The following is a 1,096,858-nucleotide window of genomic DNA, read 5'->3' as shown; positions in this document are numbered from 1 at the left end:
CTGACGACCTCGGCCAACGGTTGACTGTTGTGTGTGCAGTTTTTGTTTGATTGGACTTTTTCAAACAAACTTAAGTTCCGGGTTGCTACTAATGGACTTTCCATATTTAAACTGCAGCAACGCGGAAACGTACGGAAGTCAGGTGTGTTGGAGTGGAGCCGTGGTTGGAGTCATACGTGTGGAAGTCTAGTCGTGGGGAAGTCAAACGCGTTGGAGTCGGGTCGGGTCGGAAGTTCTGTTGGAATCGAGTTGGAGTTCTCTTGGAGTGGAGATTTTTCGGTTATTTAAGTTTGGAATAATAGCTAGATAGGTAGAAAGTTAGTGATAAATTAAATAAAGTATTCAAGAAACCCGAAAAGAGTGTTTGTGTCTTTGTTTCGCTGGAACTTCAGAAACAATTTGGTAAGACCCTAATTTAGTTCTTTCCACAGCCTCACTTGACAGCGAGGGATAAAAGAAGCAGGACTCCATCGCGCCCAAGGGATAAGCGCGCCAAGTTGGATACTTGGCTGGACTTAGGTGCGAACCACACTCTATTAGGAGACTTCTCGAACAATTGGTCCGTCGAGCCGGATAGGATACCAAATTAGGATCCTTCAAGTAAGTATCTGTAAATTAAAATTTATAAAATAGTGAATTTTTATAAAGTTTCTTGTGCAAATTGTTGTTAATGAGTGCGTAGTTTACAAACGTGTTAGTGTTCCGCCGCGACAATACTGAACGGTTCATATAGTACATCGGTAAAGTTATCGGTGCTTTGTTTGTGCTGGAACAACATAGGAACGTTCAGACCAAAGGAAAGATCCTTGTAGTGTTGCGTCTCCTACGTTTTCAGTGCACTATTTTGTTGTTACGTGGGCGCGTTCAGACCAAAGGATAGATCCTTACAGTGTTGCGCTTCCCACGTATTCAGTGCCCCGTTCAGAGTATTGCCATTGCGGAGTGGAAATCACTAATTATTGTTGTTGCGACGCCTAAATTTTAGGGCGCAAAGTTGTTGTTGTTGCGGCGCCTAAATTAAGGGCGCAAAATTATTGTTGTTGCGGCGCCTAAATTTTAGGGCGCAAAGTTGTTGTTGTTGCGGCGCCTAAATTAAGGGCGCAAAGTTGTTGTTGCGGCGCTCAAATTTAGAGCGCAAAATTATTGTTGTTGCGGCGCCTAAATTAAGGGCGCAAAATTATTGTTGTTGCGGCGCCTAAATTTTAGGGCGCAAAATTATTGTTGTTGCGACGCCTAAACTAAGGGCGCAAAAATTATTGTTGTTGCGGCGCTCAAATTAAGAGCGCAAAATTATTGTTGCTGCGGCGCTCAAATTAGGAGCGCAAAATTATTGTTGTTGCGGCGCCTAAATTTTAGGGCGCAAAGTTGTTGTTGTTGCGGCGCCTAAATTAAGGGCGCAAAGTTGTTGTTGCGGCGCTCAAATTTAGAGCGCAAAATTATTGTTGTTGCGGCGCCTAAATTAAGGGCGCAAAATTATTGTTGTTGCGGCGCTCAAATTAAGAGTGCAAAATTATTATCGTTGCGGCGCTCAAATTTAAGAGCGCAAAATTATTGATTCGGTGCTTAAATTAGGAGCGCAAAATTATTGTTGTTGCGGCGCCTAAATCTTAGGGCGCAAAATTATTATCGTTGAGGCGCTCAAATTTAGAGCGCAAAATTATTATTGTTGCGGCGCCTAAATCTTAGGGCGCAAAATTATTGTCGTTGCGGCGCCCAGATTAAAGGCGCAAAGTTACTATCGCCGCGGAGCTTGGTATTATCGCGATATTTAAATTTAGCCAGAATGGAGATTCAGGCAATTATTGATGCCCAGCAAGAAAGGGTCGCAAAACTTGAAAGTGTGCGGGAGTCCCTAGTCAAACTCCGGCAAGAAAAAAGGACGCGAGAGCGTTTTGCTGCGGCATGGGAAGAAGTGCAACAGCTTTATTGGGATTTCCTCGCCGGCCACAGCCAACTTCTTCGCCAAAACGCTTCTAAGGACATAGTCTATTTCCGAGAAAATAAACTATCCGTTATGATCGGTATTTACAATGCTACTAAGGAGCTGATTGGGCGTGTTCATCGCGATCTCATTCCCGAAAGCTCTCCCGTCGATATAGAAATCACAGGTGGAAGGGTAACATCAAGTCCACGCCCCGGACCTTCAGTCGAGCTTAATGAAGCTCAAGGGGAGTCGGAGGACGCGACAAAACAACCGGAAAACTTGTTCTCTAGAGAATGGTTTCCCAGGGTTCGCGATGACTTGAACATACCTTTTGGTGACATACCGTTGCCGTCAAGAGGCTTCGGGCTAAGAAGCTCCGAGACCGAAGGCATTCCTTATTGGAATCGCGGTCATAGACCTCGTCCTTGTCCACCAGTCCCTGATATTCCTTCGTTTGATGGGGATCTTCGTCACTTTGAGTCTTTCCGTAGTATTTTTCAATCAGTCTATGAAGGATCTGATATTGGGCGAGCTGAAAGGCTAATGATGCTGCAGAGCAAATTAAAAGGTGATGCGAGGAGAGTCGTAGAGCACTTAGGAGTGCATGGGGAAAACTACGATAAGGCCTGGGAACTTCTGGAACGACGCTACAGTAATCCTCGGGCGCTGGTTGAAAAGGAGATCCAGGCCCTCATAGATCTTCCCCAGATAGTATTACAAGACCCCAGTACCATTGGAAGGGCACTTGATACAATGCGCTCAGTGGTTCAAAACCTGAGGAAGGCTGGGTTCAATTGTGATCAAGGTGTACCTTTCATACCTTTTATCCTTACCCGTAAAATGGATATCTCCACCCGACGGGAATTTGACTCATTGCTTAAACAGCCAAAACTTCCCGTAACAATTGATGATATTGATCTATTCCTGGAAAATAGATACATAGTTATGTCTCCCAATTGGGAGGGGTTAGGCGGACTCGCGAAGGTTCAAGCAGAAGAACATTCCGTTGCTAAGAAGGCAGAGATCTTAGGTGGTCGAAAAAAAACCGCATAGGGAAATTTCCCTTGCCGCAAAAGCACAAGGGGGAAAAATTAAGCGGTTTCCATGCTACATTTGTATGGAAGATCATCTGGTATTAAAATGTCCACGGTTAATAAACAGCAAGGACAAAGGGGATCTTCTCCGGCATTATGGTATCTGTGTCTTCTGTGCCTCCCATAAGTACAAAAATGGTACGGAATGTCAAAGGCGTAAGTTTTTGAAATGTGAGCTTTGTCATGGGCAGCATGAAACAGTATTGCATCCCGGCAAAGATCGATCGAGCGGGTCATACATGCAAGGGAGTATTTCTCATCACGCAGAAAACTCTACAAAACTTGCCCATTCCGAAACTATATTGCCCACAGCTGTAATAAAGATAAAGGCAAAGGATGGAAGTGTAATTTCAGTTCGGTGCTTGGTCGACCAGGGTAGCCAGAGCAGTTATATCACTGAGGAGTTAGTTCAAAGGCTGCGACTAACTAAGAAGAGAACCAATGTGGAAGTATCCGGAGTGGGAGGAGTATCCGCAGGAAGAGTGTCTTCAATTGTCGGGTTGACTCTTAGTTTAGAGGATGGCTCAAACGTGGAAACGAAGGCGCTGGTAGTCAAGCGAGTTACCAAAGGGGGTCTTCCTCGTCCACCTAGGGGAATAAATTCATTGTTCCCAGGCAAGAGGCTGGCAGATCCAGTTACAGATCACGCTTCGCATGTTCCGGTTCTTCTAGGTTCCAATGTCCTTCCTCAATTATTTTTGGAAGGAGTGGAAGTTGTGGAAGGATTTTTAGCTCAAAATACTCGATTTGGGTGGGTAGTATCTGGTTCTGCAGCATTGCCTGCTTCTAAAGTTACGGCCTCATATGTTTCCTTGGAGGAACTTGAGCAAAACCTAAGGTCTTTTTGGGACATGCCCATTGACAAAAATGAGAGGGTTGAATTGGATGAAGAGCGATGTGAACATCTATTCCAATCGCAGCACTATCGAACTGAAGACGGTCGGTATGTTGTACCAACCCCGTGGCGTCAGGAGGATATTCAGTTGGGAAACTATTTAACAAGGCAGTTCAGTATTTTCTCGGCCAGGAGAAACGGTGGTTAAAGAATGCCGAACTCAAAACGAAATCGGACGAGTTCATGTCAGAATATCGGGACTTGGGTCATATGGTAGAGGTCCCTACTGAACTCCGAGGTGATACTAGTGGAGACGTTTATTACATACCATACCTGAGTGTGATTCGCAAGGATGCTACCACATCGAAGCTCAGGAATGTTTTTAACGCCTCCAGTCCAACGTCGAATGGCGTTAGTCTTAATCAAGCAATTCTTCCTGGGCCAAAGTTACAAACCCACATCTTTGATATTGTTACCCGTAGTCGGAAATTTGAGTTTGTCTTCTCCAGTGATATTACTAAAATGTATCGCCAGATTTTGCTGAAACCAGAGGACCAGTTAAGACTGAGAATCTTATGGAGATCTAACCCGAAGGAACCTATTCAGGAGTATTTTCTGAAAACAGTGACCTATGGGATTGATTGCGCTCCTTGGCAGGCGATTAGGACACTTCATCAGGTAGCCGAGGACAACGCACCCGATGAGGAGACAAAATGGGTAGTAAAAAACGCCTTCTACATGGATGACTTGTTGTATGGGGCAACAAGCATTGGTGCTGCCAAGGAAATTATTAAAAAAATTTCGGTAACATTGGAGAAGGGGAAGATGTCTCTAACGAAGTGGGCCAGTAACCATAGCGAAGTTTTGGAAAACATAGATAGATCGCGACAAATTGATTCTTTTGTAGAATTGCAAAAGGCCGAGAGTGACTTAAAGATCCTGGGGTTGCACTACAATCCTCAAAAGGATTGCTTTCAGTATAGTATCAAGATAAGAAAAATTACTATGTTCACTAAAAGAAACATCCTGAGTGTGAGTGCATCTCTGTTTGATCCCATTGGCTGGCTATTGCCCGTTATTATGAAGCTACGAATCGAAATTCAGAAGTTGTGGCAAGAAGGTTATGGCTGGGATGAAGAGATTTCAGGAGTTGCCCAAGAACAAATAGAAAAAGTGTTTGCTTCATTAGGAGATTTGAATCAGGTCCAAATCCCTAGATGGATTGGGTACGGTAATGAGAGCCACGTAACTGAGTTAGTTGGTTTCAGTGATGCTTCGGGGGATGGATACGCTGCCGTTATTTATAGCAGAGTCAAGACACATCGGGGTTACGTCGTCCGTCTTATTGCATCAAGAGGGCGAGTTACCCCTCTGAAGGCCCGGGTTGGTCAAGCCGAAGGGCTTTGTACCATTCCCAAGCTCGAACTGGAAAGCGTGGTATTATTAGTCGAATTATTAAGGGATGTCAAAAAAAGCTTAGGGGCAATTCCACTAAAGTGCTTAGCCTACACTGATTCTGAGGTAGCCCTCGCTTGGATCCGAAGTCAGAAGGAAATTGAAAATAAGGCTGTAAAGCGTAGGGTCGCATCAATTAGAAAGGTTCTCGCTCCTTCTGAAATTCATTATGTACAGTCAAAGTTAAACCCGGCTGATTGTGCATCAAGAGGAATGCTCCCCCGGAAATTTGTAAACCATAAGCTATGGTTTGAGGGTCCTCCTTTTTTGCAAGAGGATCTACCTGTCACTCCCATTGGGATAAAAAATTCAATAATAAGTTGCGTCTCTTTAGATTATGAGGAATCGAAGGGCTTTACCAATTTTAGTACCCGGTTCTCGTCGTTGACTAGACTGATCAACACCGTTGCATGGTGCTTGAGGTGGAGAGACAGGAAGTCGGGCTTCCTTTAGGCCAGGGAGTTGGCGAGAGTCAGGGGAACAAACCAGGGGTGAAGGAATCACCACTTCAATTATATAAGAAAATTTATCAAGAAGGTGCACTGTATATATGTATTGGATTTGTAAATATAGTAGTTGAAGTGAGTATCTAGTTTTTTTTCACGGCAATGTAAATATATTCCATGTTACGAATTAAGGTTCATGAATTAGCTTTCACGGCAATGTAAATAAAACCCATGCCGCGTCCTAAGATTCATGATTCTTACTGTGTTTAATTTAATGCATGCATGATTTTAGTATTGTTGTTGGGTGATTAACAAAAAATACAGTAGTAATAGTTTACTAAACTAACATTGTCAAGTATGAAAGTCTCTTTTCAATACAAACGTATAACTTCTTTTTATATGTAGATGTTTACATCAAGAAAAATTACGAAAAAATGTAAAGTAACTTCCATTTAAAAAAAAAAAAAAATTTGTAAGGAAGTTACTAGTAAGTTCAATTAAATTAATATTTTGTAAAGTTACTTCCATCTAAATCTTGTAAGGAAGTTACTAATCAACAGAAAGTTAAATAGAAACTGTTGTTACGCTGTAAAGTAGCTTCCATTAAAAAAAAAAAAACTGTAAAGAAGCTATTAATGAACAAAAAATTTTTAAAGCAATCATTACCGTAACTAATAAGCATCATGTAAAGATTTTTTGTAAACTAGATAAAACTATATTCCGTAAGAAATAACTTTGTAACATTAGAAAATAAGTGCAAAATGTACACATCTTGTAATTCGTTATGTAATTCGTAAGAAGAAAATCTTTTGTAATAATAGGTAATAAGTTCAACGACCACAGATTACTCATCTGGCACAAGCAGATCATCAGGACCAACCGAAGTTATTATGACCGTCAACAAAATGCTCCGCCTCAGCAGGAAGTTTTCTCGGGTGGGAGAATGTTTAAGCGATTTCCCACAATCAATCGATCTTGTAAGTTCACATCAACAGCGTCAGCAATCATCGGTAGTGATTGCTGCAAGGTCAGCGTACGTTGCTGACTGATCCCATATCATAATAAACAACAGCAACCTTGCCCATGTGCTAACATACAACATGCACATGTGCTAATGTGCAAAATGCAAGCGATTCCGTGTTCCGGCTTGCTACTGGGCGATGTCGTCACCAGCACCATAACATATGGGAATATTCTGACGACCTCGGCCAACGGTTGACTGTTGTGTGTGCAGTTTTTGTTTGATTGGACTTTTTCAAACAAACTTAAGTTCCGGGTTGCTACTAATGGACTTTCCATATTTAAACTGCAGCAACGCGGAAACGTACGGAAGTCAGGTGTGTTGGAGTGGAGCCGTGGTTGGAGTCATACGTGTGGAAGTCTAGTCGTGGGGAAGTCAAACGCGTTGGAGTCGGGTCGGGTCGGAAGTTCTGTTGGAATCGAGTTGGAGTTCTCTTGGAGTGGAGATTTTTCGGTTATTTAAGTTTGGAATAATAGCTAGATAGGTAGAAAGTTAGTGATAAATTAAATAAAGTATTCAAGAAACCCGAAAAGAGTGTTTGTGTCTTTGTTTCGCTGGAACTTCAGAAACAATTTGGTAAGACCCTAATTTAGTTCTTTCCACAGCCTCACTTGACAGCGAGGGATAAAAGAAGCAGGACTCCATCGCGCCCAAGGGATAAGCGCGCCAAGTTGGATACTTGGCTGGACTTAGGTGCGAACCACACTCTATTAGGAGACTTCTCGAACAAATATGAAAAGGTATTTATATTACTTAATTAATAAAATATAGTTTAAAACTTAATTTAAACCAGCTTACTTTTCATTTGTTATCTAAGTTACTTTTCCCCGAAAAATTCTGTGAAAAAATTCGTTTTTTGGCTTGTGTGTTGTTGACGGGAATGAGGGGCGAGTCACGGGTGGCGGGCTGGACCGGCCCCCACCATAAGGCCTAACGGCACTCGGATCGGCCGTGGAGTTCGTAACAAGGAGGATCCAGACCTTTAAACAGCCAAAGTAAGGATAGCCAACCTTGAAAGAAGAAATGGCGGGCTGGCGAAAACGCTCGAAAATCTTAAAAATCAAATGTTCCTATTGATAAAGAAAAATGGAAAGCTTACCGAGCAGCTAATGGCTGGGAAGGCGGCCCGCCGTCTCCAAAGGTAGCCACGAAAAGAGTGAATCTTTCTTCGATTACTTCTGCAGCCATGGAGGAGCCGGGCGCCTTCTGCCGATGGACGGTGGCTGAACTTTAAACAAACAGATTGGAAGAAATTCCAAGAGAGGTTTATTCGGGGATATCGAGAGGAATGCCCACCTTTTGATGGGGAAAACGATAGTACAATTGCGCCAAGTGACTGGAACTTGAGCAACGAGGAAATACTTCAGTATCTTCTCAAGCTGGGGAACTTGCGGCTGGATACAATTGAACAAGTCGTTCCTAAGATTAAACCTCGCAATAATATGGAAGGATATGAAACTGCAGCCATAAAATCGCTGAAAAAAGTGAAAAGCCTTTTGCTCACTCGCGTCAATAAAATCCATCATCACCCCATATTGGTTGAGCTCAAATCACTTCTTAAGATCGCGCGGGATGTTATCCGCCAATATTACATAAATGAAGTGAACTCTTATTCACGGGAGTCTAATTAATTAATTTGTAAGGCTTTCGTAAGCCATAAATGCGGCGTGGTACATAAATTACGATTCATTTTTCGTGCATGAACTAATAAAATTTGATCAATGACACATGCTCATAGTATCTAGTCATCAAAATACTCACGGTTACGATGTCTGCTCAAATAAAGTTAATAACTGTAAATTATTATATATAAGTTCGTCAAATTTGCAATAGGATAAACTAATAGAAGGCATCATTCTGAAATCTTGCTACTATTAACAAAGTTACACCTTCGGCTATTCACCGCATACTGGCTAAAAGCTATATATAAGTGTAACTGTCGTGTAGCCAAAAATTCTAGTATGAAAAATCAACAAAACCTTTTATACCTGAAGTGTCAAACCTCCCGTTTTCAACTTGTTGTTCGTCCGCCAGAATGTTTCCTCTTCTAAAAATATCCGCAATAGGGGCTATAAGATTTTTTTATATAGTTGGAAGTCTTGTGATAGACCACTAACTAGAAGAATTTCCGTTGGAAACTTTTCAAAGTTCTTAAAATCGATTTACTGTCTGTCTGTCTGCTGCCTGTTCGTCTGTCTGTCTGTCAGTCACATACATTTCCTCAGAATTGGTTAACGCTGTCTATACCAAATATGGTGAAAAGGTGGGAATATGTAACCCCCTTGCACGCGATGATTAACATCCCCCTACACTGAGTTTTGGGGTGGGGCATCCACTGCAAAAAGGAAATGTAATTTTTTTTTCCCAAATGCAGTCATGTGGGGTATCAAATGAAAGGTATCGGTTAGTATTTTCTAAAGCCCATATTCGTTCTGACGTCGGTTGCAAACGGGAGAAGTAAAGGGGCCGGAAAGGGTTCATTATATTCCAAGGACCCGTTTTCAGAAACTACCCAACCGAAAAATCTCAACAAAAAAATCATGGAAGTCCGTATATGTATTGTACCTAGGTCTCGAGTTACTCCCTGTAATGATATCTGCTGTTAAAAAAAGTATATTATTATATTTTGAAAATTTACTGCGAACTGCCCTTAAGTTCATCCTCAATCCGTAAACTTTTGCAGTAAAATAAACTTTAATAAAAGTCACCACATCGGAAAGTTTTTTGGAAATGGTTGGGCTTGCTTCTCAGCCTTTACCCAAGTTGAATCAATTTTCTAGTAGTTCGACTGCGCCAATATTGATGTCCAATATTATTAGATTCTCTCCTAAGAAAGTTCCGGGTTTCGTGTGCCAAATTCTACACTGCTTGTTTGTTTTGTCCAGAACACCTTCAAAGAAATTATTATTAGTATTTCCGAGTTGTCACAATCTCGGCAGATGTTGCGTGTTGCTTAACACAAGCACTAAGTGCCAAGCATTTAGCTTCGGATGATCCTACCCGATCCCCACGAGAGTAGCCGGTGGAGGGCTAATGGGTGGATCCGTCGAGAACTCCCCGCAACATCGCGCGTTTATGCAATAGTGCATGCTTTGAACCAGTCCGCACAAAAGCACGACACATCAACGAAAGTCACACGGGATTTAAGTACAATACCTGTAGCTCACAATATTATGGAAAATACGAGCATCCCCTCGAGCCGCCAAATTTAGACTGCCAGAGCCAGTGGCTCATAGTTGACGTTCTTCTCCACGTATTTCCGTTTAATGTTACTATTATGAGAGTATATAAACTTCAAAGGAGTGGAGCGACCTCGTTTTCTCAACTAACAGGACATCAGGTTTGTTGTGTGGTATGTGGCGATTAGTAAGAACTTGCCGGACCTAATGCATGCTGTAAACAGAACTATCGGGTCCTGCCTGCAGCTCATGTCGACACTTATTTCTGTGATTAACGCATGCTTGTATGTAAGGTTTTTGCATTTATACCGCCATGAAGGCTTTTCTCCACCGCCTGATGTCTCCTTCCGAGATACGCACTGTGATTTAGTTCACTACTAGGACACAAATATTGTCAAAATACCTTTTCCAAAGTATAACCCAGTTCAATACTAGGATGTTAGTGTTGGTATATTGCTAGTACAATACTAGAATATAGATTTTTAGTTGTCCTTAAAGTTCAATGTCTCTGGCAGCCTCACCAGAGGAATGGAAATGAAGGCTTGATCACTGGAAAACAACTCATTTATTTTGCATTAAATTATTCTTTATGTACAATTTTTCTTAGCTACCGTTGCTTAGGCAGACCTAGATTGCGAGATTGCACCCACATCAGGCATTCGATAGAGCCAAATGGCGAAGCCGATCACGACGAGCCGACCCCGCTTGTGAGGTTGAGGGCTGTATGCACCTGTTGGCCCCGAAATTAGATTTTGGATACTGCATGGGAAGTGTACTTCAAGCAAATGATTTGTCGTTTCTTCATCGCTTTCTTTGTACTTCCCATTCTGTAAACGTGAATAGCCCAGTTTCTGGTTACGTTCTTTGAGCAGAATCCGCTTCAGCTTTGAGGTTGCCTCAAGAGAGTTAGTCTCTTCGCAAAAGCCTCCCCAAGATGATCGTTTAGCCGATTTTATGCTCTTCTTTAGAGCCTTCTGTGCCTCTTTATAGCGATTCCAGCTAGTGCTTCATTCACCCTTCAGAGCACGATTAAGGACCATCCTTGTCGTTCTCCTCTAATTTACCAAATCCAAGTTCCACCATGGTGTTTTACCCTTCTTTGGCATCTTGAGTGGACAGCTTTCTTCGAAAGCTTCTCTCATGCTAGTTTTGACCATCTGGGTTGTCTTCTGAATTCCAGCAATGGATTTGATGCGCTTCCCAGCGATCGTGATTCGGGCGCTCAATTCTATTTGATACATCATCCAATCTCCCCGGATTCCGAAATGGAGTGGGTGGAGGTGGATCCATGCCCATAACGAAATCAATGCGTTTGTGATCCGAGAGTGTGATATCGTTAGATACTCTCCACTTCCCGATCAGAGCGCGATGTCAGGAGATGCCTCCGTGATGTCGATGACATCTCGCCTGACTGCCCCAACAAGCCACGGTTCTTGTATGAGGTATATGACATTTAGGACGTATATACGAACGTATATACGAAATATTGCCCTCTATGCCGGTACAAAATTTGGAAGTCCTAGGATGAAAAGTTAGTAATTTACTGTTAGTAAGTTTATTTAAGCAGATATCGGAATGGGACCTATTTTGAGGCGTAGATTTCAGCCAAGGGCACCACCCTGATTTTTTTTGGATTTTTAGGTTGGGTAGTTTCCGAAAATGAGTACTGTCTCACTTTAAGTGGGAAAGTACAAATCGAGACCTTTCATTTGTAATCCTGCACGACTATATCCGGTGAAAAAAATGTTTTTATTCTGCTGCAGAGATAATGCAAGTTTTCGAGCCCTTTATTTACGGTTGCTAGTTCTTTTCAGTAGTTGGTTATATTATAATAAATGACGAGGCCAAATTCGTTGGATGACACATGGGTGAAACGCATTCGTTCGAAATACAACCCTGGCGTTGATTTGAATGGCGTTATTGTTGCCTGATCGTTTCCTACGACTGGCAGGATAAGACAAGTGAATAATAACAGGCTGATGGAATGCCGCCTCGGCGAAATTTCTTGGAGGCAGATGGACCTTCGATCTGTTGTGAGTTTGGCTTCGTGTTGGTTGTTGATTGTGTCGTAGCGAGCTGGTCGGTTATTGGTTTTGTCGTATCGAGAGGAGAGACTGTTCGGGTTATGTTTTCTTCGTTCGTTCCGGTGATCGCTTTTTCGTCGGTATTTACTGGGAGCGGAGCCAGGTTATGGATTGGTCGTTTTACGACACCTGTGGCCGTTTTTATGATTGCCACTCGGACTAGATCGTCATTTCACTTAATGGTCTCCAGTATGCGACCGAGAGGCCATTGAATGGCAGGGAGGTTGTTGCCTTTTATTATTACCATCATACCAGGTTGGGCGTTATTACACTGTTGCTTCCACTTGCCTCGATACTGTAGTTCAGTTAAATATTCTTTGAGCCATCGCTGCCCGAATTATAAGCAGGGTCGTAGCTGATTCCATTTCTTTAACAGTTAGGAACGATGAGCGTCTGAACTCGTTACTGGTTCGAGTGTTGTTCACGAATCGAAGAACATAAGCGAGGATCCGTAGTAAGTATTGAAATGAATTCCGGTGGTCGATAGTTGTGTGGCGCGGCAGGATTAACAACATTCGAAATTTCTTTCGAATTTTGTTGATACGGTAGGGTGGAAGACGCCGTCGCCGCTCTCCGCGGCTTTTCTAGAACTCGCCACGAGAGTGGAGAGCCAGCGGTGAAGGAGTCTGCATCTCTCTTCTGCTCCAACAGCCGGCGTAGTCACACGCACGCTCACGTAGTGAAGCTGAAAACATGTGATATGATATGAATTTGCAAATGCATATCATATCTCCTTTATTTGCAACTGAGAGCAACTTTGCCTGCTTGGTTTCTAAATTCGTTTCGAAGTTTGGGTTGGTTGGCCACAAGCTTTCTCCACCATGTAGAAACCTCGGCCCGTAAAACCAATTGATATTTTAATTTAGTGGGTGAGATTCCACGTGAAACCAAATCCGCTGGATTCTCCTTGGAGGGTACATGTCGCCATTGCTCAATGGAGGTGAGCTCTTGTATTGCTGCTACCCGATTCGCAACGAAAGTAATATACGATGATGAGGGGTTTCACAGCCTTGCAAGAACTACCTCCGAATCTGACCATAAAGGTGCATGGTACGTCATTCCACCGTAGTTCCCGTTTAACTCGAGTGGCGAATTTGGTAGTTAGTGCCGCGGCTTGAAGTTTCAACCGATGTAGCTTTTAGTGGCGTTATCTTGGATTTAGTGCACAGAAGTGTGACAACTACGGTTCCGTCCTTGTGCTGTGATCGTACGTATAAGACCGCGCTGTAAGCCTTTTCTGATGCATCGTTGAAGGCATGTAATTCGATGATCCGTGGTGTGTTTCCGAAGAATACATTTCTGGGAAAATTGATATCTTTCAAACATTGCAGCTCCTCACGAAACCTGATCTAAAATGAATGCATCTCCATCGGCACTGCTCCGTTCCAGTTTATTTTTAGATTCCAGAGTGCCTGAAGGAATATTTTTGCTATTGTTACCACTGGTCATATTATTCCTAATGGGTCGAAGAGGTGCGCTATGTTCTCTTTGTTACTTGACTGTCGCTTCCCTGGAGAGTTTTCACGCAGAAGTTGTCATCTCACCTAAAGTCTTCACATGTTAGCGATCTTTGTTGTTTAGATCGAATTGGACCGCTTGGTCCTCTTTGGGAATACCCTAAAGCAGTTGATTGCGATTTGCGCACCATTTTGTCAATTTGAGCCCTCCTGAACGAAGCAATTCTGTTAGTTGCCTTCGTACTGCTAGAGCTTCTGTTAAACTGTTGGCTCCGGCCATTTTTTTCCTGCGATCCCAATGGTTCTGACGTTTCAGCTTGCGTTGCTATCTCTCTAAAGGCATTTTATAGCTAACTAAGGAGCTATTGTGATACCGTACGTCACGGTAGTAAGCTGATAACATTTAACGGGTTGATTTACATTATCCCTCCACACGAACTGGAATTTTCTATCTTCCTCCTTTACCTTTATTTAGCGGTACATTTTCTCGATGTTCGCTGTGAACACAAGCTTAGGAAGCCGAAAGCGCAAAAGAACGGTAAAGACGTCGTTTTGAAGAAACGGTCCAGTGTGTAGAACTTCGTTTAACGAGATATTCGTGGACGTCTTAGCCGATGCGTCAAAGACCACTCGTAATTTGGTTGTAGTACTGTCTGGTCTCAAGATGCAGTGATGCGGCAAGAAATAATGGGGCGTAGGAATCTGCTGGCAATCCGCCGCAGCTATATGTGGCGGCATTAGCCTTCGCTACACGACCAGAGAGGATCCATCCAAACACAGTATTCTGTAGAATTGGCAATTTCTTTCTTAATTGTATTTGACCCACAGAAAGTAGCGGCATATTGTTTTCAGCTCCAAGGCGAATATCAATCTGATTAGGATGATTGAATCTATTATCAGCAAGCGAAACATTTTGTGGAATGCGCCATGATACGATGTCTATGAATTCTGACGGTTGATGGGTGGTAATCTGGGGTAGAACAATAGCTTCGATCCTGGTTGAGAACCCAGTTGTCCTGGACTGGATTGAAAAATTCACTCTGGATTGAGTTCTTCGAGTCCCTTGACCGATTCCTTGTATACACAATGCATCGGGAATTTCCTTCAAGTCGAGTCGTTTGACGAGCTGTTCGGTGATCAAATTCAATTGAGGCCCGGAATCAAGGATAGTCCGACACTCAAGTTCATGACCATCCATCGTCAACACCTTGATGACTATTGTGCTAAGTAAGATATTGTCCCTTTTAAGGTTTTGTGTAAAACAACACCTTATTCAAATCGATTCAATGTCTGTCTGTCTGTCTGTCACACGCACTTCTCTCCAAACCGGCTAAACCGATCCGAATGAAATTCGGTGGACAGATGGGAACTATAAAATCCCACGCATACAGCCAGTGGCATAAATTTACGTGGAGTTTAAAGGGGGGCTCCCCATACATGCAAAGGGGGGATTAAAACATTTTTTTCACCGGATATAGTCGTGCAGGATTACAAATGAAAGGTCTCGATTTGTACTTTCCCACTTAAAGTGAGACAGTACTCATTTTCGGAAACTACCCAACCTAAAAATCCAAAAAAAATCAGGGTGGTGCCCTTGGCTGAAATCTACGCCTCAAAATAGGTCCCATTCCGATATCTGCTTAAATAAACTTACTAACAGTAAATTACTAACTTTTCATCCTAGGACTTCCAAATTTTGTACCGGCATAGAGGGCAATATTTCGTATATACGTTCGTATATACGTCCTAAATGTCATATACCTCATACAAGAACCGTGGCTTGTTGGGGCAGTCAGGCGAGATGTCATCGACATCACGGAGGCATCTCCTGACATCGCGCTCTGATCGGGAAGTGGAGAGTATCTAACGATATCACACTCTCGGATCACAGACGCATTGATTTCGTTATGGGCATGGATCCACCTCCACCCACTCCATTTCGGAATCCGGGGAGATTGGATGATGTATCAAATAGAATTGAGCGCCCGAATCACGATCGCTGGGAAGCGCATCAAATCCATTGCTGGAATTCAGAAGACAACCCAGATGGTCACAACTAGCATGAGAGAAGCTTTCGAAGAAAGCTGTCCACTCAAGATGCCAAAGAAGGGTAGAACACCATGGTGGAACTTGGATTTGGTAAATTAGAGGAGAACGACAAGGATGGTCCTTAATCGTGCTCTGAAGGGTGAATGAAGCACTAGCTGGAATCGCTATAAAGAGGCACAGAAGGCTCTAAAGAAGAGCATAAAATCGGCTAAACGATCATCTTGGGGAGGCTTTTGCGAAGAGACTAACTCTCTTGAGGCAACCTCAAAGCTGAAGCGGATTCTGCTCAAAGAACGTAACCAGAAACTGGGCTATTCACGTTTACAGAATGGGAAGTACAAAGAAAGCGATGAAGAAACGACAAATCATTTGCTTGAAGTACACTTCCCATGCAGTATTCAAAATCTAATTTCGGGGCCAACATGTGCGTACAGCCCTCAACCGAGAGACTGGAATCTGGCATGCAAAGTAGTATCACTGGAGCGAGTGAAATGGGCATTTAACTCGTTCGATAGATACAAGTCTGCAGGTCCGGATGGCATCATCCCTGCGCTAGTAATAGAAGGAATGGATGCCCTGGGTCTACAAATTCGGAATATATATCGTGCATGCCTAGCACACGCTTATATTCCAATTAAATGGCGGCATATGAAGGTGTTGTGCATTCCCAAACCAGGAAAACCCACCTACACAGACGCAAAAAGCTTTCGACCGATCAGCTTAACGTCCTTTCTGCTAAAAGTACTAGAAAGACTAGTAGATCGGTTCATAAGGGATACACACACTCCTAAGTGGCCACTTCACCATAGGCAACACGCCTACCAGCAAGGCAAATCCACGAAGACAGCACTCTATGAACTTACGGCAAAAATTGAAAAGGCGATGTCTGAAAAAGAATGCGCCTTAGGGGCATTCATGGACATCGAAGGTGCCTTCAATTCTGCCTCATTCGCGGCAATTTGTGATGTGGCAAGACAGCATGGAATCGAACCGCTGCTAATCAGTTGGATCCTTCACATGCTAGAGTGGAGAAAAATCCACATATCGGTCGGCCAGAAGTCTATTGAAGCAGGGTGTCTCAGGGGCTGTTCACAGAGAGGGGTTCTCTCTCCACTGTGTTGTGGCTCCTGGACGACAAAAAAGTCTTCGCGCAAGCATTTGCGGACGACCTAGTCGTAATAATTACCGGAAAGTTTGCGGACACAGTATGTGACCGCTTGAATGCAACTCTGCATGTATCCACAGCTGGTGCCTCCGCTATGGACTCACGGTGAACGCTAGAAAGACTGAAGTTATGTTCACTAGGAACGTCAGGTGGGGCAGCTATACGCTACCCACCTTAGCAGGGGCGGAAATCCAGCTGGCACAAACAGTGAAGTACTTAGGAGTAGGAGGAACAATATCAGAAACTCTGCAGATTGCTCTGGTGCTGTAGGAATGTGTAGGTAAGACCTGGGGACTTTCACCTAAACGGATATACTGGATCTATACATCCATAATAAAACCCATTTTGATGTATGCATGTATCGTCTGGTGGCCAAGACTGAACTTTGCTAACAGCAGGAAGCTGCTTACGCTGATTCAAAGACTTGGTTGCCTAAGTATTACTGGAGTAATGAGTACTACGCCGACTGCGGCACTTAAAGCTATCTTAAATTTACCCTCCCATTCACTTGGAGGTGAAACGGAAAGCGGCAACGACGCATATAGGCTCGATACTATTGGGGGGTGGAAAGGCAGCCAATCAAACGGTCATGCGTCTATCTGGAAATTCCTTGAAAAACATCCGGTACCTCTGATGCCGACCGATCATATGGTTTCCAGATTCGTCTTTGAAAAGACATACACTGTCGCAATCACCGAAAGAGAAGAATGGTTGACAATGAGTCTTTTTAGATTACAGATCTAATAATCTCCACCGACGGGTCAGTCATGGAGGATGGATCGGGCGCAGGGGTGTTCTCGGAGAATCCGATTATAGAACTGGCCCGACCGCTCGGAAAAATGACAACCATATTCCAGGCGGAAATATATGCCATTTCATTGGCAGCAGAAGAATGTCTGCGACAGAAATGGAGGGGTCGCACCATTCGAATCTGTTCCGACAGTCGGACGGCATTATCGGCACTAAATGGCAACAAGGTGCTGCTGAAACTTGGCCGACTGAACGAAACATTCCTGATGTGGGTGCCGGGGCACTCTAACATCGCCGGTAATGAGGAGGCTGACAGACTGGCTCAGCGAGGGTCTGGATCCACAATGGTGGGGCCAGAACCCGCTCTTGGAATGCGACCATCTGCTGTCAAGTCTACTCTGAAGGGTGAGATTGCAAGGATTCACGCAACCGAGTGGAGAAATTTGGACTCTTGTCGGCAAGCGAAAATCCTTGCGAAGGAGCCTAGGGCCACTAGAGCGGCATTTTTGTTGTCCCTTAAGAAGTGGGACATGAAAACCCTTGTAGGGCTATTAACGGGACACTGTCTCTTAAACTACCATATGGAAAAGGTTGGGGCTGTGTGCAGCCAATGTGATCCGGAGCAGGACACGGCCCCGCACTTTTTATGCAGCTGCCCGGCATCCTGAGATCTCAGACGTAGACACCTTGGCAAGGTTTTCATCAATGAAGAATCTGCACACTCTCTGCCTCTGGAGAATGTTCTAAGATTCGTTACAGCCTGCGAACACCGTAGGCGGCAAGCCATTGAATAGGCAACTTACGGGGATAGTACAATGGGTCTAACAATAGCCTGAGTGCTCGGAGTTGCGTCTCCCCCCAGTTAACTAAACTAAATTAAATTAAACTAAATGTCACGGAAATCTGGCCATTGACGAAAAAGTTATAGCAGTTCAAACTTAGCAATTTGGCGCGAAATAACTGCTTCCAAAGCCATGCAAATAGGACGCTGACGTCATAATTAACGGGAATAATTGACATTCGCGTGAAATATTAAAGTCGCATTTATGAAGAATCTACTTTTCTGCAACCCTTTTTAAGGTTTTGTGTAAAACACTTGTGTGAAATCGAAGCCTCGAGAGATGTCCCATTCCGATATCTGCTCAAATAAACTTACTAATAGTATATTACTAACTTTTAGAAATTTACTGGAAAACCCCCCTCAAGTTCATCCTAGGACTTCCAAATTTTGTACCAGCATAGAGGACAATAGGCATAAATTTACATGGAGTTCAAAGGGGGGCTCAAACATTTTTTCACGGGATATAGTCGTGTAGGATATCAAATGAAAGGCCTCGATTTGCACTTTCCGAAACTAACATTAGTTTTGGCATAAATTGCAAAGTGCGTGAGCAAGGAATCAAAATGTTCGCACTTAAAGTGAGATAGGACTGATTTTCGGAAACTACCAAACCTAAAAACCCGAGAAAAATCAGGGTGATGCACCTAGCTGATATCTAGGCCTCAAAATAGGTCCCATTCCGATATCTGCTCAAATAAACTTATTAATAGTATATTACTGACTTCGTAAAATTTACTGAAAACCCCCCCTTAAATTCATCCTAGGACTTCCAAGTTTTGTACCAGTATAGAGGACCGTATTCCCTATACACGTTCCAAATTTCATGGAAATCTGGTCATTAACGCCAAAATTCTAGCAATTTAGCGCGAATTAACTGCTTCCAAAGCCATGCAAATAGGATGCTGACGTCATAATTAACGGGAATAATTGACATTCGTGTGAAATATTAAAGTGGCATTTATGAAGAATGTACTTATCTGCAGCCCTTTTTAAGGTTTCGTGTAAAATCTAAGCCTCGATAAATGTCCCATTCCGATATCTGCTCAAATAAACTTACAGCTGGTATATTACCGACTTTTAGAAATTGACTAAAAACCCCCCTTAAGTTCATCGTAGGTGTAATAAGAAAATCTACGCGCCAGCGTAGAGGGTAGTATTGTGGATACGCATGCCAAATTTCATGAACATCCAACCATTAGTGCCAAAGTTATAGCCGTTCAAACTTCTCAATTTCGTGCGAATTATCAGCATCCTAAGCCATTCAAATGATATGATGACGTCAGAATTACCGAGAATAATTGAGATTCGAGTGAAATATTAAAATTCCATTTATGAAGAATCTATTTCTCCCCAGCCCTTTTTAAGGTTTTGCGTAAAACAAAACCTTATTAAAATCGATTCAATGTCTGTCTGTCTGTCCAAAACGGCTAAACCGATCCGAATGAAATTTGGAGGGACAGATAGGAACTATGAAATCCCATGCATACAGCGAGTGGCATACATTTAGGTGGAGTTTAAAGGGGGGCTCCCCATACATGCAAATGAGGGATTCAAACATTTTTTTCACCTAACGTAGCCGCGTAGGATATCAAATGATAGGTCTCGATTTGTACTTTTCGAAACTGACATTAGTTTTGGTATAAATTGCAAAGTGCGTGAGCAAGCAATTAAAATGTACGCTCTTAAAGTGTGTAATGAATTTATCTGGGTAGGATGATCAGAGCGATCATCCTAAGTGGCCGACAACGACCTAGTGGGCAGAGCTATCCCAGAAATCTAAAAAAATTGGCTAACTTGACCGTGAAGGTCCGCCCGCAAAGATTGAAGCTCCATCAAAGTGCTTACTCGACACGTTCTTGCACGCCTCTGTGCTAGCCAGGCTCGGGAATATATGGGGGTCCTTTGGTCCGCTTTGATCCCTCACGCTTCATTACCACCAAATCAACGTGTCTATTCCGATGCGTGGGTCCGCACCGGATTCCAAAATAGACAAGACTGGGGAATTCGCGAAGGCCTATCAAATAGCAACCAGAACGTGAACTAAAATTGGAAAATAAAAAAAGGATCGACCGCGCGCGTGGAGTCGTAAGTCTTCGGACCCGAGTGCCGCGATCAAGGAGGGGAAGATCCGTGACGGATCACAACCCCGATTATTGCCTCTTCCGCCTCAGATCTTGAATGAGGCGCGGCCACTGAGGCTCCCACCCTTCCTTGACATCCTCAGGCCAGTTTGTCATTTTTGGGGATGTCCCTTTGATACAGGTTCTGCGGGAGCAAGGAGGAAAAGAGAGGGAGGAAGTCCTCAAATTACGCCAGACTTATTAACAATTCATAGTGTACTAAGTATAAAACAAGTCGGAATACCGGAAGCTCGCGCTTCGGGTATAAAGGTTTTGTGTTCATCTTATGTAAGAGACGCACATTTTTCTGTCCGTATATAGCTACAAATCCAACATAATCCTTCATATTTTTCCAAATTACGAGACATACGTACATATTACAGCCATAGATATCACGTTCACCCTAAACAAACAAACTGCCTATTACCTACTGTACACATATATGCACGTATCTAAATTTATCGTACCCATATTTCCGATTTACGTCTTATATCTATCTGAATTACGCACTACCCGCAAAGTTCATTAGCACGCATATATTATACACCTACATACACACATGTCTGGTTGACAAATAACTAAAAAACTAAAACAAAATAATTGTCTGCGACCCAATTCATAAGAATTCATTTCGTTGTGGTATTGACGAATTGATATGTGATGATGACGTCATGCGGGTTGTAGAGTGCACGAAATTCACAAAAAAATTGTAAAGTTTTACCCCCTATAACTTTGTTAATAATAGTTGGACTTTCTTCAAACTTGACCAAACTGTGCATTATGCTCTTCATTACACGCACGCCAAATTTTGTACTTCTGGGATGAACATAAGGGGGGGGTGCCGGGTAAATTTCTAAAATGTGGAAATATGCTATTATTAACTTTATTTGTGCAGATATCGGAACCGGATATATTTTGAGGCCTAGATTTCGTAGAGATGCACCACTGTGATTTTTTTCAGATTTTTCGGTTGGATAGGTTCGGAGAACGAGACCTGTTACACTTTTTGTGGGTCATATTTTGAACCTTCACTCCCCTATGTTTCATCTAATATCAAATATTGAACCAGATTCGAAAAGTACTAATTGAGACCTTTCATTTGATACCCTACATGGCTACATTCTGTGAAAAAAAAAATTGCACCCTCCATTCACATGTATGGGGAGCCCCCCTTAAATTTAACACAAGATGGCGCCACTTACTGCATGTAAAGGGATCACCAGATTACATACCCTCACCAATTTTCGTGACAATCGCTCCAGTCGTTTCCGAATAAATCGGGTGTGACAGACAGACAGACAGACAGACAGACAGACAGACGGACAGACGGACAGACAGACACCGTCTCGATTCTAATAAGGTTTTGTTTCACACAAAACCTTAAAAACAAATATATAAATATATAATAATAAAAAAAAAATAAAAGAAAAATTAAATTAAATTAAAGAAATGAAAAGAATGAAAAACAAAACTAAAAGGAAAAAATTTACTGCAAAACAAAGAAAATTTAAAAAAACTTACTCAGGCCGTCACTTCGGTCGAAGGATGCTTCTGTGTTACTATGAATTTCATGACAGTATAATATGATCTTCTTTTTCTTCAGCCTTTGTCCCGTTCACAAGCGGGGTCGGCTCGTCGTGATCGGCTTCGCCATTTGGCTCTATCGAATGCTTGATCTGGGTGCAATCTCCATCCAGCGTATCAACCCACCGTTGCTTAGGTCTGCCTTTTGGTCGTTTACCATCGACTTCGATGTTCAGACCAATCTTCACAAGTGAATTCTCGTTTGCACGAATTGCGTGACCATACCATCGAAGACGCCTCTCTCGCAACGTTTCCACGATCGGTGCAACCCCATAACGATCGCGGATATCATCATTTCGGATGTGATCTAAACGTGTGACGCCACTAGTCCAACATAGCATCTTCGTCTCCATCACCGATAGACGCCGTTCATTGTTTTTTATGGTCGGCCAACACTCAGAACCATAGACAGCGACTGGATGGAAGACATTGCCGTAAATTTGAGACGTTCGTTGATACGTCGATCACAAAGGACACCAGTTGTGGAATGCCACTTCATCCAGGTTGTGTTAATGCGTGAAGCAATTTCATAACGCAGTTCTCCATTGGCTCAGTTCTGGGCAGATCACTGCCGATGACAGTGATTGTGCCTGTTTCATGGGGATCGGTCGTCAAAAATTCAGTTTTGTTTAAATTCAATCTGAGACCGTGTTGCATGAGGCGATCATTCTATTTTTGAACAAGTTGCTCGAGATCATTTTGTGCTATCAGATGCTAGGAAAACATCATCTGCATAAAGCAGAGTGTAGGGCGCTGGATGTTGGATATCCCGTGTGACGATGTCCATCATCATAATCATCATCATCATCAACGGCGCAACAACCGGTATCCGGTCTAGGCCTGCCTTAATAAGGAACTCCAGACATCCCGGTTTTGCGCCGAGGTCCACCAATTCGATATCCCTAAAAGCTGTCTGGCGTCCTGGCCCACGCCATCGCTCCATCTTAGGCAGGGTCTGCCTCGTCTTCTTTTCCTACCATAGATATTGCCCTTATAGACTTTTCGGGCGGGATCATCTTCATCCATACGGATTAAGTGACCCGCCCACCGTAACCTATTGAGCCGGATTTTATCCACAACCGGACGGTCATGGTATCGCTCATAGATTTCGTCATTGTGTAGGCTACGGAATCGTCCATCCTCATGTAGGGGGCCAAAAATTCTTCGGAGGATTCTTCTCTCGAACGCGGCCAAGAGTTCGCAATTTTTCTTGCTAAGAACCCAAGTTTCCGAGGAATACATGAGGACTGGCAAGATCATAGTCTTGTACAGTAAGAGCTTTGACCCTATGGTGAGACGTTTCGAGCGGAACAGTCTTTGTAAGCTGAAATAGGCTCTGTTGGCTGACAACAACCGTGCGCGGATTTCATCATCGTAGTTGTTATCGGTTGTGATTTTCGACCCTAGATAGGAGAAATTGTCAACGGTCTCCAAGTTGTATTCCCCTATCCTTATTCTTGTTCGTGCTTGTGTTTGACCACTGCGGTTTGATGTTGTTGGTTGATTCGTCTTCGGTGCTGACGTTGCCACCATGTATTTTGTCTTGCCTTCATTCATGTGCAGCCCAAGATCTCGCGCCGCCTGCTCGATCTGGATGAAGACAGTTTGAACGTCTCGGGTGGTTCTTCCCATGATGTCGATATCGTCAGCATAGGCCAGTAGTTGGGTGGACTTGAAGAGGATCGTACCTCTTGCATTCACCTCAGCATCACGGATCACCTTCTCGAGGGCCAGGTTAAAGAGGACGCATGATAGCGCATCCCCTTGTCGTAGACCGTTGTTGATGTCGAATGGTCTTGAGAGTGATCCTGCTGCTTTTATCTGGCCTCGCACATTGGTCAGGGTCAGCCTAGTCAGTCTTATTAATTTCGTCGGGATACCGAATTCCCTCATGGCCGTGTACAGTTTTACCCTGGCTATGCTATCATAGGCGGCTTTAAAGTCGATGAACAGATGGTGCAACTGTTGTCCATATTCCAACAGTTTTTCCATCGCCTGCCGCAGAGAGAAAATCTGATCTGTTGCTGATTTGCCTGGAGTGAAGCCTCTTTGGTATGGGCCAATGATGTTCTGGGCGTATGGGGCTATCCGGCCTAGCAAGATAGTGGAGAATATCTTATAGATGGTACTCAGCAACGTGATACCTCTATAATTGCTGTGACGATGTCCATAACAAGGACAAAGAGGAGTGGTGAGAGGGCGCTTCCTTGATGAACACCAACAGAGACACGAAACGGTTTTGATACACCCGCCATACTTCGAACTTTAATTTTAGGATCGTGGTAGAGCAATTGAACCCAGCGCACGAGTTCTTCTGGCACGAAGTGTTGTCGTAAAGCATACCAGATGAGTTCGTGTGGTACACGGTCAAACGCGTTCTTTAGATCCAGAAAGGCAATGTAAAGAGGGCGATGCTTCCCACGGTGTTTCTCCATGAGTAACCACGCAGCGTGTATTGCGTCAGTAGTTCCGCAGTTCTTGACAAATCCGGCTTGATCCACGGTTATTTCAACGATTTCGCGAATACGGTTGTCAAGAATGCGTTCAAAAATCTTCATGGTATGGGAAAGTAACCGGATCGGACGGTAATGTGAACATTCTGGTGGGCTACCTTTCTTTTTCCATATTGGAACAGTGGTATTTTCTTGCCAGTCAGATGGTGTTCTTCCTTCCTGAATAACCCGGTTAAAGAATTCATTGAGCCACAGTGTTGGGTCCCAGCTCTTCGCTTTCCAGAGCTCAGATGCAATGTCGTCAGGTCCTGTTGCTTTCCCCGATTTCATTTGTTTTATTGCCTCTTCGATTTCAGTTGCGCTGACTGGTGGAACTGCTCCAAATGTCGGCAATGATTGTGGAATTGGAGGATGAGCAAATTCTTCAGTGGAAATCTGCTCGAAGTATTCTCGCCATCTATCCGTTGCGGCTCGGCGGTTGGTAAGCAAAGTACCGTTCTTGTCATTAACACAACAGAAGTGTTCGATATCCTGTGTGCATTCATCACGGCTTTTAGCAAGTCGATACAGATCTCTCTCGCCATCCCGAGTGTCCAGTTTATCGTAAAGATTTTTGAAATGGTTCGCTCTGGTGACAGCGACCGCTTTCTTTGCTTCCCGGTTGGCATTCTTATAAATTTGCCAATTAGCAGGCGTTTTATCGTCGAGAAATTTGTGGTAGAAGCGTTTCTTTTCACGGACCTTCATTTCAACATCATCATTCCAAAGCCAAGTATCTCGGTTGATGTACCGCTTACCCGGCTTGGTGACCCCGAGGGTTGCAGAGGCCGCTTTGTGGATCGTGTCTTTCATTTGGTTCCATGATTCTTCCATATTCGTAATGGTTGGCAATCGTATGAGTGAGACCGTTTCTTCTTTCTTCTCACCAAATCGCCACCATTTAATGTGCGGCGGGCCAGTGCGTTCCTCACGCTGTTTTATCGGTGACTTAATTCGCAGGACGGCAATCAACGGCCGATGTTGAGGTGCGATGGTCTCATAGGGAACGACTTTGCGATCAGTGACAGTGGTAAAATGTTGGCGTCTTATGAGAATATAGTCGATTTGAGTTTTACGGTTCCCACTATAAAATGTAGGAAGATGAGACAATCGTTTGATGAACCATGTAGTCATAAGTACAAGGTCATGGGTGTCCGCAAAATCGATTATACGTTCGCCACCATCATTGCGTGCTCCGAACCCCCATGGCACCTGTTACCGTCTGCCTTTTCACCCACATGACCATTGAGGTCGCCACCAATGATTATATAATCGTCAGCAGGCACGTGACAAGTCTTTTCATCGAGAAGTTGCCAGAAGGCATCTTTCTCGGCATCAGATCGACCTGTCTGTGGTGCATAAGTTACATATACACCTCCTCATATTACAACAAACTTCTCCAACGACATATAAAGTAAACAATTTATAATCATTGGAAACACTTTACCAAACACACTCACATAAATTAAAATCATTGGAAACACTTTCCCAAACCCATTCACATAAATTAGAATCATTAGAAACACTTGACCATTAATCAATACCTCTATTATCAACATTCAGTCAAGTTAATACCAGAGTACTGTATAAACAATAAATATGAACCACTCATCAATAGTTCTTAAACACTTATCCGATCTAAACATTCAGACGATAAGAATAATATACCAAATGCATATCTAGCATATTCCTTATCTTTCAAAATATCAAATTACAAAAGATGCAATTCGGCATTTTACATCCTTTGTTCCATATGAATATAAATACGAGCATTTTGTATCGAACAGTTAGTCTAGTGAAATCGCGTAAGAATAAGATCACGTACTTGGATCTTAATATTATAAGTGAACAATCAGAGTTTTTCTAATAAATAAAGTATTAAGCAAAAATAATTCTTTTTTTTTCGTTTATGGTTTCCGTAACCAAAACTGGCGCAGTCGTCGGTCTTAAGGAGGGAGAAACCTCTTAAGTCACCGAACCAACAAAATAAAAGTTTCGCGACACCGCTAAGTGTATAAAGAACACAAGGTGTAACCAACCGACGAAAACGGTACGGTAAAAACCGCGTAACAATTCGGTCAACTTAGAAAAAAAACCTATAACAGAGCTAGCATTGCTCAAGGCAGAATTATTCAGAAAATTCGCCTTTGGCCATCTAAGAAATAGTTGAGTCAGTTAAACCATTTGTTATCCTTTAACTGGTCTTGGGAAACAAGCAGTTAGTTGGACTAACAGAAAAGAGAAAAAAAAAAACACTTACGACCCTTGGGGAACAAGCGTCATTATCCAAAAAGTTCTGAACACCTTCCGAAAAAGAAGAGTGTTATAATAAAAAAAAAAACAGATAAAACAGTAAATTCGGAACGGTACGAAAAGTACTCAGTACAGACTTCTGATTATCTTAAAAATTCAAGTATATAATAAACGTGAATTAAACTAAACTCAACACAATGGTCGAACAACAAGTTCCAATACCACTCGAATTATCATTCGAGGACCTCATAAAAGAGGCACGTCGACTACCTACCTACACGGGAAATAACAATGAGTTTGCACTCACATCATGGATCAGCGAAGCCGATACCAGTCTAACTCTAACACCACCTGGCAACCATTCAGCCTATATCTTCCGGCTCATACTCAACAAAATACAGGGACCAGAAAGGTGCACCATCCAAAAAATATTGGACCCCAACTGGCAGAACATCCGACACACCCTCATCACAACGTATGGCATCACCGAAACTTACTCTAGTATCGTCAATCAAATACATGAGGTAAGTGGTGGAAATTTTGATGACATATGCCACAAATTGAATAGTTTACTTAATAAATTAAATGTTAAATACCTGCAAGACCCTAATCAAAATTTACATTCGGAGTTCAGTCCAGTTAGAAACGAAAGTTTAGTATTAAACAAATACAAAAGTTTAATTCCCGAATATAAAATGTTTTTACTCGAAAGTCGTAATTGTCAAACACTTGGCCAATCGTTCAATCTTTTGAATGAATTATACCAAAATACAAATAATTCCGAACGGAAATCGGATTATAAACATCCACATAAATCAAATCGGTTCTCCTCAGATAATAATAACTCATATCGTAATAATAAACACAAAAATGTTTCAAATAACAATCAGAATCAAAACCGTGAGGACAATCATTACAAAAATAATAATTACCGCAAAAGTAATAATAATAACTACAACAAAAATCAAAATTGTAAAAACTATAATAAAAACCAAAATAATACTAGTAACAATTATTACAACAAAAACCGTTCTAACTACAGAAATGTTGCAAAACAGGGTGAATCAACCCAAATGCAAATTGATCCATCAGGAAGGTTCAACCAAAAGATAGAACCAATGGATACAAATTTTGCTAGCACCAGCCTCGGAAATCTTCTTCCCATAATCAATTTAACCATTGATAATCAAATAATTCCAACCCTAATTGACACTGGCGCTTCAACTTCTGGAATCGATAAAAACTTCCTTCCACACTTAACTCGTATAAAACTTCCAACACCTATCCCTATTATAGGCCTAGGGGGTGAAATATTAGTCAAAAACAAACTAAAAACGGGAATGCCAACTGAGTTCCAACTCCCGGAATCTCATAAAATCCTCTGGAATGAGATGGATTTTAAAAATAAATCATTCAAAGCTGTACCTATTACATCCTCTGAATGTTACTGTTAATCTTGGTAAGGGCAGTCTAGAAATAAATAACAAAAAACTATTGTTTAACTACGCTGCACCAGAAGAAATTAATCTTCAAACCGAAATCAGGACAGACCCTGAACAAAAATTGTTTGAGAACCTCAACATTGAGGAATCCGACGCATTACGGCGGATCCTTAACGGAAATAAGGATCTTTTCTATAAAGAAGGTACCAACCTAACGTGTACCACTCAAACAAAACACCAGATTATAACCAAATCAAACAAGCCATTATATTCAAAGGCATACAGTTTCCCACAAATACATGACAACGAAGTTAAATTACAAATGGAAGAAATGTTAAAACAAGGAATAATTAGTCATTCCACTTCCCCTTATAATGCTCCTATTTGGATTGTACCCAAAAAAAATGAACAATTCTGGAAAAACAAAATGGAGAATCGTTATCGATTACCGTAAATTGAATGAGGAAACAATTGAAGATAAGTTTCCTATTCCAAACATCGAATCAATATTCGATAAACTAGGGAAATCTCAATACTTCACTACCCTAGATCTTGCTAAAGGTTTCCATCAAATTGAAGTTGCAGAATCCGACCGTCAAAAAACTGCTTTTTCAACACCTCAAGGACGAATTTATCCGAATGCCTTTTGGATTGAAAAATGCCCCCGCAACGTTCCAACGAATGCTGAACGAAGTTCTAAAGGACCACATTAATAAAATATGTGTCGTATACCTCGACGATATTTTAATTTTTGCTACATCTCTCCAGGAAATGGAGGATAATACAAAAAAAAATCTAGCAACTCTTCGCAAATATCACCTCAAAATACAAATCGACAAATGTAAATTCTTCTCAAAAGAAACAGATTACCTAGGCCACATACTGGCTACGGATGGAATCAAACCAAATCCTGATAAAATAAATGTCATAAGAAACTTAAAAATCCCTAATACTACAAAAGAGATAAAATCATTTCTGGGAATAACAGGATATTATCGAAAATTTATTAACAATTATGCAGAAATTGCATCACCATTAACCGATGCACTCAAAAAATCTAATAAAATAAACATAGATGACCCAAAATACTGTGCAGTTTTCGAAAAATTAAAAGACCTTATCACCAATTATCCTATTCTGAGATACCCGGATTTCAAAAAGAAATTCACACTAACCACTGACGCTAGCGATAAAGCTATCGGAGTAGTATTATCTCAACAAGGACACCCTATTTCATTCGCGAGTAGAACCCTCAACGAACATGAGAGAAATTACTCGACGATAGAAAAGGAATTACTATCAATAATCTGGTCAACACAATATTTCAGACCATATCTTTATGGTGTACAATTCGACATTCGTACAGACCATAGACCTTTAATCTAAAGGAACCAAATAGTAAACTCCAGCGATGGAAAATAAAATTAAATGAGTATAATTACAACATTGAGTATATAAAAGGCAAGGAAAACAAAGTAGCAGATTTTCACAGCCGAATAGACACAGATATCCACCAAATAAATGTAATTCAGGAAGCACCTGATAATGAAACAGTACTTTCTGAAAGTATGGAAAGTAATCGTGTTACCATTCATTCGGTGATTGAAGATCAAAACGACTTCATATCCTTTAAAGAAGGAATCGTTAACATATACAAAACACAAATAATAATAACAAAACATAAACACAGAGAAAGTAAGTTTGTAAATAAAAAACTGAAAATATATATCGACGAAAACGATATCAAATGTAAAAATTCAGTAATAGATATACTGAAACGTTATATTCCAGAAAAAGGTAAAATTTGAATATACTGTGAACTAAATGATCGCATGTGGAATAAAATACAATTAGTAATTATCAGCTTATACTCAAACAACATAAAATTAAAATTCTTGAAGTGTACAAAATATGCAATTGATCTACTAAATGAAGATCAATGCTATCAGAAAATCAAACAAATACACGAAAATGGGAATCATCGCGGAATAAATGAAAATTTCGAAGAAATTAAAAACCTATACCACGGTATATATAAATTACTCACCAAATATATAAACAATTGCGAAATATGCAATCTCGTAAAATATGATCGACATCCTGCCAAACCAAAATTTAAATTAACCGAAACACCTTCGGATATAAACCAAACATTACATATCGACATCTTTTTCATTGGAAAAAAACAATTCTTTATAAGTATCGATAAATTCTCAAACACCTTTACACAGAGGAAACCTTAGACAAAAATACAATCACCTTTATAAACCTAATTCGAGAAAGGAATGCTAATCTAGGCAAACCACAAAAAATTATAGCTGAAAATGAATTTAATCTAATAAATGTCAGACTATTTACGTAGCGAAAACATAGAAGTTCATTTTACCTCCCCAAATACACATACTGGAAACTCAGACATGAATAGCTGTCATAAAACTTTAATTGATCAAATTAGAGTACTAAGTCTAACAAATCCAGAAATGAACATCACCGAAAAAATACTAAAAGCTACTGAACATTATAATAACACAATCCATTCAACTACCGGCTATAAACCTATCGAAATACAATAAGGATTGCACAATAAAAACAAAATCTCCCAACAAATAAAAAGAAAGAAACTAAAATGGATAGAATATCAAAACAAAAACCGTGAATTAGAACAGGACATCCGTCACAACAGAGTCTTCATTAAAAACTATGCTAATGAAAGACACAAGGAGGAACCAAAATTCCGAAAAGTCGATATAATCAAAAATGAAAATAATGAGATCATATTAACAAAAAATAACAAACCTAGAAATAAAATACATCCAGTCAGAATAAAACGCATCAAAAAATTTATGAAAAATCCTGAACCAAATCATAAATTAAAATCGGAATTAAAAACAGAAAAAGCATCTGAATACATTATTACAGACGAACAAAAATTAATAATTAAACATGCTTTAAATCAAAGTTCAGAAACCGAAATAATAAATAATAAATTTAAATTAAATATATCTAGAAAAGATATCCACACCCTAAAAGAAAACCAATGGCTCAACGATCAAATTATAAATTTCTATTTCAACCTTATTGCTGAACGCAGTAAACAAAATAATAATTTACCAAGAATATACAGTATGAATACATTCTTCATACCTTGTCTCCAACAAAACGGATACCAATCAATTAGTAATTGGACACGTAAAATCAACATATTCTCATTTGATATAATCATAATCCCAGTACATGTAAATAACGTACATTGGACTTTAGCTGTCATTGATCTTAAAAACAAAAGAATCAAATACTATGATTCATTGGGCAGTACAAACAACAAACTATTAGAAATGTTAGAAAATTATCTAAAACTAGAATCCTTGGAAAAACTAAAACAACCCCTTGATACAACAGAATTCGTGAAAGAAAACGTAGAAAATTCACCCGCACAGCAAAACGAAAATGACTGCTGAGTATTCAGTTGTGTAACAGCAGAATATATCGCTAAAAATAAAAACTTAACATTTTCACAAAAACAAATACCATATTTTAGATAGAAAATGATACTAGAGATCATAAATGGGGAATTACTCACATAAGATTATATTTTTTCCAGACCTTCGTAACAACACCAAAATCCAAAACCCGTATGTTGTTAAAAATAATAATAATTATAATGCTCTAACACACTTCAAGGCCCTGATCCAACATGGATTGTTGCGCCAACGATTATTATTATTATAATACCAACTATAAAAATGGAAATGACAATTGAACAAATAAAATCCGAATCAGGAATCGTTCTAATAAAAAAGGACCCAGTCAAACTAATAACAAACTACAGGAGAATATATCACAAAGTTGATCTTACCCAATACGAAATTGCACTTAATAAAATAACAAAAGACATTAATCTCAATCCATATACCGTTGAAACCATCAAAACCATTAAAGGAGAACTAAAACTTCTACATTTCGACAAACCCATAAATAACGTTGAAACTATAACGTAACCTAACATTAATATTAATAGCCAAACAACCGAAACCATTAATCCAATTACAATAAGTGGAATTACCGAACTCTGTAAATCAAAACTAGGCCAAATGCCAGGCTACATAGAATTATGTAAAACAGAAAAGGAATCCGAAACACTAAATCGAGAAAAACGCGGATTAATAAACCCAGTAGGTAAAATTTATAAATTACTCTTCCGAATCATGGACAACGATGACCATGAAGAAATAATGGAACATCTAATGGTAATAGATACAAATAATCACAACCTAATAAAATTATTGAATAACCAACTACAAATTAAAAATGTATTTCAAAACAACCTAAATAAAATAGTGGAAAATATAAATCATACAAATAGTTCATTCAAAACATTGGCGTCTGACATAAATAACACAACTTACCATATAAACAAAATCCTTGTAGAAATTCAATTAAATCACAGTTTAGATTTAATAAAGGACGAACTCGAAAAACTAATCGACAACGTAAACTCAGCTAGAACAGGTATAGTGTCTAGATCTATCTTAACATATGACGAAATTGATACATATAACCTTTCCATTGACGAACTCAAAGACATAACAACAAATGTCCTAATTAAAAGTAATATTCTAATATTTGTCATCAATATTCCAATACTTACACAACCAATATTGTCATACTATGTTAGCCAAGTACCAAACAAATACCACCAAACTTTAAACATTGACATTAAAAATGTAGTATTATATAACAACAAATATTTTAAGTTTGAAAAACATGTAAAATCCTTGAAAAATACATTACCATGTAAAAATAAAAACTGTATCATAGAATATAAGAATAATAATCAGGTAAGTGAAATTGAAAAAGGATTATTACTAGTAATAGATGTCAATGAAAAACTAAAACAAAACTGTAACGAAAAATTGTATGAACTAAACGGAATATTTGTAATTAGATTCAGTAATTGCAATATTGAAATAAACGAAAAAGTATACACAAACAATGTAAAACAATTTCAACAGATACTAATGCTCGAACCAATTAAAAATATTTCAAATTATAACATTAAAATAAATATGGAACAACTAAAGATTGAAAACATAAACAATTTGGAAAAAATTGAGGAAATCAAATTTGTTCATAAACAAAACATTATTGCAACAAGTACAATAATAATAATAATAATAATCATACTTACCGTACTATTTATTGCGTATCTGTACTTTAAAAATAATAAATCGATCAAAATTAATATAAATGAAAGCCGTAGAGAAGATATTGAAAAGGAGGGAGGAGTTACATATACACCTACTCATATTACAACAAACTTCTCCAACGACATATAAAGTAAACGATTTATAATCATTGGAAACACTTTACCAAACACACTCACATAAATTAAAATCATTGGAAACACTTTCCCAAACCCATTCACATAAATTAGAATCATTAGAAACACTTGACCATTAATCAATACCTTTATTATCAACATTCAGTCAAGTTAATACCAGAGTACTTTGTATAAACAATAAATATGAACCACTCATCAATAATTCTTAAACACTTATCCGATCTAAACATTCAGAAGATAAGAATAATATACCAAATGCATATCTAGCATATTCCTTATCTTTCAAAATATCAAATTACAAAAGATGCAATTCGGCATTTAACATCTTTTGTTCCATTTGAATATAAATACGAGCATTTTGTATCGAACAGTTAGTCTAGTGAAATCGCGTAAGAATAAGATCACGTACTTGGATCTTAATATTATAAGTGAACAATCAGAGTTTTTCTAATAAAGAAAGTATTAAGCAAAAATAATTCTTTTTTTTCGTTTATGGTTTCCGTAACCAAAACTCATACGCGGTGAAGAAGTGAATAGTGCGATCAGCTGATATAATGGTGAGCTTCATCAGCCGATCATCAAATCGTTCGACTTCTTTAATGGCATCACGGAAACCCTCTGAGATGGCAATGCCAACACCATATTGAGTGTGTGGGTTACCAAAATAGAGAAGTTTGTAGCCATTTTTACCGCGTTCGCGTTCAATGTCATAGCTTTTGGCACCAGACCATCTTTCCAGTTAGGGTACCAACATTTAGCGTGCAGACACGTATTTGTTTTGTTCGTTGTATGCGGACTAACTTGCTTACGTCCTGACGCCGTCCATGCGTCAAGAACCCTTGCCCATTTCTCGACAGGACTGGGGCCCGTCCTGCCGCGTCGACTGAGGTGGACGCCCTAGCATTTCTCCGAGGCCTGTGACTCAACCCGATCATCATGTTTGTAACGACATTGTATGCATTTTCTTGGTCGACCTGTCGCGGGGCCTGTCACCAAGAGAGATCAGGTAGGATTTAGCATAGTAGAATAACTCCAACGATACTCTATTTATCGTACGTTGCCTCAAACCCTCCGCCTTTACCTGGGCTTGGGACCAGCATGACAGTATGATATGATATGAATATGAAAATCCTCAAATATAATATGTATTATAATTTCAATTGTGTAGTTTGTTTATTGCTTTACTTTTGTTCTCATCGTTTTTTAAGGTTTTGTGTAAACACAAAACCTTATTAAAATCGGTTTACCGTCTGTCTGTCTGTCTGTCTGTCTGTCTGTCCGTCTGTCTGTCTGTCTGTCTGTCTGTCTGTCCGTCACACGCATTTTTCTCGGAAACGGTTATAGCGATTGACACCAAATTTGGTAGAAAGGTGGGAACTGTGAACGCTCACGCATACAGTGAGTTACATCATTTTACGTTGAATTTAAGGGGGGGTCCCCATACATGCAAAAGGGGGGTGTAAATTTTTTTTTCATCAAATATAGTCATGTGGGGTATCAAATTAAAGATCTCGATTAGTACTTTTCGAACCCGGTCTTAGTTTTGACATTTGTTAGAAAAGTGGGGAGTGCGGAGGGTTGAAAGTGACCATTCCTTTAAGGGGGCCATTCTCAGAAACGACTGAACCGAAAAATCTGAAAAAAATCAGGAGGCTGCCACTATATGGTGCCTGGGCTCCAAAATACCTTCCATACTGATATCTGTACAAATAAAGTTAATAATAGTATATTACCATAATTTTTAGTAATTGGCTGCAAAACCCCCCTTAAGTTCATGTTAGCAACATGAAATTTCGCAATAATATAGGGTATAATATAGAGCATGATCTCACCAAGTTTGGTCGAGATACCACTATTACTAACAAAGTTATAATACGTCAAAGTTGTCACTTCCTTGTAAATTCAAGACTATGAATGTCAATGTCATCCGAAAGTGGATATTCTCACATAATATATGCATATATTACGTGCTACGTACAAAGAAATACACAAAACCTTTCGTACCTGAAGCGTCCAGCTTCCGGTTTCCCGACTTGTTTTTAATTAAAAACGAAAACCTTATGATGTTCGCTGTCTTCTGGATAGGCTTGGAGAAGCTACTCTAAAAAATCCGCTAGGTGAAGGCGTTGTTGCGGCAACGCCTCCCCGAAAGTTTCACATCCACTGGAGCCGCATCTTCTCCTTTCTTCTGCTGTTTTCTGATGTAAAACTTTATTTCCACGAATGTTGTAATTTTTTATGGTTAATATTAATTTAAACCGCGTCACAGTTAGTCTTCGAAGCAGTCTCCTTTGCCCGGAACAGAGACGACAAAGGGTTCGTGCCGTTCACGTCCCTTCAAAAATTCCCTTTAATTCCTCCGCAGTTCCAAACACTCTTAATTACTCGTCAACAGTTCACCAAAAACTTCTTTTTCCCGTCAATAGTTCACCCAAAAACTCCTTTCACCCGCCAACAGTTCACAAACCAAAAAACTCCTTTCACCCGCCAACAGTTCACAAAAACTTCTTTCACCCGTCAACAGTTCACACACCAGAAACTTCCCGGCCTTCGGCCTCCCGTTTTTTTTCCACTTCTCAACCCAGCACCGTTTCACTTGCCGCTACATTGCCTTGAACTCTGTCTAGTCAATGTTGCGGCAACATGCGCATGCGCCTGCGGATGCGACAAGTCATTCACCTCTGTCAAGATTAATTTGCCCGAATTCAATAATGTGCAATCTGCGGCGAACATTAGGGTAATTGGATATTATTAAATGCATTATTTAAGCAAATTAATTAAGAAAGAGCCGCACGAGATTCCGCTCCCGTCGCGCAGCCGCGGTCATTACAGGGCAGCTGGGTTTTCGAGACCCGCTCGAGGAAAGACAGCTGAAGACCAGTGAGGCCATCACTGCTGATAGCGGCTGAGTGTTGGCGTGCTTACGAGGAAAGGCAGCCAAAGATCCAGACCTAAGTTAGGCCTTAAGGTCCTTCGCGAACATCTGATCCAATTTGGCATTGTACCGCTTTGCTGTACTGCTTAAGGGGGTCATCCCGTGTGTCGGGTTGGAGAAATCGATTTTTTTTTGCATGAATTGTATCTATATATAGTGGAGAATATGTGGGCAAAGGGATTTTCCGATATTCCGAGTCCTTCAGAAATTACAGGGTTAAACAGGTAAGGAGTTTGCAGCCGCGGCTAGAGTACTCGATGAGAAAGAACATCGAATCTTTTTTTACCTGTTAGTTTTTTACCTGAGCCTTATAAATTGGAACACAGGTATAAATATAAAAAGATGGAAAACCAATCAATTGTCTAAACTTATTTGCTCTTTGGAATAAAAAGGATAATCCAGTCTAGAGTGAGCACTGAAAGGCTTTCAAGCTATACTCAGTTATATTTTGTTGTAAGTATTGTGCTGTTTGTGTGTTCAGTGATTTTAAAAATTTTAAAAATGGATCGTACGAAGGGAGATCGCTTTATCGTTCAACGTCATGCTCGCACTAAAAAACGAGTATTTCATGGGAATCGATAGTTATCAGAGAAGAAAAAGGACTTCGCATCAACATCAGCAAAGAAACTTTTAGCAAGCATGAACATGGATGTTCCGATTGCGACAAGTTTTGTATATTGTATATTGGATTTTGCTGGAGTTTTCTCCGGTATTTCTGCAAATTTCTGCAAATAATAAAATATACGTGGTAGTAAAAAAGGAATACGTAGGACATGTCGAGAAAAGAATGGGAACGCGGCTTAGAAATGCAACGCAGAATCACAAAGCCATTGGTGGAAAAGGGGCTGGAAAACTTGCTGATAAGGACCTCACTACATTTCCTGGGCTGGCTATTCGTCGACACGCAAATTCGATAGAAGGAATGAAGCAAGAAATTTGGGAAACTTTCTTTCATAAATGTTTTACAGACGAAAATCCTCAGCATCAAAATTGTCCAGCAGGCGAGGACAGTTGGTGCAAATGGCGCAAAGCGGAAGCTAAAGGAGAACTGGATAGTTTTCACCACGAGAAGGCACCTTTGACTGAAGAAGTTCAAACAGTCATCAAACCAATCTACGAAGATTTGTCACGAGATGATATCTTGAACAGATGTTTACGAGCAGAGACCCAGAATAACAATGAGTCGTTAAATGCATTGATCTGAACTTTCGCTCATAAACACCTTCATTCTGGGGCCAAGGTCGTAGAATTAGCCACTTTTCTGGCTATAATTATTTTCAATGAAGGATTCAATGGCATTCTCAAAATCCTAGTGACAATGGGATGTCAAGTTGGTCACATATGTCAGGTTTGTGCCGACCGCCGTAATGAAGCGCGAATTTTGCGGTCCGAACGACGAACGCCTGACCTCGCTAAAAGAGCCACAATTGACACCAGAGAGCAACAATCGCCCTTACAAGACTTTTTTGAAGAAACGAAGGGTGCTCTCTATGGACCAAGTATAGCAGATTAATGGTGAGCTAAAATTTTACTGTTGATAATCACATTTAAATTTTTAAATGCGTTTTTCTCGAAACTGCATCTTGAAAATCGGCTGCCACCATAGCTCAAAATCTATCCAACCAAATTCTTTGAAATTTTCACGGCTTCTTTAGTACATATTTCTACGGTCCGCGAACTAGGATAATTGCAATCGGACTGGTCGTTTTTTTTTATTCATAAAAAAAGCCGTAAAAAAACACCAAAATCCAAAAAATTAAGTTTAAAAGCCCACCAAAAATTTACCTTTTAATATTTTCTAATTATCCTAGTTTGCGGACCGTGGAATATTGTCCACATTAAAATGCCGTTTAGTTTTTTTCCCTCAGATGAACGCAGCTCCCTCCAGCGTGGCAGCAGAAAAACACCTTTTTTTGGAGATGGGTACATAAATTAACACCTATTTCGAAAATTAGCTACGGAATCAAGCTGAAAAATTTATCACATATACCAGAGGTATCAATAAACATATGGTGACGTTTCTATCTTTATCCAGTCCTTCAAAATAATTTTTCAAAGAAAGGCAAAAAAACAGCCTTCACACGGGATGACCCCCTTAAGTTGAAGAGCCGCTTATACACGACATCTCCGACCTGAAATTCACGAGCTTGGCATCGCAAGTTGTAACGACTTTCCTGTGTCTCTCTTGCTTGGAGGATGCGCCTCTGAACCTCCGCTCTCAGAATAGCAAGTTTATCCTGAGAACAGACCTCCAAGGTCGCATCAGGCAAGGCCTTCAGGCGTCGTAAAAAGGCGTAGGTATTCCCATGGGTGACCAAGCTTTGCCCAAAAACGACGTGATAGGTCAAATCGATATGCAAACGTTGAAATACCCGATCAGAGATGAGCGCTTTTCCCATTAGAGGGCGCAGCGTTTGGTTGGGAGCTTTTGACGTCTTGCACGTTTCATAATTGCGAATATAGTCCTTGACCTGGGAAACCATTTTAGGCCAATAAAACCACAACCGCAGTCTACCAGGTTTTACCTCTAACTACTCAGCTATCCAGATACCTTGTGAATACATTCGAGATAAAGAATCCGGAACCAGATGTTGTGGTCCCTTCCTGTGGTTGATAATGAACGAGAATCCTTGAAGCTTGAATGTCCATCTGGCCAGTCTGCCGTAAAGACAAAGTGAGAGAGACAAAGTGTTCGTGCCGTTCACGTCCCTTCAAAAATTCCCTTTAATTCCTCCACAGTTCCAAACACTCTTAATTACCCGTCAACAGTTCACCAAAAACTTCTTTTTCCCGCCAACAGTTCACCCAAAAAACTCCTTTCACCCGCCAACAGTTCACAAAAACTTTTTTCACCCGCCAACAGTTCACAAACCTGAAACTTCCCGGCATTCAATAATGTGCAATCTGCGACGAACATTAGGGTAATTGGATATTATTAAGTGCATTATTTAAGCAAATTAATTAAGAAAGAGCCGAATGAGATTCCGCTCCCGTCGCGCAGCTGCGCTCACTACAAGTGAGATAGGACTCATTTTCGGAAACTACCAAACCTAAAAATCCGAGAAAAATCAGGGTGCTGCAGTTAGCTGAAATTTAGGCCTCAAAATAGGTCCCATTCCGATATCTGCTCAAATAAACTTACTAATAGTATATTACTAACTTTTAGGAATTTACAAACCCCCCTTAGATTCATCCTAGGAATTTTCTACCAGCATAGAGGATAATATTTTGTATATAAGTTCAAAATTTCATGGAAATGTGGTCATTAGCGCCAAAGTTATAGCAGTTCAAACTCAGCAATTTCGCGCGAATTAACTGCTGCATGGCTTTGGCAAATAAGACGCTGATGTCATAATTAACGGGAGTAATTGACATTCGCGTGAAATATTAAAGTGGCATTTATGAAGAATGTACTTATCTCCAGTCCTTTTTTAGGTTTTGCGTAAAACACTTGTGTAAATCTAAGCCTCGAGAGATGTCCCATTCCGATATCTGCTCAAATAAAGTTACTAATAGTATATTACCGACTTTTAGAAATTGACTAAAAAACGCCCCTTAAGTTCATCGTAGGAATACTAAATTTTGCACCGGCATAGAGGATACGCGTGCCAAGTTTCATGAAAATCCACCTATTAGTGCCAAAGTTATAGCAGTTCAAACTTCAATTCAATTCAATTTCATGCGATTTAACAGCATCCTAACCCATGCAAATGATATGATGACGTCCTAATTAACGAAAATAATTGACATTCGAGCGAAATACTAAAATTCCATTCATGAAGAATCTATTTCTCCCCAGCCCTTTTTAAGGTTTTGTGTAAAGCAAAACCTTATTAAAATCGATTCAATGTCTGTCTGTGTGCCGGTCACACGCACTTTTCTCCAAAACGCCTAAACCGATCCGAATGAAATTTGGTGAACAGATGCGAACTATGAAATCCCACACATACAGCGAGTGGCATAAATTTAGATGAAGGTTAAAGGGGGGCTCCGCATTCTTACAAAAGAGGGAATCAAACATGGATGCAGTCGTGTAGGATATCAAATGAAAGGTCTCGATTTGCACTTTCTGAAACTGACATTAGTTTTGGTATAGATTGCAAAGTGTGTGAGCAACGAATCAAAACGTGCGGACTTAAAGTGAGACAGGACTCATTTTCGTAAACTACCCAACCTAAAAATCCGGAAAAAATCAGGGTGGTGCACTTAGGTGAAATCTAGGCCTGAAAATAGGTCCCATTCCGATATCTCGTCAAATAAACTTACTAATAGTATTTTAGTCACAGTTGTATAACTAAAAAATCAAATCACGCAACTTCTATTTGTGTTGTAAATATATTATTTCCGCTTTGTTTTGAACAAATCTTTGGATGGCAATTTTGTTAGAGTTGTTTCTTATAAAATTTGTGGAAAATATTAGTAACAAATATTAAACCGCTAAAATACTAAACTACTCAAAAACCCTCGTCAATTTTAAACGAGATAAAACTTTCTAACGAGAAATTTACCAAGTTGCAATGGAATACAATATTTTAAATTAAAGGAGAAAACGCGAGTGTTCACTGCCGCGGTTGGAAACAGAAGAGACCGACTTATTTCCATGCGGTCCTTACTGTCCCAACCAACGGCATTTTTTTACCGCTGGTTCTCCACTCCCCTGGTGCGTTCAGAAAACGCGTGAGTGGAGAGTTTCGGAGTTCAGCGCCATCTACCCGTCCGCATCCGCAACATCCGAAATAAATTTCGAATGCTGCAGATCCTGCCGCGCCACATCACTCCGCCCCCAGACGAAACCTAGGCGGTTTCGGCGACGGATCCCCGAACTTCGTTCGCCGTTAATCCACGAAGCGGACACGACGTTGCCTCGGGGCGCACACGGGTTTCAGCCTGGACAAAGAGACCGCCTTTTTGTGACCACCGATCTCGAGCTGGAAGAAATGGTCTCCCCGCTCGAGAACGCGGTACGGGCCCTCATATGGAGGCTGCAGCGGCTTCCGGACGGCATCCGTCCTGATCAGTACGTGCGTGCACGTGTCCAGTTCCTTGGGCGAACAAGCAGGTATGGACGAGTGTCGAGTGGGTGGTGGCGCTTTGATGCGTCGGAGATTGTCCCTCAGCAGACGCACCAACCCCGATTCGGTGAGACCCGATCTCTTGTCGAAGACCGGATCGCTTGGGAGTCTTGGGTTCTCCCCGTAAACCAGCTCCGCGGGGCTGGCAGCAAATTCCTCTCGGCGGGTTGTACGAAGGCCGAGTAGGACGAGAGGCAAGACTTGAGTCCAGGACGGGTCGTCGCGTGCCATAACGGCGGCTTTCAGCGTCCGGTGCCAACGTTCTAGCATCCCATTGGACTGCGGGTGGTATGCAGTAGTCCGCTGGCGTTTAAAACCCAGGAGTTTGCCTAACTCGGAGAAAAGGGTGGACTCAAATTGCATTCCCTGGTCAGTGATGATCACTGCAGGGACGCCAAAGCGAGGTATCCACTCTCGACAGAGGGCTTCGGCACAAGATTGCGCCGTAATGTCCTTCAGAGGTATTGCCTCAGGCCACCGCGTGAACCTGTCGATGATTGTGAGGCAATACTTGTAACCGTGCGAGTCTCGCAAAGGCCCTATTATGTCGAGGTGTATGGTGTGGAAACGCTTGGTAGTGCGGGGGAATGAGCCCACTTCTTTCCTTACATGCCTGGAGACTTTACACTTCTGGCATGCGATGCACTCTCTGGCCCAGGAATTGATATCCTTGTTCATGGAGGGCCAGAAGTATTTTCCGGTGACTAACCGGTTTGTTGTCCTGATGCCGGGGTGCGCCAAGTCGTGAACTGCGTGGAACACTTCCTTGCGAAATGTGGCCGGAATGTAAGGCCGAGGTTCCTTTTCCGAGTCTTCGCAGCAGAGCGAGAGGTTTGAGCCGAAGATGGGCAACTCCCGAAATTTGTATTTGGGGTTGTACTTGAGGCTCTGAAGTGCTGCGTCATCCACTTGCGCCTTGGCAATAGCCGAGAAATCGAGTGAGGCGGGGATGTTAACTTCGGAGACACGAGACAAAGCGTCAGCAACAATGTTGTCCTTCCCGGACACGTGCTGGATGTCTGACGTGAACTGGCTTATGAAGCTCAGGTGTCGAAGCTGACGAGGGGACGCTTTGTCGGGCTTCTGTTTCAAAGCGAACGTGAGAGGCTTATGGTCCGTGAACACTGTGAACGGCCTGCCTTCTAGGGAGAAACGGAAGTATTTGATGGACAGGTATGCGGCGAGCAGTTCGCGATCGTAGGTGCTGTAGTTCCGTTGAGCGGGATTCAACTGCTTCGAGAAGAAGCTCAACGGCTGCCAAACTTGGTCCACCTTTTGGTGAAGGGCAGCACCTACTGCGATGTCAGAGGCATCAACAAAAACGGCTAGGGGTGCATCTTGTAGAGGAAATGCCAAGAGTGTAGCATCAGCCAGTTGCTGTCTGGATTTATTGAACGCGCAGACAGCCTCTTCAGACCACACAATCTCTCGTGTGTCTTTTGTTTTGGGGCCAGACAAGTACGCGTTCAAAACGGACTGGTGATGGGCGGCCTTGGGCAGGAAACGACGGTAAAAGTTTAGCATGCCCAAGAACCTCCTCAACTCCCTCACTGTTTTTGGACGCGGGAAGCTTGTGATTGCTTGCACCTTGTCTGGGTCGGGCTGTATTCCTTCAGAGGAAATGGAGTGGCCGAGGAATCTCACCTGTTTTTGAAGGAATTTGCACTTCTCAACGTTTAGGACTAAACCGGCCTCAAGGAGACGTTGAAAAATGCACTCGAGATGGGCTAAGTGCTCAGACTCAGTAGAAGAAGCGACCAAAACATCATCCAAATATACGAAACAGAAATCGAGGTTTCGCAGGACTGAGTGAATGAACCTTTGAAAGGTTTGCGCCGCATTGCACAATCCGAAAGTCATTCGGGTGAACTCGAAGAGTCCAAAGGGTGTGCATATTGCCGTCTTTGGAATGTCTTCAGGAGCTACTGGGATTTGGTGGTATGCCTTGGCTAAGTCCAAGCTCGAAAAGATGCGGCAATTCGCGAGGTGATGCGCAAAGTCGTGGATGAGTGGAATCGGATATCGGTCAGGAACAGTCTGTGCGTTTAGCCTTCTGTAATCCCCACAGGGACGCCATTCGCCATTTGGCTTAGGGACCATATGTAAAGGGGAAGACCAACAGCTGTTTGAGGGCCTGCAGATACCCTGTTGAACAAGTTGTTCAAATTCTCTCCGCGCGATAGCCAGTTTCTGGGGTGGTAGAGGACGCACCTTTGAGAAAATCGGGGAACCAGTAGTATTTATGTGGTGCTGCACATTGTGCTTTACTGGTTTCGAGAGACTACACTCGGTAGTTATCTGGCTGAACTTTTGGAGGAGTGTCCGAACACGAGAGTCGGAGATGTCTTCCAAAAGAACGGAAAGGTTATTGTCAGCGTGAGATACCATTTGGCCCGACGAATTTAGTTTGGTTGTGGGGTCTATAAGGGACTTATGTTGCAAGTCCACCAGCAACCCATAGTGACACAAGAAGTCTGCGCCTAATATGGGGAAGCTGACATCCGCCAGGATGAAACGCCACGGAAACGTCCTACGCAAGCCAAGACTCACGTCCACTTGCCTGTACCCGTATGTATTGATGCGGGAGGAATTTGCTGCCGCCAGTTTGAGGGGTTGTGGAAATAGTCGATGATGCTGGGGTACGGGAAGAACCGAAACCTGCGCACCCGTGTCGACGAGGTAGTTGCGCCTGCTGGGGGGTCGAAAATAGTTAGGCGACGTGGCGCTGCGCTCTGGGTGGCCGTCGCCAAGACCCCTCGCGGACCTAGTTTTTTGCGGTAGGCGCGAATTTGCAAGGTAGCGTACATCTTGTCGCTTTATCTCCGAATCTCAGATGATACCAGCAAATACCTTTGTCCGCAGGCTGCCTTGACGACCTGCTACCCGAACGCCCTTTTCGTGTGGCAGACCGTGAGCGAGCTCGCGACCTGGCACTCGAACGCTGAGCGTCCAACGTCGCCCGCATCTCGGCCACGCTGGCAGTTAAGGCCGCGATCTCGCGCCGTAAGTCGCTGACCTCATCCGACGGTGGTTGAACGGCCGCTATGGTTGGGCGAACGTACACCTCCTGTACCTGGTCGGCCGTCGCTGCTAGTTCCTCCAAGGAACCGGAGACGCAGGCTAGGATCGCCTGGGTGCCCTCCGGGAGCCGACGCAGCCAGAGCGACCTGATCAGATCGTCGCCGATCTTGCTCCCACCCAATTGCCTCATTTCCCGAAGCAATTGGCTGGGAGTTCGATCACCCAACGTTAAACCCGCCAGCAAGTGGTCTAATTTTGCCGACTCGCTTGCCGACAGGCGCCTGATCAACTCGCTCTTGAGCTGCGAGTACGATGCCGACTTCACCACGTCGGACACCAGAAGTATGGACTCTTCGTCCAGGCCGACCACCGCGTAGTTGAAACGGGTCGCGTCCGATGTGATGACGGACATTTGGAACTGTGCTTCCAAATGCACGAACCACAGCTCGGGGTTCCGCCGCCAAAACGGAGGAACGCGTACGGCGAGGGCGGTCACTTGTGGGTCCGATGGGCCTGCCGCGTCTTTATTGTCAAACGACATTTTTCTTACCGAAAAGTACGAGATTGAGATGCAGACGCGGTGAGTTTATAATGAAACGCGGTGAACTTTACACCGACACGGCAGGCCGCACCCACAAATGCACGCACGAAACGAGAAAAACAACAACCGAAGCGGACGCTCTCCAGCGCAGACCAAAAACACCAAGGAAATGTAGAACCCGCGATGCGAAACACTTCAACGCCGTCTCTTGCAGCGATTTTTGATTATTATTGTCACTTGTTAAATTTTAATAATATAAATAACAATTAGTGCAAATTTTATACGAAAGTTTATTCGAGGTGCCTGCCTGTGCCCGCTGTAGGGTCCTGATGGGTTGCGATGCGGCGTTGTTTACGTCGTCAGCTTGTAGCGCTGATGGGTTGTGATGCGGCGCTGTTTACGTCGTCAGCTCGTAGCGCTGATGGGTTGCGATGAGGCGTTGTTTATGTCGTCAGCTCGTAGCGCTGATGGGTTGCGATGCGGCGTTGTTTATGTCGTCAGCTCGTAGCGCTGATGGGTTGCGATGCGGCGTTGTTTATGTCGTCAGCTCGTAGCGCTGATGGGTTGCGATGCGGCGTTGTTTATGTCGTCAGCTCGTAGTGCTGATAGGTTGCGTTTCTCACATTATTTAGGCGCTTCGTCGGCTGTAGCTGCGGCGTCTGTTGCTGTGGCGATGGTTGTGGCCGGGGCTGCGTGTTTTCTCTTCTTCGGGGTCACCAATTTAGTCACAGTTGTATAACTAAAAAATCAAATCACGCAACTTCTATTTGTGTTGTAAATATATTATTTCCGCTTTGTTTTGAACAAATCTTTGGATGGCAATTTTGTTAGAGTTGTTTCTTATAAAATTTGTGGAAAATATTAGTAACAAATATTAAACCGCTAAAATACTAAACTACTCAAAAACCCTCGTTAATTTTAAACGAGATAAAACTTTCTAACGAGAAATTTACCAAGTTGCAATGGAATACAATATTTTAAATTAAAGGAGAAAACGCGAGTGTTCACTGCCGCGGTTGGAAACAGAAGAGACCGACTTATTTCCATGCGGTCCTTACTGTCCCAACCAACGGCATTTTTTTACCGCTGGTTCTCCACTCCCCTGGTGCGTTCAGAAAACGCGTGAGTGGACAGTTTCGGAGTTCAGCGCCATCTACCCGTCCGCATCCGCAACATCCGAAATAAATTTCGAATGCTGCAGATCCTGCCGCGCCACAGTATCTTCCTTTTCTTCAGCCTTTGTCCCATTCATAAGGGGAGTCGGCTCGTCGTGATCGGCTTCGCCATATGGCTGTATGCCTGATCTGGGTGCAATCTCGAGGTTTTTAAATCCTCATCCAGCGTATCAAGCCACTGTTGTTTCGGACTGCCTTTTGATCGTTTACCATCGACTTTGATGTTCAAACCAATCTTGGCAAGTCTATTCTCGTTGGCACGAATTGCGTGACCATACCATCGAAGACGCCTCTCTCGCAACTTTTCCACGATCGGTGCAACCCCATAACGATCGAGGATATCCTCATTTCGGATGTGATCTAAACGTGTGACGCCACTAGTCCAACGAAGCATCTACGTCTCCATTACCGCAAGACGCCGTTCATTGTCTTTTATAGTCGGCCAACACTCAGAACATAGAGAGCGACTGAATGGACGACATTGCGATGCTAGGAAAACATCATCTGCATAAAGCAGTGTGTAGAGCGCTGGACATTCGATATCCCATGTGACGGTGTCCATAACAAGAACAAAGAAGAGTGGTGATAGGGCGCTTGATGAACACCAACAGAGACAGGAAGCGGTTTTGATACACCGATCGTGGTATAGCAATTGAACCCAGCGCACGAGTTCTTCTGGCATGAAGTGATGTCGGTCAAACGCTTTCTCTAGATCCAGAAAGACAATATAAAGAGGGCGATGCTTCTCACGGTGTTTCTCCATGAGTAACCGCGCAGTCTGTATTGCGTCAGTAGTACCGCAGTTCTTGACAAATCCGGCGTGATTCACGGTTATTTCAACGATTTCGCGGATACGGTTGTCAAAAATGCGTTCAAAAATCTTCATGGTATGGAAAGTAACCGAATCGGACGGTAATTTGAACATTCTGCTGGACTAACTTTCTTTTTAACGTTTTGTGTCAAACAAAACCTTATTAGAATCGAGTCGATGTCTGTCTGTCCGTCTCTCTGTCTGTCTGTCTCTCTGTTCGTCTGTCTGTCTGTCACAGCCGATTTATTCGGCAATGGCTGGACCGATGGTCACGAAAATTGGTAGGAGCATGTGGTCTGTTGTTCCCTTTACATGCAGCAACTGGCGCCATTTTCTGTTAAGTTTAAGGGGGGGCTCCCCATACATGTGAAAGGAGGCTGCACAATTTTTTTCCACAGAATGTGGCCATATGGGATATTAAACGAAAGGGCTCAATTAGTACTTTTCGAAACTGGTTCCATATTTGATATCGGGTAAAACATAGTGGGGGCTCAAAATATGACCAACAAAAAGCGTAACAGGTCTCGTTCTCAGAATCTATCCAACCGATAAATCTGAAAAAAAATCACATTGGTGCACCTCTACGAAATCTAGGCCTTAAGATACATCCGGGTCCGATATCTGCACAAATAAAATTAATAATAGTATATTTTCACATTTTTGAAATTTACCCGCCAACCCCCTTAAGGTCATCCTAGAAGTATAAAAATTTGGCCTAGGTGTAACGAAGAATATAGTCCACAAGTTGGTCAAGTTGGAAGAAAATCCAAGTTATAGGGGGTGAAACTTTACCATTTTTTTAAAATTTCTTACATTCTAAAACCTGTATGATGTCATCATCACATTTCAATTCATCAATAGCATAACGAAATGAGTTCTTATGAATGGGGACGGAAAGAATTATTTTCTTTCAGTTTTTTAGTTATTTGTATATGAATATCAATTACTCCAAACAGACGTATGTGTATGTAGGTATATAGTATATGCGTGCTAATGAAGTTTACGGGTAGTGTCTAATTCAGATAGATATATTTGTACATTAAACCAGCCGTATTTAATATACGTATTATATATGCACATATGTGTGCTTTTGTGCACGAAGTAAATCGGAAATATGGGTACGATCAATTTATATACGTGCATATCTGTGTACAGTATTCGGAAATAGCCAGTTTGTTTGTTTAGGGTGAGCGTAATATCTATGGCTGCAATATGTACGTATGTTTTGTAGTTTGGGAAAATATAAAGGAATATGTTGGATTTGTAGCTATATACGGATAAAAAAATATGCGTTGAAGCTTGTTAGAGAAGTTTGTAGCCATTTTTACCGCATTCGCGTTCAATGTCACAGTATTTGGCACCAGACCATCGGGTTTCTTGCAGAGCGCAGATATCAATGCGCCTTTTCCGAAGGGCTCTTGCGAGTTCCTCCGTCTTTCCAGTTAGGGTACCAACATTTAGCGTGCAGACACGGATTTGTTTTGTTCGTTGTGTGTGGACTAACTTGCTTACGTTCTGACGCCGTCCATGCGTCAAGAACCTTTGCCCATTTCTCGACAGGACCGGGGCCCGTCCTGCGGCGTCGACTGAGGTGGACGCCCTAGCATTTCTCCGAGGCTTGTGACTCAATCCGATCATCATGTTTGTAACGACATTGTATGCATTTTCTTGGTCGACCTGTCGCGGGGGTAGGATTTAGCATAGTAGAATAACTCCAACTATACTCTATTTATCTCTTTCCCTGATCTCAGCATTTTAATTTTGTTTTACTGAGGATAGTACAGAGTACGTTGCCTCAAACTCTCCTCTTTTACCTAGGCTTGGGAGCAGCATACTATGTTAATGGCATATATTACTCACTTTTAGAAATTTACTGTAAAACCCCCCTTAAATTCATTGCACAGTTCTCCATTGGCTGATAGGATTCACTCGAGATATTTAAATGACTGACTTCTGGCAATGGCAGTAACCTGCCCTTCGAGATATTTAAATCGCTCAGTTTTGGCAATGGCAGTAACCTGCCCATATTCTCTGCCAGTTCGTCGATGTACTTTTGAAGGAGGTTGATTTTTAGTTCGTAGTATACCTTAGAATGTTCGTCGCTAGCATTCCTTTCAATGTCCTGAATGAAGTGCGTCATGGTCTCATTAGCGCTATTCATTCTCCGGAAAACATCCCTTTATTCAGATACTTCTCCAGAATCACCTGTGAGTTTGAACTCTCCATGACTTTCAGAGCACTTTGGGCTTGGTGTATTTTCAGGCGTGCCTCTAGATGTTGTCGCCATTGTGTCAACATCGGAAGTCGTTTCCTTCAATTTGCCGTTTCCGTCCTTCAATACGAGAATCAGCTTCTCGTAAACTTCGCGGACTTCTTCGTAATAGCGGTTTGCAAAGTAGGGATGTTCAGCTGCAGTTTCTTCGAATGGACTTAACTGGTCGTGAGTTCTGCCAAACTCAGACCAATACACCTTCGCTAATCCCAACCTTTTTTCCAAATACTCTCTTGTCTTTCGGGACACTAGATACTTTTTAAAGTTGATCAGCAGCTGTTCCAATTTGCTACCCAACTCGGACACAAGTATCGTCGAAATGCCTTTTCCAAAGTATAGCCCAGTTCAATAGAAGATATTAGTGTTGCTATATTGCTAGTATAGTACTAGAATATAGACTTTGAGTTGTCCTTAAAGTCCAGTACCTCTGGCAGCCTCATCAGAGGAATGAAAATGAAGGCTTGATCACTGGAAAACAAATCATTTATTTTGCGTTAAATTATTCTTTAACCTTATTAAAATCGGTTCAATGTCTGTCTGTCTGTCACAGGCACTTTTCTCAGAAACGACTATACCGATTGACACGAAATTTGGTGAGAAGGTGGGACCTGTAGACCCCCAAACATTACGTTGAGATTTAGGGGGGGTCCCCATACATGTAAAAGGGGGGTGTAAATTTTTTTTCACCAAATATAGTCATGTGGGGTATCTAATGAAAGGTCTCGATTAGTACTTTTCGAAGCCGATCTTAGTTTTAGGAATTGTTAAAAGGGCGGGGAGTGGTAGGGGTGGAAAGTGGTGATTTCTTTAACGGAGCCATTCTTAGAAACTACCCAACCGAAAAATCTGGTAAAAATCATGAAGCTGCTTCTATACGGTGCCCAGGCCTCAAAATACTCTCCATATCGATACCTGTTCAAATTAAGTTAATAATAGTATATTACCATATTTGTGGGAAAATTTAGTAAAACCCCCTTTAAGTTTATCTCAGAGTTATATATAGTATAGTATAAAATGTAATATGAAGCATATTATTTCCAAGTTTGATTAAAATCATACTATTAGTAACAAAGTTACAGTAGCTCAAAGTTGTCTTTATCGTGTAAATTTACAACCCGAAGTACTAAATCTGATATGGTAAACGCATATTCTTAACGGGCTACGTACAAATGGGATAGTTCTACACCCAAATATACTCACAGGAGAAGCAAACAAAACCTTTTATATCTGAAGCGCCCAGCTTCCGGTTTCTCGACTTGTTCTTAGCTTAGAATTACTTACTCCAACAAATATTTACATGTGCTGATTTAATTCTGCTGCGCTGTACTTAAATTTCAACAGGTGTACTATGTCAGAATTTATTCCATTTAGCAGAATTGTAACATAAGTCTGACAAATTAAATTACGAAAGGAGCAATTTTACAGTTGCCAGATGAACTTTGTTTTGTCTCTCTTTTTTAAGGTTTTGTGTAAAATCGGTTTACTATCTGTCTGTCTGTCCGTCTGTCCGCCTGTCCGTCTGTCTATCTGTCCGTCACACGCATTTTTCTCGGAGACGGTTGTAGCGATTGGCACCAAATTTGGTAGAACGGTGGGAACTGTGAACGCTCACGCATATAGTGAGTTGCATCCTTTTACGTTCAATTTAAGGGGGGGGGGGTCCCCATACATGCAAAAGGGGGGTGTAAATTTTTTTTTCATCAAATATAGTCATGTGGGGTATCAAATCAGAGGTCTCGGTTAGTGCTTTTCGAAACCGGTCTTAGCTCTGCCATTTGTTGAAAAGGTGGGGAGTGCGGGGGGTTGAAAGTGATCATATTTTCAAAGAACCCATTCTCAGAAACTACCCAACCGAAAAATCTGAAAAAAATCAGGGGGCTGCCACTATATGGTTGCCTAGGCTCCGAAATACCCTTCATACCGATACCTGTTCAAATAATGTTAATAATAGTACATTACTATAATTTTTAGTAATTGACAGGAAAACGCCACTTAAGTTCACCCTAGAATCACAGAATTGCAATAATGTAGGCTACAGCATAGAGCATGATTCTGCCAACCTTGGTGAAAATCACACTATTACTAACAAAGTTCAAAACTATGAATGTCAATATCACTTAAAAGTGTAAATTTTCACATAATATATGAATATACATGCTGATGGGACAAATGCGCACTCAAATCTCTTTATAAAAGAAATACACAAAACTTTTAATACCTGAAGCGTCTAGCTTCCGGTTTCCCGACTTGTTTTTTCGTAAGCATAGTATTGTATACGAGGAGTTTTAATGGATCACCTGACATACAGGATTATGCCTGTTTGTACGAGCATATTGCACCGGTGCCATAATTTTGCAGAGAGTATGGTGGTGGTGTGAAATGGTCCAACGTCTCAAATGTCGAACAGCAGATTCTACATAGGTCGTCCCCCACGCGCCCTTTCATTTTTAAGGTTTTGTGTAAAACAGAACCTTATTCAAATCGGTTTACTGTCTGTCTGTCTGCCCGCCATACGCATTTTTCTTGGAGATGTTTGTAGCGATCAACACCAAATTTGGTGGAAAGGTGGGAACTGTGAGCGCTCACGCATAGAATGTAACAGTTCTACGTCGAATTTAAGGGGGAGTCCCTATACATGCAAAAGGAGGGTGTCAATTTTTTTCCATGAAATAAATGTGCGATATTAAATGAAAGATCTCGGTTATTACTTTCCGAAGCTAGTTTTGACATTTGTTCTAAAAAAGTGGGCAGTGCTGCCGCTATATGGCGCCTAGTCTCCGAAATAACCTCAATATCGATATCTGTTCAAATCAAGTTAATAATAGTATATTACTTTAATGTTTAATAATTGACTGTAAAACCCCCTTAAGTTCATTGTAGCACCAAAAAGTTTTGTAACAATGTTGGGTATAATATAGTTTGACAAACTGGTCTAAAAATTTGAAAACCATAACCCGGAATAACTTTCAGATACAACCGTATTGATAATAAAAATGAATAATTTTCTAATTTTGGATAAAATAGAATCAGATAAAAAGCATCTGATGAAAATGAAAGGAAAACCGTTTTTTAGGAAACGTGGTATTCCACGCCAAGTTAACTGAAAATACTCTCCCTTTGCTTCCAGTGGCCGAGGCCGCGGAACAAATGGCGAACGCGAAAACTGAAAGTGTCAGCTATTTGCACCGTTAGAAGGCTCCACCGTTGTTGCTCACTCGCAGCAGCAAACCTGCAATGACCATGTATTCAGCGCACTCCGCCCCTGGAAATCCAACGAACGCGACCACCTATCAACATTGGCAGCAGAATATGTCAAAGGACAATGAACAGCAGGAGCAAGTGAGAAATCGACTCACCTTCACTAGCCAGTCGCTCCCGAACGGAAAACCACATCGCAACTTTCGAGCAGCAGCTAATAAATTTTTTCCCCTTCCTTTATTTTTTTTATATTATTGCATACCTTAAATTATTATCCTTTTAGCAAATTCGGGAGAATGCCGCAAGAGACAGTGCAGGACCGTTTTCTCCCCTTTGCTCTTTCGCTTCTTCGGCTCTCGAAATCCGCTCATTCCACTTGCGGGTTTTCTCTCTTGGTTTGTTCAAGCTCAATTCACTTTGGCCGGTGTCACAGCGTATGTCGTTCGTTTTAATTACGCGCTGGACGGGCTGACGAGGAGGTAGTGAAGCTTGTTTCCGACATCTTCAAGGACTACTTTTATCATCATCATCAACGGTGCAACAACCGGTATCCGGTCTAGGCCTGCCCTAATAAGGAACTCCAGACATCCCGGTTTTGCGCCGAGGTCCACCAATTCAATATCCCTAAAAGCTGTCTGGCGTCCTGACCCACGCCATCGCTCCATCTTAGGCAGGGTCGGTCTTCTTTTTCTACCATAGATATTGCCCTTATAGACTTTCCGGGTGGGATCATCCTCATCCATACGGATTAAGTGACCCGCCCACCGTAACTTATTGAGCCGGATTTTATCCACAACCGGAGGTCATGGTATCGCTCATAGATTTCGTCATTGTGTAGGCTACGGAATCTTCCATCCTCATGTGGAGGGCCAAACATTCTTGGGGGGATTCTTCTCTCGAACGCGGCTCTTGCTAAGAACCCAAGTTTCCGAGGAATACATGAGGACTGGCAAGATCATAGTCTTGTACAGTAAGAGCTTTGACCCTATGGTGAGACGTTTCGAGCGGAACAGTCTTTGTAAGCTGAAATAGGCTCTGTTGGCTGACAACAACCGTGCGCGGATTTCATCATCGTAGTTGTTATCGGTTGTGATTTTCGACCCTAGATAGGAGAAATTGTCAACGGTCTCAAAGTTGTATTCTCCTATCCTTATTCTTGTTCGTGTTTGTGTTTGACCAGTGCGGTTTGATGTTGTTGGTTGATTCGTCTTCGGTGCTGACGTTGCCACCATATATTTTGTCTTGCCTTCATTGATATGCAGCCCAAGATCTCGCGCCATTCGCCGCCTGCTCGATCTGGATGAAGGCAGTTTGTACGTCTCGGGTGGTTCTTCCCATGATGTCGATATCGTCAGCATAGGCCAGTAGTTGGGTGGACTTGAAGAGGATCGTACCTCTTGCATTCACCTCAGCATCACGGATCACTTTCTCGAGGGCCAGGTTAAAGAGGACGCATGATAACGCATCCCCTTGTCGTAGACCGTTGTTGATGTCGAATGGTCTTGAGAGTGATCTTGCTGCTTTTGTCTTTCCTCGCACATTGGGCAGGGTCAGCCTAGTCGGTTTTATTAATTTCGTCGGGATACCGAATTCTCTCATGGCCGTGTACAGTTTTACCCTGGCTATGCTATCATAGGCGGCTTTAAAGTCGATGAACAGATGGTGTAACTGTTGTCCATATTCCAACAGTTTTTCCATCGCTTGCCGCAGAGAGAAAATCTGACCTGTTGCTGATTTGCCTGGAGTGAAGCCTCTTTGGTATGGACCAATGATGTTGTGGGTGTATGGGGCTATCCGGCCTAGCAAGATAGTGGAGAATATCTTATGGATCTTACGTGATACCTCTATAATTGCTGCACTGTGTGATATCTCCCTTTTTATGTATGAGACAGATAATGCCTCGTTGCCAATCGTCAGGCATTGATTCGCTGTCCCATACCTTGAGCACAAGTTGATGAACCACTTGGTGTAGCTGGTCGCCTCCATATTTAACCAATTCGGCTGTAATTCCATCGGCTCCTGGCGACTTATGATTTTTTAGCCGATGAATTGCACGGACTGTTTCTCCTAAACTTGGTTGTGGTAGTATTTGTCCGTTGTCTTCAGTTGGTGGGACCTCCAACTCGCCGATGTTCTGATTGTTCAGGAGCTCATCAAAGTACTCAACCCATCGCTCTAATATGCCCATTCTGTCGCAAATCAGATTTCCCTCTTTGCCTCGGCAGGATGAGCATCGAGGTGTATAGGGCTTCATCCTGCTGACTTGTTGGTAAAACTTCCGCGCCTGGTGCGGTTGCTCCCTGTACTTTTCTAGTTCATAGACTTGTTGGTTCTCCCAGGCTTCCTTTTTCCGTCTGTGAAGTCGCTTCTCCGCTCGACGGAGTTCGTGATAAGTCTCCGCGCGTGCCCGCGTTCTTTGAGAATGCAACATTACTCGGTATGCGGCATTCTTCTGTTCCGTTGCTAGCTTACATTCATCGTCAAACCAGTCGTTGCGACTCCTTTTGCGGCTGGGGCTAAGTATGTTTCTGGTCATATCAATGATAGCGTTCTTCAGGTGGTTGTGAAGATCATTTGTTGATGCTTCATCTCCAAGTCCCCTGTTGACTGCGGTTATTGCGGCATCCGTTTCCCTCTTATATGTGTCGCGGAAGGCTGTGTTGTGGATGGCTTCAGTGTTCACTCTCACCTGATTGTCAGAGGGGATTCTAGGTGGTATTGTTACTCGCGCTCCGAGCACCATGCCAACGAGATAGTGATCCGAGTCTATATTGGTCCCCCTATATGTTCTGACATTCATCAAGGCTGAGAGGTGGCGGCGTTCGATCAACACGTGGTCAATTTGGTTGAAAGTGGTTTCGTCTGGAGAGGCCTACGTATGTTTGTGGACCGGTTTCCGCGCAAACCAGGTGCTTCCAACAACCATTTCGTGTGACCCTGCTAATTGAATAGTCCGCAGTCGGTTATCATTTGTTTTTTCGTGTAAGCTATGGGAGCCAACGTATCGCCTGAATACTGGCTCCTTCCCTACTTGGCTGTTAAAATCCCCAAGTATGATTTTGATATCATATCTGGGACAGGCTTCGAGGGTTCGTTCTACTGCCTCGTAGAAGGTATCCTTCTCCGACTCTGCAGTCTCCTTTGTAGGGGCATGAACGTTTATGAGGCTTATATTTCTAAACTTGCCTCGCAAGCGCAGAGTGCATAGCCGTTCGCTTATGTTTTCAAAGCCGATAACAGCAGGTTTCATTTTTTTTGCTGACTAAGAAACCTACTCCGAGCACATGGTTTACTGGATGACCGCTATAATATATACTTTTATAGCAAATTATAATATAAGAGCAGCTCATAAATCGCTTGTCAGTAAGTAAGATATCTATACCTAACCCCTTATTTACGGAGCTAACGCTAGGTGACCGTGCGCCAAGCCAACTGCTGCGTGCAGTTGGATGCTGAAAAAGTTGGAACCAAGTTGATACAATCTTCCTGGTTGCAGAGGTTTCCGGAGACACACAGGCCATCCAGGCACGTGCGGATTCGGAGTTTCTGGATACGTTAGTGGTCATCGTGGACAAAGCTCATGAGGTCCTTGTGCGTCCTATAGTTGGTAGGGTGCCTCGCGGCAACTCATACCAGATTGTTCAGCTGCAGTAGATGGTAGCAGCGTTAAAAGCCGCCGCGTTTCGGTCTAGATCCGCCTCCCGAAATCGGCGATCGGTTAGTAAGTTGCCGGTTCTTCGGGAAGTGCCGGTACATGCTGGTACTATCGTAGGTTCGCTGCAAAGACTAAACAAGTCGGGAAATCGGAAGCTTGATGCTTCAGGAGTAGAACGTTTTTTGTTTCCCTATGTTCGGAGCATAACGAAATTGCTTCACGCATTAACGCAACCTGGATGAAGTGGAATTCCACAACTGGTGTTCTTTGTGATCGACGTATCAGTGAACGTCTCAAATCTAAAATATACTGAAATGTCGTCTGTCTTCGGCTCTCTATAGTCCTGGGCTTTGGCGGCTGTAAAAGACAATGAACGGCGTCTCGCAGTAATGGAGGTGAAGATGATGCATTGGACTAGTGGCGTGACACGCTTTGATCACACCCGAAATGAGGATATAGGCGATCGATATGGGGTTGCACCGATCGTGATTCTCGCTAACGAGAATTCATTTACCAATATTGGTGTGAACATCGAAGTCAACAGTTGGCGACAAAAAGGCCGGCCGAAAAATTTAAAATCCTCGCGATTACATCCTGATCAGACATTTTATAAAATAAAATTTCAAAACCGTTCACGACGAACCGACCTCGTCGATGTGAGGAGCGACAAGTGTACGACAGCTACGTGTCACATAGCTAAAAATTTCATTGTCCTCTATTTTTTAGAAAGCGATAGAAACAAATCATTTGATGGCAAGCCCTATATTGATAATAGTCAACCTCATACGCTTCACACTCTGAGTTTGATATCATTACCAAATGCGAAGACGAAATGGACGCTTCACGTATGAAAAGTTTTGTGTGTTTCTTCTATAAAGACATTTGTGTGCGCATTTACCCTTTTAGTACGTAGCTGGTAATATTTGCATATATTATGTGAGAGTATCCACTGTCGGGTGATATTAGCATTCATAGTCTTGAATTTGCGAAGAAGCGATAACTTTGACTCATTATAACTTTGTTAGTAATAGTGCGATTTCCCCCAAACTTGGTGGGAATTAACTCCATGTTGTACCCTACATTACTGCACACAACATTTCAATTTCGTGGAGCTAAAATGAACATAAGAGGAATTTTGCAACCAATTATTAAAAATTATAGTAATATACTATTATTAACTTTATTTTAAGGAACATCGGTATGGAAGGTATTTCGGAGCCTAGCACCATATAGTGACAGCCTCTGGATTTTCTTTTTAGATTTTTCGGTTAAGTAGTTTCTGAGAATGGGTCCGTTAAAGAATTCATCACTTTCGACCCCTACCGCTCCGCGCCTCTCCAACAAATGTCAAAACTAAGACCGGCATCGAGACGTTATAAATTTGATGCCCCACACGACTATATTTGGCGAAAAGAAATTACACCCCCTTAAATTTGACGTGGAAGGATGTAACTCACTATATGCGTGAGCGTTCATAGTTTCCATCTTTCCACCAAATTTAGTGTAAATCGCTGTAACCGCAGCATCTTATTTTTATGGCTTAGGATGCTGTTAATTCGCACGAAATTGATAAGTGTGAACTGCTATAACTTTGACACTAATGGTTGGATTTTCATGAAATTTGACATGCGGATACATGATACTGTCCTCAATGTCAGTGCACTAGGATGAACTTAAGGGGAATTTTTCAGTTAATTTCTAAAAGTTGGTAATGCACTATTAGTAAGTTTATTTGAGCAGATATCAGAATGGGACATCTCTCGAGGCTTAGTTTTCACATTAGTGTTTTACACAAAGCCTTAAAAAGGGCTAGGGAAAAGTAGATTCTTAATAAACGCGACTTTAATATTTCACGCTAATATCAATTATTCTCGTTAATTTTGACGTGAGTATCTTATTTGCATGGCTTTGGAAGCAGTAAATTCACTCGAAATTGCTAAGTTGGAACTGCTATAACTTTGGCGTTAATGGCCTGATTTCCATGAAATTTGGCACGTGTATACGAAATATTGTCCTCTATGCTGGCGTGAAAGCCTAAGGGGGGATTTAGGTAATATTCTATTAGTAAGTTTATTTGAGCAGACATCGGAATGGGACATATTTTGAGACCTAGATTTCATCAAAGCACACCACCCTGATTTTGTTCAGGTTTTCAGGTTGAGTAGTTTCCGAAAATGAGACCTGTCTCACTGTAAGTGTGCATTTTGACTCTTTACTTGCGCACTTTTAAATTCACGTCAAAACTAATATCAGATTCGGAAAGTACTAATTGAGGCCTTTCATTCGACACCCCACGTGATTATATTTATTATCGCGGACATCAACATACCCATCTTAGGCGCAGACTTCCTGGCCTCTATGAATTGCTAGGATATATACATAACAATTCCCTAATTGACCCCACAACTTGGCTTAGGTCATCAGGAAAAATCTCATCTGGCTCACCCAGCATTCTTTCTATCTTCAAAAATAGCGCAACATCGCTACCGAGCATAGTCCCACTAAGCCCATTAAGCTTAATGTTCAGCACCACATCAACAGTATTACCCCATTTTTGTGGATTTAGTGAAGGCATACCATCAAATCCCTGTAGCTCCCGAAGACATTCCGAAAGCGGCAATATGCGCAGCTTGGGGACTCTTCGTTTTAAATTTTCCACCTCTCTGTCCTGTGAAACCTTAACTTCTGTTTCGTATATTTGGATGATGTTCTGATCGCGCCTTCCTCTGAGTCCGAGCCTTTAGAGAACCTCCAGTGCTTTATTTAACTTCTCCTCAAGGCCCGTCTAGTACTCAACATTGGCGGATGCGCTTCTGGTGTTCCCTCAGAAAATTGCACCCCTAGCCATATTCATCAACGCCTCAGTCATTGCCATAGGTACTGCTCTTCACCAAAAAGTGAATCAAATCTGGCAGCAGTTGAACTTCCAAACAGCTGAATCCCGCTCAATGGAACTACAGCACTTATGATCTTGAGTTACTAGCCGCGTACCTCGCAATTAAATACGTCCAGTATTCCCTTGAAGGCAGGCCGTTCACATTGTTCAAGGGCCATGAGCCACTCACTTTTGCTTTAAAACAAAAGACCGACAGAGCCCCTCGTCAAATTTTTCACTTGAAATTTATTAGCCAGTTCACTTCCAATATTCAACACCTGTCTGGAAAAGATAACGTGGTTGCTGACGCTGTGTCCCACAATCGCCGAGGCGCAGAAGCACGACGTAGTTGTTCAGAGTTTGAGGACCAATTTCAAATACACATTCAGGGAGTTTCCTGTCTTCGGCCCAACACAGCGAAACTACAGACGTGGGAGCAAGGCCATATATTCTAGCCGATTTTCGAAAGGTAGTATATCACGTAGTTTACAATCTGACGCATCCAGGTATTCGGACAAAGAATCGATTAATCATCGCAAATTATTTCTGTCCGTCTATGAAGAAGGACATTAATTCTTGGGTCAGAGAGTGCGTCGCTTGCCAGAAGTGCTAAACTACAAAGCATATGAGGACAAAGGTAGGAGTGTTCCTTCGATCCACCAAGCGTTACCACAAAATTCACCTTGACATCATCGGTCCTTTGCAAGACTTGCACGGTCCGTGCGGTGGCTTGAGGTAACCTCTGAAAGACATTACTTCACAATCTTGTGCAAATTCCCTCTGTCGAGAATGGCAGGTCCTGCCACTCGTTATTTTTGGCCTCCAAACAGCCAATCGCGAGGAATTTGCTTGAAGTCCCACAGAGCTGGTATACGGGGAGAACCTGAAACTCCCCAGTGAGCCTGTTCTCCACATCAAGCCGGGACTCAACACTACGTGTCAAGGGACCTAGAATCATTGACGCACGTCCTATTTCGAGTAGACGCTCCTCAGAAGCTGCCACACCCACCGACATCATTATAGCCTCAATATCGGGAGCGCGGTTTAACGGGTCGGCTTAGCTCAGCCAAAGCCCTTCGTACAGTAAGAAAACGCGACCGGGGCAAGTGAAGCGCGACACGGCCGGGTTGAGGGAGCTGTGCGTCTAGTTCCTCAGTAGCCACTTTCAACTATGTCCATCTCATTCTCATCGAGATACCATCCGACAAACTCCAAATGGGTTTCGGCGGTATTCTTGCCATAATTTAGCAAATTTTCAATATACGCTCTGTATTGGTAATTGTGGTCAGTTTGCGCTACTGGCCTACCATTTAACTGTATTATACATTGTCTGAACAGCGAATGCAGAACATTATTGACAACGCCAATTGGTGGAGCAGCTTTATCGTACAATTCCCCTTTCCCATCTTTTGCTTTAATAAGTTGTACTTTTAGTCGAAGATATATGCTAGACAGATCGCGGTATGTATCGCCATGACCTAACGATACAAATTCTAAAACGGTAGAAGTATCTAATGAAGCTATGGGCTTGTAGGCTACTTCCTCTGTTTTTAAAATATTACTTTGAATTGGCGAACTTGAGAAAAGATCTAGTTCAGACTTCATGCACTCTTTGCTCGACATTTCTACTTATCAAAAACGTCTATCACACGTTTACGTATCTGATTTTTCCGTGGTTTGCCTTGCTTTGAAGACGGAGATTTTTTAACAGCTTTTCTTCCTTTAGAATACCTCCTGCGTTTAAACTTCGAAATCAATCTTGATTTTTTCGTCTCAAAGGGATTGGGTCTTTTTCGAGATGAATGATTATTGATAACAACATTATGTAAACCTCTAAAGAGTTTATTTATACCTTTCTGGGTTAGCTCCCGGGCAGCAGTTTTAGCCTGCCTCTTTAGAATGGTCGTAATCGGCTTACTTCCTACTTCTGATAGTATTGCCTTACCAGTTTTTACTGCTTGTTGTTTTAAGGTTGTAGCTCCTGCCGAGACCAGCGGGCTTGCGTGTCGCACTAAACCTCTAAAGAAACTCCCAACACTTCCACCGTGCTGACTAATATCTGACGATATAAATTCTGAATTGAGGAATTCCCGCCGCTCTGGATTAGGTAATAACTTGTGAAATAGGAATCCATGTCCGTGACAATTCAAACTCCTTTTTTTTTTTTTTTTTTTTTTTTTTTTGGGAGTAGGGTAGGTGAATGCGTTTACGCACAGAGTGTTGGACTCCCGCAACAGCACGCTGGCGGACTACCAACTAAACACCTCCCTGTCATCAGAGAACTAGCCTGGAACCGTTTGACACATTACTTCGGGCTAGCCCTCCCGCTCTCCCGGCTTTGGGAGCCTTCAAGTCAGGGAATTCCTTTCACCAACGGGAGGGGAAGGGAGGAAGGGAGTTGTTAGTTCAGGGAACCCCTTACCGTCCGATCCCTCTGCCGGTCGAGTTCAATCTTCTTCGTAGTAAGAAGAGCCCGAACATAATGCGCAATACGATTCCAGCTGCCAGCGCTCTTCAGCATCTCTCTGACAATGTTGTCTGGAGAGAGCTCCCCTGTGTCTGCATAAAGCTGCTGGCGGAGGCCGTCCCACCTCTCGCAAAAGAAAAAGGTGTGTTCAGCGTCATCCGCCACTCTATTGCAGAACACACAATCAGGAGATCGCGCCTTTCCAACCCTGTGCAGGTAAGACTGAAAACCTCCATGCCCACTTAGAAGTTGGGTAAGGAAGTAATCAATCTCACCGTGCTTTCTGTTCAACCACGGGTCTAATTTGTCGATGAGCCGCGCAGTCCACTTGCCCCTTGGCTCATTTTGCCAAGAAAGTTGCCACTCGTTAAGGGTGCGTTGACGTTCTTCACGGGCAACCACTTCTCTTAAATTTTCGCCCTTACGGCGATAGATAGCTTTGCGCTCCTTGGCAAGGAGGGCAACGGGGATCACTCCCGCAATCACCATCACAGCCGGTTCGGAGACAGTGCGATAAGCAGACGCCACTTGCAAAGCTCCCCGCCTCTGCACTTGAGCGAGGCGTTTACGATGCACCTCCTTGTCAAGGGCATCAGCCCATACCTCCGCACCATAGAGACGGACGGACAGCGTTGCTCCCATGAGGAGACGTCTCCTAGTTGATATAGGGCCGCCGACATCCGCCATTAGCCGACTCAAGGCCGCGACTCCTGCTGCAGCCCTGTCCGCGGCTGCTTTGATTTGCTCGAAGAAGCTCATATTCGAGTCGAGCATTAAACCAAGGTATTTAACCGTTGCTTTTGACTCTATAGTCAACTCGCCGATCGATATGAGACGCAAAGTCGGGTTTCTCCTTCTGGTCAGGATGACTACTTCGGTTTTTTCCAGCGCAAGGTTGAAACCGTGAGCAGTCATCCATCCGCTTACCCGTCGCATCAATATGCCAAGTCTGCTTTGCGCCTGTTCAATAGTGCGTCCGGCAACAAGTGCCGCAACGTCGTCTTCATAACCGACCAGGCGCGACACTTCAGGCATATCGAGTCTCAGCAGACTATCGTAGGAAGCGTTCCAGAGGTCCGGCCCTAGGATGGATCCCTGCGCTACTCCCGACGTGATTTCCATCCTCCTCTGGCCCTCTAGCGTCTCATAGAACAAGGAGCGGTCTTTCAGATAATCCCTCAATATCCGCAAGAGATAGCTTGGCACGTGAAAGGAGTTCTCTAGTGTGCCCAGCATATCTGTCCATCTTACGGAATTGAAGGCATTTCTGACATCAAGCGTTATGAGGAGCACTATCCGTCGAGATCGGCGGCTGTGTGCCCCGGCTCGATTAAACGCATCTACGACCTCCACGACCGCCACTTTCCAGCGAGAAGGAAAAATGCCCTCCTTCAAGCACGCGTTGAACGCTTCGAGCAGCAATTCTGGCAGTTGGCGGAACACCAGTTTGTAAACTTCCGCCGGGATGCCATCAGGACCTGGCGCCTTCCTGTTTTTCATAGTGAGAACCGCTTCTTCGAGTTCTCCCATTGTGAAAAGGGGGCAATCCACGACGCTTTCCGCGCTATTTACATCAACCCGTACAGGGTGTCTGGGGAACAATGCCCGCACAATGCGGTCCATCTGGTCGGTGCTTAGTATGCAGGGCTTCCGCAGAGCCCCGATTTTCCGAGTGACAAGCTTATAGCCAAGTCTCCACGGGTCATCATTTACCTCATTAATAAGATTTTGCCAGCCGCGAGCTTTGCTTTTATTTATAGCGCTGCGGAGTCTCCTTTTTGCTGATCTATATTGTGCACACACTCCTTCCGTAGGTCGGCAATTTCCGCCGTCCACCAGTACATAGAAGGCTTGTCGCGCCTGGGGCCTCTCCGGGGCATGGAAGCCTCACACGCCGTCGTTATCAGATTCATCACTGAATTTACGACGGTGTCAGCTGCGACACCACCACCCCCCGGAGTGCCCCCCCGCGCGGCCCTACCTGCTCCAAGAGCTTCGACGAACCTTCCGATGTTCAGCTTCGCGACATTCCACACGCAGGGGGAACGTCGTGTTGGTGCTCGCCGGCAAGTAGCGTCAAACACTTCGAACGCAATGTACTGATGATCACTTGCCGAGAAGTCTTCGAGGACTCGCCACCTTTCCACCGATGATGCCAGAGATTCCGACGCAAAAGTGATGTCGGGAATGCTTCCTTCACAACCTGAGCGCCGAAACGTTGGCGTGGATCTGGTGTTTAAAATTACGAGCCCGGTTCTCGCCGCCATTTCCAGAATCCGTTTCCCTCTGGAGTCTGATTGAGGCATGCCCCATTCAAGAGCCCTGGCATTAAAATCACCGCCAACCAGGATTCGTCCCTCCGTGCTCGAAACGGCGTCCTCCAGAGCATCAAGTCGGCGTTGAAAGTCCGGAATCGACTCATTCGGCGTCAGGTAAACGCTAAAAAACGTTATCCCTAAACACCGGATCCAGGCAAATCCGTCCCCCCGGCCTTCGGCAAGAACACGAAGTCGAACGTCGTCCCGAACCCAGATGGCAGCGGTGCCCGATAAGTCGAGATACCATGAGGACGGGTCCTTGTTTCGGTATTGCTCGCTAATCAGCACTAGATCAGCATTTACTTCCGCAGCGAACTGCGCTAGCAACTGGTGAGCGGTTGCACTCCGGTGCATGTTAATTTGGAAAATGCGGATCATGGCATTCGCACCCTAGCCCTCTCCAATTCCGCCCTGAAGATCGGACACCGTCCCGAGCCCGCAGTGTGTGCGACGCTTTCGCCAGATGCGCCACGATCCCTGCAGAGAACACAACTCTCGCTTTCCTTGCAAGTCTTCGCTTGATGACCCGCTTGGCCGCATCTCCGGCATGTTGTCCTCCTGTCCGGACCCTTGCAAGCTGCTGATGTGTGTCCATAGTCCAGACACCTGTAGCACTTGGTGGGGACTATCCGCATTCGTACCCTGCATACTACCCATCCGATTTTGATTCTCCCGCTGTTAAGGAGTTTCCTCGCATATTGCTCGGGGACATCCACCACGGCAAGTTTTTGGCCTCGAGCATTTACAGAGGTAATAGCTACCCGGGCATTGGTTACCTCTGGATATTCACGCTTTAGCGCCTCCTCTACTTCAACCTTTTCTGTGAGGCAGTCAAGATCCTGTATTTCCAGAGAGCACATGGGTTCTAGGCTGGAAACAAGGGCCTTCTCCCCCAATAGCCCCTTGACCGCTTTGCAGAACGTGCTCTTGTTGGTCGTCTTTGGGCCCAGTTCGACGAGAACTCCACCACTCCTCGTTTTCCGTATCGAAGACACCTCTGCTCCGTTCTCCTCGGGTTTCATCCTGTAGCGGATTTCACTAAGGACTTCCGCAAATGTCTTGCCTTCCGTCGGCTTAATGAGCAGAGCAGACGATCTAGTCCTTCTTCGTTTCCTCGTTTTTTCCGCTACTGGCTTTGGGTTGGCAGCCTCCTTGTTTTTGGACAGACGTGTCTCTGGCGCCGGAGTCCATTGTTTCTTTTTATCCTTTTTCGCCTTCTTTTTTCGGGCCTTGGAGACTACTTCGATAAAGTCTCCTTCAGGCACGTCGTCCTCTTTCCGCTTTTTCCCCTGTTCACTTTGCAGAGGGCTATCTGCGGTCCGTTTGACGCAAGCAGCATTCTCAGCGGGGAGTGCGACTGTTTCTGCTCTACAATCGTCTTCCGCTGCTCTCCACGTGCGTCTATAAAAGGAAATGCGGTCCAGTAGTTCCTCCAGTTCCATCAGCCCGTTTTTAACGCTTTTGCTGACGTTTCTCTGAAGGAACGTTGCCGACCGCATACGTTTCACCACTGCTGCGCACTTTCGGATGAGCCATTCCTCTTCGGCTCTAGCGAGGACGGTCGAATGCATTTCCACTCGATTTGTGTCCAAATCCATCTGCTCAGGACTAGCGTTTCTCACTGAGCTTACTTCCAGGACAGGGGCACTGCAAGATAATGGAGTTGCCATCCCCGCACGGTCAGTCGCACCACTTGATGAGGCTTCCTCTTTATTTGGGCGCCCCGGTGTCTCATCGGGTATATCAGCCCTCGTTGCCTCTTTCACTGGTCGCTGCGGTGAACGACGCATCTTTGTGCTCCGCCCAAACGCACCCAGCTCTTCCTCCTTGTCTGTTATTTCGTCGTTTTTTTTTATAATTTTCATAATATTCTCCATGAAAAAGGTACCAGCGCATCGTGTGCAAGGGAGCGGGCCGCAATAGTCAAGAACGGGTATACCCTCGGGGACACAGCCCCTACCCCAGTTCCCTGAGGCCTGACCTACGCTTAGCTGATCCCGGAATTCACGGACGGATCAGCGCTCGCTCGGGGCAACGCGGTCTACTAACACCGGTTCAATGCACACTTCCCGACCAGGGTCCCGAAGGGGCTGGCTCCTGATACACGTCGCAACTACCACCTTGGCAGAGCTACGCTCACATCACCCCGTCGACGCCGACAGAGAGTTGTCGACGGCTCCGGAGACTCCCAGTGTGTCCCGACGTGTACCGGTCATTCGCGGTTCGCTCTTCACCGAGAAGCTTTCTCGAGGCTACTACCTAGGACGCAGGTATGCTGCCAGCTAGGGGGCAGAACTACTTACTCGGGCACCTCGGGGACGTCACACCCCGTATCGTAAGCGACCCGTTTAAAAGTCGCTAACGACCCCTGAGGGATTCAATTCAATTCAAACTCCTTAAGTCTTCCAATCAGAGCATAGCTGATTGACATCCGGACAGTATATTTATACTTTATCGACGTTTGAAATGCAGCATACGTCCATCATACGTCAGATGGAGCCTCGCTTGAACGTAATTCAATCAATTCGCCTTGCTGTTTAGTTGCTTACACAGAAATACTTTCAATAAAAGTTTTTTCGATTGGATGATATTCTATATGTTCAAATCTTAACAATTTCCTACACTCTTCCAGTGGTATTACACGTAGGCATCGTACGAATCTATCACCCACCATTGTTGGTCTTGCAATGTCACTGGAGATAAAAGCCATTCCTCCATTGCCATATTTGCTGGATACTGTAGGCGACTTTTATGAAGTACTCTTCGATATTCCCCCAACTTTTTTATCCAAATATCGAATTTCATCTAGTATCATTGAAAGTTCTTTGCTAAAACCTCTAGCAGAATCAGACGTTTTCTTATCAAGCTTTCCACTAACTTCACCAATTAATTCAGTAAGACTGCTAATTTTATTGATTATTGAGGTGTATTCTTAATGATGATGCGGTTTTTTCATCCGGGAGCCTTTCCATTATACGATGAATATCGCTTTCCATTGTTTTAACTTTCTCTAATAATATTGCACTGTCAGTAGTTGGAATCTTGCTAAGAGATTCAGCGAATGGTGGCGGCAAAGTTGCACCTAAAACAATAATGGATTCTAAACTGTCATACATTCTTCGTTTCCTTGGGATTTGACCTATAATCACATCAATGAAGTGTTCAATAGAGGGATATGTATAACTTTTCAAAATAACTTTCTCTACAGCAGTGTCGGATTGCTTTATGTTTAGTGTAAATTCAGTCGGAAGAGCCTCGTAAGAAGCTTCAGCTATGACTTTATCTGTTAAATCGGCCTCTACACGTTTCCACATTTTCTCTTTTACTCTGGTGACCCCCCGATTACTTGGATCAGGAGGATCTATTCTGGTTAGAAAAGAATAAAGCAACGCTGTAAAATCAATTGACCCATCTTTATTGCTTATCTCTTTGAGCTGCTTTTGCATCCAGTTAAGTGAACCATGAAAGTCATCAAAGTCCAGTACAGTTCGCAAAGCTATGGGATCAGCTTTAGTTATTTCTGGTAAATCACGTTTTGTTCTCTTCTTACCACTTTCCTCAATTGACTCGCCGGGAAATCTTTTTGCGCTCACCACTGGCAATGCTACTTCTGTGATTCCCACACACCAGATATCGTTTAGTTTACACAATCTTGGTAATATATTTCGAAAACGTGCGTGTGTGTTATCAGGGTAAAAGAGCAACGAACTATTACTTAGGAGGGAAATATAAAAGTCATCGCTTTCTATATCGACGGGCATCTTTATTACTTTATATCCGTTCCCAATCAAAATCCGGTACACTAGCGGCTCGCTCCTTTCTATCTTTCAAACGTTCACTTTGCCTTGCAGTTTTTTTTCACTGGAAAAGATATTTCATATTGACCAGGATCTAGACGTGAAGGTTTTAATGTAGTCTTTTTGACAGCACCTTTTTGCTTCCTTTTATACCCTTCCTCTTCTCTCTCCTCTAACTTCTCCATAGCTCTGGCAACTTCACCGGGACTCATGTCTATAGGAACTGTATATTGAGTTATACCATCATCACCTGTTATTATCCTATAATCATCCGTGCCTGATCTACTTGTACTAGTTTTCGGCATTTTCGGTTGCTGAAGATTTTTTGCAATACTACTTGCTGATAAACGTCGTTTAACTGCAGGTGAAAGGGATTTTCTGGGTGGCGTTATTTCTTCAGCCTCTGCCTCAAAGTATTTCTCTCCCGTCAAGAACGGTTCCCTTTCTGGTGATGTCTGGGTTGATAAATCTTCTTTAAAAATCAATCTTGTCTGCGTCTGATTGTCTCGAAGATTTTCCTTTTTGCTCAAACCTCTACTAGCTGCTGGAAAATCGCCTTTTAGCTCTGGAACATGTCTACCTCGTCGTTTGGTGTTTAAAAATTTTATTATTATTTCTATGGCTATACCACTTATTCATATCAGGAAGGTTTTTATTCTTCAGTATTTTACTCATCGCCTTATCAAACAAAGTCTGATTGTTTGATTCTTCAATAACGTCTTTGAGGTTTTCGTATACCTCGGGTGATAATAGAAGCATTTTGTTAAGAACATTGTTTCTCTGCGTATTTGCTTTTAAATAACTGCTCCTATAGGACTTGAAAGTAGACTTTCTATCATAATAATATGGGAACAAAGCCACCCCGCTGTATAAGCAATTTCCGTTGTTTTCGAACAGAGCGTTTTGCTTCAGCCAACTTTCGCATATTCTTTTTATACTTGCAGAGTTGGTTAAATACTTTTCTGCTTGGAAGGTGGTTACCATTGAGGGTCTTTAGTGTTATTTCACATATCGCTTTTATCACTTCCGGATCAGCCATCTTGATTATTGCATTTCGTAAACAGGATTTAGCATTCTTGAGAACGCACAATTTATGCTTGTTGTCCTTTAATCGTCTCACTTTCGACACCATGATTATTCCTTATACCGTCTGGTGAACAAGATCATGTAAGGAAACTTTTTTTAAAAATATCGGTCCGAAATCTAAGCATTTTGTTTATACCTTGGGTTAAATCCACCAGTAAATAACTATGCGGCCTCTGTGTGATATCTTTATATATTTTCACTAGCTCTCTACTATTCTCTGGATAAATCTGTTTCGCAAGATGGAGAAACTAACTTTTGTCCCGCGGGTTTTTAAAAACTACTAGGTATTTGCAATTAAGCGATATGTCGCGACAGAATTTGCCTTGGTGAAACACATTTTGTGGGTCTAAAACTACTGAAAAGTTACGATGATGGGATCCTTTTGTGAAAAGCTCACACACCTGCTTTGAAAAAGCATTCAACATCATGTCGTCTAATGCAATTAGTGTCGGCTCATTTTGGATGTTGGTAAATTCATGTGGAATAGTATCCAAGTATTCAACGTTTGCAAATGATAAGTTTGATGGTAGGGCATGTTTCTCCGCATTACACCAAATAATTTTCTTAATTTGAAGTTGTATTAGAAATGTGTTGTTTAGAAGATTTTCTATAAATGTTGTCTGCCCGCATCCTGAAGGACCGGCAAGCATCATTGTAAACGGATGAAAAAAGTTTAACATAGTTGTCATCTCGTGTACAAAGCCACTGATACGTACAATCAATATAAAAATAAAATCCGAGCCGATATTTATACGCATTTATTATGAAAATGAGTAGGAGACAGGTTATCAACGAGTTACATAAACCGGCTCGCAGAAATTTTAGACGTCGAGGTGTCGTTATCAAAGGTATAGATGACTTGTGGCAAGCAGATTTGGTTGATATGAGTGCATTTTTGAGTGACAACCAAGAATTCAAATTTCTCCTTACAGTCATCGACACATTTTCGAAATTTGCCTGGGCAGCACCAATCAAAAATAAAAGCGGGGGCGAAGTGGCAAGAGCGATGGAGACAATTCTAAACCAAAAACGTGTACCAAGAAATTTGCAGACAGATGTTGGCAAAGAATTTTTTAATAAAACGTTTAAACAATTGATGAAGAAATTCGAGATCAATCACTACTCTACCTACAGTGCCTTGAAAGCGTCAATTGTAGAAAGATCTAACCGTACGCTAAAACATTTTATGTGGAAAGAATTCAGTATGAACGGGAACTACCATTGGATCAATTTGCTCGGCAGATTAATAAAGAAATACAATATGACCAAACATCGTACCATTAAAATGAAGGCGGTAGATGTTGGCCCATTAAAGGAAATCAAGTTATTATGAACCGTGTATAGAAAGGTTAACGTAACCTCGAAACCGAAATTAAAAAAAGGCGATTATGTAAGAATTAGCAAGCACAAACATGTTTTTGAAAAGGGCTACACTCCAAATTGGTCCACAAAAATATTCAGGTTAGATCAGATAAAAAATACAGAACCGCGTACTTATACTCTTAAAGATTACCGAGGAAATTTAATAAAAGGAGGGTTCTATGAACTGGAATTACTACAAACAAAGCAACCAGATGTATATCTCGTAGAAAAGATCTTAAAAAGGAGGGGGGATCGTGTTCTTGTCAAGTGGCTTGGTTTCACAACCGACCACAACTCCTGGATTAATATAAAAGATGTCATTTAAAGTGGAAACTCGCAGTCGAAATGTTAAACTTAAAACGTGAATACGATCGTCTGAAAACTTTCAGCAATTTGAACATTGAGGATAGAAAGGCGCAAAAATTTGCAAAAAGTGGATTTTTTTACACAAATTTAAAAGATTATGTTAAGTGCTATTTCTGTGCGTTAGAAGCCAACGCATTCAACACTCCCTCAGATATTGAAGCTGAACATCTGGGTCTTTCACCAACATGTGTTTATGTTAACGGAGAAGATATGTGCGGACCATTTAATCGACCGAGTGTTAAATCATCATATTCGAAGAGTTACAACCATATTTTCAACTTAATGAAGCCTATAGCGGCAGTAGTTATAGCTCGAGGTTTTGCCTATTATATACACCAAAATTGAAATGGCTTCATCAAACATTGCGAATTGAATACATTTTAGATGCACAATAGAAAATATATATAAATAAGTGTACACATATTGTTAATTCTAAAGAATATTGAATGATGTATGTGTAAATAAGTATAATCAAATAAATATTTGAAGTTTATCAACGAACTTTTTCGTTTAAACTTAATTCCATTACCTAAGCAATGACAACATACACACCAAACCAGCTTAATAACCCACAAAAAGCACACCAAAAAGATCGATACCCCATAAAGGCACCAAATAAAACTTGACACTCTCTAAAATGCACTCGGAAAACATCGCTCTCTCAGAAACACACCAAAACATATCCAAAACACACAGCAAAAACAAGAGAAACAGCAATAGAGCTTAATATACCCAAGACGCAAACCACCCACCCCCCAATATACGACCCCCGACAAAGCACAGGCCCCCACACATACAGCAACACCCCGTACCCAAGTCGCAACCCCAAAGGCTCCAAAGACAGGCCCCCGACAAAAGCACAGGCCCCCCACGCAAAGCAACACCCCGTACCCAAGTCGCAAACCCAAAGGATCCAAAGGCACGCCCTCACCCAAGGCACACACCCAGAGCCCCACCAAAAGCACACAGCTCAAAGCCCCAGCGAAGGCACACACGCAAAGCTCCCAACAAAAGCACACCCCCTACCCAAGGCGCACAGCCCTTACCCAAGGCACGCACCCAAAAGCTCATAGTGCGAAAGAGACGGAGCAAGCGAGGTAGCATGAATAAAAAGCTCTATCATGCTATCTCCCTCTAACACACAGAGCCTATTGGGAGGGTACATCCCTTACTACTTTCCTCGCTGAAACCTCTCTTCAGTTGGGTTTCAGTTGGGGGTTGAGTGTTGTGGCGGAAGGAACAACTTGCATGCCGCGGACGCACAAGTGGCAACAGGGTTGGTCACGACATCGAAAAACAATTTTTGTCAGCGAAAACCGTTTTTGATATCAGTTGGAATTCGAGAAGTCAAGCAGGAGGAGAGAAGTCATTCCTCTCAATTCACGGTTTCCCTTCATATCCTGGGACTATCACGCAGTCTGGTTCAAACCATGCAGAAGGACACCATTCTGCATACGTGTTCGATGTTGCGGGGAGTTCTGGACGGATTCTACCGCTAACCTACCACTTGCCACTACCACAAGCGCGCCTATATCTTTTAAGTAGGTAGGATCATCCAAGCCTAAATGCTTGGCATTTAGTGCTAGTATAAGGTAAAATCCGGCATCTGCCGGGATTGTGACAACTCGAAAAAATAATTAGTATTTAAAAGTAATATTCCAATCGAAAAATCTGAAAAAAATCATTATATCCGAGTCGTCCAGCTTCCGGTATTGCGACTTGTTAATTTGCGAGGTTAGTGTACGTTGATTTGCTTTCGTTTAATTTTATTTCTAATTTCTTGGTACATTCTGTAATGTTGTCAATAGCTGTTTGCAGCTTTATTGTTGCTTCTTTCGTATTTTTACCCGCGGTAAAGGTGTCGTCCGCGCATTGTGCTATTTTGATACACAAAAGGAACAGTGTTAGGCCCAAAACATTGCTCTGCTTTACACCAGCTGTAATTTTTTTCAGTTCATTGTAGGTTCCTTCGTATTTCGCTCTAAAAAGGCGCTCTAACATATAATTTTAATATATCGCAAAATGCTTCTGGGAACTCTTCGTGCCACACCTTATCAAACGCCTGGACTACTTCGAGGAAAATGGTTGAGCACACCTGCTTTTTTTCGATTGCTTTTTCTATTTGATTCGTGTTTCTATGCGCCTGTTTAATTGTGGATTCCTTTTCGCAATACCGAGTTGGTGAGGTCGTATTAGGTTTCGATCCACAATTATTCGCTTCAGTCATTTAAGGAGGAGCCTTTCAAATAGCTTGGCTATAGTAGGGAGTAGCGATTTGGTCGATATGATTCAACTCGATGGCTCCTTCCCTGATTTGGCGAACAACTTCGGCCACTCTCCATTGTCGAGGGATGTATTTTAGTCTGGAAGTTGCATTAATTATTTGTAATAATTTGACTAGGTCCTTTTCTGGCAATTCTTTCAGTATTCTCCCTAGGGCGTTAGCTCGCTTGTCAGAAAGATTAGGTCTTTTGCCTTTTCCTATTGCATTTTTTTTCCATAGTTACACGTTTCTCCGCAATTAGTTCCGTAACCTCTGCAGGGCAGTCAGTATATTTTTTAATCAGACCACGATGAGCAAGACTGCTTTTCCAAGCGGCTCCTTATATCTCCACCGTCAGCAGATCGATCTCCTCCTAGAGTTCACAAGCAATGTTCATTTGGTCATTTATACAAACCTTTCCCTGAATGTACTTTTCAAATACTTATTTATCTATTAGTCAGCCTTGGAGGATAGAGTTTTCTGTTCACGTTTTCGCTGACCAGCATCATAACAGGCCGGCGACCGGTCATTATATTTTCATTATTGACAACATGGTTGTATTCGTCTGAGATCCTCTTAGTTACGGAAAAATCAATTACATCGGGTGTTTTTGTTACGGCAGTCGGCAAGTATGTAGGCTTGCTACTGAAGTGGAAGTTGCACTTTTGTTGTCTTCCCGGTTCTAATAATGCTCTGCCTTTGAACGTTGTTACCCTAGATCACCAATATCCATTTTTAAGGTTTTGTTTCACACAAAATTTTTTTTGTACAGAATGTGGCCATGTGGGGTATCAAATGAAAGGGCTCAATTAGGACGCTTCGGCACTGGTCCCATATTTGATATCGGGTGAAACGGTGGGAGCGATCGCTCAAAATATGATCCCCAAAAAGTGTAACAGGTCTCGTTCTCAGAACCTATCCAGCTGAAAATTTGAAAAAAATCTCATTGGTGTATATAAACGAAATCGAGGCCTAAAAATATACCCCGTTTAGATATCTGCAGAAATAAAATCAATAATAATATATTAGCACATTTTGGAAATTTAGCCGGAAACCCCCCTTCAGTTCATGGTAGAAGTACAGTGGCACTTGCATAAGGGATAACAAAAGGCATAAGTTTGGGAAGTCTGCAGGAAATTCAACTAATACTACCAAAGTTAAAGAAGGTGAAACTTTTACATTTTGTGTTAATTTAATGCATTCTGAAACGTGTATGATGTCATCATTACATATCAATTCGTCAATACCACAACACATTGAGCACACGTGAATGGGAGGTCGCGGGGAAACATTTCGTTTTAATTTTTTAATCATTTATATATCAATATCAGTTGCTCCAGACAGATATATGTATGTATTTACATGATATGTACATGGAAAAGCAGCTTTGGGGTAGTGCTTAATTCAGATAGATATATTTGTACTTTGATGAGGCGGTATTCAACACACGCACTTAATATATACATATGTTTACTTTTATGCAAGAAGTAATAATAATATGTCCGGATAGCTGAGTGGTTAGAGCGCAAGGCTGTCGTGCGGAAGGTCGCGGTTCAAATCTCACTGATTGCAGTGGAATTTGTATCATGATTTGATGTCGGATACCAGTCGACTTAGTTGTGAATGAGTACCTGAGTCAAATCAGGGTAATAATCTCGGGCGAACGCAATGCTGACCACATTGCCTCCTATAGTCTGCTGTCGTGTACCGTTACGGTCTTGACTGAAGTGCTCTAACACACTTCAAGGCCTTTATCCAACATGGATTGTTGCGCCAACGATTATTATTATTATAATAATAATATCATAATCGCTGGCGCAACAACCCATTATATAATAATCGCATCTCTCGGGGAAGAATAAAATAAGCGCGTTGAATGTATTCGCCATCCCTTCACTGGCTTATGCATTCGGAATATTGCCGTGGACGAAGACCGATCTGGAAAACGTCCAGCGGCGGAAACGGACAACTATGTCCAAATTCCGAATGCATCACCCAAAGTCTGCCGTGGAGCGGATGAACCTGCATCGTGACATCGGAGGTAGAGGCGTGGTTGACGTGGCGGCACAACATCATCGCCAAGTCGACTCGTTGCGCGCTTATTTTTACAGCAAAGAGCAGGCGAGTCCCTTGCATGCGGCTGTCTTTAAGGCAGACTGTGGACTGACTCCACTTAAGTTGAGGATCGATCTTTCAATCCTCTGAGTGGGGTGAAGTCGGACCAAGAGCGGATCGATGAATGGAAGTCGAAGGCAATGCACAGTAAACACGTGAATTGTCTTTGGCAACCATTTGTCGATTTGCATTTGTCGAACAGATGGCTGTGTGCTGGGGAGCTCTTTGCTGAGACGGAGAGGTTCATGTGTGCCATTCAGGATGGCGTGGTCGCCACCCGAGCTTATAAAAAGCTCATCATGAAAGAACGGGTGGAGAACGACCAGTGCAGAATGTGTGGTTCGGCGTTAGAGACGTTGGACCATCTCATTTCTGGCTGTACTGTTATGGCACCGGTGCAATACATCACCAGGCATAATGCTGTATATAAGGTTATCCATCAAAACCTTGCATACAAGCATGGGCTAATCACGGGGACATGTCCGGTTTACCGATATGAGCCGCAAGCAGTACTTGATAGTTCTGCTTGCAGCATGTATTAGGACCGGCAAGTTCTGACTGATCGCCATACCGGACACAACAAGCCTGACGTACTATTAGTTGACAAGACGGGGCGCTCCGCGTATATTATTGATGTTGCTATCCCCCATAATAGCAACATTGAACGGAAATACGTGGAGATGAAGGTGAACTATGAGCCATTGGCTCGGGAAATCAAAGAAATTTGGCGTCTCGAGCGGGTGGTTGTAGTTCCCATAATATTGTCAGCTACAGGTATTGTACCTAAATCACTCACGGCTTCCCTTGATGTCCTGTGACTTTCGCACAGTCTGGTTCAAACCATGCAGAAGTACACTATTCTGCATACGTGCTCGATGTTGCGGGGAGTACTCGACGCATTCTCCCACTGACCTACCACCGGCCACCACCACCAGCGCCCCTTTAGTTTTTAAGTAGGTAGGATCGTCCGAGCCTAAATCCTTGACACTTAGTGCTTGTATTAGGTAAAATCCGGCATCTGCCGAGATTGTGATAACCCGGAAATATAATAATCGCTGGCGCAACAATCCATATTGGATCAGGGCCTTGAAGTGTGCGCGAGCGCAATGCTGACCACATTGCCTCCTATAGTGTTACTGTCGTGTACCGTTACGGTCTTGAATGAAGTGCTCTAACACACTTCAAGGCCCCGATCCAATATGGATTGTTGCGCCAACGATTATTATTATATAATACCACTAGCATAGAGAACAATATTTCGTGTACACGTACCAAATTTCATAGAAATCTGGCTATTATCGCCAAAGTTATAGCAGTTCAAACCTTGCAATTTCCCGGAAATTTACTGTTTTCAAAGCCATGCAAAAAAGATGCTGATGTCATAATTAACAAGAATAATTGACATTGGAGTGAAATATTAAAACTCCATCCCTATAGAATTTACTTCTCCCCAGGTTTTGTAGTAAACAAAACCTTATTAAAATCAGTTTACTGTCTGTCTGTCCGTCACACGCATTTTTCTTGGAGGCGGTTATAGTGATTGACCGAAGCCACTGGCTGGAAGAGGGATACCAAATTAAAGCTTTCCATTAGTACTTTTCGATGCCCGTCTTAGTTTTGACATTTGTTGGAAAGGTGGTGAGTTTTTCTTCTTTTTTTTTTGGGAGTAGGGTAGGTGAATGCGTTTACGCACAGAGTGTTGGACTCCCGCAACAGCACGCTGGCGGACTACCAACTAAACACCTCCCTGTCATCAGTGAACTAATCTGGAACCGTTTGACACATTACTTCGGACTAGCCCTCCCGCTCTCCCCGCTTGGGGAGCCTTCAAGTCAGGGAATTCCTTTCACCAACGGGGGGGAAGGGAAGGAAGAGGGTTGTTGTTAATTCAGGGAATCCCTTACAGTCCGATCCTTCTGCCGGTCGAGTTCAATCTTCTTCATAATAAGAAGAGCCCGAACATAATGTGCAATACGATTCCAGCTGCCAGCGCTCTTCAGCATCTCCCTGACAATGTTGTCTGGAGAGAGCTCGCCTGCGTCTGCATAAAGCTGCTGGCGGAGGCCGTCCCACCTCTCGCAATAGAAAGAGGTGTGTTCAGCGTCATCCGCCACTCTATTGCAGAACACACAATCAAGAGATCGCGCCTTCCCAATCCTGTGCAGGTAACACTGAAAACCTCCATGCCCACTTAGAAGTTGGGTATGGAAGTAATCAATCTCACCATGCTTTCTGTTCAACCATGGGTCTAATTTGTCGATGAGCCGCGCAGTCCACTTGCCCCTTGGCTCATTTTGCCAAGAAACTTGCCACTCGCTAAGGGTGCGCTAACGTTCTTCAAGGGCAACCACTTCTCTTAAGTTTTCGCCCTACGGCGATAGATAGCTTTGCGCTCCTTGGGAAGGAGGGCAACGGGGATCACTTCCGCAATCACCATCACAGCCGGTTCGGAGACGGTGCTTGCTCTGTACTTGAACGAGACGCTTACGATGCACCTCCTTGTCAAGGGCATCACCCCATACCTCCGCACTATAGAGAAGAACGGACTGCGTTGCTCCCATGAGGAGACGTCTCCTAGTTGATATAGGGCCGCCGACATTCGCCATTAGCCGAATCCGGAGTCGAGCATTAATCCAAGGTATTTAATCGCTGGTTTTGACTCTAAAGTCAACTCGCCGATCGATATGGGACGCAAGGTCGGGATTCTCCTTCTGGTCAGGATGATTACTTCGGTTTCTTCCAGCGCAAGGTTGAAACCGAAAGCAGTTATCCGCTTACCTGTTGCATCAATATGCAAAGTCTGCTTTGTGCCTGTTCAACAGTGCGTCCGGCAACAAGTGCCGCAACGTCATCTGCATAACCGTCCAGGTGCGACTCTTCGGGCATATCGAGTCTCAGCAGACTATCGTAGGAAGCGTTCCAGAGGTACGCCCTAGGATGGATCTCTGTGCTACTCGCGACATGATTTCCATCCTCCTCTGGCCCTCTAGTGTCTCATAGAGCAGGGAGCGGTCTTTCAGATAATCCCTCAATATCTGCAAGAGATAGCTTGGCACGTGAAAGGAGTTCCCTAGTGTGCCTAGCATATCTGTACATCTTACGGCGGCTGTGTGCCCCAGCTCGATTAAATGCATCTACGACCTCCATAACAACATCCACTGTAGATTTCCCTGTTCTAAACCCGAACTGCGGATAAGTCCCCGGCAGCACGGATCGCTTCAGCGAGTCTACTCCTGATGAGCTTCCCGAGCACTTTTCCGGTCGGTATGCAGACGGGAGCTTCTGGTGTCCTTTACCCTTACTGATCAACGCAAGTCTGGCCACTTTCCAGCGACAAGGAAAAATGCCCACCTTCAAGCACGCGTTGAACACTTCCAGCAGCAATTCTGGCAGTTGGCGGAACACCAGTTTGTAAACTTCCACCGGGATTCCATCAGGCCCTGGCGCCTTCCTGTTTTTCATAGTGAGAACAGCTTCTTCGAGATCTCCCATTGTGAAAAGGGGGAAATCCACGACGCTTTCCGCGCTATTTACATCAACCCGTACAGGGTGTCTGGGGAACAATGCCCTTACAATGCGGTCCATCTGGTCGGTACTTAGAATGCAAGGCTTCCGCAGAGCCCCGATTTTCCGAGTGACAAGCTTATAGCCAAGTCTCCACGGGTCCTCATTCACCTCATTAGTAAGATTCTGCCAGCCGCGAGCTTTGCTTTTATTTATAGTGCAGCGGAGTCTCCTTTTTGCGGATTCATATTGTGCCTTTATGGCACATGCCTCCTCGTTGGCGTATAAACGTTGTGCCAAACGGCGAAGCTTATGACACTCCTTCCGTAGGTCAGCAATTTCTGCCGTCCACCAGTACATAGAAAGCTTGTCGCGCCTGGGGCCTCTCCAGGGGATGGAAGCCTCACACGCCGTCGTTATCAATTCATCATTGAATTTACGACGGTGTCAGCTGCGACACCACCACCCCCCGGAGTGCCCCCCCGCGCGGCCCTACCTGCTCCAAGAGCTTCGACGAACCTTCCGATGTTCAGCTTCGCGACATTCCACACGCAGGGGGAACGTCGTGTTGGTGCTCGCCGGCAAGTAGCGTCAAACACTTCGAACGCAATGTACTGATGATCACTTGCCGAGAAGTCTTCGAGGACTCGCCACCTTTCCACCGATGATGCCAGAGATTCCGACGCAAAAGTGATGTCGGGAATGCTTCCTTCACAACCTGAGCGCCGAAACGTTGGCGTGGATCTGGTGTTTAAAATTACGAGCCCGGTTCTCGCCGCCATTTCCAGAATCCGTTTCCCTCTGGAGTCTGATTGAGGCATGCCCCATTCAAGAGCCCTGGCATTAAAATCACCGCCAACCAGGATTCGTCCCTCCGTGCTCGAAACGGCGTCCTCCAGAGCATCAAGCCGGCGTTGAAAGTCCGGAATCGACTCATTCGGCGTCAGGTAAACGCTAAAAAACGTTATCCCTAAACACCGGATCCAGGCAAATCCGTCCCCCCGGCCTTCGGCAAGAACACGAAGTCGAACGATGTCTCGAACTCAGATAGCAGCGGTGCCCGATAAGTCGAAACACCATGAGGACAGGTCCTTGTTTCGGTATTGCTCGCTAATCAGCACTAGATCAGCATTTACTTCCGCAGCAAACTGTGCTAGCAACTGGTGAGCAGTTGCACTCCGGTGCATGTTAATTTGCAAAATGCGGATCATGGCGTTCGCACCTTAGCCCTCTCCAATTCCGCCCTGAAGATCGGATACCGTCCCTGCAGTCTGTGCGACGCTTTCACCAGACGCGCCACGATCCCTACAGAGAACACAACTCTCGCTTTCCTTGCCAGTCTTCGCTAGATGACCCACTTGGCCGCATCTCCGGTATGCTGTCCTCCTGTCCGGACCCTTGCAAGCTGCTGACGTGTGTCCATAGTCCAGACACCTTTAGCACTTGGTGGGGACTATCCGCACTCGTACCCTGCATACCACCCATCCGTTTTTTATTCTCCCGCTGTTAAGTAGTTTTCTCGCATATTGCTCGGGGACTTCCACCACGGCGAGTTTTTGGCCTCGAGCATTTACAGGGGTAATACCTGCCCGGGCATTGGTTACCTCTGGACTTTCACGCTTTAGCGCCTCCTCTACTTCGATCTTTTCTGTGAGGCAGTCAAGATCCCGTATTTCTAGAGAAAACATGGGTTCTAGGCTGGAAACAAGAGCCTTCTCCCCCAATAGCCCCTTGACCGCTTCGCAGAACGTGCTCTTGTTGGTCGTCTTTGGGCCCAGTTCGACGAGAACTCCACCACTCCTCGTTTTCCATATCGAAGGCACCTCTCCTCCGTTCTGCTCGGGTTTCATCCTGTAGCGGATTTCACTAAGGACTTCCGCAAATGTCTTGCCTTCTGTCGGCAATGAGCAGAGCCGACGGTCTAGTCCTTCTTGATTTCCTCGTTTTTTCCGCTACTGGCTTGGTTGGTTGGCAGCTTCCTTGTTTTTGGACAGACGTGTCTCTGGCGACGGAGTCCGTTATTTCGTTTTTTTCCTTTTTCGCCTTCCTTTCTTTGCCTTGGAGACTACTTCGATAAAGTCTCCCTCCAGCACGTCGTCCTCTTTCCCCTTTTTCCCCAGTTCACTTTGCAGAGGGCTATCTGGGGTCCGTTTGACGCAAGCAGCATTCTCAGCGGGGAGTGCGACTGTTTCTGCTCTACAATCATCTTCCGCTGCTCTCCACGTTCGTCTATAAAAGGAAATGTGGTCCAGTGCTTCCTCCAGTTCCATCAGGCCGTTTTTGACGCCTTTGCTGACGTTCAGAAAGAACGTTGCTGACCGCATACGTTTCGCCACTGCTGCGCACTTTCTGAGCCTTTCCTCTCGGCTCTAACGAGGACCGTGGAATGTACTTCTACTCGATTTGTGTCCAAATCCATCTGCTCAGGCCTAGCAATTCTGACTGAGCTTACTTCCACAACAGGGGCACTGCAAGGTATTGGAGTTGCCATCTCCGCACGGTCAGTCGCGCCACTTGATGAGGCTTCCTCTTTATTTGGGCACCCCGGTGTCACATCGGGTATATCAGCCCTCTTTGCCTCCTTCACTGATCGCTGCGGTGAACGACGCATTTTTGTGTTCCGCCCAAACGCACTCAGCTCTTCCTCCTTGTCTGTTATTTCGTCGTTTTCTTTTATAAGTTTATGAATATTCTCCATGAGAAAGTAACCAGCGCATCGTGTGCAAGGGAGCGGGCCGCAATAGTCAGGCACGGGTATACCCTGGGGCACAGCCCCTACCCCAGTTCCCTGAGGCCTGACATACGCTTAGCTGATCCCGGAATTCATGGACGAATCATCGTTCGCTCGGGGCAACGCGGTCTACTACCACCGGTTCAATGCACACTTCCCGGGTTCCGAAGGGGCTGGCTTCTGATACACGTCGCAACTACCATCTTGGAAGAGCTACGCTCACATCACCCCGTCGACGCCGACAAAGAGTTGTCGACGGCTCCGGAGACTCCCAGACGTGTACCGTTCATTCGCGGTTCGCTCTTCACCGAGAAGCGTTCTCGAGGCTACTACCTAGGACGCAAGTATGCTGCCAGCTAGGGGGCAGAACTACTTACTCAGGTACCTCGGGGACGTCACACCCCGTATCGTAAGGGGCCCGTTAAAAGTCGCTAACGACCCCTGACGGGCTTTCAAAGCCATGCAAACAAGATGCTGACGTCATAATGAACGAGAATAATTGACATTCGCGTGAAATGTTTAAGTCCCATTTATGGAGAATCTGCACCACCCCTTTTGTAAGATTTTGTGTAAAACACTAATTTCACACTAAGCGTCGAAAGATGTCCCATTCCGATATTTACTTAAATAAACTTACTAATAGTATTTTACCAACTTTTAAAAATTGTCTGATTCATCCTAGGAGTGCTCCGGCATGGAGGATAGTATTGTACGTACCCATGTCAAGTTTCATGAAAATTTTGCTATTAGTGTCAAAGCTATAGCGGTTTACTTATCAATTTTGTGTCAATTAACTGGATTCTAAGCCATGCAAATAAGATGCTGATGTCATAATTAAGAAGAATAATTTACATTGGAATGAAATATTAAAATTCCATCCCTGTAGAATCTACTTCTCCCCAGGTTTTGTGTTAAACAAAACCTTATTAAAATCAATTTACTGTCTGTCTGTCCGGCACACGCATTTTTCTTGGAGACGGTTATAGTGATTGACCAAAACCACTGGCTAAAAGAAGGGATATCAAATTAAAGGTTTCCATTAGTACTTTCCGATGCCCGTCTTAGTTTTGACATTTGTTGGAAAGGTGATGAGTGCGGGCGCCGAAAGTGGTCATCTCTTTAACGTACCCATTCTCAGAAACTACCTAACCGAAAAATCTGAAAAAAGTCAAGAGGCTGGCACTATATAATGCCTAGGCTCCGAAATACCCTGTATATCGATATACTTTCAAATATAGTTAACAATAGTATATTATTATAATTTTTAGTTACCGCAAAGGGAGTTAAGTTCATTCTAGCACCACGAAATTATTGTAAGCTATAACATTGAGTATGATCTTTCCAAATTTGGTGAAAGTTGCACTATTACTGACAAAATTATAATAGGTCAAAATTGTCCCTTCTTTGCAAATTCAACACTTCGAATGTCAATATCACTTGAAAGGGGATATTTGCAATAATATATGCGTATATAATGTGCTGCGTACTAATGGGATAAATGCACACGCAATGTATTTATAAAAGGAATACACAAAACCTTTCATATCTGTCGCGTCCAGTTTCCGGTTTCCCGACTTGTTGTAGGTTAAATTCTTCACATTTGCTAATAATATTAAACTAGGAGTGTTAAGCGTAGTCAACTATTATCAATACAGTGCTTTCTATCAAATTATCTATTTAAATGGCTTTCTAAAAAATAAAGGGCAATGGTATTTTTAATTATTTGCTGGCCGAACTGTCATGCACTCATCGCTTCTCACATAGGGAAACACAAAACCTCTTATACCTGAAGCGTCCGGCTTCCGGTTTCCCGACTTGTTTCAATGTGTTCATAGCTTTTAGGATCTTAAAACCCTTTTCTTTTAGGTCTTCTATAATGTCGTCTTTTAGGCACGTTAGCTGGAATCTCCTTCCTATAACCTTAAGACGCCTGTTGTTTTTGCTTTCATACGTGCGCTATTGGATTTTTTCCATGCTCAGATTTTTCATTGGCGCTAACAGTGTGTACTTTCCAAACATTGTTGAGTATCAATTCTGCCGATAATAAGCTTTGACCTTTCTGGTGCTTATCGATTCAGAGGAAGCTTCACTTTAAATCTCGTTGCATTTTTCGATTTATTGCGGATGGTGGGACTTTGTCTAGTGATTTTCGGTGAGGAGGTTGCATTTCGTTTCTTAGGAGCTCTTCTTGTATGCGAGATCCAGTTAGTATCTCTAGCTAATTCTTCTTCATCAGTGTGATATCCTTTAGTTCATTTGCAGTAGGGCTGCAGCACTTCGCTGGGAGTGAACTGACCTGAGTTGTTTTTTTTCGAGAATTTCGGTTTCCGACTGTAGTTCTTTAATTTGTCAGCTAAATTGTATTGTAAGTTTTTATAGCTTGTTGAGATTTTTGCGCAGTTCCCCATTGTCTATTTCCTGAGATGTTTTCGTTACATTACTAGCTGGTTTTATAGTTTTAAATTTACCTTCCTTTGGTGTAAGTGGTATTTTTTCTTTGTGCTTTGGGTTATATCTGTGATCGATGGCGGTGATCTTTTAACTCTCGAACTCCTACTAAAAGGGCCTATCAAATGCAATAAAAGGTCCTCTCTCAAATCCATAGTGCCGACTTCCTAAGAGGGTGCATTTTCCAGTACAATTGGTCTGCCACTTAGGGTATATATTCCATTGTTTTGTTCTATTCCATATGAGTGGGCACAATTTACACCTCTTTTCAGGTGTACGCTGGAGTGTCGCTCAAGTTTGTTCACCACACGATGGTTGTCTAGTGGTTATCCAGGGCTGCCACTGGTGTGTGTGAGTCGATCGATCAAGGATCGTAAATGGTCTTTACCGAGTTAAAGGCGATTAGGAACTTTATCTGATGTATCTGAAGCCATTCAACCACAAAACCCCGTTTGATTATTCCTTCAAAATTCTATTTAGTGCCATATTGTTAATAAGGACTTGATACAGTTGATCCTGTGACTTTAGATTAGTATTAATGCTACTCGATATAAATTGTGTTATTCGAATGCTGTTTTCATATTAAACAGGATCATTGCCATTTTCTCCACTGACTTCGGGACAGGCTTTCCCGACTCTAATTGCCTTAATCGTCCTAACAGCGTTTTATTTTGTGTTTTGAATAGATTTTGTATTGTTTCTAGTTGAGAAATTCACATTCCGCCCAAGTCTGCTAATTTTCATTTTATCGCTGTTCTTATTTATATTTCGATTTTGAATATTATTACTTATTTCCTCTGATATTGGAAACTTATTCTTCTTCTATATAATTCTTATTTTGATTCTTTGGATCTTCTTATCAATAAATGAGTAAGGGTTTTTGACACATGGTCGGTGCCGGAACCCAAGCCAAATAATTCGTCCAACACAAATCCGTGACTACACGTTAAATATTGCCAAGGCTAAAACACTGCTTGTTTGGCAAAGAACCACGACAGTTCTAATATGGAAAGGGAAAAAGAAATCCAACAGAATGTTTTTATTACCGTCCGATCCAGTTGCTGTCCCATACTATGAAGCTTTTGAATCAGCGACGTGGCATCATCGGAAGCAAGGGACGCATTGCTTCCTGTTACCAAGAGTTCAATTGTGTCACAGTGGAGTATTTAAACGAAATCTAGGCCTCAAAATACATCCTGTTCCGATATCTGCACAAGTAAAGTTAATAATAGCATATTTCCATATTTTAGAAATTTATCGGGAAACCCCCTTAAGTTCATGCTAGAAGTAATATGTGTGCTAGTGCATAAGGGATAACATAAGGCATAACTGTGGGAAGTTTGAAGGAAATCCAAATATTATTGACAAAGTTGTGGAAGGTGGAGCTTTTATATTTTATGTGAATTTCACCCATTCTAAAACGTGCATGACGTCATCATAACATATCTATTCGTCAATGCCACAACAAGATGAACTAACATGAATGGTAGATCGCAGGCAAACATTTCGTTCTAGTTTTTTAATCATTCATATATCAATATCAATTACTCGAGCCAGAAATATGTATGAATTTATATGTATATATAAATGAATCTTTGGGGTAGTGCGTAGTTAGATAGATATATTTGTACATTGAACAAGCGGTATTCAATGTACGTACTTTAGTGGGCATAATATCTTCTTCTTCAGCCTTTGTCCCGTTCATGAGCGGGATCGGCTCATCGTGATCGGTTACGCAATTTTATTTTATCAATTGCCTGATCTGAATGCAATTTCGAGGCTTTGAAGTTCCCATCCAGCGTATCAAGCCACCGTTATTTCTGCCGGCCTTATGGTCGTTTACCATTGACTTAGATGTTCAGACCAATCTCGGCAAGTGAACTCTCGTTAGCGCGAATTATGTGGCTATACCCATCGAAGAAGCCTCCCTCGTAGTTTTTCCACGATCGATCCAACCCGATATCGATCACGGATATCGTCATTTCGGATGCGATAAAAACGTATCATAGCACTAATCCAACGCAACATTTTCGTCTCCATTACCGCAAGATGCCGTTCATTGTCTTTTATAGTCGGCCAACATTCAGAGCCATAGAGAGCGACAGGAGTGAGAGTGAGCATAATATCTACATCTGTAATATGTACGTATATCCTGTAGTTTGAAGGAATATTTCGGTTTTTAGCTCTTTATAATGGAAAAATTTGAATGTGTAAGATGAATGCAAAACCTTTATACCCAAAGCGGCAGCTTCCGGTATTCCGAGATGATTCTATAATCTAGTTTTTCTAAAATGATCTTTCTTAACTTCAAATCGATAAATTTAAAGATGATTGCAATCAGATTTCTGAGAAATTTTAAATTGTTTCGACGATTATTCTTAACTATAATGGTAGTGGTTCTAGTCACTGTAGTGACTAATCTCTCTTCACTATATTGCTCTAATTCAAAATGTAGGAGCACTGATTAAAATTTGACAATTTGGGAAGTTCGGTCCTTGAAACCAGAATTCATTATCTGACTCGGATAGTCTTCGTATTAAATCGTCTGGATCTCCCATTGTTTTAACATACGTCCAAGCCTCAATATCACTACCTCTTTGAATATCTGCTACCATATTGCCTTCATTTAATTTTTAATTTGTCTGAATCTAACTTAATCCAAACTAACCTGGTTAATACTAAACTTTCCTGAACTTTTTTCATTAATTCTGTCACATAATTCCAACCATTGTTTTCAATGGATTCATTTTAGATTTTGCACTTAAAAAGGTAATTTTCACTTCATCTGTACCATTTTTGAACGCATTCTTGACAAACGTATTCACGAAATCGTTGAAGTAACCGTGAATCAAACCGGATTTGTCAAGAACTACGGAACTACTGACGCAATACATGCTGGGCGGTTAATCATGGAGAAACACCGTGAGAAGCATCGCCCTGTTTAGATTGTATTTCTGGATCTAGAGATAGCATTTGACCGGGTGCCACATGAACTTACCTGGCATGCTCTACGACAACACCTAGTGCCAGAAGAACTTGTGAGCTGGGTTCAATTGTTCTACCACGATCCTAAAAGTAAAGTTCGAAGTTTGGCGAGTGTATCAAAATCACTGCGTGTCTCTGTTGGTGTTCATCAAGAAAGTGCCCTCTCATCACTTCTTTTTATTCTTGTTATGGACACCGTCACACAGCGCTCTATACACTGCTTTATGCAGATGATGTTTGATTGATTGATTGAATCTGAATAAAATTGAATTGAATCACTATTAGCGGGTCCAGAACTGAGTGATTTAAATACCTCGAGTTATTGCTATCGCCAATGGAGAACTACGCTATGAAATTGCTTCATGCATTAATGCAACCTGGATGAAGTGGCGTTCCACCGCTAGTGCCGTTTGTGATCAACGTATCAACGAGCGTCTCAAATCTAAAATTTACCGCAATGTCCTCCGACCTATCGTTCTCTATGGTTCTGAGTGTTAGCCGACTATCAAAAACAGTGAACGGCGTTTTGCAGCTAGCTTGTTGCACTGTCGAACAGACGCAAAGCAGAATCGGCATATTGATGCGACGGGTAAGCATATGGATCACTACCCACGGTTTCAACCTTGCACTGGAAAAAACCGAAGTAGTCATCCTGAATAAAAAGATAATTCCAACCCTGTATCCCATATCGTTCCGTGAGTCGATAAATAAGTAAAAATCAGTGGTAAAGAACCTCGGACAGACGAACAAGGCTGCAGCTGGAGTTTCGGCGTTAAGTAGGCTAATGGCAAACGTTGGGGGTTTTACGTCTAGCAGACGACGTCTCCTGATGAATTCAACGCAGTCTGTCCTGCTATACGGTGCAGAGGTATGTCCTGACACTCTTGACAAGTAGAAGTCTCGCGCAAGTACAAAAACGGAGAGCTTTGCGGATGGTGTATGCGACCCGTACTACCTTTGAACCGGCCGTGATGGTGATCGCGGGAATGATCCCCGTTACCATTCTTGCTAAGAAGCATTAAGCCATATAGAAACGCACGGGAGAAGAGCTAAGGAACAAAGGGAAGGAATGGCAACGCACCTTAAATGAGTGGCAACTCCCTTGGCAAAATGAAACTAGGGGCAGACGGACTGCGCGGCTCATCGGCAATTTAGGTTCGTGGCTGAATCGGAAACATCGAGAGACTGACTATTTCCTTACCCAGTTCTTCATTGGGCATGGAGGTTTTCAGTTTTTCCTGCACAAGATTGGAAAGACACGGTCTCGGGATTGTGTTTTTGCAATGGGGTTGTGTACGATGCCCATCACACCTTTTTTTCTTATGGAAGTTGGAATAGGATTCGTCAACAGGTTTACTTAAACACAGAAGATCTCTGTCCAGACTACATTTTCAAGAAGATGCTGCGGAGTGCTGTCGGGCGGAGCCATGTTTCTCATTACGTTTGGGTCCTTCATCATATGACTCACCGACATGTATTCGAACTTATTGGTCCCTTATTGTAATATCATCAACAAGTGCCGAATAATTCAGAACCCATTTCTTAAGGACGAAACCCATGTCTAGAGAGCAATTCAATAATTTCATTCTCAATTTCTTTAAGTTTGTCCGAATTATTACCTCTAGTTATCAAATCATTCATGTAAAAAAAATTTCTTGTTTTAACAGGACCTGGAAATTCACTTTCATAGAATCTAGCTGTTTGCAGAAGGCGTTTTACTGCTAAATATGGAGCGAGAGAAGTCCCACAAGCGACTATTTTTAATTTGAATATTCTTACTTCTTCATCAGAATTTCATCCCCAGGTGATAAGCTGTAAAAATTGATCCTCTACAAAAAAATTTACCCCCGATTTGCTCCAAAACCGCTGAGCCGATTGCTACGAAATTTGGTGGGAACATGTGGTCTGTGTGTCCCTTTACATGCAGCCAGCGGCGCCTTTTTATGTTGAGTTTGAAGGAGGCCTCCCCTTACATGCGAAATGGGGAGTAACATTTTTTTCACAGAATATTACGATGTGGGATATCAAATGAAATTTAGCACTTTTAGAAAATTATCTTATTTCTGACATTAGGTGAAATATACGGGAGTTAGGAGTTAAAATGTCTGCCCCAAAAAGTGAAACAGGTCTCTTTCTCAGAACCTACCCAACCCAAAAAATCTGAAAAAAAAATCACAGTGATACATCTATACAAAGTCTAGGCTTGAATATGCATCCCGTCCTGATATTTGCACAAATACAGTTAATGATAGTATATTAGTTTGTGTTAGAAATTTACCCGAAAACCCCTTTAAGTTTATTCTAGAAATACACAATTTGGCAACGTTGTAGCTGATAAAGTTTGAACGCAATCTGACCATTATTGACAAACTTATTGGAAGTCAAAGTATTGCATTTCATGTAAATTTATTGCAGTCTAGGACGTGTATGGTGCCATAATCATATGAGCAAAGTGAACTTATATGAACGGCGCTTTTCTTTTTTAAGGTTTTTTTGTAAAACAAAACCTTATTAAAATCGGTTTACTGTCTGTCGGTCTGTCCGTCTGTCTATCTGTCTGCCTGTCCGTCACACGCATTTTTCTCGTTGCTGTGATTGACACTAAATTTGGTGGAAAGGTGGGAGCTATGAACGCTCACGTATACAGTGAGTTACAGCCTTTTACCTTGAATTTTAGCGAAGGTGCACAAAGTAGCATGCAAAAGAGGGCTGTAAATTTCTTTTTCACCAAATATTGTTATGTGGGGTATCAAATGAAAGGTCTCCAGTACTTTTCAATGCCGGTCTTAGTTTTGACATCTGTTGAAAAGGTGGAGAGTGCGGGGGTCGAACGCGACCGTTTCTTTAACGGATCCATTCTCAGAATACCCAACCGAAAAATGTGAGAAAAATCAGGAGGATGCCACTATATGGGGCCTGGGCTACGGAATAACCTTCATGTCTGTTGAAATGAAGTTAATAATTGTATATTATTATAGTTTTTAGTGATTGGGTATAAAAAGCCCCTCAAGTTCATCTTAGCACCACGAAATGCAGTTATGTGGGCTATAACACTGAGCATAATCCTACCAAGTTTGGTGGAAATCACACTATTACCAACAAAGTTATAATATGTCAAAGTTATCGCTTTTGTGCAAATCCAAACTATGAATGTCAATATCACCCGAAAGTGGATACTTTCACATAATATATGCACATATTACGTGCCATGTACTAATGGCACAAATGCACACTCTTTATTTAAGAAATACACAAAACTTTTCGTAACTGAAGCGTACAGCTTCCGATTTCCTAACTTGTTAGTTATTTGAATATCAGTATCAATTACTGGAGACAGGCGTTTGTATACGTACATTTATGCTAATGGAATTTGCGGACAGTGTTCAATAAGATGGACGTGTATGTATATATGCTTTCGAGGGCAGAGTAAATTGGAAATGCGTGAAGATGCGTGAACAATATTGTTGACTTTTATATGTATGTGCATATGCATATTTTGTTTCGCAATATATGACGGAATATTTTGCACTCTTAACTACGTATGAATGGGAAAACGTTAATAGAGTGTTGCTCACATAACATCAACACAAAACCTTTATACCTGAAGCGCCGCGCTTCCTATTCCGGCTTGTTTCAGTATGTATCCGCTGTGAAGACACAAAACCTTAACAGGTAGACTTGCATTGAATGATATTAGTCTTACCGGTGCAAATCTTCAAGATGATTTATTGAATATTATAATTCGATTCAGAAAACACGAATATGTCTTCACAGTGGATACATACTGAAACAAGTCGGAATACCGGAAGCTCGGCGTTTCAAGTATAAAGGTTTTGCGTTTATCTTATGTGAGCAACTCTCTATTCATATTATCCCATTCATACATAGTTAAGAGTGCAGAATATTCCGTCATATTCAAATCGGTTCATTGTCTGTCTGCCTTTTTTTAAGGTTTTGTGTAAACACAAACCCTTATTAGAATCGAGTCGATGTCTCTCTTTTGTTTTTTTTTAAGGAGGTGGAAATCTTCAAAAGACTCTGGCCTAGGCACGCCGGAGTGTGGGATTTTTACTCACTAAAACCACCCCCGACTCCCCCCCTATTTCGTGGGACCACCTTTAGGTATTACATCACGGGGCGGAGTTAGCTTACTTTAGCTAGGTCTCCTTCCGTCTACCCGCGGGGTTCGTAACCGTGTCTTCCTCACTTCTTCTGCTTTTTGTAGTTTCTCCTGGATTACTGCGATCATGGAATTGATCGCATGCCAGTCTTTCTGGCAAGCTACCATTCTCCGGACAAAATTTTACGGTGAAAGCACTTCACCTAGAGCTTCCTCTAGGTTACTCCTTTCTTCCATGAACCTAGGACATTGGAAGAATACGTGCGCTGGGTCCTCTGAGACCCCATCGCAGTTTGGTCAATTAGGTCCGGTATCCAATTTAAACCTGTGCAGGTATTGACGGTATCCTCCATGGCCGGTGAAAAACTGGGTGAGATTATAATTGATCTCCCCATGCGGGTCACTTAATCCGTATGGATGAGGATGATCCCACCCGGAAAGTCTATAAGGGCGATATCTATGGTAGAAAAAGAAGACGAGGCAGACCCTGCCTAAGATGGAGCGATGGCGTAGGTCAGGACGCCAGACAACTTTTAGGTATATCAAATTGGTGAACCTCGGCGCAAAAACGGGATGTCTAGAGTTCCCTATTAAGGCAGGCCAAAACCGAATACCGGTTGTTGCGCCATTGATGATGATGACGATCTGCTTTGACCTTTTTGAGTATCTCCGCGTAGGACAGATTGCCCTTAATAATAATAATCGTTGGCGCTACAATCCATGTTGGATCAGGGCCTTGAAGTGTGTTAGAGCACTTCATTCAAGACCGTTACGGTACACTAGGAGGCAATGTGGTCAGCATTGCGCTCGCCCGAGATTATTACCCTGATTTCACTCAGGTACTCATTCACAGCTGAGTCGACTGGTATCCGACGTCAAATCACGATACAAATTCCACTGCCACCAGTGAGATTTGAACCGCGACCTCCCGTACGACAGCCTTGCGCTCTAACCACTCAGCTATCCGGACACAGATTGCCCTTACTGGAGATAACACTCGCATCAGGACGAGTTCGCACTTTTGCTCTCTTTTTCTTTTTAAGGAGGTGGAAATCTTCAAAAGACTCTGGCCTGGGCACGCCAGAGTGTAGGATTTTTACCCACTAAAACGCAGTTTGGTCAATTAAGTCCCGTATCCAATTTAAACCTGTATAGGTATTGACGGTATCCTCCATGGCCGGTGAAAAACTGGGTGAGATTATAATTGATCTCCCCATGCTTTCTCTCCAGGCACTCCCTGATGGAAGGGATCAACCTGTAAGTCCAACGACCCTTTTCTGACTGATCCCATCGTTGTTGCCATCTGCTTATGGATCTCCCTCTTTCGGCTTTTTTCATCTGCGATAAGGGAGAGATGGATCTGGTGTTATAAATGTTCATCATTTCGGCTCCCAGGAGGTCAATTGATAGAACTCACCACCCTGGCTATGAGTGGCCTGCAAGTATGCCGCGATCCTCCTTCGTTCGGCACCATCCTTACCAGAGCCTTACTCGTGGTGGATGCTTTTTTACAAGTATTCTCTATATGCTGCTTAAAAATGAGTACTCTTTGGGTCCATCATCGGTATTATACCACAATGTTCGCTCATGCAAATAGCTATCTATAATAGCGGTGAGGTAGGTGGGAACACCAATCGTCGCCAGAGACTTTCGTATAATGTTCCAATTGGCCGAGTTGAATGCATTTCTCACATCCAGGGTGACCACCACACAATATTTGCTGGTACAACCCCTTCCGTGAATTGCATTTTCGGCCAAGTCAGTAACCATTTTGCTGACATCAATGGTTGATCTGGCTTTACGAAACCCATACTGCCTATCTGAAAGGCCCCCTAGGCTCGACTACTGGGAGTAGTCTATTATAAATAACCCGCTCCAACATTTTCCCCATAGTGTCTTGAAGACATATGGGTCTATAGGAGGACCTGTCTGTCTGTCCGTTTGTCTGTCGATCACACCCGATTTATTTGGAAACGGCTGGACTAATTGTCATGAAAATTAGTAAGGGCATGTAATCTGTTCTTCCCTTTATATGGAGCAAGTGGCGCCATTTTCTGTTAAGTTTATTGGGGGCTCCCCACATATTGAAATGGAGGGTGCAACATTTTTTTTCATAAAATGTGGTCATGTGGGATGTCAAATGAAAGGGCTCAAATAGTAAAACTGGTTCCATATTAGATGTCGGGTGAAACATAGGGGAGTGAGGGCTCGAAATATGACCCTCAAAAAGTGTAACAGGTCTTGTTCTCAGAACCTATTCAACCGAAAATCTGAAAAAAATCACAGCGGTGCATCTTTACGAAATCTGGGCCTCAAAACACAAGTTGAAAAAAGTCAGAATACCGGAAGCTCGCGCTTCGGGTGTAAAGGTTTTGTGTTCATCTTATGTAAGAAACTCTAACGCATGTTTTTCTATTCCTATATAGCTACAAATCCAACATATTCCTTCATCATTCGTTCGTTCATTCTCTTCCAAACTACAAGATGTACGTACATATTACAGCCATAGATATTATCCTCACCCTAAACAAATAAACTGCCTATTTCCGAATACTATACACCTATATGCACGTATATAAATTGATCGTACCCATATTTCCGATTTACTTCTTACATCTATCAGAATTAGGCACTACCCGCAAAGTTCATTAGCACGCAACTACCTACATATACCTACATACACACATGTCTGGTTGGAGTAATTGATATTCATATACAAATGAATAAAAAATTAAAACAAAATAATTCTTCCCGACCCCATTCACAAGAACTCATTTCGTTGTGGTATTGACGAATTGATATGTGATGATGTCGTCATGCAGATTGTAGAGTGCACGAAATTCACAAAAAATGGTAAAGTTTTACCCTCTATAACTTTGTTAATAATAATTGGATTTTCTTCACACTTTACCAAATTGTGTATTATGTTCATTGCACCCATGTACCCATGAACATAAGGGGGGTGCCGGGTAAAATTCTAAAAAGTGGAAATAAACTATTATTAACTTTATTTGTGCAGATATCGGAACCGGATATATTTTGAGGCCTAGATTTCGTAGGAATGCACCACTGTCATTTTTTTCGGATTTTTCGGTTGGATAGGTTCTGAGAACGAGACCAGTTACACTTTTGGTGAGTCATATTTTGAGCCCTCACTCCTTATGTTTCACCCAATATCAAATATAGAACCAGTTTCGAAAATTAAGCCCTTTCATTTGATATCCCATATGGCCATATTCTGTGAAAAAAAAATTTGCAGCTTCCTTTCACATGTATGGGGAGCCCCCCTTAGACTTAACACAAAATGGCGCCAGTTGCTGCATGTAAAGGGAACAACAGATCACATACTCTTACCAATTTTCATGACAATCGGTCCAGCCTTTTCCGAATGAATCGGCTGTGACAGACAGACAGACAGAGAGACAGACAGACATCGTCTCGATTCTAATAAGGTTTTGTTTCACGCAAAACCTTAAAAAGAACTAGGTTTTTTTCCTTATCCAGTAAATATATTTATTTTTTCCCCGCATTCAACTATTTCCGAGATTACGTGCCTCCTTCCCGTCTCCGAAACAATTGCATGCGGGGGAAGAAATACAAATATTTACAGGATAAGAAAAAAAACTAGTTCTTTTTTCAACTTATATACTAACTGTAAAAAAAACATGGATATTAATTTCAACTCAAAATACATCTCATTCCGATATCTGCATAAATAAAGTTAATGAGCATATTGGCATATTTTAGCAATTTGGCCGCAAACCCACTTAAATTCATACTTGAACTGCATTTCTGTAAAGGGTGATATAAGGCACAATTTGGTCAAGTTTGAAGAAAATCCAACTATTATTAACAAAGTTATTGAGGGTCAAACTTTGCCATTTGCGGTGAATTCTGTGCATTCTACAACGTGCATGACGCCATCATCCCATATTCGTCAATACCATAACAAAGTCAGCTGATATGAATGAGGGTAGTCACAAAGAAATATTTTATTTTAAGTTTTTGGGTCATTTGTACATCAATCTCAATTACTCGAGACAGACATGTGCGTATGTAGGTATATATACGTGCTAATGAGTTTTGCGGATAGTTTATCCAGACAAATATATTTGTACATTAAACCAGCGGTATTCAATACACATACTATATATGTACATATGGATACTTTTGTGCATGAAGTAAACCGGAAACATAGGTATGATCAATTTATAAACGTGCATGGATATGTACAGTATTCGGTAATAGGCAGTTTTTTTGTTTACGGTGAGAATAATATCTATGTGTGCAATATGTCTGTAATTTTGAAAAATATGAAGGAATTTGTTGGATTTGTAGCCATATACGGATCCAAAAATGTGCATAGAAGTTTCTCACAAATTTTAACATGAACGCAAAACCTTTATATCCGAAGCGCGAGCTTCCGGCATTCCGACCAGTTTTCGGTCAATGTCTGTCTGTCTTTTTTTTTCAAGAGGTGGAAATGTTAAAAAAACTCTGGCTAGGGCACGCCAGAGTGTGGGATTTTTACCCACTAAAACCACCTCCGACTCCCTTCCTACCCCGTGGAAACACCTTTAGGTATTACATCACGGGGTGGAGTTAGTTTACTTTAGCTAGGTCTCCTTTCGTCTACCCGTGGTGTTCGTAACCGCGTCTTCCTCACTTTTTCTGCTTTTTGCAGTTTATCTTGGATTATAGCGATCATGGAATTGATCGCATCCCAGTCTTCCTGACAGGCTACCATTCTCCGGACAAAATTTTCCGGTGATAGCACTTCACCTAGAGTTTCCTCTGGGTTCCTCGTTTCTTCTACGAGCCTAGGACACTGGAAGAAAACGTGCGCTGGGTCCTCTAGGACCCCGCAGTTTGGACAATTAGGCGAGCTGTCCAATTTAAACCTGTACAGGTATTGACGGTATCCTCCATGGCCGGTGGGAAACTGGTGAGATTATAATTGATCTCCCCATGCTTTCTCTCCAGCCACTCCCCGATGGAAGGGATCAACCTATAAGTCCAAAGACCCTTTTCTGAGTGGACCCATCGCTGTTGCCATCTGCTTATGGATCTCTCCCTTTCGACTTTTTTCACCTGAGATAAGGGAGAGATGGATCTGGTGTTATAAATTTTCATCATTTCGGTTGGTAGGGTGTCAATCGGCATCTTTCCCGAGATGACGAACGCGGCATCGTCTGAGACGGTTCTGAAGGCAGAACATACCCTTAGGGATGCTCTTCTGTAAACCGTACTCGATTTATGTGTATTGCCTAAAACCTGCAGTGCTTTTCCCCAAACTGGGACTGCATACAGCATGATAGAACTCACCACCCTGGCTATGAGTAGCCTGCAAGTATGCCCCGCGCCTCCTATGTTCGGCACCATCCTTGCCAGAGCAATACTCGTGGTGGATGCTCTTTTACAAATATGCTCTATGTGCTGCTTAAAATTAAGTCCTCCGTCTATCATCACCCCCAAGTATTTGATGGCCGACTTGGAAGTGATGATACGATTCCCGATTCTAATGCAGACGTAATTTCTTTTGCGGCGATTAGTGATGAGGACCGCTTCCGTCTTTTCCTCAGCGAGTGCCAGTCCAGCACTCCCTAACCAAGCCTTAACAACATCGATTGCGTCACTTGAGTACAACTCAGCATCCTCGAGATGCTTTGCGACCACAACCAGTGCTATGTCATCGGCGTAACCCACCACCGTGCCTCCTCCGGAGCTGGAAGGTTAAGCACATCATTGTACATGATGTTCCACAGTAGTAGCCCTGTGGGACACCCGCGGGGACAACGTACTCTTTGGGTCCATCATCGGTATTATGCCACAATGTTCACTCATGCAAATAGCTATCTACAATAGCGGCCAGGTAGGTGGGAACACCAATCATCGCCAGGGACTTTCGTATAAGGTTCCAATTGGCTGAGTTGAACGCATTCCTCACATTCAGGGTGACCACTACACAATGTTTGCTGGTACAACCCCTTCCGTGAATTGCATTTTCGGCCAAGCTAGTAACCATTTTAATGGCATCAATGGTTGATATGGCTTTACGGAACCCATACTACCTATCTGAAAGGCCCCCTAGGCTCTCGACTACTGGGAGTAGTCTATTATATTATAAATAACCCACTCCAACATTTTCCCCATAGTGTCTAGAAAACATATGTGTCTATAGGAGGACGGTTCCCCTCGCGGTTTGCCAGCCTTAGGCAGTAGCACCAGCTTCTGCCGCTTCCGCGGTGCTGGAAAGATACCCTCTGATATGCACGTTTCGAGCAGCTACGCAAACATATCCGGTCTACATTTGACGGCAAGTTTGAGGACCTTATTCGGTATACCGTCAAGACCCGGGGCTTTACTCTCGCCTATTCGGCTGCAGACCACCATCAGTTCGTCCCTGGGGACTGGTGGGATCGGTGTCACATTTAGGGGGCGCTGCAAGGTGCCACAACCCCCCTCTTGCTGAAGAAATAACCCCTGGATTATTTTCAACAAAAGTATAGGGCACGTGATCTGCGGAAACGATCTCCCTCTGAATCATCCTGTCACGATTTTATAGGCGCTACCCGACGGATTTATGTCCGCTTCCGAACAGAGCTCCTTAAAACATTTCCTCTGACTCCGCTAGATGGCGAGCTTGAGGTTCTTGCGAGCTTCCCTATAGGCATGCTCCTTTTGTCCCTGATCGATCCCCTACCTATTGCCCTCTGAGCCGTTCGTCTGGCTCTGTGGTAAATTGATCGAAGGCTGGCAAGTTCACTATTCCACCAATAATTGGGTCTTTTAGCGGGGAATACGCATCTTCTAGGCATCGACGTGTCACATGCTTCAGAGATGCTCTGTGTGGCATGGAAAGCTCTATCCGTGAAGGTGTCTGCTTTGCTAGGCAATTCTAGCCACACCTCCACGAATGTCTGCCCATCCATCGCTTTGGCAGACCATCCTGGTCTTCTTCTGGATTTCGACTTGCGGGGTGCGGGTCTCCTGCCTTATGGCTCTGTCCTTAGTTTGAAGGTGGTTGCCAGGTGGTCGCTGTACGTGAAGTCCTCGCTAACTTGCCAGGACATTTCACGTGCTAACGCAGGGCTGACAAAAGTCAGATCTACAACTGAACCAGTTCCCCTTTCCGATAAGTGTTTATATCGACTTCGTTGACCAGAACCACGTCTAACTGGGCGAATGTTTCTAATAAGCACCGCCCCCTTGTGTTAGTCTCTTTGCTGCCCCACTCGATAGCCCACGCATTAAAGTCACCGGCTATCACCTTTGGACTTCGTGCCCTTGCGTCGTGAACTAGATCGTCTAGGAGGTCTTCAAACTCAGGCAGCGTAAGGCTCGATGGGGTGTAACCGCTATATACAAATATACCGCTTATTTTTGCCCACACAAAGCCTCTAGCCACCTGACGCATGCTATATTGTATGTCTTGACGACCGCACGCCCATATTGGCGCTCCACCAGTCGAATCTGTGAACCATACACTGCCGTCAAGATTTTTGTACCGTTCACTAAATAGCAATCTCCATCGCAGATTCGTAAGTGGTCTGCGTAAGCAAATCTTGCGCGACCCTGCAATGATTAAGGTTTATTTGTATTAACCTCATTTTTTCACTGCAGTTAATGCCTTCCTAAGTTCTGGGCGTTTACCACTTCCGGCAATATGCCGGTTATCCCTTCCCTCCTTTTCTTCGCACAAAATGCGTTTGGGGTTTCTATTGCACTCCTTGGCAATATGTCCTTTTTTCCCCACATCTTCGACATCGATCGGGCCGATCGATGCCGCTAGTGCATGCCTTGGCGAAGTGTCCAAACATTAGGCATTTGAAGCACCTTTTTAAAGACATCTATTCCCTCAGTCGGCAAACAACCCATCCAATCCGAACCTTCCCCACGACCAACAACTTCTGCGCTGACTCCACTGACAGTCGCATTGTGGCCGTTTGAGTACCGCCATAAGCTTTTCTTAGACTCACGTGAATCGTTCCTTCACGACAGTGCAGGTTTCTTCTCTGGATGTTACCTCATCGAGATCCTTGCACTGTATATAGACCTCATGTTTTTGAGAACGAACCACGACATTCTCCCCAAGTGAGTTTATAACTTGGTTACGAAAGGCGTCGGTTTTTCCCACGCTGGATTTTCTCAGCTCAAACATGAGATCCCCCTTCTGGGTCCTCCGGATTTTGCTGACACTTCCGGTCGGGGTCGGGGTACTCAATTCCCTAAAAATATTGTAATATACTATAATTAACTTAATTTGAGCAGATATCGATATCGACCGTATTTTGAGGCCTGGACACCATATAGAGGCGGTTTCATGATTGTTTTCAGATTTTTCGGTTGGGTAGTTTCTGGAAATGGGTCCGTTAAAGAAATGATCACTTTCCACCACTCCCCGCCTTTTTAATAAATCTTAAAACCGGTTTCGAAAAGCACTAATCAAGACCTTTCATTTGATACCCAACATGACTATATTCGGTAAAAAAAATTTGTCCACCTCCCTTTTGCATGTATGGGGGCCTCCCCTAAATCTTAACGTAAGAAGATATCAGTCCCTACATGTCTGGGGGTCCATAGTTCCCACCTTCTTACCGAATTTCGCGCCAATCGGTGTAGCCGCTTCTGAGAAAAGTGCTTGTGACATACAGACAGACCGACAGACAGACAGACAAACAGCGACTCCAGTTTGGGGAAAGGCATTGCAGGTTACATTTACTGAGTTCAGTCTACAGAAGAACAGCCCTAAGGGTGTGCTCAGCATTCAGGACTGTCTCAGATGATGCAACATTCGTCATTTCTGGAATGATGCCCATTGACATCTTGGCAGATGAGATGACGAATATATATAATGCGAAGTCTATTTCTCCTTTATCGCTGACGAAGAACGCCGAAAGGGGGAGCTTGCTAAATAAATGGCAGGAGCGTTGGGAACGCTCGGGAAAGGGTCGGTGAACACACAGGCCCATCCCTGTCTTCAAGGAGTGGTTGGAGAGACGGCACGATAAGATTAATTATAATCTTACTCAGTTTCTCACAGGGCATGGAGGATATTGCCAGTACCTGTTCAGGATTAAACTAGATACCTCATCCGATTGTCCAAACTGCCATGGAGTCCCAGAGGACCCAGAGCATGTATTCTTCCACTGTTCAAGGTTTGTGGAGGAAAGGAAGAACCTAGAGGATACTCAAGGAGAGGTGCTCGTACCAGAGAATCTGGTGCGACGAATGCTAGCATGTCATGAAGACTGGGATGCGGTCAACTCCATGGTCGTATCTATCCAGAGCAAACTGCGAAAGGCAGAGGAGACCAGACAAACGCGGTTACGTACGCTGCGTAGAATCGAAAGGGGACCAAGCTAAAATGAGCTGACTTCGCCGCGTGATGTGATACCGTGCGGTGGTTCCACGCGACTTGGCGGGAGTCGGGGGTGGTTTTAGTGGGTAAGAATCCCACACGCTGCCGTGTCCAGGCCAGTGTCTTTTGAAGATTTCCACCTCCTCAACAATAAAACAAGTCGGAATACCGGAACCTCGCGCTTCGGATATAAAGGTTTTGTGTTTATATTTAAAAAATTTCAACCCACATTTTTCTATCCGTATATAGCTACAAATCCTACATAATCCTTCATATTTTTCCAAACTACGAGACATACGTACATATTACAGCCATAGATATTACGCTCACCCTAAACAAACAAACTACCTATTTCCGAATATTGCACATTTATATGCACGTATATAAATTGATCGTTCCCATATTTCCGATTTACTTCTGATATCTATTTGAATTAGGCACTACCCGCAAAGTCCATTAGCACGCATATATTATATACCTACATGCACACATGTCTGGCTGGCAAATAACTAAAAAAATTAAAACAAAATAATTCTCTGGGACTCAATTCATAAGAACTCATTTCGTTGTGGTATTGACGAATTGCAGGTTGTAGAGTGCACGAAATTCACAAAAAATTGTAAAGTTTCACCTCCTATAACTTTGTTAATAATAATTGGATTTTCTTCAAACTTGACCAAATTGTGCATTACGTTCTTTACTACACGCATGAAAAATTTTGTACTTCTGGGATGAACATAAAGGGGGTGCCGGTTAAATTTCTAAAATGTGGAAATATACTATTATTAACTTTATTTGTGCAGTGGTCGGAACCGGATATATTTTGAGGCCTAGATTTCGTAGAGATGCGCCACTGTGATTTTTTTTGCAGATTTTTCGGTTGGATAGGTTCTGAGAACGAGACCTGTTACACTTTTTGGGGGTCATATTTTGAGCGCTCACTTCTCCATGTTTCACCCAATATCAAATATTGCACCAATTTCGAAAAGTACTAATTGAGACCTTTCATTTGATACCCCTCATGGCCACATTTTATGAAAAAAAATTTTGCACCCTCCTTTTACATGTACAAGGAGCCGCCCCTTAAACTTAACACAAGATGGCGCCACTTACTGCATGTAAAGGTAACACCAGATTACATACTCTCACCAATTTACGTGACAATCGATCCAGCCGTTTCCGAATAAATCGGGTGTGACAGACAGACAGACAGACAGACAGACGGACGGACAGACGGACAGAGAGACACCGTCTCGATTCTAATAAGGTTTCGTTTCACACAAAACCTTAAAAAGACATACAGACAGACGGACAGACAGACAGATTGAACCGATTTTAATAAGGTTTTGTTGTGCACAAACAAAACCTAAAAAATAAAGAATTTATTCAACAATGGCCTGTTACATGTCGCTACCATCAATTTTGAAGCAATGCATAAATTACGGAACTGATGAAGCCTATGTTATAGGAGTTTTTATGCTTACTCGCTAAGACTTAAAACTAGAACACTGCCGGGTATGTTATTACAATTTATTGATGACCGCTGATCGTGTCAAAATGATTCGATTCCATGATTTGGCAGTATTACATTTTAATGGGTGCATCGTCCGCAGGTAGCGTGAGGTAATGTCGTTAACTCTTCCCCTCTTAGATCCAATTTTCCTCGATCGGTGTCAGAATTACGGAAGGTTATTGAATCTCATCGCAGTGCTCATATCTTCTCGATAACTCCGTAAACTAATGGCCGAAATCTGGAGGTTTCTCATTTCGATCGTCTTGGATTCTGGAATAGATGAATGCTTAACAACTATTTCATTTTTGGTTTGCAAACAAAACCTTATTAAATTATTAATTGTTTGCAAAACAAAACCTTATTAAAATCGGATTAATGTCTGTCTGTCTGTCCGTCTGTCCGTCTGTCCGTCTGTCCGTCTGTCCGTCTGTCTGTCTGTCTGTCCGTCACACGTACTTTCCTCAGAAACGGCTATATCGTTTAGCACGAAATTTGGTGAGAAGGTGGGAACTGTGGACCCCCAGACATGCAGTGAGTGATATCCTTCTACGTTGAGATTTAGAGGGGGTCCCCATATATGTAAAAGGGGGGTGTAAATAATTTGTTCACCGAATATAGTCATGTGGGGTATCAAATGAAAGATAGTACTTTTCGAAGCCGATGTTAGTTTGGAGATTTGTTAAAAAGGCGGGGAGTGGAGGTGTGGAAATTGATGATTTTTTAACGGACCCATTCTCAGAAACTACCCAACCGAAAAATCTAAAAAAAATTCATGAAGCTGCCTCTATATGGTACCCAGGCCTCAAAATACTCTTCATATCAATAGCTGATCAAATTTAGTTAATAATAGTATTTTACCATATTTTTGGGGAAATTGAGCAGAACCTCCCTTAAATTTATTCCAGATCTATAAAAGTTGGTAGTAGTATAAAATATAATATGGAGCACATTATCCCCAAGTTTAATCAAAATCATACTATTACTAACAAAGTTATAGAAGCTCAAAGTTGACTTTACCCTGTAAATTTACTGCAACTAAATATCAATATCACACTATAGTGGGTAGTCAGACATGAAATGCGTATACATAACGGGCTACATACAAATGGGATAGTTCTACATTCAAATATACTCACAGAAGAAGCAAACAAAACGTTTCATACCTGAAGCGCCCAGCTTCCGGTTTTCCGACTTGTTACCTTTACTGGTGCATTGTTTCCAGGCTGTGGGTATTATAATTATAATATGATAGAATCATGATGATTAATATGTGCCCGTATGTGGTGAATAAATGAATATCCTCTTCTGATAGTGGCCATTGGATCTCGTCGGTGTTATTGATTTTCAGGTCTTCAATTTTATTTAAGGATATGATTTCGTTTCATTTTTTGTTTTTTCTTCTAAGGTTAGCTGAAGGAGTGCGGGTAATGGTTGTAAACTGGATGATTGCTGTGAGATCAAGAGCTTCCCATTAGGTAGTGGTATTTTCGGATTTCACAAATAAGTCCTATTAAGCTTTGTGATGCATTTTCTAGTACCCCAGAGAATTGATTTAGTAGAAGTATCCCAGAAGTGATTTCGTTTATTGTTGGTGCGTGCTGGTTGTTTATTTTGTGACAGGTTGCGTTCATACTTTTTAGTAAATTCGGAATGCAACAGGTGTTGCTTATATCTAAAATATGAGCTAATTTACAAATTGATAAATTCTCTACAATTTCCATTGATAGCGTAAATTTTTTCTTTGTACTTAAGGATTTGTTTTAAAAGGATTTCGTACATATAATTCTGTTTTTAAGGTCTTGTGTAAACACTTCCAGGCGCTCCCAATAAAGTTAAGGGATGTTTTTGTTTTACGCGGCTTGAGATTGTGAAAACGGGTTTCCAACTGTTGCAATTCATGTACTGTAGTGTACCTAAGGATGATGTCAAACGATCGAAAGATTCAAGATGGGATGAATGTTTGCTATAAATGTCTCGTATACGTCCAGGTCGATTACGTGAATTAGTTTCACGTTTCCATCCTGTATTTTCGTTTGCTCCAGGTGAATAGGTACTATTTGTGAGTTCGAATAATTCAAGATTTGATTTTTTGCTTGTACAATATAAAATCCACACCTGAAAGATTAATTTCGTATTTTATCCTTGTGCCTTGCCTGATTCAGTGGAAACAGTAGTGTGATTATTCTGTTTTACTATTTCCTGACAGTATCTAGCCGTTAATTTTGAGCCTAGGAGTTTGTTTTACTTCGCAAATATTACCTGTCCTAGCTCACAGTTTTTGATTGGCTGTCTTTTCTTGTTATGGTGTCTTACAGTGACTCAAAGTCAAAATGATCCACCCGGTATAAAGCAGTTAAAATGTGTTGTACTGATTGAAAATAAGTAAACCATGAACTACTATAAATAAAAAAATGTTGCTTAAGATGAACTCGTTTACTTTTAAGTTTGTAAAAAATAAAATATTTATTTCATTTATAAATATAATAACATAAACATAAAAATGCATAATTCCTAGTCAAAGTGAAAATGATCCATTAAAATAAAAAAGGCAAAAACAAAGTAAATTCAAAATTTTTTTTAGCTAATTAATATTTAGTATGAAGCCCTTTAGCCACCCTAACAGCTGACAGTCTTCTTGGCATGGACTCAACAAGTTTTTTTTTGTGAATTCTGATGGAATTTTTGCCCATTCCTCCAAAATAACCTGCTTTAAGTGATTTCGGCTAGATATTCTATGTTGCCTGATTCGATCGTCTAGAAAGTCCCACAAATGCTCGATAACATTCAGATCTGGTGATTGTGGTGGAGTTTCGATAACCTTAGGACAATTGTAGAGCATCCATTCGCGAATGAGAAACGATTTGTGTTTGGGGTCGTTATCTTGGTAAAACTGGAATTCTGGCACTGGCATGTAAATTGTCCTTTAGAATTTGAAGGTACATAAATTTGTCCATATTGCCGTCTATGACATAAATATTCCCGACCCCATTGGCTGCCATGCAACCCCAAACCATTACTGAACCGCCCCCATGTTTTACGCTCGCTTGTAAATTTTTCAAATTTAACTCAACATTCTTCTTTCTCCATACTCGAACTTTTCCGTCGGATCCAAAAACATTAAATTTGCTCTCATCTGCAAAGATAACGTTGTTCCAGAATTCTGGACCGTGTGAATAGTAACGATTTGCAAATTCTAGTCGGCGTTGCTTATTTTTTGGACTAATTAACGGCTTTATTCGAGGGGCTCTGTTGTTAAATCCATGATTTCTCAAAACGATTCGGATTGTTTCGTCGCAGACCTTGATACCTAAATGCTTTTCAACTTCTACACGTATTTTTGGTGCACTTATTTTAGGATTGTCTCGAACCAAATTTAAAATCCATCGTTCGTCACGCTCGGAAAAAGCCTAGCTATAGTCAACTGCACAGTTGCACAGCTACGCATTTTAACAGTACATCACAAAAGTTTAGTACCAAGTTCATTGGAATAAGTTGCCTGGATCATTTTCACTTTGACCCCATATTCGGACCAATGACAAATATTAAGAAGTAACTGCAAAGAAAATACACTAATTTCAAATATATCTTGAGTATTTATTACTAACATATCAAGAATTATTATTACATTGAAATAAATTCATTTGTATTAACTATACTTTAATCTAACTCGACTAAAGTCATTTTCAATGGGTGGATCATTTTCACTTTGAGTGACTGTATGTCTTTGTCCTGTTTCAGTTTGAGTCGTTCACCGTTTGTCTGCTGGGTTTTTTAAAAATCCTCGCGGTCAATTCTCGGGGTTCTTCCAGAAAACAATTCTACTGGTTTTTACCGGTGGTGGTACTCATTAACGGCCCGTTCTAACAACTCATGGAAAGAATGTGAGGGTCTTGTAGTGTACTATAATACAAGCTATCGCAATAATATTACCGTGGTAGAAACAATAACTACAGCTATAATAACAATAACCGCAATACTAATAATAATGGGAATAATAACCATAGAAACAGTAACAATAATAGAAGCCATAGGAACAGAAGCAACTATAATGATAGACGGAACGTACACATTACCACGAAACAGGGAAACGTAATAGGTTCCGGAGAGGATACACAGAACCTCCCGGAAATAAATATGTAAATAATATTTTCAATATTAGTGGTAACTGTACTAATTTCATTAAAAAATACAGTTACGATGCAAAGAGGTATCTATCGTTCCTAATAGACACAGGCGCAGACGTGTCTATCTGTAAATATAATGTTAGTAGGAACTTAGAATATAGAATATATAGTGAGAATAGAATTAAATTCACTGGTATAACACAAGAAGTCACTACATCTTTAGGAACTTCTTGTCTAGATCTATTAATTGGGAATCGACGAATCAGGGAATCATTCCACATTGTGGACAGTAACTTCCCGATAAATACGGATGGTATTATCGGTAGAGATTTGATGGTCAGTTTTACGTGCAAAATTGATTATGAAACGTTTACAATTACCTTTAATGTAAGCAATGAAGAAATTGTGTTACCTATGGACACAAAAAAGTACGATCATTCAGAGGTCAACATATCTGCTAGAACTGAAATGATAGTTTCAGTCAATATAAATGTGGATGAAGACAGTATAGTGCTGAACACAGAAATACAAAAAGGTGTTTTTATTGCAAATACAATCATACCTGTAAAACGTGTCCAACACATAAAATTTCTCAACACCACTAACGAAGATGTTGTTGTCAAACACTTTAATGTTAAAACCGAACCATTAGAAAACTATAACATCTTCAGAGGAGAGAAACAAACATACAATGAAACTAGATACAAAAAAATTTTAGAACAGATAAATAAAGACAGTTTAGCTCAACCCGCAATGATTAGCTTGCTAGAGATAATTAGAGAATATCAAGATGTATTCCACTTGGAAAGAGAGAAACTTTCCACAAATAATTTTTATAAACAAAGACTAAGGACTATAGACAACAACCCAGTCTACATAAAAAATTATAGACTACTTCAAGCCCAAAACACCGAAATCTTACAACAGGTAAAAGACTTGGAAACAAGTAACATTATTGAACCATCTATAAATCCATATAATTCACCACTGTCAGTTGTACCAAAAAAAAGTACAGATGGCAAGTCAAAATGGCGACTTGTAGTAGATTTTCGGAGACTGAACGACAAAATTGTCACTGACAAATTTCCCTCGGCAAGACTAGAAGCCGTTCTAGATAAGCTTGGTAGAGCAAAGTATTTCTCAACTTTGGACATGACCATCTCTTTCCGCAAAAAAAACTTCAGAAAAAGTCTAGGCCATTAACAGCATTTTCGACCAGCGACGGTCACTATCAATTTAAAAGATTACCATTCGGATTGAAGATATCATCCAACAGCTTTCAGCGTATGCTTACTATAGCTTTAAGTGGCTTAAGTCATGAAGCATTTCTATATGTAGATGACGTTATTGTCTTTGGATGCAGTATTAAACATCACAATACCAACTTCTGCAAAGTATTACAAAGACTACGACGGCATAATTTGAAATTAAACCCAAGTAAATGTCAATTTTTGAAATCGGAAGTTGTATATCTCGGTCATCTAATAACCGATGAGGGAATCAAGACCGACCCATTAAAGTACAAAACAATTAAAAACTATCCAATTCCAAAGAATGCCGATGAAGTACGTAGATTTGTAGCATTCTGCAACTACTATAGGCGATTTATTCCGAATTTTGCCGAAATCGCTAAAAGCTTAAATTTATTATTGAAAAAAAATGTTACCTTTAATTGGACAGACCAATGTCAAAAGGCATACGCAATATTAAAAAACAAATTGATTGAACCACCAATTCTCCAATACCCAGATTTTGATAAACCATTTATCTTAACTACGGATGCATTAAACTACGCTCTAGGCGGAGTACTATCTCAAGGCGAAATTGGCAACGATTTACCCATTTTATACGCAAGCAAATCACTAGCTAAACACGATATCAACAAACCTGTTATCGAAAAAGAACTTTTAGATATACACTGGGGAATAAATTATTTTAGACCGTATCTATATGGACGGAAATTCATAGTCGTGACAGATCACAGACCATTAGTTTCTTTATTCACCCATAAAAATCCTTCATCCAAACTTACTCGAATTAGAGTCGACCTATCTGACTATGATTTTACGATCGTATACAAAAAAGGCAGCATGAATACGAATGCTGATGCCTTGTCAAGAATTGAACTAGATTGTAACTCCTTAAAAGCAATGATACCTCCAGAAATAGACATTAATGCGAAACGCAAGTTATTAGCAATTACAAGGGGAATGGCAAAAAATCAAAAGGATAACAAAGCAGAAGTCTGTAATAAGGGCACCCAGACAAAAATAAAATCTGATCAACTCTATTGTTGGGATTACACCAGCTTATCCGACATCACCGGTATAACAAAATTAAAAGTTATCCTGCGCAGTGAAAACAATAAAAATCATGAAAATGATAAAATAAATATCATACGTAAAAATAAAATGGTAGTAGTACATTATAGCGATAAAGCTGATGAGAAATCCGTTTCCATCAATGATAAGCGACCAATGGAAAATAATACCAGATATGGCACAAATAATGAGAAGAGTTGTGATAATCCACATTCAAAATACGCTTTGATAAAGATGTCATATTTAAGTCTATAGACAAACAAATATGTATTTAAAAGAATATTGAATAAGTTGCAACAAAGAGGAAGTACGCGTACAAAATTGAAGATAATAATATACAAGCCACCCACAATAATAATTAATGCAAATGAACAGACAAAGCTAATAAAAGAATATCATAACTCACCCCACGGAGGGCATTTAGGGATTCTATTGAAGTTAAAACAACGATATTGTTGGAAAAATATGAACAATATGATTAAATCCCACATAAGAAATTGCACAGCATGCCAGATAAACAAACAAGTTAGGCATACTACTCCATCAGCAAGTTTCGAAACTGTACAAATAGATACAGTAGGTCCATTAAAAATCTCGAATGGACATAGATACATATTTACCCTGCAATGTGAATTAACAAAATTTGTTGTAGCATTCTCAATAGAGAATAAAGAAGCAAATACTATAGCTTTAGGTATAATTAATGAATTTATACTAAAGTATGGACATTTTAAGATACTTAAATCGGATCTAGGGACCGAATTTACCAATAAGCTGAACGAATATTTTCTACCCCGTATCATCACCAAACTTTGGGAACAGTTGAAAGAAACCACCGAGTACTAAATGAATACATGTGTTCTTTCGCAGATGATCGCCAATGGGATAAATGGGTACCATATTATACATTTGCGTATAACACCACCCCAAATATAGATACTAACTACACTCCATATGAATTAATTTTCGGAAAACGACCATACCTTCCAAATGATATATTGGAAGATAACAGCCCAGTATATAATTTAGACAATTATGCCAACGAACTAAAAGTTAGGTTGAATATGTCAATAACTAAAGCACGTAAAATTATTGAAAATGTCAAAATAAAAAGGGCAAACAAACAAAATTATATAAATCCCTTGAACATAAAAATCGGAGACCAAGTATTAGTCAAAAATAAAAGTAGGAAAAAACATCAACCCCCTTACAGAGGTCCATACACTGTAGTAGAAGTTGACAATTGCAACACTTTGATTGATATATCTGGAAATTTGAAATCCATACATAAGAATAGACTAAAATTATATAATAAAATATAATAAAAAATAAATATAAATTTGGAACATAACGTATACCTACATAAAGATAGATTAAAATTATATAACATAATGATGTTTGTTGTCATGATTCGTTTTAAATGCAACACATATAAACCGAATCAAAAAAGGGTAGAGGTGTAGTGTACTGTACTACAAGCTATCGCAATAATATTACCGTGCACTGAAAGCTATCAAACCATAAACATTCATTCCAACCCGCGTCATCATTAAAAGAATAAATTACGTAATCGAGTAAACAAAATTTTACAAGATTCCATCCCAAGGTATTTGAACTTGCCACGACCTAGAAATATATATTCTAAACAAGTTGGGAAACCGGAAGCTGGACGCTTCAGGCACGAAATGTTTTGTGTACACTTTCGGGTGATATTGACATTGATAGTCCTCAATTTTCAAAGAAGCAACAATTTCAACGTATTATAAATTTGTTAGTAATAGTGCGATTTCCATCAAACTTAGTATGATCATGCTCTATATTATAGCCTACATCACTGCAGAATTTCGTGCCGCTAGGATGAATGAAGGGGGGTTTCCAGCCAATTACAAAAAATTATAGTAATATACTATTATTAACTTTCTTTGCACAGATATCGGTATGAAAGGTATTTCGGAGCCAAGGCACCATATAGTGGCACACTCCTGATTTTTTTCAGATTTTTCGGTTTGGTAGTTTCTGAGAATGGCCCCTTTAAAGAAATGATCACTTTCAACCCCCCGCACTCCCCACGTTTCCAAGAAATGTCAAAACTAAGACCGGCTTCGAAAAGTACTAATTGAGACCTTTAATTTGACACCCCACATGACTATATTTGATGAAACAAAATGTTACACCCCCCTTTTGCATGTATGGGGCCCCTCCTTAAATTCAACGTAAGAGGATGTAACTCACTGCATGTGCGAACGTTCACAGTTCCCACCTTTCTACCAAATTTAGTGTCAATCGCTATAACCGTCTCCGAGAAAAATGCGTGTGACGAACAGACAGACAGACAGACGGACAGACAGACAGACAGACAGATGGTAAACCGATTTTAATAGGGTTTTGTGTTTACACAAAACCTTAAAAACTCTAGTGTAAAGAAATGACATTCATTGCATTTCTTGCATGCATTTCTGGCTCGAACAAAATGTGTGCATATGGATATGAGTAATGCATATGCACACGGAATGAAATGTGATATTTGAGAACACGCGCCTCATGAGAATTAATAGTAAGTGCAGTGTTCGAAGTAATTTGGTGTTGAATTACTTTCGAACCAATTAGGTCAAATATTGTTGTTGATAGATTTAGAGTTATTTTAGGTTTAAGAAATTTGTATTATATAAAACAAAATGGAAAGAAGAAATAAATGCTCTTATTGATTCTGACCTTATGCGGCTTATATCTGCATGCCGTATCCTCGCGTATAAGTAAAGAACTTAAGATCCAAATTAGCAACCACGGCAAGTGTTCAGGGATTAACATATTGCCATCTCATCTGCGGTCTCACCGCTTCGCTAGGCAAGGAATTCTAATTCCTTGTGTTCCCTATTTGATATTTGAACTCTTTCGCTAGCTCCTTGCCACCATCTGAGGATAACTCAGACGGCTCCACTTTAAATCACGATCCTGTTAGCCCGCACAAATTGTTACTCTACAATGCTGCCTCTCGTAAATTATCACCACATGGATATCCAACTTTAATATTACAGTCCCTCCTTTCTTAGACATTGCATAATTTCTACCGGTGTGGAATGTCACCTTTTGACTTGACCGTTAACCTCACTCTTGTACGGAACTGCACGGAAGATCTTGATTTTGAGGTCGTCTTCCATCATAGCCGTTAAAGAAACAGATCTGAGGGCACCTTCATTGTCGATAACAACATTTTCTGGTACACAGAAGAAAAGCAAGATATTTCTAAGGAGTTGTCGGATGTCTTCGACGGATTTTGAAGGGATTATTTTTGCTTGGTCAAACTTGGTAAACTTATTTATAGCCACTAAAACGCAGTGTGTTTCTGTGGAAAAAAGATCTATATGATTTGAATGTCCTGGATAGTTAGGGGTAGCTGTTGGAGTAAGAAGTGGTTTATTTGGATCCTTGCACATAATGCAACTATTCACTAACTTTTTTATATTCAAAGACATCCTCGGGAAATAGAAATTTTCTAAGAGCCGACGTCTATTTTCCTCATCATTAGGATGAGCTCTTCTTTGTACTGTAAGGATCCTTTCTTTTTGTTCACTCTCACTGGGAATGTCTCCGACGATTTTCTGAGTACATCTAATCCGGAAGCTACTGAAATGATGGGGAAAAATCTCTTGAATCCTTCCCATAATCCTTTTGTCGGTCAAAATTCCGTTAATAGTGTTTGGATCGAGAAATCTTTTAAATATACTGATTACGTCTATGTCTATGATAATTCTCAAAAGGAACGGTAAGCTGGTAACTGCCCGCGTCTTCAACTTTAAGTAATAATTGGTTACGGAACGCATTGATGGGTGTTTCGACAGTGGGAATTAAGTTATGAGATGAGCTGTCATCACTGTGTTCGGTTGGTGTTATGGAGTGTATTTCATCTGGAAGAGGAGGTCTTGATAAGTAGTCGGCGGCTATGTCCGCCTTACCTGGTTTGTACATTAGCTGATAATTATACTCTTCCAAAATGGATTTCCATATTTTTGGAATTCGTATTCTTATTCCTCAGAGCAAAGGTAAATAGTTGATGATCAGTGAAAATGTTCACCCTGCGGGATCCATACAAACAATTTCTCAAAGAGTTCAGTGGCCAAATTATTGCCAACATCTCCTTTTCATTGGTGGCATACTTTTCCGCTGTTTTCGTTAGAGTTCTGGAGATAAAAGTTATTGGCTTCTTCTCTTGAGAAAGGACGGCTCCAATTGCATAATTGGAAGCATCTGCCGTTAGCTCAAACTTTGCATAGCATCCTACGCTAAATGAATATTTCGATCTTTAGAATGTTTTTTGGACGCACGTCCGTCTTCCCCCTTAAAAGGGCTGTCAAGGGCTTTACAAGTTGTGCGTAGTCTTGACTGAAGCGGCGATAATATCCATTCCTAAAAAGGAACGTAATTGTTTAAGCGTTCTGGGAGGAGGAAAATCAACAACCGCTTGAACTTTCTTTGGATTAGTTTTAATGCCGTCTGTGGTGACAACATAATCCAAAAATTCGAGTTTATTTTGAAGAAACTCGCATTCATCCACTTGGATCTTCATATTGGCATCTTCCGGATTTTAAGGACTTTTTCTAGGTTTTCAAGTGTTCCACTTCGTCCTTTCCGAAGACAATAATATCGTCAATGTAGACGTAACAGCATCTTCCTCTTTCGTCTCTTAATATGTCATCTAAGATTTGAAAAATAGAATTAGCGATTTTTAGTCCGAACGGCAACCGCTTCAACTCAAACTTCTCATTATTTATTGAAAACGTGTTTTTTTCAATGTCAGATTCTCTGAGCTTGATCTGGTGAAAGCGGCTCTTTAGATTTAAAATAGAAAATAACTTGTTTTGCCGAGATTGGCGAGAACTCCATTTATCTCCAGGATGGAGTAATAGTTTTCGATAATTTATCACCAAACGGTATTTTCTCTGACCCGATGCATCCTCTTTTTTCGGAACAAACCATACGGGGGAGTTATATGGTGACTTAGACGGTCTTACAATTCCGTCCTCAAGTAACCGAATTTGCATAGAAATCTCGTCATAAGGATTGTGTATCAATTCTGGAAAAATTTTTCGTCGGGGTGTGGGTGTTGGTGTTGGGTTAGGGCGATTTACATATTCTCTTCTTGAAGTGCGTTAGAGCACTTCATTCAAAACCGTAACGGTACACTACAGAATAGTCTGTAGGAGGTAATGTGGTCAGCATTGCGGTCGCCCCAGATTATTATCCCGGTTTGACTCAGGTACTCGTTCATAGCTGAGTCGACTGGTATCCGATGTCAAATCACGATGCAAATTCCACTGCCACCAGTGAGATTTGAACCGCGACCTTCCGTATGACAGCCTAGTGCCCTAACCACTCAGCTATCCGGACAGGAGTTGCAAAGCCTGTGGTAAATCTGCTAGTTCGCGACTGCTGAGCAATCTGATAAACTCACCTCTAAGTACTCGAACAAATGTGTCTAGTGCCTTATCCCTGCAAGACTGCCTCATAATGTTCAATGATTCTTGACTCAATTGCATTGAACCCAGTTTATTGATTATTAGTGACAAGCGTTGATGTTTACATGGACATCGACATCAGTATTAATCATTATGGGATCAAGGATTCGCCTCCCTGGGTTTTCCAAAGTAGCGGTAACGATTCGAGTTATTACATGTCTCAAATCTTCGTTCGTTACTGCTTGGTTTTCTGGAATTACTAGGGGTGGAGCAACATCAACAGGTAGGGCTGTGTTTGATACCTGGGGCACAGGCGGTCGAACAAGGTTTCTTGGGATTGACATTTTTTCGAAAAATCGAGAGAAAACAGAAATGTTTAACCACACTGAGATTTCGTTACTACAAAATATCACAATTATCTTTACAAAAATATTTTGCAGCAATAACACTCTAACACGGTCAAGAATTTATAAATTAATCGAATTTCTTAGTTTTATGAACTAAGAAAAGCGAAAGAAGAGAGAGAAAAAAAATATACAACATTTAAAAAGAAATTCTTAATGGATCTTATGGAAAATTCCAGAAACTTCGTTTCACAATTAAGTAGGAATATAGGTTAAGTTTCATAAAATTAAAGTGAATTTTCTGTTTTTAGATTCATTATCAGCCACAACGGCGCAACAACCGGTATCCGGTCTAGGCCTGACTTAATAAGGAACTCCAGACATCCCGGTTTTGCGCCGAGGTCCACCACTTCGATATCCCTAAAAGCTGTCTGGCGTCCAGACCTACACCATCGCTCCATCTTGGGGAGGTTCTGCCTCGTCTTCTTTTTCTACCATAGATATTGCCCTCATAGACTTTCCGGGTGCGATCATCCTCATCCATACGGATTAAGTGACCCGCCCACCGTAACCTATTGAGCCTGATTTTATCCACAACCGGAGGTCTTGGTATCGCTCATAGATTTCGTCATTGTGTAGGCTACGGACTCGTCCATCCTCATGTAGGGGGCCAAGAACTCTTCGGAGGATTCTCCCTCGAACGCGTCCAAGAGTTGGCAATTCTTCTTGCTAAGAATTCCGAGGAATACATGAGGACTGGCAAGATCATTCTTCAGTAAGAGCTTTCATCCTATGGTGAGACGTTTCGAGCGGAACAGTTTCTGTAAACTGAAATAGGCTCTGTTGGCTGACAACCACCGTGTGCGGATTTCATTATCGTAGCTGTTTTCGGTTGTGATTTTCGACCCTAGACAGGAGAAATTATCAATGGTCTCAAAGTTGTATTCTCCTATCCTTATTCGGTTTCATGTTGTTGGTTGGTTGGTTTTCGATGCTGACGTTGCCACCAGATACTTTCTCTTGCCTTTATTGATGTGCAGCCCAAGATCTCGCGCCGCCTGCTCAATCTGGATGAAGACAGTTTGTACGTCTCGGATGGTTCTTCCCATGATGTCGATATCGTCAGCATAGGCCAGTAGTTGGGTGGACTTAAAAAGGATCGTACCTCTCGCATTTACATCAGCATCACGGATCACTTTCTCGAGGGCCAGGTTAAAGAGGACACATGATAGGCATCCTCTTGTCATTGATCGTTGTTGATGTCGAATGGTCTTGAGAGTGATCCTATTGCTTTTACGTCGCCTCGAACATTGGCCAGGGTCAGCCTAGTCAATCATATCAATTTCGTCGGGATACCGAATTCTCTCATGGCCGTGTACAGTTTTACCCTGGCTATGCTTTCATAGGCGGCTTTAAAGTCGATGAATAGATGGTGCAACTGTTGTCCATATTCCAACAGTTCTTCCATCGCTTGCCGCAGAGAGCAGATCTGATCTATTACTGATTTGTCTGGAGTAAAGCCCCTTTGGTATGTGCCAATGATTTTCTGGGCGTATGGGGCCCGGCCTAGCAAGATAGCGGAGAATACCTTATGGATGGTACTCAGCAACGTCATACCTCTATAATTGCTGCACTGTGTGATATCTCCGTTTTTATGTAGGAGACAGATAATGCCTCGTTGCCAATGGTCAGGCATCGGTTCACTGTGCCATACCTTGAGCACAAGTTGATGAAGCACTTGGTATAACTGGGTACCTCTATATTTAACTAATTCAGCTGTAATTCCATCGACTCCTGCCGACTTATGTCTTTCGTTCGGAGTTCGTGATAAGTCTCTGCGGGTGCCCGCGTTCTTTGAGAATGCAACACTACTCGGTATGCAGCATTTTTCCGTGCCATTCCTAGCTTACATTCATTATCAAACCGGCCGTTCCAACCTTTCTTGCGGCTGGGGCTAAGTATCTTTGTGGCCATATCAATGACAACTTTCTTCAGGTGGTTGTGAAGATCATTTGTTCATGCTTCATTTCCAGGACCTTTGTTGACTGCAGTTATTGCGGGATCCATTTCCCTCTGATAGGTGTTGCGGAGGGCTGTGTTGTGGAAGACTTCAGTATTCACTCTCACCTGATTGTCAGAGGGGATTGTAGATGGTGTCGTAATTCAAGCTCGGAGCACCGTGCCAACGAGATAGTGGTACGAGTCAACATTGGTCCCCCTATATTTTCTGACATTCATCAAGGCTGAGAGGTGGTGGCGTTCAATCAGCACGTGGTCAATTTGGTTGAAAGTAGTCCCGTCTGGAGAGGCCCACGTATGTTTAAGGACCGCTTTCCGCGCAAACCAGGTACTTCCAACAACCATTTCATGTGACTGCTAATTGAATAATCCGCAGTCAACGTATCGCCTGAACACCGGCTCCGTCCCTACTTGCCTGTTGAAATTTCCAAGCATGATTTTGATATAATACTTAGGACAGGCTTCGAAGGTCCACTCAACTGCCTCGTAGAAGCATTCCTTCTCCGACTCTGCAGTCTTCTCTGTAGGGGCGTGAACGTTTATAAGGCTTATATTTCTAAACTTACCTTGCAAACGCAGAGTGCATACCCTTTCGCTTATATTTTCAAAGCCGATAATAGCAGGTTTCATTTTTTGGCTGACTAAGAAACACACTCCGAGCACATGGTTTACTGGATGGCCACTATAATATATGGTGTAGCCGCTTTTCTCCAGGAAACCGGTCCCTGTCCATCGCATCTCCTGTAACGCTCTTACATCAGCCTTATATTGGGACAGGGTATCGGCTAGCTGCTCGGCAGTATTCGGTCTGTACAGAGAGCGCACGTTCCATGGAAAAATGCCCAAATCGTTAATCCGTTGTCGTTGCCGGGTTCATCGTTGTAAGATCCATCCTGTCCGAGGCTTCCTTTCGTGGTTTCGTAACATCGGTTTTCCGTGTTGGGTTGTCAGCCCTACCCAACTCCCAACCTGGAGGACCAGTTGGTACATTTTCTCCGTTTTTAGGCACGCGAGACTCGCCTTCATCCTTTTCCGTCTGCAGTTATTCATAAGGAAAGAACTCCCAGTTTTTGGATTCAATTCAACCAATTTACCGTTAAATTAACTTCAGTAATAATATTCAAAAGATAAAACTTTACTTTACTCTTAAGATAAAACTTTACAGTAGAAATGCTCAACACCACTTTAACATTAAAACTTATAATTTGGATTCCGATAAACGATTAATTTCCATTACTTTCTTAAGTGCAATCACTTTCACTTTTCTCTCCTTTCAATATAATATAGAGAATACAATTATAATGGCTTATATTAGGTTCTAGACTGCAATCTGAAATTAAGGCGGCGGCGGAAATTTTCAAAGCCCCTTTTATCCGCTTGGTTACGGGCTACCCGTGGGCCTATCCTTTTTCTGATTTTTCTTGACGAGACACGTTTGGTTTTCACGAACTACAAAAAACGATATTTTGCGGGGACACGACTTGGTTGTCGTTGTTTCGCTACTAATTAGACTAACACGACTTCTTTTCATAACGGACGAATGCAGTGCTTGCTCGGGCGCCAGTTAATAAGTGAAAGGTAACAGCTTTCAAAAAATAAAGAATTTATTCCACAAAGACCTGTTACATGTCCCAACGATCAATTTCCAAACAATACATAAATTACTGAACTGATGAACCCTGCTTTATAGCAATTTGTATGCTTACTCGCTAAGCTAGAACATTGACGGGCATGCAATTACAATTTATTGATGACCGCTGATCGTGTCAATATGGTTTGATTCGATGATTTTGCAGTATTGCATTCTAATGGGTACATCGTCCGCAGGTAGCGTGAGGTAATGTCGTTAACTTACAGCACTGTGAAAGGTTCCTAAAACCGTCATAAACATTTATTAGCCCGAAAATCATTAATCCCTTTTCTTGATGATGCTAAAATGTTCTTCTGAGTTTTTTCAAATTAAATGTTTAACACGTCTGTAATTATACATAATAATCATTCCAACATAATTTCCCGTACAAAAACTATTTTGTTTATTTATTTATTTAAGATTTTTTTTTTCCACATGTAAATATTTATTTACATAACTATTTTACGGTGTTGCTTATCCTCATTCTCAACCCACGCTACTGTTTTAAATGCATTCTTAACGACCGCATTCGCAACATCCCCAACAAACCGTGAACTCAGCAGGCAACACCTAGCGTCAGAGAAACTCGTGTGCTGGGTTAAATTGCGCTATCGCGATTCGAAGAGCAAACTTCGGAGTTTGACTGGTATATCGAAACCACTTCGTGTCTCTGTCAGTGTTTATTACAGAAGTGCCTTCTCGACATTTCTTTTTGCTCTTGTCATGGGCACTTTCACGAGACATTCAGTATCGAGGACCGTATACACTACTCAAAGCAGGTGAGGTTTCCTTAGCGTTTCGCAACAAACTGACCTTGGATAACTTGTCAAAAAATGAAATGATTGCTTCATGCAGCATGACCCCAGACTGAATCTGAATAAAACAGAATCTTTGAGGACAAATATCAATGAAACAGGCACTATTACTGTATGGATGAAACAGCTAATTGGAAAGAACCTGCTTGAATGCAATTGCCGCTCGCCTCTTCCTGAACAGGCCTCTGTTTCTCCAACAATAAGTATCCAATTAATATTGATGTATCTACTTATTCAATTATGGAAAAAATCGCTCAAATATCCTCCCCCACAGAAAAAGTAAGAATTCAAATCCCCTGGCAAGAGTGAGCTGTTTCGGGTAGCCGGTTTGTAAGAGTACTGCCTCTGCTGGCTCGTCGATTGTATTCCTTTCATCATCTCTATTGCTCATAGCATATTTTGTATGGGACTTCTCTCTTCTTGACTGGAATCTTCCCTTTACATTCATTTTTTACCGAAAATGCTCATTATACAAGTTCCTTGCTTTACAATAGGGGTTTACTATATCTTTTCACGTGTTTACAACAGACATATTTGGATATATTTTTAACTATGATCGTTTACAGACTTTATTCAATTTTAAGGGTTTTTTTTAAAGACACTTATTTTAAGCTACGATCGCTTATAATGTTTACTTATTTTTGGCTGTGAGGATTTATTAATTTCTAACTAAAACTTTAAATATTTTGAGCTTCGATTGTTTAAATTATTTATTTTGGGCAACGAGAATTTAGTTATTTCTGGGTATGATTTTTTACAAATTTTACATATTTTGAGTTACGTTTGCTTATAATATTTACATATTTTGCCCCATTGCTTTCGGGAACACCAGTTCTGTAGCTTTTGGCTCCTGCGTACCATCTCCATGATACAAAATGGCCCGGTGTGCATCATACATTTGAAGCAGGATTTCCACTGCTTCTTTCTCGAAGGAGAGTTCATCCTTTTCAGGACCCACGAATGATATTCGGATGGGAATCTTACCCCAAGATCCCAAGTCTTATTTTCTTGGTCGGGAGTTATAATGACTTCCGAACGTTTAAAGTTTTTCCGATAAGTAAGTGGAATTTTATAATCGATGCGAACCACCCCATCCTGTAAGCGTCGAAGATTTTCTCTGGTTCCTCTAATTCTGACAATATTACGTCGGAACATCATTGTTGATCTTACTTACATACTGTGCTAACTCATTTGCAGGCTGAAGCCTTCTCAATTAGCGGTGCTTAGTTATAACCTCTCCCAACACTCCTTTCATACCTGTGGAAAATTTTGTAATCTCCTGTTTAAGCTTTGATTCACCTTGCTGCTCCATTACCCTATTGATTTATCCTTCAACTTGGTGATATTCGAGGTTTATCACCTTAAGCGTTAAACCAACAATCTTTGTCTGATGACGCTTCATTGCCTCTAAGTCGTTGTGAATGGCAATGTCTCAGGTACCTTATTGTTGTTGCCAGCCCCGCGAAATATTTGGTGCCCAGCTTCAGAAGGCCCCTAGCGAACGCGCCCAGTACTAACGGAGTCCTACGAAATGTCTGAACTTGATATAGTGCTGTTAGCTCCCTGATGGTTTCAGCAGCTTGCTTATCAACTGGCATTTTTAAACTATCAAAATAATTTCGATTATCTTCTTTTTATTGGCGTATACGAATCTTTGTAAACCTTTCCAGCTGCTTCGTAATAAGGCCTAGATCTAAAGTGAAATTTACCCAAGTGGGGATGGTGTACTAGATTACTTCTTGATTACCTCTGGTTCATATATTGATTTCGCGGACCTAGAACTGACCTTGGTGGCAAGTAGTACGCCCGCATGTGCCGGCTTCTTGCCTCAATCCCGCGTCAGAGGCGGGAGCCACGAGTTGCATCTGGAACTCGGCTTTTTATGTTGGATTGCTTCTCTATCGATAGCTTCTCTCCTTCTTCCGGGAGAAGAGGAACTAGCTGATTCACAGCTCGACGAACGTCGTCCCTAGCGAATGTTCTCAACCTTACCTGTCGAACGAGGATATTGTTCTGAGGTCTGGATATACTTTAAGTATTCGCGACATTTTCCAGTCCAAAAGACTGTAACCACTTTCGTTTACAACCACCAAGTCCCCTTGAGTTACTAGCCTCCTTGGGTTTTTCCACTTGCGCCGTTTTTGCAAGTAACTTAAGTGTTCATTGTCAAACTTGGCCCAGAAGTGTCTTTGCAGATTTTGGATCCGCACCCACCTTTTGGTTGCTGGTAGATCCACACGCATGCCGTCGCACATCGGGGGCCACAAAAAACGCCTCTGAATTGAAAAATGGGTAGGAAATAATACCTGCAAGTCATGGCTATTGTCCACCAATGGATACAATGGCCTACTTTACAATAACGACTCCCAACGACAGAGAGCGGTATAAAAGCCTTCACAAGATAGATTGGACGTTGAAGCGATTCACTTGATGTATCGCTTCAGACTCCCTACAGCGTCTTCAAGTAACTCTCTATAATCACTGGCTCTTGGAGGATTATGCTTCCAACTCATCGATTCTTCACATTCTAATCCCACCTGGCGCCACGCTTCCCGAAGCACCTTCGCACTTCTTACCAAATTCGCGCCGCTGACAGACCGGATTGTTCTGGGTTGACTTCTCCAACTCACGAACCTTTGGAAGGCCGCAAGAAACGCATTCGTTGTTAGGTCCATGCATAATTATAAATGGACCGCGTTAGCAGCCATGCAGACAAAAGCGGCGACATACGCTTTCATCATCTTTGGTGTCCGCAGGTTTGATACTTTCACCTGAAATAGTTCATACAAATTAGTGCCGTCGTTTTCAAACACCGTTGCTGGCCTGATACGCTCGGAAAAAAGATCCGCCATCTTCGGAATTTCAGCCTCACCTTGTATCCTGATGGACTTCATACACTCCCTCATCCCTTTTCTTCTCTCTTTGCTGCAAAGCGGGAATGTAATAATTTTCCCGTATGACAGCCATTGTTAGCCCAATTCCACAATGCTGTTTCTTTTCGTAAACCTGTCTAATCACCAGATCTACTAAGTGTCTATTGCTAAAATGATCGGATGCTTCTGTTCAGCAGGCATGAGTGCCTTCTGAACCCTTCCCGCAACACGCAAAAGTCCTGTTGCTTTGTCTACAAAAGGATTAAGCGTTGATAGCAAGTGATCCTTCTCCACTGGAATTCCTTTCCGTATCATATCTAGTTGCTTCCCGAAGTGTTGGGCTTGCTGACACACGGATTCTGCCCGATTCAGCTCATGCACCGTTTGGAGCCCAGTATCAGCCCTCCTCCATCGGAAACACCTTCTGATGACTTTCGTTATTCGCGACAGGTTTGAAAACCGTTGAATGAAGTCTGCTGGAGCTATTGAATTTAAGATCTTCTCAGTCAAATGCGTCATTGTTTCCAGTTGGGGATCGGGATCATCATTTGACAACAAACAAACAAATACTTGTTAATATCTGTGACTCTTTTCCTTACACGCTTATTCTCGCTGGCCTTTTGAGTTCGTTGTCAGCATAAGACAATAAATGCCATGAATTTTATGAGGATGTCACCTAGACGGGTGTAGCTTTATAGAGCTCCACCAAAGACACTACACTCTCCAGCTTCAGTTTCGGAACTTTGCACTTGTGCAATCAATCGTACATCGAAACCTTTGACAGTTTTCCTACGGCTATATATGACTGCCATATATCGATCACTTGTCGCATCACTGAATCCTATTTATTCCATTGTTTCCTCATTACTGTTATACCCGGTCCAACGTCCACGTCATTCAGGTACTGCGATGACCAAATGATTGCAGCTGGTCCCTGGACAGATCTGTGATCTTCTTTTTCTTCAGCCTTTGTCCCGTTCACAAGCGGGGTCGGCTCGTCATGATCGGCTTCGCCATTTGGCTCTATCGGATGCCTGATCTGGGTGCAATCTCATCTTACTCGTAAGCCGCCTGCCATAGCCATTGAATCTCGATCCTTAACTTCATTAGGACAGGTATCAACCACCCGATCGGATCGTATATCTCAGCCGTCAAAATTAACACCCTTCGCTTTGTATAGACAATTTTTTCACACGGGCTGATGCTATAGCAAAAATACACCTCCCTAGGATTTTCCCATCGCATGCGTTATTCTCTGGTGCAGCATTCGGATAGCCTGCCATAGAGCGCAGTCAACCCCGTAAGTGACGGTTCTCAAGAAGTATTCTTTGATCGGCTCCTCGGAACTCGCCTCCACAAAATTCTGAATTTGATCTGATCCTCCGGTCTCAGCAGAATTTGCCTAAATATTTTCGTAACGTCACTCGAGAATACAAATTGAAACTTCCGTATTCGAGTCAAAATCTCGCTTCTGCAATTTTGGACCGGGGTGGACTACATTACTAAGGCTGGTCACATTCGATGACAGACTCGACCCGTTGAATACATTCCTACTTCGTTGATATAGCATTTTGTTACAAACTTAGGTACCGAATATAATACACCTCTCCGCTTGTATCCGCTTGCAACTCACTTGGAACTTCTGCCATGTGGTTCAGAGTTAAAAATTCACACATGAAATCATCCGACGATGTGCTCCAGTTCGACATTCTGCGCCCACCCTTTTCTTTGGCCGGAAACTGCCATACCGCTTTACGGTTTGGATTTCCTAATTTGATACCATTTTGACCAGGACGTCGGAATTAGATACCGACCATCCTTTGTCCGGTAATGATTACTCTTGAACAGTCCTTCGCAAAGCCTATCGTCTTCTTCTTCTTTTTCTTCAGCCTTTGTCCCGTTCACAAGCGGGATCGGCTCGTCATGATCGGCTTCGCCATTTGGTTCTATCGAATGCCTGATGTGGGTGCAATCTCGAGGCTTTCAAATCCCCATCTAGCGCATCAAGCCACTGTTGTTCAGGTCTGCCTTTTGGTCGTTTACCATCGATTTCGATGATCAGACCAATCTTGGCAAGTGAATTCTGGTTGGCACGAATTGCGTGGCCATACCATAGAAGACGCCTCTCTCGCAACTTTTCCACGATCGGTGCAACCCCATAACGATCGAGGATATCCTCATTCCGGATGTGATCTACACGTGAGTTACGAATAGCGGGCTTGCGCTATTCAAAACGATAAATTTTAAAAGTCTCTTCCGCGAGACTCATTATTTGAAACGCCACTTTTATTAATTTAAAAGCACTTTATTAAACTTCGAATAACACTAGTATTCTATTATACTTAATACTATATCCCGGAACTAAGTATTACTTGACAATAACTCCATTACAAGAACCCGACTCTACTTTGATATAATACTAATACTTTTAGAAGAACTCCAGGAGAACTTCACTCGACTTTGATATAATGAGAAACTTCACTCGACTTTGACTTTATGAGAACTGAGAACTGTCTAATGTTGGGATGAGTTCTATATTTATAGTGTTCTGGACAAAGGATGCAAAATGCTGATAATGCATTTTGCATATTCTGTAATATGATATTTTAATTACGCGCTGATCTTCATTTGATCTAGTTTGTTTATAGATCGAATGAAGTCATCTATCGTTTGAAATGATGAAATAGTGATGACTCATCGTATTGAAGATACGAATTGGATATTGGAAAAGATAAGATGATGAGTCATATGAGATTGAACGGATCGATGTTTACATTAGTTAAGGGATGTTTACATATGAACTTAGGTTAGTGTTTACATTGGTTGAGGATGTTTATATATGTTCTTATATTACTGATGATATGGACTGATGTCATCATCTGGATTATTGGTGAAGGTGACCTTGGGGTTAGGTACAAGTGTACTTGGTGTACTTATGTTAATGGGTGTAAGGTCCTGTGTAACTCCTCCCACCTTAAGTATATTGTTGTCCTCAACAATTTTTATTTTATTTAGTTCTATTTCTGATTCTATTTGTTTATTTTGTTTATTATTTATGAATTTTATTTTTATATTATTTCTTTTGTAAAAACGAATTGCAATGTATGATATAATTATTATGATAATGATTATTATAATTGATCCAAATGTTATTGTGTTTCTTTTATTGTTATATTTTATTTCATTTATTTCTTTTAAGTTTTCTATATCGTTGATTTTTAATTTTTCAAAACTTATTACTTTTGTATATCCTGTTAGATTTGTTATTGGATTTAATGTTAATATTTGTTGGAATTCTTTTATTTCATTACTGTATATTTTGTTAAGGATTTGTATTTTACATTGTTTGTATCTGATAATATAATGTCCATTTAATTGGTAAGTTTTCTCGTTACAATTGTGTATAATTTTTCCGTTAATATTTGTTACATATAATAATCCTTTTTCTATTTCTATTACATTTGGTTTAATGTTAGCTGGAATTATGCAGTTTAGTTTATTACATTTTAATTTATGTTTTAATTGTTTTACAAGTTTTTCAGTTTGATAGTATTCTCCATTATATAGTATTACATCGTTTATTCTTATGTTTAAGGTTTCATTATTTTTATTAGGTATTTGTTTTACATAGTAGGATAATATTGGTTGAGTAAGTATAGGGATATTGATTACAAATATAATTATGTTTTGTTTAGCAAATACATTAATGGTTATTTCTTTAAGTTCGTCAAAGGAAATTTTTAGATCTGAGATTTCGTCTTTTGTTAAAATAGAACGCGACATTAGTCCTGTTCGCGCTGAATTAATATTGTCAATTATTTTTTCAATTTCATCCTTTATTGAGTCGAGGTTTTGATTAAGTTGTATATTTATTAGTAATTTGTTTATTTGTTTATTTGAATTATTGACGTTTTCCGAGAGTTGTTTTAACATTTGATTTGATTGGTTAATATTGAATGTTATTTTATTTATATTATTTTGAAATACGTTATTAATTTTAATTTGTTTATTCATGTTTTCTATTATAGCGTGGTTATTAGAATCGATTATTTTAAGGTGTTTTGTTATTTCTTCATAGTCATCGTTATCCATTAGGCCAAAGAGTAATTTGTATATGTTACCTATGGGGTTAATTATTCCTCGTTTTTGTCTGAGATTAGTAAATTTTAACAGTTTTAATTCACTTTTTATTGTTTCTATTGTATTTGTTATATGGGGATTTGTTTGGATTTCTGAAGTTATTTGATCTAATGCTATTTCATATTCCGTTAGGTTAATTTTGTGATAGATACGTTTATAATTTTTGATTAATTGGACAGGGTCTTTCTTTATTAATAATATTCCAGATTGTGATTCTACTTTTTCTATGGTTATCTCGGCTTTAGTTAATGGGATGGTGAGTAACAGCATTATGAAGATTGATTTTAATGAAAGGATCTGTAATTATGGAAGAAGTTTTCCTTGGATTATTTCTAATATTATTCTTTTTCTAAGAATGGGGATGTCCTCTTGTGTGAAATTTATTGATTTATTTTTAGCCATGGTTTTTGCAAATGTGCATGCGAAAATTCCGCAATCATTACTGTTAGTTTGGTTTGGAATATTTTTCTCGTTTATTATAATAAAATCAGAAGTGTCTAAAGGTTTATTTAATTTATCCAATGATTCTTTTTCTAGGTATTCGCAGAGTAATTTTGGGGTATTATTATCTGTTTCTCCCAATGAGTCATATATTTTTATTATCCGATTATTTAGATCTATGGTAGCTAAAGTCCAATGGTTATTGTTTTTGTGTATGGGGATTAAAATGAGGTTGTAAGTGAATATATCAATTTTTCTTGTCCATCTCCTAACTGTGTTGTATCCTGAAGTTTTTAATGTTGGTAAGAAGAAGGTATTCATTACATGGATTTTAGGTAAATTAGGCTTGTTTGTGTTATCTTCCGCTATTAGGTTTAGATAGAAATTTATTATTTGGTCATTTAGCCAATTGTTGTTTGTTAGGGTATCGATGTCTTTTTTGGTTATATTTAAGTTAAATTTTGTTGTTACGATTGAATTATCTGTGTTTGTGTTTAGGGTATTTTCGATTACTTGTTCTTGTTCTGTTGTTAAATGTGTATTGTGTTTTTCTATTACTGGTATTTGTGTTTTATTAAACTTTTTCGTTCTTTTTATTCTGCTCGGATGAATTTTAGTTTGGTGTTTGTTATGTTTAGTTTTGTTCGCGAAGATATTACCATTTTTGTCAAGAGTTACTTTTACTTTTCTGAACTTGGGTTTGTCTTTATGTCTTTCACTTTCGTAGTTTTTTATATATATTTTTCCGTTTTCGATTTCTGGTTTAGGTTCTCTAGTTTTGTTATGATATTTTATCCATTTTCGTTTTTTATCGGTTATTATTTTGAGTAATTTAGATTTTTCAATATTTCCGTACTGTACATTCAAGGGTTTCGTCTCAATTGTGGAGTGTATTGTATTGTTGTAATATTCTACTGATTTTAATACTTGTTCACTAATGTTCAAGGATGGTTTTGTTTGAATTAAGGTTCTGATATGTTCCAGAAGGGTACTATGACATCTATTCATGTCGGAATTTCCTGTATGTGATTTAGGGGAAGTGAAGTGTATTTCGATGTTTTCAGATTTCAGGTATTCTTTAATGTTTACCATATTGAATTCGTTGTCTGCAATTATTTTGAGGGGTTTACCTAAATTTGCGTTTCTTTCGCGTAGGATGTTTGTTATGTTTAGTTTTGTTCGCGAAGATATTACCATTTTTGTCAAGAGTTACTTTTACTTTTCTGAACTTGGGTTTGTCTTTATGTCTTTCACTTTCGTAGTTTTTTATATATATTTCTCCGTTTTCGATTTCTGGTTTAGGTTCTCTAGTTTTGTTATAACATTGTTCTTCGTTGATTAAGTCAATTACAAGTTGGGTACATTTGATAAACTTTAGGTCGTTATTATTGGAATAAAGGTTTATTATATTTTGTTGAACTACGTTCCATTGATGGTCGTTTAATTTGCAATATATACCTATGTGTCCTTTTTCAGGTATGTAACGTCGAAGTATATCTATTATAGCATTTTCTGAATTTATATCGTTCTGATCAATGAATATTCGTCTTTTTTTATTGACGATTTGAATTTCTTTTTGTTTTCTTTCTACAATTATTATTTGAGTTTTATATATATTTACTATTCCGTCTTTTATAGGGATATGGTCATGTTGGTCTTCTGTTCCAGAGTGTATGGTAGCAATATCGGATATCTGATCTATATCCATTTTCTCGATTGGACTATTTTCTGTTAATACGTTTATTTCAAATTTGTCGGCGTTTATTCTACTCAAAAAGTCAGCTACTTTGTTTTCTTTACCTTTAACGTATTCAATGTTAAAGTTGTATTCATTTAGTTTTATTTTCCATCGTTGTAGCTTAGAATTAGATTCTTTTAGGTTACTGAGCCAAACAAGGGGTCTATGGTCTGTTTTAATATCAAATTTTACTCCGTATAGGTAAGGTCTGAAGTATTTTGTGGACCAAACGATTGCTAATAGTTCTTTTTCTATTGTACTATAGTTACGCTCATGTTCATTGAGTGTCCTACTTGCGTACGATATCGGATGTCCATTTTGTGAAAGGACGGCACCTATTGCCTTATTTGAAGCGTCTGTTGTGAGAACGAATTTTTGTTTGAAATCGGGATATTTTAGGATGGGGTGATTTATTAAAAGTTCCTTTAATTTTTCAAAGGCTGCAACGAATTTTGGGTTTTCAATATTAATTTGATTGTCTTTTTTCAGGGCGTCAGTAAGTGGTGATGCAATTTTTGCATAATTATTTATGAATTTTCTATAATAGCCAGTTATTCCCAAGAATGATTTTATTTCTTTTGTGGTTTTAGGGATTTTAAGATTTTTAATTATTTTTATTTTTGCAGGGTTTGGTTCTATTCCATCTGTTGTTAAAACGTGTCCTAGGTATTCTGTGGACTTTGCGAAGAATTTACATTTATTGATTTGTATTTTGAGTTTGTATTTTTCAAGGGTATTAAATATTTTTTTAATATTGAGTTCCATTTCCTGAAGGGAAGTGGCGAAAATTAGTATGTCATCCAAGTATACTACACATATTTTATTCACATGTTCTCTAAGAACTTCGTTGATCATTCGCTGAAAGGTTGCAGGGGCGTTTTTCAAACCAAAGGGCATACGATTGAATTCGTAGTGTCCTTGGGGAGTAGAAAAGGCAGTTTTATGACGATCATGTTCGCTGATCTCAATTTGATGAAATCCTTTTGCTAGATCAAGGGTTGTGAAATACTGGGCTTTTCCGAGTTTGTCAAATATGGATTCTATATTTGGAATTGGAAATTTGTCATCTATAGTTTCTTCGTTTAGTTTTCTATAGTCAATTACAATTCTCCATTTTTGTTTACCGGAGTTATCTAGTTTTTTTGGAACGACCCATATTGGTGCGTTATAGGGGGAATGTGATGGTTTTATAATGTTTTGTTTTAACATGTCGTTAATTTGATTTTCTACCTCTTTCTCATGGGCAGGTTGAAAACGATAGATTCTGGAATAAAGGGGTTTATTGGTTTTAGTAATGATTTCGTGTTTTGTTTGGGTTGTGCAACTAAGGTTTTGTCCTTCTCGATAGAATAGTGACTCATATTCGCTGAGTATTTTCTTGAGGATTATTGCCTCTTCGCTGTTCAATCCTTCAAACAATTGATCACGGGACTGGTTGGTTTCAATATCGATTTGATAATTTATCTCATCAGGGATCGAATAATTGAATTTTAGTTTTTCACTATTAATTAACATTACACCTTCGCCTACATTAATTTGGGCGTTTAAGGGATGTAAAATGTTTTGACCAATAACGGCTTTGAATTCCTTATTCTGGAAATCCATTACGTGCCATAATATTTTATGATATTCTGGTAAATTGAATTCCGTGGGCATGTTAGATTTAACTTTGTGTTGTACATTATAGGATCCACCTAATCCGTTTACAGAGATTGGGGTGTCTAGTGAAATTTTTGGGTTTTGTGGAAGACAATTTTTGTCAATACTGGAAATGGATGCACCTGTATCAATTAGTGTAGGTACAATTTGATTATCAATGTGGAGATTGATTATTGGTAGGTAATTTCCGAGGCGATTACCTGAAAATTTGTATCCATTGGTTCAATTGGATCTGGGTTTGGGTTATTTTGTCTGTATATATTAGAATTGTCTATTTCCATTCTGTTATTGGAGTTATAATTTCGGTTGTAATTGCGATTAGAGTTTTGATTGTAATTATTATTATTATTTCGATCACGGTAGTGGTTACTGTTATTATATTGTCTGTTACTGTTATTATTATTGGGTCTGTGATTGTTATATCTGTTCGTTTGATACTTGTTAGTATTTGAATTTGAATTGAAGTTATTACGGAAATTATTATTATGATTATTACTGTTATTTTTGTATTTATTATTATAATTACTGTTGTCAATATTTTGTTCTATTTCGCGCAATAAGTTATAAGCTTGATTAAGCGTTTCGCAATTTCTCGTCTCAATTAAGTATGATTTGAATTCTGGTAAAAGGGATTTGAATTTATTCAGGACTAAATTTTCGTTTCTGATTGGGTTAAATTCGGAATGGGATTCCCTTTGAGGATCTTGTACATATTTAGTATTTATTCTATTTAATAGTTTATTTAATTTATAATATGTATCCTCTATATTTCTAGAACTTACTTTATGTATTCGGTTTACAATTGTAGAATATGTTTCGTGGACTCCAAATGTTGATAGAAGAATATTTTTGACGGTGTTCCATGTTGGGTTAGGTAATTTTTGGACTACGTGTCTCGCTTCGCCTTGCAGTTTGTAGAGTATTAGTCTCAAGACGTACGACTGTTGATCACCAGGCTGGACAAGTTGTAGTAAGGATGTGGCTTCCTCAAGCCATGTTGTTAGAGAGTATTCTCTGTTGTTTCCGGTGTATGTGGGAAGTTTTCTCGCTTCCTTGATGAGTTCTCCAAAGTCGAGTGGTAGAGGGATTTGTTCAACCATTTTGTTGTGTTATATTTGTTATTTTGATTTGTATTATTTGATTTGTATTATGTTTGATTTGTATTATTATTCACTGTGTTCACTGTTTATTATATATATAGTGTATTGTATGCTCCCTTCGCCTGAATTTTCTCCAGACTACTTATGGAGTTTAGCACAATAGGGACTATATATTTTTGTGTTAGCCAGTCGAATTTTCTTCGAGTGGTTGATAGTAGTTCAATTTTCTTGAACTAGTTTTTATTATATTATTCGAATTTTCTCCGAATAATGTGAGTTATAGTGATAGTTCAATTTTCTTGAACTATTGTTATTAGGTTATTCGAATTTTCTTCGAATAACTGTAGGTTACGAGTCGAAAAGGGGTTTCCTCCCACCTTTTGACGGACGACTGCGCCAGTTACGAATAGCGGGCTTGCGCTATTCAAAACGATAAATTTTAAAAGTCTCTTCCGCGAGACTCATTATTTGAAACGCCACTTTTATTAATTTAAAAGCACTTTATTAAACTTCGAATAACACTAGTATTCTATTATACTTAATACTATATCCCGGAACTAAGTATTACTTGACAATAACTCCATTACAAGAACCCGACTCTACTTTGATATAATACTAATACTTTTAGAAGAACTCCAGGAGAACTTCACTCGACTTTGATATAATGAGAAACTTCACTCGACTTTGACTTTATGAGAACTGAGAACTGTCTAATGTTGGGATGAGTTCTATATTTATAGTGTTCTGGACAAAGGATGCAAAATGCTGATAATGCATTTTGCATATTCTGTAATATGATATTTTAATTACGCGCTGATCTTCATTTGATCTAGTTTGTTTATAGATCGAATGAAGTCATCTATCGTTTGAAATGATGAAATAGTGATGACTCATCGTATTGAAGATACGAATTGGATATTGGAAAAGATAAGATGATGAGTCATATGAGATTGAACGGATCGATGTTTACATTAGTTAAGGGATGTTTACATATGAACTTAGGTTAGTGTTTACATTGGTTGAGGATGTTTATATATGTTCTTATATTACTGATGATATGGACTGATGTCATCATCTGGATTATTGGTGAAGGTGACCTTGGGGTTAGGTACAAGTGTACTTGGTGTACTTATGTTAATGGGTGTAAGGTCCTGTGTAACTCGTGTGACGCCACTAGTCCAACGTAGCACCTTCATCTCCATTATCGCAGGACGCCGTTCATTGTCTTTTATAGTCGGCCAACACTCAGAACCATAGACAGCGACAGGACGGACGATATTGCGGTAAATTTGAGAGTTGAGACGTTCGTTGATACGTCGATCACAAAGGACACCAGTTGTGGAACGCCACTTCATCCAGGTTGCGTTAATGCGTGAAGCAATTTCATAACGCAGTTATCCATTGGCTGATAACGTTGATCCGAGGTATTTAAATCGCTCAGCTCTGGGCAGATCACTGCCACTGACAGTGATTGTGCCTGTTTCATGGGGATCGGTCGTCAAAAATTCAGTTTTGTTTAAATTCAATCTGAGACCGTGTTGCATGAGGCGATCATTCCATTTTTGGACAAGTTGCTCGAGATTATTTTGCTATCAGATGCTAGGAAAACATCATCTGCATAAAGCAGTGTGTAGGGTGCTGGACGTTGGATATCCCGTGTAACGGTGTCCATAACTAGAACAAAGAGGAGTGGTGAGAGGGCGCTTCCTTGATGAACACCAACAGAGACACGAAGCGGTTTTGATACACCCGTCATACTTCGAACTTTACTTTCCGGATCGTGGTAGAGCAATTGAACCCAGCGCACGAGTTCATCTGGGACGAAGTGTTGTCGTAAAGCATACCAGATGAGTTCGTGTGGTACACGGTCAAACGCTTTCTCTAGATCCAGAAAGACAATGTAAAGAGGGCGATGCTTCTCACGGTGTTTCTCCATGAGTAACCGCGCAGCGTGTATTGCGGCAGTAGTTCGGCAGTTTTTAACAAATCCGGCTTGATTCACGGTCATTTCAACGATTTCGCGGATACGGTTGTCAAGAATGCGTTCAAAAGTCTTCATGGTATGGGAAAGTAACCGGATCGGACGGTAATCTCAACATTCTGCTGGACTACCTTTCATTTTCCAGATTGGAACAGTGGTACTTTCTTGCCAGTCAGATGGTGTTCTTCCTTCCTGAATAACCCGGTTAAAGAATTCACTGAGTCACAGTGTTGGGTCCCAGCTCTTCGCTTTCCAGAGCTCAGATGCAATGTCGTCAGGTCCTGTTGCTTTCCCCGATTTCATTTGTTTTATTGCTTCCTTGACTTCAGTTGCACTGACTGGTGGAACTGCTCCAAATGTCGGCAATGATTGTGGAAGTGGAGGATGAGCAAATTCTTCAGTTGAAATCTGCTCGAAGTATTCTCGCCATCTATCCGTTGCGGCTCGATGGTTGGTAAGCAAAGTACCCTTCTTGTCATTAACGCAACAGAAGTGTTCGATATCCTGTGTGCGTTCATTACGGCTTTTAGCAAGCCGATACAGATCTTTCTCGCCATCCCGAGTGTCCAGTTTATCGTAAAGATTTTTGAAATGGTTCGCTCGGGTGACAGCGACCTCTTTCTTTGCTTCCCGGTTGGCATTCTTATAAATTTGCCAATTAGCAGGCGTTTTATCGTCGAGAAATTTGTGGTAGAGGCGTTTCTTTTCACGGACCTTCATTTCAACATCATCATTCCGGTTGATGTACCGCTTACCCGGCTTGGTGACCCCGAGGGTTGCAGAGGCCGCTTTGTGGATCGTGTCTTTCATTTGGTTCCATGATTCTTCTACATTCGTAATGGTTGGCAATCGTATGAGTGAGACCGTTTCTTCTTTCTTCTCACCAAATCGTCACCATTTAATGCGCGGCGGGCCAGTGCGTTCCTCACGCTGGTTTATCGGTGGCTTAATTCGCAGGACAGCAAACAACGGCCGATGTTGAGGTGCGATGGTCTCATGTAGGAAGATGGGCCAATCGTTTGATGAACCATGTATTCATAAGTACAAGGTCATGGGTGTCCGCAAAATCGATTATACGCTCGCCACCTTTATTGCGCGCTCCGAACCCCTTTCCCCCATGCCACCTGTTACCGTCTGCCTTTTCACCCACATGACCATTAAGGTCGCCGGCAATGATTATGTAATCGTCAGCAGGCACGAGACGAGTCTTTTCATCGAGAAGTTGCCAAAAGGCATCTTTCTCGACATCAGGTCGACCTGTCTGTGGTGCATACGCGGTGAAGAAAAGAATAGTGCGATCAGCTGATATAATGGTGAGCTTCATCAGCCGATCATCAAATCGTTCGACCTCTTTAATGGCATCACGGAAACCCTCTGAGATGGCAATGCCAACACCATATGGAGTGTGTGGGTTACCAAAATAGAGAAGTTTGTAGTCATTTTTACCGCGTTCGCGTTCAATGTCGCAGCATTTGGAACCAGACCATCGGGTTTCTTGCAGAGCGCAGATATCAATGCGCCTTTTCCGAAGAGCTCCTGCGAGTTCCTCCGTCTTTCCAGTTAAGATACCAACATTTAGCGTGCAGACACGTATTTGTTTTGTTCGTTGTGTGCGGACTAACTTGCTTAAGTCCTGACGCCGTCCACCCGTCAAGAACCCTTGCCCATGTCTTGACAGGACCGGGGCCCGTCCTGCCGCGTCGACTGAGGTGGACGTCCTGGCATTTCTCCGAGGCTTGTGACTCAATCCGATCATCATATTTGCAACGACATTGTATGCATTTGCTTGAAGGTCGACCTGTTGCGGGGCCTGTCACCAAGAGAGAGGTAGGATTTAGCATAGTAGAATAACTCCAACTATACTCTATTTATCTCTTTCCCTGATCCTAGCATTTTATTTTTGTTTTACTGAGGATAGTACAGAGTACGTTGCCTCAAACCCTCCTCCTTTACCTAGACTTGGGACCAGCATACTATGTTAATAGCGTGGCGGAGTTCGCAAACCCTATCATCTATAAGGTTAGAATCCTCTTAGTCCAAAGATATTATTATTATTCTGTTAAGGGAAAGTCGCACCGCGTCCTTGAAGAACTATTGTGCCCCTTTTACTGGTTATAGTGTATCTATTGATCATAGTATCTCAAGCAGGCCTATAGCCGTTAGGATCTTAAGTATGTTCCCTACTTCCAGATCTTTCAGCTTTGCATCTGGTATTAAGTGTTCTCCCAGATGTCTCGACCTACTTTGCACAAGTGCCGGACACTGTCCCAGGACGTGTATAGAGGTTTCGTCCTCCTCCTCACAAAACCTGCAGGCAGTGTCCGAAGATATCCCTAGCTTCCCTAGGTGATAATTCAGCCGACAATGACCAGTGAAAATTCCCACTATGATTCGGAGGTTCTTTTTGGTGAGGTTTAAGCAATCCTTTGTACGCATGAGTTCGTATCCCGCAATAAGCACCCTGCACTGCTCCATCCCTGGTGGGCCCGCCCAGTATAGTTCCCTCAACCGTTTCTCTTCATTTCTTCATTCATAGCCGTGAAACCATTTCCGATTCCACAGAAGGGTTCTGGCCCGCGTAAAGGCGTCCCTGCTCCCTTCTTGGCTAGTTCGTCCACTGCCTCGTTGCCTTCCAACCCAGCATGGCCTGGAACCCAAAGTATCCAGACCTTGTTGGACGAGCCGAGTGTATTTAGTGTCTCAAGGCATTCCCTTACCAGTTTAGAGTTCACCTGGTTGGACCTAAGTGCCTTGATCGCTGCTTGGCTATCGGTGAGAATAGCTATGTTCTGCCCCGTGTAGTTCCTTTGCAGATTAAAGGAGGCACATTTGTCTATGGCGCATATTTCCGCTTGGAATATGCTAGTGTACCTGCCGATTGGCTCAAAGTACATTTTCCTTGGAACAATGACACCGGCACCCGCTCCCTCTGCTGCGAGGGTTCCGTCAGTGTACCAAGTAATCAGTTGCTGGTTTAAGTCGTATGTCGCAGCCACGCTTTCCCAGTTTGCCTTGTTACTCCAACGTGTTTCAAACTTCTTATCGAAGTGAAACCTCGTTGTCATGTTATCCCTTGGTATCAGTAATTCGGGATACCGGCTAGAAAGAATATCAATCTTCCTTCGATCTAGGCAGCTCCCCGCCTCACTAATACTACCGGCCATCCTGAATATTGATTTCCTTGCCTGCATCTGTATGTGCAGATGAAGAGGGGTTAATCCCAGAAGGACCTCCAGGGATGCCATTGGGCATGTCCTCATTGCCCCACTGATACACACGCAAGCCAGCCTTTGGAGTTTATGTAATTCCCTGGCTTGTGTGCTGAGTTCGGTTCTTTCTGCCCATATTACCGCTCCATAGGTAATCATTGGTCTTACTATTGCAGTATATATCCAAAGTACTATCTTCGGGCTGCAACCCCATTTTTTCCTGCTATGGATCTGCAAGTCATCAGAGCCCTCGTGGCTTTCCGATAAGTGTTTCCGACATGTGTCTTCCTGAGTAATTTTTGGTCTAGCGTAATTCACAAATATTTGACCTCTGTTTCTCGTTTCACCTCCATAGCATGTAATGTTATGCCTCTCGGGTGATCCACCTTCCGCCTCCTAGTGAATGGTACTATGGTGGTTTTGGTTGGGTTGTTCCGCAGCCCTACCTTCCTGCACCAGGGGCTAGTAATCCTTAATCCAGTTTGGATTCTATCACATAGGGTATCTTCATATTTGTCCCTACAGATTAAAAGAATGTCGTCCGCGTAACCCTGAACTTGTATTCCAGTAACACGTCCAAGAGTTCATCCACTAGCATACTCCACATCAGCGGCGAGAGTACTCCACCCTGTGGACAGCCTTGAGTGGTGTTCATGATAATAGAATTTGTACCTACCGGTACCCCTATTTGCCTGCTTTCTAGCATTTTGCCCATCCAGAGTGCCAGGGCGGCTCAGGGCATCCTGTATCTCTGTGTGCCATGTATTGTCGAATGCTCCTTTGATATCCAAAAACGCGCACAGTGCAATTTCTTTTGTTTCTATGGCATCCCGTAGTACCTCTGTCAGCTGATACAGAGCAGTTTCAGTTGACCGTCCTGCCCGGTACGCGTGTTGACAGTGATGTAGGGGAATACGCTATAGAACGTTAGTTCTAGTATAGTTGTCTATGACCTTCTCCACCGTTTTGAGTACGAACGTTAGGCAAATTGGTGCGAAAGATTTAGGGTGAAAAGGATCCTTTTTACCGCTTTTGCCCGTTTCAATGCCCTTGGTGCTATGCTCCCCCTTACCACCCTCAGAAGAGACTCTAAGATAATTCCTAGGCCTCTCTGGATAAGCGCTTGGAAAATGCCTTCTTCTCCGGGAGATTTCAGTGGTTTAAAAGTTCCCACTGCCCATCTTAGCCTAGCTTCTGAGCATACCTCTCTTGCTAGTTTCCAGCTCTCCTTCCTTCCCTTTTTATTCGTTGTTGGGGTGCAGGCAGACTGTTGTCGTCTGCCACCGAGGGGTAGGACCCCGGGAAATGAGTTCTGAGAAGCAGGTGTACCCTGTCCTCCGCATTCTCGGTAAATGCCCCATCTTCTTTTTTCAAGTAGACAGAGGATATTCCCCCGTCTTTGGCTACAGCCTTGTACAGCCTGGTTGCTTCGGTGATCTGTTCAATCCCTTCACAGAATTCCCTGAAGCTGTTCCATTTCGCTTCCCTGATCGCGTTGCAATACGCAGGCAGTGGATTTTTGTACCTCTGCCAGTCCCCGGTTTGTTTTGCCGGGTTAAAGAGTTTTCGTGCCTCTGTTCTCATTCTGGCTAGGTTCTTGTTCCACCATGATACATCCCTTGATGACTTGACTGTCTTGGCCGCACAGCTGGTCTCATATGCGTCAATGACGATTGTGTTGAGGTTTTCCACCACCGTTTCTAATTCCAGTTCGCTCCTGATGTCACCGCCCCCTTGAAGGTGGGCAATGTTGTTGCTCAAGTGCATTGTGTATGATTCCGTTCTCCTCGGATTCCTTATTATTCTTTCTATTTCGAAGTTACCCTCAATGTCGAATCTGATTATCCTCTGATCAGACATTGAAGGTTCATCCGACACCCTCCAATATTCCTGACCATTCCGTTCATTAGGGTATTTCCTAGAGTTATATCTAGTACCTCCTGTCTGGTGCTGGTCACAAATGTTGGAGTGTTCCCTACGTTATATATTTCTAACTTATCGCTAAGTATAAATTCGAGAAGGTACTCACCTCTACGGTTGGTGTCGCTGCTTCCCCAGACTTCGTGGCGGGCTTTGGCATCGCAGCCGAGAAGTGGTAACGCCCTCTCCTCGCAATACTTCGTCAGTTTTGCGATTTGTTCCGGTGGAGCCCGGCTCTCGTCTCCTGGGAAGTATCCCGATGCCACAACTGCCTCTCAACTGCTCTTGCCGGCTTGCAATGGGACTTGGATAGCCACAAGGTCCCCGGTTAAGAACTCTGAAAGACATATGTATTTTAAATTACGTTTAAGAATTATGCAAGCTCTTGGTTTTTCACAAGAGGAGTCCCAAATTACCTGCATGCTTCCTCCTTGCAGACCGCGAATCTGCCCCCGGTACACCCAGGGCTCCTGAGCCAGCATTATTCCAATGTTCTCCTTGTAATTTGCCCTTGCAATCACTGCAGATGCAGCTCTCGCATGGTGGTGGTTTATCTGGGCTATCTTAGTGCTGGCCATTGACTCCGTTATTGTTTGGAGCTCTTCTCCACTGTCGGAGTGTCACCCTCCTCCTCCGACATGGCGCTTTCCTGCGCGTGGCTGCCCACCCTCAGCACTAGGATTCCTAGGTCTTGGTCCTCCAGCTTCTGCTCTTCACTGGGCAGCAGGTATATTTCCCTGGTTGATCCAGTTCTTTCGGCCTCTATGGCTTTCGAGACTTCTTCAGGGACCTCGGTAAGTTTTCCACCCGATGCCTCCTCCGAGGTCTCTTTCCTCGGCTTTTCCCTGTGCACATACACGGGTAACATACCAAATCGGTAGTTGATACGACAACTCCGACGTTTAATTGCCTCCAGGGATCGGTCATATACCCCGATCATGAGGAGTTTACCCTTGCCCTCCACCTTGCTTCTGAAGATTCTCCATAGTCGAGTATTGAGATCTTTATTCTGAGCAATTAGGAGGCTCATAAGGTCTTCCATTTCTATTGCCGCGGCTTTTGGAAGAAAAACTGTCACCATGTGGGCTCCTGGTATATCATCCCCAGCACGTGTTGACAGTTCCACACCTTTCCAGCCTGGCAATCTAGGAACTATGGTTCTAACCCATTCTGCGGTGTCTTCCGTCGCGTAGTCCACCAGTATAAGGCCTGGTCGAAAGCGTATCGTGGTGAACACCAGTTTCGACGATTGATCATCTGCTTGACGACAAGGTCCTCAATGATTTCCTGCTCCTCACGAGTGAGTATTTGCTCGGGAAACCTTTTTGGCAGTATCGCCAGTCGAATGCCCTTGACCGCACTAGCATAGCTAATGGCGGGCTTCCTGGGTCCTGCCTTCATTCCTGACCTGCCCGGGTTTTCTCCCCCCTTGGGTTCAGGTTTGGATTTTTTGGGAGCATTCCCTTCCTGCGGGCTGATCTCTGCTGCTCCCCGCTTTCTCGGCTCCGGTGGAGATGACTTAGGTCTGTCCCGAGCTTTCGCCGCAGGCTTGACGACGGCTGTTGGGAGGATAATACTGGAACATAACAGATCTGTGGAATTCTCAGCGTGATGGGTTACACTACCTGTAGATGTTTGTTTTCCCATATCAATATTTACCGGATGAAGTATGGTGACATGCTGTTCCTTGCAAATGTCGTATTTAAGGTACTTGCGCTTTTTGCAAGGCTTCCCTTTCTTATATTTATGTGAAGCACAAAAAATGCATAGGGAATGGTGCCGGAGAAACTTTTCTTCTTCGTTGCTCTCTGTTAACTTGGGACAAGAATTACAAGAATTTGTAATGGCTAATATTTTCTTGAAACAAAGAGATTTTTCGGGCCGGTGGGCCGATCGTGGTCCATAACCTGGACTCCGTGGGGTTAGGCCCTCCATTGGCGGATAACTACTAGGGTCCGCATACTTGAAAGATCTCGGCCCATCGTGCCTTGGCGGCTGGCTGCGAGCTCCCCAATCACTGTCAACTGATCTCATTCTATAGGAAGCTTCTCCCGGGCTTCCAGCCTCTCGTTTTCCACACTTGTGGTATTCTCTTTCCCTTCTCTCGTTCTCACCTTCGAAGTACTTTCACGGAATGTTTTCCTACTATGGCTGGAAGGACCTTGCTATGCTCCTGCCACAGGAGATGTGTGTACGCTTCTGAGATAATTTTCCATTTCCGGGAGAAATCTAGTGAGCTTTCGTCGGTTACTAACTCCGCAAGTACCCTGCTGACAAATGCCTTGGCTCTTGAAAAGGCACCTTGCATAAGCGGCAGCGCATCTTCCTGGAAATATACCAGATTCCAAAGTGAATTCTGCGCTAGTAGCTTTCTATATTTTCGAGAAACTCAGCAAATTTTTTTTGGATTTCGTGCCATGCGCTCTCGAATCGCTCAAAGCTACCCTTCTCATGCCTTAACTTGCAAAGTAATTCTCTGATTTCCTCTATCCTGAACACCCTTTTCTGTTGAGCGTCAACAATACTTTGGAAATCCATCAGTAAATTAAAAGAATAACATCTCTAGTAGAATGTAGGAAATATACTTTTTTAAAAAAGCTTGGGGTGGCAACTATCGTTTCACGCAAAACTGCGAGTTGCAGCCACAAACCAGTAATTGGAAGGACTGGTGCCACAAGTGAGAATTGCACAATTTTTAGCAGGTTTGGCGTGCAATTATCCTTTAACGCTGAGCTACGCGTCGCAGCCACAAAACTAGTAATCAGAGGGACCAGTGCCGCAAGCGAGAATTGCATAATTTTTATCAAGTCAGAACACTATCACACAATAACGAATGTAAGTAGCACCAGAGTAATTAGTTAGTTAATTGCATATAATTTATGAAAACGAGTTATTCTATATCTCAGATTTATTTATTTTTAGGAAATCTGAAATTAACTTATTGAATGGAAGAAAAAGAAAGACGTTATACGTTTGTATTGAAACTTTAATGCTTGACAATTTTCGAGCAATTACGGGATACCCCCGACCTAACCGTATCAGTAATAGTGACTCGCCTATGACTGCGTACCCTAGCTGACGGTGAACTTCTCTCTATTCACACCAACGAAAAAGAAACAACAAATTTTTATTATTTCAAAGAACTTCTTCTTTTGCTTTAGCCCCGGTCCCGTTCACAACCAGGGTCGGCTCGACATGGTCGGTTGCGCCACTTTGTTCTATTAAAAGCCTGGTCTGGATGTAGTCGCGAGGCCTTCAAATCACCATCCAGGGACAATCTTGGTAAGTGAATTCTCGTTAGCCCGGATTACGTGACCATACCATCGAACACGCCTCTCTCACAACGTCATTCATTGTCTTTTATAGTCGACCGAGTCTCCCAACCATAGAGGGCGACACGGCGGACAACGTTGCGGTAAACTTGAGACGCTCCTTGACATGTTCATCACAAAGAAAACCCATTGTCGAACTTGATTGTAATTTCGCGGTATTTCTAGCGATTAATTATTTGATAATAAAAATTTGTCTTTTCTTATTCGCTAGTGTTGATTTATATTTTGCCAATACCATTATTTCGGGAACCACTTGTTCGCTTCGTCAGTGCTAACAAATCTTTCTCCAATTTCATTTGTTTTATTCCTTCCTCGAATTCAGTGGCGTTGACATGTGGAATTGTTTCCAATGCTTTCGGAAATGGAGGATGACAAATTCTTCAGTTGAAATCTGCTCGAAACATGTATTGCAGGTCGCTGCGAATCGTATTTTTATTTAAAAGGTTCGTCACCGACGGGGCGATTCGATGTTTGAAAGATTCGTCACCGGCGGGTCGATGTTACCTCGGCTCGATTGTCCCAGGCCACTTGTGATTTTCTGACGGAACTTCTTTCAAAGGGTGGCTGAAAGGTTCTCAAAGGCTTGTGGGAGGAATAATAACTACGGCTTTTGATTTAATTTAAGTATAATGATTTTATATTTATATATTTTACATATTAATAAGTTCCTTAACTGCTGTGCCGCTACCAGCTTAACCTTTTACACTGGACCACCTGATACTGCTTCAACTTCTTGCTCGACGTCGTGCCTTCCCATGCTGCCTTAACTTTCAGACCGACTGCTGCTAACGTGCTCAAGACCTTTTTGTGTTGAACTTGAGTTAATTCTGCATGTGTGGCAGGACGCCCGCATGGTTTACGGAAACAACTGCTGCTGCGTTGCTCTAGTATAACGGCTTTCTTCGCAATCTCCGCATATTCCTTGAACCAATTTGTTGGATGATATTTCAAGCGGATCTTTCCAAGTTGTTCAATTTAATTATGCTTGAACATCCTCCCGCCTGAAGAAAGTCTGGAGCTGGCTGTTACCCTCGGAACTCCTTGAAGCTGGCACCGAGATGCTATGAATCGTTAACGTAATTTAATTTTTATCCTTTGCCAATTGCAATTGCATTTGTTCATTAATACTGATTATTATTATTTTTTTTCATTATAACCCTCTTTACAATTTCTTGCTAAATTTACTTTGTGTGCTTACTAGAGCATTTTACATTTCATTTTTACTGGGCAATTTCAATTTCTAAATGCAATAAATTACATTACAATTTCAATTATTTTTTTTGGACCCATTACAATTTGTATTCGAGGGTATTTTACATTTTATTTTTCCTGGGTCAATTACAATTTCTAGATAAATTACATAACAATCTCAGTTATTTTTTTAACCGATTACCATACAATCCTAATTTGTATGCTATGGTAAGTTACGTTTTATTTTTCCTGGGCCAATTACAATTTCTTAATAAATTCCTTACTTGGCTTGGACCATGGTTTGTTTTGCCTAGTCAAATTTTTTTCTCATGTAACATATTGACACCAAAGGTGTTGCCGTTTTATTCATTATTGCCTTTTTATAAATAATGCTGACACCCATTATTATATGTTAGTGCTACTGCTATTGGTTAGTTAATACCCATTCCTACTTTTAACATTTCAGTCCCATCGTAACGTTTTGATTAACTGTAGGTCTACCTTATCTCTATGTTTGAGTTAGTTAGCTCGAAAAGCTGTAATTTACATTCAAAAACTTACAAATGGGAAAAAATGTTGCTTCCCCGTCTCCGATACGGAAGAACTTACTGCTGGTGCGTCACCGCTTGTCCTGCTCCGAAAGATGGCTTTCGATGGTAGATTGATCTCCGCTCCTCCCTCTCTTTTTCCCTTTCACCCATATTATTTATCCTGCCAGTGTTACGCCGAATAACTCAGCGGCTCCGCCACAACCATGGGGCATGTAACTCTCTAGAATGCTTCCTTCATTTTAGCTTCTGCTTAAGTTCTGCTATAGCCTGTGCTTCAGAATCTAGTAGTTTGACCCCGTTCGGCGGAGAATTAAATCATGGAGTTACTGTATTATCGCAAAAAGTGTTACATGGTACTGTGACAACACGCTTATCTATGGTGCCCTAGGTACTGAGTTCGATCTCCCTACGCGTCGTTTTACACTTTTTTTCCGCTAATAACCTATACTGTTGCCGAATCTTTACAGAGTGCGCGTAATTTCAATTCAACTTCATATTACCATCGATAAACTATGGTGACTGTACAGTGAATTATTTTGCATCATTAGCTCCCGTGGCTGGGTGTCTAATCACCTTTTTCAAATTTATTATGGCAACTTCCTCGACGATTTTTGGTATCTCCAAATTTTTAGACTGCGATGGGTACTGTGGTGCGACCTTCCACGCCAAATGTTTGGCTATTCCCACTGCGTTTATAGATATTCGCGCAAAATTTTCGCCGAACGTTACCTATCGTTGTAACGAATGCTGCGGTACGACGCTGTCTGAAGTAATTCAGCTGCTGCATCAATACACGACAACGTTGTCGTCGATTCAACATGCAGTTTCAAAATCGCCGAAAATTTTGCCACCGTAAGCTGGTGCTTCACAGAACACTAGCGTAGCCTCAGCTCCTGAGATGCCGTTGACTGGCTCTGTTTACACCTTCCTTCTCGTTAGACGCCCATTTCATTAATGGAAATTGACCTTTTACTAAAGTCTCTGCGATTTTACGCAGTGGCCTGCGCTTCCTTTACACTATACGCCCCGACAACAAGTCATCCATATAAAAGGCGTTCTTGATTATCCAGCGGATTTCGTCATCCGAAGCATTATCATCACCTGGTGGAGCGTACGGATGCCAGGGGGCGCATTCCAACCCGTAGGTCACAGTTCTCAGCAAATATTCCTTAATTGGGTCCTCAGGCTCAGTTCTTCAAAGGATACTGAGTCTTAATTGATCCTGTGTTCTTAACTGAATCTGCCAATACATTTTAGTAATGTCACTAGAATATACATATTTAAATCGGCGTATTCTAGCGAGGATGCCGAAGATGTGATTTTGCATCTTTGGACCCGGATGGATTATCTGATTTAAGCTAAGCCCATTTGCAGCCGGACTTGATGCGTTGAACACGTTCCGTATTTTTGTTGAAATTGCCTCTCGTCGGAACACACGGAGTATAGTATACTTTTCCGCAGGTATTCCCGCGGAGCTCTTCTGGAACCTCTTTGATGTGTCCCACCCTCAAATATTCAGTTATAAATTCGTCCAACTTGAGCTTATGATCTTCATTTCTTAGCCACTTTTTCTCCTGAGCGAGAAAATATTGAACTGCTTTATCATAAGAACTCCCAAGCTTTACGTTATCCTGCCACCATGGAATTGATACCACGTACCGACCATCTTCCGTTCGGTGATAGCTTTTCACGTAAAGCTCTTCATAAACCTAATCATCTACTAGATTCGAGTCTGGTGTTCTGATCATAGATGAAATGAAATTTTATTTATCTAAACGATTGAAAGTTTCTTATACTCAAGATTGTTGAGGCTCGATGTCTCAATTCTGTCTTATACTCAACACCAAACTGTATTTCCAAATATTTTACACGACGGACCACTTGTTTAAAAGATTCGTCACCGACCGGGCGATTCGATGTTTGAATGATTCGTTACAGGCGGGTCGGTTCCCAGATACACCCACCGAAATGTTACCTCGGCTCGCTTGTCCCATGTCACTTGTGATGTTCTGACGGAACTTCTTTTAAAGGGTGGTTGAAAGGTTCCTAAAGGCTTGGGGGAGGAATAGCAACAACGGCTTTAGATTTAATTTAAGTATATGGATTTTATATTTATATATTTTATATATTAATAAGTTCCTCAACTTAATTAATTGCCTCACCAGAACGGACTCGGCGCACGAGCGGCCGCTGTACCGATACTAGCTTAACCTTTTACACTGGACCACCTGATACTGCTTCAACTTCTTGCTCTCTTCAACTTTCAGACCGACCGCTGCTAACGTGCTCAAGACCTTTTTATGTTGGACTTGAGCCAGTTCTTATGATCTAGATTGAGCGTGTTATTATGCCCTCAATTGCGCATGTTGCATTGTGCATGTGTGGCAGAACGCTCGCATTGTTTACGGTGATAACTTGGCAATCATGTTGACGAGCGATTTTGCGGGCATTACTGCTGCATTGCTCTAATGTAACGGCCTTTTTTCGCAATCCCCGCATATTTCTTGAACCAATTTCCTGATGTGTGTGTGTGTGTGCGTGTATGGTGGGGGAGAAGCTACAACTTCTGAGCACTCAGGCCGTGTTTGCCCATTGTACTCGCCACCCCCCGTCTAACGGAATATTCTGGATTCGTTCACGTATCGCAGGATTCTCGTTAGATGATGTGATGCTACCCGTCGCAATTGGAGAACATCGGCACTAAAGATCTGATGTCTGATGCGTCCATAGGCGGGACATTCACATAGGAAATGCTCCGTGGATTCCGCTTCCTCATTACAGAAGGGACACGTATCATCTTAGGTAATTCCTATTCTGAACATATGTCCAGCTAGTGAATTATGGCCTGTCAGAATGCCCACAATACCCCTGCAAGTCTTCCTGTTTTTCGACAAGATAAACCTCGCGGTACGTATGCTCGGTTCTGGCAGGAAAAGTTTGGTGTGTCGAGCAGCATTTAGGCTCTGCCACCTGTTATTATGGGAAGCTTGCTGCCAGTTTTTGAAAGCAGACTTAGCCAATGCTACTGATACTCCAATTGCTGGCTCCGGTCCCGGCATAGGGGAGATTGACCCCTCTTTCGCTAAAGCATCCGGGATTTGATTTCCCTCTATGCCACAGTGACCAGGTACCCAGCCTAGTTTCACCGGATTGAATCCAGACATTGAGTTCAAACGGTTTCTGCATTCCTGAACGATTTTCGAGGTAATCAAAAGACTAGTCAATGCCCTCAATGCAGCTTGGCTGTCACTGCAGATTGCGATGCGCCTGCCCTTCAACCGCTCGTCAATCACCCAGTCTGCCGCCCTTAGAATCGCATAAACTTCGGCTTGATAAACCGTTGCATATTGTCCCAAAGGAAAAGCCCACTTCTCGTTTTTATTCGAAAGGTAGACTCCGATTCCAGAACCCTCTTCTGTTTTTGAGCCATCGGTGTAGAAAACTTCCGTATATCCCGCCACACATTCCTCTGGGTCTCCCCAGTCTTCTCTAGGCTTCAGGGTAACTACATATCTTCTACCAAACAGATGTATGGGGACACGAGAATCGGAAGGCATTGTAAGAACTGGATTCAGTCCTCCCAGTAACTCTTCCAATGCTCTGTGCCCCCCACATCCGTTGTTTCCCCATAGATCTAATCGAATTAGTCTATGAGCTGCTCTCATTGCAGTGGTTTGAATAAATACATCCAATGGCTGCAAATTGAGTAGTGCGTTCAGAGCTGCGCCGGATGTCGTGCTCATGGCACCAGTGATACCCAGACACAGTCCTTTGCAGGGCGGCTAGTTTACAGTGAAAATCTTTTTTTCTCACCTTAACCCACCACACTACGGATGCATATACGAATATCGGCCTAATTATGGTAACGTATATCCACATTACCACATGAGGCCTGAGTTCCCATGTCGAGGCAATGGTCCGTCTGCACAGCCCATAAGCTGTGAGAGCTCGTTTCATCTTAACTTCTACATGTTTGTTCCAAAGAAGTTTTTTATCTTGAGTGACTCCCAGATATTTCACTTCTTCGGAGAGTTGAAGGGTAGTACCCCTCATCTCAGGGAGGCAAACTCCATCCAATTTTCTCCTTTTTGTGAATAAAACCATTGTGGTTTTATTTGGATTAACTGACAAACCATGTCTAAGGCACCAGCAGTCTATCAAATCAACGGCACGCTGTATATTCCTACACACCGTTCCAAGATCCCGATCAACAGCAAGTACAGCCACGTCATCAGCATAAGCTTGAGCGCGTATTGGCAAATTTTGCAGTTCGCATAGCAGTGAGTCGATCAGCATACTCCACAGAAGTGGCGAAAGCACACCTCCTTGGGGGCAGCCCTTCGTTGCCTCCGTAGTCAGGTAGTGATCGACCCCTACCTCAGCGCATAGCAATCTTTGCGTTAGCATAGCATGGATCCACTTAATTAAAGCATCATCAACACCATGCGCTCTGGCGGCATCACAAAGTTTTTGAAAAGGCGCACAATCAAAAGCCCCTTCAATGTCCACGAACACCCCCATCGCGTACTCACCATTCAAAGTTGCAACCTCTATCTTTGTGACCACAGAATGAAGAGCAGACTCACAGGACTTTCCACGTTGGTAAGCATGTTGATTTTCACTAAGAGGGTGTGACCTAAGTGCGTTTCCACGAATGTGACGCTCCACCAGTCTCTCCAAACCTTTCAGCAAGAATGAAGTGAAGCTGATCTGTCTGAAGTTCTCTGGATGAGAATAGTCATCTTTCCCAGGTTTCGGTATGAAAACTACCTTTACCTGTTGTCTAGAAGGAGGCACGTAGCCCAGTGCAAGACATCCTCGAAATATTTCTTAGAGGTCGCTCTAAATGCTCCATACCCTCCTTTAGCATTGCCGCACTGTATGGAAGCTCTCACCTTTTCATGGGTAACAACCACTTTCGCAGTGTTCCAGTTCGCCTTGCAACAGTTGTGTGTCGAAGGGGTTGCAAGAACCGTCAACTCCCCCCCAACCACTTCTCTCACCCGTTCTCCCGGGTGGTGTACTTCCAGGAAGGTCTGTACTGAATTCAATCTGGAGCTCGTGAAAATACCGTCGGGTTTTCTAAGAGAATCCAACTTGGCCGACTCATCTCTTTTCAGGACTCTGCACAGCTTTGAAATCTCTCTTTCGCTTTCCAGTTCCTCACAGTTCGCTCTAAAGGAGTCTCGTTTCGAGCACCTCACGAGCCTCTTATATTCACGTTGTGAGTTCCTGAAATTTAACCAGTCTTCGTTCTTGTTACTTTTGCAAGCACGGTTTAGAAGTCGCCTGGTTGATTTCTTGAGTTTTTGCAGTTCTCGGTTCCACCAAGGAACCGTTTTACCGCTTTGGCCTCGGGAAATAGGACACGTCTCTTCATAGCACTCTAAAAGTGTGCAGTTCAGAGTTTTCAATTCATCTTCCAGCGCCCAAGGAGTTCTTAGTCGCCTAGGGAACTGTACCTTATTACCAAGAATTTCATTGAACTTTGCCCATTCCTAGGGTTCCGTCTTTGTACTCCAGGCTGTTCGCCCGCAAAAGTCAGATTGAATTCTAGATTTCGGTGATCTGACAGTGAGACATCGTCTAGCACTCGCCAGTGTGTAATCAACTCTAATAATTTTGAGGTACAGATTGTTAGGTCAATAACTTCGCTTCTTCTCGGTCCCACGAACGTAGGGGCGCACCCCACGTTTGCAGTCCTAAGACCAGCTGAAGTGATTAAATCAAATAGCTTCTCCCCTCTTGGATTGCATTTGCTAATGCCCCAACAAATATGTTGAGCATTCGCATCGCAACCTATTAAGAGCTCAAGACCACTTGATTCTGCATACGCCACCAGATCCCTAAGCTCTTGCGTCGGTGGAGGATACAAAGAATCATAGGGTAAATAAGCAGAGGCAACTATTATGTTTTTCGTCTCGCCATTTATCTGGTATTGTATGATGACCGTAGCTAAGTCCTGGGAACAATATTGTCTCAGCATAGTTGCCTCTAATCGTCTTGACATCAGGACGCAAGCTCTCGGTCTTATGGATCTTTCATCGTAGAAGATCCTAGCCCCAAGCTGCAGGTTGATTTGACCAATCTTTATGTTTTTCGACATAAACGTAGTCTATTGTGTTATGGAAAACAGTTAGGGGCGTATGCGGCAGTCCGCGTGTGACGGGGTTTCCCCCATACCATGCCACCAGAAACTCGATCCCCTCGTGATTGATTTCTCTGAGAAAAGCCGTACTTGGAAGTACCGCAGTTCCCATGTTCTCATCCACGAAAGATCTCATCTCATCCCGCAGAGCATTCGTCTTTTTTCCACTTAGCACCTTAATTGGTTTCCGGTGTCCGGGTTGCATAGATTCGATCACTCGAACTGGCATCAAGTCAGTTCCGTTCAAGTCTCTGTTTTTCCTTCCTTCCGCCTGTTCCTTGGAAGATGTAGGAGAAGTTACTAGCAGGTAGAATTCACTCTGTAGTCCCTTCCCCAGTGCGAGCCCTCATACGGGGGTTCCGCCCCTGTATGCACTATCCTCCGCGCGCGGCTGCATTGTGGGAGAGCGCACCGAAGATGCTGTAATTTGCTCTATGTTGTGTGAGACCATGATTGTTCTTCGCTCTCAAAATAGAGATGATGCCCTACAGTTTGCTGATATGATTGAATTTCAGTCTATATAGGAAAAAGTTGAGCACCATATGGTGACTTCCCCTGAGCACATTCAGACTTCTTTGGTCCAGTTCGAAAACCAAGTTGAAACCCTACACTTTTGTAGATTTGTCCTTCCTGGCATACATGAACTTTACCCTCCAGTGTCCAAAGTCCATGCCCGGGTTTTTGTTACCCAGCATGCGGATGATGTCCTCTGCCTTCCTTCGAGGGCCCGGGAGCCAACATCCGACATGTTCTATCCTGCGTAGCTCAGTGTTCACAATAGTGAACTTGGGCCGATCGCCGGAACTCAAAGTTGGGATTATCTGCTGGAGCCACTTTAAGGCAGCCGTCAGTGAACTCCAAAAGGAGAAGCCCATCGCGGAAACCTTGATTGCTAAGTCGGGGCTTCGTTCCAGGTTCCAGCATTTTTTTCCACAGGCACTCCCGGAGGATGGTAAACTGTCCCTCTGACATTTTGCCATCCTTGGAGGAAGCTCCCACGGCAGCAGTCAGAACAGAGGCTGCAGCTTGCGCATACGTCCTCTTCCGTCCCGCCTTCGTGTTCGTATTCCTGTGGGAGGGACCAACTTCATTTAGATCTCTCTTGCTGATTTGATCACCTCCCGGCACAATGGTCCTAATCCCCGCGAGACGCGTGGATATAATCCCTGGTGCGGGGCACAATAAAGCGTTCGCCATAGCAGATGTGTTGGTCTTACGATTCTTGCGCGCATTACCGCTGACAGAAGAGTCTGGTGCGTCCAGTGTGGATCTTACCGGGGTTTCCGGGGTTCCCCACCTTCCGCCGTAGATTCCGCTTCCTTGCGTCCGATTTCTTTGGATGTTACCGCGCCTAGTGGCTTCTTCCTTCGTAGTTCTCTCTTTTGCCGTTGTCTTGGGGCCTTTCCAGGTACACGGCGTCCGGACCGCTTGGGTCCATTTCCACATACTGGCGTTAAACTAGTAGCGTCCACGTCACCACGTTCCCGTTCTTCCGCTCTTCCCGGTAAGGATGAAGGAGAAGGTTCTGACAGGCAGGATTCAGCCTGTAGTCCCCCCTTCTTGGTGGCCAAAGTTCCCTTCTGCCGGGCCTTCTTCTTCCGTTTGCGGGTAGATTTGGCCTGTAGTACGGCGGACGGGCCGGCCGTAGTCGGATTTCCAGTTTCTCCCAATTTGAGAATTTCCGTACTTTCCTTTCTGGCTAACTTTACCGTAGGCACTAAATGCAAGCTTTCCACTGAGTCGGAAAGCATGCCTTCTACAGATTTATCTATAGGCGAGTATCAATGTGGTGAGGCCTCCAAAATCCGCACCTCGGCCGCGACATGATTGCTCATGGTCGCGGGTGGATTCGAAGTCTGTGACTTCCGACCACTTGAAGAGTTTATATCCTTCGTTTCCATATTCATATTTTGGACACCCTTAGTGTAGTAGTAAACTACTACAGGCTCCCCCACCACAACAAGGTGGTGTCCGAGGAGGAGCAATTTGCGGATAGTTTAAGCGGGTCTTTCGAAGTTGTTCAATTTAATTATGCTTGAAGAAACTTGTTTTTACGATTCTTCTACGTCGGAAATGGTTGGTAATCGCGTACTAAGATAATTTCTTGATTTCTCTGATGAAATCGCCACCATTTAATACGCGGCGGGCCAGTGCTTCCCTCATGTTGTTTTATTGCAAGACTATGTAACTTTACATATCAGCGGAATAAAGATTAAGTGACATTCCATAACTGTGATCTCAAATTGAAAGCGCCGTCTACGTAAGTAACGAAAACGTGTGGACACGGTATTTTGCTTGGGATGTGTCCTTTTGGTGGCACTTGTCGTCGATACGATGGAGTGTCGATTTTTTGGTGAAAGTCAAACGGTGTGTGCTTGCAAGTGTGAGAAGGAGAAACGAAGAGAAACGCATTGTGTGAGCGAATATTTTTGGCGGAGTGAGCAACTTGTGTGTCGGACGCATTCAAGTGCGAATCGCGGTGGCCATGACAGAGTTTAGTAGAGGATCGAGGAGGAACAGGACAGTAGTCTGCCGCTAGACGATTAAAAACTTATGATTAAAATTTCAACTACTCGCTGGGATTTATTCAATTAAATATTATGAAAGTGGTGCTTCGGATATAAAGGTTTTATGTTCATCTTTGGGAAAACCTTCCAGGCACATGCAGCCGTATAAGGCTTACCGTATACTTTTTTTTGGTAGTACGGTAGGTGAAAGCCTTTACGCGCAAAGTGTTGGACTCCGCAACAGTACGCTCTCGAACTACCAACTAAACACCTCCCTGCCAGCGGAGAACTAGTTTCGAACCGTTTGACACATTACTTCGAGCTGACTTTGTTAGCCTTCAAGTCTGGGAATCCCTCTCACCAACAAGAGGGGAGGGGAGGAAGGGAGTTGTTAGTTCAGGGAACACCTTACCGTCCGATCACTCTGCCGGTCGAGCCGCAACATAATGCGCAATACGATTCCAGCTGTCAGCGCTCTTCAGCATCTCTCTCACAATGTTGTCTGGGGAGAGCTCCCTTGTGTTTGCATAAAGCTTCTATCGAAAGCCGTCCCACCTCTCGTAAAAAAAAGGTGTGTTCAGCGTCGTTCGCCACTCCATTGCAGAACACACAATCAGGAGATCGCGCCTTCCCAATCCTGTGCAGGTGAGACTGAAAACGTCCATGCCTTCTTAAAAGTTGGGTACGGAAGTAATCAATCTCCCCGTGCGTTTGGTTCAGCCACAAGTCTAAACTGTTGATGGGCCGCGCAGAGAGAGTTGCCACTCGGTAAGGGTGCGTTGAAGTTTTTCACAGGCAATCACCTCTCTTAAGTTCTCGTCCTTACGACGGTACATACCTTTGCGCTCCTTGGCAAGGAGGACAATCGGGATCACTCCTGCGATTACCATCGCAGTCGCTAAACATACGCCACTCGCAAAGCTCCCCGCTTCTGCACTTGAGCAAAGCGTAAGTCCTTGTCAAGCGCATCAGGCCATACCTCCGCGTTATAGAGCAGAACCGCCTGCGTTGCTCCCGTAAGGAGACGTCGTCGCACAAATATGCCAAGTCTGCTTTGCGCCTGTTCAACAGTGCGACCGGCAACAAGTGCAGCAACGTCGTCTACATAATTGATCAGGCACGAACCTTCGGGCATATCGAGTCTCATCAGACTCTCATACGAAGCGTTCCAGGGGTTCGGCCCTAGGATGGATCCTTGAGCTATTCTCGATGTGATTTACATCCCCCTCTAGCTCTCTAGTGTCTCATAGAATACACTCTTTTTCATTTGCTGATTAGCGCGAGTTTAACCACTTTCCAGGAAAAATGCTCTCCGTCAAGCAACATTGAGCGTCCCAGTCAACACACCTGGCCATTGGTGGAATACTAGTCCCTAAACTTACCGAGATACCATCAGGACCTGCGCCTTCTTGTTTTTCATAGTGAGAACCGCTTCTTCGGGCTCTCTCATTGTGAAAAGGGGGCAATCCTCGACGCTTTCCGCGCCATTTACATCAACCCATACAAAATGTCTAGGGAACAATGCCTGTACAATGCGGTCCATCTGGTCGACACTTAGCATGCAGGGCTTTTGCAAAGCCCCATTTTCCGGGTGATAAGCTTACAGCCAAGTCCCCACGGATCCTCATTCACCTCGTTAACAAAGATCTGTCAGGCGAGTTTTGCTTTTATTTATCGCGCTATGGAGCCTCCTTTTTGCTGATCTATACTGTGTCTTTATGATGTATGCCTCCTTGTTGGCATGCAAACATTGTGGCAAACGGCGGAGCATATGACACTCCCTCCGTAGGTCGGCAATTTCTACCGTCCATCAGTACTGTTTCGGTATCGCTCGTTAATTAGCAATAGATCAGCATTTACTTCCGCAGCGAATTGTGCTAGCAACTGGTGAGCGATTGCACTCCGGTGCTTGTTAATTTGCAAAATGCGGAGCATGCTATTCGCGCCCTAGCTCTTTCCAATTCCGCCTTGAAGATTGGACACCGTCCCGAGCCCGCAGTGTGTGCGATGCTCTCACCAGATGCACCACGATCGCTCCAGAGAACGCAACTGCCGCTTTCATTGCAGGTGTTCGCTTGATGACCTACATGGATGCATCTCCGGCATGCTGTCCTCCTGTCCGATCCCTTGCAAGCTTCTGCATTCGCACCCTGCATACAACACATCTGATTTTGATTCTGCCTGCTGCTAAGGATTTTCGCATATTGCTCGGGGACTTCCACCACGGTGAGTTTTTGGCATCGAACATTTACAGAGGTGCTACCTATCCGGGCAGTGGTTACCTCTGAACATTCAAGGTTTATGGCCTCCTCCACTTTGACCTTTTCTGTGAGGCGGTTAAGATCGCCGATTTCTAAAGACCACATGGGCTCTAGGCTGCAAACAAAAGCCTCTCCCCCAATAACCCTTACTCATGCTAGTCGTCTTTGGGTCCAGTTCGACGAGAATTCCGCCACTCCTCGGTTTCCGTATCGAAGACACCTCAAGACAACGGATTGTCTGCGGATTTCATTCTGTAGAGAGTTTCACTAAGGACTTCCGCAAATGTCTTGCCTTCCGCCGGCTTAATGAGCAGAGTCGGCGGTCTAGTATTTCTTCGTTTCCTCGTCTTTTGGCTGGCAGGTCTCTTTGAACAGACGTGTCTCTGGCGGCGGAGACAGTTGTTTCTTTTTTTCTCTTCCTTCGCCTTCTTTTTGGGCCCTGGAAACTACTTTAAGAAAGTCTCCTTTAGGCACGTCGTTCTCTTTCCGCCTTTTCCCCAGTTCGCTTGGCAGTGGGCTAATTGCGGTCCGTTCTCAGCGGGGAGTAGGCCTGTTTCTGCTCTCCAATCGCCTTCCGCTGCTCTTTACGTTCGACTATAGAAGGAGATGCGGTCGAATAATTCCGTTTTGACTACTGCCAGATTTAGTACTTGTAGCATGCACTGAAGGGGGTTTGGCGGCTAAATTTCTAAAATATACTATTATACTGTTGTTGACTGGATTTGGGCAGATATCGGAACCTAGATTTCGTTTAGATACACCACTACGGTTCTGAGAACGATACTTGTTACACATTCTGACGGCTATATTTTGAGCCCCCACTCCCCTACCTATCACATACAAAAGATGGGAACAGCCTCGAAAAGTACTAATTCAACTCTATATTTGATACCTCTCATGGCCATATTCTGTGAAAAAATGTGAGCCCTCTTGAACCCAAAACAAAATGGTACCACTTGCTGTACGTAAAGGATTCACAGACCACACGTTCTTAAAAAATTTCGTGGCAATCGGCCTAGCCGTTTCCGCATAAATCACGTGTGACAGGCAGACAGATAGACAGTTAATAAGACAAGCAGAACAGGCAGACATCGCCTGGATTCTACTAAGGTTTTGTTTCACACAAAACCTCAAATAGGGCTGATCTTCACAAATGGGATTTTAGTATTTCACACGAATGTCAATTCATTAGCAACGGCGCAACAACCGGTATCCGGTCTAGGCCTGACTTAATAGGGAACTCCAGACATTCCGGTTTTGTGCCGAGGTCCACCAATTCGATATCCCTAAAAGCTGTCTGGCGTCCTGACCTCTGCCTCCTCTTCTTTTTCTACCATTGATATTGCCCTTATAGACTTTCCAGGCTAGATCATCCTCATCCATACGGATTAAGTGACCCGCCAGCGTACCCTATTGAGCCAGATTTTATCCACAATCCGACGGTCATGGTATCGCTCATAGATTTCGTCATTATGTAGGTTACGGAATTGTCCATCCTCATATAGAGGGCCAAAAATTCTTCGGAGGATTCTTCTCTCGCACGCGGCCAAGAGTTCGCAATTTTTCTTGCTAAGAACCCAAGTTTCCGAGGAATACATGAGGACTGGCAAGACCATAGTCTTGTACAGCAAGAGCTTTGACCCTATGGTGAGACGTTTCGAGCGGAACAGTTTTTGTAAGCTGAAATAGACTCTGTTGGCTGACAACAACCGTGCGTGGATTTCCTCATCGTAGCTGTTATCGGTTGTGATTTTCGACCCTAGATAAGGGAAATTATCAAGGGTCTCAAAGTTGTATTCTCCTATTCTTATTCTTCCTGTTTGACCAGTGCGGTTTGATGTTGTTGGTTGGTTGGTTTTCGATGCTGACGTTGCCACCATATACTTTGTTTTGCTTTCATTGATGTGCAGCGCCCGCTCTGGATGAAGTCAGTTTGTACGTCTCGGGTAGTTTTTCCCATGATGTCGATATCGTCAGCATAGCCCAGTAGTTGGGTGGATTTAAAGAGAATCGCACCTCTTGCATTTACATCAGCATCACAGATCACTTTCTCGAGGGCCAGGTTAAAGAGGACACATGATAGGGCATCCCTTTGTCTTAGACCGTTGTTGATGTCGAATGGTCTTGAGAATGATCCTGCTACTTTTATCTGGCCTCGCACATTGGTCAGGGTCAGCCTAGTCAATCTTATCAATTTCGTCGGGATACAGAATTCTCTTAAGGCTGCGTACAGATTTAACTTGGCTATGCTATCATAGACGGCTTTAAAGTCGATGATAGATAGATGGTGCAACTGTTGTCCATATTCCAACAGTTTTTCCATCGCTTGCCGCAGAGAGCAAATCTGATCTGTTGCTGATTTGCCTGCACTGAAGCCTTTTGGGTATGGGCCAATGATGTTCTGGGCGTATGGGGCTACCCGGCCTAGCAAGAAACCCAACCCCCAACTTGGATTACCAGTTGGTACGATTTGTCACGATTTTAGGCGCCGGAGACTCGCCTTCATCCTTCTCTGTCTGCAGTTTTTAGTTAAGAAAGAGCTCCCAGCGGTCACCACGTGGCGGTGGAGACAGGGTTTGGTAGAAGAGCTGCTGGTGTTGGTTCAGCAAGCGTTTTGCAAGTTTTATGCTCCATCGTGGGTACCAATCCACGTTTCGCCCTGGAACCTATATTACCCTTTGACCACTGTCAATGTTAATTACTCTCTGACTCTGACTCTGTGACAGACAGACAGACAGACATCGACTCGATTCTAATATTGTTTTGTTTCACACGAAACCTAAAAAAGAACGCCGCAAGAGAGGGCGCAGGACCGTTTTCTTTCTCCTCCGTTCCCTCTGCTCATTTCTCGACCTATTCCAGATGCGTGTTTCTTTTTCTTGTTGGCTGTTCACTTTCGCTAACGATATCCTTCTCAAAAAAGAGACAAGTCCTTCGGCAACTACCGTGGCCGTACGGATGCCACCGTTTTGACGTAAGAGCCCGGCAGTATGGTTTCCCCACCTCGAGGCTCAATTCGCTTTCGGATACCGTTCGCTTCAATTATGCGCTCGTCATGCTGGACGAGAAGGCAGTTGAGCTTCAATCACCTCCTCGAGGACAGCTCTTATAAGCGACTAAGCGACAGCTCAGAAAATGCTACTGTATGAATAAAGCAGTTGGATGGTGACAACCTCATCATCGAGCTATTACAGTCTTTGTGGATGGAGAGGCTTCCGGATATCACACAGGTCATCCTGGCATATGCGAATTTGGGGTCTTTGGACACGATGGGCGTAAATTCATGAAGTCTAAATGCACCCACGGTTGATGAGGTGTCTAGCGAAAACTCGAACCAGGTGGCTCAGCTGTAGCAGATAGTGGCAGTATTAACCGCTACCGTGTCTCAGTTGGCGGAGAACGCCGGTGCTTTGCATTCGTATCCCGGCATAATAATTTAATACCACAATCACAGTAAATGCCACGTCGATCCGCACATGGTCTTCGTTACTTCACATGGTCGCTAAATCCAATGGCGAATGCAGATGTTGTGGCAAATGCAGATGTTGTAGCGACTACAGAAGTCTGCATGCGTAGACCGTTCCAGACCGCTACTCCATCCCACTCATCCACGACTTTGCGCACTCTATCACACACTGTTCTATTTTTCCAACCATGGACTTAGTCACGGCATACCATCAAATCCATGTATAATAGCTCCTGAAGACATCTTAAAAATGGCAATATGCACACCTATTGGACTCTTCGAGATCACTATTATGACTTCTGGACTACGCAACGTGGCGCGAAGCTTTCAAAGATTCATCCACTCTGTCCTACGAAATCTTCATTTCTGTTTCGTATATTTGGATGATGTTCTGGTCGCGTCTTCCTCTCCTTCAGGTCCGTCTAGTACTTAACATTGAAAAGCGTAAATTCCTACAACCGCAGGTCATCTGATTTTTTCAGAAGGCATCCAACCGGATACCCTTCGCTCCCCTCGCCAGGTCACTTCTGACATTCAACACGTATCTGGAAAAGATAACATGGTTACTGACGCTTTGCCACGTGTTGCAGAGGTCAAGGTCAGAGTTTATGGACCAACTCCAAATACACATTCAGGGAATTCGGTATCTTCGGCTCAACATCCACTGTATACTACGAAACCTCAGAAAAGCGACTAAGGCCATATGTATATTCTGGCCGGTTTCTTTAAGGAAGTATTTCATGTCGTTCACGAGCTGGCACACCCAGGCATTCGGACAACGAATAGTTTAGTCGCTGCAAAGTATTTTTGGCCGTCCATGAACAAAGGCACCAATTCTTGGGCAAGACAGTGCATCGCATGCCGGAAGTGCAAGACTACAAAGCATATGAGGAAAGAGGTAGGAGTGTCCCCTTGGTCCACCAAGCATTTCCACACAATTCACCTCGACATCACTGGCCCTTTGCGAGACTCGCAGGGTTCATCGGTAGGGGGGGGTTGCGGCAATTATAATCACCGTCCAAGGAATGCAGTTTGAGTCCTCCCTTTTCTCAGAGTTCTCCTCGGCCTTAAACGCTACCGGACAACTGCATATCACCCAGAGTCCAATGAGATGCTCGGAAGGTGGCACAGGACACTGAAGGTCGCTATAATAACCCAAGGCAGCCCTTCTTGGTCGCAAGTCCTGCCACTCGTTCTGCTTGACTGGAAGAATATGCTACAAGTCGGAGCTGCTCCAGGACGAAATACCAAAGATGAAGTTGCCACCGCCCGCACCACCGCGAAAAGCGTGACTGACGTGCCCAAGGATCTCGAATCCTGTACACATTTCCTAATTAGAACGGAGGCTTTTCGGAGGCCTCTCTAGCGACTTTATGAGGTTCTCGTGCGAGGCCAAAATCATTATAGCCTCAATGCCGGGGGCACGGTTAAAGGGGTCTACTTGGCTCGGCTAAAGCCATTCATGCAGCAGGTATACCTGACCGGAGCAAGAAGCACGACGCGTCCGTTATGGCTTGCAGATGCCGGGTTGAAGGGGCCGCGCATCTGGTTCTTCGCTAAAAGTCTTTTGGTTTCAGCTGGAGCCGGAGTGTTTATACGTGTCGGACGCACACAAGTGCGAATTGCGGTTATTCAATTAAATGTTATAAACGTGAAAACAGAAACAAAAAAATAACAAGTCGGAATACCGGAAGCTCGCGCTTCGGGTATAAAGGTTTTGTGTTCATCTTATCTAAGAAATTTCAATGCACATTTTTCTACCCGTATATAGTTACAAATCCAACATACTCCTTCATATTTTTCCAAACTACGAGACATACTTCCATATTACAGCCGTAGATATTACGCTCACCCTAAACAAACAAACTGTCTATTTCCGAATACTGTACACATATATGCACGTACATCAATTGATCGTACCCATCTTTCCGATTTACTTCTTATATCTATCTGAATTAGGCACCTCCTGCAAAGTTCATTAGCACGCATATACGAGTACTATATACCTACATACACACATGTCTGGTTGGAGTAATTGATATTCATATACAAATGACTAAAAACTAAAACAAAATAATTCTCTGCGACCCAATTCATAAGAACTCATTTCGTTGTGGTATTGACGAATTGATATGTGATGATGACGTCATGCAGGTTGTAGAGTGCACGAAATTCACAAAAAATTGTAAAGTTTCACCCCCTATAACTTTGTTAATAATAGTCGGATTTTCTTCAAACTTGACCAAATTGTACACCATGTTCTTCATTATACCTATGCTAAATTTTGTACCTCTGCGATGAACATAAGGGGGGTGCCGGGTAAATTTCTAAAATATGGAAATATACTATTATTAACTTTATTTGTGCAGATATCGGAACCGGATATATTTTGAGGCCTAGATTTCACACAGATGCACTACTGTGATTTTTTTCGGATTTTTCGGTTGGATAGGTTCTGAGAACGAGACCTGTTACACTTTTTGGGGGTCACATTTTGAGCCCTCGAACCCCTATGTTTCACCCAATATCTAATATTGAACCAGTTTCGAAAAGTACTAATTGAGACCTTTCATTTGATACCCCACATGGCTACATTCTGTGAAAAAAAATTTGCAGCCTCCTTTCACCTGTATGGGGAGCCCCCCTTAAACTTAACACAAAATGGCGCCAGTTGCTGCATGTAAAGGGAACGGCAGATCACATACTCTTACCAACTTTCGTGACAATCGGTCCAGCCGTTTCCGAATAAATCGGGTGTGACAGACAGACAGACAGACGGACGGACAGACAGACATCGAATCGATTCTAATAAGGTTTTGTTTCACACAAAACCTTAAAAAAGCATATGCGCGTGTACTTCCACCAAGCTGCCTATAGAGGGATTTCGAAGCATTACTCGCTGACAGATTCATCATCAAGCTCAATCGCCATTAATCCTAAATGAATTTTTAACAATGCTCTGCCTTTGGTTCCCGCTAGGTTGCGGCAAGGGACAAACATGTTGAGTCGGCTTAATACTAGCCACATACGTGCAAGCAAGTTGTCAAGTAAGTTGTTGGTTTCAGGGAAATTGAACTTCTGCAGGCAAGTTGCGGTTGCCGCGAGGTTACATGTCTGTGGACAAGTTGTGCTTGGCTGCACAAGATTGCGGCAACCGTAACTAGTCTATACACGTGCAATCTTGCACCAATCAACCACTTGCTTGACAACTTGGTTGCACGTCTGTGGCTAATATAATGCACTTGCTTACGATCATGATATTGATACACAAAATCAAAGTAAATATTGTATTTGTTAAGGGTTTGGAGACTGCGGTAAATAGCAAGTATCTGAAAGCATTATAATGTGTACCGTCATATTGCTCCCTATTGTTTTTATTGTTTTAAATACTGGCCGACAACCAAAGATGATGAACGGGATCTCCGGTTAGATAAATATGTTGAGTTGCGTGGGTGGTGTAACACCCTATGGTTACAACCGAAATGTCGCTGTTTATACAGTTTTTAAGGTTTTGTGTAAAAGAAAGGTTTTGTGTAAAACAAAATGTTACTAAAACCGATTCAATGTCTGGTTTGCACACTCGATTTACTCGAAAATGACTGAACCAACAATCACGAAATCTGGAAAGAAGATGTGGTTTTGAATCCCTTTGCATATAGCAAGCGGCATTATCGATATGAAATCTAGGCCTCAAAATATATCCCATTGGAAATGCGAGAATATGCGTTATAGTCCAGTCATTCAAGTCGAAAATCCGGTCCGACACCCGAATTCTTTCGGTCAAAGGGAAATTGTATGAACAGCGATTTCATAGAGGAAAGTCATGGTTTTGCCTGGCTTTTTGTACAAAGTGATTAACATATTAGTTCAATTTGTGGTAGTTTTGGTCGATTTATGTGTCCGGATAGCTGAGTGGTTAGAGCACAAGGCTGTCGTACGGAAGGTCGCGGTTCAAATCTCCAAATTGGTGACCAAGTTGCCGGTTGCAGTGCGGTTGCACGTCTGTGGAGAAATTTCCATACAAACTCAGGTTGTGGCAACGGTTGCAGCAACGGTTGCACGAACATCAAAATGTTTTGATATTTTGTGGGCGTGGCCTCTAAATGTGAATCGGTTCGGTGTGTGCTTGATCATTTGAAAAGCTTTCGAGCGATTTTAATGTGCTGCGAACGCTTGAGACGTTCATATCATATGATGAATGATATGATTTGATGCGTTCGATTAATTACATTCTCAATGATTCTTCCAGTTCTTATTGCTATCATTATCTAGGAAGCCATTGTTGTGGCATCGTCGTATGGGGTGTTGTTTGGGTGTTTTTTGGGTAGGATTGGAAATGGATATTAGATTGTCACCATGTAAAATTAAAGTGCAAAACTTTTAATTACCCGGTCGCTACAAGATAATTACGATAATGTCTTAGTTTTCTTCTTTTTTGTTCGCTCATATTCTTTTCTTAAAATGCATTTACCTTATTTGGAATGTAAAGACATGTTCTGTGGTATCTTATGATGTTCCTTATGCTTGAATATTTAAACAGATGTGCATTTGATACTTCATACATTTCATTATTGATTTATGATGCTTCGGATGCACTTATTTCTTATCGTTCAATTGAATGGTTCATAATTCTCGTTTGAACAGGTGTTTAGGGTAGTGAATTAGATTCTATGAGTTGAGCAACAGAAGCCGATTTATACTGAATGTACTGGATGTTAATTATTTGTATATGTTTACATCACAGTAGATCTACTATAGGCAGTACCCTTACAAAAATGACCCCACTTGCAAATGTGCTTGCAGAAGCTTATCTATACAGAGACGCTAAACAAGGAAAAGGCATAATCTTCGTCAAATCGTATTGGTAAGAGAGAGATCGGTGAGCTTTTGCAATTCTGGTACTACGGCGTGCTCACCCATATAGCAAAAAGTTGTTTCACGTATTCACTTATACATAAGCAAAAACATGCCAATCTCACCAATACATTGGCAAGTCCGGGCGGTATGTCAAACACAGCTGATCGGGTTTTCGGTACATCTCGCTCATGCTCAAGGGCAAAACAATTTGATCTCGTGTGTACTCGCACTGATTTCCCCCCTTGAGGGGCAAGGGGGAGTGAGGTAGCTGTCTAGTATCTAACTGTGGTTTACATCAACTCTTAAAGAAAGAAATTACGAAGGAATTTTACTTGAAAGAGCAATGATCCCTCTGGTCTACCTTAATCTTTTTATTAGGTTGTTTAATTGCAAGTAGGCGACGAATGGCAGTAATTAATAATTATGTTCTGTATTAACGAAAGGTAAATACCGCGTTTGGGTATTGTTCAAATAGGAATTTCGTTTTTTTCTTAAAATGGGTCTGCGATGTATCTGTACCCTGTAACTTTGCCTAGCATTTTCTGAAAATGGTAAATTATGCTGACACTTGTCTTTTGCTTTATCTTGAAATTAACTAGTTAATTAAGATGCAACACGTAATCAAAGGAAAATCATTTAAGATACAATAATCAGCAATTCACTCAATATGCCGTTAATTTCTTTGTATTTATGAACATGAAATTAAATTAAATTATGCGCACTGAAAAATAAGAAATTGATCCATCAAATTCTAATTAACCTATTGGTGAAAGATGACGCACAATGATGACGCGCATATGTTTATATTTGTACTTAATCTATAGGTAAAATGACCTTCTATAAGCGGAATAGCTACTTCTATACATATAATTTAATTGTTTGGAAGCATTTATTAATTTTTCAGGAGAAATATAAATGTATATCGCAAGAAAAACAAAGCATTAAATGCAATGTTCAAAGGTGGCACATATATTTCCTCATTTTGCTTTTGTAAATAAGCACATTATTTACCATAGTTTTCCCATTTTTTGCTGTTTAGCAATCATTTCCCTTGCAACGGATCGTCGGGTAACTTAATTAGCTTGCCTGCAATCATGGTAATTAGGTTGGAGACAAAATTTCAAACGTCTGTAGAAAAGGAGAGTAACGCAATTAGTGAATGTTCACAGGTACCATATATCCATTTTCAGGTTTACCTCTTTATCATGTTTCATTTGTGTGATGTTTTATAAAAGATTGTCGGTTGAGTGAGGTGGGAAATGCCGACAATAAAAATAATGATGGCCAATAAAAATTCAAGTCTAATAAATGTTGGGATTGGACGCATATATTTTGTTAGGAACCTTTTTTAAATATGCACGGCGCCTTTGAAAATTATGGCTTGCATTTCAAGAAGGACAACTTCAATTGAGGAATAGGTAGCTGTACGAAAGTTTCCATTGTTTTATTGTTTTGCAAGCATTTGCCTTCTGCAGGATCAGTATATTATATTATAGAATATTTATGGCTTAAGTATTTTCCGGCGGGGTGAGCTGGCTAATCCCAAATACGAGGAGGACTATGATAGGCAATAAAAAGTAAGTCTAGTTTAAAAATGAAAGGAAAATTCTTAATACATATTCAAAGGTGAAACATATTTTTAATATAATGATTAAAAAATGGCCCTTTAATAGATGGTGACGTCGCCATACCGAATACGAAACAAGATATTTTCACGCTGGGGCAATTGGGAGCCCTACGTTTGACTACAGTGAATATTGCTGAAGCTTTAGCAACTTCAAGTGAGCATAGCGGTGAATAACCTTCCTTCCTGTTATTATTTAATCATATAGTTACATATAAATACATACTTATAAGATGAAAAATCCTAATTGTTGTTTTCATTTATAAACCAAATTTGCCAAGGCACTGCTCCAACTCCATTAAAATACCTTGTATATTTCATTCTTGTTTCTTTTGCTATTGAAGCTGCATTTCTCGATGCAGTTGGTTGAAGTGCAGAAAGCTGCTGGCACCCAATTGAATACCACCATTATTTATGTGTTCACCATCAACACTTCCTCTTAAGTAGACCGAGGAGTTGGTTTTCCTTAAAAAATTGTGGAGATAACAACATGCTAGAACTATTATGCTAGCTTTTTTAGGGTTCAAATTCATGCGGTTTCATCAAATTCCTCAATCATGGAAAGGCATCATCCCCCACAAAAACAAAGGGCATACCTACTTCAGAAAATTCAGGTATAGCTTGTGAGTGTAGAATGTTAAGTAATCCTTCATTCAATGTTGCAAAAAATTTGCTATGCTGCACACCAGCATCAGAAACACGCCCATTTGCGCCGGCTTCAACCATTAAAAATTCATAGTTTGCGCTAACTAACGCTAGTAATGCAATGCTAAAAGTTTTTTTGTAATTGAAATAATACGACCCTGAGCAATTAGGTTTTTTTATTTCCACACGTTTCCCGTCTAGAGCGCCAATGCAATTTGGCAAGTTCCATCTATCCCCGAACGCGGTGGCAACGGCTTTCCATTCGTCTTCGGTTGCCGGCAGCTGTAAATAAATAAATGGTGTATTTACTTTTGCAACTTAGCACAGCTAATGAAGGTGTTAAATTTTGTAAATTAGGAGAGGACTTATTGCCGAACACATCTCCATTATCAACACCCCTGAAGATTGTGGTGAAATTGCAGTAAGGAATTTCAAATCTTCAAAAGCCTGTCCACTCGCTAAAAACCGAAGAGTTGCGGACAGACGTTCGTTAGGAGATATCGCATCACGCATTATCGTGTCCTGTTTCTTAATTAATGGACTCACTTTTCGCAATAACTCATTATACGTTTCACTGCCCATTCTTAAAAACTTTTTGAAGTCACTGGGTGCACTAATTTCCAACTCTTTCAACAAGTTCGAATGTGATAATTCAGGCCTATTTAAATACCAACTTTTCAACCAAACCTTTCTTCTCTTTATTTGGGTTGGTTCTTGTATATCATCATTACATAGTTCGTCTATTATAACACATAACAAGGCCCTTTTCAAATTCACACTCATGTTTATTTTATTAACTGCGCAATTTATAAAATTCACTGCAAATACGTCCAATTCACTCTTAAATCTCTATATATACACTTTTCCCACGCAATCCAATTCAACCCCACTTCCAGTTCACAACAATGTAACCAAAATTACTTTCACGATGCGCGAATGTGCACTCCTCGAGATCTCGCAAGGAAATGAAGTTGCAGCACCAATTACTGCCTGTGTGGCAAACAAACCGAAACCTCGTTACCAATAGTTATCGTTCCGATGCTTGTAATTCTTCTATATAAAAATAAAACTAGGTAGCTTTCTCCTACTACAATATATTTTAATAGTTAGTAAATACGTATCTCGAGAGCTACTTACTCTCTTCCTCAGTACTTAAGCTACTAAATCATTAGGAAGTTTTCCCTGATTTTTAAATAAAACAAATTAAAGGTCTGTAGGGACAGATGATAAAAAGTTGTTTAAAAGTTAAAGATCCGTATGTGGGTACACATTCTAAAAGGTAAAGAGAAAAACGTAGAAAGGTCCACATGCAGTAGGGATAATCTTATAACTTTTGGGTTGATGGCTATCAATTATCAATAGTTAGTGGATGGTGCGGTCCGTATGTTTGTCAGCGAGTTTCTGAATTAGCCTCGATGCACAATTCCCTGCATCTGTGTTCATCAATTTTGCCGCATCCTTTCGCAATATCACCAAGCTCTCCCATGCGTCCAAGGTGTGTGGCTTATTCACTTGTCGTACCAGCTTCAAATTTGGCCTCGTCACAGAATGACCCTCCTCGATGACGTGCATCGCAACCGAAGAACGCACCGTGTTGGCTCCTCGTCTTTCTCCCTTCTCTATTTCCTTTAAGTGTTCTTGGAACCTAGTGGTGATGAGGCGTTTTGTTTGGCCAATGTAGACCATCTCGCAATCATTGCAGCTGATCTTGTAAATCCCACTTTTTTCCTCTTTCGTTAATGGGTCCTTTGCGTCTCTGCTTGATCCGACCACTTTTATATTGTATTTTCCTAGGATGGATTTTATTCTATAAAAGTCTTTGGATAATGATATGCTCACCCATTTTGTATCAGCTAGAGCGCTTTCTTGCTCGAACAATGTTGAATGTTGGTTCTTCCATATCTGGTCTTGCTTTCTCTTAATCAGTTTTTCGATTATTTCGACCGTGTAACCATTCTTGATTACTGTATCAAGAATGCACATTCTTTCTTTATGGAAGCCACCCTTGTTTAGGTGGTATGTATCCCGGTTATACTACGATTGTGTGTGTGTATGGCGGGGGAAAAGCTACAGCTTCTGAGCACTCAGGCCGTGTTGGCCCATTGTACTCACCTCCCCCGTCTAACGGAATATTCTGGATTCGTTCACGTATCGCAGGATTCTCGTTAGATGATGTGATGCTACCCGTCGCAATTGGAGAACATCGGCACTAAAGATCTGATGTCTGATGCGTCCATAGGCGGGACATTCACATAGGAAATGCTCCGTGGATTCCGCTTCCTCATTACAGAAGGGACACGTATCATCTTAGGTAATTCCTATTCTGAACATATGCCCAACTAGTGAATTATGGCCTGTCAGAATGTCCACAATACACCTGCAAGTCCTCCTGCTTTTCGACAGGATAAACTTTGCGGTACGTATGTTGGGTTCTGGCAGGAAAAGATTGGTGTGTCGAGCAGAATTTAAGCTCTGCCACCTGTCATTATGGGGAACTTGTTCCCAGGTTTTGAAAACAGATTTAGCCAATGCTACTGATACCCCAATTGCTGGCTCCGGTCCCGTCATAGGGGAGATTGACCCCTCTTTCACTAAAGCGTCCGAGATTTGATTTCCCTCTATGCCACAGTGACCAGGTACCTAGAGTAGTTCCACCGTATTGAATCTAAACATAGAGCTCAAACGGTTTCTGCATTCCTGAACGATTCTCGAGGTGATCAAAGGACTGCTCAATGCCCTCGGTGCAGCTTGACTGTCACTGCAGATTGCGATGCGCCTGCCCTTCAACCGCTCGTCAATCACCCAGTTTGCCCCCCTTAGGATCGCTTGAAAAACCGTCGCATATTATCCCAAAGGAAAAGCCCACTTCTCGTTTTTATTCGAGAGGTAGACTCCGGCTCCAGAACCCTCTTTTGTTTTTGAGCCATCGGTGTAGAAAACTTCCGTATATCCCGCCACACATGCCTCTGGGTCTTTCCAGTCCTCTCTACGCTTCAGGGTAACTACATATCTTCTACCAAACCGATGTATGGGGACACGAGAATCGGAAGGCGTTGTAAGAACTGGATTCAGTCCTCCCAGTAACTCTTCCAATGCTCTGTGCCCCCCACATCCGTTGTTTTCCCATAGATCTAATCGAATTAGTCTATGAGCTGCTCTCATTGCAGTGCTTTGAATAAATATATCCAGGGGCTGCAAATTGAGTAATGCGTTCAGGGCTGCGCCGGATGTCGTGCTCATGGCACCAGTGGTACCCAGGCAAACAGTTCTTTGCAGTGCGGCTAGTTTACGGTGAAAACCTTTTTGTCTTACCTTAACCCACCACACTACGGATGCATATACGAACATCAGCCTAATGACAACAGGCAACGTATATCCATATACTAGGAGTAGATTTTATAATAATATAATACCAAAATCCCATCAAATCCATATAAAATCTAATCGTAGTATAACCGGGGAGGTCAAGAAACGCATGGAACTACAGGCCCTGAATATCACAATCTCCGGTCTCTACGCGCAACAAGCAAAACAAAACTTAAAGGCATATAGCACCCATTTAAAATTGGCCAGAGAAGCAACATCAATTGGAGCCCCGCTGGATCAAATGTTGGTAAAAATCCAGAGAGCGACACGAAAAAACATGTAACGAGCAGTTGAGTTGTTAGAGTTGAGTTTGACGATTGGAAATAAAATCATATTAATAAATAAATCGTGCGTTTTCACTTTCAAGAAAACATATACATATCTCGCCACACTAAAAGAGAGCGCGCAACATAGCGAAGCTCACGACGCAACGATGTGCACTGTTCGACATCTCGCATCGTAATGACCACAGTTAGATACTAGACAGCTACCTCACTCCCCCTTGCCCCTCAAGGGGGGAAATCAGTGCGAGTACACACGATTTCAAATTGTTTTGCCCACAGTTAGATACTAGACAGCTACGTCACTCCCCCTTGCCCCTCAAGGGGGGAAATCAGTGCGAGTACACACGATTTCAAATTGTTTTGCCCTTGAGCATGAGTGAGATGTACCGAAAACCCGATCAGCTGTGTTTGACATACCGCCCGGACTTGCCAATGGATTGGTGAGATTGGCAAGTTTTTGCTTATGTATAAGTGAATACGTGAAACAACTTTTTGCTATATGCGTGAGCACGCCGTAGTACCAGAATTGCAAAAGCTCACCGATCTCTCTCTTACCAATACGATTTGACGAAGATTATGCATTTTCCTTGTTTAGCGTCTCTGATGTGTACAGATAAGCTTCAGCAAGCACATTTGCAAGTGGGGCCATTTTTGTAAGGGTACTGCCTATAGTAGATCTCCTGTGGTTTTGCCCTTGAGCATGAGCGAGATGTACCGAAAACCCGATCAGCTGTGTTTGACATACCGCCCGGACTTGCCAATGTATTGGTGAGATTGGCAAGTTTTTGCTTATGTATAAGTGAATACGTGAAACAACTTTTTGCTATATGCGTGAGCACGCCGTAGTACCAGAATAGCAAAAGCTCACCGATCTCTCTCTTACCAATACGATTTGACGAAGATTATGCCTTTTCCTTGTTTAGCGTCTCTGATATGTACAGATAAGCTTCTGCAAGCACATTTGCAAGTGGGGTCATTTTTGTAAGGGTACTACCTATAGTAGATCTACTGTGACCGTAAGGGTACAGTACAGTATACTGTAGGAGGCAATGTGGTCAGCATTAAAGCGTTCACACACGGCAAACCAAGTTGGTGACCTAGTTTGCAGTTCGTTTGCCACACACGCAGCAACGGACCGGCAACTTCATTTCGTTGCGAGATCTCGACGAGTGCACATCATTGCGCCGTAATGGTGATTACCACAGTAGATCTACTATAGGCAGTACCCTTACAAAAATGACCCCACTTGCAAATGTGCTTGCAGAAGCTTATCTGTACATATCAGAGACGCTAAACAAGGAAAAGGCATAATCTTCGTCAAATCGTATTGGTAAGAGAGAGATCGGTGAGCTTTTGCTATTCTGGTACTACGGCGTGCTCACGCATATAGCAAAAAGTTGTTTCACGTATTCACTTATACATAAGCAAAGACTTGCCAATCTCACCAATACGTTGGCAAGTCCGGGCGGTATGTCAAACACAGCTGATCGGGTTTTCGGTACATCTCGCTCATGCTCAAGGGCAAAACAATTTGAAATCGTGTGTACTCGCACTGATTTCTCCCCTTGAGGGGCAAGGGGGAGTGAGGTAGCTGTCTAGTATCTAACTGTGCTTACGGTCTTGAATGAAATGCTCTAACACGCTTCAAGACGCTATTCCAAAATAGATTGTTGCGCGAACGATTATTATTATATTATTATTGGTTGATTTTATTTTTTTTTTTAATAGTGTCTTAAGTGTAACATATTCTAACATAGAATATAAAGATAAATTTAGCTTAACTAACTTAACTTTATTGCAATGGTTGGCTATTACAACTATTTCGTCTACCCGGCCTTCTCTGTAATTTACTTTTTTGTGCAAATGTTACTTTATACATCGATCATAAAAATTTTATTTTTAAGACCCATGGTGTTTTAGAAAATTGCGCCCACACTACAAACACTAGGAGGTTTTGTATTACTTACTTAAAACTGTTTAAAACTAAGTAAGACTAACTTATAACTTAACCTAACTTAATACTACTATGTTCATAATGACAATAGCACGTTACAACTTACAGCGTTTAACCTCTCTCAAGTGGGTTTGGATGATTCTCTGTTCTCCCGAAGAATCTTTCTATTAGATTGACAAGAAACTCTCGAAAAGGTTTCATCTTTGCTCGCCGATATGTTTCCGCGCTTTGCCCCCTCTTTACGAAATAGGGGGCTTTGTAAAGCGTGAGTTTCGTCCTAGTATATAGAACTACTCTTATGCGAAAAATAGAGTATATGCTAAAACTGCCCGCCGTGCTTTGCTAATAATCAGCTTAAGTTGAGGAGTAAATCTTAAGAATTCAAGAAATTTAGTCCCTAAGTACTCCATTGTTCGCCAAATGTTGTTCCCGATGTTAAGCTTCAGATTTTGAGCTCTTTTATGAATAGATCTAGATCGACTGTATCTATACTGCCTCCGAAAAGTACAGATTTGCGTTAAGGTTTCATTGATTTTGATACCCCAACTATGGTAGTATTTGCCAAGAACTATCAAGTAATTTTCAATCGCTTTGGCTGCCTTGTCAAAGGTTCGAAGAGAAGATAAGTGTATCGTCAGCAAATTGAATCATATCTGCGGCGCTCTCTATTTTAAAGTGTTGGTCCTGAAATGGAACCCCTGCAGTACACCCGAAGATGTCGGCAAGAAGTCAGAGTATTCATTACCCTCCCTGATATAAAAATGTCTATTTTCGAAGAAGTTTATAGCAAGTTTAATAATCGGCAAGAGAATTCATAGTTAAATAATCTATATTTGAGCCCCTTTACCCATATGGAATTGAAGGCCTTTTCTAAGTCCACTGCACATGCTACCGTTGGTTAGTCATTGACGTTAAGTTTACCGGTCGCGATATCATGAAGATAGTTCAATACGTGTGCTCCTGGTTTGTGCCAGAACCCAAATTGATGATGAAGAATAATAGTTTTGAGATCGCAATGTCAAACCACTCAGGCTTTCTCGAAAAGCTTTCCCAAGTTGGATAATACATAAATGGGCCTGAAATTTTGTGGCTCGTGGGAATTGCTTTTTTAAGGTTTTATTTGAAACAAAACCTTATTAAAATCAATTCAATGTCGATTTACTCCGAAACGGTTGAACCGATTGTTACAAAATTTGATGAGAACATACGGTCTGTCCCTTTACATGCAGCGAGTATGCAATCTTGTGTTTGGCTCCCCATACATACGAAAAGGGGTGTACATTTTTTTCCACTAACGGACAAGGCATACCATCAGATCCATGTATAATAGCTCTCGAAGACATCTTGAAAATGGCAATGTGCACACCTATTGGACTCTTCGAGATCACTATTATGATTTCTGGACTACGCAACGTGGCGCGAAGCTTTCAAAGATTCATCCACTTTGTCCTACGAAACCTCAACTTCTGTTTCTTGCGCATTCGAAGGTTTTTGTCCTTCCTTTACGGTACAGTCATCCACATCGAAATCACCGTCTTTGAAGCTACAACATCAATCATGGCACGTTATTTCACCTAGAGCAACATTTCCGTAAAGTTTTTTCAACCCATGATGCTCTTTCAACTCTCGAATTAAATAAGAAAAATACACTTTCTGTAAATGACAACTATTAGATGACGCCCCTAAAAACTCACTTGACATATTAGTGATTTTCTTGGGGCGGTTTGTTTACCATATGTCTCAGCTTGGTTCGTGATGTTTTAAATATGTCAAACTCGATCAGTACTTATCACTGGAGCCATCCATTGACAAACATCGAGACCATATTCTGTGAAAAAAGATTTCGTGTCCTCCTTTCACGTGTATAGAAGGCCCCACCTTAAACTCCATAGACTACAAGTTCCCATCAAATTAACAACAGCTTTTGCTGTTTCTGAATAAATGAAGTGTGGTAGACAGACATTGAATTGATTCTAAGAAGGTTTTGCTTGCCAGTGGTGCGCCCAATATTCCTTACATAAGAAAATCTTAAAGGCTTTCGCCCCAGAAGTGTCAAGTGCTTGCTTTTTTTATGTCAAATTTTATAATATAAATAAAATTTACTTGAATCTTATAAAAAATTTTTATTCAAGGATACATTCCGACAATATGGAAGGCATCGCATTGACTTTGGAACTCATTGGCGCCTACAATAATTTTTTAGCTACTTCAGGAAAAACAACCTTTGCAAAAATCAACACTAAGAAATTGACTTTTCTCACCAACTCAACTATTTTTATTGAAGAGATTATGAATCGAGTTTCTTACCATTATCAAATTGATCAGCAAATAAAAGGGAAACTGGTAAGTAGTGTTTGCAATTTTTACAAATATACGATAAATCATTGTTTAAGGCCAATTCTGGTTCATTCAATGCAATCTAATGAACCTTTCCATAATATAATGTATTAGACTATCGAATGATCCTCATTAGTACTTTTAAAAACTAGCTATAGTTTCGATCTGGATTGGAATAGAGAAGACGAAAAACTCTAAGAACAAGTCAGAATACCGGAAGCTGGACGGCTCGGGTATAAAGGTTTTGTGTTGATATTGTGTGAAAAATTTCCTATGTACATTTTTCCATTCCTACATAGTTAAAATTAAGTATTTATTCAGTTTTATTAAAGCTATTGCATTATTGTCACTAAATTGTCTTTTATATACAAAAATATTTAATTTAATTCAAAAGAAAAATATTTGAAAAGCGAATCGTTTGAATTGACATAATCATAGAACTTATCTTTTTTTATATTATTTACAATTATTCTTTAATTTAAGATGAAATACAAAACCAAAACGACCAGTCCGGTTGATGGTTGAGAACTGACTTCCTTCTTGCTTCTCCAACGTTAGAGGCAGAAAAGACGTCTCCCTTCATTTGTTTCTTTTCTGCCCCTAACTCATGGCACACTCGCCGGTCCTCCACTCCCGTGTCGTGATCCGCAAAGTGGATAGATCCGCGCCATCTATTCGTTGGCACTCGCAACATTCGAAATAAATTTCGAATGCCGCGAATCCTGCCGCGCCACATCACTCCGCCCCCAGTTGAAACCTAGGGGTTTCGACGACTGATCCCCGAACTTCGTTCGCCGTTAATCCACAAAGCGGACACGACGTTGCTTCGGGGCGCACACGGGTTTCAGCCTGGACAAAGAGACCGCCTTTTTGTGACCACCGATCTCGAGCTGGAAGAAATGTTCTCCCCGCTCGAGAACGCGGTACGGGCCCTCATATGGAGGCTGTAGCGGCTTCCGGACGGCATCCGTTCTGATTAGCACATGCGTGCATGTGTCCAGTTCCTTGGGCGAACAAGCAGGTATGGACGAGTGTCGAGAGGGTGGTGGCGCCTTGATACGTCGGAGATTGTCCCTCAGCAGACGCACCAACCCCGACTCCGTGAGACCCGATCTCTTGTCGAAGACCGGATCGCTTGGGAGTCTTGGGTTCTCCCCGTAAACCAGCTCCGCGGGGCTGGCAGCAAATTCCTCTCGGCGGGTTGTACGAAGGCCGAGTAGGACGAGAGGCAAGACTTGCGTCCAGGACGGATCGTCGCGTGCCATAATGGCGGCTTTCAGCGTCCGGTGCCAACGTTCCAACATCCCATTGGATTGTGGGTGGTATGCCGTAGTCCGCTGGCGTTTAAAACCAAGGAGTGTGCCTAACTCGGAGAAAAGGGTGGACTCAAATTGCATTCCCTGGTCAGTGATGATCACTGCAGGGACGCCAAAGCGAGGTATCCACTCTCGACAGAGGGCTTCAGCACATGATTGCGCCGTAATGTCTTTCAGAGGTATTGCCTCAGGCCACCGCGTGAACCTGTCGATGATTGTGAGGCAATACTTATAACCGTGCGAGTCTCGCAAAGGCCCTATTATGTCGAGGTGTATGGTGTGGAAACGCTTGGTAGTGCGGGGGAATGAGCCCACTTCTTTCCTTACATGCCTGGAGACTTTACACCTTTGGCATGCGATGCACTCTCTGGCCCAGGAATTGATATCCTTGTTCATGGAGGGCCAGAAGTATTTTCCGGTGACTAACCGGTTTGTTGTCCTGATGCCGGGGTGCGCCAAGTCGTGAACTGCGTGGAACACTTCCTTGCGAAATGTGGCCGGAATGTATGGCCGAGGTCCCTTTTCCGAGTCTTCGCAGCAGAGCGAGAGGTTTGAGCCGAAGATGGGCAACTCCCGAAATTTGTATTTGGGGTTGGACTTGAGGCTCTGAAGTGCTGCGTCATCCACTTGCGCCTTGGCAATAGCCGAGAAATCGAGTGAGGCGGGGATGTTAACTTCGGAGACACGAGACAAAGCGTCAGCAACAATGTTGTCCTTCCCGGACACGTGCTGGATGTCCGACGTAAACTGGCTTATGAAGCTCAGGTGTCGAAGCTGACGAGGGGACGCTTTGTCGGGCTTCTGTTTCAAAGCGAACGTGAGAGGCTTATGGTCCGTGAACACTGTGAACGGCCTGCCTTCTAGGGAGAAACGGAAGTATTTGATGGATAGGTATGCGGCGAGCAGTTCGCGATCGTAGGTGCTGTAGTTCCGTTGAGCGGGATTCAACTGCTTCGAGAAGAAGCTCAACGGCTGCCAAACTTGGTCCACCTTTTGGTGAAGGGCAGCACCTACTGCGATGTCAGAGGCATCAACAAAAACGGCTAGGGGTGCATCTTGCAGAGGGAATGCCAAGAGTGTAGCGTCAGCCAGTTGTTGACGAGATTTGTCAAACGCGCAGATAGCCTCTTCAGACCACACGATCTCTCGTGTGTCCTTAGTTTTGGGGCCAGACAAGTACGCGTTCAAAATGGACTGGAGATGGGCGGCCTTGGGCAGGAAACGACGGTAGAAGTTTAGCATGCCCAAGAACCTCCTCAACTCCCTCACTGTCTTTGGACGCGGGAAGCTTGTTATCGCTTGCACCTTGTCTGGGTCGGGCTGTATTCCTTCAGGGGAAATGAAATGGCCGAGGAATCTCACCTGTTGTTGAAGGAATTTGCATTTCTCAACGTTTAGGACTAAACCGGCCTCAAGGAGACGTTGAAAAATGCACTCGAGATGGGCTAAGTGCTCAGACTCAGTGGAAGAAGCGACCAAAACATCATCCAAATATACGAAACAGAATTCGAGGTTTCGCAGGACTGAGTGAATGAACCTTTGAAAGGTTTGCGCCGCATTGCACAATCCGAAAGTCATTCGGGTGAACTCGAAGAGTCCAAAGGGTGTGCATATTGCCGTCTTTGGAATGTCTTCAGGAGCTACTGGGATTTGGTGATAAGCCTTGGTTAAGTCCAAGGTCGAAAAGATGCGGCAATTCGCGAGGTGATGCGCAAAGTCGTGGATGAGTGGAATTGGATATCGGTCAGGAACAGTCTGTGCATTTAGCCTTCTGTAATCCCCACATGGGCGCCATTCGCCGTTTGGCTTAGGGACCATATGCAGTGGGGAAGACCAACAGCTGTTTGAGGGCCTGCAGATACCCTGTTGAACGAGTTGTTCAAACTCTTTCCGTGCAATTGCCAGTTTCTGAGATGGTAGAGGACGCACCTTCGAGAAGATCGGGGAACCAGTAGTGATAATGTGGTGCTGCACATTGTGCTTCACTGGTTTGGAGAGACTACAGTTGGTAGTAATCTGGCTGAACTTTTGGAGAAGTGCCCGAACACGAGAGTCGGTAATGTCTTCTAAAAGAACGGAAAGATTATTGCCTGGGTGAGATACCATATGTCCCGACGAATTAAGGTTGGTCGTGGAATCTATAAGAGACTTGTTTTGCAAGTCCACCAGCAATCCATAGTGACACAGGAAGTCTGCGCCTAGTATGGGGAAACTGACATCCGCCAGGATGAAACGCCACGAAAACGTCCTACGCAAGCCAAGACTCACGTCCACTTGCCTATACCCGTACGTGTTTATGCGGGAGGAATTTGCTGCCGCAAGTTTGAGCGGTTGAGGGAAAAGTTGATGATGCTGGGGTACGGGAAGAACCGAAACTTCCGCACCCGTGTCGACGAGGTAGTTGCGCCTGCTGAGGGGGTCGAAAATAGTTAGGCGACGTGGTGCTGCGTTCTGGGTGGCCGCCGCCAAGACCCCCCGCGGACCTAGTTTTTTGCGGTAGGAGAGAATCTACACGGTAGCGTACATCTTGTCGCTTTATCCCCGAATCTGCGGTGGTACCAGCAAATCCCTTGGTCCGTGGACTGTCTTGACGACCTGCAACCTGATCGCCCTTTTCGGGTGGCAGACCGTGAGCGTGCTCGCGATCTGGCGCCCGAACGCTGAGCGTCCAACGTCGCCCGCATCTCGGCCATACTGGCTGTTAAAGCAGCAATCTCGCGCCTCAATTCACCCACCTCATCCGACGGTGGTTGAACGGCCGCCAAGGTTGGGCGTACGTACACCTCCTGGACCTGGTCGGCCGTCGCTGCCAGTTCCTCCAAGGAACCGGAGACGCAAGCGAGGATCGCCTGGGTGCCCTCCGGGAGCCGACGCAGCCAGAGCGACTTGATCAGGTCGTCGCCGATCTTGCTCCCACCCAATTGCCTCATTTCACGAAGCAATTGGCTGGGAGTTCGATCACCCAACGTTAAACCCCCCAGCAAGTGGTCTAATTTTGCCGACTCGCTTGCCGACAGGCGCCTGATCAACTCGCTCTTGAGCTGCACGTACGATGTCGACTTCACCACGTCGGACACCAGAAGTATGGACTCTTCGTCCAGGCCGACCACCGCGTAGTTGAAACGTGTCGCGTCCGAAGTGATGCCGGACATTTGGAACTGTGCTTCCAAATGCACGAACCACAGCTCGGGGTTCCGCCGCCAAAACGGAGGAACGCGTACGGCGAGGGCGGTCACTTGCGGGTCCGATGGGCCTGCTGCGTCTTTATTGTCAAAAGACATCTTGTTTCACGAAAAGTACGAGATTGAGATGCAAACGCGGTGAGTTTATACTGAAACGCGGTGAACTTTACACCGACACGGCAGGCCGCACCCACAAATGCACGCACGAAACGAGAAAAAAAAAAAAAACGAAGCGGACGCTATCCAGCGCAGACCAAAAACACCACCAAAAATGGAGGACTCGCGATGCCAAACACCTCCACGCCGTCTCTTGCAGCGATTTCAAAATTTTTATTACTATTTTTTTAACTGGATAAATAAATAAATATTATATATAAATGAATAATAATTTCACTTAAGTATAGCTCCACGACGGTGGCGCTGGTCGAGTTTGTCGGCTGTAGCTGCGGCGTTGGCGGTGCTGGGGACGTCCGTTTGTTGCTGTTGTTGATTGTTGTGGCACTGATGTTGTTGTTGTTGATACTGCTGTGGTGGCTGTTGCTGCTGCTGTTGATTTTGTGGTGGTTGTTGTTGTGCAGGAGGGCGTTTTTCTTTCTTGCTTGTGCTCCGACTCGGGATGTGGATGGATTTCTATTACTTGACAATGGGAAATCATCTATGGCGCGAGTATAGTCCAGAGTATATTCAGCATCCGAATAATTGCATTCTTCTTCAGTTGGCTCATAGTCTCCATTTATGATCTCAAAACGTTTCTTGAAAATATCACGATGTCTTTCTTCCAAGCTGCGTTCCAATTCATAGACCTTACGATGAAATTCGGCATCAAGATGTGTTGTTCTCAGTTGTAACTTTTGAAGGGCACGAACTTTTTTTTTAAAATCGGGGTCACCAATTAAGTATTTATTCAGTTTTATTAAAGCTATTGCATTATTGTCACTAAATTGTCTTTTATATACAAAAATATTTAATTTAATTCAAAAGAAAAATATTTGAAAAGCGAATCGTTTGAATTGACATAATCATAGAACTTATCTTTTTTTATATTATTTACAATTATTCTTTAATTTAAGATGAAATACAAAACCAAAACGACCAGTCCGGTTGATGGTTGAGAACTGACTTCCTTCTTGCTTCTCCAACGTTAGAGGCAGAAAAGACGTCTCCCTTCATTTGTTTCTTTTCTGCCCCTAACTCATGGCACACTCGCCGGTCCTCCACTCCCGTGTCGTGATCCGCAAAGTGGATAGATCCGCGCCATCTATTCGTTGGCACTCGCAACATTCGAAATAAATTTCGAATGCCGCGAATCCTGCCGCGCAAGTATTTATTCAGTTTTATTAAAGCTATTGCATTATTGTCACTAAATTGTCTTTTATATACAAAAATATTTAATTTAATTCAAAAGAAAAATATTTGAAAAGCGAATCGTTTGAATTGACATAATCATAGAACTTATCTTTTTTTATATTATTTACAATTATTCTTTAATTTAAGATGAAATACAAAACCAAAACGACCAGTCCGGTTGATGGTTGAGAACTGACTTCCTTCTTGCTTCTCCAACGTTAGAGGCAGAAAAGACGTCTCCCTTCATTTGTTTCTTTCCTGCCCCTAACTCATGGCACACTCGCCGGTCCTCCACTCCCGTGTCGTGATCCGCAAAGTGGATAGATCCGCGCCATCTATTCGTTGGCACTCGCAACATTCGAAATAAATTTCGAATGCCGCGAATCCTGCCGCGCCACAAAAATTCAAAATATTCCTTCATATATCCAACTCCGCCGCTCATATGAGTTCACTTCATGTGTTATGTTGTCATACAGTCTTAGATTGCAATAAATTCACGTGAAAGTCAAAATATTGATTTTCTATAATTATGAGGGGTTTTCGGAGAAATTCCTAAACTATGGTGATAATATCATTTTACCATAGTTTATTTATTATTTGAGAAGGTATCGGAATGGGATGTATAATGGGGCCTAGATTTTGGATAGGTGTGCCATTGTGATTTTTTTCAGATTTTTTCGGCTGGGGGACATTTTAAGCCCTCTCCCTTCTATGCTACACACAATGTCGGAAACAGGAGTAGTTTCAAAAAGTACCAATGAAGCCCTTTCATTTGATACCCCACGTGACTATCTTCTATGAAAAAAATGTACACCCCCCTTTCGCATATATGAGAACTAACTCTCTCATTAAATTTCATGAAACACACAACCTCAATAAAAACCATCAAAATTAGCACCACGACCTCTGTACGAAATTTAGGCTTCAACAACAACCAATTTTCATTTGTACCTGGATTAAATTAACAAATTTAGTTAAGGTTCACTACAAACTCGTCTGTATTATGGCGTATTAAGGCGTACTTCTAATAAATGTGATATTAAAGTACAAATGAAAATTAGCAAATATTGTTAGCAACGTAATCGGCCAAGCAGAGTTGACGTAAATTTTTTTCCAAAATATACTCATATGCAAAAGGAAAAATATACTACATAAAAGGCGACGGAACTGCTTTTTCTCTTCTCTATGGTTCTGGTTACCCTTCCTTATGGTTTGTCCCGTACACTAGCAGGGTCGGCTCGATTTGATAGGATGCTCCATTTCCCTTGGTAAGCTGGAGTTAAGAGGCTGGCAAAGATCTATGACCATATGTAAATTCTTTCGTGATGCGGTATACACTTCTCAAATCATTGCGTTCTATGACATCGCCTGCTTCCCTAAGCAGCGCAATAGCAAATTCGATTTTGTCACGGCTCTCACTACGCAGAACTTCCTTGGTATCGGAGTTCGAACGCATCACACCTGCCATCACTCGCAGTGGTCTACAGAACCTTCAACTCCTTCCGTTAATTGTTCCAATCAGATCTTATGACGCCTCATCAGGACAACCTGCGTAGCTTTCGAAAAAGATCTACAGTATGCAAAATTCGTATTCGTACACCCATTTTTTTACCTATTATTTGTTATTTTTAAGTCAAATATAACATTAAGAGATAAATAAATTGTATATTATTATAGCAAATGAAGAGGTTAATTCATGTACATAATAACAAGTATAAAATATATTTTAAACTTAATAATAAAAACAGTAGTTCATATAAAACTCAAAACAAAATTCGTATTCGTACACCTACAGACTTCAAAAAATGTGCTAGAAATATAGTTTTAGTACTTCGTGGGAAATCCTTTTTGTTTTATTATTGCTCTAAGCCTATTTGGCATTGATTGAACTAATTTTTGAGTTAAGTTCGGTGAAATATTTTGCCATTCGGTCTGCAAGGCAGTTTTCAGGTCTTCTTTATTCCTAATACTGTAATTTTTTAGATTCTTCTTGAAAATAGACCATAAATTTTCTATTGGGTTAACGTCAGGACTCTGTAGAGGCGTGTTTAAACACTTTCGATAATTGTAGAGTAGCCAAAGCCGCGTGTGAAGTGCCGTATGCTACGGATCATTGTCCTGTTGAAATATATACTTCCTACGAATTCCTAAATTTTGTGCACTCTGATGTAAATTAGTTTTAAGAATTTGCACATATTGCTTCGCGTTCATTATTCCATCAATAAAATGCAAGTTTCCAACACCAGAAGCTGCAAAACATCCCCAAATCATCAACGAACCACCTCCATGCTTAAATGTAGGAAGCATGTTTTTTGGATATAGCCTCGTATTTTTTTCTCGCCATATACGAACCCGTCCGTCCGACAACTTTAGATTAATTTTGCACTCGTCTGAAAAAATTACTCGTTTCCAATAACGAAAATCCTTGTTTAGATATCTTTTTGCAAAGTTTAACCGTTTTCTTCTATTGACATTATTGATAAATGGCTTAGAAGCGGGAGTCCGGCTCTGTATACCGAATCTACGCAAATAATTCCGAACACTTTGGGGTGTAATTTTAATTTGGAACTGGTTTTGCAAAAGTCCTGCTAATTTCACTGCACTTATCGTGTTATCCTGTCGAACAACACGCCGAACAAAGGATTGGTGTCTCCTCGACAAAATTAATCTGTTTCCATTTCTTTTTTTCTTCTCGATTCTCCCAGACGAATTGTAAATCTTTACTACAGATTGAATTGTCGAGTGACTCCTATGCATAATTTTTGCAATTTGTCTCAAAGATTTACCATCCTTGTATAGCTGTATCACTATCTTACGATCACTGTTCGAAAATTCACTACCTTTTCGACTCATTTGGAAAATTTGTTAAAGAATTAACTCTTTATTTGTAATTCCCAAAACACTTTAGCTCGAACTGTCAACCACACTTTTTCAAGAATTTACCGTTAGAATTTTACATTGCAAAATGATTAATATCGTACAGGGATTGAGTTCAAGCCGCTAGTCGGGGTGTACGAATACGAATTTTGCTTCGATTGAATTTGGAAATTGTTCTCTTGAACAAACGGATGTAAATAAAATTTAAGATTAATGTTCTATAACAACTACATACATATTTATGTAAAAAATTGTTATATAAGATTGAACGAATTTTCTATCATTTCTCAGAAATAACCCAAAAACCCGCAAAATATAGGGTGTACGAATACGAATTTTGCATACTGTATATCCTCAGGTGGGTTACTTCGTGTATTCGCCGTCCGATCAGCAAGATAATCTCCTACTGTCGAGCGACAACTGGATCATACAAACGGTCGATGTTTAACAGGAAAGCTACAGCCCACTATCGCAATACACAAGCAAATTTAAAGTCACACAGAGTCAAAGCCTACCGACCAACTGCATCTACGTAATGGCCGCCAGTCAAATGCGGACTCTTCAGGCGTACGTGGATAGCGGAATTAAGCGACTATCAGATGGTGATCCCTTTCGAGGACGGTGTCAGCGTCTCTCTTGTTGCGCACATCCTGTTGCGTTCTCCAAATTCTTTTCGCCCGTAGCATCTACGGCGATTTGCGTTTTCACCCACATTATAGGTCTCTGTGTCGGGTCGACCTGTCTTTGGTGTGTATGCGATGACGCGAGCTTCATCTGACGGTCATCATCAAATCGCTCAGCTCCTTTAGTGACGTCACAGAAACCCTCATAGAAAGCAATGCCGACACCATAGTTGTTACGTGGGCTACCAAAATAGGGAAGAATTTTTATCGCATTAGCGTTCTATCTCACAAATTTTGGCACCGCACATCACAGTTTCTTGTAGAGTGCGAATATTAATGCCAATTTTCTCAAATGTTCCACGACGAGACACAAATATTTGTCTGATACAGACACAGACATTTAACTGCGGCGGACATTTACCCGACACAGGCTTGTCTAATCTCTGAAGTAGAAATGGGCATTCTTCTGACTCAAGCATAGATGCTTGTCAGATCCGGAGGATTTTCTAGAACAGACATTTAGCCGAGGTGGACATTTGCCTTATATAGACTCGCCATTTCTCTGTCTGATGTATGAGCTAGATGTAAACATTTGTTAGAAACAAGCACAGATATTTATCTGACACAGAGGTTCGTGTAGAAAAGACTTTAACCCGATGCAGATATTTACCTGATCAGAGACAAAAATTTTGGCAGTCTGATGCCTGAGACAAAAACAGCCGTTTCTGTTTGTTGTCAGAGGCCAGAGACAATTGCTTACGCCGACCGTAAGGTAGAGCTCCCCTAACAAGCTTTTGAGGGTAGCTTGAAATACATAAACAGAAAAGATTAGTTATTATTATGATCAACTCATATCTTTATACAGGGTTTCTCGTTTATGATGGTAGGAATTTCAATGGTGGATATTATCACATGTTTGAGGAAAATTGAGTCCTGGAATGCACACTCGACCTTTCACCGTCACGGAGTCGTAGCGTTCTTCGTGCATAGCGTCAAAAAGCTTGGCGTTTCTAAAACAGGTCGGGATCTCGGTAGCTGGGCGCGTCAGGTATAAAGGTTTTGTGTTCATCTTATGTCAGAAATTTTCCATGCAAGTTATGTATAAACACTCACAATCCAATATCGATAAGGAATTGCATTTCTTCAACAAACCAAAAGATAAGAAAATAACATCTTAAGAAACAAATGTGTATCTTATCTGATGGTTACGAAGAAATGTAACGTGATCATAAAACGAGAGGATAAGGATCGAACTGTGTTCTATGATGGGAAATCAACAGAGCAGAGTCGTTCTTATCCATACTATAAATATGAGAACGACTAGTATCTTATCTAATGGTTACGAAGAAATGTAACATGATCATAAAACGAGAGGATAAGGACCGAACTGTGTTCTATGATAAGAAATCAACAGAGCAAAGTCGTTCTCTTATCATTTAACATATGGTTACTTATCCATAGTATAAATATGAGAACGACTATTGAATCGTTGCTCATTACGTAACTGTCAGTGTTAGAGTTAAGATATATATTTTTTTAATAATAAATATTATTATTATCACAATTTTTTTTTTGTTTTAAATTGAACAAGTATTGTTCATTTAACTGGCGCAGTCGGTAGGATCGCCCAACGTAAAAGTGAAATTACTTAGCATAAAAACGTTGTCAAATTTTAATTTGAAATCGGCGTAGATCCTTATTACAAAGTAAAAAAAAAAAACAGAAAAATATCTTACACTGACGACTAGGCTGAATTTTCATAGAATTCGCCCCTTGCCGAGAAATTCGAGCAAGTTAACTTGAAAGCCAACATTTCCAAAAAATTTTTTTCGCTCTTTGCGGAAAATCTAAGCAACTTAACCCGAAAATAATTATTGAAACAAAAATTTCCCAGCAAAGTGACGAAAATGGCAACAATCAGTTTCAACGATGTTCTACGAGAAGCGAGAAGCATCCCAAATTTCAATGGAACCGAGGAGTATGATCTAGAGTGCTTTTTGGACGAAGGAGAAACGATCATGGCTATGGTTACCGACGCATCGCAAAAGCTGTATTTAACGAAAATTGTTAAATCAAAGATACAAGGACGAGCTCGAGAAGAACTTCGAAAATTGATAAACCCCACATGGAGTCAAGTGAAAACGGCACTTATCAGCAGATTCGGAGTACAGGAGGAATACATGGAGCTAATTAATCAGGTGAATAGTATAAGATACCATGAAAACTTTTTAAATGTGTACAACTGCCTAAGTCAAATATTAGTGAAAATGAATCGGAAATATCAGTTAGACGCAAATAAGCCGCATCAATATAGTCCTGACCGAAACGAATCGTTTGTTTTAGAAAAGTTTAAATCGTGTTTGAGTGAAAATCAAGTTATTTTATTAGAAACTAAAAACGTGATAGAATTAGAACCCGCAGTTAGATTATTGAAATCATGTAACAAAAAGCATCAAGGAAATAGTCACAATCGTGCTAGTGCTAGTTCTACTAAAGATAAATATGTAAATTTTCGTAACACCAATAATTCTTTCAATTATCGTAACATGGATAATTCGCGTAAAAATTTTGAAAAAAAATCTTTTATCAAACCTTCAACACAAGTTTCTAGAAACCGTGAAGAACCAATGGATGTAGATGTAAATTTTACAATACACGCCTCGAAGATATCTTACCGGTAGTCATACTTTCAATTAATAATAAAAAACTTCCAATATTAATAGACACGGGAAGTACTGTCAATTTACTTGATAAACGTGAAGTAAATAATTTATTAAAACTCTCTCAACCTCTAAGAGTCCAAACGGTAACTGGTTCGCAAGTTATAACTCATGAAACTTTGACCGCTTTACCATCAGAATTCAATGACGACGCTAACATGTATTGGAATGTAACTGATTTAGGGAATAAAAACTTTAGAGGAATAATCGGGAATAACACTTTAAAGAATATGAATGCGATACTTCATTTAGGAAAGGGAATTCTTGAAGTAAACGGAAAGCAAATCCCATTTACTTATTCATGTCCATTAGAATATGTTAATTACATAGAACCAATTGAACATTGCGAGTTCAATCTAAGTCACCTAAATTTAGAGGAAAAAAAATCTTTAGGTAAAATATTAAAAGAGTATAAAGGTCTCTTCTATCAGGAAGGAACGAATCTCACAAACGTAAAAGACGTTTTCCACGAGATTGTTACGACAGATGAGAAACCTATATTTTCTAAAATTTATAGATTCCCTCAAGTTCACGAAGAGGAAGTCAAATTACAAATAAACAAAATGTTGGAACAAAATATTATTCAAGAGTCAACTTCTCCATATAACAGTCCGATATGGGTAGTTCCAAAAAAAATGGACAATAGTGGCAAAGCTAAATGGAGAATAGTTATTGACTATCGTAAGCTTAATGAAAAAACGATAGATGACAAAATGCCAATTCCTAACATAGAATCCATTTTAGACAAACTTGGTAGAGCAAACTATTTTTCCACGCTGGATTTAGCAAAGGGATTTCACCAAATTCTGGTTAAACCCGAAGACAGAGCTAAAACCGCCTTTTCAACTAATACAGGTCATTATGAATTCGTGAGAATGCCTTTCGGATTGAAAAATGCACCTGCTACCTTCCAAAGAATGATTAATCATGTCCTTAAGGATTATATTAATAAAATATGTATCGTATACCTTGACGATATACTTATATTTAGTACTTCTCTACAGGAACATATAGATTCCATGGGGAAAATATTTGACAGATTAAAAGAATACAATTTGAAAATACAACCGGATAAATGTAGCTTCCTACAAAAAGATACGGAGTATTTAGGGCATATTTTAACTAAAGATGGAATCAAGCCCAACCCACAAAAAGTTGAAAAAATAAAGAATATTAAAATTCCGGAAACACAGAAACAAATTAAAAGTTTCCTAGGAATAACCGGATATTATAGGAAATTTATACCTAATTATGCGAAAATAGCAATTCCATTAACAACATGTTTAAAGAAAGATCAGAAAATTAATATCAATGACATCAAATACATAAAGAGTTTCGAAAAACTTAAAGCAGTTCTAATATCAGATCCGATATTGAAATACCCTGATTTTAAGAAACAATTCACGCTAACAACAGATGCATCTAACTTCGCAATCGGAGCCGTTTTATCTCAAAACAGCCATCCGATAGCATATGCTTCTAGAACGTTAAACAATAGTGAAACCAATTACGCGACTATTGAAAAGGAGTTACTCGCGATTGTGTGGGCTACTAAGTATTTCAGACCATATTTATTTGGAGTACAATTTAAGATAAAAACAGACCATAAACCACTAGTTTGGTTAAATAATCTAAAAGAACCAAATCAAAAATTGATTCGTTGGAAAATTAAATTAAACGAATTTGATTATGAAATCGAATATCTTCAAGGGAAAGAGAATAAAGTTGCAGATTTTCTAAGTCGTTTAAAATGCGATGAAATAAATCACATTGACGAAAACGATGACGCAACTATGGCAACAGTTCATACTTCTAGAGAAGAAAGAAATGAACATATTTTCATAAATGATACTTGTGTGAATAAATATAAAACACAAATTATTTTGCAGGATAGTCCTAGTACAGAATTAGAAATACATTTTAATAAAAAAAGAGTATTTATTTCAAGAAACATTCTTAACAATCCCGAAGATCTATCTAACATATTAAGAAGATATATATTTAAAGGGGTAATAGCCATATATAGTGAATTGGAAGATCGTGAATACAACAAACTCCAAAATAAGTTAATAGAACTTTTTTCTCATAACACTAGGTTGAAATTTTACAAAACAACAAAATTTCTGAAGGATGTATCTAATTTAGAAGATCTACATAAAATTATTGATAAAAAACATCAAGAAACAAATCACAGAGGTATAATTGAGAATTATGAGGAATTGAAAAATGAGGTATATAACCCAAGTTTATTTAAAGAAATAGAAAAAACTATTAACAATTGTGAAACATGTAATAGGTGTAAATACGATAGAAATCCAATTAAAATGGAATATCAACTTAGCGAAACTCCAAAAAATATTAATGAGGTAATTCACATTGATACATTCCATATAAAACATCATTATTTTCTAACAAGTATAGACAAAATGACAAAATATGCTCACATATCTGAACTAGAAGACAAGACAATGGTTACGGTAAAAGAAAAACTTCAAGAAAGAATGGCGAATTTAGGGAAACCAAACAAAATTATTGCCGACAATGAGTTTAACAATATTGAAATAAAAAATTTTTGCAGGGAAAATAACATCCAAATACACTTTACTAAACCAAATACACATACAGGGAATTCAGATGTAGAAAGATTTCACAGCAGTCTATTAGAACATTTTAGGATCCTTAGTGTAACTCAAAAAGAAAATGCTTTCAAAGTAAATTTGTATAAAGCTGTTGAAAAATATAACTCAACTATTCATTCAACTCTAAAAGAAAAACCGTATAACATCCAATTCAATATGAATCCAGAACAAAGGCTAGCAATTTCTGAGAAAAACTTAGAAATAAAACAAAAACGGCTAAAGTATTTTAACAAGAATAGGGAAAATATAAATTACAACCATGAAAGAGCATTCATAAAAAACTACGAAACAAATCGTCATAAACACTTACCAAAATTTAGAAGTGTTCCAATAGATCAGAAAGAAAATAAATTATTTTATAGAAATCGTGAAATAAGCAAAAACAATCTAAAAAGACCTACGAAATTCTTTTTAGGACCCCCGGAACAAGAAAAGGAATTTTCGAAAAGAAGAGGGAATACTAGGAAAGTCAATTATTCAGTTAATAATAATAATTCTAGCAGTAGTACAAGGAATACAAGGAATGTTTCAAGTACACGAAACCAATAGTAACAATGGAATAATCATTTTTGAAAAAAAGAGCAAGTCAACCTAATTTCAGAATATTTCAATGTTTTACACTTGATATGATGATAAACCAATTCAACTTAGAAAAGAAAGTATATTCATTATATTGCAAACTTTATACCCCACGATATCTAGAAGAGGACTTATAAATACAATAGGTACTGGTTTTAAATAACTTTTTGGAGTCTTAGATGAAGAGGACAGAGAGAAAATAATAAATTATTTACACACAGTAACATCCAATAATAAAAATATGATTAACACAATCAATAGTCAAATTGAAATAAACGAAGACATAAATAACAATTTAAAAACCCTTCAAAATCATATAATAAATGAAACAAAACACCTATATGATATTATCGACACCCAAAATCAAAATATTAACAGTCTCAAAATAGTCATCGAGAATATACAGTACAATAATCTATTAGATCATTTGGAGAATATAATTAAACAAATTCAAGACAATATAGCAAATGCGAAAAATCGTCAAATGGCAAGATTCATGTTAAATACATACGAAATACAAAAATATAATATAACCTTAGAAAAATCACAAGATATTAAACTAAGCGTTTTAGCAAAAATAAACAAATTGTATTTGTAGTTGCCATACCTATATATACAACAGAAATATTTGAAGTTTACGAAGCATATGGTACACCCAATGATGCAAGCTATGAAGTTACGTTAGAAACTAATCAATTCGTAAAGATTAACGATAAAATGTATCCTTTCAAAACAAATATACTAAGTAAATATAAACAACCCCACGAATGTCTAACTAGTATCATAGAAAATTCCAAAATTAAATGTAATAAACTTTTTAATAAAGATTTCACTATAGAAGAGTTGGAAAAAGGCCAATTACTTATTAAAAATGCGAACAATGTATCAATAAATCAAAACTGTAATGAACACGAATACCAAAAACATGTACTATATCTTGGAACATCATTAATATTAACAATGATTTTCATCCTAATAGGAATGAATCTCTATTTTAAATGTAAACAAATGTAAACAATCAAAATAACTGTAAACAATGATCATGAGGACATTGATCAATCTAAGGATGGAGGAGTTATGTATAAACACTCACAATCCAATATCGATAAGGAATTGCATTTCTTCAACAAACCAAAAGATAAGAAAATAACATCTTAAGAAACAAATGTGTATCTTATCTGATGGTTACGAAGAAATGTAACGTGATCATAAAACGAGAGGATAAGGATCGAACTGTGTTCTATGATGGGAAATCAACAGAGCAGAGTCGTTCTTATCCATACTATAAATATGAGAACGACTAGTATCTTATCTAATGGTTACGAAGAAATGTAACATGATCATAAAACGAGAGGATAAGGACCGAACTGTGTTCTATGATAAGAAATCAACAGAGCAAAGTCGTTCTCTTATCATTTAACATATGGTTACTTATCCATAGTATAAATATGAGAACGACTATTGAATCGTTGCTCATTACGTAACTGTCAGTGTTAGAGTTAAGATATATATTTTTTTAATAATAAATATTATTATTATCACAATTTTTTTTTTGTTTTAAATTGAACAAGTATTGTTCATTTAACTGGCGCAGTCGGTAGGATCGCCCAACGTAAAAGTGAAATTACTTAGCATAAAAACGTTGTCAAATTTTAATTTGAAATCGGCGTAGATCCTTATTACAAAGTAAAAAAAAAAAACAGAAAAATATCTTACACTGACGACTAGGCTGAATTTTCATAGAATTCGCCCCTTGCCGAGAAATTCGAGCAAGTTAACTTGAAAGCCAACATTTCCAAAAAATTTTTTTCGCTCTTTGCGGAAAATCTAAGCAACTTAACCCGAAAATAATTATTGAAACAAAAATTTCCCAGCAAAGTGACGAAAATGGCAACAATCAGTTTCAACGATGTTCTACGAGAAGCGAGAAGCATCCCAAATTTCAATGGAACCGAGGAGTATGATCTAGAGTGCTTTTTGGACGAAGGAGAAACGATCATGGCTATGGTTACCGACGCATCGCAAAAGCTGTATTTAACGAAAATTGTTAAATCAAAGATACAAGGACGAGCTCGAGAAGAACTTCGAAAATTGATAAACCCCACATGGAGTCAAGTGAAAACGGCACTTATCAGCAGATTCGGAGTACAGGAGGAATACATGGAGCTAATTAATCAGGTGAATAGTATAAGATACCATGAAAACTTTTTAAATGTGTACAACTGCCTAAGTCAAATATTAGTGAAAATGAATCGGAAATATCAGTTAGACGCAAATAAGCCGCATCAATATAGTCCTGACCGAAACGAATCGTTTGTTTTAGAAAAGTTTAAATCGTGTTTGAGTGAAAATCAAGTTATTTTATTAGAAACTAAAAACGTGATAGAATTAGAACCCGCAGTTAGATTATTGAAATCATGTAACAAAAAGCATCAAGGAAATAGTCACAATCGTGCTAGTGCTAGTTCTACTAAAGATAAATATGTAAATTTTCGTAACACCAATAATTCTTTCAATTATCGTAACATGGATAATTCGCGTAAAAATTTTGAAAAAAAATCTTTTATCAAACCTTCAACACAAGTTTCTAGAAACCGTGAAGAACCAATGGATGTAGATGTAAATTTTACAATACACGCCTCGAAGATATCTTACCGGTAGTCATACTTTCAATTAATAATAAAAAACTTCCAATATTAATAGACACGGGAAGTACTGTCAATTTACTTGATAAACGTGAAGTAAATAATTTATTAAAACTCTCTCAACCTCTAAGAGTCCAAACGGTAACTGGTTCGCAAGTTATAACTCATGAAACTTTGACCGCTTTACCATCAGAATTCAATGACGACGCTAACATGTATTGGAATGTAACTGATTTAGGGAATAAAAACTTTAGAGGAATAATCGGGAATAACACTTTAAAGAATATGAATGCGATACTTCATTTAGGAAAGGGAATTCTTGAAGTAAACGGAAAGCAAATCCCATTTACTTATTCATGTCCATTAGAATATGTTAATTACATAGAACCAATTGAACATTGCGAGTTCAATCTAAGTCACCTAAATTTAGAGGAAAAAAAATCTTTAGGTAAAATATTAAAAGAGTATAAAGGTCTCTTCTATCAGGAAGGAACGAATCTCACAAACGTAAAAGACGTTTTCCACGAGATTGTTACGACAGATGAGAAACCTATATTTTCTAAAATTTATAGATTCCCTCAAGTTCACGAAGAGGAAGTCAAATTACAAATAAACAAAATGTTGGAACAAAATATTATTCAAGAGTCAACTTCTCCATATAACAGTCCGATATGGGTAGTTCCAAAAAAAATGGACAATAGTGGCAAAGCTAAATGGAGAATAGTTATTGACTATCGTAAGCTTAATGAAAAAACGATAGATGACAAAATGCCAATTCCTAACATAGAATCCATTTTAGACAAACTTGGTAGAGCAAACTATTTTTCCACGCTGGATTTAGCAAAGGGATTTCACCAAATTCTGGTTAAACCCGAAGACAGAGCTAAAACCGCCTTTTCAACTAATACAGGTCATTATGAATTCGTGAGAATGCCTTTCGGATTGAAAAATGCACCTGCTACCTTCCAAAGAATGATTAATCATGTCCTTAAGGATTATATTAATAAAATATGTATCGTATACCTTGACGATATACTTATATTTAGTACTTCTCTACAGGAACATATAGATTCCATGGGGAAAATATTTGACAGATTAAAAGAATACAATTTGAAAATACAACCGGATAAATGTAGCTTCCTACAAAAAGATACGGAGTATTTAGGGCATATTTTAACTAAAGATGGAATCAAGCCCAACCCACAAAAAGTTGAAAAAATAAAGAATATTAAAATTCCGGAAACACAGAAACAAATTAAAAGTTTCCTAGGAATAACCGGATATTATAGGAAATTTATACCTAATTATGCGAAAATAGCAATTCCATTAACAACATGTTTAAAGAAAGATCAGAAAATTAATATCAATGACATCAAATACATAAAGAGTTTCGAAAAACTTAAAGCAGTTCTAATATCAGATCCGATATTGAAATACCCTGATTTTAAGAAACAATTCACGCTAACAACAGATGCATCTAACTTCGCAATCGGAGCCGTTTTATCTCAAAACAGCCATCCGATAGCATATGCTTCTAGAACGTTAAACAATAGTGAAACCAATTACGCGACTATTGAAAAGGAGTTACTCGCGATTGTGTGGGCTACTAAGTATTTCAGACCATATTTATTTGGAGTACAATTTAAGATAAAAACAGACCATAAACCACTAGTTTGGTTAAATAATCTAAAAGAACCAAATCAAAAATTGATTCGTTGGAAAATTAAATTAAACGAATTTGATTATGAAATCGAATATCTTCAAGGGAAAGAGAATAAAGTTGCAGATTTTCTAAGTCGTTTAAAATGCGATGAAATAAATCACATTGACGAAAACGATGACGCAACTATGGCAACAGTTCATACTTCTAGAGAAGAAAGAAATGAACATATTTTCATAAATGATACTTGTGTGAATAAATATAAAACACAAATTATTTTGCAGGATAGTCCTAGTACAGAATTAGAAATACATTTTAATAAAAAAAGAGTATTTATTTCAAGAAACATTCTTAACAATCCCGAAGATCTATCTAACATATTAAGAAGATATATATTTAAAGGGGTAATAGCCATATATAGTGAATTGGAAGATCGTGAATACAACAAACTCCAAAATAAGTTAATAGAACTTTTTTCTCATAACACTAGGTTGAAATTTTACAAAACAACAAAATTTCTGAAGGATGTATCTAATTTAGAAGATCTACATAAAATTATTGATAAAAAACATCAAGAAACAAATCACAGAGGTATAATTGAGAATTATGAGGAATTGAAAAATGAGGTATATAACCCAAGTTTATTTAAAGAAATAGAAAAAACTATTAACAATTGTGAAACATGTAATAGGTGTAAATACGATAGAAATCCAATTAAAATGGAATATCAACTTAGCGAAACTCCAAAAAATATTAATGAGGTAATTCACATTGATACATTCCATATAAAACATCATTATTTTCTAACAAGTATAGACAAAATGACAAAATATGCTCACATATCTGAACTAGAAGACAAGACAATGGTTACGGTAAAAGAAAAACTTCAAGAAAGAATGGCGAATTTAGGGAAACCAAACAAAATTATTGCCGACAATGAGTTTAACAATATTGAAATAAAAAATTTTTGCAGGGAAAATAACATCCAAATACACTTTACTAAACCAAATACACATACAGGGAATTCAGATGTAGAAAGATTTCACAGCAGTCTATTAGAACATTTTAGGATCCTTAGTGTAACTCAAAAAGAAAATGCTTTCAAAGTAAATTTGTATAAAGCTGTTGAAAAATATAACTCAACTATTCATTCAACTCTAAAAGAAAAACCGTATAACATCCAATTCAATATGAATCCAGAACAAAGGCTAGCAATTTCTGAGAAAAACTTAGAAATAAAACAAAAACGGCTAAAGTATTTTAACAAGAATAGGGAAAATATAAATTACAACCATGAAAGAGCATTCATAAAAAACTACGAAACAAATCGTCATAAACACTTACCAAAATTTAGAAGTGTTCCAATAGATCAGAAAGAAAATAAATTATTTTATAGAAATCGTGAAATAAGCAAAAACAATCTAAAAAGACCTACGAAATTCTTTTTAGGACCCCCGGAACAAGAAAAGGAATTTTCGAAAAGAAGAGGGAATACTAGGAAAGTCAATTATTCAGTTAATAATAATAATTCTAGCAGTAGTACAAGGAATACAAGGAATGTTTCAAGTACACGAAACCAATAGTAACAATGGAATAATCATTTTTGAAAAAAAGAGCAAGTCAACCTAATTTCAGAATATTTCAATGTTTTACACTTGATATGATGATAAACCAATTCAACTTAGAAAAGAAAGTATATTCATTATATTGCAAACTTTATACCCCACGATATCTAGAAGAGGACTTATAAATACAATAGGTACTGGTTTTAAATAACTTTTTGGAGTCTTAGATGAAGAGGACAGAGAGAAAATAATAAATTATTTACACACAGTAACATCCAATAATAAAAATATGATTAACACAATCAATAGTCAAATTGAAATAAACGAAGACATAAATAACAATTTAAAAACCCTTCAAAATCATATAATAAATGAAACAAAACACCTATATGATATTATCGACACCCAAAATCAAAATATTAACAGTCTCAAAATAGTCATCGAGAATATACAGTACAATAATCTATTAGATCATTTGGAGAATATAATTAAACAAATTCAAGACAATATAGCAAATGCGAAAAATCGTCAAATGGCAAGATTCATGTTAAATACATACGAAATACAAAAATATAATATAACCTTAGAAAAATCACAAGATATTAAACTAAGCGTTTTAGCAAAAATAAACAAATTGTATTTGTAGTTGCCATACCTATATATACAACAGAAATATTTGAAGTTTACGAAGCATATGGTACACCCAATGATGCAAGCTATGAAGTTACGTTAGAAACTAATCAATTCGTAAAGATTAACGATAAAATGTATCCTTTCAAAACAAATATACTAAGTAAATATAAACAACCCCACGAATGTCTAACTAGTATCATAGAAAATTCCAAAATTAAATGTAATAAACTTTTTAATAAAGATTTCACTATAGAAGAGTTGGAAAAAGGCCAATTACTTATTAAAAATGCGAACAATGTATCAATAAATCAAAACTGTAATGAACACGAATACCAAAAACATGTACTATATCTTGGAACATCATTAATATTAACAATGATTTTCATCCTAATAGGAATGAATCTCTATTTTAAATGTAAACAAATGTAAACAATCAAAATAACTGTAAACAATGATCATGAGGACATTGATCAATCTAAGGATGGAGGAGTTATGTATAAACACTCACAATCCAATATCGATAAGGAATTGCATTTCTTCAACAAACCAAAAGATAAGAAAATAACATCTTAAGAAACAAATGTGTATCTTATCTGATGGTTACGAAGAAATGTAACGTGATCATAAAACGAGAGGATAAGGATCGAACTGTGTTCTATGATGGGAAATCAACAGAGCAGAGTCGTTCTTATCCATACTATAAATATGAGAACGACTAGTATCTTATCTAATGGTTACGAAGAAATGTAACATGATCATAAAACGAGAGGATAAGGACCGAACTGTGTTCTATGATAAGAAATCAACAGAGCAAAGTCGTTCTCTTATCATTTAACATATGGTTACTTATCCATAGTATAAATATGAGAACGACTATTGAATCGTTGCTCATTACGTAACTGTCAGTGTTAGAGTTAAGATATATATTTTTTTAATAATAAATATTATTATTATCACAATTTTTTTTTTGTTTTAAATTGAACAAGTATTGTTCATTTAACTTGCACGATTTTCTATTCGTACATACCATCTCTAGTTAAGAAAACAGAATATTGGGCAATGCTGTGCCCAAAATCCAAGATACACATATGTACATATATACCAACGACATAAATACTGTGTTCATTCTAAACAAACATTCTCTATTACCGCACGACGATGCATCTTCAAGCATTTCCACTTTATATCGTGTACAAGTCGGAAATGGACATTGAAGGGGCTTTTGACTGTGCGCCTTTTCAAAAACTTTGTGATGCCTCCAGAGTGCATGGTGTTGATGATGCTTTAATTAAGTGGATCCATGCTATGCTAACGCAGAGATTGCCGTGCGCTGAGGTGGGTGTCGATCGCTACCTGACTGCAGAAGCAACGAAGGGCTGCCCCCAAGGAAGTGTGCTTTCGCAACTTCTGTGGAGTATGCTGATCGACTCACTATTATGCGAACTGCAAAATTTGCCAATACACGCTGTGGTTGCTGTTAATCGGGATCTTGGAACGGTGTGTAGGAATATACAACGTGCCGTTGATTTGATAGACAGCTGGTGCCTCAGACATAGTCTGCCAGTTAATCCGAATAAAACCACAATGGTTTTATTCACAAAAAGGAGAAAACTGGATGGACTTTGCCTCCTTGAGATGAGGGGTACTACCCTTCAACTCTCCGAAGAAGTGAAATATCTGGGAGTCACTCAAAATAAAAAACTTCTTTGGAACAAACATGTAGAGGTTAAGATGAAACGAGCTCTCACAGCTTAGCTGTGCAGACGGACCTTTGCCTCGACATAGAAACTCAGGCCTCATGTGGTAATGTGGATATATCTTGCCATCATTAGGCCGATGTTCGTATATGCATCTGTAGTGTGGTAGGTTAAGGTGAGAAAAAAAGATTTTCACTGTAAACTAGCCGCCCTGCAAAGGACTGTGTGTCTGGGTATCACTGGTGCCATGAGCACGACATTCGGCGTAGCTCTGAATGCACTACTCAATTTACAGCCCCTGGATGTATTTATTCAAAGCACTGCAATGAGAGCAGCTCATAGACTAATTCGATTAGATCTATGGGGAAACAACGGATGTGGGGGGCACAGAGCATTGGAAGAGTTACTGGGAGGACTGAATCCAGTTCTTATAATGCCTTCCGATTCTCGTGTCCCCATACATCGGTTTGGTAGAAGATATGAAGTCACCCTGAAGCGTAGAGAGGATTGGGAAGACCCAGAGTAATGCGTGGCGGGATATACGGAAGTCTTCTACACCGATGGCTCAAAAACAGGAGAGGGTTCTGGAGCCGGAGTCTACCTCTCGAATAAAAACGAGAAGTGGGCCTTTCCTTTGGGGCAATATGCGACGGTTTTTCAAGCCGAAGTTTATGCGATCCTAAGGGCGGCAAACTGGGTGATTGACGAGCGTTTGGAGGGCAGCCGCATCGCAATCTGCAGTGACAGTCAAGCTGCACTGAGGGCATTGAGCGGTCCTTTGATCACGAATGTAGAAACCGCTTGAATCTCTAGATTCAATGCGGTGGCACTACTCTGAGTACCTGGTCACTGTGGCATAGAGGGAAATGAAATCTCGGATGCTTTAGCGAAATTGGGGTCAATCTCCCCTATGCCGGGACCGGAGCCAGCAATTGGAGTATCAGTAGCATTGGCTAAGTCTGTTTTCAAAAACTAGGAACAAGCTTCCCATAATGATAGGTGGCAGAGCCTAAATGCTGCTCGACACACCAAACTTTTCCTGCCAGCACCGAACATACGTACCGCGAGGTTTATCTTGTCGAAAAACAGGAAGACTTGCAGGTCTATTGTGGGCATTCTGATAGGCCATAATTCACTAGCTGAGCATTTGTTCAGAATAGGAATTACCGAAGATGATACGTGTCCCTCCTGTAATGAGGAAGCGGAATCCACGGAGCATTTCCTATGTGAATGTCCCGCCTATGGACGCATCAGACATCAGATCTTTGGTGCCGATGGTCTTCAATTGTGACGGGTAGCATCACATCGACTAACGGAATTCCTGCGATGCGTTAACGAATCCGGAATATTCCGTTAGACGGGGGTGGCGAGTACAATGGACCAGCACGGCCTGTAACACTTTTTGTGGTCATGTTTTGAGCCCTCACCCTCCAATATTTCATCCGAGATCAAATACGATTCCAATTTCGAAAAGAACCCTTTCATTCGATACCCCGCATATTCTATGAACAAAATTTGCATATAGACAGACATCGACTCGATTCTAATCAGGTTTTGTTTCACACGAAACCTTAAACAAGTCGGAATACCGGAAGCTCGTGCTTCGGGTATAAAGGTTTTGTGTTCATCTTATCTAAGCAATTTCAACGCACATTTTTCTACCCGTATACAGCTACAAAACTACGAGACATACGTACATATTACAGCCGTAGATGTTACGCTAACCCTAAACAAACAAACTGCCTATTTTCGAATACTGTACACATATAGTCACGTATATAAATTGATCGTACCCATATTTCCGATTTACTTCTTATATCTATCTGAATTAGGCTCTACCCACAAAGTTCATTAGCACGCATATACTATATACCTACATACACACATGTCTCGTTGGAATAATTGATATTCATATACAAATGATTAAAGAACTAAAACAAAATAATTCTTTTCCACCCAATTCATACGAACTTACTCCGTGTGGTATTGACGAATTGATATGTGATGATGACGTCATCAGGTTTTAGAGTGCACGAAATTCACAAAAAATTGTAAAGTTTCACCCCCTATAACTTTGTTAATAATAGTTGGATTTTCTTCAAACTTGCCCAAATTGTGCATTATATTCCTCGTTATACCCATGCCAAATTTTGTACTTCTGGGACGAACATAAGGGGGGTGCCGGGTAAATTTCTAAAATGTGGAAATATACTATTATTAACTTTATTTGTGCAGATATCGGAACCGGATATATTTTGAGGCCTAGATTTCGTAGAGATGCACTATTGAGATTTTTTTCTGATTTTTCGGTTGGATAGGTTCTGAGAACGAGACCTGTTACACTTTTTGGGGGTCATATTTTGAGCCCTCACTCTCCTATGTTTCACCCAATATCAAATATTGAACCAGTTTCGAAAAGTACTAATAGAGACCTTTCATTTGATACCCCACATGGCTATATTTTATGAAAAAAAATTTTGCACCCTCCTTTCACATGTATGGGGAGCCCCCCCTCAAACTTAACACAAAATGGCGCCAGTCGCTGCATGTAAAGGGATCACCAGATTACATACTCTCACCAATTTTCGTGACAATCGGTTCAGCCGTTTCCGAATAAATCGGCTGTGACAGACATACAGACAGACAGACAGACAGACGGACAGACAGACAGACAGGCAGACAGACAGACAGACAGACAGACGGACAGACAGACATCGAATCGATTCTAATAAGGTTTTGTTTCACACAAAACCTTAAAAAAAGGAAAAAAGGAAAACTAAAATGTCCCCATAGACCCCGTCATTCACATAAGTTCACTTTGTTTGGTGTTGACGTCATACACGTCTTAAGGTGCAATAAATTAATCCAAAATGTGAAAACTTGACCTTCTGTCACTTTGGATTGCCTTCAAACTTTTCAGAATTATGTCCTATGTTATTGACAATGATGATCCCAAATTTTGTACTTCTACTATTAACTTAAGCTGGGTTTCCCGGGAAGTTTCTAAAACATGGCAGTATAATATTATTAACTTTATTTGTGCAGATATCGGAACGGGATGTATTTTGAGGCCTAGATTTTATATAGATGCATCATTGTGATTCTTTCGTTGAATAGGTTTTCAGAACGAGACCGGTTTTTGAAGTGCACATTTTGAGCCCTATATCCCCTATATTTCACCCAATATCAGAAATAATATAAGTCTCGAAGAACCCTTTCATACCCTACGTGACCATATTCTCTGAAAACAAATGTACACCCCTCGTTCGTATGTACGGAGAGCCCCTTCAAACTCAACGCAAAATGGTGCCACTCACTACATACAAGAAGACACACAGATAGCATGTTCTCACCAAACTTCATGAAAATCGGATTAACCGCTCCCGACTAAATCGGATGTGACAGACAGACAGACATTGATCGAAAGAAATTTCAAGATTGAGTTTTTATCTAATTTGATGATTTGATTCATTATCTTGGCTTTCAAACAAGCAGACAGACAGACATTGATCGAACATTTTTAAAGAAATTTTAAAATTCAGATTTTATCTAATTTGATTCATTATCTTAGCTTTCAAATGACATGTAAAAATGATGAGCTTAATTATGGAAAATGTTGGAATATTAGGCGTTAACTTCGAGAAAACGTGGTATTGATAAGGGGCAAATTTACTTATACTTGGTAGTTTTGTGCTCTGTGTTCAAAGCACTAGGCTGCCGTATTAAAGGCCGCGGTTCAAATCTCATTAGGGGCTGTGGAATTTCTATCGTGACTTACCGTCCGAAACTAGTCGAGAGCTGCGAATGAGCAACTGAGTCAAATCAGGGTAATAATCACGGGCTCATTGCGCCGTACAGGGTACTATAATCCCTTAATGTACCGTTACGGTCTTGAATGAAGTGTTCTAAGCAGTTGACGACCGTGGCCCAATTCGATTGTCGCGCCAACGATTATTATTCCCGTGGTAGGTTAATTGGAGAATCCGTTGAGTACTCCTCGCATCATCGAGCACGTATGCAGAATTGTGTACTTCTGAATGGTTTGAATCAGACTATGCGAAAGTCTCAGGACATCAAGGGAAGCCGCGAGAGATTTAGGTACAATACCTGTAGCTGACAATATTATGGGAACTACAACCACCCGCTCGAGATGCCAAATTTCTTTGATTTCCCGAGCCAATGGCGCATAGTTCACCTTCTCCACATATTTCCGTTCAATTTTGCTATTATGGGGGTAGAAACATCAATAATATACGCGGAGTGACCTGTCTTGTCAACTAACAGTACATCAGGCTTGTTATGTGCAGTATGGAGATCAGTCAGAACTTGCCGGTCCCTATACATGCTGCAAGTACTGCTTGCGGCTCATATTGGTGGTGCAATACAAAACCAAAGGGGACTCGACGAATCCCCCTGGAAGATGCCCCTCCGTATACGGATTGTCTTTGAGGTATTAGCACCCTCAGATGAACGCACTGATAAGGTGGTATGCCACCCTTCCATGATTGCTGCCAAAAACTTTATTAGTTTTGGATCAGTGTGACACAGATGTAGGATATCGATTAGCCAGGTATGCGGGACGCTATCAAAAGCCTTGGCATAATCGATATAGCAACTAAAGAGGTTTCTTTGGCATCTAGTTGCTTGTCCTACAGCTACCGAGTCGATAATGAGTTGCTCTTTGCAACCCCTTGACCCAACTCGGCAGCCCTTTTGCTCCTCGGACAGAATGTTGTTGGTCTCGAGATGCACATGGCGATGGACGTTATGAATTTGTAGAGGGTTGGTAAGCAAGTAATCGGTCTCGTGTCTGCGGGGTCCTGCACTGTGTCCTTCTTAGCGATAAGGTAGGTAATCCCCGCAGTGAGGAAGGGCGGAAATTCCTCCGGCCGACTCATGACTTGGTGGATTGTGCTGTGCACCAATGGACTGTGTACGCTGGAAAATTTTTTATACCAGAAATTCCGTACCCGATTCAGACCTGGGCCCCTCCAGTTCGTCGAGCTGTTTATAGCTCGTCGAACTTCCTCTTCGGTAACATCCGCAAAATTCATGCCAAGCGTATTGGCATCAGAGGTGCCTTCGGCGGTGATCCACATAGCATGCTCAGCATGCTGGGCGGGTAACCCTATACTCCACCCCAGTATTCTTTTGCTTGAAAACTGCACTGTGTGGACGCTCTGTTGGGATCCGTTGAAAGATCTGAAAAAGTTCTGATGGTTCCTCGCGTATGTTGCATTCTGGACACGCCTAGAATGACTTTTGCCATACTGTCGTAACCGACTGCAGAAAGTTTCTGTTTTAGTGTGTCCAGAATTTCAACTACGGGTGTCTCACTGGGCATAGTTCCGGTAAACCCTCTGTACTTTATTTCTCACCCGTCTGCTGGCATTGCCAGTGCCGATCTGAATTAGTCTAGCAATGTCCTGCCTTAGTGAGTCCCGCCGACGTTCCAGACGAATTTTCCATGGTGCATCTCTTCGGTCACTCAACCAATAACACGCAAGCGAATATTTTGACCTTGCAATCTGATGGCCGCAACTGCAGTTGCAGCAGCCATATATCTTTACACATTACACAGATCATTATTGTTTTGAGATAGAATTCTCGGAGTTGCTGGAGATGCATAGAGCCTGGGAAATCCTGGTCTATTCAAAGGATCCATTTCCGAAAATTCTATACACGCTCTTTGGAATTCGTTCCGGACCTCAGCGGAAACCACAGCTAGACGGTGGATCAGAGTGTTTCGGCGAGTGCTGAAACGGTTACCCGCAGTGCGGCGTGGTGTTGATGATGCCGCCGCCTCTGCCCCCATCGACTCGGTCACCAGTTTCCCCGATTACCTCACGATTAGCGATCATCAATGTCATCATGCCCGTCAATGTTCTAGCTTTAAGTCTTAGCGAGTAAGGATACAAATTGTTATAAAACAGGGTTCATCAGTTCAGTAATCTATGTACTGTTTTAAAATTGATCGTTGGGACAAGTAAGAGGTCTTTGTGGAATCAATTCTTTATCTTTTGACCTTTCCCTGTTACCTTTCCCTTATCAACTGGCGCCCGAGCAAGGACTGCATTCGTCCGTTATGAAAAGAAGTCGTGTTAGTTTAATTAGTAGCGAAAGAACGACAACGAAGTTGTGTCCCCGCAAAATATCGTTTTTTGTAGCTCGTGAAAACCAAACGTGTCTCGTCAAGAAAAATCAAAAAAAGGATAGGCCCACGGATAGCCCGTAACCAACCGGATAAAAGGGGATTTGAAAGTTTCCGCCGCCGCCTTAATTTCAGACGAACCCGGTAACGACCACGGATTAACGATTTGGGCATTTTTCCATGGAACGTGCGCTCCCTGTACAGGCCGAATACTGCCGAGCAGCTAGCCGATACCCTGTCCCAAAATAAGGCTGATGTAAGAGCGTTACAGGAGATGCGATGGACAGGGACCGGTTTCCTGGAGAAAAGCGGCTACACCATATATAATAGTGGCCATCCAGTAAACCATGTGCTCGGAGTGTGTTTCTTAGTCAGCCAAAAAATGAAACCTGCTGTTATCGGGTTTGAAAATATAAGCGAAAGGGTATGCACTCTGCGTTTGCAAGGTAAGTTTAGAAATATAAGCCTCATAAACGTTCACGCCCCTACATCAAAATCATGCTTGGAAATTTCAACAGGCAAGTAGGGACGGAGCCGGTGTTCAGGCGATACGTTGACTGCGGATTATTCAATTAGCAGTCACACGAAATGGTTGTTGGAAGTACCTGGTTTGCGCGGAAAGCGGTCCTTAAACACACGTGGGCCTCTCCAGATGGGACCACTTTCAACCAAATTGACCACGTGCTGATTGAATCCCGCCACCTCTCAGCCTTGATGAATGTCAGATAATATAAGGCGACCAGTATTGACTCGGACCACTCGCATCACTATCTCTGTTAATAGAGGACCTGGAGATGAAGCATCAACAAATGATCTTCACAATCACCTAAAGAACGTTATCATGGGTGCGGCCACAAACATACTTGGCCGTTTGACGCTGAATGTAAGCTAGCAACGGAACGGAAGAATGCCCCATACCGACTAATGTTGAATTCTTAAAGAACGCGGGCACGCGCAGAGACTTATCACGAACTCCGTCGGGCGGAGAAGCGACTTCACAGACGGAAAAAGGAAGCCTAGGAGAACCAACAAGTCTGTGAAATAGGAAAGTACAGGGAGCAACCGCACCAGGCGCGCAAGTTTTACCAACAAGTCAGCAGGATGAGCCCTTATACATCTCGATTCTCATCCTGCCGATACAAAGTGGGGAATCTGATTTCCGACAGAATGGGCATATTAGAGCGATGGGTTGAGTACTTTGATGAGCTACTGAACACCCAGAACATCGGCGAGTTGGAGGTCCCGCCAACTGAAGACGACGGACAAATACTGCTACCACCAAGTATCGACGAAGTGCAATTCAACGGCTTAAAGATCATAAGTTGCCAGGAGCCGATGGAATTACAGCCGAATTGGTTAAATATGGAGGCGACCAGTTACACAAAGTTGTTCATCAACTTGTACTCAAGGTATGGGACAGGGAATCAATGCCTGAAGATTGGCAACGAGTCACTGTTTGTCTCATACATAAAAAAGGAGATATCACACAGTGCAGCAATTATAGAAGTATCACGTTGCTGAGTACCATCTATAAGATATTATCCGCTATCTTCCTAGGCCGGATAGCCCCATGCGCGCACAACATCATTGGCCCATACCAAAGAGGCTTCGCTGCAGGCAAATCAGCAACAGATCAGATTTTCTCTCTTCGGCAAACGATGGAAAAACTGTTGGGATATGGACAACAGTTTCACCATTTATTCATCGACTTTAAAGCCTCCTATGACAGCATAGCTAGGGTAAAACTGTACACGACCATGAGAGAATTCGGTATCCCGACGAAATTGATAAGACTGACTAGGCTGACCCTGACCAATGTGCGAGGCCAGATAAAAGTAGCAGGATCACTCTCAAGACCATTCGACATCAACAAGGGTCTACGACAAGGGGATGCGCTATCATGCCTCCTCTTTAACCTGGCCCTCGAGAAAGTGATCCGTGATGCTGAGGTAAATGCAAGAGGTACGATCCTCTTCAAGTCCACCGAACTACTGGCCTATGCTGACGATATCGACATCATGGGAAGAACCACCCGAGACGTACAAACTGCCTTCATCCAGATCGAGCAGGCGGCGCGAGATCTTGGGCTGCACATCAATGAAGACAAAACAAAATATATCGTGGCAACGTCAGCACCGAAGACGAATCAACCAACAACATCAAACCGGACTGGTCAAAGAGGAAGAATAACGATAGGAGAATACAAATTTGAGACCGTTGACAATTTCTCCTATTTAGGGTCGAAAATGACTACCGATAACAGCTACGATGATGAAATCCGCGCACGGTTGTTGTTAGCCAACAGAACATATTTCAGTTTACAAAAACTGTTTCGCTCAAAACGTCTCACCATAGGGTCAAAGCTCTTACTGTAGAAAACAATGATCTTGCCAGTCCTCATGTATTCCTCGGAAACTTGGATTCGTAGCAAGAAGAATTGAGAACTCTTGACCGCGTTCGAGAGAAGAATCCTCCGAAGAATTTTTGGCCCCCTACATGAGGACGGACAATTGGATAAAATCCGACTCAATAGGTTACGGTGGGCGGGTCCATTAATCCGCATGGATGAGGATGATCCAGGTCAGAAAGTCTATAAGGGCCATATCTATGGTAAAAAAAAAAACGAGGTAGACCCTCCCCAAGATGGAGCGATGGCGTAGGTTAGGACGCCAGACAGCTTTTAGGGATATCGAAGTGGTAGACCTCGGCGCAAAACCGGGATGTCTGGAGTTCCTTATTAATTCAGGCCTAGACCGGATACCGGTTGTTGCGCCGTTGTGGCTGATGATGAATCTAAAAACAGAAAATTCACTTTAATTTTATGAAACTTAACCTATATTCCTATTTAATTGCGAAACGAAGTTTCTGGAATTTTCCATAAGATCCATTAAGAATTTCTTTTTAAATATTGTCAATTTTTTTTCTCTCTCTTCTTTCGTCTTTCTCTCTTCATAAAATTAAGAAATTTGATTAATTTATAAATTCTTGACCATGTTCGAGTGTTGTTCCTGCAAAATATTTTTGGAAAGGTATTTGTGATATTTTGTGGTAACGAAATCTCAGTGTGGTTAACAATTTCTATTTTCTCTCGATTTTTCGGAAAAATGTCAATCCACAGAAAGCTTGTTCGACCGCCTGTTCTACAGGTAACAAACACAACCCTACCTGATGATGTTGCTCCAGCCCCAGTAATTCCAGAAAAAAAAAGTAGTGACGAACGAAGATTTGAGACATGTAATAACTCGAATCGTTACCGCTACCTTGGAGAACCAAGGAAGACGAATCCTTGATTCCATAATGATTAATAATTATGTCGATGTCCATGTAAACATCGGAAATAATCAGGATTTTTCAGAAATGGGCAAAATGCCTGATGTAGTGAAGAGCCTAAGATCCTCTGGCCGCCCAGGGCAATTTAATTCTTGGAAAAAGAGCGTAGATAGAAATTTAAAGATATATGAACACACGAAAGGTACCTCTAAGAACTACGGTATCCTCTCGGTCATTCGAAATAATTGGCATCATTGGGCAAGCGGATGTTGCATTGGAGTCTTATAATAACCCACTCAATTGGGAAAAGATATCTAACTGCTTAACATTGCATTATGCCGATAAGAGCGACCTTGGTACACTTGAGCACCAAATGACTACTCTAGTACAGGGAACAGACACTATACCTGAATCCTATCAACCCATCTGTCACCACTTGTCACTTATAATCAATGAACTGGGTTCAATGCAATTAAGTCAAGAATCATTGAACATTATGACGCAGTCTTACAGGGATAAGGCACTAGACACATTTGTTCGAGCACTTAGAGGTGAACTTCCCGGATTGCTCAGCATTCGCGAACTAACAGATTTACCACAGGCTTTGCAACTCCTGTCCGGATAGCTCAGTGGTTAGAGCACAAGGCTGTCATACGGAAAGTACGCGGTTCAGATCTCGTTGTTGGCAGTGGGATTTGCATCGTGATTTGACATCGGATACCAGTCGACTCAGCTGTGAATGAGTACCTGAGTCAAATCAGGGTAATAATCCCGGGCGAGCGCAATGCTGACCACAGTGCCTCCTACACTCTACTGTAGTGTACTGTTACGGTCTTGAATGAAGTGCAATAACACACTTAAAGGCCCTGATCCAATATGGATTATTGCGCCAACGATTATTATTATTAATAGTCGCTGAATGAAGAATTTTTAATTCTTTTACAAAATATTTTCTTTTAAATAAAAAAATAGGAATTTTTTATTCTAAAGAAGTAAACATTTTGGTAAAATCGCCGATATTTAGATGCGTATGTATTTTGACAAATCTTTCGTTCAATGACTAGGTAATATGTTTTAAGGCTTTGTTTGCGAAACTGTCTGTCCGCCTGTCTGTTTTTTTTTTTTGTTGAGAAGGTGGAACTCTTCAAAAGACACTGTCCTGGCCATGCCAGCGTGTTTGATTCTTACCCTTTAAAACCACCCCCGACTCCCCTCCGTGGAACCACCATATAGTATTACATCACGGGTCGAAGTCAGCTTTCTATAGCTTTTTCACCTTTCGTCTCTACGCGGCATACGTAACCTCCTTTTCTAGTCTCCTCCGCCTTTCGCAGTTTGCTCTAGATAGATGCGACCATGGAGTTGATCGCATCCCAGTCTTCCTGACATGCTAGCATTCTTCTCACCGGAGGTTCTTCCTTTATTCCACAAATTTTGGACAGTGTAAGAATACGTGCTCTGGATCCTCCGGGGCTCCATTGCAGTTCGGACAATAGAGTGAGGCATCAAGTTTAAACCTGAACAGGTATTGAGGATATCCTCCATGTCCCATGAGAAACTGGGCAAGACTATAATTAATTTCACCGTGCCGTCTCTCCAACCACTTTTTAATGACAGGGATAAGCCTGTGTGTCCACCGAACTTTTCCCGAGCGTTCCCAACTCGCTTGCCATCTATTTAAACATCTGTTCTTTCGGCTTTCTTCGTCCGCGATAAAGGAGAAATATACTTCGCATTGTATAAATTCGTTATCTCATCTGCCAAGATATCGATGGGCATCATCCCCGAGATGACGAATGCTGCAACATCTGAGACTACCCTGAATGCCGAGCACACGCTTATAGCTGTTCTTCTGTAGATTGCACTCAGTTTGTTAGCCTCAAATGTTACCTGTAATGCCTTTTCCCAAATTCAACTGTACCCTAACTATAACCAACTTGGAAGCATGCGATGGCCCTCCTACTTTAGGCAGCAGTGTATGCTTTGTCAAAAGCATAATGCCCGTGTTGCTTATAGCTGAGCTTCCCGTCTATCATTACTGCCAAGTATTTGATGGCTGGCTTCGAAGTGATGATATTATTCCCAATTTGAATGCGAGCATAATTTCTTTTACGGTGCTTGGCGATGAGGACCGCTTCCGTTTTTTCCTCCCAAAAGTTTCAGACCAGAACTCTCTAACGTACCCTTAACATCACTGATTGCCTCGGTTGAGTATAACTCAGCATTTTCAATGTGTTTTGCGACCACAACCAGCACTATATCGTCGCGTACCCCACCACCGAGGCTTCCTCCGGAAGGGGAAGATTAAGTACATCGTTGTACATGATGTTCTACAGCAGTGGGCCCAGTACCGAGCCCTGTGGGACACCCGCGGAGACAATGTACTATTGGGGTCCGTCATCAATGTCATACCAAAGCATCCGTTCTTGTAAATAGCTTTGTCAATAGCTCCAAGATAAGTGGGAATACTAATCTCCATCAGAGATTCCCGTATTAGGTTCCAATTGGCCAAATTGAATGCATTTCTCATATCCAGGGTCACCACCACGTAATATTTGCTAGTACTCCGTAGATTGCATCTTCGGCCAAGCCAGTAACCATTTTGATGGCATCAATGGTTGATCTGGCTTTACGGAACCCATACCGTCGATCTGAGAGGATTCCCTGGCTCTCAACAACCCTCCTCCTCCTGATCTCCTATTCTAGCGCAGATGTCCAGCAGCTCGTCACTGGTGACTGCCGGTATCGCTGTCATATTTAGAGATCGCTGGAAACTATCAGTGCTCTCCTCTTGCTGGGGGAATAAACCCTGGATAATTTTTAATAAGAGTGAAGGGCACGTGATCTGCGGAGATGATCGGCCTCTGAATCGCTCCATCACGATTCTATAGTCGCTCCCCACGGGTTTACGTCGGCTCGCAGAGCAGAGCTCCTTAAAGTATTCCCTCTTGGTCCGTTGGATGGCGAGCTTGAGGGTTTTGCGGGCTTTCTTAAAGGCGCGCTCTTTTTTCCCTTGATCGATTCTGCCTACCGCTCTCTGAGCCGCTCTTCTGGCTCGGTGACAGGCTGACCGAAGGCTGGCCAGTTCAGTATTCCACCAGTAGTTTAGTCTTATGCTGAGAAATGAGCACCTCCTCGCAAAGACGCGTCACACGCTTTGGCGATGCATCGGGCCACATGGACAGCTCTTTCTGTAGAGGGGTCTGCTTTATTAGGTTGGTCTAACCACACCTCCATGAAGGTCTGCTCATCCAGAGCTTTTGCAGATTAGCATGACATCCATCTCGGTTTCGGACCTGATGTTCTTCTGCCCAGTGACTGCCATAGCGTAAAGAAGATTGCCCGGTGATCGCTATGGGTGTAGTCCTTACTGAAGCACCAGGACATACTACGTGCCAGTGCAGGGCTGACAAAATTTGGGTCAACGATTGAGACAGACCCCCTTTTCTAAAAGGTGTTTACATAACTTTCGTTGGCCAGAACTATATCCAAGTGTGTAAAAGCGTCTAATAGACTGCGGCCCCTTGCATTTGTCGCCCAAGCATTGAAGTCACCAGCAATCACCTTTGAGTTACGACCCTTTGCATCGAGAACAAGACTGTCAAGCATTTCTTCTAATTCGGACAGTGGTAAACTTGGTGTATGTCTGACTCCCAGTACATTGTATGGCTTGTCGACCCATATCGCCGCTCTACCAGTCGAATCTGTAACCCATACGCCACTGCAACAGTTTCTATATGGTTCGCTAATAAAGGCAATTTCCACTGTCACCGTCGATCCGTATGCGGTCTGCTCGAATAAATCCTGACCGGCCCTGCAATGATTGATGATTTATTCAAATAAACCTCATTTTTTCATTGAAGTCAGCACCTTCCTAAATTCCGGGCATTTACAACTTCCGGCAATATTCCAGTAATCTCGTCTCTTCCTTCCTTCCCACAATAAGCATTTGAGGTCCCTATTGTATTCTTTGGCAATATGGCCTTTCTCTCCACACCTTGTGCATCGACTGGACCGATCAATACCGCTGGTGTCTGCCTTTGCGAAATGACATGAGGCACTTGAAGCACCTCTTTAGAGAAATCTGCTCTCTCAGACGGCAAACAGCCCATCCGATTCGAACCTTCCCGGCCGCCCATAACTTTTGCGCAGCGTCCACTGGTAATCGCAATGTGGCCGGTTGAGTATTGCCATAGGCTTTCCGCAAACTCACAATGGACTCCACGGCAAGTTCCTCCAACTTGAACTGTTCCATCGAGGCTGTACAAATTTCTCCTTTCGATGTCACTTCATCAAGATCCTTAGACTGTATGCAGACCTTCTTAACTTGAGTTCAGAAGTCATCAGTTTTTCCCAAGCTGAATTTTTTCAGCTTAAACATAAGATCACTCTTCTAGGTCCTTCGAATCTTACTGACATTTCCGCCTAGATCTTATAGGTCGAGGTCAGCTTTGACCTTTTACAGTATCTCTGCGTAAGACAAATTTTCCTTGCTGGAGATCGCAATTGCCCTCTTTTGTTTGGTGGCAGGTTTTTTGCAATACGATTAGGTGTCACTTGGATCGCCTGTGACACCGTTTGGATAGAGATCTTTTGATGTCTTTGGAATTTCGTGCCTCCTGCTGCATTTAGTGTAGAGCACTCTAATAGCTCTCGCCATATTTTTTATAGTGCACGTTGTACTTGTCCTTGATGTGCTCGCACAGCTCAACTATTTGTGCAACAGGCCGTTTGAAGGGTGATTCCTCTGGATCAGAGCTCTGCCCTCCATGAGTCCTAACCGGATTACTACTTTTAAATAGTCCTTCGCATTTGGCGTTCATTGACCTTCCTTCCGTTTTATCTTTTTTTATGTTTGGCATCGGGGATATTTCAAAATTGACGAACTTCTTCTGAATAGGTCCTTTTCCTGGTCCTGGAGTACCTCCTGCTGCCGCTCCTCTTGAATAGGTGCGGTCGGTTTTGTTGCCGTTTTTGCCGTTCAGCGATCTGCTTTCAACTGACCTTTCTTCGAATTTGTTATTGGTGTTCTAGGTAGACTGGTACTTCGCTTGAACACCTCCTTCTCCAGGTCCAAATCTCTTGTAGCATTATGTACAACCGTGGCCAAGTTGTCCACCACCGAGGCACTGCCGTCGAGGTATATCGACGATCGGGAGTCCGCTTGCTCACTCCCAAAAGCCGCCGGTATTGGAGTTCCGCGCCCTTGACACGAAATTTGGTGAGAAGGTGGGGACTGTGAACGGCCACACAAGCAGTAAGTGAAATTTTTCCACATTCAGATAAGGAGGTGGGGTCCTCATACATGCTTTCGATGCCTAGTTTTGATATTTTTTTGAAAGACGGGGAGCGGAAGGGGTCGAAAGCGATGATTTCTTTAACGGACCCAATCTCAGAAACTACCCAACCGAAAAATCTGAAAAGAATCATAAAGCTCAATACGGTGTCCAGGCCTTCATAAACTCACTATATCGATATCTGCCCAAATTAAGCTAATAATAGAATACTATTATATTTTTGGGGAAGTTGAATAAAAACCCCCAGTAAGTTTATCTTAGAATTATAAAGATGAATAGCAAAAGACTACAGTATGAAGCATGTTATCCCCGAGTTTTATCACAATCATGCAATGATTAACAAAGGTACAGTAGCTGAAAGTTGACTTTACCGTGTAAATTTACTGCAACTAAATATCAATATCACATTGAAGTGGGTAGTCTGACGTTCTAAATGCATCTACATAACGCGCTACGTATAAATTGGGTAGTTATGCACTCAAATATATCCACAGAAGAAACGAACGAAATCTTGTTTAAGTTCTGAATTTTATTGAATTGTTGTCGAGTGATTGTGTCCACCGCAAATCACTCTTGTTAAACAACTGCGGATCGATGTCTGTCTGTCTGTCTTTCACACTCGATTTATTTGGAACCCGCCGGACTGATTCCCTTCCCCTCCCTCTACATATAGTAAGTAACGTCATTTTCTGTTGAGTTTAAAGAGGTGCTGGAGAGTCCAACCTTTTTTTTCACACAATGTGGCCATATGGGTTAAATGAAAGAGGGTTCAATTAGTACTTTATTAGTACTTTTTTGGTACCGGGTGAAAAGTAGGGGAGTTTTTTTTTTTTGGAGTAGGGTAGGTGAATGCGTTTTCGCACAGAGTGTTGGACTCCCGCAACAGCACGCTGGCGGACTACCAACTAAACACCTCCCTGTCAGCAGAGAAATAGCCTGGAACTGTTTGACACATTACTTCAGGACAGCCCTCCCGCTCTCCCGGCTTTGGGAGCCTTCAAGTCAGGGAATTCCTTTCACCAACGGGAGGGGAGGGGAGGAAGGGAGTCGTTGTTGGTTCTGGAAACCCCTTACCGTCCGATCCCTCTGCCGCTCGAGTTCAATCTTCTTCGTTATAAGAAGAACCCGAACATAATGTGCAATACGATTCCAGCTGCCAGCGCTCTTCAGCATCTCTCTGACAATGTTGTCTGGAGAGAGCTCGCCTGCGTCTGCATAAAGCTGCTGGCGGAGGCCGTCCCACCTCTCGCAATAGAAAGAGGTGTGTTCAGCGTCATCCGCCACTCTATTGCAGAACACACAATCAAGAGATCGCGCCTTCCCAATCCTGTGCAGGTAACACTGAAAACCTCCATGCCCACTTAGAAGTTGGGTATGGAAATAATCAATCTCACCATGCTTTCTGTTCAACCATGGGTCTAATTTGTCGATGAGCCGCGCAGTCCACTTGCCCCTTGGCTCATTTTGCCAAGAAACTTGCCACTCGCTAAGGGTGCGCTAACGTTCTTCACGGGCAACCACTTCTCTTAAGTTTTCGCCCTTACGGCGATAGATAGCTTTGCGCTCCTTGGGAAGGAGGGCAACGGGGATCACTCCGCAATCACCATCACAGCCGGTTCGGAGACGGTGCGATAAGGAGACGCCACTCACAAAGCTGCCCGCCTCTGCAGTTGAGCGAGACGTTTACGATGCACCTCCTTGTCAAGGGCATCAGCCCATACCTCCGCACCTTCGAGAAGAACGGACTGCGTTGCTCCCATGAGGAGACGTCCCCTAGTTGATATAGGACCCCCGACATTCGCCATTAGCCGGCTCAAGGCCGCGACTTTAGCTGCAGCCCTGTCCGCGGTTGCTTTGATTTGCTCGAAGAAGCTCATCTTCGAGTCGAGCATTAAACCAAGATATTTGATCGCTGGTTTTTACTCTATAGTCAACTCGCCGATCGATATGGGACGCAGGGTCGGGAATCTCCTTCTGGTCAGGATGACTACTTCAGTTTTTTCCAGCGCAAGGTTGAAACCGTGAGCAGTCACCCATCCGCTTACCCGTTGCATCAATAGGTCCGGCCCTAGGATGGATTCCTATGCTACTCCCGACGTGATTTCCATCCTCCTCTGGCCCTCTAACGTCTCATAGAGCAGGGAGCAGTCTTTCAGATAATCCCTCAATATTCGCAAGAGATAGCTTGGCACGTGAAAGGAGTTCTCTAGTGTGCCTAGTATATCTGTCCATCTTACGGAATTGATGGCATTTCTGACATCAAGCGTTATGAGGAGCACTATCCGTCGAGATCTGACGCTGTATGCCTCGGCTCGATGAACCGCATCTACGACCTCCATAACAACATCCACTGTAGATTTCCCTGTTCTAAACCCGAACTTCCTTGCGGATAAGTCCCCGGCAGCACGAATCGCTTCAGCAAGTCTACCCCTGATGAGCTTCTCGAGCACTTTTCCGGCCGTGTGAAGCATACATAGCGGTCGGTATGCAGACGGAAGCTCCGGGTCTCCTTTACCCTTACTGATCAACGCGAGTCTGACCACTTTCCGGCGATAAAGAAAAATGCCCACCTTCAAGCACGCGTTGAACACCTCAAGCAGCAATTCTGGCCGTTGGCGGAACACCAGTTTGTAAACTTCCATCGGGATGCCATCAGGACCTGGCGCCTTCCTGTTTTTTATAGTGAGAACCGCTTCTTCGAGATCTCCCATTGTGAAAAGGGTGAAATCCACGACATTTTCCCCCGCTATTTACATCAACCCGTACAGGGTGTCTGGGGAACAATACCCACACAATGCGGTCCATCTGATCGGTGCTCAGTATGTAGGGCTTCCGCAGAGCCCCGATTTTCCGAGTGACAAGCTGATAGAAAAGTCCCCACGGGTCCTCATTCACCTCGTTAACAAGCTTCTGCCAACCGCGAGCTTTGCTTTTATTTATAGTGCTACGGAGTCTCCTTTTAGCTGATCTATATTGTGCCTTTATGGCCCAAGCCTCCTCGTTGGCTTACAAACATTGTGCCAAACGGCGGAGCTTATGACACTCCTTCCGTAGGTCGGCAATTTCTGCCGTCCACCAGTACATAGAAGGCTTGTCGCGCCTGGGGCCTCTCCTTCTTCTAGGACTCGCCACCCTTCCACCGATGATGTCAGAGATTCCGACACAAAAGTGATGCCAGGAATGCTTCCTTCACAACCTGGGCGCCGAAACGTTGGCGTGGATCCGGTGTTTAAAACTACGAGCCCGGTTCTCGCCGCCATTTCCAGAATCTGTTTCTCCCTGGAGTCTGACTGAGGCATGCCCCATTCAAGAGCCCTGGCATTAAAATCATCGACAATCAGGATTCGTCCCTCCGTGCTCGAAACGGCGTCCTCCAGAGCATCAAGCCGGCGCCGAAAGTCCGGCATCAGGTAAACACTAAAAAACGTTATCCCTAAACACCGGATCCAGACAAACCTGTCCTCCCGGCCTTCGGCAAGAACACGAAGTCGAACGATGTCCCGAACTCAGATAGCAGCGGTGCCCGATAAGACGAAACACCATGAGGACGGGTCCTTGTTTCGATATTGCTCGCTAATCAGCACTAGATCAGCATTTACTTCCGCAGCAAACTGTGCTAGCAACTGGTGAGCAGTTGCACTCCGGTGCATGTTAATTCGCAAAATGCGGATCATGGCGTTCGCACCCTAGTCCCCTCCAATTCCGCCCTGAAGATCGGACACCGTCCCGAGCCCGCAGTGTGTGTGACGCTTTCACCAGACCTACGCTTAGCTGAGCCCGGAATTCACGGACGGATCATCGCTCGCTCGGGGCAACGCCGTCTACTAACACCGGTTCAATGCACACTTCCCGACCAGGGTCCTGACGGGGCTGGCTCCTGATACACGTCGCAACTACCACCTTGGCAGAGCTACGCTCACATCACCCCGTCGACGCCGACAGAGAGTTGTCCACGGCTCCGGAGACTCCCAGTGTGTCCCGACGTGTACCGGTCATTCGCGGTTCGCTCTTCACCGAGAAGCTTTCTCGAGGCTACTACCTAGGACGCAAGTATGCTGCCAGCTAGGGGGCAGAACTACTTACTCAGGCACCTCGGGGGCGTCACACCCCGTATCGTAAGCGACCCTAAAGTCGCTAACGACCCCTGAGGGGATGTCTGTCTGTCTGTCTTTCACACTCGATTTATTTCGCTGGACTGATTCCCTTCCCTTCACATATAGTAAGTAACGTCATTTTGTGTTGAGTTTAAAGAGGTGCTCCCCACACATGTGAATGGAGAGTCCAACCTTTTTCTCCACACAATGTAGCCATATGGGTTAAATGAAAGGGTTCAATTAGTACCTTTCGAAACTGGTCTCATATTTGGTACCGGGTGAAAAGTAGGGGAGTGAGGGCGCACAATATCATCATCATCAATGGCGCAACAACCGATATTCGGCCTGCCTTAATAAGGAACTTCAGACACTCCGGCTTTGCGCCGAGGTCCACCAATTCGATATCCCTAAAAGCTGTCTGGCGTCCTGACCTACACCATAGCTCCATCTAAGGCAGGGGCTGCTTCGTCTTCTTACTCTACCGTAAATATTGCCCTTATAGACTTTCCGGGCTGGATCATCCTCAACCATACGGATTAAGTGTCTCGCCCACCACAACCTGTTGAGCCGGATTTTATCCTCAACCAGTCCGCCATGCTATTGCTCATAGATTTCATTGTTGTGTAGGTTATGGAATCGTTCATCCTCATGTAAAGACCAAAAACGCGGCCAAGAGTTCGCAATTTTTTTGTTAAGAACTCAAGTCTCTGAGGGATATATAAGGACTGGTAAGATATTGTCTTGTACAGTAAGAGCTTTGACCCTATGGTGAGACGTTTCGAGCGAAACAGTTTTTGTAAGCTGAAATAGGCTCTGTTGGCTCCCAACAACCGTCGACAAATTTCATTGTCATACCTGTTATCAGTATTGATTTTCGACCCTAGATAGGAGAAATTGTCAACGGTCTCAAAGTTGTAGTCTCCTCTTTTTATCGGTTTCGTTTGACCAGTGCGTTTCGATGTTGTTCGTTTTTTGGTTTTTGGCGCTGACATTGCCAGCATGTATTTCGTCTTGTCCGCCTGCTCAATCTGGATGAAGGTAGACTGTACATCTCGAGTTGTTCTTCCCATAATGTCAATATCATCAGCATAGGCCAGTAGTTGGGTGGACTTGAAGAAGAGGGTGCCTCTCGTATTTACATCTGCATCGCGAATCAATTTCTCCAGGGCCAGGTGGAAAAGAACGCAATTGTACGGACTATTTCTTCTATGCTTGGTAGTGGCAGTATTTGCCCGCCATCTTCAGCTGACGGGACCTCCAATACGCCGATATTTTGGTTTTTGAGCAGTTCATCAAGATACTCAACGCATCCCTCCAACATGCTCATTCTGCCGGAAATCAGATTTTCCGTTTTGTCCCGGCAGGATGATTATCGAAGTGTATAAGGCTTGATCCTGCTGACTTGTTGGTAAAACTTCCGCGATTGGTGCGATTGCTCCCTGCACTTTTCAAGTTCAGAGACTTGTTGACTCTCCCAGGCTTCCTTTTTTTATCTGTGAAGTCGCTTCTCCGTTCGACGGAGTTCTTGATAGGTCTCTGCGCGTCCGCGTTCTTTGAAAATTCAATATTTCTCGGTGTGCAGAATTCTTCCGTTCCATTGCTAGCTTACATTCATTATCAGACTACATACATTCATTATCTCCGGGACATCTATTAGCTGTGGTTATTGCGGGATCAATTTCCCCCTTATAGTTGCTACGGAGGGCTGTGTTGTGAATTGCCGTAGTAGCCACTCCCACCTGATTGTCAGAGGGGATTGTAGGTGATGTTGGGATTCGAGCCTGGAGCACTATGCGAACGAGATAGTGAGACGAGTCTATATTGGTCCTTCTATATGTTCTGACATTCATCAAGGCCGAGAGATGGCGGCGTTTAATCAGCACATGGTCTGGTTGAAAGTGGTCCCATCTGGAGAGACCCATGTATGCTTGTGGACCGCTTTCCGTGCAAATCAGGTACTTCCAACAACCATTTCGTGCGATACTGTGAACTGAATAATCCAAAGTACGTTATTACTTCTGTTTTTATGTAAGCTATGCGAGCCGACGTTTCACCTGGATACGGGCTCCGCCCCTACTTGACTGTTGAAATCTCCATGTATAATTTTGATATCGTACTTGAGACAGGCTTCCAGGGTCCGCTGATAGAAGGTACCCTTCTCTGGCTCTGCAATCTCCTCTGAAGGAGCGTGAACGTTTATGAGGCTTATATTTCCAAATTTGCCTCGCATACGCACAGTGCATAGCCTTTCGCTTATGTTTTCAAAACCAATAGCAGCAGGTTTAATTTTTGGGCTGACTAAGAAACCTTCCTCGAGCACATAGTTTATTGGATGGCCGCTATAATATAATACAATTTTTCAACGCATTTCCTGCAACGCTGCTACATCAGCCTTATATTGGGACATTGTATCGCTAGCTGCTTGTCAGCTCCATCTCTAAACAGGGAGCGCATTTTCCATGTGAAAATGTGCAAACCTTTATTCCGTTATTGTTGCCGGGTTCGCCGTTGTAAAGTCCATCCTGTCCGAGGCTCCTCCCGTGGCTTCGTAACTTCAGTTTTCCGTGTAGGGTTGTCAGCCCTACCCAACCCCCAATATCGAGGACCAGTTGGTACGATTTGTCACGTTTTTAGGCGCAGGAGACTCGCCTTCGTCCCTCTCCGTTTGCAGCCTTTCGTTAAGAAAGAGCCCCCAGCGTTCACCACGTGGAGGTGGAAATAGGGTTTGGTATTAGAGCTTGGTTCAGGAGGCGTTTCCCAACTTTTATGCTCCATCGTGATTACCAATCCACGTTTCGCCCTGGGAACTTCTACACTTTGACCACCTTCATAATATATAATATATAGTATATGATTCGTCTTAAGTTTTCAATCATTTATATGTCTATCAATAGCAGTTACTCGAGCCAAACATATATTTGTATATAAGTATATGTACATATATGCTAATTGGGGTAGTGTCTAATTCAGACAGGTATATTTGTACATTAAACCAGCGGTGTTCAATATACATACTATATATGTCATATGTATGCTTTTGTGCATGAAGTAAATCGCAAATCTCCTCTCTTTTACCAGATACCGGTATTCAGACTTGTTTTTTTCTTTAACTTTTCTGCAAGGACTCCAAAATAAATGATGCTGCTAACTGATTTTTTAATAAACATTTATTAAGTTGTCCAAGAAAAGTCGAGAAAATGTAATACCCCCTGCAACTGTATACAACCACTTAAGTATTATAATGGTTTAGGCCCTCCGTACACGAGCCGACTGTTTTGCAACTCAAATTGGAAAACCGTTGCGTCTGCAATCGTTTCGTGACCTTGTATGTGTGTGGGAATGGGAAACCGCACATGGGTAGACTAAAACAGAACTGATTTGTAATCAGTTTCCAACGAGTTATGTGAAACGCGTTTGCCGGTCGCAAAGCGGTTTCTGTCGCGGGGTTGCAAAGTGATTGAAACGTTCTTCAGGGTATCGCCGAAGAAAAAATGACAGGTATATAAAAGTATACTTGTTTTAGTTCTTATTTACATTCTAGTTCCATCCATCCATTCATCCAATATTTAATAAGTAATATTAATTATTTGTACTACTACTCCTTGCTTCTGGTACAATGTATTTTCATTGCCATGGTAGAGATGTACGAGGAAAAAGAAAATAATTTGCCAAATAATTCCTCACAGTAGCTTCTGAAGAACTTTTGTGTATTACAAGTTATCTTGGCATGATTCCGGGCATTTCCGCCATCTCGTTAACTCACCTGTGTCTGTAATTTCACCTGTGTGGGTGTGTGTAGCCCTGTAGCTAATTGTTACGATACAATATCCCATCCTCCATAATAAGAATATTATTTAATTTGACTCAATTGCGAATTAAAGCAAAGTAGATTGTACTTTGCATTAATTCCAATAGTATATTGCACTTCCTGCACTTTGCATTGCACTCCGGATTTCGTAATTTAGCTCCATTCGAATTTTAATATTGCAATGCATTTTACATTGTGCAATGTAATCACAAGTGCCAGCCGGTGAACGGCCTAATTCTACAGGTACAATGATCAAACGACCTGAAAGTGATTATTGCATCTGTAAGCACTAATATGCGAAAAAAATTAGATTCATTTTCGCAAGCCAGTTCAGTTTGATCAAAGTTCAATCGCGTTACGCGTCGGGTGGTTTTTCTTAGACACTTTCAAATAAAGAATTTTAAAATTTATATTTTAGTTTTTTATGTTATCTATCCGTTGGAACTTTAACTGGCGCAGTCGGTAGGATTCGCCAAGTGTTTTTTAAAAATAAAAAGTGAAGTTATACGACTAGAAGGATAATTAAGCCAAAAAATCCTTTAAACAAGTCGGAATACCGGAAGCTCGCGCTTCGGGTATAAAGGTTTTGTGTTCATCTTCATTTTTCATCTTTCTTCATTTTTCTGTCCGTATATAACTACAAATCTAACATAATCCTTCATATTTTTCCAAACTACGAGACATACGTACATATTACAGCCATAGATATCACGCTCACCCTAAACAAACAAACTGCCTATTAGCTACTGTACACATATATGCACGTATCTAAATTTATCGTACCCATATTTCCGATTTACGTCTTATATCTAACTGAATTAGGCACTACCCGCAAAGTTCATTAGCAGGCATATATTATATACCTACATACACACATGTCTGGTTGACAATTAACTAAAAAACTAAAACAAAATAATCGTCTGCGACCCAATTCATAAGAATTCATTTCGTTGTGGTATTGACGAATTGATATGTGATGATGACGTCATGCGGGTTGCAGAGTGCAGGAAATTCACAAAAAATTGTAAAGTTTCACCCCCTATAACTTTGTTAATAATAGTTGGACTTTCTTCAAACTTGACCAAACTGTGCATTATATTCTTCATTACACGCATGCCAAATTTTGTACTTCTGGGATGAACATAAGGGGAGGTGCCGGGTAAATTTCTAAAATGTGGAAATATATTATTATTAACTTTATTTGTGCAGATATCGGAACCGGATATATTTTGAGGCCTAGATTTCGTAGAGATGCACCACTGTAATTTTTTTCAAATTTTTCGGTTGGATAGGTTCTGAGAACGAGACCTGTTACACTTTTTGTGGGTCATATTTTGAACCCTCGCTCCCCTATGTTTCATCTAATATCAAATATTGAACCAGATTCGAAAAGTACTAATTGGGACCTTTCATTTGACACCCTACATGGCTACATTCTGTGAAAAAAAAATTTGCACCCTCCATTCACATGCATGGGGAGCCCACCTTAAACTTAACACAAGATGGCGCCACTTATTGCATGTAAAGGGATCACCAGATTACATACTCTCACCAATTTTTGTGACAATCGGTCCAGCCGTTTCCGAATAAATCGGGTGTGACAGACAGACAGACAGACAGACAGACAGACGGACAGACAGACACCGTCTCGATTCTAATAAGGTTTTGTTTCACACAAAACCTTAAAAAGCTGCAGAGGCTGGCAGTGAATCTAGTTGTGACGACACTTAAACAAAAAATCACTCGATTATCTAATCCTTGTGGTGAACGAAATAATTTTCTAAGAAGAGAATCAACAATTATTTCCAAGGTGATAGCAGTGACCCACCCACAACTGAACTCCTGTTCTATGAAGGACAGTGTGTAAATAAAGTTTTCCGGATTCCAAGATTGCGTGATCGCTGTAGTAATTTCAAATTAAATTTAAAATCAAATCGGAATTGTGAAGTAAATTATGTGAATTACGAAAATTTCAAGAAATACTATTGTGAAAAGAATTGTCCCGATCGATTTTGCGAGTGCTGTGGAACCTATCTCCTTCTTTTTCTTCAGCCTTTGTCCCGTTCACAAGCGGGGTGGGCTCGTCGTGATCGGCTTCGCCATTTGGCTCTATCGAATGCCTGATGTGGGTACAATCTCGAGGCTTTCAAATCCCCATCCAGCGTATCAAGCCACCGTTGCTTAGGTCTGCCTTTTGGTCGTTTACCATCGACATCGATGTTCAGACCAATCTTTGCAAGTGAATTCTCGTTTGCACGAATTGCGTGACCATACCATCGAAGACGCCTCTCTCGCAACTATTCCACGATCGGTGCAACCCCATAACGATCGCCGATATCCTCATTTCGGATGTGATCTAAACGTGTGACGCCACTAGTCCAACGTAGCATCTTTGTCTCCATTACCGCAAAACGCCGTTCATTGTCTTTTATGGTCGGCCAACACTCAGAACCATAGAGAGCGGACTGGACGGACGATATTGCGGTAAATTTTAGATTTGAGACGTTCGTTGATACGTCGATCACAAAGGACACCAGTTGTGGAACGCCACTTCATCCAGATTGCGTTAATGCGTGAAGCAATTTCATAACGCAGTTCTCCATTGGCTGATAGCGTTGACCCGAGGTATTTAAATCGCTCAGTTCTGGGCAGATCAATGCCGCTGACAGTGATTGTGCCTGTTTCATGGGGATCGGTCGTCAAAAAATCAGTTTTGTTTAAATTCAATCTGAGACCGTGTTGCATGAGGCGATCATGCCATTCTTGAACAAGTTGCTGGAGATCATTTTTGCTATCAGATGTAAGGAAAACATCATCTGCATAAAGCAGTGTGTAGGGTGCTGGACGTTGGATATCCCGTGTGACGGTGTCCATAACAAGGACAAAGAGGAGTGGTGAGAGGGCACTTCCTTGATGAACACCAACAGAGACACGAAGCGGTGTTGATACACCCGCCATACTTCGAACTTTACTTTTCGGATCGTGGTAGAGCAATTGAACCCAGCGCACGAGTTCTTCTGGCACGAAGTGTTGTCGTAAAGCATACCAGATGAGTTCGTGTCGTGTCAAACGCTTTCTCTAGATCCAGAAAGACAATGTAAAGAGGGCGATGCTTCTCACGGTGTTTCTCCATGAGTAACCGCGCAGCGTGTATTGCGTCAGTAGTTCGGCAGTTCTTAACAAATCCGGCTTGATTCACGGTTATTTCAACGATTTCGCGAGTACGGTTGTCAAGAATGCGTTCAAAAATCTTCATGGTATGGGAAAGTAACCGGATCGGACGGTAATCTTAACATTCTGCTGGACTACCTTTCATTTTCCAGATTGGAACAGTGGTACTTTCTTGCCAGTCAGATGGTGTTCTTTCTTCCTGAATAACCCGGTTAAAGAATTCACTGAGTCACAGTGTTGGGTCCCAGCTCTTCGCTTTCCAGAGCTCAGATGCAATGTCGTCAGGTCCTGTTGCTTTCCCCGATTTCATTTCTTTTATTGCCTCCTCGACTTCAGTTGCACTGACTGGTGGAACTGCTCCAAATGTCGGCAATGATTGTGGAAGTGGAGGATGAGCAAATTCTTCAGTTGAAATCTGCTCGAAGTATTCTCGCCATCTATCCGTTGCGGCTCGATGGTTGGTAAGCAAAGTACCGTTCTTGTCATTAACACAACAGAAGTGTTCAATCTCCTGTGTGCGTTCATCACGGCTTTTAGCAAGTCGATACAGATCTCTCTCGCCATCCCGAGTGTCCAGTTTATCGTAAAGATTTTTGAAATGATTCGCTCGGGTGACAGCGACCGCTTTCTTTGCTTTCCGGTTGGCATTCTAATAAATTTGCCAATTAGCAGGTGTTTTATCGTCGACAAATTTGTGGTAGAGGCGTTTCTTTTCACGGACTTTCATTTCAACATCATCATTCCAAAGCCAAGTATCTCGGTTGATGTACCGCTTACCCGGCTTGGTGACCCCGAGGGTTGCAGAGGCCGCTTTGTGGATCGTGTCTTTCATTTGGTTCCATGATTCTTCCACATTCGTAATGGTTGGCAATCGTATGAGTGAGACCGTTTCTTCTTTCTTCTTACCAAATCGTCACCAATTAATGCGCGGCGGACCAGTGCGTTCCTCACGCCATTTTATCGGTGGCTTAATTCGCAGGACAGCAATCAACGGCCGATGTTGAGGTGCGATGGTCTCATAGGGAACGACTTTACAATCAGTGACAGTGCTAAAATGTTGGCGTCTTATGATAATATAGTCGATTTCGTTTTATTGTTCCCACTATAAAATGTGGGAAGATGAGACAATCGTTTGATGAACCATGTCTTCAAGTACAAGGTCATGGGTGTCCGCAAAATCGATTATACGCTCGCCACCTTCATTGCGCGCTCCGAACCCCTTTCCTCCATGGCACCTGTTACCGTCTGCCTTTTCACCCACGCCGGCATCATCGAGAAGTTGCCAGAAGGCATCTTTCTCGGCATCAGGTCGACCTGTCTGTGGTGCATACGCGATGAAGAAGTGAATAGTGCGATCAGCTGATATAATGGTGAGCTTCATCAGCCGATCATCAAATCGTTCGACTTCTTTAATGGCATCACGGAAATCCTCTGAGATGGCAATGCCAACACCATATTGAGTGTGTGGGTTACCAAAATAAAGAAGTTTGTTGTCATTTTTACCGCGTTCGCGTTCAATGTCACAGCTTTTGGAACCAGACCATCGGGTTTCTTGCAGAGCGCAGATGTCAATGCACCTTTTCCGAAGGACTCTTGCGAGTTCCTCGGTCTTTCCAGTTATGGTACCAACATTTAGCGTGCAGACACGTATTTGTTTTGTTCGTTGTGTGCGGACTAACTTGCTTACGTCCTGACGCCGTCCATGCGTCAAGAACCCTTGCCCATTTCTCGACAGGACCGTGGCCCGTCCTGCCGCGTCGACTGAGGTGAACGAACTAGCATTTCTCCGAGGCTTGTGACTCAATCCGATCATCATGTTTGTAACGACATTGTATGCATTTTCTTGGTCGACCTGTCGCGGGGCCTGTCACCAAGAGAGATCAGGTAGGATTTAGCATAGTAGAATAACTCAAACTATACTCTATTTATCTCTTTCCCTGATCTTAGCATTTTATTTTTGTTTTACTGAGGATAGTACAGAGTACGTTGCCTCAAACCCTCCTTCTTTACCTGGGCTTGGGACCAGCATACTATGTTAATAGCATGGCGGAGTTGGAAAAGAGATCTACCAACTGTGTTTAGTGCTGTCCAGTAGCCGTGCTGTGGAACCAATAACATCCCGAAGGAAGTCACCAACTGAATATAGTGCTGTCCAGTAGCTGTGCTGTGGATCCTGTAACATCTCGAGGAAGACCTACCAACGTGAGTCATCGTTTTATTATTTTAAGAAACTTTTAAACCTTCCATATAAAACTTGTATTGTAAAGATTTTTGTAAGACATAGTCCCAACAAACCCATAGAACAGTAAAATGGCACAAAGGTCCGTAGTTATTGACCCAATGAAATATTTGCAAAAGTTGCCTGAATTTAATGGTGACCCTAAAGAATTACAAACATTCATTGATCTGGTTGATCGTGTTCATCCGTTCCTCCAAACATTCGATGAAGCATCCCAATTACTCTTCTCAGATTTAATTAAGAGCAGACTAAGAGGACGAGCACGAGAAGCAATTGAAATAAATTGTGAAGCAATTGCCTGGATAGACATAAAAAATGTCCTGACCAATAATTTTGGAGATAGAAAAACTTGTGAGCAACTTTATGATGAGTTAAGAGCTGTGACATTCAAAACTCATAGTGCTGATTTTTATAATGAAATAAAAAGCAAATTGCGTAGGCTGAACAATAAAATCCTTTCCATCTTAGGTTTAGGTGATGATATTAGTGAAGTAGTTGCAAACAACAAAAGATCTGCTCTAAATATTTTCAAAAGTAAGATTCCTGAGCCAATGAAAATTGTTCTAACTTGTAGAAATCCATCAACATTAGAGGATGCAATGGACATATTTTTCAGCTCAGGTTACGCATATATTGATGTGAGTAGACAAATTCAGAACCGACGATCCAGACCAAAAAACGACATTGACGATGCCAGACAGAACAACCAACAGAAACAGTATCAGAACCGCAATGATTCACAAAATAATCATAACGAAAATCCTTCTTTCAAACAAGATCGCAATAATTCCTATCAACCAAATAAACAGAACAGACAATACCATAATGATGAGCAGAACCAACATCAGAATATTTCGCACAATCACTATTATCCTCGAAACCAAAATCCACGACATCATAATGCAAACTTTGGCCCATTTAACAACGATTTTAACAGACTAGCAAATAATATAGGATTCCAACCTTCCCCCCTGAACCTATGGACATAAATAAAAACGAAATCGAAAGTTTTCCTTCAGTGGCCTCAAAAGAAACCTTCCCCATATAATTGTTAAAACAAATTTAAATCCCCTCAAATTTATAATAGATACAGGTGCTACACATTCCATAATTAATCCTGGCCTATGTAATCCTAAATGGAGAATTCCTGCGGGAAAAATCATATTAAAAACCTTAAAGCATAATGTAAAGATTTCAGAAAGGGTAAAGATACCGTTATTTGTAGAATTGGGTAACCGAAGTGAAATGATAGAATTTTCGGTATGCAAGTTTCATGAACATTATGATGGTCTTATCGGCAATGATATTCTTAAGCGATTTGATGTCGTAATTGACTATAAGAATAGTCAATTAATAATTAACAGAAAGACCGTACCTCTTCTACTCGAACCTCCCAACCAATGCATGATGAAAATACCATGTCAACTTAAGGATAGATTAGGATACCTTGAGCAGCAAGAGTGATCCCAAGGATATCTCACTATCAAAGAGGGCATCATCAACGTGGAAAATTATGAAGTTGAAGCCATTGTCGAACTCAAAGAACAGTGACGCAGGATATGAGTCGTATTCCAATTGAAGAAGTGGACCTTAGAAATTTCAACGTGATTGAGGAAAGGATCCTATTCCAATACTTCAACAAATCCGTACCAATCAGAACTCAGAAGAATGTCAGGCACTTATAAAAGTAATAAAGAAATTCCCAAGCGTATTTTACTAGGAAAACTCAGATCTTACCTTCACAAATGCAATTAAATATAAAATTAGAACCACTAACGATGTACCCATTTATGTCCAATCATACCGATACCCTTACGTACATAAGTACGAAGTGGAAAGGCAGATAAAGGAGATGTGTGTGTGTGTTTGTGTGTGTGTGTGTGTGCATGGTGGGGGAGAAGCTACAGCTTCTGACCACTCAGGCCGTGTTGGCCCATTGTACTCGCCACCCCGTTTAACGGAATATTACGGATTCCTTAACGTATCGCAGGATTCCCGTTAGTGGATGTGATGCTACCTGTCGCAATTGGAGAACATCCGCACCAAAGATTTGATGCCTGATGCGTCCATAGGCGGGGCATTCACATAGGAAATGATCCGTGGATTCCGCTTCCTCATTACAGGACGGACACGTATCATCTTCGGTAATTCCTATTCTGAACATATGTCCAGCTAGTGAATTATGGCCTGTCAGAATGCCCACAATACCCCTGCAAGTCTTCCTGTTTTTCGACAAGATAAACCTCGCGGTACGTATGCTCGGTTCTGGCAGGAAAAGTTTGGTATGTCGAGCAGCATTTAGGCGCTGCCACCTGTCATTATGGGAAGGTTGTTCCCAGTTTTTGCAAACAGACTTAGCCAATGCTAGTGATACTCCAATTGCTGGCTCCGGTCCCGGCATAGGGGAGATTGACCCCTCTTTCGCTAGACGTCCGAGATTTCATTTCCCTCTACGCCACAGTGACCACGAACTCAGAGTAGTTCCACCGTATTGAATCTAGACATGCAGTTCAAACGGATTCTGCATTCCTCAACGCTTCTCGAGGTAATCAAAGGACTGCTCAACGCCCTCAATGCAGCTTGGCTGTCACTGCAGATTGCCGCCCTTAGGATCGCATAAACTTTGGCTTGGAAAACCGTCGCATATTGTCCCAAAGGAAAAGCTCACTTCTCGTTTTTATTCGAGAGGTAGATTCCGGCTCCAGAACACTCTTCTGTTTTCGAGCCATCGGTGTAGAAGACTTCCGTATATCCCGCCACACATTCCAGTCCTCTCTACGCTTCAGGGTGACCTCATATCTTCTACCAAATAAAGGTATGGGGACACGAGAATCGGAAGGCATTGTAAGAACTGGATTCAGTGTTCCAGTAACTGTTCCAATGCTCTGTGCCCCCCACATCCGTTGTTTTTCCATAGATCCAATCGAATTAGTCTATGAGCTGTTCTCATTGCAGTGCATTGAATAAATATATACAGGAGCTGCAAATTGAGTAGTGCATTCAGAGCTGCGCCGGATGTCGTGCTCATGGCACCAGTGATACCCAGACATACAGTTCTTTGCAGTGCGGCTAGTTTACGGTGAAAACCTTTTTGTCTCACCTTAACCCACCACACTACGGATGCATATACGAACATCGACATAATGATGGCAACATATATCCACATTACCACATGAGGCATGAGTTCCCATGTCGAGGCAAAGGTCCGTCTACACAGCCCATAAGCTGTGAGAGCTCGTTTCATCTTTACCTCTACATGTTTTTTCCAAAGAAGTTTTTTATCTTGAGTGAATCCCAGATATTTCACTTCTTCGGAGAGTTGAAGGGTAGTACCCCTCATCTCAAGGAGACAAAGTCCATCCTGTTTTCTCCTTTTTGTGAATAAAACCATTGTGGTTTTATTTGGATTAACTGACAAACCATGTCTGAGGCACCAGCTGTCTATCAAATCAACGGCACGTTGTATATTCCTAGACAGATCAATTTCAAGATCCCGATCAACAGCAAGCACAGCCACTTCATCAGCATAAGCTTGAGCGTGTATTGGCAAATTTTGCAGTTCGCATGGTAGTGAGTCGATCAGCATACTCCACAGAAGTGGCGAAAGCACACTTCCTTGGGGGCAGCCCTTCGTTGCTTCTGCAGTCAGGTAGCGATCGACACCCACCTCAGCGCCCATTAATCTCTGCGTTAGTATAGCATGGATCCACTTAATTAAAGCATCATCAACACCATGCGCTCTGGCGGCATTACAAAGGTTTTGAAAAGGCGCACAATCAAAAGCCCCTTCAATGTCCACGAACACCCCCATCGCGTACTCACCATTCAAAGTTGCAACCTCTATCTTTGTGACCACAGAATGAACAGCAGACTCACAGGATTTTCCACGTTGGTAAGCATGTTGATTTTCACTAAGAGGGTGTGACCTAAGTGCGTTTCCACGAATATGACGCTCCACCAGTCTCTCCAAACCTTTCAGCAAGAATGAAGTCAAGCTGATCTGTTTGAAGTTCTTTGGATTAGAATAGTCATTTTTCCCAGGTTTCGGTATGAAAACTACTTAACCTGTTGTCAAGAAGAAGGCACGTAGTTCAGAGCAAGACATCCTCGGAAAATATTTCTTAGAGGTCGCCCTAAATACTCCATACCCTCCTTTAGCACTGCCGGGTAGATGCCATCCATGGCAGGTGCTTTGAAATGTTAAAAGAACAGTATGACAGCTCTCACCTTTTCATGGGTAACAACCGCTTTCGCAGTGTTCCAGTTCCCCTTGCAACACTTGCGTATTGAAGGGGTTGCAAGAACCGTCAACTCCCCCCCAACCACTTCTCTCACCCGTTCTCCCGGGTGGTGTACTTCCAGGAAGGTCTGTACTGAATCCAATCTGGAGCTCGTGAAAATACCGTCGGGTTTTCTAAGAGAATCCAACTTGGCCGACTCATCTCTTTTCAGGACTCTGCACAGCCTTGAAGTCTCTCTTTCGCTTTCCAGTTCCTCACAGTGCGCTCTAAAGGAGTCTCATTTCGAGCACCTAACGAGCCTCTAATATTCACGCTGTGAGTTCTTGAAATTTAACCAGTCTCCGTTCTTGTTACTTTTGCAAACACGGTTTAGGAGTCGCCTGGTTGATTTCTTGAGTTTTTGCAGTTCTCGGTTCCACCAAGGAACCGTTTCACCGCTTTGGCCTCGGGAAACAGGACAAGCTTCTTCATATCTTCCAGCGGCTAAGGAGTCCTTAGTCGCCTAGGGAACTGTACTTTACTGCCAAGAAGTTCATTGAACTTTGCCCAATCCGTTTTCCTAGCGTTCCGTCTTTGTACTGCAGACTGTTCGCCCGCAAAAGTCAGATTGAATTCTAGATATCGGTGATCTGACAGTGAGACATCGTCTAGCACTCGCCAATGTGTAATCAACTCTAACAATTTTGAGTTACAGATTGTTAGGTCAATTACTTCGCTTCTTCTCGGTCCCACGAACGTAGGGGCGCACCCTACGTTTGCAGTCATAAGACCAGCTGAAGTGATGAAATCAAATAGCTTCTCCCCTATTGGATTGCATTTGCTACTGCCCCAACAATGTTGAGCGTTGAGCGTTCGCATCGCAACCTATTAAGAGCTCGAGACCACTTGATTTTGCATACGCCACCAGATCCCTAAGCTCTTGCGTCGGTGGAGGATACAAAGAATCATAGGGTAAATAAGCGGAGGCAACTATGATGTTTTTCCTCTCGCCATTTATCTGGTATTGTATGATGACCGTAGCTAAGTCCTGGGAACAATATTGTCTCAGCATAGTTGCCTCTAACCGTCTTGACATCAGGATGCAAGCTCTCGGTCTTATGGATCTTTCGTGGTACCTTATGGATATTTCGTGGTACAGCCACGTCCATGTCCTCATTCCCAAGGTGCTTCATCTTCCTTCGCAGTGCTCTCTTCTGCCGTCGGCTTGGGGCCTTTCCAGGTACATGGTGTCCGGACCGCTTGGATCCATTTCCATGTACTGGCGTTAAACCAGTAGCGTCCACGTCAACAGCTTCCCGTTCTTCCGCTCTTCCCGGTAAGGATGAAGGAGAAGGTTCTGACAGGCAGGATTCAGCCTGTAGTTCCCCTCCTTACTGGCCGAAGTTCCCTTCTGCCGGGCCTTCCTCTTCCGTTTGCGGGTAGATTTGGGCTGTAGTACCGCGGACGGGCCGGCGTAGTCGGATTTCCAGTTTCTCCCAATTTGAGAGTTTCCGTACTTTCCTTTCTGGCTAACTTCGCCGTAGGCACTAAATGCAAACTTTCCAATGAGTCGGAAAGCATGCCTTCTACAAATTGATCTATAGGCGAGTATGAATGTGGTGCGGTATCCAAAATCCGCGCCTCGGCCGCGACATGATTGCTCATGGTCGCGGGTGGATTCGAAGTCTGTGACTTCTAACCACTTGAAGAGTTTATATCCTTCGTTTCCATATTCATATTTTGGACACCCTTAGTGTAGTAGTAAACTACTACAGGCTCCCCCACCACGACAAGGTGGTGTCTGAGGGGGAGAGATAAAGGATAAAGGAGATGCTTAAAAAGCAAAATAATTCGGCCTAGTAATTCCCCTTATTAAGCTCCGATCTGGATTGTACCAAAGAAGTTAGATTCCAATGGAAAACCCAAATGGGGGATAGTTATTGACTACCGGAAACTTAATGAAGTAACGGTAGATGATAAATATCCGATCCCAAACATTGACGAAATCCTGGATAAACTAGGCAAATGCCAATATTTCACTACCCTTGATTTGGCCAAGGGATTTCATCAGATAGAGATTGATGAAGAAGATATTCATAAGACGGCTTTTTGTGTTGAGAATGGCCAATATGTTTTCTTACGAATGCCACTCGGTTTTAAAACGGCACCAGCCACGTTTCAACGACTGATGAATAACGTGCTTGAGGAATACATCAATAAGATATGTCTAGTCTACCTTGATGACATCATCATATTTTCAACTTCACTCCAGGAACACATCGATTCCCTCACTAAAATATTTCAGCGATTACAAGATGTTAATCTTTTAGTCCAATTGGATAAATCCGAATTCCTAAAAAAGGAAACAGAATTTCTAGGACATGTTGTAACCCAAATCGGCATTAAACCAAACCCAAAAAAGATGGAATGCGTAGTAAAATTCCTGATTTCCAAAACAACGAAACAAATTAAACAATTTTTAGGCCTTACAGGATATTATCGGAAATTTATTAAAGATTAATAACCAATAGCAGAATTCTTGAAAAAAGACGCTAAAATTGACATTCTAGATCCAGCCTATCAAAAACAGCTTTACGACGTTGAAAAGATTACTTACTAATGACCCAATTTTAGCCCATCTTGATTTTAACAAAACCTTTACCCTTACTACCGATGCAAGCCACTACGCATTGGGAGCAATCCTTTCACAGGATAATCATCCAATTTGCTTTGCATCTCATGCATTAGACGAACATGAAATAAACTATAGCACAATTGAAAAGGAACTTTTGGCCATCGTTTGGTCAACCAAATACTTCAGGCCCTACCTCTTTGGACGGAAGTTTATTATAGAAACTGATCAAAAACCTTTGACATGGTTATTCTCCATAAAAGAACCCAATTTTAAACTGGTTCAGTGGAAATTGAGACTGTCCGAATTTGGCTATACGATAAAATATAAAAAGGGGACATTGAACAGTAACGCAGATGCACTGTCAAGAATACCAATTCCCGAAGCAAACACATTAGAATCTGATGAAAGCGAAGGAGGTGCTGATCGCTCAATCGCTAATACAGAATCAGTAATAAATATATTTAAAACCCAGATCATAGTAAAAAAGGTAACTTCAGGATCAATGAAGATAAGAATAACAAAAACCTTCAATAATAATCGGAAAACAATATACCTAAAAGAATTAGATAATCAAGTCGCGACCATGCTATTGAAAAACCACTTTAACCCTAATGGTCTAAATGTCATAATAAATGATGACAAATTTCTTCATATTCTAACTGCAATATTTATTAATACGTTTTCCAACAATCCGAATTTCAAAATTATTATTATTATATTATAACACTTCCTTTTTTTCTAGGCATAAGACAATAATGTACCGACATTTTATATTGACGATATGCATATTCATATACACCTATATAAACGCACAAGTACTGGACATCCAGGACCTGACAAATAATAACGGCTACCTTCCTATCAAAATTGGTGAACAAAAAGTTAATACTCACTTTTCCAAAATACTTCACGTATTCACCACTAAACTTATTCAACAAAACATTAACTTACTAAAAACACCGACGACAAACGCTAAAGCGCTGCTCGACACAATCAATAAAAATTTCTTATTGCTTCTTCTTCTTCTTTTTCTTCAGCCTTTGTCCCGTTCACAAGCGGAGTCGGCATTTCAAACAAAAATGCGGTTTCGTTAATCTATTAGGTAAAGTACTAAAATATATAGCAGGTACTATGGATAGTGATAACGAAATTGAAATACACAAGATCCCAATAATGGGAAAACACTGACCAATCAGACCAACAATGTGACTTTTATGAATAACATTATTAGCAGCCAAATCCATAGTATTCCAGCTCATATCAATTCTCAACAGCTAACAATCTCTAATTATTTAAACAAATTCAAAGAAATAGTTCAAAACAAGATAGCTACCCTTGAAGACGAAATAATATCTATTCAACAAGCCTACCAAATTGACAATAGTATATCGCTTCTGCGAAACCATATCGAAGATATCGGACAAGTAATATTTTCTAGTAAATTAGGAATAATCCCTAGAGACATCCTGACAAAGACTGAACTCGACTTAATAGACGACTTCGATAGCTATAGCAATGTAAAAATAACTGTAATATTCCATGAAAATGCAATAGTTATAGTACTTTTAATACCTAAATACTCCAAACAAACGTTGTCAAAATTATTATTCGAACCAATGCCCACAATTGAAAATAAGTCCTTATTGATTATTTATTCCGAAGTGTTAGTTGATTCACATAACAAGTTATACAATCATATGTAGAAGACAATCTTCAAAAGAACTTAGTTGAAATTCTAGATGATTGCATGAAAAGTATAATTCAATTCCAAAAAGCTCAGTGTAAAATAAAAAGATTTGATAAGGAAGAAATAAAAGAATTGTTACCAGAAATTCTTGTGCTTAAAAATATTGACTCCACAATCAAACATAACAGCAATAGAAATAATGTACAAATCAAAGGAACTTTTGTAATCAAATTTGAGAACTGTGAGGTTGAAATATTGAACCAAACATATATAAATAAAAGTATTCGATAAATTTATATTACCTGATATTGTAAAAAAAATAAGTGGAGAAAAACAGCAAACTGCTACAATAGCAGATATTAAGTTTGAAGAATTATACCTTCAATTACACTACACTACACTACGAGAAAAATTTTGACGATATCTTAAAAAAACAGAAATACAAATGTTGTTAGTCTTAGTATTGATACCGTTATCATTGTTACAATTCTAATCTTGGTTGTATTTTATGCATGTGAAAAACGAAACCACCAGTCGCTTAACATTTCGTCGGAGGGTGGGTGTTACGATACAATATCCCATCCTCCGTAATAAGAATATTATTTAATTTGACTCAATTGCGAATTAAGGCAAAGTATATTGCACTTTGCATTAATTCCAATAGTATATTGCACTTCCTGCACTTTGCATTGCACTCCGCATTTCGTTATTTAACTCCATTCGAATTTTAATATTACATTGCATTTTACATTGTGCAATGTAATCACAAGTGCCAGCCGTTGAACGGCCTAATTCGACAGGTACAATGATCAAACGACCTGAAAGTGATTATTGCATCTGTAAGCACTAATATGCGAAAAAAATTAGATTCATTTTCGCAAGCCAGTTCAGTTTGATCAAAGTTCAATCGCGTTACGCGTCGGGTGGTTTTTCTTAGACACTTTGAAATAAAGAACTTTAAAATTTATGTTTTAGTTTTTTTATTTTATCTATTCGTTGGAACTTTAACTGCTAATCCCCTCTTATTTACGTACATAGTGAATGATGCATGCCACTTTTACAATGCCATTCCCTGTTTCTGTATTTCTGCAGCGTATAGGCCCAATTATTTTCTGCTGCCATTCCAAAGGCGCACTCGGTAGTTTTCCTTCCCCTGCTCAATCTGTAAAAAATCCTTTTCACATTGTCTAGGCTTCTTTTTGGATAGGGTCTCATTAAATAGCGTGTGAATGGAAAAGCTTTGTTCGTTGTCATCAACAGCACCACTGTTCTACGATAACTTTTCCGAAGTCCTCGATACAAACCAATAGTGAAGATATCCTTCTTTTATTACATTTCTAAATTTAATAACCTACGGGTATACTAATTAACTACTTCTTCTATAAACAAGTCGGAATACCGGAAGCTCGCGCTTCGGGTAAGTTAAGGACACTTGCATCAACATTCTTAATTCAAATGTCCCTAATGACCTGTAACACCGGTCACTCAACCCCATTAGCAACGTACCCACCGTAGACACCTGTGTCATCAAATTCATCCATGTGTCTATCGAAACATGATCCATTGGAATTCTCTTCTACGAAAACGTTAAATTATTTTCCCAGCGAAATGCAATTGCAGCGTCAGCACCAAGGTGACAATTAGAATTAAGAACGAAATTGTAATTAGTCTTAAATCAAACGTCGTTAAATAAAAATCATTTTTTTCGTTTAAACAAAACATAAGAATTTAATTGGCGTCCGAACAGGGACCCGGATCGTGCGGATAAAAAAAAAAAAAAAAAAAAACCGGAAAGGTTCGAAAACCATCGGCGTGGAAAAGGGGCCCCCCAGTAACTACCAAAAAAAAAAAATTTTTTTTGTAGACGAAAAGGAGTCGGCAAGTACCGACAGCCGCCCGCGATGGAAATTCTAGTGTTTATGTAAGGAAGTTAAGGAATTTCATTAGATAGCTGATCAAGGAAAGAAAGTTAAAATCTGAGAAATTGAAAAGAAGTTTAAGTTGTAAAAGGATAAAAGTTAAAAAAAAAATTGAGGAAATTTAAGTGATAGAAAGTTAAAAATTGAGAAAGGAAAAAAAGTATAAAAAATTGAAGAAATTTAAGTGATAGAAAGTTAAAAATTGAGAAGAAAAGAAGTCTAGAAATTAAGGAAGTTATCGGTGAGAAAAGTGATTCAATTAGATTGATGATTAGAAGGAAAGTAAATTAAAAAAAAAAAAAAAATTTTTAATTAAGGAATTTCAGTAGGTAGTTAATCAAGAAAAGAGAGGTAGTATTCCAAATAAAAATTGCCAAATTGAAGAAGCGAAAGTGAAAGATTAATTAATTAATTAAGAAAGGAGTATTACAAGCCAAAAATCTGTAAGTACAGTTCTCCAAGTGTTATAAATTTTTTTTTTTTTAAAAAATAATTATGGCCCGTCGGGAAAACCAGATTCAACCACCTAGGTTGAATAGCGATGAACAGCCTCCAGTTCCTCCCCCAAATATTCAACTCCGCGAAATTGAAGCACTAGTGACAGAACTTCTAACTAGGGAAGTACCCCGGTTAGTGCAGAGGGTTTTACATCCTAGCCCTGACCCAAATCTTGATATGGACCAAGGCATAAATGAAGATCAGTTAGACAACTTGTCTTCTTTGGATAAAGTCCCTGATATCGTGAAGAGCTTACGCGAATTTTCCGGACAAGCAGCAGAATATAGCTCTTGGAGGAAGAGCGTCGAAAGGGTGTTACAGATCTACGCAGCCGAGAGAGGTTCACCCAAATACTTTGGGATTCTTAGTGTCATCCGCAATAAAATCGTCGGTCAGGCAGACGCCGTTCTGGAGTCCTATAACACTCCATTGAAATGGGAACGGATCTCACGTTGCCTCACCCTGCATTACGCGGACAAGCGGGATTTACAAACGCTCGAGTATCAGATGACCTGTCTTATACAGGGCAACGATACTATTCCGCACTTTTACCAGGCGGTTTATCATCATCTCTCCCTCATCCTAAATAAAATTTCCAGCATGGAAATGGGCGTAGAAGCTAGGAATATACTGGTCAGCTCATATCGCGATAAGGCTCTCGACACGTTCGTTCGTGGTCTTAGAGGAGACTTACCTAAGCTTCTCAGTGTGAGGGAACCAACTGATCTTCCACAAGCTCTGCACCTTTGCCTTAAGTTGGATAACGTAAATTACCGCACCCAGCAAGCTAATAATACTAGTAACTTTATGAGACGTATGAATGGCAATCCGCCACCTCCCATTCCACCGAGACAAAAACCGATTCCCGCGCCTCGGCATACCTTTTATCCTGAATTATTTAATCAACAGCCAACGCGAGCAGACCACCCTTCAGTTCAACAAAATGCTTACTATTCACGACAAAGTTTCCCTTACCAACAACCGAATCAAAATTATCCTTATCGTCAACAGTACCAAGCACCTGCTCAATACAGGCAATCTCCACCAAGATTATTCCCAAAACCACCACAGAGACCTGAACCAATGGAAGTAGATAGGTCTCTTCGCTCTCGTATGGTTGATTACCAAAATAGACCCCACAACAGACCAGCTCAACTTCTACCCAAAAGACCTACGCATCCCCCCTTGCAATATCCTAATAAGCAACAACGCATGTTCCACACAATGGATCCTACTGAAACCTCTCAAGCCCAGTATGAGGACGCTTTACGCAACTGTGACGAGGGACATGAGGAAACCTTGACGGATTATATTGCAACGGAAGAAAGTGGAACTTTGGTACAGGATACTTCCCAAGAACCGGACATTTATACAACTGAAAATGTGGAGGTTAATAACGATTTTCAAGATATACATTTTTTAGAATGACAAGCTCTTCGCTACCTTACATCGAATATAGGGCGAAGAGCGGTAATATCCTAAGATTTTTGATCGACACCGGGTCTAACAAGAACTATATCCGACCCGAATGCGTAAAAACTCAAACACCTAACGAAAGACCTTTCTTTGCCAATTCAGTAGGTGGTAATATGGAAATTACACACCATGCCATGATAAACCTCTTTGGTCCCCATACTCCTGCCTTACAATTCTTTATCCTTCCGTATCTAAAATCATTCCACGGAATAATCGGTAATGATAGCTTGAAAGAGCTGACATGATAATTAAAATAAGTCTCCGAATTCCCATCAAACAACAGGAATCTCAATCTGTGAATAACATCAACATCAGAATGGGACATCTAAGTAACAGTCAGAAACGAAAACTTATCAATGTCATTAGGAAATTTCCTACCCTTTTCAGTGAACCTGATGAAAGCCTCACATATACCACCACCGTAGAGGGCGAAATACGAACGAAGGACGACAGTCCCATTTACACCAGGTCGTATCCCTATCCTATGGCGCTTAAGCCAATAGTGGATAAAGAGATCGAGAAACTTTTACGGGACGGAATTATAAAACCATCCAAATCTCCATATAATTCTCCTATATGGGTAGTCCCTAAGAAGGCAGATGCATCAGGTGAGAAAAAGTACCGTCTCGTTACACACTTCCGTAAGCTAAACTAAAACACTATTTCAGATCCCTATCCCATACCTGAGATAAATGACATCTTGGCCAACCTTAGAAACAAAAAGGTTTTTACAGTAATTGACCTTCGAAGTGGTTTCCATCAAATACGACTCAGATCATCGGATACTGAGAAAACGGCGTTTTCCGTGAACAACGGAAAGTATGAGTTTCTTAGACTACCGTTTGGGCTGAAAAACGCTCCCGCTATCTTCGAGAGAGCCCTTGATGATATCTTGCGTAAGCACATCGGTGTTATATGTTTCATATACATGGATGATATTATCATCTTCGGGGAAGATGAGGATGAATGCCTTCGAAATATGGAAACAATATTTAAAACTTTGGAGGAAGCGAATCTAAAGGTCCAGCTAGACAAGTGCGAGTTCTTGAGGGACTCCGTGGAATTCCTTGGATTCGTTGTCTCCGCTGAGGGTATCAAAACCAATCCTCAGAAGGTTGAAGCGATCGCGAGATTTCCTCCGCCGAAGACCTTAAAAGAACTACGGTCGTTTCTAGGCATGGCGGGATATTACCGACGGTTCATCATCGATTATGCTAAATTAGCCAATCCCTTTACAAAGTTCTTAAGAGGGGAAGAAGGGCGAATATCCAAGAATATTTCCAGTAAAATACATGTTCACCTAAACGATGAAGCGCTAAAAGCTTTTAACAAAATTAAAAATTCTCTCATGTCACAGGACGTGATTCAATGCTATCCTAATTTTGAGGAACCATTTGAGCTAACGACTGATGCTTCCCAATACGCTATTGGCGGCGTTCTTTCACAACACGGCAGGCCGATCACCTTCCTTTCTCGCACTCTGGACAAAACAGAGGAAAACTATGCGACCAACGAAAAGGAAATGCTGGCTATAATATGGAGTCTGAAATCTTTACGAAACTTCCTTTACGGGTCGAAAAAAGTAAGAATTTATACCGACCACCAGCCCTTAACGTACGCCCTAAGTAATAAGAACTTCAATACGAAAATGAAAAGATGGAAGTCCATCCTGGAGGAGTATGATTACGAATTATATTACAAGCCTGGAAAAGCGAATGTAGTTGCAGACGCCCTATCACGACCATCGATAGAATCCAAGGTTAACACTACGTCCGCTAGCGTTCACAGTGACGAGAGCTACTCTCATAATCTTATACCAACAGTCGAAACGCCCTTAAACGTATTCAAAACTCAGATCGTTCTTAATATTGGGCAACAAACGGCATACCGATTGGAAAAACCCTTCCCTAATTATTGAAAGCATGTATTCTTCGAGCCGCAGTATACTAGCGAAAACATTATAGGTATCTTTAAGCGATACCTCAATCCTAATGTCATCAACGGATTGAGGACAAGTGAGGAAGTAATGGGGCTTGTACAGGAGATTTATCCGCTATACTTCAGCAGCTACAAAATCAGGTATACGCAAAAAGAGGTTCAGAATGTCCAAGAGGAGTCGGCTCAGGATGAGATTATTATCAAGTATCACACTAGGGCGCACCGAAATGCTAAAGAGAACTTGTTGCAAATTATCGACAAATATTATTTCCCAAAAATGAGCGCGAAAGTAAAAAGAATAGTTAAGCAGTGTATCACCTGCAAAGCTAACAAGTACGACAGACATCCCAACAAACCAGTCCTGAAACCTACACCCATTCCCGAATTTCCAGGCCACACCGTGCACATTGACATCTATCTAGCAGAACGCCATTCGATACTAACAACCCTTGACAAATTTAGTAAACTCGCGCAAGCCAGATCCATCAAGTCCAGAGCCATTGAGGACGTACGGAAGCCATTGAGGGAATTATTACTATTTTACGGGGTACCTAAACAAGTCGTAATAAACGGGGAAAAATCTTTGAACTCTGCATCTATCCTTTTTATGATGAGAGACCAGCTGGGGATCGAGGTGTACCGAACCCCTGCTTACAAGAGTGAGGTGAATGGACAAGTCGAGAGGTTCCATTCGACTCTTTCAGAGATAATGAGATGCTTCAAAGCGGACAATGTCGAAAGGACATTCGATGAGTTGCTAGAACGATCAGTGAATGAATATAACTCAACTATCCATTCCGTCACGGGAAAGAAACCTCTTGAGCTTTTTTATGGTCGAATAGTGTCAACCAGCCCCGAACAACTAAAGAAATCATGTAGAAATTCTCAAAAAGAAACAGGAAAAAGATCTAGCATACCACAACAAATCTAGGCAAGCTCTTAAGGACTATGAGGTAGGACAGGAAATTTTCGTGAAAATCAATAAACGCTTAGGCTCTAAATTGACAGCTAACTATAGAAAGGAAATAGTAGAAGAAAATAGACCAACTACTGTGTTAACAAGAAGAGGCAGAGTAATTCACAAAAGCGATATACGTAATTAATCTTCTCTTTTAGGCTTCTCCTTACGACCATAGGTGCTGAAATACAAATAATAGATGGCAATTTTAAAAACGGGAACAGCAAGAATCCAAAATGGCAATTTAAAGCTCATACACTTTTTCCGATTGGACCAATACACGAACTTCTTCAATAATGTCTCATCTTTACTAACAGAACACATTCCAAAAACAAATCCCTACCATCCGTTGTTATCTCACGAACTTTCGCAAATTAAGAGTCTAATCGAAAACATGGAGGTAAAGCAGAAGAAAGCGAAACGATCCTTAAATTTCATTGGATCTGCTTGGAAATTTATCGCAGGTAATCCCGATCACGATGATTTTGTTTTATTGAAAGGAAAGTTAAATGATCTCTTGGAGAACAGTAACAAACAGGTAGTAATAAATAGGGAATATAACGAAAGGATTAATAAAATCACCAATGTTACAGACGAAATTTTGAATATGCTAAAAAAAGATAAAATATTTGAGAACACTTTGGCCTTAAGCACAGAATATAAAATTAGAATTGTAAAGGAAGAACTTTTAAATGTAGTAGAATCAATCAGACTAGCAAAATCAAATGTAGTAAATTCCAATATCCTTTCGAGAGAAGAAGTAGAAACAATCATAGAAAATTTTGATACCGATGATATGCCTTACCGAAATGTAGAAGATATTCTAGAATTTGCAGATGTTACCGTCTTCCATAATAGTACGCACTATTTTTATATTATCAATGTTCCCAAAACGCACAATGTAAATTATGAAGAATTCCTAAATAAACCAGTAAAAAGAAATAATGTCATAAATAGAATCGAATATGAATACATTTTGAAAAATGGAGTAGACTATTTTGGTATTGTAGAAAAATGCAAAAATTTTAATAGCTTGTCAATATGTAAGGATAATAATGTTAGAAATATTAGTCACACAACGTGTATCCCACGGTTATTCAAAAGCAGCGAAGCAAGATGCAACAAGACCAATGGCCATCATGTTCCACTCGTAGAGGAAATCGCAGCAGATACTTAGCTATTTAACGATTTTAAAGGAAAGGTTGATAGAAATGGTACCGAGCAGGATCTTCGCGGTACATACTTAATAAAATTCAAGAACATTACGATAACGGTAAACAACCAAAGCTATAGATCATTGGAAACTACCAACATACAACTCCTGCCACCCCTGTTACATGTTGGGGTAGAAAAGGATGAATTAGTCGAAATTCTCTCTATGGAATTGATCAAGGAAATGCATATCAATAATACTAGACAAATAAAGTTACTTGAAGCAAAAAAGGAAACCGACAGGTGGATAACTTATAGCTCCTTTTCGATTATCTTCATATTTCTGGTAGTAGCAAAATTATTCAGAATTTTCAAAGGATCCACAAAAACAAGAGTAGTTATTGAACCATCCTCAAAATCTCAACTTAAACCTACAAACTTACCGCAAAATACGCCGTCAAATCCTTCGTCAAATTCGTTACCGAACCTAATGATGAACTTATCATCGAAGCCGTCCGTCAATGTTCCAGCGGTGAGCATGCAGCTGAGCGAGATGAATGCAAAAAATTGTGCCGATCCAGGATTACGACAAGAACATCGAAGCCTGTATCGGACGCCATTGTATTAATATGGTATGAGGACATACGAACTAAGAGGGGAAGAGTTAAGGACACTTGCACCAACATTCTTAATTCAAATGTCCCCAATGACCTGTAACACCGGTCACTCAACCCCATTAGCAACGTACCCACCGTAGACATCTGTGTCATCAAATTCATCCATGTGTCTATCGAAACATGATCCATTGGAATTCTCTTCTACGAAAACGTTAAATTATTTTCCCAGCGAAATGCAATTGCAGCGTCAGCACCAAGGTGACAATTAGACTTAAGAACGAAATTGTAATTAGTCTTAAATCAAACGTCGTTAAATAAAAATCATTTTTAAGGTCTTGTGTAAACACAAAACCTTATTAAAATCGGTTTACTGTCTGTCTGTCTGTCTGTCCGTCTGTCTGTCTGTCTGTCTGTCTGTCTGTCTGTCCGTCACACGCATTTTTCTCGGAGACGGTTATAGCGATTGACACCAAATTTGGTGGAAAGGTGGGAACTGTGAACGCTCACGTATACAATGAATTACATCCTTTTAGGTCGAATTTAAGGGGGGGGGGGTCCCCATACATGCAAAAGGGGGGTGTTAAATTTTTTCTCATCAAATATAGTCATGTGGGGTATCAAATTAAAGGTCTCGATTAGTACTTTTCAAAATCGATCTTAGTTTTGATATTTGTTGGAAGGGTGGGGAGCGTGGGGGGTTGAAAGTGATCACTTCTTTAAGGGGGCCATTCTCAGAAACTACTAAACCGAAAAATCTGAAAAAAATCAGGAGGCTGCCACTATATGGTGCCTGGGCTCCGAAATACCTTCCATGCCGATATCTGTTTAAATAAAGTTAATAACAGTATATTACTACAATTTTTTGTAATTGGTTAGAAACCCCCCTTAAGTTCATCCTAGTACCATGAAATTTTGCAGTAATATAGGCTAGAATATAGAGCATGATCCTACCAAGTTTGGTGGAAATCCCACTATTACTAACAAAGTTATAATACCTCAAATTTGTTGCTTCTTTGAAAATTGAAGACTATGAATGTCAATATCACCCGAAAGTGGATACTCTCACATAATATATGGATATATTACGTGCTACGTACTAAGAAATACACAAAACCTTTCGTACCTGAAGCGTCCAGCTTCCGGTTTCCCGACTTGTTTTATATGTACATATGTATGTTTTTGTGTACGAAGTAAATTGGAAATATTTATACGGGTTTATATACGTGCATATATTATATATAATATGTATAGTATTCGGAAATAGGCAGTTTGTTTGTTTAGAGTGAGCATAATATCTATGTGTTGAATATGTACGTATGTTTCGTAGTTTGGAAAAATATGGAGGATTTTGTTGGATTTGTAGCTATATACGGATAGAAAAATGTGCGTTGAGATTTCTTACATAAGATGAACATAAAATCTTTATACGGAAAGCGCCAGTTTCCGGTATTTGGACTTGTTTTCACTTAAATTGGAGTAAATTCGTGGGAATTCGATGTAATGTTAACTGTCATAACTTTGATGCTAATGGGCAGATTGTCACAGAGCTTTGCAGGATTGTGCGCTCCAAACTTAGGTACAAGCAACGAAAATGAACGTACAATTTCTCTGTTGAATATTCGCTTGCACTATTGGAAATTATTAATAAAAGAAGCGACTAAAAGTTGATGTGATTTTTGTTAAAATAAATAAAATTTTTCATTTTAAGTGTTAATTGTTGGAGGTAAATGAATGTGGGGTAGAAATTGAAGAAGCTAAGGAGAACAGAGGAAAACGAAGGAATATTGCATCGAAACAAATGCATTCTCCCGTCAGATTGTCCATAGACAAGACAAAGGAAATGTTGCATATGCTGCAAAGTCGTGGACACTACAGGGCAGCTGCGTTTCAATTAACATGTTGTCTAGTTTATGAGTACCTAACAGAATCATTACCTCATAATCAACAAAATGTTCTCAATACGAGAATTATCGGGAGAGTCGTTCCCCACCGTAGAATAGGAGGATAAATTAGCAAAACATAAACAAGTCGGAATGCTGGAAGCTCGTGCTTCGGGGTTAAAGGTTTTGTGTTCATCTTATGTTAAATACTTTAACGCACACTTTTCTATCCCCATATAGCTACAATGGAGGAGTATATTGGCCTTCATATTTTTCCAAACTACAAGCCATACGTACATATTATAGCCATAGATATTATCCTCACCCTGAACAAATAAACTGCCTATATAAATACGGTACATATATATGCACGTATATATGATAAATTGATCGTACCCATATTTCCGATTTACATCATGCACAAAAGCATAGTACGAATAATAAATACAGCTGGTTTTATGTACAAATATCGTCATCATCAACGGCGCAACAACCGGTATCCGGTCTAGGCCTGCCTTAATAAGGAACTCCAGACATCCCGGTTTTGCGCCGAGGTCCACCAATTCGATATCCCTAAAAGCTGTCTGGCGTCCTGACCCACGCCATCGCTCCATCTTAGGCAGAGTCTGCCTCGTCTTCTTTTTCTACCATAGATATTGCCCTTATAAACTTTCCGCGCTGGATCATGCTCATCCATACGGATTAAGTGACGCGCCCACCGTAACCTATTCAGCCGGATTTTATCCACAACCGGACGGTCATGGTATCGCTCATAGACTTCGTCATTGTGTAGGCTACGGAATCGTCCATCCTCATGTATGGGGCCAAGAATTCTTCGGAGCATTCTTCTCTCGAACGCAATTTTTCTTGCTAAGAACCCAAGTTTCCGAAGAATACATGAGGACTGGCAAGATCATAGTCTTGTACAGTTAGAGCTTTGACCCTATGGTGAGACGTTTCGAGCGGAACAGTCTTTCTAAGCTGAAATAGGCTCTGTTGGCTGACAACAACCGTGCGCGGATTTCATCATCGTAGCTGTTATTGGTTGTGATTTTCGACCCTAGATAGGAGAAATTGTCAACGGTCTCAAAGTTGTATTCTCCTCTCTTTATTCTTCCCATTTGACCAGTGCGGTTTGATGTTGTTGGTTGATTCGTCTTCGGTGCTGACGTTGCCACCATATATTTTGTCTTGCCTTCATTGATGTGCAGCCTAAGATCACGCGCCGCCTGCTCGATCTGGATGAAGGCAGTTGTACGTCTCGGGTGGTTCTTCCCATGATGTCGATATCGTCAGCATAGGCCAGTAGTTGGGTGGACTTGAAGAGGATCGTACCTCTTGCATTCACCTCAGCATCACGGATCACCTTCTCGAGGGCCAGGTTAAAGAGGACGCATGATAGGGAATCCCCTTGTCGTAGACCGTTGTTGATGTCGAATGGTCTTGAGAGTGATCCTGCTGCTTTTATCTGGCCTCGCACATTGGTCAGGGTCAGCCTAGTCAGTCTTATTAATTTCGTCGGGATACCGAATTCTCTCATGGCCGTGTACAGTTTTACCCTGGCTATGCCACCATAGGAGGCTTTAAAGTCGATGAATAAATGGTGCAACTGTTGTCCGTATTCCATCGCTTGCTGCAGAGAACAAATCTGATCAGTTGCTGATTTGCCTGGAGTGAAGCCTGTTTGGTATGGGCCAATGATGTTGTGGCTCCAATATGCCCATTCTGTCGGAAATCAGATTTTCCTCTTTGTCTCGGCAGGATGAGCATCGAGGTGTATAAGGCTTCATCCTGCTAACTTGTTGGTAAAACTTCCGCGCCTGTTGCGGTTGCTCCCTGTATTTTTCTAGTTCAGAGATTGGTTGGTTCTCCCAGGCTTCCTTCTTCCGTCTGTGAAGTCGCTTCTCCGTTCGACGGAGTTCATGATAAGTCTCTGCGCGTGCCCGCGTTCTTTGAGAATGCAACATTACTCGGTATGCGGCATTCTTCCGTTCCGTTGCTAGCTTACATTCATCATCAAACTAGCCCTCCAGCGACTACTTTTGCAGCTGGGGCCAAGTGTGCTTGTGGCCGTATCCATGATAACGTTCTTCAGGTGATTGCGAAAATCATTTGTTGATGCTTCATCTCCAGGTCCTCTGTTGACCTGCGGTTATTGTGGCATCCATTTCCCCCTTATAGATGTCGCAGTGGGCTGTGTTGCGGATGGCTTCAGTTCTCACCTGATTGTCAGAGGGGATTCTGGGTGATGTCGTTTTTGACTGGAACTTGGAACACCATGCCAACGAGATAGTGATCCGAGTTTATGGTGGCCCTGCCTATATGTCCTGAAATTCAACAAGGCTGAGAGATGGCAGCGTTCGATCAACACGTGGTCAATTTGGTTGAAAGTGGTTCCGTCTGGAGACGCCAACGTATGTTTGCGGACTGCTTTCCGCGCAAACCAGGTACTTTCAACAACCATGTCGTTATCATTTGTATGATATGATGTAACCTATGGGAGCCAACATATTGCCTGAATAGTGGCTCCTTCCCTATTTGGCTGTTAAAATCCCCAAGTATGATTTTGATATTATATCTGGGACAGGCTTCGAAGGTTCGTTCTACTGCCTCGTAAAAGGTAGCCTTCTCCGACTCTGCAGTCTCCTCTGTAGGGGCGTGAACGTTAATGAGTCTTAAATTTCTAAACTTGCCTCGCAAGCGCAGAGTGCGTAGCCTTTCGCTTATGTTTTCAAAGCCGATAACAGCAGGTTTCATTTTTTGGCTGACTAACAAACCTACTCCGAGCACATGGTTTACTGGATAACCGCTATAATATATTGTGTAGCGGCTCTTCTCCAGGAAACCGGTCCTTGTCCATCGCATCTCTTGTAACGCTCTTATATCAGCCCTATATTGGGACAGGGTATCTGCTGCTCATCTGCATTATCTCTGTACAGGGAGCGCACATTCCATGAGAAAATGCGCAAATCGTTAATCCGTTGTCGTTGTCGGGTCTGTCGTTGCAAGATCCATCCTGTCCGAGGCTCCTTTCGTGGCTTCGTAACATCGGTTTTCCGTGTAGGGTTGTGCCCCCCTGTACAAATATATCTATCTGAATTAGACACTACCCGCAAACTTTATTAGCACGCATATACTATATACCTATATACACACATGTCTGGTTGGAGTAATTGATATTCATATGAATATTCATATCCACATTCATTCAAATGACTAAAAAAAGTAAAACAAAATAATTCTTTCCGACCCCATTCATAAGAACTTATTTCGTTGTGGTATTGATGAATTGATATGTGATGATAACGTCATACAGGTTCTAGAATGCACGAAGTTCACAAAAAAGATGGCAAAAATTTTCTTCAAACTTGACCAAATTATGCATTATGTTATCCCTTACATCCATGCCATGTACTTCTAGGATAGACATAAGGAAGGTTGCCGGGTAAATTTCTAAAATGTGAACTTAACTTTATTTGTGCAGATATTGAAACCGGATGTATTTTGAGGCCTAGATTTCGTAGAGATGCGCCACTGTAATTTTTTTCGGATTTTTTGGTTGAGTACACCTGTTACACTTTTTGTGGGTCATATTTTGAGCCTTCACTCCCCTATGTAAGTACTAATTGAGACCTTTCATTTGACACCCAACATGGCTACATTTTATGAAAAAAAATGTTGCACCCTCTATTCACATGTATGGGGAGCCCCCTTGAAGTTAGCACAAAATGGCGCATCTTGCTGTATGTAAAGGGAACAATAGATCACACACTCTTACCAATTTTCGTGACAATCGGTCAAGCTGTTTCCGAATAAATCGGGTGTGACAGACAGACAGACAGACAGACATCAAATCAATTCTAATAAAGTTTTGTTTCACACAAAACCTTAAAAAAGGAAACGCGAGAATCCACTGTTTGTTGTCTGGAATCCATGAACGAAATGGGAATGCCCCATCGCCGTTATCCCACCAAATGCTGCACGCCCATCAGCAATTCCTTCCCTACATAGAAGAATTATGAAAACGAAATGATGACGGAATCCACGCCAATCTAATCTTCCCTATTTGAAATCGGAAAATTGATTGGAAACGAAGTATTGTGGACAACTTGGCACAGCCTCACGCAACATATTACTTTCACCAACCAAAATCCTTGCCCCGATAACGAAGACAAAACATCTCTTCATTCATCATGAGTATCAAAAAGCAAACATGAATGATATCAGAAGCAAACAGGTATGAAAGGTTTTGTGTATTTCTTTTACAAAAAAAGATTTGAGTGTACATTTGTCCCATTAGCATGTAGTACGTAAAATATGCATATACAGGGTGCGGCAGCATAACTTCCTTTTTCAAAATGTGCGCCACCCAGTTAGTTGATGTCATAGCGGAGCGCTAGTGGTCTCGTTCAAGAGGGGATACTGTAAAGTTTTGTCCCGACACGGTTCAGTCGCTATCATGCGTTGGAATAGTGAGGAGCGTGCCTTTGCCGTTGAGGTTTACTTTTCAAGCGAATGTTCGGTTATTGCAACACAGCGTGCATTTCGGAATTGCTTTAATTTCGCCCCGTTGGCTTCCGTCCCAGACCGCAAATCAATTGTTACATGGGTCACTACATTCAGACAAACTGCAAGTGCGACGAAAGGAAGAACTGGAGTCCCTCAGCCCATTAGATCACCTGAGAACATTGAAGCAGTGAGAGCGTCAATGTTGCGATCGCCACGGCGTTCTGCGCGCAAACACGCATCTGCCCTTGGACTATCCGATCATTCTGTGAGAACAATTCTTCGTGATGATCTTCATTTTCATCCCTATAATATGGCGATAGTGTAGGAACTTTCAGAACGTGACTTCAATTCTCGGCTGAACGCGTGTGAGCTTCTTCTTGATGTCGTTCCTGAGGGTGCTATTGTTTTTTTAGCGATGAAGCCCATTTTCATTTGTGTGGGTTGGTTAACAAACAAAGCCTACAAGATTTGAAGACCGACATCCAAGAAGAAATTGCCAACATAACACCTGCTATGCTAACAAGAGTCATGGCAAACGCCAGAAATCGGTTTACGCAATATATGGAGAATGGGGGACGTCACCTAACAGATTTGATCTTCAAAACAATATAAATAAAAACTTTAGATATGTACCTACATTATAAAAAATAAATAAATATTTTCCGATGCATACAATAGTTTTTATTGAGTTTTGAAAAAAGGAAGTTATGCTGCCGCACCCTGTATTATGTGAAAATAGCCACTTTCAAGTGATATTGACATTCATAGTCTTGAATTTGCAGAGGAGCGACAGATTTGACCTAGTATAATTTTGTTAGTAATAGTGCGATTTTCACCAAATTTGGCATTATGCTCTATGCTATAGCCTACATTGCTGCAAAATTTTATGATTCTAGGGGGGGTTTTCTTGTCAATTACTAAAAATTATAGTAATGTGCTATTATTAACTTTATTTTAACAGGTATCGGTATGGCGGGTATTTCGGAGCCCAGACACTATATAGTGGCAGCCCCCTGATTTTTTTTCAGATTTTTCGGTTTGTTAGTTTCTGAGAATGGGCTCGTTAAAGAAATGATCACTTTCAACCTCCCGCACTCCCCACCTTTTCAACAAAAGTCAAAACTAAGACCGGCTTCGAAAAGTACTAATCGAGATCTTTAATTTAATACCCCACATGACTATAATTGATGAAAAAAAAATGTACACCCCCCTTTTGCATGTATGGGGACCCCCCTTAAATTCGTCGTAAAAGGATGTAACTCACTATATGCGTGAGCTTTCATAGTTCCTACCTTTCTATCAAATTTGGTGTCAATCGCTATAACCGTCTCCGAGAAAAATGCGTGTGACCGACAGACAGACAGACGGACAGACAGTAAACCGATTTTAATAAGGTTTTGTGTTTACACAAAACCTTAAAAAGAGCGAATATTGTGGGCAGCCAGGTATAGCCCCTCCCAACAATCCTCAATTTCCAAACCAATGTGCATTCACACCGTTAAACCCAACACAGACATAACAAGTCGGGAAACCGGAAGCTAGACGCTTCAGGTATGAAAGATTTTGTTTATTTCTTTTATAAAGAGATTTGAGTGTGCATTTGTCCCATTAGTATGTAGCAGGTAATATATGCGTATATTACGTGAGAATATCCATTTTTAGGTGATATTGACATTCAAAGTCTTAAATTTGCACAGAAGCGACAGCTTTGAAGTATTATAAGTTTGTCAGTAATAGTGCGATTTTTACCAAATTCGGTAGGATCGTTCTCTATGCTATAGCCTACGTTATGCATTCGTGATTCTAGGAGTAACTTAAGGGAGGTTATCCTGCCAATTACTAAAAATGATAGTAATGTACTATTATTAACTTTATTTGAACAGGTATCGGTATGGAGGGTATTTTGTGGCCTAGGCACCATACAGTGGCAGCCTCTTGACATTTTCTGTAGTTTCTGAGAGTGGGTCCGTTGGAGAAATAATCACTTTCTACCACCCGCACTTCCCATCCTTCCGAAAAATGTCAAAACTAACACCGGCCTCGAAAAGTACTGACCGAGGCCTTTAATTTGATACTACATGACTATATTTGATGAAAAAAATTTACACCCCTCTTTTGCATGTAGCACAGAAGTTATTGGCGACCGGGAAGGTTCGAATCGGATGGGTTGTTTGCCGTCTGAGAGCGCAGATTTTTCTAAAGAGGTGCTTCTAGTGCCTCGCCTTTGGTCATTTCGCGAAGGTATGCACCAGCGGCATTGATCGGTCCGATCGATGCAGAAGGTGCGGGGAGAAAGGCCATATTGCCAAAGCGTGCAATAGGGACCTCAAATGCTTATTATGCGAAGGAAGTGAAGGGCGGGTTTACTGGTATATTGCCGGAAGTGGTAAATACCCAGAATTTAGGAAGGCGCTGACTTCAATGAAAAAATGAGGTTTATTCAAATAAACCTCGATCATTGTAGGGTCGTTCAAGGTTTACTCGAGCAGAATCTGAGGTGGAAATTGTCATCATTAGCGAACCCTAGGTAGAAACCTTCACGGTGGCGTGTGGGTTATAGATTCGTCTGGTGAAGCGGCGATATGGGCATGCGGTCGACAGGCCATCCAATGTACTGGGAATCAGACATACAGCGGCTTTGTGTGGGCGAAGATAAACGAGGTATATATGTACAGCTGTTACGCTCCTCCAAGCCTGACACTCCCCGAATTCGAGGAAATGCTTGACAGCCTTGTTCTCGACGCAAGGGGTCGTAGTCCAAGGGTGATTGCTGGTGACTTCAATGCTTGGGCCCGTGAGTGGGGTAGCAGAGAGACAAATGCCAGGGGCCGCAGTCTATTAGACACTTTCGCACAGTTGGATGTCGTTCTGGCCAACGAAGGATATGTAAACACCTTTCAGAACGGGGGTCTGCCTCAATCGAAGACCTAATTTTTATCAGCCCTGCACTGGCATGTGGTATGTCTTAGGGCGTCAGCAAGGACTACACCCACAGAAATCACCAGGCAATCTTGTTTGGGCTGGTTTTATCATGCCTGAAACCGAGAAAAATATCAGGCTGGTCCGCTAAAGCTCTGGATGAGCAGACCTTCATGGAGGTGTGGTCAGACCAACCTAATAAAGCAGGTGCCTCTACGGAAAGAGCTGTCCACGTGGCCCAATGCATCGCCAAAGCGTGTGACGTGTTCATGTCTAGGAGGTGTTCATTCCCCAGTAGAAGAACAAACTACTGGTGGAATGCTGAACTGACCAGCCTTCGATCCAGTCTGTCACTGAGCCAGAAGAGTGGTTTAGAGAGCGGTAGGCAGAATCGACCCAGCGCAAAAAGAGTGCGCCTATAAGGAAGCCCGCAAAACCCTCACGCTCGCCATCCAATGGAGCAAGAGGGAATGCTTTAAAGAGCTCTGTCTAGAAGTGGACGTAAACCCGTGGGGGAGCGCCTACAGAATCGTGATGGAACATTCAGAGGCCGATCATCTCCGTAGATCACGTGCCCTTCACTCTTGTTAAAAATTATCCAGGGGTTATTCCCCCAGCAAGAGGAGGGCACAGACACCTTCCAGCAGCCTCTGAACGATACGGAAATACCACGGTCACCAGTTACGAGCTGCTGGAGTTCTGCGCAAGAATAGGAGATAATAAAGCTCCGGGTCCGAATGGCGTGCCGAATACGGCCCTTAAGCTTGCCATGAAATCCAGACCGGACATGTTCGCTGAGTTGTTCGAAACCTGCATGTCCGAGGGGATATTTCCTGCATCATAGAAACGACAGAAGTTGGTGATATTGCCCAAGGCTGGCAAACCTCCAAGTGAGCCAACCTCCTACAGACCTATTTGTCTTTTGGACACTGTGGGCGAAATGCTAGAGGGAGTAATCTATAATAGGTTACTCCCGGTTGTTGGATGTAAGAAATGCATTCAATTCGACCAATTGGAACCTAACACGAGAATCTTTGGCGAAGATTGGTATTCCCGTTTATCTTGCAGCTATTGTCAACAGCTATTTACAAGAACGGGGGCTTTGGTATGACGCTGATGCCGGACCCCAGGAGTACGTTATCCCCGCGGGTGTCCACAGGGCTCCGTACTGGGCCCACTGCTGTAGAACATCATGTACAACGATGTACCTAATCTTTCCCTTCCGGAGGAAGCCACGGTGGTGGGCTACCCCGAAGATATAGCACTGGTTGTGGTCGCAAAGCACCTCGAAGATGCTAAGTTATACTCATACGAAGCGATCAGTGCTGTTAAAGTTTGGCTAGAGAGTTCTGGTCTGAAACTTTTGGGAGGAAAAAGCGAAAGTGGTCCTCATCACCAAGCGCCGTAAAAGAAATTTTGCCTGTATTCAAATTGGGAATCATACCATCACTTCCAAGCCTGCCCTCAAATACTTGGGAGTGATGATAGACGTGAAGCTAAGCTATAAACAACGCGTGCAGTATATTTGTGACAAAGCATCTGCTTCAAGTGTGGCCCTGGCAAAGATGATGCCGAATGTAGGAGGACCACGGCATGCTTCCAGGTTGCTTATAGCTAGGGTAGTGAGTTCGATCCTGCTCTATGCAGATCTAGTTTGGTGAAAGGTATTGCAGGTTGCATTTAACGATAACAAACTGAGTTCAGTTTACAAAAGAACAGCCTTAAGGGCTGCTCGGCATTCAGGACTATCTAAGATGATGCAGCATTCTTCATCTCTGAAATGATGCCCATTGACATCTTGACAGATGAGATGACGAATATATATAATGCGAAGTCTATTTCTCCTTTATCGCAGACGAAGAACGCCGAAAGGGAAAGATCTCTAAATAGAGGTGGTTGGACAGACGACATGGTAAGATTAATTATAATCTTACTCAGTCTCTCATGGAGTCATGGAGGATATCGAAAGTACCTGTTCAGGTTTGAACTAGATATCTCACCCGATTGTCCAAACTGTGATGGAGTCCCAAAGGACCCAGAGCATGTATTTTTCCACTGTCCAAGGTTTGTGGTAGAAAGGAAGAACCTTCAGGAGACTCTAGGAAAGGTGCTCGTACCAGAGAATGTGGTGCGAAGAAAGTTAGCATGTCAGGAAGACTGGGATGCGATCAAATCCATGGTCGCATCTATCCTGAGCAAACTGCGAAAAGCAGAGAAGACTAGAAAAGTGCGGTTATGTACACTGCGTGGAGAGGAAAGGGGTCTAAGCTACACGGGGCCTGGGGGAGTCGGGGGTGGTTTTAGCGGGTAAGTTGGTATCTCAGACAGATAGTAAACCGATTTCAATAAAACGTTTTATTTTTGACTCTTCTTACTTGCTCGTATTCGGAAAGCTTATCGCATGCAAAGTATTGGGGACGCTGGGGCATAGCATCTAGCTACACTCCCCCGTAGACCATCAGCTTCTCTTCGCCATACGAGAGAAAGCACCACTAACCGCGAGTCGAGATCTAGAAAAAATCGTCTTCCACACTAAGGCAAGAAATTACAGTTCTCATATAGTCCGACCCGGCAACCTTTCAACCCTGTTTCAGAGACTTAAGGGACGCTCTCTTCCGAGACTTAAAACCTCAAAACGCCACACAAAACGGAGATCAGGTCAAGATACTCTCCAGGGCATCATCTCCACCGACACTTCTTTGTGAGGGCTACAGCTTACCCTCTGAAATATACCTCAAGACACTCACCAGAATGACTCAACAATGGTATGGTATAAGGAAAGGTAGGAATCTCTACTATACAAGGTGGGAAGGAAAAATGAGGGAAAGGAACGCTTGCTTCTCGGGAAAAGGGACGAAACCTAAAATTTGAAAAGTCAAGTGAAGTGGACTTGGAGCCTAGCTGAGAACAAGGTTCAGAAACTAACTAACTATTATGTCTCCATCTCACATATCAAAACGAAGTTATGAGACGGAATAGGCTACATTCCACGGGCTCTAGAAATCGGAACCTGGGAAATTTTGTGCCCCTCATTATCCGCCATTCGTAATGCCTAAATAAGTTGGGCGATGTGTGTGGCCGTATTTATGATAATGTTCTTTAGATGATAGTGAAAAGCATTTGTTGATGCTTCATAACCACTGAAATCATCCGAAGTAGATGACACCTTTCCAGCACTAATCTAGAGATGTGTTCTGTCACTGCATTATTTCAGTTTATATTTGTATTAACATTATTTGTATTTTTATCACAATCGCCTTAAAAAAGTTATTAACAAAAGTAACTAAAAATTTTCTAACTTGTAACGAATTAAATGAATCAGTCCTTCTTAGTGTCGTTACGTGTGTATCCCGCCGCGGTTTGGAACAGAAGAGACCGACTTATTTCCATGCGGTCCTTACTGTCCCAACCAACGGCATTTTTCCGCCGCTAATTCTCCACTCCCCGGGTGCGTTCCGAAAATGAGCGAGTGGAGAGTTTCGCACCATCTACCCGTCCGCATCCGCAACATTCGAAATAAATTTCGAATGCGCCCCCAGACGAAACCTAGGGGGTTTCGGCGACGGATCCCCGAACTTCGTTCGCCGTTAATCCACAAAGCGGACACGACGCTGCTTCGGGGCGCACACGGGTTTCAGCCTGGACAAAGAGACCGCCTTTTTGTGACCACCGATCTCGAGCTGGAAGAAATGCTCTCCCCGCTCGAGAACGCGGTACGGGCCCTCATATGGAGGCTGCAGCGGCTTCCGGACGGCATCCGTCCTGATCAGCACGTGGGTGCATGTGTCCAGTTCCTTGGGCGAACAAGCAGGTATGGACGAGTGTCGAGTGGGTGGTGGCGCTTTGATGCGTCGGAGATTGTCCCTCAGCAGACGCACCAACCCCGATTCGGTGAGACCCGATCTCTTGTCGAAGACCGGATCGCTTGGGAGTCTTGGGTTCTCCCCGTATACCAGCTCCGCGGGGCTGGCAGCAAATTCCTCTCGGCGGGTTGTACGAAGGCCGAGTAGGACGAGAGGCAAGACTTGAGTCCAGGACGGGTCGTCGCGTGCCATAATGGCGGCTTTCAGCGTCCGGTGCCAACGTTCTAGCATCCCATTGGATTGCGGGTGGTACGCTGTAGTCCGCTGGCGTTTAAAACCCAGGAGTTTGCCTAACTCGGAGAAAAGGGTGGACTCAAATTGCATTCCCTGGTCAGTGATGACCACTGCAGGGACGCCAAAGCGAGGTATCCACTCTCGACAGAGGGCTTCGGCACAAGATTGCGCCGTAATGTCTTTCAGAGGTATTGCCTCAGGCCACCGCGTGAACCTGTCGATGATTGTGAGGCAATACTTGTAACCGTGCGAGTCTCGCAAAGGCCCTATTATGTCGAGGTGTATGGTGTGGAAACGCTTGGTAGTGCGGGGGAATGAGCCCACTTCTTTCCTTACATGCCTGGAGACTTTACACTTCTGGCATGCGATGCACTCTCTGGCCCAGGAATTGATATCCTTGTTCATGGAGGGCCAGAAGTATTTTCCGGTGCGCCAAGTCGTGAACTGCGTGGAACACTTCCTTGCGAAATGTGGCCGGAATGTATGGCCGAGGTCCCTTTTCCGAGTCTTCGCAGCAGAGCGAGAGGTTTGAGCCGAAGATGGGCAACTCCCGAAATTTGTATTTGGGGTTGGACTTGAGGCTCTGAAGTGCTGCGTCATCCACCTGCGCCTTGGCAATAGCCGAGAAATCGAGTGAGGCGGGGATGTTAACTTCGGAGACACGAGACAAAGCGTCAGCAACAATGTTGTCCTTCCCGGACACGTGCTGGATGTCTGACGTGAACTGGCTTATGAAGCTCAGGTGTCGAAGCTGACGACGGGACGCTTTGTCGGGCTTTTGTTTTAAAGCAAAAGTGAGAGGCTTATGGTCTTCTAGGGAGAAACGGAAGTATTTGATGGACAAGTACGCGGCGAGCAGTTCGCGATCGTAGGTACTGTAGTTCCGTTGAGCGGGATTCAACTGTTTCGAGAAGAAGCTCAACGGCTGCCAAACTTGATCCACCTTTTGGTGAAGGGCAGCACCTACTGCGATGTCAGAGGCATCAACAAAAACGGCTAGGGGTGCATCTTGCTGAGGAAATGCCAAAAGTGTAGCATCGGCCAGTTGCTGTGGGGATTTGTTGAACGCACGGACAGCCTCTTCAGACCACACAATCTCTCGTGTGTCTTTTGTTTTGGGGCCAGACAAGTACGCGTTCAAAACGGACTGGTGATGGGCGGCCTTGGGCAGGAAACGACGGTAAAAGTTTAGCATGCCCAAGAACCTCCTCAACTCCCTCCCTGTTTTTGGACGCGGGAAGCTTGTGATTGCTTGCACCTTGTCTGGGTCGGGCTGTATTCCTTCAGAGGAAATGGAGTGGCCGAGGAATCTCACCTGTTGTTGAAGGAATTTGCATTTCTCAACGTTTAGGACTAAACCGGCCTCAAGGAGACGTTGAAAAATGCACTCAAGATGGGCCAAGTGCTCAGACTCAGTGGAAGAAGCGACCAAAACATCATCCAGATAGACGAAACAGAAATCGAGGTTTCGCAGGACTGAGTGAATGAACCTTGAAAGGTTTGCGCCGCATTGCACAATCCGAAATTCATTCGGGTGAACTCGAAGAGTCCAAAGGGTGTGCATATTGCCGTCTTTGGAATGTCTTCAGGAGCTACTGGGATTTGGTGGTAGGCCTCGGCTAAGTCCAAGGTCGAAAAGATGCGGCAATTCGCGAGGTGATGGGCAAAGTCTTGGATGAGTGGAATCGGATATCGGTCAGGAACAGTCTGTGCGTTTAGCCTTCTGTATTCCCCACAGGGACGCCATTCGCCATTTGGCTTAGGGACCATATGTAAAGGGGAAGACCAACAGCTGTTTGAGGGCCTGCAGATACCCTATTGAACAAGTCGTTCAAATTCTTTCCGCGCGATAGTCAGTTTCTGGGGTGGTAGAGGACGCACCTTCGAGAAAATCGGGGAACCAGTAGTATTTATGTGGTGCTGCACATTGTGCTTCACTGGTTTCGAGAGACTCCACTCGGTAGTAATCTGGCTGAACTTTTGGAGGAGTGTCCGAACACGAGAGTCGGTGATGTCTTCCAAAAGAACGGAAAGGTTATTGTCAGCGTGAGATACCATTTGGCCCGACGAATTAAGGTTGGTTGTGGGGTCTATAAGGGACTTATTTTGCAAGTCCACCAGCAACCCATAGTGACACAAGAAGTCTGCGCCTAATATGGGGAAGGTGACATCCGCCAGGATGAAACGCCACGGAAACGTCCTACGCAAGCCAAGACTCACGTCCACTTGCCTGTACCCGTATGTATTGATGCGGGAGGAATTTGCTGCCGCCAGTTTGAGCGGTTGAGGGAAAAGTTGATGATGCTGGGATACGGGAAGAACCGAAACTTCCGCACCCGTGTCGACGAGGTAGTTGCGCCTGCTGAGGGGGTCGAAAATAGTTAGGCGACGTGGCGCTGCGCTCTGGGTGGCCGTCGCCAAGACCCCCCGCGGACCTAGTTTTTTGCGGTAGACGCGAATTTGCAAGGTAGCGTACATCTTGTCGCTTTATCTCCGAAGTTACGATGGTACCAGCAAATACCTTGGTCCGCAGGCTGTCTTGACGACCTGCTACCCGAACGCCCTTTTCGTGTGGCAGACCGTGAGCGAGCTCACGATCTGGCACTCGAACGCTGAGCGTCCAACGTCGCCCGCATCTCAGCCACGCTGGCCGTTAAAGCCGCTAATTCTCCACTCCCCGGGTGCGTTCCGAAAATGAGCGAGTGGAGAGTTTCGCACCATCTACCCGTCTGCATCCGCAACATTCGAAATAAATTTCGAATGCTGCAGATCCTGCCGCGCCACCGATGCTTAGAAATCGTCTTAGAATCTCCTCTTCGCTAGATATATACCAAATGCATGGAGACGGCTAAAAGCCGTGTTTATTCCGAAAGCGGTTAAAAGGATCCTTTTCACTCTAAATCTTTCAGACTAGTTTGCCTAACATCATTCCCACTCAAAACGGGGGAGAAGTGTCAACACACTTACCGGGCAGCTGACGGATATATTACGGGATGCCATAAAAACAGAGAAAATAGCATTATGTGCGTTTTTGAATATCGAAGGAGCATTCCATAAAATATCGAATACAGAATACAAGATGCCCTGATCTATGAGGGAGTGGGAAACATCCTGGCTTTCTGGATGGGTAAAATGTTAGAGAGTAGGCAAATAGAAGTAACGACAGGTACAAATTTTACTGTCATGAATGCTACTCAATGTTATCCACTGCGCTACTATTACCGCTTATGTGGACTATGGTAGTCGATGAATTCTTGGATGCGTTAATAAATACTTGAAAAGAGATGCAGGGTTATGCTGACCACATTGTTTTATTTTGTGGGGGCAAATACGAGGATACCCTATATGATAGAATCCAAATTTGATTAAGGGACAATCCAACCACAATCACAATAGTACCATTCACTAGGAAGCGTAAGCTTGATCTCTTGAGAGCCATAAAATTACATGGCATGTAGGTGAAACGAGAAACAATTATTTGGAAATTACGCTAGACCGAAAGTTACTCTGTAAGACACATTTCGAAAGCTACCTGGACTCTGATGACCTGCAGGTACATAACAGGGAAAATGGGGTTACACCACCAAAATAATATTTTAGATATACACTGCAATAGTAACCTATGGATTGGCAATCTAGGCAAAAAGAGCTGAAATCACTCAGGATACAAATCATGGAGTTACGCGAACTCCAAAGACGGCTTGTGTGCGTGTGTGGAAGCGCCCAGCTTCCGGTTTCCTGACTTGTCGCTATTAGATGTTAGGAAACATCATCTGCATAAAGCAGTGTATAGGCCGCTGGACGTTGGATGTCCCATGTGACGGTCTCCATAACTGGAACAATAAGCCGGTAAACCGGAAGCTGGGCGCTTCAGGTATCAAAGGTTTTGTTTGCTTCTTCTGTGAATATATTTGAGGGTAGAACTATCCCAATTGTACGTAGCCCGCTATGTATATGCATTTAGCATGTCTGACTACGCAATTTAGTGTGATATTGATATTTAGTTGCAGCACGGTACACGGTAAAGTCAACTTTGACCTGCTGTAGCTTTGTTACTAATAGTATGATTTTGATCAAACTTGGGAACAACGTGCTTCATATTATATTTTATACTACTACCAACTTTTATAACTCTGAGATAAATTTAAAGGGGATTTTACCCAGTTTCCCCAAAAATATGGTAATATATTATTATTAACTTAATTTGAATAGATATGGATATGGAGAGTATTTAGAGGCCTACGCTCCATATAAAGGTAGCTTCATGATTCTTTTCAGATTTTTCGGTTGGGTAGTTTCTGAGAATGGGTCCGTTAAAGAAATCATCAGTTTCCACCCCTCCCACTCCCCGCCTTTAGCCTTTTTAACAAATCTCAAAACTAAGACCGGTTTCGAAAAGTACTGATCAATACCTTTCATTTGATACCCCACATGACTATATTCGGTGAAAACAATTTTTACACTCCGCTTTTATTTGTATGGGGAATAACCCGATTAAAGAATTCACTGAACCGCTGGGTTTAGATCCCAGCAAATTCTTCAGTTGAAATCTGCTCGAAATATTCTCACCATCTATCCGTCGCGGCTCGACGGTTGGTAAGCAAAGTGTCATTCTTATCATTAAGGCAACAGAAGTGTTCGATATCGCCATCCTAAATGTCCAGTTTATCGTAAGGATTTTTGTAATGGTCCGCTCCCGGGTTGGCATTCTTATAAATTTGACAATTGACCAGCGTATTAGTCAAGAAACTTGTGGTTTCTCGGAACTTCATTTCAACATCGTCATACCAAAGCCTGTTGATGTACCGCTTATCTGGTTTGGAGACCCGGAGGGTTGTAGGGGCCGGTTTGTGGAACGCATCTTTTATTTGGTTCACCGATTCTACTACATTCGTAATGGTTGGTAATCGCATAAGTGAGATCATTTCTTCTTTCTTCTATTGAAATCGCCACCATTTAATGCGCTGCGGGGGCAGGTCATTTAATGCGCTGCATCAGGTCGACCTATCTGTGATGCGTACGCGGTGAAGAAGTGAATAGTGCGATCAGCTGATATAGTAGTGAGTTTCATCAGCCGATTATTAAATCGTTCGACTTCTTTAATGGCTTCTGAGATGGGGATGCCAATACCGTATTGAATGTGTGGACCATGAAAATAGAGAATTTTATAGCTATTTTTATCGCTTTCCGGATAGCTGAGTGGTTAGAGCACAAGGCTGTCGTATGGAAGGTCGCGGTTCAAATCTCGCTGGCGGCAGTGGGATTTGTATCATGATTTGATGCCGGATACCAGTTGACTCAGCTGTGAATGAGTACCTGAGTCAAATCAGGGTAATAATCTCGGGCTAACGTAATGCTGACCACATTGCCTCCTACAGTATACTGTAGTGTACCGTTTCGAACTTGCATGAAGTGCTCTGACACACTTCAAGGCCCTGATCCAATATGGATTGTTGTGCCAACGATTATTATTTCCGAGTTATCATAATCTCGGCAGATGCCGCATTTTACCTATTACTAGCACTAAGTGCGAAGCATCTAGGCTCGGACGATCCTACCTACTTAAAAACTAAAGGAGCGCTGGTGGTGGTGGCCGGTGGTAGGTCAGTGGGAGAATCCGTCGAGTACTCCCCGCAACATTGAGCACGTATGCAGAATGGTGTACTTCCGCATGGTTTGAACCAGACTGTGCGAAAGTCCCAGGACATCAAGGGAAGCCGTGAGGGATTTAGATACAATACCTGTAGCTGACAATATTATGGGAACTACAACCACCCGCTCGAGACGCCAAATTTCTTTGACTTTCCGAGCCAATGGCTCATAGTTCACCTTCTCCTCCACGTATTTCCGTTCAATGTTGCTATTATGAGGGATAGCAACAACAATAATATACGCGGAGCGACCCGTCTCGTTAACTAATAGTACGTCAGGCTTGTTGTGTGGAGTATGGCGATCAGTCAGAACTTGCCGGTCCCAATACATGCTGCAAGCAGAAGTATCAAGTACTGCTTGCGGCTCATATCGATAAACCGGATATGTTCCCATTATCAGCCTATGCTTCTATGCAAGGTTTTGAATGATAACCTTACATACAGCATTATACCTGGTGATGTATTGCACCGGTGCCATAGCAGTACAGCCAGAAATGGGATGGTCCAACGTATTTAACGCCGAACCACACATTGTGCACTGATCGTTCTCCACCCGTTCTTTCATGATGAGCTTTTTGTAAGCTCGGGTGGCGACCACACCGTCCTGAATGGCACACATGAACCCCTCCGTCTCAGTAAAGAGCTCCCCAGCACACAGCCATCTGTTCACGTGTTCACGTGTTTACCGTGCATTGCCTTCGACTTCCATTCATCGATCCGCTCTTGGTCCGACTTCACCCCGCTCAGAGGATTGAAAGATCGATTCTTCAAGTTAACTGGAGTCAGTCCACAGTCTGCCTTACAGACAGCCGCATGTAAGCGACTCGCCTGCTCTTTGCTGTAAAAGTAAGCGCGCAACGAGTCGACTTGGCGATGATATTGTGCCGCCACGTCAACCTCGCCCCTACCTCCGATGTCACGAGGCAAGTTCATCCGCTCCACGGCAGACTTTGGATGATGCATTCGTAATTTGTCCGTATCCGCCGCTGGCCGTTTTCCAAGTCGGTCTTCGTCCACGGCAATATTCCGAATGCATAAGTCAGTGAAGGGATAGCGAATACATTCAACGCGCTTATTTTATTCTTCCCCGAGAGATGCGATTTCAGCACCAGCTTTACACGTCGCAGGAATTCGGACAGCAGAGCTTCCTTCAGGTCACCAACTCGAGCATGGATTCCTTGCAGAATTCCTATGTACTTATAGAAGTCTGCCTAGGTCATAGCTTCGATGTGGAGGTCACCAATGCTGTGTCCGGCATGCGGCTCGTGATGACCTTTGCAAATGGCTTGGATTCGACATTTGTCTAATCCAAACTCCATCCGAATATCACAGCTGAACATGTCTATTATTCGTAACAGACTTCTAAGATGGTTGTCAGTACCAGCATACAGATTGATGTCATCTAGGTACATCAAGTGTGTCAGTTCGCACTTAGCACGTAGGCCATATTTTATTGCAAAACCATGCCCTCTAGCATCATTCAGTAGCCATGAAAGGGGGTTCAGTGCCATACAAAACCAAAGAGGACTCAATGAATCCCCCTGGAAGATGCCCCTCCGTATACGGATGGGCTGTGAGGTATTAGCACCCTCAGATGTACGGGCTGACAAGGTGGTATGCCACCCTTCCATGACTGTCGCCAAAAACTTTATTAGTTCCGGATCAATGCGATACAGATGTAGGATGTCGATTAGCCAGGTATGCGGAACGCTATCAAATGCCTTGGCATAATCGATATAGCAACTGAAGAGGTTTCTTTGGCCTCTAGTTGCTTGTCCTACAACTACCGAGTCGATAATGAGTTGCTCTTTGCAACCCGTTGACCCAACTCGGCAGCCCTTCTGCTCCTCGGACAGAATGTTGTTGGTCTCGAGGTGCGCATTGATCCTTCCACTAATAATGGACGTGATGAATTTGTAGAGGGTTGGTAAGCAAGTGATCGGTCTTGTGTCTGCGGGGTCCTGCACCGTGTCCTTCATAGGGATAAGGTAGGTGTTCAAGCGATTTCACCGGATTTTCTCCAGCAGCCGCATCTTTGGAGCTAGCCCCATGAAACCCAGTCTGCCTGCGCATTTAACCTCTTCCGTCCTTACATCACATGCTATGCAAATGGCCTGTTTGGACATCACGAGATTCTTTTCCGCCTTTGCATCAGCATGTTACATACCAAATGGTATATTTGGCCTCGACATGACTTTCTTCCGTGTCAGCAGTTCGCAGCGCAACAGCAGGTGTCGATTTGTCGCCGACAACCAAATTTACAATAATAAACAAGTGTTATTGTGTTGTGTACAAGAACACTTTCAAAGCAATGTGTAAACACGGAAGGGTCAAACATAGGTGATTTTAAGAATAACGTTACTTTTAATTTTGAGTTGTGTACAAGCCTCTGAACAGAGCTAAAGGGTTCTATCCGAGAACACTTTACGCGCGGGAATTACTTTAAAATCGCTTTTGATATTATGATAATTAAGTAAAAATTATTAATAAGAGTGAAATAGAATATTGTGATTAGAAAATAAAGGTATGTTGAAGTGGAGTCGCGAGTGTTCTCATTTACTTAAGCCATACAAATCGAGTAAGTATTCTTTCTAACCCCTTTAGTGTTATTCTGTTTCAGTGGTGTGTGATTACCCCATCGTTCCGAAGTTAGGTTTCGGCAACCCGGAACGAAAGCAACCACGGTCCTCGAGTTAAAGATCCAGGAGCTAGTGCGCGAGCTTGGCCAACGCCAAGCAGGGTAGTTCACTGGAAGAGGCCGTCTAGGAGAATGCTGAAACAGCTGGTCCGTCGAGCCGGATTACGATCCAAAGTAAGTTTTTAAATAAAATTACTATTATAAAAATAATTTCTCTTGTGAAAAAATATATATAAAGTGCGGGAAATTATAGTGATTGTGTTTCGTTTACACAACATAAAATACTACTTGAACGTCAACGTTGGTGTGCATTGTTTTTTGTGTTGTTGATCCGTGGGCGCGTTCAAACCCAAGGCAAAGTTCCTTATAGCGTTGCGCCTCCCACGTTTCTCTAACGACATTCTATCATCGTTGGTGTGAATTTTTGTGGTGTTGTTGATCCGTGGGCGCGTTCAAACCCAAGGCAAAGTCCTTATAGTGTTGCGCCTCCCACGTTTCTCTAACGACACTCTAACAACGTTGGTGTGATTTTTTGTAGTGTTGTTGATTCGTGGGCGCGTTCAACCCAAGGCAAAGTCCTTTTAGTGTTGCGCCTCCCACGTTTCTCTAACGACACTCTATCATCGTTGCTGTGAATTTTTGTAGTGTTGTTGATTCGTGGGCGCGTTCAACCCAAGGCAAAGTCCTTATAGTGTTGCGCCTCCCACGTTTCTCGAACGACACTCTATCATCGTTGGTGTGAATTTTGTAGTGTTGTTGATTCGTGGGCGCGTTCAACCCAAGGCAAAGTCCTTATAGTGTTGCGCCTCCCACGTTTCTCTAACGACACTCTAACATCGTTAGTGTGAACTTTTGTGGTGTTGTTGATTCGTGGGCGCGTTCAACCCAAGGCAAAGTCCTTATAGTGTTGCGCCTCCCACGTTTCTCGAACGACACTCTATCATCGTTAGTGTGAATTTTTGTAGTGTTGTTGATTCGTGGGCGCGTTCAACCCAAGGCAAAGTCCTTATAGTGTTGCGCCTCCCACGTTTCTCTAACGACACTCTAACATCGTTGGTGTGAATTTTTGTGGTGTTGTTGATCCGTGGGCGCGTTCAAACCCAAGGCAAAGTCCTTTTAGTGTTGCGCCTCCCACGTTTCTCTAACGACACTCTATCATCGTTGCTGTGAATTTTTGTAGTGTTGTTGATTCGTGGGCGCGTTCAACCCAAGGCAAAGTCCTTATAGTGTTGCGCCTCCCACGTTTCTCGAACGACACTCTATCATCGTTAGTGTGAATTTTTGTGGTGTTGTTGATCCGTGGGCGCGTTCAAACCCAAAGCAAAGTCCTTATAGTGTTGCGCCTCCCACGTTTCTCTAACGACACTCTAACATCGTTGGTGTGAATTTTTGTGGTGTTGTTGATCCGTGGGCGCGTTCAGACCCAAGGCAAAGTCCTTATCGTGTTGCGCCTCCCACGTTTCTCAAACGACACTCTAACATCGTTGGTGTGTATTTTTTATTATTGTTGTTGTTACGTGGGCGCGTTCAGACCAAAGGAAAGATCCTTATAGTGTTGCGCCTCCCACGTATTTTGTGAGTCGTTCATATACACTGTCCGTACCAAACGGAAATATTTAATTCAATTAAGTGACAACCAGTTGAAATAGAACCAAAAATGGAGATCCAGGAGATCATTGAAGCTCAGCAAAAGCGGGTTTTGAAAGTTGAAGAGGTTCGCGAGACGCTATGCAAACTGCGGCAGGAAAAGCGAACTAAGGAACGCTTTGAAACCGCGTGGAGTGAGGTCCGGCAGATCTATTTAGAGTTCATTGCAGAACATAAACGGCTTCTATTATTGAATCCCTCGGCAGATTTAATATATTTTCGAGAGAATAAGCTGGGACACATGCAATCAGTTTATTTGAAAACAAAGGAGTTCGTTGAGAGAGTTCATCCCTCTCTTATCCCTGAGGAGAGACAAACAGAGGTCGACCCGTTAACTTTGGGACCAGTTAGGGAGCAAGTCCCTAAACTCCCGCCAGTGATTCAAAATTATGTAGATCCCGGTGAAGGAAGTTCGAGTAGGGGGGCCGTCCCAAGACAAGTTGAAACAGAGTTGTTAGAACGAGATTTGGGCATAAACGTCAACGACAGACTCCAAGGTGAAGCGACAGCTAGGGATCTGCCCAGGAGTTCAAGCAGATGTGAAGTTGCATTTGGAGGGGCATGGGGGGCCTGTGATAAGGATAGACAAAATTATCCAACGTGGAGAGACGAACCGCGTACATCTAATCTTGGGCCCTTCCCCACCCATCTACGACCGGACTATTTATTAGATCCTAGTCAGCCCCGCCCAGAATATTTGCGGACTCCTGGACCAAACCGCTCAGAATTCTTCTTGGATCCCAGCCAGACCCGGCCAAACCATTTTGGTCCTTCGAGCCATTTTTCCCCTTGGAACTCAGGATATCGTTTTAGACCCGCCCCACCCATCCCAGATATTCCAATATTCAGTGGGGACATCAGTCAATACGAACCATTCAAAAGCCTCTTTAACTCTGTATACGATGGTTCTGAAATCGGTTTTGCGGAGCGCTTAATGATGCTTCAGAGCAAGTTAAGAGGCGATGCAAAACGTGTAATCGACCATTTAGGGATATACGGAGAGAATTACCAACAAGCATGGGTTCTTCTTGACCGAAGGTACAGTAATCGTCGGGCCTTAATAGAAAAGGAAATTCAGGCGTTAGTTGACTTACCTCAGATAAACCAAAGGGAGGCTAGAACGCTGGGAAGAGCATTGGATACCATGCGTTCCGCAGTTCAGAACCTACGGAAAGCAGGATTCAATGCAGATGAAGGTATTCCATTCATTCCGTTCGTCCTGACGAGGAAAATGGATATGACAACTCGGAGGGAGTTCGACCTAACGTTACGAGATCCAAAAATGCCCGTTACGATAAACGACATCGACCAATTTCTAGAAAATAGATATGTGGTCATGTCCCCCGGTTGGGATGGTCTAAGTGGGATATCCAAGGCGGAGGATCTTGGGAATAAGAGGAAAACCCAGAAGGAGATAGCCTTGGTCTCCAAGTCGGATGGTGAAAAGAGAAACTGGATTAAATGCTTCTTATGTATGGGGAAGCACTTCACAGCCCAGTGTCCTCAATTCATTGAAAGTACCGACAAGGAGAAACTGCTCCGCCGTTATCATGTTTGCATTTACTGTCTCTCCCACAAATATATCAGGGGGGAAGCATGCAATAAACGCAAGAATCTCCAATGCGAAATATGCAAAGGGCAACACCTTACTGCCATGCATCCGTGCAAAGGGGATAACCCGTCTTCTGCTGTTCATCATGCCAAAAATTCGACAGCATTATCATGGTCCGGAACCGTTCTTCCAACAGCTGTCGTTAAGCTAGAGGCAAGAGAAGGACATGCCGTTCCAGTTCGGTGCTTGATCGATCAAGGCAGTCAAAGCAGCTATATAACCGAAGATCTAGTACAGAAACTTCGGTTAAAAAAGAAAAAGACCAACATCGAAATTTCAGGGGTAGGTGGTGTGTCAGCAGGGAAAGTGTCAGCGGTTGTGTGTCTCACCCTTAAATTGGACGATGGTTCCGAGGTCAGCACTAAAGCGTTAGTAGTCAGACGGGTAACTAAAGGTTCCCTTCCACAAGTACCGCCGCAAGTAAAGGCATTGTTTCAAGGGAAGAAGTTGGCGGATCCCGTAACGGAACATGCATCTCACGTTCCAGTTTTATTAGGGTCTAGTATCCTTCCACAACTTTTCGTGAATGGAGTAGAAACCGTAGATAGTTTCCTGCTCCAGAACACGAAATTGGGATGGATTGTGTCTGGTCCGGCGGAATCCTCGGTATCGAAGTTCACCTCAACACATGTCACTATCAAGGAATGGGAACAGGACTTAAGGGCTTTTTGGGATATGCCCCTAAGTAGAGATGAATGTAGTCGCATAGATGACGAAATTTGTGAGGACCTATTCGTAAAGGGTCATTACCGAGAGAACGATGGCCGATACGTGGTACCGACCCCGTGGCGACAAGATAATATTAAACTAGGAAACTCGTACCACAAGGCTGTGCAGCACTATCTCGGTCAGGAGAAAAGGTGGTTGAAAAACAAAGACCACAAGCTCAAATCGGATGAGTTTATGGAAGAATATTTTAATTTGGACCACATGGCTGAAGTTCCAAAGGATCATCAATCTGACACTAGCGGCGAAGTATATTATATCCCGTATTTAAGCGTGGTTCGCCAAGAGGCCACGTCGACGAAATTGCGGAATGTCTTCAATGCTTCCAGTCCGACATCAAATGGTGTGAGCCGTAACGAGATGATCCATCCCGGTCCAAAGTTGCAAAACCATATTTTCGACATTGTCACTAGAATACGCAGGTTTGCGTATGTATGCTCTAGTGACATTACTAAGATGTATCGGCAGATACTTTTGAGACCAGAGGATCAGATCAGGCTTAGGATTCTCTGGCGGGCGAAGCCTCAAGAACCGATAAGAGAGTTTTACTTGAAAACGGTGACCTACGGGTTAGACTGTGCACCCTGGCAAGCAATTCGAACGCTTCACCAGGTGGCAGACGACAATGCTCCTGATGAGGAGATCAACTGGATCATCAAGAACGCGTTCTATATGGATGATCTGTTATACGGGGCGTCCAGTATAAAAAAAGCATCAAATTTACGGACCACAAAATTTATGAAGATCTACATAGTGGTTTTCGCCTGTATGTCTACTAAAGCGATACATTTAGAGCTCTGTACGGATCTTACCACAAATGCATTTTTGGCTGCGTTTCAAAGGTTCGTAAGCCGGCGAGGCCAGCCGAAAATGGTTCGCTCCGACAAAGGCACAAACTTAGTAGGGGCTTCCAAAGTGCTCAGGGAAGCCTGGGGAAAGTTGACCAGTGAATGCGAGGAGAGGTTGGCTCAGCGTCAGATCGTATGGCATCATAATCCCCTAAGAGCCAGCCACTACGGAGGGCTGTTTGAGGCAGCAGTGGGGCGTCTAAAACGCTACATAAAGCGGATGCCTTCAATTTCCAACCTGACATATGAAAATTTTCAAACTGCCGTCTGCACATGGGAAGCAATATTAAACAGCCGACCATTGTATCCGCTGGCTGATAATAGTCATGACCTACAGGTACTAACTCCTGCACATTTCATCATTCAAAGAAGCCTATTGGCACCTCCGGCTGGGGAAGGTCTAAATGAAAGTCTCCCAGCAACCAAAAAATGGCTTCAGATCCAGGAACTGCAGAAGCATTCCTGGGTCAAATTCGAGACTGACTATTTGGGGTATCTACAGAAGCGGTATAAATGGAAGGCCCCCGGTAGGCAACTGAGGCCAGGTGAACTTGTTCTAATCAAAGAAAGTGGTCACAGGCCATTAGATTGGAAGACCGGGCAAGTGATAGAAGTTTTTCCAGATCTACAGGGCACCATCCGTCAAGTAAAACTAAAAACTGCTGGTAGGGACAATATACATCGTGCCGTGCATCAGCTCGTTCCCCTTCTTCCAGAAGAGGAAGCTGAGCCCTCTCAAGTGCAGGAAGCAGATGATAATGCGTTAGAACCGGACAAGGTTCCACCTAACATTCCCTCCCGAACGCGAAGCGGAAAAGGATGGAAGCCGTGGTCTCTAGCGCAAGTGGCTACTCTGCAGTGTATATGCCGAATGCCCGCCACAGTGGTGTCCTGGGCAGTGGACCCGGTCTTGGAAACCAGAATTTTGGAATTGGGATTAGTGCAGGTAAAGGCATTTGACCTAAAATATACTATTGCAACCTCAGTAAACCGCACGCGTGATCTCGACACAATGTCGCAACAGTTGGAAAAGTTCCATAGGATATGTGAGCGGCAGATGGTGGAGGAAGTCCAAGAACATTGCAACGAGCTGAAACTTACAAGCGAACTGCAAGTCGCTGATGTTAATCGACAGTTGACCGCTTCCTATAAGGTCAACCGAGTTAGGCGGGCCTTTGGTATAGTCCCCATTATATCAAGTAGTTTATTGAAAACAGGGGCTATGTATATCCCAGGTCTCTTAGCGGCGGGGACAGTAGCTTACCTTAGTTACCGAGACATAGCTATTCGCGAGGAAGTGAAAGCTCTTAGACATCAACAGACAAAAATCGCAGCGTTAACGTTAAACATCACGGATCTAGAGTACCATCAGGTGGAGAACCAGATAAATCAGCTAATGGAGCAGCAGGGGAAAGAAATGTTAAGGCAGGAGCTGTCGGAGTTCTCCCTAGGAATTAAAACATTAATTAGCGAAATCGTTGCCAAATATGAGCAATTACGAAACATTCGACCTACCAAGGAACTGGCTGCTTTTATAAGCCAGGTTAATAGGGAGGTCCCTGGGGTAGTCCTGCCGAAACAAGATGAGCCAGAAAGAGTGTTCGAGGTTAATCCAGTGTCTGCATGGCTTCAGAATGATCTCGTTACGATCGAATATACAATTCCTCTTGCGTATAAAGAGGAATTTAGACAGGTAGCAGTTATCACCCCTCCAGATTCTAAAAATAACACTTGGGACTTGGGGACAACGATACCATTCCGCATCCTATTCGTTGGGCCCAATGCGGACAAGTTTTTCTTCGAGGAAGAGTCTACAGAGATTCTCCCTCGCCTATATGAGACAAAATTGTTACGCTCTGGACCATCATGTATTAAGGAAATTATACGGGGAGGCCAACAATTAAAGGATTGGTGTTCGACCACGCGGTGGAACAATGAGACCTACATCGGTCGCATTAGCCCCCATGTTGGAGTGATATTCAAAGGGCAAGTTGATAAAATACCAATCACGTGTAATGACACTCAGTTAGAAATTCGGTTTCCTGTTTCTCTAGTAGAGCTCGACTATTGTACCATGGGCGAGGTTCCCTTTCAGATAAAAGAGATTCCACGAGCCATTACAGTAAACTGGACAAAGGTGTATGAAACAGTCACTCCTCGGTTTAATTTTCCATCAACCGAGATCAGTCTCGTCCGGGACAACAAGCACCTTATAGCCACATTAAAGAGAGAACTCGATGGAGTAATTAATGACGATAGTGTGTTCAAACAATACATTCCCCACGGTTGTACTTTGGCAGGGTTATTAGTAGGGGCCGTTATCGTAGGTATTTGGGTACGGTTAGCCAGAAAGAAGCGAAAGGGGGATGACGATCACCCTACCTTTATAAGCCATCTAGCAACAGCGGATCGGCAGCACGGGAGATGGGGTCAAGAATCGACAAACCCTATAGGTATCATGTCACCCGCAAATTCCTCAGTCTAGAATTCCTGTGTATACATTCCCATGTAAAAAAACAAACCCGTAGTTGGATCCGAAATTGTAATGTAAATAAATGAAATTAAATAATAATCACTAACCTACGTAAAATTCTTGTGTATGAATGGATTGTAAATAAGTGACTAATACAAATTAACAACAGACCGGCGGCAAAAAAGTCACGGTCAAGAACAGTAGCATGGTGTCAAGGTATCAGATTTGTTTTGATTGTTTTTGTTTTTTGTTATGTTGGGTGACGGTCGCTTGATATGTGTTGTTGTTTTGTAGCATGAGTGCAAGCAAAAATGAATGCAGACGCGTGCAAAAGAGATTCAATGTCTGGGGCAGCCGGCGCTCTGATTTCAAATGTGCAAAGTCAACGCTTGATGGATCACATTTCTTTACCGTGGTACGTCATCGTGAAACTGAGCTGATGAGGTATTCCCTAGGCATTGAATCGCTTTCGAGTAATTTTGATTACTACGCGTGTAGTTTAATTACTACCAATAGGTAGCACACTTAAGTGCACAATGAAAAAAAAAACGAAATATAAGTAATCTGAGAACAATTAACTGAGAGTAAAAATATTGCAGAAATAGTAAGCAAAAAACGAAATGTGGTGATCTTGTGAAGTATGAATATTTTCTAAATCAACACTAGAATTAACTATAAACACAAAATGCATATGAACATAATGATAACTACATCACATACAAGCAAAATAGTATCCAATTAAACGATTCAAGTTTTCCAGGCGTTTATAAAAAACGACCAAGTATTTATATTTGTGTAATTATTACATTCTTCATTTTCATCCTCTTGTAACAAAGTCCTAGGGTTAAATAGCCTTTTTTATTATAATTTTTAAAGAGCAGATTCAATTATAAAAGAATAATGAACACAATGAAGAAAATAAGAACGATACATTTAAGAACAAACAAAATTGTGGACCCTTCCGCTAAAAGAAAATTAGGCATAAGCTTTGATATGTATAATACTAACAAGACAATCGACTTCATCGGAAAAAAACAACACATCAACACCCGGAAGACAATTCTGCATCAAACGGAGATCTACCAGGGGACTGGCTATTGATGGAAGGGGTTATTAAAGCGCTACGCACTACTTAGGGGTTTCCGTTTTGGGCGCCATCATTTCGATCGTTAGAGGTAGAAGGATGGCCTTACACCCTTAGAATGCAAGCTGGCAACGAGTGACACCAATACGAGAGTTTCCATATTCAGAAATTTGGGACCGTTTGCCAATAGATAACAGTCCAGGTCCAGGCAATTGGACTTTCTTTGCGCGGGAGGATGTTCAAGCGATTTCACCGGATTTTCTCCAGCAGCCGCATCTTTGGAGCTAGCCCCATGAAACCCAGTCTGCCTGCGCATTTAACCTCTTCCGTCCTTACATCACATGCTATGCAAATGGCCTGTTTGGACATCACGAGATTCTTTTCCGCCTTTGCATCAGCATGTTACATACCAAATGGTATATTTGGCCTCGACATGACTTTCTTCCGTGTCAGCAGTTCGCAGCGCAACAGCAGGTGTCGATTTGTCGCCGACAACCAAATTTACAATAATAAACAAGTGTTATTGTGTTGTGTACAAGAACACTTTCAAAGCAATGTGTAAACACGGAAGGGTCAAACATAGGTGATTTTAAGAATAACGTTACTTTTAATTTTGAGTTGTGTACAAGCCTCTGAACAGAGCTAAAGGGTTCTATCCGAGAACACTTTACGCGCGGGAATTACTTTAAAATCGCTTTTGATATTATGATAATTAAGTAAAAATTATTAATAAGAGTGAAATAGAATATTGTGATTAGAAAATAAAGGTATGTTGAAGTGGAGTCGCGAGTGTTCTCATTTACTTAAGCCATACAAATCGAGTAAGTATTCTTTCTAACCCCTTTAGTGTTATTCTGTTTCAGTGGTGTGTGATTACCCCATCGTTCCGAAGTTAGGTTTCGGCAACCCGGAACGAAAGCAACCACGGTCCTCGAGTTAAAGATCCAGGAGCTAGTGCGCGAGCTTGGCCAACGCCAAGCAGGGTAGTTCACTGGAAGAGGCCGTCTAGGAGAATGCTGAAACAGTAGGTAATCCCCGCAGTGAGGAAGGATGGAAATTCCTCCGGCTGGCTCATGACCTCATTTATACTGCGTGCCAACCGACTGTATATGCTGGTAAATTTCTTATACCAGAAATTCTGCACCCAATCCAGACCTGGGCCCCTCCAGTTCTTCGAGATGTTTATGGTTCGTCGAACTTCCTCTTTGGTAACGTCCAGAAAATGTTTGCCAGGCATATTGGCATGGCACTCAGCATGCTGGGCAGGTAACCCCCAAAATCCACCCCAATACTCTTTCGAGAACTGTATTGTCTGGACGCGCTGTTGGGATTTGTTGAGAGATTTGAAAAAACTCCGCTGGTCGTAACCGACTGCATATGGCAGAAAGTTTCTGTTCTAGTGTGTCCAGAATTTCAACTACGGGTGTCTCACAGGGGATGGCATAGTTCCGGTAAACCCTCTACACTTTATTTCTCATCCGTCGGCTGGCATTGCCAGTGCTGATTTGAATCAGTCTAGCAATGTCCTGCCTTAGTGAGTCTCGCCGACGTTCCAGATGAATTTTCCATGGTGGATCTCTTTGGTCACTCAAACCAATAACACGAAAGCGAATCTTCTGACCGTGCAATCTGATAGCCGCAACTGCACCACAATACACAAGTGATTGTAGTTGCAGCAGCGACATATCAACACACAGGCGAGATGCAATCTCATCATTGATTTGAGATAGAATTCCCGGAGTCCCTGGAGATGCATAGAACCTGGGAATACCTGATCTATGCAAAGGATCCATATCCGAGGATTCAATACACGCTCTTTGGGATTCGTCCCGAACCTCAGCGGAAACCTCAGCTAGACGGTGGAGAAGAGTGCTTCGGCGAGTACTGAACCTGTTACCTGCAGTGCGGCGTGGTGTTGTTAATGCCGCCGCCTCTGCCCCCATCGACTCTCGATCACCAGTTTCCCCGATGACCTCATGTCGAACACGTTCCCTGATGGTGGCCGAGATTGTCTCTCTGCAAGTAATAAAGCGGTTCTTGTCTGCGACTCGCTGCACAGTGACGTGCGCGAATTGCGGGAAACGCTCGACGAATCTCTGGTGCAACAAGGGGCGGTAAAATATTGTACCCGCCCCCGCCGTTATTTCGTAGTAGGAGCGGATGATGAAGAGGTTCATTTCTTCAATCCACTTCATCCGCTGCCTACGGGAGCCTGCTGAAGTGGTCGCCACAGATTGTGGCGAAACAGCTGCAGCAAGCGGAGCTGTGCTCCTGGTCGTCGTGGCGCCTAGACGTCGAACCGCCCCACGACTAGTGGTTTCGATGCCGTGCTGTCCATTACGAGAGCCCGACCCAGTCACCAAGTCAGACGACTCCCGATGGTTATCCGTACCGGACCTTAAATTTCTTGTTCTTCTCATTTTTGGTGGTGCATTTTATCCCTAGCTACCAGGTGTTGGGATAGCTTCCTTAGTGAGTAATCTGCAAGACTGTAAAGTTCCTGCACTTTCTTCACCTACCCCGTGAGACGCTGCTGTGGCGTACAGCCATTCAGACTGAAGCTATCCATCCATCCTCCTTATTATTTCCGAGTTGTTATTATTATTTACCGCTTTCGCGTTCTGTCGCAACTTTTGGGACCAGAGCATCGAGTTTCTTACAGTCTAGGGGCATTCTGCGAAGGGCTCTTGCGAGTTCCTCGGTCTTTCTAGTTAGGGTGCCAACATTTAGCGTGCAGACACGTATTTATTTCGTTCGGACTAATTTACTTACATCCTCACGCCGTCCATGCATCAACAACCCTCCTGCCCTAGCATTTTTTCGAGGCTTGTTACCTGATCATCTTGTTTCTAACGACAGTGGATGCATTTTCTTGGTCGACCTGCTGCGGGACCTGCCACCAAGAGAAATCAAGTATGATTTACTATAGTAGAATAACTCCAACCTTCTTGCACTGGTCTCAGCATTTTATTTTTTTTTACTACTAATAGTACAAAGTGCGTTGCCTCAATCCTTCCTGCCTCACAGCATACTATGTTAGTAGGATGGCGGAGTTAATCTGAAACTTTGACCCTCCCCCTTAGATCCCGCTTAAATACTAATCGGGGTCTCCAATTTTCTACCTCCGACTATATTCCGTACAGACAGACAGGTAGACTGTAAGCCGTTTTGTTTTATACAAAATCTTGAAAATTGCTAAAAGTTTGTCTTCATTGCGATGTAATTCAGTGACTATTTATAGTGTATTCAGAATGTATTTGGCGATTAGCAATAGGCTTCTCAAGTTGAGAACAAGTGGCAATACCCGAAGCTCTACGTTTCCAGTATAATAGTTTTGTGTTCATCTTATATGAGAAACTTTTTACCCCCGTTTTTAAGGTTTTGTGTGAAACAAAACCTTATTAGAATCGAGACGGTGTCTGTCTGTCCGTCTGTCCGTCTGTCCGTCTGTCTGTCTGTCTGTCTGTCACACCCGATTTATTCGAAAACGACTGGACCGATTGTCACGAAAATTGGTGAGAGTATGTAATCTGGTGATCCCTTTACATGCAGTAAGTGGCGCCATCTTGTGTTAAGTTAAGGGGGGGCTCCCCATACATGTGAATGGAGGGTGCAAATTTTTTTTTCACAGAATGTAGCCATGTAGGGTATCAAATGAAAGGTCTCAATTAGTACTTTTTGAATCTGGTTCAATATTTGATATTAGATGAAACATAGGGGAGTGAGGGTACAAAATATGACCCACAAAAAGTGTAACAGGTCTCGTTCTCCGAACCTATCCAACCGAAAAATCTGAAAAAAATCACAGTGGTGCATCTCTACGAAATCTAGGCCTCAAAATATATCCTGTTCCGTTATCTGCACAAATAAAGTTAATAATAGTATATTTCCACATTTTAGAAATTTACCCGACAACCCCCCTTATGTTCATCCCAGCAGCACAAAATTTGGCATGCATGTAATGAAGAACATAATGCACAGTTTGGTCAAGTTTGAAGAAAATCCAACAATTATTAACTAAGTTATAGGGGGTGAAACTTTACAATTTTTTGTGAATTTCACTCTACAACCTGCATGACGTCATCATCACATATCAATTCGTCAATACCACAACGAAATGAGTTATTATGAATTGGGTGGCAGAGAATTATTTTGTTTTGGTTTTTTAGTTATTTGTCAGCCAGACATGTGTGTATGTAGGTATATAATATATGCGTGCTAATGAACTTTGCGGGTAGTGCCTAATTCAAATAGATATAAGAAGCAAATCGGAAATATCGGTACGATCAATTTATATACGTGCATATATGTGTACAGTATTCGGTAATAGGCAGTTTGTTTGTTTAGGGTGAGTGTGATATCTATGGCTGTAAGATGTACGTATGTCTCGTAGTTTGGAAAAATATGAAGGATTATGTTGAATTTGTAGCTATATACGGACGGAAAAATGTGCGTTGAAGTTTCTCACATAAGATGAACACAAAACCTTTATACCCGAAGCGCGAGCTTCCGGTATTCCGACTTGTTTCAATCTGACATAGTTAAAAATTCAAAAGAGTCCTTCATATATTTCCAAACTGCAAGATATTCACATGTACATACTAATATTATGCTCATCCTAAACAAAAAAAGACATTTATTATTACCACATACTGATACGTACATATGTATGTATATATGCTTGCAATAATATAAGTTCACTGTACGCGTTTGAATATTTTCGTTTTGCCCCGTATAACATACATGTATGTATAATTATCTATTTAAATTGGGCCCTACCAGCAATTCCATTAACATATACATATATTACACTTATGTGGGGCTGCGTCGAGTAATTGACACTGATATACGAAGAACTTAACATGTCGGGAAACCGGAACGTTCACGGTTCAGGTATAAACTGTTTTGTGTTTCCCCTATGTGAGGAACGATGAGTGTTTGGCAATGTCGTGATAACGTTTTGTGTTCGCCTTATGTGAGAAGTTTTCTAGCCACGTTTTTCTATTCGTACACAGTTAAAAATTCAAAATAATCCCTCATATATTTCTAAACTGCAAAATAAACACCTTAAAATCGGAAATAACATACACATACACAAACATATGTATATCTATGGATTCTTTACTTCCGAAACCTGGCAAGCCACCTGGAAACCCAGCGTCTTATCGTCCTATCTGCCTGTTGGATACAATGGGGAAGATGATGGAGAGAGTCATCTACAACAGACTCCTGCCCATCGTCGAAGCCAGCAATGGTTTGTCGGAACGCCAGTTTGGTTTCCGACGCGCCCACTCTACGGTGGACGCAATTGGCATGGTGGTAAACCTGGTAAAAGGTGCACTGATTTCTGGCGGCTGCTGTGCCGTGGTGGCGTTGGATGTCAAAAACGTATTCAGCTCGGCCAACTGGAATAGAATTAAAGGGGCGTTGGCTGACATAGGTGTCCCCGGATACTTAGCGAATTTGGTGGAAAACTACCTCTCAGAGGACTCTATGGTACGGGACGGATGAGGGCCCCAAAGAGTACATTGTCACAGCCGGGGTACCACAAGGATCGGTACTTGGTCCCCTGGAACAGGAGCACTGAGAGCGGTAAAGTCCTGGCTAGAAAAGGCCGGGCTGACCTTGGCGGACGCGAAAACGGAAACGGTCTTAATAACGAAACGCAGGAAAAACAACACTGTAAAAGTGGAGGACGGTGGACATACGGTCGTATCAAAATCGGCTATCAAATACCTGGGGGTAATAATTGACACCAAATTGAGTTTTAGGGAGCACCTAGAGTATGCATGCGAAAAGGCAGCCAGTGCCACCACGGCACTTGCAAAAATGTTGCCAAATATTGGTGGACCGAAACATTGCCGGAGGTTGGTGCTAGCCGGAGTGGTGCGCTCCATCCTGCTCTACTCGTCGCCTGTGTGGGCAGAGGCGCTTGCAAACTCTCAGAGACGGAAACAGGTGAACTCGGTTTACCGGCGGATGGCTTTGAGGGTTTGCAGTGCTTTTAGAACCACATCAGATGAGGCAGTATTGGTGGTGGCAGGCATGATCCCGGTTGACATTCTGGCCAAAGAAATGAGTGTCCTGTACAATGCAAGACATATGGAGGGGCATGCACAGCGTAGAAATGCGGCAAGGTCAGAGTCGCTTGTACTGTAACTTTCTTTGGATTAGTACAATTTTAATCAAACTTGGAAATATTATGCTTCATAAACCATAGTCTTAACTGCAGAGCTGTAGCTCTAGGAAAAACGTAAGGGGGGTTTCTAGTAAATTTCCCTAAAAAATAGTAAGATACTATGATTAACTTAAATTGAGTAAATATCGATATAGAGAGTGTTTTGAGGCCTAGACACCGTATAGAAGCAGCTTCGTCATTTTTTTAGATTTTTCGGTTGGGTAGTTTCTGAGAATAGACCCGTTAAAGAAATCATCACTTTTTAACCCCTGCACTCCCCAGCTTGCCAATAAATATCAAAGCTAAGACTGCCTTCGCAAAGTACTAATTGAGGTCCTTTATTTAATAACCAATATGACTATATTCGGACTTAACACCATCTTTTTCCACGTTCACAGTTCCCACTTTTTCACTAAATCTCGTGTCAATTAGTACAGCCGTTTCTGGGAAGAGCGCGTGTGATAGACAAACAGACAGACCGACATTGAACCGGGGAAACCGCCAGCTAAACGCTTCAGGTTGAAAGGTTATGTGTATTGCTTATACAGGGTGCGGCAGCATAACTTCCTTTTTTCAAAACTCAATAAAAACTATTGTATGCATCGGAAAATATTTATTTATTTTTTATAATGGAGGTACATGTCTAAAGTTTTTATTTACATTGTTTTGAAGATCAAATCTGTTAGGTGACGTCCCCCATTCTCCATACATTGCGTAAACCGATTTCTGGCGTTTGTCATGATTCTTGTTAGCATAGCAGGTGTTATGTTGGCAATTTCTTCTTGGATGTCGGTCTTCAAATCTTGTAGGGTTCTTGGACGGTTCACATAAACACAGGATTTCAAAAAACCCTATAGAAAAAAATCACAAGGGGACAGATCGGGAGAGCGTGCCGGCCATTCCAAATCGTCTCTAATTGAGATAAGGCGCTCTGGAAAGTGTTCCCTCAAAACAGCCATCGATGCTCTTGAAGTGTGTGCCATTGTACCGTCTTGTTGGAACCAAGTGTCCCCCAAATCCAAATTTTCTAACCGTGGGAAAAAAAAATTCTGTAGCATGTTTACATACCGGTCCGAATTCACTGTCACTGTAACCTCATTTTCCTCAAAAAACCAGGGACCAATAATTCTAGCTGAGGAAATTGCACACCACACTGTGACTTTGGGTGAATGTTGGTGTCAGCGCAGTAGCGCATGTTTTGTTTGTTAACCGACCCACACAAATGAAAATGGGCTTCATCGCTAAAAAAACAATAGCACCCTCGGGAACGACATCAAGAAGAAGCTCACACGCGTTCATCTGAGAATTGAAGTCACGTTCTGAAAGTTCCTGCACTATCGTCATCTTATAAGGATGAAAATGAAGATCATCACGAAGAATTCTTCTCACAAAACGATCGGATAGCCCAAGGGCAGATGCGTGTTTGCGCGCAGAACGCCGAGGCGATCGCAACATTGACGCTCTTACTGCTTCAATATTCTCAGGTGATCTAACGGGCCGAGGGACTCCAGTTCTTCCTTTTGTCGCACTTGCAGTTTGCCTGAATGTAGTGACCCATGTAACAATTGATTTGCGGTCTGGGACGGGAGCCAACGGGGCTAAATTAAAGCGAAATGCACGCTGTGTTGCAATAACCGAACATCCGATTGAAAAGTAAACCTCAACGGCAAAGGCACGCTCCTCACAATTCCAACGCATGATGGCGACTGAACCGTGTCGGGACAAAACTTTACAGTATCCCCTCTTGAACGATTTGGCGCGCATTTTAAAAAAGGAAGTTATGCTGCCGCACCCTATGTAAGCATATTTAAGTGCGCACTTGCCTCACTTGTAACCAGCTCATAACGTTTACGCATTTCGTTTGTCAAACCGTTCACTTTAGTAAGATATTGATATTCAAATGCAAGAAATATGCACAAAAGTGACAACTTTGACCTATTATAACTCTGTGAGTAATTGTGCGATTTCCACCAAACTAGTATCAGCCTACATTACTGGAAAGGGTGATGATTCGAGGATAATGTTCGCCGCAGATTGCACATTATTGAATGCATTCCGGCGAAACGATCCTGACAGAGAGGAATGTTTTGCCGTGTTGCTGCAAAATGAACTCTCGCAGTTCAACGGAGTTAAAGTAGAACGTAATGGCATGGGGACCGGTTCGTGAGTGGACAGCGGATCCCGGCTGTTGATTTTAAAAACTTGAAGGCAACACTGTGGGGAACTATCTCCCAATTTTCCTTAAGCTTAGAATGCTAAGCACCACGGCAAGATGAGTTGTTCCTTTTGAATCGTTTCCAAAAGTTCTATGAGGTGAATTATTGTGTCAACCTCGACCGCTCTTTTATTCGAGCAATCAAAATTTAGAAATCCGTAGTTCGCAGGGTTCTTGTCGTGCGGTGTGTTTGCCAAAAGCCAATTAAAGTATATCAAATAGTTTCGAAAGAAGGAACATTAATTGCGAGAATTTCGACAGAAAAATATAGTTTTTTGTGGTGAATAGATTGATTGTGAAGAATCGAAAATGGAAAAATTTTCATGAAGTGAAATGAAAATGAAAATTCTCGTTGGTACGAAAAGAAAAAAATTTCAGGCAACCTGTTGGCGTGGTTTATTGCTTACCGTACGCAACGCGACGTATCGTAAACCAGCCCCAGAAGAAACCACGAACGCTTAAAGTGATTTTGGAGGGAAAATTCGGTCGAGTCTTACTGTCTCGAGGAAAGTGGACATTCGTACTAGATCTAAATTGTTAAATTTCGAAATAATCTTCTAAAATTTCAACGGAAAACTGATTAGAAGCAACGAAAGGGAATTTAAGAATATTTGAAAATTTATTTATGCATTTGTGTCATCCAATGTTTCTCAAATTCATTTACACTTAAAAAGTTTATGTTTAATTATCAGTCGGGCTAATCAAGTAACATTACTTCCAAAATCAGAGACCAAGTGTTCAAATCGCAGTCATTTTGAATTAAAAGAGAATGGAATATATGCAATAAGTACTTTAGTGGCCTAAATATTTTTATAACAGACAGAGATAAATTTTTAAGGTTTTGTGTAAACACAAAACCTTATTAAAATCGGTTTACTGTCTGTCTATCTGTCTGTCCGTCTGTCTGTCTGTCTGTCTGTCTGTCTGTCTGTCCGTCACACGCATTTTTCTCGGAGACGGTTGTAGCGATTGACACTAAATTTGGTAGAAAGGTGGGAACTGTGAACGCTCACGGATACAGTGAATTACATCCTTTTACGTCAAATTTAAGGAGGGGTCCCCATACATGCAAAAGGGGGGTGTAAAATTTTTCTTCATCAAATATAGTCATGTGGGGTATCAAATTAAAGGTCTCGATTAGTACTTTTCAAAGCCGATCTTAGTTTTGACATTTGTTGGAAGGGTGGGGAGCGCGGGGGGTTGAAAATGATCACTTCTTCAAGGGGGCCATTCTCAGAAACTACCAAACCGAAAAATCTGAAAAAAATCAGGAGGCTGCCACTATATGGTGCCTGGGCTCCGAAATACCTTCCATGCCGATATCTGTTTAAATAAAGTCAACAATAGTATATTACTACAATTTTTTGTAATTGGTTAGAAACCCCCCTTAAGTTCATTCTAGTACCATGAAATTTTGCAGTGATATAGGTTATAATATAGAGCATGATCTTACCAAGTTTGGTGGAAATTGCACTATTACTAACAAAGTTATCATACCTCAAATTTGTCGCTTCTTTGAAAATTGAAGACTGTGAATGTCAATATCACCCAAAAGTGGATACTCTCACATAATATATGGATATATTACGTGCCACGTACTAAGAAATACACAAAACCTTTCGTACCTGAAGCGTCCAGCTTCCGGTTTCCTGACTTGTTTTATATTTTTTTAATTTCATTTTTTCATTTTTTTTTCATTTTTTTTACCACCAGTCTGTCGGACGAAGATTTCAACATCTACTATAAAGCTGTTCGTTCGCTAGCTAATAGGCAAGAGCATTCCTTAACGGAAGACAAGTTGGTAGATTTGCTACATCGTGGGCTGAGACCCGATATTCAGAGGCAACTTTTCTATTTCCCGGCTAGTACGGTTCGCGAGTTGCGTAAGGCAGTGAAGCAAAGCGACATTTTAGAGGAGCGTCAGTCAAGCAGACTCTTTAACCAATTGTGCAGCTATTCTGCTGAATCTGAAGAGGGCGTTGACATAAAAGAACATCTCAGGAAATCTCTGCTGGTCTGCTGGAATTGTAGGCAGATTGGATATTTGTTCGAAGACTGTTGGGAGGATCCACGTATGTCCAAAATGTCGAGTTCCTGAGCCCAGCCCCAGTCATCAGGGCGTTCCCGCATTAGACGCACGTGACTGCGCAGGCATTGCGACAACGTCTTCCACAGTAACTACGAAAGTTACCGTGTTGAAGCAGTCCGACAACTTAACTATGACTTGACCCCACCACCTATTATTTCAAGAAAACCGATGCTGTCGATTCTGAGGCACTTAAGAATGCAAAAATACCAGGCGATCAGAGAACAGATCTTCGGAGTAGTAGAGTTGGCGACGAAAAAGCCTAAGCGCTAGGGACTGGCCACTCAAGAGTAGGTAGAGTGTCGGCTGACATCACGTTTCGTGATCGGACGATATCGACGTCGTTCCTCCTTATCCCGTCTTTAACTCAAAAAATTTACCTCAGAGTCGATTTTGTGCGCAAGTTCAGATTCACACAGGGCCTATTTATACCTTCCATATGTTCCATGGAAAATGTCAAGAACGTCAATCAACACCAGTTGACGACACATCAGTGAACAAGACTCGAGGCTGTCGTTGGCAGTTTTCCGTCTTTTGAGTTGATGGGCTTAGGACGTACAAGTCTAGCAACACACGTCATCGACGATGGGAATAATAAACCGATTAAACAGAGACACTTCTCAGTCTCCCCGTCATCGAAAAGCTCCTCTACGAAGAGATTGATTGTATGTTTGCTGACTTTGGGAGTCATTGAAGAATCGTAAAGCCTGGTCTTCGCCAGTCACCCTTGTCGTGAAACCTGGAAAAGTGCGACTTTGCCTTGATGCCTGTAAGGTGAAGAGTGTAACCGTGAAGGACGCTTATTGTTTACCTCTCATCGAGGGGATTCTCAGTCGCCTCCCGAAGGCTTGACATATCACGACTCTCGATCTGAAGGATGCGTTCTGGCAAATTCCTCTGGATGAGGCGTTCAAGGATAAAACGGGCTTCACCGTTCCTGGGCGGTCGCTCTATCAGTTCGTGACCATGCCCTTTGGGCTCTGCAATGCACCCAAAATTATGCAACGACTGATAGCCTCTGGACTCACATACTTCAGGGGAATTCCTGTCGTATGTGCGTTCAGCGCGGTTGTTTGCGGGTGGCCCTCCTTAGTTCGGTAGAGATTCAGGTAGCTCTTGCATCCACCAGTATGAATACTGAGCCATGCACTTGGTATAGACTGGTACCTTTGTTGCTTGTCACAGCGGAGCTCTGATTGTGGTCACAAAATAAATCCGTGTCTTAAGAAGACCGTAGGATTAAATCGACGAGACAGGTACTCACGTAAAACCCCCTAGGACTCACTGCCCACTTACGTCACCAAGTCTTTGTATATTTGGATGATTTGTTGCTCATCACAGGGACCTTCGACCAGCATATGCTGTTCTTAAGTGAAATGGTTCTCTGTATAAGACGCGTTGGCTTGATGTTGAACATCCGGAAGAGCAAGTTTGTCATGAAGGAGGTTCGATACTTGGGCCTCATCACCGGTAATAGGACGATTTGTACCGATCCCTACAAGGTGAACTCCATCAAAGATTTGCGACTACCGAAAACCGTCAAACAACTACGGCGGTTTCTTGGGATGTGTGGGTGGTATCAGCGATTTGTGCTAAATTACGCATCGCTGATGGCACCGTTGAGACACATGCTTCAGAAGAAGCGTCAGTTTTCCTGGTCTGGAGAAGCCATCTCGGCCTTGGACGCTCTGAAAACGAATCTCTCTTCGACTCCAGTCCTGCATAGCCCCGACTTCTCCAAGCCGCTCGCCATACATTGTGACGCAAGTCAACATGGCATAGGAGGTGTCGATACAGAAGACATAGGAACGAGATGAAGTTCCTATAACGTGTATCAAGCTCGCTCAGCCTCAGCGGGATTACACTGTCACTGAGCAGGAATATCTGGCAGCGGTGGAGGCAGTGCGCAAATTCCGAGCGAATATTCAAGGCACAACATTCGAGGGCCACATTTCCCTCAAATGGCTGATGAACCAGTCCGACCTTCACGGTAGACTGGTCAGATCGCCATTAAAGCTTCAAGGATTCTCGTTCATCATCAAACACAGGAAGGGATCACAGCATCTGATTCCGGATTCTTTATCTTGAATGTATTCACCAGCAGAGGTGGATACTTTGAACAGAAGTGGCAACAGCGCAGACCTGGATTTCGATTCACCTCATATCCGGTTTGCGGAATATTTGCAACTGATCATTTTGTTGTTACTAATCTAATTTTATTCTAATACATACTACTACTACATACTGTATAAGAGATTAATCTAACAATATTTTTGAAGTATATTTTACAATTTTCATTACATCTATGTTTTTATTTAAGATTGTTTTTCTTAATGCAAATCTATTTTTGTGCACTTTTATAGTGTTTGTCTCAATGTCTTATCTATTGAAATAATTTTATACGATCCTTTAAAAAGTAGGTCTAACTTTTTTCTATTTTCTATGGATAGTAATACCTTATCTCCTATATTTAAATGTATAGGGTTGGCTTTTATGTCTCTTCTTGATTTAGGCTTTCTTTTGGCTATTTTCAAATATTGTTTTGCTTTCATTTCTTCATAGTTATAGATAGGTTCTGGATTGATATTTTTTAATTCAGTAGGTAAGTTTGTTTTTTTTTCGCAAATATTAATACAAATGGGGTGCACCCGTGTGTGATTCGGTGTTGTATTATAACAGAACGTGTAGTAATGTAACCATTCATCCCAATCGTCGTTACTCTCATTTGCAAAACATCTAAGATATTCATTTAGACATTTGTGGTTTCTTTCCAAAGCTCCGAATATGGTCAATTTGCAGTATTTTGCATATTTCACTAAGAACTTGGGTTTTGTATTCGGTTCCAAGGAAGGTTTTTATTTTTTTCACTGGTCCGTAAATTAAGATGAATGAGTTTACTATAGCTTTTGCGACAGTATTGGCTTCTTTGTCGTGGATTGAAATGGCAATAACGTATTTAGTGAGGTCGCACTATTCTTGTAAAAGGTCCTACTGTGTCTATTGAAAGAATGTCGAATGCTTTAGCTGGGGTTGTTATTTCCAGCAGCTCTCTGTTGTTTCTTTGATGTTTGTTTTTACCGTAGATTTTACAATTTTCCACGTAATTTTTGATGGATTTTCTCATGTTATTAGATTTGCAAAGCTCTTTTAACTTTCTATACATCCTGTTTTGACCTAAATGTCCTCCGGTAGGTGCTCAGTGAAAGCTGTTTAATACTTTTTGGATTTCAGTATATTTTTGAATGACTATCCGGGGTTTATATATATATATTTCTGTGTATTTAACTACTTTATTATCTAGCTTTTTAAATGCAGTTGGGTTCATTAATTGAAATATTTGACTTTCAAGGAATTAATAATAATAATCGTTGGCGCAACAATCCATGTTGGATCAGGGCCTTGAAGTGTGTTATAGCACTTCATTCAAGACCGTAACGGTACACTAGGAGGCAATGTGGTCAGCATTGCGCTCGCCCGAGATTATTACCCTGATTTAACTCAGGTACTCATTCACAGCTGAGTCGACTGGTATCCGACGTCAAATCACGATACAAATTCCATTGCCACCAGTGAGATTTGAACCGCGACCTTCCGTACGACAGCCTTGTGCTCTAATCAAGGAATTGGTTTTTGTATATATTAACTAACTGCGTAAATAGTATCTTGCTACTTTTTACAATACTTATTTGTATGGCCATCTTTTGTTTATTTTGGCATGCAATTCTGAATTCAAACTCTGGTAGTAATGTAACCTCGGATGGCGAGAGAACTTCCAATACGTGCAGTTGATCAGGCTGCTGTGTTGGATATTTTTCAGGTGATTTTTCAGTTTTTGCCCCAATATCCGTTTCTTTATCTGACTTTGTCGTGTTTGTGTCACTATCAAGTTGAATTCTTGATAGGGCGTTAGGTTTTACATTTTCTTTGCCTTTTATGTATTCTATGGTAAAGTCGAACTCCTCTAGGTCAAGTCTCATTCAAGTGAGTTTAGATGAGGGATTTTTCATACCGAAGAGATAGATGGTCTGTGGTCAGTTTTGACAACAAATCTTCTCCCGGACAGGTAGGGTTTGAAATGGGTAATTGCCCAATGAATAGCTGTAAGTTCTTTTTCGATAGTTGATTTGTTTTTTTCTCCTTTTGTGGGCGTTTTGCTTGCGAAAGCAATTTGTAGATCAATTCCGTTATGGTTTTGCGAGAGTACTGCCCCACATGCAGTATCAGAAGCGTCGATTGCTAAGATAAATTGTTTTGTAAAGCCGGGACATTTTAATATGATCGGTACAAGTAATAGAGATTTTAAAGTTTTGTAAGCGCTGTTGCACTCGTCTGACCATATGAAAGTTGAGTTTTTTCTAAGTAAGTGGTTTAATGGTTGGGTGATCTTAGCGAAATTTGGTATAAAACGTCGGTAATAGTTGCAAAATGCGACGAAATGTCTGACTTCGTCTGCGTTTTTTGATTGTGGATAATTTTTGATGAGAGTGTATTTTGAAGTGTCGGGCGTAATACCTTCTGCAGAGACTTGGTGGCCCAAGAAAGTTACTTCGGTTTGGAAGAATTTGCATTTTTTAGGATTCAGTTTTAGATTTCGGGGTTTTAATCAGTCAAATGTTGTTTCCAAATTTTTTAAATGGTGATTTTTAGAGCATCCTGTGACAATGATATCATCGATGTATAGGAACACTGTTTCTGGTGGTAAACCTGTCATGGCTATGGAAATTATTCGGTGAAACGAATTTGGGGTAATGTTTAAACCGAATGGTAGACGTGTAAATTGGTAATGTCCATTAGCTGTTGAGAAGGCGCTATATTTTCTAGATTCTGGTTCTATGGGTATTTGGTGAAAACCTGACATTAGATCTAGTGTAGAAAAATATTTGGCCCGACCCAATTGGTCTAGTATGTCGTCGACGCGCAGTAGTGGGAATTTGTCTGCTAAAACTTTTTTATTTAGGTTTCGAAAATCTACGACTAAACGCCATTTTTTCCCATCGGTACTCTTCTTTGGTACTAGTAAAATTGGAAAGTTGTAGTGTGATGTGGATGTTTCTATAATTCCATCATTCAACATTTTTTCTACTTGCCTGTTTATTTCGGCTTTGTGGGTTTCGGGAATGCGATAGTTTTTAGTATAGACTGGTATCTGTTCTTGCAGCTCTATATGTTGTTTGTAGAAGTTATTTTCTATTAGTGGTTCGTCACTTAAGCAAAAATGTCGTTGTATTTTTTGCAAAGTTGTTGAACAGCTTTTTGGTTTTTAATTTTTAATTATGCCTATTTCTGAAGTTGTATTCAAAATTTTAATCAACGGGTTGCTGGGTGAGCTTATTGAGCTTGCTACGAAAATGCCTGGTTGTATTTCCTCATTTTGTAAGATTATGTCGGTTGTGATTGGGATATTCAATTTACGGATCGCTTCACTTCTAAGTGGAATTAATATGGTCTTAGTATCTGGTGCGCCGAATATTGCTAGTTCGTATGGACCGTCTGAGGTGTTTATTGTCAAAGTCCAACTGTCATAATTGATTATTGCCTTAAATTTTGTGAGAAAATCAAGTCCTAATATGGCGTCCACTTCCATGGGAAAATCATTGCCAACTATTTGAAAGGCGTGTTCTATTGACACTTGTGGGTTAAAATACACTTGAGTTTGTGTTGTTCCGAGAGTCTTTGTTTTGATCCCTGTAACTCCCTGTATTACATATGCTCGTGTTGGATAATAATGTTGATCACCGTTTATCTTTTCCCTTTTAAATAGAGAGATGTCTGCTCCCGTGTTATGATAAATGTGCATATTTTATCACACATTTCGACATATGCTGTGACGAAGTTTACTGGGGCTGGGCAGTTGTTTGTGAGTTGTCCCTCAGCTGGGTTGCCCTTTCTTCCAGTTGAGGGAGCTCGGATTCCCCCAACTCATAATAGTTTATTCGTCGGTTTTGATTATTTCTATTTTGGCAATTTCTATTACCGATGTTTCTATTTTGTTTGCACGACCGATTGCTATTTGTGCGCTGTTGACTTTGTGCGTGTATATATCCATTGTTGTTATTATTTCTTATCTTATGATTCCTATTATTGTAATTATGGTTAAATGTTTGACGGTTGATATGGTTATGCAGTTTGTACGAATTAAAGCGAAGTATTTTATTTGCCGAGTTATTGTCTACAGTCAGTGCCTTCGACACTGCATCCGTTAAGGTTGTTAGGATACTTGTTCGAAGGATTAGCGCAGTTTCGGGATTGGTTAAGTTCTCAATAAATGATTGAATAGTGAACTTTTCTGCGAGTTTTTACGCAGTTTCTCCTATAGCGATTTTTTCAGTAATAAAGGCTTTTATTAACTGCCGTGATAAATCTTCTATTTTCGTAGAGTATTCCGTAATGGAAGTATTCCCCTGTTTTTGTTTCCTTAGTTGAGTTAATACTGCATCTGATGACAATTTCGATGAATATTTGAATCTTATTTTATTCGTTAATTTCGAAATTGTGTCGATCTCATCTGTTATGGCATATTTTGCTTTGCCCGTGATGCGTGTTTTGACAAATTTCAGCATAATTATTTTATGTTCGGCTAAAGTAATTTCGTCTAAAAGTAGGACTGATTCTATGAATGAATCTGTTTCATCCACGTTCCCGTCGTATGGTTTGATAAGTGACGTGGCGGTTTTAATATCGGAAGCCATGGTTATATAGGATTGTTTTGTTACAAGCTTTAAAATGTTATTTCCTAGTTGGTTTATTTCTTTATATGTCTTTAAAATAGGCGGGGTGTCTTTTACCGTTGTTGATGTATTGTTAATTATGATTTCTGTATTTTTTATTATTTCAGTTATCTGCAGTTTCTTCTCGTTGAGAGTTTTTTAAGTGTATGGGCGATGTACACTTTTATTGAAATTTAGTAAAATTGTTTCGAGTTCAGCTTTATATTGAATTAGTGATTCCATTTATGTGAGAATCGAGAGAGAAAAGCAAAACAATTTTTGTTTACACGTTTACGACTGCTAAAATATTTGTTCCTAAGACCCCTTTTTCTCTACTTGTTTTCGAATGTAAAATTTTCAGGTAGGAATATTATTCATTTATTGTACTTATATTTATTTACAATTTTTCGTTTCTTTTTATTTGTTTCTACTTTTTTTGTTCTTAACAAGAGGCTACATCCTCTTCGGTGGAGGCTAATGCCAGTAGTCGTTTGTAGCTTTCAAATTCTATTTTTAATTTTACTCTTTTACCGGCTTTTTTAGGCCTTGCCGGTTTTCGCTGCTCGAGCTGCTGATGATTACGTCGCTTGTATTCTTCTTGTGATATCGGTTTAGGTCCAGACCCAGGCTCTGTTGGTTGCTGGAATCGTTGTGGCGTGATCGGCAACTTCGAGTTTGCTGGATACAGCGTTAATTTTTCGATATTTTGTTCCAGCCGCTTCGCTTTGAGTTGGGGGGCGTCCTTCTCTGCCAGCATAAATAAGTTTTCAAATGCTTGATCAAGGATCTCCTGATCCGATGTCACGGTCGCCATATTAGGAAATCCTTGCCGCAATGGCGCCGATTTACGGGTTAGAGCAGCGTGAGGCGCTGTAGCTCTAGCCAGGTGCGGTGGTAAACACGGGATCAGGGGCGAGCAGCTAAATAACTTTAACTCAGCTTCCAGTGCAGCGTGGGCGCTGTAGCACTGGCCTGACCCGTGGGGAAGGTGGAGGAGCTAGGAAGCTATCCTCCCTATTCCAATCTTGGAGAAGCTGAAAAGCTATACTCCTTTTGAGCAGCAAGAAAACTGCTGGAGCTCAGTTAGATATGGAATGAATTTATTCGTGAATTCTCTTATATACAATTTGAAATTCTTACGGGACTAATTTCTTACCTGCCTAAATTATTATTCCTAGTTTACAAAATATTGGGTCGGTGTCATAAGTTGCAAGTGCACGGATCACTTTGCATTGCTATAGTACATTTTACTGGTACAATTGTACTGAGAATTCATATTTTGTTAATAAGTTTATGGTTTGTAAATTATTATTATTATTAAGTAAGGAAGGCAACGAGGCAGCGGATGAATTTGCCAAGAAGGGAGCAGGGATGCCTTTACACGGCCCAGAACCCTTCTGTGGAATCGGAAACGGTTTCACGGCTATGAATCTAAGAAACAAAGAGAAACGGTTGAGGAAACTATATTGGGCGGGCCTACCAGGGATGCAGCAGTGCAGGGTGCTTATTGGGGGATACGAACCCATGCGTACAAAGGATTGCTTAAACCTCACCAAAAAGAACCTCCGAATCATAGTGGGAATTCTCACTGGTCATTGTCGGCTGAACTATCACCTAGGGAAGCTAGGGATATCTACGGACACTGCCTGCAGGTTCTGTGAGGAGGAGGACGAAACCTCTATGCACGTCCTGGGACAGTGTCCGGCACGTGTGCAAAGTAGGTCGATACATCTGGGAGAACACTTAATAACAGATGCAAAGCTGAAACTTCTGGAGGTGGGGAACATACTAAAGTTCCTAACGGTTACAGGCCTGCTTGAGATACTATGATCAACAGGTACACTATACCCAGTAAAAGGGGCACAATAGTTCTTCAAGGACGCGGTGCGACTTTCCCTTAACAGAATAATAATAATAATAATAATAAACTCCGCCGAAGCCGGTCCCAAGCCCGGTTGTGAAAGGAGGAGGGATGGATAGCTTCAGTCTGAATGGCTGTACGCCATCGCAGCGTCTCAGGGGGTAGGTGAGGAAAGTGCAGGAACTTTGCAGTCTTGCAGATTACTCACTAAGGAAGCTATCTCAATACCTGGCAGCTAGGCATAAAATGCACCACCAGCAATGAGAAGAAGAAGAAATTTGAGGTCCGGTACGGATAACCGGCGGGAGTTGTCTGACTTGGTGACTGGGTCGGGCTCTCGTAATGGACAGCACGGCGTCGAAACCGCTAGTCGTGGGGCGGTTCGACGTCTAGGCGCCACGACGACCAGGAGCACAGCTCCGCCTGCTGCAGCTGTTTCGCCACAATCTGTGGCGACCACTTCAGCAGGTTCGCGTAGGAAGCGGATGAAATGGACTGAAGAAATGAACCTCTTCATCATCCGCTCCTACTACGAAATAACGGCGGGGGCGGGTACAACATCTTACCGCCCCTTGTTGCACCAGAGATTCGTCGAGCGTTTCCCGCAATTCGCGCACGTCACTGTGCAGCGAGTCGCAGACCAGTACCGCTTCATCACTCGCAGTGACAAAATCCCGGCCACCATCAGGGAACGTGTTCGACTTGAAGTCATCGGGGAAACTGGTGACCGAGAGTCAATGGGGGCAGAGGCGGCGGCATCAACAACACCACGCCGCACTGCAGGCAACAGGTTCAATACTCGCCGAAGCACTCTTCCACCATGCAAAATTCGTCTGGAACGTCGGCGGCACTCACTAAGGCAGGACATTGCTAGACTGATTCAGATCAGCACTGTCAATGCCAGCCGACGTGTGAGAAATAAAGTGCAGAGGGTTTACCGGAACTATGCCATCCCCTGTGAGACACCCGTAGTTAAAATTCTGGACACACTAAAACAGAAACTTTCTGTCATATGCAGTCGGTTACGACGGTATGGCGAAAGTTATTCCAGACGTGTCCAGAATGCAACATACGCGAGGAGCCAGCGGAGTTTTTTCAGATCTCTCAACGAATCCCAACAGCGCGCCCAGACAATACAGTTCTCGGTGACGGAAGCGAAAGATTATTGGAGTGGACTTTGGGGGTTACCTGCCCAGCATGCTGAGCATGCTGAGTGGATCACCGCCGAAGGCACCAGCCATGCCAATACACCTGGCATGAATTTCGCCGATGTTACCGAAGAGGAAGTCCGACGAGCCATAAACATCTCGAAGAACTGGAGGGGCCCAGGTCTGGATCGGGTGCAGCTTTTCTGGTATAAGAAATTTACCAGCGTACACAGTCGGTTGGCACGCAGTATAAATAAGGTCATGAGTCGGCCGGAGGAATTTCCACCTTTCCTCACTGCGGGGATTACCTACCTTATCCCTAGGAAGGACACGGTGCAGGACCCCGCAGACACAAGACCGATCACTTGCTTACCAACCCTCTACAAATTCATTACGTCCATTATTAGTGGAAGGATCAATGCGCACCTCGAGACCAACAACATTCTGTCCGAGGAGCAGAAGGGCTGCCGAGTTGGGTCAACGGGTTGCAAAGAGCAACTCATTATCGACTCGGTAGTTGTAGGACAAGCAACTAGAGGCCAAAGAAACCTCTTCAGTTGCTATATCGATTATGCCAAGGCATTTGATAGCGTTCCGCATACCTGGCTAATCGACATCCTACATCTGTATCGCATTGATCCGGAACTAATAAAGTTTTTGGCGACAGTCATGGAAGGGTGGCATACCACCTTGTCAGCCCGTACATCTGAGGGTGCTAATACCTCACAGCCCATCCGTATACGGAGGGGCATCTTCCAGGGGGATTCATTGAGTCCTCTTTGGTTTTGTATGGCACTGAACCCCCTTTCATGGCTACTGAATGATGCTAGAGGGCATGGTTTTGCAATAAAATATGGCCTACGTGCTAAGTGCGAACTGACACACTTGATGTACCTAGATGACATCAAGCTGTATACTGGTACTGACAACCATCTTAGAAGTCTGTTACGAATAATAGACATGTTCAGCTGTGATATTCGGATGGAGTTTGGATTAGACAAATGTCGAATCCAAGCCATTCGCAAAGGTCATCACGAGCCGCATGCCGGACACAGCATTGGTGACCTCCACATCGAAGCTATGACCTAGACAGACTTCTATAAGTACCTAGGAATTCTGCAAGGAATCCATGCTCGAGTTGGTGACCTGAAGGAAGCTCTGCTGTCCGAATTCCTGCGACGTGTAAAGCTGGTGCTGAAATCGCATCTCTCGGGGAAGAATAAAATAAGCGCGTTGAATGTATTCGCTATCCCTTCACTGACTTATGCATTCGGAATATTGCCGTGGACGAAGACCGACTTGGAAAACGGCCAACGGCGGATACGGACAACTATGTCCAAATTCCGAATGCATCACCCAAAGTCTGCCGTGGAGCGGATGAACCTGCCTCGTGACATCGGAGGTAGGGGCGTGGTTGACGTGGCGGCACAACATCATCGCCAAGTCGACTCGCTGTGCGCTTATTTTTACAACAAAGAGCAGGCGAGCCCTTTGCATGCGGCTGTCTGTAAAGCAGACTCTGGACTGACTCCACTTAACTTGAAGGATCGATCTTTCAATCGTCTGAGTGGGGTGAGGTCGGACCAGGAGCGGATCGAGGAATGGAAGTCGAAGGCAATGCACGGTAAACACGTGAATTGTCTTTGGCAGCCATTTGTCGATTTGCATCTGTCGAACAGGTGGCTGTGTGCTGGGGAGCTCTTTGCTGAGACGGAGGGGTTCATGTGTGCCATTCAGGATGGCGTGGTCGCCACCCGAGCTTATAAAAAGCTCATCATGAAAGAACGGGTGGAGAACGACCAGTGCAAAATGTGCGGTTCGGCGTTGGAGACGTTGGACCATCTCATTTCTGGCTGTACTGTTATGGCACCGGTGCAATACATCACCAGGCATAATGCTGTATGTAAGGTTATCCATCAAAACCTTGCATATAAGCATGGGCTGATCACGGGGACATGTCCGGTTTATCGATATAAGCCGGAAGCAGTACTTGATAGTTCTGCTTACAGCATGTATTGGGACCGGCAAGTTTTGACTGATCGCCATACCGCACACAACAAGTCTGACGTACCGCTAGTTGACAAGTTGGCTCGTGAAATAAAAGAAATTTGGCGTCTCGAGCGGGTGGTTGTAGTTCCCATAATATTGTCAGCTACAGGTATTGTACCTAAATCCCTGACGGCTTCCCTTGATGTCCTGGGACTTTCGCACAGTCTGGTTCAAACCATGCAGAAGTACACCATTCTGCATACGTGCTCGATGTTGCGGGGGGTACTCGACGGATTCTCCCACTGACCTACCACCGGCCACCACCACCAGTGCCCCTTTAGTTTTTAAGTAGGTAGGATCGTCCGAGCCTAAATGCTTGGCACGTAGTGCTAGTATTAGGTAAAATCCGGCATCTGCCGAGATTGAGATAACTCGGAAATAAGTATCATGACAAGAGCGCTCATCTCTGATCGGGTGCTTCAACGCTTGTATATCGATTTGATCGACCCATACCCGATTAAACGGTTCACCGCGAACTTGCTGACTGGATACTTGAAGAAGAGAGATCCCGAGCTCATGAATTTCAGGTCGAAGATATCGTGCATAAGCAGCATGGAGGGTCGAAATCTGGGCGTCGCTCACGCAAAGTCCTCAAAGCCCATTGTCTGGATCTTTGGCCGTATTTCCTCATAAAGCACGCAGATACTCAGCCGCTTACCAGCAGTGATTGTCTCGTTGGGGAACGATCACCCAATTTCCCTTAAGCCTAGAATGCTAAGCATCGCGGCAAGATGAATTGTTATTTTTTTAAACGTTTCCAAAGGTCCTGTGAGGTGAATTATTGTGAATTCATCAACCTCATCCGCCCTTTTATTCGGGCAATCAAAATTTAAAAATCCGGAGTTCGCAAGGTTCGTGTCGTGCTGTGTGTTTGCCAAAAGCCAATGAAAATATATCAAAAGGTTTCGAGGTTTGCGAGAATTTCGCCAGAAAAATATGGTTTTTTGTGGTGAATAGATTAATTGTGAAGAATCAAAAATAGAAAAGTAGATAAATTTTCATGAAGTGGAATCAAAAGAGAAAATTCTTGCTGGTAGGAAAAGAAAAAGTTTCCAGGCAACCTGTTGGCGCGGTTCATTGCTAACTGTACGCAATCCGACGCATCGAAAACCCGCCCCAGAAGAAGCCACGAACGCTTAAAGTGATTTTGGAGGGAAAATTCGGTCGAGTTTTGGTGTCTCGAGGAAAATCGACATTCGTACTAGACGATCTAAACGGATAAATCTCGAAATTATCTTCTAAAATTTAAACGCAAAACTGATCAGAAAGAACGAAATCGGGAATAAATAATTACTTGCTCAATAGAAAGGAAATTTAAGAACATTTGAAAATGTTGTTCGGTATTTGTATCAAAGCCACATCGCACATCAATGAAGTCAAGACAAAGTATATGGTGGCAACGTCAGCACCGAAAACCAACCAACCAACAACATCTAACCGCACTGGCCAAACGGGAAGGATAAAGATAGGAGAACACAACTTTGAGACCGTTGACAATTTCTCCTAGCTAGGGTCGAAAATCACAACCGATAACAGCTAAGATAATGAAATCCGCGCACGGTCGTTGTCAGCCAATAGAGCCTATTTCTGCTTACAAAAACTTTTCAGCTCGAAACATCTCACCATAGGGTCAAAACTCCTACTGTACAAGACTATGATCTTGTCAGTCCTCATGTATTCCCCGGAGACTTGGGTTCTTCGCAAGAAAAATTGCGAACTCTTGGCCGCGTTCGAGAGAAGAATCCTCCGAAGAATTTTTGGTCGCCTACATGAGGATGGACGATTCCGTAGTATACATAATGACGAAATCTATGAGCGATACCATGACCGTCACGTTGTGGATAAAATCCGGCTGAATAGGTTACGGTGGGCGGGTCACTTAATCCATATGGATGAGGATTATCCAGCCCGGAAAGTCCATAAGGGCAATATCTATGGTAGAAAAAGAAGACGAGGCAGAACCTGTCTAAGATGGAGCGATGGCGTAGGTCCGGACGCCATACAGCTCTTAGGAATATCGAATTGGTAGACTTCGGCGCAAAACCGGGATGTCTAGAGTTCTTTATTAAGGTAGGCCTAGACCGGATACAGGTTGCTGCGCCGTTGGTGATGAGACGGTTTGTGTCATCCAATGTTTACTCAAATTGATTTCCACCTAAAAAAAAATCATGAAATGTTGATGTTTAATTATCAGTCGGGCTAATGAAGTAATATTATAATATTTCCAAAGTCAGAGACCAAGTGTTCAAATCGCAGACAATTTGAATTTATTGATATAGTTAAAAAAGCCCATATACCCTTATTCCCGCCCAACCGGACCGAGGGGCGACCAACCTAAGGATGGGTTGAAGGCAACATCCAAAGGCCCGCATTACAGCGATGATGCGTTTTAACGCAAATTGTGTGCGAACATGCGAAAATGTATTACTACATCCCGATTGTCGCAAACACTTCAGCCAATGACGCGGAGGTTCTACACTACAGAGACATGTTTTTTTGTTGTTCACTATCACCCGGTATTGATTGACAACGTTCTGCTCCGGAACATGACTTAGTTCCGGGAAGCGGGTTATGAACGCGTCATGCAGTCGATGTCTGTACCCTGATGGGTTCCGTTCCAAATCCGTGACACGGTAGTAGGCGCGGACGATAAATTGGTTAAGTTGGTTCGTCCAAACCACACGGCGTCTAGGTCTCTCGTCCCTGATGGTTGACGGCATAACCGCCAAAACGTCCAAGGGCGAAGAGCCGCTCTGGTGTTGTTGAACGACCCTTAACGGTGTTGGGTACTGTCTTCATGTCCCTGGGGTCCCATTAAAAGAATTTGAATTTTTTTCCCCAATTCTGTTCCCACGAGTGTTGGGGAGGCAGTCAACCCTGCAACAGAGCCCCAATGTTGCAATGTCCCATGGTTACCTCCAAAGGCAGGGAAGGTATTTGGAGGGGAGCCGCTGAAATACAGTGTAACGTCACTACAATTCATCCGATAGGCGCGTCAATCCCTTCACCCCGGATTATGGATTTGTTAAGGAAGCTTACTCCCCCTGAAAGGGAAGAATCTGTAAGGGAGGACTGTTCGTCCTCGACTGTTCGTCGACTGTGTTCCAAAGGGAAACGTTCTGCTTGCCCGCGGCTACTTATTTACAAGATGAACTTGCGATATTCGTAGCTGACCCGGTGGGTCATGGCATTATCCGCAACCCATGACACGCGCCTGGTCGCATGCAGCTCTGCGTTTGCAACTCAGGTGAGGATAAACCTGGTACGCCAGGTGGTGACCCCGACGTGATATATATATATATATATTTGATATTAGTAGTGCTTTAGTGGTCAACAGAAGGCAACAAAGCAGCTAAAGATACATACCACACGCTCGAAGTGTAACCAACGTATAAGTTTTGTTTTGCTTAAATCTCATTTTGTCTTTTTTAAGATTTTGTGTGTAACAAAACCTTATTAGAATCGATTCGATGTCTGTCTGTCCGTCTGGAAAGCGTCCGTCTGGAAGATTGAAAGCTTTAAAAGCTACCGCAGGCTTCTGCCACACGGTTATGTGGGACTCTTACCCATTAAAACCACCTCCTTCTCCTTCCACTCTCCCCGCGGGATTCCCATTTGGTATTACGTTGCGGGGCTGGATCAGAATTTATTCTGCGATCATGTCAACATTCGTGTTCCTCTCGCGTTCATTCTTTCGGATGACTTCCTCCTGCCTAAGCTTCTTTTCGATGGCACACTGTGGGCAATATGGCGAATCATCACGCCCAAATCGATACAGATATGCTCGATAGCCTCCGTGTCCGCTCGAGAATTGAGTTAGATCGAAACTGACTTCGCCGTGAGGCCACTCGATCCATTTCCGGATATCCCATATGATTTTCTGAGTCCATCGGCCTTTTTCTGACTCGTCCCACTTCTCTTGTCATTCCGCGATAGTTTCAGCTCGTGCGAACTGTCGCCAACGGGCAGGAGATTCTCCGGTGAGGTACGTTCGATCGTAGAGTCGTTGTATTTCTTTCACCAGAATCTCAATCGGGATCATTCCTGCTATCACGCAAGCTGCTTCATTGGAAATTGTTCTGTATGCGCAACATGTTCGGAGTACACTTATGAGATACGCAGCTCCAACCTTTCTCTTATTTACTATAGTTTCCAGTGCATCTGCCCATACTGGGCCTGCATATAGTAGGATCGAACTGACCAACCTTGAAATAAGGAGTCGACGGCTCGGCCTTGGTCTACCTATATTTGGTAGCATTCTCGCAACCAGCGCTCCGATGTTATATGCCTTGGTTGCTGCACCCTCCACATGAAATCTGAAATTCAACCTCTGGTCAATCATTACACCTAAGTACTTAAGTGCAGGCTTGGAATGAATTGAATTGGATTGAAAGCACCACGTCCTCGGGATGCTTTGCAATTGCAACTACCGCCAAGTCGTCCGAAAACCAATCAGCGTTGTCTCCTCCGGCACGCGAAGGCCAAGCACTCCGTCGTACATTATGTTCCACAGCAGCGGTCCCAATACAGAACCTTCAGGCACACCTGCTGTCACAATGTACTCCTTCGGCCCATCGTCCGTCTCGTACCAGAGAAGTCTGTCCGAAAAGTAACTCTCGATGAGCCGAGCCAAGTAGCTAGGAACACCCAGTTTGGCCAAAACGCCCTTAATCCAGCCCCAGTTGGCTGAGTTAAAAGCATTTTTGACGTCCAGCGTCACCAGAGCACAGCATTTGCCCATGGCCATTGCATTTCGAGCCAATTCCACGACCTTTGCTACTGCATCGACCGTAGAACGGGCTCGCCGAAACCCATATTGCCGCTCTGAAAGACCACCCGCAAGCTCGATGAACGGGAGCAGCCTGTTGTATATCACCCTCTCCAACATCTTCCCCATTGTGTCTAAGAGACAAATAGGGCGATATGAAGAGGACACGCCGGGTGGTTTTCGGGGCTTCGGTAGCAACACCAGTTTCTGCCTCTTCCACTGGGCGGGAAACACTCCTTCCGCCATGCACGATTCGAATGTGCTTGCGAACCACCTTGGTCTGGCCTTGACCGCCACCTTCAGAGCCCTGTTCGGAATTCCGTCCAATCCCGGAGCCTTGCTGTCCCCAATACGTCTGCAGATTTCCCAAAGTTCCTCTTCGGTAACATCAGGGATCGAGAAGACGTCCTGCTGAGCTGCCAGTTGGGGTTCTCTTTCGTCCTGCTCCTGCTGCGGGAAAAGAGTTGTAATTATTTGCAACAAGAGCCGTGGGCATGTCACCTGAGGTGATTTTCACCCGCGGATCTTCTTCATTACAACTTGGTAGGCTGTACCCCACGGATTCGTATTAGCCTCCATGCAGAGCTTCTGGTAGCATTCCCGCTTGCTTCTCCGAATGGCCTTCTTAAGGTTGCTTCGCAGATCCCAGTATTCCCCCTCACGCTCCTGGTGCTCCGGCCTTCCCCTTGTCCTGTAGGAAAGTCTCCTCGCTCGGAGACAAGAGGATCTTAAGGCAGCGATCTCCGTGTTCCACCAGTAGTTTGGCCTCTTGCCCTGGTGCAAACGTCGTCGTGGCATCGTAGCGTCGCATGCTTCGGTTACACGCTGAGGCAGCTGTGTGACCCTTTCCACCCCTGTTCCATCCGGATCATGGGCTCCCTCCAATGCGGCCAGGAATGTCTCCTCGTCGAAAGCTCCGATAGACCAGCCAACCGCCTTAACCTTTCCACCTCCAGAGCGTCGTTGACTGCTTCCCCGGTTCCCAATGCGGAGGAAGATGGCCTGGTGGTGACTGTGGGTGTAGTGCTCACTCACTTGCCAAGCCATCTCCCTCACCAGTGAAGTGCTAACAAATGTCAGGTCAACAATCGAGCCCGATCCTCTTCCTCGAAAAGTGGGCACGCATCCAACGTTGGCCAGCACGATGTCCAGCTCCGCAAATGACTCCAACAGAATTTGACCTCTGGTGTTCGTCGATCGGCTTCCCCACTCCAGGGCCTACGCGTTGAAATCGCCCGCAATGACCCCTAAGGCTGCGGTCTCTAGCGTCCATTACCAGACTGTCTAACATTTCCTCATATTATGCTAAGGTTGCACTAGGAGGAGCGTAGCAGCTGTAAATATGGACACCGTTGACCTTCGTCCTTATAAAACCGGCTGCCGGGGGGGGGCCATGACTCCCTGAATGGCCTGTCTTCTGCACGCCCAGATTGCGGCGTTGCCAGACGCATCCACCGCCCAAGTCGCACCGCCGTAGTTTCTGTACGGCTTGCAAATAACCGCGACATCGACATTCGACTCTCGAATGGTTTGCGAGAGCAGGTTCTGAGCTGCCTCACACTGATTGAGATTGATTTGTATCAATCTCATTTGCCTGTGCGGTTCAGCTCCCTCCTATATACCGGACATCTGTTGCTTCCCGCAATATGCCGGCCGTCCACGGCCTCTTTCCCACTACATAACATACACCGTGGATCTCCGGTGCAATCTTTGATGAGGTGGCCCTTGTCCCCACACTTCCTGCAACTCCTCGACCTATCATGCTGGCTAGTGCATTATCATCATCATCAACGGCGCAACAACCGGTATCCGGTCTAGGCCTGCCTTAATAAGGAACTCCAGACATCCCGGTTTTGCGCCGAGGTCCACCAATTCGATATCCCTAAAAGCTGTCTGGCGTCCTGGCCCACGCCATCGCTCCATCTTAGGCAGGGTCTGCCTCGTCTTCTTTTCCTACCATAGATATTGCCCTTATAGACTTTCCGGGTGGGATCATCTTCATCCATACGGATTAAGTGACCCGCCCACCGTAACCTATTGAGCCGGATTTTATCCACAACCGGACGGTCATGGTATCGCTCATAGATTTCGTCATTGTGTAGGCTACGGAATCGTCCATCCTCATGTAGGGGGCCAAAAATTCTTCGGAGGATTCTTCTCTCGAACGCGGCCAAGAGTTCGCAATTTTTCTTGCTAAGAACCCAAGTTTCCGAGGAATACATGAGGACTGGCAAGATCATAGTCTTGTACAGTAAGAGCTTTGACCCTATGGTGAGACGTTTCGAGCGGAACAGTCTTTGTAAGCTGAAGTAGACTCTGTTGGCTGACAACAACCGTGCGCGGATTTCATCATCGTAGTTGTTATCGGTTGTGATTTTCGACCCTAAATAGGAGAAATTGTCAACGGTCTCAAAGTTGTATTCCCCTATCCTTATTCTTGTTCGTGCTTGTGTTTGACCAGTGCGGTTTGATGTTGTTGGTTGATTCGTCTTCGGTGCTGACGTTGCCACCATGTATTTTGTGTTGCCTTCATTGATGTGCAGCCCAAGATCTCGCGCCGCCTGCTCGATCTGGATGAAGGCAGTTTGAACGTCTCGGGTGGTTCTTCCCATGATGTCGATATCGTCAGCATAGGCCAGTAGTTGGGTGGAATTGAAGAGGATCGTACCTCTTGCATTCACCTCAGCATCACGGATCACCTTCTCGAGGGCCAGGTTAAAGAGGACGCATGATAGCGCATCCCCTTGTCGTAGACCGTTGTTGATGTCGAATGGTCTTGAGAGTGATCCTGCTGCTTTTATCTGGCCTCGCACATTGGTCAGGGTCAGCCTAGTCAGTCTTATTAATTTCGTCGGGATACCGAATTCTCTCATGGCCGTGTACAGTTTTACCCTGGCTATGCTATCATAGGCGGCTTTAAAGTCGATGAACAGATGGTGCAACTGTTGTCCATATTCCAACAGTTTTTCCATCGCCTGCCGTAGAGAGAAAATCTGATCTGTTGCTGATTTGCCTGGAGTGAAGCCTCTTTGGTATGGGCCAATGATGTTCTGGGCGTATGGGGCTATCCGGCCTAGCAAGATAGTGGAGAATATCTTATAGATGGTACTCAGCAACGTGATACCTCTATAATTGCTGCACTGTGTGATATCTCCCTTTTTATGTATGAGACAGATTATGCCTCGCTGCCAATCGTCAGGCATTGATTCGCTGTCCCATACCTTGAGTACAAGTTGATGAACCACTTGGTGTAACTGGTCGCCTTCATATTTAACCAATTCGGCTGTAATTCCATCGGCTCCTGGCGACTTATGATTTTTTAGCCGATGAATTGCACGGACTGTTTCTCCTAAACTTGGTGGTGTCAGTATTTGTCCGTCGTCTTCAGTTGGCGGGACCTCCAACTCGCCGATGTTCTGGTTGTTCAGTAGCTCATCAAAGTACTCAACCCATCGCTCTAATATGCCCATTCTGTCGGAAATCAGATTTCCCTCTTTGTCTCGGCAGGATGAGCATCGAGGTGTATAAGGCTTCATCCTGCTGACTTGTTGGTAAAACTTGCGCGCCTGGTGCGGTTGCTCCCTGTATTTTTCTAGTTCATAGACTTGTTGGTTCTCCCAGGCTTCCTTTTTCCGTCTGTGAAGTCGCTTCTCCGCTCGACGGAGTTCGTGATAAGTCTCTGCGCGTGCCCGCGTTCTTTGAGAATGCAACATTACTCGGTATGCGGCATTCTTCCGTTCCGTTGCTAGCTTACATTCATCGTCAAACCAGCCGTTCCGACTCCTTTTGCGGCTGGGGCCAAGTATATTTGTGACCGTATCCATGATAACGTTCTTCAGGTGGTTCTGAAGATCATTAGTTGATGCTTCATCTCCAGGTCCTCTATTGACTGCGGTTATTGCGGCATCCATTTCCCTCTTATAGGTGTCGCGGAGGGTTGTGTTGTGGATGGCTTCAGTGCTCACTCTCACCTGATTGTCAGAGGGGATTCTAGGTGGTATTGTTATTCGAGCTCGGAGCACCATGCCAACGAGATAGTGATCCGGGTCTATATTGGCCCCCCTATATGTTCTGACATTCATCAAGGCTGAGAGGTGATGGCGTTCGATCAACACGTGGTCAATTTGGTTGAAAGTGGTCCCGTCTGGAGAGGCTCACGTATATTTGTGGACCGCTTTCCGCGCAAACCAGGTACTTCCAACAACCATTTCGTGTGACCCTGCTAATTGAATAGTCCGCAGTCCGTTATCATTTGTTTTTTCGTGTAAGCTATGGGAGCCAACGTATCGCCTGAATACGGGCTCCTTCCCTACTTGGCTGTTAAAATCCCCAAGTATGATTTTGATATCATATCTGGGACAGGCTTCGAGGGTTCTTTCTACTGCCTCGTAGAAGGTATCCTTCTCCGACTCTGCAGTCTCCTCTGTAGGGGCGTGAACGTTTATGAGGCTTATATTTCTAAACTTGCCTCGCAAGCGCAGAGTGCATAGCCGTTCGCTTATACTTTCAAAGCCGATAACAGCAGGTTTCATTTTTTAGCTGACTAAGAAACCTACTCCGAGCACATGGTTTACTGGATGGCCGCTATAATATATGGTGTAGTGGCTCTTCTCCAGGAAACCGGTCCCTGTCCATCTCATCTCTTGTAACGCTGTTACATCAGCCCTATATTGGGACAGGGTATCGGCTAGCTGCTTATCAGCTTCATCTCTGTACAGGGAGCGCACGTTCCATGAGAAAATGCGCAAATCGTTCTTCCTTTGTCGTTGCCGGGTCCGTCGTTTTAACATCCGTCCTATCCGAGGCTCCTGTTGTGGCTTCGTAACAGGTTGTTTTCCGTGTAGGGTTGTCAGCCCTACCCAACCCCCAACCTGGAGGACCAGTTGGTACGATTTGTCCCGTTTTTAGGCGCGGGAGACTCGCCTTCATCCTTCTCCGTCTGCAGCTTTTCGTCAAGAAAGAGCTCCCAGCGGTCACCACGTGGAGGTGGAGATAGGGTTTGGTAGTAGAGCTGTTGGTGTTGGTTCAGCAGGCATTTCCCAGGTTTTATGCTCCATCGTGGGTACCAATCCACGTTTCGCCCCGGGACCTATACTACCCTTTGACCACCGCAGTGCATGCCGCCGCAAAATGGTCGAAATCGAGGCATCTGAAGCATATTTTTAGAGATATTTGCTCCCTGAGCCTGCACACGACCCAACCTACTCTTACCTTGCTCGCGGTAATTAACTTAATAGCTGATTCCACCGGCAAACTAATAATAGCGGTCTGTGTGCCACCATATGCCTTCTTCATCCTTTTTATGGCACTCCGGTCTATATCACCAAGGTTGAACTGCTGCTTTAGCGCAGCACAGATGTCCTCCCGTGAGGTGACTTCATCTAGGTCCTTGCACTCAACCACTATCTCCTGTTTCCGAGCTCTTACCTCAGCTTCCTCTCCAAGTACTCTTTCCACCTTCCCGCGGAAGTTATCGGCCGACTTGTCGGCGGATTTACTTAACTCCAGCATCAGATCCCCTCTCTGTGTTCGCCTGAAACGGCTCACACTATCCCCCAAATCCTTCAATTCTGGGTCTGACTTCACCTTTCGGAGGATGTCGGCATAGGACATATTTCCCTTCTTGGAAATAATTATTATTTCCGGGCGGAGCTTCTTTTTGTCCTTTTTTCTCTTGTTGCTCACCTTAGTCCATTGTTCGGGCCTCCGGGCGTTGGTTTCTTCCACTTTTGTAGGTGTTGTGGCTGCAATCGTGAGATTACCGACTTTCGCGGGTACCCTCGCCGGCTCCGCCTTCTTTGGTGAAGAGGCTTTTTTCTTCTTCGGGACTTGCTGTGGTCCAAGAGGCTCGCTGGTACCGTCTCTAGCCCGTTTTCCTGTCTTCCCGCCTGCTTTATCACGGGGAGGCGTCACCTGCGTTTCCCTTGTGACCTTGCCAACTGACGCTTGGGAATTCTTTTCTTCGAGGGCCTTGATATAAGACAATTTAATGCCTCTTATCAAGGCTCGAATATTTTGGTGGATATTCCGCCTCTCCTTGATGAACTCGCACAGTTCATTTATTCGTTCCCCAAGTGTAACGAACGCCATTCCGATATGTTCCCGTCTGCTTTCGCGCCTTGCGCCACAAGGAATGATCTCGATTAAGGGACTGTTCGTATTTCTTTCAGAGTCCTGCGACGAATCTCGACTACCAAAAAGAACCATTGTTCTCGGTGATGATCTCCGAAACTTCGAACTCCTCCTAAAAGGATCCGGTGTGGACCTAATTTCCACTCCACCATTATCTCTTGTAGCATTAGATGCCACAGTAGCCAAGTTTCCCACTACTGAGGCACTGCGGTCGTTGGATATCAACGGCCGGGAGCCCGCTTGCTCACTCCCAAAAACCGCCGGCACTGGGTTTCCGAAGCCCTGCACCGTAAAAAAAATACTTTTCTCCTCTTCCATATTTGGTTTAATTTCTGGGTGTCCTTCCCATAGCCAATTTTTATCCACGGGTGGGCGTTTACTTCCCACCTACCCGGCCTGCGCATAAGCATGCCCATACACGCACATCTCCGGATGCGTGCATGTGCATGCCCATGACACATTCGCCGAGCATTCCCTTATCCGCACGAAGGGACGCGCCTGATGGGAGATTTGGCAACTCCACACAGGCACAAGAGTGGGCCTAGGACAGACCCTTGTGGAACTGTGCATGTCGTTTGGTATGATTTCATTCCTTCATCTGATTCGCAGCACAGAATCCTATCGATTAGGAAGTCGGCAACAATACGCACCAGGTACTTCGCCACGCCTAAGTTGATTAGGGACTCAAGTATCTTGCTCCACCTAGCGGAATTGAAGGCATTCTTCACATCAAGTGTAATCACTGCACAATTTTTGCTTTTGTGTTAGCTACTAGGGCAAGTGCATCCGTTGTAGTCCTCCTCTTTCGAAAACTGAACTGATTTTCGGAGAGACCGCCATCCTTTTCGGCAACTCGAATTAATCTGTTAGAGATTACTCGTTCGAATAGTTTTCCAGTATTAATTAGAAGGCATATCGGCCTGTAAGACGAAGCTTCACCCAAAGGTTTGTTTGGCTTGGGTACTAGAATTAATTTTTGCGTCTTCCATTGTGTAGGAAATACTCCTTCTTTAAGGCATGTGGTGAACCCCTCGGCAAACATATTTGGAGCTATTTTGACTGCTGCCTTCAGAGCTTTATTGGAGATGCTATCCAAGCCAGGTGCTTTATTTCCAACAATTTTATCAGCAGCTTCGAGGACCTCCTTTTCGCTTACCATGGGAACTTCGGCGGTGTCTATCTCGACAGTGGGAAGGTTAGCGGTGCTCACATTCTGTGGGAAAAGATCCGTTACTATTTCATCAAGCAGAGTAGGGGAAGAGATCAGTGGGGGCGTTTGCCTTTAACTTTAGATATTATGGTTTTGTAGGCGCCACCCCAGGGGTTCGTGTCAGCTTCATTACATAGTCGCTTAAAGTGTTCGCTTTTACTTTCCATGATGGCCACATGTAATTCCTTCCGAGCGTTTTTATATTCTTCACGTAGTTGCTCGTATCCAGATCGGTTTCTATTTCGCTGACTGCGTCTTTTGGCCTTGAGGCAGGCCTTGCGGTATTCTCCGATTTCAGAATTCCACCAAAAGTTCGGAACTTGCTTCTGTAATACAACATACCTTGGCATGGATGCGTCACATGCTCGTCGCAACTTTTCGCCAATCTGTAAAGCTTTTTTTTCTGCGCTTCCTTCAAGCGCTGTATTTTGCCGCAGAACTTCTTCGAAAATTTCCTCGTCAAACTTATTAGCTCCCCACCTTTCAGCTCTCGTCCGAGACCGTTTCATTCGTTTACCATGCCCGATTTCAAAAATGATGGCCTGGTGGTCGCTATGTGTATATTCGTCACTGACATACCAGATCCTTAGCTAAAACATCGCTAACAAAGGTGAGATCTATCACAGACCCCATTTCTCTCTTACGGAAGATTCAGACGAAAAAGAACTTCGAGTAATATACGTCCTTTTGCGTTCGTTTCTCGGCTGCCCCATTCATCAGCCCATGCGTTGATATCTCCAGCCATTATCTTAGGGCTATGCTTGTGTGCATCTGTTGCTAGCCTCTCCACCAAAGAATGGAACTCCTCTGTTGTAAGGCTTGGAGCCGCATAGCAGCTGTAAATAGATATTCCACCTATTTTTGTTCTACTGAAGCCATTCTCGAGGATCTTCGTGGTTCCTTCTATGGCCCGATTTCCGCATGTCCATATTGCTGCCTTTCCGCTCTTATCCGCAACCCATACTCCACTGTCTAGATTTTTGTACTGCTCGCAGATAATAGCAACGTCGATTTTGCTTTCAAATATTGTCTGGGAGAGCATGTCTTGAACCGCTTGGCAATGGTTCAGGTTTAGCTGTAGGAACCTCATTTGCGCATAGTGTTGATCGCCTTCCTATATACCGGACATGTGTTGCTGCCTGTGATATGGGCGCTGTCAATGTCGGTTATTTGCCTGCAGAACAAGCAATTGGGTTTTTCTTCGCAGGCTTTCGCAATGTGGCCTTTATTTCCGCATTTACGACACTGGTCGGACCTATCGTGAACGCTAGTACATTTTTTCGCCACGTGCCCAAATTCCAAACACCTGAAGCATTTTTTCATAGTTATCGGCTCTCGTAGTCGGCAGACGACCCAGCCAATCCGAACTTTACTGGCAGTGATAGCCCTTTTGGCCGCTTCAAGTGTTAGACTTATGGAGGCAGTTTGTGTGCCACCATATACCTTCCTCAGCCGTCGAATATCTCGCTCCTGGACCGACTGTATTCCCAACTCGGATCGTAGGGCTTGACAAATTTCTTCCTTCGTTGTTATCTCGTCCAAGTCTTTACACTCAATAATCAGACGATTTTGACTGAGCTTCACTGCTGCTGCCTCACCCAGTGACGACTCGATTTTTTTCTGCAAGTCTTCTGACTTGTTTTCGCCTGGATTGAAGTCTAGCAATAGGTCGCCCTTCTGTGTTCGCCTTATGCGGTTCACACTTTCACCTAGCTCCATTAACGGGGTGTCTGTTTTGACCTTGCGCAGAATATCAGCGTGCGCAAGCTCACTTGTTTTTGTTATTATCAGTGCATCGGGCCGGTTTCTCTTCTGCAGCTTTTTCTTCTTTTCCACCTTAGTCCAAGTGGAACCTAGATTGCAGTTACCGTCTTTCGCCGTAGAGTCTGGTAGTCTTTCGCAAATTTGGCGAGGAGGCGTTTTCTCCATTTTGCGTTTTTGGCTGCGTCGAGGAGATTCCGATTCCCCATTAGACTCTCTCGGTCTTTTACGGAGCTCCGGAGTTTCCTTTGTGCAGAGTATATGTTGTGTTCCTGCATCCTTAATAGTGAAGGGGCTGCCCCTAGATGGGAGCACTCTTGGCGTTGACTGCAATGCTGTAGTTTCTCCCTGTTTCTTACCTTCACTACTTTGTTTTAGTTCTTCTTGTACTTCAAGATACGCAGCTCTAATTGCACGCACTTGGTCTTCAATCGCGTGATGGACATTATGCCGAGCGTTTACATACCTTATGAAAGGTTTTTTATCATCGTCCATAGCTTAGTTATCCCCTCAGGCTCACTACTCGCATCCTTAATCGAGGCACGTTGGCTAATTTTGTGAGCATTATCGGGCTTTGCTGTCGGGGATCGCATCACTTTACTGCTCCTCTTAAACGGGTCGCCTCCAATATTTACCAGTGACGCCTTCTCGCCGACGCCCTTACTAGTGGCGACCAGGCTGGATGTTGTGTTACCATCCAACGTCTAGGCGGATGTCTCTTCTCCGGGTTGATTATATTCACTTTCAAACAATCTACTAATCAAATCAAATCAAGCAAGTTACCTACCATAGCACTGCATTCCATAATGTCTGTGAAGATAATAAGCTGTAATTTTTGACAAACAGAAAATTTAAATTTATATTTCGCTTTCAGTGGGACTCGAACCCGGGGTGGAAATAGATTTTGGAGAATGCTTGTCAGCGTAAGTCGTACGCAGCACTATACGAACAAAAACCAAGATTTAAAATATTGATCAAAACACGTTCTATCTTTACTCGGGTTCGAACCTGAGTCCTCGTGATTGACGGGCAGACAAGCTCGCACCGCACCACATATACCACTGTCTTTAATTTCCTGTTTTTGTAAACCCAAAACCTTATTAAAATCGGTTTACTGTCTGTCTGTCTGTCCGTCTGTCCGTCCGTCCTTCTTTTTAAGGTTTTGTGTGAAACAAAACCTTATTAAAATCGAGAGGGTGTCTGTCTGTCCGTCTGTCCGTCTGCCCGTCTGTCCGTCTGTCTGTCCGTCTGTCTGTCTGTCTGTCTGTCACACCCGATTTATTCGGAAACTGCTAGACCGATTGTCACGAAAATTGGTGAGAGTATGTAATCTGGTGTTCCCTTTACATGCAGTAAGTGGCGTCATCTTGTGTTAAGTTTAAGGGGGGGGGCTCCCCATACAAGGGTGCAAACTTTTTTTTTACAGAATGTAGCCATGTGGGATATCAAATAAAAAGTCTCAATCAGTACTTTTCGAAACTGGTTCAATATTTGATATTGGGTGAAACATAGGGGAGGGAGGGCCCAAAATATGACCCCCAAAAAGTGTAACAGGTCTCGTTCTCAGAACCTATCCAACCAAAAAATCTGAAAAAATCACAGTGGTGCACCTCTACGAAATCTAGGCCTCAAAATATATCCGGTTCCGACATCTGCACAAATAAAGTTAATAATAGTATATTTCCACATTCTAGAAATTTACCCGGCACCCCTCTTATGTTCATTCCAGAAGTACAAAATTAGGCACGCGTATAATGAAGAGTATAATGCACAGTTTAGCACAGTTTGAAGAAAATCCAATTATTATTAACGAAGTTATAGGGGGTGAAACTTTACATTTTTTTTGTAAATTTCGTGCACTGTGTGTAGGTAGATAGTATATGCGTGCTAATGAACTTTGCGGGTAGTGCCTAATTTAAATAGATATAAGAAGTAAATCGAAAATGTGGGTGCGATCAATTTATATACGTGCATATATGTGTACAGTATTCGGAAATAGGCAGTTTGTTTGTTTAGAGTGAGCGTAATATCTATGACTGTAATATGTACGTATGTCTCGTAGTTTGGAAAAATATGAAGGATTATGTTGGATTTGTAGCTATATACGGATAGAAAAATGTGCGTTGAAATTTCTTACATAAGATGAACACAAAATCTCTATACCCGAAGCGCGAGCTCCCGGCATTCCGAATTGTTTTTTTTTTGAGGAAGTGGAAATCTTCAAAAGGCACTGGTCTGGTGCGATGTTTACCCACTAAAACCACCCCCGACTCCCTCCCTGCCCCGCGGAACCACCATAAGGTATTACATCACGGGGCGGAGTCAGCTCACTCTAGCTTAATACAATTTCTTCTATACGCGGCGCACGTGACTGCGTTTCTCTCCTTTCCTCTGCCTTTCGCAATTTATCTTGAATAGATGCGATCATGGAGTTGACCGCATCCCATCATCTTGATGTGCTAGCATTTTCGGCACCAGATTTTCTGGTACCAGCACCTCTCCTAGAGTCTCCTCTAGATTCCTCCTTTCTTCCACAAATCTCGGACAGTGGAAGAATACATGCTCTGAGTCCTCTGGGACTCCCTCACAATTTGTACAGACGGGTGAGGTCTCCAATTTAAACCTGTGAAGGTATTGGAGATATCCTCCATGTTCCGTGAGAAACTGGGTGAGATTATAATTAATATATAATTAAAGCAGGAATGAGCCTGCGAGTCCACCGACCCTTTCCCGAGCGTTCTCACCGCTCTTGCCATTTATTTATGAATCTGCCCCTCTCAGCGTCCTTCGTCTGCAATAAGGGAGAGATTAGCTTCTCATGGTATATATTCACCATCTCATCTGCCAAGATGTCAATCGGCATCATTCCTGAGATGTTAACTGACATCCGCAACGCCTCGCTCCAAACTGGGATCGCATAGAGCATGATTGAGGTCACCACCCTGGCTATAAGCAACCTAGAGGTATGCCGTGGCCCCCCCACGTTCGGCATCATCCTCGCCAGGGCCATACTAGCTTTGGATGATTTATCACAAACATACTGTACGTGTTGCTTATAGCTGAGCTTCCTGTCTATCACCATCCCCAAGTATTTGATGGTCGGCTTGGAAGTGATGATATGATTCCCGATTCTAACACAGGCGTAATTTCTCTTCCGGCGCTTCGTGATGAGGACCGCTTCCGTTTTTTCCTTCGCAAGCGTCAGACCAGACCTCTAACCAGCATTTGACAGCACTGATTGCCTCGCTTGAGTATAACTTAGCATCTTCGAGATGCTTTGCGACAACAACCAGTACTACGTCGTCAGCGTAACCCACCACTGTGGCTTCCTCCGGAAGGGGAAGATTAAGTACATCGTTGTACATGATGTTCCACAGTAGTGGACCCAATACGAAGCCCTGTGGGACACCCGCGGAAACAACGTACTCCTGCGATCCGTCATCGGTGTCATACCAGAGCCTCCTTTCAGTTAAATAACTATCGACGATAACAACGAAATAGGCAGGAATACCAACCTTCGCTAAAGATTTCCCTATTAGATTCCAATTGGCCGAATTGAATGCATTTTTCACATCCAGGGTTACTACCATGTAATATTTGCTGGTACTACCCTTTCCGTAAATTGCATCTTCGGCCAAGCCAGTAACCAATTTGATGGCATCAATGGTTGATCTGGCTTTACGGAACCCATACTGCCGATCTGAAAGGCCGCCTTGGCTCTCAACAACCGGGAGTAATCTATTATAAATTACCCGGTTTAAAATTTTCCCCACCGTGTCCAAAAGACATATGGGTCGGTATGACGATGGCTCACCTGGAGGTTTACCAGACTTAGGCAGAAGTACCAACTTCTGTCGCTTCCATGTCGCAGGAAATATTCCTTCGGACATGCACGCTTCGAACAACTCAGCGAACATGTCCGGTCTGGATTTCACGGCAAGCTTAAAGGTCTTATTCGGTACTCCGTCCAGGCCTGGCGCTTTATTGTCTCCTATTCTGCCGTAGATCTCCAGCAGCTCGTCTCTGGTGACTGGAGGGATTGCCGTCACATTCAGAGGTGATTGGAATGTGTCGGTGCTCTCCTCTTGCTGGGAGAATAACCCCTACATGATTTTTAGTAAGAGGGTGGAGCACGTGATCCGCGGAGATGAACGGCCTCTGAATCGTCCTATCACTATTCCATAAGCTCTCCCCCACGGGTTTATGTCCGCTTCTGAGCAGAGCTCCTTAAAGCATTTCCTCTTGCTAAGCTGAATAACGAGCTTGAGGATTTTGCGGGCTGCCTTATAGGCGCACTCTTTCTGCCCCTGATCGACTCTACCTACTGCCCTCTGAGCCGCTCTTCTGGCTTTATGGCAGGCTGATCGAAGACCGGTCAGTTCATCATTCCACCAGTAGTTTGGTCTTCTACGGGGGAATGAGCACCTCCTAGGCATGGACGCGTCACGTGCTTTTGCGATGCATTGAGCCAGATGGACGGCTCTTTCCGTAGAGACGCCTGCATTATCAGGTTGATCTAACCACACTTCTATGAAGGTCTGCTCATTCAAAGATTTTGCATTTTTCGGTTTCAGGCATGATAGCTCTTTGGCCTGAGGCTCGACACATGTCTCAAAGAAAACTGCCTGATGATCGCTGTGGGTGTAGCGTTTGCTGACGCACCAGGACATACCACGCGCCAGCGGAGGGCTGACAAAGGTCAGGTTTACAACTAAGCCTGATCCCCCTTTCTGGAAGGTGTTTACAGCACCTTCGTTAGCCAAAACTATGTCCATCTGCGCGAAAGCTTCTTTTAAACTGCGTCCCCTAGCATTTGATTCTCTGCTGCCCCACTCTAGGGCCCAAGCATTGAAATCACTAGTCTGTCTGTCTGCCTGTTTGTCTGTCCGTCACACGCATTTTTCTCTGAGACGGTTATAGCGATTGGCAACAAATTTGGTAGAAAGGTGGGAACTGTGAACGCTCGCACATATAGTGAGTTACATCCTTTTACGTCGAATCTAAGGGAAATCCTTATACATGCAAAAGAGGGGTGCAAATTTTTTTTTCATCAAATATAGTCATGTGGGGTATCAAATTAAAGGTCTCAGTTAGTACTTTTCGAAGCCGGTCTTAGTTTTGACATTTGTTGAGAAGGTGGGGAGTGCCGGGGGTTGAAAGTGATCATTTTTTTAACGAACCCATTCTCAGAAACTACTTAACCGAAAAATCAGAAAAAAATCAGGGAGCTGACATTATATAGTGCCTAGGCTCCGAAGTACCCTCCATGCCGATACCTGTTCAAATAAAGTAAATAATAGTACATTACTATAATTTTTAGTAATTGACAGGAAAACCCCCCTTAAGTTCATCCTAGAATCACAAAATTTTGCAGCAATATAGGCTGTAGCATAGAGCATGATGCTACAAAATTTAGTGAAAATCACACTATTACTAACAATATACTAGGTCAAAACTCTCGCTTCTCTGCAAATTCAAGACTGTGAATGTCAATATCACTTGAAAGTGGAAATTTTCCCATAATATGTGCATATTTTACGCGCTACATGCTAATGGGACAAATGGACACTCAAATCTCTTTATAAAAGAAATACACAAAACCTTTCATACCTGAAGCGTCTAGCTTCTGGTTTCCCGACTTGTTATTCACTAGTCTAGTTTGTAGCCGGTAACACATTCAGTGAACGGCAAGTTAATATCTCGCTCAATACAGAGGGCAAGCAAAGGAAATGAAATGAACAAAGGAAAAATAATTACTGAAGAGTCAATGAAGAATTTCTTGCAAAGTATTCAGATAATTATACACTTTTATTTGCCACTTTCATCTTATAAACCAATTTTCACTGTTTTTGTTGTTTGTTTTGCTCATTGCTTCCAAAATTTATTATTAAACACCAAATAGACGCGGAGCGTTTTAAAGTTCGCCTGGCTCAGTCGACTGTTGATGTCTGTCCGTCTTTCCGTCACAGCCGATTTATTCGGAAACAGCTGGATCGATTGTCACGAAACTTTGTCGGAGTATGTAATCTGTTGTTCCCTTTACATACAGCAAGTGGCGCCATTTTGTGTTAAGTTTAAAGGTGCAACATTTTTTTTCATAAAATGTGATCATATGGGGTATCAAATGAAAGGGGGGGGTACTTTCGAAACTGGTTCCATATTTTATATCGGGTGAAACGTTGGGGAGTAAGAGCTCAAAATTTGACCCCGAAAAAGTGTAACAGGTCTCGTTCTCAGAATCTACCCAACCGAAAAATCTGAAAAAAATCACAGTGTTGCTTCTCTACGAAGTCTATTCCTCAAAATATATCCGGTTCCGAAATCTGCACAAATAAAGTTAATAATAGCATATTCCGACATTTTAGAAATTTACCGAACAACTCCCCTTATGTTCATCCCAGAAGTACAAAACTCGGTATGGGGATAAGGGATAATATAATGCACAACTTAGTCAAGTTTGAAGAAAGTCTAATCATTATTAACAAAGTTATAGGGGGGGAACTTTGCCATTTTTAATGAATTTCTTGAATTCTACAACCTGCATGACGTCATCATCACATATTAATTCGTCAATACCACAACGAAATGAGTTCTTATGAATGGGGTCGGAAAGAATTATTTTGTTTTAGTTTTTACTCATCATCAATTACTCTAAACAGACATGTGTGTATGTAGGTATATAATATATGCGTTCTAATGAAGTTTGCGGGTAGTGTCTAATTCAGATAAATTTATTTGCACATTAAACCAGCAGTATTTAATATATATGCTATATATGTACATATGAATGCTTTGACACATGAAGTAAATCGGAAATATGGGTACGATCAATTTATATACGTGCATATATATGTACAGTATTCGGAAATAGGCAGTTTGTTTGTTTAGGGTGAGGTAATATCTATGGCTTTAATATGTACGTACGTTTTGTAGTTAGAAAAAATTTGAAGGAATATGTTGCATTTGTAGCTATATAGGTTTCTTACATAAGATGCCCACAAAACCTTTTTACCCGAAGCGCCAGGTTCCGCCATTCCGATTTGTTATATATTTTTTAAGGTTTTGTTTCCAAAACAAAACCTTATTGAAATCGGTTCAATGTCTGTCTTTTTTTAAGGTTTTGTGTGAAACAAAACCTTATTAGAATCGAGACGGTGTCTGTCTGTCCGTCTGTCTGTCTGCCTGTCTGTCTGTCTGTCTGTCTGTCTGTCACACCCGATTTATTCGGAAACGACTGGACCGATTGTCACGAAAATTGGTAAGAGTATGTAATCTGGTGATCCCTTTACATGCAGTAAGTGGCGCCATCTTGTGTTAAGTCTAAGGGGGGCTCCCCATACATGTGAATGGAGGGTGCAAATTTTTTTTTCGCAGAATGTAGCCGTGTAGGGTATCAAATGAAAGGTCTCAATTAGTACTTTTCGAATCTGGTTCAATATTTGATATTACATGAAACATAGGGGAGTGAGGGTACAAAATATGACCCACAAAAAGTGTAACAGGTCTCGTTCTCAGAACCTATCCAACCGAAAAATCTGAAAAAAATCACAGTGGTGCATCTCTACGAAATCTAGGCCTCAAAATATATCCGGTTCCGATATCTGCACAAATAAAGTTAATAATAGTATGTTTCCACATTTTAGAAATTTACCCGGCACCCCCCCTTATGTTCATCCCAGAAGTACAAAATTTGGCATGCGTATAATGAAGAACATGGTGCAGAACTCGGTCAAGTTTGAAGAAAATCCAACTATTATTAACAAAGTTGTAGGGGGTGAAACTTTACAGTTTGTTGTGAATTTCGTGCACTCTACAACCTGCATGACGTCATCATCACATATCAATTCTTCAATACCACAACGAAATGAGTTCTTATGAATTGGGTCGCAGAGAATTATTTTGTTTTAGTTTTTTAGTTATTTGTCAGCCAGACATGTGTGTATGTAGGTATATAATAGATGCGTGCTAATGAACTTTGCGGGTAGTGCCTAATTCAAATAGATATAAGAAGTAAATCGGAAATATGGGTACGATCAATTTATATACGTGCATATATGTGTACAGTATTCGGTAATAGGCAGTTTGTTTGTTTAGGGTGAGCGTGATATCTATGGCTCTAATATGTACGTATGTCTCGTAGTTTGGAAAAATATGAAGGATTATGTTGGATTTGTAGCTATATACGGACAGAAAAATGTGCCTTGAAGTTTCTCACATAAGATGAACACAAAACCTTTATACCCGAAGCGCGAGCTTCCGGTATTCCGACTTGTTTATCGATGGAGGTGGAAATCTTACAGAGACACTGCCGCGCTAGGTTGCAGCAGCGTGTGGGATTCTCACCCACTAAAACCAGCCCCCCCCCTTTCCACTTCTTCGTTCCCCGCGGAACCGCCGCAAAGCATTACTTCGCGGGGTGGACTGCGCTTTAAGCGACCAAGCTTTCCGTTACTCGCGTCCTCTTTGCACGCTCCGCTCTTCCAAGTTCCTCCTGTATTCTCTTGATTGCGGAGTTCACCGCACACCAGTTTCCCTCCGACTTCAACATTTCCCCGACGATGTTCTACGGGTTCAGGTTGGTTTTCAAGGAATCTTCCAGACTCCTCCGTTCTGAGAAAAATCGTGGACAGTGGAACATAACATGCTCCGGGTCCTCAGTTGTGCAACGACATTCAAGACAAAAGGGAGATTCATCCAGCCTGAAGTGGTGCAGGTACTTCCTGTAACCACCATGTCCTTATAGGAATTGCGTCAAATGGTGGTTAATCTCGCCGTGTCCTCGCTGAATCCACTCCTCAATATTCTCTGCGAGTCGTCCCACCGTTGCTGCCACTACCCCAGCGACTCTCGCCTTACCGCCTTTCGGTATTCTGCATCCTTTTCAGGAGGATTCATTTTCCTTGCCTCGTACAGGCAGCCAGAATGTCTATTGGGATCATTCCTGCAATAACACATGCTGCCTGGCCTGATACTATTCTGAAGGCGCTGCACACCCTTAGCGTCACTAAGCGGTAAGTCATATTTATCCTCCACCGATTACGCTCACACGCTAGTGCATTCTCCCAAACTGGTGCCGAGTATAATAGTGTGGAACGAACCACTCCGGCCACAAGTAATCTGCGACTGTATCTTGAGCGTCCAATGTTAGGCATCATCGCGCTAATGATACGCTGGTATTTGCCGCTTTCTCACAGGCATAGTCCAGGCGCCCCTTGAAATTGATTTTAGCGTCAATGATCACCCTTACGTATTTGATAACCGGTTTCGAAGTGATGACGTGACACCCAACACGAATATTAACCGTATTGCTCTTCCTACGATTGGTAATCAAGACCGCCTCCGTCTTTTGTTCCGCAAGGTCAAGCTGAACCATCTCAGCCACGCTTTCATGGCGCTAATGGTTTCGTTAGCGTACATTTCAACGTTTTCAGGTTGTTTCACTACGACAACCACAGCTAGATCATCTTCGAAACCGATTATCATGGCCTCCTTTGGCACGGGAAGGACAAGGACCCCATTGTACATGGCGTTCCACAGGAGAGGACCCAACACTGAGCCCTGTGGTACTTCTGCGGTAACGGTGTACTGATAGGATCCCTCATCCGTGTCAAATCAAATTGTCCTCTCCAAAAGGTAACTGTTGAGGAGTTCAGTCAAATAACTAGGGACACCCGTTTTAGCCAGTGAACTTTTTATCCACTCCCAACTTGTGGAATTGAACGTCGCTCCGATAGTCCATCCTTATATTCAATGATAGGGAGCAGTCTGTTGTAGATGAACCTATCGAACATTTTTGCTGCCGTGTCGATAAGGCAGATCGGTCGGTATAATGATGGGTGTCCTGGGTTTGTTCGCTTCGGCTTCGGGAGCAAAACTAGTTTTTGCCTATTCCACCGGTCGGGGAAAACTCCTTCTACCATGCATGTTTCTAAAACGCTGATAAACCATTCGGGTCTGATCTTAACAACGAGTTTAAGTGCTCTATTGAGAACAGCATCTAGTTCGGGTGCTTTGTTATCACCAATTCTCCGCAAATTTGCGAAAGTTCCTCCTCGGTTACCGCAGGTATGGTGTAGACGTCCAATGCCTGCTTATGTTCTTTGCGCCCCCCTGTATCCGGGACGAAGAACGCTATCACGATATCGAGCAGAAGATGCGGGCAGGTCGGTTGTGGTGTTCGCCCTCCCATCTTCTTCATAACTATCCTGTACGCTGTTCCCAAGGGGCTTTGGTCTGCCCCCGCGCAAAGCTCCTTGAAGCATTCTCGCTTGCTGGTCCGTATAGCCTTCTTAGGCCTACCTCGAAGGTTCACATATAGTTGCCGTTTCTCGTCGAAGTCCGGTTTTCCTCTAGATCGTTAGCAGATCCTTCTAGCTCGAAAACATGCATCCCGTCACACCGCGACTCTTCCAATAGTTTGAGCGCCTTTCTGCGAGGATTCATCGCCTCGGCATAGCAGCGTCGCATGCTCTCGTTATGCGTCCCATCATGTGCTCTACCTTTTCTGTAGGCGTACCACCGGGATTTTGGCCTCCCAATAGCATCTCTTTGAATGCATCCTCCTCAAACCTTTTCACGGACCAGGCCCGGTCTCCAGCTTCACGGGAACGCGCATTGACGCATGGCCCATATTCGATCTAGAGGAAAATCGCCTGGTGGTCGCTGTGAGTATAATGCTCACTGGCAAACCATGTCATTCTCCTCGCCAATGTGATACTCACATATGTCACAAATGTGCCCGACCCTGTTCCACGAAAAGTGGAAACATTTCCCGTATTGGCAAGCAGCAAGTCTAGCTCCGTGGAATCCTCGAGCAGGGTATGGTCCGTGGTGTTCGTAATGCGACTGCCCCAATCCGTTGAAATCACCCGCTATGATCTTGGGGTTTCAACTTCTTACATCCGAGACTAGCATACCTAGAATTCCTTCGAATTCTGCTATCGTCGCGCTTGGTGGAGCATAGCAACTAAATATGTAGATACTAGCTATTTTTACCCTGACGAATCCAACTTCTGGAAACTCCATCACTTCTTGAATGGCTTGATTTCCACACGCTCATATTGCCGCCTTACCAGTTACATCTGCAGTCCAGGCACCGCTTTTATTATTTCGATAAGGCTCGCTGATTATGGCAGCTTCGATTCCTTTTTGATAGATGGGCTGTAAGAGAAGGTCTTGCGCTTCCTCGCAGTGGTTGAGCTTGATTTGTATCAACCTCCTTTCTTTACTGCATTGAAGGCGCTCCTAAACACTGGGCATCTGCTGCTGCCAGCAACGTGCCGAGAGTCGGCGCCCTTTTTCTCCTTGCGAAGCATACATTCAGGCTCAGCCTTGCACTCCCTGAACATATGAGCTTCTCCCCAACATACATTTTCTGCAACTTTTTGGCCTGTCACGGTCACCGGTGCATTTCGCCGCTATGTGATCAAATTCCAAGCATTTTAAGCAGCTCTTGAGGGACACTTGCTCCCTGAGCTGGCAAACAACCCAACCTATTTTTACTTTACCAGCCGCCAGCAGTTTGAACGCTGCTTCAGCTGGTAAGCTTATGATTACCCTTTGCGTGCCTCCGTATACCTTCCTCAGCCTCCTGATTGGGGAATCTTGCAAGCCAAGTGGTCCGAACTGCTTTTCTAAGACGTCGCGGATATCCTCCTTGGTCGTGACTTCATGAATGTCCTTACATTGTATAACAATCTCCTGCTTTCTGGCCCGTGCTTGTGCTTCTTCTCCACCTCGCCGAAGAAGTTTTCAACCGTTTTGCCCGGAGACTTCTTCAGCTCCAGCATCAAATTTCCTTTTTGAGAGCGTCTGATTCGGCTGACGTTTTCTCCATAGTCCATTAGCTCAGTATCGGATTTGACCTTCCTGAGGATATCGGCGTAAGTCATTTCACCTTTTTTGGAGATGATAATTAATTCGGGATGTAATCTTCTTTTCTGTATCATATTTTTCTTTCGGCCAACCTTGGTCCATGCTTCCTTGGTTCGCTTATGGGGCTTTAGCTTCCTTGAGTCGATTGAAGCCGGCGCCGCAGTTTCCACGATTTCGGTAACTTTGTTTGCCCTACCTTTTGCCGGTGAGGCTTTTTTGCCTTTTCGCCACTCTACTTCTCTTTTCAACCGCTCTTTGGATTTTGAGGGGGTGTCACTTGTATCGCCTGGATGGCGCTTGATTTCTTCCAGGCACTTTTTCATCCTTGGCACCATTGTATAGCACACAAATGTATTTGCCCTTTATAAATTCAGACAACACTTCTATTTTACTTCCGAGTAGGGCAAACGATGATTCGTCCGGATTCTGACACAACTCCTCTGCTTGGTTTTCCCACTGGGCACTTACGCATTTATTGGCCTACCGGGAACTTTCCTGATTTCCTTCCTTCATCAACGTTGATTTCGGAGGAGATCGCAAGATCGTCGAGCTTCTCCTAAATGGATCAAACACTAAGTGCTGCGGCATGTTCCGACCAGGTGTAGTCACCCCACTATGGGCTAATGAATGACCAGTTTGTGGGGCATGTTTTCGTGTATATTGAACAGGCGTTCTCGGGAGTTTTATATTCCTTTTAAATGCCTCTTTCTCCAGGCTATTTGTCGCATTCCATGCAACGACGGCCAAATAATCCACCACCGAGGCACTGCAGTGGAGGAATTTCGAGGGCCGGGAGCCTGCTTGCCCACTCCCAAAAGCCGCTGGTACTGGGTTTCCGAAGCCCTGCACCGTAACTTTATTCTCCTTCTGTTCCTCCATGTGTGGTTTCATTTCTGGGTACCTTCGCATAGCCAATTTTTACCCACGGGTGGGCGTTTATTTATCACCTACCCGGCCTGTGCATAAGCATGCCCATACACGCACACCTCCAGATGCGTACATGTGCATATTCCAACGCATCCGCCGAGCATTTCCTTATCCGCACGAACGGATGAGAGATCTGACAACTCCGCACAGGTCTGTCTGTCTGTCTGTCCGCCTGCCACACGCACTTTTCTCAGAAACGGCTATACCGATTGACACGAAATTTGGTCAGAAGGTGGGAACTGCGAACGACCAGACAGTGAGTAATATTCTTCTATGTTGAGATTTAGGAGGGTCCCCATACATGTAAAAGGGGGGTGTAACATTTTTTTTCACCGAATATACTCATGTGGGGTATCAAATGAAAGGTCTCGATTAGTATTTTCCAAGCCGGTCTTAGTTTTGACATTTGTTAGAAAGGCGGGGGAGAAGTGGGAGGGGTGTAAAGTGATGATTTCTTTAACGTAGGTCGAAATTGACTTTACCGTGTAAATTTACTCCAACTAAATATCACTATCACACTAAAGTGGGTAGTCAGACATGCTAAATGCATATACATAGTGGGCTACGTACAAATGGGATAGTTCTACACTCAAATATACTCACAGAAGTAGCAAACAAACCCTTTCATACCTAAAGCGGTCAGTTTCTGGTTTTCCGACTTGTTTCATTTTTTCTTTTATATATTTCCGGTGTTCTGATTTCATTATACATTTCTATATATTTTTGTTTTTTGATTGCATGAATATGAGATAATAACCTTAATAGGGACATCCTCTAAATAATGGACTGAGGATGTCAAGGATGAGAGGGGACCGCGCCTCAATAACTGTCTGAAGCAGAATAAACAGCGATCGAGACTGTTATCCGTCGTGGATCTTCCTCTCGATCGCGGCACTCGGGTCCGGAGACTTACGGCTCCACGCGCGGTCGAGCTTTTTTTTTTTATTTTCCAGTTTTAGCTCGCATTCTGATTTTTATCGTTAGCGGGGTCGCGAATTTTCTTGTTTGTAGTCTATTTTTAAATCCGGTGCGAACCCACGCACCGGTATAGACACGTTAATTTTGTACTAATGACACTTGAGGGATCAAGGCGCTCAAAGAAACCCCCCCAATGTGTGGAGCATAACGCAGTTCTCCATTGGCTGATAGCATTGATCGAGATATTTGAATCGCTCAGTTCTGTCAATGCCAGTAACCTACTCTCGCTCAGTTCTGGGTAGGTTATTGCCATTGACAGAATTGAGCGATTTAAATATTTCAGGTTAACGCTATCAGTCAATCGAGAACTACGTTTTGAAATTGATTCACGCATTAACGCAACCTGGATGAAATGACATTGCCATTGAATGGCGTTCTTTGAGAGTGATGTATCAGCGAACGTCTCAAATCTAAAATTTACAGCAATGTTGTCCGTCTGCGGCTCTATATAATTCTGATTGTTGGCGGCTATAAAAGACAATGAACGGTGTCTTGCGGTAATGGAGACGAAGATGTTGCATTGGACTAGTGGCGTGACACGCTTTGATCACATCCGAAATGAGGATATCCGCAATCGTTATGGGATCGATGGTCTGGTCACGTGATTCGCGCCAACGAGAATTCACTTACCAATATTGGTATGAACATCGAAGTCAACGGTTTGCGACAAAAAGGCCGGCGGAAACATCGGTGGCTTGATACACTGAATGGGGATTTAAAAGCCTCGCAATTACATCCAGATCAGGCATTTGATTAAATAAAATGACGAAACCAATCACGACGAACCGACCGGGCTTGTGAACGGGACGAAGCTGAAGAAAAGAAGAAGATGTGAGTCGTGATGACTACATGACAGCTCCGTGTCACATAGCTAAAAATTCCATTGCCATCTATTTTTTAGAAAACGATTTAAATAAATCATTTGGTGGAAAGCCCTGTGTTGATAATAGTCAAGCTCACACTCTGAGTTTAATATTTTTAGCAAATGCGGAGAATTTAACCAACAACAGATACAAACAAGTCGGGAAACCGGAAGCTTGACGCTTCAGGTATAAAAGGTTTCGTGTTTCCCTATGTGAGGAGCATAACGTAGTTCTCCATTGGCTTATAGCGTTGACCCGAAATATTGAAATCGTTCACTTCTGGGCAGGTTACTGCCATTGCCAAAACTGAGCGATTTAAATATCTCGAAGGGCAGGTTACCGACATTGCCAAAACTCAGCGATTTAAATATCTCGAGGGGGAGGTTACTGCCATTGCCAGAACTCAGCGGTTTAAATATCTCGAGTCAATGCTATCTGCCAATGGAGAACTGCGTAATGAAATTATTTCACACATTAACGCAACCTGGATGAAGTGGCATTCCCCAGCTGGTGTTCTTTGTGATCGACGTATCAGTGCACGTCCCAAATCTAAAATTTACTGCAATGTCGTCCGTCTGCCGCTCTCTATAGTTCTGAGTATTGGCCGACTACAAAGGTCAATGAACGGCGTCTTGCGGTAATGGGGACGAAGATGTAGCATTGCACTGGTGGCGTGACACGTTTTGACTACGTCTGAAATGAGAATATCCGCGATCGAACGGGCTTGCACCGATCGTGGAAAAACTGCAAGAGAGGCGTTTTCGATGGTGTGGTCACGTAATTCACACTAACGAGAATTCAACAACCAGTATTGGTCAGAACATCGAAAGCAATGGTAAGCAACCAAAAAGCCGGCCAAAATAATGGTGGCTTGATATACTGGATGGGGATTTAAAGGTCTCAAGATTACATCCTGATCAGGTATTTGATAACATAAAATGACAAAACCGATCACCACAGGCCGACACCGCTTGTGAACTGATGGCTGAACAAAAAGAAAAAGATGTGAGGAGCGACGAGTGCACGACAGCTCCGTGTAATATAGCTAAAAATTCCATTGCCCTCTATTTTCTAGAAAGCGATTTAAATAAATCATTTGATGGAAAGCCCTGTGTTGATAATGGTCAACCTCATACGCCTCACACCCTGAGTTTAATATTATTAGCAAATGCCAACAATTTAACCAACATCAAATATAAGCAAGTCGGAATACCGGAAGCTCGCGCTTCGGGTATAAAGGTTTTGTGTTCATCTTATGTAAAAAATTTCAACGCACCTTTTTCTATCCGTATATAGCTACAAATCCAACATAATCCTTCATATTTTTCCAAACTACGAGACATACGTACATATTACAGCCATAGATATTACGCTCACCCTAAACAAACAAACTGCCTATTTCCGAATACTGTACACATATATGCACGTATATAAATTGATCGTACCCATATTTCCGATTTACTTTGTGCACAAAAGCATTCATATGTACATATATAGTACGTATATTAAATACCGCTGGTTTAATGTACAAATATCTGAATTAGATACTACCCGCAAACTTCATCAGCACGCATATAGTATATTCCTAATACGTACATCTCTGTTTCAAGTAATTGTGACTAAAAAACTAAAACAAAATAATTCTTTGCGACCCCATTCATAGGATGAATTTATATGTAATGATGACGTCATACAGGTTGTAGAGTGCACGAAATTCACAAAAAATGGCAAAGTTTCACACCCTACAACTTTGTTAATAATATTTTTATTTTCTTCAAACTTGACCAACTTGTGCATGATGGTCTTCGTTATACCCATGCCAAATTTTGTAATTCTGGGATGAAAACAAGGGGGGTTGCCGGGTTAATTTCTAAAATGTGGAAATATATTATTATTAACTTTATTTGTGCAGATATCGGAACCGGATATATTTTGAGGCCTAGATTTCGTAGAGATGCACCACTGTGATTTTTTTCAGAATTTTTGGTTGGATAGGTTCTGAGAACGAGACCTGTTTCACTTTTTGGGGGTCACATTTTGAACCCTCACTCCCCTATGTTTCACCTAATATCAAATATGGAAATATGGAGTTTCGAAAAGTACTAATTGAGCTCTTTAATTTGATTACCTACATGCCTACATTTTATGAAAAAAAATTTTGCACCCTCCATTCACATGTATGGGGAGCCCCCCCTTAAACTTAACACAAAATGGCGCCACATGCTGCATGTAAAGGGAACAACAGATCACACACACTTACTAATTTTCGTCACAATCGGTCCAGCCGTTTCTGACATCGAATCGATTCTAATAAGGTTTTGTTTCACACAAAGATGAAGATGTTTCACACAAAACCTAGGGCTAGGGAGAATTAGATTCTTCTTGAATGGAATTTTAATATTTCACTCGAATGTTAACTATTCTCGTTAACTATGACGTCAGCATCTTATTTGTATGGCTTAGGATGCTATTAATTAGCACGAAATTGATAAGTTTGAACTTCTATAACTTTGACACTAATAGTTCGATTTTCATGGAGCTTGGCATGTGTATGCACGAGACTGTTCTCTATGCCGGTGCAAAATTTGGTACACCTAGGATGAGCTTAAGGGGAGTTTTTTAGTCAATTTCTAAAAGTTGATAATATATTATTAGTAAATTTATTTGAGCAGATACCGGAATGGGACATCTCTCGAAGATTAGATTTCACATAAGTGTTTTACACAAAACCTTAAAAAGGGCTGCAGATAAATAGATTCCTTATAAATGCGACTTTAGTATTCCATGCGAATGTCAATTATTCCGGGTAATTATGACGTCAGCATTTGGATGGTTTTGGAAGCAGTAAACTCGCGCGAAATTGCTAAGTTTGAACTGCTATAACTTTGGCGTTAATTGCTTGATTTCCATGAAATTTAGCACATATATACCAAATATTGTCCCCTATGCTGGTACAAAATTCAGAAGTGCTAGGATGAATTTAAGGGGGGTTTTTCAGTAAATTTCTAAAAAGTAGTAATATACTATTAGTAAGTTTATTTGAGCAGATATCGCAATGGGACATATTTTCAGGCGTAGCTTTCATACAACCTCACCGCCTTGATGTTTTTCAAACCTTTTAGGTTGTACAGTGTCTGGAAATGAGTCCTATTTAAATTTAAATGTGCACATTTTGACTACTCACCCGCGCATTTTACAATTTAGGTTAAAACTAATAGCAGTCTCGGAAAGTACGGATCGAAACCGTTCATTTGATTCCCCACATGGCTATATTCGATGAAAAAAAATTTTACATATCCGTTTGCGTGTGTGTAGAGCCGTCACACACTATATGCGTAGGATTCATAGTTCCCAGATGCCCGGGAAATTTCGTTTTGGAAAGAAGTCGCATGTGCGGGGAACCTTCGTAAACTCAATAGAAAATGGCACCACTTGCCACACGTTCTCACAAAATTTGGCGACGATATAAAGAGGCATTGTATAGATTGTAATAACGCTTTGTTTCACACAAAACCAAATGTAAAATGTTATATCTATGCAAACTCGTATATCACTCTTCGTTTCTCGTCTTCATTTGATTAATATATATTTACTTCCATTAATTTTCCAGAAATGTATAGACGCATTGTGGGATCAGCTGAAATTTTTCCAGCGATGTCTGCAATCGAAAAATGAACAAGACTCAGTCGATGGTCTAGTCATGCTAATTGATGCTACTTATGAGGAATTGATAACTGAAGGGTCTGGTTTGGAAGAGCTTCGCAAAATCAAATACAAGTAACTTTCAGATAACCACGGCAAAACAACATATTGGAACTTTGCTCTAATTACAGTGCTGCCAGCAAACTGAATTGTCCAATAACATTGATACGGTTTCTTATAAGTCATGTAAACGCTAAAGAAAAAATGCGCTCCACCCTATTAGCTGCGTTTGCAAATCCTATTGAAGACTGGAGCAAAATGGTAAGTCCCGAGTTCATAATATGAATGTACATCTACGTTATATCTGATTATTATTGTTTATTACTCCATTATGTATTTGCCATATTTATCGTTGTGTCATTTGCTATATAAGAGTAATTAATATTTGTCATCTTTTCAAAAACAAGACTTCATTTCTTCCTGAATTCACTTAATTTGAAACAACTTAAACACGAAAGCCAAAATAATAGTGTCCAAAACGCAGACGAGCCTGTACAATTCTAGTCACTAGCACTTTTTTGGGGTTTTTGCTAAACACGAAAAATTCTATCGACACACACCTTGAATAACTCCATACATACATATGTATATTCGGCTAAGCTTAACAGACGCTTAGTAGTAAGATATGTACATTGGGAGCACAATGAAGGTTGGTTTTTTATTGTCACTGGGAGTATCGTCTTAGCCAGTGTTTTGTTGCCACTAATCCAGGACTAAGAACCCATTATAAGAATAACCCCTGTTGAAACAATCCGATTGGATTTAGGCTTGTCCCGATTGAGTTGATGTTGTGCCATTAAACCAAGGCAAATTCGTTTTCATTACCACGAAGCGCCGTTCATTGCGTTCGTTAGACGGCAAGCCGAAATCATTGAAGGAGGAGCAGCACTGTAGTCGTTTTCGAATTTGACGCGTTCGTTGATGCGTCAATCATAAAGAACAACAGATGTGAAACGCGACTTAATTCCAGGTTCCGCAGATGCTTCGACCGTCCTGCATGAGAAGATCATTTAACTTTTTGACAAGTTCGCCATTTCTCGATTGACTGTGGCGTTGAACTGGGGCGATGTTCCTGAGGTATAAGTAGTTTCAAAGTTCTTGATTTATGTGGTTGCAGTTTCCACTAAATGGGGTGCAGCTTGATAACTACCTTTCTTCTCTCGAACGCGGCCAAGAGTTCACAATTTTTCTTGCTAAGAACCCAAGTTTCCGAGGAATACATGAGGACTGGCAAGATCATAGTCTTGTACAGTAAGAGCTTTGACCCTATGGTGAGCCGTTTCGAGCGGAACAGTTTTTGTAAGCTGAAATAGGCTCTGTTGGCTGACAACAACCGTGCGCGGATTTCATCATCGTAGTTGTTATCGGTTGTGATTTTCGACCCTAGATAGGAGAAATTGTCAACGGTCTCAAAGTTGTATTCTCCTATCCTTATTCTTGTTCGTGTTTGTGTTTGACCAGTGCGGTTTGATGTTGTTGGTTGATTCGTCTTCGGTGCTGACGTTGCCACCATATATTTTGTCTTGCCTTCATTGATGTGCAGCCCAAGATCTCGCGCCGCCTGCTCGATCTGGATGAAGGCAGTTTGTACGTCTCGGGTGGTTCTTCCCATGATGTCGATATCGTCAGCATAGGCCAGTAGTTGGGTGGACTTGAAGAGGATCGTACCTCTTGCATTCACCTCAGCATCACGGATCACTTTCTCGAGGGCCAGGTTAAAGAGGACGCCTGATAACGCATCCCCTTGGTCTTGAGAGTGATCTTGCTGCTTTTGTCTTTCCTCGCACATTGGTCAGGGTCAGCCTAGTCGGTTTTATTAATTTCGTCGGGATACCGAATTCTCTCATGGCCGTGTACAGTTTTACCCTGGCTATGCTATCATAGGCGGCTTTAAAGTCGATGAACAGATGGTGCAACTGTTGTCCATATTCCAACAGTTTTTCCATCGCTTGCCGCAGAGAGAAAATCTAATCTGTTGCTGATTTGCCTGGAGTGAAGCCCCTTTCGTATGGACCAATGATGTTGTGGGCGTATGGGGCTATCCGGCCTAGCAAGATAGTGGAGAATATCTTATAGATGGTACTCAGCAACGTGATACCTCTATAATTGCTATACTGTGTGGTATCTCCCCTTTTATGTATGAGACAAAAAATGCCTCGTTGCTAATCTTCAGGCATTGATTCCCTGTCCCATACCTTGAGTACAAGTTGATGAACCACTTGGTGTAACTGGTCGCCTCCATATTTAACCAATTCGGCTGTAATTTCATCGGCTCCTGGTAACTTATGATTTTTAATCCGTTGAATTGCATTTCTTCGATACTTGGTGGTGGCAGTATTTGTCCGACGTCTTCAGTTGGCGGGACTTCCAACTCGCCGATGTTCTGGTTGTTCAGTAGCTCATCAAAAAACTCAACCCATCGATGCAATATGCCCATTTTGTCGCAAATCAGATTTCCCTCTTTGTCTCGGCAGGATAAGCATCGAGCTGTATAAGGCTTCATCCTGCTAACTTGTTGGTAAAACTTGCGCGCCTGGTGCGGTTGCTCGTTCTCCCAGGCTTCGTTTTTCCATCTATGAAGTCGCTCCTCCGCGCGGATTTCGTTATAAGCCTCTGCGTGTGCCCGCGTTCTTTGAGAATGGAACATTACTCGATATGCGGAATTCTTCCATTTCCAGTTCCAGTTCCAGTTTACATTCATCGTCAACCCAGCCGTTCCGACTCCTTTCGCGGTTGGGGCCAAGTATGTTTGTGGCCGTATCAACGACAAGTTTTTTTAGGTGGTTGTGAAGATCATTTGTTGATGCTTCATGTCCAGGTCCTCTGTTGACTGTGGTTATTGTGGCATCCATTTCCCCCTTATAGGTGTCGCGGAAGGCTGTGTTGCGGATGGCTTCAGTCCTCACCTGATTGTCAGGTGAGGATTTTGGGTGATGTCGTTTTTGGCTGGAGCTTGGAACACCATGCGAACGAGATAGTGATCCGAGTTTATGTTGGCCCTCCCTATATGTCCTGACATTCATCAAGGCTGAGAGATGGCATCGTTCGATCAACACGTGGTCAATTTGGTTGAAAGTGGTTCCATCGCATCTCTTGCAACGTTGTTATATCAGCCCTATATTGGGACAGGGTATCGGCCAGCTACTCAGCAGCTTCATCTCTGTACAGAGAGCGCACGTTCCATGAGAAAATGCGCAAATCGTTTGTCGTCACCGGGTTCGTCGTTGTGTAATCCGTCCAGCCCGAGGCTCCTGTTGTGGCTTCGTAACAAGTTGGTACAATCTGCCTCGTTTTTTCGCGCGAGAGACTCGCCTTCATCCTTCTCCGTCTGCAGCTTTTCGTTAAGAAAGAGCTCCCAGCGGTCACCACGTGGAGGTGGAGATAGGATTTGATAGTAAAGCTATTGGTATTGGTTCAGCAGGCATTTCCCAAGTTTTATGCTCCATCGTGGGTACCAATCCGCGTTTCGCCCTGGGACCTATACTACCCTTTGACGAGATTAGTTTGGTGGATACTGGGTGGTGGGTGGGTGGATTTCGTTAGATCACAATGGTGTTTTTGTTTTTTTTATTAAGGTGTTGTGTGAAAAACAAAATGTGATTTTTTTTATTTTTTTTTTTAACTTTTGTAGTTATTGCTGATATATACCTCAATTAGCCGCGGCAGGTGTGTATATGCAAACGGAGTTTCGGATAGTGCCCAAATCAAATAGATATACAGATGTATAGCACCAGCGAATTTGCTACATTTACGACTTCAATATGTACATGTGTATATTTTACAGTTTGGACATATTTGAGAGACTAAAAAATCTGCATAGAAAGTTTCTCATATAAGATGAACACAAAACCTTTATACTCGAAGCGTTGAGCTAACGGTATTCCGACTTGTTAACTATATACGCAAGAAACTATCATACACTCATTGTCCCTCACCTAGGGAAACACAAAACCTTTTATATATGAAACGTCTAGCATACGGTCTCCCGCAGTTCCCACAACAAACCGGCGAAAAACATGCATTGAATGTCGCTACATAAAATGATCATCCGATTGATTAACCTTGAAGAAATACTGCGGTGTTCGCCTCAGTCGATATGGCAGGGCAGGCCATCATCACCTCGAGAAACGAGTAAGGGCGCATAGTAAATGGTAAAACGAGGAACTAGCAAAAGCCCTTCAGAAATCGTTACATCATCGTTACTTTCGCTCTGCAAGAAACTTAAAGTTGTGGTATCAAGGGCACCGGGATAGAACGCAAATGCGGTAAAACTGGTAATAAACTCGCGTATTTTGCAAGCCCCTTAATACAGCATTGGCATTGTGAAGGTTTCTGTGACGTCATTAAAAAATTTGAACGTATTTATGACCGTCTGATGAAGCTTAATATTATCTGAGTTAACCGCACTATTGATTCCATCTGAGCCAAGCAAAACGCCTCCTGGCAACTGTTAGTGACAATGTGCCTGTCGATGAGAATATTTTCATTGCTGATGATCAAAAAGCAGAACCTATTCGATAAAAAAAATTCCCAATGATGCATCTATATGAAATCTAGGCCCCAAAATACATCCAATTCCGACATTTGCTTGAAAAAAGTTAATAATGGAATATTAAAAAAAAAGGACGGTTCCTTGCCTAGTGGCGTAACAAGGTATGATTACGTCCGAAATGAAGATAATAGTCGTCTGACTTGGTGACTGGGTCGGGCTCTCGTAATGGACAGCACGGCGTCGAAACCGCTAGTCGTGGGGCGGTTCGACGTCTAGGCGCCACGACGACCAGGAACACAGCTCCGCCTGCTGCAGCTGTTTCGCCACAATCTGTGGCGACCACTTCAGCAGGTTCGCATAGGAAGCGGATGAAATGGACTGAAGAAATGAACCTCTTCATCATCCGCTCCTACTACGAAATAACGGCGGGGGCGGGTACAACATCTTACCGCCCCTTGTTGCACCAGAGATTCGTCGAGCGTTTTCCGCAATTCGCGCACGTGACTGTGCAGCGAGTCGCAGACCAGTACCGCTTTATTACTCGCAGCGACACAATCCCTGAAACCATCAGGTAGCGTGTTCGACTTGAAGTCATCGGGGAAACTGGTGACCGAGAGTCGATGGGGGCAGAGGCGGCGGCATCAACAACACCACGCCGCACTGCAGGTAAAACTTTCAGTACTCGCCGAAGCACTCTTCTCCACCGTCCAGCTGAGGTTTCTGCTGAGGTTCGGGACGATTTCCAAAGAGTGTGTATAGAATTCTCGGATATGGATCCTTTGCATGGACCAGGTATTCCCAGGCTCTATGCATCTCCAACAACTCCGGGAATTCAATCTCAAATCAATGATGAGATTGCATCTCGACTGTGTGCTGATATGTCGCTGATGCAACTACAATCACTTATGTATTGTGGTGCAGTTGCGGCTGTCAGATTGCACGGTCAGAAGATTCGCTTTCGTGTTATTGGTTTGAGTGACAAAAGAGATCCACCATGGAAAATTCGTCTGAAACGGCGGCGGGACTCACTACGGCAGGATATTGCTAGACTGATTCAGATCAACACTGGCAATGCCAGCCGACGGGTGAGAAATAAAGTGCAGAGGGTTTACCGGAACTATGCCATCCCCTGTAAGACACCCGTAGTTGAAATACTGGACACACTAAAACAGAAACTTTCTGTCATATGCAGTCGGTTACGACGGTATGGCGAAAGTCATTCCAGACGTGTCCAGAATGCAACATACGCGAGGAACTAGCGGAGCTCTTTCAGATCTCTCAACGAATCCCAACAGAGCGCCCAGACAATACAGTTCTCGGTGACGGAAGCGAAAGAGTATTGGGGTGGACTTTGGGGGTTACCTGCCCAGCATGCTGAGCATGCTGAGTGGATCACCGCCGAAGGCACCGGCCATGCCAATACACCTGGCATGAATTTCGCCGATGTTACCGAAGAGGAAGTCCGACGAGCCATAAACATCTCGAAGAACTGGTGGGGCCCAGGTCTGGATCGGGTGCAGATTTTCTGGTATAAGAAATTTACCAGCGTACACAGTCGGTTGGCACGCAGTATAAATGAGGTCATGAGTCGGCCGGAGGAATTTCCACCTTTCCTCACTGCGGGGATTACCTACCTTATCCCTAGGAAGGACACGGTGCAGGACCCCGCAGACACAAGACCGATCACTTGCTTACCAACCCTCTACAAATTCATCACGTCCATTATTAGTGGAGGGATCAATGCGCACCTCGAGACCAACAACATTCTGTCCGAGGAGTAGAAGGGCTGCCAAGTTGGGTCAACGGGTTGCAAAGAGCAACTCATTATCGACTCGGTAGTTGTAGGACAAGCAACTAGAGGCCAAAGAAACGTCTTCAGTTCCTATATCGATTATGCCAAGGCTTTTGATAGCGTTCCGCACACCTGGCTAATCGACATCCTACATCAGTATCGCATTGATCCGAAACTAATAAAGTTTTGGGCGACAGTCATGGAAGGGTGGCATACCACCTTATCAGTCCGTACATCTGAGGGTGCTAATACCTCACAGCCCATCCGTATACGGAGGGGCATCTTCCAGTGGGATTCGTTGAGTCCCCTTTGGTTTTGTATGGCACTGAACCCCCTTTCATGGCTACTGAATGATGCTAGAGGGCATGGTTTTGCAATAAAAAATGGCCTACGTGCTAAGTGCGAACTGACACATTTGATGTACCTAGATGACATCAATCTGTATGCTGGTACTGACAACCATCTTAGAAGTCTGTTACGAATAATAGACATGTTCAGCTGTGATATTCGGATGGACTTTGGATTAGATAAGTGTCGAATACAAGCCATCCGCAAAGGTCATCACGAGCCGCATGCCGGACATAGCATTGGTGACCTCCACATCGAAGCTATGACCTAGACAGACTTCTACAAGTACCTAGGGATTCTGCAAGGAACCCATGCTCGAGTTGGTGATCAGAAGGAAGCTCCGCTGTCCGAATTCCTGCGACGTGTAAAGCTGGTGCTGAAATCGCATCTCTCGGGGAAGAATAAAATAAGCGCGTTGAATGTATTCGCTATCCCTGCACTGGCTTATGCATTCGGAATATTGCCGTGGACGAAGACCGACCTGGAAAACGTCCAGCGGCGGATACGGACAACTATGTCCAAATTCCGAATGCATCACCCACAGTCTGCCGTGGAGCGGATGAACCTGTCTCGTGACATCGGAGGTAGGGGCGTGGTTGACGTGGCGGCACAACATCATCGCCAAGTCGACTCGCTGTGCGCTTATTTTTACAGCAAAGAGCAGGCGAGTCCCTTGCATGTGGCTGTCTGTAAAGCAGACTGTGGACTGACTCCACTTAACTTGAAGGATCGATCTTTCAATACTCTGGGGTGAAGTCGGACCAAGAGCGGATCGATGAATGGAAGTCGAAGGCAATGCACGGTAAACACGTGAATTGTCTTTGGCAGCCATTTGTCGATTTGCATCTGTCGAACAGATGGCTGTGTGCTGGGGAGCTCTTTACTGAGACGGAGGGGTTCATGTTTGCCATTCAGGATGGCGTGGTCGCCACCCGAGCTTATAAAAAGCTCATCATGAAAGAACGGGTGGAGAACGACCAGTGCAAAATGTGCGGTTCGGCGTTGGAGACGTTGGACCATCTCATTTCTGGCTGTACTGTTATGGCACCGGTGCAATACATCACCAGGCATAATGCTGTATGTAAGGTTATCCATCAAAACCTTGCATATAAGCATGGGCTGATCACGGGAACATGTCCGGTTTACCGATATGAGCCGGAAGCAGTACTTGATAGTTCTGCTTACAGCATGTATTGGGACCGGCAAGTTTTGACTGATCGCCATACCGGACACAACAAGCCTGACGTACTGTTAGTTGACAAGACGGGTCGCTCCGCGAATATTATTGATGTTGCTATCCCCCATAATAGCAACATTGAACGGAAATACGTGGAGAAGAAGGTGAACTATGAGCCATTGGCTCGGAAAATCAAAGAAATTTGGCGTCTCGAGCGGGTGGTTGTAATTCCCATAATATTGTCAGCTACAGGTATTGTACCTAAATCCCTGATGGCTTCCCTTAATGTCCTGGGACTTTCGCAGAGTCTGGTTCAAACCATGCAGAAGTACACCATTCCGCATACGTGCTCGATGTTGCGGGGAGTACTCGACGGATTCTCCCACTGACCTACCACCGGCCACCACCACCAGTGCCTCTTTAGTTTTTAAGTAGGTAGGATCGTCCGAGCCTAAATGCTTGGCACTTAGTGCTAGTAATAGGTAAAATGCGGCATCTGCCGAGATTGTGATAACTCGGAAATAATCGTTGGCGCAACAATCCATATTAGATCAGGGCCTTGAAGTGTGTTAGAGCACTTCATTCAAGGCCGTAACCGGTCAGCATTGCGCTCGCCCGAGATTATTACGCTGATTTGACTCAGGTGCTCAATCACAACCGAGTCGACTGGTATCCGCGTCAAATCACGATAGAAATACCACTGCCTCCAGGTAGATTTGAACCGTGATCATCCAAACACTCCACGTCGAAATAAAGATATCCGCGAATAATATGGAGTTGCACTGACCGTGGGATTCGATTTCATGGTCACGGAATTCGTCCTAATGAGGATTCACTTTCCAAAATTGATTATAACATCGAAGTAAATGTGAAACAACTAAAAGGCTGGCTGAAAGAACGGTGGGCTGATACGTTTAATGATGATTTGAAAGCCTCGCTGCAGTATCTAGATCAGGCTTTTGATAGAGCGAAATGGTGCCACCGATCAGGACGAGCCGACCCCGCTTGTTAACGGGACAAAGTTTGAAGAAGGTGGAAATTAATAACGGTACATGAGTTAATATATTTTAAGAATTATTTTAAAAAAGACCTTAAGTCCATCATATAGGTATGAAACATAAACAACAATACAGAGCATAATTCCAGTAAGTTTGATTGAAATCCTACTCCTAGTAACAAAGTTATAACAGATCGAATTTGTCATTTTTTCCATATATGACAAAAGTATTCTGCAAAGCTGAAAATTATTTGATTTTTCATTTGTCACAATTTCGGCAGATTGTCTAATGCTAGCACGAAGTGCCAAGCATTTGGGCTCAGCCGAAGCTACTTCTTTAAAAACTGAAGGGTCGCTGATGGTAGTGGCCGGTGTGAAGTCAGTGGTAAAATCCGTCGAGAGCTCCCCGCAACATCGAGCATGTGTGCAGAATGGTATACTTCTGCATGGTTTGAACCAGCTTGTGTGAGAGTCCCAGGACCTCAAGAGAAGCCGTGAGTGATTTAGGTACAATACCTGTAGCTGACAATATTATGGGAACTACAACCACCCGCTCAAGACGCCAAATGTCTTGGATTTCCCGAGCCAGTAGCTCATAGCTCACCTTCTGCTACACGTATTTCCGATCAATGTTGCTATTATGGGGGATCACAACATCAATAATATACGCGGAGCGACCCGTCTTGTCAACTAACAGTATGTCAGGTTTATTCCCTGGAATATGACGATCAGTTAGAACTTGTAGGTACCAATACATGCTGTAAACCGGACATGTTCCCGTGATCAACCCATGTTTGTATGCAAGGTTTTTATAGATCACCTTAAACCGCCCACAAACGGCGAAGCAAGCTGGTGACCAAGTTCCCGGTTGCAGTGCGGTTGCACGTCTGTGGAGAAATTCTCTATACAAACTCAGGTTACGGCAACGGTTGCAGGAACATCGAAAGGTTTTGATATTTTTTGGGCGTGGCCTCTAAATGTGAATCGGTTCGGTGTGTGCTTGATCATTTGAAAAGCTTCCGAGCGATTTTAATGTGCTGCGGACGCTTGAGACGTTCACATCATATGATGAATGATGATGTGATTAGGCTACACTCTTATTAATTAGTGCACTTAATGCCTTTTGTTGCTTAAGGACAAATGTGCGTTCGATTATCTCTTAATTACATTGGCAATAATTCTTCCAGTTCTTATTTCTATCATTATCATTATCTAGAAAGCCATTGTTATGGCATCGTGGTATATTGTATGGGGTGTTGTTTGGGTGACTTATGGGTAGGATTGGAAATGGAAGACTGTTGGTATGATATATGATTATTAGATGTTGCCACTCTGTAAAATTAAAGTGCAAAACTTTCTGTCTTAGTTTTCTTCTTTCTTGTTCGCTAAAATTGTTTTCTTAAAATGCATTTACCTTATTTGGAATGTAAAGACATGTTTTGTGATATCTTATTATGTTCCTTATCCTTGAATATTCAAACAGATGTGCATTTGATATTTCATGCATTTTATTATTGGTTTATGACGCTTCGGATGCACTTTGAATTTCTTATCGTTCAATTGAATGGTTCATAATTTTCGTTTGAACAAGTGTTTAGGGTAGTGGCGGTATGTGACGACATAATTACATATATTTGAATTAAGATGTGAAAATTGCTAGTATCCCATTAGGATCCCCTATCGTTTATCCAAAGCTTAGAAGGACATTTCAAAGCATTTATTTTCGGTTTCGGAGAAGTATGTGACTATTTGTTTATTTGTTCCAGAATTAGATTTATACTGGATGTACTTTCTTATGAAAAAGAGGGAGTTGTTCTTTCGTACGGCTGATTTCCACCGTTAATTATTAGTATATGTTTATATTAACTCTTAAAGAAAGAATGTTTACGTGAATACACGTTTACGTTTATGCTTCCTTACTTATAAAGGAATTTTACTTGAAAGAACAATGATCCCTCTTGCAAGTAGGCGACGCATGGCTGTGTAGGTGGAATTCCCGTGCAGCACATGTCTCGTAATTACTAATTTTGTTCTGTATTACCGAAAGCTGAATGCCGCGTTTGGGTATTGCTCAAATAGGAATTTCATTTATTTACAATGTAACTGTACCCTGTAACGTTGGCTAGCATTTTCTGAAAATGAGAAATTATAGCGACATTTGTCGTTTGCTTTATCTTGAAATTAAGTAGTTCATTAAGATGCAACACGAAATCAAAGGAAAACCATTTAGGATACAATCATCAGCAATTCGATCAATATGCCGTTAATTTCTTTGTATTTATAAACATGGAATTGAATTAAATTATGCGCACTGAAAAATAAAAAGTCGATCCATCAAATTCTAATTAACCTATTGGTGAAAGATGACATAGATATATTTATATCTGCACTTCCTATATCAGCATTATTACCTTCCTAAGCCGCATGAATCCTTTCATAAAGACCGTTTTATTCCATTACAAGCATTTGGAATCAAAAAACAACGGTGCCACAACAATTGCTAATTATAGCCCGAGGTATGTTGGCAATTAGAAATAAGTTTTTATTTTACAGGAAACCTTGCAAACCGGAGGCATATTTACACTTAACCTAGAAAATGCATTAAGTGCGGTAATTTATAAAAATGTAGCTTAACGCAAGATATTGAAAAGTGAAACTAACTTCCAAATAGGAAATACGAGTATATAATATTAAGTTTATTTACATTATTGGCATTTACATGCTCACGACGCCAAAGTGTTACATCGAACTATACAAACCAACACAAACACTCAATAAGATTTAGTAAATAATATGTTGAAATGCACAAATAACGCAATATATCAGTTCCAATAAACTAATGCCGAATTCCAATAAGAATGCATGGCTTATCGGAACTAAAGAACAACAAACAAGGTTAGTTTTTGGTAAGATTGACATAATATTAGCCTGTCTACATAATATTAGACTCAGCTCACATTAGATTTGTTACTTTTTCGTTGCAATTGAAATTAACTAATCAATTAATGGCTTTTAAATTGAACATAAAGATAATCGTTTTGGTTAAAATCTGGTTATTCTCAATCATTGCTACTCCCTAAAACCCACCTGGAGGACTACGCATACACGACGCGACGATGTGCACTCGTCAACATCTCGCAACGAAATGAAGTTTCAGATTCGGTTGCTGCGTGTGTGGCAAACGAACCGGTAACTTGGTCACCAACTTGGTTCGTCGTTTGTGGGCGCTTTAACGCCGAACCACACATTCTGCGTTGGTTGTTCTCCACCCGTTCTTTCATGATGAACTTTTTATAAACTCGGGTGGCGAAATTATGATCACGAGTTTCCGACCGTGATCCGCCTTTACAAAACAAATGATTTCAACTGTGACTCTTCACTTTAATATCTTGGATAAGAGTGCACTCTTTGCTTGCAGTTACATGTCCTTTTAAAGGGTCACAATGCAAGCAATAAAATACACATCTTCTCCTTATTCTTACTTTCTAACAATTATGTATTTACTTAGGTCTAGTGCAATAAAACTAACTTACTTGCTAGCGAGTATTTATTTAGGCATCGTTCTTTGATGATGCCGACATGTGTAGGCGGATGGATGAGGATGACGTAACTGCGACCATGCCGTCCTGAATGGCACACAGGAATCCCTCCGTCGCCGCAAAAAGGTGCCCAGCACACAGCCATCTGTTCGATAAATGCAAATCGACAAATGGTTGCTAAAGACAATTCTCGTGTTACCGTGCGAGTTTCGTAGCTGAGTGGTAAAATAAAAATGAAGAAAACTCTGGGTTCCACTAAAAGACGAGTTTGAAACAGCAAAAAACAAAGTTTATTATTCGATCTATACGACTTGAAATCCTGCAAACGACTGAGAGAGCTGCTGCGTATACAAGGTCCATTTATTTAGTAATTAATGCTGAATTGCATTGGTTGCAATTCCTATGAAAAAATTTTATCTGTTATTACTAATGTTGATAATTGTAGAGAATTGTTTGCCTGATCTAAGAATATTGTCTAGACAGGTATCGTGTTACTTGATAACCTTTGCCTGATCTGAGAATATTGTCTAGACAGGCATCGTGCTACTTGATAACCTCTGCCTGATCTAAGAATATTGTCTAGACAGGCATCGTGTTACTTGATAACCTAAGACGATTGTTTACATCATCTAGGAGGCCTTCAATAACCGTGGAGGGATTTGTATACGTAACTTCTCCCCCCTTACAAAAAGAAGTTTCCTGAATTCGATCTTTTTAAGGTTTTGTGTGAAACAAAACCTTATTAAAATCGATTCGATGTCTGTCTGTCCGTCTGTCTGTCTGTCTTTTTTTTTAGGGAGGTGGAAATCTTCAAAAGACACTGGTCTGGACACACCAGCGTGTGGGATTTTTACCCACTAAAACCACCCCCGACTCCCTCCCTGCCCCGCGGAACCACCATAAGGTATTACATCACGGGGCGGAGTCAGCTCACTCTAGCTTAATCCCATTTCTTCTATACGCGGCGCACGTGACCGCGTTTTTCTCCTTTCCTCTGCCTTTCGCAATTTATCTTGAATTGATGCGATCATGGAGTTGACCGCATCCCAATTCTCTTGATGTGCCAGCATTTTCGGCACCAGATTTTCTGGTACCAGCACCTCTCCTAGAGTCTCCTCTAGGTTCCTCCTTTCTTCCACAAATCACGGACAGTGGAAGAATACATGCCTTGGGTCCTCTGGGACTCCATCGCAATTTGGACAGTCGGGTGAGGTCTCCAATTTAAACCTGTGAAGGTATTGGAGATATCCTCCATGTCCCGTGAGAAACTGGGTGAGATTATAATTAATCTCACCGTGTCGTCTCTCCAACCACTCTTTGATGGCAGGAATGAGCCTGTGAGTCCACCGACCCTTTCCCGAGCGTTCCCACCGCTCTTGCCATCTATTTATGGATCTCTCCCTCTCAGCGTTCTTCGTCTGCAATAAGGGAGAGATTGGCTTCGCATGGTATATATTCGCCATCTCATCTGCCAAGATGTCAATCGGCATCATTCCCGAGCTGACAAATGCTGCATCATCTGAGACAGTCCTGAAGGCGGAGCATTCCCTCAGAGCTGTCCTCCTGTAGACTGCATTCAGTCTGCTAGTGTTAACTGGCATCCGCAACGCCTCGCTCCAAACTGGGGTCGCATAGAGCATGATTGAGGACACCACCCTGGCTATAAGCAACCTAGAGGTATGCCGTGGCACTCCCACGTTCAGCATCATCCTCGCCAGGGCCATACTAGCTTTGGATGATTTATCACAAACATACTGTACGTGTTGATTATAGCTGAGCTTCCTGTCTATCACCACCCCTAAGTTTTTGATGGATGATTTGAAGTGATGATATGATTCCCGACTCTAACACAGGCGGAATTTCTCTTCCGGCGCTTTGTGATGAGGACCGCTTCTGTTTTTTCCTCCGGAAGCGTCAGACCAGAGCTCTCTAACCAGCATTTGACAGCACTGATTGCCTCGCTTGAGTATAACTCAGCATCTTCGAGATGCTTTGCGACAATAACCAGTGCAATGTCGTGAGCGTAACCCACCACTGTGGGGGGAAGATTAAGTACATCGTTGTACATGATGTTCCACAGTAGTGGCCCCAATACGGAGCCCTGCGGGACACCCGCGGAAACAACGTACTCCTGCGGTCCGTCATCAGTGTCATACCAGAGCCTCCTTTCAGTTAAATAACTATCGACAATTGCGGCGAGATAGGCGGGAATACCAACCTTCGCTAGGGATTTCCGGATTAGATTCCAATTGGCCGAATTGAATGCATTTTTCACGTCCAGGGTTACTACCACGCAATATTTGCTGGTACTACCCTTTCCGTGGATTGCATCTTCGGCCAAGCCAGTAACCAATTTGATGGCATCAATGGTTGATCTGGCTTTACGGAACCCATACTGCCTATCTGAAAGGCCGCCTTGGCTCTCAACTACCGGGAGTAATCTATTATAGATTACCCGGTTTAAAATTTTCCCCACCGTGTCCAAAAGACATATGGGTCGGTATGACGATGGTTCACCTGGAGGTTTACCAGGCTTAGGCAGAAGTACCCACTTCTGTCGTTTCCATGCCGCTGAAAATATTCCCTCGGACATGCACACTTCGAACAACTCAGCGAACATGTCCGGTCTGGATTTCACGGCGAGCTTAAGGGCCTTATTCGGTACTCCGTCCAGGCCCGGCGCTTTATTGTCTCCTATTCTACCGCAGATCTCCAGCAGCTCGTCTCTCGTGACTGGCGGGATTGCCGTCACATTCAGGGGTGGTTGGGATGTGTCGATACTCTCCTCTTGCTGCGGGAATAACCCCTGGATGATTTTCAACAAGAGGATGGGGCACGTGATCTGCGGAGACGAACGGCCTCTAAATCGTCCCATCACTATTCCATAAGCTCTCCCCCACGGATTTACGTTCGCTTCTGAGCAGAGCTCCCTAAAGCATTTCCTCTTGCTTCGCTGGATAGCGAGCTTGAGGGTTTTGCGGGCTGCCTTGTAGGCGCACTCTTTCTGCCCTTGATCGACTCTACCTATCGCCCTCTGAGCCGCTCTTCTGGCTCGGTGGCAGGCTGATCGAAGGCCGGTCAGTTCATCATTCCACCAGTAGTTTGGTCTTCTACGGGGGAATGCGCACCTCCTAGGCATGGACGCGTCTCATGCTTTGGCGATGCATTGAGCCAGATGGACGGCTCCTTCCGTAGTGGCGCCTGCTATATCAGGTTGATCTAACCACACCTCTAAGAAGCTCTGCTCATCCAAAGATTTTGCAGATCAGCCTGAAATCTTTTTTGGTTTCAGGCATGATAGCTCTTTGCCCTGCGGTTCGACACATGTCTCAAAGAAAACTGCCTGGTGATCGCTATGGGTGTAGTGGTCGCTGACGCACCAGGACATACCACGCGCCAGCGAAGGGCTGACAAAGGTCAGGTCTACAACTGAGCCTGACCCCCCTTTCTGGAAGGTGTTTACAGCACCTTCGTTAGCCAAAACCATGTCCATCTGCGCGAAAGCTTCTATTAAACTGCGCCCCCTAGCATTTGGTTCTCTGTCCGTCTATCTGTCTGTCTGTCTGTCCGTCTGTCTGTCTGTCCGTCTTTTTTTTTTCATCGGAAAGGTTCATTGGCTCCTGCCATACAGTTATGTGAGACTTGTACTCACTAAAACCACCTCCTTCTTCTTCCACTCTCCCCACGGGACTGCTATAAGCATTGCATCGTGGGGCTGGATCAGTTCTTAACTGCGGCGCATTATTGTTCGCACCCTTTCTTGCTTTCTTCGCAGTTCTTCATGCCTTAGCTGTTGATGAATCATTTTCAGCTCAATTACCACTTGATTCCAAGCCTCCGTTGATTCCAACATAAACTCTGCTATATTTCCAGGTGTCTGTCTGTCTGCGATCGCCTCCAGCCTAGTTCGATGTGCTGTAAACCTTCGGCACTCAAATACAACATGCTCCGCATTCTCAGCCACGTTACCACATCTTAGGCACAATGGTGACTCGTCGTGTCCAAATCGGTAAAGATAAGTCCGATAACCTCCATGTCCACTTAAAAACTGTGTTAGCTCGTAGCTTAGTTCCCCGTGATTCCTTTCCATCCATCTTCGAATGCGTGGAATGATACGGTAGCTCCAACGGCCAGTTTGTGCCTCGTTCCATCTCTTTTGCCATTTTGCGATGGATTCTTGCCGTGCTAGTTGCCGTCGAAGTACAATAGACTCACCGATTGCATACATATTGTCGTAGAGACGCCGACCTTCATCCGCCAGGATGTCTATGGGGATTGTCCCTGCCAGTACATATGCTGCCTCTCCTGATCCTAAGCACTGCATACCCGGAGTGCACTTAGTCGATACGCCATTCCTAGTTTTCCGCAAACATACCTGTTGCTGACCTGGCTGCCACTTTCAGGGCGATATTCGGGATTCCATCTGGCCCTGAGGTCTTATTTTCAGCGAACTTCCTTGCTGCATCAAAAATTTCCTCTTCTACCACTTCAGGAATTTCGTCGGGGTTTACATGAACTTTAGGCAGATTTGTGTAGTTCACATCCTCTGGGAAGAGAGTGTCCACTATGTTTTGTAGTAATTTTGGACAGGTGATCGGTGGGAAGCGCTTGCCTTTCAGTGATGACATTACAGACCTGTATCTGTCTGTCCGTCTGTCTGTCTGTCTGTCTGTCACACCCGATTTATTCGGAAACGGCTGAACCGATTATCACGACAGTTGGTAAGATTATGTAATCTGCTGTTCCCTTTACATGCAGCAACTGGCGCCATTTTGTGTTAAGTTTAAGGAGGGGGGCTCCCCATACAGGTGAAAGGAGGCTGCAAAATTTTTTTTCGCAGAATGTAGCCATGTCGGGTATCAAATAAAAGGTTTCAATTAGTACTTTTCGAAACTGGTTCAATATTTGATATTGGGTGAAATATAGGGAAGTGAGGGCTCAAAATATGACCATCAAAAAGTGTAACAGGTCTCGTTCTCAGAACCTATCCAACCGAAAAATCCGAAAAAAATCACAGTGGTGCATCTGACAGTGATATCTGCACAAATAAAGTTAATAATAGTATATTTCCACATTTTAGAAATTTACCCGGCACCACCTTATGTTCATCGCAGCAGTACAAAAATTAGCACAGGTGTAATGAAGAACATAATGCACAGTTTGATCAAGTTTGAAGAAAATCCAATTATTATTAACAAAGTTATAGGGGGTGAAACTTTATAATTTTTTGTTAATTTCGAGCACTCTACAACTTGCATGACATCATCATCACATATCAATTCGCCAATACCACAACGAAGTAAGTTCGTATGAATTGGGTGGAAAAGGATTATTTTGTTTTAGTTTTTTAGTCATTTGTATATGAATATCAATTATTCCAACGAGACGTGTGTATATGTAGGTATATAATATATGCGTGCTAATGGACTTTGCGGGTAGTGCCTAATTCAGATATAATAGATATAAAAAGTAAATCGGAAATATGGGTACGATCAATTTATATACGTGCCTATATGTGTACTGCACACATTCGGAAAAAGGCAGTTTGTTTGTTTAGGGTGAACGTAATATCTACGGCCGTAATATGGACGTATGTCTCGTAGTTTGGAAAAATAGGAAGGAGTATGTTGGATTTGTAGCTATATAGGGATTGAAAAATGTGCGTTGAAATTTCTTAGATAAGATGAATACAAAACCTTTATACCTTTATATTTTTTTCAACTCAATTGATTTTTTTCTAATTTTCTTTAATGAATGCAAGTGTTAGGGTAAATAAAATGATTACAATGAAAATTATTATGGGTGTTGATATGTAATTTACATTTTTGTGAAATTTTAATAATTTTATATGTTCCAAATTTTTGTATTTCCTAAAAGCTTTTAATTCAAATTCAAGGTTCTCGGTGAAATTATATTGCTTTTAATCAGAATAAAAGAATCTATCTGTATAGTTAATGTTATTGTTGTCGAACGTTTCATTTAAAATTTGAATGGTACAATTATTGAATACAATCAAATAAATTCCAGTTTACCGTATTTTTCTGTCATCACAATAATTAATTACTGGCTGATTGATCATATTTTTACAAATTATGGTATTTTCGTCAACTTTTCTAATCTCATCTGCTTTATTTTCTTGCAACTTACAATAATTTGTTTTGATATACAATTTTGTATTGGTTTCAATTCTCTCTCTATTGAATCTTTTCGTTAAACTGATACTTAGCTTGATTGATTTCCACAACATATTCATCGTCAAACATAATGTCCATATTTTGCTCATTTGGATTGCCGTTATTAATTTGAGATTGGCTAGCTTGTAAATATCTGGAATTTTGATAGCAATAACTACACTCTCTGTACCATGTCTTAATAGTACGGTTCTTATATTCTTAGGTTTATTAAAGTCAAGTTTTGTTGCCTTGATTTCGGTTGCACTAAGCATGCTGAGATGTACAATTCCGTGTTTTACCTATGCCATATTGTCAATAATTTGATCTAATTTCTCTTTTAACATCTCTAATTTTAGGATTTGGTCCAATTTTAATTGATTGAGGATAATTTGTTTCTCATTTTGAACTACTTGCTGATATGTTTTGTTAATTCGGTTTCTGTCTGATTCTATTAATTTTTTTAGAATGGAGAACGTTTCTTTAAATTATAAGGGTTAATTTCAATTTGTTTATTTAAATTATTGGCTTCTTTCTCCTGATTTTGCTCTATTATTCCCAAATGATTTAATATCTCCTGTCTATCATCGTCATTCATGGTACCAAATAACCATTTTTGAATTGTTCCACCCAAATTTATCAATCCTCGTTTTTCCCTATTAAATGGTTTCAGGGTCGCTAACTTTGCACAAATATTGTCTACTTCCTTTTCAATTATAGGATCAGTATCTAATTTTATAATAGTTCCTTGATGTTTCGTTTCATTCACCCAAAAAGGGTTTTTGTTTTATCCTGAATATTTATAACATGTAGTATGGTTTTGGTATCTGCTACTATCTCAGTTTGTCCTATATTAATTGTTGTGTATCCATTGTTGGTAACAATTCGTTGTAAAGTCAGCGTTGCCATTGTCGGATATATGAATAACATGACGAGTATAATGAATATGATCTGTGAAATAAGTTCCTTCAAAAGAGCGAATAACGTAAGATAAAATATAACAAGCGTCCATCTTCGTACTGAACTGTATCCGTTTTCTAATAATCTTAGAATGAAGAATATGTTTAAGGCCAATACTTTTGGTAAGTTTGTTCGATTCGTTGTGCCAAAAGATTCGTACAAAAATTAATAATTTGGTCACCAACCAACCTAATAATGTTAAAGCATCACTTTTTGTTACATCTGTCTTAAATTTCGAAATTAACACTTCTTCTTGTAATCCACTTTTTATGATCTCTTCAGCTTTTCCATACTGTCTTTCTAAGATCAAATCATCAATGTTATCGTCTTGATCTGCGAATTTGTGTTTCTGTTTGGACTCCACGTTTATGCCAACAATTTTTTTTTAACTAATAGTAATAAAATCGATTACCTTTTTTCTGCAACTCTCTTGTTCTTTTTTCACACTCATCCGTTTTAAATCACTAGCAATGTTAGGATCAGAGTCTCTGGGCAGCCTCAACCAGAGTTTAAAGACCTTTAGTACTTGTCCCGTAGGATTTGATCCTCTGATCAGTTTCGATTGTGATTTGGGCCTTCCCGGCCTTTAACCGAATTGTATATTAGATGTATTCGCGTTATTTATTTTAAACAAGTCGGAATACCGGAAGCTCGTGCTTCGGGTATAAAGGTTTTGTGTTCATCTTATGTAAGATCCAACATAATCCTTCATATTTTTCCAAACTACGAGACATACGTACATATTACAGCCATAGATATTACGCTCACTCTAAACAAACAAACTGCCTATTTCCGAATACTGTACACATATATGCACGTATATAAATTGATCGTACCCATATTTCCCATTTACTTCTTATATCTATTTCAATTAGGCACTACCCGCAAAGTTCATTAGCACGCATATATTATATACCTACATACACAGCTGTCTGGTTGATAAATAACTAAACAACTAAAACAAAATAATTCTCTGCGACCCAATTCATAAGAATTCATTTCGTTGTGGTATTGACGAATTGATGTGTGATGATGACGTCATGCAGGTTGTAGAGTGCACGAAATTCACAAAAAATTGTAAAGTTTCACCCCCAATAACTTTGTTAATAATGGTTGGCTTTTCTTCAAACTTGATCAAACTGTGCATTATGTTCTTCATTACACGCGTGCCAAATTTTATACTTCTGGGGTGAACATAAGGGGGGTGCCTGGTAAATTTGTAAAATGTGGAAATATACTATTATTAACTTTATTTGTGCAGATATCGGAACCAGATATATTTTGGGGCCTATATTTCGTAGAAATGCACCACTATGATTTGTTTCAGAATTTTCGGTTGAATAGGTTCTGAGAACGAGACCTGTTACACTTTTTCGCGGTCATATTTTGGGCCCCCACTCCCTTATGTTTCACCCAATATCAAATATTGAACCAGTTTCGAAAAGTACTAATTGAAACCTTTCATTTGATACCCCACATGGCTACATTCTGTGAAAAAAAAATTTGCACCCTCCATTCACATGTATGGGGAGCCCCCCCTTAAACTTAACACAAGGTGGCGCCACTTACTACATGTAACACCAGATTACATACTCTCACCAATTTTCGTGACAAACGGTCCAGCCATTTCCGAATAAATCGGGTGTGACAGATAGACGGACAGACGGATAGACAGACAGACACCGTCTTGATTCTAATAAGGATTTGTATCACACAAAACCTTAAAAATTGAGATGCAAAGCGTAAAAGAAAAGAAAGGAAAACTACCAACTCCTCGTCTGATTAGATTTTAGTGCGCTGCTACATAGTTGTTGTTTTATTGTTTTTATTATTATTATAAAAATAAAGTAACATAGTTTCGCATTCGTACGTTAGATCATAGAGAAGGTAAAAATAAAGAAGTGTTTAAATTGTAAATAACAGTTGGTGACCCCGAAAGTCGCGCACAGTGCTGATCGAATCATTGCAAACGTATTAAATGTGCAAGTTTTCCATCTTGGAAGGAAACTCCGAAGTGGGAGAAGCATTTCCAACTTTCTCTCATTGGATATAATTAACCAAATTTACTACGCGTCTTTCGAAAACGATCCATATTTCCGTTCTAACGTCAAAAACATGTACAGTCACTATGTAATTCAGTTCCAATCACAAAACCTGTGGTGCTATCGGAAACAGACGCCGCAGCCACCACCGCTGTCGTCACAGACGCAGCAGCCGACACCGCTGCCGCCACAGATGCCACTGCAGCCCCCGCCGTCAAGACCAGCGCAGCTGACCATCACCACCACCACCGCCGTAGCCGTCGACACCACAGTAGATCTACTATAGGCAGTACCCTTACAAAAATGACCCCACTTGCAAATGTGCTTGCAAAAGCTTATCCGTACACATCAGAGACGCTAAACAAGGAAAAGGCATAATCTTCGTCAAATCGTATTGGTAAGAGAGAGATCGGTAAGCTTTTGCTATTCTGGTACTACGGCGTGCTCACCCATATAGCAAAAAGTGGTTTCACGTATTCACTTATACATAAGCAAAAACTTGCCAATCTCACCAATACCTTGGCAAGTCCGGGTGGTATGTCAAACACAGCTGATCAGGTTTTCGGTACATCTCGCTCATGCTCAAGGGCAAAACAATTTGAAATCGTGTGTACTCGCACTGATTTCCCCCTTTGAGGGGCAAGGGGGAGTAAGGTAGCTGTCTAGTATCTAACTGTGGTCGACACCATCACCAGCGCCACCTCCGTAGCCGACGCCGTAGCCGTTGCCACCATCAACACAGCAGACACCGCCGTAGCAGCCGCCAACACTACCGCTATCACCGCAGGAGCAGGATACTTCGCCATCAGCCGCCTCCTCGACAGACGCCGCCATTTGTTTTATTTAATTTATTATTTATAATTTATTTGAAATTTTACTTTAGGTGGTAAAAATAAAATTTAAATCGCCGCAAGCGACGGACGAGGTGTTTGCATCGGTGGATCTCTTTTCGCTTGCTCTCCGCTCTTTTGGCGAGCTTTTCGCTTGCTCTCCGCTCTTTTGGCGAGCTTTTCGCTTTGGAGTACGCCGTTGGTGTTTCGCTTTCGCTCGTGCGGTCATTTAAAGGTGCGGCCTGCCGTGTCGTTTAGGTATTTGGCTGAAGTCGGTGTTACCGCGGTTTCCTTCCCACAAATTCGCGTCGTAGTTATTAGCCTTTTGGAATATCGTTTGAAGGCAAAGACGCGGCAGGTCCATCGGACCCGGAAGTGATCGCCCTCGCCGTGCGCGTCTCTCTGTTTTGGCAGCGGAACCCCGAACTGTGGTGCATGCATTTGGAAGCACAGTTCCAGATGTCCGGGATCACAGCGGACGCGACCCGTTTCAATCACGCGGTGGTCGGCCTGGACGAGGAGTCCATCGTGCTGGTGTCCGACGTAGTGAAGTCGCCTTCGTACTCACTCCTCAAAACTGAATTAATCAGGCGCCTGTCAGTAAGTGAGTCAGCAAAACTGGATCATTTGCTGGCAGGCCTAACGTTCGGAGATCGAACTCCCAGCCAATTGCTGCGCGAAATGAAGCAATTGGGTGGGAGTAAGATCGACGACGAGGTGATGAAGTCCCTTTGGCTGCGTCGGCTCCCGGAAGGCACCCAGGCGGTCCTCGCGTGCGTCTCAGGTTGCCTGGGGTGATTGGCAGCTGCGGCCGACAAAGTGCACGAGGTGCACGTACGAACAACCATAGTGGCCGTTCAGCAGCCATCGGACGAGGTGGGCGACTTAAGGCGCGAAATAGCTGCCTTAACAGCCAGTGTGGCCGAGATGCGGGCGACGCTGGACGCTCGGCGTTCGGCGCCAGATCACGAGCTCACTCGTAGTCTGCCACCTGAAAAGGGCGATCAGGTAGTAGGTCTTCAGTGCAGTCCACGGACCGGGGGAATTGCTGGTACCACCGCAGATTCGGCGATAAAACCACTAAATGTAGAATCCCTTGTAAATTTACGCCGGCCGCAAAAAACTAGGTCCGCGGGGGGTCCTGGCGGCGGCCACCCAGAACGCAGCGCCATGTCGCCTATCAATTCACGACTCTCTCGGCGGACGCAACTACCTCGTGGATACTGGTGCGGAAGTTTCGGTTCTTCCCGTATTCCACCACCATAAACTATTTCCACAATCCCTGAAACTAGCAGCGGCAAATTCCTCCCGTATCAACACCTACGGGTATAGGCAAGTGGACGGGAGTCTCGGCTTGCGTAGGACATTTTCGTGGCGTTTCATCCTGGCGGATGTCAGCATTCCCATACTAGGTGCAGACTTCCTGTGTCACTATAGATTGCTGGTAGACTTGCAAAACAAGTCTCTTATAGATTCCACGACCAACCTTAATTCGTCGGGACAAATGGTATCTCACCCAGGCAATAATCTTTCCGTTCCTTTAGAAGACATTACCGACTCTCGTGTTCGGGCACTTCTCCAAAAGTTCAGCCAGATTAGTACCGAGTGTAGTCTCTCCAAACCAGTGAAGCACAATGTGCAGCACCACATTAACACTACTGGTTCCCTAATCTTCTCGAAGGTGTGTCCTCTACCATCCCGGAAACTGGCTGTTGCGCGAAAAGAGTTTGAACAGCTCGTTCAACAGGGTATCTGCAGGCCCTGAAACAGCTATTGGTATGACTGTTCCTGACCGATATCCAATTCAACTAATACACGGCTTTGCGTATCACCTCGCGAATTGCCACATCTTTTCAACCTTGGATTTACCCAAGCTTATCATCAAATGCCTGTAGCTCCTGAAGACATTCCAAAGACTCCTTTGGACTCTTCGAGTTCAGCCGGATGACTTTCAGATTGTGCAATGCAGCGCAAACCTTTCAAAGGTTCATCCACTCGGTCCTGCAAAACCTCGACTTCTGTTTCGTATATTTGTATGATGTTTTGGTCGCTTCTTCCTCAGAGTCTGAGCACTTAGCCTATCTCGAGTACATTTTTCAATGTCTCCTTGAGGCCGGGTTAGTCTTAAACGTTGAGAAATGTAAGTTCCTTCAAACACAGGTGAGATTCGTCGGCCACTCCATTTCCCCTGAAGTAATACAGCCCGACCCAGACAAGGTGCAAGCGATTACAAGCTTTCCGCGTCCTAAAACTGTAAAGGATTTGCGGACGTTCTTGGGTATGCTAAACTTCTATCGTCGTTTCCTGCCCAAGGCCGCCCAACACCAGTCCGTTTTGAACGCGTACTTATCGGGCCCCAAAACTAAGGACACACGAGAGATCATGTGGTCTGAAAAGGCTGTCCGCGCGTTTAATAAATCCCGACAGCAACTGGCTGAAGCTACACCCTTGGCATTTCCTCTGCAAGATGCACCTCTAGCCGTTTTTGTTGATGCCTCTGACATCTCAGTAGGTGTTGCTCTTCACCAAAAGGTGAATCAAGTCTGGCGCCGTTGAGCTTTTTCTCTAAACAGTTGAACCCCGCTCAACGGAACTACAGCACCTACGATCGAGAACTCCCTTGAAGGCAAGCCGTTAACAGTGTTCACGGACCATAAGCCTCTCACATATACTTTGAAACAAAAGCCCGACAAAGCATCCCCTCGTCAGCTTCGATATCTGAGCTTTATAAGCCAGTTCACGTCAGACATCTAGCACGTATCCGGCAAGGACAACATTATTGCTGACACTTTGTCTCGTGTCTCCGAGGTTAACATCCCCGCCCCACTCGACTTCCCGGCTATTGCCAAGGCGTACTTCAGAGCCTCAAATCCAACCCCAAATACAAATTTCGGGAGTTGCCCATCTTCGGCTCGAACCTCTCTCTGTGCTGCGAAGACTCGGAAAAGGGACCTCGGCCTTACATTCCGGCCACCTTTCGCAAGGAAGTGTTCCACGCGGTTCACGACTTAGCGCATCCAGGCATCAGGTCAGCAAATCGGTTAGTCACCGATAAATACTTTTGGCGCTCCATAAACAAGGATGTCAATTTCTGGGCCAGAGAGTGCATCGCATGCCAAAAGTGTAAAGTCATCAGGCATATAAGGAAAGAAGGGGGCTCATTCCCCCGCACTACCAAGCGGTTCTACACAATACCCCTCGACATAGTAGGGCCTTTGCGAGACTCGCACGGTTATAGGCATTGTTTCCTGCTGCCAGCCCCGCGGAGCTGGTATACGGGAAAAACCCGAGACTCCCAAGTGATCCGGTCTTTGACAAGAGATTGGGTCTCACAGAGTTGGGGTTGGTGCGTCTGCTGAGAAACAATCTCCTACGCATCAAGGCCACTCCTTCCACCCAACACTCGTCCGCACCTGTCTGTGCGCCCAAGGAATTGGACACGTGTACGCACGTCCTGGTCAGGATGGATGTCGTCCGGAAGCCACTGCAGCCTCCTTATGAAGGCCCGTACCGTGTTCTCGAGCGGGGAGAACAATTCTTAAAGCTCGAGATCGGTGGACATAAAAAAGCGGTCTCCCTGTCCGGGCTGTAGCCCGTGTGCACTCCTAAACAATGGCGCGTTCGCTTCAATGACTGATGGGGAACACAGTTCCGGATTCAGTCGCTGAAATCCCTCGATTTCATCTGGGGGCAGAGTGATGTGGCGCGGCAGGATTCGCGGCATTCGAAATTTATTTCGAATGCTGCGAATACCAGCGGACAGATGACGTCACCGGCGCTCTCCACTCAGTTTAGACCTCGCTACAGGAGTGAAGAGCAGAGTAGGTGACGATAGATGTCATATAATATTTTAAAAATTGAGAAGTAAAGCGTAAAAAAAAAGAAAAGAAAACTATCAACTCTTCGTTTGATTAGATTTTAGTGCGCTGCTACATAGTTGTTGTTTTATCATTTTTATTATTATTATAAAAATAAAATAACATAGTTTTTCTTTCGTACGTTAGATCATAGAGAAGATAAAAATAAAGAAGTGTTGTAAATAATTATAAATAACAGCGGTTTTCCTTTGGGACTGTTTCGAGAAATCGATTTTTTCTTTTATATATACGTGGAAAGCAGAATATGTTGGAAGTATACTTTAGAAATTTTGAACCAAAATTCGAAATATTTACTAAGTCACACCAAACAGACATCGGCTCCTGGCGACTTATGATTTTTTAGCCGATGAATTGCACGGACTGTTTCCCCTATACTTGGTGGTGTCAGTATTTGTCCGTCGTCTTCAGTTGGCGGGACTTCCAACTCGCCGATGTTCTGGTTGTTCAGTAGCTCATTAAAGTACTCAACCCATCGCTCCAATATGCCCATTCTATCGGAAATCAGATTTCCCTCTTTGTCTCGGCAGGATGAGCATCGAGGTGTATAAGGCTTCATCCTGCTGACTTGTTGGTAAAACTTCCGCACCTAGTGCAATTGCTTCCTGTACTTTACTAGTTCACAGATTTGTTGGATCTCCCAGGCTTCCTTTTTCCGTCTATGAAGTCGCTTCTCCGCTCGACGGAGTTCGTGATAAGTCTTCGCGCGAGCCCGCGTTCTTTGGGAATGCATTCTTCCGTTCCGTACCTAGTTTACATTCATCGTCAAACCAGCCATTCCGACTCCTTTTGCGGCGTAGGCCAAGTATGTTTGTGGTCGTATCAATGAAAACGTTCTGCAGGTGGTTGTGAAGATCATTTGTTGATGCTTCATCTCTAGAATCTCTGTTGACTATGGTTATTGCGGCATCCATTTCCCTCTTAAAGGGGTCGCGGAAGGCTATGTTGTGGATGGCTTCAGTGTTCATTCTCACCTGATTGTCAGAGGGGATTCTGGGTGGTGTTGTTACTCGAGGTCGGAGCACCATGTCAATGAGATAGTGATCCGAGTCTATATTGGCCCCCTATATGTTCTGACATTCATCAAGGTTGAGAGGTGGCGGCGTTCGATCAACACTTGGTCAATTTGGTTGAAGGTGGTTCTGTATGGAGAGGCCCATGTATGTTTGTGGACCGCTTTCCGTGCAAACCAGGTACTTTCAACAATCATTTCGTGTGACATTGCTAATTAAATAATCCGCACTCCGTTATCATCTGTATCATTTATATTTAAGCTATGGGAGCCAACGTATCGCCTGTATACGGGATCCTTCCCTACTTGGCTGTTAAAATCCCCAAGTGCGATTTTAATATCATATCTGGGGCAGGCTTCGAGGGTTCGTACTACTGCCTCGTAGAAGGTATCCTTCTCCAACTCTGCAGTCTCCTCTAATGAGGCTTATATTTCTAAACTTGCTTCGCAAGTGCAGAGTGCATAGCCGTTCGCTTATGTTTTCAAAGCCGATAACAGGTTTCATTTTTTGGCTGACTAAGAAACCTACTCCGAGCACATGGTTTACTGGATGGCCACTATAATATATGATGTAGCGACTCTTTTGCAACGCATTTCCTGTAACGCTGTTACATCAGCCCTATGTTGGGACAGGGTATCGATTGGCTGCTAAGCAGCTTTATCTCTGTACAGGGAGCGCACGTTCCATGAGAAAATGCGCAAATCGTCATTGGCGGGTTCGTCGTTTTGTAATCCGTCTAGTCCGAGGCTCCTGTTGTGGCTTCGTAACAAGTTGTTTTCCGTGTAGGGTTGTCAGCCTTACCCAACCCCCATTTTTAGGCGCCAGAGACTGGCCTTCGTTCGTAGGGTTTGGTAGTAGAGCTACAGGTGTTGGTTCAGCAAGCGTTTCCCGGGTTTTATGCTCCATCGTGAGTACCAATTCACGTTTCGCCCTGGGACCTATACTACCCTTTGACCACTAGATGTTTGAATGAGGTGTATTTTGATGCCTAGATTTCGTATAGATGCACCATTGTGATTTTTTTTCAGACTCCCCGGCAGGATAGGTTCTGAGAACGAGTTCTGCTTCGCTTTTTTGGCCCAAATTTTGAGTGCTCACTCCCCTATGTTTCACCTAATATCAAAAATAAGACCGGTTTCGAAAGTACTAAATGAGGTCTTTCGTTTGATATCCAAATGTCTATATTTGGTGAAAGAAAATTTTACATCCCTCTTTCGCATGTACGCCCGTTCTTTAACTCGAAATAAAATGGCGCCCCTTGGTATATGTAACGGAATTTACTGGCTACATGTTCTCAACAAATTTCATGGAAATTTGGCTCTTTCCGAGTAAATCGGGTGTGACAGGCTAACAGACTTTGAATCGATTTCAATAAGGTTTTGTTTCACAAAGAACCTTAAAAATGGCTTGGGACGAGTAGATTCTTCATGATTGAATTTTTAATATTTCACTCGAATGTCAATTAGTGTTGTTAATTATGGCGTCAGCATCTAATCTGCATGGTTTAAGATGCAGTAAGTGCTGTACTCCTAGGATGAACTTGAGCAGGTCATCCCGTGTATCGGATCCGCGGAATCGAATTTTCTTTTTGGCATCAATTGTATCTAGATATAGTGTAGAATATACGGACATAGTGATTTTTTGATATTCGGAGTCGTTCGGAAATTATAGTGTTAAACACGTGATAAGTCGCATGCCAGATTTATGTCGATCGCCGTAATAAAGTTCGTATTTATCGATCCGAATGACCTCGCTAAAAGAGCAAGAATTGAAGCCAAGGCTGTACATGTGTTCCTTGATGCAATCTAAGGTGTATGGACTAGGTATAGAAGATTAATGGTCAATTAAGATTTTATAGCTAAAAATCGCATTGTACTTTTTACATGCCTTTTTCTCGAGACAACATATTGAAAATCGGGTGCCACCATAGCCCAAAGTCTATCCAACGAAGTTCTTTGGAATTTTCACAACTTATTCAGAACATATTTCTACGGTCCGCAAACTAGGATAATTGCGATTGATTCGGTAGTTTTTTTTTATTCATTAAAGAAGCCTTGAAAAAACACCAAAATTCACAAAAAAAGTTTAACACGGCAACACACATTTAGCTTTTAATATTTTTTAATAATCTTAGTTTGCGGACTGTATGTGTGCCGTTTACTTTTTTTCGTTAAAATGATCACAGCGCCCTCTAGCGAAAACCTTTTTTGTAGATTGGTGTATAATAATAATAAGGAACTATGCCATCGAAAAAGTAAAGAAAAATAACAATGCATGCTAAAGATATTAGTGAATATATAGTGAAAAATTCGCATTTGCATCTTTATCCAGTTCTTCAGAAAAAATTTCTAAACAAGTCGGAATACCGGAAGCTCGCGCTTCGGGTATAAAGGTTTTGTGTTCATCTTATGTAAGATCCATCATAATCCTTCATGTTTTTCCAAACTACGAGACATACGTACATATTACAGCCATAGATATTACGCTCACTCTAAACAAACAAACTGCCTATTTCCGAATACTGTACACATATATGCACGTATATAAATTGATCGTACCCATATTTCCCATTTACTTCTTATATCTATTTCAATTAGGCACTACCCGCAAAGTTCATTAGCACGCATATATTATATACCTACATACACAAATATCTGGTTGACAAATAACTAAACAACTAAAACAAAATAATTCTCTGCAACCCAATTCATAAGAATTCATTTCGTTGTGGTATTGACGAATTGATGTGTTATGATGACGTCATGCAGGTTGTAGAGCGCACGAAATTCACAAAAAATTGTAAAGTTTCACCCCCTATAACTTTGTTTATAATGGTTGACTTTTCTTCAAACTTGATCAAACTGTGCATTATGTTCTTCATTACACGCGTGCCAAATTTTATACTTTTGGGGTGAACATAAGGGGGGTGCCGGGTAAATTTGTAAAATGTGGAAATATACTATTATTAACTTTATTTGTGCAGATATCGGAACCGGATATATTTTGAGGCCTAGATTTCGTAGAAATGCACCACTATGATTTTTTTCAGATTTTTCGGTTGAATCCGTTCTGAGAACGAAACCTGTTACACTTTTTGGGGGTCATATTTTGGGCCCCCACTCCCCTATGTTTCACCCAATATCAAATATTGAACCAGTTTCAAAAAGTACTAATTGAAACCTTTCATTTGATACCCCATATGGCTACATTTTGTGAAAAAAAATTTGCACCCTCCATTCACATGTATGGGGAGCCCCCCTTAAAGTTAACAGAAGGTGGCGCCACTTACTACATGTAAAGGGAACGCCAGATTACATACTCTCACCAATTTTCGTGACAATCGGTCCAGTCGTTTCCGAATAAATCAGGTGTGACAGACAGACAGACAGACGGACCTGTGAGGAGTGGCCAGATCTCCCATCAGGCGCGACCCCAGCTGACGGATTGGGGCATACCTATTGATGTGTAAATATGTGTTCATGCACTTTTTTTTTCTGACTGTGCATGGGCTAGTGTTTGCTCATCTCTGGTGCGCGGACCAAAATGGCTATGGGAAGGACACCCAGAAAATAAAACCAAGATGGACGAATTGAGAAGGAGTAAAGTTACGGTGCAGTGGCTCGGAACCCCAGTACCAGCGGCTTTTGGGAGTGAGCAAGCGGGCTCCCGGCCGTCGATATCCCTCGACCACAGTGCCTCGGTGGTGGACAACTTGGCCACCGTGGCATCTAATGCTACAAGTGTTTTAGATTTGGAAATGGAAGTGTTCAGGCGAAGTACCACTCTACCAAGAACACCAGTAACAAAACCGAAGGAGGGTGAATTGAAAGCAGATCGTTGGACAACAAAAACAGCAACAACATCGACCGCATGTATTCAAGAGGAGTAGCAACAGGAGGTAATCCTGGACCAGAAAAAGGACCCATTCAGAAGAAGTTCGTCAACTTTGAGATCTCCGCCAATGCCAAACATCAAAAAGATAAAACGGGGGGAAGGTCAATGAAGGCCAAATGTGAAGGACTATTTAAAAGTAGTAATCTGGTTAGGAATCATCATGGAGAGCAGAGCCCTGAAGCAGAGGAATTACCCTTCACACAGCTTGGTGCAAAAATAGTGGAGCTGTCTGAGTTCATCAAGGACAACGTCCACCAAGCCATAAAAAATATGGTCAGAGCAATTAAAGTGCTCTACAACAAATCGCAGCAGGTGGAACAAAATTCCAAGGGCAAGTCGAAATCTGTTGCCACAACGGTGTCACAAGCGACCCAAGTGATACCTAATCGTGTTGCAATCGGCCTGCCACCAAACAAGAGAGTGCGGGAAGGAGATATGGATCCTCTGGGAAGTCAACAGGCGCCTAAGAGGAAAAAAGCCGTACAAATAGTTCCGAAAAACGGAACTAAAGGCACCGAAGAGAGAAAGCAGGTCCCCCAAGTGCGAGCTCCGGCAATCGGCTCGACAAAATCCAAGCGGAATGAAAAAGGTAATTGGACCAAGGTAGTTAGGAAAAAGGCGAAGAAAAAGGCAAAAGTGCGAATTCGTCCAGAAGCGATTGTAATCTCCAGCAATGGAAGTTTGTCTTACGCGGAGATACTAAAAAAAGGTGAAAGCTGACCCCGACCTAAAAGATCTAGGCGGAAATGTCAGCAAGATTCGAAGGACCCAAAAGGGTGACCTCATGTTTGAGCTGAAAAAACCAGCTTGGGGAAAACTGATGGCTTCCGAGCTCAGGTTAAGGGCTCACTTGGAGAGAATGTCACAGTACGGACCCAAAAACATGAGGTCTGTATACAGTGCAAGGATATCGTTGAAGTGACATCCAAAGGAGAAATTGCCTTGATGGAACAGTTCTTGGAGGAGGAGGAACTTGTCGAAGAGTCCATTGTGAGTTTGCGGAAAGCCTATGACAATACTCAGACGGCCACATTGCGATTGCCAGTGGACGCCGCGCAGAAGTTATTGGCGGCCGGGAAGGTTCGAAGCGGATGGGTTGTTTGCCGTCTGAGAGAGCAGTTTTCTCTAAAGAGGTGCTTCAAGTGCCTCGCGTTTGGCCATTTCGCGAAGGCATGCACCAGCGGCATTGATCGGTCCGATCGATGCAGAAGGTGCGGGGAGAAAGGCCATATTGCCAAAGCGTGCAATAGGGACCTCAAATGCTTATTATGCGAAGGAAGTGAGGGACGGGATTACCGACATATTGCCGGAAGTGCTAAATGCCCGGAATTTAGGAAGGCGCTGATTTCAATGAAAAAATGAGGTTTATTCAAATAAACCTTAATCGTTATAGGGTCGCTCAAGATTTGCTCAAGCAAACCATCTACGAATCCGAGGCGGAAATTGCCATCATTAGCGAACCCTATAGAAACCTTCACGGTGGCGTGTGGGTTATAGATTCGTCTGGTGGAGCGGATATGAGCATGCGGTCGACAGGCCATCCAATGTACTGGGAATCAGACATACAGCGGCTTTGTGTGGGCGAAGATAAACGAGGTATATGTGTACAGCTGTTACGCCCCACCAAGCCTGACACTCCCCGAATTCGAGGAAATGCTTGACAGCCTTGTTCTCGACGCAAGGGGTCGTAGTCCAAGGGTGATTGCTGGTGACTTCGATGCTTGGGCCCGTGAGTGGGGTAGCAGAGAGACAAATACAAGGGGCCGCAGTCTATTAGACACTTTCGCACAGTTGGATGTCGTTCTGGCCAATGAAGGATGTGTAAACACCTTTCAGAAAGGGGGGTCTACCTCAATCGTAGACCTAACTTTTGTCAGCCCTGCACTGGCACGTAGTATGTCTTGGTGTGTCAACAACCACTACACCCACAGCGATCACCAGGCAATCTTCTTTGGGCTAGCGGTGGAGTCACCGGGCATAAGATCTTCATGCTCGAAACCGAGAAAGATGTCAGGCTGGTCCGCTAAAGCTCTGGATGAGCAGACCTTCATGGAGGTGTGGTCAAACCAACCTAATAAAGCAGGCACCTCTACGGAAAGAGCTGCCCATGTGGTCCAATGCATCGCCGAAGCGTGTGACGCGTCCATGCCGAGGAGGTGCTCATTCCCCAGTAGAAGACCAAACCACTGGTGGTATGCTGAACTGGCCAGCCTTCTATCAGCCTGTCACCGAGCCAGAAGAGCGGCTCAAAGAGCGGTAAGCAGAATCGACCAAGGGCAAAAAGAGCGCGCCTATAAGGAAGCCCGCAAAACCTGCAAGCTCGCCATCCAACGGAGCAAGAGGGAATGCTTTAAGGAGCTCTGTTTAGAAGTGGACGTAAACCCGTGGGGGAGCGCCTATAGAATCGTGATGGGGCGATTCAGAGGCCGATCATCTCCGCAGATCACATGTCCTACACTCTTGTTAAAAATTATCCAGGGGTTATTCCCTCAGCAAGAGGAGGGCATAGACAGCTTCCAGCGACCTCTGAACGACACGGTAATACCGCCAGTTACCAGTGACGAGCTCCTGGAGATATGCACTAGGATAGGAGGTAATAAAGTTCCGGGTCTGGATGGCGTGCCGAATAAGGCCCTTAAGCTTGCCGTGAAATCCAGACCAGACATGTTCGCTGAGTTGTTCGAAGCGTGTATGTCCGAGGGGATATTTCCAGCGGCATGGAAGCGACAGCCTAAGCCTCGTAAACCTCCAGGTGAACCATCCTCATACCGACCCATATGTCTTTTGGACACGGTGGGGAAAATGTTAGAGCGGGTAATCTATAATAGATTACTCCCGGTTGTTGAGAGCCAAGGCGGCCTTTCAGATCGGCAGTATGGGTTCCGTAAAGCCAGATCAACCATTGATGCCATCAAATTGGTTACTGGCTTGGCGGAAGATGCAATCCACGGAAGGGGCAGTACTAGCAAATATTGCATAGTGGTGACCCTGGATGTGAGAAATGCATTCAATTCGGCCAATTGGAACCTAATACGGGAATCTCTGGCGAAGATTGGTGTTCCCGCTTATCTTGCAGTTATTATCAACATCTATTTACAAGAACGGAGGCTTTGGTATGACACAGATGACGGACCCTAAGAGCACGTTTTCTCCGCGGGTGTCCCACAGGGCTCCGTACTGGGTCCACTGCTGTGGAACATCATGTACAACGATGTTCTTAATCTTCCCCTTCCGGAGGAAGCCACGGTGGTGGGCTACGCCGATGATATAGCGCTCGTTGTTGTCGCAAAGCATCTCGAAGATGCTGAGTCATGCGAAGCGATCAGTGCTGTTAAGGGTTGGCTCGAGAGTTCTGGTCTGACACTTGCGGAGGAAAAAACGGAAGCGGTCCTTATCACCAAGCGCCGTAAAAGAAATTTTGCCCGTATTCAAATTGGGAATCATATCATCACTTCTAAGCCTGCGATCAAATACTTGGGAGTGATGATAGATGCGAAGCTTAGCTATAAAGCACACGTGCAGTACGTATATGACAAAGCATCCACTGCGAGTGTGGCCCTGGCAAGAATGATGCCGAACGTGGGAGGGTCACGGCATGCTTCCAGGTTGCTTATAGCTAAGGTAGTGAGTTCGATCCTGCTCTATGCAGCTCCAGTTTGGGGAAAGGCACTGCAGGTTACATTTAACGGTAACAAACTGAGTTCAGTCTACAGAAGAACAGCCCTAAGAGTGTGCTCGGCATTCAGGACTGTCTCAGATGATGCAGCATTCGTCATTTCTGGAATGATGCCCATTGACATCTTGGCAGATGAGATGACGAATATATATAATGCGAAGTCTATCTCTCCTTTATCGCAGACGAAGAACGCCGAAAGGGAGAGATCGCTAAATAGATGGCAAGAGCGTTGGGAATGCTCGGGAAAGGGTCGGTGGACACACAGGCTCATCCCTGCCATCAAGGAGTGGTTGGAGAGACGGCACGGTGAAATTAATTATAATCTCACCCAGTTTCTCCAGGGACATGGAGGATATCGCCAGTACCTGTTCAGGTTTAAACTGGATACCTCACCCGACTGTCCAAACTGCGATGGAGTCCCAGAGGACCCAGAGCATGTATTCTTCCACTGTCCAAGGTTTGTGGAGGAAAGGAAGAACCTAGAGGAGACTCTAGGAGAGGTGCTTGTACCAGAGAATCTGGTGCGAAGAATGCTAACATGTCAGGAAGACTGGGATGCGATCAACTCCATGGTCGTATCTATCCAGAGCAAACTGCGAAAGGCAGAGGAGATCAGAAAAGCGCGGCTACGTACGCCGCGTAGAAACAAAAGGGTACCAAGCTAAAATTATCTGACTCCGCCCTGTGATGTAATACCGTACGGTCGTTCCACGGGGCTTGGAGGGAGTCGGGGGTGGTTTTAGTGGGTGAGAATCCCACACGCTGGCGTGTCCAGGCCAGTGTCTTTTGAAGATTTCCACCTCCTCAAAAAAAAAAAGACAGACAGACAGACTGACGGATAGACGGACAGACAGACACCGTCTCGATTCTAATAAGGTTTTGTTTCACACAAAACCGTAAAAAGCAGAAAAAACGGGCTTCATACTAGATGACCCCCTTAAGGAGGATCTTTAAGTAAATTCCTAAAAGTTGATATCATACTATTAGTAAATTAATTTAAGCAGATATCATATAATGATATGATTATTGTATTATATTATATGATTTTATTCAGGTTTATGTGTTGGGTATTTTCCGAAAATGAGTCCTGTCTCCCTTTAAGTGTGCACATTTGGATTCCTTACTCGCACACTGTACAATCCACGCCAAAACTAACATCACTTTCGGAAAGTACTAATCGATACCTTTCGTTTCATATCCGATGCGACTATATTCGGTGAAACATTTAAATTCCTGTTAACATTATGTCACTAACCGTATAAGTTGCATTTCATAGTTTCCATATGCTCACCAAATTTCGCTCGGATCGGTAGCCGTTTTGAAAAAAGGTGTATGTGATAGACAGACCCACCCCGAACATAGCTAATGGCTTTTCAACTGCTTACAGTACAAACTGCGTTAGAAATGGAAAAATATTAAAGCACCATGCTTCCTTATTAATCCCTATCGTTTAGTAAAAATATATAAATATTTTCTTTCCATCGCGCCTCATTTTTTCCTCGTGAGCATGTACCAAATTATATTAAAATTGACTAAACTTTTCTACATTTATCAAGTTATTTTTATCATTTGGCTCTCAAAAATACAATAAAACTCAATTCATGGAACCTAAACCCAGAACATTTTCTTCTAGTTTTGCTTTACTTATCTCCCTCCTTATTCATAGCCTTGACAAAATTTTTCATCAAACCAACCGTGTATGTGTGTGTGTGTATGGTGGAGGAGAAGCTACAGCTTCTGAGCACTCAGGCCGTGTTGGCCCATTGTACTCGCCTCCCCCGTCTAACGGAATATTCCGGATTCGTTCACGTATCGCAGGATTTCCGTTACTGGATGTGATGCTACCCGTCGCAATTGGAGAACATCGGCACCAAAGATCTGATGCCTGATGCGTCCATAGGTGGGGCATTCACATAGGAAATGCTCCGTGGATTCCGCTTCCTCATTACAGGAGGGACACGTATCATCTTCGGTAATTCCTATTCTGAACATATGCCCAGCTAATGAATTATGCCTGTCAGAATGCCCACAATAAACCTGCAAGTCCTCCTGTTTTTCGACAGGATAAACTTTGCGGTACGTATGTTGGGTTCTGGCAGGAAAAGCATTTAGGCTCTGCCACCTGTCATTATGGGAAAGTTGTTCCTAATTTTTGAAAACAGATTTAGCCAATGCCACTGATACTCCAATTGCTGGCTCCGGTCCCGGCATAGGGGAGATTGACCCCTCTTTCGCTAAAGCATCCGAGATTCCATTTCCCTCTATGCACAGTGACCAGGTACCCAGAGTAGTTCCACCGTATTGAATCTAGACATAGAGTTCAAACGGTTTCTGCATTCCTGAACGATTTTCGAGGTGATCAAAGGGCTGCTCAATGCCCTCAGTGCAGCTTGACTGTCACTGCAGATTGCGATACGCCTGCCCTTCAACCGCTCGTTAATCACCCAGTCTGCCGCCCTTAGAATCGCATAAACTTCGGCTTGAAAAACCGTTGCATATTGTCCCAAAGGAAAAGCCCACTTCTGGTTTTTATTCGAGAGGTAGACTCCGGCTCCAGAACCCTCTTCTGTTTTTGAGCCATCGGTGTAGAAGACTTCCGTATATCTCGCCACGCATTCCTCTGGGTTTCCCAGTCCTCTCTACGCTTCAGGGTAACTACATATCTTCTACCAAACAGATGTATGGGGACACGAGAATCGGAAGGCATTGTAAGAACTGGATTCAGTCCTCCCAGTAACTGTTCCAATGCTCTGTGCCCCCCACATCCGTTGTTTTCCCATAGATTTAATCGAATTAGCCTATGAGCTGCTCTCATTGCAGTGCTTTGAATAAATATATCCGGGGGCTGTAGTGCATTCAGAGCTGCGCCGGATGTCGTGCTCATGGCACCAGTGATACCCAGACAAACAGTTCTTTGCAGTGCAGCTAGTTTACGGTGAAAACCTTTGTCTCACCTTAACCCACCACACTACGGATGCATACACGAACATTGGCTTAATGATGGCAACGTATATCCACATTATCACATGAGGCTTGAGTCCCCATGTCAAGGCAAAGGTCCGTCTGCACAGCCCATAAGCTGTGAGAGCTCGTTTCATCTTTACCTCTACATGTTTGTTCCAAAGAAGTTTTTTATCTAGAGTGACCCCCTGATATTTCACTTCTTCGGAGAGTTGAAGGGTAGTACCCCTCATCTCAGAGAGGCCATCCAGTTTTCTCCTTTTTGTGAATAAAACCATTGTGGTTTTATTCGGATTAACTGACGAACCATGTCTGAGGCACCAGCTGTCTATCAAATCAACGGCACGTTGTATATTCCTACACACCGTTCCAAGATCCCGATCAACAGCAAGTACAGCCACGTCATCAGCATAAGCTTGAGCGTGTATTGACAAATTTTGCAGTTCGCATATCAGTGAGTCGATCAGCATACTCCACAGAAGCGGCGAAAGCACACTTCCTTGGGGGCAGCCCTTCGTTGTTTCTGCAGTCAGGTAACGATCGACACCCACCTCAGCGCCCAGCAATCTCTGCGTTAGCATAGCATGGATCCACTTAATTAAAGCATCATCAACACCATGCGCTCTGGCGGCATCACAAAGTTTTTGAAAAGGCGCACAGTCAAAAGCCCCTTCAATGTCCACGAACACCCCCATCGCGCACTCACCATTCAAAGTTGCATCCTCTATCTTTGTGACCAAAGAATGAAGAGCAGACTCACAGGACTTTCCATGTTGGTAAGCATGTTGGTTTTCACTAAGTGGGTGTGACCTAAGTGCGTTTCCACGAATGTGACGCTCCACCAGTCTCTCCAAACCTTTCAGCAAGAATGAAGTCGAGCTGATCTGTCTTCTTTGGATTAGAATAGTCATCTTTCCCAGGTTTCGGTATGAAAACTACCTTAACCTGTTGCCAAGAAGAAGGCACATAGCCCAGAGCAAGACATCCTCGAAAAATATTTCTTAGAGGTTGCTCTAATTGCTCCATACCCTCCTTTAGCATTGCCAGATAGATGCCATCCATGCCAGTTGCTTTGAAATGTTCAAAGGACAGTATGGCAGCTCTCACCTTTTCATGGGTAACAACCACTTTCGCAGTGTTCCAGTTCCCCTTGCAACACTTGCGTATTGAAGGGGTTGCAAGAACCGTCAACCCTCCCCCTACCACTTCTCTCACCCGTTCTCCCGGGTGGTGTACTTCCAGGAGGGTCTGTACTGAGTCCAGTCTGGATCTCGTGAAAGTACCGTCGGGTTTCCTAGGAGAATCCAACTTGGCCGACTCATCCCTTTTGAGGACTCTGTACAGCCTTGAAGTCTCCCTTTCGCCTTCCAGTTCCTCACAGTACGCTCTAAAGGAGTCTCATTTCGAGCACCTCACGAGCCCCTTATATTCACGTTGTGAGTTCCTGAAATTTAACCAGTCTTCGTTCTTGTTACTTTTGCAAGCACGATTTAGAAGTCGCCTGGTTGATTTCCTGAGTTTTTGCAGTTCTCGGTTCCACCAAGGAACCGTTTTACCGCTTTGGCCTCGGGAAATAGGACAAGCCTCTCCATAGCACTCTAAAAGTGTGCAGTTCAGAGTTTTCAATTCATCTTCCAGCACCAAAGGAGTCCTTAGTCGCCTAGGGTAAATAAGCGGAGGCAACTATGATGTTTTTCCTCTCGCCATTTATCTGGTATTGTATGATGACCGTAGCTAAGTCCTGGGAACAATATTGTCTCAGTATAGTTGCCTCTAACCGTCTTGACATCAGGACACAAGCTCTCGGTCTTATGGATCTTTCGTCGTAGAAGGTCCCAGCCATCCAATGCCACAGATTCTGTTAAATCGAACCCACGGTTCTTGCACCAAAAAGATATAGGAGAAATCCTGTAGCCTTGTCATTCTCGCTGCCAACAGGTAGGAGGGGGCTTTGGCATGCTACAGGTTGATTTGACCAATCTTTATGTTTTTCGACATAAACTTAGTCCATTGTCTTATGGAAAACAGTTAGAAGCGTATGCGGCAGTCCGCGTATGACGGGGTTTCCCCCACACCGTACCGCCAGAGACTCGATCCCCTCGTGATTGATTTCTCTGAGAAAAGCCGTACTTGGAAGTACCGCAATTCCCATGTTCTCATCCACGAAATGTTTATGTTGAGCATATTTTATATAGAATAAGATGCGTAATTTCAATTTTGGAAAAAATTGTCATAAAGTAACATTTTGGGCGGAAAAAAGTGCTCATATATTTAAAATTTGGATTTTTTACCACTGCCCATCCGGGCTCAGTTTAGATCTCACTGATAGCAGTGAGATTTGTTTCATGACTTGACGTCGGATACCAGCCCACTTAATTGAGAATGAGTACCTGAGTTAAATCAGAGTAATAATCTCGGACAAGAGCTATGCTAACCGTATTGCATCCTGTAGGGTACTGTGATTCTGTAGTGTATCGTTACGGTCTTGAATGAAGTGCTCTGACACACTTCAAAAATCTAATTGAATTGTTGTGATATTTTTTTTTTTATTTTATATTTTTTATTTTTGCGTTGTGACAATCTCGGCAAATATTGAATTTTACCTAATACTAGCACTAAATGCCAAGCGACGATCCTAGCTACTCAAAACATAAACCGGCGCTGGTGGTGGTGACCGGTGGTAGGTTAATGGGAGAATTCGTCGAGAACTCCCTGCAACATCGAACACGTTTGTAGAAGGGTATACATCTGCATTGTTTGAACCAGACTGTGTGAGAATCTCTCAGTGAGGGATTTAAGTACAATACCTGTAGCTGACATTATTACGGGAACTACAACCACTTTGTCGAGACACCAAATTTCCTTGATTTCCCGAGCCAGTGAGTTAACCTTCTCCTTCACATATTTCCGTTCAATGTTGCTACAATGGGGGATAGCAACATCAATAATATACGCGGAGCGCCCGGCCTTGTGAACTAACAGCACGTCAGGCTTGTTGTGTGGAATATTATCAGTCCATGCCGTTATGCAAGGTTTTGATGAATCTCCATACATACAGCATTGTGCCCGTTTGCGTATTGAATCGGTGTCGTTACAGTACAGCTAGAAATGAGATAGTCCAGCACCTCTAACGCCGAACCACACATTCTGCACTGGTCGTTCACCCGCTCTTTCATTATTTGCTTTTTATAAGCTCGGATGGCGACCACGCCGTCTTGAATGACACACATAAATCCCTCCGGTTCAGCAAAGAGCCCCCCAGCACACAGCTATCTGTTCGACAAATGCAGATCGACAAAGGGCTGCCAAAGACAATTCACGTGTTTACCGTGCATTGCCTTCGACTTCCATTCATCCATCCGCTCTTGGTCCGACTTCACCCCACTCAACTCACCCGACTTCCATTCATTGACTCGCTCTTAGTCGTTAAAATCAGTCCTTCAAATTAGTGGGGTCAGCCCAGAACTTACAAACAGCTGCAAGGGACTCGCTTGCCCTTTGCTTTAAAAAGAAGCGCGCGGTGAGTCGACTTGGCGATGATGTTGTGCTGCCACGTTAGCCACGTCCCATTCCTCCGATGCCACGAGACAGGTTCATCAGCTCCATGGCAGAGTTAGTAGTCCGTATTCGCCGCTGGACTTTTTACAAATCGGCTTTCGGGAATACCTGGTCTGTGGAAAGGATTCATTTCCAAGAATTCTATGCACTCTGTTTGGAATTTGTCCCGAATTTTTGTAGAGCCTTCAATTTTACGGTGGAGAAGAGTGCTTCGGCGGTTATTGAAATTGTTACCTACAGTGCGGCGTGGTGTTGTTGATGCCATCGCTTCTGCCCCCATCGACTCGTGGTCACCAGTTTCCGCAATGACCTCAGGTCGAATACGTCTCAGATCGTGGCCGGAATTGTGTCGCTGCTAGTAATATAGCGATAATGGTCTGCGACTCGTTGCACAGTTATGTGCGCGAATTGCGGACAACGCTCGACGAATCTCAGGTACAACAAATGGCGGTAAGATGTTATTCCCGCCCCCGCCGTTATTTCGTAGTAGGAGTGTATGATGGAGAGGTTCATTTCCTCAGTCCACTTCATTCGCTACCTACGCGAACTTGTTGAAGTGGTCGCCCCAGTTTGTGGCGAAACAGCTGCAGCAGGCGGAGTAATGCTCCTGGTCTTCATGGCGCCTAGACGACACGACTAGTGGTTTCAACGCCATGCTGTCTATTACGGAAGCCCGACCCAGTCACCAAGTCAAACGACTCCCGCCAGGTATCCGTACCGGACTTTAAATTTCTCCTTATTCTCATAGATGGATTTGAATTTTATACCTAACTGACAGGTGTGGTGATAGTGAGTAATCTGCAGGACTGCAAAGTTCCCGTACTTTCATCACCAACCCGCTGAGACGTTATGGTTGCATAGAGCTATTCAAACTGAAGCTATCCATAACTTTTCCTTCACCGGAGTTATTTATTATTATTTTTTACCAAACGGTTTAATAAAAATTGACACACCATTAACAAGCATGCGAATTAAAAGTTGAATAATTTGTCGCATATCCTCAGAAGAACACTAGACGCTTCGGGTGTGAAAGGTTTTGTTTGTTTCTTATGTAAGTATGTTTGAATGCAGTACTATCTAATTTGTTGGTAGCCCTTAATATGTATACATATTTAACATGATAAACTACTAATTTTAGTGTGATATTGATAGTTTGTGATGCTATTAATTTACACGGAAAAGAAAATTTTTTGCTACTGTAACTTAGCTAGTAACAGTATGATTCCAATCAAACGTGAGGATCGGGTGCTTTATATCATAATCTATATTACTGCATTATTGTAACTCTAGGATAAACTTAGGAGAGTTTGGTCAGTTTCTGGGAATGGATCCGTTAAAAAATTGATCACTTTCCATCCTCCGAACTCCCCGCCTTTCCAACCAATGTCAAAATCAAGACCGGCTTCGAATAGTACTACTCGAGAGCTTTCATACCCAACATGACTATATTCGGTGAAATAAATTTCATATCCTCCTTCTGCATGTATGAGAACCCCTCCCCCCGCCCCTTAAACTCAACGGAGAGAAATATAACTTACTGCGTTTTCACCAAATTTTCGGTGTAACCATTTCTGAGAAAAATGTGTCTAACAGACAGGTTTTGTTTTATAAACAAAATCTTAAAAACATATTTCATTGTCCACGGCAAAATATTTCTAGTCGTACCTTATTTGAAATAATTAAGACTTGCTTTTCCCTATTCGCTAGTGTTATTTACCACTTGTTAGCACTGATGAAGGGACCAAGTGGTTACCGAAATATCGCTATTTGCAAGATCAATAAATAACACAAACGAATAGAAAAAATTGCCTTAATTATTTCAAATAATTTAATAGCTAGAAATACCACGAAACTACACTTAGATATCTGTCATGACTCTCTACTTTCACTAGTTGTTGACGTAATATATGACATGAGGACGCCTTTTGAACGAATCTTTCCACACAATACGGATAAGCAGACGATCGTAGGTTCCAGTTGATTTCCTCCGACGTCGGTTACCTTCACGGAATCGAAATGCTAGATGGTAAATTCGTTAGCAACTGATCTCTGACTAGGGCCTTTTTGTACGACTTTAACGATAAAGAGCTTTTCGGGCAATTGTTTCCGAGCAACACCGTAAATCAACAATAAGATAAGAAAAATACTTTGAGCACGTTTTTCCTATAAATCAACCCCAAATTGCAAAAATTACCTTGAGCACGTTCTTTTCCGTCCAAAAAATTGACGAAAACAGCAAAAATTAAAGTTGTTACTTTACGACTTTTTACAAAACTTCCACATCTGGGTACACAAAAAGACTTCTTCAGACTTTTCATTGACATAGACACAATCAGTTATCTGACACAGACAATATTAACAATGTTATTAATCAATGTTTATGTCAGTGAGATAGTAACTACCCTTTCTGGTGGATCAAGAATTCACAGTATTCCCCGCTTGCCGAGGTGAGAATTTATGGACTAGCATCCTGTAGATCTCGAAATTTTCTTATTAGTGGAACGTTATCTGTGCCTTGGATAAAGACTTGCTTATTGACTACAACCTTTGGGTGTTGGGACCAAGTGACAAGTTAAACCCTTTTGCGAATTGTGGGGTCCTAAGTCCGCATTAACTTGATGCCGCACCTGACCAAGGGGACCCTACAATTCTCAAAAAATATTTTCAGCTCTGGCCAAGCTTTGTTCAATAGAATTGGCGGATTTGTTAATGCGGACTTAGGACCCCACAATTCGCAAAAGGGTTTAACTTGTCACTTGGTTCCAACACCCAAAGGTTGTAGTCAATAAGCAAGTCTTTATCCAAGGCACAGATAACGTTCCACTAATAAGAAAATTTCGAGGTCTACAGGATGCTAGTCCACAATTCTCAAAAAATATTTTCAAATCTGGTCAAAATTTAGTCAATAGAATTGGTGGATTTGCGCTCAATATAATTCGCAGTCATGTTGTGTTCCGCTAATTATATAAAGGAGCACTTAACATCTGCGAACCGCTTCGATCACGCTGCTCCCAGGGCGGAGGTGAGGCAGCGTCTGGCGATTTGCTTCTGCCCTGGTAAGAAACTGTAAAGCCGTCATCGCCTGACATTTTTTTAAAGTTTGGGTGTTAAGCCCTAAACGAGGGGTCCGTGGACCAAGAAAAGCGGGAGTAAGTTGCTCCCCTTTTGGCCCGGTCCGGCATGAAGTTGATGCGAACTTAGGACCCCACCATTCTAAAAAAAATAGGTTTCCACACTTTATATGACAAGCTTTGTTTGGAAACAAAGTAAATTACTGTACAATTAATTTCATATTAGAGAATTCCAATTAAAATAATGAGGAAATTATAATTGCGAAGTGTATGGTGCTTATTACACGAAAGCTTTTGCCTAGAACGGAAGGGTTCTCATTAAATATTATCCTGCACTCTACTCAAATTAGGGAAGAATTATTTATATCGTAGTTACGTCAGAGTTGATTTTTGCACTGACACCGTGAATTATTTTCAAGCAACGCTCGTTATTGTCAAGTTCTACGCTTAGCGTGAAGGATTTTTTAAGTTGTGAAGAGAATCCGAACTCGTTATATTTATTTACAATCCGTGACCTTCAAAAACATCAGTATGTCTAACCCAAACAATCTCATGAACCGTTTTCGTCTATTAGTATTCCCAAAACTCAAAAATGGCAGATATAATCAAAACAATGCTACCGTTTCATTTAATGAACTGACAGTTACGTTTCCGGGAAGTCTAATTTTTAATGTTTTGAATACGGGCTCCAACAGCAATCTATCGGAAATAGATAAAACTTTGGATTTTACGAGAAGCGGGTGAATTTAGCTTATCGAAGAAATAATAAGTATTATGAAATCCTATCTATAGTAGGAAATAAGATCATCGGTCAGGGAGATATAACCTTGAAATCATATAATCATCATTTATCATTAACGGCGCAGCAACCGGTATCCGGTCTAGGCCTGCCCTAATAAGGAACTCCAGACATCCCGGTTTTGCGCCGAGGTCCACCAATTCGATATCCCTAAAAGTTGTCTGGCGTCCTGACCTACGCCATCGCTCCATCTTAGGCAGGGTCTGCCTTGTTTTCTTTTTCTATCATAGATATTGCCCTTATAGACTTTCCGGGTGGGATCATTCTCATCCATACGGATTAAGTGACCCGCCCACCGTAACCTATTGAGCCAGATTTTATCCACAACAGGACGGTCATGGTATCGCTCATAGATTTCGTCATTGTGTAGCCTACGGAATCGTCCATCCTCATGCCAATCTGATCTGTTGCTGATTTGCCTGGAGTGAAGCCTGTTTGGTATGGGCCAATGATGTTCTCGGCGTATGGGGCTATCCGGCCTAGCAAGATAGTGGAGAATATCTTATAGATGGTACTCAGCAACGTGATACCTCTGTAATTGCTGCACTGTGTGATATCTCCCTTTTTATGTATGAGACAGATAATGCCTCGTTGCCAATCGTCAAGCATTGATTCGCTGTCCCATACCTTGAGCACAAGCTGATGAACCACTTGGTGTAACTTTCATCTCCATATTTAACCAATTCGGCTGTAATTCCATCGGCTCCTGGCGACTTATAATTTTTTAGCCGATGAATTGCACGGACTGTTTCTCCTAAATTTGGTGGTGGCAGTATTTGTCCGTCGTCTTCAGTTGGTGGGACCGCCAACTCGCCGATATTCTGGTTGTTCAGTAGCTCATCAAAGTACTCAACCCATTGCTCCAATATGCCTATTCTGTCGGAAATCAGATTTCCCTCTTTGTCTTGGCAGGATGAGCATCGAGGTGTATAAGGCTTCATCCTGCTGACTTGTTGGTAAAACTTGCGCGCCTGGTGCGGTTGCTCCCTGTACTTTTCTAGTTCGCAGACTTGTTGGTTCTCCCAGGCTTCCTTTTCCGTCTGTGAAGTCGCTTCTCCGCTCGACGGAGTTTGTGATAAGTCTCTGCGCGTGCCCGCGTTCTTTGGGAATGCAACATTACTCGGTATGCGGCATTCTTCCGTTCCGTTGCTAGCTTACATTCATCGTCAAACCAGCCGTTGGGCCGTTGTATTATCATACAATACACCCCCTAATTGGGAGAAAATCTCCAAGTGCTTAACTCTGGACTACGCGGATAAACGGTATTTTGATACCCGTGAATACAAAATGACGATTCTGAGTCAAGGTAGTTACAGCGTGCAGTATTTATATCAGGCCGATTGCCATAATTAAATACTAAACAAGTCGGAATACCGGAAGCTCGCGCTTCGGGTATAAAGGTTTTGTGTTCATCTTATGTGAGAAACTTCAACGCACATTTTTCCGTCCGTATATAGCTACAAATTCAACATAATCCTTCATATTTTTCCAAACTACGAGACATACGTACATATTACAGCCATAGATATCACACTCACCCTAAACAAACAAACTGCCTATTACCGAATACTGTACACATATATGCACGTATATAAATTGATCGTACCGATATTTCCGATTTACTTCTTATATCTATTTGAATTAGGCACTACCCGCAAAGTTCATTAGCACGCATATATTATATACCTACATACACACATGTCTGGCTGACAAATAACTAAAAAACCAAAACAAAATAATTCTCTGCCACCCAATTCATAATAACTCATTTCGTTGTGGTATTGACGAATTGATATGTGATGATGACGTCATGCAGGTTGTAGAGTGCAGGAAATTCACAAAAAATTGTAAAGTTTCACCCCCTATAACTTAGTTAATAATTGTTGGATTTTCTTCAAACTTGACCAAACTGTGCATTATGTTCTTCATTACATGCATGCCAAATTTTGTGCTGCTGGGATGAACATAAGGGGGGTTGTCGGGTAAATTTCTAAAATGTGGAAATATACTATTATTAACTTTATTTGTGCAGATAGCGGAACAGGATATATTTTGAGGCCTAGATTTCGTAGAGTTGCACCACTGTGATTTTTTTCAGATTTTTCGGTTGGATAGGTTCGGAGAACGAGACCTGTTACACTTTTTGTGGGTCATATTTTGTACCCTCACTCCCCTATGTTTCATCTAATATCAAATATTGAACCAGATTCAAAAAGTACTAATTGAGACCTTTCATTTGATACCCTACATGGCTACATTCTGTGAAAAAAAAATTTGCACCCTCCATTCACATGTATGGGGAGCCCCCCCTTAACTTAACACAAGATGGCGCCACTTACTGCATGTAAAGGGATCACCAGATTACATACTCTCACCAATTTTCGTGACAATCGGTCCAGTCGTTTTCGAATAAATCGGGTGTGACAGACAGACAGACAGACAGACAGACAGACAGACGGACAGACGGACAGACAGAGTGGACCGGCGATATGGGCTTGTGGTCGACAAGCCATACAATGTACTGCAAGTCAGGCAGCCAGTGGCTTTGTGTGGGCGAAAATAAGTGGTGTATATGTATACAGCTGCTACGCCCCACCAAGTTTGACACTGCCTGAATTCGAGCAAATGCTTGATAATCTTGTTCTCGACGCAAGGTTACGAAGTCCAAAGGTGATTGCTGGTGATTTCAATGCTTGGGCCCTAGAGTGGGGTAGTAGGGAATCAAATGCTAGGGGGCGCAGTTTATTAGAAGCTTTTGCGCAGATGGACATAGTTTTGGCTAACGAAGGTGCTGTAAACACCTTCCAGAAAGGGGGGTCAGGCTCAGTTGTAGACCTGACCTTTGTCAGCCCTTCGCTGGCGCGTGGTATGTCCTGGTGTGTCAGTGAACGCTACACCCACAGCGATCACCAGGCAATCTTCTTTGAGACATGTGTCGAGCCACAGGGCAAAGAGCTATCATGCCCGAAACCGAAAAAGTTTTCAGGCTGGTCTGCAAAATCTTTGGATGAGCAGAGCTTCTTAGAGGTGTGGCTAGATCAACCTGATATAGCAGGCGCCTCTACGGAAAGATCCGTCCATCTGGCTCAATGCATCGCCAAAGCATGTGACGCGTCTATGCCTAGGAGGTGCTCATTCCCCAGTAGAAGACCAAACTACTGGTGGAATGATGAACTGGCCGGTCTTCGATCAGCCTGCCACCGAGCCAGAAGAGCGGCTCAGAGGGCGGTAGGTAGAGTCGATCAGGGGCAGAAAGAGTGCGCCTATAAGGCAGCCCGCAAAACCCTCAAGCTCGCCATCCAGCGAAGCAAGACAAAATGCTTTAAGGAGCTCTGCTCAGAAGCGGACATCAACCCGTGGGGGAGTGCTTATAGAATAGTGATGGGACGATTTAGAGGCCGCTCCTCTCCGCAGATCACGTGTCCCACCCTCTTGCTGAAAATCATCCAGGGGTTATTCCCCCAGCAAGAGGAGAGCACCGACATATTCCAACCACCTCTGAATATGACTGCAATTCCTCCAGTCACCAGAGACGAGCTGCTAGAGATCTGCAGCAGAATAGGAGACAATAAAGCGCCGGGCCTAGACGGAGTACCGAATAAGGCCCTTAAGCTTGCCGTGAAATCCAGGCCGGACATGTTCACTGAGCTGTTTGAAGCGTGCATGTCCGAAGGAATATTTCCGGCGGCTTGGAAGCGACAGAAGTTGGTACTTCTGCCTAAGCTTGGTAAACCTCCAGGTGAACCATCGTCATACCGACCCATATGTCTTTTGGACACGGTGGGGAAAATGTTAGAGCGGGTAATCTATAATAGATTACTCCCGGTTGTTGAGGGCCAAGGCGGCCTTTCAGATCGGCAGTATGGGTTCCGAAAAGCCAGATCAACCATTGATGCCATCAAATTGGTTACTGGCTTGGCCGAAGATGCAATTCACGGAAAGGGTAGTACCAGCAAATATTGCGTGGTAGTAACCCTGGACGTGAAAAATGCATTCAATTCGGCCAATTGGAATCTAATACGCAAATCCCTAGCGAAGATTGGTATTCCGGCCTATCTCGCTGCTATCGTCGATAGTTACTTAACTGAAAGGAGGCTATGGTATGACACTGATGACGGACCGCAGGAGTACGTTGTTTCCGCCGGTGTCCCACAGGGCTCCGTATTGGGCCCACTACTGTGGAACATCATGTATAACGATGTACTTAATCTTCCCCTTCCGGAAGAAGCCACAGTTGTGGGTTACGCTGACGACATAGCACTGGTTGTTGTCGCAAAGCATCTTGAAGATGCTGAGTTATACTCAAGTGAGGCAATCAGTGCTGTCAAGTGCTGGTTGGAGAGCTCTGGTTTGACGCTTGCGGAGGAAAAAACAGAAGCGGTCCTCATAACGAAGCGCCGGAAGAGAAATTACGCCTGTGTTAGAATCGGGAATCATATCATCACTTCCAAGCCGACCATCAAATACTTGGGGGTGGTGATAGACAGGAAGCTCAGCTATAAGCAACACTTACAGTATGTTTGTGATAAATCATCCACTGCTAGTATGGCCCTGGCGAGGATGATGCCGAACGTGGGAGGGCCACGGCATACCTCTAGGTTGCTTATAGCCAGGGTGGTGACCTCGATCATGCTCTATGCGACCCCAGTTTGGAGGGAGGCGTTGTGGATATCAGGGAATGCTACCAAACTGAGTTCAGTCTACAGGAGGACAGCCCTGAGGGTATGCTCTGCCTTCAGGACTGTCTCAGATGATGCAGCATTCGTCATCTCTGGAATGATGCCGATTGACATCTTGGCAGATGAGATGGCGAATATATACAATGCAAAGCCAACCTCTTCCTCATCGCGGACGAAGAACGCTGAAAGGGAGAGATCCATCAATAGATGGCAAGAGCGGTGGGAACGCTCGGGAAAGGGCCGGTGGACGCGCAGGCTCATTCCTGCCATCAAGGAGTGGTTGGAGAGACGACACGGTGAGATTAATTATAATCTCACCCAGTTTCTCACGGGACACGGAGGATATCTCCAATACCTTCACAGGTTTAAATTGGAGACCTCACCCGATTGTCCAAATTGCAATGGAGTCCCAGAGGACCCAGAGCATGTATTCTTCCACTGTCCGAGATTTGTGGAAGAAAGGAGGAATCTAGAAGAGACTCTAGGAGAGGTGCTGGTACCAGAAAATCTGGTACCGAAAATGCTAGCACATCAAGAGAATTGGGATGCGGTCAACTCCATGATCGCATCTATTCAAGATAAATTGCGAAAGGCAGAGGAACGGAGAAAAGCGCGATCACGTGCGCCGCATATAGAAGAAAGGTGACAAAGCTAGAGTGAGCTGACTCCGCCCCGTGATGTAATACCTTATGGTGGTTCCGCGGGGCAGGGAGGGAGTCGGGGGTGGTTTTAGTGGGTAAAAATCCCACACGCTGGTGTGTCCAGACCAGTGTCTTTTTGAAGATTTCCACCTCCTCAACAACAAAAAAAAAAAAAAAAGAAAGACGGACAGACAGACACCGTCTCGATTCTAATAAGGTTTTGTTTCACACAAAACCTTAAAAAAACACTCGTTTCGATTAGTATGGATCAAAAGTCATTCAATAATCTGACCCAATGCTATACAGATAAAGCACCAGATAGCCCTATAGCGGTTTTCCAGGAGATCTACTCAGTTTATTAAACATACGCGAGCCGGTAGATCTGCCACAAGCGCTCCACCTGGCTCAAACTCCAACGCAGGGATTATCGTACTCAACATACTAATAACTCCCAATACGCAAACGCTACCTACCACGACAGTAGTATAGCTATGCGGTTCGGCGCCGAAATCCCATGCATTTTTAAGAGGGGGTTCTGATTTTACATTTTCCGCCATCTTGGATTTTTCGAGTGACGTCAGAAGTTTTTCCTCACGAATTGCATAATATGCGGAGTTATTAATAATTAAATTAACAAGCTTATTCGATAATATAGCAATATATTGTGCAATAGCTGGTGAAGATCTTTGCTCAGTATGGATATTGGCAGTGATTTTTCATCCCAATAGACGGCGCTGTGGTGGTTAATGATATGTAAAAGGTTAATGTAGAGGGATTGAGTTCGAATTGGTTCTGTGCTAAAATATTGATGTTTAAGTTTCTATTATTGCCCGCAGTTAAGTTAGATTAAAAAGCTTCTTAATGATTTTTCTTGAGACCCATGTATATAAATTTTTAATTATAATATGAATAACACATCATCAATTATAAAGACATCTTCTCTTACTTCACCTTTTTATTATTTTTTTCCTGCTAGGTAGTACTACAATATACGCTAGCCAGTTCAGTCAGTTTTCAAATAAACACGTATGGGGTAAATACCTAATTCAATGCCTTCTCTTTTGATGATCACTTATCTGGTTAATGTGCCTCGGTGCTATATCCAATTGAAAATTTGAGAAAGGAAAAATTGATATTTAGCCAATATCGGTTGAAAGAAGTGAAGGGTAAATGAAGCTTCAAAGCAAAAATACCAATATGGTAAAATAATAACTTTTAATACATTTAGATTTTTTCATTTTATCTTCACCCGTCACGCGAATTGCATACATTTTTTAACGTAAACCAACGAATTCGATCATAATTTTCCCATTATTCTCATCTTTCATAAGACCTAATACTTGTTTACGACGGGTATTCCAGAAATATTATTAGAAGGATAATCGCTAGTATCATAGCGATTGCGACAATCACGTTTAATTACTTCGTAGAAATCGTAACATTCTATTTCTTTAAATTCAGGCTTTGCAATTAGCGATTCTGCTCCATACTGACCTGACCATTGCGTTACTAGTTTCACAATGCTATGTTGTTTTGCCAAACACAGCATTGTTCATCAGTTTAAACAAATGTTTTTCAAAGTCATTTTTTGATAAAGTTCGAAGTCGTGTGTTGAGTTCAATGTACGGTTTGAGCCAAGGAGACTGCCTAAAACTGAGAACTCTGTGATTTTAGTAAGGTTTAGACCATGCTCCATTGCTTGCTTCAAGTTTCGGTAATGGATGATATTTTTAACTTTATCTTTTAAAGTAGTCAACAATTTTTCTTCTTTTGATCCAGACGGTACACTGCGTTCTGGACAGAACGTGAGTTGATTGTGTAGATCATGAATTTCTTTTGGATATTCCAGATCTACTTCAAGGATATAGCCAATAGGTGACAGACACATCTCCTACTTTAAAATTTGCTGGATTTTCTAGCCACCCAAAATTATTTTGTGGTAGAAACTGGCACATTGCCCACCCATTTCGATTATTAATATCATTACAAATCAAGAATTTAGACGGCTTAGTTGTATCATAATCGCACATACATTTATTGTTTGCCTTCGAATAACGTTTTGAACATTGACTAAGTCCTCCTCTAATAACGCGTTCAAAAAACATTAAGATATCTACATCAGTCAATAATTCTAAAGTAACATCAGTGCATTTGAGCATTGCATCCCAGGTATAACCAGGAAGTGTGAAGTAGTGAGCTGGGTCAAGACCGTATGTTTTATGACAATTCGAACGAAATTCTTCAAAAACATCCGCCAGAAGAAGAACATCAACTTTTAGATACAAATCAGAGTATTCGCCAAGATTTTTTATTGAAAATTCCTCCCAAATTCTAGAGGTGTCCACATAATCTTTATGACTTACGCTTTCGTCATTTAATTGTTATAAAACTTGAAAAAATCAGGGATTGCTGTTTCTGTGAATTTATCGAAAGAGTTCAAATAGTCATATGGGTAGAAAAGTTTACGAGTTATAAGATTAAATTTATCTTCTGTAAGAACTGTGAATTGAAGTGAAGGAAGCCTGGGAGCCTGGGAGATCCAACAAGCCTGTGAACTAGAAAAGTACAGGGAGCAACCGCATCAGGCGCGCAAGTTTTACCAACAAGTCAGCAGGATGAAGCCTTATACACCTCGATGCTCATCCTGCCGAGACAAAGAGCGAAATCTGATTTCTGACAGAATGGGCATATTGGAGCGATGGGTTGAGTACTTTGATGAGCTACTGAACAACCAGAATATCGGCGAGTTGGAGGTCTCGCCAACTGAAGACGACGGACAAATACTGCCACCACCAAGTTTAGGAGAAACAGTCCGTGCAATTCATCGGCTAAAAAATCGTAAGTCGCCAGGAGCCGATGGAATTACAGCCGAATTGGTTACATATGGAGGTGAACAGTTATACCAAGTGGTTCATCAACTTGTGCTCAAGGTATGGGACAGCGAATCAATGCCTGACGATTGGCAACGAGGCGTTATCTGTCTCATACATAAAAAGGGAGATATCACACAGTGCAGCAATTATAGAGGTATCACGGTGCTGAGTACCGTCTATAAGATATTCTCCACTATCTTGCTAGGCCGGATAGCCCCATACGCCCAGAACATCATTGGCTCATACCAAACAGGCTTCACTCCAGGCAAATCAGCAACAGATCAGATTTTCTCTCTGCGGCAAGCGATGGAGAAACTGTTGGAATATGGACAACCATCTGTTCATCGACTTTAAAGCCGCCTATGATAGCATAGCCAGGGTAAAACTTTACACGGCCATGAGAGAATTCGGTATCCCGACGAAATTGATAAGACTGACTAGACTGACCCTGACCAATGTGCGAGGCCAGATAAAAACAGCAGGATCACTCTCAAGACCATTCGACATCAATAACAGTCTACGACAAGGGGATGCCTTATCATGCGTCCTCTTTAACCTGGCCCTCGAGAAAGTGATACGTGATGCTGAGGTAAATGCAAGAGGTACGATACCCTTCAAGTCCACCCAACTACTGGCCTATGCTGACGATATCGACATCATGGGAAAACCTCCGGAGACGTACAACCTGCCTTCATCCAGATCGAACAGGCGGCGCGAGATCTTGGGCTGCAGATCAATGAAGGCAAGACAAAATGTATGGTGGCAACGTCAGCACCGAAGACGAATCAACCAACAACATCAAACCGCACTGGTCAAACACAAACACGAACAAGAATAAGGATAGGAGAATACAACTTTGAGACCGTTGATAATTTCTCCTATCTAGGGTCGAAAATCACAACCGATAACAGCTACAATGATGAAATCCGCGCACGGTTGTTGTCAGCCAACAGAGCCTATTTCAGCTTACAAAGACTGTTCCGCTCGAAACGTCTCACCATAGGGTCAAAGCTCTTAATGTACAAGACTATGATCTTGCCAGTCCTCATGTATTCGTCGGAAACTTGGGTTCTTAGCAAGAAAAATTGCGAACTCTTGGCCGCGTTCGAAAGAAGAATCCTCCGAAAAATTTGTGGCCCCCTACATGAGGATGGACGATTCCGTAGCCTACACAATGACGAAATCTATGAGCGATACCATGACCGTCCGGTTGTGGATAAAATCCGGTTGAATAGGTTACGTGGGCGGGTCACTTAATCCGTATGGATGAGAATGATCCCACCCGGAAAGTCTATAAGGGCAATATCTATGGTAGCAAAAGAAGACGAGGCAGACCCTGCCTAAGATGAAGCGATGGCGTAGGTTAGGACGCCAGACAACTTTTAGGGATATCGAATTGGTGGACCTCGGCGCAAAACCGGGATGTCTGAAGTTCCTTATTAAGGCAGACCTAGACCGAATGTCGGATGATGATGAAGATCTGTGAATTGAGACTTTAAAATAGGAAACACGGTTAGGTATGCTCATGTGTCCACACTATTTGCCATGAATCTGAAAGAATCTATAAAACGGAACTTAATTAATAATCCTTCCAAATGTTTCGTGAATGAAATATATCGCTCTTTATTTGTAAGAAGTAGATCAATGCGACCTCTTAACCCAGAAGCTAAATTCGCAATGATGAAACCCATATGACTATTTTAACCCTTTCGATAAATTCACAGAAACAGCAATCCCTGATTTTTCCCAGTTTTATAACAAATTAAATGACGAAAGTGTAAGTCATAACGATTATGTGGACACCTCTAGAATTTGGGAGGAATTTTCAATGAAAAATCTGGGCGAATACTCTGATTTGTATCTGGATCTGGATGTTCCAGATCGACCAGCTTCATTATTCCCATGTGCTGAATTCTTCTGCTCATGAATTCAAATTGCCGGTAATTATTTTGGGATTGTAGCGCCTGGCATCAAAAGATAGTTTCTCAAGCAATAAAGTGAATTCCTCTAGCGTGAGGCTCGGGGCTGCGTAACAGCTATAGATATATTTACCTCCTATCTTGGCACGTGTAAATCCGTTCTCTGGATGTCTTTTCACATCTTCTATAGCACGACTTCCGAAGCTCCATATCGTGGATTTGCTGTTTTTGTCAGCTACCTATAATCCGCTATGTAGATTTTCATATTGTTCGCATACAATAACTATGTCGACATTATTTTCGAACACGCTCTGGGAGAGCAGGTCTTGGCCGCTCGACAGTGATTCAGATTTAGTTGCATAAACTTCATTTCACGAACGACTTTCTGAACACTGGGCATTTACTGCTTCCTGCAATTTGGGCGCTGTGGTTATTTTTCGTTTCGACACAGAACACGCATTTTGGCTTTGCGTCGCAATCCTTCGCACTTGCGACACAGACTAGATCTGTCTTGTGACTGACTGATGTAGCCGAACTGCCAGCATTTAAAACATTTATGCAATTGACTTTGCTCTCGCATCCGGCAAACCACCCATCTAATACGAACTTTGCCTGCTGCTATCGCCTTTTTTGCTGTTTCGACAGAAGACTTATCGACGCTATCTGTGTATCCACGTATACCTTCCTAAGTCGCACGTTGGCCTCGCTCACTGATTGTAGTTCCAACTGAGATTGCAAGGCTTCACAGATCTCGGACTTCGTGGTGACTTCATCCAAGTCTTTACATTCAATCACCACTGAATCTCCGCCCATTTTGATGGCCGCAGCCTCGCCTAGTGACACTTCGATATTTTTTTTCCGTAGGTTTTTGCCTACATCTTCACCCGCTTTAAGCTCCAGCAACAGATCACCTTACGGGGTACGTCTGATATACATAACCTTACCACTCAGTTCAGTCAGGGAGGTATCTGCTTTTACTTTACACAAAATCTCCGTGGACGTCAGCTCGCTGGTTTTTGTTATGATCAGCGCGTCCGGCCTGGCTCTCCTTTGCAACCGTTTTTAAGGTTTTGTGTAAACACAAAACCTTATTAAATTCGGTTTACTCTCTGTCTTTCTGTCCGTCTGTCCGTCTGTCTGTCTGTCCGTCTGTCCGTCTGTCCGTCTGTCCGTCTGTCCGTCTGTCCGTCTGTCCGTCTGTCCGTCTGTCCGTCTGTCCGTCTGTCCGTCTGTCCGTCTGTCCGTCTGTCCGTCTGTCCGTCTGTCCGTCTGTCCGTCTGTCCGTCTGTCCGTCTGTCCGTCTGTCCGTCTGTCCGTCTGTCCGTCTGTCCGTCTGTCCGTCTTTTTTTTTTTTTTTTTTTTCCCCGATGGAAGGTGGAAAGCTTCAAAAGCTACCGCAGGCTCCTGCCACACGGTTATGTGGGACTCTTACCCACTAAAACCACCTCCTTCTCCTTCCACTCTCCCCGCGGGACTCCCATTTGGTATTACGTCGCGGGGCTGGATCAGAATTTATTCTGCGCTCATGTCAACATTCGTGTTCCTCTCGCGTTCATTCTTTCGGATGACTTCCTCCTGCCTAAGCTTCTTTCCAATGGCTGCGATAACTTTTTCAACTTCGGTCCATATCCCCTTGGCTTTCACCATAAGCTCCATGATATTTTCGGGTGTAAAGTGCTCCCCGGTTGTAGCTTCTAATGTAGCCCTTTGGGTTTCGAATCTGGGGCAGTGAAAAAAGACATGTTCTGCGTCCTCTGGAATATTTGCACACTGTGGGCAATATGGCGAATCATCACGCCCAAATCGATACAGATATGCTCGATAGCCTCCGTGTCCGCTCAAGAATTGAGTTAGGTCGAAACCTACTTCGCCGTGAGGTCGTTCGATCCATTTCCGGATATCCCATATGATTTTGTGAGTCCAACGGCCTTTTTCTAACTCGTCCCACTTCTCTTGCCATTCCGCGACAGTTTCACCTCGTGCGAACTGTCGCCGACGGGCAGGAGATTCTCCGGTGAGGTACGTTCGATCGTAAAGTCGTTGTATTTCTTTCGCCAGAATCTCAATCGGGATCATTCCTGCTATCACGCAAGCTGCTTCATTAGAAATTGTTCTGTAAGCGCAACATGTTCGGAGTACACTTATGCGATACGCAGTTCCAATCTTTTTCTTATTTATTGTATTTCCCAGTGCATCTGCCCATACTGGGGCTGCATAAAGTAGGATCGAACTGACCACCATTGAAATAAGGAGTCGACGGCTCGGCCTTGGGCCACCTATATTTGGTAGCATTCTCGCAACTAGCGCTCCGATGTTATATGCCTTGGTTGCTGCACCCTCCACATGCAATCTGAAATTCAACCTCTGGTCAATCATTACACCTAAGTACTTAAGTGCAGGCTTGGAATAAATTGTTTGCTTTCCAACTTTGATCTTCATGGAAGTGCACTTTCTCTGCTTGGTAATAAGTACTACTTCCGTCTTATGCTCTGCGAGCTGTAGACCAGCATTCTCTAACCAGGATTTAATCTCATAGATTGCTTCATTTGCATAGAGCTCGGCTTCCTCGAGAAGGCGTGCAACAACCGTCACACCAATATCGTCCGCGAAACCAATGGAGGCCACACCAGTAGGAAGGTCTAGGGTCAGTACCCCGTTATACATAATAATCCACAAGAGTGGCCCTAGGACAGACCCTTGTGGAACTCCGCATGTCGTTTGGTAGGATTTCATTCCTTCATCTGACTCGCAGCACAGAGTCCTATCGATTAGGAAGTCGGCAACAATACGCACCAGGTACTTCGCCACGCCTAAGTTGATTAGGGACTCCAGTATCTTGCTCCATCTAGCGGAATTGAAGGCATTCTTCACATCAAGTGTAATCACTGCACAACATTTGCCCTCGTCAAGTGCGGTCTTAGCTGTGTTAGCTACTAGGACAAGTGCATCGGTTGTAGACCGCCCCTTTCGAAAACCGAACTGATTTTCGGAGAGACCGCCATCCTTTTCGGCAATTCGAATTAATCTGTTATAGATTACTCGTTCGAATAGTTTGCCAGTATTATTTAGAAGGCATATCGGCCTGTAGGACGAAGCTTCACCCAAAGGTTTGTTTGGCTTGGGGACTAGAATTAATTTCTGCTTCTTCCATTGTGTAGGAAATACTCCTTCTTTAAGGCATGTGGTGAACGCCTCGGCAAACATATTTGGAGCTATTTTGACTGCTGCCTTCAGAGCTTTATTGGGGATGCTATCCAAGCCAGGTGCTTTGTTTCCATCAATTTTATCCGCAGCTTCGAGGACCTCCTTTTCGCTTACCATTGGAACTTCGGCGGTGTCTATCTCGACAGTGGGAAGGTCAGCGGTACTCACCTTCTGTGGGAAAAGATCCGTTACTATTTCGTTAAGCAGAGTAGGGGAAGAGATGGGTGGGGAGCGTTTGCCTTTAACTTTCGATATTACGGTTTTATAGGCACCACCCCAGGGGTTCGTATCAGCTTCATTACACAGTCGCTTAAAGTGTTCGCTTTTACTTTTCATGATGGCCACATGTAGTTTCTTCCGAGCGTTTTTATATTCTTCATGTAATTGCACGTATCCAGATCGGTTTCTATTTCGCTGACTGCGCCTTCTGGCCTTGAGGCAGGCCTTGCGGCATTCTCCGATTTCAGAATTCCGCCAAAAGTTCGGAACTCGCTTCTGTGATACAACATACCTTGGCATGGATGCGTCACATGCTCGTTGCAACTTTTCGCCAATCTGCAGAGCTTTATTTTCTGCGCTTCCTTCAAGCGCTGTATTTTGCTGCAGAACCTCTTCGAAAATCTCCTCGTCAAACCTATTAGCTGCCCACCTTTCAGCTCTCGTCCGAGACCGTTTCATTCGTTTTCCATGTCTGATTTCAAAAATGATGGCCTGGTGGTCGCTATGTGTATATTCGTCACTGACATACCACTGCAGATCCTTAGCTAAAACATCGCTAACAAAAGTGACATCTATCACGGACCCCATTTCTCTCTTACGAAAAGTGTTCACGCATCCAGTGTTAGCCACTACAAGATTCAGACGAGAAAGAGCTTCGAGTAATATTCGTCCTCTTGCGTTCGTTTCTCGGCTGCCCCATTCGTCAGCCCATGCGTTGAAATCTCCAGCCACTATCTTAGGACTATGGTTTTGTGCGTCTGTTGCTAGCCTCTCCACCAAAGAATGGAACTCCTCTGTCGTAAGGCTTGGAGCCGCATAACAGCTGTAAATAGATATTCCGCCTATTTTTGCTCTAGTGAAGCCATTCTCGAGGATCTTGGTGGTCCCTTCTATGGCCCGATTTCCGCATGTCCATATCGCTGCCTTTCCGCTCTTATCCGCGACCCATACTCCACTGTCTAGGTTTTTGTACTGCTCGCAGATAATAGCAACGTCGATTTTGTTTTCGAATATCGTCTGGGAGAGCAGGTCCTGAGCCGCTTGGCAATGGTTCAGGTTTAGCTGTAGGAACCTCATTTGCGCATAGTGTTGATCGCCTTCCTATACACCGGACATGTGCTGCTGCCTGTGATATGGGCGCTGTCAATGTCGTTTATTTGCCTGCAAAACAGACAATTGGGTTTTTCTTCGCAAGCTTTTGCAATGTGGCCTTTATTTCCGCATTTACGACACAGGTCGGACCTATCGTGAACGCTAGTACATTTCTTCGCCACGTGCCCAAATTCCAAACACCTGAAGCATCTTTTCAGAGTTATCTGCTCTCGTAGTCGGCAGACGACCCAGCCAATCCGAACTTTACTGGCTGTGATAGCCCTTTTGGCCGCTTCAAGTGTTAGGCTTATGGACGCAGTTTGTGTGCCGCCATATGCCTTCCTCAGCCGTAGAATATCTCGCTCCTGGACCGACTGTATTCCCAACTGGGATCGTAGCGCTTGACAAATTTCTTCCTTCGTTGTGATCTCGTCCAAGTCTTTACACTCAATAACCACTCGATTTTGACTGAGCTTCACTTCTGCTGCCTCACCCAGTGACGACTCGATTTTTTTCTGCAAGTCTTCTGACTTGTTTTCTCCTGGTTTGAATTCCAGCAATAGGTCGCCCTTCTGTGTTCGCCTTATGCGGTTCCGTCTGTCCGTCTGTCCGTTTGTCCGTCTGTCCGTCTGTCCGTCTGTCCGTCTGTCCGTCTGTCCGTCTGTCCGTCTGTCCGTCTGTCCGTCTGTCCGTCTGTGCGTCTGTCCGTCTGTCCGTCTGTCCGTCTGTCCGTCGGTCCGTCTGTCCGTCTGTCCGTCTGTCCGTCTGTCCGTCTGTCCGTCTGTCCGTCTGTCCGTCTGTCCGTCTGTCCGTCTGTCCGTCTGTCCGTCTGTCCGTCTGTCCGTCTGTCCGTCTGTCCGTCTGTCTGTCTGTCTGTCCGTCACACGCATTTTTCTCGGAGACGGTTGCAGCAATTGGCACCAAATTTGGTAGGAAGGTGGGAGCTGTGAACGCTCACGCATATAGTGAGCTACATCCTTTTACGATGACTTTAAGGGGGGGGGGGCTTCGAAAGCTCCGAAATACCCTCCATACCGATACCTGTTAAAATAAAGTTAATAGTAGTACATTACTATAATTTTTAGTAATTGACAGGAAAACCCCCTTTAAGTTCACCCTAGAATCACAGCGATTTAGGCTGCAGTATACAGCATGATCATGCCAAATTTGGTGAAAAAGGCACTATTACTAACAAAGTTATACTAGGTCAAAACTGTCGCTCCTCTGTAAATTCAAGGCTATGAATTTCAATATCACTTGAAAGTGGAAATTTTCACATAATATATGCATATTTTACGTGCTACATGCTAATGGGACAAATGCACATTCAAATCTCTTTATAAAAGAAATACACAAAACCTTTCATACCTGAAGCGTCTAGCTTTCGGTTTCCCGACTTGTTTACTTTCTTCTTTAGTGCAGGTAGATTCTTCGTGGTTAGTGGCCTTTTCCGGGTGGGCCGATAAGCTTCCGTCTCCTGTCTTCCTAGGTTGCGCCGACATTGGTTTTTCCTTTTTGGGTTTTGCTGTCCGTTGGGGTGATTCTATCTCTTCGTTGGGATCTCTTTGTCACTTATTGCGCATTGCTGAGATGTCCCTTCCACCTTGCATACCTTCTTTGTCAAAAAGCTTCCGTCTGTCCGTCTGTCTGTCTGTCCGTCTGTCTGTCTTTTGTTCTTTTTAGGCGTTGGAAAGTGGAAAGGTTCAAATTCTACTGCTGGCTCCTGCCACGCAGTTATGTGAGACTTCTACTCACTAAAACCACCTCCTTCTCATTCCACTCTCCCCACGGAACTCCTTTAAAGTATTGCGCCTTGGGGCTGGATCATTTTTTTTTTTCATTATGCTTCTTTCCCTTAATTATTTTCGTCGTAGTCCTTCATGCCTAAACTGTTGGTGACTAGCTTGCAGTTCCTTTGCAACCACCTGGCCTGGCACCTGCCAGGCATCCATTGACTCCAGCATGAACTCCACAATGTTTTCGGGTGTTAAACGCCTGTCTGCGACCGCTTCCATTCTTGTTCGATGCGCGGTTGACCTGAGCCAATCAAATATGACATTCGCCGCAATCTCAGCCACGTTACCACATCTTGGACAGCATGGTGACTCATCGTGACTAAATCGATGTAAATAAGCACGATAACCACTTAAGGATTGTGTTAACTCGTAGCTTAATTCCCCATGGCTTTTTCTCAAACCATCTCCAAATATACGGAATGATGCGGTATGTCCAACGACCAGTTTGTGACTCGTTCCATCGCTTTTGCCACCCTTCAATAGATTCCCACCGTGCCAGCTGCCGTCGAAGTGCGCTAGACTCTGAAGCTGCATACGTTTTGTCGTAGAGTCGCCGGCCTTCATTCGGCAAGATGTCTATGAGGAGCATCCCTGCTAGTACATTAGTTGTTTCTCTTGATGTTGTCCGATACGCACTGCATATGCGGAGCGCATGTAACCGATACGCCATTCCCAATTTTCAGCAGTTTACTTTGTTATCCAAAACAGTTGCCCAAACTGGAGCTGCGTAGAGTAGTACGCAGCTGACTACCATAGAAAGCAGAAGACGTCGACTTTGTCTTGGCTCACCAATGTTCGGTAGTATCCTCGAGATCGTTGCAGCGATGAAAGACGCTTTAGATGCGGCTTACTCAATGTGCCTTTTGAAATTGAGTCTTTTGTCAACAATTACTCTCAAGTATTTGAGCGATGGTTGGGAGTAAATTGTTTTTTCGCCAACTTTGATTTTCGTAGTTGTGTCCATTCTTCTCTTGCTAATGAGAACTACTTCTGTTTTATGTTCAGCAAGTGAAAGGACAGAATTTCTTACGAACTTAACGTATTCGATCTCAACCTGGCAATGGGTCCAAGTCCTGCACTATACAAACCCGCCAGGTATGCTAATCACCACCAGACGAAAATAAAAACAGAATGCTTCAAAACCTTATTACCTTCCTCATCAGCTTTCTCAACCCAGAACGTTTTTATAATTTCTACGACCAAGAATTGCGAAGATATCGTTGAATCCTATCCACACTGCCTACATATGGTTCCCGGAGAACTGTGGCTACGATGATTTTAAAATTATTCTAGGTAAGACCAATAAGGTACTGCAAAACAATAGTAACCAGCCGATCATAGAATCTAACGAACTAGAAGTACCATCATCATCATCAACGGCGCAACAACCGGTATCCGGTCTAGGCCTGCCTTAATAAGGAACTCCAGACATCCCGGTTTTGGTCCATCAATTCGATATCCCTAAAAGCTGTCTGGCGTCCTGACCTACGCCATCCCTCCATCTTTGGCAGGGTCTGCCTCGCCTTCTTTTTCTACTATTGCTCTCATAGAATTCCCGGGCTGGATCATCCTCATCCACACGGATTAAGTGACCCGCCCACGTAACCTATTGAGCCGGATTTTATCCACAACAGGACGGTCATGGTATCGCTCATAGATTTCGTCATTGAGTAGGCTACGGAATCATCCATCCTTATGTAGGGGGCCAAAAATTCTTCGGAGGATTCTTCTCTCGAACGCGGCCAAGAGTTTGCAATTCTCCTTACTAAGAACACAAGTCTCCGAGGAAAACGTGAGGACTGGCAAGATCAAGTCTTGTACAGTAAGAGCTTTGACCCTATGGTGAGACGTTTCGAGCGGAAGAGTTCTCGTAAACTGAAATAGGCTCCGTTGGCTGCCAACAACCCTGCAGGGATTTCATCGTCGTAACTGTTGTCGGTTGTGATTTTCGAACCTAGATAGGAGAAATTATCAACGGTCTCAAAGTTGTAGTCTCCTATTTTTATTCTTCCCGTTTGACCAGTGCGGTTTGATGATGTTGGTTGGTTGGTCTTCGCTGCTAACGTTGTTACCATATACTTTGCTTGCCTTCATTGATCTGCAGCCCAAGATCTCGGGCCGCTTGCTCGATCTGGATGAAGGTAGTTTGTACGTCTCGGGTGGTTCTTCCCATGATGTCGATATCGTCAGCATAGACCAGACGTTGGGTGGACTTGAAGGGTATCGTACCTCTTGCATTTACCTCAGCATCACGTATCACTTTCTCGAGGGCCAGGTTAAAGAGGACGCATAATAGGGCATCCCCTTGTCGTAGACTGTTATTGACGTCGAATGGTCTTGAGAATGATCCTGCTGCTTTTATCTGGCCTCGCACATTGGTCAGGGTCAGCCTAGTCAGTCTTATCAATTTCATCGGGATACCGAAATCTCTCATCACCATGTACAGTTCTACCCTGGCTATGCTATCATAGCTGTATGGTTAGAGCACAAGGCTATCATATGGAAGGTTGCGGTTCAAATTTCACTGGCGACAGTGGAATTTCTATCGTGATTTGACGTCGGATACCAGTCGACTCAGCTGTAACTGAGTACCTGAATCAAATCAGGGTATTAATCTCGGGTGAGCGCACTGCTCACCACATTGCCTCATTCAGTGTACTGCAGTGTACCATTGAATGAAGTGCTCTAACATCCAATATATATATATAGTTAAAACCCACGGACCCTCTTCCCGCCCAGCCGGACGCATCACAGCGATGATGCGTTTTAACGCAACGTGTGTGCGACCATTCTCTGCTTCTCAAGTTCAAAGGAGATAATTTATTATCTGCCATGACGGTAGCCTGATGTATTTGGCTAGAGAATTGTTTCTCAAAGAAAAACTCTCGAAGAGAATGCACTTGATTGTAGTGCAACGTTTTTAAATCAAGTACCCCCCTTCCTCCCTGATGACGTGGGATAGTGATCCTCAATTTTTCGGCAGCTCTATTGTGCATGTTGTTGTTTGCAAGAACTACCCTTACCCGTCTATTGACAGATTCTAAATCAGTATTACTCCACTGTATCACACCGAAAGTGTATAGAAGGACGGGAATGGCGAAGGTGTTGATTGCCATGATTTTATTTTTCCCGTAAAGCACAGTTTTAAGGACAAGATCCAGACGCCGTTTAAATTCCCCCAGCAACTTAGATTTGATTATTGCCACAGCAGGTGTTGTTGCTTGCAATATGCCGAGGTATTTGTTGGTTATGGAAGAACAAGGTGTTGTCTGGTGGTCAAAGGGTAGTATAGGTCCCGGGGCGAAACGTGGATTGGTACCCACGATGGAGCATAAAACCTGGGAAATGCCTGCTGAACCAACACCAACAGCTCTACTACCAAACCCTATCTCCACCTCCACGTGGTGACCGCTGGGAGCTCTTTCTTGACGAAAAGCTGCAGACGGAGAAGGATGAAGGCGAGTCTCCCGCGCCTAAAAACGGGACAAATTGTACCAACTGGTCCTCCAGGTTGGGGGTTGGGTAGGGCTGACAACCCTACACGGAAAACAACCGTTACGAAGCCACAACAGGAGCCTCGGATAGGATGGATATCAAAACGACGGACCCGGCAACGACAAAGGAACAACGATTTGCGCATTTTCTCATGGAACGTGCGCTCCCTGTACAGAGATGAAGCTGATAAGCAGCTAGCCGATACCCTGTCCCAATATAGGGCTGATGTAACAGCGTTGCAAGAGATGCGATGGACAGGGACCGGTTTCCTGGAGAAGAGCCACTACACCATATATTATAGCGGCCATCCAGTAAACCATGTGCTCGGAGTAGGTTTCTTAGTCAGCCAAAAAATGAAACCTGCTGTTATCGGCTTTGAAAGTATAAGCGAACGGCTATGCACTCTGCGCTTGCGAGGCAAGTTTAGAAATATAAGCCTCATAAACGTTCACGCCCCTACAGAGGAGACTGCAGAGTCGGAGAAGGATACCTTCTACGAGGCAGTAGAAAGAACCCTCGAAGCCTGTCCCAGATATGATATCAAAATCATACTTGGGGATTTTAACAGCCAAGTAGGAAAGGAGCCCGTATTCAGGCGATACGTTGGCTCCCATAGCTTACACGAAAAAACAAATGATAACGGACTGCGGACTATTCAATTAGCAGGGTCACACGAAATGGTTGTTGGAAGTACCTGGTTTGCGCGGAAAGCGGTCCACAAACATACGTGGGCCTCTCCAGACGGGACCACTTTCAACCAAATTGACCACGTGTTGATCGAACGCCGCCACCTCTCAGCCTTGATGAATGTCAGAACATATAGGGGGGCCAATATAGACTCGGATCACTATCTCGTTGGCATGGTGCTCCGAGCTCGAATAACAATACCACCTAGAATCCCCTCTGACAATCAGGTGAGAGTGAACACTGAAGCCATCCACAACACAACCCTCCGCGACACCTATAAGAGGGAAATGGATGCCGCAATAACCGCAGTCAATAGAGGACCTGGAGATGAAGCATCAACTAATGATCTTCAGAACCACCTGAAGAACGTTATCATGGATACGGTCACAAATATACTTGGCCCCAGCCGCAAAAGGAGTCGGAACGGCTGGTTTGACGATGAATGTAAGCTAGCAACGGAACGTAAGAATGCCGCATACCGAGTAATGTTGCATTCTCAAAGAACGCGGGCACGCGCAGAGACTTATCACGAACTCCGTCGAGCGGAGAAGCGACTTCACAGACGGAAAAAGGAAGCCTGGGAGAACCAACAAGTCTGTGAACTAGAAAAGTACAGGGAGCAACCGCACCAGGCGCGGAAGTTTTACCAACAAGTCAGCAGGATGAAGCCTTATACACCTCGATGCTCATCCTGCCGAGACAAAGAGGGAAATCTGATTTCCGACAGAATGGGCATATTAGAGCGATGGGTTGAGTACTTTGATGAGCTACTGAACAACCAGAACATCGGCGAGTTGGAGGTCCCGCCAACTGAAGACGACGGACAAATACTGCCACCACCAAGTTTAGGAGAAACAGTCCGTGCAATTCATCGGCTAAAAAATCATAAGTCGCCAGGAGCCGATGGAATTACAGCCGAATTGGTTAAATATGGAGGCGACCAGTTACACCAAGTGGTTCATCAACTTGTGCTCAAGGTATGGGACAGCAAATCAATGCCTGACGATTGGCAACGAGGCATTATCTGTCTCATACATAAAAAGGGAGATATCACACAGTGCAGCAATTATAGAGGTATCACGTTGCTGAGTACCATCTATAAGATATTCTCCACTATCTTGCTAGGCCGGATAGCCCCATACGCCCAGAACATCATTGGCCCATACCAAAGAGGCTTCACTCCAGGCAAATCAGCAACAGATCAGATTTTCTCTCTGCGGCAAGCGATGGAAAAACTGTTGGAATATGGACAACAGTTGCACCATCTGTTCATCGACTTTAAAGCCGCCTATGATAGCATAGCCAGGGTAAAACTGTACACGGCCATGAGGGAATTCGGTATCCCGACGAAATTAATAAGACTGACTAGGCTGACCCTGACCAATGTGCGAGGCCAGATAAAAGCAGCAGGATCACTCTCAAGACCATTTGACATCAACAACGGTCTACGACAAGGGGATGCGCTATCATGCGTCCTCTTTAACCTGGCCCTCGAGAAGGTGATCCGTGATGCTGAGGTGAATGCAAGAGGTACGATCCTCTTCAAGTCCACCCAACTACTGGCCTATGCTGACGATATCGACATCATGGGAAGAACCACCCGAGACGTTCAAACTGCCTTCATCCAGATCGCGCAGGCGGCGCGAGATCTTGGGCTGCACATCAATGAAGGCAAGACAAAATACATGGTGGCAACGTCAGCACCGAAGACGAATCAACCAACAACATCAAACCGCACTGGTCAAACACAAGCACGAACAAGAATAAGGATAGGGGAATACAACTTTGAGACCGTTGACAATTTCTCCTATCTAGGGTCGAAAATCACAACCGATAACAACTACGATGATGAAATCCGCGCACGGTTGTTGTCAGCCAACAGAGCCTACTTCAGCTTACAAAGACTGTTCCGCTCGAAACGTCTCACCATAGGGTCAAAGCTCTTACTGTACAAGACTATGATCTTGCCAGTCCTCATGTATTCCTCGGAAACTTGGGTTCTTAGCAAGAAAAATTGGGAACTCTTGGCCGCGTTCGAGAGAAGAATCCTCCGAAGAATTTTTGGCCCCCTACATGAGGATGGACGATTCCGTAGCCTACACAATGACGAAATCTATGAGCGATACCATGACCGTCCGGTTGTGGATAAAATCCGGCTCAATAGGTTACGGTGGGCGGGTCACTTAATCCGTATGGATGAAGATGATCCCACCCGGAAAGTCTATAAGGGCAATATCTATGGTAGGAAAAGAAGACGAGGCAGACCCTGCCTAAGATGGAGCGATGGCGTGGGCCAGGACGCCAGACAGCTTTTAGGGATATCGAATTGGTGGACCTCGGCGCAAAACCGGGATGTCTGGAGTTCCTTATTAAGGCAGGCCTAGACCGGATACCGGTTGTTGCGCCGTTGATGATGATGAAGGTGTTGTCTGTCCTTCGCTGAAAGCTCTTTTGATACCTACGGATGCGATTGGAGGATACCGCAAGTTTCTGCTTCAGCACCTCGAGGATTTCTTCGATTGGCATATCATTGGACAGATGGTAGTTTCCAATGATGTTCGCAATGCATCTGTGCACTCTTGGTGATGGATTTCCAAGGAGTGCTTGCGTGACACGACCAATCTCTTTTCTCAACTTTTCGACTTTTTTGCTGAGTGGAAACACCCAGAACGGTCAAGTCCTTTTGCGCATACCTCTGTTATTCGCTCTAAGATGTTGATTATGGAGACGAATAACCGTGGCAGCTGCAACGTAGATCAGGCTGTGGACCTCTGTAGCAGTAATCTCGCAAGCCAAACGATCAGCCAAAATTCTGTCAACTTCAGTTTTGGGATCTTTGGCTTAGCGTCTGGGAGAATCTCATACTCTGTGAATGCGACCTGAAATGTGGTCAAAGCCTCATTATAAATTGGGTCGACATCCCCAATCACTAAGCTTCTCCTGATTACTGGGTCCATGGAGTGCCTTATAAGTGGAGTATTCGTGTTGCTCCTTCGTTCAGTCCGGTAAGTTGGTGACTCCAGACCGAACTCAAGTGAAACCTCTTGGAATATTTGTTGCCTAGTTGATAGTTCAACTCGATTATTTCTCACTCTCACCCGGTATTGATTGACAACGTTCTGCTCCGGAACATGACTTAGTTCCGGACAGCGGGTTATGAAATTTTAAATGTATTTTTCTAATTTACAATATTTATTATCTGATGTTTTTATAGCAATGGAGTTGGTTATATTTAGATATTCAAAATTTTGATTTACAATTTTTCTTACAAAGAATTGTGGGTACTCAATAATGTTTGGTATTGATATTACAAAGGTTAGTTTATTTTGTTTTGTAGTACAGCTAGTGTTGTTAATTTTAATTGTTTAAGATTAATGTTCTGGGTATTTTTTTCGTCTTTTGTTAATAGTGATCTTGTCATTATTCCCATTTTTGCAGACTTGATATTGTCGGTAATTTTTTCTAATTCGTCTTGAATATTACTTAAGGCCTGAGTGATTTTAATTTCAGTTAATTCTTCGTTTATTAACATTTAACTTTTTTAAAAATTCTGTGCTAGTTTGCTTTTGAATATTATTTATGTTTTTATTGATTTGGTTCATATTTTCTTGCAATATTGCATTTATTTTAATTTCATTATTTAATTTTTTTTTAATTTGATTAATGATTGTTAGAATCAATGAGTTGCATATGCTCTAGGATCTGGTTGAATTCGTTTCTTTCAACTAGTCCGAATAACCAATTATATCCTGTTCCGATGAAATTGAAAAGTCCTCCTTTGTGTATGACATGGTGGGTGTGGCAATTTTTGACTGTGTATTTTTCATGACATTGAAAAAGTTGCTATGCTCTGAGGTGTTATTAAATAGGGGTATACATTCTTCTTTTTTTTGGGATTTTCATTACAATATTGAACGTAAAGTTCCAGGGTAGTCATGTTGACTGAGTGTAAGTGTTTGTAATCTGGGAAAGAGTTTTTGACTTCCAGGCATTTACTCATTTTATCTAATGTTTCGTTATATTTCAGGAAGGTGCATTCATTCCAACGTTCGAATTCTTTCTTTTCTTGATCTATTTGAGATGTTTTTGTATTAATTTTTGGATTAATTAGTGTTAATTTTGATTTTGTTAAGTTAATTATGTGTTTAATGAAACTGTTATTGATTTTTGTATTTTCGATGTTAGTAGTATAGCTATGCGGGTTCTGCGCCAAAATCCCATGCATTTCTAAAGGGGGTTCCGATTTTACATTTTCCGCCATCTTGGATTTTTGGGTTGATGTCATAAGCTTTCTCCTAACGAATTGCATAATATGCAGAGTTGTTAATAATTAAATTATAAAGCTCATTACATAATATTGCATTATATTGTGAAATAGCTTTTAAAGATCTTTGCTCGCTACGGATGTTGGCAGTGATTTTTCATCTCACTAGATAGCGCTGTGTCGGTTAATGATGTGTAAAGCTTAATGTAAAGGGATTGAGTTCGAATTGGTTCGGTGCTAAAATATTGATATTTAAATTTCTATTATTGCCCCACTTAAGTTAGATTAATAAGTAGTACAAAGTACGCCAGCCAGTTCAGTCAGTTTTCAAATACGCACGTATGCGGTAAATGCCTAATTCAATGCCTTCTCTTTGATGATCACTTATCTGGTCAATGTGCCTCGGTGCTATATCCAATTGAAAATTTGAGAAAGGAAAAATTGATATTTACCCAATATCGTTTGAAAGAAGTGAAGGGTAAATGAAGCTTCAAAACAAGAAAACCCTGGTAAAATAAGGAATTTATTAATTGAATTAATTAAGTATATTACAATAGTGGATATAATTCATATTTTAAATTTAAAGAACATTCTAATGCATAGTATAGTTTACAATGTTTCCTTATTTGCTACGTTATCACTTATATCTACATCCATAATACTATGATGACCCCATGGAAGAGTTTCGAAAGTATCTTTTATTATGTACCTCTTATCATAATTAGCGCTCAGGGCAATTTTGAGTTGTCTTACTGAACTCACCTTATGTTTCTGAGATTGTATGAGATTTTGATTTACTTCTTTTCGAGTGTTGTTTTCTAAACAGTCTACAAAATCATCGAATGATAATCTATTTTTTACAATTTGACTTTTAATACCTTTAGATTTTTTCATTTTATCTTCACCCGCCACGCGAATTGCATACATTTTTGAGCGTAAACCAACGAATTCGGTCATAATTTCCCCATTACTCTCATCTTTCATAAGGCCTAATACTTTTTTGTTTACGAAGGATATTCCAGAAATATTATTAGAAGGATAATCACTAGTATCAAAGCGATCGCGACAATGACGTTTAATTACTTCGTAGAAATCGTAACATTCTATTTCATATATAAGGGAATCTGTATCCGTATAACACAATGAATAGTTGAAACCAAATTCAGGAATCATATAATTATAATGGAAATCATATATAGTGGTTTTTGCCAAATCCAAAATACACATGCCTACATATATCGGCTTTATAAAGTAAATTTCAGATTTATTCAGTTCAATAGCTACGAGGTTCTCATTAAAAACAGTTGACGCTTTAAATTCAGGCTTTGCAATTAGCGATTCTGCTCCATACCGACCTGACCATTGCGTTACTAGTTTCACAATGCTATGTTTACGAACGTTTTCCATTGTTTTGCCAAACACAGCATTGTTCATCAGTTTAAACAAATGTTTTTCAAAGTCATTTTTTGATAAAGTTCGAAGTCGTGTGTTGAGTTCAATGTACGGTTTGAGCCAAGGAGACTGCCTAAAACTGAGAACTCTGTGATTTTAGTAAGGTTTAGATCATGCTCCATTGCTTGCTTCAAGTTTCGGTAATGGATGATATTTTTAACTTTATCTTTTAAAGTAGTCAACAATTTTTCTTCTTTTGATCCAGACGGTACACTGCGTTCTGGACAGAACGTGAGTTGATTGTGTAGATCATGAATTTCTTTTGGATATTCCAGATCTACTTCAAGGATATAGCCAATAGGTGACAGACACATCTCCTACTTTAAAATTTGCTGGATTTTCTAGCCACCCAAAATTATTTTGTGGTAGAAACTGGCACATTGCCCACCCATTTTGATTATTAATATCATAACAAATCAAGAATTTAGACGGCTTAGTTGAATCATAATCGCACATATATTTATTGTATGCCTTCGAATAACGTTTTGGTGCTATATCCAATTGAAAATTTGAGAAAGGAAAAATTGATATTTACCCAATATCGGTTGAAAGAAGTGAAGGGTAAATGAAGCTTCAAAACAAGAAAACCAATATGGTAAAATAAGGAATTTATTTATTGAATTAATTAAGTATATTACAATAGTGGACAGTCATAGAGGACAGTCTCGTGCATACACATGCCAAGTTCCATGAAAATCGAACTATTAGTGTCAAAGTTATAGAAGTTCAAACTTATCAATTTCGTGCTAATTAACAGCATCCTAAGTCATACAAATAAGATGCTGACGTCATAATTAACGAAAATAATTGAAATTTGAGTGCAGTATTAAAATTCTATTCAAGAACAATCTAATTCTCTCTAGCCCTTTTTGAGGTTTTGTGTGAAACAAAACCTTATTAGAATTGAGACGGTGTCTGTCTGTCCGTCTGTCTGTCTGTCTGTCTGTCTGTCTGTCACACCCGATTTATTCGGAAACCGCTAGACCGATTATCACGAAAATTGGTGGGAGTATGTAATCTGGTGTTCCCTTTACATGCAGTGAGTGGCGCCATCTTGTGTTAAGTCTAAGGGGGGCTCCCCATACATGTGAATGGACGGTGCAAATTTTTTTTTCACAGAATGTAGCCATGTCGGTATCAAATGAAAGGTCTCAATTAGTACTTTTCGAAACTGGTTCAATATTTGATATTGGGGGAAACATAGAGGAGTGAGGGCTCAAAATATGACCCCCAAAAAGTGTAACAGGTCTCGTTCTCAGAACCTATCCAACCAAAAAATCTGAAAAAAATCACAGTGGTGCATCTCTACGAAATCTAGGCCTCAAAATATATCCGGTTCCGATATCTGCACAAATAAAGTTAATAATAGTATATTTCCACATTTTAGAAATTTACCCGGCACCCCCCTTATGTTCATCCCGGAAGTACAAAATTTGGCATGCATATAATGAAGAACATAGTGCACAGTTTGCTCAAGTTTGAAGAAAATCCGATTATTACTAACAAAGTTATAGGGGGTAAAACTTTACCATTTTTTGTGAATTTCGTGCACTCTACAACCCGCATGACGTCATCATCACATATCATTTCGTCAATACCACAACGAAATGAGTTGTTATGGATGGGGTCGCAAAGAATTATTTTGTTTTAGTTTTTTAATCATTTGTATGTGAATATCAATTACTCCAACCAGACATGTGTGAATGTAGGTATAAAGTATATGCGTGCTAATGAATTTTGCGGGAAGTACCTAATATAGATAGATATAAGAATTAAATCGGAAATATGGGTACGATCAATTGATATACGTGCATATATGTGTACAGTATTCGGAAATAGGCAGTTTGTTTGTTCAGGGTGAGCGTAATATGTACGTATGTCTCATAGTTTGGAAAAATATAAAGGATTATGTTGGATTTGTAGCTATATACGGATAGAGAAATGTGCGTTGAAATTTCTTACATAAGATGAATACAAAACCTTTATACCCGAAGCGCGAGCTTCCGGTATTCCGACTTGTTTATATTTGATGTTGGTTAAATTGTTGGCATTTCTTAATAATATTAAACTCAGGGTGTGAGGCGTATGAGGTTGACCATTATCAACACAGGGCTTTCCATCAAATGATTTATTTAAATCGCTTTCTAGAAAATAGAGGGCAATGGAATTTTTAGCTATATTACATGGAGCTGTCGTGCACTCGTCGCTCATCACATCTTTTTCTTTTTGTTCAGCCATCAGTTCACAAGCGAAGTCGGCCTGTGGTGATCGGTTTCGTCATTTTATTTTATCAAATGCCTGATCAAGATGTAATTTTGAGACCTTTAAATCCCCATCCAGCATATCAAGCCACCATTGTTTTGACCGGCTTTTTGGTTGCTTACCATTGCTTTCGATGTTCTGACCAATACTGGTTGTTGAATTCTCGTTAGTGTGAATTACGTGACCACACTATCGAAAACGCCTCTCTTGCAGTTTTTCCATGATCGGTGCAAACCCGTTCGTTCGCGGATATTCTCATTTCAGACGTAATCAAAACGTATCACGCCACCAGTGCAACGCAACATCTTCGCCCCCATTACCGCAAGACGCCGTTCATTGACCTTTGTAGTCGGCCAATACTCAGAACTATAGAGAGCGGCAGACGGACGACATTGCAGTAAATTTTAGATTTGAGACGTGCACTGATACGTCGATCACAAAGAACACCAGTTGGGGAATGCCACTTCATCCAGGTTGCGTTAATGTGTGAAATAATTCCATTACGCAGTTCTCCATTGGCAGATAGCATTGATTCGAGATATTTAAATCGCGCGTAATTCCGTTCATGTACGTTGAGGGTTCTCGAAGCATAAGAGATTGGATATCGTTTCTGCGATAGAATGGCTCCTATGGCTTTATTGCTAGCGCCTATGGTTAGAGTAAATTTCTCCTTGAAGTTTGGATACTTCGGTTTCTTTTGCGAAAATTTTTCATTTGTCGACTTGTATTTTCAGGTTGTGTTCCTGTAATTTCTGGAAAATTAATTTGGTATTGTTTTCATCTCCTGTATGGAGGTGCCAAAGATTGAAATGTCGTCTAGATAGACAATGCAGATTTTATTGATATGATCCGCTAATACTTAATTTACCATGCGCTGAAAAGTAGCAGGTGCATTTGTTAAACCGAAGGGCATACGATTAAATTCGAAGTGTCCCTGAGGTGTACTGAAGGCTGTTTTGAACTTGTGTTTCTTTTGTATTTCAATTTGGTGGAATCCTTTGGCAAGGTCCAATGTAGTGAAGAATAGTGCCTTTCCGAGTTTATCAAAGAGGTTTTCTATGTTTGGAATTGGAAATTTGTCTTCGATAATTATTTCGTTTAATTTACGATAATCGATTACGATTCGCCATTTTTGTTTCCCTGAATTATCAAGTTTTTTGGGGACCACCCAAATTGGACTATTGTAAGGTGATTGACTTTTTCTGATAATGCCTTGTTCTAGCATTTCGGTTATTTGTCTGTTCACTTCCTGCTCATGGACAGGTGGGAATCTGTAGATTTTTGTATAGATGAGTTTGTCTGACGTTAAGTCTAATTTGTGACGGGTTTGACAGGTTGCTGTAAGTAAATCTTCGTCTTTATACATTAAATTGTTGAATTTCTTTAAGGATTCTGGTTAGAGACTGTTGTTCCTCCAGGTTTAAATTTTTGGTTAAATTTTGGTATTTTTATTCAATAACGGGTTCTATGACTTCAGCATTATTGATCTTCTGTGGTGGAGCGTAATTGAAAGGGATTCTGGTTGGTCCTATTTGTAGGTATCCAAATCCAGAGAATATTGTTGCATTCAGTGGATATAGAAGGTTTTGTCCTATTATGCCTTTGAAAGATTTGTCTGAAAAATCCATGATGTTCCATAAGATTTTGTGATCTTCTGGCAATTTGAAATTGTTTTGGCATGTTTTGATCGATTTTTTTGATTGAAGTATATCCAGGGGGGGAGTATATCCTGAGTTACATTTAGGATTGGTAATTTGTGTTCGCATAGATGCGTCTGGAGTTTCTGACCTATTAGTTTGATTCCTATTTTGAGAATGGTTATTGGATTTATAATATTTATGAGGAATTGTAGTTCCTTTGGGCTTTATTATAACTTTGGTTAGTTTGTTTGAAAATGTAATTACTGTTGTCTCTGTTTTGGGGATGTTCAATGTTTTGATTATTATATTTGTTAAAACTTTTGTTGTATTTTAAATTATTTTTATTATGATTGGGGTTTTGCTGACATTTAGTGGGTTGAAATTCTTCTTTCATTGCCGTAGCATCCACTCTGTCAATGGTTTCTTTTAGGTAGTTGTAAGCTTCGATTAAATTAGTTGGTTTTTCCGCGTCTAGAGCCTAAAATTCTCCTCTAGGAAGAAGCGCTAAGAATTTACTTAAGACAATTTTGTCTGAATTTTTGTGATTTTAGATGATAGAGTCCAGTTGGTTAGGATCCTGCTCATATTTAAGCGAAAGCAGATTTTTGATTTCGAAGAGTTTGTGATACAGTTTATATATTGTATAATTTTTATTCAATTTATGGTTAAAATTATATATTTTATGTAGTCTTGCGATGATTGAGTCGTAAGATTCTGATACGCCAAATTCGTTTTTGAATGCTGCTGCAACGGAGTGCCAGCCTTTGTCTAGGAGATTTAAATAGGCTGTGCCTTTTATTCGTTGAATTATAATATCGTAGACGAACATTCTTTCGTCGCCAAATAGTGCTAATGCTAATATTTTGTTGACATGTGATATCCACGTAGTTAACATATGTTTTTCGCCATGTTAACTATGTGATATCCACGTAGTTAACATATGTTTTTCGCCATCGATTATCGGTATATTTTCCGCTCGTCGAAGGACTTCGTTATATGGAATTGGAAGGGTTGGACTTCTGGTCAGTTAACACTTGGTCCTTGTTGTGTAGCCATTTTGTTGGTTTCTTGATTGGTTGGTTTGAAGGTTTAAACCTAAGGCCTCTTGTTCCTTAGATACTTAATAATAATAATAATAATCGTTGGCGCAACAATCCATATTGGATCAGGGCCTTGAAGTGTGTTAGAGCACTTCATTCAAGACCGTAACGGTACACCACAGTACACTGTGGGAGGCAATGTGGTCAGCATTGCGCTCGCCCGAGATTATTACCCTGATTTGACTCAGGTACTCATTCACAGCTGAGTCGACTGGTGTCCGACATCCAATCATGATAACAAATTCCTCTGCCCCCAGTGAGATTTGAACCACGCCCTTCCGTACGACAGCCTTGCGCTCTAACCACTCAACTATCTATCTTAGATACTTACTTTGCGGTATCAGTATGAATGTCTACAAAGTTGAGACACTGTTGAATACTGCTAATGAACTATAGTTGTTCAGGATTTATAGTTGAACTGATTTTAGGGCTTCCGTAAGTGTACTCGCCCCACCGGTAGCGTTCTATTGTCAGTTATGTTTTTTGTTTCAGGATCTGGTGATGACTTTGTCAATATAACACTTTCACTATAAATGTTACCTGTTTTTTATATTAGCCAACTCAGTTTGTGCTGGTTCGAGGAGAATTCTCTCAAAATTCGTCCTATGAGGCGATGCTAGCCTTTTTAAGGTTTTGCGTAAACACAAAACCTTATTAAAATCGGTTTACTGTCTGTCTGTCTATCTGTCCGTCACACGCATTTTTCTCGGAGGCGGTTATAGCGATTGGCATCAAATTTGGTAGAAAGGTGGGAACTGTGAACGCTCACGCATATAGTAAGTTACATCCTTTGACGACGAATTTGAGGGGGGATCCCCATACATGCAAAAGGGGGTGTAAATTTTTTTTCATCAAATGTAGTCATGTGGGGTATCAAATTAAAGGTCTCGGTTAGTACTTTTCGAAGCCGGTCTTAGTTTTGACATTTGTTAAAAAGGTGGGGAGTGCGGGAGGCTGAAAGTGGTCATTTTTTTAACGAACCTTCCATACCGTAAAGGAGGAGGGTTTGAGGCAACGTACTCTGTACTATCCTCAGTAAAACAAAAATAAAATGCTGAGATCAGGGAAAGAGATAAATAGAGTATAGTTGGAGTTATTCTACTATGCTAAATCCTACCTGATCTCTCTTGGTGACAGGCCCCGCGACAGGTCGACCAAGAAAATGCATAGAATGTCGTTACAAACATGATGATCGGATTAAGTCACAGGCCTCGGAGAAATGCTAGGGCGTCCACCTCAGTCGACGCAGCAGGACGGGCCACGGTCCTGTCGAGAAATGGGCAAGGGTTCTTGACGCATGGACGGCGTCAGGACGTAAGCAAGTTAGTCCGCACACAACGAACAAAACAAATACGTGTCTGCACGCTAAATGTTGGTACCCTAACTGGAAAGACCGAGGAACTCGCAAGAGCCCTTCGGAAAAGGTGCATTGACATCTGCGCTCTGCAAGAAACCCGATGGTCTGGTTCCAAAAGCGGCGACATTGAACGCGAATGCGGTAAAAATGGCTACAAACTTCTCTATTTTGGTAACCCACACACTCAATATGGTGTTGGCATTGCCATCTCAGAGGGTTTCCGTGATGCCATTAAAGAAGTCGAACGATTTGATGATCGGCTGATGAAGCTCACCATTATATCAGCTGATCGCACTATTCACTTCTTCACCGCGTATGCACCACAGACAGGCCGACCTGATGCCGAGAAAGATGCCTTCTGGCAACTTCTCGATGAAAAGACTCGTCACGTACCTGCTGAAGATTACACAATCATTGCCGGCGACCTTAATGGTCATGTGGGTGAAAAGGCAGACGGTAACAGGTGCCATGGGGGAAAGGGGTTCGGAGCGCGCAATGAAGGTGGCGAGCGTCTAATCGATTTTGCGGACACCCATGACCTTGTACTTATGAATACATGGTTCATCAAACGATTGTCTCATCTTCCCACATTTTGTAGAGGGAACAATAAAACGCAAATCGACTATATTCTCATAAGACGCCAACATTTTACCACTGTCACTGATTGCAAAGTCGTTCCCTATAAGACCATCGCACCTCAACATCGGCCGTTGATTGCTGTCTTGCGAATTAAGCCACCGATAAAACAGCGTGAGGAACGCACTGGCCCGCCGCGCATTAAATGGTGGCAATTTGGTGAGAAGAAACGGTCTCACTCATACGATTGCCAACCATTACGAATGTGGAGGAATCATGGAACCAAATGAAAGACACGATCCACAAAGCGGCCTCTGCAACCCTCGGGGTCACCAAGCCGGGTAAGCGGTACATCAACCGAGATACTTGGCTTTGGAATGATGATGTTGAAATGAAGGTCCGTGAAAAGAAACGCCTCTACCACAAATTTCTCGACGATAAAACGCCTGCTAATTGGCAAATTTATAAGAATGCCAACCGGGAAGCAAAGAAAGCGGTCGTTGTCACCCGAGCGAACCATTTCAAAAATCTTTACGATAAACTGGACACTCGGGATGACGGGAGAGATCTGTATCGACTTGCTAAAAGCCGTGATGAACGCACACAGGATATCGAACACTTCTGTTGCGTTAATGACAAGAACGGTACTTTGCTTACTGATCGTCGAGCCGCGACGGATAGATGGCGAGAATACTTCGAGCAGATTTCAACTGAAGAATTTGCTCATCCTTCAACTGAAATCGGGGAAAGCAACAGGACCCGACGACATCGCATCAGAGCTCTGGAAAGCGAAGAGCTGGGACCCAACACTGTGGCTCAGTGAATTCTTCAACCGGGTTATTCAGGAAGGAAGAACACCATCTGACTGGGAAGAAAGTACCACTGCAAACGAGAATTCACTTGCAAAGATTGGTCTGAACATCGAAGTCGATGGTAAACGACCAAAAGGCAGACCTAAGCAACGGTGGCTTGATACGCTGGATGGGGATTTGAAAGCCTCGAGATTGCACCCAGATCAGGCTTTCGATAGAGCCAAATGGCGAAGCCGATCACGACGAGCCGACCCCGCTTGTGAACGGGACAAAGGCTGAAGAAAAAGAAGAAAGAATAGTATATTACTAGAATTTTCAGTAATTGACAGGGAAACCCCCCTTAAGTTCCATCTAGAATCACAAAATGCAGCAATGTAGGCTCCAGCATAGAGCATAATCCTGCCAAATTTGGTGAAAATCACACTATTACTAACAAAGTTATACTAGGTCAAAACTGTCGCTTCTCTGCAAATTCAATATTACTTGAAAGTGAAAGTTTTCACATAATATATGCATATTTTACGTGCTACATACTAATGAGACAAATGCACACTCAAATCTCTTTATAAAAGAAATACACAAAACCTTTCATACCTGAAGCGCTGAGCTTCCGGTTTCCCGACTTGTTTATTATGTTTTTTTAGGTTAACCGGAATCACAATTGGTGTTACGGTGACCGTCTATTTGCAGTGTCCTCTGGATCGAGTTTGGCTTAGCAGTATATTTTACAACTACTAAATAACGGCCGAAACTGACTGCGTCAGTTACGAGATAGTTCACCCGACTGTTTAAAATAAAACAAGTCAGGAAACCGGAAGCTAGACGCTTCAGGTATGAAAGGTTTTGTGTATTTCTTTTATAAAGAGATTTGGGTGTGCATTTGTCCCATTAGCATGTATCACGTAAAATATGCATATATTATGTGAAAATAGCCACTTTCAAGTGATATTGGCATTCATAGTCTTGAATTTACAGAGGAGCGACAGATTTGACCTTGTATAACTTTGTTAGTAATAGTATGATCTTCACCAAATTTGGCGGAATTTGGAATTTAAGGGGGGTTTTCCTGTAAATAACTAAAAATTATACTAATATACTATTATTAACTTTATTTGAACAGGTATCGATATGGAGGGTATTTCGGAGCCTAGGCACCATACAGTGGCAGCCCCCTGATTTTTTCCAGATTTTTCGGTTTGGTAGTTCCTGAGAATGGGTTCGTTAAAGTAATGATCACTTTCAACCCTCCGCACTCCCCACCTTTTCAACAAAAGTCAAAACTAAGACCGGCTTCGAAAAGTACTAACCGAGACCTTTAATTTGATACCCCACATGACAATATTCGATGGAAAAAAAATGTACACCCCTCTTTTGGATGTATGGGGATCCCCCCTTAAATTCATCGTAAAAGGATGTAGCTCACTATATGCGTGAGCGTTCACAGTTCCCACCTTTCTACCAAATTTGGTGTCAATCACTATAACCGTCTCCGAGAAAAATGCGTGTGTTACAAACAAAACCTTAAAAACGGGGGTTCTATTCGGAGTTATTAAGCTTTTATTAATTCAATAATTTGCCTAAGACTAAAGACTTAGATCAATTCTAACTTATTAAGGTTTTGTGTAAACACAAAACCTTATTAAAATCGGTTTACTGTCTGTCTGTCTGTCTGTCTGTCCGTCTGTCTGTCTGTCTGTCTGTCTGTCTGTCTGTCCGTCACACGCATTTTTCTCGGAGACGGTTATAGCGATTGACACCAAATTTGGTAGAAAGGTGGGAACTGTGAGCGCTCACGCATGCAGTGAATTACATCCTTTTACGTCGAATTTAAGGGGGGTCCCCGTACATGCAAAAGGGGGGTGTAAAATTTTTTTTCATCAAATATAGTCATGTGGGGTATCAAATGAAAGGTCCCGATTAGTACTTTTCAAAGCCGATCTTAGTTTTGACATTCGTTGGAAGGGTGGGGAGCGCGGGGGGTTGAAAGTGATCACTTTTTTAAGGGGGCCATTCTCAGAAACTACCAAACCGAAAAATCTGAAAAAAATCAGGAGGCTGCCACTATATGGTGCCTGGGCTCCGAAATACCTTCCATGCCGATATCTGTTTAAATAAAGTTAATAATCGTATATTACTACCATTTTTTGTAATTGGCTAGAAACCCCTTTAGGTTCATCCTAGTACCATGAAATTTTGCAGTGATATAGGCTATAATATAGAGCATGACCTTACCAAGTTTGGTGGAAATCGCACTATTACTAACAAAGTTATAATACCTCAAATTTGTTGGTTCTTTGAAAATTGCGGACTATGAATGTCAGTATCACCCGAAAGTGGATACTCTCACATAATATATGGATATATTACGTGCTACGTACAAAGAAATACACAAAACCTTTCGTACCTGAAGCGTTTAGCTTCCGGTTTCCCGACTTGTATTTATAGTCGAGTTGAGCAAAGGGCGCAAATTGCTGAGTTTGCAAAGTTGCATCTTTTGTATCTCGATATCGCTCAATGTTTGTTTTTATTTATATTGAAATGTCGCTTATCTCATGTGGATAGATTCTAGCTTTTGTTAGAATGACAATTTTTACATTATTTCGTTTGAGTTTTGTAAGATAGGTTTTATGAAGATAAGATATTGATGACTCATACGTATTATGGGTATGTGGTGTTTGTGTATAGTGGAGTGACGCATGTTACAGGGCATGTAACCATATATTTATATATATATATATATATATATATAAATACCTGGCGTACCAGGTTTATCCTCACCTGAGTTTCAAAGGCAGAGCTGCATGCAACCAGGCGCGTGTCATGCGTTACGGATAATGACATGGCCTACCGGGTCAGCTATGAATATCGCAAGTTAATCGCGTCATTGGCTGATGTGTTTGCGACAATCGGGATATAGCAATACATTTTAGTATGGTCGCACACACTTCGCGTTAAAACGCATCATCGCTGTGATGCGGGCCTTTCGATGTTGCTTTCAGCCCATGCTTAGGTTGGTTGCCCCTCGGTCCGGTTGGGCGGGAAAATGGTCCGTGGGCTTTTTTAACTATTTATATATATATATATACATAAATATATATATACATATGTGTGGAGTTGCCAAATCTCCCATCAGGCGCGTCCCTTCGTGCGGATAAGGGAATGCTCGGCGAATGTGTCATGGCCATGCACATGCACGCATCTGGAGATGTGCGTGTATGGCCATGTTTATGCGCAGGCCGGGTAGGTGGGAAGTAAACGCCCACCCGTGGATAAAAATTGGCTATGGGAAGGATACCCAGAAATAAAACCAAACATGGAGGAGCAAAAGAAGAATGAAGTTACGGTGCAGGGCTCCGGAAAACCAGTGCCGGCGGTTTTTGGGGGTCAGCAAGCGGGCTCCCGGCCGTCGATATCCAACGACCGCAGTGCCTCAGTAGTGGGAACCTTGGCTACTGTGGCATCTAATGTTACAAGCGTACGGGAGGAACTTGAACTGGCTCCAGTGAAGGATCCGTTCAGAAGGAGCTCGATTTTTCGCAGATCCCCTCCCACACGGGCACAAGCTCCCACGATCGCTACCCCCAGTGGGAAGCGTATAGCTGGAGTCTTCGATGAGGAAGAATCACTGACGCCGATTCACCCGAGCGATGTTTTGGGCAATGATCAGTCTGGAGAAGCCTTCACTGCCCTCGGTAAAAAGATCATGGAGCTGTGTGAGTTTATAAAGGAGCGCAGGACCATTCACCAAAATATAAGGGCCATGATAAGAGGCATCCGTTTGACGTACGGCAAGGCCCAGGATGAACGAGTAGGGAAGTCGCCGATTGGAAAAGTGAACCAGGCAACTCAAGTAACGCCGGTTCAAAACACAAAAGGGGAGACACCGAGGAAGAGGCTGCGCGAAAAGCTGAATTACTCAACAGGCCAGCAAACCCCGAAAAGAAAAAAAGGACTCAACTCCCAAAAAGGCGGAGTTCATGAAAAGTACGTCTGAAGCTACCAGTGAAAATACTGCAGTGGCTACCTCGAGAAAAGGGATCGAACCTTCAAAGACGGATGCGGAAGCTTGGAGGAAGGTAGAACCGCGGAAAAGAAATTATCGGAGGAAGATTAGACCGGAGGTGATTTTCATTTCCAAACGAGGCGAAAGGTCATACGCCGACATTCTCAGGAAAGTGAAGGCAGACCCCGAACTCACCAATTTGGGAGACAACGTCAGCCGTATTAGACGGGCGCAGAAGGGAGATCTTATGTTGGAACTTAAGAAATCCAAGAATGTAACCGCGGACAAATTCTTAAGCCAAATCGGGAAGACTTTAGGGCAGGAAGCCGACATAAGAGCTAGCAGGTCGGAGATCACTATAATCTGCAAACATATATAATAGATGAAATCACGACGCAGGAGGGGGTTCGCGTTGGAGAAACAGTTCGATCTTGCCGGACTACAAGAGTCAGTGGTGAAAACGCTAAGGAAAGCCTATGGGGGAACACAAACCGCCATCATCAGCCTACCAGTGGAGAACGCACTCAAACTGTTAGCAGCAGGAAGAGTGAGAATAGGCTGGGTTATGTGTCGCCTTAGGGAACAGGTGGCGTTAAAACGGTGCTTTAGATGCCTTGGCTTTGGTCACATTGCGAAGTCATGCACTAACCCAAATGACAGGTCAAAGCAATGCAGGAGATGCGGAGTGGAAGGCCATATCAGCAAGGACTGCGGAGCTGACCCAAATTGTCTACTGTGCAAAGGAAAGGAGCGTGTTGACCATCGGCACATTGCAGGCAGCAGCAGGTGCCCGGAATAGAGGACAGCACTTAGCACAAATCGCAGATGAGGTTGATACAAATCAACCTCAACCACTGCCAGGCGGCGCTGGATCTACTCGCGCAAACCATCCGCGAGAAAAACATCGATGTGGCCATACTAAGTGAACCATACCGAAACCGCGGTGGTAGCGTTTGGGTCAAAGACCAAACGGGCCAAGCAGCGCTGTGGACTTGTGGAGAACAAGCCTTCCAGGAAATAATGGAGCACCCGGAGGAGGGCTTCATCAGAGCGAAGGTGAAGGGCATCCACATCTACAGCTGCTATGCTCCACCCAGCGCTACACTCGTCGAGTATGAGCGGATGCTTGCTGCTCTTGTTTTGGATGCAAGAGGACGTTGGCCGATCATAATAGTAGGCGATTTCAATGCGTGGGCTCTTGAATGGGGCAGCCGGATAACTAATGTCAGGGGACGTGTTCTCCTCGAAGCATTCGCGGAGCTGGAAGTGGTACTGGCGAATGTTGGGTCTTCGTACACTTTCCGGGGAAGGGGCCTGGGGTCTATAGTGGACCTGACATACGTGAGTGCCACTTTAGCCAGTAGAATCGCTTGGCATGTCAGTGAGGACCATACTCACAGCGACCACCATCTGCATAGAGGTCAAGGGCGGATCGAGCTCAAAAAAGAGTTTTCGCAAAATGCCGGGTGGTATGCTTGGCTGGACAGTGAAAGCGTTCGAGGGGGACACGTTTTCCGCGGCGCTCAAATTCGACATATCCCTGAATGGTACGGCTGGAGAAAAAACCACCCAGATCACTCGATGGGTGACGGAAGCATGCGATGCTACTATGCCCAGAAGGCGATTGCTCCCCAGTAGGCAACCCAACTACTGGAGGAACAACGAAATCGCAAGTTTGCGGGCCGCATGTTTTCGGGCAAGGAGGCTTTGCCAGAGGCTCAGGGGAAAACTCGGTGGCGTCGGTCGAGAGGAGGCACACAAGCAATTGCGTGGCCGCCTAAAGGAAGCCATTCGGAGGAGCAAAAAAAACTGCTTCAAACAGCTGTGCGACCATGCCGACATAAACCCTTGGGGCGAGGCTTACAAAGTGGTGATGAAAAGGCTGCGGAAATAACCTCAGGTGACCTGTCCGCGCCTCCTGAAACAGATTGTTACCACTCGGTTCCCTCACCACGAAAATAGGGGAAGGCAAATTTTTGTCCAGCAAAATGACGGCATAATACCGCCTGTAACTGTGGAGGAGCTGCGGGAAATATGTGGTAGGTTCGGTGCCAACAAGGCCCCAGGTTTGGATGGCATCCCCAACCGAGCTTTGAAACTGGCAGTGACCTGACCCGACCTTTTCGCCAACACCTTCGAGGCGTGCGTAAAAGAAGGAATATTCCCTGCCCAGTGGAAAAAGCAGAAGTTGGTGTTGCTTCCGAAGCCTGGCAAGCCACCTGGAAACCCAGCGTCGTATCGTCCTATCTGCCTGTTGGATACAATGAGGAAGATGATGGAGAGAGTCATCTACAACAAACTCCTGCCCATAGTCGAAGCCAGCAATGGTTTGTCGGAACGCCAGTTTGGTTTCCGACGCGCCTACTCTACGGTGGACGCAATTGGTATGGTGGTAAACCTGGCAAAAGGTGCACTGATTTCTGGCGGCTGCTGTGCCGTGGTGGCGTTGGATGTCAAAAACGCATTCAACTCGGCCAACTGGAATAAAATTAAACGGGCGTTGGCTGACATAGGTGTCCCCGGATACTTAGCGAATTTGGTGGAAAACTACCTCTCAGAGAGGACTCTCTGGTACGGGACGGATGGGGGCCCCAAAGAGTACATTGTCACAGCCGGGGTACCACAAGGATCGGTACTTGGTCCACTGTTGAGGAATATCATGTATAATGGGGTGCTTGCTCTTCCCGTCCCAGAGAGGACTACGATTGTCGGCTTTGCTGATGACCTAGCTGTGGTTGTTGCAGCAAAACACCCAGAAGATGTCGAGGTTTACGCAACAGAAACAGTGAGAGCGGTAAAGTCCTGACTAGAAAAGGCCGGGCTGACCTTGGCGGACGCGAAAACGGAAGCGGTCTTGATAACGAAACGCAGGAAAAATAACACTGTAAAAGTGGAGGTCGGTGGACATACGGTCGTATCAAAGCCGGCTATCAAATACCTGGGGGTAATAATTGACACCAAATTGAGCTTTAGGGAGCACCTAGAGTATGCATGCCAAAAGGCAGCCAGTGCCACCACGACACTTGCAAAAATGTTGCCAAATATTGGCGGGCCGAAACATTGCCGGAGGTTAGTGCTAGCCGGAGTGGTGCGCTCCATCCTGCTCTACTCGTCGCCTGTGTGGGCAGAGGCGCTTGCAAACTCTCAGAGACGGAAGCAGGTGAACTCGGTTTACCGGCGGATGGCTTTGAGGGTTTGCAGTGCTTTTAGAACCACATCAGACGAGGCAGTATTGGTGGTGGCAGGCATGATCCCGGTTGACATTCTGGCCAAAGAAATGAGTGTCCGATATCTGCTCAAATAAATTTACTAATAGTATACAATCAACTTTTAGAAATTGACTAAAAAACTGCCATTAAGTTCATCCTAGGTCTACCATATTTTGCACCGGTATAGTCTCGTGCATACACATGCCAAGTTCCATGAGAATCCAACTATTAGTGTCGAAGTTATAGAAGTTCAAACTTATCAATTTCGTGCTAATTAACAGCATCCTAAGCCATACAAATAAGATACTGACGTAATAATTAACTAGAATAATTGAAATTCGAGTGAAATATTAAAATTCCGTTGAAGAAGGATTTAACTCTCCCTAGCCCCTAGCCCTTTATTAAAATCGATTCACTGTCTGTCTGTCACACGCATTTTTTATATTTGATGTTGGTTAAATTGCTAATAATATTTAACTCAGAGTGTGATGCGTGTGAGGTTGACTATCATCAATACAGGGGTTTCCATCAAATGATTTATTCGTTTTCGCTTAATCGCTTTCTAGAAAATAGGGGGCAATGGAATTTTTAGCTATGTGACGCGGAGCTGTCGTGCACTCGTCGCTCCTCACATCCTTTTCTTTTTCTTCAGCCTTCAGTTCACAGGCGGGGTCGGCTCGTGGTGATCGGTTTCGCCATTTTATTTTATCAAATGCCTAATCATTATTGATATTCGCGAGACCTTTAAATCCCCATTCAGCGTATCAAGCCACCATTGTTTTGGCCGGCTTTTTGGTTGCTTACCATTGCTTTCGATGTTCTGGCCAATACTGGTTGTTGAATTCTCGTTAGCGTGAATTACGTGACCACACCATCAAAAACGCCTCTCTTGCAGTTTTTCCACGATCGATGCAAACCCATATCGATCGCGGATATTCAAGACGCCGTTCATTGTCCTTTATAGTCGGCCAACACTCAGAACTATAAAGAGCAGCAGACGGACGACGTTGCAGTAAATTTTGGATTTGGGACGTGCGCTGATACGTCGATCACAAAGAACACCAGTTGTTGAATGCCACTTCATACAGGTTGCATTAATGCGTGAAACAATTTCTTTACGCAGTTCTCCATTGGCTGATAACATTAATTCGAGATATTTAAATCGCTGAGTTCTGGCAATGGCAGTAACCTGCCCTTTATTTAAATCGTTCAGTTCTGGCAATGGCAGAAACCTGCCCAGAACTGACCAATTTCAATATCTCGGGACGATGCTATAAGCCAATGGAGAACAACAATATTAGCGTGTGGCTTGAGCGAAAACATGGGGAGACCAACTACCACATTACCCAGTTCCTCACGGGACACGGTGGTTGCTACAGGCAGTACCTGCACCGCTTTGGGTTGGATGATTTTCCGAACTGTCCCAGATGCGATGGCATACCGGAGGATCCAGAGCATGTGATGTTTCACTGCCCACGATTTTGCGATGGAGAGAAGGAGCTTAAACCAGGTGCTGGACAGGAGTGGGACCCCGGAGAGCTTGGTTACTGAGATGCTGGAGTCCGAGGAAAAGTGGCTTGCGGTTGGCTCCGCAATCATCCAAATGCAGGAGGAGTTGCAGAAGGAACAAAGAAGAAGGAAAGCTGCAAATAGGAGAAGGATGAGTGCCTAAGAGCAAACCTACCCCGCGAAGTAATACCTCAATGGTGGTTCCGCGGGGCTGGGGCTGGAGAGACCGGGGGTGGTTTTTAGTGGGTGTGAATCCCACACGCGCCCGTTGTTGTTCCGCCGTTCGGGCGGCGGAGCTGCGGCGGACGTGTCTTTCTAAGATTTTCCACCTCCATGTACGCACAAAAAAAAATATGTGTGGAGTTGCCAAATCTCCCATCAGGCGCGTCCCTTCGTGCGGATACGGGAACGCTCGTGTATTATGGGCATGCACATGCACGCATCCGGAGATGTGCGTGTATGGGAATGGTTAAGCGCAGGTCGAGTAGGTGGGAAGTAAACGCCCACCCGTGGATAAAAATTGGCTATGGGAAGGATACTCAGAAATTAAACCAAATATGGAGGAGGAGAAAAGTAGTTTCTTTACGGTGCAGGGCTTCGGAAACCCAGTGCCGGCGGTTTTTGGGAGAGAGCAAAAGGCTCCCAGCCGTCGATATCCAACGACCGCAGTGCCTCAGTACTGGGAAACTTGGGTACTTGGCATCTAATGCTACAAGAGATAATGGTGGAGTGGAAATGAGGTCCACAGCGGATCCTTTTAGAAGGAGTTCGAAGCTTGGACGATCACCAGCGATGACAATGGTTCCCTTTGGTAGTCGAGATTCGTCGCGGCACTCTGAAAGAAACATATAGTTCCTTGATCGACATCATTCCTAGTGGTGCAAGGCGCGAACGCAAACGGGAACATACCGGAATGGCATTCGTTACACTCGGGGAACGAATAAATGAACTGTGTGAGTTCATCAAGGAGAGGCGGAATATCCACCAAAATATTCAAGCCTTGATAAGAGGCATTAAATTGTATTATATATCGGCCCTCGAAGAAAAGAATTCCCAAGCGTCAGGTGCCAAGGTCACAGGGAAACGCAGCCACAGCAAATCCCGAAGAAGAAAAAGCTTCTTCACCAAAGAAGGCGGAGCCGGCGAGAGTGCCCGCGAAGGTCGATCGTATTACAATTACAGCCCCAACACCTACAAAAGTGGAGGCCCGAACAATGGGTTAAGGTGAGCAACAAGAAGAAAAAGGAGAAAAAGAAGCTCCGCCAGGAAATAATAGTTATTTCCAAGAAAGGAAATATGTCATATGCCGACATCCTCCGAAAGGTGAAGTCAGACCCGGAACTGGTGGATTTGGCGGATAGTGCAAGCCGTATCAGGCGAACACAGAGAGGGGATGCTGATGCTGGAGTTAAGTAGATCCAACAGTTCAACCTTAGCGATATAGACCAGAGTGCCATAAGAAGGGTGAAGAAGGCACACAGACCGCTATTATTAGTTTGCCGGCGGAATCAGCTATCAAGTTAATTACCGCGGGCAAGGTAAGAGTAGGTTGGGTCGTGCGAAGGTTCAGGGAGCAAATATCTCTAAAGAGATGCTTCGGATGCTTCGATTGCGGCCATTTTGCGGCGGCATACACTAGCCAGTGAACACTGAAGCCATCCACAACACAGCCCTCCGCGACACCTATGAGAGGGAAATGGATCCCGCAATAACCGCAATGAACAGAGGACCTGGAGATGAAGCATCAACAAATGATCTTCACAATCACCTGAAGAACGTTATCATGGATACGACCACAAACATACTTGGCCCCAGCCGCAAAAGGAGTCGGAACGGCTGGTTTGACGATGAATGTAAGCTAGCAACGGAACGGAAGAATGCCGCATACCGAGTAATGATGCATTCTCAAAGAACGCGGACACGCGCGGAGACTTATCAAGAACTCCGTCGAGCGGAGAAGCAACTTCACAGACGGAAAACGGAAGCCTGGGAGAACCAACAAGTCTGTGAACTAGAAAAGTACAGGGAGCAACCGCATCAGGCGCGCAAGTTTTACCAACAAGTCAGCAGGATGAAGCCTTATACACCTCGATACTCACCCTGCCGAGACAAAGAGGGAAATCTGATTTCCGACAGAATGGGCATATTAGAGCGATGGGTTGAGTACTTTGATGAGCTACTGAACAACCAGAACATCGGCGAGTTGGAGGTCTCGCCAACTGAAGACGACGGACAAATACTGCCACCACCAAGTTTAGGAGAAACAGTCCGTGCAATTCATCGGCTAAAAAATCGTAAGTCGCCAGGAACCGATGGAATTACAGCCGAATTGGTTACATATGGAGGTGAACAGTTATACCAAGTGGTTCATCAACTTGTGCTCAAGGTATGGGACAGCGAATCAATGCCTGACGATTGGCAACGAGGCGTTATCTGTCTTATACATAAAAAGGGAGATATCACACAGTGCAGCAATTATAGAGGTATCACGGTGCTGAGTACCGTCTATAAGATATTCTCCACTATCTTGCTAGGCCGGATAGCCCCATACGCCCAGAACATCATTGGCTCATACCAAACAGGCTTCACTCCAGGCAAATCAGCAACAGATCAGATTTTCTCTCTGCGGCAAGCGATGGAGAAACTGTTGGAATATGGACAACCATCTGTTCATCGACTTTAAAGCCGCCTATGATAGCATAGCCAGGGTAAAACGTTACACGGCCATGAGAGAATTCGGTATCCCGACGAAATTGATAAGACTGACTAGACTGACCCTGACCAATGTGCGAGGCCAGATAAAAACAGCAGGATCACTCTCAAGACCATTCGACATCAATAACAGTCTACGACAAGGGGATGCCCTATCATGCGTCCTCTTTAACCTGGCCCTCGAGAAAGTGATACGTGATGCTGAGGTAAATGCAAGAGGTACGATACCCTTCAAGTCCACCCAACTACTGGCCTATGCTGACGATATCGACATCATGGGAAAACCTCCGGAGACGTACAAACTGCCTTCATCCAGATCGAACAGGCGGCGCGAGATCTTGGGCTGCAGATCAATGAAGGCAAGACAAAATATATGGTGGCAACGTCAGCACCGAAGACGAATCAACCACCAACATCAAACCGCACTGGTCAAACACAAACACGAACAAGAATAAGGATAGGAGAATACAACTTTGAGACCGTTGACAATTTCTCCTACCTAGGGTCGAAAATCACAACCGATAACAACTATGATGATGAAATCCGCGCACGGTTTGTTATCAGCCAACAGAGCCTATTTCAGCTTACAAAGACTGTTCCGCTCGAAACGTCTCACCATAGGGTCAAAGCTCTTACTGTACAAGACATCTTGCCAGTCCTCATGTATTCGTCGGAAACTTGGGTTCTTAGCAAAAAAATTGGGAACTCTTGGCCGCGTTCGAGAGAAGAATCCTCCGAAGAATTTTTGGCCCCCTACATGAGGATGGACGATTCCGTAGCCTACACAATGACGAAATATATGAGCGATACCATGGCCGTCCTGTTGTGGATAAAATCCGGCTCAATAGGTTACGGTGGGCGGGTCACTGAATCCGTATGGATGAGGATGATCCCACCCGGAAAGTCTATAAGGGGCAATATCTATGGTAGCAAAAGAAGACGAGGCAGACCCTGCCTAAGATGAAGCGATGGCGTAGGTTAGGACGCCAGACAACTTTTAGGGATATCGAATTGGTGGACCTCGGCGCAAAACCGGGATGTCTGAAGTTCCTTATTAAGGCAGACCTAGACCGAATGTCGGATGATGATGAAGATCTGTGAATTGAGACTTTAAAATAGGAAACACGGTTAGGTATGCTCATGTGTCCACACTATTTGCCATGAATCTGAAAGAATCTATAAAACGGAACTTAATTAATAATCCATAGGTAGAAAAAGAAGACGAGGCAGACCCTGCCTAAGATGGAGCGATGGCGTAGGTCAGGACGCCAGACAGCTTTTAGGGACATCGAATTGGTGGACCTCGGCGCAAAACCGGGATGTCTGGAGTTCATTATTAAGGCAGGCCTAGACCGGATACCGGTTGTTGCGCCGTTGATGATGATGATGATGATGCACTAGCCAGTATGATAAGTATGATGAGTCGAGAAGTTGCAGGAAGTGTGGGAAGAGGGCCACCTCATCAAAGATTGCACCGGGGATCCACGGTGTTTGCTGGGTAGTGGGAAAGAGGGCGTAGACGAGCGGCATGTTGCGGGAAGCAGCATATGCCCGGTATATAGGAGGAAGTTGAACCGCACAGGAAAATGAGATTGATACAAATCAATCTCAATCACCATGAGGCAGCTCAGGACCTGCTCTCGCAAACCATTCGAGAGTCGAATATGGATGTCGCGGTAATTTGTGAGCCGTACAGAAATCATGGCAGTGCGACTTGGGCGGTGCGTCTGCTAGCGCCTCAACGCAAGTTGAACCGGACCGGCAAATGAGATTGATACAAATCAATCTCAATCACTATGAGGCAGCTCAGGACCTGCTCTCGCAAACCATTCGAGAGTCGAATGTGGATGTCGCGGTAATTTGTGAGCCGTACAGAAACCATGGCAGTGCGACTTGGGCGGTGCGTTTGCCAATGCCGCAATCTGGGCAGGCGGAAGGCAGGCCATTCAGGAAGTCATGGCCCCGCGGCAACCGGTATTGTAAGGGCGAAGGTCAACGGTGTCCATATTTACAGCTGCTACGCTGCTCCTAGTGCAACCTTAGCACAATATGAGGAGATGTTAGACAGTCTGGTGTGAGACGCTAGAGAACGCAGCCCTAAAATCATTGCGGACGATTTCAATGCGTGGGCCCTGGAATGGGGAAGCCGATCGACGAATACCAGAGGTCAAATCCTCTTGGGGTCTTTTGCAGAGCTGGACATCGTGCTGGCCACCTTTCAAGGAAGAGGGTCGATGGTTGACCTGACATTTATTAGCACTTCACTGGGGAGGGAGATGGCTTGGCAAGTGAGTGAGCACTACACCCACAGTGACCACCAGGCCATCTTCCTCCGCATTGGGAACCGGGGAAGCAGTCAACGACGCCCTGGAGATGGAAAGGCTAAGGCTCTGTCGGAGCTTTCGACGAGGAGACATTCCTGACCGCATTGGAGGGAGCCCATGATCCGAATGGACAGCGGTGAAAAGGGTCACACAGTTGTCTCAGCGTGTAACCGAAGCGTGCGACGCTACGATGCCACGACGACTGACGTTTGCACCACGGCAAGAGGCCAAACTACTGGTGGAACAAGGATATCGCTGCCATGAGATCCTCTTGTCTCCGAGCGAGGCGACTTTCCCACAGGACAAGGGGAAGGCCGGAGCACCAGGCCGTGAGGAGGAATACAGGGATCTGCGAAGTAACCTTAAAAAGGCCGTATGAAGGAGCAAGTGGGAATGCTACCAGAAGCTCTGCATGGAGGCTAATACGAATCCGTGGGGTACAGCCTACCAAGTTGTAATGAACAAGATCCGCGGGCAAAAATCACCTCAAGTGACATGCCCAGTGTGCAATCGCCATGGGCAAATGCTGTGCTCTGGTGACGCTGGACGTCAAAAATGGATTAAAGGCGCTTTGGACAAACTGGGTGTTCCTAGCTACTTGGCTTGGTTAATCGAGAGATACCTTTCGGACAGACTTCTCTGGTACGAGACGGACGACGGGCCGAAGGAGTACATTGTGACAGCAGGTGTGCCTCAAGATTCTGTATTGCGACCACTGAGTGAAGCCATTCACACCATCAAGTCATGGTTACGAATGGCCCAGCTAGACCTGGCGGACGAAAAGACGGAGGTGGTCCTTATTACCAACCGTAGGAACACGGTTACCATCCGGGTTGGTAATCGTGAGGTCGTCTTAAAATCAGTTGTCGAATACCTGGGGGTGATGATCGATGCCAAGCTGAGTTTCAAGGGACGCTTGGATTAGCGCGAGAGAAGGCAGTAAATGCCAGCTCATCCTTTGCAAGGATAATGCCTAACGTGGGAGGGCCAAAGTATAGTCGCAAGCTACTCATCGCGGGAGTGGTGAGGTCGATCCTGCTATACGCGGCCCCTGTCTGGGCGGGAGCGTTGAACCACGCTGTCAACCGGAGGAAGATAAGTTCGGCATACCGGCCAATTGCGCTAAGGGTGTGCAGCGCATTTAGGGCGGCGTCGACAGAGGCAGTGTGTGTCATCGCGGGAATTATCCCTATAGATCTTCTAGCGAGGGAGGCACACTGGCTCTACGAAAAACGGAAGGCAAATCCAGCGGAGGTGATTACGAATTTCCGAAAAGCCATCAGGAGAGAGTTGTGTGGCAAGTGGCAACAACGGTGGGATAACTCCGACATGGGCCGATCGACCCATACATTGATCCCGTGTATCGAGAAATGGGTCGACCGAAAGCACGGAGAATTGAATTACCACCTGACAGAGTTCCTTACGGGACACGGTGGTTATAGGAAGTACTTGCATCGCTTCGAGTTGGACGAGTCTCCCAAATGTCCTGAATGCGGTGCTATACCCGAGGACCCGGAGCACGTTATGTTCCATTGTCCCAGATTTCTACAGCAGAAAAGGAGGTTGAACAGCGTCTTAGGGGCGGACATCGAGCCCTCCAACCTGGTGGAAGAGATGCTGAAGTCGGAGGAAAACTGGATGGCGGTAAATGGGGCAGTAGCCGTGGTGCAGACAAAACTCCTGGAGTTGGATCGAGCTCGGCAGGCGGTGCGACGGAGACGCGACATGGAGGAGCTGGTAAAGCGAACCAGAGCCTCCTCCGCGAGTAGCATTTCACGGTGGTCACGCGGGCGGGGGCGGAAGAGTGGGGGTGGTTTTAGTGGGTGCGAATCCTACACACTGCTGCAACCTGGCGCAGCAGCGTCTTTTTAAAATTTCTACCTCATCCATAAAAAAAAGAATATATATATATATTGTTAAAAATGTATATATAGTTAAAAAAGCCCACGGACCCTCTTCCCGCCCAACCGGACCGAGGGGCAACCAACCTAAGGATGGGCTGAAGGCAACATCCGTTTTAACGCAAAGTGTGTGCGACCATGCGAAAATGTATTCAGACATCCCGATTATTGCAAACACTTCAGCCGATGACGCGGTGGTTCTACATTACAGAGGCATGGATCTTGAATCGAAGACAGTGCGGATCAAGACTGAAACCCACTAGATCAGATTGTTACCGGACAGGACTCTTCGGACTATAGCACAGGTTGCAAGCATAACCACTTTTTGCATCTCCATGTATAGTCCAGCCCTAAGATCGAGCGTTTTCAGCGCTTTATGTAAGTTCTGCCGGACTAATCTCGTAATCTCGTTCTTCCTTCAGAAGCAGAACTAGATCGGGTCTGTTATGATTAACACTGTGGTCGGTGGCAATAGTGTGATCCCACAGTAGTTTGACCCGATCATTTTCCAAGATTCTCTTCGGAGTATACTTATAGTAAGGATGGTAGGTTGCCACTAAGTTATACTTCAACGCAAGGTTTTGATGAAGAATCTTGCAGACGGAGCTATGAGCATTGGTGTACTCGGTACTGCTCAACCTTCTGCACGAAGATATTATGTGCTAGATGGTCTCCTCTTCACAGTTGCATAACCTACAACTGGAGTTGGTGATTGAGGAGTCGTGAAGAATGTACCGTTTATAATTTTTTGTTGGGAGCGAAGCATGCTGAATTGAAGTTAGGAATACTTCGGTCTCATAGAAAAGTACACCATTTGTCCACCGTTTGTTGGAGGCTTCGATGTCAATGCCTGACAACAACAAATTTTTAATATGACCTTCGTGAATGGGTTTCTCTTTCCACATGCCGATCTTTGGTTGGACTGAAATAACATTCGATATGGGATCCCATTCTCTGCTTCTCAAGTTCAAAGCAGCATAGAAGGACGGGAATGGCGAAGGTGTTAATTACCATGATTTTATTTTTCCCGTACAGCTCAGTTTTAAGGACAAGATCCAGACGCCGTTCAAATTCCCCCAGAAACCTAGATTTGATTATTGCCACAGCAGGTGTTGTTGCTTGCAATACGCCGAGGTATTTGTAGACGTCGTCCGAACCCATACCCTCAATTCGGATGTTATTTTGGCTGTATCCTTCGTAGTCGGTGTGTTTTCCCCGAAAAATTGTTTTTATGCGATATTTCTCCAAACCCAGCAGGAGCGAAGTTGGTTCTCGTCTTTGGATACAATTTGATGTCGTCAATATACATTAAATGGCCTAATGTACATTTCGACAATATGCCATGTTTGACTTGGAACCCATATTTGCTCTCATGCAAAAGATGGGATAGTGGATTCAAAGCCAAACGAAACCACAGTGGGCTTAGAGAGCCGCCTTGGAAAATGCCACGCCTGATTGGTATCTCTTCTGATGTTTGTGAGGATACCGATAGTTTCGTGCTCCAATTCTTTACCACTGTTCTGAGGAGAAGAACGACATTCGGGTTGATTTTATACAAGCGTAACACTTGTAGTAACCACGAATGTGATATGGAGTCAAAGGCTGATTTATGATCGATGTAGGCTGTCGAGATATTTCGTTTCTAATGGATGGCCTGCTTTTCAGCGACCGTATCGATTATAAGCTGTTCTTTACAGCATCGGGAGCCTTTTGCGCATCCTTTTGCTCCTCAGCTATCAATTTATGAACATCAAGATGTTTTGAAATGTTCGCGCACAGAACTGAAATGAGGACCCTGTAGATGGTAGGAAGACAAGTAATTGGTCGAGATTTTGAAGGACAAAACGCACCCTGTTCCTTGGCGATCAGGAAAGCTATCCCCTTGGTGAAAAACTGTGGAACTAAATCAGAAGTTGTGAACCTTGTCAATTCCTGGCGCCTTCCAGTTACCTGCCTTGTCAAGGGCTGTTTCTACGCCGACTTCAGCTACGTCAGACATCGTCATTTCGGGGAGGGCCCCGCATGAACGCATAAGGTGTGGGAGCCACGCTACTTGTAAATTGCAATGGCTGGATGCGCTCCAAACACTTCTCCAGAATGCTTCTTTCTGATCCAGATCGAGGTTACTTTCCCTACCTGAGTTAATGAGATTTTTGTAGAATCCCCGTTGGTTCTGGAAGAACAAGGTGTTGTATGTCCTTCGCTGAAAGCTTTTCTGATACCTACGGATGCGATTGGAGCATACCGCAAGTTTCTGCTTCAGTACCTCGAGGATTTCTTCCATTGGCATATCATTGGGGAGAAGGCAGTTTCCAATGATGTTCGCAACGCGTCTGTGCACTCTTGGTGATGGATTTACAAGGAGTGCTTGCGTGACACGACCAATCTCTTTTCTCAACTTTTCGACTCTTTTGTTGAGTCGAAACACCCAGAATGGTAAAGCCTTCTGCGTATACCTCTGTTATTCGCTCAAAGATGTTGATTATGGAGACGAATAACCGTGGCAGCTGCAACGTAGATCAGGCTGTGGAACTCTGTAGCAGTAATCTCGCAAGCCAAACGACTAGCCCAAATTCTGTCAACGGCAGCAATGATGTTAATAGTTGCCGAAGAAAACTTCAGTTTTGGGATCTTTGGCCTAGCGTCTGGGAGAATCTCATACTCTGTGAATGCGACCTGGAATGTGGTCAAAGCCTCATTATAAATTGGGTCGACATCCCCAGTCACTAAGCTTCTCCTGATTACTGGGTTCACGGAGTGCCTTATAAGTGGAGTATTCCTGTTGCTCCTTTGTTGAGTCCGGTAAGTTGGTGACTCCAGACCGAGCTCAAGTGAAACCTCTTGGAATATTTGTTGCCTAGTTGGTAGGGCAACTCGATTATTTCTCACTCTCACCCGGTATTGATTGACAACGTTCTGCTCCGGAACATGACTTAGTTCCGGAAAGCGGGTTATGAACGCGTCATGGAGTCGATGTCTGTACCCTTATGGATTCCGTTCCAAATCCGTGACACGGTAATAGGAGCGGACGATAAATTCGTTAAGTTGGTTCGTCCAAACCATATGACGCCTAGGTCTCCCGTTCCTGGTGGTTGACGGCATAACCGCCAAAACATCCAAGGGCGAAGGGTCGCTCTGGTGTTGTTGACGACCCTTAACTGTGTTGGGTACTGTCTTCGTGTCCCTGGGGTCCCATCAAAAGAATTTGAAATATTTTCCCCAATTTTGTCCCCACGAGTGTTGTGGAGGCAGTCAACCCTGCATCAGCATGCGTAAACGGAGATGGAAAATCTTAGAAGGCACGTCCACCGCAGCTCCGCCGCCCGAACGGCGGAACTACAGCGGGCGCGTGTGGGATTCACATCCACTAAAACCACCCCCGGTCTCTCCAGCCCCAGCCCCGCGGGACCACCGTTGAGGCATAACTTCGCGGGGTAGGTTTGCTCTTAGCCACTCATCCTTCTTCTATTTGCGGCTTTCCTCCTTCTTTGTTCCTTCAGCAACTCCTCCTGCATTAGCATGATTGCGGAGCCAACCGCAAGCCACTTCTCCTCGGACTCCAGCATTTCCGGGGTCACGCTCCTGTGTGTAGTGAAACATCACATACTCTGGATCCTCCGGCATGCCATCGCATCTGGGACAATTCGGAGAATCATCCAACCCAAAGTGGTGCGAATACTGCCTGTAGCAACCACACGAGTCCCATGAGAAACTGGGTAAGCTGGTAGTTGGTCTCCCCATATTTTCGCTCAAGCCATACCCTAATATTGGGAATGAGCCTGTCCGTCCACCGACCTTTCGCAGACTCGTCCCATCTGCGTTGCTAGAGATAATGCGACTCTAAGCATTTCTACGCTGTGCATGCCCCTCCATACGTCTTGCATGGTACAGGACACTCATTTCTTTGGCCAGAATGTCAACCGGGATCACGCCTGCCACCACCAATACTGCCTCGTCTGATGTGGTTCTAAAAGCACTGCAAAACCTCAAAGTCATCCGCCGGTAAACCGAGTTCACCTGCTTCCGTCTCTGAGAGTTTACAACCGCCTCTGCCCACACAGGCGACGAGTAGAGCAGGATAGAGCGCACCACTCCGGCTAGCACCAACCTCCGGCAATGTTTCGGCCCGCCAATATTTGGCAACATTTTTGCAAGTGTCGTGGTGGCACTGGCTGCCTTTTGGCATGCATACTCTAGGTGATCTCTAAAACTCAATTCGGTGTCAATCATTACCCCCAGGTATTTAATAGCAGGCTTTGATACGACCGTATGTCCACCGACCTCCACTTTCAGAGTGTTATTTTTCCTGCGGTTCGTTATTAAGACCGCTTCCGTTTTCGCGTCCGCCAAAGTCAGCCCGGCCTCTTCTAGTCAGGACTTTACCGCTCTCACTGTTTCCGTTGCGTAAACCTCGACATCTGTGCGACTATGCCGACATAAACCCTTAGGGGCGAGGCTTACAGAGTAGTGATGAAAAGGCTGCGGAAATCACCTCAGGTGACCTGTCCGCACCTGCTGTAGCAGATTGTTACCACTCTGTGCCCTCACCACGAAAATGGGAAAAGGCAAATGGTTGTCCAGTTAAATGACGGCATAATACCGCCTGTAACTATGGAGGAGCTTTGAAACTGGCAGTGAAGACTAGGTCCGACCTTTTCGCGAACACCTTCGAGGCGTGCCTAAAAGAAGGAATATTCCCTGAACAGTGGAAAAAGCAGAAGTTGGTGTTGCTTCCGAAGCCTGGCAAGCCACCTGGAAACCCAGCGTCGTATCGTCCTATCTGCCTGTTGGATACAATGAGGAAGATGACGGGGAGTGTCATCTACAACAGACTCGACTCGACTCGTCCATCGTCGAAGCCAGGAATGGTTTGTCGGAACGTCAGCTTGGTTTCCGACGCGCCCACTCTAGGGTGGACGCAATTAACATGGTGGTAAACCTGGCAAAAGGTGCACTGATTTCTGGCGGCTGCTATGCCGTGGTGGCGTTGGATGTGAAAAACGCATTCAACTCCGCAAACTGGAATAAAATTAAAGGGGCGTTGGCTGACATACGTGTCCCCGGATACTTAGCGAATTTGGTGGAAGACAACCTCTCAGCGAGAACTCTCTGGTACGTACGGGACAGATGAGGGCCCCAAAGTACATTGTCACAGCCGGGGTACCACAAGGATCGGTACTTGGTCCACTGTTGTGGAATATCATGTATAATGGGGTGCTTGCTCTTCCCGTCCCAGAGGGGACTACGATTGTTGGCTTTGCTGATGATCTAGCTGTGGTTGTTGCAGCAAAACAAACAGAACATGTCGAGGTTTACGCGACGGAAACAGTGAGAGCGGTAAAGTCCTGACTAGAAAAGGCCGGACTGACCTTGGCGGACGCGAAAACCGAAGCGGTGTTAATAACGAACTGCAGGCAAAAAATAACACTTTGAAAGTGGAGGTCGGTGGACACACGGTCGTATCAAAGCCGGCTATCAAATACCTGGGGGTAATAATTGACACCAAATTGAGTTTTAGGGATCACCTAGAGTATGCATGCCAAAAGGCAGCCAGTGCCACCACGGTTTGCAAAAATGTTGCCAAATATTGGTGGACCGAAACATTATCGGAGCCGCAGTGGTGCGCTCTATCCTGCTCTACTGGTCGCCTGTGTGGGCGGAGGCGGTTGCAAACTCTCAGAGACGGAAGCAGGTGAACTCGTTCTACCGGCGGATGACTTTGAGGGTTTGCAGTGCTTTTAGAACCACATCAGACGAGGCAGCATTGGTGGTGGCAGGAGTGATCCCGGTTGACATTCTGGCCAATGAAATAAGTGTCCTGTACCATGCAAGACGTATGGAGGGGCATGCACAGCGTAGAAATGCTTAGAGTCGCATTATCTCTAGCAACGCAGATGGGATGAGTCTGCGAAAGGTCGGTGGACGGACAGGCTCATTCCCAATATTAGGGTATGGCTTGAGCGAAAACATGGGGAGACCAACTACCAGCTTACCCAGTTTCTCATGGGACTCGTGTGGTTGCTACAGGCAGTATCTGCACCACTTTGGGTTGGATGATTCTCCGAATTGTCCTAGATGCGATGGCATGCCGGAGGATCCAGAGCATGTGATGTTTCACTACACACAGGAGCGTGACCCCGGAAATGCTGGAGTCCGAGGAGAAGTGGCTTGCGGTTGGCTCCGCAATCATGCTAATGCAGGAGGAGTTGCTGAAGGAACAAAGAAGGAGGAAAGCCGCAAATAGAAGAAGGATGAGTGGCTAAGAGCAAACCTACCCCGCGAAGTAATGCCTCAAATGTGGTCCCGCGGGGCTGGGGCTGGAGAGACCGGGGGTGGTTTTTAGTGGGTGCAAATCCAACACGCGCCCGCTGTAGGGTGTATATATAGGCGTGTCCAGATAGCTGAATGGTTAGAGGACAAGGCTATCGTACGGAAGGCTGCGGTTCAAATCTCACTGGCGACAGTTTAATTTCTATCGTGATTTGTCGTCGGATACCAGTCGACTCAGCTGTGAATGAGTACCTGAATCAAATCAGGGTAATAATATATATACATATTATTGTGTTATCATAGGCGGCTTTAAAGTCGATGAAAATGTCCATATTCCAATAGTTTTTCCATCGCTTGTCGCAGAGAGAAAATCTGATCTGTTGCTGATTTGCCTCTTTGGTATATGCCAATGTGGTTCTGACCGCATGGGGCTATCCGGCCTAGCAAAATAGCGGAGAGTATCTTATAGATGGTACTCAGCAGCGTCATACCTCTATAATTGCTGCACTCTGTGATATCTCCCTTTTTATATATCAGTCAGATAATGCCTCCTTGCCAATCGTCAGGCATTGATTCGCTGTCTGATACCTTGAGCACACTTGTTGTAACTGGTCGCCTCCATATTTAACCAGTTCAGCTGTAATTCCATCGGCTCCTGGCGACTTATGAGTTTTTAGCCGATGAATTGCACGGACTGTTTCTCCTAGACTTGGTGTGGCAGTATTTGTCCGTCGTCTTCAGTTGGCGGAACCTCCAACTCGCCAATGTTCTGGTTGTTCAGTAGTTCATCAAAGTACTCAACCCATCGCTCCAATATGCCCATTCTGTCGGAAATCAGGTTTCCCTCTTTGTCTCGACAGGATGCGTTTGCCCTCTGTACTTTTCTAGTTCACAGACTTGTTGGTTCTCCCAGGCTTCCTTTTTCCGTCTGTGAAATCGCTTCTCCGCTCAACGGAGTTCGTAATAAGTCTCCGCGCGTGCTCGCGTTCTTTGGGAATGCAACATTACTCGGTATGCGGCATTCTTTCGTTCCGTTGCTAGTTTACATTCATCGTCAAACCAATCGTTCCGACTTCTTTTGCGGCGGGAGCCAAGTATGTTTGCGGCCATATCAATGATAACATTCTTCAGGTGATTTTGAAGATAATTTGTTCATGCTTCATCTCCGGGATCTTTCTTGACTGTGGTTATTGCGGGATCCATTTCCCTCTTTTGGGTGCCGCAGAGGGCTGTGTTGTGGATGGCTTCAGTGTTAACTCTCACCTGATTGTCAGAGGGGATTCTGGGCGATCTTGTTATTCGTGCTCGGAACACCATGATGACGAGATAGTGATCCGAGTATATATTGGCCCCCTATACGTTCTAACATTCATCAAGGCTGAGAGGTGACGGCGTTCAATCAACTCGTGGCCAATTTGGTTGAAAGTGTTCCTGTCTGGAGAGGCCCATGTATGTTTGTGGACCCCTTTCCGTGCAAACCAGGTACTTCCAACAATTATTTCGTGTGACATTGCTAATTGAAAAATCCGCACTCCCTTATCATCTGTAGCATTTTGATGTAAGCTATGGGAGTCAACGTATCGCCTGTATACGGGATCCTTCCCTACTTGGCTGTTAAAATCCCCAAGTGCGATTTTAATATCATACATGGAAAGCAGGTATGCTTCTCCGACTCTGAAGTTTCCTCTGTAGGGGCGTTATATTTCTAAACTTGCCTCGCAAGTACAGAGTCCATAGCCGTTCGCTTATGTTTTCAAAGCTTATAACAGCAGGTTTCATATTTTGGCTGACTAAGAAACCTACTCCGAGCACATGGTTTATTGGATGGCCGCTATAATATCATATATGGTGTAGCGGCTCTTCTCCAGGAAACCGGTCCCTGTCCAACGCATCTCCTGTAACGCTGTTACATCAGCCCTATATTGGGACAGGGTTTCGGCTAGCTGCTCATCAGCTTCATCTCTGTACAGGGAGCGCACGTTCCATGAGAAAATGCGCAAATCGTTATTCCTTTGTCGTTGTCGGGTTCGTCGTTGCGTAATCCGTCCGGCTTCGTAACAAGTTGTTTTCCGTGTAGGGTTGTCAGCCCTACCCAACCCCCAACCTGGATGACCTGTTCATACAATTTGTCCCGTGTTTAGGCGCGGGAAACTCGCCTTCATCCTTCTCCATCTGCAGCTTTTCGTTAAGAAAGAGCGGTCACCACGTGGAGGTGGAGATAGGATTTGGTAGTAGAGCTATTGATGTTGGTTCAGCAGGCGTTTCGCAGGTTTTATGCTCGATCGTGCGTACCGATCCACGTTTCGCCGTGGGGCCTATACCAGCCTTTGACCACCAACTAGAAGTATAATTTTTGTTATTGGCTCACTATATGAACTCAAGTAGTAAAAGAATAATTGACTAATGAGAATAATGCTTTAAATTTTGCCGAAATCATCATCTATCAGTACAAATTTGATATTAAAAAAAAATAACACAAGTTGCCGGCAGTGTTTGGCAAAGTGAAAGTCTGAAGTATTTCACATTCTACCGCATTCAGCAGCTGTAAATATTCCAACCACCAAAAATTCACTTCTTTGTATCGGGAAGATGATAACGACTAAACAAGTCGGAATACCGGAAGCTAGGAGCTTCGGGTATAAAGGTTTTGTGTTTATCTTGTGTGAGAAATTCTCCATTCATGTTTTCCCATTTGTGTGTATTTCCAATTCAAAATATTCCCCGATAAAGAAACAAATGTACATATTTCCAAATTCCAATTCCGCCGTTCATATGAGTTGACTTTATATGATGATGACTGGGACTACGATAAGTTAACATGAAATACGTAACTTTGACTTTCTATAACTTCGTTAATAACAGGAATTGGATGTATGTTGAGGCCTAGATTTAGTACTAATGCATTTTTTCCAAATTCTTCGGTTGGGTAAGTTCTGGGAACGAGACCTGTTTTACTTCTTGGGGCATACATTTTACCCCTCACTCCCTACATGTTTTGGTATTGAAAATATCGTTAGCTTTCGAAAACTACTAATTGTGTCCTTTTTTGATACCCCACACGATCATATTTTGCGACACATACTTTCACATGTATGGGGAGCTCCTACGCGAAAGGGATTGACAGAACACACCTTCTCACTAAATTTCGCGACAATTGTTTTAACCGTTTCCGAGTAAGTCGGCTGTGCAAGACAGACAGATAGTTGGGCGGAGAGACAGCCATCGAATCGTTTGAAAGGCTCTTTGTGATCCTTGTAAAAGGGAATATGTCGGGAAGTCGGAACCTAGAAGCTTCGGGTATAAAAGGCTTTGTGTTTCCCTATGAAAGAAACGGTGAGTGTACGACAGTTCCGTGTGTACATGGAAGTGTAGTTAAAAATTCAGTTGATCTCTATTTTTCCAAAAGCCATTTACACGAAAACTTTGGTCTGCACTGTATAGATAATATTCATCTCCATACGCTCCTCACTAGGAGTTCAATATTATTGGCAAATGTGAAGAAGCTAACCGAAGACAGATACAAACAAGTCGGGAAACCGGAAGCTAGCTAGATGATTGCAGAACTACCCCATTTGTACATAGCTCGTAATTTATACGTAGCATGTCACCCTCACTTTAGTGTGATATTGACGTTAAGTATTTTGGGTTGCAGTAAATTTGCTCGAAAACGACAACTTTGAGTTACTGTAACTTTGTTAGTTGCAATTTTGATCAAACTTGGTGATATCGTGCTTCATACCATGATCTATATTACTGCAACTCTAGGATAAACAGAGGGCTTATATATAGTTAATTTTACCGAAAACAGTAATATACTATTATTAACTTAATTAGAGTATATATCGATATGAAGTGTATTTTTAGGCCTGGACGCCGTATGAAGGACCCGTTTCATACTCAGCATGACTATATTCGGTGAACAAATTCTCATCCCCTTTTGCATGTATCTGCATCTGAGTTTCCACCAAATTTTGTGTCAACCGGTGTGGGCATTTCTGAGAAAAGTGCGTATAACAGACAGACAGGCAGACATTGAAACGATTTTAATAAGGTTTCGTTTTACAAAACACCTTCAAAAGGGCTGGCGAGAAGTAGATTTTTCATGAATGGAATTTTAATATTTCATTCTTATCTGCATGGTTTAAGATGCAGTAAATTCGCATAAAATTGATAAGTTTGAACTGCTATAACTTTGACACTCATAGCCGGATTTTCATAAAATTTCGCGGTAGTGTGCTCTACATTGGTGCAAAATTCAGTACTCCTAGGATGAAGTTAAGGGGGTCTTTCAGTAAATTTAAAATAGTTGGTAATATACTATTAACAACTTAATTGGATCAGATATCGCAATGGGACATTTTGAGGCCTAGATTTCTTATAAGCCCACCATCCTGATTTTCTTTAGGATTTTGTGTTGGGTAGCTTCGGAAGATGAGTCCAGTCTCACTTTAAGTGTGCACATTTTGATTCCTTACTTGCGCACTTTACAATTCACGCCAAAACTAATATCACTTTCGGAAAGTACTAATCGAGACTTTTCATTTGATACCCCATACGACTATATTCGGTGAAAAACTGTTTACATCCCTTCTTTGCCTGTCCTCTTTAAACTGGACATAAAACCACTTACTGTACGCGTGGGATTTCATAGGTCCCATATGCTCATCAAATTTCGTTCGGACCGGTTTCGCCGTTTTGGGGAAATGTGGGCGTGACAGGTAAACAGACAGACAGACAGTGAATCGATTTTATTAAATTTTGTTTTACACACAACCTTAAAAATGAAAAAAAGCGACAGGATAGTATTTTAATGAAGCACGATCAAATGGCATTGTAAACAATTTTAAAAGATACAATCATCTATTAACTTGCAAGCAAACTTATCTGTTAAACTTTTAGTAAATTATCATGCCCTCCGAACATTAGATTTGCGTACATGATCCCTTTATCGTGTGCCGCTGGGAACATCACAATTGCTATTGTTTGCATGTGCATTTATTTGACTGATATAACTGGATAGTCAAGTGAGTTCAAGGATGGGGTTACCTATGACTTATCGTTCGATATACAATAAAGTTGGGTAAGTTATTGATGATCTCCCAATAAATTTATGTGATTTGTTTTTGAATATGTATAAAAGAAATGGACAATTTCCAAGAAATGCTCGTGGTCTTGTTCAAATTGGCGTCATTGATTGCGTGGCAGCATGAATACCTTAGCTGTTGTCTTGAGCAAGATTTACTTTACGGGCGAGATAATAGAGCCAGGACTGGATGCGAAACATACATATATTCGTATAAGTTCCACCGTTTATAATAATAATCGTTGGCCCAACAATCCACATTGGATCAGGGCCTTGAAGTGTGTTAGAGCACTTCATTCAAGACCGTAACGGTACACCCCAGTACACTGTGGGAGGCATTGTCAGCATTACGCTCGCCCAACATTATTACCCCGATTTGTCTCAGGTACTTATTCACAACTGAGTGGACTGGTATCTGACGTCAAATCACGAAACAAGTTCCACTGCCGCCAGTGAGATTTGAACCGCGACCTTCCGTACGACAGCCTTGTGGTTAACCACTTGAGCCATCCGGACACTACCATTCCACCGTTTGGTTAAGTTTAATGGGAGGAGCCGCAGCTCCGAGTATTCAGTCCATTGTTAGGCCCATTGTATTACCCTCGTAAATTGCCTATTCAATGGTTTCCCGCCTACGGCATTCGCAGGCGTTAGCGAATCTGAGAGCATTATCCAGAGGGAAAGAGTGTGCAGATTCTTCATTGAAGAAAACCTTACCAAGGCCGTCTTTTCCTCCTCCTCACATTGGATGCACATAGCCGAAACCACCACCCCAATCTTCTCCATATGATAGTTTAAGGAGCAATGTCCCGTTAAAAGCCCTACAAGGGTTTCCATGTCCCACTTCTTAAGGGACAACAAAAATGCCGCTCTGGCGACCTCAGGTTCTTTCACATTGATTTTCGCATGCCGGCGAGTTTAGTTTAGTCTCGGCCGCCTTGGGCCTAAAAATTTTACAAGGCGGATTTGTGTTCGTTATAATTCATACACATGACATGTTTTTCAATTAATAAAAGGGAGTAAATACCACCTTCTGATTACTTCGGTCACGGTGCTTCCAGGGCAGAAGTGAGGCAGCATCTGATGAGTTGCTTTGCGCGGACGAAACCGCAAGTCATAAGAGTGCAAATTTCTCTGCTCGGCTGCGTGAATTCTTGCAATTTCACCCTTTATAGCAGACTCGACAGTAGATGGCCGGATTCCAAAAGCTAGCTTTGGCCCCACCCTTGTGAATCAAGACCCTCGGGAAGCCAGTCTGTCAGCTTCCTCATTACCAGTGATGTTTGAGTGCCCCGGCACCAACATCAGAAATGTTTCGTTCAGTCAGCCAAGTTTCAGCAGCACCTGATGACAACTCCACACCAACTGGCTTGATATGTCGTTGCTGTTTAGTGCTGATAATGCTGCCTGACTGTCGGAACAGATTCAAATGGTGCGACCCCACCATTTTTGTCGCGGACATTCTTCTGCTGCCAATGAAAAGGCATATATCTTCGCCTGAAATATGGACCCTATTTTTCCGAGGGGCCGGGCCAGATCCATAATCGGATTCCCCGAGAAAACCCCTGCGCCCGATTCGCCCTCCATAGCTGACCCGTCGGTGATGATTATTAAGTCTGTAATCTGAAAAGACTCATGGCCATTTATCGACCATTCTGTATGTTTTTCAAAGACGAATCTGGAAACCATATGATCGGCCGGCATCAGGGCTACCGGATGTTTGTCAAGGAATTTCCAGATAGATGCATGACCGTGTGATTGGCCACCTTTCCACGCACCAATTTTATCGAATCTATATGCGTCATTGGCTGCTTTCCGTTTCACCTCCAAGTGAATGTTGGGGTAAATTTAGGATAGCTTCTGTGCCGCAGTCGGCTTAGTACTCATTGCTTCAGTAATACTTAGGCAACCAAGCCTGTGAATCTGCGTTAGCAGCCTCCTGCTGTTAACAATGAGCTTTATTATGGATTACACATCCAGTGTATTCGAAAGTCCCCTGGTCTGCTAAGGTGGTAGCGTATAGCTGCCCCATCTGACGTTCTCATCTGACGTTCCTAGTGAACATAACTAGTCCACCCTTCCTAGCGTTCACTGTGAGTCCATTGCGGAGGCACCAACTATGGATTTCATGCAGAGTTGCATTCAAGCCGTCACATACTGTGTCCGGAATTGATCGCATCCCAGTCTTCCTGACGAGCTACCATTCTCCGGACAAAATTTTCCGGTAATAGCACTTCACCTAGAGTTTCCTCTAGGTTCCTCCTTTCTTCCACGAACCTAGGACACTGAAAGAATACGTGCGCTGGGTCCTCTGGAACCCCATCGCAGTTTGAACAATAAGGTGAGGTGTCCAATTTAAACCTGTACAGGTATTGACGGTATCCTTCATGGCCGGTGAGAAACTGGGTGAGATTATAATTGATCTCCCCATGCTTTCTCCCCAGCCACTTCCTGATGGAAGGGATCAACCTGTGCGTCCAACGACCCTTTTCTGAGTGGTCCCATCGCCGTTGCCATCTGCTTATGGATCTCTCTCTTTCGGCTTTTTTTACCTGCGATAAGGGAGAGATAGATCTACTGTTATGAATGTTCATTACTTCGGTTGCCAGGATGTCAATCGGCATCATTCCCGAGATGACGAACGCCGCATCGTCTGAGACGGTTCTGAAGGGAGAACACACCCTTAAGGAAGTTCTTTTGTAAACCATACTCAGTTTATATGCATTGCCTAAAACCTGCAGCGCGTTTCCCCGACTGAGGGGACTGCATCCAGCATGATAGAACTCATCACTCTGGCTATGAGCACATTCGGCATCATCTTTGCGAGAGCCATACTCGTGGTGGATGCTTTTTTGCAAGCATGCTCTATGTGCTGCTTAAAATTGAGTGTTCCGTCTATCATCACCCCCAAGTCTGTCTGTCAAAAGCACTTTTCTCAGAAACGGATATACCGATTGGTACGAAATTTGGTCAGAAGGTGGGAACTGTGTGGAACGTTGGGATTTAGCGGGGGTCCCCATACATGTAAAAGAGGGGTGTAAAAATGTTTTTCACCGAATATAGTCATGTGGGGTATCAAATAAAAGCTCTGTTAGTACCTTTCGAAGCCAGTCTTAAATTTAGGATTTATTAGAAAGGCGGAGAGTGGAAGGGGCGGAAAGTGATGATTTCTTTAACGGACCCATTCTCAGAAACTACTCAACCGAAAAATCTGAAAAAAATTATGAAGCTGCCTCTATATGGTGCCCAGGCCTCAAAATACTCTCCATATCAATATCTGTTCAAATTAAGTTAATAATAGTACATTACCATATTTTTGGAAAAATTGAGTAATACTCCCCTTAAGCATATCTCAGAGTTATATAATAAAAGTTGTTAGTAGTATAAAATATAACATGACGCATATTATCCCCAAGTTTGATCAAAATCATACTATACCGAGACAACATTTGTTGAAACTGGGGGTCGTCTGGTACCCAGAGTTCACCGTTTAGGGTCACATCTTAACCCCCGTGACCATTCAGCCCTGGGCACGGTAGTCTCACCTTGGCTTGGGGTTTTGATTACCGCTTGGCTTCAGGTGTCACCTCTCGTTTCCTGGAGGATCTTCCTTACTGAGCTCCCTCAGCACGGCAAGGTAGGTAATCGTCGAGGGAGAAGTTCCACCGTAGAAACAACGGAAAATTCTCATTATTTCAATTACAAGAGGAATAGTGCCATTATATCTGCGGCCTAGCCGATTCGGTAGTGAACTGAGACAAGATACGAAACAAAGGCTATTTCAGATGCGATTTGAGTACCACGTTCACATGCCGCAGGGATTCGGACAGCAGAGCATCTTTCAAATCACCAATTCGATCATGTGTTGTTTGCAAAATTCCTAGGTGTTTCGCTCATAACTTAGATATACATATTACCAACGCTATGTTCGGCATGTGGTTCGTGGTACTTTCGCGAATGGGTTGCATTCGCCATTGGTCTAGATTCTACAGTTACAGCATACAACTTGATGCTATCTAAATACGTCAAGTGTACCAGTTCGCACTTAGCACATAGGCCATATATAATTGCAGAACCATGCCCTCCGGCATCATTCAAAAACCACAAAAGGGGTTCAGTACCACACAAACATAGGGCATCGATTAGACAGTTATGCGGTACGTTATCAAAAACTTTGCCGTAATGGATACTGGGGAACTTTTTGTAACAGAAATTCTGTATCCGATTCCTACCAAAGGCTTCCAGTTCTTCAACCTGCTTATGGCTCGAAACACCTATTGGTCGATAGCATCCGGGAAATTCAAGTCTTTGATAGTGGCATGGCGGGTGCCTTCTGCAGTAATACTCTCAGCCTGTTGGGCGGATAACCCGCAAAGTCACTACAGTATTATTTTGCTTCAGTTACCGAAAAATGCATTGTTAAAATTTATATATTTTGTTAATATTTTTTTCAGAGTTGGGAGGAAACGTCAGCACCTTCGTTTAAGCGACTGTATAAATTAAGTCTACTTGAGCGGGGTACACCTTCTAGTCAGGAGAACATCAACGGCCCTTTTCAATATGACCTTTTTGAAAAACACATGAGATCGATTATAGAATATATTTATCATATTACGATGAATTAGTTAAAGCTTTTTTCGTAGAATTTGGATATAATTTTCACCAAAAAACTGTGCAAAACATACATTTATGACACATCGGTAAAAATCACAATTAAAATACAAAGGCGGAGGAACTACAGAGTGCTGTATAAGTATGTAATTCTGCGTTTCAATTAAGTGAGTATGTCTTCTTCTTCTTCAGCCTTTGTCCCACTCAGCAGTCGGGTCGGCTCGTCTTGATCGGCTGCGTAATTTTGTTCCGTCAGTGGCATGATCTGGAAGCAGTTGCGAGTATGTAGTAAAAGTATATAAGCTGTTTATCCTTCTGGTTGGAAATGTAAAGAAAATAATAACTGGCGGGAGTTTCACTGTAAAACAGGAATGTTTATTATTTACACATAATACTGCTTTAAATGTTTCCCTGTAAAACAGGAAATGACATTGAAATCTATAATATTATGCCACCATAACTTAGTTACGAGAGCAACAATTTACTATTATTATTATTCACAATAAACGCAAATGATAAAGAAATTGCATGCCTTTTACATCTCCCATCCTCGGAGGACATAATCATGAGATTACATTATTTCATTTACCATAGAGAATTAATTTAGTCTTACGGAACAAATTTGGCTGTTTTTAATGTTTTGTAGGAAATGCAACCTTATTCAAATTTTTCTTTTTTTGAAGGAGATGGTTATTTTAAAAAGGCTTTGGCTTGGATACGCCGTTGCCTGGAATTTTTACCCATTAAAATCATTCCCGAGAAGAGAGAGTTGTTCAGTTATTTTCTACTTTTCGTTACTAATTTACGAATAACGGTAAGTTTTGAATATATGATGCCTGTTAACGGTAATTAATAATAATAATAATCGTTAGCCCAAATTAAATCTTTACACTTATGACAAATCATTAAAAAATACTTTGGTTATTAGGGTAGATTTTTTATTTGGATCCTGTTACAATATTACTGCCTAAAATTAAAATTGTCTAGCAGAATTACGTCAGATGACAGAACTCAAGTAACAATACTCGCGTACGTTTCGTATGCAGTATATTAAACTCTCCGTTTATCTTATTCCTACGTAACTGGCATGCTTATCTTATATTGTTTTCTTATTTTTAAGGTTTTGTGTAAAACAAAACCTTATTCAAATCGGTTTACTGTCTGCCTGTTCATCACACGGATTTTTCTCTGAGACGGTTACAGAGATTAACACCAAATTTGGTAGAAATGTGGAAACTGTCAACGTTCACGCATACAGTGAATTACATCCTTTTACGTCGATTTTAAAGGGGAGGGGCGGTGTCCTCATACCTGCAAAAGGATGGTGTACATTTTTTTTAATCAAATTAAAAGTTTTCAAAGCCGGTCTTAGTTTTAACATTTTTTAGAAAGGTGCAGGTGCGGAAAATGATCATTTCTTTAAGGGGGCCATTCTCAGAAACTACCCAACTATCCAAAACTGAAAAAAATCAGGAAGCTGCTACTATATAGTGGTTTAAATAAAATTAATAATAGTATATTATTGTAATTTTTAGTAATTGGCTGCAAACCCCCCCCCCCCCGTTAGATTTATCCTAGCACGACGAAATGCAGTGATATAGGCTATAATATAGAGCATGATCTTACCAAGTTTGGTGGAAATCGCACCATTACTAACAAAGTTATAATACATCAAAGTTGTTGCTTCTGTGCAAATTCAAGACTATGAATGTCACTATCACCCGAAAGGGGATAATCTCACATAATACAGGGTGCGGCAGCATAACTTCCTTTTTTAAAATGCGCGCCACTCAGTTAGTTGATGTCATAGCGGAGCGCTAGTGGTCTCGTTCAAGAGGCGATACTGTAAAGTTTTGTCCCGACATGGTTCAGTCGCCATCATGCGTTGGAATAGCGAGGAGCGTGCCTTTTCCGTTGAGGTTTACTTTTCAAGCGGATGTTCGGTTATTGCAACACAGCTTGCATTTGGGAATCGCTTTAATTTAGCCCCGTTAGCTCCCGTCCCAGACCGCAAATCAATTGTTAGATGGGTCACTACATTCAGACAAACTGCAAGTGCGACAAAAGGAAAAACTGGAGTCCCTCGGCCGGTTAGATCACCTGAGAACATTGAAGCAGTCAGATCCTTAATGTTGCGATCGCCACGGTGTTCTGCGCGCAAACACGCATCTGCCCTTGGCCTATCCGATCGTTCTGTGAGAAGAATTCTTCGTGATGATCTTCATTTTCATTCCTATAAGATGGCGATAGTGCAGGAACTTTCAGAACGTGACTTCAATTCTCCAAAGCGCCTTATCTTAATTAGAGGCGATTTGGAATGGCCGGCACGCTCTCCCGATCTGTTCCCTTGTGATTTTTTTCTATGGGGTTTTTTGAAATCCCGTGTTTATGTGAACCGTCTAAGAAGCCTACAAGATTTGAAGACCAACATCCAAGAAGAAATTGCCAAAATAACACTTGCTATGCTAACAAGAGTCATGACAAACGCCAGAAATCGGTTTACGCAATGTATGGAGAATGGGGGACGTCACCTAACATATTTCATCTTCAAAACAATGTAAATAAAAACTTTAGACATGTACCTACATTATAAAAAATAAATAAATATTTTCCGATGCATACAATAGTTTTTATTGAGTTTTGAAAAAAGGAAGTTATGCTGCCGCACCCTGTATATGCATATATTAGGTGCTACGTACTAAGAAATACACAAAACTTTTCGTACATGAAGCTTCCGGTTTCCCGACTTGTTTTGCTTTCGGATTTTTTTTATCTCGGTTGGTCATTTATAGTCAGTATGATGTGTGCGATCTTAGGTGTGGTCCGTATGTCATATGTTGATATTTTACTTTGTGGTCCTTTATGAGTCCTTAACTGAATTTCCTGTTTATTCTTTTTATCTTGGTTAGTCATTTATGGTCAGCACGATGGATACAGTCTTGGATCTGGTCCGTATGCCACATATTGAAATTTTTATTTGTGGTTCTTTATCAGTCCTTAACTCTCACCACCGTTTAAAAGTGTCCTCAATTTTCTTAATTGAATTCGAGAATAGGAGCATTCTTTCTTGTGGAATTCTCATGTAAAGTCCGTTTCCTTCTCTGGTAAATTTATTCTGTTTGTTTTCGTTATATGGTTTGCAATTCCTTAAAATTATGAAGATTAGTAGTGAAATGGCAAGTACAGTGCCCCAAAGCTAAGTAGATTAATTACTGGATTATGTCATCTGAGAAATATAATATGAACTTGTTTAAAAATTGAATGTTTGTAAATTTTTGTTCCATTCTGGATTCTAGGATGTTTAACATTTCAACGTATTTAACTTCAAAATCGTGCAAGATTTCCTTTACTGCATTTTCATAGTTTACATACTTTCCGTTGTTGATTATCGTTTCGTTTTTAAAGGCTATTAGGTATGTTCCTACATATGTTATGTTGTCTACAAAATTTATTCCGTCGATTATATTGGTTCCTGGATTTATTCTGAAAAAGGAAAGAGTGTTTTATTGTATCAGATTGCAATGTGCTATTTATACTTATAAGTGCTATGGTACATTTATCGTTTGTCGTTATTCGTAATTTTACAAATATTTTTGTTTGGAGAGTTTCACAATTTCTCAGTAGTACATATTTGTTGTTTATCAAGGCTATGCATTCATTTATATTGTATTTTCCGTATTTATATACTACGGGTATTTTATAACAATGTTCTATTTTTTGGCGTTATAACATGATAATTGTATACAAAAATTATATTATCATTTAGCTTGATTGCAAAGATTTCCCAATATTCTAAGACGTTAATCATAGGTATTTCAATCGTTTCACATTGTATTATGTTCTTAATTTCTTCCGATCTGATTATGGCCGAAAGGAAGAATTTCGTTGAATAAGAAAAAATAGTGCATACTGAATTTTAGGAGTTTGCCTAAATGTTGGTCAAAGTCAATGGTTATCATTCTTTGTTTTTCGTTGTTACTGATTAATTTATTCAATTTCAGTTTCATTTCAACAAAGTCGTTATTATCGGGGTTTCCTGGTATGACTTTTATTATTATTCCGAGAAAATCGATTACTCTTCTGTTGCCATGGTATTCATTAGTATTTTTCTACTAATTGTATTAACGTCAATGGATTCAGGGTTATCCGTATTTTCTACTAATGTTATTATTGTCCGGATAGTTGAGTGGTTAGAGCGCAAGGCTGTCGTACGGAAGGGCGTGGTTCAAATCTCACTGGTGGCAGTGGGATTTGTATCGTGATTTGACGTCGGATACCAGTCGACTCAGCTGTGAATGAGTACCTGAGTCAAATCAGGGTAATAATCTTGGCCGAGCGCAATGCTGACCTGACCACACGGTGTAGTGTACCGTTACGGTCTTGAATGAAGTGCTAACACACTTCAAGACCCTGATCCAATATGGATTGCTGCGCCAACGATTATTATATAATGTTATTATTATTATGTCTGCACGGTTTTCCTTTACTATTTACTTTTTATATCTTTTCTATGCTTTCTTCGTTGTGTTATCCCTAGCGAAGAACTGTGAGTTTGGCTGAAAGATTTGATTTGTTCTTAGTTTGTTTTCGTAACTTTTAGTTTTTTTGAACATTTATTAATTAAAATGAATTTTTACGTATTAGCTGCGGAATGAATGACGTTATTGTATTATTACTATTTTTTTGTAGTTATACTATATTTATCAATGTGGAATGAAGTTGCTCAATGTTCAAATTAGTTACTGAATGGTTTATAGGTACAGTACGATGCGATATATTAAATCGTTTCAGATGGCTTTGCGTTATTGCTCCTATGAGTATAGTTTCATTATCCGTTCTTAGGTTTGTTGTTTTTAGGAAAAAGGTCCTGAATATTTGCTGCAGTTTGTTCGGTAAGTGATGCAGATAGCAATATTTCAAAAAACCTATGTGTTGTTGTGTTCGATTATCTGTTTTTTTTCCAATATTTCCTTTAGGTTATTATTGGGGTTACCATGCGCTCTATTATCAATTTTTTGGGTTAGGAACACCTGTTTCTCTTTGTGTGTTATATTTCTTACGAAAATAGTATTTAATAATTTGATTAATATTTATAGGGATGCTTGAATTGCTGTTCTCTTATTAAGGTTTTGTGTAAAACAAAACCTTATTAAAATCGATTCAATGTCTGTGTGTCTGTCTGTCACACGTATTTTTCTCCAAAACGGCTAAACCGATCCGAACGAAATTTGGTGGACAGATGGGAGCTATGAAATCCCACGCATACAAGTGGCATAAATTTACGTTGAGTTTAAAGGAAGGCTCCCCATACATACCCCATACCCCCCATAGTTGCGTAGTGTATCAAATGATTTGTACTTACCGAAACTGACATTAGTTTCGGCACAGATTGCAAAGTGCGTGAGTAAAGAGTCAAAATGTACGCACTTGAAGTGAGACAGGACTCATTTTCGGAAACTACCCAACCTAAAAATCCGAAAAAAATCAGGGTACTGCGCCTAGATGAAATCTATGCTTCAAAGTATGTCCCATTCCGATATCTGCTCAAATAAACTTACTAGTAGTATATTACTACTTTTTAGAAATTTACTCAAAAACCCCCCTTAAATTCATCCTAGGACTTCCAAATTTTGCACCAGCATAGAGGACAATATTCTGTATATATTTGCTAAATTTCGTGGAAATCTGGCTGTTAACGCCGAAGTTATAGCAGTTCAAACTTAGCAATTTCGCGCGAATTTACTGCTTCCAAAGCCATGCGAATCAGATGCTGACGTCATAATTACCCGGAATAATTGACATTCGCGTGAAATATTTAAGTCGTATTTATGAAGAATCTATTTATCTGCAGCCCTATGTGAAATCTAATTTTCGAGAGATGTCCCATTCCGGTATCTGCTCAAATAAATTTACTAATAGTATATTATCAACTTTTAGCAATTGACTAAAAAACTCCCCTTAAAGTTCATCCTAGGTGTACATGCCAAGTTCCATGAAAATCCAACTATTAGTGTCAAAGTTATAGAAGTTCAAACTTATCAATTTCGTGCTAATTAACAGCATCCTAAGTCATACAAATAAGATGCTGACGTCATAATTAACGAGAATAATTGAAATTCGAGTGAAATATGAAAATTCCATTCAAGAAGAATCTAATTCTCCCTAGCCCTTTTTTATTAAAATCGTTCAATGTCTGTCTGTCTGTCTGCCACAGGTACTTTTCTCAGAAACGGCTATACCGATTGACACGAAATTTGGTGAGAAGGTGGGAACTGTGGACCCCCAGACATGCAGTGAGTAATATCCTCCTACGATGAGATTTAGGGGGATCCCCATACATGTAAAAGGGGGGGATACAATTTTTTTTCACCAAATATAGTCATGTGGGGTATCAAATGAAAGGTCTCGATTAGTACTTTTCGAAGCCGGTCTTAGTTTCGAGATTTGTTAAAGAGGCGGGGAGTGGGAGGGGTGCAAAATGATGATTTCTTTAACTACTCAACCGAAAAATCTGAAAAAAATCATGAAGCCGGCCAGGCCTTAAAATACTCTCCATATAGATATCTGTTCAAATTAAGTTAATAAAGGTATATTACCATATTTTTGGGAAAATTGAGTAAAACCCCCGTTGAGTTATGTCAGAGTTACAAAAGTTGGTAGTAGTGTAAAATATAATATGAAGCATATTATCCCCAAGTTTGATCAAAATGAAACTATTAGTAACAAACTTACAGTAGCTCAAAGTTGCCTTACCGTGTTAATTTACAACCCAAAGCATTAAATCTGACATGCTTAGTGCATATTCTTAACGGGCTACGTACAAATGGGATAGTTGTACACTCAAATATACTCTCACAAGAAACAAACAAAACCTTTCATACCTGAAGCGCCCAGCTTCCGGTTTCCCGACTTGTTTATATTTGATGTTGGTTAAATTGTTGGCATTTGCTAATAATATTAAACTCAAAGTGTGGAGCGTACAAGGTTGACCATTATCAACACAGGGCTTTCCATCAAATGATTGATTTAAATCGCTTTCTAGAAAATAGAGGGCAATGGAATTTTTAGCTATGTGACACGGAGCTGTCGTGCACTCGTCGCTCATCACATCTTTTTCTTTTCGTTCAGCCATCAGTTCACAAGTGGGGTCGGCCTGTGGTGATCGGTTTCGTCATTTTATTTTATCAAATGCCTGATCAGGATGTAATCTTGAGACCTTTAAATCCCCATCCAGCATATCAAGCCACCATTGTTTTGATCGGCTTTTTGGTTGCTTACCATTGCTTTCGATGTTCTGACCAATACTGGTTGTTGAATTCTCGTTAGTGTGAATTACGTGACCACACCATCGAAAACGCCTCTCTTGCAGTTTTTCCACGATCGGTGCAAATCCGTTCGATCGCGGATATTCTCATTTCAGACGTAATCAAAACGTATGACGCCACCAGTGCAATGCAACATCTTCGTCCCCATTACCGCAAGACGCCGTTCATTGACCTTTGTAGTCGGCCAATACTCAGAACTATAGAGAGCGGCAGACGGACGACATTGCAGTACATTTTAGATTTGGGACGTGCACTGATACGTCGATCACAAAGAACACCAGTTGGGGAATGCCACTTCATCCAGGTTGCATTAATGCGTGAAGTAATTTCATTACGCAGTTCTCCATTGGCTGATAGTATTGACTCGAGATATTTAAATCGCTGAGTTCTGACAATGGCAGTAACCTGTCCTTCGAGGTATTTAAAGCGCTCAGTTCTGGCAATGGCAGTAACCTGCCCAGAACTGAGCGATTTCAATATCTCAATGCTATAAGCCAATGGAGAACTACGTTATGCTCCTCACATAGGGAAACACAAAATCTTTTATACCCGAAGCGTCAAGCTTCCGGTTTCCCGACTTGTTTGGGTTTAGAATTGCTTTCAACTGTTTTTAACGTTTTGTGTGAAACAAAACCTTATTAGAATCGAGACGGTGTCTGTCTATCTGTCGGTCTGTCTGTCTGTCACACCCGATTTATTCGAAAACGGCTTGACCGATTGTCATGAAAATTAGTAAGAGTGTTGGATCTGCTATTCCGTTTAGATGCAGTGAATGGCGCCATTTTGTGCTAAGTTCAAGGGCTCCCTGTACGTGTGAATGGGGCGCGCAACATTTTTTTTTCTTAAAATGTGGCCATGTGGGGTATCAAATTAAAGGGCGCAATTTGTACTTTTTCAAACTGTATCCATATTTAATATTGGGTGAAACATAGAAAAGTGAGGGCTCAAAATATGACCCACAAAAAGTGTAAAAGGTCTCGTTCTCAGAACCTACGCAACCGAAAAATCTGAAAAAAATCACAGTGGTGCATCTCTACGAAATCTAGGCCTCAAAATACATCCGGTTCCGTTATTCACACAAATAAAGTTAATAATAGTATATTTCCACATTTTAGAAATTGACCTGCCAAACCCTGCCAAGCCCTTATGTTCATCCCAGAAGTACAAAATTTGGGGTGAGTGTAAGAAATAACATAATGCACAGGCCAGGTTTGAAAAAAATTCAATTACTATTAACAAAGTTATAGGAGGTGAAACTTTGCCATTTTTTGTGAATTTCGTGCATTCTACAACCTGTATGACGTCATCATCACATATAAGTTCATCAATACCATAACGTATCCGTGTCCGGGTAGCTGAGTGGTTAGAGCACAAGGCTGTCGTACGGAAGGTCGCGGTTCAAATCTCACTGGTGGCAGTGGAATTTGTATCGTGATTTGCCGTCGGATACCAGTCGACTCAGCTGTGAATGAGTACCTGACTCGAATCAGGGTAATAATCTCGGGCGAGCGCAATGCTGACCACATTGCCTCCCACAGTATACTGTGGTGTACCGTTACGGTCTTGAATGAAGTGCTCTAACACACTTCAAGGCCCTGATCCAATATGGATTGTTGTGCCAATGATTATTATTATTAATACCATAACGAAATGAGTTCTTATGAATGGGGTCGAAAAGAATTATTGTCTTAATTTTTTAGTCATTTGTATATGAATATCAATTACTCCAACCAGACATGTGTGTATATAGGTATATAGTATATGCGTGCTAATGAAGTTTGCGGGTAAGATATATTTATTCAGATAGGTATATTTGTACATTAGACTAGTCGTATTTAATATGCGTACTATATATGTACATATGTATGCTTTTGTGCACGAAGTAAATCGGAACCATGGGTACGATAAATTTATATACGTGCATATATATGTACAGTATTCGGAAATGTTTGTTTAGGGTGAGGATTATATCTATGACTGCAACATGTACGTACACCTTGTAGAATGAATGAATGATGAAGGGATATTTTGGATTTGTAGCTATATACGGATAGAAAAATGTGCGTTGAAGTTTCTTACATAAGATGAACACAAAACCTTTACACCCGAAGCACGAGCTTCCGGTATTCCGGCTTGTATTATGTATGGTATGCCCACTGATTCTATTTCCCATGCGGTGTAGTCCGTAAATGGATGTTCAAAGGTTGTAGTAGTATGATTGCTTTCATTTACTATTACTTGGTTTTTAAGTTTGTTTGCAAAACAAAGCCTTATTAAAATCGGTTCAATGTCTGTCTGTCCGTCTGTCTGTGTGTCACACGCACTTTTCTCAGAAGCGGCTATACCGACGGACACGAAATTTGGTGAGAAGATGGGAACTGCAGTGAGTGATATCCTTCTACGTTGAGATTTAGGGGGGATTCCCATACATGTGAAAGGGGGGTGTAAAATTTTTTTTCACCAAATATAGTCATGTGGGGTATCAAATGAAAGGTCGTGATTAGTACTTTTTGAGGCCGGTTAGATTTGTTAGAAAGGTGGGGAGTGGGAGGGGTGGAAAGTGATGATTTCTTTAACGGACCTCATTCTCAGAAACTACCCAACCGAAAAACCTGCAAATATTCATGAAGTTGCTTCTATACCCATATCGATATCTTTTCAAATTAAGTTTATAATAGTATATTACCATATTTTTGGGAAAATTGAGTAAAATCTCCCTTAAGTTTATCCCGGAGTTGGAAGTAGTATAAAATACAATATGAAGCATATTATCCTCAAGTTTGATCAAAATCGTACTATTAGTAATAAAGTTACAATAGCTCAAAGTTGACACTGCCGTGTAAATTTACTGCAACTAAATTGCTAAATGCATATATGATACATGACGGGTTACGTACAAATGGGATAGTTCTATCATCATTATCATCATCAACGGCGCAACAACCGGTATCCGGTCCAGGCCTGCCTTAATAAGGAACTCCAGACATCCCGGTTTTGCGCCGAGGTCCACCAATTCGATATCCCTAAAAGCTGTCTGGCGTCCTGACCCACGCCATCGCTCCATCTTAGGCAGGGTCTGCCTCGTCTTCTTTTCCTACCATAGATATTGCCCTTATAAACTTTCCGGGTGGGATCATCTTCAGCCATACGGATTAAGTGACCTGCCCACCGTAACCTATTGAGCCGGATTTTATCCACAACCGGACGGTCATGGTATCGCTCATAGATTTCGTCATTGTGTAAGCTACGGAATCGTCCATCCTCATGTAGGGGGCCACAAATTCTTCGGAGGATTCTTCTCTCGAACGCGGCCAAGAGTTCGCAATTTTTCTTGCTAAGAACCCAAGTTTCCGAGGAATACATGAGGACTGGCAACATCATAGTCTTGTACAGTTAGAGCTTTGACCCTATGGTGAGACGTTTCGAGCGGAACAGTCTTTGTAAGCTAAAATAGGCTCTATTGGCTGACAACAACCGTGTGCGGATTTCATAATCGTAGCTGTTATCGGTTGTGATTTTCGACCCTAGATAGGAGAAATTGTCAACGGTCTCAAAGTTGTATTCTCCTATCCTTATTCTTGTTCGTGTTTGTGTTTGACCAGTGCGGTTTGATGTTGTTGGTTGATTCGTCTTCGGTGCTGACGTTGCCACCATATATTTTGTCTTGCCTTCATTGATGTGCAGCCCAAGATCTCGCGCCGCCTGCTCGATCTGGATGAAGGCAGTTTGCACGTCTCGGGTGGTTCTTCCCATGATGTCGATTCGTCAGCATAGGCCAGTAGTTGGGTGGACATGAAGAGGATCGTACCTCTTGCATTCACCTCAGCATCACGGATCACTTTCTCGAGGGCCAGGTTAAAGAGGACGCATGATAGGGCATCCCCTTGTCGTAGACCGTTGTTGATGTCGAATGGTCTTGAGAGTGATCCTGCTGCTTTTATCTGGCCTCGCACATTGGTCAGGGTCAGCCTAGTCAGTCTTATTAATTTTGTCGGGATACCGAATTCTCTCATGGCCGTGCACAGTCCCACCCTGGCTATGCTATCATAGGCGGCTTTAAAGTCGATGAACAGATGGTGCAATTGTTGTCCATATTCCAACAGTTTTTCCATCGCTTGCCGCAGAGAGAAAATCTGATCTGTTGCTGATTTGCCTGGAGTGAAGCCTCTTTGGTATGGGCCAGTGATGTTCTGGGCGTATGGGGCTATCCGGCCTAGCAAGATAGTGGAGAATATCTTATAGATGGTACTCAGCAACGTGATACCTCTATAATTGCTGCACTGTGTGATATCTCCCTTTTTATGTATGAGACAGATTATGCCTCGTTGCCAGTCGCCAGGCATTAATTCGCTGTCCCATACTTTGAGCACAAGTTGATGAACCACTTGGTGTAACTGGTCGCCTCCATATTTAACCAATTCGGCTGTAATTCCATCGGTTCCTGGCGACTTATGATTTTTTAGCCGATGAATTGCACGGACTGTTTCTCCTAAACTTGGTAGTGGCAGTATTTGTCCGTCGTCTTCAGTTGGCGGGACCTCCAACTCGCCGATGTTCTGGTTGTTCAGTAGCTCATCAAAGTACTCAACCCATCGCTCTAATATGCCCATTCTGTCGGAAATCAGATTTCCCTCTTTGTCTCGGCAGGATGAGAATCGAGGTGTATAAGGCTTCATCCTGCTGACTTGTTGGTAAAACTTGCGCGCCTGATGCGGTTTCTCCCTGTACTTTTCTAGTTCACAGACTTGTTGGTTCTCCCAGGCTTCCTTTTTCCGTCTGTGAAGTCGCTTCTCCGCTCGACGGAGTTCGTGATAAGTCTCTGCGCGTGCCCGCGTTCTTTGAGAATGCAACATTACTCGGTATACGGCATTCTTCCGTTCCGTTGCTAGCTTACATTCATCGTCAAACCAGCCGTTCCGACTCCTTTTGCGGCTGGGGCCAAGTATATTTGTGGCCGTATCCATGATAACGTTCTTCAGGTGGTTGTGAAGATCATTAGTTGATGCTTCATCTCCAGGTCCTCTGTTGACTGCGGTTATTGCGGCATCCATTTCCCTCTTATAGGTGTCGCGGAGGGTTGTGTTGTGGATGGCCTCAGTGTTCACTCTCACCTGATTGTCAGAGGAGATTCTGGGTGGTATTGTTATTCGAGCTCGGAGCACCATGCCAACGAGATAGTGATCCGAGTCTATATTGGCCCCCCTATATGTTCTGACATTCATCAAGGCTGAGAGGTGGCGGCGTTCGATCAACACGTGGTCAATTTGGTTGAAAGTGGTCCCGTCTGGAGAGGCCCACGTATGTTTGTGGACCACTTTCCGCGCAAACAAGGTACTTCCAACAACCATTTCGTGTGACCCTGCTAATTGAATAGTCCGCAGTCCGTTATCATTTGTTTTTTCGTGTAAGCTATGGGAGCCAACGTATCGCCTGAATACGGGCTCCTTCCCTACTTGGCTGTTAAAATCCCCAAGTATGATTTTGATATCATATCTGGGACAGGCTTCGAGGGTTCTTTCTACTGCCTCGTAGAAGGTATCCTTCTCCGACTCTGCAGTCTCCTCTGTAGGGGCGTGAACGTTTATGAGGCTTATATTTCTAAACTTGCCTCGCAAGCGCAGAGTGCATAGCCGTTCGCTTATGATTTCAAAGCCGATAACAGCAGGTTTCATTTTTTGGCTGACTAAGAAACCTACTCCGAGCACATGGTTTACTGAATGACCGCTATAATATATGGTGTAGTGGCTCCTCTCCAGGAAACCGGTCCCTGTCTATCGCATCTCTTGCAACGCTGTTACATCAGCCCTATATTGGGACAGGGTATCGGCTAGCTGCTTATCAGCTTCATCTCTGTACAGGGAGCACACCTTCCATGAGAAAATGCGCAAATCGTTGTTCCTTTTTCGTTACCGGGTCCGTCGTTTTAAAATCCGTCCTTTCCGAGGCTCCTGTTGTGGCTTCGTAACAAGTTTTCCGTGTAGGGTTGTCAGCCCTACCCAACCCCCAACCTGGAGGACCAGTTGGTACAATTTGTCCCGTTTTCAGGCGCGGGAGACTCGCCTTCATCCTTCTCCGTCTGCAGCTTTTCGTCAAGAAAGAGCTCCCAGCGGTCACCACGTGGAGGTGGAGATAGGGTTTGGTAGTAGAGCTGTTTGTGTTGGTTCAGCAGGCATTTCCCAGGTTTTATGCTCCATCGTGGGTACCAATCCACGTTTCGCCCCGGGACCTATACTACCCTTTGACCACCCTTTGTAATCGGTAGAATTATTGATTTCTTGTGGCAATAAAGCATCGAATACTATGATAGCTCGGTTTGTATACAAGTTTTGCATCATATTCTTCTATTAGAATTTTCCATCGTTTTAACTCTGCGTTGGGGTTTTTCTCTGAGGTTTTGCTATCCCATATAGTAAATTTCGGCGTATTTGTGGTGACCATACCATCGCTAATAATTCCTTCTTATTTGTAAAGTAATTTTGTCCAGTTTAATTTAGCGTTCTTAAAATGAACGTTATAAGCTTACGACTTTGGCTTAATACAGCTCCTATCCTATATTACTAGCGTTTGTCGTATTCTACCTATTCCTTAAGTTTTTTTTAAGTGTTTCTTTGCTGACGTGGGCGTTTTCACCTTGTAAGTACAGTATTAATGGTTTCGCCATTTGTACAAAATCCTTAATAAATTTCTTATGGTAGGAGGCTAATGCTAGATATCCTCTTAATGAATTGAGGTCTTGCGGAATTGGGTAATCTTCTATAGTTTTAGTTTTAATTGGATCCACAGTTATTTAATTATGACGAATCCTATGTCCTAGATATTCTATCTCTGATTCAAAGAATTCCGGCTTCTCGACAGATAACTTCATGTGTTTAATATGTTCTTCGACCGAGGAAGAGCATATTAGGAAATCATCAATATTGGTGTATACAAGCTTCTTAGTCAACGAATTTTTGAAATATTGAAGCTGCATGTTTAGTCCAAATGACATCCTTACAAATTCGTATTTCGCTCCATTTATAGAGAATGCGGTTTTTATTATGCGTCATCTCTCATTTTAGTCTGAGGGAATCCTGATTCGAGATCTCGTGTCGAGAATACTTTTGCTTTTCCCAGATTTTGTATAGTAAGATTTATAGCTGGGCGCAATGCTGACCACATTGCCTCCTAGAGTGTACTGTACTGTCCCGTTACGGTCTTGAATGAAGTGCTCTAACTATTCAAAGCCAATTGGATTGTTGCGCCAACGATAATTATTATAATTATTAAGATTTATATCTACTTTCGATATTTGAAAGTCTATAACTATTCGTCGCTTGAGTTTACCATCTTCATTGCTTCCCTTTTAGGTACGATCCATACGGATGACTTAAGTGATTTACTTGGCCTTATGCTACCGCTTTCTAGGAATTTGGTTATTTTTTGTTAACAAATTCGTTGTAGCTGATTGGATAAGGACATTGTTTGGTTCAGGTTGGTACATTATCCTTTGTATGAATTGTTGCCTCAATCGTAGTGGCATTAGAAAATTTAGTGTTGGAGATATTTTTTCTCATTATTCTATTTATTTCCTCGAGGTTTAAAAATTTGTAAAATTTACTCTTTAAGTTGCGCATTTTGGTTTAGTAAAACATGTTAGTTTTTTATTGCAAATGTCAAGGGATGTACCTAATTTCATAAATCTATCTACACCTATTATAGCTTGATCATCTTTTAGTTAGTCCTGGATATAGTGTCACGTTTTCTCCTAAAATGTTTATAGTTCTTTTGCAATGGACTTTTGAAGTACCATACATTTTTTTAAGAATTGTGGGGTCCTAAGTCCTCATCAACTTAATACCGGACCGGATCAAATGGGGGCAACTTACTCCTTCTTTTTTTGGTCCACAGACCCCTTTTTAGGGCTTAGCACCCAAACTTTACAAAAATGTTATGCGATGACGGCTTTACGGTTTCTTATCAGGGCAGAGGCAAATCGTCAGACACTGCCTCACCTCTGCCCTGGGAGCAACGTGACCGAACTACAACCACCCACTCGAGACGCCAAATTTCTTTGATTTCCAGTGCCTCATAGTTCACCTTCTTCTCCACGTGATCAGCCCGTGCTTGTATGCAAGGTTTTGATGGATAGCTTTACATGCAGCATTATGCCTGGTGATGTATTGCACTTGTGACATAACAGTGCAGCCAGAAATAAGATGGTCCAACGTCTCTAACTCCGAACTACACATTCTGCACTGGTCGTTCTCCACCCGTTCTTTCATGATGAGCTTTTTATAAGCTCGGGTGGTGACCACGCCGTTCTGAAATGCACACATAAACCACTCCGTCCCAGCAAAAAGTTCGTATTCAGGCGATACGTCGGCTGATGTAGCTTTCAAAAGGATACCAATGATAACGGACTGCGGACTATTCAGTTAGCAGTATCGCATGAAATAGTTGTTGGAAGTACGTGGTTTGCTTGGAAAGCGCTCCAAACACATAAGTGGACCTCTCCAGATGAGACTACCTTTAACCAAATTGACTATGTGTTGATCAAATGCCGCCATTTCTCAGCCATGATGAATGTCAGAAAACATAAGGGGACCAATATAAACTTGGATTACTATCTCGTTGGCATAGTGCTCGAGCTCGAATTACGACACCGCCTGCAATCCCCTCTAACAATCATACTGAAGCCATCCACCGCAAAGCCCTCCGTAACAGCTTTAAGGTGGAAATGGATGCCGCAATGGAAATGAAGCATCAATAAATTAGCTTCACATTATCATTGATATAGCCACAAAAATACTTGGCCCCAGCCGCAAGAAGAATCGGAATGGCTGGTTCGACGTTGAATGTAAGCTAGCAACGAAACGGAAGAATGCCTTATACCGAGAAATGTTGCATTCTCAAAGAACGCGGGCATGGGTGGAGACTTATCACGAACTCCGACAAGCGGAGAAATCACTTCACAGATGGAAAAACGAAACCTGGCAGAACGAACAAGTCTGTGAACTCGAAAAGTACAATCCAGCACGTATAGAGGTGTCACGTTGCTGAGTTTGGAGCGCGAAATGAGGGTGGCGAGTGTATAATCGATTTTGCGGACACCCACTACCTGGTACTAATGAATGTATGGTTCAACAAACGATTGTCTCATCTTCCTACATTTTATAGCGGGTACAGTAAAACGCAAATCAACTATATTCTCATATGACCCTGAAATGTTTCCACTGTCACTGATTTCAAAGCCGTTTCCTATGAGACTATCATGTCTTAACATCGACCGTTGATTGCCTTCCTGCGAATGAAGCCACCGATAAAACAGTGTGGGGAACGCACTGGCCCACCGCGCAATCAATGATGGCGATTTCGTGAGAAGAAAGAAGAAACGATCTCACTTACACGATTACCACCAATACGAATGTGGAACCAAATTAAAGACACTATCCACAAAGCGACCTCTGCAATCCTTGAGGTCACCAAGCCAGACAAGCGGTACATAAACCGAAATACATGTTTGTGAGAAAAAACGCCTCTGCCACAAGTTTCTCGACGATAAAACCCTCGTCAACTGACAAATTTATAAGAATGCCAATCGAGAAGCAAAGAAAGAGATGATGATTTCAACTGAAGAATTTGTTCATTCTCCACTTCTATTATACAACCATTGTCCACATTTGGACCAGTTTCACCTGTCAGTGAAACTAACGCCATCCCCACGTATTAAAGGAGGGCGATTAGACCCGAATCTGTAAAGGACTCATCTTAGGCTCTTGCCAGAAAGCCTCACCGGAAGTTACCTGGTACCATGGGAACCGGTATGGCCCACTGAAAGCATATGCTTTAGGAGAATTCCTGGGGGAACGAATGAAATCGGGAAAAGCAGCAGTACCTGACGATATCGCATCTGAGTTTAGGGAAGCAAAAAGCTGGGACGACCCCTCCCCCTCTCACAGTGACTTAGCGAATTTCTTAATCGCGTTATTCAGGAACACCTGACTGGCAAGGAAGTACCCCAATTCCAATACGGGAAAAGAATGGTAATGTAGCAGAATGTTCAAATTACCGTCTGATCCGGTTACTTTCCCATACCATCAAGATTTTTGAACGCGTTCTTGTTATGGACACCGTCACCCGGGACATCCAACGTCCAGTGCCCTATACACTGCTTTATGCAGATGATTTTTCCTTGCGTCTAATAGCAAAAATGATCTCGAGCAACTTGTACAAAAATGGAATGATCGTCTCATGTAATACGGTCTCAAATTGAATTTGAATAAAACTGAGTTTTTGAAATCTGAATAAAACTGAGTGTTTAAAGACCGATCCCCATGAAACAGGCACAATCACTGTCAGCGGCAGTGATCTGCCCAGAACTGAGCGACTTAAATATCTCGGGTCAATGCTGTCAGCCAATGGAGAACTGCGTTATGAAATTGCTTCACACATTAACGCAGGCTGGATGAAGTGGCGTTTCACAACTGGTATTCTTTGTGATCGACGCATCGACGAACTTTTCAAATATAAAATTTACCACAATGTCGTGCATTCTGTCGCTCTCTATGGTTTTAAGTGTTGGCCGACTATAAAACACAATGAACGGCGTTTTGCGGTAATGGAGAGGAAGAAGTTGCGTTGGACTAATGGGGTGACACGTTTTGATCACATTCGAAATTACGACATCCGCGATCGGCATGGAGTTTTACCGATCGTGAAAAAATTGCGAGAGAGGCATCTTCGAGAACTCACTCACCAAGATTGGTCGGAAAATCGAAGTCGGTGGTTAGCGACTCAAAGGCCGGCAGTAACAACTGTGGCTTGATATTCTGGATATGGATTTAAAAGCCTCGCAATTGAATCCAGATCAGGCATTTGATAGGGCCAAATAGGAAAACCGATCACAACGACGACCCTGCTTGTGAATGGCACAAAGGCTAGAGAAAAGACGGAAGGAACTTCTCGCCACCTCCTGCATCGATTGGACGCTGGTGGATGCCTTCCCTACACCAATTTCTGAAATCAGTTCTCTCACACGGCAGACCAACCATCCGATTCGAACTTTCCCGGCCGCCAATAACTTCTGCGTTGCTCCACTGGTAATAGCAATGTGGCCAATTGAATATGGTCATACGCTTTTCACAGACTCACAATAGACTCCTCGGCACGTTCCTTCAACTGAAACTGGTCCATCAGGGCAGTGCGAATTTCTCCTTTGGATGTCATTTCATCGAGATCCTTGTACTGTATATTGACCACATGTTTTTAGGCCTGAGTAAGTTCATAGCTTGAGTTCGAACGCCTTCAGTTTTTTCCAAGCTGAATTTTTTCAGCTCTGACATGTGGTCACCCTTCTGAGTCCTGCGAATCTTGCTGACATTTCCTCTTAGATCATTTAGGTATCTCCACGTGGGACGAATCTCCCATGGAGATCACAATTGCCACTGGGGGAATTGGCACTTTTGCTTTCTTCTTCGCCGTTTTATTAACTACCTTCTTCCGTCCACTTTTTTCATTCACTTTAGAAAAACATGGTTGTGGCCATAATTAGTGAACCATATCGAAACCACGGCGGTAGCGATTGGGTCAGCAGCGCTATGGACTTGTGGAGAACAAGCCTTCCAGGAGATAATGAAGCACCCGGAGGAGGGCTTTATTAGAGCGAAGGTGAAGGGCGTCCATATCTACAGCTTCTATGCTCCACTCAGCGCTACACTCATCAAGTATAAGAAGATGCTTCCCGCTCTTGTTTTGGATGCAAGAGGACGTTGGCCGACCATAATAGCACGCGATTTCAATGCGTGGGCTCTTGAATGGGGCAGCCGGACAACCAATGTGAGGGGACGTGTTCTCCTCGAAGCATTCGTAGAGCTCGACCTGGTACTGACTGGGTCTTCTTACACTGGGGGGCCTGGGGTCTATTGTGGACCTGATATACGTGAGTGCCACTTTAGCCAGTAGAGTCGCTTGCCATGTCAGTGAGGACTATACTCACAGCGGACACCAGGCAATCTGCATAGAAATCAAGGGTGGATCGAGATTGAAAAAGAGTTCTTGCAGAATGCCGGGTGGTATGCTCGGCTGGTCAGCGAAAGCCTTCGAGGGGGGACGCGTTTTCCGCGGTGCTCAAATCCGACATGTCCCTGTGTGGCACGGCTGGAGAGAAAGCCACCTAAATCACCCAATGGGTGATGGAAGCACGCGATCCCACTATGCCCAGAAGGCGATTTCTCCCCAGTAGGCAACCCAACTATTGTTCCCTCTGTTCTCTCACCACGAAAATAGAGGAAGGTAAATTTTTGCCCAGCTAAATGACGGTATAATACCGCCTGTAGCTGTGGAGGAGCTGGGGGAAATATGTGGTAGGTTCGGTGGCAACAAGGCCCCAGGTTTGGATGGCATCCCCAATCGAGCTTTGAAACTGGCAGTGAAGACTAGGCTCAACTTTTTCGCCAACACCTTCGAGACGTGCCTAAAAGAAGGAATATTCCCTGCCCAGTGGAAAAAGCAAAAGTTGGTGTTGCTTCCGAAGCCTGGCAAGCAATGGTTTGTCGGAACGCCAGTTTGGTTTCCGACACGCCCACTCTACGGTAGACGCAATTAACATGGTGGTAAACCTGGCAAAAGGTGCACTGATTTCTGGCGGCTGCTGTGCCGTGGTGGACTACGATTGTCGGCTTTGCTGATGATCTAGCTGTGGTTGTTGCAGCAAAACATCCAGAAGATGTCGAGGTTTACGCAACGGAAACAGTGAGAGCGGTAAAGTCCTGACTAGAAGAGGCCGGGCTGACTTTGGCGGACGCGAAAACGGAAGCGGTCTTAATAACGAACCGCAGGAAAAATAACACTCTGAAAGTGGAGGTCGGTGGACATACGGTCGTATCAAAGCCTGCTATTAAATACCTGGGGGTAATGATTGACACCGAATTGAGTTTTAGAGATCACCTAGAGTATGCATGCCAAAAGGCAGCCAGTGCCACCACGACACTTGCAAAAATGTTGCCAAATATTCGCGGGCCGAAACATTGCCGGAGATTGGTGCTAGCCGGAGTGGTGCGCTCTATCCTGCTCTACTCGTCGCCTGTGTGGGCAGAGGCGGTTGTAAACTCTCAGAGACGGAAGCAGGTGAACTCGTTCTACCGGCGGATGACTTTGAGGGTTTGCAGTGCTTTTAGAACCACATCAGACGAGGCAGCATTGGTGGTGGCAGGAGTGATCCCGGTTGACATTCTGGCCAATGAAATAAGTGTCCTGTACCATGCAAGACGTATGGAGGGGCATGCACAGCGTAGAAATGCGTAGAGTCGCATTATCTCTAACAACGCAGATGGGATGAGTCTGCGAAAGATCGGTGGACGCACAGGCTCGTTCCCAACATTAGGGTATGGCTCGAGCGCAAACATGGGGAGACCAACTACCACCTTACCCAGTTTCTCACGGGACTCGTGTGGTTGCTACAGGCAGTATCTGCACCGCTTTGGGTTGGATGATTCTCCGAACTGTGCCAGATGCGATGGCATGCCGGAGGATCCAGAGCATGTGATGTTTCACTACACACGATTTGCGATGGAGAGAAGGAGCTTACACCAGGTGCTGGACAGGAGCGTGACCCCGGAGAGCTCGGTTGCGGAGATGCTGGAGTCCGAGGAGAAGTGGCTTGCGGTTGTCTCTGCAATCATCTAAATACAGGAGGAGTTGCTAAAAGAACAAAGAAGTAGGACAGCCGCAAGTGGGAGAGGGACGAGTGCCTAAGAGCAAACCTACCCCGCGAAGTAATGCCTCAATGTTGGTCAGGCGGGCTGGGGCTGGAGAGACCGGGGGTGGTTTTTAGTGGGTGTGAATCCCACACGCGCCCGCTGTAGTGCCGGCCTTCAGGCGGCGGAGCTGCGGCGGACGTGCCTTTCTAAGATTTTCCACCTCCGTGTACGCACAAAAGAAAAAATCTCCCATCGGGCACGTCCGTTCGTGCGAATAAGGGAATGATCGGCGAATGTGTCATGGGCGTGCGCATGCACGCATCCGAAGATGTGCGTGTATGGGCATGCTTATGCGCAGGCCGGCTAGGTGGGAAGTAAACGCCCACCCGTGGATAAAAATTGGCTATGGGAAGGGCACCCAGAAATTAAACCAAGTATGGAGGATGAAGAAAGTAGTTTTTTTACCGTGCAGGGCTTCGGAGACCCAGTGCCGGTGGTTTTTGGGAGTGAGCAAGCGGGCTCCCGGCCGTCGCTTTAGTAGTGAGAAACTTGGCTACTTGGCATCTAATGCTACAGGAGATAATGGTGGAGTGGAAATGAGGTCCACATCGGATCCTTTTAGGAGGAGTTCGAAGTTTGGGAGATCACCACCGATGACAATGGTTCCCTTTGGTTGTCGAGATTTGTCGCGGGACTGTGAAAGAAACATGAATAGTCCCTTGGTCGGCATCATTCCTTGTGGTGCAAAGCGCGAAAGTAAACGGGAACATACCGGAATGGCATTCGTTACACTCGGGGAACGAATAAATGAACTATGCGAGTTCATCAAGGAGAGGCGGAGTATCCACCAAAATATTCAAGCCTGGATAAGAGGCATTAAATTGTCTCATATCACGGCACTCGAAGAAAAGAATTCCCAAGCGTTAGGTGGCAAGGTCACACGGGAAACGCAGGTGACGCCTCCCCATGATAAAGCAGGCGGGAGACAGGAAAACGGGCTAGAGACGGTACCAGCGAGCCCCTAGGACCACAGCAAGTCCCGAAGAAGAAAAAAACCTTTTCACCAAAGAAGGCGGAGCCGGCGAGAGTGCTGCACATCGTGCTGGCCAACGTTGGATGCGAGCTAGAGGGTCGGGTTCGATCGTTGACCTGACATTTGTCAACACTTCACTGGTGAGGGAGATGGCTTGGCAAGTGAGTGAGCACTACACCCACAGTGACCACTAGGCCATCTTCCTCCACATTGGGAACCGGGGAAGCAGTCAACGACGCTCTGGAGATGGAAAGGCTAAGTCGGTTGGCTGGCCTATCGGAGCTTTCGACGAGGAGACATTCCTGGCCGCATTGGAGGGAGCCCATAATCCTGATGGAACAGCGGTGTTCTAGCTCGCATCCAACGTTGGCCAGCACGATGTGCAGCTCCGCAAAAGACTCCAACAGAACTGGACCTCTGGTGTTCGTCGATCGGCTTCCCCACTCCAGCGCCCACGCATTGAAATCGCCCGCAATGATTTTAGGGCTGTATTCTCTAGCGTCCAACACCAGACTGTCTAACATCTCCTCATATTGTGCTAAGGTTGCACTAGGAGCAGCGTAGCAGCTGTAAATATTGTGATGTGTCACCTTATGTGGTTGTTGCCAGTCCACTTGGCAATCCCTTATTCTTCTTTCTTTCTAGATTAGATTATGGTTAGTCGGAGCAGCTAAATGCCAAAACTCCAGACTAACCAGCTATGGGAGCAGCAATTGCCTGAACTCCACAATGACCTAATCAAGCAGTGTAAATTATGGGAGCAGCGAATTGCTTGGACTCCACAGAATGAAACACGTTAAGCTTGAGTTTGATAGTTCCAACGAACTACGTATTTTTAATTTATATTTCCTTTTTTATACAATTTTTACCTATACTTAGTAGGCCGGTACATATCAATTTACAGTATTTTAGGAAAAATATTACATAGTAGGCAATGATAAGTTTACAGTATTTTTAGAGAAAATATTACATAGTAGGCAATGATAAAGTGAATAAGTTTACAGTATTTTACACCTTACCCCTTTTGAAAAAAATGAATTGTCTTTAGGAACGGTAGACAATTCGTTTTTTCTTTATTGTTTATATTATGTATAGTCAGAAGTTTTTTTTTTTTCTTTTTTTTTTAACAATAATGAGTAATATTTTTAAAGTCTACTTATTGTAATATATTGTATTGGTATTGATTAATTAGGTGGTATATTTATATTTATAACAGTATAGGCAATTTCAAAGCAATTTTGTTTATTTTATTTATTTATTTATTCGTCTTAACCTATTTTTGTGAATTTTAGATATTTTATTGTCCTGGTCTTTTATCAGGCAATTTACATTGTCAATTGATATTATGCTATAAGGACCTTCATACAATGGGTCTAGTTTTCGTCTGTTTTCGACGGATAACAAAACTTGATCTCCTATTTTCAATGATAATGGGTTACATTTTGGGTCATTTTGGTTCTTTGTCTTTTTCTTTGCTTTTTCTAGAAGTTGTTTGGCTTTGCTAATGGAATTTTGTAATCTGTATTTTAGTTCATTATTGTACAAATCGTAATTATATATTGGTTCTGGTTTTGTTTTAGAGAGTTCTGAGGGTATATTTACTTTTTTTCCAAACACTAACTCGAATGGTGTGTAACCATGTATGGAATTGGGTGACGTGTTGTAACAGAAAGAGTAGTATTGTACCCAATCATCCCAATCGTCTTTGTTTTCGTTAACGAAACTTCGTAGGTATTCGTTTAGACACTTATGGTTACGTTCTAGAGCTCCTATGGTTTCAGGATGAGCTGGTGTTGCAAATATTTGTTCAATTTTTAGCAATTTACATATCTCTGAGAATACTTGATTTTTGTATTCAGTACCGAGATCTGTTTTTATTTTGTTCATGGGTCCGTAGTTTAATATGAATCCATGGACAATTGCTCTTGCAACAGTGTTCGCTTCTTTGTTTGGAATAGGTATTATTATCACATATTTGCTCAGATCACACTGCATAGTTACAGCGTATTTATTACCTTGGTTGGTTTTGGTAAACGGTCCAACTGTGTCTATTGACATGGTATCGAATACTTTGGTTGGTGTTGTTGTTATCTCTAGTAATTCCCTATTTTGTTTCTGATATTTATTTTTTGTACATGAACTACAGTTTTTAATATAATTAGCGATTGTTTTTTTCATGTTTTTCCATTTGTATATTTCACGTAGTTTTTTATACATTCTACTCTGTCCAATGTGTCCTGCTGTTGGAGTAGAGTGATTATTATGCAATATTTCTATTACTTTCGATTTGTCCGTTATCGTAATTAGTGGTTTGTATATTTGGATATCCATATTTTTCAAAGTATGATTCGCTAGCGTTTTAAATGCGGTTGTATTTAATATAGTGAATAATTCACTTTCGGCCGATAGTTTCAGAGTCTTGGTCTGAAACCTATTATTTAGATATTTCTCCAACTCTGTGAGTTCCTGCACTAATGCGGGTTCAATTGATTGGTTATTATTTAGATTTATATACCGCTTTATTTGGACTTTATTTTTATGTATTACGTTTATCTCTATATCAGTATTTTTATTTTTATATTGCGCAATATTAAATTTCAGTTCCGGTAAATACATTACTTCATTAGGTGATAAAACCTCGAAAACGTGCAGTTGATCAGGCTGCATGTTTTTGTTAGTAATGTGGTTTTCTGAAGTATTGTGAATGAGTTTTGATTGATTTGTGTTTTTGGTCATTGCTCTTGTTTGTATTTGCAAGATATTTTTCAGGTTTGTCAGGTCTGTTATATCTAGTTCTATTCTAGATAATGTATCTGGGCCAATGTTCTCTTTACCTTTAATGTACTGTATGTCAAATTGATATTCTTCTAGATCAAGCCTCATCCGTGTTAGTTTCGATGATGGGTTTTTCATCCCAAATAAGTAAATAAGTGGCCTATGATCTGTTCTTACTATAAAATGTCTTCCATAAACATATGGTTTGAAATATATTATTGCCCAATGAATTGCTGTTAGTTCTTTTTCTATGGTAGATTTATTTTTTTCACCTTTAGTGAATGTTTTGCTAGCGAAAGCTATTGGCAATTCAGTTCCATCTATTGTCTGTGATAGTATTGCTCCACATGCATTTTCGGATGCATCTGTGGATATTGTAAACTGTTGTTTAAAATCAGGGTACTGAAGTATGGGTGGGGACATTAATATTGTTTTAAGGATGTCGAATGCAGTGCTACACAGTGGTGTCCATTCGAATTTCACATTTTTACGCAACAATTGATTTAAAGGTAGGGCAATTTCAGCGAAATTTGGGACAAAACGTCTGTAATAATTACAGAATGCGACGAATCGTCTTACTTCGTCTGGGTTTTTTGGTACTGGAAATTGTTTAATGACTTCGAATTTTGAAGGATCAGGTTGTATTCCTTCGGCAGAGATCTGATGTCCAAGATATGTTACTTCTGATTGAAAGAATTTACACTTATCAGGGTTTAACTTTAAATTTTTGGCTCGTAAGCACTGAAATACTGACGTTAGATTTTTTAAGTGATGGTTTTTCGAACATCCAGTGACTATTATGTCGTCAATGTATAAGAAAGCTGTGTCGGGTGATAAACCTGATAATGCTATGGTCATCATTCTCTGAAAGCTATTGGGACTAATATTTAGTCCGAAGGGTAGGCGGGTAAATTGGTAATGTCCCTGGTTTGTAGAAAAAGCTGTGTATTTTCGCGATGATTGTTTTAGAGGTATTTGATGAAATCCAGATAGTAAATCTAAAGTGGAAAAATATTTGGCTCGACCCATTTGGTCAAGAATTTCATCTATTCTGGGAAGTGGGAATTTATCTGCTACCACTTTTTTGTTAAGATTACGAAAATCAACTACCAAACGCCATTTCTTATCTCCTGTTGATGACTTTTTAGGGACTAGTAGTATAGGTGAGTTGAAATGCGATGTTGAGTGCTCAATGATATCGTCGTCCAACATTTGTTTGACTTGACTATTTATTTCTGTTTTGTGGGCTTCAGGTATACGGTAATTTTTTGTGTATACCGCTGAGTTATCACTCAACTGGATATATTGGCTATAAAAGTTGTTGGTGGTTAATGGCTCATTTCCCATATTAAAAATATCCGCGAATTCTCGGCATAGTGTTTTAAGGTCTTTTATTGCATATTCTGGTACGTGTTCTACGTTCAATGTATTTAACAATTTTTGCATTCTTTGTGTGTTATGCAGTTTATCGGTATTGTTGTATACAGAATAATCCGAAAGGTGTTCCCATTGAGGGTTGAGGTTTTTGATTTTTACTGTACTTGAAGTGGTGTTTAGGATTTTAACTAGTGGGTTTTGAGGAGAAATAATTGATCCTGCTAAGAATATTCCGGGTTGTATTTCTTGTCCGGGTATAACTATGTCGTTTAAGAATTGATTGTTTAGTTTGCGTATTACTTCGCATCTGGGCGGGATTAAGATTGTGTTCCGTGTAGGACCATCTAGAATTGGAATTTCATGAAGAATATTATTGATATTAATTGTCAATATCCAGGTGTCATAGTCGATTATTGCCCTATGTTTAGTAAGGAAGTCTAAACCTAGAATCGCATCTGCGTCTAGTGGAAAGTCATTAGCAACTATTTGGAATGTGTGCTCAATTGAAAGAGTACTATCGAATTTTATATGGGTTTTTGTTGCACCAATTGATTCTTTTTGTACCCCAGTAATGCCCTGTATTGTGCATGTGTTATTTGGATAGTATATTTGATTATTGTCAATTTTTCCCCGTTTAAATATAGAAATGTCAGCTCCTGTGTCTATTATAAAGGTACATGTTGTGTTGCACATGTCAACGAAAGCTCGTACAAAGCTTGTGAGCGATGGATTTATAGTATGGAATGTGACCTTTCTTATTGATTTCCCCCCAACCGATTTTGGTTGGTTTCTAGCACCGACTGAGGGGGTTGGGATTCCCCCGAACTCAAATGGTTTATATTTTGTCGGTTGTTACTGTTGTTCCAGAAGGGTCTTCGGTAATTGTTGTTATTATTTCTGAACCTGTTATTTTGGTTGCGGTTATAATTTTGGTTTCTATTTGGAGTATTGTTTCTGTTAAAATTTTCATATGAATTTCTATTTGCGGTATTATTAAAACTTTGATTATTACGTCGGTTTTGGTTATTGAAGTTATTATTGTGATTGTTACCTCTTCTGTTTGTTTTGTAATGATAGACATTTTTGGGAATTGGTTTATCGACTGCAATTGCCTTTGCAATTGTGTCGGATAGATTTGTAAGATTACCGGCACGCAAAATTAATGAGGTTTCGCTGTTCGAAACATTTTCCGCTATTGTTTGCATTGCAAATTTTTCGGCTAATTTCTCTGCAGTTTCGCCCTCTGCGACTTTTTCTGATATAAAGGCTCTTGTCAATTGCCTTGACAAGTCCTCTATTTTATTTGTAAAATCAGTTAATTTGGTATTTCCCTGTTTACAACTTTTAAGTTGTGCCAGAACGGCATCAGACGATATTTTTATAGAGAATTTTACTCTCAGTTTATCGGTTAGTTTAGTTATTGTGTTTAATTCCTCGGATACCATGTATTTGGCTTTGCCGGTTATCCGGGTTTTCACAAATTTAAGTAGAATACCTTTGTGTTCTACTGGTGTGAGTTCGTTCAATAGTGAAACTGACTCAATGAAGGATTCTGTTTCCTCTGGGTTTCCGTCAAAGTATTTGACTAAAGCTGTGGCTGTTTTAATGTCGAAAGCCATGTTCCCTAACTGTTGTTTGTCTAATATTGAAAGTATTTCAGCAGATAGTTGCTGTATTTCCTTGCAAACTCCCTTAATTAGAGTTGCTGTTTTAACGTCTGTTCGTATATTTTGTTCAGTCGACTTTGCGTCTATTAGTGTTTGTTCAATTAATTCGCGTTTTTCGCGTATAGTTTTTTTCACTGTAAGGACGATTTACACTTTTCCGTAGATTTATTAGTGTAATTTGAAGTTTCTCTTTTAGAGATTCTAATTTGTCCATTTAGAAAAAGCAAAGAATAACATTTTCAGACATCTACTTTTATATTGTTATATTGTCGTGCTTTCAATCATGTGATATAAATACTAACATTATTTGGAACAAACAAAAAAAATCATTTATTATTTATTACTATTACATTTATTAAACTATCATAATTCTAATTTGGAACAAACATTTTTTTTTTATATTATTTTACTGATTAACTTTATTATTTTTTTTTTGCATTTTTTTTAAATAATTTATTTCTTTTTTAACTTTGGTTATTAAATATTTATACTTGTTGGTCTCTTCTGGTGTAGCTGCGATTTCCTCTAACCGTTTATATTTTATGAACTGCCGCTGGAGTTCTCTTCTTCGTCCTCCTTTAGCGCTGACAGATTCGTTATTGGATAGTCGTTTCGTACGTTTCTTATATTCTTCTATCGTAAGGCGTCGAGGTCCCGCAAGTTTATCATCAACCGTAGTTGTCGGTGTTGATTCTGACGGCTTCCAGCGTGGTGGTTGCTCTCCAATTTTATATAGTGTTATGCCTCCATTGTTTTGCTCTGGTTTTTTGAGCAATTGCCAGATTTTCTGGTAAAGCTGGTCGAATTTTTCCCCAATGTCGTTCATTTACACGACCTTGATTTCCAAATTTTCACGATAGTAAGTAGAAACGCTAGTAAGCAGAAGTCTTTAGACTGTTACTTATGTATGAAGTCTTTAGACTGTCACGGTCGCCATGTGATGTGTCACCTTATGTGGTTGTTGCCAGTCCACTTGGCAATCCCTTATTCTTCTTTCTTTCTAGATTAGATTATGGTTAGTCGGAGCAGCTAAATGCCAAAACTCCAGACTAACCAGCTATGGGAGCAGCAATTGCCTGAACTCCACAATGACCTAATCAAGCAGTGTAAATTATGGGAGCAGCGAATTGCTTGGACTCCACAGAATGAAACACGTTAAGCTTGAGTTTGATAGTTCCAACGAACTACGTATTTTTAATTTATATTTCCTTTTTTATACAATTTTTACCTATACTTAGTAGGCCGGTACATATCAATTTACAGTATTTTAGGAAAAATATTACATAGTAGGCAATGATAAGTTTACAGTATTTTTAGAGAAAATATTACATAGTAGGCAATGATAAAGTGAATAAGTTTACAGTATTTTACAATATGGACACCGTTGACACAGTGATTGAGATTGATTTGTATCAATCTCATTTGCCTGTGCGGTTCAGCTCCCTCCGATATACCGGACATCTGCAGCTTCTCGCAGGATGTCGGTCGTCCACGCCCTCTTTCCCACTACATAGAATACACCGTGGATCTCCGCTGCAATCTTTGATGAGGTGGCCCTCTTCCCCACACTTCCTGCAACTTCTCGATCATACTAGCTAGTGCATGCCGCCGCAAAATGGCCGAAATCGAGGCATCTGAAGCATCTCTTTAGAGATATTTGCTCCCTGAAAATGCACACGACCCAACCTACTCTTACCCTGCCCACGGTAATTAACTTGATAGCTGATTCCGCCGGCAAACTAATAATAGCGGTCTGTGTGCCTTCTTCACCCTTCTTATGGCACTCTGGTCTATATCGCTAAGGTTGAACTGTTGGATCTACTTAACTGCAACATCAGGTCCCCTCTCTGCGTTCGCCTGATATGGCTTACACTATCCCCAAATCCATCAGTTCCTGATTTCACTTTTCGGAGGACGTCGGCATAGGACATATTTCCCTTCTTGAAAATAATTATTATTTCCGGGCGGAGTTTCTTTTTCTCCTTTTTCCTCTTGTTGCTCACCTTGGTCCATTGTTCGGGTCTCCGGGCGTTGGTTTCTTCCACTTTTGTAGGTGTTGTGGCTGCAATCGTGAGATTACCGACTTTCGCAGGTACTCTCGCCGGCTCCGCCTTCTTTGGTGAAAAGGCTTTTTCTTCTTCGGGACTTGCTGTGGTCCTAGGGGCTCACTGGTAACGTCTCTCGTCAGCTCGTTTTCCCTTGGGGGACACGGTGGCTATAGGAAGTACTTGCATCGCTTCAAGTTGGACGAGTCTCCCAAATGTCCTGAATGCGGTGCTACACCCAAGGACCCGGAGCACGTTATGTTCCATAGTCCCAGATTTCTACAGCAGAAAAGGAGGTTGAACAGCGTCTTAGGGGCGGACATCGAGCCCTCCAACCTGGTGGAAGAGATGCTGAAGTCGGAGGAAAACTGGATGGCGGTAAATGGGGCAGTAGCCGTGTTGCAGACAAAACTCCTGGAGTTGGATCGAGCTAGGAAAGCGGCGCGACGGAGACGCGACATGGACGAGCTGGTATAGCGAACCAGAGCCTCCCCCGTGGAGTAATACTTCACGGTAGACCCGAGGGGGTGTGCGGAAGAGTAGGGCACAGCAGCGTCTTTCTAAGATTTCGACCTCCATCCATAAAAAAGATTTATATATATAGTTCAAAAAGCCCACGGACCCTCTTCCCGCCCAACCGGACCGAGGGGCGACCAACCTAAGGATGGGCTGAAGGCAACATCCAAAGGCCCGCATCACAGCGATGATGCGTTTTAACGCAAAGTGTGTGCGACCATGCGAAAATGTATTGCTACATCCCGATTGTCGCAAACACTTCAGCCAATGACGCGGAGGTCCTACACTACAGAGACATGGATCTTATATTGAAGACAGTGCGGATCAAGACTGAAACCCATTAGGTCAGATTGTTACCGGACAGGACTCTTCGGACTATAGCACAGGTTGCAAGGATAACTGCTTTTTGCATCTCCATGTATAGTCCAGCCCTAAGATCGAGCGTTTTCAGCGCTTTATGTAAGTTCTGCGGGACTAATCCCGTCGCTGAAATTATTACTGGGACTACTTGGATCTTTTGTAGTCTCCAAGTCTGCTTCATATTAAGGGGCCGTAGTTCCGGATTTTTTCGTGCTGTTTTTCAACAGTGTTCCGGTCCAACGGTACGGCTACATCGATTATAAAGCACGCTCGTTCTTCCTTCAGAAGCAGAACTAGATCGGGTCTGTTATGATTAACACTGTGGTCGGTGGCAATAGTGTGATCCCACAGTAGTTTGACCCGATCATTTTCCAAGATTCTCTGCGGAGTATACTTATAGTAAGGATGGTAGGTTGCCACTAAGTTATACTTCAACGCAAGGTTTTGATGGAGAATCTTGCAGACGGAGTTATGACGATTGGTGTACTCGGTACCGCTCAACATCCTGCACGCAGATGTTATGTGCTGGATGGTCTCCTGTTCACAGTTGCATAACCTACAACTGGAGTTGGTGATTGAGGAGTCGTGAAGAATGTACCGTTTATAATTTTTTGTTGGGAGCGAAGCATCCTGAATTGAAGTTAGGAATGCTTCGGTCTCATAGAAAAGTACACCATTTGTCAACCATTTGTTGGAGGCTTCGATGTCAATGCCTGACAACAACAAATTTTTTATATGACCTCCGTGAATGGGTTTCTCTTTCCACATGTCGATCTTCTGTTGGACTGAAGTAACATTCGACATGGGATCCCATTCTCTGCTTCTCAAGTTCAAAGGAGATAATTTATTATCTGCCATGACGGTAGCCTGATGTATTTGGCTAGAGGATTGTTTCTCATAGAAAAACTCACGAAGAGAATGCACTTGATTGTAGTGCAACGTTTTTAAATCAAGTACCCCCCTTCCTCCCTGATGACGTGGGATAGTGATCCTCAATTTTTCGGCAGCTCTATTGTGCATGTTGTTGTTTGCAAGAACTACCCTTACCCGTCTATTGACAGATTCTAAATCAGTATTACTCCACTGTATCACACCGAAAGTGTATAGAAGGACGGGAATGGCAAAGGTGTTGATTGCCATGACTTTATTTTTCCCGTACAGCTCAGTTTTAAGGACAAGATCCAGACGCCGCTCAAATTCCCCCAGCAACTTAGATTTAATTATTGCTACAGCAGGTGTTGTTGCTTGCAATATGCCGAGGTATTTGTAGACGTCGTCCGAATCCATGCCCTCAATTCGGATGTTATTTTGGCTGTATCCTTCATTGTCGGTGTGTTTTCCCCGAACAATTGTTTTTATGCGACATTTCTCCAAACCCAACTGCATGCCGATATCCCTGCTGAACTGGATGGTGATGTCCAGCAAGGAGCGAAGTTGGTTCTCGTCTTCGGCATACAATTTGATGTCGTCAGTGTACATTAAATGGCTCAATGTACATTTCGACAATATGCCATGCTTGACTTGGAACCCGTATTTGCTTTCATGCAAAAGATGGGATAGCGGATTCAAAGCCAAACAAAACCACAGTGGGCTTAGAGAGTCGCCTTGGAAAATGCCACGCCTGATTGGTATCTCTCCTGATGTTTGCGAAGATACCGATAGCTTCGTGCTCCAATTCTTCATTACTGTTCTCAGTAGAAGAACAACATTCGGGTTGATTTTATACAAGCGTAACACTTGTAGTAACCACGAATGTGATATGGAGTCAAAGGCTGATTTATAATCGATGTAGGCTATCGAGATGTTTCGTTTTTGGTGGACAGCCTGCTTTACAGCTACCGTATCGATTATAAGCTGTTCTTTGCAGCCTCGGGAGCCTTTTGTGCATCCTTTTTGCTCCTCAGCTATCAATTTATGAACATCAAGATGTTTTGAGATGTTCGCGCACAGAACTGAAGTGAAGACCTTGTAGATGGTAGGAAGACAAGTAATTGGTCGACATTTTGAAGGGCAAGAGGCACCCTGTTCCTTGGGGATGAGGAAAGTTATCCCCTTGGTGAAAAATGGTGGAACTAAATCAGGATCGGCAATCATCTGATTAAATTGATTTGCCAATATCCTGTGAGTGCTCTTGAACCGCTTCAGCCAGAAGTTGTGAATCTTGTCAACTCCTGGCGCCTTCCAGTTACCTGCCTTGTCAAGGGCTGCTTTAACGTCGACTTCAGTTACGTCAGGCATGGTCATTTCGGGGAGGGCCTCGCATGAACGCATAAGGTGTGGGAGCCACGCTGCTTCTAAATTGCAACGGCTGGATTCGCTCCAAACACTTCTCCAGAAGTCTTCTGCCTGATCCAGATTGAGGTTACTTTCCCTATCTGAGCTGGCGAGATTTTTGTAGAATCCCCGTTGGTTCTGGAAGAACAAGGTGTTGTCTGTCCTTCGCTGAAAGCTTTTCTGATACCTACGGATGCGATTGGAGCATACCGCAAGTTTCTGCTTCAGCACCTCGAGGATTTCTTCGATTGGCATATCATTGGACAGATGGTAGTTTCCAATGATGTTCGCAACGCATCTGTGCACTCTTGGTGATGGATTTCCAAGGAGTGCTTGCGTCACACGACCAATCTCCTTTCTCAACTTTTCGACTCTTTTGTTGAGTCGAAACACCCAGAACGGTAAAGTCCCTCTGTGCATACCTCTGTTATTCGCTCTAAGGTGTTGGTTATGGAGACGAATAACCGTGGCAGCTGCAACGTAGATCAGGCTGTGAACCTCTGTAGCAGTAATCTCGCTAACCAAACGATCAGCCAAAATTCTGTCAACGGCAGCAATGATGTTAGTAGTTGCCGAAGTAAACTTCAGTTTTGGGATCTTTGGCCTAGCGTCTGGGAGAATCTCAGCATACTCTGTGAATGCGACCTGGAATGCGGTCAAAGCCTCATTATAAATTGGGTCGACATCCCCAGTTACTAAGCTTCTCCTGACTACTGGATTCATGGAGTGCCTTACAGGTGGAGTACTTGTGTCACTCCTTTGACTAGTCCGGTAATTTGATGCCTCCAGCCCGAGCTCAAGTGAAACCTCTTGAAAGATTTGTTGCCTAGTTGGTAAGGCAACTCGGTTGTTATTCACTATCACCCGGTACTGGTTGACGACGTTCTGTTCCGGAACATGACTTAGCTCCGGAAATCGGGTTATGAACGCGTCATGTAGTCGATGTCTGTACCCTGATGGATTCCGTTCCAAATCCGTGACACGGTAATAGGCGCGGACGATAAATTCGTTAAGTTGGTTCGTCCAAACCATACGACGCCTAGGTCTCCCGTCCCTGGTGGTTGACGGCATAACCGCCAAAACATCCAAGGGCGAAGAGCCGCTCTGATGTTGGTGAACGACCCTTAACCGTGTTGGGTACTGTCTTCGTGTCCCTGGGGTCCCATTTAAAGAATTTAAACCAAAGTCCCCAATTTTATTCCCACGAGTAATGGGGAACCAGTCAGCCCTGCAACAGAGCCCCAATGTTGCAATGCCCCATGGTTACCTCCAAAGGTAGGCAAGGTATTTGGAGGGGAGCCGCTGAAATACAGTGTAACGTCACTGCAATTCATCCGATAGGCGCGTCGATCCCTTCACCCCGGATTACGGATTTGTTAAGGAGGTTTACTCCCCCTGAACGGGAAGAATCGGTAAGGGAGGACGAACACAAAGGGAAACGTTCTGCTTGTCCGCGGCTACTTATTTACAAGATTAACTTGCGATATTCGTAGCTGACCCGGTGGGTCATGTCATTATCCGCAACCCATGACACGCGCCTGGTCGCATGCAGCTCTGCGTTTGCAACTCAGGTGAGGATAAACCTGGTACGCCAGGAAGAGAAAGATTTATATATATATATATATATATATATATATATAGATATCTATATATATAGTTAAAAAAGCCCACGGACCCTCTTCCCGCCCAACCGGACCGAGGGGCGACCAACCTAAGGATAGGCGATGATGCGTTTTAAAGTAAAGTGTGTGCGACCATGCGAAAATGTATTACTACATCCTGATTGTCGCAAACACTTCAGCCGATGACGAGGTGGTTCTACACTACAGAGACATGGATCTTATATCGAAGACAGTGCGGATCAAGACTGAAACCCATTAGGTCAGATTGTTACCAGACAGGACTCTTCGGACTATAGCACAGGTTGCAAGGATAACTGCTTTTTGCATCTCCATGTATAGTCCAGCCCTAAGATCGAGCGTTTTCAGCGCTTTAAGTAAGTTCTGCGGCACTAATCTCGTCGCTGAAATTACTACTGGGACTACTTCGATCTTTTGTAGTCTCCAAGTCTGCTTCATATCGTCTGCCAAGGGGCCGTAGTTCCGGATTTTTTCGTGCCGTTTTTCAACAGTGTTCCGGTCCAACGGTACGGCTACATCGATTATGAAGCACGCTCGTTCTTCCTTCAGAAGCAGAACTAGAACGGGTCTGTTATGATTAACACTGTGGTCGGTGGCAACAGTGTGATCCCACAGTAGTTTGACCCGATCATTTTCCAAGATTCCCTGCGGAGTATACTTATAGTAAGGATGGTAGGTTGCCACTAAGTTATACTTCAACGCCAGGTTTTGATGAAGAATCTTGCAGACGGAGGTATGACCATACTCGGTACTGCTCAACATCTTGCACGCAGATGTTATGTGCTGGATGGTCTCCTCTTCCCAGTTGCATAACCTACAGCTGGAGTTGGTGATTGAGGAGTCGTGAAGAATGTACCGTTTATAATTTTTTGTTGGGAGCGAAGCATCCCGAATTGAAGTTAGGAATGCTTCGGTCGGTGTGTTTTCCCCCAACAATTGTTTTTATGTGACATTTTTCCAAACCCAACTGCATGCCGATATCCCTGCTGAAATGGATGGTGATGTCCAGGAAGGAGCGACGTTGGTTCTAATCTTTGGCATGCAATTGGATGTCGTCAATGTACATTAAATGGCCTAATGTACATTTCGACAATATGCTATGCCTGACTTGGAACCCATATTTGCTTTCATGCAAAAGATGGGATAGTGGATTCAAAGCCAAACAAAACCACAGTGGGGTTAGAGAGTCCCCTTGGAAAATGCCACGCCTGATTGGTATCTCTCCTGATGTTTGTGAGGATATCGATAGCTTCGTGCTCCAATTCTTCATTACTGTTCTCAGAAGAAGAACGACATTCGGGTTGATTTTATACGAGCGTAACACTTGTAGTAACCACGAATGTGATATGGAGTCAAAGGCTGATTTATAATCGATGTAGGCTGTCGAGATATTTCGTTTCTGATGGACAGCCTGCTTTACAGCGACCGTATCGATTATAAGCTGTTCTTTGCAGCCTCGGGAGCCTTTTGCGCATCGTTTTTGCTCCTCAGCTATCAATTTATGACCATCAAGATGTTTTGAGATGTTTGCACACAGAACTGAAGTGAAGACCCTGTAGATGGTAGGAAGACAAGTAATTGGTCGAGATTTTGAAGGACAAAAGGCACCCTGTTCCTTGGGGATGAGGAAAGTTATCCCCTTGGCGAAAAATGGTGGAACTAAATCAGGATCGGCAATCATCTAATTAAATTGATTTGCCAATATCCTGTCAGTGCTCTTGAACCGCTTCAGGCAGAAGTTGTGAATCTTTTCAACTCCTGGCGTCTTCCAGTTAGCTGCCTTGTCAAGGGCTGCTTCAACGTCGACTTCAGTTACGTCAGACATCGTCATTTCGGGGAGGGCCTCGCATGAACGCATAAGGTGTGGGAGCCACGCTGCTTCTAAATTGCAACGGCTGGATTCGCTCCAAACACTTCTCCAGAAGGCTTCTTTCTGATCTAGATCGAGGTTACTTTCCCCACCTGAGTTAATGAGATTTTTGTAGAATCCCCATTGGTTCTGGAAGAACAAGGTGTTGTGTATCCTTCGCTGAAAGCTTTTCTGATACCTACGGATGCGATTGGAGCATACCGCAAGTTTCTGCTTCAGTACCTCGAGGATTTCTTCCATTGGCATATCATTGGACAGATGGTAGTTTCCAATGATGTTTGCAACGCATCTGTGCACTCTTGGTGATGGATTTCCAAGGAGTGCTTGCGTGACACGACCAATCTCTTTTCTCAACTTTTCGACTCTTTTGTTGAGTCGAAACACCCAGAATGGTAAATTCCTTCTGCGCATACCTCTGTTATTCGCTCTAAGAAGTTAATGATGAAGACGAATAACCGTAGCAGCTACAACGTAGATCAGGCTGTGGACCTCTGGAGCAGTAATCTCACTAGCCAAACGATCAGCCAAAATTCTACCAAGGCAGCAATGATGTTAGTAGTTGCCGAAGTAAACTTCAGTTTTGGGATCTTTAACCTAGCGTCTGGGAGAATCTCATACTCTGCGAATGCGACCTGGAGTGCGGTCAAAGCCTCATTATAAATTGGGTCGACATCCCCAGTCGCTAAGCTTCTCCTGATTACTGGGTTCACGGAGTGCCTTATAAGTGGAGTATTCGTGTTGCTCCTTTGTTGAGTCCGGTAAGTTGGTGACTCCAGACCGAGCTCAAGTGAAACTTCGTGGAAAATTTGTTGCCTAGTTGGTAGGGCAACTCGATTATTTTTCACAATCACCCAGTATTGACTGACGACATTCTACTCCGGAACACGTCTTAGTTCCGGGAAGCAGGTTATGAACGCGTCATGGAGTCGGTGTCTGTACCCTGATGGATTCCATTCCAAATCCGTGACACGGTAATAGGCGCGGACGATAAATTCGTTAAGTTGGTTCATCTAAACCATATGACGTCTTGGTCTCCCGTCCCTGGTGGTTGACAGTATAACCGTCAAAACATCCAAGGGCGAAGAGCCGCTCTGGTGTTGTTGAACGACCCTTAACCGTGTTGGGTATTGTCTTCGTGTCCCTATCAAAAGAATTTGACATATTTTCCCCAATTTTGTTCCCACGAGTGTTGGGGAGGCAGTCAACCCTGCAACGGAGCTCCAATGTCCATGGTTATCTCCAAAAGTAGGGAAGGTATTTGGAGACGAACCGCTGAAATGTAGTGTAACGTTACTGCAATTCATCCGATAGGCGCGTCGATTCCTTCACCCCGGATTACGGATTTGTTAAGGAGGTTTACTGCCGCTGAAAGGGAAGAATCGGTAAGGGAGGACGAACACAAAGGGGAACGTTCTGCTTGTCCGCGGCTACTTATTTACAAGATTAACTTGCGATATTCGTAGCTGACCCGGTGGGTCATGTCATTATCCTTATCCTTATTCTCTTATTATGAGTCATTGATGTTTATTGTACAGGGTAAGCGGAACATGTAACCCCTCCCTCCTTTGATTGGACTTCGTCCTCGAAGGATACAGATTCTACATCTTTATTGGATTTTATTGGCTGATTTTTACTTTTAGGTATTATGTGTCTGCTGTTGATTTGTTTTTTGTTTAATTTACAGTAGCAATAGAATGTAAATATGAGCATTATGATTATGAAAAATACAATTGAAGTTGAAATTTCTATTTTCTTTCCTGAATGTTGGATTTCTGTTATTTTTTCTAAGTTTTCTATTTGAAATTCATTAATTTGTTCCCAAGTGGGTTGATGGTAATATTTTGAGGTATCAATGATGGTTGGAATGATGATTCTAGATTTGTATTCAGGTATATGGTTATGAAAAGTTATTTTATTTATATTTATTGAACAATTATCAAAATTAAATAGGAAATCGCCCGAATTTTTTTGTTTTCCCTCGTCGCAATTACTATGCCAATCGATTTCTTCTTGTACGGTGATTATAAGTCCTGTTTCTATTTCTGTAATATATCCTCCTGTTCTTCTAATTTTGGTACATGTTTCATTTAAATGGAAGCATAATCTACAAGACTACGATCTTGCCAGTCCTCATGTATTCGTCGGAAACTTGGGTTCTTAGCAAGAAAAATTGCGAACTCATGGCCGCGTTTGAGAGAAGAATTCTCCGAAGAATTTTTGGCCCCCTACATGAGGATGGACGATTCCGTAGCCTACACAATGACGAAATCTATGAGCGATGCCATGACCGTCCCGTTGTGGATAAATTCCAGCTCAATAGGTTACGGTGGGCGAGTCACTTAATCCGTATGGATGAGGATGATCCCACCCGGAAAGTTTATAAGGGCAATATCTATGGTAGAAAAAGAAGACGAGGCAGACCCTGCACAAGATGGAACGATGGCGTAGGTCAGGACGCCCGACAGCTTTTAGGGATATCGAATTGGTGGACCTCGGCGCAAAACCGGGATGTCTGGAGTTCCTTTTTAAGGCAGGCCTAGACCAGATACTGGTTGTTGCGCCGTTGATGATGACCATAATCTACTTTGTTTTAAATCCTTTACATAATCTTCGTTTTTGTGATGGTAGGATTTGTTTTTATATTATTATAAATATTACTGGGTTCAAATTTTATTTCATATTTTGTTTTATCGGGTATCGGTATTACAATGTATTTGTAAAGAGTTACAATATTATTCGGAATTTTAATTATAAATAGTAATTCTGTTGGCTTAATTTTATTTGAAGCTAGTGCCAATTTTACATATTGAAGTTTCTTTATATCAATATTAAAATCAATAATTTCTTCTTTTGTTAACATGTTTCTGCTCATTAATCCCATTCCAGCTAACATTAAATTATCCTGCAGTATTTCTATTTAATTTTGCACTATTTGTATATTTATTAGTGTTGATAAGTAATGGGTTTCTAATTGAAAGTTCTCTGAATTTTCTTGTAATTTTTGCTCAATGAGTGCTCGATCTTCTTTTACTGTATTTATTAGTTTTTGAATTTGTGTTTTAATTCTATTAGTGATTGAAATTTGTTGAGTTACGTTATTAATTATTTGGTGGTTATTTTTGTCAATTGTGTCCATGTGTCTTTCTATATTTTGTCTGTCGTCCGCGAGTTATGATTTTGCTTTTCGCAAAATACCAAAAAATATATTTTACAGTTGGGCAACCGACCCAACTAAATGAAATACTTTGTTTAAGGATTAATACACTCTATTATTAACGAACTCTTAAACTTAATAAGTATTACTTTATAAAGACCACTTTAAAACAATTGAATCACTAAACAGTACTCAACTCAACTGAAGAACTGAATACAGCTTGTGCCTTGGAACTGTGATGAATCTAGAGCTGGTGTTCGACACCTTTGCTCCCCTTTTCTCTGTGGACATTGTTGTCCATCTTTACTCGGGTTTGTTATCGTTACTCTTTTTAAGGTTTTGTGTGAAACAAAACCTTATTAGAATCGAGACGGTGTCTGTCTGTCCGTCTGTCCGTCTGTCCGTCTGTCCGTCTGTCTGTCTGTCTGTCTGTCTGTCTGTCTGTCTGTCACACCCGATTTATTCGGAAACGGCTTGACCGATTGTCACGAAAATTGGTGAGAGTATGTAATCTGGTGATCCCTTTACATGCAGTAAGTGGCGCCATCTTGTGTTAAGTTTAAGGGGGGCTCCCCGTACATGTAAATGGACGATGCAAATTTTTTTTTCACGGAATGTAGCCATGTAGGGTATCAAATGAAAGGCCTCAATTAGTACTTTTCGAATCTGGTTCAATATTTGATATTAGATGAAACATAGGGGAGTGAGGGTTCAAAATATGGCCCACAAAAAGTGTAACAGGTCTCGTTCTCAGAACCTATCCAACCAAAAAATCTGAAAAAAATCACAGTGGTGCATCCCTACGAAATCTAGGCCTCAAAATGTATCCGGTTCCGATATCTGCACAAATAAAGTTAATAATAGTATATTTCCACATTTTAGAAGTTTACCCGGCACCCCCCCCCTTATGTTCATCCTAGAAGTACAAAATGCGTGTAATGAAGAATATAGTGCACAGTTTGGTCAAGTTTGAAGAAAATCCAACTATTATTAACAAAGTTATAGGGGGTGAAACTTTACAATTTTTTGTGAATTTCGTGCACTCTACAACCCGCATGACGTCATTATCACATATCAATTCGTCAATACCACAACGAAATGAATTCTTATGAATTGGGTCGCAGACAATTATTTTGTTTTAGTTTTTTAGTTATTTGTCAACCAAACATGTGTGTATGTAGGTATATAATATATGCGTGCTAATGAACTTTGCGGGTAGTGCCTAATTCAGTTAGATATAAGACGTAAATCGGAAATATGGGTACGATAAATTTAGATACGTGCATATATGTGTACAGTATTCGGAAATAGGCAGTTTGTTTGTTTAGGGTGATCTTAACATCTACGGCTGTAATATGTACGTATGTCTCGTAGTTTGGAAAAATATGAAGGATTATGTTGGATTTGTAACTATATACGGACAGAAAAATGTGCGTCTCTTACATAAGATGAACACAAAACCTTTATACCCGAAGCGCAAGCTTCCGGCATTCCGACTTGTTTTTTTTCCAAACGTTATAATACTTATGGTCTTATACTACTTATAAATTACTTATAATAATAATAATTTTATCTTATCCTACACTACCATATTAACTAACAATATTAACAATATTACATTATCCTATAATACTATATATTCTTACAATACTAGTGCCCTTAAGCTAGGATAGGTTTCATTTTTCTGATTTTCTGTTTTTAAAATATTTAGGGTTTTATTCTTGTGGGAATCAATTTTTTTGAATAATTTCAGGGCTTTATCTTTAATATATTATACTTATCTATGTGAATGTGCTGGACTACTCTGGCTAGTTGAAGCTCGCATGAATGATCTCGTTGGAATCCGTATTGTTCCTCTGGGATGATGTTGATCTCGTTGAGTTGATCCTGCAGTCTGCTCCGTATTACCCTTTCAGCAATTTTTCCAATTGTTGGAAGTAGGCTGATGGGTCTCCAGTTCTGTGGGAAGGTTGGGTTCTTTCCCGGCTTCGGCAGAAGGATGATGATGGACTTTTTCCATGCTTTTGGATATGTTCTGAGACGGAGTACTGCATTTATTACTGCGGTGATTGATTCGGCGATGTTATTCGGTGCGTTCTTGATGCACTCGTTTGTAAGCATATCTCATCCTGGGGCTTTTTTGCTGCTTAGTCCATGGATGATGGTTTGGACTTCCACCTGATCTGTTTGCAGTTCCCAGTCTTCTCTTTGTGTTGAGTCATCTTATGTCTCTGTTTCCGACTCGTACTCTTCTTCAGATTCATCGTCCGATGCGGTGTTCTCCCTGAACTGGAGTTCGAGTGTGTCCGCGAACGCTTCCGCTTTTCCCTCTTTATAGAATTCAAGGCCATTGGGACCATGAATTGTAGGCATTTGCCTTCTCGAGCCTCTTTTAAAATATTTGCTGAGCCGCCAGAAGCTGTTGCTTCCCGGCTCTAAGTTTTGGAGGAAGTATTCCCACTGTTCGTTCCTGAATCGGTGAATGTCATCTCTGATGACGTTAGTGAGTCGATTCGCTTCTCTTTTCAGATTGGGATCTCCTGTCATTCTTCCTCTTTTTCTGATGCGATTTCTCTCCCTTATTCTTTCTTTAGTATTTCTTGGGAGGCGGAAGTATTGTTGGTCGTTTACTTCTGTCTCCGTTGAGCTCTCCTGCTTAGTTTGTTGGGCGGTTAGGTTTTGAATCTCTGTCTCTACCTGCTCCGACGTTTCTAGTTTTGAGGTTGTGGTGTGTTGTCTTAGGATGTGGCGATATGTGCCCCAGTTGGTGCTTTTTATCATTTTCGGCGGATTTTCAATATATATGTTGTGTATTGAAAATAGCACCAGTTTGTGGTCCGACGAGAGTTCGTCCAACACGTTGATTGTGATGTGGTTGTTGTAATTCTTTGTAAGAGCCACATCGATTATGGTGCCGGTCGTGCTGCGTCCATAATGTGTTGGTTCCTCTGGTGCGTGAATAGTTGCTCCGTTTCCGTTTAGAAAAGTGGGCAGTTCTCTCCCCGCTTTGGAGTTTCGGGTTGCTCCCCAGTCTCGATGACGCGCGTTCAGATCCCCGGCGAGAAAAGTCGGTTTGTCCTCGTTGAGTAGCAGTTGAAGCTCCTCTGAAAAATTATCTGCTGATGGTGGACGGTAGGCTGATATAATTTTTATATCAGCTGGTCCTGTCCTTGCCTCGATGACTGTAACTTCCATTCCAGTGATGAGTGGTGTTTTCAGGCAGTGATGCTGGATGCTTCTCTTAATGAGGACTGCGGTTCCTCCTCCACGGCCAGTAAGTCGGTCGTTTCTATATATTTCGTAGTTGGGTACTTTAAGTGGGTCTGTTGGTTTGAGGAACGTTTCCTGGATGAGTAGTATATCTACTTCTGCCTCGTAAAGGAATTCTTTCAATTCTCCCATTTTTCCTTTTACGGAATTTGCGTTCCATGATATAATGTTAAGCTTAATGCTTACCTAGAGGGATCTGCGAGCTAAACATTTTTTGAATCATTTTAGTCATCATTGACTCCATCATGTTTTGGATCTGTGCTTGCATGCTACTCAGCACTTGATCCGTTTGTACGGGCTTCGGGTTCGCTGAGGAAGAGGGAGTTTTCGGTGCTGTTGGAGCTTTTCCTATCGGTTTGTTGATTGGTTGTTACCTGTGGAGAAGAGTTAGATTTCGCCATCTGAGCGAAGGTTTTCTTAATATTTTTAGGATTTTTTGGACATCCGCCGTAGCTGGCTGGATGATCCCCTTTGCAGTTGGTGCAGGTTGCCTTCTGCTCCTGCTTCCTCTCGCATTTTGAAAGGGATGCGATCCCTCGCATTTAACTCAACGTGCGTCGGCGAAACAGTTGTTCGCAGAGTGTCCAAACTGCTGACAGTTATGGCACTGCCATTGCGAAGTCCTCGGTTTTTGGGACTCGATTTTCACGATCAGGTGGCAAATCGATTTGACATTGTATATGCCGGTTTCGTTTTTCGGCATTAACACTTTTAATAGTCTGGAGGGCCCGTTCTTCATTTTTATGAAGAAACATTCTATAGGATGGAAGCCCTGGTCCTCAAGGTCTTCCTTCACATCTTCGGGTGCTATTCCCTCGTGCCCCCGGATTATAATGTTGATGTTCTTCTCTTCTGGGAGAAGATATGTGTGGAATTGAATTCCACTTTCTCCAAAGAATTTAGTGATCTTCTGGTGGTCGCTCGGCTGCTCTGGAGTTATTCTCACTCCCAGGTGAATCCTCCTCGCGTGAAGGATATTAATTTTCCTTTTTCGCAACTCTTTCTCAATGGCTGGCCATTTTGATGGCTGCCTTAAAGTCACGGGTACCGTACCCTTTTCGGCTTCTTTAGCCTTAGGACTTTCTTGTCCTGAAGGCTTTGGCTTTTCCGGTGACTTCACTACGGTTTTTTTAAAAAAAGGGGGCGGAAGAGTTGGCACTGGTTTCGGTGGCGGCAGAGGTGGAAAGTCTACATCTTCCTCCTCCTCGGTGGCGGTGTTGTCCGTGTTGTCGGTGGACATCTCCTCTTCCGATGACGAGTTACTTTCCGAGTTCGACACTTGTGGACTCTCGATACGCAAACGCTTGCCGTTTTCTTTTTTCTCCCTGTTTTGCAGGTCTATTGACTCCTGCAAGCTTTTAATGAGGGCTGTCAGACCCTCGTTCTGCTTCCGCTGCTCCTCTATCTCAATTTTCGCAGCGGCTAGCTGTTTATTAATTTCATCCAGACTGCGTTGCAGACTGGCGATTAGTTTTTCTTGGGATTGGTCCGATAGTAATCGGACCTCTGAGGCTTTCTGGGCCCTCGTCTCCATAACGATTTCTGCTGAAAATTCTTCAAAAAACAAAAACTATTTTCTACCCACAAAAACACTATCCACGCTTATCACTAAAGGGTACCTAAAAGATAACCACTCCTGAAAAAAGAAAATTAATTTGAAATTAGCAATTCGCAAAAACTTTTACCACTCTGCTGCTGTCCAAAGACGTCTGCTGCGTTCGGCTGATCTCTCAAGAATGAGACAGCTTGTTTTTCGAAAAGCAACAATTTTTATTAAACCTATAAACATATAATTCTGAATTAACCTAACTTATGTACTACCTTAACAGTCTAGCTTAATCTAAGGTACAAACTATAGTTTAAACTACCTTATCACTAAAGAATAAATTTGAAAATATTATACATAAAATGTTATCTGGAGGAAAAGTCGAAAAAAACCTCCATTAGTTAAATTTTTTTATAAAAGCGGGCGGGCGGGGAAGGAACTAGGATGTGGGTTGGGATGGGGAGCATGCGGGAGGGGTTTGGGAAAGGAAGCTAGGAGTGGCGCTAAGGATGGGTAGGTTTTATAAACTGGGATGAGGAGTAATTACCGTTGTAGAAGATTACTCTACCGCCGGGGTCGAAAAGGAGGTTACGGGCCTGGAGAGATATGAGGATTTGTGGGAACAGATGAGTTCGTAGAAGATTCTCTTCGACGATCTCGATCTGCATGGCCTGGGAGATGAGTGGATTTGGGTGGGAAATGGATTTTTCCAGGAATTTGAGGGCATGACGGGCAAGGACAGCGTCGATGCGGGGTGTTTGAGAGGAATCGTAGAGAATCTGGTTTGAGATGTATTTGGAGCGGTCTTCGTTCTTGTAGATGTTGGTGCAATGGCGGAGGATTCTGCGCTCTTTGAGGCGGATTCGTTCCATTTGGTAAGGGGAAGTGTCGGACCAGAAGATGAAGCCGAAAACGAGGAGGGGACGGATAAGCTGTTTATAGCAAAACAGCTTGACTTTCTGAGGAGTTGGACTGGTGTATTTTAGGATTGGGTAGAGGGATTTGAAGGCACCTGTTGCACGGTTCAGTGCCTTCGTGATATGTGGGACGTGGGATAGGCGGGAATTAATTGTCACCCCAAGGTAGGTGACTTCCTTGACGGTTGGGATGGTGTCGTTGTGGATTTTCAGGGATAGGGTTGAAATGTCGTTCCTCATTTTCGGCGTCATCTTAGCGGTACCATGGAATACGATGGTTTCGGATTTTTGTGGGTTCAGGGACAGTTTCCAGCGGGTGAAGTACCGGTAGAGCTCGTCCAAATAGGAATTCAGGCGGGCTTCACCGGCAGGGATGTTTCTGGTGGAGGTGTAGAGGATGAGATCATCCGCGTATTGAAGGATTCGGATTGGATTTGGGTGTGGAGTTGGTTTGGGAAGGTCTGCGGTAAACAGAGAAAAGAGGGTAGCGGAGAGGACTGACCCCTGAGGGATGCCAGCCGGGCTAGAATATGGGGAGGAGAGGTGTTCACGGAGTTGGACTTGGGATTTCCGCCCATCAAGAAAGCTAAGAATTAGCTTACAGAGGTGCGGATGGAACTGGAGGACTTCAGAAAGCTTGTATGCGAGTCCGTATTGCCATACGGAGTCGAAAGCCTTCTTTATGTCGAGGAGACAGGCTATGGTCGGAGCGTTCCGGTTGAGACCGAGGAGGACGTCCGATTTGAGCACGAGCAGCGCATGCTCGACTGAATGTTTGGGACGGTTTGCGAATTGGAATTGTGGGATAGAATGATTGGAGTCACAGTGCTCGTCGATAGAGACTTTGATGATACGCTCGAAAATCTTGGCGGAGGAAGAGAGGATTGAGATAGGCCTGTAGCTATCGGGATTTAGTGGATTTTGGTTTTTCTTGGGGATAGGAACAATTCGAGCACTCTTCCAATCTGTTGGGAAGTGGGCGTTGATAAGGCAGTGGTTGATGATGGAGGACATAATGGGGGCGATTCTTGGGGCGCATTTCTTAAGGACGATGGAGGGGATTTTGTCAAGCCCGACTGATTTCTTGTTTTTGGAGGCGGCGATGGCCGCCTTGACCGAGTCTGGACTGACAAAGTGGATGGGGGGGATATTCTCTCGCTGACTTGGGTCGGCGAGAGCATGGTTGAAGGGGTTTTGTGTGGGTTGGGGAATGAGGTAGGAAGGGTTGGTTAGGAGTTGCGAGATCTTTCCGTTTACCTCGTTATTAAAACTTGGTTCACGGAAGTGGAGGGTGCAGTGGTGGGCTTGCAGGAAGTGGTCGGCGAGGACTTTCACTTTTTCTGTGGGCGGGATGTTTTGGGGAAGGATTGCGTTTTGTTGGACTGTTTTGCCCAAACGCGGGCAGGTTTTTCTGAGTTCCCTGTACGTGCCAGGGTTTAGCTCAGTGTTGGAGAGGCGGTTGTGGAGATATTGGGTGTATAGGGTGAGGATTCGTTCGCGAATGGACTTGTCTAATTCGCGGATTTCGGTGAGGAGGTGAGAGGATTGCGGAGAGTATCTATTCCTAAATAATCTCCGGCTGAGTATCTTTTTATATTGTATGTCGGATAGGATATCGTCGGGAAGGGTGATTAGGTTGCGGTAATTTAAGGGACGGGAAGGGATCAGTTCATCGCACACTTGCCGAACTGCTTCGGTGTATTGACGAACTGTCAGGTCTATGGATTCGTTAGGAACTGTACAGTTGGATGGGAGTAGGAGAGGTTGAAGTTTGGACTTGAGGGCAAGGTTGATATGTTTCCAGTTTGCACGCTGGAAGTCAGGAACTGAGGGTGGGAATGAGACAGCTTGTGCCTGTCATTGCTTCTTATATACTCAAGACTCTCAAGATCTCTTATCTGTTTATTCCCACGATCGAAAGGGTTTTAACCACTTGTGCGGAGGCAGATATTAATATGCAATGGATATGATTTACTTGCAGTTTATGAATATTCTTTCAGTTTGATGACCGGTTGTTTATGAAATATGAGTTGGATGTTTATGAAATATGAATTTTAATCATGAATCTACATTGTTGCAATTTGGAGATAATTCTATTCTTGGAACAAAGGTTGTTGGTATCTTTGTGGGGGTGAAGGGTGGATAGAGTGTGTGAGTCACATGTAACTCCTCCCTCCTTTAGATTGACGTTATCCTTGACGTCTTTAATTTTGGATAGTTCTAGATCTTTTTGTATGTTTACTTTAATTGAAGTACCATGTTTTCTACAATAAAGGTACGTTATGATAACAGCAATTATTATTATTGAGATGGCAAGAGTGGAGCTTATTGTTATTATATTTTTATTGTGTTCAAACTTTACTTTGTCTATTTTCTTTTGTGTTTCTATGTTTTCTAATTGAATTTTTTCCAAGTTTATTTCATGTTCCAGGTTGGTTATATTTTTAATTGGATTTAACGTTAGTATTTGTTGAAATTCTTTAATTTAATTTGTATGTGTAATATTATCAATTTCTATTTTACAATTACTAAGCCTTATGATATAATTCCCTTTTAGGTTATACATCTTTTCACTAAAATACTGTTTTATGTTGTTATTCAAACTTACTGCTAGAAGTAATCCTTTTTCTATCTCTTCTATCGTATTTTCATAGTTGTCTGTTCTAGCGATACAATTTTTATTCTGACAAGATAATACATTTTTTAATTCCTTTACATGTTTTTGTATTTCATAATATTCGGTCTTATACAATACTACTTCGCTTATATTTATGTTTAAAAATTCTAATTTATTGGTAGGTATTTTTCTAACGTAATATGTTAATAATGGTGGAGTAAGTATAGGAATGCTGACGACAAATATTATTTTTCCTTCTTTTGTTAGAACACTAATTGTTATCTCTTTGAGTTCTTCAAAGGATAATTTTTGTGGGTCAATTTCGTCATATGTCAAGATTGACCTAGTCATTATTCCTGTTTTTGCTGAATTGACGTTGTCTATTATTTTCTCAAGTTCGTCCTTGATTAAGTCTAGATTATGATTTAGTTGTATTGTTTTCAATATTTCATTTATTTGCTTTGTAGTATTACTGATATCTTCAGCTAGTTTTTGATATTGGTCATTTGTTTGATTTATATTAGATACGATTTTATTTAAGTTATTTTGAAATATCTCGTTTACTTGTATTTGTTTATTCATGGCTTCTATTACGATGTATCAATTATTTTTAAATGTTCCATTATTTCTTCGTAATCATCGTTGTCTATTAATCCGAATACCCATTTGTATAAGCTACCTATCGGGTTAATTAATCCTCAACTAATTCTTTTTCTGTTTTTACAGATTTCTGCATATCCTGTCATTTTTCCTAATGCAGAGTTGTACGTTTGAAATAACTGATCTGGAGTTAGTATGGTTTGATTAAAAACTCTTGATTTCATGAAAGATTTCCCTTTTCTTTTTGAATTTCTTGATTTGAATGTACTATTTTCTGATTGATCGAAGCTGAGTAATTTTAATTCTCCTTTAATGGTTTTTACGGTTTCTAAAGTATAAGGGCTTGGATTGTTACTTTAATGATTTCATCTAACGCTTTTTCATACTGTTCTAAATCTATTTTGTGATATATTCTGCGGTAATCTTGTAAAGTCTTACTGAGTCCTTTTTTATGAGGATGATTCCGGATTCAGGATTTACTTTTTCGATTGTTATTTCAGCTCTAGTTGTTTGAGTGGACAAGAGTAGGGTGATTATTGTAATTATCCATACGAGGGTATGCTGTAACATTATGGAAAATTTATTATTTTTTTAGCTTACGGTAATAGTTTGCCTTGAAGTATTTCTAATATCATTTTTTGTCTAATTTGAGGAATGTCATGTTTAAAATGTAATTTTGCATTTCTGGTTACATATTCTGCTATAGTGCAACTAAAGACTCCACAGTCATTTCCATTTTCTTGTTTTGGGGTTTCTGTAACGTTTACTTTCGTGAAAGTGCTAGTATCAAAAGGTTGATTTCGTTTATTTAACGATTCCTTTTCAAGATAATCTGCTAATGTTTCTAGTAATTCAGTATTACTTTGTCCTAATGAATCATAGTATCTGATGGTTTTATTCTTTAAGTCGATTATTGCTATACACCAATGATTTTGATTGATATGAACTGGGACTAATATAGTGTCGAATAGAAATATGTCTATTTTTCGTGTCCAACGACTTACTGCTTCATATTCATTTTCTTGGAGACGTGTAGCAAAGAATGTATTCATCGCATATGTTTTTATTTGTTTTGTCGTTACTTCATTCAGAGATAAGGTTCAAGTAGAAATTAATAACTTGATCATTTAACCAATTGTTTATTTTTAATGTGTTAATATCCTTCCTTGTTATAATTATATCGAATTTTTATACTAAAGTCTCATTTAGAGGTCCTTGGTTTAATGCATTGTTGATAGTTAATTTTCGTTGATCGGTTAAAAATGTATCCGGTTGTTTAGTTTGTTCAGTATACTTTTTATTCTCTTTATTCTTTCAGGATGAATTTTATTTCTAATTTTGTTGTTCTTTACTAATAACACTTCGTTGTTCTCGTCTTTAATTATTTCGACTTTTCTGAATTTCGGTTGTTCTTTATGCCTTTCATTAGTATAGTTTTTGATAAAAATTTCCTTTTGTTTAATATCTGGTTCTTTTTCTCGTTTTCTGTTGTGATAGTCTATCCATTTGGTTTTTCTATTGGTTAGTTTTTCATATAATTTATCTCTATCTATTAGACCTTGTTGAATTTCTATGGGTTTATATTGGGTTGTACTATGTATGGTATTATTATAGTATTCTGTTGCTTTGAGAACTTTTTCCTCAGTTTTTAATTCAGGTTCTGAATCGAAAATTTAACTATTTCTGATATGCTCTGTTAGAGAATTGTGGCATCTATTCATATCGGCATTTCCGGTATGTGATTTCGGTGATGTGAAATGTACTTCTATTTTTTCTTTTCTCAAGTACTCTTTTATATTTACCATGTTGAACTCGTTGCCAGCAATTAATTTCTTTGGTTTTCCCATTATTGCGTTTCTTTCTCTAAGAAGGTTTATAAAAGTGATTGCGTTTTTATCCATAGTTTCTTTTGTATAAAGGTGTTTTGAAAATTTATCTATTGTCGTGAAAAATTGTTTTTTTCCAATTTGAAATATATCTATATGAACTATTTCGTTTATGTTTTTCGGAGTTTCTGATATCTGGAATTCGGGTTTAACGGGTTTGCGATCATATTTAGCTAAATTACATGTTTCACAGTTATTTATGTATTATTTTATTATTCCCTGATAGTAAAACTTGTTTTTAATTTCTTCATAGTTCTCTAAGATTCCTCTATGGTTGCTTTTCTTGTGAATTTTGTTGATTTTTTCAAAGCACTGTTCTTCTGTTAGGAGTTCTATTGCGCGATTTGTGCATTTGATGAATTTCAAGTTTAGATTGTTAGAGTATAGACTTACGATTGATAGTTGAACTGTATTCCATTTACTGTCATTTAAGACGCAATGTATTCCTACGGTTCCTTTTTAAGGTTTTGTGTGAAACAAAACCTTATTAGAATCGAGACGGTGTCTGTCTGTCCGTCTGTCTTTTTTTTTTTTTTGAGGAGGTGGAAATCTTCAAAAGACACTGGTCTGGACACACCAGCGTGTGGGATTTTTACCCATTAAAACCACCCCCGACTCCCTCCCTGCCCCGCGGAACCACCATAAGGTATTACATCACGGGGCGGAGTCAGCTCACTCTAGCTTTATCCCATTTCTTCTATACGCGGCGCACGTGACCGCGTTTTTCTCCTTTCCTCTGCCTTTCGCAATTTATCTTGAATTGATGCGATCATGGAGTTGACCGCATCCCAATTCTCTTGATGTGTCTGTCTGTCTGTCTGTCTGTCTGTCTGTCACACCCGATTTATTCGGAAACGGCTAGATGGATTGTCACGAAAATTGGTCAGAGTATGTAATCTGCTGTTCCCTTTACATGCAGTAAGTGGCGCCATCTTGTGTTAAATTTATGGAGGACTTCCCATACAAGTGAAAGGAGGGTCCAGATTTTTTTTCACAGAATGTAGCCATGTAGGGTATCAAACGAAAGGTCTCAATTAGTACTTTTCGAAACTGGTTTAATATTTGATATTGGATGAAACATAAGCGAGTGAGGGTTCAAAATATGACCCCCAAAAAGTGTAACAGGTCTCGTTCTCAGAACTTATCCAACCGAAAAATCTGAAAAAAATCACAGTGATGCATCTCTATAAAATCTAGGCCTCAAAATATATCCGGTTCAGATATCTGCACAAATAAAGCTAATAATAGTATATTTCCATATTTTAGAAATTTACCCGGCATCCCCCTTATGTTCATCCCAGAAGTACAAAATTTGGGGTGCATATAACCAAGAATATAGTGCACAGTTTGGTCAAGTTTGAAAAAAATCCAAATATTATTAACAAAGTTATAGGGGTGAAACTTTACAATTTTTTGTGAATTTCGTGCACTCTACAACCCGCATGACGTCATCAGGACATATCAATTCGTCAATACCACAACGAGATGAGTTCTTATGAATTGGGTCGCAGACAATTATTTTGTTTTAGTTTTTTAGTTATCTGTCAACCAGATATGTGTGAAATTAGGTATATTAGGTATATAACAAATAGATATAAGACATAAATCGGAAATATGGGTACGATAAATTTATATACGTGCATATATGTGTACAGTATTTGGAAATAGGCAGTTTGTTTGTTTAGGGTGAGCGTAATATCTATGGCTGTAATATGTACGTATGGCTCGTAGTTTGGAAAAATATGAAGGAATATGTTGGGTTTGTAGCTATATACGGATAGAAAAATGTGCGTTGAAATTTCTTACATAAGATGAACACAAAACCTTTATATCCGAAGCGCGAGCTTCCGGTATTCCGACTTGTTTCTGGTACATATGTATCGTCGTAGTATGTCTTTTATTAGGTTCATGTTATTTATATCCGCTTCGTCTATGTATATCTTTTTCCTTTTATTGACAATTTCAAATTCCTTTTTCTTTTTATTTACTATTAGTATTTGCATTTTATAAATATTTACGATTCCTTCTTTAATCGGAATAAGGTCAGTTTGATCTTCTTCGCCTGAATGTATTGTTGCAATGCCGCTTATGTCTTCATAGTATCCATCGTCTTCTAACATGTTTATCTCGTGGTTATCTGCGTCGATTCTACTAAAAAAGTCTGCTACTTTGTTGTCTTTTGCTTTTACATATTCTATGTTGAAATTGTATTCGTTCAATTTGATCTTCGAACGTTGAAGTTTACTGTTAGGTTCCTTTAAGTTACTAAGCCAGACAAGAGGTCGATAATCTGTGCGAATGTCGAATTTTACACCGTATAGGTAGGGTCTGAAATATTTAGTAGCCCATACAATAGAAAGGAGTTCCTTTTCTATTGTCGAATAGTTTCTCTCATGTTCGTTGAGTGTTCTACTCGCGAATGAAATGGGATGTCCTTGTTGTGATAGGACTGCTCCGATGGCTTTTTCTGAAGCATCAGTAGTTAAGACAAATTTTTGTTTGAAATCGGGATATCGTAAAATGGGATAAATTACTATTAAGTCTTTAAATTTCTCGAAAGCTGTAATATAACATATTGCGGGTCGTCGATATTTATTTTGTTTTTTTTTCGATGCGTCTGTTAGTGGGGCTGCAATTTTCGCATAGTTATTTATAAATTTACGATAGTAAATGATTTAATTCTTTTTGGAGTATTTGGAATTTTGAGTTTCTTTATAGTATCTATTCTATCAAGATTTGGTTTTATGCCGTCAACTGATAGAATGTGACCTAAATAATCGGTTTGTTTGACAAAGAATTTGCACTTATCGATTTGTACTTTCAATTTACACTTGCGGAGTGTTTCAAATATTTTCCTTATATTGACCTCCATTTTTTGTAATGATGTCGCAAATATGAGGATATCGTCTAGATATACAACACATATTTTATTGATATAATCGCACAAAACTTCGTTCATCATTCTTTGGAACGTAGCAGGTACGTCTTTTAAGCCAAAGGGCATTCGATTAAACTCGTAATATCCTTGGGGTGTTGAAAAGGCTGTTTTGTGTCGATCATTTTCATTGATCTCGATTTAATGGAAGCCTTTCGCCAAATCTAATGTTGTGAAGTATTGGGCTTTCCCCAATTTGTCGAAGATGCTTTCAATATTCGGAATCGGATATTTATCTTCTATGGTTTCTTCGTTTAGCTTTCTATAGTCGATGACTATTCTCCATTTATTTTTGCCGGAGTTGTCTAATTTTTTGGGTACTATCCAAATAGGTGCATTATATGATGAAGCTGAAAGACGGATGATGTTTTGCTTCAACATATCCTCTATTTGGGTTTTTACTGCTTCTTCATGGACTTGAGGAAATCGGTAGATTTTGGAGAATAAGGGTTTGTTGGTTTTGGTTAAGATTTCATGATTTGTTTGAGTTGTACAAGTTAAAGGATCGCCCTCATTGTAGAAAATATCTTCGTTTTCCTTAAATAGTTTCTTCAATGCGATCGATTCCTCACTATTCAAATCTATGAATAGATTGTCTTTAACTACGTTTTTTGATTCAAGCTCGGTTTGATGATTTATCTCATCAGGTAACGCATAGCTAAATAGTAGTTTGACATGCTTTATTTCGATATTCCCTTCTCCTATGTTTAACTTTGCGTTTAAAGGGCACAAAATATTTTGTCCAATTATCGCTTTAAAGTTTTTATTTTGAAAGTCCATTATATTCCATAATATTTTATGGGAAGTTTGAATTCTAGAGGCATTTTGGTTTTTATTTTTTTTGTAACCTAGTATTTACCTACTAGACTCAGGATAGGAATGGGTGAATCTAACTTTTTTATTTCGCCTAAATTGTAGTATTTTTCATCAATACTTTTATGTAGATGATCCCGTATCGAATAGAACAGGGATAGTTTTATTTTCTATTGTTAGATTAATTATTGGTAGCAAATTTCCGAGGCCGTTTCTAGAAAATTTACGTCCATTGGTTTTTCGGTTTGATTATTCCGACGGTAAATATTAGAGTTATCTACTTGCATAGATTCTACCCTATTATTTTAGTTATTATATTGTGGTTTATGTTGATTGTTTCGGAAATTTTGATTTTTAAAGTTATTATTACACGATTGTTTGTTATTCCTATAATTGTTGTTATAAGGTTGCCCGTTATTGTTGTAGTTATTAGGAGACTGTTGAGGATTTTGATCATTGTTAGAGGAATTATTGTATCTTTTCTGGTTATTATCGTTTGGACTATTTGATTTGTTATTTCTGCTATATCTATTGTAATTATTTTTATCGTATTTACGCGAATTACTGAATTGTGAATTACTGTTACTATTGTTGTTATTACGCGTTATCAATATTTTGACGAACTTCAGATAATATTTTATATGCTTGATCTAATATAGTACAATTTTTGATTTCTAATAAATATGCTTTGTATTCAGGAATTGGTGACTTGAATTTATTGAGTACAGGACTTTCATTTCTAATTGGGTTAAATTCTGTATGTGTTACAGGTTGTGGATCTTGTATAAATTTGGTATTTAGTTTATTTAAAAGAGAATTTAATGTACTATAAATGTCGTCAATAGACCTATTGCTATTACTCACTTTGTGGATTTTGTTAACAATGCTGCTATAACTATCATGTATGCCAATGGTGAAGAGTAGAGCTGCCTTGATGTTCTGCCAATTTTGTTCGCTAACTTTCTGTATTGTGTCTCTAGCTGCTCCTTGAATTCTGTGAAGTATCAGCCTGAAGATGTACGACTGCTCGTTTCCGGGTTGTGTCAAAGCCAATAGTGTATTTACTTCGTCGATCCAGGTGTTTAGCGAGTATTCACTGCTGTGTCCGGTATAGACTGGTAATTGTCTAGCTTCCTTGATGAGCTCTTGGAATGGTAGTTCCAATGGTGGTTGTTATGGATTTGCCATGGTTTGTACGTTCACTGTTTTTATTGTTTAATTAAGAACAGGTCTTATTACCCAGCCTCAGTAGAGGTGAATGGTTTCAAGACTCTCTGTTCGGTTTTTGATCCTTGTGAATTTTCTCCACAAGGTTTGTTAGGTGTTTTTATTAACACGGTTTGCACTGTTATTCGTTCACTGGATTAAGAGGATTTTCCCTTCTCAATCCTACCGACTGCGCCAGTTATGATTTTGCTTTCCACAAAATACCAAAAAATATATTTTATAGTTGGGCAACCGACCCAACTGAATGAAATACTTTGTTTAAGGATTAATACACCTTATTATTAACGAACTCTCAAACTTAATAATTATTACTTTATAAAGACAACTTTAAAACAATTGAATCACTAAACGGTACTCAACTCAACTGAAAAACTAACTGAAGACAGCTTGTGCCTGTCATTGCTTGTTATATACTCAAGACTCTCAAGATCTCTGATCTGTTTCTTATCTGTTTATTCCCACGATCGAAAGGGTTTTAACCACTTGTGCTGATGCAGATATTAATATGCAATGGATATGATTTACTTGCAGTTTATGAGTATTCTTTCAGTTTGATGACCGGATGTTTATGAAATATGAGTTGGATGTTTATGAAAATGAATTTTAATAATGAATCTACATTGTTGCAATTTGGAGATAATTCTGTTCTTGGAACAAAGGAGTTATGTTGGTATCTTTGTGGGGGTGAAGGGTGGATAGAGTGTGTGAGTCACATGTAACTCGTGTCCATTAGGCCAAAGATCCAATTATAAATTGTTCCAACAGGATTTAATATTTCACGTTTAGCTCGATTATACTGTTTGCATTTCCTTTTTGCTTCATAATAGGATTCAAGGGTAAAGAAATGTTGGTTGTGAATGTTGTCACTAAATGTTTTATGCTGTTTTTCTAGTCGTTCCTTTTCCCATTCCTCACTTTCTTTTAGATTCTTTTAGTTGCCTGAATGATGAATCGCAAAGGGAATCTGTTTTGTCAGTAGTTAGTGTAGGGGTAGTGGGAGTTTGAATATTGGTTATAAAATTATTTTTAGGGATTGTTTCTCCTTTTTAAGGTTTTGTGTGAAACAAAACCTTATTAGAATCGATTCGATGTCTGTCTGTCCGTCTGTCTGTTTTTTTTTTTTTGGAGGTGGAAATCTTAGAAAGACACTGCCGCGCCAGGTTGCAGCGCGACTACGCCTTCCGTTTTTCGCGTCCTCCTTGCGCGCTCCGCTCTTCCCAGTTCCTCTTGTATTCGTTTGATTGCGGTGTTCACCGAACACCAGTTTTCCTCCGATTTCAACAGTTTTCAGGGAGTCTTCCAGGCTCCTCCTTTCTGAGAGAAATCGTGGACAGTGGAACATAACATGCTCCGGGTCCTCAGGTGTGCAACCACATTCAAGACACAACGGAGAATCATTCGGTCTGAATTGGTGCAGGTACTTCCTGTAACCGCCATGTTCTGACAGGAATTGCGTCAGATGGTAGTTAATCTCACCGTGTCGTCGCTGCATCCACTCCTCAATACGGGGAATCAAAGTGTGGGTCCAGCGACCCCTCTGCGAATCATCCCACCGTTTCTCCCACTTCTCCAGCGACTCTCGCCTTGCGACCTTTCGGCATTCTGCATCTTTTTCAAGAGGATTCATTTTCCTTGTCTCGTACAGGCAGCGTGTCTCACTTGCCAGAATGTCTATCGGGATCATTCCCGCAATAACACACGCTGCCTCGCCTGATATTGTTCTGAAGGCGCTGCACACCCTTAGCGCCACTAAGGGGTAAGTCATATTCACTTTCCTACGATTACTCTCACACGCTAATGCTTCCTCCCAAACTGGTGCCGCGTATAATAGTGTGGAGCGAACCACTCCGGCCACAAGTAATCTGCGACTGTACCTTGGACCTCGAATGTTAGGCATCATGCGCGCTAATGATACGCTGGTATTTGCCGCTTTCTCACAGGCATAGTTCAGATGTCCCTTGAAATTGATTTTAGCGTCAATCATCACCCCTAGGTATTTGATAACCGGCTTCGAAGTGATGACGTGACCACCAACGCGAATATTAATCGTATTCCTCTTCCTACGATTGGTAATCAAGACCGTCTCCGTCTTTTGTTCCGCAAGGTCAAGCTCACCACGCTTTTATGGCGCTAATGGTTTCATTAGCGTACATTTCAACGTCTTCAGGTTCTTTCGCGACGACAACCACAGCTAGATCACCTGCGAAACCGATTATCGTGGCCTCCTTTGGCACGGGAAGGACAAGGACCCCATTGTACATGACATTCCACAGGAGAGGACCCAACACTGAGCCCTGTGGTACTCCTGCTGTGACGGTGTACTGCTTGGATCCCTCATCCGTGTCGTACCACAGTGTCCTCTCCGAAAGGTAACTGTTGAAGAGCTTAGTCAAGTAACTACGGACACCCGTTTTTGCCAGTGAACTTTTTATCCACTCCCAGCTTGCGGAATTGAACGCATTTTTGATGTCCAATGTCACTACGGCACAGTATTTTTTAGACAACATCGCGTTTCGAGCCAGCTTCAAAACAACGTCTACGGCGTCGACCGTTGAGTGGGCTTGACGAAATCCAAATTGTCGCTCCGATAGTCCATGCTTATATTCGATGATAGGGAGCAGTCTGTTGTAGATGACCCTTTCGAGCATCTATCCTGCGTGTCGATAAGGCAAATCGGTCGGTATGATGATGGATATTCTGGGTGTTGGCCCTCTCATCTTCTTCATAACTATCCTGTACGCTGCTCCCCAGGGGCTTTGGTCGGTCTCTGTGCAAAGCTCCTTGAAGCATTCTCGCTTGCTGATCCGTATAGCCTACTTAAGCCTACCTCGAAGGTTCACATATGCTAGCCGTTTCTCGTCGAAGTCTGGTCTTGCTCTAGATCGTTGGTAGATCCTTCTAGAACGAAAACATGCATCCCGTAACACCGCGATCTGACTGTCTGTCTGTCTGTCTTTCCGTCTGTCTGTCTTTTTTTTTTTTTCCCGATGGAAGGTGGAAAGCTTCAAAAGCTACCGCAGGCTCCTGCCACACGGTTATGTGGGACTCTTACCCACTAAAACCACCTCCTTCTCCATCCACTCTCCCCGCGGGACTCCCATTTGGTATTACGTCGCGGGGCTGGATCAGAATTTATTCTGCGCTCATGTCAACATTCGTGTTCCTCTCGCGTTCATTCTTTCGGATGACTTCCTCCTGCCTAAGCTTCTTTCCGATGGCTGCAATAACTTTTTCAACTGCGGTCCATATCCCCTTGGCTTTCACCATAAGCTCCATGATATTTTCAGGTGTAAAGTGCTCCCCGGTTGTAGCTTCTAATGTAGCCCTTTGGGTTTCGAATCTGGGGCAGTGAAAAAAGACATGTTCTGCGTCCTCTGGAATGTTTGCACACTGTGGGCAATATGGCGAATCATCACGCCCAAATCGATACAGATATGCTCGATAGCCTCCGTGTCCGCTCAAGAATTGAGTTAGGTCGAAACCTACTTCGCCGTGAGGTCGTTCGATCCATTTCCGGATATCCCATATGATTTTGTGAGTCCAACGGCCTTTTTCTGACTCGTCCCACTTCTCTTGCCATTCCGCGACAGTTTCACCTCGTGCGAACTGTCGCCGACGGGCAGGAAATTCTCCGGTGAGGTACGTTCGATCGTAAAGTCGTTGTATTTCTTTCGCCACAATCTCAATCGGGATCATTCCCGCTATCACGCAAGCTGCTTCATTAGAAATTGTTCTGTAAGCGCAACATGTTCGGAGTACACTTATGCGATACGCAGCTCCAATCTTTTTCTTATTTATTGTATTTTCCAGTGCATCTGCCCTTACTGGGGCTGCATAAAGTAGGATCGAACTGACCACCATTGAAATAAGGAGTCGACGGCTCGGCCTTGGGCCACCTATATTTGGTAGCATTCTCGCAACCAGCACTCCGATGTTATATGCCTTGGTTGCTGCACCCTCCACATGCAATCTGAAATTCAACCTCTGGTCAATCATTACACCTAAGTACTTAAGTGCAGGCTTGGAATAGATTGTTTGCGTTCCAACTTTGATCTTCATGGAAGTGCACTTTCTCCGCTTGGTAATAAGTACTACTTCCGTCTTATGCTCTGCGAGCTGTAGACCAGCATTCTCTAACCAGGATTTAGTCTCATAGACTGCTTCATTTGCATAGAGCTCGGCTTCCTCGAGAAGGCGTGCAACAACCGTCACACCAATATCGTCCGCGAAACCAATGGAGGCCACACCAGTAGGAAGGTCTAGGGTCAGTACCCCGTTATACATAATAATCCACAAGAGTGGCCCTAGGACAGACCCTTGTGGAACTCCGCATGTCGTTTGGTAGGATTTCATTCCTTCATCTGACTCGCAGCACAGAGTCCTATCGATTAGGAAGTCGGCAACAATACGCACCAGGTACTTCGCCACGCCTAAGTTGATTAGGGACTCAAGTATCTTGCTCCATCTAGCGGAATTGAAGGCATTCTTCACATCAAGTGTAATCACTGCACAACATTTGCCCTCGTCAAGTGCGGTCTTAGCTGTGTTAGCTACTAGGACTAGTGCATCGGTTGTAGACCTCCCCTTTCGAAAACCGAACTGATTTTCGGAGAGACCGCCATCCTTTTCGGCAATTCGAATTAATCTGTTATAGATTACTCGTTCGAATAGTTTGCCAGTATTATTTAGAAGGCATATCGGCCTGTAGGACGAAGCTTCACCCAAAGGTTTGTTTGGCTTGGGGACTAGAATTAATTTCTGCTTCTTCCATTGTGTAGGAAATACTCCTTTTTTAAGGCATGTGGTGAACGCCTCGGCAAACATATTTGGAGCTATTTTGACTGCTGCCTTCAGAGCTTTATTGGGGATGCTATCCAAGCCAGGTGCTTTGTTTCCATCAATTTTATCCGCAGCTTCAAGGACCTCCTTTTCGCTTACCATTGGAACTTCGGCGGTGTCTATCTCGACAATGGGAAGGTCAGCGGTACTCACATTCTGTGGGAAAAGATCCGTTACTATTTCATTAAGCAGAGTAGGGGAAGAGATCGGTGGGGAGCGTTTGCCTTTAACTTTCGATATTACGGTTTTATAGGCGCCACCCCAGGGGTTCGCATCAGCTTCATTACACAGTCGCTTAAAGTGTTCGCTTTTACTTTTCATGATGGCCACATGTAGTTTCTTCCGAGCGTTATACTCTTCATGTAATTGCTCGTATCCAGATCGGTTTCTATTTCGCTGACTGCGCCTTCTGGCCTTGAGGCAGGCCTTGCGGCATTCTCCGATTTCAGAATTCCACCAAAAGTTCGGAACTCGCTTCTGTGATACAACATACCTTGGCATGGATGCGTCACATGCTGGTTGCAACTTCTCGCCAATCTGCAAAGCTTTATTTTCTGCGCGTCCTTCAAGCGCTGTATTTTGCTGCAGAACCTCTCCGAAAATCTCCTCGTCAAACCTATTTTCTGCCCACCTTTCAGCTCTCGTCCGAGACCGTTTCATTCGTTTTCCATGTCTGATTTCAAAAATGATGGCCTGGTGGTCGCTATGTGTATATTCGTCACTGACATACCACTGCAGATCCTTAGCTAAAACATCGCTAACAAAAGTGACATCTATCACGGACCCCATTTCTCTCTTACGAAAAGTGTTCACGCATCCAGTGTTAGCCACTACAAGATTCAGACGAGAAAGAGCTTCGAGTAATATTCGTCCTCTTGCGTTCGTTTCTCGGCTGCCCCATTCGTCAGCCCATGCGTTGAAATCTCCAGCCACTATCTTAGGACTATGGTTTTGTGCGTCTGTTGCTAGCCTCTCCACCAAAGAATGGAACTCCTTTGTCGTAAGGCTTGGAGCGGCATAGCAGCTGTAAATAGATATTCCGCCTATTTTTGCTCTAGTGAAGCCATTCTCGAGGATCTTGGTGGTTCCTTCTATGGCCCGATTTCCGCATGTCCATATCGCTGCCTTTCCGCTCTTATCCGCGACCCATACTCCACTGTCTAGGTTTTTGTACTGCTCGCAGATAATAGCAACGTCGATTTTGTTTTCGAATATCGTCTGGGAGAGCAGGTCCTGAGCCGCTTGGCAATGGTTCACATTTAGCTGTAGGAACCTCATTTGCGCATAGTGTTGATCGCCTTCCTATACACCGGACATGTGCTGCTGCCTGTGACATGGGCGCTATCAATGTCGTTTATTTGCCTGCAGAACAGACAATTGGGTTTTTCTTCGCAGGCTTTTGCAATGTGGCCTTTATTTCCGCATTTACGACACAGGTCGGACCTATCGTGAACGCTAGTACATTTCTTCGCCACGTGTCCAAATTCCAAACACCTGAAGCATCTTTTCAGAGTTATCTGCTCTCGTAGTCGGCAGACGACCCAGCAAATCCGAACTTTACTGGCTGTGATAGCCCTTTTGGCCGCTTCAAGTGTTAGGCTTATGGACGCAGTTTGTGTGCCGCCATATGCCTTCCTCAGCGGTAGAATATCTCGCTCCTGGACCGACTGTATTCCCAACTGGGATCGTCGCGCTTGACAAATTTCTTCCTTCGTTGTGTACTCGTCCAAGTCTTTACACTCAATAACCACTCGATTTTGACTGAGCTTCACTTCTGCTGCCTCACCCAGTGACGACTCGATTTTTTTCTGCAAGTCTTCTGACTTGTTTTCTCCTGGTTTGAATTCCAGCAATAGGTCGCCCTTCTGTGCCTTATGCGGTTCACACTTTCACCTAGCTCCATTAACGAGGTGTCTGTTTTGACCTTGCGCAGAATATCAGCGTACGTAAGCTCACTTGTTTTTGTTATTATTAGCGCATCGGGCCTGCTTCTCTTCTGCAGCTTTTTCTTCTTTTCCACCTTAGTCCAAGTGGAACCTTGATTGGAATTACCGTCTTTCGCCGTAGGGTCTGGTAGTCTTTCGCGAATTTGCCGTGGAGGCGTTTTCTCCATTTTGCGTTTTTGGCTACGTCGAGGAGATTCCGGTTCCCCATTAGACTCTCTCGATCTTTTACGGAGCTCCGGAGTTTCCTTAATAGTGAAGGGGCTGTCCCTAGATGGAAGCAGGACTCTAGGCGTTGACTGCAGTGCTGTAGTTTCTCCCTGTTTCTTCCCTTCACTACTTTGTTTTAGTTCTTCTCGTACTTCAAGATACGCAGCTCTAATAGCACGCACTTGGTCTTTAATCGCGTGATGGACATTAAGGGGGCTTTACACGCAACCATACGTTGTAGCAATTTATCGTAACGATCAGATTGTTACAATTTATCGTTGTGTGTAAACGGGAGATTGTAGCGATTTATTGGGATTGGAGTTGGAGTGGATGGTTGATGCCGGCCGGCATCAATTTCTGGGAATCGTAACGACATGTTGGAACGTGTAAACAGTTGCACCAATTCATCGCTACGATTTCACTCAGTGTTCATTCTGTTTTTGCGCTGAGGTGTTTGTATTGTAGGGTTGTTTCGTGAGTGTTGTAGGTAATCATGGCAGAAAATGCAAGTAAACAAACACCTCGTGAGTTCTTAATTGAATTTATAGAACTTTATAGAAGTTTTACCTGTTTGTGGCTCGTTAAGAGCAAAGAATACTCCGACAGGAACAAAAAAGACTTAGCTTATATTGAGCTAGTTAAAAAGTTCAAGGAGTTTGATTCGTCGGCAGATAGGAACACTGTCGTAAAAAAAATTAACGCGTTGCGTACGGTTTACAAGAAAGAACTTTCGAAAGTTAAGAGTTCGGAGAAATCTGGGGCTGGTGCGGATGATATATACAAACCTAGTTTGTGGTATTTCGACCTTCTTCATTTCTTGAACGACCAGGACTTTGCAAGACCTAGTAGAAACACAATGAGTGATGTGGATGCAGTAACACAACAAGACGTAAGTAAAAATGCAATTTATTAATAGCATAAATAGTGTAATGATTTGGTTGAATTGTTACAATAATAAAACAAATTATTCAATCTAGTGTTTGTATAGTATGCTTTAACTTTAGAACTGTTAATTTCAAGCGTTAAGTGCAAATTTTTCTTGCCCAGGAACTGACCCCTCACCGTTAAAATACATACAGAACTTTTCTCGAACAGTTTTCGCGTGTTGTAAAACTTGACCTCCTGAACGACGTTGCAGGTTGTGTAGCAAATCGGGATGAGCCCTTGCACCTAGTTGAATAGTACCATCGATAATATTTTCATGATCAAAACTATCAGGAGGGGTGTAGGTGGCTGATTTTTTTCGCAATAAGTTGTGCAAAGCACAGCACGCAAGAACTACTGATTTAATGGTTTCCACATCTAAGTTTATTGCGGTGTGAAAAATGCGGAATCGTGAAGCTAAAATTCCAAAACTGTTCGCAACCACTCGCCGTGCCCTCGATATGCGATAGTTGCAAATTTTTCTCTCGTTGTTAAGGGAATCCCGGCTGTATGGCTTAATAAGATCAGGGCGCAATGCAAAGGCGTCGTCCCCCACAAATACATATTCCAGATCAAGATCGAAGGTAACTGGTTCAGGTTCAGGAATGTTCAGTTGCTTATTTACAAGTTTTTCATAGAAAAGAGTGTTGTTTATGACGCCTCCATCAGATATTCTACCGTTCGTTCCTACATCACAATATATAAATTCACAGTGAGCGTTTGCTATAGCCATCAACACTATACTGTGTGTCTTTTTGTAATTGAAGTAGTAGGAACCGCTATCCTTGGGTTGAACAATCCGGACATGCTTTCCATCGATCGCCCCCAAACAGTGAGGAAATTGCCACTTCTCATCAAAATCTGAAGCGATTTTTAACCACTCACTTGCTGTTTTAGGAAACTGAAACAAAAAACTATACTTAATAGTTTTATTATCAAATTATTTATCTAATACTAGATTAAGTTAGGTTAGGTTAGGTAGGGTTAGGTTAGGTTAGGTTATAGTTATATTTCCGTGTTTGTGGGCTTAATAACTAACAATACGTGGTTTTTTTTAACAGGAAGATTCAGAACCTACTGACCAAGACCACTTTCAACGATGAGAGATAAACACACCGGCTCCTCCGACATCGGGGGATGATGGATCAAGTGCATCAACAAGTGTGGCAGCTTCACCAATGTTGTCACGGCCAAAACGAAAAAAGAACATGACTCCAGCAGATGAAGTGATACACCTCGCGGGAGAGCAGTTAAAAGGTCTTCGTCCTGATGATGAATTCGAAGCCTTCGGAAAGTATATAGCGCATAAGTTACGTTCCCTTAAAGGAAACCAGTCTGTATTCGCACGAAAACTCATAAACGATGTGATTTTTGAGGGAGAGCTTGAAGCACTCACCAAAGATTTTAAAGTAATGGATAGTCAACCACACCGTTCACTCGGAAATGACTATGTACAATTCCACCCTCCATCATACCTTCAACGACCTCACCCTCCACCTTCCATTTCTCAAATTCCAAATCATCAACTCTCACAACTCTTAACAAACCAATACAGTCCTGAACAAGCCGACTCCCAACAACCCATTACTCAGCAACCAGAACCTCAACAACACACTGATTCAAACTACACGTGACACTCAGCTAGTGAGATATATTCCAAGCAATTAATGGGTAACAATGTTTCGACCTTCTTTAAGAACTTCTCTGAGTAGCAGGACCTTTTCTTCTATGCTTATTTACTTTATTGCATTGTATTACACTTGATTGAATTATATTACACTTGATTGTATTGTATTAGAATTTATTGTATTGTTTTAAGCTTGAATTTGAATATGATTACAAATAATAAACTGTTCTTAACATACCTGTATGTATTGTTTTAATACTTCGTAGATAGCCTCACATGTTTCCGGGATTATTTTGCTGAGAGCTGGTCTAGAAATGGCAGTTGAATATTCCATGTCCTTCAAACTTCTTCCAGTGGCAAGGAATCGTAAGGTAGCAGAGAGTCTTTCGTGGGGAGATACCGCTTTCCTCATAACAGTATCACATTTCGCTATAAACGGAGAAACTAAACTTAGCAGCTCAACATAGGTCTCTTCGTCCATTCTCAAATAATTTCGCCAGTCATTTGGTTCATTTTGTAATTCTTTCAACAATTTTACATGAGAGAAATCCTTCCTCTTAAGCAACCACTCCCGGCTCCACTGTGTTCTTGGTTTTCGCGACTTCTTCACCTTTCTCACCAAACAACCGATGTACAGCGACAGCAACACTACTTCCTCCATGGTTAAAGCTTTTATAAAGACTGGGGGGTCGATGTAGGGTGACATTTGACAAGAAATCGTTACAATTTAGCGTAGCGTGTAAACAGTGCTCTACTCTTTCGATTTGTTGGAGCGATAAATCGTTAAATGAATTGTTACGAGTTATCGTTGCGTGTAAAGCCCCCTTTATGTCGAGCGTTTACATACTCCATGAGGTTTTTTATCATTGTCCCTAGCTTAGTTATCGCCTCAGGCTCACTACTCGCATCCTTAATCGAGGCGCGTTGGCTAATTTTGTGAGCATTATCGGACTTTGCTGTCGGGGATGGCATTACTTTACCGCTGCTCTTAAATGGGTCGCCTCCAATATTTACCAGTGGCGTCTTTTCGCCGACGCCCTTACTAGTGGGGACCAGGCTGGATGTTGTGTTACCATCCAACGTCTGGGCGGATGTCTCTTCTCCGGGTTGATTATATTCACCTTCCATTTTTTTTTCAAATAACCTACTACTAATCAAAACAAATCAAGCAAGTTACCTACCGTAGCACTGCATTCCATAGTGTTTGTGAAGATAACAAGCTCTAATTATTGACGAATAGAAAATTTAAATTTCGCTTTCAGTGGGATTCAAACCCAGGGTGGAAATGGAATACTGGTAAATAAGTATCAATAGGTTATACGCAGCACTATACGAACAAAATTCAAGATTTAAAATGTTGATAAAAAATGCCCCGTCCTTGATCGGGTTCGAACCTGAGTCCTCGTGACCGACGGGCAGACAAGCTTGCACCGCACCACGTATATCACTACTGTCAGTTTCCTTTTTTATTCACGAGTCAAGTTTGTAGCCGCTAACACATTCAGTAAACGGCTAATTAATATCTAGCTCAATACAGAGGGCAAACAAAGGAAATGAAATGAACAAAGAGAAAAATTATCACTGAACAGTCAATGAAGAAGAATTTCTTGCAAAGTTTTCAAATAATTATACACTTTTGTTTGTCACTTTCACCTTATTCACCAACTTTCACTGTTTTTGTTTTTTGTTTTGCTCACTGCTTCCAAAATTGTTATTAAACACCAAATAGACGCGGAGCGTTTTAAAGTTCGCCTGACTCAGTCGACTGTTGATGTCAGTCTGTCTGTCCATCTTCTTAAGGTTTTGTGTGAAACAATTATTAGAATCGAGACGGTGTCTGTCTGTCCGTCTGTCTGTCTGTCTGTCTGTCTGTCTGTCTGTCACACCCGATTTATTCGGAAACGGCTGGACCGATTGTCACGAAAATTGGTGAGAGTATGTAATCTGGTGTTCCCTTTACATGCAGTGAGTGGCGCCATCTTGTGTTAAGTTTAAGGACATGAGAATGGAGGGTGCAAATTTTTTTTTCACAGAATGTAGCCATGTAGGGTATCAAATGAAAGGTCTCAATTAGTACTTTTCGAATCTGGTTCAATATTTGATATTAGATGAAACATAGGGGAGTGAGGGTTCAAAATATGATACCCAAAAAGTGTAACAGGTCTCGTTCTCAGAACCTATCCAACCGAAAAATTCTAAAAAAAATCACAGCGATGCATCTCTACGAAATCTAGGCCTCAAAATATATCCGGTTCCGATATCTGCACAAATAAAGTTAATAATAGTATATTTCCACATTTTAAAAATTTACCCGTAACACCCCTTATGTTCATCCCAGAAGTGCAAAATTTACCATGCGTGTAATGAAGAACATAATGCACAGTTTGGTCAAGTTTGAAAAAAATCCAACTAGTATTAACAAAGTTATAGGGGTTGAAACTTCACAATTTTTTGTGAATTTCGTGCACTCCATAACCTGCATGACGTCATCATGACATATCAATTCATACTAACAGTGGATGGTTTATCACAAATACACTGTACGTGTTGCTTATAGCTGAGCTTCCTGTCTATCACCACCCCAAAGTATTAGATGGTCGGCTTGGAAGTGATGATATGATTCCCGATTCCAATCCAGGCTTAATTTCTCTTCAGGTGCTTCGCGATGAGGACCGCTTCTGTTTTTTCCTCCGCAAGCGTCAGATCAGAGGTCTCTCTGTTTGATCTGGCTTTACGGAACCCGTACTGCCGATCTGAAAGCCGCCTTGGCTCTCAACAACCGGGAGTAATCTATTATAGATTACCCGCTCTAACAACAATTAACAATTAACAGCTTTGAACAACATGTCGGGCCTGGATTTCACGGCAAGCTTAAGGGCCTTATTCGGTACTCGGTCCAGGCCCGGCGCTTTATTGTCTCCTTTTCTACCGCGGGATTGCCGTCACATTCAGAGGTGGTTGGAATGTGTCGGTGCTCTCCTCTTGCTGGGGGAATAACCCCTGGATAATTTTCAGCAAGAGGGTGGAACACGTGATCTGCGGAGATGAACGGCCTCTGAATCGTCCCATCACGATTCCATAAGCTCTCCCCCACGGGTTTACGTCCGCTTCTGATCAGAGCTCCTTAAAGCATTTCCTCTTGCTTCGCTGGATGGCGAGCTTGAGGGTATCGCGAGCTGCCTTGTAGGCGCACTCTTTCTGCCCTTGATCAACTCTACCTACCGCCCTCTGAGCCGCTCTTCTGGCTCGGTGGCAGGCTGATCGAAGTACGGTCAGCTCATCATTCCACCAGTAGTTTGGTCTTCTACTGGCGAATGAGCACCTCCTAGGGAGGGACGCGTCACATGCTTTGGCGATGCATTGAGCCAGATGGACGGCTCTTTCTATAGAGGCGCCTGCCTTATCAGGTTGAGCTAACCACACCTCTATGAAGGTCTGCTCACCCAAAGATTTTGCAGACCAGCCTGCAATCTTTCTCGGTTTCAGGCATGATAGCTCTTGGTGATCGCTGTGGGTGTAGCGTTCGGTGACGCACCAGGACATACCACGTGCCTGCGAAGGGCTGACAAAGGTCAGGTCTATAACCGAGCTTGACCCCCTTTTCTGGAAGGTGTTTACAGCACCTTCGTTAGCCAAAACCATGTCCATCTGCGCAAAAGCTTCTATTAAACTGCGCCCCCTGGCATTTGATTCTCTGCTACCTCACTCTAGGGCCCCCCCACTCTTTGGACTTCGTCCCCTTGCGTCGAGAACAGGGTTATCAAGCATTTCCTCAAAGTCAAACAGTGTCAAACTTGGTGGGGCGTAGTAGCTGTATACATATACACCACTTATTTTCGCCCACACAAAGCCACTGGCTGCCTGACTTGCAGTACATTGTATGGCCTGTCGACCACAAGCCCATATCGCCGCTCCACCAGTCGAATCTGTGACCCATACGCCACCGTGACGGTTTCTGTACGGCTCACTTATGATGGCGATTTCCATCTCAGGTTTGAAAGTGATCTGATCAAGTAAATCCTGAGCGACCCTGCTATGATTGTGGTTTATTTGAATAAACCTCATTTTCTTATTGCAGTGAGCGCCTTTCTCAATTCCGGACATTTACTACTTCCGGCAATATGCCGGTTATCTTGTGCCTCTTTCACCTCGCACAATAGGCATTTGGGGTCCCTTTTGCACTCCTTGGCAATATGGCCCTTCTCCCCACACCTTCTGCATCGATCGGGTCGATCAATGCTGCTGGTGCACACCTTGGCGAAGTGCCCAAACATGAGGCATTTAAAGCACCTCTTCAGTGAACTCTTCTTCTCTTAAACGGCAGACAACCCATCCAATCCGAACTTTTCTGGCCACCAACAACTTCTGCGCTGTCTCCGCTGGTACTCGTATTGTGGGCGTTTGAGTACCGCCATAGGCTTTTCGTAAGCTTACAACAGACTCCTCTGCAAGTTCTTCCAACTTGAATTGCTCCTTCAGAGCAGTACAAATTTCTGCTTTCGAAGTTATTTATGTTATTTCATCGAGATCCTTACATTGTATGTAGATCTCATGTTTTTGGGCACGCACGGCCGCATTCTCCCCAAGTGAGTCCTTCACCCGAATGCGAAAGTCATCAGCCCTGCCCACGCTGGATCTTTTCAGCTCGAACATGAGATCCCCTTGCTGGGTTCTTCGGATTCAATTCACATTTCCGCTCATATCTTTTAGGTCGTTCCTCCTTGTGAGCTATTCCAGAGGTTTCCAGAGTTTCCTGTCCGCCTTTTTTGTCTTAGGCGCCTGCTAATTATTTAAAGGATCCCCCTCTTTTCCCATACTCGTTTATTTCGCCATGTTTCGATGGTAGTACGATTAGGTGTCACTTGGGTCGCTTATGACACTGCTGGTGCAGCGGGGCTCGACGTATCCTTAGTATTTTTTTCCTCCATTTGTTATCTATTATAGAGGACTCTAACAGCCCTCACCATATTCTTTATGGCTTGGTGCACGTTGTGCTTGTCCTTGATGAACTCGGACAGCTCAACTATTTTTGTCCCAAGCTGGATAAAGGGTAATTCCTTCGGATCGGGACTCCGCTCCCTATAAGCCCCGACAGGGTTACTCCTTTTATACGCTCTTTCACTTTTAGCAGTTCATCCTTCATCATCTTTAGCATTAGTGGAGATCTCAAAGTTGATGAGCTTCTTTTGAATAGATCCTTTTCTTGTTCATGGAGCACCTCTTGCTGTCGCGCATTTGGAACATATGCGGTGGGTGTTGTCACAGTTTTTGTCGTTCAACGATCCGTCTTCAGGTCACCCTTGGTTGTTCTTGCTACTGGTGTTCTCGGTAAGGTCGTACTTCGCTTGAACACCTCCTTCTCCAGATCCAAATCACTTGTAACATTATATGCCAAGGTGGCCAAGCTGTCCACCACCCAGGCACTGCGGTCGCGGGATATCGACGACCGGGAGCCCGCTTGCTCACTCCCAAAAGCCGCCGGTACTGGGGTTCCGAGCCCCTGCACCGTAAATTTACTCCTTCTCTCGTCTTCCATGGTGGTTTCATGTTCTGGGTATCCTTCCCATAGCCATTTTGGTCCACACACCAGAAATGAGCAAGCACTAGCCCATGCACAGTCAGAAAAGGAAAGTGCATGAACACATATTTACACATCAATAGGTATGCGCCTATCCGGCACCTGGGATCGCGCCTGATGGGAGATCTGGAAACTCCTCACAGGTCTTTTGTTTTTTTTTAAGGAGGTGTAAATATTCAAAAGACTCTGGCCTGGGCACGCCAGAGTGTGGGATTTTTACCCATTAAAACCACTCGCGACTCCAACCATACCCCCGTGGAACGACCTTTAGATATTACATCACGGGGCGGAGTTAGCGTACTTTAGCTAGGTCTCATTCCGTTTTCCCGCGTCTTCCTCACTTCTTCTACATTCCGCAGTTTCTCCTGGATTACCGCGATAATAGAATTGATCGCATCCCAATCTTCCTGGCGAGCTACCATTTTCCGCACAAAATTTTCCGATGATAGCACTTTACCTAGAGTTTCCTCTAGGTTCCTTCTTTCTTCCACGAACCTAGGGCATTGGAAGAATACGTGCGCTGGGTCCTCTGGGACCCCGTCGCAGTTTGGACAATTAGGCGAAGTGTCCTATTTAAATCTATACAGGTATTGCCGGTATCCTCCATGGCCGATGAGAAACTGGGTGAGATTATAATTGATCTCCCCATGCTTTCTCTCCAGCTACTCTCTAATGGAAGGGATCAACCTGTAAGTCCAACGACCCTTTTCTGACTGGTCGCTGTTGCTATCTGCTTATGGCTCTCTCTTTCGGCTTTTTTCACCTGCGATAAGGGAGAGATGGACCTGGTGTTATAAATGTTCATCATTTGGGTTGCCAGGATAGCATTGGCATCATTCCCGAGATGACGAACGCTGCATCGTCTGAGGCAGAACACACCCTTAACGATGTTCTTCTGTAAACCGTACTCAGTTTATATGCATTGCCTAAAACCTGCAGCGCTTTTCCCCAAAATGGGACTGCATACAGCATGATAGAACTCACCATCCTGGCTATGAGCAGCCTGGAAGTATGCCGCGGTCCTCCTACGTTCGGCATCATCCTTCGAGAGCCATACTCGTGGTGGATGCTTTTTTACAAGTATGCTCTATGTGCTGCTTAAAATTGAGTTTTCCGTCTATCATCACCCCCAAGTATTTGATAGTTGGCTTGGAAGTGATGATACGATTCCCGATTCTAATGCAGGCATATTTCCTTTTGCGACGCTTAGTGATGAAGACCGTTTCCGTCTTTTCTTCAGCGAGTGCCAGTCCAGCACTCTCTAGCCAAGCCTTAACAACATTGATTGCTTCGCTTGAGTACAACTCAGCATCATCAAGATGCTTTGCAACAAAAACCAGTGCTATGTCATCGGCGTAATCCACCACCGTGTCCTCCTCCGGAACCGGAAGGTTAAGCACATCATTATACATGATGTTCCACAGTAGTGGGCCCAGTACAGAGCCCTGTGGGACATCCGCGGAGACAACGTACTCCATGGGTCCATCATCGTTACTATACCACAATTTTCGCTCATGCAAATAGCTAACTATAATAGCGGCGAGGTAGGTGGGAACACCAATCGTCGCCAGAGACTTTCGTATAAGGTTCCAATTGGCCGAGTTGAATGCATTCCTCACATCCAGGATGACGACCACACAATATTTACTGGTACAACCCCTTCCGTGAATTGCATTTTCTGCCAAGCCAGTAACCATTTTGATGGGATCAATGGTTGATCTGGCTTTACGGACATACTACCTATCTGAAAGGCCCCCTTGGCTCTCGACGACTGGGAGTAGTCTATTATAAATAACCCGTTCCAACATTTTCCCCATAGTGTCTAGAAGACGTATGGGTCTATAGGAGGACGATTCCGCCGGAGGTTTGCCAGCCTTAGGCAGCAACACCAGCTTCTGCCGCCTCCACGGTGCTGGAAAGATACCCTCGGACATGCACGTTTCGAACAGCTCCGCGAACATATCCGGTCTACATTTGACGACAAGTTTGAGCGCCATATTCGGTATGCCGTCCAGACCCGGGGCTTTGCTGTCACCTATTCGACTGCAGATCTCCAGCAGCTCGTCCCTGGTGACTGGTGGAATTGGTGTCACATTCAGGGCACGCTGCAAAGTGTTAGCATGCCGCTCTTGCTGGGTAAATAACCCCTGTATTATTTTCAACAAGAGCATAGGGCACGTGATCTACGGAGATGATCGGCCTCTGAATCGCCCTGTCACGATTTTATAGGCGCTACCCCACAGAATTATGTCCGCTTCCAAACAGAGCTCCTTGAAACATTCCTCCTCCGCTTCCTTATAGGCATGCTCCTTGTGCCCTTGATCGATCCTACCTACCGCTCTCTGAGCCGTTCGTCTGGCTCTGCGGCAAATCGACCGAAGACTGGCTAGTTCACTATTCCACCAATAATTGGGTCTTCTAGTGGAGAATAAGCATCTCCTAGGCATCGACGCGTCACATGCCTTAGAGATGCTTCGTGTAACATGGGGCGCTCTATCCGTGGAAATGCCTGCTTTGCTAGGCAGCTCTAGCCACACTTCCATGAAGGTTTGCTCATCCATGGCTTTTGCAGACCATCCTGGTGTGCTTTGGGATTTCGTCTTCCGGCGTGCGAATATCCTGCCTTCTGGCTCCGTCCTTAGTTCGGCCTGGTGGTCGCTGTACGTGATGTCCTCGCTAACTTGCCAGAACATGCCACGTGCCAACGCACAGCCGGCAAAAGTCAGATCTACAATTGAACCAGTTCCCCCTTTCCGGTAAGTGTTCACATCGCCTCCGTTGGCCAGAACTACATCTAACTGGGCAAATGCTTCTAATAAGCACCGCCCCCTTGCGTTAGTCTCTTTGCTGCCCCACTCGATAGCCCACGCATTAAAGTCACCGGCTATCACCTTTTGACCTCGTCCTTTTGCGTCGTTCTTCAAACTCAGGAAGCGTGAGGCTCGGTGGAGCGTAGCAGCTGTATACGAATATACCGTTTATTTTCACCCACACAACGCTACTAGCCGCCTGACGCATACTATATTGTATGGTTTGACGACCGCACGCCCATATCACCGCTCCACCAGTCGAATCTGTGACCCATACACTACCGTCAAGATTCCCGTACAGTTCACTAATGATAGCAATCTCCATCGCGGATTCGTAAGTGGTCTGCCAAGCAAATCTTGTGCGACCCTGCAATGATTAAGGTTTATTTGTATTAACCTCATTTTTCCATTGCAGCTCACGCCTTACTAAATTCTGGGCATTAACCACTTCCGGCAATATGCCGGTTATCTATTCTCTCCTTTTCTTCGCACAAAATGCATTTGGGGTCTCTATTGCACTTCTTGGCAATATGTCCTTTTTCCCACATATTCGACATCGATCGGACCGATCGATGCCGCTAGTGCATGCCTTCGCGAAGTGTCCAAACATTAGCATTTGAAGCACCTTTTTAAAGAGATTTGTTTCCTTAGTCGGCAAACAACCCATCCAATCCGAACCTTCTCCACGGCCAGCAACTTCTGCGCTGACTCCACTGGCAGTCGCATTGTAGCCGTTTGAATGCCGCCATAAGCTTTTCTTAAGCTCACGATAGATTCTTCCCTGAGTTCCTCCAACTTGAATTGTTTCTTCAAGGCAGTGCAGGTCTCTTCTCTTGATGTTACCTTATCGAGATCCTTACACTGGATGTTTTTGGGAACGTACCGCGACATTTTCCCCAAGTGAGTTTAAAACTTGGTTACGAAAGCCGTCAGTTTTCCCCACGCTGGATTCTGGGTCTTCCGGATTTTGCTAACATTTCCGCCTAGGTCTTTTAGGTCGGGGACAGATTTCACTTTCTTCAGTATTCGCGCATACGTTAGATGTCCTTTGCTGGAGATTACAATTGCCTCCGGGCGAATTCCCATCTTTGGTTTGTTGTCTCTTTTCTTCTTCACGACCTTATTCCAACCACCGCTATTATTTTCTCTCGGTTTCACTTCGCTAGCCGACTTTCCTACTGTGGGCACTTTGGGCCCTTCTGAACTTTTAGTTCCGTTTGTTGAACTGGTCGAGTCTCCTTTCTTCCTTTTTGGTGCCTGTTGATTCACCGAAGCTTCGCCCTCTTTGTCTCGCACTCGCTTACTTGATCGAAGATCGGTGACCTTCTGCTTTGGTGTCACTTGGGTCGCCTGTGACACTGTTGCGGCTGGGATGTCCGGCTTTTCCTTAGGCTTTCTTATTTCTTCCTGTGACCTATTGTAAAGCACCCTGATCGCTCTCACCATGTTCTTAATGGCTTAGTGCACGTTATGCTTGTCCTTGATGAATACGGACAGCTCAACTATTTTAGTCCCAAGCTGCATAAAAGGTAGTTCTTCTGGCTCTAAGCTCTGTTCTCAGTGAGTCCTGGCCAGATTACTCCTTTTACTGATTCCTTCGCCTTTTTCAATTACTGAGTTCCCAGGGACTTTCTCTTTTGCCGGCTTTGGTATTGGAGCCGATCGTAAAATTGATGAGCTTCTCCTGAATGGAACTATTTGCTGCTGCTGGAGTACCTCTTGATCAAATCCGATGGGTGTCGAAATCGCCTTTTTTGGCCAGCTATCTCCTTTTAGCCCATCAATCTTCGCTTTGCAATTGGTGTTCTTGGCAGAGTTGTGCTTCATTTGAACACCTCCTTCTCTAAATCTAAAACACTTGTAGTATTAGATGCAACGGTGGGCAAGTTGTTCACCACCGAGGCACTGCGGTCGAGGAATATCGACGGCCGGGAGCCCGCCTGCTCACTCCCTAAAGTCGCCGGTACTGGGGTTCCGAGCCCCTGCACCGTAACTTTACTCCTTCTCAATTCGTCCATGTTAGTTTTATTTTCTGGGTATCCTTCCCATAGCCATTTTAGTCCACGCTCCAGAGATGAGCAAACACTAGCCCATGCACAGTCAGAAAAAAAAAGTGCATGAACACATATTTACACAATAGGTATGCCCCAATCCGGTACCTGGGGTCGCGCCTGATGGGAGATCTAGCCACTTCTCACAGGACTCCTCACAGGTCTGTCTGTCTGTCTTGTTTTTTTTTCATCGTTGGAAGGTGGAAAGTTTCAAAACCTACTGCTGGCTCCTGCCATACAATTATGTGAGACTTCTACTCACTAAAACCACCTCCTTCTTCTTCCACTCTCCCACTCCCACTCCCCACGGGACTGCTATAAGCATTGCATCGTGGGGCTGGATCAGTTCTTAAATGCGGTCTATTATTGTTCGCTCTTTTTCTTGCTTTCTTCGCAGTTCTTCATACCTTAGCTGTTGATGAATCCTTTTCAGCTCAATTACCACTTGATTCCAAGCCTCCGTTGATTCCAACATAAACTCTGCTATATTTCCAGGTGTCTGTCTGTCTGCGATCGCCTCCAGCCTAGTTCAGTGTGCTGTAAACCTTCGGCACTCAAATACAACATGCTCCGCATTCTCAGCCACGTTACCACATCTTGGACAGCATGGTGACTCGTCGTGTCCAAATCGATATAGATAAACCCGATAACCCCCATGTCCACTTAAAAACTGTGTTATCTCGTAGCTTAGTTCCCCGTGATTGCTTTTCATCCATCTTCGAATGTGTGGAATGATACGGTAGGTCCAACGGCCAGTTTGTGCCTCGTTCTATCTCTTTTGCCATTTTGCGATGGATTCCCGCCGTGCTAGTTGCCGTCGAAGTACAACAGAGACGCCGACCTTCATCCGCCAAAATGTCTATGTGGATTGTCCCTGCCAGTACATATGCTGCTTCTCCTGATGTCGTTCGATAAGCATTGCATACCGGGAGTGCTCTTAGTCGATACGCCATTCCTAGTTTTCCGCAGTTTGATTTGTTTTCCAGAACGGTTGCCCAAACTGGAGCTGCGTAGAGTAGCACGGAACTAACTACCCTTGAAATAAGACGACGTCGACTTTGTCTTGGTCCACCAATGTTCGGTAGTATCCTCGAGATCGTTACAGCGATGGAAGATGCTTTAGTTGCAGCGCACTCAATGTGTTTTTTAAAGTTGAGTCTTTTGTCAATCATTACTCCCAAATATTTAAGCGACTCTTGGGAGTAAATTGTTTTTTCGTCAACTTTAATTTTCACGGTCGTGTCTTTCCTTCTTTTGCTGTGATAGACCGGACTTTTTCAACCAGGAATTGATCTCTCATATCGCTTCATTTGCATAGATTTCGATCTCGTCTAAGCGTTTTACCACTATTGTTACCCCGATATCGTCCGCAAAGCCAATAGTTGTCACGTCGTTAGGAAGGCGTAGCGTCAGCACTCCATTGTACATAATTAACCACAGGAAGGGACCTAAGACAGATCCGTTTGGTACGCCGCACGTCATTGGGAATAATTTCTCTCCAACGTGCGAGTCGCAATATAATCTTCTTCAAGAAGAAATGCAACAACGATGCGTACAATGTACTTTGGAACCTTTAGTTTGGTTAGAGCCTCTACGATTTTCGTCCACTTTGCAGTGTTGAAAGCATTTTTTACACCGAGGGTCACCACCGCGCAGCATCTGTCATCCTGTATTGCAGCGCGAGCCAGGCCAGTCACCATGTTGATTGCATCGATGGTTGATCTCCCCTTACGAAACCCGAATTGCTTGTCGGATAAATTAAATGATGATTTCTTTAACGGACCCATTCTCAGAAACTACCCAACCGAAAAATCTAAAAAAGTCATGAAACTACCTCTATACGGTGCGCAAGCCTCAAAATACTCTCCATATCGATATCTATTCAAATTAAGTTAATAATAGTATATTGTCATATTTTTGGGAAAATTGAGTAAAACCTCCTTTAAATTTATCTCAGAGTTATAAAAGTTGGTAATAGTATAAAATATAATATGAAGCATATTATCCCGAAGTTTGATCAAAGTCATACCATTAGTAACAAAGTTATAGTAGCTCAAAATTGTCTTTACCGTGTAAATGTACAACCCGAAGTACTAAATCTGACATGCTAAATGCATATTCTTAACTGGGCTACGTACAAATGTGATAGTTTTACACTCAAATATCCTCACACAAGAAGCAAATAAAACGTTTCATTCCTGAAGCGCCCAGCTTCTGGTTTCCCGACTTGTTTCCTCGTTCCAATCAATCGGGTGAGTTTTTCGGGGTCACCACTTTAACTGCTTCTTGTCACATATAATTTTATGCTTCTTTATTGGAGAAATATGTTGTACTCAGAATAATCCTTTTTACAATATATAAAACACATAAACAGTCGGATTAAATTCGGTTGCAAAAAGGCTATAACTGCGGATTCGTAGATGCTCTCTGCTGTTGTCAGTTTTTAATTAATTATTCAATTATTTAATACTATGTCAAAATACTTCTCTTTTTAATCGGCCTCGTGGCGAGTTCGAATATGCCACGGAGAACACCGGTGATGACATCTATCAATCGAATTAACAATATTCGAAATAAATTTTGCTGGTGACTTTAGTTCATCCATCGTTTTCGTTCGTCTTGGGCTTCGTAACGCTGGTCGTGTTTCTCACATTCGCTGTACGCTTTCCTCCTTCTGAGCTGTTGGTGCTGGATTTCAGAATGTCCTCTCTGCGTTTTTTCCTCTTAGGCGTCTGTTGATTATTTGGAGGATTCCCCTCTTTTTCACGTACTCGTTTATTTCGCCGTTATTCGATGGTGGTACGATTAGGCGTCACTTGGGTCGCTTGCGACACTGTTGACACAGCGAGGTTCGGGGTATCCTTATTATTCTTTTCCTCCATCTGCGATATATAATAGAGCACTCTTATAGCCCTGTTTACGAGAGTTGACTAATGGCCAACGAGGTCTCGCTCTTGTGCTCCCTCCAACTTCCTTGAGGTTTCGTGAAGATGAAATCATGATGCGAATAGGATAGCGCAGCCAAGTAAAGGGTTACAAAATCCTCGATCATCATGATAATAAAAATCGATTGGTAATATATGTTAAGTCATTTTCGGGAAGCAGGCCCTTTTGTAATTTAATCGTGCCTACAAGTTAAAACAAGTCGGGAAACCAGGTTGACAGGCTTTGTTTATTTCTTCTGTAAGTATATTTAAGTGTAGAACTATTCCACTGTACGTAGCCCGTTATGTATTTGCATGTCTGACTAGCCACTTCAATGTGATATTGATATTTAGTTGCAGTAAATTTCCACAGGAGAGTCAACTTTGAGCTACTGTATCTTTGTTAGTAATAACATCATTTTGATCAAACTAGGGGATAATATGCTTCATATTATATTTTATACTAATTACCAACTTTTATAACTCTGGAATAAACTTAAGGGGGGTTTTACCCAATTTCCCCAAAATTATGGTAATATACTATTATTAACTTAGTTTGAATAGATATCGATATGGAGAGTATTTTGAGGCCTGGGCACTATATACAGGCAGTTTCATGAATTTTTTCAGATTTTTCGGTTGGGCAGTTTCTGAGAATGGGTTCTTTAAGGAAATCATCACTTTCCACCCCTCCCACTCCCCGCCTTTTTAACAAATCTCAAAAGCACTATTTGAGACCTTTCATTTCATACCTCACATGACTACATTCGATGAAATAAATTTTTACACCCCCCTTTTACATGTATGGGGACCCCCCCTAAATTCAACCTAGAAGGATATCATTGGCTGCGGGTCCACAGTCCGCACCTTCTCACAAAATTTCGTGTCAATCGGTATAGCCGTTTCTGAGAAAAGTGCCTGTGACAGACAGATAGACAGACAGGCGGACGGACCTGTGAGGAGTGACCAGATCTCCCATCAGGCGCGACCCCAGCTGGCGGATTGGGGCATACCTATTGATGTGTAAATATGTGTTCATCCACTTTTCTTTTCTGACTGTGCAAAATGGCTATGGGAAGGACACCCAGAAAATAAAACTAACATGGACGAATTGAGAAGGAGTAAAGTTACGGTGCAGGGGCTCGGAACCCCAGTACCGGCGACTTTAGGGAGTGAGCAGGCGGGCTCCCGGCCGTCGATATCTCTCGACCGCAGTGCCTCGGTGGTGGACAACTTGGCCACCGTTGCATCTAATACTACAAGTGTTTTAGATTTAGAGAAGAAGGTGTTCAAACGAAACATAACTCTGCCAAGAACACCAATTTGCCTTTGCAAAAGAATGATGGGCTAAAAGGAGTTAGCTGGCTAAAAAAGGCGATTTCGACATCCATCAGATTTGATCAAGAGGTACTCCAGCAGCAGCAAATTGATCCATTCAGGAGAAGCTCATCAATTTTACGATCTCCTCCAATATCAAAGCCGGCAAAAGAGAAAGCTCATGGGAGCTCAGCAAATGAAAAAGGTGAAGAAGTCAGTAAAAGGAGTAATCTGGCCAGGACTCACTGAGAACAGAGCGCTGACCCAGAAGCTGTCCGAATTCATCAAGGAAAAACATAACGTGCACCAAGTCATTAAGAAGATGGTGAGAGCCATCCGGGTGCTTTACAATAGGTCACAGGAAGAAATAAGAAAGCCTAAGGAAATGCCGGACATGCCAGCCTCAACAGTGTCACAGGCGACCCAAGTGACACCAAAGCAGAAGGTCACCGATCTTCGATCAAGTAAGCGAGTGCGAGACAACGAGGACGAAGCTTTGGTGAATCAACAGGCACCAAAAAGGAAGAAAGGAGTCTCGACCAGCCCAACAAACGGAACTGAAAGTTCAGAAGGGCCCAAAGTGCCCAAAGTAGGAAAGTCGGCTAGCGAAGCGAAACCGAGAGAAAATAATAGCGGTGGTTGGATTAAGGTCGTGAAAAAGAAAAGAGACAACAAACGAAAGATGGGACTTCGCCCGGAGGCAATTGTAATCTCCAGCAAAGGACATCTAACGTATGCGCGAATACTGAAGAAAGTGAAATCTGTCCCCGACCTAAAAGACATAGGCGGAAATGTCAGCAAAATCCGGAGGACCCAGAAAGGGGATCTCATGATTGAACTGAAAAAATCCAGCGTGGGGAAAACTGACGGCTTTCGTAACCAAGTTTTAAACTCACTTGGGGAAAATGTCGCGGTTCGTTGCCAAAAGCATGAGATCTATATCCAGTGCAAGGATCTCGATGAGGTAACATCAAGAGAAAAGATCTGCACTGCCTTGAAAGAACAATTCAAGTTGGAGGAATTCAGGGAAGAATCTATTGTGAGCTTAAGAAAAGCTTATGGCGGTACTCAAACGGCTACAATGCGACTGCCAGTGGAGTCAGCGCAGAAGTTGCTGGCCGTGGGGAAGGTTCGGATTGGATGGGTTGTTTGCCGACTAAGGAAACAAATCTCTTTAAAAAGGTGCTTCAAATGCCTAATGTTTGGACACTTCGCGAAGGCATGCACTAGCGGCATCGATCGGTCCGATCGATGTCGAACGTGTGGGGAAAAGGACATATTGCCAAGAGTGTAATAGACACCCCAAATGCATTTTGTGCGAAGAAAAGGAGGGAATAGATAACCGGCATATTGCCGGAAGTGGTAAATGCCCAGAATTTAGGAAAGCGTTAACTGCAGTGAAAAAATGAGGTTAATAAAAATAAGCCTTAATCATTGCAGGGTCGCACAAGATTTGCTTGGCAGACCACTTACGATTCCGCGGTGGAGATTGCTATCCTTAGTGAACCGTACAGAAATTTTGACGGTAGTGTATGGGTCACAGATTCGACTGGTGGAGCGGCGATATGGGCGTGCGGTCGTCAAGCCCTACAATATAGCATGGGTCAGGCGGCTAGATAGGCGAATATAAACACTTATCGGAAAGGGGGAACTGGTTCAATTGTAGATCTGACTTTTGTCAGCCCTGCGTTAGCACGTGGCATGTCATGGCAAGTTAACGCATATGTTCACGGAGCTGTTCGAAACGTACACGTCGAAGGGTATCTTTCCTGCACCATGGAGGCGGCAGAAGCTGGTGCTGTTACCTAAGGCTGGCAAACCTCCGGCGGAGCCGTCCTCCTATAGACCCATAAGTCTTCTAGACACTATGGGGAAAATGTTGGAGCGGGTAATTTATAATAGATTACTTCCAGTCGTCGAGAGCCAAGGAGGCCTCTCAGATAGGCAGTATGGGTTCCGTAAAGCCAGATCAACCATTGATCCCATCAAAATGGTTACTGGCTTGGCAGAAAATGCAATTCACGGAAGGGGTTGTATCAGCTAATGTTGTGTGGTCGCCACCCCGGATGTGAGGAATGCATTCAACTCGGCCAATTGGAACCTTATACGAAAGTCTCTGGCGACGATTGGTGTTCCCACCTACCTCGCCGCTATTATAGATAGCTGTTTGCGTGAGCGAACACTCTGGTATAATACCAATGATGGACCCATGGACCCAAGGAGTACGTTGTCTCCGCGGGTGTCCCACAGGGCTCTGCACTGGCCCCACTACTGTGGAATATCATGTATAATGATGTGCTTAACCTTCCGGTTCCGGAGGAGGACACGGTGGTGGATTACGCCGATGATATAGCACTGGTTGTGGTCGCAAAACATTTCGAGGATGCTGAGTTGTACTCAAGCGAAGTAATCAGTGTTATTAAGGCTTGGTTAGGGAGTGCTGGACTGGCACTCGCGGAGGAAAAGACGGAAGCTGGTCCTCATCACTAAGCGCCGCAAAAGAAATTACGTCTGCATGAGAATCGGGAATCGTATCATCACTTCCAAACCGGCCATCAAATACTTGGGGGTGATGATAGACGGAAAACTCAATTTTAAGCAGCACATAGAGCATACTTGCAAAAAAGCATCCACCACGAGTATGGCTCTCGAAGGATGATGCCGAACGTAGGAGGACCGCGGCATACTTCCAGGCTGCTCATAGCCAGGGTGGTGAGTTCTATCATGCTGTATGCAGTCCCAGTTTGGGAAAAGCACTGCAGGTTTTAGGAAATACACATAAATTGAGTACGGTTTATTCTGGTGGTGTAGTGGGTACAAATCTCTCACTCTGGCATGCCCAGGCGAGAGCCTTTTGAAGATTTCCACCTCTTTAAAAAAAAAAAAAAAAAAAAGACACAGAGATGGACAGACAGACATTGAACCGATTTTAATAAGGTTTTGTTTTGCAAACAAAACCTTAATGAAACAATATTAATGTAGGCCATGGTCGCGTAAAATGCGCATATAACACGAGGTTTGTATGCACTTTTACACACGATTACATAATCGTGTATGCAACCGAAAGTGCAACAAACCAAATTAAATAATGTTCAGACCGACCATGGTCAACAGCTGCTTATGTTCTTATTTACGAAAGGTCAGTGCAAGTTTTTGTTATGTAATTACTTGCACTGGCTTCCGGACGCAAAATTGCTGGCGGAATAGGTGAAGTGATGCGTTGATTCGATCAATTGTGTGAAGTGTAGTTCACTTCCCACTTCTCTCGGCCGTTCAACGAGAGAAGTGGGAAGTGACTTGGATTTGTGGAGCCGAGGAAGTGCAGATAAGGGATAGGGTTAAAAGTTTTTCATTTTACAGGACACAAGGGAACACCAGCCTGCAGAACATAGAGAGCTACCCGCCTTATCCAAACAACTCCTAAATATAAGGCGAACCTGCTAGAAAGCAAAGTAGGAATTCTGGAGCGGAAGAGGAGCAGTCTAATCCTTGAAACAAGTGGTCCGTCGAGCCGGATTCACCACTTAAGTTTATTAATTTCAGCTAAATACTTTAAAATAAAAACCTTTCCAGCTAATATCAATTTACAAGTGAATCCCAGCAGCTATAAGAAAAAAATATTGTGAGTTATTATGCGGTTGTGTGTTTTTCGTGCTCCTATTTGTGCGTTGTGAAATTGACTCTGTGACAGTCCATCATCATCATCAACGGCGCAACAACTGTATCCGGTCTAGGCCTGCCTTAATAAGGAACTCCAGACATCCCGGTTTTGCGCCGAGGTCCACCAATTCGAAATCCCTAAAAGCTGTCTGGCGTCCTGACCTACGCCATCGCTCCATCTAAGGCAGTGTCTGCCTCGTATTCTTTTTCTACCATAGATATTGCCCTTATAGACTTTTCGGGTGGGATCATTCTCATCCATACGGATTAAGTAACCCGCCCACCGTAACCTATGGAGCCGGATTTTATCCCACAACAGGACGGTCATGGTGTCGCTCATAGATTTCGTCATTGTGTAGGCTACGGAATCGTCCATCCTCACGTAGGGGGCCACAAATTCTTCGGAGGATTCTTCTCTCGAACGCGCCCAAGAGTTCGCAATTTTTCTTGCTAAGAACCCAAGTTTCCGAGGAATACATGAGGACTGGCAAGATCATAGTCTTGTACAGTAACAGCTTTGACACTATGGTGAGACGTTTCGAGCGAAACAGTCTTTGTAAGCTGAAATAAGCTCTGTTGGCTGACAACAACCGTGCGCGGATTTCATCATTGTAGCTGTTATCGGTTGTGAGTTTCGACCCTAGATAGGAGAAATTGTCAACGGTCTCAAAGTTGTATTCTCCTACCCTGACAGTCCATAGTCGCACATATTTGCGGCAAATTGTTCTTGAGTATGCCCTAATAGCGAAGGATACTCCTTCTGAGGCGCATGCTCAAGCTTTCTTGTTTTGTTCATCCCTATAGGTTTGAAATTGTGTCTGTGGTAGCGCGTGCAAAACGAAGGAAGCTCCTTGTGTAACGTGTACGCAGGCATTCGCGTAATTTATAATTTTCAGTGTCTCGTGAACACACAGTCGCGCATATTTGCGGCAAATTATACTTGCGTATGCAAACAAGCATTCTTGTTTTGTTGGTCCTTATAGGTTTAAAATTGGGTCTGTGGCAGTGCGTGCAAAATGAAGGAAGCACGTTCGCAGGCAATCGCGCATTTCATACGTTTTAGCATCACACAGAATACAGTTCTAAGTGTAGTGAAACTGTGTCTGCAACAGCGTGTTCAAAACGAAGGAAGCTCCTTCTGTAGCACGTGCGCAGCCTTCGCGCATTTGTTAGATTTTGTGGCTCATGAGAGCCGTGTCTTCAGATTTCTGTCCGTTATTATAGGTTCCGTTCCTTAGAACATATAAGGAAACACCGACCAGTTAAATCTACCAAAAGGTAGGAAGTGCCAAGTTCCGAATAAAAGGGACAAAGACCAGTGCAGAAATACCTCACTTAGACATTTTATTAGGGCCTAGACAAAATAAATGCTAACACTAATGGAAGTCCAAGAACTTATGGATGCCCAACAAGAAAGGGTATTCGAAATCGAAGAAATCCGAGAGTCTTTATGCAAACTAAGGCAGGAGAAGCGAACTTCAGAGAGCCTCGATTCCGCCTGGAAGCAGATCCAGAAGATCTATTTGTGGAGGATCATCAAAGGCTTACATCGTTAAATCCATCAGAGGATTTAGTCTAATTTCGCGAAGATAAAGTAGGCATTATGCAAGAAGTTCACACAAAAACCAAGGACTTCATCAACAAGGTGCATGCCCGGCTCATTCCCGAGGATGAAGAAGGTGAGCCTATTGCAAGTGTTGATGAAGGAGCGACTGGACAAGCACCCCAAATTCCATCTGTGGAGTTCGACAGAGGGCCCCGCAGTCGTCAATATGTCACAGAAGATAAAGGTCAGTGTAGTGGGGCGATTCCACGGCTTGGAGAGAACAAGTGTAGGTCGACGGCCAGACTAGGACTATTAAACATTAATGGGGCCCAGGACGTACCACCAGCAGGTGGTACCAGCCGAAGCCGAAGTACAGTATCTTTGGAGGAGCTCGAGGAGCACGCTATCCCAGGGATCACGATTACCCGGCGTGGAATAGCAAGATTCATTCTTCCAACTATGCTAACGGCCCTGCACAGGTACACCTAGACGATGTACCCTCCTGGAGTCGAGGATACAGACCTAGACCCTGTCCATCAACTCCAGATATCCCAAGTTACAGTGGCGATATTAGTCAGTACAAGCCATTTAAAAGCCTTTTCAACTCGGTGTACGATGATTTCGAAATCGGCTATGCGGAACGCATGATGATGCTTCAAAGCAAGCTGAACGGTGATGCCAAATGGGTAATCGACCATTTGAAGGTTTACGGAGAGAATTATGCTCAGGCATGGAACCTTTTGGTATAGCGGTATAGCAATCGTCGGGCGCTAATAGAGAAGGAAATCCAAGCATTAATTGATCTTCCGCAAGTAAGCCAGAAAGACTCCAGGACGTTTGGCAAGGCTCTGGATACAATACGCTCTGTGGTCCCAAATCTGCCAAAAGCAGGTTTCAAGGCGGACGAAGGCGTTCCATTTATTCCCTTTATCATAACAAGGAAAATGGACGTGGCGACACGTAGAGACTTCGACCAGTCGTTACAGAACCCTAAGTTAGCAATCACTCTTGATGAGATAGATCAGTTTTTGGAAAATAGGTACGTAGCTACACCTCCTGGCTGGGATGGCTTATTATATCCCGTATCTGAGCGTAATAGCAGGAGGCCACCACCACAAAACTACTGAATGTATTTAATGCTTCCAGTCCAACATCGAATGGGGTTAGCTTGAACGAAATAATTCACCCCGGCCGACACTACCGAACAAAATCTTCGACATTCTCACAAAAATCATAAGTCGCCAGAAGCCGATGGAATTACAGCCGAATTGGTTAAATATGGGGGCGACCAGTTACACCAAGTGGTTCATCAACTTGTGCTCAAGGTATGGGACAGCGAATCAATGCCTGACAATTGGCAACGAGGTATTATCTGTATCATACATTAAAAGGGAGATATCACACAGTGAAGCAATTATATTATTATAGAGGTATCACGTTGCTGAGTACCATCTATAAGATATTCTCCGGATACGGCCGGATAGCCCCATACAACTAGAACATCATTGGCCCATATCAAAGAGGGTTCACCCCAGGCAAATCAGCAACAGATCAGATTTTCTCTCTGCGGCAAGCGATGGAAAAACTGTTGGAATATGGACAGTTGCACCATCTGTTCATCGACTTTAAAACCGCCTATGATAGCACAGCCAGGGTAAAAGTGTACACGGCCATGAGAGAATTCGGTATCCCGACGAAATTAATGAGACTGACTAGACTGACCCTGACCAATGTGCGAGGCCAGATAAAAGCAGCAGGATCACTCTCAAGACCATTCGACATCAACAACGGTCTACGACAAGGGGATGCGCTATCATGCGTCCTCTTTAACCTGGCCCTCGAGAAAGTGATCCGTGATGCTGAAATAAATGCAAGAGGTACGATCCTCTTCAAGTTCACCCAACTACTGGCTTATACTGACGATACCGAAGTCATGGGAAGAACCACCCGAGACGTACAAACTGCCTTCATCCAGATCGAGCAGCCGGCACGAGATTTTGGGCTGCACATCAATGAAGGCAAGACAAAATATATGGTGGCAACGTCAGCACCGAAGATGAATCAACCAACAACATCAAACCGCACTGGTCAAACACGAAGAAGAATAAGGATAGGAGAATACAACTTGGAGACCGTTGACAATTTCTCCTATCTAGGGTCGAAAATCACAACCGATAACAGCTACGATGATGAAATCCGCGCACGGTTGTTGTCAGCCAACAGAGCTTATTTCAGCTTACAAAAACTGTTCCGCTCGAAACGTTTCACCATAGGGTCAAAGCTCTTACTGTACAAGACTATGATCTTGCCAGCCCTCATGTATTCCTCGGAAACTTGGGTTCTTAGCAAGAAAAATTGCGAACTCTTGGCCGCGTTCGGGAGAAGAATCCTCCGAAGAATTTTTAGCCCCCTACGTGAGGATGGACGATTCTGTAGCCTACACAATGACGAAATTTATGAGCGATACCATGACCGTCCGGTTGTGGATAAAATCCGGCTCAATAGGTTATGGTGGGCGGGTCACTTAATCCGTATGGATGAAGATGATCCCACCCGGAAAGTCTATAAAGGCAATATCTATGGTAGAAAAAGAAGACGAGGCAGGCCCTGCCTAAGATGGAACGATGGCGTAGATCAGGACCCCAGACAGCTTTTAGGGATATCGAATTAGTGGACCTCGGCGCAAAATCGGGATGTCCGGAGTTCCTTATTAAGGCAGGCCTAGACCGGATACCGATTGTTGCGCCGTTGATGATGATGATTCTCAGAAGGATACGCAGGTTTGAATATGTATATTCTAGCGACATCACTAAGATGTTCCGACAGAGATAAAGCTAACCCTGAGGATCCATTCGGAGAATATTTCCTGAAAACTGTTACTTATGGCCTATACTGCGCACCCTGGCTAGCGATTCGCACCCTCCATCAAATAGCAGATTATCATGGCCCCGGCGAGTAGGTGTGCTGGATGATCAAGGATGCATTCTATATGGATGACCTGTTGTACGGGGCATCCAACGACAAAAAAAGCTCAGCCTACTATCCGCAAAATTTCAGAGAGATTAGCTAAGAGAAAGCTACTGTTAACGAAATGGGCGTCCAAAAGTAAAGACGTCCTGCAACAGATTGACGAAAGTCACCAAACTGATTCATATGTCGAACTGGAGAAGGAGGAAATGGGACATATAAGGCTCAGTGATGTGTCGAGTGATGGCTACACTGCGGTTATTTATACTAGAAGGAAGGTTGGAGTAGGTTATAGCCTACGGTTAATGGCCGCCCGAAGACGCATCACTCCTCTTAAAACAAAAGCGAACCAGGGGTCTAGGGCCTGTACGATCCCAAAGCTTGCATTGGAGAGTATAGTGCTCCTTACGGAATTGTACAGAGATGTTCAGGACAGTTTAGGGGGTGCTCCCGGTAGGTTTGCAGCTACCGGACGCCGAGTAGGCCTTTGCAGATTCAGCGAAGAGTCGTGGCCATACAAAAGCATATTTCTCCGGCAGAAATTCCTCTCATTAAATCCAAACTTATTTCGACGGATTGTATTTCTAAGGGGATGTATCCGCAAAAGCTCATTTCTCACGATCTGTGGTTCAGCGGGCCGCCGTTCTTGTAGAAGGTACTCCCTCTCACGAAATTTGGTAATAAAGGGCCAGAGACGTTTGTTCATTTGGCGGAATTCGGTACAGGGTCCGCGTCTTCCTTGGATTTTGTGCTTCGCTTCTCGACTTTACCTCGGCTGGTGAACACCGTTGCAAAATGCCTCCGATGGAGGAACGGGAAGACAGGACCTTATTCAGTTCAGGTATTACAGCGGACGGAGTACGCAGCGATTCGATATAAGCAGTACCAACACTTCGGGAAACAAATGGAGAGGATTCGGAAAGGTGTAGCAATAGAAAAGCATCATTGACTGTCAACGCTGAACCCATTCATAGACGAGACTTCCGGGATTTTTCGCGTGGAAGGAAGGCTGGAACATGCGCTCATATCCTTTGAGCAGACACATCCGATAATTCTAGGGAAGTCGCATTTGGTTGACCTGATAATTAATCAAATCCACGGAGCCAATCAGCATTGCGGGACAGGTCTTACCATGTCTATTATGCGGGAAAGATATTATATTTCCGCCTTACAGCAGGTAAAGAAGTGGATCAGAATGCGAGGAGAAGCCGCAATCCCGAGGATGGCGGACCTCCTTTCTGAGCGAATCAGAGTAGTAGAACTAGGATTAGTTCAGGTACGACCTTAAGTATACTATCGCGACTTTAATGAATATCACACGAGACCAGGACTTCATGACGCAGCAATTGGAGAAATTCAACTGACTAATGGAGCAGCAAGGCAAAACAATGCTGAAACAAGAGATTTCAGAATTTTCCATGGGGATAAAACACTGATAAGGGGGATCAGCGCTAAACACGACCAACTGCGCAGCATTCGTCCCACAAGGGAGCTGGCTGAGTATGTGAGTCGTATTCATACATGCTGCCAGAGTTAGATGAGCCGGACCAAATATTTAATGCACATATAGCGGCAACATGGCTACAAAATGAGTTAGTCACCATAGAATATCTGCTCCCTCTTACATACAAAAAGAAGTTCAGACATGTAGCAATTGTTGCCGCGCCCGATGTGAAGAAGCATTCCTGGGATCTTGGAGTTGCCGTGCTATTTTGAGTCCTCTTCGTGGGGCCAGAACAGGAGAAATATTTCTTTGAGGAGGATGCTACTGAAATCCTTGCTCGTTTATATGAGGCGAAGCTGGTTCGTACCGGGCCGTCATGCATCCAAGTGATTGTACGGGGAAATAAGAAGTTGCAAGACTGGTGCTCAATGAAGCAATGGGATAACGAAACATATATCGGTCATGGGATGGAAAATTTAGGAGTGATTTTCAAGGGGCGAACGGGCAGGATACCGATCACCTGCAACGACACCCAACTAAAGATCCGGTTTCCTGTCACGTTCGTGGAATTAGATTACTGCACCTTGGATGCAGTTTTTTTTAAAGTTAAAGAAACTTTCCGGGCAATCACGGTTAACTGGACTAAGGTGTATGAGACCGCAACACCACGGTTTGATCCTCCGCACCCCAGCTTCAAGCTGCCAAGAGCTGAAACCTAAGCCATTGAGGAGCTAAAGCGGCGACTGGAGGGGGCGATTAGCCGAGGAGTTCAGTTGGAGGAGTATATTCCGCACGGTTGCGCCGGGGTTAGAGTGCTATTAGGTGCCGCCCTGGTGGGGATACTGGCATAGGCAATAAGGAAAAAGACCGAGGGAACGGATAGTCCTCCTACCTTTATTAGCCACCTATCGTTAGAAGACAGGCAACCTGGGAGTTGCGACGACTAGGATAGATGACGCCACACCGCGGACCTGTTCGTCCGTATAGGGAGTGGCCGGAATTAATCTCTCTCTCTCGCGAAAAGGGAGAATCATGAACATACTTTAACACTAATTAACACTCACTCAAAGTACTAAACCTCTTTTAAGTAAAATGCGGATCATGCCGTTCGCACCCTAGCCCTCTCCAATCGCCATTATCACGATTTTTCTTCAAATTTTTCGGTTGTATGGGCTCTGAAAACGAAACCACTTTTCTATTCGTCTTAGTAAGTTTTTAATGCAAGCTGAGGATTGGTGTGGAACTTAAAATGGGAGTGTCATTTGCAAACTTTGAAGTTATCAGATTTGGATCAGTTGGTGGATCCAGGAGAAGGACACTCAACGCAGTGTCAGGCCTCCTTCTTGGGTGCTGTATTTGCGAGATGTGAAGCTTTTGTATTTCACCCTGAATTTGTCCTTCAGAGAGCCCGAAATTCCATGAAACTGAAACAGCTTCTTATCCCATGCCCAGCTGACGTCTGCTGATCTTAGACGCGATTCGCATTGAACCGGTTTCTTCAACTTTTTTGGAGCTGCAGGGAAATCTGTTGATCCAGTAGACAATAGACCTGGTAAGTAACTTTGTAACTTGTGTTCCCGTTGATCCTTAAGGGCATCATGTAGAGATGAGCAACTCATGACTCAGTCGACTCAATTGTGTTACTCAGCCCATTAATATAAGTGAGTCGACTCAGCACATTGAACCGCCTGAAAGAAGAAGAAGAAATCGATGGCATTGAACTTGATGCGACAGCACACAGTGAGCACACTACACATCTGAACCAGCGAGACGCGAGTCAACTCAGTTGGTGAAACGATATCGAGTTGCATCTTGATGCATCGGGGTATGTACTGTGTCCATAGTGAATACATTTCTGTTTTGCAAATGCAGCCGATATGAGTATTGTACGCATGTATGTACGTTGGTATGTTTACATGGCCATCTTGTACCGTGCACGCTGAAACGATCATTTTAAGGCTTTGTGTAAAAACAATTATAAGGTGGAATGTGGTATATTGTATTCATACCACATTTCACCTTATAATTGTTTTTACACGAACATATTTCAATACGAAATGAAGTGCATAACTTAAATATTTATGGTTTCCAAATCTAATATTATATATGAGCGACATTTTAGCAAGTCGAAAACGTAAGTACGACTACAACCTCAAATTAATTCAATTTTTCATAAGTTTGTCACGTTTTAGGTAAGAAGATGAGATAATAGATACACATGTAGCAATGTAAGTTATGGAGTCTCGAATGAAACAACTTGAATTTCACAATTGAATCTATTTAAGGTTTTTCTTTAAACAAAACTTTATTAGAATCGAGTCAATGTCCGATTGTCCGTCACACCTGATTTATTCGGAAACGACTAAACCGATTGTCACGAATGTTGGTCGGAGCGTGTGGTCTGTGGATACCTTTATATACAGCAAGCAGCGCTATTTTGTGTTAAGCTTAAGGGGGGCTCCCCATACATGCGAAAGGAGGGTGAAAAATTCTTTTCACCTCTGGGGTATTAAACGCAAGGGTTCAATTAGTACTTTCCAAAACTGTCCCACATTTGTTCTCGGGAGAAACGTAGCGGGGTGAGAATTCAAAATATAACCCTCAAACAGTGCTGTTTCACACAAAAAATTAAAAAGTTCATCGGAAGCTCCTTCATTTTGGGAGGTGAATTTAATGCAAAAAATGAATTTTGGGGATCTAAGTTAACAACATCCAAGGGCAGAACATTACTGGAAGAGAGAAGAGCACAAAAGTGCAATTTCCACTCCGTCGGTAAACCCATATGCTGGCCGAATTAAGGTGGTCATCCCGTGTCAAGGTCGTTTTATTTCGCCTTGTTTAGAAATTTTTTGTGATGAACTGGATAGATGCCTTGGGCATTCGTAGTAATTTTCATAGCCCCAAAACATCGTTCGTTATTGAAATACAGAGCAACTTATACACCCACCTCGAAGAAAGGTATTTTCTGCTACAACGCTAGAGGGCGCTGTGATCTTCTTAAAGAAAAAATGTAAACGGCATTTTAACGTGTGGAATTAACCACAGTCTGCAAACTACCATTATTGAAAAATATTGAAAGCAACATTTTTGGTGCTTGTTAAATTTTTTTTTGTAAATTTTGGTGGTTTTTCAAGGTTTCTTTAATGAATAAAAAAAACTACAGCATGAATCGCAATTATCCTAGTTTGCGGACCGAAGAAATATGTTCTGAATAAGTCCTGAAAATTTCAAAGAATTTCGTTCGATAGATTTTGGGCTATGGTGGCAACAGATTTACAACAGAGAATACGATTTTTGACCATAAAATCTTAACTGACTGTTAGTCTGCTATACCTAGTCCATAAACCCCAGGTTTGTTCAAGAAATACCTGTAAAGCCTTGGCTTCAATTCTTATAATTTTAGCGAAGTTATTCGAACGTCATTTGGAACGATAAATACGAACTTTATTACTGCGGTCGACATAAACCTGGCATGTGACACTTTACTTGTTTAACACTATAATTTCTGAACGACTGCGAATATCAAAAAATCACCTTACGCATATAATCAATTGATGACCCCCTTAAGTAATAAAAACAACCGATGTCGTTGATTTCTTCATAACTAGAGAGATTTCGGACGAATACACCCATATTGTCAATAATGAAAACATAATGCCCAATCACTCGACTGTTATAATGCAAAATTGCATCCAAGGATTCGCTAATGAAAGTATCAGAAGCGGCTTGGAAAAGCACTCCAGCTCATCATCATCATCACCGGCGCAACAACCGGTATCCGGTCTAGGCCGGTCTTAATAAGGAACTCCAGACATTTTGCGCTGAGATGCACCAATTTGATATCCCTAAAAGCTGTCTGGCATCCTGACTTACGACATCGGTCCATCCGCCTTCTTTTCTACCATAGACATTGCCCTTATATACTTTCCGAGCTGGATCATCCTCATCCATACGGATTCCGCTGTAGAAGACTATGATCTTGCCAGCCCTCATGTATTCCTCGGAAACTTGGGTTCTTGGCAAGAAGAATTGCGAACTCTTGGCCGCGTTCGAAAGAAGAATCCTCCGAAGAATTTTTAGCCCCCTACATGAGGATAGGCGATTCCATAGCCTACACAATGACGAAATCTACCATGACCGTCCCGTTGTGGATAAAATCCGGCTCAATAGGTTACGATGGGCGGGGCATTTAATCCGTATGGATGAGGATGATCCAGCTCGGAAAGTCTATAAGGACAATATCTATGGTAGAAAAAGAAGACCAGGCAGACCCTTCCTAAGATGGAGCGATGGCGTAGGTCAGGACGCCAGACAGCTTTTAGGGATATCGAATTAGTGGACCTCGGCGCAAAACCGGGATGTCTGGAGTTCCTTATCAAGGCAGGCCTAAACCGAATACCGGTTGTTATCCGCCAAACACTGCCAGTAATTCTAAGATCAATGGCTGCCGAAGAAATAAACGCTTGCCTCAAATTATCGAATCTATGGCGCTATGTGAAGAAACTTCAACTGCCTACAAACATGAGAGTTGCATTGCTTAATGATACGTCTCTTGAAGATTTCTCTGAGCAATTGCTGACTATCAGTAATGGTCGAGTACCGACAAATCGAGCGGATTGATTTCATTTCCTCAGAATTTCTGTAGCTTTATCTCATCGAAAGACGAACTTACCAACAAAGTATTTCCAAACATCATTACTAACTACAAAAATACTGTAACTATCCAATTGAACTTTTAAACTCCTTGCCTGGCTTATCACCGCTCCCGATGATCCCAACCGTTATGTCGTTTGAGTTTAAAAGAATTCAATTTCCGATCCGTCTTGCATTCATCATAACCATTAACAAATCACAAGGCCAATCCTTGAAAGTTGTGTGGTTAATCAATGTTCAATTATATGTGGCATGTTCAAGGGTCGGAAGACCATCTGGGTTCTTTGTTCTTGCGCCTGATAATAAAACAAAAAATGTTGTATATCACTACTTAACTGAAGAGTGCAGTCTATTAAAGAATCATTGAAATACTTGATTAATAAAAAAATTAACTTAATATCAAAAATCTGCTTATTTTTTGCCTCTAAGGCGTAACAAAGTTCGAAGGGTCCGCTAGTAACGAATAAAAATAAATTTTTACTGGGAAAAAAACGCTTCAATTCGAAATATCAAAGTTAGCCAAGTGTTCGGTGAGCAATTCAGTCTGATATCAAAATATTCAATGGGACCGGCCTACTACGCTAGTAGTTCAAAAGCGGCCAGAAAAGTGTGCCCGCCACATGCGAGGATAAGAAACTTATTCCCGAATCTGCTAAAGATCGTAAAAATTATTTGACCTGAAAAAAGAAAATAGAAAGGTTATAAGTGCCCGTGTATTGAATCATTTAATGCAATGCATTAAATTACAAGAAAAAATTGATTCTAAATGCTAAACAAGACAAATACATGAAATATAAGTTGCCTAATACTTTTGGACAATGAGCATGCGGTAATAGGCAATTTTGATTTATTTAGGATGAACATAATATGTCCGGATAACTCAGTGGTTAGAGCGTTGGGCTGTCGTACGGAGGGACGTGGTTCAAATTTCACTGGTGGCAGTGGCATTTATATCGTGACTTGCCGTCGAACACCAGTCGACTCAGCTGTGAATGAGTACCTGAGTCAAATCAGGGTATAATAATCTCAGACGAGCGCAATGCTGACCACATTGCCTCCTACAGTGTACTGTAGTATACCGTTACGGTCTTGAATGAAGTGCTCTAACACACTTCAAGGCCCTGTGCCAACGATTATTATTATTATAATATTGAAGTTTTAAAATATGTACATCCGATACGAGTACGAGAGTGGAGTGAAGTGTTCCCGGCCTGATTAAGAAAAGTCTGATTTATTGCTGGTATCATATAATCGGCGGTACCAATCCACTTTTCGACCTGGGACCTATACTATCCTTTATAGGTCCCAGGTCGAAAAGTGGATTGGTACCCACGATGGAACATAAAACCGGGGAAATGCCTGTTGAACCAACACCAACAGCTCTACAAAACCAAACTCTATCTCCACCTCCAGACTCGGACCTACTATCTCGTTGACATGGTGCTCCGAGCTCGAATTACGACACCATCCACAATCCCCTCTGACAATCAAAACCCGCCGCAACACCTATAAGAGGGAAATAGATGCCGCAATAACCGCACTCAACAGAGATCCTGGAGATGAAGCATCAACAAATGATCTTCACAACCACCACCGAAGTACGTTATCATTGGTACGTCCACAAAGATACTTGGCCCCAGCCGCAAAAAAGTCGAAACGGCTGGTTTGACGATGAATGTAAACTAGCTACGAACTGCATACCGAGTAATGTTGCATTCTCAAAGAACGCGGGCACGTGCAGGGAGTTATCATGAACTCCGTCGAGCGGAGAAGCGACTTCACAGACGAAAAAGGAAGCCTCGGAAAACCAACAAGTCTGTGAACTAGAAAAGTACAGGGAGCAACCGCACCAGGCGCGCATGCTTTACCAAACAGTCAACAGGATGAAGCCTTATGCCCCCGATGCTCATCCTGCCGAGATAAAGAGAAAAATCTGATTTCCGACAGAGTGGGCATATTGAAGCGTTGAGTACTTTAATGATCTACTGAACAACCAGAACATCGGCGAGTTGGAGGTCTCGCCAACTGAAGACGACGGACAAATACTGCCACCACCAAGTATAGGAGAAACAGTCAGTGCAATTCATCGGTTTAAAAATCATAAATCGCCAGGAACCGATGGAATTACAGCCGAATTGATTAAATATGGAGACGACCAGTTACACCAAGTGGTTCATCAACTTATACTCAAGGTCTGGGACAGTGAATCAATGCCTGGCAACGAGGCATTATCTGTCTTATACATAAAAAGGGAGATATCACAGAGTGCAACAATTATAGAGGTATCACGTTGCTGAGTACCATCTATAAGATATTCTCCGCTATCTTGCTAGGCCGGATAGCCCCAGACGCCCAGAACATCATTAGTTCATACCAAAGAGGCTTCACTCCAGGCCAATTAGCAACAGGTCAGATTTTCTCTCTGCGGCATGGAAAAACAGTTGGAATCTGGATATCAATTGCACCATCTATTCATCGACTTTAAAGCCGCCTATGTTAGCATAGCCAGGGTAAAACTATACACGGCCATGGGAGAATTCGGTATCCCGACGAAATTAATAAGACTGACTAGACTGACCCTGACCAATGTGCGAGGCCAGATAAAAGCAGCAGGGTCACTCTCCAGACCATTCGACATCAACAATGGTCTACGACAAGGGGATACCCTGTCATGCGTCCTCTTTAACCTGGCCCTCGAGAAAGTGATCCGTGATGCTGAGGTAAATGCAAGAGGTACGATCCTCTTCAAGTTCACCCAACTACTGGCTTATGCTGACGATACCGAAATCATGGGAAGAACCACCCGAGACGTACAAACTGCCTTCATCCAGATCGAGCAGGAGGCGCGAGATCTTGGGCAAGACAAAATATATGGTGGCAACGTCAGCACCGAAAACCAACAAACCAACAACATCAAACCGCATTGGTCAAACGGGAAGAATAAAGATAGGAGCATACATCTTTGAGACCGTTGATAATTTCTCCTATCTAGGGTCGAAAATCACAATCGATAACAGCTACAATGATGAAATCCGCGCACGGTTGTTAGCAGCCAACAGAGTCTATTTCAGCTTACAACAACTGTTCCGATCGAAACGTCTCACCATAGGGTCAAAGCTCTTACTGTACAAGACAATATTCTTGCCAGTCCTCATGTATTCCTCGGAGACGTGGGTTGTTAGCAAGAAGAATTGCGAAGAATTTTTGGCCGCTACATGAGGATGGACGATTCCGTAGCCTACATAACGACGAAATCTATGAGCAATACCATGACCGTCAGGTTGTGGATAAAATCCGGCTCAAGAGGTTACGGTGGGCGGGTTACTTAATCCGTATGGAAAGTCTATAAAGGCAATATCTGTGGTAGAAAAGACGAGGCAGACCCTGCCTAAGATGGAGCGATGGCGTAAGTCAGGACGCCAGACAGCTTTTAGAGGATATCGAATTAGTGGATCTCGGCGCAAAACCGGGATGTCTTGAGTTCCTTATTAAGGCAGACCTAGACCGGATACCGGTTGTTGCGCCGTTGAGGATGATGATGATTATATAATTCCATGCCTGACTAGCTTGTATAACAAGTTTCAGCTCGATTAGCTGCTGTTATATGTTTGGGAGCTTACTGAAGCAGACGCATGCACCATGTTCCATTCGTACATAGCTAAGAAAACAAAATATTCCGTCATATTTTGTCAAACTCGGAGATACACATATGTATATACATGAATATTAACGACATATTGGGTTCATTCTACATAAACAAACATTACCGATTGCCGAGGCATACATATATATACATACATCTAAATTGATTTAGTGCAAGTTAAGGACACTTGCACCAACATTCTTAATTCAAATGTCCCCAATGACCTGTAACACCGGTCACTCAACCCCATTAGCAACGTACCCACCGTAGACACCTGTGTCATCAAATTCATCCATGTGTCTATCGAAACATGATCCATTGGAATTCTCTTCTACGAAAACGTTAAATTATTTTCCCAGCGAAATGCAATTGCAGGGTCAGCACCAAGGTGACAATTAGACTTAAGAACGAAATTGTAATTAGTCTTAAATCAAACGTCGTTAAATAAAAATCATTTTTTTCGTTTAAACAAAACATAAGAATTTAATTGGCGCCCGAGCAGGGACCCGGATCGTGCGAAAAAAAAAAAAAAAGGCAAAAGTACGGTTTTTTTGTCGACGAATAGTATCGTATCGTTCAAAATAATTCGCGATCGTCCGATTAAGGAGGAAACCCGAAAGGTTCGACGCAAAGATATTAAAACGTGCGAAACGAAAGTACAAAATATACGGAACGAGTAGCAATTCCGTGCGGTTCGGGTACAAAAAAATAATAATCGTCCGAATACGGGAAACCGGAAAGGTTCGAAAACCATCGGCGTGGAAAAGGGGCCCCCCAGTAACTACCAAAAAAAAAAATAATTTTGATTTTGTAGACGAAAAGGAGTCGGCAAGTACCGACAGCCGCCCGCGATGGAAATTCTAGTGTTTATGTAAGGAAGTTAAGGAATTTCATTAGATAGCTGATCAAGGAAAGAAAGTTAAAATCTGAGAAATTGAAAAGAAGTTTAAGTTGTAAAAGGATAAAAGTTAAAAAAAAAATTGAGGAAATTTAAGTGATAGAAAGTTAAAAATTGAGAAAGAAAAAAAGTATAAAAAATTGAAGAAATTTAAGTGATAGAGAGTTAAAAATTGAGAAGAAAAAAAAGTCTAGAAATTAAGGAAGTTATCGGTGAGAAAAGTGATTCAATTAGATTGATGATTAGAAGGAAAGTAAATTAAAAAAAAAAAAAATTTTTAATTGAGGAATTCAGTAGGTAGTTAATCAAGAAAAGAGAGGTAGTATTCCAAATAAAAATTGCCAAATTGAAGAAGTGAAAGTGAAAGAGAAATTGTTTAACGAGAAAATTAAGAAAGGAGTATTACAAGCCAAAAATCTGTAAGTACAGTTCTCCAAGTGTTATAAATTTTTTTTTTAAAAAAAATAATTATGGCCCGTCGGGAAAACCTGATTCAACCACCTAGGTTGAATAGCGATGAACAGCCTCCAGTTCCTCCCCCAAATATTCAACTCCGCGAAATTGAAGCACTAGTGACAGAACTTCTAACTAGGGAAGTACCCCGGTTAGTGCAGAGGGTTTTACATCCTAGCCCTGACCCAAATCTTGATATGGACCAAGGCATAAATGAAGATCAGTTAGGCAACTTGTCTTCTTTGAATAAAGTCCCTGATATCGTGAAGAGCTTACGCGAATTTTCCGGACAAGCAGCAGAATATAGCTCTTGGAGGAAGAGCGTCGAAAGGGTGTTACAGATCTACGCAGCCGAGAGAGGTTCACCCAAATACTTTGGGATTCTAAGTGTCATCCGCAATAAAATCGTCGGTCAGGCAGACGCCGTTCTGGAGTCCTATAACACTCCATTGAATTGGGAACGGATCTCACGTTGCCTCACCCTGCATTACGCGGACAAGCGGGATTTACAAACGCTCGAGTATCAGATGACCTGTCTTATACAGGGCAACGATACTATTCCGCAATTTTACCAGGCGGTTTATCATCATCTCTCCCTCATCCTAAATAAAATTTCCAGCATGGAAATGGGCGTAGAAGCTAGGAATATACTGGTCAGCTCATATCGTGATAAGGCCCTCGACACGTTCGTTCGTGGTCTTAGAGGAGACTTACCTAAGCTTCTCAGTGTGAGGGAACCAACCGATCTTCCACAAGCTCTGCACCTTTGCCATAAGTTGGATAACGTAAATTACCGCACCCAGCACGCTAATAATACTAGTAACTTTATGAGACGTATGAACGACAATCTACCACCTCCCATTCCACCGAGACAAAAACCGATTCCCGCGCCTCGGCATACCTTTTATCCTGAATTATTTAATCAACAGCCAACGCGAGCAGACCACCCTCCAGTTCAACAAAATGCTTACTATTCACGACAAGGTTTCCCTTACCAACAACCGAATCAAAATTATCCTTATCGTCAACAGTACCAAGCACCTGCTCAATACAGGCAATCTCCACCAAGATTATTCCCAAAACCACCACAGAGACCTGAACCAATGGAAGTAGATAGGTCTCTTCGCTCTCGTATGGTTGATTACCAAAATAGACCCCACAACAGACCAGCTCAACTTCTACCCAAAAGACCTACGCATCCCCCCTTGCAATATCCTAATAAGCAACAACGCATGTTCCACACAATGGATCTTACTGAAACCTCTCAAGCCCAGTATGAGGACGCTTTACGCAACTGTGACGAGGGACATGCGGAAACCTTGACGGATTATATTGCAACGGAAGAAAGAGGAACTTTGGTACAGGATACTTCCCAAGAACCGGACATTTATACAACTGAAAATGTGGAGGTTAATAACGATTTTCAAGATATACATTTTTTAGAATGACAAGCTCTTCGCTACCTTACATCGAATATAGGGCGAAGAGCGGTAATATCCTAAGATTTTTGATCGACACCAGGTCTAACAAGAACTATGTCCGACCCGAGTGCGTAAAAACTCAAACACCTAACGAAAGACCTTTCTTTGCCAATTCAGTAGGTGGTAATATCGAAATTACACACCATGCCATGATAAACCTCTTTGGTCCCCATACTCCTGCCTTACAATTCTTTATCCTTCCGTATCTAAAATCATTCCACGGAATAATCGGTAATGACAGCTTCAAAGAGCTGGACGCCATTATACACACTGCGAAAAACTACATGATAATTAAAAGAAGTCTCCGAATTCCCATCAAACAACAGGAATCTCAATCTGTGAATAACATCAACATCAGAATGGGACATCTAAGTAACAGTCAGAAACGAAAACTTATCATTAGGAAATTTCCTACCCTTTTCAGTGAACCTGATGAAAGCCTCACATATACCACCACCGTAGAGGGCGAAATACGAACGAAGGACGACAGTCCCATTTACACCAGGTCGTATCCCTATCCTATGGCGCTTAAGCCAATAGTGGATAAAGAGATCGAGAAACTTTTACGGGACGGAATTATAAAACCATCCAAATCTCCATATAATTCTCCTATATGGGTAGTCCCTAAGAAGGCAGATGCATCAGGTGAGAAAAAGTACCGTCTCGTTACAGACTTCCGTAAGCTAAACGAAAACACTATTTCAGATCCCTATCCCATACCTGAGATAAATGACATCCTGGCCAACCTTAGAAACAAAAAGGTTTTTACAGTAATTGACCTTCGAAGTGGTTTCCATCAAATACGACTCAGATCATCGGATACTGAGAAAACGGCGTTTTCCGTGAACAACGGAAAGTATGAGTTTCTTGGACTACCGTTTGGGCTGAAAAACGCTCCCTGCTATCTTCCAGAGAGCCCTTGATGATATCTTGCGTAAGCACATCGGTGTAATATGTTTCATATACATGGATGATATTATCATCTTCGGGGAAGATGAGGATGAATGCCTTCGAAATATGGAAACAATATTTAAAACCTTGGAGGAAGCGAATCTAAAGGTCCAGCTAGACAAGTGCGAGTTCCTGAGGGACTCCGTGGAATTCCTTGGATTCGTTGTCTCCGCTGAGGGTATCAAAACCAATCCTCAGAAGGTTGAAGCGATCGCGAGATTTCCTCCGCCGAGGACCTTAAAAGAACTACGGTCGTTTCTAGGCATGGCGGGATATTACCGACGGTTCATCATCGATTATGCTAAATTAGCCAATCCCCTTACAAAGCTCTTAAGAGGGGAAGAAGGGCGAATATCCAAGAATATTTCCAGTAAAATACAGGTTCACCTAAACGATGAAGCGCTAAAAGCTTTTAACAAAATTAAAAATTCTCTCATGTCACAGGACGTGATTCTATGCTATCCTAATTTTGAGGAACCATTTGAGCTAACGACTTATGCTTCCCAATACGCTATTGGCGGCGTTCTTTCACAACACGGCAGGCCGATCACCTTCCTTTCTCGCACTCTGGACAAAACAGAGGAAAACTATGCGACCAACGAAAGGGAAATGCTGGCTATAATATGGAGTCTGAAATCTTTACGAAACTTCCTTTACGGGTCGAAAAAAGTAAGAATTTATACCGACCACCAGCCCTTAACGTACGCCCTAAGTAATAAGAACTTCAATACGAAAATGAAAAGATGGAAGTCCATCCTGGAGGAGTATGATTACGAATTATATTACAAGCCTGGAAAAGCGAATGTAGTTGCAGACGCCCTATCACGACCACCGATAGAATCCAAGGTTAACACTACGTCCGCTAGCGTTCACAGTGACCAGAGCTCCTCTCATAATCTTATACCAACAGTCGAAACGCCCTTAAACGTATTCAAAACTCAGATCGTTCTTAATATTGGGGAACAAACGGCATATCGATTGGAAAAACCCTTCCCTAATTATTGGAAGCATGTATTCTTCGAGCCGCAGTATACTAGCGAAAACATTATAGGTATCTTTAAGCGATACCTCAATCCTAATGTCATCAACGGATTGAGGACAAGTGAGGAAGTAATGGGGCTTGTACAGGAGATTTACCCGCTATACTTCAGCAGCTACAAAATCAGGTATACGCAAAAAGAGGTTCAGAATGTCCAAGAGGAGTCGGTTCAGGATGAGATTATTATCAAGTATCACACTAGGGCGCACCGAAATGCTAAAGAGAACTTGTTGCAAATTATCGACAAATACTATTTCCCAAAAATGAGCGCGAAAGTAAAAAGAATAGTTAAGCAGTGTATCACCTGCAAAGCTAACAAGTACGACAGACATCCCAACAAACCAGTCCTGAAACCTACACCCATTCCCGAATTTCCAGGCCACACCGTGCACATTGACATCTATCTAGCAGAACGCCATTCGATACTAACAACCCTTGACAAATTTAGTAAACTCGCGCAAGCCAGATCCATCAAGTCCAGGGCCATTGAGGACGTACGGAAGCCATTGAGGGAATTATTACTATTTTACGGGGTACCTAAACAAGTAATAAACGGGGAAAAATCGTTGAACTCTGCATCTATCCTTTTCATGATGAGAGACCAGCTGGGGATCGAGGTGCACCGAACCCCTGCTTACAAGAGTGAGGTGAATGGACAAGTCGAGAGGTTCCATTCGACTCTTTCAGAGATAATGAGATGCTTCAAAGCGGACAATGTCGAAAGGACATTCGATGAGTTGCTAGAACGATCAGTGAATGAATATAACTCAACTATCCATTCCGTCACGGGAAAGAAACCTCTTGAGCTTTTTTATGGTCGAATAGTGTCAACCAGCCCCGAACAACTAAAGAAATCATGTAGAAATTCTCAAAAAGAAACAGGAAAAAGATCTAGCATACCACAACAAATCTAGGCAAGCTCTTAAGGACTATGAGGTAGGACAGGAAATTTTCGTGAAAATCAATAAACGCTTAGGCTCTAAATTGACAGCTAACTATAGAAAGGAAATAGTAGAAGAAAATAGACCAACTACTGTGTTAACAAGAAGAGGCAGAGTAATTCACAAAAGCGATATACGTAATTAATCTTCTCTTTTAGGCTTCTCCTTACGACCATAGGTGCTGAAATACAAATAATAGATGGCAATTTTAAAAACGGGAACAGCAAGAATCCAAAATGGCAATTTAAAGCTCATACACTTTTTCCGATTGGACCAATACACGAACTTCTTCAATAATGTCTCATCTTTACTAACAGAACACATTCCAAAAACAAATCCCTACCATCCGTTGTTATCTCACGAACTTTCGCAAATTAAGAGTCTAATCGAAAACATGGAGGTAAAGCAGAAGAAAGCGAAACGATCCTTAAATTTCATTGGATCTGCTTGGAAATTTATCGCAGGTAATCCCGATCACGATGATTTTGTTTTATTGAAAGGAAAGTTAAATGATCTCTTGGAGAACAGTAACAAACAGGTAGTAATAAATAGGGAATATAACGAAAGGATTAATAAAATCACCAATGTTACAGACGAAATTTTGAATATGCTAAAAAAAGATAAAATATTTGAGAACATTTTGGCCTTAAGCACAGAATATAAAATTAGAATTGTAAAGGAAGAACTTTTAAATGTAGTAGAATCAATCAGACTAGCAAAATCAAATGTAGTAAATTCCAATATCCTTTCGAGAGAAGAAGTAGAAACAATCATAGAAAATTTTGATACCGATGATATGCCTTACCGAAATGTAGAAGATATTCTAGAATTTGCAGATGTTACCGTCTTCCATAATAGTACGCACTATTTTTATATTATCAATGTTCCCAAAACGCACAATGTAAATTATGAAGAATTCCTAATTAAACCAGTAAAAAGAAATAATGTCATAAATAGAATCGAATATGAATACATTTTGAAAAATGGAGTAGACTATTTTGGTATTGTAGAAAAATGCAAAAATTTTAATAGCTTGTCAATATGTAAGGATAATAATGTTAGAAATATTAGTCACACAACGTGTATCCCACGGTTATTCAAAAGCAGCGAAGCAAGATGCAACAAAACCAATGGCCATCATGTTCCACTCGCAGAGGAAATCGCAGCAGATACTTTGCTATTTAACGATTTTAAAGGAAAGGTTGAAATAAATGGTACCGAGCAGGATCTTCGCGGTACATACTTAATAAAATTCAAGAACATTACGATAACGGTAAACAACCAAAGCTATAGATCATTGGAAACTACCAACATACAACTCCTGCCACCCCTGTTACATGTTGGGATAGAAAAGGATGAATTAGTCGAAATTCTCTCTATGGAATTGATCAAGGAAATGCATATCAATAATACTAGACAAATAAAGTTACTTGAAGCAAAAAAGGAAACCGGCAGGTGGATAACGTATAGCTCCTTTTCGATTATCTTCATATTTCTGGTAGTAGCAAAATTATTCAGCATTTTCAAAGGATCCACAAAAACAAGAGTAGTTATTGAACCATCCTCAAAATCTCAACTTAAACCTACAAACTTACCGCAAAATACGCCGTCAAATCCTTCGTCAATTTCGTTACCGAACCTAATGATGAACTTACCATCGAAGCCGTCCGTCAATGTTCCAGCGGTGAGCATGCAGCTGAGCGAGACGAATGCAAAAAATTGTGCCGATCCAGGATTACGACAAGAACATCGAAGCCTGTATCGGACGCCATTGTATTAATATCGTATGAGGACATACGAACTAAGAGGGGAAGAGTTAAGGACACTTGCACCAACATTCTTAATTCAAATGTCCCCAATGACCTGTAACACCTGGTCACTCAACCCCATTAGCAACGTACCCACCGTAGACACCTGTGTCATCAAATTCATCCATGTGTCTATCGAAACATGATCCATTGGAACTCTCTTCTACGAAAACGTTAAATTATTTTCCCAGCGAAATGCAATTGCAGCGTCAGCACCAAGGTGACAATTAAACTTAAGAACGAAATTGTAATTAGTCTTAAATCAAACGTCGTTAAATAAAAATCATTTTTTTCGTTTAAACAAAACATAAGAATTTAATTTGCATCTTCACGCATTTCCACCTTAAGCAGGAAATAAGGCAGCGGAATGAACGCGTGCGTGCACAGTGAGGGAGCCGTCAAATGAAATTCATTACACGAACTTGTATGAAGCGATATACAGCAAGTCCGATGCGGCTAGCAAAAAAGTTCGAAAAATTGAACTTTTGCGATGTGACAGATAATAGTTTGTTAACACTTCACGTCATTTGAGATTTGACGGCGCTTCTCGTTTTCGACTGTTACTTTTGAACGTAATTTATTCGAATGTATTCGTTTTGAGAACTGTGGAAGGCATTATTTGGGTTACAAATGCTAATTATTAATGCTACTTGCATTAATCTCGTCACTTGCATTCATATAAATTGAATTGCAAATGGCGTAATCTGTCATCAAAACAAACCTTGTCGACGTAGAGCGAACTTTGCCGACCTGAAATCATGATTGTATTATATATTGAAACTGGGTGCGCACGCATCTTAATTGTGTTTGCCGCTTTACTCCGTGCACAAAAGCATACACATATGTACGTACATTAAGGCCGCTGGTACAAACGTACACATATCTCTATCATATTAGTTATTACCTGCAAACTTTATTAGCACATCCATATAAATATACATGTCTGACTACAGTAATTGACACTAATAATAATAATCGTTGGCGGAACAATCCATATTGGATCAGGGCCTTGAAATGTGTTAGAACACTTCATTCAAGATCGAAACGATACACTACAGTATAGGAGGCAATGTGGTCAGCATTGCGCTCGCCCGAGATTATTACCCTGATTTGACTCAGGTACTCACTCACAGCTGAGTCGACTGGTATCCCACGTCAAATCATGATACAAATCCCAAAGCGACCTGTTGTACGATAGCCTTGTGCTCTAACTACTCAGCTATCCTGACACTGATATATAAAAAGCTAAAAAAAAAAACGAAAACTAAAATAACTCCATGGACCCCGACTTTCACCTTCTATAACTTTGTTGATAATAGATGGATTGCCTCCAACTTTTCAGAATTATGTCCTATGGTCTGTTGTTTCACACAAAATCTTCGTGCGTGTTCACTGACAACACATCAAGTTCAGGACGCCCCGTTGAGGTCACAACTAGGGAAATAATACAAAAAACTCATAAAATCGTGGTAAATGACGGCAGATTGAAAGCAAATCAGATAGCCAACACAACGAAATCAATTGAACCTACACGCAATATTTTACATTAACAACGTTTGCTAACGCTGGGTCAAAAGTTGAAAGAACTGGAAAAATGCTTCGATCGCTGATTTGGTAATCTACAAGCGAAATCCCGGTAGTTTTTTGCGTAGATTTTTAACTATGGAAGGCGACAACATTCGGCCTGACACCCCAAAAACGAATAAAAGCAGAAGAAAGGAGAACTGGAAACTATCAAAAGGGATATGCTCAGAAACTGGGCTAAGATAGGCAGCGAAAAGTTTTAAACCACTGAAATCACAGGGAGTAGATGGCATTTTCCCAGCACTAATCCAGAGAGGCCTAGGAATCATCTTAGAGTCTCTTCTGAAAGTGGGAAGGGGGAGCATAGCACTGGGATACATACCAAGGGCATGGAGACGGGCAAGTGATCTTTATTCCGAAAGCTGGTAAAAAGGATCCTTTTCATCCTAAATCTTTCAGACCAATTTGCTTAACAGCGTTCGTACTCAAAACGATGGAGAAGGTCATAGACAACTATATTAGAACTAACGTTCTAAAGCGTAATCCCCTACATCACTGTCAACACGCTTACCGGGCAGGACCGTCAACTGAAACTGCCCTATATCAGCTGACCGATGTATACTGGATGCCATAGTAACAACAGAAAACCACCATAGTACCATTCACTAGGAGACGTAAGCTTGATCACCTGCGAGCCATAAGGTTACATGACATGGAGGAGCAGAGGTCAAATAATTGGGAATTACCCTAGACCAAAAATTACTCTGGAAGACACATGTCGGAGACACTTCCCGGAAAGCCACGAGGACTCTGATAACTTGTAGGTCCATAGCAGGGAAACATGGGGTTGCAACCCGAAGATACTACTTTGGATATAAACTGCAATAGTAAGGCCTATGGAGCGGTAATCTGGGCAGAAAGAACCCAACTCAGCACACAAGCCAGAGAATTACACAAGCTCCAAAAACTGGCTTGCGTGTGTATCAATCAGGCAATGAGGACATGCCCAATGACATCCCTAGAGGTCCTTCTGGGATTAACCCCTCTTCATCTGCACATACAGATGCAGGCAAGGAGGGCAATATTCAGGAGGCTGGAAGTATGAGTGAGGCGGGAAGCTGCCTAAACCGAAGGAAGATTGATATTCTTTCTAGGCGGTATTCCGAATTACTAATTCCAAGGGATAACATGACAACGAGATTCCACTTTGATAATATGTTTGAAGCACAGCAAGACAAACTGGGAGAGCGTGGCTGCAACATACGGCTTAAACCAGCAACTGATTACTTGGCACAATGACGGATTCCTCAAAGCAGAGTGAGCGGGTGCCGATGTCATTGGTCCAAGGAAAATGTACTTCGAGCCAATGGGCAGGTACACTAGCATATTCCAGGCGGAAATATACGCCATAGACAGATGTGTCTCCTTTAATCTCCAAAGGAACTAGAAGGAGCCGAACATTGCTATTCTCATCGATAACCAAACAGCGATCAAGGCACTTAGGTCAAACCAGGTGAACTCTAAACTGGTATGGGAATGCTCTGAGAGACTGAATACACTCGGCTCGTCCAACAAGGTCTGGATACTCTGGGTTCGTCGGCTAAACTATCACCTGGGAAAGCTAGGGATATCTACGGACACTGCCTGCCGATTTTGTGCGGAGTGAAAGCTTTATACACGTCCTGGAATAGTGTCCGGCACTTGTGCAAAGTAGATCGAGGCATCTGGGACAACACTTAATACCAGATCAAAAGTTGAAAGATCTGGAAGTAGAAAATATACTAAAGTTCCTGACGGTTATAAGCTTGCTTGAGATACTATAATTAATAGTTACACTGTAACCAGTAAAAGGGGCACAATAATTCTTTAAGGAGGCGGTGCGACTTTCCCTTACCAAAATAATAATAATAATAACTGTGGATGGAGTTTGGATTCACCATTACATTCTTGGAACCATATAACCGCAAAACAATTGATTAAACAAGTGAACCAATAGCAAAGAAAGTAAAGACATTTTTTTCCGCGACTAATAATAATAATCATTGGCGCAACAATCCAATTGGATTAAGGCCTTGAAATGTGTTATGCTACAGGGTTATAGTACCCTATGGGAGGCAATATGGTCAGCATTCCACTTGCCCGAGATTATTACCCTAAGTTGAAATTAATGTCCATGTTTTTTTAAGGTTTAAGGTTTAAAACAAAACCTTATTAAAATCGGTTCAATATCTGTCTGTCTGTCACAGGCACTTTTCTCAGAAACGGCTATACCGATTGACACGAAATTTGGTGAGAAGGTGGGAACTGTGTACCCCCAGGCATGCAGTGAGTGATATCCTCCTACGATGAGATTTAGGGGGGGTCCCCATACATGTTAAAGAGGCGTGTAAAATTTTTTTCACCAAATATAGTCATGTGGGGTATCAAATGAAAGGTCTCGATTAGTACTTTTCGAAGCTGATTTTAGTTTTGAGATTTGTTAAAAAGGCAGGGAGTGGAAGGGGTGCAAAGTGATGATTTCTTTAACGGAGCCATTCTCAGAAACTACCCAACCGAAAAATCTGGAAAAAATCATGAAGCTGTTTCTATACGGTGCTCAGTCCTCAAAATACTCTCCATATCAATACCTGTTCAAATTAGGTTAATAATAATTCGCATTCGCATATAATCGTTTTGGAGACCACGTGCCTCCTTCCTCAGTGCTAGTACCTAAGAATTACAGGACAAGGAAAAAAACCTAGTTCTTTTTAAGGTTTTGTGTGAAACAAAACCTTATTAGAATCGATTCGATGTCTGATTTTGACTCAGCTACTCATTCACAGCTGAGTCGACTGGTATCCGACGTCAAATCACGATACAAATTCACTGCCACCAGTGAGAAACGTCATGACAAGAGGGATTGAAATGTCATGGTGGAAAAAGCGGACGTGTTTTCCGTCGCAAGGGTGAATAATAGTCTGTCGGTTCTAATGAGTATTTTGATTGCTGATGACAAAAGCTAAAGTTAAGTGGGAGGGACCGATGCCAAAACATCCACTGGCCACGGTGACCGAAAAATCAAATAGCAGATCGATTTCGTAATAGAAATATACGATGGAATTTATCAAAGTGATGACTATCTCAAGAATAGCATCACGAAAATATCCAAGTACTATAGCGAATCAAATTCGACATTTTTATTAAAATTTGCATATACTATCCAAGATATATAACAAATTTGTACTCTGAATGCAACTGTTTTATTTCTACTCTGTTAAGATTTCATGCGGAAATTTCAATTGGATAAATCTAAGAAATGTAAAAACTTAAGAAAAACACCTTATTAGTTTGTAAAAAGCGTTCGAGTAGAGTTGGTAACTAGTGGCAACCATGTTCTGCAAAAAAAAAATGTTGCACCCCGTTTTCGTATATATGGAGAGCACCCTTTAAACTCAACGCAAAACAATTAAACCCCAAAACTAAAACTGTAAGTTGTTTGTATAAGAACAATTTCTTCCGTGACGTATACAATAATAGCCCATAATTTATTTAAATGGGTGGGTGAAGAATTTTCAGATACGGACACCTACAAAGCGTTTAATAATAAAAGAAATACAGCAACAATAATATATAACGTAACGAGAAAAGTAAATCTATACTGCCTTTAATATATATTATATATATTTAAGAAGTTTGAACAACTGATCAAAAGATAAACAACCGAAGGAATAAGTGTACACCAATATTATAAGCTACGTTTTCAATCTAATTACCATAACTAAGTGGATTTATATTTTTTTATAATTATATTTGTCAAGAATTTAAAATTTGCTGAGAAGCTAAATTGTTAACCAAATTTTTATAATATTATTTACAAAGAGAAAGAAAAATCTATGAAAACACGAAAAAAAACACTTCGATATGATTTCTTATCAAATAGAAATTTAATTTTTCAAAAATAATTATGAACTGCAATGAGTTGAATTTTGCTGTAACTTCGCCAGGAAAGCATCAGTCTTCCCTATTAATTAGGGTTTCCCACATTATTTTTGGAACGGCAGGGTCACCATATCATCTGGCCCCCATGAAGAGGAAAGGAATACGGGGGCCAATCGTCGCATAGGTGCCAGAATCGGCTCAAGACTAATTCCTCCCCGTGTACCCTGTGCGGGTTAAGCTTTCTTTGAGAATTTGTCCCTCCCTTGTTGGGTCGCTTGGTAGCTTAGCTCCTTTGAGATTGAAATATTCGGTGGTTGATACCGCCCCACCTAGAGCCTTCACGCCTCTATTAGCTATTGCAGTAGTTTACCCCGGGTGTATTTAGTTTTTTTGACTATTGAGTCAAGGAACTTAATAATATCTCTGTCTGGACAGGGAGGTAATATTTGAGAACCAGTAACCTGGGCCCTCAACTTGCCGAACTGCTACCATTCAGGTTAGCTCCATCATCCGTCCGGTTCCACATATTTGCTCGCGTAGTGAGTATTCACGACTGGCAAACCTGGTAGAGGAGTTTGATTGATTGACAGCCTTGATGAACTTGTGGGTGCCAAGGTGATGCAACGCACTACTCCCATCGTAGCAAAGTAGGTGCTCAACGTGGGGCCACAATTGTTGCATATGTAACAATGTCACTTCACCAAAATCCTTGTACTGTATATACACCTCATATTTTTGGGCTGTACTGTGACATTCTCCCCAAGTGAGTTCTTAACTTGGGTTCGAAAGCCATCATTCCCACGCTGGATTTTTTCATCAGAAACATGAGGTCACCCTTCTGGGCCCCGCCAATCTGGCTGCCATTTCCGACTAAATCTTTTAGGTCAGGGTCAGCTTTGACCCTTTCCAATATTTCCGCGTAGGACAAATTGCCCTTGCTAGAGATCATAATTGCCCCTGCGCGAATTCACACTTTCATTTTCTTTACCCCTTTTTTCTAACTACCTTGATCCATTCACCATTTTCGCTTCCCTTCGACACCGATTCGACTGCCAGAGCTAGTACTTGGGCGACGTACTTCCTCACTTCTGTTCTTTTAATTTTCTTTTTTGGGAGCTTGTAGTGACCGCGGCTGCGCGACGGGAGCGGAATCTCATTCGGCTCTTTCTTAATTAATTTGCTTAAATAATGCATTTAATAATGTGCAATTGTCCTAATGTTCGCCGCAGATTGCACATTATTGAATGCATTCGAGCGAATCGATCTTGACAAGAGGCGAATGATTTGCCGCATCCACAGGCGCATGCGCATGTTGCCGCAACATTGACTAGAGAGAGTTGAAGGCAATGTAGCGGCAAATGAAGCGGGGCTGAGCAAAAAAGAGGAGGACCGTTGTCTTTCTTTTTGGTTTTTTTGGGAGTCCAGGAAGTGACAGTTGGGTTGGGAAGTGAAAATCGTTTTTAAGGTTTTGTGTAAACACAAAACCTAATTAAAATCGGTTTACCGTCTGTCTGTCTGTCTGTCCGTCTGTCTGTCTGTCTATCTGTCTGTCCGTCACACGCATTTTTCTCGGAGACGGTTATAGCGATTGGCACCAAATTTGGTAGAAAGGTGGGAACTATGAACGCTCACGCATACAATGAATTACATCCTTTTACGTCTAATTTAAGGGGGGGTCCCCATACATGCAAAAGGGGGGTGTAAAATTTTTTTTCATCAAATATAGTCATGTGGGGTATCAAATTAAAGGTCTCGATTAGTACTTTTCAAAGTCGATCTTGGTTTTGACATTTGTTGGGAGGGTGTGGAGCGCGGGGGGTTTAAAATGATCACTTCTTTAAGGGGGCCATTCTCAGAAACTACCAAACCGAAAAATCTGAAAAAAATAAGGAGTCTGCCACTATATGGTGCCTGGGCTCCGAAATACCTTCCATATCGATGTCTGTTTAAATAAAGTTAATAATAGTATATTACTAACAATTTTTTGTAATTGGTTAGAAACCCCCTTTAAGTTCATCCTAGTACCATGAAATTTTGGAGTGATATAGGCTATAATATAGAGCATGATCCTACCAAGTTTGGTGGAAATCGCACTATTACTAACAAAGTTATAATGCCTCAAATTTGTTGCTTCTTTGAAAATTGAAGACTATGAATGTCAATATCACCCAAAAGTGGATGCTTCACATAATATATGGATATATTACGTGCTCCTTACTAAGAAATACACAAAACCTTTCGTACCTGAAGCGTCCAGCTTCCGGTTTCCCGACTTGTTTTTTTTTAAAAAGGTGTGAAGATTTTCGCGAGGAAAATAAAAGGGATTCGAACAAGAAAACTAACACCATATCGTGCTAAATCATAACTCAAGTGTATTTTAACGAAAGATTTCGAGAATAAGTTCAAATCGTTGACAAGAGTAACAAAGGATAAATGTTCAGTGATTTAAAGAAAACAAGTCGGGAAACCGGAAGCTGGACGCTTCAGGTACGAAAGGTTTTGTGTATTTCTTTGCACGTAGCAGGTAATATATGCATATATTATGTGAAAATATCCACTTTCGGATGACATTGACATTCATAGTCTTGAATTTACAAGGAAGTGACAACTTTGACGTATTATAACTTTGTTAGTAATAGTGGTATTTCGACCAAACTTGGTGAGATCGTGCTTTATGTTATACCCTATATTATTGTGAAATTTCATGTTGCTAACATGAACTTAAGGGGGGTTTTGCAGCCAATTACTAAAAATTATGGTAATATACTATTATTAACTTTATTTGTACAGATATCAGTATGGAAGGTATTTCGGAGCCTAGGCACCATATAGTGGCAGCCTCCTGATTTTTTTCAGATTTTTCGGTTTGTTAGTTTCTGAGAATGGCCCCCTTAAAGGAATGGTCACTTTCAACCCCCCGCACTCCCCACCTTTCTAATAAATGTTAAAACTAAGACCGGCTTCGAAAAGTACTAATCGAGACCTTTAATTTGATACCCCACATGAGTATATTTGATGAAAAAAAAATGTTACACCCCCCTTTTGCATATATGGGGACCCCCCCTTAAATTCAACTTAAAAGGATGTAACTCACTGTATGCGTGAGCGTTCACAGTTCCCACCTTTCTACCAAATTTGGTGTCAATCGCTATAACCGTTTCCGAGAAAAATGCGTGTGACGGACAGACAGACAGACAGACAGCAGACAGACGGACGGACGACAGACAGACAGACAGACAGACGGTAAACCGATTTTAATAAGGTTTACACAAAACCTTAAAAACGGGAAGTGAAGGCCGGGAAGTCTTTGTTTGGGCACTTTTGGCGAGGACGTGAACGGCACGAACCCTTGGTCGTCTCTGTCCCGGATAAAGAAAGCCTCCGGAACTGTTACGAAGACAATCAACACGCGGTTTGGATTAATATTAACAGTGAAAAGTTATAACGTTTGTAGAAATAGATTGTTACACCAGAGAACAGCGGAAGAAAGGCGAAAAGGCGGCTCCAGTTGATGTAAAATTTTCGGGGAGTCTTGACCGCAACTACACATTCGCCTTGCGGATTCGGTAGAGTTGTTTTCGCAGCCTATGCAGAAGCCAACGGGCACGAAAAGGTTTTTTTTTTTAGTTGAGAAAAAAAAATAAATCAAAATAGAAGAAACGCAACAAATGAATTAATCTATTATAAATTATATTTTAGAATTTTCATATGGTAATGATAGAAACTTTCTTTGTACGACAGAATCATCCTTCGAGCTCGGAGTGACGACCTTCGTAAGTTTGTTTTAAATTTTCTTTTGGTTTTCAGTTAATTTTTTCCCTTTTATTTTTTTTCCTTTTTTTTCTTTCTTTGATTTAATTTAATTATTTTTTTTATTTTGTTATTATTTATATTTATATATTTGTTTTTATTTTTTCTGGATGCGTAATACAAGATGATTTGTGAATAAATCAAGCGTAATTTGAAGACTTCCTCCCTCTCTGTTCCTCCGTGTTCCCGCAGAACCTCTATCGTAAGGGACATCCTCAAAAATGATAAACTGGCCTGAGGATGTCGAGGAAGGGTGGGAGCCTCAGGGGCCGCGCCTCATACAAGATCTGCGGCGAAAGAGGCAATGATTGGGACTGTGATCCGTCGTGGATCTTCCCCTCCTTGATCGCGGCACTTGGGTCGGAGACTTACGGCTCCACGCGCCCGGTCGAGCGGTTTTTTTTTTATTTATTTACTTTCCCATTTTAGTCGCGTTCTGGTTATTATTCGATAGGCCGTCGCGAAGTCCCTATTAATGTCTACTTTGGAATCCGGTGCGCATCCGCGCATCGGAATAGAGACGTTGATTTGTAGTAATGAAGCGTGAGGGATCAAAGCGCTTAGAATTTCGTCCTTCCTGCTGCGATTTATTATATAGCACTTAAATAGGTCAGACCGTATTTTTTATGGCTTAGTAGACGTTGTGCTTGTTCTAGCTAAACTCGGACAACTCAATTATTTTTCCGCCAGGCTGTCTGAACGGTAACTCCTCCGTCGAAAGTGATCATTTCTTTAACGGACCCATTCTCAGAAACTAACCAACCGAAAAATCTAGAAGAAATCATAAAGCTGCCCCCCACACACAAAATACTCTCTATATCGGTAATCTACTCGAATTAAGATATTAATGGTATATCTGAAGCGTTTAGCTTCCGGTTTCCCGACTCTTATATTTTTCATGTGTTATTTTTTTTAAATTTATTTATTGGTGGTAGCAATTATCAATATTACTTGCTACTGTCGCAATATGCGGGGGCCTTATCGTGTTGTAAAATGGAGTTACTTTTTCCACAAACATATCAACAATAGGCTCCCTGCCTTAGAAAATAACTATATGTTTTACGCCGAAATAGTAGTTTCACTTGCTTAATTACCATATCCGCTAAAAAGAAAACACAATTGAAACGCTCATTTGTTAATTATAATGGTTTAAAAATTGAATTCTCACAAGGCAGAAAAGAAAACGCGGTGATTGGCTAGCTCTTCATGTGGCGTCATCGAGCAAGTAATTTGAATATTATCTACGTCAAGGCATCCGGTTTAGTGTTTATTATTTGTTACTTTTCAATTAATCAATCAATTTTTAACAGGAAAGTGGGAAATTGATGCGTGAATGGACAATCCTTAAAATTATTTTACGTTTCGGCAGTAATGGTAACTAGCTGTGTAGAAAATTCTAACATTTTTACCTGAACATAATGAAACGTACGTTTCTGAACGATTCACAGGCCGCAAAAAATAATGGATTTGTACTGAGCGGAATTCCAACCTTGGGCACGTTGAATATTCTGTGGTACTTTTTCACTTGTGACTTAATTTGAATTTGAATAATAGTGACCCAAATTCTAACGCAATCGCATATTATCTGGTAAGATTGGAGTTAAAGTTTCAAAAATGTTAACTCACATTGAAATGATCCTCACAATTTAAACCTGACTCCAAAGAAACTGGATTCCGTCGGACGATGGCGATCCACTTATTCCGAAAATCTCCTCTCGGAACAGCCAAAATAGTTTTGTGCAGGGTCTTTGTGGAGTTATTTATGCAGCAAGACACGGAACAATATTTCATAGTCATCCTTGTCATTTCACACGGGAAATCAATATTGACAGTTTTATATTTTTATGAGTAACTGCCAGTTGTCGGGCTACTGAAGTTTCTTGACACGAATTGCAACGTTAGTATAGCACGGGCTTTTCAGTGTGTTTGAATTTGGTTGAAATTTCAAATGCTTCTTCTTGACATGTTATAAATTACAAACTGCTTAAGGGGGTCATCCCGTGTGTCGGGTTGGAGAAATCGATTTTTTTTTTTGCATGAATTGTATCTATATATAGTGGAGAATATGTGGGCAAAAGGATTTGCCGATATTCCAAGTCGTTCAGAAATTACAGTGATGAACAGGTAAGGAGTTTGCAGCCGCGGCTAGAGTACTCGATAAGAAAGAGCATCGAATCTTTTTTTACCTGTTAGTTTTTTCCCTGAGCCTTATAAAGTCACACAGGTATAAATATAAAAAGATGGAAAACCAATCAATTGTCTAAACTTATTTGCTGTTTGGAGTAAAAAGGATAATCCAGTCTAGAGTGAGCACTGAAAGGCTTTCAAGCTATACTCAGTTATATTTTGCTGTAAGTATTGTGCTGTTTGTGTGTTCAGTGATTTTTTTAAATGAATCGTACGAAGGGAGATCGCTTTAACGTTCAACGTCATGCTCGCACTAAAACACGAGTATTTGATCGATACTTATCAGAGGAGAAAAAGGACTTCGCATCAACATCAGCAAAGAAACTTTTAGCAAGCATGAACATGGATGTTCCAATTGCGACAAGTTTTGTATATTGTATAGTGGATTTTGCTGGAGTTTTCTCCGGTATTTCTGCAGATAATAAAATATACGTAGTAGTAAACAAGTCGGGAAACCGGAAGCTGGACGCTTCAGGTACGAAAGGTTTTGTGTATTTCTTAGTACGCAGCACGTAATATATGCATATGTCCACTTTCGGGTGAAATTGACATTGATAGTCCTCAATTTTCAAAGAAGCACCAACTTCGACGTATTATAAATTTGTTCAGTAATAGTGCGATTTCCATCAAACTTGGTATGATCATGCTCTACATTATAGCCTACATCACTGCAGAATTTCGTGCCGCTAGGATGAATTTAAGAGGGGTTTCCAACCAACTACAAAAAATTATAGTAATATACTATTATTAACTTTCTTTGAACAGATATCGGTATGAAAGGTATTTCGGAGCCAAGGCACCATATAGTGGCAGCCTCCTGATTTTTTTCAGATTTTTCGGTTTGGTAGTTTCTGAGAATGGCCCCCTTAAAGTAATGATCACTTTCCACCCCCCGCACTCGCCACGTTTCCAAGAAATGTCAAAACTAAGACCGGCTTCAAAAAGTACTAATCGAGACCTTTAATTTGATACCCCACATGACTATATTTGATGAAAAAAAATGTTACACCCCCCTTTTGCATGTATGGGAACCCCCCCTTAAATTCAACGTAAAAGGATGTAACTCACTGTATGTTTGAGCGTTCACAGTTCCCATCTTTCTACCGAATTTGGTGTCAATCGCTATAACCGTCTCCGAGAAAAATGCGTGTGACGGACAGACAGACAGACAGACAGACAGACAGACCTGTGAGGAGTGGCCAGATCTCCCATCAGGCGCGACCCCAGCTGGCGGATAGGGGCATACCTATTGATGTGTAAATATGTGTTCATGCACTTTTCTTTTTTGATTGTGCATGGGCTAGTGTTTGCTCATCTCTGGTGCGCGGACCAAAATGGCTATGGGAAGGATACCCAGAACATAAAACCACCATGGACGACGAGAGAAGGAGGAAACTTACGGTGCAGGGGCTCGGAACCCCAGTACCGGCGGCTTTTGGGAGTGAGCAAGCGGGCTCCCGGTCGTCGATATCCCTCGACCGCAGTGCCTCGGTGGTGGACAACTTGGCCACCTTGGCATATAATGCTACAAGTGATTTGGATCTGGAGAAGGAAGTATTCAAGCGAAGTACGACTTTACCGAGAACACCAATAACTAGACCAAACAAAGATGAACTAAAAGCAGCTTTTTGGACAACAAAAACCGTGACAACACCCACCGCACATGTTCAAGATGCTCGACAGCAGGAGGTGCTCCAGGAACAAGGAAGAGATCCATTCAAAAGAAGCTCATCAACTTTGAGATCTCCACCAATGCCAAAGACGATGAAGGATAAAGTACAGGCCAAAAGTGACGGACCATGTAAAAGAAGTAACCCTGCCGGGACTTATAGGGAGCAGAGTCCCGATCCGGAGGAATTACCCTTCACCCAGCTTGGGGCAAAAATAGTTGAGCTGTCCGAGTTTATCAAGGACAAGCACAACGTGCACCAAGCCATAAAGAATATGGTGAGGGCTATTAGAGTTCTCTATAATAGATCCCAGATGGAGGAAAAGAATAATAGGAACACGCCGAACCCCGCTGTGCCAACAGTATCACAAGCGACCCAAGTGACGCCTAACCGTACTACCATCGAATCCCAGCGAAATAAGCGAGTACGTGAAAAAGAGGGAGATCCTTTAAGTAATCAGCAGGCGCCTAAGAGAAAACAAGTCGGGAAACCGGAAGCTGGACGCTTCAGGTACGAAAGGTTTTGTGTATTTCTTAGTACGTAGCACGTAATATATGCATATGTCCACTTTCGGGTGATATTGACATTCATAGTCTTCAATTTTCAAAGAAGCAACAACTTCGACGTATTATAAATTTGTTAGTAATAGTGCGATTTCCATGAAACTTGGTATGATCATGCTCTACATTATAGCCTATATCACTGCAGAATTTCGTGCCGCTAGGATGAATTTAAGGGGGGTTTCCAGCCAACTACAAAAAATTATAGTAATATACTATTATTAACTTTCTTTGAACAGATATCGGTATGAAAGGTATTTCGGAGCCAAGGCACCATATAGTGGCAGCCTCCTGATTTTTTTTAGATTTTTCGGTTTGGTAGTTTCTGAGAATGGCCCCCTTAAAGAAATGATCACTTTCAACCCCCCGCACTCCCCACGTTTCCAAGAAATGTCAAAACTAAGACCGGCTTCGAAAAGTACTAATCGAGACCTTTAATTTGATATCCCACATGACTATATTTGACGAAAAAAAATTTTACACCCCCCTTTTGCATGTATGGGGACCCCCCCTTAAATTCAACGTAAAAGGATGTAACTCACTGTATGTGTGAGCGTTCACAGTTCCCATCTTTCTACCAAATTTGGTATCAATCGCTATAACCGTCTCCGAGAAAAATGCGTGTGACGGACAGACAGACAGACAGACAGACAGACAGACAGACAGACGGACAGACAGACAGACAGACAGACAGACAGACAGACAGACAGACAGACAGACGGTAAACCGATTTTAATAAGGTTTTGTGTTTACACAAAACCTTAAAAAGGCGGACAGGACATCCGGAAAACCAACACCAACAGGCCAGAAGGAGGAAACCGTACAGCCAATCTAGGAAACTCGACCAGCGTTGCGAAGCCTAAGACCAGCGAAAACGATGGATGGACTAAAGTTACCAACAAAAAAGCGGAACGAAAGGCAAAAGTGCGAACTCGTCCAGATGTAATTGTTATCTCCAGTAAGGGCAATCTGTCCTACGCGGAGATACTCAAAAAGGTCAAAGCGGATCCCGACCTAAAAGATCTGAGCGGAAATGTAAACCGAATCCGAAGAACCCAGAAAGGGGATCTCATGTTCGAGCTGAAAAGATCCAGCGTGAGCAAAACTGATGACTTTCGCACTCAAGTGAAAAACTCACTTGGGGAGAATGCCGCAGTGCGTGCCCAAAAACATGAGATCTACCTTCAATGTAAGGATCTCGATGAAGTAACATCGAAAGAAGAAATTTGTATTGCTCTGAAGGAGCAATTCAAGTTGAAAGAACTCACCGAGGAGTCTATTGTGGGCTTACGAAAAGCCTATGGTGGTACTCAAACAGCCACAATACGAGTACCAGCGGAGGCAGCACAGATGTTATTGGCTGCCGGAAGGGTTCGGATTGGATGGGTTGTCTGCCGTTTAAGGGAACAAATTTCACTGAAGAGGTGCTTTAAATGCCTCATGTTTGGACACTTCGCGAAGGCATGCACCAGCAGCATTGATCAATCCGATCGATGCAGAAGGTGTGGGGAGAAAGGCCATATTGCCAGAGAGTGCAATAGGGACCCCAAGTGCCTATTGTGCGAAGTAAAAGAGGGACAGGATAACCGGCATATTGCCGGGAGTGGTAAATGTCCAGAATTTAGGAAGGCGCTCACTGCAATGAGAAAATGAGGTTTATTCAAATAAATCTGAATCATTGCAGGGTCGCTCAGGATTTACTTGAGCAGGCCACGTTCGAATCTGAGATGGAAATCGCCATCATAAGCGAACCGTATAGACACCGTCATGGTGGCATATGGGTCAAAGATTCGACTGGTGGAGCGGCGATATGGGCTTGCGGTCGACAGGCCATACAATGTACTGCAAGTCAGGCAGACAGTGGCTTCGTGTGGGCGAAAATAAGTGGTGTATATGTATACAGCTGCTACGCCCCGCCAAGTTTGACACTGTCTGAATTCGAGCAAATGCTTGATAATCTTGTTCTCGACGCGAAAGGACGAAGTCCAAAGGTGATTGCTGGTGATTTCAATGCTTGGGCCCTAGAGTGGGGTAGTAGGGAATCAAATGCTAGGGGGCGCAGTTTATTAGAAGCTTTTGCGCAGATGGACATAGTTTTGGCTAACGAAGGTGCTGTAAACACCTTCCAGAAAGGGGGATCAGGCTCGGTTGTAGACCTGACCTTTGTCAGCCCTTCGCTGGCGCGTGGTATGTCCTGGTGCGTCAGCGAACGCTACACTCACAGCGATCACCAGGCGGTTTTCTTTGAGACATGTGTCGAACCTGAGGGCAATGAACTATCATGCCCGAAACCGAAAAAGATTTCAGGCTGGTCTGCAAAATCTTTGGATGAGCAGAGCTTCTTAGAGGTGTGGTTGGATCAACCTGATATAGCAGGCGCCTCTACGGAAAGAGCTGTCCATCTGGCTCAATGCATCGCCAAAGCATGTGACGCGTCCATGCCTAGGAGGTGCGCATTCCCCCGTAGAAGACCAAACTACTGGTGGAGTGATGAACTGACCGGCCTTCGATCAGCCTGCCACCGAGCCAGAAGAGCGGCTCAGAGGGCGGTAGGTAGAGTTGATCAAGGGCAGAAAGAGTGCGCCTACAAGGTAGCCCGTAAAACCCTCAAGCTCGCCATCCAGCGAAGCAAGAGGAAATGCTTTAGGGAGCTCTGCTCAGAAGCGGACGTAAATCCGTGGGGGAGAGCTTATGGAATCGTGATGGGACGATTTAGAGGCCGTTCGTCTCCGCAGATCACGTGCCCCGCCCTCTTGTTGAAAATCATCCAGGGGTTATTCCCCCAGCAAGAGGAGAACACCGACACATTCCAACCACCTTTGAATGTGACGGCGGTCCCGCCAGTCACCAGAGACGAGCTCCTGGAGATCTGCGCAAGAATAGGAGACAATAAAGCACCGGGTCTGGACGGAGTACCGAATAAGGCCCTTAAGCTTGCCGTGAAATCCTAGGCCGGACATGTTTGCTGAGTTGTTCGAAGCGTGCATGTCCGAGGGAATATTTCCAGCGGTATGGAAGCGGCAGAAGTTGGTGCTTCTGCCTAAGCCTGGTAAACCACCAGGTGAACCATCCTCATACCGACCCATATGTCTTTTGGACACGGTGGGGAAAATGCTAGAGCGGGTAATCTATAATAGATTACTCCCAGTAGTTGAGAGCCAAGGCGGCCTTTCAGATCGGCAGTATGGATTCCGTAAAGCCAGATCAACCATTGATGCCATCAAATTGGTTACTGGCTTGGCCGAAGATGCAATCCACGGAAAGGGTAGTACCAGCAAATATTGCGTGGTAGTAACCCTGGACGTGAAAAATGCATTCAATTCGGCCAATTGGAATCTAATTCGGAAATCCCTAGCGAATGTTGGTATTCCCGCCTATCCTCGCCGCAATTGTCGATAGTTATTTAACTGAAAGGAAGGCTCTGGTACGACACTGATGATGGACCGCAGGAGTACGTCGTTTCCGCGGGTGTCCCGCAGGGCTCCGTATTGAGCCCACTACTGTGGAACATCATGTACAACGATGTACTTAATCTTCCCCTTCCGGAGGAAGCGACAGTGGTGGGTTACGCTGACGACATTGCACTGGTTGTTGTCGCAAAGCATCTCGAAGATGCTGAGTTATACTCAAGCGAGGCAATCAGTGCTGTCAAATGCTGGTTGGAGAGCTCTGGTCTGACGCTTGCGGAGGAAAAAACGGAAGCGGTCCTCATCACGAAGCGCCAGAAGAGAAATTACGCCTGTGTTAGAGTCGGGAATCATATCATGACTTCCAAGCCGGCCATCAAATACTTTGCTTATAGCCAGGGTGGTGACCTCAATCATGCTCTATGCGACCCCAGTTTGGAGCGAGGCATTGCGGATGTCAGTTAACACTAGCAAACTGAATGCAGTCTACAGGAGGACAGCTCTGAGGATATGCTCTGCCTTCAGGACTGTCTCAGATGATGCAGCATTCGTCATCTCTGGAATGATGCCCATTGACATATTGGCAGATGAGATGGCGAATATATACCATGCGAAACCAACCTCTCCCTTACTGCAGACGAAGAAGGCTGAGAGGGAGAGATCCATAAATAGATGGCAAGAGCGGTGGGAACGCTCGGGAAAGGGTCGGTGGACTCACAGGCTCATTCCTGCCATCAAGGGGTGGTTGGAGAGACGACACGGTGAGGTTAATTATAATCTCACCCAATTTCTCACGGGACATGGAGGATATCTCCAATACCTTCAGAAGTTTAAATTGGAGACCTCACCCGACTGTCCAAATTGCGATGGAGTCCCAGAGGACCCAGAGCATGTATTCTTCCACTGTCCGAGATTTGTGGAAGAAAGGAGGAACCTAGAGGAGACTCTAAGAGAGGTGCTGGTACCAGAAAATCTGGTGCCGAAAATGCTAGCACATCAAGAGAATTGGGATGCGGTCAACTCCATGATCGCATCAATTCAAGATAAATTGCGAAAGGCAGAGGAAAGAAGAAAAACGCGGTCACGTGCGCCGCGTATAGAAGAAATGGGATTAAGCTAGAGTGAGCTGACTCCGCCCCGTGATGTAATACCTGATAGTGGTTCCGCGGGGCAGGGAGGGAGTCGGGGGTGGTTTTAGTGGGTAAAAATCCCACACGCTGGTGTGTCCAGACCAGTGTCTTTTGAAGATTTCCACCTTCTAAAAGAGCCAGAATTGAAACCAGAGAGCAACAATCGGCCTTACAATACTTTTTTGAAGAAACGGTGGGTGCTCTCTATGGACCAGGTATAGCAGATTAATGGGGAATTAAAATTTTACTGTTGATAATCACATTTAAATTTTCAAATGCGTTTTTCTCGAAACTGCATCTTGAAAATCGGCTGCCACCATAGCTCAAAATCTATCAAACCAAATTCTTTGAAATTTTCACGACTTCTTTAATACATATTTCTACGGTCCGGAAACTAGGATAATTGCAATCGGACGGGTCGTTTTTTTTATTCATAAAAAAAGCCGTAAAAAAACACTAAAATCCAAAAAATTAAGTTTAAAAGCCCACCAAAAATTTATCTTTTAATATTTTCTAATTATCCTAGTTCGCGGACCGTGGAATATTGTCCACATTAAAATGCTGTTTAGTTTTTTTTCCTCAGATGAATACAGCGCCCTCCAGCGTGGCAGCAGAAAAACACCTTTTTTTGGACATGGGTGCATAAATTGACACGTATTCCGAAAACTAGTTACGATATCAAACTGAAAATCACATCACATTATACTAGAGACAACAATAAATATATGGTGAAAAAAGCACGTTTCTATCTTTATCCAGCCCTCCAAAATAATTTTTCAAATAAAGGCAAAAAAACGGGCTTCACACGAGATGACCCCCTTAAAATTGTGGACTAAATACTAGTAATTTATACTTATTTTATATTTAAAGTAAGAAAACTGTAAATATGCAGGCGAAAGCTTGCAGCAACATTACGATAACCTAGTAATGGAAAAATTGACTGGAGGAAATTACTTTGAACTGAGGAATGACCCGCTACCAGGATCCATAAAACGATTAGAACAGGCCCTAAAAGAATGCCCTCTAATGGTTGATAACCCAGCCCGGATGCGTATCCCAAACCCCTCTTTACCCAGAATTAGATGCCAACCAAAAATACATAAATCAGGCAATGAGATGAGGGAGATTATTGCAGATTCTAACTCCCCTACTTACAACATTGCGAAATGGTTGGTTGAGGAATGCCAAAAATTGGGATCTATCAACGGAAACCACTCTGTCAAAAATTCGAAAGAATTGATTGAAAGATTAAGTGTAGTGGGGGCTTGGCGGATAATGAACGCCTAGTGTCATTTGATGTCAAAGCTCTATTTCCCAGTACGCCTGTAAAAAAGGCAACAACAAAATTTTAAGGGTGGCTACTACGTTTTCATTCGACACCAAAATGGAAGAGAAAGGCTAATCAATATGCAACCTCTTCTCGTTTCAGGATAGATAAATTACCCATTAAATATTTATTCTTTTGCAGGACCTAGATATAAGTATTTTAAAATTCTAATTTAGCCATAAATTTAATAGTATAGTATATAGTATAGGTTTAGACTAGTATAAATACAACTAATAAGCCTACTGATGAGCAGACTTATTATCACTGATGAAGGGAATAAGTGGTTCCCGAAATATCGGAATAAATATCTACACCAACGAAAAAGGAACAACAAGTTCTTTTATTATTTCAGATAATTAATTGTTGGAAACACCGCATAATTACACACAAAAAAGTGATGTTATCATTTCAATCTTTTTATACAGTCGCTGTAGCAAATTTTTTTCCCAAATAGGTAGTTCTGAGGTGTTTTTCGGTAAAATACGTTATCCAAAATATCTTTTTCAATTTGTTTTCGGTTTATTGGTATTAAAGGGCAAAAGCAGCATCAATTTAATCAATATTGGCAGATCAGTTGATGAAATAAGTATGTAATAACCCGATGGTTTTGAGAGAAATGCAGAAAATTGATATGGTTACTTATAAAATGGAATTAATTGTAAACTTGTGCTTACAAACACCAAAAATGTTGCCATATTTCACGAAATTAGGTGCAATTGAAACTACCGCTCCTGTATATTGTGATTACAGTCTACAATTATAGTACAACATTATTCATTAACGAATTTGATAGTCGTTTGCATTTGTGCCCAGCAGTTAGAGCGCTAGGCTATCGTACGGAACGTCGCCGTTCGAATCTCACTGGGGGCAGTGTGATTTATATCGCAACTTAACGTCGGATACCAATCGACTCAGTTGTTAATGAGTACCTGAGTCAAATCAGGGTAATAATCTCGGGCGAGCGTAATGCTGACAACGTTGCCTCCTACAGGGTAAAGTGCTTTCACACACTTCAAGGCCCAGATCCAATTGGATTATTCCGCCAACGATTATTATTATTTTCCGAGTTGTCACAATTTCGGCAGATGCCGAATTTTATCTAATACTAACAGGAAGTGCCAAGCAATTAGGCTTAGACGATCCTACCTACGAGTACTATCAAGTACTGCTTGCGGCTCATATCGATAAACCGGACATGTTCCTGTAATCAGCCAGTCAGTGCAGCCAGAACTGAGATGGCCCAACGTCTCTAACGCCGAACCACATATTCTGCACTGGTCGTTCTCCACCCGTTTTTTATTATGATCTTTTTATAAGCCCGAATGGCGAGCACGCCGTCCTGAATGGCACACATGATTCCCCCCGTCTCACCAAAGAACTCCCCAGCACACAGCCACCAGTTCGACAAATGGCTGCCAAAGTCAATTCACTTGTTTACCGTGCATTGCCTTCGGCTTCCATTCATCAATCTGCTCTTGGTCCGACTTCACCCCTTCAATCCTGAAGTCGAGTCTAATATTATTATAAGTTGGTACGGTGAAAGTGTACTGCTTGGAAAACAGGTAGGTGGCTGTGTGGTGGATGGCCCATTTGTAGTAATAGAGCCAATCATTTAAGCGTTTTCTTATTCTGTATACTTGCCTCTATGGTCCGCACTACGATTATAATTTTACTTACTAAATGGCGAAATTGCAAAGTAAAATATTAAAAAGTTGGGCCTCTTTTTCATTGAAAGTCCAGAATAAAAATTAGAAATTATTAACGAAAATACAGTTTGCCAAGAAAGTGTTTTGATAAAACAAAAAGAGTGTGATTTATATCTTTCTATAAAAAAAGAAAAAAAGTATACGGATTTCTTTTAATTTTCTTTTTTGTCAACAAATAAAGTATATTTAAGCAAATAGTAACAAAAAGTAAGTATTACAAGGAATTATTTCCTTATTAGGTGTAAAAATAACAAATCAAAATATCTTCACAAATTTGCTTCTCAAGAAAATGTTTTTATATTTAATATTTTAAAAGTAAAAGTACAAAAGCACAGTTAATTTGAAAAGAATAGTATCTTGTATTTCCTCTTTGATATTGTAACCCCTTGGAATTTCATGATATTCCTCCATAATTAAGGTTTTTATTTAAACACTGTTATTTGGATACCTTTTGATGACTTCAAATAAACATACATCTTCATAGAATATGACACCATCCCAGAATTCATTTGATGCAGGAATGTCCATGGGTCCAATCGATAGTCCTCTTTTAATATGTAGTACTTCTTTTAACAGTGCATAATGAAAGACGTGCAAATGCACCTTTTTTTTCGAGCAAATCACAATAGATATTGGTAATTTTTTAAGGATTTGTCGTATTGGTTCGTCTGAAATATCAACACTACACATCTTTTCAAATTCGCGGGCAAGATTCCCTGTTGAAATTCCACTTTATTTAAAAAAAAAATCGTTCCACTATTTTTGACAACTTCCGTGAAGGCTTTGCCTCCAATTTAACCACATTTTTCGGGCCATTTAAAATATTATACCCTATTGGATAGTTGCAAAACACATCTAGAACAGTTCTTGAACACTCCTTCCTATCCACTGGCTACAATAAACCTACTTTGCCTCATCAAATGAAATTCTTTGTCGGGCATTTTGCACTTACAAAATAAAAATAAATATATAAATAATTGCCATTTACCCCTTAGTGGGGTATAGCGCGTCAACCATACCTATGCGCCATAATTCACGGTTACCTGAAATGCCCATCAACTTCCTTCACGATTTCCTGAGACACATGGACTCCTCTACTGTCCTGCGCCAAGCGCCCTTGGAACGACCCACTCTTCGGCCATCTTAGCAGTGAAGATTCCACTGCATGGCGTAGCCCGCAATGGAATTGCCGCCCCTCTTTAAAGTTTGACCTATCCCACTGGTGCTTCCATCATACATTTACAGTGCCAGGCCTGTACGCCGACCAAGTTTTCCGTTTGAGATACTGTCAGGTCAACGAAATCCGATGATACGACGCAGACAAATGTTCAAGAAGGGTTAAAGCTTTTGAGTAACAGTGTGCTACTCCCGAATAGCAACGCAGAAAGAAAACTACCACAGAACAGTCTCAACTTGATTTTGGCGTTGAGATAACTGCATTTCCAGATTTGAGACAAGGCAGCGAAAGCGGATCTAGCGCTGTTAATGCGTCGGGCAACATCCAGGTCGGTAACACCGTCACCAGAAACTACACTTCCTAGGTATACAAACTGATCAACGCTTTCAATGGTCTGCCCATTAGTGCAGATAGGGAGAGTGCGATGACCAACCAGACTGAGAACCTTGATATTGTTGATGTTTATCTTCAGTCTAACTTTACTTCTCTATCTTTCCATCCAGAATCATTTGGCCATGATCCATGACCCAGTGAGAAAGAAAAAAATGTTATCAGCATAGTCGAGGTGTTTGAGGAAAGATGTCATGTCCACGTCTCACAGGATGCAACCCTGGCGGATTCCACTTTCGACCTCAAAATCTTCCGAGATATTACCGCGGTCTATTTGCGTCATCAGGTGTCCTTCTGATAATAGTTATTAGTTTCTCCGGAATGCGCCTCCTGCGTAGAGTACTTCAAATACACTCCCTGTTTACGCTGTCGAACGCTTCCTCAAATCGATGAAGAGCAGGCCACGAACACCTATACTCCGCGTTCTGTTCCAAAATGATCCATATGTTGATGTGGTCCAGATCCGTGTTAATGTGGTCAATATGCATGCGCGGAGCGGAAATTAGCCTGCTCTCTGTCGATCAAGCTTTTGAGATGTTGTTTAATGCAATCGAGCACTACTATAGCTATTATCTTTGCAAAGCATAACCGTGGCGTACGAATGCAAATTATTTCTCTTCTTCTACTACATTCTACTTTTTAAATGCGTTTTTCTCGAAACTGCATATTGAAAATCGACTGCCACCATAGCCCAAAATCTATCAAACGAAATTCTGTGAAATTTTCACGACTTATTCAGAACATATTTCTACTGCCCGCAAACTAGGATAATTGCGATTCATTCAGTAGTTTTTTTTTATTCATTGAAGAAGCCGTGAAAAAACACCAAAATTCATAAAAAAGGTTTAACACGGCACCAAAAATTTAATTTTTAATATTTTTAATAATCCTAGTTTGCGGACTGTAGTTAAGTCTGTATGTTAAAATGCCGTTTCCTTTTTTCTTTAAGATGATCGCAGCGCCATCTAGCGCCATCTGCTCAATATTTCAATAACGAACTATGCGATCGGGTTAGGAAAATTATTATGAACGCTCAAGATATTAATAAATCTATGGTGCAAAATTCGTATTTGTATCTTTATCCAGTTCTTCACAAAAAATGTCTGAAAAAAACTAAACAAGTCGGGAAACCGGAAGCTAGACGCTTCAGGTATGAAAGGTTTTGTGTATTTCTTTTATAAAGAGATTTGGGCGTGCATTTGTCCCATTATGAAAAAAGCCACTTTCAAAGTGATATTGACATTCATAGTCTTGAATTTGCAGAGGAGCGCAGATTTGACCTAGTATAACTTTGTTAGCAATAGTCCGATTTTCACCAAATTTAGCAGGATCATGATCCATACTGTAGCCTACATTGCTAGGGTGAACTTAAGGGGGGTTTCCTGTCAATTACTAAAAATTATAGTAATATACTATTATTAACTTTATTTGAACAGGTATCGATATGGAGGGTATTTCGGAGCCTAGGCACCATATAGTGGCAGCCCCCTGATTTTTTCCAGATTTTTCGGCTGAGTAGTTCCTGAGAATGGGTTCGTTAAAAAAATGACCACTTTCAACCCCCCGCACTCCCCACCTTTTCAGCAAAAGTCAAAACTAATACCGGTTTCGAAAAGTATTAACCGAGACCTTTAATTTGATACCCCACATGACTATATTTGATGAAAAAAAAATTTACACCCCCCTTTTGCATGTATGAGGACCCCCCCCCCTTAAATTCGTCGTAAGAGGATGTAACTCACTATATGCGTGAGCGTTCACAGTTCCCACCTTTCTACCAAATTTGGTGGCAATCGCTATAACCGTCTCCGAGAAAAATGCGTGTGACAGACAGACAGACAGACAGTAAACCGATTTTAATAAGGTTTTGTTTTACAAACAAAACCTTAGAAAACAACGCTTTCACACGGAAGGACCCCCTTAAGATCTGTGGTGAAGTGCTCATCCCACCTCTTCACAGGACTATCGGAAGATTTGCGGCCACATGCAAGATTCTTTCTATAGGAGCTGTATTCGCTATTATAGGGGGATTTGTCCACTGATACCCTTTATTTACAGAACTAACTTGAAATTTTCGTGATGCGGTATACACTACTTCCCTAACCAGCGCAACAAACTACACTGAACTTCTCGGGATTTCGCTCGGTATCGGAGTTCGAGCGTCATCCCTCACAATGGTCAATAGAGTTTTCAACCTCTTCCATTCATCGATCCCCTCTGGCAATTCCGCAGTCAACCAGATCTTATGATGCCTCTTGGTCACGACGACCTATGTAGCACCCGAGAAAAGAACAGTTTTAATGGCGCCCCAATGCTCATTGATATTCTCGGCCGGTATACTCAGTACATCTGCGTCCAATTAGCAAGATAGATTACCTATTGTCAAACGACAGTTGGATCATACGAGCAGTCGATGTTGAACTTGGGGGTAACACCTTCCCAAACCCGCGAGAAGTGGCGGACGTAATACGCAAGCGAACGTAAGCGACCATCAGATAATGATCCCTTTGGAGACCGATGTCAGCTCCTTTCTTGTTACGGACATCCAACAGGCAACTCCTAAATCTATTGCTGTTCGGCAAGTGGTCGATCTGATTGCTCGTGCGGTGTCGGTCAATTAAAACCCAACTGACATTATGGCAGACTATGTACTCGAACAATGTGCCACAAATTTCCCACCATTACGGTTACAATCGCCAAGACCGTGTTTCCTTATTACCTGTCCGAGCAAGGTGTTGTCAGAGCCCAGCTTGACATTCAGATCACCCATCACGACCACAATATCACCTTTAGAAAGTCTCTTCTGAACTGTGCGCAGCCATGTTGTATTTTGCGAATTATAACAGGCAGGAAACCGGAGGCTCAGCGCTTCAGGTATGAAAGGTTTTGTTTGTTTCTTATGTAAGTATATTTGAGTGCAGAACTATATCATTTGTATATGAACAGTAATATATATGTGTATTTAGCATGTCCCACTACGCACTTTAGTGTGTTATTGATATTTAGTATTTTGCAGTACATGGAAAAAAAACTTTCAGCTACTGTAAATTTATCAACAATAACACGATTTTGATCAACTTTGGCGATATCATGGCTGATACTATACTCTATATTACTGCATTTTCATAAGTCGAGGATAAACCTAAACCAGCAATATACCATTATTAACTTAGTTTGAGTAGATATCGATATAAAATAGCTCAATGATTTGTTTCAGATTTTTCAGTTAAGTAGTTTCTCAGAATGGATCAGTTAAAGAAATCATCTCTTTTGAGCCCCGGTACTACCCGCCGCAACAATGTCAAAACCAATATTGGTATCGAAAAGTACTAATTTTCATTTGATACCCAACATGGCTATATTCGGTGGAAAAAATATTCACCCCCACCGGAGGAGGTGAAACTACCTAGCCAAGCTTGAATTTTTACAGAACAAAAGAAATTGCGTCCGCTGGGCGGGGCTTTTTAGTCAAGATCGCAGTTGCGTTCTGCATATCTTCATTGGTGTTGGTTCCCATTCATTTAATGGTGTTAATGCACGTGGTTGCATTAGGCATAGAAATTTTCCATTTTGGTGTCAAAATCAATACAGAAGGCGGCAATCCGAATAATATCGCAGTGTCCCTTTATCAATTTCTTTTTGTATTTATGTATGAGTGTATTCACAAAAGTGCTATAGAGAAACGGCACACAATTCATTAATACGCAGAACGCACTGCGATCTTGTTTGGACCTCAAACCGGATGATTATTTTTCTGTCCGGCTTTTTCTACTAGTTGCACCTTGCTCCGTATTGTAATTTTTTCCTAAAGGCGAATTTTAAGAAGTCACCAAAATGCAAAAACCTGCAATGTACATTTGCGTAATTTTGGCATAGTAATGTTTGTTAATTCTGAACATTATAGATATGCATAGATGAGTTAACTCCCACAGACCTAAGCAACGGTGGCTTGATACGCTGGATGGGGATTTGAAAGCCTCGAGATTGCACCCAGATCAGGCATCCGATAGAGCCAAATGGCGAAGCCGATCACGACGAGCCGACCCCGCTTGTGAACGGGACAAAGGCTGAAGAAAAAGAAGAAGATGGGTTAACTCCCTAAACAGCAGATAACATGAACATGATAAGGTTTTTGGAAACGTCGTTCGTCTAATTATTTACAACTTTAAAACTGTTGCGTAAAATATTTGCTCGCCTTCACTATATCATTCATCCGCAAAGGAGAATCATGTCCACATATATTTTATTAAATATTTAAATAGATAATACATTCTTGTAGGTTAAACGTTTTGTTAATGTGAAACTTATTTAAACTGAAAATTGTAACATACATAAAATGATGTGATAACATCACATACAGAGCTAACGAGGAATATTAATTTTCTGGCATTGAAATTTCACTTTCTTGAAATATCAAGTTAATTCCTTGGAAATAAAATTCCATTCAAATGATTTCCACTCTAACAAGTTTAACTCACCTCACTTTTTGGTATTTAAAGAATGATATGCTATATTCAATAAAAAAAATCTACACTATTATTACAAAAAAGGTATAACTTACTAAAGATATCAATTAAATTAATTTACATAAAGCCTATTCGTTACTGAAGTGGCGGCGGTGTTCGTTCCTGGTGTTTCGGTATGAGTAAAGCTTTTGGTACGTGTCTAGTGAAGAAATCCGGGCGCCTTTGTTTTTTTCGAAGACGCTCTGATTGCTGCTTCTCCTCTGTTTTATGTAATGTTTTTTTCATAGTTGCTGAATGATCCTGGTTTTTGTTATGAGTTGGTTCAAACTGACAATTAGTTATTCGTCGCCAGTTGGGAACACTTACTCCTAGCCTGCCGCATTCATGAGCGTAGGCAGCGAAGCTTTCGCAATAGCACGTCTGCGATGCACAATCACACATATCTTGTTTGCAAGCTTCGTAATAATTGTGAGGATTTATGTGGCTGTCACAACCTCCGAAAGTGGTTGATTCTAGGAGTGGTGAACATAATGACAGTTGCGAATGAATTTTGCATGTTTGAGGCCTGATTAGACGTCTTTTGTTGCATGTTTTTTGCCCGCCCACTTTCCACGAATTGGCAAATTTCCAAATCTTTGCGTCAGAACAATTTATTCCTTCACGTGATGTAAGATCATCTCTTGATATTCCATTGAAATTTCCACATAAGCCGCAAAGTTTATTTTTATAAGTCGGCGGTACTTGGATCTGCAAGAAACTTCTTCCATCCCACTCGATTTGTAAGCCTATCTCTGTCGTAAGGAAAATGGCTTCAGCTGATTGGTCAATTTTTAAAATCGACTTCAAATTAAACGGTACAGAAACTCTACTTCCATTCACTTTCACCCGAAACTTTTGTCCCAAATTAACTCGGATTCCCCGAATTTTCAATGTAACTGTCCTTGTTCGTGTTGTTGAATTTTTAAGTCGGCCATCGTTTGTAACTCGTATAGCGAAAGTATGATCGTGGCAATCAGCTGCAAGTTGATATTTACATGATCCTTGAAAACTAAAATGCTTTCCGTCAAAAGTTTTGTAATGCGGATCTCCGAAAACTGTACATATTCCTGCGCTCTCTACACATCTGGTACAACACTGACCTTCGGGGGTAATTGATATTTCATTTGGACGGCACTTTACTTTAGGACACTTCGTTTGGGCGCACCTAATTTCACCACTATGACATTTACATGACCTGCAGGGTCCCAAAATCCATGTTTCCTCGTTTTGAAAAGTTTGATTGTGATATGTGCATGTTGATCGTACTTCTGCAACTGGGGGACAATGTGGACAACAATCACCTGGATTTACTTTTTGATATTCTGGAGAGCATTCTAAGACCGGGCAAGTGTTTCTGTGGCATATTGAAGTACCATTTACACATTCACAAGATGTACAGCGATCAGCCGCGAAATGCTTACCATTTGAATGAAATCCTTTGCCTAAGATGCATTTTCCTGTAACGATATAAATAATATTTTAATCACTGCTCCGCTTCTTTAAATTACATAACATAACTTAATATAAACCATGCGAGGAAATAATTGTATAATACAATCGTAAACGGCTTCTTACTAACTTAAAAGGAATGGATATTAACTTCTAAATCTGCCACATTTATTAACTCCGCCATGCTATTAACATAGTATGCTGGTCCCAAGCCCAGGTAAAGGAGGAGGGTTTGAGGCAACGTACTCTGTACTATCCTCAGTAAAAACAAAAATAAAATGCTGAGATCAGGGAAAGAGATAAATAGAGTATAGTTGGAGTTATTCTACTATGCTAAATCCTACCTGATCTCTCTTGGTGACAGGCCCCGCGACAGGTCGACCAAGAAAATGCATACAATGTCGTTACAAACATGATGATCGGATTAAGTCAGCCTCGGAGAAATGCTAGGGCGTCCACCTCAGTCGACGCGACAGGACGGGCCCCGGTCCTGTCGAGAAATGGGCAAGGGTTCTTGACGCATGGACGGCGTCAGGATGTAAGCAAGTTAGTCCGCACACAACGAACAAAACAAATACGTGTCTGCACGCTAAATGTTGGTACCCTAACTGGAAAGACCGAGGAACTCGCAAGAGCCCTTCGGAAAAGGTGCATTGACATCTGCGCTCTGCAAGAAACCCGATGGTCTGGTTCCAAAAGCTGCGACATTGAACGCGAACGCGGTAAAAATGGCTACAAACTTCTCTATTTTGGTAACCCACACACTCAATATGGTGTTGGCATTGCCATCTCAGAGGGTTTCCGTGATGCCATTAAAGAAGTCGAACGATTTGATGATCGGCTGATGAAGCTCACCATTATATCAGCTGATCGCACTATTCACTTCTTCACCGCGTATGCACCACAGACAGGCCGACCTGATGCCGAGAAAGATGCCTTCTGGCAACTTCTCGATGAAAAGACTCGTCACGTGCCTGCTGACGATTACATAATCATTGCCGGCGACCTTAATGGTCATGTGGATGAAAAGGCAGACGGTAGCAGGTGCCATGGGGGAAAGGGGTTCGGAGCGCGCAATGAAGATGGCGAGCGTATAATCGATTTTGCGGACACCCATGACCTTGTACTTATGAATACATGGTTCATCAAACGATTGTCTCATCTTCGCACATTTTATAGTGGGAACAATAAAATGCAAATCGACTATATTCTCATAAGACGCCAACATTTTACCACTGTCACTGATTGCAAAGTCGTTCCCTATGAGACCATCGCACCTCAGCATCGGCCGTTGATTGCTGTCTTGCGAATTAAGCCACCGATAAAACGGCGTGAGGAACGCACCGGCCCGCCGCGCATTAAATGGTGGCGATTTGGTGAGAAGAAAGAAGAAACGGTCTCACTCATACGATTGCCAACCATTACGAATGTGGAAGAATCATGGAACCAAATGAAAGACACGATCCACAAAGCGGCCTCTGCAACCCTCGGGGTCACCAAGCCGGGTAAGCGGTACATCAACCGAGATACTTGGCTTTGGAATGATGATGTTGAAATGAAGGTCCGTGAAAAGAAACGCCTCTACCACAAATTTCTCGACGATAAAACGCCTGCTAATTGGCAAATTTATAAGAATGCCAACCGGGAAGCAAAGAAAGCGATCGCTGTCACCCGAGCGAACCATTTCAAAAATCTTTACGATAAACTGGACACTCGGGATGGCGAGAGAGATCTGTATCGACTTGCTAAAAGCCGTGATGAACGCACACAGGATATCGAACACTTCTGTTGTGTTAATGACAAGAACGGTACTTTGCTTACCAACCGTCGAGCCGCAACGGATAGATGGCGAGAATACTGCGAGCACATTTCAACTGAAGAATTTGCTCATCCTCCACTTCCACAATCATTGCCGACATTTGGAGCAGTTCCACCAGTCAGCGCAACTGAAGTCGAGGAGGCAATAAAACAAATGAAATCGGGGAAAGCAACAGGACCCGATGACATCGCATCAGAGCTCTGGAAAGCGAAGAGCTGGGACCCAACGCTGTGGCTCAGTGAATTCTTTAACCGGGTTATTCAGGAAGGAAGAACACCATCTGACTGGCAAGAAAGTACCACTGTTCCAATATGGAAAAAGAAAGGTTGCCCGGCAGAATGTTCAAATTACCGTCCGATCCGGTTACTTTCCCATACCATGAAGATTTTTGAACGCATTCTTGACAACCGTATGCGCGAAATCGTTGAAATAACCGTGAATCAAGCCGGATTTGTCAAGAACTGCGGAACTACTGACGCAATACACGCTGCGCGGTTACTCATGGAGAAACACCGTGAGAAGCATCGCCCTCTTTACATTGCCTTTCTGTATCTAGAGAAAGTGTTTGACCGTGTACCACACGAACTCATTTGGTATGCTTTACGACAACACTTCGTGCCAGAAGAACTCGTGCGCTGGGTTCAATTGCTCTACCACGATCTGAAAAGTAAAGTTCGAAGTACGGCGGGTGTATCAAAACCGCTTCGTGTCTCTGTTGGAGTTCATCAAGGAAGTGCCCTCTCACCACTCCTCTTTGTCCTTGTTATGGACACCGTCACACGGGATATCCAACGTCCAGCGCCCTACATACTGCTTTATGCAGATGATGTTTTCCTAGCATCTGATAGCAAAAATGATCTCGAGCAACTTGTTCAAAAATGGAATGATCGCCTCATACAACACGGTCTCAGATTGAATTTAAACAAAACTGAATTTTTGACGACCGATCCCCATGAAACAGGCACAATCACTGTCAGCGGCAGTGATCTGCCCAGAACTGATCGATTTAAATACCTCGGGTCTTCGCTCCAAACGATGCCCTTTGAAAGCATACATTAAATTTCCGAATATGTTGTAAAAAAATATTTGGATTCTTAAGTAGCTCGAGGGTTATGAGTCTATTGATACGATACAGCAGCAAGCGTGTCCAACACTGAAGAATTGTTCCATAAATTTACTATGAAAGTATTCATACGATCCAGTAGCCATGCTGAAAAGTGTCCCAGCAAGCCATTCCATTGGAAACGAAGGAGCATAGACAAGCGCATGAGTTTTCTAGGAATTGTTCCGTCGGAGGCCAGTATATATCAAAATGTAACTCTCAAGAATGCAGCACAATTTTCGCAAATATAAAGTGGTTTCATGTGTAGACTGCAACGCGAACTTATATTTGATGTATAATTTCGCGAAGATAGTAGTGTTATTCCAAATTCGTTCAAAGTACCCCAAAAATGCGCGGAACGGCGTATATGCGCAATAATTTGTCTGACATGCTTCATACTGAATCCGGAATGCTTTATGGAACAATTTTTCTGTGTCTGACACGTGTAACTCTGGAAACGCTAGCTCCTGCATCCTGTGAATACTTTCGTCTGTGCTCTACTTCCTGGATCGTTTTGCGAGTGGAAGACCACATATCAGGCTTTTCTTATTGAAACTTCAAAGCGTGATAGTATAAGCACAATATAGCCGTTATATCAATGAGGATATTTCGATGCATTTTGTGATCATTGTAATTGAATGCTACTTTATTAGGATCGGTTCTTAATTTTGATCGAGCCTGTCATAAGTGTTCAACTTCACGTCGTGCGCTTTGCTCTTTGCGAATTGCAGCAGCTTTGAAAATAGATGCTTTTGCTCGACCATTTTTAATTCGTACACCATGTCGTTGAGATATTCCGGTAGGCCTTGAACTGGCAGGTCAAACTTGCAACTTGCAAGTTACCAAATCTCATCCGGTCATATTTTAGCATGGGCCTTCTTCTTCTCATGTCTCTGCAGTTCTTGATGTAGACGCTCTGATTAGTTCTGTTTCCAATGGGTAGTCTCATTCTTCAGATATTTTAGCAGCTCTACTGGTTGGCGATTGCTGTGCATATCTGGCTGATCTTCTAATGTTTGATTTTTTGTTTGGCATTTTCAATAGTGTCCAGAATTTAAGGGGGTCATCCCGTGTAAAGGCCGTTTTTTTTCGCTTTTTTAGAAATTTTTTGTGAAGAACTGGATGAAGATACAAATACACCATATATTTATTAATATCTTGAGCATGCGTAATAGTTTTTCCAGCCCGATAGCATAGTTTGTTATTGAAATACAGAGCAATTTATACACCCATCTCCAAAAAAGGGTTTTTTTCTGCTGCCACGCTAAAGGGCGCTGTAATCATCTTAAAGGAAAAAGTAAACGGTATTTTAGCGTGCAGACTTAACTACAGTCTGCAAAGTAGGATTATTAAAAAATATTAAAAACTCAATTGTTGGTGCCTTGTTTAAGGCTTCTTTAATGAATAAAAAGAAAAACTACTGAATGAATCGCAATGATCCTAGTTTGCGGACCATAGAAATGTGTTCTGAATATTCTTATTCATGAAAATTTCAAAGAATTTCGTTTGATAGATTTTGGACTATGGTGGCAGCAGATTTTCAACATGCAGTTTCGAGAAAAACGCATTTAAAAAGTTGAATGTAATTTTTACCCATAAAACCTTAATTGATCATTAATCTGCAATACCTAGTCCATAAACGTTAAGTTTCATCAAGAAACACATGTACAGCCTTAGCTTCAATTCTTGTCCTTTTAGCGAAATCATTCAAACGTCATTCGCATCGATAAATACGCGCTTTATTACGACGATCGACATAAATCTGACATGTGACTTTTTACGTGTTTAACACTATAATTTCCGAACGACTTCGAATATCAAAAACTCACTTTTCCCATATATTCTACACTATATCTAGATAGAATTGATGCCAAAAAATGACCCCCTTAAGTTTTTACTAATCACAGTCATTATTCGTTCTGACAACTGATGATTATTTGTTCTGAAACATGCATAAGTTGATCCATTGCAGCGTCACCTAAGGGCAAGTTACAACGAGAAAAATATTTCCCTTTAAAAAACCCATGTATCTAGTAGTTTTCATGGTGATCGGGTGTTAAGAAAAATAAAGAAAATATGAATGCTAAAAAATGTAGCAATTGTGGTGGACCACAAACGGCTACCTACAGAGATTGTCCCGTCTATGCGTCTAAGCAAAAATCGTAACTGAAACAACGAATTCAACGGACCGAAACAAATACCAACCCCGTCGCCACATCTGTGATTGAAAGCTCTAAAAACATACCTCAATAAGCTATACCAGCGCTTTGAACCCCGCACCTCAAAGCCAAGAAAATATAAGCGCCCCAACCTACAATTTGGAAGAGCTTCTCCTTACACTGACTCAAATGGTGAACCAATTTATGGTCTCGATGCAAATCATGATGGTTAATCAGACTTAGATCTTAGAAAAAGTTACCTACGAGGTTCATCGCCTACTGCCTGTGGGAAGCTACAAGAAAATTGAAGAGACCGGCTCAATCGGAATCGCTTCTGAGATCAGTAGACAGCAGCTGGATAAGAAGCGATGCCGAAAAGGGGGCAGCATTTGCAAAAGACCTGCAAAAGGTATTACTCCCTCACTTGCCGAAGATGGAGTGAAGGCTTCTAAAAGAAAGAAAGCTTCTCATTAAGAGCCAAACAGCCACAGAGAACAAGTGGACCCAAAGTAAACTCCAGGGTATGTCCTAATCACGTGAAAATGTTAAAGGAACAAGCAATCACTCACGGGACTCACATATTCAATGTAATTCTTTCCCAAGGCTTGGAAGTTTTCAGAAGTTAGTGATTCCTAAATGTGGGAAGGAGCAAACGCAAGTTGCATCATACAGACCTATAAGTTTCCTACCCATGGTCTCAAAAGTGTTCGAAAAATTAATATTTTCAAAAATACCACCACATTTAGTGGAAAACCAAGTAATTTCTCAGCACCAGTTTGGCTTTCGAGAGGAAGTATAGTACAATCAAGCAAGTTCACAGGGTCATCTCTGAGATAGGGAGTGCACTGGAGAATAGAAAGTATTGCTCAGTGGCCTTTTTGGATGTGGCGGAAACTTTCGACAAAATGTGGTACGAAAGATTGAGTTTTTTAAATAAAGAAGCGGCCTCCAGTAATTTCATCGAATTTCCTTTTGAAGCGCAAATTCAAGATGAAATACAAAAGCTTCACGTCTCGCGAGTACAGCAAAGGTGGAGTTTTTCAAGGCAGTGTCCTTGGACCAACACTCTACCGCATCTATACTTCGGATCTACCAACTGATCGTAATCTGATAACTTCAACGAATGCAGATAACACTTTTATTTTACGTATTCACACTAATCCACAGGTTGCATCAGAAAACTTATAAATCAACCTAAGATGTATTGAAAATTGTTTTATAAAATGGAAAATTTGCGTAAGCGAAATGAAGCGCTGTCACGTTACTTTCACCCCAAACCAGAAAAATTGCGCTAAAGTCTCAATCAATGGTGTAACGATCCCTCGACAGAATGAGTTTAAATATCTCGGTTTACACCTGGATAGACGACTAACGTGGAGAAAACATATTGAGACGAAATGAAGCTCAGACTAAAAAATGTGTATTGGCTTCGAAACAAAATCTCTAAACTCAAACTAGTCTACAAAGCCTGGACTTACGAAATTCGTCTGTGAGGTTCAGTGTGCAAATTGCGGCAACGAGAGAGGGAATCTCATTCCAGGTGACAAAGTATAAAGGATTGCTGCGCCAACGATTATTATTATTATTTGTTCCATTAGTAGCTAGTACGTAATATTTGCACATATTATGTGAGAATATCCACTTTCGCGTTATATTGAGAATCATTTGAATTTGCACAGGCACATACATTTTACTTATGTTAACTTTGTTAATAATAATATGATTTCCACTAAACTTGGTAGGCTCATGCTCTATATTAGATCCTACATTGTTGCGAAATTTGATAATTCTAAGATGAACTTAGGGGGGTTTTACAGTTTGTAATTGTTAAATTGTAAAAATTGTAAAAAATTATAGTAATATAAGATTATTAACTTTATTTGAGCAGATATCGATATGGAGAGCATTTCGGATCCTAGGTACCATACAGTGCCTCTTGATTTTTTCAGATTTTTCGGTTGGGTAGTTTCTGAAAATGGGTCCGTTAAACAAATGATGGTTTCGACCCCCCGCACTCTCCACCTTTCCAATAAATGTCAAAACTAAGACCAGCTTCGGAAAGTGCTAACCGAGACCTTTCATTTGATATTCCACATGACTATATTCGGTGGAAAAAAATGTACAACCCCCTTTTTTTGCATATATGGCGACCCCCCTTTAAATTCGACGTGGAATGATCTAACTCATTGTATACATGAGTGTTCACAGTTCCCTTTCCACCAAATTGACTGTGCATAGCCATAACCGAGAAAAATGCGTGTGACAGACAGACAGTAAACCCAAGTTAATAAGGTTTTGTTTTACACAAAACCTTAAAAAAATTTCCGAATCCGAGGGCCGCGATCGAGGTGGGAAGATCACAGTCTCGATCCTTGCTTCTCCCGCCTCAAATGGTTATTGAGGCGCGGACCTTGAGATCACCTCCGTTCCTTCACATCTTCAGGCCATTATTCTGGAGGGTGTCCCTAATTGCAGCAGCTTTCTAAGGACTAAGGATTAGGAAAGAGGAATGGAATCGTCAAATCAAAGAAGGTAAATTATGATTGATTAAACAGGATATATTCCAAAGAAAGACTCGATTCGAAAAAGAAACAAGTCGGAATACCGGAAGCTCTCGCTTCGGGTATAAAGGTTTTGTGTTCATCTTATGTAAGAAATTTCAACGCACATTTTTCTATCCGTATATAGCTACAAACCCAACATATTGTTTCATATTTTTCCAAACTACGAGACATACGTACATATTACAGCCATAGATATTACGCTCACCCTAAACAAACTGCCTATTTCCGAATGCTGCACACATATATGCACGTATACAAATTGATCGTACCCATATTTCCGATTTACTTCTTATACCTATCTGAATAGGCACTACCCACAAAGTTCATTAGCATGCATATACTATATACCTACATACACAGTTGATATTCATATACAAATGACTAAAAAACTAAAACAAAATAATTCTTTGGGACCCCATTCATAAGAACTCATTTGGTTGTGGTATTGACGAATTGATATGTGATGATGACGTCATGCAGTCATGCATGAAGAGTGCCCGAAATTCACAAAAAACGGTAAAGTTTTACCCCCTATAACTTTGTCAATAATGGTTGGATTTTCTTCAAACTTGACTGGCTTGTGCATTATGTTTGTTATACGCATGCCAAATTTTGTACTTCTGGGATGAATATAAGGGGGGTTGCCGGGTAAATTTCTAAAATGTGGAAATATACTATTATTAACTTTATTTGTGCAGATATCGGAACCGGATATATTTTGAGGCCTAGATTTCGTAGAGATGCACGACTGTGATTTTTTTCAGATTTTTCGGTTGGATAGGTTCTGAGAACGAGACCTGTTACACTTTTTGGGGGTCATATTTTGAGCCCTCACTCCCCTATGTTTCACCCAATATCAAATATTGAACCAGTTTCGAAAAGTACTAATTGAGACCTTTCATTTGATACCCCACATGGCCACATTTTATGAAAGAAAATTTTGCACCCTCCTTTCACATGTATGGGGAGCCCCCCCTTAAACTTAACACAAAATGGCGTCAGTTGCTGCATGTAAAGGGAACGGCAGATTACATACTTCTACCAATTTTCGTGACAATCGGTTCAGCCGTTTCCGAATAAATCGGATGTGACAGACAGACAGACAGACAGACAGACAGACAGACAGACAGACAGACAGACGGACAGACAGACAGACATCGAATCGATTCTAATAAGGTTTTGTTTCACACAAAACCTTAAAAAAAGTGCCAGAAACTAAAATCATTCTTAAAAAAAGAACTAAAATAATTAAATAATAAAACCAATATAATAAGTAGCCAGTCCCAAGGCCAGTTGTGAAAGGAAGAGGAATGATAGCTCTAGCCTGAATAGATGTGCGCCACCGCAACGTGTCAGGGGTAGGTGAGGAAAGTGCAGGAACTTTGCAGTCTTGCCGATTACTCACTGAGGAAACTATCACCACACCTAGCTGCCTAGGGATAAAATGCACCACCAAAAGTGAGAAGGAGAAATTTGAGGTTCGATACGGATAACCGGCGGAAGTCGTCTGACTTGGTGACTGGATCGGGCTCCCGTAATGGACAGCATGCATTTCTCCGCCTTCTGCAGCTGTTTCGCCACAATGTGTGGCGACCACTTCAGCAGGTTCGCGTAGGCAGCGGATGAAGTAGACTCACGAAATTAACCTCTTCATCATCCGCTCCTACTACGAAATAACGGCGAGGGCAGGTACAGCATGTTACCCCCCCTTGTTGCACCTGAGATTTGTCAAGCGTTTCCCGCAATTCGCGCACATGACTGTGCAGCGGGTTCCAGACCAGTACCGCTATATTACAGCGACACAATCCCGGCCACCATTGGAGAACCTGTTCGGCTTGAGGCCATTGCGGGAGCTGGTGACTCCGAGTCGATGGGCGGCGGCATCAACAATACCACGCCGCACTGCAGACAACAGTTTCAATACTCGCCGAAGGACTCTTCTCCACCGTCCAGCTGAAGTTTCCGCTGAGGTTCGGGACAGATTACAGAGAATGTGTATAGAATTAATTCTCAGAAATGGATCCTTGGATAGACAAGGTATTCACAGGCTCTATGCATCTCCAGCAACTCCGAGAGTTGTATCTCAAATCAATTATGAGATTGCATCTCGGCTGTGTGCTGATAAGTCGCTGTTGCAACTACAATCACGTGTGTATTGTGATGCAGTTACGACTGTCGGATTGCACGGTCAGAAGATTCGCTTTCGCGTAATTAGTTTGACTGACCAGAGAAGTCCACCATGGAAAATTCATTTGGAACGTCTGCGGGAGTCATGAAGGCAGGGCATTGCTAGGCTGACTCAGCTTTGACAATGCCAGCAGACGGGTGAAGAAGAAAGTGCAGAGGGTTTACAGGAACTATACCATCCTCAGTGAGACACCCGTAGTTGAAATTCTGGACACGCTTGAGCAGAAATTTTCTGTCGTATGTAGTCGGTTACGACGTTATGGCGAAAGTCACTTCAGACATGGACAGAATGCAACATACCCGAGGAACCAGTTTTTTCAGATCTCTCAACGAATTCACACAGCGCAATTTTCGGTAACGGAAGCGAAAGGATACTGGGGTCGACTTTGGGGGTTACACGCCCTGCATGCTGAGCATATTGAGTGGATCACCGCCGAAGACATCCGCCATGCCAATACACGTGACGTGAATTTTGCGATGTTATCGAAGAGGAAGTTCGACAAACCGTAAACAGCTCGAAAAACTGGGAGGCCCAGGTCTGGATCGGGTGCAGAATTTCTAGTATAAAAAGTTCACTAGTATACATGGTCGTTTGACACACAGCAAAAATCAGGTCATGAGTCGGTCGAAAGAATATCTACCCTTGCTCACTGCGGAGATTACCTACCTCTTCCTAGGAAGGACACGGTGGAGGACCCCGCAGAACAAGACCAATTACTTGCTTACCAACCCTCTACAAATTCATAACGATCATTATTATTGGAAGGATCAGTGCGCACCTTGAGATCAACAACATTCTGTTCGAGGAGCAGAAGGGCTGCCGAGCTGGTTCAAGGGATTGCAAAGAGCAACTCATTATCGATTCGGTAGTTGTAGGACAAGCGAGTTGCTTGCATGCGGCTGTTTAAAAAGCAGACTGTGCACTGAATCCACTTAACTTGAAGGATTGATCTTTCAATCTTCTAAGTGGGGTGAAGTCGGACCAAGAGCTGATCGATGAATGGAAGTCGAAGGCAATGCACGGTAAACAGGTGAATTGTCTTTGGCAGCCATCTTATTTCTGGCAGCACTGTTATGACACCGGTGCAATACACACACATTATACCTAATGCTGTATGTAAGGTGACCCATCAAAAGCTTGCAACAAGCATGGGCTAACCACGGGAACATGTCCGGTTTACCGATATGAGCCGCAAGCAGAACTTGATAGTTCTGCTTACGGCATGTATTGAGACCGGCAAGCTTTAACTGATCGCCACATACCGCACAACAAACCTGACGTGCTGTTAGTTGGCAAGACAGGTCGCTCCGCGTATATTATTGATGTTGCTATCCCCCATAATAGCAGCATTGAACGCCTTACATGGAGAAGAAGGTGAACTATGTGCCACTGGTTCGGGAAATCAAAGAAATTTGGCGTATCGCGCGGGTGGTTGTAGTTCCCATAATATTATCAGCTACAGTTACTGTACTTAAATCCCCCATGGGTTCCCTTGATGTTCTGGGAGTCTTACAGAGTCTGGTTCAAACCATGCAGAAGTACACCAGTCTGCATACGTGCTCGATGTTGCGGGGAGTTCTCGACGGATTCTCTCGCTAACCTGCCACTAGCCACCACAACTAGAGCCCCTTTAGATTTTAAGTAGGTAGGATCATCCGAGCCTAAATGCTTAGCACTTCGTGCTAGTATTAAATAAAATTCGGCATCCGCCGAGATTGGCCCACGACCGGCCACTACCACTTTAGTTTTTAAGTAGTTAGGATCGTCCGAGCCTAAATGCTTGGCATTTAGTGCTAGTATTAGGTCAAATCCGGCATCTTCCGAGATTGTGATAACTCGAAAAAAAACTCGCGATTGCAGACCCAGAGCTCTGCGTGACTATCGGATACATTATAGGACAAACGGTTTCGTCCAGGGCAGAGGCAACTCGTCAGACGCTGCCTCACCTCTGCCCTGGAAGCAGCGTGACCGTGAGTGGCATCATATGGAAAACGCTCCTTTATATATTTAGAAAAACACGCCAAGAGTGCGAATTATATCCAATAGAAACCGCCAATAGTTTGAGCCTGAGCTAGGCTAAAGCTAAATTAATTGTTTAGGATAAGTGGGGATCCTAAGTCCACAACCAGTTGTTGTGGGACCGGACCAAATGGAGAGCAACTTACTCCCACGTCTCATAGGTCCGCGAATCCCTCGTTTGAGCCATGGCACCCAAGCATTATACAATTATAGAACAAACGGTTTCGTCCAGGGCAGAGACAACTCGTCAGACGCTGCCTCACCTCTGCCCTGGGAGCAGCGTGACCGTGAGTGGCATCGGATGGAAAACGCTCCTTTATATATTTGGAAAAAGACGCCAAGAGTGCGAATTATATCCAATAGAAACCGCCAATAGTTTGAGCCTGAGCTAGGCTAAAGCTAAATTAATTGTTTAGGATAAGTGAGGAATCCTAAGTCCGCAACTATTTGTTGTGGAGCCGGACCAAATGGAGAGCAACTTACTCCCACATCTCCTATCCTAAACAATTAAAATCGGATACATTCCTACAAATGAAAATTTCGTTAACATAAGAAACTTTCAATAATGTGCAACATGCGGTCCGTTGCTTTCTCGTGGTATCACAAAACCCTTCGGGTGTTCCCATAGATGTAACGAAAACCCCTCGGTAGTGTTCAGCAAGTCTGCACAAGACTTTCACCCCCGACGGAAATTGGAAGGATGAACGAGTGTATATTGGCGTAGATTCGAGGCCAGAGTTTTCGTGTCAATTCTCCGATGAAGAATAATAAACTTTATGGGGAAACATTACAGTCACAATGCCAATCCACGCATTACTCGCGGGCAACTCGATTACTGGACCGACCGATTCCCAAGATATTGAGTGAGCATGGAGTCGCTTAAATATCAAATACAATAACTACAACCGGGCAATGCTGTAGCTAAGTCAACCTTCCTGAATGCTGGCGAATTCCTCCATTCTTCTTCCTTGTTAACCAATTACGGGTCATAAATCAACTCACATATTTCACTCTACGAAAAAAAATAATGAGGAAAAATCCGTGAGTACGTTCACTGGGGATGGCATTGCGTCGCTTTCTGTGAGCGCCGATGAAAATGTCGAGCAATTATCACAACCCGCCTTATTTCAGATTTGTCTTTTCAGCTCCATAGATACACTCACAGATACTCTTCCTGAGTAAAATCGAAAATCTAATAGTTCACATACCCAAAAGAAGATAATTGAATAACACACTCTCACCCTAAATTACCCAAAAGTACGGCTATGGTAGTTGCTTTTGACATGTTTTTCGAATTTTACCATGTCCAATATATAATTTCAAGAATTATATTATAACTCCGAGATATTTAAAATTACACTGATTTCCCCTTGTAACCGATTTCTTTCCTGCACACAACTCTGTTTTCGTAATTCTCCTTTCAAGTTCTTGATTCCTGATCACTTCACAATATTCCAAACTTTAATCCACAGTCTCTATTGTTCCGCTTTCGTCGGACCGGTTCATTGTTTCTGTTTGTCTCGGAAGACTCCCCGCCATCCACGGCCTCGTCCTTGGCATTGACAATTCACCTTCCGTTAATTAGTCCCGAACTTGTTCGCCGAAATGGGCAATCGAGTAGTTGCCTTTCGGAGACATGAACGAGTCTTGCATTTTGCTGGTATAGAACGCAGCTCCCCGCCGCCTACCCATCTAGGACCTATTGAGGAAGCGCCATCACCTAATCAACAACTGAAATTAGCGGCGGCAAACTCCTCAAACATACACACTTATGACTACAGGCAAGCGGACCGAAGTCTAAGAACTCGAACGTTTTCATGGCGTTTTGTTATAGCGGAGATCAGCAGTCCAATATTAGGCACAACTTCCTGGGCCCCTATGGATAGATCTTATAGATCCCGCAATCTCGCTCAGGCCCTCAAGAAAACTGATCAACCGTCAGTCTTTCTATCATTTTTGAAGAAGTAGCCGACCCTCGCATTCGCGCGTTCCTTCAAAAATACAGCAACATAACTACGAAAGCATGATATACAACACTACTCCCCTATCTTCTCGGAGGTGCGTCCATTACCACCCCCGGAACTGGTTGTTACTAAGGAAGACTTTGATATACTTTTAAAGCAAGGTATTTGCAGACTATCAAATAGCTACTGGTGTTCTGCACAACGCATGGTCCCAAAGCCCAATCATGAATGGAGACCATGTGGCGATTATAGACGTCTGAATGCTCAGACCATTCCAGACCGCTACCCCATACCACTCATCCATAACTTTACGCATAACCTCGCTAACTGCCGTGTTTTCAAGGCGGACCATCAAACCCCGGTAGCTTCAGAAAATATTCAAAAAACAGAAATATGCAAAACCTTCGGACTCTTCGAGTTCACACGGATGCCTTTTGGTCTGTGCAATGTCATGCAAACTGTTCAGAGGTTCATCCACTCTGTCTTGTCAAACCTACACTTTTGTTTCATGTACTAGGATGATGCTTTGGTCGCCTATTTCTCTGAGTCTGAGCATTTGAAACATCTTGAATGCATTTTTGAACGTCTCCTTCAGGCGGGTCTGTACTTAACGTTGAAAAATGCAAATTCCTTTAACAGCAGATGAACTTTTCAAGCCACACGATTTCCCCTGAGGAAATCCACCCGGATCCAGAGAAGGTTCAGGCCATCACAGATTTCCCACAACCTAAAACAGTCAAGGATCTGCGAAGGTTTTTGCGCATGTTAAACTTCCATCGTCATTTCTTGCCCAAAAATGCACAACATCAAGCGATCCTCAATGCCTACTTGTTTGGGCTCAAGACCGACGACTTACACATAATTACCTGGTCTTCAGGCATTTGAGCTAACTAAACGTTAGCTGGCGGCGCTACACTCCTGGCATTCTCTCAATCAGATGCACAACTAGTTGTCTTCCTCGATGCCTCAGACTTGAACCTGAACTTCTTTTCCGGGAAATTTAATACAGCTCAACAGAACTAAAGCACGTACGATCGTGAGCTATTAACCGCATACGTAGCAATCAAATACTTCTGATATTCCCTGGAAGGCAGTTCACAGTGTCCAGGAACCACAAGCATCTTATCTTCGCTTTTAAATAAAAGGCCCGAGAAAGCGTCCTCTCGCCAACTTTGGCACCTGAACTTCATAAGCCAGTTTACTTCGGACATCCAGCACGTGTCCTGCAAAGACAATGTATTATGCAGACACTTTGTCATGGATTTCAGAGGTCAAAATCCCTGCCACAGTTGCTTTATCGGCAAACGCCGAGGCACAGTAGGGTGACGCAGTGCTTCAGAGCCTCAGGGATAACAACCACTACAAATTTTGGCTCAATCTCTGAAATACTTTGCGAGACCTCTGAAAGGGAGCTAGGCCATATTCCGGCCACTTTTCGTAAGGAAGTATTCCGTGTAGTACACGATCTGGCGCCCCCAAAGCATTCGGACAACGAATCGGCTAATCACCAGCAAATATTCCTGGCCCTTAATGAATAAGGAGGTTAACTCCTAAGCAAGACAGTGCATCGCGTGCCAGAAGTGTAAAGTCACCAAACACGTACAAAAAGAAGTGGGCTTATTCCTTCGGCCCACAAAGCGTTTTAACACAATCCACATCGATATCGTTGGCCCCTTGTGATATTCGCATGGTTTCGAGAGTCACCTTACAATCATCGATAGGTTCACCGGGCGGCCTGAGGCAATACCTGAGAGGAGTGTAGGAGAGGGGTTATAAGTTGCGATCCCGAGCTCGTGAGTTGCAGGTCGAAGATATCGTGTACATACATATAAGCGGTTCTTCACTTAAGTAGTGCAGCGAAGCGGCACAATTCCAAACTGGATCGAAGTTCGTGAAAGCGAAGGTCATTCGTAGAGTCGAAATGGTTTAATACGAGTTGGTGGACATGGATGGTCGTAATCTGGGCGTCGCTCACGCCAAGGATCACAAAGTTTAACCACCATCTGAATCTTTGGCTGCTCAAATAGACAGCGAATACAAACAGTGCTTGATCTTCAGCTGACTTTCCTGGGGTGTGCCCGCCTTCTGTTACATGTTCATTACTTCTATCGTCTTCTCTTTTCCTTGAAAAGGAATTCATTTGATAATATAAAATATTCACCCCTTTTCTCCCATTTTTACACCCTTTACCTTTCCCAATATACTTCTGAATTCCTTTTTCCTCTCACTCAATCAAATGTTAAAAATTAATCATTCCATTTTATTTATCAAAAATCTACCACCTATTACATTTCCCAAAAATGTATTAAATGCCTGTATATATTTATACACACTCTGTTAATCAGTACAATGGCTATGTTCGAACCACAGTATACCAAACAGATAGTACCCATACTAAACGGACCGGACTGGCGAATATATTGGAAAAGCTTATCCGTATACGTCATGGACCCTCAACATCTAGCAATATCTACATGTGGGCCTATGATGTGTACGGATAAGTTTTTCCAATATATTTGCACGTCCGGTCCATTTAGTGTGGATACTACTTATCTGATGTACTGCGGTCCGAACATTGTCCGGGTCATATATTGTTGAATGCAGGCCGTTTGGTTGGCTTAGTAGAGGTGACGGGCAGGAGCATGAACTGGAAAGTTCGAGGCCAGGGATAGCTGAACCGTTACCGGTGAACCGATTAATGGTTCGAACGACGACGAACTGGATAGTGAGTTTGGAGCGGAGGGAGTAATGCAACTGGAGTAAGATCGGTTTGAGGTACAGGGTGTCTTTGGAAGAAAGTTATTCTAAACGTGCCTCTTCAATTTACTCAACAAACAAGATACCACAGGCTCGATTTGGTCCAAATTCGGTACGTACGTAGACAACGCGAAAGATACGCTTATGCCCCTCGTTGGGTGAATTGGATTGAGTCCGTTAGAGCAACTGTCACGAATTTGCGCCAAACTAGTTGATTCCAAATACCTTCGCTCGACAATTTCGCACAACTTTATCGTTTCTTCGAGTGCGGTCAGCGGAAAGTGCCTGGTTGTTTGGATGGATTTATATGCAAATGAGTTAGATCAAAAGTTTACCACAAACCCTGAACCCTATTCGATTACGCCCAATACGTTTGTATCATCATTACTTATCAGCTCACGGGAGGAAGACATGGTCTAGCCTTCACACTTCTGCAAATTGTATTTTGTTATACAAGATTGGCAAGATTTTTTTTTCAAATTCTCAATGTCAATCGGGAGATAAAGATATTTCTTACCAGCTAAATTTTCATTTGTAGGAATGTACCTGATAATCACGTAGAGCTCTGCGTATGCAATCGTGAGTTTTCTTTTTAATCATTTTATTTTTCTTATTTTATAATTATATATTATTTATTTATTTATACCTTAATTTACCGAGTTGTCACAATCTCAGATGCCGGATTTTATCTAATACTAAGTTCCAAGCATTTAGGCTCGGATGATCCTACCTACTTAAAAGCTAAAGGGGCGCTGGTTGTGGTGGCTGGTGGCAGGTTAACGGGAGAATCCGTCGAGAACTCCCTGCAACATCGAGCACGTATGCAGACTGGTGTACTTCTGCATGGTTTGAACCAGCCTCTGTAAGAGTCCCAGGGCATCAAGAGAAGCCGTGAGGGATATAAGTGCAATACCTGTAGCTGATAATATTATGGGAACTACAACCCCCCCTCGAGATGCCAAATTTCCTAGTTCTCCATGTATTTCCGTTCGATGTTGCTATTATGGGAGACAGCAACATCAATAATATACGCGGAGCATCCTGTCTTGTCAACTAACAGCACGTCGGGATTATTGTGTGGAATATGGCAATCAGTTAGAACTCTCCGGTCGCAACACATGCTGTAAGCAGAACTATCATTTACGGCTTGCGGCTCAGATCGGTAAACCTGACATATTCCCGTGATCAGCTCATGCTTGTATGCAAACTTTGAATGAATTACCTTACATACAACATTATGCCTTCTTGTATATTGCACCGGTGTCATTACGGTACAGCCATGGGCCAACGTCTCTAACGCCGAACAACACATTCTGCACTGGTCGTTCTCCACCCGCTCTTTCATGATGAGCTTTTCATAAGCTCGGGTGGAGATCATGGCGTCCTGAATGGCACACTCGTATCTCTCAGTCTCAGCAAAGAGCTCCCCAGCACACAACTATCTGTTCGGCAAATACAAATCGGGAAATGGCTGCCAAAGATAATTCACGTGTTTACCGTGCATTGCCTTCAACTTCCATTCATCGATCCGCTCTTGGTCCGACTTGACCACACTGAAGATCGATCCTTCAGGAGTCAGTCTACAGTCTGCTTTATAAACAGCCGCATGCAAGGGACTCGCATGCTTTTTGCTGCAAAAAATAAGCGCAGCGAGTAGGACATTAATCAGCCAGGTATTCCGTAGGCTATTGAAAGCCTTGGCATAATCGATATAGCCAATAAACAGGTTTATTTGGCCTCTAGTTGCTTGTCCTACAACACCGAGTCGATAATGAGTTGCTCTTTGTAACCTCTTAATCCAACTCGGCAGCCCTTCTGCTCATCGGACACAATGTTGTTAATCTCGAGGTGCGCTTTGGCCCCTGAATTAACAATGGATGTTATGACCTTGTAGGGAGCTGGTAAGCAAGTAATCGGTCTTTTGTCGCGGTTTCCTGCACCGTATCCTTTTTTAGGATAAGATAGGTAATTCCCGCAGTGAGGAAGGGTGGAAATTCCTCTAGCCGACTAATGACCGCGCTGGTAAATTTTTTATACCAGAAATTCTGCATCCTATCCAGACGCAAAATTCACGGTAGGCCTATTGGCATGGCGTATGCTTTCGGCGTTGATCCACTTAGCAGCAATGCAATCTCATAATTGATTTGAGATAGAACTCTCGGAGTTGCTGGAAATGCATAGAGCCTGTGAATACCTTGTCTATGCAAGGATCCATTTCTGAGAATTCTATACACGCTCTCTGGAATTCGTCCCGAACCTCAGCGACGATTTCAGCTGGACGATGGAAAAGATTCCTTCCGTGAGTATTGAAACTGTTGCCTGCAGTGCGGCGTGGTGTTGTTGATGCCTCCGGCCATCGACTTTCGGTCACCAGTTTCCGCGAAGGCCTCTATTAGGGTACCTGTTCAGGTACCCTAATAGTCGCCGGGATTGTGCCACTATAATATAGCGTTACTGGTCACCAAATCGCGCGGGACACGCTCGACGAATCTCAGGTGCAAAAAGGGGTGGTAAGATGTTGTTAATCAGGAGGCTACCACTATATGGTGCCTGGGCTCTGAAATACCTTCCATACCGATATCTGTTCAAATAAAGTTAATAATAGTATATTACTTTAATTCGGGTCTGTAGCGATTAACACTGTGCTTGGTGGAAGTAGTGTGATCCCACAGTAGTTTCGCTGATGACGTGGGATAGTGATTCTCAATTTCTCCGCAGCTCTATTGTGCATGATCTTGTTTGCAAGTCTATTGACAGATTCTAAATCCGTATTACTCCAGCGTATTACACACGAAAGTATAAAGGACGGGAATGGCGAAGGTGTTGATTGCCATGATTTTATTTTTCCCGAACAGCTCAGTTTTAAGGACAAGATGCAGACGCCGTTCAAATTTCCCCAGCAACTTAGATTTAATTATTGCCACAGCAAGTGTTGTTGCTTGCAGTATGCCGAGGTATATGTAGATGTCGTCCGAATCCATACCCTCAATTCGGATGTTATTTTGGCTGTCTTCTTCGTTGCCGGTGTGTTTTCCCCGAACAATTGTTTTTATGCGACATTTCTCCAAACCCAACTGCATGCCGATATCCCTACTGAACTGGATGGTGATGTCCAGCATGGAGGCAAGTTGGTTTTCCCCTTTGGCATACAATTTAATATCGTCAATATGTACATTTCGACAATATGCCATGTTTGACTTGGAACCTGTGTTAGCTTTTACGCAAAAGGCGGGGTAGTGGATTAAAAGCCAAACAAACCCACAGTGAGCTGAGAGAGTCACCTTGGAAAATGCCACGCGTGGTTGGTATCTATCCTGATGTTTGAGAGGATACCAATACCTTCGTGCTCCAATTCCTCATCAGTGTTCTGAGGAGAAGAACGACATTCGGGTTGATTTTGTACAAGCGGAGCACTTGTAGTAACCACGAATGTAATATGGAGTCAAAGGCTGATTTATAATCGATGTAGGCTGTCGAGATATTTCATTTTTGGTGGACAGCTTGCTTTACAGCCGTCCGTATTAATTATAAGCTGTTCTTTACAGCCTCGGGAGCCTTTTGCGCATCCTGTTTGCTCCTCAGCTATCAATCTATGAACATCATGATATTTTGAGGTGTTCGCCCACAGAGCTGAATAAAGCTTCTCCCGATTACTGGGTTCATGGAGTGCCTTATAGGTGGGGTATTCGTGTTGCTTCTTTGTTCAGTCCGGTAAGTTAGTGACTCCAGACCGAGTTGGTAGGTCAACTCGATTATTTGTCAGCATCACCCGGTATTGATTGACGACGTTCTGCTCCGAAACATGACTTAGTTTCGGGAAGCGGGGTATGAACGCGTCATGGAGTCGGTGTCTGTACCCTGATGGATTTCGTTCCAAATGCGTGACACGGTAATAGACCCGAACGGTAAATTTGTCGAGTTGGTTTGTCCGAACCATACGACGTCTAGGTCTCCCATCCCTGATGGTTGAAGGCATAACTGCCAAAACAAAAACGAAGAGCCGCTCTGGTATTGTTGAGCGAAACTTAATCCTGTTAGGTACTGTCTTATTATCCCTGGGGTCCCATTTAAAGAATTAAAAAAAAGTTCCCAATTTTATTCCGACGAGTAATGGGATACGGATACGGATTTACAACCAGTCAGCCCTGTAACAGAGTCCCAATGTTGCAATGCCCCATGGTTACCTCCTGGCGGTCAAAGAGTAGTATAGGTCCCAGAGCGAAACATGGATTGGTACCCATGATGGAACATAAAACCTAGGAAACGCTCGCTGAACCAACACCAACAGCTCTACTACCAAACCCTATCTCCACCTCCATGTGGTGATCGCTGGGAGTTCTTTCTTTATGAAAAGCTGCAGACGAAGAAAGATGAAACGGGACAAAATGTGCCAACTGGTCCTCCAGGTTGGGGGTTGGGTAGGGCTGACAACCCTACACGGAACACCGATGTTACGAAGAAACAAAAGGAGCCTCGGACAGGATGGATTTTACAACGACGAACCCGGCAACGACAACAGTTTAACGATTTGCGCATTTTCTCATGGAACGTGCCCTCCCTGTACAGAGCGCACGCTGCTGAGCAATGCTGCCCCAAAATAAGGCTGATGTAACAGCGTTACAAGAGATGCGATGGACAGGGACCGGTTTCCTGGAGAATCCAGTAAACCATGTGCTCGGAGGTTTCTTAGTCAGCCAAAAAATTAAACCTGCTGTTATCGGCTCGTAGCAATCCCAAGTACGATATCAAAATCATACTTGGAGATTCCACCAGTGAAGCAGGGACGGAGCCCGTATTCAGGCGATACGTGGACTCTCATAGCTTACAAAGGGATACCAATCATAACAGATTGCGCATTATCCAGTTAGCACTATCATACGAAATGGTTGTTGAAAGTACCTAGTTTGCGCGGAAAGCGGTTCAAAAACATACGTGGGCCTCTTCAGACGGGACCACTCTCAACCAAATTGACCACGTGCTGATTGAACGCCGCCACCTCTCAGCTTGATGAATGTCAGAACATATAGGGGGGCCAATATAGACTCGGACCACTATCTCGTTGGCATAGTGCTCCGAGCTCAAATTACGACACCACCTACAGTCTCCTCTGACAATCAGAGGGAAACGGATGCCGCAATAACCGCAGCCAACAGAAGTCCTGGAGATGAAGCATCAACAAATGATCTCCACAAACACCTGAAGAACGTTATCATTGATACGGCCGCAAAAAAAATCAGAACGGCTGGTTTGACGATGAATATAAGCTAGATACGGAACGGAAGAACGCCGCATACCGAGTAATGTTGCATTATCAAAGAACGCGGGCATGCACGGAGACGAACTCCATCGAGCGGAGAACCAACAAGTCTGTGAACTCGAAAAGTACAGGGAGCAACCGCACCAGGCGCGGAAGTTTTACCAACATGTCAGCAGGATGAAGCCTTATACACCTCGATGCTCATCCTGTTGAGACAAGGAGGGAAATCTGATTTCCGACAGAATGGGCATATTGTAGCGATGGGTTGAGTACTTTGATGAGCTACTGAACAACCCCAACATCGGCGAGTTGAAGGTCCCGCCAACTGAAGACGACGGACAAATACTGCCACCAACAAGTATAGGAGAAACAGTCAGTGCATTTCATCGGCTTAAAAATCATAAGTCGCCAGGAGCCGATGGAATTACAGCCGAATTGGTTACATATGGTGGCGACTAGTTACACTAAGTGGTTCGTCAACTTGTGCTCAAGGTATGGGGCAGCGAATCAATGCCTGACGATTGGCAACGAGGCATTATCTGTCTCATACATAAAAAGGGGGATATCATACAGTGTAGCAATTATAGAGGTATCACTTTGCTGAGTATCATCTATAAGATATTCTCCACTATCTTGCTAGGCCGGATAGCCCCATACGCCCAGAACATCATTGGCCCATACCAAAGAGGCTTCACTCCAGGAAAATCAGCAACAGATCAGATTTTCTCTCTGCGGCAAGCCATGGAAAAACTGTTGGAATATGGACAACAGTTGCACCATCTATTCATCGACTTTAAAGCCGCCTATGATAGCATAGCCACCGTAAAACTGTACACGGCCATAAAAGAATTCAGTATCCCCCCAAAAGCAAGACAAAGTATATGGTGGCAACGTCAGCACCGAAAACCAACCAACCAACAATATCAAACCGCACTGGTCAAACACAAACACGAACAAGAATAAGGATAGGAGAATACAACTTTGAGACCGTTGATAATTTCTCCTATCTAGGGTCGAAAATCACAACCCATAACAGCGACGATGATGAAATCCGCGCACGGTTGTTGTCAGCCAACAGAGCCTATTTCAGCTTACAAAAACTGTTCCACTCGAAACGTTTCACCATAGGGTCAAAGCTTGTACAAAATCAACCCGAATGTCGTTCTTCTCCTCAGAACAGTGGAGCACGAAACTATCGGTATCCTCACAAACATCAGAAGAGATACCAATCAGGCGTGGCATTTTCCAAGGCGACTCTCTAGCCCACTGTGGTTTTGTTTAGCTTTGGATCCACTATCCCATCTTTTGCATCAAAGCATATACGGGTTCCAAGTCATGGCATATTGGCGAAATGTTCATTAAGTCATTTGATGTATACTGACGACAAAAACACCTGCTGTGGCAATAATCAAATCTTAGTTGCGGGGGAATTTGAACGGCGTCTGCATCTTGTCCTGAAAACTGAGCTGTTCGGGAAAATAAAATCATGGCAATCAACACCTTCGCCATTCCCGTCCTTGTAGTAGTAACTACCTCTCAGCTTGATGAATGTCAGAACATATAGGGGGGCCAATATAGACTCGGACCACTATCTCGTTGGCATAGTGCTCCGAGCTCAAATTACGACACCACCTACAGTCTCCTCTGACAATCAGAGGGAAACGGATGCCGCAATAACCGCAGCCAACAGAAGTCCTGGAGATGAAGCATCAACAAATGATCTCCACAAACACCTGAAGAACGTTATCATTGATACGGCCGCAAAAAAAATCAGAACGGCTGGTTTGACGATGAATATAAGCTAGATACGGAACGGAAGAACGCCGCATACCGAGTAATGTTGCATTATCAAAGAACGCGGGCATGCACGGAGACGAACTCCATCGAGCGGAGAACCAACAAGTCTGTGAACTCGAAAAGTACAGGGAGCAACCGCACCAGGCGCGGAAGTTTTACCAACATGTCAGCAGGATGAAGCCTTATACACCTCGATGCTCATCCTGTTGAGACAAGGAGGGAAATCTGATTTCCGACAGAATGGGCATATTGTAGCGATGGGTTGAGTACTTTGATGAGCTACTGAACAACCTCAACATCGGCGAGTTGAAGGTCCCGCCAACTGAAGACGACGGACAAATACTGCCACCAACAAGTATAGGAGAAACAGTCAGTGCAATTCATCGGCTTAAAAATCATAAGTCGCCAGGAGCCGATGGAATTACAGCCGAATTGGTTACATATGGTGGCGACTAGTTACACTAAGTGGTTCGTCAACTTGTGCTCAAGGTATGGGGCAGCGAATCAATGCCTGACGATTGGCAACGAGGCATTATCTGTCTCATACATAAAAAGGGGGATATCATACAGTGTAGCAATTATAGAGGTATCACTTTGCTGAGTATCATCTATAAGATATTCTCCACTATCTTGCTAGGCCGGATAGCCCCATACGCCCAGAACATCATTGGCCCATACCAAAGAGGCTTCACTCCAGGAAAATCAGCAACAGATCAGATTTTCTCTCTGCGGCAAGCCATGGAAAAACTGTTGGAATATGGACAACAGTTGCACCATCTATTCATCGACTTTAAAGCCGCCTATGATAGCATAGCCACCGTAAAACTGTACACGGCCATAAAAGAATTCAGTATCCCCCCAAAAGCAAGACAAAGTATATGGTGGCAACGTCAGCACCGAAAACCAACCAACCAACAATATCAAACCGCACTGGTCAAACACAAACACGAACAAGAATAAGGATAGGAGAATACAACTTTGAGACCGTTGATAATTTCTCCTATCTAGGGTCGAAAATCACAACCCATAACAGCGACGATGATGAAATCCGCGCACGGTTGTTGTTAGCCAACAGAGCCTATTTCAGCTTACAAAAACTGTTCCACTCGAAACGTTTCACCATAGGGTCAAAGCTCTTACTGTACAAGACAAAATTCTTGCCAATCCTCATGTATTCTTCGGAAACTTGGATTCATGGGAAGAAGAATTGCGAACTCTTGGCCTAGAGAAGAATTCTCAGAAGAATTTTTGGCCCGCTACTCGAGGGTGGACGATTCCGTAGCCTACATAACGACAAAATCTATGAGCGGTACGATGACCGTCCGGTTGTGGATAAAATCCGGCTCAATAGTCTACGGCGGGCGGGTCACTTAATTCGTATGGATGAGGATGATCCCACCCGGAAAGTCTATAAGGGCAAAATCTATGGTAGAAAAAGAAGACGAGGCAGACCCTGCCTAAGATGGAGCGATGGCGTAGGTCAGGACGCCAGACAGCTTTTAGGGATATCGAATTGGTGGACCTCGACCCAATGATGATGGTTACCTTCAAAGGTGGGGAAGGTATTTGGCGGGGAGCCACTGTAAAGCAGGCTGTCTACCAAAAATGAAATATCCCGACAGCCTACATCGATTATAAATTAGTCTTTGACTCCATATCAAATTCATGGTTACTACAAGTGTCACGCTTGTACAAAATCAACCCGAATGTCGTTCTTCTCCTCAGAATAGTGGAGCACGAAACTATCGGTATCCTCACAAACATCAGAAGAGATACCAATCAGGCGTGGCATTTTCCAAGGCGACTCTCTAGCCCACTGTGGTTTTGTTTAGCTTTGGATCCACTATCCCATCTTTTGCATCAAAGCATATACGGGTTCCAAGTCATGGCATATTGGCGAAATGTTCATTAAGTCATTTAATGTATACTGACGACAAAAACACCTGCTGTGGCAATAATCAAATCTTAGTTGCGGGGGAATTTGAACGGCGTCTGCATCTTGTCCTGAAAACTGAGCTGTTCGGGAAAATAAAATCATGGCAATCAACACCTTCGCCATTCCCGTCCTTATTTATACTGTCGGTGTGATACAGTGGAGTAATACGGATTTACAATCGGTAAATAGACGGGTAAGGGTAGTTCTTGCAACCAATATCATGCACAATAGAGCTACCAGGAAAGTGAGGACCACTATCCCACGTCATCAGGGAGAAAGGGATACTTGATTTGAGAACATTGCACTACAATCAAGTGCATTCTCTTCGTGAGTTTTTCTTGGAGAAACAATCATCTAACGAAATACATCAGGCTACCGTCATGGCATATAATAAATTATCTCTTTTGAACTTGAGAAGCATGGAATGGGATCCCATGTCGAATGTTACTTCAGTCCAACAGAAGATCGACATGTGGAGAGAGGAACCCATTCACCCCCATATGTTGTTGTCAGGCATTGACATCGAAGCCTCCAACAAAAGGTTGACTAATGGTGTTCTTTTCTATGAGACCGAAGCATTCCTAACTTCAATTCAGGATGCTTCGCTCCCAACAAAAAATTATAAACGGTACATTCTTCACGACTCCTCAATCACCAACTCCAGTTGTAGGTTATGCAAATGCGAAGAGGCGACCATCCAGCACATAACATATGCGTGCAGGATATTGAGCAGTACCGAGTACACCAATTGTCATAACTCCGTCTGCAAGATTCTCCATTAAAACCTTGCGTTGAAGTATAACTTAGTGGCAACCTACCATCCTTACTCTGAGTATACTCCGCAGAGAATCTTGGAAAATGATCGGGTGAAACTACTGTGGGATCACACTATTGCCACCGTACACAGTGTTAATCATAACAGACCCGATCTAGTTCTGCTTCTCAAAGAAGAACGAGCGTGCTTTATAATCGATGTAGCCGTACCGTTGGACCGGAACACTGTTGAAAAACGGCACGAAAAAATCCGGAACTACGGCCCCGTGGACTTTGAGACTACAAAAGATCGAAGTAGTCCCAGTGGTAATTTCAGCGACGGGATTAGTCCCGGAGAACTTACATAGAGCGCTGAAAACGCTCGATCTTAGGGCTGGACTATATATGGAGATGCAAAAAGCGGTTATCCTTGGAACCTGTGCTATATTCCGAAGAGTCCTGTCCGGTAACAATCGGACCTAATGGGTTTCAGTCTTGTCCGCACTGTCTTCGATATAAGATCCATGTCTCTGTAGTGTAGAAATTCCGCGTCATTGGCTGAAGTGTTTGCGACAATCGGGATGTAGTAATACATTTTCGCATGGTCGCACACACTGTGCGGTAAAACGCATCATCGCTGTGATGCGGGCCTTTGGATGTTGCATTCAGCCCATCCTTAGGTTGGTCGCCCCTCGGTCCGGTTGGGCGGGAAGAGGGTCCGTGAACTTTTTTAACTATACTAGACTAATCAAAGGAGTAACGCAAGTGCTCCACCTGTAAGGCATTCCATGAACCCAGTAGCCAGGAGAAGCTTAGTAACTGGGGATGTCGACCCAATTTATAATGAGGCTTTGACCGCATTCCAGGTCGCATTCACAGAGTATGCTGAGATTCTCCCAGACGCTAGGCCAAAGATCCCAAAACTGAAGTTTACTTCGGCAACTACTAACATCATTGGCTGATCGTTTGGCTAGCGAGATTACTGCTACAGAGGTTCACAGCCTGATCTAAAGCGGTTAGTCGCCTCCATAATCATCATCTTGGAGCGAATAACAGAGGTATGCGTAGGAGGACTTTACCGTTCCGGGTATTTCGGCCCAATAAAAGAGTCGAAAAGTTGAGAAAGGAGATTGGCCGTGTCACGCAAGCACTTCTTGGAAATTCATCAGCAAGAGTGCACAGATGCGTTGCAACCATCATTGGAAACTACCATCTCTCCAATGATATGACAATCGAAGAAATCCTCGAGGTTCTGAAGCAGAAACTTGCGATATGCTCCAATCGGATCAGGCAGAAGACTTCTGGAGAAGTGTTTGGAGGGTTGCAATTTCAAAGCAGCGTGGCTACCACACCTTATGCGTTCATGCAAAGCCCTCCCCGAAATGGCCATGCCTGACGTCACGGAAACTGACGTAGAAGCAGCTCTTGAAAAGACAGGTAATTGGAAATCGCCAGGAGTTGATAAGATTCACAACTGCTGGCAGAAGCGGTTCAAGAGCATTCAACGGGTACTGGCAAATCATTTTAATCAGATGATTGTCGAAATTAGTTCCACAATTTTTCACCAAAGGGATAACTTTTCTCATCCCCAAGGGACAGGATGCCTCTTGCCCTTCAAAATGTCGACCAATTAATTGTCTTCCTACCATCTACAAGGTCTTCTTCAATTTTGTGCGCGAACGTCTCAAAACATCTTGATGCTCATAAATTGATAGCTGAGGAGCAAAAAGGATGCGCAAAAGGCTCCCGAGGCTGCAAAGAACAGATTGTAGTCGATACGGTCGCTGTAAAGCAAGCTGTCCACCAAAACCGAAATATCTCGACAGCCTACATCGATTATAAATCAGCCTCTGACTCCATATCACATTCGTGGTTACTACAAGTGCTACGCTTGTACAAAATCAACCCGTTCTTCTGCTCTGAACAGTGATGAAGAATTGGAGCACGAAGCTTTCGGTAACCACACAAACACCAGGAGAGATATCAGCCGTGGCATTTTCCAAGGGGACTCTCTAAGCCCACTGTGGTTTTGTTTGGCTTTGAATCCACTATCCCATCTTTTGCATGAAAGCAAATACGGGTTCCAAGTCAAGCATGGCATATTGTCGAAATGTACATTAAGCCATTTAATGTACATTGACGACATCAAATTGTATGCCAAAGACGAGAACCAACTTCGCTCCTTGCTGGACATCATCATCCAGTTCAGCAGGGATATCGGCATGCAGCTGGGTTTGGAAAAATGTCGCATAAAAACAATTGTTCGGGGAAAACACACCGACAACGAAGGATACAGCCAAAATAACATCCGAATTGAGGGTATGGATTCGGACGACGTCTACAAATACCTCCGCATATTGCAAGCAACAACACCTGCTGTGGCAATAATCAAATGTAAGTTGCTGGGGGAATTTGAACGGCGTCTGCATCTTGTCCTTAAAACTGAGCTGTTCGGGAAAAATAAAATCATGGCAATCAACACCTTCGCGACTCCCGCCCTTCTATATACTTTCGGTGTGATACAGTGGAGTAATATTAATTTGGAATCTGTTAATAGACGGGTAAGGGTAGTTCTTGCAAACAACAACATGCACAATAGAGCTGCCGAAAAATTGAGGATCACTATCCCACGTCATCAGGGAGGAAGGGGGGTACTGCATTCTCTTCTATAGTTTTTCTTTGAGAAACAATCATCATCATCAACGGCGCAACAACCGGTATCCGGTCTAGGCCTTCCTTAATAAGGAACTCCAGACATGATGGTTTAGCGCCGAGGTCCACAATTCGATATCCCTAGAAGCTGTCTGGCGTCCTGGCCTACGCCATCGCTCCATCTTGGGCAGGGTCTGCCTCGCCTTCTTTTTCTACCATAGATATTGGCCTTATAGACTTTCCGGGTGGGATCATCCTCATCCATACGAATTAAGTGACCCGCCCACCGTAACGTATTGAGCCGCATTTTATCCACAACCGGGCAGTCATGATATCGTCCATAGATTTCGTCATTGTGTAGGCTACGAAATCGTCCATCATCTTGTAGGGGGCCAAAAATTCTTCTGAGGATTCTTCTCTCGAGCGCGCCAAGAGTTCGCAATTTTTCTTGCTAAGAACCCAAGTTTCCGAGGAATACATGCGGACTGACCAGATTACAATAATAATGTACAGTAAGAGCTTTGACCCTATGGTGACGCGTTTCGAGCGGAACAGTTTTTGTAAGCCGAAATAGGCTCTGTTCGCAGCCCACAACCGTGCGCGGATTTCATCATTGTAGCTGTTATCGGTTGTGATTTTCGACCCTAGATAGGAGAAATTGTCAACGGTCTCAAAGGTGTATTCTCCTATCTTTACTCTTCCTGTTCGATGAATGCGGTTTGATGTTGTTGGTTGGTTCGTCTTCGGTGCTGACGTTGCCACCATATATTTTGTCTTGCCTTCATTGATGTGCAACCCAAAATCTCGCGCCGCCTGCTCGATCTGCATGAAGGCAATTTGTACGCCTCGGGTGGTTCTTCCCATGCTGTCGATATCATGAGCGTAGGCCAATAGTTGGGTGGACTTAAAGCGGATCGTACCTCTTGCATTGACCTCAGCATCACGGATCACTTTCTCGAGGGCCTGCTTAAAGACGACGCATGATAGGGCATCCCCTTCTCGTAGACCATTGTTGATGTCGAATGGTCTTGAGAGTGATCCTGTTGCTTTTATCTGGCCTCGCACATTAGTCAGGGTCAGCCAATCATCTAGCCAAATACATCAGGCTACCGTCATGGCATATAATAAATTATCTCCTTTGAACTTGAAAAGCAGAGAATGGGATCCCATGTCGAATGTTACTTCAGTCCAACAGATCGACATGTGGAGAGAGAAACCCATTCACGGAGGTCATATAAAAAATATGTTGTTATCAGGCATTGACATCAAAGCCTCCAACAAATGGTTGACTAATGGTGTTCTTTTCTATGAGACCGAAGCATTCCTAGCTTCAATTCAGGATGCTTCGCTCCCAACAAAAAATTATAAACGGTACATTCTTCACGACTCCTCAATCACCAACTCCAGTTGTAGGTTATGCAAATTCGAAGAGGCGACCATCCAGTACATAACATGCTTGCAGGATGTTGAGCAGCACCGAGTACACCAATCGTCATAACTCCGTCTGCAAGATTCTCCATCAAAACCTTGCGTTGAAGTATAACTTAGTGGCAACCTACCATCCTTACTATAAGTATACTCCGCAGAGAATCTTGGAAAATGATCGGGTCAAACTACTGTGGGATCACACTATTGCCACCGACCACAGTGTTAATCATAACAGACCCCCTGTCCAGTAACAATCTGACCTAATCGGTTTCAGTCTTGATCCGCTCTGTCTTCGATTCAAGATCCATGTCTCTGTAGTGTAGAACCACCGCGTAGTTGGCTAAAGTGGTTGTGACAATCGGAATGTGGCAATACATTTTCGCATGGTCGCACACACTTTGCGTTAAAACGCATCATCCATGTAGTGCGGGCCTTTGGATGTTGCCTTCAGCCCATCTTTAGGGTGGTCGTCCCTCGGTCTGGTTGGGCGGGAAGAGGGTCCGTAGGCTTTTTTAACTATATATATATAGATATTTTTTTTTTGTTTTGTTTTGTGCGTACAAGGAGGTGGAAAATCTTAGAAATACACGTCAGCCCCAGCTACAGCGGGCGCGTGTGGGATTCGCACCCACTAAAAACCACCCCCAGTCGCGCTCAGAACTGAAGTGAAGACCTTGTAGATGGTAGGAAGACAAATAACTCGTCGACATTTTGAAGGGCAAGAGGCACCCTATTCGTGCGGGATGAGGAAAGTTACCCCCTTGGTGAAAAATTCTGGAACTAATTCCGAATCATCTGATTAAATTGATTTGCCAATATCCTGTGAGTGCTCTTGAATCGCTTAAGCCAGAAATTGTGAACCTTGTCAACTCCTGGCGCTTTCCAATTGCCTGTCTTGTCAAGGGCTGTTTCTGCGTCGTAATGTCAGTTCAGTAATGTCAGGCATGGTCATTTCGGGGAGGGCCTTGCATGAACGCATAAGGTGTGGGAGCCACGCTGCTTCTAAATTGCAACGGCTAGGTTCGCTTCAAACACTTCTCCAGAAGTCTTCTGCTTGATCCAGATCGAGGTTACTTTCGCGACTTGAGTCTGTCCTTCGATGAAAGGTCTTCTGATACCTACGGATGCGATTGGAGCATACCAGCAAGTTTCTGCTTCAGCACCTCGAGGATTTCGTTAATTGGCACATGGTTGGAGAGATGGTAATTTCCAATGATGTTCGCAGCGCATCTGTACACTCTTGGTGATGGATTAACAAGAAGTGTTTGCATGACACGACCAATCTCCTTTCTCAACTTTTCGATTCTTTTGTTGAGTTAAAATATCCAGAATGATAAAGTCCTGCTGGGCATACCTCTGTTATTCGCTCCAAGATTATGGAGACGAATAACCGTGGCAGCTCGGGTTATGAACGGGTCATGTATTCGGTGTCTGTACCTTGATGGGTTCCGTTCCAAATCCGTGAGACGATAATAGGCGCGGACGATAAATTTATTGAGCTGGAATGGTCCAAACCATACGAAGCCCAGGTCGCCCGTCCTCGGTGGTTGACGGCATAACCGCCAAAACATCCAAGGCCGGAGAGTCGCTCTGATTTTGTTGAGCGACTCTTGACCGCGTTGGGTACTGCCTTCGTTTCCCTGGGTTCCCATGAAAAGAAGTTGAAATATTATGCCCAATTTTGTTCCCACGAGTGTTGGGAAGGCAGTCAACCCTGCAACAGAGCCCCAATGTTGCAATGCCCCATGCTTCCAAAGGTAGGAAAGGTATTTGGAGGGAAGCCGCTGAAATACAATGTAGCGTCACTGCAGTTCATCTGATAGGCGCGTCGATTCCTTCGCACCGGATTACGGATTCGTTAAGAGGGTTTACTCTTCTTTACTGAAAGGGAAAAATATGTAAGGGAAGACGAACACACACGAAAACGTTCTGCTTTCCCGCGGCTACTTATTGACAAGATTAACTTCAGATATTCGTAGCTGACCCGCGCCTGGTCGCATTAACCTGGTGCGCCAGGTATATACATACGTTATGCGCCTCAATAATCAACATCTTGGAGCGAATAAGAGAGGTATGCACAGAAGTACTTCACTGTTTTGGGTATTTCAGCTCAACAAAAGAATCGAAAAGTCAACAAAGAAGATTAGCCGTGACACGCAAGCACTTCTTGGAAATCCACCACGAAGAGTGTACAGATGCGTTGCGAACATCACTGGAAATTACTATTTCTCCAATGATGTGTCAATCCAAGAAATCCTCGAGGTGCTGAAGCGGAAATTTGCGGTACGCTCCAATCGCATCTGTAGGTATCAGAATAGCTTTCAGCGAAGGACAGACAACACCTCGTTCTTACAATACCAACGGGGATTCTATAAAAATCTCACGAACTCAGTCCGTGAAGGTGACCTCGATCTGGACCAGGCACCCTGTTCTTCCAAAACTAACGGGAATTTTATAAAAATCTCACCAACTCAAGTCGTGTAAAAAAACTTCGATCTGAATCAGGCAGAAGACTTCTGGAGAAGTGTTTGGAGCGAACCCAGTCGTTGCAATTTAGTAGTAGCGTGGCTCCCACATCTTACGCGTTCATGCCAAATTGATCATGCCTCACGTGACCGAGGACGACGTAGAAACAGCCCTTGGAAAGGCAGGTAATTGGAAGATGACAGGAGTTCATAATATGCACAACTGGCATGTGTACACCCTTTACTAGCGCCGCGTATTATATTTACAAGTTCTTTCCACAACATTCCGCAACACTTCATGGCAAATTCGAAGAAGTGTCTTCGAAATACCGTCTACTGAAGAAAATAAAATTTGAAAAAACTTTGAAATTGTGGGTATGTTTCTAGAAGATCATCCAGCAGGGAGCGCGAGATCTTGAACTGCACGTTAATGAAGGTAAGACGAAATGCATGGTGGTAGCCTCAGCACCAAAAACACTTGTCACTGGTCACAACCGATAACAATTATGACGATGAAAACTGCGCACGGTTATTGTCAGCCAACAGAAGTTATCTCAGCTTACAAATACTGTTCCTTTACAAACGTCTCACCATATTATAGCTCTCAGATCTTTTGTATTCCTCGGGGACTTTGTTCCTTAGCAAGAAAAATTCCGATGTGCGAGTAGTGTAATCCACCCTGGAAAGTCCATAAAGGCAATCTATGGTAGAAAAAAAGTCGTGGCAGACCCTACCAATAAAATAACGGCGTAAGTCAGGTCGCCAGTTAATTAATAGGGATATTGAACTGGTGGGCAGCGGCGCAAAACTGAAATGTCTACAGTTACTTACTAAGGCAGGACCAAACTCGACAGCAGTTGCTGCACCGTTGATGATGATGATTATTATTTTCTTTGCTAAATAAAACAAGTCAGAATACTGGAAACTTGCGCTTTGGGTATAAAGGTTTTACCTTACCTTATGTAAGAAACTTCAACGCACATTTTCCTATCCGTATATAGCTACAAATCCAATATATTCCTTCATATTTTTCCAAACTACAAAACATACGTACATATTACAGCCATAGATATTATCCTCACCCTAAAGAAACAAACTGCCTATTTTCGGGTTAATGTACAAATATATCTATCTGAATTAGACACGCGATCAAAAGGTAGTATAGGTTTCACGGCGAAACGTGGATTGGTACCCACGATTGAGCATAAAACCTGGGAAACGCCTGCTGAACCAACACCAACTGCTCTACTACCAAACCCTATCTCCACCTCCATGTGATCGCTGGGAGTTCTTTTTTTATGAAAAGCTGGGGGTTGGGTAGGGCTGACAACCCCACACGGAAAACCGATGTTACGAAGCCACGAAACGAACCTCGGACAGGATGGATTTTACAATGACGAACCCGGCAATGACAATGGATTAACGTTTTGCGCATTTTCTCATGGAACGTACGCTCCCTGTACAGACCGAATGCTCCTGAGCAGCTACCCGATACCCTGTCCCAACATAAGGCTAATGTAACAGCGTTACAAGAGATGTAATAGACAGGGACCGGTTTCCTGGAGAAGAGCCGCTACACCATATATTATAGCGGCCATCCAGTAAACCATATTCTCGGAGTTGGTTTCTTAGTCAACCAAAAAATGAAACCTGCTTTTATCGGCTTTGAAAATATAAGCGAAAGGCTATGCACTCTGCGTTTGCAGGGCAACTTTAGAAATATAGGCCTCATTAATGTTCACGCCCCTAGAGAGGAGACTGCAGAGTCGGAGAAGGATACCTTCTACGAGGCAATTGAGCGGACCCTCGAAGCCTGTGCCGAGTAAGATATTAAAATCATACTTGCAGATTTCAACAGTCAAACAGGGACGGAGATTGGCTCCCATAGCTTACAAAGGGATACTAATGATAACGGACTGCGGATTATCCAGTTAGCAGAATCGCACGAAATGGTTGTTGAAAGTACCTGGTTTACATGGAAAGCGGTCCACAAACATACATGGGCCTCTCCAGACGGGACCACTTTCAACCAAATTAACCACGCGCTGATTGAACGCCGCCACCTCTCAGGCTTGCTGGGCCAATATAGACTCGGACCACTATCTCGTTGGCATGGTGCTCCAAGCTCGAATTACGAAATCACCTACAACCCCCTCTGACAATCGGATGAGAGTGAATACCGAAGCCATTCACAACACAACCCTCCGCAACACCTGTAAGACGGAAGTGAATCCCGCAATAACCGCAGTCAACAGAGGTCCGGGAGATTAAGCATCAACAAATGATCTCCACAACCGTCTGAAGAACGTTATCATTGATACGACCACAAAGATTTTTGGCCACAGCCACAAAAAAAATTTGGAACAGCTGGTTTGACGCTGAATGTAAGTTAGATACGGAAAGCAAGAATGCTGCATACCGAGTAATGTTGCATTCTCAAAGAACGCGGGCACGCGCAGAGATCTATCACGAACTCCGGCGAGCGGAGAACCGACTTCATAGACGGGAAGCCAGGAAGGAACCAACAAGTCTGTGAAATAAAAAAGTACAGGAAGCAACCGCACCAGGCGCGCAAGTTTTACCAACAAGTCAGCAGGATGAAGCCTTATACACCTCTAGCGATGGGTTGGGTACTTTGATGTACTACTGAACAACCAGAACATTGGCGAGTTGGAGGTCCCGCCAACTGAAGACAACGGACAAATACTGTAACCACCAAGTATAGCAGAAACAGTCAGTGCAATTCATCGGCTTAAAAATCGTAAATCGCCAGGAGCCGATTGAATTACAGCCGAATTGGTTAAATATGGAGGCAACCAGTTACACGAATTGATTCACCAACTTGTGCTCAAGGTATGGGATAGCGAATCAATGCCTGACGATTGGCAACGAGGCATAATCTGTCTCAAACTTAAAAAGGGGGATATCACGCAGTGCAGCAATTGTAGAGGTATCACGTTGCTGAGTTCAGTCACTTCTTTATAAAAATATAATTATGTTTCTCAATTTTTGTTCTTAGTTTTGTTCTTGCCTTTTTTAAGTTTTATTATATTGTTTCGAATACAATTTCTAGTGAGCGTGATTTTCTTATGTTTTCATAATATTTATTATCTAAAATGATTGATTAAAATCTATCACTAAGTAGGCAAGTACTATAAACGATCGCAAAAAGATCACTTTTTTATTTAGTGCTTACACCGCCGCGGTTGGAAACAGAAGAGACCGACTTATTTCCATGCGGTCCTTACTGTCCCAACCCGTTAATCCACAAAGCGGACACGACGCTGCTTCGGGGCGCACACGGGTTTCAGCCTGGACAAAGAGACCGCCTTTTTGTGACCACCGATCTCGAGCTGGAAGAAATGTTCTCCCCTCTCGAGAACGCGGTACGGGCCCTCATATGGAGACTGCAGCGGCTTCCGGATGGCATCCGTCCTGATCAGCACGTGCGTGCATGTGTCCAGTTCCTTGGGCGAACAAGCAGGTATGGACGAGTGTCGAGTGGGTGGTGGCGCTTTGATGCGTCGGAGATTGTCCCTCAGCAGACGCACCAACCCCGACTCCGTGAGACCCGATCTCTTGTCGAAGACCGGATCGCTTGGGAGTCTTGGGTTCTCCCCGTATACCAGCTCCGCGGGGCTGGCAGCAAATTCCTCTCGGCGGGTTGTACGAAGGCCGAGTAGGACGAGAGGCAAGACTTGAGTCCAGGACGGGTCGTCGCGTGCCATAATGACGGCTTTCAGCGTCCGGTGCCAACGTTCTAGCATCCCATTGGATTGCGGGTGGTACGCTGTAGTCCGCTGGCGTTTAAAACCCAGGAGTTTGCCTAACTCGGAGAAAAGGGTGGACTCAAATTGCATTCCCTGGTCAGTGATGGCCACTGCAGGGACGCCAAAGCGAGGTATCCACTCTCGGCAGAGGGCTTCGGCACAAGATTGCGCCGTAATGTCTTTCAGAGGTATTGCCTCAGGCCACCGCGTGAACCTGTCGATGATTGTGAGGCAATACTTGTAACCGTGCGAGTCTCGCAAAGGCCCTATTATGTCGAGGTGTATGGTGTGGAAACGCTTGGTAGTGCGGGGGAATGAGCCCACTTCTTTCCTTACATGCCTGGAGACTTTACACTTCTGGCATGCGATGCACTCTCTGGCCCAGGAATTGATATCCTTGTTCATGGAGGGCCAGAAGTATTTTCCGGTGACTAGCCGGTTTGTTGTCCTGATGCCGGGGTGCGCCAAGTCGTGAACTGCGTGGAACACTTCCTTGCGAAATGTGGCCGGAATGTATGGCCGAGGTCCCTTTTCCGAGTCTTCGCAGCAGAGCGAGAGGTTTGAGCCGAAGATGGGCAACTCCCGAAATTTGTATTTGGGGTTGGACTTGAGGCTCTGAAGTGCTGCGTCATCCACCTGCGCCTTGGCAATAGCCGAGAAATCGAGTGAGGCGGGGATGTTAACTTCGGAGACACGAGACAAAGCGTCAGCACCAATGTTGTCCTTCCCGGACACGTGCTGGATGTCTGACGTGAACTGGCTTGTGAAGCTCAGGTGTCGAAGCTGACGAGGGGACGCTTTGTCGGGCTTTTGTTTCAAAGCATAAGTGAGAGGCTTATGGTCCGTGAACACTGTGAACAGCCTGCCTTCTAGGGAGAAACGAAGAAACGAAGAAAGTATTTGATGGACAAGTACGCGGCGAGCAGTTCGCGATCGTAGGTACTGTAGTTCCGTTGAGCGGGATTCAACTGTTTAGAGAAGAAGCTCAACGGCTGCCAAACTTGATCCACCTTTTGGTGAAGGGCAGCACCTACTGCGATGTCAGAGGCATCAACAAAAACGGCTAGGGGTGCATCTTGCTGAGGAAATGCCAAAAGTGTAGCATCGGCCAGTTGCTGTCGGGATTTGTTGAACGCGCGGACAGCCTCTTCAGACCACACAATCTCTCGTGTGTCTTTTGTTTTGGGGCCAGACAAGTACGCGTTCAAAACGGACTGGTGATGGGCGGCCTTGGGCAGGAAACGACGGTAAAAGTTTAGCATGCCCAAGAACCTCCTCAACTCCCTCACTGTTTTTGGACGCGGGAAGCTTGTGATTGCTTGCACCTTGTCTGGGTCGGGCTGTATTCCTTCAGAGGAAATGGAGTGGCCGAGGAATCTCACCTGTTGTTGAAGTAATTTGCATTTCTCAACGTTTAGGACTAAACCGGCCTCAAGGAGACGTTGAAAAATGCACTCGAGATGGGCTAAGTGCTCAGACTCAGTGGAAGAAGCGACCAAAACATCATCCAAATAGACGAAACAGAAATCAAGGTTTCGCAGGACTGAGTGGATGAACCTTTGAAAGGTTTGCGCCGCATTGCACAATCCGAAAGTCATTCGGGTGAACTCGAAGAGTCCAAAGGGTGTGCATATTGCCGTCTTTGGAATGTCTTCAGGAGCTACTGGGATTTGGTGGTAGGCCTTGGCTAAGTCCAAGGTCGAAAAGATGCGGCAATTCGCGACGTGATGCGCAAAGTCGTGGATGAGTGGAATCGGATATCGGTCAGGAACAGTCTGTGCGTTTAGCCTTCTGTAATCCCCACAGGGACGCCATTCGCCATTTGGCTTAGGGACCATATGTAAAGGGGAAGACCAACAGCTGTTTGAGGGCCTGCAGATACCCTGTAGAACAAGTTGTTCAAATTCTTTCCGCGCGATAGCCAGTTTCTGGGGTGGTAGAGGACGCACCTTTGAGAAAATCGGGGAACCAGTAGCATTTATGTGGTGCTGCACATTGTGCTTCACTGGTTTCGAGAGACTACACTCGGTAGTAATCTGGCTGAACTTTTGGAGGAGTGTCCGAACACGAGAGTCGGAGACGTCTTCCAAAAGAACGGAAAGGTTATTGTCAGCGTGAGATACCATTTGGCCCGACGAATTTAGGTTGGTTGTGGGGTCTATAAGGGACTTATTTTGCAAGTCCACCAGCAACCCATAGTGACACAAGAAGTCTGCGCCTAATATGGGGAAGCTGACATCCGCTAGGATGAAACGTCACGGAAACGTCCTACGCAAGCCAAGACTCACGTCCACTTGCCTGTACCCGTATGTATTGATGCGGGAGGAATTTGCTGCCGCCAGTTTGAGGGGTTGTGGATATAGTCGATGATGCTGGGGTACGGGAAGAACCGAAACCTCCGCACCCGTGTCGACGAGGTAGTTGCGCCTGCTGAGGGGGTCGAAAATAGTTAGGCGACGTGGCGCTGCGCTCTGGGTGGCCGTCGCCAAGACCCCCCGCGGACCTAGTTTTTTGCGGTAGGCGCGAATTTGCAAGGTAGCGTACATCTTGTCGCTTTATCTCCGAAGTTACGATGATACCAGCAAATACCTTGGTCCGCAGGCTGTCTTGACGACCTGCTACCCGAACGCCCTTTTCGTGTGGCAGACTGACGGATCTGGCGTCCGAACGCTGAGCGTCCAACGTCGCCCGCATCTCGGCCACGCTGGCAGTTAAAGCCGCTATCTCGCGCCGTAAGTCGCTCACCTCATCCGACTGTGGTTGAACGGCCGCTATGGTTGGGCGAACGTACACCTCCTGTACCTGGTCGGCCGTCGCTGCTAGTTCCTCCAAGGAACCGGAGACGCAGGCTAGGATCGCCTGGGTGCCCTCCGGGAGCCGACGCAGCCAGAGCGACTTGATCAGATCGTTGCCGATCTTGCTCCCACCCAATTGCCTCATTTCACGAAGCAATTGGCTGGGAGTTCGAACACCCAATGTTAAACCGGCCAGCAAGTGGTCTAATTTTGCCGACTCGCTTGCCGACAGGCGCCTGATCAACTCGCTCTTGAGCTGCGAGTACGATGCCGACTCCACTACGTCGGACACCACAAGTATGGACTCTTCGTCCAGGCCGACCACCGCGTAGTTGAAGCGGGTCGCGTCCGATGAGATGCCGGACATTTGGAACTGCGCTTCCAAATGCACGAACCACAGCTCGGGGTTCCGCCGCCAAAACGGAGGAACGCGTACGGCGAGGGCGGTCACTTGTGGGTCCGATGGGCCTGCCGCGTCTTTGCTGTCAAACGACATTTTGCTTACCGAAAAGTACGAGTTTGTGATGCAGACGCGGTGAGTTTATAATGAAACGCGGTGAATTTTACTCCGACACGGCAGGCCGCACCCACAAATGCACGCACGAACCGAGAAAAATGACGACCGAAGCGGACGCTCTCCAGCGCAGACCAAAAACACCAAGGAAACGGAGAACCCGCGATGCGAAACACCTCAACGCCGTCTCTTTCAGCGGCTTTAATTTTTATTATCACTTTTTAAATAATATTTCAAAACTAATTATAATTATAATAATATTTCAGCAAACACTTGATCGAAGCTAGAAAATAAAAACTAAATTATGCGAAATGTTTGTAAAATGTATTCTCCGAGACTGTGATAACTAATGATAACGTCGTCGGATCGTAGCGTTGGGTTGCTTTTCTCACATTATTTTGGCAGAGATGGATGAATTGAAAATGAACATTGTTGGAATATAAATTTGACTTGAGTTCCTAAAACACGTAGCTGCTGTTTGGCTTTGCTCTTTCACAAGAATTTTCAAATCGGCAAGCAACTGTTCATCGGGCGGGGTGGGCCACTGGCCGGGGCTCGGCGCAGCGTATCCGTAGGCGCTTCGTCGGCTGCAAGGAAGCAAGAGTTCCGGAATGCGTTGGCTCAGCTGCTGCTGCTGCTTTTCGGCCGGCCCGTTGCGACGGGTACAAAAAGACGATCCCTGCCGCTGCCTAAGTTGGGCGGATGTCGGCCGGACAGCTCCTCCGATCTGTTGAGTCCCGGCTCGGGCTGGCGTGAATGCGATCAGCAGTCGCGGGTGATTCCTTTCACCGGGGCGGAGGTTTGAACTTGAGATCCTTGGGTTATTGCTGATCGTTGCCGCGACTACTCCTGTCCCTGCTACGTGGCTCTGCCTGGGTGCACTGGGGGATTAGTTCGCTATGCGATGGCTGAGCGAAATGTTTTCATACAATCCCAGACGTTTTAGCGACGCAGCCCTCGACTCGTTTTCGGGCGAGAAAAGTGCAAATTCGATGAATGTGCTACGCGCACCGGACTGTAGACCGAGATTTTGGGAAAACACTGCGATCCTTTCCCTCTTCTGTAGTTTCTATCGGGGTCACCACTGTTCAGTCACTTCTTTATAAAAATATAATTATGTTTCTCAATTTTTGTTCTTTGTTTTGTTCTTGCCTTTTTTAAGTTTTATTATATTGTTTCGAATACAATTTCTAGTGACCGTGATTTTCTTATGTTTTCATAATATTTATTATCTAAACTGATTGATTAAAATCTATCACTAAGTAGGCAAGTACTATAAACGATCGCAAAAAGATCACTTTTTTATTTAGTGCTTACACCGCCGCGGTTGGAAACAGAAGAGACCGACTTATTTCCATGCGGTCCTTACTGTCCCAACCAACGGCCTTTTTCCGCCGCTAATTCTCCACTCCCCGGGTGCGTTCCGAAAATGAGCGAGTGGAGAGTTTCGCACCATCTACCCGTCCGCATCCGCAACATTCGAAATAAATTTCGAATGCTGCAGATCCTGCCGCGCCACACCATCTATAAGATATTCTCCTCTATCTTGCTAGGCTGGATAGCCCCAGACACCCAGAATATCATTGGTTCATACCAAAGAGGCTTCACTCCAGGCAAATCAGCAACAGATCAGATTTTCTCTCTGCGGCAAGCGATGGAAAAACTGTTGGAATATGGACATCAATTGCAACGAAATTGATAGGACTGACTAGGCTGACCCTAACCAATGTGTGAGGCCAGATAAAAGCAGCAGGATCACTCTCAAGACCATTCGACATCAACAACAGTCTACGAAAACGGGATGCCCTATTATGCGTCCTCTTTAAACTGGCCCTCGAGAAAGTGATCCGTGATGCTGAGGTAAATGCACGAGGTACGATCGTCTTTAAATCCACCCAACTACTAGCCTATGATGACGATATCCACATCATGGAAAGAACCACCCGAGACGTACAAACTGCCGTCATGCAGATCGAGCAGGCGGCGCGAGATCTTGGGCTGCACATCAATGAAGGCAAGACAAAATATATGGTGGCAACGTCAGCACCGAAAACCAACCAACCAACAACATCAAACCGCACTGGTCAAACGGAAACAATAAAGATAGGAGCATACAACTTTGAGACCGCTGATAATTTCTCCTATTTAGGGTCGAAAATCACAACCGATAACAGCTACAATGATGAAATCCGCGCACGGTTGTGGGCTGCGAACAGAGCCTATTTCAGCTTACAAAAACTGTTTCGCTCGAAACGCGTCACCATAGGGTTAAAGCTCTTACTGTACAAAACAATAATCTGGTCAGTCCGCATGTATTCCTCGGAGACTTGGGTTCTTAGCAAGGAGAATTGCGAAGAATTTTTGGCTCCCTACATGAGGATGGACGATTCCGTAGTCTACACAATGACGAAATCTATGAGCGATACCATGATCATCAGGTTGTGGATAAAATCCGGCTCAATAGGTTACGGTGGGCAGGTCACTTAACCCGTATGGATGAGGATGATCCAACCCAGAAAGTATATAAGGGGAATATCTTTCGTAGAAAAAGAAGACGAGGCAGACCGTGCATGAGATGGAGCGATGGTGTAGGTCAGGACACCAGACAGCTTTTAGGGATATCGGATTAGTGGACCTCGGCGCAAAACCGGGATGTCTGGAGTTCCTTATTAAGGAAGGCCTAGACCAGACACCGGTTGTTGCGCCGTTGATGATGATGATGATGGATCAGACAGTACCCGCAAACTTCATTGGCACGCGAAGACTATATACCTACATGCACACATGTCTGGTTGGAGTACTTGATATTCGAATCCATATGATTAAAAACCTATAATTCTTTGTCACCCCATATATAAGAACTCATTTCGTTGTGGCATTGATGAATTGATATGTGATGATGGCGTCATACAGGTTGTAGAATGCACGAAATTCACAAAAATGGCAAAGTTTCACTGCCTATAACTTTATTAATAATAGTTGGATTTTTTTCAAATTGTACATTATGCTCTGCATTACACCCATGCCAAATGTTGTACTTCTAGGATGAACATAAGGGGGGTTGCCGGGTAAATTTCTAAAATGCAGATATCGGAACCAGATGATTTTGAGGCCTAGATTTCGTAGAGATACACCACTGTGATTTTTTGCAGATTTTTCGGTGGGGTAGGTTCTGAGAACGAAACCTGTTGCACTTTTTGTGGGTCACATTTTGAGCCCTCACTCTCCTATGTTTCACCCAATGTCAAATATGGGAGTTTTGAAAAGTACTAATTGAGACCTTTCATTTGATACCCCACATGGCCATATTTTATGAAGAAAATGTTGCAGCCTTCATTCACATCTACATATGTATCCTCCCCTAAACTCAACACAAAATGACGCCACTTCCTGTATATAAAGGGAACAGCAGATCGCATAATCTTACCAATTTTCGTGACAATCGGTCATGCCGTTTCCGAATAAATCGAGTGTGACAGACAGACAGACGGACAGACAGACACCGACTCCTGTGAGGAGTGGCCAGATCTCCCATCAGGCGCGACCCCAGGTGGCGGATAGGGGCATACCTATTGATGTGTAAATATGTGTTCATGCACTTTTCTTTTCTGACTGTGCATGGGCTAGTGTTTGCTCATCTCTGGTGCGTGGACCAAAATGGCTATGGGAAGGACACCCAGAAAATAAAACCAACATGGACGAATTGAGAAGGAGTAAAGTTACGGTGCAGGGGCTCGGAACCCCAGTACCGGCGGCTTTTGGGAGTGAGCAAGCGGGCTCCCGGCCGTCGATATCCCTCGACCGCAGTGCCTCGGTGGTGGACAACTTGGCCACCGTTGCATCTAATACTACAAGTGTTTTAGATTTGGAGAAGGAGGTGTTCAAACGAAGCACGACTTTGCCAAGAACACCAATTGCAAAGGCAAAGAATGATGGACTAAAAGGAGATAGCTGGCCAAAAAAGGCGATTTCGACACCCATCGGATCTGATCAAGAGGTACTCCAGCAGCAGCAAATAGATCCATTCAGGAGAAGCTCATCAATTTTACGATCTCCTCCAATATCAAAGCCGGCAAAAGAGAAAGCTCATGGGAGCTCAGCAATTGAAAAATGTGAAGGAGCCAGTAAAAGGAGTAGTCTGGCCAGGACTCACCGAGAACAGAGCCCTGACCCAGAAGAACTACCTTTTATGCAGCTTGGGACTAAAATAGTTGAGCTGTCCGAATTCATCAAGGACAAGCACAACGTGCACCAAGCCATCAAGAACATGGTGAGAGCCATCAGGGTGCTTTACAGTAGGTCCCAGGAAGAAGTAACAAAGCCTAAAGAAAAGCCGGACATTCCAGCCTCAACAGTGTCACAGGCGACCCAAGTGACACCAAAGCAGAAGGTCACCGATCTTCGATCAAGTAAGCGAGTGCGAGACAAAGAGGGCGAAGCTTTGGTGAATCAACAGGCACCAAAAAGGAAGAAAGGAGTCTCGACTAGTCCAACAAACGGAACTAAAAGTTCAGAAGGGCCCAAAGTGCCCAAAGTAGGAACGTCGGCTAGCGAAGCGAAACCGAGAGAAAATAAGAGCGGTGGTTGGACTAAGGTCGTGAACAAGAAAAGAGACAAGAAACCAAAGATGCGAATTCGCCCGGAGGCAATTGTAATCTCCAGCAAAGGACATCTAACGTATGCGGAGATACTAAAGAAGGTGAAATCTGACCCCGACCTAAAAGACCTAGGCGGAAATGTCAGCAAAATCCGGAGGACCCAGAAAGGGGATCTCATGTTTGAACTGAAAAAATCCAGCGTGGGGAAAACTGACGGCTTTCGTAACCAAGTTTTAAACTCACTTGGGGAAAATGTCGCGGTTCGTTCCCAAAAACATGAGATCTATATCCAGTGCAAGGATCTCGATGAGGTAACATCCAGGGAAGAGATCTGCACTGCCTTGAAGGAACAATTCAAGTTGGAGGAATTTGGGGAAGCATCTATCGTGAGCCTAAGAAAAGCTTATGGCGGTACTCAAACGGCCACACTGCGACTGCCAGTAGAGTCAGCACAGAAGTTGTTGGCCGTGGGGAAGGTTCGGATTGGATGGGTTGTTTGCCGACTAAGGGAACAGATCTCTTTAAAAAGGTGCTTCAAATGCCTAATATTTGGACACTTTGCGAAGGCATGCACTACCGGAGGAGGGAAGGGATAACCGGCATATTGCCGGAAGTGGGAAATGCCCAGAATTTAGGAAGGCGTTAACTGCAGTGAAAAAATGAGGTTAATACAAATAAACCTTAATCATTGCAGGGTCGCACAAGATTTGCTTGCGCAGACCACTTACGAATCCGCGATGGAGGTTGCTATCATTAGTGAACCGTACAGAAATCTTGACGGTGGTGTATGGGTCACAGATGCGAGTGGTGGAGCGGCGATATGGGCGTGCGGTCGTCAAGCCATACAATATAGTATGCGTCAGGCGGCTAGTGGCTTTGTGTGGGCGAAAATAAGCGGTATATTCGTATATAGCTGCTACGCTCCACCGAGCCTCACACTTCCTGAGTTTGAAGAATTGTTAGATGATCTTGTTCATGACGCAAGGGGACGAGGTCCAAAGGTGATAGCCGGTGACTTTAATGCGTGGGCTATCGAGTGGGGCAGCAAAGAGACTAACGCAAGGGGGCGGTGCTTATTAGAAGCATTTGCCCAGTTAGATGTAGTTTTGGCCAACGAAGGCAATGTAAACACTTATCGAAAAGGGGGAACTGGTTCAATTGTAGATCTGACTTTTGTCAGCCCTGCGCTGGCACGTGGCATGTCCTGGCAAGTTAGCGAGGACTTCACGTACAGCGACCACCAGGCGATCACCTTTGAACTAAGGACCGAGCCACAAGGCAGGAGACCCGCACCCCGGAAGCCGAAATCCAGAGGAACACCAGGATGGTCTGCAAAAGCGGTGGATGAGCCAACATTCATGGAAGTGTGGCTAGACCTGCCTAGCAAAGCCGGCACGTCCACGGATAGAGCTCTCCATGTTACACAAAGCGTCTCCAAGGCATGTGACGCGTCGATGCCTAGGAGATGCTCATTCTACACTAGAAGACCCAATTATTGGTGGAATAGTGAACTTGCCAGTCTTCGATCGATTTGCCACAGAGCCAGACGAACGGCTCAGAGGGCAATAGGTAGGATCGATCAAAGGCAAAAGGAGTATGCCTATAGGGAAGCCCGCAAGAACCTCAAGCTCGCCATCCAGCGGAGTAAGAGGGAATGTTTCAAGGAGCTCTGTTTAGAAGCGGACATAAATCCGTGGGGTAGCGCCTATAAAATCGTGACAGGGCGATTCAGAGGCCGATCATCACCGCAGATCACGTGCCCTATGCTCTTGTTGAAAATAATCCAGGGGTTATTTCCTCAGCAAGAGCGGGGTACTAACACTTTCCAGCGCCCCCTAAATGTGACGCCGTTTCTACCAGTCACCAGGGACGAGCTGCTGGAGATCTGCAGTCGAATAGGCGACAGCAAAGCCCCGGGTCTGGACGGCATACCGAATAAGGCGCTCAAACTTGCCGTCAAATGTAGACCGGATATGTTCGCGGAGCTGTTCGAAGCGTGCATGTCCGAGGGTATCTTTCCAGCGACGTGGAAGCGGCAGAAGCTGGTGTTGCTGCCTAAGGCTGGCAAACCGCCAGGGGAACCGTCCTCCTATAGACCCATATGTCTTCTAGACACTATGGGGAAAATGTTAGAGCGGGTTATTTATAATAGACTACTCCCAGTCGTCGAGAGCCAAGGCGGCCTTTCAGATAGGCAGTATGGGTTCCGCAAAGCCAGATCAACCATTGATGCCATCAGAATGGTTACTGGCTTGGCCGAAAATGCAATTCACGGAAGGGGTTCTACCAGCAAATATTGTGTGGTGGTCACCCTGGATGTGAGGAATGCTTTTAACTCGGCCAATTGGAACCTTATATGAAAGTCTCTGGCGACGATTGGTGTTCCCACCTACCTTGCCACTATCATAGATAGCTATTTGCACGAGCGAACATTGTGGTATAATACCGATGATGGACCCAAGGAGTACATTGTCTCCGCGGGTGTCCCACAGGGCTCTGTACTGGGCCCACTACTGTGGAACATCATGTACAATGATGTGCTTAACCTTCCGGTTCCGGAGGAGGCCACGGTGGTGGGTTACGCCGATGACATAGCACTGGTTGTGGTCGCAAAGCATCTCGAGGATGCTGAGTTGTACTCAAGCGAAGCAATCAGTGCTGTTAAGGCTTGGCTGGAAAGTGCTGGACTGGCACTCGCGGAGGAAAAGACGGAAGCGGTCCTCATCACTAAGCGCCGCAAAAGAAATTACGCCTGCGTCAGAATCGGGGATCGTATCATCACTTCCAAGCCGGCCATCAAATACTTGGGGGTGATGATAGACGGAAAACTCAATTTTAAGCAGCACATAGAGCATACTTGTAAAAAAGCATCCACCACGAGTATGGCTCTCGCAAGGATGATGCCGAACGTAGGAGGACCGCGGCATACTTGCAGGCTGCTCATAGCCAAGGTGGTGAGCTCTATCATGCTGTATGCAGTCCCAGTTTGGGGAAACGCGCTGCAGGTTTTAGGAAATGCATATAAACTGAGTAGGGTTTACAGAAGAACAGCCTTAAGGGTGTGTTCTGCCTTCAGGACCGTCTCAGACGATGCAGCGTTCATCATCTCGGGAATGATGCCAATTGACATCCTGGCAACCGAAATGATGAACATTTATAACACCAGGTCCATCTCTCCCTTATCGCAGGTGAAAAAAGCCGAAAGAGAGAGATCCATAAGCAGGTGGCAACAGCGATGGAACCAGTCAGAAAAAGGTCGTTGGACTTACAGGTTGATCCCTTCCATCAGGGAGTGGCTGGAGAGAAAGCATGGGGAGATCAATTATAATCTCACCCAGTTTCTCACCGGCCATGGAGGATACCGTCAATACCTGTACAGGTTTAAATTGGACACCTCGCCTAATTGTCCAAACTGCGACGGGGTCCCGGAGGACCCAGCGCACGTATTCTTCCAATGTCCTAGGTTCGTGGAAGAAAGGAGGAACCTAGAGGAAACTCTAGGTGAAGTGCTATCACCGGAAAATTTTGTCCGGAGAATGGTAGCTTGCCAGGAAGACTGGGATGCGATCAATTTCATGATCGCAGTGATCCAGGAGAAACTGCGAAAAGCAGAAGAAGTGAGGAAGGCGCGGTTACGGACCCCGCGGGAAGACGGAAGGAGACCTAGCTAAAGTAAGCTAACTCCGCCCCGTGATGTAATACCTAAAGGTGGTTCCACGGGGTAGGGGGGGGGAGTCGGGGGTGGTTTTAGTGGGTAAAAATCCCACACGCTGGTGTGTCCAGACCAGTGTCTTTTGAAGATTTCCACCTCCTCAAAAAAAAAAAAAAAAAAAAAGACAGACACCGACTCGATTCTAATAAGGTTTTGTTTCGCACAAATCCTTAAAAAGAGTATAGAGTACCAGCACATTTTAAGGTTTTGTGTGAAACAAAACCTTGTCAAAATCGGGTCAATGTCCGTCCACCTGCCCCTTTGTCTGTCTGTCCGCCTTCACACGACGTTTACTGCAGGTGCAACGAGTTGTATCATTTTGTGTTGGGTTTAAGGGGGTTCCCCATATATCCAAAAAGGGGAGCAGTTTCGTTTTTTACAGAATACGATCATCAAATGAAAGGGCTTGATTAGTACTTTTTGAAAATGATCCAATTTCTGATATGCGGTGCTATGTCTGCTATGAATGTTCCAACAAGAGAAACAGGTATCGTTCTTAGAACCTATCCAACCGAAAATTCTTAAAAAATCCACAGTGATGTATCTGCACAAAATCTAGGCTGCTCTAATAAAGTTGAGTTAAAGTTAAGTTAAAATTAATAGAAATTTGCCCGGAAACGCCCTTTAAGATCACTCAAGAAGTACAAAGTTTGAAGACAATCCAACTATTGTTAGCAAAGTTATACAAGGTGAAATTTTGTATTGCATGTGAATTTGATGCACTCAGAATGTATACGTCATCATCATATAAAGTGAACTCATATAAACGGCAGAGTTGGAGTAATATCAAGGAATATTTTGAAGTTTATTTTAATTACTGTGTACGAGTGCAAAACGTGGATAGGAAGTTCCTTACACAAGATGAACACAAAACCCTTATATCCGAAGTTTCTGGTTAGAACGTAAATTTTGAATAAAGTATGAAATCACTACTTTTGCAGATCAATTTCGCTACTGTTTGATTTTAATTGAGCATAATACCGACGCTGCGATTGATGCCATAAGTTCAATGCATAATAGTTCATCAAGATATGCGGAAATTGATCAAGATATGCGAAAAAGTGACGGTGGGTCATATTGCATTATCAATTTGTATGTTAACTAACCAGTCCATGAAATTCACCAGCGACTTCCGGACTGTAGAATCCACAAAGCGACCGTAGAAAGCATAAAGCGAGCGACGCGGCGTTGAAGTTCTGAACGAATGGTGAGAAAACCGTGACCTGTGCCGTCACGCCGCTTTAGAAATAGGGAAAGTAAATACACCGAAGTTTTGTAAAGTAATTACACTGAAGTGTTGTTTAAAACATTAAGGTGTTAAGTAATGAGAGAAAATGTTATTTTTTCCCGATTGGAACGTTACAGTGTGTGCGGAAGAACCAGCAGGTTTACAAGTAGTTTAAACCATTCGATATTTTCGGCCTGCCTATAGACACAGTCAACTGCGAAGGAAGATAAATCGGCTCCTGAAGATAGGTGCTCGAAGATTCAGTAGAGTGAACTCAGAAGTAGCCGCCATTACATATTGGATATTCTATGCAGTGTATGTATATTGTATACGTTTGCTAAAAAGACCTTATTGTCACGTTTAAAACACTCCAGAGAATGAAATCTCTCTCTCTCTCTTCTCTTCTCAAAATATTGGATGTCTCCTTCCGAATTTATGACGAACCTACAACTTTTCCTTGCATCTTACCTGGAACCTGCATAATTTCTCGTTTTTTGGAACATCGGGGACAACATTCGCCTGGTATTCGAATTTGCGTCGAAACTGGACATTGCAATACTGGACAAGCTTTTTTTGCACAAGTTAGCTTCTTATTAGAGCAGTGGCATTTGAGGCAGGGGTCTTCAGTTAATGTCACCTCTCGGCCTTCAAGCACTTGTTGTCCATTAAGATAGCAATCTGCAAAAATAATTTTTTTTTTACTTTATGTTAATTTAAAATGAACAGTCAAATATGTATGTTATGTTGATTTAAAAATTCTTATAAATTATCCCCATAATAAAAACTACTATTATTGATTTTTTTTTTTTTGGGAATTGTGGGCTCCTAAGTCAGCATCAACTTAATGCTGGACCGGACCAAATGGGGAGCAACTTACTCCCCTTTTTTGGTCCACGGACCCCTCGTTTATGGCTTAGCACCCAAATTTTCTAAAAAATTAGGCGATGACGGCTTTACGGTTTCTTAACAGCGAGCCACTTCGGTCACGCTGCTCCCAGGGCAGAGGTGAGGCAGCGTCTGACGATTTGCCTCTGCCCTGGTAAGAAACCGTAAAGCCGTTATCGCCTGATTTTTTACTATTATTGAATTAGTCGGCCATTTTCTCGCGATTATACGCGATAGTAATCGAATATTATATACACCCAGTGCGAAAATTTCTAACAGGAAATCACACACAATCTACACAGATTTTCAATGCAAAAGGAAGCAATTGGGTTTCCTAAATAGCAATTTATTTATTTAAACAAGTCGAAAGCCGGAAATTCGGCCTTCAGGTATGAAAGGCTTTATGTATTTCGAGAAGTGGTCCATTTGCATGTAGACCGTAATGTATCTCCATTTAGTATGTTCGAGTACGCACGTTGGTATGATGTTGATAGTCAGTGTTGTGGGTTTGTCTCTCAACTGCCACGATAATGCACGTTCTCATGATTTGAAATAAAACAAATATATAAAGGTATAACGATTTTGTGTTCGCCTTATGCGAGGAACCTTCAATGGACATTGTTCAATTCATACAAAGCTAAGAGCAGAAAATATTCCTTCATATATTGCCAAATTCGAAGTACATATTAGAGACATAAATATTGTGCTCATTCTAAACAAATAAATATTGCCTATTACAGCATACTGATCCATATACATATATGTATATCCATTCTAATGCATATACATATATGTACATCAATATATGAATGCATCTGAATATTTCCGCTTTACTCCGCGCCTAAAAGCGTACATACATATATATGTACGTAAATTGAATACATACCTATTTTATTAAACACTACGTACAAACTTCATTAGCATATATGAGGTTGTTGCAAATGAAATGGCCGCTTTGGTACTAACATTTGAAACGACTCTAAAGCTTACAAAAATTTATTTATTTAATCAAATTAGGTGCTAGTCGATTCAAAACACTTCTCCCAGCGAGATTCAAGAGCATGTATGCCAGTTTCGAAGAAGTCCAACTGTTGGGTGTTGATAAATTTGTCGAAGGCAATTTTGACAGCCTCTTCATTCCTAAATTGTTTTTCCACCAAAAAATGATCCAAATGCTTAAAAAAGTGGTAGCCGGTTGGCGAAAAGTTCGGTGAATACGGTGGATGAGGCAGAATCTCATACTACAACTTTTGAACCGTTGTTCTGGATACGTAAGGTGGTTCATTGTCGTGAAGGAGTATCGCACCATCTCTGTTGACCAATCTCGGCCGTTGAATACTCAATTTTCGGTGCATCTCCTCGAGTTGGGCACAGTATTTATGTGCATTTATCTTTTCTCCAGGTGCCAAAAAAGAATAGTGGATAAATTCAGCAGTAGACCACCATTACCTTCTTCGGATGGAGGCTCGGTTTCGGCATACGCTTCGGTGCCTCATCAGCATCTAGCCATTGTGCGGATCGGCGACGATTGCCGTATAATATCCACTTTTCATCACATAGGTTAAATATCCGCTTGGGTCGCCAAGCTTATCTTCCATTTACAGTTAATTCCCATGAGAATTATTAAGCCAAACATTGTAAACATGAATCATTTCAATAGAATCATAAACATTATTGAGTGCACCTGCATAACGGATGCACAAATCAATAGAATCATAAACATTATTGAGTGCACCTGCATAACGGATGCACAAACCAATAGAATCATAAACATTATTGAGTGCACCTGCATAACGGATGCACAAACCAATAGAATCATAAACATTATTGAGTGCACCTGCATAACGGATGCACAAACCAATAGATCATGGGAAAAGTAAACAATGGAGCGAGCATCGTAGGTGTTAAGATAGCATTAAGTATTAGAAATAATCAGTCTAGTTGGAACTGTACGAGTATTAGGATCATAAAGATCAATAAAATATATTTTTTTTAATAACCTCAAGTGTTATTAATTTTAGTCATATCACTATTGTGTGCAAAAAGAGATCGCTTCTGTTGCGAGAGTAAAGAACTGCAAATTTCCATTCGAAGCGCCATGTTTTGCTCCGTAGGGCCATACGGAACCCATTTGTCGAGCTTTTTCACCTTTCCAAGTTGTTGCCGGGAAACTGTCGAATAGTGTACGCCCAGTTTCTCTGCAATATCTCTCACAGACTGACGTGTGTCGGATTCGACTAGCAAACGCAGCTCGTAGTTGTCAATCGATGGTCTCTTGGTCGCCTCCGCTGCTTTATGACCGAGATTGAACTCATACAGAAAAGGTATACGTTCTTGGCTCTTTTTCATCCTTTTTACTTACTGTTATCACAACGATGGTCAAAACTGAAATGACTCCTTGATTAAATGTAGGAGTATTTATAACTCATTATCCGACACCAACAGCGCCAACTGGTGGTGGTTTAATACAGCAAAATCGCAACTAACTTCACTTGATTGCCAAATCGGCCATTTCATGTGCAACAACCTAATACATATCAATATACATATCTGTCTCGAATAACAGATGCCGATAGACAATTCATTTGTTTCGTAATACATACGCATATATTATGTAAGAATACTCACTTTAGTATGATACTGACATTCAAAGTCTTTGAATTTACACTGAAGCAGCAACTTTGACCTACTATAACTTTGTTAGCAAAAGTGCGATTTCCATCAAACATGGTAGGATCATGCTCTATATCATAGCCTATATTGCTATGTTTCATGATTCTAGGATGAACTAGAGGATAAAATGTATATAATATACTATTATTAACTTTATTTAAGCATATGAGAGATATTTCGGAGCCTAGGCATCGTGTAGTGCCAGCTTTGTGATTCTTTTACAATTTGTGGTTGGTTATGTTCTGAAAAAAATAAAAAATAAAATCGGGCTCTATGCTACTTTGGTGGAAAATTTCGTGATTCTAAGATGAAATTAAGGGAAGTTTGGCAGTCAATTACTAAAAATTATAGTAATATACTATTATTAACTTTATTTTAGCAGATACCGGTTTGGAGGGTATTTCGGAACCTAGGCCCATACAGTGGCAACTTCCCGATTTTCTTCTGATTTTTCGGTTGAGTAGTTTCTGAGAATGGGTTCGTGAACGAAATGATCACTTTCGACCCCACACTCCCCTCCTTTCAAAAGTAAGACCGGCTTCGGAAAGTAAACCGAGATTTTCATTTGATACCACATACCTATATTTGATGAAAAAAATTTACAAACCGCTTTTGTATGAATGGGGACCCCCTTAAATTCGACGTAGAACGATGTAATTCACTGTATGTGTGAACGTTCCCAGTTCCCACCTTTTCACCAAATTTGGTAAAAATCTATAGGTGCTATGCGGCACCAAGTCTTACAAGGGAGGAATTCCAATCAATGGTGAAGAGGTTAGCCAGGGATACAAGAGACCATAGTCCCAAAATTATAGTTGGCGCTTTTAACGCATGGGCTGAAGAATGGGGCAGCCGAGAAACCAACGAAAGAGGGCGTGTATTACTTTAAGCTACTCCCGGACTGAATCCTGTTCTACAAAAGACAGGATGCGTCAACACTTTTGGAAAGGGTCAGTGACAGATGTCACATTTGTAGCGACCTTCAGGCCATAAATTTCGAAATCGGGCAACTTACAAAAATAAATTGGTCCCGGAAGACAACTGTCAAATGGCCAGCAAACAGGCATGACGGAGAAACTTTCAATGAGATTCTGCTACAAAACACACTGCTAGAAGGAATCACAAATGGTAAGGCTTTCCATATAGGTGTACTGGTTCTAACAAACGAACACCGAACTTCTGGTGGAGCCATGAAATCGAAGAATGCCGCAAGACCTGTCTCAACGCCAGGAGACGCAGTCAACGAAACAGACACCAATCTGAATACGAGCAGCTACAACAGAAGTGGCGCGGGAAAAATTGCAAGTGGCTATAGTAAGTAGTAAAGGAGAACACTTCAAGCCACTGTGTAAGCAAGCTAGTTCAGATTACTTGCCCTAACTTGCTAGACGAGATAGTTATGAACCTCTTCCCCCAAAATATGAATACCGCTAGCCTTCCTATTGTCCGAGTGGACTCCGTTTAAATCCCAATGGTAAGCGAGGAAGAGGTCCTGGAAGCTGCAAAAAATGGCAGAAAATAAAGCTCCTCCAGTGAATATAGCGTCAAACATTTTTGCCGAGGTATTCACCGCATGTCTTAAGGAGGTCATCCTGTGTGTCGGATCCGCGGAATCGATTTTTTTTTGTTGCTTCAATTGTATCTAGATATAGTGTAGAATATATTAGCAAAGTGATTTTTTGAAATTATAGTGTTAAACACGTGATCAGTCACACGCTAGATTTATGTAATAAAGCCGTAATAAAGCGCTTATTTATCGGTGCGATTGACGTTCGCCGCAAAAGGAGTCGGAACGGCTGGTTTGACGATGAATGTAAGCTAGCAACGGAACGGAAGAATGCAGCATACCGAGTAATGTTGCATTCTCAAAGAACGCGGGCACGCGCAGAGACTTATCACGAACTCCGTCGAGCGGAGAAGCGACTTCACAGACGGAAAAAGGAAGCCTGGGAGAACCAACAAGTCTGTGAACTAGAAAAGTACAGGGAGCAACCGCACCAGGCGCGGAAGTTTTACCAACAAATCAGCAGGATGAAGCCTTATACACCTCGATGCTCATCCTGCCGAGACAAAGAGGGAAATCTGATTTCCGACAGAATGGGCATATTAGAGCGATGGATTGAGTACTTTGATGAGCTACTGAACAACCAGAACATCGGCGAGTTGGAGGTCCCACCACCAAGTTTAGGAGAAACAGTCCGTGCAATTCATCGGCTAAAAAATCATAAGTCGCCAGGAGCCGATGGAATTACAGCCGAATTGGTTAAATATGGAGGCGACCAGTTACACCAAGTGGTTCATCAACTTGTGCTCAAGGTATGGGACAGCGAATCAATGCCTGACGATTGGCAGCGAGGCATAATCTGTATCATACATAAAAAGGGAGATATCACACAGTGCAGCAATTATAGAGGTATCACGTTGCTGAGTACCATCTATAAGATATTCTCCACTATCTTGCTAGGCTGGATAGCCCCATACGCCCAGAACATCATTGGCCCATACCAAAGAGGCTTCACTCCAGGCAAATCAGCAACAGATCAGATTTTCTCTCTGCGGCAGGCGATGGAAAAACTGTTGGAATATGGACAACAGTTGCACCATCTGTTCATCGACTTTAAAGCCGCCTATGATAGCATAGCCAGGGTAAAACTGTACACGGCCATGAGAGAATTCGGTATCCCGACGAAATTAATAAGACTGACTAGGCTGACCCTGACCAATGTGCGAGGCCAGATAAAAGCAGCAGGATCACTCTCAAGACCATTCGACATCAACAACGGTCTACGACAAAGGGATGCCCTATCATGCGTCCTCTTTAACCTGGCCCTCGAGAAAGTGATCCGTGATGCTGAGGTGAATGCAAGAGGTACGATCCTCTTCAAGTCCACCCAACTACTGGCCTATGCTGACGATATCGACATCATGGGAAGAACCACCCGAGACGTTCAAACTGCCTTCATCCAGATCGAGCAGGCGGCGCGAGATCTTGGGCTGCACATCAATGAAGGCAAGACAAAATACATGGTGGCAACGTCAGCACCGAAGACGAATTAACCAACAACATCAAACCGCACTGGTCAAACACAAACACGAACAAGAATAAGGATAGGGGAATACAACTTTGAGACCGTTGACAATTTCTCCTATCTGGGGTCGAAAATCACAACCGATAACAACTACGATGATGAAATCCGCGCACGGTTGTTGTCAGTCAACAGAGCCTACTTCAGCTTACAAAGACTGTTCCGCTCGAAACGTCTCACCATAGGGTCAAAGCTCTTACTGTACAAGACTATGATCTTGCCAGTCCTCATGTATTCCTCGGAAACTTGGGTTCTTAGCAAGAAAAATTGCGAACTCTTGGCCGCGTTCGAGAGAAGAATCCTCCGAAGAATTTTTGGCCCCCTACATGAGGATGGACGATTCCGTAGCCTACACAATGACGAAATCTATGAGCGATACCATGACCGTCCGGTTGTGGATAAAATCCGGCTCAATAGGTAACGGTGGGCGGGTCACTTAATCCGTATGGATGAAGATGATCCCACCCGGAAAGTCTATAAGGGCAATATCTATGGTAGGAAAAGAAGACGAGGCAGACCCTGCCTAAGATGGAGCGATGGCGTGGGTCAGGACGCCAGACAGCTTTTAGGGATATCGAATTGGTGGACCTCGGCGCAAAACCGGGATGTCTGGAGTTCCTTATTAAGGCAGGCCTAGACCGGATACCGGTTGTTGCGCCGTTGACGATGATGATTGACGTTCGAATGACTTCGCTAAAAGCACAAGAATTGAAGCCAAGGCTGTACATGAGTTTCTTCAAGAAACCTAAAGTTTATGGACTAGGTATAGCAGATTATTGGTCAGTTAAGGTTTTATGGCTAAAAATCGCATTCTACTTTTTAAATGCGTTTTTCTCGAAACCGCATGTTGAAAATCGGCTGCCACCATAGCCCAAAATCTATCCAACGAAATTCTTTGAAGTTTTCAGGACTTATTCAGAACATATTTCTACGGTCCGCAAACTAGGATAATTGCGATTCATTCTGTAGTTTTTTTATTCATTAAAGAAGCCTTGAAAAACCACCAAAATTCATAAAAACACGGCACCAAATATTTAGTTTTTAATATTTTTTAATAATCCTAGTTTGCGGACTGTAGTTAAGTCTGTATGTTAAAATGCCGTTCACTTTTTCTCTCTAAGATGATCGCAGCGGCATCTAGCGTGGCAGCAAAAAAACACCTTTTTTCGGAGATGGGTGTATAAATTGCTCTGTATTTCAAAAACGAACTATGTGATCGGGCTGGGAAAATTACTATGCACACTCAAGATATTAATAAATCTATAGTGAAAAATTCGTATTTTCATCTTTCTCCAGTTCTTCACAAAAAATTTCTAAAAAAAGGGAAAAACAAGTCGGAATACCGGAAGCTCACGCTTCGGGTATAAAGGTTTTGTGTTCATCTTATGTAAGAAATTTCAAGGCACATTTTTCTATCCGTATATAGCTACAAACCCAACATATTACTTCATATTTTTCCAAACTACGAGACATACGTACATATTACAGCCATAGATATTACGTTCACCCTAAACAAACTGCCTATTTCCGAATACTGTACACATATATGCACGTATGTCAATTGATCGTAACCACATTTCCGATTTACTTCTTATATCTATCTGAATAGGCACTACCCACAAAGTTCATTAGCACGCATATACTATATACCTACATACACAGTTGATATTCATATACAAATGACTAAAAAACTAAAACAAAATAATTCTTTGGGACCCCATTCATAAGAACTCATTTGGTTGTGGTATTGACGAATTGATATGTGATGATGACGTCATGCAATCATGCATGAAGGGTGCCCGAAATTCACAAAAAATGGTAAAGTTTTACCCCCTATAACTTTGTCAATAATAGTTGGATTTTCTTCAAACTTGACTAGCTTGTGCATTATGTTCTTTATTGTACGCATGCCGAATTTTGTACTTCTGGGATGAATATAAGGGGGGTTGCCGGGTAAATTTCTAAAATGTGGAAATATACTATTATTAACTTTATTTGTGCAGATATCGGAACCGGATATATTTTGAGGCCTAGATTTCGTAGAGATGCACGACTGTGATTTTTTTCAGATTTTTCGGTTGGATAGGTTCTGAGAACGAGACCTGTTACACTTTTTGGGGCACATATTTTGAGCCCTCACTCCCCTATGTTTCACCCAATATCAAATATTGAACCAGTTTCGAAAAGTACTAATTGAGACCTTTCATTTGATACCCTACATGGCTACATTCTGTGAAAAAAAAATTTGCACCCTCCATTCACATGTATGGGGAGCCCCCCCTTAACCTTAACACAAGATGGTGCCACTTACTGCATGTAAAGGGATCACCAGATTACATACTCCTACCAATTTTCGTGACAATAGGTTCAGCCGTTTCCGAATAAATCGGGTGTGACAGACAGACAGACAGACAGACAGACAAACAGACAGACAGACAGACGGACAGACGGACAGACAGACACCGTCTCGATTCTAATAAGGTTTTGTTTCACACAAAACCTTAAAAACGGCCTTCACACAGGATGACCCCCTTAAGCAAGGAGTGATTCTCATACCCAAGCCCGACAGACCGCTAGCTGAACCTTCTAAATAATACTAGTAAATTATTTGAACGTATAATCTGTAACAGATTACTTCCAATTACCGTAAAAGGAAGGCGATCTCTTTCAGAATCAATTCGGTTAGAGAATGGTGGTCTACTTCTCGCAGAACATAAAACGGAAGTAGTACTTATTACCAAAGGGAGAAATTGCACGTTCATGAAGATTAAAGTTGGAACAAAAAACAGTCATTCCCAGGTTACGGTCAAGTACCATACCATTGAAGCACTGATTGCGAGAATGCTGCCAAATGTAGGCGGCCCATCGTGGGCAGATGCACTGAAAAATACAACAAATAAGAGAAAAATTAGAGCTGCGTATCGCGTAAGTGCACTTCGAACATACTGAGCCTACGGAACAATATCCGGTGAAGCAGCCTGCGTGATAGAAGCAATGAACCCCCTTGAGATTCTGGCGAGAGAAGGAAAATGACTTTACGATCGAGTGTATCTCACCGGAGAAGCTCCTGCCCGCCGGCGGCAGTTCGCACAAAGTGAAACTGTCGTGGAATGGCAGAAGAAGTGGGACAAGTCAGAAAAAGGGCGCTTGACCCACAGAATCACATGGGATATTCGGAAATGGGTAGAACGACCCTACGGCGAGGTAGGTTTCAACCAAACACACTTCTTGAGCATACACGGAAATTATCGAGCATTTCGTTATCGATTTGGGCATGATGATTCGCCATATTGCCCAAAGTACCCGCATATTGCAGAGGACGCAGAACGCGTTTTATTTCATTGCTCGGGGTTCACAGCCCAGAGGGCTGCATTGAAATCTTCAATCGGGGAGCACTTTACATCCGAAAATATAATGTTGTATACAGTATGTCAAGAAAATCTTTGCAAACAAAAAACAGTTATATAGATTTCACTTCGATATGAAATAAAATGAATAAATGGTAAAATTCTTAAAGTTTAAAAAAGGGAAATTGTTGGTTAGTTTGGCAATCACCTACTTACACAATAAACTCATATACTTCATTTCAAAAGGCAATGTAAATACGCCAAACGTAATCGTGATCACATTTTCCACTGTCAAAAAATTCTTTGCAAAACACACTGTAATACGTACACGCATGCATATAGCGACAGAATTCTCTAGAATTCTAGATGGTACTATTCGGTATCGCATTGATATGTTTATGTTGCTGCATTCAAAGTGAAATCCGTTTGCAATCGGTTGGATTTTGTTTGATTGTTCATTGAAAATTTTTTAAAGTCAAAATGCCTGGAAGCAGAACACTCGACAATATTATTCAGTTAGTGTATTTTCATTATTGTAAAGGAAAAACAGCAAAGGAGCTTGCGGAAATGTTTTCAGTTAAATTGAGAACCGTTTACAATATAATAAATCGCGCTGAAAAAGAATATAGGATACATTTACGTTGCTCACAAGGAAGGCCGAATAAGCTTACTCCTAGAGAGGTAAGAAAAATCATAAGAAAAATCGATGAAAATCCTTACACTTCCACAAGATCGTTGGCTGTTGAACTAGAAAAGGATTGTGGAGTTCAAATCTCACATGAAACAGTGAGAAAAGTACTCTTAGAACATAAATATTCTTCGAGAGTAGCCAGGAAAAAACCGCTGTTATCAACATTTAATATAAATAAAAGATTTTCATTTGCAAAAGAGCATGTTTTATACCCCATCGAATACTGGGATGACGTTATTTTTTGCGATGAGACTAAAATTATGCTCTATTACAATGAGGGCTCAAATAGAGTCTGGAGGAAGCCTCTTGAAGCTTTATGTTATAAAAATATTATACCAACAGTAAAATTCGGGAAATTGTCGGTCACGGTTTGGGGATGAATTTCATCAAAAGGAGTAGGCATATTAAGATTTATTGACGAAACAATGGATAAAGAGTATTATTTAGATACTCTGAAAACAGAATTGGTTCAAAGTGCCACAAAATTTGGTTTTATCGATCCTAGTAATCGTAATAAATTAAATTTCAAACTATACTAAGACAACGACCCTAAACATAAGTCGTATTTGTGTAGATCTTGGGCGCTTTATAATTGTGCGAAAGTTATCGATACACCAGCATACAGCCCGGACTTGAACCCAATCGAAAATTTGTGGGCTCATCTTAAAAAAAGAGTTGCAAGGAGAAGTCCGAAGTCAAAAGAGCAGTTAAAAGCCTTTATTCAGGAGGAATGGGAAAATATACCAAACGAATACGATGTCAAAAAATTGATATCCTCTATGAAAAGGAGACTGCAGGCTGTGCTTGATGCTAAGGGTTTCCATACTAAATATTAAGAATGAAAAATATTAATTTAATTACTTTTTTTATTCACTTTTTTATTCAATAATGTATTTTGCAAAAAATTATTTGACACTGAAAGAAATGTAGTTTTTTATTTGTAACGCTTTCAATCTTTACTCAAAACAAGTTTTATGTTCTTTTATTTGTAAAGTATTAGCTAATATTCCAATAAAACATTACACTTTAAGAAATTACCAAAAAATGTATTATTTTGCTTTTTACCATCTGTCAAACAGAAATATTTCTAGTTATTTTCCGTTTGCAAAGAATTACTTGACATACTGTATATAATATGTTGAACTTAAAGGATATATGGACCGAAGTCGAAAAGGTAATGACAGCCACCCATAAGAAGCTTAGGCAGGAGAAAGTCAGCCGGAAAAATGAACACGAATTTTAACGAAGCCAAGAACAGGAACTGGAAAAACCCACCTCCATAAAAACAAGAAAGTTATCCAACGGAAGACTACCAGTCCCTAGGACATTGAAAGTTCCACTTCCACGTTGTCTAAGTCGAACACAAGAGGAAGCTGGAGAACAGAAGCCATCACGATGCGTTTATTAAAACGAAAAAAGCGATCTTTCATACGTCGATATTTTGAGCAAGGCCAAGACTGACACCTCGATGATGATTGATGAAAATGGATTGGTGGACGTGGAAAGACTTGAGACGAGAATTTGAGATATTTTTGCGTGTGAGCATTTATTAACAAGCCGGGAAACCGGAAGGTATGAAAGGTTTTGTTTGCTTCTTCTGAATGAATTTGAATGCAGAACTATCCCATTTGTACGTAGCCTGTTAAGAATATGCATTTAGCATATCAGATTTAGTACTTCGGGTTGTAAATTTACACGGTAAAGACAACTTTGAGCTATTGTAACTTTGTTACTAATAGTATGATTTTGATCAAACTTATAGATAATATGCTTTATATTATATTTTATACTACTACCAAGTTCTATAACTCTGGGAGGGGGGGAGTTTACTCAATTTCCCCAAAAATATGGTAATATACCATTATTAACTGAATTTGAACAGATATCGATATGGAGAGTATTTTGAGGTCTGGGCACCATATAGAGGCAGCTTCATGATTTTTTTCAGATTTTTCTGTTAGGTAGTTTCTGAGAATGGGTCCGTTAAAGAAATCATCACTTTCCACTCCTCCCACTCCTCGCCTTTTTAATAAATCTCAAAACTAAGACCGGCTTCGAAGTACTAATCGAGACCTTTCATTTGATACCCAACATGACTATATTCGGTGAAAAAAAAAATTAAATTGGGAATTATTGGCGACTTTTCAATTGATAGGCTTCTGGGTTGTGATGTAGATGAAGGACCTAAATCATACCAAACAACATGCGGAGTTCCACAAGGGTCCTTCCTAGAACCACTCTTGTGGATGATTATATATAATGGAGTGCTAACGTTAGATCTAACTACGGGTGTGACCACCATCAGCTTCGCGGGAGATATTGGGCTGACGGTTATTGAATGCCTTCTAGAAGAAGTCGAGATTTACGCCAATGAAACAGTTTACATCCTGGCGCGAGAACGCAGGCTTATCACTCACAGAGCATAAGACGGCAGTAGTACTTATCACTAAGCAAAGAAAGACCACCTCTATGAAGATCAGTTGGGGTACAGATATCACATTCTCAGCCTGTGCTAAAGTATTTAGGTGTACTGGTCGACCGAAGGCTAAATATTAAATTACATGTGGAGGGAGCAGCAACTAAGGCATATAATACCAGAACACTGCTAGTGAGAATGCTATCGAATATAGCCGGCTAGATCCGACTATATGCAGCGCCAGAGTGTGGGAGGATATACTGGAAAAGAAAGTAAACAGGAGAAAAATGGGAGTTGCATATCGCTCAACTGCACTCCGAATATGTTGCACCTATCGCCTGCGTGATAACAGGGATAATCCCATTCTGGCGAGAGAAGGACAACGCCTTTATGATTGAGCATATCTCATCGGACAACTTTCGTCCAGCATAGGTAGAAAGAGTCAGAGAAAGGTCGATGGACACACAGCATCATATGATATTTATGGGTCGATCGTATAACCCCACGGCGAACCTAACGCAGCAGGCACGAAATTATTGAGCATACTTCTATCGATTTGGGCATGACGAACCGCCATATTGTCTAATGTACCCGAACATTGCAGAGGACGCAGAACACATGTTATTTCAATGCCCGAGGTTCGCAGTTAAAAGAGCCTCATTAGAGGAAGCGCTTCGCTCTGGAATGGATGATGAATCATATGTTGAAATCGAAGGTGATATGGACTATAGTCGAAAATTTAATCGAAGCTATACATAGGAAGATTAGATAGGAGGAAGTCTAATCCCATGTGGTGATCGCGCGGTGATAGTGAAAGGAGGTTGGTAGGGGTCCCACATATCCGTCTGGCAGGAGCCTACAGTAGCTTTTGAAGTTTTTCACCTTGCAACGTTTTGTTTTATACAAACCTTAAAACCTTAAAAAGGAAAACTAAAACGTTCCCGTGCGGTAGGCCTCTCACATGAGTTAATTTTACACGATGGCGACGTCATACACGTCTCAGATTGCAATAAATTCACGCGAAATACAAACAGTCGTATTAGTAAAAACGGTAATATTTACATTATGAGCAGGTTCAAATATATCAAAAGGCGCGTGGTCTTCATTTCAAAGAATGACAAGCAAACAACTGAATTCGAACGAAAAGAAAATTCACTTTAGTAGCAAACCTTTTTTTTTTGCTACTTTTACCGCAAGAGTGCGATATGTACATAAGCACACGATAGTAGACAATGTTTGTTTAGGATGAACATAATATTTATGTACATACATCTGAAATAAAGGTGGTAAATTGTCATCCAAGAAACCACCCTTTTCAAAATGCTCTTTGTTTTTAAGGTTTTGTGTAAACACAAAACCTTATTAAAATCGGTTTACCGTCTGTCTGTCTGTCTGTCTGTCTGTCTGTCTGTCCGTCTGTCTGTCTGTCTGTCTGTCTGTCTGTCTGTCTGTCTGTCTGTCCGTCACACGCATTTTTCTCGGAAACGGTTACAGCGATTGACACCAAATTTGGTAAAAAGGTGGGAACTGTGAACGCTCACGCATACAGTGAGTTACATCCTCTTACGTCGAATTTAAGGGGGGGGTCCCCATACATGCAAAAGGGGGGTGTAATTTTTTTTTTCTTCAAATATAGTCATGTGGGGTATCAAATTAAAGGTCTCAGTTAGTACTTTTCGAAAACGGTCTTAGTTTTGACATTTGTTGGAAAGGTGGGGAGTGCGGGGGGTTGAAAGTGACCATTCCTTTACGGGGGCCATTCTCAGAAACTACCAAACCGAAAAATCTGAAAAAAATCAAGAGGCTGCCACTATAGGGTGCCTGGGCTCCGAAATACCTTCCACACTGATATCTGCACAAATAAAGTTAATAATAGTATATTACTATAATTTTTAGTAATTCGCTGCAAAACCCCCCTTAAATTCAAGCTAGGACCATGAAATTTCGCAATATAGGGTGTAACATAGAGCATGATGTTACCAAGTTTGGTGGAAATCGCACTATTGCTAACAAAGTTATAATACGTCAAAGTTGCCGCTTCTTTGCAAATTCAAGGCTATAAATGTCAATATCATCCGAAAGTAGATATTCTCACATAATATTGTATATGCATATATTACGTGCTACGTACTAAGAAATGCACAAAACCTTTCGTACCTGAAGCGTCCAGCTTCCGGTTTCCCGACTTGTTTTTTCATTGGAGAAGTGCCATTTCTGAGAGTATCCACATTGGGACGTGCATTATTTGAGTAAGTAATTTTCAGCGCCATCTATAATTTGTTAAAAATGGTAAAAAAGGAAAATAAGTGTTTTGAAAATTTTGAAGATTAAAGGTAAGTAAAAAGTTTCATTGTTAGATATATGTAATAAAATAATTAAAAAAATGATTTTTGTATAATTTCCACTACTTTTCACAGTACTCTTCTTGCCATTCGCCCGTGAAAATTAGCATCTCTAAGTACTCTTCGTACAGTTCCTGACATTGCATTGCATTTGGCAGTAGAACATTTCAACACCCTTGGCCACAGCTACAGAACTTAACATGGAATCTTTTTAATTTTCCGCTAAATCCGGCTTTCATCGTGTTCAGTAAAAATTTGATTTGAGACTTTCTTCCTTTGCGCACACGATTACCTCGAATAAACTGCTGAATAATATACTGAACCGTAGATGAACTTAAATCAACGATTTCAGCAATTTTTTTTTTTAGTTTTCCCACTTTGAAACTCTTTAATAACTAATTTGTATATCTCTATTGAAGTGCCACACAATTGTAACTAATTTCAATATTTTTGGGTAGGCGCAATCTTTCCTTAATCATCTTTGTTTATGTTTTCATCTACGTTAGTTATTAGAATCTCATTTACCGGAAAAGATAAGAATGGAAAAAAAACACACCAAATAAGCTGTGACATGCTAATTATGTGTTTGTGTAAATCGTTGTATGATTATGTTTGTGTAAATCTTTTTAAGGCTTTGTATGATAAAGACGTTATTAAAATCGATTCAATGGCTGTCCGTCCGTCTGTCTGTCACAGCCAATTTATTCGAAAACGGTTAAACCGATTGTCACAAAATTTGGTGAAGTGTAATCTGTGTGTTCCTTCACATGCAGCGTGTGCGTGTGCCATTTTTTGTTGAGTTTGAAGGGATACTCCCCATACATGCGAAAGGGGGTGTAAGAAGTTTTTTTCAGAATATGGTCATGAGTTCTTTTCGAAAATGACCTTATTCCTGGTATTTGATAAAACATAGGGGAGTGAGGGCATTTTGAACTATCTACAATTTAAAAACCGTGCACAGAGAGTTCCTCAACTCAAGTGAACACAAAACCGTTCACCCGAAACGCCCGACTTGTTTATGTCCAGTTCCAGTATAGGAAATTAAATTGCCTATAAAACAGTATCATTTATTTGTTGAGTTCAGAATAACGTATACCAATTTGATGCTTGGTTTGTCAAAAATAGAAGCAGAAGCCTTATGTGAACATTTTAGGTTCCCTTTCCTTACTAAAATCGATTCAATGTCTGCCTATCCGTCTTTCTGTCCGTCTGCCTATCTATTAATCACACTCGATTTACTCGGAAACAGCTAAGCCCATTGTCACGAAATTCAGTGAGAATGTGTGGTCTATGTATCCCCAACGAGTGGGGATAAAGAGAGGCTCCCCATAAATGGGTAGTTTAAGTTTAGTTTAGTTTAATGTGCTTCGGCTCCCAGCTTCGAGCACTCGGGCCTTTGTTAGACCCATTGTACTATCTCCATAAATCGTCTATTCAATGGCTTCCCGCCTATGGAGTTCGCAAGCTTTCGCGAATCTGAGAACATTCTACAGACGCAGAGAGGGTGCAGAGTCTTCATTGAAGAAAACAAAACCTTACCAAGGGTCTTCATCTGAGACCTGAGATGGCGAGGCAGCTGCATATGAAGTGCAGGGGCATCTCTTCCTCCTCCTCAAATTGGCTGCATATAGCCTACCGCACCACCCCATTTTTTTCCATATGGTAGTTTGAGGAGCAGTGTCCCGTTCAAAGTCTTACTAGGTTTCCATTGGGAGGAAGGGAGTCGTTAGTTCAGGGAACCGTTTACAGTCTGATCCCTCCGCTGGTCAAGTTCAATCTTCTTCGCAATAAGAAAAGCCCGTACATAATGCGCAATACGATTCCAGCTGCCAGCGCTCTTCAGCATCTCCATGACAATGTTGTCTGGAAAGAGCTCCCCTGTGTCTGCATAAAGCTGCTGACGAAAGCCATCCAACCTCTCGCAAGAGAAAAAACTGTGTTCAGTGTCGTCCACCACTCCATTGCAGAACACACAATCAGGAGATCGCGCCTTCCCGATCCTGTGCAGGTAAGACTGAAAACGTCCATGCCCACTTAGAAGTTGGGTAAGGAAATAACCAATCTCACCGTGCGTTCTGTTCAACCACGAGTCTAATTTGTCGATGAGCCGCGCAGTCCATCCGCCCCTTGGCTCATTTTGTCAAGAAAGTTGCCACTCTGTAAGGGTGCGTTGACGTTCTTCACGGGCAACCACTTCTCTTAAGTTTTCGCCCTTACGATGGTAGATAGCTTTGCGCTCCTTGGCAAGGAGGGCAACGGGGATCACCATCACAGCCAGTTCGGAGACGGTGCGATAAGCAGACGCCACTCGCAAAGCTCCCCGCCTCTGCACTTGAGCGAGGCATTGATGATGCACCTCCTTGTCAAGGGCATCAGCCCATACCTCTGCACCATAGAGCAGAAGTTAGTTATTATAGGGCCACCGCCATTCACCATTAGCCGACTCAAGGCCGCGACTCCAGCTGCAGCCCTATCCGCTGCTGCTTTGATTTGCTCGAAGGAGCTCATCTTCGAGTCGAGCATAAAACCAATGTATTTAAGCACAGGTTTTGACTCTATAATCAGCTCGTCGATCGATATGGGACGCAGGGTCGGGATTCTCCTTCTGGTCAAGATGACTACTTCGGTTTTTTCTAGCGCAAGACTGAAACCGTGAGCAATCATTCATCCGCTTACCCGTCGCATCAATATGCCAAGTCTGCTTTGCGCCTGTTCAACAGTTCGTCCGGCAACAAGTGCAAAAAAGTCGTCTCCATTACCCCCCAGGCGCGACTCTTCAGGCATATCGAGCCTCAGCAGACTATCGTAGGAAGCGTTCCAGAGGGCGGGCCCTAGGATGGATCCCTGCACTATTCCCGACGTGATTTCCAACTTCCTTTGGCCCCCTAGCGTAGAACAGGGAGCGGTCTTTCAGATAATCCCTCAATATCCACAAGAGATAGCTTGGCACGTGAAATAAGTTTTCTAGTGTGCCTAGCATATCTGTCCATCTTATGGATTTAAAGGCATCTATGACATCAAGCATTATGAGGAGCACCATCCGTCGAGATCGGCGGCTGTGTGCCTCGGCTCGATGAACCATCTACAATCTCGATAACAGCATCCATTGTAGATCTCTCTGTTTTGAACCCAAACTGCCTTGCGGATAAGTCCCGGCCGCACAGATCGCTTCAGCGAGTCTACTTCTGTTGAGCTTCTCGAGCACTTTTCCGGTCTTGTCAAGTATACACAGCGGTCCGTGAGCAGCGGTCGGAGCAACAAGGAAAAATGTCCTCCTTCAAGCAAGCGTTGAACACTTCAAGCAGCAATTCTGGCCGTTGGTGCAACACCAATTTATAAACTTCCGCCGGGATGCCATGAGGGCCTGGCGCCTTCTTGTTTTTCATAGTGAGAACCGCGTCTTAGAGCTCTCTCATTGTGAAAAGGGGGTAATCTTCGACGCTTTCTTGGCTATTTACATCAACCCGTACAGGGTGTCTGGGCAACAATGCCCGCACAATGCGGTCCATCTGGTCGGTACTTAATATGCAGGGTCTCCGCAGAGCCCCGATTTTCCCGGTGAAAAGCTTATAACGGGTCCTATTCACTTCGTTAACAAGGTCCTGCCAGCCGCGAGTTTTGCTTTTATTTATAGCGCTGCAGAGTCTATTTTTTGCTGATCTATACTGTGCCTTTATGGCACATGCCTTCTCGTTGCCGCGCAAACGTTATGCCAAACGGTGGAGCCTATGACACTCCCTCTGTAGGTCGGCAATTTCTACCGTTCACCAGTTCATAGAAGGCTTGTCACGGCTGGGGCCCCTCCGGGGCATGGAAACCTCACATGCCGTCGTTATCAGGTTCATCACTGAATTTACCACTTCGAACGCCGTTCCGTTTTGCTCTGGAGTCTGACTGAGGCATGCCCCATTCAAGAGCCCTGGCATTAAAATCTCCGCCTACCAGGATTCGTCCCTCCGTGCTCGAAACGGCATCCTCCAGAGCATCAAGCAGGCGCGGAAGGTCCGGCATCGTCTCGTAAAAAAAGTTATCCCTAAACACCGGATCCAGATAAACCCGTTCCCCCGACCGTCGGCAAGAACACGAAGTCGAACGTCGTCCCGAACCCAGATGGCAGCGGTGCCCGATAAATCTAGATGCCATGATGGCGGGTCCTTGTTTCGATATTGCTCGCTAATGAGCACTAGATCAGCATTTACTTTCGCAGCGAACTGTGCCAGCAACTGATGAGCGGTTGCACTCGGAGGAGTTTCCTTGCATATTGCTCGGGGGCTTCCACCACGGCGAGCTTTTGGCCTCGCGCATTTACAGAGGTGATACCTACCCGGGCATTGGCTACCACTGGACATTCACGCTTTAGCGCCTCCTCTTCTTCGACCTTTTCTGTGAGGCAGTTAAGATCTCGGATTTCTAGCGAGCCCATATGCTCGCTAGGCTGGAAACAAGAGTCTTCTCCCCCAATACCCCCTTGACCGCACAGAACGTACTCTTGTTAGTCGTCTTTAGGCCAAGTTCAACGAGAACTCCGCCACTGCTCGTTTTCCGTATGGAAGACACCTCTGCTCCGTTGTCTTCGGGTATCATCCTGTAGCGGATTTCACTAAAGACTTCCGCAAATGTCTTGCCTTCTGTCGACTTAATGGACGCATTACCGTCGCCTTTTCACACTCCAATGGTATTGAGTTTATATGCCTCGTTGGCTGCTTTCCGTTTCACCTCCAAGTGAATGGGAGGTAGATTTAGGTGTATTAAAAAATGATTACGCTCGCCATGTACAGAAAGGTGGTTCTGCATTCAATCCTTTGATTTGGATTACTTTCAACCGAAGCAGCTAAAAAGAATTACGAGGGGAGTAGCAAAATTACTGCGGCGCTACCTAAGTCAGCTGAGAAGAGTCGGAGTAGCTAAAAATTGTTGCTCCAGAAGGGACCAGATAAACAGTTGTAGCTCCACTAATTCAAATTAAGATTTTTGGTCGGCTGTGTTTATTTCAAATCTTACTTCGTAATTTATAATAAGAAAATGCTAACTTAATATCTAACTTAAAATTATTTCCAATGAAAATTTTACTTAATCCTATGCTCATGATTTTGAGCCCTGGTGTACTTAATTTCATTCCCATGTACTTAATTCCATTCCAATTTTACCTCACAGATGTTTCAAGTGCATTTACTCTACTATTTCTAAAGCGTGCCCAGGCGGCAGGGTACATATCGTATATCCGTAATAAACCAGTTGATGCAATTCCAAGTTCAATGTCATCCTGGTTAGACAAGAGCCACAATATCAGAAGATGCCACCGTGATATCGATGACCTCCCGCCTGACCAAGTTGGACGAAGTGAGTATAACACCCTAATTGAAGTTTTTCAAATCGGTTTCTACCGGATATTCCAATAGTCGCGATCCTCTTGTACTGATGTTGGAACTTCCCCATCGTTGACACCACATCCTGCTATTACCCCAATTACTTTTGGCATATTAGATAGTTCTAATGAATGTTCCACTAGGAACTTCTTCTGCGTTATAGGGCAAATATGAAGAGCACCGTAGAATCTCATGTGGTGTCACCATCACATAGGTCGATAACCAAATTAACCTGCAGGACTTTTGAAATCACCATGAGATTTTTTGAAACCAGTGTTGACATACAATAGGTCAGCATGTTTGAAGTTCCCATCAATGGTTTTAGGAGTCGATACTTGTAACGCGACTCCGACATTTATATGAGTTCACTTTATGTGATGATAACGTCATATACGTCTTAGAATGCAATAAATTCACGTAAAATACAAAGCTTTAACCTTCCATAACTTTGTTTACTCCAAACCTATCGCATATATGGGGACCACCCCTTAAACCCAATACGATATGATATAATTAGCTGCCTAGTAGCGGTTCACAGATTACATATGCTCACCAAACTCCGCGGCAATAGCTAACAGTCAGACAGATCGACAAACATACCGACAGACATTGAATCAATTTTGATAAGGTTTTGCTTCACACAAAACCTTACAAATGAAACCCTTTTCCTCTTAATCACGCCACAACTTCAGAATGGCATTACTGTTTTCATTCATCCGTTTTTTTCTAACACGACTTTGAATGAAAGAAAATCAAGTCGATATACCGGAAGCCCGCACTTCGGGTATAAAGGTTTTGTGTTCACCTTATGTAAGAAACTTCAACGCATATTTTTCTATCCCTATATAGCTACAGATCCAACATAATCCTTCATATTTTTAAAAACTACAAGACATACGAACATATTACAGAAATAGATATTATCCTAACCCTAAACAAACAAACTGCCTATATCCGAATACTGGACATATATATGCACGTATATAAATTTGTACCCATATTTCCGAAACATATGTACATATATGGTACGTATATTAAATACGGCTGGTTTAATGTACAAATATATCTATTTGAATTAGACACAACCCGCAAACTTCATTAGCACGCATATACTATATACCTACATACACACACGTCTGTTTGGAGTAATTGATATTCATATACAAACGACTAAAAAACTAAAACAAAACAATTCTTTCCGACCCCATTCATACGAACTCCCTCCGGTATGGTATTGACAAATTGATATGTGACGTCATACAGGTTGTAGAATGCACGAAATTCACGAAAAATGGCAAAATTTCACCCCTTATAACTTTGTTAATAATAGTTAAATTTTCTTCACACTTGACCAAGTTATGCATTATGTTATCCGCGCACCGAATTTTGTACTTCTGGGATGAACATAAGGGGGGTTGCCGGGTAAATTTCTAAGATGTGAAAATATGCTATTATTAACTTTATTTGTGAAGATATCGGCACCACCGGATGTATTTTGAGGCCTAGATCTCATAGAGATGCACCACTGTGATTTTTTTAGATTTTTCGGTTGGATAGGTTCTGTGAACGAACCAATTTTCGTGACAATCCGTCAAACCGTTTCCTAATAAATCGGGTGTGACAGACAGACAGACAGATCTGTGAGGAGTGACCAGATCTCCCATCAGGCGCGACCCCAGCTGGCGGATTAGGGCATACCTATTGATGTGTAAATATGTGTTCATGCACTTTTCTTTTCTGACTGTGCATGGGCTAGTGTTTGCTCATCTCTGGTGCGTGGAACAAAATGGCTATGGGAAGGATACCCAGAACATAAAACCACCATGGAAGACGAGAGATTGAGTAAACTTACGGTGCAGAGGCTCGGAACCACAGTACCGGAGGCTTTTTTTTTGGGGTAGGGTAGGTGAATGCATTTACGCACACAGTGTTGGACTCCCGATTCGGTACGTCGTCGGACTACCAACTGAACACCTCCCCATCATCAGAGAGCTAGCCTGGAACCGTTTGTCACATTACTTCGGACTAGTCCCCGAACTCTCCCGCTTTGCGGAGCCTTCAAATCAGGGAATTCCTTTCACCAACGGGAGGGGAGAGCAGGAGGGGAACTGTCAGTTCAAGGAACCCCCTGTCATCCGGCTCCCCCACCGGTCGAGTTCTATCTTCTTAGCAACGAGTAGGCCCGAACGTAATGGGCAACACGGTTCCACCTGTCAGCAGTCCTCAGCATCTCTTCGACAATGTTGTCTGGAGAGAGATCCCCTGTGTTTAAATAGAGATACTGACGAACCCCATCCCACCTTCCACAAGAAAAAAAAGTGTGGTGGGCGTCGTCCACAACTCCATTGCAAAACACACAATCCGGAGAACGCGCCTTTCCACTCTTGTGCAGGTAAGACTGAAAACCTCGATGCCCACTTAAAAATTGAGTAAGGAAATAGTCAGTCTCACCATGCTTCCGATTCAGCCACGCACCTAAGTTGTCGATGAGCCGCGCAGTCCATCTGCCTCTAGTTTCATTTTGCCAAGAGAACTGCCACTCAGTGTTCAGTGATGCCGTACCTCGCGAGCAACCACCTCCTTTGGCTCATCTCCCTTGCGCTTGTATATGGCCTGACGCTCCCTAGCAAGAAGGGTGACGGGGATAACTCTCGCGATCACCATCACGGCCGGTTCAGAGACAGTGCGGTACGCAGACGCCACCCGTAAAGCTCCCCGTCTCTGTACTTGCGCGAGGCGTTTACCATATACCTCGTTTTTAAGAGCGCCAGCCCATACCTCTGCGCCGTAGAGCAGGACAGACTGCGTTGAGCTCATCAGGAGACGTCGCCTACTAGACGTAGGACCCCCAGTGTTTGCCATTAGCCTACTTAACGCCGAAACTCCACCCGCAGCCTTGTTCGCTGGTGCTTGGATTTGCTCAGAAAAGCTCATCTTTGAGTCAAGAGTCAACCCGAGGTACTTTACCGCTGATTTTGACTCGATGATCGACTCGCCGAACGATATGGGAAGCAGGGTCGGAATTCTCTTTTTAGTCAGGATGACTACTTCGGTTTTTTCCAGTGCAAGGTTGAAACCATGAGTAGTCATCCATCCGCTTACCCGTCGCATCAATATGCCGAGTTTGCTTTGCGCCTGTTCGACAGTGCGTCCAGCAACAAGCGCTGCGACATCATCTGCGTAGCCGACCAGCGCGACTCCTCTGGCATGTCGAGCTTAAGCAGACTGTCATAGGTAGCGTTCCAGAGGTCCGGCCCTAGGATGGATCCCTGTGCTACCCCCGACGTGACCTCCATCCACCTTTGACCCTCTAGTGTTTCATAGAGCAGGGAGTGGTTCCTCAGATAGTCTCTCAAAATCAAGAGATAGTTCAGCACGTTCACGGTATTGTCTAGTTTGCCTAGAATGTCTTTCCATCTTACGGAATTGAAGGAGTTTCTGACGTCAAGCGTTACGAGGAGCACCACCCGTCGAGTTCGGCGGCTATGTGCCTCTGCTCGTCGAACGGCGTCCACGACTTGCATGACAAGATCAATTGTCGATCTCCCTGCTCTAAAACCAAACTGCCGGGGAGATAAATCTCCGGCAGCGCGTATCGCTTCAGCGAGTCTACTTCTGATGAGCTTTTCGAGCACTTTCCCAGCAGTGTCAAGCATACATAGTGGGCGGTATGAAGACGGTCATTCGGGGCCGCCTTTCCCTTTAAGGATCAGCGCAAGCCTCGCAACTTTCCAACGAGCAGGGAAAATGCCCTCCTTCAGGCAAGCGTTGAATGCGCCGAGCAGTAGGTCTGGCCGGTGTTGGAATACCAGTTTGTATACCTCTGCTAAAATACCATCGGGTCCTGGCGCCTTCTTGTTTTTCATAGAGAGGAGTACCGGCGGCTTTTGGGAGTGAGCAAACGGGCTCCCGGTCGTCGATATCCCTCGACCGCAGTGCCTCGGGTGGACGACAAAAACTGCGACAAGACCCACCGCATATGTTCGAGATGCGCGACAGCAAGAGGTGCTCCAGGAACAAGAAAAGGATCCATTCAGAAGAAGCTCATCAACTTTGAGATCTCCACCAATGCTAAAGACGATGAAGGATAAACTATAGGCAAGATCAATAACTGCCAAAAGTGAAACAGCGTACAAAAGGACTTACCGTGTCGGGGTTTATAGGGTGCGGAGTAACGATCCGGAGAAATTACCCTTTATCCAGCTTGGGGCAAAAATAGTTGAGCTGTCCGAGTTCATCAAGGACAAGCACAACGTGCACCAAGCCATAAAGAATATGGTGAGGGCTATTCGAGTCCTCTATAATAGATCGCAGATATAGGAACAGAATACTAAGGATACGCCGAACCCCGCTGCACCAACAGTGTCACAAGCGACCCAACTGACACCTAACTGTACTACCATCGAAACATGGCGAAATGAACGAGTACGGGAAAAAAGGGGGATCCTTTAAATAATCAGCAGGCGCCTAAGAGAAAAAAAGGCGGACAGGAAACTCTGAAAACCAGCACTAATAGCTCTGAAGGAAGAAAGCGTACAGCGAATGTAGAAAAGTCGACCAGCGTTGCGAAGCCCAAGGCGAACGGAAACGGTGGATGGACTAAGGTTACGAGCAAAAAAGCGAAAGGAAAAGCAAAAGTGCGAACCCGTCCAGATGCGATTGTTATCTCCAGTAAAGGCAATCTGTCCAACTCGGAGATACTCAGAAAGGTCAAAGCGGATCCCGACCTAAGAGATCTGAGCGGAAATATGAATCGAATCCGAAGAACTCAGAAATGGGATCTCATGTTCGCGCTAAAAAGATCCAGCGTGGGCAAGGCTAATGACTTTCGCACTCGGGTGAAGAACTCACTTGGCGAGAATGCGGCAGTGCGTGCCCAAAAATATGAGATGTATATACAATGTAAGGATCTCGATGATATAACATCGAAAGCAGAAATTTGTACTGCTCTGAAGGAGCAATTCAAGTTGGAAGAACTTGCAGAGGAGTCTGTTGTGAGTTTACGAAAAGCCTGTGGCGGTACTCAAACGGTCACAATACGAGTACCATCGGAGACAGCGCAGAAGTTGTTGGCGGCCGGAAAAGTTCGGATTGGATGGGTTGTCTGCCGTTTAAGAGAGGAAGACTTCACTGAAGAGGTGCTTTAAATGCCTCATGGTTGGGCACTTCGCCAAGGTGTGCACCAGCAGCATTGATCGATCCGATCGATGCAGAAGGTGTGGGGAGAAGGACCATATTGCCAGCGAATGCAATAGGGACCCCAAATGCTTATTGTGCGAGGTGAAAGGGGGACAAGATAACCGGCATATTACCGAAAATAGTAAATGTCCCGAATTTAGGAAGGCGCTCACTGCAATAAGAAAATGAGGTTTATTCAAATAAACCTCAATCATTGCAGGGTGGCTCAGGATTGACTTGAGCAGACCACGTTCGAATCTGAGATGGAAATCGCCATCATAAGTGAGCCGTACAGAAACTGTGACGGTGGCATATGGGTCACAGATTCGACTGGTGGAGCGGCGATATGGGCTTGTGGTCGACAGGCCATACAATGTACTGCAAGTCAGGCAGCCAGTGGCTTTGTGTGGGCGAAAATAAGTGGTGTATATGTATACAGCTGCTACGCCCCACCAAGTTTAAAACTGTCTGAATTTGAGGAAATGCTTGATAATCTTGTTCTCTACGCAAGGGGACGAAGTCCAAAGGTGATTGCTAGTGAGTTCAATGTTTGGGCCCTAGAGTGGGGTAGCAGAGAATCAAATGCTGGGGGGCGCAGTTTATTAGAAGCTTTCGCGCAGATGGACATGGTTTTGGTTAACGAAACTGTAGACACCTTCCAGAAAGGGGGGTCAGGCTCGGTTGTAGACCTGACCTTTGTCAGCCCTTCGCTGGCGCGTGGTATGTCCTGGTACGTCAGCGAACGCTACACGCACAGCGATCACCAGGCAATCTTCTTTGAGACATGTGTCAAGCCTCAGGGCAAAGAGCTATCACGCCCGAAACCGAAAAAGGTTTCAGGCTGGTTTGCAAAATCTTTGCATGAGCAGATCTTCATAGAGGTGTGGTTAGATCAACCTGATGAAGCAGGCGCCTCTACGGAAAGAGCCGTCCATCTGGCACAATGCATCCCCACAGCATGTGACGCGTCCATGCCTGTGAGGTGCTCATTCCCCCGTAGAAGACCAAACTACTGGTGGAATGATGAATTGACCGGTCCTTCGATCAGCCTGCTACCGAGCCAGAAGAGCGGCTCAGAGGGCGGTAGGTAGAGTCGATCAAGGGCAGAAAGAATGCGCCTGCAAGGCAGCCCGCAAAACCCTCAAGCTCGCCAAGCAGCGAAGCAAGAGGAAATGCTTTAACGAGCTCTGCTCAGAAGTGGACGTAAACCCGTGGGGGAGAGCTTATGGAATCGTGATGGGGAGATTCAGAGGCCGTTCATCTCCGCAGATTACATGTCCCACCCTCTTGCTGAAAATCATCCAGGGGTTATTCCCCCAGCAAGAGGAGAACACCGACGCATTCCAACCAACTCTGAATGTGACGGCAATCCCGCCAGTCACCAGAGACGAGCTGTTGGAGATCTGCGATAGAATAGGAGACAATAAAGCGCCGGGCCTGAACGGAGTACCGAATAAGGCCCTTAAGCTTGCAGTGAAATCCAGGACGGACATGTTCGCTGAATTGTTCGAAGCGTGCATATCCGAAGGAATATTTCCAGCGACATGGAAGCGACAGAAGTTGGTACTTCTGCCTAAGCCTGGTAAACCTCCAAGTGAACCATCGTCATACCTACCCATATGTCTTTTGGGCACGGTGGAGAAGATGCTAGAGCGGGTAATCTATAATAGATTACTCCCGGTTGTTGAGAGCCAAGGCGGCCTTTCAAATCGGCAGTATGGGTTCCGAAAAGCCAAATCAACCATTGATGCCATCAAATTGGTTACTGGCTTGGCCGAAGATGCAATTCACGAAAAGGGTAGTACCAGCAAATATTGCACGCTAGTAACCCTGGACGTGAAAAATGCATTCAACTCATGCATTGAATCTAATATGCAAATCCCTAGCGAAGGTTGGTATTCCCGCCTATCCCGCTGCTATCGTCGATAATTACTCAACTGAGAGGAGGTTCTGGTATGACACCGATGACGGACCCCAGGAGTATGTTGTTTCCGCGGGTGTGCCACAGGGCTCCGTATTGGGCCCACTACTGTGGAACATCATGTACAACGATGTAATTAATCTTCCCCTTCCGGAGGAAGCCACAGTGGTGGGTTACGCTGACGACATAGCGCTGGTTGTTGTTACAAAGCATTTCGAAGATGCTGAGTTATACTCAAGCGAGGCAATCAGTGCTGTCAAATGCTGGTTAAAGAGCTCTGGTCTGACAATTGCCGAGGAAAAAACAGAAGCGGTCCTCATCACGAAGCGCCGGAAGAGGAGTTACGCCTATGTTAAAATCGGGAATCACATCATCACTTCCAACCCGACCATCAAATACTTGGGGGTGGTGATAGACAGGAAGCCCAGCTATAAGCAACATGTACAGTAGGTTTGCGATAAATCATCCACTGCCAGTATGGCCCTGGCGAGGATGATGCCGAACGTGGGTCGGTGGACTCCCAGGCTCATTCCTGCCATCAAGGAGTGGTTGAAGAGACGACACGGTGAGATTAATTATAATTTTACCCAGTTTCTCACGGGACATGAGGATATCTCCAATACCTTCACAGGTTTAAGTTGGAGATCTCACCCGACTGTCCAAATTGCGATGGAGTCCCAGAGGACCCAGAGCATATATTCTTCCACTGTCCGAGATTTGTGGAAGAAAGGAGGAATCTAGAGGAGACTCTAGGAGAGGTGCTGGTACCAGAAAATCTGGTGCCGAAAATGCTAGGACATCAAGAGAATTGGGATGCGGTCAACTCCATGATCGCATCTATTCAAGATAAATTGCGAAAGGCAGAGGAAAGGAGAAAAGCGCGGTCACGTGCGCTGCGTATAGAAGAAATGGGATTAAGCTAGAGTGAGCTGACTCCGCCCCGTGATGTAATACCTTATGTTGGTTCCGCGGGGTAAGGAGGGAGACGGGGGTGGTTTTAATGGGTAAAAATCCTACACGCTGCTGTGCCCAGACCAGTGTCTGTTGAAGATTTCCACCTCCTCGAAAAAGAAAAAAAACAGACAGACGGACAGGGAGACAGTTAGACAAGCAGACAGACGGACAGAGAGACATCGACTCGATTGTAATAAGATTTTGTTTCATACAAAACCTTAAAAAATTAAAAAAATTGCGCGGAGAGAGCTTCCGGATTTAGCACATGAGTTTTTTCTTTTCGGATCCCGGGCTCAGAACCAGAGCAAAAAAAAAGCATACGTGTCTTAGCTAAAAGCAGCCAAGGCTGCAAACCGGGCGTTTTTGATGAATGCAGGGTGCAACCAATGCTCACGCTGCCCGCTCAGCGTTGCTATCGCGGCGGTATCTTCCAAATCTTTGTTTTCGTAAAATGTTGTTCTTGAATATTAGTGAATATCATTAAGCAGAAGTACAAACTGTTTTCCTCCATTAACCATTATAAAACCTCTAGAAGGTAAAATATAATTCATACCTGTATGGGGTTTTTAATTTCCTATAGACTGAGTCAACATAATCCGCAGCCGCTTCCGGTCACGTTGCTTTGCAGGGGGAGGCGCGAAAAACTTGCCTTAAAGTCCTCTTCGAAAAGATCATAATGTTTTTAATTAATCAGTATTAAGAAATTGAGAATATTTTGCCGGGGGTAGGTTGGAAAAAGAGATGGGTAGGTGATGTATGTAATATTACTGTGGAGACGCTGCACTGTGGAGCCACTTAGCGGAGATTCATCCGAGCGCCACACCAAAGTAAAACAACTCACCACGTCTGGGAACTCATCTGGCTGAGTGGCTCGCCTACCTGTGGGTAGCAGGTTGACAGCCACGAGGCTGGCGGAGCAACCGGGAAGTAACAGTTTGCCGTTAACTGAGAAAAATAGATGTACCAAAAACTGTTATTAAAAACGAAAAGAATTTTTTGATAATATTTTATCTTTGTTTAATGAATACTGATCAAACTAATAAAAATTAACGAATTAACCAAATTGGTAACCCCTTAAATAAAGTATTCTTCATTTTCATCCCCAACAGATGACCAAACTTACTCAATGTTGTTAGCATTCGGCAAAAGAAAAGGGACATTATCTTACTTAGCATATACTCATCAAGGTGCTAACGATGAATGGTCATGAACTTGAGTGTCGGGCTATCTATGGTTTCGGATCTCAATTGAACTTCATCACCGAACACCTTGTGAAACGACTCGATTTGAAGAAAATTCACAACGCGCTGTGCATACAAGGACTCGATCTAATTCAAAGAATTCAATCAAGAGTAATTTTTTTAATCCAGCGCATTACAACTGGATTCTCAACCAGGATCGATCACCTCTGCCCTGGGCGCAGCGTGACCGTAGCGGCTCGCAGATCTTGAGTGGTCCCTTATATAATTCGTAGAACACGACATGCCTACGAATTATATTGAGCGTAAATCGGCCTTATTGACCAGAGCTTGGCCAGAGCTGAAAATATTCGTTTTGAGAATGATGGGGCCCTAAGTCCGCATCAACTTAATGCTGGACCGGACCAAATGGGGAGCAACTTACTCCCTCTTTCCTGGTCCACGGACCCCTCGCGTAGGGCTTGCACCCAAACTTTTCAAAAAAGTCAAGCGATGACGGCTTTACGGTTTCTTACCAGGGCAGAGGCAAATCGTCTCAAAACGAATATTGTATTATAGCCCATTCTATAGAATGTTTCGGTTGCGGATCCTGGATTCAATCATCCTAATCCTGTGGGTTAAAAACGATTGGAAAAGAAATTACCGATCCTACAGAATACTGTGTTTGGATGGATTATCTCCGGACGAGTAGCGAAGTCTGATGCCGCCACATATAGCTGCGGCATTTGCAGTCATGAATATGAAGAACTTCAGGGGAAGGTGCAGGAATTCCGGAAACTAGATGAAGTGAAGTCAGGTCTCAGCCTTACACAACAGGAAACAAGTTGGGGAACCGGAAGCTGAACGCTTCAGGTACAAAAGGTTCTGTGTATTTCTTAGTAAGTAGCACGTAATAGATGCATATATTATGTGAGAGTATCCACTTTCGGATGATATTGACATTCATAGTTTTGAATTTTCAAAGAAGCAACAATTTTGACGCATTATAACTTTGTTAGTAATCGTGCGATTTCGACCAAAATTAGCACGATCATGCTCTAGATTATACCCTACACTACTTCACAATTTCGTAGTGCTAATGAGTGAGCCTAAGGAGGGTTTGCAGCCAATTACTAAAAATTAGACTAATATGCTATTATTAACTTTATTTGAACAGATATCGGTATGGAAGGTATTTCACAGTCCAGACACCATATAGTGGCAGCCTCCTGACTTTTTTCGGATCTTTCGGTACGGTGGTTTCTGAGAATGGCTCCCTTAAAGAAATGATCAATTTCAACGCCCAGCACTCCCCGCGTTTCTAACAAATGTCAAAACGAGGACCGGGTTCATAAAGCACTAGCTGAGGACTTCAATTTGATACCCCACTATATGACTATATTTGATGAAAAAATATGTACACCCCCCTTTTGCATGTGTGCCCCCTTAAATCTGACTCACTGTATACGTGAGCTTTCACAGTTGGTGTCAACTGCTATAACCGTCTCTGAGAAAAATGAGTGTGACGGACAGACAGACAAACAAACAATAAACCGATTTTAATAAGGTTTTGTTTTACACATTACTTTTTGCCGCGTCACTGCGTTTTGAGACTAACCAAACTACTAGATATCCACGAACATTTCGTTGAATGAAGTTCTACACACTGGATCGTTTCTCCAAGACGTTTTACCGTTTTGTTGCGCTTTCGACTTTCTAAATTTGAGTTCACTGCGGCTATCGAGAAAATGTACCGCTAAATAAAGGTAAAGGAAGAAGACAGAAAGTTCTAATTGATTTTGTGGAGAAATAATGCAAATCAACCCGTTAAGTATTATCAACTTACTAACTCCGCCATGATATTGACATAGTATGCTGGTCCCAAGCCCAGGTAAAGGAGGAGGGTTTGAGGCAGCGTACTTTGTACTATCCTCAGTAAAACAAAAATAAAATGCTGAGATCAGGGAAAGAGATTAATAGAGTATAGTTGGAGTTATCCCACTACGCTAAATCCTACCTGATATGCATGCATACAAGGTCGTTAGAAACAAGATGATCGGATTGAGTCACAAGTCTCGGAAAAACGCTAGGGCGTCCACCTCAGTCGACGCGGCAGGACAGGCCCCGGTCCTGTCGAGAAATGGGCAAGGGTTCTTGACGCATGGACGGCGTCAGGACGTAAGCAAATCAGTTCGAACAAAACGAACAAAACAAATACACGCTAAATGTTCAGAGGAACACGCAAGAGTCCTTCGGAAAAGGCGCATTGATATCTGCGCTCTGCAAGAAACCTGATGGTCTGGTGCCAATAGCTGCGTCATTGGACGCGAACGCGGTAAAAATGACTATAAACTTTTGTATTGGCTATTTTTATAGCCCACGCACTCAATATGGTGTTGGCATTGCCATCTCAGATGGTTTCCGCGATGCCATTAAAGAAGTCGAACGAATTGATGATCGACTGATGAAGCTGATGAAGAGAAAGATGCCTTCTGGTGAAAAGGCAGATGGTAATAGGTGCCATGGGGAAAGGGGTTCGGAGCGCGCAATCAGGAGAGTGAGCGTATAATCGATATTGCGAACCCCCATGGCCTTGTACTTATGAATACATGGTTCATCAAACGATTGTCTCATCTTCCTACATTTTATAGTGGGAATAGTAAAACGCAAATCACCTATAATCTCATAAGACGCCGAGATTTTACCACTGCCACTGATTACAAAGCCGTTCCCTATGAAACCATCGCACCTCGACATCGACCGTTGATTGTCGTCTCTGCAAATTAAGCCACCAATAAAACAGCGTGAGGAACGCACTGGCCCGCGGCGCATTAAATGGTGGTGATTTAGTGAGAAGAAAGCAGGAATGATCTCACTTATGCGATTACCAACCATTAGGAATGTGGAAGAATCGTGGAACCAAATGAAAGCCACGATCCACAAAGCGGCCTCTCCAACCCTCGAGGTCACCAAACCAGGAAAGCGGTACATCAACCCAGATACTTGGCTTTGGAATGATGATGTTGAAATGAAGGTCCGTGAAAAGAAACACCTCTACCACAAATTGTCCAACTATAAAACACCAGCCAATTGGCAAATTGATAAGTATGCCGGGAAGCAAGGAAAGCGGTCGCTGCCACCCGAGCGGACCATCACAAAAATCTTTACGATAAACTGGACACTCAGGACGGCGAGAGAGATGCGTATCGACTTGCTAAAAGCCTTAACGAACACACACGTTAATGACAAGAACGGTACTTTGCTTATCAATCGTCGAGCCGCAACGAGTAGATGGCGAGAATACTTCCAGCAGATTTTACCTGAAGAATTTGCTCACCCTCCACTTCCACAATCATTGCCGACATTTGAAGCAGTTCACATTATCAGCGCAACTGAAGTCGAGGAGGTAATAAAATGAACTAAATTGGGGAAAGCCATAGGACCTGACGACATCACATCTGAACTCTGGAAAGCGAAGAGCTGGGAATCAACACTGTGGCTCAATAAATTCTTCAATTAATTCAAGAAGGTAGAACATCATCTGACCAGGAAGAAAATACCACTGTCTCAATATGGAAAAAGAAAGCTAGTCCAGCAGAATGTTCAAATTACCGTCCGATCCGGTTACTTTCCCATACCATGAAGATTTTTGAACGCATCCTTGGCATCCGTATCCGCGAAATCGTTGAAATAACCGTGAAACAAGCCTGATTTGTCAAAAACTGCGGAATTACTGACCCAATACACGCTGCGCGGTTACTCATGGAGAACTCATCTAATATGCACTACGATAACACCTACTGCCAGAAGAACTCGTGCGCTGGGTTCAATTGTTCTACCACGATCCGAGAAGTAAAGTTCGAAGAATGGCGGGTGTATCAAACCCGCTTCGTGTCTCTGTTGGTGTTCATCAAGGAAGTGCCCTCTCACCACTACCCATTGTTTGTTATGGACACCGTCACACGGGATATCCAACGTCCAGCGCCCTACACCCTGCTTTATGCAGATTATGTTTTCCTAGCATCTAATAGCAGAAATGATCTCGAGCAACTTGTCCAAAAATGGCATAATCGTCTCATGCAACATGGCCTCAGATTGAGTCTAAACAAAACTGAATTTTTGACGACCGATCCCCATGAAACAGGTACAATCACTGTCAGCGGCAGTGATCTACCCAGAACTGAGCGATTTAAATACCTCGGGTCAACGCTATCAGCCAATAGAGAACTGCGTTATGAAATTGCTTCATGCATTAAGGCAACTTGGGTGAAGTGGCGCTCCACAACTGGTGTCTTTGTGATCGACGTATCAACGAACATCTCAAATATAAAATTTAACGTAATGTCGTCCGTCCCGTCGCCCTCTATGGTTCTAAGTGTTGGCAAACTATAAAAGACAATGAACGGTGTCTTGCGGTAATGGAGACCAAGACGTTGCGTTGGACTAGTGGCGTGACACGTTTTGATCACATCCGAAATGAGGATATCCGCAATCGTTATGGAGTTGCACCGATCGAGGGAGAGGCGTCTTCGATTGCATTCTCACACAATTCGTGCTAACGAGAATTCACTTGCCATGATTAGTCTGAACATCGAAGGCAATGGTAAATGACCAAAAGGCAGGTCGAAACAACGGTGGCTTGATACGCTGGATGGGGACTCAAAAGCCTCAAGATTGCATCCATATCAGGCATTTGATAGAGCGAAATGACGAAACCGATCACGACGAGGCGACCCCTCCTTACTTAGCTGTTTAAACTTCATGCCGCTCTACTTATTACCAAACCCGCCATTCGAGTCTAGCAGGAATTACGATGGAATGACGTACCATGTATATTTTAGACAGATTCAGAGATATTATAGTTCTCACCTGGGTTGCGAATCGAGGAGCGGCAATACAAGAGCTCACCTCCATCAAACAATTGAGACATAACCCCCTTCCATGAAAATCCAGCAGATTTAATTTGACGTGAAATCTCACCCACTAAAGTGAAAAATATCATCATTTGGTTCTATGGGCTGAGGTTTTTACATGGTGGAGAGAGTTTGTGGCCAACCAACCCAAAGTTCAAAATGAATTTAGAAACTGAGCAAGAAGCTTTCCATAATCGACCACCTCAATTCATTTCAACATTTACGACGGATCGCCGCGTCTGTTCTTCGATTTGTGAACAATAATCGAACCAGTAGAGAGCTGAAATGCTTATCATTTCTAACCGCTCAAGAAATGGAATCAGCCACGACTCTACTTATAAAAGCAGCCAAGCGACGAAACTTTTCGCGAGAGTTCAACTCGCTTCCAAAACCTGGCATAGTGGGCAAGCAAGACACTTTAAGCTCACTTGCCCCACTTGCGCTTAGGCAAACATTTCATATGATTTGAAACATCCAATATTGCTCCCATACAACGACACTATTATTCGCCTGATGACCGTGAGGACCGAGATTCACATTATAAATTTCCATGTGGGCCCTCACGGCCACGCCGCAAAGGTTTTGACCAGTCAGAGGAAAGACCATCGCGGGTTTAATCGTGTTGAATTGTGTTCACTGCAGCAAGGCAAAGCCAAAATTATTGTCCCATATGATGGGTAATATGCCCGAGAGAATAGTTCAACCCAATAAACCATTTCGAACTACAGAAATTGATTTTTGTGGCCCATTCTGGACTCACTACACTAGCAGTCTTCGTCTGCTTTGTGACGAAGGCAGTACGTTTGGAAAGAATGCATTTATTTGCGAATCGACACTTTGTTAGCAGACGTGGGAATTGCCGATATTTGTACTTTGTGGGAGCACGAAATCAACTAGAAAAACTCCGTCCAGCTATATATTCAAAGCAGGCCAAAAGTAAAATAAATAATTTCTCCGCATTAACAGGGACTGAATTCCATTTCATTCAACCAAGAGCTCCTCATTTCGGTGGACTGTGGGAGGCAACCGTCAAATTTGCTAAAAATGTCCTCCCTGGCAGCGTAAAAAACAATCCGCTAACATATGAGGAATTAGAAACGGTGGTAGTGCAAATAGAAACGATACTTAATTCACGAGCCATTACGCCAATGTCTGCGGACCCAAATGAACTGACAGCAGTAACACCGCACTCCCGTCGTGTTTGCGATTATATGCTCCCTGGGTAGAGATGAGGCAGCGTCTGATGATTTGCCTTGCCCTAGACGAAACCGTCAGTTAACTTTTTTACAGTACCGAGAGGCAAATGGAAGCAACAGTGACAGAACGCCCAGTCTGGTATGATGGTAACAATAAAAGAAAACAACCTTCCTGTCATGCAATGGCCTCTCGGTTGCATACTGGAAACCATTAAAGGAAATGACGATCTAGTCCAAGTGGCTATGGCAAAAACGAAGAGAACACATCATCACACATCACCACATCACACCGACACATCAACATCATACATCAACAAAAACAACGAGCGACCTGCATCAGGAGGGTCACGTCCGTTGGAAAAGAGCCCCTCTGAATACATTCGGTAACGTCGCTCACTCACTACTCGGTATTCGGAACAATGAGCATGCCAAGAAAATGTCAGAAACAATAATACATCTGGAATAGAGCGGTGGATACTTAGTAGAATTATTACGAAATCAAACATCCATCATTGATTCTACTACGAACATAATGAGAGAAACCCACAAAACAGTAGAAAAACGAGTAAAAGAGGTATCCTTCATCAACCAAAGAACCAACTCAATCAAGGGAAAAACCACGAATTCCACCAAGAAAAAATAATCGAGTATTTCAATACTTTAGCAAAAGGGTCCAATCAACATTATTGGATGAAGTAACTGGAGCTGAACACAACAAAATTAATTCGCAGGTATTAACTCCAAGGCAGTTGCAAGACCAATTAACAGTGATCAAAAATATTTCCCACCAACATTGCAAACGCCAAGATCAACGGCACCTAGAGAAATTGTATGGAATAATGTCCATAGAAGGTCGAATGATAAGAGAACAGATGATTCTCAAGAACAGTTCGAAACACAGCGAATCGTTCCAGTACCTATGTTGGTTAATGGAACATTTCTCACCATCATCCCGTCAACACCAATTTTATTGGTAAATTTTCATCAAGATCAGTATCATGTCTGAATTGAAAATATCAAATTGTCTTCTTGCTGATAAATCCAAGTTTATCTACAAGCAACGACACCCCCTATATGGAAAGAGTTCAAGTATCAACAATTGTGAAATGACAATCTGAACTGAGATAGTTACATCTTCTAGTTGCGAAATCTTCAAATCTAATAAAACGATAAGGTGGACTCAACTCTTGAATACAAATCACTGGATCTACGTCGTAAATCAAGCCATCACCGTAAACATCGTATGTAGAACTACAATCTCCGCTCAAGTGTTAAGTGGATCGGGCATTATTAACATAACTAGCGGATGTAGCATCAAAGGCGAAATCACTACCCTACAGGCAAGCAAGGTCCTACAATGATAAAAACATCCAACATTCACTCCTTTTCGAAATCTATCCAATCTTCTCGACGTTAGCTTTACGACGTTAAAAAACTTCATTTAGTATCGATGAGCCGCGAGCAGCCAAAGTAGGATTCTCGACAAGTACGTTCCCTCACATCTACCATTTCACTGTCGTTTATCAATAGCTGTGATTTGTTTAGTATACCTTGTGTGAAAATTCTATAGAGAGCGATTCCCACGCAATTCTCGCCCTATACCCGCACCACGGCAAATGGAGGCAGATAATTTCTAAGTGAATCCACTGATCTTTGAACAGTGCGTTCAAACGGAGGAGAGGACGAAACGGCTTGACCGATTCTTTTGAAATTTTATCTGCATATTCAGTAGGTCTGAGAATCGGCTACTATCTATTTTTCATACCCCTGAGTGATAAAGGTTGCCCACCCTTAACATTTTTTTTAAAATTTTTGGACAACATTTTTTATTTTTCTATAATGTGGCATTAAAAAATACATATAACCCTAAATTTTTACCCTTCTATCACCAACCCCTATTTTTTAGTAATTTAATCATTTTTCATCCAGCTCGATAACTGATCAATTAGCGTCTTTTTTGTAAATATTTTTCACTCTATTTCGAATTTCCCTGTCAAAATTTCCCTGAGCTTAAATTTTTTTATTTATAAAAATAAATATTGGTTTCTGTTATTATAGTTTATTCCTGATATAAGTATATATCAGGAATAAACTGTTACCAGTGCTAGATTTTTAAAATTTTCTCGCTTTTACTGGATCAACACTCATTTGCCAGACTACACCGGTGTCACTTCTCAGTAAACAGCACGGAGTAGGGATGAGACCCAAGCCGGTCTCCTGTTTCTCTCATACAATAGGCTAACAAAAAATATTGTTCACGCTATAGCATTAAGAGATTGATATTGTTTGTTAGTGTTACTGTTGTAATTAATTAATGATATATAATTTTAAGGAACACAAATTATAATAACTTAAAAATAATAATGTTTGGCGTTTGTTATTTTTATATTCCCTCATCGTTCACAGCGCTCCATGCCTATTTCACGCATATACCACACTACACTACACACTACACTAGATATGGCAAAACAACGTTTGCCGGGTCATCTAGTATCCATATATTATGTGAGAATATCCACTTTCGCGCGATGTTGACATTCAAAGTCTTGAATTTGCACAGAACCAGCAACTTTGACCTGCTATAACTTGTCAGTAATAGCGCGTTATAGCCTACATTGCTGCAAAATTTCGTGGTATGAAGATGAAGCTAAGGGGGTTTTCCAACAAATTACTAAAAATTATAGTAATATATTATTATTAACTTTATTTGAACAGATATCGATATGTAGGGTATTTCCAACAAATGTCAAAACTAAGACCTGCATCGGAAAGTGCTAACCGAGACCTTTCATTTGATACTTAAATTCGACGCAGAATTGTGTAACTCACTGTATGCGTATGCATTCACAGTTCCCACCCTTCCACCAAATTCGATGTTAATCACTACAACCGTCTCCAAGCAAAATGCGTGTGACAGACCGACAGACAGTAAACCGATTTTAATAAGGTTGTTTTACACAAAACCTTAAAAGGAGCAGAAAAACATAGTAATCATAAAATTGCTAATTTTGCATAATTTCTAGTACTTATATTTAAATTCGAATAATTTTTTCTGTAGTACACCGCAGCAGATTTTAAGTCGATGCGTGTTAATATTTTGTTAGGATAGCAATTTCAGGTTAAGGAAAATTGTATATACGGAACATATTAGAACGAAATAAATGAAACAATGTCACAAAAGCCTTTATTTTCTTTCCTCTGGTGAGGCACCGAACAACCCAAGCTACATTTACCAGTACTGTAGCTAAATGTTATAGTGGCAAGAAAAATCCCAGTAATGAACTGGTAATAGGCATTCCAACGATACTGGTATTCTAGTACCGAACTAGAGTACAGTCGGTAAAGAAAAGCCTTTATCGTGGCATAAATACAGTTCCATTGGAATAAAGTAATATAGTCTCGGTCACTTTATAGTACTTTCCGAAACCTAGATTTCCTGTTACTTCCTGGAAATGAAGCAGCAGTGCGACGATTATTTTGAAAGAAATGAAAGTCTACCAAACAAACAAAGACGAAAATAACAATTAGTCCTCAGTCTTATTGGCAGGAGAATAAAAAAGTGTTATAACCAACATATTTCGTGTTACCCCAGTTTTATTGTGAAGTTGATATTACATTTACACATACTTACTGATCCATACTTCAGAAAGGTGCAGTTCTCACGCTAAAGGAATAATTTCCGAATAAAGGATGCTTGCAACAGCAGCAGCAAGTTGTACCGCAGTCAACAACAAAACAACAATACAGCCTCAAGCTCAGCAACAAGGTAATTGGACACTTATATCTAATTTAATGATTTAGGATATATTCTGTTCGTTTAGAAATTCTTTACTGTATTGTTGTCGTTGTTAGTCGTTTTACATCATATTATTGAATTGTTTTGAAAGTATTATTAAAGTAAAAAACGTCAGCCCCAAGAGTCGGCGCAAAGTTTTTTAAAGAAAAAAAAAAATTGGGTAGATTTCGACCTCTGTCAGCACAGCGGAGCCAATTGCTGCGTGAGATGAAGCAGTTAGGTGAGAATAAGGTCGGGGTTGAGCTTCTGAAGTCGTTGTGGTTGCAACGACTCCCAGAAAACAATCAGGCTATCTTGGCCTGTGCGGAGCCCGGGTCCTTGGAGGTGTTAACGAATACCGCGGATAAAATTCATGATGTGCATGCACGCCCTGTGATGAGTGAAGTGTCGCGGGAAGCCACGGATCAAATTTCTAATTTAGCAGGCGGTGGCAACCTCGCGGTTTGCGAAAACAGTAGGAGCTTTGCGTTTGGGTGGTAGGTCCCGAACTCGTTCGCAGTCCGCCAAACGGGTAGTCGCGCGCCGGCACCTCAACGAATCCTGCAATTTTCTGGTATCACCGCATATTTGCCGACAAGGCAGTGTACCAGCCCGGGCACGTTCACGGCTTCAAAAAAATGAGCTCGTTAGGAGCCCCGGCGACGGCACCCCAGAAAACAGCTTCACGCCGCCTACCAATATATGACTCTTTAAGCAAGCAAGCAAGACGTAAGTCTAGGACTTCGACGAACGTTTTCATGGCGTTTTGTTGTAGCGGACATCAACAGTCCCATATTAGCCGCAGACTTTCTAGGCCACTATGGATTGCTAGTGGATCTTCAGAATAGGTCTCTTATAGATCCCCTGGTACAAAACCCTAACATCGCTCAGGTCTTCAGGGAAAACTTAACTCTTCCCACAACCTAAAACAGTCAAAGATCTGCAGAGGTTTCTGGGCATGATAAACTTCTACCATCGTTTCTGGCTTTGGGCAAGATAACACAACATCAAGCAATCCTCAATGCGTAGTTATCTGGACTCAAGACTAAAGATTCACGCATGATTGCGTGGTTTACAGAGGCCGTCCAGGCATTTGACCTAGTCACACCACACTCCTGCCATTTCCTCAAATTCATGCAAGCCTGCGTCGATATCTCAGACATCGCAGTAAATGCTGCTCTTTCACGCGGTTCAGAGGTTAAAATCTCTGCCACAGTCGATCTTTCTGCAATCGCTGAGGCACAGAAGGATGGTGCAGTGTTTCAGAGCCTCAGAGATAACTCCAAATACAAATTTCGAGAGTTTCCCCTTTTCGGCCCAATCTCCGAGACAGTCTCCGAGACCTATGAAAAGGGACCTAGACCATATGTTCCGGCCGCTATTTGCAAGGAAGTATTCCATGCAGTACACGATCTTCAGTTCAGACAGTTCATCGCGTGTCAGAAGTGCAAAATCACCAAGCACGTACAGGGAGAGGTAGGTTCATTTCCTTGATCTACAACGCGTTCACACGATCTACATTAAGATTATTGGTCCCTTGCGCGCGGATTTCCTGCGCGTACGCGATCCAAGATCCCTGGACACGCTGGCGACGTTTTTCGCATAGTTGACGGGTGACGGTGGTTTGATCCGGCTCATGGCGTCCCTGAGCAGATGCAACGCTTGAGAGTCACAGGTTCTCCCCGTTTACAAGCTCCACGAAGCTTGCAGCAAATTTTTCGCGGCTGACTATCTGTAGCCCAAGTAGGACGAGAGGCAGGACTTGCAACCAGGAAGGATCATCTTGCGCCATTATAGCGGCCATTAGCGTCCTGTGTCACCTTGCAAGCATCATGTTGAACTGAGGGCGGTAGGCAATTCTCCGATGACGTTTAAAATCAAGGAGTTTGCCTAATTCCAGGAAAAGAGAGGATTCAAAGCACACTTCCCGGTCGGTGATGACGATTGCCGACAAACCAAAGCGTGGAATCTACTGTCGACAGAGGGTCTCGGCATATGATAGTGCCGTAATATCTTTTAGGAGAATCGCCTCAGGCCACCGCGTGAACTTACTGATGATTGTGACGGGCCTGTTAGGAGCGTGTATAGGCCACGTGACTTTCGATCGTTGCTCTCCTCTACACTTGATGCTTAATATCAAGCTAGAGAAAATTTGCATGGAATTTAAATTTTCTCATAGACAAGTAAACAATTTCTTATAATGTGGAAACTTAATATCCACAATTGTTTTCTGGAATTTAATAATTTAGTCAGTCTTTCACGTCTTGTGCGTAACAACAGCCAAAATTAAAAAATAATTCAGTTACAGTTATTTTATTGGCTATCCACGGAGCGAATTTAGCTCCCAACTCCTATGGATTTGCAGCATCCTGATAGCGTGAGCGCAGTGTTCCTGAATTAGTGGTAAATGCAGTGTCCCTGAACGAGTTCCAGACAAAGGATTGTAGTTGCGGTGTTGCTGAGGGTAGTTAGCTGGACCAATGGATTTTTCACTGTAAGTCCCTTTTCTGTTATATTGTAAATATTTTGCTACATTTAGAATCAAATCCCATTCTAAGTATCTGGGTCAAAAAAACTCAAGGGTGGAAACTGAATTACTTTCTCGCGCGTTAGAGTTTTATCGTGAATTGTCATTCATTTAACTAATTTCATGAATGTGTATCGTGTTAGAAAAGCCTTTGTTAAATTAAAACTAACCGTTGAAAAAATCCTTCAAAGTGAAACTCGGGAGAATCTTGAAATAAAGTTAGGTGGCGAATACGCAGACTTTAAAACATTTCGCGAAATATCGTGTTAGAAGACGTGAAAGTCTTACAAGTGAGTCCTCTTCGGAAGACGAGTCTTTTAACCAACAGAAGAACTGAAGGTAAAACAATCTGAAATTCACATCCGAGACGAACATATGAACCAGGAAGAAAACGACAGCATCTGGAAAATTTTAAAAGATTATCAGTTTTTATTTGAGGACATTGATCCAAATAACTGGACTAAAGAGGCTGAATATTCTATAGACATTATCCCTGGTACAAAACCTATTTATACCAAAATTTACCGGTTCCCAAAAATCCAGGAGGAAGAAGTGAAAACGCAGACTACCAAATTATTAACAAATGGAATTATTAAAGAAAATAATAGCCTGTGGAATCGCCCTTTATAGGTGGTGCCTAAAAAGATCGATGTGAGCGGACAAGTGAAATGGAGGATAGTGATAGCCTATCGTAAACTTAACAAAGTCACTATCACAGACAACTATCCGTTACCAAATATTTCAGACATCCTAGATCAGCTTGGGAGAGCAAAATATTTTTCAACGATAGATTTAAAAAGTGGTTTTCATCAAATGCCAGTTAAACGCGAAGATCAATGCAAGACGGTGTGGCGCGGCAGGATTCGCGGCATTCGAAATTTATTTCGAATGTTGCGAGTGCCAACGAATAGATGGCGCGGATCTATCCACTTTGCGGAGCACGACACGGGAGTGGAGGACCTGCGAGTGTACCATGAGTTAGGGGCAGAAAAGTAACAAATGAAGTGAGACGTCTTTTCTGCCTCTAACGTTTGAGAAGCAACAATATAAGTTCAGTTTTTCTTGTGAATATTTAAACTATACAGCAAATGGATAAAAGTGTCTTATAAATTAAGTTCAGTTTTTCTTGTGAATATTTAAACTATACGGCAAATGAATAAAAGCGCCTTATAAATGTTTATTATAATATATGTATTTATTATTGGATAAATACTTAAACGGCATTCAGCACTGCATATGGACATTACGAGTACACCCGTATGCCCTTTGGATAAAAAAATGCGCCTGCCTGTTTCTAGCGCATTATGAATACCGTTGTTTGGAGAAGAAGTTCGATAGGTTCACCTTTCGGTGAAGAGCAGCACATATGGCTACTTACGTGGCATCTTGTTAAGGAAATACCAGAAGCGAGGCGTCCGCCAGCTGTTGCTTAATTGACTCAGATGCCTGGATAGCCGCTGTGGACCACTCAATCAGTCATGTGTCTTTAGTTTTCGGTCCGGACAGATAGTTGTTAAAGATAGATTGATAATAGGCGGCCCTGGGCAGGAAACGACGGTAGAAGTTTAGCATACACAAGAACCTTGCCTGCACCTTATCCGCGATCAGTTGGATAATATTGTGACCACTATAATGAAACGACGATGTATTTTTTGCCACCAATTTGATAGCCTGGGGTGTTAATCGATGGTACCTAGATACAGGGAGAATAGTTGCGTCTACTCAGGGGGTCGTAAACGGAAAGGCAACATGGTGTTGGGCTTCGGATAGCTGTAGGACTACCGACAGGATTAGTTTTTTTCCGTTGTAAAAGCGCGAGTAGTGGTACATTTTGTGTACAAGCATAACCCGGTACCTGTCAAAGGTCGTGACGACCTACAAGCCGAACGCTTATTTCGAGGAGCGGATCTTGACCCAAATCACCAACAGTATAGGTTGAAAGACTCTGCGCCCAAATTTCCGTAGCTGGAAAAATTCGCTGCTGCAGAAGTTGACGCTTTCCCTTGGTGTGCTTGCTGAAACGACGATCGACTTTCTCCTTGATTTCGGAGAATTCACAGGCGATGTGGTAATCCAACGTTGGGATGCAACCGTTCGGGATTTGCCCAGGGTGATTGAGTGCGATGACTTGGGCGGTGAAGTTAGCAGTGTTGTGATTGGTGTAGATCGGCATATTGAGGGAAGTCGACTTGGATTGTATAATGAAGTGGTAACAAGTCCATCACTGTTGAGGTAAAATGAAAAGGTACCTCATAGGACGAAGAAAGTAATATTTATTTAAAAAAGTTTACAATGGGAAGAGCGAATCTCGCCTATGCAGGTCGGTCGCGACGCATACTTATTTTCATCGCAATTCTGCAATATTAAGGGGGTGTGTCGGATCCGAGGAATCGAATTTTTTTTTGCATCAATTGTATCCAAATATAGTGCAGACTACTTGATTTTTGTAAGACTAATTATCACATTCTAATTTGTAAATGCGCTTTTCCCGAAACTGCATGTTGAAAATCTGCTGCCACAATAGCCCAAAATTTATCCAACGAAATTCTTCGAAATTTTCACGGCTTATTCAGAACATATTTTCACGGTTCACAAACTAGGATAATTGCGATTCATTGGGCCATTTTTCTTCAAACACAAAACACCAAAATTTACAAAAACGAGTTTAACAAAGCACCAACCATTTACGTTTCAATATTTTTAAATAATTCTAGTTTGCGTGGTTAAGTCCGCACTTTAAAATGAGGTGTATTTTTTTTATTTTAGATGAGCACAATGCCATCTAGTGTGTCAGAAGAAAAACATTCACATCAACAACACTCTGTACTTCAATGATGGACTATGCTCTCGGTCAGGAAAAATTACTACGCATGCTCAAGATACAATACATAGTGAAAACTTCATATCTGTATCTTAATCCAGTTCTTCACAAAAAATTTTCAAACAAATCGGGAAACCGGAAGCTGGACGCTTCAGGTATAAAAGGTTTTGTGTATTTCTTCTATAAAGACATTTGAGTGTGAATTAGTACGTAACACGTAATATATGCATATATATTATGTGAGAATATACACTTTCGGGTGATATTATCATAGCATTCAAAATCTTGAATTTTCAAAAAATGAAACTTTGATCTATTGTAACTTTGTTAGTAATAGTGCGATTTCCATTTCTATATTATAGCCTACATTGCTGCAAAATTGCGTGGTGCTAAGATGAACTTCTGTTCTGCAGCTAATTACTGAAAATTATTGTACTATACTATTATTAACTTTATTTGAAGGGATATCGGTCTGGAAGGAATTTAGGAGCCTAGCCACCATATAGTAGCGGCCTCCTGATTTTTTTCAGATTTTTCGGGTGGGTAGTGAACAGTTCACACCTTTCTACCAAATTTGGTGTCAATCACTGTTACAGTCTCCGAGAAAAATGCATGTGACAGACAGACAAACAGACAATAAACCGATTTTAATAAGGTTTTGTTTTACACAAAACAGACGCAAATTTAGCTTACCATTCCACGAAGCAGAACGCTCCGGTACGTAAGATTTTGTGTTTTCCTTTTCTAAAAACATTTGAGTAGAGCCCCAGTAGAAGCTAGCACGTAATATATGCATATATTATGGAATTTGCAAAGAAGGGACAACTTTGTTAGTAACAGTGCAATTTCCACCAAACTTAGTAGGATAATCCTCTTTGTCATAGCCATTATAACCATACATTGTTGTGATGAAATTTTGGGGGTTTGCAGTCAATTACTAAAAATTATAGTAATACACTATTATTGACTTTATTTGACCAGATATTAGTCTCTTGATTTTTGAGTTGAATTGTTTCTGAGAATGGGCCGCAAAGGAAATGATCACTTTCGACCTCCTGCACTCCCCATATTTTCAACAAATCTCAAAACTAAGACCAGCTTCCGAAAATATTAACTGATCACATTCGGTGAAAGCAAAGTTTGAGGGAAAGTCACGACGCCATCTGATACGCTGATCGCAACTGTAGAAATCTTAATGGCTTTAGAATTACTTCCGAGTTATTACAATCTCGGCAGATGCCGGATTTTACCTAATACTAGCACTAAGTGCCAAGCATTTAGGCTCGGACGATCCTACCTACTTAAAAACTAAAGGGGCACTGGTGGTGGTGGCCGGTGGTAGGTCAGTGGGAGAATCCGTCGAGTACCCCCCGCAGCATCGAGCACGTATGCAGAATGGTGTACTTCTGCATGGTTTGAACCAGACTGTGCGAAAGTCCCAGGACATCAAGGGAGGCCGTCAGGGATTTAGGTACAATACCTGTAGCTGACAATATTATGGGAACTACAACCACCCGCTCGAGACGCCAAATTTCTTTGATTTCCCGAGCCAATGGCTCATAGTTCACCTCCTTCTCCACGTATTTCCGTTCAATGTTGCTATTATCGTGGATAGCAACATCAATAATATACGCGGAGCGACCCGTCTTGTCAACTAACAGTACGTCAGGCTTGTTGTGTGCGGTATGGCGATCAGTCAGAACGGTCCCAATACATGCTGTAAGCAGAACTATCAAGTATTGCTTGCGGCTCATATCGGTAAACCGAACATGTTCCCGTGATCAGCCCATGCTTATATACAAGGTTCTGATGGATAACCTTACATACAACATTATGAATGGTGATGTATTGCACCGGTGCCATAACAGTACAGCCAGAAATGAGATGGTCCAACGTCTCTAACGCCGAACCACACATTCTGCACTGGTGGTTCTCCACCCGTTCTTTCATGATGAGTTTTTTATAAGCTCGGCGACCACGCCATCCTGAATGGCACACATGAACCCCTCCGTCTCAACAAAGAGCTCCCCAGCACATAACCATCTGTTCGACAGATGCAAATCGACAAATGCCAAAGACAATTCACGTGTTTACTGTGCATTGCCTTCGACTTCCATTCATCGATCCGCTCTTGGTCCGACTTCACCCCACTCAGAGGATTGAAAGATCGATCCTTCAAGTTAAGTGGAGTCAGTCCACAGTCTGCCTTACAGACAACCGCATGCAAGGGACTCGCCTGCTCTTTGCTGTAAAAATAAGCGCGCAGCGAGTCGACTTGGCGATGATGTTGTGCCGCCACGTCAACCACGCCCCTACCTCCGATGTCACGAGGCAGGTTCATCCGCTCCACGGCAGACTTTGGGTGATGCATTCGGAATTTGGACATAGTTGTCCGTATCCGCCGCTGGACGTTTTCCAGATCGGTCTTCGTCCACAGCAATATTCCGAATGCATAAGCCAGTGAAGGGATAGCGAATACATTCAACGCGCTCATTTTATTCTTCCCCGAAAGATGCGATTTCAGCACCAGCTTTACACGTCGCAGGAATTCGGACAGCAGAGCATCCTTCAGATCACCAACTCGAGCATGGGTTCCTTGCAGAGTTCCTAGGTAGTTGTAGAAGTCTGTCTCGGTCATAGCTTCGATGTGGAGATCACGAATGCTGTGTCCGGCATGCGGCTCGTGATGACCTTTGCGGATGGCTTGGATTCGACACTTGTCTAATCCAAACTCCATCCGAATATCACGGCTGAACATGTCTATTATTCGCAACAGACTTCTAAGATGGTTGTCAGTCCCAGCATACAGCTTGATGTCATCTAAGTACATCAAATGTGTCAGTTCGCACTTAGCACGTAGGCCATACTTTATTGCAAAACCATGCCCTCTAGCATCATTCAGTAGCCATGGAAGGGGGTTCAGTGCCATACAAAACCAAAGGGGACTCAACGAATCCCCCTGGAAGATGCCCCTCCGTATACGGATGGGCTCTGAGGTATTAACACCCTCAGATGTACGCACCGATAAGGTGGTATGCTACCCTTCCATGGCTGTCGCCAAAAACTTTATTAGTTTCGGATCAATGCGATACAGATGTAGGATGTCGATTAGCCAGGTATGCGGAACGCTATCAAAAGCCTTGGCATAATCGATATAGCAATTGAAGAGGTTTCTTTGGCCTCTAGTTGCTTGTCCTACAACTACCGAGTCGATAATGAGTTGCTCTTTGCAATCCCTTGACCCAACTCGGCAGCCCTTCTGCTACTCGGACAGAATGTTGTTGGTCTCGAGGTGCGCATTGATCCTTCCACCAATAATGGACGTGATGAATTTGTAGAGGGTTGGAAAGAAAATTATCGGTCTTGTGTCTGCGGGGTCCTGCACCGTGTCCTTCTTAGGGATAAGGTAGGTAATCCCCGCAGTGAGGAAAGGTGGAAATTCCTCCGGCAGACTCATGACCTCATTTATACTGGCTGCCAACCGACTGTGTATGCTGGTAAATTTCTTATACCAGAAATTCTGCACCCGATCCAGACCTGGGCCCCTCCAGTTCTTAGAGATGTTTATGGCTCCTCGAACTTCCTCTTCGGTAACATCCGCAAAATTCATGCCAGGTGTATTGGCATGGCCGGTGCCTTCGGCGGGGATTCATTAAGCATGCTCAGCATGCTGGGCAGGTAACCCCCAAAGTCCACCCCAATACTCTTTCGCTTCCGTCACCGAGAACTGTATTGTCTGGGCGCTCTGTTGGGATTCGTTGAGAGATCTGAAAAAGCTCCGCTGATTCCTCGCGTATGTTGCATTCTGGACACGTCTGGAATAACTTTCGCCATACCGTCGTAACCGACTGCATATGACAGAAAGTTTCTGTTTTAGTGCATCCAGAATTTCAACAACGGGTGTCTCACAGGAGATGGCATAGTTCCGGTAAACCCTCTGCACTTTATTTCTCACCCGTCAGCTGGCATTGCCAGTGCTGATCTGAATCAGTCTAGCTATGTCCTGCCTTAGTGAGTCCCGCCGCCGTTTCAGACGAATTTTCCATGGTGGATCTCTTTTGTCACTCAAACCAATAACGCGAAAGCGAATCTTCTGACCGTGCAATCTGATAGCCGCAACTGCACCACAATACACAAGTGATTGTAGTTGCAGCAGCGACATATCAGCACACAGTCGAGACGCAATCTCATCATTGATTTGAGATATAATTCCCGGAGTTGCTGGACATGCATAGAGCCTGGGAATACCTGGTCCATGGAAAGGATACATATCCGAGAATTCTATAGACACTCTTTGGAAATCGTCCCGAACCTCAGCAGAAACCTAAGCTGGACGGTGGAGAAAAGTGCTTCGGCGAGTACTGAAAGTGTTACCTGCAGTGCGGCGTGGTGTTGTTGATGCCGCCGCCTCTGCCCCCATCGACTCTCGGTCACCAGTTTCCCCGATGACTTCAAGTCGAACACGCTACCTGATGGTTTCAGGGATTGTGTCGCTGCGAGTAATAAAGCGGTACTGGTCTGCGACTCGCTGCACAGTCACGTGCGCGAATTGCGGGAAACGCTCGACGAATCTCTGGTGCAACAAGAGGCGGTAACATGTTGTACCCGCCCCCGCCGTTATTTCGTAGTAGGAGCGGATGATGAAGAGGTTCATTTCTTCAGTCCATTTCATCCGCTTCCTACGCGAACCTGCTGAAGTGGTCGCCACAGATTGTGGCGAAACAGCTGCAGCAGGCGAGCTGTGCTCCTGGTCGTCGTGGCGCCTAGATGTCGAACCGCCCCACGAATAGCGGTTTCGACGCCGTGCTGTCCATTACGAGAGCCCGACCCAGTCATCAAGTCAGACGACTCCCGCCGGTTATCCGTACCGGACCTTAAATTTCTCCTTCTTCTCATTTTTGGTGGTGCATTTTATCTCTAGCTGCCAGGTGTTGAGATAGCTTCCTTAGTGAGTAATCTGCAAGACTGCAAAGTTCCTGCACTTTCCTCACCTACCCCCTGAGACGCTGCGGTGGCGTACAGCCATTCAGACTGAACCTATCCATCCCTCCTCCTTACACAACCGGGCTTGGGACCGGCTTCGGCGGTCTACTACTATTAATCCTATTATTATGTATTCATTTTTCACACTTCTTTTGTGATGAATTGTTTATGACTTATTTCCGTGAACTTAGTCCGCATTCAGCGACTGCTAATCTAAACAAAAGAGCACACTCGTGGTCAGATTTAGCGGCGTAGCCTCACCGCTAGATCCAAGGAATTTGGGCGCTTTGAGTGCGCGCCGCTCTAGTACTCCGCTGCAGGCAAATTCACGCAGTGACAGATTTAATTACGGCGGTCTTCACAGTAGTATCTTCATTTCCATTACCGCGAGACGCCATTCATTGTCTTTTATAGTCGGCCAATACTCAGGACCCATAGAGGGCAACAGAGCCGAGCAGTGCGTTCACCGCGCTGTTTTATCAATGGCTTAATTCGCAGTACGGCAATCAGCGATCGATGTTGAGGTGCGATGGCCTCACAGGGAATGGCTTTGTAATCAGTGCCGGTGGTAAAATGTTGGCGTCTTATGAGAATATAGTCGATTTGCGTTTTACTGTTCCCCCTATAAAATGTAGAAAGATGAGACAATCGTTTGAAGAACCATGTACTCATAAGTACAAGGTCATGGGTGTCCGCAAAATTGATGAAACGCTCGCCACCCCCATTTCCCGTTCCAAATCCCTTTCCCCCATAGACCTGCTCCCGCCTTTTCACCCACATGACCGTTAAGGCCGGCTCGAATGATAATATCATCAGCGATTTGGGATAAAAGGGAAATTAAATTTCCTGTTCTTTTTCGGATGGTCAGTTATAGCTTATGAATCGAACAACCACAAACCTGTTAAAAAACACATCAGGAAAATTTCACTGACATCTTATCAGTCAAATGCTAACGAATAAAAAACAAAGGTTATCAGTAGTTCAGGCAAATTGCTTTCCGGCCAGTAGAAAATTTAAATTGATTTATTAGAGTACTTCTACCATAAACTATTTTGGTCGGAATCACATAAAACATTTCAATAAATATATTTTGATTTCATTTTTTAAGAAAGACTTGGTCAGACTTATCTTGTATAGTATGCCGAAAAATTCAACGATCATTTTTCTTTGAGGCTATAACCGACGTGAGTCCGGATAGCTGAGTGGTTAGAGCACAAGGCTATCGTACGGAAGGTTGCGGTTCAAATCTCACTTGTGGCAGTAGAATTTGTATCGTGATTTGACGTCGGATACCAGTCGACTCAGCTGTGAATGAGTACCTGAGTCAAATCAGGGTAATAATCTCGGGCGAGCGCAATGCTGATCACATTGCCTCCTACAGTATACTGTAGTATACCGTTACGGTCTTGAATGAAGTGCTCTAACACAATTCAAGGCCCTGATCCAATATGGATTGTTGCACCAATGATTATTATTACTATTATTATATAACCGACGTCTAAAATGTGAGAACATATTGCTACAGCAGTGCAATTGACAGATTCCGACGAATCTTTCTTCAATCCCATCTGATGAATCACTGACGTTTCGTCTACCATTACAGGGACGAATGAAGGTTTGTTTATTTCCGAATTGATTTTATTTCGAATTACATTACGCTGAAATCCAAAGTTGGATCCATTCTTGAAGATATTTTCCCATAAAATTAATTAAATCAATAAATCCAGCTTTATTCCAAACAGACTGTTTGTCAAAAAACAGTGTTTTAACAGAGCCGGCCCATTAATTAATTGAAGCAAAATCCAACTCAAGCACTTGCATGTCTGCTTGACTTCGTTAATCTAAAATCGCATAAGTAACAAACAAAAATCATTAGTGCAGTCGTTAAAGCTTTCAACCTCCGAGTTTGACATGAAATTTGACATAAAATTTGGAGTGAGGGTAGAGGGTGACATAAGAAACAAAAGTTATATAGCGCTGATGTGTGCCCTAGTGGCACCCCTCCGGAGTGGAATGTTTCTTTTTCAAAATACCCACAGAAATCGATTAAATGGTCAATTCTAAGCAAAAAATGTTTAGTGAAAATTTTTCGGGTAAGTAGTAGATTCAAACATGTCGTTTTTTCATTGAAAAAGTGCATGTTTTCCAACGGTTTTTCGCAAATAACTCGAAAACCATGCATTCCATGTAGAAATGATATTAAGCACAGAAACAAAGCATATTATCATAGATAACAAAAAGACTGTCGGTGGCAGTGTCCTGCCCAGAACTGAGCGATTTAAATATCTCCGGTCAATGCTATCAGTCAATGGTACACTGTGTTGTGAAATTGCTTCATGCATTAACGCAACCTGGTTAAAACGGAGTTTGATAACTGGTGTTCATTGTAATCGACGCATCAACAAAAGCCTCAAGTCTAAAATTTACCACAATGTCTTCTCTCTATGATTTCCAGGGTTGGCCGACTATAAGAGATAATGAACCGCTTATTGTGGTAATGGAGATGAAAATGTTACGTTGGACTAGTGGCGTGATCCGAAATAAGAGAAATGATATTAAGCACAGAAACAAAGCATATTAAACAACAACAAGACTGGGTATTTTTTTTTTTTGTAGATATAATACGAACAGGGTTATGGTTGGTCAAACGTAAATTCGTAATACCGAAAAAAATTAATAAATTACGCTAAATCAGTAGCTTTTGGTGTGATTTAAGACTCTTTTGAAGTGCTTGAAAAGGTCCTTCAAATGATGAATGATAGAAGTCAGTGGGATAAATAATAACGGAGCTACGATCTAAATAATGTAATAATGTAATGAATTTTCGATATAAAAATCAATAAAAACAAAACCCGGTTTTCTCATATAAATTGAATTTTCGTTTGAATTTACTGCATTCTAAAAACATCAGGAAATATCAGCACCACATTAAAGCCAATAGTCTGAAATACACTATACCAGGGTCCTATACGTATATAAGCCGAAAGTATTCTTTCTACCTGCTTGTTTGCTTGGAACAAAACAAAATGTGAAGTTTGAAGGAAATTCAACTATTATGTACAAAGTTACAAAGGGTGAGGGTTTTGTAGTTTATATAAATTGATTGCACTCTAAGACGTTTATCACGTCATTCTCATGAAAAGTGGGCTCATCTGAACAGCAGGAAGCATGCGAAAATATTATTTTACCTTTTTAAGGTTTTGTGTAAAACCAAATCTTATTAAAATCGATTTACTGTCTGTCTGTCTATCTATCACAGGTACTTTTCTCTAAAACGACCAAACCGATCCGAACAAAACTTGGTGGACATATGGGAACTATGAAGTCCTACGCATACAGTGAGTGCCATAAATTTACATGGAGTTTAAAGGAGGGATCCCCATACATACAAAGGAGTATGTAAAATTTTTTTTCAGCCAATGTAGTCATGATGGATATCTTTCCGAAACTGATATTCATTTTGACGTAAGTTTCACAATGTGCGAGTAAAGTGTCAAAATGTGGACATTTTAAGTGAGACTCATTTTCGGAGACTACCCTATCCAAAAATCTGAAAAAAATCAGGGTGGTGTGCTTATATAAGATCCCGGGCTTAAAATATGTCCCACTCCGACATCTGCTCACATAAACTTACTAATAGTATATTACCAATTTTTATAGCGGTATTCAATGCAATTTGCGGGCTGAGTAGATGCGTATATACACATTGGTGAACCACTAGCATATGTATGTTTGGTCATGTGTTTATTTTGCAGTTTGGAACTATATGAAGGACTATTTTGAATTTTTCGCTATGTAGGAATGGAAAAACGTGCATAGGAAGTTTCTCACATCAAATAAACACAAAATCTTTATACCCGAAGCGTCGAACTTCCGATATTTCGACTTGTTTAAGATTTTGTGTGAAACAACACCTATTCCGTTTTCCTAGTGTCCAGTAGCAAAAATGAGCTGAAGCAACTTGTCCAAAAGTGGAATGATCGCCTCATGTAATACGCTCTCAGATTGAATCTGAATAAAAGTGAATTTCGTGAATTCATAAAGGAGGCACTATATATGTATGTTTATTCTGGAAGTGAAATATTCTTGGAAGGACGTTTTTGTAAGTTATTTCTTACAAAATAAAATCATCATCTATTACGTAAAGAGTAATTCCAATTCCTATTTGAAATAGAGTTTTGAAAAATGGGGCGAGATAATCAATGCTCTTTATTTAAAGAGAATTTATTGTAAAATTTCGAAAGAAGGGTAAAATTATAAAATAATTAGTAAATACCATTGAATGCAACAGAGATATAGTTTTCAAAGCACTTCAAGGTCAATATACATAAGGGGAAGAAAGCGGGAAGCGATTGCATAGTTCAATCTGCAGCTGGGTCATGTATCCAAGAATAGCCCTATCGGATTTCATCCCATTTGAAAATAGGCCCTGGTGCTACAGTTATAAGCCATGCCATCTACTACCGACTTTAACAGATGGGATTAGGTTGGAAGAGCTGCAAGGAAGATACCCTTTTTGAGAACGTAAAGCAGAGACTAAAATTCGTTCATAAGCACATTCCACGCGCAAATTGCGAAAACGAAAATAATTTTATTTGAATCAAACGGAAAACATTACGTTTGGCATCCTCAAGGTAAAGCGTTCAAACAAAAGTTCACCATTACGACCGTAAAGTAAAGAGGCCGATCAACTGCTGGTATTGATTTCCTTTACTTGGCAGGAAAGAAAATGTATGCTGGGACTACCTACACACTCTGGGAACGAAAATTGCGGTTTATGTCGAGGAGGAAATGCTAATAAAGTAAGAGTTGATGTACGACAATGAGCCAGAGTATTCAGAAAAATGTATGAAGCTTGGTTGCATTGAGTAACAGTTCCAGTCATAGAATGGTCGCCAAGTTTTTAGACCTTAACCTCCTCAGAACAATTGTAAGGTTCTTTGAAGTCTGCGGGAACTTGTAGGAATAAAAATAAGGATGAATTTTGGGAAAATTGTTGAAAATCATGATATCGTAGCTCCTTGCATTTTAAGCACTTCTTGCCATTTTCAAGATCAAAAACTATTCAAAATCAAAGGAGTTGTCGATAAGTACAAATAATTTATACTTGTTTTATATTTAAAGTAAGAAAACATAAAGCAATTTGTACCTACTTTTTCCACCCTGATTTTATTGCATATTTATTATTTTGTGTGTTGCATTTGTTAAATTTATTTTAATAACCATTAAAAAAGTAGAAGTAAATACTTTTTCATTCAAATTTATAATTATAAAATGAATAAATCCTAAATAATTGGTAAAATTTACTTGTCGGTATTATTTTTTTCAACATTGTGTTTGCATGACCTTCAGGATGTGAGACTATACTTTTATGTGATACTAATATTCTATTATGTCTTGAAGGATGCAGTAAATTCATAGAGAAAACGTAAGTTTTTCTTTCTATAATTGTGGTTTTCATTTAATAATAATAATCGTTAATCAGCGCCTTGAAGTGTGTTAGAGCAGTTCATTCGGTACACTACAGTAACACTATAGGAGGCAATGTGGTCAGCATTGCGCTCGCCCGAGATTATTACCCTGAATTAACACAGCTGAGTCCACAGGTATCCGACGTCAACCTTTCATTTAAGTTGCCAATAACGTGGTTAATGCCACGTTCAATATTTCTGCAAAATTCCGTATTCCAAGTAAATTTTTAAACTAGCAGATATTGAGGTCGAAAAAATTTTGAGACCTATGTAGATGTCTTATAGAGGTTAACTATACATGTGAATGGAGGGTGAACATTTTTTTTCCACAGAATGTAGCCATGTGGGGTATCAAATGAAAGGTCTCAATTAGTACTTTTAGAAACTGGTTCAATATTTGATGTTGGGTGAAACATAGGGGAGTGAGAGTTCAAAATATGACCCCCAAAGAGTGTAACAGGTCTCGTTCTCAGAACCTATCCAACCGAAAAATCTGAAAAAAAATCACAGTGATGCATCTCTACGAAATCTAGGCCTCAAAATATATCCGGTTCCGATATCTTCACAAATAAAGTTAATAATAGTATATTTCCATATTTTAGAAATTTACCCGGCACCCCCCTTATGTTCATCCCAGAAGTACAAAATGTGGCATACGTGTAATGAAGAACATAATGCATAGTTTGGTCAAGTTTGAAGAAAATCCAACTATTATTAACAAAGTTATAGGGGGTGAAACTTTACAATTTTCTGTGAATTTCGTGCACTCTACAACCTGCATGACGTCATCATCACATATCAATTCGTCAATACCACAACGAAATGAGTTCTTATGAATGGGGTCACAGAGAATTATTTTGTTTTAGTTTTTTAGTTATTTGTCAACCAGACATGTGTGTATGTAGGTATATAATATATGGGTGCTAATGAACTTTGCGGGTAGTGCCCAATTGAAATAGATATAAGAAGTAAATCGGAAATATGAGTACGATCAATTTATATACGTGCATATATGTGTACAGTATTCGGAAATAGGCAGTTTGTTTGTTTTGAGTGAGCGTAATATCTATGGCTGTATATATACATATGTCTCGAGTTTGGAAAAATATGAAGGAATATGTTGGATTTGTAGCTATATACGGATAGAAAAATGTGCGTTGAAATTTCTTACATAAGATGAACACAAAACCTTTATACCCGAAGCGCGACCTTCCGGTATTCCGACTTGTTATATTTTAAATAATGTGTTCTTAATTAGGTACATTCAAATGACAGATTTCGGTTTTGTTCTACTCAAAACACAATATGGCCGTAGAACTTCACAATTTTCACAACTTTAAGGTTTAACTAGAAGATAATAGTACATAAAGGGTGTAAGGAACACTTTAGGGAGATTGAAAAAGTATTTTTGAACTATGTTGCATACCAACTAGAAAAGTGCTGTTTTGAGAAACACAGCTTTGGGGTTTCAATAACGAAAAATTAATAATTGTAAGGACTTACAGCCATGCAGTTATTCTATCCTATATTGTAATCCTTCAACTTCCTTGTATATACCTGTTCACTAATTGTATGCATATATATTGTACATGGGGATATACATATAACAGTAATTCGTCCAAAACGAATGAAAGTGTGAAAGAATATGAGAAGTTCGAGACTTTCTTCCAAGTGGAGGCGCGGACATTGAGCTTCCTATATCCGCCCACATTATACCCAACATAAAATGAAGAAACAAATGAATCGATGTGAAACAATAAAAGTCATATTGTTCCAAACATATTCGGCGAAAAATACTTAATAGTTTGAAAGTAATTATTAAAAAGAAAAATTTCTTTCAGATTTTCATATTAATTTTTGATAATGATAATGATGTCAAAGTAGTATGGTCAATTGCGATATTCGAAATTGACTACCCTATGACAAGCAGGCTCAATTGTGCGTGATCGTGTCCTACTTAAATTTATATTCTAAGGATACATTACGGGAGCCCGATATAATACAACATTTTCCAGAATTTTACTCAAATGGCCTTTTCAAAATATCTGTTACTTACTTAAACACGTTGGACAGCATTGTCCAGGCCTAGGGGGAATAGTTTTTGAACAAGGAGTATAACATTCTTGAATTGTTTCCGTAATAACTCCGGCTTCACACTGGAATGTGGAACAACTGTCTTCTGGGTCAGACCATTCGGATCCACTTGGAAATCGACGACCTCTATAAAAGCAATCTGTTGAATATTTGAATCAATTTTAATTGTTAATGAAGAACGTACTCGGATATTACCTACCTTTGCATTTCTGGCAACATCCATTTCGTGGTCGCTCCTCTAGCATATAACAATCGTCAATTACCGGGCAATTTTCAGGTTCACATTCCACAAAACCATTCTGTAATTATAAAAAGATAGGGGAATAATTTTTTTTGTGGGAAAAGCAACTCTACTCTTAAAAGTAACTCTAGTTTTAAGAGACAAATCCATACATATTTACATAGATTGTCTAATCGGCATGATCTTGTTAGTAGTTTGGTATTTATCCAATTTTATTTGTTTTAATTAAATTAATGCACGGGAAGCAAATAATCTATTTTCGGTATAATCCACAAGGAGATAATATTTTAGTATTTAAGAAACAGCAAAAGAGATAAAACTTAATTCACGATTTTACTTTATGTATTTTTGAAACAGCAAAAGAGATATTTGAAATTCACGATCGCGCTGAAGTGTTCCGTGCCGCGGTTGGATCAGAAGAGACCGACTTATTTCCATGCGGTCCTTACTGTCCCAACCAACGGCATTTTTTTACCGCTGGCTCTCCACTCCCCCGGTGCGTTCTGAAAACGAGTGAGTGGAGAGTTTCCACGTTCAGCGCCATCTACCCGTCCGCATCCGCAACATCCGAAATAAATTTCGAATGCTGCAGATCCTGCCGCGCCACATCACTCCGCCCCCAGACGAAACCTAGGGGGTTTCGGCGACGGATCCCCGAACTTCGTTCGCCGTTAATCCACAAAGCGGACACGACGTTGCTTCGGGGCGCACACGGGTTTCAGCCTGGCCAAAGAGACCGCCTTTTTGTGACCACCGATCTCGAGCTGGAAGAAATGTTCTCCCCTCTCGAGAACGCGGTACGGGCCCTCATATGGAGGCTGCAGCGGCTTCCGGACGGCATCCGTCCTGATCAGCACGTGCGTGCACGTGTCCAGTTCCTTGGGCGAACAAGCAGGTATGGACGAGTGTCGAGTGGGTGGTGGCGCTTTGATGCGTCGGAGATTGTCCCTCAGCAGACGCACCAACCCCGACTCCGTGAGACCCGATCTCTTGTCGAAGATCGGATCGCTTGGGAGTCTTGGGTTCTCCCCGTAAACCAGCTCCGCGGGGCTGGCAGCAAATTCCTCTCGGCGGGTTGTACGAAGGCCGAGTAGGACGAGAGGCAAGACTTGAGTCCAGGTCGGGTGTCGCGCGGTTCGTGCATTTTCCGTTGCGTTAATTTGTACAAATTTCATAATATACACTTATATATTTTATAATTAAATTCCGTGTGTCCCTTTACGACAATTTATCCTTGCTAGATCCCATCCCAAGTGACAATCCATTTGCTTATGTAAAAGTCTTTCAACACATTCGGACTAGTCAAATCTTACTCGAAGATGGGAAATGTGCTTGCCGCTTCGAAGCCCCCACCGCCTCTGTTTGACAGCAAAGTGGACATACCGGAACCGGTGCCCTCGGCCAGCTTATCTACAAAAGAGACTGCTGCGAGCGGTGAAGACACCGTGAATCCGGGGACAATTGAAGATTTACATAAAAAGTGTAAAGATGTCATGCCCGTGCCATTCGAAGGTGCAAAGATGATGCTGAACAAAGGGCTCAGCAATCACTTCCAAGTTTCGCACACACTTAACTTATGCTCGACAAGCCCGTCTGGGTACAGATTCGGTGCGACATACGTTGGGACAAAACAGTTCACGCCTAATGAAGCTTATCCCGTATTGCTAGGCGACATCGATCCATCTGGAAACCTAAACGCAAATCTCATTCACCAATTCTCACCGCAACTTCGTCTAAAGTTCGCATCTCAGATCCAACAAAGCAAAGTCACAGCAGCGCAACTTACAACCGATTATCGTGGCAAGGATTTCACCGCATCCCTTACAGTGGTGAACCCCAACATTATCACCAACTCTGGGGTCGTGGTGGCTCACTATTTGCAATCGGTCTCAGAAAAATGTGCCCTTGGCGGGGAAATCGCTTATCAGTACGGACCGAATGTTCCAGGTGGGAAAGTCGCTGTTGTATCAGCAGCGGGACGATACGGAGATGAGAAATCTACTTGGTCCGGCACGGTGGGTGCCGGGGGTGTGCATATTTGTTATTACCAAAAGGCTAGTGAGCAATTACAGGTTGGCGTCGAGTTCGAAACGAGCTTTCGACTGCAGGAGTCCGTTGCATCCGTCGGCTATCAAGTGGATTTACCTAAAGCCGACCTGGTATTCCGAGGGATGGTCGACTCAAATTGGAATGTCAGCGGCGTGTTAGAGAAACGCCTTCAACCTCTGCCATTTTCGTTCGCCCTGAGCGGCCGATTAAATCACGTCGGGGTCACCAATTTGGTATTTATCCAATTTTATTTGTTTTAATTAAATTAATGCACGGGAAGCAAATAATCTATTTTCGGTATAATCCACAAGGAGATAATATTTTAGTATTTAAGAAACAGCAAAAGAGATAAAACTTAATTCACGATTTTACTTTATGTATTTTTGAAACAGCAAAAGAGATATTTGAAATTCACGATCGCGCTGAAGTGTTCCGTGCCGCGGTTGGATCAGAAGAGACCGACTTATTTCCATGCGGTCCTTACTGTCCCAACCAACGGCATTTTTTTACCGCTGGCTCTCCACTCCCCCGGTGCGTTCTGAAAACGAGTGAGTGGAGAGTTTCCACGTTCAGCGCCATCTACCCGTCCGCATCCGCAACATCCGAAATAAATTTCGAATGCTGCAGATCCTGCCGCGCCACAGTAGTACAGAAAACAAAATTGCTTCCCAATACTTAACATACATTAACAAACCATACTTTTATACATAATGTGGTGCGGTATAGTAAGTCCTACTGCAATCAACCAGAGTAGTAGTGCTATGCAGACTGCAAGAGCAGCGTTTAACTGGTCTATCGACCTGGGAGATTACAAAGAAATTGGAAAAACATAAGTTCAGATCAGAAATGCCTTTATTGATAATTTGTAAAGTCTTTTATATATTATTTTTCTCTAGCTTGTAAATATCATTGTGCATTTCCGATATTTGGGTGGTCAAAGGGTAGTATAGGTCCCAGGGCGAAACGTGGATTGGTACCCACGATAGAACCTGGGAAATGCCTTCTGAACCAACACCAACAGCTCTACTACCAAATCCTATCTCCACCTCCACGTGGTGACCGCTGGGAGCTCTTTCTTAACGAAAAGCTGCAGACGGAGAAAGATGAGGGCGAGTCTCCCGCGCCTAAAAACGGGACAAATTGTACCAACTGGTCCTCCAGGTTGGGGGTTGGGTAGGGCTGACAACCCTACACGGAAAACAACTTGTTACGAAGCCACAACAGGAGCCTCGAACAGGACGGACTTTAAAACGACGCTCCCTGTACAGAGATGAAGCTGATGGGCAGCTAGCCGATACCCTGTCCCAATATAGGGCTGATATAACAGCGTTACGAGAGATGAGATGGACAGGAACGAACCCTCGAAGCCTGTCTCAGATATGATATCAAAATCATACTTGGGGATTTTAACAGCCAAGTAGGGACGGAGCCCGTATTCAGGCGATACGTCGCCTCCCATAGCTTACACGAAAAAACAAATGATAACGGATTGCGGATTATTCAGCAGGGTCGCACGAAATGGTTATTGGAAGTACCTGGTTTGCGCGGAAAGCGGTCCACAAACATACGTGGGCCTCTCCAGACGGGGCCACTTTCAACCACATTGACCACGTGTTGATCGAACGCCGCCACCTCTCCGCCTTGATGAATGTCAGAACATATAGGGGGGCCAATATAGACTCGCATCACTATCTCGTTGGCATGGTGCTCCGAGCTCGAATAACAATGCCAGCTAGAATCCCCTCTGACAATCAGGTGAGAGTGAACACTTAAGCCATTCACAACACAACCCTCCGCGACAACTATAAGAGGGAAATGGATGCCGCAATAACCGCAGTCAACAGAGGACCTGGAGATGAAGCATCAACAAATGATTTTCACAATCACCTGAAGAACGTTATCATGGATACGGCCACAAACATACTTGGCCCCAGCCGCAAAAGGAGTCGGAACGGCTGGTTTGACGATGAATGTAAGGTAGCAACGGAACGGAAGAATGCAGCATACCGAGTAATGTTGCATTCTCAAAGAACGCGGGCACGCGCAGAGACTTATCACGAACTCCGTCGAGCGGAGAAGCGACTTCATAGACGAAAAAGGAAGCCTGGGAGAACCAACAAGTCTGTGAACTAGAAAAGTACAGGGAGCAACCGCACCAGGCATAGACGGTGGAAGTTTTACCAACAAGTCAGCAGGATGAAGCCTTATACACCTCGATGCTCATCCTGCCGAGACAAAGAGGGAAATCTGATTTCCGACAGAATGGGCCTATTAGAGCGATGGGTTGAGTACTTTGATGAGCTACTGAACAGCCAGAACATCGGCGAGTTGGAGGTCCCGCCAACTGAAGACGACGGACAAATACAGCCACCACCAAGTATAGGAGAAATAGTCCGTACAATTAATCGGCTTAAAAATCATAAGTTGCCACGAGCGGATGGAATTACAGCCGAATTAGTTAAATATGGAGGCAACCAGTTACACCAAGTGGTTCATCAACTTGTGCTCAAGGTATGGGATAGCGAATCAATGCTTGACGATTGGCAACGAGGCATTATCTGTCTCATACATAAAAAGGGAGATATTACACAGTGCAGCAATTATAGAGGTATCACGTTGCTGAGTACCATCTAACGAAACCATCATTGGCCCATACCAAAGAGGCTTCACTCCAGGCAAATCAGTAACAGATCAGATTTTCTCTCTGCGGCAAGCGATGGAAAAACTGTTGCAATAAGGACAACAGTTGCACCATCTGTTCATCGACTTTAAAGCCGCTTATGATAGCATAGACAGGGTAAAACTGTACACGGCCATGAGAGCATTCGGTATCCCGACAAAATTAATAAGACTGACTAGGCTGACCCTGACCAATGTGCGAGACCAGATAAAAGCAGCAGGATCACTCTCAAGACCATTCGACATCAACAACGGTCTACGACAAGGGGATGCCCTATCATGCGTCCTCTTTAACCTGGCCCTCGAGAAAGTTATCCGTGATGCTGAGGTAAATGCAAGTGGTACGATCCTCTTCAAGTCCACCCAACTACTGGCCCATGCTGAGGATATCGACATCATGGAAAGAACCACCATCATCCAGATCGAGCAGGCGGCGCGAGATCTTGGGCTGCACATCAATGAAGGCAAGACAAAATATATGGTGGCAACGTCAGCACCGAACACGAATCAACCAACAACATCAAATCGCACTGATCAAACACGAAGAAGAATAAGGATAGGAGAATGCAACTTTGAGACCGTTGACAATTTCTCGTATCTAGGGTCGAAAATCACAACCGATAACAGCTACGATGATGAAATCCGCGCACGGTTGTTGTCAGCGAACAGAACCTATTTCAACTTACAAAGACTGTTCCGCTCAAAACGTCTCACCATAGGGTCAAAGCTTTTACTGTACAAGACTATGATCTTGCCAGTCCTCATGCATTCTTCGGAAACTTGGGTTCTTAGCAAGAAAAATTGCGAACTCTTGGCCGCGTTCGCGAGAAGAATCCTCCGAAGAATTTTTGGCCCCCTACAAGAGGATGGACGATTCCGTAGCCTACACAATGACGAAATCTATGAGCGATACCATGACCGTCTGATTGTGGATAAAATACGGCTCAGTAGGTTGCGGTGGACGGGTCACTTAATCCGTATGGATTGTATGAGGAACTGACAAGATCATAGTCTTGTACAGTAAGAGCTTTGACCCTATGGTGAGACAGTTTTTGTAAGCTCAAATAGGCTCTGTTGGGAGCCAACAACCGTGCGCGGATTTGATCGTTATAGCTATTATCAATTGTGATTTTCGAAATCGCGAAAACTAAGGCCTATTTTGAGGCTAAAGACAAATCGTACTATAAGAATGGTATCAAAAAATTGTAATGTATTGTAAATATTGAATAATAATACCAAATCTTATAAAAAAAAATGTTTTTCTATATAACTTGTCAGCCTACTATACGCTGAGTACATCCGATATTCAATTCGATGTGATACTGACAGACCTCCCATCCGACGCGAATCCACATGGCGGATGATGTGTAAATATGTGTTAATGCACTTTTTTTTTCTGGTTGTGCATGGGCACGTGGCCCCAAATGGCGATATGAAGGACACCCAGGAAATAAAACCAAATGAGAAAGAGTAACATTACGATTTTTAGGATTGAGCCAACGGGCAACCGACCCTCGATATCCCTGAAGCGCCGTGCCTCGGCGGTGGAAAATTTGGCCATCGTTGCATAAAATGCTACAAGTGGTTTACATTTGTAGAAAGAAGTGTTCAAGCGAAGCATGACCTTGCCAAGTATACGAATAACGAAGGGAAAAATGATGGGCTGAAAGGGAATCACTGGCCCACAAAGGCAGTTTAGAAACCCATCGCATCCGTCAAAAAAGGAGTACTACAAGACCAAGGGATTGACCCATTCAAGATGAGCTCTTCGATTCTCCGACCCCCACCAATGATAAAGAAGGCGAAATTCTGGAAAGCACAACAAATGCTAAGGGTGGTGAAGTGTTTAAAAAGGATGATATGGAAAGGACTCATAGAGAATGGAGTCTTCCCTTCGAAGAACTACCCTTCACGCAGCTTAGAATAGAAATAGTTGAGCTGCCCGATGTTATCCAGGACAACGACAACGTGCACCAAGTTATTAAAAACATGGTGAAGGCCATAAGGTTCCTCTATAATAGGTCACAGGGGGAAATAGCATCCAAGCCAAAACCGGCCACCAAGGTAGTGTTCGGAAAAAGGAGCTAAATGTACAGAAAGGAAGAAGTCTGAGCCCATAGTATGATTGTCGGAAACCGAAACGAAGCCTAAAGGAAGTGAAAATGGTGGATAGAGCAAGGTCACTCACAAAAAGGCGAAGAAGAAATCAAAGGTACGAATTCACCCAGAGGGAATAGTTATCTCCAACAAGGGCAATCTGTCTTATACGAAGTGTTAAACAGACTGCAGCAAAGCTGTCAGAAACGTCAGCAAAGTCCGAGGGATTCACAAAGATGATCTCATGTTTGAGCTAAAAAAATCCAGCTTGGATAAAACGGAGGGCGCAAAAACGTAAGTTCTCTATACAGTGCAAGAACCTCGACGAAATAACATCCCGAGGGGAAATATGCACTGCGTTCAAATAGCAATTTATATTGAAGGAATTGGGTGAAGAGTCTAAGAAAAGCCTATGGTAGTACTAAAATGGCCAGAATGCCACCACCAGGGGTAGCAGCGCAGAGCCCGTTAGTGGCAGGAAAAGTTCGAATTAGATGGGTTGTCTGCCGTCTGAGAGAGAAAATTTTATTAAAGAGATGCTTCAAGTGCCTCATGTTTGCACACTTCGCGAAGGCATACACCAACCGCATCGATCGGTCCAATCGATGCAGAAGGTGCGGTGAGAAAGGCCATATTACCAAGGAATGCAATAAGGACCCCAAATGTCTGTTGTGCGAAGAAAAGAAGTGATGGGATAACCAGCATATTGCCGGCAGTAGTAAATGGCCGGAATTCAAGAAGGCGTCCATGCGTCCTCCCCAGTAGAAAACCCAACTACTGGTGGAATAGTGAACTGCCAGCTTTCAACCGGCCTGCCACCGAGCCAGAGGAACAGCCGTAAGGACAGTAGGTAGATTCGATCATGTGCAAAACTTGCATGCATTCAAGAAAGCCCGCAAAAAATTCAAGCTGGCCATTCAGCATACCAAAAGGAATAAGCTCTGCTCTGAGGCGGATGTAAACCCATGGGGAGCGCGCATAGTAGTTATGGGACGATTCAGAGACAGATTACGTGTCCTACTCTCTTGTAGAAAATCAGCCAGAAAGAGAGGCGCGTTGATAACATTCAGAGAACTCTGGAAGTGACGGCAATGACTGTAGTAACCCCAACCGAATTGTTGGAGACCTGCAGCAGAATAGGTGGCAACAAAGCTTCGGCCTTGGACGCAACATTAGATGGGACCCTTAACCTCGCCCCGCAATCCATATCGGACATGTTCGCCGCGTTGTTCGAAGCGTACATGCCCAAGAGGATATTCCATACAGCATGAAAGTTGATGCGGTTGTCTAAGCCTGCCAAACCTCCAGGTAAGCCATCCTGGATTCATGCATAATATATTATTCGTTTCTGTAAGAATTTAGGCCTACTTGATGCCTAGTGTTTCATATTTCATTCGAGAAGGAGTCATCAGGTTAGCAAAGTTCTTTTTATATGATCCGCGGTCCTCCTTTGAGGATATAGAATAATCCTTCCCGGTTATAAGGGCCAAAAGGGCAAGAGGATTGTGAAGATGACGAGAGCTGATGAACCGCGGTGGATGGGAAAATTAACCATCGAGGAGTGAGAACGTAACAGAGACCCGTAAAAAGAAAGTAAGAAATTAGAATTTTGGCTGCGGTTTTAGCGTTTTGTTTTAGATGAGTCATTTGAGTGTTTTGAGCGAGTTTTTTTCAAATCTCTTAGTTCGTGTTCTTGTAATGAAAATCAACCCCAAATCCGGGAAAAAAGCGATAGTGGAGTGGAATGGATGAACGGCGGAAGATGGGCAATTTAACCATCGACGAGCGAGCAGGTAAAAGGGAGCAGTAGAAAGGAAGTGTGAAATTAAGCCTTTGTCCGCGATTTGAGCGTTTTTAAGGTTTTGGGTGAAACAAAACCTTATTAGAATCGGTTCGGTGTCTGTCTGTGTGTCACACCCGATTTATTCGGAAACGGTTTGACGGATTGTCACGAAAATTGGTAGGAGGGTGTGATCTGTTGTTCCCTTTAGATGTAGCAAGTGGCGCTATTTTGTGTTAAGTTGAACGGGGGCTCTCCATACATGTGAATGGAGAGTGCAACATTTTTTTCCATAAAATGTGGGGTGGGGTATCAAATGAAAGGACTCAATTCGTTCTTTTCGAAACTGGTTCCATATTTGATATTGGGTAAAACATAGCAGAGTGAGGCCTCAAAATATGAGCCACAAAAAGTGTAACAGGTCTCGTTCTCAGAACCTATTAAACCGAAAAATCCGAAAAAAATCACAGCGGTGCATCTCTACGAAATCTAGGCCTCAAAATACATTCGGTTATATAATAGTATATTTCCACATTTTGGAAATTCACCTGGTAACACCCCTTATGTTCCTCCCAGAAGTGCATTTGACATGAGTATAAGGAAGAACATAATGGTTAAGTTTGAAGAAAATTCAGCTATTATTAATAAAGTTATAGAAAGTGAAACTTTGTCATTTTTGTGAATTTCGTGCATTCTACAACCTGTATGACGTCATCACCACATATCAATCCATCAATACCACAACGAAATCAGTTCTTATGAATGGGGTCGCAAATAATTATTTTGTTTTAGTTTTTTAGTCATTTGTATATGAATATCAGTTACTCCAACCCGACATCTATGTAGGTAGGTATATAGTATATGTGGGCTAATTAAGTTTGCGAATAGTGTCTAATTCAGATAGATATATGTTATTTATATATTAAACCAGCCGTACTATATATGTACATATATATGCTTTTGTACGCGAAGAAAAATGGGAAATATAGGTACGAGTTTATATACGTGAATATATATGTAAAATATTCCGAAATAGGCAGTTTGGTGATTTAGGCTGTAATATGTACGTATGTCTTATAGTTTGGGAAAATATGAAGGAATATCCAGGATTTCTGGCTATATATGGATAGAAAAATGTGCGTTGAAGTTTCTTACATAGGATAAACACAAAACCTTTATACCCGAAACGCGAGCTTCCCGTATTCCGACTTGTTTTTTTGTGGAGATGAGTTATTCGAGTGTTTGGAGCTCGCTTTTTTTTAAATCTTTTAGTTCGTTCGGATAAAGAGAATCAACCCGAACAGCAAATTGGAAAAAAAAGAAAAGTCGAGAAACCGGAAGCTAGATGCTTCAGGTATGAAAGGTTTTGTGTATTTCTTTTAAAAAGAGCTTTGAGTGTACATTTGTCCCATTAGTATGTAGCACGTAATATATGCATATATTATATGAGAATATCCACTTTCAAATGATATTGACATTCAAAGTCTTGAATTTGCACAGAAGCGACAGCTTTGACCTATTATAACTTAGTTAGTTATAGTGCGATTTTCATCAAATTAGGATCATGCTCTATGCTGAAGTCTACACGACTGAAAAAATTTCGAGGAACTTCAATTACTAAAAATTATTATAATGTACTTTTATTAACTTTATTTGAACAGGTATCAGTATGGAGAGTATTTTGGGGCCTAGGCACCATACAGTGGCAGTCTTTTGACTTTCCAGATTTTTCAGTTAAGTAGTTTCTGAGAATGGGTCCGTTAAAGAAATGAGCACTTTCAACCCCCGCACTCCGCACCTACCCAACAAATGACAAAACTAAGACCGACTTTGAAAAGTACTAATCGAGGCGTTTAATTTGATACCCCACATGACTATGTTGGATGAACAAAAAATTTACACCCCCCTTTTGCATGTATGGGGACCTCCCCGCCCTAAATTCGACGTTGAAGAATGTAACTCACTATATGCGTGTATTCACAGTTCCCACCTTTCTACCAAATTTGGTGTCAATCGCCACAACCGTCTGCGAGAAAAATGCGTGAAAATGATTCAGTGATTTTTCCTCGGAAGCTGTAAGTACACGCATCGCCTCGGTTTAATTATTGGTAAAGCCGCGTGCATGTTAGCGAAAAAATGTCCTTGCACTCGCGTCGCTGCCAAAAGTCTGAACGGGCCTTTACATGGGCAAGTTCATTTAATGGGTGCCCCGCATTAGCCGGGCACCACAGAATTTTCAGTGACTTAAAGGGCATCTATTTTGCCCACTATGCAGTGTGATGGCGGAGTTTGATGGTCTGAAGGACAGTTAAGTCCTTGAGGGTCTAACGAGAGCACCTGTCTGGACGACTTAATCCCACGGTCTTCTTAAGACACTGATTGATTTTGTGACCACAATCAGAGCCCCGCTGAGACAAACAACAACGGTACCAGTCTATACCAAGTGCATAGCCTAGCATTCATACTGGTGGATGCAAGGCATACCTAAATCTCTACCGAAATAAGGAGTATGGCACCCGTGTTGAAACGCAACACCACGCCGAGGCCCGAAGGTCTCTTCTCGCTTGAGCATAACCACAACCCCCATGAAACTCCCACTAGGGAGCCAACCGCAAACGACCGAGCTGTACACACATACAACGAAAGTTCACCCGAAGTAGGAGAGTCCAGGGGCTATCCCGGTTCCCATGGTACCAGTATACTCCTGGTGAGGTTTCGTGACCAATTTGCCACTTCAGATGAGTCCTCGTGCAGACTCGGCTTTGATCGCCCTAATTAGGCCTTTGGAGCATTCGCCTACTGCATCACGGCCGGCAAGCCAAAGTGAGTACAGCGTCTCCCGGTGCCACCACTATGAAGGTTCTCCTCGGCCAATTAGTTTTGGTTTGGCCGACAGGATTGCCGCTCCGTCTTCCTCACCGCCACCTCTGAGCACCGGCCTGAAGGACAGCAAAAATTTCAGCCGCCAAAACCAAACTAACATCCAAGGAAAAGCGTGACACCTGGGTCCCGTCGCGACCAACCACTGCAAAGGTCGCACCGTCAAGCCTGTAGCATCCGACGCCAGGATCAGAAAACATCAAACAGATTTCTCCCAAATCATAAAAGAAGATCATCGGAACCTTATTTGAAATCACGGGAACTTCATCGGGAACTACTACAGTGTCATACGACTCCGGAACGACCTATAGATCCACCAAACTATGAATTTTGAGATTCCTTTCGTTTAGTGCAAGAAGTTCTTTGGCCGCCAAGAGGGGCCTTCTGAAACGTAGCGGCGGCTCGTTAGCCAAAGCAAAAATCTGGTGCAACGGAGTAATTCTGGTCAGCTCCAGGCATCTCAGAATAGAGGTAGATATAGAGTTAGGCTTGTATCTGGGCGGATTCATGGGGAACGTAGCTGCATACTTTAAGATAGGCCTTACCCCCGATCTATAGAGATTGATGGCCTTCTGAGGTATGAAACCACAAGAAAAACCACATCCAAAATTCATCAGCCTGCCGGCCTTTAAAGTTTTCGGGATAATAGAGTTCAAGTGATATCTGACCGAAGGTCCGTGAAAAGAAACGCCTCTACCACAAATTTCTCGACGATAAAACGCCTGCTAATTGGCAAATTTATAAGAATGCCAACCGGGAAGCAAAGAAAGCGGTCGCTGTCACCCGAGCGAACCATTTCAAAAATCTTTACGATAAACTGGACACTCGGGATGGCGAGAGAGATCTGTATCGACTTGCTAAAAGCCGTGATGAACGCACACAGGATATCGAACACTTCTGTTGTGTTAATGACAAGAACGGTACTTTGCTTACCAACCGTCGAGCCGCAACGGATAGATGGCGAGAATACTGCGAGCACATTTCAACTGAAGAATTTGCTCATCCTCCACTTCCACAATCATTGCCGACATTTGGAGCAGTTCCACCAGTCAGCGCAACTGAAGTCGAGGAGGCAATAAAACAAATGAAATCGGGGAAAGCAACAGGACCTGACGACATCGCATCTGAGCTCTGGAAAGCGAAGAGCTGGGACCCAACACTGTGGCTCAGTGAATTCTTTAACCGGGTTATTCAGGAAGGAAGAACACCATCTGACTGGCAAGAAAGTACCACTGTTCTAATATCGAAAAAGAAAGGTAGCCCAGCAGAATGTTCAAATTACCGTCCGATCCGGTTACTTTCCCATACCATGAAGATTTTTGAACGCATTCTTGACAACCGTATGCGCGAAATCGTTGAAATAACCGTGAATCAAGCCGGATTTGTCAAGAACTGCGGAACTACTGACGCAATACACGCTGCGCGGTTACTCATGGAGAAACACCGTGAGAAGCATCGCCCTCTTTACATTGCCTTTCTGGATCTAGAGAAAGCGTTTGACCGTGTACCACACGAACTCATCTGGCATGCTTTACGACAACACTTCGTGCCAGAAGAACTCGTGCGCTGGGTTCAATTGCTCTACCACGATCCGAAAAGTAAAGTTCGAAGTATGGCGGGTGTATCAAAACCGCTTCGTGTCTCTGTTGGAGTTCATCAAGGAAGTGCCCTCTCACCACTCCTCTTTGTCCTTATTATGGACACCGTCACACGGGATATCCAACGTCCAGCGCCCTACACACTGCTTTATGCAGATGATGTTTTCCTAGCATCTGATAGCAAAAATGATCTCGAGCAACTTGTTCAAAAATGGAATGATCGCCTCATGCAACACCGTCTCAGATTCAATTTAAACAAAACTGAATTTTTGACGACCGATCCCCATGAAACAGGCACAATCACTGTCAGCGGCAGTGATCTGCCTAGAACTGAGCGATTTAAATACCTCGGGTCAACACTATCAGCCAATGGAGAGCTGCGTTATGAAATTGCTTCACGCATTAACACAACCTGGATGAAGTGGCGTTCCACAACTGGTGTCCTTTGTGATCGACGTATCAACGAACGTCTCAAATCTAAAATTTATCGCAATGTCGTCCGTCCAGTCGCTCTCTATGGTTCTGAGTGTTGGCCGACCATAAAAGACAATGAACGGCGTCTTGCGGTAATGGAGACGAAGATGCTACGTTGGACTAGTGGCGTCACACGTTTAGATCACATCCGAAATGAGGATATCCGCGGTCGTTATGGGGTTGCACCGATCGTGGAAAAGTTGCGAGAGAGGCGTCTTCGATGGTATGGTCACGCAATTCGTGCAAACGAGAGTTCACTTGCAAAGATTGGTCTGAACATCGAAGTTGATGGTAAACGACCAAAAGGCAGACCTAAGCAACGGTGGCTTGATACGCTGGATGGGGATTTGAAAGCCTCGAGATTGCACCCAGATCAGGCATTCGATAGAGCCAAATGGCGAAGCCGATCACGACGAGCCGACCCCGCTTCTGAACGGGACAAAGGCTGAAGAAAAAGAAGAAAAGAAGTGATATCTGACCGAACAAGTCCTCGTTATTCCTATGCCTAAGAGGGTTATGGACTTGACATGAGGAAGGGTGTAATTGCTATAATAACTTTAATGAGCAGGGGTGTGACCCTGCTTCTCGTAAGGACATAATTTGGGATTTGCTTATGTTGATTGGCAGGCCCAATCTACGGGATTCATCAACAAAGAGAATAACCTGCCTGTGCAGAAATTTGGAGGTCGAACTCCAATTGTCTCCAGTTGTCAAAATAAGGAAATCGTCCGCATATTAGAAGATTTCAATACTATCAGAATATTTATTGTGCAGGGATGCTGTATAAAAGTTGAACAACATTGGACTTAAAACACATCCTTGGGGGACGCCATTGCCAACTTGAACGCTGTCGAGGCCTAGTTGAAGGCGTCGATTTGACATTATCCTTAACACCCATGGAACAATTTCAGCTGGAAAACGGCAACGTAACATTATGTCACATAGAGTCACAAGATACACCTTCTTGTAGGCATTCGTTACATTCAGCACCACAGCCAACACCTGCTGACCCTTCCCCTCAGCTATCGAAATGTACAACAGAACATCTTTAATGCAAGCAGAAGTAGATTTGCCTGCAGAATAGGCGCAGAAATTGGCCGAACTTTGTATTCATAACTGAAATTATTGATGCGAACCTTGATCATTTAATTGAATAGTTTCACACAACACATTACTGAGAGCGATAGGGCGGTAATTTGTCAAAAGTTCGGAGTCCTTAAGAGCTTTGGGGATGAGTAGCAGCCGACTAATGGACCAATCCTCAGGTGGGAGTAAATTGCACCAGATCAGGCCAACCCCTGTAGCGAAACCGAGAGGGCTTCAGGCGCCAAGCAGCGTACATATTAATAAGCGATGTTGCCAGCACCAGGGGCAGAGGCATGCTTGTGATTAAGCAAAACGACAGTAAGCTCTTATAGAGAGAAAGGCAGAGACACTGTGGTATATCTGAGGACATCAAAAAGAGAGTGGGGGGGGGGCTGTATTGCCCAGCCAGATAATCAAAATATTCCAAATTCTCCTTAGGATCTCCAGTTGGGGGCCTATCACTATCACTCACCACGAAATCCCGTCATGGATTTCCAAAGGACATAACATCCTTTGTATCAGATAAATCGGACCAAATTTCACGCCAACGCTTCCGCTTCACATTCGCAACCATCATCCACAGTCATCTAGTCTTCTCGAAAAGGATAAAATGTAAAGTGTTGGACCTAGTCCTAAAACGCCTACACGCGATTTGTTTCCTTTTAAAATAGAAAGAACTTAAGCTCTGGGACCCACCATATCTTTGGCTGGCCAGTGTGAATAGTGCAAATTTAGTTGCATTAGCAATTTCCGTTTTCAAAAGATTTGATAGAGCGGGACTATCCTCCTGTGGCGGATCGACCGCGCGCGTGGATTCGACCCGGCCGATACTTCCCCTCTCTCAGATGTTTTATGATGCGGGGCCACTGTTCCCTATTGTGAGAGTTTTGCGGAACTACGGAGGAAGTCTCAAATTAAAGAAAGTTAACTCATATTAATACTTACATTCATGCAGAAGAAAAAATCACGAAATAAATGGCCATGCAATTACAATCAACAAACATAAGAAAATTTAATTGTGAAATAAAGAAGGACAGAGAGGAGAAAACTAAAGAGGTAGAATAAATGAAATGTGAAGATAAATAGAATATTACAAATTATTGAATGCATTATTTGACCAGATTGGCTCCTGGAAAAGCGAATGGAATACCGCTATCGCTAAGTCACAGTATCAAACAAATAGTCCTGTAGAACTTTAATATAAGAGTCCACTGTTATCCTTCTTTACATCTCGCAGCACCTTTTCTTGAGATACCTAAGGTTCCATACCATAACTCAGCTACAAACAAACTTCAGTATAGACTTTACCTGATATTTTCCCTTCGCAATTCCCTTATACCCATTCGCGGCCGTCCGATCCAAAACGTTTTATTTTGGTCCCATCCGACCATATAACCTTCGCCCTCTTTTAGCCCAAGTTTTATATTCTTCTGTGACTGTCATCGTAATTTCTGATGTCTCTTTGTTATCCAAGATTTCTAAACTTTCGCGCGCTCTCTAAGGCCAACATTTGGCAGTATTCGTCAAAACGTTTTGTAGTTTGTCTTTGCAACAGGTGCACCCCTTCATTCGCTTTCTCCAGGGATAATTTAAAAAGGGAATGTATCTTCTAATATGTAATATTCTCCCCTTTTCCTCCATTTTAGTACCCCTTATCTTTTGCAATATACTTCTCCCAATTTCCTTTTTCCCTTTCCCGACATTCATTTGCATGCACCATTCAAAATTTTAACAAGTCGGAATACCGGAAGCTCGCGCTTCGAATATAAAGGTTTTGTGTTCATCTTATGTAAGAAACTTCAACGCACATTTTTCGATCCGTATATAGCTACAAATCCACCATATTCGTTCATCGTTCATTCATTCTTTTGCAAATTACAAGATATACGTACATATTACAACCATAGGTATTATCCTCGCCCTAAACAAACATTTCCGAATACTGTACATATATATGCACGTATAATAATTGATCGTACCCATATTTCCGATTTACTTCGTGCACACAAGCATTCATATGTACATATATAATTCATATGTGCATATATCTACATACACGCACGTCTGTTTGGAGTAATTGATAGGTTAGTTGGTCATATTTTGCGCCCTCCCCTATGTTTCACCCGATATCAAATATGGGACCAGTTCCGAAAAGTACTAATTTAGCCCTTTGCTTAGATACCCTACATGACCGCATTTTATGAAAAAAAATTTCGCACCCTCCATTCACATGTATGTGGAACCCCCCTTAGAGTTAACGGAAAATGGTGCCACTTGCTGCATGTAAAGGGAACAGTTTCCGAAGTTTCCGAACAAATCGGGTGTGACAGATAGACAGACAGACATCGACTCGAATCTAATAAGGTTTTGTTTCACACAAAACCCTAAAAATCAATCATTTCATTTTATTTATCAAAACCTGTTACCAGATAAGGCGAGATCCTCTCTCAGTTGAATAAATTACGCACAGTTGATGAGGTAACAGTTTCATAGAAATCTTCCTATCTCTAGTTAGGCGAACGATTCGGTTAGGACAACAATTCGTGAAGTGAAATTTGAACAAGTCGGGAAACCGGAAGCTAGATGCTTCAGGTATGAAAGGTTTTGTGTATTTCTTCTAGAAAGAAATTTGAGTGTGCATTTGTTCCATTAGTATGTAGCATGCAATATATGCATATATTATGTGAGAATATCCACTTTCAAGTGATATTGCAATTCAAAGTCTTGAATTTGCACAGAAGCGACAGTTTTGACCTATTATAACTTTGTTAGAATTAGTGCGATTTTCACCAAATTTTGTAGGATCGTGCTCTATGCTGTAGCCTATATGGCTGCAAAATAATAGTAATGTACTATTATTAATATTATTTGAACAGGTATCGGTATGAAAGCTATTTGGGAGCTGGCCTAGACACCATACAGTGGCAGCCTCTTGATTTTTTTCAGATTTTTCGGTTAAGTAGTTTCTGAGAATGGGTCCGTTAAAGAAATTATCACTTTCAATCCTCCGCACTCCCCACCCGTCTTCGAAAAGTACTAACCGAGACCTTTCATTTGATACCCCACATGACTATATTTACACCCCCCTTTTGCATGTATGGGAACCCTCCCTTAAATTCAACGTAATAGGATGTAACTCATTACATGCGTGAGCGTTCACAGTTCCCATCTTTCTACCAAAGTTGGTGTCAATCGCTACAACCGCCTCCGAGAAAAATGCGTGTGAGGGACAGAAAGACAGTAAACCGATTTTTGTGTTTACACGAAACCTTAAAAAGGAAAAGTCAGAGGAATCAGACGTTTTCAGATGAACTAGATTGCTATAATACCAATATCAATTCCGTGTTTCGATACAAAATCAAATGGACGAATGCGTTTCTACTATTCTTCGACACACGTCAGAGGAAAAGACTAAGTGGTTCGATTTTGTTTCCGGCTTCGGGACAACCTACAATTTTAGTGTGCTGCTCCTCTTCTGCGTCATTTGAGACTGGGAGGAAAATCTGATGAGCGCACTCCTTTCTTGTAAGGAAGATCAGATTTTTGTGAATCTGGTCTGCATGGGAGTTTCGGACGAACGACCTCAATTTGACGTTTTGCTTTAAGATTCGCTTGTATGTTGTGTTGGCCACGAGTGATGTACTCGTAGATGCGTTTTCCCCCGTCCGGGGTCTTGTTTCTCCTGCGTTCTTCACGTATGCAGAGACATCGATGCTAGTGCACCAACAAAATACTAAGTTTGAAAATATCCGAGTGATGGTTGAGTGACATTATTTCGAAACTCCTCCGTGAGAACGTCGATCTGCGATCATGATATCTAACGCGAAAGGGGAGATTGTGTCTTCTCAGTATCTTGACGTCTGGACGCGCTGAGTATTTTAAATTTGTTGCAGTTCCGAACTAAAACTAATTGATCGTGGATTCCTTCACCACGCTCGACTCAAGGCTGCTTTCATTCTCCGCTTCGCCTTTTGTTTTCGCAGTATATGAAAAAGATGAGAATCTGCTGTAAGTAGAACTTCTATTCTATAGCTGATAACTGATCAGCACCAGATTCATTGATTAAACAACCGTTTGTATTGGCGGAACAACTCCATTCACGTTGTTGATTCCGGTGAATGTGTCTATTGCAAAAAGGGTGAAGAGCTTCGGCCTTTGATAAAGGCATGGACATAATTCATTCGAAACAGATCGTGTTGTTCGAAGAAAAGTATTCCTGAAGTGCATAAGCTTTGCAGAATTGGTAACAAAATTGAAGTGTCGAAAAAGCGCTGTAACAATGCATGAAAAAAAAATTACAATGTCATTTGTAAACTAATCGTTCAAAAAAAAGTGCTTTAGTAGGACCATATTTGCCCTTGGAATTTGGTTCATTTCAGTATTCATGTGAACTGCACCGGAGAATTCTTTAAGAGAGGGGGGCCTGTATTTCATGGCATTAGATTGATATTTGTTTCGCTTATTTATTTTTAGTTAGTGGGAAAATCCGTCGAGAACTCCCCGCAACATCGAAAATGTATGCAGAAGGATGTATTACTGCATAGTTTGAACTAGACTGTCTGAGAGTCCCAAGACATCAAGGAAACCCGTGAGGCATTTAGGTACAGTATCTCTAGCTGACAATAGTATGGGAACTATTTCGAAATACAAATTTTGTTTGATTTCCCGAGCCAGTGACTCATAGTCCACCTTCTTCTATACGTACTTCTGTTCAATGTTGCTATTATGGGGGATAGCAACATCAATAATATACGCGGAGCGACCTGTCTTGACGCTAGTTGTGAAGACGGGTCGTATTATTGTGTATGTGGTGATCAGTTAGAACTTGTCGATCTCAATGCATACTATAAACAAAACTATCAAGTATTGCTCGCGACGCATACCGGTAAACCGGACATGGTCCCGTGATCAGCCCATGCTTATATGCAAGGTTTCGATGAATTACCTTGTATATAGCATTGCGCTCGCGTATTTCATCGACCCTTGAAGTTAAGTGAAGTCAGCCCACACTGCCTTACAGCCACCCGCATGCAAGGGACTCACCTGCTCTCATCTCTGTATATAAATAAATAAGCGCGCAGCAAGTCGACTTGGCGGTGATTTTGTGCCGCGTGCGTCAACCACGCCCGTGCCTCCGATGTTACAATACAGGTTCATCTGCTACACGGCAGAGTTTGGATGATACCTTCGGAATTTGGACAAAGCAGTCCATATCCGCCGCTGGACGCTTTCCAGATTGGTTTTCGTCCACGGCAATATTCCGAATGCATATGCCAGTGAAGGAATAGCGAATAAATTTAATGCGCTTATTTTATTTTTCCAGAGAGATCCGATTTCAGTACCAGATGTATACGTCACACGAAATTGCATAGTAGAGAATAGTTCAGACTGCCAACTCGAGCATTCCTTGCAGAATTCCGAGGTATTTGTAGAAGTCCGTCACGTCTAAGTACGTCGGGTCTGATATGCAAGTGATTGTAGTTGCAGCAGCGACATATCAGTACAGAGCCGAGATGCAATCTAATCATTGATTTAAGATAGAGTCCTCGGAGTTTCTGGACATACATAGGGCCTGGGAATACTTGCCCTATGCAAAGGATCCATTTCCGAGAATCCTATACACGTTGTTTGGAATTCGTTCCGAACCTCAGCGAAGACTTCAGCTGGAAGGTGGAGAAGATTGTTTCAGCGAGTATTGAAACTGTTGCCTGCAGTGCGGTGTGGTGCGGTGCGGTGAATTAGTACCAGCGGAATTTGGTTTACGTACATATGTGCATGCTGTTGAGCACAAGGTAAAGTAGAAATATGCAGAAATGCGTTCGATCAATTTAGGCAAAGTTTGTCTGCTTAGAAAGAGCATTTATATCTGGGAGTTTGGCAATATATGAGGAAATATTTTCCATTCTTAGATATGGATAAATGGAAAAACGTGCGTAGAGAGTTGCTCACATAAGATGAACACAAAACCGTAATACCCGAACCGCCGAGCTTTCGGTAATCCGACTTGTTCTTTATTTTATTTCATTTCCAAGTTTAGTTCGTGTGTTGTTTATTTCGATTGTGTATGTGAATCCCCATGTTCGTGTTTATTTTTCAGGTTCCGATACGGATGCACGCACCGGAAAAGGCATGTGAATTTTGTACAATGACACGTGAGGGATCGAAGTGCTCAAAGAACCAGTGTACTGTAGTGTACTGTTACGGTCTTGAGAAAAGTGCTCTAACACACTTCAAGGCCCTGATGCCCATATTGCATATTGCGCCAACGGTACACCGGTATACCGCAATCTGGAACATTCGGGTATAAAAGTTTTGTGTTCATGTTATGTGAGAAATTTCCTATGCACATTTTCCGATACATACATACGAGTATCTAAAAATTCTAAATAATCTTTGATATATCCAACACCGCCCTCTATATAAGCTTACTTTATATGATCATGACGTCATACACGCCTTAGATTGCGATAAATTCACGTGAAAAACCAAATTTTAACCTTCTACAACTTTGTTAACAGTAGATTGTTTTCAAACTTCCCAACTTATGTTATTACTTATGACGGAATCAAATTTTGTTCTTCTAGGATGAACCTAAGGAGGTTTTCGGGTAAATTTCTAAACTGCGGTCATATGCTACTATTAATTTTATTTGAGCAGATATCATAACGGGATGCATTTCGAGGCCTAGATTCTGCGTAGGTGTATCCTTGTGACTTTATTCAGATTTTTGGTTGGATGGATTCTGAGAACGGGCCCTGTTACAATTTTCGGGGCATATACTTTCAACCCCCATTCCCCTATGTTTCACCCAATATCAGAGATAAAATCACTTTTGAAAAAGTACTAATTGAGCCCTTTCATTTGATGCCCCACATGGCCATATTCTGTGAAAAAAAAATGTACACACCCCTTCCACATGTATGGGGAGCCTCCTAAACTCAACACAAAGTGGCGCCACTTACTACATGTGTACGGATTCACAGACCACATATTCTCGCCAAATTTCTTGATAGCTTCAGCCGTTTCCGAATAAATCAGTTGTGACATACAGACGGACAGACAGATATTGAATCGACTTTAATAAGGTTCTATTTCACACAAAATCTTCATAAAAAGCGTAATTAATTCGAGCGTGACCAATTTTGTGAGTGACTGTATATTTTAAACTTATTTTAAAACTATTTTTTCCGTACTTAATGGATACCAGAAGAATCAAAACGGTGTAAGCAGGTGTAATTGATATCACTAAGTAGAACATTATCAAAAGCAATGAGTAATATCAGTAAAAAACCTTCTTATTCCTTATTAGTGGCGGGTAGTTACTCTGAACATTTTCAAAAAAAAATGGCAAAAAATATAAAATGGAATGGGATGTATGTTGAGGCCTAGATTTCGTCGTGAATTTTTTCAGATTTTTGGACTGGATAGGTTCTGAGAAAGAGACCCGTTTCACTTTCCGGGGTACGAGCTTCCCTTATGTTTCACCCAATATCCGAAATAAGATTAGTTTCCAAAAGTTCTAATCGAGCCCTTTCATTTGATAGCTCACTTGATCCTAATCTGTGAAGAGAAATTTTGCGCTCCACTTTCGCATGTATTGGGACTTCACCAAATTTCGTGACAGTTGGTTAAGTTGTTTCGAGTAAATCAGGTGTGACCGCCTTACAGACAGACATTCAATCGATTGAAATAAGGTTAAACTTTAAAATTGGAATTTTACCCACCTTTGTTACCTGTTATCTGCCGAAGCCTCCCGAACTCTAATAACCAATCGTCCTATATTTATGTGGACCTCACAAAGAGAGACTTCTAAGTTTTGTACAATAGCGTAAGCCTGGGGCCTGCGAACTGTTAGACTACTAAACAAGTCGGAATACCGAAAGCTCGCGCTTCCGGTATAAACGTTTTGTATCCATCTTATGTAAGAAACTTCAACGCACATTTTTCTATCTTTATATACCTACAAATCCAACATGTTCCTTCATATTTTTTTACATATTACTGCCATATATGTTATCCTCAACCTAAATAAACAAACTGCCTGTTGGGTCTCGGATCATAGGAAAAATCCTTGGGACGAGTAATGGGGTTACTAAAACCAGTAATGGAAAACGCCACGGATTGATTATGACTTGCCTACTTTATTCATTTCTTTCTGATTTATATACAAAATTATTTCTTACTTTAAATGTTTAATCAACAAATTATAATTCTTTGCAAAAAGGTAAATTGCATATTCAACAAAAATTCTTGGTTGTAATTCGGTCGCCTTGATCGTGATGAACTTCCGTCAGCGCTTTTTTCCCTATATCATTGCAGGCACAGCTGATATGGGTCGATTACCTGTTCGTACCTGGTTAGCACTTTTTGTGGTGCAAGGTGAAGGTCGCTGACTTCAGTATGGGGCATTGTGCGGGTGTCATGTATCCATCATGAACATTTCGCCGTGGAGCGAAAAATGTTTGATGATCTGTTTCTTGGGCAATTGCTGTTGGATTTTGCTAGTGCTTTTTGCACGGCAAGAGTTGTTGCAATAGATTTTGATTGTTTTGTTTTTTGTATTTCATTCAGTTTATCTCTTGATGTGGATCAATTCTTTTATTTACTGTTTAAACTGTTCGATGATCTGTTTTTCGCACACTGCCTATATCTGAATACTGTAAATATAGATGCAAGTGTATAAATTGATCCTACCCATATTTCCGATTTACTTCGTGCGCAAAAGCATTCATATGTAGTGCTAGTACCTAATTAGTTAATCTATCTTAAGCTACCCTTATTTATATCGAAACTTTTTAGCTCTAATAATTACATCATGCTTAATTAATTGATCCTACCCATATTTCCCACATCTTTCTATTTTTTATATTTGTTACCTGCGGCACAGCTTTTTCACCAGGGTCGATGCACAGTTTCCTTCGTCGTGGTTTAGCGTTACCTGGCTCCCTTCTCTTGATGATGTATAATCTTTCTGCTGCATCTAAGAGATGGGGTTTCCGCACCCGCTTTATAACATCCACATTGTCTATCGTTAGGGCATGTCCCTCTTCCACCATATGCCTTGCAACCATAGACTTGATGTTTCGAGGATCGTCGCTTTTTCGTTTGTTGTACTCTCTTAGGTGCTCGCCGAATCGAGTTGTCACTAGTCTGTTAGTCTGCCCAATGTATACTTTTTCACATTCTGGGCAGTTGACCTTATAGATTCCACTCATCTCTTTTTTTTTCAATTTATCTTTGGTTGAACCTAGCTTAGTCCTCAGTTGTCTGTTAGTGCTTGTGCTTACTGTTTCGATGTTGTGTTTTGAGAGCGTTTTCCTTATTTTGTCCGTTAGCGATGAAAATGTAATGCTCGCTCTGATAGGAGCATTATCCCTTTTTAAGGTTTTGTGGGAAACAAAACCTTATTAGAATCGATTCGACGTCTGTCTGTCTGTCTTTTTTTTTGAAGAGGTGGAAATCTTCAAAAGCCACTGCTCTGGACACACCAGCGTGTGGGATTTTTACCCACTAAAACCACCCCCGACTCCCTCCCTGCCCCGCGGAACCACCATAAGGTATTACATCACGGGGCGGAGTCAGCTCATTCTAGCCTAATCCCATTACTTCTATACGTGGCGCAATTCGGAAATATGGGAGCCTCTCCTTAAAGCCAAAACAAAATGATGCAACTCGTTGTGGACAGACAGACATTGAATCGACTTTAATAAGGTTCTATTTCACACAAAATAAGGAAAACGCTCTCAAAACACAACATCGAAACAGTAAGCACAAGCACTAACAGACAACTGAGGACTAAGCTAGGTTCAACCAAAGATAAATTGAAAAAAAAAGAGATGAGTGGAATCTATAAGGTCAACTGCCCAGAATGTGAAAAAGTATACATTGGGCAGACTAACAGACTAGTGACAACTCGATTTGGCGAGCACCTAAGAGAGTACAACAAACGAAAAAGCGACGATCCTCGAAACATCAAGTCTATGGTTGCAAGGCATATGGTGGAAGAGGGACATGCCCTAACGATAGACAATGTGGATGTTATAAAGCGGGTGCGGAAACCCCATCTCTTAGATGCAGCAGAAAGATTATACATCATCAAGAGAAGGGAGCCAGGTAACGCTAAACCACGACGAAGGAAACTGTGCATCGACCCTGGTGAAAAAGCTGTGCCGCAGGTAACAAATATAAAAAATAGAAAGATGTGGGAAATATGGGTAGGATCAATTAATTAAGCATGATGTAATTATTAGAGCTAAAAAGTTTCGATATAAATAAGGGTAGCTTAAGATAGATTAACTAATTAGGTACTAGCACTACATATGAATGCTTTTGCGCACGAAGTAAATCGGAAATATGGGTAGGATCAATTTATAGACTTGCATCTATATTTACAGTATTCAGATATAGGCAGTGTGCGAAAAACAGATCATCGAACAGTTTAAACAGTAAATAAAAGAATTGATCCACATCAAGAGATAAACTGAATGAAATACAAAAAACAAAACAATCAAAATCTATTGCAACAACTCTTGCCGTGCAAAAAGCACTAGCAAAATCCAACAGCAATTGCCCAAGAAACAGATCATCAAACATTTTTCGCTCCACGGCGAAATGTTCATGATGGATACATGACACCCGCACAATGCCCCATACTGAAGTCAGCGACCTTCACCTTGCACCACAAAAAGTGCTAACCAGGTACGAACAGGTAATCGACCCATATCAGCTGTGCCTGCAATGATATAGGGAAAAAAGCGCTGACGGAAGTTCATCACGATCAAGGCGACCGAATTACAACCAAGAATTTTTGTTGAATATGCAATTTACCTTTTTGCAAAGAATTATAATTTGTTGATTAAACATTTAAAGTAAGAAATAATTTTGTATATAAATCAGAAAGAAATGAATAAAGTAGGCAAGTCATAATCAATCCGTGGCGTTTTCCATTACTGGTTTTAGTAACCCCATTACTCGTCCCAAGGATTTTTCCTATGATCCGAGACCCAACAGGCAGTTTGTTTATTTAGGTTGAGGATAACATATATGGCAGTAATATGTAAAAAAATATGAAGGAACATGTTGGATTTGTAGGTATATAAAGATAGAAAAATGTGCGTTGAAGTTTCTTACATAAGATGGATACAAAACGTTTATACCGGAAGCGCGAGCTTTCGGTATTCCGACTTGTTTAGTAGTCTAACAGTTCGCAGGCCCCAGGCTTACGCTATTGTACAAAACTTAGAAGTCTCTCTTTGTGAGGTCCACATAAATATAGGACGATTGGTTATTAGAGTTCGGGAGGCTTCGGCAGATAACAGGTAACAAAGGTGGGTAAAATTCCAATTTTAAAGTTTAACCTTATTTCAATCGATTGAATGTCTGTCTGTAAGGCGGTCACACCTGATTTACTCGAAACAACTTAACCAACTGTCACGAAATTTGGTGAAGTCCCAATACATGCGAAAGTGGAGCGCAAAATTTCTCTTCACAGATTAGGATCAAGTGAGCTATCAAATGAAAGGGCTCGATTAGAACTTTTGGAAACTAATCTTATTTCGGATATTGGGTGAAACATAAGGGAAGCTCGTACCCCGGAAAGTGAAACGGGTCTCTTTCTCAGAACCTATCCAGTCCAAAAATCTGAAAAAATTCACGACGAAATCTAGGCCTCAACATACATCCCATTCCGAAACTTTCTCAAATAATAGCTAATAGCTAATAAAAGCATATTACTGAATTTAAAAAATTGACCCGAAAGCCCTCCTTAATTTCAACCTCAAAGTAGAACAATTGCCATTGTTACTTAGGTCACGAGCAGTTCCGCGTTTACGACCTGATTAAGTTGATACACAAGTTAATCTTGTAAATAAGTGGCCGCGGACAAGCAGAACGTTTGCATTTGTGTTCGTCCTAACTCTAACCCCTAACCTACTCTTCCCTTTCAGGGGGAGTAGACCTCTTTAACAAATCCGTAATCCGGAGTGAAGGAATCAACGCGCCTATCGGATAAATGGCAGTGACGTTACATTGTATTTCAGCGGCTCCCCTCCAAATACCTTCCCTGCCTTTGGACGTAACCATGGGGCATTGCAACATTGGGGCTCTGTTGCAGGGTTGACTACCTCCCCATTACTCGTGAGAATAAAATTGGGGATATTTCTTTAAATTCTTTAAATGGGACCCCGGGGCCACGAAGATAGTATCCAACACGATTAAGGGTCATTCAACAACACCAGAACGGCTCTTCGCCCTTGGATGTTTTGGCGGTTATGCCGTCAACCACCAGGGACGGGAGACCTAGCCGTCGTATGGTTTGGACGAACGAAATGAATTTATCGTCCGCGCCTATTACCGTGTCACGGATTTGGAATGGAATCCATCAGGGTACAGACATCGACTCCATGACGCGTTCATAACCCGCTCCCCGGAACTAAGTCTGTTCCGGAGCAGAACGTTGTCAATCAATACCGGGTAATGGTGAAAAATAATCGAGTTGCGCTACCAATCAGGCTACAAATTTTCCAGGAAGTTTCACTTGAGCTCGTTCTGTAGTCACTAACTTACTGGACTGAACAAAGGAGTAACACGAATACTCCACTTATAAGGCACTCCATGAACCCAGTAATCAGAAGAAGCTTAGTGACTGGGGATGTTGACCCATTTTATAATGAGGTTGTGACCGCATTCCAGGTCGACTTCACAGAATATGCTGAGATTCTCCCAGACGCTAGACTAAAGATCCCAAAACTAAAGTTGACTTCAGCAACTCTAACATCATTGCGCCGTTGACAGAATTTTGGTTGATCGTTTGACTAGCGAGATTACTGCTACAGAGTTTCACAGCCTGATCTACGTTGCAGCTGCCGCGGTTATTCGTCTCCATAATCAACATCTTAGAGCGAATAACAGAGGTATGCGCAGAAGGACTTTACCGTTCTGGGTATTTCGACTCAATAAAAGAGTCAACAAGTTGAGAAAGGAGATTGGTCGTGTCGCGCAAGCACTTCTTGGAAAACCATCACCAAGAGTGCGTAGATGCGTTGCCAACATCATTGGAAACTACCATCTGTTCAATGATATGCCAATCGAAGAAATCCTCGAGAAGCTGAACCAGAAGCTTGCGGTATGCTCCAATTGCAACCGTAGGTATCAAAAGAGCTTTCAACGAAGGACAGACAACACCTTGCTCTTCCAAAACCAACGAGGATTCTATAAAAATCTCACAAACTCTGAGTGAAATTATGCGGTGTTTCCAACGATTAATTAATTGAAATAATTAAAACTTGTTGTTTCTTTTTCGTTGGTGTGAATATTCTTGCAAATACTGATATTTCGGGAACCACTTGTTCCCTTCATCAGTGCTAACAAGTTTCGAAAACTTATCAGTCGCTGTAAAGCAGGCTGTCCATCAAAAACGAAATATCTCGACAGCCTACATCGATTATAAATCAGCCTTTGATACCATATCACATTCGTGGTTACTACAAGTGTTAACCATGGGGCATTGCAACATTGGGGCTCTGTTGCAGGGTTGACTACCTCCCCATTACTCGTGAGAATAAAATTGGGGATATTTCTTTAAATTCTTTAAATGGGACCCCGGGGCCACGAAGATAGTATCCAACACGATTAAGGGTCATTCAACAACACCAGAACGGCTCTTCGCCCTTGGATGTTTTGGCGGTTATGCCGTCAACCACCAGGGACGGGAGACCTAGCCGTCGTATGGTTTGGACGAACGAAATGAATTTATCGTCCGCGCCTATTACCGTGTCACGGATTTGGAATGGAATCCATCAGGGTACAGACATCGACTCCATGACGCGTTCATAACCCGCTCCCCGGAACTAAGTCTGTTCCGGAGCAGAACGTTGTCAATCAATACCGGGTAATGGTGAAAAATAATCGAGTTGCGCTACCAATCAGGCTACAAATTTTCCAGGAAGTTTCACTTGAGCTCGTTCTGTAGTCACTAACTTACTGGACTGAACAAAGGAGTAACACGAATACTCCACTTATAAGGCACTCCATGAACCCAGTAATCAGAAGAAGCTTAGTGACTGGGGATGTTGACCCATTTTATAATGAGGTTGTGACCGCATTCCAGGTCGACTTCACAGAATATGCTGAGATTCTCCCAGACGCTAGACTAAAGATCCCAAAACTAAAGTTGACTTCAGCAACTCTAACATCATTGCGCCGTTGACAGAATTTTGGTTGATCGTTTGACTAGCGAGATTACTGCTACAGAGTTTCACAGCCTGATCTACGTTGCAGCTGCCGCGGTTATTCGTCTCCATAATCAACATCTTAGAGCGAATAACAGAGGTATGCGCAGAAGGACTTTACCGTTCTGGGTATTTCGACTCAATAAAAGAGTCAACAAGTTGAGAAAGGAGATTGGTCGTGTCGCGCAAGCACTTCTTGGAAAACCATCACCAAGAGTGCGCAGATGCGTTGCCAACATCATTGGAAACTACCATCTGTTCAATGATATGCCAATCGAAGAAATCCTCGAGAAGCTGAACCAGAAGCTTGCGGTATGCTCCAATTGCAACCGTAGGTATCAAAAGAGCTTTCAACGAAGGACAGACAACACCTTGCTCTTCCAAAACCAACGAGGATTCTATAAAAATCTCACAAACTCTGAGTGAAATTATGCGGTGTTTCCAACGATTAATTAATTGAAATAATTAAAACTTGTTGTTTCTTTTTCGTTGGTGTGAATATTCTTGCAAATACTGATATTTCGGGAACCACTTGTTCCCTTCATCAGTGCTAACAAGTTTCGAAAACTTATCAGTCGCTGTAAAGCAGGCTGTCCATCAAAAACGAAATATCTCGACAGCCTACATCGATTATAAATCAGCCTTTGATACCATATCACATTCGTGGTTACTACAAGTGTTACGCTTGTATAAAATCAACCCGAATGTCGTTCTTCTTCTGAGAACAGTAATGAAGAATTGGAGCACGAAGCTATCGGTGTCCTCACAAACATCAGGAGAGACACCAATCAGGCGTGGCATTTTCCAAGGCGACTCTCTAAGCCCATTGTGGTTTTGCTTCGCTTTGAATCCACTATCCCATCTTTTGCATGGATTCCAAGTCAAATATGGCATATTGTCGAAATGTACGTAAACCATTTAATGTATATTGACGACATCAAATTGTATGTCAAAGACGAGAACCGACTTCGCTCCTTGCTGGACATCACCATCCAGGTCAGCAAGGATATCGGCATGCAGTTGGGTTTGGAGAAATGTCGCATAAAAACAATTGTTCGGGGAAAACACACCGACAACGAAGGATACAGCCAAAATAACATCCAAATTGAGGGTATTTTTTTTGAGTAGATGAATGCCTTAACGCAAAGAGTGGTGGACTTCCGCAACAGCACGCTGTCGGACTACCAACTAAACACCTCCGTGTCATCAGAGAACTAGCCTGGAACCGTTTGGCACACTACTTCGGGCTAGCCGCTCCGCTCTTCCGACTTTGGGGGCCTTCAAGTCAGGGAGTTTCTTTCACCAACGGTAGGGAAGGGGAGGAAGGGAGTTGTCAGTTGAGGGAACCCCTTACCGTCCGATCCCTCCGCCGGTCGAGTTCAATCTTCTTGGCAATAAGAAGAGCCCGAACATAATCCGCAATACGATTCCAGGTGGCAGCCCTCTTCAGCATCTCTCTGACAATGTTGTCTGGAGAGAGCTCGCCTGTGTCTGCATAGAGCTGCTAACGAAAACCGTCTCACCTCTCGCAAGAGAAAAAGGTGTGTTCAGCGTCGTCCGCCACTCCATTGCAGAAGACACAATCAGGAGATCGCGCCTTCTCAATCCTGTGCAGGTAAGACTGAAAACGTCCATGCCCACTTAGAAGATGGGTAAAGAATTAATCTCACCGTGCGTTCGGTTCAACCACGGGTCTAATTTGTCGATGAGCCGCGCAGTCCACCTTCCATTGAGGGTATGGATTCGGACGACATCTACGAATATATATTGCAAGCAGCAACATGTGCTGTGGCAATAATTAAATCAAAATTGCTTGGGGAATTTGAACGGCGTCTGGATCTTGCCCTCAAAACTGAGCTTCTTCTTCTTTTTCTTCAGCCTTTGCCCCGTTCACAAGCTCGTCGTGACAAAACTGAGCTGTTCGGGAAAAATAAAATCATGGCGATCAGGAGTCGTGAAGAATGTACCGTTTGTAGCTTCTTGTTCGGAGTGAAGGATCCTGAAGTTAAGAATGCTTCGGTCTCATAGAATAGTACACCGTTAGTCAATCAATTGCTGGAAGCTCCGATGTGAACGTCTGATAACAACAAATTTTTTATATGACCTCCGCGAATGGGTTTCTCTTTCCACATGCCGATCCTCTGTTGGACTGTAGTAAAATTCGATGGTAGGTTGCCACTTAACGCAAAGTTTTGATGGAGAATCTTGCAGACGGAGTTATGACGGCTGGTATACTCGGTACTGTCCAACATCCTGCACGCAGATGGGATGTGCTGGATGGTCTTCTCTTTACAGTTGCGTATCCTACAACTGGAGTTGGTGATTGGATAGTCGTGAAGAATGTACCGTTTATCATTTTAGTTGCGGCTTAAGCTCTTTGAACTGAAATGGGGAATTCTTCGGTCACATGGAATAACACACGTTTATTCAACCATTTGTTGGAGGCTTAGATGTCAATGCCTGCCAACGACAAACCCTTTACATCATCATCATCATCAACGGCGCAACAACCGGTATCCGGTCTAGGCCTGCCTTAATAAGGAACTCCAGACATCCCGGTTTTGCGCCGAGGTCCACCAATTCGATATCCCTAAAAGCTGTCTGGCGTCCTGGCCCACGCCATCGCTCCATCTTAGGCAGGGTCTGCCTCGTCTTCTTTTCCTACCATAGATATTGCCCTTATAGACCCCTTATAGAACCCTTTACATGACCTCCATTAATAGATTTCTCTTTCCACGTGTCGATCTTATTTTGGACTTAAGTAACAATCGACATGGGATACCATTCTCCGCTTTTCAAGTTTCAAAAAGACAGTTTATAATTTGCCATCGGAAATTTTATTTAAAGGGATTGTACCTTGGAAGCCGTTTTCATAGTTAATTGTTCAGTGCAGTTTTCTCTCGTTTTTGGTGGATATTATAGCCTGAAAGCTTTCAGAGTTTGCAACCGAACATTATGAAAAAACAAAATTTTTGTTTGTGTTGAGTGGAAAATTTTAATCGGAAAAAAGGCCATTTGCATTGTTGAGTTTCTTTCCTACGCCAGTTTCGCTTGTGTGGCATCGAGGGTGGGCACTTAGGGAAATTACTAGAGTTACTTAGAGTTTTGCGTTCGCCGTAGAGGAGAAGCTATGCTAGTTTCGACTCGAAGTATTTTTACTGAGTTTTTTCGTTTTTTCTGAATGTACGATTCCGAAGAAATACTGTTCGCGAAGGCTGGACTGTATTATTGGCCGTTTACAGTTAATGTATTTAATATTTAAACGACTCCGTGCTCCCTCAATAATTTGGGAATCTTATCGCTCGGTCCGGTAATCGAGCTGCTCAGGAGTAGCGCGTGCATGAACAGAATTTCAAGATATTATTTACTTTTTCTTTAATTAATTTTCATTTTTATCCATAGCAATAAACATTCTCCGAAGAATGTTTGGCCCCCTACATGACGATAGACGATTCCGTAGCCTACATAACGACGAAATCTATGAGCAATGCCATGACCGTCAGGTTGTGGATAAAATCCGGCTCAATAGGTTACGGTCGGCGGTTTACTTAATCCGTATGGATGAGGATGATCCAGCCCGGAAAGTTTAGAAGGGCAATATCTATGGTAGAAAAAGAAGACGAGGCAGACCCTGCCTAAGATGGAGCGGTCGCGTAGGTCAGGACGCCAGACAGCTTTTAGGAATATCGAATTGATGGACCTCGGCGCAAAACCGGGCTGTCTGGAGTTCCTTATTAAGGCAGGCCTAGACCGGATATCGGTTGTTGCGCCGTTGATGATGAATAAACATGCATTTCAACACGCAGAGCTCTGGGTGGAACCATCAGCTTTTATTAAATGTTATTATTTATTATTCAAATTTAAGATTTTCATTTCTCCTTTTTAAGTTAACATTTTTAAATTTTTAGTTATTTTACATTTTTTAGTCATCTTTTTAAGTTTATTATTTAAATTCATTCATTATCGGATTCCCTTTTTTTGAATTGATGTTGAATAGAACTATAATCTATTTGAGATAATTTCCTAAATATGAGTACTTCATTCTTTTCTCCTTGACCACGCAAACTCACACTCATTAGAGAGGATTGAGGGATCCAAATTATGGCCGGAGGATGTGAAGGATAAGAAGGAACCTCAAGGGCCTCGCTTCATTGAAAATCGGAGGCAGAGCAAACAATGATTGAGGCTATGATCCGTCGTGGACGGACGTATCATAAAAAAATTATTTACAACATTGGGTACAACATCCTTACAGAAAACAATGCGGAAACTAACTATTTTACTACCACTTTACTAGACTTTGGTTAACTGTTTATTGAATATACATTAAATAACTGAGGAGACAGGGCTTTGTGGAAATTAACTCAAATAAATCAGAAATCGCTAGTAAAATGGATTTAATACTTCACTTTATTGACACGGACACGATGTTAAATCTGGGTATTTTCAACAAATATAACGACATTTGAAGAAAACTACAGAATCTTACTAGAAACGGAACTTAAATATTTACCAAATCAAGTAACTACTTTAATTCCTGAATGAAACAGGCACAATAATCGTAGTGGTTGTTCGGAACCATGAACGACCAGGATAGACTGGACATACAAAACCACAAAGCCACCGAGAAAAATACGTGTGACGGACAGACAGACAGACAAAAAAGAAAGAATTCGATACCAACAAGGAAGCAGTTTACCATCGATAATACAATCTATCAATGAGGCATGAAAGTTTTTTTGACTTTGTATGTCAGGGTACTTAGATACACGATGGTTTCATTTATACATAGCTCGTAGTGTATAGGAGAGAAGTAGAATCTACCCGATATTCAACTGGATGTGTTAGTGACATTTTACCTCGCAGGTAGTAATCATTTGACGCGGAAGAGGGAACTTTGAGCCAGTATAACTTTGTTAATGACAGTAGCGTTTCCACAAAAAAAATAGTGCCCCTTTTTAAGGGGTATGGAAATCCCCTTAAGTTCAACGTAGAATAATGTCATTGACCACATGTGAGGTTCACAGTTCCAACCTTTCTACCAAATTTCATGACAATAAGTGTAGCCCTTTCTAAGAAAAGTGTGTGTGACAAAGAGACAGACAGAGACAGCGAAAGGTTGAAAAAGTAAAAAAATAAAATGTTCACATGTTTCCTGCTGTTCAGATAAGCCCACTTCATATAATGACGACGCCATACACGCCTTGGATTGCAACCAATTCATATAAAATGCAAAATTTTCCCCCTCTTTAACTGCATTATGCTTTGTACTATCACTTATACTATTGCCAAATTTTGCGCTTTTAGGATGAACTTTTAGCTAATAATAACCATTTAGTTAATACAACTTTATTTTACACATTATAGCTAACACTATTATTATAAAAACGTATTGGGATTGATTTTTGTTAATTCGAGTTAATTTTTGCAAATAATTAAAATGACAACTTCTATACATAAAAACGTATTGGGGCCGATTTTTGTTAATTCGAGTTAATTTTTGTAAATAATTCAAATTACAACTTCTATACATAAGATACATAAATCTTTTTTTGAAATCTCCTTCTCTCTATGACGGCTGACGGAAAGCTCGCCATTTTTTCTTGTCATTCCGTCACCTACTAATGGCACTCTTCCACCGCCTGCTCTCCACTCCTGTGGCGAGTTCTAAACTGAGTGGAGACCGCCGGTGGCGTCATCCGACCGTTCGCATTCGCAAGATTCGAAATAAATTTCGAATGCCGCGAATCCTACCGCGCCACCAACTTAAGGGGTGATTCCCGGTTAATTTCTAAAACATAGTAATATGCTATTTTTAACTTTATTCGGGCAGATATCGGAATATATCGTCACAGCATCGATAAAACTAGACTTTCAGTTTCTTCTGATTGAATTTTCGCCTATTATTCACGCGAACATTATTTGCGGCTCACTTTTTTTCCTAGCAATGATTAATTGGAGTAAGATCAAGCGAATTCAGGGGCATGTAGAGCTGTTTTGGTGCATAATAAAGTAGCCAACTCTAGATCATGTCTGCAGTATGTCTCGGAACATTGTCTTTTTGGAGAATTCAATGCTCTTCAGGACCAAAACTCTCCACACAAGGATGTAAACTTTGTTCTAACAGATTTCTTTATAGATGTCTTTATACCTTCAATAGAAGCGAAACGAGAAAATGATATGTTAGGTGATTGAATTTTGATTGAACCATCGAAAGCAACAATTTCAAGAGAAAATTTCACTATTTTATATTGCAAATGAATGAACTCTTTAATTTCCATATTGATTCTTTATGAGCACTCATCTTGAATGTTTTCAGTACAAAATTTCACGTTGGTGGCAGAGAGATTTGTTATCGTGGCTGGATGTCGGATACCAGTTCTCGGGCGAGAGCAATGCTGACCACATTGCTTCCTACAGCGTGCTGGAGTGTATCGTTACGGTCTTGAGTGAAGTGCTTTAACACACTTTAAGGCCTTGATCCAATTGGATTGTTGCGCCAACGATTATTATTATCCTGTACTCAAGAAAATTTGATTATAATGTATTACCAAATTTTGAAAACTGACCCTTAAGTTCATCTGCTTAACGTAATTAAATTCCAAAGCATGAAAATATTATTCCTGTACGACTCTAGATTTTTAAGGTTCTGTGTGAAACAAAACCTTACTAGAATCGAGTAGATGTCTGTCTGTTGGTCACATCCGACGGCTAAACCGAGTGTCACGAAATTTGGTGAGAACGTGTGGTCTGCGAATCCCTTTACACATAGCTTGTGGCGCCATTTTGGGTTGAGTTCAACAGGGGATCCCAATACGTGCGAAAGAGGGGTGCTCATTTTTTTTCACAGAATATAGCCATATGTGGTATCAAATAAAAGGTCTCAATTAGTACTTTTCTAAACTGGTCCCATATTTTATATCGACTGAAACGTAGGGAAGTGAGGGATCAAAACATGACCCCCAAAAAATGTAACAGATCGCGTTCTCAGAACCTATCCAAGCGAAAAAGCTGAAAAAAATTACAGTGGTGTATCTTAACGAAATCTAGGCCTCAAAAGACATCCCGTTCCGATATCTGTACAAATAAAGTTAATAAGAGTATGTTAGCATAATTGAGAAACCTGACGCAAATCCCCATTAAATTCATGCCAGAAGCGCAAAATTTGGCACTTCCATTAGGGATGACATAAGGCACAACCTTGGGAAGGAGGGAACTAGTATTAACAAAGTTATAGAGGGTGAAACTTTTACATTTGATGTGAATTTCATGTATTCTACAACATCATCATATATCAATCCATTAATATCATAATACAGCGAGTTCATATGAATGGGAGGTCGCAGGGAAACAATTCGTTTTAGTTTTTTTATCATTTATATATCAATATCAATTATCTGAGACAGACATCTGAGTGGTTTTTATATGTGCATGTAAATGAAGTTTTGGGGTAGTGCCTAACTGAGGTAGATATATATATATATTGAACGAGCGGTATTCAATATATGTACTTTATATGTACATTTGTATACTTTTATGCACGGAGTAAATAGCAAATATGTGTACTATCAATTTATATGCATGCATATATAAGTAGGAGTATTTGATAATAGGCAATGTTTGTTTGTTATTGGCGAGCATAATATCTACGTCTGTAATACGTACGCATATCTTGTAGTTTGAAAAAAATATGAAAGCATTTTTTCGATTTTTAGCCATACACAAATGGGAAACTGAGTATCAAATTTCTCACATAAAGTGAACGCAAAACCTTTATACCCGAAGCGCCAGCTCCCGGTATTCCGACTTGTTTTTTCTCCGGCAGACAGTTTTTTCTTTCCGGTTGCCCCAGCCCCGCGGTTGTCAACCCGCTGTTAATAGGTAGGCGACCCACTCGGTCGACTGAGTTTCCTGTCATGATAAGTCGCGCTACTTTGGTGTGGAGCCAGCGCATCCATATCATTATGCTAAATCCTACCTGATCTCTCCTGATAAGTTCCGGGACAGGGCAAGAAAATGCATCCACTATCGCCTTCTGGCAACTTCTCGATGCAAATACTCGCAACGTGCCTGCTGATGACTATATCATCATTGCAACCAATCTTAATAGTGATGAGTGTAATGACAGGCGGTCACAAGTGCCATGGGGAAAGGGGTTTGGAGCGCGCAATGAGGGTGGCGAGCATATAGTCGATTTTGCGGACACACATTCTTTCATCATTCATTCATTCTTTTCCAAACTATAGGATATATGTACATATTACAGCCTTAGATATTATACTCACCCTAAACAAACACTTCCGAATTCTGTACATATATAAGTTATCGCACACGATATCATTTCATACACGAGCGATCGAAGTTACTGAACTCAGGTCAAACATCAGCCGGAATAAGCTACACGCGCAACCGCACCTGTGTCAGCAGATGTCAGGGTCATCGTCATCAACTAACATTAAAATGCACAATTGCATAGGTGAAATATTAATTGCATATTAGGCAATTTAAAACATATTTAAGCAGTTATTGTATTAGGAGTTTTTCAGTTTTGTATCAACCACGAAGGAAAGTGTAATAAAATTGTATTTTTTTAATCGTTCGACTTTCCGATTCATTAACTTATATACATAAATTGATCGTACCCATATTTTCGATTTACTTCGTGCGTAAAGGCACACAGATGTACATACGTAGTACGCATGTCAAATACGACTGGTTTAATGTACAAATATATATCCGAATTAGACACTACCCGCAAACTCCGTTAGCACGAATATCCTATATACGTACATGTCTGTTTCGAGTAATTGATATGCAAATGACTAAACTAAAACAAAATAATTCTTTGCGACCCCATTCATAAGAACTCATTTCGTTGTGACGTGCTGTGACGAACTGATATGTGATGATGACGTCATATGGATTGTAGAGTGCACGACATTTACAAAAATGGTAAAGTTTCACCCCGTATAACTTTGTTAATTATAATTGGATTTTCTTCAAAGTTGTGCATTATGTTATCCCTTATACCCATGCCAAATTTCATACTTCTAGAATGGACATAAGGGGGGTTGCCGGGAAAATTTCTAAAATGTGGAAATTAACTATTATTAACTTTATTTTTGCAGCTATCGGAACCGGATGTATTTTGAGGTGGTCATTATTTGAGCCCTCATTCCACTATGTTTCACCCGATATCAAATACGGAGCCAGTTTCAAAAAGTACTAATTGAGCCCTTTAATTTGATACCCAACATGGCCACATTTTATGAAAAAAAATTTTGCACTGTCCCTTCACGTGTATGGCAAGCCCCCCTTAAGCTTAACACAAATGACGCCACTTGCTGTATGTAAAGCGAACAACAGATCACATGCTCCTACCAATTTTCGTGACAATCCGTCAAACCGTTTCCGAGTAAATCGGGTGTGACAGATAGACAGACAGACAGGGATCCATTCAAAAGAAGCTCGTCAACTTTGAGATCTCCACCAATGCCAAAGACGATGAAGGATAAAGTACAGACAAGGTAATAAACGCCAAAAGTGAAGGACCGTGTAAAAGGAATAACCCTGCCGGTCCTCATAGAGAGCAGAGTCCCGATCCGGAGGAATTACCCTTCACCCAGCTTGGGGCAAACATTTTTGAGCTGTCCGAGTTTATCAAGGACAAGCAAAACGTGCACCAAGCCATAAAAAATATAGTGGGGGCTATTAAAGTCCTCTATAATAGATCACAGATGGAGGAAAAAAATAATAAGGATACGCTGAACCCCGCTGTGGCAACAGTGTCACAAGCGACCCAAGTGACGCCATACTGTACTACCATCGAATCCCGGCGAAATAAACGAATACGTGAACAAGAGGGAGATTCTTTAAATGATCAGCAGGCGCCCAAAAGAAAAAAAAGGCGGACACGACATTCTGAAAACCAACACCATCAGCTCAGAAGGAGTAAAGCGTACAGCGAATCTAGGAAACTCGACCAGCGTTGCGAAGCCCAAGACGAACGAGAACGATGGATGGACTGAAGTTACCAACAAAAGAGCGGAACGAAAAGCAAAACTGCGAACTCGTCCAGATGCAATTGTTATCCCCAGTAAGGGCAACCTGTCCAACGCGGAAATACTCAGAAAGGTCAAATCTTATTCCGACCTACAAGATCTGAGCGCAAATGTGAATAGAATCCGAAGAACCCAGAAAGGGTATCTCATGTTCGAGCTGAAAAGATCCAGTGTGGACAAAACTGATGACTTTCGCACTCAAGTGAAAAACTGACTTGGGGAGAATGCCGCAGTGGGTGCCCAAAAGCATGAGCTCTATATACAATGTAAGGATTTCGATGAAGTGACATCGAAAGGAGAAATTTGTGCTGCTCTGAAGGAGCAATTCAAGTTGAAACAACTTACCGAGGAGTGTGTTGTGGGCTTACGAAAAGCCTATAGTGCCTGGCCACAATACTAGTACCAGCCGAGGCAGCAAGATGTTGTTGGCTTCCGGAAGAATTCGGATTGAGTGGGCTGTCTGCCGTTTTAGAAAACAAACCTCATGAAAGCGCTGCATTAAATGCCTCATGTTTGGGCACTTCGCGAAGGCATGCAACAGCATCATTGATCGATCCGATCGATGCAGAAGATGTGGCGAGAAAAGCTATATTGCCAGGGAGTGCAATAGGGACGCCAAATGCCTATTGTGCGAAGTAAAAGAGGGACAGGATAACCGGCATATTGCCGGAAATGGCAAATGTCCAGAATTTAGGAAGGCGCTCACTGCAATGAGAAAATTAGGTTCAAGTAAACCTGAATCATTGCAAATCAGGCAGCCAATGGCTTAGTGTGGGCAAAAAAAAGTGGTGTGTATGTATACAGCTGCTACGCCCCACCAAGTTGGACACTGTCTGAATTCGAGCAAATGCTTGATAATCTTATTCTCGACGCAAGGGGACGAAGTCCAAAGGTGATTGCTGATGATTTCAACGCTTGGGCCCTAGAGTGGGGTAGTACAGAGTCAAATGCTAGGGGGCGCAGTTTATTAGAAGCTTTCGCACAGATGGACATAGTTTTGGCTAACGAAGGTACTGTAAACACCTTTCAGAAAGGGGGGTCAGGCTCGATTGTAGACCTGACCTTTGTCAGCCCTGCGCTGGCGCGTGGTAGGTCCTGGTACGTGAGCGAACGCTACACCCACAGCGACCACCAGGCAGTATTCTTTGAGACAAGTGTCGAGCCATAGGGCAAAGAACTATCATGCCCCAAACCGAAAAAGATTTCAGGCTGATCTACAAAATCTTTGCATGAGCAGACCTACATAGAGGTGTGGTTAGATCAACCTGATAAAGCAGGCGCTTCAATGGAAAGAGCCGTGCATTTGGCTCAATGCATCACCAAACCATGCGACGCGTCCATGCCTAGGAAGTGCTCATTCCCCACTAGAAGATCAAACTACTGGTGAAATGGCGAACTGACCGGTCTTCGATCAGACTACCACCGAGCCAGAAGAGCGGCTCTGAGGGCGGTAGGTAGAGTTGATCAGGGGCAGAAAGAGTGCGCCTATAAGGCAGCCCACAAAACCCTTAGGCTCGCTATTCAGCGAAGCAAGACGAAATGTTTTAAGGAGCTCTGCTCAGAAGCGAACGTAAACCCGTGGGAGAGAGCTTATGCAATCGTGATGGGACGATTTAGAGGCCGTTCCTCTCCGCACATCAGGCTCTTGCTGAAAATCATCCGGGCCTGGACGGAGTACCGAATAAGGCTCTTAAGCTTGCCGTGAAATCCAGGCCGGACATGGTCGCTGAGTTGTTCGAAGCGTGCATGTCCGAAGGAAAATTTCCAGCGGCATGGAAGCGTCAGAAGTTGGTACTTCTGCCTAAGCCTGGTAAACCTCCAGATGAACCATCGTCATACCGACCCATATGTCTTTTGGACACGTTGGGGAAAATGTTAGAGCGGGTAATCTATAATAGATTACTCCCGGTTGTTGAGAGCCAAGGCGGCCTTTCAGATCGGCAATATGGGTTCCGAAAAGCCATTGATGCCATCAAGTTGGTTACTGGCTTGGCCGAAGATGCAATTCACGAAAAGGGTAGTATCAGCAAATATTGCGTGGCAGTAACCCTGGACGTGAAAAGTGCATTCAATTCGGCCAATTGGAATCTAATACGGAAATCCCTAGCGAAGGTTGGTGTTCTCGCCTATCTCGCTGCTATCGTTGATAGTTACTTAACTGAAAGGAGGCTCTGGTATGACACTGATGACGGACCCCAGTAGTATGTTGTTTCCGCGGGTGTCCCACTGGCCTCCGTATTGGTCCCACTACTGTGGAACATCATGTACAACGATACATTTAATCTTCCCCTTCCAGAGGAAGCCACAGTGGTGGGTTACGCTGACGACATAGCACTGGTTGTTGTCGCAAAGCATCTCGAAGATGCTGAGTTATACTCAAGCGAGGCAATCAGTGCTATCAAATGCTGGTTGGAGAGCTCTGACCTGACGCTTGCGGAGGAAAAAACAGAAGCGGTCCTCATCACGAAGCGCCGGAAGAAAAATTACGCCTCTGTTAGAATCGAGAATCATATCATCACTTCCAAGCGGACCATCAAATACTTGGGGGTGGTGATAGACAGAAAGCTCAGCTATAAACAACACGTACCGTATGTTTGTGATAGATAATCCACTGTTAGTATGGCCCTGGCAAGGGTCATGCCGAACGTGAGAGGACCACGGCATACCTCTAGGTTGCTTATAGCCAGGGTGGTGACCTCAATCATTCTCTATGCGAACGGAATTTGGAGGGAGGCATTGTGGATGTCAGTTAACACTAGCAAACTGAATGCAATCTACAGGAGGATAGCCCTGAAGATTTTTGAACGCATTCTTGACAACCGTATTCGCGAAATCGTTGAAATAACCGTGAATCAAGCCGGATTTGTCAAGAACTGCGGAACTACTGACGCAATACACGCTGCGCGGTTACTCATGGAGAAACACCGTGAGAAGCATCGCCCTCTTTACATTGCCTTTCTGGATCTAGAGAAAGCGTTTGACCGTGTACCACACGAACTCATCTGGTATGCTTTACGACAACACTTCGTGCCAGAAGAACTCGTGCGCTGGGTTCAATTGCTCTACCACGATCCGAAAAGTAAAGTTCGAAGTATGGCGGGTGTATCAAAACCGCTTCGTGTCTCTGTTGGAGTTCATCAAGGAAGTGCCCTCTCACCACTCCTCTTTGTCCTTGTTATGGACACCGTCACACGGGATATCCAACGTCCAGCGCCCTACACACTGCTTTATGCAGATGATGTTTTCCTAGCATCTGATAGCAAAAATGATCTCGAGCAACTTGTTCAAAAATGGAATGATCGCCTCATGCAACACGGTCTCAGATTGAATTTAAACAAAACTGAATTTTTGACGACCGATCCCCATGAAACAGGCACAATCACTGTCAGCGGCAGTGATCTGCCCAGATCTGCTCTGCCTTCAGGACTGTCTCAGATGATGCAGCATTCATCATCTCTGGAATGATGCCGATTGACATCTTGGCAGATGAGATGACGAATACATATATACAATGCGAAGCCAATCTCTCCCTTATTACAGACGAAGAACGCTGAGAGGGAGAGATCCATAAATATATGGCAAGAGCGGTAAGAATACTCCGGAAAAGGTCGGTGGATAATAGTCATATAGGTGAAAAGCCAGACGGTCACAAGTGTCACGGGTTAAAGGAGTTAGGACCGCGCATTCCGCCACCAACAAAACAGCTTGAGCCGTGCGTTAAATGGCGACAATTTCGTGAAAAGAAATAGAAAATGATATCACCTACAGGATTACAAACAATTACGAATGTGAAAGAATTCCGGAACTAAATTAAAGACACGATCCAAAAAGTGGGTTTTGAAACCTGGAATGACGACAAATGAAGATTCATGAAAAGGAACGCCTCCATCACAAATTTCTCGACAATACAACAGGGGTTAATAGGAAAATTTGTAAGAATGGCAACCGGAAAGCAAAGAAAGCAATCGCTATCACCCGAGAGGTACATTACACACATCTTTACGATAAAATGGAGAGATCCAGAAAGCAAAACAAAAAAAACAATTAAATCGGCGAAAGCAACAGAACCTGACGACATCGCATCTGAGCACTGGAGAGCGAAGAGCTGAGACCTAACGCTGTGGCTCAGTGAATTCTTCAATCAGGTAATTAAGGAAGGTAGAACACAATCCGACTGGCAAGAAAGTACCACACTTTCAATATGTAACAAATCGGAGTACCGGAAGCTCGCGCTTCGGGTATAAAGGTTTTGTGTTCATCTTATGTAAGAAACTTCAAATTTTTCTATCCGTATATATTAGGTTGTTGCATATGAAATGGCCGATTTGGCAGTCAAGTGAACTTAGTTGCGATTTGGCTGTATCAAACCACCTGCGCCTGGTGTCGGATAATGAATTATAAATAATCCTATATTCAATCAAGGAGTAATTTCAGTTTTGACCATCGTTGTGATAACAGTTAATAGATAGGAAACAAGTCGGGAAACCGGAAGCTAGACGCTTCAGGTATGAAAGGTTTTGTGTATTTCTTTGATAAAGAGATTTGGGTGTGCATTTGCCCCATTAGCATGTAGCACGTAAAATATGCATATATTATGTGAAAATAGCCACTTTCAAGTGATATTGACATTCATAGTCTCGAATTTGCAGAGAAGCGACAGCTTTGACCTAGTATTACTTTGTTAGTAATAGTACGATTTTCACCAAATTTGGCAGGATCATGCCCTATGCTGTAGCCTATATTGTTGCAAAATTTTGTGATGTTAGGGTGAACTTAAGGGGGTTCTCCTTTCAATTACTAAAAATTATAGTAATGTACTATTATTAACTTTATTTGAACAGGTATCGGTATGAAGGGTATTTCGGAGCCTAGACACCATATAGTGACAGCCCCCTGATTTTTTTTAGATTTTTCGGTTGGGTAATTTCTGAGAATGGGTTCGTTAAAAAAATGACCACTTTCAACCCCCCGCACCCCCCACCTTTTCAACAAATGTCAAAACTAAGCCTGGCTTCGAAAAGTACTAATCGAGACCTTTAATTTGATACCCCACATGACTATATTTGATGAAAAAAAATTTACACCCTCCCTTTGCATGTATGGGGACCCCCCCTTAAATTCGTCGTAAAAGGATCTAACTCACTATATGCGTGAGCGTTCACAGTTCCCACCTTTCTACCAAATTTGGTGCCAATCGCTACAACCGTCTCCGAGAAAAATGCGTGTGACGGACAGACAGACAGACAGACAGACAGATAGAGCAGATGATGGGACGCATAACAAGAGCATGCGACGCTGCTATGCCGAGGCGACGAGTTCTCGCAAAAAGGCGCTCAAACTATTGGTGGAATGAAGAGATCGCGGTGTTACGGGATGCATGTTTTCGTGCTAGAAGGATCTGCCAACGATCTAGAGCAAGACCAGACTTCGACGAAAAACGGCTAGCATATGTGAACCTTCGAGGTAAGCTTAAGCAGGCTATACGGACCAGCAAGCGAGAATGCTTCAAGCAGCTTTGCACAGAGGCAGACCAAAGCCCCTGGGGAACAGCGTACAGGATAGTTATGAAGAAGATGAGAGGGCGAACACCACAATTGACCTGTCCGCATCTTCTGCTCGATATCGTGACGGCGCTCTTCCCCCCGGATAAAGGGGAGCGCAAACAACACAAGCGAGCACTCGACGTCTACACCATACCTGCGGTAACTGAGGAGGAACTTATGCAAATTTGCCGGAGAATTGGTGATAACAAAGCACCCGGTCTGGATGCTGTTCCCAATAGAGCCCTTAAACTCGCTGTTAAGACCAGACCCGACTGGTTTATCAGCGTGTTTGAGACATGCATGATAGAAGGAATTTTCCCCGATCGGTGGAAGAGGCAAAAACTAGTTTTGCTCCCGAAGCCGAATAAACACCCAGGACACCCTTCATCATACCGACCGATTTGCCTTATCGACACGGCAGGAAAGATGCTCGAAAGGGTCATCTACAACAGACTGCTCCCTATCATCGAATACAAGGATGGACTATCGGAGCGACAATTTGGATTTCGTCAAGCCCACTCAACGATCGACGCCGTAGACGTTGTTTTGAAGCTGGCTCGAGACGCGATGTCGTCTAAAAAATGCTGTGCCGTAGTGACATTGGACATCAAAAATGCGTTCAATTCCGCAAGCTGGGAGTGGATAAAAAGTTCACTGGCTAACACGGGTGTCCCTAGTTACTTGCCTAAGCTCCTCAACAGTTACCTTTCGGAGAGGACACTGTGGTACGACACGGATGAGGGATCCAAGCAGTACACCGTCACCGCAGGAGTACCACAGGGCTCAGTGTTGGGTCCTCTCCTGTGGAACGTCATGTACAATGGGGTCCTTGTCCTTCCCGTGCCAAAGGAGGCCACGATAATCGGTTTCGCAGATGATCTAGCTGTGGTTGTCGTCGCGAAAGAACCTGAAGACGTGGAAATGTACGCTAACGAAACCATTAGCGCCATAAAAGCGTGGCTGGAGATGGTTCAGCTTGACCTTGCGGAACAAAAGACGGAGGCGGTCTTGATTACCAATCGTAGGAAGAGGAATACGATTAATATTCGCGTTGGTGGTCACGTCATCACTTCGAAGCCGGTTATCAAATACCTGGGGGTGATGATTGACGCTAAGATCAATTTCAGGGGACATCTGGACTATGCCTGTGAGAAAGCGGCAAATACCAGCGTATCATTAGCGCGGATGATGCCTAACATTGGAGGTCCAAGGTACAGTCGCAGATTACTTGTAGCCGGAGTGGTTCGCTCCACACTATTATACGCGGCACCAGTTTGGGAGAAAGCATTAGCGTGTGAGAGTAATCGTAGGAGAGTGAATATGACTTACCGCTTAGTGGCGCTAAGGGTGTGCAGCGCCTTCAGAACAATATCAGGCGAGGCAGCGTGTGTTATTGCGGGAATGATCCCGATAGACATTCTGGCAAGTGAGACACGCTGCCTGTACGAGGCAAGGAAGATGAATCCTCTTGAAAAGGATGCAGAATGCCGAAAGGCGGCAAGGCGAGAGTCGCTGGAAAAGTGGCAGAAACGGTGGGATGACTCGCAGAGGGGTCGCTGGACCCACACTTTGATTCCCCGTATTGAGGAGTGGATGCAGCGACGACACGGTGAGATTAACTACCATCTGACGCAATTCCTGTCAGGACATGGTGGTTACAGGAAGTACCTGCACCAATTCAGGCTGGATGATTCTCCCTTGTGTCCTGAATGTGGTTGCACACCTGAGGACCCGGAGCATGTTATGTTCCACTGTCCACGATTTCTCTCAGAAAGGAGGAGTCTGGAAAACTCCCTGAAAACCATTCTAAGCCCGCAGAATATCGTCGGGGAAATGTTGAAATCGGAGGGAAACTGGTGTGCGGTGAACACCGCCATCAAACAAATACAAGAGGAACTGGCAAGAGCGGAGCGCGCAAGGAAGACGCGAAGAACGGAAGGCGTGGTCGCGTAAAGCGCAGTCCACCCCGCGAAGTAATGCTTTGCGGCGGTCCCGCGGGGAAGGAAAAAGGAGAAAGTGGGGGTGGTTTTAGTGGGTGACCTGGCGCGGCAGTGTCTTTCTAAGATTTCCACCTCCATCCATAAAAAAAAAAAAAAAAAAAAAAAAAAAAGACAGACAGACAGACGGACAGACAGACAGACAGTAAACCGATTTTAATAAGGTTTTGTTTTACAAACAAAACCTTAAAAAGGATGGAAAAGAGCCAAGAACGTATACTTTTTAAGGTTCTGTCTGTCCGTCTATCTGTCTGTCTGTCCGTCACACGCATTTTTCTCGGAGACGGTTATAGCGATTGAGACCAAATTTGGTAGAAAGGTGGGAACTGTGAACGCTTACAGTGAATTACATCCTTTTACGTCGAATTTAAGGGGGGGTCCCCATACATGCAAAAGAGGGGTGTAAATTTTTTTTTCATCAAATGTAGTCATGTGGGGTATCAAATTAAAGGTCTCGATTAGTACTTTCCAAGGCCGATCTTAGTTTTGACATTCGTTGGAAGGGTGGTGAGCGCGGGGGGTTGAAAGTGACCACTTCTTTAAGGAGGCCATTCTCAGAAACTACCAAACCGAAAAATCTGAAAAAAATCAGGAGGCTGCCACTATATGGTGCCTGGGCTCCGAAATACCTTCCATGCCGATATCTGTTTAAATAAAGTTAATAATAGTATATTACTATAATTTTTTGTAATTGGTTAGAAACCCCCCTTCAGTTTATCCTAGTTCCATGAAATTGCAGTGATATAGGCTATAATATAGACCATGATCTTGCCAAGTTTGGTGGAAATCGTACTATTGCTAACAAAGTTATATTACCTCAAATTTGTTGCTTCTTTGAAAATTGAAGACTATGAATGTCAATATCACCCGAAAGTGGATACTCTCACGTAATATATGGATATATTACGTGCTACGTACTAAGAAATACACAAAACCTTTCGTACCTGAAACGTTCAGCTTCCGGTTTTCCGACTGGTTCTGTATTAGTTCAAACTCGGTTATAAGGCAGCGGAGGCGACCAGGAATATTAACAGCGCATTTGGAGCTAATACGGTAAGCGAACGAACCACACGGCCGTGGGTCCAAAAATTCGGGTCAGGCGACGTAAACCTTCAAAGTGAGCCTGGTGGACATCCAGAACCATCGATTGATAACGACTAGCTGCGTTTGCTAGTCGAATCCGACACACGTCAGTCCGTGAGAGGCATTGCAGAGAAACTGGACGTACAATATTCGACAGTTTCCCGGCACTTGCAACAACTTGGAAAAATGAAAAAGCTCGACAAATGGGCTCCGCAAACGCTTACGGAGCAACAGAACCGATCCATTTTTGCATAGAATAGTGACCTGTGATGAAAAGTGGATATTATACGACAATCGTTGCCGATCAGCACAATGGCTAGATGCTTATGGGCCACCGAAACATATGCCGAAACCGAGCCTCCATCCGAAGAAGGTAATGGTGACTGTTTGGTGGTCTACAGCTGGAGTTATCCAATATTCTTTCTTGGCACCTGGAGAAACAAAACACTGTCCCAAACAAACACTCCCCTAAACAAACATTTCCGAATACTGTACATATATATGCACGTATATAAATTGATCGTACCCATATTTCCGATTTACTTCGTGCACAAAAGCATACACATGTACATATATAGTACGCATAATTAATAGGGCTGGTTGAATGTACAAATATATCTATCTGAATTATACACTACCCGCAAACTTCATTTGCACGCATATCCTATATATCTACATACATACATGTCTGTTTGAAGTAATTGATATTCATATGTAAACGACTAAAAAACTCAAACAAAATAATTCTTTGCGACCCCATTCTTATGAACTTAAATCATTCTGGTATTGACGAATTGATATGGCATGATGACGTCATCCACCTTGCACAATGCACGAAATTCACAAAAAATTACAAAGCTTCACCCCCTATAACTTTGTCAATAATAATTGGATTTTCTTCAAACTTGACCAAATTGTCCATTATGTTATCGTTTACTACTTGTTAAGGGAACAACAGATCACATGTTTCTACTAATTTTCGTGACAATCGGGCTAGCATTTCCGAATAAATCGGCTGTGACCGACAGACAGACAGAACTTGCTTATTAGAAGCATTCGCCCAGTTGGATGTGGTTCTGGCCAACGAAGGCGATATAAACACTTATCGGAAAGGGGGAACTTGTTCAATTGTAGATCCGACTTTCGTCAGCCCTGCGTTGGCACGTGACATGTCTTAGCAAGTTAGCGAGGACTTCACGTGCAGTGGGCACCAGGCACCACCACGGATAGAGCTCTCCATGTTGCACCGAGCATCTCTAAAGCATGTGACGCGTCGACGCCTAGGAGATGCTCATTCCCCACTAGAAGACCCAATTATTGGTGGAATAGTGAACTTGCCACTACTTCCGCGAACTTGCGAAAGTAAAACGAACATGGACGAATTCAGAAAGAGTAGAGTTACGGTGTAGGGGCTCGGAACCCCAGCACCGGCGGCTTTTGGGAATGAGCAAGCGGGCTCCCGGCCGTCGATATCCCTCGACCGCAGTGCCTTGGTGGTGGATAACTTGGCCACCGTGGCATCTAATACTACTAGTGTTTTAGATTTGGAGAAGGAGGCGTTCAAACAAAGCACAACGCTGCCAAGAACACTAATTGCAAAGGCAAAGAATGATGGGCTAAAAGAAGATAGCTGGCCACCAAAGGCGATTTCGATACCCATCGGATTTTATCAAGAGGTACTCCAGCAGCAGCAAATAGATTCATTCAGAAGAAGCTCATCAATTTTACGATCTCCTCCAATACCAAAGCCGACAAAAGAGAAAGCTCATGGGAGCTCAGCAATTGAAAAAGTTGAAGGAGTCAGTAAAGGTAGTAACCTGGCCAGGACTCATCGAGAACAGAGCCCTGACCCAGAAAAGCTCTGTTTTATGCAGCTAGGGACTAAAATAGTTGAGCTGTCCGAATTCATCAAGGACAAGCATAACGTGCACCAAGCCATTAAGAACATGGTGAGAGTTAGCAGCATACTTTACAACATGTCGCAGGAAGAAATAAGAAAGCCTACGGAAAAGCCGGACATCCCAGTCCCAACAGGGTCACAGGCGACCCGAGGGACACTAAAGCACAGAGTCATCGACCTTCGCTCAAGTGAGCGAGTGCCAGACTAGGAGGGGGAAGCTTTGTGGAATCAACAGACACTAAGAAAGAAAGGAGTCTCGACCAGTCTAAGAAACGGAACTAAAAGTTCAGAAGGGCCCAAAGGACCCAAAGTAAGAATACCGGCTAGTGAAGCGAAACTGAAGGAAAATAAGAACGGTGGTTGGACTAAGACCGTGAACAAAAAAAGAAACAAGAAACCAAAGGTGCGAATTCGCCCGGAGGTAATTGTAATCTCCAGCAGAGGACATCTGACGTTTGCGGAGATCCTAAAGAAGGTAAAATCTTGCCCCGACCTAAAAGACCTAAGAAAGGGGATCTCATGTTTGAGCTGAGAAAATCCAGGATGAGGAAAACTGACGGCTTTCGTAACCAAGCTTTAAACTCACTGAGGAAGAACGTTGCGATTCGTTCCCAAAAAATGAGATCTATATATAGTGCAAGGATCTCCATAAGGTAACATCCAGAGAAGAGATCTGCATTGCCCTGAAGGAACAATTCAAGTTGGAGAAATTCAGGGAAGAATCTATCGTGAGCCTAAGAAAAGCTTATGGCGGTACTCAAACGGCCACAATGCGACTGCCAGTGCAGAAGTTGTTGGCCGTGGGGAAGGTTCGGATTGGATGGGTTGTTTGCCAGCCAAGGGAGCAGGTCTTTTTAAAATGCCTAATGTTTGGACACTTCGCGAAGGCATGCACTAGCGGCATTGATCGATGTTGAAGGTGTGGGGAGAAAGGACATATTGTCAAGGTGTGCAATAAAGACCCCAAATGCATTTTGTGCGAAGGAAAGAAGCGACGGGATAACCGGCATATTGCCGGAAGTGGCAAATGCCCGGAATTTAGGAAGACGTTAACTGCAGTGAAAAAATGAGGTTAATATAAATAAACCTCAACTATTGCAGGGTTGCACAAGATTTGCTTGCGCAGACCACTTACGAATCCGCGATGAAGGTTACTATCATTAGTGAACCGTACAGAAATTTCTACAGTGGTGTATGGGTCACAGATTCGAATGGTGTAGCGGCGATATGGGCGTGCAGTCTGCAAGCCATACAATATAGCATGGGTCAGGCGACTAGTGGCTTTGTGTGGGCAAAAATAACCGGTATATTCGTATACAGCTCCTACGCCCCACCGAGCCTCACACTGCCTGAGTTTGAAGGCCTGTTAGACGATCTTGTTCACGACGCAAGGCGACGAGTTCCAAAGGTGATAGCCGGTGACTTTAATCCGTAGGCTATCGGGTGGGACAGCAAAGAGACTAACGCAAGGAGGCAGTGCTTATTAGAAGCATTCGCAATTAGTGAGGACTTCACGTATAGCGACCACCAGGCAATCACCTTTGAACTAAAGACGGAGCCACAAGCCGAAATCCAAAAGAACACCAGGATGGTCTGCAAAAGCGATGGATGAGCAAACATTCATGGAGGTGTGGCAAGACTTGCTTAGCAAAGCAGGTACCTCCACGGATAGAGCTCTCCATGTTACACAGAGCATCTCTAAAGCATGTGACGCGTCGATGCCTAGGAGATGCTCATTCCCCACTAGAAGACCCAATTATTGGTGGAATAGTGAACTTGACAGCCTTCGATCGATTTACCACAGAGCCAGACAAACGGCTCAGAGGGAAATAGGTAGGATCGAACAAGGGCAAAAGCAGTACGCCTCTAGGGAAGCTCTCAAGAACCTCAAGCTCGCCATCCAGCGAAGTAGGAGAGAATGTTTTAAGGAGCTCTGTTTGGTAGCGGACATAAATCGGTGGGGTAGCGCCAATAAAACCGTGACAGGACGATTCAGAGGACGATCATCTCCGCAGATCATGTGCCCAATGCTGTTGTTGAAAATAATCCAGGGGTTATTTCCCTAACAAGGGGGAAGTACTGACACTTTCCATCGTCCCCTCAATGTGACGCCAGTTACCAGGAACGAGCTGCTGGAAATCTGCAGGCGAATAGGCGACAGCAAAGCCCCGAGTCTGGACGGTATACCGGATAAGGCGCTCAAACTTGTCGTCCAATATAGACCAGATATGTTCGCGGAGCTGTTCGAAACGTGCATGTCCGAGGGTATCTTTCCTGCACCATGGAAACGGCAGAAGCTGGTGCTGCTACCTAAGGCTGGCAAACCTCCAGGGGAACCGTCTTCCTATAGACCCATGTCTTCTAGACACTATGGGGAAAATGTTGGAGCGAATTTTTTATAATAGATTACTTCCAGCCATCGAGAGCCAAGGGGGCCTTTCAGATAGGCAGTATGGGTTCCGTAAAGCTAGATCAACCATTGACGCCATCAAAATGGAACATCAAAGTGGAACATCATGTGTAATGATGTACTTAACCTTCCGGTTCCGGAGAAGGCCACGGTGGTGGGTTACGCCGATGATATAGCACTGGTTGTGGTCGCAAGGCATCTCGAGGATGCTGAGTTGTACTCAAGCGAAGCAATCAATGTTGTTAAGGCTTGGTTAGAGAGTGCTGGGCTGGCACTCGCGGAGGAAAAGACGGAAACGGTCCTCATCACTAAGCGCCGCAAAAGAAATTACGCCTGCATTAGAATCGGGAATCGGATCACCACTTCCAAGCCTGAGTTCCTCTTTAAGCGCAGCCTTGCCTGCAGTCAGGGTTGTGTTTTATGTTGGGCTGACTCGGAGGACTGGCTACATGTTCTCCGTGTCTGTTCAGCGTACAGTGACATCCGCAATCTAGACGACATGGGCGTTCACGTATTGGACGGTATCTACGATGTTAGCCAGTGCCTTGCAGTGCGTTCGCGCGTGCTGCCTTTCGACGAAGAAGGGAGCTTCTCGACGCTGCTTCGCTTGCAGCTGATGGGCGAATTGCCTAGTGGCCGCGGCGGATAGCCACCAGTCCTGTGTGTTTGGTGTTAGTGTTGTCTTCTGATGTCCTTTTGTGTTGTATTGTACGCAGAGCGGTAGTTAGCTGGTGAAAGGTTCCGTTGCGGTTCTCCGCCTCGGGCTGATTCCAGTTAACCCGTTGGAGAGTTCAGTCCCCACGTACTCGAGGAGGGCGATCAGGCCCGGGTCTGCAAGGGACTCATCTGAAGTGGCTCTGCCACGAAGCCTCACCGGAGGTTATCTGGTACCATGGGAACCGGGATGGCCCTCTGAGAACATATGCTACAAGAGAATTCCTGGAGGATGTGTTCTCAGCCCGGTTATTTGCGGTTGGCCCCCTAGTGGGAGTTTCATGGTTGTTGTGGTTATGCCTACATCGCGGGCAGAGCTCCTCGGCGCTCGAGCGTGGAGTTGCGCTGTACAACTCGGGTGGTGGGCGGCAGAGGTGTTAGATAGGCCTCGCATCCACTGGTATGAATGCTGAGCCTGCACTCAGTATAAACCAGGACCGTCAAAATCAATCCGTGTCCGAAGAGGACCGTGGGATTATGCCTTCACGGCAGGTACTCACGTTAAACCCCAGGACTTTCATCACTTCCAAGCCGGCCATCAAATGGAGTAATGATAGACGGAAAGCTCAATTTTAAGAACCACATAGAGCATACTTGTAAAAAAGCATCCACCACGAGTATGGCTCTAGCAAGGATGATGCCGAGCGTAGGAGGACCGCGGCATAATTGCTGGCTGCTCATACCCAGGATGGTGAGTTCTATCATGCTGTATGCAGTCCCAATTTGGGGAAAAGCGCTGCAGGTCTCAGGCACTACACATAAACTGAGAACGGTTTACAGAAGACCATCCTTAAGGGTGTGTTCTGCTTTCAGGACCGCCTCAGACGATGCAACGTTCGTCATCTCGCAAATTATGCCAATTGACATCCTGGCAACCGAAATGATGAACATTTATAACACCAGGTCCATCTCTCCCTTATCGCAGGTGAAAAAACCCGAAAAGAAGAGATCCTTAAGCAGATGGCAAGAGCGATGGGACCAGTCAGAAAAGGGTTATTGGACTTACAGGTTGATCCCTTCTATCGGGAAGTGGCCGGAGAGAAAGCATGGGGAGATCAATTATAATCTCACCCAGTTTTTCACTACCCATGGAGGATACCGTCAATACCTGTACAGGTTTAAATTGGACACCACTCCTAATTGTCCAAATTGCAACGGAATCCCAGAGGACCGTATTCTTCCAATGTCCTAAGTTCGTGAAAAAAAGGAGGAACCTAGAGGAAACTTTAGGTGAAGTGCTATCACCGGAAAACGTCCGGAGAAAGGCAGCTTGCCAGGAAGGCTGGGATCGATGAATTCCATGATCCCAGTAATCCAGGATAAGCTGCGAAAAGCAGAAGAAGTGAAGAAGGCGCGGCTATGTACCCCGCGGGTAGAAGGAAGGAGATCTAGCTAAAGTAAATTAACTCCGCCCCATGATGTAATACCTAAAGGTGGTTCGACGGGATAGGGGAGGGAGTCGGAGGTGGTTTTATTGGGTAAAAATACCACACTCTAGCGTGCCCAGGCGAGAGACTTGAAGATTTCCACCTCCTTTAATAAAAGACAGACGGACAGACAGACAGACGGGCAGACAGACATCGAATCGATTCAAATAAGGTCTTCTTCCACACAAAACCTTAAACAAGTCGGAATACCGGAAGCTCGCGCTTCGGGTATAAAGGTTTTGTGTTCATCTTATGTAAGAAATTTCAACACACGTTTTTCTATCCGTATATAGCTACAAATCCAACATAATCCTTCATATTTTTCCAAACTACGAGACATGCGTACATATTACAGCCATAGATATTACGCTCACCCTAAACAAACAAATTGCCTATTTCCGTATACTGTACACATATATGCACGTATATAAATTGATCGTACCCATATTTCCGATTTACTTCTTATAATTACCTGAATTAGGCACTACCCGGAAAGTTCATTAGCACGCATATACTATATACCTACATACACACATGTCTGGTTGGAGGAATTGATATTCATATACAAATGACTAAAAAACTAAATCAAAATAATTCTTTGGGACCCGATTCATAAGAACTCATTTCGTTTTGGTATTGACGAATTGATATGTGATGATGACGTCATGTAGGTTGTAACATGCACGAAATTCACAAAAAATGGTAAAATTTTATCCCCCATAACGTTGTTAATAATAGTTGGATTTTCTTCAAACTTGACCAAATTGTGCACTATGTTTTTCATTACACGCATGCCAAATTTTGTACTTCTGGGATGAACGTAAGAGGGGTGCCTGGTAAATTTCTAAAATGTGGAATTATATTATTATTAACTTTATTTGTGCAGATATCGGAACCGGATATTTTGAGGCTTAGATTTCGTAGAGATGCGCCACTGTGATTTTTTTCAGATTTTTCGGTTGGATAGGTTCTGTGAACGAGACCTGTTCACTTTTTGGGGGTCATATTTTGACCCCTCACTCCCTATATTTCAACCAATATCAGATATTGAACCAGTTTCGGAAAGTACTAATTCAGACCTTTCATTTGATACACATTCTGTGAAAAGAAAATTTCCACCCTCCATTCACATGTATGGAGAGCCCACCTGAAGCTTAACCCAAAATGGCGCCACTTACTGCATGTAAAGGGAAGACCAGATTACATACTCTCGCCAATTTTCATTACAATCGGTCTAGCGGTTTCCGAATAAGTCGGGTGTGAAAGACAGACGGACAGACAGACACCGTCTCGATTATAATAAGGTTTTGTTTCACACAAAACCTTAAAAAGAGAGAAGTTCAGCGGAATCTTTATATTACCGTCAGATCCTCCTTGACAACCGTATTCGGGAAATCGTTCAAATAACAGTGAATCAAGCGACATTTGTGCAAAACTACACCAACCACACGCTGCACAATTATTCAGGAACAAACATAACCCTCCTTACATTGCATTTCGGAATCTGAAAAAGCGATTGACCGTACACCACACGAACTCATCTGATATCTGAAAATGTATTGCTGCATCCCGACTGTAGGACACACTGTGGCGCGGTGGTTTTAAGCTGTAGAAGTATAGATTTTCATCAAAGACACTGCGAAATCACGACTGTTACCGGACAGAATTCTTCGGACTATAGCATAGGTTGGAAGAACTACCGCTTGAATCGCCACTTATAGTCCAGCCGTAAGACCGAGGGTTTTCATCGCTTTATGTAAATTTTCGGGGACTAATCCCGTCGCTGAAAGTACCAACGAGACTGCTTCAAAATTGGTAGTCTATTGTGATTAACACGGTGGTGGGTCGCAATAGTGTCATTCCACAGTAGTTTCGCCCGATAATTTTCCAATATTCTCTATGGAGTATACTTATAGTAAGGAAGGTAAGCTGCCACTAAGTTATATTAGGTTGTTGCATATGAAATGGCCGATTTGGCAATCAAGTGAAGTTAGTTGCGATTTTGCTGTATCAAACCACCACCAGTTGGCGCTGTTGGTGTTGGATAATGAAGTATAAATACTTTTACATTTAATAAAGGAGTCATTTCAGTTTTAACCATCGTTGTGATTACAGTGAATAATAAAGACAAGTCGGGAAACCGGAAACTGGGCGCTTCAGGTATGAAAGGTTTTGTTTGCTTCTTGTGTGAGTATATTTGAGTGTAGAACTATCCCATTTGTACGTAGCCCGTTAAGAATATGCATTTAGCATGTCAGATTTAGTACTTCGGGTTGTAACTTTACACGGTAAACACAACTTTGAGCTACTGTAACTTTGTTACTAATAGTATGATTTTGATCAAACTTGGAGATAATATACTTCATATTATATTTTATACTACTACCAACTTTTATAACTCTGAAATAATCTTAAGGGGGTTTTACTCAATTTTCCCAAAAATATGATAATATATTATTATTAACTTAATTTGAACAGATATCGATATGGAGAGTATTTTGGGGCCTGGGCACCATATAGAGGCAGCTTCATGATTTTTTTCAGATTTTTCGGTTCGGTAGTTTCTGAGACTGGGTCCGTTAAAAAATCATCACTTTCCACCCCTCCCACTCCCCGTCCTTTTAACAAATCTCCGCCGTTTTACATGTATGGGGACCCCCCCCCCCTAAATCTCAACGTAGAAGGATATTACTCACTGCATGTCTGGGGGTCCACAGATCCCACCTGCTCACCAAATTTCGTGTCAATCGCTATAGCAGTTTTTGAGAAAAGTGCCTGTGATAGACAGACAGAGATTGAACCGATTTTAATAAGGTTTTGTTTTGCAAACAAAACTTTAAAAAGGACGGAAAAGAGCCAAGAACGTATACTTTTACTGTTTGAGTTCAAACTCGGTCATGAAGCAGCGGAGAGGACCAGGAACATTGACAGCGCATTTGGAGCTGATACGGTAAGCGAACAAACCACACGGCGGTGGTTCGAAAAATTCTGGAAATTTGCAGTTCTTTACTCTCTCATGCATCATTTTTTGGCAGAATTCCAATCGAGGAATGAAGACTCATCAAAATTGCATTCGACGAGTTTAGCAACCCCTAAAAATTAGACTTCTACAAAACTGGCATACATGCTCTTGTATCTCGCTGAGAGATGTGTTTTGAATCGATTGGCACCTATTTTGATTAATTAAATAAATTTTTGTAAGCTTTACAGTCGTTTCAAATTTTAGTACCAAATCGGCCATTTCACGTGCAACAACCTAATACTTCAACGCAAAGTTTTGATGGAGAATCTTGTAGACGGAATTATGACGACTGGTGTACTCGGAACTGGTCAACATCCTGCATGCAGATGTTATCTGCTGAATGGTCTCCTCTTCACAGTTGCATAACCTACAACTGGAGTTGGTGGTTGAGGAGTTATGAAGAATGTACCGTTTGTAGGAAAAATACACCATTAGTTAACCATTTATGGAAACCTCGATGTCAATGCCTTGCAACATCAAATTTTTGATATGACCTCCGTGAATGGGCTTCTTTTCCACATGTCGATCTTCTGTTGAATTGAAGCAACATCGGATATGGGATCCCATTCTCTGCTGCTCAAGTTCAAAGGAGATAAATTTTTTCTCACATGACGGTAGCATAATGGATTGTTTCTCAAAGAAAAACTTACGAAAAGAATGCACTTGATTGCTGTGCAATCTTTTTAAATCAAGTTCCTCTCTGATGACGTGTGATAGTGATCCTCATCTTTTCTTCAACTTCACACTAAAAGTATACAGAAGGACGGGAATGGTTGATTGCCACGATTTTATTTTTTATTTGGAATAGTAAAGTCAAAGCCAAACAAAACAACAGCGGGCTTAAAGAGTCGCCTTGGAAGGTGGCTCGGCTGATTGGTATCTCTCGTAATGTCTGTGAGGATACCGATAGCTTCGTTCTTCAATTCTTCATCACTATTCTCAAGAGAAGGATCATATTCGGGTTGATTTTGTACAAGCGTAATACTTGTAGTAACCACGGATGTGATATGGAATCAAAGACAGATTTATAATCGATGTAGACGGTCGAAACATTTCGTTTTTGGAGGACAGCTTGCTTTCCATCTGTTCCTTACACCTCAGGAGCCTTTGCATCCTATTTGTGCCTCAGCTATCAATTTATGAACATCAAGATGTTTTAAGATATTCGTGCACAGAATTGAAGTGATGACCTTGTAGATGATAGGAAGACAAGTTATTAGTCGACATTTTGAAGGGCAAAATGCACCCTGTTCCTTGGAGATGTGGAAAGTTATCGCCTTGGTGAAATATCCTGGAGCTAATTTATGATCGGCAATCATCTGATGTCTGGATAGCTGAGTGGTTAGAACATAAGGCTATCATACGGAAGGTCGCGGTTCAAATTTCGCTGGTGGCAGTGGAATTTGTATCGTGATTTGCCGTCGGACGCCAGTCGACTCAGCTATGAATGAGTGCATGAGTCAAATCTGGCTAATAATCTCTATCTACAGGCTATCCTGTAGTGTACCGTTACGGTCTTGAATGAAGTGCTGTAACATACTTCAAGGCCCTGATCTAATATGGATTATTTCGCCAATGATTATTATTATTAAGTCATCTGATTAAAATTATTTGCCAATACCTTGTGAGTTTTCATCAACCGCTTCAGCCAGAAGTTGTGAATGTTATCACTTCTATCGCCTTCCAATTACCTGCCTTTTCAAGGGTCGCTTCTACGTCGACTTCAGTTACGTCCGGCATGGCTATTTCAAGGAGAGCCTTGCATGAACGCATAAGGTGTGGGAACCGCGCTCCTTGTAAATTGCAACAGCTATATTGACTCCAAACACTTTTTCGGAAGTTTGCTGCCTGATCCAGATCGAGATTACTTTCCCTACCTGAATTAGTGAGATTTTCAAAAATGTCCGTTGGTTCTGGAAGAACAAGATGTCCATCGCTGAAGGCCCTTTTGATATCTACGGAAGCGATTGGAGCATTCCGCAAATTTCTGCTTTAGCACATCGAGGGTTTATTCGATTAGCATATTATTGGACGGATGGTAGTTTGCAATGATGTTGGCAACGCATCTGTGCATTCTTGTCGATGGATTTCCAAGAAGTGCTCGCATGAAACGGCCGATCTCCTTTCTCAAATTTTCGACTGTTTTGTTGAATCGGAATTCGCTCCAAGATGTTGGTTATGGAGACGGAAATCCATGGCGGATGCAACGTTGACCCGACTATGAACCTCTGCCGCAGTGACCTCTCAAGCCAAACGATTAGTCAAAAATCTGTGAACTAACATTTTAAACAATGTTAATGAGACCACAGAGACACGAGTACAGTACCCAACATGGTTAAGAGTCGTCCAATAACCCCAGAGCGACTTTTCGCTCTTGGATATTTGGCGGTTATGCCGTCAACCACCAGGGATAGGAGACCCAGGCGTCGTATGGTTTGGACGAACCAACTGAACGAATTTATCATCCGTGTCTATTATCGTATTTCGAATTTGGAACGGGATTCACCAGGGTACAGACACCTACACAATGACGTGTTCATAATCCAATTTCATGCCAGATTTCAAAATGCGGTCGATCAATACCGGGTGAAAGTGAAAAATAATCGAATTGCCCTACCAATCAGGCAACGAATTTTCCATGAAGTTTCACTTGAACTAGGTGTGAGTCTTTAACAAACCGGACTGAACAAAGGAGCAACTCGAATACTCAACCTATATAACACTCCTTGACCCCGGTAATCAGGAGAAACTTAATAACTGGGGATGTCGATCCAATTTATAATGAAGCTTCGACCGCATTGACAGAATATGCTGAGATTCTCCCTCTGAGGACTTTACCGATCTGGGTATTTCAACTCAACAAAAGGTTCGAAAATTTGTGAAAGGAAACTGGTCGTCCCACGCCACCCCTACTTGGAAATCCATCACCAAGATTGCACAGACGCGTTGCCAACATCATTGGAAACTACCATCTGTCCAATGATATGCCAATCGAAGAAATCCTCGAGGTGCTGAAGCAGAAACTTGCGGTAGGTTCCAATCGTATCCGTAGGTATCAAAAGAGCTTTCAGCGAAGGACAAACAACACCTTGTACCTCCAAAACTAATGGGATTCAATCAAAATCTCCCAAACTCATGTCGTCAAAGTGACCTTGCCCTGGACCAGGCAGAAGACTTCTGGAGAAGTATTTGGAGCGAGCCTAGCCGTTGCAATTTAGAAGCAGCGCGGCACCCATACCTTATGCGTTCATGCAAGGCCCTCTCCAAAATGATAATGCCTGACGTAACTGAAGTCCACGTAGAAACAGCATTGACAAGGCAGGTAATTGGAGGGCGCCAGGAGTTGACAAAATTCACAATTACTGACTGAAGCGTTTCAAGAATACTTGCAAGGTATTGGCAAATCATTTTAATCAAATGATTGTCAATCCTAAATTATAATAGTTTCAGAATTTTTCATCATGGGGATAACTTTCCTCATCCCCAAGGAACAGGGTGCCTTTTGCCCTTCAAAGTGTCGACCAATTACTTGTCTTCCTACCATCTACAAGGTTTTCACTTCAGTTCTGTGCACGAACATCTCAAAATATCTTGATGTTCATTATTTAATAACTGAAGCAAACAGGTTGCGCAAAAAGCTCCCGAGGCTGCAAAGCACAGCTTAGAATCGATACCGCAGCCATATAGCAAGCTGTCCATCAAAACCAAAATATCTCGACAGCCTGCATCGATTATGAATCAACCTTTTCCACCTCCTCAAAAAAAAAACAAAAAAAAAAGACAGACAGACAAACAGACACACAGATTAAGTAGTAGATCATCTGAATAAAAAATGGAAGGTGAATGTAACCAACCCGGAGAAGGGATATCCGCGCGGATGTTGGATGATAACGCAACATCCAGCTTGATTCCCACTAGTAAGGGCGTCGGCGAGAAGACGCCACTGGGAAATATTGGAGGCGACCCATTTAAGAGGAGCAGTAGAGTAATGCGATCCCCGACAGCAAAGCCCGATAATGCTCACAAAATTAGCCAACGCGCCTCGATTAGGGATGCGAGTAGTGAGCCGAAGGCGATAACTAAGCTAGGGGCAATGATAAAAAACCTCATGCAGTATGTAAACGCTCGACATAATATCCATCATGCGATTAAAGACCAAGTGCGTGCTATTAGAGCTCAGTATCTTGAAGTACGACAAGAACTAAAAGAAAGTAGTGAAGGGAAGAAACAGAGCCTAGAGTGCTGCTTCCATCTAGGGGCAGCCCCTTCACTATTAAGGAAACTTCGGAGCTCCGTAAAAGACCGAGAGAGTCTAATGGGGAACCGGAATCTCCTCGGCGTAGCCAAAAACGCAAAATGGAGAAAACGCCTCCACGGCAAATTCGCGAAAGACTACCAGACCCTACGGCGAAAGACGGTAACTGCAATCAAGGTTCCACTTGGAATAAGGTGGAAAAGAAGAAAAAGCTGCAGAAGAGAAGCAGGCCCGATGCACTAATAATAACAAAAACAAGTGAGCTTACGTACGCTGATATTCTGCGCAAGGTCAAAACAGACACCTCGTTAATGGAGCTAGGTGAAAGTGTGAACCGCATAAGCCACAAAAGGGCGACCTATTGCTGGAATTCAAACCATGCGAAAACAAGTCAGAAGACTTGCAGAAAAAAATCGAGTCGTCACTGGGTGAGGCAGCAGAAGTAAAGCTCAGTCAAAATCGTGTGGTTATTGAGTGTAAAGGCTTGGACGAGATCACAATGAAGGAAGAAATTTGTCAAGCGCTACGATCCCAGTTGGGAATACAGTCCGTCTAGGAGCGAGATATTCTACGGCTGAGAAAGGCATATGGCGGCACACAAACTGCGTCCATGAGCCTAACACTTGAAGCGGCCAAAAGGGCTATCACAGCCAATAAAGTTCGGATTGGCTGGGTCGTCTGCCGACTACGAGAGCAGATAAATCTCAAAAGATGCTTCAGGTGTTTGGAATTTGGGCACGTGGCGAAGAAATGTACTAGCGTTCACGATAGGTCCGACCTGTGTCGTAAATGCGGAAATAAAGGCCACATTGCAAAAGCCTGCGAAAAAAAACCCAATTGTCTGTTCTGCAGGCAAATAAACGACATTGACAGCGCCCATGTCACAGGCAGCAGCACATGTCCGGTGTATAGGAAGGCGATCAACACTATGCGCAAATGAGGTTTCTACAGCTAAACCTGAACCATTGCCAAGCGGCTCAGGACATGCTCTCCCAGACGATATTGGAAAACAAAATCGACGTTGCTATTATCTGCAAGCAGTACAAAAATCTAGACAGTGGAGTATGGGTTGCGGATAAAAGTGGAAAGGCAGCGATATGGACATGCGGAAATCGGGCCACCAAGATTCTCGAGAATGGCTTCACTAGAGCGAAAATAGGTGGAATATCTATTTACAGCTGTTATGCGGCTCCAAGCCTTACGACAGAGGAGTTCCACTCTTTGGTCGAGAGGCTAGCAACAAACGCACACAACCATAGTCCTAAGATAGTGGCTGGAGATTTCAACGCATGGGCTGATGAATGGGGCAGCCGAGAAACGAACGCAAGAGGACGTATATTAATCGAAGCTCTTTCTCGTCTGAATCTTGTAGTGGCTAACACTGGATGCGTGAACACTTTCCGTAAGAGAGAAATGGGGTCCGTGATAGATGTCACTTTTGTTAGCGATGTTTTAGCTAACGTTCTTCAGTGGTATGTCAGTAACGAGTATACACATAGCGACCACCAGCCTATCATTTCCGAAATCAGACATGGTAAACGAATGAAACGGCCTCTGACGAGAGCTGAAAGGTGGGCAGCTAATAGGTTTGACGAGGAGATTTTCGGAGAAGTTCTGCAGCAAAATACAGCGTTTGAAGGAAGCGGAGAAAATAAAGCTTTGCAGATTGGCGGGAAGTTGCGACGAGCATGTGAGGCATCCATGCCAAGGTATGTTGTATCACAGAAGCGAGTTCCGAACTTTTGGTGGAATTCTGAAATCGGAGAATGCCGCAAGGCCTGCCTTAAGGCCAGAAGGCGCAGTCAGCGAAATAGAAACCGATCTGGATACGAGCAATTACATGAAGAATATAAAAACGCTCGGAAGAAACTACATGTGGCCATCATGAAAATTAAAAGCGAACACTTTAAGCGACTGTGTAATGAAGCTGACACGAACCCCTGGGGTGGCGCCTATAAAACCGTGATATCGAAAGTTAAAGGCAAACGCTCCCCACCGATCTCTTCCCCTACTCTGCTTGATGAAATAGTAACGGATCTTTTCCCACAGAATGTGAGTACCGCTAACCTTGCCACTGTCGAGATAGACACCGCCGAAGTTCCCATGGTAAGCGAAAAGGAGGTCCTCGAAGCTGCGGATAAAATTGTTGGAAATAAAGCACCTGGCTTGGATAGCATCCCCAATAAAGCTCTGAAGGCAGCAGCCAAAATAGCTCCAAATATGTTTGCCGAGGCGTTCACCACATGCCTTAAAGAAGGAGCAATTCCCACACAATGGAAGAAGCAGAAATTAATTCTAGTCCCCAAGCCAAACAAACCTTTGGGTGAAGCTTCGTCCTACAGGCCGATATGCCTTTTAAATAATACTGGCAAACTATTCGAACGAGTAATCTATAACAGATTAATGCGAATTGCCGAAAAGGATGGCGGTCTCTCCGAAAATCAGTTCGGTTTTCGAATGGGGAGGTCTACAACGGATGCATTTGTCCTAGCAGCTAACACAGCTAAGACCGCACTTGACGAGGGTAAATGTTGTGCAGTGATTACACTTGATCTCAAGAATGCGTTCATTTCCGCTGGATGGAGCAAGATACTTGAGTCCCTAATTAACTTAGGCGTGGCGAAGTACCTGGTGCGTATCATTGCCCACTTCCTAATCGATAGGATTCTGTGCTGCGAATCAGATGAAGGAATGAAATCCTACCAAACGACATGCGGAGTTTCACAAGGGTCTGTCCTAGGGCCACTCTTGTGGATTATTGTGTATAACGGGGTACTGACCCTAGACCTTCCTACTGGTGTGGCCTCCATTGGTTTCGCAGACGATATTGATGTTACGGTTGTTGCACGCCTTCTCGAGGAAGTCGAGCTCTATGCAAATGAAGCAGTCTATGAGACTAAATCCTGGTTAGAGAATGCTGGTCTACAGCTCGCAGAGCATAAGACGGAAGTAGTACTTATTACCAAGCGGGGAAAATGCACTTGCATGAAGATCAAAGTTGGAGCGCAAACAATTTATTCCAAGCCTGCACTTAAGTACTTAGGTGTAATGATTGACCAGAGGTTGAATTTCAGATTGCATGCGGAGGGTGCAGCAACCAAGGCATATAACATCGGAGCACTGGTTGCGAGAATACTACCAAATATAAGTGGCCCAATGCCGAGCCGTCGACTCCTTATTTCAAGGGTGGTCAGTTCGATCCTACTGTATGCAGCCCCAGTATGGGCAGATGCACTGGAAAATATAATAAACTAGCTGACCCGACAGACTTCGTACTGCCTCAATCGATAAATAAAAGACCTAAACTTTTGTATAAAATAATTTTAAAACAAACAAAACGAATCCGTATTTAATAAAAAAACATGTTGTGAAGCATTCCGTCTGCGGATTCGATCAATTTCATTGTCGTGATTGCTGTTGTTGTGTTTCATGTGCACGAACTCGTTGCATTCTAAGCCGATCTCCTTCATTATCACTCACTAAATAACGCAATTCTGACATAACAATACGACTATTTTCTTGATCTGTCTCTCTCTGGTCATCAGTGCGGTTAGCAAGTGAGGTAGCTGTTCGCACATTTGATTGACTGCGACGACCTAAGTCAGGTCGTCTTCTCCTCGCCATCGTAAATTGTAAATAATCAAAGTGAGAAAATTGTTCGCTCATTTAGCAGTAAAGTGTCACAATCGCAAAATATCAAAAAAAGAGCACATTACCTGGAATGTCACTATCACAAAGGATCGCCAAAGGAAAGATAGCACTCATAGATATCGTAACACAATTTCGTAATACTTCTTTCCGTGTTCTAAAGTGCAACAGGCTGGATTGACATATTAGTTGGTTATCAAATCTAATGTCAAATATCATCTTGTTTTCAGAAATTTAATTTGTAACAAAACTTAATATCTAGTCTAGGTCTAGGTAGTCTAGTTTGGTCTTGAAATATTTATGGAAATTCAGAGAAGGTTTAAACGGTGAGAAACAAAAATACTAAAAACAGAAATTCTATTTTCCAATACATGTTCTGAGCTGTGAAACATTTGATGTCTTTTCTCTTTTTAGAAATAAAAGATTGTCACTTGGTTGTCAAATATTTGTCCGTTTCATAGCTATAATATGAGGTCCGATGAACACAGTGAGTGATGGAACTTTATTGAATATCAACAAAGTTCAAATTGACTCTAAATTTTATTTAGAAGAAAACGTTTATATGGGAAGAAGAAAAGTGCTGTTTTTAGGGTTTTACCGGCAATTATTCGCAGTTTTCTCAGCTTTTAAACCTTCCCTAGACCTCCACGGGCATTTCAAAACCAAGATAAGATAAATCCGTTCAGCCGTTCTCGAGTTTTAGCGAGAATAACGAACAGCAATTGATTTTTATATATAAGACTAGCTGACCCGACAGACTTCATACTGCCTCAATCGATAAATAAAAGACCTAAACTTTTGTATAAAATAATTTTAAAACGAATCGGTATTTAATAAAAAAACATATTGTGAAGCATTCCGTCTGCGAATTCGATCAATTTCATTATGTCGTGATTGCTGTTGTTGTGTTTGATGTGCACGAACTCGTTGCATTCTAAACCTATCCACCTCATTATCACTCACTAAATAACGCAATTCTGACACAGCAATACGACTATTTTCTTGATCTGTCTCTCTCTGGTCATCAGTGCGGTTAGCACGTGAGGTAGCTCTTCGCACATTTGATTGACTGCGAAGATCTAAGTCAGGTTGTCTTCTCCTCGCCATCGTAAATTGTAAATAACCAAAGTGATAAAAATTTGCGCTCACTTAGCAGTAAAGTGTCACAATCGCAAAATATCAAAAAACAAGTCGGGACACCGGAAGCTAGACGCTTCAGGTATGAAAGGTTTTGTGTATTTCTTTTATAAAGAGATTTGAGTATGCATTTGTCCCGTTAGTATGTACCCCGTAAAATATTCATATATTATGTGAAAATAGAAACTTTCAAGTGATATTGACAGTCATAGTCTTGAATTTGCAGAGGAGCGACAGTTTTGACCTAGTATAACTTTGTTAGCAATAGTGCGATTTTCACCAAATTTGGCGGGATCATGCTCTCTTCTGTAGGCTACATTGCAGCAAAATTTTGTGATTCTAGGGTTAACTTAAGGGGGGTTTTCCTGTCAGTTACTAAAAATTATAGTTATATACTATTATTAACTTTATTTGAACAGGTATCGATATGGAGGGTATTTCGGAGCCTAGGCACTATATAGTTGCAGCCTCCTGATTTTTTCAGATTTTTCGGCTGGGTAATTTTTGAGAATGGGTTCGTTAAAAAAATGACCACTTTCAAGCCCTCGAACTCTCCACCTTTCCAAGAAATGTCAAAACTAAGACCGGCTTCGAAAAGTACTAATCGATATCTTTAATTTGGTACCCCACATGACTATATTTGATGAAAAAAAAATGTACACCCCCTTTTGCATGTATGGGGACCCCCCCCCCTTAAATTCGTCGTAAAAGGATGTAACTCACTGTATACGTGAGCGTTCACAGTTCTCACCTGTCTACCAAATTTGGTGCGAATCACTTCAACCGTCTCTGAGAAAAATGCGTGTGACGGACAGACAGACAGACAGTAAACCGATTTTAATAAGGTTTTGTGTTTACACAAAACCTTAAAAAGAGCACATTACCTGGAATGTCACTATCACAAAGGATCGCCAAAGTGGCGTAATGCAATATCGTAATGCTTCTTTCCGTGTTCTAAAGTGCAACAGGATGGATTGATATATCAGTTGGTTGTCAAATCTAATGTCAAATATTATCGTTGCGTTCAAAAATTTAATTTGTAACAAAACTTAATATCTAGTCTAGGGCTAGGTAGTCTAGTTTGGTCTTGAAATATTTATGGAAATTCAGAGAAACAAAAATACCAAAAACAGAAATTATATTTTCCAGAGCTGTCAAACATTTGATGTCTTTTGTCTTTTTTGAAATAAAAGCTTGTCACTTGGTTGTCAAATATTTCTAGTTGCGTTAAAAAATTTGTCCGTTTCATAGCTGTAATATGAGCTCCGATGAACACAGTGAACTTTATTGAATATCAATTGAATATCAATAAAGTTCAAATTGACTCTAGATTTTATTTAGAAAAAACCGTTTATATGGAAAGAAGAAAAGTGCTGTTTTTAGGGTTTTACCGGCAATTATACGAATTTTTCTCACGTTTTAAACCTTCCCAAGACCTCCACGAACATTTCAAAACCATGATAAGATAAATCCGTTCAGGCGTTCTGGAGTTTTAGCGAGACTAACGAACAGCAAATGATTTTTATATATAAGATAAGAAAAAGATTGGAGTGTACTCCGAACATGTTGCGCTTACAGAACAATTTCCAATGAAGTAGCTTTCATGATAGCAGGAATGGTTCCAATTGAGATTCTGGCGAAAGAATAACAACGACTTTACGATCGAACGTACCTCACCGGAGAATCTCCTGCCCGTCAGCGACAGTTTGCACGAGCTGAAACTGTCACGGAATGGCAAGAGAAGCGGAACGAATCAGAAAAAGGCCGTTGGACTTAAAAATCATATGGGATATCCGGAAATGGATCGAGCGACCGCACGGCCAAGTAGGTTTCGACCTAACTCAATTTTTGGGCGGACACGGAGGCTATCGAGCATATCTGTATCGATTTGGGCGTTATGATTCGCCATATTGCCCACAGTGTGCAAACATTCCAGAGGACGCAGAACACGCCTTTTTTCACTGCCCCAGATTCGAAACCCAAAGGGCTACATTAGAAGCTACAACCGGAGAGCACTTTACACCCGAAAATATCATGGAGCTTATGGTGAAAGCCAAGGGGATATGGACCGAAGTTGAAAAAGTGATTATAGCCATCGGAAAGAAGCTTAGGCAGGAGGAAGTCATCCGAAAGAATGAACGCGAGAGGAACACGAATGTTGACATGAGCGCAGAATAAATTCTGATCCAGCCCCGCGACGTAATACCAAACGGGAGTCCCGCGGGGAGGGTGGAAGGAGGAGGTGATTTTAGTGGGTAAGAGTCCCACATAACCGTATGGCAGGAGCCTGCGGTAGCTTTTGAAGCTTTCCACCTTCCATCGAGGAAAAAAAAAAACAAACAGGCGGACAGATAGACATTGAACCGATTTTAATGTTTTACAAACAAAACCTTAAACAAGTCGGGAAACCGGAAGCTTGACGCTTCAGGTATAAAAAGTTTTGTGTTTCCCTATGTTAGGAGTATAATGTAGTTCTCCATTGGCTTATAGCATTGACCCGAGGTATTGAAATCGCTCAGTTCTGAGCAGGTTACTGCCATTGTCAGAACTGAGCGATTTAAATATATCGAAAGGCAGGTTACTGCCATTGCCAGAACTCAGCGATGTAAATATGTCGAGTCAATGCTATCTGCCAATGGAGAACTGCATAATGAAACTGTTTCACGGTCCGGTCCAGCATTAAGTTGATGCGGACTTAGGACCCAATCATTCTCAAAACGAATGTTTCACGCATTAATGCAACCTGGATGAAGGGGCATTCCCCAACTGGTGTTCTTTGTGATCGACGTTTCAGCGCACGTCCCAAATCTAAAATTTACTGCAATGTCGTCCGTCTGCCGCTCTCTATAGTTCTGAGTGTTGGCCGACTACAAAGGACAATGAACGGCGTCTTGCGGTAATGGGGACGAAGATGTTGCATTGCACTGGTGGCATGACACGTTTTGATTTCGTCTGAAATGAGAATATCCGCGATCGATATGGGTTTGCATCGATCGTGGAATAACTGCAAGAGAGGCGTTTTCGATGGTGTGGTCACGTAATTGACGCGAACGAGAATTCAACAACCAATATTGATCAGAACAGAAAGCAATGGTAAGCAACCAAAAAGCCGGCCAAAACAATGGTGGCTTGATACGCTGGATGGGGATTTAAAGGTCTCGCGATTACATCCTGATGAGACATTTGATAAAATAAAATGACGAAACCGATCATCACGAGCCGACCCCGCTTGTGAACTGAAGGCTGAAGAAAAAGAAAAAGATGTGAGGAGCGACGAGTGCACGACAGCTCCGTGTAATATAGCTAAAAATTCCATTGCCCTCTATTTTCTAGAAAGCGATTTAAATAAATCATTTGATGGAAAGCCCTGTGTTGATAATGGTCAACCTTATACGCTTCACGCTCTCAGTTTAATATTATTAGCGAATGAAAACAATTGGTTAACATCAAATATAAAAAAGGGCTAGGGAGAATTAGATTCTTCTTGAATGGAATTTTAATATTTCACTGGAATTTCAATTATTCTCGTTAATTATGACGTCAGCTTCTTATTTGTATGGCTTAGAATGCTGTTAATTAGCACGAAATTGATAAGTTTGAACTGCTATAACTTTCCCACTAATAGTTGGATTTTCATGAAACCTGGCATGTGGATGCACGAGGCTGTCCTCTATGTCGGTACAGAATTTAGTACACCTAGGATGAACTTAAGGGGAGTTTTTAGTCTATTTCTAAAAGTTGGTAATATATCATTAGTAAATTTTTTGAGCAGATACCGGAATGGGACGTCTCTCGAAGATTAGATTTCACATAAGTGTTTTACACAAAACCTTAAAAAGGGCTGCAGATAAATAGATTCTTCATAAATGTGACTTTAATATTCCAGGCGAATGTCAATTATTCCGGGTAATTATGACGTCAGCATTTGATTTGCATGGCTTTGGAAGCAGTAGACTCGCGCGAAATTGCTAAGTTTGAACTGCTATAACTTTGACTTTAATGGCCAGATTTGCATTTTGCACGTATATACGAAATATTGTCTTCTATGCTGGTACAAAATTCGGAAGTCCTAGGATGAATTTAAGGGGGGTTTTTCAGTAAATTTCTAAAAAGTAGTAATATACTATTAGTAAGTTTATTTGAGCAGATATCGGAATGGGACATATTTTGAGGCCTAGATTTCATCTAGGCGCACCACCCTGATTTTTTTCGGATTTTTAGGTTGGGTAGTTTCCGAAAATGAGTCCTGTCTCACTTCAAGTGCGTACATTTTGACTCCTTACTCACGCACTTTGCAATTTATGCCAAAACTAATGTCAGTTTCGAAAAGTACAAATCGGGGCCTTTCATTTGATACCCTACACAACTATATCCGGTGAAAAAAAATTTTGAATCCCTCTTTTGCATGTATAGGGAGCCCCCCTTTAAACTCCACCTAAATTTATGCCACTCGCTGTATGCGTGGGATTTCATAGTTCCCATCTGTCCACCAAATTTCGTTCGGATCGCTTTAGCCGTTTTGGAGAAAAATGCGTGTGACAGACAGACAGACATTGAATCGATTTTAATAAGGTTTTGTTTTACACAAAGCCTTAAAAAGGTAAGAACTAATCACTGCCTAAAACGGTGAATTTCAATGATGCAACGGGAACGGGTTTTCTCCTTCGACCCCTCCTAGAGATCGAAATTGTCTACTTTCATGTGGTCATGTGGAATATGAATATGGAATATGAAAGGGCTCAATTCGTACTTTTCGAAACTGACCTCACATTTGATGTCGCGTGAAACGTAGGGGAGTGAGGGCTGAAAATGTTAGCACCAAAAAGTGTAACAGGTCTTGTTCTTAGAACCTACCAACCGCAAAATCTGAAAAAAAATCAGTGGTGTATCTAAACGAAATCTAGGCATCAGAGATTCCGGTCCGCTACCTGCACCAATAAAATTAATAATAGTATTTTAGCGTTACTTACTGTCACTTTTGTAAAAATGGATTTTCAATATATTCCGTTATATTCATTTTCCACATTTCATGTTCCTAATATTAATTAACGCTACATTCAATTTAGAAACTTTATTACAGAATTACCAAGGTCGAAAAAATGCAGCAATTCGCGAGGTGATGCGCAAAGTCGTGGATGAGTGGAATTGGATATCGGTCAGGAACAGTCTGTGCATTTAGCCTTCTGTAATCCCCACAGGGGCGCCATTCGCCATTAGGCGTAGGTACCATATGTAATGGGGAAGACCAACAGCTGTTTGAGGGCCTGCAGATACCCTGTTGAACAAGTTTTTAAAATTCTTTCCGCGCAATAGCCAGTTTCTGGGGTGGTAGAGGACGCACCTTCGAGAAGATCGGGGAACCAATAGTGTCAATGTGGTGCTGCACATTATGCTTCACTGGTCTTGAGAGACTACACTCGGTAGTAATCTGGCTGAACTTTTGGAGGAGTGTCCGAACACGAGAGTCGGTGATGTCTTCCAAAAGAACGGCAAGGTTATTGTCAGCGTGAGATACCATTTGGCCCGACGAATTAAGGTTGGTTGTGGGGTCTATAAGGGACTTATTTTGCAAGTCCACCAGCAACCCATAGTGACACAAGAAGTCTGCGCCTAATATGGGGAAGCTGACATCCGCCAGGATGAAACACCACGAAAACGTCCTACGTAAGCCAAGACTCACGTCCACTTGCCTGTACCCGCATGTGTTGATGCGGGAGGAATTTGCTGCCGCCAGTTTGAGGGATTGTGGATAAAGTCGATGATGCCGGGGTACGGGAAGAACCGAAACCTCCGCACCCGTGTCGACGAGGTAGTTGCGCCTGCTAAGGGGGTCGAAAATAGTTAGGCGACGTGGCGCTGCGCTCTGGGTGGCCGTCGCCAAGACCCCCCGCGGACCTAGTTTTTTGCGGTAGGCGCGAATTTGCAAGGTAGCGTACATCTTGTCGCTTTATCTCCGAAGTTACGATGGTACCAACAAATACCTTTGTCCGCAGGCTGTCTTGACGACCTGCTACCCGAACGCCCTTTTCGTGTGGCAGACCGTGAGCGAGCTCGCGATCTGGCACTCGAACGCTGAGCGTCCAACGTCGCCCGCATCTCGGCCACGCTGGCTGTTAAAGCGGCTATCTCGCGCCTTAAGTCGCCCACCTCATCCGACGGTGGTTGAACGGCCGGTATGGTTGGGCGTACGTACACCTCCTGCACCTGGTCGGCCGTCGCTGCCAGTTCCTCCAAGGAACCGAAGACGCAAGCTAGGATCGCCTGGGTGCCCTCCGGGAGCCGTCGCAGCCAGAGCGACTTGATCAGGTCATCCCCAATCTTGCTCCCACCCAATTGCCTCATTTCGCGAAGCAATTGGCTGGGAGTTCGAACACCCAATGTTAAACCGGCCAGCAAGTGGTCTAATTTTGCCGACTCGCTTGCCGACAGGCGCCTGATCAACTCGCTCTTGAGCTGCGTGTATGATGCCGACTTCACTACGTCGGACACCAGAAGAATCGACTCTTCATCCAGGCCGACCACCGCGTAGTTGAAGCGGGTCGCGTCCGATGTGATGCCGGACATTTGGAACTGCGCTTCCAAATGTACGAACCACAGCTCCGGGTTCCGCCGCCAAAACGGAGGAACGCGTACGGCGAGGGCGGTCACTTGCGGGTCCGATGGGCCTGCCGCGTCTTTGCTGTCGAACGACATCTTGAGTAACAAAAAGTAGGAGTTTGCAATGAAAACGCGGTGAGTTTGTAATAAAAACACGGTGAATTTGTTCCGACACGGCAGGGCGTACCCACAAATGACCGCACGAACAGAGTGGATAACAACAACCCCAAGCGGACGCTCTCAAGCGCAGACCGAAATTATGTAGGAACACGCCAAAAGAATGGAGAACCCGCGGTGAATGTAAATGCTTCGACGCCGTCTCTTGCAGCGGATATTACTTTTATTATTGCCAATTATTATAAAATTTAATAATTAGTAAACAATGAAATTTAACAAAATTTAAAATTTCCGTTGTTGAAATCAGCTTGTTGTCGTTGTGAATGCTGCTGCCGCTGTTGTTGCACTTGCTGCTGCTGTAAATGCTGTTGTTGCGCTCGCTGCTGCTTTTCGGCCGGACCGTTGCGACGGGTACAAAAAGACGACCCCTGCCGCTGCCTAGGTTGGGCGGATGTCGGCCGGACAGCTCCTGCGATCGGTTGAGTCCCGGCTCGGACTGGCGTGAATGCGATCGGCCGACGCGGGTGATTCCTTTCACCGGGGCGGAGGTTTGAACTTGAGATCCTTGGGCTATTGCTGATCGTTGCCGCGACTACTCCTGTCCCTGCTACGTGGCTCTGCCTGGGTGCACTGGGGGATTAGTTCGCTATGCGATGGCTGAGCGAAATGTTTTCATACAATCCCAGACGTTTTAGCGACGCAGCCCTCGACTCGTTTTCGGGCGAGAAAAGTGCAAATTCGATGAATGTGCTACGCGCACCGGACTGTAGACCGAGATTTTGGGAAAACACTGCGATCCTTTCCCTCTTCTGTAGTTTCTATCGGGGTCACCACTGTTCAGTCACTTCTTTATAAAAATATAATTATGTTTCTCAATTTTTGTTCTTTGTTTTGTTCTTGCCTTTTTTAAGTTTTATTATATTGTTTCGAATACAATTTCTAGTGACCGTGATTTTCTTATGTTTTCATAATATTTATTATCTAAACTGATTGATTAAAATCTATCACTAAGTAGGCAAGTACTATAAACGATCGCAAAAAGATCACTTTTTTATTTAGTGCTTACACCGCCGCGGTTGGAAACAGAAGAGACCGACTTATTTCCATGCGGTCCTTACTGTCCCAACCAACGGCCTTTTTCCGCCGCTAATTCTCCACTCCCCGGGTGCGTTCCGAAAATGAGCGAGTGGAGAGTTTCGCACCATCTACCCGTCCGCATCCGCAACATTCGAAATAAATTTCGAATACTGCAAATCCTGTCGCGCCACAGTATATTAGCTTATTTTAGAAGTTTAACCGGAAACCCCCGTTAAGTTCATGCTAGAACTACATTTATGGTGCATTTGTATAAAGGACTCCATAAGACACAATTTGGTCAAGTTTGAAGAAAATCCAAATATTATTAACACAGTTATAGAGGTTTAATCTTTGCCATTTGTTGTGGATTTCGTGCATTCTACAACGTGTATGACGTCATCATCCCATATCAATTCGTCAATACCACAACAAAGAAACATTTTAAGTTTTTGGGTCATTTGTATAGCAATATCAATTACTCCGGACAGACATATGTGTGCATGTTGGTATATATATATGCTAATGAAGTCTGGCGGTAGTCCAGGGGTCATCCGGTGTGAAGGCCGTTTTTTCGCTTTTTTTGGGAATTTTTCGTGAAGAACCGGATAAAGATACAAATATGAATTTTTCTCTATAAATTTATTAACATCTTGAGAATGCATAGTATTTTTTCCAGCCCAATTGCATAGTTCATTATTGAAATACCGAGTAATTTGTTCACCTATCTCCAAAAAAAAGGTATTTTCTGCTGCCACGCTAGAGAGCGCTGCGATCATCTTAAAGAAAAAAATAAACGGCATTTTAACGTCAAGACTTAACTACAGTCCGCAAACTAGAATTATTAAAAAATATTGAAAGCTAAATTTTTGGTGACTTATTAAAATTTTTTTTTATAAATTTTGGAGGTTTTTCGCGACTTCTTCAATTAATAAAAAAACTACTGAATGAACCGCAATTATCCTAGTTTGCGGGCCGTAGAAATATGGTCTGAATAGGTCGTGAAAATTTCAAAGAATTCCGTTGAATAGATTTTGGGCTATGGTGGCAGCCGATTTTCAACATACAGTTTCGACGAAAACGCATTTTAAAAGTAGAATGTGAATTTTAGCCATAAAATCTTAACTGATTATTAATCCGCTATACCTAGTCGATAAACCTTAAATTTGATCAAGAAACGCGTATACAGCCTTAGTTTCAATTCTTATTCTTTTAGCGAAGTCACTCGAGCGCCATTCGGACCGATAAATACGAGCTTTATTACGACGATCGACATAAATCTGGCATGTAACTTATCATGTGTTTAACAATACAATTTCCGAACGACTCCGAATATCAAAAAATCACTTTGCCCATATATTCTACACTATATCTATATGCAATTGATGCCAAAAACCAGTCGGGAAACCGGAAGCTGGGCGCTTTAGGTATGAAAGGTTTTGTTTGCTTCTTGTGTGAATGCATTTGAGTGTAGAACTATCCCATTTGTACGTAGCCCGTTAAGAATATGCATTTAGCATGTCAGATTTATTACTTCGGGTTCTAAATTTACACGGTAAAGTCAACTTTGAGCTACTGTAACTTTGTTACTAATAGTATGATTTTGATCAAACTTAGAGACAATATGCTTCATATTATATTTTATACTACTACCAACTTCTATGACTCTGAGATAAACTTAAGGGGGTCATCCCGTGTGAAGGCCGTTTTTTGAAAAATTATTTTGGAGGACTGGATAAAGATAGAAATGTGATTTTTTCACCATATGTTTACTGATATCTCTAGTATATGTGATAAATTTTTCAGTTTGATATCGTAGCTTGTTTTTGGAATACGTGTCAATTTATGCACCCATTTCCAAAAAAAGGTGTTTTTCTGCTGCCACGCTGGAGGGCGCTGTGTTCATCTGAAGAAAAAAAACTAAACGGCATTTTAATGTGGACAATATTCTACGGTCCGCAAACTAGGATAATTAGAAAATATTAAAAGGTCAATTTTTGGTGTTTTTTTACGGCTTTTTTTATGAATAAAAAAAAACGGCCCGTCCGATTGCAATTATCCTAGTTTGCGAACCGTAGAAATATGTATTAAAGAAGTCGTGAAAATTTCAAAGAATTTGGTTGGATAGATTTTGAGCTACGGTGGCAGCCGATTTTCAAGATGCAGTTTCGAGAAAAACGCATTTGAAAATTTAAATGTGATTATCAACAGTAAAATTTTAACTCAGCATTAATCTGCTATACCTGGTCCATAGAGAGCACCCTCCTTTTCTTCAAAAAGTCTTGTAAGGCCGATTGTTGCTCTCTGGTTTCAATTCTGGCTCTTTTAGCGAGGTCAGTCGATCGTCGTTCGGACCGCCAAATTGGCGCTTCATTTAGGCGGTCGGCATAAACCTGACATATCTGACCAACTTGACATCCCATTGTCACTAGGATTTTGAGAATGCCATTGAATCCTTCATTGAAAATAATTACAGCCAGAAAAGTGGCTATTTCTACGACCTTGGCCCCAGAATGAAGGTGTTTAGGAGCGAAAGTCCAGATCAATGCATTTAACGACTTATTGTTATCCTGGGTCTCTGCTCCTAAACATCTGTTCAAGAGATCATCTCGTGATAAATCTTCGCAGATTGGTTTGATGACTGTTTGAACTTCTTCAGTCAAAGGTGCCTTCTTGTGGTGGAAACTATCCGGTTCTCCTTTAGCTTTGCGCCATTTGCACCAACTGTCCTCGCCTGCTGGACAACTTTGATGCTGAGGATTTACGCCTGTAGAACATTTATGGAAGAAAGTTGCCCAAATTTCTTGCTTCATTCCTTCTATCGAATTTGCGTGTCGACGAATAGCTAGCCCAAAAAATGTAGTTAGGTCGATAATAACCTTATCAGTAAGTTTTCCAGCCCCTTTCCACCAATGCCTTTGTGATTCTTCTTTGCATTTCTAAGCCGCGTTCCCATTCTTTTCTCAACATGTCCTATGCATTCCTTTTTTTACTACTACGTATATTTTATTATTTGCAGAATTACCGGAGAAAACTCCAGCAAAATTCAATATACTTTGTATATTGTATTGTCGCAATTCGAACATCCATGTTCATGCTTGCTAAAAGTTACTTTGCTGATGTTGATGCGAAGTCCTTTTTCTTCTCTGATAAGTATCGATAGCCATGAAATACTCGTTTTTTAGTGCGAGCATGACGTTGAACGATCATACGATCCACTTAAAAAAATCACTGAACACACAAACAGCACAATACTTACAAAAAAATATAACTGAGTATAGCCTGGATGGCTTTCAGTGCTCACTCTAGACTTGATTATCCTTTTTATTCGAAACAGCAAATAAGTTTAGACAATTGATTGGTTTTCCATCTTTTTATATTTATACCTGTGTTCGAATTTATAAGGCTCAGGTAAAAAACTACCAGGTAAAAAAAGATTCGATGCTCTTTCTCATCGAGTACTCTAGCCACGGCTGCAAACTCCTTGCCTGTTTAACACTGTAATTTCTGAACGACTCGGAATATCGGAAAATTCCTTTGCCCACATATTCTCCACTACATATAGATACAATTCATGCAAAAAAAAAAGATCGATTTCTCCAACCCGACACACGGGATGACCCCCTTAAGGGGGGTTTTACTCAATTTTCCCAAAAATATGGTAATATACTATTATTAACTTAATTTGAACACATATCGATATGGAGAGTATTTTGGGGCCTGGGCACCATATAGAGGCAGCTTCATGATTTTTTTCAGATTTTTCGGTTCGGTAGTTTATGAGACTGGGTCCGTTAAGGAAATCATTACTTTCCACCTCTCCCGCTCCCCGTCCTTTGAACAAATCTCCGCCGTTTTACATGTATGGGGACCCCCTCCCCTAAATCTCAACGTAGAAGGATATTACTCACTGCATGCAGGGGGTCCACAGATCCCCCCTGCTCACCAAATTTCGTGTCAATCGGTAAAGCCATTTCTGAGAAAAGTGTCTGTGACAGACAGACAGACAGACATTGAATCGATTTTAATAAGATTTTGTTTTGCAAATAAAACCTTAAAAATCGATTCCGCGGATCCGACACACGAAATGGCTCTCTTAATCCTGATAGCTATATTAGTATGTTAAACCAGCGGTATTCAATATACGTACTATTATATATATGTGCATTTGGATACTTTTCTGCATGAAATAAACCGGAAATATAAGTACGATCAGTTTATAAATGCATGGATATGTACAGTACTTGGTTTGTTTAGCGTGAGAATAATATCTATGGCTGTAGTATGTACGCATATCTTGTAGTTTGGAAAAATATGAAGGAATATGTTGGATTTGTAGCTATATATGGATGAAAAAATATGCGTAGGAGTTTCTCAGATAAGATTGTGGCGCAGCAAGATTGGATTGGATTCGAAATTTATTTCGAATGTTGCGGATGCGAGCGGATAGATGACGCCGCCGGCACTTTCCGCGCGTTTTAGAACTCGCCACAGGAGTGGCGTGGCGTGTGATAGTTTTTCCTTCTCCACTTATTCGTGGCTACAGCATCTTGTGAAATATTTGAATAGCAAAGTGTGATTAGAAAAAGTTGATGATTTAACATTTTATTTTCTTTTGTTTTGTCTCCTTTCATATTACACTAAACAAAAAAAAAACAAACGAATTGTCTGGATTTTAGGAGGCACAGTGCTCGTATATCGGAAGATCGGAAAGGACTAACGTACGAACGATTTGCATTTAATTCGCATTCGATAATCACTATCCGTTATTTTAACCGAAATACTGTACGCAGCTGATTCTAGATAAACATTGGTTCTTGAAAACATTGGTGACCCCGAGGAACTCACACCATCGGAGCAGAAAGAAAACAGCCGCCCGCATTCACACCAACCCGAACCGAACTGATCATTGTGCGGTTTCTTTTCTTTTTTCCTTTGTGCCGCGGCAGACGCGGCAGGCCCAGCGGACCCGCAAGTGACCGTCCTCGCCGTGCACATCCTTCCATTTTGGCGGTGGAACCCGGAGCTGTGGTTCGTACATCTGGAAGCACAGTTCCAAATGTCCGGAATACGAGACCCGCTTCAATTACGCGGTGGTCGGTCTGCATGGGGAGTCCATCCTACTGGTGTCCGATGTGGTGAAATCGGCTAATCGGTAAGTGAGTCCGCAAAACTGGATCACTTGCTAGCAGGTTTAACATTGGGTGATCGAACTCCCAGCCAATTGGGTGGGAGCAAAATCGACGATGACCTGATTAAGTCGCTCTGGCTGCGTTGGCTCCCGGAAGACACCCAGGCGGCCCTCGAGTGTGTCTCCGGTTCTTTGGAGGCACTGGCAGCTGCGGCAGACAAGATGCACGAGGTGCACGCACGCCCGACCATAGCGGCCGTTCAGCAGCCATCGTACGGAGTAGGTGAGCTAAAGCGCGAGATAGCCGCTCAGCGTTCGGCGACCAGGTCGGGAGCTCGCTAGCGGACAGCCTACGGACCGAGGCATTTGCTGGCACCATCCGTGTGAATTCGCGCCTCCAACAAAAAACTAGGTCCGCGGGGGGTCCTGGCGACAGCCACCCAGAACGCAGCGCCACGTCGCCTCACAATTTATGACTCTCTCAACAGTCCCAACTACTTCGTGGATACTGGTGCGGAGGTTTCGCTTCTTCCCGTACCCCAGCACCATCGTCTATTTCCACAACCATTAAAACTGGCGGCAGCAAATTCCTGCCGAATCAACACCTACGGGTATAGTTTTGGTTTGCGTAAGACGTTTTCGGGGCGATTCATCCTGGCGGATGTCAACTTTCCCATACTAGGCGCAGACTTCTTGTGTCACTATGGGTTGCTGGTGGACTTGCAAAACAAGTCTCTTATAGATCCCACGACCAACATTAATTCTTTGGGCCAAGTGGTATCTCACCCAAGTAACAATCTTTCCGCACTGGTAGAGGACATTACCGACTCTCGTGTTCGGGCACTTCTCCAAAAGTTCTGCCAGATTACTACCGAGTGTACTTTCTCTAAACCACCACCACATTAACACTACTGGTTCCCCGATCTTTTCGGAAGTGCGTTCTCTACCATCCCAGAAACTGGCTATTGCACGGAAAGACTTTGAACAACTCGTTCAACAGGGTATCTGTAGACCTTCAAACAGCTGTTGGTCTTCCCCACTGCATATGGTCCCTAATCCAAACGGCAAATAGCGCCCCTGACCAATGTCCAATTCCGCTCATCCACGACTTTGCGCATCATCTCGCGAATTGCCGCATCTTTTCGACCTTGGACTTAACCAAGGCTTATCATCAAATCCCTGTAGCTCCAGAAGACATACCAAAGACGGCAATATGCACACCCTTTGGACTCTTCACCCGGATGACTTTCGGATTGTGCAATGCGGCGCAAACCTTTCAAAGATTCATCCACTCGATCCTGCGAAGCCTTGACTTCTATTCCGTATATTTGGATGATGTTTTGGTCGCTTCTTCCTCAGAGTCTGAGCACTTAGCCTATCTCGAGTGCATTTTTCAACGTCTCCTTGAGGCCGGGTTTAGTCCTAAACTGAAGTGGCTGTGCGCGCGTTCGATAAATCCCGACAGCAACTGACTGATGCTACACTTTTGGCATTTCCTCTGCAAGATGCACCTCTAGCGGTTTTTATTGATGCCTCTGACACCGCAGTAGGTGCCGCTCTTCACCAAAAGGTAAATCACGTCTGGCAGCCGTTGAGCTTCTTCTTGACGCAGTTGATCCCCGCTCAACGAAACTACTCAACGCCGCGTACTTGAGCATCAAATACTTCCGCTTCTCTCTTGAAAGCAGGCCGTTCAGTGTTCACGGACCATAAGCCTCTCACATATGCTTTGAAACAAAATCCCGACAAAGCGTCCCCTCGTTAATATCGTTCAATATCTGAGCTATATAAGCCAGTTTACGTCAGACATCCACCACGTGTCCGGCAAGGACAACATGGTTGCTGACGCTTTATCTCGTGTCTCCGAGGTTAATATCCCCGCCGCACTCGACTTCTAGGACATTGCTAAGGCACAGGAGGATGACGCAGTACTTCAGAGCCTCAAATCCAACCCCAAATACAAATTTCGGGAGTTGCCCATCTTCGGCTCGAACCTCTCTCTCTGCTGCGAAGACTCGGAAAAGGGACCTCGGCCATATATTCCGGCCACCTTTCGCAAGGAAGTGTTCCACGCGGTTCACGACTTAGCGTATCCAGGCATCAGGTCAACGAATCGATTAGTCACCGATAAATACTTCTAGCCCTCCATGTACAGGCATGTCAACTCCTGGGCCAGAGAGTGCATCGCATGTCAGAAGTGTAAAGTCACCAGGCATGCAAGAAAAGAAGTGGGCTTATTCCCCGCACTACCAAGCGGTTCCACATAATACACCTCGATATAGTAGGACCTTTGCGAGACCCGCACGGTTACAAGTATTGCCTTATAATCATCGACAGGTTTACGCGGTGGGCTGAGGCAATACTTCTGAAGGACATTACGGCGCAATCTTGTGCCGAAGACCTCTATCAACAGTGGATACCTCGCTTTGACGTCCCTGCAGTGGTCATCACTGACCAGGGAATGCAATTTGAGTCCACCCTTTTCTCGGAGTTAAGCAATCTCGTGGGTTTTAACACAAGGCTCCCAAGTGACCCGATCTTCGACAAGATATCGGGTCTCACAGAGTCGGGATTGGTGCGTCTGCTGAGGGGCAATCTTCGACGCATCAAAACCACACCTCCCACACGACACTCGTCCGCACCTGTCTGTGCGCCCAAGGAGCTGAACATGTGCACGTCCTGGTCAGGACGGATGCCGTTCGGAAGCCGCCCCAGCCTCCATAGGAAGGCCCGTACCGCGTTCTCGAACGGGGAGAACATTTTTTCCAGCTCGAGATCGGTGGACACAAAAAGATAGTTTTTCCTTCTCCACTTATTCGTGGCTACAGCATCTTGTGAAATATTTGAATAGCAAAGTGTGATTAGAAAAAGTTGATGATTTAACATTTTATTTTCTTTTGTTTTGTCTCCTTTCATACTATAATAAACAAGAAAAAAAGAAACGAATTATCTGGATTTCAGGAGGCACCTTGCACGTATTATCGGGACATCGGGAAGGACGAAAGTAAAAACGATTTGGATTTAATTCGTATTCGATAATAATTATACGCTATTATAACCGAAATACTGTGCGCAGCTGATTCTACATAAACATTTTGGAGACATTGGTGACACGAGACAAGATGAATACAAAACTTTTATACCCGAAGCGCCCAGCTTCCGGCATTCCGACTTGTTAAGGTTTTGTGTGAAACAAAACCTTATTAGAATCGAGACTGTGTCTGTCTGTCCGTCTGTCTGTCACAAACGATTTATTCGGAAACGGCTAGACCGATTGTCACGAAAGTTGGTGAGAGTATGTAATCTGGTGTTCCCTTTACATGCAGTAAGTGGCGCCATCTTGTGTTAAGTTTAAGGGGCGGCTCCCCGTACATGTGAATGAAGGGTGCAAATTTGTTTTTACAGAATATAGCCATGTAGGTTATCAAATGAAAGGTCTCAATTAGTACTTTTCGAATCTGGTTCAATATTTGATATTAGGTGAAACATAGGGGAGTGAGGGTTCAAAATATGACCCACAAAAAGTGTAACAGCTCTCGTTCTCAGAACCTATCCAACCGAAAAATCTGAAATCTAGTGCCTAATTCAAATAGAAGTTAATCGGAAATATGGGTACGATCAATTTATATACGTGCATATTATTCGGTAATAGGCAGTTTGTTTGTTTAGGGTGAGCGTCATATCTATGACTGTAATATGTACGTATGTCTCGTAGTTTGGAAAAATATGAAGGATTATGTATGAAAAATGTGTGTTGAAGTTTCTTACATAAGATGAACACACAACCTTTATATATTCCGACTTGTTTTATAATTGGTTTTCGTAAGGAATACCTCTGGAAATATGTTTTTGATAGTATAAAAGTCGCATTCGATTTTAAAAATGAGTACCCTATATAGCGAAGGCGAATTACTCAAAAACTCAAAAAAATGATTTGGCAATACTCCGTATAGAGACTTTTAGCATTCCTCCAAGCGCTGGGGATACGTGCCTGAAACTTTTTTCTATTATTCGAGAAGGTATTCCATCAAGTATTTTTTGTTCAAAATGGGACCTTCGCAAAGCCTATCATTGACATAATCCCGCAGGTTCTTAATAATATTGCAGCCCAGAGATTGTGGAGTGATTTCGAGTAGCTTCAGACAATTGAACACTAGATGCGTGTGTTTCATGCTCAATGTTTTGGGTCATTTTCTGGGCATATTTTGAATGTTTGACAAATACCCAATTTCTGGGACTGTTCCCTGTAACGACGGTGTGATACTAAAGAAATCTGAAAGCAAATGAAACAGACATTGAACAGACGTGAATGACGTTTTGTTTTTCACGAAGCCTTAAATATCAATATTCACTATATATATAAGACTCTATATAACGTTTAGGCTGAAAAATTAATAGGTTAACACACAGATGTCACTACTGGTTCTAAATCCATGATTTTCAGTTAACCCTAACCTTCGAAAGGCGCGTGTATAAATTTGACAACTGTCGGACTATCAGTTTGTGAGATAGAGCATTTGAGTGAAGTAACTTTTGTTAGTTTGAGAAAAAAAAAATGGATAAAGAGGAATTTCGTGGCTCTTGGCAAAAAAAAATACTATTGAAGCCAAGGCTTGACTTGACAAACTTTATTTGAGATTAATTTGAGAAGAAGGAAGAAGGCCAAACAAGGACCGAGGATGATGCACGCAGTGGACTAGAGAGGCTATTATCTACGGAACCATAAAAAAAGTCCACAAAATAATTTTGGATGAATGCAACGTTTGATCAACTTCACGTTGCATTCATCCAAAATTATTTTAACTGAGGCACTAAATTTTATATCTTGATCGTATTAGACATATCGTGCATAACTGTATGCGAAAGCTCTGTTCAAAGTGAGTGCCGTGCGAACTCACAATCGACCAAAAACAAGAACGAATTTACGATTCTAAGTAGTATGTGACGCTCTTCCTCTATAAAAAAAGCCGAATTTATAGGTCGATATGTGAACATAGACGAAACCTGGCTCTAATGCTGCAACAGAACAGAACTGTCATCTGAGTGGACTGCATGTGGTGAACGGACTCCAAAGCATGCGAAGACGCAACAGTTGGCTGGCAAGGCTATAATCAGTGTTTTGGGATGCGCATGGTATAAGATCCATCGAATCTATTGAGAATTGGAAAACCATCAAAAGCGACTGTTCTCAGAGTGCTCGCTAGAAAAAAATTTATCGCCGATGAAGAGGTAATCACCGAAACTAAGGCCTACTTTGAAGCTAAAGACAAATCGTACTATAAAAATGATATCGAAAAATTGTATGACTGCTACAAACGTTGTATCGCCCTCGAATAATAAAGTCAAATTTTATAAAAAAAATTTTTCTTTGTTAGCCTATGAACTTTTCAACTCAACTGTCATGTATTAACGTACTATTATCAAATCTATTTAAAGAGACATGATGTCATATAGAAGCATTATCATGATTTCTTTTCAGATTTTTCCGGCGGGTAATTTCTGAAAATGATTCTTTGCTTTAAGTCATCCTTGCATGACCTCCTCGCCCTCCGTTTTCAACAATACAACAAAATAGAAGATAGTTTTATACATATATTTTAACATATGAAACAAATCCTATTTCTTTGGAAAAAAAATCGAAAAGACAGAATTATATTTCAACAAACGGAACTGCTTCTATTTCAATTTGTTCAAGTTCAAACATCATAAAAATCTTATAGTAGTTTAGAATTTAGGGTATTTTCACCAGAATATTATGTTGTGGTTTTGAAATCGTTGATATGAACTTTTGCTCAAATCATCCTCATCAAAGTCTCGAATCGTTCTTCTTTGGGCAAGCATCACCCATGAATACATTCCGAAAATCATTGCATAACTCGCTCTTATAACATGCCCATGCATATTACAAGACCCTCAATAATCTCCCCTTTTTATTTTGATCCGAACGCAAACACACATTAGCATACTAACAATGTTCTATTGTGTCACCATAGGTGATGCATTGCCATGCAATGTATTGTATAATACATTGAAATTACTTAAGAAATAAGCATACCTGGCATTTACATTTGAAACATTTGAAGTTTCCTAATTTCACTTCCTCGCCCTCGTTTGAACAGGATTCCCGTTGTCCAGCTGCAAAATAGAATTAGATTGTCATAACTGAAAAACAGAAATTAATAGACAAGCATGTCCTACAAACAAAATAGAGTTCCAAAGGATCGAACATTCAAAACTTCTTATGCTACAAGCTATTAAATAAGATACTGGACCCTATGCAAAATAAGCGAGGAATTCAAGTTTGGTATATACTGACACAAAAACAACAAAATTTGGAGACTATCAGTGAAGGTGAAGAGGAGTTTCATTAAAACTCTAAACTAATAGTTTCTGTAATTTTTAGTACAAATTATTGAGATATAATAGTTTGTTAATTTTATCATAAAAAATCAAACTTTTAAGTTACTACTAATGGTTAAGTAGTGGACTGCATGATAGACTGATGCGGAATATGTCTCTCCGGGGGCTAACCAGTCTCCCTGTGGTTGACATGAAACTCTCAACTAGCTAAGCCTCTCGCCTACCAAGACGGTTACTGGGTGATGATAGCCACACCCTGTATGAGGTGTATTAACGAATCGTTACAGATCTATACTGAAGGTTCGTAAAATCACCTCCCCCAATCTCGGGTGTCGTGCTCATTGAATAGCTTGCGAACGAGGAGTGGAACGCTGCATAATGGATACCTGGTCGTCTCAGTGAGTAAGTTTGACTTTACCATGCTACGGGAGGCTATGACAATCGGACCTCCTAACCTCCATACCCGTGGGAAGCAAATGAGAACACCAACGGAAAAGAGTAAATAACAACGACAAACAAATTAGAGCCTATACCGCACACAAACTTATCCAAACGGAAGCACATCTCCGCAATACCGAGAATTAGGTGATTGCATTCAAGTAAGGAGAATTCGGGAAGTCAAGCAGACCTCGGTGGCACAAGTGGTAAATATAAATAGAAAATCCAAAACAGTTTCCTTTCCTATTTTGTTTTGGATTTTCTATTTATATCAACGCAACTTTACCTAAATGCTCTAAACGGAATAATAAGTACTAAATAGTATCTACGTTATCTGAAGGCCCGGAATGAAAGAGGTCCTTAAGGAACAGATATAAACCTTCCACAACGAAACCAAGGAACGAATTCGAGCTCAAGGAGGAAATGCCTAGTAGGTCAAGGATGAATTTAGGAGCCAGAGGGCTCGCCGTTAGCTATGCTAATGCGATGAAGGGCATTCGACTATATACTGTCGAAATTATTTCGGGAGCAAATATTCACTCGCCAGGAACAGGAAATCATACAAGACCTCGCGGTCATGTAAATGTGCGAAGAATGGGGTAGGGAGCTCGTTCTCACCGGAATACGGTTTGGACCATATTTTCTGGTAGATTTCGTATCGGAGAATACGGCGGATTGGCTTAGGACTATCGCTAGGCTGGAAGCGAGCAGAATTGTTAACATACGCTGGGGATGACATATCAGGAGACTTCGGAGAGCATATCAGGTGAAAAGTCTATCGGAATCTCGGGATGAATCGCTAAGCCATCTGGATTTCGAGTAATTGCGAGGACAATCTCCAAGGATAACATTGAAATAGTGCTGGCTCACGAATCCTGGATGTATTGAGGGCACATTCGTGGTCCGCAAGCAGGAAGAATGCAGGTAATTTGGGATTCTTCTTTAGAAAAATCAAAAGCTTCCATCATTCTTAAAAGTGATCGATGAATCAGGATACTTTCCAGGAGGCGACACCCGGATACCCCTCAACGTTGCATCATAGGATAATCAAACTCGACCTTGAGGGCAACCCGTAAATAGGATCCCAAGTCCGCGTACTCTGTACCACCCTGAGTAAAACAAAAATAAAATGCTGAAATCAGGCAAAGAGATAAAGACAACTGGAGTAACCACACTACGCTAAATTCTACCTGGTCTCTCTTGGTGACAGGTCGACACGAAAGGCCGAACAAGAAAATGCATCCAATGTCGTCAAAAACAAAATGATCGCGTTGAGTCTCAATCAATGTTCATTTCCACAATTTGGAACAATTTCACCTATCAGCCCAACTGAACCCGAGGAAGCAATAAAACGAATGAAATCAGGGAAAGTACCAGGATCTGACGACATCGCATCTGAGCTCTGAAAAGCGAAGAGCCGAGAATCAACACTGTGGCTCAATGAATTCTTAAATCGGGTTATTCAGGAAGGTAGAACATCATCTGACTGGCAATAAAGTACCATTTCCAAAATGGGAAAGGAAAGGTAGTCCAGCAGAATGTTCAAATTAGCGTCCGATCCGGTTACTTTCCCATTCCATGAAGATTTTTGAATGCATTCTTGACAACCCTATTTGCGAAATCGTTGAAATAACCGCGAATCAGGAAGGATTTGCCAAGAACTGCGGAACTACTGACGCAACACACGCTGCCCGGTTAGTCGTGGAAAAACACTATGAAAAGGATCGCCCTCTTTACATTGCACAACTGGATCTAAAGAAAGTGTTGGACCGTGTACCACACGAACTCATTTGGTATGCTTTACGACAGCACTTAGTGCCAGAAGAAAAAAATTTCTCTGCCATCATCCGAAAAGTAAAAGTCGAAGTAAGGCGGGTGTATCAAAACCGCTTCATGTCTCTGTCGATATTCATGAAGGAAGCGCCCTCTCACCATTCCTCTTTGCTCTTGTTTTGGACACTGTCACATGGGACATCCAGCGACCAACGCCCCATACACTGCTTTATGCTGATTATGTTTTCCTGGCATCTAATAGCAAAGATGATCTCAACTTTTCCAAAAATGGAATGATCGCAGCATGCAGCACAGTCTCAGAATGAATCTGAATAAAATCTAATTTTTGTCGATCGACCCCGATGAAACAGACACTATCACCATCAGGGGCAGCCCAGAACTGAGTGTGGAAACGGAAACTATACTAGGCGAACCTACCAGCAATGAAACAGTCGAGAGTGCTCATGGGGGGACACAAACCGCTGCGCTAAGAAGATTGCTTAAACCTCAACAAAAAGAGCCTCCGGATCATAATAAGAATACATACTGGTCAGGCTAAATTTTCACCTGCGGATATCTACAAACACTGTAGTTTCCATGAGGAGGGTGACGAATCCTTTATATATGTTCTGGGACAGTGTTCGGCATTGTGCAAAGCAGGTTAGAGCACCTAGAAGAAAACCTATGTTATTGTTTCCAATGTTTAAAAAGTGCTTTTGAGAATTGAGAAAAAGAGATAAGGGATCTATACCATATAAAAGTTATTCCGTTTTTTCCGTAATGTTTAATTTCCTAAAAGCAATGGTTCATTGTATCATAAATTCTCACCTTAATAAAAGATGACAATTTAAGGGCCATCAGCAAGCACCAATTAAGAGAAGGATCCTATTACAAAAGAAGTCAAAAGAATAAAGCAGGAGAACGGGTAAAAAGTACCACAATACAAGGAAATTTAAGCAGAAAACATTAAATTAATTGAGTTCTAAGAAAGATACATTTTGCACTTAAAAACAAAAGGAGGAGGGGCATGGAATCACAGCATATTTCTCATACCCAATGTTCCCGGGCTTGCGAATGTACTGGGGAAGCTTATTCAGGTTCAGCTTAGTTCTAACATTTAGTACACAAGTCGGCAAGGTGGACGCTGAAAAATGGTCGTTTCTTGCACTTACCCGTTCTCAGAATCTACCCAACCGAAAAATCTGAAAAAACCCTAACTGGCTTCTAGGTATAGGCATACACTAGGCGATATAATTCATTATACGACATTTTAAAACGTTACAAACTGTATTTATGTGAATTAACTCAAAATAAACATTACAAAAAGAGAAACATAACAAATAGACATCTCAAATAAACTTTGTATTCATTCACACTTCCTTACAGTTTTTGCAAAAATTAATAAAGTAATAAAAAAAAATAATTCTAACCGGCAAAAGTGATCGTACGACTATTTTGAGTCGCATAGTAGGCTGACATTTGTAGAGAACGGACGTGTCTACAAATTAATATTATTAATAAAAAGAATTTAAAATTGAAATTAAATTAACTTTTATCGAGGATATAAAAAGATATTTATATTACTTAATTAATAATATATAATTTAAAACTTAATTGAAACTTATTTACTTTTGATTTCTTTGATACTTTTGATACTTTTTCCATAAAAAATTTTGAGAAAAAATTCGTTTTTTGGCTTGGTGGGAATGAGCGGCGAGCCGCCGACGGTTGGCGGACTAGACCGGTCCCCTAGGGCACTCGGATCGGTCGTGGAGTTCGCAACGAGGAGGATCCAGACTTGAAAAGAGCCACAGTAAGGACAGCCGATCTTGAAAGAACAAATGGCGAGCTGGCGAAGACACTCGAAGATTTGAAAAATCAAATGACAATATTGATCAAGAAAAATGGAAAGGTAGCCAGGAAAAAAGTGAAGCTTTCTTCGACTACTGCAGCCATGGACGAACCGGGCTGCCTTGAGGGCGAACAAGTTTTCGCAAGCGAATCTGTCCGTATGGAGGACATAGAAAACAATAAAGCTGACGATACGACAGACAGCGACAACGGTGGCGATGGAAATGTCCCAGAAGAGGGTGCGAACCAGGCAAGTTGTAGTAGTGAAGAAGGAAAACTGGGTGAGTTTTTGCTCTATGTTTCTAAAAAAAAACAAAAACTAATGTAAAAAAATGGTCCGACCGGGGATGCAAGTAGCATCCGAAATAAAGAAAAGGGGGAAAGGGTGCCCCCATTAACGTTTATGAATTAGGTGGTAGAGATTTAACTACTCTACTTAATGGAAGCGCGGGGCTCTCGAATTTTGTTATTAAAAAGACGGGGACCGAGAGAGTCCAAGTCAAATGTAACAAAATTGCAGATTACAAAAAAGCACGGGAGGTCCTCGCGCGAGTGAAGGCTCCTCACTTCACCTACACTCCAAAGGAAGAGAAGGTGCAAACCTTCCTTCTGAAAGGCTTAGATGCGGAGGAAGAGCCCGATGAGGTGCTCAAAATGCTCCGGGAGACGGGAACTGAGGTCAAGTTCCTCTCAGTGTCACGCTTTAGTACGAGGAGATCCGTTCTGGAAAAACGAATCCTGCCACACTTCCTCGTGCAGATAAGCCCGGAGAGCCGGGGAAGCGATCTGATCGGCATCAGGTCGCTTAATTACCAGGCCATTCGTTTTGAGCGCCTGCTAACGGGCGAAATAGTCCAGTGTCGAAGATGCCAGCGCTATGGTCACTCGGCAGTGACTTACTTACCCACACGAAGTTGATGTCCTCGGCAACCCTTCTTTCTGGCCTGAAGGTGTATTCATAAAGCCGTATAAGCGCCCCAATTCGCGGGTAAATTTCAGAGCAACCCGCCTGCCTCGCCGAGCTATATAACTGGATCCATGTTCACTGTCCGTATGTTTTATCAGAACGTCAGGGGTTTAAGAACCAAGCTGGGGGCCTTCAATTTATCCGCGCTGGCTCAGCAACACCATGCCATCTGTATCACCGAAACCTGGCTAGACGATGCCATATTATACTCCGAGCTCCCCGAAGGGTACTCCACTTTCCGTTGTGACAGGGACCGGGAAGCTTCTCGTAAGTCCACTGGCGGTGGAGTCCTAATTGCTATAAAAGATTCACTCCCCGCTGAACTCGTCTTCTCCTCCTCTGGCTTTCCTTTTGATTGTGTTGCTCTTCGTGTCTCCCCGCCCAACTTCCTCCCGTTCATTGTTTCTTGTGTTTATGTACCCTGTGCTAGCCCTTCTCACCTGTATGAAGAATTGTTTGACAGTTTGTCTGATCTCCTTACCGTCAGATTCCCTTCCCTCCCTTTCTTCCTTTGTGGAGATTTCAACCTCCCCATGCTCAACTGGCCTAATCATCCTAGTCTTCCAATTCCTTCCAACAACCTCTCCCATTCTTTCCTCCCACTTTCTTCCTTTATGTATACTTGCTCTGCCCTGAATTTCAACACCACCAAAAACTCCTTGGGCCGCACTCTCGATCTCTTCCTTTCCAACCTCCCCGAGCGCCACCTCTCTTTATTTCCTGGCACATCCCCGTATGTAAAAACCGACGCTCACCATCCCGCGGTTGAATTTGAAGCGGAGCTCCCTCGTTCAAAACCCAAAACCAAGCGTAAACCCACTAAGTTCAACTTCCGCAAAGCCAATTTTGACGGTCTGAACTCAGCTTTAGCGTCTTTCAACTGGGTTCATTTATTAAGTAATTCATCGTGTGATCAAGCTCTTAACACCTTCTACAATATCCTCTCTGATCTCCTCTCCTGTTATGTCCCTTCTTCCCCTCCCTGCCTACGTTCTTTCCCAACTTGGTTCACAACGGAACTTCATATTAACATTCGCTTGAAACATACACTGAGGAAGAAGTTTCGGGCTTCTAAAAATGACGCCGACCTTGCTCACTTTAAAGCTATACGATCCACTGTGAAGTCAATGGTCAGAAAGGCGCGTAAAAGGTACCTATTGAGCGTCGAAGCCACCCTTGCCCGCGGTAACTTAAAACTCTTTTGGTCTCACGCTCGCAACTCTCGTAATCCAACTCATTCTGTCCCTTCTTCTATCAGCTTCGCTGACTCCACTGCCAACTCCCCACAACAATCCTGCGACCTTCTCTGCACCTACTTCTCTTCAGTGTTTTCTCCCTCGAGCCCTTCACCCTCTACACCTTTCATAACCACAGACTCCTCCGAATCACTAGCCATCCCTCTCCTTACGCCTTCCTTGGTTGAGTTCCTCATTGGTAACCTTGACCCCAATGTCGGACCTGGCCCCGATGGGCTTCCTAATCTCTTCCTCCTTAACTGTAGAAAACACATTTCCCTCCCCCTGTGTATAATCTACAACAAAAGTCTAGACGAATGCTACTTTCCCCGTCTCTGGAAAGAGGCCCTTATCATTCCTATCCTCAAGAGCGGAGACCCTTCCCTTGCTGTGAACTACCGCCCCATTTCCCTTCTCTCCTCTTGCTCCAAAATCCTAGAAAGATACGTCAACGACTGGTTGACCGCGCACTTCGGTCACCTCATTGTCAAAGAGCAGCATGGTTTCGTGAAACATAGATCAACGGCTTCAAATCTTCTGGTCTTTACCAACTTTGTTGCTAAACGTTTGAATTCACGACAGGAGGTACATGCTGTTTATACTGATTTCTCCAAAGCCTTTGACACCGTTGACCATAACATTCTCCTCTCTAAACTTTCTTCGCTAGACTTCCCTCCCTCAGTCATCTCCTGGCTTTCCTCCTATCTCTCATACCGTTCATGCAAAGTTTCTTTTCATGGTCACTCATCTCGTTCCTTCTCTCCTTCCTCTGGTGTTCCCCAAGGCTCTATACTTGGCCCGCTACTCTTCCTGTTTTTTATCAATGACCTCGCCTCCATCCTCACCTGTCCGTATTTGCTTTACGCAGACGACCTTAAATTGTTTGCCTCTGTTTCCTCTCCATTGGACTGTGCTCTCTTACAATCCAACCTTGATAATTTAGCCCGTTGGTGTTCGGTCAACAAGCTAACACTGAATGTCAACAAATGCCACTGGATGCGCTATTCCCTGAAACCCTCCCCATCATCCTTTTCCTATTCTCTCAGTGGTCAACCCCTTTCACTACTGACCTCCTTCAAAGACCTGGGTGTAATATTCGACGATAAACTTCGTTTCAATTCCCACTTCGTTGACATCATCAATAGAGCTTCCAAAATGTCTGGTTTTATCCTACGTTCCTCGTCCGACTTTACCTCAATTCAGCCCTCCTTAACACTCTTCAATTCCCTTGTCAAAAACATCCTTGAATACTGCTCTGTAGTCTGGTCCCCCTACCGCATCCGTGACGGCCGCGCTCTTGAAGCTGTACAACGCAAATTCACCCGAACCCTCTTTTACAAAAAGAACCTTCCACGGGTTGATTATCCGTCACGACTCCGCACCCTCAATCTCCCCTCCCTACAGCAACGCCGTATTTTCCTTGATATGTGTACTCTTTTCAAACTCTGCAATGGTCTGATGGACTGCTCCGCCAACTCGGATATTACTCTCCGTATCGCCTCGTCTCATGACACACGTAATGCGAACATTTTTGATGTGCCCTTCGCCGAGCTCGAGATTTACTTTCACTCTCCAATCCCGAGGTTTTGCCGGTCGTACAATGCCCTACAGCTTGGTTCATTTGACTCTATGTCCCTCTCTAGCTTTAAGCAAAATATGTCATTTACTTGCTCCTCCCTCTGAGGACAATATGTAATAAGAAATTTGCTTTCTGTGTATTGTCCTCATTAAATAAATAAATAAATAAATAAATAAACTGTCAAATGAACTTACGATGTGTAAAGTCCGGGAAAGACCATACCGCAGCCGAATGTTCGCTGACTGAAGCAGAGGGCAAGGAAAAAACTTTCTGTGTCAACTGCGGAAGCGGAGGGCATCCGGCTTCGTCTCGGGGATCCCATTTGCAGAAGTAGTTCGACAAGAACTAGCCCCAACTAGATGCAAGCTGCGGGATGAACACCATCCTCAATAAAATACTAACCATGTGTGAAAACATGCAGCATACGCTACACGTACACAATACAAAAAAAAGGCATAACAGAATATTTACACAAACAGCATGCCCGCTGCTAGGTCTGCAGTCACAGCGGTACCACTGGATAGTCTCCGGATCATTGCGATTAATATGAATTCCATCGTAAGAATCCATCGAAGAGCGGAGCTCCTTGATTTCGCTGCCAGGCCACAGCCTAACATATTCTTGATTTCAGAAAACTACCTCCGTCCGAGGCATTCGATAACATTCAAGGATTTTGAATTCGTGAGGAACGATAGAGGAACCCCCACCTCTTGATGAGGAAAACGATAGTACAATTGCACCAGGTGACAGGAACTTGAGCAACGAGGAAATACTTCAGTATCTTCTCAAGCTGGAGAACTTGACGCTGGAAACAATTGTACAAGTCGTCCCTAAGACTAAACCTCGCAATAATATGGAAGGATATGAAACTGCAGCCATAAAACGGTTGAAAAAAGTGAAAAGCCTTCTGCTCAGTCGCGTCAACAAAATCTATCGAAGATATGGGGACTATCATCATCCCATATTGGTTGAGTTCAAATCACTTCTAAAGATCGCGCGGGATCTTATCCGTCAACATTACGTAAATGAAGTGAACTCCCAATGGCGGGAGAAGTTAAAGGGTATTTCACCAAGCGATTCAGATTCCATGTTTACTAATGTAAATACGTTATTCCGGAAGAAGTCACGAGTAACTGTGTCGAGAATTAAAATCGGTGACAGCGAGATACAACACCTTATTGACTCAGGTATAGACACCAATAGTGTAACTGCTGATGCGCAAGGCAATTACATCATGATGGATGATGCTCTGAAACTCGAACTTATAGGGAAGCACTTTGAATCAGTGCATCGGCGGACGGCGGGCGAGATGTCCACAATTTCAAATATAGCCTGAACGGCACCACAGTTCTCCAATTTAGCTCTGCGTTGCAGGCTGATCTCATACCGAGTGATAATCTGCTTGATTACTTTGTCTCATGTGTAGAGTTAACTTCCATATTTAGAAGAGTAAACAATAAGAGATCATCCGGTATGGATGGCATTTCCAACGTGGTCATCAGGCATTTACCAGGCATTGCCATTCGTAATTATTGCATTTTGTTCAATAATTTATTGAACAATTCCTTCTTTCCAGGACAATGGAAGAAAGCCCGAGTATTTCTGATTTTAAAGAGAGGGAAGGATTCATCCAGCCCTCAAAGCTACCGCCCAATCAGTTTGCTGCTTAACATCAGCAGAGGTTTTGGTATTGAAAGTCTTGAACTGGTATATCAAGAAGAAGGAATTATTGCCGAACGCGCAATTCGCATTTTGATCTGGACATTCGGCAATAACGAAGGTAACGTCTGATATTTGCTGGCGGATTAACAATGGTGAGTGCGTAGGCGCTTGCCTTATAGACATAGAGAAAGCCTTTGATACCGTCTGGTTGGAAGGACTGATTTTCAGGCTCCTGAAGAATGAGTTTCCCAGCCACCTCGTAGCGATGATGTGTAGTATGCTGTATGGCAAGTGCTTTGCCATTACGGACGGAAATCTCACTCACAGCAGAGAATTTCATGTTCTGAATGGATTACAGCAAGGGACAGTGACTGCGCCTACACTTTTTGCGGTATTTGCCGGAGAATTACTAAACTCTTTCGATTTTAATAAATCTCCTAAAAGGTCGTTGGTTGCCTTTGCTGACGATCTGATAGCCTACACGGCACACAAGAAGGTAACTGAGCTGCAAGTTGAACTTCAGAAGATGTTCAATGATATTAAGCTCTTCACGAACAGTTGGTGAATGAAAATCAATGCGCAAAAGTGTGAAATGATTCTGTTTAGAAATTCCTTGGCGTATGCCAGTAGGAACTTCAAAAGGAATTGGAGAAATTTCCACATTGTCGCGAACGAGGATAGTTCTGAGCGCATTTCTTATAGGAAGTGCGTTAGATACCTTGGTGTGCGTCTTTACGAGCGTCTCCAATTTAACGAGCACGTTAAAGTCGAGCTAGAAAGCGCTCGCGGGCATTCATGTCTCTTCGAAGACTCTTTTATGCTCCATATCTTAGCCGGAAGGTTAAGATTATTTGCTATCTTACTTTGGTTAGACCAGTGCTCACCTACGATTGTGCTATCTGGTTTAATTTGAGTGCTAGCCAAATGGAGAAAATAAGGATCTTTGAAAGGAAATGGCGACGTGCTTGCACGGGACTTAATAGGACTGCTTCGTTAAACCATGAGGAGTGTGTAACTAATGACGTGATGTATGCAGCTGCTGCTGTGCCAAGAATCGACACAGTTATCGTCAGATTGATTCGGAATCATAAAGTGCGATCTGCTTCGCATGGTGAGAACCCTTGGGTTTCGCAGTCCTTCTATCCAAATGATGGGTATTTTGAGAAAACTGTCACGACAGGCTTCATTCCTCCCGAAGCGTTCGTGTATCTTGACAAGAATGGTCTAATTCTTGATTCTTTCGGTGATCCGGTTATGTATCAGATACATAGACGGGCCACGGACAAAAGGATAGAATACCCTCCGAATTTGACAGTGGGGGCTCCGGGATTCGACTGAAGATACTCCAGAGCGAGAGTAATTGATATTAAGCGGGATGAAAAAGAGAAACCCTGGTACTGGTGGCTGCGGCATGCCGGTTAGCGGTGGCCGTGCTCAGTTCTGCCATTTGTTGCTTGGTGGGCCTCTCGAAATATGTACATATTGAACGGGTGCTGATTTTGCCTCCGGTTGTAACTTATACATACATACGTTATTATTCTTTGTTTCTTTGTAAATATTACAACTGTTATTATTACCCTCCCTATGGATGTTATTGTAACAAAAAGAAAAAATATATAATGTAAAATAATTAATTAATTAATTATAATTAATTATTGATTGTTAATAATTATGATAGTTTTAAGAACAATAATTTAACTTAAAAGTATCTTTTGAAGCGATCAAACATTTATTATTACTTTTAAATTTCTTTATTTGCCACTAAGGCCAAGTGAATTCTGTCGGGTTTTTGACCATTTCCCGACAACTTATTGTAAAATTAGATTTTTATTTCTTAATGTTTCTCTTCTCTGCCTGTAAATCGTTATTCGAAAACTTTCAGAGCCCACAGTGGCCATTAGATTTAAGTTATTTTTGTTATTTTAAAATATTGTTTTTTATTGTTCATTTTTCCAATCTATATATTATTGTTACCTATTTCTTAAAAATAAACATGATTTTAAGAACAAAAACAAAATAAAACTATTGTTAGTCTGAGATGTTTGTCTTCAGCTAAATATCAATACTTTGTTGGGCCTCCTTTGGCTTTCAGGACTGCATCCGCGACGGCATAGACGACACAAGTTTCTGCGTAGCACTTTAAGGTATACTATTTCATTCATCCATGCTTGTAGAGCCTTTTTTAGAGAACACTTTGAAGTAATGTGGTGTTTGTGAAACTGCTTTTCGAGAAAGTCCCACAAATGCTCGATTGGGTTAACGTCTGGACTCTGCAGTGGTGAATGCAGCTGGTTTGGAACACTATACAGTAGCCACTCACGTACCATACGAGCTGTATGTTTTTAATTCGGACCTAAACGCAGTTTATTGACAAATTCCTGTAAATGGTTTTTGAAAATATTTAGGAATATGGTTTACTTGCTTTACTCTACCATTAATAAATACTAGATTATCGACCCCTGACCAACTCATACTCCCCCAAACAAGCACATTACTTATACCGTGTTTCACGGTGCTCCGTAAATCCTTTGGCTCTAATGATGTACCCTTTTTCCGCCAAACTTTTGGTGGACCATCGTGACCGAACATCTTGTATTGACTTTCATGTGTTTTTAGAATGATTTGTCCTCGTGCTTGTGTAGAAAAGTAAATTATTTTCTTTTAAGATTTTCAGCTCCACTGATAACAGGCTTTTTCCTAGTTATCCTACAAAAATACCTGTGTTTGTAAAGAGTTCTTTGCACCGTCCTAGTGCTAACCTCTACATTAAACTTTTGTAATAGTTCTTCTCTTAGTTTTAAAACACTTGTCCTTAATTTTTTGCGTATTGCACTCACTGTCATTCTTCCTTCGTTTTCAGGTAATCCATAAGGACGCATTTTCCTTTGCTTATATTCCACTGTGCCCGTTTTCTTTAAACTTTCCTGGATGTGTAGAATTGTTGAATTCTTTTTTTTTTGGTGATTCTAGCTATTTCCGATAAAGTTTTCTTTTCACAAACCCACAAATTAATCACAACTTGTCTAAAATCGGTTGTCAAAAGGTAGTAGTAGTAGGCTAAATGTGGATTGGTACCCAAGATGGAGCATAGAACCTGGGAAACGCCTGCTGAACCAACACCAACAGCTCTACTACCAAACCCTATCCCCACCTCCACGTGGTGACCGCTGGGAGTTCTTTCTTAACGAAAATCTGCAGACGGAGAAGGACGAAAGCGAGTCTCCCACGCCTAAAAACAAGTTGTACCAACGAATCCTACAGGAACGGCTGGTTTGACGATGAATGTAAGCTAACTACGGAACGCAAGAATGCGAACACGCGCAGAGGTTAATCATGAACTCCGTCGAGCGGAGAAGGAACTTCACAGACCGAAAAAGGAAACCTGGGAGAACCAACAGGTCAGTGAACTCGAAAACTATACGGAGAAACCGCACCAGGCGCGCAAGTTTTACCAACAAGTCAGCAGGAAGAAGATTTAAATCTGATTTCCGACACAATGAATGACTTTGATAAACTGCTCAACAACCAGAAGATCGGCGGAAAAGAGTTCGCAATTTTTCTTGCTAAAAACCCAAGTTTCCGAGGAATACATGAGGACTGGCAAGATCATAGTCTTATACAGTAAGAGCTTTGACCCTATGGTAAGACGTTTGGAGCGGAGCAGTCTTTGTAAGCTAAAATAGGCTCTGTTGGCTGACAACAACCGTGCGCGGATTTCATCATCGTAGCTGTTATCGGTTGTGATTTTCGACCCTAGATAGGAGAAATTGTCAACGGTCTCAAAGTTGTATTCTCCTATCCTTATTATTCTTTGTTTTTGACCAGTGCGGTTTGATGTTGTTGGTTGATTCGTCTTCGGTGCTGACGTTGCCACCATATATTTTGTCTTGCCTTCATTGATGTGCAGCCCAAGATCTCCCGTCGCCTGCTCGATCTGCATGAAGGCAGTTTGTACGTCTCGGGTAGTTCTTCCCATGATGTCGATATCGTCAGCATAGGCTAGTAGTTGGGTGGACTTGAAGAGTATCGTACCTCTTGCATTTACCTCAGCATCACGGATCACTTTCTCGAGGACCAGTTTAAAGAGGACGCATGATAGGGCATCCCGTTTTCGTAGACTGTTGTTGATGTCGAATGGTCTTGAGAGTGATCCTGCTGCTTTTATCTGGCCTCGCACATTGGTCAGGGTCAGCCTAGTCAGTCTTATTAATTTCGTCGGGATACCGAATTTTCTCATGGCCGTGTACAGTTTTACCCTGGCTATGCTATCATAGGCGGCTTTAAAGTCGATGAACAGATGGTGTAACTGTTGTCCATATACCAACAGTTTTTCCATCGCTTGCCGCAGAGAGAAAATCTGATCTGTTGCTGATTTTCCTGGAGTGAAGCCTCTTTGTTATGGGCCAATGATGTTCTGTGCGTATGGAGCTATCCGGCCTAGCAAGATAGAGGAGAATATCTTATAGATGGTACGCAGCAACGTGATACCTCTATAATTGCTGCACTGTGTGATATTTCCCTTTTTATGTATGAGACAGATAATGCCTCGTTGCCAATCGTCAGGCATTGATTCGCTGTCCCATATCTTGAGCACAGGTTGATGAACCACTTGGTCTAATTGGTCGCCTCCATGTTTAACCAATTCGGTTGTAATTCCATCCGCTCGTGGCGACTTATGATTTTTAAGCCGATTAATTGTACGGACTATTTCTCCTATACTTGGTGGTGGCTGTATTTGTCCGTCGTCTTCAGTTGGCGGGACCTCCAACTCGCCGATGTTCTGGCTGTTCAGTAGCTCATCAAAGTACTCAACCCATCGCTCTAATAGGCCCATTCTGTCGGAAATCAGATTTCCCTCTTTGTCTCGGCAGGATGAGCATCGAGGTGTATAAGGCTTCATCCTGCTGACTTGTTGGTAAAACTTCCACCGTCTATGCCTGGTGCGGTTGCTCCCTGTACTTTTCTAGTTCACAGACTTGTTGGTTCTCCCAGGCTTCCTTTTTCGTCTATGAAGACGCTTCTCCGCTCGACGGAGTTCGTGATAAGTCTCTGCGCGTGCCCGCGTTCTTTGAGAATGCAACATTACTCGGTATGCTGCATTCTTCCGTTCCGTTGCTACCTTACATTCATCGTCAAACCAGCCGTTCCGACTCCTTTTGCGGCTGGGGCCAAGTATGTTTGTGGCCGTATCCATGATAACGTTCTTCAGGTGATTGTGAAAATCATTTGTTGATGCTTCATCTCCAGGTCCTCTGTTGACTGCGGTTATTGCGGCATCCATTTCCCTCTTATAGTTGTCGCGGAGGGCTGTGTTGTGAATGGCTTAAGTGTTCACTCTCACCTGATTGTCAAAGGGGATTCTAGGTGGCATTGTTATTCGAGCTCGGAGCACCATGCCAACGAGATAGTGATCCGAGTCTATATTGGCCTCCCTATATGTTCTGACATTCATCAAGGCGGAGAGGTGGCGGTGTTCGATCAACACGTGGTCAATTTGGTTGAAAGTGGTCCCGTCTGGAGAGGCCCATGTATGTTTGTGGACCGCTTTCCGCGCAAACCAGGTACTTCCAACAACCATTTCGTGTGACCCTGCTAATTGAATAATCCGCAGTCCGTTATCATTTGTTTTTTCGTGTAAGCAATGGGAGCCAACGTATGGCCTGAATACGGGCTCCTTATCTACTTGGCTGTTAAAATCCCCGAGTATGACTTTAATATCATCTTTGTTCAGGCGATAGTCAGCAAAAACAATTACGTCGCATGTAGGGGGTGCCCCCCGTTAAACTCAATAGAAAATGACACCACTTGCTGTATATAAGGGCAGGTTAGGTAGATATCAGCGGCCGCTCCGAGTAGCCCAATTAGCGCTGTAATGCGCCGTTTTGGTGCCACTAACTCCTAAGGCCCTGACTGCTGTTATGAGAACAACGAAACAGAGTCTAGCCGGCTCAAATCTTCAGAGCCAGCCTGTAGCATTCATGAAGGAAAGCAGCTCTAGCAGCTAGAAATCACTCTGGCGTCCTCAAAGAGTGGTTCACCTAGTGTCCGTAGCTTGATTCTTGTTAGAGCGGGACAATCATAAAGCGCTTGAAGGTGCCCGCCCTCGCGCCCCTCCGCAGTTTGGGCAATGCGAACTGTAAGGTATGACGAGGTTGGTGGCATGGTCCCCTATGGACGAGTGCCCCTGGAGACTGCCGTAATCTTCTATGGATTTGCACGCGTCTGGAACAGGAGCTCTCGCGATCGGTGACCTTAAACATGCCATCTAAACTGTTCGGCACGTTTCCGCACTGCCCCACCACCCTTGAGTATGTCGTCGCGGCTGTCGGTTATATTACGCTTGGGGCTTAGATCATGCCCCAGCCACCGAAAAGCGTCCAGAATTGCAAATACTTCCGCTTGGAATACACTGGCGAATCATGAGAGACCATACGACTCGGATGGACTTGAAGAGGTTGGTGATCCTCGCATTTATGTCAATATAGCTGGTCACTTGTTTCAGCGTCAGATTAAAGAGAACGCTAGGTCATTCCTTCTTTTAGACCGCTGTTGATATTGAATGGTTTCAAGAGTGATCCTCCTGCTTTAATCTGGCCTGGTGGGGGTCAGCTTAACCAGTCTTATTAATTTCATACTGAATTCTTTCATGGCCGTGTATAGTTTTACCGTAAGCATGCTATCGTAGGTGGCCTTGAGTTCAATGAAGCGATGGTACAATCGCTGAACATGGTAGGTAGGTAGGTATCAGTGGCCGCTCCGAGGAGCCCAATTAGCGCTTTGGTGCGCCGTTTTGACGACACAAACTCCTAAGACCGGGACTGTTGTTATAGGAACAGGGAAGCAGAGTCCAGCTGGCTCGGATCTTCAGAGCCAGCCCGTAGCATTCACGAAGGAAACACCTCTCCGACCCTGCAGCTAGAAATCTCACTAAGGTCCCCAAAGAATGGTTTACCCAGTGTCCGCAGCCTGACTCGAGCCAGAGCCGGGCAATCGCTGAGAAAGTGCACGAGGGTTTCCCTTCCTTCTCCGCAGCTTCGGCAATGCGAATCGTAGGGTAAGTCGAGCCTAGCGGCATGGTCCCCTATGGACCAGTGCGTAATCTTGAATGCATTTGCACGCGTCTGGCACAGGAGCTCTCGTGATCGGGCTATGTTATAAGCGGGCCAAATTCTCCTTGATTTGGCACAGCTTGTAAGCCTTCGCCATCTCAGGCCCGCGGCTGCTAGATAGTGCGAGTAGACTCGGCCCCCGACAGCCGCCAGCGGAACACCGACTGTATTCCCCGAGGGACTGCCAAGAGCAGAGCCTTGCCTGGCCAATCCGTCAGCCCCCTCATTCCCCTCTATGTTCCTATGCCCGGGAACCCAGAGGAGAGTGATCTTGAGCGTGCCGCCCAGATGGTTGAGCGTGTCTCTGTACTGCCCCACCAACCGGGAAGATGTCGTCGTTGAGTACAAGGCCTTGATGGCCGCTTGGCTGTCGGTCAGAATGGCTATGCTACGCTTGGGGCTCGAATCACGCTCCAGCCATCGACAGACTTCCAATATCGCCAGTACTTCCGCCTGGAATACACTGGTGAAACCTGGTAGTCCATACGACTTGGATACATCGTGTGTATTCGAGAAAACCCCCGCGCCGACTCCATAGGCCATCTTTGATCCGTCCGTAAAGAATACCGTGTCATAGTCTTGCAACACGCCGCCGGTTTTCCACTTTGCCCTGGTTGGAAGGTCCACAGCAAGGTTTCTCGTGAAGTTCAGCTTGCGTGTGACATAGTCCGTGGGGGATGCCCAGATTTCTCGAGGTATTTCATCTAGAATGTTGCTGTGGCCGTAGGACTTCGCTGCCCAGAATCCGGACTCACGTAGTCTGACAGCACTGCACGCTGCAACATATTTGATGTGGAGGTCAAGGGGGAGGAGATGCAGGAGTACATTGACAGCATCTGCCGGGCAGGACTGCAGAGCCCCCGTAGCACCTGCACACGCGGTTCTTTGAATCCTATTAAGCTTCGTTCTATTGTATTTCTTCTTCAAAGCCTGCCACCATACAATAGATCCGTACGTCAGGATTGGACGCACTACAGCGGTGTACATCCAGAGCACCATCCTCGGCCGGAGACCCCATTTCTTGGCAAAGGTTCTCTTACAGGCATAGAAGGCTATACAGGCCTTCTTAACCCTCAGTTCTATGTTCAACCTCCAATTTAGCTTAGGATCCAGGATTACACCCAGATACTTTACATTAGAGGAAAGAACCAATCTTTGTTCATTCAGCTGTGGTAGATGGAATTTAGGTATCCTTGTCTTGGTGGTGAATACCATCAGTTGCGTTTTGGTTGGGTTTATGCTGAGTCCGCATCTTGCGGCCCACAGGCACACCTTTCGCAACGCTCCTTCCATGACGTCGCTCATAATGGACAGAAACATCCCTGATACTAATATCACCAAGTCGTCGGCATACGCCGCCACCTTCACCCCGCTGCTGCCCAATGTACGTAAAATTTTGTCCATTACTATTAACCAGAGCACCGGTGAGATAGCACCACCCTGGGGCGTGCCTCTGTTCACAGCTCTGGTCAAGTGGCCGCTGAACATATTCCAACAGTTTTTCAATCGCCTGCAGCGGAGAGAATTACCGTTCTGTTGGCGATTTACCTGGAGTGAAGCCTCTTTGGTATAGGCCGACGATGTTCTGGTTGTATGGGGCTATCCGGCATAGCAGGATAACGGAAAATATCTTATAGATGGTACTTAGCAACGTAATGCCTCTATAATTGCTGCAATATCCACTTTTTATGAATAGGGATAACGGGCGAGGGGACGCTTTGTCGGACTTTTGTCTTAAGGCAAAAATCAGTGGGTTATAATGCGTGAAAAGGGAGAACGGGCTGCCTTTAAGGGAATTTCAGAAGTGCTTGATACTCAGATACAAGGCTAGTAACTCACAATTATTGGCGCTGTAATTCCGTTGAGCGGGGTCAAATGTTTTAAGAAGAAACCCAACGGTTGCCAGCTTTCATTCACCCTTTGGTGAAAAGCAGCGCCTACTACTGTATCTGAGGCATCAAATAAAACACAGCTAGGGAGAGAACGCCAAAAGAGCAGCGTCTACCAGCTGTTGCTTGATGGTTTCAAACGCTTGGACGGTTACTGGAGACAACACAACCACTCGCGAATCATTGGCATTAGGACCAGACAGGAAAGCGTTAAGTAATGCCTGGTGGTGAGTGACTTTGGTCAGGAAACGACGGTAAAAATTTACTATGCCTAAAAATCTTCTAAAGTCTTTGACAGCGAAAAGCTCGCGATTGCTTGCACCTTGTCTGGGTCGATTAAATGCCGTCAAGGGTGATGGAATGGATTAGAAATTTCACCTGCTGCTTGAGAAAATTGCATTTGACAACCTTGAAAATTAGGTCATTTTCAAGGAAACCGCCAAAAATGCCCTCGAGACATCCCAAATGCTTAGATTCAGCGAAAGAAGCGGCCAGAACGTCATCCAAGTAGACGAAACAGAAGTCTAAGTTTCGGGTTAGTAATGGAATATCTTCGGGAGCGTCGGAATCATCTGAGTATTCAGGAGTCTATAATCTCCACACCATTCGCTACTGGGCTTAGGGACCAAATGGAGTGGAGATGACCAACTGCCGTTGGAAGGTCTATATATACCCTGCTTAAGTAGTTATTCAAACTCTCTCCGCGCAACACCAAGCTTCTCAGGTAGTAGAAGATGCACCTTCGAGAAGATTGGGGAACTAATATTGTTGATGTGGTGCTAGACATCATGCTTAACTGGTTGAGAGAGAATACATTCGGTGGTAATGTTGCGATATTTTTGGAGGAGTGCACGAATCTGTGGATCGACAACACCGTCAAAAATGATAGAAAGCGTCTTGTTGTTAGAGCAGGTTTAAAGTTTAATAATAATAACCGTTGGCGCAACAATCCATATTGGATCAGGGCCTTGAAGTGTGTTAGAGTACTTAATTCAAGACCGCAACGATACACTACAGTGTAGAAGGCAAAGATTTCAGCACTATTACCCTAATTTGGCCATGTACTCATTCATAGCTGAGTCGACATCCAGTCACGATAACTAATTCCTCTGCCACCAACGAGATTTGAACCGCGACCTACCGCTACGACAGCCCAACCCTCTAACAACATGAGTCCTCCAGACACGGCATTATTTTGCAATGGGTTAAAGTGGGACTCCCCATTTATGCGACAGGGCTGTGTATTTCTTTTCCACAGAATATACATAGTTATGGGGGTATCACATGAAAGGGCTCGATTAGTAGTTTTCGAAACTGACCTTACTTCTAGATAATAGATCACACACATCGGGGAGGGAGGGTTCAAAATGTGTGCCCCAAACAGAAAAATATAAAATCACAATGAGCATCTATACGAAATCCAGACCTCAAAATACATCTTATTCCGATATCTACTAAAATAAAGTTAATATTATGACGTAGTTGCTTTCCATATATGTCCACTTGCATACCGAGACTTCCATATTGGGACTGGTTTATATACAGACCTGGGACTTCCAAAGCCTCCTTTATTTGAAACCCCTAGGCTTTCATAATGGGAATCCACACATGTAATTCTAAACACTCTAATAAATACACAGACTATTCTTATAGATCCGTGTCACTGAATTGCGGAGCCCTCAACTAAAATTCATTCTTTAACTTTAAAGAAAACATTTTATTTCACACTTAGTTATGCGCAATTAAGGGGAATTTCCACAGACGCAAAATTTTTTTAGTTACTAATTCCAAGAAATGTCTAGTCTTAAGAGTCATCCCTCAAAGTTTCAAGTCAAAATTCGCAAACATTTTTTGTGAAGACCCATTTCATACAAGTCATTGCTAACCAGAAGGCACAAACAAGTCGGGAAACCGGAAGCTGGACGCTTCAGGTATGAAAGGTTTTGTGTATTTATTAGTGCATAGCACGTAATATATGCATATATTATGTGAGTATCCAATTTTCGGTGATATTGACATTCAGTCTTGCATTTGCAAAGAAGCGACAACTTTAACGTATTATAACTTTGTTAGTAATAGTGCGATTTCCATTCCATTCCATTTCGTGATGCTAGGATGAACTTAAGGGTGGTTTTTCCAGCCAACTGCTAAAATGTATAGTAATATACTATTATTAACGTTATTTGAACAGATATCGGTATAGAAGGTATTTCGGAGCCCGGATTTTTTTCAGATTTTTGGGTTGGGTAGTTTCTGAGAATGACCCTCTTAAAGAAATGTTGACTTTCAACCCCTTGCACTCCCTACTCTTCCAACAAATGTCAAAACTAGGACCGGCTTCGAAAAGTATTAACCGACCTTTAATTTGATACCCCACCTGAACTAGAATTTCCGAAATACAACGACATAAAGTTCCTTTTTTCCATGTTTTTTTAGTTTGAAAAACTTGGGACGATTTTGAAATTTAATTTTTTAAAAGATGCTTTCTACTTTTCACCCGATCCCGTTAGTTCTTGTTCGGCTTATAACTAGATCTGTTCTAAACAAAACTGCATTTCCACTTTTTTCGTCGGGTTCACGGTTTGGTCAGAAAAGAGGGAGAAGTTTGATCAATCAAAGTCAATTTGGACATAAAACACAACCACTTTTTATTTTAATTTTATGTTTTATCTTCGAGATAAAAACTGCAAACCAATATATATTTTTTTTTCATTTCCGAGAAATCACAATTTTAAAAATATTCTACTAATTGCGCTGTGAGTGTGAGAAGTGTCCTAAATTATAGAACATTCTATCATATATAATCCGAGGTGTATTTATAACCGACGCGTTCTTTTCTAATTCTGGACTAATTCCGATATTATACCCCCCGCCCACCTTCCGGTGTTCCGACTGTTTCAACTGGTGGGAATCGCAATTAAAATTCCGTTGAACCGCCATTCTCACTCTTCGTTTCACAACTGGGTTTGGAAGCGGTTACTATTATTTGCAGTTATTTGCTGTTAGTTTTTCCTAGTTATATTCTTCAGTATTTTTTTATTGAACAATCAAACTATTATTTTTTCATTCACTTTATTCCAATTATTATGGAATATATTCTTTCCATCAAGTTTTATAAAAATAGTTCCTTTGTTTACTATAGTGGGGGTCAAGCAGTGCACTGCAGGATAGACTAACGCGGAACATAGCTCCCTGAGGCCAACCTATCTCTCTGAGGATGCGCTGTCTCTCCTCTGGGGCGGTGCGTGGCTTTTCAGGTGCCAACCCTGTCGTCTACAAAGACCGTTAGAAAGTGGTGATAACCACACCCGGTGCGAGGTGACCCTACTATTAAGAAAACGCTACGGATCTAGACTGGGGAGTCGAAAAACACCTCCTCCAATCCAGGGTGTCATGCGACCCGTGCCCATTGGATAGTTTGCAGTCGGGGGGACTGTATTCGAAAGAAGCCTCACTGATACCTGGTCGCCTCAGTGAGTAAGTTAGACTTTACCGTGCTATGGCACGGCGGACCTCCTAATGCTAACCCCATACTCGTGGGAATCAAATGAGTACAAGCAACAAAGAAAAAACAAGTCGGAATACCGGAAGCTCGCGCTTCGTATATAAAGGTTTCATGTTCATCTTATGTAAGAAACTTGAACGCACATTTTTCTATCCGCATATAGCTACAAATCAAACGTAATCCTTCATAACTTTCTAAAGTGCAAGACGTGCGTACATATTACAGACATAGATATTATACTCACCCAAAACAAACAAACCGAACACTGTACATATATATGCACGTAAAAAAAAATATGCACGTATATAAATTGATCGTGAAGCTTAGATTTCGCATAAGTACACCACTGCGATTATTTTCAGAATTTTCGGTTGGCTAGGTTCTAAGAACGAGATCTGTTACGCTTTCTGTGGGTGATATTTTTAGCCCTCACTTCCCTATGTTTCACCCGATATCAAATATGGAACCAGTTTCGAAAAGTACTAATTTGGCCCTTTCGTTTGATACCCCACATGGCTACACTTCATGAAAAAAACATTTTGCACCCTCCATTCACATGTATGGGGAGCCCCCCTTGAACTTAACACAAAATAGCGCCACTTGCTGCAAGTACAGGCAACAAAAGATCACACGCTCCTACAAATTTTCGTGATCACTCTAGAAGTTATCGCATAAATCGGGTGCGTTAGACAGAAGGGCAGACAGACAGACAGACGGACAGAAACCTGCTCTCCCAGAGCGTGTTCGCAAATAAGGTCGGCATAGCTATTGTATGCGAACAATATGAAAATCTGCACAGCGGAGTATGGGTAGCTGACAGAAACACGTGCCAAGATAGGAGGTATATATATCTATAGTTGTTACGCAGCCACGAGCGTCACGCTGGAGGAATTCACTTTGTTGCTTGAGAAACTATCCTTTGATGCCAGACGCTACAAACCCAAAATAATTGCCGGCGATTTCAACTAATGGGTAGAAGAATGGGGAAGCAGAAAAACAAATGCAAGGGGGCAAATACTGCTAGAGACATTCTCGCGTTTAAATGTCGTATTTGCGAACTCTGGGGGAGCCAACACATACCGGAGGGGAGAATTACAATCGGTAGTAGACCTCACTTTCGTCAGTGACACTCTTGTCAAAGACTTGCAGTAGCATGTCAGCGAAAAGTACACACACAGCGATCGTCACACTATTGTCTTCTAACCATCAAGTAGGAATTATATGAAAGAATAATGATGAGCTGGGTAACTAACAAATTCGATGAAGAAATGTTCAATGAAGTACTTCTTGATGACAAATGATTATCGAGAAGCGCACAAGAAAAAGCTTTACAGATCGCGGAAAAACTGCAGCGGGCATGCTATGCCTCTATGCCACGGCGTAGCGCTTTCCGAAGACGAAATCCCAATTTCTGGTGGAATTCAGAAATTGAGGAATGTCGGAAAAACTGCCTCAGAGCTAGGAGATGCTCCCAGCGCAGAAGAAATCAACCTCAATTCGTTGAGCTACACATGCAATACAAGAACGCGAGGAAAAAAACATTTGAAGCGGATGTGTACTGAAGCTGATTCTGATCCATGGGTTGGCGCCTAAAGGTCTGTAATGTCATCACTGAAAGACAAGCGCTCCCCACCGATTACCTGTCCTAAATTACTACAAAACATAGTGGACACTCTCTTCCCAGAGGATGTGAACTACACAAATCTGCCTAAAATCTATGTAAACCCCGACGAAATTCCCGTAGTGGTAGAAGAGGAAATTTTTGATGCAGCAAGGAAATTCGCTGAAAATAAGACCCCAGGCCAGATGGAATCCCGAATATCGCCCTGAAAGTGGCAACCAGGACAGCACCAGGTATGTTTGCCAAAGTTTTTACGGCATGCTTTAGAGAAGGAGAATTCCCCGAGCAATGGAAACTGCAAAAATTGATACTTATTTCGAAGCCAGGTAAACCTCTACCGATATGTTTGGTCAATACCATTGGTAAACTATTTGAACGAGTAATATACAACAGGCTGCTCGTTGTTACGGAAAAGGAAAGACGCCTATCCGACAAGCAATCCAACTTTCGTAAGGAGAGATGTAAAAAATGCATTCAACACTGCATTCTTCCATCGCTGTAACGATCTCGAGGATACTACCGAGAATTGATGGACCAAAACAAAGTCGACATCGTCTTATTTCAAGGGTAGTTAGTTCCGTGCTATTCTACGCAGCTTCAGTTTGGGCAACCGTTCTGGAAAACAAATCGAACTGCGGAAAACTAGGAATGGCGTATCGACAAAGTGCACTCCAGGTATGCAATGCTTATCGAACATCATCAGGAGAAGCAGTATATGTACTGGCAAGGACAATCCCCATAGACATCTTGGCGGATGAAGGTCTGCGTCTCTACGACAAAATGTATGCAATCGGGGAGCCTATTGTACTTCGACGGCAACTAACACGGCGGGAATCCATCACAGAATGGCAAAAGAGATGGAACGAGGCACAAACTGGCCGTTGGACCTACTGTATCAATCACCACATTCGAAGATGGATTGAAAGGAGCCACGGAGAACTAAGCTATGAGCTAACATATTTTTAAGTGGACATGGAGGTTATCGGGCTTATCTACATCGAATTAGGCACAACGAGTCAACATGCTGCCCAAGATATGGTAACATGGCTACGTGGAGCATATTGTATTTGAGTGCGGAAGGTTTACAACACACCGAACTAGGCTGGAGGCGATCGCAGACAGGCGCTTAACACCTGAAAATATAGTGGAGTTTATGTTAGAATCAACGAAGATTTGGAATCAAGTGATACTTGACCTGAAAATGATTCATCAACAGCTAAGGCATGAAGAACTGCGAAGAAAGTAAGAAAGGGAGTGAACAATAATGAACCGCAGTTAAGAACTGATCCAGCCCCGCGATACAATGCTTATAGCAGTCCCGTGAGGAGAGTGGAAGAAGAAGGAGGTGGTTTTAGTGAGTAGGAGTCTCATATAACTGCATGGCCGGAGCACGATGAAAAAAACACAGACAGACAGACATCGACTCGATTCTAATAAGGTTTTGTTTGACACAACACACAAAAATGTAACCTGCGCTACCTAAAGGAAGGCCTAAAACCATAAGAGGCTCTTAAGAACGCTTAGGATAGACCTAAGCCATCTCTACCGCAGCCGAGAAAGCGGGGAGCAGCAGAGATCAGCCCGCATGAAGGGAATGCTACCAAAAAATCCAAACCTGAACTCAAGGGGGGAGAAAACCCGAGCAGTTCAGGGGTGCAGGCAGGACTCAAAAAGCACACCATTAGCTATGCTAATGCGATCAGCGGCATTCGACCTGCCATACTGCCAAAAATTTTTACTCACGCGGGGGGAGCAGGAAACCGTTGAGGACCTTGTCGTCAGGCAGATGTGCAAGGAATGGACTTCGAAACTGGTGTTCACCGGGATATACTTTCGAGCAGGGCTTATAATGGTGGACTTCGCGACGGAAGACACTGCAGAGTGCATTAGAACCATAGTTCCCAAATTGCCAGGCTGGGAAGGGGTAGAACTGTCAACATGTGATGAGGATGATATACCAGCAGCTCACATGGTGAGAGTTTTTCTCCCAAAAGCTGCGACAATAAAAACGGATGAACTTATGGGTCTCCTAATCGCTCAGAATGAGGATCTCCATACCCCAGACTATGGAGAGTCTTCAGAAGCAAGGTGGAGGGGTAAACTCCTCACGATCGGGATAGACGACCGATTCCTGGAGGCAATCAAACGTCGTAGTTGCCATATCAACTACCGATTTGGCAACATACCCGTGCATGTGCACAGGGAAAAGCCGAGGAAAGATATCTCGGAAGAGACAAAAAAAGCATACCAAAGTCCTCAAAGAAGTCTCGAAAGCCATAGAGGCGGAAAGGACTGGATCAACCAAGGAACCTGCTGCCCAGTGAAGAGCAGAACCTAAACTACCTAGACTTATGAATTCTAGGGCTCAGGGTGGACAGCGATGCGCAGGAAAGCGCCATGTCGGAGGAGGAGGGCGATCCTCCGACAGTAGAGAAGAGCTCCAAACAATAACGGAGCCAATGGCCAGCACTAAGATAGCCCAGATAAACCTCCACCATACGAAAGCTGCATCTTCGATAATTGCAAGGGCATGTTCCAAGGAGAACATTGGAATAGTGCTGGTTCAGGAGACGTGGATGTGTGCACTCGAGAGGCAGTCGTGGCATCGGGATACTTCCCAGGAGACGAAATCAGAGCTCCACCGGAACAAGTCGCAAAACTGATGAAGTATTGTGAGAAGAGAACGTTTCTACTTCCCTCAGCTGCGATGTCAACGCCCACCTTCCTTTTCACCCTAAACTTTTCAGACCAATTCGTCTAACTTCGTTCGTACTCAAAACGGTGGAGAAGATCATTGACAAGTATATTAGAACTAACGATCTAAAGCGCAATCCCCTACATCACTGTCAACACGCTTACCGGGCAGGACGGTCAACTGAAACTGCTCTGTATCAGCTGACAGATGTACTACGGGATGCTATAGAAACACAAAAAAATAGCACTGTGTGTGTTTTTTTTATATCGAAGGAGCATTCGCACCCAGAGGTACAAGATGCGCTAAGCCGCAAGGGAGTGGGAATTCTGGCATTCTGCATGGGCAAAATGCTAGAAAGCATGGAAATAAAAGTACCGACAGGTACAAATTCTATTGTCATGAACACTACTCAAGGTTGTCCACAGGGCGGGGTACTATCGCCGCTAATGTGGAGTATGGTAGTGGATGAACTCCTGGACGTGCTAACAAATACTGGAATACAAGTCCAAGGTTACGCGGACGACATTGTTTTAATCTGTAGGTGCAAATATGAAGATACCCTATGTGATATAATCCAAACTGGAAAGGTTTACTAGTGCCTGGTGCACGAAAGTGGGACAGCGGATCAATCTAGCCAAAACCAGCATAGTACCATTCACTAGGAGACGTAAGCTTGATTACCTGAGAGCCATAAGGTTACATGATATGGAGGTAAAACGAGAAACAGAGGTCAAATATTTGGGAATGACGCTAGACCAAAAATTACTCTGGAAGACACATGTCGGAAACACTTGCCGGAAAGCCACGAGGGCTCTGATAACTTGTAGGTCCGTACCAGGAAAAAAATGAGGTTGCAACCCGAAGATACTACTTTGAATATATACTGCAATAGTAAGGCCAATGATTACCTATCGAGTGGCAATCTACTCTTTCTAGGCAATATCCCGAATTACTGATACCAAGGGATAACATGACAACGAGGTTCCAATTTGATAAGAAGTTTGAAACACAATAAGATAAATTGGGAGAGCGTGGCTGCGATATACGGCTTAAACCAGCAACTGATTACTTGGTACAGTGACGGATCCCTCACAGCAGAGGGAGCGGGTGCCGGTCAACCAGGTGAACTCTAAACTGGTATGGTAAGTTCAACCAGGTGAACTCTAAACTGGTATGGGAATATCTCAGGGGTCGTTAGCGATTTTTTAAACGGGTCGCTTACGATACGGGATGTGACGTCCCCGAGGTGCCCGAGTAAGTAGTTTTGCCCCCTAGCTGGCAGCATACCTGCGTCCTAGGTAGTAGCCTCGAGAAAGCTTCTCGGTGAAGAGCGAACCGCGAATGACCGGTACACGTCGGGACACACTGGGAGTCTCCGGAGCCGTCGACAACTCTCTGTCGGCGTCGACGGGGTGATGTGAGCGTAGCTCTGCCAAGGTGGTAGTTGCGACGTGTATCAGGAGCCAGCCCCTTCGGGACCCTGGTCGGGAAGTGTGCATTGAACCGGTGTTAGTAGACCGCGTTGCCCCGAGCGAGCGCTGATCCGTCCGTGAATTCCGGGATCAGCTAAGCGTAGGTCAGGCCTCAGGGAACTGGGGTAGGGGCTGTGTCCCCGAGGGTATACCCGTTCTTGACTATTGCGGCCCGCTCCCTTGCACACGATGCGCTGGTAACTTTTTCATGGAGAATATTCTGAAAATTGTAAAAAAAAACGACGAAACAACAGACAAGGAGGAAGAGCTGGGTGCGTTTGGGCGGAGCACAAAGATGCGTCGTTCACCGCAGCGACCAGTGAAAGAGGCAACGAGGGCTGATATACCCGATGAGACACCGGGGCGCCCAAATAAAGAGAAAGCCTCATCAAGTGGTGCGACTGACCGTGCGGGGATGGCAACTCCACTACCTTGCAGTGCTCCTGTCCTGGAAGTAAGCTCAGTGAGAAACGCTAGTCCTGAGCAGATGGATTTGGGCACAAATCGAGTGGAAATGCATTCGACCGTCCTCGCTAGAGCCGAAGAGGAAAGGCTCATCCGAAAGTGCGCAGCAGTGGTGAAGCGTATGCGGTCGGCAACGTTCCTTCAGAGAAACGTCAGCAAAGGCGTCCAAAACGGGCTGATGGAACTGGAGGAGCTACTGGACCGCGTTTCCTTTTATAGACGCACGTGTAGAGCAGCGGAAGACGATTGTAGAGCAGAAACAGTCGCACTCCCCGCTGAGAATGCTGCTTGCGTCAAACGGACCGCAGATAGCCCTCTGCAAAGTGAACAGGGGAAAAAGCGGAAAGAGGACGACGTGCCTGAAGGAGACTTTATCGAAGTAGTCTCCAAGGCCCAAAAAAAAAAGGCGAAAAAGGATAAAAAGAAACAACGGACTCCGGCGCCAGAGACACGTCTGTCCAAAAACAAGGAGGCTGCCAACCCAAAGCCAGTAGCGGAAAAAACGAGGAAACGAAGAAGGACTAGACCGTCGGCTCTGCTCATTAAGCCGACGGAAGGCAAGACATTTGCGGAAGTCCTTAGTGAAATCCGCTACAGGATGAAACCCGAGGAGAACGGAGCAGAGGTGTCTTCGATACGGAAAACGAGGAGTGGTGGAGTTCTCGTCGAACTGGGCCCAAAGACGACCAACAAGAGCACGTTCTGCGAAGCGGTCAAGGGGCTATTGGGGGAGAAGGCCCTTGTTTCCAGCCTAGAACCCATGTGCTCTCTGGAAATACGGGATCTTGACTGCCTCACAGAAAAGGTCGAAGTAGAGGAGGCGCTAAAGCGTGAATGTCCAGAGGTAACCAATGCCCGGGTAGCTATTACCTCTGTAAATGCTCGAGGCCAAAAACTTGCCGTGGTGGATGTCCCCGAGCAATATGCGAGGAAACTCCTTAACAGCGGGAGAATCAAAATCGGATGGGTAGTATGCAGGGTACGAATGCGGATAGTCCCCACCAAGTGCTACAGGTGTCTGGACTATGGACACACGTCAGCAGCTTGCAAGGGTCCGGACAGGAGGACAGCATGCCGGAGATGCGGCCAAGCGGGTCATCAAGCGAAGACTTGCAAGGAAAGCGAGAGTTGTGTTCTCTGCAGGGAGCGTGGTGCGTCTGGCGAAAGCGTCGCACACACTGCGGGCTCGGGACGGTGTCCGATCTTCAGGGCGGAATTGGAGAGGGCTAGGGTGCGAACGCCATGATCCGCATTTTGCAAATCAACATGCACCGGAGTGAAACCGCTCACCAGTTGCTAGCGCAGTTCGCTGCGGAAGTAAATGCTGATCTAGTGCTGATTAGCGAGCAATACCGAAACAAGGACCCGTCCTCATGGTATCTGGACTTATCGGGCACCGCTGCCATCTGGGTTCGGGACGACGTTCGACTTCGCGTTCTTGCCGAAGGCCGGGGGGACGGATTTGCCTGGATTCGGTGTTTAGGGATAACGTTTTTTAGCGTTTACCTGACGCCGAATGAGTCGATTCCGGACTTTCAACGCCGGCTTGATGCTCTGGAGGACGCCGTTTCGAGCACGGAGGGACGAATCCTGGTTGGCGGTGATTTTAATGCCAGGGCTCTTGAATGGGGCATGCCTCAATCAGACACCAGAGGGAAACGGATTCTGGAAATGGCGGCGAGAACCGGGCTCGTAATTTTAAACACCGGATCCACGCCAACGTTTTGGCGCTCAGGTTGTGAAGGAAGCATTCCCGACATAACTTTTGCGTCGGAATCTCTGGCATCATCGGTGGACGGGTGGTGAGTCCTAGAAGACTTCTCGGCGTTCGAAGTGTTTGACGCTACTTGCCGGCGAGCACCAACACGACGTTCCCCCTGCGTGTGGAATGTCGCGAAGGTGAACATCGGAAGGTTCGTCGAAGCTCTTGGAGCAGGTAGGGCCGCACTGGGGGGCACTCCGGGGGGTGGTGGTGTCGCAGCTGACACCGTCGTAAATTCAGTGATGAATCTGATAACGACGGTGTGTGAGGCTTCCATGCCCCGGAGGGGCCCCAGGCGCGACAAGCCTTCTATGTACTGGTGGACGGCGGAAATTGCCGACCTACGGAAGGAGTGTCATAAGCTCCGCCGTTTGGCACAACGTTTCTACGCCAACGAGGAGGCATGTGCCATAAAGGCACAATATAGATCAGCAAAAAGGAGACTCCGCAGCGCTATAAATAAAAGCAAAGCTCGCGGCTGGCAAAACCTTGTTAATGAGGTGAATGATGACCCGTGGGGACTTGGCTATAAGCTTGTCACTCGGAAAATCGGGGCTCTGCGGAAGCCCTGCATACTGAGCACCGACCAGATGGACCGCATTGTGCGGGCATTGTTCCCTAGACACCCTGTACGGGTTGATGTAAACAGTGCGGAAAGCCTCGTGGATTGCCCCCTTTTCACAATGGGAGAACTCGAAGAAGCGGTTCTCACTATGAAAAACAGGAAGGCGCCAGGCCCTGATGGCATCCCGGTGGAAGTTTACAAACTGGTGTTCCGCCAACGGCCAGAATTGCTGCTCGAAGCGTTCAACGCGTGTTTGAAGGAGGGCATTTTTCCTTCTCGCTGGAAAATGGCCAGACTCGTGTTGATCCGTAAGGGTAAAGGAGATCCGGAGCTCCCGTCTGCATACCGACCGCTGTGTATGCTTGACACGGCCGGAAAAGTGCTCGAGAAGCTCATCAGGGGTAGACTCGCTGAAGCGATCCGTGCTGCCGGGGACTTATCCGCAAGGCAGTTCGGGTTTAGAACAGGGAAATCTACAGTGGATGCTGTTATGGAGGTCGTAGATGCGTTTAATCGAGCCGGGGCGCACAGCCGCCGATCTCGACAGATAGTGCTCCTCATAACGCTCGACGTCAGAAATGCCTTCAATTCCGTAAGATGGACAGATATGCTGGGCACACTAGAGAACTCCTTTCACGTGCCAAGCTATCTCTTGCGGATATTGAGGGATTATCTGAAAGACCGCTCCCTGTTTTATGAGACGCTAGAGGGCCAGAGGAGGATGGAAATCACGTCGGGAGTAGCGCAGGGATCCATCCTAGGGCCGGACCTCTGGAACGCTTCCTACGATAGTCTGCTGAGACTCGATATGCCTGAAGAGTCGCGCCTGGTCGGTTATGCAGACGACGTTGCGGCACTTGTTGCCGGACGCACTGTTGAACAGGCGCAAAGCAGACTTGGCATATTGATGCGACGGGTAAGCGGATGGATGACTGCTCACGGTTTCAACCTTGCGCTGGAGTAAACCGAAGTAGTCATCCTGACCAGAAGGAGAATCCCGACCTTGCGTCCCATATCGATCGGCGAGTTGACTATAGAGTCAAAACCAGCGGTTAAATACCTTGGTTTAATGCTCGACTCGAAGATGAGCTTCTTCGAGCAAATCAAAGCAGCCGCGGACAGGGCTGCAGCAGGAGTCACGGCCTTGAGTCGGCTAATGGCGAATGTGGGCGGCCCTATATCAACTAGGAGACGTCTCCTCATGGGAGCAACGCAGTCCGTCCTTCTCTATGGTGCGGAGGTATGGGCTGATGCCCTTGACAAGGAGGTGCATCGTAAACGCCTAGCTCAAGTGCAGAGGCGGGGAGCTTTGCGAGTGGCGTCTGCTTATCGCACTGTCTCCGAACCGGCTGTGATGGTGATTGCGGGAGTGATCCCCGTTACCCTCCTTGCCAAGGAGCGCAAAGCTATCTATCGCCGTAAGGGCGGAAACTTAAGAGAAGTGGTTGCCCGTGAAGAACGTCAACGCACCCTTAACGAGTGGCAAGTTTCTTGGCAAAATGAGCCAAGGGGCAAGTGGACTGCGCGGCTCATCGACAAATTAGACCCATGGTTGAACAGAAAGCACGGTGAGATTGATTACTTCCTTACCCAACTTCTAAGTGGGCATGGAGGTTTTCAGTCTTACCTGCACAGGGTTGGGAAGGCGCGATCTCCTGATTGTGTGTTCTGCAATAGAGTGCCGGATGACGCTGAACACACCTTTTTCTCTTGCGAGAGGTGGGATGGCCTCCGCCAGCAGCTTTATGCAAACACAGGGGAGCTCTCTCCAGACAACATTGTCAGAGAGATGCTGAAGAGCGCTGGCAGCTGGAATCGTATTGCGCATTATGTTCGGGCTCTTCTTACTACGAAGAAGATTGAACTCGACCGGCAGAGGGATCGGGCGGTAAGGGGTTCCCTGAACTAACAACTCCCTTCCTCCCCTCCCCTCCCGTTGGTGAAAGGAATTCCCTGACTTGAAGGGATGGGGAAGGGTATGGGAATACCTTGAGGGACTGAATACACTCGGTTCATCCAACAAGGTTTGGATACTCTGGGTTCCAGGCCATGCTGGGTTGGAAGGCAACGAGGTAGCGGATGAACTAGCCAAGAAGGGAGCAGGGATGCCTTTACACGGGCCAGAACCCTTCTGTGGATTCGGAAACGCTTTCATGGCTACGACTCTAAGAAATGGAGAGGAACGGTTGAGGAAACTATACTAGGCAGGCCTACCAGGGATGGAGCAGTCCAGGGTGATTATTCGGGAATACGGACCAATGCGCACAAAGGATTGCTTAAACCTCACCAGAAAGAACCTCCGAATCATAGTGGGAATTCTCACTGGTCACTGTCGGCTGAACTATCACCTAGGGAAGCTAGAGAAATCCACGGACACTGCCTGCAGGTTTTGTGAGGAATGTGACGAAACCCCTATACACGTCCCGGGACAGTGTCCGGCACTTGTGCAAAGTAGGTCAAGGCATCTGGGGGAACACTTAATACCAGATGCAAAGTTGAAAGATCTGGAAGTAGAGAACATACTAAAGTTCCTGACGGTTATAAGCTTGTTTGAGGTACTATGATTAATAGGTAGACTATAGTCAGTAAAAGGGGCACAACAGTTCTTTAAGGACGCGGTGCGACTTTCCCTTAACAGAAGTCCTTTTTAAATGAAACTATTAAAATGAGAAGTTCCTAGTTTAACTACAGATTTTATTTAAGGATAGCAGACGCAACATGTGTTCTTTTTCAGTACTGGTTTTGTAATAATTTATTTCATTTAACTCTATAGCCTTATATAGCCGAACCTATTAAACCAATTAAGGTAATAACTAGTATTTAATTAATTTTGCTGAAATTGTAATACCTCCTTAATTACTTACACTAATTACCTCGAATAAGTTAGATGAACAGTTGGCCACATCGGTGTTCAACAACCTTGCGTTAGTCTGTTTAAATATTTACAGAATTTCTGCGACGTCTAGTTTGTGGACTTTATTTATTGTTTGTATAATATCAACGTTGTCCCAGGCAATGTTATGGCCGCTATTTACTATGTGTTTTGTGACTGCAGGCTTGATATGCTGCAGTAGGGTTTTTGGCACTAGTTCCACTTCTTTGGTATGTTCTTTGAATCGTATTTTTACTAATCGCTTAGTCTGCCCTATATATAATATATACTGGTATACTAGTGCATTCCGGGCATGTGATCTTATAAATCCCGCTCTCTTCCTCCTTGGATTTCCAGTCCTTTACGCTCCTAAGACGAGTGTTAAGTTGCGCATATCTGCTTGTTTGGACAGTCTCTATTTTAAATTCTTTAAGCGCATTACTGATCCTGGGCCACAACGAGGTATATCTAATGCTCGATCGCACTGTTGTCTTGTTATTGGTGCCTAACAACGACGTGAATTGTTTCCTGTTATTGACAGCCTTTCTTCCTTGCTATAGCGTCTATAATGTCAGTGCTGTACCCGTTCTTTTTCCCGGTATCTTTTATATAAGCCAATTCTTTGATATATCTCGATCTAGTTAGGGAGATGTTTAACATTCTATGTGTTGGGTGGTTGTGAGCTTCGTGAATATGTCAAACTCGAAGTCTTCTCCGTTTCTAATTATTCTGATGTCCAGGAATGGTATTTCTCCCATTTGTTCAATCTCCATGGTGAATTATGGAGCTGATTGATTTTTTCTAGCAATCCATTCAACAGCAATTTGTCCAGGATGGCTAGCACATCATCAACATATCTAACCATAAAAGTGGGCATTATCCCACGCTGTTTCATTAGTTTCTCTAGACCTGCCACAAACATTTCGCTTAGTAGAGGGGAAAGTGGGTTACCCATTGCCGTGCCTGCGGTGGTTTTGTGGTATTCATTTCGGAAGGTGAAATAGTTTTCACTCATACATATTGACGCTAGCTTTGTGTATTGGCGATTATTCCTCTTTTCCATTAATTGAGGTGCGGTGTTTATTGAGCCACGTTTCGAAGCTGTGTAGGGTCTGTTTGACGGGTACACTCGGAAAAAGTGCTTTCATATCAAACGAAACTAGGATTTCATGTTGCCTAATTTTAGTAGTCTTCGTTCGGTATAGTACTACCAATTTGTTACCTTTATCTGCTCTTAGGTAGAAAACTGGTTTCTGGTTAATTCTTTCCATTATTTTTATTTTAATATGACATGCAATGTTTTAAGGCTGGAAGATTCTAAGGTAGGGTGGAAATTGCAAAGGCTGGCCTTCAGCCGTTACCGGAAACAGCCTGAAGCATTGAACAAAGATGCGATCTGCCGCGGATTTATCATTTTGAATGATTGAATATCGGGTATAATCAACGTGTTCCCAAATATTCTTTCATAAAACATAAAAAAAACCTTTCATAATGTTAATATTTTTTCCTGACACGAAACTCGGGCGTGACGCGTTCGGGCTCCGATATCGTGTGAAATCCCGAGAAGTTCAACTTAGTGTGCCCCATGATAAAAGGGAATTGGTTATTGCGCCAGTCAGGAAATCAGCAGCTACTGAAGGTAACAATGATTTCGAAAGTGTATACCGCATTACGAAAGACTTTGCATGTGGTGGCAAACCCGATGACACGATAATGAGCAGCCGAAGTGGAGGAAGATTTTTCACCGTATCGCATCCGATGACGCTCTGTCTGTTGTGGATGAAATGGCTAGTCACAATAACGTGCGGATACGGACTGTTTCTTCACTCAAAACGGGAGAAAACCGCTGGGTTCGACGGTCTTCCCGCACTTGTTACTTCCACTCGCACAGAAACTTTTCCTAGAGAGTGGAATAAGGAGATGACTTTTAAGATTCTAAAGAGGTGCACCCGTTTTGAGTGCGACAATTGGTGGAGTACCTGCGTGATCCCTGCGTCAAATATAGAAGCTGAGAGAAGGAACACCGTGAAAGCTTGATCGTGAGAGTGCAGGCTGGTTTTCGTTCTGGGACTTGACGTCCTGTGTATCTGGTGTGCTCTACATAAAAGGGGTATCCCAGAGAAACTAATAGTTATTATGAGAGTGACATGTGATTGCACAACATTTCATGTGCTGCATTGCGGTAAAACGTCAGGGGAATTTGATATTCAAAGTGAAGTCCGCCGGAGTTGCATTTTGTCACCAATATTATTTTTTCTTGTCATCGGTCACGTTCTTAATGCTGCTTTGTTCTTTACTCAAACACCTCAACTATACTAATGACATCTGCCTGCTATCTTATCGAGTCATGGGTCTTTGTCAAATGGTTGTAGTGATTGACGCCAAATTTGATGGAAAGGTGGCACCTGTGTACGCTCACGCATACAGTAAGTTACATTATTCTACGTCGAATTTAAGGTGGTCATACATCCAAAAGGGAGTGTAAATTTTCTTTCACCAAATATAGTTATGCGGGCATTCAATTAAAGGTCTCAATTAGTACTTTCCGATTCCGTTCTTATTTTTGACCTTTATTGGAAAGATGGGGAGAGCGGGAAGTCCAAAGTGATCATTTCTTCAAAGGACCTATTCTGAGAAACCACCAAACCGAAAAATCTGAAAAAATTACTATATGGTGCCTAGGCTCGACTATACCGTCCATACCAATATCTGTTCAAATAAAGTTAATAATAGCTTATTTCCATAATTTTTAGAAATTGGTTATAAAACCCCCCTTAAGGAAGTTATCCCGTGTGGAGGCCGTTCTTTTAGCTTTTTTTTAGAAATTTGTTGTGAAGAACTGGATGAAGATATAAATCCTAATTTATTTCACCATAGATTTATTATTATCTTTTTCAGCCCGATCATATAATTCGTTGTTGAAATACAGAGCAATTTATACACCCATCTCCAAAAAAAGGTGTTTTTCTGCTGCCACGCTAGAGGGCGCTCTGATCATCTTAAAGAAAAAAAGTAAACGGCATTTTAACCTACAGATTTAACTACAGTCCGCAAACTAGGATTATTAAAAAATATTAAAAACTAAATTTTTGGTGCCTTCTCAAACTTTCTTTTGTGAATTTTGACGTTTTTTCACGGTTTCTTCAATGAATAAAAAAAAACTACTGAATGAATTGCAATTATCCTAGTTTGCGGACCGTAGAAATATATTTTTAAATAAGTCCTGAAAATTTCAAAGAATTTCGTAGGATAGATTTTGGGCTATGGTGGCAGCCGATTTTCAACACACAGTTTCGAGAAAAACGCGCAAAGTAGAATGCGATTTTTAGCCATAAAACCTTAACTGACCATTAATCTGCTATACCTAATCCATAAACCTTAGGTTTCTTGAAGAAACACATGTACAGCCTTGGTTTCAATTTTTGCCCTTTTAGCGAAGTCACTCGAGCGTCATTCGGACCGATAAATACGCGCTTTATTACGCCGATCGACATAAATCTGGCATGTGACTGATCACGTGTTTAACACTATAATTTCCGAACGACTCCGAATATCAAAAAATCACTTTGCCCATATATCCTAAACTATATTTAGATACAATTGATGCCAAAAAAAATTCGATTCCGCGAATCCGACACACGGGATGACCCCCTTAATTTCCTTCTGGAATCCTGAAATTTTGCAGGCTATAATATAGACCACATTCCTACCAAGTTTGATGGAAATCGCACTATTACTGACTTACGCTTCTTTGCAAACTCAGTACGGAAATGGATATTGTCACATAATATATACATATATTACGTGCTAGGTATTAATGGGACAAATGCACACTCAAAATTATTTATAAAAGAAATACACAAAACCTTTCATGCCTGAAGCATCCAGCTTTCGGTTTCCGAATTGCTTCGTTGCTATATGGGAGTAGCCTATGGAAAGTGACCAACACTGTTACTCAAAATTTCCAAGCTTTCGTGAACACTTGTTTGCCACCTATCGTTGGGATACTATTACTATTTCGAAGGAAGAATTTGGTTGGAGGGCTAGCTACTCGTGGGTGTAGTGGCAATGAATAAGTCACACATTAAGTAGGGACGACAGTTGCATTGCTGGATACGACATGTAGTGGATCCCACTTTCCCAAGATGGCCGGAGAGCGGGTCGACCTAAGAGCACTTGGAGCTAACAGCAGTGAAGAAGTGCGGGCGCCTTGGGATATCTTAGAAGGACTAGGGGCGCGGACTGTTACCATATATGAGATAATATATGTATTTATGTTAGTATCTTATTCAAGTGAGTAGCCTGATATCCACACACATATAAATCCTGGTACAAATTACAAATGCAACATGTGAAGAGTTGCACTATTCGAAAATCCCGAACTTGACTAAGGTAACAAATGCGTCTCGTAGGAATATTTTAGTGGAGCAGCACGTAGGTACTAGCTAAATTGCACGATCAACTCTAACCACTCGTTTGGCCTTCTGGATAGTTTTGCCTGCCTGGTTAACTCCTTTTCCACCATAGTCAATAAATATTCAAACGATTACACTTCTCGGCCGCATAAATAGCAGATATCTGACAATATCTTTTTAGAAATTCGATTATTGATTAATAACTCACCTATAGTTTCTGTTATCCCAATCGTTGATGCAGCTAGTACCAGAAATAACACCGAAAATCCAAAAAGCATAGATATTTTGGAGGCAATATATCGACTTTGAATATACATATCGAAAATATTCAAGAGATTATTTTTATTTAAAGTGAATATCTTCTGCGATGGCACGTGGGCTTTCGACTCTAAATCTTCGACTTCCGCCGATTTTCAAAATAAGTCTGCAAAAAAGAAAGAGTTGTGAGTGATGATTTGATTAAAATTTTGGTCAAAAGGTAAAATTTATTATCTTATATATAAAAATCAATTGCTGTTCGTTAGTCTCGCTAAAACTCGAGAACGGCTGAACGGATTTATTTTATCTTGGTTTTGAAATGTCCGTGGAGCTCTAGGGAAGGTTTAAAAGGTGAGAAAAATTCGAATAATTGCCGGTAAAACCCTAAAAACCGCACTTTTCTTCTTCTCATATAAACGTTTTTTTCTAAGTAAAATTTAGAATCAGTTTGCACTTTATTGTTGTTTGTTGTTAAGTTCAATCACTCATGTGCTCATCGGACTTCATATTACAACCAAGTGACAATCTTTTACTTCTAAAAAGACAAAAGACATCAAATGTTTCTCACCGTTTAAACCTTCCATAAATATTTCAAGACCAAACTAAACTACCTACACCTAGATAGATTAAGTTTTGTTACAAATTAAATTTCTAAACGCAACGATAATATTTGACATTAGATTTGACAACCAACTAATATATCAATTCATCCTGTTGCACTTTAGAACACGGAAAGAAGTATTACGATATCTATTAGTGCGCGAGAAGTTTCTTTACTTTGGCGATCCTTTGTGATAGTGACATTCCAGGAAATATGTTCTTTTTTTTATATTTTGCGATTGTGACACTTTACTGCTAAGTGAGCGAAAAATTTTCTCACTTTGATTATTTACAATTTACGATGCCGAGGAGAAGACGATCTGACTTAGGCCGTCGCAATCAATCAAATGTGCGAAGAGCTACCTCACGTGCTAACCGCACTGATGACCAGAGAGAGACAAATCAAGAAAATAGTCGTATTGTTATGTCAGAATTGCGTTATTTAGTGAGTGATAATGAAGTAGATAGGCCTACAATACAACGAGTTCGTGCACATCAAACACAACAACAACAATCACGACATAATGAAATTGATCGAATCCGCAGCCGGAATGCTCCTGTGATTCTTGAACGAGCTGCATTCCACTATGATCCGGCAATTGATTATAGTGGAATCTACTGGATTATGTTGTGCTGGAGGCAAAGAAAAATTGCCACAATTGCTCCTACCACCAGATCCTTTACCATCTTTAGTTTCTGGGATTGGAAATGATTCTAAGCACTTCTTGGCCAACATTCAGAAATATAACAACTGTTTCCAGATGACATCATTTGGCACTACACATATTATACAGGACAATTTCATGCCACCTTTCAAGGTATTATATACCAGAATATATTTTTATAATATTCAATATGTACTAAAATGTATGTATTGGAAATAATTAATCGACAAACTTTTAAAAATTACAGAAGGCAATACGAAGTCTGCCGGGTCAGCTAGTTATTTATATAATTGGAAGTTGAGATGGTTAAACTCCTTCGGTCTCCAGAAGGATATAAAATGGCCCACCTGAACTGCATAGTAATTTATTTTTGACTGTAAGCTTACGACAACTTTGGAAGTCAGCAACATCCATTTTATTATTTTATGTCTGCTTGATGTTTATATATGCCACGTCGTCGCCTTTATGTGTTGCTTTCTAGGTAAAGATAACTTAAATGTCCCGTCTTCTTTAGAGAAAAAGTTAGTAAGCTACTTGCTGCTACTCGCAAGTAGTAATTGCTATATAGTCTTCAAAATTTATATTATATTTATGATACAGTTAAGACTTTTTGCTAGCTTCTGAAAAATTTGCTAATGTTCTAGTTGACCTAGAGTTCAGCCATACTGATATGTTTGAAACGTGGATTAAAATTGGACGGAAATAGATTGCGATTTCAGATTGGATCTGCAAAACAAATCGGAAAATCGGAAGGTGCACGCTTCAGGTATGAAAGGTTTTTTGTATTTTTTCTATAAAAACATTTGAGTAGATTTGTAGATTTGTGAGAATATCCACTTTCGCGTGGTACTGACATTCAAAACCTTGAATTTGCGCGGAATCAACAACTTTGATCTATTATAACCTTGCTGTTTGTTTCGGTTGGGTAGCATCTGAGAATGGTTCCGTGAAAGAGATGATCATTTTCAATCCCCAGCACTCCTCACCTTTCGAACAACTAAGACAAATTAGAAGAATCTTAATCCAACAGAGAAAGAACAAGTTTCTAATTTCACCATTCATAGTAACAAGTACATGCCAAAATGTAGTAGATTTCTTCCAAGATATAAACTGGCTTTTCAAGAGAATGATTATAACTACCGATGATCTTCCAGGAAGACTACGCTTGACATACAACGAAGGCTGCATGTGTTTAAGAAAAATAAGGTTTTGTTTTCTGTAAAACGTTGAAAATGAATAGCGAATATTCTGCTGAGCAAGGTTTTCTTTGCTTTTACACGCAGTTGTCGGTCCAAAAACTCGAAAACATTTTTTCTTAATGAGAGATATAAATGTGGAAATACAGGTATTTAAACCAACACCTAGCGTATTACTCAAGGATTTCAAATTATTTCAATGAATAAAAAAAAAACTCGTCGGATGCCTATCCAAAAATGCACGGAAAAAATTTTGAAAATGCGATAGACTGGTATTCTCGCAAAACAGACGCGTTAATAATATGATGGATGCGGTGCCCCTGCGCATGTCAATATGACAATAAATCTATTGACGAGGATTTTGGATCCGACTCTGATGCAAATCCATTTTTGAGTTAGAAGTGATACAATTGATAATAATCAATTAAATGATGATTGATAAATAAAAATACGAAAATTAATTTAGTAATTAATATGTGTTTGTAGACATTTTGGAATAAAAAATTGTAATTTCTCAAACTGATTTTTTTATTAATGCAATCAAGGTTTCATCAAACACGGCATATTTGTACATGATTTTACTTATAAGTTGGTGTAAGCCAAGTTTTTTTCTTTAAATATAGCAATTCTCAATAGTAAATTATATGGGGTGTTGAAGTGGGTGTGATCCGATTTTTCTGAAATTTTGTTCTTATATACATTACTATTACTATTTAATGTACCAAGTTACAACCTTGTAATTACATCCGTCTAATTTCTCAACTCCGGCTGTAGCTCCAGTAAGTCACAGTATCGTATTATAATTGCAAAAACTGAAACCCACCACCATTAGTGGTATTCCCCACATATTTTGTAAAGCTAGTAAATAGTGATCAATTTATAGAAGGGTATGTTGGAAAACTGGAAGTTGGAGGCTTCAGGCATGAAGGTTTTGAATTAGAGTTTTGTGAGGTATTTTTAACGTACGCTTACTTATTCGTACATGGCTAAACATTCAAAACATTCCTTCCTGTATTTTCAAACTGAAAGACATACATACACTCAGGGCATATTTGTATTCGTAAATACGAAAACGAATAAATTCGTACGATGATTCCCTATGAATGCCAATATATTCGTATTAAAAAAAAGTCGGGAAACCGGAAGCTGAGCGCTCTAGATATGAAAGGTTTTGTTTGCTTCTTCTGTGAGTATATTTGAACTATCCCATTTGTACTTAGCCCGTTAAGAATATGCATTTAGCATATCAGATTTAGTACTTCGGGTTGTAAATTTACACGGTAAAAACCAATTTGAGCTACTGTAACTTTGTCACTAATAGTATGATTTTGATCAAACTTGGAGATAATATGCTTCATATTATATTTTATACTACTACCAACTTTTATAACTCTGAGATAAACTTAAGGGGGGTTTTACTCAATTTTCTCAAAAATATGGTAATATACTATTATTAACTTAATTTGAACAGATATCGATATGGAGAGTTTTTTGAGGCCTGGGCACCGTATAGAGGTAGCATCAGATTCTTCGGGTGGGTAGTTTTTGAGAATGAGTTCGTTGAAGAAATCATCAATTTGTACCCCTCCCACTCCCCGCCTTTTTAACAAATCTCAACACTAAGACCGACTTTGAAAAGTACTAATCGAGACCTTTCATTTGATACCCCACATGCTTATATTTGGTGAAAAAAAAATTTTACACCCCCCTTTTACATGTATGGGGGTCCACAGGTCCCACCTTCTCACCAAATTTCATGTCAATCGGTATAGCCGTTTCTGAGGAAAGCGCCTATGACAGACAGACAAACAAACCTTAAAAATGAATATTTTGGTATTTACACAAGAAACGAATTGTAAATAAATGTAAGTGAACTATAAACATAAGTAAGTACAAAAATAAGTACATATAAATGAATATCAATATCATAAATAAATGAATAATATTCTTACTTGAAAATTTTACACTAAAAACCAATGAAAAGAAAAGGGATCTTAGAAAAAAATACTTTAGCACCCCATCAAACGTAAGCTTGTAAGCAAAAATTGTTTTGTTTTGCACTGTCGATTCCCGCATAAATAGAATCACTAATTTAGTATAAAGCTGAACTTAAAACAATTATGTCAAACTTCAATGAAAGTGTCCATCACCCATTTTTTAAACTATTACGTGGATGTATGTGGACGTGGATGAAACAGATTCTTTCATACAATCAGTCCAAATTTTAGACGAAATTACTCCTGTCCAACACAGACCAACTTTGTTGAAATTCGACAAAACACGCATCACGGGCAAAGCAAAATACGCCATAACATGATATCGACACAATTACTAAATTAACGGATAAAATTAGACTCAAATATTCATCAAAATTTTCATCAGATGCAGTATTAACTCAATTAAAGAAACGAAACCAGGGAAATACTTCCATTGGAGAATACTCTACAAAAGACTTAGTTACTGAAAAAATCGCTATAGGCGAAACTGCGTTAAAACGCGCAGAAAAGTAATCTACCTAATCATTTGTTGAGAACTTAACCAATGAGGACAATACGCTAATCCGTCGACCAAGTACCCTAACAACCTTGACGAATGCAGTGTGGAAGGCACTGACTGTGGACAATAACTTCACAAATAAAATACTGCGATTTAATCTGCGAATTAAATCGCATAATCAACTAAGCATAGAAAATAAGCTGCTAATTTTTAAAATGATTTTCCAGCCTGTAACGCCCTATGCAGCTCCAATTTTCGCTACTTGTACTAAATCGCATACACAAAACTTCAAATTGCTGAAAATAATCTTAAATCGTTCGAAATTCTTCAGCATGGAAGCACTGGACTCTTTAGCTAAAGTGGACTTAATTGATTCAGTAATTAGAGTATTGAAAAAGAAATTTTATGATGGGATTTCACTTCTAGATAATCCGTTAATAAATTCTTTAACGTAAAAAAATTAGCTTATAAAGTTTAATTAGGTTAAGTTAGAATAAGTTTTAGTTTTACTTAAAGTTCAAGAGGTTTTTAATTGCCATCATCATCATCATCAACGGCGCAACAACCGGTATCCGGTCTAGGCCTGCCTTAATAAGGAACTCCAGGGAACTCCAGACATCCCGGTTTTGCGCCGAGGTCCACCAATTCGATATTCCTAAAAACTGTCTGGCGTCCTAACCTACGCCATCGCTCCATCTTAGACAGGATCTGCCTCGTCTTCTTTTTCTACCATAGATATTGCCCTTATAGACTTTCCGGGTAGGATCATCCTCATCCATACGGATTAAGTGACCCGCCCACCGTGACCTATTGGGCCGGATTTTATCCACAACCGAACGGCCATGGTATCGCTCATAGATTTCGTCATTGTGTAGGCTACGGAATCGTCCATTCTCATGTAGGAGGCCAAAAGTTCTTCGGAGGATTCTTCTCGCGAACGCGGCCAACAGAGTTTCTTGCTAAGATCCCAAGTTTCCGAGGAATACATGAGGACTGGCAACATCATAGTCTTGTACAGTAAGAGCTTTGACACTATGGTGAGACGTTTCGAGCGAAACAGTCTTTGTAAACTGAAATAGGCTCTGTTGGCTGACAACAACCGTGCGCGGATTTCATCATCGCAGTTGTTATCGGTTGTGATTTTCGACCCTAGATAGGAGAAATTGTCAACAGTTTCAAAGTTGTATTCTCCTATGCTTATTCTTCCTATTTGACCAGTGCGGTTTGATGTTGTTGGTTGATTCGTTTTCAGTGCTGACGTTGCCACCATATATTTTGTCTTGCCTTCATTGATGTGCAGCCCAAGATCTCCCGCCGCCTGCTCAATCTGCATGAAGGCAGTTTATACGTCTCGGGTGGTTCTTCCCATGATGTTGATATCGTCAGCATAGGCCAGTAGTTGGGTAGACTTGAAGAGGATCGTACTTCTTGCATTTACTTCAGCATCACGGATCACTTTCTCCAGGGCCAAGTTAAAGAGGACGCATGATAGCGCATCCCCTTGTCGTAGACCGTTGTTGATGTCGAATGGTCTTGAGAGTGATCCTGCTGCTTTTATCTCGCCTCGCACATTGGTCAGGGTCAGCCTAGTCAGTCTTATTAATTTCGTCGGGATACCGAATTCTCTCATGGCCGTGTACAGTTTTATCCTGGCTATGCTATCATAGGCGGCTTTAAAGTCGATGAATGGATGGTGCAACTGTTGTCCATATTCCAATAGTTTCTGATCTGATCTGTTGCTGATTTGCCTGGAGTGGAGCCTCTTTGGTATGGGCCAATGATGTTCTGTGCGTATGGGGCTATCCGGCCTAGCAAGATAGAGGAGAATATCTTATAAATGGTACTCAGCAACGTGATACCTCTATAATTACTGCACTGTGAGATATCTCCCTTTTTATGTATGAGACAGATAATGCCTCGTTGCCAATCGTCAGGCATTGATTCGCTATCCCATACCTTGAGCACAAGTTGATGAACCATTTGGTGTAATTGGTCGCCTCCATATTTAACCAATTCGGCTGCAATTCCATCGGCTCCTGGTGACTTATGATTTTTAAGCCGATGAATTGCACGGACTGTTTCTCCTAAACTTGGTGGTGGCAGTATTTGTCCGTCGTCTTCAGTTGGCGGGACCTCCAACTCGCCGATGTTCTGGCTGTTCAGTAGCTCATCAAAGTACTCAACCCATCGCTCTAATAGGCCCATTCTGTCGGAAATCAGATTTCCCTCTTTGTCTCGGCAGGATGAGCATCGAGGTGTATAAGGCTTAATCCTGCTGACTTGTTGGTAAAACTTCTGCGCCTGGTGCGGTTGCTCCCTGCACTTTTCTAGTACACAGACTTGTTGCTTCTCCCAGGCTTCCTTTTTCCGTCTGTGAAGTCGCTTCTCCGCTCGACGGAGTTCGTGATAAGTCTCTGCGCGTGCCCGCGTTCTTTGAGAATGCAACATTACTCGGTATGCGGCATTCTTCCGTTCCGTTGCTAGCTTACATTCATCGTCAAACCAGCCGTTCCGACTCCTTTTGCAGCGGGTGGAGGGGCGGAAAAGTGGGGGTGGTTTTAATGGGTACGAACACCACACACTGGTGCAACCTGGCATAACAGCGTCTTTGTAAGATTTCCACCTCCATCCATAAAAAAAAATATATATAACACCTTTTTAGCTAGCTTTTATATTCAGTTTGAGTTCTTGGTCTGGTACCAGTTCAAGGAATTGCTTTTTGTGAAGTCGTGACATTTTAATATGATCGGTGCAAGTGATAGGAATTTTAAAGTTTTATAAGCACTGCTGCACACGTGTGACCATATGAAAGTCGGGTTTTTTCTGAGTAGGTGGTTTAATGTTCTCAGCGGAATTTGATATAAGACGTCGGTAATAGTTGCAAAATATGATGAATCGCCAGGCTTTGTCTGCATGAAACAAAACCTTATTAGAATCGAGTCGATGTCTGTCGCCCCGATTGTCACGAAAATTGGTGGGAGGTTGTAGTGTATTGTTCCCTTTACATAGAGCAAGTTCCGGAATTTTGTGTTAACTTTAAGGGAGACTCCCCATACATGTGAATGGAGGGTGCAACATTTTTGTTCGCAGAATGTGTTTATGTGGGGTATTAAATCAATTAATACTCTTCCAAACTGGTCCCATATACCCCCATGACCCTCAAAAAGTGTAATAGGTTTCGTTCTCAGAACCTATAATAATAATAATAATCGTTCGAGCAACAATCCATATTGGATCAAGGCCTTGAAATGTTTTAGAGCACTTCATTCAAGACCGTAACGGTACACCACCGTACACTGTGAGAGGCAACGTGGTCAGCATTGCGCTCGCCCGAGAATATTACCCTGATTTGACTCAGGTACTCATTCACAGCTGGGTCGACTGATGTCCGACATCCAGTCACGATAACAAATTCCTCTGCCTCTAGTGAGATTTGAACCGCGACCTTCCGCTGCGTCAGCCCAGCGCTCTAACCACTTGAGCCATCCGGACTGAGAACCTATTCCACTGAAAAATCCGACAGAAGATCGCATCCAAACGAAATCTAGGTCTCAAAATACATCCCATTCCGATTTCTGTGCAAATTAAGTTAATAATAGTATATTATTATTATATTTTAGAAATTTGGCCGGAAACCCCCCTAAGGTTCATGCTAGAATTCCAAAATTTGGCACTTGCATAAAGAATAACATAAGGCCTAACTTTAAAGGAAATCTAATTATCATTGACAAAGTTATAGAATGTTAAACTTTTACATTTTGTGTGAATTTCGTGCATTTTAAAACGTGTATGACGTCACCATAACACAACAAAGTGAGCTCACGGGAATGGGAGGGCACAGGGAAACATTTCGTTTTAGTTTTTTAATTATTTATTTATCAATATCGTAATTCGTATGGACCGTCTGAGGTATTTATTGTCAACGTCCAACTGTCATAATCGATTATTACTTTAAACTTTATGAGGAAGTCAAGTAATAATATAGAATCTACTTCAATGGGATAATCATTGCCAACTATTTGAGAGGTGTGTTCTATTGACACTTTAGTTTGTGTTGTTTCGAGAGACTTTATTTAGATCCCTGTAACTCCCTGTATCACGCATGCTCGTGTTGGATAATAATATTGGTCATTGTTTATCTTATCACTTTTAAATATGGAGATGTCTGCTTCCGTATCTATGATAAGTGTGAATGTTTTATCATTCATTTCGACATAAGCTTTGACGAAGTTTATTAGGGCTGGACTTAGTGAAAGGCAGTTGTTTGTGAGTTGTCCCTCAGGTGGTGCCCTTTCTTCCAGTTTCCCCCGATCGATAATAGTTTATTCAGCCGTTCTGGTTGTTTCTATTTTGGTAATTTTTATTACCGATGTTTCTATTTTGATTGCGCGCGCGATTGCCATTTGTGCGCTGTATATATGGTATAATAATAATAATCGTTGACGCAACAATCCATATTGGATCAGGGCCTTAAAGTGTGTTAGAGCACTTCATTCAAGACCGTAACGGTACACTACAGTATATTGTAGAAGACAATGTGTTCAGCATTGCGCCCGCCCGAGATTATTACCCTGATTTGACTCAGATACTCATTCACAGCTGAGTCGACTGGTATCCGAAGTCAAATCACCATGCAAATCCCACTGCCACCAGCGAGATTTGAACCGCGACCTTCCGTACGGCAGCCTTGTGCTCTAACCACTCAGCTATCCGGACACTATATATGTTATGATTTCTATTATTGTACGGTCAAATATTTATATATATATAATTTATTGCCAATAATGTGTTACAATGTTGTTTTTTGTTTTTTTTTTATAGCCAAGTGTGAAATTCAGAGTCCAGTTAAACTTACTTACATCTTACGATGACAAGTGTTGCATGCGCGCAATTTGTACTTTATATCATTATGCGTAATTTAGAGGAACATGGCAATTAAAATGGATGGATAGATGCCGCAATAACTGCAGTCAACAGAGGACCTGGAGATGAAGCATCAATAAACGGTCTTCACAATCACCTGAAGAACGTTATCATGGATACGGCCACAAACAGACTTCACAGGGGAGGCTCTGGCTCGCTAAACCAGCAAGTCCATGTGGCGTCTCCGTCGCGCCGCCTTCCGAGCTCAATCCAACTCCAGGAGTTTTGTCAGCACCACGGCTACTGCCTCACCCACCGCCATCCAGTTTTCCTCCGACTTCAGCATCTCTTCCACCAGGTTGGAGGGCTCGATGTCTGCCCCCAACCTCCTCCGCTGCTGCAGGAATATGGGACAATGGAACATAACGTGCTCCGGGTCCTCGGGTATAGCAACGCACTCAGGACAGTTGGGAGACTCGTCCAACTCGAAGTGATGCAAGTACTTCCTATAGCCGCCGTGTCATGTAAGGAACTATGTCAGGTGGTAATTCAATTCTCCGTGCTTTCGGTCGACCCATTTCTCGATACACGGGATCAATGTATGGTCCGCCGGCCCTCGTCGAAGTTATCCCAACGTTGTTGCCACTTGCCACACAACTCCCTCCTGATGGCTTTTCGGAAATCCGCATTCACCTCGGCTGAATTTGCCTTCCGTTTTTTCGTAGAGCCAGTGTGCCTCGCTCGCTAGAAGATCTATAGGGATCATTCCCGCGATGACACACACTGCCTCCGTCGACGCCGTCCTAAATGCGCTGCACACCCGCAATTGGCCGGTATGCCGAACTTACCTTCCTTCGGTTTACAGCGTGGTTCAACGCTCCCGCCCAGACAGGGGCCGCGTATAACAGGGTCGATATCACCACTCCCGCGATGAGTAGCATGCGACTATACTTCGGCCTTCCCACGTTAGGCATCACCCTTGCAAGGGATGAACAAGCATTTGCTGCCTTCCCGCTCGCATAATCCAAATGTCCCTTGAAACTCAGCTTGGCATCCATCATCACCTCCAAGTATTTCACAATTGATTTTGAGACGACCTCACAATTACCAACCCCGATATTAACTGCATTGTTCTTCCTACGGTTGGTAATAAGGGTCGGCTCTGTCTTTTCGTCCGCCACGTCTAGCTTGGCCATTCAATTTGCATACAGCTCCACATCATCGGGATGTTTTGCAATTGCAACTACCGCCAGGTCGTCCGCAAAACCAATCAGTGTTGCCTCCTCCGGCACGCGTAGACCAAGCACTCCGTCGTACATTATGTTCCACAGCAGTGGTCCCAATACAGAACCTTGAGGCACGACTGATGTCACAATGTACTCCTTCGGTCCGTACCAGAAAAGTCTGTCTGAAAGGTAACTCTCGATTAGCCGAGCCAAGTAACTAGGAACACCAAGTTTGAACTAAGCGAGCTTAATCCAGCCACAATTAGCAGAGTTAAAAACATTTTTAACGTCGAGCGTCACCAGAGCACAGCATTTGCCCATGGCCATTGCATTTCGAGCCAATTCCAGAACCTTTGCTACTGCATTGACCGTAGAACGGGCTCGCCGAAACCGGGGGTTTGTGTGTGCGACCATGCGAAAATGTATTACCACATCCCCATTGTCGCAAACACTTCAGCCAATGACGCGGTGGTTCTACATTACAGGTTCTTGAATAGAAGACAATGCGGATCAAGACTGAAACCCATTACATCAGATTGTTACCGGACAGGACTCTTCGGACTATAGCACAGCTTGCAAGCACAACCGCTTTTTGCATCTCCATGTATAGTCCAGCTCTAAGATCGAGCGTTTTATGATTAACACTGTGGTCGGGGGCAATAGTGTGATCCCACATTAGTTTGACCCGATCATTTTCCAAGATTCTCTGCGGACTATATTTATAGTAAGGATGGTAGATTGGCACTAAGTTATACTTCAACGCAAAGTTTTGATGGAGAATCTTGCAGACGGAGTTATGACGATTGGCGTACTCGGTACTGCTCAATATCCTGCATGCAGTTGTTGTTGGAGGCTTCAATGTCAATGCCGGATAACAACAAATTTTTTATATGACCTCCGTGAATGGGTTTCTTTTTCCACATGTCGATCTTCGGTTGGACTGAAGTAACATTCGACATGGGATCCCATTCTCTGCTTCTCAAGTTCAAAGGAGATAATTTATCATCTGCCATGACGGTAGCCCGACGTATTTGGCTAGAGGATTGTTTCTCATAGAAAAACTCACGAAGAGAATGCACTTGATTGTAGTGCAACGTTTTTAAATCAAGTACCCCCCTTTCTCCCTGATGACGTGGGATAGTGTCCCTAAATTTTTCGGCAGCTCTATTCTGCATGTTGTTGTTTGCAAGAACTGCCCTTACCTACGACTGTATCACACCGAAAGTGTATAGAAGGACGGGAATGGCGACATCCAGTTCAGCAGGGATATCGACATGCGGTTGGGTTTGGAGAAATGTCGCATAAAAACAATTGTTCGGGGAAAACACACCGACAACGAAGGATACAGCCAGAATATCATACGAATTGAGGGTATGGATTCGGACGACGTCTACAAATACCATATTGCAAGCACCAACACCTGCTATGGCAATAATCAAATCTAAGTTAATAATAATAATAATCGTTGGCGCAACAATCCATATTGGATCAGGGCCTTGAAGTGTGTTAGAGCACTTTATTCAAGACCGTAACGGTACACTAGGAGGCAATGTGGTCAGCATTGCGCTCGCCCGAGATTATTACCCTGATTTGACTCAGGTACTCATTCACAGCTGAGTCGACTGGTATCCGACGTCAAATCACGATGCAAATTCCACTGACACCAGTGAGATTTGAACCGCGACCTTTCGTATGACAGCCTAGTGCTCTAACCACTGAGCTATCCGGATCTAAGTTGCTGGGGGAATTTGAACGGCGTCTGGATCTTGTCCTTAAAATTGAGCTGTACGGGAAAAATAAAATTCTGGCAATCAATTCGCCATTCCCGTCCTTCTATACACTTTCGGTGTGATACAGTCGTAGGTAAGGGCAGTTCTTGCAAACAACAACATGCAGAATAGAGCTGCCGAAAAATTTAGGGACACTATCCCACGTCATCAGGGAGAAAGGGGGGTACTTGATTTAAAAACGTTGCACTACAATCAAGTGCATTCTCTTCGTGAGTTTTTCTATGAGAAACAATCCTCTAGCCAAATACGTCGGGCTACCGTCATGGCAGATGATAAATTATCTCCTTTGAACTTGAGAAGCAGAGAATGGGATCCCATGTCGAATGTTACTTCAGTCCAACCGAAGATCGACATGTGGAAAAAGAAACCCATTCACGGAGGTCATATAAAAAATTTGTTGTTATCCGGCATTGACATTGAAGCCTCCAACAACAACTCCATGCAGGATATTGAGCAGTACCGAGTACGCCAATCGTCATAACTCCGTCTGCAAGATTCTCCATCAAAACTTTGCGTTGAAGTATAACTTAGTGCCAATCTACCATCCTTACTATAAATATAGTCCGCAGAGAATCTTGGAAAATGATCGGGTCAAACTAATGTGGGATCACACTATTGCCCCCGACCACAGTGTTAATCATAACAGACCCGATCTAGTTCTGCTTCTGAAGAAAGAACGAGCTTGCCTTATAATCGATGTAGCCGTACCGTTGGCCCGGAACACTGTTGAAAAACAGCACGACAAAATCCGGAACTACGGCCCCTTGACAGACGATATGAAGCAGACTTGGAGACTACATCCAGTTCAGCAGGGATGATGACTGATGATGTCGAGCAAAGAGCGAAGTTGGTTCTCGTCTTTTGGCATACTATTTGATGTCGTCGATGTACATTAAATGGCTTAATGTACATTTCGACAATATGCCATGCTTGACTTGGAACCCGTATTTGCTTTCATGCAAAAGATGGAATAGTGGATTCAAAGCCAAACAAAACCACAGTGGGCTTAGAGAGTCGCCTTGGAAAATGCCACGCCTGATTGGTAGCTCTCCTGATGTCTGTGAGGGTACCGGTAGCTTTGTGCTCCAATTCTTCATTATTGTTCTCAGAAGAAGAACGATATTCGGGTTGATTTTATACAAGCGGAACACTTGTAGTAACCACGAATGTGATATGGAATCAAAGGCTGATTTGTAATCGATGTAGGCTGCCGAGATATTTCGTTTCTGATGGACAGCCTGCTTTACAGCGACCGAATCGATTATAAGCTGTTCTTTGCAGCTTCGGGAACTTTTTCCGCATCCTTTTTGCTCCTCAGTTACCAATTTATGAACATCAAGATAAAAATAAAACTAGGTAGCTTGCTCCTACTACAATATATTTTAATAGTTAGTAAATACGTACGTAGTACTGAGGAAGAGAGTAAGTAGCTTTCGAAATACGTATTTACTAACTATTAAAATATATTGTAGTAGGAGCAAGCCACCTAGTTTTATTCTTTAGAAGAACTACAAGCATCGGAACGATAACTATTTTAACATCAAGATGTTTTAAGATATTCGCGCACAGAACTGAAGTGAAGACCTTGTAGATGGTAGAAAGACAAGTAATTGGTCGACATTTTGAAGGGCAAGAAGCACCCTGTTCCTTGGGGATGAGGAAAGTTATCCCCTTGGTGAAAAATGGTGGAATTAAATCAGGATCGGCAATCATCTGGTAAAATTGATTTGCCAACATCCTGTGAGTGCTCTTGAACCGCTTCAGCCAGAAGTTGTGAATCTTATCAACTCCTGGCGCTTTTCAGTTACCTGCCTTGCCAAGGGCCGTTTTTACGTTGATTTTTGTAGGATCCCCGTTGGTTCTGGAAGAACAAGGTGTTGTCTGTCCTTCGCTGAAAGCTTTTTTGATACCTACGGATGCGATTGGAGCATATCGCAAGTTTCTCGTTTAGCACCTCGAGGATTTCCTCGATTGGCATATCATTGGAAAGATGGTAGTTTCCAATGATGTTCGCAACGCATCTGTGCACTCTTGGTGATGGATTTCCAAAGAATGCTTGCGTGACACGACCAATTTCCTTTCACAACTTTTCGACTCTTTTGTTGAGTCGAAACACCCAGAACGGTAAAGTCCTTCTGCGCATACCTCTGTTATTCGCTCTAAGATGTTCATTATGGAGACGAATAACCGTGGCAGCTGCAACGGAGATCAGGCTGTGAACCTCTGTAGCAGTAATCTCGCTAGCCAAACGATCAGCCAAAATTCTGTCAACAGCAGCAATGATGTTAGTAGTTGCCGAAGTAAACTTCAGTTTTGGGATCTTTGGCCCAGCGTCTGGGAGAATTTTAGCAGACTCTGTGAATGCGACCTGGAATGCGGTAAAAGCCTCATTATTAATTGGGTGGATATCCCCAATCACGAAGCTTCTCGCGGACTAAACCCACCTCAAGGACACCTTGAAAAATGTACTCGAGATGGGCTAAGTGCTCAGATACTGAGGAAGAAACGACCAAAACATAATCCAAGTACATCCAAGTAAACAGAAATCGAGGTTTCGCAGGATCGAGTTGATGAACCGTTGAACGGTTTGCGCCGCATTGCACAACCCGAAAGTCTTCCGTGTGAACTCGAAAAGTCCAAAGGGCGCGCATGTTGTCGACTTCAGTATGTCTTCTGGACCTACAGGGATTTAGTGATATGCCTTGGTTAAATCCAAGGTCGAAAAGATGCGGCAGTTTGCGATATGATGCGCAAAGTCGTGGATTAGTGGAATAGGATATCGGTCTGAAACAGTCTGTGCGTTTAGCCTTCTGTAATCCCCATAGGGGTGCCATTCGCCATTTGTCTTACGGACCATATGCAGTGGGGAAGACCAACAGCTGCCCGAAGGTCTGCAGATACTCTGTTGCATAAATTTTTCAAACTCTTTCCATGCAATAGCCAGCTTCTGGGGTGGTAGGAGGCGTACCTTCGAGAAGATAGGGGAACCAATAGTGTTAATGTGATGCTGCACATTGTGCTTGACTAGTTTAGAGAGACTACGCTCGATAGTAATCTGGCTGAATTGTTGGAGGAGTACCCGAACACGATAGTCGGTAATGTACTCTAAAAGTACGGAAAGATTGTTACTTGGGTGAGATGCCATTTGGCCCGACGAATTAAGGTTGGTCGTGGGATCTATAAGAGACTTGTTTTGCAAGCACCAGCAACCCATAGTGACAAAAGAAGTCTGCGCCTAGTATGGGAAAGCTGACATCCGCCAGGATGAATCACCACGAAAACATCCTACGCAAGCCAAGACTCACGTCCACTTGCCTATACCCGTATGTATTAATTCGGGAATAATTTGCTGCCGCCAGTTTTAACGATTGAGGAAATAGTCGATGGTCCCGGGGTTCGGGAAGAACCGAAACCGCCGCACCAGTATCCACGAGGTAGTTGGGCCTGCTGAGAGGGTCATAAATTGTGAGGCGACGTAGCGCTGTGTTCTAGGTAGCCGTCGCCAGGACCCCCGCGGACCCAGTTTTTTGAGGTAGGCGCGAATTTACACGGGATTGTAGATTTGATGGTACCAACAAATGCTTCGATCCGTAGGTTGCCCTGACGACCTGCTACCCGATCGCCCTTTTCGAGCAGAAGACCGCGAGCGAACTCGCGACTTGGTGGTCGAACGCTGATCGTCCAGCGTCGCCCTCATTTCAGCCATACTACCCACTAGCGCGCCCATTTCACGCTTCAGCTCGGATTCCGTCGTCGAAATGGAGGGACGCGGACAGCGAGGGCAGTCACATGAGGGTCTGATGGACCTGCCGCGTCTTGATTGTCAAACAACATAACTAAAGCTAATTTAACGACGTGAGTGTTGTCGAAGACGCGGCTGTACCGGATTCCAACAAGGCCGTGCACTGACTACGGCAGACCGTACCCACAAATGACAGGACGAGTAAAACGCAGACGCCAACAACACACTCCGAAGCGAATGCGTAGGCCAAAAAGAAAAGAAAAGAGCTCGCCACAAAAGGGAATCTTCACCGACGAACGTGTCAACAATGTGTATAAAATTATTTGTATAAACAAAAAAATAATAAAACAATGATAATAAATACCGCCGAAGCCGGCCCCAAGCCCGGTTGTGAAAGGAGGAGAGATGGATAGCTTCAGTCTGAATGGCTGTACGCCACCGCAGCGTCTCAGGGGGTAGGTGAGGAAAGTGCAGGAACTTTGCAGTCTTGCAGATTACTCACTAAGGAAGCTATCTCAACACCTGGCAGCTAGAGATAAAATGCACCACCAAAAATGAGAAGAAGGAGAAATTTAAGGTCCGGTACGGATAACCGGCGGGAGTCGTCTGACTTGGTGACTGGGTCGGGCTCTCGTAATGGACAGCACGGCGTCGAAACCGCTAGTCGTGGGGCGGTTCGACGTCTAGGCGCCACGACGACCAGAAGCACAGCTCCGCCTGCTGCAGCTGTTTCGCCACAATCTGTGGCGACCACTTCAGCAGGTTCGCGTAGAAAGCGGATGAAATGGACTGAAGAAATGAACCTCTTCATCATCCGCTCCTATTACGAAATAACGGCGGGGGCGGGTACAACATGTTACCGCCTCTTGTTGCACCAGAGATTCGTCGAGCGTTTCCCGCAATTCGTGCACCTGACTGTGCAGCGAGTCGCAGACCAGTACCGGTATGTTACTCGCAGCGACACAATCCCGGCCACCATCACGGAACGTGCTCGACTTGAGGTCATCGGGAAAACTGGTGACCGAGAGTCGATGGGGGCAGAGGCGGCGGCATCAACAACACCACGCCGCACTGCAGGCAGCAGGTTCAGTACTCGCCGAAGCACTCGTCTCCACCGTCCAGCTGAGGTTTCCACTGAGGTTCGAGACGAATTCCAAAGAGCGTGTATAGAATTCTCGGATATGGATCCTTTGCATAGACCAGGTATTCCCAGGCTCTATGCATCTCCAGCAACTCCGGGAATTCTATCTCAAATCAATGATGAGATTACATCTCGACTGTGTGCTGATATGTCGCTGCTGCAACTACAATCACTTATGTATTGTGCATTGCATGGTCAGAAGATTCGCTTTCGTGTTATTGGTTTGAGTGACAAAAGAGATCCACCATGGAAAATTCGTCTGGAACGTCGGCTGGACTCACTAAGGCAGGACATTGCTAGACTGATTCAGATCAGCACTGGCAGTGCCAGCCGACGGGTGAGAAATAAAGTGCAGAGGGTTTACCGGAACTATGCCATCCCCTGTGAGACATCCGTTGTTGAAATTCTGGACACACGAAAACAGAAACTTTCTGTCATATGCAGTCGGTTACGACGGTATGGCGAAAGTTATTCCAGACGTGTCCAGAATGCAACATACGCGAGGAACTAGCGGAGCTTTTTCAGATCTCTCAACGAATCCCAACAGAGCGCCCAGACAATACAGTTCTCGGTGACGGAAGCGAAAGAGTATTGGGGTGGACTTTGGGGGTTACCTGCCCAGCATGCTGAGCATGCTGAATGGATCCCCGCCGAAGGCACCGGCCATGCCAATACACCTGGCATGAATTTTGCGGATGTTACCGAAGAGGAAGTTCGACGAGCCATAAACATCTCGAAGAACTGGAGGGGCCCAGGTCTGGATCGGGTGCAGAATTTCTGGTATAAGAAATTTACCAGCATACACAGCCGGTTGGCACCCAGTATAAATGAGGTCATGAGTCTGCCGGAGGAATTTCCACCTTTCCTCACTGCGAGGATTACCTACCTTATCCCTAAGAAGGACACGGTGCAGGACCCCGCAGACACAAGACCGATCACTTTCTTTCCAACCCTCTACAAATTCATCACGTCCATTATTGGTGGAAGGATCAATGTGCACCTCGAGACCAACAACATTCTGTCCGAGTAGCAGAAGGGCTGCCGAGTTGGGTCAAGGGATTGCAAAGAGCAACTCATTATCGACTCGGTAGTTGTACGACAAACAACTAGAGGCTAAAGAAACCTCTTCAATTGCTATATCGATTATGCCAAGGCTTTCGACAGCGTTCCGCATACCTGACTAATCGACATCCTACATCTGTATCGCATTGATCCGAAACTAATAAAGTTTTTGGCGACAGTCATGGAAGGGTAGCATACCACCTTATCGGTGCGTACATCTGAGGGTGCTAATACCTCAGAGCCCATCCGTATACGGAGGGGCATCTTCCAGGGGGATTCGTTGAGTCCCCTCTGGTTTTGTATGGCACTGAACCCCCTTTCATGGCTACTGAATGATGCTAGAGGGCATGATTTTGCAATAAAGTATGGCCTACGTGCTAAGTGCGAACTGACACACTTGATGTTCATCTAAGTACATCAAGTGTGTCAGTTCGCACTTAGCACGTAGGCCATACTTTATTGCAAAATCATGCCCTCAAGCTGTATGCTGGTACTGACAACCATCTCAGAAGTCTGTTGCGAATAATAGACATGTTCAGTCGTGACTTCGGATGGAGTTTGGATTAGACAAGTGTCGAATCCAAGCCATCCGCAAAAGTCATCACAAACCGCGTGGCGGACACAGCATTGGTGACCTCCACATCGAAGCTATGACCGAGACAAGCACCTAGGAATTCTGCAAGGAACCCATGCTCGAGTTGGTGATCTGAAGGATGCTCTGCTGTCCGAATTACTTGGACATGTAAAGCTCGCGCTGAAATCGCATCTCTCGGGAAGAATAAAATGAGCGCGTTGAATGTATTCGCTATCCCTTCACTGGCTTATGCTTTCGGAATATTGCCGTGGACGAAAACCGATCTGGAAAACGTCCAGCGGCGGATACGCACAACTATGTCCAAATTCCAAATGCATCATCCAAAGTCTGCCGTGTAGCCGATGAACCTGCCTCGTGACATCGGAGGTAGGGGCTTGGTTGACGTGACGGCATAACATCATCGCCAAGTTCACTCGTTGCGCGCTTATTTTTAAAGCAAAGAGCAGGCGAGTCCCTTGCATGCGGTTGTCTGTAAGGCAGACTGTGGACTGACTCCACTTAACTTGAAGGATCGATCTTTCAATCCTCTGAGTGGGGTGAAGTCGAATCAAGAGCGGATCGATGAATGGAAGTCCAAGGTAATGCACGGTAAACACGTGAATTGGCAGCCATTTGTCGATTTGGATTTGTCGAAAAGATGGCTGTGTGCTGGGGAGCTCTTTGTTGAGACGGAGGGGTTCATGTGTGCCATTCAGGATGGTGTGGTCGCCACCCGAGCTTATAAAAACTCATTATGAAAGAACGGGTGGAGAACGACCAGTGCAGAATGTGTGGTTCGGCGTTAGAGACGTTGGACCATCTCATTTCTGGCTGTACTGTTATGGCACCGGTGCAATACATCACCAGGCATAATGCTGTATGTAAGGTTATCCATCAAAACCTTGCATACAAGCATGGGCTGATCACGGGAACATGTCCGATTTTCCGATATGAGCCGCAAGCAGTACTTGATAGTTCTGTTTACAGCATATATTGTGACCGGCAAGTTCTGACTGATCTGTTACTGTTAGTTGACAAGACGGGTCGCTCCGCGTATATTATTGATGTTGCTATTCCCGATAATAGCAACATTGAACGGAAATACGTGGAGAAGAAGGTGAACTATGAGCCATTGGCTCGGGAAATCAAAGAAATTTGGCGTCTCGAGCGGGTGGTTGTAGTTCCCATAATATTGTCAGCTACAGGTATTGTACCTAAATCCCTCACGGCCTCCCTTGATGTCCTGGGACTTTCGCACAGTCTGGTTCAAACCATGCAGAAGTACACTATTCTGCATACGTGCTCGATGTTGCGGGGAGTACTCGACGGATTCTCTCACTGACCTACCACCGGCCACCACCACCAGTGCCACTTTAGTTTTTAAGTATGTGGGATCGTCCAAGCCTAAATGCTTGGCACTTAGTGCTAGTATTAGGTAAAATCAGGCATCTGCCGAGATTGTGATAACTCGGATATAAAATCTTAAAATTGGCACTTTGACAGTTCAGGCCGTGGTCGCAGCGTTTTGTTTTCTTGTATTCCACTCTGAGGAGTTGCTCGCAGTTACCACTTTTAATATCTTGATCTTGGGCTTTCTGGGGAAATCCTGAGTTTTCTATACCGAAGCGAACAGATTCCGATCGATAATCCTATAGTTATATTTTTTTTTATTAAGAGCACATTTTATTCCATTAAGGGGGTCATCCCGTGTGTCGGATTGGAGAAATCGATTTTTTTTTGCATGAATTGCATCTATATATAGTGGAGAATATGTGGGCAAAGGGATTTTCCGATATTCCGAGTCGTTTTAGTTTTTTACCTGAGCCTTATAAATTCGAACACAGGTATAAATATAAACAGATGGAAAATCAATTAATTGTCTAAACTTATTTCCTGTTTGGAATTAAAACGATATCCCAGTCTAGAGTGAGCAGTGAAAGGCTTTCAAGCTATACTCAGTTATATTTTGTTGTAAGTATTGTGCTGTTTGTGTGTTCAGTGATTTTTTTAAATGGATCGTTATAAGGGAGTTTTTAACGTTCAACGTCATGCTCGCATTAAGAAACGAGTATTTCATGGGAATTGATACTTATCAGAGAAGAAAAAGGACTTCGCATCAACATCAGCAAAGAAATTTTTAGCAAGCATGAACATGGATGTTCCAATTGCGACAAGTTTTGTATATTGTATATTGGATTTTGCTGGAGTTTTCTCCGATATTTTTGCAAATGTCTGCAAATAATAAAAATACGTAGTAGTAAAAAAGGAATGCGTAGGACATGTCGAGAAAAGAATGGGAACGCGGCTTAGAAATGCAAAGAAGAATCACAAAGGCATTGGTGGAAAAGGGGCTGGAAAACTTACTGATAAGGTTATTAAAGACCTCACTACTTTTTTTTTGGGCTAGCTATTCGTCGACACGCAAATTCGATAGAAGGAATGAAGCAAGAAATTTGGGCAACTTTCTTCCATAAATGTTCTACAGACGAAAATCCTCAGCATCAAAATTGTCCAGCAGGCGAGGACAGTTGGTGCAAATGGCGCAAAGCTAAAGGAGAACTGAATAGTTTCCACCACGAGAAGGCACCTTTGACTGAAGAAGTTTAAACAGTTATCAAACCAATCTAGGAAGAGTTATCACGAGATGATCTCTTGAACAGATGTTTAGGAGCAGAGACCCAGAATAACAATGAGTCGTTAAATGCATTGATTTGGACTTTCGCTCCTAAACACCCTCATTCTGGGGCCAAGGATGTAGAAATAGTCACTTTTCTGGGTGAAATTATTTTCAATGAAGGATTCAATGGCATTCTCAAAATCCTAGTGACAATGGGATGCCGAGTTGGTCACATATGTCAGATTTATGCCGACCGCTGTAATGAAGCGCGAATTTGGCGGTCCGAACGACGATCGACTGACCTCGCTAAAAGAGCCAGAATTGAAACCAGAGAGCAACAATCGGCTTACAAGACTTTTTGAAGAAACGGAGGGTACTCTATGGACCAGGTATAGCAGATTAATGCTGAGTTAAAATTTTACTGTTGATAATGACATTTAAATTTTCAAATGCGTTTTTCTCGAAACTGCATCTTGAAAATCGGCTGCCACCATAGCTCAAAATCTATCCAACCAAATTCTTTGAAATTTTCACGACTTCTTTAATACATATTTCTACGGTTCGCAAACTAGGATAATTGCAATCGGATGGGTAGTTTTTTTTTATTCATAAAAAAAGCCGTAAAAAAACACCAAATTCCAAAAAATTAAGTTTAAAAGCCCACCAAAAATTTACCTTTTAATATTTTCTAATTATCCTAGTTTGCGGACCGTAGAATATTGTCCATATTAAAATGCCGTTTAGTATTTTTTCTTCAGATGAACACAGCGCCCTCTAGCGTGGCAGCAGAAAAACACCTTTTTTTGGAGATGGGTGCATAAATTGACACGTATTCCGAAAATTAGGTACGAAGTCAAGCTCAAAAATTTATCACATATACTAGAGATATCAATAAATATATGGTGAAAAAATCACGTTTTTATCTTCATCCGGTCCTCCAAAATAATTCTTCAAAAAAAGGCAAAAACAAGTCGGAATACCGGAAGCTCGCGCTTCGGGTATAAACATAATCCTTCATATTTTTCCAAACTACGAGACATACGTACATATTAGAGCCATAGATATCACGCTCACCCTAAACAAACAAACTGCCTATTACCTACTGTACACATATATGCACGTATCTAAATTTATCGTACCCATATTTCCGATTTACGTCTTATATCTAACTGAATTAGGCACTACCCGTAAAGTTCATTAGCACGCATATATTATATACCTACATACACACATGTCTGGTTGACAAATAACTAAAAAACTAAAACAAAATAATTGTCTGCGACCCAATTCATAAGAATTCATTTCGTTGTGGTATTGACGAATTGATATGTGATGATGACGTCATGCGGGTTGTAGAGTGCACGAAATTCACAAAAAATTGTAAAGTTTCACCCCCTATAACTTTGTTAATAATAGTCGGATTTTCTTCAAACTTGACCAAACTGTGCATCATATTCTTCATTACACGCATGCAAAATTTTGTACTTCTGGGATGAACATAAGGGGGGGGGGGGGGGGGGGGGGAGGGGGGGGGGGGGGTGCCGGGTAAATTTCTAATATGTGGAAATATACTATTATTAACTTTATTTGTGTAGATATCGGAACCGGATATATTTTGAGGCCTAGATTTCGTAGAGATGCACCACTGTGATTTTTTTCAGATTTTTCGGTTGGATAGGTTCTGAGAACGAGACCTGTTACACTTTTTGTGGGTCATATTTTGAACCCTCACTCCCCTATGTTTCATCTAATATCAAATATTGAACCAGATTCGAAAAGTACTAATTGAGACCTTTTATTTGATACCCTACATGGCTACATTCTGTGAAAAAAAAATTTGTACCCTCCATTCACATGTACGGGGAGCCCCCCTTAAACTTAACACAAGATGGCGCCACTTACTGCATGTAAAGGGATCACCAGATTACATACTGTCACCAATTTTCGTGACAATCGGTCTAGCCGTTTCCGAATAAATCGGGTGTGACAGACAGACAGACAGACGGACAGACGGACAGACGGACAGACAGACACCGTCTCGATTCTAATAAGGTTTTGTTTCACACAAAACCTTAAAAACGGCCTTCACACGGGATGACCCCCTTAAAACATTTTGCTTTTATTATTTTACAACCCATACATACAATACATACAATACAAAACTAAATTTAAAGGATCACAAGAGTTCTTCATTCGTCAAATTCTGACTTCTCCCTTCAAACAACTGACATTAGAACTCAATTTATTTTTTTTTAAATCCATCATTTAAATCATGGCCTGCTCCGCCACGGAGAATACCGATGGTGGCCATTATCAATCGAATTAAATAAATTTCGATTGTTGTTAACAGCGCCGCGCCACAGTTTCCTTTGGTAGTCGAGATTCGTCGCGGGACTCTGAAAGAAACATGAATAGTCCCTTGATCGACATCATTGCTTGTGGTGCAAGGCGCGGTAGTAAACGGGAACATACCGGAATGGCGTTCGTTACACTCGGGGAACGAAGAAATGAACTGTGTGAGTTTATCAAGGAGAGGCGGAATATCCATCAAAATATTCGAGCCTTGATAAGAGGCATTGATCTTATATCAAGGCACTCGAAGAAAATAATTCCCAAGCGTCAGGTAGCAAGGGAGGGAAACGCAGATGATGCCTCCTCAAGATAAAGTAGGCGGGAAAGCGGACTAGAGATGGTACCAGTGAGCCTCTAGGACCACAGCAAGTCCCGAAGAAGAAAAAAGCCTCTTCACCAAAGAAGGCGGAGCCGGCGAGAGTAAACGCGAAAGTCGGTAATCTCACGGGATGCAGCCACAACACCTGCAAAAGTGGAAGAAACCAACGCTCGGAGGCCCGAACAATGGATTAAGGTGAGCAACAAGAGGAAAAAGGACAAAAAGCTCCGCGCGGAAATAATAATTATTTCCAAGAAGGGAAATATGTCCCACGCCGGTATCCTCCGAAAAATGAAATTAGACTCGGAACTGATAGATTTAGCGGATAGTGTAATCCGTATCAGGCGAACGCAGAGAGGGGATCTGATGCTGGAACTAAGTAGATCAGCTGACAAGTCGGCCGATTACTTCCGCGGAAAGGTGGAAAAGGTATTAGGAGAGGAAGCTGAGGTAAGAGCTCGGAAGCAAGAGATAGTGGTTGAATGCTAGGACCTAGATAAGGTCACCTCGCGGGAGGACATCTGTGCTGCGCTAAAGCAACAGTTCAACCTCAGCGACATAGACCAGAGTGCCATAAAAAGGATGAAGAAGGCATATGGCAACCCACAGACCGCTATTATGAGTTTGCCGGCGGAATCAGCTATTAAGTTGATTACCGCGGGCAAGGTAAGAATAGGTTGGGTCGTGTGCAGGCTCAGGGAGCAAATATCTCTAAAGAGATGCTTCAGATGCCTCGATTTCGACCATTTTGCGGCGGCATGCACTAGCCAGCATGATAGGTCGAGGAGTTGCAGGAAGTGTGGGGAAGAGGGCCACCTCATCAAAGATTGCACCGGAGATCCACGGTGTATGCTGTGTACTGGGAAAGAGGGCGTGGACGACCGGCATGTTGCGAGAAGTAACAGATGTCCGGTATATAGGAGGGAGTTGAACCGCACAGGCAAATGAGATTGATACAAATCAATCTCAACCACTGTGAGGCAGCTCAGGACATACACTCGCAAACCACTCGAGAGTCGAATGTGGACGTCGCGGTAATTTGCGAGCCGTACAGAAACCACGGTAGTGCGACTTAGGCGGTGGATGCGTCTGGCAACGCTGCAATCTGGCCGTGCGGAGGACAAGCCACTCAGGAAGTAAAGCCTCCCCCCCCCCTCCCCCCGCAAGCCAGGTTCATCAGGGCGAAGGTCAGCGGTGTCCATATTTACAGCTGCTACGCTCCTCCTAGTGCAACCTTAGCACAATGGAGAAGATTCTGGTGTTGGACGCTAGAGACCGCAGCCCTAAAACCATTCCGGCCGATTTCAATGCGTGGGCCCTGGAGTGAGGAAACCGACCGACGAAGACAAGAGGTCAAATTCTGCTGGAGTCTTTTGCGGAGTTGTACATCGTGCTGGCCAACGTTGGATGCGTGCCCACCTTTCGAGGTAGAAGGTCGGATTCATTCGTTGACCTGACATTTGTTAGCACCTCACTGGTGAGGTAGATGGCTTGGCAAGTGAGTGAGCACTACACCCACAGGGACCACCAGGCCATCTTCCTCCGCATTGGGAACCGGGGAAGCAGTCAACGACGCTCTGGAGATGGAAAGGCTAAGGCGGTTGGCTGGCTTATCGAAGCTTTCAACGAGGAGACATTCCTGGCGACATTGGAGGGAACCCATGATCCGGTTGGAACAGCGGTGGAAAGGGTCACACAGCTGTCTCAGCGTGTCACCGAAGCATGGGATGCAACGATGCCACGACGACGTTTGCACTACGGCAAGAGGCCAAACTACTGATGGAACACGGAGATCGCTGCCTTGAGATTCTCTTGTCTCCGAGTGAGGAGACTTTCCCACAGGACAAGGGGAAGGCCGGAGCACCAGGAGCGTGAGGAGGAATACAGGGATCTGCGAAGCAACCTTAAGAAGGCCATTCGAAGAAGCAAGCGGGAATGCTACCAGAAGCTCTGCATGGAGGCTAATACGAATCGAACAGCCTACCAAGCTGTAATGAACAAAATCCACGGGCAAAAATCACCTCAAGTGACATGCCCACGGCTCTTGTTGCAAATAATTACAACTCTTTTCCCGCAGCAGGAACAGGACGAAAGAGAACCCCAACTGGCAGCTCAGCAGGACGTCTTCTCGATTCCTGGTGTTACCGAAGAGGAACTTCGGGATATCTGCGGACGTATTGGAGATAGCAAGGCTCCGGGATTGGATGGAATTCCGAACAAGGCTCTGAAGGTGGCGGTCGAGTCCAGACCAAGGTGGTTCGCAAGCCGCCCAGTGAAAGGGGCAGAAGCTTGTGTTGCCACCGAAGCCTCAAAAACAACCCCGCTTGCCCTCTTCATATCGCCCTATTTGTCTCTTAGACACCATGGGGAAAATGTTGGAGAAGGTGTTATACAACAGGCTGCACCCGTTCATCGAGCTTGCGGGTGGTCTTTCAGAGCGGTTTCGGTGAGCCCGTTCTACGATCGATGCAGTAGCAAATGTCGTGGAATTGGCTCGAAATGCAATGTCCAAATGATGTGCTCTGGTGACGCTAGACGTTAAAAATGCCTTCAACTCAGCCAACTGGGGCTGGATTAAAGGCGCTTTGGTCAAACTTGGTGTTCCTAGTTACTTGGCTCAACTAATCGAGTGTTACCTTTCGGACGCACTTGTCTGGTATGAGACGAACGACGGGCCGAAGGAGTACACTGTGACAGCAGGGGTGCCTCAAGGTTCTGTATTGGAACCACTGCTGTGGAACATAATGTACGACAAAGTGCTTGGCCTACGCGTGCCGGAGGAGGCAACGCTGATGCTGATTGGTTTTGCGGACGACCTGGCGGTAGTTGTAATTGACAAAAGGCGGAGGCGGTCCTCATTGCCAACCGCAGGAAGAACAACACGGTTAATATCCGGGTTGATAATCGTGAGGTCGTCTCAAAATCAATTGTCAAATACCTAGGGGTGATGATCGATGCCAAACTGAGTTTCAACTGAGCTGTTTGGGAAAAATAAAAACATGGTAATCAACGCCTTCGCCATTCCCGTCCTTCTGTATACTTTCAATTTGATACAGTGGAGTAATCCGGATTTAGAATCTATCAATAGACGGGTAAGGGTAGTTCTTGCAAACAACAGCATGTACAATGGAGCTGCCGAAAGGATCATCATCCCACGTCATCAGGGAGGAAAGGAGGTATACTTGATTTAAAAACATTGCGCTATAATCAAGTGCGTTCTCTTCGTGAGTTTTTCTTCGAGAAACGATTCTCTAGCCGATTACATCAGGCTACCGTCATGGCAGATAATAAATTGTCTCCTTTCGTCATTTCAGCGTGTGGCGCTGAGAACGCCCGATGTTAGGGCTGGACTATATATGAAGATACAACAAGTCGGGAAACCGGAAGCTGGACGCTTCAGGTATGAAAGATTTTGTTTGCTTCTTTTGTGAGTATATTTAAGTGTAGAACTATCCCATTTGTGCATAGCCAGTTATGGATATGTATTTGGCATGTCTGACTACCCACTTTAGTGTGATATCGATATTTAGTTGCAGTAAATTTACACGGTAAAGGCAACTTTAAGCTACTGTAACTTTGTTAGTAATAGTATGATTTTGATCAAACTTGGGGGTAATATGCTTCATATTATACTACTACCAACTTTCATAATTCTGGGATAAACTTAAGGGGGATTTTACTCAATTTTCCCAAAAACATGGCAATATACTATTATTAACTTAATTTGAACACATATCGATATGAGTATTTTGAGGCCTGGGCACCATATAGAGGCGGCTTCATGATTTTTTTCAAATTTTTCGGGTAAGCAGTTTCTGAGAATGGCTCTGTTAAAGAAATAAACACTTTCAACCGCTCCCACTCCCCGCCTTTCTAATAAGTCTAAAAACTAAGACTGGCTTCGAAAAGTACTGATCGAGACCTATTATTTGATACCCCACATGATTATATTGGGTGAAAAAAAATTTTACAACCCCTTTTACATGTATTGTTTTGCAAACAAAACCTTAAACAGCGGTCATCCTTGCAACCTGTGCTATAGTCCGATGACAGTCTGGGTTAATGTGCTCCAGTCTTCGATTTACAATGTATATATTTCTGATGTTTAAAACCACCGCGTCACTGCTTGAAGTGTTTGCGACAAACGCGAAGTGTTTCCGTTAAATCGCATTATCGCTGTGATACAGACCTTTGGATGCTGCCTTCGGCCCATCCTTAGGTTGGTCGCTCCTCTCTCCGGTTGGGCGGGAAGAGGGTCCCTGGGCTTTTTGAACTATGTATACAAATTATATAAATGAAATAGAACACCGGTTTACTATTGACTGAATAATTTTAATTACTCCAAAAATAGTTTTGTAAAACGATGTAATCGGTTTGAAAGTGCTCTTAAGACTAAACTATCTAAATCTAGTTTAGTTTAAGGTAGCATCCACGAAAATCTAAATATACTGAAGTTGCATAAAATGCATTTTCTAAATTATGGAATTCTGGATGTCTAGACTAAACATCTGCCAAGTTGATAAAATGAAACCTGCTTCTTTAGTAAAGTTGCTGACACAAATGTGGAAATTATTTTTTGACGAACGTGGAGTTTCAGGTAACGTAACTTCTCCCCCTCTAAGATTTGGATTTTTTTGAAGCTTATCGATTATTTTTAATTTAATTTTTTTTCTTCAAATATATCAAATATAGCTATAATGATAACAAAAAATGTTATAACGGAACCGATTGTAATAACTTCTGTTGCTCCTGTATTTTCTCCATATTTTGTCCTTGATTTACAATAAGTTCTTGAAAGTTAATTTGAGTTTAGTTTGGTTTTCTAAGATTATGGATTTATTTACAAATTTCGTTACTTTGTTCCTGAATGTTTTAGAGCCTATTTGGATTGTAGTTTTGAAAGTTTGCAAAATAATTTCAATTAAGTACAAATTCTCTATCGGTTTCACTAAATTCGGTGTTTATTTCCGATAAATTTGCAAGCAGTTGTCAAAATACAGATTTTGCTCAATTGAAGCTCCTTAGCTAACTTTCCCTCTTGGTACGAATATACTTTCTTATCGTAAGTTTTAATCTCTTTATCAGTGCGACTTTCCCTTAACAGAATAATACTATAATAGGATGAACTATATTTGCTGGAGCCGAAACAATATTATTCTGAATGTTTTCAGCTTGTCTTTTTATCATTTTCAATCGGATCATTTGCTCAGGCCATAAGTTTTGAGATGAATGATTTCCTTCAAATCCGTGTATTTGAGAAAATTTTGCTACAATCCTTTCGCGATCTGATTCTATTACTTCATTAAGAAGGTTACAGGTTTTATTGAATTTATCGCTAATTTTTACTTGTCAGTTTGTTTGTTCGATATGTTTGATTGTTCATTTCAATGATGTTTGAACGGGTTTGAATGTCTAGTCGTTCGTCATTGTTCATTGTACCAAAAATCCAGTACAATGATGACCCCGAGGTTGTAAGTCCTTCTTTGGACCTAAAGCGATTCGAATGAAATTTGTTGGACATATGGGAACTGTAGAAAACTACAAAAGGGCTAGGTCTACAATATTTGAAATTAATAATTGGAAATTCACATCCTTTTTTTCCTTCCACAATGCTGCCTAATATATGTCTGTCTCTTTGGACATCTGGCATTATTTTTCCCATTATAAAACAAAACATCAGAACATATCGTTACACAAAAATAAAATAGAATTGCAATTTGTTTGTTTGTTCTCCTGATTTTATCATATTCAAAATTCATATTCAAGACGACGCGGTGCATCGAATGTATGGAAAGTGTGGCAAAAGAGCGAAATTTAATTTAAAATATTTTGATCTAAGTGTAATATCACGATGTTTCTAGCGATTAAATTATTCGAAATATTTGCAAGGTTAATTAATAATGCTAGCGAAGAGCAAAAGCAAGTCTTCATTATTTCAAATTATTGGCACGGGTGGGAGAGGCTGTAGCTTTTCTCTCACAGAAGATGTAATTTACTGGATTGCTTACAGAGGTTCAACTTATTTTTCAAAATAGAGTATGAAATACAGGCTTTTCACGAAAATATCTACCCGTTTCCTCCCCCGTTGAATCCGCCACTTTTTGCAGGCGGTTCCGAGCTCAGACGATAGACGTGGATTAGCCCATACTATTTTTGCTGTTCTCTTATCCATCAATTTCAGTGGCACCATAGCTATAAGAAAAAAATATTCGTCGGTGCTTGATCCGTCATTCGTACACTGGCTACGGTTGGTACAGTCGTCGAATCCCCATTTGTATATTAGTTTTAAATCGACCCCTTCATCCAAACTTGCAATTTCAGATATACCCTGCGCTGTCAGTTGAAATTTCATCATTTTTCTTCACATTTAGTGAGTATAGGGTGAAAGCGCCGAGAAAACCATTAATCAGACACCTCAAAAATGTATACTTCCTTTCAGAAAAATCAAAATCAAAGTATAAACCTGTTTAAAGCAGCATACAATGGAGCCCACTTAGATGCAACACGCATAAACGCACACATTCATTGAGCCACATGCCTTTTCCTTCACGTATCAATGCAAAATACTTATAAGTGCAAAAGAAATTTTAGGCGAGTTACAGGTACGCCTGGTGTTTAGATACGATTAAATACAAACTCAACGACCAACAAAGTAACGTTATACAAATGATAGCAATATCATGCTACACACATGAGCATACTTTCTTTTCGTTATTTACGGATTTTTTACTTTTTTTGCAGACAGACAGACACCGACCGAGTCTGTCTGTGTCTATCTGTCAGACCCGATTTATTCGTAGACGACTAGATCAATTGTCACGAAAATTGGTGAGAGCGTGTGATCTGTTATTCCCTTTACATGGAGCAAGTGGCGCCATTTTGTGTTAAGTTTAAGGGGGGTGTGAAAGGTGGGGGCAAAATTTTTTTCATAAAACGTGGCCATGTGAGGTCTCGAATAAAAGGGCTCAATTGATACTTTACGAAACTATTCCATTTTGATATCGGGTGAAACGTAGGGGAGCGATGGCTCAAAATATGACTATCAGAAAGTGTAACAGGTCTCGTTCTCAGAACATATCCAACCGAAAAGTATGAAAAGAAACTACAGTAGTGCATCTCCACGAAATCTGGGCTTCAAAATATATCCGGTTCCGACATCTGCACAAATAAAGTTAATAGTATATTTTCACATTTTAGAAATTTACCCGGCAACCCCCTTATGTCCATCCTAGATGTACAAAATTTGGCATGGATGTAAGGGATAACATAATGCACAATTTGGTCAAGTTTGAAGAAAATCCAACTATTATTTACAAAGCTATACGGGGTGAAACTTTCTTTTAGTTTTTTAGGCATTTGTATATGAATTTTAATTACTCAAAACATGTATGTGTAGGTATATAGTATATGCGTGTTAATGAAATTTGCGAGAAGTGTCTAATTCATATATATATATTTGTACATTAAGCCAGCCGCATTTAATATACGTACTATATATGTACATACGAGTATGTATGCTTTTGGGCACGAAGTAAATCGGAAATATGGGTACGATCAATTTTTAATACGTGCACATATATGTACAGTATTCGGAAATAGGCAGATTGTTTGTTTAGGACGAGGATAATATCTACGTTTGTAATACGTACGTATGGCTTGTAGTTTGAAAAAATATGGAGTAATATGTTCAATTCGTAGCTATATACGGATAGAAAAATGTGCGGTTTAGTTTCTTACATAAGATGAACACAAAACCTTTATACCCAAAGCGCGAGCTTCCGGTATTCCGACTTGTTTATATCTGGTCTGTTGTGGTGATTAGTTTGGAGCGAAATTCCTATTTCAAATCAACGTGCATATTAACTTATTGATAACGGGTCCATCCTATCCTATAAAGCACTTTCTCGAGGTTAATTAGCATATCGGAATGGCAATGTCTCTAGGTTACAAATGTGGATGCAGAGGCTACTTCTCTCTGCTTTTTATGTGGCAAAACAATTTCATTCTTTTAGAGGTAGATAGTCCCCGTACGATATTATAATTCAATTGCTTATAGTGATCAACCCAAACTGCAACAAAATAAACAGAACATTTGTTAATTTTAGAATAGTTTTTTGACTCCAAATACAACCACCTTGATTCAGTCACTCGATCAAGGAATAATAAAATGTTTCAAAACATATTACCATTACATCCTGCGTGAAAATAGCCTTTCGCGTTAGAAAGTGAAAGAAGTGAGTTTTTCCCACGACACTACAAAACTATTTGAAAAAGACAGGGTTCATCAATCTGAATAATGGAAGCCTTGATGGACTTGATGCCTTTAACGAGGAAGATGTCATTGATTTACCAATTTAGAATTATGAATTAAGAGAATATGTTCTGTGCGATACAAATGTTGAGTGCTATGACGAGATTACACATGAGAAATTTTAGCAGAAGTAATGGAATGAACACCGGAATAACTGCATTGTCGCCTTCAGAAGACGAAAAATCGCTAGAATTGAATTGCATATGGTAGAAGCATTAGCTGCACTTTCTGAACTCCGGAAGTAATGAAAATTTTATCTTGAATTGATTCGCGAACCCATTTTAAAGAAATCAGCTAAACTACGTTTTACGCAATGCTCTCCAAATGCGAAAGGAGGGAGTAAAATTTCCTTCCGCAGAATGTGGCCTTATTTCTGATATTGGTTCAAGGGCAGCTTAATGAGGACCCCAGAAAGTGAAACAGGTCTCGTTCTCAGAGCCTGTCCAATCGAGATATCTCAAAAAAAAACCAAAACAGTGACGCACCTATAGAAAATATAGGCCTTAAAATTCATTTCGATATCTGGTCAAATAAAGTTAATGTTAGCATATTACTCGCGAGGTTATGGTAGATATACACAATTTTGCATTAATCTAGCTGATTATGCACTTTTTCAAAATAAGAACAAATGGTTTTTTTGGCAAAATTGCCCGCTTTGATTCACTGATTTGCGCGACTTAACAACTTTTCGTATGACGATTTTAGGTCGTTGACCTGCTCGGAGGATGTCGGTATAAGTCTTTTGATTGGCCGGAATGTCAGTATAGCGCATGCCTTTCATTGATGATGAGCGTGGATCGATGGGACGGCGCATTGCCGTGCAACAAACGCCAACTCCCTTCCCACGGTATTCTGGTCGAATGCAGCAAATACGATGCAACAACCGTCTGAAGACACCAAGGTAATATGGGGCAGTAACCGTTTGGCCTGGTGGAGCGAAATTATGATGAACAATACCCTTTGTCAAGGAAGTTTTGTCCTTTTTCGCCTCTTTCCCGATGTTCTTATAATGCTGAATTCTGAGCAATTTTTGGTCGTCAGTGAGTTTGTGCGGCACAAAGTGAGAAAAAACAATCCGATACCCCAATTTTTCAGTCAAAATGCGATAAATCGAATCTTTGAACATTCCCAATTCCATTTCCATAAAATCGGCGTTGCGATTTAGGCTGAATTTTAACAAAATTACACGCTTTTTCGATGCTCTTTGGCGTAATCACGAATTTCGCCTGGCCAACATGAGGTCATTGTCATTGATGTCTTCAAGACCGTTTTTAAAACGCGTATAACGAACTCTTCCACGGGATAGACAATCATCACCATAAACTTGGACTCAGCTCCCCAACCCTGCGAGAATTGGCAGACGCAACACGCAAGCGAATGTTAGCGATCATGGAATGGTGATCTCTTTCGAGACCGATGTCAGCGCTTCTCCCACGCAGATCCAGCGGACAACTCCTCAATCTACAGCTGTTCGCAAAGTCGATCAGTTGAAATGTAACTGACCTTATGGCAGGCTCCGTGCTCGAACAATGTGCCACCAAACACGAGGCGGTGGAAGTTACAGAAATCCACGAACCTCTCATCATTACCGTTACGGTCGCCAAGGACGTGCTTCCCCATCACACGTCCAAGCAAGGTTTTGTCAGATCCCACCTTGGCATTCAGATCAGTCATCACGATCACAATATCACCTTTAGAAAACATCTCCCGAACTGCTTTTAATTACTCGTGGAAACATCTGTTCACTATATAGTCTCCGTTGGTGCACAGCATTGTACAATTGTAATGCTCCTTAACCTGGGCCTGAATCTTGCAGTTAGAAGTCTGTGAGAAATAGGTCAAGAGAGCGTGCGTTACGGATTTCCGGCGGTTACGACTTGGTTTTCCAGAGTAAAAAAGCACATTCTGGCAAGTAACAGAGAAGTACTCTCCAGAATCCTCCATCTTACTTTGCTTAGGCAAAGAATATGCAGCTAATATCGCTGGAATTCCCGCACAAGTTGAAGAAAGCTAGCATTCTGGGGATCCTAACTACCTTTATCGATGAGCGTGCGCACATTCCAGAAACCAATCATAGTCTGTTTTCAATAGCCGCGGTTGGTTACCGTGAGGTCAGCCCCTATTCGAGGCGTTGTTGACGTTTCAGTAGCAGTAAAGTTTCAACATTTGCAGGTTACTAGCCCACATGACCATTAAAGTCACCTGCAATGACATAATCATCAGCGGGCGCGTTACAGGTTTAGCATAGAGAAGTTGCCTGAAGGCATGCTGCTCGGCATTAGGTCCAACTGTCTGTGATGGGTACGCAGTGAAGAAATGAATAGTGCGATCAGCTGATATAATCAGCCGGCCGTTAAATTGTTCGACATCTCTAATGGCGTCACAGAAACCCTCTGAGATGGCAAGGCCCACACGGTTTTGAGTGTGTGAGCTAACAAAATAGAGTAGTTCATAGATTTTAATCACTTTCGCGTTCAACGCGTTCAAAGGGACCAAACCATGGTGTTTTTTGTAGAGCGCAGATATCAATGTGCCTTTTATGAAGGGCTCCAGCGAGTTCCTTGATCCTTCCTATGAGGGTGCCAGTGTATAGCGTGCAGACACGTATTTGATTTGCTTTAATTTAATTAATTTACTTACGTCCTAATTTTGACCATGCGCCAATAATCCTTCCCCATTTCTCGACAGGATCGGAGCCCGTCCTGCCGCGTCGACAGAGGTGAACGCCATAACATTTTTCTGAAGCTTGTGACTCAATCAGATCATTTCGTTTTTAATGACATTGATTTGGTTAGTCGGAATGTTGCGTTAGTATTGTAGAGTAACTAACTATACTTTATTAATTTCATCCCGTGATCTAAGAACTTTATTTTTGTTTTATTAAGGTTAGCACAAAGTACGAACCCTCCTCCTTTACCTGGGCTTGGGACCAGCATGCTATGTAAATAGCATGGCGGAGTTTTTTACCAACTTCCTCTAACTTTTCATTAAACTTGAGAGAAAAAATCTACTTATGTGTGAAACAAAACCTTATTAAAATCGATTCGATCTCTGTCTGTCAGTCTGCCACACCCGATTTATTCGGAAACGGCTGAACCGACTGCCACGAAATTGTATGAGAACATGTGGTCTATGTGTTGTTTGAAAACAGTTACTTAATACATTATCCTTCATCAAAATGGATCAGTTAGCAGCCAATCAGGAAATCGTTGGAAGGGACATATGCCAACTTATCTCCAACTTCAACAACGCCCGCATCAAAGAATAGACACGACCCGAAAATGTTTGAAGGGACTGGAAAATGTGGGCGTATCGACAAATTGGGATCATCTGGTATTACACTTGCTGATACGAAAGCTGGAGAGGATTGCGCACATATTATATGAGCAATCGTTAGCTCATCCTTCGAAACTGTAGTCGCTTACGGAGTTTCTGGCGTTCTTGGAGAATCGTCTTCAGTCGTTGGAAGTTCTTGGTACCAATATAAGAGGGTAATGAAAAGAAAGGACATATACCAGTAAGATGTCAAGTGTGGGATGCCAAGCATCCAATATATTGTTATTATTATTTCTGAAACTTATAGCTGGGGATCGACTGAACCTCATTCGGAGACATTCCAGATGCATCAATTCTCTTCAATCTGGACACAATACGATGGAATGTACAAGAGAAGCTTGCAGATATTGCAACAGACGACATAATACATTGTACATACAACTTAAGACAATTGATCCTTAAAGCAGCAAAGCATTAAGTCAAGCAACAGCACAAACAAACAATCAACGACTAAAGCGGCGGCGTTACCAACTATAATATTGCAGCCAAGGGCCAAATACATGATACTAGGCACAAGGCAACAATGGCATCACCATCAATTATAGTGCAATCCTGAATTTGGGACCCAAAATCAACATCCTGTCTGAGCGGATTTGCTAGGAACTCCAACTAAATGAGCAATTGAATGATATTAAAATTCAAGGCATTGGATATGAACGTCAGCACATCACAGCATAAATGAATTTCTTGTTAAAATCACAGGCGACAGCATCCTCAACAAGAGTAGAGTTCGTTCTACCTCCACAACCTTGAAGAGAAATTGATATTAACAACTGGCAGATTCCACATAACATATAGATGACCGAACCTCACTTCTATCGACCTGATGGAGCAGTAGAATTTTACTACCAACTATTGTCGATAGGGCAAATATGGTTAGATGACAACCTTCCCTCCTATGCTTCGAAATACTTCGTTAGGGTTGATTGCTGCAATGCAATGCAATAATATCTATCTAGCAGGGAGAAACAATGCGAAGCATATTACACTCGATGGACAAAGCGGGCTGCAGAAGGTAGGTACGCAATTCTCCTACCTTTCACCACCAATCCAGCAGCTCTAGGCAGTTCCAAGGACTTCGCTCTCCGCAGATTCCTCATTTTAGAGCGCAAGGTACATAGTACGTCAACCAGAACTACAAAAGGAATATATCAAATTAATGGCGGAGTATCCAAGACGAACTATTCTCTATTCTTCTCAGTTTCAGGCAACCGAAGTATGTAATGACAACATCATACCACACGAGTCGAGTTTCCGTCGCGCACGGATGTGTTGTGTAAAGCAAAACGATTGACACCAAATTCAATGGAAAGGTGCCAAGAGCAAAAGATCCTGAATCTACTTCAATTGCAGCTGAAAGCATCCATGAAGAGCAGACTCTGCTTCATGCTCGGCTGGAACTCAGCCGATTGCTCCGCCTTTGGCCCAGCCTGCTACGCAGCTGGCCACCGACGCAATTCCAAAAAAAATCTCCGATGATGTTTCGTTCCCGCGCGCCCTCAACACTTCCTATACAGACTACGAATTGCAACACAACTGCCCTAGTTGCCGACGAAGCTCCACTCCCCGGCTTGCGTTCGCCACTTTTACGGTGTTTGATTACAAAAAAGCAAGGTCGGTGCGCTTTCATCGTTGTCTTGTGTCAAACTGACAAAAAACAATAATCCTGATAGAGTAATAGCTTGTTTTAAAGTCAGTTATCCGTACAATGTGACACAATCGGCAATCCGTCCTTCCGGCCTGAAGGTGTATTTAAAAAACCGTACAAGGGCAGCAACCCGCGAATAAATTTCAGGGCACCCCGCCTGCCTCTTCGATTATTATAATTAGTTCTTTTTGCACTGTCCGTTTGTTTTATTAAAATGTAAGGGCTTAACAACCAAGCTGGTGGCCATCAATCTAACCGCCTGAAACGCGCTTTGCGTTAAAATTTTCGGATTTCAGCGAATGACCTCAACCTTGCTCATTTCAAGGCTATGTGCTCCACTGCGAAGGCGATGATTAAAATAGCACATGAGAGATATTTTTTAAGCGTCAATGCGGCCGGTGAATTGAAACCGATTTGGTCCCACATCCGCCATTCCCGTAAACCCACCCAAACTTTCCCTTCTTCCATCAACTTTGCTTATTCCACTGCCAACTTCCCACAACCCCTACGACCTCTTTGTTCTTACTTCTCTTTTGAGGGAGTAAACTCAACCACTGCCCTCTCTACGACTCTTCTTCATCCAAGCTGCTCCGAATCTCCCGCCAATCGTCTCCTCACGCCTTGCATAATTGGGTAATCTTGACACTATAACACCAATGTTGGACTAGGTCCTTCCTATCCTCTTCCTTGTTAACTGTAAACAAACATTTCCCTCCCTCTGTGTATTATCTTCTAGGAAAATACAATATAAAAGTGGTCGGATCCAGCAGAGACGCAACACTTAAAAGACAATTAGGGAGCGAAAAGGACCCATTAACGGAAGAGGAAAAAAGTGGAATTTAGAAAATCATCTGCAATGATTGCGAGATGGTCTACATTGGCCAAACAAAACGCCTCATCACGACTAGATTCCAAAAACACTTAAAGGAAGCAGAGAAGGGAGAAAAACGAGGAGTCAACACGGTGCGTTCTTCGATAGAGATGCACTTCATCGAGGAGGGTCATTCTGTGACGAGGCCAAATCTGGAGCTGGTACAACAAGTGCAGCTTGGAAATATTGCGAAAGGATTGGTCGAAATTGAGGAACACAGATGGAAGGAATTGTGCGTCGAGGCTAATTAAAAAAAATCGCTGACAAACATGGGGACCGCACCACCCACTAACTATTGATAATTGGTGGCCATTAACCCAAAAATTATAAGATCATCCCTACCTGGATGTGGACCTTTTTACGCGTTTCTCTTTACCTTTTAGAATGTGTACCCACATATGGATCTTTAACTTTTAAACAACTTTTTACAATTTGTACCTACAGACCTTTAATTCGTTTTATTTAAAAACAGAAAAAAATCCCAATGATTTACTAGCTTAAGTGCTGAAGAAGAGAGTAAATAGCTCTCGAAATACGTATTTACTAACTATTAAAATATATTGTAGTAGGAGAAAGCTACCTAGTTTTATTTTTATTTAGAGGAACTACAAGCATCGGAACGATAACTATTTTAAGAATTTACTTTTCTGTATATTTGCCTGTATGTCTTAATTAAAAAAATAAATAGACATTGAGAAGGTAATCATCAGATTGACATCTGCCCAGATGACGAAAACTTTAACTAATTTTCTGGAGGCGTAGCCCTGAAGAGCCCATATGACCATATCAACTGAATACAGTCACATATGAAACAAGATCAGCACTTTACCTTGCGACTAAATGCTTGCAAAAACTCGCAAAGGAGATCCAATCCAAATATCCTTACGCAATAAAATGGTGTGCAAATGACGAACAATTGTTAAAAGAAATACAACCAGAAGATATCCAGCTATCATTAGACCTCAATGAGGAAAAGGACGATTGGATCGGATTATTTCAAAGTTACAATCACATCAACATATACAAAGGCAGTCACAAAACGTACCATCAGTTCTGACATTTTCCGCACCTCCGATCCCCTGGGACACGTCACAACAACGAAAATATTCCTTCAGGAGGTAATACATCGTTCAATAAGTCCCGGGAGTAGCGTAGAAATGGCGCTAATAATGCCATTTATATGCCAAGGTTCAGAAGTACCAACCTTCAGATAAGATGTGTCAAAATTTGATGTAATTCGAAACATAACCAAGAAAGCTATAGTGATTAAACTGACGCTACCTTTGCAATCGTGAAAAAATGGACCAAAACGAGTTTCGTGTGTTGATAAAACATTGTTTTCTATTGGGGAAAAAACACTGTTCAAGCTCAGCAATGGCTTGAAAAACGTTATCCGGACACTACTCCGTCGAAAACAACCATTTGTCGGTGGTTTTCGTCGTGAAACGCGGTCGTGCTGATACAAATGATGCGGAACGTTCGGGTCGGCCAAATGAGGGAGTAACTCCCGAAAACACCAAGCATGTATTGAAAATCGTGATGGGTGACCGCAAAATGAAAGTGCGCGAGATAGCTAAGATGGTGAACATATCAACTGGTAGTGCATTTACTATTTTGCACCAAAAATTGGCTATGAAAAAGTTTTTTTCAAATGGCTGCCGCGTTTGCTCACAATGGAACAAAAGCAACAACGCATCAATGATTCGGAGAGCTGTTTGGCACTGTTTACTCGCAATAAACAGAATTTTTTGCGTCGATATGTGACAGTGGACGAAACATGGATTCACCATTTCACTCCGGAGTCAAGTCGGCAGTCAGCTGAATGGCGTACGACTGGTAAAAGCCGCCCGAAGCGTCCAAAAACACAACAGTCGGCCGGCAAAGTGATGGCGTCCGTATTCTGGGATGCGAATGGTACAATTTTCATTGACTACCTCGAAAAAGGAAAAACCATCAATAGCGACTACTACATGGTGTTATTGGATCGTTTGAAGGCCGAAATAGCGAAAAATCGCCCACACATGAAGAAGAAGAAAGTCATTTTTCATCAAGACAACGCACCATGCCACAAGTCAATCAAAACGATGACCAAATTCAACGAATTATGCTTCCAACTGCTTCCTCATCCTCCGTACTCGCCGGATCAGACCCCCAGCGACTGCTGGCTCTTTGCGCATCTCAAAAAGATGCTCCAGGGAAAAAGATTTGGCTCAAATGAGGTGGTGATCGCTGCTACTGAGGCTCATTTTGAGTCAAAAGACAAATCGTTCTACAAACATGGCATTGAAAAGTTAGAGAAGCGTTGGAATGATTGTATAACCCTTGAAGGAGATTATGTTGATGAATAATAAAGAATTTTGCCGATAAAATGTTGTTTTCCTAGTTAGTCCCGGGACTTATTGAACGATGTGTTATGGGAACTAAAACTCGATTGGGATGCGGTTTTACCTATGCAATTGCACACTCAGGCACTCACACTAAGGCTTTGAGAAGAACAGAAAACTATGAAAGACATAGTAATATCACGACATGAATGCTGTCACAATATTCCGAAAACAATCCAACTACACGTATTCGCGGACACATCCATAGAAGTTTGCGACTCAGTTGCATACAACCGTTTGTTGCAGCAAGACAGCACACGGTTTTATCTGAAATAATAAAAACTAACTTGGTAGCACTGATGAAAGGAACAAGTGGTTCCCGAAATATCGGTATTTGCAAGAATAGATATTCACTTCAACGAAAAAGAAACAACAAGTTTTTATTATTTCAGATAATTAATCGTTGGAAACACCGCATAATTTCACTCAGATAAACACAGTTATGTCAAATGATTTTGGGCAAAATCACATGTAGCACCAATTAAAAAGATCACCTTGTCTCGTCTGGAACTCTGTTCTGATAAATTGGAACCAAGGAAAACAGCGTCAATTAAACAACTTTAAGCGGGAATTCTGCCAACGCTTATCCAGTGAATGTTTGCATCTTCTACAATACCGCTATGGCTTAAAGATTGCATTGCCAAACATCCCTATCAACATAATTGTCATCATCAAGGATTGCAACTTACCGGTCATGAAATAGCCACTCGGTCGAATCATTCGTATCTATCCAGGGAACGGCAGCCTTGTGTGAGTCGTTGATATCAAAACTGCTTCCAACATCTTAACCACGCCTATTCATCCTTGACCCCAGTCCCCATAGAAATTACATCACTGAAATACTGACTCAAACATCAGAAGAACGCGCCACCCGAAGCATCTAACTACCACAACGCTTCTATTTGAATAAGGTTAAACGCGGATGAGAATGTACAAAACTACATAAGTTAGTCCTGAGTCTACAACATTTCTATTTGAAATTATAATAATTAAAAATTCACATGCGTTTTACCTTCCCTTTGCTTCATAATACATAAACTGACTCTTTGTGTTTCCTATCGGACATCTGACATTGTTTTTTTCCATCATAAAACAAAACATAAGAGCATATCGTTATACAAAAGCAATAAAATTGCAATTAGTTTGTTTGCTCTTCGGTTTTCATCTTAAAATGCACCTTGAATGTGTTCCTAGTATCCTTTTTCACAGCTACAATTAGCTAAGACCCTGAATGTTAGCCGATTATAAAAGACAATGAACGGCGTCTTGCAGTAATGGAAACGATCTGAGATGAAGATATTCGCAATCGACGTTGCGTCTTCGATGGTAATTAGAATTCACTTGCCAAGATTGGTTTGAACATCGACCAAAAGCCGGCCAAAATAACGGCCGAACATACGCTGGATGGGGATTTAAAAGCTTTGAGATTGCATCCAGATCAGGCATTTGATAGAAACAAATGGCGACATCGAACAGAACGGGCCGACCCCGCTTGTGAAAGGGACAAAGGCTGAAGAAAAAGAAGAAAATGCATTAACGATATAGACTAAGAGGAATTATCTCAATTCGGCACATGTTTTTATTGTGGGACTTGTTCAATAAGTGTATATCTGTAAGACATAGTAGTTAACAAAGAAATTACGTCTCCTGCTACAGACTTTCCCGGGTTTTATTTAGTTGAGGACTTCTGAAAGCCTTCTGTTCTGCGAATTTATGTAATCAACTGCAGATCTCGCGTAAGATATATAGGCAGCTACAAGTACCGTATATATCCACTTAGTCGATCCTTTAACAGAAACTTTAAAATTCCACGCATACAATGATATAAATTTACGTGGAGTTTAAAGTGGGGCTCCCTATATATGCAAAGGGGAATGTAATGCGGGATATTAAATGAAAGGCCTCGACTAGTACTTTCCGAAACTGGTATTAGTTTTCACATGAATTGTAAAGTGCGGGAGTAAGGAGTCAAAATTCCCTCTCGGACACAACCTTGATGTGGTGGGGGAGCGTGTAGTAATTTACTACTACACTAAGGGTTTCTTAAAAATAAATATGGAAACAAAGGATTTAAGCGCTCCAAGTGGTAAGAAGTCAAAGATTTCGAATCCACCCGCGACCATCAGCAATCATCGCGGCTTTTGGGGGCCTCACCATATCTATGCCACTTTGCGGAGAACGACTGAATGGAAAGCTCGCATTTAGTGCCTACAGGAAGCCAGCCAGAAAGGAAAGTATGGCAGTTTGGGAGGTCCGCCGAACTACAGCTTAAATCTCCCGCAAACGGAGGAGGCAGGGTTGGCAGAAGTGAATTTCGGCCACTAAGGAGGGGGAACTACAGGCTGAATCCTGCCTGTCAGAACCTTCTCCTTCACCCATGCCGAGAGAAGCGGAAGAAGGGGAAGCTGATGACGTGGACGCTTTTGGTCTAACGCCAATATGTGGAAACGGACGCAAGCGGCCAAACGCCGTAAACTTGGGAAAGCCCCAAGCCGACGGCAGAGGAAGGCATTGGGCACGTGATCGAGAGAGATCTCAATGAAGCTGATCCCTCCCATAGGAATACGGACACGAAGGCGGGAAAGAAGAGGGCGTATGCGCAAGCTGCAGCCTCAATTCTGACTGCTACCGTGGGAGTTTCCTACAAGGATGGCAAAATGTCAGATGGATAATTTACCATCCTCCGGGAATGCCTGTCGAAAAACAATCAAGGTTTTCGCTGATGGACTTCTCTATTTGGAGTGCACTGATGCCATAAACTGACTCCAGCAGGTAATCCCAGCTTTGAGTTCTGGCGGTCGGCCCAAGTTCACTATTGTGGACACTGAGCTGCGCAGGACAGAACATGTTGGATGTTGGTTACCGGGCCCTCGAAGGAAGGCAGAGGACATCATCCGCATGCTGGGTGAACAGAACCCGGGCATGGACTTAGGACATTGAAAGGTAAAGCTCATGAATGTTAGGAAGGACAATTCTACAAACGTGGAGTTTCAGCTTGGTATTCGAACTGGGATGGGTCTTGTATGGATGATGAAATCAAACCATCCGATGTTAGCGATTTGCTTTTAGTCGGTGCATATATGCCGTAAATGTTACGGTTAAACTTTGTCAATAAAAGCACGAAGCCAGAAGACAGTACTGCTCCTCTCTCAAAGATGTCTGGAAGGGTGCGCGACTGGCCCTGGAGAGGTTCTCTTGAGATGCCATAATTTGAAAAGTACTTCCTTCGGCTTCCAGAAGGAAGACGTAATGGTGCTGAAGTCCCGGGACATTCTGGTGTCCAGGACCCCTCCAGCTATATGCAACTAGGCAGTCAAGCACGAAAAAGAGCCGAGAGGCCGACAACTTTCCTTACTATCGACGTTCCTCAACCGGATATTAAACTGGTTCGGGATCAAACGGGCTGCCGGCTCCACTAGGGGTTGGGGCCATCACGTTACATGTGCCGACTCCTAAAGATACCGAAGGGAAGTTACAACCCAAGGTATATTCGTCCGAACCGTAGAGGAGATGCCCTATTTCTAAAATAAATTTACAGCTTTGTAAAACAACTACTGCACCTATCAGGCGTGGGATCAATAGCTGCAAGACTTGTATATATCTCATACATGAACCACCGGGTTTTGGCAAGCAAATCAAATGCTTAGATAGATAGGTTCTGAGAACGAGACCTGTTACACTTTTTGGGTGTCCTATTTTGCCCCTCACTCTCCTACGCTTCACGCGCTATCAAACCAATTTCGAAAAGTAGTAATCAAGCCCTTTCACTTAATAACCCACAGGCCTATATTTTATAAAAAAAATTTGCACGCCTCTTTCGCATATATGGGGAGTCCCCCTTAAATTCACCATAAAATGGCGCCACTTGCTACATGTAAAGGGATTCACAGACCACACGTTCTCACCAAATTTCGTGACAGTCGGTCTAGTCGTTTCCGAATAAGTCGGGTGTGACAGACATCGACTCCATTCCAATAAGGCTTTGTTGAAGCCAAAACCTTAAAAAGAAACCAGCCATTCTCACTCTCGTTCGTGATAAATGGAATGGAATACCAAAACCACAGTAGATCTACTATAGGCAGTACCCTTACAAAAATGACCCCACTTGCAAATATGCTTGCAGAAGCTTATCTGTACACATCAGAGACGCTAAACAAGGAAAAGGCATAATCTTCGTTAAATCGTATTGGTAAGAGAGAGATCGGTGAGCTTTTGCTATTCTGATACTACGGCGTGCTCACCCATATAGCAAAAAGTTGTTTCACGTATTCACTTATACATAAGCAAAAACTTGCCGATCTCACCAATACATTGGCAAGTCCGGGCGGATCGGGTTTTCGGTACATCTCGCTCATGCTCAAGGGCAAAACAATTTGAAATCGTGTGTACTCGCACTGATTTCCCCCTTTGAGGGGCAAGGGGGAGTGAGGTAGCTGTCTAGTATCTAACTGTGACCAAAACATTGCCCGATTAGAAGTGTGAGTACAGTTTCCACATATACTAAACATATCCATGGAGGACAGAGCGGACAACCAAGTTTACGGTCGAATAGTAAGGGCAAACGTAAATTCGTACAGAGAATAGACCGGATTGTAATATATAATAGTTAAGACCTAGAGTAACTGACACTGAAATACAAATAACTAATAACAAGTCGGTAAACCGGAAGCTTGACGCTCCAGGTATAAAAGGTGTTGTTTTTCCCTATGTAAGGAGCACAACGCAGTTCTCCATTGGCTGATAGCATTGACTCGAGATATTTAAATCGCTCAGTTCTGTTACCGGTAGTGACCTGCCCAGAACTAAGCGATTTAAATATCTCGCGTCAAGCTTCCGGTTTCCCGACTTGTTACTAGTTATTTGCATTTCAATGTCAATTACTTTAGATATGTATATGTATATGCTAATAAAGCTTGTGGGCAGTAACTAATATATTGGACATGTGTGTTCTGGCTGCCAGTGGTTTCTAATTTGCGTACCTAACATATATATGTATGCTTTTGTGCACGGAGTAAAGTAGTGATGCGTGAAGATGCGTTACATCAATTTAGATGTGCACTATGAAACATCCTACCCTAAATTTAACCATTTTCGAGATCCTTGAGTTTTAACTTTTTTATAAAAATGGTCGACTTTTCGGCTATTGAATCAGATATTTTGTAATATCTGACTTTTATTATTATTATTTAATTTTTACATGCAGAATAAGATGCTTTATAACCTCAATAATCATAATTGTAGGTAAGTTAACTAAATAGGTCGCGGTAGACGATTGAAAGTTAAAAAAGTTAGTACAAATTTGAAAAGTTTAATTTTCTTGACAGGATATCCAAAAAAAAATAAGGCAACGGTTTTGCGGATGTGTCTAAAAATATCTGCTGGGAAAATTTCTAAAATGTGGAAATATAGTATTATTAACTTTATTTGTGCAGATATCGGAACCGGATATATTTTGAGGCGTAGATTTCGTAGAGATACAACACTGTGATTTTTTTCAGATTTTTCGGTTGGATAGGTTCTGAGAACGAGACCTGTTACACTTTTTGGGGGTCATATTTTGAGCCCTCACTCCCCTATGTTTCACCCAATATCAGACATTGAGTGTCGGAAAGTACTAATTGAGACCTTTCATTTGATACCCCACATGGCTACATTCTGTGAAAAAAAAAGTTGCACCCTCCATTCATATGTATGGGGAGCCCCCTTAAACTTGACACAAAATGGCGCCACTTACTGCATGTAAAGGGAACACCAGATTACATACTCTCATCAATTTTGATGACAATCGGTCTAGCCGTTTCCGAATAAATCGGGTGTGACAGACAGACACCGTCTCGATTCTAATAAGGTTTTGTTTCACCTTAAAGAGGGCTAGGGAGAATTAGATTCTTCTTGAATGGAATTTTAATATTTCAGTCGAATGTCAATTATTATCGTTAATTATGACGTCAGCATCTTATTTATATGGCTTAGGATGCTGTTAATTAGTACGAAATTGATAAGTTTGAACTTCTATAACTTTGAAACTAATAGTTGGATTTTCATGGAACTTGGCATGTGTATGCACGAGACTGTCCTCTATGCCGGTAGGATGAACTTAAGGGGAGTTTTTTAGTCAATCTCTAAAGTTGATAATATACTATTAGTAAATTTATTTGAGCAGATACCGGAATGAGACATCTCTCGAAGAATAGATTTCACCTAAGTGTTTTACACAAAAGCTTAAAACGGGCTGCAGATAAATAGATTCTTCATAAATGCGACTTTAATATGTCACGCGAATGTCAATTATTCCGGTTAATTATGACGTCAGCATCTTATTTGCATGGCTTTGGAAGCAGTAAATTCGAGCGAAATCGCTAAGTTTGAACTGCTTTAACTTTGGCGTTAGTGGCCAGATTTCTACGAAATTTAGCAGGTATATGCGAAATATTGTCCACTATGCTGGTACAAAATTCGGACAAAGTCCTAGGATGAATTTAAGGGGGTTTTCAGTAAATTGCTAAAAGTAGTAATATACTATTAGTCAATTTATTTGAGCAGATATCGGAATGGGACATATTTTGAGGCCTAGATTTCATCTAAGCGCAGCACCCTGATTTTTTTCGGATTTTTAGGCTGGATAGTTTCCGAAAATGTGTCCTGTCTCACTTTAAGTGCGTACATTTTGAGTTCTAACTCACGCACTTTGCAATTCATGCCATAACTAATGTCAGTTTCGGAAAGTACAAATCAACACTTGATTGATTTGATACCCTACAGGACTATATCCGGTGAAAAAAATATTTGAATCCCCCTTATGCATATATGGAGAGCCCTCCTTTAGACTCCACCTAAATTTATGCCACTCGCTGTATGCGTTGGATTTCATAGTTCCCATCTGTCGTTCGGATCAGTTTAGCCGTTTTGGAGAAAAATGCGTGTGACAGGCAGATGGGCAGACAGACAGACAGTCTGCGATTAAATACTTGAGAGTGATGATAGATGGGAAGCTTAGCTACAAACACGTGCAGTATGTCTATGACAAAGCATCCCCTCCGAGTGTGGCCCTGGCAAGAATGATGACGAACGTGAGAAGGCCACGGCATGCTTCCAGGTTGCTTATAGTTAGGGTAGTGAGCTCGATCCTGCTCTATGCAGCTCCAGTTTGGGGAAAGGCAATGTAGGTTATATTTAACGCTAACAAACTGAGTTCAGTCTACAGAAGAACAGCCCTAAGGGTGTGCTCGGCATTCAGGACTGTCTCAAATGATGCAGAATTCGTCATTTCTGGAATGATGCCCATTGACATCTTGGCAGACGAGATGACGAATATATATATAATGCGAAGTCGATTTCTCCTTTGTCGCAGACGAAGAACGCCGAAACGGAGAGATCTCTAAATAGACGGCAAGAGCGTTGGGAATGCTCGGGAAAGGGTCGGTGCACACACAGGCTCATCCCTGCCATCAAGGAGTGGGTGGAGAGACGGCACGGTGAGATTAATTATAATCTTACTCAGTTTCTCACGTTTAAACTGTATACCTTACCCGATTGTCCAAACTGCGATGGAGTCCCAGAGGACGCAGAGCATGTATTCTTCCACTGCCCAAGGTTTGTGGAGGAAAGGAAGAACCTAGAGAAGACTCTAGCAGAAGTGCTCGTACCAGAGAATGTGGTGCGAAGAATGCTAACATGTCAGGAAGACAGGGATGCGATCAACTTCATGATCGTATCTATCCAGAGCAAACTGCGAAAGGCAGAGGAGACCAGAAAAGCGCGGTTACGTACGCCGCGTAGAGACGAACGGGGACCAAGCTAAAATGAGCTGACTCCGCCCCGTGATTTAAAACCGTACGGTGGTTCCATGGGGCTTAGAAGGAGTCCGGGTTGGTTTTAGTGGGTAAGAATCCCACACGCTGGCGTGTGTCTTTTGAAGATTTCCACCTATTCAAAAAAAAAAAGACAAACAGACATTGAATCGATTTTAATAAGGTTTTGTTTTACACAAAACTTTAAAAATTATGGATACTACACGCTCTTAACAGATCTAGGTCGACGTATCCTGTACCCCTGTATATGCTTGCATCGTCATGCGGTAATAGACAATGTTTGGTTATTTAGGGCGAACACAGTATTTATGTCGTTGATTTGTATGTACATATGTGTATCTTGGGATTTGGCAAAATGCGACGGAATATTTTGTATTGTAAGCATGTGTGAATGGAAAATTGTACATAGCGAGTTTCTCACATAGTTATTCCCGTTTTATTCCCGAAGCGCCCGGCTTCCGGTAACCTGACTTGTTCATCGCCTCTGATGAATTACGACGTTTCTGTGGAATGATATGATTTTAGACCAGTTTCAGCACATTGACGCTTCAATGCTCAAATCGACAAGAGGGCCACAACAGCCTCTAAATTTTTTTGGATTTTCTTAAAAGTAGCTTTGCAATACTCCCAACAATTTTCGAACTACAATCCGGTCTATTCTCTGGACGAATTTACGTTTGCCCTTACTGTTCGACCGTAGACTTGGCCGCTCATTCCTCCATGGATATTTTTAGTATATATGGAAACTGTATTCTGTACTGTACTGTAGGCAATTTTTTGGTATTCCATTTCATTTACCATGAATGAGAGTGAGAACGGTTAGTTTCTTTTTAAGCTTTTGGTTGGAATCCCCAAAAAGTGTAACAGGTCTCGTTCTCAGAACCTATCTAAGCTATTGATTTCCTTGCCAACACCCGGTGGTTCATGTATGAGGTATATACAAGTCTTGCAGCTATTGATCCCGCGACTGATAAGTGCAGTAGCTGCTTTACAAAGCTGTAAATTTACTTGAGAAATAGGGCATCTCCTCTACGGTTCGGACGAAAATGCCTTGGGATGGACCTTCCCTTCGATGGCTTTAGGAGTCGACACTTGTAAGATGGTCCCCACCTCTAGTGGAGCCGGCAGCCCGTTTGATCCCGAGCCTGTTTAATATCCGGGTCAGAAACGTCGATAGTAAGGAAAGTTGTCGGCCTCTCGACTCTTTTTCGTGCCTGGCTACCTAGTTGTTTGGTAAAAAATACTTTACTCACTTCAAAACTCCGGCCACAACGCTGTTTTCGCTGCACAACAACAAATCCTTCCATTTTCCGTCGTTTCGACTAAACGCTTTAAAAGGCTATGTTAAGCGACTGCTCACACTCCTTGCAATCCACTTCGGACGGTAAAATTCGGAAAAGATCGAAAACGAAAACAACAGACTGAATTTACTATGTATCCAAACACTGCAGATGACCTCACATGTAAGTATTTAATTAGCTTATATTTTCGATTTACAGGTACAGAGGAAATCGTTTAATACACAAGGTGTGGTTCCGGGGCTTGCTCCCTTAATCTAGTATTTCATCCGACGCCAAGTACCACTAAACTCCACTTTTACTATTTTTTTTTTTAAGCTAATTCGAGAAATAATTTAATTTGAATACTGCACCGAGTGCGTGCGTTCTAACCGACGGCTGGAGGAGAATATCGAAATAAATTTCGAATGTTGTTAATCCCGCTGCGCTCGATCGAACCCGGAGCTGCATTCCCCATCATTCCGCGAAGCAAACGCGACGTTGTTTTAGGGCGCACACGGGATTCAGCCTAGATAAGGAGACGGCCTTTTTGTGACCCCGATCCCGAGCTGGAAGAAATGTTCTCCCCGCTCGAGAACACGGTACGGGCCTTCATATGGAGGTTGCAGCGGCTTCCGGACGGCATCCGACCTGACCAGGACGTGCGTGCACGCGTCCAGTTCCTTGGGCACACAGACAGATGCGGACGAGTGTCGACGGCTTTGATGCGTCGAAGATTGTCCCTCAGCAGACGCAGCAATCTCGACTCTATGAGACCCGATCTCTTGTCGAAGACCGGATCACTTGGGAGCCTTGGGTTCTGCCCGTACACCAGCTCCGCAGGGCTGGCAGCAAATTCCTCTCGGCGAGTTGTTCATAGGCTGAGTAGGACGAGAGGCAAGACTTGAGTCCAGGACGGGCCGTCGCATGCCACAATGGCGGCTTTCAGCGTCCAGTGCCAACGTTCTAGCATCCCATTGGATTGCGGGTGGTATGCCGTAGTCCGCTGGCGTTTGAAACCCCGAAATTTGCCTAACTCCGAGAAAAGGGTGGACTCAAATTGCATTCCCTGGTCAGTGACAACCACTGCAAGGACACCAAAGCAAGGGATCCACTCTCGACAAAGGGCTTCGGCACAAGATTTCGCCGTAATGTCCTTCAGGCCACCCCGTAAACCTGTCGATGATTGTAAGGCAATACTTGAAACCGTGCGAGTCTCGCAAAGGACCTACTATGTCGAGGTTTATGGTGTGGAGCCGCTTGGTAGTGCGGGGGAATGAGCCCACTTCTTTCCTTATATGCCTGGTGACTTTACACTTCCGGCATGCGATGTACTCTCTGACCCAGGAGTTGATATCTTTCTTCATGGAGGGCCAGAAGTATTTCTCGGTGACTAACCGATTTGTTGTCCTGATGCCTGGATGCGCTAAGTCGTGAACCGCGTGGAACACTTCCTTGCGAAAGGGGGCCGGAATGTATGGCTGGCTTTTCCGAGTCTTCGCAGCAGAGAGAGAGATTCAATCCGAAGATGGGCAACTCCCGAAATTTGTATTTGGGGTTGGATTTGAGGCTCTGAAGTATTGCGTCATCCTCCTGAGCCCTGACGATAGCCGAGAAGTCGAGTGCGGCGGGGATGTTAACCTCGGAGACACGAGACAAAGCGTCAGCAACTATGTTGTCCTTGCCGGACACGTGCTAGATGTCTGACGTAAACTGGCTTATAAAGCTCAGGTGTCATAGCTGACGAGGGGACGCTTCGTCGAGCTTTTGTTTCAAAGCATATGTGAGAGGCTTATGGTCCGTGAACACTGTGAACGGTCTGCCGTCTAGGGAAAAGCGGAAGTATTCGATGCTCAAGTACACGGTGAGCAGTTCTCGATCGTATGTACTGTAGTTCCGTTGAGCGGGGTTCAACTGCTTAGAGAAGAAGCTCAACGGCTGCCAGACCTGATTCACCATTTGGTGAAGAACAGCATCTACTGCGATGTCAGAGGCGTCAACAAAAACGACTATTGGTGCATCTTGTAGAGGAAATGCCAAGAGTGTAGCGTCGGCCAGTTGAGTTGTTGACGGGATTTGTCAAACTCCCGGACAGTCCTTCAGACCACACAATCTCTCGTGTGTCCTTTGTTTTGGGGCCAGACAAGTACGCGTTCAAAACGGACTGGTGTTGGGCGGCCTTGGGCAGGAAACGACGATAGAAGTTCAGCATGCCTAACAACCTCCTCAACTCCTTCACTGTCTTCGGACGCGGAAAAGTCGAGATCGCTTGCACCTTGTCTGGGTCGGGCTGTATTCCTTCAGGGGAAGTGGAGTGGCCGAGGACTCTCACCTGTGTTTGAAGGAATTTGCATTGCTCAACGTTTAGGACTAACTCGGCCCGAAGGAGACGTCAAAAAATGCACTCAAGATGGGCTAAGTGCTCAGACTCAGTGGAAGCGGAATTGGATATCGGTCTGGAACAGTCTGTGCATTTAGCCTTTTGTAATCCCCACAGGGGGGCCATTCACCGTTTGGCTTAGGGACCATATATATTGGGGAAGACCAACAGCTGTTTGAAGGTCTACACATACCCTGTTGAACGAGCTGCTCAAATTCTTTCTCCGCAATAGCCACTTTCTAGGGTGGTAGATGACGCACCTACGAGAAGGTAGGGGAACCAGTGGGGTTAATGTATTGCTGCACATTGTGCTTCACTGGTTTAGAGAGACTACACTCAGTAGAGAGTCGGTAATGTCTTCTAAAAGTACGGAAATTTTGTTACTTGGGTGAGATGGCATTTGGCCCGACAAATTAAGGTTGGTCGTGGGATCTATAGGAGACTTGTTTTGCAAGTCCACCAGCAACCCATAGTGACACAAGAAGTCTGCGCCTAGTACGAAAACGTCCCACGCAAGCCGAGACTCACGTCCACTTGCCTATACCCGTAGGTGTTGACTCGGGAGGAATTTGCTGCCACCAGTTTCAACGGTTGCGGAATTACCCCATGGTGCCGGGGTACGGGAAAAACCGAAACCTCCGCACCAGTATCAACGAGGTAATTGCGCCCGCTGAGGGGATCAAAAATCGTTAGACGACGTAGCGCTGCGTTCTGGATGGACGTCGCCAGGACCCCCGCGTACCTAGTTTTTTGTGGTAGGCGCGAATTTACACGGGAGCGTACATCTGGTAGCTTTATCGCCGAATCTACGATGGTACCAACAAATGCCTCGGTCCGTAGGCTGTCCTGACGACCTGCTACCTGATCGCCCTTTTCGAGAAGCAGACCACGAGCGAGCTGCGACCTGCCGTCCGAACGCTGAGCGTCCAGCGTCGCCCTCATTTCAACCATACTGGCTGCTAAGGCGGCTATCCCGCGCTTTAGTCCGCCTACTCCGTCCGACGGCTGCTGAACGGCCGCTATGGTCGGGCGCGCGTGCTGCTGGTCCACCTTATCGGCCGCAGCTGCCACCGCCACCAAAGAACCCGAAACGCACGCGAGGACTGGCTGGGTGCCCTCCGGAACTTGACGCAGCCAGAGCGATTCATCAAGTCATGGTCGATCTTGCTCCCACCCAATTGCCTCATTTCGCGAAGCAATTGGCTGGGAGTTCGATCGCCCAATGTTAAACCTGCCAGGAAGTGATCCAGTTTAGCTGACTCACTTACCGACAGGTGCTTGATCAACTCGATCTTCAAAAGCGTGTAAGAGGCCGACTTTACTATGTCGGCCACGAGTACGATGGAATCCTCATCCAGACCGACTATCGCGTAATTGAAGCGGGTCGCGCCCGCCGTTATTCCGGACATCGGTTTCCGCCGCCAAAATGGAGTGACGCGTAGAGCGAGGGTGGTCACGTGAGCGGAGATACCAAATTCTACTAGGTCCTACTTTGACCGCGGCAGGCCGCACCCACAAATGTCCGCACGAGCGAAAAAGAAACACCAAGGACGCACCCCGAAGCGGACGCTTGATGCGCAGACCGAAAAGAACACAATAACTCGCAAAAAGAGCAGAAATCCACCGATGAAAAATTCCGCAAACAATATCGACGCCGTCTCTTGCAGCGGTTTAACTTTTATTATTAAACCAATCATTATGAATTTAGTAATGAATTTAAACGAATTTATGAATTTTATCCTTTTACTAAACGTTAAATACATGCGGCGACGTTGTCGAAGTCAGCTGGTTGTCGTTGTGATTCCTTTTGTTGCGACTGCTGCTGCAGTTGTTGCAATTGCTGTTGCTGCTGCAAATGATGTTGAGTCACTTGTTGCTGTAGTGCCTGCTATCAACAGTATCCCACATGCCGCGTATTTGTGTTGTTCTCATGGTTCTGGTTATTTACTTTTGGTTGAAGTGTCCAGATAGCCCAGTGGTTAGAGCGCTAGGCTGTCGTACGGAAGGTCGCGGCTCAAATCTCATTGGTGGCAGTGGAATTTGTATCGTGATTTGACGTCGGATATCAGTCGACTCAGCTGGGAATGAGTACCTGAGTCAAATTAGGGTAATAATCTCGGGCGAGCGCAATGCTGACCACATTACCTCCTAGTGTCCCGTTACGGTCTTGAATGAAGTACTCTAACACACTTCAAGGCCCTGATCCAAAATGGATTGTTGGGCCAACGATTATTATTATTAATTAAAAAATACGAACTTGCATTGTTTCCATTGCCATGTTGTGGCACGATCTGCAAACAACTGTTTCCTACGTGACGTTTGACACAAACATAACCAAACCGTCTATTGTCGACGCTTCGCTGCTTTTCGGCCGGACCGTTGCGACGGGTACAAAAAGACGACCCCTGCCGTTGCCGAGGTTGGATGGTTGTCGGCTGGACAGCTCCTGCGATCAGTTGAGTCCCGGCTCGGACTGGCGTGAATGCGAGCGGCAGTCGCGGGTGATTCGATTCACAGGGGCGGAGGCTTGAACTTGAGATCCTTGGGTTACTGCTGATCGTTGCCACGGCTACTCCTGATCTTGCTGCGTGGCTCTGCGTTCCACTTCCTTCGCGTCAGATGTTCCTCGCTCCAACTGGGCGAGTTCCTCGGGGTCACAACTTTAGTAAAAAATACTCTACTCACTTCAAAACTCCGGCCACAACGCTGTCTCCGCTGCACAACAACAAATTCTCCCATTTTGCTTCGTTTCGACTACACGCTTTAAAAGGCTATGTTAAGCAACTGCTCACACTCCTTGTGATCCACTTCGGACGGTAAAATTCGGAAGGATTGAAATCGACTTCACCAGACTGAATTTACTATGTATTTCAAAGAAAGAAGTATCCAAACACTCCAAATGACCTCACATGTAAGTATTTAATTAGCTTATATTTTCGATTTATAGGTACAGAGGAAATCACCCTCTCGTGGCGAGTTCAACAAAACCACGGAGAGCGCCGGCGGCGTCATCTATCCGCTCACATTAACAACATTCGAAATAAATTTCCAATAGGGGAGAAGAAAAGAAGTAAGAACAAAGGGTTGTTGGTAGTGGAGTAAGCAAATTTGATGGAAGAAGGGAAAGTTAGGCTGGGTTTACGGGAATGGCGGATATGGAACAAAAACGGTTTCAATTCAACGGTTCTATCGACGCTTAACAAATATCTCTTATGTGCTATTTTAATCATCGCCTTCCCAATGGAGCGCATAGCATTGAAATGAGCAAGGTTGGTGTCATTCTTTGAAGTCCGAACATTTTTCCAAAAAGCGCCTTTCAGGCGGGTAGATTGATGGCCACCAGCTTGGTTCTTAAGCCCTTTCATTTTAATAAAACAAACGGATAGTGCAAACAGAACTAATTACAATAATCGAAGAGGCAGGCGGGGAGCCCTGAAATTTACTCGCGGGTTGCTACCCTTGTACGGCTTCATAAATACACCTTCAAAGATGGGAAGAGGGATTGCCGATTGTGTCATATTTGTACGAATAAGTGACTTTAATAGGAGCTATTACTCTCTTTGAGACCGTTGACAATTTCTCCTTTCTAGGGTCGAAAATCACAACCGATAACAACTACGATGAAATCCGCGCACGGTTGTCAGCCAACAGAGTCTATTTCAGCTTACAAAGACTGTTCCGCTCGAAACGTCTCACCATAGGGTCAAAGCTCTTACTGTACAAGACTATGATCTTGCTAGTCCTCATGTATTCCTCGGAAACTTGGGTTCTTAGCAAGAAAAATTGCGAACTCTTGGCCGCGTTCGAGAGAAGAATCCTCCGAAGAATTTTTGGCCCCCTACATGAGGATGGACGATTCCGTAGCCTACACAATGACGAAATCTATGAGCGATACCATGACCGTCCGGTTGTGGATAAAATCCGGCTCAATAGGGTACGGTGGGCGGGTCACTTAATCCGTATGGATGAGGATGATCCCACCCGGAAAGTCTATAAGGGCAATATCTATGGTAGGAAAAGAAGACGAGGCAGACCCTGCCTAAGATGGAGCGATGGCGTAGGTCAGGACGCTAGACAGCTTTTAGGGATATCGAATTGGTGGACCTCGGCGCAAAACCGGGATGCCTGGAGTTCCTTATTAAGGCAGGCCTAGACCGGATACCGGTTGTTGCGCCGTTGATGATGATGATGATATTACTCTATCAGGATTATTGTCTTTTGTCAGTTTGACACAAGACAACGGTGAAAGCGCACCGACCTTGGTTTTCTGTAATCCAGCACCGTAAAAGTGGCGAACGCAAGCCAGGGAGTGGAGCTTCGTCGGCAACTAGGGCAGTTGTGTTGCAATTCGTAGTCTGTATAAGAGGTGTTGAGGACGCGCGGGAACGAGACATCATCGGAGATTTTTTTCGGAATTGTATCGGTGGCCAGCTGCGTAGCAGACTGTGTTGTAGACTGGGCCAAAGGCGGAGCAATCGGCTGAGTTCGAGCCGAGCGTAGAGCAGCGAGATGTGCCCATATATATGTTCGGTACACAACCAGAACACATATGTCCATTATATTAGTTACGGCCGCAAGCTTCATTAGCATATACATATACGTACACATGCCTAACTAGAGTAATTGACACTGAAATGCAAATAACTAATAACAAGTCGGGAAACCGAAAGCTTGACGCTCCAGGTATAAAAGACACTGATGTTTTTCGGATTTTTGGGGTGGGTTTTTTCCTGAAAATGAGTCCTGTCTCACTTTAATTCTGTACATTTTGACTCCTTACTTGCACTTTGAAATTCACGTCAAAACTAATATCATATTTGAAAAGTACTAATTGAGACCTTTCATTCGACGCCCCACGTGACTATATTCGATGAAAAAAAATTTTGGCCAAAAAGGCAATTTCGACACCCATCGGATCTGATTATGAGGCACTCCAGCAGCAGCAAATAGATCCATTCAGGAGAAGCTCAGCAATTTTACCATCTCCTCCAATACCAAACTGGCAAAGGAGAAAGCTTATTAATCTGGCCGACACCCACCGAGAACATAGCCCTGACAGTTGAGCTGTCCGAATTCATCAAGGACAAGCACAACCTGCACCAAGCCATTAAGAACATGGCCAGAGCCATCAGGGTGCTTTACAATAGGTCGGAGGACGAAGAAAGAAAGTCTAAAGAAAAGCCGAAAATCCTATCCCAAACAGTGTCATAGGCGACCAAAGTGACACCGAAGCACAAGGTCATCGAACTTCGATCAGTAAAAGAGTGCGAGACAAAGAGAGGGAAGCTTTGGGGAATCAACGAGCAAAAAGGAAAAGGAAAAAAGGGGGTGTTGAGCGAGATGAGAATGTCGCGATTCGTTCCCAAAAACATCAGGTCTATATACAGTGCAAGGATCTCGATGAAGTAACATCCAGAGAAGAGATCTTTACTGCCTTGAAACAACAATTCAAGTTGTAGGAATTCAGAGGAGAATCTATCGTGAGTTTAAGAAAAACTTATGGCGGTACTCAGACGGCCACAATGCGACTGCCATTGGAGGCAGCGCAGAAATTTTTGACCGTGGGGAAGGTTTGGATTGTATGGGTTCCTTGCCACCTAAGGGAACATATTTCTTTAAAGAGATGCTCCAAATGCCTAATGTTTGGACAATCCCCCCCCTCCATGGCCCGATCGATATCGAAGGTGAGGAGAAAAAATACATATTGCCTAGGAGTCCAATAGAGATCCTAAACGCATTTTGTGCGAAGGAAAGAAGCGACGGGATAACCGGCATACTGCCGGAAGTGGCAAATGCTCGGAATTCAGGAAGGCGTTAACTACAGTGAAAAAACGAGGTTAATACAAATAAAACTCAATCATTGCAGAGTCGCACAAGGTTTGCTTGCGCAGACCACTTACGAATCCGCGATGAAGAGTACTATCATTAGTGAACCGTACTAAAATCTTGACGGTGGTGTATGGGTCACAGATTTGACTGGTGGAGCGGCAGTATAGGCGTGCGATCATCAAGCCATACAATATAGTATGGATCAGGCGGCTAGTGGCTGTGTGTGGGACAAATAGGCGATATATTCGTATACAGCTGTTACGCCCTACAGAACCTTATACTGGTTGAGTTTGACGACCTGTTAGACGATCTTGTTCATGACGCAAGGGAGCGAGGTCCAAACGTGATAGCCGGTGAATTTAATGCGTAGGCTATCGAATGGGGCAGCAACGGGACAAACGCAAGGGTGCTTATTAGAAGTATTCGCCCAGTTGGATGTAGTTCTAACCAACGAAGGTGATGGGACATGACAGCGAATCAATGCCTCACGATTGGCAACGAGGCGAATGATTGGCCGCATCCGCAGGCGCATGCGCATGTTGCTGCAACATGAACGGAACAGAGTGCAAGGCAACGTAGCGGCAAATGAAGCGGTGCTGGGCGGGAAAAAGGCGAGAGGCCGAAGGCCGGGGAGTCTGGTTTGAACTGTTGGCGGATGGATTGGGATGACCGTTTTTTTGGCGGGAAATTAGGGAGAGAGTTAGAACAGTGAAGTGAACAGTTGTGAGTGACTTTTCTTTTTCCCAAAGGAGATATCTTTCAAGATTTAGATGTAGGAATTATTGAGAGGAAAGAATCGAAATCGTGACGAGGAAGTGGTTTGTTGGAGGAATTAAGGGGAGATTTTGAAGTGACGTGAACGGCACGAACCCTTTGTCGTCTGTGTTCCGGACAAAGGAAGCCTCCGGGACTGCTTCGAAGACTGGCCGTGACGCGGTTTAAATTGATATTAACAGTGGAAAGTTATAACGTTCGTGGAAATAGATTGTTACAGCAGAAAACATAAGATGCTGAGTGTTTGCTGACGTCATAATTAACGAGAATAATTGAAATTCGAGTGAAATTTTAAAATTCCATTCAAGAAGAATCTAATTCTCCCTAGCCCTTTTTTATATTTAATGTTGGTTAAATTGTTGGCATTTTTTAATAATATTAAACTGAAAGCGTGAAGCGTATGAGGTTGACCATTATCAACACAGGGCTTTCCATCAAATGATTTATTAAAATCGCTTTCTAGAAAATAGAGGGCAATGGAATTTTTAGCTATATTACACGGAGCTGTCGTGCACTCGTCGCTCCTCACATCTTTTTCTTTTTCTTCAGCCTTCAGTACACTAGCGGTGTCGGCTAGTGGTGATCGGTTTCGTCATTTTATTTGATCAAATGCCTTATCAGGATGTAATCGCGAGACCTTTAAATCCCTATCCAGCGTATCAAGCCACCATTGTTTTGGCCGGCTTACCATTACTTTCGATGTTCTGACCAATACTGGTTGTTGAATTCTCGTTAGCACGAATTGCGTGACCACACCATCGAAAACGCCTCTCTTGCAGTTTTTCCTCGATCGGTGCAAACCCATATCGATTGCGGATATTCTCATTTCAGATGTAATCAAAACGTGTCACGCCACCAGTGCAATGCCACATCTTCGTCCCCATTACCACAAGACGCCGTTCATTGTCCTTTATAGTCGGCCAACACTCAGAACTATAGAGAGCGGCAGACGGACGACATTGCAGTAAATTTTAGATGTGGGACGTGCGCTTATACGTCGATCACAAAGAACACCAGTTGGGGAATGCCAGTTCATCCAGGTTGCATTAATGCGTGAAACAATTTCATATTGCAGTTCTCCATTGGCTGATAGCATTGACTCGAGATATTTAAATCGCTGAGTTCTGGCAATGGCAGTAACCTGCCCTTCGAGATATTTAAATCGCTCAGTTCTGGCAATGGCAGTAACCTGCCCACAACTGAGCGATTTCAACATCTCGGGTCAATGCTATAAGCCAATGGCGAACTACGTTATGCTCCTCACATAGGGAAACACAAAACCTTTTATACCTGAAGCGTCAAGCTTCCGGTTTGCCGACTTGTTTTCTTTTTTTAATACTCTGCGACGGGGAGCAATTCGATTGTTGTTTCTTCACGACCAAACACCGTGTGTGGAAGTTTTCTGCAGACAGATAAAACAATTTATAAGGTTGGGATGGCATTTTGGTCATCCTAAAGTTTTGCGATAGTTAATTAGAGGAGTTGACAATTTAGAGAGAGGAATCCTCGCAATTCGTTTTTCTTTCTTCTTTTTCACTATTTTCTTTCTTTTGCCTTGTTTTCTTTTGCTTCTTTTGCTTTTCGATTGAATGGACTATTTTAACTTTTTTTTTGCTTTTTTTATATACTTCGTTTTTTTTTTTTCCTTTTCCAATTTTATTTTTTTTTAACGATACGTCACGTCGACGAGATCACGAGTCTCGCGACCTTTATCGCCTCCCTTCCACGCTACCTCCAGGTCAGTGGAGCTCTGCTGCGCTTGACCTGTCAGCACGCCGCGACCACTGACGGTGGCATGAGGCGGCGAGGGGAGATCCTGTGGGTTGGGTTGATCCTTCCATGCGGGATGCTAGGGCGACAGACGCTTCACGAGTTCGCCGTATGGATGCCAGGCACGACCGCTTAATAACAAGTCAGCGGATCATGTTTATTCAATTTTGACATCCTGGAACTTGGTTTTTGATGGCACATCGAAAACTTTGCCCATCAAGCAATTCGTCTTCCGTGTGGAGGCTTTGACCAACACAACCCTACAGGGGGATTTTGGCCTGCCGTGTACCTATGTACACACCCTTTCCAGAGACAGAGCAGCAGATTGGAACTGGGACTACCACCAGTCTGTCGGACGAACCGAGTGGACCTCTTTTCGTGAGGCTGTTCGCCAGGAGTTTAAGGATTCTCTAGTTGACTGGGATATCCTTGAACTGATGAGGGAGCGCATGCAAGGTCCATCCGAAGATTTCGAAATTTACTATAAAGCTGTGCGTTCGCTAGCCAATAGGCTAGAAAATTCCTTAACGGAAGACAAGTTGGTAGAGTTACTACGTCGTGGGCTGAGACCCGACGTTCAGAGGCAACTTCTCTATTTTCCGGCTAGTACGGTTCGCGGGGTGCGTAAGTTAGTGCGGCAGAGCGAAATTTTAGAGGAGCGTCTCTCAAGCAGGCTTTCTTACCAATTACACAGCTATTCTGCTGAGTCTGAAAAGGGTGTTGACATAAAGAATATCTCAGGAAATCCTCAGTCAGAGATTCAGAAAAGAGATTTAGACTTGGTCTGCTGGAATTGTCGGCAGATTCGACATTTGTTTGAAGACTGTTAGGAGGATCCAAAAGTTTTTTGTTTCGGTTACGGGCGCCCAAACACTCGTAAGCCCGTATGTCCAAACTGTCGAGTTCCAGAGCCCAGCCCCCGTCATTAGGGCGCTCCTGCATTGGACGCACGTGACTGCGCACGCGGTGCGACAACGTCTTCCACAGTAACTCCGAAAGTTACCTTGTTGAAGCAGTCCGATAACCTAGATATGACCTACCCGGATTTGACCCCACCACCAATTATTTCAAGAAAAGCGATGCTTTCGGTTTTGAGGCCGTTGCACGTAAGACTGCAACAATACCAAGCGACCAAAGAACGGATCTTCGGAGTTGCAGAGATGGCGACGAAAAAGCCTAAGCGCTCAACTCTTCGCTTACGCCAATATTGGATGCCAATAATGCGCAACCGTCGTCTCTACTACTCTGCCATTCTCACGAGTCGGCCCAATAATGATATTTGCCCGTATACGGATGCCACAGTCTTGGGTGAACGTGTTTCAGGACTGATTGATACCGGAGCCACCGTAAGTTGCTTAGCCTCGGATTTCGCCCGGAAAATTATTAACAACGGTCGGTACAAGTGAGAGAGATTACGCATCGATCTCAGGACAGCTGACGGGACTAGCCACTCAACAGTAGGCAGAGTGTCGGCTGACATCACGTTTCGTGATCGGACGGAATCGATGTCGTTCCTCCTTATCCCGTCGTTAACGCAAAATCTTTACCTTGGAGCTGATTTTGTGCGCGAGTTCGGTCTCGCACAGGACTTATTTGTACCTTCCATTTGTTCAATCGAAAATGTCGAGAACGTCAATCAACACCAGTTGACGACACACCAGCGAACAAGGCTCGAGGCTGTCATTGGCAATTTCCCATCTTTCGAGTCGGAGGGCTTAGGACGTACAAGTCTAGCGGCACACGTCATCGATGGCGACAGTAATAAACCGATTAAACAGAGACACTTCTCAGTCTCTCCCGCCATCGAAAAGCTCCTCTACGAAGAGATGACAGAATGCTGCCTTTGGCAGTCATCGAAGAATCGCAAAGCGCCTGGTCTTCACCAGTTACCCTTGTAGTGAAACCTGTTAAAGTGCGACTTTGCCTTGATGCACGTAAAGTGAACTGTGTAACAGTGAAGGACGCTTATCCTTTACCTCTCATCGAGGGGATCTTCAGACGTCTCCCAAAGGCTAAATTCATTACGAGTCTCGATCTGAAAGATGCGTTCTGGCAAATTCCTCTGGATGAGGCGTCCAAGGATAAGACTGCCTTCACCGTCCCAGGTCGGCCACTCTATCAGTTTGTGACCATGCCGTTTGGGCTCTGCAATGCACCTCAAACCATGCAGCGACTGATGGATAAGGTCATCCCTGCCCATTTACGTCATCCAGTCTTTGTATATTTAGATGACTTGCCGCTTATTACAGACACCTTCGACTAGCACCTGCTGCTCTTAAGCGAAGTGGCTATCTGTATGAGACGCGCTGGCTTGACGTTGAACATCCGGAGGAGCAAGTTTTTTCATGAAGGAAGCTCGATACTTGGGGCACATCATCGGTAACGGGACGATTTGTAGCGATCCCGACAAGGTACACGCCATCAAAGATTTTCCGCGGCCTAAAATGGTTTCCCAGGTCAAGGACTATATCCGTAATCGTGAAACGTGCAAGATGTCAAAAGCTTCCAACCAAACGCTCCGGCCTCTAATAAGAAAAGCGCTCATCTCCGATCGGGTATTTCAACGTTTGTATATCGATATGATCGGCCCATACCCCAGAGCTCGCGCCGGAAATATCGGAGCAATAGTCGTTCTCGATTCTCTCTCGAAGTTCTCATTTGTGGAGCTGATTAAACGGTTTACCGCGAACGTGCTGACTGAATACTTGGAGAACAGAATCTTTCATTTGTTTGGAATCCCTGAGTCGATCACGTCTGATAATGGGGTACAGTTCAAATCCGTGGCTTCCAACGATCTTCTGAACCAGTATGGCATTCAACACATTTACACTGCTTTATACTCCCCACAGGCAAACGCCTCGCAGCGAGTAAATCGCTCGCTGTTGACTGCTATACGCGCTTATATCGATCCTGATCAAAGAGATTGGGATAACAAGCTGTCATCCGTCAACTGTGCCTTTCGTTCAGCGAAACACGTCTCGATAGGGACTTCACCATATCACGTCGTTTTTGGGCAAAGCATGGTCACCCATGGCAGTACCTACGCCCTTTTACGACGCTTGAACGCCTTGCCTGATGCGACCTTGGAGGTCTGCTCTCAGGATAAACTTGCTATTCTGAGAGCAGAGATTCAGGGGCGCATCCTCCAAGCAAGAGAGACACAGGAAAGGGGTTACAACTTGCGATCCCGAGTTCGTGAATTTCAGGTTGGAGATGTCGTGTATAAGCGGCTCTTCAACTTAAGCAGTGCAGCAAAGCGGTACAATGCCAAATTGGGTCAGAAGTTCGTGAAGACGAAGATCATCGGTCGAGTCGGAACGGTTCAATACCGGCTGGAGGACACGGAGGGTTGTAACCTGGGCGTCGTTCACGCGAAGGACCTTAAGGCCTAACTCAAGTTTGGATCTTTGGCTGCCCTTCCTCATAAGCACGCCAATACTCAGTCGCTTATCAGCGGTGATTGTCTCACTGGTCTTCAGCTGTCTTTCCTCGAGCGGGTCTCAGAAACCCAGCTGCCCTGTAGTGACTGCGGCTTCGCGACGGAAGCGGAATCTCATTCGTTTCTTTCTGAGTTAATTTGCTCAAATAATGCATTTCATAATGTGCAATTATCCTAATGTTCGCTGCAGATTGTACATTATTGAATGCATTCGGGCGAATTAATCTTGACAAAGGCGAATGATTTGCCGCATCCGCAGGCGCATGCGCATGTTGCTGCAACATGAACGGAACAGAGTGCAAGGCAACGCAGCGGCAAATGAAGCGGTGCTGGGCGGGAAAAAGGCGCGAGGTCGATGGCCGGGGAGTCTGGTTTGAGCTACTGGCGGGAGATTAGGGAGAGAGTGTGGCGCGGCAGGATTCGCAGCATTCAAAATTTATTTCGAACGTTGCGAATGCGAACAAATAGATGGCGCGGAACTTTCCACTTTGTAGAACTCGCCACGGGAGTGGAGGACTAGCGAGGAAAGTGTGCCATGAGTTGGGGGCAGAAAGAACCACATGGAGACGGTTCGTTCTCTTCTGCCTCCAGCCTTAAACGACGACGGATCGCTCGCGTTGTTCAAAAAGTGTTTCCATTATTCTTTCCTTTCTTAAATTATTTTCGATTGTTTGAATATATTCTTTCCTTTCTTAAATTATTTTCGATTGTTTAAATAAAAGTTTCAATTCGTAACGACGTTTCATTTGCAATTTGTGAATACTCCGTGCTCTGGTCTCATCGTGTTTTTCCTTTCAAATAAATTGGAATTACACTCGGAAATCGTTAAGCAGACTAGAGCAACAGGACATATTGCTGACCCCGGAACAGGCACCAACAAGGCGAGAAATCAACCGCAACCGTCGCCACCATCGCCAACGCCGTAGCCGCTGCCGTCGCTGCCGCAGCCACCATCGTTGCCGCCGCAACCGCAGCCGCAGCAGTGATGCTGGTGTCGTAGCCGACACCAGCATCACTGCCGCAGCCACTGCTATCAGGCAGAAGCCGAAGACTCCGCCACCATCGCTGCAACAGACGCCGCCGTTTCTTTTAGTTCAAGATTAAAAACTAAACCGCCGCCGACTTCACATCGACGCCGTCTTCACCATCGACGCCGCAGCCGTCGTCACCATCGCCGCCGCAGCAGCGAATCATTATTGTAATTTATTTTAATTGAATTTTAATTTATTTTAGTTGAATTTATTTTTTTTTTGACAAATCAATAAATATTATACCCGCTGCAGGAGACGGCGCGGAGGTCTTTAAAGTGCTCGTCCTCGTTGGTTGTCCGCTCTCTGGGCGAAGTTCTGGGAGGTGATTTCTTTGTGCGTGCGTGCATTTGTGGGTTCGGCCTGCCGTGTCAACTAGAACAGTTTCACCGCGTCTTCGCTTTAACACTCGCGTCGAAAAGAAGTTTTGTTTTTGTTAGTCAAGATGTCGATTGACAACAAAGACGCGGCAGGCACATCGGACCCGCAAGTGACCGCCCTCGCCGTGCGTGTTCCTCCATTTTGGCGACGGAACCCGGAGCTGTGATTCATGCATTTGGAAACGCAGTTCCAAATGTCCGGAATCACATCGGACGCGACCCGCTTCAACTATGCGGTGGTCGGCCTGGATGAAGAGTCGATTCTTCTAGTGTCCGACGTAGTGAAGTCGACTCTGGCTGCGGCGGCTCCCGGAGGGCACCCAGGCGATCCTAGCTTGCGTCTCCGGTTCCTTGGAGGAACTGGCAGGACGGCCGACCAGGTGCAGGAGGTGTACGTACGCCCAACCTTGACGGCCGTTCAACCACCGTCGGATGAGGTTGGCGACTTGAGGCGCGAGATAGCCGCTTTAACAGCCAGTGTGGCCGAGATACGGGCGACGTTGGACATTCAGCGTTCGGACGCCAGATCGCAAGCTCGCTCACGGTCTGCCACTCGAAAAGGGCGTTCGGATAGCAGGTCGTCAAAACAGCCTGCGGACACAGGTATTTGTTGGTACCATCTTAGATTCGGGGAGAAAGCGACAAGATGTACGCTACCGTGTAAATTCGCGCCTACCGCAAAAAACTAAGTCCGCGGGGGTCTTGGCGACGGCCACCCAGAACGCAGCGCCACGTCGCCTAACTATTTTCGACCCCCTAAGCAGGCGCAAGTACCTCATCGATACTGGTGCGGAGGTTTCGGTTCTTCCCGTACCTCGACAACATCAACTTTTTCCACAACCGCTCGAACTGGCGGCAGCAAATTCCTCCCGCATAAACACATACGGGTATAGGCAGGTGGACGTGAGTTTTGGCTTGCGTTTCATCCTGGCGGATGTCAGCTTCCCCATATTAGGTGCAGACTTCTTGTGTCATTATGGTTTGCTGGTGGACTTGCAAAATAAGTCCCTTATAGACCCCACGACCAACCTTAATTCGTCGGGCCAAATGGTATCTCACACTGACAATAACCTGTCCGTTTTTTTTGGAAGACATCACCGACTCTCGTGTTCGGACACTCCTCCAAAAGTTCAGCCAGATTACTACCGAGTGTAGTCTCTCTAAACCAGTGAAGCACAATATGCAGCACATTAACACTACTGGTTCCCCGATTTTCTCGAAGGTGCATCCTCTACCATCCCAGAAACTGGCTATTGCACGGAAAGAGTTTGAACAACTCGTTCAACAGGGTATCTGCAGGCCCTCAAACAGCTGTTGGTCTTCCCCACTGCATATGGTCCCTAAGCCAAACGGCGAATGGTGCCCCTGAGGGGAATACAGAAGGCTAAATGCACAGACTGTTCCTGACCGATATCCAATTCCCCTCATCCACGACTTTGCGCATCACCTCGCGAATTGCCGCATCTTTTCGACCTTGGACTTAACCAAGGCTTAACACCAAATCCCAGTAGCTCCTGAAGACATTCCAAAGACGGCAATATGCACACCCTTTGGACTCTTCGAGTTCACCCGGACGACTTTCGGATTGTGCAATGCAGCGCAAACCTTTCATCCACTCGGTCCTGCGAAACCTCGACTTCTGTTTCATATATTTGGATGATGTTTTGATCGCTTCTTTCACTGAGTCTGCGCACTTAGCCCATCTTGAGTGCATTTTTCAACGTCTCCTTGAGGCCCGTTTAGTCCTAAACGTTGAGAAATTTCTTCAAAAACAGGTGAGATTCCTCGGCCATTTCATTTCCCCTGAAGGAATACAGCCCGACCCAGACAAGATGCAAGCGATAACAAGCTTCCCGCGTCCAAAGACAGTGAAGGAGTTGAGGAGGTTCTTGGGCATGCTAGACTTCTATCGTCGTTTCTTGCCCAAGGCCGCCCATCACCAGTCCGTAGCCGTTTTTGTTGATGCCTCTGACATCGCAGTAGGTGCTGCCCTTCACCAAAAGGTGGATCAAGTTTGGCAGCCGTTGAGCTTCTTCTCGAGGCAGTTGAACCCCGCTCAACGGAACTACAGTACCTACGATCGCGAACTGCTCGCCGCGTACTTGAGCATCAAATACTTCCGTTTCTCCCTAGAAGGCAAGCCATTCACAGTGTTCACGGACCATAAGCCTCTCACGTATGCTTTGAAACAAAAGCCCGACAAAGCGTCCCCTCGTCAGCTATGACACCTAAGCTTTATAAGCCAGTTTACGTCTGACATCCAGTACGTGTCCCGCAAGGACAACATAGTTGCTGACGCTTTGTCTCGTGTCTCCGAGGTTAACATCCCCGCGTCACTCGATTTCTCGGCTACTGCTAGGAGGATAGCACATATTAAAATAAATTGGAATCACACTCGGAAATCGTTAAACAGACTAGTGCAATTGTACAAGAGTTAGAACAGTGAAGTGAACAGTTGTGAGTGACTTTTCTTTTCCCCAAAGGAGATATCTTTCAAGATTTCGATGGAGGAATTATTGAGAGGAAAGAATCGAATTCGTGACGAGGAAGTGGTTTGGTGGAGGAATTAAGGGGAGATTTTGAAGGGACGTGAACGGCACGTCTCTGTTCCGGATAAAGGAAGCCTCCGGGACTGCTTCGAAGACTGGCCGTGACGCGGTTTAAATTGATATTAACAGTGGCAAGTTATAACGTTCGTGGAAATAGATTGTTACAACAGAAAACAGCGGAAGAAAGGCGAAGAAGCGGCTCCAGTTGATGTAAAATTTTCGGGTAGGCTTGTCCGTAACAACACATTTATCTAGCGGATTCGGTAGAGTTGCTTTCGCAGCCCGATAGTGAAAATCCCCGCGCGCAGCATATTAAAAGCCAACGAACTCGAAAAGGTTTTCTTTTTTAGTGGAAAAAAAAACAAAAAAACAACAAGTAATCAATTATAAATTTTGTTTTAGCATTTTCATATGGTAATGTTATGAACTTTCTTATTATCACAGAATCATCCACCACGCCGAGCTCGGAGTGACGACCTGTGTAAGTTTTCTAAAATTTCCTTTTGGTTTGCAGTTAATTTTTTTCTTTGTCTTTTTTTTTCCTTTCTTTAATTTAATTTAATTTTTTTTATTTTTTATTATATGTTCATATATTTGTTTTTTTTTAATACGTAATACAATATGAGTTGTGAGTTATTCTTGCGTAATTTGAGGACTTCCTCCCTCTCTTTTCCTCCTTGCCCCCACAGAACCTGTATAAGGGACATCCGCAAAAAAGACCAATTGGCCTGAGGATGTCAAGGAAGGGTGGGAGCCTCAGGGGCCGCGCCTCATTCAAGATCTGAGGCGGAAGAGGCAATAATCGGGGCTGTGATCCGTCGTGGATCTTCCCCTCCTTGATAGCGGCACTCGGGTCCGGAGACTTACGGCTCCACGCGCGCGGTCGAGCCTTTTTTTTTATTTTTCAATTTTAGTTCGCGTTCTGGTTGTTATTCGATAGGCCGTCGCGAATTCCCTAATGTGCAGTCCTAGTTTGGGAAAAAGGGCTCCCTCTGCAATGCATATAAAATGAGTATGGTCTACAGAGGAACCTTAAGAGTGTCTGCTACCTTCAGGACCGTTTCAGATGATGCAACGTTCGTCATCTCGGGAATGATGCCAGCGGTGGTTTTAGTGGGTCAAAATCCCATCTGGTGTGCCCAGACCAGAATCTTTTGAAAATTCCCACCTCGCAAAAGGGTACAAAACATTCATTGCAACTGACTAGGAAAATGCAGGCCTTGAAAGAAAAGTAATTTATATTTGCTATTACAAAAACTTGTTGCAACTGATTTTGGTCTCTTAGCTCCCTTTTACTGATGAATTCACTTTGAAGGTACTAATAGACCAGTATCTTTGCGTTCGACGACGATGAGGAGAAAAGTACCACCCCCATCCTGTGTTTAAATAGCTGTGAAACACACTCTTTCAGTGATGGTTTTGGGGAATGGTAGTGAGCAAAAGTCCTGGATTCTTGTAACATTATTTAGAAACCTTAAACAATAGTCTTCTGCCATTTAAACAACGAATGGAAGTAATTGGAGATTCTACAATTTTTATGCAAAGCAATTTGCCCTGCCATGCCGCAAAATCTGTCAAGGGATGTTTGTCTAGTCAAAATATTATCGCTCTACCTTGCCCACCCAGGTCTGCTGATATTAACCCAATTCAAAATGGCTGGAGTGTTTTAAATTAAACGGTTTATGAGAGTTGAAACCCCACAAAGAAAGTTTTAAAACAAAATATTTGGGAAATATGCCTGGGAAATGCATTAAATCTTGTGTTCAGAGTATCCCGCCTAGAATTGAAAGCATAATTTAAAACAAAAGTGGACGGACATATAATAATATTAATAAATTTTATATAAAGATAACCACCGCCCATTAAGGGCGATCTTAAATAAATTCATTACCTTTTTATATTTTTGAAACAATTTATGTTACGTCACAGTTCAAAAAGCAACGTATCAAAATTTTCTTAGTGACCATAATTCCGTGCTGCACTATGCAGTCATAAGTCGCTCACGGGAAAAATTAGGAAGGCGAAATTTGAAAAAGAAAACGCCTGGAATTACAGACTTAATAATCTTCACAGAAGGGTCAGTCTTAGGTATTACATCATGGGGCAGAATTAGCTTACTTTAGCTTGGTCTCCTGTCTACCAGCGGGTTTCGTAACCGCGCCTTCCTCACTTCTTCTGCTTTTCGTAGTTTATCTTGGATTGCTGCGATCATGGAATTGATTGCATCCCAATCCTCCTGGCAAGCTACCATTCTTCGGACAAAATTTTCCGGTGAATCGGGCGCAGGGGTGTTCTCGGGAAATCCGATTATGAAACTGGTCCGAACTCTGGGGAAAATGATGATCATATTCCAAGCGGAGATAAATGTCATTTCATTGGCAGCAGAGGAAAGTTTGCAACAAGAATGGTGATATCACAACATTCGAATGTGTTCCGACATTCTGGAAGTGTTATCAGCACTAAACAGCAAGAACATATCAAGTCAATTTGTATAAGTTGCCACCAAGTGCTACTAAAACTTGACCTGCGGTGAGTGTTAGTGCACTCGCTGGTAATGAGGATGTTGACAGACTGGTTCGTCAAGGGTTTGGATCACGCAACCGAATGGAGAAATTTTAACTTCTGTCAGCAGGCGAGAATCTTTATGAAAGAGCCCGGAGCCGCTAGAGCTGCTGCTGCTCCTTAGGAAGTGGACCATGAAAACCCATTTAACAGGACACTGGTTCTTAAACCACCACATGGAAAAAATGGAGTGGTAGTCTCGGCTATATGCAACCAATGTGAGCAGAAGGAAGTTTCGCAAACGCCTACGAATGTGGGGGGCCATTGAATAGGCGATTCCCTGGATATTGCAAATTGTATAACAAAAGACTTGAGTGCTTAAAGCAGCGGCTGGCCCACTAACCTAAAATAATTATACTAGCTTTTAGTCCTGGTTAAGGATGGAGGCGAGACTCTGAAAGAAGTCTTCACAGACGTTTCCAATAGAAAAAGTATCCATTTATAAGAAATATTAAGGAGTTTTCGGAAATGGCATCAAATCTGCGATTAAATGTTTGTGGGAGTAAGAAATTGTATTTTTTTTTTCTGAACATCAAACTGTTAGACACAATTCACGAAAAACGCTATAATTCTGCAAGGATAAAATATAGAGTGGATGAATTTTCGTCAAACAAGTGCTACTATCCACCATTAAAATGTGTACAATCATAAACGGGACACCCGGTAGAGTGCTATTTCAATTATATACTATAAAACGTAGGTTTGAAGCCAAGGGTGGCTAAAAAGTGTTCATTTTCTTTGAGATCCCATTCTCAAAAACTGCCTAACCACAAATTTGCGCCATTACTAAAAAGTTCTGATGGGCCGAAGCAGTTCCTTTTCTGAAAATTTGCAGCGATCTAAGACTTTAAATAACAGTATATAAATCGAACAATCTGACATGTTAAATGTGAAAACGTTACGAGCTATGTACCAAAGGAACACTAAGAAATACACAAAACCGTTCATACATGACACGTCGAATTTCTGGCCTTCGACTTGTTCTTAGATTTATTCCAAACTTCCCAAGCTATTCTGAATGGTCGATTTTCTTAAAAGTGAACCTAACTTCGATGTGATATCCTCCTTCATTTGTTTCAGTGTCCTTCCGGCTCACTGTCTGTCTGTTTGTCTGCTACACGAATTTTTATCAGAAACGGTTACCATTATTATCACGCACTTTGATAGAAATGTTGGAACCGTGAACCTCCCACATGCGGTCAAATACCTTACTGCACCTTGAACTGAAGGGCGCACACACCTAGAAGATGGTGCAATATTTATTTCACTGAGCATAGCCATGTAAGGTATCAAATAAGAGCCTCAATTAGCACTTTCCGAAGCAAATTAGTTTTAGTATTGGTTGGAAAGCAAAGGAGTGCATGGGTCGAAAGGGAAACTGCCCAATCCAAAAATCTGGAAAAAAAACATTACATGGTACATGGTATCTACGCTTCAAAATACTCTACATTACGATATCGGATCAAATAAAGTTCGTAATAATATGCTGTTATATATTGAACATTTGCTGCGACCCCTTTAAATTCATCCCAGATCCGTAAATTTTGCAGTAATCTAAAAGTTTGGTGGAAGTCATAATATTATCAATAAAGTTATAGAAGACCAAATTTGGTAATTTCGCATCAAATTACTACTTCCTAAGAGATAAAATCTGAGTACCACATCGAATTGAATTTTGTGTACCGAAAAAATCTTACATAAAAAATAGACAAAAACCTTTCATAGCGCGGAGCTTCAGGATTCGGAATTATTCCTCTTTTGAATATTCAATATACGTCTCTCTTTTACGATTTTACCTATCAATGCAATGAGCAGATTTAGCTGATGAAGTTTCTGATGGGCCTAAATAGTGAGATGGCCCAAACTTTTAAGATCGATTGAGATCGTCAACCTTTTCGCTGTGCTAATGTGGTCAGTATGGAACTCGCCCATGATTATTAACCTGATTTCACTAAGGTACTTATTCACTGACTGATATCCGGCATCCAGTCACGATACAAATCGCACTCCCACCAATGAGATTTGAACCGCGATGTTCGTTACGACAGCCTAGTGATCTAAGCACTGAGCCATCAGGATATATTCTTTCTTGTTTGGAGTAAATGCCTCAAAGTGATTAAGAACGCCATAGTTTAGATTTCTTCAATCTTACATTGGTTACAGTCGCAAGTTCACGCTTTGATACCCAGATGTCATGGTGAAAAATAATAAAGCAGGTATACATTTCTTCCCAGACTCAATACAATGACCCATTGAAACAAATAATAATATGCAATTGATGGGCTACTCAAATTTTTTTCGAAAGATGCCAGCTGGATGAAAAATTCTTCATTTGCAATCAAAAATGTTGAAGTTAGCTTAGTAAAGTCTGAAGTTAACTTGGGAAGGTCTGAAATTAGTTTGGTAAATTCTGAATTTGGTTTGGAAAACTAGGAATTCGCCTTGCAAAACTATTTAGCAATGCTCCACCTATCTAAGATTAAAGTGAGTTATCAGAATTTAAGTATTATAAAGACGGCACTTTTTTCAAGAACATATCTATGGCAATCGAAAAAAATCTACGTAAAATTTATTAATTAGAATTGTGTCAGGAATCATCTGGCATGCACCTCGTCCGCTTAAGTGTATATGAAGGCCATATCGAAACATATTTTTGCCTTTTTAAAGTTTTATGCAAAACGAAACCTTGATAGATTCATCGATTGGTTCGATAACTCCAGCACCCTAATGAGCGAAAAATGTGAGTTTCGTTCTCAGAACCTATCCAATCGAAAAGTTTGGAAAAGCACAAATTAGTAAAATCTGTGCCTCAAAATACATCCTGTTTCGGCATTTCCTTAAATAAAGTTAATAATAATAATAAAATGCTGAGATCAGGGAAAGAGATAGAGTATAGTTGGAGTTATTCTACTATGCTAAATCCTACCTGATTTCTCTTGGTGACAGGCCCCGCGACAGGTCGACCAAGAAAATGCATAGAATGTCGTTACAAACATGATGATCGGATTAAGTCACAGGCCCGGGAGAGTCACACACAACGAACAAAACAAATACGTGTCTGCACGCTAAATGTTGGTACCCTAACTGGAAAGACCGAGGAACTCGCAAGAGCCCTTCGGAAAAGGTGCATTGACATCTGCGCTCTGCAAGAAACCCGATGGTCTGGTTCCAAAAGCTGCGACATTGAACGCGAACGCGGTAAAAATGGCTACAAACTTCTCTATTTTGGTAAGCCCACACACTCAATATGGTGTTGGCATTGCCATCTCAGAGGGTTTCCGTGATGCCATTAAAGAAGTCGAACGATTTGATGATCGGCTGATGAAGCTCACCATTATATCAGCTGATCGCACTATTCACTTCTTCACCGCGTATGCACCACAGACAGGCCGACCTGATGCCGAGGAAGATGCCTTCTGGCAACTTCTCGATGAAAAGACTTATCATGTGCCTGCTGACGATTACATAATCATTACCTTAATGGTGGATGAAAAGGCAGACGGTAACAGGTGCAATGGGGGAAAGGGGTTCGGAGCGCGCAATGAAGGTGGCGAGCGTATAATCGATTTTGCGGACACCCATGACCTTGTACTTATGAATACATGGTTCATCAAACGATTGTCCCATCTTCCTACATTTTATAGTGGGAACAATAAAACGCAAATCGACTATATTCTCATAAGACGCCAACATTTTACCACTGTCACTGATTGCAAAGTCGTTCCCTATGAGACCATCGCACCTCAACATCGGCCGTTGATTGCTGTCCTGCGAATTAAGCCACCGATAAAACGGCGTGAGGAACGCACTGGCCCGCCGCGTATTAAATGGTGGCGATTTGGTGAGAAGAAAGAAGAAACGGTCTCACTCATACGATTGCCAACCATTACGAATGTGGAAGAATCATGGAACCAAATAAAAGACACGATCCACAAAGCGGCCTTTGCAACCCTCGGGGTCACCAAGCCGGGTAAGCGGTACATCAACCGAGATACTTGGCTTTGGAATGATGATGTTGAAATGAAGGTCCGTGAAAAGAAACGCTTCTACCACAAATTTCTCGACGATCAAACGCCTGCTAATTGGCAAATTTATAAGAATGCCAACCGGGAAGCAAAGAAAGCGGTCGCTGTCACCCGAGCGAACCATTTCAAAAATCTTTACGATAAACTGGACACTCGGGATGGCGAGAGAGATCTGCATCGACTTGCTAAAAGCCGTGATGAACGCACACAGGATATCGAACACTTCTGTTGTGTTAATGACAAGAACGGTACTTTGCTTACTGATCGTCGAGCCGCGACGGATAGATGGCGAGAATACTTCGAGCAGATTTCAACTGAAGAATTTGCTCATCCTCCACTTCCACAATCATTGCCGGCATTTGCAGCAGTTCCACCAGTCAGCGCAACTGAAGTCGAGGAGGCAATAAAACAAATGAAATCGGGGAAAGCAACAGGACCTGATGACATCGCATCTGAGCTCTGGAAAGCGAAGAGCTGGGACCCAACATTGTGGCTCAGTGAATTCTTTAACCGGGTTATTCAGGAAGGAAGAACACCATCTGACTGGCAAGAAAGTACCACTGTTCCAATATGGAAAAAGAAAGGTAGTCCAGCAGAATGTTCAAATTACCGTCCGATCCGGTTACTTTCCCATACCATGAAGACTTTTGAACGCATTCTTGACAACCGTATTCGCGAACTCGTGGAAATAACCGTGAATCAAGCCGGATTTGTCAAGAACTGCGGAACTACTGATGCAATACACACTGCGCGGTTACTCATGGAGAAACACCGTGAGAAGCATCGCCCTCTTTACATTGCCTTTCTGGATCTAGAGAAAGCGTTTGACCGTGTACCACACGAACTCATCTGGTATGCTTTACGACAACACTTCGTGCCAGAAGAACTCGTGCGCTGGGTTCAATTGCTCTACCACGATCCGAAAAGTAAAGTTCGAAGTATGGCGGGTGTATCAAACCCGCTTAGTGTCTCTGTCATAGCTCATCAAGGAAGTGCCCTCTCACCACTCCTCTTTGTCCTTATTATGGACACCGTCACACGGGATATCCAACGATCAGCGCCCTACACACTGCTTTATGCAGATGTTTTCCTAGCATCTGATAGCATAAATGATCTCGAGCAACTTGTTCAAAAATGGAATGATCGCCTCATGCAACACCGTCTCAGATTGAATTTAAACAAAACTGAATTTTTGACGACCGATCCCCATGAAACAGGCACAATCACTGTCAGCGGCAGTGATCTGCCCAGAACTGAGCGATTTAAATACCTCGGGTCAACGCTATCAGCCAATGGAGAGCTGCGTTATGAAATTGCTTCACGCATTAACACAACCTGGATGAAGTGGCGTTCTACAACTGGTGTCCTTTGTGATCGACGTATCAACGAACGTCTCAAATCTAAAATTTACCGCAATGTCGTCCGTCCAGTCGCTCTCTATGGTTCTGAGTGTTGGCCGACCATAAAAGACAATGAACGACGTCTTGCGGTAATGGAGACGAAGATGCTACGTTGGACTAGTGGCGTCACACGTTTAGATCACATCCGAAATGAGGATATCCGCGATCGTTATGGGGTTGCACCGATCGTGGAAAAGTTGCGAGAGAGGCGTCTTCGATGGTATGGTCACGCAATTCGTGCAAACGAGAATTCACTTGCAAAGATTGGTCTGAACATCGAAGTCAATGGTAAACGACCAAAAGGCAGACCTAAGCAACGGTGTGGCTTGATACGCTGGATGGGGATTTGAAAGCCTCGAGATTGCACCCAGATCAGGCATTCGATAGAGCCAAATGGCGAAGCCGATCACGACGAACCGACTCCGCTGAAAAAAAAAGAACTATTTTGTAAGGATTTATCAAAAAGCGTCTTTTATTTTTATTCTAGAAAATTCGTCATAAGAGCAATACAGTTGTATTCAACTTATTGTGCCTAGTTTCATGTCATATTTGCTTATTTGAAAACTTTCGCCAACCTTTATGGTAGTTTTCAATACTATAGTTTGCTGGTTTTCTCAAACAATTCCGCACTGCATATTCATCTAACGTACTGATTCACTAATGAAATATTCCCCGTTAGAGAGAAACTAAATTTACGGTTTTTCTGCCTCCGTGAAATACTTTTCCTTAGACATAACTCTCGCTCTGCGAGAAGAAACAACATCACAATACCCAAATCAAATTACGGAAAAAGTGTACCCCAAAGAATAAACCTCAATTAAATGCTCCTCAGGACACAACAAAGACCCAGGAATTCAAGCTCTTTCTAAGGTGGCTCAGCAAGAAATCACCAATCTCTGAACTGATCTACAAAGCGAAGATTAAGGCTATATGGACGTATAGCATTCAATTATCAGGCGCAGCCAAACCTCCCTACATCAATTTACAAGAAGGGCCTCAGCCAAAAGTTTCGAAATCTGTGTTAAATGTTCCATAATATTTCCACAATGATGACTCCCTAGTACAAGGACAGTGGCCAACATAAATAACTTGAAGCTTTTGTCTTTCTTTCCTTTCTATGAAGCCACTAGTTTTACCGCACCGTCTAATGACATTCAAAGGATTATTTGGTTTTGAGTAAAAAGCATCTTACTAAAATCGTCTGCCTGGCACACACGCTTTCCTCGAAAGCAGATACACCTATTGAGTTAAATTTTGATAAACATACAAATTATTAAATGTCACGCCTGCAATTCCATCATCTTGTGTGTAATTTAAGGAGCATCCGCATACAAGAGAGGAGCATCGTACCAACCAAAGGAAAACCCCCGATAAGTACTGTGCGGAAATTGTTTCCAAAGTAGGGGGAGAGAACTTAAATAGTACAAAATTCAAGTGAGATAGGATTCATTCTGAAAAACTACCCAGCCATCAAATATGAAAAAAAATCAGGATAGCGCCTCGGTGCAACTCATAGATCTATGACTCGAAACGCATCTCATACCGACCACTTTTAAAATAAAATTAATAATAGTATATTAATGGATTTTGCAAATTTACTGGAAATTCCCCAAGGATTAGATTGTTTTCATAATAAAGGGCATCCAATATTTTGAAAGGAATCGTTTTATTATTGAAAGTTATAGTAAGTCAGAATTTTCTATTCCGTGTGAATTTACTGTACCCCAAAACAGCGTACAATATCTGTATCACATTAAAATGAATCGTTTAACATTAAATTGGTATTCACTGTGACCTACTACTCCGTAAAAATGAAATCATGTTATAACGAAATATCCTTAGATAAATATACTTGCAATTTCGAACTTCTGCTTTCCGACTTATTTAACTATAACGTAAAGTAGTGGTTTCTTTCCTCACACTATCATGGAATCATGCAGGTAAATTCATTAGAATCAACAGTTGAAAACTGTTTGCCGATGCTGACTCAGCTGGTCTACTCAGCCCTTCATAGTGTAAATCTCCGGACGAGTTGCGAAATTGCTCGATATTGGGGAACTTGGTATCAACACCACATCGATACAGTAGAAGACAATATGGTCGGGCTTGCACTAGCCCTAACAAGCTTAATAACTTATTTAAAAAAAAGAACATTTACTGCAAAATTGGTAATTTAAGGATGCATTCCACACTTTACGTTACTCTTAGCCTTTCTCTCGTTCACACGGGGTCGGTTCGTCGTCATTGGTTATGCCATTTTGATCTATTATTTGCCTAATTTGGATTCAATTGCGAGGCTTTCGAATTCCCATCTAGCATATCAAGCCACCGTTGTTTCGGCGTACCTTTTGGTCATTTCCCATCGACTGCGATGTTTGGAAGCTTTTCCTTGGCGCGAATTACACGTCTATTCCATCGAAGACGCTTTTCTCCCAATTTTTCTGTGATCGGTGCAACCCCATATCGATCGGGGATATCCACATTTCAGATGTGATCAGTGTGTTGCGTCACTCCACTAACGCAACATTTTCTTCTCCATTACCGCAAGCCACCGTTCATTGTATTCTGTAGTCGGCCAACACTCAAAGCCATGTTTTTAGTTTCGCTTATATCAAAAGATCAAAGTCTGACTACTCCATAAATTTTCTATGAAAAAGGCTGCAATTTCTTTATGTTATGTTATCAGATGATGAAATATATTGCTTGGCAAAAAAATGAAAGTTTTTGCCAATTTACATAGAAATTTAGTGAAATTAAACCTACTGTTAATTGAAGTTATCAAAAAGTCAATTGCTTTAAGAATTAATCACCAGATAAAATTAACACAATAGGACTCGCTCGTAAAGATTGTTTTAGTTTGGGGAGGGTTATAATATGACGATTACAAGAAATCGATTTTTTTATTTATATTTTGCAAGCAGAATATATTGGGAATTTTCAGAAATTTTAAACCGAAATTCAAAATGTTTACCAAGTTACAGCAAATAGAATAGCTGGCGAAAGCTATGTTGATGTGCATACAAAATGAAATTTATATGCGTTTTTTTCAAAACCCAATTTTTCCAATTGATGGGAAGCACAATTATATTTCTATTGAACAGATTTTTATAAAATATTCAGCACATCCGTAGTTCTGGTCTGAACTATGGCTACATAGCCGTTACTAATTTCTGTTTATTTTTTATTTTCAATGAATCATAGTGGCGATTTTTGAAAAAAAAAACAAATAGAAACGATTATCAAGTTCGTCAATTGAAAATTTTGTATCGCAATGCAAGACCCCAATAATAACATAAAAAGATTACATTTATTTTCATTGCAAAAAAAAATTTCAACAAGAAGTTGAAATATCGAACGCCACTAAGAAAACCCCCTTAATGTTTATCTACAAATTAAAGAAAACGTTTCCTACATATTTTTCGAATTAATAAATTCAGAAATATTTTGGATTGCCATATTTGTAAATAAGATTATTGTATTTGTTCACACTTTTATTAATATTTTAATTCATATGGACATTTCTATTAGTAGAAAAAAATCATAGTTGGCAGCACTATTGCCATTCCGTCGGTGGCGCCTAATACTTGTTGATTTACATGCATATTTGAAAATGTTTGCCGTAACTGAAGGGCTGACGCATCCGCCACCATTGTATCTTTCCACGATTAGTAACATTCCGAGATAAAGAGAAAACATTGGTTGGAGGACACAAAATATGGTCGACCGGAACTAACTCCCTACTCGGACCAGCTCTAAGAGGGTGAATTTCAAACTATTGCATTCAAAATTGATATGAACTAACTTGGATGAAGTGGGGGTATCCTGCTGCAAAGTTGATTACATATCAGCATAGTTCACCATATCACCTGAAGATCACTGGCTCAGAACACTTTCCACGGAAAATATAAAACAGCACTTCCAAGAACATTTGCAAAACCAAACACAGCGGCAGAAGATAAAACAATCGAGACCGAAAAGTAGAAATAAAACTGAAAACGCCAGCACTAGAACGCGACACTTTGCCCGCAGATGTCTGGTTAGGATAGAGCTACAGACGCTTTACAACGTAACGGGGAGCAGGGGAACCACTGTCACCGACGTGCCCCGCGCGGTTGGTATTTGGAATCCGCGTCACAGTGTAGCAACAAAGCACATTCATGGCTAATGCTTATACACAACGACGTTGCCAGCGATCGTGCACAAATTAGCATTCGTATTTTAGGAAGGAAACAAAATCGTCGCCACACTCCTACCAACCCAGACAACCCGCCTAATGACAATCTGCACCCAACATGCGAACCACGTCCAAGCTTGTACTGAACTGCGAAGCTACCGGAACACTCACGAGCAGCACTACATCGTGTTGGCCGATTGGATTGCCACAGAACAGGCAGTCTTACCACTCTAGCGATAGAAAGCCAAGAAATATCGCTCAGCTAAATATTGTATGTGTGGGGGCTCTCTCTCGACTTGAGGTTGTGTATGGTAAATCTAATTAACGAGCTATTGTAACTGCTTGTTGGGGTTAATCTAGGACAGCTAACATTTACATCTAGATGAGGATAAGATAAATTAGTCAGGTGAGACACAAAGGGAAGGATCTTAGCGTAGAACAGTTACAATTATTCTGATGGTGAACCTAAAATCTTCAAATTTCATAAAAAGACATCTTGTGTCCTTTTAAAGAATTAATTTTGAATGTAGTTTATCAATAATTTCAACACATTCATCACGGTAACCAAATTAATGAATTTACACCGAATTTAATTTCAACTGAGCATCGAGCAGATACGGTCGACTCGTACATGTTGACTATTTGCATACAGACAGTGAGCGTCAAAGTAAGGTGTACAGCTTTGTGCATACAGTATTCATCTGCTTTATTTCAGCCCTTTGGAAAGTGATTTTGAGAATTATTCAGTTTTTTTTAAAACTATTATATATTGACCCCTTTAACAATTGCGAAACAACATTTTTCATTTGCTCCACATTAACAAAATTTATACAACCAAAAACAATATAAGTATTTCCACATTCACAGCATTAAAGTAAGGTTTACAGTCAAAAGTAAATAAATATATAATATTGGTCAACATTTAGTTTGCTTTGCTTTTGCTAAACAGTTTCTATTCTCATCGAAATGGAAATTATGTATTCTAAATAAAACGAATTTAACTTTAGTTTTTAATTCTCGTTTACAGATTACAATTTAGTTTATTTATTGAGATGTTACCTCACAGTAAAGGTGGCAGTTACAGAATTCGGGACGCGAATAGGTCACAATGTTGTGTTTTAGGTCAAATTGATGCCTTAGACTTTCTACGATTGCCAAAAAAGATCTCTAGGCGAATTCGCTTCGATTTTAGTAGTAGGAGTATGGAATTGGACCGGGTGTGGGTAGAATTGGGAAGTTAGGAATGCGCTTCTTGGGTTTTCGTGTAAATTACAGGTGAATCCTGACTTGAGGAGTATTACTGGGGCAGAGATAGGAAGGTATTAACTCCTCTAACCTTAAAAATCACTGTCTCATTTATTGTTTTCCTAGGTAGTTCGAAAAAATATCGAATTTTCGAGGTTCACACAGTAATGCAAAAAAGAAAAAATAATGAGTTTATTGCATTATAGTAAGTAGTTTATTCATTTGCTGATTGATTTCTAAACATTTAGTTGTTTTTGTCAGATGTTTATCACAAAGGGGCTTTTTATCCTTCACACTTCGCTTAGGTCCCTTACTGCGAATGAGGCATGATACTACTAAAACTCTTCTGCTAGTGTTGTCTCGCAGTTGACTGGCAGTAGTAACCTCTGCTATAATTGGTTTGTTCTCTTCACTTCGATTGATCTTCAATCGTCAGCATTGCTAGTTCTTCTGCAAATTGTCGTGTTAACAGATGGTTGGTTGTTCTTTTTAAAAAACACCTTTATTTTATTTTTGTGTTAAACTATGTAAGCACCAAGAAAGACAAACTTTGTATTTTCGCCGTTGAGCATACGTATGATATATTTCGACCATTGTATCGGTTCTAGTTTTACTATAAAATATAATAATTTGTGGGTATGTCATTATCTAAATATACATAACGAACGTACGTAACGAACGTGCACAGGATAACGAACATTTGTGTTGCGTTAATGACAAGAAAGGTACTTTGCTTATCAACCGTCGAGCAAATTACAACTGAAGAATTTGCTGATCCTCCACTTCCAAAATCATTCCTAACATTTGGACCAGTTCCACCTGTCAGTACAACAAGATGCTCAGAGGTGGCGGGACCTCTGTCGGCCGAACCAAAACCAAGTGGCCGAGGAGAACCTTCATAATGGTGGCACCTGGAGACACTGTATCACATTGGTTTCCTGGGCGTGATGCAATAGGCGAATGCTCCAAAAGCCTAATTAGGACGATCAGACCCGAGTTTGCATGGGGACTCATCTGAAGTGAGAATAGCTCACAAAACCTTACCAGGGGTATACTGGTACCATGGGAACTGGGATAGCCCCTGAATTCATTTACTTCAGGTTAATTCCTGTTGTATGTGCGTTCAGCTCGGCTATTTGCGGTTGGCCACTCCTTCACGGGTGCCGTGCTCCTTAGTTCGGGAGAGATTTAGGTAAGTCTTCCATCCACCAGTAAGAATGCTGAGCCATGCACTCGGTATAGACCGGTACCGTCGTAGCTTACTGCGGCGGGGCTCTGATTGTGGTCACAAAATCAATCCGAGTCTGAAGAGGACCGTGGGATTAAGTCCACGAGACAGTTACCCACGTAAAATCCGGTGACGTAACTGTCAGCGCAACAGCAGCCGACAAGGCAATAAAACGAATGAAATCGGGGAAAGCCACAGGACCTGACGACATCGCATCTAAGCTCTGGAAAGCGAAGAGCTGGGACTCAACATTGTGGCTCAGTGAATTCTTTAATCGGGTTATTCAGGAAGGAAGAACACCATCTGGCTGGCAAGAAAGTACCACTGTTCCAATATGGAAAAAGAAAGGTAGTTCAGCAGAATGTTCAAATTACCGACCGATTCGGTTACTTTCCCATACCATGAAGATTTTTGAACGCATTCTTGGCAAGTGTATTCGCGAAATCGTTGAAATAACCGTGAATCAAGTCGGATTTGTCAAAAACTGCGGAACTACTGACACAATACACGCTGCATGGTTACTCATGGAGAAACATCGTGAGAAGCATCGTTATCTTCACATTGCATTTCTGGATCTAGAGAAAGCATTTGACGGTGTGCAATACGAACTCATTAGGTATGCTTTAGACTTAGTGCCAGAAGAACTCGTGCGCTGGGTGCAATTGCTCTACGACGATCCGAAAAGTAAAGTGGGAAGTATGGTGGGTGTATTCAAACCGCTTCGTGTATCTATTGGTGTTCATCAAGGTGAGGTGACTCATTGGGCGCGACCTGGAAGTGTGTAACCGATATTGTGATGGAAAGTGCAAGCTTTGTATTACAACATGCGGAACATACTTGTCGGCCAGTATTGTGTTGTAGAATGCTGGGTGTTTGCATAACAGCATTGACCTCTTAAACATGTTTTGAGGTAATCGTAGGTCGGCAAATGAGAATAAGAAAGTAGGTTAAGGTAGATCTAGAATAAGCATAAGGAAATGTTAGAGTTAGTCGATTTTTAAAATCAAACCCGCAAGGTAGGAAAAGTTTAAGTAATGTAAAGTAACGTAAACGTAGGTGTAAGTGTAAATTAAGTGTAATAGATAATAAATTTAAGTGTAATAAATAATAAAATTGCATTAGAAACGGAACCAAAGAGTTTGAGTGTTAAAAAGAAGTGGACAGTGAAAGTGGAGGACACGACATTTGGCGCAGCCGATATTAGGTAAGTGTTTTTATATTCCTTATTTTACATCAATTATAATTTATATAATTGAATAATTGAGTGAATCCTGCGTGGGGAAGTTAGTGCGCCGTTAAATTTAGTGTGATATTAAATTTATTGTGGCGTTGAATTGTGGCACGCAGGTTATTATGCCGTTGTGGAGTCCTGAGGGTGGGATTAAATGACCAACGTATTGACAAAAGAGGAGCTTGCTCTTTTTCAATCGCTGCAAGTCGAGAAAGGTTTGTGGGCGGACACTATTGCTCAGCTGAAAAAGGATCAGGCAGACACAATCAAAAGCCTTTTCATTTTTGCGGAGCAAATAGAAACCGAATTAAGGCATGGGGGGGGAGCAAGTAAATATAAAGAGTGACACTCTTAGTGCGGTGGGGGTTGTGGATATTCTACTATCTAGCCTCCTAGAAAGTGTACAGCATAGGGAGGAAGGATTGGAGGGGAAATTAGCGCAAAGGGATAAAGACGTGGAACAATTAAGCAAGTTAGTGATTGAACTAAAACGGCAATTATGGGAAGCAGAAGAGTGCATCCTGGAATTGGAAAAGCAGCTAGACAGAAAAAGCGTAAATTTTGAACAAGGCGTTCGCGGAAGTAAGGAATTGAATAAATACGAAAGGATGAAAAGTGTCAGTGGTGTGAGTGGAACAGAAAGTGCTGGTATCACTTCATTGAAAACGCGTGCAAGTGAAGTACAGGCTAGGTCCAGAAACAAAATTAACAAAATGGCTCCGGTAGGGAATGATATCTATGATAGGGTCATGGATATGGTGATAAAGTTTGTTCCTTCTTGTTCGGGGGAAAGATCATCCTTCCTCGTTTCAGAACTATGTATCTAAATTTAGACTGCGTGACGGAGCTTTGTGAGCGATTACCAGAGGAACAAAAGTTTGTTCTGTTTAGTTGCATCAAGTACAGGCTGACAGGGGATGCCTACTATTTGATATCCATGGCGGACTGTAGAACAATCAGAGATTTGGAATTGACTCTGAGCAATGCGTACGTCCCAAAGAGATCATTAGATGAGCTTCGAGATGAACTTAGAATGTGCAGACAGCGGCCCGGAGAGGAACTAGAGGAATATGCGCAGCGGGTTAGCTTATTGCTAAAACGGACGCAGGATGCCATTAGCGTGAAGTATCCTGGCGGTGATGAAGGTCTTAGAAAAGAATTTGAGCGCGATTGTATCGGTGCTTTTAAGGTAGGTGTATTGAATGATGGTACAAGAGGGCATCTGGTGGGTAGAAGTTTCACGACATTGGAACAAGCTAAAGCAGATGCCATTTGTTATGAGGACGACTGCCGAAGGCTTTTAGGTTATTCGCGTTTCAGTGATCGTCCCTTCGGACAGTTTCCGGGAAGTAGCTTTGAGGCTACCAGCAGGGTTCCTTTCGGGAGTATGTCATATACGACCGGGGGAAACTACAAGCCACCTTTGGAATCTGCACAGTACCCGCCGGTCTCTAATAATGTCAGCAGTCACAATAACACTTCTTCCTCCTCGGCTGGACAGGATCCCCGGCAATGTCCTTCGTCGAGTTCAAGACCACCCCTTGGCAGGAGAGGGAAATTTGTAGATTGTTTCAATTGTGGGAAATTCGGGCACCGGGCAAGGGAGTGTAGAATGAGACAGGTTGAGCCTTTTTGCGTTCTCTGCCGGAAGTACGGACATACCTCGGGACAATGCTCTCGACAGAAATCGCCCCGGTCTTCCCAGCAGGGTCGAAGTAGCATAACCTTTGTAGGATTACAGGATGATGAGGGGGTGCAACATATTAGCGAGCAGGGGTTGCCACAGTATTGTGACTTTTGCGCTACGCGGGATCACGAAACTTCGAATTGCTTGCGCAAGTACCTGGCGGAACAGAACCAATCAAAAAACGAGTAGAAGCCGTCTTTGGGGGAGATGAGACAAAGAGTGAGGTACAGGAAGGGGGAAGTGTACTGTGATGGAGTGATTGAAGTCCCCGTTGATATAGGAATTAGAACAAAACTATTATTACTTGTAGACACAGGGGCGGCATGTAACTTAATAAAAAATTCAGTGGTGGGGAAAGGAGTAGGTTTAGATATAACCGAACAAATTAGGTTTAGTGGACTGTTTGGGGAAGAAAGGAAAACACTTGGCAGATGTAAAGGTCGGGTGAAACTGGGTTCGGATTGTGATTTTAATGTGGTTGAGAACCAGGAGTCCCTCTTATATGATGGAATTTTGGGGAGGGACTTCTTGCAGGGGCGCGCCATCATTGATTGTATTTCAGGAATTTTAGCGGTATCCAGGAAGTCTTACGGACAGGTTAATACGCATCGTGGAGTACATGATTCTTCTCAGAGGACGGAGAAAGATACTGAGGAAACCGACGAGGGCGAACTGGAGGGGATAGTATTTCGGTCATTGTTGGATGAAGACTGTGAAAAGAATTTTGCGTCGGCACAAAGTGGCGAAATAAGGAATGAGGACGTTCAAGTAGGCTCGAAACAGCTGCACGGTAGGAGTGCGGAAGTTGTGACGGAGGATACAGGAATAACAATGGAAGAGCTGCAGAGGGCGGAAAAAAGCAGCAACAGCGTCGCGTCGGCGCTTGAAAACTGGGAAGGTTCCACACGAGAGGAAGCAGAGCTAGAAAATATTAGGGTAGGTCCTAGGGAGGAAAGGATCATTTAGTTACCGCAGAGTGTGAAGAGACCCGAATTTGTCTTCGTCAGGAAGTAGTGCCGGGTGTATTTATAAGTAATGCCGTAGTGAAACCTCGAAATGGGACGGTTTTTATTGGGCTCATCAACGTGAATGAGAAGGAAGTGAAGCTTAGGAATCTTAGGCCTGAGTTCGGGTATTTGTCTGACTATAAACTCTGGCGGTCGGAAGAAGGACCGAGCCGACATTTGAATACCGATAGACTTAAGCAGTTAAAGGAGAGTTATCGGACAATCTTAATCAGGAAGAGACGGATAGCATTACTCAGTTGTGCCTGAAGTATGGGGATATATTCCTGGGGATAAGTTGCCGTACACAGAAGTAAAGACTTTTTCGATACCCCTGTTGCCGGGCACGGTGCCTGCAAATAAGCCATAGTATCGGATACCGCAGGCTCATCGGGATGAATGTAATCGGCAGATAAATAAACTTTTGGAGGATGATATAATTGAGCCAAGTGATAGTCCGTACAATTCCCCATTCATTCTGGTACCGAAGAAGCAGCTAAAGGGCGGGGAAAAAACTTTTCGCCTATCTGTAGATTTCCGTGACCTTAACACTAAAGTGGTACCTATGTCATATCCATTGCCACGGATTGAGGATATCTTGGATGAAATTGGGAACTCAAGATACTTCTCTACACACGATTTGGCGCAACGGTACCACCAAGTGCTTATCGATGAGGAGGATAGGTGTAAAACTGCATTCAGTTTCTTGTACCAGCACCTGCAGTTTAAGAGGGTACCTTTTGGTATTAAAACTGCTCCTGCATTTTTCCAGTCTTTGCTGAACCAGGGTTTGTCAGGCTTACAGGGTATAAAATGCTTTGTATACCTGGATGATGTAGTAGTGTTTGCCAAAAACCTGGACGAGCACAACCGAAAATTGAGGGAGATATTTCAACGATTCTGTGAAGCCAGGCTGAGGCTGCAGTCAGCGAAGTGTCAGTTCCTGCGAAAGGAGGTAACTTACTTCGGGCACGTTTGCTCAGAAGATGGAATTAGACCCGATCCGAAACTGACAAAGAAAGTCAGAGGTTTCCCACGGCCGAAAACCCCCAAGCAGATAAAATGATAAAATGAAGGGTGCGAGAAGGCTTTTGAGAGATTGAAGAAAGAACTAGTCTCGCCGCCCGCCTTGGCGTATCCGCAATTCGATAAGGAATTTATATTGGTGACAGATGCTAGTGGAGAAACTCTGGGTGCGGTACTGGAACAGGAGGGACGGCCAGTGGGGTATGCGAGTCGTATGCTGAACCCAGCGGAGAGGAATTACTCAACTTCTGAGCGAGAACTTTTGGCACTGACATGGGCGACAAAAAATTACCGTTGTTGCCTCCTGGGGAGACCATTTAAAATGTTCACGGATCACAAGTCGTTGAAGGGAATGCTAAAGGCTAGAGACACCATTAGCCGGAAGCTTCGGCTTCAACAGAAGTTGTCTGAGTATGATTACGAATTGCTATATAAGCCGGTCCGTAATATGGGGAATGCAGATGCTTTGAGTAGGGTGGTACAGCGAGAAGCCTCAGCAGAGCCGGGGTCTGATTGTTTAGTGGTAATGCGATCAAGAGGACAGGTGCAAGTAGAAGATGAAAAGCGCACTGGTAAGGAGGAGTTAGGGCAGCCTAAGGTCCGAGAGAGGCAAGACGTGCAAGAAATAAGGAGTCCAGAGGAAGTACGGCTAGTCCTTAGAGACTATCATGACTCACGGTTTGGACGCCACTTTGGGGCCAGTAAAACTTTCGCTAGAGTCAGAAGGTTTTTCAGGTGGAAGGGGATGAAAAAAGACGACCAGCGACATGTGGCCAAGTGTCTCAAATGCCAGAAGAACAAGAATCATCGTCAAACGAGGATGCCGTTGGTGGTTACTTCCGTATCGGATAGGCCATTCGATAAGATAAATATCGATTTGGTGGGACCGTTGCCTGAGACCCCGAGGGGTCACAAGTACATTCTGTCGATGGTGGACGACTTGACATGGTTTGTGGATTTCGCTGCACTACCTGACCAGGAAGCTAATACAGTGGCCAAGGTGTTATATAATGAAATAACTAGTCGCTATTCTTTAGCACGGTCCATTGTGACGGATCAAGGGGCAAATTTCACAGGTGAGGTTTTCAAGTCTTTATGTAAACTTTTGAATGTGAAGAAATTGCAAACGACGACATATCATTCGCAGTCTAATGCTGTAGAAAGGCAGCATTCGACCTTGGGGAACTATTTGAGATGTTTCGTGGATGATGCACCTGGAGATTGGGACGAATACCTCAGGACGGCGGCACACGCCTACAATAACACGCCCCACTCTGGAACGGGGCTGTGTACGATGGAAACTCTTTTCGGGTTTGTGTCAGATATACCGAGTAGTCTAAAGAGAACCCCTGAGCCGGTCTACAATGACCAACTGTACCATAAGCAGCTGCGTCGGAAACTGCAAGTTGCTTTCAAGAATGCGAAAGAAAATTTGATGAACGCTAAGGGGGTATCTAAGAGGGGGTACGACAGGAAGATGAATTCTATTCAGGTACATTTTGGTGATAGTGTCCTACTGAAAGATACGCGAAGATCTAGTAAACTGGATTCTATCTTCCGAGGTCCGTACAAGGTTGTCAATGTCCATTCTCCTGAAAATATATTTATTCTAGTGAATGGGAAGTTGCGAACAGTTCACGTGAACAGAGTTAGAATTTTTAATGCCTAGAAGGTCAAATGAGTAATGTGGTTTTCTTGACTAGGTGAACGGACAGTTTTCTCAACTAGGCAAGCAAGCGGACTGGCGACGGCTGCTGTAATTGCGGTGAATAAGTATAATCGTTTCCCATTTGTATAAATCCCTCTTTAGGCGACTGAATTGAGTTTCTTTCTCTCTTTGCAGGCATCAGCTGCTGCTACTCCCACCATTAGTGTAAGATTTTCAGTAGTTAGTAGTAGATAAGTAGGGAAAAGAGAAGAAAAAAAAATATATTGTATAATAGTTAATGGTAGATGGTAGTGGGGAAGAATATGAAATTTGTAAAATTAGGAATAACAACTGTTAGAAATAAGGCGACATGCACATTGCCGCTAGTTTCATGGTGGTGGACATTGGTTTGCGGGGAAATGCTACAGGTGAAGCAGGTCGAGCCTACAGGAGCCCTGTTTGAGGAAATAGGGCGCTTGCATTTTTTCGCGTCCCGATGGTCTATCTTGACGAAAATCCAACTAGGAGATACGAGCGAATCGTGGGAAATGATGACAAACATCTCTAAGAATACAGACAGGCTATGTGCACAGCTGAATGGAATTGACGGGAGGTGTGGAGTTCTGGCAGCAACCATACATCGGTGGCTGCATGAAGGGAAAGCGAAAGGAGACAGCTTCTCCACGTGGTAACAGAAACCCCTCGGCGTAGAAGGCGATCTTTCTTTGATGGTATTGGGAGTCTTAGCAAGACTCTCTTTGGTACTATGGATTCCACAGATGAGAAGCGAATTAATGACGGGCTGGCGGAGTTAGATGCCAAGGAGAATCGGACTTTCCATTTACTGGAGGAACAAGTGAGCGTGATGAAGTCCAATTACGAATTATACAACGAGACGAGGGGGCAAGAAGCAAAAAACGAAAGCGAATCGTGTTGCTCTATGCATCTTTAGCCGCAGCTTTGAATTCGACAGCGAGTGTGGTGAAATTCGAGGAACGACGGAGTGATGTAATCGAGCTCTTTTTATTAGCGCAGTTGGAAATTCAGATTTTGCTGGACCGTCAACGAACTTTAAGAGGGATCGTTGAGAGCGCGAAATATGGAAGGCTACACCCAGGTCTACTTCATAATCAGGACCTCCAAACACTCTTGAAACAGCTCCCAAATCATACAATAAAATAAAATTGTAGTTTGGAGTAAATGTGTCCAAAAATGGGATGATCGCCTCATGCAACACGGTCTCAGATTGAATCTAAACAAAACTGAATTTTTGACGACCGATCCCCATGAAACAGGCACAATCATTGTCAGCGGCAGTAATCTGCCCAGAACTGAGCTATTTAAATACCTCGGATCAACGCCACCAGCCTATGGAGAACTGCGTTATGAAATTGAGCACGCGCATTTTTCGAGCAACTTTATTAGTTTGTCCTTGTTGATTGATCGCATCCGGACTTAGTTCCTATGATAATATGGGTGTGTTTTTTTCGTGTATGACAAGATACTTTTGTTCGAGGTAGCCTGCATATGATGAGATTATCAGCTGTCTCTTAAAAACATTTATTGAGGCTCCGCATTACGACATGAGGCCGCTGTTGTTCTCATTTGCGCTAGGTATTATTTCGGAAGTGTTTGCGCGGACATTCGCCTCTAACCGCAACCTGGCTGACGCCCAGTCCACAACAACATTAATCTTGTTTGGTTTGTATTGGAGTTCATAATTGATCTCTTCTATCCGTTACTTCCACCTTTTGAATCTGGCGTTATGAATTTTATTGCCCATAGTAAAAGTCAGCGGTTTATGTTCCGTATGAGCTTTTCCTTTTTTTGCATCATGTAGGGACTTCCGCAACTTAACGAGTGCCCATTCAATGGCAAGTAATTCTTTCTCCCCGTAGCACAATTTTCCTCGTTCGAATCTATAATGGTGCGTCCAGACGCCTACTATTTCCCGCAAACTCTAAACCTGCAACAAATATTTACCTTGATTCAACGTGTCAACATCGGTATGCAAGTACGTTACACTAGTCACAGACGCGCAAGTTATTAAGCCAGTAGCTGGTTAGCTCGCTAATGCAGATGTATAGGCAAGCTACTGCTGCCGCAACCTCATCGGGTAACCGTAACTTGTCTATAGACATGAAATTTCTCTGCAACCGCAGCTTGCCGACAAACGTACAATCTTCCAGCAACCAACAACTTACTTGCATTTTCTTTACACGTATCGCGCTAGTATTAAGCCGGCTTAAGGGGGTCATCCCGTGTGGTCGTTTTTTGGCTATTGAATGAATCGGAATTATTATAGTTTGCGGACCGTAGAAATATGTTCTAAATAAGTCCTGAAAATTTCAAAGAATTTCGTTGGATAGATTTGGGGCTATGGTTGCAGCCGATTTTCAACACGCAGTTTCGAGAAAAAAAAAATAGAATGTGAGTTATAGCCATAAAACCTTAACTGACCATTAATCTGCTATACCTAATCCATAAACCTTAGGTTTCTTGAAGAAACACATGTACAGCCTTGGCTTCAATTTTTGTCCTTTTAGCGAACTCATTCGAACGTCATTCGGATCGATAAATACGCGCTTTATTACGGCGATCGACATAAATCTGGCATGTGACTTATCACGTGTTTAACACTACAATTTCCGAATGACTCCGAATATCAAAAAATCACTTTACCTATATATTCTACACTATACATTTGATGCCAAAAAAAATTCGATTCCGCGAATCCGACAAACGGGATAACCCTCTTAACACGTTTGCTACTTGCTCCAGCCCAGCAGGAACTAAAGACAGAGCTTCGTTAAAGATTCATTTAGTGTTAATGGTAATTGATCTTAATGGAATCTGTGAGTGAATGATGCTTCAAACTTTCCCTATAGGAAGCTTGGTGGAAGTACACGCGCTTATATATTTTTAAGGTTTTGTGTGAAAAAAAAAACCTTATCTTTACCTGTCATACCCGATTTATTCGGGAACGGTTTGACCGATTGTCACGAAAATCGGTAAGAGTATGTAATCTGTCGTTCCCTTCACATATACCAAGTGGCGCCACTTTGTGTTAAGTTTAAAGGGAGGGCTCTCCATACATGGGAATGGAGGAGGAGATTATTTCCTAGTATTAAATGAAAGGGCTCAATTAGTACTTTTCGAAACTGGTTCTTCTTCTTTTTCTTCAGCCTTTGTCCCGTTCACAAGCGGGGTCGGCTCGTCGTGATCGGTTTCGCCATTTGGCTCTATCGAATGCCTGATCTGGGTGCAATCTCGAGGCTTTCAAATCCTCATCCAGCGTATCAAGCCATCGTTGCTTAGGTTTGCCTTTTGGTCATTTACCATCGACTTCGATATTCAGACCAATCTTGGCAAGTGAATTCTCGTTTGCACGAATTGCGTGACCATACCAACGAAGACGCCTCTCTCGCAACTTTTCCACGATCGGTGCAACCCCATAACGATCGCGGATATCCTCATTTTGGATGTGATCTAAACGTGTGACGCCACTAGTCCAACGTAACATCTTCGTCTTCATTACCGCAAGACGCCGTTCATTGTCTTTTATAGTCGGCCAACACTCAGAACCATAGAGAGCGACCGGACGGACAACATTACGGTAAATTTTAGATTTGAGACGTTCGTTGATACGTCGGTCACAAAGAACACCAGTTGTGGAACGCCACTTCATCCAGGTTGTGTTAATGCGTGAAGCAATTTCATAACGCAGTTCTCCATTGGCTGATAGCGTTGACCCGAAGTATTTAAATCGCTCACTTCTGGGCAGATCACTGCCGCTGACAGTGATTGTGCCTGTTTCATGGGGATCGGTCGTCAAAAATTCAGTTTTGTTTAAATTCAATCTGAGACGGTGTTGCATGAGGCGATCATTCCATTTTTGGACAAGTTGCTAGAGATCATTTTTGCTATCAGATGCTAGGAAAACATCATCTGCATAAAGCAGTGTGTAGGGCGCTGGACGTTGGATATCCCGTGTGACGGTGTCCATAACAAGAACAAAGAGGAGTGGTGAAAGGGCACTTCCTTGATGAACTCCAACAGAGACACGAAGCGGTTTTGATACACCCGCCATACTTCGAACTTTACTTTTCGGATCGTGGTAGAGCAATTGAACCCAGCGCACGAGTTCTTCTGGCACGAAGTGTTGTCGTAAAGCATACCAGATAAGTTCGTGTGGTACACGGTCAAACGCTTTCTCTAGATCCAGAAAGGCAATGTAAAGAGGGTGATGCTTCTCACGGTGTTTCTCCATGAGTAACCGCGCAGCGTGTATTGCGTCAGTAGTTCCGCAGTTCTTAACAAACCCCGCTTGATTCACGGTTATTTCAACGATTTCGCGAATACGGTTGTCAAGAATGCGTTCAAAAATTTTCATGGTATGGGAAAGTAACCGGATCGGATGGTAATTTGAACATTCTGCTGGACTACCTTTCTTTTTCCATATTGGAACAGTGGTACTTTCTTGCCAGTCAGATGGTGTTCTTCCTTCCTAAATAACCCGGTTAAAGAATTCACTGAGCCACAATGTTGGGTACCAGCTCTTCGCTTTCCAGAGCTCAGATGCGATGTCATCAGGTCCTGTTGCTTTCCCCGATTTCATTTGTTTTATTGCCTCCTCGACTTCAGTTGCGCTGACTGGTGGAACTGCTCCAAATGTCGGCAGTGATTGTGGAAGTGGAGGATGAGCAAATTCTTCAGTTGCTCGAAGTATTCTCGCTATCTATCCGTTGCGGCTCGACGGTTGGTAAGCAAAGTACTGTTCTTGTCATTAACACAACAGAAGTGTTCGATATCCTGTGTGCGTTCATCACGGCTTTTAGCAAGTCGATACAGATCTCTCTCGCCATCCCGAGTGTCCAGTTTATCGTAAAGATTTTTGAAATGGTTCGCTCGGGTGACAGCGACCGCTTTCTTTGCTTCCCGGTTGGCATTCTTACAAATTTGCCAATTAGCAGGCGTTTTATCGTCGAGAAATTTGTGGTAGAAGCGTTTCTTTTCACGGACCTTCATTTCAACATCATCATTCCAAAGCCAAGTATCTCGGTTGATGTACCGCTTACCCGGCTTGGTGACCCCGAGGGTTGCAAAGGCCGCTTTGTGGATCGTGTCTTTTATTTGGTTCCATGATTCTTCCACATTCGTAATGGTTGGCAATCGTATGAGTGAGACCGTTTCATCTTTCTTCTCACCAAATCGCCACCATTTAATACGCGGCGGGCCAGTGCGTTGCTCACGTTGTTTTATCGGTGGCTTAATTCGCAGGACAGCAATCAACGGCCGATGTTGAGGTGCGATGGTCTCATAGGGAACGACTTTGCAATCAGTGACAGTGGTAAAACGTTGGCGTCTTATGAGAATATAGTCGATTTGCGTTTTATTGTTCCCACTATAAAATGTGGGAAGATGAGACAATCGTTTGATGAACCATGTATTCATAAGTACAAGGTCATGGGTGTCCGCAAAATCGATTATACGCTCGCCACCTTCATTGCGCGCTCCGAATCCCTTCCCCCATTGCACCTGTTACCGTCTGCCTTTTCATCCTCATGACCATTAAGGTCGCCGGCAATGATTATGTAATCGTCAGCAGGCACGTGACAAGTCTTTTCATCGAGAAGTTGCCAGAAGGGATCTTTTTCGGCATCAGGTCGACGATACGCGGTGACGAAGTGAATAGTGCGATCAGCTGATATAATGGTGAGCTTCATCAGCCGATCATCAAATCGTTCGACTTCTTTAATGGCATCACGGAAACCCTCTGAGATGGCAATGCCAACACCATATTGAGTGTGTGGGTTACCAAAATAGAGAAGTTTGTAGCCATTTTTACCGCGTTCGCGTTCAATGTCGCAGCTTTTGGAACCAGACCATCGGGTTTCTTGCTGAGCGCAGATGTCAATGCACCTTTTCCGAAGGGTTCTTGCGAGTTCCTCGGTCTTTCCAGTTAGGGTACCAACATTTAGCGTGCAGACACGTATTTGTTTTGTTCGTTGTGTGCGGACTAACTTGCTTACATCCTGACGCCGTCCATGCGTCAAGAACCCTTTCCCATTTCTCGACAGGACTGGGGCCCGTCCTGCCGCGTTGACTGAGGTGGACGCCCTAGCATTTCTCCGAGGCTTTTGATTCAATCCGATCATCATTTGATATTGGGTGAAACATGGGAGAGTGAGGGCTCAAAATATGACTCACAAAAAGTGAAACAGGTCTCGTTCTCAGAACCCATCCAACCGAAAAATCTGAAAAAAATCACAGTGGTGCATCTCTACGAAATCTGGGCCTCAAAATACACCTGGTTCCGACATCTGCACAAATAAAGCTACTAACAGTATATTTTCACACATTTTCACTAAGTGTCTCTTCAGAATTATCTTCTGTCTTAATCTTATCTATTCGAAATAAGAGTTGACGGTTTACAATCTGAAGTCCTTACGTCGGCAGTTATCGGCGTAGTGTGGCAATAGGCCCTTCTTAATATTAGGCCAATCATCGTTAAAGATGCTGTAGGAGACAAGCGCAGCACCTGTTGGTCTCCGTATTGTTTTGATTAGAATACAGTTTTCGAGATATTAACGTCCTTCATTCTTATTTTATGAAACCCAGAGGTGAAATCGATGGTGGTGAAATATTTGGACTCTCCGGAACTTACTGAGGTGTAAGGTTTTTTGGGCACAATCCAACCAAGAGAATTGTAGGGAGTTTTATAAGGACGAATAATACCGTCTTGAAGCATTTTTCATATTTGATTATCGATTTCATCTTAGATCTTAGATGCACAGGGTAAGCACACGATTCTCTGCTAAGACAGTAAGTGTCTCTTCAGAATTATCTTCTGTCTTAATCTTATCTATTCGAAATAAGAGTTGAACGGTTTACAATCTGAAGTCCTTACGTCGGCAGTTATCGGCGTAGTGGAGCAATAGGCCCTTCTTAATATTAGGCCAATCATCGTTAAAGATGCTGTAGGAGACAAGAGCAGCATCTGTTGGTCTCCGTATTGTTTTGACGTATGTGTCTTAGTATAGCTACAAAAATGAGTTTACCTTGAACGACGCTGTAGTCAGTTAGAATTGCTTCTACACTGTGTACCCAGGATAGGTACTGGACCGGATTGCCGTCAAAGACTTCCTGGTCCCTTACAGAATGGGGACGCTTTTTGATTGCTTCTAAATCTTGTTCTGTTTTAGGGCGTGGTAGGTCCGGTTTTGGTTCGGAAGTAGTACCCTGCTGAAAATAACTCACCGATTTATTTTCAACGATATCAATCTTGTCTCTACTTTCTTAATTTGCTCGATTTGAGCTTTAGCCGCATCTGTGAACAGCACCAAAGTCAAGCGACGACGGCTTTACGGTTTCTTACCAGGGCAGAGGCAAATCGTCAGACGCTGCCTCACCTCTGCCCTGGGAGCAGCGTGACCGTAGCGGCTCGCAGATGTTGAATGCTCCTTTATACAATTCGTAAAACACGACATGCCTACGAATTATATTGAGCGCAAATCCGCCTTATTGACCAAAGCTGGCCAGAGCTTCATTCTCAAAACGAATATTTCAGCACCAAAGTGTTTTGACTTCTTTTTAGATACGTAAGTGGGCGGAAAACTCAAGTCACGAGGATCAAACAATTGTTGGGGTCCTAACAGAACCGAAGTTGGGGAATTGCCTTGGGTTTGATTGTGAAAGTGAAACGTTCTACATTGCATATAACTCAAAGAGCCACAAATCCAAATGAATAGAATAGATAGAATAGAATAGATCGGATAACCATCACGAGATTCGCGCTTTATGCAAGGTTTCATGCACTTTAATTTTCCCTTTTCTGAACATCTTCAATTATAATAACTATTTGAAATTAATTTAAATAAAATTATATAAATTACATGTACATGAAGATAATTGATATAATCATCGATCCCTCGGATAGTCTTTTTTGAATTTCAACTTTTGATGATCTAGTCTTGCCAGTCGGAGCTTACTGCGGCAAAGTGTACATCACTTGGATGTTATGGAAGTCCTTTGCAACCTTTAGTTGAAAATCGTTGACAATACTTCTGGCTCCGTGTTGGTAATACACTTTTCTTTGCGTAATTTTCCTTACCTATTATTGATCAAAGCTGTTCCCAGCTTCAAGGAGTAGTTTAAATTAATTTACTAGCTTCCATCTCTGATCATTGAGAATATTATATTATTCTCGGTTTCGTGGTTATGCTAATATATTATTAATTATTAAAACTATTATCAATTCTCAACCTCACTTTTACTTTTTTTCGGGCGCCAGTTATGGATTTAATGAAACGACTCTAAATTCTGATTTTAATCCTGGGTAATTCATCCTAATTTAGTCAAAGTGGTCAAAGGGTAGTATAGGTCCCGGGGCGAAACGTGGATTGGTACCCACGATGGAGCATAAAACCTGGGAAATGCCTGCTGAACCAACACCAACAGCTCTACTACCAAACCCTATCTCCACCTCCACGTGGTGACCGCTGGGAGCTCTTTCTTGACGAAAAGCTGCAGACGGAGAAGGATGAAGGCGAGTCTCCCGCGCCTAAAAACGGGACAAATTGTACCAACTGGTCCTCCAGGTTGGGGGTTGGGTAGGGCTGACAACCCTACACGGAAAACAACCGTTACGAAGCCACAACAGGAGCCTCGGATAGGACGCATATTAAAACGACGGACCCGGCAACGACAAAGGAACAACGATTTGCGCATTTTCTCATGGAACGTGCGCTCCCTGTAAAGAGATGAAGCTGATAAGCAGCTAGCCGATACCCTGTCCCAATATAGGGCTGATGTAACAGCGTTGCAAGAGATGCGATGGACAGGGACCGGTTTCCTGGAGAAGAGCCACTACACCATATATTATAGCGGCCATCCAGTAAACCATGTGCTCGGAGTAGGTTTCTTAGTCAGCCAAAAAATGAAACCTGCTGTTATCGGCTTTGAAAGCATAAGCGAACGGCTATGCACTCTGCGCTTGCGAGGCAAGTTTAGAAATATAAGCCTCATAAACGTTCACGCCCCTACAGAGGAGACTGCAGAGTCGGAAAAGGATACCTCCTACAGTAGAAAGAACCCTCGAAGCCTGTCCCAGATATGATATCAAAATCATACTTGGGGATTTTAACAGCCAAGTAGGGAAGGAGCCCGTATTCAGGCGATACGTTGGCTCCCATAGTTTACACGAAAAAACAAACGATAACGGACTGCGGACTATTCAATTAGCAGGGTCACACGAAATGGTTGTTGGAAGTACCTGGTTTGCGCGGAAAGCGGTCCACAAACATACGTGGGCCTCTCCAGACGGGACCACTTTCAACCAAATTGACCACGTGTTGATCGAACGCCGCCAACCTCTCAGCCTTAATGAATGTCAGAACATATAGGGGGGCCAATATAGACTCGGATCACTATCTCGTTGGCATGGTGCTCCGAGCTCGAATAACAATACCACCTAGAATCGCCTCTGACAATCAGGTGAGAGTGAACACTGAAGCCATCCACAACACAACCCTCCGCGACACCTATAAGAGGGAAATGGATGCCGCAATAACCGCAGTCAATAGAGGACCTGGAGATGAAGCATCAACTAATGATCTTCACAACCACCTGAAGAACGTTATCATGGATACGGCCACAAATATACTTGGCCCCAGCCGCAAAAGGAGTCGGAACGGCTGGTTTGACGATGAATGTAAGCTAGCAACGGAACGGAAGAATGCCGCATACCGAGTAATGTTGCATTCTCAAAGAACGCGGGCACGCGCAGAGACTTCTCACGAACTCCGTCGAGCGGAGAAGCGACTTGACAGACGGAAAAAGGAAGCCTGGGAGAACCAACAAGTCTGTGAACTAGAAAAGTACAGGGAGCAACCGCACCAGGCGCGCAAGTTTTACCAACAAGTCAGCAGGATGAAGCCTTATACACCTCGATGCTCATCCTGCCGAGACAAAGAGGGAAATCTGATTTCCGACAGAATGGGCATATTAGAGCGATGGGTTGAGTACTTTGATGAGCTACTGAACAACCAGAACATCGGCGAGTTGGAGGTCCCGCCAACTGAAGACGACGGACAAATACTGCCACCACCAAGTTTAGGAGAAACAGTCCGTGCAATTCATCGGCTAAAAAATCATAAGTCGCCAGGAGCCGATGGAATTACAGCCGAATTGGTTAAATATGGAGGCGACCAGTTACACCAAGTGGTTCATCAACTTGTGCTCAAGGTATGGGACAGCGAATCAATGCCTGACGATTGGCAGCGAGGCATAATCTGTCTCATACATAAAAAGGGAGATATCACACAGTGCAGCAATTATAGAGGTATCACGTTGCTGAGTACCATCTATAAGATATTCTCCACTATCTTGCTAGGCCGGATAGCCCCATACGCCCAGAACATCATTGGCCCATACCAAAGAGGCTTCACTCCAGGAAAATCAGCAACAGATCAGATTTTCTCTCTGCGGCAGGCGATGGAAAAACTGTTGGAATATGGACAACAGTTGCACCATCTATTCATCGACTTTAAAGCTGCCTATGATAGCATAGCCAGGGTAAAACTGTACACGGCCATGAGGGAATTCGGTATCCCGACGAAATTAATAAGACTGACTAGGCTGACCCTGACCAATGTGCGAGGCCAGATAAAAGCAGCAGGATCACTCTCAAGACCATTCGACATCAACAACGGTCTACGACAAGGGGATGCGCTATCATGCGTCCTCTTTAACCTGGCCCTCGAGAAGGTGATCCGTGATGCTGAGGTGAATGCAAGAGGTACGGTCCTCTTCAAGTCCACCCAACTACTGGCCTATGCTGATGATATCGACATAATGGGAAGAACCACCCGAGACGTTCAAACTGCCTTCATCCAGATCGAGCAGGCGGCGCGAGATCTTGGGCTGCACATCAATGAAGGCAAGACAAAATACATGGTGGCAACGTCAGCACCGAAGACGAATCAACCAACAACATCAAACCGCACTGGTCAAACACAAGCACGAACAAGAATAAGGATAGGGGAATACAACTTTGAGACCGTTGACAATTTCTCCTATCTAGGGTCGAAAATCACAACCGATAACAACTACGATGATGAAATCCGCGCACGGTTGTTGTCAGCCAACAGAGCCTACTTCAGCTTACAAAGACTGTTCCGCTCGAAACGTCTCACCATAGGGTCAAAGCTCTTGCTGTACAAGACTATGATCTTGCCAGTCCTCATGTATTCCTCGGAAACTTGGGTTCTTAGCAAGAAAAATTGCGAACTCTTGGCCGCGTTCGAGAGAAGAATCCTCCGAAGAATTTTTGGCCCCCTACATGAGGATGGACGATTCCGTAGCCTACACAATGACGAAATCTATGAGCGATACCATGACCGTCCGGTTGTGGATAAAATCCGGCTCAATAGGTTACGGTGGGCGGGTCACTTAATCCGTATGGATGAAGATGATCCCACCCGGAAAGTCTATAAGGGCAATATCTATGGTAGGAAAAGAAGACGAGGCAGACCCTGCCTAAGATGGAGCGATGGCGTGGGCCAGGACGCCAGACAGCTTTTAGGGATATCGAATTGGTGGACCTCGGCGCAAAACCGGGATGTCTGGAGTTCCTTATTAAGGCAGGCCTAGACCGGATACCGGTTGTTGCGCCGTTGATGATGATGATTATCAATTCTCAACCTCACTTTTACTTTTTTTCGGGCGCCAGTTATGGATTTAATGAAACGACTCTAAATTCTGATTTTAATCCTGGGTAATTCATCCTAATTTAGTTTATCAAATAAAATGATACCTCGCAGTGGAAATGTGAAGTTGTGTGAAGTTACAGAATTCGTTCCTCGGATAAATCACAAGGTTGAATTTTAAGTGAATTTGATGCCCTAGACGATATTCAATAGTCGGAAAAAATCTCTAGGAGAATTCGCTAGAAACTTGAGTTCGAATTTTTGAAGCAAATATACATGTTTATCAGAGGGTGTGAAAATTCTAGTAAATTTAATAACATTTTAATCTGTTTTTTTCATTTCCATTTTCTTGTCACATCGTATTATCCTTAACAAATCGCAATAGCGGAAGCTCGGCGCTTCATGTAAAAGGTTTTGTGTTCATCTTAAGTGAGCAACTCCCTGTGGACGTTTTTCCATTCGTAAATAGCTAAGAAGATAAAATATTCCTTCATATTTTGCCAAAGTACAATAAACACATGTATGTTCAATACATATCAAAGGTACATGTAAATATTGTGTTCATCCTAAATAAACAAACATTCCATCTATTTGATCTAACGCATTTCGGCGCGTTTTCAGTTTACTCTATGCACAAAAGTATATGTTACATACGTACACACATGCACAGCTTATTGAACATTACCTGCAAACTCCGTTAGCACATATATGTACATATACATGTCTGTTACCAGTAATTGACGCTGACATTCAAATAATTAAAAAAGCTAAAAAACGAAAATGACCCCATGGACCCCGCCGTTCAGATAAGTTCGCTTTATATGACGGTGACGTCCCACACGTCTTAGAGTGCAGTTAATTTACCTGAAATGCAAAAATTTCACTTAATAACTTTGTTAATAATCGTTGGGTTGCGTGCAAAGTTTCAGGAATTATGTTCTTTATAATCGAATATACTGTTACTTCTAGGATGAACTTGAGGGGGGTTTTCGGGCAAATTTCTAAAATATGGTAATATGCTGCTATTACCTTTATTTGGAGATATTGGAACGGGATGTTTGTATAGGCGCATCGCTGTGATTTTTTTTCAAATTTTCCGGTTGTATAGGTTTTGAGAACGAGATCTGCTTCACTTTTTGGGGCTCATGATTTGAGCCCCCACTCTTCTATGCTCCCCCCAATATCAAAAGTATGGTTTTCGAAAACTACTAATCAAGCCTTTCATGTCAAAATTTACAATTTAGCCGTTCGCATGTATGGGGAGCTCCCTTCAAACCCCACACAAAAATGGCACCATTTGCTATATGTAAAGGAATTCACAGGCCACATGTTCTTACCGAATTTCGTGGCAATTAGTTCAGCCGTTTTCGAGTAAATCGGTTGTGACAGACAGACAGACATTGAATTAATTTTAATAAGGTTTCGTGTTTACACAAAGACATTAAAGTGATTGCGTTAGAAAGTGCACGGATGAGTCCATATGGGAACGATTCCCCTGAAAACATGTTTATTAGGGACAGATTGAAAGTGAAACGTGCGGCAAATATATTGACTACCAATAAATTTCAGCGTTTAGCTACTCTTATGCACGACGAAGTGGACATAATTAAAAAGGTAAATCCATTTCTCATATTGTCACGAGAGACCATAATAGCGAACTTGAATGAGCTCGGTATCGAAGGTTTTAATATTAAATTGATGTCAATTGGCAAAAGACTATTCATAGATGGTGAGGGGGAGTATGCAAAAGTCGGCGATTACCCAATATCTTAAAAGGTAAACTTTCTCCCGCCTTACAAAAATAATTCTGTCAGGGTTCCATGAAATGTCCTGCGATGACATTTAAAGTGTACTATGCATTTCGAGATCATCGACATCAAAAAATTTGCCTGGTCGTAATAACTGCTATTATTTACTATATTTTCCAAGGGGCACTAAGTTGAAAATCCTGCGCAAAACTAAAACCATAATGCACACTGTCATACATCAGGAATATCACACGCGGAGAAAAAGTGGGTCCACCCAATATAGTAACTTCCAGTTATGCGGGCATGGAATTTCTCATTGCCATCTCCTTGCTAATTGTCTTATAGGCAATGGATATCACAGACACACTGAGGAAAGCGAGAGGGAAAAAATCAAATGTGTAAACAGCGGAAAACAGTATTTTGCCAATGATGCATCATGCAAAAAAAGGGCAGATTATATTCTGTTAAAGGAAAGTCGCACCGCGTCCTTAAAGAGCTATTGTGTCCGCAGATTATATTGTCATCAAGCAAAAACTTGCACATAAATCGTGGAGCCCCATTCTAATATACGCCCCAACCAGCAATTGTTTGTAAACGAAAGCAACTCTCCTCGGCTTCATAACCAGTCAGAAGAAACAATGAAGAAGGGGACAGTTGGTCCCCGGAAAACGTATTTGTATAAATTAGATACTTTTAGACAATAAAAAGGAAAAATATCCAAGGCAATCCTTCATTTTAGAACTTCGGCTAACAAACTACCTCCTAATTCAAACTATAATTAGAAGTTTGAAAAGTCGAGTTGTGATGGAATTCTTCTGTGATCAGTTAAAAATCTCAGCAAAAGGGGAATAATATATTTAACTATACTGCGTGGAAAGAAGCAATTACAGTTCCGGTAGCAAAGCCATCGAAAAAGGCCAATTGCTGCCAAAATTACCAACGTATTAGTTTACTTCCGATATCTAAAAAATATTTAAAAAAGGAACACTAGCTAGGATAAAGACAGTCGTAGATACTAAAAACATCATACCAGATTCTCAGTTTGGATTTAGGGAAGGTCACTCAACCACTCATCAGCTATATGGAGTAATCCTCTTTACCAAGAACGCTCTACAAAGAAAAAAATCGGTAGGACTGTCTCGCATGAAGGCCTTATAGGAGTATATAACCTAGTAAAATTTTGGGTTTCCTTTATATCTAGAATCCTTTCTAACAAATCGTCGGTATACAGTGAGAGTTAATAGCCACCTCCCAGAGTCGATTGCTAAAATCCGTGGCTTCAGGTATGAAAGCTTTTGTTGAGGACAAAACTATACCATTGGTTCGCGGCCCATAAGTTATATGCATTTAGCAAGTCAGACTACTCACTTTAGTGTGACATTGATACTTAAAGGGGGCATCCCGTGTGTCGGATCCGCGGAATCGATTTTTTTTTGGCATCGATTGTATCTAGATATAGTGCAGAATATATGGGCAAAGTGTTTTTTTGATATTCGGAGTCGTTCGGAAATTATAGTGTTAAACACCTAATAAGTCACATGCCAGATTCATGTCGACCGCCGTAATAAAACGCGTATTTATCGGCCCAAATGACGTTCAAATGACTTCGCTAAAAGGACAACAATTGAACACACATGTAAAAGGGGGAGTAAACATTTTTTTCACTGAATATAGTGTGTGTTTTGAGATTTATTAGAAAAGCGGGCAGTGGGAGGGGTCGAAAGTGGTAATTTCTTTAACCGACCCTTTCTCAGAAACTACCCAACTGAAAAATCTGAAAAAAATAACGAAGCTGCCTCTATATGGTGCCCAGGCCTCAAAATACTCTCCATATCGACATCCGTTCAAATTAAGTTAATAATAGTATATTACCATATTTTTGGGAAAATTGAGTAAAACCCCCCTTAAGTTTATCTCAGAGTTATAAAAGTTGGTAGTAGTTTAAAATATTATATGAAGCATATTATCTCCAAGTTTGATCAAAATCATACTATTAGTAGCAAAGTTACAGTAGCTCAAAATTGTCTTTACCGTGTAAATTTCGGGTCTGGTTTTAGTGGGTAAAAATCCCACACTCTGCCGTGCCCAGGCCAGAGTCTTTTGAAGATTTCCACCTCCTTAAAAAACAAAATAAAAGACAGACGGACAGACAGACATTGAACCGATTTTAATAAGTTTAAAAAGTTTACCAAGTCACCAAAAATTCAACTTTTAATATTTTAATAATCCTAGTTTGCGGGCTGTAGTTAATACTGCACGTTAAAATGCCGTTTACTTTTTTTTTAAGATGATCGCTGCACCCTCTAGCGTGGCAGCAAAAAAACACCTTTTTTGGAGATGGGTATATAAATTGCTCTGTATTTCAATAATGAAATGTGCTATCGGGCTGAAAAAATTACTACGTATTCTTAAAATATTGATTAATATTAATAAAATATGGTGAGAAATTTGTATCTTCATCCGGTTCTTCACAAAAAAATTACCTCTTAACACTTAGGTTGCAGTAAATTTACATGGTAAAGGTAACTTTGAGGTACTGTAACTTTGAGGTACTGTAACTTTGTTAGTAATAGTACGATTTTGATCAAACTTGAGGGTACCTTCCTTCATACTATAATCTAAATTATCACAAATATAACCCCAGGATAAAGTTACGGGGCGTTTCTAGTCAATTTCCCAAAAAATTGTTATATGTAAACAAAACCTTCAAAATTAAACTACTTTTCGATTAATATTGTGACTTTTTTATTCGTTCAGAAGGAGCGAAGAGGAGCTGGACAGTAAAATAGGTGTATATTCAAAAAAATTTATATGATTTTATTTAGTTATTTAGTTACAGCAGGCTATTTAAATATAATCATTTCGATTTTTTTAGTTATTTAGTTAGAGTAGGAGCTCCGCCATGCGGAATATACTGGTCCCACGCCCAGGTAAAGGATGAGGGTATGAGGCATCGTACTCTGTACTATCTTCAATAAAACAAATATAAAATGCTGAAACCAGGGAATGATACAAATAGAGTGTAGTTGGAGTTATTTCACTACGCTAAATCTTACCTGATCTCTCTTGGTGACGTCCCGCGACATGCCGACCAAGAAAATGCATATAATGTCGTTACAAATATGATGATCAGATTGAGTCACAAGCCTCAGAGAAATACTAGGGTGTCCACTTCAGTCGACGCGGCAGGACGGGCCCCGGTCCTGTCGAGAAATGGGAAAGCGTTCTTGATGCATGGGCGTACGGGCATACGTGTCTGCACGCTAAATTTTGGCACCCCACACATTCAATATGGTGTTGGCATTGCCATCTCAGAGAGTTTCCGTGATGCCATTAAAGAAGTCGAACGATTTGATGATCGGCTGATGAAGCTCACCATTATATCAGCTCATGGCATTATTCACTTTTTCACCGCGTACGCACCATAGACAGGTCGACCTGATGCCGAGAAAGACGCCTTCTGGCAACTTCTGGATGAAAAGACTTGTCACATGCCTCCTGACGACTTTATTATCACGGCCAGCGACCTTAATGGTCATGTGGGTGAAAGGACTTCGTAGCGCGCAATGAGTATGGCGAGCGTATAATCGATTTTTCGGACACATATCACCTTATACTTATGAATACATGGTTTATCAAACGACTGTCTCATCTTCCTACATTTTACAGTCGAAACAGTAAAACGCAAATCGACTATATTCTCATAAGACGCCGACATTTTACCACTGTCACTGATTGCAAAGCCGTTCCCTATGAAACCATCGCACCTCAACATCGGCCGTTGATTGCTGTCCTGCGAATTAAGCCACCGATAAAACAGCGTGAGGAACGTACTGAAATAACGGCGCATTAAATGGTGGCGATTTGGTGAGAAGAAAGAAGAAACGATTTCACTCACACGATTACCGACCATTCCGAATGTGGAAGAATCATGGAACCAAATAAAAGACACGATCCACAAAGCGGCCTCTCCAACCCTCGGGGTCACCAAGCCGGGTACATCAACCGAGATACTTGGCTTAGGAGTGATGAGATTGAAATGAAGGTCCGTGAGAAGAAACGTCTCTACCACAAATGTCTCGACGATAAAACACCGGCCAATTGACAAATTTATCAGAATGCCAACCGGAAAGCAAAGAAAGCAGTCGCTTACCCGAGCGAAGCATTACAAAAATCTTTACGATAAATTGCACACTCGGGATGGCGAGAGAGATCTGTATCGACTTGCTAAAAGTCGTAACGAACGTACATAGGATGTCGAACACTTATGCTGTGTTAATGGCAAGAACGGTACTTTGCTTACCAACCGTCGACTCGAACGGAGGCGAGAATACTTCGAGTAGATTTCAACTGAAGAATTTGCTCATCCTCCACTTCCACAATCATTGCCGACATTTGGACCAGTTCCACCTGTCAGCACAACAAGGTGCTCAGAGGTGGCGGTGAGGAAGACGAGAAGGAAACCAAAACCAAGTGGCCGAGGAGAACCTCCATAGTGGCGGCACCGGGAGACGCTGTAATCACTTTCGTTTGCCGGCCGTGATGCAGTAGGCGAATGCTCCAAAAGCCTAATTAGGGCGATCAGACCCGAGTCTGCACGGGGACTCATCTGAAGTGGTAAATTGGTCACGAAACCTTACCAGGGGTATACTGGTACCATGGGAACCGGGATAGCCTCTGGACTCTCATACTTCGGGTGAACTCCTGTTGTATGTGAGGACAGCTCGGTTATTTGCGGTAGGCCCCCTAGTGGGAGTTTCATGGGGGTTGTGGTTATGCTCAAGCGAGAAGAGACCTTCGGGCCTCGGCGTGGTGTTGCGTTTCAACACGGGTGCCGTACTCCTTAGTTCGGTAGAGATTTAGGTAATTCTTGCATCCACCAGTATGAATGCTAAGCGATGCACTTGGTATAGGCTGGTACCGTTGTTGCTTGTCTCAGCGGGGCTCTGATTGTGGTCACAAAATCAATCCGTGTCTGAAGAGGACCGTAGGATTAAGTCCCCACGACAGGTACCTACGTTAAAGACCAAAGGGCTTAACTGTCAGCACAACAAAAGCTGAGGAGGCAAATTACCGTCCGATCAGATTACTTTCCCATCCCATGAAGATTTTTGAACGCATTCTTGACAACCGTATTCGCGAAATCGTTGAAATAACCATAAATCAAGCCCGATTTGTCAAAAACTGCGAAACTACTGACGCAATGCACGCTGCGCAGCTACTCATGGAGAAACACTGTGAGAAGCATCGCCCCCTTTACATTACATTTCTGGAACTAGAGAAAGCGTTTGACCGTGTGCCACACGAACTCATCTGGTATGCTTTACGACAACACTTAGTACCAGAAGAACTCGTGCGCTGGGTTCAATTGCTGTACCACGATCCGAGTAAGGTTCGAAGTATGGCAAGTGTATCAAAACCGCTTCGTGTCTCTGTTGGGTTCATCAAGGAAGCGCCCTCTCATCACTCCCATTTGTTCTTGTTATGGACACCGTCACAAGGGATATCCAACTTCCTGCGCCCTACACACTGCTTTATGCAGATGATGTTTTCCTAGCAATGATCCTGGAATGGTCGTCTCATGCAACACGGTCTCAGATTGAATCTAAAGAAAATTGCGGGTCACCGCAATCAGCCAATGGAGAACTGCGTTACGAAATTGCTGCACGCATTAACGCAACCTGGATGAAGTGGCGTTGCACAACTGCTGTTCTTTGTGATCGACGTATTAACGAACGTCTCAAATCTAAAATTTACCGCAATGTGGTCCGTCCGGTCGCTCTCTATGGTTCCAGTGTTGGAGTGTTGCCCAACTGTAAAAGACAATGAACGGCGTCTTGCGGTAATGGAGACGAAGATGTTGCGTTGGAATAGTGTCGTGACACGTTTTGATCACATCCGCGATCGATATGGGTGTTCAGGCAGCAGTAAAAAAAACCCGTCTGCACGCGCACAGTTCGTCTTTTATGTGCAAAGTCGAAGGTGGCACCATTAAAACGAGTGACCCTACCAAGATTGGAATTGTGTGCAGCAAGGCTAGCAGCTGAACTCGTTCATCGGCTTAAACGGGACATAGAAATTCCAGACTATAATTGTCCTAAATTGGATCAATGCGGAAGCATCGTCATTTTATAAGTTCGTGGCTAATCGAGTCGCTGCTATACAACAAAAATCCTCACCCAAGCAATGGAGGCACATACATTCAAAGGAGAATCCAGCAGATTTGGTATCGAGAGGTGTCGCTCCTGGAAAACTGCAGAATTATGCCCTCTGGTTCTATGGATCTATATTTCTTCATGGGACTGAAGAGTGCTGGCCGGAAAGGTTTCATAGTGTAGATACCACCTTGGAGAAAAAACGTTCAAAAATGGTATTGGCCATGGTGAAGGACTCAATTTCCCTTATCAATCAAATCGACAATCAAAACTCTTTTCAACGACTGCAACGCATAATGGCACATGTGCTACGGTTCGTTAGGAATGCACAAACAACGAACCACAAGGAACGGGAAAAATCGCTCTTAAGTGCAAGCGAAATGGAGGAAGCCTTGCGAGTAATAATAAAGGAAGTTCAATGGAATGTGTATCGAGAATCTATGCAGCAACTAACATGTAACAAGCAATTAAACAACATTGATCCATTGAGCAGTCTGCATCCATTCTTAGACGAATTCGGACTTTTGAGAGTCGGCGGTCGGCTTGAAGCTTCAAATTTAACTTATGATACCAAACACCCGATCATTCTTCCTTACGGCCATTACGTAACTCGATTGATTTTAAATGATCTGCACCATAATCATCTTCACGCCGGACGCCAAGCCTTATTGGCAATAGCGAGACAACGATTTTGGCCTATCAAGGGCAAAGCAGCCATCAGATCTATCGTGCAGAGCTGTATGAAATGCGCAAGGGCGAAACCAAAACTCATGACGCAGCTCATGGGAAACCTGCCCACCCATCGAGTACAACCAGCCAGACCATTCACGAATACTGGTATCGACTTCACCGGCCCTCTATGGATTCACTTTAAGGGGAGAGGCAATCGTCCGCAAAAGGCGTACCTTGCTGTTTTTTGTTGCTTTGCAACAAAGGCGGTGCATCTGGAACTGGTGACGAATCTAACAACAGAAGCCTTCATCAATGCGCTGAAACGTTTCATTGGGCGTAGAGGACATTGTCGAAATCTATATTGCGACAATGCAACTAACTTTGTGGGCGCTAAAAATCAACTAGCAGAATTAAAGGAAAGCATATACGGGGAACAATCCAAGAACAACTAATCAATTTTTGCACGCCCAAGGGTATTGATTTTCATTTTATTCCACCAAGATCGCCTCATTTCGGTGGCCTGTGGGAGGCAGCAGTAAAATCTGCCAAACACTTTTTAATCAGAAACATGTCCCCAGCAAAACTTACGTATGAAGAAATGGTAACTTTAACAATCGAAGTCGAGGCTATTTTGAATTCAAGGCCATTGACACCTCTATCATCCGAGGCTAGAGAGCTTACGGCATTAACTCCAGGCCATTTCTTAATTGGGGAACCACTAACGAACCCAGTTGATGTACACGCCCAAGCAGTAAAAGCAAATTTACCGCAAAGATGGAAGGAAATCAACGACATAAAAAATAGATTCTGGCAAAGATGGTCAAGCGAATATTTGTCGGAACTGCAACAGCGTCAAAAATGGAAAGAGAACTGCGAAAACGTAAAACCTGGAATTCTGCTGGTTATCAAAGAAGACAATATTCCCGTTCTGCAGTGGAGATTGGGGCGAATAATAAAGGGGATAAAAGGTCGAGATGGTCTAATAAGAATAGCAGAGATCAAAACATCGTCAGGAGTCCTACAGAGAGCAATTCATAATTTAGCACCGTTACCGGTAGAACCGAACGACACCGAAGACTCTTCGCAGCAAAAACCCCCAGCTCCATCAAAGGAACGGATTATAAATACCTGCACGCAAAACTCAGAAGCAATTCGATGTTCAAGAGCGAAGAAGAAGAAAATTTCGCACTCCTCCGTAAACCTGCTACTGTGGACTAGTTTAATCCTACCCGTTCTAGCCAACCCAGCACGGATCACCCCTTTCCAATCTCCACCAGCTATCTACTTCGAAAATTTAGGAGCTGCCTACTTGATCTTGAACGATTGGAATTTGATAATCTATTACAACCTCATATCATATTGGAAGAACATGGACAACCTACAAACAGGAATTGCGAGACTTCACAATATTTGTACGGCCATTCAATAACGAGATGTCACGAAGATATAAAAGAGGAGCTCTAAATATCGTTGGTAACCTTGCCAACTCACTCTTCGGAGTACTCGATTCTGACTATGCTACAAAGATGACAGAAACTATAAAGAACTTAAAGGGGAACGACGAACATCTCCTGCAATTAATGAAAAACCAGACGTCCATCGTTGACTCCACGGTCAATGTAATGATGAACTTGGAGCAATCAACCCACAAATCGATGCAAACTCTAAACGCAGCTCTCAACCATACCGCCACACAAACAAACAAAATAGCCAAGGAAGTGCGGGAGCCAGAAGTGATGCAGACCTTTTCATCAGCAGCATTGCAGCTCTTATTATCAGTCAACCACTATCAAAAGGTACAAACAAGTTTTCTAGACATCCTTATTGACACACACCATGGAAAATTTAACCCGCAATTGTTGGCACCACAACAATTACAACAGGAGTTATCCAACATCAGGGAGGAACTACCTCCACATTTACGGCTGCCAACTAAATCGAACCATCTACTAGAGCTGTATAATATCATGACTATTGAAGGACGCATCATGGCAGAGCATATTATCTTCCGATTAAAACTACCATTAATATCGGTCGAAAGTTTCGAGCTATTCTATATTGTTCCTGTGCCCATCTTTGCTAATGGAATCGTCACTGCAATCACAACAACATTACGTTATCTAATCGTTAATTGGGATCGTGACCAGTACTATCCCCTGCCTGATCAGGAGGTGGAGCACTGCCATCGGACTCAGAAGTTCAACTACGTCTGCAGACAACCACATCCCCTATATCGGATAGGATCAAGAGTGAATGCATGTGAAATGAGCTTCATCAGTCACATTCCTTCCAAAGAACGTTGCAAAATGTCCAAATTAGACGTTGGATATATTTCTTCGAAGGCAAAGTGATAAACATAGGCTGCGGCACAACAGTTACTCAGATGACTCTATCAGGAAGCGGTATCATTGAACTACGTGAAGGTTGCACCATAAGAGAGGAATCACTAACTATCCAAGCACATCAAGTATTTCCAAGCACTATTAACATTTCATTTACACAAATTCAGAATCTTACCGAATTCGTTTTACCACCACATAGCAGCGAATTAAGTAATGACGAAGGCATAGGAGAATCCCTTCTAAACAATTTAACAGAACTGAAGATGGATCTATACAACTTGCAACAACGGGAGCATCTAGTGACTACCATACTACCAAAGGACGTTCACCATATCACTGTCGCCTACATTTGTCTCGGTGGTATTCTAACAGTAGTTATTTACCTTTATTGGAAACACAGATGTAGGACCTCTCGTAACACTACTAAGAAACCGATACCTCTACCTAAGAATCTTTCAACCCCAGCCTTTACGATTGCGATTGATCCAGAATAACGGTTGACCTAACGCTCAACGGAGGGGAGGATGTTCAGGCAGCAGTAAAAAAAACCCGTATGAACGCGCATCCGGTGCAATATTTGCATATCAAAGGTGAATATTCTCCGCATGCACGCGTATTTAGCATATAAGCAATTTGTAATTTTTCTAAATAGCAAGTAAGCATTTTTGTACACTTTTTGGTATTAGCGTGTTACTATTTAAGCGAGAACAATTAATAAAGAATTTAGTGTATTTTCAAGTCCCGAAGAACTAAGCCTTTTATTCTTCTCCAGTGAGGCTGCTGGAGACTTCGAAAATTTGGAAATATACTCTACTGGACTAAACTTGATTCGGTGTTCCACCCAATTAAGAAAGACAGACTCATTCGGTGTTTCACCCAATGAACATACTGACAGACTTGAGCAGGTTTTTCACTTGATCAAGGAGAAAGACTCACGCGGTGTATCACCGAGTGGACCTATCAGAATTAGGACAATGGGGTTGCACCGATCGTGGAAAAATTGCAAGAGACTCGTCTTCGATGGTATGATCACGCAATTCGTGCTAACGAGATTTCGCCACTATTGGTCTGAACATCGAAGTCGATGGTAAACGACCAAAAGGCAGGCCGAAACAACGGTGACTTGATACGCTGGATCGGGATTTAAAAGCCTCGAGATTGCACCCGGTTCATGCATTCGATAGAGCCAAATGGTGAAACCGATCACGACGAGCCGACCCCGCTTGTGAACGGAACAAAGGCTGAAGAAAAGAAGAAAGATTTAATTACAGCAGGAAAGATTATGAAGAAATTTAACTAAATAAACATAGAATCATAATATTATCATAATATTAGATAGGTCGTGGACTTCACTGTAGTGTAAAGGAAAGACGACTTGTTCGTCAGCCTCGGAATGGAGGGAAAACATACAAATGTATTGCCACATTAATGGGGCGGTCTCAAAATTTCGTTGGAAATGCTCTGAAACTAGCCATTGAAAGGTGTGGTACACTCAGAAAGTCTTTACCAGCAATAGACAATCGAGAGCGAAACAGGCGAAATTGGCAATGTTGTTTCATCACAAATTATTCGATGACGATTAGTAAGGACGAAGCTACCCGGTAGAATTGTCGGCTTTTGCTTGAAATCGCAAATTTGAAGATGAGGAAGAACTGAATCGTAGAACCTGGTGCGGATCAGAAGGTGAGAAAAAATGGCGTAATATCCGCTGGAGAGCTGAAACAAAAATAAATTCGTTTGGTAACGATGCAGCAAAAAATGTTCATCGACTAGAAGGCAAAGCATTTCATAGAAGGTTCATACATTCTAGCTAATTGAATATAAAACGGGACCATAACTAACGAAATTTTAATGTTAATCATTAAGTTTGTTCGACGCACGTGGTCGACGCAATGCTCATAATTTGGAAATTACTGTATTTGATAAATTAATGAAATTTTCAGGTTTTCTTTACTTTTGTATTTCTTTTAATAAATCATTTGAGTGTACATATGTTCCACCTAGCACGTAATTTATGGGCACATATTATGCTAGAATATCTACTTTTGTGTGATAATGACAATCAAAGTCTTAGAATTTGCACAGAAGTGACAATAATAGACGATAATAGGTCATTATAACTATTATTAACAGTGCGATTTCCACCAAAGTAGGATCATATTTTATTATAGCCTACATTTTATTTCATGATCCTAGGATAAACTTGTAGTCAATTGCTGAACATTTTAATATATAACGTAGGCCTCTCCAGACTAGATCACTCTCAACCAAATTGACGACGGGCTGATCGAATGCTGCCACATCTCAGTCTTGATGAATGTTAGAACATACAGGGAGGCAATATAGACTCGGATCACTATCTCGTTAACATAGTGCTTCGAGCTGGAATAACAGCACCACCCAGAATCTCCTCTGACAATCAGGTGAGAGTTAACACTGAAGCCATCCACAACACAGCCCACACATACAAGAGGGAAATGGATCGCGCAATAACCACAGTCGACAAAGATCCTGGAGATGAACGGCTGTTGCGACGATGAAAGTAAGCTAGCAACGGAAGACACTGCACTGACACATTTCCATCACTGATTATAGAAGAAACAGTCCGCGAAATTCATTGTCTTAAGAAGAACGACCCGAGACGTACAAACTGTCTTCATCCAGATAGAGCAGGCGGCGCGAGATTTTAGGCTGCACATAAAAGAAGGCAATACTAAATATATGGTGGCAAAGTCAGCACCAAAAGCCAATCAACCAACAATCTGAAACCGCACTGGTCAAACGGGAAGAATTTCTTCTATCCACGGCCAAAAATCACAACCGATGTTGGCTACCAATAGAGCCTATTTCAGGTTAAAAAAAAACTGTTCCGCTCGAAACGTCTCACCATAGGGTCCAAGTTCTTACTGTACAAGGCTATGATCTCGTCAGTCCTCATGTATTCCTCGGAGACCTGGGTTGGGTTTTTAGCAGAAAAAAACTGCGAATTCTTGGTCGCCTTTGAGAGAAGAATTCTTCAAATCTCAATCAGCTTTTAGGGATATCGAATTGGTGGAGTTCTTTATTAAGACAGGCCTAGACCGGATACCGGTTGTCGCGCCGTTGATGATGATGATGATAATATATACAAAATATACTATTACTAATTTTATTTGAACAATTATCGGTGCGTAAGGTATTTCGGAGCCAAATTACTATATAGTGGCAGCTTCCTGATTTTTTTTTCAGATATTTCGCTTAGGTAGGTTCTAATGGGCCCGTGATGGGTCCATTTTTCAACCCCTCCGTCCCCCTTTTAAATTAGGATTGTGAATCAAATGTCAAAACTGAGACCTGTTTTGAGAAGTACTAATCAATACCTTTTACTTGATACCCAACATGGCTCTATTTGATGAAAAAAAGAGCGCTACTCGAGGTTTTCTCATGTCTAACCGTCACCCTGGCCAATATTGCAAGCGGAAACATTTTTAGGTGTGGAAAGCTAGGCTCCATCGCCGATCTAGCTTTCGTAAATCAATCAGTGGTCAAGCGTGGAGAATACATGCATAGCGACCACCTGGCGATATTAATTGCTATAGACAAAGGACCCAAAACAATAAATTTTCACATGAAGAAACCAGAAACAGCTTGTTCATCAAGAGTACTTAATGAGGATATATTTCTGAAGGTATTGCAGTGGAACACTGAGTTCACTGGAGCGGCCATAGAAAAACATCGCAGCTGTCCCAACAGATACACTGAGAATGAGAGATTTCAAGGAGACGCTTACATGCCAAGACGTGCACACTCTCGGAAGAGCAACCTTAACTAGTGGTGGAATGCTGAAATAGCTAAGTGTCGTACAAAGAAAGACAACAGAGCATGAATAAATGTACCTCGAATATAAACAGGCACGCAAACAATTGCAGTGGACCGTCACGAAAAGTAAAAATTATTGCTTCAAGCGAGTCTGTGATGAGGCAGACATCATTTCATGGGGAGGATCGTACAAGTCCATTACGTCGGCAATAAAAAGCAAAAGGATCATTCCTATTATGTGCCCTAGATTATTGTGGGATATCGTTTCTAGATTATTGCCTCAACATCCGGAAGCAATCTTCCCAGTGATACCAATCAGCGCTGCAGACATCCCTCCACTAACTATAGACGAAGTCTCGAACGCAGAGAAAAGGGTCTCGGATACCGCAGTCTCCGGCATTGATCGAATCACCAACAAAGCGCTGAAATGGGCAATGAGAATGACACCAAGCATGTTCGCAGAGGTATTTACAGACTGCCTGGATTGAGGGTCCATCCCCGCACAGTGGAAGATACAAAAACTTGCATTGATCTCGAAGACAGGTAAGTCGATGAGTGAACCAACATCCTGTAGACCTATTTGTCTTCTGAATGCAATATGCACGATCCTCGAGCGGTTAATCCATAACCGGCTGCATCTAATAATTGATAGGGACAGTTTGGCTTCCGAAAGGCTCGGCCACCGGTTGATGCTACCAAAGTGGTTTTGGCTAGCCAGAAAAGACTGCGACAAAGGGTGCGTACTGTGCACTGGTGAGATGGACCTATATCAAGGGCTCATCGCGGCACAAACGTCAAAATATATATTAAATATAATGTTAGGTTACTTCTGACAGCGGAAGCTACTTTATGATTCCGGCGAAAAGCCGAATATGTATGTAATAACGGTAGGAGTTCCGCAGGGATCTATTATGGGTCCTCTGCTATGGAACGTAATGTATGATGACGTTTTACGACTCACAGTAGCTAAGCATGCCGTTATCGTCGGATTCGCAGATGATGTTGGAGTGGTCATAACATCTAGTCATGTCGTGTTCTACGAATTATATAAACGAGCATTTAACATCTGCGAGCCGCTAGGGTCACACTGCTACCAGGGCAGAGGTGAGGCAGCGTCTGACGATTTGCCTTTGCCCTGGTAAGAAACCGTAAAGCCGTCATCGTTTGACATTTCTGTGAAGTTTGGGTGCAAGCCCTAAGCAAGGAGTCCGTGGACCAGGAAAGAGGGAGTAAGTTGCTCCCCATTTGGTCCGGTCCAACATTAAGTTGATGCGGATTTAGAACCCCATCATTCTCAAAATATATGCAGAACATGTTTTCTTCACCTGCCCAAGAGCTGAAGGAGAAAGCTGAAAACAGGTCTAAATACCTGTTTAACAGTGGACAATTTTTTTCCTTCAGCCTTTGTCCCGTTTACAAGCGGGGGCGACTCGTCGTGATCGGTTTCGTCATTTGGTTCTATCATATCACTGATCTGATGCAATCGTGAGGCTTTTAAATTCCCATCCAGCGTATGAAACTACCGTTGTGTCGGCCTGTTGGAGCAAAACTCCCTTACCATCAATTTCGATATTCAGATCAATGGCAAGTGAATTCTCGTTAGCGGAAATTATGTGTGCATACTGTCGAAAAAGCCTCCCTCGCAGTTTTTCACAATCGGTGCAATCCCATATCGATCGCGGACCTCATTATTTCGGATATAATCAAAACGTTTCACGTCACAAGCCGCAAAAGATTCAGTTTTATTCACATTCAATCTGAGACTGTGTTGTATGATGCGATCGTTCCAATTTTGGACAAGTTCAATGAGATTTTCTTCTTGTATCATTTGAAATTCTATAAGTTCGAAATTTATATTCTCTTATTATATGACTAATACTGTCCAGCTCGAACGCAGTGTTTTGTAGACGGCTTCTGAAGGTATAGGACGGGTAAAGCAATAACAAGACTCCAAGTTCCGTTGAGCGGGGTTCAACTGCTTAGAGAAGAAGCTCAACGGCTGCCAGACCTGATTCACCTTTTGGTGAAGAGCAGCACCTACTACGATGTCAGAAGCATCAACAAAAACGCAGAGGAAATGCCACGAATGTAGCGTCGGCCAGTTGTTGACGGGATTTGTCAAACGCGCGGACAGCCTCTTCAGACCACACAATCTCTCGTGTGTCGTTTATTTTGGGGCCAGACAAGTACGTGTTCGAAACGGATTGGTGTTGGGCGGCCTTGGGCAGGAAACGACGATAGAAGTTTAGCATGCCTAACAACCACCTTAACTCCTTCACTGTCTTCGGACGCGGGAAGCTCGAGATCGCTTACACTTTGTCCGGGCCGGGCTGTATTCCTTCAGGGGAAGTGGAGTGGCCGAGGAATCTCACCTGTGTTTGAAGGCACTTGCATTTCTCAACGTTTAGGACTAACCCGGCCTCAAGGAAACGTTGAAAAATGCAGTTGGGCTAAGTGCTTAGACTCAGTGGACGAAGTGACCAAAACATCATCCAAGTACACGAAACAGAAATCCAGGATTTGCAGGACTGAGTGAATGAACCTTTGAAAGCTTTGCGCTGCATTGCACAATCCGAAAGTCACCCGCGTGAACTAGAAGAGTCCAAAGGGTGTGCATATTGCCATCTTTAGTATGTCTTCTGGAGCTACAGCGATTTGATGATAAGCCTTGTCGAGAAGATGCGGCAATTTGCGAGATGATGAGCAAAGTCGTGGATGAGCGGAATTGGATATCGGCCAGGAACAGTCTGTGCATTTAGCCTTCTGTAATCCCCACAGGGGCGCAATTCGCCGTTTGTCTTAGGGACCATATGCAGTGGGGAAGACCAACAGCTGTTTGGAGGTCTACAGATACCCTGTTGAACAAGTTGTTCAAATCCTTTCCGCGCAATAGTCAGTTTCTGGGGTGGTAGAGGACGCACCTTCGAGAAGTTCGGGGAACCAGTAGTGTTAATGAGGTGCTGCACATTGTGCTTCACTGGTTTAGAGAGACTACATTCGGTAGTAATCTGGCTGAACTTTTGGAGAAGTGCCCGAATACTAGAATCGGTAATCTCTGGAAAGATTGTAACTTGGGTGAGATGCCATTTGGCCCAACAAATTAAGGTTGGTCATGGGATCTATAAGAGACTTGTTTTGCAAGTCCACAAGCAACCCATAGTGATACAAGAAGTCTGTGCCTAGTATGGGGAAGCTTACTCAAGCCAAGACTCACGTCCACTTGCCTGTATCCGTAGGTGTTGATTCGGGAGGAATTTGCTGTCGCCTGTTTCAGTGGTTGCGGAAATAGCCGATGGTGCGGGGTACGGGAAGAACCGAAATCTCCGCACCAGTATCTACGAGGTAGTTGCGCCCGCTGAGGGGATCAAAAATCATTAGGCGACGTGGCGCTGCGTTCTGGGTGGCCGTCGCCAGGATCCCCCGCGTATCTAATTTTTTTGCAGTAGGCGCAGGTCCGTAGGCTGTCCTGACAATCTGCTAACCGATCGCCCTTTTCGAGCAGCAGACTGCGAGCGAGGTCGCGATCTGGTGGCCGAACGCTGAGCGTCCAGCGTCGCCCACATTTCAGCCATACTGGCTGCTAAGGCGGCTATTTCGTCCAACGGCTGCTGACCGGCAGCTATGGTCGGGCGCGCGAGTTTTGTTGGTGGGTAGCCGAACGGATAAAAAAAAATAAAACTCCGCGTTTCACTGAAATAATGTAGTTTCTACTTTATTAACAAAACGTTATTAATTTTTAAAATACAGATGTCCCGTCGGACATAGTGACGATCTTAGAGAGTTAATCGGACTACACCTTGCTATGTATAATCAGACGTATTTATTCGTGTAAAGTGCTGATGTTAGCGTCCGCACTTTACACCTGCTTATTATGCTTACGATTGCATTTCCGGCATGTGCAGTTTTACTTGATCTAAGAGAATTTTGATTTCGTGTGAATTAATGGAACCGGATGTCTGGTTATACATAACTTCCCCCTCCTTAGAAGAAGAATTCTCCTGAATTCTAATATCATTTGAAATATCGTTTTTTTCATTTTTTTCCAAAATTATCAATTTTCGATTCTTGTTATTTTCATAAAATAATGCAAGTATAGCAATAATAATTATTATCAACATCGTAATTATAATTGGTAGAATGATAGAATTTACGTCTTTGTGAAATTTAAGTATTTCAATTTTTTCCAGAATTTCTATATTTTTTAAAGTAATGTTTCCAAATTTTATATTTTTGGTTACATTATATTTTGCTTGGTCTGCGTAAAAAAATCTGTCAATGAATTTAATATTGCTGTTACTGAAAGTTTCGTTTATAATTTGAATCGTACAATTGTTAATGGTTATTAAATAATTTCCATTCATTGAGATATTTCTGTCATCACAATGGTTAATGATTTTTTGATTTTTCATATTCTTACATAGAATTCTACTTTCATCTATCTTTTCTATTCTAGACATTTTGTTTTCTTTTAATTCGCAGTTATTTTGAGTAATACAATTTTTGAATACTATAAGTTCTTTTTCAGCTTGGATCTCTTTGATATATTGGTATTTAATATTGTTCAATTCTACAAAAAATTGATCTTCTAAATTAACTTCCATGTAATTTTTATTAGGAATAGCTGTAAGTAGTTTAACGTTTACAAGTTTGTAACTGTTCGGGATTTTAATTGCTAAAGTTAATGAATCGTTACTGTATCGTAAAAGTCCTGTCTTTACGTATTTTAGTCTGTAAAAGTCCAATTTTACTGTCATTATTTCTGTTACTGTAAGTAGGCTAGGGTGAATAATGCCTTGTCTAGCTAATGCTATGCTATCCATTATTTGGTCTACTTTCTCTTCCAGTGTTTGTAGTCTAAAGATCTGATCTAGCTTTATTTGTTGCAAGATAATTTTTCTTTCATTGGCTGTCACTTCGTCATACGTTTTGGTAATTTGATTTCTATCGGCTTCTATTATATTTTTAAGACTGTTAATAGTTTCGTTAATGTGAGAATTTATTTCTATTTGCTTGTTAATATTATAGACCGCTTCTTCCTGATTTTTCTCTAATGATAATGTGATCTGAGATTTCTTTTCTATCGTCATCGTCCATTGTTCCAAAAAGCCATTTGTTAGTTGTTCCAATGATATTAATTAATCCCCTTTTATGTCTTGCATTTGGTTCTATTGCTTTTAGTTTTGCATGAATATCTTCCAATTCCTTTGCGATAAGCGGATCGTTTCTGATCTCCAGTCTATTAATATTCTCTTCTATTGCGTCAATTGTCTGTTTGAGTTCCCGTGTGTTGATTATATGCAATATTGTCTTTGTATCCTGTATTATTTCGGTTGTACCCATGTTAATAACTGTGTATCCGTTTTCGGTCAGTATAGGTTGTATTGTCAAGGCTGCCCTTATTGGTTGCATAACTGACAATATTAGTATTAGATACATTAGTGTGGTTCCCTGTAAAAAAATTATATATAACAATCTGATTGATTGTAGAGGAAAATAATGAGCTAGTAGAGCTAGTGCATTCGTTAGCGAACTAATTTTCCTTCCAGAATTTCTATAAGCATTTTTTTTCTGATTTTGGGAATATCTTCTTGAGAAAAATTGGTTTCTTTTTTACAAGTAATACATTCAGCGAATGTACAAGTGAACACACCACAATCGTATCCATTTTTCTGTTGTGGGTTGTTTGTTTTATTTTCTTCCACCCATGTCGAAGTGTCGAGAGGTTTATTTAACTTATCCATTGATTTTTTCTTAAGATAGTCCTCTAATAAGTTTAAGATTTCTGGGTTGGGTTTTCCCAGTGGGTCATAGTATTTTATTATTTCGTCTTTCATATTTATTATTACCAGGCACCAATGGTTTTGATTCACATGAACGGGAATCACTACCATCTCATAAGAAAACAGATCTACTTTACGAGTCCATCTCCTTACTGATTGATAACCTGTCTTTTGTAAACATACTGAAAAGAATGTGTTCATTCCATATATTTTTGGCAAGTCTTCGCTTTGTATGCTTCGATCAGCGATAAGATTAATATAGAAGTTTATTATATTGTCATTTAACCATTCTGTTCCTAACAGGGTAGTAACATCGCTCCTTCTTATATTTAAATTAAATTTTGATATAAGAATCTCCGTTTCTGGTCCAAACTTCGCAGTTTTCTCTGCGATTGCTATCTGCTCCTCTGAGATAGAATTATCACAGCTATTATCTTCTTCGTCAGCTAGTTTAGGTTTTCTTTTAATATTTATGGGATGAACATTTTCTAGTTTTGATTTTCTAAATTTAGGTTGTTACTTGTGTCTAGCGGCTTTATAATTTCTTATGAAGCCCGTTGCCCTATTTTCTTCATAATCTTCTCGTTTTGCATTTAATTTTTGTAAATACTTTTCTTTTGCTTTCGTAATATTTTCTTTAATTTTTCCAAAATCGACTTTCCGATTCTGTACTTCATATGGGGTACATTTGATCGTCGAATGATATCTGTTGTTATAATTTCCAACTGCTTTTTGAATAACTTGTTTCGGTGATAGGTTAGAATTGTTCAACCATAATGTCCTAAATTTTTCTACTATTGTGTTATGGAAACGTTCAATATCTCCATTGCCAGTGTGGCTATTTGGCTTTGTTATGTGTATTGTAACTCTTTCTGTCCTTAAAAATTCTTTTACATGAATCGTATTAATTTCATTTCCACCGATTATTTTGTTTGGTTTTCCCATCTTAGCGAAATGTTCCTCTAGGGTTTCTATTATGGTGAAGTGGGTTTTGTCTGGTAGGAAATATGCGGATCCAAATTTTGAAAATCTATTAATGATGGTGAGAAAATCATATTTCACTACAGTAAAAATGTCAACATTAATAATTTGATTCATATCATCCAGACTTTTCGAATTTCGGTTTAATGGGATTTCTATCATACTTTACCATCTGGCAAACATCGCACTGGTTAATTACTAATTGAATGAGTTCCATAAGTTTCGGATAATAAATTTTGTACCGTATTGAATTAAAGGTCTCTTGTATACCAGAATGTAAGCTTTCTTTCACATGGTAAAGAGCTATTTGCTTTACCGCTTCTACTTCTGTTTCTATATCCTGTGCTCTAAATGAACACCTCACAAATTTAACTGTATTGTCATTCGAATATAATTGTCTTATTTTCTGTTGTACAATATTGTATTTGTGGTCATCTAACTCAGTGTAGATGCCAATTACTCCCTTTTTCACATATCTTTTTAAAATGTCTTCCAAATTGTTGAAGTCATGCTCAGCTATGTATATGATTTTTCTTTTGTGCCTTATTTCAATTTCCTTCACTTTATTGTTGGTTAGAATGAATTGAATTTTGTACTTATTTACGATGTCTTCCTTGATTGGAATGTGGTCCAAAAGTTCCTCCTCTGCGGAATGTACTGTTGCCATAGTAGCATCGTCTCTGCCTTCGGCATTCAATAATATTCCCAAGTCTGAGAATGAGTTTGTTCTGCTATTAATCTCTTTCAATTCTGTATTGTGGTCCTCAATTTGTTTTACTCGACTTAAAAAATCTGCAACTTTGTTATCTTTCCCTTTTAGGTACTCGATCTTAAAAGTATATTCTCCTAACTTGAGTAACCATCTTTGATGGCGGGGGGATAAATCTTTTCCATTATATTTTGCCTGAAGATATTTCATTGGCTGATGATCCGTAAAAATTGTGAATTGATTACCATACAGATATGGTCTGTAGTAGTTTACAGACCACATGATGGCTAAAAATTCCTTGTCTGTCGCCGAATAATTTCGTTCATGACAGTTAAGGGTTCTAGATATAAAGCTAACAGGATGTCCGTTTTGTGATAAAACGGCACCTATTGCATACTGAGAGGCATCCGTTGTCAATTGAAAAGGCTTACCGTAGTCGGGAAATTTTAGTACAGGATGAGAACTAATGCGCTTTTTCAATTTCTCGAACGCTTCAATATAATTCGGATCATGTATATTTATACTTTGTTCTTTTTTTAGATATTTAATCATCGGTTGGGCTACTTTCGCATAGTCTTTGATGAACTTGCGATAATAGCCAGTTAATCCCAGGAAACTTCTGAGTTGTTTCTCAGTTTTTGGTAGTGCTAATGATTGGATGACTTCAATTTTTTCAGGATTTGGTTTTAGACCGTCCTTAGTAATGATATGTCCCAAAAATGCTGTTTCTTTTCGCATGAAGTTACACTTGTCAATCTGTATCCTTAACTTATGGGTTTGTAGTGTTTTGAGCACTGCTGTTAAGGATTTCATGTGTTCCTGTAACGATGTGCTGAAAATAAGTACATCATCTAAGTACACGACACAAATTCGGTTGATATGGTCTCTAAGAATGTCGTTTATAAGCCTCTGAAATGTCGCAGGGGCATTTTTCAGGCCGAACGGCATTCTTACAAACTCATATAACCCATGTGGCGTAACGAAAGCCGTTTTGTGTCGGTCTTCTTCTTTCACTAGAATCTGGTGATACCCTTTAGCCAGATCAATTGTGGAAAAATATTGGGCTTTTCCCAGTTTATCTAAAATAGAGTCAATATTAGGTAGTGGGAATTTATCGTCCACTGTTACCTCATTTAATTTTCGGTAGTCTACTACTAACCGAAATTTTTTCTCCCCAGAATTGTCGCATTTCTTAGGTATGATAATGAGAGGACTTGAGAATCTGGAATTACTTTTACGGATAATGCCTTGTTCTTCCATCTCAGATATTTGTCTTCTCACTTCGGCTTCATGCTTAGGAGGATATCTATATAACTTTGAGTTTATTTGACTTTCCGTTGTAGTTTTCATTTTATGTTGAATGCTCGGGGTGCTTGTAAGCTTGTCCCCTTCTTTAAAGAAAACGCCTTCAAATCGTTTTATTAATTTTGTTACTTCCCTGTGTTCTTCCTCATTGAGGTGATCCAACTTTAACCTATTAATATAGTCGCTATTAATTTCTTCTAAAGCGCTTATTTGGTTAAAAGAGTAAGGGTTATTTGCGAATTTAATGGTTTGCCTATTGAGAGTAATAGTTTTGTCTTCCAAGTCAATAAGTGCATCGAGATTATCGAGTAAATCCATTCCGATTATGAATTGGTATTTCCTGTTCTGTAATGCTCCAACTTTCCATCTTATCAAAGCTTGTGATAGCGGTGGGCATATTTCTACAGGGGCGGGAGTATGTATTTCATACTCAATAATATTTTTACCAGCGATAGTAGAGAAATAAAAGGGTTTAATTTTAATTTTATCGAAATTATCGATTCTATTGTCGGCTATACTAAATGATGCACCTGTATCGATGAGGGCTGCATATTTTTTATTGTTTATTGTTATATTTATTAAAGGTAACTCCGAGGCTAGTTGAGAAAAAAAACTTGGCTATCTATGTGATTTACTTCCGGATTAGAGTTTTTGTGATTCCTTGATTTATTTCTTTTATCATTTTCATAATTTTCCTGTTCGGTGTTCGGTTTTTTTTTCTATATTTTCGATGTCCATTGGCTCTACTTGTTGCTGTTTTTCCCATCTGCCACTCTGTCGTTGTGCAGATTTGTTACTAGACCTACTTTGACCTGATTGATTAGTACCTTGTCCTTTATAATGACCTGAATTGTTGGAATAACTTTTGTACCATCCGCTGTCATTACGGTCTTGTCGGTAATGGTTGTCTTGTCTAGTCGATTTTGAATGATAATGTCTGTCTTGATTATCATATAATTTCTATTGGATTTGTCGTGATTATTATTAAAATTTTTGTGACGTTCATTGTCGTATTTATCTTGCCTAGATTTGCTATAATTTTGATTATGGTAATTTGAAGGTTGTTGTTTGTTGTTATTTTTAAATTTTCGAAACTGAGGTCGAATACATTCATCCTCAAATTTTCTTGATCTCATTATGCTAATTATCCTATCTATATCTTTTTCTTGGTAAATTTTGTCTAATAGGACACCTTGGCTCATTTCTTTTATTGTGTTGGCCAGTAAAGAATTTACATTCCCTAAATCAATATATGATTCATCTCTATAATAGATTATTAATTCATCTGCCTTGTACTTTAATTTTTGCACTTCTTCAGCTAGCTCACTTACATTATTTACTTTTAAATTTGTAATTTTCCTATAAATTTCCAAAGGATCTATATCTGGTCTATATCTTAATTTCAATTGTTGTTTGATGAACTGCCAATTGTCGGGTTCGGGTAGATTTATTACCGCATCTTTCGCCTCTCCCTGGATCTTCTCGTGAAAGATTGTCCTGACTGCTGTTTTCTTTAATTCGTCGTTTACGATCCTGTTTAAATAGTACTCGTAGTTGTTAATGAAGCTGTTTATCGAAGTGTCTCCAGTTCCGGTAAACTTTGTCATGAACCTTATTTCTTTTAACACTTTCTCCCTTTGCTCTGCACTCGATTGGTTTAGTGTTAGCTGCTGCAATGCCGCTGCTAACTGTTGAAGTTGCTGGTCTTTTTCTTGCAATTGCTGTAGCAAGTTCAAAATAGCTTCCTCCATTTTCTCTGTTTCTAAGTTTCTGATTGAATTGAAGAAACTCTCCCTTTTCTGTTTTCTACCTTTAGCCTCCACTTTTACTTCTTACAGTTATGGAAAAATAATTTGGATGGATCCTACCTTAATTCTCGGTCCTTTCTGCAATATTTTGCTTTTCTTCTGCCTTCAGTTTCACAGTTCACAGTTTCTAAAAGTTCACAGTCCCTAAAAGTTCAGTCTCTAAAAGTTCACTGTCCTTTTCACTGTCCACAGTTCTTCAATTTCGAACTTCACAATTATTTGTTATGCTAGATACTCTTGCCAGCCTCAGCAAAGAGTTAAAGACGAATAAAGGCTTTTTATCCTTTTCGGATTTAGTCACTCTGGCTAAAATACGATTTTTATGCCTTTGCGGCCTTTAAACCGATTTTTATTAATTAGTTTCGCGTCGTGATTTTTGGTTGTTATTAGTTTCGTGTTTTTCGTTTATACCTTCGCGGCTTTTAAACGACACTTTTTCACTCACAATGTTCGAATAATTTTTCCTTCGCGGATTATTTACTCGATTGTGGCGTTTTTGTTGGTGGGTAGCCGAACGGATAAAAAAAAATAAAACTCCGCGTTTCACTGAAATAATGTAGTTTCTACTTTATTAACAAAACGTTATTAATTTTTAAAATACAGATGTCCCGTCGGATATAGTGACGATCTTAGAGAGTTAATCGGACTACACCTTGCTATGTATAATCAGACGTATTTATTCGTGTAAAGTGCTGATGTTAGCGTCTGCACTTTACACCTGCTTATTATGCTTACGATTGCATTTCCGGTATGTGCAGTTTTACTTGATCTAAGAGAATTTTGATTTCGTGTGAATTAATGGAACCGGATGTCTGGTTATACATAACTCGCGTGCAGCTCGTGCATCTTATCGGCCGCAGCTGCCAGTACCTTCAAAGAACCGGAGACGTACGCAAGGACCGCTTGGGTGCTCTGCGGGACCTGACGCAGCCAGAGCGACTTAATCAGGTCATCGTCGATCTTGCTCCCACCAATTGCCTCATTTCGCGAAGCAATTGGCTGGGAGTTCGATCGCCCAATGTCAAACCTGCCAGCAAGTGACCCAGCTTTCCTGGCTTACTTACCGACAGGCGCTTGATTAACTCGGTCTTCAGAAGCGTATAAGAGGCCGATTTTACTACGTCGGCCGCTAGTAGGATGGACTCCTCAGCCAGACCGACCACCGGGTCGCGTCCGCCGTTATTCCGGACATCTGGAACTATGCTTCCAGATGGACGAACCACAGCTTCGGGTTCCGCCGCCAAAATGAAGGGACGTGCATGGCGAGGGCGGTCCTTGCGGATCCGATGGGCCCGCTGCGTCTTTATTGTCTACAGACATCTCCAAAAGCTAATGCTACGACGCGGCGATACCGAATTCTGCGAAGCCCTAAATTGACCACGGCAGGCCGCACCCACAAATGTCCGGACGTTTGATGCCAGACCAAAAAAAACACAATAACTCGCCAAAAGAGTGGAAATCCCGCAATGAAAAATTCCACAAACACGTGGACGCCGTCTCTTACAGCGGTTTTAAATTTTATTCTTATGAATTGCTATATATTTAACCATTAACACCATAAAATTTTACACCATTTAAAATTTCGTTCTTTCTTTTCGAATAAATGTTAGCGCGATGCCTGTTATGCAAGCACGAGTTAATCAACGTATTATCAATAAATCACCAATGTAAGTTCGTATCTAGTAACATAAGGTACACGATCATTTGTCTAAAAATTGATTTTTGCCATTTTAATTTAATTAGGAAATTCGCCAAAAAGGTTGTTGATCGCTTACTGGGCTAAATATAGATTTGATAATACTGACGATATATGTGTATATGTTTGATGTAAAAAAAATGATAATTACTATGGGAGAGCGATATTTATATCTAAATGAAATACTAGGATACCGTTATTCCTCTTTTGAAAATCACAATGTTGAAATGTTCCCTTAAAAAAATATGTTTTCGCTTTGTGTGACTTTATTTCCTAAGGGCCTAATTGTTGCTGCTGGTTTCCGGCCGGACCGTTGCGATGGGTTGAGTTTCAGTGCGTGCTGGCGTGAATGAGGGCGGCAGTCGCGGATGATTCGATTCACCGGGTCGGAGGCACGCCCTTGAGCACTTTGGGGTACTGCTGATCGTTGTCGCTGCGTAGATCTGTCTGCTGTTTCCTTCCCGTGAGATGTCCGCCGGTGGCACTTAGACAGCACGGACCGTGTGCACAGCTTTTACTCGCTCCGCTCATGTGAGTTCCTTGGGGTTACCACTTTAGTTTTATTTATTCACTGATCCCTTTATTCAACAGCAGCTTTAAATAGCTTCACTTAAGATCGAATTGGAAATGTTGAAAGCTAATTCGTACACCTCTTACTTAAATCAAACAAGTCGGAATACCGGAAGCTCACGCTTCGGGTATAAAGGTTTTGTGTTCATCTTATGTAAGAAACTTTAACGCACATCTATATATATATATAGCTACGAATTCAAAACATTCCTTCATATTTTTCCAAACTACAAGACGTACGTACATATTACAGCCATAGATATTATGCTCAACCTAAACAAACAAACTGCCAATTTCCGAATACTGTACATATATATGCACGTATTAAAAATTGATCGTACCCATATTTCCGATTTACTTTGTGCACAAAAGCATTCATATGTACATATATAGTACGTATATTAAATACGGCTGGTTTAATGTACAAATATCTCTTTCTGAATTAGCTACTACCCGCAAACTTCATTAGCATGCATATACTATATACCTACATACACACATCTCTGTTTGGAGTAATTGATATTCATATACAAGTGACTAAAAAACTAACACAAAATAATTCTTTTCGACCCCATTCATAAGAATTTATTTCAATGTGGTATTGATGAATTGAAATGTGATGATGACGTCATACAGGTTGCAGAGTGCACGAAATTCACAAAAAATGGCAAAGTTTCACACCCTATAACTTTGTTAATAATAGTCTGATTTTTTTCAAACTTGACCAACTTGTGCATTATTTTTTTCATTACACCCATGCCAAATTATAATTCTGGACTGAACATAAGGGGGGGTTGCCGGGTAAATTTCTAAAATAAGGAAATATACTATTATTAACTTTATTTGTGCAGATACCGTAACCAGATGTATTTGGAGGCCTAGATTTCGTAGAGATGCACTACTGTGATTTTTTCCAAATTTTTCGGTTGGATAGGTTCTGAGAACGAGACCTGTTACACTTTTTGGGGGTCATATTTTGAACCCTCACTCCCCTATGTTTCACCCAATATCAAATATGGAACCAGTTTCGAAAAGTATCAATTGAACCCTTTAATTTGATAACCCATATGTTCACATTTTATGAAAAAAGAATTTGCACCCTCCATTCACATTTATGGGGAGCCCCCCACAAACTTCACACAAAATGGCGCCATTCGCTGCATATAAAGGGGACAACAGATCACATACTCTTACCAATTTTCGTGACAATCGGTCCAGCCATTTCCGAATAAATCGGGTGTGACAGACAGACAGACAGACAGACATCGACTCGATTCTAATAAGGTTTTGTTTCACACAAAACCTAAAAAGGATGAACGGCTTTAATGTGGCTGAATTTACTATGTGTTTTTAAAGAAGTATTCAAACACTGCGAGCAAGCTCTCGACTCTTGAGCTCTAAAAAGCGCGGAGAGCGCTGGCAGGGTCATCTATCCGCTCGCATTAACAACACTCAAAATAAATTTACTATGTGTTTTTAAAGAAGTATTCAAACACTGCGAGCAAGCTCTCGACTCTTGAGCTCTAAAAAGCGCGGAGAGCGCTGGCAGGGTCATCTATCCGCTCGCATTAACAACACTCAAAATAAATTTCGAATGTTGCCAAGCCTGCTGCGTCACATTCCTATCCTGGAGAAGCTGAAAAGCTGTTCTCCTTTTCACCAGCAAAGAAACTGCTGTGGCTCAGTTGGATAAAGAATGGTTTTTATTTCCAGATTCTCGGCCTTATATACAATTTGAAATGCTTACGTGGCTAATTTCTTACCTGCTTAAATTCTTATTCCTAATTTACAAACGTCATAATTTGCAAGTGCACAGATCATTGTGCATTGCTATAGAACATTTCACTTGTTTTTAGATTATTATATTAAGTATCATGACAATATATTTGGTCAAAAAACATGTACATCCTGCCTTTACATGTGTGATTTTTTTTAAGATTTTGCTTTACACAAATAACAAGTCGGGAAACCGGAAGCCGGGCGCTTCAGGCATGAAAGGTTTTGTTTGCTTCTTCTGAATGAATTTGAATGCAGAACTATCCCATTTGTACGTGGCCTGTTATGAATATGCATTTAGCATATCAGATTTAGTACTTCGGGTTCTAAATTTACACGGTAAAGACAACTTTGAGCTACTGCAACTTTGTCACTAACAGTATGATTTTGATCAATGGGGATAATATGTTTCATATTATATTTTATACTACTACCAACTTTTATAACTCTGAGATAAACTTAAGGGGGGTTTTACTCAATTTTTCCAAAAATATGGTAATATACTATTATTAACTTAATTTGAATGGATATCGATATGGAGAGTATTTTGGGGTTTGGGCACCATATAGAGGTAGCTTCATGATTTTTTTAAGATTCTTCGGGTGGATAGTTTCTGAGAATGGGTCCGTTAAAGAAATCATCACTTCGCACCCCTCCCACTCCCCGCCTTTTAAACAAATCTTAAAACTAAGACCGGCTTTGAAAAGCACTAATCGAGACCTTTCATTTGATACCCCATGTGCTTATATTTGGTGAAAAAAATTTGTACATCCCTCTTTTACATGTATGGGGACCCCCCTAAATCTCCACGTAGGAGGATATCACTCACTGCATATATGGGAGTCCACAGGTCCCACCTTCTCACCAAATTTCATGTCAATCGGTATAGCCGCTTCGGAGAAAAGTGCCTGTGACAGACAGACAGACAGACACATTGAACCGATTTTAATAAGGTTTTGTTTTACGCAAAACCTTAAAGAGATCAACGAGAAAAATATTCTGGGTTAAGAACATCCAGAGGCAGAGTATTATTTAAGCAAGCACAAAAGTGCAATTTCTACTCCGATTGTCATTGATTTCTTCATAAGTAAGGGGATCTCGGGCGAATATATCCATGTTGTCAATAATGTCCTATCAGTCGACTGTTATGATGCTGGTTAGTGAAAAACTGAGGAGAAAAAGCTCCCAGGTTGTTTATCAACTCTAGGAAGAGATCGATCTACTAATGATGAAAGTACAAGAGGCAGCTTGGAAAAGCACTCCTGCCCATCCTGGATTGAATAAAAAATATACTGACTGTAATGGTGAGGTTAACGAGCTAATTACAGAGAAACGTAGACCACGCAAACTGTGGCAAAGACAACGTACGCAAACTATGGAAAGAAATCCTAAACTTTCTGAAAAACAAGCTAAAGGCCTAACAAATATGGAAATGAGTCCTTCAACAGATGTGTTTGATCTGACAACACAAAAAGGCACAAGTTATTCTCTGTGGAAGGCTGCGAAAAATCTAAAAACACCCAAATGTTTAGGTATAACACTCGATGCTAAACTCAGCTGGAAAAGGCTCATCCATAGAAAGAGAGTAACTTCTATTGAATAAGAAGTGGTAAATTTAAATTCGTCAAGAAATGTAATAATTTTTTTGTGGGATTGAATAAGATTGTTATTTATATCTTTTGTTTTGTTAATTTCATCATTAGTAATTAGAACTAGAGTATATAAGCAGAAATTTTAATATTAACCGGTTTATTATACTTGTTTTAATATTTGATGGGTATAGCCAAATGTACTGGACGTATAGCATCCAAAATAAAGTGCTTAGAAGCATAGTAGACGCTGCCTGGTTCATTCGTAATGAGGATCTGCATAGGGGCTTGAAAGTAAAGGTGGTTGGTGAAGTGACGAAAGACTGATATTTCTAATATGACGAGCGGACTGAAAAGAGTAAAGTCAAATGACTTGCCTCTGCCGCCGCATTGAACGGCAGTGGAATCAGCTGACGGCCTGACAAGGGGCTGGAGGAAAAATGTCAAGAATGACGCTTTTCACCAGTCTGTCGGCGCGGCAACAATATATTCGTTCCCCAAAAGTATAATCTGAATAATTGTAACGAAACATCGTTAAGTAATGTAACTGACATAAATGTGAATACATAATTTTGATAACGTACCCAAATTACTTGGAATAAAGTGACTTAATAATAACAACAACATCGTTGGCGCAGCAGTCCATATTGAATCAGGGATGGATGATATAGCGAAGCTTCGCGAGCCTTCACCCAGATAAACGGAGGACAATATTGGTTTCAATTTAAAGTGGTAACTCCGTAGTCGTATGTTGGGACCTTAATCGGCCTCGGCGGTTTGTTGGTGTCATCGTAAATACTAAGCTCAAGCGACTAATTGTACACCGGATGAACTTTTAATGGAGCCAAAAACTAGGCTAGGGTGCCTCGGCGACGGCTAAGCACAGAACCACATCGCCTTACAATTTTCGACCCCCTGAACACGCGTTGCTTTTTGGTCGACACGGGCGCTGAGGTGTCGCTTCTCTTCTGTGCCCCGTCCCGCAAAACCTATGATTGGGTACCGCGAACTCTTCTCCCATCAGCACCTATGGCGATAGGCAGGTGGACGTTTTCGTGACGATTTGTTCTAGCGGACAGTTGCACCCCCATTTTAGGCGCAGGCTTCCTGTGTCACTATGAGCTGTTGGTGGTCCTGCAGAACAAGGCCTTGATAGATTCTGCAACCTCCTTACAGACGTCTATCTGAAAAGACGACCCTCTCTCAATTATTTTCAAGGACTCCCAGCCGGTTAAGTATGATGTGCAGCACCACATCAATACTACCGGCTCCCGAATCTTCTCTTCCACCCCAGAAGCTCGCTGTGACAAAGAATGCGGTCAACATTTAATCTTTTCTTCTTCTTTTTCTTCAGCCTTTGCCCCGTTCACAAGCGGAGTCGGCTCGTCGTGATCGGTTTCGCCATTTGGCTCTATCGAATGCCTGATCTGGGTGCAATCTCGAGGTTTTCAAATCCTCATCTAGCGTATGAAGCCACCGTTGTTTAGGTCTGCCTTTTGGTCATTTACCATCGACTTCGATATTCAGACCAATCTTGGCAAGTGAATTCTCGTTAGCACGAAGTGCGTGATCACACCAACGAAGACGCCTCTCTCGCAACTTTTCCACGATCGGTGCAACCCCATAACGATCGCGAATATTCTCATTTTGGATGTGATCTAAACGTGTGACGCCACTAGTCCAACGTAACATCTTCGTCTTCATTACCGCAAGACGCCGTTCATTGTCTTTTATAGTCGGCCAGCACTCAGAACCATAGAGAGCGACCGGACGGACAACATTACGGTAAATTTTAGATTTGAGACGTTCGTTGATACGTCGATTACAAAGAACACCAGTTGTGGAACGCCACTTCATCCAGGTTGCATTAATGCGTGAAGCAATTTCATAACGCAGCTCTCCATTGGCTGATAGCGTTGACCCGAGGTATTTAAATCGTTCAGTTCTGGGCAGATCACTGCCGCTGACAGTGATTGTGCCTGTTTCATGGGGATCGGTCGTCAAAAATTCAGTTTTGTTTAAATTGAATCTGAGACCGTGTTGCATGAGGCGATCATTCCATTTTTGAACAAGTTGCTCGAGATCATTTTTGCTATCAGATGCTATGAAAACATCATCTGTATGAAGCAGTGTGTAGGGCGCTGGACGTTGGATATCCCGTGTGACGGTGTCCATAAAAAGAACAAAGAGGAGTGGTGAAAGGGCGCTTCCTTGATGAACACCAATAGAGACACGAAGCGGTTTTGATACACCCGCCATACTTCCAACTTTACTTTTCGGATCGTGATAGGGCAATTGAACCCAGCGGGGTGGCGATGCATCTCACAGTGTTTCTCCATGAGTAACCGCGCAGCGTGTATTGCGTCAGTAGTTCCGCAGTTTTTGACAAATCCGACTTGATTCACGGTTATTTCAACGATTTCGCGAATATGGTTGTTGCCTTCATGGTATGGGAAAGTAACCGGATCGGATGGTAATTTGAACATTCTGCTGGACTACCTTTCTTTTTCCATATTGGAACAGTGGTACTTTCTTGCCAGTCAGATGGTGTTCTTCCTTCCTGAATAACCCGGTTAAAGAATTCACTGAGCCACAGTGTTGGGTCCCAGCTCTTTGCTTTCCAGAGCTCAGATGCGATGTCGTCAGGTCCTGTTGCTTTCCCCGATTTCATTTGTTTTATTGCCTCCTCGACTTCAGTTGCGCTGACTGGTGGAACTGCTTCAAATGTCGGCAATGATTGTGGAAGTGGAGGATGAGCAAATTCTTCAGTTGAAATCTGCTCGAAGTATTCTCGCCATCTATCCGTTGGGGCTCGACGGTTGGTAAGCAAAGTACCGTTCTTGTCATTAACACAACAGAAGTGTTCGATATCCTGTGTGCGTTCATCACGGCTTTTAGCAAGTCGATACAGATCTCTCTCGCCATCCCGAGTGTCCAGTTTATCGTAAAGATTTTTGAAATGGTTCGCTCGGGTGACAGTGACCGCTTTCTTTGCTTCCCGGTTGGCATTCTTATAAATTTGACGATTAGCAGGCGTTTTACCATCGAGAAATTTGTAGTAGAGGCGTTTCTTTTCACGGACCTTCATTTCAACATCATCATTCGAAAGCCAAATATCTCGGTTGATGTACTGCTTACCCGTCTTGGTGACCCCGAGGATTGGAGAGGCCGCTTTGTGGATCGTGTCTTTTATTTGGTTCCATGATTCTTCCACATTCGTAATCGGCAATTGCATGAGTGAAATCGTTTTTTCTTTCTTCTTACCAAATCGCCACCATTTAATACGCGGCGGGCCAGTGCGTTGCTCACGCTGTTTTATCGGTGGCTTAATTTGCAGGACAGCAATCAACGGCCGATGTTGAGGTGCGATGGTCCCATAGGGAACGACTTTGCAATCAGTGACAGTGGTAAAATGTCGGCGTCTTATGAGAATATAGTCGATTTGAATTTTACTGTTCGCACTATGAAATGTAGGAAGATGAGACAATCGTTTGATGAACCATGTATTCATAAGTACAAGGTCATGGGTGTCCCTCATTGCGCGCTCCGAACTCCTTTCCCCCATGGCACCTGTTACCGTCTGCCTTTTCACCCACATGACCATTAAGGTCGCTGGCAATGATTATATAATCGTTTGCAGGCACGTGACAAGTCTTTTCATCGAGAAGTTGCCAGCAGGCATCTTTTTCGGCATCAGGTCGACCTGTGTGTGGTGCGTACGCGGTGAACAAGTGAATAGTGCGATCAGCTGATATAATGGTGAGCTTCATCAGCCCATCATCAAATCGTTCGACTTTTTTAATGGCATCACGGAAACCTTCCGAGATGGCAATGCCAACACCATATTGAATGTGTGGGTTACCAAAATAGAGGAGGACGCGGTAAAAATGGCTACAAACCATTTTATCGCGTTCGCGTTCAATGTCGCAGCTTTTCGCACCAGACCATCGGGTTTCTTGCGGAGTGCAGATATCGATGCGGCTTTTCCGAAGGGCTCTTGCGAAATCCTTGGTCTTTCCAGTTAGGGTACCAACATTTAGCGTGCAGACACGTATTTCTTTGTTCGTTGTGTTCGAACTAACTTGCTTACGTCCTGACGCCGTCCATGCGTCAAGAACGCTTTGCCATTTCTCGACAGGACCGGGGCCCGTCCTGCCGCGTCGACTGAGGTGGACGCCCTAGCATTTCTCCGAGGCTTGTGACTCAATCCGATCATCATGTTTGTAACGACATTGTATGCGTTTTCTTGGTCGACCTGTCGCGCAGCCTGTCACTAAGGGAGATCAGGTAGGATCTAGCATAGTAGAATAACTCCAACTATACTCTATTTATCTCTTTCCCTGATCTCAGCATTTTATTTTTGTTTTACTGAGGATAGTACAGAGTACGTTGCCTCAAACCCTCATCCTTCACCTGGGCTTGGGACCAGCATACTATGTTAATAGCATGGCGGAGTTGCGTTTAACGATTTAATGAAACAGGGTATTTACAGACCTATAGCTGTTGGTCCTCACCACTTCATTTGGTCCCGCTAAACGGCGAATAGAGGCCATGCGGAGATTATAGGCGTCTGAATGCTCAAACAATTCCCCACCGATAGCCGATTCCACTGGTTCCATTGTTTCGCGCACTAACTTATGAACTGTGTATTTTCACGTCCTTGGATCTAGCCAGGGCGTATCATTAAATCTCTGTCGCTCCCGAAGACGTACCGAAAACGGCTATCTGCACAAATTTCGGATTCTCCGACTTCCAGATATTCATCCACACTGTGTTCCGAAACATAAACTTTTGCTTCGTATGGTCACTTTTGGTCGCTTTTTTTTTTTCTTTTCAACCTTTCATCGAGGCGGACTCGTTCTAGACGTTGAAAAATACATATTTGTATAGAAGCAGCTGAAATTTCTCGGCCATATGATTAAACCTGACGGTATCCAGCTTGACCCGCACAAGGCTGAAGCGATAAAGAACCTTCCCTGCCAACCATGGTGAAGGATCTGCGAAGGTTCTTCGGCATGTTAAACTTCTATTAATCTTTTTCTGTCCAAGGCCGCTCATTACCAAGCGATCCTTAACGATTACTTGCCTGGGTCTAAAACTCTAAACCAACGCTCGCGCGAGGTTGCATGGTTTATGGAGGCCCTCCATGCATTTGAGACGGTCAAATTGAAGACTGCTGGCATTCCCTCGACCAGATGCACCGCTAGCTGTGTTCATTGATGCTCCATATACTCAGATAGATAGCCCTGGCAACCGTGGAGCTCCTTTTCGAAACAACTCAACTTAGGTCGAAGTAACTACAGCGCCTAGAATCATGAGCTACTCGCCGCGTACCTTGCTATAAAGTACTTCCGTTTCTTCCTTGAGGGCAGGTCGTTCACATCGTTCACGGATCACAAGCTCCTTACTTCCGCGCTTTGACAAAAGCCCGACAAAGCGTCCCCTCGCCAATTTTGGTACACGAGTTATTTCAGCCAGTTTACGTCTGATATCCAACACGTGTCTGGACAAGACAATGTTGTTGCAGACGTTTTGCCTCGAATCTCGAAGGTCACAGTCCCCACCGCGGTCGATTATACGGCAATCGCCGATACACAAAAAGACGACGCAGTGCTTCAGAGCCTGAAGGCAAACTCCAACTATTAGTTCAAGGGGTTTCCTATTTTCGGGTCAAACTGTTATTTACTGTGCGAGACCTCAGGTAAGGCACCAGGCCATTCATTCCAGCCGATTTTAGCAGGGAAGCATTTCATGTAATGCACGATCTTGCCTAATCAGGCATCACGACGATGAACTTTAGTCACTGCAAAATACTTCTGGCCGTCCATGAACAAGGACGTAAACTCTTGGGCCAGACAGTGCATTGCATGCCCGAAGTGGAAGATCAACAATCACTTACGAAAGGAAGTAGACATATTCCTTAGGTTCAACAAACGCTGCCACACTATCCATCTCGACATCATTGGCCTTTTGCGAGACTCACACGGATACAAGTTTTGCCTGACAATGATCTACAGGTTTACGCGATAGTGTGAGGCAATATCTCTGACTGATATTATGGCACAATCATGTGTCGAGGCCCACTGTCGAGAGTGGATCCCGCGCTCTGGTGTGCTAGCCGCAATCATCACGGAAGAGAATGCAATTTGAGTTTACCCTTTTCGTGAAATTAGGCTTCTTGCTCCTTGGCTCCAAACAGCATAGGACTACTCCATACCATCCACAGTTCAATGGTATCCTGGAATGTTGGCGGCGGACACTGACGGCCGCCTTAATGGCTCGCGACGATCAGTCGTGGTCGCGATCCTTACATTTCGTTCTCCTCGACCTCCGCACAGCCTACCGATAGGAGTTGATGGCCAGCCCCGCGAAGATGGTTTACGCGCAGAACCTGCGCCTCCCCGACATGAGAACAGGGTTAAGCGACTTTGGTATGCTGGGTCTGCTCAGAGCTTCGAAGCTGCGGCCGATTCCACCTTCTCGATACGCGATAACGGAAGTCAACACCCTCAGAACTTCGAAACGTTTTCACAGGTCTCCATTCGGGTGAACGCTCCTGGGAGGTCGCTGAAACCACCATACCATGGACCGAGGCGACCAGTCGTTCAAACTCGATTTTCGAAGCGGGCCCAAGTGAGCCTCCTTGTCGAAGCTGTAAGCGTTTGACGAGCCGGCGGTCGCCTCAGAAAAGCGCTCGCGAAGCGTCAGATTCGCCCGGTGAGTCCATTGGCGGGATGACGTGGTCAGTTTGCTCCGCTGAACCCGCGCGATTTCAGCTGGGGGCAGAATCATGTGGCGGCACATTGTAGGTGCGAACCCTGAACGCCATTGAGAATTCGCCTCTCTCGCCGCATTGAACGGCAGTAGAATCAGCTGACGGCCTGACCAGAGACTGGAGGAAAAATGTCAAGAATGACGCTTTTCACCAGTCTGCCGGCACGGTAACAATATATTCTTTGCCCAAAAATATAATCTGAATAATTGTAGTGAAACATCGTTAAGTAGTATAAATGACATAAATGTGAATTTTGATAAAGTAACCAAATTACTTGGAATAAAGTGATTTAATAGTTTGGTGATATATTAATTTTAATTTTTCGGAGTCCGGTGGCAGCTGATTATGGACGATATAGCGAAGCTTCGTTAGCCATCACCCAGATAAAGAGAGGACAATATTTGTTTCAATTTATTGGGGAAAAATATTCCCTAAAATGACTTGGTAACACAAAGGATATCTAATGTTACTGAGGAACAGGCCGTTCCTAAGCGAAGGCAACCAAAATGCTGAGGGTGACCACAGGATCATCTCCCAATAAAAACAAAACTTATTTGAGCAAAATAAGCTTCTGAATGGGAAAATCTCAGAGTTGCTTTGCGAAAAGTGGTGCTATTGGGTAATAATCCCACATCCTCAGGGAATGTGAACCCTGCGGTTCGTCTGCACCGTCACCTTAAAACAAAATCAAAACAATAATTTTCGAATGGTGCAGCCGAACATTGACCGAGCAAATCGTTCGTTCACCCCCATAAACTTGCGATTGATCTTTACTTGGAAGAATTCGCTTGCCCTTTGTACTTCAATTTGTTGTTATTTTTGCTTTTGCTAGGCTGATTTCGAATTTTGAAATTCGGGTCCGGGGTGAGTAAAAGAAAAAACTAGCGGGACCGAGGCTGGCTGACTGGGTTGGCACCTGATCCACGGGACGCAGCAGGGGAGTTTCGTACCTTAGGGGGTTGTAATTTGAAAACTGAATTTAAACAAGTTCAGGTATGAAAGGTTTTGTTTGCTTCTTCTGTGAGCATATTTGAATGCAGAACTATCCCATTTGCACGTAGCTCGTTATGTATATTCATTTAGCATGTTAGACTACTCACTTTAGTGTGATATTGATATTTAGTTCCAGTAAATTTACAGGGTAAAGTCGATTTTGAGCTACTGTAATTTTGTTACTAATATTATGATTTTGATCACACTTGGGGATAATATGCTTCATATTATATTCTATACTGCTACTTATATAACTCTGGCATAAACTTAAGGGGGGTTTTTACTCAATTTCCCCAAAAATATGGAAATATACTATTATTAACTTAATTTGAGAAGATATCGATATGAAGAGTACTTTGAGCCCTGGACACCGTATTGAGGCAGCTTCATGATCTTTTTCAGCTTTTTCGGTTGGGTAGTTTTGAGAATGGGTCCGTTAAAGAAATTATCACTTTCCACCCCACCCACTCCCCGCCTTTCTAGCAAATCTCAAAACTAAGACCGGATTCAGAAAGTACTAATTCTTTCATTTGATACCCAACATGACTACATTTGGTGAAAAAAAATTGTACACCCCCCCTTTTGCATGTATGGGGGCCTCCCCTTAACGAGATATCACTCGCTGCATGTCTGGGCGTTCACAGTTCCTACATTTTGACCAAATTTCGTTTTAATTGGTATAACTGTTTTTGAGCAAAGTGCGTGTGATAGACAGACGGACTCATCCAGATGCGATTGTTATCTCCAGTAAGGGTAATCTGTCCTAGGCGGAGATACTCAAAAAAGGTCAAAGCTGATCTCGACCTACACGATCTGAGCGAAAATGTGAACAGGATCCGAAGAACCCAGAAAGGCGATTTCATGTGCAGGCTGAAAAGATCCAGCGTAAGCAAAACTGATAACTTGCGCACTCAAGTCAAAAATTCACTTGGGGAGAATACCGCAGTGGGTGCCCAAAAGCATGACATCTATATACAATGTAAGGATCTCGATGAAGTGACACCGAAAGGAGCAATTTGCACTGCTCTGAAGGAACAATTCAAGTTGAAACAGCTTACAGAGGAGTCCTACGAAAACCCTATGGTGGCACTCAAACGGTCACAATACGAGTACCAGCCGATGCAGTGCAGATGTTGTTAGCTGCCGGGAGGGTTCGGATTGGATGGGTTGTCTGCCGTTTGAGACAACAAACTTCACTAAAGAGGTCCTTTTAATGCCTCATGTTTGGGCATTTCGTTAAGGTATGCACCAACAGCATTGATCGATTAGATCGATGCAGAAGGTGTGGGGAGAAAGACGATATTGCCAGGGACTGGAATAGGGGGTGAGGTTTATTCAAATAAACCTGAATCATTGCAGGGTCATTATCATCATCAACGGCGCAACAACTGGTATCCAGTCTAGGCCTGCCTTAATAAGGAACTCCAGACATCCCGGTTTTGCACTAACGTTCACCAATTCGATATCCCTAAAAGCTGTCTGGCGTCCTGACCTACGCCATCGTTCCATTTTAGGCAGGGTGTGCTTCGTCTTCTTTTTCTACCATAGATATTGCCCTTATTGACTTTCCGGGTGGGATCATCCTCATCCATACGGATTAAGTGACCCGCCCACCGTAACATATTGAGCCGGATTTTATCCACAACCGGGCGGTTATGGTATCGCTCATAGATTTCGTCGTTATGTAGGTTACGGAATCTTACATCCTCATGTAGAGGGCCAAAAATTCTTCGGAGGATTCTTCTCTCGAACGCGGCTAAGAGTTCGCAATTCTTCTTTCTAAGACCCCAAGTTTCCGAGGAATACATGAGGACTGGCAACATCATAGTTTTGTATAGTAAAAGCTTTGACCCTGTTGTGAGACGTTTCAATGGAACAGTTTTTTTAAGGTCAAATAGGTTCTGTTGGCTGCCAAACAACCGTGCGCGGATTTCATCATCGTAGCTGTTATCAGTTGTGATTTTCGACCCTAGAAAGGAGAAATTGTCAACGGTCTCAAGGTTGTATTCTCCTATCCTTATTCTTCCTGTTTGATCAGTGTGGTTCGATGTTGTTGATTGGTTGGTTTTCAATGCTGACGTTGCCACCATATAATTTGTCTTGCCTTCATTGATGTGCAGCCCAAGATCTCGCACCGCCTGCTCGATCAGGATGATGGTGGTTCTTTCCATGATGTCGATATCGTCAGCATGGGCCAGTAGTTTGGTGGACTTAAAGAGGATCGTAGCTCTTGCATTTACCTCACCATCACGGATCACCTTCTTGAGGGCCAGGTTAAAGAGGACGCATGATAGGGCATCCCCTTGTCGTAGACCGTTGGTGATGTCGAATGGTCTTGAGACTGATCCTTCTGCTTTTATCTGGCCTCGCACATAAGTTTCGTCGGGGTACCGAATTCTCTCATGGCCGTGTACAGTTTTACCCTGACTATGCTATCATAGGCGGCTTTAAAGTCGATGAATAGATGCTGTAACTGTTGTCCATATTCCAATAGTTTTTCCATCGCTTGCCGCAGAGAGAAAATCTCATCTGTTGCTGATTTGCCTGGAGTGAACCCTCTTTGGTATGGGTTAACGATGTTTTGGGCGTATGGAGCTATCCGGCCTAGCAAGATAGAGGAGAATATCTTATAGATGGTACTCAGCAACGTTATACCTCTATAATTGCTGCATTGTGTGATATCTTCCTTTTTATGTATGAGACAGATAATGCCTCGTTACCAATCGTCAGGCAGTGAGTCACCCCCATATTTAACCAATTCGGTTGTAATTCTATCGGCTCCTGGCGACTTATGATTTTTTAGGCGATGAATTGCACGGACTGTTTCTCCTAAACTTGGTAGTGGCAGTATTTGTCCGTCGTCTTCAGTTGGCGGGACCTCCAACTCGCCGATGTTTTGGTTGTCAGTAGTTCGTCAAGGTATTCAACCCATCACTCCAATATGCCCATCAGAAATCAGTTTTCCCTGTTTGTCTCGGCAGGATGAGCATCGAGGTGTATAAGGCTTCATCCTGCTGACTTGTTGTTGAAACTTCCGCGCCTGGTGTGGTTGCTCCCTGTACTCTTCGAGTTCACAGACCTGTTGGTTTTCCCTGGCTTCCTTTTTCCGTCTGTGAAGTCGCTTCTCCGTCGACGGAGTTCGTGATAAGTCTCTGCGCGTGCCCCCGTTCTTTGAGAATGCAACATTACCCGGTATGCGGCATTCTTCTGTTCCGTTGCTAGCTTACATTCATCGTCAAACCAGCCGTTCCATCTCGTTTTGCGGCTGGGGCCAAGTATGTTTGTGGCCGTATCAATGATAACGTTCTTCAGGTGATTGTGAAGATCATTTGTTGATGTTTTCCAGGTCCTTCACTGACTGCGATTATTGCGGCATCCATTTCCCACTTATAGTTGTCCCGGAGGACTGTGTTGTGAATGGCTTCAGTGTTAACTCTCACCTGATTGTCAGAGGGGATTCTGGGTGGTGTTGTTATTCGAGCTGGGAGCACCATGTCTACGAGATAGTGACCCGAGTCTATATTGGCCCCCTATATGTTCTGACATTCATCAAGGCTGAGAGGTGGCGGCGCTCAGTCAACACGTGGTCAATTTGGTTGAATGTGGTCCCATCTGGAGAGGCCCATGTATGTTGGTGAACCGCTTTCCACGCAAACCAGGTACTTCCAACAACCGTTTCGTGCGACCCTGCTGATTGAATAATCCGCAGTCCGTTATCATTTGTATTTTGATGCAAGCTATGAGAACCAACGTATCGCCTGACTACGGGCTCCTTCCCTACTTGGCTGTTAAATTCCCCAAGTATGGTTTTGATATCATATCTGGGACAGACTTCGAGGGTTCGTTCTACTGCCTCGTAGAAGGTATCCTTCTCCGACTCTGCAGTCTCCTCTGTAGGGGTGCGAACGTTAATAAGGCTTATATTTCTAAATTCGCCTCGCAAGCGCAGAGTGCATAGCCGTTCGCTTATGTTTTCAAAGCCGATAAATGCAGGTTTAATTTTTTGGCTGACTAAGAAACCTACTCCGAGCACATGGTTTACTGGATGGCCACTATAATACAGGGTGCGGCAGCATAACTTCCTTTTTTAAAATGCGCGCACTCAGTTAATTGCTGTCATAGTGGAGCGCTAGTGGTCTCGTTCAAGAGGGGATACTGTAAAGTTTCGTCCCGACACGGTTCAGTCGCCATCATGCGTTGGAATAGTGAGGAGCGTGCCTTTGCCATTGAGGTTTACTTTTCAAGCGGATGTTCGGTTATTGCAACACAGCGTGCATTTCGGAATCGCTTTAATTTAGCCCCGTTGGCTCCCGTCCCAGACCGCAAATCAATTGTTACATGGGTCACTACATTCAGACAAACTGCAAGTGCGACAAAAGGATGAACTGGAGTCCCTCGGCCCTTTAGATCACCTGAGAATATTGAAGCAGTGAGAGCGTCAATGTTGCGATCGCCACGGCGTTCTGCGCGCAAACACGCATCTGCCCGTGGACTATCCGATCGTTCTGTGAGAAGAATTCTTCGTGATGATCTTCATTTCCATCCTCCTAAAAGATGGCGATAGTGCAGGAACTTTCAGAATGTGACTTCAATTCTCAAATGAACGCGTGGGAGCTTCTTCTTGATGTCGTTCCCGAGGGTGCTATTGTCTTTTTTAGCGATGAAGCCCAATTTCATTTGTGTGGGTCGGTTAACAAACAAAACATGCGCTACTGGTCCCACGGCTAGAAAATTTGGATTTGTGGGGGGCCACTTGGTGCCGACAAGGACACACTTCAAGAGCATCTATGGCTGTTTTGAGGGAACACTTTCCAGAGCGCCTTATCTCAATTAGAGGCGATTTGGAATGGCCGGCACGCTCTCCCGATCTATCCCCTTGTGATTTTTTTCTATGGGGTTTTTTGGAATCCCGTGTTTATGTGAACCGTCCAAGAACCCTACAAGATTTGAAGATCAACATCCAAGAAGAAATTGCCAACATAACACCTGCTATGCTAACAACAGTCATGACAAACGCCAGAAATCGGTTTGCGCAATGTATGGAGAATGGGGGACGTCACCTAACAGATTTGATCTTCAAAACAATGTAAATAAAAACTTTAGACATGTACCTACATTATAAAAAATAAATAAATCTTTTCCGATGCATACAATAGTTTTTGTTGAGTTTTGAAAAAAGGAAGTTATGCTGCCGCACCCTGTATAAGGTGTAGCGGCTCTCTCCAGGAAACCGGTCCCTGTCCGTCGCATCTCCTGTAACGCGGTTACATCAGCCCTATATTGGGACAGGGTATCGGCTAGTTGCTTATCAGCTTCATCTCTGTAAAGGGAGCGAACGTTCCATGAGAAAATGCGCAAATCGTTCTTCCTTTGTTGTTGCCGGGTTCGCCGTTGTGTAATCCGTCCAGTCCGAGGCTCCTGTTGTGGCTTTCGTAGCAAGTTGTTTTCTGTGTAGCGTTGTCAGTTCTGCCCAACCTCCAACCTGGAGGACCAGTTGGTACAATTTGTCCCGTTTTTAGGCGCGGGAGACTCGCCTTCATCCTTCTCCATCTGCAGCTTTTCGTTGAGAAGGAGCTCCCAGCGGCTACTACGTGGAGGTGGAGATAGGGTTTGGGAGTAGAGCTGTTGGTGTTGGTTCAGCAGGCATTTCCCAGGTTTTATGCTCCATCGTGGATACCAGTCCACGTTTCCCCCTGGGCCCTATACTACCCTTTGACATCGAAAGGAGAAATTTGTGCTGCTCTGAAGGAGCAATTCAAGTTGATAGAGCTTACCGAGGAGTGTGTTGTGAGCTTACGAAAAGCCTATGGTGCCTGGCCACAATACTAGTACCAGCCGAGGCAGCAAATGTTGTTGGCTTTCGGAAGGGTTCGGATTGGGTGGGTTGTCTGCCGTTTAAGAGAACAAACTTCATGAAAGAAGTGCATTAAATGCCTCATGTTTGGGCACTTCGCGATGGCATGCACCACCATCATTGATCGATCCGATCGATGCAGAAGATGTGGGGAGAAAAGCTATATTGCCAGGGAGTGCAATAGGGACCCCAAATGCCTATTGTGCGAAGTAAAAGAGGGACAGGATAACCGGCATATTGCCGGAAGTGGTAAATGTCCGGAATTTCGGAAGGCGCTCACTGCAATGAGAAAATTAGGTTCAAATAAACCTGAATCATTGCAGGGTCGCTCAGGATTTACTTGAGCAGACCACGCTCGAATCTGAGATGAAAATTGTCATCATAAGTGAACCGTACAGACACCGTCACGGTGGCATAAGGGTCACAGATTCGACCGGCGGAGCGGCGATATGAGCTTGCGGTCGGTAGACCATACAATGTACTGCAAATTAGGCAGCCAATGGCTTAGTGTGGGCAAAAATAAGTGGTGTATATGTATACTGCTGCTACGTTCCACCAAGTTTGACACTGTCTGAATTCGAGCAAATGCTTGATAGTCTTATTCTCGTCGCAAGGGCACGAAGTCCAAAGGTGATTGCTGATGATTTCAACGCTTGGGCCCTAGAGTGGGGTAGTACAGAATCAAATGCTAGGGGGCGCAGTTTATTAGAAGCTTTCGTGCAGATGGACATAGTTTGGGCTAACGAAGGTGCTGTAAACACCTTTCAGAAATGGGGATCAGGCTCGATTGTAGACCTGACCTTTGTCAGCCCTGCGCTGGCGCGTGGTAGGTCCTGGTACGTGAGCGAACGCTACACCCACAGCGATCACCAGGCAGTATTCTTTGAGACAAGTGTCGAGCCATAGGGCAAAGAGCTATCATGCCCCAAACCGAAAAAGATTTCAGGCTGGTCTGCAAAATCTTTGGATGAGCAGACCTTCGTAGAGGTGTGCTTAGATCAACCTGATAAAGCAGGCTCCTCTACGGGAAGAGTCGTCCATCTGGCTCAATGCATCACCAAAGCATGTACGCGTCCATGTCTAGGAGGTACTCATTTCCCATTAGAAGACGAAACTACTGGTGGAATGATGAACTGGCCGGCCAGCATGTGACGCGAGTTACGTCACAGGACCAACCAACAGGTTCTTAGAACACAACATCAATATAATGTCCATAGATTCTCAGAACATAGCTACAAATTCAACATAATGTTCCCACAGTACATCATCATCATGTCCCCAGAGTATCTCCACATAGACATATTATCAAATTCTGCATCATCAAAACAGCACTTGGATCATCTCTCAACAATAAACTCCAGACAAAACAATATATCTCTCAAAACATTGAACTTCAGAACATCAATGTAAATATCTTTTGTTGTGTGCATTTGTTAGAACATAATCAAACCAAAACATATCACATTGCAAAAATTCAAATGTTCATGTCTTTTGTTTGGATAATAATTTTGTTTTGATCATAGTATAAAAGATAATTGTTAATTATGTGTTACTTCAGTCAAATATAAGATACCAATAAAGTAAGTTAAGAAAAAATAATTATCTTTCAATTAGTTAACTTAACTGGCGCAGTCGTTTTTTATTTTCGTGGTCGAGAATATTCCTGTCGTGTAGTTAATACACCAACGACGGCTAATCGTTGGAAAGTGGCGGAGTGTCGAATCACGAAAATAGAGCCTACGTGTAATTAAGAAAGTGCAAGGCCTAAGAGACAGAAAGTGGACAAGTGGAAAAAAAAGAAAGAAAATAAACAGTGAATAACTGAACTAAAGACTATGTTCCTTTACGTTCATTTACTGTTGGCAGCCAAACTGTGAGTAGTTGCATATCCCTTTTTAATCCGTTTTTGTATCCAATTAATTTTTGGGAATTATTCGGTATCTTGGATGTCTTTCGGTAAACTGTACTCTAATGTTGGTAGTAGGAAATTTTTAAAAGATTGTCATCAGATCGATTGTGTTTCAAACCTTTTGAACAAGGAAGTACATAGTGAAAATAGTGTCTTTGACTCCACTGTTTCCGGTACTAACGCAATTAATATTAACTATTGCCATAAAAATCAAACTAAAATTTTGGAAATGGCTAACGATAACGGTTCCGCAACTGTACCTCCAAATGATATTTTTCAAACGCTTCGAATTCCTGACGCGATTCGGGATTTACCGAAGTCTGAAGGCAACCCTCATCTTTTACACGACTTCCTTAATAATGTAAACGAAATCTTGGACATAATAAAAGTAACTAGTGGCACCTGTTATGGGCAGCTTATGATTCGAACTATCCGAAATAAAATCATTGGCCAGGCCAATGAAGTTTTAAATATGTATGGCACTCCTTTAGATTGGGACAAAATTAAGGAAAATCTGATCTTACATTATTCTGATAAGAAGAACGAAACCTCATTAATCCGTGATCGGCACCAATTGAGGCAAAAAAATAATTTAGTGGAAAAATTTTATAGTGAAATGATTGAAATACTATTTAGTATGACAAATCATATAAATATTCACGAAAGAGACGCATGCGTAATTATTTCCAAAAATCAATTATATAACGAAAATTCGTTTCTGTCGGGTTTAAGAGAACCATTAGCCTCAACGATTAGAGCTATGAAGCCATCAATGCTAACATAAGCATTCTCTTTCTGCATAAAGAACAAAATATCTTTTATGTCAAAACAAATAAACAACAATTAAATTTTAAGAACAACCAAGGGGCTATCATTTAATTTCATAGCACTTAAATTTAATTATCCATTGCCCCAACAATCAAGATCACCATTAATATATACAATGCCTCAACAAATACGTCGTTCCCAAAATCATAATATGTCAAACTATGGCCAACAAGGGACGTGTCCACAAAATGTACACCAAAAACCCAGGAATGGTCAAAGTTCTTCCCAAATTCGACAACCGAAGCCTCAACCAATGGACATTGGTTCAGGAAATAGTCGTCTGTTTTCACTGAGAAACCCCCAATATACACAAAATAAGCAAGCCCCATTTCAGCCTGCTAGTAACCATTTTTTTAAATTAAATGGCCCTGCAAAATTCACAAGTCAGGAATTGTTTAACTTAGGAGAAGAATCCACTCCTGACACAGTGAATGATTCTAACAGAGAACCCACAAAATTTTGCAACCTTGACCAATACTACGACGCTGATCGTCAGGAGATTCAATTTGCTCGACACGGAAATATTGACGAAGAGGGATATAAAACAGAAATTTTCGAAATTCCTTACGAAAATTTTCAACAAGAAGCTTCTCCGAATCAACCGGATACATAGACATTAACAAGTATGGGTTAAATTTACCATATATTAACATCTCTTCACCATTCGGTCGACCTGTTAAATTCTTAATAGACACAGGCGCTTCAACATCCTTTATCAACCCCGAATTTGTACCAAGCAGATATGTGAACAAAGCAAACCCTATTTCAATCACAATTATCCTAACTAAATACAAAATCTACAAAGAAACATTCCTCCCAAACTTTGCAGAATCCAACCATCACATTAAGTGCATTGGGTGCGCAAGTAGATGTTGAAAATAAAATTTTAATTACAAACAGTGCTGAAATTCCTCTACAGTTCAAACCAAACTTCTCCTCTGAAACATATAAAATACCACCCCATTCTAAATTTATAGCTAAACTACCAGTAGATAAATGTGACGGCGATATCTATATAGAAGACAGGCAAATCAAGCCTAAATTACATACATCTGAAGGAATTTATAACGCTAACAATTGGTTCAGTTTAATCGAAATCGTAAATTATTCCGATGAAATTCAAATATTAACGTTAGAGCAGCCAATAAAAGCTACACCTCTTCCCAAAACCGAATACCTCGAAATTAACAATTTTAATATCTCCTTTGATTACCAAGATAGAAATGATATGGAAACCCCATCGATATCCGAGTTTCTAAGAACTTCTCATCTGAACAGTGAAGAGAAAAAAGGTCTCTTGAAGTTGTGCCACGATTTCAGTGACATCTTTTTTAAAGAAGGAGACCATTTATCCTTCACAAATCAAGTAAAACACAAAATTTCTACTACTGATGACCAACAATATACTCAAAATCGTACAGATACCCTTATATACACAAAGAAGAGGTCCGTCGCCAAATTAACGATATGTTGGAGTAAGGTATCATAAAACCAAGTTACTCCCCATGGAGCTCTCCGGTATGGATAGTACCGAAAAAAGGACGCCAGTGGGAAACAAAAATGGCGCCTCGTAATAGACTAAACTTAACGAAAAAACCATCTCCGATAGGTATCCATTACCAAATATAATAGAAATTCTCGACAAACTAGATCAACAACACCACAGAAATTCACACCAACGATGTTAGAGTGTCGTTAGAGAAACGTGGGAGGCGCAACACAATAAGGACTTTGCCTTGGGTCTGAACGCGCCAACGTAACAACAACAACACAGAAGTTCACCATCGATATTAGATAATTTTTATACGATCAAGTATCGTTTAATATTGTGTATACAGAACACAATCAATACTTTTACTTTGATCACTATATGTTGTCGCACTTTTTTATTTACACAAGAGAAATTATTTTATATATTAATTTCTGTAAAAACTTACCTGGTGGATCGTAGAATCCAGCTCGACGGACCAGCTGTTTAATCGATTCGTCACCGACGGAGCGATTCGATGTTTGAAAGATTCGTCACCGACGGGGCGATTCCTCCTTTTAAAGGGTGGCTGAAAGGTTCCTAAAGGCTTGGGGGAGGAATAATAACTATGATTTTTGAATTAATTTAATTATAACAATTTTTTATTCTTATATTTAACAGAATAATAAGTTCCTTAATTTAATTAATTGCCTCACCAGAACATACTCGGCGCTTGAGCTGCGGCTGTACTGCTACCTTATGCACTGGACCACCTCAAACCGCTTCAACCTTCTGCTCCACGTCGCGCTGCCTTTACCTAACAGCACTCTGCTAGCGTGCTCAAGACCTTTTTATGATTGGACTTGAGCTAATTCGCATTGTTTACGGAAACAACTAGGCAATCATGTCGTTGAGCGATTTTGGAGTCATTACTGCTGCATTGCTCTAGTGTAATGGCCTTTTTTCGCAATCCCCGCATATTTCTTGAATCAATTTTTTATGTGATAATTCAAACGGGTCTTTCCAAATTGTTCAGTTGATTTATGCTTGCACATATTAAATATGAATAAAATCCAAAATATCGTACTCCTTGAGGCCCTCATCCGTCCCGTACCAGAGAATCCTCTCTGACAGGTAGTTTTCCACCAAATTCGCTAAGTATCCGGGGGCACCTATGTCAGCCAACGCCCCTTTAATTATATTCCAGTTGGCCGAGATGAATGCGTTTTTCACATCCAACGCGGCATAGCAGCCGCCAGAAATCAGTGCACCTTTTGCCAGGTTTACCACTATGTTAATTGCGTCCACCGTAGAATGGGCGCGCCGGAAACCAAACTGACGTTCCGACAAACCATTGCTGGCTTCGACGATGGGCAGGGGACTATTGTAGATGACTCTCTCCATTATCTTCCCCATTGTATCCAACAGGCAGATAGGACGATACGACGTTGGGTTTCAACGTGGCTTGCCAGGCTTCGGAAGCAACACCAACATTTGCTTTCTCCACTGGGCAGGGAATATTCCATCTTTAAGGCACGCCTCGAAGGTGTTGGCGAAAAGGTCGGGCCTAGTCTTGACTGACAGTTTCAAAACTCGGTTGGGGATGCCATGCCAGGTTGCAAGGATAACCGCTTTTTGCATCTCCATGTATAGTTCAGTCTTAAGATCGAGCGTTTTCAGCGCTTTGTGTAAATTCTGCGGGACTAATCCCGTCGCTGAAATTACTACTGGGACTACTTCGATCTTTTGTAGCCTCCAAGTCTGCTTCATATCATCTGTCAAGGGGCCGTAGTTCCTACTTATAGTAAGGATGGTAGGTTGCCACTAAGTTATACTTCAATGCAAGGTTTTGATGGAGAATCTTGCAGACGGAGTTATGACGATAGGTGTACTCGGTACTGCTCAAAATCCTGCACGCAGATGTTATGTGCTGGATGGTCTCCTCTTCACAGTTGCATAACCTACAACTGGAGTTGGTGATTGAGGAGTTGTGAAGAATTTACCGTTTATAATTTTTTGTTGGGAGCGAAGCATCCTGAATTGAAGTTAGGAATGCTTCGGTCTCATAGAAAAGTACACCATTAGTCAACCATTTGTTGGAGGCTTCGATGTTAATGCCTCCCAATAAGAAGCTTTTTATATGACCTCCGTGAATGGATTTCTCTTTCCACATGTCGATCTTCTGTTGGACTGAAGTAACATTCGACATGGGATCCCATTCTCTGCTTCTCAAGTTCAAAGGAGATAATTTATTATCTGCCATGACGGTGGCCTGATGTATTTGGCTAGAGGATTGTTACTCAAAAAAAAAGCTCACGAAGAGAATGCACTTGATCTTAATGCAACGTTTTTAAATCAAGTACCCCCCTTCCTTCCTGATGACGTGGGATAGTGATCCTCAATTTTTTGGCAGCTCTATTGTGCATGATGTTGTTTGCAAGAACTACTCTTACCCGTCTATTGAAAGATTCTAAATCCGTATTACTCCACTGTATCACACCGAAAGTATAGAGAAGGATGGGAATGGCGAAGGTGTTGATTGCCATAATTTTATTTTTCCCGTACAGCTCAGCTTTAAGGACAAGATTCAGACGCCGCTCAAATTCCCCCAGCAACTTAGATTTGATTATTGTCATAGCAGGTGTTGTTGCTTGCAATATGCCGAGGTATTTGTACACGTCGTCCGAATCCATGCCCTCAATTCGGATGTTATTTTGGCTGTATCCTTCGTTGTCGGTGTGTTTTCCCCGAACAATTGTTTTTATGCGACATTTCTCCAAACCCAACTGCATGCCGATATCCCTGCTGAACTGGATGGTGATGTCCAGCAAGGAGCGAAGTTGGTTCTCGTCTTTGGCATACAATTTGATGCCGTCAATGTACATCAAATGGCTTAATGTACATTTCGACAATATGCCATGCTTGACCTGGAACCCGTATTTGCTTTCATGGAAAAGATGGGATTGTGGATTCAAAGCCAAACAAAACCACAGTGGGCTTAGAGAGTCGCTTTGGAAAATGCCACGCCTGATTGGTATCTCCCCTGACGTTTGTGAGGATGCCGATAGCTTCGTGCTCCAATTCTTCATCACTGTTCCCAGGAGACGACCGACATTCGGGTTGATTTTGTACAAGCGTAGCACTTGGAGTAACCACGAATGTGATATGGCGTCAAAGGCTGATTTATAATCGATGTAGGGTGTGGAGATATGTCGTTTTTGGTGGACAGCCTGATTTACTGCGATCGTATCGATTACAAGCTGTTCTTTACAGCCTCGGGAGCCTTTTGGGCATCCTTTTTGCTCCTCAGCTATCAATTTATGAACATCAAGATGTTTTGAGATATTCGCGCACAAAACTGAAGTGAAGATCTTGTAGATGGTAGGAAGACAAGTGATTGGTCGACATTTGGAAGGGCAAGAAGCATCCTGTTCCTTGGGGATGAGGAAAGTTATCCCCTTGGTGAAAAAATGTGGAATTAATTTCGGATCCACAATCATCTGATTAAAATGCTTTGCCAATACCCGTTGAATGCTCTTGAACCGCTTCAGCCAGAAGTTTTGAATCTTCTCAACTCCTGGCGATTTCCAATTACCTGTTTTTTCAAGGGCTGCTCCTACGTCAGCTTTAGTAATGTCAGGCATGGTCATTTCGGGGAGGGCCTCGCATGAACGCATAAGGTGTGGGAGCCACGCTGCTTCTAAATTGCAACGGCTGGATTCCCTCCAAACACTTTTCCAGAAGTTTTCTGCCTGATCCAGATCGAGGTTACTTTCCCGACTTGAGTTAGGGAAATTTTTATAAAATCCCCTTTGGTTCTGGAAGAACAAGGTGTTGTCTATCCTTCGCTGAAAGCTCTTTTGATACTACGGATACGATTGAAGCATACCGCAAGTTTCTGCTTCAGCACTTCGAGGATTTCTTCGATTGGCATATCATTGGCCAAATGGTAGTTTCCAATGATGTTCGCAACGCATCTGTGCACTCTTGGTGATTGATTTCCAAGAAGTGCTTGAGTGACACGACCAATCTCCTTTCTCAACTTTCGACTCTTTTATTGAGCTGAAATACCCAGAATAGTAAAGTCTTCCTACGCATGCTCTGTTATTCGCTCCAAGATGATGATTATGGAGACAAATAACCGTGGCAGCTGCAACGTAGATCAGGCTGTGAACCTCTGTAGCGGTAATCTCGCTAGCCAAACGATCAGCCAAAATTCTGTGAACAGCAGCAATGATTTTAGTAGTTGCCGAAGTAAACTTGAGTTTTGGGATCTTTGTTCTAGCGTCTGGGAGAACCTCAGTATATTCTGTGCATGCGACCTGGAATGCGGTCAAAGCCTCATTATAAATTGGGTCGACATCCCCAGTTACTAAGCTTCTTCTGACTACTGGGCTCATGGAATGCCTTACAGGTGAAGTACTTGTGTTACTCCTTTGACTAGTCCGGTAATTTGATGACTCCAGAATGAGCTCAAGTGAAACCTCTTGGAATATTTGTTGCCGAGTTGGTAGGGCAACTCGGTTGTTATTCACTATCACCCGTAACTGGTTGACGACGTTCTGTTCCGGAACATGACTTAGTTCCGGAAATCGGGCATGAACGCGTGATGTAGTCGATGTCTGTATCCTAATGGATTCCGTTCCAAATCCGTGATACGGTAATAGGCGCGGACGATAAATTCGTTGAGTTGGTTCGTCCAAACCATACGACGCCTAGGTTTCCCGTCCCTGGTGGTTGACGGCATAACCGCCAAAACATCCAAGAGCGAAGAGTCGCTCTGATGTTGTTGAGCGACTCTTAACCGTGTTGGGTACTGTCTTCGTGTCCCTGGGATCCCGCCAAAAGAATTTGAAATATTTTCCCCGTTCTGTTCCCACGAGTGAGGCAGTCAACCCTGCAACAGAGCCCCAATGTTGCGATGTCCCATGGTTACCTCCAAAGGCAGGGAAGGTATTTGGAGGGGAGTCGCTGAAATACAGTGTAACGTCACTGCAATTCACCCGATAGGTGTGTCGATTCCTTCACTACGGATTACGGATTTGTTAAGGAGGTTTACTCCCCCTGAACGGGAGGAATCGGTAAGGAAGGACGAAGACAAAGGGGAACGTTCTGCTTGTGCGCGGCTACTTATTTACAAGATTAACTTGCGATATTCGCAGCTGACCCGGTAGGCCATGTCATTATCCGCAACCCATGACACGCGCCTGGTCGCATGCAGCTCTGCGTTTGAAACTCAGGTCGGGATTAACCTGGTGCGCCTGGTACATATATATATATATATATATATATATATATATATATATATATATATATATATATATACCTGGCGTACCAGGTTTATCCTCACCTGAGTTGCAAACGCAGAGCTGCATGCGACCAGGCGCGTGTCATGGGTTGCGGATAATGACATGACCCACCGGGTCACCTACGAATATCGCAAGTTAATCTTGTAAATAAGTAGCCGCGGACAAGCAGAACGTTTCCCTTTGTGTTCGTCCTCCCTTACCGATTCTTCCCGTTCAGGGGGAGTAAACCTCCTTAACAAATCCGTAATCCGGGGTGAAGGGATCGACGCGCCTATCGGATGAATTGCAGTGACGTTACACTGTATTTCAGCGGCTCCCCTCCAAATACCTTCCCTACCTTTGGAGGTAACCATGGGGCATTGCAACATTGGGGCTCTGTTGCAGGGCTGACTGGTTCCCCATTACTCGTGGGAATAAAATTGGGGACTTTGGTTTAAATTCTGTAAATGGGACCCCAGGGACACGAAGACAGTACCCAACACGGTTAGGGGTCGTTCAACAACATCAGAGCGGCTCTTCGCCCTTGGATGTTTTGGCGGTTATGCCGTCAACCACCAGGGACGGGAGACCTAGGCGTCGTATGGTTTGGACGAGCCAACTCAACGAATTTATCGTCCGCGCCTATTACCGTGTCACGGATTTGGAACGGAATCCATCAGGGTACAGACATCGACTACATGACGCGTTCATAACCCGATTTCCGGAGCTAAGTCATGTTCCGGAACAGAACGTCGTCAACCAGTACCGAGTGATCGTGAATAACAACCGAGTTGCCTTACCAACTAGGCAACAAATCTTCCAAGAGGTTTCACTTGAGCTCGGGCTGGAGTCATCAAATTACCGGACTAGTCAAAGGAGTAACACAAGTACTCCACCTGTAAGGCACTCCATGAATCCAGTAGTCAGGAGAAGCTTAGTAACTGGGGATGTCGACCCAATTTATAATGAGGCTTTGACCGCATTCCAGGTCGCATTCACAGAGTATGCTGAGATTCTCCCAGACGCTAGGCCAAGGATCCCAAAACTGAAGTTTACTTCGGCAACTACTAACATCATTGCTGCCGTTGACAGAATTTTGGCTGATCGTTTGGCTAGCGAGATTACTGCTACAGAGGTTCACAGCCTGATCTACGTTGCAGCTGCCACGGTTATTCGTCTCCATAACCAACATCTTAGAGCGAATAACAGAGGTATGCGCAGAAGGACTTTGCCGTTCTGGGTGTTTCGACTCAACAAAAGAGTCGAAAAGTTGAGAAAGGAGATTGGTCGTGTGACGCAAGCACTCCTTGGAAATCCATCACCAAGAGTGCACAGATGCGTTGCGAACATCATTGGAAACTACCATCTGTCCAATGATATGCCAATCGAAGAAATCCTCGAGGTGCTGAAGCAGAAACTTGCGGTATGCTCCAATCGCATCCGTAGGTATCAGAAAAGCTTTCAGCGAAGGACAGACAACACCTTGTTCTTCCAGAACCAACGAGGATTCTACAAAAATCTCATCAACTCAGGTAGGGAAAGTAACCTCAATCTGGATCAGGCAGAAGACTTCTGGAGAAGTGTTTGGAGCGAATCCAGTCGTTGCAATTTAGAAGCAGCGTGGCTCCCACACCTTATGCGTTCATGCGAGGCCCTCCCCGAAATGACCATGCCTGACGTAACTGAAGTCGACGTTAAAGCAGTCCTTGACAAGGCAGGTAACTGGAAGGCGCCAGGAGTTGACAAGATTCACAACTTCTGGCTGAAGCGGTTCAAGAGCACTCACAGGATATTGGCAAATCAATTTAATCAAATGATTGCCGATCCTGATTTAGTTCCACCATTTTTCACCAAGGGGATAACTTTCCTCATCCCCAAGGAACAGGGTGTCTCTTGCCCTTCAAAATGTCGACCAATTACTTGTCTTCCTACCATCTACAAGGTCTTCACTTCAGTTCTGTGCGCGAACATCTCAAAACATCTTGATGTTCATAAATTGATAGCTGAGGAGCAAAAAGGATGCGCAAAAGGCTCCCGAGGCTGCAAAGAACAGCTTATAATCGATACGGTAGCTGTAAAGCAGGCTGTCCACCAAAAACGAAACATCTCGACAGCCTACATCGATTATAAATCAGCCTTTGACTCCATATCACATTCGTGGTTACTACAAGTGTTACGCTTGTATAAAATCAACCCGAATGTCGTTCTTCTACTGAGAACAGTAATGAAGAATTGGAGCACGAAGCTATCGGTATCTTCGCAAACATCAGGAGAGATACCAATCAGGCGTGGCATTTTCCAAGGCGACTCTCTAAGCCCACTGTGGTTTTGTTTGGCTTTGAATCCGCTATCCCACCTTTTGCACGAAAGCAAATACGGGTTCCAAGTCAAGCATGGCATATTGTCGAAATGTACATTGAGCCATTTAATGTACATTGACGACATCAAATTGTATGCCAAAGACGAGAACCAACTTCGCTCCTTGCTGGACATCACCATCCAGTTCAGCAGGGATATCGGCATGCAGTTGGGTTTGGAGAAATGTCGCATAAAAACAATTGTTCGGGGAAAACACACCGACAACGAAGGATACAGGCAAAATAACATCCGAATTGAGGGTATGGATTCGGACGACGTCTACAAATACCTCGGCATATTGCAAGCAACAACACCTGCTGTGGCAATAATCAAATCTAAGTTGCTGGGGGAATTTGAACGGCGTCTGGATCTTGTCCTTAAAACTGAGCTGTACGGGAAAAATAAAATCATGGCAATCAACACCTTCGCCATTCCCGTCCTTCTATACACTTTCGGTGTGATACAGTGGAGTAATACTGATTTAGAAGCTGTCAATAGACGGGTAAGGGTAGTTCTTGCAAACAACAACATGCACAATAGAGCTGCCGAAAAATTGAGGATCACTATCCCACGTCATCAGGGAGGAAGGGGGGTACTTGATTTAAAAACGTTGCACTACAATCAAGTGCATTCTCTTCGTGAGTTTTTCTATGAGAAACAATCCTCTAGCCAAATACATCAGGCTACCGTCATGGCAGATAATAAATTATCTCCTTTGAACTTGAGAAGCAGAGAATGGGATCCCATGTCGAATGTTACTTCAGTCCAACAGAAGATCGACATGTGGAAAGAGAAACCCATTCACGGAGGTCATATAAAAAATTTGTTGTTGTCAGGCATTGACATCGAAGCCTCCAACAAATGGTTGACAAATGGTGTACTTTTCTATGAGACCGAAGCATTCCTAACTTCAATCCAGGATGCTTCGCTCCCAACAAAAAATTATAAACGGTACATTCTTCACGACTCCTCAATCACCAACTCCAGTTGTAGGTTATGCAACTGTGAAGAGGAGACCATCCAGCACATAACATCTGCGTGCAGGATGTTGAGCGGTACCGAGTACACCAATCGTCATAACTCCGTCTGCAAGATTCTCCATCAAAACCTTGCGTTGAAGTATAACTTAGTGGCAACCTACCATCCTTACTATAAGTATACTCCGCAGAGAATCTTGGAAAATGATCGGGTCAAACTACTGTGGGACCACACTATTGCCACCGACCACAGTGTTAATCATAACAGACCCGATCTAGTTCTGCTTCTGAAGGAAGAACGAGCGTGCTTTATAATCGATGTAGCCGTACCGTTGGACCGGAACACTGTTGAAAAACAGCACGAAAAAATCCGGAACTACGGCCCCTTGGCAGATGATATGAAGCAGACTTGGAGACTACAAAAGATCCAAGTAGTCCCAGTAATAATTTCAGCGACGGGATTAGTCCCGCAGAACTTACATAAAGCGCTGAAAATGCTCGATCTTAGGGCTGGACTATACATGGAGATGCAAAAAGCAGTTATCCTTGCAACCTGTGCTATAGTCCGAAGAGTCCTGTCCGGTAACAATCTGACCTAATGGGTTTCAGTCTTGATCCGCACTGTCTTCAATATAAAACCATGTCTCTGCAGTGTAGGACCTCCGCGTCATTGGCTGAAGTGTTTGCGACAATCGGGATGTAGCAATACATTTTCGCATGGTCGCACACACTTTGCGTTAAAACGCATCATCGCTGTGATGCGGGCCTTTGGATGTTGCCTTCAGCCCATCCTTAGGTTGGTCGCCCCTCGGTCCGGTTGGGCGGGAAGAGGGTCCGTGGGCTTTTTGAACTATATATATATACCTGGCGTACCAGGTTTATCCTCACCTGAGTTGCAAACGCAGAGCTGCATGCGACCAGGCGCGTGTCATGGGTTGCGGATAATGACATGACCCACCGGGTCACCTACGAATATCGCAAGTTAATCTTGTAAATAAGTAGCCGCGGACAAGCAGAACGTTTCCCTTTGTGTTCGTCCTCCCTTACCGATTCTTCCCGTTCAGGGGGAGTAAACCTCCTTAACAAATCCGTAATCCGGGGTGAAGGGATCGACGCGCCTATCGGATGAATTGCAGTGACGTTACACTGTATTTCAGCGGCTCCCCTCCAAATACCTTCCCTACCTTTGGAGGTAACCATGGGGCATTGCAACATTGGGGCTCTGTTGCAGGGCTGACTGGTTCCCCATTACTCGTGGGAATAAAATTGGGGACTTTGGTTTAAATTCTTTAAATGGGACCCCAGGGACACGAAGACAGTACCCAACACGGTTAAGGGTCGTTCAACAACATCAGAGCGGCTCTTCGCCCTTGGATGTTTTGGCGGTTATGCCGTCAACCACCAGGGACGGGAGACCTAGGCGTCGTATGGTTTGGACGAACCAACTTAACGAATTTATCGTCCGCGCCTATTACCGTGTCACGGATTTGGAACGGAATCCATCAGGGTACAGACATCGACTACATGACGCGTTCATAACCCGATTTCCGGAGCTAAGTCATGTTCCGGAACAGAACGTCGTCAACCAGTACCGAGTGATCGTGAATAACAACCGAGTTGCCTTACCAACTAGGCAACAAATCTTCCAAGAGGTTTCACTTGAGCTCGGGCTGGAGTCATCAAATTACCGGACTAGTCAAAGGAGTAACACAAGTACTCCACCTGTAAGGCACTCCATGAATCCAGTAGTCAGGAGAAGCTTAGTAACTGGGGATGTCGACCCAATTTATAATGAGGCTTTGACCGCATTCCAGGTCGCATTCACAGAGTATGCTGAGATTCTCCCAGACGCTAGGCCAAGGATCCCAAAACTGAAGTTTACTTCGGCAACTACTAACATCATTGCTGCCGTTGACAGAATTTTGGCTGATCGTTTGGCTAGCGAGATTACTGCTACAGAGGTTCACAGCCTGATCTACGTTGCAGCTGCCACGGTTATTCGTCTCCATAACCAACATCTTAGAGCGAATAACAGAGGTATGCGCAGAAGGACTTTACCGTTCTGGGTGTTTCGACTCAACAAAAGAGTCGAAAAGTTGAGAAAGGAGATTGGTCGTGTGACGCAAGCACTCCTTGGAAATCCATCACCAAGAGTGCACAGATGCGTTGCGAACATCATTGGAAACTACCATCTGTCCAATGATATGCCAATCGAAGAAATCCTCGAGGTGCTTTAACAGAAACTTGCGGTATGCTCCAATCGCATCCGTAGGTATCAGAAAAGCTTTCAGCGAAGGACAGACAACACCTTGTTCTTCCAGAACCAACGAGGATTCTACAAAAATCTCATCAACTCAGGTAGGGAAAGTAACCTCAATCTGGATCAGGCAGAAGACTTCTGGAGAAGTGTTTGGAGCGAATCCAGCCGTTGCAATTTAGAAGCAGCGTGGCTCCCACACCTTATGCGTTCATGCGAGGCCCTCCCCGAAATGACCATGCCTGACGTAACTGAAGTCGACGTTAAAGCAGCCCTTGACAAGGCAGGTAACTGGAAGGCGCCAGGAGTTGACAAGATTCACAACTTCTGGCTGAAGCGGTTCAAGAGCACTCACAGGATATTGGCAAATCAATTTAATCAGATGATTGCCGATCCTGATTTAGTTCCACCATTTTTCACCAAGGGGATAACTTTCCTCATCCCCAAGGAACAGGGTGCCTCTTGCCCTTCAAAATGTCGACCAATTACTTGTCTTCCTACCATCTACAAGGTCTTCACTTCAGTTCTGTGCGCGAACATCTCAAAACATCTTGATGTTCATAAATTGATAGCTGAGGAGCAAAAAGGATGCGCAAAAGGCTCCCGAGGCTGCAAAGAACAGCTTATAATCGATACGGTAGCTGTAAAGCAGGCTGTCCACCAAAAACGAAACATCTCGACAGCCTACATCGATTATAAATCAGCCTTTGACTCCATATCACATTCGTGGTTACTACAAGTGTTACGCTTGTATAAAATCAACCCGAATGTCGTTCTTCTACTGAGAACAGTAATGAAGAATTGGAGCACGAAGCTATCGGTATCTTCGCAAACATCAGGAGAGATACCAATCAGGCGTGGCATTTTCCAAGGCGACTCTCTAAGCCCACTGTGGTTTTGTTTGGCTTTGAATCCGCTATCCCATCTTTTGCATGAAAGCAAATACGGGTTCCAAGTCAAGCATGGCATATTGTCGAAATGTACATTAAGCCATTTAATGTACATTGACGACATCAAATTGTATGCCAAAGACGAGAACCAACTTCGCTCCTTGCTGGACATCACCATCCAGTTCAGCAGGGATATCGGCATGCAGTTGGGTTTGGAGAAATGTCGCATAAAAACAATTGTTCGGGGAAAACACACCGACAACGAAGGATACAGCCAAAATAACATCCGAATTGAGGGCATGGATTCGGACGACGTCTACAAATACCTCGGCATATTGCAAGCAACAACACCTGCTGGGGCAATAATTAAATCTAAGTTGCTGGGGGAATTTGAGCGGCGTTTGGATCTTGTCCTTAAAACTGAGCTGTACGGGAAAAATAAAATCATGGCAATCAACACCTTTGCCATTCCCGTCCTTCTATACACTTTCGGTGTGATACAGTGGAGTAATACTGATTTAGAAGCTGTCAATAGACGGGTAAGGGTAGTTCTTGCAAACAACAACATGCATAATAGAGCTGCCGAAAAATTGAGGATCACTATCCCACGTCATCAGGGAGGAAGGGGGGTACTTGATTTAAAAACGTTGCACTACAATCAAGTGCATTCTCTTCGTGAGTTTTTCTATGAGAAACAATCCTCTAGCCAAATACATCAGGCTACCGTCATGGCAGATAATAAATTATCTCCTTTGAACTTGAGAAGCAGAGAATGGGATCCCATGTCGAATGTTACTTCAGTCCAACAGAAGATCGACATGTGGAAAGAGAAACCCATTCACGGAGGTCATATAAAAAATTTGTTGTTGTCAGGCATTGACATCGAAGCCTCCAACAAATGGTTGACAAATGGTGTACTTTTCTATGAGACCGAAGCATTCCTAACTTCAATTCAGGATGCTTCGCTCCCAACAAAAAATTATAAACGGTACATTCTTCACGACTCCTCAATCACCAACTCCAGTTGTAGGTTATGCAACTGTGAAGAGGAGACCATCCAGCACATAACATCTGCGTGCAGGATGTTGAGCGGTACCGAGTACACCAATCGTCATAACTCCGTCTGCAAGATTCTCCATCAAAACCTTGCGTTGAAGTATAACTTAGTGGCAACCTACCATCCTTACTATAAGTATACTCCGCAGAGAATCTTGGAAAATGATCGGGTCAAACTACTGTGGGATCACACTATTGCCACCGACCACAGTGTTAATCATAACAGACCCGATCTAGTTCTGCTTCTGAAGGAAGAACGAGCGTGCTTTATAATCGATGTAGCCGTACCGTTGGACCGGAACACTGTTGAAAAACAGCACGAAAAAATCCGGAACTACGGCCCCTTGGCAGACGATATGAAGCAGACTTGGAGACTACAAAAGATCCAAGTAGTCCCAGTAATAATTTCAGCGACGGGATTAGTCCCGCAGAACTTACATAAAGCGCTGAAAACGCTCGATCTTAGGGCTGGACTATACATGGAGATGCAAAAAGCAGTTATCCTTGCAACCTGTGCTATAGTCCGAAGAGTCCTGTCCGGTAACAATCTGACCTAATGGGTTTCAGTCTTGATCCGCACTGTCTTCAATATAAGATCCATGTCTCTGTAGTTTAGAACCTCCGCGTCATTGGCTGAAGTGTTTGCGACAATCGGGATGTAGTAATACATTTTCGCATGGTCGCACACACTTTGCGTTAAAACGCATCATCGCTGTGATGCGGGCCTTTGGATGTTGCCTTCAGCCCATCCTTAGGTTGGTCGCCCCTCGGTCCGGTTGGGCGGGAAGAGGGTCCGTGGGCTTTTTGAATTATATATATATATATTTGTCCGCAGTTACCGCGGAAAAATTCTTGAACCAAATCGGAAAGACTTTAGGACAGGAAGCCGGCATAAGAGCTAGCAAGCCGGAGATGACTATAATCTGCTAAGATATAGATCACGACGAAGGAGGAGGTTCGTGAAGCGTTGGAGAAACAGTTCGATCTTGCGGACTACAAGAGTCAGTGTTGAAAACGCTAAGGAAAGCCTTTGGGGGAACACAAACCGCCATCATCAGCCTACCAGTGGAGAACGCATTCAAGCTGTTAGCAGCAAGGAGAGTGAGAACAGGCTGGGTTATGTGTCGCCTTAGGGAACAGGTGGCGTTAGAATGGTGCTTTAGATGCCTTGGCTTTGGTCACATTGTGAAGGCATGCACTAGTCCAAATGGCAGATCAAAGCAATGCGGGAAATGCGGAGTGGAAGGCCATATTGTCTACTGTGCAGAGGAAAGGAAGGCGTGGACCATCGGCACATTGAAAGCAGCAACAGGTGCCCGGAATACAGGAGAGCCCTTAGCACAAATCGCAGATGAGGTTGATACAAATCAACCTCAACCACTGCGAGGCGGCGCAGGATCTACTCGCGCAAACCATAATAATAATAATAATAATCGTTGGCGCAACAATCCATGTTGGATCAGGGGCTTGAAGTGTGTTAGAGCACTTCATTCAAGACCGTAACGGTACACTAGGAGGCAGTGTGGTCAGCATTGCGCTCGCCCGAGATTATTACCCTGATTTGACTCAGGTACTCATTCACAGCTGAGTCGACTGGTATCCGACGTCAAATCACGATACAAATTCCAGTGCCACCAGCGAGATTTGAACCGCGACCTTCCGTACGACAGCCTTGCGCTCTAACCACTCAGCTATCCGGACACACGCGCAAACCATCCGCGAGAAAAACATCGATGTGGCCATAATAAGTGAACCACAACGAAACCACGGTGGTAGCGTTTGGGTCAAAGGTCAAACGGGCCAAGTAGCGCTATGGACTTGTGGAGGACAAGCCTTCGAGGAAATAATGGAGCACCCTGAGGAGGGCTTCATCAGAGCGAAGTTGAAGGGCGTCCACATCTACAGCTGCTATGCTCCACCCAGCGCTACACTCGTCGAGTATGAGCGGATGCTTGCCGAGGACTTTGGCCGATCATAATAGCAGGCGATTTCAATGCGTGGGCTCTTGAATGGGGCAGTCGGATAACTAATGTGAGGCGACGTGTTCTCCTCGAAGCATTCGCGGAGCTAGACGTGATACTGGCGAATGTTGGGTCGCATAGAGATCAAGGGCGGATCGAGCTCGAAAAAGAGACAGTGAAAGCTTTAGAGGGGGACACGTTTTCCGCGGTACTCAAATCCGAAATATCCCTGAACGGTACAGCGGCAGAGAAAGCCACCCAAATCACCCGATGGGTGACGGAAGCATGCGATGCTGCTATCCCCAGAAGACGATTGCTCCCCAGTAGGCAACCCAACTACTGGTAGAACAACGAAATCGCAAGTTTGTGAGCCGCATGTTTTCGGGCAAGGAGGCTTTGCCAGAGGCTCAGGGGAAAACCCGGTGGCGACGGTCGAGAGGAGGCACACAAGCAATTGCGTGGCCGACTAAAGGAAGCCATTCGCAGCAGCAAAAAGAACTGCTTCAAACAGCTGTGTGGCCATGCCGACATAAACCCTTGGGGCGAGCCTTACAGAGTGGTGCTGAAAAGGCTGCGGAAATCACCCCAGGTAACTTGTCCGCGCCTCCTGAAATAGATTCTTATCATTCTATTCCCTTACCACGAAAATAGGGGGAAGGCAAATTTTTGTCCAGCTAAATAATGGCATAATACCGCCTGTAACTGTGGAGGAGCTGCGGGAAATATGTGGTAGGTTCGGTGACAAGAAGGCCCCAGGTTTGGATGGCATCTCCAACCGAGCTTTGAAACTGGCAGTGAAGACTAGGCCCGACCTTTTCGCCAACACCTTCGAGGCGTGCCTAAAAAAAGGAATATTCCCTGCCCAGTGGAAACAGCAAAAGTTGGTGTTGCTCCCGAAGCCTGGCAAGCCACCTGGAAACCCAGCGTCGTATCGTCCTATCTGCCTGTTGGATACAATGGGGAAGATGATGGAGAGAGTCATTTACAACAGAATCTTGCCCACCGTCGAAGCCAGCAATGGTTTGTCGGAACGCCAATTTGGTTTCCGACGCGCCCATTCTACAGTAGACGCAATTAACATAGTGGTAAACCTGGCAAAAGGTGCACTGATTTCTGGCGGCAGCTATGCCGTGGTGGATGTGAAAAACGCATTCAATAGAATTAAAGGGGCGTTGGCTGACATCGGTGTCTCCGGATACTTAGTGAATTTGGTGGAAAACTACCTCTCAGAGAGGACTCTCTGGTACGGGACGGATGAGGGCCCCAAAGAGTACATTGTCACAGCCGGGGTACCACAGGGATAGGTACTTGCTCCCCTGTTGTGGAAAATCATGTATAACGGGGTTCTTGCTCTTTCCGTTCCAGAGGGGACTACGATTGTCGGCTTTGCTGATGGCCTAGCTGTGGTTCTTGCAGCAAACCACCCAGAAGATGTGGAGGTTTACGCGACGGAAACAATGAGAGCGGTAAAGTCCTGGCTAGAAAAGGCCGGGCTGACCTTGCCGGACGCGAAAACGGAAGCGGTCTTAATAACGAACCGCAGAAAAAACAACACTGTGAAAGTGGAGTTCGGTGGACATACGGTCGTATCAAAGCCGGCTATTAAAAACCTGGGGGTAATAATTGACAGCAAATTGAGTTTTAGGAAACACCTAGAGTACGCATGCCAAAAGGCAGCCAGTGCCACCACGGCACTTGCGAAATGCGACCATGCGAAAATGTATTACTACATCCCGATTGTCGCAAACACTTCAGCCACTGATGCGGAGGTTTTACACTACAGAGACATGGATCTTATATCGAAGACAGTGCGGTTCAAACCCATTAGGTCAGATTGTTACCCGACAGGACTCTTCGGACTATAGCACAGGTTGCAAGGATAACCGCTTTTTGTATCTCCATGTATAGTCCAGCCCTAAGATCGAGCGTTTTCAGCGCTCCATGTAAGTTCTGCGGGACTAATCCCGTCGCTGAAATTACCACTGGGACTACTTCGATCTTTTGTAGTCTCCAAGTCTGCTTCATATCGTCGGCCAAGGGGCCGTAGTTCCGGATTTTTTCGTCCTGTTTTTCAACAGTGTTCCGGTCCAACGGTACGGCTACATCGATTATAAAGCACGCTCGTTCTTCCTTCAGAAGCAGAACTAGATCGGGTCTGTTATGATTAACACTGTGGTCGGTGGCAATAGTGTGGTCCCACAGTAGTTTGACCCAATCATTTTCCAAGATTCTCTGCGGAGTATACTTATAGTAAGGATGGTAGGTTGCACTGAGTTATACCTCAACACCAGGTTTTGATGGAGAATCTTGCAGACGGAGTTATGACGATTGGTGTACTCGGTACTGTTCAACATCCTGCACGCAGATGTTAAGTGCTGGATGCTCTCCTCTTCACAGTTGCATAACCTACAACTGGAGTTGGTGATTGAGGAGTCGTGAAGAATGTACCGTTTATAATATTTTGTTGGGAGCGAAGCATCCTGAATTGAAGTTAGGAATGCTTCGGTCTCATAGAAAAGTACACCATTTGTCAACCATTTGTTGGAGGCTTCGATGTCAATGCCTGACAACAACAAATTTTTTATATGACCTCCGTGAATGGGTTTCCCTTTCCACATGTCGATCTTCTGTTGGACTGAAGTAACATTCGACATGGGATCCCATTCTCTGCTTCTCAAGTTCAAAGGAGATAATTTATTATCTGACGGTAGCCTTATGCATTTGGCTAGAGGATTGCTTCTCAAAGAAAATCTCGCGAAGAGAATGCACTTGATTGTAGTGCAACGTTTTTAAATCAAGTACCCCCCTTCCTCCCTGATGACGTGGGATAGTGATCCTCAATTTTTTGGCAGCTCTATTGGGCATGATGTTGTTTGCAAGAACTACCCTTACCCGTCTATTGATAGATTCAAAATCAGTATTACTCCACTGTATAACACCGAAAGTGTATAGAAGGACGGGAATGGCGAAGGTATTGACTGCCATGATTTTATTTTTCCCGTACAGCTCAATTTTAAGGACAAGATCCAGACGCCGTTCAAATTCCCCCAGTAATTTAGATTTGATTATTGCCATAGCAGGTGTTGTTGCTTGCAATATGCCGAGGTATTTGTAGACGTCGTCCGAATCCATACCCTCAATTCGGATGTTATTTTGGCTGTACACTTCGTTGTCGGTGTGTTTTCCCCGAACAATTGTTTTTATGCGACATGTTTCCAAACACAACTGCATGCCGATATCCCTGCTGAACTGGAGGAGCGAAGTTGGTTCTCGTCTTTGGCATACCATTTGATGTCGTCAGTGTACATTAAATGGCTTAATGTATAATACATTTCGACAATATGCCATGTTTAACGTGGAACCCGTATTTGCTTTCATGCAAAAGATGGGATAGCGGATTCAAAGCCAAACAAAACCACAGTGGGCTTATAGAGTCGCGTTGGAAAATGCCACGCCCGATTGGTATCTCTCCTGATGTTTGTGAGGATACCGATAGCTTCGTGCTCCAATTCTTCATTACTGTTCTCAGAAGAAGAACGACGTTCGGGTTGATTTTATACAAGCGTAACACTTGTAGTAACCACGAATATGATATGGTGTCAAAGGCTGATTTATAATCGATGTAGGACTCGAGATATTTCGTTTCTGATGGACAGCCTGCTTTACAGCTACCGTATCGATTATAAGCTGTTCTTTGCAGCCTCGGGAGCCTTTCGCGCCTCTTTTTTGCTCCTAAGCTATCAATTTATGAACATCAAGATGTTTTGAGATATTCGTGCACAGAACTGAAGTGAAGACCTTGTAGATGGTAGGAAGACAAGTGATTGGTCGACATTTTGAAGGGCAAGAAACACCACCCCTGTGTTGTCTGTCCTCCGCTGAAAGCTTTTCTGATACCTACGGATGCGATTGAAGCATACCGCAAGTTTCTGCTTCAGCACCTCGAGGATTTCTTCGATTGGCATATCATTGGCCAAATGGTAGTTTCCAATGATGTTCGCAACGCGTCTGTGCACTCTGGGTGATGAATTTCCAAGGAGTGCTTGCGTGACACGACCAATCTCCTTTCTCAACTTTTCGACTCTTTTGCTGAGTCGAAACACCCAGAACGGTAAAGTCCTTCTGCGCATACCTCTGTTATTCGCTCTAAGATGTTGATTATGGAGACGTCTAACCGTGGCAGCTGCAACGTAGATCAGGCTGTGAAACTCTGTAGCAGTAATCTCGCTAGTCAAACGATCAGCCAAAATTCTGTCAACGGCAGCAATGATGTTAGTAGTTGCCGAAGTAAACTTCAGTTTTGCGATCTTTGCCCTAGCGTTTGGGAGAATCTCAGCATACTCTGTGAATTCGACCTGGAATGCGGTCAAAGCCTCATTATAAATTGGGTCGACATCCCCAGTTACTAAGCTTCTCCTGACTACTGGGCTCATGGAATGCCTTACAGGTGAAGTACTTGTGTTACTCCTTTGACTAGTCCGGTAATTTGATGACTCCAGACCGAGCTCAAATGAAACCTCTTGGAATATTTGTTGCCGAGTTGGTAGGGCAACTCGGTTGTTATTCACTATGACCCGGTACTGGTTGACGACGTTCTGTTCCGGAACATGACTTAGTTCCGGAAATCGGGCATGAACGCGTGATGTAGTCGATGTCTGTACCCTAATGGATTCCGTTCCAAATCCGTGACACGGTAATAGGCGCGGACGATAAATTCGTTGAGTTGGTTCGTCCAAACCATACGACGCCTAGGTCTTCCATCCCTGGTGGTTGACGGCATAACCGCCAAAACGTCCAAGGGCGAAGCGCCGCTCTGGTGTTGTTGAACGACCCTTAACCGTGTTGGGTACTGTCTTCGTGTCCCTGGGGTCCCATCAAAAGAATTTGAAAAATTACGCCCAATTTTGTTCCCACGAGTGTTGGGGAGGCAGTCAAAACTGCAACAGAGCCCCAATGTTGCAATGTCCCATGGTTACCTCCAAAGGTGGGGAAGATATTTGGAGAGAAGTCGCTGAAATACAATGTAACGTCACTGCATATCGCCTAGGGAAGCTAGGGATATCTGCGGACACTGCCTGCAGGTTTTGTGAGGAGGAGGACGAAACTTCTATGCACGTCCTGGGACAGTGTCCGGCACTTGTGCAAAGTAGGTCGATACATCTGGGAGAACACTTAATACCAGATGCAAAGCTGAAACAAACAAAATGTCGTCCTACCATCTACAAGGTCTTCACTTCAGTTCTGTGCACGAATATCTCAAAACATCTTGATGTTCATAAATTAATAGCTTAGGAGGAAAAAGGATGCGCGAAAGGCTCCCGAGGCTGCAAAGAACAGCTTATAATCGATACGGTAGCTGTAAAGCAGGCTGTCCATCAGAAACGAAATATCTCGACATCCTACATCGATTATAAATCAGCCTTTGACTCTATATCACATTCGTGGTTACTACAAGTGTCACGCTTGTATAAAATCAACCCGAACGTCGTTCTTCTTCTGAGAACAGAGCCATATCACATTCGTGGTTACTACAAGTGTTACGCTTGTATAAAATCAACCCGAACGTCGTTCTTCTTCTGATAACAGTAATGAAGAATTGGAGCACGAAGCTATCGGTATCCTCACAAACATCAGGAGAGATACCAATCGGGCGTGGCATTTTCCAACGCGACTCTCTAAGCCCACTGTGGTTTTGTTTGGCTTTGAATCCGCTATCCCATCTTTTGCATGAAAGCAAATACGGGTTCCAAGTCAAGCATGGCATATTGTCGAAATGTACATTAAATCATTTGATGTACATTGACGACATCAAATTGTATGCCAAAGACGAGAACCAACTTCGCTCCTCCAGTTCAGCAGGGATATCGGCATGCAGTTGGGTTTGGAAAAAAAACTCCGCCATGCTATTAACATAGTATGCTGGTCCCAAGCCCAGGTAAAGGAGGAGGGTTTGAGGCAACGTATTCTGTACTATCCTCAGTAAAACAAAAATAAAATGCTGAGATCAGGGAAAGAGATAAATAGAGTATAGTTGGAGTTATTCTACTATGCTAAATCCTACCTGATCTCTCTTGGTGACAGGCCCCGCGACAGGTCGACCAAGAAAATGCATAGAATGTCGTTACAAACATGATGATCGGATTAAGTCACAGGCCTCGGAGAAATGCTAGGGCGTCCACCTCAGTCGACGCGGCAGGACGGGCCCCGGTCCTGTCGAGAAATGGGCAAGGGTTCTTGACGCATGGACGGCGTCAGGACGTAAGCAAGTTAGTCCGCACACAACGAACAAAACAAATACGTGTCTGCACGCTAAATGTTGGTACCCTAACTGGAAAGACCGAGGAACTCGCAAGAGCCCTTCGGAAAAGGTGCATTGACATCTGCGCTCTGCAAGAAACCCGATGGTCTGGTTCCAAAAGCTGCGACATTGAACGCGAACGCGGTAAAAATGGCTACAAACTTCTCTATTTTGGTAACCCACACACTCAATATGGTGTTGGCATTGCCATCTCAGAGGGTTTCCGTGATGCCATTAAAGAAGTCGAACGATTTGATGATCGGCTGATGAAGCTCACCATTATATCAGCTGATCGCACTATTCACTTCTTCACCGCGTATGCACCACAGACAGGCCGACCTGATGCCGAGAAAGATGCCTTCTGGCAACTTCTCGATGAAAAGACTTGTCACGTGCCTGCTGACGATTACATAATCATTGCCGGCGACCTTAATGGTCATGTGGGTGAAAAGGCAGACGGTAACAGGTGCAATGGGGGAAAGGGGTTCGGAGCGCGCAACGAAGGTGGCGAGCGTATAATCGATTTTGCGGACACCCATGACCTTGTACTTATCAATACATGGTTCATCAAACGATTGTCTCATCTTCCCACATTTTATAGTGGGAACAATAAAACGCAAATCGACTATATTCTCATAAGACGTCAACATTTTACCACTGTCACTGATTGCAAAGTCGTTCCCTATGAGACCATCGCACCTCAACATCGGCCGTTGATTGCTGTCCTGCGAATTAAGCCACCGATAAAACGGCGTGAGGAACGCACTGGCCCGCCGCGCATTAAATGGTGGCGATTTGGTGAGAAGAACGAAGAAACGGTCTCACTCATACGATTGCCAACCATTACGAATGTGGAAGAATCATGGAACCAAATGAAAGACACGATCCACAAAGCGGCCTCTGCAACCCTCGGGGTTACCAAGCCGGGTAAGCGGTACATCAACCGAGATACTTGGCTTTGGAATGATGATGTTGAAATGAAGGTCCGTGAAAAGAAACGCCTCTACCACAAATTTCTCGACGATAAAACGCCTGCTAATTGGCAAATTTATAAGAATGCCAACCGGGAAGCAAAGAAAGCGGTCGCTGTCACCCGAGCGAACCATTTCAAAAATCTTTACGATAAACTGGACACTCGGGATGGCGAGAGAGATCTGTACCGACTTGCTAGAAGCCGTGATGAACGCACACAGGATATCGAACACTTCTGTTGTGTTAATGACAAGAACGGTACTTTGCTTACTGATCGTCGAGCCGCGACGGATAGATGGCGAGAATACTTCGAGCAGATTTCAACTGAAGAATTTGCTCATCCTCCACTTCCACAATCATTGCCGACATTTGGAGCAGTTCCACTAGTCAGCGCAACTGAAGTCGAGGAGGCAATAAAACAAATGAAATCGGGGAAAGCAACAGGACCTGACGACATCGCATCTGAGCTCTGGAAAGCAAAGAGCTGGGACCCAACACCGTGGCTGAGTGAATTCTTTAACCGGGTTATTCAGGAAGGAAGAACACCATCTGACTGGCAAGAAAGTACCACTGTTCCAATATGGAAAAAGAAAGGTAGTCCTGCAGAATGTTCAAATTACCGTCCGATCCGGTTACTTTCCCATACCATGAAGATTTTTGAACGCATTCTTGACAACCGTATTCGCGAAATCGTTGAAATAACCGTGAATCAAGCCGGATTTGTCAAGAACTGCGGAACTACTGACGCAATACACGCTGCGCGGTTACTCATGGAGAAACACCGTTAGAAGCATCGCCCTCTTTACATTGCCTTTCTGGATCTAGAGAAAGCGTTTGACCGTGTACCACACGAACTCATCTGGTATGCTTTACGACAACACTTCGTGCCAGAAGAACTCGTGCGCTGGGTTCAATTGCTCTACCAAGATCCGAAAAGTAAAGTTCGAAGTATGGCGGGTGTATCAAAACCGCTTAGTGTCTCTGTTGGAGTTCATCAAGGAAGTGCCCTCTCACCACTCCTCTTTGTCCTTGTTATGGACACCGTCACACGGGATATCGGATTTTGACGACCGATCCCCATGAAACAGGCACAATCACTGTCAGCGGCAGTGATCTGCCTAGAACTGAGCGATTTAAATACCTCGGGTCAACACTATCAGCCAATGGAGAGCTGCGTTATGAAATTGCTTCACGCATTAACGCAACCTGGATGAAATGGCGTTCCACAACTGGTGTCCTTTGTGATCGACGTATCAACGAACGTCTCAAATCTAAAATTTACCGTAATGTTGTCCGTCCAGTCGCTCTCTATGGTTCTGAGTGTTGGCCGACCATAAAAGACAATGAACGGCGTCTCGCGGTAATGGAGACGAAGATGCTACGTTGGACTAGTGGCGTCACACGTTTAGATCACATCCAAAATGAGGATATCCGCGATCGTTATGGGGTTGCACCGATCGTGGAAAAGTTGCGAGAGAGGCGTCTTCGATGGTATGGTCACGCAATTCGTGCAAACGAGAATTCACTTGCAAAGATTGGTCTGAACATCGAAGTCGATGGTAAACGACCAAAAGGCAGACCTAAGCAACGGTGGCTTGATACGCTGGATGGTTGGGGATTTGAAAGCCTCGAGATTGCACCCAGATCAGGCATTCAATAGAGTCAAATGGCGAAGCCGATCACGACGAGCCGACCCCGCTTGTGAACGGGACAAAGGCTGAAGAAAAAGAAGAAGTTGGGTTTGGAAAAATGTCGCATAAAAACAATTGTTCGGGGAAAACACACTGACAACGAAGGGTACAGCCAAAATAACATCCGAATTGAGGGTATGGATTCGGACGACGTCTACAAATACCTCGGCATATTGCAAGCAACAACACCTGCTATGGCAATAATCAAATCTAAGTTACTGGGGGAATTTAAATGGCGTCTGGATCTTGTCCTAAAAATTGAGCTGTACGGGAAAAATAAAATCATGGCAATCAATACCTTCGCCATTCCCGTCCTTCTATACACTTTCGGTGTTATACAGTGGAGTAATACTGATTTAGAATCTATCAATAGACGGGTAAGGGTAGTTCTTGCCAACAACATCATGCCCAATAGAGCTGCCAAAAAATTGAGGATCACTATCCCACGTCATCAGGGAGGAAGGGGGGTACTTGATTTAAAAACGTTGCACTAAAATCAAGTGCATTCTCTTCGCGAGTTTTTCTTTGAGAAACAATCCTCTAGCCAAATACATCAGGCCACCGTCATGGCAGATAATAAATTATCTCCTTTGAACTTGAGAAGCAGAGAATGGGATCCCATGTCGAATGTTACTTCAGTCGAACAGAAGATCGAATGCGGAAGGAGAAACCCATTCACGGAGGTCATATAAAAAATTTGTTGTTGTCAGGCATTGACATCGAAGCCTCGAACAAATGGTTGACTAATTATGTACTTTTCTATGAGACCGAAGCATTCCTAACTTCAATTCAGGGTGCTTCGCTCCCAACAAAAAATTATAAACGGTACATTCTTCACGAATCCTCAATCACCAACTCCAGTTGTAGGTTATGCAACTGTGAAGAGGAGACAATCCAGCGCATAACATCTGCGTGCAGGATGTTGAGCAGTGCCGAGTACACCAATCGTCATAACTCCGTCTGCAAGATTCTCCATCAAAACCTGGCGTTGAAGTATAACTCAGTGCAACCTACCATCCTTACTATAAGTATACTCCGCAGAGAATCTTGGAAAATGATCAGGTCAAACTACTGTTGGATCACACTATTGCCACCGACCACAGTGTTAATCATAACAGACCCGATCTAGTTCTGCTTCTGAAGGAAGAACGAGCGTGCTTTATAATCGATGTAGCCGTACCGTTGGACCGGAATACTGTTGAAAAACAGGACAAAAAAATCCGGAACTACGCCCCCTTGACAGACGATATGAAGCAGACTTGGAGACTACAAAAGATCGAAGTAGTCGCAGTGGTAATTTCAGCGACGGGATTAGTCCCGCAGAAGTTACATAAAGCGCTGAAAATGCTCGATCTTATGACTGGACTATATATGGAGATGCAAAAAGCGGTTGTGCTTGCAACCTGTGCTAAAGTCCGAAGAGTCCTGTCCGGTAACAATCTGATCTGGGTTTCAGTCTTGATCCGCACTGTCTTTGATATAAGATCAATGTCTCTATAGTGTAAAACCTCGGCGTCATTGGCTGAAGTGTTTGCCACAATCGGGATGTAGTAATACATTTTCGCATGGTCGCACACACTGTGCGGTAAAACGCATCGTCGCTGTGATTCGGGCCTTTGGATGTTGCCTTCAGCCCATCCTTAGGTTGGTCGACCCTCAGTCCGGTTGGGCGGGAAGAGGGTCCTTGGGATTTTTTAACTATATTTTTTTTTTGTGTGCGTGCACGGAGGTGGAAAATCTTAGAAAGACACGTCCGCCGCAGCTCCGCCGCTCGAACGCCGGAACTACAGCGGGCGCGTGTGGGATTCGCACCTACTAAAAACCACCCCCGGTCTCTCCAGCCCCAGCCCCACGGGACGAGCATTAAGACATTACTTCGCGGGGTAGGTTTACTCTTAGGCATTCATCCTTCTCCTATTTGCGGCTTTCTTCCTTCTTTGTTCCTTCAGCAACTCCTCCTGCATTTGGATGATTGCGGAGCCAACCGCAAGCCACTTCTCCTCGGACTCCAGTATCTCAGTAACCAAGCTCTCCGGGGTCACGCTCCTGCCCAGCACCTGGCCCAAGCTCCTTCTCTCCATCGCAAATCGTGGACAGTAAAACATCACATGCTCTGGATCCTCCAGTATGCCATCGCATCTGGGCTAGTTCGGAGAATCATCCGACCTAAAGCGGTGCAGATACTGCCTGTAGCAACGACCGTGTCCCGTGGGGAACTGGGTAATGTGGTAGTTGGTCTGCCCATGTTATCGCTCAAGCCACACCCTAATGTTGGCAATGAGCCTGTGCGTCCACCGACCTTTTGTAGACTCGTCCCATCTGCGTTGCCAGAGATCATGCGACTCTGACTTTGCCGCATTTCTACGCTGTGGATGCCCGTCCATACGTCTTGCATGGTACAGGACACTCATTTCTTTGGCCAGAATGTCAACCGGGATCATGCCTGCCATCACCAATAGTGCCTCATCTGATGTGGTTCTAAAAGCACTGCAAACCCTCAAAGCCATCCGCCGGTAAACCGAGTTCACCTGCTTCCGTCTCTGAGAGCTTGCCCACACAGGCGACGAGTAGAGCAGGATGGAGCGCACCACTCCGACTAGCACCTACCTCCAGAAATGTTTCGGTCCACCAATATGTGGCAACATTTTTGCAAGTGCCGTGGTGGCACTGGCTGTCTTTTGGCATGCATACTCTGTTCCCTAAAATTCAGTTTGGTGTCAATTATTACCCCCAGGTATTTAATAGCCGGCTTTGATACGACCGTATGTCCATCGACCTCCACTTTCACAGTGTTGTTTTTCCTGCGGTTCGTTATTAAGACCGCTTCCGTTTTCGCGTCCGCCAAGATCAGCCCGGCCTTTTCTAGCCACTCTCACACTCTCACTGTTTCCGTCGCGTAAACCTCCACATCTTCTGGGTGTTTTGCTGCAAGAACCACAGCTAGGCCATCGGCAAAGCCAACAATCGACGATGGGCAGGAGTCTGTTGTAGATGACTCTCTCCATCATCTTCCCCATTGTATCCAACAGGCAGATAGGACGATACGACGCTGGGTTTCCAGGTGGCTTGCCAGGCTTCGGGAGCAACACCAACTTTTGCTTTTCCCACTGGGCGGGGAATATTCCTTCTTTTAGGCACGCCTCGAAGGTGTTATATGTATATAAATTTTATAGGAGTTGCGGAATATTTTGTATTCTTAGCGACACATGTACGAATGGAAAATGTGTGTAGAGAGTTGCTCACATAAGATGAACACAAAAGCTTTTACCCGAAGCGCCAAGCTTGTGGTATTTCGACTTATTTTTTACTTTTTCAGTAAAATGTTGTATTTGTTTGTTTTTCTAAGTTTTCGTTATTTTATTTTTCTTTCCCTTTATATATTGTTTTCGGTTTTTGTTTATAAGAACAATATCCATATGAAGCGAAAGTAATTGACACAACATATGTATATGTTGCAATTGGAGGCATCCATTCAATTTGTACATATTTACAAAGTCCCACCAAGACACAAATGACAGAACTCAACCCACAAATTACAGAACTGAACATGAGCGCCGCTAACCGGCATCGCGCAGCCACCAGTACTGCGATTTTTCGTGTTCATCCCGGTTAATATCAATTGCTCTGGTTCTGGAGTATCTCCAGTCAAATTTCGGAGGCCCACAGTCAAGTTCGGGGGATACTAAATCCTTTTGTCCGTCGCCCGCGTATGTATATGATACATAACCGGATCACCGGCAGAATCAAAAACAGACCATTCCTGTCAAGATACACGGACGCTTCGGGAGGAATAGAGCCTGTCGTGAGAATTTTCTCGAAATACCCATCATTAGCATAGAACGACTGCGAAATCCAGGGGTTCTTGCAATGCGAAATGGATCTCACTATATGATTCCGAATCTGATGATAACTGTATCGATTTTCGGCACTGCAGCAGCTGTATCTGTGTCCGGATAGCTGAGTGGTTAGAGCGCAAGGCTGTCGTACGGAAGGTCGCGGTTCGAATCTCACTGGTGGTACTGGAATTTTTATTGTGATTTGACGTCGGATACCAGTCGACTCAGCTGTGAATGAGTACTTGAGTCAAATCAGGGTAATAATCTCGGGCGAGCGCAATGCTGACCACATTGCCACCTAGTGTACCGTTACGGTCTTGAATGAAGTGCTCTAACACACTTCAAGGACCTGATCCAACATGGATTGTTGCGCCAACGATTATTATTATTAGCAGCTGTATATATCACCTCATTAGTTCAAGATCCTTATTTTCTTCATTTGGCTAGCACTCAAAAAAAATAGGACACCCGCAGCTGAGCACCCGTGTAACCAAAGTAAGATAGCAAATACTAAGATGTGGAGCATAAAGGAGTCTTCAAAGAGACATGAATGCCTGACGCATTTCTTATGAGGAATGCGTTAAGAACTATCCTCGGGAATTTCTCCAATTCCTTTTCAAGTTTCTCTTGACGTACGCCAAGGAATTTCGAAAGAATCGTTTCGCACTTTTGCGCGTTGATTTTCATCCGCCAACTGTTCGTGAAGAACTTAAAGTCGTTGAGCATCTTCTGAAGTTCAACTTACACCTCGATTACCTTCTAGTGAACTCTTAAACATTCAAAGGTTTAAGACTCAGGCCAATTAATGGGTCTGAAACGATACTGGCGACCCACGAGAATCCCAGGACCACCTCTCCCGCCTCAATTTCGCCTCTCCAGTTTCATTTCTCACGAATTCAAAATTTTTGAACGTTACGGAATCCCTTGGATTGAGGTGGGTTTCTGAGATCAAAATAACGTCAGGCTGTTTACTGATGGTGAAATCGAGAAGCTCTGCCATTCGATGGATTAATACGATGGAATGAACGTTAACCCTGATGATCCGGAGAGTATCCAATGGCACCGTTACAGCCGCGGCTGACATGTATTGCTGTATTTGATGTAAGCGTTGTGTCATTTCATTTATCTTTTTGCTGTGTGTATGTAACTGTGTTTTCATGCTTTCGCACATGTCCAGCATTTTTACGAGAATTGTATTTCTCGCGCCGCTTGTGTCCTGGTGGGGCTCCTTGGCGCTTCACTTTCGGGTCCCGGTCCTGTCGAGAAATGAGCAAGGGTTCTTGACGCATGGACGGCGTCAGAAGGTAACTAAGTTAGTCAGAGCAAAACAAATACCTGTCTGCGCGTTAATGTTGGCATTGTAACTGGAAAGACCGAGAGGAACTCGCAAGAGACCTTCAGCAAAGGCGCATTGATATCTGCGCTCTGCAAGAAACAAGATGGTCTGGTGCCAAAAGTTGCGTCTTAGAACGCGAACGCGGTAAAAATGGTTACAAAGTCCTCCCTTTTGGTACCTCACACAACCAGTACGTTGTTGGCATTGCCATCTCAAAGCATAGGTGATTATATCATCATTGCAGGCGATCTTAATGGTCTAATGGGTGAAAAGGTGGACGGTAACAGGGGCCATGGGGTAAAGGGATTTGGAGCGCACCATGAGGATGGCGAGCGTGTAATTGGTTTTGCGGACGCCCATGACTTTGTACACATGGTTCATCAAACGATTGTCTTATCTTCCTATATAAAACGCAAATCGACTATATTCTCATAAGACGCCGACATTTTACCACCGTCACTGATTAAAACCATCGCACCTCAATATCGGCCGTTAATTGCCATCTTGTGAATCAAGCCATCGATAAAATAGCGTGAGGAATGCACTGGCCCACTGTAGCCTGTCTATCAAAACCGCACATTAAATGGTGCCAATTTCGTGAGGAAGATATGATCTCACTTACGCGATTAAAAAACATTACGAATATGGAAGGATCGTGGAACCAAATTAAAGACACGATCCACAAAACGGCCTCTGCAACCCTTGGGGTCATCAAGCCGAGAAGCGGTACATCAACCGAAATTCTTTGCTTTGAAATGATGATGTTGAGATGAAGGTTCGTGGAAAGAAACGTCTGTACCACAAATTTCTCGATGATAAAACGCTCGCAAATTGGCAAATTTATGAAAATGTCAGCAAAGAAGCAAAGAAAGCGATCGCTGTCATCCGAGCGGCAAATTACAAATATCTTTCCTATAAAGTAAACACTCGGGATGGCGAGAGAGATCTGTATCGACTTGCTAAATGCCGAAATGAACGCACACATCGGACACTTCTGTTGAGTTAATGACAAGAGTGGTAATTTGTTTACCGCCCTTCGAGCCATGACGAATAGATAGCGAGAATATTTCAAGCAAATTTCACCTGAAGAATTTTCTACGTGCCAGCGCAACTTAAATCGAGGAAGCAATAAAAAGAATAAAATCGGGGAAGGCAACGGGACCTGACGCCATTGCATTTGAGCTCTCAAAAGCGTAGAACTGGAATCCAACAATGTGGCTCAGTGAATCCGTTGCTCGGGTTATTGAGGAATATGGAACACCATCTGACTGGCAAGAAAGTACCAACGTTCTAATATGGAAAAGGAAAGGTAGTCCAGCAGAATGTTTAAATTATAGACCGATCCGGTTACTTTTCCATGCCATGAAGTTTCTTGAACGTATTTTTCACAATCGCATTCACCAAATCGTTGAAACAACCGCAAATCAAGTCGGATTTGTCAAGAACTGTGGAATTACTGGCGCAATACATTCTGCGTGGTTACTAAGGGGAAAACACCGTGAGAAACATCGTCGTGAACTCATCTGGTATGCACACTGGACATCCAACGTTCTATTAATTGCTTTATGCAGATGATGTTTTCCTAGCGTCACATAGCAAAAATTATCTCGAACAACTTGCCCAGAAATTGAATGATCGCCTCATGCAACACGGTCTCAGATTGAATTTGAATAAAACTGAATTTTTGACGACCATTCCCCATGAAACAGGCACAATCACAGCCAGCAGCAGTGACCTGCCTAGAACTGAGTGATTTAAATACCTCGGTTCAATGCTAACAGCCAATGGAGAACTGCGTTACGAGGTTGCTTCACGTATTAACGCAACCTGGATGAAGTTGCGTTCCATAACTGGTGTTCTTTGTGATCGACTTATCAACGAATGTCTGAAATCTAAAATCTACTTTATACGGTGGATGGAGATTTGGAAGTCTCGTGTTTGCTTCCAGATCAGGCTTTTGACAGAACTAAATGGCAAAACCAATCACGGAAAGTAAACTCCGCTTATGAACGGGACAATGGCTGAGCGAAAAGAAGAAGAAGACTTATGAAACGGCTTTAATTTCGTTTTTACTACTTTGTTTAGAAAAGTCTTTATAAAAAAGACTAACTTTTCTCGCGGATAGGTTGTTTTAGTAGCTGAATTCAGTATTACTATTCACTTTGAAGTATGATGTAAATTTCATAAAATGATGAATTTTATAGTGAGGTACGCATAAGCAACCGACCTAGTATTCAGTTTCAGATTATCATGGTGTGCACCTTGAATGAATGTTTGCAGTTTGTAAACACATATTATATATAGTGGCGGCAAAAGGGCTTGCTCCAAGTTTTTCATTTTCACTTTTTCTTTTCAGCCCAAAATATTGACAAAAATGGAAAGAATGATAACGGTTACTTTATGATTTTATTTATTATTTATTTATTCTATATAAAATATACTACAAAATCATATATGAACAAATACTACTACTAAAAATATATTCGTTCTTGAACGAAAAACATCTCTAAAAGCAGCAGTTTTTTCTGGCCCTGTAACATATGTATCTACCAGCTTATTTCCCAATAGGAAAAGAAGTGTTTGAAAAGGGCAACTAGAGTGCTTCCTAAGAAGCACGGAGCGCTTGTTTTTCGTTTTCAAGGTTTTGTTTACAAAACAAAACCTCATTAAAATTCGTTCAATGTCTGTCTGTCTGTCCGTCTGTCTGTCTTTTTTTCCCCCCGATGGAAGGTGGAAAGCTTCAAAAGCTACCGCAGACTTCTGCCACATGGTTATGCGAGACTCTTACCCACTAAAACCACCTACCTCTCCTTTCACTCTCCCCGCGGGGCTCCCATTTGGTATTACGTCGCAGGGCTGGATCAGAATTTATTCTGCGTTCATGTTAATATTCGTGTTCCTCTTCCGTTCATTCTTTCGGATGACTTCTTCCTGCCTAAGCTTCTTTTTGATGGCTGCAATAACTTTTTCAACATCGGTCCATATCCCCTTTGCTTTCATCATAAGTTCCATTATATTTTCGGGTGTAAAGTATTCCCCGGTTGTAGCTTCTAATGTAGTCCTTTGGGCTTCGAATCTGGGGCAATGAACCAAGACGTGTTCTGTGTCCTCTACAATATTTAGGCACTTAGGGCAATATGGTGGATCATCACGCCCAAATCGATACAGATATGCTCGATAGCCTCCATATGGTTTTGTGAGTCCAGCGGCCTTTTTCTGAATCGTCCCACTTCTCTTGCCATTCCGCAACAGTTTCATTCGCGAAGTGTCGTCGACGTGCAGGAGATTCTCCTGTGAGGTACGTTCGATCGTAAAGTCGTTGTATTTCTTTCGCCAGGATTTCAACCGGGACCATTCCTGCTATCACGCAGGCTGCTTCATTGGATATTGTTCGCAGCTTGGATATTGTACGCAGCTCCAATCTTTCCCTTATTTGCTATATTTTTCAGTGCATCTGCCCATACTGGGACTGCATACAGTAGGATCGAACTAACCACCTTCGAAATAAGGAGTCGACGGCTCGTCCTTGGGCCACCTATATTTGGTAGCGTTCTCGCAACCAGCACTCCGATGTTATATGCCTTGGTTGCTGCACCCTCCACATGCAATCTGAAATTTAACCTCTGGTCAATCATTACACCTAAGTTCTCAAGTGCAGGCAATCAATTCAGATTGCGTTCTAACTTGATCTTCATGGCAGTGCACTTTTTCCGCTTGGTAATGAGTACTACTTCCGTCTTATGCTCTGCGAACTGTAGACCAGCATTCTCTAACCAGGATTTAATCTCATAGACTGCTTCATTTGCATAAAGCTCAACTTCTTCGAGAAGGCGTGCAACAACCGTCACACCAATATCGTTTGCGAAACCAATGGTGGCTACGCCAGTAGGAGGGTGTAACGTCAGTACCCCGTTATACATAATAATCCGCAAGAGTGGCCCTAGGACAGACCCTTGTGAAACTCCGCATGTCGTTTGCTATGATTTCATTCCTTCATCTGATTCGCAGCACAAAATCCTATCAATTAAGAAGTCGGCAATGATACGCACCAGGTACTTCGACACGAGTTGATTAGGGACTCAAGTATCTTGCACCATCTCGCGGAGTTGAAAGCATTCTTGCAATCAAGTGTAATCACTGCACAACGTTTGCCCTCGTCAAGTGCGGTCTTAGCTGTGTTAACTACTAGGACAAATGCATCCATTGTAGACCTCCCCTTTCGAAAACCGAACTGATTTTCGAATTAATCTGTTATAGATTACTCGTTCGAATAGTTTGCCAGTATTATTTAGAAGGCGGGCTGTAGGACGAAGCTTCCCCCAAAGGTTTGTTTGGCTTGGGGACTAGAATTAATTTCTGCTTCTTCCATTGTGTAGGAAATGCTCCATCTTTAAGGCATGTGGTGAACGCCTCGGCAAATATATTTGGAGTTATTTTCACTGCTGCCTCGAGAGCTTTATTGGAGATGCTATCCAAGCCAGGTGCTTTATTTCCAACAATTTTATCCGCAACTTCGAGGACCTCCTTTTCGTTTACCATGGGAACTTCGGCAGTGTCTATCTCGACAGTGAGAAGGTTAGCGGTACTCACATTCTGTGGGAAAAAAACTTTTGATATTATGGTTTTATAGGCGCCACCCCAGGGGTTCGTGTCAGCTTTTACTTTTTATAATGGCCACATGTAATTTCTTCCGAGCGTTTTTATATTATCTAGTTGCTCGTACCCAGATCGGTTTCTATTTCGCTGACTGCGCCTTCTGGCCTTGAGGCAGGCCTTGCGTCATTCTCCGATTTCAGAATTCCACCAAAAGTTCGGAACTCGCTTCTGGGATACAACATACCTTGGCATGGATGCGTCACATGTTCGTCACAACTTTTCGCCAATCTGTAAAGCTTTATTTTCTGCGTTTCCTTCAAGAGCTGTATTTTGCTGCAGAACTTCTTCGAAAATCTCCACGTCAAACTTATTAGCTGCCCACCTTTCAGCTCTCGTACGAGACCATTTCATTCGTTTACCATATCTGATTTCAAAAATGATGGCCTGGTGGTCGCAATGTGTATATTTGGCACTGACATGCCACTGAAGAACGTTAGCTAAAACATCGCTAACAAAAGTGTCATCTATCACGGACCCCATTTCTCTCTTACGGAAAGTGTTCACACATCCAATGTTAGCAACTACAAGATTCAGACGAGAAAGAGCTTCGAGTAATATACCGCCTCTTGCATTCGTTTCTCGGCGTTTCAGCCCATGCATTGAAATCGCCAGCCACTATTTTAGAGCTATGGCTGCTTGCATCCATTGCTAGCCTCTCCTCTGTCCTCTGCCGTAAGGCTTGGAGCCGCTTAACAGTTGTAACTAAATATTCCGCCTATTTTTGCTCTAGTGAAGCAATTCTCGAGGATCTTCGTGGTTCCTTCTATGGCCCGATTTCTGCATGTCCATATCGTTGCCTTTTCGCTCTTATCCGCGACCCAAACTCCACTGTTTAGATTTTTGTACTGCTTGCAGATAATAGCAATGTCGATTTTGTTTTCCAATATCGTCTGGTCCTGAGCCGCTTGGTAATGGTTTAGGCTTAGCTGTAGGAACCTCATTTGCGCATAGTGTCGATCGCCTTCCTATACACCGAACATGTGCTGCTGCCAATGGCGTTTAATTGCCTGCAGAACAGACAATTGAGATTTTCATCGCAAACTTTTGCAATGTGGCCTTTTTTCCGCATTTTCGACACAGGTCGGACCTACCGTGAACGCTAGTACATTTTTTCGCCACGTGCCCAAATTCCAAACACCTGAAGCATCTTTTCAGAGTGATCTGCTTTCGTAGTCGGCAGACGACCCAGCAAATCCGAACTTTATTGGCCGTGATAGCCCTTTTGGCCGCTTCAAGTGTTAGACTTATGAACGCAGTTTGAGTTCCGCTATATGCCTTCCTTAGCCGTAGAATATCTCGCTCCTGGAGCGACTGTATTCCCCAGCTGGGATCGTAGGGCTTGAAAAATTTCTTCCTTCCCTGTGATCTCGTCCAAGTCACACTCAATAACCACACGATTTAGACTGAGCTTCACTTCTGCTGCCTCACCCAATGACGACTCGATTTTTTTCTGCAAGTCTTCTGACCTGTCTTCGCCTGGTTTAAATTCCAGCAATAGGTCGCCTGTCTGCGTTCGCCTTATGCGGTTCACACTTTCACCTAGCTCTATTAACGAGATGTCTGTTTAGACCTTGCGCAGAATATCAGCGTACGTAAGCTAATTTGTTTTTGTTATTATTGGCGCATCGGGCCTGCTTCTCTTCTGTAGCTTTTTCTTCTTTTCCATCTTAGTCCAAGTGGAACCTTGATTGCAGTTACCGTCTTTCGCCGTAGGGTCTGGTAGTCTTTCGCGAATTTGCCGTGGAGGCGTTTTCTCCATTTTGCGTTTTTGGCTGCGTTGAGGAGATTCCGCTTCACTATTAGACTTTTTCAGTTTCTTACGGGGCTTCGGAGTTTCCTTTGTGCCCAGTATACGTTGTGTATTCTTAATAGTGAGGGGGCTGCCCCTAGATGGGAGCACTCTAGGCGTTGACTGCAGTGCTGTAGTTCATCCTTGTTTCTTACCTTCATTGCTTACTTTTAGTCCTTCTCGTACTTCAAGCTATGCAGCTCTAATGGCACGCACTTGGTCTTTAATCGCGTGATGGACGAGTATTTACATACTCCATAACTTTTTTTATCATCGTCCCTAGCTAAGTTACCCCCTCAGGCTCACTACCTTAATCGAGGCGCGTTGGCTAATTTTGTGAGCATCATCAGGCTTTGCTGTCGGGGATCGCATTACTTTACTGCTCCTCTTAAATGGGTCGCTTTCAATATTTACCAGTGGCGTCTTCTCGCCGAGACTCTTGCTGGTGGGAACGAGAGTGGATGTTGTGCTACCATCCAACGTCCGGACGGATTCCATTCCATTTTTTTGTTCAAATAATTTACTACTAATCAAATCAAGTTAGTTACCTAACGTAGTACTGCATTCCATGGTGTTTGTGAAGATAACAAGCTGTAATTTTTGACGAATAGAAAATTTAATTTATATTTCGCTTTCAGTGGGATTCAAACCCGGGGTGGAAATGGATTCTCGAGAATGAGTGTCAGCGTAAGTTATACGCAGCAATGTACGAACAAAAACCAAGATTTAAAATGTTGATAAAAAATCTTCCGTCGTTACTCGGATTCAAACCTGAGTCCTCGTGATTGACGGGCAGACACGCTCTCGCACTGTCCTCAGTTTTCTTTTTAAGGTTCTGTGTAAAACAAAACTTTATTAAAATCGATTCAATGTCTGTCTGTCTGTGTGTGTGTGTGTGTCTGTCTGTCACACGCACTTTTCTCCAAAATGGCTAAACCGATCCGAATGAAATTTGGTGGACTAATGGGAACTATGAAATCCCACGCATACAGCTAGTGGCATAAATTTAGGTGGAGTTTAAAGGGGGGCTCCCCATGCACTCAAAGGGGGATTCAAGAATTTTTTTCATTGGATATAGTCGTGTAGGGTATCAAATGAAAGGTCTCGATTTCTAATTTCCGAAACTGGCATAAATTGCAAAGTGCGTCAGTTAGGAATCAAAATGTACGCACTTACAGTGAGACAGGACTCATTTTCGGAAACTACCCAACCCAAAAATCGGAAGAAAGTCGGGGGGTGCACTTAGATTAAATTTACGCCTCAAAATATGTCCCATTCCGATATCTGCTCAAATAAATTTACTAATAGTATATTACTAATATTAAGAAAATGACTGAAAAACCCCCTTAAATTCATCCTAGGACTCCCAAATTGCACCAGCATAGAAGACAATATTTCGTATATACGTGCAAAATTTCATGCAAATCTGGCCATTAAAGTCAAAGTTATAGCAGTTCAAACTTAGCAATTTCGCGCAAATTAAATGCTTCCAAAGCCATGCAATTAGGATGCTGACGTTATAATTACCGGAATAATTGACATTCGCGTGAAATATTAAAGTCGGATTTATGAAGAATGCACTTATCTGCAGCCCTTTTTAAGGTTTTGTGTAAACACATAAGGTTTTTTGTAATCACAAAACCTTATTAACATCGGTTTAGTGTCTGTCTGTTTTTCCGTCTGCCTGTCTGTCTGTCTGTCCGTCACAATCATTTTTCTCGGAGACGGTTATAGCGATTGACACCAAATTTGGTAGAAAGGTGGGAACTGTGAACGCTTACGCGTACAGTGAGTTACATCCTGTTACGTCGAATTTAAGGGGGGGTCCCCATACATGCAAAAGGAGGGTGTAAAATGCTTTTTCATCAAATATAGTCATGTGGGGCATCAAATTAAAGGTCTCGGTAAGTACTTTTCAAAGCCGGTCTTAGTTTTGACATTCGTTGGAAAGGTGGGGAGTGCGGGGGGTTGAAAGTGATCATTTCTTTAAATGGGCCATTCTCAGGAACTACCAAACCAAGAAATCTGAAAAAATCAGGAGTCTGCCATTATATGGTGCCTGGGCTCCGAAATACCTTCCATACCGATATCTGTCCAAATAAATTTAATAACAGTATATTACCATAATTTGTTGTAATACGTTGTAAAACCCCCCTTATCTTCATCCTAGCACCAAGAATGTAGGCTATGATGTAGAGCATGATCTTCCCAAGTTTGGTGGAAATCGCACTATTACTAACAAAGCTATAATGCGTGAAAGTTGCTGCTTCTTTGAAAATTGAAGACTATGAATGTTAATATCACCCGAAAGTGGATACTCTCATATAATATGTGGATATATTACGTGCTACGTACTAAGAAATACACAAAACCTTTCTTATCTGAAACGTCCAGCTTCCGGTTTCCCGACTTGTTTATATCTGGTGCCGGTTAAATTTTTCGCATTTCCTAATAATATTAAACTCAGAGTATGAAGCGTATGAGGTTGACTTTCCATCAAGAGATTTATTTAAATAGCTTTCTAAAAAGTAGAGATCAATGAAATTTTTAGCTATGTGACATGAAACTGTCATGGGCTAGTCATTCCTCACATCTTCTTCGTTTTTTTCAGCCATTGTGCCTTTCACAAACGGGGTTGGTTCGTCGAGATTGGTTTCGCCATTTTATTTTATCAAATGCCTGATCTCGATGTAATCGCGAGACTCTTAAATCCTCATCCAGTGTATCAAGCCACCGTTGTTTCGGCCGGCCTTTCACTTACCATTGACTTCGATGTTATTACATTGACATTATTGGTGAATGAATTCTCGTTACCGGGAATTACGTAACCACATCATCGAAAACGCCTCTCGCAGTCTTCTACGATCTATGCAACCCCATATCGATCGCGGATATCCTCATTTCAGATGTGATTAAAACGTGTCACGCCACTAGTCCAATAGAACATCTTAGTCGCCATTACCGCAAAACGCCGGTCATTGTGTTTTATAGTAGGCCAACGCTCAAAAATATAGAGATACGGTTGTGGAATGCCACTATATTCATATTGCGTTAAGTGGGTCATACCGTCCGTCGGATTCGCGGAATCGAAATTTTTTTTTCGACATCAATCGTATCTAGATATAGTCTAGAATAAATGGGTAAAGTGAGCTTTTGATATTCAGAGTCGTTCGGAAATTATAGTGTTAAACACGTGATAAGTCACATGCCAGATTTATGTCGATCGCCGTAATAAAGCTCATATTTATCGGTTCGAATGACGTTCGAATGACTCCACTAAAAGGAAAAAAATTGAAGCAAGGCTGTACATGTGTTTCTTGAAGAAACCTATGGTTTATGGATTAGGTATAGCATATTAACGGTCGCGTTTTTCCCGAAACTGCATATTGAAAATCGGCTGCTTCCATAGCCCAAAATCTATTCAACGAAATTCTTTGAAATCTTCACAACTTATTCAGAACATATTTCTACGGTCCGCAAACTAGGATAATTGCAATTCATTCACTAGTTTTTTTTTTATTCATTGAAGAAGCCGTCAAAAAACACCAAAATTCACAAGTTTAACACGGCACCAAAAATTTAGCTTTTAATATTTTTTAATAATCTTAGTTTGCGGACTGTAGTTAAGTCTGTACATTAAAATGCCGTTCACTTTTTCTCTTTAAGATGATCACAGCGCCCTCTAGCGTGGCAGCAGAAAAACACCTTTTTTGGAGATGGGTGTATAAACTGCTCTGTATTTCAATACCAAACTATGTGATCGGGCTGGAAAATTACTATGCGCCTTCAAGATATTATTAAATCTATGATGAAAAATTTGTATTTGTATCTCTATGCAGTTCTTCAGAAAAAAATTCTAAAAACGCGAAAAAAAACGACCTTCACACGGGATGACCACTGAATGCATGAAGCAGTTTCATTACACATTTCTCCATTGGTTGATAGCATTGACGCGAGATATTTAAATTGCTTAATTCTGGGTAGGTCACCGCCGTTGACAGAACTGAGCGATTTAAATATCTCGAGTCAATGTTATTGGCCAATGGAGAACTGCCTTATGCTCCTCACATAAGGAAGCACAAAACCTTTTATACCCGAAGCGTGAAGCTTCCGGTTTCCCGACTTGTTTAACCTTAAAAATAGCAAAATTGTATAGATCGTATCTCAAATAGTTTTTAAGTTACAGCCTTCTGCGCGAGATATAAATAATCATAACAGTTTTAGGGAACATATACACCGATATGTATGAATAGTAATAATGCGAGATATTTTCGCATATTTTTAATTATACTATATTATATAGTATGCTATACTTATTGACAACGAAATCAGTACTAGCCTATGATAGCATAGCCAGGGTAAAACTGTACACGACCGTGAGAGAATTCGGTATCCCGACGAAATTAATAAGACTGACTAGGCTGACCCTGACCAACGTGCGAGGCCAGATAAAAGCAGCAGGATCACTCTCAAGACCATTCGACATCAACAACGGTATACGACAAGGGGATGCCCTATTATGCGTCCTCTTTAACCTGGCCCTGGAGAAAGTGATCTGTGATGCTGAGGTAAATGCAAGAGGTACGATCCTCTTCAAGTCCACCCAACTGCTGGCCTATGCTGACGATATCGACATCATGGGAAGAACCACCCGAGACGTATAAACTGCCTTCATCCAGATCGAGCAGGCGGCAATTGGGACGAGATCTTGGGCTGCACATCAATGAAGGCAAGACAAAATATATGGTGGCAACGTCAGCACCGAAGGCGAATCAACCAACAACATCAAATCGCACTGGTCAAACACAAAGAAGAATGAGAATAGGAGAATACAACTTTGAGACTGTTGATAATTTCTCCTATCTAGGGACGAAAATCACAACCGATAACAGCTACGATGATGAAATCCGCGCACGGTTGTTGTCAGCCAATAGAGCCTATTTCAGCTTACAAAGACTGTTCCGCTCGAAACGTCTCACCATAGGGTCAAAGCTCTTACTGTACTTGATTCCTGCCAGTACTTGATCTTGCCAGTCCACATGTATTCATCGGAAACTTGGGTACTTAGCAAAAATATTGTCTGCCACAGCCGATTTATTCGGAAACGGCGAAACCTATTGTCACGAAAATTGGTGAGAGTGTGTAATCGATTGTTCCCTTTACATACAGCAAGTGGCTCCATTTTATGTTAAGTTTATTTTTTTTTTCAGAAAATGTACTCATGCGTGATCAAAATACATTCGGTACCGATATCTGCACAAATAAACTTAATAATAGTATATTTCCACATTTTTGAAATTTATCCGGCAACCCCCCTTATCTCCATCCCAGAAGTACAAAATTTGGCATGGGTGTAACGGATAATATAATGCACAACTTGTTCAAGTTTGAAGAAAATCCAACTATTATTAACAAAGCTAGAGATGGTGAAACTTAGTCAGTTTTTTGAATTTTGTGCATCCTACAACCTGTATGAAGTCATCATCACGTATCAATCCATCAATACCAGAACGAAATGAGTTCTTACGAATGGGACCGCAAAGAATTATTTTGTTTTAGTTTTTTAGTCATTTGGTATATAGTGTATGCGCGCAATTGAACTTTGCGGGTAGTCTCTAATTGAGATAGATATATTTGTACATTAAATCAACGGTATCTAATAGAAGTACTATATATGTACATACGTATGGTTCTATCACGAAGTAAATCGGAAATATGGGTATGATCAATTTATTTCCGTGTATGTGTATGTACAATATTCGGAAATAGGCAGTTTGTGTGTTTAAGGTGAGTATAATATCTATGGTTGTTATATGTACGTATGACTTGTATAATAGTTTGGAAAAATATGAAGAATTATGTTGATTTGTAGCTGTATACGGATAGCAAAATGTGCGTTGAAGTTTCTTAAATAAGATGAATGCAAAACCTTTATACCCGAAGCGCGGGCTTCCCGTATTCCGCAAAAAGAGTTTGGATATGGAAACCTTCCACCCCACTTTCTAAGAGAGCAAACATGGACTAATTGCTGAGAATATTGTGCGTGTGTTTCCACCAAACCACAGTATATCTAGTAGGCAGTACTGACACTAAAATGCCGCGACTTCCAAATTAATTGCGAAAGCCTTTCCGCACATATGATACGCGCTAAGAAGGACAAATAATAATCTTCGACAAATCGTATTGGTAAGAAAGAGATGAAAAGCATATGTCAGCCCTATTTGATTGAAGGAAAAATTATGTGTCATGGCCTCTGCAAGATTTATGTATTTTTGTATTTTGAATCGAAAAAGAGAAATTTCTGAATGAAAAAAGCATTTGAATGAAATTTATCTTGCGTAGTCTCTCTATTTGGAAGTTGCCGATGCGATAGTTTCCTTCATCAAATGCATGCATCGTGAGAATTTCAATCCAAAAGTTGAAATTTTAAAGTGTACGTTTCATTGTTTACTTCAGTGCAAATAAAAATTAAACAAAGGTGATTTGTGAGAGGAAATGGAAGTGGGAATTTGAAAAGGTTTAGTTTATCCCGAAGATATCATTTATATGCCCACCATTCATTCATTTATATGTTCGCCATTCAAAGTTTTCTCTTTACTTGAAAGTGGTAGCGATAGTAGGAAAATGAACCCAACGATACAGTGAGAAAAAAAACTTTTTTGTTGATCTATTCTGCTGGTATCAATAAGCATGGTCAGTAAAATAAAAAAAACTTTCATATATAACGTCTCTATCCGTCAACTTCCCTATAAAGTGTTCATTGCCGGAAATAAGGTATTAAGCCAATTGAAGACTGAATGAAGGTCAGTTGTGCTTTTACTAGATTGATAACCGATATGCAGAATAAAAATGGATAAAAATTTAAGGTAGATAGTTTGTAGTTTATAGAATTATTATACTATTATATTAATTATTTAATTAATTTACTATGCACTTCATTTCGTTCAAAATGCCAAGCGGTCCAAATTACTTTCAATTTGACAGCGGATTGGCGCCAAACATTTTGACGATAGCTACCCATCTGGTAATATTATATAATTCATTCGATGAGCTTTTGCTATTCTGGCACTAATGCCGTGCTCACCCATATGGCCAAAAGTAGTTTCACATATTCACTTATGCATAGACAAAAACGTGCCAATCTCACCAATCCATTGGTAAGTCCGGGCCGCATGTCAAACACAGCTGATCCAATTTTCGTTATCTCTCACTCATTCTCGAGGGCAGAGCAATTTGAATTTGTGTGTACTTACACTGATTTCCCTTTTTTGAGGGCCAAGGAGGGGAGTGAGGTAGCAGTATAGTATCTACCTGTGACTAAACTTCGGTTGCGGTTAACATGGTGAACGGGCTTAATACTAACCACCGACGTGAGAACAAGTTGTCAAACAAGTTGCTGGCTGCAGCGAGATTAAAAGTCTGTAGGAAAGTTGTGATTACAGCGAAGTTGCACGTCTGTGGGCAAGTGGCGGTTGGTCGATCAGGTCGCGGCAACCGCAGTTTGCTCACCGACGTGCAATCTCGTACCGTGAACCCGTTTCCGACTCCACAGAATGACCCATGTAGCGGCTTCTCTACTCTTTACATTACCAGCTCGTCCGCTGTCTCTTTGCCTTCTAACCCACTTTGGCCTAAATCCAGAATATCCAGACCTTATTGAGCAAGCCAAACATGTTCAGTCTGTTAACGCATTCTACTTCCAGTTTGCAATTCACCTGGTAGGAACTAAGAACCTTAATAGCTGCTTGACTGTCGGTCAGAATAGCAGTGCTCTGCCCTTTATAGTTCTTTTCACATTGAAGGACACACATCTAGCTATGATGTATATGTCCGCCTGAAATAGCGGCGCGTACTCCCTCTGCTGCTAGGGAGGGAGGCCGTTTCACCAGATATACAGTTGCTGGATTAAAACGTATTTCACTCTCACAGTTTGTCCTGTTGTCCTGTCCTATTTCGTATTTTTTTATTGTAATGAATCTTCGTTGTGATGTTATTCCTTAGTATCAGTAATTCGGGATACTGTGATGAAATATATCCCGATGCATCTCAACTGATATATATGAAACAAAAACACATGAAAGAAACTAACTTAAAACTACAAAAACTTAAAAGAAACCAACTTAAAACTACATTGAATTAATACCATTTCTACCAAAAGGGCAAAAAAACCTTCAAAATTGTAACTTTTTTAAATTTCTAATTAATTTTTCGTCAATCAACTTTTTTACTTCTCGTATTAAGTATATCGCGTTATAATTTTCCTTTAAATCAACCTACATGAATCTAGATATAATGGTATACCTATTTTTATCATGAAGTGTGTTGATACATTGGTTTTCAATTTAAAAACCTCGCGCTTGCACTCAGAGCAGACCTTTGATAGTGTCGAGGCCGCTGTAACAAAATCTACCGCTGCGTGAACGGGGTGCTGGAGCGACGCACGATCAAAGCGCCCAGTCGAGCAAGAAAAAGCTTCGTTGCATCTAACAGCTTAAGAGAATAATCAAGCGTCAAATAAAATTTATTTTATATCACATACATAAATAATTTGTAACAAAGAATATGCAGTGAGTGACCTTCACAGTCTGTGGTCTCTACAATAGAGCAAGTTGGCGCAACCGATCACGACGAGCTGATCCTGTTTCTGAACGGGACAAAGGCAAAGAAAAAGAAGAAGATAAAAAGATAGCACATCTAGAGAAAATAAAGAATAATAAGTCGGGAAACTGGAAGCTTGACGCTTCAGGAATAAAAGGTTTTGTGTTTGCTTATGTGCAGAGGGATGAGTGCATAACAGTTCCGTGTATACATAGTTAAAAATCACATGGCCATCTATTTTTTAGAAAGCGATTTAAATAAATAATTTGATGGAAAGCACTGTATTGATAACAGTCAATGTTATACGTTTCACACTCGGAGTATAACATTATTAGCAAAGGTCCACAACTTAACTAACAACAGATACAAACAAATCGAGAAACCGGAGAGAAGCTGGACGGTTCAGGTATGAAAGGTTTTGTGTATGTATACAGTCTTAAAATTGCACAGAAAGGACAAATTTGACCTACTATAACTTTGCTAGTAATAGTGCGATTTCCACCAAACTTGCTCCATATTACAGCCTACATTACTGCAAATTTCATGGGGATAGGATGAACTTAAGGATGGTTTTCCAGCCAATTATTGATTTTTGGGTCGTGTAGTTTCCGAAAATATATTCTTTAAGTGTGTACATTTTGGCTCCTTATTCGCGCACTTTACAATTCACGTCGGAACTAAATTTCGGAAAGTACTAACCGAGATCATTCATTTCATGCCCCACACGCCTATATCCGATGAAAAAAAAAAAATTTTAAATTCGCCTTTGCATGTATGTATGTCACTCGTTGTATGGGTGGGATTTTATAGTTCTCATCTGTCTACCAAATTTCGTTCGGATCAGGCAGTTCAGGCAGTGAATCGATTTTAATTTTGTTTTACACAAAAAATTTCTACAATAATACTTTGGTCAACCTCCTCTATCTTTAATAACATCACACATTCCTTTTGGAATGCTTTTAATATATTTTCGGGAAATTTCTTGCCGCCCTCTAATTATTGAAATCTTGAGCCAGCCAACAATTTTCCGTTATGTTCAAATCGGGCGATCGTGCTAGTTATAGAGAAGTTCGATTTCTTTCTTCTGCAAGAATGATTTTACCTTGCTAGTAGTGTTTACAGATGCACGCATGCATATCTGCTGTCCTAATATCTGCACATACCTTTCAATGTTTTTTGCCGCTAATGAACGCTAATTCAGCACGACCGTTAAACCTGATAGCACCCCAGATAATTATGGAGCCTCAAATATGTTTCCGCTTCCTTGGAATTATTTCCTCCTTTCACATGTGGAAATAACATCTCCATCGCCATCAGGACCATTCAAATTCATTTTGGTTTCATTCGAAAATATCAGACATCTCCACTTTTTCAGGTTTTGTGTGAAACCAAATTTTTTTTCCGATTTCAGATTTGCCGCCTTGGACGTCACAAGCTTTTTCTTCCTGAATTGCATAATATGCGGAGTTATTATTGATTAAATTAAAAAGCTCATCACGTAATATTGCATTACATTGCGAAATAGTTTGTGAAGATCTTTCCTTCTTTTTCTTCAGCCTTTGTCCGGTTCCTCGCTATGGATATTGTCAGTGATTTGTTATCTCAATAGATGGCGGTTAATGATATGTAAAACTTAATGAAGAGGGATTGACTGCCAATTGGTTCTATGCTAAAATGTTGATTTTTAACTTACTATTATTAAAAATTTTTAAATATTGGCTATACGGTTTCGATCACAGGGCAGAGGCGATCTCATCAGACGCTGCCTCAGCGCCTCTACCCCCTACGGAGCAGCGTGACCGAAAGCGGCAACAGGTGGCAATTGGCTCGTTTATATGCAATTCAAAACCTACCAAGGGTATGAATTATAATACAACGACTGAAATCGCATTTGTTTGAACCTACAACTGGTTAGAGCTAATAAAAATGAATTTTGTTTTGGGATGAGCTTGTCCTTAGCCTTAGATAAGATCGCCTCTGCCCTGCGATCGAAACCGTATAGCCAATATTTAAAAACTTTTAAAAGTACTGGGCGCTCATCGACGAAGGAGTAGTCCGCGCACTGAATAGCAGATGTAAGTTGCTTCTCAAATATGTGCAGCCCGCTATCAAGTAGATGGTGGGCTAAGGACAAGCTCATCTCAAAACAAAATTCATTTTTTTATTATTGTTCCGCTTAAGTTAGATTGATAAGCTTCTGAAAGAGTTTGCTTGAGACCCATCTATAAAAGATTAGTTAGAATAGGAATAACACAACATCAACTATAATATAATATATCTTCTCTAAATTCACCTTTTTATTATTTTTTTACCTGCTAGGTAGTACTACAATATACGCGGAATAGTATGCCAGCCATCACTTATATCTATATTCATAATACTATGCTGACCCCATGGAAGAGTTTCGAAAGTATCTTTTATTATGTATCTTTTATTATCATTAGCGCTCAGGGCAATTTTGAGTTGTCTTACTGAATTCACCTTATGTTTCTGAGATTTTGATTTACTTCTTTTCGAGTGTTGTTTTTTAAACGGTCTACAAAATCATCGAATGATAATCTGTTCTTCACAATTTGGCTTTTCACACCTTTAGATTTTCTCATTTTATCTTCAAGGGTAAATCAACGAATCCGGTCATAATTTTCCCATTATTCTCTTCTTTCATAAGGCCCAATACTTGTTTGTATACAAGGGGTATTTTAAAAATGTTATTAGAACTAGTGTCAAAGCGGTTCCGGCAGTTACGTTTAATTACTTCGTAGAAATCGTAACATTTTAATTCATATATAAGGGAATCTATATCCATACAACACAATGTACAGTTAAAACCAAAATCAGGGATCATATAATTATTGTAGAAATCATATATAGTGGTTTATGCCAAATCCAAAATACACATGCCAACATATACCGGTTTATTGAACAAAAATTCAGATTTATTCAGTTCATTGACAGGGTTTTCATTAAAAACAGTTGATGGTTTAAATTCAGGCTTTGCAATTAGCGATTCTACTCCATACCGAACTGACAATTGCGTTCCTAATTTTACAATACTAAGTTTAAGAACGTTTTCTTCTTTCTTGGTAATAGTATAAAATATAATATGGAGCATATTATCCCCAAGTTTGATCAAAATCATCCTATTAGTAACAAAGATACAGTAGCTCAAAGTTGTCTTTACCGTGTAAATTTACAACCCGAAGTACTAAATCTGACATGCTAAATGCATATACATAACGGGCTACGAACAAATGGGATAGTTCTATACTCGACTATACTCACAGAAGAAGCAAATAAAACCTTTCATACCTGAAGCGCCCAGGTTCCGGTTTTCCGACTTGTTTATTACTTACATCGAGTCATATATTAAAACCAAGTCCCCGTTGTGAGGCTGTTTCAAATTTCACTGCTCCATTACCCGATTTACATTGCACATACTCACTTATAGCTGTAAATACCGTTATAAATTCGATATTCAATCGAGGTATCACGTGGCACTAAAATTTCTTCCTGGGACTTGAATTTTTTGCTGACGCACTAAAACTACTCGCATCGGATTCTGCTGTTTTCCGATTAAACACAATTCTTCGTTTTGTCTGTCTGTCTGTCTGTTAGTCCGTATGTCTGTCACACCGGATTTATTCGGGAACGGCTAGACCGATTATCACGAAAATTGGTGAGAGCATGTGATCTGTTGTTCCCCTTATGTACATGCAGTGAGTGCTTCCCATACATGTGAATTGAGGGTGCAAATTTTTTTTAATGAAATGTGGATATGTGGGGTGTCAAATGAAAGGGCTCAATTAGTACTTTTCGAAACTGGTTACATATTTGATATTGGGTGAAAGGTAGGAGAGTGGAGGCTCAAAATATGATCTCCAAAAAGTGTAACAGGTTTCGTTCTCAGAACCAATCCAGCCGAAAAATCTGAAAAAACTCACAGGGTAGCATCTCTATGAAATCTAGGCCCTAAAATACATCCGGTTCCAATATCTTCACAAATAAAGTTAATAATAGTATATTTCCACATTTTACCGGGCAAACCCCCTTATGGTATCCTAGAAGTACAAAATTCGGCATGGGGAAAAGGGATACCATAATGCACAATATGGTCAAGTTCGAAGAAAAATCAACTATTATTGACAACTTTGCCATTTTTCGTGAATTTCGTGTATTCTATAACCTGTATGATGTCATAATTACATATCAATTCATCAATACCACACGAAGGGAGTTCGTATGAATGGGGCCGTAAAGAATTATCTTGTTTTAGTTTTTTAGTCATTTGTATATGAATATCAATTACTCCAAACAGACGTGTATGTATGTAGGTATATGTGTGCTAATGAAGTTTACGGGTAGTGTCTAATTCAGATAGATATATTTGCACATTAAACCAACCATATCTAATATACCTCGGCTGGAGAGAAAGCCACCCAGATCACTCGATGGGTGACGGAAGCATGCGATGCTACTATGCCCAGAAGGCGATTGCTCCCCAGTAGGCAACCCAACTACTGGTGGAACAACGAAATCGCAAGTTTGCGAGCCGCATGTTTTCTGGCAAAGGGGGCTTTGCCAGAGGCCCAGGGGAAAACCCGGTGGCGACGGTCGAGAGGAGGCGCACAAGCCATTGCGTGGCCGCCCAAAAGGAAGCCATTCGGGGGAGCAAAAAGAACTGCTTCAAACAGCTGTGCGACCATGCCGAAATAAACCCTTGGGGCGAGGCTTACAGAGTGGTGATGAAAAGGCTGCGGAAATCACCCCAGGTGACCTGTCCGCGCCTCCTGAAACAGATTGTTACCACTCTGTTCCCTCACCACGAAAATAGGGAAAGGGAAATTTTTGTCCAGCTAAATGACGGCATAATACCGCCTATAACTGTGGAGGAGCTGAGGGAAATATGTGGTAGGTTCGGTGACAAGAAGGCCCCAGGTTTGGATGGCATCTCCAACCGAGCTTTGAAACTGGCAGTGAAGACTAGGCCCGACTTTTTCGCCAACACCTTCGAGGCGTGCCTAAAAGAAGGAATATTCCCTGCCCAGTGGAAAAAGCAAAAGTTGGTGTTGCTCCCGAAGCCTGGCAAGCCACCTGGAAACCCAGCGTCGTATCGTCCTATCTGCCTGTCGGATACAATGGGGAAGATGATGGAGAGAGTCATCTACAACAGACTCCTGCCCATCGTCGAAGCCAGCAATGGTTTGTCGGAACGCCAGTTTGGTTTCCGACGCGCCCACTCTACGGTGGATGCAATTGGCATGGTGGTAAACCTGGCGAAAGGTGCACTGATTTTTGGCGGCTGCTATGCCGTAGTGGCGTTGGATGTCAAAAACGCATTCAACTTGGCCAACTGGAATAGAATTAAACGGGCGTTGGCTGACATAGGTGTCCCCGGATACTTAGTGAATTTGGTGGAAAACTACCTCTCAGAGAGGACTCTCTGGTACGGGACGGATGGGGGCCCCAAAGAGTACATTGTCACAGCCGGGGCACCACAGGGATCGGTATTTGCTCCCTTGTTGTGGAATATCATGTATAATGGGGTGCTTGCTCTTCCCGTTCCAGAGGGGACTACGATTGTCGGCTTTGCTGATGACCTAGCTGTGGTTGTTGCAGCAAAACACCCAGAAGATGTGGAGGTTTACGCAACGGAAACAATGGGAGCGGTAAAGTCCTGGCTAGAAAAGGCCGGGCTGACCTTGGCGGACGCGAAAACGGAAGCGGTCTTAATAACGAAACGCAGGAAAAATAACACTGTAAAAGTGGAGGTCGGTAGACATACGGTCATATCAAAGCCGGCTATCAAATAATGGGGGGGGGGGGGGGGGGGGTAATAATTGACACCAAATTGGGTTTTAGGGAACACCTAGAGTACGCATACCAAAAGGCAGCCAGTGCCACCACGGCACTTGCAAAAATGTTGCCAAATATTGGTGGACCGAAACATTGCCGGAGGTTGGTGCTAGTCGGAGTGGTGCGCTCCATCCTGCTCTACTCGTCGCCTGTGTGGGCAGAGGCGCTTGCAAACTCTCAGAGACGGAAGCAGATGAACTCGGTTTACTGACGGATGGCTTTGAGGGTTTGCAGTGCTTTTAGAACCACATCAGATGAGGCAGTATTGGTGGTGGAAGGCATGATCCCGGTTGACATTCTGGCCAAAGAAATGAGTATCCTGTACAATGCAGGACATATGGAGGGGCATTCACAGCGTAGAAATGCGGCAAGGTCAGAGTCGCTTGATCTCTGGCAACGCAGATGGGACGAGTCTACGAAAGGTCGGTGGACGCACAGGCTCATTCCCAACATTAGGGTGTGGCTTGAGCGAAAACATGGGGAGATCAACTACCACATTACCCAGTTCCTCACGGGACACGGTGGTTGCTGCAGACAGTATCTGCACCGCTTTGGGTTGGATGATTCTCCGAACTGCCCCAGATGCGATGGCATACCGGAGGATCCAGAGCATGTGATGTTTCACTGCCCACGATTTGCGATGGAGAGAAGGAGCTTGGGCCAGGTGCTGGGCAGGAGCGTGACCCCGGAGAGCTTGGTTACTGAGATGCTTGAGTTCGAGGAGAAGTGGCTTACGGTTGGCTCCGCAATCATCCAAATGCAGGAGGAGTTGCTGAAGGAACAAAGAAGGAGGAAAGCTGCAAATAGGAGAAGGATGAGTGCCTAAGAGCAAACCTACCCCGCGAAGTAATACCTCAATGGTGGTCCCGCGGGGCTGGGGCTGGAGAGACCGGGGGTGGTTTTTAGTGGGTGTGAATCCCACACGCGCCCGCTGTAGTTCCGGCGTTCGAGCGACGGAGCTGCGGCGGACGTGTCTTTCTAAGATTTTCTACCTCCGTGTACGCACAAAAAAAAAAATAATTAATATACCTACTATATATGTACATACTCGTCTTGTACATATGTATGCTTTTGCGAACGCAGTAAATTGAAAATGTGGGTATGATCAATTTATATACGTGCATGTGTATGTACAGTATTCGGAGATAGGCAGTTCGTTTGTTTAGGGTGAGGATAATATTTATGGCTTGTATAATAGTTTGGAAAAATATGAAGGATTATGTTGATTTGTAGCTATATACGGATAGAAAAATGTGCGTTCAAGTTTCTTACATAAGATGAACACAAAACCTTTATAGCCGAAGCGTGAGCTTCTGGTATTCCGACTTGTTTTGGTCTTGATATCTGCATCTTTGTAGATGCTCTTGCTGTTCTATTACACTTGCGAGGCATTTTTTAAGACGAAAGAACAAATTGAGAGTATAAACTGAATGCTTGCTCGTTTGAAAAATTAAACTAAATTTAGCTATCAGGTAATTTTTCTTCTATAGTTACAAATACAATAGCGAGGGTCCTTAAACGTATAACAGGTTAGAAAAACAGCTGCTACTTTGGTCAATTCTCCGTCTACTTTTTAACGCTTGGCGACGGTCTAACAAATGTGCTTGTATCTTCAAAGATATTTGTCGGATTGATTTAAAATTTTTAGAGAATATACTCAAATATATGCACATTCTCAGAATGTAAAATCGATTTTTACAAAATTACAATTAAGCATAACCCCTTAACATTGTTTTCTAAAACTACTTATAAACTCAACATTATAGAGCAGACTCCAGATTTATATTTAACTAAGAACAATGTGGAGTTACTAGAAGGCACCATTAAGGAATGCAGCAAAAATTTAAGAAAACTTAACTCTGCTCTAATGAATGCGAAAACGATTGGCGCTAGAAATAAAATCGCCAATGCAATATGTGTTTTAAGTGGTTTCGCGAACATAAATGAAAGTACGTCGATCTGTGTGATTTGACCGTTCTTCTTGGAATCTACGTCCAGTTAGGCAGCTTCTAAAAGTCGAATATGGACTGGAGTGATTACTAATCTTGGAAACAAGGACCCAGCTAACTTTTATAAGTTGTTGGTGGTTGAACACTATCAGTAATTATAAACCTAAGCATTAATATTAACAAATTCGCACCCATGCAAGAATCATATTATATTGAACTCCCTAAAGAAGTAAATGACAAGAAGGCTTATATTAATGTAAAACTGATGATAATTATTGCTTTGCTTGGGTGGTATCAGCTTTACATTTAGTAAATCGGTTGAAACATCCAGATCGACCATCCTCATATCCACATTATTCTCATGAGCTAAATTTAACAGATATACGATTTCCCATAACAATGACGCAAATTTCTCGTCTCGAGAAACAAAATAATTTCTCTGTTAATATTTATATTCTGCAGAAAACAGGCCACCAAAAAAAAAATTATATTGTTTTACCAACTTACTTAACAAAAGCTAAAAAGATCCAGCATGTAAATCTTCTGATGGTACAAAGTGAATACTATAATGAGGAAGATGTAAATGATATTAATAGGGTTGAATGTTTCCATTATCACTTTGCTTCCAGTAAACACCCATCAAGGCTTTTGTCTTCACAAGTATCTCAACATAAAAGCAAAATTTTAGTTTGTGACCTATGCCTTCACTATTTTTATTATCCAGCACGTTTAGAGAAGTATATTCAGAATTGTAATATTCGCTTGTCAAAGGGTAGTATGAGTCCCAGGGCGAAACGTGGATTGGTACTCACGATGAAACATAAAACCTGGGAAACGCCTGCTGAACCAACACCAACAGCTCTACTAGTAAACCCTGTCTCCACCTACACGTGGTGACCACTGGGAGCTCTTTCTTAATGAAAAGCTGCAAACAGAGAAGGATGAAGGCGACTCTCCCGCGCCTAAAAGCGGGACAAATTGTACCAAGTGGTCCATCTGGTTGGGGTTTGGGTAGGGCTCACAACCCTTCACGGAAAACAACTTGTTGCGAAGCCACTACAGGAGCCTCGGACTGGACGGATTACACAACGACGAACCCGGCAACGACAAAGGAATAACGATTTGCGCATTTTCTCATGGAACGTGCGCTCCCTGTGCAGAGATAAAGCTGCCAAGCAGCTAGCAATGTCTCAATATAGGGCTGATGTAACAGCGTTGCAGGAGATGCGTTGGACAGGGACTGGTTTCCTGGAGAAGAGCCACTACACCATATATTATAGTGGCCATCCAGTAAACCATGTGCTCGGAGTAGGTTTCTTATTAATAGCTACACGAAAAAATAAATGATAACGGACTGCAGATTATTCAATTAGCAGGGTCACACGAAACGGTTGTTGGAAGTACCTGGTTTACGCGGAGAGCCTCTCCAGATGGGACCACTTTCAACCAAATTGACCACGTATTGATCGAACGCCGTCACTTTTTAGCCTTGACGAATGTCAGAACATATAGGGGGGACCAATATAGACTCGGATCACTATCTCGTTTGGGTCGTGCTCCGAGCTCGAATAACAACACCACCCAGAATGCCCTCTGACAAACAGGTGAGGGTTAACACTGAAGCCATCCACAACACATCCCTCCGCAACACCTATAAGAGGGGATTGAATGCCGCAATACCCGTAGTTAACAGAGATCCTGGAGTTGAAGCATCAACAAATGATCTTTACAATCAACTGAAGGACGTTATCATAAACACAGCCACAAACATACTTGGCTTCAGCCGCAAAAAGAGTCGAAACGGCTGGTTTGACAATGAATGTAAGCTATCAACGGAACGGAAGAATGCTGCATAGCGAGTAATGCTGCATTCTCAAAGAACGCGGGCACGCGCAGAGACTTATCACGTATTTCCTTTATAAAGAGATTTGGGTGTGCATTTGTCCCATTAGCATGTAGCACGTAAAATATGCATATATTATGTGAAAATATCCACTTTCAATTGATATTGCCATTCATAGTCTTGCATTTGCAGAGGAGTGACAGATTTGACCTAGTATAACTTTGTTAGTAATAGTGTGAGTTTCACCAAATTTGGCAGGATCATGCTCTATGCTGTAGCCTACATTGTTGCAAAATTTTGTGATTCTAGGGTGAACTTAAGGGGGGTTTTCCTGTCAATTACTAAAAATTATAGTAATGTACTATTATTAACTTTATTTGAACAGGTATCAGTATGGAGGGTATTTCGAAGTCTAGATACTATATAGTGGCGCCCCCCAGATTTTTTTCAGATTTTTCGGTTGAGTAGTTTCTGAGAATGAGCTCGTTAAAGAAATAATCACTCTCAACCCCCCGCACTCCCTACCTGTTCAACAAATGTCAAAACTAAGACCGGCTTCGAAAAGTACTAACTGAGACCTTTAATTTGATACCCCACGTGACGATATTTGATGAAAAAAAAATTTACACACCCCCTTTTGCATGTATGAGGACATCCTCAAATTGGACGTAAAAGGATGTAACTCACTATGTGCACAGTTCCCACCTTTCTACCAAATTTGGTGCCAATGGCTACAAAAGTTTCCGAGAAAAATGCGTGTGACGGACAGACAGACAGACAGGCAGATAGTAAACCGATTTTAATAAGGTTTTGTGTTTAAAAAGGACCTACCGACTACTTTAATTCATTTGGAGGATACCAGGTAAATAAAATTTTTCAAAAGTTTTTCCTGACTAATTCGTCCGTATTTATAAATAATAAGAAACGATTACAAAGTGCGTTTTCATCCACCTGTGGATATTACTGTTGCATGTATCTTTACTGGCGTTGTAGGGGACGAAGTCTTAGACATTTTCTAAACCAATTTTCATTATATGATTTCGCTTGGAATGACACTAAGGTTGTTACCTTTTACAGAAAAGTGTATTTAAAGAATCATGTACATATATAACAGGAGGGAATTTATGTACTCATCGAGATGAAAACTAAGTATAAAAACTTGAAACGACATGTTTTACATCAAGTTTCGCAACTACATTTGTTCACGATGAAGCCTGACACCAAGAAGTTAAAAAGTGAGAAAAAAACAACGACCAAAACGGTGCTGTTAAACTACACCTATTACTTGGACAGATGCCAGAACCGAAAAATTGTGCTCAGTTTTGATCTTTCAAACTTTGAAGTCAAAATCATTTTTCATCTTCATGGACGGTTTCCAGTATCGACAAATTATTCAGGATGGTGTGCAGTTTTCAACCATATAAACAAGCTTAAAGAGGAAACAGGAGACTTTTTAACGGGAAATTAGTTTGAGCTTTCGAAAAAATACAAAATTTCAGTGGGTCAGGGCAGTATTCAATTGCAGACACTTGAACTTTTGAAGCTATATGAGATGATGCGGTTCTTTAATATTGTTATCGAGCGGAGAAGCGACTTTACAGACGGAAGAAGGAAGCCTAGGAGAACCAACACGCCTGTGAACTCGAAAAGTAAAGGGAGCAACTGCACCAGGCGCGGAAGTTTTACCAACAAGTCAGCAACATGAAGCCTTACACACCTCGATGTTCATCCTACCGAGACAAAGAGGGAAATCTGATTTCCGACAGAATGGACATATTGGAGCGATGGGTTGAGTACTTTGATGTACTACTGAGCAACCCGAACATTGGCGAGTTGGAGGTCGCGCCAACTGAGGATGACGGATAAATATTACCACCACCAAGTATAGAGGAAAGAGTCCGTGCAATTCATCGGCTTAAAAATCATAAGTCGGCAGGAGCCGATGGAATTACAGCTGAATTGGTTAAATATGGAGGCGACCAATTACACCAACTGGTTCATCAATTTGTACACTCAAGGTATGGGACAGCAAATCAATACCTGACGATTGGAAATAAGGCATTATCTGTCTCACACATAGAAAGGGAGATATCACACAGCGCAGCAATTATAGAGGTATCACGTTGCTTAGTACCATCTTTAAGATATTCTCCTCTATCTTGCTAGGTCGCATAGCCCCATACGCCCAGAACATCATTGGTCCATACCAAAGAGGCTTCACTCCAGGCAAACCAGTAACAGATCAGATTTCCTCTCCGCGGCAAGCGATGGAAAAACTGTTGGAATATGGACAACAGTTACACCATCTATTCATCGACTTTAAAGCCGCCTATGATAGCATAGCCAGGGTAAAACTGTACACGGCCATGAGAGAATTCAGTATCCCGACGAAATTGATAACACTGGCTAGGCTGACTCTGACCAATGTTCCTAGTCAATCAAGACCATTCGACATCAACAACGGTCTACGACAAGGGAATGCCCTATCGTGCGTAGTTTTTATCCTGGCCCTCGAGAAAGTGATCCGTGATGCTGAGGTAAATGCAAGAGGTACGATCCTCTTCAAGTCCACCCAACTACTCGCCTATGCTGACGATATCAACATCATGGGAAGAACTACGCGAGAGGTACAAACTGCCTTCATCCAGATCGGCGCAAGATCTTGGGCTGCACATCAATGAAGGCAAGACAAAATATATGGTGGCAACGTCAGCATCAAAAACGAACCATCCAACAACATCAAACCGCACTGGTCAAACGGGAAGAATAAAGATAGGAGAATACAACTTTGAGACCGTTGATAATTTCCCCTACCTAGGGTCACAAATCACAACCGATAACATCTACGATGATGAAATCCGCGCACGATTGTTATCATCCAACAAAGCCTATTTAAGCTTACAAAAACTGTTTCGCTCACGTCTCACCATAGGGTCAAAACTCTTACTGTACAAGACAATGATCTTGTCAGTCCTCATATATTCCTCGGATACTTGGGTTCTTAGCAAGGGAAATTACGAACTCTTGGCCGCGTTCGAGAGAAGAATCCTCCGAAGAATTTTTGGCCCCTTACATAAGGATAGACGATTCTGTAGCCTACATAACGACGGAATCTATGAGCGATACCATGACCGTCAGGTTGTGGATAAAAATTGGTTACGGTGGGCGGGTCACTTATTCCGTATGGATGAGGATGATCCCACCCGGAAAGTCGATAAGGGCAATATCTATGATAGAAAAAGAACACGAGGCACACCCTGCCTAAGATGGAGCGATGGCGTAGGGCAGGACGCCAGACAGCTTTTAGGGATATCGAATTGGTGGACTTCGGCGCAAAAACGGGAAGTCTGGAGTTTCTTATGAAGGCAGGCCTAGACCAGATACCGGTTGTTGCGCCGTTGATGATGATGATGATGGTTGTAAAATTCGGTTACCATCTAAATATTCAATGTTTCTGAAATTTAAGAATTTTGGTAATAAAATAGAAATTCCTTTTGTAATTTATGCTGATTTACAGTGTCTACTGATACCAATTGATGATAAAAACACGTATCAAGAACATATTGCCTGTAATATAGGTTATTATATTATATTAAGTGTTCGTTTGGTCAAAATGTATCTTTCTGCAAAAGTTATCGTGATCTACTTCCAATAAATAAAGAGGGATATATTTCTACTTCCAATAAATAAAGAGCGGTATATTTCTACTTCCAATAAATAAAGAGCGGTATATTTCATTCGCGAAACATTTGGCAGAATACCTAATTAAGTTCTGTTTTATTGATTCTTTCGGATTTATGGCAAATAGTCTGGATACATTAACATCCTACCTGACTGTGTTTCCTATTTTAAAATCTTAATTCACAGATCTTACAGAAGATAAATTTAATCTCATAACTGGCAACCTTTTGTATCCTTATGATTATTTTAACTTTTTCGATAAATTGGCGCAAACAGCAATCCCTGATTTTTCCCGGTTTTATAACAAATTAAATGACGAAAGTGTAAGTCACAAAGATTATGATTTTCAATACTTTGATTTGTATCAAAAAATTCATGCTCTTCTCTGGAAGATGCTTTTGAAGAATTTCGTTCAAATTGTCATAATACATACGGTCTTGACTCAGCTCATTACTTCACACATCCTGATTATGCCTGAGGTCAAATGTACTGATGTTATTTTAGAATTATTGACTGACGTAAATATGTTAACGTTATTTGAACGCGGTATTAGAGCGGGACTTAGTCAATGTTCAAAACGTTATTGGAAGGCAAACAATAAATATATGTGCGATTACGATTCAACCAAGCCGTCTAAATTCTTGATTTATAATGATATTAATAATCAATATGGATGGGCAATGTCCCAATTTTTACCTCAAAATAGCTTTGAGTAGCTAGAAAATCCAGCAGCTTTTAAGGTAGAAGATGGGGTTGATGAGTCGCCTATTGGCTATATCCTTAAAGTAGATCTGGGATATCCGAGAGAATTACATAATCTACACAATTAAGTCCCCTTTTGTCCAGAACGCAGATAAAGTTAAATATATCATCCATTACCGAAACTTGAAGCAAGCAACGGAGCATGGTCTAAACTTTACTAAAATTCACAGAGTTCTCGGTTTCAGGCACTCTACTTGGCTCAAACCTTACATGGAACTCAACACACAATTTCGAACTTTATCAAAAATTACTTTCAAAAACATTTGTTTAAATGATGAACAATGCTGTGTTTGGCAAAACAATGGAAAACGTTCGTAAACATAGTATTGTAAAGTTTGGAACGCAATGGTCAGGTCGGTGTGGAGCAGAATTAACTGTAAAGCGTGAATTTAAAGCGTTAATTGTTTTTAATGAGAACCTTGTAGCCATTGAACTGAATAAATCTGAAATTTACTTCAATAAACCGGTATATGTACGCATGTGTATTTTTGGTTTGGCAAAAACCATTATATATGGTTTCCACTGTAATTATATGATTCCTGAAATTGGTTTCAACTGTACATTGTGTTATACGGATACAGATTCCCTTATATATGAAATAAAATGTTATGATTTCTACGAAGTAATTAAACGTGATTGTCGGAGCCACTTTGATACTAGTGATTATCCTTCTAATAACATTTTTGAAATACCCCTTGTAAACAAAAAAGTGTTGAGCCTTATGAAAGTCGAGAATAATGGGAAAATTATGACCGAATTCGTTGATTTGCGCTCAAAAATGTATGCAATTTGCGTGGCGGATAAAGATAATATGAAAAAATCAAAAGGTGTGAAAAGCCAAATTGTAACGAACAGATTATTATTCGACGATTTTGTAGACTATTTAAAAAACAACACTCGAAAAGAAGTAAATCAAAATCTCTCTCAATGTCAGAAGCATAAGGTGAGTTCAGTAAGACAACTCAAAATTGCCGTGAGCGCTAATGATGACAAAAGGTACATAATAAAAGATAGTTTCGAAACTCTTCCATGGGGTCATCATAGTATTATGGATGTAGATATAAGTGATAAGGTAGCAAATAAGGAAACATTGTAAACTATACTATGTATTAGAATGTTCTGTTAATATTAATAATAAATAAATCCTTATTTTACCATGTTAGATTTATTGCTTTGAAGCTTCATTTACCCTTCACTTTTTTCAACAGATATTGGATAAGTACCAGTTTTCCTTTCCCAAATAATAAATTGTATATGGCACGGAGACACACTGACCAGATGAGTGATCATCAAAAGAGAAGGCATTGAATTAAGTATTTGCTGTATACGAGTGAATTTGTAAACTGACTGAACTGGCTGACATACTATTCCGCGTATATTGTAGTACTGCCTAGCAGGTAGAAAAAATAATAAAAAGGTGAATTTAAAGAAGATATGATATCTTTATAGTTGATGTTGTGTTATTCCTACCGAGCAATTTATACATTCACCTACAAAAAAGGAAGTTTTCCTGCTGCCACGCTATAGGGCGCTGCGATCATCTTAAAGAAAAAAAGTAAACGGCATTTCAACGTACAGACTACAGTCCGCAAACTAGGATAATTAAAAAATATTAAAAACTAAATTTTTGGTGCCGTGTTAAACTTGTTTTTCTGAATTTTGGTGTTTTTATAAGGCTTCTTTAATGAATAGAAAAAAACTACTGAATGAATCGTAATTATCCTAGTTTGCGGGCCTTAGAAATAGGTTCTGAATAAGTCGTGAAAATTTCAAAGAATTCCTTTGGATAAATTTTGGGCTATGGTGAAACCCGATTTTCAACATGCAGTTTCGAGAAAACGCATTTAAAAAATAGAATGCGACTTTTAGCCATAAAACCTTAACTGACCATTAATCTGCTATACCTAGTTCATAAACCTTAAGTTTCTTCAAAAAACACATGTACAGCCTTGGCTTCAATTGTTGTCCGTTTAGCGAAGTCATTCAAAGATCATTCGGATTGATAAATACGCGCTTTATTACGGCGATCAATATAAATCTAGCATGTGACTTATCACGTGTTTGACACTATAATTTCCCAACGACCCGAACATCAAAAAATCCGTTTGCTTATATATTCTACACTTTATCTAGATACAACTGATGCCAAAAAAAATTCGATTCCGCGAATCCGACACACGGGATGACCCCCTTAAGCTTTACATATCATTAATCGAGACAGCGCCATTTATTGAGATGACAAATCACTGTCAATATCCATAGCGAGGAGTAACGAACTTTTTAAATTTTTTTAATAATTCCACATATTATGCAATTCATTAAGAAAAAGCTTGTGACGTCACCCAAAAATCTAAGATGACCGCAAAAGTAAAATCGGAACCCCCTTTAAAAGTACATGGGATTTTGGTGTAGACCCGCATAGCTTGTTTCTTGTTTTTTTTGGGGTAGGGTAGGTGAATGCATTTACGCACACAGTGTTGGACTCCCGATTCGGTACGTCGTCAGACTACCAACTAAACACCTCTCCATCGTCAGAGAGCGAGCGTGGAACCATTTGTCACATTACTTCGGGCCAGCCCCAGAACTCTCCCGCCTTGCGGAGCCTTCAAATCAGGGAATTCCTTTCACCAACGGGAGGGGAGAGGAGGAAGGGAACTGTCAGTTCAAGGAACCCCCTGCCATCCGGCTCCTCCACCGGTCGAGTTCTATCTTCTTAGCAACGAGAAGGGCCCGAGCGTAATGGGCAACACGGTTCCAGCTGTCAGCAGTCCTCAGCATCTCTTCCACAATGTTGTCTGGAGAGAGATCCCCTGTGTTTAAATAGAGCTGCTGACGAACCCCATCCTACCTTCTACAAGAAAAAAAAGTGTGGTGGGCATCGTCCACGACTCCATTGCAAAACACACAATCCGGAGAACGTACCTTTCCAATCTTGTGCAGGTAAGACTGGAAATTTCCATGCCCACTTAAAAATTGGGTAAGGAAATAGTCAGTCTCACCATGCTTCCGATTCAGCCACGCACCTAAGTTGCCGATGAGCCGCGCAGTCCATCTGCCTCTAGTTTCATTTTGCCAAGAGAGCTGCCACTCGTCTAGAGTGTGTTGCCGTTCTTCGCGAGCAACTACCTCCCTTGGCTCATCACCATCACGGTTCAGAGACAGTGCGGTACGCAGACGCCACCCGTAAAGCTCCCCGTCTCTGTACTTGCGCGAGGCGTCTACGATATACCTCCTTGTTAAGAGCGCCAGCCCATACCTCTGCGCCGTAGAGCAGGGCAGACTGCGTTGAGCTCATCAGGAGACGTCGCCTACTAGATGTAGGACCCCCAATGTTTGCCATTAGCCTACTTAACGCCGAAACTCCAGCCGCAGCCTTGTTCGCTGGTGCTTGGATTTGCTCAGAAAACCTCATCTTTGAGTCAAGAGCATAGCTATGCTACTGACATCTGCACAAATAGAGTTGATAGTAGTATACTACTGTATTTAAGAAATTCTCCCGATACTCCTCTTTAAGTTCATCCTAGAATTTGTTACAGTGTAGAAGATAATATAGGGCATATTTCTGGCGTTTCATGAACGGTGACTTTTCAGTTAATGTCTGTATGTTGTGAATATGCGTTTTTACGCCGACTCGTCCACTGATATTCCTGGAAGTAAGAGCTGAACTAGTGACCTCTTTCAAAATTGTACGCTAGTGTCGTGGTGTTATCGCTCGTCGTCGATCAGGTGATCTTCTTTCTCCGCAGTTCTTCGGATCCTCAATCAAATTCATCATTTCCTTCCGGGTCCTGGCGAAAATCCGCGCAATTTCCGCAACATTTTTATTCTCCTGTTATAATTCTAAACTTTTCTCAATCTCCGAAGAATCTAACATTTTACCACGTCCCATTTTTCCAAATCTCGAAACCTTTGCTTTCCAAAACCTTCTATTCTTTACACTGGATGTTTAATTTTTAATTACCACTCCTTGAAGTTTGCATTTGAACTGACCTTTAGGAATTCAAGTTAATTTAGCAGGTATGTATCACCTACTATCTTTTTGTCGTCCTTGAAAATTAAAATTCGACCTATTAGTCCAATTTTTGGGAAAACCTAACTGTGTTCAAGTGGAAATATATATTTTACTCTACTTGACTACATTGTAGAACATCTTGTTGACCTGCATCCAGCAGTTTATGAAATAATGAGAAATTTTCAGGCGTACTATTTGTTGCGCACTCTCTTCTTGTTTGTGAAGAAATGTATCCGTTTTCACAACGTGAACATTCGCGCAAAACGCGAAGAAACTGTGTCAACTGATGACTTGTGGACAATGACGCAAGCGAATAGAAGCCATTTACCCAACATAAAATTCTTTGACAGTCGATGAACATGCAGGTTTTTCAACGTTTTTTTTCCAATAACGCAAAAACCATTCATTTTATAAAGAAATCATATTATGCAGAAACAAAATAAATAACACAACAAATGAACCTTATTATTTTTTTGCAATGCCCAAAAAAACTAATAATTTCAAGGCCAAATAACGCAAAACCACAAAATTTGAGTGAGAATTGGTCTAAAGCTCTTTTAAATAGCTTAAGGAGACCGTTGAAATGGGGTATGATAGAGGTCAGTAAAATAAATAATACTGGAGCCACAATCAAAATAATGTAACTACTTGTATTTTCGTTTTATGTGAAACAAAACCTTATTAGAATCGATTCGATATCTGCCCGTCTGTCTGTCACACCTAATTTATTCGGAAACGGCTAGACCGGCTGCCATGAAATTTGATGAGAACATGTGGTCTGTGAACACCTTGATATAAATTGGACTAGTGGCGCTATTTTGTGTTGAGTTTAAGGGGAGCTCGCCATAGATGCGAAAAGGGGTGCACCGTTTTTCCACAGAATATGGGGTATCAAAAGAGGACTTAATTAATACTTTTCGAAACTGGTCCCATATTGGATTTCGTCTGAAAGGGAATGATTTGCTCTAGGAAGCTACAGGATCAACAACAATCAAGGCCAGAGAGTTATGCAGTGAATGAAGAAGAAACGAAGAAATATTTGCATAGTGACCGCACAGTTTACTAATAATGCACAGTTTAAGCAGATTACTTTTTTACCACAATGGATTTGTTGAAGACACTTTTGAAGGAGAGAACCGTATATGTAGGCACAGTGCGTGCGAATAAAGAATTCATTCTGAAGGAATTTTTCAGAAATAGGACTATTTTTGGATTCCACGAAGGTTATGTTCCCATTTGTCTATAAGTACCCAACTGCTTAGCAATATACCAGGAATCAGCTGGCAAAACGTTTGTCTGGTTGTTTTGAAGCACCCTGCATGTACAATGCGTCTGAAGTTTCCGGGTTGTGTCCAATTCAGATGTATACACATGCAGGGTTTTTCAAAACTACCGTAGAAACTTTATTCGAGGCGAATTCTCCTGCAATTCTAATATATATATATATATATATATAGTTCAAAAAGCCCACGGACCCTCTTCCCGCCCAACCGGACCGAGGGGCGACCAACCTAAGGATGGGCTGAAGGCAACATCCAAAGGCCCGCATCACAGCGATGATGCGTTTTAACGCAAAGTGTGTGCGACCATGCGAAAATGTATTGCTACATCCCGATTGTCGCAAACACTTCAGCCAATGACGCGGAGGTCCTACACTACAGAGACATGGATCTTATATTGAAGACAGTGCGGATCAAGACTGAAACCCATTAGGTCAGATTGTTACCGGACAGGACTCTTCGGACTATAGCACAGGTTGCAAGGATAACTGCTTTTTGCATCTCCATGTATAGTCCAGCCCTAAGATCGAGCGTTTTCAGCGCTTTATGTAAGTTTTGTGGGACTAATCCCGTCGCTGAAATTATTACTGGGACTACTTGGATCTTTTGTAGTCTCCAAGTCTGCTTCATATCGTCTGCCAAGGGGCCGTAGTTCCGGATTTTTCCGTCCTGTTTTTCAACAGTGTTCCGGTCCAACGGTACGGCTACATCGATTATAAAGCACGCTCGTTCTTCCTTCAGAAGCAGAACTAGATCGGGTCTGTTATGATTAACACTGTGGTCGGTGGCGATAGTGTGATCCCACAGTAGTTTGACCTGATCATTTCCCAAGATTCTCTGCGGAGTATACTTATAGTAAGGATGGTAGGTTGCCACTAAGTTATACTTCAACGCAAGGTTTTGATGGAGAATCTTGCAGACGGAGTTATGACGATTGATGTACTCGGTACCGCTCAACATCCTGCACGCAGATGTTATGTGCTGGATGCTCTCCTCTTCACAGTTGCATAACCTACAACTGGAGTTGGTGATTGAGGAGTCGTGAAGAATGTACCGTTTATAATTTTTTGTTGGGAGCGAAGCATCCTGAATTGAAGTTAGGAATGCTTCGGTCTCATAGAAAAGTACACCATTTGTCAACCATTTGTTGGAGGCTTCGATGTCAATGCCTGACAACAACAAATTTTTTATATGACCTCCGTGAATGGGTTTCTCTTTCCACATGTCGATCTTCTGTTGGACTGAAGTAACATTCGACATGGGATCCCATTCTCTGCTTCTCAAGTTCAAAGGAGATAATTTATTATCTGCCATGACGGTAGCCTGATGTATTTGGCTAGAGGATTGTTTCTCATAGAAAAACTCACGAAGAGAATGCACTTGATTGTAGTGCATCGTTTTTAAATCAAGTACCCGCCTTCCTCCCTGATGACGTGGGATAGTGATCCTCAATTTTTCGGCAGCTCTATTGTGCATGTTGTTGTTTGCAAGAACTACCCTTACCCGTCTATTGACAGATTCTAAATCAGTATTACTCCACTGTATCACACCGAAAGTGTATAGAAGGACGGGAATGGCAAAGGTGTTGATTGCCATGATTTTATTTTTCCCGTACAGCTCAGTTTTAAGGACAAGATCCAGACGCCGTTCAAATTCCCCCAGCAACTTAGATTTAATTATTGCCACAGCAGGTGTTGTTGCTTGCAATATGCCGAGGTATTTGTAGACGTCGTCCGAATCCATGCCCTCAATTCGGATGTTATTTTGGCTGTATCCTTCATTGTCGGTGTGTTTTCCCCGAACAATTGTTTTTATGCGACATTTCTCCAAACCCAACTGCATGCCGATATCCCTGCTGAACTGGATGGTGATGTCCAGCAAGGAGCGAAGTTGGTTCTCGTCTTTGGCATACAATTTGATGTCGTCAATGTACATCAAATGGCTTAATGTACATTTCGACAATATGCCATGCTTGACTTGGAACCCGTATTTGCTTTCATGCAAAAGATGGGATAGCGGATTCAAAGCCAAACAAAACCACAGTGGGCTTAGAGAGTCGCCTTGGGAAATGCCACGCCTGATTGGTATCTCTCCTGATGTTTGCGAAGATACCGATAGCTTCGTGCTCCAATTCTTCATTACTGTTCTCAGTAGAAGAACGACATTCGGGTTGATTTTATACAAGCGTAACACTTGTAGTAACCACGAATGTGATATGGAGTCAAAGGCTGATTTATAATCGATGTAGGCTGTCGAGATGTTTCGTTTTTGGTGGACAGCCTGCTTTACAGCTACCGTATCGATTATAAGCTGTTCTTTGCAGCCTCGGGAGCCTTTTGCGCATCCTTTTTGCTCCTCAGCTATCAATTTATGAACATCAAGATGTTTTGAGATGTTCGCGGACAGAACTGAAGTGAAGACCTTGTAGATGGTAGGAAGACAAGTAATTGGTCGACATTTTGAAGGGCAAGAGACACCCTGTTCCTTGGGGATGAGGAAAGTTATCCCCTTGGTGAAAAATGGTGGAACTAAATCAGGATCGGCAATCATCTGATTAAATTGATTTGCCAATATCCTGTGAGTGCTCTTGAACCGCTTCAGCCAGAAGTTGTGAATCTTGTCAACTCCTGGCGCCTTCCAGTTACCTGCCTTGTCAAGGGCTGCCTTAACGTTGACTTCAGTTACGTCAGGCATGGTCATTTCGGGGAAGGCCTCGCATGAGCGCATAAGGTGTGGGAGCCACGCTGCTTCTAAATTGCAACGGCTGGATTCGCTCCAAACACTTCTCCAGAAGTCTTCTGCCTGATCCAGATTGAGGTTACTTTCCCTACCTGAGTTGATGAGATTTTTGTAGAATCCTCGTTGGTTCTGGAAGAACAAGGTGTTGTCTGTCTTTCGCTGAAAGCTTTTCTGATACCTACGGATGCGATTGGAGCATACCGCAAGCTTCTGCTTCAGCACCTCGAGGATTTCTTCGATTGGCATATCATTGGACAGATGGTAGTTTCCAATGATGTTCGCAACGCATCTGTGCACTCTTGGTGATGGATTTCCAAGGAGTGCTTGCGTCACACGACCAATCTCCTTTGTCAACTTTTCGACTCTTTTGTTTAGTCGAAACACCCAGAACGGTAAAGTCCATCTGCGCATACCTCTGTTATTCGCTCTAAGATGTTGGTTATGGAGACGAATAACCGTGGCAGCTGCAACGTAGATCAGGCTGTGAACCTCTGTAGCAGTAGTCTCGCTAGCCAAACGATCAGCCAAAATTCTGTCAACGGCAGCAATGATGTTAGTAGTTGCCGAAGTAAACTTCAGTTGTGGGATCTTTGGCCTAGCGTCTGGGAGAATCTCAGCATACTCTGTGAATGCGACCTGGAATGCGGTCAAAGCCTCATTATAAATTGGGTCGACATCCCCAGTTACTAAGCTTCTCCTGACTACTGGATTCATGGAGTGCCTTACAGGTGGAGTACTTGTGTTACTCCTTTGACTAGTCCGGTAATTTGATGACTCCAGCCCGAGCTCAAGTGAAACCTCTTGGAAGATTTATTGCCTAGTTGGTAAGGCAACTCGGTTGTTATTCACTATCACCCGGTACTGGTTGACGACGTTCTGTTCCGGAACATGACTTAGCTCCGGAAATCGGGTTATGAACGCGTCATGTAGTCGATGTCTGTACCCTGATGGATTCCGTTCCAAATCCGTGACACGGTAATAGGCGCAGACGATAAATTCGTTGAGTTGGTTCGTCCAAACCATACGACGCCTAGGTCTCCCGTCCCTGGTGGTTGACGGCATAACCGCCAAAACATCCAAGGGTGAAGAGCCGCTCTGATGTTGTTGAACGACCCTTAACCGTGTTGGGTACTGTCTTCGTGTCCCTGGGGTCCCATTAAGAGAATTTAAATTATTTTCCCCAATTTTGTTCCCACGAGTATTGGGGAAGCAGCCAACCCTGCAACAGAGCCCCAATGTTGCAATGCCCCATGGTTACCTCCAAAGGTAGGGAAGGTATTTGGAGGGGAGCCGCTGAAATACAGTGTAACGTCACTGCAATTCATCCGATAGGCGCGTCGATCTCTTCACCCCGGATTACGGATTTGTTAAGGAGGTTTACTCCTCCTGATCGGGAAGAATCGGTAAGGGAGGACGAACACAAAGGGAAACGTTCTGCTTGTCCGCGGCTACTTATTTACAAGATTAACTTGCGATATTCGTAGCTGACCCGGTGGGTCATGTCATTATCCGCAACCCATGACACGCGCCTGGTCGCATGCAGCTCTGCGTTTGCAACTCAGGTGAGGATAAACCTGGTACGCCAGGAAATATATATATATAATATATATAAATATATATATATAATTCAAAAAGCCCACGGACCCTCTTCCCGCCCAACCGGACCGAGGGGCGACCAACCTAAGGATGGGCTGAAGGCAACATCCAAAGGCCCGCATCACAGCGATGATGCGTTTTAACGCAAAGTGTGTGCGACCATGCGAAAATGTATTGCTACATCCCGATTGTCGCAAACACTTCAGCCAATGACGCGGAGGTCCTACACTGCAGAGACATGGTTTTATATTGAAGACAGTGCGGATCAAGACTGAAACCCATTAGGTCAGATTGTTACCGGACAGGACTCTTCGGACTATAGCACAGGTTGCAAGGATAACTGCTTTTTGCATCTCCATGTATAGTCCAGCCCTAAGATCGAGCGCTTTCAGCGCTTTATGTAAGTTCTGCGGGACTAATCCCGTCGCTGAAATTATTACTGGGACTACTTGGATCTTTTGTTGTCTCCAAGTCTGCTTCATATCATCTGCCAAGGGGCCGTAGTTCCGGATTTTTTCGTGCTGTTTTTCAACAGTGTTCCGGTCCAACAGTACGGCTACATCGATTATAAAGCACGCTCGTTCTTCCTTCAGAAGCAGAACTAGATCGGGTCTGTTATGATTAACACTGTGGTCGGTGGCAATAGTGTGGTCCCACAGTAGTTTGACCCAATCATTTTCCAAGATTCTCTGCGGAGTATACTTATAGTAAGGATGGTAGGTTGCCACTAAGTTATACTTCATCGCAAGGTTTTGATGGAGAATCTTGCAGACGGAGTTATGACGATTGGTGTACTCGGTACCGCTCAACATCCTGCACGCAGATGTTATGTGCTGGATGGTCTCCTCTTCACAGTTGCATAACCTACAACTGGAGTTGGTGATTGAGGAGTCGTGAAGAATGTACCGTTTATAATTTTTTGTTGGGAGCGAAGCATCCTGGATTGAAGTTAGGAATGCTTCGGTCTCATAGAAAAGTACACCATTTGTCAACCATTTGTTGGAGGCTTCGATGTCAATGCCTGACAACAACAAACTTTTTATATGACCTCCGTGAATGGGTTTCTCTTTCCACATGTCGATCTTCTGTTGAACTGAAGTAACATTCGACATGGGATCCCATTCTCTGCTTCTCAAGTTCAAAGGAGATAATTTATTATCTGCCATGACGGTAGCCTGATGTATTTGGCTAGAGGATTGTTTCTCATAGAAAAACTCACGAAGAGAATGCACTTGATTGTAGTGCAACGTTTTTAAATCAAGTACCCCCCTTCCTCCCTGATGACGTGGGATAGTGATCCTCAATTTTTCGGCAGCTCTATTATGCATGTTGTTGTTTGCAAGAACTACCCTTACCCGTCTATTGACAGCTTCTAAATCAGTATTACTCCACTGTATCACACCGAAAGTGTATAGAAGGACGGGAATGGTAAAGGTGTTGATTGCCATGATTTTATTTTTCCCGTACAGTTCAGTTTTAAGGACAAGATCCAGACGCCGTTCAAATTCCCCCAGCAACTTAGATTTGATTATTGCCACAGCAGGTGTTGTTGCTTGCAATATGCCGAGGTATTTGTAGACGTCGTCCGAATCCATACCCTCAATTCGGATGTTATTTTGGCTGTATCCTTCGTTGTCGGTGTGTTTTCCCCGAACAATTGTTTTTATGCGACATTTCTCCAAACCCAACTGCATGCCGATATCCCTGCTGAACTGGATGGTGATGTCCAGCAAGGAGCGAAGTTGGTTCTCGTCTTTGGCATACAATTTGATGTCGTCAATGTATGATACATTAAATGGCTCAATGTACATTTCGACAATATGCCATGCTTGACTTGGAACCCGTATTTGCTTTCGTGCAAAAGATGGGATAGCGGATTCAAAGCCAAACAAAACCACAGTGGGCTTAGAGAGTCGCCTTGGAAAATGCCACGCCTGATTGGTATCTCTCCTGATGTTTGCGAAGATACCGATAGCTTCGTGCTCCAATTCTTCATTACTGTTCTCAGTAGAAGAACGACATTCGGGTTGATTTTATACAAGCGTAACACTTGTAGTAACCACGAATGTGATATGGAGTCAAAGGCTGATTTATAATCGATGTAGGCTGTCGAGATGTTTCGTTTTTGGTGGACAGCCTGCTTTACAGCTACCGTATCGATTATAAGCTGTTCTTTGCAGCCTCGGGAGCCTTTTGCGCATCCTTTTTGCTCCTCAGCTATCAATTTATGAACATCAAGATGTTTTGAGATGTTCGCGCACAGAACTGAAGTGAAGACCTTGTAGATGGTAGGAAGACAAGTAATTGGTCGACATTTTGAAGCGCAAGAGACACCCTGTTCCTTGGGGATGAGGAAAGTTATCCCCTTGGTGAAAAATGGTGGAACTAAATCAGGATCGGCAATCATCTGATTAAATTGATTTGCCAATATCCTGTGAGTGCTCTTAAACCGCTTCAGCCAGAAGTTGTGAATCTTGTCAACTCCTGGCGCCTTCCAGTTACCTGCCTTGTCAAGGGCTGCTTTAACGTCGACTTCAGTTACGTCAGGGATGGTCATTTCGGGGAGGGCCTCGCATGAATGCATAAGGTGTGGGAGCCACGCTGCTTCTAAATTGCAACGGCTGGATTCGCTCCAAACGCTTCTCCAGAAGTCTTCTGCCTGATCCAGATTGAGGTTACTTTCCCTATCTGAGCTGGTGAGATTTTTGTAGAATCCTCGTTGGTTCTGGAAGAACAAGGTGTTGTCTGTCCTTCGCTGAAAGCTTTTCTGATACCTACGGATGCGATTGGAGCATACCGCAAGTTGCTGCTTCAGCACCTCGAGGATTTCTTCGATTGGCATATCATTGGACAGATGGTAGTTTCCAATGATGTTCGCAACGCATCTGTGCACTCTTGGTGATGGATTTCCAAGGAGTGCTTGCGTCACACGACCAATCTCCTTTCTCAACTTTATATATATATATATATATATATCCTGGCGTACCAGGTTTACCCTCACCTGAGTTGCAAACGCAGAGCTGCATGCGACCAGGCGCGTGTCATGGGTTGCGGATAATGACATGACCCACCGGGTCGGCTACGAATATCGCAAGTTAATCTTGTAAATAAGTAGCCGCGGACAAGCAGAACGGTTCCCTTTGTGTTCGTCCTCCCTTACCGATTCTTCCCGTTCAGGGGGAGTAAACCTCCTTAACAAATCCGTAATCCGGGGGAGGGATCGACGCGCCTATCGGATGAATTGCAGTGACGTTACACTGTATTTCAGCGGCTCCCCTCCAAATACCTTCCCTACCTTTGGAGGTAACCATGGGGCATTGCAACATTGGGGCTCTGTTGCAGGGCTGACTGGTTCCCCATTACTCGTGGGAATAAAATTGGGGACTTTGGTTTAAATTCTTTAAATGGGACCCCAGGGACACGAAGACAGTACCCAACACGGTTAAGGGTCGTTCAACAACATCAGAGCGGCTCTTCGCCCTTGGATGTTTTGGCGGTTATGCCGTCAACCACCAGGGACGGGAGACCTAGGCGTCGTATGGTTTGGACGAGCCAACTGAACGAATTTATCGTCCGCGCCTATTACCGTGTCACGGATTTGGAACGGAATCCATCAGGGTACAGACATCGACTACATGACGCGTTCATAACCCGATTTCCGGAGCTAAGTCATGTTCCGGAACAGAACGTCGTCAACCAGTACCGAGTGATCGTGAATAACAACCGAGTTGCCTTACCAACTAGGCAACAAATCTTCCAAGAGGTTTCACTTGAGCTCGGGCTGGAGTCATCAAATTACCGGACTAGTCAAAGGAGTAACACAAGTACTCCACCTGTAAGGCACTCCATGAATCCAGTAGTCAGGAGAAGCTTAGTAACTGGGGATGTCGACCCAATTTATAATGAGACTTTGACCGCATTCCAGGTCGCATTCACAGAGTATGCTGAGATTCTCCCAGACGCTAGGCCAAGGATCCCAAAACTGAAGTTTTTTTCGGCAACTACTAACATCATTGCTGCCGTTGACAGAATTTTGGCTGATCGTTTGGCTAGCGAGATTACTGCTACAGAGGTTCACAGCCTGTTCTACGTTGCAGCTGCCACGGTTATTCGTCTCCATAACCAACATCTTAGAGCGAATAACAGAGGTATGCGCAGATGGACTTTACCGTTCTGGGTGTTTCGACTAAACAAAAGAGTCGAAAAGTTGAGAAAGGAAATTGGTCGTGTGACGCAAGCACTCCTTGGAAATCCATCACCAAGAGTGCACAGATGCGTTGCGAACATCATTGGAAACTACCATCTGTCCAATGATATGCCAATCGAAGAAATCCTCGAGGTGTTGAAGCAGAAACTTGCGGTATGCTCCAATCGCATCCGTAGGTATCAGAAAAGCTTTCAGCGAAGGACAGACAACACCTTGTTCTTCCAGAACCAACGAGGATTCTACAAAAATCTCATCAACTCAGGTAGGGAAAGTAACCTCAATCTGGATCAGGCAGAAGACTTCTGGAGAAGTGTTTGGAGCGAATCCAGCCGTTGCAATTTAGAAGCAGCGTGGCTCCCACACCTTATGCGTTCATGCGAGGCCCTCCCCGAAATGACCATGCCTGACGTAACTGAAATCGACGTTAAAGCAGCCCTTGACAAGGCAGGTAACTGGAAGGCGCCAGGAGTTGACAAGATTCACAACTTCTGGCTGAAGCGGTTTAAGAGCACTCACAGGATATTGGCAAATCAATTTAATCAGATGATTGCCGATCCTGATTTAGTTCCACCATTTTTCACCAAGGGGATAACTTTCCTCATCCCCAAGGAACAGGGTGTCTCTTGCCCTTCAAAATGTCGACCAATTACTTGTCTTCCTACCATCTACAAGGTCTTCACTTCAGTTCTGTGCGCGAACATCTCAAAACATCTTGATGTTCATAAATTGATAGTTGAGGAGCAAAAAGGATGCGCAAAAGGCTCCCGAGGCTGCAAAGAACAGCTTATAATCGATACGGTAGCTGTAAAGCAGGCTGTCCACCAAAAACGAAACATCTCGACAGCCTACATCGATCATAAATTAGCCTTTGACTCCATATCACATTCGTGGTTACTACAAGTGTTACGCTTGTATAAAATCAACCCGAATGTCGTTCTTCTTCTGAGAACAGTAATGAAGAATTGGAGCACAAAGCTATCGGTATCTTCGCAAACATTAGGAGAGATACCAATCAGGCGTGGCATTTTCCAAGGCGACTCTCTAAGCCCACTGTGGTTTTGTTTGGCTTTGAATCCGCTATCCCATCTTTTGCATGAAAGCAAATACGGGTTCCAAGTCAAGCATGGCATATTGTCGAAATGTACATTAAGCCATTTAATGTACGTTGACGACATCAAATTGTATGCCAAAGACGAGAACCAACTTCGCTTCTTGCTGGACATCACCATCCAGTTCAGCAGGGATATCGGCATGCAGTTGGGTTTGGAGAAATGTCGCATAAAAACAATTGTTCGGGGAAAACACACCGACAACGAAGGATACAGCCTAAATAACATCCGAATTGAGGGCATGGATTCGGACGACGTCTACAAATACCTCGGCATATTGCAAGCAACAACACCTGCTGTGGCAATAATCAAATCTAAGTTGCTGGGGGAATTTGAACGGCGTCTGGATCTTGTCCTTAAAACTGAGCTGTACGGGAAAAATAAAATCATGGCAATCAACACCTTTACCATTCCCGTCCTTCTATACACTTTCGGTGTGATACAGTGGAGTAATACTGATTTAGAATCTGTCAATAGACGGGTAAGGGTAGTTCTTGCAAACAACAACATGCGCAATAGAGCTGCCGAAAAATTGAGGATCACTATCCCACGTCATCAGGGAGGAAGGGGGGTACTTGATTTAAAAACGTTGCACTACAATCAAGTGCATTCTCTTCGTGAGTTTTTCTATGAGAAACAATCCTCTAGCCAAATACATCAGGCTACCGTCATGGCAGATAATAAATTATCTCCTTTGAACTTGAGAAGCAGAGAATGGGATCCCATGTCGAATGTTACTTCAGTCCAACAGAAGATCGACATGTGGAAAGAGAAACCCATTCACGGAGGTCATATAAAAAATTTGTTGTTGTCAGGCATTGACATCGAAGCCTCCAACAAATGGTTGACAAATGGTGTACTTTTCTATGAGACCGAAGCATTCCTAACTTCAATTCAGGATGCTTCGCTCCCAACAAAAAATTATAAACGGTACATTCTTCACGACTCCTCAATCACCAACTCCAGTTGTAGGTTATGCAACTGTGAAGAGGAGACCATCCAGCACATAACATCTGCGTGCAGGATGTTGAGCGGTACCGAGTACATCAATCGTCATAACTCCGTCTGCAAGATTCTCCATCAAAACCATGCGTTGAAGTGTAACTTAGTGGCAACCTACCATCCTTACTATAAGTATACTCCGCAGAGAATCTTGGAAAATGATCGGGTCAAACTACTGTGGGACCACACTATTGCCACCGACCACAGTGTTGATCATAACAGACCCGATCTAGTTCTGCTTCTGAAGGAAGAACGAGCGTGCTTTATAATCGATGTAGCCGTACCGTTGGACCGGAACACTGTTGAAAAACAGGACGAAAAAATCCGGAACTACGGCCCCTTGGCAGATGATATGAAGCAGACTTGGAGACTACAAAAGATCCAAGTAGTCCCAGTAATAATTTCAGCGACGGGATTAGTCCCGCAGAACTTACATAAAGCGCTGAAAACGCTCGATCTTAGGGCTGGACTATACATGGAGATGCAAAAAGCAGTTATCCTTGCAACCTGTGCTATAGTTCGAAGAGTCCTGTCCGGTAACAATCTGACCTAATGGGTTTCAGTCTTGATCCGCACTGTCTTCAATATAAGATCCATGTCTCTGTAGTGTAGAACCTCCGCGTCATTGGCTGAAGTGTTTGCGATAATCGGGATGTAGTAATACATTTTCGCATGGTCGCACACACTTTGCGTTAAAACGCATCATCGCTGTGATGCGGGCCTTTGGATGTTGCCTTCAGCCCATCCTTAGGTTGGTCGCCCCTCGGTCCGGTTGGGCGGGAAGAGGGTCCGTGGGCTTTTTGAACTATATATAAAGTACGTACGCGCGTGTATTGAATACCGCTTATTTAATATACAATGTACAATGAATTAGACACTACCCCAAAGCTTCATTTACATGTACGTATAAATATAAACATGTCTGACTCGAGTAATTGTTATTGATATATAAATGATTAAACAACTAAAACGAAATACTTTCCTGCGACCTCCCATTCACGTGAGCTCACTTTGTTGTGGCATTAACGAATTGATATGTTATGATGACCTCATGCGCGTTTTATAATGCATCAAATTCACATAAAATGTAAAAGTTTCACTTTCTATAACTTTGTTAATAATAGTTGGACTTCCTTCTCAAAGTTATGCCTTATATTTTCCCCTTTGTAAGTGCCAAATTTTGTACTTCTAGCATAAACTTAAGGGGGTTTCCGGCTAAATTTCTAAAATATAGTAAAGTACTATTAATCGCGTATATGTATGTTGAGGGCTACATTTCGTTTAGATACATCACTGTGATTTTTTCGGATTTTCCGGTTTGATAGATTCTGAGAACGACACCTGTTACACTTTTTGGGGGTTATATTTTGAGCCCTCACGCCCCTACGTTTCACCCGACATCACATGACCACATTCTGTGAAAAAAATTTGCACCCTTCTTTCGCATGAATGAGGAGCAACTCCTTAAACTTAATACAAAATGGCTGTATGTAAAGAGATCCGCTCACCAATTTTCGTGTTAATCGGTCTAGCTATTTCCGAATAAATCAGCTGTAACAGACAGACAGGGATCGACTCGATCCTAATAAGGTTTTGTTTCTCACAAAAGTTTCGGAAAGTAATAATCAAGAACTTTCAGTTGATACCCCACATGACCAAACTCCTTTGCCTTTAAACTCCACGTAAATTTATGTCAGCACCAAATTTCGCTCGTGAAAAGTGTGCGTTGCAGACAAACAGGCAGAAAGGGAATCCATTTTAATTACGTTTTATTTCACAAAAGAACCTTAAAAAGGGCAAACATCTCTTATCCCGGAATTCTTATCTTGTTTGTTTAACGTTTAACCATTGTGGCCTCCGGGTTTGAGTATTTGAGCATCTTAGGTGGTGTGTATTTTTAATTGGTAATTATCGTTTCCTTCTCCTCATTTAAGCGTTGTTTAGTTCAGAGACAGGATTAGCTCCTAACTGGCAACTAATACAGTTTTTAAATGGTTTTCAACTGAAAGCATTTCAAAGAAATCTTCTAATAGTTTGCAGGTATGTAGAGAGAACACGTTCGGCTTATATACGTACAGGACCCTGTTATAGTGAATTTCACACTAATGGCTTCAATGTGGTGCTGATATTTCCTGATACTTTTAGAGTGCCGTAAATTCAAAGGAAGAAGATGTTATAACTTTGCTAATAGTAATAGAATTTATATCAAACTTGGCCGTAGTATACGTTTCCTTATCAAATCAGTTTACAATTGAATAAAAAGAAAAAAAAAATGCAAATGGAAAAATGCATTCCCCCATATTGCTCCCAACAAAATCCCATATGCCCCCATCAAAACACCACAAATCGCTAAAAGTGGTCAAACCTATTACATGTTCTACACACCGAGCTAACTCGCACATAGAAAATCGATTTCAGCAGTTGCTAATGTAATGGACTGATTTGTGGTGTAGAATTCCAGTACATGTACCTCCAATTGGTAATGAATTGATAATTGGTGATTCTCCATGAAAAGTGCTAATTTGTTGCACTATAATTTTGTTGATTTCAGTGTGATTACCGTGAAACCTGCTAGTAGCACACGATATATAATCAGCTATGTTACTGCAAATTGTGTGTATTTACAATAAACTTCAAGATGGTTTGAAAATCTTAAAAAATATATTCTGCGCAAAAAAAAACATGTTGCTCTTCCCTTTGGATTATATGAGAAGTTCCTCGTGAAGCGGTTGACAAGCCACATATTCTCACCAAATTTCGGTAGCTGCAGTCGCTTCGGAGTAAATTTTGTGTACCAATGTCATCGGGCTCCCCCATGAAGAGAAAAAGGAGGAATCAGTTCAGTGCTTCCCCGTCAATCCCTCGCGCGTTAATTTTTTTCTGATTTTGTCCCCTCCTTTATTAAGCCCTTAGACAGTCTCCTTTGGGAAAGAAATTTTCGGTGGTATGAACCCTCCTCGAGACTTCCAATCTTTACTAGAATACATTACACCCGGTGCGTTTTGTTTTCTTGAGTATTGAGTGAATGCACGTAAAAAAATGTCTGTGCCCTGACAGGAAGATAATATTTGTGAACCAAAACCCCCGGTCCTCATCTCACCGACCTGCTAGCATTCGGGTTAGCTCCAGCACATCCGGTTCCACATATTATCTCACGCACTCGGTGTGGTGCGGGTAAGTAGGCAGCATGATACCAACTTTGAACGCCGGCGCGCCCGGAGACTTATCACGAACTCCGTCGAGCGGAGAAGCGACTTCACAGACGAAAAAAGGAAGCCTCGAAGAACCAACAAGTCTGTGAACTAGAAAATTACAGGCGCGGAAGTTTGACCGACAAGCCAGCAGGATTCGAAATAAATTTCGAATGTTACCAATTCTGCTGCGCCACAAAATCTTATACACCACGATGCTCATCCCGCCGAAACAAAGGGGGAAATCTGATTTCCGACAGAATGGGCATATTGGAGCGATGGGTTGAGTACTTTGATGAACTACTGAATAACCGCAACATCGGCGAGTTGGACGTCCCGCCAACTGAAGACGATGGACAAATAAGTCGCCAGGACCCGACGGAATTACAGCGGAAATAGTTAAATATGGAGGTGACCAATTACACCAAGTTGTTCATCAACTTGTGCCCAAGGTATAGGGCAGCGAATCACTGCCTGACGATTGGCAATGAGGTATTATCTGTCTCATAGATAAAAAGGCAGATATCAGGCAGTGCAGCAATTATAGCGGTATCACGCTGCTGAGTACCATCTATAAGATATTCTCCGCTATCTTGCTAGGCCGGATAGCCCCATACGCCCAGAACATCATTGGCCCATACCAAAGAGGCTTCACTCCAGGCAAATCAGCAACAGATCAGATTTTCTCTCTGCGGTAGGCGATGGAAAAACTGTTGGAATATGGACACCAGTCACACCATCTATGCAACGACTTTAGAGCCGCCTATGATAGCCGGTGTCCGGATAGCTGAGTGGTTACAGCGCAAGGCTGTCGAACGGAAAGTCGCGGTTCAAATCTCACTGGTGGCAGTGGAATTTGTATCGTGATTTGACGTCGGATACCAGTCGACTCAGCTGTGAATGAGTACCTGAGTCAAATCAGGGTAATAATCTCGGGCGAGCGCAATGCTGACCACATTGCCTCCTAGTGTACCGTTACGGTCTTGGATGAAGTGCTCTAACACACTTCAAGGCCCTGATCCAACATGGATTGTTGCGCCAACGATTATTATTATTATTATTATGATAGCATAGTCAGGGTGAAACTGTACACGCTATGAGAGAATTCGGTATCCCGACGAAATTGATAAGACTGGCAAGGCTGACCCTGGTCAATGTGCGAGGCCAGATAAAAGCAGCAGGATCACTTTCAAGACCATTTGACATCAACAACGGTCTACGACAAGGGAATGCCCTATCATGCGTTGTCTGGCCCTCAAGAAAGTGATCCGTGATGCTGAGGTAAATGCAAGAGGTACGATCCACTTTAAGTCCCCCCAACTACTGACCAATGCTGACGATATCGACATCATGGTAAGAACCTCCCGAGACGTACAAACTGCCTTCATCCAGATCGAGCAGGCGGCGCGAGATCTTGAACTGCACATCGATGAAGGCAAGGCGAAATATATGGTGGCAACGTCAGCACCAAAAACCATCCAACCAACAACGTCAAACCGCACTGGTCAAACGGGAAGAATAAAAATAGGAGACTACAACTTCGAGACCGTCGATAATTTCTCCTACCTAGGGTGGGAAATCACAACCGATAACATCTACAATGACGGTTTGACGGTTGTTGGCAGCCAACAGAGCTTACAAAAACTATTCCGCTCAAAACGTCTCACCATTGGTTCAAAGCTCTTACTATACAAGAAAATAATCTTCCCAGTTCTCATGTATTCCTCGGAGACTTGGGATCTTACCAAGAAGAATTGTGAACTCTTGGCCGCGTTAGAGAGAAGAATCCTCCGAAGAATTTCCCCCCCCCCCCCCCCCCTATATGAGGATGGACGATTCCGTAGCCGATACCATGACCGTCAGGTTGTGGATGAAATCTGGCTAAATATGTTACGCTGGGCGGGTCACTAAATGCATATGGGTGAAGATGATTCAGCTCGGAAAGTCTATAAGGGTAATATCTATGGTAGGAAAAGAAGGCGAGGCAGACCCTGCCTGAGATGGAACGATGGCGTAGGTTAGGACGCCAGACGGCTTTTAGGGTTATTGAAATAGTGGACCTCGGCGCAAAACCGGGATGTCTGGAGTTCCTTATTAAGCAGGCCTAGACAGAATACCGGTTGTTGCGCCGTTGATGATGTTGATCATACTACCTTTGGTAGAAATCTTACCATTATTAGCAAACTTATAGTAGGCCAAAATTGCCCCATTCACGTGAAATTACTACTCACAACGGCATAAAATGTCAATGCCACATCGAATTGAATGTCGGGTATACACATATAGTGGAACTATCGTGTAGCCAAATATTCGTACATAAAAAAATCAACAAAACCTTTCATATTTGAAGCGTTGAGCTTCCGCTTTCCCAACTTGTTTTTACTTAGAAGCAATATTTTTAAAGGAATGGAGAATACTTCGTTCAGGGACTGGCTATTACCATAATGCAAAAGTGATAAAAATTTGGCATTGATTAGATTAATAGTTCTTTAGTAATCATGTCCACCACAATTGCGTTTTTATAAAACACGATTGTGAGACAATGTCATTTCAAGTTTCAAGTTTGTGTTTTTCATTTTGAAGATTAACATTACAGTATTCTCTCCACAGACTCCAAAACCTCAATTTTATGAAGGCTAAAAATTATGCAACTAGAAACGCTATAGGTATACGGTGATAAAGGTTCGAAAGTATATGGACAACTACGCTGCGGCAGTGAGGAAGTGGGTTATAAATGGCTATAACTTTGGACCAAATGCTGCGATTATCATGAAAATTAGGAAGAATAATCTCGAAATTTTGTACTTAAAGAATTTTCTCACTAATCACAATTGTAAAAGCATTTTTAGATGTGCTACAATTTTTCCTAATCCACTCTTCCTCCCAATCGCAAAAATGTGATCCTTTGGGCTTGAAATGATAGCGATAAACTTTTTAAAGTTTTATATAGTACAAAGGTTCCAAACTTGCTACTGGCTCATGCTTGCAATTATGTGTGACTCTTACTCACTAGAACCACTTCCTTCTCCTTCCACTCTTCCCGCGGCACTGTTCTAAAACATTACGTCGCGGGGCTGATCAGTTCTCAGCTGCAGCTCGTTGTTTTTCTCTCCCTTTCTTTGGGGTTCTTCCTACCTAAGGTGCTCTTGAATATTTTCTAATACTTTTTCGACATGTTTCCAAGCTGAACTCTAAAATGTTTTCAAGTGACATGCACATATCTGCGACAGCCTCCAATATCGTCCGATGCACAATAAACCTGGGCAATCAAACGCAACATTTTCAACCAAATTTAGCTTGGACAGCATGACAAATCGCCATGCCCAAATCGGTGTAGGTATGTACGAAAACCTCCTTATCCGCTCAAGAATTGTGCCAGCTCGTGATTTATTTCCCTGTGGCTTCATCCAATCCATCTTCAAATATTTGGAATGATGCGGTGTGTCCAACGGGCAGTTTGTGACTCGTCCCATCTCTTTTGCCAATCTGTGACCGATTCCCGCCACGCCAACTGCCATTGAAATACGCTAGAATCCCCACTTTCAAACGTTTTATCATAGAAGCGCCGGCCTTCGTTCGCTAGGATATCTATGGAGAGCATATTTGCTTCTTCTGTGAGTATATTTGAGTTTAGAACTATCCCATTTGTACGTAGCCCGTGCATTTAGCATGTCTGACTTTAGTGTGATATCGATATTTAGTTGCAGTTAATTTACACGGTAAAGACAACTTTGAGCTACTGTAACTTTGTTACTAATAGTATGATTTTGATCAAACTTGGGGATAATATGCTCCATATTATATTTTATACTACTACCAACCACCATTTATAACTCTGGGATAAACTTAAGGGGGTTTTACTCAATTTCCCCAAAAATATGGTAATATACTATTATTAACTTAATTTGAACAGACATCGATATGGAGAGTATTTTGAGGCCTGCGCACCATATAGAACTTCATGAATTTTTTCAGATTTTTCGGTTTTGTAGTTTCTGAGAATGAGTCCGTTAAAGAAATCATCACTTTGCATCCCTCCCACTCCCCGCTTTTCTAACAAATCTCAAAATTAAGACCGGCGAAAAGGACTAATCGAGACCTTCCATTTGATACCCCACATGACTATATTCGGTGGAAAAAATGTGACAGACAGACAGACAGACAGACATTACTACAAAACATAGTGAACACTCTCTTCCCAGAGGATGTGAACTACACAAATCTGCCTAAAGTCCATGTAAACCCCGACGAAATTCCTGAAGTGGCAGAAGAGGAAATTTTTGATGCAGCAAGGAAATTCGCTGAAAATAAGACCCCAGGGCCAGATGAAATCCCGAATATCGCCCTGAAAGTGGCAGCCAGGTCAGCACCAGATATGTTTCCCAAAGTTTTTACAGCATGCCTTAGAGAAGGAGAATTCCCCGAGCAATGGAAGCTGCAAAAGTTGATACTTATTCCGAAGCCAGGTAAACCATTGGGAGACTCCTCCTCATATCGACCGATATGTTTGGTCAATACCATTGGTAAACTATTTGAACGAGTATTATACAACAGGCTGCTCGCTCTTGCGGAAAAGGAAGGAGGCCTATCCGACAAGCAATTCGGGTTTCGTAAGGGGAGATCAACCATCGATGCAATCAGCGTGGTGACTGGCCTGGCTCGCGCTGCAATACAAGATGACAAATGCTGCGCAGTGGTGACACTCGATGTAAAAAATGCATTCAACACTGCAAAGTGGACGAAAATCGTAGAGGCTATAACCAAACTACAGGCTCCAAAGTACATTATACGCATGGTTGTTGCATTTCTTCTTGGAAGAAGGTTATATTGCGACTCGGACGATGGAGAGAAATTATTCCCAATGACGTGCGGCGTACCACAGGGGTCTGTCTTAGGTCCCTTACTATGGTTAATTATGTACAATGGAGTGCTTACGCTACGCCTTCCTAACGGCGTGACAACTATTGGCTTTGCGGATGATATCGGGGTAACAATAGTGGCAAAACGCTTAGACGAGATCGAAATCTATGCAAATGAAGCGATATGGGAGATCAATTCCTGGTTGAAAAAGTCCGGTCTATCACTTGCTGAACATAAAACGGAACTAGTGCTAATCAGCAAAAGAAGGAAAGAGACGACCGTGAAAATTAATGTTGGTGAAAAAACAATTTATTCCCAAGAGTCGCTTAAATATTTGGGAGTAATGATTGACAAAAGACTCAACCATAAAAAACTAAAGCATCTTCCATCGCTGTAACGATCTCGAGGATAAAAGTCGACGTCGTCTCATTTCAAGGGTAGTTAGTTCCGCAGCTCCAGTTTGGGCAACCGTTCTGGAAAATAAATCAAACTGCGGAAAACTAGGAATGGCGTATCGACTAAGTGCACTCCCGGTATGCAATGCTTATCGAACGACATCAGGAGAAGCGGCATATGTACTGGCAGGGACAATCCCCATAGACGGATAAAGGTCGGCGTCTCTACGGCAATATGTATGCAATCGGTGAGTCTATTGTACTTCGACGGCAACTAGCACGGCGGGAATCCATCGCAAAAGTAGGCAAGTAGTAGGCCGCAATTTTTTAACCAAGAAATGATCTTCCATATCATCCGCGAAGCCATCATATATAATTAGCCATAACAAGGGACCTAGGATAGAACCCTGTTGTCGGGTATATTTTCAATCCATCATCCGAGTCACAATGCAGCTTTCGCCCCAGTAGAAATTCAATAACAATGCGTACAATATGTATCGGGGCCTATATTTTGACTATAGCCTCGATGATTTTTTTTCCATTTGCAACATATTTAGTGTTGCCCTGGCTAGCACTTTCAAGCCAATATTCGGGACACCAACCAGCCCTGGGGTCGTATTTTCAATGAGTTACTTTGCTGCCTCCAGAACTTCCTCTATAGGAACTTTGTCGGGATTTAGATGCACTGCCGGAAACTTCGTATGGTAAACATCTTCTGGGAACAGAGGGTTTACTATTATATATTCTACAGTAACTTAGGATAAGTAGTCGGTCAGGAGCGCTTGCCTTTTAGTGATGACATCAGCGACCTATATTCCCCAGGGAGCTGCTTCAAGTTCGCCACACATCCGCTTGTAATGATCGATTTTTCTCTGCATGATAGCTGACTTCCTCGCTCCTAGTTTTGAGGCAGGTTTCCGACATTCCTTGATTTCTGAATTCCATCAGACGTCGACGTGCGATTTCGTCTTTGGAAAGCTCTTCGTCGCTGCAATTTTTGTACAATCTCAAAAACTTTTTTCTTTTGCGCTCCCCGACAATAAAGTGTCTTCAAAAAGTATCTCCTTGAATATTTCCACATCTAATTTGTTGGTTACCCAGCTGATCGTCGTTCTGCTTGTTGACTTCGCATTATTCCTTTGCAAAGTTTGCAAGATGAAAGCCTGATGATCACTGTGTGTGTACTCCACCACCGGTGCTAATTCTCCCCTCCAAAATGTGTTGACTCCTTCACAGGTCGCAAGTATCTCATTCAAGCCTGCAAATGCCTCTAGCGACATCTGCCCCCTTGCATTAGTTTGTTTCTATTCTTCTGTTACGCGTTGAAGTGAACGGTTTATTTTGGGATTGTACCAACTTGCGTCGACGGATAGTTTCTCCAGCAATAAAGTGAATTCCTCTAATGTGAGGCTTGGTGCTGCGAAACAAGTATAACTGTATATACCACCTATCTTGGTACGTATGAATCCGTCTTCCGAGTGTTTTTTCGCGTCTTCTATAGCTTGACTTCCTCAGCTCGATATGGCCGCCTTGCTGTTTTTATATACTATCCAGACTCCTCTATACAGATTTACATATTGCATAATGGCTATATCGACATTGCTTTCGAACCCGCCCTGTAAGGGGCCGCTCGGCAGTGATTAAGTCCAGCTTCTGATTTCTCGACTTATATATATTTTATTGGTGAGATTGTTTTCCAGTTCTGGTAATTTTAGTACGTTACATGAACACTGGCTGCCGAATTTATTGGTAAGTTTCTAAGGTTTTACTGAAAACAACACCTAATTAAAATCGGTTCACTGTCTGCCTGTCTGTTTTCCTGTCACGTCACACGCACTTTTTTCAGAAGCGGTTATATCTGTTGAAACGAAATTTGGTGGAAAGATGGGAACTGTGAACTCCCACACATGCGGTGCATAAAGGCCCTCTACGCTGAACTTAGGGGGAGTTCCTCATAAACGAAAAGAAGGGCGCAATTTTTAAGGTTTTGTGTGAAATAAAACCTTATTAGAATCGAGTCGATGTCTGTCTGTCCGTCTGTTTGTCTTTTTTAAGGTTTTGTTTGCAAAACAAAACCTTATTAAAATCGATTCAATGTCTATCTATATTCTAATGACAGACAGACAGTCCGTCTCTTTTTTGAGGAGGTGGAAATGTTCAAAAGACCCTGGTCTGGGCACACCAGTGTGTGGGATTTTTACCCACTAAAACCACCCCCGACTCCCTCCCTGTCCCGCGGAACCACCATAAGGTATACATCACGGGGCGGAGTCAGCTCACTCCAGCTTAGTCACCTTTCTTCTATACGCGGCGCACGTGACCGCGTTCTTTTCCTCTCCTCTGCTTTTCGCAGTTTATTTTGGATAGATACCATCATAGAGTTGACCGCATCCGAATTCTCTTGATGTCCTACCATTTTCGGCACCAGATTTCCTGGTACCACCACCTCTCCTAGAGTTTCCTCTAAATTCCTCCTTTATTCCAAAAATCCCGGACAGTGGAAGAATACATGCTCTGGGTCCTCTGGGATTCCATCTCAATTTGGACAATCGGGTGAGGTCTCCAATTTAAACCTGTGAAATATCCTCCATGCCCCGTTAGAAACTGGGTGAAATTATAATTAATCTCACCGCATCGTCTCTCCAACCACTCCTTGATGGCAGGAATGAGCCTGTGAGTCCACTGACCCTTTCCAGCGCGTTCCCACCGCTCTTGTCATCTATTTATGGATTTCTCCCTTTCAGTCTTCTTCGTCCGCGATGAGGAAGAGGTTGGCTTCGCATTGTATATGTTCGCCATCTCATCTGCCAAGATGTCAATCGGCATCATTCCAGAGATGACGAATGCTGCATCATCTGAGACAGTCCTGAAAGCAGAGCATACCCCCAGGGGTGTGCTTCTGTAGACTGAACTCAGTTTGGTAGCGTTCCTTGACAACCGCAACGCCTCCCTCCAAACTGGGGTTGCATAAAGCATGATCGAGGTCACCACCCTGGCTATAAGCAACCTAGAGGTATGCCATGGCTCTCCCACGTTCGGCATCATCCTTGTCAGGCCCATACTTCCAGTTGATGATTTGTCGCAAACGTACCGCACATGTTGCTTATAGCTAAGCTTCCTGTCTATCACCACCACCAAGTATTTGATGGTCGGCTTGGAGGTGATGATATGATTCCCCATCCTAATACAGGCGTAATTTCTCTTCCGGCGCTTCGTGATTAAGACCGCTTCCGCTTTTCCTCCGCAAGTGTCAGACCAGAGCTCTTTAGCCAACTTTTAACAGCACCGATTGCCTCGCTTGAGTATAACTCAGCATCTTCGAGATGCTTTGCGACAACAACCAGCGCTATGTCGTCAGCGTAACCCACCACTGTGGCTTCCCCCGGAAGGGGAAGATTAAGTACATCGTTGTACATGATGTTTCACAGTAGTGGGCCCAATACGGAGCCCTGTGGGACACCCGCGGAAACAAGGTACCCCTGGGGTCCGTCATCAGTGTCATACCAGAGCCTCCTTTCAGTTAAATAACATCGACGATAGCAGCGAGATAGGCGGGAATACAAACCTTCGCTAAAGATTTCCGTATTATCATAGATTCCAATTGGCCGAATTGAATGTATTTTTGACATCCAGGGTTACTACCACGCAATATTTGCTGGTACTACCCTTTCCGTGAATTGCATCTTCGGCCAAGCCAGATGGCATGAATGGTTGATCTGGCTTTACGGAACCCATACTGCCGATCTGAAAGGCCGCCTTGGCTCTCAGCAGCTGGGAATAATCTATTATATATTACCCGCTCTGGCATCTTCCCCACCGTGCCCAGGAGACATATGGGTCGGTATGAGGATGGTTAACCAGGCTTAGGCAGAAGACCCAACTTCTGCCGCTCTCATGCCGCTGGAAATATCCCCTTGGACATGCACGCTTCGAACAACTCAGCGAACATGTCCGGTCTGGATTTCACGGCAAGCTTAAGGGCCTTATTCGGTACTCCGTCCAGGCCCGGCGCTTTATTGTCTCCTATTCTACCGCAAATATCCAATATCTCGTCTCTGGTGACTGGGAGAATTGCCGTCACATTCAGAGGTGGTTGGAATGTGTCGGTGCTCTCCTCTTGCAGGGGGAATAACCTTTGGATGATTTTTAACAAGAGGGTGGGAAACGTAATCTGCGGAGATGAACGACCTTTGAATCGTCCCATCACGATTCTGTAGGCGCTCCCCCATGGGATTACGTCCGATCAATGCTGCTGGTGCATACCTCTAGTGAAGTCTGTTTTCTTAAATGGCAGACAACCCGTCAAACTCGAACTTTTCCGGCCGCCAACAACTTCTGCGCTGCCTCGGCTGGTACTCGTATTGTGGCCGTTTGAGTACCACCATAGGCTTTTCGTAAACTTACAACAGACTCCTCGGCAAGTTCTTCCAATTTGAATTGTTCCTTCAGAGCAGTACAAATTTCTCCTTTCGATGTTACTTAATCGAGATTAATTGTATATAGATCTCATGTTTTTGGGCACGCACTGCGGCATTCTCCCCAAGTGAGTTTTTCACTTGAGTGCAAAAGTCATGAGTTTTGCCCACGCTGGATCTTTTCAACTCGAAAATGAAATCGTTTTCTGGGTTCTTCGGATTCGGTTCACATTTCCGCTCATATCTTTTAGGTCGGGATATGCTTTGATCTTTATGAGTATCTCCGCGTAGGACAGATTGCCCTTACTGGAGATAACAATCACATCTGGACGGGTTCGGACTTTTGCTTTTCCTTTCGTTTTTTTTCTGGTAGCCTTAGTCCATCCATCGTTCCCGTTTGTCTTGGGCTTCGCAATGCTGGTCCACTTTTCTACATTCGCTGTACGCTTTCCTCCTTCAGAGCTGTTGGTGCTGATTTTCAGAGTTCCCTGTCCCCCTTTTTAAGGTTTTGTGTAAACACAAAACCTTATTAAAATCGGTTTACTGTCTGTCTGTCTGTCTGTCCGTCTGTCTGTCTGTCTGTCTGTCCGTCACACGCATTTTTCTCGGAGACGGTTTTAGCGATTGACACCAAATTTGGTAGAAAGGTGGGAACTGTGAACGCTTACGCGTACAGTGAGTTACATCCTGTTACGTCGAATTTAAGGGGGGGTCCCCATACATGCAAAAGGAGGGTGTAAAATGCTTTTTCATCAAATATAGTCATGTGGGGCATCAAATTAAAGGTCTCGGTAAGTACTTTTCAAAGCCGGTCTTAGTTTTGACATTCGTTGGAAAGGTGGGGAGTGCGGGGGGTTGAAAGTGATCATTTCTTTAAATGGGCCATTCTCAGGAACTACCAAACCGAAAAATCTGAAAAAAATCAGGAGGCTGCCACTATATGGTGCCTGGGCTCCGAAATACCTTCCATGCCGATATCTGTTTAAATAAAGTTAATAATAGTATATTACTACAATTTTTTGTAATTGGTTAGAAACCCCCCTTAAGTTCATCCTAGTACCATGAAATTTTGCAGTGATATAGGCTATAATATAGAGCATGACCTTACCAAGTTTGGTGGAAATCGCACTATTACTTACAAAGCTATAATACCTCAAATTTGTTGCTTCTTCGAAAATTGAAGACTATGAATGTCAATATCACCCGAAAGTGGATACTCTCACATAATATATGGATATATTACGTGCTACGTACTAAGAAATACACAAAACCTTTCGTACCTGAAGCGTCCAGCTTCCGGTTTCCCGACTTGTTTTCTCTGTGGTGCCTGCTGATTATTTAAAGGATCGTCCTCTTTTTCAAGTACTTGGTTATTTCGTAGTGATTCGGTGTCACTTAGGTCGCTTGTGACATTGTTGTTGCAGCGGGGTTCAGCGTATCCTTAGAATTCTTTTCCTCCATCTGTGATCTATTACAGAGGACTCTAATAGCCTTCACCATATTCTTTATGGCTTGGTGCACGTTGTGCTTGTCCTTGATAAACTCGGACAGCTCAACTATTTTTACCCCAAGTTAGGTGAAAGGTAATTCGTCTGGATCGGGACTCTGCTCTCTATAAGTCCCGGCAGGGTTACTCCTTTTAGACAGTCCTTCACTTTTGGCGTTTATTGCCGTTGCCTGTACTTTATCCTTTATCGTCTTTGGCATTGGTGGAGATCTCAAAATTGATGAGCTTCTTTTGAATGGATCCCTTCCTTGTTCCTGGAGCACCTACTGCTATCGAGCATTTAGAACATATGCGGTGGGTGTTGTCACGGTTTTTGTTGTCTAAAAATCTGCCTTCAGTTCATCTTTGTTTTTTGGTGTATCGGTAAGATCCATGTCTCTGTAGTGTTGAACCATGGCGTCATTGCTTGAAGTGTTTGCGACAATCGAGATGTAGCAATACATTTTCGAATGGTCGCACACACTTTTCGTTAAAACGCATCATCGCTGTGATGCGGGCCTTTAGGTGTTGCCTTCAGCCCATCCTTAGGTTGGTCGCCCCTCGGTCCGGTTGGGCGGGTAGAGGGTCCGTAGGCTTTTTAATGTTTTGTTTGCAAAACAAAACCTTATTAAAATCGGTTCAATGTCTGTCTGTCTGTCTGTCTGTCTATCTGTCACAGGTACTTTTCTCAGAAACGGCTATACCGATTGACAGAAAATTTGGTGAGAAGGTGGGACCTGTGGACCCCCCGACATGCAGTGAAGGATATCCTTCTACGTTGAGATTTAGGGGGGTCCCCATATATGTAAAAGGGGGGTGTAAATTTTTTTTCAACGAATCTAGTCATGTGGGGTATCAAATGAAAGGTCTCGGTTAGTACTTTTCGAAGCCAGTGTTAGTTTTGAGCTTTGTTAAAAAGGCGGGGAGTGGGAGGGGTCCAAAGTGATGATTCATTTAACGGACCCATTCTCAGAAACTACTAAACTGAAAAATCTGAAAAAATTCACGAAGCCGCCTCTATAGGGTGCCCAGGCCTCGAAATACCGTCCACATCGATATCTATTCAAATTAAGTTAATAATAGGATATTACCATATTTGTGGGGAAATTGAGTAAAACCATATTACCATACCATACCATACCATATTTGTGGGGAATTGAGTAAAGGTTGGTAGTAGTATAAAATATAATATGAAGCATATTATCCCCAAGTTTGATCAAAATGATACTATTACCAACAAAGTTACAGTAACTCAAAATTGACTCTTTCCTGTAAATTCACTGCAACTAAATATCAATATCACATTGAAGTGGGTAGTCAGACATGCTAAATACAAATACATAACGGTCTACGTACAAATGGAATAGTTCTACACTTAAATATACTCACAGAAGAAGCAAACAAAACCTTTCATACCCGAAGGGCCCAGCTTCCCGTTTCCCGACTTGTTGTTTTTTTGAGGAGGTGGAAATCTTCCAAGGGCACTGGCCTTCACACGCCAGCGTGTGGGATTCTTATCCACTAAAGCCACCCCCGACTCCCCCCAAGCCTCGTGGAAGGACCATACGGTATTACATCACAGCGCGGAGTCAGCTCATTTTAGTTCGGTCCCCTTTCGTCTCTACGCGGCGTACTTAACCGCGCTTTTCTGGTCTCTGCCCTTCGCAGTTTTCTAGATACGACCATGGAGTTGATCGCATCCCAGTCTTCCTGACATGTTAGCATTCTTCGCACCAGATTCCCTGGTGCGCGCACCTCTCCTAGAGTCTCCTCTAGGTTCTTCCTTTGCTCCACAAACCTTGAACATTGGAAGAATACATGATCCGCGTCCTCTGGGACTACATCGCAGTTTGAACAATCGGGTGAGATATCTACTTTAAACCTGAACAGGTACTGGCGATATCCTCCATACCCCGTGAGAAACTGAGTAAGATTATAATTAATCTCACCGTGCCGCCTCTCCAACCACTCCTTGATGGCAGAGATAAGCCGATACCGACCCTTTCCCGAGCATTCCCAACGCTCTAGCCGTCTATTTAGCGATCTCTCCCTTCCGGCGTTGTTCGTCTGCGATAAAGAAGAGATAGACTTCGCATTATATATATTCGTCATCTCATCAGCCAAGATGTCAATGGACATCATTTCAGAAATGACGAATGCTGCATCATCTGAGACAGTCCTGAATGCCGTGCACACCCTTAGGGCTGTTCTTCTGTAGACTGAACTCAGCGTTAAATGTAACCTGCAATGCCTTTCCCCAAACTGGAGCTGCATAGAGCAGGATCGAACTCACTACCCTAGCTATAAGCAACCTGGAAGCATGCCGTGGCCCTCCCACGTTCGGCCTCATTCTTGCCAGGGCCACACTCGCAATGGATGCTTTGTCATAGACATACTGCACGTGTGGCTTATAGCTAAGCTTCCCATCTATCATCACTCCCAAGTATTTGATCGCAGGCTTAGATGTGATGATATGATTACCAATTTGAATCCGGGCAAAATTTCTTTTAAGGCGCTTGGTGATGAGGATCGCTTCCGTTTTTTCCTCTGCAAGTGTCACACCAGAACTCTCTAGCCAGCCCTTAACAGCACTGACCGCTTCGCATGAGTATAACTCAGCATCTTCGAGATGCTTTGCGACAACAACCAGCGCTATATCATCGGCGTAGCCCACCACCGTGGCTTCCTCTGGAAGAGGAATATTAAGAACGTCGTTGTACATGATGTTCCACAGCAGTGGGCCCAGTACGGAGCCCTGTGGGACACCCGCGGAGACAACGTACTCCTAGGGTCCGTCATCGGGTGTCATACCAAAGCCTCCGTTCTTGTAAGTAGCTGTTGACAATAGCTGCAAGATAAGCGGGAATACCAATCTTCGCTAGAGATTCCCGTATTAGGTTCAAATTGGCGAATTGAATGCATTTCTCACATCCAGGGTCACTACTATGCAATATTTGCTAGTACTGCCCTTTCCGTGGGTTGCATTTTCGGCCAAGCCAGTAACCATTTTGATGGTATCAATGGTTGATAAGGCTTTACGGAACCCATACAGCCGATCTGAGAGCCCTTCCTGGCTCTCAACAACCGGGAATAATCTATTATAGATTACTCGCTCTAGCATTTTGCCTACAGTGTCCAAAAGACAAATAGGTCTGTAGGAGGTTGGCTCACCTGGAGGTTTGCCAGCCTTAGGCAGTAGCACCAACTTCTGTCGTTTCCATGATGCAGGAAATATTCTTCCGGACATGCACGCTTCGAACAACTCAGCGAACATGTCCGGTCTGGATTTCACGGCAAACTAAAGGGCCTTATTTGGCGCGCCATCCAGACCCGGAGCTTTGTTATCTCCTATCTAAGCGCAGATCTCCAGCAGCTCGTCACTGGTGACTGGCGGTATTGCCGTGTCGTTCAGAGGTCGCTGGAAGCTGTCTATGCGCTCTTCTTGCTGAGGGAATAACCCTTGGATAATTTTTAACCAGAGTGAAGGGCACGTGATCTGCGGAGATGATTGGGCTCTGAATCGCCCCATCATGATTCTATAGGCGCTCCCACACGGGTTTACGTCCGCTTCTGAACAGAGCTTCTTAAAGCATTTCCTTTTGCTCCGTTGGATGGCGTGCTTGAGGTTTTTGCGGGCTTACTTATAGGCGCTTTTTTTGCCTTGGTCGATTCTGCCTACCGCTCTTTGAGCCCCTCTTCTCGCGCGGTGACAGGCTGATCGAAGGCTGGCCAATTCAGCATTCCACCGGTAGTTTGGTCTTCTACTGGGGAATGAGCGCCTCCTCGACATGGACGCGTCACACGCTTTGGCGATGCATTGGGCCACATGGGCAGCTCTTTCCATAGAGGCGCCTGATTTATTAGGTTCGTCTAACCACACCTTCATGAATGTCTGCTCATCCAGAGCTTTAGCGGACCAGCCTGACATCTTTCTCGGTTTCTGGCATGATGGTGTTCTGCCCGGTGACTCCACCTATAGCCCAAAGATCGCTGGTGATCACTGTGGCTGTAGTGCTTGCTGACGCATCAAGACGTACCACGTGCATTAAAGTCACCAGCAATCACCCTTGGGCTACGACCCCTTGCGTCGAGAACAAGACTGTCAAGCATTTCCTCGAATTCGGGCAGTGTCAGGCTTGGTGGGGCGTAACAGCTGTATACATATACCCTGTTTATTTTCGCCCACACAAAGCCACTATATGTCTGATACCCAGTACATTGTATGGCTTGTCGACCGCATGCCTATATCGCCGCTCCACCAGTCGAATCTATAACCCACACGCCACCGTGACGGCTTCTACAGGGTTCGCAAATGATGGCAATTTCCACCTCGGATTCGTAGATGCTCTGCTCGAGTAAATCTTGAGCGACCCTACAATGATTGAGGTTTATTTGAATAAACCTCATTTCTTCATTGAAGTCAGCGCCTTGCTAAATTCCGGGCATTTAGCACTTCCAGCATCCCTCACTTCCTTCGCACAATAAGTATTTGGGGTCCTTATTGCACGCTTTGGCAATATGGCCTTTTTCCCCACATCTTCTGCATCGATCAGACCGATCAATGCCGCTAGTGCATGCCTTCGCGAAATGGCCGAACGCGAGGCACTTGAAGCACCTTTTTAGAGAAATCTACTCTCTCAGACGACAAACAACCCATCCGATTCGAACCTCCCAGTCGCAATGTGGCCGTTTGAGTATTGCCATAGGCTTTCCGCAAACACACAATGGACTCTTCGGCAAGTTCTTCCAACTTGAACTGTTCCATCAAGGCAGTGCAAATTTCTCGTTTGGATGTCACTTCATCGAGATCCTTGCACTGTATATAGACCTCATGTTTTTGGGTCCGTACAGTGACATTCTCCCCAAGTGAGTTCTTAACCTGAGTTCGGAAGCCATCAGTTTTCCGCAAGCTGGATTTTTTCAGCTGAAACATGAGGTCACCCTTTTGGCTCCTTCGAATCTTGCTGACATTTCCGCCTAGATCTTTTAGGTCGGGGTCAGCTTTGTCCTTTTCAGTATCTCCGCGTAAGTCAAACTTCCACTGCTGGAGATTACAATCGCTTCTGGGCGAATTCGCACTTTTGCCTTTTTCTACCCTGGTCCATCCACCTCTTTCATTCCCTTTGGATTTTGTCGAGTCGATTGCCGGAGCTCGCACTTGGGGGACCTGCCTCCTCTCTTCGGTGCCTTTAGTTACGTTTTTCGGAACTATTTGTATGGCTTTTTTCCTCTTAGGGGCCTGCTGACTTCCTAGAGGATCCACATCTCCTTCCCGCACTCTCTTATTTGGTGGCAGGTTGATTGCAATACGATTAGATGTCACTTGGGTCGCCTGTGACACCGTTGGTGCAGCAGATTTCGACTTGCCCTTGACATTTCGTTCCTCCTGCTTCGATTTGTTGTAGAGCACTCTAATTTCTCTCACCATATTTTTTATGGCTTGGTGAACGTTGTGTTGGTCCTTGATGAACTCAGGCAGCTCCACTATTTTTGCACCAAGCTGTGTGAAGGGTAATTCCTCTGCTTCAGGGCTCCGCTCTCCATGATTCCTAACCAGATTACTACTTTTAAATAATCCTTCACATTTGGCATTCATTGACCTTCCCTCCATTTTATCTTTTTTGATGTTTGGTCTCAAAGTTGACGAACTTCTTCTAAATGGGTCCTTTTCCTTGGTCCTGGAGTACCTCCTGTTGTTCCTCCTCTTGAATATGTGCGCTCGATGTTGTTGTTGTTTTTGCTTTCCAGCGCTCTACTTTTAATTCATCCTTCTTAGGTATCCTTCCCATAGCCATTTTGGTCTACGCACCAGAGATGAACAAACACTAGTCCATGCACAGTCAGAAAAGAAAATTGCATGAACACATATTTACACATCAATAGGTATGCCCCAATCCGCCAGCTAGGATCGCGCCTGATGGGAGATCTGGCCACCCCTCATACTCCTCCGTCTTTTTTTGGAGGTGGAAATCTTCAAAAGACTGGGATTTGTGGGATTTTTACCTACTAAAACCATAAGGGAGAGATGGACCTGGTGTTATAAATGTTCATCATTTCGGTTGCCAGGATATCAATTGGCATCATTCCCGAGACAACGAACGCTGCATCGCATGCAGACGCTGCATTGCATGCAGACGGTCTTGAAAGCAGAACACACCCTTAAGGCTATTCTTCTGTAAACCGTATTCAGTTTATATGCATTGCCTAAAACCTGCAGCACGTTTCCCCAAACTGGGACTGCGTACAGCATGATAGAACTCACCACCCTGGCTATGAGCAGCCTGCAAGTATGCCGCGGTCCCCCTACGTTGGGCATCATCCTTGCCAGAGCCATGCTCGTGGTGCATGCTTTTTTACAAGTATACTCTATGTGCTGCTTAAAATTGAGTTTTCCGCCTATCACCACCCCCAAGTATTTAATGGCCGGCTTGGAAGTGATGATACGATTCCCGATTCTGCCGCAGGCGTAATTTCCTTTGCGGCACTTAGTGGTGAGGACCGCTTCCGTCTTTTCCTCCGCGAGTGCCAGTCCAGCACTCTCTAGCCACGCCTTAACAACACTGATTGCTTCGCTTCAGTACAACTCAGCATCCTCGAGCTGCTTTGCGACCACAACCAGTGCTATGTCATCGTCGTAATCCACCACCGTGGCCTCCTCCGGAACCGAAACGTTAACCACATCATTATACATGATGTTCCGCAGTAGTGTAGTACAGAGCCCTGTGCCCCCCCCCCCCCCCGGAGACAACGTACTCCTTGGGTCCATCATCGGTATTGTACCACAATGTTCGCTCATGCAAATAGCTATCTATAATAGCGGCGAGTTAGGTGGGAACACCAATCGTCGCCAGAGATTTTCGTATAGGGTTCCAATTGGCCGAGTTAAATGCATTCCTCACATGCAGGGTGACCACCACGCAATATTTGCTGGTAGAACCAATTCCGTGAATTGCATTTTCGACCAAGCCAGTAACCATTTTGATGGCATCAATGGTTGATCTGGCTTTAGGGAACCCATACTGCCTATCTGAAAGGCCGCCTTGGCTCTCGACGACTGAGAGTAGTCTATTATAAATAACCCGCTGCAAAATTTTCCCCATAGTGTCTAGAAGACATATGGGTCTATAGAAGGACGGTTCCCCTGGCAGTTTGCCAGCCTTAGGCAGCAACACCAGCTTCTGCCGCTTCCACGTCGCTGAAAAGAGACCCTCGGACATGCACGTTTCGAACAGCTCCGCGAAAATATCCGGTCTACATTTGACGGCAAGTTTGAGCGCCTTATTCGGTATGCCGTCCAGACCCGGGGTTTTGCTGTCGCCTATTCGACTGCAGATCTCCAGCAGCTCGTCCCTGGTGACAGGAGACGCTGAAAGTGTTAGTACCCCGCTCTTGCTGGAGAAATAACCCCTAGATTATTTTCAACATGAGCATAGGGCACGTGATCTGCGGAGATGATCGGTCTCTGAATCGTCCTGTCACGATTTTATAGGCGCTACCCCACGAATTTATATCCACTTCCAAACAGAGTTCCTTGAAACATTCAATCTTACTCCGCTGGAGTTTCTTGCGGGCTTCCTTTAGGCATGCTCCTTTTGCCCTTGATCGATCCTACCTATTGCCCTCTGAGCCATTCATCTGGCTTTGTGGCAAATCGATCGAAGACTGGCAAGTTCACTATTCCACCCTCGTCCGTCTGTCTGTCTGTTTGTCTATCTGTCTATCTGTCACACCTGATTTATTCGGAAACGGCTGGACCTATTGTGACGAAAATTGGTAAGAGTACGTCATCTGTTGTTCCTTTTACATGCAGCCAGTGCGTTAAGTTTAAGGGGGGGCCCCATATATGTGAATGGAGGGTGAACATTTTTTTTTCATAAAATGTGGCCATGTGGGGTATCCAATTAAAGGGCAAAATTAGTACTTTTTGATGCTGGTTCCATATTTGATATCGGGTGAGAGTGAGGGCTCAAAATATGACCCACAAAAAGTGTAACAGGTCTCGTTCTCAGAACCTACCGAGCCGAAAAATCTGAAAAAAATCACAGTGGTGCATTTCTACTAAATCCTAGCCTCACAATACATCCGGTTCCGATATCTGCACTAATAAAATTAATAATAGTGTATTTCCACATTTTAGGAATTTACCCGGATACCCCCCTTATGTTCATCCCAGTGATATAAAATTTGGCGTGGGTGTAACGAAGAGCATAGTGCACAAGTTAGTCAAGTTTGAAGAAAATCCAATTATTATTAACAAAGTTATAGGGGGTGAACTTTGCCATTTTTCGTGAATTTCGAGCACTCTACAACCTGTATGACGTCATCATCACATTTCAATTCATCAACACCAGAACTAAATGAGTTCTTATGAATGGGGTGGCAAAGAATTATTTTCTTGTAGTTTTTTAGTCATTTGTATATGAATATCAATTACTCGAACCAGACGTGTGTGTATATAGGTATATATATATCCCTACTAATAAAGTTTGCGAGTAGTGTCTAATTGAGATAAATATATTTGTACATTAAACCAGCCGTATTTAATATACGTACTATATATCTACATATGTATGTTTTTGGGAAAGAAGTAAATCGGAAAAATGGGGACGATCAATTTTTATAGAAGCATATATACGCACAGTATTCGGAAATAGGCAGTTTGTTCGTTTAGGGTGAGCATAATATCTATTATTTCCGGATAGTTGCGTGGTTAGAGCACAAGGCTGTCGTACGGAAGGTCGCGGTTCAAATCTCGCAGCAGGCAGTGGGATTTGTATCGTGATTTGACGTCGGATACCAGTCGACTCAGCTGGGAATGAGTACCTGAACCAAACCTGGGCGAGCGTAATGCTGACCACAATGCCTCCTACAGTGTTCTGTAGTGTACCGCTACGGTCTTGAATGAAGTGCTCTAACACACTTCAAGGCCCTGATCCAATATGGATTGGTGCGCCTACGATTATTATTATTATTTCCGAGTTATCAAAATCTCGGCAGATGCCGGATTTTACCTAATACTAGCACTAAGTGCCAAGCATTTAGGCTCGGACGATCCTACCTACTTAAAAACTAAAGGGGCACTGGTGGCGGTCAAGTACTCTCCGCAACATCGAGCACGTATGCAGAATGGTGTACTTCTGTATGGTTTGAACCAGACTGTGCGAAAATCCCAGGACATCAAGGGAAGCCGTCAGGGATTTAGGTACAATACCTGTAGCTGACAATATTATGGGAACTACAACCACCCGCTCGAGACGCCAAATTTCTTTGATTTCCCGAGCCAATGGCTCATAGTTCACCTTCTTCTCCACGTATTTCCGTTCAATGTTGCTATTATGAGAGATAGCAACATCAATAATATACGCGGAGCGACCCGTCTTGTCAACTAACAGTACGTCAGGCTTGTTGTGTGCTGTATGGCGATCAGTCAGAACTTGCCGGTCCCAATACATGCTGTAAACAGAACTATCAAGTACTGCTTCCGGCTCATATCGGTAAACCGGACATGTTTCCGTGATCAGCCCATGCTTATATACAAGGTTTTGATGGATAACCTTACATACAGCATTATGCCTGGTGATGTATTGCACCGGTGCCATAACAGTACAGCCAGAAATGAGATGGTCCAACGTCTCTAACGCTGAACCACACATTCTGCACTGGTCGTTCTCCACCCGTTCTTTCATGATGAGCTTTTTATAAGCTCGGGTGGCGACCACGCCATCCTGAATGGCACACATGAACCCCTCTGTCTCAGCAAAGAGCTCCCCAGCACACAGCCATCTGTTCGACAGATGCAAATCGACAAATGGCTGCCAAAGACAATTCACATGTCTACCGTGCATTCCCGTCAACTTCCATTCATCGATCCGCTCTTGATCCGACTTCACCCCGCTCAGAGGATTGAAAGATCGATCCTTCAAGTTAAGTGGAGTCAGTCCACAGTCTGCCTTACAGACAGCCGCATGCAAAGGACTCGCCTGCTCTTTGCTGTAAAAATAAGCGCGCAGCGAGTCGACTTGGCGATGATGTTGTGCCGCCACGTCAACCACGCCCCTACCTCCGATGTCATGAGGCAGGTTCATCCGCTCTACGGCAGAATTTGGGTGATGCATTCGGAATGTGGACATAGTTGTCCGTATCCGCCGCTGGACGTTTTCCAGATCGGTCTTCGTCCACGGCAATATTCCGAATGCATAAGCCGTAAAGGGGTGGCGAATACATTCAACGCGCTTATTTTATTCTTCCCCGAGAGATGCGATTTCAGCACCAGCTTTACACGTCGCAGGAATTCGGACAGCAGAGCTTCCTTCAGATCACCAACTCGAGCATGGATTCCTTGCAGAATTCCTAAGTACTTGTAGAAGTCTGTCTCGGTCATAGCTTCGATGTGGAGGTCACCAATGCTATGTCCGGCATTCGGCTCGTGATGACCTTTGCGGATGGCTTGGATTCGACACTTGTCTAATCCAAACTCCATCCGAATATCACGGCTGAACATGTATATTATTCGCAACAGACTTCTAAGATGGTTGTCAGTACCAGCATACAGCTTGATGTCATCTAAGTATATCAAGTGTATCAGTTCGCACTTAGCACGTAGGCTATACTTTATTGCAAAACCATGCCCTCTAGCATCATTCAGTAGTCATGAAAGGAGGTTCAGTGCCATACAAAACCAAAGGGGACTCAATGAATCCCCCCGGAAGATGTCCCTCCGTATACGGATGGGCTCTGAGGTATTAGCACCCTCAGATGTACGGACTGATAAGGTGGTATGCCACCCTTCCATGACTGTCGCCAAAAACTTTATTAGTTTCGGATCAATGCGATACAGATGTTAGATGTCGATTAGCCAGGTATGCGGAACGCTATCAAAAGCCTTGGCATAATCGATATAGCAACTAAAGAGGTTTCTTTGGCATCTAGTTGCTTGTCCTACAACTACCGAGTCGATAATGATTTGCCCTTTGCAACCCCTTGACCCAACTCGGCAGCCCATCTGCTCCTCGGACAGAATGTTATTGGTCTCGAAGTGCGCATTGATCCTACCACTAATAATAGACGTGATGAATTTGTAGAGGGTTGGTAAGCAAGTGATCGGTCTTGTGTCTGCAGGATTCTGCACCGTGTCCTTCTAAGGGTAAGGTAGGTAATCCCCGCGGTGAGGAAAGGTGGAAATTCCTCCGGCCGACTCATGACCTCATTTATACTGCGTGCCAACCGACTGTGTACGCTGGTAAATTTCTTATACCAGAAATTCTGCACCCGATCCAGACCTGGGCCCCTCCAGTTCTTCGAGCTGTTTATGGCTCGTCGAACTTCCTCTTCGGTAACATTCGCGAAATTTATGCCAGGTGTATTGGCATGGCGGGTGCCTTCGGCGGTGATCCACTCGGCATGATCAGCATGCTGGACAGGTAACCCCCAAAGTCCACCCCAATACTCTTTCGCTTCCGTCACCGAGAACTGTATTGTCTGGGCGCTCTGTTGGGTTTCGTTGAGAGATCTGAAAAAGTTCCGCTAGTTCCTCGCGTATGTTGCATTCTGGACACGTCTGGAATAACTTTCGCCATACCGTCGTAACCGACTGCATATGACAGAAAGTTTCTGTTTTAGTGTGTCCAGAATTTCAACAACGGACACAGGGGGCATAGTTCCGGTAAACCCTCTGCACTTTATTTCTCACCCTTCGGCTGGCATTGCCAGTGCTGATCTGAATCAGTCTAGCAATGTCCTGCCTTAGTGAGTCCCGCCGACGTTCCAGACGAATTTGGTGGATCCCGTTTGTCACTCAAACCAATAACACGAAAGCGAATCTTCTGACCATGCAATCTGATAGCCGCAACTGCACCACAATACACAAGTGATTGTAGTTGCAGCAGCGACATATCAGCACAAGGCCGAGATGTAATCTCATCATTGATTTTAGATAGAATTCCTGGAGTTGCTGGAGATGTATAGAGCCTGGGAATACCTGGTCCATGCAAAGGATCCATATCCGAGAATTCTATACACGCTCTTTGGAATTCATCCTGAACCTCAGCGGAAACCTCAGCTGAACGGTGGAGAAGAATGCTTCGGCGAGTACTGAAACTGTTACCTGCAGTGCGGCGTGGTGTTGTTGATGCCGCCGCCTCTGCCCCCATCGACTCTCGGTCACCAGTTTCTCCGATGACTTCAAGTCGAACACGTTCCCTGATGGTGGCCGGGATTGTGTCGCTGCGAGTAACAAAGCGGTACTGGTCTGCGACTCGCTGCACAGTCACGTGCATGAATTGCGGGAAACGCTCGACGAATCTCTGGTGCAACAAGGGGCGGTAAGATGTTGTACCCGCCCCCGCCGTTATTTCGTAGTAGGAGCGGATGATGAAGAGGTTCATTTCTTCAGTCCATTTCATCCGCTTCCTACGCGAACCTGCTGAAGTGGTCGCCACAGATTGTGGCGAAACAGCTGCAGCAGGCGGAGCAATGCTCCTGGTCGTCGTGGCGCCTAGACGTCGAACCGCCCCACGACGAGCGGTTTCGACGCCGTACTGTCCATTACGAGAGCCCGACCCAGTCATCAAGTCAGACGACTCCCGCCGGTTATCCGTACCGGACCTTAAATTTCTCCTTCTTCTCATTTTTGGTGGTGCATTTTATACCTAGCTGCCAGGTGTTGAGATAGCTTCCTTAGTGAGTAATCTGCAAGACTGCAAAGCTCCTGCACTTTCCTCACCTACCCCCTGAGACGTTGCGGTGGCGTATGTCGTGACCTCCACTTTCACTGTTCACTTCTTTTTTTACACTCAAACTCTTTAGTTCCGTTTCTTATCAAATTTTATTAGTTATTATACTTAAATTACACTTACACTTACGTTTACGTTACTCTACACTACTTAAACTTTCCCTACCTTTCGGGTTTGCTTTTACAAATCGACTGGCGCTTATATTTCCTTATGCTTATTCTAGACCTACCTTAACCTACTTTCTTATTCTCATTTGCCGACCCACGATTACCTCAAAACACGATTAAGAGGTCAGTGCTGTTATGCAAACACTCAGCATTTTACAACACAATACTGACCGACAAGTATGTTCCGCATATTGTAATTCAAAGTTTGCACTTTCTATCACAATATCGATTACACACTTCTAGGTCGCGCCCAATGAGTCACCTTATCCCTCCCACCTTAGATGGAGCTATCCCGGAGGGCGACCTTACAATTGCTCCGAGTTAATCTTTGCCTGCTAAATGATACTACTAACTTAATTAGCAATTACTATACATTATCATTATACAATATATTACTATATACTATCGTCACAATGCCTTTTGCCCCAAACAATATATATGAAATAAATAGTTTTCCTATTAATATAATTACAAGTCACTTAACTTAACTTAAACAATGATCGACATGCCGATGATTTCTGTGGACAGTGTCCAATATCGCTGGGTGAAGCTATTTCTAGTCGAGATTGATGTTGCTGACATTCGGCACTATTTTTCCCTGACAAAACCTGGCTCGATGATGCTAACCCCTCTTGTTGTATGGTGTCTGTGCGTGTGTCCAACGGCAAAGGTGGTGGAATCGGAACTTTCACTGGACGGCTCCTTGACAGGTTGCTGCTCGATAAGAGTGTTCCTTTTCTTAATATATCTGCTTGCTGGCTGTCGACCGAAGACGTAACTTTTTCTGCATTTGACTTAATCGGTTGATTTCGTCCTGCTGTCCTCCTCCACCTCACATATGCCATCAACGCCACTGCAATGATAATAACGAACATAATGCCTAGTGTACCTGCTAATGTGTACATATGCAGTCTTCCCGCTGCCTGATGTTGTCGAACGAATTCCTCCTCCTTAACTCGTCTTGCTAGCTCCTCCACCGCCCGACCTTCGCTGCGCCACCGCTCATCTAATCCTTCAGCGCTCAGTACGTGCAAGGGCCTTGTTTCGTTAAGTCGCACGAGCTCACGAATCTCTTCCGGCAACGGTTGAACCACGTCACAGCATTGACCCGTATGAATGAAGACCTTTTTCTTTACCACATCTTGCGACGTCAAGCGAAACCCGTCCGCCCGCAAAACGCACCGCTCTCCAAGTACCAACACTCCCATTCCGCTGAGGGTGCTATCCTCTCCTTGCCCATCTGCGCAGAGGAGCGTAACTGCCACTACCTTCCTCAGGATAAAGAGCCAGTAATTACATGTATTCATTTTAATTATTCCATCCCAAGGGCTAGCCCAACTGCCACGGCAGCCCTTATTACCAATTTTGACAAAAATGCTGGTCACACACATCCTTTTAGCCGACACAATGATAGGGACTTTCTTTTCACATGCGAAGCGTGTCTCATCAGCTGCCAACAACATCGGGGTACATTCGCTACTTCCCTTTCCACTCATTAGGGCGAAATGTTGGGCGACACTACTAACCGCCAAATAGTCGGCTTCCAAATGGTAGTAATGAAACCCTCCATCCAGGGCCGCCGGAATAGCATACGCTAGGAAAAATTGAAACAATCGTTTCTCTAGCAATGGCACATCAAGTCGGAACAGCAGCTCGCGACCACTTTGCACCATTTGAACCTTCATCAATTGATCCAGCAATTGATGATCCAGACTCAAAGTCTCCACATTCAGATTTTCCAGATTCGGTAGCTGTTTCAAGAGTGCTTGGAGGTCCTGACTATGAAGTAGACCTGGGTGTAGCCTTCCATATTTCGCGCTCTCGATGATCCCTCTTAGAGTTCGTTGACGGTCCAGCAAAATCTGAATTTCCAACTGCGCTAATAAAAAGAGCTCGATTACATCACTCCGTCGCTCCTCGAAGTTCACCACACTCGCTGTTGAATTCAAAGCTCCTGCTAAAGATGCATAGAGCAACACGATTCGCTTTCGTCCTTTTGCTTCCTGCCCCCTCGTCTCGTCATATAATTCGTAATTGGACTTCATCACGCTCACTTGTTCCTCCAGTAAATGGAAAGTCCGATTCTCCTTGGCATCCAACTCCGCCACCCGGTCATTAATTCGCTTCTCATCTGTGGAATCCATAGTACCAAAGAGAGTCTTGCTAAGCCTCCCAATACCATCAAAGAAAGATCGCCTTCCACGCCGAGGGGTTTCTGTTACCACGTGGAGAAGCTGTCTCCTTTCGCTTTCCCCTTCATGCCAGAACTCCAGAACTCTCGTCAATTCCATTCAGCTGTGCACATAGCCTGTCTGCATTCTTAGAGATGTCTGCCACCATTTTCCACGATTCGCTCGTACCTCCTAGTTCGATTTTCGTCAAGATAGACCATCGGGACGCGAAAAAATGCAAACGCCCTATCTCCTCAAACAGGGCTCCTGTAGGCTCGACCTGCTTCACCTGTAGCATTCCCCCGCAAACCAATGTCCACCACCATGAAACTAGCGGCAATGTGCATGTCGCCTTATTTGTAACAGTTGTTATTCCTAATTTTACAAATTTCATATTCTTCCCCACTACCATCTACCACTAACTATTGTACAATATTTTTTTTCTTTTCTTTTCCCTACTTATCTACTACTAACTACTAAAAATCTTACACTAATGGTGGGAGTAGCAGCAGCTGATGCCTGCAAAGAGAGAAAGAAACTCAATTCGGTCGCCTAAAGAGGGATTTATACAAATGGGAAACGATTATACTTATTCACTGCAATTACAGCAGCCGTCGCCAGTCCGCTTGCTTGCCTAGTTCAGAAAACTGTCCGTTCACCTAGTCAAGAAAACCACATTACTCATTTGACCTTCTAGGCATTAAAAATTCTAACTCTGTTCACGTGAACTGTTTGCAACTTCCCATTCACTAGAATGAATATATTTTCAGGAGAATGGACATTGACAACCTTGTACGGGCCTCGGAAGATAGAATCCAGTTTACTAGATCTTCGCGTATCTTTCAGTAGGACACTATCACCAATGTGTACCTGAATAGAATTCATCTTCCTGTCGTACCCCCTCTTAGATACCCCCTTAGCGTTCATCAAATTTTCTTTCGCATGCTTGAAAGCAACTTGCAGTTTCCTACGCAGCTGCTTATGGTACAGTTGGTCATTGTAGACCGGCTTAGGGGTTCTCTTTAGACTACTCGATATATCTGACACAAACCCGAAAAGAGTTTCCATCGTACACAGCCCCGTTCCAGAGTGGGGCGTGTTATTGTAGGCGTGTGCCACCGTCCTGAGGTATTCGTCCCAATCTCCAGGTGCATCATCCACGAAACATCTCAAATAGTTCCCCAAGGTCGAATGCTGCCTTTCTACAGCATTAGACTGCGAATGATATGTCGTCGTTTGCAATTTCTTCACATTCAAAAGTTTACATAAAGGCTTGAAAACCTCACCTGTGAAATTTGCCCCTTGATCCGTCACAATGGAGCGTGCTAAAGAATAGCGACTAGTTATTTCATTATATAACACCTTGGCCACTGTATTAGCTTCCTGGTCAGGTAGTGCAGCGAAATCCACAAACCATGTCAAGTCGTCCACCATCGACAGAATGTACTTGTGACCCCTCGGGGTCTCAGGCAACGGTCCCACCAAATCGATATTTATCTTATCGAATGGCCTATCCGATACGGAAGTAACCACCAACGGCATCCTCGTTTGACGATGATTCTTGTTCTTCTGGCATTTGAGACACTTGGCCACATGTCGCTGGTCGTCTTTTTTCATCCCCTTCCACCTGAAAAGCCTTCTGACTCTAGCGAAAGTTTTACTGGCCCCAAAGTGGCCTCCAAACCGTGAGTCATGATAGTCTCTAAGGACTAGCCGTACTTCCTCTGGACTCCTTATTTCTTGCACGTCTTGCCTCTCTCGGACCTTAGGCTGCCCTAACTCCTCCTTACCAGTGCGCTTTTCATCTTCTACTTGCACCTGTCCTCTTGATCGCATTACCACTAAACAATCAGACCCCGGCTCTGCTGAGGCTTCTCACTGTACCACCTTACTCAAAGCATCTGCATTCCCCATATTACGGACCGGCTTATATAGCAATTCGTAATCATACTCAGACAACTTCTGTTGAAGCCGAAGCATCCGGCTAATGGTGTCTCTAGCCTTTAGCATTCCCTTCAACGGCTTGTGATCCGTGAATAATTTAAATGGCCTCCCCAGGAGGTAACAACGGCAATTTTTTGTCGCCCATGTCAACGCCAAATGTTCTCGCTCAGAAGTTGAGTAATTCCTCTGGGTTCAGCATACGACCCGCATACCCCACTGGCCGTCCCTCCTGTTCCAGTACCGCACCCAGAGCTTCTCCACTAGCATCTGTCACCAATGTAAATTCCTTATCGAATTGCGGATACGCCAAGACGGGCGGCGAGACTAGTTCTTTCTTCAAACTCTCAAAAGCCTTCTCGCACCCTTCATCCCATTCAAACTTCACATTTTTCCTCACCAGGCGATTAATAGGCGCCGAAATATTCGCAAAACCGGGTACAAATCTTCTATAGTAATTGGCCAACTCAAGGAAGGATTTTATCTGCTTGGGGGTTTTTGGCCGTGGGAAATCCCTGACTTTCTCTGTTAGTTTGGGATCGGGTCTAATTCCATCTTCTGAGCAAACGTGCCCGAAGTAAGTTATCTCCTTTCGCAGGAACTGACACTTCGCTGGCTGAAGCCTCAGCCTGGCTTCACGGAATCGTTAGAATATCTCTCTTAATTTTCGGTTGTACTCATCCAGGTTTTTGGCAAACACGACTACATCATCCAGATATACAAAGCATTTTATACCCTGTAAGCCTGACAAAACCTGGTTCAGCAAAGACTGGAAAAATGCAGGAACAGTTTTAATACAAAAAGGTACCCTCTTAAACTGCAGGTGCTGGTACAAGAAACTGAATGCAGTTTCACACCTATCCTCCTCATCGATAAGCACTTGGTGGTACGCTTGCGCCAAATCGAGTGTAGAGAAGTATCTTGAGTTCCCAAGTTCATCCAAGATATCCTCAATCCGTGGCAATGGATATGACATAGTGTTAAGGTCACGGAAATCTACAGATAGGCGAAAAGTTTTTCCCCGCCCTTTAGCTGCTTCTACCAGAATGAATGGGGAATTGTACGGACTATCACTTGGCTCAATTATATCGTCCTCCAAAAGTTTATTTATCTGCCGATTACATTCATACCGATGAGCGTGCGGTACCCGATACTGTGGCTTATTTGCAGGCACCGCGCCCGGCAACAGGGGTATCGAAAAAGTCTTTACTTCCGTGTACGGCAACTTGTCCCCAGGGAGTAGGAATATATCTCCATACTCCAGGCACAACTGAGTAATGCTATCCCTCTCTTCCTGATTAAGACTGTCCGATAACTCCAGTATCTCCTTTAACTGCTTAAGTCTATCAGTGTTCAGATGTCGGCTCGGTCCTTCCTCCGCCAGAGTTTATAGTCAGACAAATACCCGAACTCAGGCCTAAGATTCCTAAGCTTCACTTCCTTCTCATTCACGTTGATGAGCCCAATGAAAACCGTCCCATTTCGAGGTTTCACTACGGCATTACTTATAAATACACTCGGCTCTACTTCCTGACGAAGACAAATTCGGGTCTCTTCACACTCTACGGTAACTAAATGATCCTTTCCTCCCTAGCACCTACCCTAATATTTTCTAGCTCTGCTTCCTCTCCCAGTTTTCAAGCGCCGACGCGACGCTGTTGCTGCTTTTTTCCGCCCTCTGCAGCTCTTCCATTGTTATTCCTGTATCCTCCGTCACAGCTTCCGCACTCCTACCGTGCAGCTGTTTCGAGCCTACTTGAACGTCCTCATTCCTTATTTCGCCACTTTGTACCGACGCAAAATTCCATTCACAGTCTTCGTCCAACAATGACCGAAATACTATCCCCTCCAGTTCGCCCTCGTCGGTTTCCTCAGTATCTTTCTCCGTCCTCTGAGAAGAATCATGTACTCCACGATGCGTATTAACCTGTCCGTAAGACTTCCTGGATACCGCTAAAATTCCTGAAATACAATCAATGATGGCGCGCCCCTGCAAGAAGTCCCTCCCCAAAATTCCATCATATAAGAGGGACTCCTGGTTCTCAACCACATTAAAATCACAATCCGAACCCAGTTTCACCCGACCTTTACATCTGCCAAGTGTTTTCCTTTCTTCCCCAAACAGTCCACTAATCCTAATTTGTTCGGTTATATCTAAACCTACTCCTTTCCTCCCTACTGAATTTTTTATTAAGTTACACGCCGCCCCTGTGTCTACAAGTAATAATAGTTTTGTTCTAATTCCTATATCAACGCGGACTTCAATCACTCCATCACAGTACACTTCAACTTCTGAAAATTCCCTTTCCTGTACCGTACTCTTTGCCTCATCTCCCCCAAGGACGGCTTCTACTCGTTTTTTGATTGGTTCTGTTCCGCCAGGTACTTGCGCAAGCAATTCGAAGTTTCGTGATCCCGCGTAGCGCAAAAGTCGCAATACTATGGCAACCCCTGCTCGCTAATATGTTTCACCCCCTCATCATCCTGTAATCCAACAAAGGTTACGCTACTTCGACCCTGCTGGGAAGACCGGGGCGATTTCTGTCGAGAGCATTGTCCCGAGGTATGTCCGTACTTCCGGCAGTGAACGCAAAAAGGCTCAACCTGTCTCATTCTACACTCCCTTGCCCGGTGCCCGAATTTCCCACAATTGAAACAATCTACAAATTTCCCTCTCCTGCCAAGGGGTGGTCTTGAACTCGACGAAGGACATTGCCGGGGATCCTGTCCAGCCGAGGAGGAAGAAGTGTTATTGTGACTGCTGACATTATTAGAGACCGGCGGGTACTGTGCAGATTCCAAAGGTGGCTTGTAGTTTCCCCCGGTCGTATATGACATACTCCCGAAAGGAACCCTGTTGGTAGCCTCAAAGCTACTTCCCGGAAACTGTCCGAAGGGACGATCACTGAAACGCGAATAACCTAAAAGCCTTCGGCAGTCGTCCTCATAACAAATGGCATCTGCTTTAGCTTGTTCCAGTGTCGTGAAACTTCTACCCACCAGATGCCCTCTTGTACCATCATTCACCTACCTTAAAAGCACCGATACAATCGCGCTCAAATTCTTTTTTAAGACCTTCATCACCCCAGAATACTTCACGCTAATGGCATCCTGCGTCCGTTTTAGCAATAAGCTAACCCGCTGCGCATATTCCTCTAGTTCCTCTCCGGGCCGCTGTCTGCACATTCTAAGTTCATCTCGAAGCTCATCTAATGATCTCTTTGGGACGTACGCATTGCTCAGAGTCAATTCCAAATCTCTGATTGTTCTACAGTCCGCCATGGATATCAAATAGTAGGCATCCCTTGTCAGCCTGTACTTGATGCAACTAAACAGAACAACCTTTTGCTCCTCTGGTAGTCGCTCATAAAGCTCCGTCACTCAGTCTAAAAATTTAGATAGTTCTGAAACGAGGAAGGGTGATCCGAACAAGAAGGAACGACCTTTTTTACCATATCCATGACCCTATCATAAATATCATTCCCTATCGGAGCCATTTTGTTAATTTCGTTTCTGGACCTAGCCTGTACTTCACTTGCGTGCGTTTTCAATGAAGTGACACCAACACTTTCTGTTCCACTCACGCCACTTTCGTATTTATTCAATTCCTTACTTCCGCGAACACCTTGTTCAATATTTACGCTTTTTCTGTCTAGCTGCTTTTCCAATTCCACGTTGCACTCTTCTGCTTCCCTTAATTGTCGCTTTAGATCACTCACTATCTTGCTTAATTGTTCCAAGTCTTTATCCCTTTGCGCTAATTTCCCCTCCAATCCTCTCCAAGCTCCTCTTTTGTCAACACGTTGGTCATTTACTCCCACCCTCAGGACTCCACAATGGCACAATAACCTGCGTGCAACACTTCAACGGCACAATAAATTTAACATCACACTAAACTTAATGGCACACTAACTTTCCCACGCAGGATTCACTCAATTATTCAATTATATAAATTATAATTTATGTAAAATCAGGAATGTAAAAACACTTACCTAATACCGGCTGCGCCAAATGTCGTGACCTCCACTTTCACTGTTCACTTCGTTTTTTACACTCAAACTCTTTAGTTCCGTTTCTTATCAAATTTTATTAGTTATTATACTTAAATTACACTTACACTTACGTTTTCGTTACTCCACACTACTTAAACTTTCCCTACCTTTCGGGTTCGCTTTTACAAATCGACTGGCGCTTATATTTCCTTATGCGTATTCTAGACCTACCTTACCCTACTTTCTTATTCTCATTTGCCGACCCACGATTACATCAAAACATGATTAAGAGGTCAGTGCTGTTATGCAAACACTCAACATTTTATAATACAATACTGACCGACAAGTATGTTCCGCATATTGTAATACAAAGCTTGCACTTTTTATTACAATATCGATTACGCGACCTAGAAGTTCGCGCCCAATGAGTCACCTCAGCGTGCAGCCATTCAGACTGAAGGTATCCATCCCTCCTCCTTTCACAACCGGGCTTGGGACCGGCTTCGGCGGACTTTATATCCGAGTTATCACAATCTCGGCAGATGCCGGATTTTACCTAATACTAGCACTAAGTGCCAAGCATTTAGGCTCGGACGACCTACTTAAGAACTAAAGGGGCGCTGGTGGTGGTGGCCGGTGGTAGGTCAGTGGGAGAATCCGTCGAGTACTCCCCGCAACATCGAGCACGTATGCAGAATGGTGTACTTCTGCATGGTTTGAACCAAACTGTGCGAAAGTCCCGGGACATCAAGGGAAGCCATCAGGGATTTAGGTACAATACCTGTAGCTGACAATATTATGGGAACTACAACCACCCGCTCGAGACGCCAAATTTCATAGTTCACCTTCTTCTCCACGTATTTCCGTTCAATGTTGCTATTATGGGGGATAGCAACATCAATAATCTACGCGGAGCGACCCGTCTTGTCAACTAACAGTACTTCAGGCTTGTTGTGTGCGGTCCCAATACATGCTGTAAGCAGAACTATCAAGTACTGCTTCCGGCTCATATCGGTAAACCTGACATGTTCCCGTGATCAGCCTATGCTTATATGCAAGGTTTTGATGGATAACCTTACATACAGCATTATGCCTGGTGATGTATTGCACCGGTGCCATAACAGTACAGCCAGAAATGAGATGGTCCAACGTCTCTAACGCTGAACCACACATTCTGCACTGGTCGTTCTCCACCCGTTCTTTCATGATGAGCTTTTTATAAGCTCGGGTGGCGACCACGCCATCCCGAATGGCACACATGAACCCCTCTGTCTCAGCAAAGAGCTCCCCAGCACACAGCCATCTATTAGACAGATGCAAATCGACAAATGGCTGCCAAAGACAATTCACGTGTTTACCGTGCATTGCCTTCGACTTCCATTCATCGATCCGCTCCTGGTCCGACTTCACCCCAATCAGAGGATTGAAAGATCCATCCTTCAAGTTAAGTGGAGTCAGTCTACAGTCAGACAGCCGCATGCAAGGGGCTCGCCTGCTCTTTGCTGTAAAAATAAGCGCGCAGCGAGTCGACTTGGCGATGATGTTGTGCCGCCACGTCAACCACGCCCCTACCTCCGATGTCACGAGGCAGGTTCATCCGCTCCACGGCAGACTTTGGGTGATGCATTCGGAATTTGGACATAGTTGTCCGTATCCGCCGCTGGACGTTTTCCAGATCGGTCTTCGTCCACGGCAATATTCCGAATGCATAAGCCAGTGAAGGGATGGCGAATACATTCAACGCGCTTATTTTATTCTTCCCCGAGAGATGCGATTTCAGCACCAGCTTTACACGTCGCAGGAATTCGGACAGCAGAGCTTCCTTCAGATCACCAACTCGAGCATGGATTCCTTGCAGAATTCCTAGGTACTTGTAGAAGTCCGTCTCGGTCATAGCTTCGATGTGGAGGTCACCAATGCTATGTCCGGCATTCGGCTCGTGATGACCTTTGCGGATGGCTTGGATTCGACATTTGTCTAATCCAAACTCCATCCGAATATCACGGCTGAACATGTCTATTATTCGCAACAGACTTCTAAGATGGTCGTCAGTACCAGCATACAGCTTGATGTCATCTAAGTACATCAAGTGTATCAGTTCGCACTTAGCACGTAGGCTATACTTTATTGCAAAACCATGCCCTCTAGCATCATTCAGTAGTCATGAAAGGGGCTTCAGTGCCATACAAAACCAAAGGGGACTCAATGAATCCCCCTGGAAGATGCCCCTCCGTATACGGATGGGCTCTGAGGTATTAGCACCCTCAGATGTACGGACTGATAAGGTGGTATGCCACCCTTCCATGACTGTCGCCAAAAACTTTATTAGTTTCGGATCAATGCGATACAGATGTTAGATATCGATTAGCCAGGTATGCGGAACGCTGTCGAAAGCCTTGGCATAATCGATATAACAACTGAAGAGGTTTCTTTGGCCTCTAGTTGCTTGTCCTACAACTACCGAGTCGATAATAAGTTGCTCTTTGCAACCCCTTGACCCAACCCGGCAGCCCTTCTGCTCCTCGGACAGAATGTTGTTGGTCTCGAGGTGCGCATTGATCCTACCACTAATAATAGACGTGATGAATTTGTAGAGGGTTGGTAAGCAAGTGATCGGTCTTGTGTCTGCAGGATTCTGCACCGTGTCCTTCTTAGGGATAAGGTAGGTAATCCCCGCGGTGAGGAAAGGTGGAAATTCCTCCGGCCGACTCATGACCTCATTTATACTGCGTGCCAACCGACTGTGTACGCTGGTAAATTTCTTATACCAGAAATTCTGCACCCGATCCAGACCTGGGCCCCTCCAGTTCTTCGAGATGTTTATGGCTCGTCGAACTTCCTCTTCGGTAACATCCGCGAAATTCATGCCAGGTGTATTGGCATGGCGGGTGCCTTCGGCGTGATCCACTCAGCATGATCAGCATGCTGGACAGGTAACCCCCAAAGTCCACCCCAATACTCTTTCGCTTCCGTCACCGAGAACTGTATTGTCTGGGCGCTCTGTTGGGATTCGTTGAGAGATCTGAAAAAGTTCCGCTAGTTCCTCGCGTATGTTGCATTCTGGACACGTCTGGAATAACTTTCGCTATACCGTCGTAACCGACTGCATATGACAGAAAGTTTCTGTTTTAGTGTGTCCAGAATTTCAACAACAGACACAGGGGGCATAGTTCCGGTAAACCCTCTGCACTTTATTTCTCAACCGTCGGCTGGCATTGCCAGTGCTGATCTGAATCAGTCTAGCAATGTCCTGCCTTAGTAAGTCCCGCCGACGTTCCAGACGAATTTTCCATGGTGGATCCCGTTTGTCACTCAAACTAATAACACGAAAGCGAATTTTCTGACCATGCAATCCGATAGCCGCAACTACAATACACAAGTGATTGTAGTTGCAGCAGCGACATATCAGCACACAGTCGAGATGTAATCTCATCATTGATTTGAGATAGAATTCCCGGAGTTGCTGGAGATGCATAGAGCCTGGGAATACCTGGTCAATGCAAAGGATCCATATCCGAGAATTCTATACACGCTCTTTGGAATTCGTCGCGAACCTCAGCGGAAACCTCAGCTGAACGGTGGAGAAGAATGCTTCGGCGAGTACTGAAACTGTTACCTGCAGTGCGGCGTGGTGTTGTTGATGCCGCCGCCTCTGCCCCCATCGACTCTCGGTCACCAGTTTCCCCCATGACCTCAAGTCGAACACGCTCCCTGATGGTGGCCGGGATTGTGTCGCTGCGAGTAACAAAGTGGTACTGGTCTGCGACTCGCTGCACAGTCAGGTGCGCGAATTGTGGGAAACGCTCGACGAATCTCTGGTGCAACAAGGGGCGGTAAGATGTTGTACCCGCCCCCGCCGTTATTTCGTAGTAGGAGCGGATGATGAAGAGGTTCATTTCTTCAGTCCATTTCATCCGCTTCCTACGCGAACCTGCTGAAGTGGTCGCCACAGATTGTGGCGAAACAGCTGCAGCAGGCGGAGCTGTGCTCCTGGTCGTCGTGGCGCCTAGACGTCGAACCGCCCCACCACTAGCGGTTTCGACGCCGTGCAGTCCATTACGAGAGCCCGACCCAGTCACCAAGTCAGACGACTCCCGCCGGTTATCCGTACCGGACCTTAAATTTCTCCTTCTTATCATTTTTGGTGGTGCATTTTATCCCCAGCTGCCAGGTGTGGAGATAGCTTCCTTAGTGACTAATCTGCACGACTGCAAAATTCCTCCACTTTCCTCACCTACCCCCTGAGACGCTGCGGTGGCGTACAGCCATTCAAACTGAAGCTATCCATCCCTCCTCCTTTCGCAATCGGGCTTGGGATCGGCTTCGGCGGAGTTATTATTATTATTATTATACCTATGTCTGCAATATGTACGTACGTCTTGTAGTTTGGAAAAATATGAAAGAATATTTTGGATTTGTAGCTATATACGGATAGAAAAATATGCGTTGAAGTTTCTTACAAGACTTGTTTCTTCATCGATTGTAGCCATGTCGGGTATCAAAGAACCTGGATTAGCATTTTTCGAAACAGCGATTAGTTTTGACACTGACTGCAAAGGAGAGCAATAATTGACCGAAAACTGTGAATTACTTTAACTCCTCATTCGAAAAATCAGAGAAAAATATGGCCATCCATAAACGTTTCGAGGCCTCAAAATATCTTTTTAAACAAGTTGATAATAGTATATTATAAAATTTCGAAAATTTTCTGCGGATCCCCGTTAATTTCATCCTATATTAGATCCATAGAATTTTGGTGGAAATCCTACTAAACATGTTGTCTCTTTGGGGTCAAATTTCTGCTCTCTATGAGATAAAATTTGAATACCACATCGAATTGAATAGCGGGTATATTCAACGTGTACACACTACGAATTATATAGAAATGGAACCAACGTGTACCCAACAGATCAACAAACCCTTTCATAAATGAAGCCCGACGGTTACCGACTTGTTTTGTATTTATTGGTAAATTGTTATCTAATACTGAAGTACTTTTCAGCTCCGCGCGTAAGAATGCCGGGTCTGTGCGCCGACCAAGTTTTCGTTTGAGATAGTGTCAGGCCAGCTTGGAGCTTTTGAGTAATAGTGGAGTTCACTTTCCATGGAGTGATCCCACACAGCAAGACAGAAAGAATACTAGCACAGAACAGCCTCAACTTGCCGTTGGTGTAACTGCACTTCCAGATTTTAGACAGGGTAGCGGAAGCTGGTTGAGTACTGTTAATGCATCGGGCAATATCCAGTTCGTTGCCACCGTCGGCAAAAACTATGCTTCCTAGCTACACAAATTGATCGATACTCTGCCCATTAATGCAGATAGAGTGCGATGGCCCGTCAGACTGATAACCTTGGCTTTGTTGGTGTTTATCTTCAGTTCGACTCTACTTGCCTCTCTTTTCAAATGCAGAGCAATTTGGCCACGGTGCATCACCCGGGGAGAGAGCAAACAGATATCATCAGCGTAATCGAGGTCTTTGAGGAAAGAGGTTATCAAACTCCTTCACATCCTGCGAACAAACAAACATGAAGAACGTCACCGATGACTAGAAAAAATAACATCGGTGACGTTCTTCATGTTTGTTTGTTCGCAGGATGTGAAGGAGTTTGATAACCTCTTTCCTCAATGACCTCGATTATTCATAATCGTGGATGAGAAATCGATCATTGACAGCTTTCACAGGACCATCGAAAAATTTGCGGCCACATGCAACCTCTTTCGTGATGCGGTATAGCATCATATGGTCCCCTGGCCAGCGCAATAGCAAATTATCTCTTGTCAGAACGTACACTACGTGGAACATATCGGGATTTCGCTCAGTATCAGAGTTCGAGCGCGTCATGCCCGCCATCGCGCGCAGTGGTCAATAGAGCCTTGAAACCCTTCCGTTCATCGATCCGTTTCCAGGATTCCAGTCATTCAGATTTTACGATGTCCCTTCGGAATAAACAAAACTAAACAACTGAATGTCACTTGACACATTAACAGTGCTAGATCCTCTTTCGTTGCCTTGCCCAAAATCTGGAAATTCAGTTATCTCAACACCAATGTCAAGTTGAGGCTGTTCTGTTCTAGTGTTCTTTCTGTGTTGCTATATTGGAGTAACACATGGAAAGTGACCACCGTTATCATTCTCAATCTCCTTCGTTAGCAATTGTCATCGGGATACGCAGCCTCTACTATTTCGCACGAAGAACTTAATCAGATCACAAAGCGGAACTGACAATCAATAGGTCACACATTAAGGAGAGGCGGCAATTCCAATGATAGATGCGTCATGCAGTCTAACCTACTGTCCCAAGATAGTCGACGGGTGAGTCGCCTCAAGAGCATTTTCCGTAGAACCGTAGAGGATAAGTAGGAACATTTTGTGCAGTCCTGGGAGAGCTGAAACCCATTCCAGCGAATAGCGAACAAAATCGCGTTGGCGTGATTGACTCGCTGTACCTCACCAAGAGGTAAATAACAACCATATATATGGTTACATGTCCTGTAACATGCGTCACTCCACCTTACACAAACACCACATGCCCATAATACGTATGAGTCATGAACACCTTATCTTCATAAAATTTATCTTACTAAACTCGAGCGAAATAATATAAACATTGTCGTTCTAACAGAAGCTAGAATCTATCCACAAGAGATAAGCGACATTTGAACATAAACAAAATCATGACTCAAACGAACATTGAGCGATATCGAGTTACAAAAGATGCAACTTTGCAAACTCAGCAATTTGCGCCCTTTGTTCAACTCAACTATAAATAAGGTAGAATTGATCTAAGTCTTTAGTCTTAGGCAAAAATTCATCGAGGAAATAAAGCTTACTACTCCGAGTAACCGCCGTGTTTTTTTTATTTTGATTAACAGACGGTACAAGCTCGTAACTGGCGCAGTCGGTTTCGGTCGTCACTTAGTTATTTTGTAAAAAAATTCCGCTAAGCCAAACTCAATCAAGAGGACACGGCAAGGAAAACACACAAATAAAAAAACAAACGCGATCGGGAACCTGCAACAATAAACGGTCACCGTAACACCAGTTGTGATTCCGGTCAACCTAACAAATATAAAAAAAAAGGGTATTGGAACGCCCAGACTCCAGAATTTTAAGAGAATTCGGGTCGAAACACAAATATAAAAAAGGCTTGCATCGCCTCATAGGACGAATTTTAAAAGAATTCTCCTCCAACCAGGACAAACTGAGTTGGCTAATATATAAACACCAAGTAACATTATTAGTGAAAGTTATATAAAAAAAAAAGTCATCACCAGATCCTGAAAACAAAAAAAAAACTGAAAATAGCACGCTACCGGTGGGGCGAGTACGCCTACGGAAGCCCTTAAATCAGTTCAACTTTAAATCCTGAACAACTATAGTTCATCACCAGTATCCAGCAGTGTCTCAACCTCGTAGACATTCATACTGTCATCACAAAGTAAGTATCTAAGGAACTAGAGGCCTTAGGTAAAACCTTTAAACCAACCAACCAATCAACAATCAACAAAATGGCTACACAACAAGGACCAAGTGTCAGTAGACCAGAAGTCCAACCCTTCACAATCCCATACAATGAAGTCCTTCGACGAGCGGAAAACATACCGATATTCGATGGCGACAAACATATGTTAACTACGTGGATATCACATGTCAACAAAATATTAGCATTAGCACCATTTGGCGACGAAAGAATGTTCGTCTACGATATTATAATACAACGAATAAAAGGCAGAGCTTTACAAGCCTACTTAAATCTCCCAGACAAAGGCTGGCACTCCGTTGCATCAGCATTCAAAAACGAATTTGGCGTATCAGAATCATACGACTCAATTATCGCGAGACTACATAGAATAACTAATTTTAACCATAAATTAAACAAAAATTATACAATATACGAACTGTATCACAAACTATTAGAAATCAAAAATCTGCTTTCGCTTAAATATGAGCAGGATCCTAACCAACTCGACTCTATCATCTACAATCATAAAAATTCCGACAAAATTGTCTGAAGTAAATTTCTAGCGCTTCTTCCTAGAGCAGAATTTTGGGCTCTAGACGCGAAAAAACCAACCAATTTAACTGAAGCTTACAACTACCTCAAAGAAACCATTGACAGGGTAGATGCTACGGCAATGAAAGACGAATTTCAACCCACTAAATATCAAAAAAACTTCAATTATAATAAAAATAATTTCAAATACAACAAAAGTTATAACAAATTTAATAGTCAAAACACTGAACATCCTCAAAACAGAGACAACAGTAATTACAATTTCAAACAAAATAACCAAAGTTTTAATAAACCCCAAAGGAACTACAATTCCGAATATAAACATAACAAATTCAATAACCATTCTCAAAAAAGAAATGAAACTAATAGGTCAGAAATTCCAGACGCATCCATGCGAACACAAATTACCAATCCTAAATATAATTCAGGATATACTCCCAGACCAAACCTAGACCCCAAGGACATGAGTTATATTTCCAAAATGTCCACACAAACCATTCAACCTGAGCAAAATTTTCAAATATTTGCCTCGGAAACCCTTTACCAATAACAAATTTATCAATCGATGGTGAAACAATTCCAATCCTGATAGACACAGGAGCAACAACATCTAGTCTTGATCAAAATTGTCTTCAAAACCTACCAAAAATTAAACTCGACATTCCGATCCCAATAGCAGGATTAGGCGGTAACTACAATGTTACACACAAACTTAAAACAAACATGCCAAAAGAATTTCAAATGCCAGAAGATCACAAAATCTTATGGAACATCATGGATTTTTCAAACAAATCTTTCAAAGCTATAATAGGACAAAATCTTCTATATCCACTGAACGCAGCAATATTCTCTGGATTTGGATACCTACAAATAGGAACAAACAGAATCCCTTTCAATTATGCTCCACCACAGGAGATCAATAATGCTGAAGTCATAGAACCCGTTATTGAACAAAAATACCAAAATTTAACCAAAAATTTAAACTTAGAGGAACAACAGTCTCTCACCAAAATCCTAAAGAAATTCAACAACTTAATGTATAAAGACGGAGATTTACTTACAGCAACCTGTCAAACCCGTCACAAATTAGACTTAACGTCAGACAAACCTATTTATACAAAAATCTACAGATTTCCACCTGTCCATGAGCAGGAAGTGAACAGACAAATAACCGAAATGCTAGAGCAAGGCATTATCAGAAAAAGTCAATCACCCTATAATAGTCCAATTTGGGTGGTCCCCAAAAAACTTGATAATTCAGGCAAGCAAAAATGGCGAATCGTAATCGATTATCGCAAATTAAACGAAATAACTGTCGAAGACAAATTCCCAATTCCAAACATAGAAAACCTGTTCGATAAACTCGGAAAGGCACAATACTTCACTACATTGGACCTTGCAAAAGGATTCCACCAAATTGAAATACAAGAAAAAGACAAGTTCAAAACAGCCTTCAGTACACCTCAGGGACATTTCGAATTTAATCGTATGCCCTTCGGTTTAAAAAATGCACCTGCTACTTTTCAGCGCATGGTAAATGAAGTACTAGCAGACCATATCAATAAAATCTGCATTGTCTATCTAGACGACATTTTAATCTTTGGCACCTCCATACAGGAGATGGAAAATAATACCAAATTAATCTTCCAAAAATTACAGGAACACAACCTGAAAATACAAGTTGATAAATGTAAATTTTTCGCAAAAGAAACCGAATTTCTAGGTCACATATTAACTTCGGATGGTATAAAACCCAACCCAAATAAAATTGAAGTCATAAAAAAACTTAAAATCCCTAAAACTTTGAAACAAATTCGCAGTTTCCTAGGTATCACTGGATACTATAGAAAATTCATCCAAAACTACGCAAAAATAGCGACACCATTAACAGACTCACTCAAAAATGAGAATCAGATCGATTATACCGATCCCAAATATATAAACTCCTTCGAAAAACTCAAACAAATGTTAATCAACTATCCAATCCTGAAGTATCTAAACTTCAAGGAAAAATTCACTCTAACCACAGACGCTAGCAACAAAGCCATAGGAGCCATTCTATCACAGAAAGGACATCCAATCTCTTATGCTTCGAGAACCTTCAATGTACATGAACGGAATTACTCTACCATAGAGAAAGAGCTTTTAGCAATCGTTTGGGCTACAAAATATTTCAGACCCTACCTTTACGGTATAAAATTCGAAATCAAAACTGATCATAGACCATTAGTATGGTTACAAAGTCTTAAAGACCCCGATTCAAAAACCCTTCGTTGGCGCATAAAACTCACCGAATATAATTTCAACATAAGTTACGTAAAAGGTAAAGAAAATCAAGTTGCTGATTTCTTAAGCCGCATTAATACGGACCAAAACGAAATTAACTACCAAAATAAAATACCATCAGATATAGCAACAATTCACTCAGGAAAAGAAGAATTGAACGACCACATACACATTCGAGAAGGAATAGTAAACACTTGCAAACATCAAATAATATTAGTAAAGGAAAAACAAAAAGAACTCAAAACAGTTCATAAAAATAGACATATCTACATCGATGAAATAGATCTTAACAGTGAAAATTTGACAACTGAAATCTTAAAACGCAATCTATCAGAAAAAGGAAAAATCGGAATATATAGTGAACTTCCATGTCCAATATACAACAAATTACAAATACTAATCGTGAAACTATTCAGTAACAATTTAAAACTGCACTTTATAAAGTACAGCAAACGAGCAATCGATCTATTAGATCAAGAACAAACACTCAAAATAATAAAAAAAGAGCATGAGGAAAACAAACACCTCGGCGTTAATAAAATTTATGATAACCTAAAAGGAAAATACTATTTCCCTAAACTAGAAAAACTAATCAATGAATACATCGATAATTGCGAAACATGCGGTAAAACCAAATACGACAGAAAGCCCTATAAAATCAAATTTGAAATTTCAGAAACCCCTAATGACATTAACGAAATAGTCATAATGGACATTTACATGACTAAAAACAAAAATTATTTCACAACTTTCGACAAATTTTCCAAATACCTTCATATAAAATATACTCTCGATAAAAACCCTATAACCCTAATAAAACTAATACAAGAATATATAACGACATTCGGCAAACCCAAAAAAGTTATATTCGACAACGCTTTCGACGTAATGTCAATAACACAATTTCTAAAGTCAAGAGACATAGAATACCACACAACAGCCCCAGGATCCCATACAGGAACGGCAGACATTAACAGATGTCACAATACACTCACCGAACGAATCAGAACTATCCAAGAAATAGACAAACAAAAGGATTTAGACTACATCATATTAGAAGCTGTAGAATCATACAACAACACAGTACATTCCACAACAAGCTATACCCCATTCGAAATTCAATTCGGAAAAATCAACAAAAACAAATTAGCAGAAAGAATGCAAAACAGAAAAAACATATGGATTTCAAAAATTAACCAAAAACGCGAACAAAAACCCGATATAGAAAACAAACAAGTCTACGTAAAGAAAACTTTTAGAAGAAAAAACGAACCTCTATTCGAAAGAAGAGAAATAGAGAAAGACAGCAATCAAAATATAATACAGAAAAAGAATAATAAAAAAATTAACCTTGATAGAATCAAACGTCAACCCAAATACTATAAAAATAAAGAAACTAATACAAAAGAACTAATAAAGAAAGACCCTATCAAATACCCAATAGAGAAATACGGTATTTCCATTTACGAAAATGATCTAAAAACCCTCGATAATCAAAACTGGCTCAATGATAATATAATAAACTTTTATCTAAACCTCATAACAGAAAATAACAATAAAGTATATGTATTCAATACCTTCTTCATAAACAAATATTTAGAGCAAGGATACGACTCTGTTAAAAGATGGACCAAAAAAGTCAACATATTTAACTACGACACAATCTTGATACCAACCCACATAAAAGGTAATCATTGGACATTAATAGTCATTAACAACAAAACCAAAACAATTTCCAACTATGATTCCCTTGGAAATAACAACAACTACACGTTAGAAAAACTACAGAATTATTTAAATCTTGAATCCCTAAACAAACTCAAGAAAGAGTTACCCGAAAAATATATAACCATTAACGAAATAGGCATCCCTCATCAGCACAATAGTTATGATTGCGGAGTCTACACTCTTAAATTCGCAGAACTAATAACTCAAAATAAACCCCTAATATTCACTCAATCAAACATACCTTTGTATAGACATCAAATCAAAGAAAATATCCTTAACGGAAAAATAATTTGAAAAAATTTCTTTTTCAGATGATAACAATCATCTTTATCATGTTACTATCCATGGTAACTAGCGAACCACAGTACATTAAAAACGAGAAAATTAAATCAAACTCAGGAATAATCTTAATCCCCAAGAACGAACCGGCAACTTTAATAAAAGATTGGTACAGAATCTACCACACCATTAACCTAAAATCCTATGTAAAAGCCATTAATAATATCCAAAACACAAAAATCAATAACAGTTTCATTAAACACACAATTAACTTAATAAAATCAGAATTAACACTAATTAATCCAAAAATTAATATAAAAATATCTCAAATAATCACAAATAACAAAACCCTTGATCAACAACAGAAAGAAGAATTCGAACATTGGAACGAATGCACCTTCCTGAAATATAACGAAACATTAGATAAAATGAGCAAATGCCTAGAAGTCAAAAACTCTTTCCCAGATTACAAACACTTACACTCAGTCAACATGACTACCCTGGAACTTTACGTTCAATATTGTAATGATAATCCCAAAAACGAAGAATGTATACCCCTATTTAATAACGCCTCAGAGCATAGTAACTTTTTCAATTGCATGAAAAAAGACACAGTCAAAAATTGTCACACCCACCATGTCATACACAAAAGAGGACTTTTCAATTTCATTGGAACAGGATATAATTGGTTATTCGGACTAGTTGATAGAGACGAATACAACCAGATCCTAGAGCATATGCAGATTATTGATTCCAACAATCATGAAATTATAAAAAAATTAAATAATCAAATTAAAATAAACTCAATATTGCAAGAAAATATGAACCAAATCAATAAAAATATAAATAATATTCAAAAGCAAGTTAGCACAGAATTTGTAAAAAAGCTAAACGAATTTCAAAAGTTAATAAACGAAGAATTAATTGAAATTAAAATCACTCAAGCCTTAAGTCATATTCAAGACGAATTTGAAAAAATTATTGACAATATCAACTCTGCAAAAATAGGAATAATGACAAGATCACTATTAACAAAAGACGAAATAAATACCCAAAACATCAGTCTTAACCAATTAAAATTAACAACATTAGTTGTACTACAAAAAGAGAATAAACTAACCTTTGTAATATCAATACCAAACATTATTGAGTACCCACAATTCTTTGTAAGAAAAATTGTAAATCAAAATTTTGAATATCTAAACATAACCAATTCCATTGCTATAAAAACATCAGATAATAAATATTGTAAATTAGAAAAATACATTAAGAATTTATGTAAACCAATAAACTGTAAATCTTGTAAAGTAAAAGATGAAAACTTCTCATACATAGAAGAAATCGAAAACGGAAAAATACTCGTTGTAAACGCAGAAAAATTAAATTGTGTACAAAAATGTAAACAAACAAATGTAATAACACTCCAAGGAAATTATGTAATAACCTTTGTAAACTGTGAAGTTACTATTAACAATAATACTTACGTAAATAAAGTAATAAACCATATTGACAACCTTGTAACAAGTCCAATTACAAACATATCAGACATACTATTTGAATTCAATTTCACAGAAATTAAAATGAAAACCTTTCAAAACAATGAAAAAATTAGAGAATTGCATCACATAAACAAGAAGACCTGGATATCAACTTCTACTATTCTCCTAATAATCTCAATAATTCTAGCACTAATTCTTTTCACTTATTGTAAACTGAAAAATAAAACAATAAAAATTAAAAATTTTATCCCAACGGTAAATAAAATTAGAGAAAACCAGGCAAAATTCAATAAGGAGGATGAATCTGTTTCCTTTGAGGACAAAGTAAAGTCAAAGGAGGGGGAGGTTACATGTCCTGTAACATGCGTCACTCCACCTTACACAAACACCACATGCCCATAATACGTATGAGTCATGAACACCTTATCTTCATAAAATTTATCTTACTAAACTCGAGCGAAATAATATAAACATTGTCGTTCTACCAGAAGCTAGAATCTATCCACAAGAGATAAGCGACATTTGAACATAAACAAAATCATGACTCAAACGAACATTGAGCGATATCGAGTTACAAAAGATGGAACTTTGCAAACTCAGCAATTTGCGCCCTTTGTTCAACTCAACTATAAATAAGGTAGAATTGATCTAAGTCTTTAGTCTTAGGCAAAAATTCATCGAGAAAATAAAGCTTACTACTCCGAGTAACCACCGTGTTTTTTTTTATTTTGATTAACAGACGGTACAAGCTCGTAACTATATATATATATATTTCAAAAAGCCCACGGACCCTCTTCCCGCCCAACCGGACCGAGGGGCGACCAACCTAAGGATGAGCTGAAGGCAACATCCAAAGGCCCGCATCACAGCGATGATGCGTTTTAACGCAAAATGTGTGCGAACATGCGAAAATGTATTGCTACATCCCGATTGTCGCAAACACTTCAGCCAATGACGCGGAGGTCCCACACTACAGAGACATGGATCTTATATTGAAGACAGTGCGGATCAAGACTGAAACCCATTAGGTCAGATTGTTACCGGACAGGATTCTTCGGACTATAGCACAGGTTGCAAGGATAACTGCTTTTTGCATCTCCATGTATAGTCCAGCCCTAAGATCGAGCGTTTTCAGCGCTTTATGTAAGTTCTGCGAGACTAATCCCGTCGCTGAAATTATTACTGGGACTACTTGGATCTTTTGTAGTCTCCAAGTCTGCTTCATATCGTCTGCCAAGGGGCCGTAGTTCCGGATTTTTTCGTGCTGTTTTTCAACAGTGTTCCGGTCCAACGGTACGGCTACATCGATTATAAAGCACGCTCGTTCTTCCTTCAGAAGCAGAACTAGATCGGGTCTGTTATGATTAACACTGTGGTCGGTGGCGATAGTGTGATCCCACAGTAGTTTGACCCGATCATTTTCCAAGATTCTCTGCGGAGTATACTTATAGTAAGGATGGTAGGTTGCCACTAAGTTATACTTCAACGCAAGGTTTTGATGGAGAATCTTGCAGACGGAGTTATGACGATTGGTGTACTCGGTACCGCTCAACATCCTGCACGCAGATGTTATGTGCTGGATGGTCTCCTCTTCACAGTTGCATAACCTACAACTGGAGTTGGTGATTGAGGAGTCGTGAAGAATGTACCGTTTATAATTTTTTGTTGGGAGCGAAGCATCCTGGATTGAAGTTAGGAATGCTTCGGTCTCATAGAAAAGTACACCATTTGTCAACCATTTGTTGGAGGCTTCGATGTCAATGCCTGACAACAACAAATTTTTTATATGACCTCCGTGAATGGGTTTCTCTTTCCACATGTCGATCTTCTGTTGGACTGAAGTAACATTCGATATGGGATCCCATTCTCTACTTCTCAAGTTCAAAGGAGATAATTTATTATCTGCCATGACGGTAGCCTGATGTATTTGGCTAGAGGATTGTTTCTCATAGAAAAACTCACGAAGAGAATGCACTTGATTGTAGTGCATTGTTTTTAAATCAAGTACCCTCCTTCCTCCCTGATGACGTGGGATAGTGATCCTCAATTTTTCGGCAGCTCTATTGTGCATGTTGTTGTTTGCAAGAACTACCCTTACCCGTCTATTGACAGATTCTAAGTCAGTATTACTCCACTGTATCACACCGAAAGTGTATAGAAGGACGGGAATGGCAAAGGTGTTGATTGCCATGATTTTATTTTTCCCGTACAGCTCAGTTTTAAGGACAAGATCCAGATGCCGCTCAAATTCCCCCAGCAACTTAGATTTAATTATTGCCACAGCAGGTGTTGTTGCTTGCAATATGCCGAGGTATTTGTAGACGTCGTCCGAATCCATGCCCTCAATTCGGATGTTATTTTGGCTGTATCCTTCATTGTCGGTGTGTTTTCCCCGAACAACTGTTTTTATGCGACATTTCTCCAAACCCAACTGCATGCCGATATCCCTGCTGAACTGGATGGTGATGTCCAGCAAGGAGCGAAGTTGGTTCTCGTCTTTGGCATACAATTTGATGTCGTCAATGTACATCAAATGGCTTAATGTACATTTCGACAATATGCCATGCTTGACTAGGAACCCGTATTTGCTTTCATGCAAAAGATGGGATAGCGGATTCAAAGCCAAACAAAACCACAGTGGGCTTAGAGAGTCGCCTTGCAAAATGCCACGCCTGATTGGTATCTCTCCTGATGTTTGCGAAGATACCGATAGCTTCGTGCTCCAATTCTTCATTGCTGTTCTCAGTAGAAGAACGACATTCGAGTTGATTTTATACAAGCGTAACACTTGTAGTAACCACGAATGTGATATGGAGTCAAAGGCTGATTTATAATCGATGTAGGCTGTCGAGATGTTTCGTTTTTGGTGGACAGCCTGCTTTACAGCTACCGTATCGATTATAAGCTGTTCTTTGCAGCCTCGGGAGCCCTTTTGCGCATCCTTTTTGCTCCTCAGCTATCAATTTATGAACATCAAGATGTTTTGAGATGTTCGCGCAAAGAACTGAAGTGAAGACCTTGTAGATGGTAGGAAGACAAGTAATTGGTCGACATTTTGAAGCGCAAGAGACACCCTGTTCCTTGGGGATGAGGAAAGTTATCCCCTTGGTGAAAAATGGTGGAACTAAATCAGGATCGGCAATCATCTGATTAAATTGATTTGCCAATATCCTGTAAGTGCTCTTGAACCGCTTCAGCCAGAAGTTGTGAATCTTGTCAACTCCTGGCGCCTTCCAGTTACCTGCCTTGTCAAGGACTGCTTTAACGTCGATTTCAGTTACGTCAGGCATGGTCATTTCGGGGAGGGCCTCGCATGAACGCATAAGGTGTGGGAGCCACGCTGCTTCTAAATTGCAACGGCTGGATTCGCTCCAAACACTTCTCCAGAAGTCTTCTGCCTGATCCAGATTGAGGTTACTTTCCCTACCTGAGTTGATGAGATTTTTGTAGAATCCTCGTTGGTTCTGGAAGAACAAGGTGTTGTCTGTCCTTCGCTGAAAGCTTTTCTGATACCTACGGATGCGATTGGAGCATACCGCAAGTTTCTGCTTCAACACCTCGAGGATTTCTTCGATTGGCATATCATTGGACAGATGGTAGTTTCCAATGATGTTCGCAGCGCATCTGTGCACTCTTGGTGATGGATTTCCAAGGAGTGCTTGCGTCACACGACCAATCTCCTTTCTCAACTTTTCGACTCTTTTGTTTAGTCGAAACACCCAGAACGGTAAAGTCCATCTGCGCATACCTCTGTTATTCGCTCTAAGATGTTGGTTATGGAGACGAATAACCGTGGCAGCTGCAACGTAGATCAGGCTGTGAACCTCTGTAGCAGTAGTCTCGCTAGCCAAACGATCAGCCAAAATTCTGTCAACGGCAGCAATGATGTTAGTAGTTGCTGAAGTAAACTTCAGTTTTAGGATCTTTGGCCTAGCGTCTGGGAGAATCTCAGCATACTCTGTGAATGCGACCTGGAATGCGGTCAAAGCCTCATTATAAATTGGGTCGACATCCCCAGTTACTAAGCTTCTCCTGACTACTGGATTCATGGAGTGCCTTACAGGTGGAGTACTTGTGTTACTCCTTTGACTAGTCCGGTAATTTGATGACTCCAGCCCGAGCTCAAGTGAAACCTCTTGGAAGATTTGTTGCCTAGTTGGTAAGGCAACTCGGTTGTTATTCACTATGACCCGGTACTGGTTGACGACGTTCTGTTCCGGAACATGACTTAGCTCCGGAGATCGGGTTATGAACGCGTCATGTAGTCGATGTCTGTACCCTGATGGATTCCGTTCCAAATCCGTGACACGGTAATAGGCGCAGACGATAAATTCGTTGAGTTGGTTCGTCCAAACCATACGACGCCTAGGTCTCCCGTCCCTGGTGGTTGACGGCATAACCGCCAAAACATCCAAGAGCGAAGAGCCGCTCTGATGTTGTTGAACGACCCTTAACCGTGTTGGGTACTGTCTTCGTGTCCCTGGGGTCCCATTAAGAGAATTTAAATTATTTTCCCCAATTTTGTTCCCACGAGTATTGGGGAAGCAGTCAACCCTGCACCAGAGCCCCAATGTTGCAATGCCCCATGGTTACCTCCAAAGGAAGGGAAGGTATTTGGAGGGGAGCCGCTGAAATACAGTGTAACGTCACTGCAATTCATCCGATAGGCGCGTCGATCCCTTCGCCCCTGATTACGGATTTGTTAAGAAGGTTTACTCCCCCTGATCGGGAAGAATCGGTAAGGGAGGACGAACACAAAGGGAAACGTTCTGCTTGTCCGCGGCTACTTATTTACAAGATTAACTTGCGATATTCGTAGCTGACCCGGTGGGTCATGTCATTATCCGCAACCCATGACACGCGCCTGGTCGCATGCAGCTCTGCGTTTGCAACTCAGGTGAGGATAAACCTGGTACGCCAACCATATATATATTTATATATATATATATATATATTGGGACCGCTGCTGTGGAACATAATGTACGACGGAGTGCTTGGCCTTCGCGTGCCGGAGGAGACAACGCTGATTGGTTTTGCGGACGACTTGGCGGTAATTGCAATTGCAAAGCATCCCGAGGACGTGGAGCTTTATGCAAATGAAGCCATTCATACCATCAAGTCATGGTTACGAATGGCCAAGCTGGACCTGGCGGACGAAAAGACGGAGGCGGTCCTCATTACCAACCGTAGGAAGAACAACACGGTTACCATCCGGGTTGGTAATCGTGAGGTCGTCTCAAAATCGGCTGTCAAATACCTGAGGGTGATGATCGATGCCAAGCTGAGTTTCAAGGGACACTTGGATTATGCGCGAGAAAAGGCAGCAAATGCCAGCTCATCCCTTGCAAGGATGATGCCTAACGTGGGAGGGCCGAAGTATAGTCGCAGGCTACTCATCGTGGGAGTGGTGAAGTCGATCCTGCTATACGCAGCCCCTGTCTGGGCGGGAGCGTTGAATCACGCTGTCAACCGGAGGAAGATATGTTCGGCATACCGGCCAATTGCGCTAAGGGTGTGCAGCGCATTTAGGACGGCGTCGACGGAGGCAGTGTGTGTTATCGCAGGAATGATCCCTATAGATCTTCTAGCGGGCGAGGCACACTGGCTCTACGAAAAACCAAAGGCAAATCCAGCTGAGGTGAATGCGGAAAGACATCAGGAGAGAGTTGTGTGGCAAGTGGCAACAACGATGGGATAACTCCGACAAGGGCAGGTGGACCCATACATTGATCCCGTGCATCGAGAAATGGGTCAACCGAAAGCACGGAGAATTGAATTACCACCTGACACAGTTCCTTACGGGACACGGTGGCTATAGGAAGTACTTGCATCGCTTCGAGTTGGACGACTCTCCCAACTGTCCTGAATGCGGTGCTACACTCGAGGACCCGGAGCACGTTATGTTCTATTGTCCCAGATTTCTACAGCAGAAAAGGAGGTTGAACAGCATCTTAGGGGCGGACATCGAGCCCTCCAACCTGGTGGAAGAGATGTTGAAGTCGGAGGAAAACTGGATGGCGGTAAATGAGGCAGTAGCCGTGGTGCAGACAAAACTCCTGGAGTTGGATCGAGCTCGGAAGGCGGCGCGACGGAGACGTGACATGGACGAGCTGGTATAGCGAACCAGAGCCTCCCCCGCGAAGTAATACTTCACGGTGGTCCCGCGTGGAGGGGCGGCAGAGTGGGGGTGGTTTTAGTGGGTGTGAATCCCACACACTACTGCAACCTGGCGCAGCAGCGTCTTTCTAAGATTTCCACCTCCATCCATAAAAACAAAAAAAAATCCATATATATATATATATATACCTGGCGTACCAGGTTTATCCTCACCTGAGTTGCAAACGCAGAGCTGCATGCGACCAGGCGCGTGTCATGGGTTGCGGATAATGACATGACCCACCGGGTCAGCTAGGAATATCGCAAGTTAATCTTGTAAATAAGTAGCCGCGGACAAGCAGAACGTTTCCCTTGTGTTCGTCCTCCCTTACCGATTCTTCCCGATCAGGGGGAGTAAACCTCCTTAACAAATCCGTAATCAGGGGCGAAGGGATCGACACGCCTATCGGATGAATTGCAGTGACGTTACACTGTATTTCAGCGGCTCCCCTCCAAATACCTTCCCTACCTTTGGAGGTAACCATGGGGCATTGCAACATTGGGGCTCTGTTGCAGGGTTGACTGCTTCCCCAATACTCGTGGGAACAAAATTGGGGAAAATAATTTAAATTCTCTTAATGGGACCCCAGGGACACGAAGACAGTACCCAACATGGTTAAGGGTCGTTCAACAACATCAGAGCGGCTCTTCGCTCTTGGATGTTTTGGCGGTTATGCCGTCAACCACCAGGGACGGGAGACCTAGGCGTCGTATGGTTTGGACGAACCAACTCAACGAATTTATCGTCTGCGCCTATTACCGTGTCACGGATTTGGAACGGAATCCATCAGGGTACAGACATCGACTACATGACGCGTTCATAACCCGATCTCCGGAGCTAAGTCATGTTCCGGAACAGAACGTCGTCAACCAGTACCGGGTCATAGTGAATAACAACCGAGTTGCCTTACCAACTAGGCAACAAATCTTCCAAGAGGTTTCACTTGAGCTCGGGCTGGAGTCGTCAAATTACCGGACTAGTCAAAGGAGTAACACAAGTACTCCACCTGTAAGGCACTCCATGAATCCAGTAGTCAGGAGAAGCTTAGTAACTGGGGATGTCGACCCAATTTATAATGAGGCTTTGACCGCATTCCAGGTCGCATTCACAGAGTATGCTGAGATTCTCCCAGACGCTAGGCCAAAGATCCCAAAACTGAAGTTTACTTCAGCAACTACTAACATCATTGCTGCCGTTGACAGAATTTTGGCTGATCGTTTGGCTAGCGAGACTACTGCTACAGAGGTTCACAGCCTGATCTACGTTGCAGCTGCCACGGTTATTCGTCTCCATAACCAACATCTTAGAGCGAATAACAGAGGTATGCGCAGATGGACTTTACCGTTCTGGGTGTTTCGACTAAACAAAAGAGTCGAAAAGTTGAGAAAGGAGATTGGTCGTGTGACGCAAGCACTCCTTGGAAATCCATCACCAAGAGTGCACAGATGCGTTGCGAACACCATTGGAAACTACCATCTGTCCAATGATATGCCAATCGAAGAAATCCTCGAGGTGTTGAAGCAGAAACTTGCGGTATGCTCCAATCGCATCCGTAGGTATCAGAAAAGCTTTCAGCGAAGGACAGACAACACCTTGTTCTTCCAGAATCAACGAGGATTCTACAAAAATCTCATCAACTCAGGTAGGGAAAGTAACCTCAATCTGGATCAGGCAGAAGACTTCTGGAGAAGTGTTTGGAGCGAATCCAGCCGTTGCAATTTAGAAGCAGCGTGGCTCCCACACCTTATGCGCTCATGCGAGGCCCTCCCCGAAATGACCATGCCTGACGTAACTGAAGTCGACGTTAAAGCAGCCCTTGACAAGGCAGGTAACTGGAAGGCGCCAGGAGTTGACAAGATTCACAACTTCTGGCTGAAGCGGTTCAAGAGCACTTACAGGATATTGGCAAATCAATTTAATCAGATGATTGCCGATCCTGATTTAGTTCCACCATTTTTCACCAACTGGATAACTTTCCTCATCCCCAAGGAACAGGGTGTCTCTTGCGCTTCAAAATGTCGACCAATTACTTGTCTTCCTACCATCTACAAGGTCTTCACTTCAGTTCTTTGCGCGAACATCTCAAAACATCTTGATGTTCATAAATTGATAGCTGAGGAGCAAAAAGGATGCGCAAAAGGCTCCCGAGGCTGCAAAGAACAGCTTATAATCGATACGGTAGCTGCAAAGCAGGCTGTCCACCAAAAACGAAACATCTCGACAGCCTACATCTATTATAAATCAGCCTTTGACTCCGTATCACATTCGTGGTTACTACAAGTGTTACGCTTGTATAAAATCAACCCGAATGTCGTTCTTCTACTGAGAACAGTAATGAAGAATTGGAGCACGAAGCTATCGGTATCTTCGCAAACATCAGGAGAGATACCAATCAGGCGTGGCATTTTGCAAGGCGACTCTCTAAGCCCACTGTGGTTTTGTTTGGCTTTGAATCCGCTATCCCATCTTTTGCATGAAAGCAAATACGGGTTCCAAGTCAAGCATGGCATATTGTCGAAATGTACATTAAGCCATTTGATGTACATTGACGACATCAAATTGTATGCCAAAGACGAGAACCAACTTCGCTCCTTGCTGGACATCACCATCCAGTTCAGCAGGGATATCGGCATGCAGTTGGGTTTGGAGAAATGTCGCATAAAAACAATTGTTCGGGGAAAACACACCGACAATGAAGGATGCAGCCAAAATAACATCCGAATTGAGGGCATGGATTCGGACGACGTCTACAAATACCTCGGCATATTGCAAGCAACAACACCTGCTGTGGCAACAATTAAATCTAAGTTGCTGGGGGAATTTGAGCGGCATCTGGATCTTGTCCTTAAAACTGAGCTGTACGGGAAAAATAAAATCATGGCAATCAACACCTTTGCCATTCCCGTCCTTCTATACACTTTCGGTGTGATACAGTGGAGTAATACTGACTTAGAATCTGTCAATAGACGGGTAAGGGTAGTTCTTGCAAACAACAACATGCACAATAGAGCTGCCGAAAAATTGAGGATCACTATCCCACGTCATCAGGGAGGAAGGGGGGTACTTGAGTTAAAAACGATGCACTACAATCAAGTGCATTCTCTTCGTGAGTTTTTCTATGAGAAACAATCCTCTAGCCAAATACATCAGGCTACCGTCATGGCAGATAATAAATTATCTCCTTTGAACTTGAGAAGCAGAGAATGGGATCCCATGTCGAATGTTACTTCAGTCCAACAGAAGATCGACATATGGAAAGAGAAACCCATTCACGGAGGTCATATAAAAAATTTGTTGTTGTCAGGCATTGACATCGAAGCCTCCAACAAATGGTTGACAAATGGTGTACTTTTCTATGACACCGAAGCATTCCTAACTTCAATTCAGGATGCTTCGCTTCCAACAAAAGATTATAAACGGTACATTCTTCACGACTCCTCAATCACCAACTCCAGTTGTAGGTTATGCAACTGTGAAGAGGAGACCATCCAGCACATAACATCTGCGTGCAGGATGTTGAGCGGTACCGAGTACACCAATCGTCATAACTCCGTCTGCAAGATTCTCCATCAAAACCTTGCGTTGAAGTATAACTTAGTGGCAACCTACCATCCTTACTATAAGTATACTCCGCAGAGAATCTTGGAAAATGATCGGGTCAAACTACTGTGGGACCACACTATTGCCACCGACCACAGTGTTAATCATAACAGACCCGATCTAGTTCTGCTTCTGAAGGAAGAACGAGCGTGCTTTATCATCGATGTAGCCGTACCGTTGGACCGGAACACTGTTGAAAAACAGCACGAAAAAATCCGGAACTACGGCCCCTTGGCAGACGATATGAAGCAGACTTGGAGACTACAAAAGATCCAAGTAGTCCCAGTAATAATTTCAGCGACGGGATTAGTCTCGCAGAACTTACATAAAGCGCTGAAAACGCTCGATCTTAGGGCTGGACTATACATGGAGATGCAAAAAGCAGTTATCCTTGCAACCTGTGCTATAGTCCGAAGAATCCTGTCCGGTAACAATCTGACCTAATGGGTTTCAGTCTTGATCCGCACTGTCTTCAATATAAGATCCATGTCTCTGTAGTGTGGGACCTCCGCGTCATTGGCTGAAGTGTTTGCGACAATCGGGATGTAATAATACATTTTCGCATGGTCGCACACACTTTGCGTTAAAACGCATCATCGCTGTGATGCGGGCCTTTGGATGTTGCCTTCAGCCCATCCTTAGGTTGGTCGCCCCTCGGTCCGGTTGGGCGTGAAGAGGGTCCGTGGGCTTTTTGAACTATATATATATATATATGAAATATATACATATATATAGAATACATAATTCGGTAATAGGCAAAGTTTGTTTGTTTAGGGTGAGCATAATATCCAAGTCTCTTGTAGTTTTAAAAAAGTATGAAGGAATATTTAGGGTTTCGAATGGAAAAATGTCCTGGAAGAAAAGTTACACCCGAATCGCCAGCTTCCGGTATTCCGGCTTGTTTGTATCTGTTATTGGTTAAATTTTTCACGTATGCTAATAACAGTCCTTGAGGTTGACTAATATCAATAATACCGTGCTTTTCAGATCGGATTACTTATGTAAATGGCCTTTTAAAGAATAGCGGATAACATAATTTTTAAGGTTTTGTGTAAAGTAAAACCTGATTAAAATCGACTCACTATCTGCGTGTCTGTCAGTTACACGCACTTTTCTCCAAAACGGTTAAACTGATCGGTACAAAATTTGGTATATATATGGGAACTATGAAATCGCACGCATACATTAGGTGACATACATTTGCGTGCAGTTTAAAGTTTTTTTTCATCGAACGTGACTATAACGTGGGTTATCGAATGAAAGGTTTGGTACTTTCCAAAGCTGGTATTGGTTTTGACGTCAATTACAAGGTAAAGAATCACACTTAAAATAAGACAGGATTCGTTTTCGGAAATTACCCAACCCAAAAATACGAAAAAAAATCAGGGTGGTGCGCTTAGATGAATTCTAGGCTTACTAATAGTGTATTAACAACTTTTCGAAATTGACTAAAATACCCCCCGTCAGATTCATCCGAGAACTTCTAGATTAGTATCGAGTATATTCCAGTATAGAGGACAATTTTACCTATACACATGCCAAATTTCATGGAAATGTGGCCATTAACACCAAAGTTATAGCAGTTCAAACTGCTTACGGCTTCCAAAACCATGCAAATAAGATGCTGAATCTATCAGGTTGTCCACAAAGTTTTCGCACAAATCAAAGACAGAATTCAGCAGATAAGTTTATAAAAACCTTTAATTATTTAATCTAATATATAATTGCCTCCATTAGATACGACTTCCCTCCATCTATCGGGCAACTTCAAAATCCCCCCTCTATAAAACTCTTCCCCCTTCCCCTCAAAGTACGTGCGAAGTGCACTTTGGAGGTCAGCTTCAGAAGTCATTTTTTTACCATCCAGAAAATGTTGGAGGGACCTGAACAAATGGTAATCAGAAGGAGCAAGGTCGGGACTATACGCAGGATGACTCAAAACTTCCCAGCCAAGCTCACTCAATTTTCGCTGAGTAGTTAAAGATGTATGCGGCCGGGCGTTATCATGACGAAAGACAATATTTCGCCTGTTGACCAATGCTGGTCGTTTCGAACGTAGCTGGGTGTTTAATCTGTCGAGCTGCTCGCAGTACTTATCGGCGGTAATGGTCTCGTTTGGTCCCAAAAGCTCGTAGTGTATGGGGCCACGAACGTCCCACCATATACTGAGCATTCGCTTCTGCTGATGAATAGACGGCTTTGCTACCGATGGACCCGGTTGATCTCGATGAGTGTAGGCTCGTTTCTTCGCTACGTTTTCGTACACAATCCATTTCTCATCGTCAGTTACCAATCGATTCAAAAAAGGGTCGTTTTCGTTCCGTAAAAGGTTAGCGGAGCAAATTCTCACTCTATCGGCCAGATTTCGCTCAGTCAGTTCGTGCGGTACCCACTTTGTGCTCTTCAAAACATATCCAAGACGCGTAATGGCTACTGTTACTCCTGATTTTGATACACCGAGATCCTCTGCAAGCACACGTGTCGAAAGAAAAGGATTCGCTTCCAGTTTGTTGCGCAGGATATCGTCGTCAATCGTATAGGGTCTTCCTGAGCGAGGTTCATCTTCAAGTGTCAGGTCTCCGCTGTAGAATTTTTCGAACCAATCGTAAACTGTCCTGCGCTTTACCTTTCCTTCACCGAATACCTTCGACAAATTTTCAATCGTCTTCGGCACCTTCGTCCCCATTTGAAACTCGTACAAAATGCAATGACGAAAATGTACTTTGTCGAATTCCATGTTTATCCTTGAATATCCTTCACAACACTGATCCTTCAAGGATAATTTACCATGCATTTTATAGTTAGGACTCTGACCTTTCCATTGGGATATCACATGTTGTACCTGCTGTTTTGGTTTGTCTGCTAATTGCTTTTTAATTGTCACATTAATATTTGTGCGAAAACTTTGTGGACAACCTGATATTTCTTCCCAGCCCTTTTCAAGGTTTTGTGTAACACACATATATGAGATCTAAGCCCTTCCGATATTTGTTCAAATTAACTTACCAATAGTATATTACGAACTTTTAAAAATTGACTTAAAAGCTCTCCTTAAGTTCATCTTAGGAGTACTAAGTTATAGCAGCTCAAACTTATCAATTTCGTGCGAAACAGTATCCTAAGCCATACAAATAAGATGCTGATGTCATAATTAACGAGAACGAGTGAAATATAAAAATCGGATTCATGAAGAATCTAGTTCTCCCCAGTCCTTTTTAAGGTTTTGTGTAAACAGAAACCCTTATTAAAATCGGTTTACTGTCTGTCTGTCTTTTTTTTTTTTTGAGGAGGTGGAAATCTTCAACAGACTGGACAGGTCTGGACACACCAGCGTGTGGGATTTTTATCCACTAAAACCACCCCTGACTCTCTCCCTTCCCCGCGGAACAACCACAAGGTATTACATCACAGCTTAGTCACCTTCCTTCTATACGCGGCGCACGTGACCGCGTTCTTTTCCTCTCCTCTGCTTTTCCCAGTTTATTTTGGATAGATGCCATCATGGAGTTGACCGCATCCGAATTCTCTTGATGTCCTACCATTTTCGGCACCAGATTTCCTGGTACCAGCACCTCTCCTAGAGTTTCCTCTAGATTCCTCCTTTATTCCAAAAATCCCGGACAGTGGAAGAATACATGCTCTGGGTCCTCTGGGACTCCATCTCAATTTGGACAATCGGGTGAGGTCTCCAATTTAAACCTGTGAAGGTATTGGAGATATCCTCCATGCCCCGTTAGAAACTGGGTGAGATTATAATTAATCTCACCGCGTCGTCTCTCCAACCACTCCTTGATGGCAGGAATGAGCCTGTGAGTCCACTGACCCTTTCCAGCGCGTTCCCACCGCTCTTACCATCTATTTATGGATTTCTCCCTTTCAGTCTTCTTCGTTCGCGATGAGGAAGAGGTTGGCTTCGCATTGTATATGTTCGCCATCTCATCTGCCAAGATGTCAATCGGCATCATTCCAGTGATGACGAATGCTGCATCAACTGAGACAGTCCTGAAAGCAGAGCATACCCCCAGGGGTGTGCTCCTGTAGACTGAACTCAGTTTGGTAGCGTTCCTTGACAACCGCAACGCCTCCCTCCAAACTGGGGTTGCATAAAGCATGATCGAGGTCACCACCCTGGCTATAAGCAACCTAGAGGTATGCCATGGCTCTCCCACGTTCGGCATCATCCTTGTCAGGCCCATACTTCCAGTTGATGATTTGCCGCAAACATACCGCACATGTTGCTTATAGCTAAGCTTCCTGTCTATCACCACCCCCAAGAATTTGATGGTCGGCTTGGAGGTGATGATATGATTCCCCATCCTAATACAGGCGTAATTTCTCTTCCGGCGCTTCGTGATTAAGACCGCTTCCGCTTTTCCTCCGCAAGTGTCAGACCAGAGCTCTTTAGCCAACTTTTAACAGCACCGATTGCCTCGCTTGAGTATAACTCAGCATCTTCGAGATGCTTTGCGACAACAACCAGCGCTATGTCGTCAGCGTAACCCACCACTGTGGCTTCCCCCGGAAGGGGAAGATTAAGTACATCGTTGTACATGATGTTTCACAGTAGTGGGCCCAATACGGAGCCCTATGGGACACCCGCGGAAACAAGGTACTCTTGAGGTCCGTTATCAGTGTCATACCAGAGCCTCCTTTCAGTTAAATAACTATCGACGATAGCAGCGAGATAGGCGGGAATACCAACCTTCGCTAAAGATTTCCGTATTAGATTCTATCATAATTGGCCGAATTGAATGTATTTTTGACATCCAGGGTTACTACCACGCAATATTTGCTGGTACTACCTTTTCCGTGAATTACATCTTCGCCCAAGCCAGTAACCAATTTGATGGCATGAACGGTTGATCTGGCTTTACGGAACGCATACTGCCGATCTGAAAGGCCGCCTTGGCTCTCAACAGCTGGGAGTAATCTATTATATATTACCCGCTCTGGCATCTTCCCCACCGTGCCCAGGAGACATATGGGTCGGTATGAGGATGGTTAACCAGGAGGTTTACCAGGCTTAGGCAGAAGACCCAACTTCTGCCGCTCTCATGCCGCTGGAAATATACCCTCGGACATGCACGGTTCGAACAACTCAGCGAACATGTTCGGTCTGGATTTCACGGCAAGCTTAAGGGCCTTATTCGGTACTCCGTCCAGACCCGGTGCTTTATTGTCTCCTATTCGTGCGCGGATATCCACCAGCTCGTCTCTGCTGACGGAAGGAGCTGCCGTCACATTCAGAGGTGGTTGGAATGTGTCGGTGCTCTCCTCTTGCAGGGGGAATAACCCTTGGATGATTTTCAGCAAGAGGGTGGGATACGTGATCTGCGGAGATGAACGACCTCTGAATCGTCCCATCACGATTCTGTAGGCGCTCCCCCATGGCATTACGTCCGCTTCTGAGCATAGCTCCTTAAAGCATTTCCTCTTGCTTCGTTGCAGTGGGGCGGGCTTGAGGGTTTTGCGGGCTGTCTTATAGGCGCGCTCTTTTTGCCCCTGATCGACTCTACCTGCCGCCCTCTGAGCCGCTCTTCTGGCTTGGTGACAGGCTGATCAAACAATGGGCACCTCCTAGGCATGGACGCGTCACATGCTTTGGCGATGCAATGGGCCACATGGATGGCTCTTTCCGTAGAGGCGACCGCTTTATCAGGTTGATCGAACCACACCTCTATGAAGGCCTGTTCATCCAAAGTGTTTGCAGAGCACCCAGAAATCGTTCTCGGTTTCGGGCATGATGGGCCTTTGCCCTGGGCTGGAAACATGTCTCAAAGAAGATCGCCTGGTGATCGCTGTGGGTGTAGCGTTTACTGGGGGACCAGGACATACCTCGCGCCTGCGCAGGGCTGACAAAGGTCACGTCTACAACCGAACCTGACCCATTTTTCTGAAAGGTGTTTACAGGACCTTCGTTAGCGAAAACTATGTCCGTGCAAAAGCTTCTAATAAACTGCGATCGCTGGCATTTGATTTTCTGCTACCCTACTCTAGGGCCCAAGCATTGAAATCACCAGCAATCACCTTTGGACTTCATCCCCTTGCGTCGAGAACAAGGTTATCAAGCATTCGCTTGAATTCAGGCAGTGTCAGAGTTGGTGGGGTGTAGCAACTGTATACATATACACCACTATTTTCGTCTACACAAAGCCACTGGCTGCCTGACTTGCAGTACATTGTATGGCCTGTCGACCGCAAGCCCATATCGCCGCTCCACCAGTCGAATCTGTGACCCATACGCCACCGTGGCGGTTTCTGTACGACTCACTTAAGATAGCGATTTCCATCTCAGATTCGAAAGTGGTCTGTAAATCCTGAGCGACCTAGCAAAGATTGAGGTTTATTTGAATAAACCTCATTTTCTTATTGCAATAAGCGCCTTTCTCAATTCAGAACGTTTGCCACTTCCGGCAATATGCCGGTTATCCTGTCCCTCTTCCACCTCGCACAATAGGCATTTGGGGTCCCTATTGCCACTCTCTGGCAATATGGTCCTTCTCCCCACACCTTCTGCATCGATCGGATCGATCAATGCTGCTGGTGCATACCTTGGCGAAGTGCCCAAACATGAGACATTTAAAGCAACTCTTTAGTGAAGTCTGTTCTCTTAAACGGCAGACAACCCATCCAATCCGAACTTCTCCGGCCGCCAACAACTTCTGCGCTGCCTCCGCTGGTACTCGTATTGTGGCCGTTTGAGTGCCGCCATAGGCTTTTCGTAAGCCCACAACAGACTCCTGGGCAAGTTCTTCCAATTTGAGTTGCTTCTTCAGAACAGAACAAATTTCTGCTTTCGATGTTATTTCATCGAGATCCTTATATTGTATGTAGACCTCATGTTTTTCTCCCCAAGTAAGTCCTTCACCCGAGTGCGAAAGTCATCAGCCTTGCCCATGGATGGATCTCTTCAGCTCGAACATGAGATCCCCTTTTCGCTCAGATCTTTTAGGTCAGGATCTGCTTTGACCAGGACCAGTCCTGGAGTATCTCCGCGTAGGACAGATTGCCCTTACTGGAGATAACAATCACATCTGGACGGGTTCGGACTTTTGCTTTTCCTCTCGCTTTTTTGCTCGCAACCTTAGTCCGTCCATCGTTTCCGTTTGTCTCTATTAGTGCTATTAGGTCACGCTGCTCCCAGGGCAGAGGTGAGGCAGCGTCTGATGATTTGCCTCTGCCCTGGTAAGGAACCGTGAAGCCGTCGTCGCTTGACTTTTTTTTTAGTTTTCAGAGTTTCCTGTCGCCCTTTTCTTCTCCTAGGCACCTGCTGATTATTTCAAGGATTCCCCTCTTTTTCACGTACTCGTTTATTTCGCCGTGATTCGATGGTAGCACAATTAGGTGTCACTTGGGTCGCTTGTGACACTGTTGGTGCAGCGGGGTTCAGTGTATAGTATTCCTTTCCTCCATCTGCGATTTATTATAGAGGACTCTAATAGAGCTCACCATATTTTTTATGGCTTGGTGCATGTTGTGCTTGTCCTTGATAAATTCGGACAGCTCAACTATTTTTGCCGCAAGTTGGGTGAAGGGTAATTAGTCCAGATCGGGATTCTGCTCTCTGTAAGTCCCGGTAGGGTTAATCCTTTTACACGGTCCTTGACTTTTGGCGTTTATTGCCGTTGCCTGTATTTTATCCTTTATCGTCTTTGGCATTGGTGGAGACCTCAAAGTTGATGAGCTTCTTTTGAATGGATCCCTTCCCTGTTCCTGGAGCACCTACTGCTGTCGAGCATTTTGAACAGAAGCGGTGGGTGTTGTCACGGTTTTTGTTGTCTAAAAATCTGCCTTCAGTTCATCTTTGTTTGGTGTTGTTATTGGTGTTCTCGGTAAGGTCGTACTTCGCTTGAACACCTCCTTCTCAAGATCCAGATCACTTGTAGCATTATATGCCAAGGTGGCCAAGTTGTCCAGCACCGAGGCACTGCGGTGGAGGGATATCGACGACCGGAGGCCCGCTTGCTCACTCCCAAAAGCCGCCGGTACTGGAGTTCCGAGCTCCTGCATCGTAAGTTTCGTCCTTCTCTCGTTTTCTGGGTATCCTTCCCATAGCCATTTTGGTCCACGCACCAGAGATGAGCAAACACTAGCCCATGCACAGTCAGAAAAGAAAATGCGCATGAGCACATATTTACACATCACCCTGATGGGAGATCTGGCCACTCCTCACAGGGATCTGTCTGTCTGTCCGTCTTTTTTTTCGCCGATGGAAGGTGGAAAGCTTCAAAAGCTACCGCAGGCTCCTGTCACACGGTTATGTGGGATTCTTACTCACTTAAACCACCTCCTTCTCCTTCCACTCTCCCCGTGGGACTCCCATTTGGTATTACGTCGCGGGGCTGAATCAGAATTTATTCTGCGCTCATGTTCTCGTTGCTCGTGTTCCTCTCGCGTTCATTCCTTCGGATGACTTCTTCCTGCCTAAGCTTCTTTCCGATGGCTGCAATCACTTTTTCGACTTCGGTCCATATCCCCTTTGCTTTCACCATAAGTTCCATGATATTTTCGGGTGCAAAGTCTTCCCCGGTTGTATTATAGCTTCTAATGTAGCCCTTTGGGCTTCGAATCTGGGGCAATGAAAAAAGACGTGTTCTGCGTCCTCTGCAATATTTGGTCACTTTGGTCTGTCTGTTTGTCCGTCTATCTGCCTGTCTGTCTGTCTGTCCCTTACACGCTTTTTTCTCGGGGAAGGTTATAGTTATTGACACCAAATTTGGTAGAAAGGTGGGAACTCTGAACATTCACACATACAGTGAGTTACATCCTTTTCCGTTGAATTTAAGGGAGGGGGGGGGGTCCCCATACATGCAAAAGGGGGGTGTACATTTGTTTTTAATCAAATGTGGGATATCAAATGAAAGGTTTCGGTTAGTACTTTTCGAAGCTGGTCTTAGTTTTGACCCTTGTTGGGTACGTGGGGAGGGGAGGCGGTTGAAAGTGATCATATTTTTAAGGGGGCCGTTCTCAGAAACTACCAAACCGACAAATCTGAAAAAAATAAGGAGGCTCCCACTGTATGGTGCCTGGGCTTCGAAATACCTTCCATACCGATATCTGTTCAAATAAAGTTAATAATAGTATATTGCTATATTTTTTTATAATTGGCTGGAGACCCCCCCCCCCCTCCTTAGGTTCATCCTAGCACCAGTTCAGCAGTGATGTAGGCAATAATGTAGAGCATGATCTTACCAAGTTTGGTGGAAATCGCACTATTACTAACAAAGTTATAAGACGTCAAAGTTGTTGCTTCTTTAAGAATTGGAGATTATGAGTGTCAATATCACCATGTGGATACTCGCACATAATATATGGATATATTACGTGCTACGTACTAAGAAATACACAAAACCTTTCGTAACTGAAGCGTCCAGCTTCCGGTTTCCCGACTTGTTTGTATCTGTTGAAGGTTAAATTCTTCATATTTGCTTATAATATTAAATTCCGAGTGTGAAGCGCATGTCTATTGTCAATACAGTGTTTAACATCAAATGATTTATTTAAATCGCTTTCTAAAAAATAGGGGCCAATAAAATTTTTAACTATGAGACACGAAACTCTCAGGCACTCATCGCTCCTCACATCCTCCCCTTTTCTTCAGCCTTTGCCGCGCTCACAACCGGGCTCGGCTCGTCGTGATCCGATTCGCCAATTTACATTATCAAATGCCTGATTTGGATGTAATCGCGAGGCTTTTCAATCCCCATCTAGCGTATCAACCCATCGTTGTTACGCTCGGCCTTTTGGTCGCTTAACAGCGACTTCGATGTTCAGACGATTGTTAGCAAGTGAATTTTCGTTAGCGCGAATTACGTGACCATACCATCGAAGACGCCCGTCTCGCAGTTTTTCCGCGACCGCGACCTCCATATCGATCGCAGATATCCTCATTTCGGATCTGATCAAAACGTGAGTAATATAGCTATGCGGGCTCTGTACCAAAATTCCATGTATTTTTAAAGGGATTCCGATTTTAGATTTGCTGCCATCTTACATTTTTCGGTGTCACAAGTCAGAAGTTTTTTCTCAAAGAATTGCATAATTTGCCGAGTTGTTATTAATTAAATTATATAGTTCATTACGTGATATTGTATTATATTGTGAAACTGCTTGTGAAGATAATTGCCCGCTATGGATATTGGCAGTGATTTGTCATCTCAATAGATAGTGCTGTCTCGGCTAATGATATGTAAAAGCTTAATGTCAAGGGATTGACATCGAATTGGTCCTGTGCTAAAATATTGATTTTTGATTGTCCCGCTTAAGTTAGACTAAAAAGCTTCTTAAAGAATTTGCTTGAGACCCATGTATTCAAACGATTACTTATAATAAGTGTTCGATAGTTAATATTTTTAAAGAAATCCAATTCCGTTTGTTTGCGTTTCTATCTGCAGTTTTTAAACTCATAACGTAATTCATTCCTGTTTCTCCCAATTAATACACGTCCGAAATCTAATCGTCTAGACACCAAACAAGCAAATTCTTGTGCAAATTTCCATGTGCAATCGCACGTAACGTGAGAACTTTACCTGAAGATTAATTTGCTAAGTGTGCATTTGTCTATATAGAAATTTATTATAAATTTAGAATTAGTAAGAGAATAAAGTGAGCCAAAGGGTTTCCATTAGATACAGTCACAGTCGGATGCAATTTAATCAAGATCCAACAACAGTCGAGAAATATTCAAATTAATCAAAAATAGATTTATACAGTAGGTCCGACAGCAGTGGAGAAAAAATCAAATAAGGCACGGTCAAAGGGTAGTAGCTTCGGAGCCTCGGATTGGACGGATTACACAACGACGAACTTGGCAACAACAAAGGAATAACGATTTGCGCATTTTCTCATGGAACGTGCGCTTTTTGTAAAGTACACTTGGTACACTTGCACTTAACAACAAGGTCAACCAATAGTCCAAACAATGACATCAGACCAAATCACAATAAGGAAACTATAATATAAGTTCAATAATATAATATCCATACTAACTTCATATTACAATAAGTTCATATGTAAACATCCTCCAAGTAATGTAGGTCCAGTCATAATTCTAATTCATAATTAGTTGGAAGTTGTGTAATAATGTAAATCTAAACCCCCATATTTTTAAGGTTTTGTGTGAAACAAAACCTTATTAGAATCGAGACGGTGTCTGTCTCTCCGTCTGTCTGTCTGTCTGTCACACCCGATTTATTCGGAAACGGCTAGACCGATTGTCACGAAAATCGGTGAGAGTATGTAATCTGATGTTCCCTTTACATGCAGTAAGTGGCGCCATCTTGTATTGAGTTTAAGGGGGGGCTCCCCATACATGTGAATGGAGGGTGCAAATTTTTTTTTTACAGAATGTAGCCATGTGGGTTATCAAATGAAACTGGTTCAATATTTGTTATTGGGTGAAACATAGGGGAGTGAGGGCTCAAAATATGACCCCGAAAAAGGGTAACAGGTCTCGTTTTCAGAACCTAGCCAACCGAAAAATCTGAAAAAAATCACAGTGGTGCATCTCTACGAAATCTAGGCCTCAAAATATATCCGGTTGCGATATTTGCACAAATAAAGTTAATAATAGTATATTTCCACATTTTAGAAATTTACCCGGCACCCCCCTTACGTTCATTCCCGGAGTACAAAATTTGGCATGCGTGTAATGAAGCACATAATGCACAGTTTGGTCAAGTTTGAAGAAAATCCAACTATTATTCACAAAGTTATAGGGGGTGAAACTTCACAATTTTTCGTGAATTTTGTGCACTCTATAACCTGCATGACGTCATCATCACATATCAATTCGTCAATACCACAACGAAATGAGTTCTTATGAATTGGGTCGGAGAGAATTATTTTGTTTTAGTTTTTTAGTTTTTCGTCAACCAGACATATGTGTATGTAGGTATATAACATATGCATGCTAATGAACTTTGCGGGTAGTGCCTAATTCAAATAGATATAAGAAGTAAATCCGAAATATGGGTATGATCAATTTATATACGTGCATACATGTGTACAGTATTCGGAAATACGCAGTTTGTTTGTTTAGGGTGAGCGTAATATCTATGGCTGTCTCGTAGTTTGGAAAAATATTAAGGATTAAGTTGGATTTTTAGCTATATACGGATAGAAAAATGTGCGTTGAAATTTCTTACATAAGATGAACACAAAACCTTTATACCCGAAGCGCGAGCTTCCGGTATTCCGACTTGTTTGGATACTCAATCGGGTAGAAGTCATAACTCGCGCGACGCGTCCCTTTTAACTTCTGACAGCAGAGTTGAGGGAGCCGTGCGTTTGGTTCCTCGCGGAAACTCCCCTTTGCTTTCAGCTGGGGGTGGAGTGTTGTGGTGGAGCGAACAACTTGTGTGTCGCATGCTCGCAAATGGGAATCGCGTTAGCTATGACATCGGAAAACAATTTTAGACAGCGAAAATCGTTTTTCGATGTCAGTTGAAGTGCGAGTGAAGGCAGGTCAAGCAGGAGGAGAGTTGTCACTCCTCTTTATTCAATGCAATTAAGTTAATAAAGATTAATAAAAATAATTAATGAAATGAAATGAATACTAAAACTCCGCCGAAGCCGGTCCCAAGCCCGGTTGTGAAAGGAGGAGGGATAGATAGCTTCAGTCTGAATGGCTGTACGCCACCGCAGCGTCTCAGGGGGTAGGTGAGGAAAGTGCAGGAACGTTGCAGTCTTGCAGATTACTCACTAAGGAAGCTATCTACACACCTGGCAGCTAGGGATAAAATGCACCACCAAAAAATGAGAAGAAGGAGAAATTTAAGGTCCGGTACGGATAACCGGCGGGAGTCGTCTGACTTGGTGACTGGGTCGGGCTCTCGTAATGGACAGCACGGCGTCGAAACCGCTAGTCGTGGGGCGGTTCGACGTCTAGGCGCCACGACGACCAGGAGCACAGCTCCGCCTGCTGCAGCTGTTTCGCCACAATCTGTGGCGACCACTTCAGCAGGT

At 42.9% G+C, this 1,096,858-nt stretch overlaps 8 protein-coding genes across 11 annotated transcripts; 5 read left to right on the top strand and 3 right to left on the bottom strand.

The window, feature by feature from the left end:
• The first annotated feature begins 32,023 nt into the window (after positions 1-32,023).
• LOC119647163 lies at positions 32,024-33,557 on the top strand. Its single transcript, XM_038047967.1, has 2 exons — positions 32,024-32,158; positions 32,284-33,557. Coding segments are annotated over exons 1-2 (1,245 nt in total). The 5' UTR covers positions 32,024-32,157; the 3' UTR covers positions 33,528-33,557.
• A 138,039-nt stretch (positions 33,558-171,596) lies between these two features.
• Positions 171,597-436,371, top strand: LOC119661202. Its single transcript, XM_038070423.1, has 4 exons — positions 171,597-171,819; positions 324,878-325,044; positions 325,101-325,230; positions 435,697-436,371. Exons 1-4 carry the CDS (start codon positions 171,625-171,627, stop codon positions 435,865-435,867), a joined length of 663 nt encoding a protein of 220 aa, XP_037926351.1. The 5' UTR covers positions 171,597-171,624; the 3' UTR covers positions 435,868-436,371.
• A 2,945-nt stretch (positions 436,372-439,316) lies between these two features.
• Positions 439,317-881,615, bottom strand: LOC119646374 (BMP-binding endothelial regulator protein). Of its 4 annotated transcripts, none has more exons than XM_038046813.1 (8): positions 881,078-881,613; positions 800,809-801,024; positions 762,421-762,500; positions 677,337-677,436; positions 677,100-677,276; positions 619,789-619,998; positions 569,816-569,851; positions 439,317-439,336 (listed from the first exon to the last, which is right to left on the bottom strand). In XM_038046813.1, the coding sequence occupies exons 2-8, from the start codon at positions 800,915-800,917 to the stop codon at positions 439,332-439,334; spliced, it is 717 nt and encodes a 238-aa protein (XP_037902741.1). In that variant the 5' UTR covers positions 800,918-801,024; positions 881,078-881,613; the 3' UTR covers positions 439,317-439,331. The 4 variants fall into 4 exon arrangements, with proteins under 4 accessions (XP_037902741.1, XP_037902740.1, XP_037902738.1 ...); XM_038046812.1 differs by lacking the exon at positions 439,317-439,336 and adding an exon at positions 530,205-530,546 and having other exon boundaries at positions 881,078-881,615; XM_038046810.1 differs by lacking the exon at positions 439,317-439,336 and having other exon boundaries at positions 568,086-569,851; positions 881,078-881,609.
• Positions 499,259-501,644, bottom strand: LOC119646375 (protein ANTAGONIST OF LIKE HETEROCHROMATIN PROTEIN 1-like). The gene is made up of 2 exons (XM_038046814.1): positions 501,158-501,644; positions 499,259-500,193 (listed from the first exon to the last, which is right to left on the bottom strand). Exons 1-2 carry the CDS (start codon positions 501,623-501,625, stop codon positions 499,384-499,386), a joined length of 1,278 nt encoding a protein of 425 aa, XP_037902742.1. The 5' UTR covers positions 501,626-501,644; the 3' UTR covers positions 499,259-499,383.
• Positions 678,505-679,702, top strand: LOC119646376 (mitochondrial import receptor subunit TOM40 homolog 1-like). Its single transcript, XM_038046815.1, has one exon. The coding sequence runs from the start codon at positions 678,698-678,700 to the stop codon at positions 679,685-679,687; it is 990 nt and encodes a 329-aa protein (XP_037902743.1). The 5' UTR covers positions 678,505-678,697; the 3' UTR covers positions 679,688-679,702.
• Positions 881,616-910,341: 28,726 nt separating the features above from the next.
• On the top strand, positions 910,342-911,253 carry LOC119661199. The gene has a single exon (XM_038070424.1). It carries the CDS (start codon positions 910,342-910,344, stop codon positions 911,251-911,253), a length of 912 nt encoding a protein of 303 aa, XP_037926352.1.
• A 1,074-nt stretch (positions 911,254-912,327) lies between these two features.
• Positions 912,328-913,152, top strand: LOC119661190. Its single transcript, XM_038070414.1, has one exon. The coding sequence runs from the start codon at positions 912,328-912,330 to the stop codon at positions 913,150-913,152; it is 825 nt and encodes a 274-aa protein (XP_037926342.1).
• A 7,684-nt stretch (positions 913,153-920,836) lies between these two features.
• Positions 920,837-929,953, bottom strand: LOC119647266. The gene is made up of 2 exons (XM_038048154.1): positions 927,057-929,953; positions 920,837-922,389 (listed from the first exon to the last, which is right to left on the bottom strand). The coding sequence occupies exons 1-2, from the start codon at positions 927,465-927,467 to the stop codon at positions 921,961-921,963; spliced, it is 840 nt and encodes a 279-aa protein (XP_037904082.1). The 5' UTR covers positions 927,468-929,953; the 3' UTR covers positions 920,837-921,960.
• Between the last annotated feature and the right edge of the window lie 166,905 nt (positions 929,954-1,096,858).

The sequence above is a fragment of the Hermetia illucens genome, chromosome 1, assembly GCF_905115235.1.
Source record: "Hermetia illucens chromosome 1, iHerIll2.2.curated.20191125, whole genome shotgun sequence".
In the NCBI taxonomy this organism is placed as follows: domain Eukaryota; kingdom Metazoa; phylum Arthropoda; class Insecta; order Diptera; family Stratiomyidae; genus Hermetia; species Hermetia illucens.
Note: the sequence above shows the minus strand (reverse complement) of the source record. Positions and strands in the feature narration are given on the sequence as shown.

Bases quoted from the DNA above. Each gene is read 5' to 3' on its own strand.
- LOC119646376 (XM_038046815.1), top strand. From the start codon at position 678,698: ATGGGAAATGTGCTTGCCGCTTCGAAGCCCCCACCGCCTCTGTTTGAC.
- LOC119647266 (XM_038048154.1), bottom strand. From the start codon at position 927,467: ATGGAGGAAGCTATTTTGAACTTGCTACAGCAATTGCAAGAAAAAGAC. The intron at 922,390-927,056 runs GTAAATAATGTA...ATTTTTTTACAG, and splicing joins GGAAAATTACAAATTTAAAA to GGAACCACACTAATGTATCT.
- LOC119646375 (XM_038046814.1), bottom strand. From the start codon at position 501,625: ATGTCACCCTACATCGACCCCCCAGTCTTTATAAAAGCTTTAACCATG. The intron at 500,194-501,157 runs GTATGTTAAGAA...TTTTTGTTTCAG, and splicing joins TATTAAAACAATACATACAG to TTTCCTAAAACAGCAAGTGA.
- LOC119661202 (XM_038070423.1), top strand. From the start codon at position 171,625: ATGGAAGGCATCGCATTGACTTTGGAACTCATTGGCGCCTACAATAAT. The intron at 171,820-324,877 runs GTAAGTAGTGTT...TTAATTTTCCAG, and splicing joins AGCAAATAAAAGGGAAACTG to AAATGTATAGACGCATTGTG. The intron at 325,231-435,696 runs GTAAGTCCCGAG...TATTTTTTTCAG, and splicing joins TTGAAGACTGGAGCAAAATG to AGTTGGGAGGAAACGTCAGC.
- LOC119646374 (XM_038046810.1), bottom strand. From the start codon at position 800,917: ATGTATATTCAAAGTCGATATATTGCCTCCAAAATATCTATGCTTTTT. The intron at 762,501-800,808 runs GTGAGTTATTAA...TCTATTTTGCAG, and splicing joins TGGGATAACAGAAACTATAG to CTGGACAACGGGAATCCTGT. The intron at 619,999-677,099 runs GTAAGTAACAGA...TTATTTTTGCAG, and splicing joins ATGCTGTCCAACGTGTTTAA to ATTGCTATCTTAATGGACAA.
- LOC119661199 (XM_038070424.1), top strand. From the start codon at position 910,342: ATGGTATTGGCCATGGTGAAGGACTCAATTTCCCTTATCAATCAAATC.
- LOC119661190 (XM_038070414.1), top strand. From the start codon at position 912,328: ATGACAGAAACTATAAAGAACTTAAAGGGGAACGACGAACATCTCCTG.